Genomic DNA, 1,153,433 nt, shown 5'->3' with positions numbered 1-1,153,433 from the left:
ATTTTTGGTCTCTCTTGAGCTTTCGTTCCAAACACATTAGACGCTGAATAGCACATGACTTATAATTAGGGAGATTTGGTCTGTCTTGTCTGAAAGGTAAGGGCATTTCATAATGACCATCCTGTTTGTGTTTGATACCATTGTTCAGCTTTGTCGAGAAGTGAAGATCTTCCTGCGAGACAGCTGTTTCTTCTCCACATCTTTCACTGAAGTCCAATTCTAACACCTTGAGTACATCATCTGGAGTGATAATTTCCTTGATCTGAGTCTTGCAAACAGTGAACTGCACTTTTGAGCCTTACTGTCTGTATGGGTTCAGGCATCACTTGTCTTACGATGACTTACTCCAACTGCATCACTGCAATGCTCACTTGGATCACCATAATTCACGATACTCCAACCTAGGTCGGTTTTTTGGGCAAAGGGTTGATTTTTCCTCTCCACACACAACCTCTCTAGGCATCAGAGCCTGTGGACAGTTGTAACCAATCAGCAGACCGATTTCACAATCATTTTGCGGAGCAATATGCTCTGCAAGATGCTCCAAATGAGGCCACGCCTTGGCGGTCTCAGGAGTTGGGATGTGCGTTCGATTAGCAGGAATGAATTCACAAGTGTAGACTGTTGGCACTGTGATCTTAGAAGAGAATATCCCTCTTATTTGTAGGCTTCGGAGTCTTTTACAGGGCACAATTGTCTTTTTGGATGACATTTGTAGATAGTTTCAGCTTCACTCGTTCAGTGTTAGTATCTAGAACATCTGCAACTTCCTCAAGAATGAATGAAGAGTCACTTTGTGAGTCTAGCAGGGCATAGACGAGAACTTCCTTGCTTGAGTTGCTAGGCATTGATACATAGACAGGCACTATCACTGAAGTCTGGGTATTGTTGCCATCTTGCACAACTCTGTTGGATGTGGTTTCCTTAATGACATCTTGTAGCTGTGTTGACTGTAACTTTCTTTCCTTACTGTAGCTCACCTCCTTAGACTGTTCATTTTTTGTTTCTTGTTTTGAGCGGTCTTCATGTAGGCATGTGGGGTGATTTTTTTTTTTGAACTTTATTGCCTATATCAAACTCTACAGGCAATACAAACAGACATACACTCAATACAAATATACAAAACCTAATCCTCCCTTAAGAGGCTACAAACAGACACAAATCAAACTACAAAAAGACAAAAAACAAAATAAAACAAAACAAACAGAAAAAAAAGTCACCTTGTCATTAATTGTTATTAAATTACTCTTTGTTATACAGGGTCAAAGTAGATGCGCAATACAAAAAAAAAAAGTACATTACATATAAGGTTTCAGCATAATTTAAATCCCAAAATAACTGGGGTCCATCTTCTTATGAATAGTGGTACTTTAAATTGTAATATAGCTGTCATATTTTCCATTGTACGTATCTGATCAACCTTTTGTATCCATTGAGCTTTTGTAGGTGTACATGGCTGCATCCAATTAACAGTAATCATTTTCTTAGCAGTCATTAACAAAATATGTAACATGTAGCATTGGTCCTTAGAAAGCAAATGTTCAGGTATCTTCTCCAGTAAGAAAATTAAAGGGTCCAGAGGTATGTCAACTCTGAAGACAATGTCCAGTTCTTCTTTAATGTTTTTCCAGTATGCTTGTATCACTGGGCAATCCCAGAAAATATGGCATGATCCCCCACCATGCCACAGTTCCTCCAACAGGTGTTGGGGGTATTGCTTGTAAACTTTGACACCTTCAGAGGTGTTCTGAAGAATCTCAATTTCACTTTCCAGTCAAATTCTTTCCACATTTGACTTCCAATCCCTTTATGACTTGCTAAACATATATTTTCCCAAGACTCATCATCAATAATTGCATTAAGTTCAAGTTCCCACTCACTTTTAATATGTAAGGTATTATCTGAAGTATCTTTCAAAAGACTCTTGTATATATTTGACACTTGATGTTTTGCAGATACCTTGTGTTGAGAAATCTGTATAAAATACCTTTCAACCTCCATTGGATCTCTTTTAAGACTGTCCCAGTCTGTGTGTCTAGTGAGATAACTTCGTATCTGTAGGAATCTAAAAAAGTCATTTGTAGGCAAATCAAATTCTTCTTGTAGTTGTGAAAATGATCTAAGTGTATTGTTTTCAAACAATTGGTCAATGCTGACCAAACCATTGTCTGCCCATCTCTTAAATGCCAAGTCCGTCAAAGATGGGAGAAAGTCAAAATTTCTCAGAATGGGCATTACCCTTGACAGAGACACCGATCCTTTTATTAATTTTTGTGTAGCGTTCCAAATCTTTAGCGTGTGTTTAACCCATATATTTTCTATTTTTATTTTCCTCTGAGCCCTTTGGCCAAGAAAAGGAAGCACAGACAATGGTACCCCTGTCAAAGAATTCTGTTCAATGGATAGCCATCCAGTTTCTTCAGCTTTGGTTGCCCATATCACTACTGCCCTTAGTTGGGCTGCCCAGTAGTACATTTTAAAGTTAGGTAATCCCAGCCCACCCTGTTTTTTGCTTGCCATCAATATTTTTAGTCGTATTCTTGGTCTTCTATTTTGCCAAATAAATTTTGAAATGCGTTTTTCAAGGCACTTAATTGTTGATTGTGGAACAGGAACTGGCAAAGATTGAAATAAAAAGAGGAGCCTAGGTAAAATATTCATCCTTACTGACTCTATTCTGCCAAACAAGGACAAAGGCAGCACATCCCATCTGCTTATATCTTGGTTGATCTCTTTAATTAATTTGTCATAATTGCAATGGAAAAGTTGTGATGGTTTCGGTGTCAGAATGACTCCTAAATATCTAAATCCTTTTTTAGATTTCCTAAATGACACTAAACTATCTAATTGTTGGGGCCAATCACCACTTATCATCATTGCTTCTGATTTGTTAGTGTTTATCTTATATCCTGATACTTCACTGTATTTATTTAGACTACTTAATAGTGCAGGGATTGAAACCATGGGCTGTTCTATGAATAACAATATGTCGTCAGCAAATAGAGCTAATTTGTGTTGATTCCCTCCTTCATCAGAAATACCCAATATGAGAGGGTTTGATCTTATTAGTTCTGCCAGTGGCTCTATGCTTAAAGCAAATAATGAAGGAGATAAGGAGTCTCCTTGGCGAGTGCCACGGCCCAGTGGAAAAAAGTCTGAACAATACCCGTTCACTCTTACTCTAGACTTAGGGTTTTTGTAAAATAAACAAATCCAATTAATAAATGTGTCATTGAAGCCCATATGTCAGAGAGTTTGATGTAAGAAAGTCCAGTTCACCCTATCGAAAGCCGTCTGGGCGTCTAGGCTGAGAAGCATTGAAGGGCTGGCCCTTTTAGCTGCAATAAACTGTAGATTTAGGGCTCTCCTAACATTATCAACACCATGACGATTATTGATAAACCCAGTTTGGTCAGGCTTTACCAACTTATGTATGATTCTCTGAATTCTTTTTGCTATTATTGAGGTAAGGATTTTAAAATCAACACACAGAAGGCTGATGGGACGATATGATGCACATAGGGTCGGGTCTTTGTTTTCTGTGTGTATAACGCTTATAATTGCCTCTGACCAGGACGCAGGTGATTGTCCTTCTTTTAATGCATAGTTATAAACCTTGCACAGGATGGGAGTTAGTTCACCTATAAACGTTTTATAATATTCCCCTGAAAAACCGTCAGTTCCAGGAGATTTGTTATTTTTAAGCTGTGAAATATTATTTTTGATTTCTTCTTCTGTAATTGGCATTGACACCATATCAGCCTCTTCTGATGTTAGTTTCGCTAAGTTGATGGATCTAAAAAAACATTCCATCTTCTCGTTTCTTTGTGGGTCTGACTCTTCTTCATATAGTTTTCTATAGTGTGTGGCAAAAGCCTCTGTGATGTCTGTGGGCTGTGTTAGAATTTCACCATTGTCTGGGCTTTTTATTTTGTAAACTGCCCTGCTACTTTGAGCTTTCCGCAATTGAAATGCCAGTAGTCGACTTGCTTTATTTCCCATTTCGTAGTATTTTCTATTTATGAATCTTAAAGCCCCTTCCGTTTTGTAAGTTAATAGGTCATCTAATTCTTTCCTTGTCTCTTTTAGAGCATGTAAAGTTTCTTCTTTGTTAGATTGTTGATGCTCTTTTTCTAGTTGCTTTATTTTTTCTTCCAGCTGGCTCTGACCATTCAACCTCTGCTTCTTTAATCTAGAAGAAATTGCAATAATACAACCCCTCATCACAGCCTTAGCCCCCTCCCATAAAGTTATTGGAGAAATTGTGTCATCTTCATTTGCCTCAAAATAATGTTTTAATTCTTGACGGATTTCTTGTTTAATCATGTCATCATTTAACAAGGATACATTAAGTCTCCAGTACTTAAAAGATTTTACTGACCCCAAATCCAGTTTTAAGGTGACTGGCGCATGATCAGATATGGTAATTGGTTCTATATTACATTCTTTAACCCTATAGAGATCTGTTCCTGATATTAGCATCATGTCTAGCCTGGAATAGCTGCCATGTACCTGTGACATAAAGGTGAAATCCTTTTCTTTGGGATGTAAACGCCGCCATACATCCACTAGGCCAAGTTCACTTGTCATTGCTTGTAGTGTAGATGTCTTTCTAGATATTATGTTGCCCCCGGCAGGCAGTCTGTCTACATGTTGGCTCATGACACAATTAAAATCTCCCCCTATTAACACCACCCCTTCCATTGTGCCTGCTAGTAAGCCAGCTATGTCTTTAAAAAAGACAGGGCTATCCTCATTCGGGGCATATAGATTAAGCAGAGTTATTTTTATGCCACTTATATCTCCCTTTACAATAATATATCTACCCTCTTTATCACTAATTGTTTCTGTATGGTTAAAATATACTGATTTATGAAAGAGGATGGCAACTCCTCGTTTCCTACCCCTTTCAAAAGATGAACTGAAAACATGATCCACCCATTCCCTTTTAAGTTTAAGGTGTTCCTTTTCTGACAGATGGGTTTCCTGGAGCATGGCTATAGAACAATGTAATTTTTTTAGATGGCCCAATATTTTTTTCCTTTTGATTGGATTGCCTAATCCCTTCACATTGTAAGTAATACAAATCAAACTATTCATAATTATTTTTATGCTGTTTCATACCAGTCCTTGGCTTTTAACCCCATGTAATGTCATACTTGCATCAGTAACCCAACCAGTAATATTATTTTCAAGGTGACAATAACAAACAAAACAAACACAACATGTAAAAACCTGAACATTAAACTTCCACATACCCAATTGGTTTGCTTTAAGTCTGTAACCAAATATGAAAAGAAAACAGGCCTGTAAATTAAGCAAACCATATCCCGGTGTTTCCTGGGCAGAGGATGGTGACAGGTCCTCTGTGGGGTTTACACAAAGTGTCTTTGCTGCTGCCGTCCCGCACTCGGATCGGTTGCTGCTCAATGCGAGAATACTCACAGTTCAGCTGAGTTCCGTCTCGTGAAAAAGAAACGGGAGGTGTTAATAATCCTAACGTTTGGCACTTCCATAAAAATACAATCTCGGCGTTGATGACATCTCAGCTTATTCGGCAGGGGTCTCGGCATCCCTGGATAGACTCCCACCCACGGCAAACTCCGCTGTCTGACCCATGACATTCCACCCATTGAGACGCAATTCCTCATCCATCTGCGCTCTTTCGTCGTCGACCTTGGGATATATGTCGTATTCAGCCAATTTCGGAAGAGCATCCTTGAGCGTAGGGTACGTTTTATCTCCCGTTTCAGTGGTCAATTTGAGTTGCGCTGGATAAAGGCACTTGGCTTTAATGCTCTTCTTTTTCAGTTGTTTGACGACCTCTCGTAGGCCTGCCCTCTTCTTTAGCAGTTCCGGAGAGTAGTCATGATCGAAAAATATTTGTCTCTCTTGAAACTTTAGCTGTTGGCTCCATGCTTGTCGGAGTATCTGCTCTTTGACGGAGTAATCAAGGAATTTGACGATCAGAGATCTGGGGGGGTCATTGGGTTTCTTTGGTTTAGACGTCAATGAACGGTGTGCTCTTTCAATTTGTAAAGATACGTCTGGCATTGGGTCGAGAACCGAACGAATCAAATCCTCAACAAATTTCTTCACGTCTTGTCCCTCGCTCCCCTCTGGTACCCGGTAGATTCTCATGTTGTTGCGTCTCATTCTGTTCTGTAATTCTTCACACTTAGCCGTCAAATCCTTTTCTCGACGTAGCAGATATCGTATGGCTCTCTCATGTCATCTCCCATCATCTTCGGTAGCACTTACACGTTCTTCTACCTCCGTAGTTCTTTTCTCCAATTTTTTCATTTCCCCTTTTAGTTCTGCCATTGATGTCTCCAACTTTTTAAGGGTTTGATTATGTCCTTCCAAATTCTCCGACCTGAGCTTTGCTAGTTCGGCTAGTATTTTGGACTCGGAGCCATCACCGCCTTTAGCCTCATGCTGACTTGCCTTCAAAGTGTCGCTTTTCTCTTTTGAAGTCTCTGGTTTTGATGTCGTGGCTTTTGTTCTTGTCATTGCCATCGTTAATGTGTCATACAACGCCGAGTAATAACTTAAGTTAGGTTGTTTATTAATTTGTTGGACGGAGCTCAGCTTCTTTGCTGCCTACCGCATGGTGTCACCGGAAGTCTCCCCAGTGGGGTGATGTTTTGAGCAAGTTTCACAGACCATCCGGTTACTGCAGCTCTTGGATTGATGGCCAGGACTTAAACAGCCAAAGCACAGTCTCTCACGCTGAGTAAATTTGACTCTGTCAGCAACTGACCTTTCCATGAACTTGCGACACTTCTGTAAGCTGTGTCCTATTTTCTTACAAAACACATATGTGACTATGGTTCTTTCACTGGTGTTGGTTATGAAGATCTTGGCACCAACTGTTTGATTCTTAGAGGCCACTGTGTTTTGGTTCCTAATCTTTGCCTTATCAGGTTCACTTTCCCGTAAAGCATGGAAAGATGTTATAGGGTTGCAAGCAATACTAGCTTCCATTGATAGGAATGTCACAAAATAACTGAAGTTTGGGAACCTTCTGTGTTCTAGTTGGTATTGTGTGGCCTTTTGATTCCATCTGGTACTTAACCAGTCAGGTAGTTTGGCAGTAAGTTTCTGGTTCTCAATTCCATCATTAAGAACGTTTCAAATCTCATTGTGGGCAATGGCAGATTCACAATTGCGTAGGAAGTCCACAAACTTTTGCAACTCAGCACTCTCTCGAGGCTATTTTCGGCCAGGCATATAACTTGTCTCGGAAGGCTTTGGCAATTACAGAGGACTCACCATATCGTTCATTTAGCAGGTCCCATGCTGCGTAATACGAGTCTTCTGAATCAAGCAGAAAATAACCTTCTATGGCCTCTTTAGCTGCTCCTCCAACATATTTCTGAAGGAAGAATATTTTCTCTGAAGTTGGAATATTTTTCCTCTCAATCAGTGCCTGAAAGGATGACTTCCAATGATTAAACTTAAGTGGATCTCCACTAAAGATTGTTGGCTCTGGAATGGGTAGCCTGTTTGCTGATATAGCCTCAGCCAATACTTTTATAAGCTCTCCTGAGTAATCTTGAAGCGTTTTCCTTGGAGTCATGTCTCTCAGTGGTTGTGGATACAAAGGCACAGAATTCACCTGATTACCTTCTGGTGCAGCTATAGGTAGTACAGAGTTCTGTGGTGCACGTACTTGGTCTGGATATAATTCAGCTCCATCATAAACCTTAAGCTTTTGCCTTGACAGCATTCAGCTTTTTCAGCTCCTCCAGACGCTGAAGCTCTCTTTTCAAGTCTTCTACAGACCCTTTTCTTGCAGCAGCACTCTCTTCTTGCTGTTTCTTTAAGAGAGCAGCCTCTTGTCTTTCCTTTTCTATCCTACGTTCAGTCTCTTCCTTTTCTCCTTGAAGATGGCAAGTTAATGCAGCTGCTTCTTGGTCTGCGACTATCTGCCGTTCCTCAGCTTCAAGTTTTAGCAGTTTCTCTTGGTGGCATTCTTGCTCAGCCATAATCTCGAATACAGCTCGAGTGGCTTCATACTCAGCAGCAGCTTCTTGCCTTTTAACTGAAGAGACATTAGAGTGAATGGAATGATCTTTAGAACAATCAGAGGCTGGAGATGACACACTAGAGATTGAAGATGCAAACACAGAGTTGTCTTCAGGCCAGCACAGCTCCTCCCTTACATCTTGAATTTGTGACTGAGCATTTTTTTACAACAATCCTGGTGACTGATATACACTTGTCCAGCTTGCGGCGCATGTCATGTGATGGGCTGTCAATCCTTCTGTATTCATCATAAACAATATTCAGCTCAGACAATTCTCTTTGAATACTGCTGATGTGCTCTTGTAGGATGTTACTCGGGTCCTGTTTTATTACAGATTTTTTAGCTAGCTTAGTTAGAGCCTTCCATCGTTCATAAATACTGTCAAAGTGAAGTAGTAGTCTGCTAGTTTTTTCTTGCTGAAATTCCCTTCCCTTTTCTGTTAATCTGCGGGCTCGCTCACCTCTACAAGGCTCTTCAGACTGTACTGCTGGTTGTACAACTCTAGACTCATCTATCTGCTCTGGCTCTGCTGCTTGTTCTGTAGAAACTGCTACATAACGAGTCCCTTCACTTGTTTGTGACATTTTAGCTTATTTGGAAATGACCTTTTACACAATATACTTATCTCAAATAAGTAGAGTAGTTAATAATGAACATTTCCACAAAAATATGTTTCAATTGAAAAGAAAAATCAAATTAGGTTACTGCCTTTAAAGCAACCTTTAAAATAGGCATTGACAAGGCCCTTATGGTGACACCTCAATGAGCTTGCATAGAAATACTTAAATATGAATAGAAAACCTCTTGCCAAATATGAGCTTAAATATGAACTTAGTTACATGCACACACAAAATTTCCCTCTTCTTCAAAGGAAATCAATTACCCTTGCTCAATTAAATAATTAAGGATCAATATATACAAGATGCAAATAAATCAATTGCATCAATGCTCCTTCATATCTTGTGAAATACTTTTCTTCTTAGTTGGTACACACAGTCCCTTATAGGTTTTCAATTCTTATGTCCCCTTTCAGTACACAAATTTAAGTGCCTGACTTATGGACATATTCATGAAAACTGATACACTTATGTGTCCTCAACGCTGAACAGTGGTTTATCTGTATTTCCCATCTTGGCGAACCATCGGCACAAGCAGGTCACGGAGAGTTCACGCAGGTCCGAGTTCGACTATCACTCTCTCCATGAAATAAGCGACGCTGGTTCTTTATACAGATGGATTTATTTCTCTCTTCATTCCAATTCACCGTCAACAATCCATCGTCGAACTGTTATAAAACAATATACAGGGATGAGAATGAAAAATATTTAAAAAGTCTGAAAAAACCAGGGCGGGGCGTATGGCCCAGGGGGGCAGGGCCCATAGCCCAAGGGGGTGGGGCCCATGGCCCGGGGGGCGGGGCCCAGGGGTTCCAGGGGCTAATGATTTTTGGCTATTTTTTTTTTTTACCCCAAAACCATTAATTTTATGCAAAAAGTTGCAATGTATTTGGAAATAAATTCCCCTTCTTGGTGGACTACCAGGTGAAAAATGATTAATATGGTACAAGAGACTTGTTTTTAATCAATTCACATTTGATGATTTCAAAAAAATCAATGCACCTTTTAATATAAACGAGCTCTACAGTATTATATTTCTGCATTTTTGCTATTCATGTCTTTGAATACTCTAATCCTTTACAATGAAGTGCAAACCAGAAAAAAGTTCTGTCATATAATTCTCTGAAGCTTTCTTCTGATGTTATCATGGTAGCAGGAGGTCTTGCATATTAAGCAGGCAACATTCAACATCACTCATCACTTCCCTTTCAACTGTTGTGTGTACTAACTAGGTTTTATCTGGACAGGATGTTGTGTAATGTAATGCATATACCATACGGTCAATTTGAAGATCGAGATGGTGATTTTGAGTTAAAGAACAGGCATGTACAATGGGCATTACAAATTGGAAAAAAAATTTTAAATCAAAAACTATAAGTTCATCTCGGCCTAAAAAAATGTGGGCAGACGCTCCCACGCGGCACATCCCAGCAATTCCCCCCCATGAAATGAGCAATAAGTAGGAGAGTTATACACGGTATCATACCTAAAATTTTATCAGAAATATAGATATGATACTATGATTCTCCCCAACATGCTACATTAGACAAGCTAACCTCATTTATAAAAAGATACACACTTATATATGACGTGTATTTGATATATATGATGTATATTCATACATTGTTACTTTACGGAAATCTTCAATAAGTTTGGTCTTTTCATGACAGCCTGTTGTAGACCTATAATGCACATGAAATGATACTCCTCACCTCAACATGTCCTTTACAATCATTTAAGCCACCATGGGCAATGCTGAAATCACTGCTGCAAACAGTACATCGCGTGAAACTGTCATAATTTTCTACCCTTATTAGACAGGGAGATTCTTTTGTGTAATCTGAGCTGAAGTGGGTTTTGTACTTTCGTTTTTTGGGGCGCGCGCTCTCTCTCCGCTATGCCGGTCGATCCTCGAGAAAAGGGATAAAAGCCCGCCCACACTGAAAGCTGATTGGCTTATTTTGCTGAGTAACCCAATCAGGATGCTCTTTGTCTGGCATGCGCTACACGAACAGGCACACAGGCAGTGTTGCCACATTGGGTGGTTTTAAGTCCATTTTGTCGGGTTTTGAACATATTTGGGGATGGAAAACGTCAGCAATATCTGGCAACACTGCACACAGTCTCCCTCGCGCGCGCACATTCTAAGATGCATGATGCAGACCTTAATGTTGCGCGCGCACGCTCTTGCTCGCTTCTGCCTCTCGTTCTCGGTTGTTCGCGAATCAGCAGTCTCTGCTCGCTGGCAGCAGGGCAGTCGCTGAATCTCGGTCGTTGGCGAATCAGCAGGATCTGTTCAGTAGCAGAAGGGCGTCCAACTTGCATTTTGATCTGTGCAGAGCAGCGCCACTTTACTTCTTTAAGGGCTATCTGAGCCCTATTATCAGAGCGTTGACACATGCCAGGTCTTTAGTTTACAATTTAGAGCTCTCACTCAGCAATACATTTCAGTTCACAGCGAACGAGCTCAGCAGTTCGCGAACGAACGAACAGCCAGCAGCCAGCCTGCCTGCTGCCATACTGGGCTGGGCGCATAGCAACGGTTTCCATGACTGTGATAAACAATGAAGAACGTGGCTCTGGAGATCGCGGCATACTGTGTTCGTTTTTTTAATGTTAATGCAATTTGTAATAAAGTGGTTTGTTCTTTGTAATGAGCGTTGCTGTTGAATATGAGCAAAATGGGTGTTACTTAATGGGTTTGAACAACTGCATGAAACAGTCTGCATCTATCGTAGTTGGCTTTACTTTATTTCCCTTGCCTACTGGGAGATACCATTATCAGAAAGTTCGCACCACTATGGGGGCGGGGGGCATGCATGTCTATTACAATTTCATAATAATACTTAAAAAAAAGAGAGAATAAAATACAGCGGGCTGCCACTACTTATTTATTCAGAACTAGCATTTGTATTAATTTTTTCAGCAACACCACCACCTCTCTCGTTGTTGACAGAGTAGTACTGGACGGAGCTAGCGCCAGATACAGTACACAATTGACTGGTCATTGTAAATTGTGAGTTTTAAAATTGAGACCAGTTCAAGAAGAAACAATGCAAACAATGTAGGCAGTACGAATACATATAAAAATTACAATAACTTTATTTACCTTTTCAGATTAACTTTACAGTGACTTGATTTATCACAACTTTTACCATCACGATAAGTCCCCCCCCCCCCCCCCCTCGCCCCGGGTGGGACGAGAGTTGAATATTCCGTTGGTCTTTAACATGAACTTGGGTGCGGATGGGGGGGTGCATGTTATTCTCTGAAATGAGTGTTGCTGTTAAATAAGCAATTTTTTTTTTTGCTTAATGGGTTTGAGAGAACAACTGCATAGCCGGCAGACCATGGCTCTACTAAAATAAATATAATAAATATAAAAACAGCTTTATTCTCATCTACATTTAATTAACTTTCAGAGCTTTGTTTATGTAGTCTTTTTCAGATAATGCTAGGATAATGTTTTTCTTCCATCTTTTTCTCAAGCACATTGTAATGTATGAAAATCTATTGTGGATGGCACCTCTGCCGCCTCTCGTTCACTCAAGATGAACTAAACTTCGGACGACAGCCATTGTTGTGCCGCTTTGGTGTGACGTCATCAAAATGAACGAGTGAACGAACTGAACGAACGAATTTCTTTGCTGAACTGACCGACATGAACGAACTGGCGGAAATGAATCGCCATGTCCCACCAATAATCAATATGCAGGAGACTCCCGGAAGTTCTGGGAGACTTGGGATGTCTGCGTTATAAGGTGACCACAGATCGTTAATCATATCCCCCCCCCCCGAAAATTTCTCAGCGGATTTACATCGATCTCAAAAACGATCATTTTGGTCTGAAAAAGTCAGAAATCCGCCGATCGGCGGAAAATTCTCATCCCTGAATATACAAAAAAAACCACGCATTCATTTAACATAAAATTGACACGACAAAGACTAATTAACGCGACAAGCAACGTAAATAAACATACCTCGCTGGCTGCATACAACACAGGGGTAATGAGTCTTGAACAAAAAAATCCCTCAAAATCAAAATAGGAAATACTAGGATCACCTTGGAAACAGAGGATAAACAACTTCTTGAAACTTTCTTGGTGGATTCCCACAATTAATTGCGTCCGGTGATCCCACAAGATGTAGTGCTTTCCAGCAGAAATTAGCACCGTTTCTCCTCACATGGTTCTCCCTCAGCACCTGTTACTCACTACACTGCAGAAGTGTCTTAAATAGTCTCACATCTACATGTAAACCCTGAGACATGTTCTGACATGTTCAGACATGTAGAAAGAAGGACTGAGAAGGCTTGGGCTTGAGTTGCACAATACAAATAAATCTTCACAAGAAATAAACCACATAAATAATATATGTAAACATGTATGTAAACAAATTATTATTAATTATTGCAAATAATATCCACAGCAGGCGGCATGGTGGTGTAGTGGTTAGCGCTGTTGCCTCACAGCAAGAAGGTCCGGGTTCGAGCCCCATGACCGGCGAGGGCCTTTCTGTGCAGAGTTTGTATGTTCTCCCTGTGTCCGCGTGGGTTTCCTCCGGGTGCTCCGGTTTCCCCCACAGTCCAAAGACATGCAGGTTAGGTTAACTGGTGACTCTAAATTGACCGTAGGTGTGAATGTGAGTGTGAATGGTTGTCTGTGTCTATGTGTCAGCCCTGTGATGACCTGGCAACTTGTCCAGGGTGTATCCCGCCTTTCGCCCATAGTCAGCTGGGATAGGCTCCAGCTTGCCTGCGACCCTGTAGAACAGGATAAAGCGGCTAGAGATGATGAGATGAGATGAGATGAATATCCACAGCAGTTACAACATCTATAGACCAAAGCCAGACTTGGCAGATGAGAGTGGTTGCAATGGCCTCTTTGTTTGGATTTATTGGAGATTCTTCAGATTCCTCTGATAGTAATACTGTGATAGTCCTGAAATTGGAGTGTGTGTACATGCTACTGCTATACACATAGAACCGTATCCGTTTGAACCATCGGAAAGTGAATCCGATAGTAACACGTCAGACGAGTGTGAGCCGGACTCTGGGAGCGACAACAGCAACAGTCGTCTTTCAAATGTTGATTGGTAAGTCTTTGAAATGTTCTTGGTTATTGTTTATTTTAGATACTGTAATTAAATTGATCACTATCGAAAATCACCATATACATGTCCAGTATTTACCAACTGAGCTCGACAACTGAGATTCAAGTGTCACTCACCACTGCGGGCACTGGTATCACGCGTCAGAGTCCAATTTTCTTCTTCCATGTAAGGGCGAGATATTGCTGCTGAGGCAAGCATATCCAGTGGAGAAATCTGACGACTGGTCCACTCATTCTCCATTTTCTCCATACTGAGTACTACACCATTACTGCTCACCTCACACTCCAGGAGAACTGGTGCAATTGAACTTACTTTCCTTTTCTTGTACTTTTCTTTTCCTTTATTTATTGGTACTACACCCTCTTTCAATACGGGTGTGGCAGCAGGGGCGTGGTCAAGCATCGGTCTGTGACAGGAGGGCAGAGTCAGGGAAGGTAAGTGGCAGAATCACTACACCTGTCATTAATTGTTTGTGTGTCTTCCCAGTGACCGCGCCCTATTTAAGGAGAGAGAGCGAGAGCAGAGGGAGCTCTCTCCTCAACCAGATGACTGATGTGTGTGCGTGTGTCTGGGTGTGTGTGTGTGTGAGAGAGTGCATAGGCTGAAAAGCTGAATAAAGCCAGTTTTGTGAATTCAGTTCTGTCCTGCCGTCCTTCTGTGCTCCACCCACCTATGGACCCTTTTCACGTGACGTCACGACAAACGCGGCCGCCATTTTGGACATGTACTACCAGTAGTTTACCACAGCCAGCATTGAGGAACGGCAGCAAAGAAAGTGTTTATTTTCAGCAAGACTTCCATCATGCCACTATATTGTTGTGCACCTGGATGTAGTAACCATCAACAAACAAGGCAAGGTTTATCATTTTATCGGATCCTGACGGAGAAGATGGATAGCGGCCATTAACAGATTGGCAGCCCTCGGCATACCAACGCTTGTGTAGTGACCACTTTGTTGGAGGTAAGACGAATAAAATTAGCCAGAAAAGGCATTACATTGCTGTTAACATTCTGTGGCGGCGAGTGTGTAACCAAATAGGCTAAAATAACCCATTGTAACCTCTTTGTTCTTCTGTAGTAGCTATTAGCTAACAACATTAGCTAGCGTTGTGTTCCTTTGCTGTTGGTAGACTGTAGGACAGATCAGAGGCAGTGTCCTACAAACAGCGCTTAATTTGAGGGGGAGCAAGCCGGAGCGCGCTCCGGAACCTCGGGCGTTGGCTCCGGCAGCTATTTACACTGGATCCAGTGATCCGACACCTCTCTTGACTATGTAACAAAAAAAAAAAACCATTGTCTTTAGGCTTGCCATCCTTCCACTTGCGAGTGGTAAGTGATCTGCGCTGGGATCACACACACAGCGGCTCAGTCCCGAATCGTGGCTCGTGCACTTCACTCGCGCGCTGTGTGAGCTGCGCAGGGCCGGAATGCACACCCTCCAGAGGGCACTCGCTGTTCAGGGCGGAGTGATTTGGAGCGCAGGATGCCTGCGGAGCTGAGCGTATCCGTGTATTGGTGTTGCTGTGTGCAGACGAATCGTGTATTGGTGTTGCTGTGTGCACACTAATCGCTTTTAAAAACGTTAATCTGATGATCCGCTGATACGGTCTAATGTAAACATGGGCTAAGTGTTCAAAACAAGAGGAACATGTATTTGTCTCTTAAATCCAGGCCGTTCCCTGTAATCTCTAACAACGGTTGGAGAAAGTAATGGCAAATAGCGAGTGCACAAACCATAGAAGGTAAACTGTACACAGCGCCAGGGCAGTGTGATGGTATGTCTACTTTTAGATTGTGTTAGCTTATCAATGAACACACTCGTCACTCGACGAGTTTCACGTCTTTACGACGGATACTTAAATGTGTGTTAGGTATTATTGTTGCAGTCTAAGCAGTCATTGTAGCAGCTAGATGAGCGAGAACTGAAAGGGTCTGTGCCATAAACCGTTATTTCTGTACGGCGTTGCTAATGTGTCGTTACTGTTATTTCTCCCTCTGCTCGCCCTGTAAATGCCCTACGTCGCTGGATAGCGAAGGTGTTTTCTGCATCTCGCTCCTTTTTCTTGTATGTTCTCCGTTTGTCGCCTTCCTCGCATTCAAACCAATTCGAGCCGAAGTCTGCTACATGTCCAAAATGGTGGTCGCGTTTACGAAGGTCACGTGACTGAAAAGGGTCTATACAAACTGTCACAACGGGCTAATAGCCAATGCTCCTCAACAGATCAGAGGTTTCATACAAGTCATAAGTAAAATGTGCAGAGCAGAGGAGAGACCACTTCGTAGGCGCCCAATAGGCCCGTGAATTTCTTGCAAAACGTGTCCAAATCTTTGCAATTTGAAAATTCTTGGGCCATGAATGCAACATAAATCCAACTTCTGTTGTGTTGCTGCACCCGCCAGCAACATATCTACGTGATATGGCGATAAATTAGCTGAAAATGGAAGATTGAAGTTGCAGTCAGCTCTGTTTTAGTATAGCAAAAATGGCGATGAGACCGATAGCCTTACCGTGGTGACGTCACAGATGTCAAGGTCATTCATTCAGACCGCTACCAATATGAATCATTTTAATCATAAAAATTACTATATTAGATTTATTGTTAACACTTAAAACTTGAGGTCTCAAGGCATTTATAAATGCTCTCATTCGCACTCGGAGTGCATTACATACAAGCCCTTGGGACAATTGGTTCATGGCAAACACCTGTTGCTGATAGGATCACGATCAGCATGCACGCTGGTTGTACACTCATGCAGCAAAGTATTAGGTTAACCCTGTTATGATTGTATCTGTCTCCAGACAAGTTTTAGTACTCTGTTTAATGACCCTGGTTTATGTTCTGTCTAGTGACTCTGCTTTTGGCTTGCTTTCAGTTTCATTAGTTTTCATTTCTCTGACCTTGCTTCACATTTGTAAATGACTCATACCTGTATATAAAAATCTTTCCTGTGACTACATCCATCTCTATGAGGCTTTCACTGACAGAATACTTTGCCATGGACAATGAATGTAGTGGGAGGTTGCAGGCACGCCACACAATCCCACATCAAGGCAAAGAAGAAGGGCCCCCATAATTTTTTTTTTTTTTTGGGGGGGGTGAGACTCGGGCCCCACTGCTCACTCCATCACCTGACTTTGACGAGGTTATTGCTTTGCCATCGGGTGTCAGCAAGGACAAGGTCATCGCTCTGCCACCAGGCTTCAGTGAGAACAAGGTCTTACTCCGCCACTGGGCTTTAGCAAGGATGAGGTCTTCACTCCGCTGCCAGGTTTCAGGGATGACGAGGTTGTTGCCCAATTGCTGGGTTTCAGCAAGGATAAGGTCATCATTCCGCCACTGGACTTCAGCAAGGACAAGGTCTTCACTCCGGTGCCCATACCAGGATCCAAGCCCAGGTCCCAGTCCATGCCCATCCTAATGCTCATGCCCATCCTAATGCTCATGCCCATCCTAATGCCAATGCCCATACCAAGATCAATGCCCATGTCCCAGTCCATGCGCATGCTCACTCTGGTGCTCATGCCATGTCCATGTCAAGGTCAGAGTCCAAACCCAGAGTCATGCTGAGTCCATGCCCATGCTGATACCCAAATCCATGCCCATGTTCAAATTCATGCCCATATTGATGCCAGAGTCCATGCCCATGCTCAAATTCATGCCCATATTGATGCCAGAGTCCATGCCCATGCTCAAGCCCAGAGTCATGCCTGAGTCCATGACCATGCTGATACCCAAGTTCATGTCCATGCAATCCATGCCCATGCTCAAGCCCATGTCTATGCCTGAAGCAATGTCCATACCTGAAGCCATGCCCTGTCCAGAGCCCATGTCTACTGTATGCCTGAAACCATGTCCATGCCTGAAGCATGCCCTGTCCAGAGCCCATATTCATGCCGTGTCCAGATCCTGAGCCAGAGTCCATGCCTAGTCCGGAAGCCGAGTCCAAGCCTATGTCCATGTCTAGTCCAGGGCCTGAATCCATGTCCATGCCTAGTCTGGAGCCTGAGTCCAAGCCCAGACCAGAATCCAAGCCTCAGTCTGTTCTTGCCCCTGTTCAAGGCTTGACCCAAGCCTAAGCCCAGGTTCTGGTGCCCTGTCCACTCAGTCTGAGTGGAGCTCTGAAGGGATGGTTCCTTGTGACAGGCCCTTTACCCCAACGTAGCTCAAAGAGGACTTTAGCTTCTGGAGGGAGCTCTTTTTTTTGGGGGGGGGTGGACTTCTGTCACATCTTTGCATGTTCAAGCCTGGCTCAGCTCAAGCGCCCTGCTCTTGTTTGCATTCACCCTTGGGACAATTGGTTCATGACAAACACCTGTTGCTGATTGAAATGCAATAAGCATGTGCACATAAATGGACACTGGTTGCACACTCATGCGGCAAAGTATTAGGATAACCCTGTGTGATAACATCCCTGATGTGGGTGGAGTACAGAAGTACAGCAGGCGGGAGATGATGTTCACACACACACGTTTATTGACAGCTTTTCAGCTTCACTTGGCTTACTCTAGGACACACACACACACACACACACACACACACACACACACACACACACACACACACACACTTGTGTTTTGGTCCCATGCACTCTTCTCTGCTCACCTACTCCTTTTATGATCCACCATCACTGCAACACACACACACATCAACTGACAACAGGTGTAATGACTAAAAGTGTAACAGGCCACTCACCTTCTCTAACCCTGCCCTCCATTCACAAACTGAAGCTTGGCTACATCCCTGCTGCCACACCCTGTTATGATTGTATCTGTGTCTATGCTCTCGTTTGTTCCTAGCCATGTTTAATACTCTTTAATGACTCTGGTTTATGTTTCATTATTTTTTGTTTCTCTGACCTCACCTCACATTTGTAAATAGCTCACACCTGTATAAAAACATCTTCCCTGCGATTACATCCTTCTCCATGCCACTTCCACTGATGCGCAGACACACAAATACCATTTTCTCCAATGCATCCAGACACAGTTGACTGCAGCAGCTCATTTGTGGTGTCTGGGCAACACAAATTTATGTTGACATTAATATTGTGTGGCAAAAATAAAAAATGAAAATTAACCCCCCCCCCCCCCCCCCCCCACACACACACACACACACACACACACACTAAACAAACAAACATAAATAATCAATCAATCCCTACATATGATTAATATGCCAAAGGCTGCCTATGGTATGGTAGGCTGGCTGGTTCTGCATAGGCTACATGTAGCCTATGGGCTACATGGGGTGGCACAGTGGTGTAAGTGTAAGTGCATGGTCGCCTCACAGCAAGAAGGTTCTGGGTTTGAGCCCAATCTCCAGTCTCTGTGGAGTTTGCATGTTCTCCCCATGTCTGCGTGGGTTTCCTCCGGGTGCCCTGGTTTCCCCCACAGTTCAAAGACATGCGGTTAGGTTAATATGGGACAGCCTTGGGCTGAGGTGCCCTTGAGCGAGGCACCTAACTCCCAACTGCTCCCCGGGCACTGTTAGCATGGCTGCCCACTGCTCTAGGTATGTGTGTGTGCTCATTGCTCATGTGTGTGTGCATGTGTGTGTTCACTGCTTCAAATGGGTTAAATGCAGACAGGAATTTCACAAGCGTGTGATGAATAAAGTTGTTGTTGTTCTTCTTCTTCTTCTATTAAAACACATGATTAAATCATGTTAGGGCAACTATTGGTGTCTACATGAACACAAATTGTTGTTGACCTGTTAAATAAACCTAGTCGGGGCATATAGATCACCACTGTAGATATTCATTAAACCACTCCAAACTTTTAAGCTAGCCTGGTGCACAAATCATACAGACCCTATGCTGTAAATTCAAGATAACCAAGCTTCGCATAGCAGTTTTTGTGCATCAACATAATTTGGTAGGTTACATTGTTGATGTAGTTTATATACTAGTGCATCTCAAAAAATTAGAATACCATGAAAAAGTTCCTTTTTTTCATAATTTAATTCAAAAAGGTAAACTTTCATATATTCTATATTCATTACACGTAAAGTGAAATACTTAAAGCCTTTTTTGTTTTAATTTTGATGATTATGGCTTATAGCTCATGAAAATCAGAAATCCAGTATCTCAAATTATTAGAATATTCCCTAAGATCAATAAAAAAAAGGATTTACAATACAGAAATGTCCAACTTCTGAAAAGTATATTCATTTATACACTCAATACTTGGTTGGGGCTCCTTTACCATGAATTACTGTATCAATGCGGTGTGGCATGGAGGTGATCAGTCTGTGGCACTGCTGAGGTGTTATTGAAGCCCAGGTTGCTTTGATAGTGGCCTTCAGCGTATCTGTATTTTTGGGTCGGGTGTTTCGCATCTTCCTCTTGACAATACCCCATAGATTCTCTATGGGGTTCAGGTCAGGCAAGTTGGCTGGCCAATCAAACACAGTAATATCATGGTCAGCAAACCATTTGGTAGTAGTTTTGGCACTGTGGGTAGGTGCCAAGTCCTGCTGGAAAAGGAAATCAGCATCTCCAAAAAGCTCGTCAGCAGATGGAAGCATGAAGTGCTCTAAAATCTCCTGGTAGATGGCTGTGTTGACTTTGGACTTGATAAAATACAGTGGACCAACACCAGCAGATGACATGGCACCCCAAATCATCACAGACTGTGGAAACTTCATACTGGGCTTCAAACACCTTGGATTCTGTGCTTCTCCACTCTTCCTCCAGACTCTAGAACCCTGATTTCCAAATTAAATGCAAAATGTACTTTCATCTGAAAAGAGGACTTTGGACCACTGAGCAACAGTCCATTTCTTTCTCTCCTTAGCCCAGATAAGACACTTCTGACACTGACTACGTTTACATGCACATCCAAATCGAGCTGCTGTCGGTAATCGAGCTGAAGGTCCCAGCAGGGTGCCAGAGAAATCCAATCCTACATGCAGTGTTTAAATCAAGTTATTATGAGGTGCATTGTGCACCCGAGCCACAGGTGGCGCTACACGCCCCATCGTGTTGGTACACTTCCGGTTGTCGTCATGAAGAGCTATTCAAGAGTATAAACAAAGTGACTACAGGCGGAAATTAGCATGCACTGCTATAACCTGGGACAGACATCTGTCCTGACCACAAGGATAATGTTTAATTTTGTACACTGTCCCTTTTAAAAATAAAATAAACTCTAAGAAGAGTGTTTGTAGTTTGTATGTACGAACAGAAGTGTTCCTAATAAAGTGGGCGGCTAAGGTGAAGTGTCATGCCGACCGAGGCTGTTTTTTTTTTTTTTCGACACAATTCACAGCTATGCAACAGCTGTACAGATGTATTTGGTGATACAGTAAGTGAGCTAAATTTTAACAGTGCAAACAATGCCACAAAAAGAAAAGATTCATGCCGTTGTCATGCCGACCGAGGCTGTTGTGTTTCCCTTGTGGTCTTGTCACTTCCGGAAGGGGTAGTGCTGAAGTAAGTAGCTCGAATACGTAGCTCAATAGGGTAGGGTTGGGCGGTATCCAAATTTTGATACCTTTAAACTGTCTCTGTGTTTTCCCGGGGTATACGGTATTACCGAGAAAAAAATATTTTGTTTCGGCCTACTGTGTACGTGCGCCTATACCGGCGGACCTTGTCCAGACCTGCGCCTATGCCTCAAATGTACTATTTAAAAGCAGCATAGCGAATTGTGTGCATTGTGGTATGGATTAAGCAGCAAAGCGAATTTTGTGCATTGATGAATGGATTAAGAGACATTTCAAAGCATCACGCAACTCTTCCTTCATCTTGAAAATAGCATTCAACTGTCGTTTACACATGTCTGCGTTGAAACGCCATTTGCAGCACTATTTCACCTACTCCATCAAAAAAAAAGTACACGATGAGCAGGATCATACCCTTTCAAGCATGGGAAATAAAAAAAAAAAGAAAAAGAATCAACCAACACCCAAGTCCGTTTAGACTGCGCGATAAACCATTCAGCGCAAATGAGGCGAACCTAATTCAAATGCGTGATAGCTGCACAAGGCAAAATCATATGGGCCCACGTCATGCCATGGCGGGTAAATTAATAATCAAATGGCCTTACCTTGCTTAAAACGTTGTCTTGATCTAACATAACTTGTTCCCCTCTCGCGCCGTGACCACCGTCTTACATACTTTACACACAGCTTCATCTGTGTTTGCTGGCTCTCCCTTTTCGTTTGGTTTGAAACCAAAATACTGCCACACTGCCGATGTTGTTTTTTTTTTTGCCACTAACTCGTTATCTTGACTTGCCATCTTTCAACCGCGGTCTCAGTCTCTTGTGAAGCTTTCTGTCAGACTCCAAATGTCACGCAGGGTTGCCATGGTAACGACATAAACAACCCTGCACGCGATGAGAACTTCTTTAGGAAATTGATAGAATTAGTGAAAATACGATCACACAGTTATTCGGGATGATCTTCAATTTATTATTTTATATTATGACCTCATGTACTCCATATTTATTTAGATATTATATATATATATATTTTTAAAATGACGGTAATGAGACCGATACCGTTGGTACTTTTGGATACCTCGGGATACCTTCTTACCGTAATACCGCCCAACCCTACAATAGGGTATACATGCACTAAGTAGCTCGGTAGAAATCGCATAAACTAGGTCGTGTAGCTCGATTCCAAGAAATCAAGTTCGGTTCAATTTCAGCCGAATTAAGGTGTATACATGGCATTTTGAACTTCGATTTCAGTCGAGCAACGGCAGAAATTCGATTCTCTCTATGTGCATGTAAACGTACTGATTGTCTCTGGCTCAGGAGTAGCTTGATATTAGGAATGCGAAAGTTGTATCCCCTTTCTTGAAGATGTCTGTTCATGATGGATCTTGATACACTGACACCAGCCTCAGTCCACTCCTTGTGAAGCTCTCCCAAGTTCTTGAATCAACTTTTCTTGACAATCCTCTCAAGACTGCGGCCATCCCTGTTGCTTGTGCACCTTTTCCAGCTACCCTTTTCAGCAATGACCTTTTGTGGCTTACCCTCCTTGTGGAGCAGATGGTTTATTTGTACAGCGCTTTTAACAATAAACATTGTCGCAAAGCAGCTTTACAGAATTTGAACGACTTAAAACATGAGCTAATTAGGCATCAGTGGAGGGCATCAGTGATCATCTTCTGGACAACAGTCAAGTCAGCAGTCTTCCCCATGATTGTGGTTGTGTGTACTGCACTACACCGAGAGATACACTGTGTTCATACTGTTTTACTCAAAATGAAATATTCTAATATTTTGAGATTTTTTTTGTACTGTATGCCATACTGATTAAAATTAAAATAGAAAAATGCTTGAAACATTTTAGTTTGTGTAATGAGTCTATAATATATAACATTTTCACTTTCTTAAATAACTGATGGAAAATATTGAACTTTTTCACAATATTCTAATTTTTTGAGATGCACTAGTATACACCCAAGGTCAATGACTTACCATCTGTTTTCATCTTGAAAAAAATCCAACAATAGTGGATTGTTTTTTTGATGTCATCTTCCAACCAGTTCTGAATGTTGTTCTGTTGGCAGTTGCCAAAATTTTGAATGTGCACTGTGCAGCACTCAATTATGTCCCCACTTCCCTGCTTCCTCCATGTTCGCCCCTCTGTCTTCAGATGCTGCAAGTCAAGTTCTGATCTGTTTTAGTCAGTTGTTTTATATTAACCTCGTACTTTTTTTGAGGACAAAATTACCTGGGGCTAGGCTAAAATAACCTGGGGCTATAGCCCCGAATGATGGGGCCTAATGATGACACTGTGTTTGGGTAATCCCTAATCCCCGCACACCCAATGAAGATAACAGACTGTGGCAGGACAGCATCTTATTGACTGGGGGCTGCCCAGCTTGAGGCAGGCGATAGCTATCCAATGAGATCCGAGAATCTGTCCCACCACTGGGAGCAACCCCTGGCCCCTCACTCTACGCCCATTGAGCTTATAGCTTATAACCAGTAACTGCTGCTTCCTGTGTTGTGTCAACACCAATTAAAGATGAAGCTGAAGTGTTCCCTCCAGGCTGAGATGATGTTAGGATGTAAGCCTGGGCTAAATGTTATGGAAGATGGTTTGTAGCCCAGACAGCAGGTCCCCCTCTTCATGGTGCTGATGGAGCCAATGGAACAACAGAGCTGTTAGTTTGGCAACAACATCACAGGAGTTGCCAGAACAATGTTAGAAGCAATAATGAACTGCTTACGTGACTCCAGCTCCAGTTTTTGCATGATGGTCATTAGATCTACTTTCAAGCTCATCCACCCTTTATCAGGTTTTGTTTTTCATCCTGCTGGGTATCATGCCACCCTCCTCACCAGTATAGAACTGGTGGGGGAGCTGGTTTAGATGCTGACCACCCGACCATGTGGCAGGTAGTACTGGGTTACATGGTACCAGTAGTGGGCTTCAGACCTGACCTGACCTCAGGTCAGGTCTGAAGTTAGAAATCAAATTAATTTGTAACTTACAAAGGTGCCTGCAGTAAAATTAGCATCTATTTTTCCTTTTCATTAATAAATTAGCATCTATGTTTCCTTTTCATCTGACGAGCTTTCACATATTAATTCAAAAGTTAATATTCCTGGAAAGTACCATTTGCCTTGCCCACTGGTGATGTCACTAATGCGACCATAGTCACTGTTTCAAATTAGGAAGTGAAATTTTACCTGCCAAACACAGACAAGTGGAGAGATATGCACAGTGAAATGTCCCAGTACTCTTATAATAAATATCAGCACTCTTGGAATGCTGCTCAATCACATTAGTGAACTTGAACTGTTGTATAAATACCAGCACTTTATGTTAACATCAAGTGATGTTAACATTTCATCCCCCCACCACAAAATATTGCTGTAACAGCTTAAATAATTCATTGCCATTTAAGTCATTACCTTTCAACCTACAGTGTCTTGCAGAAGTATTCATTTCCCTTGGTGTTTGTCCTGTTTTGTCGCATTACAAGCTGGAATTAAAAATGAATTTTTGGGGGTTAGCACCATTTGATTTACACAACATGCCTACAACTTTTAAAGGTGAAAATTGTTCTTTTACGGTGTGACAAACAATAATTAAGATGAAAAAAACAGAAATCTGGAGTGTGCACCCTCCCCCAAAGTCAATACTGTGTAGAGCTACCTTTTGCTGCAATTACAGCTGCAAGTCTCTTGGGGTATGCCTCTATTAGCTTAGCACATCTAGCCACTGGGATTTTTGCCCATTCCTCAAGGCAAAACTGCTCCATCTCTATCAAAAGTTAGATAGGTTGTGTTGATGTACAGCAATCTTCAAGTTATGCCACAGGTTCTCAACTGGATTGAGGTCTGGGCTTTGATTAGGCCATTCCAAAACATTTAAATGTTTCCCTTTAAACCATTCCAATATAGATTTTGCAGTATGTTTAGGGTCATTCTCCAGCTGGAACATGAACCTTTGTCCCAGTCTCAAACCTCTGACTGACTCAAACAGGTTTTTCTTCAGAATTGCCCTGTATTTAGTGCCATTCATCTTTCCTTCAGTCCTGACCAGCTTTCCTGTCCTTGCAGGTGAAAAATATCCCCACAGCATGATGCTGCCACCACCATGCTTCACTGTAGGAATGATGTTCTCAGGGTGTTGGATTTGTGCCACACATGGCATTTCCCATGATGGCCAAAAAGATAAAAAATGGCCAGAGAATCTTCTTCCATGTGTTTGGGGAGTCTGTCACATGGTGTTGGGCAAACTCCAAACATGTTTTCTTAAGCAATGACTTTTTTCTGGCCACTCTTCCATAAAGCCCTGCTCTGTGGAGTGTATGGCTTAAAGTGGTCCTATGGACAGATACTCCCATCTCTACTGTGGATCTTTGCAGCTCCTTCAGTGTTATCTTTGGTGTCTTTGCTGCATCTCTGATTGATGCCCTCCTTGCCCAGTCTGTGAGTTTTGGTGTGCAGCCTTCTCTTGTCAGGTTGATGATGATGATGCCCTTTATTGTCACTAGTCACATGTACCAGCGAAATTAGCTGTCAACCTGTCCGTACATATACAAACATACAATTGACATAGGGTAGACAGGACAGGAAGACAGGGATAAAGATAAAAAGGAAACACATGAGGAGAGATAAGGAAAAAAAGAAACCCCCCCCCACTATGCTCCTGTCAGGAGTACAGTGTAGGAACATTTAAAAAACCTTTTGCATAAGCACACAACACATATACACTTTAAACACGGGACTTGAGGGGGGGAATCAGGTTTGTACTGATGACATATTTCCATTTTGCTATAATGGATTTAATGTTGCTCTGTGGGATATTCAAAGTTTGGGATATTTTTTTATAACCCAACCCTGATCAATACTTCACAACTTTGTCTCTGACATGTTTAGAATATTACTTGGTTTTCATGTTGATTGCTTAGTAGTGTTGCAGAGTCAGGGTCCTTCCAGAACAGGTTGATTTATACAGACATCATGTGATGGATCATGTACAGTGGTGCTTGAAAGTTTGTGAACCCTTTAGAATTTTTTATATTTCTGCATAAATATGACCTAAAACATCATCAGATTTTCACACAAGTCCTAAAAGTAGATAGAGAACCCAGTTAAACAAATGAGACAAAAATATTATACTTGGTCATTTATTTATTGAGGAAAATGATCTAATATTACATATCTGTGAGTGGCAAAAGTATGTGAACCTCTAGGATTAGCAGTTAATTAGAAGGTGAAATTAGAGTCAGGTGTTTTCAATCAATGGGATGACAATCATGTGTGAGTGGGCACCCTGTTTTATTTAAAGAACAGGGATCTATCAAAGTCTGATCTTCACAACACATGTTTGTGGAAAGTGTATCATAGCACAAACAAAGAAGATTTCTGGGGACCTCAAAAAAAGCGTTGTTGATGCTCATCAGGCTGGAAAAGGTTACAAAACCATCTCTAAAGAGTTTGGACTCCACCAATCCACAGTCAGACAGATTGTGCATAAGTAGAGGAAACTTAAGACCGTTGTTACCCTCCCCAGGAGTGGTCGACCAACAAAGATCACTCCAAGAGCAAGGCATGTAATAGTCGGTGAGGTCACAAAGGACCCCAGGGTAACTTCTAAGCAACTGAAGGCCTCTCTCATATTGGCTAAAGTTAATGGTCATGAGTCCACCATCAGAAGAACACTGAACAACAATGGTGTGCATGGCAGGGTTGCCAGGAGAAAGCCACTGCTCTCCAAAAAGAGCATTGCTGCTCATCTGCAGTTTTTAAAGATCACATGGACAAGCCAGAAGGCTATTGGAAAAATGTTTTGTGGATGGATGAGACCAAAATAGAACTTTTTGGTTTAAATGAGAAGCATTATGTTTGGAGAAAGGAAAACACTGCATTCCAGCATAAGAACCTTATCCCATCTGTGAAACATGGTGGTGGTAGTATCACGGTTTGGGCCTGTTTTGCTGCATCTGGGCCAGGACGGCTTGCCATTATTGATGGAACAATGAATTTTGAATCATCCCTGTAAATTCTAATGGAAAATGTCAGGACATCTGTCCATGAACTGAATCTCAAGAGACATTGGGTCATGCAGCAAGACAACAACCCTCAGCACACAAGTCGTTCTACCAAAGAATAGTTAAAGCAGAATAAAGTTAATGTTTTGGAATGGCCAAGTCAAAGTCCTGACCTTAATCCAATTGAAATGTTGTGGAAGGACCTGAAGTGAGCAGTTCATGTGAGGAAACCCACCAAGATCCCAGAGTTGAAGCTGTTCTGTACGGAGGAATGGGCTAAAATTCCTCCAAGCCGGTGTGCAGGACTGATCAACAGTTACCGGAAACATTTAGTTGCAGTTATTGCTGCACAAGGGGGTCACACCAGATACTGAAAGTAAAGGTTCACATACTTTTGCCACTCACGGACATGTAATATTGGATCATTTTCCTCAATACATAAATGACCAAGTATAATATTTTTGTCTCATTTGTTTAATTGGGTTCTCTTTATCTACTTTTAGGACTTGTGTGAAAATCTGATGATGTTTTAGATCATATTTATGCAGAAATGTCAAATTCTAAAGGGTTCACAAACTTTCAAGCACCACTGTAACACTTGATTGCACACAGATGGATCTTAATCAACTAATTATGTGACTTATGAAGTGAATTGGTTGGACCAGCCCTTATTTATGGGTTTCCATACAAAAGGGGGTGAATACTTATGCACACTCCAGATTTCTGTTTATTCTTCTTAATTATTGTTTTCGTCACAATAATAAAAAAAAAATTGCACCTTTAAAGTGGTAGGCATGTTGTGTACATTAAATGATGCTAACCTTCCAAAAGTCAATTTAAATTCTACCTTGTAATGTAGCAAAACAGGACTGTAGTATGCGAGCGGGTGGGTGGAGCACAGAAGAATAACAGGCCAGAACTGAGTTCCAAAAAAAATCTTTATTTTCCACTTTTCAGCGTAATGTTATTCTTCCAGCCGCATGCGCGCGCGCGCGCGCACACACACACACACACACACACACACACACACACACAAGTTGCCTGGTTGGGGAGAGAGCTCCCTTCCTCTGCTCTCTCTCTCCTTATATAGGGCGCGGTCACTGGGGAAGACACACAAACACGGATTAACAGACATCAGGTGCAGTGATTCTGCCACTTACCTTCCCTGACTCCACCCTCCGGTCACAGACCGATGCTTGACCATGCCCCCGCTGCCACACACCCCCACCGCCCGATTCAGGCCGGGCAGCCGTCCGGCCTGCAGCTGACCCCCCCCCCCCCCCCCCCCCGACGGGAGAGGAAGTCCGCCACAACCATCTGCGCCCCCGGCCTGTGGATCACCTTGAAATTAAAGGGCTGGAGTGCCAGATACCAACGGGTGATCCACGCGTTGGCATCCTTCATGTGGTGGAGCCACTGGAGGGGTGCGTGGTCCAAACAGAAGGTGAAAGGGCGCCCCAGGAGGTAGTAGCGGAGGGTGAGGACCACCCACTTGATCGCCAGGCACTCCTTCTGTATGATGCTTTAGCGCCCCTCATGCACCAACAGCTTCCTGCTGATGTAGAGCATGAGGCGGTCCTCCCCCTCCACCTCCTGGGACAGAACGGCCCCCAGCCCTCTGTCCAAGGCATCCGTCTGCAACATAAAGGGGAGAGAAAAGTCAGGGGAGTGTAACAGTGGCCCCCCGCACAGTGCAGCCTTCACCTCAGAGAAAGCCCGCTGGCATTGCTCTGTCCACTGGACCGGATCTGGTGCCCCCTTTTTAGTGAGATCAGTCAGTGAGCTGGTGACGTCTGAATAATTAGGTATAAACCTACGATAGTAGCCAGCCAGCCCCAGGAACTCTCTCACCCCCTTTTTGGTCTTGGGCCTCGGGCAGGCCGCAATCGCTGCTGTCTTATTAATTTGGGGATGCACCTGCCCATTGCTCAAGTGGAAGCCCAGATACCATATTTCCACCCGCCCAATTGCACACTTCTTCGGGTTGGCTGTGAGACCCGCTCGCCTCAGCAACCCAAGGATGGTCCTCAGGTGTTGCAGGTGCCGCAGACAGTCGTTACTATAGATGATGTCTAAGTACGCGGCCGCATACAGTGGGGCAAAAAAGTATTTAGTCAGTCACCAATTGTGCAAGTTCTCCCACTTAAAAAGATGAGCGAGGCCTGTAATTTTCATCATAGGTATACCTCAACTATGAGAGACAAAATGAGAAAAAAAAATACAGAAAATCACATTGTCTGATTTTTAAAGAATTTATTTGCAAATTATGGTGGAAAATAAGTATTTGGTCAATAACAAAAGTTCATCTCAATACTTTGTTATATACCCTTTGTTGGCAGTGACAGAGGTCAAACGTTTTCTGTAAGTCTTCACAAGGTTTTCACACACTGTTGCTGGCATTTTGGCCCATTCCTCCATGCAGATCTCCTCTAGAGCAGTGATGTTTTGGGGCTGTCGCTGGGCAACACGGACTTTCAACTCCCTCCAAAGATTTTCTATGGGGTTGAGATCTGGAGACTGGCTAGGCCACTCCAGGACCTTGAAATGCTTCTTACGAAGCCACTCCTTCGTTGCCCAGGCAGTGTGTTTGGGATCATTGTCATGCTGAAAGACCCAGCCACGTTTCATCTTCAATGCCCTTGCTGATGGAAGGAGGTTTTCACTCAAAATCTCACGATACATGGCTCCATTCATCCTTTCCTTTACACGGATCAGTCATCCTGGTCCCTTTGCAGAAAAACAGCCCCAAAGCATGATGTTTCCACCCCCATGCTTCACAGTAGGTATGGTGTTCTTTAGATGCAACTCAGTATTCTTTCTCCTCCAAACATGACAAGTTGAGTTTTTACCAAAAAGTTCTATTTTGGTTTCATCTGACCATATGACATTCTCCCAATCCTCTTCTGGATCATCCAAATGCTCTCTAGCAAATTTCAGATGGGCCTGGACATGTACTGGCTTAAGCAGGGGGCACTGCAGGATTTGAGTCCCTGGCGGCGTAGTGTGTTACTGATGGTAGCCTTTGTTACTTTGGTCCCAGCTCTCTGCAGGTCATTCACTAGGTTCCCCCGTGTGGTTCTGGGATTTTTGCTCACCATTCTTGTGATCATTTTGACCCCACGGGGTGAGATCTTGCGTGGAGCCCCAGATCGAGGGAGATTATCAGTGGTCTTGTATGTCTTCCATTTTCTAATAATTGCTCCCACAGTTGATTTCTTCACACTAAGCTGCTTACCTATTGCAGATTCAGTCTTCCCAGCCTGGTGCAGGTCTACAATTTTGTTTCTGGTGTCCTTTGACAGCTCTTTGGTCTTGGCCATAGTGGAGCTTGGAGTGTGACTGTTTGAGGTTGTGGACAGGTGTCTTTTATACTGATAACGAGTTCAAACAGGTGCCATTAATACAGGTAACGAGTGGAGGACAGAGGAGCCTCTTAAAGAAGTTGTTACAGGTCTGTGAGAGGCAGAAATCTTGCTTGTTTGTAGGTGACCAAATACTTATTTTACCGGGGAATTTACCAATTAATTCATTAAAAATCCTACAATGTGATTTCCTGGATTCTTTCCCCCCATTCTGTCTCTCATAGTTGAGGTATACCTATGATGAAAATTACAGGCCTCTCTCATCTTTTTAAGTGAGAGAACTTGCACAATTGGTGGCTGACTAAATACTTTTTTGCCCCACTGTAGGTGGCGTGGGGGCGGAGGACCCTGTCCATAAGCCGCTGGAACGTAGCGGGTGCCCCAAACAACCCGAAAGGAAGTGTGACAAATTGGTGTAAGCCAAATGGTATGGAAAAGGCCGTTTTTTCTCGGGATAGTGGAGTCAAGGGGATCTGCCAATAACCCTTTGTCAAATCCAGAGTTGAATAAAAGCGAGCCATGCCTAGTCGATCCAGCAACTCGTCAATACGAGGCATTGGGTACGCATCGAATTTAGACACTGTGTTGACTTTTCTATAGTCCACACAGAACCGGACCAACCTGTCCGCCTTGGGAACCAAGACCACCGGGCTGCTCCAGTCACTGTGGGACTCCTCGACGATGCCCATTTCGAGCATGGCCTTGAGTTCTTCCCGAACCACCTTTTTCTTGTGTTCGGGCAGCTTGTAAGGGTGGCTGCGCACTACCACCCCCGGGGGCGTCTCAATGTGGTATTCTATGAGGTGGATGTGGCCGGGCAGGGCCGAGAACACATCCGAAAATTTGGTCTCCAACTGGGCAACCTCTGTGAGTTGGGTTGGGGAGAGGTGGTCTCCACAGGGGACCAGAGAGGTACGCGATGTCAATGTTCCCTTTTGAACCTCCGGCCCCAGCTCCGCCTTCTCCAGAACCACCGACACCAATGCCACGGGGACCTCCTCGTTCCAGAGTTTGAGCAGATTGAGGTGGTAAATCTGTAGCACCCCGCCCCTGTCCGTCTGCCTCACCTCATAGTCAATGTCCCCGACTCGCCGTGTGACCTCAAAGGGTCTTTGCCACTTGGTGATCAATTTTGAGCCCGACATAGGTCACAGTACGAGTACTTTATCTCCCGGTGCGAACTCCCTAAGGCACGTACCCCTGTCGTACAGGCGGATTTGACGTTCTTGGGCCTGCCGCAAATTCTCCTGGGTTAGGTGTGTGTGTGTGGAGTTTTGCGCGCGGGTCAATAACGTATTGGATTTCATTTTTGCTCAATGAAGGTTCCTCCTCCCAATTTTCCCACAGTACATCTAGGATGCCGCGTGGCTTACGCCCATATAATAATTCGAATGGGGAGAACCCCGTGGAGGCTTGTGGGGCCTCTCGCACTGTGAATAACAGGGGTTCGAGCCATTTATCCCAATTACGCGTGTCCTCGCGTACAAACTTTTTTAAATTATGTTCTTGAGGGTGCAATTGAACCGTTCAACTAAACCATCCGTTTGTGGGTGATAAATGCTGGTGCGGATCGGCTTAATTCCCAGTAACCCATACAGTTCGCGCAGTGTGCGTGACATAAACAAAGTGCCTTGATCAGTCAGAATCTCTTTGGGGATTCCGACTCGGGAGATGACGTGGAAGAGTGCTTCCACAATACTACGTGCTGAGATATTGCGAAGAGGCACTGCTTCCGGGTATTGCATTGCATAGTCCACCAGAACTAAAATAAAGCGATACTCTCGTGTTGACCAATCTAATGGCCCAACGAGATCCATCCCAATTCTTTCGAACGGGGTCTCGATTAATGGCAGAAGGCGCAAAGGCGCTTTTGGAATGGCTGCTGGATTTACTAACTGGCCTTCGCGGCACGCCATACACCACCTACGGGCATCGCCGTGAATCCCTGGCCAATAGAACCGGGCCATTATTCGGGCTAGTGTCTTATCCTGCCCTAAGTTTCCAGCCATGTGTAACACTTATGAGGTATTTCACAATACCAGGACTTGTGGATTAGTGTATCAGATAGGTTCGACTACTGGAGCACCGTGGAATGTGAGAATGAGACTCAGGAGGCAGGGGTTTAATTATAAAAGCAATACCGGCTTTAGTTAGAAAAAAAATTAATTGAATAGATTAGAATAAGCAGATAAATAGATGAACAAATAGACAATTAAATAAATAAGATTCTCTGACAAAACAAAAAACAATTAAATGATATTACATACCATAATATCAGGTGAGTATCTAATTTAGCTAAATATTCTAATTTGGGTGCACCCTAATAATCTGAATTCTATGTTTGAATTTCAAATTTCAGTTTCTCTGATCCAATATAACATATTTTCAATAAATCAAAGGAAAAAAAAACAAAAACAAAATATCAGTTAAAATACATCACAAACACCATTCACTTGAGGAGGATTTTCCTACACAACAGCCATGCATTTCCAATTCCAGGAGAAGTCCAAGGTCCAAGAAAAAGTCAAAAGATGAGTGCAGGTTCAGTGTTCCAGGGATGGAGAAAATGTATGTCTGGGAACTGATGGTAGGGGGAATTGTGTGACAGGGCTGAGTGTGAGGGTGTTTCAGATGCTGAGCCTACCACACCAGAGAGTGTAGCAGGACCTGTCCAGTGACCACGGGATATCTGGGGTTCACTTCACTTTAGATCAAGTAGGTGGCTCGCCATCGCTTCATTTCACTGGAACAATCAAAACAAAATCCAAAAGAACAAAACAAGCAAACAACAACAAAAAAAACCCCTGACCTGTCAGCAGACAGGGTCAGAGAAATATCATTAGTTATTTAGTAATACATTCATAGTTATCATGGCAACAAAACTGCTTCTTATAAATAACCCTTTTAAACATCCACATTCAGTACAATACAATCACGAACTAATTCAAGCGTAAAATAAAACAAAATAATTCATTAAAACCAATAATCATGCTCACCGATCTCTGTGTTCGGCGGGGCACAGGTACAAAATGGCTCTGGTACCCGGTATAGCCACAGGGGTTCTACACCAAAAAGTAAACTAATAAAACAAATGTACTTTCGGTGACATTACAAGGGAACATGGATCGTGGATTATGCCTTTACCTTGTTGCTGAAAGCAGTAACAGATGAGGGGGGAGTTGTCCACACACAGACACACAGACGAGAGCTGGGAGCAACAGCTAAGCACTAGCAGATGAGCTAATGGTAGTTGAGAGCCAGTAGCTTTAATGGCTAATGGCAGTAACGGCTAAAAATAACAGCCGTTACCACATCTACCATATCATTAACTCACTTTCTGTTTTTCTTTTTTTTTTCAGCAAACACTCACTGCATTCACTTTTCAAAACTCTGCTCCGACTTGATACTCTCCACCAGACCGACGCCCACAGACACACACCACACGCTCAAAAAAAACTGGTGGGTGGGGACAAACCGTGCCCACAGTTCCGTGATTGGCCGATCTGACCTGATGCATTCAGGGGACACAAAAACATGGGAAAAATTTATACTGGACGAGACCATACATGCAGTTTTCTTATTAAACTAAACGATTAATAAAACATTAATTTCCTTTTCTTTTCTAATTTATCCATGTAGCCCAATACATTAAGGGGGGTTACACCCTCCCCTCTTGATGGTATGCCCGTCCCTGGGCATTTGCATGGTGATGATTACATCACGGAGGTCTGAAGTCTCTGATATGGTTGCTGTTCTATGTTATCAAATCCATGCAATGAACTTGCAAATGCTTCACTAAGACCTTGAAAGAGGGAGTTCACTACATGAAGCAAAGGACTGCCTAACCTTGGATGCTGGAGTCTCTCAGGCTTTGCATGCTGTCTATGAGAGCAACGGAGAGGGGTTTCTGTTGTAAAGCTCTCATTTAATGAACTCACAGGTTCAGGCTGATTGGTTATAGTCTGTCCTACATCAGATACCTCTTTTTGGCTAGCAGCCATATCTGACAACACTGGACACTGTTCATTTGCATTGAGGAATGTCTCTTCAGGAGGTTGCTGATGTGTGTCCAGAGGTACACTGACAGGTGAGTCACAACTGGATATTTGGTCTAGTTCGGTTTGGTTGTTATCTCCAAGGGAGATGTCTTTATCAGGTAAGGTGTCATTGTTCAGGTAAGATGTTTGTATCAGGTAAGTTTTCCTTTACAGGCTCTGTGCATTCTGACACAAGAGACTCAGGTAAGTTGTGTACAGGTAGGTATCTATCTCCTTTCTCTTTTGAAGGTTCAACTGCTGAGGGAGCAGGAAGGACAGGAGAAAGTGATGCATCAGGTAGGGTAGGTTGTGTGAGCACACAAGGAGGATTTCTCAACTTGTGGGTTTCATGGACAGTGATGAACATATCAAGCTTTTGGTTGTGAAAAGGAACAGGTGCTCACACATGTAACTCCTCAGTGTCAGAACACTCCTCCCCACTCTCACTATCTGGACTCTGTCTTGTTCTTGGTCTCCTGACTGAAGGTTAACAGGCTCAATAACGGCAGCTGAAGGTAGGAAACCACAAGGAAGAAGCAGATCACGATGCAAGGTGCGCACAGGTCCATCTCTCAGGCCTAACCGTGTAAACAGGGATGTCACCCGCTTGCTTGAGGACCACATAAACTTCCTCTTCCCATTTGTCTGCTAGCTTGTGCTTCCCACGCAGCCTGACATTGCAGACAAGAACTCTATCACCAACTTCCAAAGTTGACTCTCTGACCCATTTATCAAATCGGATCTTGTTGTGATCCGAGCTCTTTTGTGCATTAGAGGCTGCAAGCTTATAACTCTCTTCCAAGTGACGCTTCAAATCACTGACATACTGGGAGTGAGACTTTTTATGGGTGTTGATGGGCAACCCAAAAGCAAGATCGATTGGAAGCCTGGGTTGTCTCCCAAACATGAGCTCATATGGAGAGAACCCTGTTGCTTCATGTTTTGTGCAATTATAAGCATGAACAAGAGGTTTCACAAAGTCCTTCCAATGTTGTTTCTCATTATGACTCAATGTTCCAAGCATTTGGAGAAGAGTGCAGTTGAACCTCTCGACCGGGTTCCCTCTTGGATGATACGGGGTAGTCCACACCTTCATGCCGGTGAGATCACAGAGCTCCTTTATGGTCTTTGATTCAAAGTCAGGACCTTGATCCTGTGCAACCTCTCAGGAAACCCATAATAACCAATGAAATTTTCCCAAAGACTCTTAGCTACAGTGCATGCTCATTGGTTGGGAGTTGGCACAGCCACTGCATACTTAGTAAAGTGATCAGTGATGACCAATATATCTTTAGTGTTGGACCTATCTGGTTCTAAAGACAAGAAGTCCATACATACAAGTTCAAGAGGCCTACTGGTCTTCATACTCACCAATGGTGCGTCTCTCTCAGGTGGGGTCTTTCTACGTACACAACACTCACAGGTTCTAATCATTCTCTCAATAGTCATCTGCAATTTTGGCCAGTAAAATCTGGTTCTTGCCAGATCCACTGTTTGTTCAACTCCCATGTGCCCCATGTTGTTGTGGAGGCACTCAAACACCACTGCTCTCAGCTCCTGAGGCAGCACCAACTGAAAAGTGGTGTGAGGCCCATCTTGCCTCCTTCTATAGAGCACACCATTACGCAGCTCCAACCGGCTGAACTCACGCAGAAGCAAGGGAAGTTCAGGGAGCTCTGCCCTGAGACCTGAAGGTGGAGTTTGACCAGTCTCAATCTGCATAATCACCTCCCTAATTGCAGGATCTGACCTCCTGCTTTTCCTTCAACTCATCCTCAGAAAGAGAAGGTATAAGAAGGAATCCATCAACCTCTTCCATCTGGAAGCTGTCTGGGATAGCTGTTGGATGATGAGCCAGAGACTCAACAAGCACTAACCCAGTATCTGGGGGTTCAGCATTGTCACCTTCAGCAATAGTGATGATGTGTTGGTCACAGACAGCCTGTATCACATCCTGAGGAATGATGTGTGAAGCTTTGACATCGCTCAAGTGATGATGTATGAACTGCTGGATTCTCTCCCTCTCTTTCTGTGATATGGGAGCATCCTCTGGTGCACCATGAGAGCGGCAAGATAATGCATCAGCATCCAGGTTTTGCTTGCCAGTTCTGTATTGGAGCTTAAAGGAATAGGTGGACAAGGAAGACAACCACCTATAACTAGTGGCGTCAAGTTTTGCAGATGTTAAGATGTAAGTTAACAGGTTACTATCAGTCACGACGGTGAAATCCGTGCCATACAAGCAATCTGAAAACTTCTCTGTGACTGCCCACTTGAGGGCTAGAAATTCAAGCTTGTGAGCAGGGTACTTCATTTCACTTTTTGAGAGGCCACGACTTGCAAAAGCAATAGATCTTGGTTGGTCATCTTGAAGCTGGTACAGGGCAACTCCCAAACTGACTGTACTTGCATCTGTATGCAAGATGTATGGAAGCTGTAGGTTAGCAAACCCCAAGACTGGAGCTGATGTCAGCTTTTGGATGATCAAGTCAAATGCTTTTTGGCAACAGGGGGTCCACCTTTGGCCAAAAGGCTCTCTTGGGTTATAGTACTGTGTGCTAGCACTTTTGTCAGGTCTTTTGGCTCCCTTTCTGAGTGGCGGATAACCAGACGTTAACTCATTGAGGGGCTTGGCAATGTGGGAGTACCCCTGAATGAATCTCCGGTAATACCCAGCAAAACCTAAAAATGACCTGAGCTCCTTAAGGTTGGTGGGTGCAGGCCACGTTGTTAGGGCCTCGATTTTTTTCTGGGTCAGTTTCAATGCCTTTCTCGGAGACTATATGGCCAAGGTATTTGACCGAAGTCTGGAACAATTTGCATTTTTCCGGGGCAAGTTTCAAGCCATTATCTTTGTCGTTGAAGCACACACTTCAGACGCTGTTAGTGTTCTTCCAAGGATGATGAGACGATGATCAGATCATCAATGAACACCAAGATTTCCTTAAGGTTTATATCCCCCATGCATCACCCCATAAGTCGTTGAAAGGTTGACAGCGCATTTGTGATTCCCTGAGGCATCCTATTGAATTCCCCAAATCCTAATGGACAGACAAATGCTGTTTTCTGCTTGTCAGACTCCTCCATTTCAATCTGGTAGTAGCCAGATTTAAGATCTAACACAGAGAACCACTTGGACCCTGTAAGAGCAGAAAATGCCTCTTCGAGATTTGGGAGGGCGTATGTGTCTTTGACCGTCTGAAGATTCAGCTTCCTATAGTCAATGCAAAGGCGAACTGGGCCATTTTTTTCCCTTACAACCACTATAGGAGAAGCAAATTGAGATCCTGACTCTCTTATAACTCCTGAGTCAAGGAGTTCCTGAAGATGTTTCCTTGTAGCATCCACATCACGTGGATGTATTGGTCGTTCTCTGTACTTAAAGGGTGTCTCATCACTGAGCGTGATGTGGTGTTTCACTTTTTCTGCATGCCCAAAATCTAGGTCGTGTTGTGAAAAGACTTCTGGCATGGAATTCAGAAGGTTTGTGACCCTTTCTTTCCAGCTGGTAGGTAATGGGGAGTCTTCGAAATCAAAGCTTAACCTCCCAGGCTGAGAAGGTTCTTCATGCATATCAGTGGTAAGTGAGTTCTTCACAGGTTGTTTGTGGTGCAACACCTCCACTATGGCATTAACATCTGCCAAGACTGTCCTGGGTGGTATGACGATGTCATGATTGGTTTCATTTTTGAGCACAATAGGTAATTTGCAAAGTTGTCTGCATGGCAAATTCACCAGGCTGGCTGAAACTAGAAGACCACCAGGTAAGGAAGAAGCTGATGTTTGCTCAAGGATGGCACATTTCTCAGAGTGAGCAATGGGGAGGTTTACTACACCTTCCAGAACAATGGTCTGGTTTGCAGGAACAACTTTGGGGTTAGCTCCATGCAGTTTTGCAGAGCCAAGATTACCACTGCTTAAATTCTTCTGGCATATTTCAAGGACTTTGAGAATGGCCCTATAGCCAACAAGCAAAGGCTCAAAAGAAGAGAAGTTGGGATCGGAACTGATGTCAGAGTAAAGGATGTCAAGTGCATTGGTGCCAACAAGAACTTGCTGCTGTGATACAGAACAAAGGTGAGGAATGACCAAGGCCAGAGTGTCGACTTCAACATCAGACCCTACAAAGTCTTTGGGAAAAGTGATGGAGAGTTCAGTGTACCCTAAGTAAGGAACTGACTGGCCACTGGCACCCTCCACATCAAGGAGATCATGCAGTGGATGGATTTTGAGCTCTGAAAGATGCTCATCATTGAAAGACTGGGGTATGGTTGTCACTTGTGACCCTGTATCCAAAAGACAAGTTGTTTTTTTTCCCTGCAGTGGTCACTAGAGCAGTAGTCTTGGTTCCTACAAGGCCTTTAGGGAGTTTGATAGACCGTGTCTTGGCATGAGCTCTCTTCAAGACAGTTCTTTTTGGTTTGGGACTGGATTTATGAGATGTTGCCCCCATGGGAGCAGGTATTAGTTTAAATGTTGCTCATCTTCTAGCACATTGGAAGAGTCCCAGCTAGCTTGTCTTTCTCTCAGCTGCTTTTTCTTGGTGGCCACAAGAGAAGGATTTGGCTCATTTTCATAAGCTGAAATGATGTGACCATCCTCGCCACACTGAAAACAATACCAGGGGCGTGGCCTACCGTTTGTTTTGGTAGTGGAGCTCTGTTGTTGTGCTACTTTCTTTTTCATGGGTCGAGCTTCAACCTTGGCGCTAGTGACAGGAGACTTACCGTTCCATTGTGTAGCATGTTTCTGTTTGCAGCTCTCCGTTTTCATACTAGTAAGCTGAGCACTAATTCATTCATTTCATTTATTATACAGGAATTTTTAAAAGTAACAGACAGTTACAGTTTAAAGGGCCTGGCTCAGCTTCAGCTGGTTTTCAGCAGGTTCCTGTTCTGCAGCACATAAAACAACAGGAGTACAAGACACCAACTATAAACACCACAATACAGTACAATGTCAGTAATGTCAGCTATTTGCTTCTTCAACAACTCATATTCAGACTCGGGAGCATGTGCAGTTTGCAAATGAGACAAGACATGTGGCTTAGTGCCACAAGGAGTAGGTTTGGTTGTACTTAGGTGCTGTCTCATGCGGCTGACTTTAGTGGCCTGCTTGTCCTCCATGGTCCTCAGCAACAGTAAGAGCTCTGCAAAAGTGGGAGGACTTGCCTTTCTCTGCTCTAATTGGAGGTTGGTTATTAGGGTGTTGTCCCAACAACCATGGCAAAACTGCTTTAGAAGCTGTATGTCAAATTCATGGGCACACACAACACCGCGCTTCATGGCCATGTTCAGGCAAACATGCAGTCGGTGCAAGAGGAGATGGCTTTTCTCCATCGTTCTGCAGCATATTCATGAACCTAGCAAAGAGTTCATCGCCATCTTCAACAATTCCATACGCAGAATCAAGTACTGAAAGATAAACAGAAAGTTGAGCCTGAGGACCTAAATGCTTGACCATCTCAGCTGCAGGTGAAAGTAAGCTGTCAAGGATGCGGTGTGTGCAATGAAGATTAGAAACTGATGGGTCTTTCATGAGGCTTTCCACACGAGTGCACCATGTATCGTAATCTGCTTCATTGTTTGGGCATGGACCTTTTCCTGAAAAAGCCCGAAGTCTGTTTGGTGTGGTGTAGTGTGATGAATTTTCAATACTACGCACATGTTCAGCCACCACCCTCTGAACACTGGGTGGATTTAGGTCAAAAGAAATCTGGGGTTTGCCATTATCCATCAGTGGTGAGGCTGGCAATGAAGTGGGATCGGTCAGGTTTTTGTTAAGAGGTAAGGAAACACAGGACTGCGTAGATTCAAATGGAGATTGCACAGCAGTTAAATCAGAAGAGCCCATAGTGTGGACCAGGAGAAGAAAACAGATTACCAGGTGAGAGTTTTTCCACTTGAGGCAGTGGTCTTGGATCAGGAAGAGGGGACTGACCATCTGGAGGGGCGGCAGGTGAGGCAAGCTTTGCTAGTTCCTCTTTTAGCATTTGCTCGAGAGAATTTCCACTCAGTTTTGCTATTTCATGTAGTTCCTTCATGTATGCTCTAGTAGCATTACTATGTGCATTAGCTGCATACTCACTTTCTAAGCTCCTTATTCTATACACAGTGTCAGTTTCAGTGGGGCTTTCAAGCTGGAGTGGCAGAAAATGTTCTAATGTCTGCATGGCAGTACCATGTGTGAACTCTATCATCATGTGTTTGTGAAAGTCTGAGGTCGGGTCATCTATGTGGAAGAAGTGGTTAATTGAACCATCCTTCTCCAGGTGAGTGTATACTTCATTGTCGGTGTCAGTCCCTGTCAGTCCGCTAACAATTACAGAGTATGGTATTTTAATTGACTCTTGCATCACAATTTCCATTTTGTTTGACTTGGTTTTGATATGTGACTTAGAGAACCTTTTTTTTTTTTTTCTAGAGTACAGCTAATTGAAAGTTAGGCCAAATAGGTTAATTCAAACATTCAACGGTGCTCCTGGCTGGCTCGCCAAAATTTACATGTAACACTTATGAGGTATTTCACAATACCAGGACTTGTGGTAGGTTCGACTACTGGAGCACCGTGGAATGTGAGAATGAGACTCAGGAGGCAGGGGTTTAAATATAAAAGTAATACCGGCTTTAGTTAGAAAAAAATGAATTGAATAGAATAGAATAAACAGATAAATAGATGAACAAATAGACAATTAAATAAGTTCAAACAAGACAAACAAAATTCTCTGACAAAGCAAAAAACAAGTAAATGATATTACATACCATAATATCAGGTGAGTATCTCTCATTCATTATCTCTAGCCGCTTTATCCTTCTACAGGGTCGCAGGCAAGCTGGAGCCTATCCCAGCTGACTACGGGCGAAAGGCGGGGTACACCCTGGACAAGTCGCCAGGTCATCACAGGGCCGACACATAGACACAGACAACCATTCACATCAGGTGAGTATCTAATTTAGCTAAATATTCTAATTTGGGTGCACCCTAATAATCTGAATTCTATGTTTCAATTTCGAATTTCAGTTTCTCTGATCCAATATAACAGTTTTCAATAAATCAAAGGAAAAAAACAAAATATCAGTTAAAATACATCACAAACACCATTCACTTGAGGAGGATTATCCTACACAACAGCCATGCATTTCCAATTCCAGGAGAAGTCCAAGGTCCAAGAAAAAGTCAAAAGATGAGTGCAGGTCCAGTGTTCCAGGGATGGAGAAAATGTAAGTCTGGGAATTGAGGGTAGGGGGAATTGTGTGACAGGGCTGAGTGTGAGGGTGTTTCAGATGCTGAGCCTACCACACCAGAGAGTGTAGCAGGACCTGTCCAGTGACCACGGGATATCTGGGGTTCACTTCACTTTAGATCAAGTAGGTGGCTCACCATCGCTTCACTTCACTGGAACAATCAAAACAAAATCCAAAAGAACAAAAAACAAACAAATAACAACAAAAACCCTGACCTGTCAACAGACACCATGGCAACAAAACTGCTTCTTATAAATAACCCTTTTTAACATCCACATTCAGTACAATACAATCACGAACTAATTCAAGCATAAAATAAAACAAAATAATTCATTAAAACCAATAATCATGCTCACCGATCTCTGTGTTCGGCGGGGCATAGGCACAAAATGGCTCTGGTACCTGGTATAACCACAGGGATTCTACACAAAAAGTAAACTAATAAAACAAATGTACTTTCGGTGACATTACAAGGGAACATGGATCGTGGATTATGCCTTTACCTTGTTGCTGAAAGCAGTAACATATGAGGGGGGAGTTGTCCACACACAGACACATAGACGAGAGCTGGGAGCAACAGCTAAGCACTAGCAGACGAGCTAACGGTAGTTGAGAGCCAGTAGCTTTAACGGCTAATGGCAGTAACGGCTAAAAATAACAGCCGTTACCACATCTACCATATCATTAACTCACTTTCTGTTGTTTTTTTTTTCAGCAAACACTCACTGCATTCACTTTTCAAAACTCTGCTCCGACTTGATGCTCTCCAGCAGACCGACGCCCACAGACACACACCACACGCTCAAAAAAAACGGTGGGCGGGGACAAACCATGCCCACAGTTCCCTGATTGGCAGATCTGACCTGATGCATTCAGGGGACACAAAAACATGGGAAAAATTTATACTGGACGAGACCATACATGCAGTTTTCTTATTAAACTAAACAATTAATAAAACATTAATTTCCTTTTCTAATTTATCTATGTACCCCAATATATTAAAGGGGTTACACCTGGGATTAAAGTGAGCCGCCTGGAATACCAATTCCCGGCGGCTCTTTGGGATCAAAAGTTGCATAATTGGCTCCCTAGTCTGAGTGTTCTGCGTCACTCGGTATAACCTATCCTTCATAATAGAGAAATGGGGGAAGGACGGGGTGGCGTTTGGCTGGAGCGTTTGACCATCGATTACTCTCACTTGGTCAAACGCATGCCGAAGAGTCTCGTCTCGTGACTGCTCTAATGGGAAGTCTGCAACGGATTCCCCGAGAGAGGGAGGAGGAGCCAGTGGCTCCTCACTCTGACCCGGAGATGACATAGACGGCTCTGTGACAGCTGCTCCCGCCAATGCCACATCGGGACCTCCCCCTGCTGAACTATGGCAGGACCCACTCTTCACTAAATGAGTCATTAATTCCAGAAATCCCGGCCAATCAGTCCCCAAAATTATCGAGTGGGTAAGGCGAGGATTAACCGCCGCCTTTACACTAGATTTCTCCCCTCGAAATAGAATGTGGACCGACACTAAAGGGTAGTTGTGAACATCCCCATGCACACACAACACCTTCACCAATTGTGCTCTCCCCAATGCCTCGTCTTGCACCAGGCTTTGGTGGACTGAGGTCTGATTACAGCTGGAGTCCACCAAAGCCTGATACGTATCCCCTTGGACACTCACCGGTATGCGATATACTCCAGCCTGATCAAGGGCGGTTCCTGGCGCGTCGGGGATCTGGACCACCGTGCCCACCTCCATTGCCGAGCACTCCCCCCCCCCGGCTCCCCGCAGTGCCAGCAAACTGGCCCGGGCTCTCTCTCTGCACCGGTGCTCTGGGGCTCACTCATCTGAGGGGGACAGAGACAGACACGGAAGCGGGAAATGATAGGGCACCGTGGGTGCGGCGGGCCGGCTGGGGTGGAGCCGGCCCCCGCCTCCGCGGTGGGGGAACAGGGCAAGGACGAGGAACAGAAGGGAAGAGAGAGAGAGAGGAGAGAGGAGAAGAGGAAACATGCTGTCCTGCTGTTGGAACAGCCGCCAAATGGTCCTCCGCCAGCTCGATGGCCTGATCCAGCGACGCCGGGTGATGGCACTGGACCCACTCCGCGGTCCCCTTGGGCAGCCGGGCGATGAACTGCTCCAGTACCACCAGATCGACGATTCCCTCTTCATCGCGGTTGTCAGCCCTCAGCCACTGCCGGCAGGTGTCCCGGAGTTGCTGGCCAAACGCGAACGGCTGGCCGACCTCCTTGAGGCATAGAGCGCGGAAGCACTGGTGTTGTTGTTCAGGGGTGCACCCCACACGCTGGAGGACGGCCCGGCACAGGTCTGTGTAGACCAGCCGGCTGTAGGGGAGCTGTAGTGCAGCCAGCTGCGCCTCGCCTGTTAGCAGGGGGAGGAGGTGTGCTGTGCACTGTTCCACCGGCCAGCCCCAGGCCTCTGCTGCTTGCTCAAAGAGTGCTAGGAAGGCCTTGAGGTCGTCATGCGGGCCCATCTTTGTTAAGGTGAAGTGGGGAGGGCCCGTGGAGGTGGTGGACCCCGCCGACATGAGGAGGTGCCAGAACGCCTGATGATCTTCCTGTTGTGCCAACACCAGGGCCTCGAACCTTTGCTCTTACTCCTTTCGGAGGGTGATCAGCGCCTGGTGCTGGCTCTGTTGGGCCGTGGTGAGGGCGTGAATCAGGTCCGCGAAGGGGGAGGACTCCATGGGGCTGTTCTCCTCTGTGCTCCAATTCCCGGGTTTCAGCACCACTGTAGTATGCGAGCAGGTGGGTGGAGCACAGAAGTACGGCAGGCCAGAACTGAGTTCCAAAAAAACTCTATTTTCCACTTTGCAGTGTAACGTTATTCTCCCAGCCACACGCGCGCGCACACACAAGTCGCCTGGTTAGGGAGAGAACTCCCTTCCTCTGCTCCCTCTCTCCTTATATAGGGCGCGGTCACTGGGGAAGGCACATAAACACAGATTAACAGACATCAGGTGCAGTGATTCTGCCACTTACCTTCCCTGACTCCACCCTCCGGTCACAGACCGATGCTTGACCATGCCTCTGCTGCCACAAGGACAAACACCAAAGGGGATGAATACTTTTGCAAGACACTATGTCAGAATCCAGTCTTATAAGCCCTCACAAAAACCATTATTGAAGACAAAAAATCCTTACAAATTGAAAATGAGAAAACTATGTTGTTTTTCATACATAATATATTGAAAAACAAACAAGGATAAACTTCAATAGCACTTTTTCCGCATCATAATTTGCTATAAGTTGTTTATGATCATGTCCATCCCATAATTCACTTCATGAAGTTCAAGATGAAGTCCATCAAATCAGTGTTCCTGATTGTACTCTGAGGCCATGATCTTGTGAACTAATTTTGAGATTTAACATGAAAAAAATGACATCATAAATTATGTTTTGTAGATAGTTAACTTAGCAGGAAATTATATTTATCTTGACATCTGCTAGCCACATACCTTAGCACATCATCGAGTTGGGTGAAGATGGCTTCTGCAGTTCCCATGTTCCAGACAGGCATATCCAAAATCCTAAACTTGGAGCTAATCTCTTGGTGAGAAAATCCTGATGAGAATTGCAAGACTCTTTTCACATTTCTGATCATTGAACTCATCAACCATCAGTGAAAATGGTTTTGTTTTGCAGTGGTCAGTCACTCTGTGTCGCATCCTGTGTCAGGCATCTCTTGAAAATTTGGTTTTGGTGTGTTTGCAAGTCATTTTCTTCACAATTTCATTGTCTGGGCAAATTTCTTTAATCAGCTTGCAGAGATGAGCTGACATGGCAAGCGGTAGATTGTGTTGAGCAATAAAATAAATAAAATTGCTCAACACTTCACCATGCAGAACATTTGACGGTGTATTCTGAGGGTTGGGTTCACAAACAGTTATCTGCGGCTGATTCTGGTGATGGTCTTGATTTTGCTGATGGAGATTGACTCTTCCCCATATCTTATTCTTATTCTTTTTTATATTTGTATATGCAAATACCTAATTTAATTTACTTTATCTAGAAGTTTTTCTCTATTTCCTTGACATCGTAAACCCTGAATGCCTGCCCACCTTTCATGTCATGATTACAGACTGTACAGTGAGCATACTGTTCATCTTTTGCAGGAACAATCAACAAAGTTCAGCTCACGATGACACGAAATGTTATTTGATTTCAGGCAGACGCTTGACTTTCATGTATGACATTGAAATTTGAGCTTTCAAGTGCCTAGCAAACCTGGCCAGAGGAAAATGATTAGATTAGATAGAACTTTATTGATCCCTTTGGGTGGGTTCCCTCAAGGAAATTAAAATTCCAGTTGCATCATTACAGGATAAACAGAGAATAGAAATAGAGAAAAACTTCTAGATAAATTAAATTAGGTATTTGCATATACAAATATTAAAAAAGAATAAGATATGGGGAAGAGAAAGGGGGAAAAAGTCCAACAGAAAAGGTATTGCACATTATATTGCACATTGTCCAGTATTGTTTATTGTCAGGCTAGGCTAATGCTCCTTCCCATCCTCTGTCCTCCTGTTACCCCTCCTCCCCCCAGAGAGGAGTTGTACAGTCTGATGGCATGAGGGACAAAGGAGTTTTTAAGTCTGTTAGTCCTGCACTTGGGAAGGAGCATTCTGTCACTGAACAGGCTCTTCTGGTTGCTGATGATGGTATGCACAGGGTGACTGGCATCATCCATGATATTCAGTAGTTTGTCCATAATCATCATCTCTGCCACTGTCACCAGAGAGTCCAGCTTCATGCCGACCACAGAGCCGGCCCGCCTGATCAGTTTGTCCAGCCTGGATGTGTCCTTCTTGGATGTGCTGCCCCCCCCAGCACACCACAGTGTAAAACAGGACACTGGTGACCACAGACTGATAGAACATCCACAGGAGTTTCCTGCAGATGGTAAAGGACCGCAGCCTCTTCAGGAAGTACAGCCTGCTCTGTCCCTTCCTGTACAGGTGGTTAGTGTTGCAAGTCCAGTCCAGCTTGCTGTCCAGCCACAGCCCGAGTTCCTTGTAGGAATCCACAGCCTCCACCTCGACTCCCTCGATCAGAACTGGTCGTGACCTTGGTCTGGACCTCCCAAAGTCAATGACCAGCTCCTTGGTCTTCGAGGTGTTGAGCTGCAGATGGTTCCTGTTGCACCAAATAGCAAAGTCCCTCACCAGGCTCCTATACTCCTCCTCTCTCGTCCCTGATACACCTCACGATGGTGGTGTCATTGGCGAACTTCTGAATGTGACACAGCTCCGAGTTGTAGCAGAAGTCCACGGTGTACAGGGTGAAGAGAAGAGGGGCCAGCACCATGCCCTGGGGTGCTCCGGTGCTGCTAATCACAGTGTCAGACTTGATGTCCTTCAGCCTGACATACTGCAGCCTGTCAGTGAGGTAGCTGGAGATCCAGGTGACCAGGCAGGGGTCCACTCGCATCCTGTTCAGTTTGTCCTGAAGCATAAGGGGCTGGATGGTGTTGAAGGCACTTGAGAAGTCCAAGAAGAGGATCTTCACTGTGCCATTTCCCTTATCCAGATGCGAGGGGGCTCGGTGTAGCAGGTAGAGGATGGCGTCTTCCACACCAATACCTACCCGGTACGCAAACTGAAGACAGTCCTGGGCATGTTGCACCTGGGGTCTGAGGAGGCTGAGGAAGAGCTGCTCCGACGTCTTCATCAGATGTGAAGTGAGTGCCACCGGTCGGAAGTCATTCAGCTCACTGGGCCAGTTCTTCTTGGGAACTGGAACAATGCATGATGTCTTCCAGAGGGTGGGAACTCTCCCAGCTGCAGGGTGAGGTTGAAAATGCGTTGGAGTGGTTCACCCAGTTCAGCAGCACAGGTCTTCAGTAGTCAGGGACACGCTTTGTCCGGGCCTGCTGCTTTCCTGGAGTGAAGCTTCCTCAGTTGACCTCTGACCTGGTCTGCAGTAATGCATGGAGGAGTCTGTGTTGAGGTGGGGGAGGAGGGGGCTGCTGCGATGACTGGGGGGAGGTGTGTTGAGGGAAGAAGGAAAGATGGCTGCAGTGGGGGGGATGTGGGCTGGTTGAACTGGTTGAAGAAGTCATTCAACTCATTTGCCCTCTCCACTGTCCCCTCAACGACTCTGGTCTTTGTGTTGTGGCCTGTGATGGTTTTCACACCTTCCCAGACCTCCCTCATGCTGTTCTCCTTCAGCTTCTGCTCCACCTTTCTCCTGTAGCTGTCCTTAGCTTCCCTCACACAGCGTTTCACCTCCTGCTGTGCTGTTTTCATCGCCTCCCTGTCCCTGAAGACGGCCTTCTTCCTGTTGAGGACAGCTTTGACTTCCTGTGTTACCTATGGCTTGTTATTAGGGTAACACCGTACAGTTTTAGCAGGGGAAACCACATCTGCACAGAAATTGAGGTAATCTGTCAGACAGTGTGTCAGCCCCTCTATGTCCTCACAGTGTGGGCTAAGCAGCACATCCCAGTCTGTGGTGTCATAGCAGTCTCTGAGGGCATCTTCCATTTCAGGGGACCACCTCCTGATGGAGCTAGTTGTTGCAGGCTGCCTTTGGACCGGGGGGGTGTACTTCCGCTGTAGAGGAACCAGGTTGCGGTCAGACTTCCCTAGTGGGGGGAGGGGTGTGACTCTGTATGCATCCCTCACATTAACATACAGCAAGTCAATTGTCCTGTTGTTCCTAGTTGGACAGTCCACAGCCTGGTAAAAAGCAGCCAAAGTAGAGTCCAAAATAGCGTGATTAAAGTCCCCAGAAATTATGATAAATGCCTCAGGGTGCTGTGTCTGCAGCCTTGCTGTGACAGAGTGAATCCTCTCACATGCAGTGGCTGCATCTGCCCTCGGAGGGATGTAAACATGGATGGTGATCACGTGACTGAACTCCCTCGGCAGATAATATGGCCGCAGGCTAACGGCTAGCAGCTCCAAGTCCGAGCAACATAAGACTGTCTTTACAGAGATATGTCCCGGGTTACACCAGCAGTTGTTCACGTAAATGATGAGTCCCCCACCTTTGCCTTTCCCATATGCTTTAGTGTCTCTGTTGGCTCTCACAGCAGTGAACCCCCACAGGTCCACATTAGCATCTGGTACAAGGTGTGTTAGCCATGTCTCCATAAAAATAAATAAGCTGCTCTCCTGGTAAATCCGCTGGTTGTTCAGTGCAGATAGCTCGTCGACCTTATTCGGCAGTGAGTTCACATTCCCCATGATAACGGAGGGAATGGATGATTTGTGGCACCGCCAATTGTCCGCTAGCCTAGCCTTTAGCTTAGCCCCAGCTTTGCAGCCCCTGGCAGGGGCGTGTTTAGCCTATTTTTGGGGGTGCTCAAGCACCCCCAAAAACGAGCTCAGCACCCCCTAGCTCAGCACCCTCAAAAACACCTGCTTTTGGACGTAATTTTCAGAAATAAGTGCCCTTGCGCACTGCGCAATGAATGTGTGCGCGGGCGTGTGTGTGTTCTTGAATTCACCTGTTACGTGATAGTTCTATGAGCAGTAAAATCCCTCTCCTCCTTGCGTCCCCTCTGATTGGGTTGCCTGTCCACGCGAGTGCTTGCTATGACATAGTGTTTTTTTTAACTGGATTCCACGCCGATGAGGAACTCGAAGTAGCACCTGAGTATTACTGGCATAGCGAGATGTGAAGGTACGGACTGGAGTTACAATTGTTAAACACAACACAATAATATGCATAATGCAATATTGATGTTCCCTGGTCTATGAACAGAATGATAAAAATGACATTTATCATCCATATCGAGATACTTTTGTGCAGAGCTGTACAAGTGCTATGGTGCTATACCACCGTGTGTTAGTCAATTTTATTTACTGTAACATAGCATTTACGTTTGCTTATCATTTATATATTTATATTTATATATTTATCATAAATAACATAATAATTAGCAAATTAATCAAAACAGACACTGAAACGTACATGCAGGAAGCAAACAATTAAACAAATGACTATCAAAAGAACACGACCAAAATATAACAAATATAACAAAAAATATAAACTAATGTAAACTAATGTAAAATCATAATAATACACACTATTATTACACAATACACAATAACACATTAATTAACAATTACCACTGTTCAAAATGAATAGCTCCAACATTACAAATGCAGTAGTAGGTCTTGTTTAGTTAAAAATATAACGTAAATATTTGTGTCAGTGGTTGTAAATGTGTAGATATCATAGTTTATTGGGTCAGCTTCTGTTAAAACATTGCATAAGTCTAGTCTAGTCTTCTTGTCTAGTTAAGTCTAGTCTAAATGCGGAATAAATGTGGAAACACTGTCGTTCAAGCCAGGTGCCTCTGTCAGCTCTGGGGGCTAAGCACCCCCAAAGATCAGATGCTAGAATCGCTCCTGGCCCCTGGGTTTCCTCCTCAGCTCGGCTGGGATAATAGTTGAGATGTTGCAAACAAGATGCTCTGTCTGCATAACATGATTTCTAGTTCAATTGTTTATTGCTTGTTTCATGTGTAATGTACACTGTGACCAGACAGAAGTAGTACTTACAGAATAAAAATGTTTTTGGCAAAAAACTTGGAGTCCATAAGATTATTAGAACATGCCAGTAAGCCTGACGAAAATTAAAAAAAATATCTCTAAGATTTATAGCTTTTCCTTCTGGGTTGACAGGATAAACTGAGTAATATGGCTCATTTATATGATTTAAACGAGTTCTATTTCATGTTTGGGTTGAGACATGTGATTCTGCTGTTATTGAACACGGTGGATGACACTGTAAATAAAATGCATGGGGCTGTACAGAAGGAAGAATGAGTCTGACCTGCTATCATTTTGATACATTATATTGCACTTGTATTTAATCTACCCTGTTTGCAAGAACACATTTCTTATATTACATTTTTGCTACTAACAATTTTTTTCTGGGCTTTATCGATCTACCATCCTTGAATATGATGCACAATATTTCTAGGACTCTGCTGTGTAGGGTGGCTGCTAAATACCCTTCTCTGAGATTTGCATTAGGAAAAAAAATGGAAAGTGTTTGCAACACAGTTAGCAGATTCTTCAATGGGTAATGTTTAGGCCTATTATGAATGTGTGGCCATTAATAAGGATTATTTGATTTTCTACAACAGTTAAAAGTATATGACTATATAGAGCCTGTTTTAATATGCATTAGTTATTCGAACCATGATTTATGCTCTAAATGTCACGTACAGCTCAATGTCACATATTAAATGCAATGTCTGACCAGTATCAGTGGAGATGTGTACGTGCTTGGAGCTTCTTGCAAACTAATAGCATATTCTGGGGGTATTGTCTAAACCAGCAAGGAAAAATGTGCTGGAAATCGGCATTTGACTGTTGTTCACATGAAGCAATAAATGACCATCAGTTCAGGGACTAAATCTAGACAGACATTATTTAACGTGCACCAAAGAGAACATCTCATCTCATCTCATTATCTCTCGCCGCTTTATCCTGTTCTACAGGGTCGCAGGCAAGCTGGAGCCTATCCCAGCTGACTACGGGCAAAAGGTGGGGTACACCCTGGACAAGTCGCCAGGTCATCACAGGGCTGACACATAGACACAGACAACCACCAAAGAGAACATAATATTTCATATAGGCCCACGCTAGGACAGTGGTAAAGTCCTCTGAATGTAGGTTTGCAAGCATTCCTCTAAGACAAAAACAGGACCTGTTACGCATTTTTATGTCTTGGGAATGTCCTTTTGTGAACATTATTAAAATGTCCAAATAAGGACATTGCTGAAAGTCCAAGGGACATCCACTGTTTGCTGGGAATTTGACAAGACTATTCAAATGGAAGGAAAGGTGGACATCACTGGAAGTGATAAAGGGGGTTTCTCCTCTCTTTTTAGTTTCTATAAAACACCAAAAATCTGACAACTTGCGAGCTAGATCACTGAAAACTATACCATACACCTGACCTGAAAGTTATGAAAATTTGAGGAAAAAAGATCAAGTCACAAGTAAATGTTTAACCTTGACTTTTATTGCACAATATTCCCATAAAATTGGGAAAGAATTAAATGAAGAAAGGCCATAACAAAAGATATTTACAAATGCATGATGAAAACCTAAGCAATATATACAATTTATGTGAACCAAGATATGCTGTGCTAAATAATTTAAATGTGATAATGTAGAAAGAATTAAACATAAATACATATTCAAGAAGACAAAGAATAAATGCATCTCAGTCACTATTTTTAACTTGTAAAATAAAATAAACTAGGCAAAGCCTGTTCTTTTTGTGTTGCTTTTCTTCATGGTATGTTAAGACTCAAATGAATGGCCTCATTTCAGAACAAAAGAAGTCTGTTAAAATGAGTAAAAAACTAATAAATTTATTCAATACCACCTTATAAAATTCCTTTTATAAGGTTATTTATAAATCACCCTTTTGAGAGTCTTTTTGGACTGTCCAAGCACATGATCAACAGACATATTATATGATCAAAAGTTTGTGGACACCTGATCATCATGCCCATATGTGGGCCTGCCACAAAGTTGAAAGCACACAATCGTATAGGATGTCTTTGTATGTTGTTGCATTACAATTTTCCTTCCGTTGAACTAAGGGGTTGAGCCAAAACATGTTGCAGCATGACAATGCTCCTGCACACAAAGCAATTTCCATGAAGACATGGCTTGCAGACTGCATTCCAGGCTTCCTCACCCAACATCATTGCCTGACTTCAATAATACCCTTGCTGCTGAAATGGGCAAATCCCCACAGCCATGTTCTAAAATTGAATGGGAAGCCTTCTCATAAGAGTGAAGGTTATCATCACAACAAAGGGGGTACTAAATCTGGAATAAGATGTTCAAAACACACATATGGGTGTGATGGTTAGGTGTCCACAAACATTTGACCATAGAGTATATTTGCTATTCCATTTCTTTAGAAGTAAACATGGTACAGTGGCTGCAAAGCTGACGAAAGTTCAATGTATGACATCCCAGCACTTGCCTTTCAAACACAAATGTTGTATACAAATCCATTGGTAACACATCGCAACATAGATTATTATTATTTTTTTTTATCTTGTCTACCTGAATGGAAGCAGAAAAATACTTCCCATAGCCAGTAAAAATGCTCTGTACAAATCACTCACAATTATTTGAGGTAGTGCTGTACCAATGAGTTTCTCCACCTCTTTTGCTACCAAACACCAAGACTGATTATTTGTTTACCACATTAGAGTATTTTCAGATTACTGAGCATTTTAATTTAAAATTAAATTAAAATAAATCAAATTAAACTGATTTCAATATCCACCTGCCAAAGTCTTATTAATTTTTTTTCTAAATCACCTTGTTGCCTCTTGTATTTCTTCTTTGGGTTTTATTCCAGGGGAAAGGCCTAAAATAAGCATAATCTCGATATAAAAATACAATCTTAAAGACTATTGTCTTTGAAGTGAAAATGAAATGTGATATTTCTGGTCATTTACTGAAATTTACTGGCTGAACTTTGATTCCTCAAAACTTTTCTACCGCTTTTAGGGGTGCTTGCATATACACAGCGTTCCATCTGTTTGTATCAAGCACTGGTGTTTTCCTCTTCGGTGTGGTTCTTTAGGCAGGTGAGAACACAGCAATCACAATCAAGTTTTCAGACCACAACAAAGAATCTGAGACTGTATAACCTGATCCATGAGATGCAAACTGAGCCACAGGACAGAATCATAGCACTGCAGAAATGAGATATACTGTGGATATGTTCTGGAGAAGTTGCAATATATTAAAAAAAAAAAGATGTGAAAAATGATGCTGGATGCAATACAGGAAATGTTTTACATGAATTATTAATACAATTACCTAATTTATTTAGCGCTGACTTTAAATTCTCTGTGCTTGGGTGATATTTGTGATTTCTCCATGCGCTTGGCATAAGTTTGTTCACCTTTTTCCATTCTCATATTTCTGATCAATGAGTTAAAGTTTTACAAGTATGTTTTCAGCCCTGTACACCCCTCAGGCATCTTTTTTTTTTTTGCTTTTTTGTTTATGTGCAGTGTAAAATCAAACCAAACAGCAAACAAACCGAAAGTATCAATTTCACTCTGATTCAGATTCAGCAAACAGACTAAAAAGTGCTCCAAAAGAACCTAAACTACCCCTGCCATTCAGGAGTGGGGATGTGTCCATGTATGTCTTCTACAGCAGGATCTGGGCCACATATGGTGAGTGTGTGCTTGCAATTGCTGCCAACAAGGGCAGGTCACTGGACTCGATTCTGTGGGGGAAAAGACTAGTGAGCATCTTAAAGGAACAGTCCACCGTACTTCCATAATGAAATATGCTCTTATCTGAATTGAGACAAGCTGCTCCGTACTTCTCTGAGCTTTGCGCGACCTCCCAGTCAGTCAGACGCAGTCAGACGCGCTGTCACTCCTGTTAGCAATGTAGCTAGGCTCAGTATGGCCAATGGTATTTTTTGGGGCTGTAGTTAGATGCGACCAAACTCTTCCGCGTTTTTCCTGTTTACATAGGTTTATATGACCAGTGATATGAAACAAGTTCAGTTACACAAATTGAAACGTAGCGATTTTCTATGCTATGGAAAGTCCACACTATAATGACAGGCGTACTAACACCTTCTGCGCGCTTCGGCAGCGCATTGATATCTGAGCTCCGTATCAATGCGCTGCCGAAGCGCGCAGAAGGTGTTAGTACGCCTGTCATTATAGTGCGGACTTTCCATAGCATAGAAAATCACTACGTTTCAATTTGTGTAACTGAACTTGTTTCATATCACTGGTCATATAAACCTATGTAAACAGGAAAAACGCGGAAGAGTTTGGTCACATCTAACTACAGCCCCAAAAAATACCATTGGCCATGCTGAGCCTAGCTACATTGCTAACAGGAGTGACAGCGCGTCTGACTGACTGGGAGGTCACGCAAAGCTCGGAGAGGTACGGAGCAGCTCGTCTCAATTCAGATAAGAGCGTATTTCATTATGGAAGTACGGTGGACTGTTCCTTTAAACCCATTATTTTATAGCTTGATTTCAGTTTGATTACGAGTTCAGTTACAGTTTGATTGCTGTTTAAAGACCTTAATATTGCTGGCATCAAGTATTACACTAAATAAAAATACAACCCCGATTCCAAAAAAGTTGGGACAAAGTACAAATTGTAAATAAAAACGGAATGCAATGATGTAGAAGTTTCAAAATTCCATATTTTATTCAGAATAGAACATAGATGACATATCAAATGTTCAAACTGAGAAAATGTATCATTTAAAGAGAAAAATTAGGTGATTTTAAATTTCATGACAACACATCTCAAAAAAGTTGGGACAAGGCCATGTTTACCACTGTGAGACATCCCCTTTTTTCTTTACAACAGTCTGTAAACGTCTGGGGACTGAGGAGACAAGTTGCTCAAGTTTAGGGATAGGAATGTTAACCCATTCTTGTCTAATGTAAGATTCGAGTTGCTCAAATGTCTTAGGTCTTTTTTGTTGTATCTTCCATTTTATGATGCGCCAAATGTTTTCTATGGGTGAAAGATCTGGACTGCAGGCTGGCCAGTTCAGTACCCGGACCCTTCTTCTACGCAGCCATGATGCTGTAATTGATGCAGTATGTGGTTTGGCATTGTCATGTTGGAAAATGCAAGGTCTTCCCTGAAAGAGACGTCGTCTGGATGGGATTATATGTTGCTCTAGAACCTGGATATACCTTTCAGCATTGATGGTGTCTTTCCAAATGTGTAAGCTGCCCATGCCACACGCACTAATGCAACCCCATACCATCAGAGATGCAGGCTTCTGAACTGCGCGCTGATAACAACTTGGGTCATCCTTCTGCTCTTTAGTCCGAATGACATGGCATCCCTGATTTCCATAAAGAACTTCAAATTTTGATTCGTCTGACCACAGAACAGTTTTCCACTTTGCCACAGTCCATTTTAAATGAGCCTTGGCCCAGAGAAGACGTCTGCGCTTCTGGATCATGTTTAGATACGGCTTCTTCTTTGAACTATAGAGTTTTAGCTGGCAACGGCGGATGGCATGGTGAATTGTGTTCACAGATAATGTTCTCTGGAAATATTCCTGAGCCCATTTTGTGATTTCCAATACAGAAGCATGCCTGTATGTGTTGCAGTGCCGTCTAAGGGCCCGAAGATCACGGGCACCAAGTATGGTTTTCCGGCCTTGACCCTTACGCACAGAGATTCTTCCAGATTCTTTGAATCTTTTGATGATATTATGCACTGTAGATGATATGTTCAAGTGCTTTGCAATTTTACACTGTCGAACTCCTTTCTGATATTGCTCCACTATTTGTCAGCGCAGAATTAGGGGGATTGGTGATCCTCTTCCCATCTTTACTTCTAAGAGCCGCTGCCACTCCAAGATGCTCTTTTTTTTTATCTGAAGTCTTTTTATTGTATTTTGACATAAGACAAACAAACATACAACAACAAACCCCGACCCACCCAGCCCTATTGCACCACCACTTTAAAAGTAAAACAAAACCAGCAAGACAACACAAAACAAAGCATTCATACAACATACAGCAGGTTCACAGCGGTTTACGTGGTGCATATTATCTCGTACAGAATGATACTTCCCACTGCTACAAATAGACATTCAAATAGGGAAAAGAGGAAAAAAAAAGGGGATAACTAGAAGTAAATAAAGAGTAAATTAAAAGGAGGACCACATTCACAGTAGGATTTATATCATTACAATGTCATTAGAATCTGTCTTTTCAACTAATGTAAGGACAGGTTGCCAGATGTGACAGAATTTAAGGTTATTACCCTGTATATGATACTGAATTTCTTCAAGTATCAGATAGTACATGACATCATTAATCCAGTGTTGAAAAGTAGGTGGGGATTTGTCTTTCCATTTCATTAATATAATGCGTCTGGCAAGTAGTGTTGCAAATGCTACAACTGTTTTGCCCCAGTTGCCTATACTAAGTTCTTCAGGTGTTACTCCAAAAATACTAACAACTGGAGATGGTTCAATATTAACTTCTAAAGCTCTGGACAAGAAAGCAAATACTGAATCCCAAAACTCAAATAGCTTAGGGCAGCTCCAAAACATATGTGATAGTGTAGCTGACTCGGTATTACATCTGTCACACATTGGGTCAATGTCAGATCTGATCCTCGCCAGCCTTGCTTTTGACCAATGTAACCGATGAACCACTTTGAATTGAGTGACAGTATGTCTTAGACAGATTGACGATGAGTGTATATTTTTAAGAGTAGTCTGCCATTGTGTCTGATATATCTGTGTTAAGTTCCTCCTCCCATTTGTGTTTTAATGCTGTTAAAGGTTTCAAATTATCCATATTAAGTAGAGAGTACACTGTTCCTATTGTCTCCTTAATGTAAGGAGGAATCTTAATCAGTTTATCTAGAAGACAATCTGTTGGTAATGATGGGAAGGAAGGAAGGTGCATGGAGACAAAACTACGGAGTTGCAGATATCTAAAAAAAATGTGAGTCGGGAATGTCAAAATGTGTTTTCAAATGTTCAAAGGAAGCAAAGGTCCCACCAACATATAAATCTTTAACTGTACTCAGTCCCTTTTCAGTCCAGATCCTAAATGCATTGTCAGTTATAGAGGGAGTGAACATATTGTTTCCAACTAAAGGTGCGCTCCTGGACATCTCACATAAAGAGAAGGCTCGTCTAAACTGTGTCCATATTTTGAGGGAATTCCTCACAATGGGATTACTGCAAAATGTTGATACAGGCTCTTTAAGGGGTATTTTAGAACAGGCTATTGCATGTAGGGAAACTGGTTTGCAGGACGCTCTCTCAAGCTGTAGCCATTTAGGGCCATTTTCGTGGCTAGGACAATGAATCCAAAACAGTATATTTTTAATGTTAGCAGACCAGTAATAATACTGAAAATTGGGCAAGGAGAGCCCGCCATGCAATTTGTGTCGTTGCAGCACTTCTTTACGTATACGTGGGACTTTCCCATTCCAAATAAAACCAGATAAGAGTTTGTCTATATTTATGAAGAATGACCTTGTTAAGAAAATAGGAATGCATTGAAAAACAAACAAAAATCGGGGCATGACATTCATTTTGATAACATTAATTCTCCCCCCCAGAGACAGAGGAAGAAGGTTCCAACGGTCTAAGTCTGTTTTCAAGCATTTAAGGAGTGGAGGGAAATTGGCTTCATATAAATCCTTAAACCTATTGGTTATCCAAATTCCTAAATACTTAAATTTATGTGTGCAAATTTTAATTGGCAGGGGTTGGCTTATAAACTGGCAAGAGGGGTCAATAGGCATAAGTTCACTTTTCTGCACATTAACCTTATAACCTGAAATCTTACCAAAGGAACTTAATAGCTCTAGCATCTTTGGCAGACTTATCTCAGGGTCAGACATACCGGTATATACTAGCATATCGTCTGCATACAGTGAGACCTTGTGTTCTGTCTCACCTCTCATTATGCCTTTAATTTCAATACTGTTACGTAATGCTATTGCTAGCGGCTCAATAGTTAAGGTGAATAAAAGAGGTGACAGGGGACAACCCTGTCTAGTGCCACATTGCAAATTGAAAAAAGGTGAGAGGTTATTATTGGTTCGGACAGCTGCCATAGGTAGAGAGTACAACATCTTAATCCAATGTATAAATTTGTCTCCAAAACCAAAACGCTTCAAAGTATAAAAAAGATAATCCCACTCCACCCGATCAAAGGCTTTTTCGGCATCCAGTGATATCAAAACCTCAGTGCCTTTGGGTGGAGTGGGATCATAAAGGATATTAAGCAATCTGCGTATATTAGAAGATAGTTGCCTATTTTTAATGAACCCTGTCTGGTCCTCTGATATCAATAATGGGAGTACTCTTTCCAATCATAGGGCTAACATCTTTGCCAGTATTTTACTATCAACGTTTAGCAGAGAAATTGGGCGATACGAGCCACATGACAGAGGGTCCTTCTCCTTTTTAAGAATAAGAGATATAACAGCCTGACGCATAGTTGGGGGCAATGATCCAGCTGTAAATGATTCCTGAAATACAGAAAGTAAAAGGGGGGCAAGCTCTTTGGCAAACTTTCTAAAAAATTCGTTGGGGAACCCATCTGGCCCTGGGCATTTACCATTTTGCATAACCTTTACTGCAGAATAAAATTCTTCTTCTGTAAATGGCTGGTCGAGTTCAGATGCCGTTTGCTGCTTAACTGATGGGATATTTAAGGTATCAAAAAAGGACCTGAACAAATTATCTTTGTGAGACTCTGAAGTGTATAACCTAGAGTAAAACCTATAAAAGGTTTGGTTTATTTGAGAGTGGTTGATGTGTTTAGTGCCTGATTCATCAGTTATTTCAGATATACACTGAGCTGCAGACCTTTGGCGCAACTGGTGGGCAAGAATTCTCCCTATTTTCTCTCCATGTTCATATATTTTGTGACGTGTTTTATTGAGCAGGTTGGTAGTATGTTTAGTCGACAGAAGGTTAAATTCTGTCTGTAACATCAGCCTCTGCTTATACAAATCAGGAGAGGGAGTCTGAGCAAGCGACCTATCTACCTGTGAGATATTATCTATTAATTTCTTGAGATGTGCAGTTTCCTCCTTTTTCTGTTTGGCACAGTAAGAAATAATCTGTCCCCTTAAATATGCTTTCATAGATTCCCATATAGCTGAGGATGACATGCCTGGTGTTTTATTATATTCTAGAAACGCTGATATTTCAGATGAGATAAACTGAACAAAGCATTCATCACTGAGCCATAAACTGTTGAAACGCCATGGGCGGTAAGTATCTTGTGAGGTTGGCATGTCCAATCTCATCAGCAATGGGGCATGATCAGATATTACAATTGTTTGATATTCACACTTACTAACAATGGGAAGAAAACGGTTGTCAATTAAAAAATAATCTATACGAGAAAAGGTCTTGTGACCATGAGAAAAAAAGGAATAACATCTAGAAGTGGGGTTCTGAAAACGCCAAACATCTGTAACACCATATGTTTGGAGAAATAGCTCAATGGTTTGGACTGCTCTGGTCTGAGGAATCACTCTTGGTGAACTACGGTCTAAAGGGGAAAAAGTAGAGTTCAAATCTCCTGCCAAAATTAGATAATGAGAATTTATATCTGGTAAACGAGAAAAAAGTGTTGAGAAAAAGGACTCGTCATCCCAATTGGGAGCGTATACGTTAGCTAGAATAACTGGAGTTTCATACAATCTGCCTGTAACTATAACATATCTTCCAGAGGTATCTGCCTCCACCTTTGACATTACGAATGGAACATTTTTATTTATCAGAATAGCTGTGCCCCTTGATTTACTATTAAAGTTGGAATGATATAATTGGCCTATCCAGGTCCCTCTCAATCTGGACTGGTCACATATACGTAAATGTGTTTCTTGAAGAAAAGCTATTCCAACATTAAGCTGGCTGAGATGTGAAAGTACTTTCTTACGTTTAACAGGGTGATTTAAAGATTTGACATTCCAGCTAATAAAATTTACTGGACAACCTGTATCTCCTCTTAATTGTGAATTAACCATTTGACATCATGTACAAAACCATAATCCATATTGAATACTGGTAAGTCAAACAAAAACATGTCCTCCATAAAACAGAAAAGATAAACATCTGGTGCGATTGAAACCCTCCCCCTGTCACCTAGAACGAGGTGAACGCTAAACCCCTTACAGTGTAATCCACACATAGTGTTTGTTATAGAAAACTCTAACTCGAGCAGGGCGCTCTGCCAAATAGGCTGCTGTAGCAAAGAAAAAGGCGCTCTCCATAGGTAAACTTAAGATGTTGTCTAGGCGAGTGACATTAGCCTTAAAAAACTTATGGCGAAATTACAGCACTAAAAAGGAATATGATAACAAATTATATTATGAAAGTCAATGAAAAATTGGAGGTGAACAGCCTACCTGTTATAACTGTAGGCAATATTCAGTTCGTGGCTACTTTCAATAGACTACATTCATCAATACCTTAATGAGACGGAATAGTCATAACAAATTGTCAGTCATTAGATGTGGGTCTCTCTCCAATGATGTCCGACTTCACATATGACATTGCTTGGTTTGGATCCAGAAAGTCTCTCTTGACGCCATTGAAGGTGATGCGGAGCTTGGCAGGGTGCATGACTCCATAGCGAACATCAGCTCGGCCTTTCAGCAGTTGTTTAACGTCGTTAAACGCAAATCTTGCCCTTGCTACAGAGGGAGGATAATCTGGAAAAATGGAAATAGGCAGTGCTCCGTATCTCAAGCCATCACCCGCTTGCCTCGCCCTGCGCAGTATATCCACACAGTCCTGGTGATAGTGCAATTTCGCGATAATGGCACGGGGTTTGCCCTTAGCTTTCGCTGGTTGTGGGGTGCGGTGAGATCTGTCGACTATCACATCTTTATCCAAGTTGAACACTTCCTTTAGTAGCTGCGTGACAAAAGATGGAGCACCCGCTCCGGCCTCCTCAGGAACATTCATTATTCGGATATTTGACCTCCTCATTCTCCCCTCCATGTCCGTACATTTTTGCTGCAAAGCCGACACTTCTGATTGAAGTTTTCCAACTGTGGTTTGGAGATCTGTTACATCATCTGAGCATGTCGTCAGACTGTGCTCCATATCCGCTACCTTGGTTGATATCGAGTCTAGATCAGTGCGAAGTCGCGAAACACTGCTCACAACCTCAGTTTTAACCGACTGAATTTCACTTTTCACAGCGTCGAATTCACTAGCAAGAAGAGCTTTCATTTCCGACCTGATTAATGTCGAGATGTCATCTTTTAGAGAGGCAAGGAGTTCCGCTTTAACGTCAGCCATGCTAGCTTGCTTGCTGTTAGCCGTACTTCGTCCAGGAGTGTAGGAAAACTTTTGCAGGCTCGTCTTCGACATTGGCAAAATCTTCACAAAAATTTTACCTAGGTCATATACATGACTTCAAAAGTCTATCTGACCACTATTCATCTGTAGTAAGCGCTCTAAATACACATTTTAAGTTTAAAGTTGGCAGAGCTTCCCAAAACGTGGCTTACTCCATGGCCTGCTCGATAGCGCCCCCGAGTCAGCCCCAAGATGCTCTTTTTATACCCAGTCATGTTAATGACCTATTGCCAATTGACCTAATGAGTTGCAATTTGGTCCTCCAGCTGTTCCTTTTTTGTACCTTTAACTTTTCCAGCCTCTTATTGCCCCTGTCCCAACTTTTTTGAGATGTGTTGCTGTCATGAAATTTCAAATGAGCCAATATTTGGCATGAAATTTCAAAATGTCTCACTTTCGACATTTGATATGTTGTCTATGTTCTATTGTGAATACAATATCGGTTTTTGAGATTTGTAAATTCTTGCATTCCGTTTTTATTTACAATTTGTACTTTGTCCCAACTTTTTTGGAATCGGGGTTGTAAAAAATAATAAAAAAAAAAGAAATTGATGCAATTTCAAACTGATTAAATGGTCTGTCAGAGAGGACATCAGTTAGGCAAATTTTAGCAAAATCATTAAAGTGACAACATTCAAGTTACCAAAAAAGATTTATTACCCTAGAACCATGCCAAGCTCTTTGACATGCACCCTGGTCTGTCCTTTCAGATATTCGGCAAGCATTTTGCTCTTGAAATAGAGCTCTTGCAGTCGGTCCTCCAGATGCATTATACACTGAAAGGCAAAGAAAAAGAGTGAAAAATTCAAAATAAATTTGAGAACAACCACCCCACCTTACACTTAACACTTCAAGGAATTAAGGGTTTGTTTAATTTAGCTATGAATAAACAGCATGCATCAACAGTTGTAGGATGAGTCAAATAAAGACAAATATTTGGCATCATATCGGTGTAAAAGATAAACAATTTTTTAAAACAAAATAATGTTGGTGTAATGAAGGAAAAGCTAGTGATGCCAATTAGCATGAAGTCAAGTAAAGTTCAGTCAGACAACTCAAGGAAAGATTAGAGAGGTGCACTCACAAAGCTGGGAGACAGGTTGAGACGGTAGAGCTGGTAAGTTGAGTGTAGCAGGTTTGACACAAGGTTTGAGACCAAAACATCTTTTCCAAGCTTATTCTCTGTGCTGGGTCTCTGACTACTGGCCACCTGCACTGTCCACCTGTCTATATCTGCAATAATGCAGACGGCCTCAGCTACAGGCTCATCCAATACAGGATGCTTCAAAGTAAGTGGAAGAGAGAGACTTAACACCTTTGTTATCAATATCATAAGCAAGAGACAACCTGCTGCTTTGACAATTGAACTTAAAAATAAAAAGGAAAAAAGCTTCTCTTAAGCATAATAATCATAAACCAAGTCTTTTTTTAAACTTGGCCATTGTTTGAAATTGTATTAAATATACTTTGCACATGATTGTAGCAAGTATTTAATTTCCATGTGCACTACCATAAATTTTGAAATGACATTAAGTGCTAAAAAATAAAGCTTGGTATAATGATGATGACTACATATGGTGATTACATATGCATGCCATATCTGGTTTGTAAGCACAGACTACCTAATAGTGACCAAAATCAAGCACAATTTACAATGGTTTTGTTCATATTCACCTGCACTGCGTGGGCCAAGTCAGATACAAGGCTTTGCCTCAGTTTACTGTCACTCGGAATTCCATGTAGAACAAAGTCAGGTACATAAGTAGGACAGTAACTGCCAAATAGTGATCTCCCAAAGTTAGCAATGCTTAATTTGGAGTAGTTTTCTGCCAGCTTTGCCCTGTCAAAAAATAAATTCCAAATGCACACAGAATTATACCATATCCACTTGTGACAACTAGGGCCCAACCAATAAGGCATTTTTGGCATAAACAATGAGAAAAAGGCTCCATGACTTCTGATAAATTATATCATGTGATACCCACCCCTTGGGAGGAAAAAAAAAAGATATGCATTTATGCAAAGCAAAATGTATTTAAATATTGTGAATAGTACAAAAATAATCAAACAGGCTGAAATGTACAACCCCAACTCAGAATGATATGGAAAACATAAAAAAAAAAAGTAGTGATTTCTAAATTTACTTTGACTTGTATTTAATGACAGTATGAACCCAATATATTTCATGTTTTGTCTGGTCAACTTAATTTCATTTGTTAATATTAGTGCTGTCAAAAATGTCGCATTATTAACGCGTTAACTTGACTCAATTTTAACGGCGATAATTTTTTTATCGCGAGATTAACACTCTGTGACATGATGTAGGTTTTTCATAAGCTTTTGAAACTGCCAGGAACTTGGAACAGAGACTTTGCTTAGAAAAACGATAGCAGCTAGACTGTAATGCCATGCCCCGCACAGCCAGAGTCCTCTGCCCTCTTCCCCCCAAAGAACCAGCGTGGGCAGGGCGCGCTAGGAGAGATGGGATTTATGGCTCTTTGATGGGATCCGCATCTTTGTGATCCGTTCTTTGAAAAGAGCTGTTCAAAAGACTGGCTCATTTGGCTCTTTTTAAATATTTATTCAGTTTTAAGAAGCGTCTAAAGAAGCCAGATCCCTCTGAACTGTAAACTCAATGCTATCCCAGAAATCCTTCCTGTAATATGCAAATTTGGCTGCCTCTGATTGGACAGCGCGACGCATCAACAGGCAGAAAGTGTAAAAGTACAAAATGTGTTAAGTGAGCTGAAACAGTAAAGATCAGATTCAATGCAATATTTATCAACGAACAACTTAAAGTTAATATAATAGTGTACTTTATATTATAACCAAGCATGTCAAGCCTACCGTCACTGTGTAACCTGTCTCTCTGATTCGAGTTGTAGATTAACTCAAGCAGTAGATCACTTCACTCATGGTTCTTTTGCCAGCCCCGGTGCTCGGCTTAGGTTTCACTTTGCAGTGGCTGTGTCAAGACGTGTTATGCTTTGCAATGCAAAGCAAGCCCATTCACTTTTTTATGCTGATAAGAGAATTACAATGGTTTTTCATGTGACAAAAATGTGCGATTAAATTGCGATTAATCGCGAGTTAACTATGACAGTCGCGACATTAATCGCGATTAAATATTTTAATCGCTTGACAGCACTAGTTAATATACATCTATTTCTGCATTTCAGGCCTGCCACACATTCCAAACAAAGTTGGGACAGTGGCAATTTAGGGCTAGTAATAATAACGATGTGATTTGAAACAGGTGATGTCAACAGATTATCAGGATTTGGTACAAAAGCAGTATCCAGGAAACACCTAGTCTTTGAGGAGCAAAGACGGGCCAAGGATTCCCAGTCTGTCAACAAATGCACAAGAAAATTAGTGAAATGTTTAAAAGCAATACGCTTCACAGAAAGATATAAAGGGATTTGGATATTTCATCCTCTACGGTGCATACTATCATGAAATGATTCAAGGAATCTGGAGGAATTTCGGTGCACAAAGGGCAAGGATGCAAGCCTAAGGCTGAACACCCATGATTTCCGATCCCTCAGACAGCACTGCATCAAATGTCGTCATTCATCTGTAGTTGATATAACCACATGGGCTTGGGATTACTTTGGCAAACCTTTGTCAAGCACAACAATATGGTGTTACATCCACAAATGCCAGTTAATACTTTACTGTGCAAAAAGGATGCCTTATGTTAACTCTGTCCACAAGTGCTGTTGACTTCTCTGGGCTCAGAAGCATCTGGGATGGACCATCACACAGTGGAAATGTATATTGTGGTCAGATGAATCAGTATTCCAGATCACAAAGGTATGAGTGCGGAAGAAGGTTCCTGTCCCCAATAAAGAATACGTGGCAAATTTCAAAACAAAAAACATGACGATGATAACCCTGTGCTGTTGCACACATTAAGACCTGTCTGTAGGAACAATCGGACAAAATAACACCTGAAACACTTTGAAACTTGGTGTCTTCAGTTCCTAAATTTTTAGGTGTTGTGAGAAAGAAGGGCAACATTACAAAGTGGTAAATGCTTTACCATCCCAGCTTTTTTGAAATGTGCTGCAAGAATGAAAATAGAAATGTGTTTATTTTGAAAAAAAAAATCATGAGGTAAAACAAAATAACGTGCTGCCGCTCTGAATGCAGTACAGGTCAAGGATTTGTATATCATTGTTTTCAGTTTTAATTTCAACATACCATCCCAACTTCTTCTGATTTGGGTTGTACATTTAAAATAAATAAATAAATTAATAAATAAAAATAATAGAACTATGTACAGAACAGAATTACTTTACTTTGGCCGACATAACTATTCATGTGGAAACATGCACACTAATGAGCAATGTGTATGGCATCAGATTCATCTCATCTCATCTCATTATCTCTAGCCGCTTTATCCTTCTACAGGGTCGCAGGCAAGCTGGAGCCTATCCCAGCTGACTACGGGCGAAAGGCGGGGTACACCCTGGACAAGTCGCCAGGTCATCACAGGGCTGACACATAGACACAGACAACCATTCACACTCACATTCACACCTACGGTCAATTTAGAGTCACCAGTTAACCTAACCTGCATGTCTTTGGACTGTGGGGGAAACCGGAGCACCCGGAGGAAACCCACGCGGACACGGGGAGAACATGCAAACTCCACACAGAAAGGCCCTCGCCGGCCCCGGGGCTCGAACCCAGGACCTTCTTGCTGTGAGGCGACAGCGCTAACCACTACACCACCGTGCCACCCACATCAGATTCATGTCAAAAATAAATTGTATAATTACACGTGCAGATATTTACTGCCTCTTGCATGATACAAGTCCTTGCGCACAAATTCAACAATTGAGAGTAGTACAGGCAGCCGCAAGTGAGGAAATAAACAAAAGCAAAGCAAATAATGGCACCTGTGAATATAGACCCCTTCGCAGTAAACGTCATTCATATGTAAGAGGAAATTGCGCGCGCAGCCTGGACCCAAAAAAGACTCAGCGACAGTAGAGACGAGAAGAAATATTTGGAAGAAATGCCTAGTTGTTGTGTTGTTGGGTGTCAGAATCGTAGCAGTGATGGGGTTAAAATGTACAGAATTCCAGCAGGATCTCACCCATTCCAAAAAAATCGCCGACGTCTATGGCTACAAGCCATCAAATGTGTAGACTGGGATGAAAGCACCATCAAAAATGTGCGGGTTTGCAGTGCCCACTTCATCACAGGTAAGATCAGGCTATTTATTAAATCTTTCTTTTTTATTCTTTCTAGTCTTCGTTTATTGATGTAGCAAAATACTTTGGTAACGTTTGTCTGATTAGCTGGGTCATAGTTACACAATGTAATGAATATTGTTAGCATGTTAACTTAGCTTTGCATGCAATTTTGTTTGTAGGAGAGGTCTCGCTTGACTCAAGCAGTCCAGATTTTGTGCCATCATTATTTGTGCATGCCGAAAATCACAATTTTAAAGCAAGGATGGAAAGGTAAAATTGTGTGCCCTCACTCTAAATGCCAACTTGCGTTGACTGCTCTAACCTAGCTCCCGCCCCGTTCAGTTACCTTTCTGGTCTCTGCCTCTCGCTTTTTACGCAGCTCTGATTTCTCTTAGCTGCACTCTTTACATTATCATTCCTTTCATGCCATTACCTCCTGCAAATTGCTGTTTAGTGTTGGTATTTGCTGTTGTAGCTAAAGCCACATTGCCATCACATCACTGGCATAATTTGATTAAAACAAAATGAATATGAATGTCCCATTGTTAATCAAGTTGTAGTCTCGCTGTAACCAGAATGTTAATGGCAGGCTACTTTTGTAAATAGGTTTTTTTTTTTTTTTTTTGAGTTTGACATTTTTTGTAAATAGTATGACTGCCTTCAGGTATCAGAGGAAAACTTACTAACATCGTCCGTCCACACTTTAATTAAATACGGATCCGGTAGGCGATGTCCACTTGTTAGAGTTAACTTATTTATGTAGCATTCTCGATCTTGTAACGACAATTGTTTTGCATAATCTGACAGCTCATAATGCCGGTCTATGGGCAGCACCATTGTTTCTGAGTCCAGGCTGTGCGCGCATCCTGGCAACCATCGGTTTGTTTACAAACATGCGAAGGGGTCTATAGAACTAAGCAGTAAACACACAAAGCAGCCACCACATGTGAGAAAGTTTCTGCTTGGCAAGCACTAGAGGGCACAAACTGTTGCAGGTTAACTGCTCTTGAAGTTGAATTCTGCTTGTGGAAAGCGACCTGACTTTCAACAGTTTGGGGCAAAAACCAGAGGAGGCACTGTCTCTCTTATGATTGGTTACATTCAGCATGAGCACACCCACATGGACCTCCTTGACCCAACATGAATGAATGGGACATTTCTCTTTCAAAACTACAGCAATAGGTCTCCTCAGTTCCCAAACCTTTACAAAGTATTGTTAAAAGTAGAGGTGATGCAACACAGTGATAAACATGCCCCTGTCCCAACTTTTTTGAAATGTGTTGCTGACGTCAAATTCACAATGCATATATTTTAAAAAACAAACAAAAAAAACCCAATAAAATTTCTCAGTTTCAACATTTGATATGTTGTCTTTAGACTATTTCCAATTAAATATAGCATTTCCAAGATTTGCAAATCATCATATTATAGTTTTTATTTACATTTTACACAGTGTCCCAAATTTATGGAATTGGACGCACCAGCCACTTTAATAGGAACTTGGGCTTGTTAGTGATGCAGTGCAGAGCACGCATCACTATTGTTCTACTATGCGTTTCTTATTAGTGATGCAGTGCAGAGCACGCATCACTATTGTTCTACTATGTGTTTTTTATTATTATTCTTATTATTCTTATTAGTGATACAGTGCAGAGCACGCATCACTATTGTTCTACTATGTGTTTCTTATTAGTGATGCAGTGCAGAGCACGCATCACTATTCTACTATGCGTTTCTTATTATTAGGATGCAGTGCTGCAGCACAGCAACCTATGGGCTCCCCTAGGGGAGCCCATAGGTTGCAGTGCAAAGCACTGCAACTATTGTTCTTCTACGTATTTCTTCTTCTTATTATTATTATTCCTACGCAAATTTTGATTTCGAATAACTCAATAACCGTACGTCGCACACAGACAAACAATATATCAAAACGTGCGGCTCGATCGGACTCGCTATGCTATTACTTTTCTCTATAGAATACGATTTTTTCGCGACTACGTCGCGAAAAAATCGCCCCAAAAAACCCCATTCATTTCTATGGAATTAATTGAAAAAAAGCACTTTTTCAATGTTTTTCAAACATCCACTGCTCTGGCATGCTTTCACCTAGAGACATGATTCAAACTCTAAAACGTAGGAAAACTTCTCCTCTGTGGATCTGGCATTCAACTTTTCTGCTAGGTTTTACACTTTCGGATCAGGCCCGGTTCAAACGCCATGTGGTTTCTGGGAGAAAATCCGGCTTTTGAATGGGTGTCTATTGCGTTACACACCAGTGAGGGTCGTTAAGCTTAGAGTGTAGGCGGCTTCAAAAAAAAGGTCAAACTTTCTCGCTTAAACTCTGTTTTCAGCCACAAATTTCACTCTACAGACATGATTTTCTCAAAAGTAGTAGGAAAACTTGTCCTGATTCACACAATGTGTCTACCTAAACGATAGGATTTACGGTTTTTGAATGACAAGCCTCAAAGTGAGGAGAGCACAGGTGAGCGGCCTCATTGACTCCCAGTATAAACGTTGCTGAAAAGTCACTCGTTTTTAACTCCCTGTAGCGTCCTCATTTTTAACAATACAACCAAAAAAATACATCATTTTATTCAGGAGACCCTTCTAGCGCTCACTGTGAAAGAATTTTGTGAATAGCTGCTTCCGTTGTCGAGTTATTTGTCATTGTTCGAGGCCTGTTCCGTAGTAAAACACAGCATAAAATTCAAGACCTTGTGTGTCTTAGCTCATTGACACGCATTATAAATGTGACAGAAAAGTCAGTCATTTTTAAATCACTCTAGTGTCCTTATTTTTAACACTACAGAGAAAAAAATACATCATTTTATTCAGGAGACCCTTCTAGCACTCACTGTGAAAGAATTTTGTGAATAGCTGCTTTCATGGTCGAGTTATTTGTCGTTGTTCGAGGCCTGGTCCTGAGCAAAAAAACAGCAGAAAACTCAATACCTTGTGTGTCTTTGCTCTCCTGAGGCCCGTCGCCATGCCGACTGGGGCCAATGACAGGGCAGGTGGGGGGGGGGGGGGGGTTGCTGTCTCAAGCACACACATAAATCATGCTCAAAATTTCAAACTTAAACTGTGTTTTCAGCCACAAATTTCACACTACAGACATAATTTTCTCAAAAGTAGTAGTCACACTTGTCCCAAAAAAACCCCATTCATTTCTATGGAATTAATTGGAAAAAAAAAAGCACTTTTTCAAACATCCGCTGCTCTGGCATGCTTTCGCCTAGAGACGTGATTCAAACTCTAAAACGTAGGAAAACTTCTCTTCTGTGGATCGGGCATTCAACTTTTCTGCTAGGTTCTACACTTTCGGATCAGGCCCGGCTCAAACGCCATGTGGGTTCCGGGAGAAAATCCGGCTTTTGAATGGGTGTCTATTGCGTTACACACCAGTGGACCTCGTTAAGTCAGAGTGGAGACGGCTTGGAAAAAAAGCTCAAACTTTCTCGCTTAAACTGTGTTTTCAGCCACAAATTTCACTCTACAGACATGATTTTCTCAAAAGTAGTAGGAAAACTTGTCCTGATTCACACAATGTGTCTATCTAAACGATAGGATTTACAGTTTTTGAATGAGAAGCCTCAAACTGAGAAGAGGGCAGCCGAATGGCCTCATTGACACCCATTATAAATGTGACAGAAAAACAGCCTTGGTCGGCATGACACTTCACCTTAGCCGCCCACTTTATTAGGAACACTTCTGTTCGTACATACAAACTACAACCACTCTTCTTAGAGTTTAGAGTTTATTTTATTTTTAAAAGGGACAGTGCACAAATTAAACATTATCCTTGTGGTAAGGACAGATGTCTGTCCCAGGTTATAGCAGTACATGCTAATTTCCGCCTGTAGTCACTTTGTTTATACTCTTGAATAGCTCTTCTTCATGACGGCTGCTGTCTCAAGCACACACATAATCATTGCATTGAAACTTCACTGCAGGTCACACATTCACGGCCAGCAAACATGCGTGACCGAAGTGCTTCGCGCACTGCATCCTCTCACAATTTCCCCCGGGGAATTGTCCGGTCTAGTTATTTATTAGGATGCAGTGCTGCAGCACAGCAACCTATGGGGAGCAAAGCACTGCAACTATTGTTCTTCTACGTGTTTCTTCTTATTTTTTTTTCTTATTATTATTCCTATGCAAATTTCGATTTCGAATAACTCAATAACCGTACGTCGCACACAGACAAACAATATATCAAAACTTGCGGCTCGATCGGACTCGCTATGCTATTACATTTCTCTAAAGAATAAGATTTTTTCGTAACGTAGTCGCGAAAAAATCGTCGAAAAAACCCCCATTCATTTCAATGGAATTAATTGAAAAAAAGCACTTTTTCAACGTTTTTTAAACGTCCGCTGCTCTGGCATGCTTTCACCTAGAGACGTGATTCAAACTCTAAAACGTAGGAAAACTTCTCCTCTGTGGATCTGGCATTCAACTTTTCTGCTAGGTTCTACACTTTCGGATCAGTCCCGGCTCAAACGCCATGTGGGTTCCGGGAGAAAATCCGGCTTTTCAATGGGTGTCTATTGCGTTACACACCAGTGAAGCTTGTTAACTTAGAGTGTAGACAGCTTGAAAAAAAAGCTCAAACTTTCTCGCTTAAACTGTGTTTTCAGCCACAAATTTCACTCTACAGACATGATTTTCTCAAAAGTAGTAGGAAAACTTGTCCTGATTCACACAATGTGTCTATCTAAACGATAGGATTTACAGTTTTTGAATGACAAGCCTCAAACTGAGGACAGGGCAGCCGAGAGGCCTCGTTGACACCCATTATAAACGTGACAGAAAAGTCACTCATTTTTAACTCGCTCTAGTGTCCTCCTTTTTAACACTACAGACAAAAAATTACATCAGTTTATTCAGGAGACCCTTCTAGCGCTCACTGTGAAAGAATTTTGTGAATAGCTGCTTTCGTTGTCAAGTTATTTGTCATTGTTCGAGGCCTGCTCCTTTGTAAAAAACAGCAGAAAACTCGACTATAAACGTGACAGAAAAGTCACTCATTTTTAACTCGATCTAGTGTCCTCATTTTTAAAACTACAGACAAAAAAATGACATCAGTTTATTCAGGAGACCCTTCTAGCGCTCACTGTGAAAGAATTTTGTGAATAGCTGCTTTTGTTGTCGAGTTATTTGTCGTTGTTTGAGGCCTGATCCTGAGCAAAAATCAGCCAAAAATTGACAAGATTATGTGTCACTCTGTGCTTTCACAGGCCCGTCGCCATGCCGACTGGGAGCAGTGAGGCAGTGGGGGGGGGGGGGGGGGGGCTGCTGTCTCAAGCACACACATAATCATTGCATTGAAACATCATTGCAGGTCACACATTCACGGCCAGCAAACATGCGTGACCGAATTGCTTCGCGCACTGCATCCTCTCACAATTTCCCCCCGGGGAATTGTCTTATCTAGTTAGGATACAGTGCTGCATCTTATATTTCTTATTATTATTCCTACGCAAATTTCGATTTCGAATAACTCAATAACCGTACGTCGCACACAGACAAACAATATATCAAAACTTGCGGCTCAATCGGACTCACTATGCTATTGCTTTTCTCTACAGAATACGATTTTTTTGCGACTACGTCACGAAAAAATCGTCGAAAAACCCCCCATTCATTTCTATGGAATTAATTGAAAAAAAAGCACTTTTTCAACGTTTTTCAAACGTCCGCTGCTCTGGCATGCTTTCACCTAGAGACGTGATTCAAACTCTAAAACGTAGGAAAACTTCTCCTCTGTGAATCTGGCATTCAACTTTTCTGCTAGGTTCTACACTTTCGGATCAGTCCCGGCTCAAACGCCATGTGGGTTCCGGGAGAAAATCCGGCATTTGAATGGGTGTCTATTGCGTTACACAAGTGTTGAATGGGTGTCTATAGCGCTCCTGCTCAGGCCCGTCGCCATGCCGACTGGGGCCAGTGAGGTAGCAGAGAGGGGGGAGGGGGCTGCTGTCTCAAGCACACACACAAATCATGGCATTGTAGCTTCATAGCAGGTCACACATTCACGGCAAGCAAACATGCGTGACCGAATTGCTTCGCGCACTGCATCCTCTCACAATTTCCCCCGGGGAATTGTCCGGTCTAGTTAGGATGCAGTGCTGCAGCACAGCAACCTATGGGCTCCCCTAGGGGAGCCCATAGGTTGCAGTGCAAAGCACTGCAACTATTGTTCTTCTACGTGTTTCTTCTCTTCTTCTTCTTCTTCTATTTATTAGTGATGCAGTGCAGAGCATGCATCACTATTGTTCTTCTATGCGTTTCTTATTATTAGTGATGCAGTGCAAAGCACGCATCACTATTATTGTTCTATGCGTTTCTTATTATTAGTGATGCAGTGCAGAGCACGCATCACTATTGTTCTTCTATGCGTTTCTTCTTCTTATTATTATTAGTGATGCCGTGCAGAGCACGGCATCACTATTGTTCTTCTATGCGTTTCTTCTTCTTCTTATTTTTTTATTATTATTATTCATCTTCCGTACCGATTTTGATTGCTAATAACTCAATAACCATGCATACTAAATTTTCGAGCACTTGGTTTCCCTGGACTCCTTGGGCCAGGACGAATCCAGCGCACCCTCTTACAAAATTTTCAACACCGGAAAGTTTTCCCGCAATTTTGCATTTTGTGAAATTCACTTTTTTAAGTGAATTTCACAAAATGCTTCTCATCCCTCAATTCTTGACCCATTTGTCCCAAACTTGGTGGATGGTGCCATTGGACTGAGCTGCACAAGACACTTACCTGGTGTTCAGAATTTCGCCAGCGTGGGGCCGTGGCGGCCAATCAAAATTGCGCCCGCAGCTCTAAGTCGCTGGTTCATTTCTGTTTGTAACTTTTGAACCGTTGGTCCGATTTTCAAAACCTTGGTATCCCGGGACTCCTTGGCCCTTGACGAATCCAGTGCACCCTGTGACGTCATTTTCAACCCTTCAAGTTTTCCCGCCATTTTGAGTTTTGTTCAAATCTATCATGCTGCTTCTCCTCCCTCAATTTTTCACCAATTTCTCCCAAACTTGGGACATGGCTTCTTGGGACTAAGTTGCACAAGACACTTGCCCGGTGTTTAGGGTTTCCTAAGTGTTTGGCCATGGCGGCCTATCGACTTTGGCCGCGCTGACGTGAAACAGGAAGTTCGCTCATATCTCGGCCGCCCTTTGGCGTACCTTTACGAAACTTGGTCGCGCTATGCCTCACCCCTCCACAGAGGCCCACAAACACATTGGGACAAGTTGGCCGCTTGGGGGCGCTATACCTAGGGACAATGACTTTTGCCTCTTATCTCATGCTGCCTTTTGGGTGGTCCTTTCACCTTGCCTCATATCTCATGCTGCCTTTTGGATGGTGCTTTCACCTAGAGGCATGGCTTAACGCACTGCATCACTCTCGCGATTTCCCACAGGGGAATTGTCTAGTTTGAAGCTTCCTGTTCTTGGCTGGAATCCAATGTGGCCTTCTGCTCTTGCAGAAGATGCTTTTCTGCTCACCACAGTTGTAAATAGTGATTATATGAGTTACTCTATCCTGCCTGGTAGCTCAAACGAATCTGGCTATTTTCCTGTGACCTCTATCATCAACAAGGCGTTTCCACCCACAGAACTGTCGCTCATTCAATGTTTTTTGTTTTTCACACCATTATGTGTAAACTTTAGAGACTGTTGTGTGTGAAAACCCCAGGAGCTCAGCAGTTTCTGAAATACTCAGACCAGTCCATCTGGCACCTACACCCATGCCACAGTGAAAATCAGAGAGATCAGAATTTTCTCCATTCTGATGTTTGAAGTGAACATGAACTGAAACTGTTCATTTGTATATGCATGATTTTATGGACTGTGCTACTGTAAAGGGATTAGCTGGTTAGATAACTACAGGTGTATGGGTGTACAGTGGTGCTTGAAAATTTGTGAACCCTTTAGAATTTTCTATATTTCTGCATAAATATGAACTAAAACATCATCAGATTTTCACACAAGTCCTAAAAGTAGATAAAGACAAACCAGTTAAACAAAGGAGACAAAAATAATATAATTGGTCATTTATTTATTGAGGAAAATGATCCAATATTACATATCTGTGAGTGGCAAAAGTATGTGAACCTCTAGGATTAGCAGTTAATTTGAAGGTGAAATTAGAGTCAGATGTTTTCAGTCAATGGGATGACAATCAGGTGTGAGCGGGCACCCTGTTTTATTTAAAGAACAGGGATCTATCAAAGTCTGATCTTCACAACACATGTTTGTGGAAGTGTATCATGGCACGAACAATGGAGATTTCTGAGGATCCTCAGAAAAAGTGTTGTTGATGCTCATCAGGCTGGAAAAGGTTACAAAACCATCTCTAAAGAGTTTGGACTCCACCAATCCACAGTCAGGCAGATTGTGTACAAATGGAGGAAATTCAAGACCATTGTTACCCTCCCCAGGAGTGGTCAGCCAACAAAGATCACTCCAAGAGCAAGGCATGCAATAGTCAGTGAGGTCACAAAGGACCCCAGGGTAACTTCTAAGCAACTGAAGGCCTTTCTCACATTGGTTAATGTTCATGACTCCACCATCAGGAGAACACTGAACTACAATGGTGTGCATGGCAGGGTTGCAAGGAGAAAGCCACTGCTCTCCAAAAAGAACATTGCTCCTCATCTGCAGTTTGCTAAAGATCATGTGGACGAGCCAGAAGGCTGTTGGAAAAATGTTTTGTGGACAGATGAGACCAAAATAGAACTTTTTGGTTTAAATGAGAAGCGTTATGTTTGGAGAAAGGAAAACACTGCATTCCAGCATAAGAACCTTATCCCATCTGTGAAACATGGTGGTGGTAGTATCATGGTGTGGCAGCGGGGGCGTGGTCAAGCGCCGGTCTGTGACAGGAGGGCGGAGTTGGGGAAGGTAAGTGGCAGAATCGCTACACCTGAGTGTAATTAACCTGTGTTTTGTGTGTGTTCTGCCCAGTAAACCGCGCCCTATTTAAGGAGGGAGAGTGAGAGCGGAGGGGGGCTTGCCGAGAGGAGACTACGGAGTGTGTGTGTGTGTGTGTGTGTGTGTGTGTGTGTAAATCTCCGAGTGTTGCTTATTTGAATGCCCGACTGAAAAGTGCAGCAATAAAAACACGATATTCATCCTGATCTCTGTCCTGCCGTCTTCTGTGCTCCACCCACACGTTAAACCCGCTACAGTGATGCCGAAACCCGGGAAGGTGGAGCACCTGTCCTGCAGCCCCATGGAATCCTCCCCGTTCGCGGACTTGGTCCACGCCCTCGCCACGGCTCAGCAGAGCCAGCACCAGGCACTCGTCACGCTCCGGAAAGAGCAGGAGCACTGCTTCGAAGCCCTGGTGCTGGCTCAACAGGAAGACCAAGAGGCGTTCCGGCGCCTCCTCGCGTCGGCGGGGTCCACCAGCGCCCCGGCTGCGGGCCTATCTCCCCTCACCTTGACCAAGATGGGCCCGCAGGATGACCCCGAGGCTTTCATCGCGTTGTTCGAGCAGGTCGCCGAAGCCTCGGGGTGGCCGATGGAGCAGCGCGCGGCACGCCTCCTCCCCCTCCTGACAGGAGAGGCGCAGTTAGCTGCACTACAGCTCCCCGCCGACCGCCGGCTGGCCTACGCCGACCTTCGCCGGGCTGTCCTCCAGCGCGTGGGGCGCACGCCGGAGCAGCAGCGCCAGCGCTTCCGCGCGCTGCGGATGGAGGAAGTCGGCAGCCCGTTCGCGTTCGGCCAGCAGCTCCGGGACGCCTGCTGGCAGTGGCTGAGGGCCGAAGATCGCGACGCTGAGGGAATCATCGACCAGGTGGCGCTGGAACAGTTCATTGCCCGCCTACCCGCCGGAACCACGGAGTGGGTCCAGTGCCACCGCCCGGCATCGCTGGATCAGGCCGTAGGACTGGCGGAGGATCATCTGGCGGCTGTCCCGGCGGCAGAACAACGGATGACATCGTCTTCTCTCTCCTCTCTCTCTCTCTTCCCCCTCCTCCCGTGTCCCGTCCTCACCCCATTCCCCTCCACGGAGGCGGGGGCCGGCTCCACCCCAGCTGGCCCGCCGCACCAGTGGTGCCCTCCCGTTTCTCCCTTCTGTGTCTGTCTCTCCCCCCCTCAGGTGAGTGACTCTCAAAACACAGCTGCAGAGGGGAGGCCCGGGCCGGTTTGATGGCGCTGCGGGGAACCAGGCCACCTGCAGCAACAGTGTGCAGCGATGGAGGTGGGGGCGGTGGTGCGGATCCCCGACGCGCCAGAGGCTGCCCTCGATCAGGCCGGAGCGTATCGCATACCGGTAAGTGTACAAGGGGCGACATATCAGGCGTTGGTGGATTCGGGTTGCAATCAGACCTCGATCCGCCAAAGCCTGGTGCAAGACGAGGCATTGGGGGGAGCACAAGGGGTGAAGGTGTTGTGTGTGCACGGGGATATTCACAGCTACCCGTTGGTGTCGGTCCACATACATTTCAGAGGGGAAAAATCGATAGTGAAGGCGGCGGTTAATCCTCGCCTTACCCACTCTTTGATCTTGGGGACTGATTGGCCGGGATTTCGGGGGTTGATGGCACGCCTAGTAAAGAGTGGGTCCTGCCGGTTGTCAGGGGAGGGTCCCGGTGTCGCTTTGGCTGGAGCTGCAGTCACAGAGCCGTCTACGTCATCTCCGCGACAGAGTGAGGAGCCCCCGGCCCCTCCTCTTTCTATTGGGGAATCCCTCGCGGATTTCCCACTGGAACAATCACGAGACGAGACTCTGCGACACGCGTTTGACCAAGTGAGAGTAATCGATGGTCAAACGCTCCAGCCGAACGCCACCCCGTCCTTCCCCTATTTTTCCATTTTGAAGGATAGGTTATACCGAGTGATGCAGGACACTCAGACGAAGGAGCGAGTCACCCAGTTGTTAATTCCAAAGAGCCGTCGGGAATTGGTATTCCAGGCAGCTCACTTTAATCCCATGGCGGGACACCTCGGGCAGGATAAGACACTCGCCCGGATAATGGCCAGTTCTATTGGCCAGGGATTCGCGGCGACGTCCGTAATTGGTGTATGGCGTGCCGCGAATGCCAATTAGTAAATCCAGCGACCATTCCAAAAGCGCCCTTGCGCCCCCTACCATTAATCGAGACCCCGTTTGAAAGAATTGGGATGGATCTTGTCGGGCCATTAGATCGGTCAACACGAGGGTACCGCTTTATATTGGTTCTGGTGGACTATGCAACGCGATACCTGGAAGCGGTGCCTCTCCGCAATATCTCCGCACGTAGTATTGCAGAGGCCCTCTTCCACGTCATCTCCCGGGTTGGAATCCTGAAAGAGATTCTGACTGACCAAGGCACCTCGTTTATGTCACGAACACTGAGCGAACTGTATGGGCTACTGGGTATTAAGCCGATCCGCACCAGCATGTATCACCCACAGACGGACAGTTTAGTTGAACGGTTCAGTCGCACCCTCAAGAATATTATCAAAAAATTCGTAAGTGAGGACGCACATAACTGGGATAAGTGGCTCGAACCCTTGTTGTTTGCAGTGCGAGAGGTCCCCCAAGCCTCCACGGGGTTCTCCCCGTTTGAATTATTGTATGGGCGTAAGCCGCGCGGCATCTTAGATGTACTGCGGGAAAATTGGGAGGAGGGACCTTCACAGAGCAAAAATGAAATTCAGTACGTTATGGATCTGCGTGCAAAACTTCACACGCTCACCCACCTAACTCAGGAGAATTTGCGGCAGGCCCAGGAACGGCAAACCTGCCTGTACAACAAGGGCACGCGCCTTAGAGAGTTCACGCCAGGAGATTAGGTACTCGTCCTGTTGCCCACGTCGAGCTCCAAATTAATCGCCAAGTGGCAAGGGCCCTTTGAGGTCACACGGCGAGTCGGGGACGTCGACTATGAGGTTAGGCGAACGGACAGGGAGGGGGCGCTACAGATCTACCACCTCAATCTACTGAAACTCTGGAACGAGGAGGTCCCCGTGGCATTGGTGTCGGTAGTTCCGGAGAAGGCGGAGCTGGGGCCGGAGGTCCAAAAAGGGTCATTGGCATCTCGCACCTCTCCGGTCCCCTGTGGAGACCACCTCTCCCCGACCCAACTCACGGAGGTCGCCCAGTTGCAGGCCGAGTTTTCAGATGTGTTCTCGCCCCTGCCCGGTCGCACCAACCTCATAGAACACCACATAGAGACGCCCCCGGGGGTGGTAGTGCGTAGCCGTCCTTATAGATTACCCAAACACAAAAAAAAGGTGGTTCGGGAAGAACTTCAGGCCATGCTCGAAATGGGCATCGTCGAGGAGTCCCACAGTGACTGGAGCAGCCCGGTGGTCTTGGTTCCCAAGGCCGACGGCTCGGTCCGGTTCTGTGTGGACTATAGAAAAGTCAACACGGTGTCTAAATTCGACGCGTACCCAATGCCTCGTATTGATAAGCTGCTCGATCGACTAGGCACGGCTCGCTTTTACTCGACACTGGATTTGACGAAGGGATATTGGCAGATCCCCTTGACTCCATTATCCCGGGAAAAAACGGCCTTTTCCACACCGTTCGGCTTACACCAGTTCGTCACACTTCTGTTTGGGCTGTTTGGGGCGCCGGCTACGTTTCAGCAGCTGATGGACCGGGTCCTCCGGCCCCACGCCACCTATGCGGCCGCTTACTTAGACGACATCATCATTTATAGTAATGACTGGCAGCGGCACCTGCAACACCTGAGGGCCATCCTTAGGTCGCTGAGGTGGGCGGGGCTCACTGCCAACCCGAAGAAGTGTGCGATTGGGCGGGTGGAAGTACGGTATCTGGGCTTCCACTTGGGTAACGGGCAGGTGCGTCCCCAAATTAATAAGACAGCAACGATTGCGGCCTGCCCGAGGCCCAAGACCAAAAAGGGGGTGAGACAGTTCCTGGGGCTGGCTGGCTATTATCGTAGGTTTATACCTAATTATTCGGACGTCACCAGCCCGCTGACTGACCTCACTAAAAAGGGGGCGCCAGATCCGGTCCAGTGGAAGGAGCAGTGCCAGCGGGCTTTCTCTGAGGTAAAGGCTGCACTGTGTGGGGGGCCACTTTTGCACTCCCCTGACTTCTCTCTCCCTTTTTTGTTACAGACGGATGCGTCGGACAGAGGGCTGGGGGCCGTTTTGTCCCAGCAGGTGGGGGGAGAGGATCGCCCAGTGTTATACATCAGCCGAAAGCTGTCAGTGCGTGAGGGGCGCTACAGCACAATCGAGAAAGAGTGCCTGGCGATCAAGTGGGCGGTCCTCGCCCTCCGTTACTACCTGCTGGGGCGCTCTTTCACCCTCTGTTCGGACCACGCACCCCTCCAGTGGCTCCACCGCATGAAGGATGCCAACGCGCGGATCACCCGTTGGTATCTGGCGCTCCAACCTTTCAACTTCAAGGTGGTCCACAGGCCGGGGGCGCAGATGGTCGTGGCGGACTTCCTCTCCCGTCAAGGGGGGGGGGGGGGAGTCGGCTGCGGGCCGGACGGGCGCCCGGCCTGAGTCGGGCGGTGGGGGTATGTGGCAGCGGGGGCGTGGTCAAGCGCCGGTCTGTGACAGGAGGGCGGAGTTGGGGAAGGTAAGTGGCAGAATCGCTACACCTGAGTGTAATTAACCTGTGTTTTGTGTGTGTTCTGCCCAGTAAACCGCGCCCTATTTAAGGAGGGAGAGTGAGAGCGGAGGGGGGCTTGCCGAGAGGAGACTACGGAGTGTGTGTGTGTGTGTGTGTGTGTGTGTGTGTGTGTGTGTAAATCTCCGAGTGTTGCTTATTTGAATGCCCGACTGAAAAGTGCAGCAATAAAAACACGATATTCATCCTGATCTCTGTCCTGCCGTCTTCTGTGCTCCACCCACACGTTAAACCCGCTACACATGGTTTGGGCCTGTTTTGCTGCATCTGGGCCAGGATGGCTTGCCATCATTGATGGAACAATGAATTCTGAATTATACCAGTGAATTCTCAAGGAAAATGTCAGGACATCTGTCTATGAGCTGAATCTCAAGAGGAGGTGGGTCATGCAGCAAGAAAACGACCCTAAGCACACAAGTCGTTCTACCAAAGAATGGGTAAAGAAGAATAAATTTAATGTTTTGGAATGGTCAAGTCAAAGTCCTGACCTTAATCCAATCGAAATGTTGTGGAAGGACCTGAAGTGAGCAGTCCATGTGAGGAAACCCACCAACATCCCATAGTTGTAGCTGTTCTGTATGGAGGAATGGGCTAAAATTCCTCCAAGCCAGTGTGCAGGACTGCTCAACAGTTACTGGAAACATTTAGTTGCAGTTATTGCTGCACAAGGGGGTTACACCAGATACTGAAAGCAAATGTTCACATACTTTTGCCACTCACAGATATATAATATTGGATCATTTTCCTCAATAAATAAATCACCAAGTATAATATTTTCTCATTTGTTGAACTGGGTTTTCTTTATCTACTTTTAGGACTTGTGTGAAAATCTGATGATGTTTTAGGTCATATTTATGCAGAAATATAGAAAATTCTAAAGGGTTCACAAACTTTCAAGCACCACTGTATGTTACTGTAAAGAACCAGGTACTATGCTACTACAAATGCAAGCTACTAATTTAAGGCCAGAGAATTTAAGTAACCCTGTAGTTAACAATGCAGTATAACTATCAGATCAGCATTATTACTCCCCTGAGAGAAATTGAACAAACTTTATTAATTTCCACATCAGAATCTTCAACTTGTGTACGAGATCCTTTACCTACACTACTCTTCAAACAGATAATACCAGAAGCAATTGAACATCTAAACATAATCAATTCTTCCCTTATAATTGGCTACATACCCAAATCCTTTAAACTAGCAGTTATCAAACCCCTGATTAAAAAAAACGTGACCTTGACCCCTGTCAGCTGTCCAATTATCGGCCAATATCAAACCTCCCCTTTCTCTCCAAGATCCTAGAAAAAGCTGTGGCACAGCAGTTATGCTCATATTTACATAGGAATAGCATCCATGAAAAGTATCAGTCAGGATTTAGACCTCAGCAGAGCACAGAGACAACACTGGTTAAAGGTCATAAGCAAAGGTTTTAAATTTATGCACATTTGAAACTTTATATGTTAAAAAACCCTCTGTAATTTTCTTCTGGTCCCAAGAAGTACTGTCAATAAGTAATAATTAAAATAAGTTAGAATAACTTGGCGTGGATCATGGCGAATTTCTGCTTGGTGATTTTTGTGATCACTCAGTGCATGACTTCATTCAAGACAAACAAATTGCTTGAGTTGAGTCCACCTCCGTTTATTTGCATTGCCGTTTGGCTTGAGTGCAGATGTGCGTTCGGGAATTTCCAAAGAAAAACCATGACTTATTGTTGTGCAATGAACTGTAACAATGGGACCGGTTCAGGAAGAAGTTTTTACCTTTTTCCGAGAGAGGAGAACAGGCGGAGAGAGTAGATTGTGCAAGTGAAGCAAGAGGGTTGGCTTTTTCTGAGAGGGGAGAAGTGGCAGAGAGAGTGGATTGTGTGCATGAAGCGAGAGGGTTGGCAGCCATGTAAATACGCCACTCTGTGCTCTGATCACTTTTTGAAGAATCCCCATCTGTTGGAGAGTTTAGGTGTCAGCGTCAGACAGAGAAGGCTCAAACCTGGCGCTGTTCCGACAAAATTCGAACACAAAATCAAGCAGTCAAAGAAGAAACGGACCAACAATGCTCAAGCAAAAAGGAGAAGATTGGAGGTAAACATTTTTACCTTTGCTTGCAATTGACAAGTCAAGAATCCTGAGGGATCCTGTACAATCATTGCGGAAATGAGACAAAAGGGATATTTCCTCGCGTAGAATAGGCTATAAATAGTATAATGCCACAGATGGCAGGCTAATGTGGTCTACTGGTGCACTGTCAAGCAATCGTTACCTATATCCACTAGGGAGGGCGGTTTAATTATTCTTCAAAAGGGCTCTTATTTAGTATTACGACGAAAGTAAGAATTTATCATAACTACCAGGATAAATCATTTGGGCGCAAGTCTTGTTGAGGTCTGGGGTCACCGCGATCAGAGTCAGCCGAGTCACTGTCCGATTCCGAGGCGGCACGATCAAACCAGTGAGCCACATTCACCGATTGCTTCGCAACGGCCATAGGTTCATACATATATGGTTTCACCACTCAATATTCAATTTGGAGAGTTCCTACTTCAAAATCGCAATCGCTTTCAGACATTTTACACAACCTCTCATGACCAAAGTCTGTACATGTGTGCTCGGTTCGCAAGTAAACACAGAACTGTTCCCAGTCTGTTTGCCTTGACTGACGTCACAACGACTGTCCCCTGGCGGTAAAAGTGCGCATAAGTGAGATATAAACAAACCTTTGGAACTTGCGCAAACCAGTATATTTTAACTGTTTTATTCAATTTTAGGGTGCAAATTAGACACCAGGAAGATTGAATTCACTTTTTGGGTCATTCTTCTCGAAAATAAAGTTGATATTCTACGTTCCACCTCTGACCCTTGCCTATGACCTTTAAAGTAGCCAATGACCTACTGCTGGCATCTGATCAGGGCTGTGTCTCCCTGCTTGTATTGCTTGACCTTAGTGCAGCCTTTGACACCATTGATCATTCCACTCTCCTGGAAAGATTAGAAAATGTTGTGGGGGGTTATGGGAATGGTCTTCTCCTGGTTCAGGTCTTATTCAACTGATCACTGTCAGTTTGTTGATGTAAATGGTGATTTTTCAATGCACACTAAGGTAAAGTTTGGTGTTCCACAAGGTTCTGTATTAGGCCCACTGCTTTTTTTTAATATATGTTACAACGATTCCAAAAAAGTTGGGACAAAGTACAAATTGTAAATAAAAACGGAATGCAATAATTTACAAATCTCAAAAACCGATATTGTATTCACAATAGAACATAGACAACATATCAAATGTCGAAAGTGAGACATTTTGAAATTTCATGCCAAATATTGGCTCATTTGAAATTTCATGACAGCAACACATCTCAAAAAAGTTGGGACAGGGGCAATAAGAGGCTGGAAAAGTTAAAGGTACAAAAAAGGAACAGCTGGAGGACCAAATTGCAACTCATTAGGTCAATTGGCAATAGGTCATTAACATGACTGGGTATAAAAAGAGCATCTTGGAGTGGCAGCGGCTCTCAGAAGTAAAGATGGGAAGAGGATCACCAATCCCCCTAATTCTGCGCCGACAAATAGTGGAGCAATATCAGAAAGGAGTTTGACAGTGTAAATTGCAAAGAGTTTGAACATATCATCATCTACAGTGCATAATATCATCAAAAGATTCAGAGAATCTGGAAGAATCTCTGTGCGTAAGGGTCAAGGCCGGAAAACCATACTGGGTGCCCGTGATCTTCGGGCCCTTAGACGGCACTGCATCACATACAGGCATGCTTCTGTATTGGAAATCACAAAATGGGCTCAGGAATATTTCCAGAGAACATTATCTGTGAACACAATTCACCGTGCCATCCGTCGTTGTCTGATAAAACTCTATAGTTCAAAGAAGAAGCCGTATCTAAACATGATCCAGAAGCGCAGACGTCTTCTCTGGGCCAAGGCTCATTTAAAATGGACTGTGGCAAAGTGGAAAACTGTTCTGTGGTCAGACGAATCAAAATTTGAAGTTCTTTATAGAAATCAGGGACGCTGTGTCATTTGGACTAAAGAGGAGAAGGACGACCCAAGTTTTTATCAGCGCTCAGTTCAGAAGCCTGCATCTCTGATGGTATGGGGTTGCATTAGTGCGTGTGGCATGGGCAGCTTACACATCTGGAAAGACACCATCAATGCTGAAAGGTATATCCAGATTCTAGAGCAACATACACTCCCATCCAGACGACGTCTCTTTCAGGGAAGACCCTGCATTTTCCAACATGACAATGCCAAACCACATACTGCATCAATTACAGAATCCTGGCTGTGTAGAAGAAGGGTCCGCGTACTGAACTGGCCAGCCTGCAGTCCAGATCTTTCACCCATAGAAAACATTTGGCGCATCATAAAACGGAAGATATGACAAAAAAGACCTAAAACAGTTGAGCAACTAGAATCTTACATTAGACAAGAATGGGTTAACATTCCTATCCCTAAACTTGAGCAACTTGTCTCCTCAGTCCCCAGACGTTTACAGACTGTTGTAAAGAGAAAAGGGGATGTCTCACAGTGGTAAACATGGCCTTGTCCCAACTTTTTTGATATGTGTTGTCATGAAATTTAAAATCACCTAATTTTTCTCTTTAAATGATACATTTTTTCAGTTTAAACATTTGATATGTCATCTATGTTCTATTCTGAATAAAATATGGAATTTTGAAACTTCCACATCATTGCATTCCGTTTTTATTTACAATTTGTACTTTGTCCCAACTTTTTTGGAATCGGGGTTGTACCTCTGGGTAATATTATTCGTAAGCATGGTATGAACTTCCACTGTTATGCTGATGGCACATAGTTGTATGTTTCTGCAAAGCCAGATGAGAGACACCAGCTTAATAAAATTGAGGAATCTGTCAAGGACATTAGACACTGGATACTTATTAACTCCCTTCTACTTAACTCTGACAAGAAAGAAATACATGTACTAGGACCACATGCAGCTAGAAGTAGGTTTTCTAATTACATACTAACTCTGGATGGCCTTTCTGTTTCTTCACATGCAGCAGTAAAAGACCTCAGGATGATCACTGACTCCAGTCTTTCGTTTGAAACTCATATTGATTACGAGAATAGCTTTCTTTCTAAAGTCCTTCCCACACCATATGGCACATAGGGCAGCACTGATCTCTGTTTCCGTAGCCCTCGGCCTCTTGCCTATTACATAGCTAGGGTTACAGTGGGGGGCTAGTCCTCTGGTAACCACGAGAGTTTGACTCCCCACTCGCATCTGTATTGCAGCGTGCCATGCCAGACGGTAGTAGGTACCATTTGTATGATGGTCTTTGGTATGACCCGACCGCGAGTAGAACTCGTGATCTCCTGATCAAGAGGTGGACACGCTAACCACTAGGCCAACTTGCAGATAACTTTCTTTTATCTTCAAAATATTGCTAAGATAAGAAATATAATGTCACTATATGATACAGAAAAACTAGTTCATGCCTTTGTTACTTCTAGGTTGGATTATTGTAATGCCTTACTGCCTGGATGTTCCAATAAGTGCATAAACATGCTCCAGTTAGTTCAAAATGCAGCAGCAAGAGTCCTTACTAGAACCAGAAGATATGACTACAACACTCCCATCTTATTCACATTGCATTGGCTCCCAATAAAATTCCGCATTGATTACAAAATGCCTTTCTTTGATTACAGAATTGACCTTTCAAGCACTGGTCTTGTGCCACAGTACTTGAGCAAAATTCTGGTTCTTTATGACCTGTCATGCCGACTTAGATCAAAAGGTGCAGGCTATCTGTTGGTACCTCATATAGTGAAGGCTACATCAGGGAGCAGAATCTTTTCTTACAAAGCCCCACAGTTATGGAATAGCCTTCCAAGTAGTGTTCAGGACTCAGACACAGTCTCAATGTTTAAGTCTAGGCTAAAAACATATATTTTTAGTTAAGCCTTTTGTTAATAGTTTCTTATTAGGTGAAGGATTAGATCTAGAGGGTCCTCAGGAATAGAGTGTTTTGGTAAACTGGGATGTATAGATGCTGTCAAACCCCCCTCCACACACACACACACACACACACACACACACACACACACACATCGACTCGGGTTTGTTGACAGTGGAGTGGCTGGCTGCTTTATGTCCCAGGGCTCCCTCATGTCTGTGTTACCTTCTGGCTCTCCCTTTTAGTTATGCTGTTATGGATAGTCTTGCAGAGTCCCCGCTTGCACTCGGCATACAATGTACACTGTTCTTAACCAATAGATGACACTGGGCATGCCCAACAACCTGTGTTCCCCCCGTCTCTTCCTTCTGTCCATCTCTCTCTGTCGAGTTACATGTCAATCCTGAGATAACAGCGATGCTGACAACTTCTGCTCTTTGGACCTGCCTGATCCATCCTGATGTCTGGCTGGAGTCGCATCACACTGCCCCTGTGGAGGATGGCCCCATATGGACAGTCGAAAGTCACACTTGGAAGATGGCTCTGGACACTTACAGTTGTCCTATGATGGCTGAGCACTACATTTGCCATGATAACTTTAGGACTGCAGTTGTCATGAACAGTTTTGCACTCAAGTCTCCATCAATGAACAGTTGATAACTTCAACAAAATAGACTTCATGCTAAAACTATAATTAATTTCCTGGTTACACAGTTGTACTTTGTGAGTATATAGGACACAGTTATAGAAGCAAGTTACTTATAATCATGCTATCTGTTATCACCCAAATGAGGATGGGTTCCCTTTTGAGTCTGGTTCCTCTCAAGGTTTCTTCCACCTGTTGTCTGAAGGAGTTTTTCCTTGCCACCATCACCACAGGCTTGCTCATCAGGGATAGATAAATAAATGTATTAGGGATAAAATTAGCATGTGTTTCAAGTCTTCAATTTTCTGTAAAGCTGCTTTGTGACAATGTCTGTTGTTAAAAGCACTATACAAATAAACTTGACTATGCAGTTGTTGAAAACATTTATTTATAAAATGTTCATTTAACCTTATTTTGTATGCTACAATATCTTGTTTATGAATTTAAGCTGTTAAATAAGGGAAAAACCTTCAACCCAGCTACTTCCTCATTGTTCCAAGCATAGATCACGTATTGGGAGGACTGTGTGGCTGTGATGTTCAAAATGACCAACCATAAGAGGGCCAGTGCCACCCTTCGTTTCCACCCCTATTGTCAAAAGTCATGTCAAGTCATGTGAGCAGAATTCAACTTCGAGAGCAGAGTTAACTTGTGAAAGCATGTGCCCTCCAGCACTTGCCAAGCATAAACTTTGTGCGTTTGCTGCTTAGTTCTGTACTTGCAGGTGCCATTATTTGCTTCTCTCTATGTTTTGCTTCTCGCTCGCAGCTGCCTGTAGTAATCTTGATTGTTGAATTTGGGCGCAAAGACATTGTACAAGTGGCAGTTAATATATTTGCGTGTAAATGAATAAAATTTGCTTGTGAGCATCTTTTATCGTGCTTGCGACTTTTGACATAAATGTGATGCTATATGCAATGCCAGTCAAAACTCTAGACACACTTACTCATTCATAGCTTTATTTTAACTATTTTCTATGTTGTGGAACAACACTGAAGACATCAAGACTATGAAATAACATATGGAACATCTATGAAATTATGTAACCAAAAATGTGTCGTCCCCCCCACCCCCCCACCAAATTTTAGATCCTTCAAAGTAGCCACTGTTTACCTTGATGACAGCTTTAAACACTATTGGCACAATCTTAACCAGCTCATGAGGTAGTCACTTGGAATGCATTTCAATTCACAGGTGTGCACTGTCAAAAGTTAATTCATGGAATTTATTTCCTTCTTAATACTTTTGAGACCATCAAACAGTAAATAGTAAATAATAAAAATACAGCAAATAGCTCTATTCGACAGCTGTAGTGATCCATATTATGTCAAGAACTGCTCAACTAAATAAAGAGAAACAACAGTCCATCATTATTTCAGACAAAGTGTCTTAATTAATAAAAATAAATGAAAACCATTTAATTACAAGGTGTGCCCAAACTTTTGACTGGTACTGTTTGTATATTGACTGTAGAAAACATGGACATGGTGCATCGTCTCTCAAAAAGTGTAGCCACCACAGGTCTAGCACCCGTGCTGGCTGGCTGTAGTACAATATTTAGCACCACCATCTAAACTATATTTCCACTATAAATGGAAAGACAAACAGTATAACTATAAACAGTTAGTTTTTCCTCTGCTGATATCTGCACATTTTCCCCCAGAAATTATTTTTTAAAACATTACCCTACTACCCTTTTCAAAAGAAAGCATGGATACATTTGGGAATGAAGTAATTGACAGCCTTAGCCTAGAAAACCGGTGAAGCTCACTACAGAATTTATTGTAATATACCTACTTATTTGAACTTTTCTGGACACATACAATAATACAAATTCTTAGCCATTTCTATTTAAAATGTTTGAAATATCTAGAGGTTTCATCAGAAAAGACTAGTTTAATTGGACAAGGTACGTAGCCAGATAGCAACCTTGACAGCTATATTAGGCCCTTTCGGACCACACAGTTCAAGGGCCTTAGTTGAGAGGAACTACATATTGGGAAGTTCCCCTGATAACTACATGCCTTCAAGGGCTTTGTTTCTGTTTTCATTCACACTGCCAGCAGGAATGCTGAAGTGATGCACGCTGGCTTGTTAGCATGGCGTTAGCAGGAAATGCTTGAAGATTTTTAGAAGAAACCTTTATTCGTCACATGCACACTTCAAGCACAGTGAAATTCACCCACTGCATTTAACCCATCTGAAGCAGTGAAAACACACACACACACACACACACAGAGCAGTGGGCAGCCACACCAGAGCACCCAGGGAGCAGTCAGGGGCACCTCAGCCCAAGGCCACCCCACGTCAACCTAATTTTGATTGTGGGGGAAACCGGAGCACCCGGAGGAAACCCATGCAGACACGGGGAGAACATGCAAACTCCACACAGAAGTCGCCGGTCGCGAACCCGGAACCTTCTTACTGTGAGGCGACCGTGCTAACCACTACACCACCGTGCTGCCTTATCCATTGCAACTGCGCAATAACTAACTCTTTTACTATGAACTTTCATGACGATGAGTCAGAGTCTTCCAAAAAAAAAATCACTGAGCCATGCCCTCCTCTTCTCCCAGAGACAAACAATAAGTAATCAATTCTGCAGTCAAGTTAACAATATGTGTTAACACCATAAACCAAAGGGTTAATTAGCCTCTGTGGCAGCGGGGGCGTGGTCAAGGGCCGGTCTGTGACAGGAGGGCAGAGTCAGGGAAGGTAAGTGGCAAAATCACTACACCTGAGAGCAATTAACCTGTGTTTGTGTGTCTTCCCAGTGACCGCGCCCTATTTAAGTAGGGAGAGTGAGAGCAGAGGGGATGTTCCCCAAACAAGACGCCTGTCGTGTGTGTCTGCTTAGAATAAATATTGTTCACTGAAAAGTGTGGCAATAAAAGCCCTATTTCCAAAACCTGATCTCTGTCCTGCCGTCCTCTGTGCTCCACCTACCCATACGAACAGCCACAGTGGTGCTGAAACCCGGGAAAGTGAGCACCAGCTGAGCAGCCCCATGGAGTCCTCCCTGTTCGCCGACCTTGTCCACGCCCTCGCCACGGCCCAGCAAAGCCAGCACCAGGCGCTCGTCACCCTCCGGAAGGAGCAGGAGCGACGCTTCGAGGCCCTGGTGCTGGCCCAACAAGAAGATCGAGAGGCGTTCCGGCACCTCCTCGCGTCGGTGGGGGCCACCAGCGCTCCTACCGCGGGCCCGTCTCCCCTCACCGTCACCAAGATGGGCCCGCAGGACGACCCCGAGGCGTTCATCACGCTCTTCGAGCAAGTCGCCGAAGCCTCGGGGTGGCCGATGGAGCAGCACGCGGCGCGCCTCCTCCCCCTGCTAACGGGAGAGGCACAGCTGGCCGCGCTACAGCTCCCCGCCGACCGCCGGCTGGCCTACGCGGACCTCCGCCGGGCCGTCCTCCAGCGCGTGGGGCGCACCCCAGAGCAGCAGCGCCAGTGCTTCCGCGCGTTGCGCTTGGAGGAAGTCGGCCGGCCGTTCGCGTTTGGCCAGCAGCTCCGGGATGCCTGCTGGCAGTGGTTGAGGGCCGACAACCGCGACGCCGAGGGAGTCATCGATCAGGTGGTGCTGGAACAATTCATCGCTCACTTACCAGCCGGAACCGCGGAGTGGGTCCAGTGCCACTGCCCGGCGTCACTGGATCAGGCAGTGGAGCTGGCGGAGGACCATTTGGCGGCTGTCCCGGCGGCAGGACAGCAGATGGCATCTTCTCTTCTCTCTCTCTCCCCCTCCTCCTGTGTCCTGTCCTCGCCCCATTCCCCCACCGCGGAGGCGGGAGCCGGCGCCGGCCCGCCGCACCCACGGTGCCCTCCCGTTTCTCCCTTCTGTGTCTGTCTCTCCCCCACCTCAGGTGAGTGAGCCCCAGATCACCGGTGCAGAGGGAAAGCCTGGGCCGGTTTGTTGGCGCTGCGGGGAGCCGGGCCACCTTCAACAGCAGTGCACGGCGATGGAAATGGGTGCGGTGGTTTGGATCCCCGACGCGCCAGAGGCCACCCTCGATCGGGCCGGAGCGTATCGCATACCGGTGAGTATCCAAGGGGATACATATCAGGCGTTGGTGGATTCTGGTTGTAACCAGACCTCAATTCACCAAAGCCTGGTTCAAAATGAGGCATTGGGGGGAGCACAGGGGGTGAAGGTGTTGTGTGTGCATGGGGATGTTCACAGCTACCCTTTGGTGTCGGTCCACATTGTTTTCAGAGGGGAAAAATTTATAGTGAAGGCGGCGGTTAATCCTCGCCTTACCCACTCTTTAATTTTGGGGACTGATTGGCCGGGATTTCGGGGTTTAATGACACGCCTAGTAAAGAGTGGGTCCTGCTATTTGACAGGGGGAGGTCCCGGTGTTGCTTTGGCGGGAGCAGCTGTCACAGAGCCGTCTACGTCATCTCCGTGTCAGAGTGAGGAGCCGCCGGCTCCTCCTCTCTCTATTGGGGAATCCCTCGCGGATTTCCCACTAGAACAATCGCGAGACGAGACTCTGCGACATGCATTTGACCAAGTGAGAGTAATCGATGGTCAAATGCTCCAGCCGAACGCCACCCCGTCCTTCCCCTACTTCACAGTTATGAAGGATAGATTATACCAAGTGACGCAGGACACAAACTAAAAAGCGAGTCACGCAGCTTTTGATTCCGAAGAGCCGCCGGGAATTGGTATTCCAAGCAGCTCACTTTAATCTCATGGCTGGACACTTAAGGCAGGATAAGACACTAGCCCGAATAATGGCCTGATTCTATTGGCCGGGGATTCGCGGCGATGTTCGTAGGTGGTGTATGGCATGCCGCGAATGCCAGTTAGTGAATCCAGCGGCCATTCCAAAAACGCCTTTGCACCCTCTTCCATTGATCGAGACCCCATTTGAGAGAATTGGGATGGCTCTTGTCAGGCCATTAGATCGGTCAGCACGGGGGTACCGCTTTATATTAGTTCTGGTGGACTATGCAACGCGATACCCGGAAGCAGTGCCTCTGCGCAATATCTCAGCACGCAGTATTGCGGAGGCACTCTTCCGCGTCATCTCCCGAGTCGGAATCCTGAAAGAGATTCTGACTGATCAAGGCACTACGTTTATGTCACGAACACTGCGCGAACTGTATGGGTTATTGGGGATTAAGCCGATCCGCACCAGTGTGTATCACCCACAAACGGACGGTTTAGTAGAACGGTTCAACCGCACCCTCAAAAATATCATTAAAAAATTCATAAGCTAGGACGCACGTAATTGGGATAAGTGGCTCGAACCCTTGTTGTTCTCAGTGCGAGAGGTTCCCCAAGCCTCCACGGGGTTCTCCCCGTTCGAGTTATTATATGGGCGCAAGCCGCGCGGCATCCTAGACGTGCTGCGGGTAAATTGGGAGGAGGGACCTTCACCAAGCAAGAACAAAATTCAATACGTTATGGACCTGTGCGCAAAACTCCACACGCTCACCCACCTAACCCAGGAGAATTTGTGGCAGGCCCAGGAACGGCAAGCCCGCCTGTACAACAAGGGTACGCACCTTAGGGAGTTCACACAGGGAGATAAAGTACTCGTACTGTTGCCCACTTCGAGCTCCAAATTGATTGCCAAGTGGCAAGGACCCTTTGAGGTCACACGGCGAGTCGGGGACGTCGACTATGAGGTGAGGTGAACGGACAGGGGTGGGGCGCTACAGATTTACCACCTCAATCTGCTTAAACTCTGGAATGAGGAGGTCCCCATGGCGTTGGTGTCGGTGGTTCCGGAGAAGGCGGAGCTGGGGCCGGAGGTTCAAAAAGGGGCATTGGCATCACGTACCTCTCCGGTCCCCTGTGGAGACCACCTCTCCCCGACCCAACTCACGGAGGTCGCCCAGTTGCAGACCGAGTTTTCGGATGTGTTCTTGCCCCTGCCCGGTCACACGAACCTCATAGAGCACCACATAGAGACGCCCCCAGGGGTGGTAGTGCGTAGCCGCCCTTACAGGCTGCCCGAACACAAAAAAAAGGTAGTTTGGGAAGAACTTGAGACCATGCTCGAAATGGGCATCATCGAGGAGTCCCACAGTGACTGGAGCAGCCCGGTGGTCTTGGTACCCAAGGCCGATGGGTTGGTCCAGTTCTGTGTGGACTATAGAAAAGTCAACGCGGTGTCTAAATTTGACGCGTACTCAATGCCTCGTATTGATGAGTTGCTCGATCGACTCGGAACGGCTTGCTTTTATTCGACGCTGGATTTGACGAAGGGATATTGGCAGATCCCCTTGACTCCACTATCCCGAGAAAAAATGGCCTTTTCCACACCGTTTGGTTTACACCAATTCGTCACACTTCCGTTTGGGCTGTTTGGGGCACCCGCGACGTTTCAGCGGCTGATGGATAGAGTCCTCCGCCCCCACGCCACTTATGCGGCCGCGTATCTAGATGATATAATCATCTATAGTAATGACTGGTCGAGGCACCTTGAACATCTGAGGGCTGTCCTTAGGTCGCTGAGGCGAGCGGGGCTCACAGCCAACCCAAAGAAGTGTGCGATTGGGCGGGTGGAAGTACGGTATCTGGGCTTCCACTTGGGCAACGGGCAGGCGCGTCCCCAAATTAATAAGACAGCAGCGATTGCAGCCTGCCCGAGGCCCAAGACCAAAAAGTGGGTGAGACAGTTCCTGGGGCTGGCTGGCTATTACCGTAGGTTTATACCTAATTATTCGGACGTCACCAGCCCGCTGACTGATCTCACTAAAAAGGGGGGCCCAGATCCGGTCCAGTGGACGGAGCAATGCCAGCGGGCTTTTTCAGAGGTAAAGGCTGCACTGTGTGGGGGGCCACTTTTACACTCCCCTGACTTTTCTCTCCCCTTTGTGTTGCAGACCGATGCGTCGGACAGAGGGCTGGGGGCAGTTTTGTCCCAGGAGGTGGAGGGGGAGGACCGCCCCGTCCTCTACATTAGTAGGAAGCTGTCAGTGCGTGAGGGGCGCTACAGCACCATTGAGAAGGCATGTCTAGCGATCAAGTGGTCGGTCCTCGCCCTGCGTTACTACCTGCTGGGACGCCCCTTCACCCTCTGTTCGGACCACGTGCCCCTCCAGTGGCTCCACCGCATGAAAGATGCCAACGCGCGGATCACCCGTTGGTATCTGGCACTCCAACCCTTTAATTTCAAGGTGGTCCACAGGCCGGGGGCGCAGATGGTCGTGGCAGACTTCCTCTCCCGTCAAGGGGGGGGGGAGTCGGCTGCAGGCCGGACGGCTGCCCGGCCTGAGTCGGGCGGTGGGGGTATGTGGCAGCGGGGGCGTGGTCAAGCGCCGGTCTGTGACAGGAGGGCAGAGTCAGGGAAGGTAAGTGGCAGAATCACTACACCTGAGAGCAATTAACCTGTGTCTGTGTGTCTTCCCAGTGACCGCGCCCTATTTAAGTAGGGAGAGTGAGAGCAGAGGGGATGTTCCCCGAACAAGACGCCTGTCGTGTGTGTCTGTCTGCTTAGAATAAATATTGTTCACTGAAAAGTGTGGCAATAAAAGCCCTATTTCCAAAACCTGATCTCTGTCCTGCCGTCCTCTGTGCTCCACCCACCCATACGAACAGCCACAGCCTCGCTTTTAGCTGTCAATCACTAACAATTATCAAGAACTGTGATGAAAGGATTGATAGAAGGACGAAATCACTGCTGACATCAGTGATTTGCAACACATGAATGAACTGAATCATGAACATTAAGAAAACATTGCAAGTCAGTGTGCGGACATTAACAACAATTCACCGGTAACCTCCATCATTTCCATAACAGACAAATAAATCATTGCCTCCATTTAAATCATTGATCATTTAACTCAGTCAGTGAACTGCGATAGTGACTTGGACATTTAAATCATCAAAGAAAACTCCAGGATTACAAGTTTCTTCGGCAAGTAAAACTGATTGGACACTAATATTGTACTGTAACAGCTTGTATGCTGGGGCAATGAGTAACTGGGAGACAGGCGTGACAGGTGAAGGTGCGTTTTTTTTTTTTTGTTTGTTTGTTTATCTTTCACTTTTCAGTAACTAAGTTTCGCTCACATGCCCACACACAAAAAACACGTGCATGTGCACACAACGCACACAACACATACAGACTCGTTAGTTTACAGTGTGCTCAGAATAGCCATGTGTCCCAAATAATGAGTTACTCTCACCCTGCACTGCTGGAGTATTCTGTGTTGGTTATATTTATATCAGCAAATTTCCAGATCATATCCATGCGACAAATGTATTTCCTCAATGCATCCATTTTAATGAAATATTGCCAGATGAAAATATTTAAGCTCTCTGCATAGATATAATATTGATTTCCACAATGAAGACATTCTGTGACAAACACAGTGGGTGGACATACCAAATGAGTGGGTGTATCCGACTTTGACTCTCGTTTCTACTGCACAAACTCTGGCTCCAAATTTGACATGACAGAGGTATTTTAGCTTTATTTCTCTAGAATAGGAGGCAACGGAGCCACCCCATCCATGTTTTCTACAGTTGATGGTTACATGTTCTCAAGGTATAGCCTACTTAATTTTTTTGAGGGGGGCAAAGAGAGTTTAATCCATCTTCCTCACTGAAATATGGCATATATGCAATCCTAATATAACTATGAAATTCTTTTTGATACCTTATTTGTTCATTTAATATAGAAAGTGCACAAAAAATAATTTCAATTAAAACTTAAAAAAAACAAACAATTTAAACATACATGCCATTAACTTGAACAACTGAAACTGACTTTTTAAACAGCATAATGCCTTCAGCTGTTGGACACACCGTTGCTACTCCAGGGGACTCCATAGATTTACATAGAAGACTAGATTCCTCACCGCGTATTCCAGAACGTCCGCACAGGGCGGCCATCTTACCACAGACAAGGGGTATGAAGACTTACGCAAGCACAGCACAGCCCAGCACTCACATTATGATTTACAGGAAATCAAAGTACTGACTTTGATGACAAGATGATGTGTGTGTCTGTGCGTGTTTTAATTGTAGATGTTTATATCAGTATGTTTAGTTTTATTTTAACTGCACATTGGAGCCTAGTCAAATGAAATTTCAATCTTCTGTGCTAACATATATTGACTTTGACATGATAATCAGCTTTGAATGTTCTTTTTGTAAATGTAAAGATATCTTTTTATCCTTGGAAGTATAACCACGTGATTAATTAAATGCTTTTTTTGTCACAAATTACCGTGAGTCGCTGTCACTGTTTTATACTATTACTTACTCGGGCAGTGCATTTGTTATTATGCTATGATGTGAGTTTACATTTGTTATTTTGCTATGATGTGAGTGCATTAGGTTTTTGAGGTGGATGAAGTATTTCTGAAGTTTCATAGACAGGTCATGACAGGGGATAATCAGAAAAAATTTGGGGTCAGAATTTTTATTGTTGATTATAGTTCTGTAAACAATCCAGAATTTATTTAAATTTGGGGACAGTCAAAATTTTCAATATGGCCACCAAAATCCAAGATGGCCGATTTTCGCTAAAACTTCTCATTTTTTCAAACAATAATTTATATTTTGCCATATTTTAACAGGGTATGGGGGCCTTATATGATTCCTGAACATTTTATAATATTGTATAATAATTATTAGGCCTATAGCAAAACTTAGTCATCAAATTTGTAATTGTGGAAATAGTTTCACTTTCACTTTAGGGTGAGCATGTGAGCATAGGGTGAGCAATGATAACAACATCTTTAATTAAGTTCAATGACATGGACAGTCTGGGCCCTATAATGTTAGATAGTCAACCTGTGACAATTACGGCGTGAAGTGGACTTAAAGACGTTGTACAGTTTGCTATATATTGTCTAGTGAGGGCGAATTTGAAACTTTCCTCTAAGATAGGCAATAGCAAGCATGTGCTACTCAACCACATGATAGCGATTTAAAAGGTAAGAAAGTATTATTAACATTGTATATGCCCAGATCTAGGTGGGGTTAGCCATCTGGGGGACCCTGGTCTGGAAAATTTTCATTTTCAGGCCTGTTCTCTTAGAGTTCTTTGTAGGCCTATAAATAGGCTTGTACACATAGGTGTACAGTGGTGCTTGAAAGTTTGTGAACCCTTTTGAATTTTCTATATTTCTGCATAAATATGATCAAAAACATCATCAGGTTTTCACACAAGTCCTAAAAGTAGATAAAGTGAACCCAGTTAAACAAATGAGACAAAAATATTATACTTGGTCATTTATTTACTGAGGAAAATGATCCAATATTACATATCTGTGGGTGGCAAAAGTATGTGAACCTCAAGGATTAGTAGTTAATTTGAAGGTGAAATTAGAGTCAGGTGTTTTCAATCAATGGGATGACAATCAGGTGTGAGTGGGCACCCTGTTTTATTTAAAGAACAGGGATCTATCAAAGTCTGATCTTCACAACACATGTTTGTGGAAGTGTATCATGGCACGAACAAAGGAGATTTCTGAGGAGCTCAGAAAAAGCGTTGCTGATGCTCATCAGGCTGGAAAAGGTTCCAAAACCATCTCTAAAGAGTTTGGACTCCACCAATCCACAGTCAGACAGATTGTGTACAAATGGAGGAAATTCAAGACCATTGAATGAGTGGTCAACCAACAAAGATCACTCCAAGAGCAAGGCGTGTAATAGTCGGCGAGGTCACAAAGGACCCCAGGGTAACTTCTAAGCAACTGAAGGCCTCTCTCACATTGGTGAATGTTAATGTTCATGAGTCCACCATCAGGAGAACACTGAACAACAATGGTGTGCATGGCAGGGTTGCAAGGAGAAAGCCACTGCTCTCCAAATAGAACATTGCTGCTCATCTGCAGTTTGCTAAAGATCACGTGGACAAGCCAGAAGGCTATTGGAAAAATGTTTTGTGAATGGATGAGACCAAAATAGAACTTTTTGGTTTAAATGAGAAGAGTTATGTTTGGAGAAAGGAAAACACTGCATTCCAGTATAAGAACCTTATCCCAGCTGTGAAACATGGTGGTGGTAGTATCATGGTTTGGGCCTGTTTTGCTGCATCTGGGCCAGGACGGCTTGCCATCATTGATTGAACAATGAATTCTGAATTATACCAGCAAATTCTAAAGGAAAATGTCAGGACATCTGTCCATGAACTGAATCTCAAGAGAAGGTGGGTCATGCAGCAAGACAACGACCCTAAGCACACAAGTCGTTATACCAAAGAATGGGTAAAGAAGACTAAAGTTAATGTTTTGGAATGGCCAAGTCAAAGTCCTGACCTTAATCCAATCAAAATGTTGTGGAAGGACCTGAGGTGAGCAGTTCATGTGAGGAAACCCACCAACATCCCAGAGTTGAAGCTGTTCTGTATGGGGGAATGGGCTAAAATTCCTCCAAGCCAGTGTGCAGGACTGATCAACAGTTACCGGAAACATTTAGTTGCAGTTATTGCTGCACAAGGGGGTCACACCAGATACTGAAAGCAAAGGTTCACATACTTTTGCCACTCACAGATATGTAATATTGGATCATTTTCCTCAATAAATAAATGACCAAGTATAATATTTTTGTCTCATTTGTTTAACTGGGTTCTCTTTATCTACTTTTAGGACTTGTGTGAAAATCTGATGATGTTTTAGGTCATATTTATGCAGAAATATAGAAAATTCAAAAGGGTTCACAAACTTTCAAACACCACTGTATATGTATGAAGTTAAAATTATATTAATCTAATAAGGTAAACATTTTTATTACATACTGATTTGTAGGCCTATCAATATTGCATTTTTGAGAGGGTGCATTTTCCATGTTTCAGCAAAACAATGTCATCATCTGGACCATTTTTATCTCTGTCTCCTGAGGAGAAATGCTTACTCTGCAACTGTGAATTGTCTGGAAAGGATGTAAAACCTATTCAGCAGACTGGCTTTCAGACCCTAAAAGAGACTGCAAAACTGTGGTCTGAATGTGATGAAGGAGTTTGCAAAGATGAGCCATACAGGTCGTTCCATGGGGCCTTGCAAAGGTAGGCTATCTAACATTATAGGGCCCAGACTGTCCATGTCATTGAACTTAATTAAAGATGTTGTTATCATTGCTCACCCTATGCTCACATGCTCACCCTAAAGTGAAAGTGAAACTATTTCCACAATTACAAATTTGATGACTAAGTTTTGCTATAAGCCTAATAATTATTATACAATATTATAAAATGTTCAGGAATCATATAAGGCCCCCATACCCTGTTAAAATATGGCAAAATATAAATTATTATTTGAAAAAATGAGAAGTTTTAGTGAAAATCGGCCATCTTGGATTTTGGCGGCCATATTGAAAATTTTGACTGTCCCCAAATTTAAATAAATTCTGGATTGTTTACAGAACTATAATCAACAATAAAAATTCTGACCCCAAATTTTTTCTGATTATCCCCTGTCATGACCTGTCTATCAGAAGTGAGTAAGCTGTTTATTTAACTTTAGCTTCCCCTACGGCCCTATCACATGTAAAAATATTTTCACTAAAAATTGGAAATAAATTGTATGTTTATTTGTCCTAAGGCCGCAGTTATCCATAAGTATGCAGTGTTAGGCTTCTCACAGCATAGGAATTTCAGCATGCATCCTGTCTTACAGTCTGTAGTATACTGAAATATTTTCGCCAAGCTATGCGTATTTTTTTAAAACATAAAATGATTATTCATCATTAATATCATAAATACATACTTCCGTTTGTTTTTTTATATAACAAACCAAACAGTTTGAATATCGATTGAAATTTGAGGAAGTTACGGTCATCTGAAAAGTACATATTGCTACCAACACAATGTAATGGGTAAGCCAGCTGTCTGAGGTAAGATGGCCGCCATGTGCAGACGTTCGACTTCGTTGACGGGCAATGGGGACGAGGCATCTAGTCTTCTATGTAAATCTATGGGGGACTCTGCTTGGGTCACCTAATTCTTGTTGATTTGTGGCATTCCAAACATGTGCTGCCAACAATAAATTGTAGTGTTCCCTCTGGTGGACAAACTATGTAATGGCAACACTCATAACATGGTTCAAGGATCCACCTTCCGCCTCTGTTTCTTTTTTAATTGTCATTTATTGGCTGCTATCAATGTTGGAAAGACCAACAAGACACAGTAACCTATGTTTTTAAATAATGAAAAACTTTTTTTTAGACATTAGTCTAAAAATTGTATGCACTATATTACCTAGCTCACTGACATTAGTTTTATTTAGGGAAAAATCTAAAGAGACAACACTGTGAATGTGCGCACCAAGACCCACAAAGATTTACATACCCAGGGAACGGCACTTCCATCTCTTCATGCCAATCGGTTTGCGTTTCACTGAAGAATTGTGCATCTTGCTCTTGTCTGGATATTTCCTGTGCTGTGTCCTCGCTTTCACTGTCTCCCAGTGCACTGTCTGAACTCTCATTTCGCGGAATCTCCCATTCATTCAGGGGGGATGTCTTCTTCTGCTCACTCTCTTTCTCTAGGCCTGGTATACTGAGTGAAACTCGGATGCTTTTGTCCTGCTCAACAGAACATTTCATACAGCAGCCTGTGTTGATGGGGTGTGTGCTACATTTACATGTTGCCTGCTCACTGTTCTCATAAGCCTGCTCATATGTCCTAACTAGGGATTCCATCCAAGTCTCTTGCAGATTGTGTTTTTCAGCATCTGCAATCTCCTGTGAAGCTGTTTTTGAGACATCGCCAATAGTCCTTGTTTCCACAGAGTTACCATCACTGAAATACTCATCAAACAGGTCCATGCACTCCTCCTGGACCCCTGTGTTAATAGAAGGAAGACTGCTAGGGCTGTATGACAAGGTTTGGGCATCCTTACTCTCAATTTGGTCCATTATTAGAGGTTTAGTCAGCACAGTATTACGTTGCTGCTTTACATGGCAACACTGCTGCTTTGGTTTTTCAGTGAAAACCATTTTATGTTTCTTGAGCTCATCTTCAACCCTGCACCTCTGGCCCTCTGTGTCTGATTCAGGTGACATGGACTCACCAATAAGGAAGGTCACTCTAGTCCCAGGCTCCTCTTCTTCCTCATCCAGGAGGAAAGAGTCCAGTGTTGTGCTTTTATCAGGTGGCTTCTTTTCCAGTGGGATCCCTGAAGACCGAAGAATCTTTACAGGCAACAAGTTGGGCACCACATTAGTGTCACACATATCTGATTGCCCTTGTACATCTAGCAGAGGGGTAACCAGTGAGGCAGTGCCCACTTTCACCACTGTCTCTGTTAATGGGCTAACTAATGGGCTGCCAACCTCCTGGAAGACTTGACTACTACTATGATCCTGAGCTGTGATGACAGGCATAATGTGCTCTGTTTGCTGCTCTTCCTTCATGCCTGTTTCACTGCCCTCTGGGTTAGGCTTGTGCACAGTGACCAGCACATACTCTGACTCCTCAACTTCTCCACGGCGCAGCGAGGTTGTAATAACTGATCCAGGCAGAGCAAAAGCCTCCTCATCCTGCTCGTCATTTCCAGTCTCAAGAGCATATGTCTCTAATAGCTCTGAACATCGGATGAAATAAGTGAGCACATAGAGGAGCCGCTGAACCAGTTCCTTTTGACGCCCAACCAGCACTGTGCGTGAGAGACGTACTGGTGAGCCAATCGCACCATACAGGTCGCCTGTGGTGAAGCAAAAGTAGTCATTAGAAATTAAGTAAGTATAGTACTTGCTATACTATTAACTTTAGGAGAGAAGTCCCGATGTTCATTTCTAATCTTACATTATTGGCCAATACGGACTGTTTTAATTCAAATAAAATGCTTCCAAATCAGTTTAAAAATAAATTATTGTTTTTATGTATGTATAACATGTAACATGTACAGTGTCTGTGGTGATTTTATATCCTTAATGTATCCTTACATAACACACATATGTGGCCATGCACACATGCCTTGATGTCATCATATGAACAATCGTTTGGTTTATGATGATTGTATTTGATTCATATGTAAACACACACACGTACCTTAGTGTAACCACAAATTTATTTTGATTCATATAAACACACACACACACACACACACACACACACACACATATTGATGAAATCACAGTGATTTCATTTTATGCTGATTATTAATTCAAAGCCAAGTATGTTGATTTTCAGTGGAGAATAAATGAAGTTAATTCTATTAAAAGTAATAGTGAATGGATTTATGAATGATCATAATTACAGTAAAATACAGTAAAGACATTGAGATTGTTTGTGCTGAAGGGTTGTTTTCTCTTAAATCACAGGCCTGTTCAAGGAGTGTGTTGTTCTGGCTCTAGCACCTGCAGTGTTATCATGTGTTGTAATGAGTTAGCCAAGACCATGTTGAATTAAGCAAGTGTTCATTCTGGAGTGTTTTGTATGCTAACGTAACACATTTTATGAAGTTATTCTGAATTGGGTATTGTGACAGGCTGCAATGTGCATTTTCTTATTTTTAACCCTATGTTGTGGTAGACGGGTCAAGGCCATGAGTGTTGTGTTCATTTCCACCTGCAGCCTGTATCAGACTTTAACCTGATTTGACCCCAGTCATTTTGAATCATGTATTGTATGCTCTGAATGCTGTGTTGTTCATGACATACCACTTCTTATCAGATGTTTTGATTCTTTCTGAATTGATAATTCATACTGGAAAATTTGGCTCAGTTGATACAAAATATGAGAAGCGTGAGATGTTCTGCCCAACAGAAAATGTTAAAGTGGTATGACGTGACATGTTAACCAATGAAATTATTTGTATACACTGTTTTTTTTAGACAGTATAATATGAGAACATTATGATTTTGAGTTGGTTCACTCTGCACACTGAACACAGCTTTTATTATTTGATTTAATAAAAGTCTAAACCTTTCTGCAACCTCCTGGATTTTGAATCATATTTTGCTTGGAGAGTTTAAGAGTTTACACAACATGTCTTGCAAAAGTATTCATCCCCCTTGGTGTTTGTGCTGTTTTGCTGCATTGGGAGATGGAATTAAAATTGATTTTTGGAGGGTAAGCATGATTTGATTTACACAACATGCCAACCACTTTAAAGGCACAATTTTTTTTTTAATAGTGACACAAATGAAAACAAGAAGACAGTCATCTATATTCCCTGCCCTATATACCAACCATATACCAAGTTTCAAGATATTATTTGTCACATTTTTCAAATTCTGCTGCAGGAAACCAACCCTACCTCTTTACACTGACCTCAGCAGCCTATGGCATAAGCCCACCAGACCTTTGATCCAGGTGAGCTAAAAATTAAAATTTCTCACATTTCTTAGTATCAAAAGGCACATATGCATTACTTAATCAACACATATACCAACTTTCAAGACCATAACACTTATAGTTTTCAAGTTCTGCTCCGGAAACAAAACCTACCCCTAAGACTAACCTGAGAGACTAAGTCTGAAATTGTTTCCAAGGAAACAAGAAAAATTAAAATTTCTCAAATTTCTTATTATGAAAAAGCACATCTACATCACCTTGTTAACATGGATACCAAGTTTCAAATATGTATCATGAATAGTTTTGGATATATGCTCCGGAAATGAACACTGCTCTGAGAAACTAAGTCAAAATCTATTTTTTATGTTAACAGCTGAAAAATACTTTTTTTTCAAAAATCCAAAACAGCAAAAGGCACCAGCTCACATGTTGCTTGATGTGTATACGAAGTTTCATGAAGATATCTTCAGTAGTTTTAAAGATATGGCCCAGAAACAAAAACGTGACCGGACGAACAGCCGGATGGACGGAACCGGTTTCTAAAAGGCACATCTACATCACCTTGTTAACATGTACAGTGGTGCTTGAAAGTTTGTGAACCCTTTAGAATTTTGTATATTTCTGCATAAATATGACCTAAAACACCATCAGATTTTCACACAAGTCCTAAAAGTAGATAAAGAGAACACAGTTAATCAAATGAGACAAAAATATTATTTATTTATTGAGGAAAATGATCCAATATTACATATCTCATCTCATTATCTCTAGCCGCTTTATCCTGTTCTTTTTTTTTTTAAATTCTCTTTTTATTCAGAAAGGCATATCTCCATCACATACATCACTACACACACACATTAACTTGGTTTGTCAAGGACACAATGATGTTGCACATACTGCCCCTCTGGAGCTTTCTTCCATGGACCCAAACCATTCCAGGTGAAAGCAATAACAAAAACAACAGAACCGGGGAGCGCACCCCTACATGCAAACAATACACCACTCTCTCTCTCACACACACACACACACACACACACACACACACACAAAAATCTCTATATATATATATAAATAAAAGAGGGTAGGTTCACACAAAGCATGGGTATAGTCAAATAAAATCAGATCTGATTGGTTTTACATATTCGGTCCACTTGGTCCAGAGCTTATAAAAATTTTCTTTCTCAACTTTGAGGGAAAAATAAATCTTTTCCATAACGTAAATCTCATAAACAATTTCAATCCATTCGTCGATGGTGGGAGGTTCCACTTTTAACCATTTCCTAGTGACACATTTCTTACTAGGTGCCAACAGTATAGTCAGCAGTTTTTTGTCATTTATGTTCCATGTTTCAAACATTATATTACCCAAGAACATCGTTTGACATTTTAATGGAATGTTCACATAAAATATATTTTTAATATGTTTGTGGATCTCTTCCCAGTAGGATTTTATTGCTTGGCAGTCCCAAAAGATATGGAAGTGGTTGGCTCCATTAAACCCACAGTCTCCAACAAGCGTCCCCGCTACCTTGATGACGTTTTTGAATGGGTGTGATGAAAAATCTTGTTATACTTTTCCAACAGAACTCCCGCCATGTGTTTGACCCGGTTGAGATCCACTGTAGTTGACATATTTTCTCCCAACTGTCCTGTGTAATTATTGTCCTTATTTCCGTTTCCCACCTTCTCTTTATGTATTCTGTATTCTCTTGTTTGGATAATTGTATAGCATTGTATAATTTGGAGATAATTTTGTTGCAAGATCTGGACTTAGTTAATGATAAGAATACCTCCATGAACCCTGACTCCTCTTTTTCTAACGCCTCTTTAATATTTTTGTTATAATAGTGTCTCGCAGGTACCTAAAAAAAAATAATCTCTCCTTAGACCATGGTCCTTCTGTAGGGCCTCAAAACTTTGAAATGCCCCCTTATGGACAAATGAATAATAGGTAGTTAAACCTTTTGTGATCCATGTCATAAATCTGCCGTCCGTTTTATTTGGCGTAAAGTCTGAATCATAGGCACACCATCTCATAATCTTAGATGTGTCTCTTAGTCTGCAAATTTTGACTATTTCCTGCCAGGACTTCAGGAAGTTGCCTGTTATAGAGTCCTCTGGGATCTCCTGTTCCTCTTGTAGTTTATTGTCACTTAATAAAGCTGTTATTGGAATTCCCTTTATTGTCGTTCCTTCTATTTCCTTCCATGCTGCAGTGTATGTAGGCGAGCACAGGCAGATTAAAGGTCTCAACTGAGCTGCATGGTAGTAGTCCTGTAAGCAGGGAAGGCCTAATCCCCCCTTTTCTTTTCTTAATTGCAACGTTTTAAATTTGATTCTGGCCTTCTTCCCTTGCCACAGATATCTCGCTATTAATCTATCCCACTCTAAGAACTGTTTAGATGGTATTTTAGCTAATAAACATTAAAAAAGGTACAACATCCGTGGAAGAATAATTCATCCTGATTGAATCTATCCGGGAACTTAAAAAGGGAATAACGTTCCATCTTTGTATATCAGTTTTTAACTTTGAATTTAGTGGGCCATAATTGATATTATGCAGTCTTTTGAAGTCCCTAGGTAATGAGACACCCAAATATTTAATGGACTCAGCATCCCACTTCCAATTGTACATGGTTTTAATTAAAGGTGGAGGGTCATAATTAAATGTTAATGCTTGGGTTTTATTAATATTAATTTTATAACCAGAAACTAAACCAAATTCCTCTAGCAATTTCATCAGTTTTGGGAGTGTCTGAGTAGGCTGTGTTATACTTATCAATAAATCATCGGCGAATAGGGCCAGTTTTTGCTCCCCAGATGCCATTGTTACCCCCTTTATATCAGACCTCTGCCTAATTAGTTGACTCATGGGTTCTATAAACAAGGCGAAGAGGAGTGGCGATGCACAACACCCCTGCTTCGTTCCTCTTTCCAGAGTGAATGAATTGGTTAAGTTTCCATTGATTTTGAGTCTAGCTGTTGGTTTGTTATATAGTGCTGCAATCGTGTCAATTATAGTTGTATGAAAGCCAAATCTCGAAAGTACTTTATATAAGAATGACCACCTCACTGAGTCAAATGCTTTCTCAGCGTCCAAACTTAATATCAGTGTCTCCAGTTTTTGATGTGTGACTTGTCTCATAATGTGTAGTGTTTTCCTGATGTTATCTTGGGTCTGTCTTTGTCTGACAAAGCTAATCTGGTCCTTGTGTATTAATACTGGTAATATCAATTCTATTCGTTTGGATAATATGGAGGTGAATAGTTTATAATCATTATTTAGAAGATTCACGGGACTGTAATTCCCACACTCCAATTTGTCCTTCCCTTCCTTAGGTATGATCGAAATCACCGCCTCCATCCATGAGGGAGGGATATTTTTGTTCTCTAAAACCCAGTTGAATGTTTTTAAAGGTCCCATGGCATGAAATTTTCACTTTCTGAGGTTTTCTAACATTAAAATGAGTTCCTCTGACCTTCTTAAGTCACCCCAGTGGCTAGAAATGTCAATGTGTAAACCAAACTATGCCCACCCTTTGTCAACATTTGAGAATGGCGCGTCGAAATGGCGCGTTGATAGGCTCTTCCCTTTACTACATCAGTAAGGGAGATGATCCCCACGCCCCCCCTCTGGATTCCCACCCACTGTATGGATTGCCCGCCCAGCTCAAAAGTTGCCACCATAGATACGTCACTTCAATTTTGTAGTGAGGAGACCATAGAGGACACAACAACATGGCACCACCTAAGCGAGCGAAACATGGAAACTGCGCTGTACATGGATGTGACAACACAGAAAGGAGTCTGTTTTTACTGCTGACGGGAGAGCCCCTGAAGACGCAGTGGCTTAATTTTATTTACTCCAATAATACACTGTCGAGTCTACCTAAGACGGTGTATGTTTGTCGGAAGCATTTTCCTGATGAATGTTTCCACAACTTGGGACAGTACAGGGCAGGTTTTGCACATCAACCGTCACTGAAGCCTGGGTCCGTATCAAGCATCCCTGCCACATCATCCACAAACACTGAACAAGTAAGTGTATAACTGTTAAGTCGTTTTGCCGTGTTTTAAAATTGGTGCGTTAGCCTTGCAATGGCTACATTAGCTGTGCAGCTAACCACTTCCTGCAGTTAGCCAGGTACTCTGCGCTACAAAACCAAAAAGCATGCAGCATGCTCTGTTAAACTGAGTTTAGTCTGGAAATTGACTGTAACTTATGAGCTTATGTTTGACTATTGCTCTGCAATGCATGTCTTCTGTTGGATAAACGATATGTTGCTGTAGTTGCTGCTTCTATCCTCTTTGGTTATGGAGTGCGTGTTCAAGCCTAGGGTATTATACGTTCGTAAACTACCACTCCGAACACTCTCACTCTCTGTTCTCTGTATCACGTTGAGTTTACGAAAGGAGTCCGAGGGAGAACAGGGTTTTGTCTTAGCAGCGTGGCTACAGGCGCTGATAGCAGCGAGTATGTGTGTGCACGCAAACACTATACTACTATACTATACTACTAGTGTTGTACACACATTTTCCCACTCCCTTATTTAGACTTGTGAAGGAACCTGATTAGTGGTCATTTCTTCTTATGTTATGTATTTCTCATATTTATTTTTGTGTGTCCATAATTTTCTGGTCAAGCCCCTCCCCCTCCCCCCATGGCCTGCCCTCTACCCTTCCCCGCCTCCATGCTTCTCATTAGCAAAACGACGCACTGGGAAAAGGGCTGAAATGGGGCTTTCTCCCAGGAGGCTATATCTACGTGCCGAGGGTTCATTTCGAGAAAGGCTGCGGATATAACATCCGGAAACCTCCACGAGCCCGTTTAAAGCATCAACAAACCACCATGCCATGGGTCCTTTAATAATGCTGGAATTAGCTGATCTTGCATTGTTTTGTACCATTCTGTGGGAAACCCATCTGTCCCAGGAGACTTCCCCCCTTTCATTCTCCTAACTGCTGTTTGAATTTCTTCCTTTGTTATCTTAGATATTAATTTTCCATTTTGTTCATCAGTGATCTTTGGAAAATTTGCCTGGGCCAGAAAGGCATTGATCTGGTTGTCGTTACTTACCTGTGGTTGTGTATATAATATTTTATAGTATTTTTGGAAGCGGGCGGCACGGTGGTGTAGTGGTTAGCGCTGTCGCCTCACAGCAAGAAGGTCCGGGTTCGAGCCCCGTGGCCGGCGAGGGCCTTTCTGTGCGGAGTTTGCATGTTCTCCCCGTGTCCGCGTGGGTTTCCTCCGGGTGCTCCGGTTTCCCCCACAGTCCAAAGACATGCAGGTTACGTTAACCAGTGACTCTAAATTGACCATAGGTGTGAATGTGAGTGTGAATGCTTGTCTGTGTCTATGTGTCAGCCCTGTGATGACCTGGTGACTTGTCCAGGGTGTACCTTGCCTTTCGCCCGTAGTCAGCTGGGATAGGCTCCAGCTTGCCTGCAACCCTGTAGAACAGGATAAAGCAGCTAGAAATAATGAGATGAGATGAGATTTTTGGAAACATTGTTGTATTTTCTCCGGGTTTGTTTCTACTACATTTGTTTCAGAGTTTCTTATTTTATATATAGTTCTATCTGCTTGTTGTTTTCTTAACCTGTATGATAGAAGTTTCAGTGATTTCCCACCTGTCTCATAGTATTGTTGCTTTGTAAAAAGGAAACAGTGGGTGGTAAAAGAGAGCAACTGGACTTGCTTGAAGATTCTTGAAGACGTTTCACCTCTCATCCGAAAGGCTTCTTCAGTTCTGTCTGACTGGTAGGGAGCATCAGGTATTTATCCTCTCATGGATGAAAAGCTCATCTAAGGTGTCACTGAGTCATCCTGTTGGTGTGGGTCACTGGGGGCTGGTTGTGAACGGCCTCGAGAGTCGTTAGGATGATCAATGGATTGCCCGTTAGGGTGATCAATGGAATGCTGATTCTCTCTGTCCTCCTGTGAGTCACTGAAAACAGCTGGGTTTTGGTGTGCATTCAGTTGTCTGGGAAGTGTGCCAAGGACTGCATTGTAGGTGGCTGATAAATGATGTCTTAGACCCCCACCTCTGTTCAGTGATGGCCGTTCCAGGTTGACAAAAATGGCTTCTTTAACTCCTCGCTCATACCAACAATCCTCTCTGGCTAAAATGCGTACGTTGCAATCCTGAAATGAGTGTCCTTTGTTGTTAAGATGAAGGTAGACAGCAGAGTCCTGGCCTGAGGAACTGGCTCTCCTGTGTTGAGCCATGCACCTGTGAAGCGGTTGTTTTTTCTCCCCAATATACGCATTCCTCACTGCACTGAATGGCAATACACTACGTTGTCCTGTTTGTGTCTAGGTATTCTGTCCTTAGGGTGGACCAGTTTCTGCTTCAGAGTGTTACTGGGTCTGAAATGTACCGGAATGTTGTGTTTGTAGAAGATCCTCCTGAGTTTCTCAGATAGACCAGAAATGTAGGGAATGACAATGTTCTTGCGTTTGTTCCTGTTGTCCTCCTTGTCCATTCTGTTCCTTTTTCTGCTCTTGAGGAAAGACCAGTTGGGATACCCGCAGTTCTGAAGTGCTTTCTTGATGTGATTCTGCTCCTTCTCTTTTCCCTCTATCGTTGTAGGGATATTCTGAGCCCTGTGTTGCAAGGTCCTAATGACCCCCAATTTGTGTTCCTGTCACGGTTTTGGTTGAGATGGGGGTTGGACATCTCAAACCACACGGCCACCCCCAGAAGGAGACAGAGATTCAGGACAGAGATGCAGAGAATTAGCGTTTTCAAAATGGAAGTCTTTACTGAGAGCACAAAATCAGGAATACAAAAAAAATGGCAAAAACAGTACTTGGCACAAAAGTTCAAAGTTCCAAAATCATAGATAAACAGCAGTCTTAGGTACTCAAAACGATCAAGTCCCAGATTACAAAATCCAACAGGAAAAAAAAAAGACAGGATTCTAAGTGTCCCAAAAATAAGTCAGAGAACAAAGTAAATCCAATAGAGATAGTCCAAGGCAAAACAATCCTCTTCTTAGAAAAACAGATGCAGAGGTCAAAAAGGCAGATCAGAACAGAGGAGCAAACAGCTACAGAAAAAACAAGGACAAGAACTCACATGGTGGCTCACAGGAGAACTCAGCAGAGTGAAAAGGCAAACAGACTCACATATATAGGCCAACCAATCAGCTACTTGCCATCAAAGATTCAATTGACCAATAGCATGAAGACAAGTGTAACAAGGGAAAAAGAAAAAATAATGCAAAATGGTGACATCTAGTTGCCAGGTAGATGAACTGCAGGCTAAAATGTCCCCCGACCCTGACAGAACCTCCCCCCCAAGATCGTCTCCTGGCGATCCCAGGCCGATCAGGACGCAAGCGATGGAAGTCTCTAATCAAGGAGCGGTCAAGTATGTCTCTGGACGGCACCCAGGAGCGCTCCTCCGGCCCATACCCCTCCCAGTCCACCAGATACTGAAGAGACCCACGGACACGGTGGGAATCCAGGAGCCAGTTGACTGTGTACGTGGCCTGGCCATCGATGAGCCGAGGAGGAGGCGGTGGCCGAGGAGCAGGAGACAGCGGTGAAGTGACCACTGGGCGGAGACGGGAAACATGGAAGGTCGGGTGGACCCTCATGGAGCGGGGCAGCTGTAGAGTGTAGGCCACAGGGTTGACCCGGCGGAGCACCTTGAGTTCAGTCTCCAGAGAGTAGATTTCTTGTTATTATTCAAATGGATAGACATATAGATGGGACCAAGATTTGAGATAGTACTAGGTCCTATTTCACAGTTACTCACCCTGAAAAGATCTCCTTTAAGCATAAAAAAGTAGTCGATGCGTGAGTAAACATCGTGAGCGCACGAGTAATGTGAATAGTCTCGGCTTGTCGGGTTTATCTCTCTCCATACGTCCACAATCCCCACTTCACACATCCCAAGTATTTAATCATCTGCTAATGTTTTTTCCATCGGATTTCCCGTTTGATGAGTCAATTCTGGGATTTAATTGGATGTTAAAATCTCCACCACATATTAAAATCCCTTGACTTTTTGTTGTCATTAAATCAACCATGTATTTATAAAAGGACCAGTCACTGCCCGGTGGCACATACACGTTAAGGAGACTTATCACAGTATCGTCTATTTTCCCTGTAACCATAATAAATCTGCCTTCCTTATCCCTATGTTCTGATATGTGTTCATAATTTACCACACTGGATATCAGAATCGCCACTCCTCTCCGTCTCCCCGATCCATGTGAAGAAAAGTAAATATGTTTAAATCCTGATTTATTCAATTTAGTATGTTCAGAGTCGTTGAGGTGCGTCTCCTGTAAGAGGGCTATTTGGATTTTATCTTTCTTTAATTTTGAAAAGATCTTCCCCCTTTTAACTGGATTGAGTACTCCATTTATATTAAATGACGCTATTTTTAAGGCACTGTTTTGCATCTATGTGATTTCCCCCTCCATCCCTCTCAAAAACCCGGTGCGCTTCCCCCTCCCTGTGAGAACCAGCAGGGAAAAAACAACTAACACTCTAAACAACATCAAACTGAACACAATTTGTACATGTGACTCCCTGTGTAGGGGTCTGATAATCCGACCCTGTTGAGCCTCCCAAGGCGGCTCGAAGGGAACAGTCTCCCTCCTCAGACCAGAGGAAGAGGCCCTTACCTGCCACAGTTGCATGTCGGAAAAACAAAAGAGAAGAAGAAAAAAAAAGTCAAAAGTGGAAAAATTTGCCCCGAGCGAACCAGTAGTGAATCTTCACCCTGAATTACAGTCAGTACATTATACGAAATTTCACAATTCACTCCGTCGTCTTCGAGCGTGGGTTAAGACCTTCAATTCCCGGAGGGGGTTGGTGGTGGTCTCCTGAAGGCTCAAAGCTTCTCCTTGTAGCTTTGCTCCCGTTCAGCTGTGCCCTTCTTTGCTCATGTGTCCACTCTCTTCCAGGTCAGTCGCTGCACCTGCTCCATGAGCGTCTCCGGAGGTGTGGTGGTTGTCACGGAGTAGCCTCTCCTCAGCAGGTCCTCTGATGCCTCCTCTACCGTCTTGTAGGTTTTGGTTCCGTCCTCGTGTCTCATGCGTAGCCTGGCAGGAAAGAGGGTCTGGAACTGAACTTTATTTTCCTTCAGCATTTTGCGGATCTCTGTGTATTCTCTTCTTTTCTTGAGTATTAGAGGTGAATAGTCATGATCCAGGTTTATGCGGTTTTCTTGCCAGGTAAATCCCTTCTTCTGCCATGCCTTGCAGAGTAACGTCTCTTTTGTTTTAAAGCTTAAACACTTGATTACAATGGAGTGTGGCGGCGCGTCCCTTGGCGGCTGCGGTCCCAGCGACCGGTGAGCCCTTTCAATCTGCAGGTCGGGCATGTCATGCGTTAGCTCGAGACCTTCGCGGAGTAAATTTTCCACAAATGAGACCATTGTGGTTGATTCCTTCTCGGATCCCTCTGGCACCCCATAGATCCTTATGTTCTCACGCCTGGAGCGGCTTTCCAGATCCAGCAACTTGTCCTCCAGCTTGGTGTGTAGCTTTAGCATAGCCATGATGACGTCTTCCGTGTTTTGGATCCTCTCTTCTGCTTTCTCAATTCGCCCTTCCGCCTCGTCTAGTCTGGTATTCACCTTTACAATTTCTTCTCTTATTGTCTCTAATTGTCCTTTGTTTTCTTGGCGAAACCCTCTTAGTTCTTGCAGAATCAGGTCCAAGTCGGCCATGTCTCTGCACTGCACCGCGTTGTTTGCTAACTCAAACCTGTTAGCTGCTACTTGTTGCTGTGTTCCATCTTTCTCTCCCACCTGTCTTCAGACGACGTTTACTGCTCAAGGTGGTGATATCGCTTTTTATCCCCTTTCTCTACACTTATTACGGAATGATTTATTTGGTTTGTATGGGGGTATTTCTCTAATTGCTCTGGTTCAACCAGGAGCTCCCTCGCTATGCGGCCATTTTGACGGTGTTCCCCACCGGGGGTCCCTGTTCTACAGGGTTGCAGGCAAGCGGGAGCCTATCCCAGCTGACTACAGGCGATAAACGGGGTACACCCTGGACAAGTCGCCAGGTCATCACAGGGCTGACACATAGACACAGACAACCATTCATACTCACACCTACGCTCAATTTAGAGTCACCAGTTAACCTAACCTGCATGTCTTTGGACTGTGGGGGAAACTGGAGCACCCGGAGGAAACCCACGCGGACATGGGGAGAATATGCAAACTCCGCACAGAAAGGCCCTCGCCGGCCACGGGGCTCGAACCCAGACCTTCTTGCTGTGAGGCGACAGCGCTAACCACTACACCCCCTTGCCGCCTGGTCATTTATTTATTGAGGATAATGATCCAATATTACATATCTGTGAGTGGCAAAAGTATGTGAACCTCTAGGATTAGCAGTTAATTTGAAGGTGAAATTAGAGTAAAGTGCTTTCAATCAATGGGATGACAATCAGGCATTAGTGGACACCCTGTTTTACTTCAAGAACAGGGATCTATCAAAGTCTGATCTTCACAACACATGTTTGTGGAAGTGTATCATGGCACGAACAAAGGAGATTTCTGAGGACCTCAGAAAAAGCGTTGTTGATGCTCATCAGGCTGGAAAAAGTTACAAAACCATCTCTAAAAAGAGTTTGGACTCCACCAATCAACAATCAGACAGATTGTGTACAAATGGAGGAAATTCAAGACCATTGTTACCCTCCCCAGGAGTGGTCGACCAACAAAGATCACTCCAAGAGCAAGGCGTGTAATATTCAGTGAGGTCACAAAGGACCCCAGGGTAACTTTGAAATAACTGAAGGCCTCTCACATTGGCTAATGTTAATGTTCATGACTCCACCATCAGGAGAACACTGAACAACAAGGGTGTGCATGGCAGGGTTGCAAGGAGAAAGCCACTGCTCTCTAAAAAGAACATTGCTACTTGTCTGCAGTTTGCTACAGATCATGTCGACAAGCCAGAAGGCTTTTGGAAAAATGTTTTGTGGACGGATGAGATCAAAATAGAACTTTTTGGTTTAAATGAGAAGCAATATGTTTGGAGAAAGGAAAACACTGCATTCCAGCATAAGAACCTTATCCCATCTGTGAAACATGGTGGTGGTAGTATCATGGTTTGGGCCAGTTTTGCTGCATCTGGGCCAGGACGGCTTGCCATCATTGATGGAACAATGAATTCTGAATTATACCAGCAAATTCTAAAGGAAAATGTCAGGACATCTGTCCATGAACTGAATCCCAAGAGAAGGTGGGTCATGCAGCAAGACAACCACCCTAAACACACAAGTCTTTCTACCAAAGAATGGTTAAAGAAGAATAAAGTTAATGTTTTGGAATGGCCAAGTCAAAGTCCTGACCTTAATCCAATTGAAATGTTTTGGAAGGACCTGAAGTTAGCAGTTCATGTGAGGAAACCCATCAACATCCCAGAGTTGAAGCTGTTCTGTATGGAGGAATGGGCCAAAATTCCTCCAAGCCGGTGTGCAGGACTGATCAACAGTTGCCGGAAACATTTAGTTGCAGTTATTGCTGCACAAAGGGGTCACACCAGATATTGAAAGCAAAGGTTCACATACTTTTGCCACTCACAGATATGTAATATTAGATCATTTTCCTCAGTAAATAAATGACCAAGTATAATATTTTTGTCTCATTTGTTTAACTGGGTTCTCTTTATTTACTTTTAGGACTTGTGTGAAAATCTGATGATGCTTTAAGTCATATTTATGCAGAAATATAGAAAATTCTAAAGGGCTCACAAACTTTCAAGCACCACTGTATATCCATCCATCCGTCCATCCATTTTCTGATGCTTATCAGGATCTGGGTCACAGGGGTAGCAGCCTAAGCAGAGCAGCCCAGACTTCCCTCTCCCTGGCCACCTCCACCAGGTCTTCTGGGGGAATACCAAGGCATTCCCAGGCCAGCTGAGAGATGTAATCTGTCCAGCATGTACTGGGTCTGCCCCGGGGTCTCCTCGTGGTGCAGCATGCCCAGAGAATCTCCCCTGGGAGATGTCCAGGGGGCATCCTAACAAGGTGCCAGAACCACCTCGCCTGACTCCTTTTGATGTGGAGGAGCAGTGGTTCTACTCTGAGTCTCTCCCGAATGACCAAGCTTCTCACCCTGTCTCTAAGGGAGCACCCAGCCACCCTGCGGAGAAAACTCATTTCTACCACTTGTATCCGTGATCTTATTCTTTCAGTCACTACCCACAGCTCGTGACCATAGGTGAGGGTGGAAACCTAGATGGACCAGGAAATTGAGAGCTTTGCCTTTTGGTTCAGCTCTCCCTGTACCACAACAGACCAATTTAGCATCTGCAACACTGCTGATGCGGCCCCGATTTGTCTGTCCAACTCCCGCCCCCCCCCCCCCCCCACCCTCACTTGTGAACAAAACCCCGAGATACTTAAACTCCTGCATTTGAGGTAGCAACTCCCCCCAACCCAAAGTAGGCACTCCACCTGTTTCCGGCTGAGTGCCATGGCCATGTACTTGGAGGTGCTGATCCTCATCCCAACCACTTCACACTTGGCTGCAAACCATCCCAGCGCATGCTGTAGGTCACAGATTGATGAACCCAACAGGACCACATCATCCGCAAAAGGCAGAGACGTGATCCTGATGCAACCAAACCAGACACCCTCTGCCCCTTGGCTGCACCTAGAAATTCTGTACATAAAAGTTATGAACAGAACCAGTGACAAAGGGCAGCCCTAGCGGAGTCCCACATGCACCGGGAATGAGTCCAACTTACTGCCAGCAATGCAAACCAAACTCCTACTCCGGCCATACAGGGCCCGAATGGCCTGCAGCAGTGGGCCCTGAACCCCATGCTCCCAAAGCACCCCCCACAGGGCACCCCAAGGTACATGGTCATAAGCCTTCTCCAGGTCCAAAAAACACATGTAGACCAGTCAGGCAAACTCCTTGCACCTTCCAGTACTCTTGCAAGGGTAAAGAACTGGTCCAGTGTTCCACGACCAGGACGAAAACCGCATTGTTCCTCCTGAATCCGAGGTTCAACTATTGACCTGACTCTACTCTCCAGCACCCCAACATAGGCTTTCCTGGAGAGGCTGAGAAGTGTAATCCCCCTATAGTTGGAACACACTCTCCAGTCCCCCTTTTTTAAAAAGGGGGACCACCACCCCAGTCTGCCAATCCAGAGGCACTATTCCTGACCTCCACGCAATGTTGAAGAGGTGTGTCAGCCAAGACAACCCAACAACATCCAGCACCTTCAGGAACTCAGGACGAATCTCATCCACCCCCGGAGCCCGGCCACCGAGGAGCTTTTGAACCACTTCGGCAACCTCAGCCCCTGTAATGGCCAAGTCCTCCCAAGTACCCGCAGACTCTGTGTCCTCCTTGGACAAAATGAAGGTGGGATTGAGGAGATCCTCGAAGTATTCCTTCCACCGCCGGACAATGTCCCCAGTTAAGGTCAACAGAACTCCATCCCCACTGTAAACAGTAGGGACAGAGCACTGCTTCCCCTTCCTGAGCTGCCGGAGGGTTTGCCAGAATCTCTTTGAGGCTGACTGAAAGTCGCTTTCCATGGCCTCACCGAACTCCTCCCACACCCGAGTTTTTGCTTCAGCAACCGCCAGAGCTGAATTCCACTTGGCCCGTTGGTATCTGTCAGCTGCCTCTGGAGACCCACAGGCTAACCAAGCCCAATAGAACTCCTTCTTCAGCTTGACAGCTCCCCTCACCGCAGGTGTCCACCACTGGGTTTGGGGAATACCGCCATGACAGGCACCAACAACCTTGCAGCCGCAGCTCTGCATGGCCACCTCAGTAATGGAGATATGGAACATGGTCCATTCGGACTCAATGTCCCCATCCTCCCCCGGTATACAGTTGAAGCTCTGCCGGATGTGGCAGTTGAAAATCCAACAGATGGGAGCCTCCGCCAAACATGCCCAGTATACCCTCACTACACATTTGGGCTGACTAGGTCTGTCTGGCCTCCTCCCCCACCATCTGATCCAGCTTGCCACCAGGTAGTGATCAGTTGACAGCTCTGCTCCTCTCTTCACCTGAGTGTCCAAGACATACAGTCATAGATCAGATGAAATGACAACAAAGTTAATCATCAATCTCCAGCCTACGGTGTCCTCATGCCATGTGCACTGCTGGGCACCCTTATGCTCAAACACAGTGTTCGTTATGGCCAAACCATGCATGGCACAGAAGTCCTGCAACAGAACACTGCTCGGGTTCAGATTGGGCAGGCCGTTCCTCCCAATCACACCCCTCCAGGTCTCACCGTCATTGCCCACATGAGCGTTGAAGCCCCCAGTAAAACAGTGGAGTCCCCTCATGGTGCACTGTCTCATACCCCACTCAAGGACTCCAAGAAGGCTGGGTACTCTGAACTACCATTTGGCACATAAGCACAAATGACAGTCAGAGACCGTTCTCTGACCCGAAGGCGCAGGGAAACGACCCTCTCATTTACTGGGGAGAACTCCAATGTTAGCGCGCCGAACTGCGGGACTACCAACAGCCTGACCCCTGCCCAGCACTGCTCACCTTTGGCAACTCCAGCATGGAAGAGAGTCCAACCCCCCTCCAGGAAATTGGTTCCAGAGTCCAAGCTATGCGTTGAGGTGAGCCTAACTATATCTACTTGGTACCTCTCAACCTCACGCACAAGCTCAGGCTCCTTCCGCACCAAAGAGGTGACATTCCATGTCCCAAAAGCCAGTTTTGTCAGTTGGGGATCAGTACGCCAGGGCCTCCGCCTTTGGCTGCCACCCGATCCACAATGCACCGGACCCTTATGGCACCTCCTGCAGGTGGTGGGTCGACAAGAGAGTGGTTCCGTGTTGCTCATTTGGGCTGGGCCTGGCCGGGCCCCACAGACATAGGCCTGGCCATCAGGCACTCAGCGACGAGCCCCTCCCCCAGGTCTCACTCAAGGGTGGGGCTTCGGTATCCCTGGTCTGGACAAGGGCACTCGGATCCTTGCTCTTTCTCTCATAAGGGTCTTTCGAACCACTCTTTGTCGGACCTCTTATCTAGGTCCTGTTTGCCTTGGGAGACCCTACATGGGGTAAATGCCCCTGACAACATAGCTCCTAGAATCACTGAGGCACTCAAACCCCTCCACCACGTTAAGGTGGCAATTCACAGTGATTCAAAACTGTATACCAAGTTTCAAATCAGTATCATGAATAGTATTGGATATATGCTATGGAAACGAACATTGCTCTTACAACCCCGATTCCAGAAAAGTTGGGACAAAGTCTCATCTCATTATCTCTAGCCGCTTTATCCTTCTACAGGGTCGCAGGCAAGCTGGAGCCTATCCCAGCTGACTACAGGTGAAAGGCGGGGTACACCCTGGACAAGTCGCCAGGTCATCACAGGGCTGACACATAGACACAGACAATCATTCACACTCCCATTCACACCTACGGTCAATTTAGAGTCACCAGTTAACCTAACCTGCATGTCTTTGGACTGTGGGGGAAACCGGAGCACCCGGAGGAAACCCACGCAGACACGGGGAGAACATGCAAACTCCACACAGAAAGGCCCCCGCCGGCCCCGGGGCCCGAACCCAGGACCTTCCCGCTGTGAGGCGACAGCGCTAACCACTACACCACCGCGCCGCCCTTGGGACAAAGTACAAATTGTAAATAACAGAATGCAATAATTTACAAATCTCAAAAACTGATATTGTATTCACAATAGAACATGGACAACATATCAAATGTCAAAAGTGAGACATTTTGAAATTTCATGCCAAATATTGGCTCATTTGAAATTTCATGACAGCAACACATCTCAAAAAAGTTGGGAAAGGGGCAATAAGAGGCTGGAAAAGTTAAAGGTACAAAAAACGAACAGCTGGAGGACCAAATTGCAACTCATTAGGTCAATTGGCAATAGGTCATTAACATGACTGGGTATAAAAAGAGCATCCTGGAGTGGCAGCGGCTCTCAGAAGTAAAGATGGGAAGAGGATCACCAATCCCCCTAATTCTGCGCCGACAAATAGTGGAGCAATATCAGAAAGGAGTTTGACAGTGTAAATTGCAAAGAGTTTGAACATATCATCATCTACAGTGCATAATATCATCAAAAGATTCAGAGAATCTGAAAGAATCTCTGTGCGTAAGGGTCAAGGCCGGAAAACCATACTGGGTGCCCGTGATCTTCAGGCCCTTAGACGGCACTGCATCACATACAGGCATGCTTCTGTATTGGAAATCACAAAATGGGCTCAGGAATATTTCCAAAGAACATTATCTGTGAACACAATTCACCGTGCCATCCGCCATTGCCAGCTAAAACTCTATAGTTCAAAGAAGCAGCCATATCTAAACATGATCCAGAAGTGCAGACATCTTCTCTGGGCCAAGGCTCATTTAAAATTGACTGTGGCAAAGTGGAAAACTGTTCTGTGGTCAGACAAATCAAAATTTGAAGTTCTTTATGGAAATCAGGGACGCCGTGTCATTCGGACTAAAGAGGAGAAGGATGACCCAAGTTGTTATCAGCGCTCAGTTCAGAAGCCTGCATCTCTGATGGTATGGGGTTGCATTAGTGCGTGTGGCATGGGCAGCTTACACATCTGGAAAGACACCATCAATGCTGAAAGGTATATCCAGGTTCTAGAGCAACATATGCTCTCATCCAGACGACGTCTCTTTCAGGGAAGACCTTGCATTTTCCAACATGACAATGCCAAACCACATACTGCATCAATTACAGCATCATGGCTGCGTAGAAGAAGGGTCCGGGTACTGAACTGGCCAGCCTGCAGTCCAGATCTTTCACCCATAGAAAACATTTGGCACATCATAAAATGGAAGATATGACAAAAAAGACCTAAAACAGTTGAGCAACTAGAATCTTACATTAGACAAGAATGGGTTAACATTCCTATCCCTAAACTTGAGCAACTTGTCTCCTCAGTCCCCAGATGTTTACAGACTGTTGTAAAGAGAAAAGGGGATGTCTCACAGTGGTAAACATGGCCTTGTCCCAACTTTTTTGAGATGTGTTGTTGTCATGAAATTTAAAATCACCTAATTTTTCTCTTTAATTGATACATTTTCTCAGTTTAAGCATTTGATATGTCATCTATGTTCTATTCTGAATAAAATATGGAATTTTGAAACTTCCACATCATTGCATTCCATTTTTATTTACAATTTGTACTTTGTCCCAACTTTTTTGGAATAGGGGTTGTAGAAACGAAGTCAAAATCTATTTTCTATGTAAAAATTTTAAATATATATATATTTTTTCAAAAATCCAAAATAGCAAAAGGCACCAGTTCACGTGTTGCTTGATATGTATACAAAGTTTCATGAAGATATCTTCAGTAGTTTTAAAAGATATGGCCCAGAAATGAAAACGTGACCGGACAGACAGCTGGACAGATGGAATCCATTTCTATATCCCCCACCAAACTTCGTTTGGGTGGGGGATAATTAAAATGAATAAACAGAAATCTGGACTATGCATAGGTATTCACTCCCTTTCATCTGAACCCGTAAATAAGAGCTGGTGCAACCAATTCACTTCATAAGTCACATACAGTAATTAGCTGATTAAGATCCACCTGCATGCAATCAAAGTGTTACATGATCCATCACATGATATCTGTATAAATCAACCTGTTCTGGAAGGACCCTGACTCTAACATTACTGAGCAAGCAACATGAAAACCAGGGAATACTCCAAACATGTCAGAGATAAAGTTGTGAAGAAGTATGGATCAAGGCTGGGTTATAAAAAAAAATCCCAAATTTTGAATATCCCACAGAGCACCATTAAATCCATTATAGCAAAAGGAAAAGAATATGACACCACTACAAACCTGACAAGAGAAGGCCGCACACCAAAACTCACAGACCGGGCAAGGAGGGCATTAATCAGAAATGCAGAGCAGGGCTTTATGGAAGAGTGGCCAGGAAAAAAAAGTTAATTGCTTCAGAAAACACGTTTGAAATTTGCCCAACAGCATGTGGCAGACTCCCCAAACACATGAAAGAAGATTCTCTGGCCACTTTTTGATTTATTTAGCCATCGTGGGAAATACCATGTGTGGTGCAAACCCAATGCCAAACCCAATACAGACATACCCCAAGAGACTTGCAGCTGTAATTGCAGCAAAAGGTGGCTCTACAAAGTATTGACTTTTTTTTTTTTTTGGTGGGGTGGGGGGGAATATCTATGCTCACTCCAGAGTTCTGTTTTTCAATCTTATTGTTTGTGTCACAATGCAAGAACAATTTTCACCCTTAAAGTTGTAGGCATGTTGTGTGAATCAAATGATGCTAACCCCCCAAAAATCTATTTTAATTCCAGCTTGTAATGTGACAACACAGGATAAACACCAAGGGGAATGAATGCTTTTGCAAGACACTATGTAGGATAATATAACAGTATTGGATAGCTTGAAAATAGCTCATGCATGGGCCTAGTAACATTAAATAGATGTTATAATTCCATGGGAACATAGAAATTATTAAAGTACCTTCTCTAAAACAATGGACACTCAACAGTTTTGCTTCTGTGCAGAAAATGCAAGTAGTTAATGATGGCTGACATGATTTACAGTAATGGTACTAGCTATGAAAATGACTATGCTACAGTGGCAGCCATTGAATTTGTTCCACGTTTCTGTGACTGGCCCTCTGCAGGCCCTTGGCCATCCCCTGACTGGTTCTTGACTGTCTGCCGATTGGTCAGTGCAGATAATTTATCCCCCACAATGATGTAGTCAATGCAGTCCTGACTGGTGACGCCCCTAAGCAGCTTGTGTGAAAACCAGCTGCTATCCCTCATTTTTCCACGGGGAGGAGCAGTGATTGTCCGTTTCACAAAGCAGGTTTATCAAACGCTGAGAACAGCTGATTTCAGTTAGTTAATTCAACCCGGAGGAGTTTCACCGGGAGTTAAAAAGCCAAACGATTTTAGTACGCTCATACAGCGAGTTTGAATATGTTTTCTGAAAGAAGCGTAACACTGCTGCAGCTGCCAATCACACTGGGAAATCCTAATAGAAATGAAATTACTCATCGGTTACAGCGCAATGTCAATATAATTAAAAATTAATTCAACAGATCTGACAGGTGATTTATGTACGGTATGTGAAGGGAAAACAGCAGGGACTATATGCACCTTGGTAGCCCGGGGGTTACACTGCATGCCTGGGTTTTCCGTAGAGGTCTGCGCGGGACAGAATTTTCAGTCCCACTCCCGCAAAGAATTATGATTTTCAGTCCCGCTCCCGCCTGCCATATTTTGTCCTGCTCCCGCCCGCAAATCCCGCATGATGCAGACGTTCACGTTATTTCTCACGAAATTTCTTGTCATTGGCTTGGGGAATTAAACATGCTGAGCTTAGCTGAGCTCTCCACTGACCGATCCTTCACCTAGCGCACGGAGCGAGGGTGCGCGTTGCCAGGCGGCATGCGCAGCTGAGGCTTTACATGTACATCTATCTATCTATCTATCTATCTATCTATCTATCTATCTATCTATCTATCTATCTGTCTGTATCTCTGTCTGTCTATCTCTCGGTCTGTCTGTGTCTATCTGTATGTCTCTCTCTCTCTCTCTCTCTCTCTCTCTCTCAATCTTTCTCTATCTGTCCGCATGTTGTGTGTGTGTGTAAAACCCTGACAGCGTTTGGCCAGAGTGTCATATTACACTGAGGCTATTCATTCTCTCTCTCTCTCTCTCTCTCTCTCTCACACACACACACAGGAAATGAAGAAAATAAAAAGGAATAAGAAAAAATAAATAGAAAGAAAGAAAGAAAGAAAGAAAGAAGTTTGAAAGTGAAAAAGAAGAGAGAAAAGAGAGAGAATGAGTGTCAGTGTATGAACAAAATAAAAAATAAGACTTTACACACACGCACACATACACATATACACACACTTATGCACACACAGACATATACACACACTTATGCACACACACTTATGTACACACACACACACACACACACACACACACACACACACACACACACACATAGGCAAAAATGTTAGAATTGCACATTGGCAGTAGTGCATTAGCATTGTGTGTGTGTGTGTGTGTGTGTGTGTGTGTGTCCCCTCTGAAAAAACGTGTGGAAAGGAATCGTAAACGTACGCGAGATTAGACCACATCCACAAATTTAGGCATCTTAAAATGTTTTTATTAATGCCAAATAAAATATCCAGCACAAATTATATATGATAGACATAAATTAATATTTAATTCGGTTTTTCCACAGTTTATCCAAAGTATCATTTTTTTCAGTGTGTGTTCTGAGTGTTTGCCCTTAGCAGTTTACAGGAGACAGAAAAACAGGTTCTGAATGTTCTGTTTTGGGGGATGCCTTTTGCATTGTTCAAAGAGAATGGTCCCTTTTCACTGAATGGGGGGTAGGGCAGCTTGCGCATTCCAGCCAAACGAGCTGTTACGCATTACAAAAGGTTAGACGCCATACTGTAGTTTACCCTGTAAGACCCATTGTTTCAATATTACAACATCACTTTTAGCGATTTTAACAAAAGGTCTGCAAACATGTTTTTTTTTTCTCAAGACCACATTTACACCGTAATGTAATCATATGAAAAATACCATTACAGACTGGTGGAGCAGCGTGCCGAAAATAATATGTATTTGGTCCAAGGTGTGGGTTTTTTTCATACGTCGCTGGCTCTTTTGCCAGTAGTGCATCACTTGCGCAGGTCTGGGGCTACCCTGCAATTTTCGGGTTGTTCTATTATTATTAGGCTACCGCATAAAAGCGGTCACATTGTGTGCTCAATACCTGTATACAGCGCTGAAATAAATGTTTTGCAATGAATAAGAAGTGTTTTGAGTTAACAGCATATTTTTAACACTAGAAGGCCCAAAGTGCAGACTTTAGTCTGCAATGAAATCCCCCCCAAATTTGTGAATAAGTCTAACGTACCATTACCTGCCTCCCATTGTTGTGTAAAGAAGCCTAATTATTGTGTTACCTGAGAAATAGCCTCTTTGTTTCTAACCCTAACCAGACTTCAAAATGTCACAACCAAGGCAACCAAGAAGGATCAGTTCTAACGCTAACCCCAAATCCTGGATCTAACCCCAACCTGAACTCACCCCTAACCCAACCCCTAGCCCAAAACCTAGCCTCAAATAATAATGGAATAATAACCCAAATATAACATGGGGGTACTGACCAGGCACTTGTGGAGCATTGAGGATGGGGCTTGGGAAGGACAGTGCACAACACGGCCTTGGCCTAGGCCAGGACGTGGATCTTTCCGGAAACCCTAACCCAAGTATGTGATTGAGCAGGACAGTTCAGACACAGAGGCCACATCAGATGAGGAGGAAGACACAATGCACATCAACCCCCCTTGTAATAAAAAAACAAAAAGTTGCAGATGTGGGCATAACACCTGGATCCACAGAGAAAGCGAAAGATGGCACTGTGTGGTTCCACCACAAAGTTGGAGACTTTTCTGCTCAGGAAACTCCACAGACAGCATTCAATGGATCTGGAGGGCCAACAGAGTTTGCAACACGCAAAATCACAAGTCGCCTTCAAAGCTTCCTGTATTTGTTGGATATCAGCATGTTGTTGGCCATCAGAGACTGCACAGTCCAGGAGGGCCGTAGAACAAATCCCAGCTGGCAGATGAGTGTCTTCGAGCTGATGGTGTTCCTTGCAATCCTTTTTCGAAGGGCTGCCAAGGGCTACATTGGTGCCATGCGACTCATGTGGGCCAATAGATTCGGCAACCCAGATATCAAAGCCATAATGCCCCATAACCGCTTTCTTGAAATAAAGCGGTACCTTTGCTTCGACAACAAGGACACCCGCAAGGAGCGCATACAAACGGACAAATTTGCAGCAATTTCAGACATCTGGCAGGAGTTTGTTCAGAATTGTGTGTCGTCCTACAGTCCAGGGCAACATGTTACCATGCATGAGCAGTTATTTCCTTCAAAGGTTTGTTGTCCCTTTCTGCAGTACATCGCATCCAACCCTGACAAGTTTGGAATCAAGTTTTGGATTGCAGCAGATCTGGACACAAAATACATGTGTAATGCCATCCCTTACTTGGGAAAAGATCCCACTTGTCCAACGGGAGAGAGGCTATCAGAGAATGTTGTTTTGAAATTGATGGAACCATTTACCGTATGGACCAGGGAAGGACTGTAACTATGGATAATTTCTTCACCTCTCTGTCTTTGGCTAACAGGCTTCTTCAACGAAAAACAACTCTGCTTGGCACCATCAACAAAAATCGTCAGGAGCTACCAGCAACTGCAAAGGAAACCTCGGGGCGCCAGTTGTACTCCACACAGGTGTTCACATCTGGAAGTGCCTTGCTGATGGTGTTTGCAACAAAAAAAAAGAAATCTGTTTGTCTTCTGAGCACCATGCATCAGAAAGTGGAAATTGTGGACACCCCAAAACAAAAACCAAACACTGTTGTTGATTACAACCATTTCAAATGCAGCGTTGATATCATGGACCAGAAATTACGCAACTACTCAGTGCGTGCAGGAACACGGAGATGGCCCATGGCTGTGTTTTACAACCTGCTTGACATGGCTGTCACAAATGCACATGTCTTGTACACAGCATGTACAGGATCCAAAGAAAGTCGCCAATTGTTCATGCTGGAGCTTGCAGAGAAACTTCAAAACAGGCTTTTGCAGGAAAAGGCACAAGGGGAAGAACACAAACAGAATCGTGAGATGAAAGTTTCTCAGAAGAAAAAGACAGTGCCAGGTGGGCATACCCTGCAATAATAACAGAAGCACTGAACTTTGTGTACGCTGCCACAAATACATGTGGCAAATGTACCGTAGGAAAGACTCACCATGGGAATGTGGAAACTACTAGATGGGACAACTGTATGCTACATTTCTGTGCTTTGTATAGCCTCCATGTGTAGTGAGCCTGCTTTTCTTAGTGTGAAATAAATGTTTATTTTCTTCCTGAAGTTATACCGTCTGTAGTTTTTCCAAGCTGAAATTGTGTTTTTTTGGGGCACTAATTCCAGTCCTCTGTCCTCTGACATTGTGAGCTTGGCAGAGTAAATTGTCATTGAAATTAGGGTGTAACCTAAAACCAAATTACCATTCATGAATAGCAACCTCAGTGGGGGGTGGAGTGGCTGTTCACAATACAGTGGAGACAGCACCTTGAGAGGAATACACAATTTTTGCAGAGAGGAGGGGGCATACAGCAGAAGTGAAAATAATGAACCGTGTTTATCACATACGGTAACACATTATCAACAAAGAAAGAAAAAAAAACAATGCCAAGGATCAGGAAAAGAACCACAGCACTGTGATTAGTTGGGCTATCAATGACTGACAGAGGCCCGGCACGTAACTAAGCATTATAAAGTTAAAAAATATTATTTTTATTGAAAAAACGAGAATGTAATGATTTCTAAAATAATTTTACCTAACGAAATTTTCTGCTTTAATCCACATTTGCTGGTGTTGAGCATTTTTTTTTTTGCGTCTCAAAATCATCTCATCACAGATCACCCGCTGCTGGAGTGTGCGAGCTTCCCTGCCCCCTATTTGTTGAAAATCTTCTGTAGATGTCGGGGTTTTATATTGATTTATTATTATTATTATTATAATTGTTAATAATTAAACGTGATAAATCTGGTTATTAGGAACAAAGGAGGGCATAGTGGGAAATGATACGGTAACTGTCTCTTGTCGGTTCAAATACGATACTGTTTTGTGATTACACTGTACCGGTACATTTTAATAAAAATAGACAAATGGCATGAACCTCTCTACTGTCTCTTATTACACTAAAGAAAGGGCCTGGCCGAGTCATTGCGTATTACTGAAAAAAAGAAAGAACAAATGATACACGGATTGTGTATCATTCGTTCTTTCCAGTTTTAATTGGCAATCAAAAAATGACTTTCATTTCAATTTTAGGCTCATATAAAAAAAATATGAAAAACCAGTCATTTTTTCATTTTTTGTGTTAAAATAAAAACAAATAACAAAATAACCAGTCACTTTTTCATTTTTTGATTGCCATTTTTGATCGCGGCGGCTGTGCAGGCGGTTTGGGACACACCAGCGCTCTGCGTGGCGGAGCTTCTCTGCTCGCTGTGTGGATCCATGGCGTGGTGTTCGAGCGATGTTGCTGACGGCGTCACGGCGGCGGTGCTGGAGATGTGGGACTTGTTTTTGTGTGCCTTTTGGTGGGACTGTGGCTGCTACACCACGGGAATTACATCCTGACCCCTACTTGGTGGACTTTTTACTTTTTATTATATTTTTTATTTATTTATTTTTTATTTTTTTTATTTTCTTTCCTTGTCTATAATTGTAAAGTGTCCTTGGGTTTTTTGAAAGGCGCTATATAAATTTAACTTATTATTATTATTATTTGAAAATAGAAAGAACGAATGATACACTGATTCAAACAATTAAGCTATACGGTACTTTCATCACAAGCATGTTGTTTAGCGTGCCCTATAAGGCCTACTTCATGAAACAGTAATCAGTGGCTACATTCAACTTGTAATAGATTTCAGTAGTTAGTAAAGTCTTATAAGCAAAAAAAAAAGTCTGTTTTCAGTCATCCCAACATTGCCACTATTTAATATTGTCTAGCCCAGGGCTTTTCAAAGTGTGGGGCGCGCCCCCCCTGGGGGGCGCCAGAGTTCTTCGGGGGGGGCGCAACGTGAGAGACAAAATGGATCGGTTCTGAGTACCTAAAGCTACAGTGAGTGAGGAGACAAAGTCTGGGCCAAGCAAAAAAACAGAGCCTCCAGGATGTTGCGATTTGCAACTTCAGCGCAAATTCAACCAATCCCCGCGAATTCAGGGCGGTGTTGCAATTATATCCAATCACCGCAACTTTCCCGCAAATTTGACCAATCATTGGCGTTGTCTTGAGGTGACATCGACAAACTACCTTCCGCCTTACTTCCATGTGTTCAAGAGAAGCAGCATGCGCGTCGTGTTGCCAGATTGGACGATTTCAAGTGCATTTTGGCGGATTTTGAACATATTTTGGACTGGAAAACGTCAGCAGTATCTGGCAACACTGAAAGTGTGTTATGTTTACAGTGAAGGACTGTGTGCACTTTATTTTTTTTACTTAATACAAGAAGTTAATGGATGCCAATATTTTTGCCAAAATGGTATTTTATTTTCCATTGTTTAGGTAGCTTCAGCATCATACTGTGAGATTCTGTTCAAATTGTTTTTTTTTTCTTCTATGAAGCTGAGCCATTTATTTTATTAGTTTATAATTATTGTTTAATTTAGTCTTCAGGAGAGACTGCCTGCACATAGTACTAGTATTAATAGGTTTTTTTTTCTTACATAAAAGCTGAGGCATTTATATTATATTTTAAGGTAACTTCATGCTGTGCTGTGGTTCTATGCACTTTAACTTTTGAACCAACAGGTGCATTTGGATAAGTAAAGCCTATTTTTCTGCATTTTTGTAGTCCTGGTAATCTTTTATATTGGTAAAGTTGTTTATAGGACCATTTCTCTTTGTTTTTTTAATCAATAGTTTTTCAGTAATAATGTAATATTTAACATATCACTCAATTTTAATCACAAAAAGAGAAAATCGCAACAATTTCTCGCAACTTTCACTTCCTCCCGCAATGTAATCGCAACAAAAACCTCAAAAACACCGCAACTTTCATCGCAATTTTTTTGGAAAACCCCCCGCAACATCAGACATTTTAGCCCGCAACAATCACAGAAAAGGCCCGCGGAATCCTGGGGGACTGGAAAAAGAAGGAAGTATGACCACGATTATTTAAAGTTTGGATTTTCATGGACTGGATCTGAAGATGCTCCACTGCCACAGTGTGTTGTGTGCCAAGAGATGCTAGCTAACGATGCTATGGGATGTTTAAAATGTGTAAAACAAGATGTTTTAAAAAGCACAGATGTTTAAAATGTGAAAAAGAAAAAAATAATGTGTACAACAACCATTTTTTTAAAAATACAAATGGAACATTAAGTATAGCAACAACAAAAATTGTAAAGGGGGGGCACTGTTGTTTATTTGCTCTCCGAGGGGGGGCTGACTCTCCCACACTTTTGGCCCTTTTCCACTACCCTTTTTCAGCTCACTTCAGCTCGCTTCAGCTCACTTCAGCCCGACACGGCTCGCGTTTCGACTACCAAAAAACAGCACGACTCAGCTCGCTTCAGCCCTGCTTAGCCCCTAAAACTCGCACCGTTTTGGAGTGGGGCTGAAGCGAGCCAAAGCGAGCCGAGTGAGGCTGGGGGCGTGAGCAGACACTCCCCTGTGCACTGATTGGTGAGGAGGAGTGTCCTCACATGCCCACACACGCCCCGCGAGCACGCTGGGATCTGTAAACACCGCAAACCCGGAAGAAGAATAATTATGAATTACGAGAATTTCTGAAGCCTTATGCGCCTCGCCTCATCTATACGCTCTTGCCAGTATCTGTTGGCGTTGTCGGTGACAACAAGCCACAGCACCAAGACCAGCAACACTAACGACTCCATGTTTATTGTTTACTATTCGGGTCGTGAGACTACCGCTTAAAAGCTCACTGATGTCACTGTTTGCGCTGCTTAACGACATCACGTGACGTCCACCCACTTTCGCTAACTCCACCCAATGTGTCCATCCACTTCCAGCCAGCACGGTTCAGCGCGGTTGTAGTCGAAATGCAACTCCAACAGCCCCGCTCAGCTCGACTCAGCACGGCACGGCTCAGCCGCGTTTGTAGTGGAAAAGCGGCATTTGAAAACCCCTGGTCTAGCCTATTTGAAAGCAGGACCTACATGTAACACTAAAAAGTGCACAGTGATTGCAAGAGTCACTTTTTTAAAATATTTATTTTTGAGCGAGTTTGCCTTTGTTTAACAGTAGCTGGTATAGAGGTTGGCAGAAAACAGGGAGAGAGGAGTGAGGGTGAAAAACCCAAGGCAAGAATTGAACCATGTTTCAGGAGTTACCAGTACAAGACATGTGCAGTAACCACCAGACTACCAAGACCCACAGTTTCGCCTGCTCCTGCACTGAAAAAAGTAACCTACCGTATAGAATTTACCCAATAAATCTGAGGTAACAATTTGCATTGACTTGTTTGGGGTAGATTTAATTCCATATATTGAGTATAAAATAACTGAAATAAAAAGCTATGAAATACTTAAATTGGGTAAAATTTACCTCACATTTATGTATCTATTCAACAGCTACTTTCTCATTGAAATTGGGTAAAATTATCTCTTGTTTGCTAGTAGGTAATACCTGATAATTACTAATCAAAGGTAATTAATATCACTTACGGAAGTAACCATTACTTATTCGGAGAAGGTAAGATGTACCCCCCAAAAAAAAGACTTTCAGATGGTTCATCATCTCAATGTTTTTAATCCATACAATCATCAAAAAAAAAAAACACAGAATAAAGTGCAGTACAACAGCTTCACACAACATTTCAAGTAATGAACCTGTTTTATAACTCACTAACTAACAGCTTCAAATGTTGTTTCTGGACTGACCAAATCTGCAGTCCAGGTGCATTTATACAACAAATAACTGAACCACCTTGTTTATATGCAGCAATGATGCACCAAATGATCAAAAAACACAAAATAAAGTGCAGTACAACAGCTTCACACAACATTTCAAATAATGAACCTGTTTTACGGTATACCGTAGCTCACTAAACTACCGGAGCGAGGAAGATGGCAGTCCGAGAGTTCCCTGGCTGACTGCAATAATTCCTAAATATTCCTTGGCTGACTGCAATAATCGAGTAAATTTTATCTGGTTTGCTTAGATTATATTTACCACTCTCCAAAATCACTTCTTACAGTGCACACTGAAAAAAGTAACCTACGGTATAGAATTTACCCAATAAATCTGAGGTAACAATTTGCATTGACTTGTTTGGGGTAGATTTCATTCCATATATTGAGTATAAAATAACTGAAATAAAAAGCTATGAAATACTTAAATTGGGTAAAATTTACCTCACATTTATGTATCTATTCAACAGCTATTTTCTCACTGAAATTGGGTAAAATTATCTCTTGTTTGCTAGTAGGTAATACCTGATAATTACTAATCAAAGGTAATTAATATCACTTAGTAACCATTACTTATTCGGAGAAGGTAAGATGTACCCCCCAAAAAAAGACTTTCAGATGGCTCATCATCTCAATGTTTTTAATCCATAAGATCATAAAAAAAAACAGAATAAAGTGCAGTACAACAGCTTCACACATTTCAAGTAAAGGTTTTTTTATGAGAGAAGCGCCATCTAATGGCGATACCGTGGAATCGACTGAATGGGCGTGCTTAGAATTAAAATAGGAGAGGGAGGGGGGTCTGAGCCATCCATGGCAGCCCCCTGGTGTTCAGCTGGGAACTGCATGGCAGTCGCATGGCATGCGGCTGGAATGGGAAAAATTCAATAGCTGCTACCGTACCTACTGAGTATGTATTCCTGCATTTCTACAATGGTTTACAGGTATGGCTACTTTCTAGATTCTCTTTCAAGGTACTCAAGGATATGTCCTTGCAAACTCAAGGACATTTGACAAAAATAATCACCAACATAATAATTAAAAAAAAACATGAATGATATGGGGTACAGATACACAAAAAAACAAAAAATACTGAAGAAAGATCAAAGTATCAGTATCAGAATCAGTTTTTCCACCACGTATGCCTGAACAAATAATGAAGATGAACCCGATTCTCACTATGGGCAATGACCTTGGCAGGCCAGCTAAACCAGGTGGGGGTAACCAAAAGCTCTGTGAATAGGACATGCTCATCCTACTGCATGTGAAGACTGCTCTGGTGGACCAGGCAGATAAAATCCTCACGATCCAACAGTTCGAAAGGCAGATCAGCAAGGCAGTGCAATGTCCAAGCACAGAAGACAGCACGGCCATTGACTGAAGCCGAAGAGGTCTCCAGGTGTAACGATTCTTCATGCCAATGGATCAAGACCTCCAAGGCCGAGAGAGTGGGAGTGCCCCTGTGCAAAGGCCTTTCCACTTTAATCTCCCTCATGCACAGGTTTCTGTTGTGCACCTTCAAGTCCTGTGGCGATGAGGAAGTGGCAAAGCAATAGGTGGAGATGACTACTGGAAGCTGTAGTCACGGCCCTGCACTTTGGCATCCATTGGACCAGTGGTCGTTCTTCTCAAACCCAGGGCAGATGAGAAGTTGATCAGCCCCCAGGGTGACTGAGCAGACCTATTTAGGTACAACACTGCTCACCCTACTCCAGGGAGAGACCTAGAAAAAGTGGCCCAAAAATCGGCCTTCCCTATCACAAACCTGATCAGCCTTCCACAGTTTAGCACCCAAGCAGTCGAAATCAAGAAAAGAAACACAGGAAACTCATACTTGGAATATGAAATATATGCACCCTCATGGACAGAGACAATGCTCCAAGGCCTGAAAGGTGTACAGCGCTTGTAGCCAAAGAATGCCAATGCGATCACATCAACATAGCAGCATTGAATGAAGCAAGACTTGCAGAAGAGGGTTCCCTGACAGAAGCCACCAGTGGCTACATGTTCTTCTGAAAAGGGAAAAAACAACAGGAAGATAGGATTCATGGTATCAGATTTCCTCTCAAGTCCAGCCTGGTGAAAGTACTTCCGTCACTACCCATATGCATCAATGAAAGACTCATGAAGCTCCACCTGCCGCTCAACCAAAAATGTCTCACAACCATCATCGGTGTCTATACCCCAAACTCCCCAGCACAGAGAAGACCATTGAGCAATTCTACACTGACCTCAGTGTAACATTCTTCAAAGCATTCCAGACAGTGATGAGCTGATTCTGCTCAGAGATTTCAATGCCAGAGTTGGTTGTGATCACAGAAGCTGGAAGAAAGTGCTCGGAAAACAGAAGTGGCAAGATGAACAGCAATGGGCTCATACGACAACCCCAATTCCAAAAAAAGTTGGGATGCTGTGTAAACTGGAAATAAAAATGGAAATGTGAAGATTTGCAAATCATGGAAACCCTATACATATTTCATTGAAAATACTACAAAGACAACATATCAAAAGTTGAAACTGAGAAATTTTATTGTTTTTTGAAAAAGATATGCTCATTTTGAATTTGATGTCGGCAACACATTTCAAAAAAACTTGGAACAGGGGCAACAAAAGACTGAAAAAGTTGTGTAATGCTAAAAAAATTATTTTGTTAATTGGCAACAGGTCAGTAACATGATTGTGCATAAAAAGAATATCCCAGAGAGGCTGACTCTCTCAGAAGCAAAGATGGGGAGGGGTTCACTACTCAGCCCTGTGATGACCTGGCGACTTGTCCAGGGTGTACCCCACCTCTTGCTCATAGTCAGCTGGGATAGGCTCCAGCCCGCCTGCAACCCTGTACAGATAATGGATGGATGGATGGGTTCACCACTCTGTGAAAGACTGCGTGGGCCAACAGTGCAACAATTTAAGAAGAATGTTCCTCAATGTAAAATTGCAAAGAATTTGGGGATCACATCATCTATGATACAGAATGTCTTTAAAAGATTCAGAGGATCTGGAGAAATCTCTATATGCAAGAGACAAGGCTGAAAACTGACATTGGATGCCTGTGATCTTCAGACCCTCAGGCGACACCGCATTAAAAGCAGACGTGTGTCTGTCGTGGAAATCACTATAAGGGCTCAGGAACACTTCAGAAAACCAAAGTCTGTGAAAACAGTCCATTACTGCATCCACAAATGCCAGTTAAACCATATATAAATAATATCCTGAAACACTGCCACCTTCTCTGGGCTCGAGCTCTTTTACAATGGACTGAGGCGAAGTGGAAAATTGTCTCGAGGCCTGATGAATCAAAATTACAAATTCTCTTTCGAAATCATGAACACCAAGTCCTCCAGAGGGACCATCTGGCTTGTTATCAGTGCACAGGTCAAATGCCAGCATCTGTGATGGTACGAGGGTGCATTAGTGCACAGGACATGGGTAGCTTGTACATCTGGGAAGGCATCATTAATGCTGAATGATATATACATGTTTCAGAGCAATACGCTGCCATCCAGACAAAATCTTTTTTCAAGGTAGGGTTTGAAGTCAGGGCTTGTTTTAAGCTTAATACTAGCCTGCGTTATCCTCCACAACCAGCTCTGATGCAGGTTTGGGTTCATTGTCCCAATCATGTTCAATTTTCCAATGGTTTGAGGTTATGCTGAAGAATTCTGAGGTAGTCCTCCTTCTTCATTATTCCATCCACTTTGTGCAATGAACCAGTTCCACTAGCAGTAAAACGGCCCTGGAGCATGATGCTGCTACCACCACCAGTTGCACTGCAAAAAATTGAAAACTGAATTTGAGGAGAAAATTACTTAATACTAGTGAAATTATCTTCCTCCATGGACAGATATTTTTACTTGATAAGACATCTTAGAATAAGTTGGTTGCAATCTAGAACTAGATTTAATAATCTCAGAATTGGTGTCTTGTATTCTTATAATAGGAAGTGCTAGATTGTTTCAACTATTTTCAAGATATTTTAATTGTTTGCAGTGTGGTACAGTGTTCCTCTGTACATCATGGTCATTGTGGCCAAACAACTCAATCTTTGTCTCATGTGACCATACAGCTTTCCTCCAGAAGGCTTTTTCTTTGTCCATGTGGTCAGTTGCAAACTAAGCTTGAAGCAGGGGTGATTTCTCAGAGACAACAAGGGAAGCCGAGCTTCCCCTAAAATTCTCTCCCCAAACTGCGGCGTCTACGACGTTGAATTCTCATTAAAATAATAACTTGCATAACATAATATATGCCCAAGATTGTATTTATGTTCATAACTATCCTGTAACTTATTTGAGTGATGTCTGATGAACTTGCAGTTCGCTACGAGAATCACCTTTGCTGCCAGGCTGTAACCTTTCTTATTTCAATGGGCTCTATGGACTGGCAGCAGTGTTGCCAGATTGGGCGGTTTTAAGTGCATTTTGGCGGGTTTTGAACATATTTTGGGATGGAAAACGTCAGCAGTATCTGGCAACACTGACTGGCAGCCGGGTATCCGTTGCAGTCTATGAGACGGCTCTGAACAGCCAATTTCGGCGAGTTGTTATTGGTTAAAATCAACAAAATCGTCACTTCCAGGGAAGCCGGGCTTCTCTGGGACTAAACGAGACAGTGGGAGGGACAAGAAGCCGGGCTGATAAAGGATTATTGGAGGTAGTGTTTGAAAGACATGAGGAGGGCGGTACTTCAGCGAGGAACACGGAAGTATGATCAGTCAGTCCCTAACGGATGTCAAGAAAGTGCAGTCGTGTGCCAAAGTGCTGTCTGAATTTCTTTTCATATAAACGTTTCTTCTCATTGATGTCTCTGTACATTACTCTGTAAATAAATGTAAATATTACTCATTGTGCTCTGTTAACTTTCATCCATTCTATCAGTTTGATCATTCGTGAATTCACTCGTTTATTTCATTTGTAGTTCAATCTGGTTGTAGGCTAGCTTGAGCCTTATTGGGATCTGCAGTGCTAGCTGCTAACAGAAATTGGTGAAGTCTCTGGAAAGCACAACCAGCTGGTATGACAGGGTCACAGACCATTTTCTGGAAAAGGAGCGGAGGGCAGAATTTGTGTATAAATAGTGTTCATGTTCATGAATCTGAAGTGTGTATATTGTTCAGTAATGTTAAGAGAATGGTGGGCTCTGTGTTATAGGTTATACCTGGGTATAATATTCAAGGTTCTGTGTGTTGCATAGCCTACCTGGTTATGAATTTCCAGACTGTGTTGCAGAAGATGTTCAAGGATGTGTTGCACAGCTGGGTGTTGTGTTAAAGACTCTGTGTTGCATATCAGGGTATGATGTTCAAGGCTCTTCGTTGAATAGCCAGTGATTTTTGGATGCTTGATATTTTTGATTAAGGATATGAGGCACTAGCCTGGCAAGCCAGACTATAACATGAAATGTACAAGCAAAAGTACTTTCTGCCACTAGGTAGGGTTGTCTAGTTCACTATGCTAATGGGGCACACCTTTCTATGCTTTGATATCCGGCCTACAGGTTTTACGATGAATGCGTAAAATGGGCTTCCCCTGTTTTAAAAACCAGCAGCTGCCACTGGCTTGAAGGTGTCAATTTTGGAGCAGGGGGTTATTTCTTAGATAGCAGCCTCTTAGTCCATGGTGACATAAAACTCACTGAACTGTAGACAGTGATCCATCAGCTTCCAGTTCATGGCAGAGCTGTGCCATGGTGGTTCCTGGGTTGTTCCTGACCATCCAAACCAATTTCCTTTCAGCGGAGGGTGACAGTTTGGGTTTTCTTGAAACAAAATGGGTTGGCAAAGTGACTACACCTCCCAGTAACTTACATATAATTGTTTGAACTGATCTTGGAATCTACAGTTGTTTATAAATGGCTCTAAGAGACATTCCTGAGTTGTGTACATCTGTGATCCTCTTTCTCAGATCTGCACTGAGCTCCTTGGACTTTCCCATTTTACTGTGTGTTGGTCAATCCAGTGAGTGCTGTAAACAAACCCTTTTTATGAAGGTACAGAGAAGCTACCAGCTGTAGTCAATCATAATCACTAACAGGAAGTTAGAGGCCTTGCCCTTGGCAAGATAAGAAACATTTTGGAAGTTTTGGCACCTCTGAATTAATAATCGAAATGAGTGTATGTAAATTTTTGACACTGTATGTATACTTTTGATCCTGTGTTGATTTCAGAAAACCCAAAGAAAACTGCACTGACTTCTATTTTTTTAAGATGTATGCTGTCCAATAATTTTGCCACAGAAAAAGAACAGTTCAGAGAAATCACTGAAAGCCCAAATATTGCCCTGACATTCATGTACAGGATGTAAACTTCTGACCACAACTGTGTATACACACACACACACACACACACACACACACACACACACTAATTATATATATACACACTAATATATATATATATATATATATATATATATATATATATATATATATATATACACACACACACACACACATATATATTATATATATGTGTGTGTGTGTTTATATATATACACACACACACACACACACACACATATTCATCTCATTATCTCTAGCCGCTTTATCCTTCTACAGGGTCGCAGGCAAGCTGGAGCCTATCCCAGCTGACTACGGGCGAAAGGCGGGGTACACCCTGGACAAGTCGCCAGGTCATCACAGGGCTGACACATAGACACAGACAACCATTCACACTCACATTCACACCTACGGTCAATTTAGAGTCACCAGTCAACCTAACCTGCATGTCTTTGAACTGTGGGGGAAACCGGAGCACCCGGAGGAAACCCACACGGACACGGGGAGAACATGCAAACTCCACACAGAAAGGCCCTCGCCGGCCCCGGGGCTCGAACCCAGGACCTTCTTGCTGTGAGGCGACAGCGCTAACCACTACACCACCGTGCCGCCCACCACACACACACACACACACACATATATATATATATATAAATAAAAGCATTGAATGTCTATACTATTCCAGCTCATCAGCTTGCATGGCCTGAATCCCTTTTCTGTGGACGGTATTGGAATATCATTTGGCACAGCATTGGATCAGACTCTAAATGCACACGCATAGCCCAAGAGCTCGGCCTGTACAGTGGTGCTTGAAAGTTTGTGAACCCTTTAGAATTTTATATATTTCTGCATAAATATTACCTAAAACATCATCAGATTTTCACACAAGTCCTAAAAGTAGATAAAGAGAACCCAGTTAAACAAATGAGACAAAAATATTATACTTGGTCATTTATTTACTGAGGAAAATGATCTAATATTACGTATCTGTGAGTGGCAAAAGTATGTGAACCTTTGCTTTCAGTAGCTGGTGTGAACCCCTTGTGCAGCAATAACTGCAACTAAACATTTCCGGTAACTGTTGATCAGTCCTGCACACTGGCTTGGAGGAATTTTAGCCCATTCCTCCGTACAGAACAGCTTCAACTCTGGGATGTTGGTGGGTTTACTCACATGAACTGCTCGCTTCAGGTCCTTCCACAACATTTCGATTGGATTAAGGTCAGGACTTTGACTTGGCCATTCCAAAACATTAACTTTATTCTTCTTTAACCATTCTTTGGTACAACAACTTGTGTGCTAAGGGTCGTTGTCTTGCTGCATGACCCACCTTTTCTTGAGATTCAGTTCATGGACAGATGTCCTGACATTTTCCTTTAGAATTTGCTGGTATAATTCAGAATTCATTGTTCCATCAATGATGGCAAGCCGTCCTGGCCCAGATGCAGCAAAACAGGCCCAAACCATGATACTACCACCACCATGGGATAAGGTTCTTATGCTGGAATGCAGTGTCTTCCTTTCTCCAAACATCTCATCTCATCGCATTATCTCTAGCCGCTTTATCCTGTACTACAGGGTCGCAGGTAAGCTGGAGCCTATCCCAGCTGACTACGGGCAAAAGGCGGGGTACACCCTGGACAAGTTGCCAGGTCATCACAGGGCTGACACATAGACACAGACAACCATTCACACTCACATTCACACCTACGGTCAATTTAGAGTCACCAGTTAACCTAACCTGCATGTCTTTGGACTGTGGGGGAAACCGGAGCACCCGGAGGAAACCCATGCGGACACGGGGAGAACATGCAAACTCCGCACAGAAAGGCCCTCACCGGCCACGGGGCTCAAACCCGGACCTTCTTGCTGTGAGGCCACAGCGCTAACCACTACACCACCGTGCCGCCTTCTCCAAACATAATGCTTCTCATTTAAACCAAAAAGTTCTATTTTGGTCTCATCTGTCCACAAAACTTTTTCCAATAGCCTTCTGGCTTGTCCACGTGATCTTTAGCAAACTGCAGACGAGCAGCAATGTTCTTTTTGGAGAGCAGTGGCTTTCTCCTTGCAACCCTGCCATGCATACTATTGTTCTTCAGTGTTCTCCTGATGGTGGACTCATGAGCATTAGCCAATGTGAGAGAAGCCTTCAGTTGCTTAGAAGTTACCCTGGGGTCCTTTGTGACCTTGCCAACTATTACACGCCTTGCTCTTGGAGTGATCTTTGTTGGTCGACCACTCCTGGGGAGGGTAACAATGGTCTTGAATTTCCTCCACTTGTACACAGTCTGTCTGACTGTGGACTGGTGGAGTCCAAACTCTTTAGAGATGGTTTTGTAACCTTTTCCAGCCTGATGAGCATCAACAATGCTTTTCTGAAGTCCTCAGAAATCTCCTTTGTTCATGCCATGTTACACTTCCACAAACATGTGTTGTGAAGATCAGACTTTGATAGATCCCTGTTCTTTAAATAAAACAGGGTGCCCACTCACACCTGATTGTCATCCCATTGAAGGAAAACACCTGACTCTAATTTCACCTTCAAATTAACTGCTAATCCTCAAGGTTCACATACTTTTGCAACTCACAGATATGTCATTTTGGATCATTTTCCTCAATAAATAAATGACCAAGTTTTAGATTTTTGTCTCATTTGTTTAACTGGGTTCTCTTTATCTACTTTTAGGACTTGTGTGAAAATCTGATGATGTTTTAGGTCATATTTATGCAGAAATATAGAAAATTCAAAAGGGTTCACAAACTTTCAAGCACCACTGTAGGTTCCTTTCAAAGCAACTGAGTTCAAAATGGTCCTTGCAAACAACAGAATTTCTATGAAAGGAGTGCTTCTAAAATGGGAAATGTTCCGAAGTTGTGTAGCCACTGGTTAGCAAGTCGTTTGCATTGCTCAACTGTTGGCAATGAAATACAGAAAAAATGCTTTCCCTTATTATTACATTCATTATTTTTGCAACCATAGGTTTTGCACTCCCCTATTTTTCAACAGTGTTTTGGACATCAGGCTACATTGTGCTGCCAGGAGCAGCAAGCCAATCTAGATACAGGAAACCTATCAACGATTCTAGGTCATGCTGACATTGACTCCAGCAATATGACTGCACTTTTGTGAGCAGGAAGACAAAAGAATTTTATACCACTGAGTTATGCAACACAGTTTGACAATACAGCGTAATCAAAATGCATTTGTGCAAAATGTGTAATATTTCTAGCCTATGTTTATTTTTCACTGCAGGTCCCCTTTAACCAATCATAATCCAACTTCTGCAAAAGTAATTACCACATGTCTGTCATCTCTGAAGTGATTTCAATTAACCCCAAATAGTGATTAGCTGTTTCTATAGACCCTTTTCAGTCACGTGACCTTCGTAAACGTGACCACCATTTTGGACATGTAGTGGACTTCGGCTCGAATCAGTTTGAATGCGAGGAAGGCGACAAACGAAAAACATAAAAGAAAAAGGAGCGAGATGCAGAAAACACCTTCACTATCCAGCAACGTAGGGCATTTACAGGGCGAGCAGAGGGAGAGGTATTTGCAAAAATTGAGGTTAGCAGGCTTAGAGAGCGATGTTTACCTGCTTCCACCAGGATTGTTCACTGACGTATGCTCCGGCTTGCTCCCCCTCAAATTAAGCAGCGCTTAATTTGAGGGGGAGCAAGCTGGATCGCGCTCCGGAACCTCGGCCGGAGCACTCCGGGAGCAAGCCGGAGCGCGCTGCTTAATTTGAGGAGGAGCAAGCTGGAGTGCACTCCGGAACCTCGGCCGGAGCACTCCGGGAGCAAGCCGGAGCGCGCTGCTTAATTTGAGGGGGAGCAAGCCGGAGCGCGCTCCGGCTTCCTCGGCCGGAGCACTCCGGGAGCAAGCCGGAGCACGCTGCTTAATTTGAGGGGGAGCAAGTCGGAGCGCGCTCCGGAACCTCGGCCGGAGCACTCCGGGAGCAAGCCGGAGCGCGCTGCTTAATTTGAGGGGGAGCAAGCCGGAGCGTGCTCCGGAACCTCGGACATTGGCTCCGGCAGCTATTTACACTGGATCCGGTGTAAATAGCTGCCGGATCATAATTACAGTAAACTAGTAAATACAGTAAAGGAAAAACTTGAGACTGAAAGGTTTTAACAGTCATCCAAATGACTGAACGTAAACATTGCTACAGTAACATATGTTGTTGACATTAGCTAGTCAGCAATAGCTACTACAGAAGACCAAAGAGGTTACAATGGGTTATTTTAACCTATTTGGTTACACACTCGCCGCCACAGAATGTTAACAGCAATCAGCAATGTAATGCCTTTTCTGGCTAATTTTATTCGTCTTACCTCCAACAAAGTGGTCACTACACAAGCGTTGGTATGCCGAGGGCTGCCAATCTGTTAATGGCCGCTATCCATCTTCTCCGTCGGGATCCGATAAAATGATAAACCTTGCCTTGTTTGTTGATGTTACTACATCCAGGTGCACAACAATATAGTGGCATGATGGAAGTCTTGCTGAAAGTAAAAACTTTCTTTGCTGCCGTTCCTCAATGTTGGCTGTGGTAAACTACTGGTAGTACATGTCCAAAATGGCGGCCGCGTTTGTCGTGATGTCACGTGAAAAGGGTCCATAGGATTTTCTTAACATCATCTTGGTTTCATATGACTCTTGAAGCCATGGTCCGCAAAGAGCTGACAAAGCATGGACTTGAGGTCACTGTTGAAAGGAATCGATCGGGAAAGGGTACAAAATAATTTCCAAAAGATAAGATATACCATGGAACACTATGAAGGCCATCATCATGTTGTACGTCGCTCTGGATAAGAGCATCTGCTAAATGTCATTAATTAATAATAATTCTGTGAACTTTTATTGCATGATGGCCTTCATCGTTTTCTCCACAAGTGAAGAGCACCACAGCAAAATTATGAAGAACCAGATGTCCCTCCAAAATAGACAAAAGGACTGCCACAAGACCTATGGCAACTTTAAAGGAGGTGCAGGAATATCTGGCAAGTCCTAGTTACCCAGAGAATGTGACAACAATCTCACAGTTTGTTCACATGTCTGGGCTATGCAGTAGCATGGCTAGATGGAAGCACTTTCTCCTGCCCCCCCCCCAAAAAAAATCCTGCACTCCAAACCATGTGACAAAATGTGCTATGGTCTGATAAGCCAAAGGTAGAACTTTTTGGGAATAATTCCAAAATATACGTTGGTGCAAAAAAGACAGCTTCTCACACACACACACACACACACACACACACACACACACACACATATATATGCCCCTCCTTGAATCGTCACCTTAATGTGGTGGAGGGGTTTGAGTGCCTCAGTGATTCTAGGAGCTATGTTGTCGTTGGCAGGCTCTCCCAAGGCAACAGGTCCTAGGTGAGAGGTCAGACAAAGATCGGTTCGAAAGACCTTGTGAGAGAAACAGCAAGGATCCGAGTGCCCTCACCTGGACCAGGGATAGCAGGGCCCCACCCTGGGGCCAGGCCTGGTGGAGGGGCTTGTCAGCGAGTGCCTGGTGGCCAGGCCTATGTCTATGGGGCCTGGCCAGGCCCAGCCCAAATGAGCAAGATAGAACCACTCTCTTGTCGATCCACCACCCGCAGGATGTGCCATAAGGGTCCAGTGCATTGTGGATCGGGTGGCAGCCATAGGCGGAGGCCCTGCTGTATTGATCCCCGACTGACAAAACTGGCTTTTGGGACATGGAATGTCACCTCTCTGGTGGGGAAGGAACCTGAGCTTGTGCGTGAGGTTGAGAGGTACCAAGTAGATATAGTTGGGCTCACCTCAATGCATAGCTTGGACTCTGGAACCAATTTCCTGGAGAGGGGTTGGACACTCTTTCATGTTGGAGTTACCAAGGGTGAGCGGTGCCGGGCAGGGGTGGGGCTATTGGTAGCCCCCCAGTTCGGCGGGCTAACATCGGCGTTTTCCCCAGCAAATGAGAGGGTCATTTCCCTGCGCCTTCGGGTAAGGGAACGGTCTCTGACTGTCATTTGCGCTTATGCACCAAAGGGTAGTTCAGAGTACCCGGCCTTCTTGGAGTCCTTGAGTGGGGTACTAAACAGTGCACCATGAGGGAACTCCATTGTTTTACTGGGGGACTTCAACACTCATGTGGGCAATGACAGTGAGACCTGGAGGGGTGTGATTGGGAGGAACGGCCTGCCCAGGCTGAACCCGAGTGGTGTTCTGTTGTTGGACTTCTGTGCCATGCACGATTTGGCCATAACAAACACAATGTTCGACCATAAGGCTGTTCATTAGTGCACATGGCATGAGGACACCCTAGGCCGTAGATCGATGATTGACTTTGTAGTCGTTTCATCTGATTTATGACCGTACGTCTTGGACACTCGGGTGAAGAGAGGAGCAGAGCTGTCAACTGATCACTACCTGGTGGCAAGCTGGATCAGATGGTGGGAGAGGAGGCTGGACAGACCTGGTAGGCCCAAACGTGTAGTGAGGGTATGCTGGGAATGTCTAGCGGAGGCTACCGTCCATCAGATCTTCAACTGCCACCTCCAGCAGAGCTTCAACTGCATACTGGGGGAGGGTGGGAACACTGAGTCAGAGTGGACCATGTTCCATACCTCCATTGCTGAGGTGGCCATGCAGAGCTGCAGCTGCAAGGTGGTTGGTGCCTGTTGTGGTGGTAATCCCCAAACCTGGTGATGGACACCTGCCGTCAAGCTGAAGAAGGAGTCCTTGGTTAGCCTATGGGGCTCCAGAGGCAGCTGACAGATACCAATGGGCCAAGCAGAATGCGGAATGTGGCTCTGGCGGTTGCTGAAGCAAAAACTCGGGTGTGGGAGGAGTTTCGGTAAGGCCATGGAAAGTGACTTTCAGTCAGCTTCAAAGAGATTCTGGCAAAACATCCAGCAGCTCATTCAGGGGAAGCAGTGCTCTGTCCCTACTGTTTATAGTGGGGCTGGAGTGCTCTTGACCTCAACTGGGGACAATGGCCAGCGGTGGAAGGAATACTTCGAGGATCTCCTCAATCCCACCTTCATGTCTTCCGAGGAAGACACACAGAGTCCGAGGGTACTTGGGAGGACTTGGCCATTACAGGGGCTGAGGTTGCCAAGGTGGTTAAAAAGCTCCTCGGTGGCCAGGCTCCAGGGGTGGATGAGATTCGTCCTGAGTTCCTGAAGGTGCTGGATGTTGTTGGGTTGTCTTGACTGACACGCCTCTTCAACATTGCGTGGAGGTTGGGGACAGTGCCTCTGGATTGGCAGACTGGGGTGGTGGGCCCCCTTTTTAAAAAGGGGGACCAGAGAGTGTGTTCCAACTATAGGGGGATCACACTTCTCAGCCTTCCCGGGAAAGGCTATGCTGGAGAAGAGAGTCCGGTCAATAGTTGAACCTCGGATTCAGGAGGAACAATGTGGTTTTCATCCTGGTCGTGGAACACTGGACTAGCTCTTTACCCTTGCAAGAGTACTGGAGGGTGCATGGGCATTTGCCCAACCGGTCTACATGTGTTTTGTGGACCTGGAGAAGGCTTATGACCATGTCCCTTGAGGTGCCCTGTGGGGGATGCTTCGGGAGTATGGGGTTCAGGGCCCACTGCTGCGGGCCACTCAGACCCTTATGACCAGAGCAGGAATTTGGTTTGCATTGCCAGCAGTAAGTCAGACTTGTTCCTGGTGCATGTGGGACTCCGCCAGGGCTGCCCTTTGTCACCGGTTCTGTTCATAACTTTTATAGACAGAATTTCTAGGCACAGCCAAGGGGCAGAGGGTGTCCGGTTTGGTGGCATCTCTGCTTTTTGCGGATGATGTGGTCCCGTTGGCTTCATCAATCTGTGACCTACAGCATGCGCTGGGACAGTTTGCAGCTGAGTGTGAAGCAGATTGGCTCCTTCAGGATCAGCACTTCCAAGACCGTGGCCATGGCGCTCAACCGGAAACAGGTGGAGTGCCTACTTCGAGTCGGGGGGAGTTGCTACCTCAAATGGAGGAGTCTAAGTATCTTGGGGTCTTGTTCACAAGTGAGGGTAAGGGGGAGTGGGAGTTGGACAGATGGATCGGGCAGTGATGCGGATGCTAAACCAGTCTATTGTGGTGAAGAGAGAGCTGAGCCAAAAGGCAAAGCTCTCAATTTACTGGTCCATCTATGTTTCCACCCTCACCTATGGTCACGAGCTGTGGGTAGTGACTGAAAGAATAAGATCGCGGATACAAGTGGTCGAAATGAGTTTTCTCCACAGGGTGGCTGGGCTCTCCCTTAGAGACATGGTGAGAAGCTTGGCCATTCGGGAGAGACTCAGAGTAGAACCGCTGCTCCTCCACATCAAAAGGAGTCAGTTGAGGTCATTCAGGCACCTTGTTAGGATGCCCCCGGATGCCTCCCCTGGAGGTTCTCTGGGCATGCCCCACCAGGAGGAGACCCCGGGGCAGACCCAGTACACAGCAAAATCCCCAGTGTTGAATTAACACCCAGATTGTTTATATAGGTCCAATTGGACCCAAATTAACTCTGAAAGTGTTAATTCAACACTGAGGAATTTGCTGTGTACACGCTGGCGAGATTACATCTCTTGGCTGGCCTGGGAACGACTCAGTATTGAGCTGGTGGAGGTGGCTGGGGAGAGGGAAGTCTGGGCTGGTCTGCTTAGGGTGCTACCCCCGCGACCCAGACAAGCGGGAGAAAATGGATGGATGGAGATTTTATATATATATATATATATATATATATATATATATATATATATATATATACACACACACACACATATATATATATATATATATATATATATATATATATATATATATATATGTGTGTATATATATATATATATATATATATATATATATATATATATATATATATATATATATATATATATAAATAATCACCATACCCAGGGCCTACCCATTTTGGAATAAACCTTGCAGGCCTTTCCATCACAAGAACCAGCTTCAGAAGATCAGCAACATTTTGTAATGACCCAGTTAGGGCCAAAATCTAAATTTTATTTTTTTAAAAAAACCTTGCAAGGTTTGATATTAATGGTAGTCCGACTGTCCAAAACAACCAAAATGTTTGGTCCGGACAAGTCAAATCCATATCTGCTTGTCCAATGGGACCAGTTGAATATCGGTGGGAAATGACCATTTTTATAGTAATTATTCAAGAGTTACATCAATAAAGTTCCAACAAAACTAGTTCAGTCACCTCTTTCTGGTCTTGTTGTTGTTTATGAAATTCTGGGGGAGCTGGGTACAGCAGGTGTGTGTGTAAAATAACCACATCATAATATCCAATTATAGATTATTAGAGACTTTGAATTTCTCAAAATTTGAGAAATGGCAACCAAATACCTAAAAAAATAAATATCTGTGGTGCATCTTCATTTCATTCAGGCATTCATTTTATTTTTCTTTTGCATGATACACATTAACGATCACAAATGTCATAAAATATTTCACAGGAATTTTATGACAGTGCTGAACTCACAGTTTGTTTTCATTTACAATACAATTCTGTCACCCTTATCATTTCTAACTTGTTTTCTTTTGGTTTTATTTATTTAAATTAATTTACACTTCAAGTTTTACTGGATTAATCAAGATTTAGCTTTATTTCCTCCAGAAGCTCTGAATTTGGATGAGTTTAACTCTTAAAATTGCATATCAGGCTGGATTTTCACACATGCACCATAATGGGGCATTGGGTAGTTTTTTTTTTAACATTTAAAGTTTGAGTTTTATTGAAAAAAAAAATCATTAAAACATAATGATCATCATAACTATACCTGCTTTTTGATAAACTTTGTTAACCACTTTCCTTTCATTGAACTAGCAAAGACATAGTAATCAAAAGGTTATGGTCAGAATAAGTGAAAAATCTTGCTGCTTGTCTGACTGGATAAGTGGATTAAAAAGTTAATGTCAAACCCTGACTTTCAGAATAAATTGCAGAAAGCTGTGCACAGGAGGTCTCCTTGCAATTTAACACATCTGGAGCATTTCTGCAAGGAAGTGTGGAATAAAATTGCCAAATCAAGCTGTGCCAAGTTGGTAGACTTTCACATAAAAAGCACTCAAATTTTTTTTTTTTACGTGAAAGTCTACCAACTTGGCACAGCTTGATTTGGCAATTGCTTACAAGCAATTTTTTTCCTTTTTTTCCCCTAAAATGTTTCTATTCATTGGCATGGTGGTGTAGTGGTTAGCACTGTCACCTCACAGCAAGAAGGTCCTGGGTTTGAGCCCAGCAGCAGACGGGGGCCTTTCTGTGTGAAGTTTGCATGTTCTCCCTGTGTCTGCGTGGGTTTCTTCCGGGTGCTCCGGTTTCCCCCCACAGTCCGAAGACATGCAGGTTAGGCTAACTGGTGGCTGTAAACTGACTGTAGGTGTGAATGTGAGTGTGAATGGTTGTTTATCTCTATGTGTCAGCCCTGTGATAACCTGGCGACTTGTCCAGGGTGTGCCCCGCCTCTCGCCCATAGTCAGCTGGGATAGGCTTGCCCGCAACCCTGAACAGGATAAGCGGTTACAGATAATGGATTTTTGTCTATGTACAGATTATTTATATTTACTCACCAAGTTGAGCCCATAAGGGGTTATAGGGATGCGTCTTGGCCAGCATGTCCACACTTTTAGAGGAATGTTTTTCCAAAAAGATCTTGATGGGCGGCTGGCCATTGGGCATAACAGTAGGCACCCAAGCCAGGTGGTTAGTGAGCACAGCTGTAAGAAGAGCTGGAAAAAACCTAGAGTGGAACCAATGACAAAATACAAGGATCATATACAGCACTCTTTAGAGTACCATTTTCCTTGGACACTTGATTTGGACACTTGATTTGGCACATTTTCCTTTGACACTTGATTTCCTTTTATGAAATCAAAAAAAGTTGGCCTGACTTTTTTTTTTGCAGGCTCAAATGTTTGCAGAAATTTTTTTTAATTATTGCTATTTTAACTGGTCAGCCAGTTTTGCCTGTTATAGTTACCAGATATCCCCCCCCCCATTTTAAGTGTCCTCCAAAATGTATAGGACTGTGGAAAAGTCTTAGGCATCCTTTTCTTATAAAGCTGAGTAATAGGGCCTGATGCTCTGCTCTCTGTTTTTGCTCTATTTCACTGGCGATAGTTGCCCTTATTATGCACCTCAAGTAACTTTATTTGCTATCACTGCACCATTATTTTGCACTGTTGAATTATTTATTTACTGTATCAACAATCTCTATGTCTACAATATAGTAGACAATCTATACGTAATCCACATGTAAATCTATATGTACAGGACTTTAAAGTTTAAAGTCTTTAGCATACTATGTTTATGTATAGTGCACTTATTTTATACCATCAACTGTTTATTGAATGGACAGCTACACCACCGCGCCGCCCTTGGGACAAAGTACAAATTGTAAATAACAGAATGCAATAATTTACAAATCTCAAAAACCGATATTGTATTCACAATAGAACATAGACAACATATCAAATGTCGAAAGTGAGACATTTTGAAATTTCATGCCAAATATTGGCTCATTTGAAATTTCATGACAGCAACACATCTCAAAAAAGTTGGGACGGGGCAATAAGAGGCTGGAAAAGTTAAAGGTACAAAAAAGGAACAGCTGGAGGACCAAATTGCAACTCATTAGGTCAATTGGCAATAGGTCATTAACATGACTGGGTATAAAAAGAGCATCTTGGAGTGGCAGCGGCTATCAGAAGTAAAGATGGGAAGAGGATCACCAATCCCCCTAATTCTGCGCCGACAAATAGTGGAGCAATATCAGAAAGGAGTTCGACAGTGTAAAATTACAAAGAGTTTGAACATATCATCATCTACAGTGCATAATATCATCAAAAGATTCAGAGAATCTGGAAGAATCTCTGTGCGTAAGGGTCAAGACCGGAAAACCATACTGGGTGCCCGTGATCTTCGGGCCCTTAGACGGCACTGCATCACATACAGGCATGCTTCTGTATTGGAAATCACAAAATGGGCTCAGGAATATTTCCATAGAACATTATCTGTGAACACAATTCACCGTGCCATCCGCCGTTGCCAGCTAAAACTCTATAGTTCAAAGAAGAAGCCGTATCTAAACATGATCCAGAAGCGCAGACGTCGTCTCTGGGCCAAGGCTCATTTAAAATGGACCGTGGCAAAGTGGAAAACTGTTCTGTGGTCAGACGAATCAAAATTTGAAGTTCTTTATGGAAGTCAGGGACGCCGTGTCATTCGGACTAAAGAGGAGAAGGACGACCCAAGTTGTTATCAGCACTCAGTTCAGAAGCCTGCATCTCTGATGGTATGGGGTTGCATTAGTGCGTGTGGCATGGGCAGATTACACATCTGGAAAGACACCATCAATGCTGAAAGGTATATCCAGGTTCTAGAGCAACATATGCTCCCATCCAGACGACATCTCTTTCAGGGAAGACCCTGCATTTTCCAACATGACAATGGCAAACCACATACTGCATCAATTACAGCATCATGGCTGTGTAGAAGAAGGGTCCGGGTACTGAACTGGCCAGCCTGCAGTCCAGATCTTTCACCCATAGAAAACATTTGGCGCATCATAAAACGGAAGATACGACAAAAAAGACCTAAGACAGTTGAGCAACTAGAATCCTACATTAGACAAGAATGGGTTAACATTCCTATCCCTAAACTTGAGCAACTTGTCTCCTCAGTCCCCAGATGTTTACAGACTGTTGTAAAGAGGAAAGGGGATGTCTCACAGTGGTAAACATGGCCTTGTCCCAACTTTTTTGAGATGTGTTGTTGTCATGAAATTTAAAATCACCTAATTTTTCTCTTTAAATGATACATTTTCTCAGTTTAAACATTTGATATGTCATCTATGTTCTATTCTGAATAAAATATGGAATTTTGAAACTTCCACATCATTGCATTCCGTTTTTATTTACAATTTGTACTTTGTCCCAACTTTTTTGGAATCGGGGTTGTAGTTTTGGCTGGAGATGTGGCATTAATACGGATGCATGTAATAATGATTTATCATTTGGACATGAACTGGAAAACCACTGACAGATTAACTGTCGTTTCAGAAAGAGCAGCTGGTTTAAAACTCATTATTTGAGACACCTACTTATAAAATCCCTCTGAATGTTATAGGTAGTGTATGTGTTCAGTAACAAATGGCTTTTGCACAGATTTTGATATCTGGATGGCTGGATGTTGTTAAAACCGAAATAAAGGTGTCTTATATGGCTAGGTAGCTAGTGTGATTTTCCTATAAAACCTTTTGATGTTTCAAATGTTTTTAATACAAATTGCTAACAGTTTGTATGAGCACATGTATCCAGAAATGTTGAAATAAGCAGGAATGAGATGGTAAATTCTATGGTGAAATTAGAAAAGCTCAAATAAATGAGTATATGTAATGAACAGACACAGTGTGATGCTTGAGCTACAGCTGGTCTCTTCCAGGAATCTTGTCAGTAAGTGTCTTCTTGCTTTATAGTCGAGTTACATTTTGAAAATTTACTTATGGAGAAAATTAAAAATGGACAGATATCAGCATAAGGTAAAATAACTGCTTGAATTAGACATAGTGGATGGAAATGCAGTTTAGAGTTTATAGTTTATGAGAAAATTGACATGGAAAAAAGGCTACTTTCAACATTTCTGGATTTAAAGTCATGGGGATGGGTGCAGATAAAAATTATTCTGCAACCAGCCAGCAGGGGTGTGAGACCTGTGGTGGCTTCACATGTCAAGGTGCAGGAACGTACAGATGCAGTGCAGGGGAGAACAGGTGCATCGCAAACTGAAAGCTAAATCCAAATCAGTAGACTGAAGATAAAATCAGGGTTGAGCAAGGGTCGGTCGATGTACAAACAGATTATCAGAGGTCAGGCGAGAGATCAAAGTCGGAATATAAACAAAAGTAAGGTCAGAGTCACAGGAAGTCAGGAACTATCATCAAAAGGCTTGGTACAATCAGGCACAAGGACACAGAATGATACTGCGCAACTAGAGTGAGTGAGTACTGAGCTTATAGAGAGGGTGATTACTAAGAAGATGGGAAACAGGTGTGCTCCTAATACTCTAGAGAGGAGGGGCGCTGTGGCGCTTGGGAGATGTCGTCCAGAGTGGCCATGTTTGGATGCCACTCCAAACTTAGATTTTCGTCACTGTTACTGACAGAATCCCCCCCCCCCCCCCCCGGCGCTCACTCTGGGAGCAATCTCCTTTCTGGGGCAACCTCTTCTCCTGGGTGCTGGCTTGTTGGGGTGTTCTGTATGGAACTCCTGGGTGAAGAGCAGGCCTAAAATGTTTAACATTTACCCAGACTAGGCCATATCCCTCCCAGTCCACGAGATATTCCAAGTGTCCTTGTCGACAACAGGAGTTGAGAATTTTGTGAACTTGACATACTGGATCTCCCTCAATTTCTAGGGGAAAGGGAGGTTCGTTGGTAGGATTCCTAGTTGCTAGGGGTCCTTGAATGGCAGGCTTTAGGCATGACACGTGGAAAGTGGGTGACATACGGCAATGAGGTAGGAGCTCTAATTTATATGATACCTTGTTAATTCTGTGGATGACTTTGAACAGACCAAGGTATCAGGCATGAAGCTTTTGACATGAGTTGGGATCTCGTAGGTCCCTTGTAGACACACCCACACTTGGTTGCCTGGAGAATATACGGGTGTTTCCCCTCTGTATTTGTTGGCATATCATTTGTACTTGTTGGCTACCTGTTCTAACCACAGATGAACCTCTTCCCATACTTGTTTACTTCTTTTAAACCAGGAGTCCATTGCCAGGATCTGAGAGGGTGAGTTGTCCCAAGGGAACAGAGGTGGCTGGTAACCAAGGATACATTGGAAGGGTGTTAACTGGGTGTCCGAGTGCTTTAAAGAGTTCTGGGTGTATTCTGCCCAGAGATGGTACTGCACCCAATCTTTCTGGTTCTCTATGCAAAATATTCTGAGGAAACACCCGATCTCCTTGTTGGCCTGTTCCACTTGGCCACTGGACTGAGGGTGATACCCAGAGGTTAGGCTTACTGAAACCCCCAGTTTGTCCATCAACTTGGCCCAGACCGTGGATGTGAATTGAGAACTCTGATCACTAACAATGTCCTCAGGATGGCCATAGTATCGGAAAACATGAGTGAATACAAGTTTGGCAATCTCAAACACTGTGGGCAGGGAAATGAGCTTTAGTGCTTTAGAGAATCAATCAATGACTACCAGAATAACTGTATTGACTTGGGTAAAGCAGTAATGAAATCAATGTCAATATATGACCAGGGTCTTTGCAGTATGGGCAGTGGGCAGAGTTTATCGGCTGGTGGAGTCCAGAGGAGCCTTGACTTGGGCACAGGTGAAGCAGGAGGGAACAAAATCATTGATCTCTGAGATCATGTTCTCCCACCAGTACTTATTTCGGAGGAGCTAACTGCTTGGATGTCCTGTGGCCGGGGACGCGTGAGCCCAGGTGATGGGTTTGCCTTGCAATTGCGGAGGCACATACAACTAGGACTGAGTTATCTCCTTGTCCACTTCCCATGTAATCGCATGGATGAAGCATTCGGGTGGCAGGATAGGAGTGGGTTCTGGGCTGCTGCTGGAAGCAGTGTGGATTTGGGAGAGGGCATCAACCTTTGTAGTTATGGAACCTGGGCGATATGAAATGGAGACTCTGAACAGGGTGAAGAAAAGTGCCCATCTTGCCTGACAGGAATTTAGTGGCTTAGCCACTCAGGTTCTTATGGTCAGTGAGGATGGTGAATGGATGTGTTGCCCCCTCGAGCCAATGTCTCCACTCTTCAAGAGCCAGTTTAATGGCAAGAAGTTCCCAATTACCAATATCATAGATCTGTTCTGTTGAAGTAAGTTTCTTGGAAAAAAAAGCTGCTACAGGGTGTAGCTTGGGCCTCTCCGCAAACCATTGTGATAACACCCTTCCCACTCCTGTTTCTGGTGTGTCAACCTCTACTGTGAAGGGTATGATCTAGGTGTCTGAGAATGGGGGCAAAAGTGAAAGCTGTTTTAAGTTGTTTAAAGGCCTCCTCAGTGGCTTGGTTCCATTGGAGACACTTTGGACCCTTAAGCAGAGCAGTGAAGGGTGATGCTATCGTGCTGAAGCCCCTGATGAAGCAACAGTAGAAATTTATGAACCCCAAGAAGCGTTGCAGTTCCTTGACAGTAGTGGGTGCAGGCCAGACGGTGACTGCGGAGACCTTACTATTGTCCATGCTGACACCTGTTGCACTGATGATGTACCTGAGGAATGAGATCTGGGTAACGTGAAATTCACATTTTTTGGCCTTGATGTTCTCCAGGAGCTGAGTTACCAATGATTTAACATGTTCTAGGTGAGTGGTTTCAGCAGGGGAGTAAATCAGGATATCATCTATGTAGGCTATGACATAAGATCCCAGCATGTCTCTAAAGACATTGTTAATCAGAAAACAATGGGAGTGCAAGAAAACCCATAAGACAATACACAATATTCAAAGTGCCCTGAAGTAGTGCTAAAGGCTGTCTTCTACTCATCTCCCTTATGAATTCTTACCAAATTATATGCACTTCTGAGATCCAACTTTGTGAATACCCAAGTGGGCCTTAATTGTTTGAGAGCTGAGAGTACTAGGGGAAGCAGATACAGGTACTTGACTGTAATCTGGTTTAAACCTCTAAACTATGCAGGGGTGGAGGCCCCCCTTTCTTTTCCACAAAAATGAAGTTAGCCGAGGCCGGGGATGTGGAAGGATGGATATATCCCTGTTGCAGCACTTCTTGAACATACTCCTCCCTAGCAGCTTGCTCTGTGATAGAAAGGGGGTAGATGTGGTTGTGTGGAGGTGTAGTGCCAGGAAGGAGATTGATTGCGCAATCATAAGGTCGATGAGGGGGCAGACTGCTGGCTTTACCTTTACTGAACACTTCGCTCAGTTCATGATAACAGACAGGGATATGTTCGATACCACCAGGTCAGGGACTCACTATGGATGTGGATGCCAAGGTAATGCATGGGAAATGCAGACATTTTTGAAAGCAGGAAGGTGACCATTGTAAGATCTCTCTGTGTTGCCAGGAGATTAGAGGATCATGGGTTTGGAGCCAGGGGAAACCCAAAACAATGGCATGGTGTGCTGTGTGGGTACCAAACAGGGTGATACTTTCTGCATGAAGGGCTCCAACCTGAATTTCTAGTGGCAGGGTGTGAGTGGTGATGAGCCCCTCCCCAATGGGACCCGCGTCAATGGCTTTAAGACTCACAGGTCATTGGAGCTTCTCCATGGGCAGGTTGAATCTCTGGATGATCTTGAGGCTGATGAAATTGCCTTCTGCCTTTGAGTCTATGAGGGCAGAGAGAACATGGGTCGAGTCTGGGAGCTTTAGTAGTATGTGAATCTTAAAAGAATGAGGGTGTGGAAGTGGGTTCATAACTCACTGGGCTAGTGGAACTGGATTCTTTGCAAGGGAGACCCTCCCTTGTGGGGTTAGATGGTCAGACTGGGCACATTGCCAAAAGATGACCATGTTCCCCACAGTATAAGCACAACCCCTCGTGATGCCTCCTCTCCCTCTCTGAATGTGGCATGCGAGTATGGGAGATCTCCATTGGCGTTGGGGACTGTGGAGGTTGTGGAAGGGCTGGAGAGTGCTGAATTGAGGGTCTGTTTCAGAACAGATGATCCAGTTGAATGGCCAGGTCGATGAGCAAGTTGAGAGTAAGTTGCTTGTCTCGACAAGCCAGCTCAGTGAGTATCTCTGGGCATAATCCCTGTCAGAAGGTTGCCTTTAATGCTGGCTCATTCCACCCACTTCTTGCTGCTAGCATGCGGAACTCCAGACCATACTCGGCAACTCTCCTCTCTTCCTGCTGGATCGTGAGCAGTTTCTCCCAGACTTCAACACCCTCGGGCTGATGGTCAAAACTCGTTTGAACAATTCAATAAAACAATCATAGGAAGAGGTGTGCTCACCACCACACTCCCAAATGGCGCTAGCCCACTTCATAACCTTGCCAGTGAGGAGACTGATGAATTGTGCAATTTTCTGCTCCTCAGTAGTGCCTGTGAAGGTCGAGAAGTATAACGAACACTTGAGAAGGAAACCCTTGCACTCAGAAACCTCCCTGGAGTATTTTTCTGTTTGGGGTACCATCGTGGTTGTGCTCGTGGAGGATGTGGGGTGTCAGGAAGCTGTTAGTTGTGACATTCTGGTGTTCAACTCACTTAACATCTAATAGTGTTAACAACAATCGTCCATGCGCATTGAGAGCAGTTTGCTTTGCCTCCTCTCCTGCATCCATGATGGTGAGGTATTCTGTCAGGGTGCAGGCATTTCCAGATGCAGATGCAGGATAGGGTTGCGCGGTATCCAAATTTTGATACCTTTAAACTGTCTCTGTGTTTTCCCGGGGTATACGGTATTACCGAGAAAAAAATAATATTTTGTTTCGGCCTACTGTGTAACGTGCGCCTATGCCTCAAATGTACTATTTAAAAGCAGCATAGCGAATTGTGTGCATTGTGGTATGGATTAAGCAGCAAAGCGAATTTTGTGCATTGATGAATGGATTAAGAGATATTTCAAAGCATCACGCAACTCTTCCTTCATCTTGAAAATAGCATTCAACTGTCGTTTACACATGTCTGCGATGAAACGCCATTTGCAGCACTATTTCACCTACTCCATCAAAAAAAAGTACACGATGAGCAGGATCATACCCTTTCAAGCATGGGAAATAAAAAAAAGAAAAAGAATCAACCAACACCCAAGTCCGTTTAGACTGCGCAATAAACCATATTCTTCAGCGCAAATGAGGCAAACCTAATTCAAATGCGTGATAGCTGCACAAGGCAAAATCATATGGGCCCACGTCATGCCATGGCGGGGAAATTAATAATCAAATGGCCTTACCTTGCTTAAAACGTTGTCTTGATCACATAACTCCTTACAATTATTCCACTTAAATCCATACGGTTTAACACACCCAACAAAGATAGCAAGCGCATTGCTAATTCCCACCAGAAACCGAACAGTTTACGCTACGATGTTTTCTTCCGTTTCTTCAGTAGATGACATTTCAAACGTTTATTACCCACATCCCAAATGTCATACGTTATATTATTTTACCTTGCTGTTACTCATGTAACCTACTCAAAACACAACTCATTGGAGAGATCTCGTGGAAGTGGAGTACCCCAGGCTATGGTGTGCCTTAGGGGACATATTAGATTTTTCGTTTGGTTTGAAACCAAAATACTGCCACACTGCCGATGTTGTATTTTTTTTTGCCACTAACTCGTTATCTTGACTTGCCATCTTTCAACCGCAGTCTCAGTCTCTTTTTTTTTTTTTTTAGATAGGACAGTATAGAGAGACAGGAAATGAGCAGGGGAGAGAGAGACGGGATCGGGAAATAACCTCGGGTCGGAATCGAACCCGGGTCCCCGGATTTATGGTACGGTGCCTTAGCCATCTGAGCCATGACACCCCCGGTCTCAGTCTCTTGTGAAGCTTTCTGTCAGACTCCAAATGTCACACAGGGTTGCCATGGTAACGACATAAACAACCCTGCACGCGATGAGAACTTCTTTAGGAAATTGATAGAATTAGTGAAAATACGATCACACAGTTATTCGGGATGATCTTCAATTTATTATTTTATATTATGACCTCATGTACTCCATATTTATTTAGATATTATATATTTTTTTAAAATGACGGTAATGAGACCGATACCGTTGGTACTTTTGGATACCTCGGGATACCTTCTTACCGTAATACCGCCCAACCCTAATGCAGGATAAACTGAGTATGTCGCAAACTGGAAAACAAATCCAAATCGGTAGACTGAAGACAAAGTCAGGGTCGAGCAAGGGTCAGTCAATGTATAAACAGATTATCAGAGGTCAGGTGAGAGATCAAAGTTAGAATATAAATGAAAGTAGTCAGAGTCATAGGAAGTCAGGAACTATAATCAAAAGACGATACAGTCAGGCACAAGGACACAGGATGATACTTTGCAACTAGAGTGAGTGTTTGCTGAGCTGAAATAGAGGGGTGATTACTGAGAAGATGGGAAATGGGTGCGCTCCTAATACTCTGGAAAGGAGGGGCACCGTGGCGCTTGGGAGATGTCGTCTGGAGCCGCCATGTCTGGATGCCGCGCTGAATTTAGATTTTTGGCACTGTTACTGACATCACATTTTAGTGATGTGCGGTCCATTCTATATACAATTGATGTTTTACACAGGTTAATTTTTACTGTATGTATTGCTTAATTTTGTGTCTACTCGTATGTCATGCAATGTGTAACTGAGACTACTTACACATTTTTAAAACGCAAAGAGTTATCACACTAAATATTGACTTTCAGTTTATTACTGTTTACTACTCTTCAGAGTATATTTTAACTGAAAACATTTCTGTGGCAGCGGGAGCATGATCGAGTGTCAGCTGTAGGTGGTGAGGAGTCAGGTAGAACCAGCAGGTAACACTTGAGTTTCACCTGTGTTTGATTACTGGCAATTTATTTATCTGTCTCTTGTGTTCTTGTAGAGAGAAGCTAGTAACTAGAGAGAGAGAGAGCTGAGCAACCCAGCGCTGTATATGCATGTGTGTACATTAGGGTGGTCCCGAAATGTATGGGAAAATTTTTTTTTTACCAAAACATTCCGACCACCCTACCATTTTTTTACATAGGCTAAAAGAAGGTAACAAGCAAAATTTCAGAAAAATTGGTTAATATTTAGAGGTGCCACACGAGGTTGCAAATCGGGTTAAGCCATCAACATTAGTTGGTGCGTAGACTGTTGCAGAGAAAATCTCAAACCCCCAAAAAGTCACAGTTCTAGAGGGAATATGCCACTTCTATGAAAAAGAAGAGGCAGGGAGAGTTTATAGACTGATAGAAAGTTAACTTTCATGCACTAAGGGGTTCTTAAACAATGAGCACTAATCGTAATATGCTGATGAAGTTGTGAATGTTTTTCTTTCTATGTTTTTCAGATGGCTGGTAACAGTAATACAAGTAGTACCGGTAGTGCAAAGCACAAAACCATAAAGGACAATTATGTTTGGCTAATTGGTCCCACGTCCAAGGAACTGTCTGGGAGAAAGCTTCCTTCTGCTAGGGAAGTCCTTAGTGTGTTCTTTTATCTCCACAAGATACCATAATACCGAAGGGTTTAGAAAATCACAGACAAGTAATAGCTATTGTTACTTTGAACACAGGAAGTTATAATACTGTATTGTTTGTATTAATATGAAACAGTTAATAAGCCACAATATTTTATATTGTGTCTTGAGTGAAAACTTTAATGGCTTTGTGGCACCTCTAAACATTGTTCAATCTTAACCAAATTTCGCACAATAATTTCTTTTAGGCAATGTACCGTAAATCCTCTAATATAGGCCGGGGCCTTTATTTCACGCAAGTGCATCTTGGTCCAGGCCATTATTGGAAGGAGGCCAGAATTAAAGGCAGGCCTCTATTTCTATTTGAGCAAAACAGACTACCAGTGGAATGAATAAAAACGAGATTTTGTGTCTATTTGAACCTATGCTGGTTGATGCTTGGTTGCCTGGTTACCACCAGACCTACTGGTAATCACAATCAGGGGCGCCTGCAGGGTTGAACTGTAAGGTACGCACTAGCGGTGTAATCCCCCCCCCCCCCCCCCCCCCAAAAAAAAAAAAAAAATGCTTGCGTGCTGCAGTTTCTATGAAGAGTCGATCTATAGGCTTATACACAAAACAACGATAGAACTTTAACTTGAAATTGAACAATAGCCTTCCATGAACACAGGCTGATATTTGAACAACATATGTGAACACACGACAATAAACAATAAACTCTTTATAGCCTCGATTAGAATCTAGTGAACTTGCTCAGCACTACCGCATGCACGACTCTGACACACACTGTAGCGCAACGTGGGGTACATAGACTTGTTGAAAAACTCCTCGGGTATTTTTCTGAGTTTACCGAAAATCAGAGTAGAAGGAGCCACCCACCCTCTGTCTGGTTTGAAGCGGTTCTGTAGGACATTGAGCTTTACAGAGTCCGGTGCACATTTTAAGGCATCTGGTTGAAGTTTACCTATGTCTGATAAATCTGATGTCAGTGATAGCGGGCTGACTCGTGGCTCATTAGTAAAGCTATCTGATGGCTCATTTGTCAGCAAGGTGGAGCAACCATCTACTTCTGATCGTAAGGGACATGGGGAGATGTAGGTGTTCTTATATGAAATTCACTGGATGTATGGCTAGTTTCAAACTCAGAGGTAGACGAAGGCAATTCCCTCAAAGGAACTGAGCTAGCATCCAGCTGCAGCGTACTGCTGCTAGGTTGCGGAGGAGTGGAAGCTGCCGGTGCCGTGTTACTAGCTGATACTGGAGAGGACTGGCAAGCAGATGACACCCCTGGATCACTGCTTTTGGACTTTTTCGTAAAAGTCTGAAACAAGCTCGTTTGTTTCAGGGTTCGTTTACTCATTTTTGACTCGCTTCTCAATAAATTCTCGCACAAGCTCTGACTACTGACGATTGTCTGTCTCCGTTTCTCAAAACTGGAGAGAATCTCAGTGGTGCAAGAAAAGTATATCTACATTGACCAATGAGCTTTCTTGGTCACGCACACCCCGCCCACTCCTGAAGCACACAAATGCGCCGGCACACACACGTCTCTCTCTCTCTTTCTCAAATTATGTTGCATTGCCAAAGCATTCAGGTAACAATTATAATTAAAAAAAAATATCTCTCTCCCCAAGGTACGCCTAGTGCGTACGGCCATACGCCTGGCGGCGCCACTGATCACAATTGTCTTTCAGATCGGAACGATTGTGTAAGGCCACTATGATCTCAGAAACATCGTTGGTTATAGCCCCGGCCTGTATTAGAGTCCGGCCATTATTTACCTCCTCCGACAGCGAGACCGGCCAATATTAGAGTCCCGGCCAGTAATGGAATACAGGCCAGTATTAGAGGATTTACTGTAAAAAAAAAGGTAAGGTGGTCGTAACAAAATCCTAAAAAAAAAATGTTGGGACCACCCTAGTGTACACACAGATGTGTGCACATACAGTCTTAAGATCAGAGAGAAAAATAGTCAGTGAAAAGTGATCTTTAAACTAAAAATAAAATGCACCTTGAGTTGTTAAGCCTCCTCCCACTTCCTCATTCCCTGAGCTGCAAGAATGTTACAATTGCTTTCTTTGCATGTGCCAAAGAATTTTGTACAGTACTGTACATGTTTAATACAACTGAACACTTCACACTTTACTTAAGTTAAAAAAAAAGGTTTTAAGGTACTCAACTGGTTCTTTGAAGCTTGTTCCATAAGTAAGGAGAGCTCATGCATGAAGTGGCCACAAAGTTGGTTCTTCTCAAGGGCACCGGACATCATAGTAAGCCAGACGGGCTCAGGTATACGTGGCATGGTGTACAGATTACAGATAGTCATCCTGTGTAGATGCATGCAAAACACATACGGGGACACAAAAATCAGAGCCTTTAAAATAATCTGAAAAAAGTCTGATAATATGGCTCTAATTGGATGAGCATACTGTATTTTGCATTTTCTTTGTATACACAATATAGACCTTGTGCACCTACGTCATAGGTCAGAGGTCAAGCTTGTTTATCCGCCATATTGGGTATCAAGCCGCAGCTCACTTCACACGCGGAAATTTTTGGAGAGTGATTAACATTTTCAGTCAGAATGGCTTGTTGTGTGGAAGTATGGTGCTCTAACAGAAAAAGCACGAAGGGTTTATCATTTTACCGGTTCCCCGCTGATCAAGAGTGGAGGAAGAAGTGGATTGCTGCCATTAAACGTGTTGACTGGGAACCAAGCGAACACTCGCTTTATATTTCATGATCCAATTACATGAAATATAATTACTCAAAATTTGATTTAAATAGTTGAAAATTAATATTAGAAACACTAAAGCTGTGCCATACTCAAAAGGAAATAGCTTACAAGTTTCAACAGCAAAAAGTGTTGCTGGTACGTGTGAGCAGACTTCTCCCAGACCTGCCATACATGTGCAGTGGCCACTCACAATAACACCATCCTGCTCGCATATGATCCACACATCAAGTGGTTTGTTGCTAAGCCGTTGAGAGTGTAACACCTTTATGATTATAAACATGGAGATGAGACTGGGACACGAGTATATAATACTGAATGTCATTAATTATTTAAATTACTATTACAGTATTCCTAGACACTGGTACTATTTGTATTACTGTAAGTTCTTATTTTTATTCAAACAGGATTATGTTTCGTTTCAACATCGAAAATGGCGATATGCAAATAAGATCTATTCTGAAAAGTCAATGTATGGTACGGAGCTGTGAAGAAATAACAAAACGCTTTTCACGCATATGAACTAGCACGTTTCGTACCCATCCTGAGGAGAAATATCTGTAAGCTTCTAGTGACTTGTAGGCTTTTAGTGACTGACCACTGCAACCCCCTGGCGTGTTGATTAGATAGTGATATACATCGGGGTAACTTACGTCTGGCAGGTCATTACTTGAACAATCAAGTGCAGATTTGGTTTCAATCTTACTAATGATATATGCATCGATCCCTAAGACAGCAATCTTATCTCTATAGCGATTTTTTGCTGTGACATCCAGGGATTCAGCATAAGTCGAGAGGCAGATTTGAGAAGACGACATCGCGACAGCGGGTATCACTTACAAACTTGCGAAAGCGTGATCCCCAATATGGCAGTGTAAACAGATAATCACGTGACCATGACGTCACATGCACAAGGTCTATATATAATCTGTTATTTCTTGTTGGTTGGAAGCACAGTTGTGATGAAGGAAGCAATGTAGGAGAGAAACAACAATTTATATATTAATCTTCACACTAAACTTGCAAACCAGACTCAAGGGAAAAAAAAACATGTGCAGGAACCAGCATGTGTGTGTGTCTATACATATATAAACACACACACGCTGGTTCCTGCACAAGGGGTTATTTTTTTTCCCCTTGAGTCTGGTTTGCAAGTTTAATGTGTGTGTGTATGTGTGTGTGTGTATATATATATATATATATATATATACACATCCATCCTGGGAGCCTATCCCAGCTGACTATGGGCGAGAGGCGGGGTACACCCTGGACAAGTCATCAGGTTATCACAGGGCTGACACAGAGACAAACAACCATTCACACTCACATCTGACATCATATATACATTTTATATATATATATATATATATATATATATATATATATATATATATATATATACACACACACAGTGGGGCAAAAAAGTATTTAGTCAGTCACCAATTGTGCAAGTTCTCCCACTTAAAAAGATGAGAGAGGCCTGTAATTTTCATCACAGGTACACTTCAACTATGAGAGACAAAAGGAGAAAAAAAATCCAGAAAATCACATTGTCTGATTTTTAAATAATTTATTTGCAAATTATGGTGGAAAATAAGTATTTGGTCAATAACAAAAGTTCATCTCAATACTTTGTTATATACCCTTTGTTGGCAATGACAGAGGTCAAACGGTTTCTGTAAGTCTTCACAAGGTTTTCACACACTGTTGCTGGTATTTTGGCCAATTCCTCCATGCAGATCTCCTCTAGAGCAGTGATGTTTTGGGGCTGTCACTGTGCACCATGGACTTTCAACTCCCTCCAAAGATTTTCTATGGGGTTGAGATCTGGAGACTGGCTAGGCCACTCCAGGACCTTGAAATGCTTCTTATGAAGCCACTCCTTCATTGCCCAGGCGGTGTGTTTGGGATCACTGTCATGCTGAAAGACCCACCCACGTTTCATCTTCAGTGCTCTTGCTGATGGAAGGAGGTTTTTACTCAAAATCTCACGATACATGGCCCCATTCATTCTTTCCTTTACACGGATCAGTCGTCCTGGTCCCTTTGTAGAAAAACAGCCCCAAAGCATGATGTTTCCACCCCCATGCTTCACAGTAGGTATGGTGTTCTTTGGATGCAACTCAGCATTCTTTCTCCTCCAAACACGACAAGTTGAGTTTTTACCAAAAAGTTCTATTTTGGTTTCATCTGACCATATGACATTCTCCCAGTCCTCTTCTGGATCATCCAAATGCTCTCTAGCAAACTTCAGACAGGCCTAGACTTAAGCAGGGGGACACGTCTGGCACTGCAGGATTTGAGTCCCTGGCGGCGTAGTGTGTTACTGATGGTAGCCTTTGTTACTTTGGTCCCAGCTCTCTGCAGGTCATTCACTAGGTCCCCCCGTGTGGTTCTGGGATTTTTGCTCACCATTCTTGTGATCATTTTGACCCCACGGGGTGAGATCTTCCGTGGAGCCCCAGATCGAGGGAGATTTTCAGTGGTCTTGTATGTCTTCCATTTTCTAATAATTGCTCCCACAGTTGATTTCTTCACACCAAGCTGCTTACCTATTGCAGATTCAGTCTTCCCAGCCTGGTGCAGGTCTACAATTTTGTTTCTGGTGTCCTTTGACAGCTCTTTGGTCTTGGCCATAGTGGAGTTTGGAGTGTGACTGTTTGAGGTTGTGGACAGGTGTCTTTTATACTGATAATGAGTTCAAACAGGTGCCATTAATACAAGTACCGAGTGGAGGACAGAGGAGCCTCTTAAAGAAGAAGTTACAGGTCTGTGAGAGCCAGAAATCTTGCTTGTTTGTAGGTGACCAAATACTTATTTTACCGAGGAATTTACCAATTAATTCATTAAAAATCCTACAATGTGATTTCCTGGATTCTTTCCCCCCATTCTGTCTCTCATAGTTGAAGTGTACCTATGATAAAAATTACAGGCCTCTCTCATCTTTTTAAGTGGGAGAACTTGCACAATTGGTGGCTGACTAAATACTTTTTTGCCCATTGTGTGTGTATATGTACACACACATACATATATACACACACATATACACACACATACATTTTATATATATATACACACACACACACACACTAGTGCATCTCAAAAAATTAGAATATTGTGAAAAAGTTCAATATTTTTCATCAGTTATTTCAGAAAGTGAAAATATTATATATTATAGACTCATTACACATAAACTAAAATGTTTCAAGCATTTTTCTATTTTAATTTTAATCAGTATGGCATACAGTACAAAAACATTAAAAAACCCCATCTCAAAATAATAGAATATTTCATTTCGAGTTTGACTAAAACAGGATGAACACAGTGTATCTCTCGGTCTAGTTCAGTACACACAACCACAATCATGGGGAAGACTGCTGACTTGACTGTTGTCCAGAAGATGATCATTGATGCCCTCCACAAGGAGGGTAAGCCACAAAAGGTCATTGCTGAAAAGGGTGGCTGGAAAAGGTGCACAAGCAACAGGGATGGCCGCAGTCTTGAGAGGGTTGTCAAGAAAAGTTGATTCAAGAACTTGGGAGAGCTTCACAAGGAGTGGACTGAGGCTGGTGTCAGTGTATCAAGACCCATCACGAACAGACATCTTCAAGAAAGGGGATACAACTTTTGCATTCCTAATATCAAGCTACTCCTGAGCCAGAGACAATGTCAGAAGTGTCTTATCTGGGCTAAGGAGAGAAAGAAATGGACTGTTGCTCAGTGGTCCAAAGTCCTCTTTTCAGATGAAAGTACATTTTGCATTTAATTTGGAAATCACGGTTCTAGAGTCTGGAGGAAGAGTGGAGAGGCACAGAATCCAAGGTGTTTGAAGCCCAGTGTGAAGTTTCCACAGTCTGTGATGATTTGGGGTGCCATGTCATCTGCTGGTGTTGGTTCACTGTATTTTATCAAGTCCAAAGTCAACACAGCCATCTACCAGGAGATTTTAGAGCACTTCATGCTTCCATCTGCTGACGAGCTTTTTGGAGATGCTGATTTCCTTTTCCAGCAGGACTTAGCACCTACCCACAGTGCCAAAACTACTACCAAATGGTTTGCTGACCATGATATTACTGTGTTTGATTGGCCAGCCAACTTGCCTGACCTGAACCCCATAGAGAATCTATGGGGTATTGTCAAGAGGAAGATGAGAAACACCTGACCCAAAAATACAGATACGCTGAAGGCCACTATCAAAGCAACCTGGGCTTCAATAACACCACAGTAGTGCCACAGACTGATCACCTCCATGCCACACCGCAGTGATACAGTAATTCATGGTAAAGGAGCCCCAACCAAGTATTGAGTGGATAAATTAATATACTTTTCAGAAGTTGGACATTTCTGTATTGTAAATCCTTTTTTTGATTGATCTTAGGGAATATTCTAATAATTTGAGATACTAGATTTCTGATTTTCATGAGCTATAAGCCATAATCATCAAAATTAAAACAAAAAAGGCTTTAAATATTTCACTTTACATGTAATGAATATAGAATATATGAAAGTTTACCTTTTTGAATTAAATTATGAAAAAAAAGGAACTTTTTCATGGTATTCTAATTTTTTGAGATGCACTAGTATACACACATATATATATATATATATATATATCAGGGCTCAAAATTATTTTTTTTCCACCAGCCAGCCAGACTAGTTACCTTCCAAAGTAACTAGCCAAACAGAAAATCAACTAGCCAAAATTTGTTCATGTATGAATTTTACTTCTGTCAAAAATAACGCAAAAGAGAGTAGTTACCACTGTTCATGACTAATATGCATTTATTTCAAGACCCGAGTATTTTGATACTGTTTTTAAACACATAAATGAGAGCAACACAGAGCACCATAATATAATATCAACAAATAATAATATATTGGAAAACTTGGCAACTTGGTGTATGAGTATTGAAAGCAAATATACTTACTATCATGACTATAACACCCAAAATATGTCCAACATGCTTTCTGTATTTAACCATTTATGAGAGAGAAAGCATTAGGAACTTCATATTGACTAGGAATCAACTTGAAAAAAATTAATTATTCCATAAAAATCGTATCGCAGCCAAGGCCTACCCTGCTCCCACGTTTGCTTATAAGTCCTTTGTTGTTTCTCCTCTTCAGCCCGAGGTCGCTTTGTCCCTGTCTCTGGCAGTTTCTGTACACCTTACAGAAAATTCCACATCGCAACGTAGCTTTGGCAGATGTAAACAACAACAGAAACACGTGTTTAAACGGGCTATAATGTGGCCACATCTGTTGAATTTGATAACGTGATGTGGCAGCAGGGGCGTGGCCAAGTGTCGGTCTGTGAATGGAGGGCGGAGTCAGGGAAGATAAGTGGTGGAATCATTGCACCTGATGGGGATTAACCTGTGTTTGTGTGTCTTCCCCAGTGACTGCGCCCTTTAAAAGGAGAGGAGAGCAGAGAAAGGGAGCTCTCTCTCCCCAACCAGAACACGTGTGCGCGCGCGGCTGGGAAGTGATAAAAGGCTGAAAAGCAATAAATAGTTCATTGAGAACTCAGTTCTGGCCCGCCGTACTTCTGTGCTCCACCCACCTGGTCCAATACTACACATCATTACCGCGATATTCAACGAGATGCGTTATATGCATGCGCAGTAGTGAAAAAAACGACAGCCTGACTTGTACACGATATGATTCGGAATTCTTCGGTAGTTTCTGTCCTGCCGATAAACACATCGATTAACACAGACACGGCACGCGCTTAATATGTGGCGGCTTTAGTTGACGGTGTGTCTGAATCTTTGCTTCATATATATTTTTTATTTTCAACTAGCCAGCCGGGCTGGCTAGTGACAGGAATTACCTGCCAAATGACAAATTAAGTTGCCTCGGGCGACCGGACCACCGTGAATTTTGAGCCCTGTGTGTATATATATATATATATATATATATATATATATATATATATATAAAACACAGTGGTGCTTGAAAGTTTGTGAACCCTTTAGAATTTTCTATATTTCTGCATAAATATGACCTAAAACATCATCAGATTTTCACACAAGTCCTAAAGGTAGATAAAGAGAACCCAGTTAAACAAATGAGACAAAAATATTATACTTGGTAATTTATTTATTGAGGAAAATGATCCAGTATTACATATCTGTGAGTGGCAAAAGTATGTGAACCTTTGCTTTCAGTATCTGGTGTGACCTCCTTGTGCAGCAGTAACTGCAACTAAACATTTCTGGTAACTGTTGATCAGTCCTGCACACTGGCTTGGAGGAATTTTAGCCCATTCCATCCACAGCTTCAACTCTGGGATGTTGGTGGGTTTCCTCACATGAACTGCTCGCTTCAGGTCCTTCCACAACATTTCAATTAGATTGAGGTCAGGACTTTGGCTTGGCCATTCCAAAACATTAACTTTATTCTTCTTTAACCATTCTTTGGTAGAATGACTTGTGTGCTTAGGGTCGTTGTCTTGTTGCATGACCCACCTTCTCTTGAGATTCAGTTCATGGACAGAAGTCCTGACATTTTCCTTTAGAATTTGCTGGTATAATTCAGAATTCATTGTTCCATCAATGATGGCAAGCCATCCTGGCCCAGATGCAGCAAAACAAGCCCAAACCATGATACTACCACCACCATGTCTCACAGATGGGATAATGTTCTTATGCTGGAATGCAGTGTTTTCTTTTCTCCAAATATAATGCTTCTCTTTAAACCAAAAAGTTCCATTTTGGTCTCATCCGTCCACAAAACATTTTTCCAATAGCCTTGTGGCTTGTCCATGTGATCTTTAGCAAACTGCAGACAAGCAGCAATGTTCTTTTTGGAAAGCAGTGGCTTTCTCCTTGCAACCCTGCAATGCACACCATTGTTGTTCAGTGTTCTCCTGATGGTGGATTCATGAACCTTAACATTAGCCAATGTGATAGAGGCCTTCAGTTGCTTAGAAGTTACCCTGGGGTCCTTTGTGACCTCGCTGACTATTACATGCCTTGCTCTTGGAGTGATCTTTGTTGGTCGACCACTCCTGGGGAGGGTAACAATGGTCTTGAATTTCCTTTTCCAGCCTGATGAGTATCAACAACACTTTTTCTGAGATCCTCAGAAATCTCCTTTGTTCGTGCCATGATACACTTCCACAAATGTGTTGTGAAGATCAGACTTTGATAGATCCCTGTTCTTGAAATAAAACAGGCTGCCCACTCACACCTGATTGTCATCCCATTGATTGAAAACACCTGACTCTAATTTCACCTTCAAATTCACTGCTAATCCTAGAGGTTCACATACTTTTGCCACTCACAGATATGTAATATTGGATCATTTTCCTCAATAAATAAATGACCACATTAAATATTTTGTCTCATTTGTTGAACTGGGTTCTCTTTATCTACTTTTAGGACTTGTGTGAAAATCTGATGTTGTTTTAGGTCATATTTATGCAGAAATTTAGAAAATTCTAAAGGGTTCACAAACTTTCAAGCACCACTCTGTGTGTGTGTGTGTGTGTGTGTGTGTGTAGCTAGATAGACAGAGTGGAACTACACAATTATCCAAGATACTTCAAGCATTCTGCCTGCAAATATTGGGCCAAAGCTCCAACCCAGGTCTGATCATTTATGTGAAAGTATTTCCTGACAAAGACAGTGATTCAGAATTCAAGAAACCCTTTGCTACTGAGTTGCATTCTTTGTTTAGAGCCCATTATGCTGCCTTCAGATTGGGGAACATGGCAACACTCAGGCCAGCAAGATTGAAACTGTCTTGCAAGCAAATTACTCTGTCAAGCATTTCAAGCACAAAGACAACTTAAAAAACATTAAGTTTTCATGACGTATGTAGCAGGGCATTCAAGCCATCACAGACTACAATGACCCATCACACTCCTACAGTAGTGAAACATGCCTCATTGGATGTGCTGAATAACTTCTCCAGTTAGGCCCATAAGTATATGGACTGACACAATTTCCATAACTTTGCCTCTGTATACCACCATAATGGATTTGAAATGAAGCCATTGAAATGTGATTGAAGTGTACACTTTCAGCTTTAATTCAAGTGTCAGTGATGCAGTGTAGAGATGGACGTAATCACAGGGAAGAGTTTATTTACAGGTGTATGCTATGTACAAAACAGTGAGGCAAGGTCAGAGCTACAAACTGAAACAAACAAAGTAGAGTCATTAAACTGAACATATACCAGAGTCATTAAACAGAGTACTAAACATGGCTAGGAACAAACAAGAGCATACAGACAGACACAATAATACTTCACGATGTGAGTGTGCAACCAGCATCCTTTTATGCACACATGCTGATTGCATTCCAATCAGCAAAAGGTGTTCACAATGAGCCATTTGTCCCAAGAGCATGCACTACGCACTCTGTGTGTGTAGGCGAGAGTGGGGCGCTTGAGCTGAGACAGGCTCGGGTGCTTGAAGGTGTGAGAGAACCCCCTGAAGAACTCCCTCCAGAAGCTAAAGTCCTCTTTGGCCTGTCTTAGGCAAAACAGGCCTGCCACGAAAAGATGCCTCCCCTCAGACTCAGGAAGACGTGGCACAGGAACCTGGGCTTAGATGGAGGCTTGGGCCTTGAACAGGGGCAAGGACACAGACTGAGGCTTGGGTTCTGGTCAAGACAGGGACTTGGGCTCTGGACTAGGCATGGACTTGGGACAGGGCCAGGACATGGGCTTGGGCTCCGGCCAGGGCATGGGCTCAGATTCCAGACTAGACCTGGGCTTGGGCTCTGGAGTAGATTTGGGCATGGGCTCCGGACGAGACATGACTTCAGACAGACATGGTTTCAAGCATGGACATGGGCTCTGGCCTTGGTTTCAGGCATGAACACGGGCTCCAGACTGGACTTGGGCATGGGCTCCAGACAAGACATGGCTTCAAGCATAGACATGGTTTCAGGCATGGACATGGGCTCCAGACAAGACATTGCTTCAAGCATGGACATGGTTTCAGGCATGGACACAGGCATCAGCATGGGCATGGATTTAGACAGGACTCTAGGCTTGGGCATGGGCAAGGACCCTGACACCAGCATGGGCATGAATTTAAACATGGACATGGACTCAGGTATGACTCTGGGCTTGGACTCTGACCTTGACATGGATTTAAACCTTAGATTGGCTATTGGTGTTAACATGGATATGAACTTGGACATGGGCTTGGATCGTGGCATGCACACCAGCAAGAGCACAGGCATGTACTGGGACCTGGATCTTGGCATGGGCACAGGAGATAGCATGGGCATGGACTGAGACATGGGCACTGGAGTGATGATATCTTCCCTGAAGCCTGGCGGCGGTGTGATGACCTCATCCCCGCTAAAGCCTGGTGGCGGTGTGATGACATTTTCAAAGCCTGGTGGTGGAGCGACGAGCAGTGGAGCAGAGGCTGCCCCATCAGTCTCCCGAGTCTCAGCGCCTGCCCCCCTCAAAAAAAAAAAAAAAAAACTATTGAGGTCCTCTTCTACCTTTGTGTTGAATTGCATGGTGTGCCTGTATTGTCCTGCTACAGCCATTGTTTGGTGAAGTATTCTGTCAGTGATAGCGGCATAGAGATGGATGTAATCGCAGGGAAGAATTTATTTACAGGTGTGCACTATATACAAAATGGTGAGGCAAGGTCAGAGTTACAAACTGAAACAAACAAAACATCACTAACTGAACATATACCAGAGTTATTAAACAGAGTAATAAACATTCCTACAAACAAACAAGAGCATTGAGACATATACAATAATACTGCATGACATGAGTGTGCAACCAGCATCCTTTTATGTGCGTATGCTGACTGTGTTCCAATCAGCAACAAGTGTTCGCAATAAGCCAACTGTCCCAAGAGTGTGTGCTCCATGCATGTGGGCAAGAGTGGGGGGCTCGAGCTAAGCCAGGCTTGGGTATGTGAAGGCATGACATCAAAAGGTTTAACAAAAACATCACATTAAACATTTAGGAATTATAGCCATTTTTACATTCACATTTTTACAGTATAGTCCCTTCATTTTCACAGGCTCAAAAGTAACTGAACAAACAAACAATTATAAGCATAAGCATCAATTTTAATACATGGACAAAAATACTTTGCAGGCAATGACTATCTGAAGTCTGGAAGCCATGGACATCACCAAATGCTGAATGTCCTCCCTTGAGATGCTTTGCCAGGCTTTTACAGTAGCCACCGTCAGTTGCTGCTTGTTTGTGGGTCTTTCTGCCTTCTGTCTTCAGTAAGTGAAAAGCATGCTCAATTGGATTGGATGACTCAGCCATTTAAAAACATTCCATTTGTTTGCCTTAAAAAGCTCTTGGACTGTTTCACAGTATGCTTTGGATCATTATCCATTTGTACGGTCTTACCACTTTTGCAACATTTGACTAAATCCAAGCAGAACATATAGCTTTACGCACTTCTAAATTCTATCAGCAGTCACATCAATAAACACCAATGACCCTGTTCTACTGGCAGCCATACATGCACATGTCCACCATGTTTGACAGTTGAAGTGGTATGCTTTGGATCATGAACCCTTCACTTCCTACTCTTCCCTTCCCATCAGTCTGGTACAAGTTAATCTTGGTTTCACTGCTCCAAAAATCTTGTTCCAGAAGTGGGCAGGCTTTTGAGCAAAGTGGCCTTTCTGTTCCTGAGTGTTACCAACATCTTCAGTTAAATCCTCTGTGTTTATCTCCATCCTTGAGAGTGGTCTTGACTTGGCTAGATGTTGTGAAGGGGTTTTTCTTCACCAAGGAATGAATTCCATGATCATCCACTTCAATACTCTTTCAAGCCTTGTTTCAGGGTCTTGCTGAGCGCACCAGTGCCCTCTTTTTAAGAATTTTCCAAAATGTTCATTTGGTCACTCCTAAAGTTTGTGCTATTTTTCTGATAGATCTGTTTTATTTTTTCAGCCTTTTTCTTTTTTTTAGCCTAACGATGGCCTACTTCACTTGCATCAACACCTCTTTGGACCGTATATTGAGAGTTCCCATGAACAGCTGCCAAATGCAATGCTTGGAATCCTCTTCAGACTACAGTCTCCTTAACCTGTAATGAAATATTGAGGAAACAGGCCATAACTGGCCATGAAACTGCTCATCAGTCAATTGTCCAATTACTTTTGGCTGACTCCACTGCAATACTTAGTTCATTAATCACTGTAAACCCCTAGTAAAAGCTCTATAGGTGGTTACTGTTGAAAATTTGAAATTTGATAATCAAGTAAGCCAGGTCATAAAAAGTTGTTTTTATCAACTCAGGGTTTGGGCAAAAGTCAAGCCTTTTTAAGTAGAGAGGACAAGGAGTGACACACGCCTAAATTTTTTCAAGACTTGAATATTGTAACTCTTTATACGTGGGGATCGGCACAACTCTAATCTAGGTTGCAGCTTGTTCAGAATGCAGCAGCCAGATATGTGAAAGGTACTTGCAAATCTGAGTCGATTATTCCAGTACTCACATTGTTACACTGGCTGCCAGTTAAATTCAGAGTTGATTTTAAGATTTTATTTTTGGTTTTTAAATCCTTTCATGATCAAGCACCCAGTTACTTGTCAGAACTGCTCATCCTTACATTCCTGCTCGTAACCTACATTCTGCTAATGAGCCACTTTTAGTTGTGCCGCACACCAGACAGAAAAGTTGGAGAGATTGGGCTTTTAGTGTTGTTGCTCCTAGACTCTGGAATAGCCTCCCTTTGAAAGTTAGAACAGAACCTTCTCTCTGTGTTCTAAACCAATTTAAAGACTCATTAACTGTTCTTGCTTACTTTTTTTGTTATTTAGTATCTTTTACCTGCGACCCTGTAGAACAGGATAAGTGGCTACAAATAATGGATGGATAGTATCTTTTATTGTGCCACGTGTCACTGCTTGTTTTTTTTTTATGCACAGCACTGTCTAGGGTGGTCTAACTGCATTTTATTTAATTTTATTTTAAAGCTCCTGTTGTACATGCCTTTGTTCAGCACTTTGGTATGGCACTGGTTTGCCATTTAAACATGCTATACAAATAAATTTGGTTGATTAACAAAAATGTACCTTGAATTTTGACCCAATGATATTGCTAGAGACAGTAGCGATGGAAGAAGACCAGAAGCCTCTGGGACCTTAGGGCTTGCTACGAAGGAAGTATACTAAATTTGAAGGAAAAAAGATCAAGCTGAGATATCAGCTGACCAGAGATTGTGGAGATATTGCCTTATGCCCTGTTTCCAGAGCCCTCAAGTTGCAAATTATGTAAAATCTTGTCTTTTAACTTCAGCTCATACTGCTAAATATAGGCGAAATGTTTAATGACAAGATACAAAAGCATTGCTAAGATATGCCCTCACTTCTTGTTTGGTGATTTAGCCAACAAATTTGTTTCCAGATTACCAGATTATGAGAAAGCATCACTGATATCAAAAATGTGAGAAACTATTTTGGACTGATCTCCCAATATGCTTACCCAAATTTCGTGATGATTGGACAAACTCTGTTAACCCTTTGGGGTCAAAGTGCTTTGCCAGTGAACCTCAACAGGTTTAGAATGAGTAGGTCATGTATAGAGATAAATAACTTCACGAGTTTATCATCATACAAGTATGATAAACATACTGACAAACTTTACACTTTCCTATGTGCCCACTGCCAAATAATATTATAGTTTTTAAATTACCTAAATTAGATGAAACATAAAACTTGCCACCTTACTCAGGCCCTGTCCACACGGCAACGGATTCAGGTGACTCCGATACAATTGCTTATCGTTTAGGCCTGGCGTCCACATGGCACCGGCGTTTGGGGTGCCCAAAATGCAATCTTTTTGAGAACGGGTTCCAGAGTGGAAAGATCTGGCAACGTTGCCATTGTGAAGTCGTCTGGATGAGTAGAACGGATTTGTTTACGATGACGTCACAACCACATGATTGTGAGTGCTTCATGCTGGGTAGAAGTGTAACGAACTCGATGCGAGTTGTCAACAAATCCTATAACTTGGTTCATGAAACGCGCTTACAAAATATTTTCACTGTGAATATTTATTGTGTAATGGTGCAAAGTGAGAGACAGAGACTCTGCCCTTAGGGCAGAGTCAATCCCGCCAGCAAAAATAGGGAAAAAAAGGAGCGCTCACCTCTTCAGATGTTGGTTTAAGTCCGACAATACATTCCTCAAAAAGGGCGTAGAAGAGCAAATTAATCCATCAACGTGTAGCATTCAATTTATTCCGGACCATTAAAGACGCCACCTTCCGCGTAGAATCATACGTCATCCTCGCCGCCATATTGTATAGGTCAAAGCGGAGAATAAAGATTCATGTCTTTTATGATTTATGATTGGAGGTAAAATTTGTGAGATGGCATGTGAATTTCATGCACTTCGGATGATTCATTTCATGATTCAGGACAGCGATTCAATTTTAAGACAGAAAAACAATTCATGATTCAAGACAGCAATTCAGTTCAAGCTTGAGAACTGTGATCAACTCAAGTGTAAATATTTCTTCTATTCCTGATGAGCAGATCAGCTAATGTGTGTGTGCTGTAGTGCATACACAGGAAAAATGACTGAGCTATTTTTTCCAGAACCGAAACCGAAAGAGTAAAAGTGATTATCATACTGTTACCATGTGAATAGTCTTTTATGAATGTGTAATTGCGCGCTCAGTGCTCCAACTCCGGTGTGACTGAGTAAGGTGAATGAATGTCACTCAACAACCATCAAGTGACCTACAAAAAAGAATGGCAAATGGCAGCTGGGGTTAAGTGCATGGCAAGGACAGTTCGAAACTCTGGGTGGGGTTGCAGTCATGCAAAGTGAGACAAAAAGCCCTTCATCAATGAATAGCATAAAAGAGTTTGCTAAAGACCATGAGGATTGCACCGTAGAGGACTGAAGTAAGGTCGTCATCTCTGATGATTCCAATTTTCAGCTACCGCCCCCAATCACCTGGTCATCTAATGGTTAGACAGAGACCTGGAGAGGCCTACAAGCCGCAGTGTCTTGCACCCACTCTGAAATTTCGTGGAGGATCAGGCTGGAATGGGGCAGATTTTTGTTTGTGAAGGACACATGAATGTACAACGTTATACTGGAAGAAAACTTGCTTCCTTCTGCTCTGACAACGTTCCCAAACTCTGAGGATTGGGTTTTCCAGTAGGACAATGTTCTATGTCACACAGCCAGATCAATCAAGGTGTGGATGGATGAACACAAGATCAAGACCCTGTTACGGCCAGCCCAAGCTCTAGACTTGAACCCCACTGAAAACCTCCGGAATGTCACAAGCCATCAGACAAAGCTGAGCTGATTTAATTTTTGCACCAGGAGAGACTAAATCACCCAAGAGCAACGTGAAAGACCGGTGGAGGGCATGCCAAAACACATGAATGTTGTGATTAAATGTCAGGGTTATTCCACCAAATATTGATTTCTGAACTTATCCTCAGTTCAAACATTAGTATTGTGTTGTTTAATATTGAATATGATCTTGTCTTCTATGTGTGGACAGTAACGAAGTACATTTACTTGAGTACTGTACTTAAGTACACTTTGAGTATCTGTACTTTGAGTACTAATATTTTTGGCAACTTATGACTAACTTCACTACATTTGAAAGACAAACATCATACTTTTTACTCCACTACATTTCAATCAAGGTCCTCATGACTTGTTACTAAAAAGCAGCTTTGAAAGTGGATGTTTTTTTTTTCTTTTCTAAAACATGTTTTTTTCACAGGTGACACTGAGACAGCCTATCAGTAATCACTAGGGTCACATCACATCCATAGACTGGATAAAATCAAGATCAACAATTTCTCTGCAGCATTATTTAACACAATCAGTTGATGGCAGAATGGAAGGTGGCGGTTCTTCTGGGGAATGCACACACCCATGGCTATAGCTAGAAGCCATTTTTCAGTTTTCTGAAATAGTGAAAGATTTGTTTTGTTTTAAATGTTTGCTCTGTTTGCCTAAAACAAACCACATCACGGCCTACAAAAACTTGCCGTCCGACCTGCGGAAGCATATTGAGGTATGTAAAAGTTTTATTCCAAGAGAAAGCTTGCAGTGAAGTTGTCTGTGCTTTTAGAGCTAGCAATAACACTACAATAGACCCTTTTCAGTCACGTGACCTTCGTAAATGCGACCGCCATTTTGGACATGTAGTGGACTTCGGCTCGAATCAGTTTGAATGCGAGGAAGGCGACAAACGAAAAACATAAAAGAAAAAGGAGCGAGATGCAGAAAACACCTTCACTATCCAGCAACGTAGGGCATTTACAGGGCGAGCAGAGGGAGAGGTATTTGCAAAAATTGAGGTTAGCAGGCTTAGAGAACGACGTTTACCTGCTTCCACCAGGATTGTTCACTGACGTACGGAAGTACACGAAGCCCTCATCTTTACCTGACTTCGGCCCACATGATCTGTATACCTATGTCGTTAAAAACCCATCGCCATACACATACACGCCAACATCCGAGGTTCCGGAGTGCGCTCCGGCTTGCTCCCGGAGTGCTCCGGCCGAGGTTCCCCTCAAATTAAGCAGCGCGCGCCGGAGTGCTCCGGCCGAGGTTCCCCTCAAATTAAGCAGCGCGCGCCGGCTTGCTCCAGGAGTGCTCCGGCCGAGGTTCCGGAGCGCGCTCCGGCTTAATTTGAGGGGAACCTCGGCCGGAGCACTCTGGGAGCAAGCCGGCACGTGCTGCTTAATTTGAGGGGAACCTCGGCCGGAGCACTCCGGGAGCAAGCCGGCGCGCGCTGCTTAATTTGAAGGGGAGCAAGCCAGAGCGCGCTCCGGAACCTCGGACGTTGGCTCCGGCAGCTATTTACACTGGATCCGGTGTAAATAGCTGCCGGGTCATAATTACAGTAAACTAGTAAATCCAGTAAAGGAAAAACTTGAGACTGAAAGGTTTTAACAGTCATCCAAATGACTGAACGTAAACATTGCTACAGTAACATACCAGCTACTTGTTGACATTAGCTAGTCAACAATAGCTACTACAGAAGAACAAAGAGGTTACAATGGGTTATTTTAGCCTATTTGGTTACACACTCGCCGCCACAGAATGTTAACAGCAATGTAATGCCTTTTCTGGCTAATTTTATTCGTCTTACCTCCAACAAAGTGGTCACTACACAAGCGCTGGTATGCCGAGGGCTGCCAATCTTTCCTGTTTATGGCCGCTATCCATCTTCTCTGTCGGGATCCGATAAAATGATAAATCTTGCCTTGTTTGTTGATGGTTACTACATCCAGGTGCACAACAATATAGTGGCATGATGGAAGTCTTGCTGAAAGTAAAAACTTTCTTTGCTGCCGTTCCTCAATGCTGGCTGTGGTAAACTACTGGTAGTACATGTCCAAAATGTTGGCCGCGTTTGTCGTGACGTCACGTGAAAAGGGTCCATGGCTATGCAGTCTGGTTAGTCAAATGACTTTCTATGGATATTCCCGTCAAGTTGCCATAGCCTTGTCCATGGCTAACACTAACACATAGCTAGTTAACTTGGACACTGTTAGTTAGCAGGCAGCACGGTGGTGTAGTGGTTACCGCTGTCGCCTCACAGCAAGAAGGTCCGGGTTCAAGCCCCGTGGCCGGCAAGGGCCTTTCTGTGTGGAGTTTGCATGTTCTCCCCGTGTCTGCATGGGTTTCTTCCGGGTGCTCCGGTTTCCTCCACAGTCCAAAGACATGCACGTTAGGTTAACTGGTGACTCTAAATTGACCGTAGGTGTGAATGTGAGTGTGAATGGTTGTCTGTGTCTATGTGTCAGCCCTGTGATGACCTGACGACTTGTCCAGGGTGTACCCCGCCTTTCGCCCGTAGTCAGCTGGGATAGGCTCCAGCTTGTCTGCGACCCTGTAGAACAGGATAAAGCGGCTAGAGATAATGAGATGAGACTATTAGTTAGCATGTAAACATGGAGTTATGCTAACATGAATAACATTAACTTATCTGAAGTGCTTTCAGAAATATATTTTAGTATAATCTTGCCAAATAAACAAAATGTAGAAATCTTTCTTTTCTAGTAATGTTAGCTACCCAATATGATTTCAAGTTTGAAAAGAGCTTGCTAGCATATCAGGTGGAGCTTCACTGACTAGATAGCTTAACGTCAAACTGCCATGATTCCACAGGCAGATTCATATGTGTATGAATACATACGCTACACATGCGTGCGTGTGCACGAGACCTGTGAGATGGACCATATTGTACTAGTCAGTCACAACAAATTGTTAGAATTTTTTATTTTGATGTCAGGTGATGGTCTTGCATTTTTTCATCTTGCTTAAAGTGCATATCCTGGACCAATTTTGTTTTTTTTTTATATGAAAGTATGTCCCTTTATACACTCATCCAGAAGGGTAATTTTGCACAAGGCCATCTGTCTACAGCAGAAAAAAATAAAATAACAAAACGCGTCTGGAAAAATCCCAAGGGAGCCTGGAGCCAGATTCGTGATGTCACCTGCGGAACCGCCAGCAAGCTGCGAGAGCTTGCATGGGTTCAGTGCACAGCCTGTGTAGACCAAGTTTAGCAGCTAGCGATTTTGCATTGAAATATGGAATTGTCACCTTCAGCTTCAAAACCCATGGATTCATGTATCAATGTTCATCTATCTATTGTTACATAAAGCATATTTTTTCTAATTACTATTATGTATTTATATATTTCTTCATTTAGAAGAGTACTGGCTACTGTAGGAGAAATATTTCATAAGCTACACACATGGAATTGGCTAAGCAGGGTTGTATATACATTAAATGTGTTTGACAGGTCCCAAGATCTCAAGCCCTGACATGCATGTCCCTTGATACATGTGAAGTAAAATGTAAAGAAAGTGTGACCTTGGGCGCTGTGTGAGACGGCTGCCTCTCCAGTAGCTATGTAGTTTTTAGCTCTTTAAACCTCTTTTTTCACCTTTTTACTTTTCTGCTCTTCTTACAAAGACATAGTGTGTTTTTCTTTATATCCCATGGATATTTTTAACTTTAACATGCAACCAGGAGCCAGTTTTCTTGTTTATTCGAGAGAGGAGCTGCTGGCCCTGAAAACAATGGGACGAGCCGGGATACGACATCCCATCCCGGCCGAGCTGAGGAGGAAACCCAGGGGCTAAGCTAAAGGCTAGGCTAGCAGACAACCGGCAGCGCTACAAACCATCCATTCCCTCCGTTATCATGGGGAATGTGAACTCGCTGCTGAATAAGGTCGACGAGCTATCCGCACTGAACAACCAGCGGATTTACCGGGCTTATTTACCGGGCTTACCAGCTTATTTATTTTTATGGAGGCATGGTTAACACACCTTGTACCGGATGCTAACGTGGACCTGTGGGGATTCACTGCTGTGAGAGCCAACAGAGACACTAAAGCATGCGGGAAAGGCAAAGGTGGGGGACTCATCATTTACGTGAACAATCGCTGGTGTAACCCGGGACATTTCTCCGTAAAGACAGTCTTATGTTGCCCGGACTTGGAGCTGCTTGCATCACCATCTGTGTTTACATCCCTCCAAGGACAGACGCAGCCGCTGCATGTGAGGGGATTCACTCTGTCACAGCAAGGCACAGCACCCTGAGGCATTTATGATAATTTCTGGGGACTTTAAAGACGCTACTTTGGACTCTACTTTGGCTGCTTTTTACCAGGCTGTGGACTGTATCTTTTTAATTTCCCTGAGGGAACCATCCCAAAGGGATCAATAAAGTTCTATCTAACCTAATCTAAGTAAGTGTATTATCACCCAGCACTTTTGTGTTGTTTACTTTTGTGTGTGTCAATAAATAACATTATCCGTGTACCACACAAACACAGGAATACCTAATTTAGAGTATAGTCTCCCTTATTTCTTATCCTGGCAACAGTCAACTTGTGAATTGCCGATTTTCTTGGTCTTTTTCTCGGCTCTGCTTGGTCCTCGGCTTCCGGGAGCCTCGCACGACGCGCTCCCATTTCTCTCTCATTGTCCGGTCTTTTGGAAAACTATGAGTACTAATCCCATTAAGACTGGTGTTGCTACACCCTTCTACGATACATCTGTTAACCATTTTAATAATTACGTGATAACGTTGAAGAAATTTGCAGAAAACCACCAGGCCGTTTTCTCATAAACAAACCAGCGCTGACATAGGATTCAGAAGGAGGCGTCCCGCACGTGACGTCACGAAAATCAATGTCTGCCGGGAAATCCAAATGCCAAGTTTTTTCAGAGGCGGACGAATTCGCCTCAAATGGCTTGATTTCAACTGAATTTTTCTGGTATTGTGCAAGGTAAAAAAAATTGCACAAAATGTGACAGATATTTGACCAAAGTTTAATATAAAATAGGAGAATTACATTGATCTTGCTCCTGAATTTACTTGTGATATGCACTTTAAAGCAGTATTGCTGTTGAGCACTTATTCAGCTCGAGGTGTGGACCTGGGTTTTATTCAGGTTGGATTGTCATTTTTATTTTCTGGGCAAGCTGCATTTACATCTATTCCACTGTCTTCCTGATTAACATACACATACATGTGTGCACACTGCCAGAGCTGGGTCAGACCATGGGTCTGACACGCTGCCAGAGCTGGGTCAGCCATCCTGCTTTGTGGGGGTGGGGAGGAGTGTTACAATTAAAAAAAAAATGAAAATGACAATGGTTCTTTTTCAGTTCAGTTGTGCTTCATTTTGCAACCTTATACCAGGTGTTTATTCGACAGGTTCTACAAGTTAGTCAGTAAATCCAGTCGGTTGCTTCAGTGGCATTAGGTTTTGTAAGCGCTGTGGCAATAATACAACAACGTGTTGACAGAAAATGTACTTTCAATACTTAAGTATTTTTAAAAGAAATACTTCAGTACTTTAAGTTAAGTAAAAATTTGACTGTACAACTTTCACTTGTATCGGAGTAACATTTGACCAGTGGGATCTGTACTTAAGTAATGAAGTTGGGTACTTTGTCCACCTCTGGTTATTCAAGGACTCAAAACACTCCATCTTTTTTGTTATTTTGACAAGTTGTCATTTTCTGCAATTAAATGCTCTAAATGATCGTAATTTTGTGTGGAATTTGGGGGAAAGAAGAAGAACTTTATTCATCACACATACACTTGTGAAATTCCTCTCTGCATTTAACCCATCTGAAGCAGTGAACACACATATGCATGCACACGTGAGCAACGAGCGCACACAAACCCCGAGCAGTGGGCAGCCATGCTACAGGACCCGGGAAGCAGTTGGGGGTTAGGTGTCTCGCTCAAGGGCACCTCAGCCTAAGGCCACCCCATGTTAACCTAACTGCATGTCTTTAAACCGTGGGAGAAACCAGAGCACCCAGAGGAAACCCATGGAGACATGGGGATAACATGCAAACTCCACACAGAAAGGCCCCCGTCTGCCGCTGGGCTTGAACCCAGAACCTTCTTGCTGTGAAATGGTATCAGTAGTTTATGGAATAAAACAAAAAATATGCATGTTCCTCAAACACAGAAATAGTGTAACCAGAGAAACTGATAATTTTGCAATGGTCTTTTAAATTCTTTTTCTAAAGCTGTATATCACACAGTTATTGAGATATGTTATCACTTCCTGTTTAGCAGCTTCGCCATCTAAGCATGTTAGACACAATCCATCCCATATCAAAAAGCTGAGTAACATTTTATTAGACTGGTCTCCCAATGCCGCATGCCGAATTTGATAATGACTGGACAAAATGTGAGAAGAAGCAATAAATAAATAAATAAATAAATCCCTGTTTCTAATAAAATTCCAAAGTGCTGACTTACTGTTTGAGAAATCACAAGCTCATTCAGGCCTCGAAATTTATATATTTTTTCACCAGCCAGCCGGACTAGTTACCTTCCAAAGTAACTAGCCAAACAGAAAATCAACTCACCAAAATTTGTTCATGTATGAATTTTACTTCTGTCAAAAATAACACAAAAGAGAGTAGTTACCATTGTTCATGACTCGTGCATTTATTTCAAGACCCGAGTATTTTGATAAATTTTTTTTTGCACACTTTACAAACTGCCATTTGCTGTTCCACATCCTCCTCGCGATATCCAAAAAAATGCCAGATGACTGACCCCTTATTAGTTCTTTTAGGAACCAATTCATCCGCTTCCATTTTTAATTTGTCGCTGAAATTGACAGAGCTTACACGGTAGCCTATGCAACACCAGCGATTGCACGAACTGAGTCAGCACTGTAAACCGAAACTAGGAAATCTTCCTGCAGGTTCCTTTCAGCACCGAGATGTCGCCCGGGATTGGTTGGTGAGTGTGTGACGTTATTGTTTTTTTTACACTTAGGCAGCCTCTCAACGTTATTGCCTGAGGGACAGGGAGAAAACCACCGGAAAAGGTTTTAAACAAACGCAACAAATACGAAACAAATGCAAGTCGGCAGATGACCATAAAATACTCCATAGTTACGATATAATAATTATATGTATCTCACACAGAATTTTGGGAGATATATTGAGTATGTATATATCATATATCGCACAGCCCTAGTCTGAATCTTCGCTTCATATATATATTTTTATTTTCAACTAGCCAGCCGGGCTGGCTAGTGACAGGAATTACCCGCCAAATAACAAATGAAGTCGCCTCGGGCGACCGGACTACCGCGAATTTCGAGCCCTGTCATTACATTCTCAACATTGGCACCTTCAAGGAATCAAAAGGAATAAAAAACTTGAATTAATGCTGAGTGGTTCAAAAGTTATAAGCAATTGTACAAATTTGTTAATTATAGCACCACCTAGAGGTGAATATAGACAAACTCTTTTGGAGACACTTTCAGTTATTAACACTAAATTATCAGGGTCTCAAGATGGCGGCTTGAGGGAAGGTTGTGCTCAGCTGAGCTGGTGCACTGTTTCACTATTTTTTACAATTTTTACCTATAGGCACAGCATACTGTGGGTTCTTGCGACTCCACGACCTAGAATGAGTCTAAATAACTACTTTCTGAGACAGAATGACAACATGCCACGCAGAAAGAACCCAAATGTGAAGAACTCTGAGAAACCTAGCCAGCAGGGTAATGAGGCTAGCATGGAAGATGGCTCACTAGCACCTGTGCTCTGGGAAATAGTTGCGGAGATTACAGCTAATGTCTCCAAGATTACTGATGAGAATTTAAGCCCATTGTCACAGCTACTGCAAGGCCACTGTGAGGATTCAGACATTCACAAGAAGCGCATTACAGAAGCGGAGGGGAGAATATCTGCTTTGGAGGATACTATGGCCCCGGTTGGAGGCAAGATGAAGACACTCGAACAACAGGTGCTTAATTTTAGCAAACATATGGATGACTTTTGCTGCTTTTCCACTACCAACGCGGCTGAGTTGGGCTGAGCCGTGCCGTGCTGAGTTGGGCTGAGTCGAGCTGAGTGGGGCTGTTGCATTTCGACTACAACTGCGCTCAGCCGTGCTGGCTGGAAGTGGGTGGACACATTGGGTGGAGTTAGCGAAAGTGGGTGGACATCACGTGATGTCATTAGGCGCCGCAAACAGTGACATCAGTGACCTTTTAAGCGGTAGTCTCACGACCCAGATAGTAAACAATAAACATGGAGGACGTAGAGTCGTTAGTGTTGCTGGTCTTGGTGCTGTGGCTTGTTGTCGGTGACAACGCCAACAGATACTGGCAAGAGCGTATAGATGAGGCGAGGCGCATAAGGCTTCAGAAATTCTCGTAATTCGTAATTCTTCTTCTTCCGGGTTTACGGTGTTTACAGATCCCAGCGTGCTCGCGGGGCGTGTGTGGGCATGTGAGGACACTCCTCCTCACCAATCAGTGCACAGGGGAGTGTCTCCTCATGCCCCTAGCCCCACTCGGCTCGGTTTGGCTCGCTTCAGCCCTACTCCAAAACCGTGCGAGTTTTGGGTGCTGAGTAGGGCTGAAGCGAGCTGAGTCATGCTGCTCTGAGGTAGTCGAAATGCGAGCTGTGTCGGGCTGAAGTGAGCTGAAAAAGGGTAGTGGAAAAGGGCCATTTGAGAACAGAAGTATGCATTGTTGGACTTCCAGAGGGTGTTGAGGGCGACAACCCAACCTGTTTTTTTGAAACGTGGCTGCCTTTTTTTGAAACCCTGAACATTGAGACAAAAATGGGTTGAATTAAACTAAGAAAGAGTGCATTGCCCTCTAGCGCCCATGTCTTCCCCCCTCCCAGAAACCACTCTTTATCAGGGTGAGAGTTCATAACTATTAGGACAAACAATGTGTGATGAATGCTTTGTGGGACATGGGGGCAAAAAAAATCAAGCGTTGAAACATGGTCAATCCACAGTGATCATCATTCAGGATTTCTCCGCGGCTGTTCTCTGCAAGTGCAAAAGATTTGATGGACTGAAGAGACGTTTGAAGTCCATCAGTGCTACATATACACAAGTCTACCTGGCCTCACTCAAAGTTACTTTCTGTGGCTCTACAAAGATGTTCCAGGTCCCAGCTGCAGTGGAACAGTTCATCGATTCCTTGGACGTGACCTCAGATGACAGATCTTAACTGGCCAGAGTTATTTTTCTTTCTTTTATCTTTTTATTCATGAACATGTTCTTCTGTGAGGTTTGTGTCAGGTCATGAGTATGCTGGACTTAATTACAGAACTGTGTTGTAGTTTGGATGAAGGCATCACCACTCAGAGCCCCAAGTAGAACTGTCTTCTGTCAGCAGAGATCCCTTTCACTTGAGATCTCCTTTGATTAGAGATGGTGTTTAACCTTGATGCCAATAGGCAGCTTAGAGTATGTTTGTTCTTTATATGTTAGTTGGTGGTTATTTAGTACTCAGCTCATCGTTCACTCTAACAATGCTTTCATGTATGGGCAGAACTTGTACTCAGGATATCTTTTATTTTGTGATTTGAGATGACCATTTCAATGTTAAAATTATGCACTTGGAATGTTAATGGTATTCACACCTGTTAAACGGTGAAAGGTCCTGACTTATCTAAAAAAGGAGGGGGTTCATGCTGCAGAAGACACACTTAAATGATGCAGAACATGTAAAACTACAGCAAGAAGGATTTTACTTAATTTTTTTTTGCCTCATTTAACATTGAGGAGCGGGCAGTAGATATTTTATTCTGGAAAAACTCAACATTTAAAATCCCACACTACGTTAAGGACGGGGGTGGGGTGGTGGTGGTTTATATTTAATTATAAAAGGTGAATTATACAGAGAAGTAGTTGCTATTATGAACGTATACCCCCCCCCCCCCCCACACACACACACACTTTCTAGCAACAGCATTCTCTAAATTATCTGATCTTAAGGTTAGGAATACAGGAATACATTTACTGGAGGAGACTTCAACTGCCATTTAAACCCTAGTACGGACAAGTTCCCATTACAAAAGACATCTCTTTCTCACCAGTCTAAGATGGTGAATGCCCTCTGTGATGACCTCAGGGATGAGAATGAAAAATATTTAAAAAGCTGAAAAAAACAGGGCGGGGCCCATGGCCCAGGGGGGCGGGGCCCAGGGGTTCCAGGGGCTAATGATTTTTGGCTATTTTATTTATTTATTTATTTTCTTTATTATTAGACAGGGAGATTATTAGACAGGAATATTATTATTAGACAGGGAGATTATTATTAGACAGGGAGATTATTATTAGACAGGGAGATTATTATTAGACAGGGAGATTCTTTTGTGTAATTTGAGTTGAAGTGGGTTTTGTGCTTTGGTTTTTTGGGGCGCGCGTGTGCTCTCTCTGCCATGCCGATCCTGTAGGCTGCGCTGACTCAGCTGAAAACTCCGGTCCTCGAGAAAAGAGATAAAAGCCCGCCCACACTGAAAGCTGATTGGCTTATTTTGCTGAGTAACCCAATCAGGATGCTCTTTGTCTGGCATGCGCTACATGAACAAGCACACAGTCTCCCTCGCGCGCGCACATTCTAAGATGCGTGATGCAGACCTTAATGTTGCGCGTGCGCGCATGCTCAAAAATGATCATTTTGGTCTGAAAAAGTCGGAAATCCGCCGATCGGCGGAAAATTCTCATCCCTGTGACCTGGATTATGGAGATGTGTGGAGAGCTCAGCATTCAGCAGACAAAGAGCAAACTTTTTTTTTCAAAAGTCCATAATGAGAATAGATTATTTTTTTCTCACCAAAAATATTGTTGCAATTAATTATTTCTCACTCTATAGGTAGGAGGATTGTGTTTGACCATGTTTCTGTTTTTATTCAAGATCACATCAGGAATCCAGCGGCACGGTGGTGTAGTGGTTAGCGCTGTCGCCTCACAGCAAGAAGGTCCGGGTTCAAGCCCCGTGGCCGGCGAGGGCCGTTCTGTGCAGAGTTTGCATGTTCTCCCCGTGGGTTTCCTCCGGGTGCTCCGGTTTCCCCCACAGTCCAAAGACATGCAGGTTAGGTTAACTGGTGACTCTAAATTGACCGTAGGTGTGAATGTGAATGGTTGTCTGTGTCTATGTGTCAGCCCTGTGATGACCTGGTGACTTGTCCAGGGTGTACCCTGCCTTTCGCCCATAGTCAGCTGGGATAGGCTCCAGCTTGCCTGAGACCCTGCAGAACAGGATAAAGCATCTAGAGATAATGAGAAGAGATGAGACATCAGGAATCCAGTCGCTCAGACCAGATACAGGAGGTTTAGCACTTTTATTCTGACACACCATAAATTTACATCTTATTTTACAGAGGAATTTCAGTCATTTTTATCCATTAACTCAGCTTCTACAGAAGATCCATCACTGCTCTGGGAAACATCTGAAGCCTTTTCAAGAGGCATTGTTATATATGTCCAGTAGGAGGCGCAAACAGAATGAACAAAGGGAAATCTGAGAATCTAAACTTAAAATGGATGAAAAAGACTATATTAAAAATCCATCTTCTCAGAAGCTTAAAGAAATATCTGCACTTTGCTCAGCTTTACATTCTTTATTAACAAAACATGCCGAAGGGAAAATCAGATTTGCTAAACATTGATTATATGAAGAGGGTGAAAAGGTAGGGAGATATTTGGGCAATTTAATGAGGGGAAAAAAATCAGACTCCAAAATTATCTCCTCAATCACAGATAATAATGGTAAGCTATCTTTTGATAATGCAGTCATTAATAATACATTTAAGAGTTTCTATGATAATTTGTACAAATCAGAGCTACAACAGGATACCTCAGACCTGATGGATACCTTTTTCTCTTCCCTTAGTCTCCCCACTCTACCAGAAGAACAGAAACTTATTTCTTAATGCTCCCATATCTAGAGAAGAGGTGCTGAAAGCTATTAATGGGTTACAGTCTGGAAAGGCACCTGGGCTAGATGGGCTAAGTAGTGAGTTTTACAAAGAGTTTCAGAACCTTTTAGTTGACCCTCTACTGAATATTTTAAACGATTAATTTGAAAGGGGCATTCTACCTGTGTCTTTGAGGGAGACGAATATCTACTTAATCTTGAAAAAGGGTAAACAACCAGAGGATTGCATCTCCTATAGGCCAATCTCTTTACTTAATGTGGACTTGAAAATCCTTTTGAAAGTACTGGCAACATGACTGGAGGCTTTATTCCCTGTGCTTATTAATGAGGACCAAACCTGTTTTATTAAAAGGTCATAACTCATGCAATAATATGCACAGACTACCAAACTCTATTCAACTCTTTCATCAGTAGTCAATAGATGGTCTGGTTGTCTCTCTTGATGCAGAGAAGGCATCTGACTGGGTTGAATGGCCTTATCTGTTTTATATTTTAGGAAAATTTGGATGAGGTGAACAGTTTATCAGATGGGTCCGATTACTTTATAATAATCCTTTCTCTGCTGTACTCACTAATTGGGATCTCCCATTTTCTGCATTCAGAGAGGTACAAGGCAGGGCTGTCCAATAGAGAGCGTGCACGTGACGTCACGAGGTCACGTAATATTTGTTTATCTGCCATCTTGGACGGCAAGGCCGCGCATAGAACTTAGACAAACCTGTTCTAATTATCAAGTGTGTGGGAGTAGATCTTTCGAGAATGGTTATATCTTGTTCAGCATTTGGTTGTACCAATAGACAGGGCCAAAAGGAGGGCCTTTCTGTGTGGAGTTTGCATGTTCTCCCCGTGTCCGCGTGGGTTTCCTCCGGGTGCTCCGGTTTCCCCCACAGTCCAAAGACATGCAGGTTAGGTCAACTGGTGACTCTAAATTGACCGTAGGTGTGAATGGTTGTCTGTGTCTATGTGTCAGCCCTGTGATGACCTGGCGACTTGTCCAGGGTGTACCCCGCCTTTCGCCCGTAGTCAGCTGGGATAGGCTCCAGCTTGCCTGCGACCCTGTAGAAGGATAAAGCGGCTAGAGATAATGAGATGAGATGAGCATTTGGTTGTACCAATAGACAGGGCCAAAAGGAGGGCCTGTCATTTTATAGATTCCCCGCAGACGAGGAGAGACGCGCAAAATGGGTGTCCGCTTTGCGAAGAGAAAACTGGAACCCCAGTTCTACCAGCCGAATTTGTAGTGAACACTTCATATCAGGTAGGTGTAATCTTCTAATTCAATACTCCTAGTACATCTGTTAAGTTGATTTTCGGATTGAATGATAACTGCATACTTAGAAACTAGACAGTACAGTGTTTGTGGCCGTCAGTCCGCTTGATCTCTAACGTTTAAAATGGCTATGCCTAGCCCTACTACCCTGGCCTAGTCTATGACAATGTTTTATCTTTTTGGCTCATATATGCCTTTGAGGGCGGCACGGTGGTGTAGTGGTTAGCGCTGTCGCCTCACAGCAAGAAGGTCCTGGGTTCGAGCCCCGGGGCCGGCGAGGGCCTTTCTGTGTGGAGTTTGCATGTTCTCCCCGTGTCCGTGTGGGTTTCCTCCGGGTGCTCCGGTTTCCCCCACAGTCCAAAGACATGCAGGTTAGGTTAACTGGTGACTCTAAATTGACCGTAGGTGTGAATGTGAGTGTGAATGGTTGTCTGTGTCTATGTGTCAGCCCTGTGATGACCTGGCGACTTGTCCAGGGTGTACCCCGCCTTTCGCCCGTAGTCAGCTGGGATAGGCTCCAGCTTGCCTGCGACCCTGTAGAAGGATAAAGCGGCTAGAGATGATGAGAGATGAGATGAGAGAGATATGCCTTTGAAAGGCCAATCCATAGTGGGGATGGCGAAAACTAAAAAAAATCTTGACCGACCACCGAGCCTCATTAGCTGGTTAAAGTCGGTTAACCTATGAGTTTAAACAGGGATGCAAACGGCGGATGCCGCCTTTTTCATGGCTGAATCGTGCAGATCCGATTTTTTTTAAGGGGGGGGCGTTGGAGTGTCTGAATAATTTCATCAAAGTAAATTCTGTATTAAAATTACTAAATGAGCAAATGCTGTTACAGTCCATGAAACATAGGAAGTATAAGAAGAAAACAGTAAATCAGAAAGCTGCGCACGTTTTCGCGGAAGCTGCGCAAATGTGCGCAGCTTTCTGATTTACTGTTTTCTTCTCATACTTTAGAGTTTAGATTTCAAACATTCCTACGATAAAACGTCCTGCATAGTCTCTTTATGATAAACGTCTTAATGCCACTTACCCGTGAGGTTATCAAGTAGACTTCCTTCTTTGGAACCTTCCAGAGGTATAATTGGGATACCCATCCAGCAACAAAATATTTATAAGCTTCCAGGCTCTTGTAAGCTTTGAGGGCTTTGCCAGTGTAACACGATTCACGATTAACAAGAAAATTGTAAATGTCGTGGTAGGCCAGATTGGGCAAATCGCCAGCACCGCAGCTCCGAATTTCCCTGAACAAGGATTGCGGCAAGTTGTATGGATCTGCAATCCCCAACCTGGAACACTTTTCCACGTAACGCTGCCTCACGTCACCTTCAAGATGCTGAACAAACTTAGACAAGTAATCGTGCGATGTAGATGGGGTATTTTCCGAATTTTCTTGGGGATTACTCCCTAGATCCATTACGCTCGCGCAAGGTAAACAATCCTGATGCCGTCCAATATGGCGGAGTACACACGTGCGGGTCACGTGACTGCACATCCTCTATAGAGCCATTGGCTGAGGCAATCAGGAAGAATACTGACATATACGGCTTAACCATAGCAGATAGACAGCTTAAGATAACTCTATGCTGATGATGTCTTGATCCTTGTGGCTAAGTCTGAGATGGCCACCTCTAATCTTGTCAACACTATGAGCAATTTCATTGCCTTTTCATGTTATAAAATAAATCTTAAGTCAGAGCAATGCCCCTTGGTAGTTTAAAGCATCAACCTAAAACTCCATGTCCCTTCCCCTTTAAGTGGTCCCCAGCAGGCTTTGTGTATTTAGGGATATATATCACCCCTGAATTTGACAGAATGTACAAAGCAAATTTTGTCCGTTACTTGAACGCATTAGATTAGATTTGGAGAGATGGAACATATTTCCTATTTCTTGGTTGGGTCGTGTGGCTCTTTTAAAAATGAATATTCTCCCTAGAGAATATGTGACAGTTCGTCACTGTTCACCAAAACATCTGGTACTAAAAACCAACTTTCGAAACAGAACGTCAGAAACAAGAAAAAAAAAAAGTTAAATGTTGGAGAATATCACAACATACGAATTGCAACAAATGTTAGAACATTGCAAGAGGACATCAAGCTTGCGCTGGTAATTAAAGCAACTATTGATCTGAAAATTGATATACTAGCCCTACAGGAAGTGCATCAAATATCATCTGGATTCTGTATGTTTGATGATTCACTTAAAGGATGGCAGTGGACATGGAGTGATCTCAAACGAAAATGTGAACATAGAGTAGGAATACTCCTGGCCCCTCACGTGAAATTGGAAGCATACAAGAAACATTTATCTGCTCGTATAATCTCAGCTACACTTTGTGTCAAGAATATAAGGTTATCGGTTATCAGTGTATATGCACCAACAGACGCTACTGAATCAGAATCCACAAAGAATATACGGCACTGAACAAAGTGAAAGAAGAACTTGGGAAATCCCCTAGATATTTAACAGTTATTCCACGAAATTGAGTCCTACATGAACTGATGGCTGACGAGAGTCGGATACTGGCGAAAATCACCATGAAAAGACTGAAAGAGCCCTATGAAACCAATATAAGTGATTGTGGCAGCGGGGATATGGCCAAGCATCAGTTTGTGAATGGAGGGCGGGGTCTGGGAAGGTGAGCGGCCAACTCATTACACCTGTTGTCAATTAATATGTGTGTGTGTGTGTGTGTGTGTGTGTGTGTGTGTGTGTGTGTGTGTGTGTGTGTGTGTTTTGCAGTGATGGTGGAGCATAAGAGGAGTAGGAGAGCAGAGAAGAGTGCCTGGGACCAGAACACAACTGTGTGTTTGTGTTCTACAGTGAGCCAAGTGAAGCTGAAAAGCTGTCAGTAAACATGTGTGTAAACATTTATCTCCTGCCTGCCTTACTTCTGTACTCCACCCACATCAAGGAAACTGTTATAGTGATGCACAGTTTGGATTTTGGAGAAACCGATCAACAGATGCAATATTTATGCTGAAATATGTGAGTGACAAATACAAAGGAACGCTAATCGCAGTTTACGTAGACCTCACTGCAGCATATGATCACATTTTAAGAAATTTCCTGTACAAAATGCTGGAATTGAGAACTGGTGCATCACATCTGATTGCCATCTTGTACAAAATGTATCAGGGAACAATGGCACCAATTCTAGGAATGAAAGAGAAGTTTGAAGTATTAGTTGGATGTAGACAAGGTGGTCAAGAATCACCATGCATTTTGAATTATTTTGATTTTGTTCTAAAGGTGGCTGCATGTGAGATTGATAAACAGTTTCTGGAAGGCTGGGGAACTGAATTTGAGTATAACATTCTGTACCCATGTACAAATAGAGAACAGCGAAAAAGTGGTAAACTCAATGGTGTGCAGCTTATCAGATGGTTGCTATATGAAGATGTCATGGCCCTGTTCGGTAACAGTATAGCAGAGGTAGATAAGATAATGAACACTGTGAACAATACATGCTCACATTTTGGACTTAACATCATCATCTCTGAATTCTGGGTATTCAATAATCAAGAACTTGCTACCAAACTATCACTATTCTCAACTGGTGAAAATGTCAGTGTGTGTCAATGAGTTTACATATCTGGGCCAACTGATAAGTAACAAAGATCTGGGAAGTTTTATGGAACTACATGTATCGAAAGTGATTAATCCAGCCACTGGGGGTGCATAAGCGTACTCTTGGTGCCGGTCCCAAGCCCAGATAAATTGGAGAGGGTTGCGTTAGGAAGGGCATCCGGCATAAAACTGTGCCAAATCGAACATGCGGAATGAAAAGAGAAATACCATACCGGATCGGTTGGGGCCCGGGTTAACAACGACCGCCTCTGGTACTGTTGGTCAACAGGGTGCCGGGGAAAGTGTGCTACTGTTGCGCCAAAATGGAGAAGGAGAGAGGGGGGAGGCGTGTTAGGAGGGAGCGTGAAAGATGGAAGGGAAGGAGCTTAGAATTGAGGGTAGGAACACTGAATGTGGGAACATTGACTGGCAGAGCGAGAGAGTTAGCAGGTATGATGGAAAGAAGGAAGTTGGACATTTTGTGTGTGCAGGAGATGAGGTGGAAAGGAAGCAAGGCCAAGAACATTGGAGATGGATGCAAGTTGTTTTATTATGGAGTTGATGGAAAGAGAAATGGTGTTGGTATTGTTTTGAGGGGAGAGTTGGTCAACAGTGTGATTGATGTGAAGAGGGTGTCAGAGTGATAGGCATAAAGTTGGAGATTCAAGGAGTGGTAATCAATGTTGTGTGCACGTACGCCCCACAGGTAGGATGTGAAAATGAAGAGAAAGAGTCTTTCTGGGAAAAGATGGATGAAGTGGTAGAAAGTATACCGAGGGAGGAGCGCGTGCTGATAGGAGCAGATTTCAACAGACATGTTGGCGAGGGGGCGGCACGGTGGTGTAGTGGTTAGCGCTGTCGCCTCACAGCAAGAAGGTCCTGGGTTCGAGCCCAGTGGCTGGCGAGGGCCTTTCTGTGTGGAGTTTGCATGTTCTCCCCGTGTCCGCGTGGGTTTCCTCCGGGTGCTCCGGTTTCCCCCACAGTCCAAAGACATGCAGGTTAGGTTAACTGGTGACTCTAAATTGACCGTAGGTGTGAATGGGAGTGTGAATGGTTGTCTGTGTCTATGTGTCAGCCCTGTGATGACCTGGCGACTTGTCCAGGGTGTACCCCGCCTTTCGCCCGTAGTCAGCTGGGATAGGCTCCAGCTTGCCTGCGACCCTGTAGAAGGATAAAGCGGCTTGAGATAATGAGATGAGATGTTGGCGAGGGAAACAGAGGAGATGAGGATGTGATGGGCAGATATGATGTAAGAGTATGTGGAAGGGCAAATGGTGGTTGATTTTTCAAAGAGGGTAAATTTGGCAATAGTCAATACATACTTCGAGAAGAAAGAGCAGCACAGGGTGACGTTTAAGAGTGGAGGAAGATCTACACAGGTGGACTACATGCTCTGCAGAAGGGGTAACCTGAAGGAGATTGGCGACTGTAAAAGTGATGGCAGGGGAGAGTGCAGCTAGACAACATCAAGTGGTAGTGTGCAGGATAAGCTTGAAAGTGAAAAAGAGGAAGCATGAAATAGTGGAGCCGAAGATTAAGTGGTGGAAACTAAAAGAGGTTGAACATCAGAAGAAGTTTAGGGAAGAAATGAGACGAGCATCGAGTGGTCATGGAAGTCTGCCAGAAGATTGGAATACTACTGCTGTACTAGTAAGAGAGGCAGCAAGGAAGGTGCTAGGGTGGTCATTGGGAAGGAGGAAGGAAGACAAGGAGACATGGTGGTGGAACAAAGAAGTGCAGGAAATTATAAAAGAGAAGAGGCTAGCAAAGAAGAATTGGGATGATCAGAGAGACGAGGAAAGCAAGCGGTTATACAGAGAGACGAGACAGAAGGCAAAAAGAGCAGTAGCAAAGGCGAAAGCAGATGCATACCAGGAGTTGTACGAAAGACTGGAGACCAAAGAAGGAGAGAAAGACCTGTACAGACTAGCTAGGCAGAGAAACAGGGAAGTGAGGGATGTACAGCAGGTAAGAGTGATGAAAGATATAAATGGAAATGTGCTGACAAAGAGTGTATTAAGAAGATGGAAAGAGTACTTTGAGGATTTATTAAATGAGGAGAATCCAAGAGAGAAAAGGTCAGATTAATTGGAGACAGCAAATCAGGAAGCAGAGTTGGTTAGTAAGGACGAGGTGAGGGCAGCCATGAAAAGAATGAAGACTGGGAAAGCAGTCGGACCAGATGGTATCCCGATTGAGGCTTGGAGATGTTTGGGTGAGACGGCTGTGGAGTTCCTAACGAGATTGTTTAATAAGATCCTAGAGAATGAGAAAATGCCAAATGAATGGAGGAAGAGTTTGCTAGTCCCAATATACAAGAATAAGGGAGATGTACAGAACTGCAGTAATTACAGAGGGATAAAACTGATGAGCCACACCATGAAGCTATGGGAAAGGGTATTGGAGGTGAGATTGAGAAGAGAGGTAGCAATCTGTGAACAGCAGTATGGGTTTATGCCAAGGAAGAGCACGTCGGATGCAATTTTTGCTTTAAGAACGTTAATGGAGAAGTACAGAGAAGGCCAGAGAAAGCTACATTGTGTGTTTGTAGACCTGGAGAAGGCATACGATAGTGCCGAGAGATGAGTTATGGTATTGTATGAGGAAGAGTGGAGTGAATGAGAAGTACATTAGAGTGGTGCAAGACATGTATGAAAACAGTGAAACAGCAGTGAGGTGTGCAATTGGAACAACTGAATGGTTCAAGGTGAAGGTGGGACTCCGTCAAGGATCTGCTTTGAGTCCTTTTTTGTTTGCCATAGTGATGGATAGCTTGACGGACGAAGTGAGGCAAGAGTCACCATGGAACATGATGTTTGCAGATGATATTGTGATATGTGGTGAAAGTAGAAAGGAGGTTGAGTTGGGTTTGGAGAGATGGAGGTATGCATTGGAACGAAGAGGAATGAAGGTGAGCAGTAGCAAAACAGAATACATGTGCATCAATGAGAATGGGGATGAGAGTGTAGTGAAGATGCAAGGAGTAGACATAAAGATTTCAGGAGTCATTTGAGATAGGAAAGTCCCAACAAAAGTGAAAGGTAAGATGTATAAGACAGTAGTGAGACCAGCTGTGATGTATGGATTGGAGACCGTACCCTTAACGAAGAGACAGGAGGCAAAGTTGGAGGTGGCAGAGTTGAGGATGTTAAGGTTTGCGATGGGAGTGACCAGGTTGGACAGGATAAGGAATGAGCACATCAGAGGGATAGCACATGTGGAGAGCTTGGGAATTAAGCTAAGAGAGATGAGACTGAGATGGTATGGGCACATCCTGAGAAGAGATGCAGAGCATGTGGGAAGGAGAATGTTGAGGATGGAGCTGCCAGGCAAACAAAAACGAGGAAGGCCAAAGAGGAGATACATGAATGTGCTGAGAGAGGACATGAAAGTGGCAGGTGTGATAGAGAAGGATGCGGAAGACAGGGAGCAATGGAGACAAAAGATCTGCTGTGGCGACCCCTAATCGGGAGCAGCCAAAAGATGATGTACCGAAAGTGATTGGGAAGTTTAATGAGTTGAGACAGGCACTGACAGATCATATAAAGTTAACATGGCAGTGTGAATGAAGATAATGGAGGCATATCTTAGATCTCATCTCACATATGGAACTCAAGCATGGTATATAAGTGAAGAACATATAGATAAGCTGGAAACCTGTTGGATGGAATTGTTGAGACAAATGGTTAAGGAGTCGACTGCCAACCCCTGAAGATGCTGAAGAAATAGAATATATACTAAGATACTCTAATGCTGATATTCTAAGGATAACCAAGATAGTCTCAGAAGTGTGATCGGGAGTCAATATCTAAAGTATACTGGATATGTATGCTGCTGCACTAAGACCATGATGAGTAAAAATGTTTGTGAAAGCCAAGAGGCCATACCATTGTGACCCATGGATCAACATATCAAAGTTGCTGAATGTCCCAATCAAACAGGCAAAGAGAACAACACAATTGAAAGCTGGTTTTGCTGCACTGATTAAACATCAGTTGAACAATGCAACTCCGTGGCAACAAGATTGCTGATTGGAGAAATCTACAGGTAGGTATTATGATGTCCAATTCAAATGATCCCATCTATCTTTCCACATAAAACCATGAAAAGCCTTAATAGCTGGTTCAGTTCCTTCATATGGGCTAAGAAAAAGCTCCGCCTAAAGTCAGCAATGCTATGCTTCTCATCCTAAGAAGGCGGTCTTGACCTCCCTGACATTTGAAAATGCCAGCTTAGTGTGCACCTTTGCTTAATTTCTGACTGGGTGCATAAAGACCCTACATCCCTATGGTAAGATACAGAAAGTTTCATGTCCAATTCACCCTTAGTAAACTTATTATTCCTTAGAAAGTCTAAATCTCTGTTGAATACTTGCCACAACCCTTTTGCAATCTGTACTGTTAAGGTATGGCGTATTATTAAAAAATTGGAACCACTAGATCCCAATTTAATTCTATCTTCACTCCAATATGTGACAACTCTGATTTTTTGCTAGGAATAACAGACCCTGGTTTTTGGGTCTGGGCTAGTAAAGAGCATTCGAGTTTATGTGATATATTGGATACAGGGCTCGACATTAGCACTTGCCCAATGGCCCGGCGGTGTTTTTTACGTCTTTCGGGCCAGTTCGGGCCACTAAATTTGGCCAAACAGTGGCCCGGGCGGGCCAGTACGTTTTCGATACAAATTAACAAATTTTATTACTCATTTTACCCAGAATTGTGAAGAAATTGTTCGTAAAATGCACCTTTTCGATACGAGGTCCGCCATCTTTGTTTTTGTCATCCTCCGCCCCGCGGCAGGAGTGTGTCGTCTTCGTGCATCTTCGGAAATGTTCGGCTTCATTTTGAACTCGGCAGCCAATCAGAGCGCGCGACGTCACGCTCAGTTTACAACTCGACAAATCGTAAAACAGCATTTCAACACACGCTTTAGCTTCAGATGGTGTAAAATCGTTCAGACTTTGTATATTAATATCAAAATTTCAGGATACACTGCCAAGAAATATGGCTACACGTGTATCAACTTTTAGTGATTCAAGAATGAAGTATAAATGTTGGTTGCTATGACTGAAATAGAAGAACAGATAAAATAATGTGGTAAATTAGATCTGATCCCATATATTATATTATTCAAATATCCAAAGATGATGAAATCTATCAAAATAGCCAAACTAGGTTTACATTAGTTCATTACAACAAAAATAATAACTATTCTGACCCTCTCTGGTACAACCAGACCATGCTAAACCCAGTATGCCCCGTTGCTAGGGTATCTGCTGTTGCCATGGCAACGGTTTATGCAAATGAGCTGAATTTGCAAAAATTTACTACTAGTTCCTCCAAGGGCATATCCTGAAAATTTGGTGTTTATATCTTGTCTTATTAAAAAAAAAAACATTTCACCCCTTTTTGGCTCACCTGAGCATACCTGTTAATTAGCTAATTAACAGGTAATTAGGGTTATAAATCACCCCCGAGCAGGTAAGGCTTTGCAAAAATCTCACTAGATTATTCCCCAAAGTCCACCCTTTCAGGAAATGTATGGTTTGTCAGTGATTCTCATGATATTTTATTAATTAAGAAATAAAACTTCTTCATGGGCAATAAAAATGCCCATATAAATCCAGCATGATGAGGGTTAGTATGCCACCCTCACCTTTCATCCAGACTTGGGACTGGCCTGTGTGTGTCTTGTGGCTATTATATAAAGGTGCATGTAAAAAGTTAATTGTACCTCTATTTCTATTAGAATATCTACAGTGGTGAGAATTCAATATCTACAATGTTGAGAAGATATGAGCCAAAGTTGAAACCATGACAAAAAAGGAAAATATGTCTACATCACACAGGGTGGGTTACAGGCAAAGCTTATTCTATAAACAAGTTAGTTGCATGGTGAGGCAAAACTTAGCTTATTCTAAAACTTATACAAACAATTGTTAATGTAAAACAGTAATCAACAGCATGTGTTAAACAAACAGAGAACAAGAACAAAGGACATTTTTAAATGTAACTAAGAAATTGATAGAACAAGAAATGCAAACAATAAAATATAAATGTGAACAAACAACGATATAATAATGTTAGCAAAATATGAATAATCTTATTTTCATTAATTTCACCTTAAAATGCACCAGAATGCACGAATATGAATTGAAAAATCTAAATTTTCCAGGGGAGGGCCCCCAGACCCCCCTCTTTGTGCAAGCACCTGTGGTGCTTGCAGCCGCTGCCTGTGGCAGCTGTGGTTCGGGTACCGTGCGCATTCGGGCCACCACATTTTCCATTTGGGCCAGTAACTTTTCAATTCCACTGGCCCACTGGGCCACCAGTGGTAAATGCTTAATGTCTAGGCCTGGGATAGATCCACTTTAATGTCCTTCAGCCAGTTAACTGAAAAATACAATATTTAAAAACAGGATTTTTTCCGTTATTTACAAATAAGAGATTTTATCAAAAGAGATACTACAGTGCTCCTTAATCAAACCACCTCATGCATAGAGCAGTAACTGGCTACAGATGGGCCACTCCATAGTTTTTTTTTTTTTCCTACAGATTGCTTAAGGAGTATGGTTCTGCAGGCACATTACATTTAAAGAAGGTTTGGGAAAAGAAACTCAACCTAAAGGTAACAGATAATGAATGAGATGATGCATGGGTGAGTGTGAGAACCTTGAGTATCTGTAACAGAGTAAAGTTGATTCAGTTGAAAATCTTACAAAGAGCCCATATACAGTGTCTTGCAAAAGTATTCATCCCCCTTTGTGTTTGTCTTGTTTTATCGCATTACAATCTGGAATTAAAATGGATTTTTTTTTTTGGGGGGGGGGGGGGGGGGGGGGGGTTAGCACCATTTGATTTACACAACATGCCTATCATTTTAAACATGAAAATTGTTGCTATATTATGACACAAACAATAATTAAGATGAAAAAACAGAAACCTGGAGTGTGCATAGGTATTCACCCCTTTTCATATGAAACCCCTAAATAAGGCCTGGTCCAACCAATTAACTTCATAAGTCGCATAATTAGTTGATTAAGATCCACCTGTGTGCAATCAAAGTGTCACATGATCTGCCACATGATGTCTGCATAAATCAACCTGTTCTGGAATGACCCTGAATCTGCAACTATACTAAGCAAGCAACATGAGAACCAAGGAGCACTCCAAACAGGTCAAAGACAAAGTTGTGGAGAAGTATAGATCAGGGTTGAGTTACAAAAAATATCCCATGGAGCACCATTAAATCCATTATAGCAAAATGTAAAGAATATGGCATCAGTACAAACCTGAAAAGAGAAGGCCACGCACCAAAACTCACAGAAGGGGCAAGCAGGGCATTAATCAGAGGTGCAAAAAAGACACCAAAGAGAACACTGAAGGAGCTGCAATGATCCATAGCAGAGATGGGAGTATCTGTCCATAGGACCACTTTAAGCCATACACTCTACAGAGCAGGGCTCTATGGAAGAGTGGCCAGAAAAAAAGTAATTGCTTAAGAAAACACATTTGGAGTTTGCCCAACAGCATGTGGCAGACTCCCCAAACATATGGAAGAAGACTCTCTGGTCAAATGAGACTAAAACTGATCCTTTTAGCCATCATGGGGAATGCCATGTGTGGCACAAACCCTGAGAACACCATTCCTACAGTGAAGCATGGTGGTGGCATCATCATTCTGTGGGGAGATTTTTCATCTCAAAGCCCAGACCTCAATCCAATTGAGAACCTGTGGCATAACTTGAAGATTGCTGTACACCAACGCAATCCATCTAATTTGAAGAAGTTTGAGCAGTTTTGCCTTGAGGAATGGGCAAAAAATCCCAGTGACTAGATGTGCTAAGCTAACAGAGACATACCCCAAGAAACTTGCAGCTGTAATTGCAGCAAAAGGTGGCTCTACAAAGTATTGACTTGGGGGGGGGGGGGGGGGGGGGGGGGGGGGGTGAATACCTAATGCACACTCCAGATTTCTGTTTTTTCACCCTAATTATTGTTTGTGTCACAATAAAAGAACCATTTTCACCTTTAAAGTTGTTGGCATGTCATGTAAATCAACTGGTCCCTTAGCAAAAAGAAGTTTAATCAAGTGTGCTACAAGTATACTTATTTTATACTAAAATCGAGGAAGTGTACTTGAAGGTTACTTCTTATAAACTAATTCTTGATACACTTACAACATAGTACAGGGAAGTATACTTGGTTTATACTGAACCAAGTATAAAAAAGTATAAGTAGACCTATATCAATACTAAGACTTACACTTATACATTAATACTAAAACTTATACTTGGACCTAAGTATACTTTGTAAATCTTTTTGCCACAAAATAGGAATGCTTAGAATATATCTTGCTTCAAGAGCACAATAAGGTCAACTCATTAATTGACTCAACGTTTAATTTATACTATATGTATATATTATATTTATAATTTATATTACATTAGCTGAGCTATACAGCTGGTAAGTGATTAGGGAATCCAACCTGATCAGAGGGCCCCTCTCACCCCCTCCATCACTCCTTCCAACTGCTCCCATCAGGCTGGCGCTACAATGTACCACTATAAACAAAAAGTCCTTCATCCCCTCTGCAGCAGCCTTACTCAACAGCACATGATGAACATTACCAGCCAACCCAACCGTCAACATGCATGTCTTGTTTAATGTCTTATTATAATTCTGGAGATTAACACTTAGTCATTATGTGTACTGAATTGCATTATCTTCATGTACCTTACACTTCATCATACACAAAAACAGGAAAACAGAAAAAAGTTTGGCTTGACTTTATTTATTTAACTAGTCCCTTTCAAAAGGGTTTGGCAATGGTGTTATGTACAGTGTGTCAGCTGTTTCAACAAGGACACATTTTGTTTTGATCATGTCAGGCGAGACAGCATGAACAGTTTCAGTTTTTTGAACATCATGTACAAAATGACTTTGCACATTTATTTGCGAATCTTTACATACAGGCCTGCCTGATTTACTAAGTACGTCAACTAAAACACAACATAGTTTGCGACATGGACAAAAAGCAGAGATTTCATGTGAACAAATTTGTTTAAAAACAACCAATTCTATAATACAACAAAATGTACCATCTTTCAAGTATGCAGCACTGTTGAATCTCTTCTTTAGTCTGTCATAGGTTTTACTGTGGTACGTAACTCCATCAACCAAAAAACGGTTGTAAGACCAAAAGCAGTTACTTAGTTTCCCACACAACTTTTCAATGGCAAGCCTATATGACATTTTTATACTGGTTTCCCTTAGCAAAAAGTAGTATACTTAAAGTTCATTTTGTAAAGTATTCTGAAGTGTAAGTATAAGTATATCAAGTGTACTACAGGCCATGTACTTCAAGTGTACTAGAAAGCATACTAATTTAATACTTCTTCGGACTAAATTGGAACATTTTAAGTTTATAAAAGTATACTTCAAAGTTACTTTTAAGTTAGCAAAAGTACTCTTTAAGTACTCTCATCTATACTATATCTATACTGTAAATGTACTTGGTATATCCCTCTTGTATACTTACAGTATATAACTAGTACAATGGCAGTACATAAATAAGTGTACTTATGATATACTTCAAGTACACAATAGGGATATACCAAGTGCATTGATAGTATATAAATGAGTATACTTGAAAGTGTACTTTTGTAAACTTAAAACGGACTTGAAAGTATTAACTTTTATAAACTTAAAATGTTCCAATTTAGTCCGAAGAAGTATTAAATTAGTATGCTTTCTAGTACACTTGAAGTACATGGCCTGTAGTACACTTGATATACTTATACTTACACTTCAGAATACTTTACAAAATGAACTTTAAGTATACTACTTTTTGCTAAGGGGTGCTAACCCCCCAAAAATCCATTTTAATTCCAGCTTGTAATGTGACAAGAGGATAAGCACAAAGTGGGACAGATACTTTTGCATGACACTGTATCACCCTCTTAACATCCCAAGTTTAATGTTGACCTGTCCCCTCAATACCCTAAGTGCAAAATAGAGACAGGCAGTCTCACTCACTGCCTGTGGTCTTGCAGGAAAATACAAAACTTCTAGTGTACTGTGGGATAAGAGATTAATAAGTTTCTATCTACTACTTTGCAGTGAGAGACTCTATGTATGTTACCTGGGACATCAAATGGTCTTATTCCTGATAAATCTAAAGAGAAGCTCTACAAAATGTTCACTTTCTGTGCAAGAAAATGTATTCTCCTGAACTGGGTAATGGATAAAACTCCTTCTAAAACACAATAGCATAAGGTCATAATAGAATATATACATATATCATTAGATTATCAGACATGTTTGTTGCATGATAATAATGTCTTTTGTAAAATATGGGAGCCCTTTATGTAATACATTGGACTGGACATTGCAACTATATTTACAAGAGGGCTTACATATGGCCCTTTTCCACTACCCTTTTTCAGCTCACTTCAGCTCGCTTCAGCCTGACACGGCTCGCGTTTCGACTACCAAAAACCAGCACGACTCGGCTCGCTTCAGCCCTGCTTAGCCCCTAAAACTCGCACCGTTTTGGAGTGGGGCTGAAGCGAGCCAAAGCGAGCTGAGTGAGGCTGGGGGCGTGAGCAGACACTCGCCTGTGCACTGATTGGTGAGGAGGAGTGTCCTCACATGCCCACACGCCCTGCGAGCGCGCTGGGATCTGTAAACACCGCAAACCCGGAAGAAGAATAATTACGAATTACGAGAATTTCTGAAGCCTTATGTGCCTCGCCTCATCTATACGCTCTTGCCAGTATCTGTCCGCGTTGTCAGTGACAACAAGCCACAGCACCAAGACCAGCAACACTAACGACTCCATGTCCTCCATGTTTATTGTTTACTATTCGGGTCGTGAGACTACCGCTTAAAAGATCACTGATGTCACTGTTTGCGCTGCTTAACGACATCACCTGACGTCCACCCACTTTCGCTAACTCCACCCAATGTGTCCACCCACTTCCAGCCAGCACGGTTCAGCGCGGTTGTAGTCGAAATGCAACTCCAACAGCCCCGCTCAGCCCAACTCAGCACGGCACGGCTCAGCCCGACTCAGCCGCGTTTGTAGTGGAAAAGCGGCAATAGATTGGAATGGATGGTGCATCTAACAAGCTGTTACCTACTTCCATGTTAATGTACAAGTCCTGAGTCAACTGTCTATATGTACATTTGAGTCTGTGAGCCGAGCTATTGTTGTTTTGTTGTACTAAATTAGCATTTTGTCTGATGAACTAAGCTTGACCCAAAGAAACAAAAGAAAGTGGAATCGCATTTCATATTGTATGGACAGAATTATTATTATAAACCAGTTTGCCTGTTGGTGGTGGTAGAGGGCTTGAGTGGGTTACACCAAAATTGTCATCTAGGTAGCTGAGCCTGTCCTCTATCACTGTGCCAAATTTCATAAAAAGTGTACAAAGCATTCTATGGGCTGATGTATACTCCCTCAGGAATTTTTTTTTTTTTTTTTTTTTTTTTTTTTTTAAGATATTTTTTGGGCTTTTTGCACCTTTATTGGATAGGACAGTGTAGAGACAGGAAATGAGCGGGAGAGAGACGGGAAGGGATCGGGAAATGACCTCAGGCCGGAATCGAACCCGGGTCGCCCGCATTCATGGTATGGCGCCTTAACCACCTGAGCCACGACGCCCCCCCTCAGGAATTTTAATAATTATAAGAAAGCATACAATAAAGTATGGCTGGGTGATATTTTCTGATTTTTTTTATGATAATGATATCACGATATATATTCTGTTATGAAAATAATGTAGAGACAAAAGAACATGAGACACCAGAACATGACAACTGCACATTCAGGTGGTCTTGGTTCCCAAGGCCGACGGGTCAGTCCGGTTCTGTGTGGGCTATAGAAAAGTCAACATGGTGTCTAAATTTGACGCATACCCAATGCTTCGTATTGACGAGTTATTCGATCGACTAGGCACGGCTCATTTTTATTTGACTCTGGATTTGACAAAGGGATATTGGCAGATCCCCTTGACTCCTCTATCCCAAGAGAAAACGACCTTTTCTACACCGTTTGGCTTACACCAGTTCGTCACACTTCCTTTTGGGCTGTTTGGGGCGCCTGCTACGTTCCAGTGGCTTATGGACAGGGTCCTCCGCCCCCATGCCACTTACGCGGCCGCCTACCTAGACGACATAATTATTTACAGTAATGACTGGCCGCGGCACGTGGAACACCTGAGGGCCGTCCTTAGGTTGCTGAGGCAAGTGGGTCTCACAGCCAACCCGAAGAAGTGTGCGATTGGGCAGGTGGAAGTACGGTATCTGGGTTTCCACTTGGGCAATGGGCAGGTGCGTCCCCAAATAAATAAGACAGCAGCGATTGCGGCCTGCCCGAGGCCCAAGACCAAAAATGGGGCGAGACCGTTCCTGGGGCTGGCTGGCTACTATCGTAGGTTTATACCCAATTATTCAGACGTCACCAGCCCACTGACTGATCTCACTAAAAAGGGAGCACCAGATCCGGTCCAGTGGACGGAGCAATGCCAGCGGGCTTTCTCAGAGGTAAAGGCTGCACTGTGTGGGGGGCCACTGTTACACTCCCCTGACTTTTCTCTCCCCTTTATATTGCAGACGGACGCGTTGGACAGAGGGCTGGGGGCTGTTCTGTTCCAGGAGGTGGAGGGGGAGGAACGTCCCATGCTGTACATCAGCCGGAAGCTGTCAGTGTGCGAGGGCAGGTACAGCAAGATGGAGAAGGAATGCCTCGCCATCAAGTGGGCGGTCCTTGCCCTCCGCTACTACCTGCTGGGGCGCCCCTTCACCCTCTGTTTGGACCACGCACCCCTGCAGTAGCTCCACCGCATGAAGGATGCCAACGCGTGGATCACCCATTGGTATCTGGCACTCCAGCCATTTAAATTCAAGGTGGTCCACAGGCCGGGGGCGCAGATGGTCATGATGGATTTCCTCTCCCACCGGGGTGTGCGTGTGTGTCTTTTGCAGGCCGGACGGCTCCCCGGCTTGAGTCGGGTGGTGGGGGTATGTGTCAGCAGGGGCGTGGTCAAGCATCGGTCTGTTAATGGAGGGCGGAGTCAGGGAAGGCAAGTGATGGCATCACTGCAACTGATGTGAATTAACCTGTGTTTGTGTGTCTCCTCCAGTGACCGCGCCCCATAAAAGGAGAGAGAGAGCAGAGAAAGGGAGCTCTCTCCCAACCTGAATGCATGTGTGTGTGGATGAGAGAGTAAGCTGAAAAGCTATATGTATATAGCAGTGGCGGCTGGTGGGCTTTGAAATAGAGGAAGCTCAGTTTAGGTATACGTAATAGAATTTTTCAATTATTTGTTACTTGTCATGAGTCAATTTGTTATGTGGGTCTGTCTCAGAAACTGGTCTCTCATTTGGGACATTATGGTCAAAAGTAAATTTTCTAATTTTACTTTTTTTTTTTTTTTGCATTTACCTAACACTCAATGTTTCTTTTATCATGTTTAATAAGAATAAAGATAGCGTCTTGCTTTATCTGGCCTCTGCTGTGGATTTTTTTTTTTTTTTATTACAATTCAAATGTTTTTGTAAAATTTTTTGAAAATATTGAAAAAAATTTCCTCTTTTTGATTGCTTGGGTTAAAAATGCCAAGTTATGATGACTGAATTGATTATTCACTTAAATATGAATAATACGATACCATTTTGGGTCTTGATATGGCAAAATAGGACACAATGGAAAAATCAAGAACACACCGGAAAGATGAGAATAACGGAGGTGGTAAAAGAACAACGACTGTACCAGCTGAAGGTCGCGCGGGTCTCTGCTATGGCGCGCGAGCAACGGGACATCACTACCGCGCCGGACGGAGCGCGAGGCGGGGGCGGGGCAAAATGACTGGCTGTACTTTGCCATTATAGCAGATAGATACCAGCTGTTAGCAGCTAGCACTGCAGATCCCAATAAGGCTCAAGCTAGCCTACAACCACGTTGATTGAACTACAAATGAAATAAACGAGTGAATTCACGAATGATCAAACTGATAGAATGGATGAAAGTTAATGGAGCACAACGAGTAATATTTACATTTATTTACAGAGTAATGTACAGAGACATCAATGAGAAGAAACATTTATATGAAAAGAAATTCGGACAGCACTTTGGCACACGACTACACTTTCTTGACATCCGCTAGGGACTGACTGATCATGCGCTTACCGTGTTCCTCGCCGAAGTACAGCGACTGCCCCCTCCTCATGTCTTTCAAGCACCACCTCCAATAATCCTTTATCAGCCCGGCTTTTTGGACTGCCCATGTCCCATTTACCCCCAGAGATACCCGGCTTCCCTGGAAGTGACGATTTTGTCGATTTTAACCAATAACAACTAGCCGAAATTGGCTGTTGAGCGCCGTCTCGTAGACTGCAACAGATACCTGGCTGCCAGTCCATAGAGCCCATTGAAATAAGAAAGGTGATTCTCGTAGCGAACTGCAAGTTCGTCAGACATCACTCAAATAAGTTACAGGATGACATAGGGATAGTTATGAACGTAAATACAATCTTGGGCATATATTATGTTATGCAAGTTATTGTTTTAATGAGAATTCAACGTCGTAGACGTCACAGTTTGGGGAGAGAATTTTAGGGGAAGTTCGGCTTCCCTTGTTGTCTCTGAGAAATCGCCCCTGGTATATAGAAAATAAAAAGTTCGTGAGAACTCAGTTCTGGCCTGCCGTGCTTCTGTGCTCCACCCACCTGCTCTGATTTTACAATGGGCTATACATATTCAAAAAATGGTGGACAAATGGAAGAAAATCCTGAATGTTATGAGATGTTTGGTGGGAAGTGAATAGGGGCAGATAGATATACTCTGAAAGCCATTTACATCGGATTAATTAGATCAGTATTAGATTGTGGTTGTATGGTATATAGATCAGCAGCAAGCACATCTCTCAAAAAAAGACACATCCAAAGCCTGATGGCTTTAAGATTATGCACAGGTGCATTGAAATCCACTCAGCATTACATGTGGAAATGGAGGAAATGCCATTAGAAATGAGAAAAATGACTTCCGGTTATGGTGGTGGAGCGATCTCGCGCGTGGAGTTTGCTCCCTGACCATTTATAACTTTAAAATATCTACACCCAGACTTTTGGAATTATTTTTCTCAGCGTAACATTTTTGGAGTTGAAATGAGTAAATCCCATGGAAACCGCAGCAAAAGCCAGCCTCAGCTGACTCAACACTTCAGCCCGCATGAAAAAGATGCTAGCAGGCAGCAACAGGTGGTGCCCAGCCGCTAACACTGGACATGCTAATCGGTGAACTCCAGAAACTCCATAAAGATGTAGCAGGCGAACTCACCATCTCCCTGAATACCGCCATGGCTCCAATCCAAGCATCCCTCCAAAAGATCACAAACACTGCAGCCTCACACACTGCTACCATCTCCGCAATGGAAACTGCCCTCACTTCCCACTCAGATGACCTTGCAACTCTGGAGTGTAAAGTGGCCAAACTGTGCAGGGGAACTCGCAGTTGTCTTCACAGATATCTTTAACATCTCGCTGAGTCAGGCCATTGTCCCTACATGCTTCAAAGCCACCACCATCATCCCTGTCCCAAAGAAGGCATCGCCCTCCTGTTTCAATGACTACCATCTGCTGGCACTCACCTCCATCCTTATGAAGTGCTTTGAATGGCGAGTCATGCAACACATTAAGTCTATCCTTCCCCCCTCCCTGGATCCCTTCCAATTTGCATACCGGTCCAATTGCTCGATCGATGATGCCATCTCCACTGCCCTCCACACAGCCCTTACACATTTAGGCCCTGTCCACACGGCAACGGATTCAGGTGACTCCGATACAATTGCTTATCGTTTCGGCCTGGCGTCCACACGGCACCGGCGTTTTGGGTGCCCAAAACGCAAATCTTTTTGAGAGCGGGTTCCAGAGTGGAAAGATCTGGCAACGTTGCCATTGTGAAGTCGTCTGGATGAGTAGAACGGATTTGTTTACGATGACGTCACAACCACATGACTGTGAGTGCTTCACGCCGGGTAGAAGTGTAACGAATATCACCAGGATATCACCAGGAAAAAGCCTTACAGAGCACTAGTGAGAGTGAAACACGAGCTTGGATATTATTATTATTATTATTATTATGTTCAGTGTTAGTTCACAGTAGTAATGCAAGAAGAATAGTGACAGTAATAGTGAAGCAAAAACATGCAATTGTACAAACACTGCAGCTCTACAGCAAAATATTCATTTATCAAATGGTCTGATTCTTAACACCAGTAGTGCCAATGATCATCTCATTGCGATGCGAGTTGTCAACAAATCCTATAACTTGGTTCATGAAACGCGCTTACAAAATATTTTCACTGTGAATATTTATTGTGTAATGGTGCAAAGTGAGAGAGAGAGAGAGAGAGAGACTCTGCCCTTAGGGCAGAGTCAATCCCGCCAGCAAAAATAGGGGAAAAAAGGAGCGATCTCACCTCTTCAGATGTTGGTTTGAGTCCTACAGTACATTCCTCAAAAAGGGCGTAGAGGAGCAAATTAATCCATCAACGTGTAGTATTCAATTTATTCCGGACCATTAAAGACACCGCCTTCCGCGTAGAATCATACGTCATCCTCGCCGCCATATTGGATAGGTCAAAGCGGAGAATTAAGATTCATGCGCTGCCTTTAACTGTACCAACAGGTTTACCGTCCAAACGAGATCACATGGGATTACCTTTCACAGGTGAGAAACAACAAATTAATCAATCAACGTGTAGTATTCAATTTATTCCGGACCATTAAAGACGCCACCTTCCGCGTAGAATCATACGTCATCCTCGCCGCCATATTGGAAAGGTCAAAGCGGAGAATAAAGATTAGCTGCGTTTAACTGTACCAACAGGTTTGCCGTCCAAACGAGATCACATGGGATTACCTTTCACAGGTGAGACTGGAAAAATACTTTTCATTGTATTTGGTCATTATAATGTAATTTTACGAACAGATTTTCCTGACTTTGTGGCTAATATGAAGTATCGCGCATAATAGTTTATGCGCATGCGTCCTTACTTCTATTGTTCTGGTGTCTCCGAAGGGACCGTCTTACAGCGCCCCTAGAGGTGTGGCATGTGTATTGCATCATTTTCAGCAAGCGTTGTGTTGCCATATGGACCTGATATTTTACTGATCGTTGCCCATTTGGACGCGATACATTTTTAAATAACATCTCGTTGCCGTTGTCGTGTGGATGTAGCCTTAGACACAAAAGATTCTTATGTTAGAATGCGACTCATTGATTTCAGCTCGGCATTCAACACTATCATCCCTCAACAGCTCATTTTCATTATGTTCACGGCATAAGGAGAGCAAGAGCATGCCGTTTGAGTTGCATTTTCCAACTCCATGCCAACCAATAGTATTTGGCCAGGCTAGATAATCAATTCCAATGCATGCATTGAAATCGCCAAAGACTACTAGCTTGTCTTCAACTGGTGTTTTGATGATTAAATTGCTAAGATCTGCATAAAACTGTTCTTTTATTGCCAAGTCATTTGTCATAGTTGGCGCATATGCCCCAATCAAGGTGAGGAAGCGCTTATTTTCCAGAGGCAAACGAAATGTGATCAAGTGCTCATTTACAGCTTATGGTAGAGATGGAAGATTACAGGCAATGGTCGTCTTTATAACAATGGACACTCCATGGAGCCGCTTCATACTAGCTGGAAGGCCACTCCAAAAGAAGGCATAGCCTGAGGTATCCTCCGTTAGTTGACCACTTTCCACAAGCCAAGTTTCACAAAGCACAGCAATATCTATGGAGTAGTGGTGGTGTTCCAAGCCTACCAAGGCTGTGCGATGGACTGGTGTCTGTGTATTATCAAATGTGCATACATTCCAAGTAGCAAGTGTAAGATTCCTGTAATTAAATAATATAATTAAATATATATATATATATATATATATATATATATACACACACACACACACACACACTAGTGCATCTCAAAAAATTAGAATACCATGAAAAACTTCCTTTTTTTCATAATTTAATTCAAAAAGGTAAACTTTCATATATTCTATATTCATTACATGTAAAGTGAAATATTTAAAGCTTTTTTTGTTTTAATTTTGATGATTATGGCTTATAGCGCATGAAAATCAGAAATCCAGTATCTCAAATTATTAGAATATTCCCTAAGATCAATCAAAAAAAGGATTTACAATACAGAAATGTCCAACTTCTGAAAAGTATATTCATTTATACACTCAATACTTGGTTGGGGCTCCTTTACCATGAATTACTGTATCAATGCGGTGTGGCATGGAGGTGATCAGTCTGTGGCACTGCTGAGGTGTTACTGAACCCCAGGTTGCTTTGATAGTGGCCTTCAGCGTATCTGTATTTTTGGGTCGGGTGTTTCGCATCTTCCTCTTGACAATACCCCATAGATTCTCTATGGGGTTCAGGTCAGGCAAGTTGGCTGGCCAATCAAACACAGTAATATCATGGTCAGCAAACCATTTGGTAGTAGTTTTGGCACTGTGGGTAGGTGCTAAGTCCTGCTGGAAAAGGAAATCAGCATCTCCAAAAAGCTCGTCAGCAGATGGAAGCATGAAGTGCTCTAAAATCTCCTGGTAGATGGCTGTGTTGACTTTGGACTTGATAAAATACAGTGGACCAACACCAGCAGATGACACGGCACCCCAAATCATCACAGACTGTGGAAACTTCACACTGGGCTTCAAACACATTGGATTCAGTGCCTCTCCACTTTACCTCCAGACTCTAGTACCGTGATTTCCAAATTAAATGCAAAATGTACTTTCATCTGAAAAGAGGACTTTGGACCACTGAGCAACAGTCCATTTCTTTCTCTCCTTAGCCCAGATAAGACACTTCTGACATTGTCTCTGGCTCAGGAGTAGCTTGATATTAGGAATGCAAAAGTTGTATCCCCTTTCTTGAAGATGTATGTTCGTGATGGGTCTTGATACACTGACACCAGCCTCAGTCCACTTCTTGTGAAGCTCTCCCAAGTTCTTGAATCAACTTTTCTTGACAATCCTCTCAAGACTGCGGCCATCCCTGTTGCTTGTGCACCTTTTCCAGCCACCCTTTTCAGCAATGACCTTTTGTGGCTTACCCTCCTTGTGGAGGGCATCAGTGATCATCTTCTGGACAACAGTCAAGTCAGCAGTCTTCCCCATGATTGTGGTTGTGTGTACTGAACTACACCGAGAGATGCACTGTGTTCATACTGTTTTACTCAAACTCGAAAAGAAATATTCTAATATTTTGAGATGGGTTTTTTTATGTTTTTGTACTCTATGCCATACTGATTAAAATTAAAATAGAAAAATGCTTGAAACATTTTAGTTTGTGTAATGAGTCTATAATATATACCATTTTCACTTTCTTAAATAACTGATGGAAAATATTGAATTTTTTCACAATATTCTAATTTATATATACTGTGATATCACGAGAGGCTGGCTGGCTCTCAGCGGGACCCTTCAGTCAGTGCAAGGACACAAAGGTTAAAATAAATCAAGGTTTTTAATATTATGCCAGGAAATTAAACAGAAAAGGTAACTCAAAGTCCAATGTTCAAACGAAGATGGTTTCCCAAAAGTCAAACTCAAACAATGTCTCTGGCTTTAGAACAACAAAATTATAGGCAGGTTTCCTTCAGTCCAATATCCCATTCTCAGAACAAACAAAATCTTCTGCCTTACTTTGAGTCCAGTCAACAATCCCTGTAGTCTTTAGCCCGGTGGCAGCCCAGTAGCAGGCATTCATAACACAGGTGAGTCCTTCAGTGCAAAATCCTTCAGGTAAGAATTCCAGATAAGCTTTTCAACAAATACTCCGCCCAGCAGGTTCCACTCAGCAATGGGAGTCCATGAACCTATCTCCTCCACCTTCATACTGGGAGTTTCGAGCTCTCACAAAGCCCTCTTACTCATTCGGCCCTCATTGGCCACAGGTGTGTTGTCGTGTTGGGTGCTGAGGGTGAAGTTCCCAACTCCACCACCAGATGGAGTTATAGCTGCCAGAAGTTGGAGCCATCTGTGTGTGACATAGCGCCCCTTGATGATGCAGCCTCTCGGGATATCACACATCCCCCCCCTCGGGACCGACGTCCTCGTCGGGCTGAAGGTTGCGAAGAGGGCATCTCGCCGGGACAGGGCATCCGCATTGCCATGGCACCTGCCAGCCCTGTGAACAACAGAGAAGTTAAACGCTTGCAAGCTTAAAAACCATCTGGTAACCCTACTGTTTGTCTCCTTGTTCTTGGCCATCCACTGCAGGGGGCATGGTCAGAGATCACCGTGAAACGCCGGCCCAGGAGGTAGTATCGCAGGGATTCCAGGGCCCAGGTAATGGCAAGACACTCTTTTTCAACCATTGAATAGTTCTTCTCTCTAGGGAGTAATTTTCGGCTTAGATATAGGATGGGATGTTCCTCACCTTCATGCACTTGCGCGAGTACAGCCCCCAGTGGATGTGCGTGTGCCAGATTGAGCACAGTCGCCCGGTGGGGCTGTGGTACAAGGAGCTGTTCATGCACTGTCATCTTTCTTCACCACCTGATACAGTAGGCCCCATATAATTGCGAAATGGGGGTATGTAGGGCTTGCTCTACCCCCTAACAGCACACCCTCTAGCACCTGCATATTTCTTAAGGCATTTGCAAGTGTGGGATCCTGCAACTGGGCAGTACCATACTGGCCTGTGAGAGGGGGAGGCTCCTCAATGCCTGAGGCATCTTCCTCGTCGGAGCTCGGAGAGCTTTCCGGGGCCACATTCTCTTGTCCGGTCTCCGGGCCAGTCTCTGTGTCAGCCTGGGTGCCTGTCATCCCTGCGAGGGCAAAAGCGGGGATGCGGGGTTGTGCGGGTTGCACTGGTGTGGTTGCAGGAGGAGTCTTACCTCTCTGACTGCAGGGTACCCAGGCTGGCCTCTGCTGGGCCTCTCTCCACAGCAGGTGGAAGGTTGGGCAGTCTCACCCAATCAAAACAGGAACAGTGAGGGAATCGACCACTCCCACCCTCGTGTATATAGTCCCCCTGGTGGTGGTCATTTTTAGTTCAGTGGTGGGGTACTCTTTGGTGTCCCCATGGACGCAGGAAACTGGGAGAACTTTGTCAGTGGTCAGACACGATGGATCCACCAGGTCCTTATGCACCAAGGTGACCCGACTACCCGAATCTAACAATGCCTCGACATCACGGCAATTCACAGTCACTGGGCAGGTGGGGGGGGGGGTCAATCTGGGGGCCCGTCTGCAGCCCCGACGAGTGATGCAAACAGCTGGGCGGAGGGGGGCGCTGGAGGACCCTGCGGTGGGCATAGGCTCGTCCACAGGTTTCCCGCACTGCCAAGACATGTGTCCCCTGCCCCCACACCAGAAGCACTGTCGGGTGTCACCATCATGGGGAATCCTAACCGGACCCGGCTGGCTTCTGGCTCCCCCTGGAGCATACCCAGGTCCTGCGGAGCATAGCCAGGTCCTGCTGTGGCTGGGCCCCTTGAGGTTTTTGGGGTGGCCTCCCCCTGTCAGCAGTGGGGGCGCAGTCCTGGGATCCTTCCTGGAAGCATGGAGCATTTCTGTTGTGGTCTGGTACTTTTCCACAGCTTCAACCGTCAGTTCAGCTGTGGTTAGGGCTTGTTGGCTGATGAAGCGCTTCGCCTCATATGGCAGGGCTTGAATGTAGTGATCCACAACAACGGCCTCCACTACTGCAGCCGCTGTGGTTTTCTCAGGTTCCAGCCATCTCCTCGCGATTCTGGAAAGTTCATGCATCTGCGCACGGGGAGCCTGGTCTGCTTGGAAGGTCCAGCTGTGGAAGCGTTGAGCCATACCGAACTTGGTGAGCCCATGTCTGCTGAGGATCTCAGTCTTCAGAGCATCATAGTTCGTAGTCTTGTCAGGGGGTAGGTCTCGGACAGCGTTCAACGATTCTCCCGTTAAAAATAGGGCTAACAGTCCAACCCACTGTGTCTTGGGCCATCCTTCCCTAGTGGCCGTGGCTTCAAAGGTGTGCAAGTATGCCTCAACATCATCTGTAACCCCCATTTTGGTGATAAAATCACTTGCCTTTATTGAGCCAACGCTCCGAACGGCCATCTTCTTCTGTAGCTGCAACTCCTCTGCCTTTAGTTGGTTGGCTTTCACTTGTTCCTCCAGGAGGGCCGCGCTCACCTGCATTTGGGCTTGCTGGCCGGCGATAAGGGCCTTCAAAATTTCCTCCATCTTGTTATGCAGAGGGCCTATGGTTAACTGGGAAAATTGAGCAATCAAATGTTCAGTGTCCTCCTCGTACATGCACTATTATGGATGATTGAAATGCCCGCATTCTCCACCATATGTGATATCACGAGAGGCTGGCTGGCTCTCAGTGGGACCCTTCAATCAGTGCAAGGACACAAAGGTTAAAATAAATCAAGGTTTTTAATATTATGCCAGGAACTTAAACAGAAAAGGTAACTCAAAGTCCAATGTTCAAACGAAGATGGTTTCCCAAAAGTCAAACTCAAACAATGTCTCTGGCTTTAGAACAACAAAATTATAGGCAGGTTTCCTTCAGTCCAATATCCCATTCTCAGAACAAACAAAAATCTTCTGCCTTACTTTGAGTCCAGTCAACAATCCCTGTAGTCTTTAGCCCGGTGGCAGCCCAGTAGTAGGCATTCATAACACAGGTGAGTTCTTCAGTGCAAAATCCTTCAGGTAAGAATTCCAGATAAGCTTTTCAACAAATACTCCGCCCAACAGGTTCCACTCAGCAATGGGAGTCCATGAACCTATCTCCTCCACCTTCATACTGGGAGTTTTGAGCTCTCACAAAGCCCTCTTACTCATTAGGCCCTCATTGGCCACAGGTGTGTTGTCGTGTTGGGTGCTGAGGGTGAAGTTCCCAACTCCACCACCAGATGGAGTTATAGCTGCCAGAAGTTGGAGCCATCTGCGTGTGACATAGTGCCCCTCGATGACGCAGCCTCTCGGGATATCACTATATATATATATATATATATATATATATATATATATATATATATATATATATATATATAAAATGTGTGTGTGTGTGTGTGTGTGTGTATAATATATATATATATATATATATATATATATATATATACACACACATACATACACACATACATACACACACACACACACAAAAGCATCTTGTTTGCTAAGACAACAGTCACTCTGTTACAGACTGTAGCCTGCTATAATTAGCTGGGCTAGGAGACCAAAATAAGACCAGCTGTTTTTGTTATGGAACAATATCACTATTTTTCTGGAAAATGGAAATGAGAGGAAAAAAGAAAGGGGGAAAAAACACAACAAAAACTCCAAATGAGCAAACTACTTGGCTCTCAGCTCTGTAGTCCAAGTTATCAATAAAACAGTACACCTTTAGCAGAGGTGTTAAATACCTATGGTTGATGCAGAGCTGAGCAAGAGACATACAGTCACATGAAAAAATAAGTATATCCCATGAAAATTGTAGACTTTTCTCAACATGTTTAAACAACCAAACTCTCTTTGATACAATGCCTACAAATAAAAGTAATATACACCAACAAAACACACAAAATTGACATTTTGTATTCATTTTCATAATTTAAATAATAAAAAAGTCAAAAAAGTAAGGACACCCCAGAAAGGAAATTAAATTAAAAAATAAAATTAGAATCAGGTGTTTCAAATTAGGTACTGGACTGGACCCTCCTGCAGGTGGAACATGCCATATTTAAACCAGACATCTAGGGTCTGGTGTTCTCTTTGCTATTGAAGTTTGTGGTGTTTAGATGCTAACATCTAAAGAGTTCTAAGGACCTCAGAAAAAAAGGTTGTGGATGTCTATGAATCTGGCAAGGGATTTAGAAAGATCTCTAAATTATTGGAAATAAAATATTCCGCTCTAAGGAAAATCATCGACAAGTGACGTAGATTTCAAACAACTGCCAATCTGTCCAAGACTGGCTGCCCCAGCAAAATTCAGCCCAAGAGCAGACCAACTGATGCTAAAAGAAGTCTCCAAGAACCCCATAATTTCATCACTGGATCTGCAGGCAACTCTTGTAACTGTTGGTGTGAAAGTGATCTACAATCAAAGTAATTGAACAAAATCTTCTGAAAAAAAATGTCAATCCCATGGAAATTGTAGACTTTTCTGAACATATTTAAACAAGCAACCATTTCATCCTTTTGATACAGTGCCTACAGATAAAGGTGATTTATTCTATCCACATTCACTGGATATAAGCAATCGCATGTTCTGATTGGCTACTCTACAACTAGGATATCAGCTCATATACTATGAATAGAGAAAAACAAAATGGTGGAGTGTGTTGCTGAACCAACTGAGGATGAAATCAAAACTCTACTCAAAAACAAAACCCCAGAGGATAAAAAAAAAGCAACAAAATATGGAATAAAAATATTTGATGGTAAGAACGTGTCTTTTTTTTTATTTTTCAAGAATTATTATTATTGCATTTTTTACAAATTGCTACCGTCATTTCACTGGTTTGTTTACATTCTAATCGGAAATTATTTTGTCAGACGTTTTATATAAAATTTTTATTTATCAAATTTGCAAAAAATCAAAATTTTCTGTTTCTCAAAATCCAGTGAATGTGGATATAATAAAACAGTTATTCCACTCAATCTAATCGTAAATGGCTTATTGCCTACTCGGTGCTATGCACCTCGTCGGCTATCAGCTCATGTACGACTCGATTTCATAGCAAAATATTTACAAGTGCACAAAATCAATCTGAATAGAATATTATTATAGCATACGAACCATTGAATTGTGTCGTGTATTTTGCGTCAATAAATTGTTGCATTGTCTTGTCTTACAACAGTCATACCAATACGCATGAGGTATGCATTAGGGTGCATCAGTTGCCCTCACTTTCATAAAATCTGATGCATTTTTGTTTGGGTGTTCCTTTTCACCAATAAAGACATCCTGTAAAATTTTTTGACCATATTCAAAAGTCTAATGGTGGCACCATGAGGTTCATTTTTTGCCAAAAAACGCTTATTTTATGTTTTCGCGTAAGGTCTGAATCGCAATGCTGGACTCCATTTATTGATTTCTTGTGACCCAGAGATCATGTTAAGAACCTTTGCAAGGGATTGAGAAGCATTAATGTGATTCATAATACATTTGTATTGTTTAAAAGTAGTTGAACAATGATTCAATGGGATTGAGATGGGATTGAGATGCTGATCCTGGGATTGAGATGCTGGCCTCTTCTGCCCCTCGGACCTGCTTGATCCATCCTGGTGCCCTGTGTCTGGTCGGAGTTTTATCGCCCCACTCCTGTGAAGGACGGCCCCATGAGGACAGTTGAGGGTTATACCTGTTAAAACTGTTAATATTATAGTCAGGCTGTCTGTTGTTGCCCAAATGAGGATGGGTTCCCTTTTGAGTCTGGTTCCTCTCGAGGTTTCTTCCTCATGTCGTCTGAGGGAGTTTTTCCTTGCCACCGTCGCCACAGGCTTGCTCATTGGGGATAGATTAGGGATAAAATTAGCTCATGTTTTTAAGTCGTTCAAATTCTGTAAAGCTGCTTTGCGACAATGTTTATTGTTAAAAGCGCTGTACAAATAAACTTGATTTGATTTGATTTGATTTGATTCAATGAACAGCTAAAACTCAAACTGTGCTTGATAATATATTTAGAATATGTACTAAAAATGTGTATCTAAGATATTTGGTATACTCTATAAGGTGCCATAATGTTTCATGAAAAGTGATTGAAATTTTGTCATAAAAGTCATAAAATAGCAGCTTTTTCCATAAATTTGAGCTCCTGGTGCCACCATTAAACTTTTGAATTTTGTCAAAATATTTCACTCAGTGTGTTTTCTTACCAAAAGGAACATTAAAACAAAAATGCATCATGATCGGAGGAACTTTTCATTTTTAGGGGGCAACTGATGCACCCTAGTATGCATCGTAATTACGGATTCATATTTATTCCTTTCTTTGACACCGCATGTTATGCGCTAGAAACACCACCACAACACTGATTATGGTATGACTCTGCTGGGTGCCTGGTTGACATCAGTGCTTTCACTTTACATCATTACTATATAGTTACGATCAAATGCCAAACTTCCTATATTAAGCAGTTATCTGGTTACATCTATTATCTGTGCATCCACATGCGTTGGAGCTCAGAGCATGTGCACACCATTAGGACTAATTGGCATGCACCTGTTACTGATTAGAGTGCAATCACAGCGCATGCATACAAGGACTCTTAGTAACACAGACTTTGCATTTTGTGTCGCTTTTCTGGTTTTGGACCGAGTATTGTATTACCACATCTACCGCCATTTTATATGAAACTGTCGAATATTTTCCGTAAAAAGTGTTCATAAATAATTCCACATTATTTTTTTAAAAGGCAAACTGAAAATAAGAGCTGGATTTAAAAACCCATCTTTCATGTAAATAAAGATACAAATTTCGTTGTCCAGTTATCAATGTTTGAGATGCATTGCCTTGTACTGACAGCTGGGTTCCCTGTAGTGGTACATGGTCGTCATACGGTTAAAGCCATCAAAAATCAGGTCAATGCTTTTCTGTAAGTGTGGGGCTTCGCTCTGCATTTATACTGTATTCATAGATACAACGCAGGAATGTCATTATGCACATAGCACTTGAAGACTTCTATGGTACTTGTTGTGGTAATACGACTTTACTCAACACCCAGTCACTGTTTACTGTATATACTATAAGTTCCACACTGTTAGACTGGTTGTGTTGTGTGTATGATGCCAGTGTTGTACTTATTCTGTTGTCCTGGACTGAGTCTACCTGCACAGTGTCTATTTATTGTTGCATATATTGTTATCTATTTGCACTGTGACCTTCTTAATTTTGCACTACATGTCTTCTGGCGATTCAGTTCCAAGAACATATTACTTCAAGGCCTTGGAGAATACTAATTTCTACACCTGTGTACTTCTATATAGCGAGCATAACAATGATGCTTTCGACTCTAAGGTGGCTGCTACTGCGTTAACTGTGCAATATACTTTTGTCAAATCTATTTGAGATTGGTTCATGACAATGCAATGTGGCTTCTAACAAGCTTGTGGTTGTTTAGGCATGCAGCTTATGATAGCGGGTACACAGAGAATCAGGCACCAAGGTAATAAATTAGATTTAGAGAACTGTGCAACTACAACCCCGATTCCAGAAAAGTTGGGACAAAGTACAAATTGTAAATAAAAACGGATTGCAATAATTTACAAATCTCAAAAACTGATATTGTATTCACAATAGAACATGGACAACATATCAAATGTCAAAAGTGAGACATTTTGAAATTTCATGCCAAATATTGGCTCATTTGAAATTTCATGACAGCAACACATCTCAAAAAAGTTGGGACAGGGGCAATAAGAGGCTGGAAAAGTTAAAGGTACAAAAAAGGAACAGCTGGAGGACCAAATTGCAACTCATTAGGTCAATTGGCAATAGGTCATTAACATGACTGGGTATAAAAAGACCATCTTGGAGTGGCAGCAGCTCTCAGAAGTAAAGATGGGAAGAGGATCACCAATCCTCCTAATTCTGCGCCGACAAATAGTGGAGCAATATCAGAAAGGAGTTCGACAGTGTAAAATTGCAAAGAGTTTGAACATATCATCATCTACAGTGCATACCATCATAAAAAGATTCAGAGAATCTGGAAGAATCTCTGTGCGTAAGGGTCAAGGCCGGAAAACCATACTGGGTGCCCTTAGACGGCACTGCATCACATACAGGCATGCTTCTGTATTGGAAATCACAAAATGGGCTCAGGAATATTTCCAGAGAACATCATCTGTGAACACAATTCACCGTGCCATCCACCGTTGCCAGCTAAAACTCTATAGTTCAAAGAAGAAGCCGTATCTAAACATGATCCAGAAGCGCAGACATCTTCTCTGGGCCAAGGCTCATTTAAAATGGACTGTGGCAAAGTGGAAAACTGTTCTGTGGTCAGACAAATCAAAATTTGAAGTTCTTTATGGAAATCAGGGATGCCGTGTCATTCGGACTAAAGAGGAGAAGGACGACCCAAGTTGTTATCAGCGCTCAGTTCAGAAGCCTGCATCTCTGATGGTATGGGGTTGCATTAGTGCGTGTGGCATGGGCAGATTACACATCTGGAAAGACACCATCAATGCTGAAAGGTATATCCAGGTTCTAGAGCAACATATGCTCCCATCCAGACGACGTCTCTTTCAGGGAAGACCTTGCATTTTCCAACGTGACAATGCCAAACCACATACTGCATCAATTACAGCATCATGGCTGCAGAGAAGAAGGGTCCGGGTACTGAACTGGCCAGCCTGCAGTCCAGATCTTTCACCCATAGAAAACATTTGGCACATCATAAAATGGAAGATACGACAAAAAAGACCTAAGATAGTTGAGCAACTAGAATCTTACATTAGACAAGAATGGGTTAACATTCCTATCCTTAAACTTGAGCAACTTGTCTCCTCAGTCCCCAGACGTTTACAGACTGTTGTAAAGAGAAAAGGGGATGTCTCACAGTGGTAAACATGGCCTTGTCCCAACTTTTTTGAGATGTGTTGTTGTCGTCATGAAATTTAAAATCACCTAATTTTTCTCTTTAAATGATACATTTTCTCAGTTTAAACATTTGATGTGTCATCTATGTTCTATTCTGAATAAAATATGGAATTTTGAAACTTCCACATCATTGCATTCCGTTTTTATTTACAATTTGTACTTTGTCCCAACTTTTTTGGAATCGGGGTTGTACATTAAATATTTTGTATTTCATTTTTGCAAACTCCTTAAATGATATCAGTGCTACCACCATTTTAGAATTTGTTTATTACTCATTAATCATACATGTGATTAATGATAAAAAGCAAGAAAATATAGAGAGCAGAGCATGGTGCGGCAGAGCACGCTACCAACTGCCCACCTCTTGATGTACCTGCAGGGTCAGAGAGGGATTGATTTCACCCCAGCAAATGTCATCTGAGCAGCCCACACACTCAGTTGGGATGCCCACAAAGAAAAAGCCAACGTTTAAACACTTTTCACTGTTTATTTTCAAGGATACTGCACCAACTACAACACAAAATGAATAAATATAGGCAAAAAAAGTAATAGGCCTGAAATAAATATAAATGGCTAGAGCCAATTTCAAATGAACTAAAACCATCCTGACTTTATGCATAAATAGGCATTCTTACTTTACTTGCAGCTTATTACCTTTTGAACTGTTTAGAATTTTGAACTGTATAGAAACTGCAAAAATAGCAAATATCTTTCACACTTAGACATTTTGAAACCAACAAATCAGTCATTCATAAATATCCCTTGCAATGCTTTGAAAATTCTTTGATACTAAACTTACTAACACTAAACTGAAAGTAGCTTGGAGAGGAAAGATGGGCTGCCTTGAAATTATAGGTTATTTGCACTGGGATGATCACATGAGTCATTGCTAGAGTAGTGTGTATTAGTGTATTATGCAGTGCTACACTGTATGCGCCATAGATACCTGTCTCAGCAGCTGCATCACTATCATCTGGGCTTGTTGCTGTTGCAAACAAATCTGTAAGTTTAAGGTATTTACTTGTATCTTTCTCTTCTTTAATCTGGCCTTTTCTGCTTACCCTTTTCATTTTTGCTGTCCAGATTTTGATTAAAGGCTAAGATGGCACTCTTGTCTCACTGCAAACCTGTACATTTGTCACAAAACCAACTTGGAATCAGTTGACCAGTGCATGTGAACATGCAGTACAGAGTGTAGCTTCTTGCAGCCTACACAGCAACAAGAGTCCTAATTCAAAGTTATTGCGTTAATATTAACCTTATTACATCTCTGCACCCATGGCCACCCTGGCACTGCATATCTGAATTATCCAATCTGAAACAGTGATCATCTTGGCAACTGACAATGGCAGAGTTCAGATTGGAGGCTGCACTGTACTTAAAACATTCTCCTGCATGCCTGTGCAGTTGTATCGAGTTTTTTTCCTATCTTTAATGAAGACATGGTTCCATGATATTCAAGAGTTTCAAGCTATTGCCATTTGCCATTTCATTTTGTACCATTTGGGGACATTTCTGAGACATTTGTTGGTGATTTGTGCCATTTGGACATGTTCCTTTGTGCCATTCTTTAGCAATGCTTGCTATTTCTAATAGTTGTCCATTTCTGAGGCTTTGGGCCATTTCTAGACACATTATGCCAATGGTAAAAGAGAGAAGTTTAGTGCCATTTGGCGAGATCTGGAGACATCTTTAGTTGTGTTTGGATAACCTGACAGAATTTTATTGGCTGAAGAAGACTCCTTCAAGTTTTGGAACATTTTTCTGAATATCCTGCCCCTAGGCTAGGTAAAAACAGAAATTTTTATGATAACTGCAAATCCTTAAAGCCCTGAGTGTCTACTTTCATATGAGCCAGTTTTACACTCCAGTTTCCATCAGTGAACAGTTGATAACTTCCACAAAATAGAGTTGATGTCAAAAATATAACGAATTTCTTGGTTATACAATTGCGCTTTTTGACCATATAGGACAGAGGTTCTCAACCTTTTCCGCCTTGGGGCCCACCTATTCATACGTGTAACAAGTCGGGGCCCATTAAAAAAGATTCCGAATTATTTTGGCTCATCTATTCTATTAGAATCTAATAAGCTATTGTAAAGTGTATTAACGGAATGCAACATCACTCCCTGTTACAGATGGGAGCCCAGGAATTAAATAAGTGCAATAAAAACAAACTGTTTTAATTGTAAGTACTGTATTCAAAACTATATGGATGTGCCAGAAGCCAACATAAAATCATGCATGCAGGGCATTCTCAGCCAAAAGGGATTAATGATCCAAAAGTAGAGTCTGGTCGATTAACACAAGAACTTACTGCCATGTTTGTGTACAGCAAACAAGCAAGTTATTAAAACCAAGAGGTACACTCAAAAGAAGTAAAGATAGAAACCACTGAATGGGATAGATCCTTACACATTAACAAAGAACTATTTTTCCTATGAGTTAGAAAATTATCCATCCGTTGAGTTCCCCGACATCTCAAACTACCTGGTGCTGCAGATACCATTCTGCACGGACAAACCGATGAAAACCTGGAAGAGCATGGAGGCGTACAACTTTTTATACGTGGCTGGGTTAAAGATCTGGTGATCAGAACACTACAAGATAGACAGCGGTAGACAGATCTAAGTGTAGGAAGAGTGTTTATTAGCAGGTGTGATATTTAAGTTAAGTCAAGTTTATTTTTATAGCACTTTTAACAAGAGACATTGTCGCAAAGCAGCTTTACAGAGAATTAAAGACTTCAAACATGAGCTAATTTTATCCCTAATTTATCCCCAATGAGCAAGCCTGCGGTGACGGTGGCAAGGAAAAACTCCCTCAGATGACATGAGGAAGAAACCTCAAGAGGAACCAGACTCAAAAGGGAACCCATTCTCATCTGGGTGATAACAGATAATGTGATTATAAATAACTTGCTTTTATAATTGTGTCCTATAGAGTCACAAAGTATAACTGTGTAACCAAGAAATTCATTATGGTTTTTTTAAAGATATTTTTTGGGGCTTTTTTCACCTTTATTGGATAGGACAGTGTAGAAACAGGAAATGAGCGGGAGAGAGAGACAGGGAGGGATCGGGAAATGACCTCAGGTAGAGGTCTGCGCGGGTTGGATTTTTCAGTCCCGCTCCCGCCCGCATTGTGCAGTCCCACTCCCGCCCGCGCCCGCAAAGAATTATGATTTTCAGTCCCGCTCCCGCCCGCGCCCACAAAAAAATTATGATTTTCAGTCCCGCTCCCGCCCGCGCCTGCCATATTTTGTCCCGCTCCCGCCCGCAAATCCCGCATGATGCAGACGTTCGCGTTATTTCTCAGGAAAGTTCTTGTCTTGACACAGCGTGATGGTGCCCCGCCCCCTACTTTGAGTGGATTTGAGCATAAATATCTACAGCTCACGTTTGTTATTGTTTACCTTATTTATGAATTCAGCATGTAGTATCTCTAATAATAATAATTAGTGCTGTCAAACGATTAAAATATTTAATCGCAAATCACACATTTTTATCACATGAGAAACCATTGTAATTCTCTGATCAGCATAAAAAAGTGAATGGGCTTGCTTTGTACCAATGTTTTTTTTTTTATTGCAAAGCAAAGCTAGTAAAAGAAATGAATTGATTTTCTGCTTGCGTTAGTCTACAACTTTAATCAGAGAGACATGTTACACAGTGACGGTAGGCTTGAGTCAATGCTATCCCAGAAATCCTTCCTGTAATATGCAAATTTGGCCGCCTCTGATTGGACAGCCAAATTTGCATATTACAGGAAGGATTTCTGGGATAGCATTGAGTCAAGCCTACCGTCACTGTGTAACCTGTCTCTCTGGTTAAAGTTGTAGACTAACGCAACAAGTAAATCAATTCACTCATGGTTCTCTTGCTAGCTGGGTGTGAACTGCGAGTCATTAGAGTGATCAATGGCAAGTTTAAGATGCTATTTCTCTCTCAATCCAGCAATCTGACTTTCTCTGCAAATTTAGGCATCTTAAAATGCATTTATTAATGCCAAATAAAATATCCAGCACAAATTATATATGATAGACATAAATTAATAATTTATAAATTTTATTTCAAGCACGTTTTTAGTTAGCGGGACTGCAGCTTATCACCGCTCCCACCCACGCCACATATGTGCACTCCCGCTCCTGCCCGAGCGCGCATATGTGCACTTCCGGTCCCGCCCGCGCCCGCAATGAGCTTTCAAAATTTGTCCCGCGCTGCACTGCTTTGCGGCGGGTCCCGCGAGTCCCGCAGGACTCCCGCGGGAGTGCAGGGCTCTAACCTCAGGCCGGAATCGAACCCGGGTCCCCGGATTTATGGTATAGTGCCTTATCCACGACGCCCCCATTCATTATGGTTTTAACATCTCATCTCATCTCATTATCTCTAGCCGCTTTATCCTTCTACAGGGTCACAGGCAAGCTGGAGCCTATCCCAGCTGACTACGGGCGAAAGGCAGGGTACACCCTGGACAAGTCGCCAGGTCATCACAGGGCTGACACATAGACACAGACAACCATTCACACTCCCATTCACACCTACGGTCAATGTAGAGTCACCAGTTAGCCCAACCTGCATGTCTTTGGACTGTGGGGGAAACCGGAGCACCCGGAGGAAACCCACGCGGACACGGGGAGAACATGCAAACTCCGCACAGAAAGGCCCTCGTCGGCCACGTGGCTCGAACCTGGACCTTCTTGCTGTGAGGCGACAGCGCTAACCACTACACCACCGTGCCGCCTGGTTTTAACATGAAGTCTGTTTTGTTGAAGTTATAAACTGTTCATTGATGGAAACTTGAGTGCAAAACTGCATGACAACTGCAGTCCTAAAGTTAGCAAGTCAATTGTAGTTCTCAGCCATAAAAGTGTCCAGAACCACTTACAGTACAGTATTACCATTTAGGCCCTAACACAAGATAAAACATTAACAGTTCCCTGAGTTTCTGCACTCACAACCTGGAACTGACAACATTTAGAGTGACCACCTTTTCTGGTCGCTACGATAATTTTCCTCCGAGGCCTGAAATTTATTTTCAAAATCAAACTGAGAATCTGACGAAAGGGCCTTTAGATAAAATAAATTGTAAAAGCTGTAAATAAATGATTACCTATAGACATTTTTTTTTAAATTAAGAAGCAGTGTCAATGGTTCATTTGAAAATGCTATTTCATGAGCCTGTATAAAAACGTATCATGTTTCTCAAAATTCCATGGCACACTTTGCCTACAGCACACTGATTGGAAAAACACCGGTGTACATTTTCCAACATTCTAATACAAAATAAAGGTACAAAATATTCATGTTCAATTTATTCAATAGTTTTTCAATAATCACGTTTAGCTGATTGCTAGCTTCCATGACAATGTCTCTGTGATTCGCAAAAGAAAGAGTAGGTATAATCATTACAAAGGAATTGGCAACACAGTGCTTTGTATAACAACGTTTAGTTGTTTCATCACTTGAAATTTACCACAAACTTAACCCTTTCTAAATCCCAAACCCATCACATGGCAAAGCATTCCCATTCATTTGTGTATGTGTCATCTTTAAGTAAACTTTGACCTATAAATACCTGAACTCATTGAGGCTGTCCATAATGCGGTTGTGAGCCAGGATTCTCTGACTAACATCAGTTGACCGTCGGCTCATCTTCATTGCCTGGAAAACAAAAAGACAATGGATCAATGTGGATCACAGAAACCAATTCAATTTAAATCTAAAATGTCTTAAGCTTGTAACCTAATTTCGCTCTTCAGACGACAGCAGCAGCAAAGGCTGTATGTGTGCATGTATGTATGTGTGTACAGTTGCGGTCAGAAGTTTACCTACACAGACATGAATGTCATGGCAAAATTGGACTTTCAGTGATTTCTTTGCCCTCTTTTTTCTGTGGTAGAATGATTGTACAACAGACATCCTTAATTTAAAAAAAATGGGGCATAAATTAATTTTTTTTTTTTTCTGAAATCAACATAAATCAACAGAATTAAACATACAACTATTTAGATTATTAATTCAGTAGTGCTGAAAGTTCCAAAATGTCTTAACTTTCGAAGGCCTTTTGATTTCCTGTTAATTATCATGATTAACTACAGCTGGTAGCTTCTCTGTGCCAACAATTTTTTTTTCGACAGCACTCATTGGATTGATTAGCACAGTACAATGGGAAAGTCCAAGGAGTTCAGTGTAGATCTGAGAAAGAGGAACCTAGACTTATACAACTCAAGACTGCCTTTTAGAGTTATTTCTAAACAACTGCAGATTCCAAGATCATCAGTTAAAAAAATAATGTATGCAGGTACAAGTTATTTGGAGGTGTAACCACTTTGCTGGTAGGAGACCCAAAATGTCACCCTCAGCTGAGAGAAAATTGATTCTGCTGATCATGAACTGCTCTAAAATCGACACCTTCAAACTTGACTAAAGTTTGCAGCTGACCAAATGGACAAAGAAAAAGCCTTCTGGAAGAAAGTTTTATGGTCAGATGAGACAAAGATTGAGTTGTTTGGCCACAAAGGCCAAAGATACAGAGGAACATTGTACCAGTTGTTAAGCATGGTGGTGGTTGCGGTTTTGGTGGTGGCGGTGCTGTTTTGCTGCCAGTGGAACTGGTGCATTGCACAAAGTGGACAGAATTCTTCAGCATAACCATGAACCATCAGGTAGATGGCTGAAACTTGGAAAGAACAGAGTGCTCCAAAAGGACAATGACCTCAACCACAAGCTGGTTGTGGAATGGATAAAGCAGGCTAATATTAAGTTTAAAACAAGTCCTGAACTTAATTCTATCAAAAATATGTGGACTCTTCTTAAAAGTCCGGTCTGTGCCAGGAACTACACAAATTTAATTGAACTCAACCAATTCTGCCAAGAGTGGTTAACCACAGCCAGAACTGTGCTAGAAGTGTCTTTGTCAAGGTGAAACTTGCTACATTGTATGTATTTGATGCTGTATGTATAATTTTCTTGATTTATGTTTTCAGAAAATCAATAATAAATTAAAACTTGTGCACAAATTCTTGTATTTTTTTTCTATAAATATGCATGTTGTGCAATCATTCTGACACAGAAATAGAAGCGTTCAAAGAAATCATTGAAAGCCCAATATTGCCACAACATTCTTGTCCATGATGACATCCATGGACATGTATGTAAATTTGCTAAGATAAGATAGCCTTTTATTATCCCACAAGGGGAAATTTACATTGTTACAGCAGCAAAATAAAGAGAAAAAGATAAGACAGTGAAGGAGTAGTGCAAAAGTACTAAGTTTACAAAAAAGGATATATAAAAGAAATAAACTACAAATTTAGAGATAAAAAAAAATTAACAAATTTGCATAAATTAAATGGTTTGCAGATATACAGTTAACATAAGTGTATTACAAAGGTGGTATTGGACATGTAAATATTGCACAGGTATTATTACCAGTATTACCCGATAGTATTGCACAAGTAGTCAGTATATTGCACAAGAGCCATTTTAACCATGTGTAGCTAGCAGTTTGCTGTAAAGTACAGTGGTGCTTCAAAGTTTGTGAACCCTTTAGAATTTTCTATATTTCTGCATAAATATGACTTCAGACGTCATCAGATTTCCACACAAGTCCTAAAAGTAGATAAAGAGAACCCAGTTAAACAAATGAGACAAAAATATTATACTTGGTAATTTATTTATTGAGGAAAATGATCCAATATTACATATCTGTGAGTGGCAAAAGTATGTGAACCTTTGCTTTCAGTATCTGGTGTGAACCCCTTGTGCAGCAATAACTGCAATTAAATATTTCCAGTAACTGTTGATCAGTCCTGCACACCGGCTTGGAGGAATTTTAGCCCGTTCCTCCGTACAGAACAGCTTCAACTTTGGGATGTTGGTGGGTTTCCTCACATGAACTGCTCGCTTCAGGTCCTTCCACAACATTTCGATTGGATTAAGGTCAGGACTTTGACTTGGCCATTCCAAAACATTCACTTTATTCTTCTTTAACCATTATTTGGTAGAACAGTTTGTGTGCTTAGGGTCATTGTCTTGCTCCATGACCCACCTTCTCTTGAGATTCAGTTCATGGACAGATGTCCTGACATTTTCCTTTAGAATTCGCTGGTATAATTCAGAATTTATTGTTCCATCAACCTGTTGATCCATCCTGCCCCAGGTTGGGCAAAACAGGCCCAAACCATGATACTACCACCACCATGTTTCACAGATGGAATATGGTTCTTGTGCTGGAATGCAGTGTTTTCCTTTCTCCAAACATAACACTTCTCATTTAAACCAAAAAGTTCTATTTTGGTCTCATCCATCCACAAAACATTTTTCCAATAGTCTTCTGGCTTGTCCACGTGATCTTTAGCAAACTGCAGACGAACAGCAATGTTCTTTTTGGAGAGCAATGGCTTTTTCCTTGCAACCCTGCCATGCACACCATTGTTGTTCAGTGTTCTCCTGATGGTGGACTCATGAACATTAGCCAATGTGAGACAGGCCTTCAGTTGCTTAGAAGTTACCCTGGGGTCCTTTGTGACCTCACCGACTATTACACGCCTTGCTCTTGGAGTGATCTTTGTTGGTGGACCACTCCTGGGGAGGGTAACAATGGTTTTGAATTTCCTCCATTTATACACAATCTGTCTGACTGTGGATTGGTAGAGTCCAAACTCTTTAGAGATGGTTTTGTAACCTTTTCCAGCCTGACGAGCATCAACAACACTTTTTCTGAGGTCCTCTGAAATCTACTTTGTTCATGCCATGATACACTTCCACAAACATGTTGTGAAGATCAGACTTTGTTAGATCCCTGTTCTTTAAATAAAACAGGGTGCCCACTCACACCTGATTGTCATCCCATTGATTGAAAACACCTGACTCTAATTTCACCTTCAAATTAACTGCTAATCCTAGAGGTTCACATAATTTTGCCACTCACAGGTATGTAATATTGGATCATTTTCCTCAATAAATAAATGACCAAGTATAATATTTTTGTCTCATTTGTTTAACTGGGTTCTCTTTATCTACTTTTAGGACTTGTGTGAAAATCTGATGATGTTTTAGGTCATATTTATGCAGAAATATAGAAAATTCTAAAGGGTTCACAAACTTTCAAGCACCACTGTACTGATGCTGATAGTCAGTGCACACAGTATACGTTCAGAGGGGTTTCTATGGATGTAGAAGTGATCTGGAGAGTATTGTTCATTATTGTGAGGAGTGACTGGTACTGTGCTTGGTGAGGTGCCGGTTGTACAGTCTCACAGCAGTAGGGAGGAAGGAGCTGCTATATCTCTCCTTAACACACCGCAGATGGAGGAACCGGTCACTGAAGGAGCTACCCAGTGCTGCTACTGTCTCCTGCAGTGGATGGAAGGTGTTCGCCATTAAGGATGACAACTTGGCCAACATCCTCCTGTCCCCCACTACATCCACTGAGTCCAGTGCACAGCCCAGGACAGATCCTGCTGTCTGAATCAGTTTGTTCAGTTTTTTCCTCTCTGCTGTTGTGATACTGCTTCCCCAACAGACAACTCCATAGAATATGGCTAATGCTAATGCCACCACAGAGTCATAAAAAAGAGTCCAGAAGTGGACCCTGTACTCCAAAGGCCCTGAGCCTCCTCAGCAGATGGAGTCTGCTCTGGCCTTTCTTGTACAGGGCATGTGTGTGATCAGTCCAGTCCAGTTTATTGTTCAAATGAACATCCAGGTACTTGTAACTCCTAACGATCTCAATGTCCTTTCCCTGAATGCTCAGCGGGGTAGGTGAAGAGAACCTTGTCCTGCAGAAGTCCACCACCAGTTCCTTGGTTTTACTTGTACTGATCTGGAGGGAGTTTCATTGGCACCAGTCTACAAAGTTCCTTGTCAATTCTCTGTACTCGCCATCATCACCATCGAAGATATAGCCCACAATAGCAGAGTCATCAGAGAACTTCTGTAGAGGACAGGTAGTTGTATTGTATCTAAAGTCCGCAGTGTAAAGTGTGAACAGAAATGGGGCCAGAATTGTCCCCTGTGGAGCCCCTGTGCTGCAAAGAATGGTGTCTGACACACAGTCCTTTAGTCTCACATACTGTGGTCTGTTTGTGAGATAGTCCATTGTCCACGAGGTAAGATGATGGTCCACCCCTGCGCTCTCCTCAGAAGAGTCGGCTGGATGGTGTTGAAGGCACTGGATAGATCAAATAACATGATTCTAACAGTGCTTCCTGCATTTTCAAGATGAGAGAGAGATCTATGAAGCAGGTAGATGACTGCATCTTCCACCCCGATGCCTGGCTGGTAGGCAAACTGCAGGGGATCCATAGCTGGCCCCACCAGTGTGCGGAGATGTGCCAGAACAAGTCTTTCCAGAGCCTTCATCAGGTGAGAGGTCAGTGCCACTGGTCTATATCCATAAAACTCAGTGGGGCGTGCGGTTTTTGGTATTGGAACTACACACGACGTCTTCCAAAGGACCGGCACTCTTTCCTGTTGCAGGCTCAAGCTGAAAATGTACATACAGCAGAAAATACTTCTACTGTATGTATACACTCACCATCCACCTTAATAGGTACACCAGTGCACCTGCTCATTTATGCAGTTATTCAATCAGTCAAATCATGTGGCAGCAAGCACAGTAAATAAAATCATGCAGATACAGGTCAAGAGCTTCAGTTAATATTCACGTCAAACATCAGAAATGGGGGGAAAATGTGATCTCTGTGATTTAACCATGGGATGGTTGTTGGTTCCAGATGGGCTGGTTTGAGTGTTTCAGAAACTGCTTATCTCCTGGGAATTTCACACACAATAGCCTCTAGAGATTACATGGAATTGTGTGAAACAAATAAATAAATAAATAAATAAATAAACCCATCCTGTCTGTGTGTAGGGTCTGCAGGCTGACCAGACTTCAGAGGAGGATGACCAGACTGGTCTGAGCTGACAGATAGTCAACAGTAATTCGAAATAACAGGACTTACACAGTTGACTTTCCAACAGACTATTTACTTGCTGCTTGAAAATAGACATATACATTCTGGACATTTTGGGAGAGAAGTACAGAGAAAATGAGCCTTAAATGTGAGTTAAGGACTGTGATGCAATCATGAGAAAGATATCTAACACGCTTTTTACTAAGCCACCATTTTTTGAGGAAACGCACTAGTAAACACATTTTTGTTTAAACTCACACATTATCCAAATAAGAATAATAATGAATGAGGATAAACAGTGTTAACAGTACTTAGGTAGATGAGAATCAGAAAATGTCATTATCATCATCAATTATTCATTGAGGAAGACTGTTTTTGGAACAAGCATCCCAAACTCTTTAATTGCAGCGGTGGTCGAAGTTTACAGATAGCCTACACAGATCTGCTGAATTTAGTTTTTGATTATTTGCGTATACTAGCCATACCACAGAATGGTCTCAATATATACTGTGTGGTAGAGCAATTATCCAAGTTTGAATGAAAATTTGCAACCACATCAGCCCCTTGCAAATATGACTGGAGAGCCCTAGTGTAGAATGTTTAAAACAAACAAACAAACAAACAAACAAACAAACAAACAAACAAACAAACAAACAAACAAACAAAAAATAGAACCTGTGTCATGATAAATCAATTTATTGATTAACCTACCATGATGCCATAAACATCTTGATCCTCTATAATCCTCTTGAAATATTGTATACTGTAGCATCTTATGTATATGCCACATACAATTAATACCTACTAAGATGAATGTGCCATACCTGTTCAATTGAACTTTTCAGTTTGTTCATGTGGTTCTCAAACAGGGGGAAATGGGAGAAGAAAAACTCTTGGAACTTCTTGTTCTCATCCTCACTGGGTGGCAGGAGGAAGATGACTCCAATGGCTATCTTCTTCTTCTTTGCTATGCCGAGGCTTGGGACACCACTCTCATCTGACATGTTAAAGCTCTCCTCTACAGACCTATAAGACCCAAACACACAAAACAATGCTGCTGTGTAGTCTATTTTTGTTAGCATGTACTCATTAAGTCACTTTTCTCCCAGCTGCACCACAGATAAAAGTCAAGTTTATTTGTATAGTGCTTTTAACAACAGCCATTGTCGCAAAGCAACTTTACAGAAAATTAAAGATGAGCTAATTTTATCCCTAATTTATCCCTGATGAGCAAGCCTGTGGTGACTGTGGCAAGGAAAAACTCCCTCAGACAACATGAGGAAGAAACCTTGAGAGGAAGCAGACTCAAAAGGGAACCCATCCTCAATTGGGTGATAACAGATAGCATGATAAGTAACTTGCTTCTATAACTGTGTCCTATATACTCACAAAGTCCAACTGTGCAACTAGGAAATTCATTGTAGTTTTAGCATCAAGTCTATTTTGTTGAAGTTATCAGCTGTTCATTGATGGAGACTTGAATGCAAAACTGTTCATGACAACTGCAGTGCTAAAGTTATCATGGCAATTGTAGTCCTCAGCCATCATAAAATTTTAAGTGTCCAGAGCCATCTTCCAAGTGTGACTTTCAACTGTCCATATGGGGCCATCCTCCACAGGAGCAATGTGATGAGACTCCAGCCAGATGTAGAGCATCAAAATGTATCAAGCAAGCAGGTCCAGAGAGCAGAAGAGGTCAGCATCACTGGTGTCTCAGGATCGACATGTAACTCGAAAGAGAGAGACAGATGGGGAGGGGGACGAAGACGACAACAACAGGTGGTTAGGTATGACCATCGTCACCTAATGGTTAAGAACAGGATACATTTTGCATTGAATGCAAGCAGGGACTCTTGCAAGATTAACTATGACAGCATGAAAGGGAGAACTAGAAGGTAACACAGACATGAGGGAGCCCTGGGACATAAAGTAGCCAGCCACTCCACCATCAACAAACCTGGTTGAACGTAAAAGGAGTCCCGAGGGATGTCCTCTTGTTTATCTTGTTCCAAGACCACAGCTGTGCACTGCTTTTAAATTAAATTCAATTAAATTACATGAAAGTTGTTTTATACAGGGAAGCAGACATGTAAGGGGTTAAAAAAATGTGAGAACACCGTGTGGATGGAGAAAACCTGCCACAGCTCATGGTTCCGGGGGCATGCTCTCCCAGGAAAATTTAAGGTCAGAAATATTTTCACAGCAAACTTTTAAAACCAGCTGAATGTTGTAAATGGCTGCATTATATTAATCAAAGATAGAAAATATATAGATACAAAATGACTGGGTGTTTATCGGCAAGCCGAGGATACAGCTGATTGATTATGGCAAAAATCGTAATCACAATTATTTTGGTCAACACTGACATCACAATTATTTAACATGATTACTCAATGACTTTGGAAACATCATGCGTTTACTGAAGTTTTTAAAAACCTAAAATCACATCCATACATCATATTATTACAATTACTACTATGACTACTACTACTACAACCCCGATTCCAAAAAAGTTGGGACAAAGTACAAATTGTAAATAAAAATGGAATGCAATGATGAAGTTTCAAAATTCCATATTATATTCAGAATAGAACATAGATGACGTATCAAATGTTTAAACTGAGAAAATGTATCATTTAAAGAGAAAAATTAGGTGATTTTAAATTTCATGACAACAAACATCTCAAAAAAGTTGGGACAAGGCCATGTTTACCACTGTGAGACATCCCCTTTTCTCTTTACAACAGTCTGTAAACATCTGGGGACTGAGGAGACAAGCTGCTCAAGTTTAGGGATAGGAATGTTAACCCATTCTTGTCTAATGTAGGATTCTAGTTGCTCAACTGTCTTAGGTCTTTTTTGTCGTATCTTCTGTTTTATGACGCACCAAATGTTTTCTATGGGTGAAAGATCTGGACTGCAGGCTGGCCAGTTCAGTACCCGGACCCTTCTTCTACGCAGCCATGATGCTGTAATTGATGCAGTATGTGGTTTGGCATTGTCATGTTGGAAAATGGAAGGTCTTCCCTGAAAGAGATGTAGTCTGGATGGGAGCATATGTTGCTCTAGAACCTGGATATACCTTTCAGCATTGATGGTCTTTCCAGATGTGTAAGCTGCCCATGCCACACGCACTAATGCAACCCCATACCATCAGAGATGCAGACTTCTGAACTGAGCGCTGATAACAACTTGGGTCGTCCTTCTCCTCTTTAGTTCGAATGACACGGTGTCCCTGATTTCCATAAAGAACTTCAAATTTTGATTCGTCTGACCACAGAACAGTTTTCCACTTTGCCATAGTCCATTTTAAATGAGCCTTGGCCCAGAGATGATGTCTGCGCTTCTGGATCATGTTTAGATACGGCTTCTTCTTTGAACTACAGAGTTTTAGCTGGCAACGGCGGATGGCACGGTGAATTGTGTTCACAGATAATGTTCTCTGGAAATATTCCTGAGCCCATTTTGTAATTTCCAATACAGAAGCATGCCTGTATGTGATGCAGTGCCGTCTAAGGGCCCGAAGATCACGGGCACCCAGTATGGTTTTCCGGCCTTGGCCCTTACGCACAGAGATTCTTCCAGATTCTCTGAATCTTTTGATGATAGTATGCACTGTAGCTGATGATATGTTCAAACTCTTTGTAATTTTACACTGTCGAACTCCTTTCTGATATTGCTCCACTATTTGTCGGCGCAGAATTAGGGGGATTGGTGATCCTCTTCCTATCTTTACTTCTGAGAGCCGCTGCCACTCCAAGTTGCTCTTTTTATACCCAGTCATGTTAATGACCTGTTGCCAACTGACCTAATGAGTTGCAATTTGGTCCTCCAGCTGTTCCTTTTTTGTACCTTTAACTTTTCCAGCCTCTTATTGCCCTTGTTCCAACTTTGAGATGTGTTGCTGTCATGAAATTTCAAATGAGCCAATATTTGGCATGAAATTTCAAAATGTCTCACTTTTGACATTTGATATGTTGTCTATGTTCTATTGTGAATACAATATCAGTTTTTGAGATTTGTAAATTGTTGCAATCTGTTTTTATTTACAATTTGTACTTTGTCCCAACTTTTTTGGAATTGGGGTTGTACTACTACTACTACTACTATTATTATTATAATATCATCCTGTTAGCCTCAGACATCCATAAGGACACTTCATAAACCTGATAATATTCGTTTTTGACATCTTAGACTATTATTCAAACAATACTATACAACTTGGATTGCAAAAAGGTTGGGAAGCTGTATAAGAAGCAGAAACCGACTAGTGGCCTAGTGGTAGCGTGTCCGCCTCTCGATCGGGAGATCGTGAGTTCTATTCACGGTCGGGTCATACCAAAGACCATCATAAAAATGGTACCTACTACCATCTGGCAAGGCACGCTGCAATACAGATGTGCATGGGGAGTTAAACTCTCGTGGTTACCAGAGGACTAGCCCCCCACTGTAACCCAAGCTATGTAATAGACGAGAGGCCGAGGGCTATGGAAACGGAGATCGGCGCCGCCCGATGCGCCACCATACAGAGTTGGGCCTGGTTAGTACTTGAGTGGGAGACTGCCTAGGAATACCAGGTACTGTAAGGCGTGGGAAGGACTTTGACTTTTTTTTGATAAGAAGCAGAGGTGGAAAAACTGGATTGACAAAGTAAAAGTCCTGCTTAGGTTTTCCTTCTGCCTGTGCTCTCAACACAGGTGATTTCACCAATTAGCTCATCAACCTGGCTTAGGGGATGTGGTAATTAGGATCAGCTGGTTCACTGAATTGGCTGGAGCAAAAATGTGGCAGGGTTTTTACTTTCTGCACCCGGGTTTTTCCACCTCTGATAAGAAGTAAATTTAAAAAAAAACAGAATGTAGTGATTTGCAAATCCTTTTCAACCTAAAGGTGAATAAAAAAAGTAGAATATTGTGAAAAAAGTGCAATGTTTTCAATCAGTTATTTAAGAAAGTGAAAATTTAATATGCTCTAGACTCATTACACATTAACTAAAATGTTTCAAGCATTTTTAGGGCCCGAGCACCGTTCGGTGCGAGACCCTATTGTTTTTCAAAGGATTATTATTCGGGCCCAAGCACCGTTCAGTGCGAGACCCTATTGTTTTTCGAAGGATTATTAGGGCCCGAGCACTGTTCGGTGCGAGACCCTATTGTTTTTCGAAGGATTCTTCTTATTATTTTTCTGTCGCGTTTGGCCTTATTTGAGGCATTTTCCAAGCACGAAAACTCATGAAATTTGATACACACATCAGTCATCGTCACCGCTACTCAACCACAGACTTTTGGCCCCGGGCATGGCCCAGGGACTTCATAGCGCCCCTTTTTCCATTTCCCATTGAAATGAATGGGTAGAACTTTGGAATGATGTCGTCATAAGGCCATTTGGAGTGAAATTACATATGGTCATTTTTTAACATACTCCTCCTAGACGGTTCATCAAATTCATGTCAAACTTGGCAAACATGATGCCAAGATATTGCTGAAGTTGAATTGCGAAGGGATTTTTGATATGTTGTAATATGTTGAAATATTATAACGTATAATATGCCAAGATATTGCTGAATGTTGATCTTGTAATATGATTCTGATACTCTTTAGCCGTTATGGGCCTGTCTGGTATAGCGCCACCAACTGGCCAAGGAAAGAATAGGGTTTTGAATATGTGTGTTTTGACACATGATGAATTTTAACATGCTCCTCCTAGACGGTTCATGAGATTCATGTGAAATTTGTTATACGTGATGCCAAGATGTCGTTGATATTAAATTGCAAAGGGATTTTTGATATCTTGTAATATGTTGAAATGGCCTTATGATCTTAATATCTTGCCACATAAACAGGAAACATATCAGAAAGCCACAGTGCGTTGACTGTATGGTCGGACACTTCTTACTTCAATAGGTATTATGATAGCCTGACGCCCAATGGGCCTGCCTGTTATAGCGCCACCACCTGGCCAAGCAGGAAATGAGGCAGAAATTGGCAATGCCTTAACTTAATGATCTGACACTTTACAAAATATTGTGTATTGTGATGATATTCACATGTGTAATTCAGATGCCTAGCACAGCGCCACCATTTGGCCAAGCAGAAAATGGGGAAAAAATGTTAAATTCATTGATGGATTGATCTGAAACTTTACAAAATATTGGATATCATGAGTCTGATGATATAACATATACAACAATTCTGTGCACACTCACACACACAGTCATATGCATATTTATGCATACACACATACACTCTCTCACAAGTATGCACTCACATGCACACGCAACATCTATGAGCACACTCTCTTTAAAGGAACAGTCCACCGTACTTCCATAATGAAATATGCTCTTATGTGAATTGAGACGAGCTGCTCCGTACCTGTCCGAGCTTTGCGCGACCTCCCAGTCAGTCAGACGCAGTCAGATGCGCTGTCACTCCTGTTAGCAATGTAGCTAGGCTCAGTATGGCCAATAGTATTTTTTGGGGCTGTAGTTAGATGCGACCAAACTCTTCCACGTTTTTCCTGTTTACATAGGTTTATATGACCAGTGACATGAAACAAGTTCAGTTACACAAATTGAAACGTAGCGATTTTCTATGCTATGGAAAGTCCGCACTATAATGACGGGCGTACTAACACCTGCTGCGCGCTTCGAATTTTGTGAACTCAGTTCTGGCCTGCCGTCCTTCTGTGCTCCTCCCACTCATACGAACTGTCACAGTGGTGCCGAAACCCGGGATCGGAGCACAGAAAAAGAACAGCCCCATGGAGTCCTCCCCCTTCGCGGACCTGGTCCACGCCCTCGCCATGGCCCAGCAGAGCCAGCACCAGGCGCTAGTCGCCCTCCAGAAGGAGCAAGAACAATGATTCGAGGCCCTGGTGTTGGCACAGCAGGAAGATCAACAGGCGTTCTGGCACCTCCTCGCGTCGGCGGGGTCCACCACCTCCACGGGCCCTTCCCCCCCCTCACCCTAACTTAGATGGGCCCGCATGACGACCCCGAGGCCTTCCTCACGCTCTTCAAGCAAGCAGCAGAGGCCTCGGGCTGGCTGGTGGAACAGCGTGCGGCGCGCCTCCTCCCCCTGCTAACGGGCGAGGCACAGCTGGCCGTGCTACAGCTCCCCGCTGACCGCCGGCTGGTCTCCATGGACCTCCACCGGGCCGTCCTCCAGTGTGTGGGGCGCACCCCCGAACAGCAGCGACAGCGCTTCCGCGCTCTGCGCCTGGAGGAAGTCGGCCGGCCGTTCGCGTTTGGCCAGCAACTCCGGGACGCCTGCTGTTGAGGGCCGACAACCGTGACGCCGAGGGAATCATCGATCAGGTGGTACTGGAGCAGTTCATCGCCCGTCTACTGGAAGGGACTGCAGAGTGGGTCCAGTGCCACCGCCCAGTGTCGCTGGATCAGGCCATCGAGCTGGTGGAGGACCATTTGGTGGCTGTTCCAACGGCAGGACAGCGGACATCCTCTTCTGCCCTCTCTCTCTCCTTCTGTGTCCCGTCATCGCCCCGTTCCCCCACCGTGGAGACGGGGGCCGGCTCCACCCCAGCTGGCCCGCCGCACCCGCGGTGCCCTCCCGTTTCCCCCTTCTGTGTCTGTCTCTTCCCCCCCTCAGGTGAGTGAGCCCCAGAGCGCCGGTGCAGAGAGGAAGCCCGGGCCGGTTTGCTGGCGCTGCGGGGAGCCGGGCCACCTCCAACAGCAGTGCTCGGCAATGGAGATGGGCGCGGTGGTTCAGATCCCCGACGCACCAGGAGCCGCCCTCAATCAGGCTGGAGCGTATCGCATACCGGTGAGTGTCCAAGGGGATACAGATCAGGCGTTGGTGGACTCTGGCTGTAATCAGGCCTCAATTCACCAAAGCCTGGTGCAAGACGAGGCATTGGGGGGAGCACAGTTGGTGAAGGTGTTGTGTGTGCACGGGGATATTCACAACTACCCTTTATTGTCGGTCCACATTCTTTTTTGAGGGCAAAAATTTAGAGTAAAGGTGGTGGTTAATCCTCGCCTTACCCACTCGATAATTTTGGGGACTGACTGGCCGGGATTTGGGGAGTTAATGAGTCATTTAGTGAAGAGTGGGCCCTGCTGTAGTTCAGCAGGGGAAGGTCCCAGTGTTGCATTGGCGGGAGCAGCTGTCACAGAGCCGTCTATGTCATCTCCGCGTCAGAGTGAGGAGCAGCAGGCCCCTCCTTCTATTGGGGAATCCCTCACGGATTTTCCATTAGAGCAGTCGCGAGACGAGACTCTGCGGCATGCGTTTAACCAAGTGAGAGTAATCGATGGTCAAACGCTCCAGCCAAACGCCACCCCGTCCTTCCCCTATTTTTCTATTATTAAGGATAGATTGTAGACACTCAAACTAATGAACGAATAACCCAGTTGTTAATCCCAAAGAACCGTAAGGGAACTCGTATTCCATGCGACTCACTTTAATCCCATGGCTGGACACTTAGGGCAAGATAAAACACTAGCCTGAATAATGGCCCGGTTCTATTGGCCAGGGATTCGCGGGGATGTCCAGCATGCCGTGAATGCCAATTAGTAAATCCTGCGGCCACTCCAAAAGTGCCGATGCACCCTCTTCCTCTAATCGAGACCCCGTTTGAGCGAATTGGGATGGATCTTGTCGGGCCTTTAGATCGGTCAGCACGGGGATATTGCTTTATTTTAGTTCTAGTGGACTATGCAACGTGATATCCAGAAGCAGTGCCTCTCCGCAATATCTCAGCACGCAGTATTGCGGAAGCGCTCTTCCGCTTTATCTCCCAGGTCGGGATTCCAAAAGAAATCCTGACAGACCAAGGCACCTCGTTTATGTCACGCACACTGCGCGAACTGTACGGGTTACTGGGGATCAAGTCTATCCGCACCCATGTCTATCACCCACAAACAGATGGCTTAGTAGAGTGATTTAACCAAGCACTCAAGAACATAATCCGGAAATTCGCAGGTGAAGATGCACGTAATTGGGATAAGTGGCTCGAGCCCCTGTTATTCGCAGTACGAGAGGTCCTGCAAGCCTCCACGGGGTTTTCTCCGTTTGAATTATTATATGGGCGTAAGCCGCGTGGCATTCTGGACGTGCTACGGGAAAATTGGGAGGAGGAACCGTCACCTAGTAAAAACGAAATCCAGTACGTTCTTGACCTGTGCGCAAAACTCCACACCCTCACGCACCTAACCCAGGAGAATTTGCGGCAGGCACAAGAATGTCAAAGCTGGCTGTATGACAGGGGCACGCGCCTTAGAGAGTTCACGCCGGGAGACAAAGTGCTCGTATTATTTCCCACGTCGAGTTCTAAATTAGTTGCCAAGTGGCAAGGGCCCTTCGAGGTCACACGGCGAGTCGGGGACATCGACTATGAGGTGAGGTGAATGGATGGGGTGGGGCACTGCAAATCTACCACCTCAACCTTTTAAAATGCTGGAATGAGGGGGTTCTCGTGGCGTTGGTGTCAGTAGTCCCGGAGAAGGCGGAGCTGGGGCCGGAGGTGAAAAAGATAACATCTCGGCCCACTCCAGTCCCTTGTGGAGACCACCTCTCACTGGCCCAACTCACGGAGGTAGCCCAGTTGCAAAAGGAATTTTCCGACGTGTTCTCGCTCCTTCCTGGTCATACCCACCTCAGAACACCACATTGAAACGCCCCTGGGGGTGGTAGTGCATTAGCCTGGCTAACGCGACTTCAAAGCTCTCCGAGCATTTGGTCTGGCCAAGCTATTAAGCCAAACCGTTTCCCAGAACCCGTGGTTGACCCGCCTCCCTGAAATGCCTCAGTTTGCTACTGGTCGAAGCCAGAAAAGGCTGTGACGAAGCTTAAACCAATCACATCACTCTTTCCTCTGACGTATGCGACGCGACGGGGCTAACTGGTAGATTAAACTCTTACCGAAGCCGGTCGGGAGCAAGGCGAAAACGTCCTTCCTTTCAATAAATACCTCCAGGGCTGCTCTTTGCTCCATTTTCAATGAGAACTTCCCGTTGAATGCTTTCAATACAGCATCTACCGCTGTGTTAAAGGCTTGCCGCTGCTCCATGTTCGTGATGTGAATGAAGCGCTTCCGGCATAGATTCTGTAAACAATCTATGGCTTCTGGTCGCAGTTCTACTACGTCACTGCCTTGAACACGCCTCTACCCAGGGCCGTTGGAGATGCTCAAAGTTGATTGGTTCCCAATTTTTCGGGAGCTTGGAAATGCTGTAGATAGCCTGCCTGGCCAGACTAAGCTCGGAACAGGCCCTCGTGTTGCGTCACGCTTAGGATGGGCGGGCCAGGCTAGTAGTGCATAGCAGCCCTTATCGCTTGCCTGAACACAAGAAAAAGGTGGTTCGGGACAAACTCAACGCCATGCTTGAAATGGGCATAAATCGAGGAGTCCCACACTGACTGGAACAGCCCAGTGGTCCTGGTTCCCAAGACCGACGGGTTGGTCCGGTTCTGTGTGGACTATAGGAAGGTCGACGCGGTGTCTAAATTTGACGCATACCCAATGCCTCGCATTGATGAGTTGCTTGATCGGTTAGGCACTGCTCGCTTTTATTCGACACTGGATCTAACAAAGGGATATTGGCAGATCTCCTTGATTCCTCTATCCCGAGAGAAAACAGCTTTTTCCACACCGTTTGGTTTACACCAATTTGTCACACTCCCTTTTGGGTTGTTTTGGGTGCCCACTACGTTACAGCAGCTTATGAACAGGGTCCTCCGCCCTCATGCTGTCTACGGGGCCGCCTATCTAGATGACATAATAATCTACAGTCATGATTGGCCGCGGCACTTGGAACACCTGAGGGCCGTTCTAAAGTTGCTGAGGTGAGCGGGCCTCACAGCTAACCCGAAAAAGTGTGCGATTGGGTGGGTGGAAGTACAGTATCTGGGGTTCCACTTGGGCCATTGGCAAGTGCGTCCCCAAATTAACAAGCTTGCAGCGATTGCAGCCTGCCCAAGGCCCAAGACCAAAAAGGAGGTGAGACGGTTCTTGGGGCTGGCTGGCTGGCTATTATCGTAGGTTTCTGCCTAATTATTCGGATGTCACCAGCCCGCTAACTGATCACACTACAAAGGGGGCTCCAGATCTGGTCCAGTGGATGGAGCAGTGCCAACAGGCCTTCTTTGAGGTAAAAGCTGCACTGTGTGGGGGCCACTTTTACACTCCCCTGACTTCTCTCTCCCCTTTATTTTGCAGACTGATGCATCGGACAGAGAGCTGGGGGTCGTTTTGTCCCAGGAGGTGGAGAGCGAGGAGCGCCCCGTGCTGTACATCAGCCAGAAACTGTCAATGCGCGAAAGCAAGTACAGCACAATCGAGAAGGAGTGTCTCGCCATCAAGTGGGCGGTCCTCACCCTCTGATACTACCTGCTGGGACGCCCTTTCACCCTCTGTTTGGACCACATGCCCCTCCAGTGACTCCACCACATGAAGGATGCCAAATGCAGGGATCACCCACTGGTATCTCGCCCTCCAGCCATTTAAGTTTGAGGTGATCCACAGGCCGGGGGCACAGATGGTGGTGGCGGACTTCCTGTCCCATCGGGGGGGGGGGGGGGTCAGCTTCAGGCCGAACGGCTCCCCGGCCTGAGTCGGATGGTGGAGGGGGATGTGGCAGCCGGGGCGTGGCCAAGCAGCAGTCTGTGAATGGAGGGTGGGCTCAGGGAAGGCAAGTGGCTAAGTTATTCCACTTGGTGTTAATTAATGTACGTCTGTTTGTTACAGGTCAGGAGCATAAAAGGAGAGAGAGAGAGCAGAAAAAAGGGGCTCTCTCCCCGACCACAACACATGCATGAGTGAGTGAGTGAGTGAGTGAGTGAAAGAAAGCTGAAAAGCTAAATAAAGTGTTTTGTGTAAACATCAACTCTCGCCTGCTGTGTTTCTGTGCTCCACTCACATCAGGAACTGTTACCGGGGAAACCGGAGCACCCGGAGGAAACCCACACAGACACAGGGAGAACATGCAAACTCCACACAGAAAGGCCCTTGCTGGCCACTGGGCTCAAACCCAGGACCTTTCTTGCTGTGAGGTGACAGTGCTAACCACTACACCACCGTGCCGCCAGTCACACCAGATACTGAAAGCAAAAGTTAACACACTTTTGCTACTCACAGATAGGTAATATTGGATCATTTTCCTCAATAAATAAATTACCAAGTATAATAAATTTGTCTCATTTGTTTAACTAGGTTCTCTTTATCTACTTTTAGGACTTGTGTGAAAATCTGATGTTTTAGGTCATATTTATGTAGAAATATAGAAAGTTCTAAAGGGTTCACAAACTTTCAAGCACCACTGTATATGAAAGTTTACCTTTTGAATTAAATGACAAAAAAAGAACTTTTTCATGATATTCATTTTTTGAAATGCATCTATATATTAAATTGAATAGAACACAAAAAGAAGACCTTTTTTTCAGGGAGATCCCTGCTTATTCCAGCAAGACAATGCCAAGCCACATTCTGTACGTGTTACAACAGCGTGGCTTCATAGTAAAAAAGAGTGAGTGTTAAACTGGCCTGCCTGCCTCTCATTGAAAATATGACAATGGATACACTGTACTGTTGAACAACTGAACTCATATCAAGCAAGAATGTGAAAGAATTTCAATTAGTGCCCTTAGTTTCCAAATTCTTACAGAGTATTGTTAAAAGAAAAGGTGATGGGTGTTCTCAAGATGGCGGCTTGAAGAGAGGTCAGGTTTAGTCGAGCTGTTGCGTCACTACGTTGATTTTTTACATTATAACCAACAAACACTGCATCTCACAACCTCTTGCAAGTCCACAACTCGTAATGAGTATCAATAATTACTTTTTGAGACAGTCCAACAACATGCTGTAGAGAAGAAACACAAAATCCAACAAACTAGAAGAGCTTAGCCAATAAGCTAGTGAAGAAGCTAACACTAGTGCTGACGCTGACGTTAGCGCACCTGAATCAGCACTTCACGAAGTGATTTCTGAGAACAGCTGACATCTCAAAAGTCATTGATGAAAAGCTTGGGCCATTGTCACAGTTGTTGCAAATGCAATGGGAAGAACTTGACAGCCATGAAAAGTGGCTCTCCGAAGCGGAGACATGAACCTCAACACTGGAAGACACTGTCGATCCTGTCATTAACAAACTGATTATGCTGGAAAAACAGGCGTGCGACATGAGTGAACACACTGATGACCTGGAGAACCATGGTAGGAGGAACAAAACAAACAAACAAACAAAAATAAACATACACATTGTTGGGCTTCCAGAGGATGTTGAGTGCAATGATCCGACACAGTTTTTTGAGACCTGACTGCCGAAAATCCTAAACATCGAGACGAAGACAGGAAGATTGAAGCTGGAGAGAGCACACCGCTCCTTGGCTCCCAAACCTCCCCCTCTGGCAAGACCACGACCTGTCCGGGTGAGATTCCATAACTTTCTGGATAAACAGTGTGTGTGATGGATGCATCAAGGGAGATGGAGAAAATCTTGCACTCAGATTTAGATCAAGCTCTAGCACTTGGACGTGAGAACGCCACAGTGATGATTTTCCAGAATTTCTTTATGGCTATTCTTTGCAGGCGCAAACGATTTGATAATGTGAATAAAAGCCTGAAATCCATTTGTGCAGAGTATAGCCAGTTCTACCCAGTGTCACTCGGGAGTCACCTACCAAGAACACCCAGGGTCACTTGGCTCCACCAAGACGTTTCACGACCCGGCTGAAGTGGAGCGATATATTGACTTGTTGGATGTGACTGCTGTCGGTAATGTGTGAACTTCGGACTGTCTCTAGATTTGGACTTGTGCAGTAGGTTCTTTCTCATTTGCTTGTTTTAGATGGGAAACACATTAGTAACTGATGGTACATAGGCTGGTGGCCTTAAAGTTGTTATAAAGGGTTATTACTAACTCAAGTTTATATAGTAGGTTAAACCCAGGGCGTCACCTCACTGCTTCTTCAGCAGTTGGTGTAGTTTTCTATTGTCATCCAAGGGCCCTTGCACTCTTCTGTTCTCTAGTTAAGAGAAAGATAGTGCTTTAGTTTGCTGCCAATGTTAGGCAAATTTCACCTTGTGTTCACATTTTTGTTATCTATACTGTTTGTTTGTTTTTTTTACTTGGCTCACATTCTACTTGAATGATGTGACAATTTATAGATGGATTAAGTGCTCATGAAATATTTCATTTCAATCTGGATGACTGTGCAAACGTTGAACTTATGCACCTGGAATGTTAATGGCATCCACACACCTGTTAGATGGAGAAAGGTCTTGACTTACTGTACCTCAAAAGAGAGGGGATTCAAATAGCACTGTTACAGGAGACTCATTTAAGTGATAAGGAACATCTAAAATTACAACAAGGGGGGTTTGGACAGGTTTTTTTTTTCCATTCACGTCAAGGAGTAGAGGTGCGGCTATTTTATTTAGGAAAAACATGCTATTTCAACTTGTAAATTGCATTAAGGATACAGGTGGACACTAATTAATTGTGCAAGGGGTTTTATATGGAGAAGAGATTGCTATTATAAATATCTACTACCCCCCAGGCCATCCAAGTGATTTTCTAACTACTACATTCGCCAAGTTGTCTGACCTTAATGTCAAGAACTCATTTGTTAGAGATTGTAATTGCCATTTAAGCCCGACTATGGATAAATTCTCCTTGAGCAAACAGCCTCTCTCCCCTCAGGCAAGGGCTATTAATGCCCTCTGTGAAATCTGGATTTTATAGATGTATGGAGGGCTTTGCACCCTGCAGATAAAGAGTATTCTTTTTTCCCCCAAAAGTTCATAAATGCTATATGAGAATAGATATTTTCTTTACCCAAAAAATATTGTTGCAATCAATTTTTAATAGCTCCATAGGGAATATAGTCATATCAGACCATGTCGCTCTATTCCTCCAATTTAGCCTCAAGAACCAACTTACTAAGAAAAGACATTGGATGCTCAACCTTCTAATTTTGAAGGCTCATAAGTTCATAGCTTATTTCACAGAAGAATTTAAGTCATTTTTGTCTATTAACTTACCCTCTACAGATGACCCATCACTGCTATGGGAAACATCCAAAGCCTCATCAAGAGATCTTATCATATCTTACACATCTAGTAGAAGGCATAAGCAAGCAGAACAAAGGCAGATTTTAGAATCTACAGTGGTGCTTGAAAGTTTGTGAACCCTTTAGAATTTTCAATATTTCTGCCTAAATATGACCTAAAACAACATCAGATTTTCACACAAGTCCTAAAAGTAGATAAAGAGAACCCAGTTAAGCAGAAATGAGAAAAATATTATAATTGGTCATTTATTTATTGAGGAAAATGATCCAATATTATAGATCTGAGTGGCAAAAGTATGTGAACCTTTGCGTTCAGTATCTGGTGTGACCCCTTTGTGCAGCAATAACTGCAACTAAACATTTCCAGTAACTGTTGATCAGTCCTGCACACCGCCTTGGAAGAATTTTAGCCCATTCCTCCGTACAGAACAGCTTCAACTCTGGGATGTTGGTGGGTTTCCTCACATGAACTGCTCGCTTCAGGTCCTTCCACAACATTTCAATTGGATTAAGGTCAGGACTTTGACTTGGCCATTCCAAAAAATTAACTTTATTCTTCTTTAACCATTCTTTGGTAGAATGACTTGTGTGCTTAGGGTCGTCGTCTTGCTGCATGACCCACCTTCTCTTGAGATTCAGTTCATGGACAGATGTCCTGACATTTTCCTTTAGAATTCGCTGGTATAATTCAGAATTTATTGTTCCATCAACCTGTTGATCCATCCTGCCCCAGGTGCAGCAAAACAGGCCCAAACCATGATACTACCACCACCATGTTTCACAGATGGAATAAGGTTCTTATGCTGGAATGCAATGTTTTCCTTTCTCCAAACATAATGCTTCTCATTTAAACCCAAATGTTCTATTTTGGTTGCATCCATCCGCAAAACATTTTTTCCAATAGCCTTCTGACTTGTCCACGTGATCTTTAGCAAAACTGCAGATGAGGAGCAATATTCTTTTTGGAGAGCAGTGGCTTTCTCCTTATAACCCTGCCATGTACTACTTCTCCGTGCTCTCGCAGAAGGCGGTCGCATTCTCTGTCTCTCCCTTCCCTTATCTTTCCTGCTTCTGCTGTCTCGTCTGTCTAGTGTCTATACTTCTGAGAGACTCTCTCTGCACTGCTCTCCAAACTAAAAAACATGGAATTGATAAACTGGTCTCTTCACGCAATTGACACAATCTTCTCGACGAGAAGCCTGGGTTCAGGGGAACCAGCCTGTCCTGCCGGAACGTTCGCAGCTGGCTACACGATAGACGCATGGGAGAAGTGGCAGGTCGTGTGCCTGGTGGTTCTTTCTGTGGAGGACATTGAAGACATCTACCTATTCGGAACCATGATTACAGGACTTTTGCTGATTGGATTAGGCATTGCCCTGGTTTATCGAGGAAATCGGAAAACAGTGACAGCTGTTCAAAGCCCAATAAAGCTGCCCGACATGACTGAAGCGGTGGGCAGAACTGTCGGCACTCAGACTGTGGCTATTCAGAACTTGAACCGCAATATGGACATCATTTTGGAGAAGCTTTCGGCTTTGCAAAGGAAAATGGATTTGGGGGACCAGTGTGGACTATCAGAGTAGGCATTAAAGGAATGTGGCTGCTTGACCCAAAGACCAAACAATCTTATCTGTTTCGGCTCTCCAAGCCAGCACTGGCCTTGGCCAAGGCCGTTGCTGGAGCAACAATTCCCCCTGGAGGTCACTGCTGTTAGACTCTCTCGTATTCCTCCCCCCTTTTCCCGCGGTCGCTGTTTTTCACCCCCAGTGTGACAAGCGGGTGTGTGACCAGCACCATCATGGCTGCAGGAGCAGATGGCTGCTTGCTTGTGCTGGGTTACCTCTACCTCCTCCCCTCCCCCCCTTTTACCCCCCACCCCTGATTGCCCCCCCTCTCCCCCTCAAGTCCTGAGTTTTCATGTTGCAGAGTGTACTTGTGTTATTTGTGCTTATGTGCTGAGATTTTTTTTTAATGTTCCCACACTGTACTCTTCACAGGAGCATAGTGTGGGGGTTGCTTTTTTTTCTCCTCCCCTCTCCTCATGTTACTAGTATTTTTCTTTTATCCCTGTCTTGTCTACTCCCATGTGTATGTATGTATGTATGTATGTAAGTAAGGACAGGTTGATGGTCAATTTCGCTGGTACAGTGATAATAAAGGGTTCATTCATTCATTCATTCATGTACACCACTGTTGTTCAGTGTTCTCTTGATGGGGGACTCATGAACATTAGCCAATGTGAGAGAGGCCTTCAGTTGCTTAGAAGTTACCCTGGGGTCCTTTGTGACCTCATTGACTATTACACGCCTTGCTCTTGGAGTGATCTTTATTGGTTAACCACTCCTGGGGAGGGCAACAATGGTCTTGAATTTCCTCCATTTGTGCACAATCTGACTGTGGATTGGTGAAGTCCAAACTCTTTAGAGATGGTTTTGTAACCTTTTCCAGCCTGATGAGCATCAACAAGGCTTTTTCTGAGGTCCTCAGAAATCTCCTTTGTTCATGCCATGATACACGTCCACAAACGTGTTGTGAAGATCAGACTTTGATTGGGCACCCTGTTTTATTTAAAGAACAGGGATCTCTCACACCTGATTGTCATCCCATTGATTGAAAACACCTGACTCTAATTTCACCTTCAAATTAACTGCTAATCCTAGAGGTTCACATACTGTACTTTTGCCACTCACAGATATGTAATATTGGATCATTTTCCTCAATAAATAAATGACCAAGTATAATATTTTTGTCTCATTTGTTTAACTGGGTTCTCTTTATCTACTTTTAGGACTTGTGTGAAAATCTGATGTTTTAGGTCATATTTATGCAGAAGTATAGAAAATTCTAAAGGATTCACAAACTTTCAAGCACCACTCTAAACTTCAACTTGCAGAGAAAGACTTTATTAAGAATCCATCTCCAAAAAAGCTTAAAGAAATTTCAGCACTCCGCTCCTCACTAGACTCCATCTTAAAGGTCCCATCACACTTATTCGGAATTAGCAGGAATCAAGCAGAACCAGCCATAATGAAAAATTTTTCAAAATTCATGCCACATTCGGGCGGGAATTTCAAACTGACCAACATTCTTACAGCTTTGTAAGAATGCTGTTTGAATACTTAGAATGCACTTCAAACCCACCTCAAATGATTCTTGGACATTCTGGGTGTATTAGCTTTCGAATGCAGCTCAAATGTAGTTGGAACACAGTAGGAATACCTAGAATGCAGTAAGAATATTAAGAATGCACTTTGAATGCCGTATGAGTGTGGTTCGAGTGCTGCCCGAATACCACCCAAAGTTTGGTTGGAAGGTGCCTCGAATGCTATACGAATTCATCTCAAATGCAGTCAGAACGCTCCCGGAATAGCCGCCAAATATGTTTCGAACATCTAAGAATTCAAAGAGAATGCAGCTCGAATACTTAGAATGTACTTCAGATATCCCGGAATATATGAAGAATTTTCATTCCGACAACATTCCGGCTCATTCGGGACATTCTGGCAGGATTTGAAGTGGCTTGCAATTTCGATTTTTACCTCGAACACGATCAGAATGTTTCGAATGCTGTTGGAATACCGTAAGAATATTTAGAATGCAGTCAGAATGCAGTTAGAATACACTTCAAATGCCGTTCGATATTTCTCCTCTTCGAATGCACTTCAAATGTTTTGAGCATGAGCAAAACATTTGGGCCGGCCAGAAGAATGGGCCCGAATGTTTGGAATGCACTCAGAATGCAGTCAGAATTTTTAGAATGCACTTCGAATATCCCGGAATACACGAAGAATTTTCATTCCGACGGCATTCCGGCTCATTCCGCCTCTAGTGTGACTACCCTATAATGAAAACACACAGAAGGCAAAATTCAATTCGCCAAACAAAGAAGCAAAAATGCACAAACATGGTGATAAAGCAGGTAAATACTTGGCTTACCTAAAAAAAGAAAAAGGCTGATTCCCACATTATTTCTTCAATTACAAATTGTCATGGTATTCAGTCATTTGATACTACAACTATTAATGACATTTTGGAACTTTTATGAAAATTTTATAAGAGTTGCAAGCTGATGCCCCAGAGTTAATGGAACATTTCTTCTCTTCACTTAATTTGCCCAGTCTATCAGATGATAAGAAATCTACCCTCAATGCTCCTATGTCTAAGTAAGAGATATTGCATGCTATTAAAGGGATGCAATCTGAAAAAGCTGCTGAACCAGACACTCGCAGTACTGAGTTCTACAAAGAGTTTCAAAACCTTTTAGTTGATCCTCTGCTAAACATGTATAATGATTCTTTTGAAAAGAGTGTTCCACCCATGTTCTGGAGGGAAGCTAATATTTCCTTAATTTTAAAGAAGGATAAACAGCCTGAGGATTGTGCCTCCTATAGCCCATCTTGCTATTAAACATAGATCTGAAGCTCCTCTCAAAGATGCTTGCTATGCAGCTAGAGGGTTTACTCCCCCTGCTTATTAAGGAGGACCAAACTGGCTTTATTAAAAGTCGTAATTTGTGTAACAATATGCATAGGTTAATGAACACAATTCAGTTTTTTCATCAGCGGTCACTAGATGGATTCTCATCCCAGCCGCTTCACACTTGACTGCAAACTGCCCCAGTGCATGCTGAAGGTCCTGGTTTGAAGAAGCCAACAGGACAACATCATCCACAAAAAGCAGAGATGAAATCCTGTGGTTCCCAAACAGGATTCCCTCCGGCCCCTGGCTGCACCTAGAAATTCTGTCCATAAAAATTATGAACAGAACCGGTGATAAAGGGCAGCTCTGCTGGAGTCCAACATGCACTGGGAACAGGTCTGACTTACTGCCGGCAATGCAAACCAGACTCCTGCTCCGTTCGTACAGGGACTGGACAGCCCTTAGCAAAGAGCCCCGAACCCCATACTCCCGAAGATACATTACCTACTTATTTTAAACCTGCCAAGCTTTGCCGGCAAAGCTCTCGACCCCAGAGGGTTAACTGTATTATTTGAATAAAGAAATGGATGTTTTACCGCTTTGGTCTGTTCACTCAAGTTTTTTGCTATTGGAGTGGCTGGCTGTTTTATGTCCCAGGGCTCCCTCAAGCCTGTATTACCTTCTGGCTCTCCCTTTTATTTATGAGGTCATTGTCTTGCCAGAGTCCCTGCTTGCACTCAGCACACAATGTATACTGTTCTTATCCATTAGTTGATAATGGGCAGACTTAACAACCTCTCTCTCTTTCTTAAGTTGTATGTCAATCCTGAGATGCCAGTGATGCTGGCCTCTCCTGCTTTTCAGACCTACCTGATCCATCCTGATGCCCTACTTCTGGCTGGAGTCTCATCACATCACTCCTGTGGAGGATGGCCCCAGATAGATAGTCCAAAGATGCACTTAGAAGATGGCTGGACAGTTGTCATGAACAGTTTTGTACTCGTTTCCATCAATAAACAGCTGATAACTTCAACAAAATAGGCTTCATGCTAAAACTCTAATGAATTTCCTGGTTACACAATAGTACTTTGTGACTATATAGGACACAGTTATAGAAGCAAGTAGTCACACTATCTGTTATTACCCAAATGAGGATGGATTCGCTTTTGACTCCAGCTCCTCTCAAGGTTTCTTCCCCTCGTCTGAGGGAGTTTTTCCTTGCCACCATCACCTCAGGCTTGCTCATTAGGAATAAATAGATTTATGAGGGATAAAATTTGTTCATATGTTTAAAGTCTTTATTTTTCTGTTAAGCTGCTTTGCAACGTCTTTTGTTAAAAGCACTATACAAATAAACTGACTTGACTAGGTCCTATGCAGAGCAAAAATCAGCTGTGACCATGTATGATGTTTATTATTGATTAATTTTGGAGTTAAAATGAAGTAAAAGTACTGCTGAAGATGAGAAGCTCTTCTCATTATCCTGCACCTGGATCAAGTCTGGCATTTAATTTGTCTCGAAACACGAGCACATAAAAACCATGTGTGTGCATGTGATACGAGTGCAAAGAACACAACGCGAGAGGAGAAAAGTGTGTTTGTGAGGGAGCATTTCTGTTCCATGTGCAAAAATGTGGTTTTGAGGATGTATTTATGACTGTTGTATGTGCTCACAGAGCAGAAATGCTCCCTTGCAAGAACATTTTTCTGCTTGTGGATACTCTCCCCCATCCTCTTACTGAATCCACATGATTCTCATAGGTGACCTATTCTGATCTCAAAATGCATATTTCGCCAAAAAGCAAGGACTTTGCATCTCCGTTTATGAAGCAAAGAAAGAAAAAGCAAAAAATTTGTTTGTCTCTAGAGATGGGATGAAGCAAAGGGCATGTCTTTGAGTAAGACTGTTAAGTGTCTGTATGTATACTGCTTGCAGCATTCGCACCATCGGGGGAAGACTCCATTTTCCAAGCTGGTGGTCTGGCTACGTAACCAGCGGCGTTGGTAGCTACTGGCACAGCTACTGGTGAAAGAAGAGCCAGGTGACGAGAATGGTGTGATCAGTAGACTACTCAGAGATGCTGTAGAAAGAAGTAAATAGAGTCAGTGAGTGAGTGTCCAAGCTTAATACAGGTTGCGTCATATACATAGCACACAAATTTGCCCCAAATTGGTTGGAATATTGGGTTTCATCTAATATTGGTAAATCAAAACAGTATTTAGTCCTTACTCCAATTCATCAACTATAGCTAAAAAAAAAAAAAAAAACCACAGAAACCACAGGAATAACTTCTAGTAAATTGATTTAAGATACAGCAGAGTTAACCAAGTTCATTGTCTTCTATAATTAATTTTACAAAAATATTCATGTGCTCAGTTGCCCCTCAACATTTTTTAAATACCTAAGCCATTCATTTGATGCAAGGTGGAGAGTGATCAGGTCCTCTCTGCGAGACATTTCAATTCAAAACCCATGAACAGAAACAACTCAGTGTAACCAGTGCCAATTTAGGAGTGTTTTTTCAGAGAGATATCCAATATGGAGTTAGGCAGGACAAGGTAGTTTTTGAAGTTTCTTCAAGCACAAGTGCACAGACAGGAAATGACACCTGGTAATAAAAAGCTACAGTATTCAAACAGAGAAACTGTTAACACCAACCATTACTTCTGGTGGTAAGCACCGTCATTCACTGCCTAACCTTTGAATTCAGTTTAGCCAATCCTAGCACATAGTGCGAAAACATTAGCTTCTATTGAACATTTAATGCATGTCATAATATACTGATTTCAGTGGATATGTCATCTTTGAAAACTGCTGCAATCTTCTTGGCCTGCCCCAGTACTGCAGGTTAAGAATAGGCATAGAAAATTTCTGCCTATTTGTAATGTCTTGAATCTTATTATTTTTTTTAATCCATGCTATAGGAAAATTTGTGCAACACTAGTTTTACTGAATACAGTTAACAACATTTATGATGTACTGTTCACCAACACACAATGGGCCTCCTTGATTGTTCGTATGAGAGTTTACACAAAAAAAATTGGTATTCATGAAAATCCCATAAATTCGGAAGTTTGTTTATATCCTGCTCCTGAGTTTGTACAGTGGATATAAAAAGTGTACACACCCCATTAAAATGATTGTTGTTGTTTTTTTACATCAGAAAAACCTATGAGACCACAATAAATAATTTTAAAACTTTTTCTACCTTTAATGTGACCTACAACCTGTACAATTCAATTGAAAAACAAATAAGTCTGTTGGTGGGGAAAACATAAAAAATAAACGTACAATAAGCTGGTTGCATAAGTGTGCACACCCTTAAACTAATATTTTGTCGAAGCACCTTTTGACTTAATTACAGCATTCAGTCATTTTGGGTACACACCTGCCATCAATTAAAATGACTCTGATTAACCCCTAATAAAAGTTCAGCTGTCCTAGTAGGATTTTCCTGACATTTACTCGGTTGCATCCTCCAGCAAAAGCCATGGTTCGCAGAGAGCTTACAAAGCATCAAAGGGATCTCATTGTTGAAAGGTATCAGTCAATTTACACATAAGACCTAATGTAATGGAACTAATGACTAGAGTGTAAAAGAACTAATGTAATAACAAATGACTAGTAAATCACAACTGACCATCTCTGAATCTTATTTGTGAGTTACTAGATTTTTATATATGGATTATACTGTCAAGTTAAACTTATTTCAAATACAGATACACAAATTAAAATATTTATATTTTAATACATCACACACACTTGAAATTTTGTGAATCCTTTAGCATTTTCTATATTTTTGCATAAATATGACTTAAAACATCAGATTTTCACACAAGTCCTAAAATGAGAAAGAGAACCCAATTAAACAAATGAGACAAATAAAATTATACTTAGTCATTTATTTATTAAGGAAAATGATTCAATATAACATCAGTGAGTGGCAAAAGTACATGAATGTTTGCTTTCAGTATCTGTTGTAACTGCCTTGTGCAGCAATAACTGCAAACAAATGTTTTCAGTAACTGTTGATCAGTCCTGAACATCAGCTTGGAGGAATTTTAGCCCATCCCTCTGTACTGAACAGCTTCAACTCTGGGATATTGAGGTATTTCACCTGACGTCACAGGGTCACGTGACGCCCCGGTGTCCACCATTTTGGACGGCAAGCTAGCTAATGTCAACAACAGTAGCTAGTATGTTACTGTAGCAATATTTACGTTCAGTCATTTGGATGACTGTTAAAACCTTTCAGTCTCAAGTTTTTCCTTTACTGGATTTACTAGTTTACTGAGCTAGCGCGCGATGGCTCCCGGCCCGGCCGGAGAGCGCGCGATGGCTCGCGGCCCGGCCGGAGAGCGCGCGATGGCTCGCGGCCCGGCCGGAGAGCGCGCGATGGCTCGCGGCCCGGCCGGAGAGCGCGCGATGGCTCCCGGCCCGGCCGGAGAGCGCGCGATGGCTCGCGGCCCGGCCGGAGAGCGCGCGATGGCTCGCGGCCCGGCCGGAGAGCGCGCGATGGCTCGCGGCCCGGCCGGAGAGCGCGCGATGGCTCGCGGCCCGGCCGGAGAGCGCGCGATGGCTCGCGGCCCGGCCGGAGAGCGCGCGATGGCTCGCGGCCCGGCCGGAGAGCGCGCGATGGCTCGCGGCCCGGCCGGAGAGCGCGCGATGGCTCCCGGCTCGGCCGGAGAGCGCGCGATGGCTCCCGGCTCGGCCGGAGAGCGCGCGATGGCTCCCGGCTCGGCCGGAGAGCGCGCGATGGCTCCCGGTTTGGCCGAGCGCGCTAGCTCAGTAAACTAGTAAATCCAGTAAAGGAAAAACTTGAGACTGAAAGGTTTTAACAGTCATCCAAATGACTGAACGTAAACATTGCTACAGTAACATACCAGCTACTATGTTGTTGACATTAGCTAGTACTAACAGCTAGCTGCTAGTACACTGCTACAACACAGACACCGACCCTAATAATACAGTTCTTAGTCATTGCCTGGTAACAGCAAATTTATAACGGGCCATGTCTCAACAGACTAAGAAGTTATTTCAATGACATTTAATAACATTTTGTTTATCCTGAGGACCGAAAGTAAATGAAAATGTGAACAAACCTTAGCTGTAATCAGATGGCGACCACCGGCTCCAGGGACGACCCGCTGATGTAGGCATGTTACCCAGCCTGACACAAAATATTTGTAGGCATCCAAACTCTTATACGCTGTCAGATCAATACCTGTGTATGGCGATGGGTTTTTAACGACATAGGTGTACAGATCATGTGGGCCGAAGTCAGGTAAAGACGAGGGCTTCGTGTACTTCCGTACGTCAGTGAACAATCCTGGTGGAAGCAGGTAAACATCGTTCTCTAAGCCTGCTAACCTCAATTTTTGCAAATACCTCTCCCTCTGCTCGCCCTGTAAATGCCCTACGTCACTGGATAGTGAAGGTGTTTTCTGCATCTCGCTCCTTTTTCTTTTGTTTTTCGTTTGTCGCCTTCCTCGCATTCAAACTGATTCGAGCCGTGCCGTCCAAAATGGCAGCATCACATGACTTGGTCACGTGAGTGAAATACCTCAATACATACAGACATGCATGCAGACATACAGTTGCAGTCAGAAGTGTACCTACTTGGACAATATTGTCCATGCTAATATTGGCCTTTCAATTATTTCTTTGAATCTTTTTTTTCTTCTTTTTGCTTGTGGCAGAATGAGTATACAACACCCTTAATAAGATTTTAAAAACAAAACAAAAAACAAACAAAAAATAATTTGGTATGCAAGTTATTATTTTGGGTTTTCTGAAATCAACACCAGGTCAAACTTATATACAGAAAACGAGAGCGCCCGAAAGGGAAAACCGAGCCGAGCCGAGCCGCCTCACGGCTGTAATGCAAATTGCTTTCCTCCTCAGTATACAAGTGCGCTTCCATGGCAGGGAAAAAGAAACTACCACTGCTGCCTATGCAGTGCCCTATTTATACAAATAGGAGTCATTCAGGATTCAGCCATGTTTTTGCTCCGTGTCATGGCTGAATCCTGAATGACTCCTATTTGTATAAATAGGGCACTACATAGGCAGCAGTGGTAGTTTCTTTTTCCCTGCCATGGAAGCGCACTTGTATACTGAGGAGGAAAGCAATTTGCATTACAGCCGTGAGGCGGCTCGGCTCGGTTTTCCCTTTCGGGCGCTCTCGTTTTCTGTTAGAATTTGGTAAAGAAAAAAAAAAATAATAATAAATATTATTTACCAGCTTACCGGGTCCATGAACATAAATCTGACAGCTAACAAGGTCGGGATATAAACGAATCAAATACAAACCATCCGCCGGGACTCCTACTTATGCAGCTCCAGCTTATCCTTGAAGCTGGAGCCGCAGCTGGATGAAGCCGGCAGCGTGCAGTGATAAGAAGGGAGAGAAAATAATGCCAAGCGATTTCGAGGTCTGACTTTTTATTTGGCAACGGTTTTGTGATGCAAATATATCACTCTTTTGAACACGTACTGTTTTGAGACGAAAAACGTTTTACTTTCGTGACCCCAACAAACTTGCCGGACTACTTTCATCTGGACCAAAACTGGACAAGAACTGGACTCACAGGATGCTGTCAGGGGTAAGTCAGTGTGTTTGCACGACACTATTGATGGGGATGCCATACAGATTCATGTCAAAAATCCCGAACTATCCCTTTAACAAGTTTCACTTTGACCAGACACTTTTAGAAGCCATCAACAAGTCTCCGGTAGTATTCTGTTTGGATATTTGATGACTCTTCTTGGCAGAATTGCCAGAGTTCAAGTAAAACGTGTGCGGTTCCTGGCACAGATCAACCATTTAAGCACAATCCATATAATTTTGATCGGCCTGAGGTCAGGACTTGTTTTAAGCTTAATGTTAGCCTGCTTTATCCATTCCACAACCAGCTCTGATATGAATTTGGGGTCACTGTCTTTTTCACCATCTTCTCAAAACACCCAATTGTGTCCAAGTTACAAGCATCTAGCAGATGGCGTGAGGTCATGCTCAAGAATTCTGAGGATCTTTTTTCTATCCACTTTGTGAAATGCACCAGTTGCACTAACAGCAAAACAGCCCCAGAGCATGAGGATCCCCAGCACCATGCTGAACAGCTGTTACAGTGTACCTCTGGTCATTGTCGCCAAATAATTCAATCTTTGTCTCATCTGACCATATAACTTTTCTCCAGAAGGCTTTTTCTCTGTCCATGTGATCAGCTGCAAACTTTAGTTAAGCTTCAAGGTGTTGATTTTGGAGCACAGGGTTCCTTCTTGGATGGCAGCCTCTCAGTCCTTGATGATATAAAACTCACTCAATTGTAGACGGTGTTCCAGCAGCTTCCAGTTTAACATAGGTCTGTGCCTTGAGGGTTTCTGAGTCACTTCTGAGCATCCAAACCAATTTCCTCTCAGGTGTGGGTAACAGTTTGGGTCTTCTTCCAGCAAAGTGGCTACACCTCCCAATAACTTCTATTTACGTACAACTATTTGAACTGATGCTTTTGGAATCTGCAGTTGTTCATAAATGGCTTCAAGTAACATTACTGAGTTGTGTAAATCTATGATTGTTTCTCAAATCTGCACTGCACTCCTTGGACTTTCCCACTGTATTGTGTTTGCCAATCCCATGAGTGCTGTCAAACAAACAAACAAACCCTTTTTATGTTGGCACAGAGAAGCTACCAGGTGTAGTCAATCATGATCACTAATTAGAAGTTAGACCTTGGCAAGTAAAAAGACATTTTAGAACTTTTAGTACCATTGAATTAATAATCCAAGTGGGTGCGTGTACATTTTTTACCTTGTCTGTTTAATTTCATTGACTAAAGTTGTATGTAGTACAGTCATTCTGCCACAGAAAAAGAAGGGTTCAAAGAAATCACTGAAAGCCTAATATTGCCATGACATTCATGTTCGTTTATATAAACTTCTGACCGCAACTCTGTGTGTGTGTGTGTGTGTGTGTGTGTGTGTGTGTAAAAAATACAGGGTCATGGGCGTCAAAGGCTCATCGATTCGCATGAGGCATGAAGGCTAGCCCATATGGTCCAATCCCACACAAGAGCTACTGTAGCACAAACTGCTGAGAAAGTTACTGCTGGCTAAAACAGAAAGGTGTCAACATTAACTTTTTCAGCAGTTTGTGCTACAGTAGCTCTTCTGTGGGATTGGACCATATGGGCTAGCCTTCGTGGTTCATGCAAATCGATGAGCTTTTGACAATCATGACCCTGTCACCAGTTGTCCTTCCTTGGACCACTTTTGTTAGGGACTAACCACTGCATACTGGGAACACCCCACAAGATGTGCCATTTTGGAGATGCACTTCTGAAACACTTCGCTCCTACAGAATCGGTCTCCGTGCAGCAGAAAGGAAGTGGAGAAAATCCAGGGTCCCTGCCAACCTGTCCCACTACCAGTCCCTCCTTGCTGAGTTCTCAGCCTCACTCAAATCAGCCAAGATCGAGTTTTATCACTCCAAAATTCACACCTCCATCTCCAACCCTTATCAATTATTTTCCATTTTCTGTTCTCTCCTCAACTCTCCACCAGCTGCACCTCAGTCCTCCATCATTGCAGAGGACTTTGCCATCTTTTTTGAGATCATAGCAATCCACAACTCCTTCACCACACCTGCCTCACCCTCCCGGTCTCTTCCCCCTTGCTCTCTGCTTTTCCCCCTCTTTCCACTTTAGATGTCTCTCAGCTCCTGCTCTCTCACTGCCCAACCACCTGTGCCCTTGACCCCATCCCCTCATCTCTCCTCCAGACCATCATTCCTGACATCCTCCCATTTATCACCTCCCCCATCAACTCCTCCTTGTCCTCCAGAGACTTTTCCTCCAACTGGGTCCATGTCAACCCTCTGCTGAAAAAAACCCACCTTAGACCCCTCTGTCATCCAGAGTTACCACCCCGTTTCTCTTCTCCCCTTCCTATCAAAGACGCTTGAACGTGCTGTTGCTGACCAACCCTCCGCTTTTCCTCACAGAACAACCTCCTGGATCCTCACCAGTCTGGCTTCCGAACTGGACACTCAACCAAGACTGCATTTCTCTCTCTCAGTGAGGCACTTTATGCAGTATGTGCTGCCTCCCTCTTCTCGGTCCTGATTCTCCTTGAGCTTTCTGCTGCAGTTGACACTGTTGATCACTCCACCCTCCTGTCATCATTATCAGTTCTAGGGTCTGCGGGACAGCCCTAGACTGGTTCAAGTCCTACCTCAATGGTCACTCCTTCCAGGTTACCTGGTCTGGTAACCTGCACCATGCAGGTATCAGCACCATGCCCATTTACCACCAGTGTCCCTCAAGGTTTAGTCCTTAGTCTGCTTCTCTTCTCCCTCTACACATAGTCTCTTAGCCCAATTATCTCTGCTCATGGCCTATGTTACCACTGCTATGCTGATGACACCCAACTGTTTCTCTCATTTCCTCCTTCTGGCACACATATCTCCACCCACATCTCTGCTTGCCTGTGTGACATCCAGAGCTGGATGGACAACCATCACCTAAAGTGCAACCCAGGCAAGACAGAGGCAATCTACATTCATGCTCCATCCTCTCCACCCCTGGACATTGTCATCTCCCTGGGGGACAGCTCTAGGTCTCCTTCACCCAGTGCAAAGAACCTAGAGGTTGTTTGATGACGAACACTCCTCCGCGAACATCGCTGCATTGACCCAGACATGTGGATTCCTCCTCTATAACATCCGAAGGATCCACCCTTTTCTTACCACCTACTCTACTCAGCTCCTGGTCCAAGTGCTGATCCTCTCCCGCCTGGACTACTGCAACTCTCTACTTGCTGGCCCTCCAGTTTCTGCCATCAGGCCCCTGCAGCTCATCCAGAATGCTGCAGCTTACCTGGTCTACAACCTCTCTCGTTCTTCCCATGTCACCCCTCTGCTTGCCAACCTGCACTGGCTACCTATTGCAGCTCGCATCAAAATTAAAACAATGGTGCCAGCTTACTAGGCTGTCAAGGGGTTAGGGCCAGCATACCTCCAGAGTCTGATTCGCCCCGACATGCCAGCCAGATCCTTACGCTCTGCTACTACTGGTCATCTGGCCCCTCCTCGCTGCTCCTGCCCGGTCCGCTCAAGACTGCTGTCTGTCCTGGCTCCCCATTGGTGGAATGACCTTCCCATTGAGGTCAGAACTGCCAACTCCCTGACCACTTTCAAGCACAGACTGAAGACTCACTTCTTCAGGCTTCACCTCGCCCCGTCTTCCCTGCCCATGATGTAACTGTGTTTCAGTCGAGACCAACTCAGGCTGTGTACAATCTAGCCTGGGGTTAGCAGTCTTGAGTTCTCTATTTAGTTGTACTTTATATGGTTGGTTTGTTTCCTTAGCTGTTTGAGTATTGGTATTCCAACAGCATATTACAATAGGTATTGCGGTCATGTGTTCATTTGGCACTAGAACTTTCTTGTCTAGAAGTTCAGCACTTCATGTACCTGACTTTTGCGCTCGTTGTACGTTGCTCTGGATAAAAGCATCTACTAAATGGCATGTAATGTAATGTAAAGATGCTCAGACCCAATCATCTAGCCATCACAATCTGGCCCTTGTCAAAGTCACTCAGATCCTTACACTTGCCCATTTTTCCTGTTTCCAAGACATCAACTTCAAGAACTGACTCTTCTCTTGCTGCCTCATATACAGTATCTCACCCCTTGATAGGTGCCACTGTATCCACAATCAATGTAATTGACTTTACCTGTCAGTGTTTTAAATTTTGTGGCTGATTGTTGTACACACATGGGGATCTCAGGCAATTAGAATATCATGAAAAGGTTTAATATTTTCCATCAGTTATTTAAAAAAATTAAAATGTAATATATTCTAGACTCATTGTATGTAAACAAACGTTTCAAGCATTTTTCTATTTTAATTTTGATAATTATGGCCTACTGCACAAAAACTTAAATCCCAGAACATGAGAATATTTAATTTCAAATTTGAGTAAAACCGTATTAATACCGTGTATCTCTCAGTCAAGTTCAGTACACGCAACCACAATCATATGGAAGGCTGCTGACTTGAAAGTTCTCCAGAAGATGATCATCGACACCGTCCACAAGGAAGGTAAGCCACAGAAAATCACAGAAGGGAGAGATTCACAAGGAGTGGGCTGAAGCTGGTGTCAGTGCATCAAGAGCCACCATGCATAGACGCCTTTAGGAAAGAGGCTACAACTGTTGTGTTCCTAATATCAAGCCACTTCTGATTCAGAGACAATGTCAGAAGCATCTTACCTGGACTAAGGAGAGAAAGAACTGCAGTGGGTTTCCCAAAAGCATCTTAACACTAAGAGCATCTTAACAAGGAGAGAGCGTTCATTGTGCTGCTCATGCTACCATTTAATGATGATCTTTGTGCACCGATGCTTTTGGGAAACTCAGCATTGAACTGTTGGGGATCAGGACACTTCGTCCAATGACAATTTTGTCCAATGGCATGTTATCCAATAGTTGAGACATTTCGTCCAAAGCCTTTTTCCATACGCACTATCAATTATTTTATATGTGGTGACAATATGTGTGACAAGATCGAGATATAAACAAACCATAATTCATTTAAGGGCATGCATTAAGCAGGTTTATGACTGCGTCTCCCCATAATAAATGGAAATAAACAATTTTTGTAAAGCAAACGAGTGCCATAGTACGAGCGCTTTGACACAAAAGATCGGTGTAAGGGGCGTAAACAAGTAGACCCTTACCATTACAGGCTGCTCTCTGAGCTTTGAGCCCAGTGAAGCCGTTTAATTTATCATATAGCCAGTCTTAATAAGGCCAATATAGCCTTAATCAATAAAATGTTTCAATAAATATTTTATTTAAACAGTATTTATTAATTAAAGGGAGTGTATTAAGCAGGTTTATGACTGGGTCTCCCCATAATAAATGGAAACATATTCCTAATGATAGTGAGGTGACAAAATGTGTGACAAACTGCTGTATATTTTTTAAACCAATCCTACAAAAGAATCTCATCTCATCTCATTATCTCTAGCCGCTTTATCCTGTTCTACAGGGTCGCAGGCAAGCTGGAGCCTATCCCAGCTGACTACGGGCGAAAGGTGGGGTACACCCTGGACAAGTCGCCAGGTCATCACAAGGCTGACACAGACACAGACAACCATTCACACTCACACCCTACGGTCAATTTAGAGTCACCAGTTAACCTAACCTGCATGTCTTTGGACTGTGGGGAAAACCCACGCAGACACGGGGAGAACATGCAAACTCTGCACAGAAAGGCCCTCGCCGGCCACGGGGCTCAAACCCGGACCTTCTTGCTGTGAGGCGACAGCGCTAACCACTACACCACCGTGCCGCCCCCTACAAAAGAATTCTCAATAGAATTTGACCAAAGTGGAAAACATTTTTGTAAAGCAAATGAGCAACCCTTACCATTATAGGCTGCTCTCTGAGCTTTGAGTCCAGTGAAGCCGTTTAATTCACCATATTCAGTCTTAATAAGGAATGCACGCAGTCCGGAGCGGGCCTGAGAAGAAAGTGTTTTTGTCAAATATTTCTTGGATTTTACATGAATACTAGGTAGGAACCCATTGTTTTGAACACAAGTTAATAGTCAAAAAGTCCCTCCCATGCCAGGATCTGGTCTTCCCAGGCAGTCTCCTGTCCCAGTACTAACCAGCTCTTTGAGGCGTATGAGTGCGGCGCCGATCTCAGTTTTCATAGCCCTCGGCCGCTCGCCTGTACAGCTAAGGTTACAGTGGGGAGGCTAGTCCTCTGGTAACCACAAGAGTTTGACTTCCCTACTCGCATCTGTATTGGAGCATGTCTTGCCAGACGGCGGTAGGTACCATTTTCATGATGGTGTTTGGTATGACCCGACCGTGAGTAGAACTCATGATCTCCTGGTCAAGAGGCAGACACACTAACCATTTGGTTTCGATTGGTTTCTCTCAGAAACACCCACCATAAACAGGATAAAATTTATCAGACAGACAAAGTTTAGGCTATTTGGAGGTAAAATTTGTTGCGATATGGCACGTGGATTTTCTGTGCTTTGGATGATTCAGGACAGCGATTCAATTCATGATTAATTTCATGATTCAGGACAACAATTCAATTTCAGGACAGCGATTCAATTCATGATTCAGTTATTGTCTCATGCATCAACGCCTGCTATACTACTAACCCTGAAAGGTCTCAAATGTTTAAAGACTCCCTCCAAAAGAAAATCGAGACTTCCACTCTAAGAGGAAACGATGTCAACACCAAATGGTCCCAACTTCGCAGTGCCATTTACTCCTCAGCCATTTCAGCATTTGGTAGACTGTAAAAACAGACTGGTTCAAAGCTCATTGGGAGGAGATGCAACCAGTTACAGAAGACAAGAGGAAAGCATTACTAGCTTACAAACAGAATCCCTCCCCTGCCACACAAGATGCCCTTTGAGTCACACGCAACAAAGCCTAGCAGATTGCTCGTAGATGTGCAAATAAGGACTGGTTGAGCCTTTGTAATAGGATCCAATGAGCTGCCAACACTGGGAATGCTAGGGCAATGTACAATAGCATTAAAACAGCCACGAGCCCCACTGCCACCAAGACCGCAGCACTTAAGACCAAGCTTGGGGAGGTCATCACAGACCCAAGGAAACAACTTGAACGCTGGATGGAACACTACATGGAACTATATGCAACACAGACCATCATAACCAGTGCAGCTTTGAATGCCTTGCCCAGTTTCTCAGTCATGGAGGAACTAGACAACCAGCCCACTTTAAAGGAAGTCAACAAAGCTATTGTTACATGAGAGGTTATCAAAAAAAAAAAACCCAACACCGAATTCGGTTATAGAAAAGTTTTACTATTACTCAGAAGTGAAACATGTTCAAACAAAACCCCCAACACGTTACACACATAAAACCCTAGGCCTAGGTCACAAAACAAAAGGTTCCCTTTTCAAACCACATCAAAATACAGACATATTCGTAACATAAAATATAAAGGACACAGAATTTATCTCACGGTCCCTTTGTGCCTCGCGTTAGGCAAGCGCCGGTCAGCAGGTCCCATTGCCCCGACCGTTGAACTGTTTACAGTCTTTAAATGTCCTCCGAAGTAGCAGTGGTGTTTCCCAAGGCATCCGTGAAGGGAAAAGTCCGAAAAGCATAATCCAACGCGAGGGAAAAATATCCAAAATAGACCAGAGTTCAGGTCCCATTGCGCCGACCGTTGAACTGTTCACAGTCTTTAAATGTCCTCCAAAGCAGCAGTGGTGTTTCCAGAGGCATCCGTGAAGGGAAAAGTCCGAAAAGCATATTCCAACGCGAGGGAAAAATATCCAAAATAGACCAGAGTCTCTGGAGCGAGGGCACCGAGAGCTGTCCAGCTGTGTCGAGCGCATCCGAGAGTGTGTCACCCCAACGTCTCCACCTGAAGTTGTTCACGTGAACTTTTAATTGACATCAGCCAGGCACCACGTGGCACCTGCAGCTCGCGGGAATGTCTCCCTCATGCACTTTATCCAAGAGCCGAAATTGAGTGGGGTGTAACCTAATGATTATCAGAAATGTCCATTGTGCACAAGTAATCATAGAATAACAGCAAATCACCCCAATAAAATATAGAAGTGCTCTTAACATCCAAACACAGGATATTTACATATTGCAATGGAAATAAATAACTGAATAAATAATAAAAATGAAAAAAAACCCCACTTGTACATCACACTATAGACTGTACAGCTTGTAGGAAAGCCCCTGGAAAAGATGACATCCCACCAGAAATCCTGAAGTTTGGGAAGCCAGCACTGCTGAAGCACCTACACAAACTTCTGGGTCTCTGTTGGGAGGAAGCCTATGTTCCACAAGACATGCATGATGCCAATATTGTCACCCTACATAAAAACAAAGGTGACTGGGGTGATTGCAACAATTATCATGGCATTTCCCTGCTGAGTCACATTGGCAAAGCTTTTGCCCACGTCATCTTGGTGTGTCTGCAGAGCCTCGCCTTGAGAGTCAACCCAGAGTCACAGTCTGGTTTCAGAGCTGGCAGATCTACTGTGGATATGATTCTCATTATGCCAGCTCCAAGAGAAGTGTCGAGAGCAGCAGAACCCACTGTACAACACATTCATTGACCTGACAAAAACCTTCGACCTAGTCAACAGAAGTGGGCTTTTTAGTCTCTTGTGCAAAATCAGTTGTCCTTCAAAGCTCCTCAGTATGATTACTTCATTCCATGATGACATGCATGCCACTGTTGGCTTCAATGGTGCAACCTCAGATGTCTTTCCTGTGAACAGTGGTGTGAAGCAAGGTTGTGTCTTGGTACTGACCCTATTCGGAATTTTCTTCTCCATGCTCCTCCAGCACGCCTTTGCAGACTGCAATGATGGAATTTTCATTTGCAGAAGAGATGATGGGAAATTCGACAATATTGCCCAATTCTGCTCCAAAACAAAGGTCAGGGAAGTCCTCATATGAGAGTTATTTGCAGATGATGCAGCACTGGTGTTACACAGTAAAGCTGGATTACAGCTGTTAGTTGACCGTTTGTCTCATGCCTGTAGAGTTTGAGCTGACCATCAGCCTGAAAAAGACAAATATCTTCACCCAGGACACCGTCACCACACCAGAGATTACCATCAACAATGCCCATCTCGAAGTAGTGGACTCACTGGCCTACTTTGGCTCTACCATCTCAAGCTTGGATGCTGAAGCGAACTCTAGAATCGCCAAAGCTACAGCTGTTATGGCCAAACTGAACAAGCGAGTTTGGCACAATTTCTCGTCTGACCGAGAAAACCAAGCTACACATCTACCAAGCTTGTGTACTCAGCACGCTTCTATATGGCAGTGAGACTTGGAGAATGTATGCCAAACAAGAGAAGCGACTCAACAGCTTCCATCTCCACAGTCTCAGATGTATTCTCCAGGTCAAGTGGCAGGAGAAAGTGGCTAACACAGAGGTCCTTAAAGGAGAAGCTGTTGAACCTTTATTTTTAAATACATTTCTGAGTGGATAGTATCTCCAACTTTGACTCTTGTATTCTGCATAAATGGGAATAAAAAATATATTTTTGAGAGTTAAAAATCAACTGCAAAGTTGGCATTCGAGCTACCCCGCTGAACCAGCTAGACCAGAGTGCATAACGTTACAGCAGGAACCAGTTTTAAGGCCAAGGCCTTTGACAGCTATAGACCAAAGCCAGACTCGGCAGGTGAGAGTGGTTGCAATGGCCTCTTCGTTCAGATTTATTGGAGATTCTTCGGATTCCTCCGATAGTAATACATCTGACTGTGATAGTCCTGAAATTGGAGTGTGTGTACGTGCTGCTGCTATATACGTAGAACCGTATTAGTTCGAACCATCGGAAAGTGAATCCGATAGTAACATGTTGGCCACAGAAGCCCCCACCTTGTGAAATAAAGCCAGAGAACAAAGCCATCTAGAGAATTGGATGGAATTGAACTGACAGTCTCATGTGACTCTCATTAAAACAGGATAGGTGTTATAACTTATGCAACATACATGTACATGCATGCATTTTAATAATCTTATACTGGTAACTTATGTAGGTATCATGCCGCCATCTTGTGTCAGAACTACAATTCCCAGGCAACTTCCGTGTGACCTATGTCACACGTGGGCGGGATCATCTACGTCAGTCTGCCATGCACGCATAAATCCAAGCGGAAGCTCCGCCATTTTGTCTCTCGCGTCCGGTTTTCAAGGAGTCTGGACGCATAAAGGGATGCTCTCCACCCAAAAAGACGTCTTCTTTCTTGCAAGATCCATCACTCAGCGCGATTTTCTTTCTTACCCTTGGCAAAGGTAAACTCTAGAGTCGCGCGATCTTTAAACTCAACCTGAGTTACAACCGGTTTACTTGTATTAGAAGTGACGTCACGACTGCAGCCCAGGCAGTTAAAAGTTAAGAAGCGATTGAATCCTTTTTAACTCAAAAGCGCTGTGCATCTTATTCTGATCAGAGACTTTTCCTCACGAACGCTGAGGTTCGGACCAAGAATCCTCTGCTTTCTACGGGAACCACCCAAGTGCTCCGCTGGACCCGAAAGTTTCTACGCCTCCATCACGAGCGGCTCACGTGCTCCCACGGCGAGGCCCGAGACTACACCGGCGAATATTTCTTCATATCTTGCTAAAGGCAGGATTAAGTAAGATTTTGGCATTTGGGCATAATTAGGATAGTCTTAGGAATTTGCTTTTATTTGAAATAGTGTGAATTTAAACCCAGGTTTATGTTACACTGTTAGACACGCAGCGTGTTGATTTATTTTGGTTCTATGTTCTCTCAATTGTTTAATAGGTTGTGCATGCTTCTCTTTCTCTTATCATTCTTACTAACATTTTAATTTCATTATTATACATCTTGATCTCATCAATATTTCAGTGGATTCAGTATGGTTATGAGCTAGTGGGTTAGCTACAGCTTCCCTTTGTCTGCTTAGCAACACAAAGCTAATCAAGGCCTACCATGTGCTCAGCAGGCCATCAGGCCTGATAAACCACACCTCAGCTAGAAATCCACAAGCTAGCTTTTAGTTAGCTACGGCTAATTGAGGTATTTCACTCACGTGACCAAGTCATGTGATGCTGCCATTTTGGACGGCACGGCTCGAATCAGTTTGAATGCGAGGAAGGCGACAAACGAAAAACATAAAAGAAAAAGGAGCGAGATGCAGAAAACACCTTCACTATCCAGCGACGTAGGGCATTTACAGGGCGAGCAGAGGGAGAGGTATTTGCAAAAATTGAGGTTAGCAGGCTTAGAGAATGACATTTACCTGCTTCCACCAGGATTGTTCACTGACAGCTAAGGTTTGTTCACATTTTCATTTACTTTCGGTCCTCAGGATAAACAAAATGTTATTAAATGTCATTGAAATAACTTCTTAGTCTGTTGAGACATGGCCCGTTATAAGTTTTTCCTTTACTGTATTTACTAGTTTACTGAGCGCGCTCCGGGGCTGGCTGGCGCTAGCTAGCTAGCGCTCCGGGGCTGGCTGGCCGGCTAGCTAGCGCTCCGGGGCTGGCTGGCCGGCTAGCTAGCGCTCCGGGGCTCACTGGCTCAGTAAACTAGTAAATCCAGTAAAGGAAAAACTTGAGACTGAAAGGTTTTAACAGTCATCCAAATGACTGAACGTAAACATTGCTACAGTAACATACCAGCTACTGTTGTTGACATTAGCTAGCTTGCCGTCCAAAATGGCGGACACCGGGGCGTCACGTGACCCTGTGACGTCAGGTGAAATACCTCAATACCCTTGTGTGGCAGCGGGGGCGTGGTCAAGCGCCGGTCGGTGACAGGAGGGCGGAGTCAGGGAAGGTAAGTGGCAGAATCACGACACCTGAGAACAATTAACCTGTGTTTGTGTGTGTCTTCCCAGTGACCGCGCCCTATTTAAGGAGGGAGAGTGAGAGCAGAAGGGAGGCTCCGGACTAGACGCTGGCTGTGTGTGTGTGTTTGTCTAGTCCCCATAAACATTGTTCACTGAAAAGTGTGGCAATAAAGCCTGTTTCCAAACCTGATCTCTGTCCTGCCGTCCTCAGTGCTCCACCCACACGTAGGGAGTGTTACAGTGGTGCTGAAACCCGGGAATGGAGCACCAAACCAGCAGCCCCATGGAATCCTCCCCGTTCGCCGATCTGGTCCACGCCCTCGCCACGGCTCAGCAAAGCCAGCACCAGGCACTCGTCACGCTCCGAAAGGAGCAGGAGCAGCGCTTCGAAGCCCTGGTGCTGGCCCAGCAGGAAGATCGCGAGGCGTTCCGGCATCTTCTCGTGTCGGCGGGGTCCACCAGCGCTCCGGCCGCGGGCCCGTCTCCCCTCATTGTCACCAAGATGGGCCTGCAGGACGACCCCGAGGCGTTCATCACGTTGTTCGAACAGGTCGCCGAAGCCTCGGGGTGGCCGATCGAGCAGCGCGCGGCGCGCCTCCTCCCCCTGCTCACGGGAGAGGCGCAGCTGGCCGCGCTACAGCTCCCCGCCGACCGCCGGCTGGCCTACGCGGACCTCCGCCGGGCCGTCCTCCAGCGCGTGGGGCGCACACCGGAGCAACAGCGCCAGCGCTTCCGCGCGCTGCGACTGGAGGAAGTCGGCCGGCCGTTCGCGTTCGGCCAGCAGCTCCGGGACGCCTGCTGGCGGTGGCTGAGGGCCAACAATCGCGACGCCGAGGGAATCGTCGACCAGGTGGTACTGGAACAGTTCGTCGCCCGCTTACCAGCCGGAACCGCGGAGTGGGTCCAGTGCCACCGCCCGGCGTCGCTGGATCAGGCAGTCGAGCTGGCGGAGGATCATCTGGCGGCTGTCCCGGCGGCAGGACAGCAGATGGCATCGTCTCTTCTCTCCTCTTCTCTCTCTCTCTCTCTCCCTCTCCTCCTGTGTCCCGTCCTCGCCCCATTCCCCCACCGCGGAGGCGGGGGCCGGCTCCACCCCAGCCGGCCCGCCGCACCCGCGGTGCCCTCCCGTGTCTCCCTTCTGTGTCTGTCTCTCCCCCATCTCAGGTGAGTGAGCCCCAGATCACCGGTGCAGAGGGAAAGCCCGGGCCGGTTTGCTGGCGCTGCGGGGAGCCGGGCCACCTTCATGAGCAGTGCACAGCAATGGAAGTGGGCGCGGTGGTTCGGATCCCCGACGCGCCAGAGGCCGCCCTCGATCGGGCCGGAGCGTATCGCATACCGGTGAGTATCCAAGGGGCTACACATCATGCGTTGGTGGATTCTGGTTGTAATCAGACCTCAATTCGCCAAAGCCTGGTTCAAAACGAGGCATTGGGGGGAGCACAGGGGGTGAAGGTTTTGTGTGTGCACGGGGATGTTCACAGCTACCCTTTGGTGTCGGTCCACATTATTTTCAGAGGGGAAAAATTTATAGTGAAGGCGGCGGTTAATCCTCGCCTTACCCACTCGTTAATTTTGGGGACTGATTGGCCGGGATTTCGGGGTTTAATGACACGCCTAGTCGAGAGTGGGTCCTGCCATTTGACAGGGGGAGGTCCCGGTGTCGCTTTGGCGGGAGCAGCTGTCACAGAGCCGTCTACGTCATCTCCGCGTCAGAGTGAGGAGCCGCCGGCTCCTCCTCTCTCTATTGGGGAATCCCTCGCGGATTTCCCATTAGAGCAGTCGCGAGACGAGACTCTGCGGCATGCGTTTGACCAAGTGAGAGTAATCGATGGTCAAACGCTCCCGCCGAACGCCACCCCGTCCTTCCCCTACTTCGCGATTATGAAGGATAGATTATACCGAGTGACGCAGGACACTCAAACTAAAGAGCGAGTCACGCAGCTTTTGATTCCAAAGAGCCGCCGGGAATTGGTATTCCAGGCGGCTCACTTTAATCCCATGGCTGGACACTTAGGGCAGGATAAAACACTAGCCCGAATAATGGCCCGATTCTATTGGCCGGGGATTCGCGGCGATGTCCGTAGGTGGTGTACGGCATGCCGCGAATGCCAGTTAGTAAATCCAGCGGCCATTCCAAAAGCGCCATTGCGCCCTCTACCGTTAATCGAGACCCCGTTTGAAAGAATTGGGATGGATCTCGTCGGGCCATTAGATCGGTCAGCACGAGGGTACCGCTTTATATTAGTTCTAGTGGACTATGCAACGCGATACCCGGAAGCAGTGCCTCTGCGCAATATCTCAGCACGCAGTATTGCAGAGGCACTCTTCCGCGTCATCTCCCGAGTTGGAATCCCGAAAGAGATTCTGACTGATCAAGGCACTACGTTTATGTCACGAACACTACGCGAACTGTATGGGTTACTGGGGATTAAGCCGATCCGCACCAGTGTATATCACCCACAAACGGACGGTTTAGTAGAACGGTTCAACCGCACCCTCAAAAATATCATTAAGAAATTCGTAAGTGAGGACGCACGTAATTGGGATAAGTGGCTCGAACCCTTGCTGTTCTCAGTGCGAGAGGTCCCTCAAGCCTCCACGGGGTTCTCCCCGTTCGAATTATTATATGGGCGTAAGCCGCGCGGCATCCTGGACGTGCTGCGGGAAAATTGGGAGGAGGGACCTTCACAAAGTAAGAATGAAATTCAGTACGTTATGGACCTGCGCGCAAAACTCCACACGCTCACCCACCTAACTCAGGAGAATTTGCGGCAGGCCCAGGAACGGCAAGCCCGCCTGTACAACAAGGGTACGCGCCTTAGAGAGTTCACACCGGGAGATAAAGTACTCGTACTCTTGCCCACGTCGAGCTCCAAATTAATCGCCAAGTGGCAAGGACCCTTTGAGGTCACACGGCGAGTCGGGGACGTCGACTATGAGGTGAGGCGAACAGACAGGGGTGGGGCGCTACAGATTTACCACCTCAATCTGCTCAAACTCTGGAACGAGGAGGTCCCCGTGGCGTTGGTGTCGGTAGTTCCGGAGAAGGCGGAGCTGGGGCCGGAGGTTCAAAAAGGGAGTTTGGCATCACGTACCTCTCCGGTCCCCTGTGGAGACCACCTCTCCCCGACCCAGCTCACGGAGGTCGCCCAGTTGCAGGCCGAGTTTTCGGATGTGTTCTCGCCCCTGCCCGGTCGCACTAACCTCATAGAACACCACATAGAGACACCCCCGGGGGTGGTAGTGCGTAGCCGCCCTTATAGACTACCCGAACACAAAAAAAAGGTGGTTCGGGAAGAACTTCAGGCCATGCTCGAAATGGGCATCGTCGAGGAGTCCCACAGCGACTGGAGCAGCCCGGTGGTCTTGGTTCCCAAGGCCGACGGCTCGGTCCGGTTCTGTGTGGACTATAGAAAAGTCAACGCGGTGTCTAAATTTGACGCGTACCCAATGCCTCGTATTGATGAGCTGCTCGATCGACTAGGCACGGCTCGCTTCTACTCGACACTGGATTTAACGAAGGGATATTGGCAGATCCCCTTGACTCCATTATCCCGGGAGAAAACGGCCTTTTCCACACCGTTTGGCTTACACCAGTTCGTCACACTTCCGTTTGGGCTGTTCGGGGCGCCCGCTACGTTTCAGCGGCTGATGGACCGGGTCCTCCGGCCCCACGCCACCTATGCGGCCGCCTACCTGGACGACATTATCGTTTATAGTAACGACTGGCAGCGGCACCTGCAACACCTGAGGGCCGTCCTTAGGTCACTGAGGCGGGCGGGGCTCACTGCCAACCCAAAGAAGTGTGCGATTGGGCGGGTGGAAGTACGGTATCTGGGCTTCCACTTGGGCAACGGGCAGGTGCGTCCCCAAATTAATAAGACAGCAGCGATTGCGGCCTGCCCGAGGCCCAAGACCAAAAAGGGGGTGAGACAGTTCCTGGGGCTGGCTGGCTACTATCGTAGGTTTATACCTAATTATTCGGACGTCACCAGCCCGCTGACTGACCTCACTAAAAAGGGGGCGCCAGATCCGGTCCAGTGGACGGAGCAGTGCCAGCGGGCTTTCTCGGAGGTAAAGGCTGCACTGTGTGGGGGGCCACTTTTACACTCCCCTGACTTCTCTCTCCCTTTTATGTTACAGACGGATGCGTCGGACAGAGGGCTGGGGGCCGTTTTGTCCCAGCAGGTGGAGGGGGAGGATCGCCCGGTCTTATACATCAGCCGGAAGCTGTCAGTGCGTGAGGGGCGCTACAGCACGATTGAAAAGGAGTGCCTGGCGATCAAATGGGCGGTCCTCGCCCTCCGGTACTACCTGCTGGGGCGCTCTTTCACCCTCTGTTCGGACCACGCGCCCCTCCAGTGGCTCCACCGCATGAAAGATGCCAACGCGCGGATCACCCGTTGGTATCTGGCGCTCCAACCCTTTAATTTCAAGGTGGTCCACAGGCCGGGGGCGCAGATGGTCGTGGCGGACTTCCTCTCCCGTCAAGGGGGGGGGGGGGGAGTCGGCTGCAGGCCGGACGGCCGCCCGGCCTGAGTCGGGCGGTGGGGGTATGTGGCAGCGGGGGCGTGGTCAAGCGCCGGTCGGTGACAGGAGGGCGGAGTCAGGGAAGGTAAGTGGCAGAATCACGACACCTGAGAACAATTAACCTGTGTTTGTGTGTGTCTTCCCAGTGACCGCGCCCTATTTAAGGAGGGAGAGTGAGAGCAGAAGGGAGGCTCCGGACTAGACGCTGGCTGTGTGTGTGTGTTTGTCTAGTCCCCATAAACATTGTTCACTGAAAAGTGTGGCAATAAAGCCTGTTTCCAAACCTGATCTCTGTCCTGCCGTCCTCAGTGCTCCACCCACACGTAGGGAGTGTTACACCTTGTCTTTAGCAACACGTGTTCAGTAGGCCTCACCAGGCCTAACAAACACACAAGCTAGGCCATACACACACACACAAGCAAAGATTAGCAATAGAGCTAACCTTTTGTTCTACTTAGATAACATTCCTTTGTTTTAGCTAGCAACAAGCTAGGCCATACACACACACACCTCACTGCTTGTATATAATAATTTATTTTTTTATCTTTGTATAATAAATTAATTTATTAAACAAACTGTTTGTGTGAACAATATATATATGAAGTCCCCAATCTCCCTCGAATTCAAAAGGGTGCATATAAAAGTTATGTAATGTGGTAAGTGATCGTAATAATTTGGAAATATACCATAATCTAGCTGTTTGGTAACTTATCCAGGATTAATGGTATGATTCACTAAATGATTCATTGAACGATTCACTAAATGATTCATTGGTATGATTCACTAAATGATTCATTGAACGATTCACTGAACGATTCACTTCAAATGAGACTGATTCTATGGTATGATTCAATTCAAATGAGTCAAAGTAAACGATTCAATGGGATTGATTCATTTTAATTATTAACCTTCAAACTTAATGAGACTGATTTAACGAGATTGATCACTTAATTTCAATAATTAACTGATTGCACCCACACTTAAATACACAATACAAATGACACGTATTAATTTAAATGCAGATAAACAACGAGTGTTGCTGTTGTTGTTATTATGTAACCAAATGAGAGTTGCATTTTACCCATCTGTGTTCTCGCTTCTTGAAAACTGATCTTGTGGCCGATGATTTTGAAACAATCTGACTTTCAGTTCTTCGTTCACTTACTTCTTCCACGTAAGGGTGAGATATTGCTGCTGAGGCAAGCATATCCAGCAGGGGGGAAGCATATCCAGCGGAGAAATCTGACGACTGGTCCACTCATTCTCCGCACTGAGTATTCCGCCATTACTGCTCAGCTCACACTCTGGGAGAACTGCTGCAACTGAACTTACTTTCCTTTTCTTCTAGTTTTCTTTTCCTTTAATTGTTGGTACTGTAGGCGGCACGGTGGTGTAGTGGTTAGCGCTGTCGCCTCACAGCAAGAAGGTCCTGGGTTCGAGCCCCGGGGCCGGCGAGGGCCTTTCTGTGTGGAGTTTGCATGTTCTCCCCGTGTCCGCGTGGGTTTCCTCCGGGTGCTCCGGTTTCCCCCACAGTCCAAAGACATGCAGGTTAGGTTAACTGGTGACTCTAAATTGACCGTAGGTGTGAATGTGAGTGTGAATGGTTGTCTGTGTCTATGTGTCAGCCCTGTGATGACCTGGCGACTTGTCCAGGGTGTACCCCGCCTTTCGCCCGTAGTCAGCTGGGATAGGCTCCAGCTTGCCTGCGACCCTGTAGAAGGATAAAGCGGCTAGAGATAATGAGATGAGATGTTGGTACTGCACCCTCTTTCAATACGGGCTTATAGCCAATGCTTCTCAACAGATCAGATGTTTCGAGTCATCAGTAAAATGTGTCTGTGAATTTCATGCAAAAAGCGTCCAAATCTTTGCAGTTTGAACATTCTTGGGCCATGAATGCAACATACTGTACATCCATCTTCTGTCGTGTTGCTGCACCCGCCAGCAACACATCTACGTGGCATGGTGACAACTTGGCTCAAAATGGAGGATCGAAGTTGCAGTTAGTGCTGTTTTAGTATAGCAAAAATGGCGATGAGACCGATAGCCTTCCTGCTGTGACATCACAGATGTCAAGGTCATTCACTCAGACCACTACCTATATGAATCATTTTAATCATAAAAATTACGATATTAGATTTATTGTTAATGCTTAAAACTATTCCTATGCCATTCTTGAGGTCTCAAGGCATTTATAAACAAAAACTGAGGCCATGGTTCTGCATATCTCCTTTAAGTGTGCTGGAATCCCTAGCTTGGTTGCACTTCTCAGCCTGAGATGCCTCAGGTGAATTGTTCATGTTCGATGGATGGAGCCAGGTCAAATTCCATGGGACATACTTTATAGGGAGTTGTGTACAGCATCTTGCTCAGTTGGGCATCCAAAACTCTGATACAAAGATGTCTGCAAAAGGGACATGCAGTTAACTGACAACCCTAACAACTGGGAATACATCGCGGACAGTTGTGATGAATGGAGAGTTCCAGTCAGAAATGGAGTGCAGAGGGCAGAGAACCCCAGAAATGTCCACCTCGTTGAGAAGAGAACCAAAAGGAATGCAAGGGCAGCCTCTATAAGAGCACCATCTACCTTTGTCTGTAGACAGTGCAGAAGAGACTGTTACTCTAGAGTGGGTCTGCATAGACACACTAGAAGGTGCTCTTCCACCTCTTAGCACTATACCATTGTCTGACGAGACAGACCAATGCCAATAATAAGGAACTGAGCTGTAGGTTTTGCTGAGCATCTTACAGAACCAGCCACAGTTCTTCTGGACACTTTGTCATACTTGCTTATTAATTTTGCAGCAAAACCCAGTAGCCTTCATTATGTTTTAATCTGAAGTGTGGTCTCATAATATGCTGTTTAGATGCAAACTTTTTTTTTCCTGTAACATTTAATTTTGTGTTGGAAAACAAATGTTTGGAACTCTAAAATGTTTTTGTACTGATAACAATGTAGAAGTAATACAATAGAAATCTATAACAAAGTTTGTATGAAAAAAATATTTACACAGTGTATGTAAAAGACAGCGAGTCATCCCAAATCCAGTTCATGGAAAATAAGTCCAGTTGTTCAATTAGCTGTGGCATGCATGCTTCCAGTAATTTATGGGTAATTGGCATTTATCATCAACATACACAAATATGAAAACAAAAATTGAGATTTTTTTTTTGTAAATTCAGCATACATTTTTAGCTTGGTTCGGCTTATGCAAACATATACACACGACTTTACTTAAAGATTGCTGAATGAGGCACAATGTGCATTACCACCTATAATATAACCCCAAATCGGAAAAAGTTGGGATGGTAATAAAAATGCAAATAAATAAAAGAAAGCAGTGAATTTCTAAATTTATGTTAACTTGTATTTCACTGCACATAGTATGAACCCAATATACCTCATGTTTTGTCATGAATATATTGTACTTCATTTCATTTGTTAATATACTTCCATTCCTGCCTTTCAGGCCTGCAACACATTCCAAAAAAAAGTTGGGATGGGGCAATTTAGGAGCAGTAATGAAATAAAACAATAAAATAAGCTGAACAACTATGATTGCCGATCCATCAGACGGCACTACATCAACCTTTGTCAAACACTACAATACGGCGTTACATCCACAATCGCCAGTTAAAATTTTATTGTGCAAAAAAGAAGACTTATGTTAACTGTATCCAGAAGTGCTGTCAACTTCTCTAGGCTTTGAGGCATTTGGGATGGACCATCACACAGTGGAAATGTGTATTGTGGTCAGATGAATTAGTATTTTGGCTCTTTTTTGGAAGAAATGGACACTGTGTGCTTCGGACCACAGATGAAAAGGACCATCCTGACTGTTACCAACAATAGGCCCAAAAGCCAGGGTCTGTCATGGTATGGGGTCGTGTCCGTGACCTTGGTAAAGGAAACTTTGGTTAAGGCAAAGGTAAGACAATGGACAACCACATTCTGCACACACTATAAAGGCATGAGCACAGAAGGAGAGGCCTGTCCCCAACAGAGAACTTGTGGAGAATTTTGAAGCAAAAACCATGACAACCCTGTACTGTTGCACACATCAAGTCCTGTTCGCAGGAAGAATGGGACAAAATAACACCTGAAATGCTTCATTTGGTGTCTTCAGTCCCAGACACCTTTTAAGTGTTGTGAAAAGGAATGGTAACATTATAAAGTGGTAAATGCTTTACTGTCTCAACTTTTTTTTTTTGGAAATGTGTTGCAAGAATCAAAATTTAAATAAGTGATTTAAAACAATAAAATTCATGAGGTAAACAAATAATGTGCTGTCTTGTTTTGAATTCAATACAGGTCAAAGATTATTTACAAATCATTGTTTTCAGTTTTTATTTCAACATACTGTCCCAACTCTTTCTGATTTGGGGTTGTATAAGAAACAATTCAACGATATAAGAAAGCTGAAATTTCAAATAATTTTCACATTTTGATGCATCTCGCACACAGACACCCACATACCTGATCTTGCAATACCGCTCTCTCTCTCATTGTATGGTCCTCGGGCAGGCATGTCCATAGGGTTACTGTGACCTATGAAGGAATCGAGCAAAGAAAGTGAGTTTGACACAAGGTAATAATGGTTCAATATTTCACAGCAAAGGCATTAATACCAGTCTGACTATGGCTTACTGTTCTGCCTAGCCAGTTTATATGGTACGGTTATACTGCCGTTTGTATTTGTGGTGCTTTGCAGCACTTCAGATATAGTCTTGTGTACTTTGTCCTATCCTCTTTTACATTGAACTGTGGTCCTACAATCATGATTTTATACCACTGTATACAACCCCAATTCCAAAAAAGTTGTGATGCTGTGAAAAAAAAAAGAAAAATGGAATGCAATGACTTGTAAATTATTTTCAATCTACAGCACCAGTCAAAAGTTTGGACACACCTAATTCAATGGTTTTTCTTTGTATTTATGAAGTAAAAGACACGTCATGTTTTAAAGTAATGATGGCCTGTCGTTTCTCTTTGAGGTTCTTGACATATGGATTACTACAGTTGTGGAATAAGGTTATTGGCTGTATTTGTATTATTTACTGTTTGATGGTCTCAAATGCATTAAGAAGGCAAGAATAAATTAACTTTTGACAAGGAACACCTGATTGAAAGGCATTCCAGGTAACTACCTCATGAAGCTGATTATTAAGATAATGCCAATAGTGTGAAAAGCTGTCACCAAGGTAAACGGTGGCTGCTTTGAAGAATCTAAAATATGAAATATATATATCATATTTTAGATTCTTCAAAGTAGCCACCGTTTACCTTGGTGAAAAAAAAAGTGTTTAAAAAAATGTGTGTATATATATATATATATATATATATATATATATATATATATATATATATATAAATAAATCACACATTTTTAAACCCTTTTTTTGTCGACCACGTAATTCCAGATGTATTCCAGACATGTTATTTGATAGTTTTGCTGTCTTCAGTATTGTTTGACAATGTAGAAAAATGGTCAAAATACAGGAAAACCTATGAATGAGTAGGTGTGCCCAAACCTTTGACTGGCACTGCATATTCAATTGAATACAACACAAAGGCAAGATATTTAGATGTTAAACATTCCTGTTTTCATAAATATACTCTCATTCTGAATTTGATGCCTGCAACATGTTCCAAAAAAGTTGGGACAGGGGCATGTTTCCCACTGTGTTACATCACCTTGACTTTTAACAACACTCAGTCAGTGTTTGGGAAATGAGGACACATTGTTGAAGTTTTGAAAATGAAATTCTTTCCCATTCCTGTTTGATATACGATTTCATTTGCTCAACAGTCCAGGGTCTCCTTTGTCATACTTTGTGATTCATCATGCGCCACACATTTTCAATGGGAGGCAGGCAGACAGACCAGTTTGGCACCCATACTCTTACTATGAAGCCACACTGTTGTAACACATGCAGAATGTGACTTGGCATTGTCTTGCTGGAATAAGCAGGGATGTCCCTGGAAGAGACATCATCTGGATGGCAACCTGCATATATAGCCCTTCCGATTTTCCGCGATTGCGGAAAACGGCTGGAAATCGCGGAAATTGGGGTCAGAAATGGAATTAGTGCTCAGAAACGGAATCTACACATTCTGAACTTTTCAAAACTTTTTTCAGAATTAAAATCCGTCAATTAGTTTGTGAGATACATGAAGATTTATCAACCTGTCAAATCCTGTCTTCCATAATGTTTTGATGGTGTCCCCAGGGATGTTTACCTTGCATCACACTAGGTGGCAGCACATATAAAATTTTTAAAATATTTAATTTTAACTATGCTTTAAAAACATAAATAAAACATTTTGTTAGGTAAAGTGATTTGGGTAGTCATGGGTAAGTATTATAATTTTATCTTGATTAATTTATTAAATGACTTATGTTTATGTTCTTAAATAAGAAGTTATGTTCCGAAGAATGATTTTCTATATAAAGAGTTTGAAGACTTGTGCATTATTAAATGAATAATTTACAGGCAAAATGTAAATTAAACTAATAATAGAGTTAACTGTTAAATAATTTGAATCATTTAAAGTATATATTAAACGGACACTGTCACACACTATGTTAGACCTGTCGTTGCACTGAAAACATTGTAAGCATAACAACGAATAACAGTTTGAAAAACATGGATAAAATGATAACTGAGATTGTTTTATTTAAATGTACATGTATAAAGAGTAAGGATAACCATAAAAGTATTAATATATATAAAGTTTTAAAGAGGCGGCATGGTGGTGTAGTGGTTAGCGCTGTCGCCTCACAGCAAGAAGGTCCTGGGTTCGAGCCCCGGGGCCGGCGAGGGCCTTTCTGTGTGGAGTTTGCATGTTCTCCCCGTGTCCGCGTGGGTTTCCTCCGGGTGCTCCGGTTTCCCCCACAGTCCAAAGACATGCACGTTAGGTTAACTGGTGACTCTAAATTGACCGTAGGTGTGAGTGTGAATGGTTGTCTGTGTCTATGTGTCAGCCCTGTGATGACCTGGCGACTTGTCCAGGGTGTACCCTGCCTTTTGCCCGTAGTCACCTGGGATAGGCTCCAGCTTGCCTGCGACCCTGTAGAAGGATAAAGCGGCTAGAGATAATGAGATGAAGTTTTAAAGAAAATAGCAGGAGCCAGTCAACAATCAAGTTAACAGCACTAATTAACTACAGTCTTAAATAAATGAAAGAAACACATTTTCAGTGAAGTGAAATTTAGTGTTGATTCTAAGGTGCATTCAGATATTAGACTGTGTACAGAAAGTTTAAAGCTTTATATGAAGTTGTACTACAGCAGGCCAGTAAAGCAGGATTACAGGGATAGATGCACAAGGACAACAAACATGCAGATGCCTCCTAACACCAGTTACCTGAAACATAAAATTTCATGCATTTATTACATGTACTTAAGAATTCTGATTCTGAATTATGTATTTTATATGTTGAAAATCTAAAAATGCCAATTTAGTTGTCATTTGAGCCTAGAACTGAAACAAATTGTCTGAAATGGAATTAGCCATTCTTTGAAACAGAATTTAATGTTTTTTGAAACGGAAAATAGGAGGCTCTACATATACCTTTTCATCATTTAATGGTGCCTTCACAGATGTGCAAGTTACCCATGCCATGGGCACTAACACACCCTCATAGATGCTGGCTTTTGAACTTTGTACTGGTCTCTGGATGGTCCTTTTCCTCTTTAGACAAGAAGCACACAACTTCTATGATTTCCAAAAACAATTCAAAATGTGGACTTATTCCATCTCATATGAGCTCAAGCCCAGAGACTTCAGCAGTGTTTCTGAACGTTGTTGATAGATGGCTTTCGCTTTTAATGCGATCATCTTTGCTTGTTAATGACTGAGCCTTTCCAATTAACCTGTTTACCTGCAGAATGTTCCAAACAGGCATTTTTTGAGCATTTCACAACTTTCCCAGTCTTTTGTTGCCACTGTCCCAACTTCTTTGTGTTGCATTCAGCAAATTCATAATAAGTGTATGTTTACAAAAAACAGAACAAAAAGTCTCAGTTTGAACATTCAATATCTTGTCTTTGAATTGTATTCAGTTGAATATAGGTTGAAAATGATTTGCAAATCATTGCATTCTGTTATTTATGCTTTAAACAGCATTGCAACATTTTTGGAACTGGTATTGTGCATGTATGTGGATGGGGTGTCAAAGTTGACTTTTCTGTACGTCCAATTACAGTGGTGCTTGAAAGTTTGTGAACCCTTTAGAATTTTCTATATTTCTGCATAAATATTACCTAAATCATCAGCAGATTTTCACACAAGTCCTAAAAGTAGATAAAGAGAACCCAGTTAAACAAATAAGACAAAAATATTATACTTGGTCATTTATTTATTGAGGAAAATGATCCAATATTACATATCTGTGAATGGCAAAAGTATGTGAACCTTTGCTTTCAGTATCTGGTGTGACCCCCATGTGCAGCAATAACTGCAACTAAACGTTTCCAGTAACTGTTGCTCAGTCCTGCACACTGGCTTGGAGAAATTTTAGCCCATTCCTCCATACAGAACAGTTTCAACTCTGGGATGTTGGTGGGTTTCTTCACATGAACTGCTCGCTTCAGGTCCTTCCACAACATTTCGATTGGATTAAGGTCAGGGCTTTTCTTGGCCATTCCAAAACATTAACTTTATTCTTCTTTAACCATTTGTGGCAGCGGGGGCGTGGTCAAGCGTCGGTCTGTGAATGGAGGGCGGAGTCAGGGAAGGTAAGTGGCAAAATCACTGCACCTGACATGAATTAACCTGTGTTTGTGTGTCTTCCCCAGTGACCGCGCCCTATAAAAGGAGAGACAGCAGAGAGAGAGAGTTCTCTCCCGACCAGAATGCATGCGTGTGCATGTGAGAGAGTGAATGAGCTGAAAAGCCACATATACAGGGTAAAAAATAAAAGCTTCTGAGAACTCAGTTCTGGCCTGCCGTGCTTCTGTGCTCCACCCACCTGCTCTGGTTCTACAGTGGTGCCGAAACCCGGGACGGAGCACAGAAGGAGACAGCCCCATGGAGTCCTCCCCCCTTCAAGGACCTGGTCCATGCCCTCGCCTTGGCCCAACAGAGCCAGCACCAGGCGCTGGTCGCCCTCCGGAAGGAGCAGGAACAATGGTTCGAAGCCCTGGTGCTGGCACAGCAGGAAGATCGCCAGGCGTTCCAGCACCTGCTTGCGTCGGCGGGGTCCACCATCACCACCACCACGGACCCTCCCCACCTCAGCCTAACGAAGATGGGTCCGCATGACAACCCCGAAGCCTTCCTTGCTCTTTTTGAGCAGGCAGCAGAGGCATGGGGTTGGCTGGTGGAACAGCGCGCCTCCCCCTGCTAATGGGAGAGGTGCAGCTGGCCGTGTTACAGCTCCCCGCCGACAGCCGGCTGGTCTACGCCAACCTCCACAGGGCCGCCCTCCAATGTGTGGGGAGGGCCGCCCTCCAATGTGTGGGGCACACCCCGGAGCAGCAACGGCAGTACTTCCACGTGCTGCGCCTGGAGGAGGTCGGCTGGCCGTTCGCGTTTGGCCAGCAACTCCGCGATGCCTGCTGGCGGTGACTGAGGGCCAACAACTGCGATGCTGAGGGAATCAATCATCGACCTGGTGGCGCTGGAACAATTCATTGCCTGACTTCCGGAAGGAACAGCGGAGTGGGTCCAGTGCCATCGCCCGGTGTCGCTGAATCAGGCCATCGAGCTGGCAGAGGACCATATGGCAGCTGTTCCGACGGCAGGACAGCGTGTCTCCTCTTCTCCCCTCTCTCTCTCCCCCCTTCTGTTTCTCGTCCTCACCCCATTCCCCCACCGCAGAGGCAGGGGCCGGCTCCACCCCAGCCGGCCCGCCGCACCCGTGGTGCCCTACTGTTTCCTACTTCCGTGTCTGTCTTTCCCCCTCTCAGGTGAGTGAGCTCTGAAACACCGGTGCAGAGGGAGAGCCTGGGCCGGTATGCTGGCGCTGCTGGGAGCTGGGGCACCTCCAGCATCAGTGCTCGGCGATGGAGGTGGGTGTGTCGGTCCAGATCCCCGACGCGTCGGGGACCGCCCTCGATCGGGCCGGAGCGTATCGCATACCGGTGAGTATCCAAGGGGATACGTATCAGGCTTTGATGGACTCCGGCTGTAATCAGACCTCAATCCACCAAAGCCTGGTGCAAGACGAGGCATCGGGGAGAGCACAATTGGTGAAGGTGTTGTGTGTGCATGGGGATGTTCACAACTACCCTTTAGTGTCAGTCCATATTCTATTTCGAGGGGAGAAATTTAGAGTAAAGGCGGCGGTTAATCCTCACCTTACCCACTCATTAATTTTGGGGACTGACTGGCCGGGATTTAGGGAATTATCATCACATTTAGTGAAGAGTGGGGCCTGCCATAATTTAGCCGGGGGAGGTCCCGGTGTGGCATTGGCGGGAGCAGCTGTCACAGAGCCGTCTACGTCATCACCACGTCAGAGTGAGGAGCAGCACGTTCCTCCTCCCTCTCTCGGGGAATCCCTCGCGGATTTCCCGTTAGAGCAGTCGTGAGACGAGACTCTGTAGCATGCGTTTGACCAAGTGAGAGTAATCGATGGTCAAACGCTCCAGCCAAACGTCACCCTGTCCTTCCCCTATTTCTCCATTATTAAGGATAATTTATACCGAGTGACGCAGGACACTCAGACTAAGGAACCGATAACACAGCTTTTAATCCCAAAGAGCCGCCAGGAATTTATATTCCAGGCGGCTCACTTTAATCCCATGGCTGGACACTTGGGGCAGGTTAAGACACTAGCCCGAATAATGGCCCGGTTCTATTGGCCAGGGATTCGTGGTGATGTCCATAGGTGGTGTACGGCGTGCCGCGAATGCCAGTTAGTAAATCCCGCAGCCATTCCAAAAGCGCCTTTGCGCCCTCTGCCATTAATCGAGACCCCATTCGAAAGAATTGGGATGGATCTCGTCGGGCCATTAGATCGGTCAACACGAGGATATCGCTTTATTTTAGTTCTGGTGGACTATGCAACGCGATATCCGGAAGCAGTGCCTCTTCGCAATATCTCAGCACGTAGTATTGCAGAAGCGCTATTCCGCGTCATCTCCCAAGTCAGAATCCCCAAAGAGATCCTGACTGATCAAGGCACTATGTTTGTGTCACGCACACTGCGCGAACTGTATGGGTTACTGGGAATTAAGCATATCCACACCAGCGTGCATCACCCACAAACGGACGGCTTAGTTCAACGGTTCAATCGCACCTTCAAGAACATAATTCGAAAATTTGTAAGCAAGGATGCACGCAACTGGGATAAATGGCTCGAGCCCATTATTAGCAGTGCGAGAGGTCCCACAAGCCTCCACGGGGTTCTCTCCGTTCGAATTATTATACGGGCGTAAGCCGCGTGGCATTCTAGATGTGCTGTGTGAAAATTGGGAGAAGGGACCTTCAACAAGTAAAAATGAAATTCAATACATTATTGACCTGCGTGCCAAACTCCACACACTCACGCACCTAACCCAGGAGAATTTGCGGCAGGCCCAAGAACGTCAAGTCCGTCTGTACAACAGGGGCACGCACCTTAGGGAATTCACACTGGTAGATGTAGTAGTCGTGTTGTTGCCCACGTTGAGCTCCAAATTGATCGCCAGGTGGCAAGGACCCTTTGAGGTCACACGGTGAGTCGGGGACGTCGAATATGAGGTACGGCGAATGGACGGGGTGAGGCGTTACAGATTTACCACCTCAATCTGTTAAAACTTTGGAACGAGGAGGTCCCCGTGGCGTTGGTGTCAGTGGTTCCAGACAAGGCAGAGCTGGGGCCAGAGGTTCAAAAAGGAAAATTGACATCGCCCACCACTCCGGTCCCCTGTGGAGACCATCTCTCCCTGACCCAACTCACAGAGGTCTCCCAGTTGCAGACAGAATTTTCTGACGTATTCTAGCCCCTGCCCGGCCGCACCCACCTCATAAAACACCACATTGAGACGCCCCCGGGGGTGGTAGTGTGCAGCCGCCCTTACCGACTGCCCGAACACAAAAAAAGGTGGTTCGGGAAGAACTCGAGGCCATGCTTGAAATGGGCATCATCGAGGAGTCCCACAGTGACTGGAGCAGCCCGGTGGTCTTATTGATGAGCCCGGTGCCTCATATTGATGAGTTGCTGGATCGACTAGGCACGACTCATTTTTATTCAACACTGGATTTGACAAAGGGATATTGGCAGATCCCCTTGACTCCGCTATCCCAAGAGAAAACGGGCTTTTCCACAACGTTTGGCTTACAGCAGTTCGTCACAATTCATTTTGGGCTGTTTGGGGCGCCCACTACGTTCCAGCAGCTTATGGATAGGGTCCTCCGCCCCCACGCCACCTATGCGGCCGCATACCTGGACAACATCATTTATAGTAATGACTGGCCGCGACACCTAGAACACCTAAGGGCCGTCCTTAGGTCGCTGAGGCAAGCGGGTCTCACAGCAAACCCGAAGAAGTGTGCGATTGGGCGGGTGGAAGTATGGTATTTGGGCTTCCACTTGGGCAATGGGCAGGTATGTCCCCAAATCAATAAGACAGCAGCGATTGCGGCCTGCCCGAGACCCAAGACCAAAAAGGGGGTGAGGTAGTTCCTGGGGCTGGCTGGCTACTATCGTAGGTTTATACCTAATTATTCGGACGTCACCAGCCCGCTGACTGATCTCACTAAAAAGGGAGCACCAGATCCGGTCCAGTGGACAGAGCAATGCCAGCGGGCTTTCTCTGAGGTAAAGGCTGCATTGTGTGGGGGGCCACTGTTACACTCCCCTGACTTTTCTCTCCCCTTTGTTTTGCAGACAGAGACGTTGGACAGAGGGATGGGGGCTGTTCTGTCCCAGGAGGTGGAGGACCGTCCAGTGCTGTACATCAGCCGGAAGCTGTCAGTGCGCGAGGGCCAGTACAGCACCATAGAAAAGGAATGCCTCGCCCTCCGCTACTACCTGCTGGGGTGCCCTTTCACCCTCTGTTCGGACCACACGCCCCTGCAGTGGCTCCACCGCATGAAGGATGCCAACGCGTGGATCACCTGTTGGCATCTGGCACTCCAGCCATTTAAGTTCGAGGTGGTCCACAGGCGCAGATGCTCGTGGTGGATTTCCTCTCCCTTCAAGGGGGGGAGGGAGAGTTGGGCAGTGGGGGGTATGTGGCAGCGGGGGCGTGGTCAAGCATCGGTCTGTGAAAGGAGGGCGGAGTCAGGGAAGGTAAGTGGCAGAATCGCTGCACCTGACAAGAATTAACCTGTGTTTGTGTGTCTTCTCCAATGACCACACCCCATAAAAGGAGAGAGAGCAGAGAAAGGGAGCTATCTCCCAACCAGAATGCATGTGTGTGTGCGCGTGTGAGAGAGTGAATGAGCTGAAAAAGCCACATATACAGTGTAAAAAAAAAAGTTTCTGAGAACTCAGTTCTGGCCTGTCGTGCTTCTGTGCTCCACCCACCTGCTCTGGTTCTACACCATTCTTTGGTGGAACGACTTGTGTGCTTAGGGTCGTTGTCTTGTTGCATGACCCACCTTCTCTTGAGATTCAGTTCATGGACAGATGTCCTGACATTTTCCTTTAGAATTTGCTGGTATAATTCAGAATTCATTGTTCCATCAGTGATGGAAAGCCGTCCTGGCCCAGATGCAGCAAAACAGGCCCAAACCATGATACTACCACCACCATGGGATAAGGTTCTTATGCTGGAATGCAGTGTTTTCCTTTCTCCAAACATAACACTTCTCATTTAAAAAGTTCTATTTTGGTCTCATCCGTCCACAAAACATTTTTCCAGTAGCCTTCTGGCTTGTCCACGAGATCTTTAGCAAACTGCAGACGAGCAGCAATGTTCTTTTTGGAGAGCAGTGGCTTTCTCCTTGCAACCCTGCCATGCACACCATTGTTGTTCAGTGTTCTCCTGATGGTGGACTCATGAACGTTAACATTAGCCAATGTGAGAGAGGCCTTCAGTTGCTTAGAAGTTACCCTGGGGTCCTTTGTGACCTCATCGACTATTACATGCCTTGCTCTTGGAGTGATCTTTGTTGGTCAACCACTCCTGGGGAGGGTAACAATGGTCTTGAATTTTCTCCATTTGTACATAATCTGTCTGACTGTGGATTGGGAGTCCAAATTCTTTAGAGATGGTTTTGTCACCTTTTCCAGCCTGACGAGCATCAACAACGCTTTTTCTGAGGTCCTCAGAAATCTCCTTTGTTCGTGCCATGATACACTTCCACAAACGTGTTGTGAAGATCAGACTTTGATAGATCCCTGTTCTTGAAATAAAACAGGGTGGCCACTCACACCTGATTATCATCCCATTGACTGAAAACACCTGACTCTAATTTCACCTTCAAATTAACTGCTAATCCTACAGGTTCACATACTTTTGCCACTCACAGATATGTAATATTGGATCATTTTCCTCAAAAAATAAATGACCAAGTATAATATTTTTCGTCTCATTTGTTTAACAGTGTTCTCTTTATCTATTTTTAGGACTTGTGTGAAAATCTGATGTTTTAGGTCATATTTATGCAGAAATATAGAAAATTCTAAAGGGTTCACAAAATTTCAAGCACCACTGTAAGCCTTTAGGGCATTCATGTGCTGTATAACTAATAAGCAAGACAGAATGTCACTCAACCAAAACTCGAGGAAGGCAGGGCATGAGTGCAATTCATAAGCTAGTTTATATCCTCAGTCCTGGCACCAGTTTGTGTAGGATAGTACAGGTAAGAGAGGGAGGGAGGGAGGAAGTAAAAAAATCAAAAAGTGAGGATGGAACCTTGCTGACATGATGGTAATAGCTGAAGAGAAATAATAAATAAACAGGAAAAAAATAATGAGGATGAGCAGCTTTTATGGAGGTGGACAAAGAATATATTACTGTCCATGATATTTTATGTTGTCCATGTGTTAGTCACAAAGAGCTACATGCTAACTACACATAATGGTCCATTTGCCCTAGCTTCACACACCCAAACACACAGCGCCAACCTGAAAAGAAAGAAGCGCTCTTGATGAGACGGAGAGGGCCCTGCTCAGAGAAGGCCCGACGGGGGCTGCACAGCTGAGAAAATCCTGCTCAGGAAAATGTCCACAGATAACAGAAATGGGTAGTAGGTTGGGAGTAACATTAGAGAGAATGACACAGAGACAAAGAAAGAAAGACACATCACCAGATTAGTCAAGCAAAAAAGACCTGAGATCTGAGAATATATGCAAGGCAGCTGAAACATAACAGCACTTTACGACAGACAGAGCCTTACTATATTCAGGTTAACATTTGCATAATTTCACAGACTTTTAAAAGAAAAAGAGCAAAATTTCACAGCAAATATTAAATAACACTTTTTAATCGTACAGAATTGTAGTAGAAGCCTATCCTATCGCAATGGTTGAATGTAAAAATAGCGTTTAGCTACGGGCCTAGACTTCATGCAGCCTATCTGCAGATTCAACAACATTGACAGACAGTATTACGCTAGCTTTACAAGATGTGGAAGACTGAAATCAAAGGACTTGCACTGGCAATGTAAATGGTTGCCTCTTGTATAATATATTTGCAAATGGATAATTCCAACCTCCAGTTTCCACATGCACTGCTTTAGGGGACTGTACAACTAGGTGATTAAACATACTTTGTTCTCATAAAAATAACCTGAATTCAAGCTATGGGGACCACCTCTAGTACATGTTAAATCAATTAACATTAGGCACTTCATTTCGTCACTTCATTTCAACTCTTCATTTTGTCCAAAATGGCAATTCATATCAGTGAAAAATTTTCCTTTGATTCTGGTCAAGGCACAGCCTACAAAATCTAAATTTCACATTTCATGTCAAATTGTCAACTGGGGAAAATGCTGAATTTGGTAAAACAATATGTAAAAACACTTCTTAAAACATGCAAAGCATGAAACAGACACTCACCTTCCACTTCATTAGGAACACTATACTAACACTGGCTAGTTCACAGACCTTGCTCACAGAACACTCAATGTTTGATGGCATTCCGCAAGGTTCTTCTGAGATTCTTGTCCATGTTGGCAAGATTACATCACAACTTCTGCAGATATGTCTGCTATACTTATGCTACGAATCTCCCTTTCCATCACATCTGAAACGTGTTCTAGTGGCTTCAGATCTAATGACTAGGAAGGCCATTGTAGTACACCGAGCTCATCGCCATATTCATGGAACCAGTTTGAAATTACTTGCGCTTTGTGGCATGGCACACTATCATGGTGGAGATAAATTGTAGCCATAATGGGATGTACATAGCAACAATACTCAGATAGGCTGAGGAATTCACATGATGCTCAACTGGTATTAAGGGGCCCCATGGTACCAAGAACACAGTCACAACATTACACTACTACAGACACAATTCAGGTTGATTCCATTAACTCATGCTGTTCATACCAAATTTTGACCTTGCATGTTGCAGTAGAAATCAAAATTTGTCAAACCAGGTAAAGTTTTTCCAATCTTCAGCTGTTCAGATTCAGCACGCCTGTGCCCACTGTAGCCAACTGTTCTTGGCTGACGGGAGTGGAACCTGATGAAGTCACCTGCTGTACCCACCCTAAAGCCCTCATGGTTCAATGTGTGAGGCATTCTGAGATGATTTTCTCCTCACCACAGTGGAAAAATGGTTACAGTAGCCTTCCCATCAACTCTAATCTGCCTTCATAATTCTCGTGTGATCTCTTAATGTATTTCCACCAGAGAAACTGCTGCTCATTGGATGTTTTCTCTTATTTTGCACCAATCAATGTAATCTCTAGACTGCTGCATGTGAAAATCCCAGCAATTTTTGAATTATTCAAACCAGCCCATCTGGTACAAAACAACCATGCTATGGTCAAAGTCACTGAGCTCACATTTTTCCAAATTCTGATGCTTGATGTAAATATAAACCAAAGAACTTTATCTATATCTGCATGATTTTATGCACTGCTCTGCTGCCACATAATACCACTGCATGAATGAGCAGGAGTACAGGTGTTCATAATAAAGTGGTCAGTTAGTGAATATACTAGTGCATCTCAAAAAATTAGAATACCATGAAAAAGTTCATTTTTTTTCATAATTTAATTCAAAAAGGTAAACTTTCATATATTCTATATTCATTACATGTAAAGTGAAATATTTAAAGCCTTTTTTGTTTTAATTTTGATGATTATGGCTTATAGCTCATGAAAATCAGAAATCCAGTATCTCAAATTATTAGAATATTCCCTAAGATCAATCAAAAAAAGGATTTACAATACAGAAATGTCCAACTTCTGAAAAGTATATCCATTTATACACTCAATACTTGGTTGGGGCTCCTTTACCATGAATTACTGTATCAATGCGGTGTGGCATGGAGGTGATCAGTCTGTGGCACTGCTGAGGTGTTATTGAACCCCAGGTTGCTTTGATAGTGGCCTTCAGCGTATCTGTATTTTTGGGTCAGGTGTTTCTCATCTTCCTCTTGACAATACCCCATAGATTCTCTATGGGGTTCAGGTCAGGCAAGTTGGCTGGCCAATTAAAAACAGTAATATCATGGTCAGCAAACCATTTGGTAGTAGTTTTGGCACTGTGGGTAGGTGCTAAGTCCTGCTGGAAAAGGAAATCAGCATCTCCAAAAAGCTCGTCAACAGATGGAAGCATGAAGTGCTCTAAAATCTCCTGGTAGATGGCTGTGTTGACTTTGGACTTGATAAAATACAGTGGACCAACACCAGCAGATGACATGGCACCCCAAATCATCACAGACTGTGGAAACTTCACACTGGGCTTCAAACACATTGGATTCTGTGCCTCTCCACTCTTCCTCCAGACTCTAGAACCGTGATTTCCAAATTAAATGTAAAATGTACTTTCATCTGAAAAGAGGACTTTGGACCACTGAGCAACAGTCCATTTCTTTCTCTCCTTAGCCCAGATAAGACACTTCTGACATTGTTTCTGGCTCAGGAGTAGCTTGATATTAGGAATGCGAAAGTTGTATCCCCTTTCTTGAAGATGTCTGTTCGTGATGGGTCTTGATGCACTGACACCAGCCTCAGTCCACTCCTTGTGAAGCTCTCCCAAGTTCTTGAATCAACTTTTCTTGACAATCCTCTCAAGACTGCGGCCATCCATGTTGCTTGTGCACCTTTTCCAGCCACCCTATTCAGCAATGACCTTTTGTGGCTTACCCTCCTTGTGGAGGGCATCAGTGATCATCTTCTGGACAACAGTCAAGTCAGCAGTCTTCCCCATGATTGTGGTTGTGTGTACTGAACTAGACCGAGAGATACACTGTGTTCATACTGTTTTACTCAAACTCAAAATTAAATATTCTAATATTTTGAGATGTTTTTTTTTATGTTTTTGTACTGTATGCCATACTGATTAAAATTAAAATAGAAAAATACTTGAAACATTTTAGTTTATGTGTAATGAGTCTATAATATATAACATTTTCACTTTCTTAAATAACTGATGGAAAATATTGAACTTTTTCACAATATTCTAATTTTTTGAGATGCACTAGTACATGTATGAAATAATTTTCTGAGCCCTTCTTTAAGACTGTTGGCTAAATTTGCACCACTAACAAGAAGCATGCTGCATGTTTAAAAGAAGAAAAATAAATTAAAACTAAGCAGGACAAGAACATTGAAAGCAGAGAGGTTTGTGCCATCTCAGTTCATAAGCAGTTGTGATCTGACAAACAATGACTCAAGCACATTGTTGGAAAACTGCAATAGTGAAGATATAAAAGTTGTTTTCAGACACACATCAGTATCTATGGTGCAGCTGAAACCAGAAACAATTAACCAATAACCAAATATTCAGACACTAAATCTGTGGAAATTATACATGTGATTAATTTTCAGTGAGAAGTTAAATCTACACTTTTCTCACATCACCCAAATTCATGAAGAACAAGTACTCTCTCATCATTGTATTTTTTTTTATTTCAATGTTATTATTAAGGCTTCATAAATCAGTTTTATGTAAATTAAATAAAGATATATATATATATATATATATATATATATATATATATACACATGTGCCTGCATGTGAAAAGATACAAGGTTTTACCATCTTGTTTATTTAAAAAAAAAAATGCAAGATCCTACAATAAACAGACCTCATTTATCAATCACTTGGTAAAGTTGTGTGTAAATATTTTCATTTACACACAACTTAAAAATAAATAAAACTGAACTGAACGCCTCTTGCTCTTACACTTGATCTTCTAGTAATGCAGCTCAGCCACTGCAGTGAGTCGGCTACCACAGGCATGTACTTGCTTGTCCTCCTTTTATATGCTGGCATTTCTCATGATGTCCAAATTAAGCAGCAAGTATTTCTTTGTCACAGTTTACGGATTTATTTTGGATTGCTTTATTTAATATGTTATTAATATGAAATGATTAAGTTTCTCAAAACTTTCATTTGTGTGTGCAGTTGAAATAAGTTATTTAAACTTGACAACATAATCCATATATAAAATTCACTAACTTGTGCCAATTATATAATACAAACCCCATCAATCAAGGCTCTCAATTAGTGACTCATTTTATACATAAATTTGAAAAAACTGGAGCTTTCATAGTCTTCTCATAGGATAATCTTTCTGAAGTATCTGGATTTCCATGAATACCAAAAATGCTCCTACAACATATAAATAAATTATTTTCATATACAGTGAATAAATGAGGCCCTTTGTGTGTAAAGATTACCTATGCTCCCCAGGAAGCCACTGACAACAGTGTTCTGATCTGGCCTGAGAGCCTTTGAGTCTTGATTTATGAACTCCAAACTGTCTTGCAGCCTGCCAGATAACATTAGAAAATGTCAGATGTGCTGAAAATGTGTGCATGAGGAAGAATATATGAACAGCACTTACGTGTTTAAGCTACCATACACACTGTTGCCTGTCCGTGCTGTAAACACTTTGCTAAGCATCAGCTGTGGAGGGGATCTGTAAATGAACACAAAGACAGCAAGACACAGCGACAAAAAGAGTGAGTGAGTGAGTGTGTGTGTGTGTGTGTGTGTGTGTGTGTGTATGCACGCACGTGTGGGAGAGCGAGCGGGAGACAGGCATTAGATTACTGCGTGGTTTCGACTAATTATGCGTCTGCCTTTATACAGGGATCCCAGGAGTAATTGAAAAAAATAGAGGAATGTAAGAAACTATCAGCAGGGGTCAAGGGCACTGCAAGCCCCCTGAAGATATTGAGATTTTAACATTTAAAGATGCTATAGAACACATTTTTTACATAGATTTAACATAGAAAAGCAACAGAATTTAACAATAATGTGTATCTATTTGATACCGTATTTTGTAATCAATGACATAAGTGGCAAAAAAAATTGTTATTTATAAAAATTAGATGAAAATATAGCTTTGAAGAATATACTTCTAACCCGGACACTGTTCCGCTATCTCTTTTATGGACGATATCTTTTTTTCCACGACATATTCAGGGCTGTGAAATTGTAAATAAGAAATCCGAGGAAAAGGGGGGTCTGGGGGGCACAGCCCCCCAGCATAAGCCGGACACCAAGCCATTTTAGGTGTTATATGGTGTATTCTGAGCATTTCCTGCAAGTAAAAAATTGATCTCAACAAGTAAATATTTGACTAGTCTTGGTCTTCATTTTGCCATATAAAATACCTATCAACAGTTTTCTCTTTTAAAATGAAAGATCCATGTAAAATACCTTGAAATATCTAATAAGTGCCTATGTATTTTATCTCTTAATCAAAATAAAAGTAAAAAAAAATGTGTAAATAATTTAAAGAAATGTTAATAAAAGAAAACTTTGATAGGCCTTTCAAAACGACTTTGTGAAAAATCATGCTCAATATTTAAGTGAGAGATACCTGTTGTCTTCCAAATTACACTTAATTCTTGTATTATATCCTGGCTTTTTCCAAGAATCTGTCACAATGTCTCTTGTCTACAGAGCAAAAGTTTAAAAAAACTAATGTTTCTATTATTTACATCTTTTCTTTTACTTCTGGCTCCTTCTATTCCTCTTTGCATCACTCCCAGCTATTTCTTTCAATTCATCTTTCAGTAAGGCTATTAGTTATTAGTTCTATAGTATTTGCATTCCTCTATTAAAGCTATTTACAAAATGTTCATAGTCTGTCAAACAGCATCTAATGAAAGTCTTTTAAATTTCTTTTCTTTAACACCATCTCTTTCAGTTTTGCAAACTTGCTCTTTTTCATCTTTTCCTTCAGTCTGTCTGTGTGTTCTTTTCTAGCCCTCTTTGCATCTCTCTGAAACACCTCCTTAGCTTTACTTTTTGATGGCATCTTAACTATGTCTGATCTTGCAGCCCAAAATATGTTCAAAACCCACCAAAATGATATTGAAACAGCCCAATCTGGCAACACTGCTCCTGAGTCGCAGTCAAGACGTGTTCCACGCTCAGCTGGCATAAAACTCCGCGAGTCCGGCTGAGCCGCCGGTCTCATGCAAGGCGATTAAAACCTATGATTAAAATCGACTAGACCCCCCCCAATGATTTTTAATGCAAAAATAGACGTTTTGTGAATATGATATTTTTCGCGACAGAATCCGCGGAAATTTCACAGCCCTGAATATTGAATTAAGTTCAACGCATTAGAAACGAAAGCACCAACAGAGTTAAAACACATTTTCTAGCAAATGGGCGCAGCCATATTGTTTTCTCGTTCTATCGTGTACAGTCTCACGGTATTTACATTAATTTAACTTCCGAGTGTTCCCGAATGTCAACGAGAACAAACAAAGCTGAAAAAAACCTCGCTAAACAAGCAAACCAAATCAGAACGTATTCTGCTGGTCATTTTACTTAAACATATTTTTAACGGATATACAAGAGATTTAAAAAAAAAAAAAAAACATCACCACTTTGGCTAGAAAAATAGCCGAATTCCGCTAAATAGCGGACGTCTGGGATCCCTGTTTATAACCAAATAATAGCACATCAACATGACCCTGTATTCATTCCTTCAATAAATTCAATGCAATGGCTTTCTTCCTCACCGAATCTGATGGATTTTCAACGTAGACCCTTTGTAGCTCATTGCCACTGAGCCAAACATCATCTCGCCCAGCATGTTAGGGTCTGAGGAGGAGCGTGAATCACCCTGAGGACAAGCAAAAAAGAAGGCACTGTCAGAGTAAAAAGATTAGCATTGTCTCACAAACATCTGTTTCTTCCAAGGACAACAACCTAACACTGAGTAGGTAACTGGCTGGAACCCTCAACTCTCTGCCGCATAAACATACTGTACAATCAGCATTAAAATGGGGGTGGGGAACTCAGTTAAGTCACAGTATGTAAGACTCACCTGCTTTGATGCCCAAAATAAAGAGCATCCACATTAAAATCCTGACATTTAAAATAAGAATCTAATATGCATGTAGACATAAAATGAGCTCTGCCACTACTAATACAAACACTTCAAGGTCGAAGGGAAGCACTGTGACCTGCTGACCTGGAAACGATTGTGCTCCATGGGCTCAGAGGCACAGGAAGAACTGCTGTCCAGAGAACTGGAGCTTCCACCTGTTGGCCTCAGTGGACAACACTTTCTGAATATTTTAGCTTGAGACTCACCACACATCTTCTAAAAACAAAAATGCAGAAAAGTTAGCATAAAGACATCTGGGGTCTGCTGAATTAATGCATCATAGTAGGTAATTTTGATTTATATGAAGACAACCTCAGAACACCATCCTCTCTCCAAAAATATACCCTCTCAAACAGACTGCATATTACGATAAAATATACAATAATATACTCTCCATCCATTATCTGTAGCCGCTTATCCTGTTTTACAGGGTCGCAGGTAAGCTGGAGCCTATCCCAGCTGACTATGGGCGAGAGGCAGGGTACACCCTGGACAAGTCGCCAGGTTATCGCAGGGCTGACACAGAGACAAACAACCATTCACACTCACGGTCAATTTAAAGCCACCAATTAACCTAACCTGCATGTCTTTGGACTGTGGGAGAAACCGGACCACCCGGAGAAAACCCACACAGACACAGGGAGAACATGCAAACTCCACACAGAAAGGCCCTCGCTGGCCACTGGGCTTGAACCCAGGACCTTCTTGCTGTGAGGCGACAGCGCTAACCACTACACCACCGTGCTGCCCAATGATATACTAGTGCATCTCAAACAATTAGAATATCATGAAATTTTTTTTTAAAAATTCATAATTTAATTAAATCTATATTCATTACACAAAGTGAAATGTTTCAAGCCTTTTTTGTTTCAATTTTAATGATTATGGCTTATAGCTCAAGAAAACCAGAAATCCAGCATCTCACATTATTAGACTATTTCCTAGGATCAAGCAAAAAAGAATTTACAATACAGAAACGTCCAACTTCTGAAAAGTATGTTCATTTATACACTCAATGCTTGGTTTGGGCTCCTTCATCATTAATTACTGCATCAGTGCAGTGTGGCATGGAGGCAATCAGCCTGTGGCACTGGTGAGTGTGATTGAAGCCCAGGTTGCTTTGATAGCAGCCTTCAGCTCGTCTGTATTTTCGGGTGGAGTGTTTATCTTCCTTTTGACAATAGCCCTTTGTCATTTGTCCCAATAACATTCTCTATGGGGTTCAGGTTAGGTGAGTTGGCTAGCCTATCAAGCACAGTAATATGGTCGGCCAACCATTTGGTAGTAGCTTTGGCACTGTGGGCAGGTGCTAAGTCCTGCTAGAAAAGGAAATTGGCATCGTCAGCAGATGGAAGCATGAAGTGCTCTAAAATCTCCAGATAGACAGCTGCGTTGACCTTGGACTTGATAAAACAAAGTGGACCAACACCAGCAGATGCCATCACCACAGACTGCAGAAACTTTAGTGGACTTCAAACACCTTGGATTCTGTGCCTTTCCACTCTTCCTCTAGACTATGACCTTGATTTCCAAATGAAGTGCAAAATTTATTTTCATCTGAAGAGAGTACTTTGGGCCACTGAGCAGCAGTTGAGTTCTTTCTCTCCTTAGCCCAGGTAAGATGTTTCTGATGTTGTCTCTGGATCAGGAGTGGCTTGATATTTGGAATGCTACAGTTATAGCCCCTTTCCTGAAGACATTTATGCATGGTGGCTCTTGATGCACTGATACCAGCCTCAGTCCACTCCTTGTGAAGGTCTCCTAAGTTCTTGAATCAACTTTTCTTGACAATCCTCTCTAGGCTACGGTCATCCTTGCTGCTTGTGCACCTCTTCCAGCCAGCCTTTTCAGTAATGACCTTCTGTGGCTTACCCTGTTTGTGGAGGGTGTCAATGATTGCCTTCTGGACAACCGTCAAGTCAGCAATCTTCCCCTTGATTGTGGTTGCATGTACTAAACTAAACAATTAGATACATGGTATGTATACTGTTTTACTCAAACTCTAAAATAACTCTAAATACTCAGATTTTGAGATTTTTTTTTTGCCTTAAAAAATTAAAATAGAACAACGCTTGAAACGTTTTAGCTTACATGTAATGAGTCTAGAATATATTTCACTTTCTGAAGTAACTGATGGAAAATATTGAACTTTTTCATGATATTTAATTTTTTTGAGATATACTGTCTGGCCAAAAAAGGGTGCCGTTTGGATTTAAACAAACAAATACTTCAAAGCCTTTGATTGGAAAATTACTGCAATGATTAATATGTTTCAGCTGGTAACAATTAGTTTAACCCAAACTGATGCAGCAAGTAACTTCTCATTTCTTAAACAACCATGGTGGAAGAAGTGTCCCATGATTGTGGAAAGGATGTTGCTGTGTTCCAGAAGGATCAAATTATTGACTTGCATCAAGCAAAGGGAAGAAAAAAAAACTAAGGAGATTGCTGAAATTAGTGGAATTGGATTAAGAACTGTCCATTGCACTATTAAAACCTACCAATGAAACCTCTACTGGTGTCAATACAATTCTTCACCAAGATCTTAATGCAGCTCTGGATGGAAATAAATGTTGACATTACATAAGATTGTCGAAACAATGTCATGGTGAATGCACACTGCTTAAGTCAGTCCTATGAAATAGTTTTTAGAAATAGTAGAAATAGTTTTTTTTGATAGGCAATGTATTAAAATAATAATGAAACAGACAGGATTAATTTCATATCATGTATGATTGTGATCAACTATGTATTGCAACCTGATGTTCAAAATAAATAAATAAATAAATAAATAAATCCCTGATAACACTAAAAACATTAAAAATTGCCATAATAAAATAATCATAATACCATAAAACGTGCAACACTTAGAGTAAGCGTGTATGGAAGTAGACTAATTTCTTTGGGGGGTTTTTCCCCAAATTTCTAGCCCAGCTTAAACTATATACGTGATGTGTAAATAAAACAAAAACAAGTAAATAAATTTAAATTTCAAAAATATATTACATTAACAAGCACATACATATACAGTTGTTTTGGCTTAGAACAAAGTGTGGGTACAGAACTAAGGTTATTTATAACACATGCTTTCTTTTACTTTCCTAAAGACACATGTCAAACTAATGTCTCTTCAAACACTGACCAAGCACACAAAAGCACTTAAGCAAGTGATCCACAATCATATGACTTCCACCATTCGTGAACTGTTTACGCACCCCACTGTCAACTGCCCTCTCTCACACAGAAGATACAAGATCCTCTGCCAAAGCATGTCCAGGGTGTCTACAGGTTTGTCCAAGTTAAATTTAAGACTTTTTAAGACTTTTTAAGACCATTTTCCAAAAAAAATTAAGACCAAATCCAAAGTCACGCAAAAACGTACTCTTTTGAAAAAAAAAAAACCTATATAATTTAATGTAACTTATTGTTCTTGTAAACATTCACCAGAAAACACTATTCTAGTAGAAGTACTTCATTTCTTTTCCTCGACAGGCATTCACACACTCAGAACACAATATAAGGATCGGATAAACTTGTAACTATGTGACAATCAGAATGCAGTCACAATGACTACGTTTACATGCACATCCAAATCGAGCTGCTGTCGGTAATCAAGCTGAAGGTCCCAGCAGGGTGCCAGAGAAATCCAATCGTACATGCACACAACTGAAATCGGGCTATTGTGTGAGGTGCATTGTGCACCCGAGCCACAGGTGGCGCAACACGTCCCATCGTGTTGGTACACTTCCGGTTGTCGTCATGAAGAAGAGCTATTCAAGAGTGTAAACAAAGTTATCAGTTCCGTGTTCTCCATTGCGCGTTTTTCTCCCGTCCATGAATTTTAATATATTCAACTCCTTAAGCTGAATGAGCATGAACTCTTTCTCCTCATTGCTCCAGAAGTGCACATTTCTGCTTGCCTGTAGCAGTGGGGGCGTGGTCAAGCGCCGGTCTGTGACAGGAGGGCGGAGCCAGGGAAGGTGAGTGGCAGAATAACTACACCTGACGGTAATTAACCTGTGTTTGTGTGTCTTCCCAGTAACCGCGCCCTATTTAAGGAGGCAGAGGGAGAGTAGAGGGGAGAGCTCATCCCGGGACTAGAACACAGCGCGCGCGTGTGTTTTTTTCTCTCAAGAATAAAAGTAGGCTGTTAAACTGAAAAGTCTGACAATAAAAAGCCTATTAGTACCAGAAGCTTTGTCCTGCCGTCCTCTGTGCTCCACCCACACTTCAGAGAGCTCTACATTGCCATTTTCTCTTCTTCGTTTGTTCCTCCTGACCTCTTCTGCTGCTCGCTACTACTGTTGTCATGCCGACCGAGGCTGTTGTGTTTCCCGCTTGTGGTCTCGTCACTCGTCACTTCCGGAAGTAGCTCGACAACTAGCTCGATAGGGTATACATGCACAAAGTAGCTCGGCAGAAAATCGCATAAACTAGGTCGTGTAGCTCGATTCCGAGAAATCAAGTTCGGTTCAATTTCAGCCAAATTAAGGTGTATACATGGCATTTTGAACTTCGATTTCAGTCGAGCAACGGCAGAAATTCGATTCTCTCTATGTGCATGTAAACGTAGTGAGCGTTTGAATCCAAGCCCATCCTTAAAAAAAAAAATCCGTTTCCTGTCCACTGGGTGAGCAAAAAAAATTCAGTCGGGAGGGAGGGATTTTTTTTTTTTTTAATGGATGGATAAGAAAATCGCAATGCTGTGTTTGCTTTTTCTTTCAGTACTTTTTTATTACAAAAGCAGACACATTTAATAAAATGACAGTTTAAATCAACTGAAACTTGTACAAAAACTTTAAGTTAGCATTTTAAATACTGACTGCAACATTTGCAAAACTTTTACAAAGGTACTTAAAATGTCCGACACACGGACTTTTTGTAGTTCTAAATCGACCGTTAGGCCTAGTTCGGATGAAATTACACTATTAAAATGATTACTGAATGATTTGTTTTTCTGAATCTTTACTATTTTGTTGGTCGCTAGAATACCATTTTGCGATTTCACACTTAAGCAAATGTTTGAAAACTCCGGATCTCCTTCCTTCATGGTGGCTGCCATTTTTTTGTGCTGCACGGCGCATGCGCAGAGCTGATTCGACAGGGCTTTCCACAAGCGCCGGCTGCCGGCCATACAGCTGACTACACAATTAAGTCCAGCCGGCTACTTTAATGACTATTATTTTTGTAGCCCACAGGCTCTAAATATTAATTTTCGATTTTAATAAAATTAAATGTTTATCTAATGGACTGACAATAATGTCAAACTGAACCGCACTCATTTAAGTTGTGATTCGCGCTGTTTGTACCGATAATAACCACAAATTCCCCGCCGACTTCGTTGATCAAGGGAGAGTAACTCATCCGCGGCCCCGACATGCGGTGTATGCACGCACACTCGGCGGAGGCAGTAGCTAGTGTGTCGGAGGCGACATCGGAGGGAACAGAAGCAGAGATGACGCTTATTTTGTCTCCGGTAAACCAGTCTTCTCTCGTTCAATTATGTGCTGGCATCAAAAGACACCGTTGGTTGTAAATGAAACCAAACTGAGTCGTTGGAGTGTATTTTCATACACAAATGGAGAAATGTTCGCTGAGTGTTTGTGTAGCCACCACTGCAGACCGTTGTCGTTGTTAATTTATAGCATGCTCAGCTGCGTGAATGTGTCATGCACCGAAAATAAGAGATTTACAAGCCAGGAACGCCTCATGATGCAATACGCAAGAAAAGAAAGAAGATTTACTGCCATTTTACTTTGTATTTGAGTAAAGTGAATAAATAAATGGTCTGTGGAAAATACATTTAATCCTGGGAACTGCGTGCACAGGAGTTTATTATTAGTGATGCAGTGCTATACATTGCAAACTATTGAATCCCATATAGGGAGTAAAGCACAGCAAACTCTTGTTCTTCCATTTTTCATCTTCTGTACAAATTTCGATTAACCCAATAACCGTACATCGCACACAGACAAACAATACATCAAAACGTGCGGCTCGATCGGACTCGCTATGCTATTACTTTGTTCAGCATTCTATGATTTTTTTTGCGACGTAGTCGGGAAAAAAAAAAAAAAAAATCACACAAAATTTCCCATTCATTTTCTATGGAATTAATTGAAAAAAATCGCACATTTTCAATGTTTTTCCAAACATCCGCTGCTCTGGCATGCCTTCACCTAGAGACATGATTCAAACTTTAAAACGGAGACAAAATTCTCCTGTGTGGATCTGGCATTCAACTTTTTTCCTAGGTTCTATACTTTTTGATCAGTCATAGATCAAACACCATGAGCAAATCTGGAGAAATTCAGACTTTATAATGGGTGTCTATTGCGTTACACACCAGCGGGGCTCAGGAGTTTAGAGTGTAGGCAGCCTGAAAAAAAAAGCTCTCACTTTCTCATTTAAACTGTGTTTTCAGCCACAATTTTCACTCTACATACAATTTTCTCAAAAGTAGTAGTCACACTTGTCTTGATTCACACAATGTGTCTACCTGAGCGATAGGATTTACAGTTTTTGAATGAGAAGCCTGAAAGTAACGAGAAGACAGGCACTCACTCTGCCTTATTGACTCCCATTATAAACGTGGCAGCGCTTTGACTGCAAAATCAGAAAAGTCACTTGTTTTTAACTCGCTCTATTGTCCACATTTTTTACACTAAGGACAAAAAAAAAAAACTTACATCCTTGTGTTCATGGGAGCCTTGTAGCACTCAATGTGAAAGAATTTTGTGAATAGCTCCTTTCGTTTCCGTGTAAATCCCCGTTGTTTGAGGAGAGGGAACTCAGAAAAAGCGCTCTTTGCTTGTTATATTGTGTCTTTTCCCTGCACCGAGCACCGTTACCAAGGCGACGAGCTGCACTCAGGGAGCAGAGAGGGGCGGGGCTGCTCTCTCTCTCACACGATAGGACTTACACCACAGATCAGGCACTGAGTGGTTGTCAAGCACGCGCGTGTCTAGCAACCGGTGGATTCGGAGCCTGCGTGGTATAACTGTGAGCATCAAAAACGATTAAACTTTTTCCCCATCCAAAGTGTACCACATTTTAACGATATGACTGAGTAAAATCTCCATAAATTTAAGATTGAAAATTTAAGACCATGGGGTTTGAAATTTAAGACTTTAAGACTGTTTAATGGCCTTATTTTAGGAAAATTAAATTTAAGACTTTTTAAGGACCCGCGGCCACCCTGATGTCATGTGAATGCAGCCACAGTAGGTCTCAGAGCTGCAAACTTTGTAATACAACCCACTCAGCAATGCATATTTAAAATTAATAAACCTATAGTGCATAAGTTATAAATTTATGCATATGCATCAAATTTATGCATCAGCTTTGGAACCAAAAGATCACTGGTTCAATTCCCTAGACCAGCAGGAATGGCTGAAGATTTCAAGAAGTTTGTCATATGTATAGTAAAAACACAGAGGTTCAGAGAATGCAATGAAATTCTTACTTTGCTGCTTTCCTTACACACAGTAACACATACACTCAACAAACACATGACAAAAAGATGCCCAAAAGGGAATAAAAGTAATAAAAAGTAGTAAAACTAAATAGGTAAAAGAAGTGCCAAAAAACCTGAGTTAATTTGTAAAGTGACTCTGTGCTTTGTGCAAACAGGTAGCTGCAGTGGGGATGCTGGAGAATGGGGAGTGCAGTATTTAGTGTGTTGTATTGTTCAGGAGCCTGATAGCCTGTGGATAGAAACTGTTTGTGAATCTTGCAGTCCTTGATTTGACACTCCAGTAGCATCTCCCTGATGGCAGGAGTGTAAAGAGACTGTGTTGTGGGTGTGTGTTGTCCTTAATAATGCTATGAGCCCTCCTGATGACCCCCTGGTGTTGTAAATGCCCTGTAGTGATGGGAAGGGAAGTGCCCTTAAGCAAGGCACCTAACCCCCAACTGCTTCCTGGGCTGCTTTAGGTATGTTGTACATCACTCTGGATAAGAGCATCTGCTAAAGGCCTGTAATGTAATTGTGGCAGCGGAGGCGTGGTCAAGTGTCGGTCTGTGAATGGAAGGCGGAGTCAAGGAAGGTAAGTGGCAGAAATCACTGCACCTGACGGGAATTAACCTGTGTTTGTGTGTCTTCCCCAGTGACTGCACCCTATAAGAGGAGAGAGAGAGAGCAGAGGAAGGGAGCTCTCCCCCCAACCAGAACACTTGTGTGCGTGTGCGTGCGTGGGAGAATAAATGTAAAGCTGAAAAGCTAAAATAAAAGGGTTTGTGCAAACTCAGTTCTGGGCTGCCGTGCTTCTGTGCTCCACCCACCTTAACTATTTCTACAGTAATGTAATGACAGTTATATTTATGATGCATTTATGTTCATTAAGTGAATTAAGCCCATGTTTAACATTTTAAACCAAAACCAGCAGGCTCAAGGACAGTTTCTTTCACCAGGCGGTCAGGAGGCTCAACTCCCTCCCTGTTCTGCCCCTCCTCCCCCCTCTGCCCCCTGCCACAGATTCTGCTCGCACACCCCCCTGCCCCCCCTTCAGCATCTAACATGTCACCCTCACAGTCCCCCCCCAACACACACACACACTCTCTCAACGTTCATTAACACACAGAACTCAGGGACTGCACATTTCACTTTACCTCGCTCATTTGCACTATTCCGCACTACCTCACCTTAACAGCTATTAGTTTGTTGTTTATACTGCTTATTTCATGTTTACCTGCTATACCTCAAGTGCCCTTGACTGTTTATTTGCTCCAATATATGAGTGTTTAGTCTGTCTAGTTCTTATCTAGAGTGTTTATACTGTTTATATTGTTTTATTTCAATTATTCTATGCATTGCCTGTTTGCACCGTGGGTCAGAGAAGACTGAAATTTCATCTGTGCTGTATGCCGAGCATGTATAGCATATTTGACAATAAAGTTGACTTGACACATCACATGTAACTGGCTATATAGACTGGCCAACTAAATAGTTTTGTTTTTTGTTTTTTTTAAACTCATGTGCACACATGCAAGTAGCCTTCAGGATTTTTGTCCAGTGCTAAGGTGAGCGGGAAAGGGTTTATTTATGAATTTATTAAAATTTATTTATTTATTTATTTATTGTGTGTGGGGGGGGTTTACTCACCATGACTGAGGCTTCCTCCATGCCTCTCTTCTTAGCGTCAGAGTCGAAGAGGATATTTCGGCCTCGTCTCTCACAGTCTTGGTAGACGATGAGGCGGATCTGGCTGGGCTCCAGCTCTGAAGATGGCCAGCTGCTGTAAGGCAGACAACTGTCAGGAGGAACATGGCATTGTTCCAACACACAACAGTTTGCTTTCACCCTTTTTACCAATATACTGACATTCCATTCCACCGGTGGAATGGAGACTGACGTCAGTTTTAATCAAAAATTCAAATGAAGTATTTTATTGCCACGAGTCTGTTAGAGGACTAGTCAGGAGACTCTTAGCTTTCATTGCATACATTGTGTCTGTTACCCCATTCCCACTCAGAATGAAAATCGTATATTTAGGGTCCGAGCACCAAGGTGCAAAACCCTATTGTTTTAAGCATGTGTTATTCTTATTAGGGCCCAAGCACTGAGGTGCAGGACTATGGGCTGCACCATAGGTGCAAAGCCCTATTGTTTGCGTCCGTTTTTTTCTTCTTCTTTCTTTATTTATTCATTCATTCTCTGCACGCAAACTTATTTTTGAGGCACTTGCGATGCTCAGAAACTCAGGAATTTTGGCATACTAATCAAATGTGCATAAAATCACAAAGTTACATTGAACAAGGGACTGGGAGTGGTCCCAGAGCTCTATAGCACCCCCGAGAACAGGCTATGGTTGAGATGAAGTTACTCGGGTCAGCACGAAATTTGGTGTGATCGATACTCTTGTGACACATGACAATTTTCACTTGGTTCTATTTGACTCTGCCTAACAGAAAGTCAGCCATGCTGGATGGAATGTGGGATTTTTAAATTTTCCCACGCTGTTTTGAGGGGCTTACCATGGCTAAAAACTCATGAAACTTTACACATACATTTGCCCTATGATACAATTTGAGGTGATATGGTAATTTCATCTAGACGGGCTTCATTAACTCCATAGCGCCACCTAGTTCAAAAATACAGATTTGACACCTTGTAAATATTTGAAAACTCATGAAATTTGGTACACGTCAGTCATGCGCATCACTACTCGGCGATAGGGGCTTGACCCCATGTGTGTCCGGGGGACTCTATAGTGCCCCAACATGTCATTCAGACTTCTGCCCGGTATATAGTTTCACCTATTGGTCAAAATTGGTAGGTGTGTGGGATGCCCCAAGATGAACAAAACTGAAATGCACATTGTTCTAGCCAATTACCTTGTAACAGAATTTGCGATACCTTGCATGACGTTGAAATGCCGAACCAATAAATTTGTATGTTTTGCCATGCAAACAGGAAGGGTGTCAAATTCACCATGCATTGCCTGATGGTGCTAAAACTTCACAGGTTATAAAGACATCAGCGTTCTAATGATATTCCCATGCCCAAAGTGAGCCTCTCGTGTCGTGCCAGCCCTTGAGTGCAAGGGTCCTTTATCACTGCTAGCGGCTATATTTTCTTTTATTCTGCAGTAATGGTGTCCTGTGGGAATGGGAGCAAAACAGCAAAGTCAAAATGTTAATCTACCCCCAGCAATCTAGCAACATTTTTGGAAATCTTTTGTTCCGGCTCCAGTGGGAATCGGAACCATCAGTATTGTGATGTAGTGATGGCATGACACATACTGCCTCAACTGGCAGCAAATTCAAAAACAAACAGCAAACATCAGTAGATATAGTGGGAATGAAATCTACATGGGGAACACGTTCCAAAATCTAATGTGGATAGCTGAAACCACAGACAGGACCAAACCATATATAAAGCTTGTTTTTCATATATATATATAAGTGGTGCTTGAAAGTTTGTGAACCCTTTAGAATTTTCTACATTTCTGCATAAATATGACCTAAAACAGCAGCAGATTTTCACACAAGTCACACAAGTAGATAAAGAGAACCCAGTTAAACAAATGAGACAAAAAATATTATACTTGGTCATTTATTTATTGAGGAAAATTATCCAATATTACATATCTGTGAGTGGCAAAAGTATGTGAACCTTTGCTTTCAGTATCTGGTGTGACCCCCCTTGTGCAGCAATAACTGCAACTAAACATTTCTGGTAACTGTTGATCAGTCCTGCACACCAGCTTGGAGGAATTTTAGCCCATTTCTCCGTACAGAACAGCTTCAACTCTGGGATGCTGGTGGGTGTCCTCACATGAACTGCTCATTTTAGGTCCTTCCACAACATTTCAATTGGATTAAGGTCAGGACTTTGACTTGGCCATTCCAAAACATTAACTTTATTCTGCTTTAACCATTCTTTGGTAGAATGACTTGTGTGCTTAGGGTCGTTGTCTTGCTGCATGACCCACCTTCTCTTGAGATTCAGTTCATGGACAGATGTCCTGACATTTTCCTTTAGAATTCACTGGTAGAATTCAGAATTCATTGTTCCATCAATGATGGCAAGCCATCCTGCCCCAGATGCAGCAAAACAGGCCCAAACCATGATACTACCACCACCATGTTTCACAGATAGAATAAGGTTCTTATGCTGGAATGCAATGTTTTCCTTTCTCCAAACATAACGCTTCACATTTAAAACAAAAAGTTCTATTTTGGCCTCATCCGTCCACAAAACATTTTTCCAATAGCCTTCTGGCTTGTCCACATGATCTTTAGCAAACTGCAGATGAGCAGCAATGTTCTTTTTGGAGAGCAGTGGCTTTCTCCTTACAACCCTGCCATGTACACCACTGTCGTTCAGTGTTCTCCTGATGGTGGACTCATGAACATTAGCCAATGTGAGAGAGGCCTTCAGTTGCTTAGAAGTTACCCTGGGGTCCTTTGTGACCTAGCCAACTATTATATGCCTTGCTCTTGGAGTGATCTTTATTGGTTATCCACTCCTAGGGAGGGTAAGGTCTTGAATTTCCTCCATTTGTACACAATCTGTCTGACTGTGGATTGGTGGAGTCCAAACTCTTTAGAAGTGGTTTTGTAACCTTTTCCAGCCTGTTGAGCATTAACAACAATTTGTCTGAGGTCCTCAGAAATCTCCTTTGTTCGTGCCATGATACACTTCCACGTCTTGTGAAGATCAGACTTTGATAGATCCCTGTTCTTTAAATAAAACAGGGTGGCCACTCACACCTGATTATCATCCCATTGACTGAAAACACCTGACTCTAATTTCACCTTCAAATTAACTGCAAATCTTAGAGGTTCACATACTTTTGCCACTCACAGATATGTAATATTGGATAATTTTCCTCAGTAAATAAATGACCAAATATAATATTTCTGTCTTATTTGTTTACTCTATCTACTTTTAGGACTTGTGTGAAAATCTGATGTTTTAGGTCATATTTATGCAGAAGTATAGAAAAATCGAAAGGATTCACAAATTTTCAAGCACCACTGTATCTATGATAAAGTTTCATTGATAAACCACACAATGACATCAACAATAGTAACTAATAATAAAAGTTAACAGTATACAGTCATAAAAGTTATATGAATGTGCTCTCTCCCTCTAATGAATGAGATTCTGACGTTTCCACTTCATGTTTTAATCATGGCTGAGATGCAACGATAGATGCAAGTGTGGAGACTTTTAATTACCAGTATAGTCAGATCAACAAAAAAAAGACAAACGCATGAAAATGACAGGAGAAATGAGGAACATGACGAGCTTCAGCTTAGAAAATAAAGACAAACGCAAGACAAACTAACAGAAGCCAGGGCTTAAATAAGCTGAGTAATACATGAAAGTTGAAAGCAGGTGTGTGTGGTTTTGTGGGAATGTAATTTGTATTAGTTTGAGGGGCATGCCAGTATGCTTGAGCGAGTGAGTGGATATGGCAGTCCCACTGTATAAGCAAAAAAAATGTTATAAATAGCCTTTACTTGAACAAAATGGATGTTCAGAAAAAGGAAAACAACTCTCAACAGAGACATGATGCAGCTTGACTCAAGCCATGTTGTTAACTAGCTAATATCTCAGCTTGGGCTTTTCACAACAATGGACTTGCCACCTCATGAATCATACGTCATACCTCATCTTGCATGGTTGGTGGTCCGTAGCATTCCGTTAAATACAGTCAGGTGGGAAGGAATACACAATATCCATTACGTTATGGAAGACAGAGTTGGAATGGAAATTCATCTTTTCTGTGTTGTTTTTACATCATACAATAATGGATTTCGTATGCAAAAGGGGCTTGCTTGTGTGTGAAGTTGCAGCTGTGCAAGGCAATGGAAAATTAAGGGAGCCCCCTGCCGGGCAAACAATTCACACCTCTCTACAATAAAATTAGTACAAAGATAAAATGGACAGCACAACCAAAGTGTGTTTGATAGTAAAACACTGTATATGAATTCCATTCTATAACTAACATTTAAACCCTAAAACTATAGCATTTAAACCCAAATAACAGACTTCAATAAATGTTAACTTCCTTGCTCTCCTACAAAAATCCAGTCCGGTTCCAGTGTTACTGAAGAAAAAAACCCAAACATTTAGTCACAGATGTCATCTTCGAAATGCATTCACTAGTTCGTGCTTTTGTTACACCTAGGTTAGATTATTGCAATGCCCTGTTGTCTGGATATTCTAGTTGGTGCATAAACAAGATCCAGTTAGTCCAGAATGCAGCAGCAAGAGTCCTTGCTAGAAGCAGAAGATATGACCACATTGCCCATCCCTTATCCACACTGCAAGCTCCCAAATAAATCTTGAATTATTATAAAATACAACTATTGACCAAAAAAAAAAAAGCACTGAATGGTCTTGGGCCACAGTACCTGAGTGAACTTCTGGTCTTTTATGACCCACCATGCCTACTTGGATCAAGAAGTGCAGGCTATTTGTTGGTACCACAAATCCCCAGTTATGGAACAGCCTTCCTACGAGTGTTCAGGACTCAGACACAGTCTCAGTGTTTAAGTCCAAGCTAAAATTTTAGTTTAGTCAAGCCTTTTGTTAATAGCTTTTTATGAGGCAAAGGAGCAGATATGGGATGTATAGATACTATCGTCACCACACTTATGCATTCACTTTGGTTTGTTGACAGAGAGGCTAGTTGCTTTATGTCACAGGACTCCCTCATGTCTGTTACCTTTTGGATCTCCCTTTTAGTTATGCTGTCATAATTAGTCTTGCCAGAGTCCCTGCTTGCACACAATGGATACTGTTCTAAACTATTAGGTGATAATGAACATACTTAACCTGCGTTTTCCCTCTGGCTCTCCCTCTGTATGCCCTTCTCTGTCAAGTTGCACATCAATCCTGAGACACCAGTGATGCTGGCCTCTCCTGCTCATCAGACCTGCCTGATCCATCCTGATACCCTACTTCTGGGCTAGTGTCTCAGGCATTGGTCCTGTGGAGGATGGCCCCATATGGACAGTCGAAAGATGAACTTGAAAGATGGCTCTGGATACTTACAGTTTTGTTACAATGGTTTAGGACTACAATTGACATGATAACTTTAGGAATGCAGCTGTCATGAACAGTTTTGCACTCAAGTCTCCATCAATGAACAGTTGATAACTTCAACAAAATAGACTTCATGCTGAAACTTTAATGAATCTCTTGGTTACACAATTATACTTTATGAAAATATAGGACGCAGTTAGATTAGAAAGTTATAACCATGCTATCTGTTATCACCCAAACGAGAATGGGTTCCCTCTTGAGTCCGATTCCTCTCAAGGTTTCCAACTCATGTTGTCTGAGGGAGTTTTTCCCCTACCATTGTCGTCTCAGGCTTGCTCATCAGGGTTAAATAAATTTCTTAGGGAAAATCAGTTCATATGTTTAAAGTCTTTATTTTTCTGCAAAGCTGCTTTGCAACAAATGTTTGTTAAAAGTGCTTTACAAACCAGAAACACAGCAAAGTCTCGCCTGTTCAGAAGCGAGCAAACAATGTCACATTGCATTAAGACCAAAGTTCACATATTTATAAAACAAACAAACAAACAAACAAACAAACAAACAAACAAACAAACAAAAACCCTGAGGGAGAAGGCCTCTTTAGGGTGGATGTTAAAATGCTATGGGCACAGGATCACCTTTACTTTTGGAGATATTTAAAAATGTTGACGCTTTGTCAAATTTTTCATCATAGGTCAAGATTAAAAAATTCATCCCTGGGGAGAAGCCTTCCACGTGGCGAATATGCATATGCAGTATGGACACAGGATCACCTTTACTTTTGGAGATATTTGAAAATGTCAAAAGTTTTTACAGACAGACGGATGTCCGGAAAAGTGACCGCTAAGTCTCACAAAACTGATACACAGGCAAGACAATAAACTGACTTGACAAGATATGGAGAGTTCTCAGACATATTGTGTTTTGGTAAACTGGGATGTTTGGATGCTGTTTTGGAAAACTGGCATTTATTATGTGATCCATGGCTGCAGCCTTGTGGTCAGTGGCCAGTTCTAGAAAAAGTCTGACATTGTCAGACGTTTTGGAAGAGTTATTTAGGAGTGAATATTTTTACTTGTGTTTGGATAAGTTTACACAGAATTTCTATGGTTAAAGATAACTCATTCTAATTTTGGATGTTTATGGACAAGCATGTGGAGCATATCAGAGAGCAGGGTTAAGGTTAACCCAAAGCATTATTACTATTTACTTTGAAGATGCCCCTCCTAGAACTGCCACCTTATTGTGGTGGAGGGGTTTGTGCGCTTGAATGATCCTAGGAGCCATGTTGTCGGGGGCATTACGCCCCTGTTAGGGTCTCCCAAGGCACACAGGTCCTAGATGACAGGCCAGACCAAGAGCAGTTCACCAAAACCCTTATGGATAATAGATCAAGGACCATGACGTCGCCCGGTATGGCGCAGCTGGGGCCCCACCCTGGAGCCAGGTCCGGGGTTGGGGCTCGTATGCGAGAGCTTGGTGGCCGGGCCTTTGCCCACGGGGCCCGGCCGGGCTCAGTCCAAATCGGTGACGTGGGCCCGACCTCCTGTGGGTTCACCACCCAAAGAGGTAGCCGTAGGGGGCCGGTGCAGTGTGGATTGGGCGGCAGTTGAAGGCAGGGGCCTCGACAACCTGATCCCCAAACACAGCGGCTAGCTGTTGGGACATGGAATGTCACTTCGCTGGGGGGGAAAGAGCCTGAGCTTGTGCGGGAGGTTGAGAGGTACCGGCTAGAGATAGTTGGGCTCACCTCCACGCACAGCTTGGACTCCGGAACCCAGTTTCTCGAGAGGGGTTGGACTCTCCACTTCTCTGGAGTCGCCCATGGTGAGCGGTGGCGGGCTGGTGTGGACTTGCTTATAGCTCCCCAGCTCAGCCGCCATGTGTTGGAGTTTACCCCAGTGAACGAGAGGGTCGCCTCTCTGCGCCTTCGGATCAGGGAGAGGGCTCTTGCCGTTGTTTGTGCCTACAGGCCGAATAGCAGTATAGTGTATCCGGCCTTCTTGGAGTCCCTGGGAGAGGTACTGAGAGGTGCTCAGACTGGGGACTCCATTGTTCTACTGGGGGACTTCAATGCTCACGTGGGCGACGACAGTGACACCTGGAGGGGTGTGATTGGGAGGAACGGCCTCCCCGATCTGAATCCGAGTGGTGTTTTATTATTGGACTTCTCTGCTAGTCACAGTTTGTCCATAACGAACACCATGTTCGAGCATAGGGGTGTCCATAAGTGCACGTGGCACCAGAACACCTTAGGTCGGAGGTCGATGATCAACTTTGTTGTCGTTTCATCTGATCTCTGGCCCTATGTCTTGGACACTTGGTTGAAGAGAGGGGCTGAGCTGTCAACTGATCACTACCTGGTGGTGAGTTGGATCTGCTGGCAGAGGAGGAAGCCGGACAGACCTGGCAGGCCCAAACGTATGGTGAGGGTCTGCTGGGAACATCTGGCCCAGCACTCTGTCAGGGAGGTCTTTAACTCCCACCTCCGGAAGCTGGGAGAAGCTCTCCCGAGGGAGGTGGGGGACATGGAGTCTGAGTGGACCATGTTCTCTACCTCCATTGTAGACACGGCTGTTCGGAGCTGTGGCCGCAAGGTCTACGGTGCCTGTCATGGCGGCAATCCCCGAACCTGGTGGTGGACACCGGAAGTAAGGGATGCCGTCAAGCTGAAGAAGGATTCCTATCAGGCCATGTTGGCCTCTGGGACTCCTGAGGCAGCTGATGGGTATTTGCAGGCCAGGCGTGCCGCAGCTCGGGCAGTTGCGGAGGCAAAAACTCGGAACTGGGAGGAGTTCGGTGAGGCCATGGAGGAGGACTATCAGTCGGCCTCAAAGAAATTCTGACAAACCATCCGGCGCCTCAGAAGGGGGAAGCAGTACTCTGCCAACACTGTTTACAGTGCGGGTGGAGAGCTGTTGACCTCGACTGGGGACATTGTCGGGCGGTGGAAGGAATACTTCGAAGATCTCCTCAATCCCACCATCACGTCTTCCATTGAGGAAGCGGAGGCTGATGACTCAGAGGTGGACTCGTCCATTACCCAAGCCGAAGTCACTGAGGTGGTTTGCAAGCTCCTCGGTGGCAAGGCACCGGGGGTGGATGAGATCCGCCCTGAGTATCTCAAGTCTCTGGATGTTGTGGGGCTGTCTTGGCTGACACGCCTCTGCAACATCACGTGGCGGTCGGGGACAGTGCCTCTGGAGTGGCAGACTGGGGTGGTGGTCCCTCTTTTTAAGAAAGGGGACGGGAGAGTGTGCTCAAATTATAGGGGAAATCATACTTCTCAGCCTCCCCGGGAAGGTTTACTCCAGGGTACTGGAGAGGAGAATTCAGCCAATAGTCGAACCTCAGATCCAGGAGGAACAACGCAGTTTTCATCCTGGTCACAGAACACTGAACCAGCTCTATACCCTTCATGGGGTGCTCGAGGGTTCATGGGAGTTTGCCCAACCAGTCCACATGTGCTTTGTGGATCTGGAGAAGGCATTCAACCATGTCCTTCGTGGTATTCTGTGAGGGGTGCTTCGGGAGTATGGGGTTCGGGGCTCTTTGCTAAGGGCTGTCCGGTCCCTATACAAACAGAGCAGGAGTCTGGTTCGCATTGCCGGCAGTAAGTCAGACCTGTTCCCAGTGCATGTTGGACTCCAGCAGGGCTGCCCTTTGTCACCGGTTCTGTTCATAATTTTTATATACAGAATTTCTAGGCGCAGCCAGGGGCCGGAAGGAATCCTGTTTGGGAACCACAGGATTCCATCTCTGCTTTTTGCAAATGATGATGTCCTGTTGGCTTCTTCAAACGAGGACCTTCAGCATGCACTGGGGTGGTTTGCAGTCGAGTGTGAAGCGGCTGGGATGAGAATCAGCACCTCCAAGTCCGAGGCCATGGTTCTCGACCGGAAAAGGGTGGCTTGCCCTCTCCAGGTTGGTGGAGAAGTCCTGCCTCAAGTGGAGGAGTTTAAGTATATCGGGATCTTGTTCACGAGTGAGGGAAGGATAGAGCGTGAGATCAACAGGCGGATCGGTGCAGCCTCCGCAGTGATGCGGTCGCTTTACTGGTCCGTTGTGGCGAAGGAGGAGCTGAGCCAAAAGGTGAAGCTCTCGATTTACCGGTCGATCTACGTTCCAACTCTCACCTATGGTCATGAGCTTTGGGTAATGACCAAAAGAACAAGATTGCGGATACAAGCGGCCGAAATGAGTTTCCTTCGCAGGGTGCCTAGGCGCTCCCTTCAAGATAGGGTGAGAAGCACAGTCACTCGGGAGGAGCTCGGAGTAGAGCCGCTGCTCCTCCACATCGAGAGGAATCAGCTGAGGTGGCTCGGGCATCTCTTTTGGATGCCTCCTGGACACCTCCCTGGGGAGGTGTTCCAGGCATGTCCCCCCGGGAGGAGGCCCCCGGGAAGACCCAGGACACGCTGGAGGGGCTATGTCTCTCGGCTGGCCTGGGAACGCCTCGGTGTTCTTCCTGAGGAGCTGGCCGAGGTGTCTGGGGAAAGGGAAGTTTGGGCTTCCATGCTCAGACTGTTGCCTCCACGACCCGGCACCGGATAAGACTCAAGATGAAAAACATTGCGGGGGTTGGCAACAACACCACACACTTTTTTGGGAACTTTTCTCTGAAAATCCTGCCCCTAATAGGCTCGGTAAAAAGCAAATTCTTATAGCCCTGAGTGTCTACTCATAGCAGTCAGTAACTATTACTGTGGAGTGTGTACTACCAAAAAAGGCAGAAATTCAATTTTTGTGCTTCGGGTAAAAAGAGTTAAATACACTTCAGCCCACACCTCTTCTTCCTTCCCAGTCATCTGGAGAGTAACTAGGAAAAAAAATGGACATGGTGACTGCTGACCAATAACTTTGCACAAATCATCAGATGGCACAGTTGGAGCCAATGGCAGCCATTTCTGACAGTCTAGAAATTACTGCAATAAACATGAGGAAGAGGCTTGCTCAGAAAAGAACAGCACCTGCAGTGTATGAAAGATATTTGGATTTCGGGTTATTGGATAACTTGGAACATAGGGTGAAGATCATAGCTGAACTTTAGCTCACATGCTCAATTTAAATATCATTCCTTTGAATCATTCAACTATCATTCATTCATCCAAAGATCTGAAAAACATTGTGGTAAAGAGAAAATGTTACTTTTCATTGCAAGTATGAAAGGACTTGAACTATAAATTTGGGCATAGGTGTAGCTGAGCTTTAGTTTAAGGTACAAAAGAGTTTTTTTTGCCAGAGAGAACCTGGGCTTCAGCTAAAAGTGTACTGAAAAAAAGGCTTTGTTATTTCTCTGAATTAGATTAGATCAGGCTCCTCTAATTAATATTCATTCCTGAAGAAAAACCTTCAACATTAGCATAGTTCTCAGTTCTACTGCACTCATTCTAAAACCTGGATAGCCTCTAATGCATGTGTGCATTTGACATGCACTTTAAAAAGTAATGGAGTGACGGTAACAGTATTTGCAATAAATAAAAGTATAAATGCATCACTTCTTCCCCTTTTCTCTGACTTGCCTTGCACACTTGCTGGAATGCTAGCTTGAATAGTGAGGGCATCAATATCAGAGTAAGGAGATAAAGTTTTCTTAACAAGCATAATAGGCTGACTGTAAGGCATAGCCTATTGTAACTTAACCTATTAGTGTCTGGGTCTAGGCTACTAAATAAACAGGTAAATTGTTTTTATTGTTGAATCACAGCAAAACAAGTAACCCTTCATTAAAGGCATGAACGAACTTACTTTCTTTTTCTCTCTCTCACACACACACTTCACATCTCAATAGTGAACTTTAACAAAATAGTAGCCTTGGGTGGCACAGTAGTGCAGTGGTTAGCACTGCCACCTCACAGCAAGAAGATTCCGGGTTTGAACCTCGTGGCTGATGGAGGCCCTTTTGTGTGGAGTTTGCATGTTCTCACCATGTCTGCATGGGTTTCCTTCAGGTGTTCCAGTTCTCAGTCCCATAGTTCAAAGACATGTAGATTAGGTAAAAATACCCAGCCACTGGGGTTGTACAAGCCAGTGCATAGCCGGTCCCAAGCCTAGATAATTTGGGGAGGGTTGCGTCAGGAAGGGCATCTGGTGTAAAACCTATGCCAAATCAAATATGCGGAACAGATCCCCTGTGGCGACCCCTAACAGGAGCAGCCGGAAGAGCAACAACAAAATAGTCATCTACTGTCTTTTTTTTTGCCTAGTGCTTGGATGCACTGTACTGAAAAAGAAAGTAGTCCACAGGTCCAAGATTTAACCTATTTTGATCTGTAAACTTAAAATTGCCAGATTTTAACTTTTCATTGATTATCAGCTATATTGTCAGTGTTTGCCTGACTAGGTTCTTCGTTTAAAAAAAACAAAAAAAACAACTGGGTTTGGGTGGTGTATTCTAAACCAAAGCTACGGATACCGTTTTGGGAAAAATAACTTGTAGGCCTATTATGAACCCGTGCATGCACCCTTTCCTCTCTGTGTGCACAAGAGAGAGAGAGTGTGTGTGTGTGTGTGTGTGTGTGTGTGTGTGTGTGTGTGTGAGTGAGTGAGTGAGTGCACATGTAGGGCGGTGCTAGAGATTATGGGGCTGCTTGACTTTTCATTGAGGGTGCACTACAATTTACGATTTCCCGTTAATGTGCCAGTTGCCACAGTTTAAAATAAAAGAAAACCTAAAAATAAGCACCGTTTGCCGATTACGGCAAGTACCCTGAAATGCCCTCTGCACATTTAATAATAAATAAAGAAAATCTTTATCACAACAATTTATCCATTTTAAAAGTTATGATATTAGTAAAGGGTGGCACGGTGGTGTAATGGTTAGCACTGTCGCCTCACAACAAAAAGGTTCTGGGTTGGAACCCAGAGGCCAACAGGGGTTTTCCTGTATGGAGTCTGCGGGGTTTCCTCCGGGTGCTCCGGTTTCCTCTATGGTCCAAAGACATGCAGGTCAGGCTTATTGGTGGCTCTACATTGACTGTAGGTGTGAATGGTTGTTTGTCTCTATGTGTCAGTGCTGTGACGATCTGGCAACTTGGCCAAGTTGTACCCTGCCTCTCACCCATAGTCAGTTGAGATAGGCTCCAGCTTGCCTGCAACCCTGTACAGGATAAGTGGTTACGAATATTAGTTAAAAAATATATATATATTAAAAAATTAAGCTTACCTGGACGCAACCGTTTGCAATGAAACCGGCTCTCCATTTGTAATGTGACTTGTACACTAGAATGCCTTTTACCTTCTTTACACAGACCCATCAAATAAAGGCTTCCAATTCTAAAAAAAAACCAAAATCCTGTGTACACATGTGCATGTTCTCACTGCTTCAGATGGGTTGAATACAGAGAAAGAACGTCACTGTGCTGTAATGTATATCTGGCAAAATTTTCTAATTCTAAAAATCCAATCAGAAACTTTCTGTAACCATGTGATTTTTACTGGCAAAATATGCAAATCAATTGGGGTGTAAAGTGATGTTACAATCTCAAATTCTCTTGCATAATTTGTACTTGGAGCACAATATCTGAACCTCGGAGAGACTAAGACATCAGCACCCAGGAACACTGTTGTTCTTTTAAAATAAAATCTGTACACAGTATACAGGTACAAATATGAACAAGTGAACACTCGAACATGTTTTATAAAGGAATTTATTTGTGGGTTTTGTTAATCTTTAATTGCTTACACCAAGGAATTTATACTTTTGGTTTGTTAGTCTATAAACAGGATTATGCAAAAATTACTAGCTTGATTTCTTGAAACTTGATGGAAAAGTGTAGCATCAGCCATGAAATAACTCATTAAATTTTGGAGCACTTCTGACTTGAAAGGGCAGCTTGACAAATTTAGTTTCATTTTCGCAAACGTCACAGCATTTGGCCTTGGCAGAGGTCTGAGCTCGCCAAGTCCCCTTCTAATTTCTACTGCAACACCCCCAACACACACACACACGCAGTACCCATTCGGTGACCAATGCCATTCTATGTTCAACACAATGCAAGATATTCAACTCACAGGACATAGATACAAGGTTCACAAGCCAGCCTATCTAAACACACCTCTGAATATACACTTTTGCACAAGTAAGCCACGTACAGGGTTTGCACACAAGCAGCAGACAGACTTCTGTGCACATTTCAGCCTCAGATTCTGAGATCACAATCTCATGCTGTTAGATGGAAGGTGGACTAGTAATCACAGCCTAGCCTACTGCACACAAGTTAGAGAGCCTGTAGAGCAAAGCCTATTGCATGCAATGTTTCTGTAAGTTATTTATAACCAAGTTGGAATGCTGCTTTGTAACTTTTTGACACACCCTGCCCGAACCCGTGATATCTTTCTAGCAAGTTTACCCAAACCCTTCCGACCTGCAGGTCAACCTGCAGGACCTGCAGGCTGTGGATTGGCCTGCGCATCACTCGTGGCTTCATTTTATGAAGAAAGATGACTTTGTGCTACTTGCAATATCTGTAAAATGGTCATTTCAAGCAAGTGTGGAAACACCAGCAACATGGGCTAAAATTCCAAGAATGCCATGAGCGCCACTGCTTCCCAACTGAACATGTACAATACTAAGGGTAAATATCCTATATTATAATAACATTAGCAGGCTCAGCAGATTTTATCTTTGACAAAGAAAACCTAAATGAAAGCTGTACAAATACTCATTTCATTAATTTTATATTTCTTTCCCAAGTTATATCCTTTTAAGAAAAGGAGTTAAAACATTATTTTAACATGTTCAGAAAGACATCTCTCATCAATTCCCATCCCTATCAAGGGCACATAGAATCTCCTCACATCCATTTCAAAGCTCGGTCTCAAGGCCATTATTAAAAAATGTTCTGTTTCCGGTCCACCGGCCGGGTGAGTGCCGTTTGTGCGGTTGAATTTTTTTTTTAACGCCGGTTTTTCAACATTTTTTTTCGGGTTCGTAAATCTAAAATCGAACTTGACATTTACGCATTCCCAGGGCTTTCCACTAAGGCTCATACTAGCCAGCCATGACAAATAAGTAGCCAGCCGGGGGGGGGGGGGGGGGGGGGGGAACACAAAACTAGAGACGACAATTCCCCTGCGGGAAATTGTGAGAGTGATGCAGTGTGCGTAGCAGCCGCTATCGCAGGCTATGAGGCTACGATGCTATGAGCCTGTGTGTGTTTGAGAGAGAGAGCAGCCCCTCCCCTCTCTGCTCCCTGAGTGGAGCTCGTCGCCTTAGTAATGGTGCTCAGGTGCAGGGAAGTGACACAATATGACAAGCAAAGAGCGCTTTTTCTCAGAGTTCCCTCTCCTCGAACAACGATGATTTACACGGAAACGAAAGGAGCTATTCACAAAATTCTGGCACACTGAGTGCTACCAGGCTCCCATGAACACATTGATGTAATTTTTTGTCTCTAGTGTAAAAAATGAGGACAATAGAGCGAATTAAAAACAAGTGACATTTCTGATTTTGCAGTAAAAGCGCTGCCACGTTTATAATGGGAGTCTATGGGGCAGCACGCCTGTCCTCTCCTTACTTTCAGGCTTCTCATTCAAAAACTGTAAATCCTATCGCTCAGGTAGACACATTGTGTGAATCAAGACAAGTGTGACTACAACTTTTGAGAAAATTGTGTGTAGAGTGAAATTTGTGGCTGAAAACACAGTTTAAATGAGAAAGTTTGAGCTATTTTTTCAAGCTCTCTACACTCTAACTTAACGAGCTCCACTGAAGTGTAACGCCATAGACACCCATTATAAAGTCTGAATTTCTCCAGATTTGCTCATGGTGTTTGAGCTGGGACTGATCAAAAAGTATATAACCTAGCAAAAAACTTGAATGCCAGATCCACAGAGGAGAAGTTTGTCTCTGTTTTAAAGTTTGAATCATGTCTCTAGGTGAAAGCATGCCAGAGCAGCGGATGTTTGAAAAACATTGAAAATGTGCGATTTTTTCAATTAATTCCATAGAAAATGAATGGGAAATTTGTGATTTTTTCGCGACTACGTCGCGAAAAAAATCGTAGAATGCTGAACAAAGTAATAGCATAGTGAGTCCAATTGAGCCACACGTTTTGATGTATTGTTTGTCTGTGCGCGATGTACGGTTATTGGATTATTCGAAATCGAAATTTGTACGGAAGATGAAAAATGGAAGAACAAGAGTTTGCTGTGCTTTGCACTGCAAACTATTGACTCCCTCTATGACAGTCAATAGTTTGCATTGCATAGCACTGCATCACTAATAATAAACTCCTGTGCACACAGTTCCCAGGATTAAATGTATTTTCCACAGACCATTTATTTATTCACTTTACTCAAATACAAAGTAAAAGGGCAGTAAATCTTTTCTTTTCTTGCGTATTGCATCATGAGGCGTTCCTGGCTTGTAAATCTCTTATTTTCGGTGCATGACACATTCACGCAACTGAGCATGCTATGAATTAACAACGACAACGGTCTGCAGTGGGGCTACACAATTAAATACTCAGCGAACATTTCTCCATTTGTGTATGAAAATACACTCCAACGACTCAGTTTGGTTTCATTTACAACCAACGGTGTCTTTTGATACCAGCACGTAATTGAACGAGAGAAGACTGGTTTACCGGAGACAAAATAAGCGTTATCTCTGCTTCTGTTCCCTCCGATGTCGCCTCCGACGGCCCCGACACACTACTACCTCCACTGAGTGTGCACGCACACACTGCATGTCGGGGCCGCGGATGAGTTACTCTCCCTTGATCAACGAAGTCGGCGAGGAATTTGTGGTTATTATCGGTACAAACAGCGTGAATCACAACTTAAATGAGTGCGGTTCAGTTTGACATTATTGTCAGTCCGTTAGATAAACATTTAATTTTATTAAAATCGAAAATTAATATTTAGAGCCTGTGGGCTACAAAAAATAATAGTCATTAAAGTAGCCAGCTGGACTTAATTGTGTAGTTGGCTGTATGGCCGGCAGCCGGCGCTTGTGGAAAGCCCTGTCGAATCAGCTCTGCGCATGCACCGTGCGGCACAAAAAAATGGCAGCCACCATGAAGGAAGGAGATCCGGAGTTTTCAAACATTTGCTTAAGTGTGAAATCGCAAAATGGGATTCTAGCGACCAACAAAATAGTAAAGATTCAGAAAAACAAATCATTCAGTGATCATTTTAATAGTGTAATTTCATCCAAACTAGGCCTTAAAAAAAAAAAAAAAAAAAAAAAAAAAAAAAAAAGTGTGTTTCCGGTTACCCGACCGACCCTAATCCGTACCGCCCGACCCTAAACTTTTTTTTCGTTTTTTTTCCCAGTCGCGACTTTTACATATAACCCAACCGCGTGAACCGGAAGTTTTTGTCACTCACTGGGGAAAATCAGGGCTTTCCACAAGCGCCGGCTGCCGGCCATACAGCCGACTACACAATTAAGTCCAGCCGGCTACTTTAATGACTATTATTTTTGTAGCCCACAGGCTCTAAATATTAATTTTCGATTTTAATAAAATTAAATGTTTATCTAACGGACTGACAATAATGTCAAACTGAACCGCACTCATTTAAGTTGTGATTCGCGCTGTTTGTACCGATAATAACCACAAATTCCCCGCCGACTTTGTTGATCAAGGGAGAGTAACTCATCCGCGGCCCCGACATGCGGTGTGCGCGCACTCGGCGGAGGCAGTAGTGTGTCGGGGCCGTCGGAGGGAACAGAAGCAGAGATAACGCTTATTTTGTCTTTCACCTAGAGACATGTTTCAAACTTTAAAACGGAGACAAACTTCTCCTGTGTGGATCTGGCATTCAACTTTTTTGTAGGTTCTATACTTTTTGATCAGTCACAGATCAAACCACATGAGCAAATCTGGAGAAATTCAGACTTTATAATGGGGGTCTATTGCATTACACACCAGTGGAGCTCAGGAGTTTAGAGTGTAGGCAGCTTGAAAAAAAAAAAGCTCTAACTTTCTCATTTAAACTGTTTTCTCAGCCACAATTTTCACTCTACACACACAATTTTCTCAAAAGTTGTAGTCACACATTGTGTGAATCAAGACAAGTGTCTACCTGAGCGATAGGATTTACAGTTTTTGAATGAGAAGCCTGAAAGTAAGGAGAGGACAGCCGCGCTGCCCCATAGACTCACATTATAAACGTGGCAGCGCTTTTACTGCAAAATCAGAAAAGTCACTTGTTTTTAACTCGCTCTAGTGTCCACATTTTTTACACTAGGGACAAAAAAAATTACATTTATGTGTTCATGGGAGCCTTGTAGCACTCAATGTGAAAGAATTTTGTGAATAGCTCCTTTCCGTGTAAATCAGCGTTGTTCAAGGAGAGGGAACTCTGAGAAAAAGCGCTCTTTGCTTGTTATATTGTGTCTTTTCCCTGCACCATTACCAAGGCGACGAGCTCCACTCAGGGAGCAGAGAGGGGCGGGGCTGCTCTCTCTCTCTCTCTCTCTCTCTCTCTCTCATGGTGTATTGAGCTGTTATATTTACAGAAAAATTCATGTTAAAAGGTGTCTCATGCTGCATCAGATTCATCAGAAGGTGGTAACTCAGGTGACCTGCAAAGAAATTCATTATATTTTGTGAAATTATTCCTGTCTAAATATAGGTTATGGCAGCCATCTTGAAAAAAAAATTCAAAAAAAAAAAGCCTGCCTACCGACCCTGGTTTTGAAATCTACGTAACCGGAAAGACACTTTTTTTTTTTTTTTTTGGCCTAACGGTCGATTTAGAACTACAAAAAGTCTGTGTGTCGGACATTAAGTACCTTTGTAAAAGTTTTGCAAATGTTGCAGTCAGCATTTAAAATGCTAACTTAAAGTTTTTGTACAAGTTTCAGTTGATTAAACTGTCATTTTATTAAATGTGTCTGCTTTTGTGATAAAAAAGTACTGAAAGAAAAAGCAAACACAGCATTGCGATTTCTTATCCATCCATTAAAAAAAAAAAATCCCTCCCTCCCTACTGAAAATTTTTTTGCTCACCCGGTGGACAGGAAACGGATTTTTTTTTAAGGATGGCCCAAGGTAAACTCACAGAAGAGCCAACACCAAAGCAAATCAGTTTATCATCATAGTGCTGGATTTTAGTGAGGATGATAACCACCATTGTGCCTTGGCTCATAGCAGATAATCACAACGCTCTGCCAGCAATATGCAAGCAGGCCACTTTCATCTTGAATACTAGAGAATACTGGAGTTGTTGACTGCAGGCGCAGCAGTGATTCCCTTGGGCATGTTGGAACTAAGGTGAGATGGGTCAGAAATGAGTCATCACCCTGTGGCTGAACCCCAGGCTCAAACACACAGTAAGAATTCAGAGCACAACTAACTACAATTGAGTCAAGTGGGTTTTTATTGGTTTGATCTGAAGGTGGACTACTAAATGCCCAGGCCCTCAAGTTAGATACTGGGTTGGCACAATGGAGCAGCACATTACTGCAAAATCACTGAAAAATCCAACATCCATCAGAATTTGTGTTGTAACAGCTGGCCTAGTCCTCTATTATTTGGCAGTGTCCGGCATGCTTCATCAATAAACCTGGACCCTAGACTTTTTCCTGCAGTCCATCAGCAAATATATGGCCAGCAGAGATGCAGGCTGGAATGCCATAGGCTTAGATGCTCACATGACGGTGGATTTCTTCTTACCAAGTTACATCGGTACAGCAAGTAATGTTAAGCACCTAACCTGCTCCTGGGAAGGTAACATTTCACACCACAGAAAGTCAGTGCAAGCTGTTCACAACAGCTCTAAGACCAATTAGCTGTCGGGGGGGGGGGGGGGGGGGGGGGGGGGGTCCCTTATGTATTAAAGTCTCCATAATGATTGTGTGCTCTGAACATCACTAAAAATACCTGCCAGATTTGCAAAAATTTCCATAATGCTGATTTTCTTTGGACTCACATGCATATGCTGATAAATGCCACTGGGGGTGGAAAGATTTGAACAACTCCACCCCCCCCCCCCCCCCAAAAAAAAAAAAATAATAATAAAATAAATAGATAGTCCAGTTCTTGCTGCCATAGAGAAGAAGTGCACCAACCATGCATGCCTGGTAGACCTTCAGCTTGATGTTTGTTGCGAGTGCACTGTTCTGCCAAACTGTCTTGTGGAGTTTCCCCATGATGGTAGCAGTGTTTCTAATGGGGGCACTAATATCACAATCAAAAAATGAAGCTGGTGGAAATGGAGGTGGAAATGTAAAGCTAATGAAAGCCATCAGTATGGCACTGCTGATATAGATAGAAGGAAGGATGGTGACATCTTGGCTGATGACTACAGTCTTCTTGGTGCCCACTGTCTATCCAAATGCAATACAGGCCTTGGAGCATCGAACTTATGACATACAACTTAGCAAAAGCACTCACCGAAATAATTAAACCATTACTAGGACTCACAGACCAACACTGCAAAAACTCAAAACAACTGGCAGAAGAACTTAAAAACATAAAAATGCAACAAGACGAAGTTTTCATTTCACACGATGTCATATCTCTTTTCGCCAGAACACCCACGGAAGCCACCATACAGGTAGTACAAGACAAATTAAAAACATAGGACGCTCAAGAAACGCACAAACCTCACTGTACAAGACATTACGCGACTCCTTCAATTCATCGCCACATCCACATACTTTCAGTTCAGGAACACAATTTACAGACAAAAGGAAGGTTTTGCCATGGGAGACCCACTATCAGCCATCATGTGCGGCTTTTTCATGGAAGACCTGGAGCAGAAAGCACTCACTACAATACCAGCGGAATACAGACCAACACTCTGGAAACGTTATGTGGACGACATATTGGAAAAAGTAAAGAGGGGATACACTCAACAACTTATCAACCATCTCAATACTATAGACAATACCGGCAATATAAAATTCACACATGAAGAGGAAACGGAGCAGTCAATAGCATTTTTGGATTTAAAAATACATCACACAGAAGAGGGGGACATCAAAATAAAAGTACACAGGAAACCCACACGGGCGGCATGGTGGTGTAGCGGTTAGCGCTGTCGCCTCACCGCAAGAAGGTCCTGGGTTCGAGCCCAGTGGCCGGCAAGGGCCTTTCTGTGCGGAGTTTGCATGTTCTCCCCGTGTCCGCGTGGGTTTCCTCCGGGTGCTCCGGTTTCCCCCACAGTCCAAAGACATGCAGGTTAGGTTAACTGGTGACTCTAAATTGACCGTAGGTGTGAATGGGAGTGTGAATGGTTGTCTGTGTCTATGCGTCAGCCCTGTGATGACCTGGCGACTTGTCCAGGGTGTACCCCGCCTTTCGCCCGTAGTCAGCTGGGATAGGCTCCAGCTTGCCTGCGACCCTGTAGAAGGATAAAGCGGCTAGAGATAATGAGATGAGATGAGGAAACCCACACACACCGACCAATATTTAAAATGGACTTCCGAACACCCCATAATGCACAAAATATCTGTAGTTAGAACATTACATGAACGCGCAGCAATAATTACAGAGGCACAGGACAAAAAACAGGAAGAACAACATATACAACATGCACTGAAGGCATGTCAATATCCACAATGGGCAATATCCAAAGGGCCGGACCAGGTCAAAAACAATAAAACAGAAGAAAGAGAAAAAACAAACCAACAAACAAGAACACAGGGGAGTAGTGACATTACCATACATCAGAGGAATAACGGAATGCATTCAAAGAGCAATGAGGAAATACAACATTAACACACCTATCAAACCACACACAACACTCCGTCAGATCCTGGTTCATCCCAAAGACAGAATACATCCGGACAATAGATGCAACGCCATATATGAGATTCCATGCCAATTATGCAATAAAACTTACATTGGGGAGACAGGAAGGAGTTTCAACACAAGAAAAAATGAACATAAGAAAGAGTGCAAAAAGGAGACAGCTACAAGACAAACCCGAACAATAAAAGAAAAGGCACAACAGGAAAATTATAAGTCAGCCATAACAGATCATTACAAAAGGGAAAATCATATTATGGACTGGGGGAATGCCAGAGTCATCCGCACAGAAGATAATAAACATCAGCGCTGGATCAGGGAGGCCATAGAGATCCGTAAGCAAAGTCCGAGGACCATCAACCGAGATGAGGGAGCATACATGTTCTCTCATACCTGGAGTGCCATCTTGCAGGGGACGAACTGACAGTAGAAGGCGTGACCGACCTGTCAATCCAGACAGGAAGGCCACGCCTTCGGAAACATCAGCTGATAAAAGATGCGTCACCAATAACATCCGGTGACACTCTGAGGAAGACGACAGTCGTACGTCGAAACATGTCAGGTAAACAAACCTAAAAAATTAGATGTCTGATAAAAAAGAAAAAACTAACAATATATTTACTAACGTTAAGTTAGATACGAGATGAGATCAAGCTGTTCTGAGTCTGTTTCTTTTGCGACCTAATGGAGGTGAGCACGGTTATGCATGTGGAGCAGGAGTGTGCAGTAACTTCCATGAGCCAGTATGCCACATGACGTTGTGCATTCAACATGGGAATCTTTATTACATGTGATTTTGTGCTGACAGCATGACATCACGCATTATACTAATTCATGGAAGTTACTGCTCGCTCCTGCTGCAAGTGCATGACTGCACTCCATTCGTATACAACAGGGACAGTCTCAGAACTTGACCTCATAGATTTTACAGTTTAAATAAACATTCAATGTATCTCTCAATGTGATTGGGTTATATAAAAAACATTGTTGCTGTTAAAGTTACCTAGTTAACATTAGCTGGACCATTATTTCACAATGTATTATTAATATAAATTAGTAGTTCTCAAACTGGGGGGTGCGTGGACATTCGGCAAGTGGGGCGTGTGGTCACAGACCGCTCAGTGGCAAATGCAAGGGGCTGGTTTACAGTTGCACCAACAAGTAACAAATGTCTTTGTCTTCAGTCCAGCCAATGAAAATGGAGAGTTATTATTTGAAATCTCAGCAAGGAACTTTTATAGACACACCTCAAGTCCATAAGAGATCACAGACATCAGAAACACACCACTGTGTAATCAAGTCGAGCTCGTACCATTGCAGCTTTCATATAGCCTACTATTAGCTTTTCAATTACCAATTATTTCAACAATTGAAATAATTCAATTACATATATAGCTAGCCTTCCAGCACTGCTATTGCAGTAATAATTTAAAACAGTCTTTAAGACTATTTCAGGCCTCTTTTCTCACTTTAAAACTCCATTTAAATCCGACCTTACCATCTCTCTTTCCTACTTGTCAGCTTACTTTCTCCTTTGCCTACCTACTCTTTTTCCTTTCTTTAATCTTTCTCCTACATTTTTCTTTCCTCCACCTTTTTCTTCGATTAAAAATTGTAAGGTCCAACACCGTATCCCAGTTAATTATATTTTAATTTAATTACATTAAGCACGGTTTGTAAATTGCTCATTTTAGCAGAGGTAAGTCTGGTGCATGGTGGTAAGGTGCTAGCATTCTTAGCAGAGCAAGTCCCTTTGCTACGTTCATGCAGCATAACGATCTTTTATTGGGTTAATAAACAATATGGACAAATTTCTAATTCGTGAAAAATTTCCCCCAAAAAAACAAAACTCTGCAAATATGACAAAAGTTATTTACAATACAGTTTTTCTGTTACTGGCACACTGGAACCACATCTGCAATGTGTCGTTTGTGCAGAGGTGCTTGCCAATGACAGCATGAAACCTGTCTGGGCTTAAAGGTGGGGTACGAGATTTTGGAATAATGGTTCCCGCAAGCCATATTTTGAAAAGAAACAAGCCCGCCCTCGCCATGCTCCCACTCCCCGCGTCTCGTTAAGTTAGAGTGTAGAGAGCTTGGAAAAATAGCTCAAACTTTCTCATTTAAACTGTGTTTTCAGCCCCAATTTTCACTCCACACACATAATTTTCTCAAAAGTAGTAGCCACACTTGTCCTGATTCACACAATGTGTCTACCTACAAGATAGGACTTGCAGTTTTTGAATGAGAAGCCTGAAAGTGAGGAGAGAACAGGCGCTCAGCACCATAGACTGCCATTATAAACTTGGCAGAAAAGTCACTCGTTTTTAACTCGCTCTAGTGACCTCATTTTTTACACTACAGACAAATAAATTACATCAGTGTGTTCAGGGGAGCCTTGTGGCACTCACTGTGAAAGAAGTTTGTGAATATCTCCTTCCGTTTTCGTGTAAATCCCCGTTGTTTGGAGGGACCTTTTTCTATGCATTTCTGTCTCTCCCTGCTCAGCGCGCGGGTTGGGGGAGGGGCTGCTCGCTCTCTCTCTCACACACACACACACACACACACACACACACACACACACACACACACACACAGAAGGGACAGGCTGCTCACAGGCTTCAGTCTGATTGACGTGTCAGTATCCAATCATTTTGAGGTGGTACCTCGATAGGATTGGATGGCGTTTTTCCTTTTACACTGTAGACTGGATTAAAATATTTTGTTTTGGGGTCAAACCTTCTATTGTACTGCTTGCAACATGGGTGTGAGGAGCTTTTCAAGCAATATGGTAAAAAATACTCCTGAAAAAAATCTCATACCCCACCTTTAAGCAGCAGTTAGTTTCTTATTTCAAGGAGGACTACCGGTCATTTTCATGGGTTCGGGACCCATTTGTTTGCACCGCAAACTATTTGTTATGACAAATGCAAGAGCAGCTTATTGAGCTGAAGCACCTTTTTAGCACCTGTTCTCTTACATCCTTCTGGGTAACACTCAGTACGTTTACATGCACATCCAAATCGAGCTGCTGTCGATAATCGAGCAAAGGGTCCCAGCAGGGGTGCCAGAGAAATCCAATCCTACATGCACACAAGGAAATCGAGCTATTGTGTGAGGTACATTGTGCACCCGAGCCACAGGTGGTGCTACACGCCCCATCGTGTTATTACACTTCCGGTTGTCGTCATGAAGAAGAGCTATTCAAGAGTATAAACAAAGTTATCAGTTCCGTGTTCACAAGAAGAGTGTTTGTAGTTTGTATGTATGAACAGAAGTGTTCCTAATAAAATGGCCACTAAGTTGAAGTTGATCTGTAATGGTGAACATATTAACTGTTAGCCTGCTAACATGCTAATAACTTACCAACTAATTGGAAATGTGTGCGTACATGCCCAGACACAAGTGTTCCTAATAAAGTGGCGGCTAAGGTGAAGTGTCATGCCGACCGAGGCTGTTTTTTTTTTTTTTCCGACCAAGGCTGTTGTGTTTCCCGCTTATGGTCTCGTCACTCGTCACTTCCGGAAGGGGCAGTGCTGAAGTAAGTAGCTCGACTACATAGCTCGATAGGGTATACATGCACTAAGTAGCTCGGCAAAAATTGCATAATCTAGGTCGTGTAGCTTGATTACGAGAAATCAAGTTCGGTTCAATTTCAGCCTAGTTAAGGTGTTTCCATGCCATTTAGAACTTCGATTTCAGTTGAGCAACGGCAGAAATTCGATTTTCTCTATGTGCATGTAAACGCACTCACTGATGCAGGAGCAACCCCAGCTCTGTGACGTTGCCTTAAAAATTCTCCTACCTTTCGCGTCAACATACTTGTGTGAGGCAGGATTTTCAAAACTGACCATGCTCAAAACTAAGTACCACAATTGCGCACAGATTGAGGATGACCTGAGGCTGTGTTTAACTAAAATTGAGTTGAGAATTCGAGAACTCTGCCAAACAAAGCAGGCTCATGTGTCACACAGACATTCGTTAACACCATCTCTGGTACTCTGGTAGAGTTTGTTTGTTCATTCGCAACTTTGCAGAAAAAAAAAATGTACAGACGGATTTTCATGAAAATTGTACTAGATATGTGTCTTGGCCCAATGAAGAACTTAAATTTTGGAGGTGATCCAGAACCACGTCTGGATCCATTAATTTTTAAAAGGATATAGGGCAAAATTGAACATTCTCAGTCTCGGACTGTGTTGTCTAACATTGTAATAATACAATAATACACAACAATAAAAAACAGCCAAATAAATAAATAAAAGCTTATCTATCTTTTTTCCGGGGGGGCACGGGGGGCGCTCAAAATACACTTGCTAGAGTCGGGGGGGCCCAGATCGCAAATGTTTGAGAACCCCTGGTATAAATAATTAGCTGGCCATGAACACCAATAAAGAATACATTGCAAATGTTTATTTAAACTTTAAAGTCTATCGAACTTAAAGTGGCATTCCACCATTGGATGTATTCTTTGGCATAAAATACGACAACATATAATAAACGGTATCACTAGATAGAGAAATCTTTTAGCTTCAAAATGATATATCAAACATAATTTTTTGACGACAAGTATATTAATTTTGCGACCAAAGTCACCTACCCTTTTAATTTCCACGCGGTAGTGAAACGTGATGTCATCGGCAGGTTCCCCTTCTTGTGTACCACGTGTCGGTGTTCTGTAAAGTTATCCCACCTCTTGGATTTGTCCTACCAAGCCTACTGCGCATGCGCGAAGCCTACTGCGCATGCGCAGAACACATGACGCCATTACAATTAGCAAGTTCTCATGCCGACCGTTTTATTATTCACAACAAGTCATTACAAATTATTTGACTCAGCCCAAGACTCGATCAATACGCACAAAACATAAAAATCGGCAAATGCGTGAAATACTCACCGATTTTCTATCAGCCCAGCTGATCGGTAGGACAAAACTGTTGAATTTTCCTACCCTCCTGGATTTCGCGCATGTGCAGTAGGCTTGGTAGGACAAATCCAAGAGGTAGGATACGTCGCGTGGTACACAAGAAGGGGAACCTGCCGATGACATCACGTTTCACTACCACACGGAAATTAAAAGGGTAGGTGACTTTGGTCGCAAAATTAATATACTTGTCGTCAAAAAATTATGTTTGATATATCATTTTGAAGCTAAAAGATTTCTCTATCTAGTGATACCGTTTATATATGTTGTCGTATTTTATGCCAAAGAATACATCCAATGGTGGAATGCCACTTTAAATGTTAAATTAGGTAGACTTTACAGTTTAAACAAACATTCAATGTATCACTCAATGTGATTGGGTTACATAACATTGTTGCTGTTAAAGTTACCTAGTTAGCATTAGCTGGACTATTATTCCACAATATATTATTAATATAAATAATAATTAGTTGGCCATGAACATCAATAAAGAATGCATTGCAAATGTTTATTTAAACTGTAAAGTCCATCTAACTTTCATTCTTAGCTCTTTCTCCCTCTTCTCCTTTGGTCAGGTGACTCCACTTCCTATTTGTCCTTTCAAATTAAAAGCTCTCTGCAGTCATGTAATTTTGGCATGACATTTCAGACAATCCTGAAGCAGCCTTGGCAATCATTTTGAAGTGGCAGGCTGCTCCTGCAAAATGCATATAGCAGAAACACAGTGGGTGGGCCGACTAAGTAAAGTCTGTGTGTGGGGAAACACTGCTTCCATCTCTTTCTCTCTCTCTCTCTCACTCACACACACACACACACACACACACACACACACAAAACAAGCCCAACTAAATCACCCTAAAGCATGTGGCAAAATGTGTTCTGGTCTGATGAGAACAATTCCAAAAGGTATAATAATTGCATAATTCCAAAAGACATGAGGTTAGGTTAACATAGGGTGACCAGACGTCCCAGTTTTACCGGGACAGTCCCAATTTGGGGTCGTGTGTCCCGAGTCCCGACAAAAGTCTGTCGGGACACGGATATGTCCCGGTTTTCGCCACTCGCGGCGTTTGCGACTGAGCAGCTTGAGAATCATTAACGGACAAATGTCTGCATTTACTATTTTGATGAATTGACACTAATCGCAAACTTTCCTGGTTACTGCCCCCTGGCCCTGTGGCATGGGTGTTTATTTAGCCACATTATTCCAGACAACAGAACGTGTTGCCATGCAACAATAAAATAAACATTAACTGGCGCGAATGTTCTTTGTCTAGCAGCTAGCAGCAGTAATGCCGCAGCAATTATGCCGGAAAGAAAATGTACCTTTTCCAAAGATTTACAGGGCACCTACCCCTTCCTCCGAGAGGTGCAGAACAATGCACACGAAGCCTACTGCACATACTAAGTGTTTTGTTCTTGTACTGAGTTGGGTAGCCTATGTTGCAAATGCTGTGCGCTCCTGTGGGGGTTTTCCTCGGGCTGTTGCCCCTCTCCTTTATTGCTGTTTTGTTTGAGTGTATATTTACGGAAGCCAAGAGAGGCCCTTCATATAATCTTTTTTTATTCACCTTGTTATCCCAAGATAACGACATAATTAATTCAGGATCTCAAGAAAACAACAAAACTAATTCGAGATCTCGAGAAAACAAAACCGTTATTCCGTGATCTTGAGAAAACAAAACAATTATTTCATGATCTCAGCTGGATCACTGTATCTCCATCGGTAGAGACGAAGCCGGGCCAGTCTTCTGCGGAGGTGCCGCGGACTAATTTTGAAATTATCCCTTATTAAAAGACTTAATGCAATCTCTCCCTGTGTCAACCCCTGATCAAAATATTGCCTTATTAGGTGATAGATTATTCCAGACATTCTAATGACCAAAGTTGCATCTATACAGAATGAGAAACAGCCCCAAAGTCAGCATATCACAAGTCTCTTGGCGCACCTGAATGAACCATTTCTCAGCTGTTTTCTCGAGATCATGAAATAACGGTTTTGTTTTCTCGAGATCTCGAATTAGTTGTGTTGTTTTCTCGAGATCCTGAATTAATGTCGTTATCTCGGGATAACAAGGTGAATAAAAAAGGATTATATGAAGGGCCTCTCTCGGCTTCCATAGTATATATTCTCAAATCACTTGTCTCTTTTTTGTTTCTGTTTAACATACCATTCTGACAGTTTGGCCATATTGCTGTGTTGACCAGCTTGTTGCACCTTCCATTAAAGTGTTCACTTTTGTACACATCTTCTTGCTTTATTCATTCAGTTGTGGGGAATGGTTAGTAAGGTTGATTCTGACCTAGGCTATGTTGAGGTCACATATCTACTTTTTAAGTTCATGCTATAGTGCATACAATTTTAGAGATATAGCCTACATGTGCATATGCATTCTTCTTGGTGTTCTCACAAACAGGTGAAATAAATCAGTTTAAATTTGGCCTATGGACATAGCCTGGCCTATTCTCAACCATTACAAAATCTGTTGTCTGACCATAATTTAACTGATCTGTATACCACTATGCTACTAGATAACAAAATGCCTGTTTGTTTTATTTCATGTGAGATGTTGATAAATGTGAGCTTCAACAAAATGATAAGAGCACCTCTCTGAGTGTCACGTTTACGTAAAAAAAAAGGTGTGCGTGCATGAGCATGGTCGCACGCAAAAGTGTCCCGGTTTCAGACTAGGGAAATCTGGTCACCCTAGGATAACATGGGGCAGCCATGGCCTGAAGGTTGGGCTGAAATGCCCTTGAGCAAGAGACCGAACCCCTAACTGCTACCCGGGCACTGTAACATAGCTGTCAACTGCCAGGGATCCCAGACGTCCGCTATTTAGCGGAATTCGGCTGTTTTTCTAGCCAAAGTGGTGGTGTTTTTTTTTTTTTAAATCTCTTGTATATCCGTTAAAAATATGTTTAAGTAAAATGACCAGCAGAATATGTTCTGATTTGGTTTGCCTGTTTAGCGATGTTTTTGTCAGCTTCGTTTGTTCTCGTTGACATTCGGGAACACTCGGAAATTAAATTGATGTAAATACCGCAAGACTGTATGCGATAGAACGAGAAAACAATATGGCTGCGCCCATTTGCTAGAAAATGTGCTTTAACTCCATTCGTGCTTTTGTTTCTAATGCGTTGAACTTAATTCAATATGCAGGGCTGTGAAATTTCCGCGGATTCTGTCGCGAAAAATATCATCTTCACAAAACGTCTATTTTTGCATTAAAAATCATTGGGGGGGGGGGTCTAGTCAGTTTTAATCATAGGTTTTAATCGCCTTGCACGAGACCGGCGGCTCAGCCGGACTCACGGAGTTTTATGCCAGCTGAGCGTGGAACACATCTTGACTGCGACTCAGGAGCAGTGTTGCCAGATTGGGCGGTTTCAAGTGCATTTTGGTGGGTTTTGAACATATTTTGGGCTGCAAGATCAGACATAGTTAAGATGCCATCAAAAAGGAAAGCTAAGGAGGTGTTTGAGAGAGATGCAAAGAGGGCTAGAAAAGAACACACAGACAGACTGAAGGAAAAGATGAAAAGAACAAGTTTGCAAAACTGAAAGAGATGGTGTTAAAGAAAAGAAAATTAAAAGACTTTCATTAGATGCTGTTTGACAGACTATGAACATTTTGTAAATAGCTTTAATAGAGGAATGCAAATACTATAGAACTAATAACTAATAGCCTTACTGAAAGATGAATTGAAAGAAATAGCTGGGAGTGATGCAAAGAGGAATAGAAGGAGCCAGAAGTAGAAGAAAAGATGTAAATAATAGAAACATTAGTTTTTTTTTTAAACTTTTGCTCTGTAGACAAGAGACATTGTGACAGATTCTTGGAAAAAGCCAGGACATAATACAAGAATTAAGTGTAATTTGGAAGACAACAGGTATCTCTCACTTAAATATTGAGCATGATTTTTCACAAAGTCATTTTGAAAGGCCCATCAAAGTTTTCTTTTATTAACATTTCTTTAAATTGTTATTTACACATTTTTTTTTTTACTTTTATTTTGATTAAGAGATAAAATACATAGGCACTTATTAGATATTTCAAGGTATTTTACATGGATCTTTCATTTTAAGAGAGAACTGCTGATAGGTATTTTATATGGCAAAATGAAGACCAAGACTAGTCAAATATTTACTTGTTGAGATCAATTTTTTACTTGCAGGAAATGCTCAGAATACACCATATAACACCTAAAATGGCTTGGTATCCGGCTTATGCTGGGGGGCTATGCCCGCCAGACCCCCCCTTTTCCTCGGATTTCTTATTTACAATTTCACAGCCCTGAACATGTCGTGGAAAAGAGATAGCGGAACAGTGTCCGGGTTAGAAGTATATTCTTCAAAGCTACATTTTCATCTAATTTTTATAAATAACAATTTTTTTTGCCACTTATGTCATTGATTACAAAATATGGCATCAAATAGACACACATTATTCTTAAATTCTGTTGCTTTTCTATGTTAAATCTATGTAAAAAATGTGTTCTATAGCATCTTTAAATGTTAAAATCTCAACAGCTTCAGGGGGCTTGCAGCACCCTTGACCCCTGCAGATAGTTTCTTACATTCCTCTATTTTTTTCAATTACTGCTGGGATCCCTGAACTGCTCTGGGTATGTGTGAGCTCATTAATCACTTGTGTGTGTTCACAACTTCAGATGGGTTAAATGCAGAAGAAGAATTTCACTGTGTGTTTAAGTCTGTGCTTGAGTGTATGTGTGATAAATAAAGGCTTCTTGTTCTAAAAAGATATGTTTGGCACTTAAAAAAAAAAAAAAAAAAAAAAAACACATTACCAAAAGAACACTATGGAGCACTTGCATGTGACGTCACAGCTGATCCAGATTGTGACAGACGCCATCTTGTCGGTCAAACGCCATATTTCCACCTTCTACTTCTGGTTCTACTTCTGCCTTTTCTTCTGGAAAACCCTACTATATACAATTCTACTACAACGGCTGCGGCTACAAGCTCTCCCTAACTGTGCACGGTTTTTATGTTTTTTGTGTGTATTTTTGCTTGTTGTTCGTCTGTACCGGACTTCAATATCCACTACAACCATATGGACTTACTGGACATGGGTTTCCAGCAGAAAATGATGGTTTGTAGCGATTTCCATCGCATGCACAACATTCCGGACGAGATAGCAAGACCAGTGGGGTCTCAGTGGATTGTTATCGGAAGCAAAGCGAAGGAGGCGGTGCCGGGAGCGGAAGCAAAAGCGAGGCTGCAGGCAGAGCCGGCCTGTTGACTAAGCTCAGAAAACAGCCACTCAAACCTCCACTGCTAAGCCTCTACCTCTCCAACGCCAGATCCATGGTAAACAAAACGGACGATTTGGAATTACAGCTGGAATTACCTTATTCTATTCTATAAACGGCTGGTCAGTGCTATACTCAATACTTAAGTGACTTACCCGTCCAATGAGGATTCTTGTTTACAAGATGCCACATCTGAGTCGCTGACAAATCCTGAATTTCTGTAAAGATAACTGTCCAGAGATTTATAAGCACACAGTGCTTCACCACTGAACAGCGAGGGAAAGTTAATGAGGTAATTATACACGTCTGGGTATTCCGCTGGCAGTTCAAAATCCGGTCGTGAAAACTCCGTCCGGTAAGCCATTAGGGTCACTAATCTGTAGATCGTTTATTTTAGACACGTATCTAGTTATCTGTTCATTAGAAAAATGAGCCGTGTAGTCCGTCGGTTGAAATTGATCCATTCTGTACACGAGTGCAGCAGTATTCAGCGGTGTTTTTTACCGACAAGATGGCGGCTGTGTACTTTCCGGTCACGTGACTGCAAGATCTCTATACCCAAGGTAAAGTATCGTGGTGGCAGCATCACGTTTTATGGTTGCTTTTCTTCAGCCAGAACTGGGGCTTTTGTCAAGGTGGAAGGAATCATTTCAATGCAAAACACTCAAGTATCTGCTAATAAGCTGAAGTTGAAAAGGAAATTCAACTTTCAGCATGACAATGACTCAAAGCATACATCCAACCAACACAGGAATAGCTTAACCAAAAGATGATCAGTGTTTCTGAATGGCCTAGCCAGAGCCCAGATTTGAATATAAAACATGTGGTGTAACCTAAAGCAAGCTTGTGCACAGGCAATGCCCTCACAATTTGACGGCTCTAGAATGATTTTTGGAAGAAAGAGTGGGAAGGTTACCAAGTCAAGATATGCCACACTCATAGATTCATTATGCTTGCTGGAAGAGAAGAGCAGGCAGGATTGAGAATCGAGTAGCTGTGGTTTGTTTACACCCGATACTAAAACTTGTAGAGTCCTAGCAACCAGTGCAAAGACATGTACAAAAAGCCCAAAAATGCTTACTTACCGGGGCAAAAACAATACAGGATTTGTGTGTTGATCCTCAGATCTTTAACCCAGCCACATGTAAAAAGTTGGACGCCTCCATGCTCTTCATCGGTTTGTCTGTGTAAAATGATGTCTGCAGCACCAAGTAGTTTGAGATGTCGAGGAACTCAACGGATGGACAATTTTTCAAATCATCAAAAAAATCCTCCTTTACTAGCATGTAAGGATCTATCCCATGGCAAAGAGTAACTTTCTGAAGGTATCTTGACTGTGCATTGGCCTCTAAACTGTAAAAATAGTTGGAGATTGTTTTACTAGCTCTTTACATGCCGGCAGCCAAATTGGTTTGCCTGACCACCACTTCATTCACCGGAAGTACACTCGCAAGCAAAAGTCATATGACTGAATACAACCTATATTCTATTCCAGGTTAACCACTCAAAGAATTACAGAAAAAACCTTTAACTCCATGGATTGCCAGTGGAAAAAAAAGGCAAGATTGTGGCCGCACACTGCAACGGTATTGCAGGCCTTGGGGAGAGCTGTTCTCACATACAGTGGTGCTTGAAAGTTTGTGAACCCTTTAGAATTTTCTATATTTCTGCATAAATATGACCTAAAACAACATCAGATTTTCACACAAGTCCTAAAAGTAAATAAAGAGAACCCAGTTAAACAAACGAGACAAAAAATATTATACTTGGTCATTTATTTTTTGAGGAAAATGATCCAATGTTACATATCTGTGAGTGGCAAAAGTATGTGAAACTCTAGAATTAGCAGTTAATTCGAAGGTGAAATTAGAGTCAGGTGTTTTCAATCAATGGGATGACAAATCAGGTGTGAGTGGGCACCATTTTATTTAAAGAACAGGGATCTATCAAAGTCTGATATCCACAACACATGTTTCTGGAAGTGTATCATGGCACAAACAAAGGAGACTTCTGAGGACCTCAGAAAAAAAAAAAAAAAAAAAAAAAAAAAAAAAAGTGTTGATGCTCATCAGGCTGGAAAAGGTTACAAAACCATTTCTAAAGAGTTTGGACTCCACCAATCCACAGTCAGACAGATTGTGTACAAATGGAGGAAATTCAAGACCATTGTTACCCTCCCCAGGAGTGGTCGACCAATAAAGATCACTCCAAGAGCAAGGCGTGTAATAGTCAGCGAGGTCACAAAGGACCCCAGGGTAATTTCTAAGCAACTGAAGGCCTCTCTCACATTGGCTAATGTTAATGTTCATAAGTCCACCATCAGGAGAACACTGAACAACAATGGTGTGCATGGCAGGGTTGCAAGGAGAAAGCCACTGCTTTCCAAAAATAACATTGCTTCTTGTCTGCAGTTTGCTAAAGATCACGTGGACAAGCCAGAAGGCTATTGGAAAAATGTTTTGTGGACAGATGAGACCAAACTAGAACTTTTTGGTTTAAATGAGAAGCATTATGTTTGAAGAAAGGAAAACGCTGCATTCCAGCATAAGAACCTTATCCCATCTGTGAAACATGGTGGTGGTAGTATCATGGTTTGGGCCTGTTTTGCTGCATCTGGGCCAGGACGGCTTGCCATTATTGATAGAACAATGAATTCTGAATTATACCAGCGAATTCTAAAGGAAAAGGTCAGTACATCTGTCCATGAACTGAATCTCAAGAGAAGGTGGGTCATGCAGCAAGACAATGACCCTAAGCACACAAGTCATTCTACCAAAGAGTGGTTAAAGAAGAATAAAGTTAACGTTTTGGAATGGCCAAGTCAAAGTCCTGACCTTAATCCAATCGAAATGTTGTGGAAGGACCTGAAGCGAGCAGTTTATGTGAGGAAATCCACCAACATCCCAGAGTCGAAGCTGTTCTGTATGGAGGAACAGGCTAAAATTCCTCCAAGCCGGTGTGCAGGACTGCTCAACAATTACTGGAAACGTTTAGTTGCAGTTATTGCTGCACAAGGGGGTCACACCAGATACTGAAAGCAAAGGTTCACATACTTTTGCCACTCACAGATATGTAATATTGGATCATTTTCCTCAATAAATAAATGACCAAGTATAACATTTTTATCTTATTTGTTTAACTGGGTTCTCTTTATCTACCTTTAGGACTTGTGTGAATATCTGCTGCTGTTTTAGGTCATATTTATGCAGAAATCTCATCTCATTTCATTATCTCTATCCGCTTTATCCTGTTCTACAGGGTCGCAGGCAAGCTGGAGCCTATCCCAACTGACTACGGGCGAAAGGTGGGTACACCCTGGACAAGTCGCCAGGTCATCACAGGGCTGACACATAGACACAGACAACCATTCACACTCACATTCACACCTATGGTAAATTTAGAGCCACCAATTAGCCTAACCTGCATGTCTTTGGACTGTGGGGGAAACCAGAGCACCCGGAAACCCACACGGACACGGGGAGAACATGCAAACTCCACACAGAAAGGCCCTCGCCGGCCACGGGGCTTGAACCCGGACCTTCTTGCTGTGAGGCGACAGTGCTAACCACTACACCACCGTGCCACCCATGCAGAAATGTAGAAAATTCTGTGACCTCGAAGGGCCCTTGCCCCTTGTCGATTAATTTGGAGCTCAACGTGGGTAATAATACGAGCACTTTTTATCCCGGTGTGAACTCTCTAAGGTGCATGCCCGTCATACAGTCAGACTTGACATTCTTGTACCTGCCAAAAATTAACATATTTAAGACAGATTAAGCCTTGCTTACAGGAAAGACAGTGTCTGGTTGTCCCCCAGGAGAAATTATCATGTGATGCGTGACGTCAAGCACAGGGGGTCTAGCCTCCAACTGCTCCTCAGGCGCTGTAGCATAGCTGCCCACTGCTCTGGGTATGTATGTGCACTCATTGCTCACTACTTCATATGGGTTAAATGCAGAGGAGGAATTTCTGTGCACTAGTGTAAGTGACAAAGTCTTCTTCAAAGACATTCTCAAATGCTCATCTGATCTGGGCTCTCACAGATTTATTTATTTATTTTTTAAACTTATTTACTTACAAGTACAGTATCAGTCAAAAGTTTAGACACACCTACTCAATCATAGGTTTTTCTTTATTATGACTATTTTATACCCTGTAGACCAATACATCAACCCTACAAAATAACATGAAATTATTTGGAAAATGAAAGTGTTAAAGCAAAATTGTTTCATATTTTAGATTATTTAAAGTAGCCACCGTATATCTTGACAGCTTTGTACACTATTGGTATTATCCCAGCTTCACGAGGTAGTAACATGGAATGCTTTTCAATTAACAGGTATGCCTTGTGAAAGTTACTTAGTGGAATTTCTCTCTTTCTTAATGCATTCGAGACCATCAGTTGTGTTGTGTCGAGATAGTGTTGGTATGCAGTAAACAGCCTGTGATAGTTTCCCTGATGTGGGTGGAGTACAGAAGCACAGGAGGCGGGAACTAGTGTTCAGACACACGTTTTTTATGACCGCTTTTCAGCTTGTAATGGGCACTCTAGGACACGGGTGTACGCACGCGCGCGCACACACACACAGTTGTGTTCTGGTCCCAGCCAGCTCCTCTCTGCTCTCCTATTCCTCTTATGCTCCACACTGCAAGACACACACACTAATTAACAACAGGTGTAATGACTTGGTCACTCCCCTTCCCTGACCCCTGCCCTCCATTCACAAACTGATGCTCGGCCACGTCCCCGCTGCCACATACCCCCACCACCCGACTCAGGCCGGGGAGCTGTCCGGCCTGCAGCGGACTCCCCCCGACGGGACAGGAAGTCCACCACCACCATCTGCACCCCCGGCCTGTGGACCACCTCGAATGTGAATGGCGCGTTGGCATCCTTCATGTGGTGGAGCCACTGGAGGGGTGCGTGGTCCAAACAGAGGGTGAAAGGGCGTCCCAGCAAGTAGTATCGGAGGGCGAGAACTGCCCACTTGATAGCCAGACACTCCTTCTCAGTAGTGCTGTCCTTGCTTTCACACATTAAAAACTTGCGGCTGGGTTGTTCCTCACCCTCCACCTTCTGGGACAGAATGGCCCCCAGTCCCCTGTCTGATGCATCTGTCTGTAAAATAAAGGGGAGAGAGAAGTCAGGGGAGTGTAAAAGTAGCCCCCCCACACACACACACACAGTGCAGCTTTTACCTTAGAGAAAGCCTGTTGGCATTGCTCCGTCCACTGTATCGGATCTGGTACTCCCTTTTTAGTGAGATCAGTTAGCGGGCTGGTGACATCCAAATAATTAGGTATGAACCTACGATAGTAGCCAGCCAGCCCCAGGAACTGTCTCACCCCCTTTTTGGTCTTGGGCCTCAGGCAGGCTTGCAATCGCTGCATTCTTGTTAATTTGGGAATGCACCCGTCCATGACCCAAGTGGAAACCCAGATACCATACTTCCACCTGCCCAATTGCACACTTTTTCGGATTAGCGGTGAGACCTGCATGCCTCAGCGACTTTAGGATGGCTCTAAGGGGTTCCAGATGGCGCAGCCAATCACTGCTATAGATAATGAAGTCACTGAGGTACGCTGCCACGTAGGCGGCATGAGGGTGGAGAATCCTGTCCATAAGCCGCTGGAACATCACGGGAGCCCCAAATAACCCAAAAGGAAGCGTGATGAATTTCCAGTGTGGAAAAGGCTGTTTTTTCCTCGGGATAGAGGAGTCAAGGGGATCTGCCAATATCCCTTCATTTGATCCGGTGTCGAATAAAAATGAGCAGCACCTAATCAATCGAGCAACTCCTCAATGTGAGGCATTGGGTATGCGTCAAATTTAAGCACTGCATTGGCCTTTCTATAGTCCACACAGAACCAGACCGACCCATCGGTCTTGGGAACCAGGACCACCGGGCTGCTCCAGTCACTGTGGGACTCCTTGATTATGCCCATTTCAAGCATGGCCTTGAGCTCATCCCAGACCACTTTTTTTTGTGTGTGTGTGTTTGGGCAAGCGGTAAGGGCAGCTACACACCACCACCTCCAGGGGCATCTCAATGTGGTGTTCTATGAGGTGGGTGTGGCCGGGCAGGGGCGAGAACAAGTCAGAAAATTCCTTCTGCAACTTGGCCGCCTCCGTGAGTTGGACTGGTGAGAGGTAGTCTCCACAAGGGACCAGAGTAGCTTAAGATGCTAATTTTTTTTTGTACCTTCGGCTCCAGCTCCACCTTCTCTGGGACTACCAACACCAATGCCACGGGGACCTCCTCATTCCAATGTTTTAGCAGGTTGAGGTGGTAAATTTGCAATGCCCCATCCCTGTCTGTTCGCCTCACCTCATAGTCGACGTCACCCAACTCGCTGTGCGACCTCGAAGGGCCCTTGCCACTTGTTGATTAATTTGGAGCTTGATGTGGGCAATAGTACGAGCACTTTGTATCCCGGTGTGAACTCTCTAAGGCGCGTGCCCGTCATACAGTCGGACTTGACATTCTTGTACCTGCCACAAATTCTCCTGGGTTAAGTGCATGAGTGTGTGGAGTTTTGCGCGCAGATCGAGAATGTATTGAATTTCGTTCTTGCTAGGCAAAGGTCCCCCCTCCTAATTTTCATGTAGCACATCCAAAATGCCACGTGGCTTACACCCATATAATAACTTGAACAGTGAAAAACCCATGGAGGCTTGCAGGACCTCTCAAACTGCAAATAACGGGCTCGAGCCATTTATCCCAATTACGTGTATCCTCATTACAAACTTCCGAATTAAGTTTTTAAGTGTTTGATTAAACCGTTCCACTAAGCCATCCGTTTGTGGGTGACAGACTTAATTCCCAATAACCCATACAGTTTGCACAGTGTGCGTGACATAAATGTAGTGCCTTGGTCTGTCAGGACTTCTTTTGGAATCCCGACCCAGGTGATAATACAGAAGAGCGCTTCCGCAATACTGCATGCTGAGATACTGCAGAGAGACACCGCTTCCGGATATCGTGTTGCATAGTCCACCAGAACTAAAATAAAGTGATAGCCCCGTGCTGACCGATCTAATGGCCCGATGAGATCCATCCCAATTCTCTTAAAAGGGGTCTTGACTCGAGGAAGAGGGCGCAAAAGCGCTTTTGGAGTGGCCGCAGGATTTACTAATTGGCATTCGTGGCACGCTGCACACCACCGATGGACATCCCCGTGAATCCTTGGCCAATAGTCAAGTCAAGTTTATTTGTATAGCGCTTTTAACAATGAACATTGTTGCAAAGCAGCTTTACAGAATTTGAATTACTTTAAACATGAGCTAATTTTATCCCTAATCTATCCCCAATGAGCAAGCCTGTGGTGACGGTGGCAAGGAAAAACTCCCTCAGACGACATGAAGAAACCTCAAGAGGAACCAGACTCAAAAGGGAACTCATCCTCATGACTATAATGACTATAACATTAACGGTTTTAACATGAAGTCAGTTTCATTGATGTTATAACTCTTTATTGATGCAAACTTGAGTGTAAAACCTGTTCATGACAACTGCAGTCCTAAAGTTAGCAAGTCAACTGTAGTCCTCAGCCATAAAAGCATTACTGTAAGTGTCTAGAGCGTCTTCCAAGTGTGACTTTCAACTGTCCATATGGGGCTGTCCTCCACAGGAGTAACGTGATGAGACTCCAGCCGGACGTAGGGCATCAGGATGGATCAGGCAGGTCCGAGGAGCAGAAGAGGTCAGCTTCTCGATCTCAGGATTGACATGTAACTCAGAGGGACAGATGGGGGGGGGGGGGGGGGACATAGGCTGTTAGGTATGCCCAATGTCACCTGAATAAGCAGGAATAATGTACATTTTTGCGCAGAGTACAAGCAGGGACTCCGGCAAAACTAACTATGACAGCATAACTAAAAGGGGAGAGCCAGAAGGTAACACAGGCATGAGCAAGCCCCAGGACATAAGGCAGTCAGCCACTACACTGTCAACAAACTCGAGTGACCAAGCAAGTGGGGGACTGACAGCATTCATACATCCCAGTTTACCAAAACACTATGTCTGAGGACCATCCAGATCTACTCCTTTACACCTCTTGATACAGCGGAGGTGCAGAGGACTCTGAGTTGAGTCAACACACGAAAGGCCCCAGGCCCCGATAATATTCCTGGGCGGGTGCTCAGGGAATGTGCAGACCAGCTGGCTCATGTTCTAATGGACATCTTCAACACCTCACTGGATCAAGCCATGTTTCAAGACTGCCACCATCATCCCAGTGCCAAAAAAACCTCATATCACTCAACCGGCCTGTCACACTCACTCCCATTATGATGAAGTGCTTTGAGAGGCTGGTAAAGGAGTACATCACCTCCAAGCTCCCTCCCACATTTGACCCCTTCCAGTTTGCCTACCGGCCAAACCGCTCCACTGAAGACGCCGTCTCCTCCGCTCTTCACCTGAGCCTTGCACACCTGGAGGAGAACAACACTCATGCAGATGCTGTTCCTAGACTTCAGTTCAGCATTCAATACTATCATTCCACAGCATCTGGTGAACAAACTGGGTCCCCTGGGCTTCAGCACTCCCCTATGCAACTGGCTGCTGGACTTCCTCACTGAAAAAACACAGTCAGTGCGGGCCAGACAGAACACCTCCAGTGTCATCACCCTCAGCACAGGCTCCCCTCAGGGCTGTGTCCTGAGCCCTCTGCTGTTCACTCTGATGACACACAACTGTGTCCCCAGGGCTACCAGCAACCACATTGTGAAGTTCGCGGACGACACAACAGTGGTGGGCCTCATCAGGGACGATAACGACCTGGCCTATAGAGAGGAGGTGGAGCAGTTGGTGGGCTGGTGCAGGGAAAACAACCTGATCCTGAACGTGGACAAAACTAAAGAGCTTGTTGACTTCAGTAAAAACCAACCCAGCCACGCTCCACTTCTCAACAACACAGCTGTGGAGGTGGTCAATAGCACCAAGTTCCTGGGGGTGCACATCACAGACAATTCACCTGGTCTGTGAACACCACGTCACTAGTCAAGAAGGCACAGCAACATCTGCACTTCCTGTGTAGGATGAGAAGAGCCCACCTGCCCCCGCCCATCCTCACTACATTCTACAGAAGCACCACAGAGAGCGTTCTAACTAGCTGCATCTCTGTGTGGTGTGGCAGTGCCTCTCGCTGGAAGAATGTGAGGAGAGTGGTGAGGACAGCAGAGAAAATCATTGGGACTTCTCTTCCTTCCATTCAGGATATTGCACCAAGGCATTGCACATCTCAAGCCAGAAACATCATCAGTGACCCCTCGCACCCTCATTATGGACTGTTCTCCCCTCTGGCCTCTGGAAAGAGGTTCCGCAGCATTAGGTGCAGGACCACCAGGTTCTGTAACAGCTTTTTCCCCCAGGTCACCAGACTACTGAACTCCAAACCAAACTCTAAACTTCTATTTATAACTTGAACATTCCAAATTCCACAGGTCACTTTATACTATTGCACTTTATAATACTTCTGCTGCTGCATAATTTAATTTAATACACTTCATATTTATTTCTGTGCCGAGCCAAATTGCAACAAAATTTCGTTTGGTGTACACTTGTTGCATACTGAATGACAAAGGTTGTCTAAGTCTACCTCATAAAAACCATTAACAAAAGGCTTGACTAAACCGATATGTTTTCAGCCTAGACTTAAACGGGGCATTATTCGGGCTAGTGTTTTATCCCGCCCTAAGTGTCCGGCCATGGGATTAAAGTGAGCCACATGGAATACCAGTTCCCTACAGCAATTTGGGATTAATAACGGAGTTATTTGTTCACCAGTTTGAGTGTCCTGCATCACTCGGTACAACCCATCCTTAATAATAGGGGAAAAGGGGACGGCCAGTGTCACGCTCAGCTGGAGAGTCTGACCATCGATTACTCTCACTTGGTCAAATGCATGACACAGAGTCTCGTCTCGCGACTGCTCTAACGGGAAACCCTCAAGGGAATCCCCGAGATAGGGAGGAGGGACAGGCTGCTCCTCACATCGCCCTGACGCGGTGCTGATGTAGACAGCTCTGTGATAGCCTCCCCAGCCAATGCCACACTGGGATCTCCCCATGACATATTAATGCAGGACCCACCTCTTACTATGTGTTCCATCAGTTCTTTAAACCCTAGCCAATCAGTTCCCAAAATCAAAGACTAAGACTGGGTGAGACGAGGATTAACTACCACCTTTACTCTATGCTTTTCCCCCTGAAATAGAATGTGGATGGACATTAATGGGTAGTTGTGAACATCCCCATGCACACACACTACCTTCACCACTTGTGCTTTCCCTAATGCCTCACCTTGCACCAGGCTTTGATGGATTGAGGTCTAGTTACAGTCAGAATCCACCAAGGCGTGATACATATCCCCTTGTACACTTACTGGTATACGATACGCTCCAGCCTGATCGAGGGCAGTTTCTGGCATGTCAGGGATCCAGACCACCCCTCCCACCTCCATCGCGGAGCACTGACTTTGAAGATGTCCCAGCTCCCCGCAGCGCCAGCACACCGGCCCAGGCTCTCCCTCTGCACCAGTGTTTTGGGAGTCATCCACCTGAGGGGGAAAAGACAGGCATGGAAGGGGGAAATGGGAGGACACCACGGGTGCGTCAGGCCAGCTGGGGGGAAGCCAGCCTCCGTGGTGGGGGAACAGGGCGGGGACAGGAAGCAGAAGGGGAGAGAGAGGAGAAAGAGGAAAGAGGAGAAGAGGAAACATGTCTTCCTGCTGTTGGAACTGCCACCATATGGTCCTCTGCCAGTTTGATAGCTTGTTCTAGCAACGCCAGGCAAGGACACTGGACCCACTCCACCATTCCTTCCAGAAGTCGGGTGATGAACTGCTCCAGTGTCACCAGATCGATGATTCCCTCAGCATCACGGTCATCCGCCCTCAGCCACCACCGGCAGGCATCCCGAAGCTGTTGGCCGAACACAAACAGCCGGCCGACCTCCTCCAACTTCAGCACCAGGAAGCGCTGGCATGGTTGTTCCAGGGAGCAACCGACACGCTGTAGAATGGCTCGCTTTAAGTCGGTGTATATGAACTGGCTGTCGGTGGGGAGCTGCAGCCCTGCAAGCTGCTCCTCACCAGTCAACAGCGGAAGTAGGCGCGCTGTGCGCTGCTCGACCGGCCACCCCCATGCTTCGGCAGCTTGCTCAAAGAGTGCAAGGAAGGCTTCCAGATCATCGTGAGGACCCATCTTCATTAGGGTGAGGTGGGGAGGGTCTGCTGCGGTGGTGGTCAAGGACCCCGCCAACGCAAGCAGGTGTCAGAATGACTGGCGGTCTTCTTGCTGGGCCAGCATCAAGGCCTTGAAGCGTTGTTCCTGCTCCTTCCGGAGCGCAATCAGCGCTTCATGCTGGTTCTGCTGTGCGGTAACGAAGGCACGAATGAGGTCTTTGAACAGCGAGGACTCCATGGATGGGCTCCCTTCTGTACTCCTGGGTTTCGGCACCACTGTGATAGTTTCCCTGATGTAGGTGGAGTACAGAAGCATGGCAGGCGGAAACTAGTGTTCAGACACGTTTATTATGACTGCTTGTAATGGGCACTCTAGGACACGTGTATACACACACACACACAGAGTTGTGTTCTGGTTCTAGCCAGGTCCTCTCTGCTCTCCTACTCCTCTTATGCTCCACCATTTCTGCAAGACACACATGCATTAATTGACAACACGTGTAATGACTTGGCCACTCACCTTCCCTGACCCCGCCTTCCATTCACAAGCTGACGCTCGGCCACACCCCCACTGCCACACAGCCCTATTCAACAACTGTAGTAAAACTTTGTCAAGAACCAATTAGCTAAGTAAAGACAAACTACAGTCCATCATATGGAGTACTGGCATCAGGGGCCTTGTCAACAAACATGCACAACAAGCAGAACCGAAAGCACTCATTGAAGCATGTAACTTAGCCAATGGGCACACAGCATACAGCTACACAGACTCCAGATACGCTTTGGAGTAGCACATGATTTGGGATAATTATGGAAAAACAGAGGTTTCCTGACTGGTGCTGGAACTCCAATAAGGAACAGAGAGTTGGTCCAAGAACTATTAGCTGCATTGCAGCTGCCTAAAGAAATGTCCATCATCAAAGTCAAAGCACACGAGAAGCAAAAGGAAATGCACTACCAAACAGGGCTGCAACATTAGTCGCCCAAGAAGTGACTAACAAAGTGGCAGACAATCAAACTGAAACAGCAACTTGAAAGATTCTGCAAGCACGTACTCTGCCGGACATCAAAAAGTTACAAGACAAGTGTAGCGGAGAGGAAAAGTGAACCTGGATGGAAAACGGATCAAAGAAACATGACAGTGGATTGTGGAAACATGGAGACAAAGTCATTGCTCCTGCAAAACTACTTCCATATCTTGCCACACAGATACACTCCTTTGGATATGTGGGAGTAGAGAAAAGGGTCTACAGATTCAGGACCACGTGGTGGAATCCATCATTCAGAAAGGAAGCTCATAGTGTGGCTGGATGATTTGTGATCTGTCTGAAAAACAATCGGGGGGGGGGGACGACACCTATGATGAGAACTCCAGCTCCTCCAGGCCCATTCCGACATCTACAGATGGACTACACAACACTTCCAACGGTCACATGGATATTCTTAAGTTCTAGTGGTGGTGGATAAGTTTTCCAGGTGGATGGAAGCATTCCCCACAAGACAGGGTACAGCCACTCACACTGCAAAATATGTTGGTCAGAGACATCATTCAACACTTGGACCTTACCTGGACCATGTGGACACCACCTGGTACCAGGACAGTGGGTTCTGATCTCCAAGCCACAACACTACTAGAGCCAAAGTTTGAAGGACCTGATCAGATTATCCTCGTCACTGAAGCAGCAGTGAATGTGAAAGGGAAACTATGGTGTATTCATGCCATGCATGTGAAGCTAGTGGATGATCCAGATGACAGAAAGAAGCAACAAGATGACAAGTCAGTTGGGTGAAGTGCTAGCAATCTCTCCCGAATTGGCCTACGCATGCTTGTTCTACATGGCATAAAGTCGTAAACAAGCAGGGAAAAAAAGATGTTCAAGAACTTTTAGCAAACTGTCAATCCAGAGGAAATGAGCTGTTTTTAGCAAGATCTGCTGTTGTCATATCTTTATTTGTTTCAGGGATGTGTGTGGGATGGCGTATTTGGCAGAACACTTTGCTGGTAGTCATAATTTCTCTGTTGTGGTAAACCTGGGTGAAACTGTGTCTCTCTGTTGGTATGTCAGCCTCCTATTTATGACATGATTCACTCTGAACAGAATAGTCCTGCTTGGGTGTGAGAATTGGAGGTAAGGGGTAATGAACATCTTTCTCTTTAAGAGCCTCTGTGAAGTGCTGCTGGGCATGCTGGGTGACAGTAAGCAGTTCTTTATAATGCACTCTCTTGGAGGAGCAAAAGCTCAAGTCCATGAATTTGGTCAGTGCTTTCCAGATCTGCTGCTGCAGCCTCTAACACAACAGCTTCTGCATTGGCTACTTCAGCTTTGCAGCTTGATGTAATCAGTTTTCGCTTCAATCTTGGCTCTCTCAATTTTGGAGTTCAATCTCTCTGTGAAGGCCAGTCTGGTTTTGGCTGCCTCAGCTTTGGCGCAGGCTCTTGCTGCTTCTAAGCTGATTCTAGAACTTGATGAGCGTGAACAGCATGATTTTCTGGAAGAGCAGCTTGAAACTTATTCAGTGCCATCTTGTGAGTCTTTACCATTTGCTCGCTTGACTGTGCCCTCCATGGCTATGAAGTGCAGGTGTAGCTTGTCTGTCTAATTCCCATGATGTGTGTTCATCCTTTTACTATGCTGTCCTCACTAAAAAGTGGTTGCAGGCAACATGGTTTTTAGCTAGCTTAACACAAATATTTCTCTTAAATGTTCATCCTCCAAGGAACAAGCAGGTTGTTGTGTTTGGCAGAATTTACTTGAAGAAACATCTTTACATTTTCTGTAAAAGGATGAAGCCGTTTTGTGGGCTTTAAAGCACAGGATTAAACAGACCACTGCACTGTGATGCTAACTTTGAGTGTGAGGGGAACAAACCTTCCTGATGCCTACTTCCTGTTACTCCTAATGTTTTTTTTAAAGATTTTTTTGGGCTTTTTTCACCTTTATTGGATAGGACAGTGTAGAGACAGGACAGGAAATGAGTGGGAGAGAGAGACGGGGAGGGATCAGGAAATGACCTCGGGTCAGAATCGAACCCGGGTCCCCGGATTTATGATATGGCACCTTAGCCCCCTGAGCCACAATGCCCCCACTCCCAATGTTTACTGTGAGTTCACTTCCTCCTGAATCCTGTGATTGGCAGTTACCACCAAATGGAGCCAAACAGTACATGAACCTCATGATTTGAACTACAATTATTTCAATACAAAAAGTCAAATACCAGATAAATGAAGCTGTTGTAAAAAGCAGTTTTAGAACTGTGTTGGAATATGTGTGTGTGTGGGGGGGGGGGGCATTGTGACTTGACCTGATGGGATTAAGAGTTAGCAGAGGGAGGGGTTTTCATTCTTCTCATTGAATGGAAGGGAAATTTTTACCCTTCTCACTGAATACACTTCCCACTGCAAACCCTTTATCCCAAAACAAGAGGACCAGTTACTTGTCCAAATCAATGGCGCAGATTTAAGTTTTTGTGCTTGATCCATTCCAAAGACTGAACAGAATCACTTCAAGTTTTTTTTCACAAATTCCAACACAGTTGTAAAACGCAGTTTTATAAAACATCTTCGTTTATCTGCCCACCCAAGTACAATCATGGCATACATAGTACATAGATATTATTGTAGCTGAACTTGTGCTGAATACAAAGTCATATGATTTTGAAAATACTGCTTAGATTTGTTGAAACTGACAAAATCAGAGCATGCCAAAATCATCAGAGTGCCAAAAAAGACTCTCAGACCCCAGAGGGTTAACATGGGGCGGCCTTGGGCTGAAGCGCATTTGAGCAAGGCATTTAACTCCCAACTGCTCTGTGGGTGCTGTAGCATAGCTGCCCACTACTCTGGCTATGCGTATGTGTTCAATGCTCACTTTGTGTGCGCATGCCTGCATGTGCACATGCATGCATTCACTGCTTCAGATGGGTTAAATGCCAAGGACAAATTGAGTGTGCATGTGACAAAGGCTTCTTCTAACTGATGGAAAATATTGAACTTTTTCACAATATTCTAACTGTTTGAGATGCACGTACGTGTGAGTGAGAGAGATTTTTATATCTAGATATCAGGGCTCGACATTAACTTTGTAATCCACTTGTTCAGTCAGACAAGCAGCAAGATTTTTCACTTGTCCGGACCATAACCTTTTTATTACATTACAAGCAGACAGGCAATATAGATAAGACCAGATGCTGTTATCCAGAGTGACGTACAACAAGCGTGCACACAAACAGACACACAGCCCTGGGGAGCAGTTGGGGGCTAGATGTCTTGCTCAAGGGCACTTCAGCCATGGATTTTTCTGCCGGTCCAGGAAATCAAACCAGCAACACTTTGGGCCCAAGGCTGCTTCTCTAACCTTTAGCCCATGGCTGTCCACTATGTATTTATCATGTACTATGGTCTTTACTAGTTCAATGAAAGCAAAGTGATTAACAAAAAGTTTTATCAAAAAGCAGGTATAGTTATGATAATCATTATGCTTTAATAATTTACAAGCTCTCAAAAAAACTCAAACTTTATTGCTACCAGTTAAACAAAAACTATCCAGTTCCCCATGATGGTGCATGCACTGTTATAACCCAAACTGACATGCAATTTTAAGAGTTTGACTGAACTATATTCAAAGCTTCTGAAGGAAATAAAGTTCAGTTTTAAAATGTATCCAGTAAAACTTGAAATACAAATTAATTTAAAGAAAAATTAAATTGAAAGAAAAACTGGACCCAAGGGTGACAAACATGTTGTAAATGAAAAACCACAAGTTCAGCACAGTCATAAAATATTTTACGACATTTATGACTGTTAATGTGGACCATACAAACATGGATTAAAGCAAAAAAATATATATTTGACTGAAAATTTACGGGGGGGGGGGGGGGGGGGGGGGTGTTATGGGTGGATTTCGATGAAATTCTGAGAATGGTTAACTTAGAACTGATAACTTTATCATCAATTAATTAATGGATTAATATATTCAATTTATTGCACTTTCCATTGTTTCCGTATATTATTTTTTTGTGGCAAACCACACAAATGCAAGCACCTGGAATGTTTAGTTTTTTGCACCATGAACTAAATGGCTTTCCGTTTTCACCTATTTCGTACAGCCAAGCCCACCTCCACTTGTTTTTTTACACCTTTATCGATGGCAGACACATCAGTACCTTCTTTCATGTAAAGCGCATCCATGCTGCCGAAACCGAAAGCAGAATGACATGCTCCTCTATGCTCGACATCAATATAGAAAAAAGTTTGGATCTTTGCTTAAATTAAAATTGGGGTTTGACCTTACTTTGTGTTGAATACGACTTCAAAAACAATTCAAGATTTTATTAAGAGAAATATTGTGGCCAACACGAGTGTTAAGTTACCTAAAAGATTGCGTTAAGTTGGCTGCTATCTATTTTGCGTTCGTTCTCATTTTCCTCCATCATTTCATAGGCCAGAAACAGATGTTTTGACGTAATTTAACTTAGTAGGCTATGATTATTATTTAACTGTAGTCTTCTAGACATTTTGACTGTTTGGGCATTGAACGCTGGTGTATGATTTTCAGGGAATAAAGTTTAGCGCATGTCGGAACATCATTGCGCTCGCAGCCTCCAACTCCTCAAACGTCCTTTAAATTGTGATATAACGTAGGCTATAAGGCACGGTTCTAACATACCTTACACATTGGCCTAACGAAAATAATTGTTGGGGCGTCTGCTGATGTGTTAGCTATAAATTTAGGTCTAATTACTTCTGACAGTCTGCAAGCATTGCACCGTCGGGTCTTCAAGTCTGGCTAAAGCAGAGGAGCGGGCTTTCCGGGGTTTATTTTTTCATTTTTTTTTTTTACATGCTCCATTTCTATATGTCCAGGTTTGAACTAAGTCATTTTGGCAAGATTTAATTTAATACAAAACAGAAATGGGCAGACACAAGCACGCCAAGCACATGGGAATGCATTTTGCCAATTTTGACAGTGCATGTTTTTTTAATGCCGCACCGTAGACAGCAAACGTTTAAACATGATCAAACATAGGAAATGAACGACACAAAGCATGGCTCAAAAACAAAAAAGTTAAATAAACCCTGCTGATAGTTGATGGTGTTGCAACACAGTGTTATAACCCAATCTCTACCCAACCACCCGTCATTTTAATTCTCCTCGGATCAGCACCGACCTCACATTTGGCCTTGGGAGAGTTCAGTTGACGGAAATCCGTCACACGACGGAAAACTTTAATCCATGTACAAAAAACTCCAATGAATGGCCAAATGAAATGAAGATTCACCACATTTATTTTATTGAGGTATCTGATTGCTATTTCTCTGATTTCAATGAAATCAAAGTCTAATAAAGCTATAATTAGATATTATGACAGTTTTGTTTTGTTTTTTTACACATTAACCTGCTGTAATCTGCTTCCCTGGAATTTTGTAAATACGGTCGGATCGATGGGATTGAATTAGTTTTGTTGGAACTTTATTGATGTAACTCTTGAATAATTACTATAAAATGGTGATTTAAAAAAAAAAATTATTCAATTTGTCCTGTTGGACAGGCAGATGCGGATTTGACTTTTCTGGACCAAACATTTGGTTGTCCTGGACAGTTGGACGAGCATTAATATCGAGCCCTCTATAAAAACTTGACAGAGTAAGTCTGAAAGCAAATTAACCCCCCCCCCCCCTTTTTTTTAAAGCAAGGCAGCTTTTTTGACCCAGATGAAAAAGTTATCAATGGTGTCAAAGGCTGCACCAAAGTCAAGCAATACAAGCAGGGAGACACCGCCCTGATCAGAGGCCAACAGTAGGTCATTTCTACTAACCAGTGCTGTTCCTGGGCTATGAGATGGTCTAAATCAGGGGTGCCAGGGTGAAATTGGTCAGAGGGCCAGATTGTTTTCAAGTGGGACCTCAGGGGGCCGCATTACCGGTGTGACAAGACCAAACACTAAACAAATAGACATACTATTTGATATCATTTATGAATATAAATATTTATAAATGTTTGGTTTTTTTAAATAATAAAAAAACAACAAAATGGACAAGGACACATAAAAACACAACTAAACTGTAAATTACTTTGATCAGATTTATTGACAACTTGCACATAAAACCATGTCAATACACAGGCCTAATTAGGCCAATTAAAAAAGATGGCCCTAAGTAGCCCTAAAGAAGTCAAAAGATGTGCCAAGGTTAAGTACTCCACCAACAGGCCAAGTGACTAAATATTCACTAGAACTTAATAATAAAAAGACATAAATAACAGATGGTACATTAACTTAAACAACTCCCACAAACTCCCACTCCCACAAACATACCCTCCCAATCATTACTTCACAGCACTATGTTACATGGGCAGACAAGCCAGCTACATTTTACATGTCGAAGCCAGAAGCCTTTTATTTTTCACCAGCTTGTCCACGTTGGGGGACAGGCTCTGGGCCGTGGCTATTTTCATGACATCATTGAGATGTCCATGTGTCATACGATTGCGCATTTTCGGTTTATTAATATTCATAACTGAAAATGCCTGCTCACATAAATATGTTGTCCCAAACATACAGAGTATTTTACCTGCAAATGCAGTGATAGTCGGGTACTCAGGTGGCAACGATTGGTAGAATGATTCAATACCAACAGATTTGTACATGTCCTTCAACCGCGTGCAGCATTGCAAGTCTATCAGTTCCATTTGCATCGCCTCGGGGACCTCGGAAGAGAGAGCAAGCGAGAAAGCAGAGATGGATTCAATAATTAATCTTGCGCTGGAGAAGTATGGAGTCCCCGTCCGATGTTGTGATCTGACTTTCACTGTTCGGCCGCTGCTTTTAAACAGTCTGTGGCGCGAATTGGACCGATGCAAATGGCAGGGCCATCAGGCAAATCTCCGCCTCTGACGTCAATGCGATCGGCAGTGAAAGACAGGTAATTGTTCTGTAATAATTGTTCGATGGGGTGCGGCAGACATTGATGGCTCTCTGCCGGCCGAACGATTAGAGGGCCATCAGCAAGGGGGCCGGATTAGATGTTCATTCGGGCCGGATCCGGCCCGCGGGCCGCCACCATGGCACCAGTGGTCTAAATCCTGACTGATGCATTTCATGGATGTTATTCCTCTGTAAACATGAGCATAACTGCTGTGCCACAGCTTTTTCTAGGATCTTGGCGATAAAGGGGAGGTTTGATATTGGCCTACAATTGGACAGCTGACAAGGGTCAAGGTCAGGTGTTTTTTTTTTTAATCAGGGGTTTGATAACTGCTAGTTTAAAAGATTTGGGTACATCAGGCCTCAATGTTAACTTCTGACACCTTAAATGGCCTCAATTTTTTTTGCCTCCCTTGAATTTCTTTTTGCCCTAAAATGTTTTCGGTATTTCAGCAAGTTTTCAAGTACTGATGTGTTTTTCTAGGGGAATAATTGAATTATTTAGACAAAAGTACGTTTAAAAATAACAACAACAACAACAACAACATTTACTTCAACAGAAGACGAACAAGACAAGTCCTGAAAACATGAAACATAACTCAATATCATATGTAAGACTTACATATGATACGAGTACATAATACGTCTTTTTTATATAGAAAGTTTAGGACACAAAACACTTTGTTTTGCCTATAACAATGACTAGCAATATTGCAAAGATGAATTATAAAACTAACAACATTATAAAACAGGAGTCTGTACTGCAGTACTGTCATTCAGTTTGCCACTGCATTTAGGAGGAAATTAAACAACCTGTCCTCCTCATCTACATCAGCTTCCTGGCAGCCTCTGCAAATTGTGAGGGCCGTTCATGCTGTCCTTCCATCCACCATAAGTGGACTGCCCTCTCAGCATTATATGCATCAAGATCTGGGCCCTGCAGAGCAGGGGTTCTCAACCTTTTCTGCTTTAAGGCCCACCTATTCATACTTGTACAGAGTCAGGGCCCATTAAAAAAAAGATCCCCAATTATTTTGGCTCATCTATTCTATTAGAATTTAATAACTCTATTGCAAAGTGTATTAATGGGATGCAAAAATCACTCCCTGTTACAGATGGGAATTTAAATAAACACAATAAAAACAAATGTTTAGATTGTAGGTATTGTATTTAAAACTGCATGGATGTGCCAGAAGCCAAATCATGCATGCAGGGCATCCTCAGTCAAAAGGGATTAATGATCCAAAAGTGGAGTCTGATCCATTAGCACGAGAACTTATTGCCGTGTGTGTACAGCAAACAAGCAGGTTATTAAAACCAAAATGTACACTCAAAAGAAGTGGATATAGAAACCACTCAATGGGGATTAGATCCTCACACACTAACAAAGAAGGATTTTTCCTATAAAAGTTTACTACCTAAATTTGACATTAGTAGAATAAAATTTGATATTGTAGCCATAACTAAATACAAATAGTTTTGCATACTATTAACTTAATGTGAAGATAAGGGAGGACAAATTAATTCCCCCCCACAATATTATATATTAGTCTTTTGTATCTGTACATGCACAACCCCACCAGCTCTGCTGATCAACTTATTGTGTTTAAATAAAGTTATTCATTCATTAAGAGTTGCAAAATTATCCATCCGTGGAATTCCCCAACGTCTCAAACTACCTGGTGCTGCAGACATCGTCCTACATGGATACACAGATGAAAACCCGGAACGGCATGGAGGCATACAACTTTTTATACATGCCTGGGTTAAAGATCTGGGGATCTGGACACAAGATAAATCCTGTATCATTTTTGCTCGGGTAAATAAAGAGTTTCTGGGCTTTCTGTCCACGTCTTTGCAATGGTTGCTAGGATGCTACAAGTTTTGGTATCAGGTATAAACAAACAATTGCCGCTCGATTCCCAATCCTCCCTGCTCTTCTCTCCCAGCAGGCATCACAGATCCATATAATTACCCACAAACATATATTTCTCTCTCTCTCCCTCTCGGTGTAGGTGAACGCTCTGTGTGCGCGTGCGATTTCCAGTCACAGATGCTACACGCATCTGTGATGGTAAACACTATATGCACCACTTTAAGAACATGCACACAAATGCGCATATGCGCCTGAAGCGAGCCAATCAGAATCGCTGTTACAAATCCGGGGGGGGCACACACACACAAAATGATCACAGGGGAGGAGAGGATGCTGGTTAATACATCTTGTTTTTTGTAATGTACTCACTCGAAAATAAATTTTTGTGCTTAAAGAAGCCAACCATAGGTGTGCCCGAACGGGTCTAACTCACTAAAATATTTCTGCCCAAATGTCTTGGTCAGGCAAATCAGGCAATGCCTGGTGTTGAGGCTACACTGCAAAAAAATGAAAACTAAATTTGAGGAGAAAATTCCTTAATACAAGTGAAATTATCTTGCTGCATGGACAGATAATTTTACTTGACAAGACATGTTGGAATAAGTTGGTTACAATCTAGAACTAGTTTTAATAATCTCAGAGTTGGTGTCTTGTATTCTTCTAATAGGAAATGCTAGATCGTTTCAACTATATTCAAGATATTCTAACTTGTTAAGATATCATTGTTGCAGTGCAGAAGAAAACAAGACACCAACTCAGATTATTAAATGTAGTTCTAGATTGTGACCAACTTATTCCAAGATGTCTTGTCAGGGTAAAATCATCTGTCCATGCAGCAAAAAAATTTCACTAGTATTAAGAAATTTTCTCCTCAAATTCAGGTTTTTCACAGTGTAGTACAAAGCCTCCCTAATTCTTCCCTAAGGGAAGAATTGATTTTTTTTTTTTTATGAAGGAAGTTCAATTGCTCCTGGTATTATCTGTTTGAAGAGGTAAAGGATCTAGTACACAACTTCGAGATTTTGATATGGAAATTCGTGAAATTGGTTCAATTTCTCCAAGGGGTGTAAAACTGATCTGATAGTTATATTGTTAACGAAAGGGTTACTTAAATCATCTGGCCTTAAATTAGTAGCTTGAAATTTTTGTCGGATATTTAGGGCCCGAGCACCGAGGCATAGATGCAAAGCCCTATTGTTTTCATCCTGTTTATTTACCCTCCACGCGAAAACTCCTTTCTGAGGCACTTGTGATACTCGAAAACTCACAAATTTTGGCATACTGATCAAATATGCGTAAAATCACAAAGTTACACAGAGCAAGGGACTGGGTGTGGTCCCGGAGCTCTATAGCGCCCCCGAGAATAGGCTATAGTTGAGATGAAGTTGCTCGGATCATCCCAAGATTTAGTGTGATCGATACTCATGTGATACAGGACAAAGCTCACTTGGTTGTATTTGACTCCGTCCAACAGGAAGTCAGCCACGCTGAATGGAATGTGGGATTTTGAAATTTTCCCACGCTGTTTCGAGGGGCTTATGATGGCTACAGTATCATGAAACTTTGCGCACATATTTGTCCTCTGATATAATTCGAGTTGATATGGGAAAATCAGTCTAGGTGGGATTCAATAACTCCATAACACCACCTAGTTCAAAAATACAGATTTGACACCTTGGAAATATTTGAAAACTCGTGAAATTTGGTAGACCCGTCAGTCATGCGCATCGCTACTCAGCAATAGGGGCTTGACCCCAGGTGTGTCCGGGGGACTCCATGCGTCATTGAGACTCCTGCCCGAGATATAGTTTCACCTATCCGTGTCAAATTTGGTAGATGTGTGGAGTGCCCAGAGATGAACAAATTTGCAATATTCATTGCATCAGCCATAATCAACAAGAAGGGAGATATTTTTGGTTTTGTGCATTTTGACTCGCGTTACATTTTAACGAACTCCTCCTAGGCGGTTTGTTGAATCCGTGCCATATTTGGTATACATCAGGGTTTTTTCTAGAAAAATTTAGTATGAGGGCGCTCACCATGGCGAGGGAGCGAAGTGGGGGGGGGGGGGGGGGGATGGTGCCGGTTGTCCCCCCCCGCCGTTCAAAGCCTTTGAAAAATGCTCCAATGGGACATTCTGAGGCTATCTGAGAGGGAAATTGTAACAAATTGTCTGTCAACATTGAAAAAGAAAGAAGTAATCTTCTTCTGCCCCGGACAGTCTTTGGCTTTCTTCCACTTCATGCCGCGGGATGACATCTTTAAATGCCCAAGTGTCAACAAAAACAACTCGCGAACTACTTCTGTCAAAAGCTCCCATGCCAGTGGGTGAAAGGTCATTCAGTCTCGAGAAATCTCGCTCTACAAGTCAGCTGACCTTGTATGTAACCCATGTCAAATCTTGCGAGAGCAGCCGCAACAAGTAAACAACTAAACAACATGGCGCCTCAGTCTGGAAAACGCCAATTCGGATTGTTTTTGCACCGTCTGGCGGTGTATCTACTATGATTGGAATATTTTTGGAGCAATTATAACGTATTTGACGATCAGACACATTGTCACGTGGTGTTGCTGGGATGTTTTCACGGAGTCGGTAAGGGGGCGCACGCCGAGAGTAAGAGGGCGCAGCGCCCCTGTTCCCCCGTTTAGACGAAAGCCTGTACATCATGTCAGGATGTTGCGGATGTTAAATTGCAAAGGGATTTGCAATATGTTGAAATGGCAAACCAATAAATTTATACGTTATGACATGCAAACAGGAAGCAAGGTCATAAATTCACCATGCATTGCCTGATATGGCTCAAACTCCATAGGTTATAGGAAATCATAATTCTGAAGATATCCACATGCCCAAAGACACCCTCTGGTATAGCACCACCATTTGGACATGGACAGTAATGACTCCATTGCCAAAACACGTGTCTACATTTTAATGAACTCTTCCTAGGAAGTTTGTTGGATTCATGCCATATTTGGGATACCTTGCAAGATGCTGAAATGGCAAACCAATAAATTTGTGCTATGCCACACGAACAGGAAGCATGTCAAATTCACCATGCACTGCCTGATATGGCTAAAAATTCACAGGTTATAGGATACGATGGTTCGGATGATAGCCACATGCCCAATTTGACCCTCCGGTATAGCGCCGCCATTTAGTCCTGGACAGTAATGATTCCATTGCCTAAAAACTTTGACTCATGAAATTTGGTACTCACATCAGTCCTGGCCATCGCTACTCAGGGATTGAGGCTTGACCCCGGGTGTGTCCATTGGACTCCATAGCACCCCCACATCATTGAGACTCCTGCCCGGTATATAGTTTCATCTATCCGTGTCAAAATTGGTAGGTGTGTGGGATGCCCCAAGATGAACAAAACTGAAATGCACATTGTTTTAGTCAATGGACTCATGACAGGATTTGTGATATCTTGCATGATGTTGAAATGGCAAACCAATAAATTGTATGTTTTGCCATGCAAACAAGAAGTGTGTCATAAATTCACCATGGATTGCCTGATAGAGCTAAAACCTCACAGGTTAGAAGACATCAGGGTTCTGGCGATATCCCCATGCCCAAAGTGAGTCTCTTGTGTAGCGCCACCATTTGGACCTGGACAGTAATGATTCCATTGTCGAAAAACTCTGACTCATGAAGTTTGGTACATGCATCAGTCCTAGCTACTGCTACTCAGGGATCGAGGCTTGGCCCCAGGTGCAATGCCCTATTGTTTTCGGCATGTTTTCATTTGTGAGGACCCTTTATTGCTGTTAACAGCTATATTTATTATTAGGGCCCGAGCAGGTGCAAAGCCGTATTGTTTTCGTCCTGTTTTTTTCTTTTTTTTTTTCCCCTCTCCACAGAAAAACTCGTTTTTGAGGCACTTGCGAGGCTCGAAAACTCACGGAATTTTGGCAGACTGATCAAATGTGTGTAAAATTACAAAGTTACATTGAGCAAGGGACTGGGCATAGTCCCAGAGCTCTATAGCGCCCCCAAGAACAGGCTATGGTTGAGATGAAGTTGTTCGGATCGGCATGAAATTTGGTGTAATCGATAATACTCTTGTGATACAGGACGAACTTCACCTGGTTGTATTTGACTCTGCCCAACAGGAAGTCAGCCATGCTGGATAGAAATGTGGGATTTTGAAATTTTCCCCACATTGTTTTGAGGGGCTTACCATGGCTAAAATCTCATGAAACTTTGCAAATACATTTGTCCTATGATACAATTTGAGGTGATATAGTAAATTAGTCTGTAACTGGGACAGCAACGGAGAATGGCTCCAACAGATCCCAGGAACAACAGAGATCTCTGTCCACAAAAGTGCAGTTCTAGGAACAGCTAAGATACTGCACAAGACCCTCAAATTCCCAAGCTTCAGGTAAGGGACCCAAGCTTGAGGGGGAAAAAAGACCACCTGAAGGAAGGCTGAGAGGGGAATTATACACACACACACACACACACACACACGCGCGCGCGCGTCCCTCTTGGATGTCATCCTTTGATATAATATTAATGTCTACTGTTGTGCTGATGATTTACAGCTCTACATGTCTCTGGATCCAAAAAATGTGACCATTAATTGTTTCAGCCTGTATTAATTTTGTGAAAAATTGGATGTCATAACTTTATTCAGCTTAATACGGACAAAACTGAGATTTTAGTAATTGGCTCATGTGAAGCAGGCCTTGGGGTCATTGGCACATATTAAACCAGTATCTAGGAAATTAGGGGTGCTCTTCAACTCCAGCTTAAACTTTAAACCCCATGTTAATAAACTGGTACAGCTGGACTTTTATCAGTTGAGAAATACTGCAAAGGTTTGAGCACCTTTATCCTTTAAAAGACACAACAGATCATACATGCCTTTATTGCATTACATGTGGATTATGGTCAGGTTTTATTTGCTACATTGAACAGCTTTCCCACTGCTTGTCTACAGTTGGTACAGAATTACCCCAAATTTGGTTTCCCTTTCCTGGCTTCCAGTTAAATTCCTAATTTATTAAAAATAAAATTTGAAAAAAAGAAGTTTCACACAGTTTGGTTCCAGAGTATCTAGCTGAATTATTAATACCCTAGTACATCTAGTCCCATACGATCATCTGACCGATGCTTACTTGCTGTTCCAAAGTCCAGAGTAAAGACCAAAATGTGATAAAGCATTCTCTATGATGGCTCCTGAACTTACAACACCACCTCACCTCCAAGTATTAGATCCACTGATTCTGTAGCCATTCTTAAGTCTCATTTAAAAACATTATCATTCAGCATCTGCTCTTTGCGCTTAATCGATTTTTTAAGGTCTTCACAATTATTTACTTACCTGAATAAGAGCAAGGCTCAACATTAACGGCCTCCTGACTGGATGGGACAATTAATTGTTTGGTCCGGACAAGTCAAACCCACATCTGCCTGTCCAAAGGAACAAGTTGAATTATTTCCAACTTTCCTGGAAGTCTCTCACATATTGATAGTGGCTCCCTGATGCCCACAAATTAGAACCAGTATCCCAGAGTCTAGAGCGAGCATGAAGGCATGGAGAGCGCACGTGTGTTAGGTTTTGCTGGGAATCGAACCCGGGTCGCTGGTGTGGTAACCCAGCAAACCCCCACTAGGCCACCAGGGGAATGACTCAAGTGCAGAGGAGTGGGACGAAAGTAGAGTTCAAAACAGTTTATTGCCAAAGCTCAGAAGATCAGGAAAATCCAAACGCAAAAAATCCACAAAAGTAAAATCCAAACGCACAGAAGATACAAGGGAAAACAAAACATCCAAAAGTTCAAGTCCAAAAACGCAAAAACAAAGAAGAGGAGGCAAAAAACCCAAACGCTCAGAAGATACAAAAGTGGCAAGTCTCTAGTTAACAAAAACAGTCCAAAAAAATCCCAAGAAAGCAAAATTCCAAAAACACAAGGACATAGGCACGGTACACGGAACAGAGGTTACTAGCCATGAACAGCATAAAGACTCAGTGACTAGAAACCCAACTGAGGAAGTATAAATACCCAAAAATAATGGAACACAGGTGAAAATAGGTAATTAAGACTAGGTGGGGCACAAGGCACATGAAAAACAAAGAAGCACATGGCTGTCAAAATAAAACACAAACCCCCTAGCTGTCAAAACAAACATAAGACAAAGATGAAAGATAGTCCCAAGTCCTAACAATGTGCATCCTGATTGCTCCATCTTGGCAAGTAGACCAATCAGTGTTCTGTGTGGGCAGGCTTTACGTCTTCTTTCTCGGACCGAGAGTCCATCAGTTCAGTGTATCCAGGAGCATCATGGCAGAGTGCGCCAAAAAAAGAAAATATAAAACCCACTTCACCTCAGACTACATGAAAATGTCCCTTTGCCTAATACAGGTAACAAATAATGATGGTGTTGCACGCTGTACTGCTTAACAGTGACTTTAGCATTGCCCGTGTGTGTGTGTGTGTGTGTGTGTGTGTGTGTGTGTGTGTGTGTGTGTGTAAACAACTGTCAAAGACATGTTGAGTTTAACAGTGTCATTTGTTCATGTGAAGATTATTTATATGAGCTGGCTCACTGCTAAGGCTACATGACAAGGCCAAACTCCATGAAAGCTTGATTAAAGTTGCAATCGAATATAAAAAACAATGGAGTTAAATAATAGCAGTGTGGGAAATAAGACTGGACTGGTGGACATTTACTGGTAATTTTAGCATTTGTCCGTCTATTTCAAAAGCATCAAACCAGATGACCCATGAAAAATTGTAAAGATATGGGTCTAATCTACTTCTAATTTTCTTCCAAATGTTACACTAGGCGAATATATTATGCCGTAACACGGCCTGTGAAACAGGGGCCTCCACAGGCCCAACTTTAAAAATTCAGAATTCGATCACCGATGGTCCTAGTCCCGCCAAAACTTACAGGCATCTCTCATTCCCCGAGCCCTTTCAAACCAGCCCAGGCATGGCCCGATACACCTCCACTGTGGCCCGTTATTTTCCCCCAAAACCTCCATGTGAGTGCTGCTCACTGAAAACTATGAGCCCCGAGTTGAGCCAGCATTTAAAAACCTCATAACTTGGCCCCCAAATGGCCCAGCCCTGCCAAACTTTACAGGCACATCCCTCTTGCCGAAACCTTTCGAACGAGCCCAGACTTGGCCCAATCCAACATCAGGAGTGAGCAAGGCTCGCAGAAAGCTTTAGCACGAGCCCTGGCTCCAGATGCTCACGGGGATTTAAAAATTCATAACCTAATGCCATTTGTGTAGTATCAGACAAAAGTTTGGACACACCGTCTAATTCAATGATCTTTATTTTTACAAATTACCAAAAAAAAAAAGTCTTCAAGTAATGATGGACTGTCATTTCTCTTTACTTTGTTGTGTGGTTAGTGGCATGATGTGGATTACTACAGTTATTGAATAGGGCTATTTACTGTATTCAGGGTTCCCACTGGCTTCATAATCCTTCAGTGACAAAGAGAAAATTACTAACAGTCGTCATCACAGTGACAAATGCATTTGTCATCTTTATTATTGATCATCTTTTCTAGAAATCCCTCCATTTGCCAAAATCCAACCCCAGCAAAGAGATGACATGAAGCCAGAGTTTAAACAAGAAGCATATGTTTGTGACCAATTAAAAAATAAACAAATAAAAATAGTGACGACACAATGACCAAATGAGTGCCAAGTTTCTCATCAATCACAGTGCGTTTTAATCGGCCTGGTGTGGTGGTGTAATTATCTCTGTGTGAACCAAATAATGGTGCAGGCTAAGCTGAGGAATTTTTTTTCTTCAGCAGGCTTCTTCAAGCACTGAAGATGATTTAAGGGCTGAAACAGCCACGGGGGAGGCACACTCAGAGCCCCTACTGTCCCCAAGCACATCGGACAGTGTCAGTAATACAGGGGTCAGTTTAAAAAATAAAAATTAAAAAAAAACCCCAGCTGTGGCCATTCTTACGACAAGTAGTGAGAATAATATTTTCCCCTTTTCTTATGACATGAACACAAGTTCCGGTAGCGCATGCGCAAATTGGTATCACTTATCCTTACACCTCATCATAAGAATTATGCTTATGGCAACGGGCATAAAAATAGACTAATGATTATTCTTATGATGAGGAAGCTTTTCATCGTAAGAATTATGCTTACGGCAATCGGCGTAAAAATAGACACTGGGAGAGCCATTATACTCACCCCAGTCACAGGGTCATAAGAATTATGCTTACAGCATTGGGCGTAAAAATATTTTTATCATTAGTCATCACTTGTATATGACAAAAATTACCCATTTCAATAAAAAATAGGCAAATAAAATAGAAATGATTTGCTACTTCAGTGGCTGCCCACGCTTTAAAAGGTACATGGCAACTATACAAGAAAATTTCCTTATCCATTTTAATTTGGTGCCTAACGTCAATATCTATTTTCATAATATGACATTTATCATTTTTTATTTTTTCCTAGTAAGACAAAGCAGGTTGACTTTACACCACGCAGCCCAGGCAGACTGGTCAATACAGCAAAAATGCAAATCGTACATCTTAGGCCTTACGTGTTTTACTATCTGTTTATGTATGGTATTTCTCTACATTTGCCTGATACAGGAACATGTTTTTGATATGCCTGAATGGAAAATACTAAAGTCCATTTATTATGAGAAAAATATAAGAGGCAGGCTTTATCTCAGTAATGAGTCAGGTAGGCTGCTGCAGGTCACCTGGCTGTATCTAGGCAGTGAGAAGCTGGTAACTGGAGTGTTTTCTATATACATTTGAGTGATATCTTGACTGACTTCACATGGCTAAGAGCAGCATGCAGTACACTAATGCAATCATGCACACCGTTTTTGAAATGTGAGAAAGGTTACCTACTTGCGTCTGTTGGCTTAACAGGTGACCTAGTTAAGTTGTATGTTAAGCTCCTCCTTACAAGTTTTTCTTCGGATAAATGGACAGTAGTTAACCCCTATGAATCGGTTAAGACAATAACCATTCACATCAGTAATGTTCAGTTATAGCAAGAATTAATAAGGCACCAGTAAAATAGCATGTAGCCATGCAGGCTAGCATGTAGTTAGACGGATGGACGAATCGTGACGACATAGGCTTGCCCAGATGAGCCAAAAATACACCAAAGTATCACACAAATTCAAAAATATATTTTATTCCAAAACCTTTCAACAGTCTGGTCCTATTTGCAAATACATGTTTTAAAACAGTACAATTTTATAAAGCCACACTATTCAGCAGCATAATATTTACACATTCAACTAAGTCATGAATACTATTTTCATGAACAAATGCAGTTTTTTTTATTCTGAAAACGTTCAGCACCCTACACGCCCTAGTCTACAAATACATGCTTTAAAACAGTACAAGTCAAGATACCAATACATGTTAAACAATACAATTTATGTAAGATATATAAGTACTTCAGGTTGGAATTGAAGTTCTTTTTAGGTGCATATTTTTCTTTAGCTGCCTCGATTGACCTTGAACACCTCATATATAACTTTTTCTTCTCATAAGATTCAAATTCTGCACCTTCATGCAAAAATTGTGAACGCTTATCCAGCACTGAGCTGCTCATTTCTTCAGCCATTTTTTCAATCTGCTGATAGCAATTTGCACGTGCTCCCAGAACTTACGTTCATGTCATAAGAATAGGGAAAATATTCTTACAACTCGTAAGAATAACCACTTGCTTAAAAAAGTGCCCTCAGCTGGCAAGCGATTGAAGCGCTTTGTTTCACGCAGCGTGGCATGTGGTTAACGCTGTGGTGTCGTTAGGCCCCGTCACTCAGGCTATAGCCCCTGGGTATTTTGGCCCTCTCCAAATAAATAAATAAATAAATAAATAAATAAAGTTAGCGATTAATAGAAAACAACTGACTTGGATGTCATCCAGGATTTTTAAATCTTGTAATATAATAATTTAGCTTCCAAATGATGTCTTTGTGGTCCTAAAGGTCATATGTGAGTGAGAAATGTTATTTTTATGAAACCGATTATTAATTTTACAAGTGATATTTAAGTCAGTTGGCATGTGTTCAGTTTCCTAACATATTATGGGTGTTGATAACTTAAAGCAGATACGCAGAACCTTTATTTTAAAATAAATTTCTGAGTGGATAGTATCTCCATCCTTGACTCTTGTATGCTGCATAAATGGGAATAAAAAATATATTTTTGAGAGTTAAAAATCAACCACAAAAGTTGGCATTTGAGCTGCCCCGCTGAGCCAGCCATGCCCGAGTGCATGACGTCACTGTGGGAACCGGTTTTAAGGCCGAGGCCTTTTACAGCTATAGACCAAAGTCATATAAATAAAAATTTATGGTGAAAGTAAAAAATACCGTTACTGACTTGTTCAACTAAGACTGATTTGACTTCATTGATTGTGGGTTGACTCTCATTAAAACAGGATAGGTGTTATAACTTATGCAACATACAGTGGGGCAAAAAAGTATTTAGTCAGTCACCAATTGTGCAAGTTCTCCCACTTAAAAAGATGAGCGAGGCCTGTAATTTTCATCATAGGTATACCTCAACTATGAGAGACAAAATGAGAAGAAAAAAAAAATCCAGAAAATCACATTGTCTGATTTTTAAAGAATTTATTTGCAAATTATGGTGGAAAATAAGTATTTGGTCAATAACAAAAGTTCATCTCAATACTTTGTTATATACCCTTTGTTGGCAATGACAGAGGGCAAATGTTTTCTGTAAGTCTTCACAAGGTTTTCACACACTGTTGCTGGTATTTTGGCCCATTCCTCCATGCAGATCTCCTCTAGAGCAGTGATGTTTTGGGGCTGTCACTGGGCAACACGGACTTTCAACTCCCTCCAAAGATTTTCTATGGGGTTGAGATCTGGAGACTGGCTAGGCCACTCCAGGACCTTGAAATGCTTCTTACGAAGCCACTCCTTCATTGCCCGGGCGGTGTATTTGGGATCACTGTCATGCTGAAAGACCCAGCTACGTTTCATCTTCAATGCCCTTGCTGATGGAAGGAGGTTTTCACTCAAAACCTCACGGTGCACGGCCCCATTCATTCTTTCCTTTACACGGATCAGTCGTCCTGGTCCCTTTGCAGAAAAACAGCCCCAAAGCATGATGTTTCCACCCCCATGCTTCACAGTAGGTATGGTGTTCTTTGGATGCAACTCAGCATTCTTTCTCCTCCAAACATGACAAGTTGAGTTTTTACCAAAAAGTTCTATTTTGGTTTCATCTGACCATATGACATTCTCCCAATCCTCTTCTGGATCATCCAAATGCTCTGTATCAAACCAGAAGGGCCTGGACATGTACTGGCTTAAGCAGGGGGACACGTCTGGCACTGCAGGATTTGAGTCCCTGGCAGCCTAGTGTGTAGCCTTTGTTACTTTGGTCCCAGCTCTCTGCAGGTCATTCACTAGGTCCCCCCGTGTGGTTCTGGGATTTTTGCTCACCGTTCTTGTGATCATTTTGACCCCACGGGGTGAGATCTTGCGTGGAGCCCCAGATCGAGGGAGATTATCAGTGGTCTTGTATGTCTTCCATTTTCTAATAATTGCTCCCACAGTTGATTTCTTCACACCAAGCTGCTTACCTATTGCAAATTCAGTCTTCCCAGCCTGGTGCAGGTCTACAATTTTGTTTCTGGTGTCCTTTGACAGCTCTTTGGTCTTGGCCATAGTGGAGTTTGGAGTGTGACTGTTTGAGGTTGTGGACAGGTGTCTTTTATACTGATAACGAGTTCAAACAGGTGCCATTAATACAGGTAACGAGTGGAGAACAGAGGAGCCTCTTAAAGAAGTTGTTACAGGTCTGTGAGAGCCAGAAATCTTGCTTGTTTGTAGGTGACCAAATACTTATTTTACCGAGGAATTTACCAATTAATTCATTAAAAATCCTACAATGTGATTTCCTGGATTCTTTCCCCCCATTCTGTCTCTCATAGTTGAAGTGTACCTATGATGAAAATTACAGGCCTCTCTCATCTTTTTAAGTGGGAGAACTTGCACAATTGGTGGCTGACTAAATACTTTTTTGTCCCACTGCATGCATTTTCATTGATAAAACATAAAAAGCTAATTAAATAAATCAGATGAACTGAGACAATCACATTCTGAAGCAAATTAAATCTTATACCGGTAACTTAAATACACAATACAAGTTCCACATATTAATCTAAATGCAGGTAAACAATGTGGGGTTTTTTTATCCAAATGAGAGTTGGAGCTTACCCATCTGTGTTCTCACTTCTTGAAGGCCGATCTTGTGGCCGATTGTTTCAAAACAATCTGACTTTCAGTTGTTCATTCAGCTCTCCGTTCATTCACTTCTTCCACGTAAGGGCGAGATGGCACCAATATCCAGTTTAGAAATAAGATGGCTGGTCCATTCATTCTCTCTTTTGTCCATACAGAGTACTCCGCCATTACTGCTCGGCGCAGGCAATTACTAAAACCCGGGACGGAACGGGAAGTCACCGGTTTTAGCAACAACCACGGGCAACTGCCCGAGCGATGCGTCACGTCCCGTTCCATCCCAGGTTTTAGCAACAACCCTCGGCTCACTCCGGGAGGACTGGTGCAACTGAACTTTGCTTTTTAAAAAAATTAATAAATAAAAATTATTTTCCTTTTCTTGTAGTTTTCTTTTTCTTTAATTGTTAATACTGCACCCTCTTTCAATACAGGCTTATAGCCAACGCTCCTCAACAGATCAGAGGTCTCGTATGAGTCTTCAGTAAAATGTGCAGAGCAGAGGAGAGACCACTTCATAGGTGCCCAATGTGCCCAAGAACTTCTCGCAAAACGTATCCAAATCTTTGCAGTTTGAATATTCTTGGACCATGAATGCAACATAAATCCACCTTCTGTCATGTTGCTGGCACATCTACGTGGCATAGCGATAAATTAGCTTAAAATGGAGGATCGGAGTTGCAGTCAGCTCTGTGTTTTAGTATAGTGGAAATGGCTATGAGACAGATAGACTTCCTGAAGTGACGTTATGGACATCAAGGTCATTCACTCAGACCGCGACCTATATAAAATCACTTTAATCGTAAAAATTACTATATTAGATTTATTATTAATGCTTAAAGCTATTCCTGTGCCATTCTTGAGGTCTCAAGGCATTTATAAACGAAAGTGAGGCCATGGCTCTGCGTATATGCTTTAATAAGGAGACAGAAACTGAAGTTAACTACATACATTTACAAACAGCAGTGAAAAATCAGCAATAAAGATGTCATGACCTTTGAATGTGTGTGGATGATAATATCTTGTAAAATTAGGCTAGATACAACCTCCCTTAAAAAAAAAAAAGCCCCAGGTCTTTTTAATAGCTAGAAATGCCCCTAGGCTAACTAACATATGATGAAAAATGCAGTGTCATTCTGTGTTCGGTTCATCAATTGATGGGAAATTCGGATTCCTTCACTGTTGGTGGTTCCAAGATTCTTCTCGAGTCTGTTCAATTGTAAATCAAGTTGTGTGTTGAAGTAAAGGGAGTCCAAATACCTCTTTTGAATAATTCCCTGCTAAAATAACCTTAAGTAAGCTCAAACTAAAGAGGTTTATTTGAGCCTGATGATGCACAGGGTGCCCACAATCAAGTCTCTTATTAGAGGCTGGAGTCAAGCCCAAATTTTATACGTAATGGAGAGGCCTAGCTGTACAAATATTTGAGTTGTGCCAGTTTGGTTGGTAAATACCTGTATTAAGTCCACTTTAAGTCAGTAACTAAGAAAAAAAAAATACAGACTAAAAAGAGCAAATACTTATTTGACTATTTTTCAAGAGAAAAAAGTGGAGAATATTTTTCAGAACCCGGGGGAACACTCATCTCATCTCATTATCTGTAGCCGCTTTATCCTGTTCTACAGGGTCGCAGGCAAGCTGGAGCCAATCCCAGCTGACTACGGGCGAAAGGCGGGGTACACCCTGGACAAGTCGCCAGGTCATCACAGGGCTGACACATAGACACAGACAACCATTCACACTCACATTCACACCTACAGTCAATTTAGAGTCACCAGTTAACCTAACCTGCATGTCTTTGGACTGTGGGGGAAACCTGAGCACCCGGAGGAAACCCACGCGGACACGGGGAGAACATGCAAACTCCGCACAGAAAGGCCCTCGCCGGCCACGGGGCTCGAACCCGGACCTTCTTGCTGTGAGGCGACAGTGCTAACCACTACACCACCGTGCCGCCCCCCGGGGGAACACTATTATTTACTATTTATTCTTTGATGATCTCAAAAGCATTAAGAAGGCAAGAAATTCCACTAATTAAACCTCTGACATGGCACACCTCTTAACAGAAAAGCATTCCAGGTGACTCCCTCATGAAGCTGGTTAAAGGGTACCCGCAGCAAAAAATAAGTATATACAATATAATACAGGCACAAAATTAATGCTCTTAACACAATGAATGTCAGTTTTCCACTTGGCACACTTTCCACATCAGCTGAACCCTTTTTCCTGCCTTCCAGACTTTGTCCACCAATTTTCATCTTCTTGTATGTCAACCGTAGTTAACCGTTTACTGCAGATTTGTTAGCTCACTCAAGAGAGCGCCCCAGGGTGGTAGTCAAGGACGTAGAGCAGTTCCCACCCAACCATTCACACACATGAGCAATTTAGAGTAGCCAGTTGACCCAATTACACGTCTTTAGACAGTGGGGAAAACTGGAGCACCCAGAGGAAACCCATACAGACACAAGGAGAACACACAAACACAAACTCCAGAGAAAAGGTCCCCGTCAGCCATGAGGATTGAACCCGGAAACTTCTCACTGTGAGGCAACAGTGCTAACCATTGCACAAATGTGCCACCACCAATTTCTACCATAAAAATCATCTGACGATTCACTGCTGAAGTCATTTACCAGATGCATATAATCCTTTTTCCAAACTTTGTGCTGGTCCCAAGCCCAGATAGATTGGAGAGGGATGCAGTGTAAAAAAAAAAAAAACCCGCTGCCAAATCAAATATGCAGATCATGACAATCTGCTGTAGCAACCCCTAATGGGAGCAGCCAAAAGATCAATATGGATCATGTTTAAATGCTGTACTGGTACCCTTTAAGATAATGCCAAGAGCGTGAAAAGCTGTCACCAAGGAAAACAGTGACTACTTTGAAAAATCTAAAACATTGTTTTAACACTTGTTTATCACATAATTCCACACTATTTCAGAGTTGCAATGTCTTCAGTATTGTTCTACAATGTTTCTACAAAAAACATGAATGAGGTTTGTGCAAACTTTTGTTTTTATGATTACTTTTCCTTTTATTTGGACTTTTTTTCCTGAAATACTTTTATCATGCTATAAACCACTTTGTGCCACCTGGCTGGAAAAGCACAATAGAAATAAGGGTATTATTACAACCCCAGTTCCAAAAAAGTTGGGATGCTGTGTAAAGTGTAAATAAAAACAATGCAATTTGCAAAAATCACGGAAACCAGATATTTCAATGAAAATAGTACTAACCCCATTTCAAGAAAAAAGTTGGGATATTTTTTCCAAAATGCAATAAAAACAAATCTGTGGTTTGTTAATTCATGTGAACCTTTATTTGACTGACAAAAGTACAAAGAAATTATTTTTGTTTTACTGACCAGCTTAATTGCATTTTGTAAATACAAATGGAATTAGCATTTGATGCCTGCAACACACAAAAAAGCTGGGACAGAGGTATTACCACCATTGTATTATATCACCTTACCTTTTAATTATATGGAAACTTAGGATACTAATTGTTGCAGTTTTGCAATTGGAATTTGTCCATTCTTGCTCGATACAAGATTTTAGCTGCTCGACAGTCCGTGAATGCCGCTGTCTGATTCTCCTCTTCAGGATGGGCCATACATTCTTAACAGGAGACAAACTGGCAGCAGGCCAGTCAAGCACACGCACTCCATCTATAAAGTCACGCTGTTGTCACCCATGCAGAATAAGGCCTGGCATTGTCCTGCTAAAATAAACATGGGTTTCCTGGGGAGGGACGATGCCTTGATAAACATGCCTCTCAAAAATCCAAATATACGCCCCCAATATACCAATGGTATGTTCACACATGCAACTCCTCTATGCTGTGGCCCCTGATGCACCCCATACCATCAAAGATGCTTTTGCACCTTTCTCTGATAAACTGGATGGTCGTGTTAACCTTTGGCACTAAGAACTTGACATCCGGTTTTCCCGAAACAAGCTGAAATCTGACCACAACACACGTTCCCACTGTCTTTCAGCCCAACTGAGATCAGTTTGGGCCCAGAGAAATTGGCAGTGTTTCTGCATAGAATTAACAAATACCTTCCTCCTTGCATAATACAGTTTCAGGTTGCATTTATGGATGCTGTAGTCAACTGTGTTAAGTGACAGTTTTCCAAAGTACTCCCAAGCCCATATGGCTATATTTGTCACATTAGCATGATGGTTTCTCAGGCAGTGTTGCCTGAGAGCTTGAAAGTCACACATTCAACAATGGTTTCCAACCTTGCCCTTTATGCACCAAGATGTCTCTGAATTCCCTGAATCTTTTCACATTATGTACTGTAGATTTTGACAAACCTAAAATCTTGTGTTGAGTAAATGTTCTTTTTGAATTGACTAACAATTCTCATGAATTTTGGCACAAAGGAATGAGCCATGACCCATCCTTGCTTGCAAAAATTGAGCCTTTGGTGAATGCTCCTTTTATACCCAATGACATTACCAATTAACCAGCTTATTGTGGAATCTTCCAAAATGGTATTACTTGAATATCCTGTAAACTTTGTCCTATTTTGCATCTGCCCCAACTATTTTTGAGCATGTTGCAGACATCAAATTCTAACTTGGTTTATATTTACAAAATATAATTAAGTTGGCCAGTAAAACTATTGAAAATATTTTCTTTGTATTTTTGTCAGTCAAATAAAAGGTTTACTTGAATTAACAAATCACAGATTTTTGTTGCATTTTAGAAAATATCCCAACTTTTCTGGAAATGGGTTTCATACAAAGATAACATAAGATGTTGAAACTCATTCTGTCCGCTTCATAAATAAATAATAAAACACACACACGCACACACACAGTGTTTCAAAAAATCTGATATCATTTGAGATGTAAATATCCCAGGAACTACATAGTCTAGGCAAATGAAACTGAACAGGCTTAAATGTTGAGCAATACATGATTTATTCCTCAAAATCTGAATGAGAACTTCAAAAGGTATGTGGATTCCATGAACGATTTCACAAATTTTCAATATGCGTGCCGCCTGAGACATGGACACACACAGACAGGCTTCCTCTTTGAACTTTTTGTACCATGTCCAAATCTGCATTGCAGCTGGTGCATTTTTAGAGAATTCTCTCATAAATGCACACTGCACAGTCTTGCTCAACTGCGTTCAAGTGTACTCTAATGCACAAAATGCCTTTTCTTTTCCAGTGAATAGCATTTCTATACCTTAAAAGATAAAAACAAAAGAACAAAAAATTTTGACCTGTTTCCACACATGCTGTTAAAATTTGAGGTCAACTGAACGAGAACTGGCCAAGTTATTAGATTGTGAAATTATATCAAAAATCTTTAAACACCCTATGCAATTATATTAAGTGTAATATACATATAATTTATTTTTTTAAATGGATGCCAACACCACATTCAAAAAATAAATAAATAAATAAAGTTGGGACAGGGTATGTTTACCATTGTGTTGCATTATGAATGAATGAATTTATTTTATTTTCAAACATGTATAAAAAAATGTATGTAACTATTTGTATACATACAAAAGAAAGAAAACGAGAAAGTGAAAAAAAAAGAATAAATGAAATAACAAAGAGCTAAGACATTACAATACACCGCACATTGTTCGAAAAAGGAGTGGGAAGAAGTACAATACTTTTTTAATTTCCCACCCCTTTTTAACTACCCCGAAATCCAAACTACATTAATACTCCTATAAAAATATATACCATATATACACTTCATGAATATCTATATAAATATATAATTACAAAAATAAATATATACTACATACCATATATATATATATATATATATATATATATATATATATATATATATATATACACTTCATAAATATCTTTAATTACAAAATTAAATATATACTACATTCATATACACTTCATAAATATCTATATAAATATATAATTACAAAAATATAGATATACTATATACCATACATACACTTCATAAATATCTATATAAATATATAATTACAAAAATAAATATCTACTACATACCTATCCCTGTAAATATGAAGATATAAACTATCCCCATAAATAAATATATACCATATATACCATATACTAAGTTAGTTCTAATATAACAATCAACCCTATTCTATTTATCCCTCATCATCCTCCGTTGATATACGTCCTCTTCTATATACTTGTTTAAAAATATTTTTTTGTACCTTTTTTTAAACAGATTTATATTTACACTTTGTTTTATTTCTGTCTCCAGTCTGTTCCATAAAGTCACCCCACAGCTCGATACGCACGTTTTTCATATTTGTTCGAACCTTTGGTTTTTTTAAATTTAGGTCTCCCCTTAGATTATATCCCCCCTCTCTCTCACTAAACATTCCTTGTATATTTTTCGGCAATAGATTATTTCTCGCTTTGTACATTATTTGTGCTGTTCTGAATTTGACCAGATCCATAAATTTCAACATGTGTGATTTTATGAATAGTGAGTTTGTGTGATCTCTGTATCCTGTTTTGTTTATTGTCCTTATTGCTCTTTTCTGTATTGTACATATCGGCTGCAGAGTGGTTTTGTAGGTGTTTCCCCAGACTTCGACACAGTAAATCAGATATGGCAAAAATAATGAGTAATATAGAGTATGCAAAGATTTGCAATCAAGAATATGTTTTGTTTTCCACAGAATTCCAGAGCACTTTGCCAGTTTTGCTCATACGTATCCTACATGAGGTTTCCAGCAGACTTTAGGATCCAAAAATCACACCAAGAAATTTAATTTCCTGTACCATTTCTATCTTAGTATTGTCTATTATCAAGTCTACATTACAATCTATTTTGTGTCTCCCAAACAACATGATCTTTGTTTTGCTTAGATTTAATGATAAATTATTTTTGTCAAACCATAGTTTTAGTTTATTTATTTCAGTTGTGATGGTCTCCAAAGTCTGCTGCAAATCCTCACCGGAACAAAAAATATTGGTGTCATCTACAAACAAAAATTTAAGTACTTGCGAAATTCTACATGTCATTGATATATATTATGAATAATTTCGGACCTAATATTGACCCCTGTGGTACCCCGCATGTAATGTTCATGAAATCAGATTTATGGTCACCTATCTGCACAAACTGTTGCCTGTTTCTTAGATAGCTCGACAGCCAGCTCCACCCAACTCCCCTAACACCACACTTTTCTAGTTTACTTAATAATATACTATGATCAGTGGTATCAAATGCTTTTTTTAGGTCCACAAATACTCCAATTGCTATTTTTTTATTGTCTATACATTTTGTGATTTCCTCTATTAGTTCCATTAGTGCCATCGATGTTGATCTGTCTGTTCTGAATCCATATTGACTGTCTGTAAGGAGGCTGTGTTTTTCAATGAATTTGTCCAGTCTATCTGAAAAAAGTTTTGAGTATTTTGGAGAATTGGGGGAGTAAAGAAACAGGCCTGTAGTTTGTGAAATGGTGTCCATCTCCGGTTTTAAACAATGGTATCACTTTTGCAATTTTCATTTTGTCTGGAAATGTACCTGATTGAAAAGATAAATTGCAGATGTAGGTGAGTGGTTTCACAATTCCCTCAATAACTGTCTTTACTGTTAACATGTCTATATCATTCCAATCTGCAGAGGTTTTGTTTTTACATTTTCTTACAATTTGGATAATTTCTTCCTCATCAGTTGCAGTTAGAAAAATTGTACTTGGATTTCTATCCCCCATATCTTCTATTTCCCCACATTGTGTTGTCTCGGGTTCCTTTATTTTTGCCGCTAAATCTGGTCCCACATTTACAAAGAATTGGTTAAACCATTCACCACATCCTCCATATTATTTATGGTCTTATCATTTTCATTGTAGTACACCGGGTAATTTGTAGTTTTGGATCCATTTCTCACAATATCATTTAGTACAGTCCATATACCTTTTAATATTGTTTTTATTTTTCTCCACTAATTTATTATAATAGTCTTTCTTACATATCCTCATAATATTAGTTAATTTATTTTTATATTTTTTATATTTTTCCTCTGCCTCTATAGTTCGATGCTTTAAGAATTGTCTGTATAATATATTTTTCTTTTTGCAGGCATTTTGTAGCCCCTTGGTGACCCACGGACTATTTATATATTTATGTATATTACTGTATTTCTTTATAGGACAATTTTTATTATACAGTTCATTGAATATTATGAAAAATTCCTCATATGCTTTATCAACATCTTTTTCTTTATAAACTACATTCCAGTCCTGTATCAAGTCATTTTTTAGCGCAATCATGGTTTCTTCAGTTTTTACTCTTATATATTTATAATTTTTAGTATCCTTTTTCTTGCTATAATTACAGTAATATACATTAAAAATAGGTAGGTGGCCACTGATGTCTGTTAATAGTAGTCCACTCTCTATTATTTTCCAGGATATTAGTAAATATATTATCTATTAAAGTGGTGCTGTGAGAAGTGATCCTGCTTGGTCTGGTAATAGTTGGGTACAGTCCCATACTGAACATTGAGTTAATGAACTCTTCTGTCATTTTATGTTTCTTATGATTAAAGAGGTCGATGTTAAAATCACCACAGATGTACATGACCTTCTGTGTTGATTTTATAAACATACTTTCCATCCAATCTATAAAAACTATGCTTGATCCAGGAGATCTGTATATACAGCTCACCATTATATTTTTCATTTTTTCACAACATATTTCAACTGTAATACACTCCATCCAATCATCAACAGCTACCGTCATTTTATTATTAATGTTATATTCCAAACTATTATCAACATATATTGCCACTCCCCCTCCTCTTTTATTCTTTCTATTGATATAATTAAATTCATACCCGTTCAGCTCAAAATCTACTCCCATCTCATCATTGATCCAAGTTTCTGATATGGCTATTATATTGAATGGAGTATTGAACTGACTGAGATATTCCTTCATTTTATGGAAATTGGCATACAGACTTCTGGTATTGAAATGAATAATTGATATCTTATTTCCGTCTCTGATTGTTTCATTGTATTGATTTTCAGTGTAATACCGGCAGCTGATATTGATGTTGCTGAAAAGATTATTTTCCAGATCAATATTATTTTCCATATCTTGTGTTTTATGCTCAGTATAAAGGAAAGTGTCCAGTTCTTGTGTCCAGTGTCCCGTCCTTGTGTCATGATTGTAAATTGCTTTGACTGGCTCCCTCAGAATTTGTCCAGTTCCCCAATATCTCGGATGACCAAGATCTTGGCCTCTTCTGGAGATCCCTTCAGCTTGATGAATATCTTGCAGTTTTGTGTCCAAGTGTTCTGGATTTTCCCGTTTCCTCAGGAGTCTCGCCTTTCTTGCAATGTCTGCATTTTTTTTAAGTGCTCATTTAAAAAAAAAAAAAACGTCTGAGCCTTTCAGTTTCCTCCCTTGCTTTAACAGTTGCATCTTATGCTTTCTGTTGGCAAATTTTATTATTACAGCCGGTTTGCCTGTGTTGCTTCTCCGTGGGAGAGGGTGACATGCTTCGATGTTAGTGCTTTTTACCTCAATCCCCTTGGAGTGCAGGAATGCTAACACCTGTTGCTCCACAGAGTTAGCATCCTCCTCGTTCTGCTCCTCTCCGTCTCTTCTCGTCACTGCTCCAGCATATGAGCGGGGTTGAATCTGCAGTCCGGTCACAATGATGTCATTTATCCGGGTGTACTGCTCCAGTTCCTCCACTCGGTTCTCGAGAAAGGCAATCCTCTTTGCCTTCTCCGTGTTCTGCAGCCGCAGAACTCTGACCTCTTCCACCAGGTCCAAGATGGTCTTCTGCTGCATCCTGACAGCAGAGATTTCTTCACCCAGAAAGTCGAGGGATTTTTTAATGTCGTCTATCTCCTCGACCGTAGGAGCTCTCTTCGGGGGCATTGCGTTGGTTGTTGTTACGCGGCCCGTTCCCGCGCTACCTCTCGGCCCGCTCTCACGCAGCCTCTCTCGCGCAGCCTCGTTCCTGCGCAGCACAGCCTCTCTCGCGCAGCCTCGTTCCCTCTACTTTTAACAACACACTGTAAACATTTAGGAATTAAGGAGACCAATTGCTGTAGTTTTGAAAGTGAAATGTTGTTGCCCGATATAGTTTCATTTGCTCAGCAGTTCATGGTCTCCTTTGCCATATTTTGCGCTTCATAATGCACCACATGTTTTCAATGGAAGACAGGTCTGGACTGCAGGCAGGCCAGTTTAGCACCCAGACTAACAGAGCCATGCAGTTGTTATACATGCAGAAAGTGGTTTGGCATTGTCTTCCTGAAATAAGCAAGGCTTTCCCTAAATAAATAAATAACCCACATTGTATGGCAGCATTCTGCTGCAAAACATGGGTGCATTTGTGTATTTTTTTTTTTTTATTAATGGTGCCTTCCCGGATGTGCAAGCTACCCATGCCACATGCACTAATGCACCTCATACCATCACAGACAAGCCAGATGGTCCCTCTCCTCTTTAGCCGTAGGATGCAGCGTCCATGATTTCCAATAAGAATTTCAAATTTTGATTTATCAGACCACAGGACAGTTTTCCACAGCGCCTCAATCCATCAAAAATGAGCTCAGACCCAGATAAGGCAGTGGTGTTTGATACTGTTTTACTAATGTTTCTTTGCATGGCAGAACTTTAACTTGCATTTGTGGATGCATTAATAAACTTTACAGACAGTAGCTCTCAGAAGTATTCTTGTACCTGCAGTGATTTCCATGACAGACACATGTCTGTTTTTAATGCAGTGTTTCCTGAGGGCTCAAAGATCACACACGTCCAATATTGGTTTTCGGCTTTGTTCCTTACATACATAGATTTTTTTTCTGGAATCTCTCAATCTCTTAAATGATATTGTACTGTAGATTATTTGATCCCCAAATTCTTTGCAATTTTATGCTGAACATTCTTGTTGCAATCTTTCACAACATGGTGAACCTCTCCCCATCTTTACTTTGAACCAGTGCTGTAGTCAAGTTACTAAACCTCAAGTCCGAGTCCAGTCTTGAGTCCTCGGTGTTCAAGTAGAAAAATTAATGTAGATATAAATCTTATGCCAAATTATTATGGTATGTTACAAAAAATAAAGAAAAAACCTGAGTCCCCGTCTCCAATTTACAAGTCCAAATGCAGTTAACACACGAGCCAGTCATCAGTGCTCAAGTGCAAGTCAAGCATTCTTAAAATTAGGGCACGAGTCAGACTCGACTCCGAGTCCTGGACTTGAGTACTACAAGCCTGCTTTGAAGAGACTCGGCCTCTCTGGATTACTCCTTTTATACCCAATCATGTTATTGACATGATGCCAATTAATGTAATTAGTTTTGGGTTGTTTTTTTTTTAAGTAATAACTTTTCCAGTCTTTTGTTGCTCGTCCCAACCTTTTATGAAACGTGGTGCAGGCATTCAATTCAAAATAAGCATTATTTATATTTTAAAAAACCACACATTTTCAACATTTCATATGTTGTCTTTGTTCCATTTAAGTATTGGGGTTTCCATGATTTGCAAATCACCACTTTTCTCCTTTAGATTGTTTGTTGTTTTTCCAAGTACAAATACAAACACACAGGGTACTGATATGTGGTATATGTCTAAGGCACAACAGGAAAAAAAAATTTCAAAAAATTGAAATACCTCAGGAAAATTATACCACACTGTTATATGAAAACAACACACAGAACCCCCACTCACCCACCTATACATATAGTGTGCATGACATATGCTATGTCTGTGGACATGTACCATATAAAAGAAAAGAAAAAAGTGAAAGAAAAAAAATTTAATAATAATAATAATAATAATAAAACACACACACAAAGCCTGCATTTTACAGAGAAATGTAACTACAGTGGTTTGTCTGTTGTCTATTTAATTAAACAGTGTGTACCCAGCTCTAGTCTGTCACAGAGGGAAGGTTCAAATTGTCTATGTAATTAGAAAGACATCCCCATGTTTTATAGAACCTGCAGGTAGAGCCCTTGATGGCGTGTCTTATTTTTTCTATCTTTAATCAGGGAACTGAATGAGGGGGCATTTGAAGACTTCCACCTCAGCAAAATTAAACGTCTTGCCACAAGTGTGATAAATGCAAAAAAGTCAGCCTTATATGAAGAGAGGGGTACTGTAGGAGGGGGAACACCAAACAAAGCAGTAAAAGGAGAGGGAGAAATTGCCAGTTCTAAGACATCTGATAGGATATCAAAGACCTTGGACCAGTATTCATATAGATTTGGACAAAACCAGAGTGTATGTGCCAAGGATGCAGGTGATGAGTGACACCGCTCATATGTGGGGTCAACATCTGGAAAAAACTGGCTTAATTTGACCTTAGTCCAATGAATACGGTGGACAATCTTGCACTGAATCAAACCATGTTTAGCACATCTTGATGAGGAATGTACGCGGTATAAGATTGAGTCCTATAGTCTGTCTGAGATCTCAGTAGTAAGAGAGAAAGGGTGGAAAGAGTTTTTAGGTTGAAATGTCTTCTAAGCTGGTTCCATATTCTCAATGATGTTTTAACACATACATTTTTAGTATATGGGGACAGAGGGAATCCAAAGGGGAGTACATTAAGGCCTTCAAAGATGTGTGTTTACAGGACAAAGCTTCCATCTGCAACCATGTAGGGGGTGGACTGAGTGTGTCTGAATGCAGCCAGTAATGTAAGGCTCCGATATTGGCTGCCCAATAATAATATTGAAAATTTGGTAATGGGCAATTCCAGCGTTATGGACGTGACACTTGAACTCAAAATGGCAACAAATGACCCAGTGCATGTTTTATTGTCTCCCAGTATTTAAACAGGTGTTGCATATTTTAAGGCTGTACCATACTGGAGAAGTGATAGAACAAGAACAATTCCCATAGTACATCTAGGGCATGCCAGAAAATGCCAATAAAAGATGTGTTATGGATGTGACAGAAAAAGTATCACTTTTCTTGGGTGACTGTACATTTTTATCAAACTCTGTGAAATCGTAAACCTAATGTCGAAATGGAGATATCCATTTGATAGAGGGGTCCAAGGTGAATATTAAAAAATCTTTGTTTAAAATATTTTATATTTCATGCAGAGTTTCAGAAGGAAAAGTCAGCGTTATGGATGTGACGAAATTCCGTTATGGATGTGACGCGTCTGAAATAGACATGGCATATGTTTAGAAAATCAGCAATTTAACCACCATAACCCTTTGAAAAACTCTAAATATCAGCTAAAACTATCAAAGTTTTTAAATAATATTTAGGATGGCTATTGTTTTGCTGTTTTGTGGATTTTAGCATACATTTCTGTGGCTTGTGGCAATAATATAGAATTGTACATGATCAAAGTTGATTTTAGCTTGGGTTTTACATTATAAAAAAGAAAGACTGACAGTGACATTAGGTTGGTTACAAATTGGTTCAACTTATTCACATCTGTAAAATACAGGCCTAGGTGATATCTCTGGGAGTGGTTTTGATGTATTACATGTTGCTTTATTTTTGCATGGTGAGGTTGACATTTACATTGCCCTAATGCCATGCCACCAAGTTTTTTGGGCCTTTGGAGAAATGATTTGCAAATTCTAGGTGTCTTCCTGTTCCAAATGAACTCTGTGACCAGACTCTCAATCTTGCGAAAAAAAGTGTTTGTGGAAGGAAAATGGGGATACTCTGAAAAAGGTAGGAGAATTTAGGAAGGGTGTCCATTTTGACAGAATTAATTCTTGCTGGCAGTGATGGGGCAGTAAAGACCACCGTTCAAAGTCTTTCTGTACGCGGGACAGCAGGCTGGCAAAATTAAATTTGTATAAATCATGGAACTTGTCTGTGATCTGTACTCCTAGGTAGGTAAATCTGTGGTTTGCTATCTTAAATGGGAAAGAATGGGTAGGGTATGCTCTAGCTGCAGCATTTAGTGGGAACAACTCACTTTTGCTCAAGTTTAATTTGTAGCCTGATATAGAGCCAAATGTTGCAAGAGACTGTAGTGCTGCAGGTATAGATGTGGACAGGTTTGATATATAGAGTAAAAGATTGTCCGCATAAAGCGACACCTTATGTTCTATACCTGATCTAAATACGCCTGTAATTTCCTGATTGGATCTAAGGAGAACAGCCAGTGGTTCAATTGCTATAGCAAATAGAAGAGGGCTCAATGGGCATCCTTGTCTAGTGGAGCGGTGTAAGCAGAAATATTCAGAAAAGTTCATAGTCCTGACTGAGGCCTTTGGGGCAGAGTATAATAGTTGAGCCCATGTGATAAATTTATGTCCAAGGCCAAATTTCTGCATTGCGTAAAAGAGGTATGTCCATTCCACTTGATCAAATGCTTTCTCCGCATCAAGGGAGATCAAGGCTTCAGGGGTATTAGATGAGGATTGGTTATAGATTATATTATAAAGACGTCTTATATTGTAGAATGAATACCTATTTCTAATAAACCCTGTCTGATCGGGAGATATGATGGTCGGCAGTATAGGGTCTAAGCGAAGGGCTAATAATTTAGAAAGCAACTTTAAATCCACATTCAACAAACTAATAGGCTGATAAGAAGTACAGTCCAAAGGGTCTTTGTTCTTTTTAAGAATCAAAAGATATGGTGGCTTGAGTGAGAGTTGATGGAAGGGTGTGCTTTGTCTCATCTCATCTCATTATCTCTAGCCGCTTTATCCTTCTACAGGGTCGCAGGGAAGCTGGAGCCTATCCCAGCTGACTATGGGCGAAAGGCGGGGTACACCCTGGACAAGTCGCCAGGTCATCACAGGGCTGACACATAGACACAGACAACCATTCACACTTACATTCACACCTACGGTCAATTTAGAGGCACCAGTTAACCTAACCTGCATGTCTTTGGACTGTGGGGGAAACCGGAGCACCCGGAGGAAACCCACGCGGACACGGGGAGAACATGCAAACTCCGCACAGAAAGGCCCTCGCCGGCCACGGGGCTCGAACCCGGACCTTCTTGCTGTGAGGCGACAGCGCTAACCACTACACCACCGTGCCGCCCGGTATGCTTTGTATATGATTCATTATACATAGACCAGTAGGGGGGCCAATAGTGGAAAAAAATGTTCTGTAAAACTCTATGGGGTACCCATCAGGTCCTAGACACTTTCCACACTGCGTTAAGGCCATAGCAGCCCCAAGTTCTTCTACAGACAGAGGCTGATCCAATCTGCTAGTAGTCTTCTCATCCACCTTTGGGATGTCCAATGAATCAAAAAAAAAGATCAAAGGCGGTAGAATCGGGAGGGTGTTAAGATGCATAGAACGAGTTGTAGTAGTCCTTAAAGTGATCATTAATTTGTTTTGGATCTGTTGTCATGCCTAGAGAGGTCCTAATTTGAAGAATCTGGTGAGAGGAGGATTCCTGTTTGAGTTGGTGTGCAAGCAGGCGGCCTGCCTTATCCCCCTGTTCATAATAACTGTATCTAGATCTAAGTAATAGTTCTTCCTCTTTCTGCGTAGAACAAATATTAAAGTTTGCTTGAAGGGCAAGGCGTTCTTTATATAGATCAGGGGAGGGGTTGGCTGTATATATTATGTCAAGTTGACCAATTTTCTGCATCAGCCTAGACAATTCTGCTTCCCTTGTCTTCCTTTCAAACGCAGTGTATGAGACAATGCTCCCTCTGAGATACGCTCTATGCCTCCCATAGAGTTGATGCAGCTATATCAGGAGTTTTATTAATCTCTATAAAACGGTGTTGATCTGACTGGAGATGGATTGGACAAAGTCATCACTAGATAGCAGGCGAGCTTTGAAGCGCCAAGGTGGGTGCGTTGAATTGAGTCCATCAAAACCTACTGTCAAAGAGATTGGCGCATGGTCGGATTTTACTATGGGATTATATACATGTTATAGACTGAACAGAAGGTAATAAATTGTTACTTAGTAAAAAAAATAAATCAGTGTGTGAATGTTTGATGGACATTAGAGGAAAAAAAAAAGAAAGAGTACTGTTTACTGTTCAGATATAGAAAACGCCATGGATCAGACATGTTAAATTCCTCCATGAAGGATTGAATTGTTTTTGCAGATTTGGATGGAGTGTGCGCTTTGGTTGATGATCGATCAAGGGTTGGGTTAATCCAGCAATTAAAGTCTCCTCCAAGTATGAGAGAATGTGTTGCATCATCTCATCTCATTATCTCAAGCCGCTTTATCCTTCTACAGGGTCGCAGGGAAGCTGGAGCCTATCCCAGCTGACTACGGACAAAAGGCAGGGTACACCCTGGACAAGTCGCCAGGTCATCACAGGGCTGACACATAGACACAGACAACCATTCACACTCACATCTACAGTCAATTTAGAGTCACCAGTTAACCTAACCTGCATGTCTTTGAATTGTGGGGGAAACCGGAGCACCCGGAGGAAACCCACGCGGACACGGGGAGAACATGCAAACTCCGCACAGAAAGGCCCTCGCCGGCCACGGGGCTCGAACCCGGACCTTCTTATTGTGAGGCGACAGCGCTAACCACTACACCACCGTGCCGCCGCCTGAAATGTTGAGTGATTTATTTTACCTATCCAGTTCTTTCTCAACCTAGCATGATCCACCACTTTTAGATGTGTCTCTTGCAAAAAAATTGTGTGCGCTCCTAATTTACGAAGATGACTCAAGACTTTGTTACGTTTAACTGGTGCATTTAGTCCCCTGCAATTCCAGCTGACAAAATTCAAGTCATTCCTATGAGACTACGACATGAGTCACTGTTTGATTACAGGATTTGAAAAACTCAGTCACGTTAAGTACTGTGAATCGCAACCATGGATGAAAAACTATTTGGGTAGGCATAATAATCGACAAATACATACAAAATAAAAATAGAAAAAAAAGACGACAAAACATTTATCCTTTGCTAAAGCGTCCGCTGAACAGGACACACGCATATCCCCTATTAACATTGACGAACAATCTGAAATTGTTGCTCATTCAAGAGAGCCGCAGACGTGCTACCAGTGACTTAAATGAACAATATAATGCTGTGTTCACATATATACCAGTACGATAGTGGTATAACTGTATTGATACAAAGTATACCAGTACAGTTTAGTGCATCTGTCCACACTAGCGAGAAATGTTTGCGGTTTTCTTTCACGGTAGTTGAAATGCGCGTGCGCGAAATGTTTCCGTGGTTACCGAATAACTTCCTTCCGAGAATATGGCGGATGAAACAACATGTGTGTGCTTTTTGTTGTCAATGTACAGTCTGTATTTCTGGTGGGCATTTATTCAGTCGAATCGTATAAAACGCGTGAGGCAGTTGAGAAAGAAACAAAGAAAACGAATCTCCCTTTCTCCCCCCTCACTTTCTCCCTCTTCCCTTCTCTTCCCCTCCCTTTTCCCCTCTTCCTCCTTTTTTCCTCCCTCTTTCCCCCTCCCCCTCTCTCCCCCCTTTCTTTGCTCCATGTAGCTCCACGGTTGTTTCGTTTTTGCATGCGCATTATATTTGTATTGATACAGAACCGCTTCATCTGTCCACACTACAGCAAAGTGCTACAGTACCGATACTGTACTGGTACGAAACCCATACATTTGTGGGTTTCATACCGATACAATTATACCGCTACAGTACCGGTATAGTTGCTAGTGTGGACAGGTGTTGCGGTACAAAATCCCTAGTGTGGACAGGGTATAAGAGTGGCAAATACAACCCTGATTCGAAAAAAGTTGGGACAAAGAAAATTGTAAATAAAAATGGAATGCAATGATATGGAAGTTTCAAAATTCCACATTTTATTCAGAATAGAACATAGATGACATATCAAATGTTTAAACTGAGAAAATGTATCATTTAAAGAGAAAAATTAGGTGATTTTAAATTTCATGACAACAACACATCTCAAAGTTGGGACAAGGCCATGTTTACCACTGTGAGATATCCCCCTTTCTCTTTACAACAGTCTGTAAACATCTGGGGACTGAGGAGACAATTTGCTCAAGTTTAGGGATAGGAATGTTAACCCATTCTTGTCTAATGTAGGATTCTAGTTGCTCAACTGTCTTAGGTCTTTTTTGTCGTATCTTCCGTTTTATGATGCACCAAATGTTTTCTATGGGTGAAAGATCTGGACTGCAGGCTGGCCAGTTCAGTACCCAGACCCTTCTTCTACGCAGCCATGATGCTGTAATTGATGCAGTATGTGGTTTGGCATTGTCATGTTGGAAAATGCAAGGTCTTCCCTGAAAGAGACGTTGTCTGGATAGGAGCATATGTTGCTCTAGAACCTGGATATACCTTTCAGCATTGATGGTGTCTTTCCAGATGTGTAAGCTGCCCATGCCACACGCACTAATGCAACCCCATACCATCAGAGATGCAGGCTTCTGAACTGAGCACTGATAACAACTCGGGTCGTCCTCCTCCTCTTTAGTCCGAATGACACAGAGTCCCTGATTTCCATAAAGAACTTCAAATTTTGATTCGTCTGACCACAGAACAGTTTTCCACTTTGCCACAGTCCATTTTAAATGAGCCTTGGCCCAGAGAAGACGTCTGCACTTCTGGATCATGTTTAGATACGGCTTCTTCTTTGAACTATAGAGTTTTAGCTGGCAACGGCGGATGGCACGCTGAATTGTGTTCACAGATAATGTTCTCTGGAAATATTCCTGAGCCCATTTTGTGATTTCCAATACAGAAGCATGCCTGTATGTGATGCAGTGCCGTCTAAGGGCCCGAAGATCACAGGCACCCAGTATGGTTTTCTGGCCTTGGCCCTTACGCACAGAGATTCTTCCAGATTCTCTGAATCTTCTGATGATATTATGCACTGTAGATGATATGTTCAAACTCTTTGCAATTTTACACTGTCGAACTCCTTTCTGATATTGCTCCACTATTTGTCGGCGCAGAATTAGGGGGATTGGTGATCCTCTTCCCATCTTTACTTCTGAGAGCCACTGCCACTCCAAGATGCTCTTTTTATACCCAGTCATGTTAATGACCTATTGCCAATTGACCTAATGAGTTGCAATTTGGTCCTCCAGCTGTTCCTTTTTTGTACCTTTAACTTTTCCAGACTCTTATTGCCCCTGTCCCAACGTTTTTTGAGATGTGCTGCTGTCATGAAATTTCAAATGAGCCAATATTTGGCATGAAATTTCAAAATGTCTCACTTTCAACTTTTGATTTGTTGTCTATGTTCCATTGTGAATACAATATCAGTTTTTGAGATTTGTAAATTATTGCATTCCATTTTTATTTACAATTTGTACTTTGTCCCAACTTTTTTGGAATCGTGGTTGTACAAATAATATAACATCAGCTCAAAATGTTCATTCATTCATTCATTCATTCATTCATCTCTAGCCGCTTTATCCTTCTACAGGGTCGCAGGCAAGCTGGAGCCTATCCCAGCTGACTACGGGCGAAAGGCGGGGTACACCCTGGACAAGTCGCCTGGTCATCACAGGGCTGACACATATGGCCCTTTTCCACTACCCTTTTTCAGCTCACTTCAGCTCGCTTCAGCTCACTTCAGCCCGACACGGCTCGCGTTTCGACTACCAAAAACCAGCACGACTCAGCTCGTTTCAGCCCTGCTTAGCCCCTAAAACTCGCACCGTTTTGGGGTAGGGCTGAAGCGAGCCAAACCGTGCTGACTGAGGCTGGGGGCGTGAGCAGACACTCCCCTGTGCACTGATTGGTGAGGAGGAGTGTCCTCACATGCCCACACACGCCCCGCGAGCGCGCTGGGATCTGTAAACACCGCAAACCCGGAAGGAGAATAATTACGAATTACGAGAATTTCTGAAGCCTTATGCGCCTCGCCTCATCTATACACTCTTGCCAGTATCTGTCCGCGTTGTCAAGCCACAGCACCAAGACCAGCAACACTAACGACTCCATGTCCTCCATGTTTATTGTTTACTATTCGGGTCGTGAGACTACCGCTGAAAAGATCACTGAATCAGTGACATACAGAGCATCGTGGACGAGTTCGCGGAGCGCAAGGCTCGTCGTATGCCCTTCAAATAATGCGCGCAGTAGGCTATTGATGTTTTATTATGAGCCATGTACAGTATGTAGCCGAATGTTTTTTTGTTTCTGAGTTACATGCTCGTTTGAAGGACTTAATGTACAAAATAACATAGTTGCACCCCGTAGTGTTGAAATTGGTAAACACAGTGCATTCAGTGAGGTTTGCACCGCCCTCCTTTTATTTCTGACTCTTCCTGTCACTGCTGCAACCTCTGAGCGCTCATTCGTATGCCCTTCAAATAATGTGCGCAGTATAGGCTATTGATGTTTTATTATGAGCCATGTACAGTATCCTAATGTTTTTTGTTTCTGAGTTACATGTTCGTTTGAAGGACTTGATGTACTAAATAACATAGTTGCACCCGGTAGTGTTGAAATTGGTAAACACCGCAGTTGCGGACATTTTGTAGCCTAAAATGATGTTATGATAAGCTTTAATAAAGGGTCCGGTCATTTGCCCCGCCCCCGGCCCGGCTCTGACTTGTTCCGCCACTGTCACTGATGTCACTGTTTGCGCTGCTTAACGACATCACATGACGTCCACCCACTTTCGCTAACTCCACCCAATGTGTCCACCCACTTCCAGCCAGCACGGTTCAGCGCGGTTGTAGTCGAAATGCAACTCCAACAGCCCCGCTCAGCTCGACTCAGCTCGACTCGGCACGGCACGGCTCAGCCGCGTTTGTAGTGGAAAAGCGGCAATAGACACAGACAACCATTCACACTCACATTCACACCTACGGTCAATTTAGAGTCACCAGTTAACCTAACCTGCATGTCTTTGGACTGTGGGGGAAACCGGAGCACCCGGAGGAAACCCACGCGGACACGGGGAGAACATGCAAACTCCACACAGAAAGGCCCTCGCCGGCCCCGGGGCTCGAACCCAGGACCTTCTTGCTGTGAGGCGACAGCGCTAACCACTACACCACCGTGCCGCCCAGCTCAAAATGTTGACTAGGTTATTTCAGAAACCAGAGTGGACAGTCTAATAATGATCAGAAAACGAAGCAAATTAACCTGCACTATTTGGAGATGGAAAGAGAAGGAAAAATAGCAAGAATGTTCAAACTTAGCAGTCAGTAGGCTAGTCCAAATACACAGTCTATTTACTTGGCCACCGTTAGCTCACCATCATCTGTATCCTGGAGTTAGGCTGGTGTACTACTCGCAGGTGTGATATTCTTGATGAAATCCACTGCTGCAGAGGGGTCTTCGAATTTGTGTAGTGTTCCATCAGGCAACATAATTTTCAGCAGGGCAGGAAACAACAACCTGAACTTCACTCCTTTGATAGGACGAAGGAGACGTTTTGCATCCTCGAACTGTGCACGTTTCTTGGCCACAGCAGGTGTGTAGTCAGGGAAGATCGAGACTCTTTTCTCTTGGTAGCTGAGGGGGAAAGCCTCTTCAGCCCTGAGTAGAATCCGGTCTCGAGCCTGGTAGTAGTGTAGGCAAATAATGAACGGTCTGGGTGGTTTGTCTTTGCTGGGCTTCTCGCGCAGACTATGGTGGGCTCTATCCAGGATAGGTTTTTGGTCAAGACTAAGGCTACATCCACACGACAACGGCAACGAGGGTTTTTTTTTTTTTTAATATCGCGTCCAGATGGGCAACGGATCAGTAAAATATCAGGTACATATGGCAACGCAACGCTTGCTGAAAACGATGCAATACACATGCCACACCTCTACGTGCGCTGTAAGATGGTCCCATCGGAAACACAAGAACAATAGAAGAAGTAGACGCATGCGCATAACCCCCTTTTTCTGTAGCATCAGCCACATAAAGTTTTGATTATTAATCAGTAGCGTAAAACGAAAGACGCGGAAAGAGGAATGAATGGGGGTAGATGGAAGCCGGTACGCTAACATTCTGATATCCTCCAGAATTCTTTAATGGTCCGGAATAAATTGAATGCTACACGTTGATGGATTACTTTGTTCTTCTACGCCCTTTTTGAGGAATGTATTGTCGGACTTAAACCAACATCTGAAGAGGTGAGATCGCTCCTTTTTTTCCCCTATTTTTGCTGGCGGGATTGTTTTTGGAAAGCGCACGGGCGGTGCGCAGTTTGGTACTGCTTCCGCAGTGTTTGGACTAAAGACTCTGCCCTAAGGGATATTCTCTCTCTCTCACTTTGCACCATTACACAATAAATATTCACAGTGAAAATATTTTGTAAGCGTGTTTCATGAACCAAGTTATAGGATTTGTTGACAACTCGCATCGAGTTCGTTACACTTCTACCCGGCGTGAAGCACTGACAGTCATGTGGTTGTGACGTCATCATAAACAAATTCATTCTACTCATCCAGACGACTTCGCAACGGGGCCGTTGCCAGATTTTTCCACTCTGGAACCCGTTCTCAAAAGATTTCGTTTTGATTTTCGTTGCCGTGTGGACAGGGCCTAAGAATGTCCTGCAAAAGCCCAGAGACAAATTCTGTCAGGTTAGAACCCTCCACGTCTTCCAGTATCCCGATCAGACAAATATTGTTTCTTCTTGAACGCCCCTCGAGATCCTCGCACTTAGCATTCAGCTGATCCACTTGAGTTCTCAGAGTCTGTACGACGTTTTCCAACTCACTGAAGTGGTCACTCTGGTTGGATGCAGCATGCTCCAAATCTCTGATGGTGCCATCATGGTTTTCAACTTTCTGTTGCAATGGTGCTATAGCACTTTTCAGCTCAGCTCGAACTGTTGCAATTTCAGACATCAATTCAGTGGAGAGCGAGTCAATTTTACCGCATGTGTCATCCCTGAGAGAGTTAATCATCTCCTGTAGCAAGCTAGCATCCATAGCATTAGCATCTCCGGCTGATGAAAGTTCTTTTTTGCCTTTCCCCAAGTCCGTTTTATTCCATCCTGAAGCCATTTCTCGACCGAGCATTCAATAAACTGTTACTGATACAATAAAATAACTATAAAATGGAATATTCTGCCAAAATGAATTATAGTCACTTAGCCTCGGAGCACTGACGCACACGTCTTACATGTTCGGTGTCCACATACGCCCTCCATTTTGTTTTTGTTTTTTTACACAGCATCTCAACTTTTTTGGGGGGAATTGAGGTTATACTATTATGGATTTTTGGGGGACATAGTTTGTACATCATAATAATAATAATTTTACATTTATAGTACACAGACTGCATGACTATATGATCGCATCTTGTACTTTGTGTGATGCTTGGGATTTCATTTATTTGTTTTTATGGACCTTCAGTCCTGTGATAACTGGACCTCTAAAATTCATATCCAAATACCCATGTGATGGTCCACAAAAACTTAAAGACCTATACAGCTTGTATGCCCAGTACCAGACTACTGTTCTGTTTTTTTCTAATATTTTATCTGGAAGTGTACATCAGCTATTGGTACAAGTAATCATAAAAGTTGCAGCTAAGGGTACTAGGCTTGACCAATGACTCACATGTCAAATTAAAGTACTGCTAGCCAGGTTCAATCCCGAATGGCTATTATATGGAATATTGCCTTCCGCAGTCTAAACACTGCCAAAATCAATAAATTTAACAGGACAAAAATTAGAACGCAAGCTACTTCATCCAGAAATGCATTGCCTTTACAGATTATTAACTTCCCCCACACATCGCAAAATCACGACTTCGAGAATTCGTCATTGTGCAGTGTAAATAATACTGGGCGTCCCCTTTTTTTCTGCAACACTTTACTGCTCATTGTTGCTGCATAGACCCGAATCTTAACCACCAATATAATGGGAACAGTGAAAATAGCAAACATAATACCTTGTAGTTGTGACAAATATTGTTATCGTTCGAGTACATTTTGGCAGATATAATGAATTCCGTAAACAAGAGAATTGAATCCTTGTGCAACTCTCAGCGAACCATGTCAATATAAATCGCACACTACCAGAGAAAGTGTTTTTCCAAACTTGGAGGCTCCGTCCCGACTAACTGTTTATTATTTCGTGCAGCAGTGTGCTGTTTGGCACGTAGCCATCAAGTTCCTTCGCTGTTGTGGCGGTGCGGAAAAGCCATTCAGCTCACAAATAATACAGTTTTTTCATAGTAATAGCACTCTTGGTACATTACTTAGTAAGCTAGTATCAAGATGTATTTAGTGATAGAGACTTCAAAGCAATTCTGCCAGTCGTTCTAGGTAAGGGCGTCTGCCAAATAAATAATGACATAATAGTAAATATCTATACGTACCTTAACGTGGATTCGTCCTTGTCGCATTTCGGCGGCAGCGTAAAAGCATTTCTTTTATTGAAAAGCTTGTGAAACAGCGTAGGTGGCATATTCGACTTACTATTTCACTTAAAAAACCTAGTTTTCTGATTAATTCCTGAAACACGTTCAATTCGTTATGAACGACTCCATTTGTGGCCTAGTCATATGACGAGCATTAGTCACACGAGCTGCTGTACGCAACTGTCCACTGTTTCCTGTTTTGATTGGCTGATATTTTTGGCAGTGAAGCACGTGATCATAGGCTGCCTTTTCTCGCACTCACGTTCTCTCTTTCTCTTTTTAAAATAAAGTTTCATGAGTTCGTTTTGTATCGAAGGCTTTTGGTGCCGAAACCTGTACGTAAAATCGGTTAAATAATAATAATAATAATAATAATAATAATAATAATAATAATTTGCGTATTAATATGTAAAATTTGGCTTTGGTCTGGTACCGACCCAGACAGCCAACGAATCTTGGCCAAAACCGTTTTCACACCGACATAACTGGCCTTGGAGTTGCTGTCACATAGCGTGGTTTTGTATGGAATCACAAGAGTGCCATAAAAAGAATAGATCCGCAAAACAATAAGGAAATTCAATTACGCTAAATTGTAATTATGGAAGCTAGTTGATGGCTTCCTGGATTGCCGACCCTCAGCAATGAGGATGGAAGGAGACAAACGGACAGGATTGTATTCTAGAATTTGAATGAAGGGTATGGTAGGACCATAGGGTTTTTTTGTTTGTTTGGTGTGTGTGTGTGTGGGTGTTCCAGTAACTGGCAGTATGCGCTTCACGTGTAAACTAACAATAAAATCTGAAAGAAGAAGAGTAGGAAGAGGTCAGAGGAGATCTGGTGGGCAGCTTGAAGATGGCAAGTCTGGAGAGTTGGAGCAGAGTACATGGCCTGGTAAAGTGAGGGCTGGAGACAGGAACAGAGAGAATTCCATAGCGCCGGGGGGAGTGTGGCTGAAGGTAGGGACTGAGGAGCAGATTGTAACCAACTAAGTGCTGTGAGTACGCAAGGGGGTGTATCCTCATAGTGAGAGATCAAAAGGAATGCTTTTTTAAATACGTACAAACAAACAAAATTATATATTAGCGTGAAAGAGGAGGAAATAACTAGGAGCAATAGCTGGTGGTATCTTTTTTTCCATACCTTCATACTCTTCTGACATTTTACCGATATACCATCATCCTAGAATACCACCGTAGCCTTATAGCCATCAAACCACTGTAGTAGTTGAGTAAAAAAGAACATTCCTCTCTGAAATGTAGTGAAGTAGAGGGAGCATAAAATGAAAATAATGAAAGTACAAATGCCTCAAAATTGAACTTGAAGTAAATGCACTTGGGTACATTCTCTCTGTGTGTAAAACTAATTAAGTGTGCTTACAATAACTAACATACATAATTAAGATTGTGAAACATGATTGTGAAATTTTGTTTAACATTTTATTTATTTGTATTTACATCAACTGGATGCTTGAAAGTATCTTGTTCTTAATGAGGATATAGACACACCATGTTTTCTGTCATTTATTCCCTTGGGACATAATGTGTACAATTGTACACATGAAGTTCCATAGCATTTTTCCTTGTGTTCGAAGGGATTATAAAACCTGTGTAAGGGTACCTATTTTCTAGTGAGGGGGCAATGAAGCTTTCTGAACCAATGAAGCTTCGAATCCAAATGAGTCTAAAAAAGGTTCATGACTCAGAGCTTTGTTTAACACAGCGCACACTAGCTGCCCTGAATGGAAAAAAAAAATTAATAAATAGCCAAGGCCAATACATATGTTTTTGTTACTGTTCATGCACACGTGCACACACACTAATTTTATAAAAAAAAAAAAATCTCCTTCTCACCCCCGGCGGGGGGGTGGTATCCATGTCATCCTCAAGCTCGGGTCCTCTACCAGAGGCCTGGGAGTTTGAGGGTTCTGCGCAGTATCTTCGATGTTCCTAGGACTGCGCTCTTCTGGACTGAGGCTTCAGATGTTGTTCCTGGGATTTGCTGGAGCCACTCTCCCAGTTTGGGGGTTACTGCCCCAAGTGCCCCCACTACCACGGGGACCACGCAACCCTTGACCTTCCACATCCGTTCCAGCTGCTCTTTCAACCCTTGATACTTCTCAAGTTTCTCATGTTCCTTCTTCCTGATGTTGGCGTCAGCTGGGATCGCCACATCTATCACCACCACCCTCTTCTGCTCTTTGTCCACCACCACTATGTCCGGTTGGTTAGCCAGGATCTGTTTGTCAGTCTGGAAGCTGAAGTCCCACAGAATCTTGGCCCTGTTGTTCTCAGCCACCTTCTGTGGTATGGCCCATTGGGACTTGGGTATTTCTATTCCATACTGGTTGCAGATGTTCCTGTATACTATCCCAGCCACTTGGTTGTGCCTCTCCATGTACGCTGATCCAGCTAGCATCTTACACCCTGCTACTATGTGCTGGACTGTTTCAGGGGCTTCTTTGCACAGTCTGCATCTTGGGTCTGATCTACTCTGGTAGATCCTGGCCTCTATGGCTCTTGTGCTTATGGCCTGTTCTTGTGCTGCCATGATTAGTGCCTCTGTGCTGTCTGTCAGTCCTGCATTATCCAGCCACTGGTAGGATTTCTTGATATCAGCCACTTCCTCTATCTGACGGTGGTACATGCCATGTAGGGGTTTGTCTCTCCAGGTTGTCTGTTCCTCCTCCTCCTCTGCACTCTCATCAGGGTTCTGCTGCCTGAGACATTCACTTAGCAGTTCATCCTTTGGGGCCATCTTTCTGATGTATTCTCGGATTTTTGATGTTTCATCCTGGACCGTGGTCTTGACGCTCACTAGCCCTCGGCCTCCCTCTTTCCGCTTAGTGTATAGTCTCAGGGTGCTGGACTTGGGGTGGAACCCTCCATGCATGGTGAGGAGCTTTCTAGTCTTGATATCTGTGGCTTCTATCTCCTCCTTTGGCCAGTTTATGATACCAGTGGGGTATCTGATGACTGGTAGTGCGTACATGTTGATGGCTTGGACCTTGTTTTTACCATTCAGCTGACTTTTCAGGACCTGCCTTACTCTCTGGAGGTATTTGGCTGTGGTTGACTTCCTTGTGGCCTCTTCATGGTTTCCATTAGCCTGTGGGATGCCAAGATACTTGTAGCTGTCTTGGATATCACCTATGTTGCCCTCTGGTAGGTCAATCCCTTCAGTTCGGATCATCTTGCCTCTCTTTGAGACCATCCGGCCACACTTGTCCAATCCGAATGACATCCCTATGTCATCGCTGTAGATCCGGGTGGTGTGGATCAGCGAGTCTATTTCTCGCTCGTTCCTGGCATACAGCTTGATGTCATCCATGTAGAGCAGGTGGCTGATTGTTGCCCCACTACGGAATCGGTACCCGTAGCCGCTCTTCGTGATGATCTGACTGAGGGGGTTCAGGCCTATGCAGAACAGCAGTGGTGATAGCGCATCTCCTTGGTATATGCCGCACTTGATGTTGACTTGGGCAATGGGTTTTGAGTTGGCCTCTAGGGTTGTCTTCCACATTTCCATTGAGTTCTGTATGAAGGTCCTTAGGTTCCTGTTGATCTTATACAGTTCCAGACATTCCAGTATCCATGTGTGTGGCATTGAGTCGTAGGCTTTCTTGTAGTCAATCCAGGCAGTGCACAGGTTGGTCTGTCTCTTCTTACAGTCTCGGGCGACTGTTCTATCGGCCAGTAGCTGGTGCTTGGCTCCTCTGGTGTTACTGCCAATTCCTTTCTGTGCCTCGCTCATGTATTGAGCCACATGCTTACTCATTTTTGCCGCAATGATGCCTGACAGGGCCTTCCATGTTGTGCAGAGACAGGTAATTGGCCGGTAGTTGGATGGGATGGGTCCCTTCTGGGGGTCCTTCATGATTAGGACTGTCCTGCCTTGGGTTAGCCATTCTGGGTGGGTTCCATCCCTCAGCAGCTGGTTCATCTGTGCTGCTAGGCGTTCATGGAGTGCAGTTAGCTTCTTCAGCCAGTACGTATGGATCATATCGGGGCCTGGTGCTGTCCAGCTCTTCATCTTTGACACTCTTTCTTGGACGTCTGCCATTGAGATGGTTACTGGTTCTTGTTCTGGGAGGTTGCTGTGGTCAGCTCTTAGGTCCACTAACCATTGGGCATCGGTGTTGTGTGATGCCTTTCTTTCCCATATGTCTTTCCAGTATTTTTCCACCTCAGCTCTTGGTGGGTCTGACCGGTTGTTGTTCCCCTGCCATTGAGAGTACACCTTGGCTGGTTCAGTGGAGAATAGCTTGTTTATTCTCCTGGCCTCTCCTTCCTTGGTGTATCTCCTCAACCGGGTGGCCAGTGCTGTTAGTCACTGTTTGGCAGTTTCGAGTGCCTCTGGTATGGAGAGTGAGTTGTACTTCCTGGGCGCCCCTTTATTCACCATGTTCCCTTTCTGTAGTTCAGCTAGCTGGCTAACTTCTCTCCTTGCTGCCTTTATCTTGGCCTCTAAATGGATACTGTTTGTTATGTCCTGAGCCCACCTTGTGTCCAAGCATCTCCATGATTACTGTTGCTGTACTGTGTATCAGCTTGTTGGTCTCAGTGATGGTTCTTGTGGAGATTGTCTTCAGAGCAGCATTCTCTGCATGTATCCCCTCTCTCCGGGACTGCTTGTATAGTAGCATTCCAGCAAATCCGTATTTTCTGTCCTCGTCCATCGATGTCTTGTTCCAGTAGCCCATTTCTCATCAGTTTGCCCTGGTTCCCTAGCAACTGACGCAGACCTTGTTGACCCGGGCGACGTCTGAGCCGGTATGACTCTATCAGTTATGTTTTCACTCATTCCTGAGGTAGGCTGATATATCATGAGGGGTTTTTGCCTAAGGACCCTTACTGGATGATGTTTTGCCCCGACCGGGATTCGAACCCCGATCTCCTGCGTCGTAGTCAGTGAGCATTACCACTGTACTATCCAGCTGATATATATATACATATATATATATATATATATATACACACACAGTGGTGCTTAAAAGTTTGTGAACCCTTTAGAATTTTCTATATTTCTGCATAAATCTGACCTAAAACAAGTCCTAAAAGTAGATAAAGAAAACCCAGTTAAACAAATAAGATAAAAATATTATACTTGGTCATTTATTTATTGAGGAAAATGATCCAATATTACATATCTGTGAGTGCCAAAAGTATGTGAATCTTTGCTTTCAGTATCTGGTGTGATCCCCTTATGCAGCATTAACTGCAACTAAACGTTTCCGGGAACCATTGATCAGTCTTGCACACCGGCTTGGAGGAATTTTAGCTCATTCCTCCATACAGAACAGCTTCAACTCTGGGATGTTGGTGGGTTTCCTCACATGAACTGCTCGCTTCAGGTCATTCCACAACATTTTGATTGGATTAAGGTCAGGACTTTGACTTGGCCATTCAAAAACATTAACTTTATTCTTCTTTAACCATTCTTTGGTAGAACAATTTGTATGCTTAGGGTCATCATCTTGCTGCATGACCCACCTTCTCTTGAGATTCAGTTCATGGACAGATGTCCTGACATTTTCCTTTAGAATTCGCTGGTATAATTCAGAATTCATTGTTTGATCAATGATGGCAAGCCATCCTGGCCCAGATGCAGCAAAACAGGCCCAAACCATGATACCACCATCACCATGTTTTATAGATGGGATAATGTTCTTATGCTGGAATGCAGTGTTTTCCTTTCTCCAAACATAACATCATTTAAACCAAAAAGTTCTATTTTGGTCTCATCTGTCCACAAAACATTTTTCCAACAGCCTTCTGGCTTGTCCATGTGATCTTTAGCAAACTGCAGTCAAGCAGCAATGTTCGTTTTGGAGAGCAGTGGCTTTCTCCTTGCAACCCTGACATGCACACCATTGTTGTTCAGTGTTCTCCTGATGGTGGACTTATGAACATTAGCCAATGTGAGAGAGGCCTTCAGTTGCTTAGAAGTTACCCTGGGGTCTTTTGTGACCTCGCTGACTATTACATGCCTTGCTCTTGGAGTGATCTTTGTTGGTTGACCACTCCTGGGGAGGTTAACAATGGTCTTGAATTTTCACCATTTGTACACAATCTGTCTGACTGTGGATCGGTGGAGTCCAAACTCTTTAGAGATGGTTTTATAACCTTTTCCAGCCTGATGAGTATCAACAGCGCTTTTTCTGAGGTCCTCAGAAATCTCCTTTGTTTGTGCCATGATACACTTCCACAAACATGTGTTGTGAAGATCAGACTTTGATAGAGCTTTAAATAAAACAGGGTGCCCACTCATGCCTGATTGTCATCCCAGTGATTGAAAACACCTGACTCTAATTTCACCTTCAAATTAACTGCTTATCCTAGAGGTTCACATACTTTTGGCACTCACAGATATGTAATATTGGATCATTTTCCTCAATAAATAAATGACTAAGTATAATTTTTTTGTCTCATTTGTTTAACTGGGTTCTCTTTATCTACGTTTAGGACTTGTGTGAAAATCTGATGTTGTTTTAGGTCATATTTATGCAGAAATATAGAAAATTCTAAAGGGTTCACAAACTTGTGCTTGAAAGTCTGTGAACCCTTTAGAATTTTCTATATTTCTGCATAAATATGACCTAAAACAACATATATATATATATATATATATATATATATATATATATATATACAACCCCGATTCCAAAAAAGTTGGGACAAAGTACAAATTGTAAATAAAAATGGAATGCAATAATTTACAAATCTCAAAAACTGATATTGTATTCACAATAGAACATAGACAACATATCAAATGTCAAAAGTGAGACATTTTGAAATTTCATGCCAAATATTGGCTCATTTGAAATTTCATGACAGCAACACATCTCAAAAAAGTTGGGACAGGGGCAATAAGAGGCTGGAAAAGTTAAAGGTACAAAAAAGGAACAGCTGGAGGACCAAATTGCAACTCATTAGGTCAATTGGCAATAGGTCATTAACATGACTGGGTATAAAAAGAGCATCTTGGAGTGGCAGCGGCTCTCAGAAGTAAAGATGGGAAGAGGATCACCAATCCCCCTAATTCTGCGCCGACAAATAGTGGAGCAATATCAGAAAGGAGTTCGACAGTGTAAAATTGCAAAGAGTTTGAACATATCATCATCTACAGTGCATAATATCATCAAAAGATTCAGAGAATCTGGAAGAATCTCTGTGCGTAAGGGTCAAGGCCGGAAAACCATACTGGGTGCCCGTGATCTTCGGGCCCTTAGACGGCACTGCATCACATACAGGCATGCTTCTGTATTGGAAATCACAAAATGGGCTCAGGAATATTTCCAGAGAACATTATCTGTGAACACAATTCAGCGTGCCATCCGCCGTTGCCAGCTAAAACTCTATAGTTCAAAGAAGAAGCCGTATCTAAACATGATCCAGAAGTGCAGACGTCTTCTCTGGGCCAAGGCTCATTTAAAATGGACTGTGGCAAAGTGGAAAACTGGTCTGTGGTCAGACGAATCAAAATTTGAAGTTCTTTATGGAAATCAGGGACGCCGTGTCATTCGGACTAAAGAGGAGAAGGACGACCCGAGTTGTTATCAGCGCTCGGTTCAGAAGCCTGCATCTCTGATGGTATGGGGTTGCATTAATGCGTGTGGCATGGGCAGCTTACACATCTGGAAAGACACCATCAATGCTGAAAGGTATATCCAGGTTCTAGAGCAACATATGCTCCCATCCAGACGACGTCTCTTTCAGGGAAGACCTTGCATTTTCCAACATGACAATGCCAAACCACATACTGCATCAATTACAGCATCATGGCTGCATAGAAGAAGGGTCCAGGTACTGAACTGGCCAGCCTGCAGTCCAGATCTTTCACCCATAGAAAACATTTGGCGCATCATAAAACGGAAGATACGACAAAAAAGACCTAAGACAGTTGAGCAACTAGAATCCTACATTAGACAAGAATGGGTTAACATTCCTATCCCTAAACTTGAGCAACTTGTCTCCTCAGTCCCCAGACGTTTACAGACTGTTGTAAAGAGAAAAGGGGATGTCGCACAGTGGGAAACATGGCCTTGTCCCAACTTTTTTGAGATGTGTTGTTGTCATGAAATTTAAAATCACCTAATTTTTCTCTTTTAATGATACATTTTCTCAGTTTAAACATTTGATATGTCATCTATGTTCTATTCTGAATAAAATATGGAATTTTGAAACTTCCACATCATTGCATTCCGTTTTTATTTACAATTTGTACTTTGTCCCAACTTTTTTGGAATCGGGGTTGTGTATATATATATATATATATATATATATATATATATATATATATATATATATACAGGCCCGCCGACAGGGGGGACAAACGGGTATGTTGTCCCGGGCCCAGGAATGGGGGGGGGCAGAACTGGGCTCTCATGAAGTTGCGATTATTTTATTTCATTTCAAAATGTGTTGATTTGGGGGAGAAATGTGCTATATTTGCATTCAGTAAATGATTTCTAGATCTTTTGCCTTTATTGTCTTTGAAAAAGGCGTCAAGAACCCCCTACCACCCCTAATGCAAAAATGGTTTGGTCTGACTCTTTGATTAAGGGGAAAAAAACGACATCGCTCGATCATAGCGCTTCGACAATCAGCGTGCGTGCCATTTGCCAACATGCACAAGTCAGGAGCACAGAAAAGAAAAGAGAAAAAGAGAGGAAGAAACCAAGAGACTCAGGGGCTAACTGCATAATATATATTTTAAAAAAGATTCGGATGATGCAGCAGGTACTAGCAAAGGCAGTGGGGCAGCTGAGCCAGGTAAGACCAGTGTTGGGCACGTTACTTTCAAAAAGTAATTAGTTATAGTTACTAGTTACTTTTCCCAAAAAGTAACTGAGTTAGTAACGGAGTTACTTTGTCATAAAAGTAACTAATTACCAGGGAAAGTAATTATTCCGTTACATTTTGTTCCCCCTCAAAAAAAATCAAATTCACTTAGTGTAATCATAATAAAAGTGAATGTTAAATGTGTTTAATGACTGAAATGGACACTTAACAGAACCAATTAGTAATGTTATCTACACTATATTAATATTTTTGTGGGACAATGTGAGATAAGACATATATCAAATGTAATATATTTTTGTAGTTATTAAAATTATGTTACTAATTACTGGCCACTGACGAGGACAAACGCTTTGTTCCTCGACATAATGTGCATTGCACGTAAACACTCTTGCCTTTTATTTCAAGTAATGAAAAGCAGGGCCGTAACCAGGATTTTTTAAATACCGAGGTCAAACATTGCGATACATCTTATTTGCCAAAAAAAAAAAAAACCCTAATATGGTGACTTTTCATACATTTTGGAAACGAGTCAAAATCACAAGCCCAACAAGGAGATGAACATGTAGGTGAACATGTTTATTTTAACAATTTCAAAACTGCACGATCACAACAATATGCAGCATCCTCAGATGGAGAGTACCGTAGCCAGGGGTGTTTTTTTCCCACTCAGCACTATATCTCAGAAGCCTTTTCCCAAATTGACGCTGGGGGTATTTATACTGGTCCCTACTCCATCTACCCTGAAGAATGTTCTTTTTCTCCTCATCTGTGTAGGAACTTTTGTTTTTATAGCTTGCCGGATCATGGATGGACAAACTTGTACTTGGAGTTTCTTGATCTTCACCTGTTATTTCCCTATCTTTATCTCCTGATTCTGTTATCTCTTCCTCTCATGACTCAGTTCTTCCCTTTTCTTCCTCTACTGGCTCTGTTCTTCCCTGTTTTTCCTCTACTGGCTCTGCTCTTCCCTTCTCTTCCTCTCCTGGCTCTCTCTCTTCAACTCGCTGATCCTCACCCTCTCCAGTGTCCTCTATTTGATTTTAAAACATTATTATTATTATTATTATTATTATTATCATCTATTATTCATCTCATTATCTCTAGCCGCTTTATCCTTCTACAGGGTCGCAGGCAAGCTGGAGCCTATCCCAGCTGACTACGGGCGAAAGGCGGGGTACACCCTGGACAAGTCGCCAGGTCATCACAGGGCTGACACACAGACACAGACAACCATTCACACTCACACCTATGGTCAATTTAGAGTCACCAGTTAACCTAACCTGCATGTCTTTGGACTGTGGGGGAAACCAGAGCACCCGGAGGAAACCCACGTGGACAACATGCAAACTGCACACAGAAAGGCCCTCGCCGGCCCCGGGGCTCGAACCCAGGACCTTCTTGCTGTGAGGTGACAGCGCTAACCACTACACCACCGTGCCGCCCCTTCATCTATTATTATCATCATTATTACTACTATTATTATTATTGGTGATCGGAGGAGGAGCTGTGAATGCGGCTGGGCTGTTCATGATTGACAGAAAGCAGTCAGAGGTGGTACATCATGTTGTAAATAAAATGTGAACATAAGTTTGCTACCCGTTTTCATTTCCGTTTGAAAATACAACCAATGATCAAAACAATAGTGTCTTGGGTTCACGTTAGCCTATAGTCTGGTAAGTTAGCAAAATAGCTCAAGTCTCGTCAGTACCCAATAACTTCATAAACAACAGGTCACGACTGTCCAGCCTTTTCTGATCTGAAACGCACCAAATCAAATCGATACGAGAGAGACAGAATAAAAGAGTTTGTGCCGCCTGGAAAACGAAAATCCTATCTATAAGTGGCTTCGACTGTTGTTGCTTGAAATGCTAATTAAAATTGCACTGTTAATGATCATAAGCATTCCGGCACATAACTGTCAGTGACTGGCAAAATTAACTCACCTTCTTCCCTCTTTCTTTTTCTCTCACTTGTTGACTTTCCAAAGCTGAGTTTGGTTTGTTTTAGTGTAGTAGACTTCTTCATCTTATGTCAATTTTCAGATTCCACGACTAATTGACAAACTCACTGGCTGCGGAGTTGGACCTTGATGAGAACACTTCTCAACTCTTGTATATCCCGTGGTGCTTAGCTGACTATCGCGAGGCTGCCTAATATGAAATGTTTCCAATGTCAGATATTTCAGCTTCGTTTAAAAATTATGTGGACTTTATTTTTAGACAAACAAATGAGAACAGGGGGATGCAAGCTGAATTTAGAATTTTCCACTGATCAAAGTCAGAACGATTTTCATCGTATATTAATTTCACATTTCTGAGTGAAAAAAAAAAATACCGTGGGAAAAAAATGCCGAGGACATGACCTCGGTGTCCTCAATGGTAGTTACGGCCCTGATGAAAAGTAATGGCTGTATTTCCAATGTGAAAGCGCAGTGCTGGGCTGACCGCTCGCCATCGCTGTGTCTTCTGATTGAAAGACCGCGCAGTAGTGCAGTAGGCGTGGCCTACCTACGTGTGTTGTCCAAATCTACTCTAATTGGCTTACTGTGCCGTTGTCTCGTGTCTCCCCGCCCCACATGAAAGCAGAGTAAAGAAAGGCTGAACGAGCAGCGTGCCAGATGAGAACAGCTTTAATAAAGTAACGCATAGTATTTTATTGTAAGTAACGGGAATGGCGTTATAACGATGTAAAAAGTAATTAGTTAAATTACTCGTTACTAAAAAAAGTAACGCCGTTAGTAATGCCGTTTATTTCTAACGCCGTTATTCCCATCACTGGGTAAGACACAGCCAACTTTTTCCAGCCCCGTAAAGTAACCCCAACCAAGGCACACGCGGCACGCAATTCATGTTACAAACAAGGGGAGAGCAAGTCACACTGAACACCATTTCAAACGCACAGGGCATTGAATAATTTCATAACCACAACGGCTTAATAACATTGTGTTTCATATATCTGATTGAAGCTAAGAATATTCACATTAACCCACAATCATATCCCGCCGTTTCTCGAGCGGTGTGTTCTTCTCTGCTTTTCACACTGGACAGTACGCACGCACGCACAACAAAAGTCCGGCGCATTGCATTTCGCACCTGAATAGTTGCAGACTAAGGAAATGTTAAAACTGTAAAAATGTTGAAATGCTAAAATGAAATGGTTGTTGACCGGTTGAATGGTTTTTGAATACCTGTCATTTAAGGGTTGGAGTGAGTAGAGACTGGGATGGGGGGGGGGGGGGGCATTCAGAGCATTTTGTCCCGGGCCCAGCCAAAGCTGTCAGCGGCCCTGTGTGTGTGTGTGTATATATATATATATATATATATATATATATATATATATATATATATATATATATATATATACACAGACAGACACAGGGTGTTTCAAAAAATGTGAAATTATTTGAGATGTAAATATCCCAGAAACTACATAGTCGAGGCAAATTAAACTGAACAGGCTTTATGTTGAGCAATATAAGATTTATTCCTTAAAATTTGAATGAGAAATTCAAAAAGTATATGGATTCCATGAATGATTTCACAAATTTTCAATATCCACGCCGCCTGAGACATGGCACACATCAAGTCAGTAGACCGGCTCCTGCCAAACACGCTGCAGCATGTCTTTGGTAACAGTCTTTTCTGGTAACGGTGCATTTTTAGAGAATTCTCACATGAATGCACACTGCCTGGTCTTGTTCGACTGTGTTCAAGTGTACTCTAACACACAAAATGCCTTTTCTTTTCCAGTGAATGGCATTTCTATACCTAAAAAGATAAAAACATTAAACATAAAATTTTTACCTGTTTCCACACATGCTGTTAAAATTTGAGGTCAGTTGAATGAGAATTGGCAAAGTTATTAGATTGTGAAATGATATCAAATTTTTTGAAACACTGTGTGTGTGTGTGTGTGTGTGTGTGTGTGTGTATACAGTGCTCAGCGTAAATGAGTACACCCCCTTTGAAAAGTAACATTTTAAACAATATCTCAATGAACACAAACAATTTCCAAAATGTTGACAAGAGAAAGTTTAATATAACATCTGTTTAACTTATAACGTGAAAGTAAGGTTAATAATATAAACTTAAATTACACATTTTTCAGTTTTACTCAAATTAGGGTAGTGCAAAAATGAGTACACCCCACAACAAAAACTACTACATCTAGTACTTTGTATGGCCTCCATGATTTTTAATGACAGCACCAAATCTTCTAGGCATGGAATGAACAAGTTGGTGACATTTTGCAACATCGATCTTTTTCCATTCTTCAACAATGACCTCTTTTAGTGACTGGATGCTGGATGGAGAGTGATGCTCAACTTGTCTCTTCAGAATTCTGCAAAAAATAATTTCTTTACACCACAAAGGTGAAGGCTACAAGAAGATCAGCAAAGCTTTACTTATCAGTCAGAATACTGTAGCAAAAGTGGTACAAAAATTTTAAAAAGATGGAACTGCAACCATCTCAGAGAGACGTCCCGATCATCTACGGAAGTTAACACCTCGACAGGAGCGTCTTCTGATGAGAAGGTTTGAAGAAAATCGGCATGCAGGTTCACTGTAGTTATCTAAAGGAGTAGAAAGCCAAACTGGAGTGACTATTTCCCGTGACACAATACGGCATACACTGCAGAGGAATGGCATGCATGGATGCCGTCCACGAAAGAAGCCTCTCCTAAAGCCCAGGCACAAAAAAGCCCACGTAGAGTTTGCCAGGGCCCATGCTGACAAAGATGAAGACTACTGGGACTCTATACTCTGGAGTTATGAGACCAAGATAAATGTTTTTGGAACTGATGGCTTCAAAACTGTATGTATATATGAGGTATACAGGTTAATCAGGGTTAGTATATATGAGAGTTTTTTCTTTGTTGTTTGTTTTTTGTTTTGTTTTGTTTTAAACGGGGTAAAGCCTTTACAAAAAACAAACAACAAAGAAAAAAACTCTCATATATACTAACCCTGATTAACCTGTATACCCTGTATGCCCCCACATTTTGTATGCTGCTGAATCTGTCCTTTTTTCAGTAGCTTTGTATAAACAATAACCGCTAAATGTAATGCAATGTTATGTAAGGTGATCACCTAGGCATTCTCATTGTGAAAAGTAAGTCACATGTACATGGACTGGCATTTAATGTTGTATTTGTTCCTTTCTATTTGTTTTTTGTCTGTTCATATTCTTTTTGGGGGAGTAAAGTCAGTTTAAAAATGCCGTTAAATGCATAGGCCTATAGGCCAAGTTTAATGACCTTGAGGTTATCAGAGGTCATATGTTGTTTTACAAATGAAAAATGAATTCAGCACCCAAACATTTAACAAACAAGGCCATTTGCTAACTTCATTAATCATTTTAGTACATTTCATTCCTTAGAAAGCTGAGAAACTGGGTTCAGCTGAGACGTTTACAGGCCGAAAGTTCAATGACCTCTAGAGGTCAACAGAGGTCAGATAGAGCTCGGCATATTGCAGATTTGAATTCGGCACACCCAAATTGACAAAATAAGACTGTTTGCCGACTTTGTCTCAAAAATGCCTTTAACTCCTTAAATAAGCACTTTTTTGAATTTTGGTACCAGTCTAGTACTCATTTTTGTACCACCCTAATTTGAGTAAAACTGAAAAATGTGTAATTTAAGTTTATATTATTAACCTTACTTTCACGTTATAAGTTAAACAGATGTTATATTAAACTTTGTCTTGTCAACATTTTGGAAATTGTTTGTGTTCATTGAGATATTGTTTAAAATGTTACTTTTCAAAGGGGGTGTACTCATTTACGCTGAGCACACACACACACACACACACACACACACACACACACATACACACACACACATACTAGTGCATCTCAAAAAATTAGAATATTGTGAAAGTTCAATATTTTCCATCAGTTATTTAAGAAAGTGAAAATGTTATATATTATAGACTCATTACACATAAACTAAAATGTTTCAAGCATTTTTCTATTTTAATTTTAATCAGTATGGCATACAGTACAAAAACATAAAACAAACCCATCTCAAAATATTAGAATATTTCATTTCGAGTTTGAGTAAAACAGTATGAACACAGTGCATCTCTCGGTCTAGTTTAGTACACACAACCACAATCATGGGGAAGACTGCTGACTTGACTGTTGTCCAGAAGATGATCACTGATGCCCTCCACAAGGAGGGTAAGCCACAAAAGGTCATTGCTGAAAAGGGTGGCTGGAAAAGGTGCACAAGCAACAGGGATGGCCGCAGTCTTGAGAGGATTGTCAAGAAAAGTTGATTCAAGAACTTGGGAGAGCTTCACAAGGAGTGGACTGAGGCTGGTGTCAGTGTATCAAGACCCATCACGAACAGACATCTTCAAGAAAGGGGATACAACTTTCGCATTCCTAATATCAAGCTACTCCTGAGCCAGAGACAATGTCAGAAGTGTCTTATCTGGGCTAAGGAGAGAAAGAAATGGACTGTTGCTCAGTGGTCCAAAGTCCTCTTTTCAGATGAAAGTACATTTTGCATTTAATTTGGAAATTACGGTTCTAGAGTCTGGAGGAAGAGTGGAGAGGCACAGAATCCAATGTGTTTGAAACCCAGTGTGAAGTTTCCACAGCCTGTGATGATTTGGGGTGCCATGTCATCTGCTGGTGTTGGTCCACTGTATTTTATCAAGTCCAAAGTCAACACAGCCATCTACCAGGAGATTTTAGAGCACTTCATGCTTCCATGTGCTGACGAGCTTTTTGGAGATGCTGATTTCCTTTTCCCGCAGGACTTAGCACCTACCCACAGTGCCAAAACTACTACCAAATAGTTTGCTGACCATGATATTACTGTGTTTGATTGGCCAGCCAACTTGCCTGACCTGAACCCCACAGAGAATCTATGGGGTATTGTCAAGAGGAAGATGAGAAACACCCGACCCAAAAATATGGCCCTTTTCCACTACCCTTTTTCAGCTCGCTTCAGCTCACTTCAGCCCGACACGGCTCGCGTTTCGACTACCTTAGAGCAGCACGACTCAGCTCACTTCAGCCCTGCTTAGCCCCCAAAACTCGCACGGTTTTGGAGCGGGGCTGAAGCAAGCCAAACCGAGCCGAGTGGGGCTAGGGGCATGAGCAGACACTCCCCTGTGCACTGATTGGTGAGGAGGAGTGTCCTCACATGCCCACACACGCCCCGCGAGCACGCTGGGATCTGTAAACACCGTAAACCCGGAAGAAGAAGAATTACGAATTACGAGAATTTCTGAAGCCTTATGCGCCTCGCCTCATCTATACGCTCTTGCCAGTATCTGTTGCCGTTGTCGATGACAACAAGCCACAGAACCAAGACCAGCAACACTAACGACTCCATGTCCTCCATGTTTATTGTTTACTATCCGGGTCGTGAGACTACCGCTTAAAAGATCACTGATGTCACTGTTTGCGCCGCTGAACGACATCACGTGACGTCCACCCACTTTCGCTAACTCCACCCAATGTGTCCACCCACTTCCAGCCAGCACGGTTCAGCACGGTTGTAGTCGAAATGCAACTCCAATGGCCCCGCTTAGCTCAACTCAGCCCAACTCAGCACGGCACGGCTCAGCCCAACTCAGCCGTGTTTGTAGTGGAAAAGCGGCAATACAGATACGCTGAAGGCCACTATCAAAGCAACCTGGGCTTCAATAACACCTCAGCAGTGCCACAGACTGATCACCTCCATGCCACACCGCATTGATACAGTAATTCATGGTAAAGGAGCCCCAATCAAGTATTGAGTGTATAAATGAATATACTTTTCAGAAGTTGGACATTTCTGTATTGTAAATCCTTTTTTTGATTGATCTTAGGGAATATTCTAATAATCTGAGATACTGGATTTCTGATTGTCATGAGCTAAAAGCCATAATCATCAAAATTAAAACAAAAAAGGCTTTAAATATTTCACTTTACATGTAATGAATGTAGAATATATGAAAGTTTACCTTTTTGAATTAAATAATGAAAAAAAGGAACTTTTTCATGGTATTCAAATTTTTTGAGATGCTCTAGTGTATATATATATATATATATATATATATATATATATATATATATATATACACACACACACACACATATATATATATATATATATATATATATATATATATATATATATATATATATATATATAAACGTCTGATTTAATATCTGTAAAAACAGAATATATATTTTGCTTATGTGGCTGATGGATAAATACGAATGCATCTCAAAATATTGGAATATCATTAAAAAGGTTTTTTTTTCATAATTTAATTCAAAAAGCTAAACTTTCATATATTCGATATTCATTACATGTAAAGTGAAATATTATGTAGACATGAGTGTTTTACTTGGAAATACACCACTCGTATTTTTCATATGTACTACATCTGGGACATTGAGAATGGCAACCATGACATATTTCTCAAAATGTCAGTCATGAGGATACTGATGAATTGTTTTGATATATTTGTGTACTTTTTGTTTGTGAATGTGTCTATATAATAAAAACAAAAGCACGTTAGCTTGAAGATATGAAGTATATTTTTTGTATTTTTCATACAAAATACATCACAGATCAGAGTGACATATTTTCCTATATTTCAGTCTGATGATGTCACACCCCATGTTTTCCTGCTGACTCAATGCACGTTGTCAAAATGGAGAACCATTTCAAAATTAAAATTATTTTTATTAACTTGCGTATTTTTTGTGGATGTGTCTAAATAATAATAATAATGGACAAATTTATATACCGCCATATCTATGACTCTATGGCGCAATATAAAGAACATTACACTAATATACAGAACCTTACACGACACTCACTCATGATTGTTTGGGGCCCCAGTAACGTTTCAGTGTCTCATGGACCAAATCCTCTGTCCCCACAATGCATATGTTATATGTTGCTGCCTATTTAGATGACATTATTGTTTATAGTAATGACTGGCAGTGGCATTTACAACATCTCAGGGCTGTCCCGAGGTTGCTGAGGCATGCGGGGCTCACAGCAAACCCAAAAAAAGTGTGCAATTAGTTGGACTGAATGTACAAGAATGTACTGAATTTCATTTTTGCTTGGTGAAGGTCCCTCCTCCCAATTTTCTTGAATGATGTCTAGATGCCACGGGACTTGTGCCCACACAACAATTAAAATGGGGAAAACCCAGGGGAGGCTTGTGGGACCTCACGCACTGCAAACAACAGAGGGTTTAGCCACCAATCCCAGTTTTTAGTGCCCCCATGAACAAACTTACAAATCATGTTTTGGAGTGTTTGGTTAAATTGTTCAATCAGCCCGTCTGTTTGCGGATGGTAAACATTCATACGAATTGATTTAAGACCCAATAATTCATACAATTTGCGTAGTGTACATGACATAAAAGTAGTGCCTTGAGCAGTCAGGATTTCTTTCAGAATCCTGTGTAATGCTCCACCCTGGACATCCACTCCGGAGATGATGGATTTCTCACGCCAGCACCGATCCGGATCCAGGACAGGAATTCCCTTCTCACCCATATTCGCTTCTTGGTTTTCACTGCTGTGTATAAATAAGCCGTTCTCAGAGTCAGACTTTGCCAGAATGTCTTGTTTGCTTCTCTAGCCATTTCTGTGCCTCTCTTGCTTCTCATGGTTTTGCTCTGTAGTGATTTTTTCTTGTTCATGGTTTTTGCACTAGCATTCTTCTTGTTCATGTTTTTTGCACTAAGGGTTATTTCTGGTTCATAGTTTCTTGCACTCAGGGTCTTTGCTCATGTTTTTTTGCACTAGCGTTTTTGTATTTGCCTGTCTCATGTTTTTGTCAAGTTGTTTGTCTCATGGGGTGGCACGGTGGTGTAGTGGTTAACGCTGTCGCCTCACAGCAAGAAGGTCTGGGTTCGAGCCCCGTGGCCGGCGAGGGCCTTTCTGTGTGGAGTTTGCATGTTCTCCCTGTGTCAGCGTGGGTTTCCTCCGGGTGCTCCGGTTTCCCCCACAGTCCAAAGACATGCAGGTTAGGTTAACTGGTGACTCTAAATTGATCGTAGGTGTGAGTGTGAATGGTTGTCTGTGTCTATGTGTCAGCCCTGTGATGACCTGGCGACTTGTCCAGGGTGTACCCTGCCTTTCGCCCGTAGTCAGCTGGGATAGGCTCTGAAGAACAGGATAAAGCGGCGAGAGATAATGAGATGAGATGTTTGTCTCATTTTGGCCAGACTATTTTTGCCATTTGTTTTTTGTCCTGTTTGTTTACCTTTTTTCCACACCCTTTCTTCCCTGAATTAAATCATATTATTTACTGGATTACTGTCTGTGTTTGGCTCTTGGAGCCTAACTTCACCACACCTTCATCAATCCTAACAGTACGTTCTGGCCAACATGGATCCAGTGGAACTTGCCCATCTGAGAACAGCCATCCAGCAGCAAGGGACTCCCCTCGGGACCCACCAACAAGACCAACAACAAATTACCCAGAGCCTCACCACCCTGTCCAACGCACTCGACCTTCTCACCATGCAGATGCAGCACTGTCAAGCCATGCCAACCCCTGCTCAGCTGTCTCCTACTTCAGCTCCTGCCACTGCCTTTCTCCATGAACCGAGACTTCCAGTGCCTCAGCCCTATGATGGAGAACCAGGTACTTGCAGATCGTTTTTGTCTCAATGTTCGTTGATCCTCGAGCTGCAACCTCTGGCCTTCCCCATAGAATGCTCCTGGATAGCATATACAATAACGCTCCTCACTGGCAAGGTCAGAGAGTGGGGAACAGCAGTCTGGGATGCCAATGCACCCTTTTGTTCCAGTTTCAAGGATTTCTCCGAGGAGATGAGGCGAACTTTTGACTGTTCTCTGTCCAGCTGGGAGGTGGCCAGAGAGCTCATGGAGCTGCGGCAGGGGTCCTGGTCTACCTCGGATTACGCCATCAAGTTCCGGACGTTGGCAGCTTCGTGCAGTTGGAACGAGGGCGCCCAGATCGATGCGTTCCTGCATGGCTTGTCCGACGCCATCAAGGATGAACTGGTATCGTGGGAACTGCCATCAGACCTCTCCAGCTTCATGGACCTCGCCAACTGCATCAACACTCTGATCCAGCAACAGAGGAGAGAGAAGAACCGCCCAGAGACTCACCTCCTCTCCACCTCTGGCCGCATCCGTCAAACGCATGCAGGTAGATGGGTTCGGGTGTCAGCAGAGGAACGACATCACCAGAGGAGCACGGGGGCCTGCTTCTACTGCAGTCAGCTGGGACACATCTGCCGAGCCTGCCCGCTAAAAGGATGAGCCCACCAGTGAATCAAGGGACCCTGGTGGGCAATGCTCGGAACCAGTCCCCCGCTAATCGTCCGTTACTTCCTGTCATCATTATCTGTGACAACCAGCATCACCACCTCCAGGCCCTCGTCGACTCGGGGTGGACAGGTACCTGATCTGCTCCGCCACTCCCAAGCATCTGGGAATCCTGCTACTTGCTCTTGACGTCCCTCTCACTGTCCTGACACTCAATGGCACCGGCTTGACCAGCATCACCCACCTTACTGCCCCGCTCACCCTAAGGATTTCCGGTAACCACTCAGAAACCATCCAGCTTCACATCATGAACAACCTCCACATACCCATTGTCCTAGGATTACCATGATTAATGCAGCACAATCCCCACCTTAACTGGACTAATAACACCATCCTAGGCTGGAGTCCTTCCTGCCTGGCCTCCTGTCTGAACTCCGCTCTGCCTCCCGCCAAACCACCACAGCCCTCAGCCAGCGAGCTTCCCGACCTCTCTCACGTGCCTCTGGAATATCTGGACCTTAAGCTAGTTTTCAGTCAGACCCGAGCAGTGTCCCTGCCTCCTCACAGACCCTATGACTGTGGTATCGACCTCCTGCCCAGGATGGCGCCACCCAAGGGACGCCTCTACTCTCTTTCTCCTGCTGAAAGACAAGCCATGGAAAAGTACATCACTGAGTCGCTGGCAGCTGGGATCATCCGCCCTTCCTCCTCCCCAGCAGGGGCAGGGTTCTTCTTCATCGAAAAGAAGGACAAGTCACTCCGCCCCTGCATTGACTTTTGGGGTCTCAACGCCATCACGGTCAAGAACCGCTACCCACTACCGCTCATGACCACGGCCTTTGAACTACTCCAGGGAGCCAAGGTATTCACCAAGCTAGATCTACACAATGCATACCATCTCGTCAGGATCAGGGAGGGGGACAAGTGGAAGATGACCTTTAACATCACCACTGGTCACTATGAGTACCTCGTGGTCCCTTTCGGCCTGACTAATGTGCCCGCAGTCTTCCAGGCACTCGTTAACGAAGTCTTAAGGGGCTTCCTAAACATCTTCGTTTTCTTGTACCTGGATGACATCCTGATCTTCTCCCACTCCCTGGAGGAACATCGCGGTCACGTCCGGCAGGTCCTCCAGCGCCTGCGAGAGAACAAGTTGTTCGTCAAGGCAGAAAAGAGCGAATTTCACCAGAGCTCTGTCTCGTTTCTGGGATTCATCATTTCCCCAGCAAGGATCCAGATGGACCCCCTCAAGCTCGAGGCAGTTGCCGATTGGCCCACCCCATCTTTGAGACGAGAGCTCCAGCGCTTCCTAGGATTCACCAACTTCTACAGGTGCTTCATTCGCAACTTCAGCACGGTGGCCGGACCTCTCTCAGCCCTGACCTCAACCAAGACCCAATTCAAGTGGGGGGAGGAAGCAGAGAAAGCCTTTTCCACGCTCAAACACAGGTTTACCACAGCACCCATTCTCACCATACCCGATCCAACCAAGCAGTTTATTGTCAAGGTCGACACTTCTGAGTCAGGGGTCGGAGCTATACTTTCCCAGAAGGCCAGTGACGACAAGGTCCACCCATGCTCCTTCTTCTCCCACCAGCTATCCCCAGCCGAACGGAATTACGACATCGGCGACTGAGAACTACTGGCTGTTAAACTAGCCTTGGAGGAGTGGAGGCACTGGCTCAAGGGGTTGGAGTTCCCCTTCCTAGTCTGGACCAACCATAAAAATCTGGAGTACCTCAAATCTGCCAAATGCCTTAATTCCCGTCAAGCCTGTTGGTCTCTCTTCTTCTCCCACTTCAACTTCATGCTTTCCTACCGCCCAGGCTCCAAGAATGGCAAACCCAACGCCCTGTCCAGGATGTTTTCCTCCCATCAAGAGGAGTCCAAGCCGCCCGAGACCATCCTTCCTCCACACTGCTTGGTGGGAGCTGCCATTCTAGAGGTTGAGACGCTTGTGCAGAAGGCCCCGGAGCAGGACCCCGGTGAAGGTAACCCCAACAACATTCCTCCTAACCATCTGTTTGTTCCCGGTCCTGTGCATACCCAGGTGCTGCAGTGGGGTCATGGCTCCAAGCTGGCCTGTCATCCGGGAGCTGCCCGAACCCTGGCACTCATCCAGCAGCACTTTTGGTGGTCATCCATCAAGGAGGACGTCCAGGAGTTTGTGGCAACCTGCAACACATGCTCCCGGAACAAGACAGCCAATCAACCCCCTGCTGGCTTGCTAAGACCCCTCCTGACTCCACATCGACCTTGGTCTCACATTGCCCTGGACTTTGTCACAGGACTCCCCAATTCAGGTGGCAACACATGCATTCTCACTGTCATTGACTGTTTCTCCAAAACTGTTCATTTCATCCCTCTGCCCAAGCTCCCCTCAGCCAAATAAACCGACGAACTACTCATCCAGCACATTTTGCGTCTACATGGACTGCCCACTGACATTGTTTCTGACCAGGGTCCTCAGTTCACTGTGCAATTTTGGAGGGCTTTCTGCAAACTCATTGGGGCCACCTGTAGTCTCTCCTCAGGCTTCCACCCACAGACCAACAGCCAGGCAAACCAGGCTTTGGAGGTTGCACTCAGGTGCATGGCGTCCAGGGATGCCAGTTCTTGGAGTAAGTACCTACCCTGGATCGAGTACAATCATAACACTCTTCCTTCATCTGCCACAGGTCTCTCACCCTTCCAGTGCTCACTAGGTTACCAACCACCACTCTTCCCCAACCAAGAGGAGGAGGTCGCCGTACCCTCTGCTCAGATCTTCATACGCTGCTGCAGGAGGACGTGGGCATTGGCCTGGAGAAAACTCATTCACTCCGCCCTAGCATCCAAGAGGCAGGCCGACAAACGCCCCTCTAAGGTGCCCACTTACTGGGTGGGGTAACGAGTCATGCTCTCCACGCGCCATCTGCCACTCAGAACCGTCTCCTGCAAGCTGGCTCCCAGGTACCTAGGACCCTTTCTCATCAAAAAGGTAATCAACCCATGTTCCGTCAGACTTGCACTACCACTCACCATGCGACGCATCCACTCCACGTTCCACGTCTCCCCATCTCATCTCATTATCTCTAGCCGCTTTATCCTTCTACAGGGTCACAGGCAAGCTGGAGCCTATCCTAGCTGACTACGGGCAAAAGGCAGGGTACACCCTGGACAAGTCGCCAGGTCATCACAGGGCTGACACACACAACCATTCACACCTACGGTCAATTTAGAGTCACCAGTTAACCTAACCTGCATGTCTTTGGACTGTGGGGGAAACCGGAGCACCCGGAGGAAACCCACGCGGACACGAGGAGAACATCCATACTCCGCACAGAAAGGCCCTCGCCAGCCACGGGACTCGAACCCGGACCTTCTTGCTGTGAGGCGACAGCGCTAACCACTACACCACCGTGCCGCCCCACGTTCCACGTGTCACAGCTTAAACCTCTGGTCTCTAGTTCTTTGCCATTTTTGCCATTTGTTTTTTGTCCTGTTTGTTTACCTTTTTTCCACGCCCTTTCTTCCCTTAATTAAATCATATTATGTATTGGATTACTGTCTGTTTTCGGCCCTTGGATCCTAACTTCACCACACCTCCATCAATCCTAACATCCTGACTTGGGAGGTAATGTGGAAGAGTGCCTTCGCAACACTATGAGTGGAGATATTGTGGAGAGGCACTGCTTTTGGGTATTGCATTGCATAATCCACTATGACTAACACAAAGCGATGTCCACATGCACATCAATCTAATGGCCCGATGAGATCCATGCAGTTCTTTCGAAGGAGATCTCAATTAATGGTTGCGGCAGTGGGGGTGTGGTCAAGCGTCGGTCTGTGACCGGAGGTCGGAGTCAGGGAAGGTAAGTGGCAGAATCACTGCACCTGATGTCAAGTAACCTGTGTTTATGTGTCTTCCCCAGTGACCGCGCCCTATATAAGGAGAGAGAGAGAGCAGAGGAAGGGAGCTCTCTCCCCAACCAGACGACTGATGTGTGTGTGCATGTCTGTGTGACTGGGAGATTGTAAAGCCGAAAAGCTGCAAATAAAGAGTTTTTTTGGAACTCAGTTCTGGCCTGCCGTACTTCTGTGCTCCACCCACCCACCCACTCAAAGTCCTACAGTGGTGCTGAAACCCAGGAAGGAGTACAGAGGAGAACAGCCCCATGGAGTCCTCCCCCTTCGCGGACCTGATCTACGCCCTCGCCACGGCCCAACAGAGCCAGGTGTTGATCACCTTCCGAAAGGAGCAAGCGCAAAGGTTCGAGGCCCTGGTGCTGGTGCAGCAGGAAGATCAACAGGCATTCCGGCACCTCCTCGTGTCGGCAGGGTCCACCATCTCCACCACCACAAGCCCTTCTTCCCTCACCCTAATGAAGATGGGCCCACACGATGACCCCGAGGCCTTCCTAGCACTCTTCGAGCAAGCAGCAGAGGCCTGGGGCTGGCCAGTGGAACAGCGCGTGGCGCGCCTTCTCCCCCTGCTAACGGGCAAGGTGCAACTGGCCGCGCTACAGCACCCCGCCGACTGCTAGCTGGTCTATGCAGACCTGCGCCGGGCCGTCCTCCAGCGTGTGGGGTGCACCCCAGACCAACAACGCCACCGCTTCCACGCTCTACGCCTAGAGGAGGCTGGCCGGCCGTTTGCGTTTGGCCAGCAGCTCCGAGATGCCTGCTGGTGGTGGTTGAGGGATGACAACCGCGACGCCGAGGGAATCCTCGATCAGGTGGTACTGGAGCAGTTCATCGCCTGACTTCCTGAAGGGACCACAGAGTGGGTCCAGTGCCACCGCCCGGCGTCGCTGGATCAGGCCATCAAGTTGGCGGAGGATCATCTGGCGGCTGTTCCAACGGCAGGATCGCAGATCGCCTCTTCTCCTCTCTCTCTCTCTCTCCCCCCCTTCCCTTCTGTGTCTCGTCCTCACCCCGTTCCCCCACCGCGGAGGCAGGGGCCGGCTCCACCCCAGTCGGCCTGCTGCACCTGCGGTGCCCTCCCATTTCCCTCTTCCGTGTCTGTCTCTCCCCCCCCTCAGGTGAGTGAGCCCCAGAATGCTGGTGCAGAGAGAGAGAGAGAGCCCGGGCCAGTTTGCTGGCACTGCGGGGAGCCGGGGCACCTCCAGCATCGGTGCTCGGCAATGGAGGTGGGCGCGGTGGTCCGGATCCCCAACGCACCAGGAACCGCCCTCGATCGGGCCGGAGCGTATCACATACCGGTGAGTGTCCAAGGGGATACATATCAGGCTTTGGTGGACTGCATACCCAATGCCTCGTATTGACGAGTTGCTGGATTAACTAGGCATGGCTCGCTTTTATTCGACACTGGATTTGACAAAGGGTTATTGGCAGATCCCCTTGACTCCACTATCCCGAGAAAAAAAATGGCCTTTTCCACACTGTTTGGCTTACACCAATTTGTTGCACTACCTTTTGGGCTGTTTGGGGCGCCCGCTACATTCCAGCGGCTTATGGACAGGGTCCTCCGCCCCACGCCACCTATGCGGCTGCATACTTAGATGACATCATAATCTATAGTAATGACTGGCCACAGCATCTGCAACACCTGAGGGCTGTCCTTAGGTCACTGAGGCAAGCGGGTCTCACCGCCAACCCGAAGAAGTGTGTGATTGGGCAGGTGGAAGTACGGTATCTGGGCTTCCACTTGGGCAATGGGCAGGTGCATCCCCAAATTAATAAGACAGCAGCGATTGCAGCCTGCCTGAAGCCCAAGACCAAAAAGGGGGTGAGACAGTTCCTGAGGCTGGCTGGCTACTAATATCGTAGGTTTATACCTAATTATTCGGACGTCACCAGCCCGCTGGCTGATCTCACTAAAAAGGGGGCACCAGATCTGGTCCAGTGGATGGAGCAATGCCAGCGAGCTTTCTCTGAGATGAAGGCTGCACTGTGTGGGGGGCCACTGTTACACTCCCCTGAATTTCTTCTCCCCTTTATGTTGCAGACGGACGCGTCGGACAGAGGGCTGGGGGCTGTTCTGTCCCAGGAGGTGGTGGGGGAGGATTGCCCCGTGCTGTACATCAGTAGAAAGCTATCAGTGCATGAGGGGTGCTACAGCACCATAGAGAAAGAGTGCCTAGCCATCAAGTGGGCGGTCCTCGCCCTCCGCTACTATCTGCTGGGACGCCCTTTCACCCTCTGTTCAGACCACGTGCCCCTCCAGTGGCTCCACCGCATGAAGGATGCCAACGCACGGATCACCCGTTGGTATCTGGCACTCCAGCCCTTTAACTTCAAGGTGATCCACAGGCCAGGGGCACAGATGGTCGTGGCGGACTTCCTCTCCTGTCGGAGGGGAGGGGGAGTCAGCTGCAGGCCGGCCAGCTGCCCGGCCTGAGTCGGGCAGTGGGGGTATGTAGCAGCAGGGATGTGGTCAAGCGTCAGTCTGTGACCGGAGGGCGGAGTTAAGGAAGGTAAGTGGCAGAATCACTGCACCTGATGTCAATTAACCTGTGTTTGTGTGTCTTCCCCAGTGACCATGCCCTATATAAGGAGAGAGAGAGCAGAGGAAGGGAGCTCTCTCCCCATCCAGACGACTGTTGTCTGTGTGACTGGGAGATTGTAAAGCTGCAAATACAGAGTTTTTTTGGAAGTCAGTTCTGGCCTGCTGTACTTCTGTGCTCCACCCACTCAAAGTCCTACAATGGTAATGGGTACAATGGCACTTTTGGTGTGGTTGCAGGACTTACCAGCTGGCATTCATGATAAGCTGCACACCAACTGCAGACATTGGCACAAATCCCTGGCCAATAGAACCAAGCCATGAGACGATTTGACGAGAGTGTTTTGTCCTGACCTAGATGCGTAGCCATGGGATTATGATGAGCTGCATGGAATTAAAGTTCCCTACAGCTCTTCAGGACCAACAACTGTGCCATCTCTTCCTTAGTCTGAGTGTCCTGCATCACTCGATATAGTCTGTCCTTAATAAAAGAAAAATACAGACAGGAGAGTGCAACATTAGACTGGAGGTTCTGGACATCAATCACTTTCACTTGGTCAAAGCATGTTTCAGAGACTCGTCACGTGTTTGATCCAGTGGGAAATCCCCAGAGGGATTCCCCAGAGACAGAGGAGGAGCAGAGCCCTCCCCACTCTCCGTGTCATTATGATATGGTGCTGATGCAGCCGGCCCTGAGACCACCTCCCCAGCCAATGTTGCCGTGGGATTCCCCCATGACGTGCTAATGTAAGGCCCATCCATTACTGTTTTATTAACGTTTTCAACCCTGGCCAATCTGTCCTCAGGATAAGTGAATCAGTGAGGCTCAGGTTAACTGCCACCTCCACACTAAGCTTTTCTCCCTGGAAATGAATAGTGACAGGCATTCACGGAAATTTGCGAACAGACCCCTGTCCACACCTCACCTTCACCAATCATGCAATTCCCAGTGACCCGCACTGAATTAGGCTTTGATGCATGGAGGTCTGATTACAACCAGAATCCACCAAAGCCTGATGTTTACTCTCCTGAATACTCACAGAGACTCTGTACATTCCTGCTCAATAAGAGGAAGCCCATGGCACATCAGGAATGCGAATCAGAATCCCTGACCTTTTGCAGAAGTGTTGATCCCAGGAAATCCCAGCCTTCCTGCTGTGGCAGCAGAGTTGCCCAGACTTTCTCCCGATTTTGGTGGGCATGGATAGCTTCACCTGTGGAGAGAGAGCGGGGGTTAGAAGCAGCACAGACATGGAAGGAGAAAGGAGTGAGGAGACACAAAGACAGACAAGTTTGGCGAGTGGGTGAGGAGAGGGAGAGAGTGAAAGAGAGAAAGGAAGAGAAGCCATAGGGTTGCCTGCTCTTGGAAACACCGTTAGATGGTCCTTTACCAGTTGGACCACCTCCTCCAGCGATGCCGTGTGGTGACACTGGATCCACACTGTCTCATGCAGTAGTTGTGTGACAAACTGCTCCAGCGTCACTCGATAGATGATGGCCTCAACATTACACTCACCTGCCAGCAGCCACCAGTGGCAGGCATCCCGGAGCTGTTGCATGAATGCAAACTGGTGGCTGACTTTGCCATATGCTAGTGTGCAGAAGCGCTGGCGATGCTCTTCTGGGCCATGGCTGACCCACTGCTGTATGGCCCGCTTCTGTTCAGGGTACTCCAGCATGATGGTGGCCAGGAGCTGTCAAGCTGTGAGCTGGGCTTCCCCCGACAGGAGCAATAGGTGAGCCACCCACTGTGAGTTTGGCCACAAGCTTGCCTTTGCAACATGCTCGAACAGCTCGCGGAAGGTGTCAGGGCTGTCCTGCAGCCCCATCTTGACCAGCTGGACAGGCACACTGGCTGCTGGAATGACCACTGGAGCACCTGCTGACTGGAACAAGTTCTGGATCACCTGCCGGTCCTCCACCTGGGCCTTGAGCAGAGTCCGGAAGTGCTGCCCCTGCTTGATGAACAACACAATGAGTGCTTGGTGCTGGCACTGGAGGTTGTTGGCGAGGGTCTGTAGGAGCTCTCTGACTGGTTCAGGCTCCACGGCGGCATTTTGTTCCTCACTCCCAGGTTTCAGTACCAGTGTAACACATCTTTATGTTGGGACAATGAACAACATGGAGACAGGCACTGCAATTCAAGGTGCACTTTTATTTTCTTCTTTCACTTCTCAGTAATGAAGAACACACATGCCACACCCATTGGGGAACACAGCTGTCTCTCTCATTACTGGCCCTCTGAAAGACACACAGAAACATACGTTAATAGACAGCCAGTAATTAGGCACAGGTGTACAGTGCTCAGCGTAAATGAGTACACCCCCTTTGAAAGGTAACATTTTCAACACTATCTCAATGAACACAAACGATTTCCAAAATGTTGACAAGACAAAGTTAATATAACATCTATTTAACTTATAATGTGAAAGCAAGGTTAATAATATCACTTAGATTACACAATTTTCTAGTTTTACTCAAATGAGGGTGGTGCAAAAATGAGTACACCCCACAACAAAAACTACTACATCTCGTACTTTGTATGACCTCCATGATTTTTAATGACAGCACCAAATCTTCTAGGCAGGGAATGAACAAGTTGGTGACATTTTGCAATATCAATCTTTTTCCATTCTTCAACAATGACCTCTTTTAGTGACTGGATGCTGGATGGAGAGTGATGCTCAACTTGTCTCTTCAGAATTCCCCAAAGAAAATAATTTATTTACACCACAAAGGTGAAGGCTACAAGAAGATCAGCAAAGCTTTACTTATCAGTCAGAATACTGTAGCAAAAGTGGTACAAAAATTTAAGAAAGATGGAACTGCAACCATCTCACAGAGACGTCCAGGTTGTCCACGGAAGTTAACACCTCAACAGGAGCATCTTCTGATGAGAAGGGTTGAAGAAAATCGGCATGCAAGTTCACTGCAGTTATCTAAAGAAGTAGAAAGCCAAACTGGGGTGACTATTTCCTGTGACACAATACGGCAGACACTGCAGAGGAATGGCATGCATGGATGCCGTTCACAAAAGAAGCCTCTCCTAAAGCCCAGGCACAAAAAAGCCTGCCTAGAGTTTGCCAGGGCCCATGCTGACAAAGATGAAGATTACTGAGACTTTATACTCTGGAGTGATGAGACCAAGATAAATGTTTTTGGAACTGATGGCTTCAAAACTGTATGGTGTCGCAAAGGTGAGGAATACAAAGAAAAATGCATGGTGCCTACAGTGAAACATGGTGGTGGCAGTGTCCTTATGTGGGGCTGCATGAGTGCTGCTGGTGTCGGGGAGCTGTATTTCATTGATGGCATCATGAATTCACAGACGTATTGCTCTATACTGAAAGAGAAGATTCTACCATCACTCCATGCCCTTGGTCGTCATGCACTTTTCCAACATGACTAAACACACATCTAAGGCCACTGTTAGATTTCTGAATAAGAACAGGGTGAAAGTGATTCAGTGGCCAAGTATGTCTCCTGATCTGAACCCAATCAAACACCTATGGGGAATTCTGAAGAGACAAGTTGAGCATCACTCTCCATCCAGCATCCAGTCACTAAAAGAGGTCATTGTTGAAGAATGGAAAAAGATTGATGTTGCAAAATGTCGCCAACTTGTTCATTCCATGCCAAGAAGACTTGGTGCTGTCATTAAAAATCATGGAGGCCATACAAAGTACGAGATGTAGTACTTTTTGTTGTGGGGTGTACTCATTTTTGCACCGCCCTAATTTGAGTAAAACTGAAAAAAATGTGTAATCTAAATTATATTATTAACCTTACTTTCACGTTATAAGTTAAACAGATGTTATATTAAACTTTGTCTTGTCAACATTTTGGAAATTGTTTGCGTTCATTGACATATTGTTTAAAATGTTACTTTTCAAAGGGGGTGTACTCATTTACGCTGAGCACTGTAACTCGTTACGTTACCTGCTGGTTCAACCTGACTCTTTGCTATTCACAGCCGACACATGACCACACCCTCGCTTTCTGCTTATATATTATTTCACTTCCAACTACCTCTCACCATGCTTCTCAAACACTGGGTCCAACATACTTCAAGCTTCTTCTTCTGTTTCTAAGTAGGGTACTATGCCTGTGTCCCATATGTTAACCTTGAATGTATAAAACTCTCTCATAGCTTCCTACAAGTCTGTACATTTATCATTATATCAATATGAACATTGCGGAATTCAGTAAACTTTGCCATTGCTTGTTTGACACGATAACTGGTGAAGCGCATTGCTCTATCGTTACTGATAACTTAGCTGATGTCAAGGACCAGACAGGAGAGGAGATCAAATGCACTCAAACCACAGCTTAATAATAACAGGGGAAAAGGGAGTTGGGAGAATGTGTGTGTGAAGTTCAGTGGCAGGAGGACTGAGAGGCAGGGATGGATGGTGGGAGCATGGTGGTGACATCTGAGGTCTCCCATCCAAGTACTGGCCAGGCCCGACTCTGCTTAGCAACTGAGATCAGACGGGATCAGGCGTAGTCAGAGAGGTGTGGCTGTAGGCTGACAGTACTTGGGTTTCAGGCAGTCTCCCAGCAGTAGTCCCTCAGCAGGCTGGAGTTAGTGAGCAGAACCGGGCTGATGGAGAGGCAGGCGAGCAGCAGGGCTGGGCAAGCTGGAGATCAGGCGAAGGTACAGGAGAGGCAGGCAAGAGGCAGAGTCGACAGGACAGAAGGCAGGTCAGGTTACCGGGGCTGGAGAGCAGACAGAGTCAGACGGAACAGAATATCGTCAGGAGTCAGAGTAGTAGGAACACAGAGCAGGTTATCACGCTGGAAGTTGCAGACGATCTGACACTGAGGCTTGGGAGAACTGCAGCTTAAATACACACAGGGGGGAAGCAGGTGATCGGCAACAGCCAATGACAGTCACTGAAAGTTAATAAGAGGAAGTGAGAGCAGGCGTGGCTGGTAATGCTGAGTGTAGATGTTACCTGAAGAGAGAAGCCCACAGGTAGGACCATGACAGAACCCCCCCTCAAGGGACGGCTCCAGAAGTTCCTAGCCACAGATCCACCAAGACGGGCGGGAGGAGGGGGAATACCGGTGGAGGGTCAGAACTCCTCTGACCGGTCAGTGTCCAAGGCCTCAGGATCTGGTTCAGAATCGGACTCGGTCCCGGATTCTGAACCAGTAGCAGTTGGCACATCGTCATTCCGACAAGAACCCCTTGGTCGACCCCTCCGGTTGGCCGGCTGGTCCGGATGCAGGCGATGAAAGGTGCTGATGAGGGTACGGTCTAAAATTCTCCCAGCAGGAACCCACATCCTCTCCTCAGGACAATAGCCCTCCCAATCCACCAGGTATTGAGGCCCCTGCCCCTGCGCCGTGACTTCAGCAGTCGCCGGACGGAGTAGTCCGGGCCACCATCGATGAGACGAGGCGGAGGAGGAGAAGGTGCAGCTGGGACCAGCAGGCTCTCGTGCACTGGCTTAATCTTTGAGACGTGGAAGGTGGGGTGAACTCTCATAGACAAAGTTTGTTCCAGTAACCTAATCAATATAAAATTAGATCAGACTGACTGTACAGCTGCTGCCAGCACCTTTGATCTAAAGGTGGGGCTATTAAATATTAGATCTCTTACATCTAAAGCGCTAATGGTTAATGAACTCATTACTGATCAGGAGTTTAATGTACTGTGTTTAACAGAAACATGGATTAAGCCAAATGAATATATAGCATTAAATGAAGCGAGTCCTCCTGGATACAGTTATATACACCAGCCTCGTCTAACTGGCAGAGGAGGAGGCATCGCGGTTATTTATAACGATTATCTAGGTGTAACACACAAACCTGGTTATAAATTTAATACATTTGAAGTTCTTCATACTCATATAATGTATGTAGCCTCAAAAAATAAGTCTACCCAGTTAATTCCATTGCTTATTATTTACAGGCCCCCGGGGCCATATTCTGAGTTTCTTTCTGAATTTGCAGATTTTATCTCAGATTTGGTTATTTCCTTAGACAAAGCTTTAGTTGTCGGAGATTTTAATATTCACTTTGATAACTCAGAAGACCCTTTAAAAACAGCGTTTGTGTCCATCTTAGATTCAGTCGGGATTAAGCAGAATGTCATAGGACCGACCCATAATGGTGGTCACACCCTTGATCTAATACTAACATTCAGATTAAACGTAGACAATATAGTCATACTTCCACAGTCTGAAGTTATCTCAGATCATTGTCTCATCTCATTCAAAATATGTCTGAGTAATAATATATGCACCTCACCACGCTACTGTATTAAACGTACTTTCACGTCAACTACTGCACAGAGCTTTATAAATGATCTCCCAGAGCTGTCAACTTTGATTGGGTCACTGTCAGCCCCTGCAGAACTCGATCAGGCAACTGAATGCTTAGAGTCAACATTCCGCCATACTTTAGATAATGTAGCTCCTCTAAAAAGGAAAATGGTCAGAGACAAAAAATTAGCACCCTGGTATAATGATGACACTCGCACATTAAAACAGACCACTCGAAAATTGGAACGTAAATGGCGTCAAACAAAATTGGTAGTGTTCAAATTGGCGTGGAAGGAGAGCTTCCTGAAGTATAAAAAAGCTCTTAGTGCTGCGAGATCAACATATCTCTCCTCCCTAATAGAAGATAACAAAAATAATCCTAGATTCCTATTTAATACTGTAGCAAAATTAACCAGGAATAAGTCCACTATCAACACATGCACACCTGCAGTATGTAGTAGCAACGACTTCATGAATTTTTTTAATGACAAAATTGAGAATATCCGACAAAAAATTCAAACTACTAATTTAAGGTTAGACAATGAAAGCGACCTTGTAGTTAACAATATAACTGTATCAGATCATCAGTTAGAATGTTTTACTCCCCTAAAAGAAACTGAATTACTCTCATTAATCTCTACATCAAAAGCCTCAACTTGCGTACTAGATCCCTTACCGACACATCTATTCAAACAGATAATGCCTGGAGTAATTGAACCGCTTCTAAAAATAATAAATTCTTCTCTTATGATTGGCTATGTACCCAAATCCTTTAAACTAGCAGTTATCAAACCCCTGATTAAAAAACCTGACCTTGATCCCTGTCAGCTGTCCAATTATCGGCCAATATCAAACCTCCCCTTTATCTCCAAGATCCTTGAAAAAGCTGTGGCACAGCAGTTATGCTCATATTTACATAGGAATAACATCCATGAAATGTATCAGTCAGGATTTAGACCTCATCATAGCACAGAGACAGCACTGGTTAAAGTAGTAAACGACCTACTGTTGGCGTCTGATCAGGGCTGTGTCTCGCTACTTGTGTTGCTTGACCTTAGTGCAGCATTTGATACCATTGATCATTCCATTCTTCTGGATAGACTAGAAAATGTTGTGGGAGTTAAGGGAATGGCCCTCTCCTGGCTCAGGTCTTATCTAACTGATCGTTATCAGTATGTCGATATAAATGGTGATATTTCTAGACGTACCGAGGTAAAGTTTGGTGTTCCACAAGGTTCTGTCTTGGGTCCACTGCTTTTTTCTCTATATATGTTACCTTTGGGTGATATTATTCGTAAACATTGTATTAGTTTCCACTGTTATGCTGATGACACACAGTTGTATGTCTCTGCAAAACCTGATGAGAGACACCAGCTTAATAAAATTGAGGAATGTGTTAAGGACATTAGACACTGGATGCTTATAAATTTCCTTCTGCTTAACTCTGACAAGACTGAAGTACTTGTGCTAGGACCACATAAAGCTAGAAGTAAGTTTTCTGATTACACAGTAACTCTGGATGGCCTTTCTGTTTCTTCACGTGCAGCAGTAAAAGACCTCGGAGTGATAATTGACCCCAGTCTTTCATTCGAAACTCACATTGATAACATCACCCGGATAGCTTTCTTTCATCTCAGAAATATTGCAAAGATAAGAAATTTAATGTCATTGCATGATGCAGAAAAACTAGTCCATGCTTTCGTTACCTCCAGGTTGGATTATTGTAATGCCTTACTGTCTGGATGTTCCAATAAGTGCATAAACAAGCTCCAGTTAGTTCAAAATGCCGCAGCAAGAGTCCTTACTAGAACTAGAAAATATGACCACATCACGCCTGTCTTATCCACACTGCATTGGCTCCCAATCAAATTTCGTATTGATTATAAAATACTACTCTTGACCTTTAAAGCACTAAATGGTCTCGCACCACAGTACCTGAGTGAACTTCTGCTCCTCTATGACCCGCCACGCCTACTTAGATCAAAAGGTGCAGGCTATCTGCTGGTACCTCGTATAGTGAAGGCTACATCAGGGGGCAGAGCCTTTTCTTACAAAGCCCCACTGTTATGGAACAGCCTTCCAAGTAATGTTCGGGAATCAGACACAGTCTCAGCATTTAAGTCTAGGCTGAAAACATATCTGTTTAGTCAAGCCTTTTGTTAATGGTGTTTATGAGGTAAAGGTGTAGATCTGGAGGGTCCTCAGACATAGAGTGTTTTGGTAAACTGGGATGTATGGATGCTGTCAGTCCCCACTCGCTTGCTCACTCGAGTTTGTTGACGGTGCAGTGGCTGGCTGCTTTATGTCCCGGGGCTCCCTCATGCCTGTGTTACCTTCTGGCTCTCTCCTTTTAGTTATGCTGTCATAGTTAGTTGCCGGAGTCCCTGCTTGTACTCGGTGCAATATGTATACTGTTCCTACTTATTCAGGTGACATTGGGCATACCTAACCACCTGTGTTTTCTTTCTCTTCCCCCCCCCAAATCTGTCCCTCTGAGTTACATGGAGTCAACAGGAAATCTTTTGGTGGAGACGGTGGGGACCTCGACTGGCTATCGTAGCCTGCAGGGAATCGGCCGTCAGACGTTCTGTCGCATGTCCCAGACCCGGTGAAATGTAACTGAATTGTCTTGGCCAGGCCTAAGGGTCCCATCTGCATCTCATCATTGCTGAGGAGTGTGCTCCCATCACCCAATCAAGCATCCAGCCAGAGCAGGTCATGATATATTTTTTACCATATTAACATGCCATTGTGCGTCATGCCTGATGTAAAGACTCTCGTCTCTGCGAGCCTACCACACAGATTTAATACTTGTCATTTTTAGGGCATACCTAACAACGTGTTTTCTTTCTCTCCCCCCCCATCTGTCCCTCTGAGTTACATGTTGATCCTGGGATTGAGATGCTGGCCTCTTCTGCCCCTCGGACCTGCTTGATCCATCCTGGTGCCCTGTGTCTGGTCGGAGTTTTATCGCCCCACTCCTGTGAAGGACGGCCCCATGAGGACAGTTGAGGGTTATACCTGTTAAAACTGTTAATATTATAGTCAGGCTGTCTGTTGTTGCCCAAATGAGGATGGGTTCCCTTTTGAGTCTGGTTCCTCTCGAGGTTTCTTCCTCATGTCGTCTGAGGGAGTTTTTCCTTGCCACCGTCGCCACAGGCTTGCTCATTGGGGATAGATTAGGGATAAAATTAGCTCATGTTTTAAGTCATTCAAATTCTGTAAAGCTGCTTTGCGACAATGTTTATTGTTAAAAGCGCTGTACAAATAAACTTGATTTGATTTGATTTGAACTCTCATAGACTTGGGCAGTCGGAGCCGGACAGCAGACTGGCTGATTATCCTCTGGATCGGAAATGGTCCGACGAACCGAGGTGCCAGCTTACGAGACTCCACCTGGAGGGGCAGGTCCTTGGCTGACAACCACACCTTCTGGCCCACCCAGTAGGTGGGCGCAGGCGTCCTCTGCCGGTTGGCTCCAATGGAGTAGCTGGTGACTGACTTGAGGAGTGCAGCGCGGGCTTGAGACCAGGTGCAGCAGCATCGGCGTGCATAGGTGAGGGCAGAAGGGCAGGTGACCTCTCCCTCCTGGCTGGGGAACAGGGGTGGTTGGTAGCCATACATGCAGTGGAATGGGGACAGTCTAGTGGCTGAGCTGGTGAGGGAGTTGTGGGAGTATTCCACCCACAGCAGGTGCTCACACCAGGCCCTAGGGTTGCGTGACACCATGCACCGAAGTGCCTTCTCCAACTCCTGGTTAGTCCGCTCAGACTGGCCGTTGGACTGGGGTCAGAATCCGGAGGTGAGGCTGGCGGTGGACCCGAGCAGGTGACAGAATTCCTTCCAGAAAGAGGAGGTGAATTGTGGCCCCCGGTCCGAAACGATGTCCCTGGGCAGCCCATGGATGCGGAAGACCTGCTGCAGGACGATCTGGGCTGTCTCTTTGGCCGACGGTAGTTTTGGGAGGGGAACAAAGTGTGCCATCTTGCTAAAACGATCAGTGATGGTGAGTATGACAGTCATCCCATTAGAAGGGGGCAGACCCGTAACAAAATCCAGGGAAATGTGGGACCAGGGTCGCATAGGCATGGGCAGAGGCTGGAGCAAATCGGCAGGAGGCCGGCTGGAGGATTTATTTTGATTACAGGTAGGGCAGGCTCGGACGAAGTCTCGCACATCCCTGCTCATAGATGGCCACCAGAACCGTTGGGCGAGCAGGTGGTAGGTGCGAGTGGAACCAGGGTGGCAGGCTAGATGAGAGTCATGTCCCCATTGTATAACCTGGGATCGCAGGTCTTCAGGAACAAAGAGGCGACTTGCAGGGCATGCACTGGGGCTGGGTTGGTCACGGAGGGCTTCCCGCACTCGTTCTTCGATGTCCCAGGTCAGAGCAGCAACGATACAGGGGTCAGGTAGGATGGGAGCCGGATCCTTGGAGGAGGCATCATCCTTCTGGAACTGGCGGGAGAGTGCGTCAGGCTTGGTGTTGTGAGATCCAGGCCGGTATGAAAGGGTGAAATTGAATCTGGTGAAAAAGAGAGCCCAGCGGGCCTGTCTGGGGTTGAGTCATTTGGCGGTGCGGATGTATTCCAGATTCTTATGGTCTGTCCAGACCAGGAATGGGACTATGCACCCCTCCAGCCAGTGACGCCATTCCTCCAGGGCGAGCTTGACCGCCAGCAGTTCCCGGTTGCCTATGTCGTAATTGCGTTCGGCCAGCAATAGCCGGCAGGAGAAGAACGCACGGGGTGGAGTTTGTTGTCATCCGCTGACCTCTGTGAGAGCACTGCCCCAACTCCCACATCCGAGGCGTCCACCTCAACGATGAATTGCCGCTCCGCATCTGGCATCTGGAGGACGGGAGCAGTGGTGAACCGAGCCTTGAGGGTGGCAAAGGCTTCGTTGGCAGCCGAAGTCCAGGTGAAGGGCTGTTTGGTGCTGGTCAAGGCGGTGAGGGGTGATGCAACGGTGCTGTAATTACGAATGAATTTCCTGTAGAAATTAGCGAAGCCCAGGAATTGCTGAAGCTTCTTCCTGCTCTCTGGTACTGGCCATGAAGTCACTGCTGAGACTTTGGCAGGGTCCATCTGGATGCTCCCCTCTGCCACGATGTACCCCAGGAACACCACAGACTTGGCGTGAAACTCACACTTCTCTGCCTTGACGAAGAGGGAGTTTTCAAGGAGACGACGGAGCACTTGCTGGACATGCTGGGTGTGTTCGGACAGGGTCTTTGAGAAGATCAGGATGTCGTCAAGGAAAACGAACACGAACTTGTTCAACATATCTCGCAGGACAGCATTCACCAGAACCTGGAATACCGCTGGCGCGTTGGTAAGGCCAAACGGCATCACCCGGTATTCATAGTGACCGGTGGGGATGTTGAACGCAGTCTTCCACTCGTCTCCCTCCCTTATCCGAACCAGGTGGTAGGCATTCCGGAGATCGAGTTTGGTGAAGATCGTGGCTCCCTGGAGCAGCTCGAAGGCGGAGGTAAGCAGTGGGAGAGGGTATCGGTTCTTGACGGTGATGTCGTTGAGACCCCTGTAATCGATGCAGGGGCGCAGGGATCCATCCTTCTTTCCCACGAAGAAGAACCCAGCGCTGGCGGGAGAAGAGGATGGACAGATGAGGCCGGCAGCCAGAGAGTCACTGATGTAGGCCTCCATTGCCTTCCTTTCCGGGGCGGACAGAGAGTAGAGACGGCCCTTGGGTGGTGCAGTGCCTGGGAGGAGATCAATGGTGCAGTCGTAGGGCCGGTGAGGAGGCAAGGAAGTGGCCTTGGCTTTGCTGAATACATCCCGAAGGCTGTGATAACACACTGGGACATTAGTGAGGTTGGGGGCAGAGCTGGCAGGTGGAGTATGAGGGGTTAGAGTGGAGGCTCGTAAGCAGGTCCTTGCCCCATTCTCTTATCGCTCCAGTGGCCCAGTCGAGGTGAGGACTGTGCTGGCGGAGCCATGGATAGCCCAGGATGAGAGGTTGGCCGGGGGAACAGAGCAGGTGAAACTGGATGGTTTCGTGATGGTTGCCTGACAGAGTCATTGGGACAGGGGCAGTGAGGCGGGTGACAGTGCCAAGGAGATGGCCATCCAGCGCCCTGGCTGGAACGGGAGAGGATAAGCGATGGCTTTGCAGACCCAACTGGCGTGCAAGCTCGGTGTCCATGATGTTAGCCTCGGCGCCAGAGTCAACCAGGGCAGCCAGAGTGTGGGTGGAATCCGACAGATGAAGGCAAACTTGGAGCATAGGTTTCTGGCTGGTGGAGGATTGGATGATCATTGAGCTCAGCCGGGCCCCTCCTACAGTGGTGCTTGAAAGTTTGTGAACCCTTTAGAATTTTCTATATTTCTGCATAAATATGACCTAAAACAACATCAGATTTTCACACAAGTCCTAAAAGTAGATAAAGAGAACCCAGTTAAACAAATGAGACAAAAATATTATACTTGGCCATTTATTTATTGAGGAAAATGATCCAATATTACATATCTGTGAATGGCAAAAGTATGTGAACCTTTGCTTTCAGTATCTGGTGTGACCCCCTTGTGCAGCAATAACTGAAACTAAATGTTTCCAGTAACTGTTGATCAGTCCTGCACACTGGCTTGGAGGAATTTTAGCCCATTCCTCCATACAGAACAGCTTCAACTCTGGGATGCTGGTGGGTTTCCTCACATGAACTGCTCGCTTCAGGTCCTTCCACAACATTTCGATTGGATTAAGGTCAGGACTTTGACTTGGCCATTCCAAAACATTAACTTTATTCTTCTTTAACCATTCTTTGGTAGAACGACTTGTGTGCTTAGGGTCGTTGTCTTGCTGCATGACCCACCTTCTCTTGAGATTCAGTTCATGGACAGATGTCCTGACATTTTCCTTTAGAATTCACTGGTATAATTCAGAATTCATTGTTCCATCAATGATGGCAAGCCGTCCTGGCCCAGATGCAGCAAAACAGGCCCAAACCATGATACTACCACCACCATGTTTCACAGATGGGATAAGGTTATAATGCTGGAATGCAGTGTTTTCCTTTCTCCAAACATAATGCTTCTCATTTAAACCAAAAGTTCTATTTTGGTCTCATCTGTCCACAAAACATTTTTCCAACAGCCTTCTGGCTTGTCCACATGATCTTTAGCAAACTGCAGATGAGCAGCAGTGGTTTTTTTGGAGAGCAATGGCTTTCTCCTTGCAACCCTACCATGCACACCATTGTTGTTCAGTGTTCTCCTGATGGTGGACTCATGAACATTAACATTAGCCAATATGAGAGAGGCCTTCAGTTGCTTAGAAGTTACCCTGGGGTCCTTTGTGACCTCGCCGACTATTACACGCCTTGCTCTTGGAGTGATCTTTATTGGTTGACCACTCCTGGGGAGGGTAACAATGGTATTGAATTTCCTCCATTTGTACACAATCTGTCTGACTGTGGATTGGGGTAGTCCAAACTCTTAAGAGATGGTTTTGTAACCTTTTCCAGCCTGATGAGCATCAACAGCACTTTTTCTGAGGTCCTCAGAAATCTCCTTTGTTCGTTCCATGATACACTTCCACAAACGTGTTGTGAAGATCAGATTTTGATAAATCCCTGTTCTTTCAATAAAACAGGGTACCCACTCACACCTGATTGTCATCCCATTGATTTGAAAACACCTGACTCTAATTTCACCTTCAAATTAACTGCTAATCCTAGAGGCTCACATACTTTTGCCACTCACAGATATGTAATATTGGATCATTTTCCTCAAAAAATAAATGACCAAGTATAATATTTTTGTCTCATTTGTTTAACTGGGTTCTCTTGATCTACTTTTAGGACTTGTATGAAAATCTGATGATGTTTTAGGTCATATTTATGCAGAAATATAGAAAATTCTAAAGGGTTCACAAACTTTCAAGCACCACTGTATGTCCAGTGAGCTCAGGCTTCTCCGTGCACTGATGACTGACTGAGTCTGGCGGGCCCTCTCTCGTCGACGGGTCTGGACCCGGCGGTCAATGCGGACGGCCAGGGCGATGGCCTCATCGAGTGTCGACGGTTGTTCGTACGAGACCAATTCGTCCTTCATGTAGTCGGCCAGGCTGTGCAGAAAGGAGTCCACCAGTGCCTGCATGTTCCACTTGCTGCGCTGGGCCAAGGTCCGGAAATCGATCAAGTAGTCAGCAACTGTTCGTCTGCCTTGGCGAATACTCATCAGTCCTCCGGATGCCTCTACCACCGACGAGCCCAGGTCGAAGACCTTAATCATCTCCCCTGCAAACAGGGAGAAGGAGGCATATGCCGGTGTCTGGCGTTCATACTCAGCAGTCCCCCACAGGCGGGTGCGGCCAGTCAGACAAGTGATGATGAAGGCCACCTTCGCTGCCTCCGACGCGAAGGTTCTGGGCTGCAGGTCTAACAGCAACCGGCAGCTGGTCAGGAAAGCACGGACTTGGGAGGGATCACTGTCAAAACGCTCCGGACTGCCGACCTTGGGTTCCGGGGCATCGAGTGCAGCAGGAGCACCTCCCGGAGCTGACCAGTCAGCGGTGGGTATGACAGGGGCTGATGCAATGAGGGGCGGCAACGGTTGACTCGGAGGAGCAGGGGGTGCTAGGGCGGTGAGCAGCTGGAATGCTTGGTCCAGTCGTTGTTGCTGCTGCTGATGATGATGATGACCAAGCTGGATCAGGGCTGCAACGTCGGCAGACATCCGACTGACATCTCCTTCGGTGCGCTGCAGCCAGTCTAGGGCAGAGGGTTCGGGCGCTGACTCCATGTCTTGGTCAGATCGTTCTGTCAAGGACCAGACAGGAGAGGAGATCAAATGCACTCAAACCACAGTTTAATAATAACAGGGGAAAAGGGAGAACATGTGTGTGAAGTTCAGTGGCAGGAGGACTGAGAGGCAGGGATGGATGGTGGGAGCATGGTGGTGAGGTCTCCCATCCAAGTACTGACCAGTCCCAACGCTGCTTAGCTTCTGAGATCAGACAGGATCAGGCATAGTCAGAGAGGTGTGGCTGTAGGCTGACAGCACTTGGGTTTCAGGCAGTCCCTCAGCAGACTGGAGTTAGTGAGCAGAACCGGGCTGATGGAGAGGCAGGCGAGCAGCAGGGCTGGGCAAGCTGGAGATCAGGCGAAGGTACAGGAGAGGCAGGCAAGAGGCAGAGTTGACAGGACAGAAGGCAGGTCAGGTTACCGGGGCTGGAGAGCAGACAGAGTCAGACGGAACAGAATATCGTCAGGAGTCAGAGTAGTAGGAACACAGAGCAGGTTATCACGCTGGAAGTTGCAGACGATCTGACACTGAAGCTTGGGAGAACTGCAGCTTAAATACACACAGGGGGGAAGCAGGTGATCGGCAACATCCAATGACAGTCACTGAAAGTTAATAAGAGGAAGTGAGAGCAGGCGTGGCCGGTAATGCTGAGTGGAGATGTTACCTGAAGAGAGAAGCCCACAGGTAGGACCATGACAGCTGAGGTATGTAAATTGCTGAACATTCTTTATTGCTTCATCTCCAACACTGATGAGAGCATCTTTTCTTGCAAGTTCATCTTTGTTGAACACCTACATCTTGTTTTTTTAATGATATTGTTAACCCAAACCGATTACATGTATTGTTGATTATTACAAGTTGGTTCCCAGTGTCAGGAACAAATTCTTAGAAAAGGACTACATCATCCACGTCGAGTATTCATCTAGTAATTTCTATTCCTCTCAATTTTCCCTTTCCTCTCTGTTTTCTATTTGTACACCAGTGTGGGATATTGTATTCAAATGAAACATGCCACCCTGGGTAGGCTTGATCAAGCTCATGAGCAGTGACTTTTAGTATATAATCAAAGTAATAATTAAAGAGGCATGGTGATTCTTGGCCTCTCTGTCTGCATCCAATGAGCACATCAAAATTTGATTTTGATCCACATATCGCAGCAGTTGTTCCCTCATACATTTTTTGTTGTATTGCTATGAGGTGTTTTGCTCCAGTACATACAACTTTCTATTTCAGGATGTGAAATAGAAAGTTCCTTGATACATGATCATATGATGCTGCCAGGTCTATGTACACAGTTATTATTGTCTCACCATATTTATCAATCATGTTTTTGATTATGAAAATGCCATCAGATGTTGGCAGATTTTTGCAGAATCCAAAATGCTCTTCACCAATATGTTGTTCATATGCATCTTTCAATCCAATCATAATTATTTTGCCAAAAATTTGGCTCATATTTGCACCAATAAAAATTCCTCTGGGGCAGCATGGCGGTGTAGTGGTTAGCACTGTCACCTCACAGCAAGAAGGGCCTGGGTTTGAGCCCAGCAGCTGATGAGGGCCTTTTTGTGTGGAGTTTGCATGTTCTCCCTGTGTCTGCATGGGTTTCCTTCAGGTGCTCTGGTTTCCCCCACAGTCCAAAGACATGCAGGTTAGGCTAATTGGTGGCTCTAAATTGATTGTAGGTGTAAATGTGAGTGTGAATGATTGTTTGTCTCTATGTGTTAGCCCTGCGATGACCTGGCAACTTGTCCAGGGTGTACCCCGCCTCTCACCCATAGTCAGCTGGGATAGGCTCCCGCTGGTCTGTAACCCTGTACAGGATAAGTGGCTACAAATAATGGATGGATGGAAATTCCTCTGTAATTTGATGCAAGACGCATGAGACCTTTTTTGAAAAGGCAGGTTATATTGCAGTGAAGCCATACTGATGGAACTTTGACTAATGTCCATATCAGCATGAGAAGACATAATATGGCATGTGCTAGGTTTTTGCTGTCATTGTATTTTAAAACTTCAGTTTTTACATCTGTTCCACTGCTTTTGTTGCTCTTGAAGGAGCACAGTACATTTTTAACTTCCTCCTCAATAGGTGTTTCCTTATTAACATGTATAGATTTGTCATTCCAATAAAGGAACTTATTAAGATTCTCAAGTTCAGGTGGAAGTGAAATTTCCTGTGAAGCAAAATGATTTTCAACGTGGGTTTGAAGACATGATATTTTTTAGCAGTTCATCGGCCGCCTACCAGAGGGAACCGCGGAGTGGGTCCAGTGCCACCGCCCGGCATCGCTGGATCAGGCCATCGAGTTGGTGGAGCACCATTTGGCGGCTGTTCCGACGGCAGGACAGCAGACATCCTCTTCTCTCCTTTCCTCTCTCTCTCCCCCTCTCTCCTCCTGTGTCTCATCCTCGCCCCGTTCCCCCACCGCGGAGGCAGGGGCTGGCCCCACCCCAGCCGGCTCGTCGCACCCGCGGTGCCCTCCCGTTTTTCCCCTTCTATGTCTGTCTCTTCCCTCAGGTGAGTGAGCCCCAGAGCGCCGGTGCAGAGAGGAAGCCCGGGCCGGTTTGCTGGCGCTGCGGGGAGCCGGACCACCTCCAACAGCAGTGCTCGGCAATGGAAGTGGGCGCGGTGGTCCGGATCCCCAACACACCAGGAGCCGCCCTCGATCAGGCCGGAGCGTATCGCATACCGGTGAGTATCCAAGGGGATACATATCAGGCGTTGGTGGACTCTGGCTGTAATCAGACCTCAATTCACCAAAGCCTGGTGCAAGACGAGGCATTGGGGGGAGCACAGGGGGTGAAGGTGTTGTGTGTGCACGGGGATGTTCACAGCTACCCTTTAGTGTCGGTCCACATTTTTTTCTGAGGGGAAAAATTTAGAGTAAAGGCGGTGGTTAATCCTTGCCTCACCCACTCGATAATTTTGGGGACTGATTGGCCGGGATTCGGGGAATTAATGAGTCATTTAGTGAAGAGTGGGTCCTGCCGTAGTTTAGTAGGGGGAGGTCCCGGTGTCGCTTTGGTGGGAGCAGCTGTCACAGCGCCATCTACGTCATCTCCGCATCAGAGTGAGGAACCGCAGGCTCCTCCTCCCACTCTTGGGGAATCCCTTGGGGATTTCCCGTTAGAGCAGTCGCGAGACGAGACTCTGCAGCATGCGTTTGACCAAGTGAGAGTAATCGATGGTCAAACGCTCCAGCCAAATGCCACCCCGTCCTTACCTTATTTTTCTATTATGAAGGATAGATTATACCGAGTGACGCAGGACACCCAGACTAAAGAACAAATCACGCAGCTTTTGATTCCAAAAAGCCGCCGGGAATTGGTATTCCAGGCAGCTCACTTTAATCCCATGGCTGGACACTTAGGGCAGGATAAGACACTAGCCCGAATAATGGCCCGGTTCTTTTGGCCAGGGATTCGCGGCGATGTTCATAGGTGGTGTACGGTGTGCCACGAATGCCAGTTAGTAAATCCAGCGGCCATTCCAAAAGCGCCTTTGCACTCGCTGCCATTAATCGAGACCCTGTTCGAAAGAATTGGGATGATCTTGTCGGGCCATTAGATTGGTCAACACGAGGGTACCGCTTTATTTTAGTTCTGGTGGACTATGCAACACGATACCCGGAACCAGTGCCTCTTCGCAATATCTCAGCACGCAGTATTGCGGAAGCGCTCTTCCGTGTCATCTCCCGAGTTGGAATTCCGAAAGAGATTCTGACTGACCAAGGCACCTCGTTTATGTCACATACACTGAACGAACTGTATGGGTTATTAGGTATTAAGCCGATCCGCACCAGCGTGTATCACCCACAAATGGACGGTTTAGTTGAACGGTTCAATCGCACCCTCAAGAATATAATTAAAAAATTCGTAAGTGAGGACGCACGTAATTGGGATAAATGGCTTGAACCCTTGTTATTTGCAGTGCGAGAGGTCCCCCAAGCCTCCATGGGGTTCTCCCCGTTCGAATTATTATATGGGCATAAGCCGCACGGCATTCTAGATGTGCTACGAGAAAATTGGGAGGAGGGACCTTCACCAAGTAAAAACGAAATTCAATACATTATTGACCTGCACGCAAAACTCCACACACTCACACACCTAACCCAGGAGAATTTGTGGCAGGCCCAAGAACGGCAAACCCGCCTGTATGACAGGGGTACGCGCCTTAGGGAGTTCGCACTGGGAGATAAAGTACTCGTACTGTTGCCCACATCGAGCTCCAAATTGATCACCAAGTGGCAAGGACCCTTTGAGGTCACACAGCGAGTCAGGGATGTTGACTACGAGGTGAGGCGAACGGACAGGGGTGGGACGCTACAGATTTACCACCTCAATCTGCTCAAACTCTGGAATGAGGAGGTCCCCGTGGCGTTGGTGTCGGTGGTTCCAGAGAAGGCGGAGCTGGGGCCAGAGGTTCAAAAGAGAGCATCGGCATCGCGTACCTCTCCGGTCCCCTGTGGAGACCACCTCTCCCCGACCCAACTCGCGGAGGTTGCCTAGTTGCAGACCGAGATTTCGGACATGTTCTTGCCCCTGCCCGGCCACACCGACCTCATAGAGCACCACATTGAGACACCCCCGGGGGTGGTAGTGCGCAGCTGCCCTTACTGGCTACCAGAACACAAGAAAAAAGTGGTTCGGGAAGAACTCAAGGCCATGCTCGAAATGGGCATCGTCAAGGAGTCCCACAGTGACTGGAGCAGCCCGGTGGTCTTGGTACCCAAGGCCGACGGGTCGGTCCGGTTCTGTGTAGACTAGAAAAGTCAATGTGGTGGCTAAATTCGACGCGTACTCAATGCCTCGTATTGATGAGTTGCTCGATCGACTAGGCATGGCTCGCTTTTACTTGACACTAGATTTGACAAAGGGTTATTGGTAGATCCCCTTGACTCCATTATCCCGAGAAAAAACGGCCTTTTCCACACCGTTCGGCTTACACCAATTTGTCACACTTGCTTTTGGGCTGTTTGGGGCACCCGCTACATTTCAGCGGCTGATGGATAGGGTCCTCCGCCCCCACGCCACCTTTGCGGCCGCATACCTCGACGACATCATTATTTATAGTAATGACTGGTAGCGGCACCTACAACACCTGAGGGCTGTCCTTAGGTCACTGAGGCAAGCGGGTCTCACAGCCAACCCAAAGAAGTGTGCGATTGGGCGGGTGGAAGTACGGTATCTGGGCTTCCACTTGGGAAACGGGCAGGTGCGTCCCCAAATTAACAAGACAGCAGCAATTGCGGCCTGCCTGAGGCCCAAGACCAAAAAGGGGCTGAGACAGTTCCTGGGGCTGGCTGGCTACTATCGTAGGTTTATACCTAATTATTCGGATGTCACCAGCCCGCTGACTGATCTCACTAAAAAGGGGGCACCAGATCCGGTCCAGTGGATGGAGCAATCCCAGCGGGCTTTCTCTGAGGTGAAGGCTGCACTGTGCGGGGGGCCACTGTTACACTCCCCTGACTTTTCTCTCCCTTTTATGTTACAGACCGATGCATTGGACAGGGGGCCGTTTTGTCCCAGGAGGGGGAGGACCGTCCAGTGCTGTACATCAGCAGAAAGCTGTCAGTACGCGAGGGGCGCTACAGCACCATTGAAAAAGAGTGCCTCGCGATTAAGTGGGCGGTCCTCGCCCTCCGCTACTACCTGCTGGGACGCCCTTTCACCCTCTGTTTGGACCACGCACCCCTCCAGTGGCTCCACTGCATGAAGGATGCCAACGCGCGGATCACCTGTTGGTATCTGGCACTCCAACCCTTTAACTTCAAGGTGATTCACAGGCCGGGGCGCAGATGGTTTTGGCGGACTTTCTCTCCCTCCGGGGGGGGGGGAGTCAGCTGCAGGCCGGATGGCTGCCCGGCCTGAGTCGGGCGGTGGGGGTATGTGGCAGCGTCCAGTGTTCGTCAAGCACCGGTCTGTGACCGGAGGGCGGAGTCAGGGAAGGTAAGTGGCAGAATCACTACAGCTGATGTCAATTAACCTGTGTTTGTGTGTCTTCCCAGTGACCATGCCCTATATAAAGAGAGAGAGCAGAGGAAGTGAGCTCTCTCCCCAGCCAAACGACTTGTGTGTGTGTGTGTGTGTGTGTGTGCGCGCGCGCGCGCATGGCTGAGAGAGTGATGTTTGCATCTGAAAAGAGCAAAATAAACATAATTACTGAACTTTATTCTGGCCTGCCGTCTTTTTGTGCTCCTCCCCCTCCTACGAACTGCTACAAACAATTAAAAAAAAAAGGCTCTCCATTAACTTAGTCTCAGAGTTCTATTCCTGACTCTTCCCAGGCCCCGCCCTGTTCCTCCGTCAAGCTTGTTGACATTAAGTGAACCATGATTTTAATTTGCCAGATATTTAATTAGAGGTGACCACACCTTATCAAAGTAGGGGAGTTTGTCCATAAGAGTGTATCGTATTCTTTCTAGGTGGAGTGTGTTCATAGGATCACTGAGCCACAACTTTGTCGGAGGGACCTCCTTCTCTTTCCAGTGGATGAGAAGCAACCTCCTTGCAGTAATAAGACTGTAGGAAAGGAAACATTGCTGAGTGTTAGTCAACTTCGTAGTATCATCAGATACTCCTAAAATGATAGTGTTACCCCTAGAAAATAACTTCCAGTAAAAAAAAAAGTCAATAAAATGAAATTTTATATATATATATATAAAATGTGTGTGTGTGCGCGCGCGTGCGTGCGCGCATGTTTCAGTATCAGGTCCAACAAGGAACATAGCCCAGATTTTTTTGACAGTTTTAAAAGGCAAATTTTGGCACATCATCAAATGCAATTCTGAATAATATTAAAAAAATAAATAGATATCTTGAATCTAGTGCAAGTGACTATTTTGTTCACCATGCAGAAGTAAATTAAATGGCCTTTAGGCTTTAAACAGACACTGAAGACAAGTATGTTCACCAAATAGGACTTTTGATAGACAACATATCCCATTTTGAGTAGGCTGAGTTACAACTAGGCATAGAATTTGCTTATATTAATGCTCACAACAAGTCCATGAAATCGAGAGAAAAGCATTTGTGGACAGGGTTGGAATGGAGTCTGTGGCAGCAGGGGCGTGGTCAAGCACCGGTCTGTGACCAGAGGGCGGAGTCAGGGAAGGTAAATGGCAGAATCACTACACCTGATGTCAGTTAACCTGTGTTTGTGTCTTCCCAGTGACCACGCCCTATATAAGGAGAGAGAGAGCAGAGGAAGAGAGCTCTCTCCCCAACCAGACGACTTGTGTGCGCGCGCATGCATGTGTGGCTAGGAGAGTTAAATTCCACTGAAAAGTGAAAATAAAAAGAGTTTTGTGAACTCAGTTCTGGCCTGCCGTCCTTCTGTGCTCCACCCACCCATACGAAGTGCTCCAGAGTCATTTTTATTTTAAAATTACATGTAATATATTTATTTTAATATTCATTAAAATAACATTTGTGGTGGAAAAGTGTAATAAAGAACTGCAGGCTGTTTGAAAGGAACAAACAGAAATGAATTTATTGAAAAGATGAATTAAAAGTATACACCTTGCAAGGGGGCTTTCTCAAATGAAAGAATTTCACCCAGAGAGAAGGCACCCTTGCTTTCCCATACCCATTGTTATATACTTGTCAAAATAACAATAACACAATAGATATTTTCTTGGTGTTGTTAGAATGCAGGCACTTACAGATGTATGCGCAGAGAAGAACAAAGTGCAGATTGTCAACAAAGCCAAGCCGAGGGACTGGAATCTGTCGGTAAACTAGCCAGCGTCAGGCAATCAGTGAACAACATAATGTAGGGAAGACAAAGAGTGAAAACTAGGAAGAACTAGCAAAGGGTCAGAAATACAAGAGGCAGTCAGAAAAGATACAAGGCTTGGTATGAATTGAGCTAGCAGGATGATACTTCACAATGGTGTGTTTGTTTGGAGAGCTTAAATAAAGGAACTGTTAGGATTGATGGAGGTGAGGTGAAGTTAGGATCCAAGAGCCAAACACAGACAGTAATCAAAAAATATGATTTAATTCAGGGAAGAAAGGTCGTGGAAAAAAGGTAAACAAACAGGACAAAAAACAAATGGCAAAAATAGTCCAGACAAAATGAGACAAACTTGACAAAAACATGAGACAGGCAAAGACAAAAATGCTAGTGCAAAAAAACATGAACAAGCAAAGACCCTGAGTGCAAGAAACCATGAACCAGAAATAACCCTTAGTGCAAAAAACCATGAACCAGAAGAATGCAAGTGCAAAAACCATGAACAAGAAAAAGTCTCAACAGAGCAAAACCATGAGAAGCAAGAGAGGCACAGAAATGGCTAGAGAAGCAAACAAGATGTTCTGGCAAAGTCCAAGTCTGAGAACGGCTTATTTATACACAGCAGTGAAAACCAGGAAGTGAATACGGGTGAGAGGGAATTCCTGTCACAGATCCGGATCGGTGCTGGTGTGAGAAATCAGTCATCTCTGGAGTGGGTGTCCGGGGCAGAGCATGACACAGGATTCCGAAAGAACTGGAGATCAGAGGTTTAAGCTGTGACACGTGGAACATGGGGTGGATGCATCTCATGGTGAGTGGTAGTGCCAGTCTGACGGAACATGGATTGATTACCTTTATGATGAGGAAGGGCCCTTGGTACCTGGGGGCCAGCTTGCGGGAGACGGTTCTGAGTGGCAGATGTCATGTGGAGAGCATGACTTGTTGCCCCACCCGGTAAGTGGGCGCCTTAGAGTGGCTTTTGTCGGCCTGCCTCTTGGATGCTAGGGCGGAGTGCATGAGTTTTCTCCGGGCCAATGCCCATGTCCTCCTGCAGCGGTGTATGAAGATCTGGGCTGAGGGTACGGCGACCTCCTCCTCTTGGTTGGGGAAGAGTGGTGGTTGGTAACCTAGGGAGAACTGGAAGGGTGAGAGACCTGTGGCAGATGAAGGAAGAGTGCTATGAGCGTACTTGATCCAGGGTAGGTACTTACACCAAGAACTGGCATCCCTGGACACCATGCAACTGAGTGCAACCTCCAAAGCCTGGTTCGCCCATTCTACCTGGCCATTGGTCTGTGGGTGGAAGCCTGAGGAGAGACTACAAGTGGACCCAATGAGTTTGCAGAAAGCCCTCCAAAATTGCGCAGTGAACTGAGGACCCCAGTCAGAAATGATGTCAGTGGGCAGTCCATGTAGACAGAAAATGTGCTGGATGAGTAGTTTGGTGGTTTCTTTGGCTGAGGGGAGCTTGGGCAGAGGGATTAAATGAATGGTCTTGGAGAAACTGTCAATAACAGTGAGAATGCATGTGTTGCCACCTGAGTTGGGGAGTCCTGTGACAAAGTCCAGGATGATGCGAGACCAAGGTCGATGTGGAGTCGGGAGGGGTCTTAGCAAGCCAGCAGGGGGTTGATTGGCTGTCTTGTTCTGGGAGCATGTGTCACAGGCTGCCACAAACTCCTGGACGTCCTCCTTGATGGATGGCCACCAAAAGCACTGCTGGGTGAGTGCCAGGGTTTGGGCGGCTCCTGGATGACAGGCCAGCTTGGAGCCATGACCCCACTGCAGCACCTGGGTACGGTACGCACAGGACCGGGAACAAACAGATGGTTAGGAGGGATGTTGGAGTTACCTTCATCGGGGTCCTGCTCCAGGGCCTTTTGCACGAGCGTCTCAACCTCTAGAATGGCAGCTCCCACCAGGCAGCGTGGAGGAAGGATGGTCTCGGGTGGCTTGGACTCCTCTTGGTGGGAGGAAAACATCCTGGACAGGGTGTCGGCTTTACCGTTTTTGGAGCCTGGGTGGTAGGAAAGCATGAAGTTGAACTGGGAGAAGAAGAGAGACCAGTGGGCTTGACGGGAATTAAGGCATTTGGCGGACTTGAGGTACTGCAGATTCTTATGGTCGGTCCAGACTAGGAAGGGGAACTCGGACCCCTCGAGCCAGTGCCTACACTCCTCCAAGGCTAGTTTAACAGCCAGTAGTTCTCGGTTACCGATGTCGTAATTCTGTTCGGCTGGGGATAGCTGGCGGGAGAAGGAGCATGGGTGGACCTTATCGTCACTGGCCCTCTGGGAAAGTATAGCTCCGACCCCTGACTTGGAAGCATCGACCTTGACAATAAACTGCTTGGTTGGATCGGGTATGGTGAGAATGGGTGCTGTGGTAAACCTGTGCTTGAGTGTGGAAAAGGCTTTCTCTGCTTCCTCCCCCCATTTGAATTGGGTCTTGGTCGAGGTCAGGGCTGAGAGAGGTCCGGCCACCGTGCTGAAGTTGCGAATGAAGCACCTGTAGAAGTTGACGAATCCTAGGACGCGCTGGAGCTCTCGTCTCAAAGATGGGGTGGGCCAATCGGCAACTGCCTCGAGCTTGAGGGGGTCCATCTGGATCCTTGCTGGGGAAATGATGAATCCTAGAAATGAGACAGAGCTCTGGTGAAATTCGTTTTTTCTGCCTTGACGAACAACTTGTTCTCTCGCAGGCGCTGGAGGACCTGCCGGACATGACCCTGATGTTCCTCCAGGGAGCGGGAGAGGATCAGGATGTCATCCAGGTACACGTAAATGACAATGTTTAGGAAGTTCCTTAAGACGTCCTTAACGAGTGCTTGGAAGACTGCGGGCACGTTGGTCAGGTTGAAAGGGACCAGGAGGTACTTGTAGTGACCAGTGGTGGTGTTAAAGGTTGTTTTCCACTCGTCTCCCTCCCTGATCCTGACGAGATGGTGTGCGTTGCATAGATCTAGCTTGGTGAATACCTTGGCTCCCTGGAGTAGTTCAAAGGCTGTGGTCATGAGCGGTAGTGGGTAGCTGTTCTTGATCGTGATGGCGTTGAGACCCCGAAAGTCAATGCAGGGGCAGAGCGACTTGTCCTTCTTTTCGACGAAGAAGAACCCTGCCCCTGCTGGGGAGGAGGAAGGGCAGATGATCCCAGCTGCCAGCGACTCAGTAATGTACTTTTCCATGGCTTGTCTTTTAGCGGGAGAAAGAGAGTACAGGCATCCCTTGGGTGGCGCTGTCCCAGGCAGGAGGTCAATACCACAGTCATAGGGTCTGTGAGGAGGCAGGGACACTGCTCGGGTCTGACTGAAAACTAGCTTAAGGTCCAGATATTCCGGAGGCATGTGAGAGAGGTCGGGAAACTCGCTGGCTGAGGGCTGTGGTGGTTTGATGGGAGGCAGAGCGGAGTTCAGACAGGAGGCTAGGCAGGAAGGACTCCAGCCTAGGATGGTGTTATTAGTCCAGTTAAGGTGGGGATTGTGCTGCATTAACCATGGTAATCCTAGGACGATGGGTATGTGGGGGTTGTTCATGACATGAAGCTGGATGGTTTCCAAGTGGTTACCGGAAATCCTTAGGGTGAGCAGGGCAGTAAGGTGGGTGATGCTGGTCAAGCCGGTGCCATTGAGTGTCAGGACAGTGAGAGGGACATCAAGAGCAAGTAGTGGGATTCCCAGACGCTTGGCAGTGGCGGAGCAGATCAGGTTCTTGTTCGCCCCTGAGTCAACGAGGGCCTGGAGGTGGTGATGCTGGTTGTCATGGATAATGATGACAGGAAGTAATGGACAATTAGCAGGGGACTGGTTCTGAGCGTTGCCCACTAGGGCCCCTTGATTCACTGGTGGGCTCATCCTTTTAGTGGACAGGCTCGGCAGATGTGTCCCAGCTGACCACAGTAGAAGTAGGCCCCTGTGCTTCGCCGGCAATGTCGTTCCTCCACTGACACCCGAACCCGGTCTACCTGCATGGGTTCGATGGACGCGGTGGGAGATAGAGAGGAGGTGAGTCTGGGGCGGTTCTTCTCTCTCCTCCATTGCTTGATCCAAGCGTCAATGCGGTTGGCGAGGTCCATGAAGCTGGAGAGGTCTGATGGCAGTTCCCACGATACCAATTCGTCCTTGATGGTGTCGGACAAGCTGTCCAGGAATGCATCAATCTGGGCGCCCTCGTTCCAACCACACGAAGCTGCCAACGTCCAGAACTAATCCGAGGTAGACCGGGACCCCTGCCGCAGCTCCATGAGCTCTCTGGCCGCCTCCCGGCCGGACAGAGAACAATCAAAAGTTCGCTTCATCTCCTCAGAGAAATCCTTGAAACTGGAACAAAAGGGTGCATTGGCATCCCAGACCACTGTTCCCCAATCTCTGGCCTTGCCGGTGAGGAGCGTTATTGTATATGCTACCCGGGAGCATTCTGTGGGGAAGGCCAGAGGATGCAGCTCTTGAATCAACAAACATTGAGACAAAAACAATCTGCAAGTACCTGGTTCTTCATCATAGGGCTGAGGCACTGGAAGTCTCGGTTCATGGAGAAAGGCGGTGGCAGGAGCTAAAGTAGGAGACAGCTGAGCAGGGGTAGGCATGGCTTGACAGTGCTGCATCTGCATGGTGAGAAGGTTGAGTGCATTGGACAGGGTGGCGAGGCTCTGGGTAATTTGTTGTCGGTCTTGTTGGTGGGTCCCAAGGGGAGTCCCTTGCTGCTGGATGGCCATTCTCAGATGGGCGAGTTCCACTGGATCCATGTTGGCCAGAACATACTGTTAGGATTGATGGAGGTGTGGTGAAGTTAGGCTCCAAGACCCAAACACAGACAGTAATCCAATAAATAATATGATTTAATTCAGGGAAGAAAGGGTGTGGAAAAAAGGTAAACAAACAGGACAAAAAACAAATGGCAAAAATAGTCTGGACAAAATGAGACAAACAACTTGACAAAAACATGAGACAGGCAAAGACAAAAACGCTAGTGCAAAAAACCATGAATAAACAAAGACCTTTAGTGCAAGAAACCATGAATCAGAAGAATGGCAGTGCAAAAACCATGAACAAGAAAAAGTCACTACAGAGCAAAACCATGAGAAGCACAAGAAAAGCACAGAAATGGCTAGAGAAGCAAACGAGACGTTCTGGCAAAGTCTGACTCTGAGAACGGCTTATTTATACACAGCAGTGAAAACCAGGACGTGAATACGGGTGAGAAGGGATTCCTGTCCCGGATCTGGATCGGTGCTGGCGTGAGAGATCCGTAATCTCCAGAGTGGATGTCCGGGGCGGAGCATGACAGGAACAGGTGATTAAGGAAATGGGAGGCAGTTGACCTTCAGTAGGCTGGAGACAGAGGGCACTGTGTGTCTTGGGAGCTGTAGTCCAGAGTGTCCATGTTTGTAGTTTGTTCTTTCTCAGCAGGTTTACTGACAGAAACACTCCCCCGAGGAACTACCTCCAGGAGCTACATTCTTTCTTGGACGACCGCCACCTCTTGGTGTTGGTTTGTTAGGGTACTGGGCATGGAACCCTTGCTTAAGAAGCGGGTTGAGAATGTCCCTGGACTTGACCCAACTTTGTTCCTTGGGCCCATATCCTTCCCAATCTACCAGGTACTCGACTTGGCCTCCTCTTCATTTCGAGTCAAGAATCTTGTTGACCTGGTAGATGGGCTCTCCCTCTAGATTGAGTGCAGAGTGTTCCTGGACTGGTGTGTTGCTGGCAAGGGGCCCCGGGATAGCAGGTTTTAGGTGTAAAACATGGAATGTAGGAGATACTCGGCTGTGAGGGGAAAGTTCAAGATGGTATGATACTTCATTAATGCGGCACAAAACCTTAAATGGCCTGATGTAGTGTGGCTGGAGTTTTCTACAGGTGTTGGTTTCTCAGATTCTTTGTGGCCACCCATACTCTGTCACCAGGGAGGAAGTTAGGAGTCTCTCCTCTATGCTTATCTACATATTCTTTGTACTTGGCGCAGACTGATTCGAGACGCTGATGGACCTCCTCCCAGATGGTTTGACTGCATCTGAACCAGTCATCAATTGCTTGTACCTGGCTGGGTGCATCGTCCCAGGGAAACAAGGGCAGTTGGATGTTGGGTGGCTGAATCTTTAAGCGAGTTTTGTGCATACTTGGCTCAAGGAAGGAAGCGCTCCCAGTCTCCCTGGTTACGCATGCAATAGATCCTCAAGAAACACCCAATTTCCTGGTTTGCTCTCTCTACTTGGCCATTAGATTGGGGGTGATAGCTAGATGTAAGACTTACAGATACTCCCAACCTCTCCATGAAGCTTGTCCAAAAATGTGAAATGAATTGGGGTCCCCGGTCACTAACTATATCTTTGGGAATGCCATAGTACCTGAAGACTTGTTGAAAAAATAGCTCTGCAGTCTGAGAGGCTGTGGGGATGCCTGGCAATGGAATAAGTTTCAGTGCCTTTGAAAATAAGTCGATGGTTACCATTATCGTGGTGTTGCCTTGAGACAGAGGGAGATCTATGATAAAGTCAATTGCTAGGTGTGACCAGGGTCTTTGGGGAATCAGTAGAGGGCATAATTTGTCAGCGTGTGTGTGTGTGTGTGTCTTGGAACCTTTGTCTGAACACATTTGGAGCATGAGGCGATGAACTGGTTGATTTCTGAAAGCATATTCTCCCACCAGTACCTGTTCCTTAACATTTGGTGAGTGCATTGGCTACTCAGATGTCCGGTGGTGGGAGATGTGTGTGCCCAGGTGATGAGTCTGCTGCGAAGATCCTTGGGTACATAGAGAAAACCAGGTGGGAGATGAACGGGACGAGTTTGAGGCTGTGACTTGCTTATTTCCTTGTCCAGTTCCAGGTGATGGATTGTACGAAACACGGTGGTGGGATGAGAAACTGAGTCTTGGTGGGATGGACCAAAAGCCCTGGATAAAGCATGTGCTTTGGTATTCTTGGAACCTGGCCAGAATGAAATTGTGAAGTCGAATCGGGTGAAGAATAATGCCCACCTGGCCTGACGTCGATTTAACCTTTTGGCTTTCCTGAGATATTCTAGGCTCTGGTGATCTGTGAGAATTATGAAGGGGTGAGTGGCTCCCTCTAACCAATGCCACCACTCCTCGAGGGCTAGTTTAATAGCAAGCAGTTCTTTGTTCCCCACATCATAATTCCTTTCTGCTGAAGTTAGTTTCTTTGAAAAGAAAGCTACTGGGTGTAGCTTTTGTTTTTCCCCAAAATGTTGGGAAAGGATGTTCCCTACTCCAGTGTCAGATGCATCTACTTCTACGATGAACGGCTTAGTAGGGTCAAAGTGCTGGAGTATGGGGGTCGAAGTGAAGGCCAGCTTAAGCCAATTAAAGGCTTCCTCTGCCACTGTGTTCCACTGTAGGTGCTTGGGACCCTTCTTCAGTAATGTGGTTAGATTAGATTAGATTAGATTAGATTAGATTAGATTAGATTAGATTAGATTAGATTAGATTAGATTAGATAAAACTTTATTGATCCCTTTGGGAGGGTTCTCTCAGGGAAATTAAGTTTCCAGCAGCATCATTACAGATAAACAGAGAAAAGAAATAAAGAAAAACTTCTAGATAAATTAAAATAAATTAGGTATTTACATATACAAATATAAAAAGAATAAGATATGGGGAAGGGGGAGAGAGAGGAGGGGAAAAAAGGGAAAGGGGGCAGCAGGAGAGATATTGCACTTTATATTGCACATTGTCCGGTATTGCTTATTGTTAGGCTAGACTGCTGCTCCTTCCCATCCTCTGTCCTCCTGTTACCCCTCCTCCCCCCCAGAGAGGAGTTGTACAGTCTGATGGCATGAGGGACAAAGGAGTTTTTGAGTCTGTTCTTCCTGCACTTGGGAAGGAGCATTCTGTCACTGAACAGGCTCCTCTGGTTGCTGATGACGGTGTGCAGAGGGTGACTGGCATCGTCCATGATGTTCAATAGTTTGTCCATAGACCTCTTCTTTGCCACCATCACCAGAGAGTCCAGCTTCATGCCGACCACAGAGCCGGCCCGCCTGATCAGTTTGTCCAGCCTGGATGTGTCTTTCTTGGATGTGCTGCCCCCCCAGCACACCACAGTGTAAAACAGAACACTGGTGACCACAGGCTGATAGAACATCCACAGGAGTTTCCTGCAGATGTTAAAGGACCACAGCCTCCTAAGGAAGTATAGCCTGCTCTGTCCCTTCCTGTATAAGTGATTGGTGTTGCAAGTCCAGTCCAGCTTGCTGTCCAGCCACAGCCTGAGGTACTTGTAGGAATCCACAGCCTCCACCTCGACTCCCTCAATCAGAACTGGTCGTGACCTTGGTCTGGACCTCCCAAAGTCAATGACCAGCTCCTTGGTCTTCGAGATGTTGAGCTGCAGATGGTTCCTGTTGCACCACACAGCAAAGTCCCTCATCAGGCTCCTATATGCCTCCTCTCTGTTGTCACTGATACACCCAACGATGGCTGTGTCATCGGCAAACTTCTGAATGTGACACAGCTCCGAGTTGTAGCAGAAGTCCATGGTGTACAGGGTGAAGAGAAGAGGGGCCAGCACCATGCCCTGGGGTGCTCCGGTGCTGCTAATCACAGTGTCAGATGTGATGTCCTTCAGCCTGACGTACTACGGCCTGTCAGTGAGGTAGCTGGAGATCCAGGTGACCAGGCAGGGGTCCACTCGCATCCTGTTCAGTTTGTCCTGAAGCAATAGGGGCTGGATGGTGTTGAAGGCACTCAAGAAGTCCAAGAAGAGGATCTTCACTGTGCCATTTCCCTTATCCAGATGCGAGTGGGCTCGGTGTAGCAGGTAGAGGATAGCGTCTTCCACACCAACACCTGCCCAGTACGCAAACTGCAGACAGTCCTGGGCATGTTGTACCTGGGGTCTGAGGAGGCTGAGGAAGAGCCGCTCCAACGTCTTCGTCAGATGTGAAGTGAGTGCCACCAGTCAGAAGTCGTTCAGCTCGCTGGGCCGATTCTTTTTGGGAACTGGAACGATACATGATATCTTCCAGAGGGTGGGCACTCTCCCCAGCTGCAGGCTGAGGTTGAAGATGCATTGGAGTGGTTCACCCAGTAAAGCAGCACAGGTCTTCAGTAGTCGGGGTCACACTTTGTCCGGGCCTGCTGCTTTCCTGGGGTGAAGCTTCCTCAGTTGACCTCTGACCTGGTCTGCAGTAACGCATGGAGGAGTCTGTGTTGAGGTGGGGGAGGAGGGGGCTGCTGTGATGACTGGGGGGAGGTGTGTTGAGGGAAGAAGGAGAGATGGCTGCTGTTGGTAACTTGCCAGCGCCCCATAATGATCCCACAATTCCTTGCTCGCTCCACCCAGATGTGACGTAAAGTGGAACTGCTTTAACTGTATCGAGAGTGCCTCGATTCACTCTCTCATGTTCTGACTACTGGAGTGGTCGGACGGACTGTAGGCACGCTCGCTGCAGTGTTGAGACTAACCGCTATTGTCTGAGAACAGCCTGTTCAAATTAGTTTCGGCCGAACTTTTGAACGACCCGCTAGGTTTCAGTGATATAGTGGTTTTGATTCTAAAGTTTAACTACAGTTAAGTAGTTTTCCACGCTAAGAGGCATTTGCGGACAGCTTCGCTCCTCTCAGCCTTTTTCTCGTCGACGCATCACCGGAGGTTTCTCCCAAAGCACCGTGGACCAGCTAGGCCTCCATCTCCCTGCTTCGTTTGGCCGTGGTTGGATGCAACTCGCCGCTAACCTCCTCTCCTCGGACCGCGACCCTCAACGCGGACATCGGAGAACGAACTTCCATCGCATTGAGTAGGCACTTGGGCAAATTTTAGTAATTTGTAGCTTATTCAGATGGTTGTTAGGGTCATGTTTAAGCTTTGAGCTGTTTAGCATACCCGCTCAGACACGGAAGGTGTCTTTTATTGTTTGTTTTGGTTCTGTTTTTCTTTGAACTTGTTAAACAGGGTATCTTGCATGTTTTGTCTTTCCTTAACCCCATTGCTAGCTTCCCTATCTGATTAGCAGTGCAGCGACAAGTTTGTTATTTTAAGCCCCGAGGCTGGACCGCTACAAGGCCTAGTCCTCTCCATCCAACACCTATTACTCTTCCCCTCTCTCTCTCTCTCTCTCTCTCTCCCTCACATTGAGTTCTTTGCCTAGATAGTCTGTTGGAAATTGTTGTTAAGCACAGTGTTTGGATCCAGCTGTAACATGGCCAGATTCTCATTAGCAACTCATTGCTAGCTACCTCAGGGTGATACGCTAGCTGGTAGGCTTGTGTTCTTGACTAGGCCTGCAGGCGCCATATTCCCCGACGCCATTTTGGTACCTCCCTCATTGAGCTACCTGTGATACGTCACCTAGTTTACGACATCTAGGCATTGACCGCCATTTTGCTTAAGCATTGCTAGAGTGGCTAGTCATTAGCATCTGCCCACAGATACACACACACACACACACACACACACACACACACACACACACACACACACCTACACACACGCACACATTGGCTTTCCCTAGTCACACACACACACGCACACACAAGGGATTCTCTTTTCCTATCTCTCTCTCTCTCTCTCTCTCTCTCCTGCCCCAAACCTATGACCCAGGTGTAATTGTTCCATTGTTGTGCCTTGTTATTACCGTTGCCTGACATTGAATGTATTTTGTGAGATTATTATTAGTGAGTAGTAGACAAATAAAAGCTAATCAAATTGAATTACATTTTACTTGTTCCTGTTGTTTATTCACAAGGTCAACTATTTAGAACTCCTTTTCCCTTCAAATTTAGCTTTTGTATACAACTGGGTTTCCCATCTAATGCAGAGCTACCATTAATCTTGAATGTAACCATTCACGGTGAATATTAAGATTAATAAGTTAAGATTTTATGAGACTGATCTTTAATTATAAATTGATTAATTAAATGATCAATTATTACATAATTTATAATTTAATTAATCCCAATTCCACCTACACTGCAGTGAGGGGGAGGGTGGGGGGACGTGGGCTGGTTGAACCGATTGAAGAAGTCTTTCAACTCGTTCACCCTCTCCACTGTCCCCTCAACGACTCTGGTCTTTATATTGTGGCCTGTGATGGTTTTCACACTGTCCCAGACCTCCCTCATGCTGTTCTCCTCCAGCTTCTGCTCCACCTTTCTCCTGTAGCTGTCCTTAGCTTCCCTCATGCAGCATTTCACCTCCTGCTGTGCTGCTTTCATCGCCTCCCTGTCCCTGCTCCTGAAGGCGGCCTTCTTCCTGTTGAGGACAGCTTTGACTTCCTGTGTTACCCATGGCTTGTTATTAGGGTAACACCGTACAGTCTTAGCGGGGGAGACCACGTCTGTACAGAAGTTAAGGTAATCTGTCAGACAGTGTGTCAGCCCCTCTATGTCCTCACAGTGTGGGCCAAGCAGCACATCCCAATCCATGATGTCATTGCAGTCTCTGAGGGCATCTTCCATTTCAGGGGACCACCTCCTGATGGAGCTAGTTGTTGCAAGCTCCCTTTGAACCAGGGGGGTGTACTTTGGCTGTAGAAGAACCAGGTTGTGGTCAGACTTCCCTAGTGGGGGGAGGGGCGTGACTCTGTATGCATCCCTCACATTAGCATACAGCAAGTCAATTGTCCTGTTGTTCCTTGTTGGACAATCCGCAGCCTGGTAAAAAGCAGCCAAAGTAGAGTCCAAAGTAGCGTGATTAAAGTCCCCAGAAATGATCATAAATGCCTCAGGGTGCTGTGTCTGCAGCCTTGCAAAGTGAATCCTCTCACATGCAGCAGCTGCATCTGCCCTCAGAGGGATGTAAACACAGATGGTGATCACGTGACTGAACTCCCTCAGCAGATAATATGGCCACAGGCTAATGGCTAGCAGCTCCAAGTCCGGGCAACATAAAACTGTCTTTACGGAGATATGTCCCGGGTTACACCAGCGGTTGTTAACATAAATGATGAGTCCCCCACCTTTGCTTTTCCTGCATGTGTTAGTGTCTCTGTCAGCTCTCACAGCAGTGAATCCCCACAGGTCCACGTTAGCATCTGGTACAAGGTGTGTTAGCCATGTCTCCATAAAGATAAATAAGCTGCTCTCCCGATAAATCCACTGGCTGTTCAGTGCGGATAGCTCATTGACTTTATTCAGCAGCGAGTTCACATACACATTCACATTCCCCATGATAACGGAGGGGCTGCCAGAGTACTGAAACCCCGAATGAATCAGCAGTAGAAGTTTGCAAAGCCCAAGAATCATTGAAGATCCTTTATAGATTTGTGTGTTGGCCAGGATGTGACAGCTGATACTTTAGATGAGTCCATACTTACTCCTTCAGTGCTGATAATATAGCCAAGGAAAGAGATCCTACTTTGATGAAACTCACACTTTTCAGCCTTTACATAGAGGTTGTTCTATTGTAGGCAGTTGAGAACTGCTCTGACGTGTTCCTGGTGACTTTGGACATCTGAGGAGTATATCAGGATGTCGTCAATATAAGCGATGACATATGTGCCCAGCATGTCCCATAGCACGTCATTGATAAAGCATTGGAACACGCTGGGTGCTGAAGAAAGGCCATAAGGCATGACCCGGTATTCAAAGTGTCCAGTGGTAGTGCTGAAAGCTGTTTTCCATTCATCACCCTTCTTTATCTTGATCAGGTTATAAGTGCTGCGCAGATCAAGCTTAGAAAAGAACCTCACGAATCAGAGTTGCTCCAGAGCTGCTGGAACCAAGGGAAGAACATAAGGATATTTTATGGTGACCTGGTTTAAACCTCTGTAATCAATGCAGGGCGTCCACCTCCTTGTTTCTCCACAAAAGAGAAACCAGCAGACGTGGGAGACTTGGAAGGGTGGATATATCCCTGTTTGAGGGCCTCCTGAATATATTTCTCTATGGCAGTGTTCCTTCTGGGATAGAGGATAAATAAGACCACATGGAGGTGACATACCTGGCAGTAGGTGAATTGTGCAGTCATATGGCCTCTGTGGTAGTAGCCTGCAGGCCTTCCCCTTACTGAAGACTTCTGAAAGGTCTCAATAGCAGTCAGGAATGTTGTCCATGGAGTCAGGTTGAGGACTTTCCACTGAGGTGGAAGATACTTTGACCTGGGGACAAGAGAGACAGCTCTGGAAGCACATGGGTGACCACTGAAGAATTTCTTTATTTTGCCATGAAATCAGAGGGTCGTGTAGCTGTAGCCAGGGATATCCAAGGATAATGTCATGATCAACAGCTGTGGTTACATACAGTGAGATGAGTTCTTTGTGCAATGCTCCTATGTGAATCTGCACTGGTTGGGTGCGTGTAGTGACCAGTCCGTCGCCTATGGGTCCTCCATCAGTGGTCCTAATACTGAGTGCACTGTGCAGAGGGATGGTAGGCAGGTTGAGCTTCTGCACAATGGCACTATTGATAAAGTTCCCCTCTGTCCCTGAATCAACAAAAGCAGATAGGATGCAAGTGGAGGACACCACCTTTAGTAAAACTGGTATCTTAAAGGATTTTGAGTTAAACTTTCTCACCAGACTCGTAGATCTTACTGGTTTCTCTGCTGGGGTCTCATGGGCTGGCTGGATCAGACAGTGCCGGATGTTATGTTTGGGGCTCCTGCAGGAGAAGCATAACCCCTCCTTGCATTGTCTAGCATGCTCAGCATGGGTTAATCTAGTGCATGAGACCTCCATGGGTGAGCTGTCCTCTGATGGCTGAACAGACCTGGTACTATCGTGGATAGAGGGTCGGTGCTTTAACAATTGGTCAAGATGAGTAGCTAAGTCTATGAGGGAGTACAGAGTGAGGTTCTCATCTCTACAGGCCAGTTCCCTGATGATCTCAGGATGCAAACCTTGGCAAAAGACTGCTTTCTGAGCTGGATCGTTCCATCCACTGGCGGCTGCTAGTGTCCTGAAGTCCAGGGCATATTCAGCAGTACTTCGAGAACCTTGACAGCTGGCGAGTAGACTCTCCCCAACCTCTATCCCCTCTGGTTCATGGTCAAACACTCTCTTGAACGGGGAGAGGAACTGTTCATATGACTTAGTTTACTCACCACTCTTGTTCCAAATGGCAGTTGCTCAGCAGAGCGCTTTGCCAGCGAGAGAAGATAGAAACTTAGTGATTTTATGCTCATCAGATAAGTTTGGCATGGTGGTGAAATACATAGAACATTGCAGTAAAAAACCTTTACATGCGATGGCGTCTCCAGCGAACTTCTCCAGAGTGGGGAGTTGCAACGCTGAGCTAGGAGGAGACTTGGGGCATGCTAGGAGGGCCTATGATATCACAGTTGCGACCTGTATCATCCAAGTGTTGAAATGGGTGAGCATCTGTTGATGTTCTCCCAGCAAACACCCCTGCGTGTTCAGAGCAGTCTGTTTTGTGTCCTCCGCTACATCCATGTTTGGCAATGTATCCTGTTAGAATGCAGGCACTTACAGATATATGCGTGGAGGAGAACAGAGTGCAGATTGTCAACAAAGCCAAGCCAAAGGACTGGAATCATTGTCGGTAAACTAGCCAGGGTTGGGTGATCGGTGAACAACGTAATGTAGGGAAGCCAAAGAGCGAAAACTTGGAAGAAATAGCAAAGGGTCAGAAATACGAGAGGCAGTCAGAAAAGACACAAGGCTTGGTATGAACTGAGCTAGCAGGATGATACTTCACAATGGTGTGTTTGTTTGGAGAGCTTAAATAGAGGGACAGGTGATTAAGGAAATGTGTGTGTAGAGTGAGTGAGTGAGTGAGTGAGTGAGTGAGTGAATGCAAGCTGAAAAGCTAGTAGTAAAGGGAAATAAAAAGTTTGTGTGTGACCATCAACTTGCCTGCCATGCTTCTGTGCTCCACCCATATCAGGAACTGCCACAGTGGTGCCGAAACCCAGGACGCACAGAAGGGAACCACTCCATGGAGTCCTCCCCATTCGAAGAGCTCATCCTTGCCCTCGCTACCACCCAGCAGAACCAGCATCAAGTGCTGACTGTCCTCCGAAAGGAACAAGAGCAACGCTTCGAAGCCTTGATGCTGGCCCAGCAGGAAGCTCGCCAGGCGTTCTGGCACCTGCTCACGTCAGCAGGAGTGTCGACCATCACCGCAGCCGGCACCCCCACGAAGATGGGTCCACAGGATGATCCAGAATAATTTCTCGCCCTCTTCGAGCAAGCAGCCGAGGTGCGGGGTGGCTGCTGGAGCAGCGCACAGCGCGCCTCCTCCCACTCCTGACTGGCAAGGCGCAGCTCGCGGTGCAGCAGCTCCCTGCTGACAGCCAACTGGTGTATGCTGACCTGAGGAATGCCATCCTGCAGTGGGTCGGCCGCTCCTCGGAACAACATCACCAGTGCTTCCGGACACTGGTATTAGAGGAGGTTGGCCGGCCGTTTGCATTTGGCCAGCAACTCCGGGATGCCTGCCGATGGTGTCTGAGGGCTGAAGACCGCGACACTGATGAGATCATCGATCTGGTGGCACTGGAACAGTTCATTTCTCGACTTCCGGAAGGAGCGGCAGAATGGGTCCAGTGTCATCACCCGGCATCGCTGGAACGAGCCATCGAGCTGGCGGAGGACCATCTGGAGGCGGCTCCGACGGCAGGCAGATGAGGTGTCTCCCCTCGCTTCTCTTCTCTCTCTCTCTTTCCCCATCTCTCATTCCCCTCCCCACCCTGTTCCCCTGCCGCGGAGGTGGTGGTTGGCTCCTCCCCAGCTGGCCCGTCGCACCCGTGGTGTCCTCCTATCTCCCTCTTCCGTGTCTGTGTTGTCTCCTCCTCAGGTGAGTGACACCCATAACACCAGTGCAGAGGGAAAGCCTGGGCTTGTGTGCTGGCGCGGCGGGGAGTCGGAGCATCTCCAGAGTCGGAGCTCCACAAGGGAGGTGGGAGCTGTGATCCAGATCCCCGACGCACCAGAAACTGCCCCCGATCGGGCCAGAACGTATTGCATACCGGTAAGTGTTCAAGGGGATACATATCATGCTTTGGTGGATTCTGGTTGTAATCAGACCTCAATTCACCAATGCCTGGTGCAAGGTGAGGCATTGAGGGGAGCACAAGCGGTGAAAGTGTTGTGTGTGCACAGGGATGTTCACAATTATCCCTTAGTGTCCGTCTGTATTCTATTCTGGGGCCAAATGCATAAAGGTGGCAGTTAGTTCTTGTCTCACCCACTCGTTGATTTTGGGTACTGATTGGCCAGAGTGTAAAAAGCTGATGAAATATTTAACACGTAGTGGGTCCTGCACTAGTAGGTCACGGGAAGATCCTGGTGTGGCGTTGACTGGAGAAGCTGTCACAGAGCAATCTACGTCAGCACCGTGTCAGAGTGAGGAGCAGCCCGCTCCTCCTCCCTCTCTCGGGGGTTCCCTTGGGGATTTCCCATTACAGCAGTCGCAAGATGAGACTCTGCGGCATGCATTTGGCCAAGTGAGAGTAATCGATGGTCAAACTCTTCAGCCGAGCGTGGCACCGACATTCCCTTATTTTGCTATTATTAAAGATAGATTATACCGAGTGACGCAGGACACTCAAACTACTGAACGAATAACCCAATTGTTAATCCCAAAGAGCCGTAGGGAACTCGTATTCCATGCTGCTCACTTTAATCCCATGGCTGGACACTTAGAGCAAGATAAAACACTAGCCCGAATAATGGCCCGGTTCTATTGGCCAGGGATTCACGGGGATGTCCGCCGGTGGTGTGTGGCATGCCGTGAATGCCAATTAGTCAATCCTGTGGCCACTCCAAAAGTGCTGTTGTGCCCTCTTCCTCTAATCGAGACTCCATTTGAGCGAATTGGGATGGATCTCGTCAGGCCATTTGATTGGTCAGCACGGGGATATCGCTTTATTTTAGTTCTAGTGGACTATGCAACGCAATATCCGGAAGCAGTGCCTCTCCGCAATATCTCAGCACGCAGTATTGCGGAAGCGCTCTTCCGCTTTATCGCCCGGGTTGGGATTCCGAAAGAAATCCTGACAGACCAAGGCACTTCATTTATGTCATGCACACTGCGTGAACTGTATGGGTTATTAGGGATTAAGTCTATCTGCACCAGTGTCTATTACCCACAAATGGGTGGTTTATTAGAGCAATTTAACCAAACACTCAAGAACATAATCCAGAAATTCGTAAGTGAAGATGTGCATAATTGGGATAAGTGGCTTGAGCCCCAGTTATTTGCAGTTTGAGAGGTCCTGCAAGCCTCCACGGGGTTTTCTCCATTTTAATTATTATATGGGCCTAAGCCACGTGGCATTTTGGACGTGCTACAGGAAAACTGGGAGGAGGGACCTTCACCTAGCAAAAACGAAATCCAGTACATTCTTGACCTGCACACAAAACTCCACACCCTCACGCACCTAACCCAGGAGAATTTGCGGCAGGCACAAGAAAGTCAAATCCGGTTGTATGACAGGGGCACGCACCTTAGAGAGTTCACGCTGGGAGACAAAGTGCTCATATTATTGCTCACGTTGAGCTCCAAATTAGTTGCCAAGTGGCAAGGGCCCTTCGAGGTCACATGGCGAGTTGTGGACGTCATCTATGAGGTGAGGTGAGTGGATGGGGTGGGGCATTGCAAATCTACCACCTCAACCTTTTAAAATGCTGGCATGAGGGGGTCCTCGTGGCGTTGGCATCGGTAGTCCTGGAGAAGGCGGAGCTGGGGCTAGAGGTGAAAAAGATAACATCTCGAACCACTCTGGTCCCTTGTGGAGACCACCTCTCACTGGCCCAACTCACGGAGGTGGCCAAGTTGCAAAAGGAATTTTCCGACGTGTTCTCACCCCTTCTTGGTCGTACCCACCTCATAGAATACCACATCGAAACGCCCCTGGGGGTGGTAGTGCATAGCCGCCCTTACCACTTGCCTGAACACAAGGAAAAGGTGGTTCGGGACGAACTCAAGGCCATGCTCAAAATGGGCATAATTGAGGAGTCCCACAGTGACTGGAGCCGCCCAGTGGTCCTGGTTCCCAAGACGGATGGGTCAGTCTGATTCTGTGTGGACTATAGAAAGGTCAACGCGGTGTCTAAATTTGACGCATACCCAGTGCCTCGCATTGATGAGTTGCTTGATCAGTTAGGTGCTGCTCACTTTTATTCGACACTGGATCTAACATAGGGATATTGGCAGATCCCCTTGATTCCTCTATCTCGAGAGAAAATGGTCTTTTCCACACCGTTTAGTTTACACCAATTTGTCACTCTTCCTTTTGGGGTGTTTGGGGCACCCACTACATTACAGCAGCTTATAGACAGGGTCCTCTGCCCTCACGCTGCCTACACGGCCGCCTATCTGGATGATATAATAATCTACAGCCATGATTGGCCGCGGCACTTGGAACACCTGAGGGCCATTCTAAAGTCGCTGAGGCGAGCAGGCCTCACAGTTAACCCAAAAAAGTGTGCAATTGGGGGGGGGTGGAAATACAGTATCTGGGGTTCCACTTGGGTCATGGACAGGTGTGTCCCCAAATTAACAGGACTGCAGTGATTGCAGCCTGCCCAAGGCCCAAGACCAAAAAGGAGATGAGACGGTTCCTGGGGCTGGCTGGCTATTATTGTAGGTTTCTACCTAATTGTTCGGACGTCACCAGCCTGCTAACCGATCTCACTAAAAAGGGGGCTCCAGATCTGGTCCAGTGGACTGAGCAGTGCCAACAGGCCTTCTCTGAGGTAAAAGCTGCACTGTGTGGGGGGCCACTTTTACACTCCCCTGACTTCTCTCTCCCCTTTATTTTGCAGACTGATGCATCGGACAGAGGGCTGGGGGCTGTTTTGTCCCAGGAGGTGGAAGGCAAGGAGCGCCCCATGCTGTACATCAGCCGGAAACTGTTGATGCGTGAGAGTAAGTACAGTACAATTGAGAAGGAGTGTTTTGCCATCAAGTGGGTGGTCCTCGCCCTCCAATACTACCTGCTGGGGCGCCCTTTCACTCTCTGTTCGGACCACGCGCCCCTCCAGTAGCTCCACTGCATGAAGGATGCCAATGCACGGATCACCCATTGATATCTCACCCTCCAGCCATTTAAGTTTGAGGTGATCCACAGGCTGGGGGCACAGATGGTGGTGGCAGACTTCCTGTCCCATCGGGGGGGGGAGTCAGCTTCAGGCTGGACGGCTCCCTGGCCTGAGTTGGGCGATGGGAGTATATGGCAGTGGGGGCATGGCTAGGCAGCAGTCTGTGAATGGGGGGCAGGGTCGGGGAAGGTAAGTGGCTAAGTCATTCCACCTGCTGTCAATTAATGAGTGTGTGTGTGTTTGTTATAAGGACAGAGCATAAAAAGAGGGAGAGAGCAGTGAAAAGGGCTCCCTCCTGACCACAACATGTGTGTGTAGAGTGAGTGAGTGAGTGAGTGAGTGAATGAATGAATGCAAGCTGACAAGCTAGTGGTAAAGGGAAATAAAGAGTTTGTTTGTGACCATCAACTCGCCTGCCGTGCTTCTGTGCTCCACCCACATCAGGAACTGCCACACCCACATTCATAAAAAGGAACTCATAACCTTCACAGGGTCTCTGATGCCAAACCATGAGGTCCTCTGGATACATCTTCACCATCTGGTAATTCTTCATGACAGCATGCATCATTTTCATCATCATTTCTCTCATACATTGTAGAACACACAGTATAATCAAACATGTCAAAAGCAATACACATATTTTCGGTATGAGAATAGTCAATTACTAATATCCCCATCCATTACCCCATTGGAGAAACCATGAATACCAGGAATCATCAACTGGTGGTGGGGCTGTCACCTCTGCTTGCATATGAGCAATGATGGAGGAAATGTTCTGATAGTTGTCTGGTATATAAAAACAATAAGAAGTGTTTAATATCTTACACACTTCACCTTTTTCTGCCAACAACATTTCAAGTGCAAGTCTATTTTGAATTACAGCCCTCCTAAGGGCATCTAGTTCGTTATTTATGAGAATGAGGGCTGACTCAGTCTCATTGGCTAACCTTAACAGCTGCCATGCCAGCCCATTAATCTTATTTAATGCCACTGTTGTTCCTCCTCCCAGGAACAACTACCATCCCACATTCGCTCCAGGTGATGTCCACAGGTCAGCAAGGACATACCCATTATATCTACCCTTAGCAAAAAGTAGTATACTTAAAGTTCATTTTGTAAAGTATTCTGAAGTGTAAGTATAAGTATATCAAGTGTACTACAGGCCATGTACTTCAAGTGTACTAGAAAGCATACTAATTTAATACTTCTTCGGACTAAATTGGAACATTTTAAGTTTATAAAAGTATACTTTCAAGTCCGTTTTAAGTTTACAAAAGTACACTTTCAAGTATACTCATTTATATACTATCAATGCACTTGGTATATCCCTATTGTGTACTTGAAGTATATCATAAGTACACTTATTTATGTACTGCCATTGTACTAGTTATATACTGTAAGTATACAAGAGGGATATACCAAGTACATTTACAGTATAGATATAGTATAGATGAGAGTACTTAAAGAGTACTTTTGCTAACTTAAAAGTAACTTTGAAGTATACTTTTATAAACTTAAAATGTTCCAATTTAGTCCGAAGAAGTATTAAATTAGTATGCTTTCTAGTACACTTGAAGTACATGGCCTGTAGTACACTTGATATACTTATACTTACACTTCAGAATACTTTACAAAATGAACTTTAAGTATACTACTTTTTGCTAAGGGAAACCAGTATAAAAATGTCATATAGGCTTGCCATTGAAAAGTTGTGTGGGAAACTAAGTAACTGCTTTTGGTCTTACAACCGTTTTTTGGTTGATGGAGTTACGTACCACAGTAAAACCTATGACAGACTAAAGAAGAGATTCAACAGTGCTGCATACTTGAAAGATGATACATTTTGTTGTATTATAGAATTGGTTGTTTTTAAACAAATATGTTCACATGAAATCTCTGCTTTTTGTCCATGTCGCAAACTATGTTGTGTTTTAGTTGACGTACTTAGTAAATCAGGCAGGCCTGTATGTAAAGATTCGCAAATAAATGTACAAAGTCATTTTGTATATGATGTTCAAAAAACTGAAACTGTTCATGCTGTCTCGCCTGACATGATCAAAACAAAATGTGTCCTTGTTGAAACAGCTGACACACTGTACATAACACCATTGCCAAACCCTTTTGAAAGGGACTAGTTAAATAAATAAAGTCAAGCCAAACTTTTTTCTGTTTTCCTGTTTTTGTGTATGATGAAGTGTAAGGTACATGAAGATAATGCAATTCAGTACACATAATGACTAAGTGTTAATCTCCAGAATTATAATAAGACATTAAACAAGACATGCATGTTGACGGTTGGGTTGGCTGGTAATGTTCATCATGTGCTGTTGAGTAAGGCTGCTGCAGAGGGGATGAAGGACTTTTTGTTTATAGTGGTACATTGTAGCGCCAGCCTGATGGGAGCAGTTGGAAGGAGTGATGGAGGGGGTGAGAGGGGCCCTCTGATCAGGTTGGATTCCCTAATCACTTACCAGCTGTATAGCTCAGTTAATGTAATATTAATTATAAATATAATATATATATAAAATATAATGTAATATAAATTATAAATATAATATATACATATAGTATAAATATATAAATTAAACATTGAGTCAATTAATGAGTTGACCTTATTGTGCTCTTGAAGCAAGATATATGCTAAGCATTCCTATTTTGTGGCAAAAAGATTTACAAAGTATACTTAGGTCCAAGTATAAGTTTTAGTATTAAAGTAATGTATAAGTGTAAGTCTTAGTATTGATATAGGTCTACTTATACTTTTTTATACTTGGTTCAGTATAAACCAAGTATACTTCCCTGTACTATGTTGTAAGTGTATCAAGAATTAGTTTATAAGAAGTAACCTTCAAGTACACTTCCTCGAATTTAGTATAAAATAAGTATACTTGTAGCGCACTTGATTAAACTTCTTTTTGCTAAGGGTAGTGGGGGTTGACCTTTTTATCATATGGGGAACTTTCTTCTGAAATGGGTTATCTTGAGCAATCATTAAGCCAGGGAACACCATGGATGGGTAACAACACCCGTTCCAATTCCAGTCTGTTGGAATTCTTGAATATGCATACGAACCACAAACCCACATAATCAGTGGGTATGAGGCCATGCTTAATTTTGCCTTATTTATACTAATGCTAGAATTACCAGAGCTGATGCGACATCTAGGATCATTCTGAGAGCATTGCATGTATACTTTACATTGAGACATCCCAAGGGGTTTTAAACCATCAGAACATACACATGTGTCTCCTTGGGCAAGTAAAACTTGTGAAGGAAATTTAGTGAATGAACATTCCTGTTCTCTGTGTTTCTGTGTGTTGAGCTCAAGTGGCCTACTCTACTGAGAAAAGTTGTTTTTCCAATGCTGTAACCACCTTTCTGTGGCCTTGGTGGTGATAAGCAGGGTGCCTGAGTTCTCCCTAACTACGCATCTGCCTGCACATACCAGAGCATGCCAGGTGCACGGTTTAACAAAGCTTCATAGAAAATCTTGAGCCAATCACGTGAAGACGTGAGCAGTAAGTGAATGCCTTTAGAGTATAATAGATAACAACCACTAAAACACAACTCAGAGTGTGCATACTCTCGGCATCATCGGAAGTGGTGTCTTCTCTTCTTCTTCTTCTTCTTTTTCTCTTCTTTTCTTCTTTTTCCTTTTCTATTATATATATATGTTTTATATGATCTACTATAATAAATAACTGAAAAGACAACTGCTAAGCATTCTGAAGTGTTCATTAGAAGTTTCTATTACAATTTGGCGTACCTGGGTGGGCCCTATGCGTCTGATCCTCAGACGACGGGACACTCCCAAGGCTACGGTGCGGAGCTGAGAACTCGGACGAGAGACTAGACTGTCAGGGCTCACCGAACCAGTAAGTGATAACTTTGCATCCTTGTGTAAAGAAATTAGTGGAAACAGTATTTAAAGACTGATATAAGAAATGGACAGAGATTGTCCCAGTCAATGAAGACTGATGTAAGAGATGGACAGAGATTGTCCCAGTCAAGGAAGACTGATATAAGAGACGGACAGAAGTTTGTCTGAGCCCAGGAGGACTGCTAAGCTGTGGTACCATCAATATGTTTGCAGAAATGGATAAAACACAATTTTGAGACAATAAACCGCGAGTAGTTTATTGGGTTGTGTAAGAGAAAATCCGCCTAAGTGACGACTGGGTAATGGCTCACCTACTTCAGCGAGGGAAGTATGGGTGCGTGTTTCGATGGATTCACATTCAGCGATTCGTAACTGGGAAAGAATTGAATCTTGCTTCCTTTGTTCTGTGTGAACAACTGGCCCGTCATAGGAACGGGATAGAGAGGTTCGATCACGAAGTCGCCAAGACACACCGGTGTCCATGCAAAATATTGATGAATTAACAGAGTACTGTCCTCCTCCAAATTCTGAAACAGAGAAATAGATCTTGTATACATGCGTGAGTTGTCTTTGAGGTTGTTGTGCTAAATGATACCTATTTTAGCTTAAGGTAAATGTCAGATAAATTATTTACTAATAAGAACATACCTAAAGGATTATTGTGTCACATTTTTGGACATAGTCCAAGTTATTGTTCTTGTGATCCTGATAAAAACTCAGCCATTGTTGTCATAACCTATTGATATAATGGTGTACAATGGGGAACAGAAACAGTAAGTTAGGGAAAGAAAAGAAAAAAGCAAGTAATCCTGAGGCTACATGTGCTATAATAAGAATTGGGTGTTCCTATGACAGCCCAAACATCCAGTTTATGAAAACCTTGTATGGCGAGGATTATTTAGCACAGTTTGACATATGGGTAAAGGACTTCGGATTCCCTGAGAAGGGCAGTTTTAGTCCCAGGCAGATAGAACAGTTAGAAGAAAAGTTGAAATGGAAGGAAAAAGAAGAGTCTGCAGATAATGTTAAGTTCTTAGAGGACTGGAGCGCGTTTTCTGCATGGAAAGAAGAAACACTTAAGAGAGAGTGCAAAAGAGAGAAACAACAGGCAGGGCTCTCACCCTCTTCTCAGGGTTTGAAATTTCAGATGGACCCTAACCTGGAGTCTGCCCCACCACCCCGACACACACTGCCTCCTCAGCAAGGTGTAGCATCACTCCCACAAGCGCTTCACCCACAGAAAGGGGGAGAAGTCGAGACAAAGCAAAAAAAAAATGAGCCTCTGGAATCTCTCCAAGCCTACCAGCCACCTCCAGCATCAGCACTTCTCCTCGCTTCTCCATCACACACGAGATCCGGTCTTGCATATGGCGATGGAAGAGACACCCTCCTGGACCTGACCACATGCTCACCAGTGGGTCCACAAGGCCATAACCTAAAGTCTGAAGTCCTTCATCTTCCAGTGGTGGAAGTGGCTGGAGCTGACAGCATGCTTCTAGTCCACAGACCCTGGATGACAGCTGACATGAAGGAAAGCATGGCTTCTCTTCCCAATGTGAGAGAGGTAGGAGGAAAGACATTTGGTAATGAACTGTTGATGTTTTGCAGAGAATTCCGACTTACCACCCATGAACTTTGCCGCCTGCTCATGACCAAGATGGGTATAGATTGGAACAAAGTTTCCAGAGAGTGGCCGAAAGCTGACCAGCGAATGACTACACCAGACTGGAGCACGGCTGGCAATGGTGAGTACAGAGATACCATTACTGCTTTCTGTGCTCGTCTGGACAGTGCCTTTCCCTTGAACATAGACATGACTAATATCAGTATGTGTAAGCAAGAAGATGGTGAAGTGGTGTCAGCGTTTCTCGCCCGTCTCACCACCACCCATGAGAAACACAGTGGCCTGACCAGGCCCGTGACCCTGGCTGCAGTGGAGGGCACTCCTGAGCCTCACCAAGATCGAGCAGTATGCTGTACACACAGAAAGGCTGCTGAAAGAGAAGAAAAAGACAAAGTCAACAAAAAGAGACCAAGACCTACACACCGCCACTCTCACTCTTCTCCAGACTGCTCAGCCTGGACAAAGAGGAAGAGGTCGAGGTAGGGGCTGAGGAAGGATGACCTGGATAAAAGGTGCAACCTGTTACAACTGCAATCAGAAGGGACACATTGCTCGAGATTGTCTCCACAGTCACAAACAGAGGCCCCGTGAGGAGTACAGCAAAGCAGACTGACGGGCAGACTCCTGGAATGGGCCCCGCACAGAGAACAGGGGAGGTAACACACACACACACACACACACACACACACACACCTGATGATACACATACACAAAGACAGGAACATTCGCATAACGTTAAACACATTAGTAACAGCACCTGCATGCAATTAGTCTGGTTAACACCAGACCATATCACAAGTGAAATATGGTCTGGAATCCGCCTATTGAATTTCTCATAGGGGAGGTGTGGTTTACGATTGTCAACGGCCGTTTATTGGACGTTGCGAATGTCTATCATTTGGCGTATACGTAGCCCATGGCCAATCATGGCAGTTGTACCCGGTGACGTAGTTAGAGCAATGAAGAAGACGAAGAGGCGAAGAAGAGAAGGAAAGAGAAAGAGAAGGCAAAACAAAAATAGGAAAACAATGGCACCGAACTTATTTCACTTGTGATATGGTCTGGTGTTAACCAGCCTAATTCAGAACAGTGTCTAAAGCTTGATCAAAAGTTTGGTTCGTATCGCTCGCCGCCATGTTAAATGTGATCCGTAAACAGTCCCAAATAAACTACAAGCTTCCGTTTGTCGAGTAGTACGCGTCACCGTCTTTCCACCCCTCCCCACTCTCTGATTGGCTCCCTAACTCAGGCGAGCCTTTAGACCATAGTTTCCATGCTGTCTTTTCAGATCGGAACGATTGTGCAAAGCAGCATGGGATTTCCCAGGCTAGCATGCAACAGCAAGACTACACAGAAACGCCCGATACACCAGTCCAGGTAGATACACCTGAAATTGCATTAAGTTTGTTAAAATGCACAACTACTCCCTTCTCTAAACTCCTTTGTATGCCCCTCATGGTATGTGGGCATGTGATAACCTTTTTAGTAGATTCTGGAGCGGGACACTCAGTCATACAACATGGGGTACTTCCAGTAGACCCACCGCTCAGCTCAAATTCAATTCAGACGATGGGCACCTCAGGACGACCTGTAACTGAAACTTTCTCAGTCAACCTCCCGTGTAAAAGCAAGGGAGGAATAGTTACATCCCACTCATTCCTCATCTCACATACATGTCCAGTAAATTTGTTAGCACGCGATTTAATGTGCAAATTAGGAGTAAATCTCACGTCCACTCCAGATGGACTAACTATTGAAGTAACTGAAATGTGCGGTGTGCATTATGGTTTTGGAATCCCCTGTATGTGTATGTCTGGCGGCTCTGCTCAGATCAACTCACACAAACTCCCAAACACCTTGTACAGCTCGGACACTTGAACACCTCATCAGTTGACACAGATTATATGAAAGAGGAAGATTTGCATTGCACAGCACATGTTCACCAAGGGCAAGATGTAGAGTCTGAAAGACTTGGTTTGCAGACCCCCATGCACGTGAAAGATTGACCCCCAAAACTACATATTGGTCTAAACATTATTGTGCTGTGCAGGTCCATTTTACTCCTTGTCTGAACAACTGCATCAATGTTCATTGCAGTGTTCTCAAACATGTAATGCGTGGCCTTGTGTCAGAGGACTCTGAGGTCGACTACTGCCAGCATGATTTCTTTGACATCGTTAATTCTATACCCCATGTCTCATTAGCAAAGCCACGAGCCGCCCATTGAAAAGACGTGGGGAAATGGGTCAAGAAGTGTGCAGTCAATGGCAATGAATGGTCCCAAACAGAGGACCCTAGTGTGTTATTTTGCCAAAAGCTTGGGGTCTACAAACAAAGTCATGCTATGTGTGTGCATGTTAAGCGCAACGTAATATTAGCCACTGATGACCAGGGTTCTGGGGACCCCGGCCATAGTGGCCTGTTTGTCTCTGTTTCCACAGGCATCACTCCAGCAGAGGTGCACCCTAAATTGGCAGGAGTTCCAAATTCTGTTTGAGCGAAGGGTGAACATGATGTAGGCCTGATAAAGAATGCTGAACCAGTGGTGATCACCCCCAAATCAGATTTCAGGCCTAGACAGACCCAATACTCACTCAAACCAGAAGCAATCGCAGGTATAAGACCGGTCTTTGATTCATTGCCAAAGGCAGGTGTAATTGTCCCTTGCCAGGGCTCTCCAGTGCGCACTCCTCTTTTCCCAGTTAAGAAGGCAAGAAAACCGTCCCAGCCTGATGAGTGGAGGTTTGTCCAAGATCTGCAAGCAGTCAATGCTGCAGTTGTTCCGTGCACACCTGACGTCCCTAAAGAGCGCTCTGCAGACCACACCCACTCTGGGATTGCCTGACCCCAATAGACCATTTGTTCAAACTGTAGATGAAAAGAAAGGTTTCATGACCTCTGTTCTTTTGCAGAAGCACGGGGATAGATTAAGACCTGTAGCCTACTTCTCCAGCAAATTGGACCCAGTGGCAGCTGGACTTCCTGCTTGCCTGCGTGCAGTTGCTGCAGCTGAAAAAGCGGTAACTGGTTCCAGAAATATTGTGGGGTATTCTAACCTCACCCTTTTGGTCCCACATGCTGCCTCCCTGCTTCTGTTGGAGAAAAAGATGTCGCATTTGTCAGCACAGAAATGGTTAAAGTATAACACTGTCATACTTGATATGCCTAACATCATTGTGAAACATTGTACCGTTCTGAATCCTGCCTCTCTTCTCCCTACAGAGGACAATGGAGAGACACATGACTGTGTTGCTCTCACTAAAGATTTTTGTTCCCCCAGGGCAGACTTAGAGTGACCCTTTAGAAAATCCAGACATGGTCCTCTATGTGGATGGTTCAGCCTCCAGAGACCCAGAGACGGGAGAGAGCAAAGTAGGTTCTGCCGTAGTCTCAGATCACGAGGTCCTCAAGGCATCATGTCTGCCCATCAAACCTGTCGGCGCAGGCCGCAGAGCTCTGTCCCCTTATCGAGGCATGCAAATTGGCTGCAGGGCAATCTGTCAATATTTTTAATGGACAGCAGGTATGCATTTGGCATTGTGCACGATTTTGGCACCATTTGGAAACAGACATTTTCTCACTAGCATAGGATCTCCCATTGCACATCATAAACTGGTTTCTGAGTTGTTGGATGCTATTCTACTCCCTAGAGTCATTGCTGTGTGCAAGTGTGCTGCCCATACTAACAATACTGATCTTGTGTCTCAAGGAAATGCCAGGGCGGACGCGGCAGCTAAGTGTGCAGCCTCAGCTTCCAGTTCGCCCTCTAACCTTGCTTTTCCTCAGGTTTCTACCCCCTGTTTACAGCTAGTGGACCTTCAGAGCACTGACACCCAGGATGAAAGATGAGTCTGGAAACAGGCCGGCTGTATCTTTGCAAACTCGGTCTAGGTTTGTCACTCAGGCCGTCCCTGTCTACCAAAACACATGTTCCCTTTCTATGCAAAATTGGCCCATGGGCTCACCCATGTGTCAAAAGGGGGGATGGTAGCAGAAGTAACAAAGAGATGATTCACAAAGGGGTTTTCAAATTATGCTGTGAAATTTTGCAAGCAATGCTTGATATGTGCACAACATAATGCAGGTCAAGGTATCAAACTAACTCAAGCAGCACACCCAATACCAGACAAACCATTTGATCATCTCCAAATGGACTTCATTGAACTGACACTTAGTGAGGGAAAATGGGTCCCTTAAAAATAAATAAAGCAAAGCTTGTGCAGAAACAGGGCTAGGATGGACAAAGGTCCTCCCTGTAGTACTCACACAAATGAGGATGCAAACTAGGCTTAAACATGGGTTAAGCCCATTTGAAATTCTGTTTGGACGAGTACCCAACATGGGGATAGGGCCAGCCCAAGGAACACTGCTGGACACCACGCTGTGTGATGATGCAATGTTGAATTACTGTGCAACGCTGTCCTCTGCTTTGAAATCTATCCACAGGTAAAAGAAGTGCTTCCCAAGCCCGCTGAGGGACCTCTGCACGATCTACAACCAGGGGATTGGATAGTGGTGAAGGACTTCCGACGAACCAAGTGGAACAAGCCATGGTGGAATGGCCCATTCCAGGTCCTGCTCATGACCCCAACGGCAGTGAAGGTCACAGGCAGAGTGACGTGGATCCACGCTAGCCACTGCAGGAGGGTTCCTGAACCGGCTGAGCAGGAGGAAAAGGAAGGCCTAAGTGACCTGGACACTGGTAAAGCGTGTGAGGAAGAAAGGCATCACTGCATGGAACAGTGTGAGTATCACATCAATCACGCATGCACCCTCAATAGGGAAGAGTATTTCAGTGTCTAGCCGATAGATAAGTCTTAGGGTTTCGAGTTTCCTCCAAGTCCCGGTGAGGTGGGACGTGGGCTGATAGGGCGTGCCTGCCCTCTGAGCACCAATATACGTCAAGAAGGGCAAGGGTTAACTTGGTAACATCACTGAGGCACTGAACAAGATGCACAAGGTTGCTGAACAATTACGAGCAGATGAACATGGAGGAGTCGAAGACAGCTGGTGGCATTGGTTTAGTGGATGGAAGACTCTGATTCTATCCACCATACTGGTCCTAGGCTTAGTGATTGTGATGCTATGTTTGCTCTCTGTTTTCTCTCAATGTTGTATGTCTGTGTTTCAGAGGCAGCTGACAAATATTGGTTACCAGATGGGAAAATAGACCCAGACGACTTGCCTGCCTGGCCTCCAAACCCACACGAAGACTATAACCCACCGTTTGACGACCTCAGCACAGCTGATATGAAATTAGCCCTAGCTTAAAACACTCTCATTTGTGGTTGCTTTTCTGTTCTATTGTTTCCTGATCTATGTATATAGCTTGCTAGCATTAATTTAAGACATCTATGTCTTACAAAACAGCCTTAGCATTATCCCTGTACACTCAATGACGTGTTAAGTCGAATCTCTCCGAGAACTCTTACCACTGAAATTGTGTACATTTCTTTCCTTTAGCAACTATTATCCTGTAGGATAAAAAGGGGGAAAATGTGAAGGAAATTTAGTGAATGAACATTCCTATTCTCTGTGTTTCTGTGTGTTGAGCTCAAGTGGCCTAGTGTACTGAGAAAAGTTGTTTTTCCAATGCTGTAACCGCCTTTCTGTGGCCTTGGTGGTGATAAGCAAGGTGCCTGAGTTCTCCCCAACTACACTACGCATCCGCCTGCACATACCAGAGCACGCCAGGTGCACGCTTTAACAAAGCTTCATAGAAAATCTTGAGCCAATCACGTGAAGACGTGAGCAGTAAGCGAATGCCTTTAGAGTATAATAGATAACAGCCACTAAAACACAACTCAGATTGCGCTTACTCTTGGCATCATCGGAAGTGGTGACTTCTTCTTCTTCTTCTCTTCTCTTCTTTTCTTCTTCTTTTCCCTTTTCTATTTTATATATATGTTTTATATGATCTACTATAATAAATAACTGAAAAGACAACTGCTAAGCATTCTGAAGTGTTTATTAGAAGTTTCCATTCCAAACTACATACAAAATCATGTGCTGTACTGGTTCAGGAGGTCTAGACCAACTGGAGATTAAGCCATCTGCTGTCTGATGTATACCTTTGGACATGTTTATATTACAGACTAGTTGTTCTATAAAAAGAGCTAATTGCATACTTTCACCCACCCAGCATTTAGTCTTATCCTTATTGAGCTCCCCAGCCATCTCATTATCTAGTGGCACATTAGCCCAATTTGAATGCAATGAGTGGCATATCCAACATGAATCACTAATTGATAAGTTCTTTGCAGTTTCTACAGCCAAAGCACATGCTATATTTTTTTTGGGCTTTTTTCACCTTTATTGGATAGGACAGTGTAGAGACAGGAAATGAGCAGGAGAGAGAGATGGGGAGGGATCAGGAAATGACCTTAGGCCAGAATCGAACCCAGGTCCCCGGATTTATGGTATGGCGCCTTATCCACCTGAGCCACGACACCCCCAGCACTATGACCTATTAATGTTTGTGCTTCACCCTCAGGAAAATACCTACTACAATTTGCTGAGTGCCCCAGCAACTTACAACACCAGGTGATGGGTGATTTATATTGATATTGATATTGCGGCATCAGATAAAGAAACACTGATAGGTGCCATTAGGGGGTGACACTTCGCTGTTCTTGACGTATTTTGGTGCTCCGAGTGCAGGCACACCCCTTTGCATTCTTCCCACCTCACCGAAATCTGTGACACCCCACTAGCTTCACCTACTCACTGTTCTTTTCCTCCTTCATCTCCGAACATTCCCTTTTGTCCTCCTCTTTCCCCCCTGGCAATGGGATGCACTTGCAGTGTGAGGCGTGTATCCAAGTGGCTCTCTCCCCCACTTCGACCACTGTCTGTGTCGTCAACAGCACCTGATATGGTCCTAAACACCGTGGTCATCTTCAACTCTTCCTCCTTAGGTCCTTCGCCACAATCCAATCACCAGGCTTTAGATCATGCAGTGGTCCTGCCGGTGGGACTGGAAGGGTGTCCTTCACCTGCTTGTGAGTGATAGACAGAGCAGAAAGAAAATCCACACAATAACACAACATTCCATCTTCACACAACACAATTAGAGTTTATGGTTTAGGCCCTGAGCTCATGCCAGTATTGGGTGGTCTGCCAAACAGAATTTCAAAGGGGCTCAGATTGTTTTTTGCTCTCACACGCATTCTCATGTGAAACAACACAACAGGGAGGGCCTTTACCCAATTCAGACCCATATCTTCACAACATTTGGCCAATTTATTCTTCAGTGTGCCATTCTCTCTCTCTACTGCACTGGCACTTGCCGGGTGATAGGCACAGTGGTGTCTTAGGTCAAAGCCCATCACCTCACTTACTTGGTTCAATGCCTGATTCACAAACGAGGTGCCATTATCACTGCTAATTTTCTTTGGCACACCCCAACGTGGAATAATTTCAATCAGCAGGGCCTTTGCTACTGCACCTGCATCCTGTTTGGAGGTTGGAAAAGCCTCTACCCATTTAGAAAACATATCCACAATCACTAGACAGTACTTTTTCCCCTCAGCGGGCGAGAGTTCAATAAAATCCATCTGCAGATGGTCAAATAGCATGTTGGGTGCGCAGCTGCAGGCATACTCTGACCTTTCCCTACATTGTGCACAGCACAGATAGGAGACTTTTCACAAAATCTTTGGGAGAAAATTGAAAACCCCTTTGTAAACCAATATTTAGCCATATCATTCCCCCTTTTGATACATGGTCCTGCCCATGTATCAGCTTAGCAAACATGGGGAAATAACTACTGGGGAGGCAGGGCATTCTCACCTGTCAGGACCATACCACACCCCATCATGTTTTACGCAACCAGCCTTTTTCCAGTGGGCTACTTCCTGTAATGTAGCAAACCTGAAAAGAGGATTCTGAGGCTCAGATTTCTCAAGGGTTAATGCAAGCGCAAATGGGGAACCCTTGGAGACAGCTGCTTTTGCAGCTGCAGCAGCATTACCTGCAGAAACAAAATTAGTCAAGTTAGTATGAGCTTCACATTTACAAATAGCAACCTGCTTAGGGAGTAAAATGGCATCTAACAGTGCTTTAATGAGTGTGTGATGTGCTATGGGTTTACCTGTAGATGTTAGAAATCCATGGTGTTTCCACAATATACCAAAATCATGTGCTACTCCAAAAGCATACCTACTGTCTGCATATATAGTCACTCTCTTGCCTTCTGTGAATTTGCAGGCCCCTATGAGTGCCACCAGTTCTGCAGCTTATGCTGAGAAATGACTTGGAAGCGACCCTGAGACAAGGGTTTCATGCACAGTGACCACTGCAAAGCCCACAAGATTCTTACCTGAGTCTGGGTTTTTTGACACAGAGCCATCCACAAAAAGCACTAAATCTGGGTTTTGCAAGGGAACCTCGCTGAGATCAGAGCGAGGTGGACAAACCTGAGAAATGGTAGATATGCAACAGTGAGGCTTGCCGTCATCCTCAGTGAGTAACAGTGTTGTGGGGTTTAAGATGGAACAGCACTTCACTGTGATATTAGGTATTTCAAGTAACACAGCATTGTACCTGAGCCAGCGAGCTGCTGACAAATGAGATGTTTTCTGTTCCAGGAGAAGAGCTGAAAGAGCATGTGGAACCAGTGATGTTAATTCTGAATAGCCCACTAGGTCTCGTGAAGCTACTATAGCCTTTTCAGCTGCGGCCACCGCTCTGAGACACAGCAGTAACCCCGCTGCTACAGGATCAAGCTTAGCAGAATAATATGCAACTGGATGAAACTTATCTCCATGCTGTTTTCATAACACTGATTTCTCATCCACTATCTGAATGAAAGAACAACTGGAATCTGGGATCCCCAGTGTAGGAAGACTCTGAAGGGCCAACTTAAGCTCAACAAATGCCCCTTCTGCCTCAGGGGTCCATGTCACCTTATCATAAGGTTGCAGACCCTTGCCATGAATCAGTGAACTGAGGGGAGACTCCAGAATAGCATAATTAGGAATGACAATACGAGCACATACCCAAAAATGACATCATTTGCTTCTTAGTCAAAGGTTTTGGTATGTTTAGTATGGCTGTAATTCTCTCTAATCCCAGAGGCTTACCCAAGCCTGACACAATGTGTCCCAGAAATTTCACCTCTGTTTGGACAAACTGGAGCTTATGCAGACTAGCCTTATGCCCTTGTGCAGCCAAATGTTTCAACAGAGAAAGCATGTCAGCTCTGCACTGCTCCTCAGAAGGTGCGGCCAAAACTAGATCGTTGACATACTGGATCAAAGTAGAGCCTTCTGTCAACACAAGAGAACTGAGGCTTTGTCTCAGTGCTTCATTGTAAATAGTGGGAGACTCACAATACCCCTGACATTAGTGCATGAAAGTATATGGTCAACCATCAAACTGAAAAGTGAACCAGAATTGACTGTCTGGATGAATCATCACACTAAAAAATGCATTTGCGAGGTCAACTACAGAAAAATCTGTACTTGGTGGTATTTGTGAAAGAATAGTGTGCAGGTTAGGAACATTAGGAGCTCAAGCTCTTACAGCTGTATTTACCACCTGTAAATCTTGTACAAATCTCCATTTTGTAGGTCTGCCTGGCTTAGTGTGTTGTTTAACTGGAAAAATGGGAGTGTGCATGGGGGAGTTAGGGCAATCTACAATTACTCCCACTCCTTTCAAGGAATTGAACCCAGGCCTAATGCCTTCTATAGCTTCAGGTTTCACAGGATACTGGGACTTACAGGGTCTAACCTCAGATTTTGGGGTGATCACCACTGGCTCAATATCCTTTATCAGTCCCACATCATGTTTGCCTTGAGCCCAAAATTGTTTACGGACCTCTGCTAAAAATGGTGAATCAGTTGAAAGTTTAGAAAATTGCCATTCAGTCTCTAGCACAGGTTTCTCATCAGTTACCAATACTTGACGGTAAAGTTCAAATTCATTTGAAATGCATTCATGGTTTTAGTGTACAGTAAATTTTGATCTGTAGTACATTGCCAATCATTTGCATTCACACATTTTAACACCCATGGGCCCAAATCCTTCCACCTATCCTCCTTTTGTTTTGTCAAGGGCATGTGTAGAGCTGTGTGTGGAACAGTCAGTTGGTAATCGCTTGGTGATTGCACAAATGTGGCACACATGACTATCCCAAAATAACTTCTTCAACAATAGTTTCTCAAGTTGATTAGGGTGTTTTCTACCTTCTTTAAACCAGTTCTGTTCGAACTTAACATCTGGGTACCCATGACTAATGTGAGCAGTGCAATGTAGGTTTTCTGCTTGCATGTAATCAGTATCAATTGGGCTTTTGCGTGTTTTTACCATCTCAATCAGCTCCCTATTCAGAACATCCGGGGGCGCCAGCCTCCGCTCATATGCATAAAGAGGTGGAGATAATGGGTTTAATTTATCCATTTCCATAACTGTGCTCTTCTCATCTGGGATATGCACTACCTGTAACCCCTCTGGGGTATTTAAAAGACTTATGCCTAACCTATGCATCAAATCTCTCCCCAGTATATTTTTTGGGCAACAATGAGACAATAAGAATGAAAACTCAAACTTTTCAGACTCACCCAGACTGCAGAGGAGTGGCTCAGTAAATTTCTCGAGGACCTGTTGTCCAGACGCCCCCACCGTGACCTGAGATCGAGTGCTGATTTTTGGCTGTGTATGTGTAAAAAACTCTGAGGATCTAATGACAGAACATCCTGCTCCTGAATCTACTAAAAATCTAAAGCCTTGTTAGAGAAAGTCAGAATAAATAAAAAACTTTAAAAAAATTTTAGATTTTCCTCTACAGATTTTATTGAATCAATGTACAAACCTTTCCAACAGATCAAGTCTGATGTCTGCACTGACTTAAGCACCTTTTTCAGTTGCTGTATAATTGCAGGCATAAATTAATGATAATGTGTGATATTTTTACTTGTATTTCATGTGGATGGATAATGAGTATCATGTAATTGTGATAGTTTTTGATCGGTTTTTATATTTGCTATGAGTGGAAAGTTTTTCATTTGTCACTTTTGTCATTTTTTATTTTTCATTTTGTTTACATTTGTCACTATTTTGCCAAGTTGGTTTTCCGCTAGAATCATATTGAACTCCTGCATGTTATTGCTGTAGTCACGTGCTACATCAAATATGGCTGCACCTGTAGCTGCGATCATTGCTGAGCAGCAGTAAATGTTTTCCATCATTTGCAATGCATGAAACTCTCTCCAAAAAATTATTGCTTATATTTTTTCAACACTTCAGAAATTTCAAGGTCAGTCATATTTATGCAGGGTCAGGCAGGCAACCAGAAACAAACAATTTTATTTTGATAGGCCAAATAATGTGATTGCAAAGTATTTGTTTTTCCAAGATGGGTAAACATTTTGGTTCTAACGTGGTGAAAATTTATCCAGGTTGTAAGTTATGAGCTCCCCTGTGGATTAATTATTGTTTATTTTTCAGGGGATATTTTGTTTGTGGTGATTCAAGCTGATAATTTACCTTGGAAAAGTAAAATAGCTTGCTTGTTAGCCTTGTAGCATGTAGCAGCTTCTAGGCAACCAAGCACAGTGTTATGCCATTTAAATTAGCAAAAAAAATATCCAAACATTCCAGAACATTTTCCAACAGCTATTCATTTGCCTCTGGATAAGTACATAATGGAGGAATAAATGCTGGACTGCAGTAAGAGTGATGAGAACTCTATGCGAGATCAAGCCAGCCAGTCAGACCTACATCAGGCCTACGGACAGTGGTGTTTCCTGATGAGGGTAGGCAAGGTAGGCGGCATGGTGATGTAGTAGTTAGCACTGTTGCCTCACAGCAAGAAGGTTCTGGGTTCGAGCCCAGTGGCCGACAGGGGCCTTTCTGTGTGGAGTTTGCATGTTCTCCCTCTGTTTGCATGGGTGTGCTCCAGTTTCCCCCACAGTCAAAATTGACTGTTAGTGTGAATGGTTGTCTCTATGTGTCAGCCCTGTGATGACCTGGTGACTTGACCAGGGTGTACCCTGCTTCTTGCCCATAGTCAGCTGGGATAGGCTCCAGCTTGCCTGTGGCCCTGCACAGGATAAGAGGTTACGCATAATGAATGGATGAAAGGTATGCATGTCATTTTAAGAGATTAACAGTACTGTGACTTTTGAAGAAATGTGTTGTTGGGTTTGAAGGGAAAATAAGGAGAGACACTCATAGAAACACACAGAGTGTCAGAATGCAGGCATTTACAGATGCAGGGGAGACTGGGGTCATGCGAACTGTCAGAGGTATCCAAATCGGTGTTCAGGAAGCAATGTCAGTAAACTAACGTGGGTCAGGCGATCAACAAATGGGGCAGCGTAGAACCAGTGAAAAAACGAGGTCAAGACGAAACGGAAACAAGGTCAATAAACTGGGAAGGCTATCAGAAAAGAAACAGCTAAGTATGAGTGGGAGAGAACACTGTAGAGGAAAATGTAATGTTAGAGAATTTGTGCCTCTCAGATCCTTAGTAAAGGAGGTCAGACATTGTGTCTCATGTTGATATAAGATGAAGAATGTGTTTGTGTTCTATTTTCAAGTTTCAAATCAAATCAAGTTTATTTGTATAGCGCTTTTAACAATAAACATTGTCGCAAAGCAGCTTTACAGAATTTGAATGACTTAAAACATGAGCTAATTTTATCCCTAATCTATCCCCAATGAGCAAGCCTGTGGCGACGGTGGCAAGGAAAAACTCCCTCAGACGACATGAGGAAGAAACCTCGAGAGGAACCAGACTCAAAAGGGAACCCATCCTCATTTGGGCAACAACAGACAGCCTGACTATAATGTTAACAGTTTTAAAAGGTATAACCCTCAACTGTCCTCATGGGGCCGTCCTTCACAGGAGCGGTGCGATAAAACTCTGACCAGACACAGGGCACCAGGATGGATCAAGCAGGTCCGAGGGGCAGAAGAGGCCAGCATCTTAATCCCAGGATCAACATGTAACTCAGAGGGACAGATTGGGGGGGGGGGGGGGGAGAAAGAAAAAAAAGGTTCTAGGTTAGTCTAAATATGTGTACATGTCGGGACAGTGGTTAATGATAGAGAGGATGCCAAGGCTGGACACCCTTAGATTAAGAAGATATCTGATATGGAAGTTATGTTATTGTTATTTTAGCAAGTATAAAACAGGGTCTATGGAAATGGAGAATGCTTCTCTGGATGAAATTCATTCGGAGAAGCCCACTTGCTAGAAGTATTATAATAAACTTATTTCTGTCTGATTTCTTCCTGACAGCCTCAAGTCTTATTAAGGTTTTCCACCACAATTTTGGCTACGAGGATGGCATGTCATGAGTAGCAGGGACTTTTCCAGATCCAAGTTTAGGGAAATTATTGCCCAGCAAGTCTGATGAGCTCTCCGGAGACAGACTGATTCTTTAGAGGACAAGGATCCCCTACTGCCACTGACATCCAGTGAACTCGGGGTGAGGAAAAGTTTTCTTTTATTCTTGTAAACTGATGATAAATGATTGTGTGTTGCAGAGAACTGTAGTTTAAGTAAGTGCTGTAGTAAGATGCGCATGTGACAAATTGACCATCTGGGTGCGTATTTGTGAAGAGGTGAAAACGTGCCAGGTTGAGTAAAGAAAAAAAAGAGGAAAAGCCCTTTCTGCTTTTTTTACGTAAGGTTTTGGGCAGACGAGAAACCTACCTGTCTATTGACAAATAGCAGTAAGTAATCATGATCATGACACGTTTCTGAGTAAAAAACATGAGATTACATGGTCTTTGCAGTTTCTCTGCAAGATTTAACATGGGGCTGACGGAAACAAAACCGACAGAAATTGAAAAAAACTCCTAAAACCTATCCCTCTTGTCCAAAAGTAACATATATTAACTAAGTATGGACCGGACTCATGTAAGCATCTTAGGATGTGGATTTCCAGAGGGAGGTAGTTTAAGTGTACAATAAATACAGAATCTTGAGGAGAGGTTGAAATGAGTAGAGGAAGATAATGGAAAAAAGAAGAATAAAGATAGAATACAGGTTGATTGGGGTGCATTTAAAATGTGGCAAATGGAAGCTGCAATAAGAGATACATGGGCAAATAAGAGATAAATGGACATTGTAATGGAAATTTCTAATAAACACTTCAGAATGCTTAGCAGTCGTCTTTTCAGTTATTTATTATAGTAGATCATATAAAGATATATAAAATAGGAAAGGAAAGAGAAGAAGAGTAGAAGACACCACTTCAGTGATGCCGAGAGTACACGCACTCTGAGTTGTGTTTTAGTGGCTGTTATCTATTATACTCTAAAGGCATTCGCTTACTGCTTGCATCTTCACGTGATTGGCTCAAGATTTTCTATGAAGCTTTGTTAAAGCGTGCACCTGGCGTGCTCTGGTATGTGTAGGCGGATGCGAGTTAGGGAGAGCTCAAGCTCCCTGCTTATCACCACCGAGGTCAGGAAAGGTGGTTACATCATGAGAAGATGCGTAGTTAGGACGAACTCAAGCACCCTGCTCATTACCACCAAAGCCACAGAAAAACGATTACAACATTGGAAAAAAACATCTTTCTCAGTATATTAGGCCACTTGAGCTCAACACTCAGAAACACAGAGAATAGGAATGTTCATCCACTAAATTTCCCTCACATTCTCCTCCCTTTTTATCCTACAGGATAATAATTGCTAAAGAAAGAAAAGAACTGTACACAGTTTCAGTGATAAGAGTTCTCAGAGAGATTCGACTTAACACGTCATTGAGTGTACAGGGATAATGCTAGGGCTGTTTTTATAAGACACAGACGTCTTTAAGTAAATGCTAGCAAGCCATATACATAGATCAGGAAACAATAGAACAGGAAACAACCACAAATGAAAATGTTTTAAGTTAAGGCTAATTTCATGTCAACTGTGCTGATGTCATCGAACGGTGGGTTGTGGTCTTCATGTGGGTTTTGGAGGCCAGTCAGGCAAGTCGTCTGAGTCTATTTTCACCATCTGGTAACCAATATTTGTCAGCTGCCTCTGAAACACAAACATACAGCATTGACAGAAAACAGGGAGCAAACATAGCATCACAATCACTAAGCCCAGGACCGGTATGGTGGATAGAATCGGAGTCTTCCATCCACTGAACTAACACGATCAGCTGTCTTCAACTCCTCCATGTTCATCTGTTCGTAATTGTTCAGCAACCTTGCGCATCTTGTTCAGTGCCTCAGTGATGTTACCGAGTTAACCCTTGCCCTTCTTGACGTGTATTGGTGCTCAGAGGGCGGGCACGCCCTATCAGCCCTCGTCCCACCTCACCGGGACTTGGAGGAAACTCGAAACCCTAAGACTTGTCTATCGGCCAGACACTGAAATACTCTTCCCTATTGAGGGTGCGTATGTGATTGATGTGATACTTGCACTGTTCCATGCAGTGATGCCTTTCTTCCTCAAGAGCTTTAGTCAGCATCTGGGTCACTTAGGCCTTCTTTTCCCTCCTGCTCAGCCGGTTCAGGAACCCTCCTGCAGTGGCTAGTGTGGATCCACGTCACTCTGCCTGTGACCTTCACTGCCGTTGGGGTTGCGAGCAGGACCTGGAATGGGCCATTCCACCGTGGCCTGTTCCACTTGGTTCATCGGAAGTCCTTCACCACTATCCAATCCCCTGGTTGTAGATCCCTCAGCAGGTTTGGGAAGTGCTTCTTTTACCTGTTTGTGGATACATTTCAAAGCAGAGGACAATGTTGCACAGTAATTCAACATTGCATCATCACACAGTGTGGTGTCTGGCAGTGTTCCTTGAACTGGCCCTATCCCCGTGTTGGGTACTCGTCCAAACAGAATTTCAAAATGGGCTTAACCCATGTTTAGGTCTAGTTTGCATCCTCATTTGTGTGAGTACTACAGGGAGGACCTTTGACCATCCTAGCCCTGTTTCTGCACAAGCTTTGCTTAGTTTATTTTTAAGGGACCCATTTTCCCTCTCTGCTGCTCCCGCACTGGCAGGATGATAGGCACAATGTTGTTTCAGGTCTATCCCTGGGAATGCTCCTATTTTCTTTAGGGCTGCATTAACAAAGGGTGTTCCATTGTCACTTGAGATTTTGCTAGGTATACCCCACCTAGGAATTATATCTCTCAGGAGTGCTTTGACTACCGAATTTTTCAAAGGGTCGCTCTTTAAGTCTGCCCTGGGGGAACAAAAGTCTTTAGTGAGAGCAACACAGTCATATGGTTCTCCATCGTCCTCTGTAGGGAGAAGAGAGGCAGAATTCAGAACAGAACAATGTTTCACAATGATGTTAGGCATATCAAGTATAACAGTGTTATACTTCAACCATCTCTGTGCTGACAAATGTGATGTCTTTTTCTCCAACAGAAGCAGGGAGACAGTATGTGGGACCAAAAGGGTGAGGTTAGAGTACCCCACAATATTTCTGGAAGCTGTTACCACCTTTTCAGCTGCAGCAACTGCACGCAGGCAAACAGGAAGTCCAGCCACCACTGGATCCAGCCTGCTGGAGAAGTAGGCTACAGGTCTCAATCTATCCCCGTGTTTCTGCAAAAGAACAGACGTCATAAAAACCCTTCTTTTCATCTACACTTTGAACAAAATGGTTTATTGGGGTCAGGCAGTCCCAGAGTGGGTGTGGTCTGCAGAGGGCTCTTTAGGGACGTCAGGCGTGTGCGGGACAGCCGCAGCATTGACTGCTTGCAGATCTTGGACAAACCTCCACTCATAGGGCTGGAACAGTTTTCTTGCCTTCTTAACTGGAAAAAAATAGGAGTGCGCACTGGAGAGCCCTGGCAAGGGACAATTACATCTGCCTTCAGCAACGAATCAAAGACCAGTTTTATACCTGCGATTGCTTATGGTTTGAGTGGGTACTGGGTCTGTCTAGGCCTGAAATCTGATTTGGGGGTGATCACCACTGGTTCAGCATTCTTTATTAGGCCTACATCATGTTTACCCTTAGCCCAAACGGAATTTGGAACTCCCGCCAATTTGGGGTGCACCTCTGCTGGAGTGATGCCTGTGGAAACAGGGACAAACAGGCCACTATGGCCGGGGTCCCCAGGATCCCGGTCATCAGTGGCTAATATTACGCTGCGCTTAACATGCACACACATAGCATGACTTTGTTTGTAGACCCCAAGCTTTTGGCAATACAACACACTAGGGTCCTCTGTTTGGGACCATTCATTGCCATTGGCTGTGCACTTCTTGACCCACTCCCCCATGTCTTTCCAATGGGCAGCTCGTGGCCTTGCTAATGAGACATGGGATATAGAATTAATGATGTCTAAGAAATCATGTTGGCAGCAGTCGACCTCAGAGTCCTCTGACACAAGGCCGTGTATAGACCCTTTTCAGTCACGTGACCTTCGTAAACGCAACCGCCATTTTGGACATGTAGTGGACTTCGGCTCAAATCAGTTTGAATGCGAGGAAGGCGACAAACAAAAAACATAAAAGAAAAAGGAGCGAGATGCAGAAAACACCTTCACTATCCAGCGACATAGGGCATTTACAGGGCGAGCAGAGGGAAAGGTATTTGCAAAAATTGAGGTTAGCAGGCTTAGAGAACGATGTTTACCTTCTTCCACCAGGATTGTTCACTGACGTATGGAAGTACACGAAGCCCTCGTCTTTACCTGACTTCGGCCCACATGATCTGTATACCTATGTCGTTAAAAACCCATCGCCATACACATACACGCCAACGTCCGAGGTTCCGGAGCGCGCTCTGGCTTGCTCCAGGAGTGCTCCGGCCGAGGTTCCGGACCGCGCTCCGGCTTGCTCCAGGAGTGCTCCGGCCGAGGTTACGGAGCGCGCTCCGGCTTGCTCCCCCTCAAATTAAGCAGCGCGCTCCGGCTTGCTCCCGGAGTGCTCCGGCCGAGGTTGCACTCAAATACTACAAATCACCTCTTACTTTTACAAAACAGCAATTTAGGAATATCAAGCTCACTTACATCTAGTTCCTTTTCTTTCCCCCGACACACCAAGGGGCATACCGAAGCCTACTGGACAGGAGCCTGGGGTGCACTCTGGGTGAGACCATTTTGTGGGAGGGGGGTTTCCTATATTTCATTGAATTTCATTTATTTAATTTAGAATTTTAATAGAGCACAAGGAACTATGAAGAATAGATTATTATTTATGGTTATGTGCAAATCTTGTGTGTGCAACATGTAATGAAAAAACAAACAGAAAAACAAACATCTCTGTTTTCTACCGTACCGGCCGCTATTTGGAATGGTCCAAATAACCGTCTCTCAGAAGAACTTTCAGAAGAGCTCGAGCTCCGTTGACGACGAGACTTGCGACCATAGACTGTCCGTGCTTGCGACTGAAGAAATTTGCTTCAACAACACTGGCCAGTTCTCCTCTTTGTGGTAAGTGTGGTTAAAAATAGTGGTTAAGTGTATAGGCTTTGGTACGCCCCTTGGCGTGTCGGGGGAAAGAAAAGGAACTAGATGTAAGTGAACTTGATATTCCTAAATTGCTGTTTTGTAAAAGTAAGAGGTGATTTGTAGTATTTGCTGTCTGCAAAATGTTCTATCATAAGCATTGACATAAATGTTGCCTCTGCTTCTCCCACAGCCTCCACTTCAGGATTGAAGTCTTTTTTTTTCTGTTGTTACTGACACAATAAAACAACAATAACAAACAATCCCTCTTCTGTTATTTCATTCAGTAATTTACATATGTATGCATGAATGTATGTAGTTGTATGCAGTGTTTGATCTGTCTGTGTAGGCTGATAGACACCCATGAAGTAACTCTGAATGAATAATAAAAGTAATTATACTCTATTAGCATATGTACCGGGCGGCACGGTGGTGTAGTGGTTAGCGCTGTCGCCTCACAGCAAGAAGGTCCTGGGTTCGAGCCCCGGGGCCGGCGAGGGCCTTTCTGTGCGGAGTTTGCATGTTCTCCCCGTGTCCGCGTGGGTTTCCTCCGGGTGCTCCGGTTTCCCCCACAGTCCAAAGACATGCAGGTTAGGTTAACTGGTGACTCTAAATTGACCGTAGGTGTGAATGTGAGTGTGAATGGTTGTCTGTGTCTATGTGTCAGCCCTGTGATGACCTGGTGACTTGTCCAGGGTGTACCCCGCCTTTCGCCCGTAGTCAGCTGGGATAGGCTCCAGCTTGCCTGCGACCCTGTAGAAGGATAAAGCGGCTAGAGATAATGAGATGAGATGAGCATATGTACCTTTTACAGTGGTGCTTGAAAGTTTGTGAACCCTTTTGAGTTTTCTATGTTTCTGTATAAATATGACCTAAAACATCATCAGATTTTCGCACACGTCCTAAAAGTAGATAAAGAGAACCCAGTTAAACAAATGAGACAAAAATATTATACTTGGTCATTTATTTATTGAGGAAAATGATCCAATATTACATATCTGTGAGTGGCAAAAGTATGTGAACCATTGCTTTCAGTATCTGGTGTGACCCCCTTGTGCAGCAATAACTGCAGCTAAATGTTTCCGGTAACTGTTGATCAGTCCTGCACACCGGCTTGGAGGAATTTTAGCCCATTCCTCCGTACAGAACAGCTTCAACTCTGGGATGTTGGTGGGTTTCCTCACCTGAACTGCTCACTTCAGGTCCTTCCACAACATTTCGATTGGATTAAGGTCAGGACTTTGACTTGGCCATTCCAAAACATTAACTTTATTCTTCTTTAACCATTCTTTGATAGAATGACTTGTGTGCTTAGGGTCGTTGTCTTGCTGCATGACCCACCTTCTCTTGAGATTCAGTTCATGGACAGATGTCCTGGCATTTTCCTTTAGAATTTGCTGGTATAATTCAGAATTCATTGTTCCATCAATGATGGCAAGCCGTCCTGGCCCAGATGCAGCAAAACAGGCCCAAACCATGATACTACCACCACCATGTTTCACAGATGGGATAAGGTTCTTATGCTGGAATGCAGTGTTTTCCTTTCTCCAAACATAACGTTTCTCATTTAAACCAAAAAGTTCTATTTTGGTCTCATCCGTTCACAAAACATTTTTCCAATAGCCTTCTGGCTTGTCCACGTGATCTTTAGCAAACTGCAGATGAGCAGCAATGTTCTTTTTGGAGAGGAGTGGCTTTCTCCTTCCGACCCTGCCATGCACACCATTGTTGTTCAGTGTTCTCCTGATGGTGGACTCAGGAACATTAACATTAGCCAATGTGAGCCTTCAGTTGCTTAGAAGTTACCCTGGGGTCTTTCGTGACCTTGCCGACTATTACACGCCTTGCTCTTGGAGTGATCCTTCTTGGTCGACCACTCCTGGGGAGGGTAACAATGGTCTTGAATTTCCTCTGTTTGTACACAATCTGCCTGACTGTGGATTGGTGGAGTCCAAACTCTTAAGAGATGGTTTTGTAACCTTTTCCAGCCTGATGAGCATCAACAACACTGTTTCTGAGGTCCTCAGAAATCTCCTTTGTTCGTGCCATGATACACTTCCACAAACATGTGTTGTGAAGATCAGACTTTGATAGATCCCTGTTCTTTAAATAAAACAGGGTGCCCACTCACACCTGATTGTCATCCCATTGATTGAAAACACCTGACTCTAATTTCACCTTCAAATTAACTGCTAATCCTAGAGGTTCACATACTTTTGCCACTCACAGATATGTAATATTGGATCATTTTCCTCAATAAATAAATGATCAAGTATAATATTTTTGTCTCATTTGTTTAACTGGTTTCTCTTTATCTACTTTTAGGACTTGTGTGAAAATCTGATGATGTTTTAGCTCATATTTATGCAGAAATATAGAAAATTCTTAAGGGTTCACAAACTTTCAAGCACCACTGTAGATAATGGTCAAACAGATATCGATTCAGTGTCATGACATGTCGATTTCCATTTAGATGATGGTTGAATCACCATTGATTCAGTATATTATTTCAACATGAAATCAACGGAAATTTAAATGTAAGTTTCTATTTAGATGATGGTTAAATCACCATTGATTCAGTATATTATTTCAGCATGAAATCAATGGAAATTTAAATGTAAGTTTCTATTTAGATGATGGTTGAATCACTATTGATTCAATGCTGATAGGGTTGAAAATTCAACGTTGATTCAACCCAAATTCAAGGGGACACTTTCAATATCATTTCAACATTATTTCAATGTTTTCTGCCAAACGCTATTTCAATGTTGATTCAACTGATTTTTGCTATCTGGGCCATGTTGTACCACTGAGTGTCCTGCTCCAGAATCTACTAAAAAGGTTAACACATGCCCACATACAGTGAGGGGCATACAAGGGAGTTTAGAGAAGGGAGTAGTTGTGTGTTTTAACTAACTTAATGCAACTTCAGGTGTATCTACCTGGACTGGTGTATCGGGCGTTTCTGTGTAGTCTTGTTGTTGCTTGCAGGTGCTGCTACTAATGTGTTTAACGTTGTGTGAATGTTCCTGCCTATGTGAATGTGTATCATCAGGTGTGTGTGTATTACCTCCCCTGTTCTCTGTGTGGGGCCTGTTCCCGGAGTCCACCCATCAGTCTGCTTTGCTGCACTCCTCACAGGGCCTCTGGCTACTACTGTGGAGACAATTTCGAGCAATGTGTCCCTTCTGATTGCAGTTGTAGCAGGTTGTGCCTTTTATCCAGGACGAGTCACTCCAGGTCGTCCTGTCTCGGCCTCTACCTCTACCTCTTCCTCTTCTTCTTCCTCTTTGTCCAGGCTGAACAGTCTGGAAAAGAGTGAGAGTGGCGGCGTATAGGTCTTGGTCTCTTTGTGCCGACTTTGTCTTCTCTTTCTCTTTCATCAGACTTTCTGCATGCACAGCGTACTGCTCGATCTTGGTGAGACTGGTGGTTTCCCACAGGAGACAGAGCTACTTTACTAACTTGGCCACTGCTGGATTCATACCACTCATGAAACTGTTCCACAGGTGTGCTTCCCAGACCTCAGGAGTGCCTTCCACTCCAGCCAGGGTCGCAGGTCTGGTCAGGCCACTGTGTTTCTTTTCTCATGCGTGGCGGTGAAACGGGCAAGAATCGCTGACACCACTTCACCATCTTCTTGCTTACACATACTGATCTTAGTCATGTCTACGTTCAAGGGAAAAGCACTGTCCAGACGAGCACAGAGAGCAGTGATGGTATCTCTATACTTACCATTGCCAGCCGCGCTCCAGTCTGGTGTAGTCGCTCGCTGGTCAGCTTCCAGCCACTCTTTGGAAACTTTGTTCCAATCATGACCCATCTTGGTCATGATTAGGCGGTGAAGTTAATGGGTGGTTGGTCGGAATTCTCTGCAAAATATCAACAATTTATTACCAAATCTCTTTCCTCCTACCTCTCTCACATTGGGAAGAGAAGCCATGCTTTCCTTCATGTCAGCTGTCGTCCAAGGTCTGTGGACTAAAGCACGCTGTCAGCTCCAGCCACTTCCACCACTGGAAGATGAAGGACTTCAGACTTTAGGTTACAGTCTTGTGGACCCACTGGTGAGCACGTGGTCAGGTCCAGGAGGGTGTCTTTTCCATCGCCATATGCAAGACCGGATCTCGTGTGTGATGGAGAAGCGCTGAGAGGCGCTGATGCTGGAGGCGGCTGGTAGGCTGGGAGAGATTCCAGAGGTTCAGTTTTTTTTTTTGCTTTGTCTCGACTTCTCCCCCTTTCTGTGGGTGAAGCACTTGCGGGAGTGATGCTCTGCCTTGCTGAGGAGGCAGTGTGTGTCGGGGTGGTAGGGCAGACTCCAGGTCAGGGTCCATCTGAAATTTCAAACACTGAGAAGAGGGTGAGAGCCCTGCCTGTCGTTTCTCTCTTTTGTACTCTCTCTTAAGTGTTTCTTCTTTCCATGCAGAAAACTCGCTCCAGTCCCCTAAGAACTTAACATTATCTGCAGACTCTTCTTTTTCCTTCTGTTTCAACTTTTCTTCTAACTGTCCTATCTGCCTGGGACTAAAACTGCCCTTCTCAGGGAATCCTAAGTCCTTTACCCATATGTCAAACTGTGCTAAATAATCCTTGCCATACAAGGTTTTCATAAACTGGATATTTAGGCTGTCATAGAAAAATCCAATTCTTATTATAGCACATGTAGCCTCAGGATTACTTGCTTTTTCTTTTCTTTCCCTAACTTACTGTTTCTGTTCCTCATTGTACACTGTTAGATCAATAGGTTATGACAACAGTGGCTGAGTTTTTATTAGGATCACAAGAAGAACAAGTTGGACTATGTCCAAAAATGCGACACAATAATCCTTTAGGTGTGTTCTTATAAGTAAATAATTTACCTGACATTTGCCTTAAACTAAAGTAGGTATCATTTAGCACAACAACCTCAAAGACAACTCACGCATGTATACAAGATCTATTTCTCTGTTTCAGAATTTGGAGGAGGACAGTACTCTGTTAATTCATCAATATTTTGCGTGCACACTGGTGTGTCTTTGCGACTTCGTGATCTAACCTCTCTATTCCATTCCTCCGACGGGCCAGTTGTTCACACAGAACAAAGGGAGCAAGATTCAATTCTTTCCCAGTTACGAATCACAGAACATGAGTCCGTCGAGACACGCACCCGTACTTCCTTCGCTGAAGTAGGTGAGCCGTTACCCAGTCGTCACTTGGGTAGATAATTCTCTTACACAACCCAATAAACTACTCGCGGTTTATTGTCTCAAAATTGTGTTTTATCCGTTTCGGCAAACATATTGATGGTAACAGCTTAGCAGTCCTCCTGGGCTCGGACAAACTTCTGTCCGTCTCTTATATCAGTCTTCCTTGACTGGGACAATCTCTGTCCATCTCTTATATCATTCTTTAAATACTAGGACAAATCTCTGTCTATTTCTTATATCATTCTTTAAATATTGTTTCCACAAATTTCTTTACTAGTTCTTTAATTTCTTTAATTTCAAAATTATCACTTACTGGTTCGGTGAGCCCTGATGGCCTGGTCTCTCGTCCAAGTTCTCAGCTCCGCACCGTAGCCTTGGGAGTGTTCCGTCGTCCAAGGATCAGACGCATAGGGCCCACCCAGAGACGCCAAATTGTAATGGAAATTTCTAATAAACACTTCAGAACGCTTAGCAGTCGTCTTTTCAGTTATTTATTATAGTGGATCATATAAAGAAGCCCTGTGATGACCTGGCGACTTGTCCAGGGTGTACCCCGCCTTTCGCCCATAGTCAGTTGGGATAGGCTCCAGCTTGCCTGTGACCCTGTAGAACAGGATAAAGCAGCTACAGATAATGAGATGAGATGAGAGATCATATAAAGATATATAAAATAGGAAAGGAAAGAGAAGAAGAGTAGAAGACACCACTTCAGTGATGCCGAGCGTACTCTGAGTTGTGTTTTAGTGGCTGTTATCTATTATACTCTAAAGGCATTCGCTTACTGCTTGCATCTTCATGTGATTGGCTCAAGATTTTCTATGAAGCTTTGTTAAAGCGTGCACCTGGCATGCTCTGGTATGTGCAGGCGGATGCGAGTTAGGGAGAGCTCAAGCTCCCTGCTTATCACCACCGAGGTCAGGAAAGGTGGTTACATCATGAGAAGATGCGTAGTTAGGATGAACTCAAGCACCCTGCTCATTACCACCAAGGCCACAGAAAAGTGATTACAACATTGGAAAAAACATCTTTCTCAGTATATTAGGCCACTTGAGCTCAACACACAGAAACACAGAGAATAGGAATGTTCATCCACTAAATTTCCCTCACAGCATGCACGTCAGGGTCAGTAGAATGGCAGGGAACTAATCAAAATTTTAGTGCTTTTACAACTTCAGCTCCACTCTCCTAGAGGAATGCTGGCATTCATCCAAAACTCAACCCAATGCAAGATTCGTTCCCTCCCCTTCTCCCTCCATCTTCTTCTCTGCCTCCAGGAATAGTGCCTATGTCACTTTCTGCTGGTCAACAAATGCAGGACCATAATCAACCCATAGAGGTGGCACGGTGGTGTAGTGGTTAGCATGATCGCCTCACAGCAAGAAGCTTCTGGGTTCGAACCCAACGGCCTGCAAGGGCCTTTCTGTGTGGAGTTTGCATGTTCTCCCTGTGTCTCCGTGGGTTTCCTCTGGGGGCTCCGGTTTCCCCCACAGTCTAAAGACATGCAGTTAGGTTAATGTGGGGTGGCCTTGGGCTGAAGTAAGGAACTTAACCCCTGATTGCTCCCTGGGCGCTCTAGTGTGTGTGTGTGTGTGCGCGCTCGTGTGTTCACTGCTTCAGATGGGTCGAATGCAGAGGATGAATTTCACTGTGCTTGAAGTGTGCATGTGACAAAGAAAGGTTTGTTCTTCTAGAGGAAACTGAACAAGGTGAAAGCTCCACACACACACAAAATGGTCTTATATTCTGAAAATCAGGGAGTTCCATGGCCCTTTCAGTGCCCTGAATAATACTAATAATCATAGCATGATACATTAGAGACTCTACATAATATACTGTTAAAAAATGATTCTGAAAATAAAATTTTAATCCTCCAGTGACTACTCCAGTGTCATTGCACACAAGGTCAAACACATTAAAGAAGGGAACTGAAGGCTCCCAAGTGTGTGCTGATAAAGGTGATAAGATTTGCACAGTCATCCATATGCCGGTGATCGCTGTAGTAGGTCCAGAAGGCCCAGCGATGGCCTTCTGTCCCTGGAGCCCAGAGGAGATTATGCAGATTGCTGCTGAAATAAAGGACCCTAGGCAGCATGGACTTCGATGTGCTCAGCACCTTGACAGCTTCTGTAAAATATTCCTCCCCACCAGCCATGAGTTACGCTAAACGTTCATAGAGAAACTAGGTTTGGACTTCAGCAAGATCCAGGACAAGTTTCCTGAAGAAGAGGAGCACACAAATCACCCAGACTGGACGCACGCAAGTAACGGGGCCTACCGAGAGTTCGTTACCTAATAACCTGTGAGAAAACTCCCCCTCATCTGTCCCTCTGAGTTACATGTCAATCCTGGCATCGGGATTCTGACCTCTTCTGCTCCTCGGACCTGCCTGATCCATCCTGATGCCCTATGTCTGGCTGGAGCCTCATCACATTGCTCCTGTGGAGAACGGCCCCATATGGACAGTTGAAAGTCACACTTGGAAGATGCTCTGGACACTTACAGTAACGCTGTTATGGCTGAGGACTACAGTTGACTTGTTAACTTCAGAACTGCAGTTATCATGAATATTTTTGCACTCAAGTTTCCATCAATGAACAGTTTATAACATCAAAAAAGACTTCATGTTAAAACTGTTAAAAATCTTATAATCACACTATCTGTTATCACGATGATGGGTTCCCTTTTGAGTCTGGTTCTTCTCAAGGTTTCTTCCTCATGTCGTCTGAAGGAGTTTTTCCTTGCCACTGTTGCCACAGGCTTGTTCATTGGGGATAGACTAGGAATAAAATTAGCTCATGTTTAAAGTCATTAAAATTCTGTAAAGCTGCTTTGCGACAATGTCTATTGTTAAAAGCGCTGTAAAAATAAACTTGACTTAATATTACTGGCTTGCAGGATGCTGTCAGAATGAGATTCCAAGTCCAAATGGACACCAAACAAATACAACCCCAATTCCAAAAAAGTTGGGACAAAGTATAAATTGTAAATAAGAACGAAATGCAATGATGTGGAAGTTTCAAAATTCCACATTTTATTCAGAATAGAACATAGTTCTATTTGTCGGCGCAGAATTAGGGGGATTGGTGATCCTCTTCCCATCTTTATTTCTGAGAGCCGTTGCCACTCCAAGATGCTCTTTTTATACCCAGTCATGTTAATGACCTATTGCCAATTGACCTAATGAGTTGCAATTTGGTCCTCCAGCTGTTCCTTTTTTGTACCTTTAACTTTTCCAGCCTCTTACGCTATGTTCACACTGCAAGGCTTAATGCTCAATTCCGATTTTTTTGTGAAATCTGATTTTTTTGTGAGGTCGTTCACATTAACAAATATATGCGACTTGTATGTGATCCTCAGTATGAACGAAAAGCGACCTAAAAGTGTTCCGCATGCGCATTGCAGGATACGATGACGTCACATGCAGTGAGCATGGCCAGTGTTTACGGAAGTAAAACCGCCCGGTTGCGGTATGACTCATCCAATCTAGCTTGCATAGCTGCATCCCCCCAAATGGAAATCAGCTCCCTAACCTCTGCGTCCTTCCATTGAGAAGATTCAGAACCTTCACAGCCTGAAGCGTCCCTCGCATTGATGTCATGTGCAGGGGCGCAGATACGTTTTTTGAACTGGGGGGGACAAAAAACTGGGGGGGGGGACAAAGCTGCCAGCAAACCAACCCCAACCCCGATATGCCTGTCAAACTTGTTGTGGGTTACCATAGCAACCAAGCTCGAGCTCGCAACCTGTGCAGTCTGCGCAGCTCAACCAACCGAATATCAGTCTTTGTTTTGTTTTATGTGAGTTGTTGCAACTATGTATACACTGCTGTGCACCTCAATAAACCGAATGGTAATTAGTCTTTTGATTTTTCCGTGAGGTTTGCCTTATGCAAAGAAAGACAGCATAGACATTTTTTCCTCCCTATAAGTGGGGGGGACCGAACGAGGTGAATTTAAATATGACTCGTCCCACCCTCTATCTGCGCCCGTGATTATGCGCCATGTTGTTGTAACTTTTTTGAGAGACCCGCCGCCTACTTCAGCGCAGAATAGTGACGTTTGTGGCTTGTTGATGACGTGTAAGTCGGATGAATGCGACCTGGCGGTTCAGACTGAAGTCGCATATGAAAAGATCGGATAGGAATCGGAATTAGGACCACATATCCAAACGGCCTGGGTCGGATTTGAAAAAATCGGATCTGTGTCGTTCATATTGTCAATAAAAGATCGGATACAGGTTCACATATGGGCGAAAAGATCGGATTTGAGTCACTTCAGCCTGCAGTGTGAATGTAGCCTTATTGACCCTGTCCCAACTTTTTGAGATGTATTCCTGTCATGAAATTTCAAATGAGCCAATATTTGGCATGAAATTTCAAAATGTCTCACTTTTGACATTTGATATGTTGTCTATGTTCTACTGTGAATACAATATCAGTTTTTGAGATTTGTAAATTATTGCATTCCGTTTTTATTTACAATTTGTACTTTGTCCCAACTTTTTTGGAATCGGGGTTGTACCAACTTGTAAGCAGCAGGATGATGAGACAGTAACACAATATCTGCAGAGGCATGCAGTATATGCAGAGAAGAGGCAGCAAAGACAGAGAAAAAAGGACAACACTCTTCACAAGGCCATGTGTACAATGGTTTTGGAGGTGCAAGTTGTGCGAGTAAAACAGCAGTGTGGAGAATGTGGAAGAAGTCATGGGAGAGGAAGAGGTCAATAGCACCGAGATGGCTGCTTCATCTGTGGCTCACTTAATCACTGGTGTGACCAATGTCTACATTATCCAAGGGCAGTCTCAAGATCACCGAAGTAGCAGACTGACCACCAGTTCTAGTCGCTCAAGCCTCTTGCAATGAAGAATCTGATTTGTGCTCACTGCTTGTTACAGCTTGCACAGAGGGTTGGGTGAGTGAACAAATGAAGTATATGTGCATTATACATTGATGAATTATGCTTGAAAATGCCAACATTTTCTCTGTCTCTAATAAGCTTTTAGATTTTCTTGTAGATTCAGGAGCAGGACACTCTGTCATTAGATCCTCAGAGTTTTCTACACAGCAACAAAATCAGCAACTGATTCTGGAAACACTGTGAGCACCTCTGGGCAGCAGGTCCTTGAGAAATTTACTGAGCCACTCCTCTGTAGACTGGGTGAGGTTGAAACATTTGAGTTTCCATCCATCCATTATCTGTAGCTGCTTATCCTGTCCTACAGGGTCGCAGGCAAGCTGGAGCCTATCCCAGCTGACTATGAGTGAGAGGCGGGGTACACCCTGGACAAGTCGCCAGGTCATCGCAGGGCTGACACATAGACAACCATTCACACTCACACCTATGGTCAATTTAGAGCCACCAATTAGCCTAAACTGCATGCCTTTGGACTGTGGGGGAAACCGGAGCACCTGGAGGAAACCCACATGGACACGGGGAGAGCATGTAAACTCCACACAGAAAGGCCCTCGTCGGCCACTGGGCTCTAACCCGGGACCTTCTTGCTGTGAGGCAACAGTGCTAACCACTACACTACCATGCCGCCCCATTTGAATTTCCATTTTATTGTTTTATTATTGCCTAGCAAACGTGCTGGGGAGAGACCTGATGCACAGATTAGGCACAAGTCTTCTAAGTACCCCAGAGGGGTTACATGTAGTGTGAATCCCAGATGAGAAAAGTGCAGTTATGAGTAATGGTTAAATTAGATCTATCTCTAATTGAGATGGATCAACCTGTTAATTTATGCAAATTTGTTAATTTTTTATCTCTAAATTTGTAGTTTATTTCTTTTATACATATATATATCCTTTTTTGTATACTTAGTACTTTTGCACTACTCCTTCACTGCCTTATCTTCTTCTCTTTATATATTTTGCTGCTGTAACAATGTAAGTTTCCCCTTGTGGGATAATAAAAGGCTATCTTATCTTATCTTATCTTATCTTATCTTATCTTATCTTATCTTATCTTATCTTATCTTATCTTATCTTATCTTATCTTATCTTATGTGTATGAGTGGAGGCTGGTGCCCTCAGATGTTCTGAATATGAATCATGAGCTGATTGAGATGGCAAAAACACACACTAGTCCAAATAATACTAATTATATGTGATCAGAAAGCTTAGATCGCACCGCTCACATTAGCCACAGGCACCCAGATGTTAAATTTGAGCAGGACTGGTCCTGATGAGAAGAAGAAAAAAAAAATAAGGGGGCAGGTGGAAGGATTTGTGTCCATGGGTGTTAAAGTGTTCAACCCTGCCTGGAGGGGCCTGTTTCAAACTGTCCTTGCCATGCACTTAACCCCAGCTGCCATTTGCAATTCTTTTTGTAGGTCACTTGATGTCATCCTATGGTTGTTGAGTGACATTTGAAGGACTTGATGATGATTCCTGTCAGTGGAGAGTCATTTTCACCCTCTGCCAGTCTGTAACATTGTTGTCCCCAATGTCTGCTGCTTGACCTTGTTCTTATGAATGAACTGCCTTCTTGGAAATGTTGAGGATGGAAGCAACGTGATGCTCACTGTATCCCTCTGCCAGTAAAGCCAGAATTGAACCCTTTTTTTTCTCATTTAAAACTTTTCTTATAAACATTTTTGGCATGATGAATAGATATTTTTGTATTCTAATTAAATATAAGGGCCTACTAGCACTGTTTTTGCCATCCAAACTGGTCCTGTTGCAAGAGGATAGTGATGACCACAGCATTGGTTTTAATACTTTTCTTTGTTAAATAAGATTTGGTTGAGGTGATCACCTAATCAGTATCTCATTCAGTCAAATTAGGTGTGCTTGTGTTGGAATTCCAGGACAGACACTGGAATGAAATTTTTGCAATACAGAGAGATGCTGATTAAAGAAAAAATTGAAGTTGTCTCTTAATTTTTTCCAGAGCTCTCTCTGTGTGTGTGTGTGTGTGTGTGTGTGTGTTTATATATATATACACACAGAGGATATTACACAGTGGTGCAAAGATATGATGGTGAAAATATTTCATGAGTGAGCGCAGCAAACTAGTTTTTCAACACAAGAAGATAAAGTTCATATCTTCAAGCCAACATGTCTTTTTTGTATTATGTGGACACATCCACAAAAATATATGCAACTTAATGAAAATAATTTTAATTTTGAATCATTTCACCATTTTGACAAAGCACATAAAGTGAGCAGGAAAACACTGGAAGTGACATCATTAATAACCTTACCGGCGAAGCTATGGAAAATATGTTACTCAGGTCCAGGATGTAGTTTGTATGAAATATATGAGTTTTTCAACACAAGAAAATAAACTTCATATCTTCAAGCTTCTTTTTATTATACACACACGTTGCCACACACGGCACGGTGGTGTAGTGGTTAGCGCTGTCGCCTCACAGCAAGAAGGTCCTGGGTTCGAGCCCTGGGGCCGGCGAGGGCCTTTCTGTGTGGAGTTTGCATGTTCTCCCCGTGTCCGCGTGGGTTTCCTCCGGGTGCTCCGGTTTCCCCCACAGTCCAAAGACATGCAGGTTAGGTTGACTGGTGACTCTAAATTGACCGTAGGTGTGAATGTGAGTGTGAATGGTTGTCTGTGTCTATGTGTCAGCCCTGTGATGACCTGGCGACTTGTCCAGGGTGTACCCCACCTTTCGCCCGTAGTCAGCTGGGATAGGCTCCAGCTTGCCTGCGACCCTGTAGAAGGATAAAGCGGCTAGAGATAATGAGATGAGATGAGACGTTGCCACACAAAAATGATGCAAGTTAATCAAAACAATTCATCAATATCCTCACTAGTGAAGATATGGAAAATATGTTACTCAGGTCCTGGATATAATTCATATGAAAAATATAAGTGGTGCATTTCCCACTAAAACACTTGTGTCTATATAATATAAAAGAAAAAAAAAACACTTGCCCCTCTTTTGGGCAGTCTTTTTTCCCTTCAATCTCTGGTCCTCTACCACCACGGGGACCACTCTTGTCTTCATCTTGTCTGTAAAGGTTCTCAGTCATCTGGGTCATTATAATCTGTAGGTGCTAAAGAATACAACTGGACTTGCTTGAAATCCTTGAAGACGTTTCACCTCTCATCCAAAAGGTTTCTTCAGTTCTGCCTGACGAGTGGGGAGTTTCAGGCAGTAATGACCCTCTAGGCTGCTAACACTGTTCATTCCTGGCCTCCAGTGACCTCAACAACATACAGGACGGCTGAGAGGGTTAATGACCCATGTGATCTCAGTAACTCTCCTTAGGGTTGCTTTTGGTCCACTACAGGATAAACACCTGAAATTCCCCACTAGTCAAACAGAACTGAAGAAGCCTTTCAGATGAGAGGTGAAACATCTTCAAGGATTTCAAGCAAGTCCCGTTGCCTTCTTTAGCACCTATGGGTTGTCTTCATCTTGCACATCTTTTCTAGCTCTTCTTTCAGTCCTTGATACTTCTCGAGCTTCTCAAGTTCCTTTTCCCTGATGTTATTATAAGGCAAGGCAAGTTTATTTATATAGCACATTTCATACACAGTGGCAGTTCAATGTGCTTTACAGAAGTAAAAGCAAAACAGTAAGCAATAGAAAATAAAATTACATAAAATAAATGGGGAAGAAGAGAGAAAAAAATAAGAAGAATTAAACAATAGTATAAATAAAATAATAAAATGAAGTAAAAATTCAGTAAAAACAGCAGAATAAAATAGAATACAAGTTAAGTAAAGTTTAAAACATGCAGAGACTGTAAAAGTTAAGTAAAGTTTAAAACATGTAAAGATGACAATATTTATCAGTTAGCAGAAAGCATCTGAGAACAGCTTGGTCTTTAGTCTAGATTTGAAGCTGCCAACAGCAGGAACATTTTTGATGTCCTCTGGGAGTTGGTTCCATAGCTGTACTGCATAGTGTAGTAATCCCCGATGTGGGTGGAGCACAGAAGCACGGCAGGCGAGAGTTCGTGTTTACACAAACACACTTTTATTGAGCTTTTCAGCTTTCTTTCTTTCTTTCTTTCACTCGCTCGCTCGCTCACACACTCATTCACACAAGTGCTGTGGTCAGGGGCCGCCTTCTCTCCTCTCCCCCTCCCTTTATACTCCATCCCTGCAACAAACACACACACACACACACACACACACACACACACACACACACAAATTGACATCAGGTGTAATGACCTAGCCACTTACCTTCTCTGACTCCGCCCTCCATTCACAGACTGCTGCTTGGCCACACCCCCACTGCCACACATCTCATCTCATCTCATTATCTCTAGCCGCTTTATCCTTCTACAGGGTCGCAGGCAAGCTGGAGCCTATCCCAGCTGACTATGGGCGAAAGGCGGGGTACACCCTGGACAAGTCGCCAGGTCATCACAGGGCTGACACATAGACACAGACAACCATTCACACTCACATTCACACCTACGGTCAATTTAGAGTCACCAGTTAACCTAACCTGCATGTCTTTGGACTGTGGGGGAAACCGGAGCACCCGGAGGAAACCCACGCGGACACGGGGAGAACATGCAAACTCCGCACAGAAAGGCCCTCGCCAGCCCCGGGGCTCGAACCCAGGACCTTCTTGCTGTGAGGCGACAGCGCTAACCACTACACCACCGTGCCGCCCACTGCCACACATAGTAGCTAAAAGCTGCTTCACCACACTTTGTTTTAACAACAGGTTTTACCAGTAAATTTTGCTGCTGCCATCTGGTAGATCTGATTGGGTTAGGCCGCTGCAACATATCAGAGAGGTAATTGGGCCCTGTACCATTTAGAGATTTGTACACCAGCAGCAATACTTTAAAGTCAATTTTATAGCTTACTGGAAGCCAGTGAAGGGACCTTAGAATTGGAGTAATGTGCTCTGTTCTTTTTGTTCATGTAAGAACCCTAGCTGCTGCATTTTGAATCACCTGAAGTCGTTTGATGGTCTTTTTTGGCAGGCCTGTGAAAAGGCCATTGCAGTAATCAACCCTACTAGAGATGAAGGCATGTATAAGTTTTTCCAGATCATTTTTGACACAAGTCCTCTTAGTTTGGAAATGTTTTTTAGGTGATAAAATGCAGATTTAGTGATTGCTTTCATGTGACTGTCAAAGTTTAGCTCGCTGTCAATGAAAACACCAAGATTTTTAACCATATCTTTTGTTTTAATCCCCTTTGTGTCAAGAATAGTGGTAATCCTGAGTCTTTCATCTTTTTTCCTAAACTTCTTACTTCTGTTTTATCTGTGTTCAGCTGAAGAAAATTTTGTGACATCCAGTTGTTGATTTGGTCGATACGCTGGTAGAGGCATTCAAGGGGGGCATAATCATTAGGTGAGAGAGCAAAATAAATTTGGGTGTCATCTGCATAGCAGTGATACAAAATTGAGTTGTTCTTGATAATTTGTCCAAGTGGGAGCATATAAAGGTTGAATAGTAATGGTCCAAGGATTGACCCCTGGGGGACACCACAGGTCAAGGACATTGATGTTGAGGTACAATTTCCCATGGTAAAAAAGAAGCTTCTATCTTTTAAGTATGATTTTAACCAATTGATAACTTTACCAGTCAACCCAACCCAGTGTTCAAGTCGATATAGCAGTATGTTGTGATCAGCAGTATCAAAAGCTGCACTGAGGTCCAGTAACACTAGGACCGATGTTTTGCCTGCATCAGTATTAAGACGTATGTCATTTATAACTTTAATCAGCACTGTTTCAGTGCTATGATTGGCATGAAATCCTGACTGAAAGTTATCAAAACAGCTATTTGATATCAAGAAGGCAGTTAATTGATTGAAGACAATTTTTTCAAGGATTTTCCTGATGAATGGTAGATTTGATATTGGCCTGTAGTTGTTTAATACTGAAGCGTCCAGATTATTCTTTTTAAGGAGGGGCTTTACAATGGCTTTTTTCAGGGACACAGGAACAATGCCAGTCTCTAGGGATGTATTTATGATCTGAAGCACATCTGTAATTATGAGGTGAAGAACAGACTTAAAAAAGTTGGTGGTCAGAATGTCCAATTCAGATGTTGAGGAACTGAGATTTTGTACAGTTTTTTCAAGAGTCTCGTAATCAATCAAACAAAATTCTGACATTGTGTTGAAATTGTCTGTCTGTGTCACTGGTGATTGCAGCTTTTCAGTTATTTGCAACTGAGATATATTTTGAGCAATATTCTGCCGTATTTTATCAATTTTACCTTTGAAGAAGGATGCAAACTCATTGCATTTATTAACTGAGAGAAGTTCAGGTACTAATTGTGGTGGGGGATTAGTTAGCTTCTCTACTGTTGAAAATAGCACACGGGCATTGTTCATATTCCTGTTGATGATGTTGGAGAAGAAAGACTGTCTTGCTTTACGGATTTCATAATTATATTTACAAAGCATCTCTTTATGGATTTGATAATGAATGTGAAGTTTAGATTTGCGCCATTTTCTTTCAGTCTTCCTACATTCTCTCTTTAGCAATTTAACAGTTGGGTATTGCTTCCATGGTGCTTTCTGCTTGTCATTGACTCTTTTGATTTTGAATGGAGCAATATCATCCATAATTTGGGTCATATTTAAATTAAAAATTTCCAGTAAATCATCTACAGAGTCTGACATTTTAGTTGAGATCCGTGAGAGAGCTTGCTCAAAGAGAACACGTGTTGTCGTTTATGACTGTCCTACCCATAGTCATTGAGCTGTTCTGAATGTGAGGAGACAGAAACATCAGAGAAAACACAGAAATGATCAGATAAGGCCAGGTCAACAACAGTAGTAGAAACAGTAAGACCCTTTGTGATGACGAGGTCAAGGGTATGACCACGAGAGTGGGTCGGCCCCTGTACATGTTGTACTAGGTTGAAGTTGTCAATAAGTGCAAGTAGTTCTCTGGCATAAGTGTTTTCAGGATTATCTACATGCAAGTTAAAATCCCCAGATATAATAAGACAGTCAAACTCTAAGCAAATGACTGACAACAGTTCACCAAACTCTTCCAGAAAAACTTTGGCTGAATGTCTCGGAGGCCTGTAAATAGTTAATAACAATATGTTAGGAGAGCATGTAACAAGTGCACATAAGTGTTCAAAGGATGTAAAATCACCAAGTGAGGATTGTTTACATTGAAAAGAGGCTTTGAATATATTTGCGATCCCTCCACCTTTCCCCTGTCGGGTAGCACTCATGAAATTAAAATTTGGGGGAGCTGCTTCAATAAGAGTGGTAGCACTATTTGCTTGATCCAGCCATGTTTCAGTTAGAAGCAAAAAATCAAGATTGTGTTTGCAAATAAGACCATTAATTAAAAATGACTTGTTTGAAAGTGATCTAACGTTCAGAAGAGCTAGCTTTACAGAAAGTCTAGAAGTAATATCCACTTTGGCACTCTGATGTTGTTTTGAAACAGGAAGGAGACTAGACTGGTTTACCCCCTGGGTTAAATATGCTCCATGTTTTCTATTTCTTATCAACACAGGAATAGAGAATGGCATAGGCATAGTGGGTCCCAGCTTGTTTTCAAAACTACTCCCAATGCAGGGACCCACAGCACATCATATTATAAGTTATTATAAGTTGGTATTGCCACATCTATTACCACAGCCTTGTTCTCCCATTTGTCCACCACTACCATGTCTGGTTGGTTACCCATTACTAGTTTGTCCATCTGTATCTGGAAGTCCCAGAGGATCTTAGCTTGGTCATTCTCATCCACCTTTGGAGGTGTGTCCCACTTTGACCTTGAGACTTCCAGTCCATACTCTGCACAGATGTTTCTGTACACTACAGTGGTGCTTGAAAGTTTGTGAACCCTTTAGAATTTTCTATATTTCTATATATCTATTGGCAGAGCCCTTTGACTCCTCTATCCCAAAAGAAAATGGCCTTTTCCACACCATTTGGGTTACACTAATTTGTCACGCTTCCTTTTGGGTTATTTGGGACTCCTGCTATGTTCCAGCGGCTCATGGACAAGATCCTCAGCCCTCACACTGCCTATGTGGCAGCATACCTTGACGACATCATTATCTATAGCAATGATTGGCCATGGCACTTGGAACACCTTAAGGCTGTCCTAAAGTTGCTGAGGCATGTGGGTCTCACAGCTAACCCAAAAAAGTGTGCAATTGGGTGGGTGGAAGTACAGTCTCTGGATTTCCACTTGGGTCATGAGCAGGTGCATCCCCAAATTAACAAGACTGCAGTGATTGTGGCTTGCCTGAGGCCCAAGACCAAAAAGGGGGTGAGACAGTTCCTGGGGCTGGCTAGCTATTATCATAGGTTCATATCTAATTATTTGGACATCACCAGCCGGCTAACTGATCTCACTAAAAAGGGAGCACCAGATCCGGTCCAGTGGATGGAGCAGTGCCAACAGGCTTTCACTAAAGTAAAAGCTGCACTGTGTGTGGGGCCACTTTTACACTCCCCTGACTTCTCACTCCCCTTTGTTTTACAGACAGACACATCAGACAGGGGGCTGGGGGCCGTTCTGTCCCAGAAGGTGGAGGGCAAGGAGCTTCCTGTGCTGTACATCAGCCGCAAGCTCTCGATGCGTGAAAGCAAGTACAGCACTATTGAAAAGGAGTGTCTGGACATCAAGTGGGTGGTCCTCGCCCTCCGATACTACCTGTTGGGGCACCCTTTCACCCTCTGTTCGGACCACACTCCCCTCCAGTGGCTCCACCGCATGAAGGATGCCAACATGTTGATCACCCATTGGTATCTCGCCCTCCAGCTGTTTAAATTTGAGGTGGTCCATAGGCCAGGGGCGCAGATGGTGGTGGAGGACTTCTTGTCCCATCGGGGGGAGGAGTCTGCTGCAGGCCGGATGGCTCCCCAGTCTGCATCAGGTGGTGGGGGTATGTGGCAGCGGGGGTGTGGCCAAGTGTCAGTTTGTGAATGGAGGGCAGGGTCAGGGAAGGTGAGTGGCCAAGTCATTACACCTGTTGTCAATTAATATGTGTGTTTGTTGCACTGATGGTGGAGCATAAAAGGAGTAGGAGAGCAGAGAAGAGAACCTGGGACCAGAACACGACTGTGTGTGTGTATGTGCGTGTGTCCTAGAGTTAAGCAAAGTTAAGCTGAAAAGCTTAAATAAACATGTGTGTGAACATTATCTCCCACCTGCTGTACTTCTGTATTCCATCCACATCAGGGAAACCATTACAATGCATTTTTCAGAGCTCCCATGGAATCAGCAATGCTTTTCCATAAAAACAGCTATTTTTACATGAAGACCAGCCCAAAAATTCACAAAGGACAACATAAGGACACGAACAGTCGAACTGTATGCATAGAGTCAATCTGAATGGTGGAAAAGCTCCAAAAATATAGGTACGATGGCAAAGCTAGCACTTCACGGCCTACAAGAACCACGAGGCAGTGCACACCAGGTGACGCAGTGCACACCAGGTGATTCAGACCAACCGTCGCCCTCCCGGACTGAAAGTTTAGATATGGCTACTGAAGAAATTAAAGCAGACGTCTTGTCCTCCTTGAGGGGAGAGATTTCTAAAATTATAATGGGCGAACTTAAAAGTGCACTGTTAGAGGATTTTAACTCACTTAAAACAGAACTACAAGGGGTGCGCTCTGAAATCGCCAACAGTACGAAAGTGATCCGAGTGGACGTTGATCACATAAAAGCAGACATTCAGGACATGCAGGGTGGATTATGAACATGGTCTTCAAAAACAGGTGGTAACTCTTAAGGAACCATGCAAAGACATGGAGGGGAGAATAAGACAGAGCAACATCAGAATAGCTGACATAGAAGAGCAACTGGACTCTAGCTCCCCTAAAGCAGTTGCTAAAGTTATCAGAAAAGTTCTACAGATGGACTGAGATATAAAGATAGACCGCTCACACCGCACACTTGCGGTTAGAAAACCAGGAGATTGGGAGAAGCCACGGGTGATTATTGCGAAATTACACTATGATGAAGATGCAGTGGAGATCCTGAGACGAGCCCAAGACAGAGCTCCACTGAGCTACAATGGGAATTGGATTGCCATATTCCCCAATTACACCACCAGTGTTGCTGAGGCGAGGACTGCATTCACAGATGTATGGAAAGCACTCCAAGGCCGGGAAGAGATCTGCTACGGTTTACTCTACCCAGCCAAACTTCGGATTTCACACCAGGATGAGAGCAAGGACTTTCTAGAGCCCAACAAGGCCATGGAATATGTCAAGAACATTCTCTCACCAACAGACTCGAAAGGCTGAGTGTATCCTTGCCCGTATTTAACCAAAACAGTATGAACCAGTGGTGATGTGTGACATTTATATTTTAATATTTTATTGCTTAATAGTTATGAGAGGAGAGTGATAACATTCTCATGGAGCTTGATGTTGTGGGCAGTTTAGATGGAGGCAATCATAAGGAGCTGTTTGATTTGATATACCTATGTTGGGTTCTGCGGGAGCCTGAATATTAAACTCTGATGACGTTGATTTTATTTTCCCTTATCTTTGCACACTAACTCAATCTAGACTGCACACTCTTGCTGCTTGCTTTTAGCAGCTAGGGATGAGATCCCAAATACTGTTGATGTTTCTTAACTGTAATTTTAATAGGTTCAATGTTTTTGTTCTGATCTCTCTGATCCTATGTTAAACATAAGAACAATGAGGTTATTTTTTTCCCTTATTCAAGTTCCTATTTCTTCTGCTGAAGTCAAAAACTTTGGTACAGATATAGCAATTATTTTTGTTTATTCCACTCCATTTGGTTTCATTGCTTAGTCCCACTCCTTAAAACTTGTATAACAAGACACTGTTCATGTGCAACACATTTGCTTCTGCCTCCCATCTCTACTCCCGGGCCTCATGTACCACAGAATCCAAGTATAAATTGCATACTGTGAGTAATGGATGCACTAAAAATTATCAGCTGTAATGTGAAAGGTCATCATAATCCTGTTAAGAAAAAGAAAATATTACACCAGCTAAGACAAGTTAGCTGTCATAGCATTTCTACAGGAAACCCACCTATCTGATGTGGAACATCAAAAGCTAAAAAAAAAGTCATGGGCAGATAAATTATATAACTCCTCCCACTGTTCAGGGAGAAAGAAAGGAGTCTCCATACTCATACCCAGACAAATTAATTTCACAAAAACATTGATACAGAAAGACACAGAGGGGAGATATATTGGTTAATGGACTAATTGATGGTATACAAGTGTCCTTAGTAAATGTGTATGCACCTAATGAAGGTGAACCTGGCTTTATTAAGACACTGTTTAATATGGTATTGAAGTATAGCACTGGCCTGCTGCTGATGGGAGGGGATTTTAATTGTGTAATGTTGCAGTTAATGGATTGACAACCGGCTTCTAAAGCCCCTCTATTTAGAATGAGTAAAATGCTTAAATATCAATCTATAGAAGTAGACCTTGTGGATGTATGGAGTAGGGATCGACCGATATGTTTTTTCAGGGCCGATACAGATTATTATGGAATTGGGATGCCGATAACAGATATGTACAACCAATAAATGTAAACATTATAATTCACATGAAATTAAACATGCACACACTGACACAGACCTTCATATCCATGAAATGTATGTTTAATTGTAAAATTGAACATGAAATTTTAATGCCAGCAGCATTTGTACAATAAAGTCAAACATTAGTTAGAATAAAATGAGAAATAAAATAATTGTAGCCTATGGGAGCACTGCACTTTTATTTTGATACGGCAGCTGGCCCCTTGTTTTCCCTGTTGGTCTCACGTAGAGTTTAAAACGTCACGACTTTAGCTCACCTGGGAAGAGACGCCGAGTTGATGCTGAGCACCTGCGGTGGTATATGTTGTGTTTCCTCTCCGTGTTTTTTTTTTTTTTTACAAAGAAGCTGGTGGTGTGAGCCCAGCTGGTTGTGTGTGTAGTGACTTCAGTGCCTGGACAAGCAAACGGAAGGTAAAGTTGCGTCTGTTTGCATTCGTTTCATGTAAATGTTTGCAAGTTTGACTTCGCTTAATTTAATCACAGTATTGCCAGTGGCCTACAGCTGGAAGCCTGTGTGTGGGTAACAGCTCATGCGATTTGACGAGCAAACGGAAGGTAACGTCATGTCTGACTTTAGCCAAATTTAAACAATGTTCTTGTTGTTGATTTTAATTGTTTAATTATTGAATCACAGTATTACTGATGGGGTGGACCCAGCTGGAACCTGACCTACGAGTAAAATTCGTAGCTGTCCAAGCGGGAGGTAATGTTGCCTTTGTTTTGTAATATCTCGTGAAAGTACTACGGTGCCCAGCGCTATGCAGGAGTGGTTTTTTTTTTTTTTTAAGTAAGTGGGTAACCATAGTATTTTCCTAATGGCAACCTTCCTGTTAAACATGCAGGAACACATCACCATTGGTGCTACAGCAACGGTAGATGGGGCACCACTGTTTTTCCTTAGAGTTTTAATCAATTTTCTTTTTGTTGGTTTAATACTCTGGGCAATTAGGAAATTGAGCTTTGGTGATCCTGTGTGTCGTGACTAGGTATTAGGTTTGTGCATTTAAAGTGTGCAGCCTATGGGCTGTAGTTCCATCCTTCTAGTAGTATTTAGGCTACCGTTGGGGAAAACCAAAATTAAGTATTGAGTAGTACGTGTGCAGGTGTGTTGTGTTACCATTTAACAAATTAGACTGTGCCCACGTGGCAGTAACTTCTCTTTTTCCCCTCTCACCCTTGTGTGCTACATAACCTTTCAGTCTCTTCTCTCGGACGGTCTTTGATCAAGGTCAAGAAACTCCTGTATTGCTCTGTACCTTAGGAAAAATGATCTGATACAGAGGTGGACATGTCATAAATACACTTACTTGGCTAGTGGGCTGACTAAAGCGCTAATGTGGCCACTGCTATAACAAGTGACTACACCACTCAGTTTCAAGGATAAGAGAACCCTACAATAAGGCACCTGGATTTACTTCCCCACAACAGTTCAACATAAATAACTGAAATACAACTGTCAGTCATATAAAAAGCTTTTTCTTTTAATTTCTCTTTTTAATTTAAAACAAGACTACTCATGGGCACTAGACTCTCATCCACAGACAGAGGGTAAGGTGACAATGTGCCTATTGGCAACAGGAATGTGCAAATAGCAAAAATGTATGGTAAATAGTATGTGTTCATGGGAGGAAAACCAAAAGACAATACACAGCAAACGTAACAAGGCACAAAAAAAAATACAAACCACAAACCCAAAAAAAAGTTACTGCCACGTGGGCACAGTCTAATTTGTTAAATGGTAACACCTGCACACTACTCTAAAAATACTTAATTTGGTTTTCCCCAATGGTAGCCTAAATACTACAAGGATGGAACTACAGCCCATAGGCTGCACACTTTAAATGCAGAAACCTAATACCTAGTCGACACACAGGATCACCAAAGCTCAATTTCCTAATTGCCTAGGAGTATTAAACCATCAAAAAGAAAATTGATTAAAACTCCAAGGAAAAAAACAGTGGTGCCCCATCTACCGTTGCACCAATGGTGATGACGTGTTCCTGCATGTTAACAAGGTTGCCATTAGGAAAATACTATGGTTACCCACTTGCATAAAAAAAAACATTAACCACTCCCACATAGCGCTGGGCACCGTAGTACTTTCACGAGATATTACAAAACAAAGGCAACATTACCTCCCACTTGGACAGCTACACAGAAACGAATTTTACTCATAGGTCAGGTTCCAGCTGGGTCCACCCCATCAGTAATACTGTGATAAATTCAATAATTAAAAAACAATTACATTGTTTAAATTTGGCTAAAGTCAGACATGACGTTACCTTCCGTTTGCTCGTCAAATCGCATGAGCTGTTACCCACACACAGGCTTCCAGCTGTAGGCCACTGGCAATACTGTGATTAAATTAAGCGAAGTCAAACTTGCAAACATTTACATGAAACAAATGCATGGACCGAATGCAAACAGACGCAACTTTACCTTCCGTTTGCTTGTCCAGGCACTGAAGTCACTACACACACAACCAGCTTCTTTGTAAAAAAAAAAAAACAACCACGGAGAGGAAACACAACATATACCACCGCAGGTGCTCAGCATCAACTCGGCGTCTCTTCCCAGGTGAGCTAAAGTCGTGACGTTTTAAACTCTGCGTGAGACCAACAGGGAAAAGAAGGGGCCAGCTGACGTATCAAAATAAAAGTGCAGTGTTCCCAAAGGCTACATAATAAAATATTCACCCATAAAAAAAAAAATAAATCACTCCCTACTATATTACAGCTCACCATTTTCAGTGGAAAATAAATGAAAATACACTCTGGATTCTTTTACACTAAGAACTAAGTAAGACTTACCAACTTCAAGTAGTTTTTAAATAACAAATCAAGTGTAGGGAGCTGCCTGCAGCATTTTTTTAAAAAGTAAAATCAAACATAAAGTAGGCTATCACTCCCTATTATGTAACAACTTAACAAGTAACCATCTACATTCTAATGCTTTTAATGCCCAAGACTAATATTCCCAATTTAGGATTATATTGTAATGAAGGAAGCACAGTTGCTCTGCATGTTAAAAGCTCTGGTTAAAAGGAGCGGCTGCTCCTTTAAGAGTATATCGCTTCCGAATCAGAAGCGCTAGCGAGGAGAATCACTTGCGCAAGAATTATAAATACTAGTGGAGTACGTTACAGCGCAATGTGAAGTAGCATAAGAACATGTAAGTCAAGAGTTTAATTGATGTATTTCGTTCATTACCGTTTATCCAAGCAAGTGTGCATCCACGACACAATTCATTACTGATCCCACAACAAGCGTCCTGACAAACATAGCCTACTAGCCCCATATCACACCTGGCTTGTTTAAATGCTCAAATAGCGCTTTATAAAGTTACCTAACATATACAAGTGCAATGCGCTTTTTGAGCACGAGTCACGTCATGAAGTTTACTCATCACCATAACAAATAGCCAGTAGGCTTGCGCTAGCCTACAGAACACAAACACTACGTTTTATTTTGTCTTCCCTTGACCACCTCTCTGTGTGGCTGTCATTCTACTGTTCGAGTAGAACTACTGACACATTCACAACGTTTCCAGACGGGGATTTAAAAATGACTGCAGCCTACATTATGCTGGGGACTGCTTACTATGGACAACATTACATGTAGTTTCAGCGAGACTAGTTGGTTGTAGGCTAATTCAAGTGCTTCCTAACGTAAGCTAAGTTTGCCTGGCTACACAGATGCAAATGGACAATTTTAACGAGTAGTAGATGAAGAATGTAAACATATAATGATGTTGTGCTTTTGCAACTTGTGTGTTTGTGACTTATTGCGGCAAAAGCAGCGTGTCCTTACCATGAAGTGGGATCTGCTTCTGCCCGAGTGCCCATATGGCCGCCTTGAAACGGTTCACAGCGTTTAGCTACGCGTGTTGATTGGCTGTATCCCTTGTGCCGCTTCTGCCCGAGTGCCTGTACGGCCGCCTTGAAACGGTTCATAGCGGTTAGCTACGTGTGTTGATTGGCTATATCTCTTGTGCCAAACAAATCAGATGTTGTGGTGGGCGAGACCGTGTTCTTGAACTCAGAGAGGCGAGTGCAGGAAAGGATGTGCAGTGACAGTCGCGTCAGGAACGAAATGGCTGCAAAAAGGCATGTTATCGGCATATCGGTGGAAATTATGGCCGATACCGATAACCCTAAAAATGCAGAATATCGGCCCGATATATTGGCCAGGCCGATTATCGGTCGACCCCTAGTATGGAGAAGTAAGTTCCCAAGAAGCAGGGACTTCACTTACTATTCAGGCAGACATACTGTAAAATACCAAATAATAGCCCGGGCGATTATTTGTCTCAATCACATAAGAGACCCGGCGCGTATTAGAGACTAGGCGGCTATTTGGAACAGGCGATTAATTCCTTCTTCACAAACACCTTCCCCAAAATCTACCTCAAAACGGGGAAAAAATCATTCTCAGATAGGCCTACTTTTAACCAGTATAACTTACAGTTTGTTTAGAGTTAGATTACAGATAGCACGGTGCCGACTTCGGGGAATTTTGAAGACGCAGAATGCATCTTCGCATGGCACAGTCGGGGTGGATAAAGGATAAATCACACACCTTTTCCTGTTAATGACTAGTTAAGCGCATGCTTTACAAAATAATCAAGAAACCACACCATTGTCTGTGCACAGCACTGTGATTTAATTACTCTGCAAAGTTATGGTCACTTGCTATCACCCTCACCCATGCAGCCTCCACCCTTTGCGCTTCGCGATGTCTGTCAATCTGAAATTGCATGGAGGGCGCGACGTTGAAGCAACATAATTAGGGTGCGAAGTGTCAAACCAAAGGGTTTTTTCTTATGCTGAAAAATAAGTGACCTGCAGTGGCTACATACTGTCATCTTGCATCACGTTTCTCTCCAAGACGTCTCCCTATTTGGCCGATATGAGCCTATTCCCCGAGTGAGTTGGTACGGTGGCTCGACCCCATAGAAAACTTAAAGTTCGGATGAAAGTTAGTTGAATAGGTTACTGACTTGTAGGCCTACATGTTGCCTGCCTGACGCGTGCTTCTGCCCAACTTGCACGACAGATTACTTGTTGAAAAGGCCCCTTGGATTAGATTGGCTGCGAGCAGACTGAAATGCATGTTAGAACGCTCTTACCTTTTTTGTAAAGCGTCTTCCAGATCCGAATGGGTAAGGGCAAGTGAAATGGTATAAGGTCTTTAATAAAACTCAGTGTGTGCTTTGACGCATGCATTCGGCAATTTAGGTCGTTTAACAGAAGCAGCAGTCCAACCTTGGAAACCCGCAGTCCTCAATGTCACCACACACGCTGGCTTTCGTTGGGTATACCCAAAGGGGTGGCTAAGACATCTGTCAAAAGTTACGGAGTTGCATTCCTCAAGAAATATTACGGTAGACCAAGATTATAACATTGAAATGGCATGTTTATTATCACGTAACAAAATGTTGTAAACAGTATTATAGAAATAATTTCATTCATTCATTCATTCATTCATTCATATTGTTTCGGTAGAAAACTATGCAATGCAAAATCGTTTAAACACCAGAAAACCAGAAAAGTGCTGGGCCTCAAGATTCTAGATAGAACGTTCGGACGCTTTTTTTTTTTTTTAGACCCCGGCGAGTATTCGGAACCGGCCTTTATTTGTCACAACACACGCGTACACCCGGCCGTTAAAGGGAACCCGGCGGTTAATTGGAACTCGGCTATTATTTGGTATTTTACGGTACATCCTCTTCTAGAATTGATTATTTATTTACCCCAAACCTAGAGCTACATAGTATAGTGCAGTGTTGGGCCGCAAATTTTTTTCAAGTTGAAGCTAATTTTTATTCGTAGTAGGGTACCGTTGCTGGGTTGCATCCGATGTCACAGCCACCTCATTAAGCTATGATCGCACTACAGCTCATGATGCTTTGCGATGGGTTATCGATGAAAATGAGGCATTTTGATGGCGATATACATGCTAGCTAAAAATTGTGGTTATACAGTAGGTGAACACTTGACTGTCACACTTTCGCACACTTAAGTGTGGTGCAGCTCGAGCTCATTGTGCGTGCGCTTGGGACCCAGTCATTATGGGGAACATCTGACGCTCATGTGGGCGCAAATCAGCATGCACAGATATGGAAGCTGTTTTCACAGAGGCTTTGAAAGCAGCATCACCGTCACATTTGTTTCTAGCCATGTTTAAATACTCTGCTTTCCGTTTTGCTTTTGTTAAAAAAAAAACCTTTGGGGGGGGCGCTCCCGAGCAGCGACATGTGAAGACGTGTAATTTTGGTGCTCCGAGAGAGTAAAATACTTTTCATTGATATAATTTAAATTTTCATTCGAATTATTGCAAGTCAGCAAGTGCAACTCCTACAGTATATGTGGGGCATTTTTTCTATCATTTCAAGTGATGTCTAAACAGAAAATGTCAAAGAAAACAGACGCCTTGAAAACCGTGAGCAAGCCTGCTAGCCCGACACCAAGTGAAACTAGCTCTCAAGGTGACGATATAGCCAAGCTAATGGAAGCTGTCACCAGCTCCGAGAAATCTGTGCTGGCCAGGATTGACACGATGGACAAGAAAGTTGACTCAAAATATCAAGAGCTGCACAAAATGATCGACTCTCTATCAACGGACATAAAAGGTAAAATCACAGCGGTGCGGGATGAAGTTACTGGTATGGCCGAGATCAACTCAGTGCAGTCAACTTGCACTGCTCACGAGGCACGCTTGACTAGCTTGGAAGAAGCTGGTAATGTGTACTCTGATAGAGTGGTGGATCTTGAAACGCAACTGTCCCAACTAAATGACGAAGTGTCCAAATTAAACCAAAAAGTCGAAGATCTTGAAGGCAGACAGCGCCGAGACAATATTCGCATTCTGGGGGTCAAAGAAACTTTTGTGTTGGGCTCACGTCCTACACAATCCGTGGCCAAACTACTTCAAGACTGCTTGCAGTTGGATGCGATGCCAACACTGGATAGGGCACATCGCAGTTTGTTACCTGAAGCCAGAAAAGGAAACGTTCGCCCGAGGCCAGTGGGTAAGCAGTGGCCGCGAGTTATTATCGTCAAATTTCACTACTACCAGGAGAAGCTGGATGTGCTATGGAAAGTGGCAGCTACGACTTCACTCACATTTGACGGAGAGAAGATAATGATCTTTCCAGATCTACCGCAAGCTGTTGTTAAACGGAGGGCTGCTTTCAGGGACACTAAAGAACTCCTGCACCGCTACCCTGACGTCCAATTCGGGATGGTTTATCCAGCTAAGCTGAGGATCACCTCTCCCCTCGGCGAAAAGGTTTTTTCCAGTCCGGCGACAGCCAAGGACTATGTGCTGACTAATTTTTCCCAAGCTCCACAAAACGAGACGGTGGACTAAGTATCCTTAACTATTTCTTCTATTTAGTTATTGACTTTAAAGGCAATGTCTTGGTTACATAACGAAATAACTTTCTGTATGTCTAGCCATATAACATGCTGTATAATTAGGCGTTCTCACGACTTGGCTGGTTTCATTGTTGACATCTTTTGTTTTATTTTACTCTTTTTTTGCTCCACAGTGCAATAGGCACAGTTTATACTGAAATGATAGCCTACTTGCAATGACTGTGTTTGCTGACTTGGTTATGAAATATTTACATCTCTTTTATCTCTCGTCATGAGCAATGAGCAAGACAACAGTTAGCTCAGTTAGGCTTGAAGCGTTGGCAATCTCTAGGTGTACATGTTAGGCTGTATACCATATGGGGGGTGGGCGACTGTCTTCAGTTCAGGGGAAGTCATGTCTGTGGGTACATGTTTTGTGTATTGCTTGGTTTTATATGCCTATGTTATTTTCTTAAGTATATTTTCAGTTACCTATTCTCTTTATTTAAAGTCTTATTATAGTTTGCTCAGCACTTACCTCCACAAGTATACAACTATTTTCTACCATCTTATTGGATATGGCTAATGACAATGCATCACCACCCAGAACAAGGGTCCCATCTACTACCTTTATTTCCTGGAATGTTAAGGGCCTTAACAATATCACAAAACGTAACAGGATATTCTCTCATCTTAGTACATTTAAACCACATATTACCTTTCTGCAAGAAACACATCTTCAGACATTAGAATATGATAAAGAAAAAATGGATCTCTCATGTATACCATTCTAGATTTAATTCTAAGGCCAGGGGTGTGGCAATACTTATAAGTAAAAATGTGCCTTTCACATGTACTCATGTAATTTCTGACAGCAATGGTCGTTACATTATAGTTACTGGTAAGCTATATGACACACCTGTTATCTTAGTTAACGTCTATGCACCAAACTGGGATGACCCACACTTCTTTTCAAATCTCATAGAACTTATACCCGATGTGAATAACCACCAACTTATTCTTGGTGGTGATTTTAATTGTGTATTAGAACCAAACCTAGATAGTTCTAAAATGCATCAAAACAGACCTAACACACATTCCAAATCTGCTGCTGTAATTAAAAACTTCCTCCTAACATATAACATGTCAGACCCTTTACGCACAATTGATCCTCTGTCTAAATACTTTTCCTTCTTCTCATCAGTACATCACACTTATTCCAGGATAGACTATTTTCTGCTTGACAACACTCTTATTCCATTTGTATCCCTCTGTAAATACCATGCCATTGTAATTTCAGATCACTGCCCTGTTCAGCTAGATACTGTGTTTCCAGAATCGTGTGCGTCACAATGTGTATGGAGATTCGACACATCACTTTTGGCAGATGAACAGTTCATGACTCAGTTTTCTGCAAAAATTGACGTTTTCCTATATCAGTGATACCCCAGATGTAGCAAAGTCCACTGTTTGGGAATCTCTGAAGGCCTTTCTACATGGGGAAATTATCTCATATACCTCCTACAAAAACAAAGAACGTAAAAAAGAGCTATCACATCTAACTCAGCTAATCTCCAATATTGACACGCAATATGCAGTTAATCCATCTCCAGACTTGTTTAAACAGACACTTTTTCTTCAGTCCCAGTTCAATACACCATTCGTGAAACAGAGAGACTTATGCTACGAACTAGACAACACATCTATGAACACAGTGACAGAGCTGGGAAGCTTCTAGCGCATCAGCTACGTAGATCCTTAAATAAGAACGTTATATCAGAAATCTTTGATGAATCTGGACACATTCTAATAAACCATGCGAAAATTAATGATGCATTTAAACAATATTACTCAAATCTGTATACCTCCCAATGTACCTCTGACCCACTGGCCATAGACTCATTCCTGGACACTCTAGATATTCCATCTATAAGCCAAGATCAGCTCACGGCCCTAGAAAACCCAGTCTCTGAACTTGACATCACTCGGGCCATAAGTGCTTTACAAAGTGGGAAAGCCTCAGGCCCTGATGGCTTCCCTGCCGAATTTTATAAAGCATTCTCTGACAAACTGACACCTTTGTTGTGTGCAGTGTTTTCTGAATCCCATACAAAAGAGGCGCTTCCACAAACCATTACTCAGGCAACAACCTCTGTAACATTAAAAAAACATAAGGACCCCAGACAATGTGGCTCCTACCGACCAATTAGTCTACTGAATGTAGATTATAAAATCCTCAGTAAGGTCCTGGCGCTTCATCTTGAGAAGGTGATGTCTTCCATTGTACACCCAGACCAGACCGGATTTATTGCAAATCGACAGTCTTTTTTTAATGTCAGGCGTATGCTTAACATACTACACTCCGACCACTCTGCAGTCACACCTGAGGTTATTGTTTCCCTTGATGCCGAGAAGGCATTCGACCACGTAGAGATGGGATATTTATTTTTTATCCTAAATAAGTTTGGTTTTGGTCCCTATTTTCAATCCTGGGTTCAGACTCTATACTCTTCACCTGTATCATCGGTGAAAACCAACAACACTACAGCTTACTTTCCACTACAAAGGGGTACTGCCAGGGCTGTCCCCTCAGCCCCTTATTATTCGACTTGGCTATAGAACCTTTAGCTATTGCTCTAAGAGCAAATAATGATTTTTTTAGGAATTATGCGAGACGGGATCAGTCATAAAGTGTCACTGTACGCTGATGATCTTGTTCTATATATCTCAGAGCCAGAAAATACCATTCCTAAAATTTTGGAGATTCTGCATACATTTGGTACCCTATCAGGATATAAGCTGAACCTAAACAAAAGTCTTCTTTTCCCTGTGAATTAGCTAGCAATTGATATTGACTATGCTCATCTCCCATTCCAGGTGGAACCCACTTCTTTCACCTATCTTGGGGTACAGATCACACGTACTTTCAAGACTTTATTAAAAAATAACTTTAACCCTCTAATGGAACGCACTAAACAGGACTTGACTCAATGGTCAACTCTCCCTATTTCTCTTGCTGGTCGGATTAACTCCATCAAAATGACAGTACTTCCTAGATTTTTATATCTCTTTCATATGATTCTAATATTTTTACCTAAATCTTTTTTTAAAAAACTTGACAAAATTATATCAGCTTTCATTTGGAATAACACAATTTCACGAATCAACAAAGCCCATTTACAAGGTTCAAAGTAAATTGGAGGTTTAGCATTGCCAAATTTTTTACACTACTATTGGTCAGCGAACATTACAAAATTACCCATTTGGCTCTCTACCTTTCAGTCTGGTGAAGGTCCTACATGGGCTACTATGGAGCTGCATTCTAGTCTCCCTATCTCACCTGTATCTCTTATCAGTTCCACTCTCCCGATGAATCTACAAAGCTGTGTTAAAAACCCAGTGGTCCACAATACAATACGAATTTGGTTTCAATGTAGGCGGCACTTTGATTGTAAACAAACACTGACGTCTATTCCTATAACATCAAACCCTCTGTTTCTCCCATCACAAATTGATTCAGCGTTTACATTCTGGAGCAGGCAGGGCATATTGTTTTTCAGGGCTCTCTTTATTGATAACCTTTTCATGTCATTTGACACATTAGTCAAGAACTTCAACATCCCTCATACTCACTTTTTCAGATATTTACAAGCGAGAAGCTTTGCCAAGAAATATTTCAGTACATTTCCTCATCTCCCACCAGATTCCCCTTTAATGGGCTGTCTACAGGTTACAGGAAACCTGAAGGGCCATATTTCCAGGGTATACAATATAATTCAGCAGATCAATCCCCCATCACTAATCAGGAGAAAAACTACATGGGAAGAAGACCTTAGTGTTGACATTCCAGAAACTACCTGGGATGAAGCTATTAGGCATATTTACTCATCATCCATCTGTATCCGTCACCGTTTGATTCAATTCAAAATCTTTCATCGTTTATACTTTACCAAAGCCCATCTTTCAAAAATATTTCTAACTTCTGATTCTAGCTGCAGTAGATGTCATCAGTCTCCAGCAACTATGGGGCATATGTTCTGGTCATGTAACTCACTATGTGACTTTTGGACGTCAATATTTGAGGTATATACAGAAATCTGCCAAAAAACAATCGCAATATTTGGAGTTCCTCCAGAAGAATATAACCTTAACACATACCAATCAAATGCTATTGCATTCTCCTCACTTCTAGCCCGTAGACTGATTCTTTTTAGATGGAGGGCTGCTCATCCCCCTTCTTTTGTGCAGTGGGTACACGATGTTATGATGGCCCTTCAAATAGAGAAACTAAGATCTGATCTGGGTGGTTCATATAAAAGATTTGATAGAACATGGTCTGCATTCATTAGCTGTGTAGAAAACCTAACCCTTGCGTAATTTTTTTTCCCTTCCAATTGTTCCAAACTAATAAGTGCATGGAGCTTGTACATACATTTGTTGTTGTTGTTGTTTTTTTTTTGTTTCTTTCTTCTCCTTTGGTTTTTCTTAACTGCAGTCCTTTATGGTCAGTAGTGTTTGTATCTGTTTTGTCATTTTGTCTGTATATGTTCTTTTTAATTTGGGTGTGATATCTGGTTTGATTGTATTATGGAAAACTCTTAAATAAAGTGTTCAAAAAAAACCTTTTGGAAGATGGTTCTGGACACTTACAGTAATGCACTTATGTCTGAGAACTATAGTTGACTTGCTAACTTTAGGACTGCAGTTGTCACGAACAGTTTTGCACTCAAGTTTCCATCCATGAACAGTTTATAACTTCAACAAAATAGACTTCATTTTAAAACTATAATGAATTTCCTGGTTACACAGTTATACTTTGTGACTATATAGGACACAGTTACAGAAGTGAGTTATTTATAATCACATTATCTGTTATCACCCAGATGAGGATAGGTTCCCTTTTGAGTCTGGCTCCTTTTGAGGTTTCTTCCTCATGTCGTCTGAGGGAGTTTTTCCTTGCCACCGTCACTACAGGCTTGCTCATTGGGGATAAATTAGGGACAAAATTAGCTCATGGTTAAAGTCTTTAATTCTCTGTAGAGCTACTTTGTGACAATATCTACTGTTAAAAGTGCTATAAAAATAAACTTGACTTAAATATCATGCCTGCTAATAAACACTCTTCTTGCACTTAGATCCGTCTATCTTGTAGTGTCCTGATCCTCAGATCTTTAACCCAGCCACATATAAAAAGTTGTATGCCTCCATGCTCTTCCAGGTTTTCGTCTCTGACCATGTCATAATGTCTGCAGCACCAGGTAGTTTGAGATGTCGGGGAACTCAACGGATGGATAATTTTCCAACTCATAGGAAAAATCCTTCTTTGTTAGCATGTAAGGATCTATCCCATTGAATGGTTTCTATATCCACTTCTTTTGAGTGTACTTCTTGGTTTTATAACTTGCTTGTTTGCTGTACACAAACATGGCAATAAGTTCTTGTGTTAATGGACCAGACTCTACTTTTGGATCATTAACCCCTTTTGACTGAGAATGCCCTGCATGCATGGTTCTATGTTGGCTTCTGGCACAGCCGTACAGGTTTAAATACAATACCTACAATTAAAAACAGTTTGTTCTTATTACATTTATTTAATTCCTGGGCTTTAATCTGTAACAGGGAGTGATTTTGCATTCTGTTAATACACTTTACAATAGATTATTAGATTCTAATAGAATAGATGAGCCAAAATAATTGGGGATCTTTTTTAATGGGCCTTGACTCGTTACAAGTATGAATAGGTGGGCTTCAAAGAAGAAAAGGTTGAGAACCCCTGGTATAGTGGACATTGAGATACTGCCTTTCACTATTTCTGATCATGCACCTGTTTCACTGAAATGGGATATAGGACATAGACAAACAACCAAACAATGGAGACTTAATGCTAAAGAATTTACCTCCTTCATTACAGAAGAGTTCAAGAAATATCTAGATACCAATGCTTCACCAGAAACAACACCCCTAATATTGTGGGATTGTGCTAAAGCATATATCAGAGGCCGCATTATTTCATTTACATCTGCAAGGAAAAGAGAGAGGAATGTCAGACCATGAGAATTAGAACATAAAATAAAACAGTTGGAACATAAACATAAACAATCTGCAATGACTAGTGTCATCAATGATTTAAATACAACTCGTAGACAACTTAAGGCCACACCAATTTAATTAGTTGTTTCTCAGATTTTTTCAGGAAAAATTTGAAGCGAGCGGGCAAAATAAAAATAAAATAACAAAATGCTCTGATGGTAAAATTAGCAGTGGAAATAGACCAAACAATACAGGCAAACCAGTAAACAGAATTTCAACACAACTGTCAAAGATTTTACACTTCTGTTCGCTGAATATCCTAACAATCACAGACACAGGCTTTGCAGGACTCACCTCCACAGGTATGTTTCTTCCACAAGTCTTTATCGAAAGTGAAAGGGGCGATTTGATTGGTTTTCGAAGTCACGTGACCTCACGTCATGTGACCTTTTCTGTTGGCGGGAGTTTGATTTCGATTTTTTTTTTTTTTCATTTTGCATTTTCTTCAAGCGGCGATTCCGAGAACCAACTAATTGAATTGGTGTGGCCTAATAGTCTGTTATCAGATAAGGTTGAGGGAAGTTTAAGATTCAATAACCAAAAATACTATGAATATGGAAACAGGACAAGTAGACTATTAGCATTTAGACTAAGAACACAACAATCGTCTAATATAGTACACAGAATAAAATCACAAAGAACCATTGTCACAAAACCAGACGAAATAAAGTCCTTCGCAGAGTTTTACAAATCATTATATAAGAATACTGACACAGAACTGATGCAGAACTCGCAGAGTTCCTAAACCACATAAAACTAACTGAATTGACAGATTCAACAGCTAAGGAGCTAGATAAACCAACTGAGGAATGGGAAATCAAGCAGATAATTTCATCACTTAAGAACAACAAAAGTCTAGGCCCAGTTGGATAGGTCAATGAATTTTATAAAACTTTTCAAGATTTGCTGGCCCCCTGTTACTAAAAGCATACCGTTACGCCTTAGAATCTAAAACTATGGCACCATCTTGGACAGAGGCAACTATAGTGGTAATTCATAAAAAGGGTAAAGACCCTACTGAACGCCAGTCTTATAGACTTACTGAAAGACCCTACTGAATGCCAGTCATTGCTGAATGGGGATCTGCATATACTAACACTAATTCTGGCTAGGTGAGTGAATCAGATAATCACCCAAATTATCCACCCTGATCAGACTGGATTGATCACTGGAAGGTACTATGGAGATAATGTGCAACGGCTATTAAACATAATATCTCATCAAAAAGATAAGAAATCAGAGTCTGTAATCATATCCCTAGATGCTCAAAAGGCATTTGATTGAGTATCATGGCAAGACTTATTTCAAACATTAAAACGATTTAGATTTGGTCCTAACTTTATAAATTGGATGCAAACACTATACATCTCCACAGGTGGATCTCAAAGTTAAAGTTAATGGTTGCAGATCAGGGAGATTCTCACTAGAATGAGGATGCAGACAGGGTTGCTCTCTGTCACCTCTGCTGTTTGCTATTAGCATTGAACCGTTGGCTCAGCTCATCAGAGATGATAACAACACACACACACACACACACACACACACACACACACACACACACACACACACACACACACACATATATATTTAAAAGGAATTGTAATAAACAGAGAGAAGCACAGAACCCCACATCAACAATATCACATTTAAAGGGGTTCGTTTCTCGCTATGGGTATTATTCAGGATATAAGGTAAATGTGGATAAAACAGAGACAATGGATGTGAACAGTACAAGTTCAGAAAGTGTTAAACTACAGAGCGAATTCAAATGGCCTAAAGAAGGTATTAAATATCTTGGTATTTACAGCCCTCCATCTCTACATAATCTATATCATGCAAATTATAATAAAATAATCCGATGCATCAGTAATGATTTGGAACAATGGTCCATGCTCCCTCTCTCTCTGCTGGACCATATTGAAAGTATCCATATGAATGTTCTGCCCTGACTACTCTATTTATTTCAGATGCTACCTGTGGAAATTCCAAAATCAACCTTTGATAATCTGGACAAAATATCAAAATTTATATGGCAAAAAACCCACCCTAGAATTAGATTTAAAACATTACAGTTACCTAAACTAAATGGAGGCCTTAAATTCCCAAACTTAAAATATTTCTGGGCCACCCAAATGAAGCTTATGATAGCGTGGATTCAGAATGGCACACACACCTGCTGGCTCAATATTGAGAAAAACATATGCCCGGAGCCTTTACAAATCTTACCTTTTCTGGGTATCCCTGTAAAAGAAATCGCAGTCTGGACAAAAAAACACTCTAAAAATCTGGAAGAAAATACAGTCAGCTTTTGGGTTACCGAAGCCAACCTCATCACTAACAAGCATTGGATTTATGAAGACCTTTACACCTAACAACTTAGAAAGTTATCGGATCACAGACTAGCCTATCTGCACCAGTTAGTGAAGGAGGACAATCTTAAGACATTTGAACAGCTGAAAAATGAGTTTGATCTCCCTAAGACAGATTTATATGAGTGATTCCACGCTTATGGGTACTGAAATGGGGACATGAACTTATTCACCTAAAACCATTTCTTTTTTTACCATCAGGTCACAAAACATGTAATCTTTAATGAATGATATGTTAAAAGATAACTTTAATTTTCTGAGATGTAATAAAAACATTTATATGCCAAAGTCAAGCCTATGAGTTCCAAAATGATGTCTGTTACATTACTTCTGTTACGATTGTCCATCTCGCGTCTGTTACAAATTAATTACAATCTAGCTATATACCATGTTAATCTTATTGAAAGAATGTGTATGTTTATTCTACTACACGTTTATTAATTATATTTGCTAAAACATCACCTTCCTATGTTTCAAAAAGTAATTCTACATTGTTAAAATTGAGAATATATATGTCCACAACACTTCTGTTATGTTCTGACTTTGGCATATAAATATGTTTTTATTACATCTCAGAAAATTAAAGTTATCTTTTAACATATCATTCATTAAAGATTACATGTTTTGTGACCTGATGGTAAAAAAAGAAATGGTTTTAGGTGAATTTTTAAAAATAAGTTCATGTCCCCATTTCAGTACCCATAAGCGTGGAATCACTCATATATATATATATATATATATATATATATATATATATATATATATATATATAAAGGGAAAACCGAGCCGAGCCGCCATTTTGAATCCTCATTCACAGCTGTAATGCACATTGCTTTTTCCTCAGTATACAAGTGCACTTCCATGGTAGGAAAAAAAAACTACATTTTGCCGCCTATGTAGTCCCCTATTTATACAAATACGAGTCATTCAGGATTCAGCCATGTTTTTGCTCGGCGTTAACAAATTACAGTTTTTAGCTTTCTCCTGGGTGGCACGGTGGTGTAGTGGTTAGCGCTGTCGCCTCACAGCAAGAAGGTCCTGGGTTCGAGCCCCGGGGCCGGCGAGGGCCTTTCTGTGCGGAGTTTGCATGTTCTCCCCGTGTCCGCGTGGGTTTCCTCCGGGTGCTCCGGTTTCCCCCACAGTCCAAAGACATGCAGGTTAGGTTAACTGGTGACTCTAAATTGACCGTAGGTGTGAGTGTGAATGGTTGTCTGTGTCTATGTGTCAGCCCTGTGATGACCTGGCGACTTGTCCAGGGTGTACCCCGCCTTTCGCCCATAGTCAGCTGGGATAGGCTCCAGCTTGCCTGCGACCCTGTAGAAGGATAAAGCGGCTAGAGATAATGAGATGAGATGAGCTTTCTCCTGAAATGTTTTCTTTTATTTCTTCTTCCACAGGGTAGTAAAACTCGCTTTCACTGTGAACACTGTTGTTATCACTATCCATGCTGTAAAATTAATGCTATTCTCCTGAGAAATGCTGGCAAAAATTTATAAGATTTTTGATAATCTCATGGGGCGGCACAGTGGTGTAGTGGTTAGCGCTGTCGCCTCACAGCAAGAAGGTCCGTGTTCGAGCCCCGTGGCCGATGAGGGCCTTTCTGTGCGGAGTTTGCATGTTCTCCCCGTGTCCGCGTGGGTTTCCTCCGGGTGCTCCGGTTTCCCCCACAGTTCAAAGACATGCAGGTTAGGTTAACTGGTGACTCTAAATTGACCGTAGGTGTGAATGTGAGTGTGAATGGTTGTCTGTGTCTATGTGTCAGCCCTGTGATGACCTGGCGACTTGTCCAGGGTGTACCCCCCCCTTTCGCCCGTAGTCAGCTGGGATAGGCTCCAGCTTGCCTGCGACCCTGTAGAACAGGATAAAGCAGCTAGAGATAATGAGATGAGATGATAATCTTATAAATCTTATTAAAAAAGATAAATGTTGACAAAAAATGCTACTATGTTTGTTGTTGTGAACGAGCGAGTCACCAGAGGTCCGTAACTGGGGTCCGTACCGTAGGATACGGACCCGCTCGCCAATCAGAGTGCAGGATTTGGACCGCGAAAAAAATAATTACAGTTAAGAACCTTTCTCACAACACACAAGGAGTGAGAAAAACTCCTCAGGCCTACCCCCAAAGAAAGGTTTTTTAAAAGAAATACAAACAGGCAATGGAGATATGAAAATAATTAGTAAATTATAGCATATATTTTCATCTATGAATGTGCATACTGTAATTCCCTGCAGATAAAGCGGAGATGGGAGGCGGAAATAAACTAGGATATACCAATGGATACCTGGAAGGCGATATGCACTGAAGCACACCTTATCACAAACTCAAACACTTAGAGGGAATTCAAATGGAAAATAATCACCAGATTTTTCAGAACACCAGAAATAACAGCCAAGAGAAGCCCAACACATCCCAGTTCATGCTGTAGGAACTGTGGAATACAGATTGCCAATCACACTCATGTATTCTGGCTGTGCCCTAAGCTTAGCTTATTCTGGAGAGAAATATTTGATGCCCTCAAACAGGTTTTCAAACAGGATAATCCCACAAAGCCCTCCAGTGGCATTATTGGGAGCAACACCCAAAGGTATGGACAGGAGGGCTGATAAATACCTCTTAATTATACTGCTTACAGCAGCATTAAAACATACGGTATAAGTATTAGATGGTTGAAACCGGATCCTCCCACATATAATGAATGGATCCAAAAAGTATGGGACGTAAATCAGATGGAGCAAATTACATATTCATTAAGACTCCAAAGATCCACTTTTACTAAACGATGGAGTCCTGTTATGACTTTATTAATGCAGTGAGGCTTTGGCCCTCCTGCTTAAGTTTTATCTACTTAGACTTTGTGTGTACACTGTACCTACTCATACCACCTCTTCCAAGAGCAGATATTGCACTGGTATTTTTGCCTAGGCAATTATATTGCGGAGTGGTTAGTTCTCCCTCTCCCTTTTTTCTTTTTTCTTCATGGGCGGATTTGGATGGATTTGTTGTTTTGTCTGTGTCCATGTATATACATATGTAAATATACATGTATATGTGTGTTTGTTTATGCGTGTATGTGTATATATGTACTTAAATAAGTGGACACCCCCCTTTTTTCTTTCTTTTAATAAATTAACTTATTTATTTATTTCATTTTCCTCATTGTTCCCTGATTAATACTTGAATATATGTAAAAAGTTTATATACAGCTGCTAAATGGAAAAGAAAGTAATTGTATGAAAATGTGTGTTGTGTTGTTGTTGATGAAACTAAATAAAAACTAAGTTAAAAAAAAAAAGCATCCTACTCCCGGATCAGAGATACTTCCTTTATAAAGAAGTGCCCAAGTCACGTTTCTAGGCCGCAAACAGAAGTTCAGGACAAAGTTCCAACCCCCACTGCATCAGAGTTAGCCTCTTTTTTTCTCAGACATCCACTCATCCTGTAAATCCAAGTCAGTACTCCTGTCCTTGATCGAACCGTTTTCAGATGACTGTTCCAAAATCTCTTAGCCCTGACCTACCAACAGTCCTGTCTGAGTGCTTCGACAAGGAATTGTTAACCGCTGACTATTCTACAATTGAATAAGTTGCCAACCAGAAACTGTCTCTTTATACAGTAACTGAAGATCAGAAAAGAGCAGTGGAGGAAAAAACAAGATTGCAGTCTACTTCCAGAATCTGGGTTAGAATGAGAACAGGCAGGATCACAGCTTCAAAATTTAAATCTGCATGCCAGACAAATCCAGAAAATCCATCTACAAGTCTCATTATGAGTATTTGCCATCCAGAATTAGCCAAGTTCAGTACTGAAGCAACAAAATGGGGTTTCTGTCATGAAGAAATTGCCAAGGAAGAGTACAGAGAATTTCAGCAGACTAAGCACAAGGACTTTAAGCCTCACTCACAACCCGCCATACGTGCTGCTACAGGCGGTCTATGGTAAAAAAATTTGGTAAAACTGCTTGAGACTTGTGCGACACTTGTGTGTGTTCAGTGCCGTAGAAGGTCGCAGACTGCCCGTGGAGACTTTTGGTCCTGCACATGCAAATTCTACACGTCTTGTGACAAATCAAGAATGCATACACTACGTATGGGACCCGTACTCCTTTTGCACGCCTGAACCAAGTCAGCAGCATGGCTAGTAGGGGCTTTTTGCAATGACAGTAAGACGCATGAGTGACACACGGTCATTGTATGAGTGACATGCCTCAGAAGTACTACACAAGTATTCCACTCTTGCTATTTGTGCGGCCCGCAAGACAGAAGTACATCTCACTTTCTACCCCTATGTGTGGTGTGCACATGCGACCTGCACGCGACACGAGGGGCAAGACTCTGGGTATATATATTGGGGAGGAACCAAGGAACCGATCATGTAGCGTGTAGCATTGTAAAAAGGAAGAAGACCACCTCATTTGCTGTTTTTATTTGAGTATATGTTAATTTACCATGCAAACGTCAAATAATAAAACATGAGTTTAAGGGAATAATGCATTTTATTACATTGTAAAAAAATCCCAACTAAATAGCCCAACAGTTTGAGCACTGAAACACACTTTGACTCTGACTCCAAGCTGCTGTCCTGCTCCTACTCCTGCTGAGTGGTGGGACGGGGTGTTGGGATGTCCTTGTCCTGATCACTGAGCATGGCACAATGGCCTGACAGCGATGATGGGATTGCAACGTCCTCACTTCTGGGCGTCACTAGCTGAAACATACATGAAAATCAGCATATATAATATTAATTACATAAGCATATAGATACTGAAATGTTTAAAGCATGTGTATTTACCTGTGTAAATACCTCTGGCGGCGTGCTGTGCCTTCTGCCAGCTTGAAGGCATACTTCTCCCTGTCTGTGCAGGGCTGCTACCATCATCATCAAATTCTTCCTCCTCCTCCCCCGCTGCTGTTTCAGGCTAGGTTACTTCACTTTTGATCACTTCTTCTTGGGTCCCATTTTCTAAACTTTAAACTGAAAATTTTTTAATTTTTCCCACAAAATATCCAATGTTCTTAAGACAGATGCAGAATGCTGCAGACACGCTGGTTTTATACCCACTCCTGGCTTGCATCACATGCAAGTTATGAGTGATTGTAAGATGCTAATCACATGCATCACACATGCTTCACAAGTGCGGCCCAAACTCGTAGTGCAGGAAACTGGTAAAATGCAAGTCACATGCACTCCACACTCACTGAACACGCACTGATCATGTGTGTCAGATATACGCTTTCCACAGGCTAACGGCGCAATTTTTCCCATGCCTTGAGGAAGTCAGGTGTGCAACCTGTACTTGACAAGTTCTTTGCCTATACTCCTCCCCCAAACTTTCCCCCGGGTTCACTGCGGCATGGCTGCGAGCTACCAAACCGTGCGACCCGTGCGTGTCCAAAACACTTATGGCGGGTTGTGAATGAGGCTTTAATTTATCAGAATCTGGATTCTTCATCAACATACCACATGGCTTTATTGGGGCAATACCTAATAGCCTAGTTTGTTGCAGTTGTTGCGGTGAAGGTGTGTGCGAAATCAAGGTATGAAAGCTTACCTTCTTATTTTGAACAATCAAGATGAAAATTATATGTAAAGAATGACAACACAAGACTTATCAAAGTTTAAATAAACTATTTATTTGTTTGCAGTGTCTGTTTTGCCAAAAGGATAAGGACTTGGAAGCATCACTGCAAGACAAAAACTTCTGCCTTGAAGTATCCCAAGGAAAAATGCAGCTAAAGTGTAATCACGCCAACTATTATCAGGTAGACAGGACTAGATAAATATACATTATAATTCAATATTGATTATTGCACAATAGCATTTTTGGTTAACTTTATTTCCGGTTCTCTTGCAGGCGAACTGCAGTGGCCACACCCACTGTAACTTTGTTCTCTGGTCAAAGAAAACCTTCTTTGTTGAAAGAATTTATCCTGACATCAGCTTTCGGGAACAGAATGTTGCGAAAGCTAAAGCATTTACCCTCAGAGGACTTCTACCTGAACTGTTGGCTAGATTGTATTCTCACCCCTCTATGTCTCAACAACCCCAAATACATCTAGTTACATAGCTATTTGCACTCCATCATTTATACAGTTATTGTATAAATAAATGTTATTGTTAAAACATCACCAGAAGCGCCCGCTGTGGCTGACATCTTTGTCTTGGTCTCTCGGCACCAACGTAACTTTGTGTATGTGTTGGTGTTTTTGTGCATCTTGAGCATATGATTTACATATGCGACAGTAAAATACAGTAGGGAGGAACTTCTGGACATTGGCAAAGTTCATCATGAGCTTAAACATCGCCTGTTGGACTTTGACTTTCTCCTACGTCTGGACCCACCCAACTCCAGCGGGCAAGACACGGCAGTGGCAGCCTTGCGGGAGTGGCGCCACTGGCAACCAGAGCACCTGAGGTGGAGAGGTGGGGGGGGCTACATGCCAGGCTAAAGGCTAGGACTACACGACCACCACTACCTAGCCTGCTGCTAGCGAATGTACGCTCACTAGAAAGCAAGATGGACAAGCTGAGAACCAGGACTACCACCCAGCGTGAAATAAGGGAATGTTGTGCTCTTATTTTCATGGAAATCTGGCTTTTGGACTGCATACCAGACTCAGCTCTCCTGCTCCACACACACTCCATCTACCGTGGAGACTGCACATTGGTCTCGGGGAAGATGAGAGGAAGCGGTGTCTGCATGTACATCAACAACAGATGGTGTGGGAATGTGCAGGTAGTTGAAAAGCATTGCTCTGTGGACATTGAACTGTTAATGGTGAAGTCCAGGCCTTTTTATTTACCTAGGGAGTTCATTGCTGTGTTTCTGCTGGTTGTTTACACTCCTCCTCAGGTGGATCACGTGACCGCACTGGGGACGCTGCATGGTGTCATCAGCACGCAGGAGACAGCGCGTCCAGATGCTGTATTCATCGTGGCCAGTGATTTTAACCACTGCAACCTCAGGAATGTCCTCCCCCAGTACCATCAACATGTGCGCTTCCTAACAAGTGAGAATAACACTCTTGATCAGGTGTACAGCAACGTGAAGGACACCTATAAGGCTGCGCCCTGGCCACACTTTGGACAGTCAGACCACATCTCGGTGTTCCTCTATCCATCCTACAGACAGCTCCTCAAATGAGACCCCCCAGTAAGTAAAACTGCTAAAAGTGTGAACTGAGGAATCAGATCTGGTGCTTCAGGACTGCTTTGATAGCACAGACTGGGATGTGTTTAAAACTGCTGCTATGAGGAAGGATGCTACTGTGGACTTAGACGAGTACGCTGCAGCTGTAACTGGCTATATCAGCACATGCACTGAGAGCATTATTCCAACAAAATGCAGTAGGACCTACCCCACTGACAAACCCTGGTTCAATGGGGAAGTGCGGTCCATGCTACATGCTCGCACCACTGCGTTTACCTCAGGTGATGCTGAAGAATATAAAAAGGCCAGATACAACCTGTGCAGCTCCATTACACAGGCCAAGAAGCACTATAGGCTGAAGCTGGAGGGACACTACACTGCTGCAGATTCCCGGCACATGTGGCAAGGGCTGCAACACATCATGGAGTACAGGCAGAAAAATCTGGGGGCCATAACTAACAAAAGCACACTCCCAGATGAACTGAACCAATTCTATGCTTGCTTCAATGCGCTTAATTCCACCACTGGCATTCTGACTGTACAGAGCAAGCTGGGCACACCGTTCTCTGTGACCTCAGCAGAGGTGAGCACAGCTCTGAGGAGGACGAACCCACGGAAAGTAGCTGGCCCAGATAACATCCCAGGGCAAGTACTCAGGGCTTGCTCATCTGAGCTGGCTGATGTGTTTACGGACATCTTTAATCTGTCCCTCGCTCAGGCCTTGGTGCCTATCTACTGCTAAAACAACAACTATTGTGCCCATCCCCAAGAAAAACACAGTGACCTGCTTAAACGACTATCGCCCCATTGCACTCACTTCAACTGTAATGAAGTGCTTTGAAAAGATAGTCATGATATACATAAAAAGGACTATACCACCCACCTTGGACCCCTTACAGTTTGCATATAGACAGAACCGGTCCACTGATGATGCTGTTAACACTGCCATCCATACAGCCCTCACTCACTTAGAGAACAAGGACACATATGTTAGAATGCTATTCATAGACTACACCTCAGCATTTAACACAGTCATGCCACACAGACTGTATGAAAAGCTCCTCACCCTTGGAGTGTCACCTTCCCTCTGCAACTGGGTGCTGAACTTTCTGTCAAACAGACCCCAGTCAGTCAGAGTAGGAAACCGGACATCAGGCATCAGAACTGTGAGCACAGGGACCCCCCAGGGTTGCGTACTGAGCCCTCTGCTGTACACCCTCTTCACCTACGACTGTGTGGCCTCTGAGTCCAACACCAGCATTATAAAGCTTGCAGATGACACCACAGTCATTGGACTGATCACCGGTGGAGAGGAGACAGCATATAGGAGAGAGGTGGCAGGACTGGTGGCCTGGTGCCAGGAAAATAATCTCTCCTTAAATACAGATAAGACCAAGGAGATGATTATTGATCCTAGGAGGAGGAGGAGGGAGCAGCACACCCCAATATACACTGGGGAGACAGAGGTGCTGAGGGTAAGAACTTTTAAGTTCCTCAGCACTCACACCAGTGAGGACCTCACCTGGTCTCACAACACTCAGCAGCTTCTGAAGAAGTCACAGCAGAGACTGTATTTCTTGAGAAGGCTGAGGAAATTTGGCATGCCAACCAAAATCCTCAGCAACTTCTACAGATGCACAGTCGAGAGTGTCATCACCAGCTCCATCACAGTGTGGTATGGAAACTGCACAGCTCAGGACAGGAAGACTCTCCAGCAGGTGATAAAGACTGCCCAGTACATTTCTGGAACAGCCTTCCCATCACTACAGGGCATTTATAACACCAGGGTCATCAAGAGGGCCCATAACATTATTAAGGACAACACACACCCACAACACTTTTCTTTACACTCCTGCCATCAGGGAGACGTTACTGGAGTGTCAAATCAAGGACTACAAGACTCACAAACAGTTTCTTTTCACAGGCTATCAGGCTCCTGAACAATACAACACACTAAATACTGCACTCCCCATTCTCCAGCATCCCCACTGCAGCTACCTGTTTGCACAAAGCACAGAGTCACTTTACAAATTAACTCAGGTTTTTTGGGCACTTCTTTTACCTATTTAGTTTTATTACATTTGCTACTTTTACTACTTTTATTACTTTAGTTTTAAGTTTTTTTTGTTTTATTTAGTTTTACTATATTTACTACTTTTACCACTTTTATTAGTTTTATTCCCTTTTTGGGCATCTTATTGTCATGTGTTTGTTGAGTGTATGTGTGATTGTTGTGTGTAAGGAGAGCAACAAAGTAAGAATTTCATTGCATTGTCTGAACCTCCATGTTTTTACTATGCATATGACAATAAACGTCTTGAATCTTGAAGTGTTATCACTTGCAAAATAACAAATTATCCTGCTTTTGACTTTCAAACTATTCATATTGTCAAATTTTATTCTAATTGCTCCTAATAGTTGGTGGTGTAATAATGACAAACGTTGCGGAAATTACAAACTATAACAGAATCAGTACATTGCAATGGAAGCTATAGTCATATAGTAACTATAATCACCTTTGCAACAATAATTTCAATAAATGGTTTATGCTCAGTTCCCTCTTCATTTATTTTTATTCATTTATTCAAAAGGCACAACAGAGTCACACAGGTTGATAATGCACAACTGACAATAACAATTTTGTCCAGAATAGTTTTACCATCACCTCTTGCAATTGCAAAATCGATAGGCTGGGTAGCACTAAGTGCCATAATTTTTCCTGATGTTGCCGATTACTCTTTCAATGTGAATTCTTATGTTCACTATGCACCTTGTTTACTCTATTTCAATCCCACTCAACTGCTTTTTCCCCTTTAGTGAAGGCTGGAATTTAAATTTGAGCACAGTAAAGTCCAACAGACTCTTGAATGTCAAACCCTCTGTCTGCAATAATGACATCACCAGGGATCAACTTATCAAGCAGGCCACTTTCTTCTGTAAGGTGTTTGTCACTCACTCTTCCTCTCCATCTGATATGAAGCTTATACCCTGTCCACACTAGGGATTTTGTACCAATACGATACTACTTTCGTACCACAACACCTGTCCACACTAGCAACTATACCGCTACTGTAGCGGTATAACTGTATCGGTACGAAACCCACAAATGTATGGGTTTCGTACCGGTACAGTATCGGTACTGTAGCGCTTCGCTGTAGTGTGGACAGATGAAGCAGTTCTGTATCGATACAAATATAATGCACATGCGCAATGAACCATTCCTACTTCTTCCGGGTTCCGCTGAATAAAATAGTGAAGAACGGAGATTCGTTTTCTTTGTTTCTTTCTCAACTGCCTAGCGCGTTTTATACGATTCGACTGAATAAATGACCACCAGAAATACAGACTGTACATTGACAAAGCACACACACATTGTTTCATCCGCCATATTCTCGGAAGGAAGTTACTCGGTAATCACAGAAACATTTCGCGCACGCGCATTTTGACTACCGTGAAAGAAAACCGCAAACATTTCTCGCTAGTGTGGACCGATGCACTAAACTGTACCAGTATACTTTGTATCGATACAGTTATACCACTATCGTACCGGTATATATGTGAACACAGCATTACACTGCCTTGTGGTGTTATTCCAATCAGGTACTTGACTGTGTTGTGATACTTGTAGCTTGAATATGTCTGGGCACAGGCTAAGGGGTTTGCTGTATGCACTAAAAATATCTCAAAGCAAGCAATAATGACAACACAAGCAGGGCAGTTTTTACAGAAGTCCATTGGTAGAGTTTTGAGTAGTTGATCTCTGGGGGGCCACTGGATCAATGAACTTAGTCTGTAGTAAAGTACATCAAGAACTTGCAGAAAAATCCTTGAAACAGTGGCTTCATGAATCCCTCCGAATCGATAAGTGAGAGCCTTTCCAGATAGATTCAGTCTCATTTGCATTAGTGTAAAAAGTAGCCTTTGGAAAGGACTCAGTGCACATCTAGATGATTGCAGAAAATATGCTGCCACAAAAGTGAAGACATGATACAGCAACTGCCAGTTTGGTAGGCCGGTGTAGAACAGGACCTTCTCATCATCATCTTTAAAGGCATCCTCATCCAGTGAAATCTCTTTCGGCTTTTGCTTTAGTTCACTATTTTCCACGGGCGATTGCTCTAAGACAACGAGGGAGGCTCAGCCTCCTCTAAAAATGACGAACATCGTGTAGGATGAATTGCGCTAGGCTTATGTTATAGCTGACCTTATAACATTGCTATTTCAGATCCAGAATCATAGAAATATATGTGCTCAACCCAACTACAGTGCGAAATCATTCCGTTATAACTTTAATGTGTGCGTGAGTTTTTCCCCCTCGTGACAGCGCGATGCAGCCCAGCCTCAGTGGACTTCAATGGCATTTGGGAGCTATGCGCTTTTCAATATCAAAATGCAAGACGGTTATTGGACAAATACTGCGAAAATGCCCGCCCACGGAGTCTCACGGACTCCCAGCCTCAGTGGACTTCAATGGCATTTGGGAGCTATGCGCTTTTCAATCTCAAAATGCAAGATGGTTATTGGACAAATACTGCGAAAATGCCCGCCTACGGACTCCCAGCCTCACATGGGAGGGACATGGCAAAGCTTTCCGCGAGGAGACTGGTGATTGGTGAAAGCGGCCGGATATTTTCTTTGATTGACAGCTCGTTTCAAATATAGACAGGCAGCGGTGAGTTTCAGTTCAGTCCCATGCGGATTCGCAAGTGCTATGGTGTATTGTAAGAGATCAGCTTACATTTCAATTTCATTCATTACATACGGTTTCTACCAGCTTTTTTAGTTTGTATATATTTTCATTGTAAATAAAGTGTAAATATAGTGTTGTCAAGTTTGCTATCTGAGTTCCAGAAATTTTGTTTATTTGAGTGACTGAACTTGAACTTGAGGGGGCTAGTCAGCTAGCAAGAAAGCTGCGCACGGATGCCAAGCATTGCTGATTTAATTTTGGCGAAGCCATTTGCCAGTCTTCCTTTCGAGGAAAAAAATAAAATTAAAGAGCAGGGTAGACCAACGCCTCAAATTGACTTGGTGAAAAAGGTAGGGAATAATACTCGTTCTTTTCAGCTCTCCTGGTACGAGAAAGTGAATTGGCTAACAGCAAGTGACCCACATCAACAACAGTAAATAGGCTACTTTAGTAATATGTCATGGATGGACCAAAAATATAGAATCTATTTAAAATGTTTATGCTGAGTATATTATACTGGAATATATATTTTCTGGATATGAATTAAACACAGCTACAATTTGGACAACATTTTTAAACAAAAACACAGCCGAGAACATTTCACACTACAGACCTGGATTAAAAGTGAAGGGTTATCAAAATTGTCAATAAAACATTTCTCAGTCAAAATAAGTAAAATATAGGGAAAGTGTCATTGAATGAAATGTGTGGCACCCAGCTCTATGTTTGGCTCCCCAAGGTCAGTGCTTGTGCCTATTCCAGAACACTCTGCTGTTACTGCTGAGGTTCCTGACAAAGAGCTGCTTTCAGTAATGATCAATTTTTAAACAACATGCCACAATTTTAAAATATAAAATGTTAAAATATACCCCCCAACACCATCATGTATATTGGACAGTAGGCTAATGGGCCAAAAGAACCTGTTATTTCACAGTTTGTGACCCTGCCAACAATCAGCCAGATCAGAGGCAAGAGTATGGGCAAAACTGATGTGTTTTTTCTTTTAAAATCTGGAAATATCGTAACCGACCAGCCTCCCCTGTTTGAAAGACTACCAGCCGCCACTGCTATTTTCCTGCCTGAGTCGATTTTTTCTGTTTTACATGCATGCAGCTGTTCTAAAGTTAAGTTTGTTTGTTTTGAGCACATTCGAACTGTAGGTTCATTGCTGCACTCTAGCTCCATGTTTACATTTTGCATGGGACTGGGTTCCTTTGATAACTGGAACAAAGCTTCAGCGCACTCTGCTCTTAATCTGTTCTGTTCTTTATCGATATATCGTGCATGTCGCTCCTTGTTTTTTTTTTTTTACCAAGTGGGATCCAAGTTGTTTGTTTGGTGCCAATCTGGGTTTTCCTTGTCAAGTAGGGAACTTGGCTTGCCTATAAAAAAAAAACAAAAAACTTTCATGAAGAAGCTAACTCGAATACAAACAAAAATAAAATGAGATTCTGAAGCAAACTCTTCCATATTCACTTCCAACAACAACAAGGTCTTACCTGAAATAAAATGATCACTACAAACGTGGGTGTTTGCGAATTTCTTGGGAGTTTTCAGGCTTAAATCCTCTTGTCGTATTTTCTTCAACCACTCATTTCGCCACTGTTCCTGAAGCATTTGCCTCTCTTTACTAATATATATTTTTAATAGCAGGCACGTGGTAGTACAACCCCGATTCCAAAAAAGTTGGGACAAAGTACAAATTGTCAATAAAAACGGAATGCAATAATTTACAAATCTCAAAAACTGATATTGTATTCATAATAGAACAAAGACAACATATCAAATGTCGAAAGTGAGACATTTTGAAATTTCATGCCAAATATTGGCTCATTTGAAATTTCATGACAGCAACACATCTCAAAAAAGTTGGGACAGGGGCAATAAGAGGCTGGAAAAGTTAAAGGTACAAAAAAGGAACAGCTGGAGGACCAAATTGCAACTCATTAGGTCAATTGGCAATAGGTCATTAACATGACTGGGTATAAAAAGAGCATCTTGGAGTGGCAGCGGCTCTCAGAAGTAAAGATGGGAAGAGGATCACCAATCCCCCTAATTCTGCACCGACAAATAGTGGAGCAATATGAGAAAGGAGTTTGACAGTGTAAAATTGCAAAGAGTTTGAACATATCATCATCTACAGTGCATAATATCATCAAAAGATTCAGAGAATCTGGAAGAATCTCTGTGCGTAAGGGTCAAGGCCGGAAAAACATACTGGGTGCCCGTGATCTTCGAGCCCTTAGACGGCACTGCATCACATACAGGCATGCTTCTGTATTGGAAATCACAAAATGGGCTCAGGAATATTTCCAGAGAACATCATCTGTGAACACAATTCACCATGCCATCTGCCGTTGCCAGCTAAAACTCTACCAGTATAGTTCAAAGAAGAAGCCGTATCTAAACATGATCCAGAAGCGCAGACGTCTTCTCTGGGCCAAGGCTCATTTAAAATGGACTGTGGCAAAGTGGAAAACTGTTCTGTGGTCAGACAAATCAAAATTTGAAGTTCTTTATGGAAATCAGGGACGCTGTGTCATTCGGACTAAAGAGGAGAAGGACGACCCAAGTTGTTATCAGCGCTCAGTTCAGAAGCCTGCATCTCTGATGGTATGGGGTTGCATTAGTGCGTGTGGCATGGGCAGATTACACATCTGGAAAGACACCATCAATGCTGAAAGGTATATCCAGGTTCTAGAGCAACATATGCTCCCATCCAGACAACATCTCTTTCTGGGAAGACCTTGCATTTTCCAACGTGACAATGCCAAACCACATACTGCATCAATTACAGCATCATGGCTGTGTAGAAGAAGGGTCCGGGTACTGAACTGGCCAGCCTGCAGTCCAGATCTTTCACCCATAGAAAACATTTGGCGCATCATAAAATGGAAGATACGACAAAAAAGACCTAAGAGACTTGAGCAACTAGAATCCTACATTAGACAAGAATGGGTTAACAGTTCTATCCCTAAACTTGAGCAACTTGTCTCCTCAGTCCCCAGACGTTTACAGACTGTTGTAAAGAGAAAAGGGGATGTCTCTCAGTGGTAAACATGGCCTTGTCCCAACTTTTTTGAGATGTGTTGTCATGAAATTTAAAATCACCTAATTTTTCTCTTTAAATTATACATTTTCTCAGTTTAAACATTTAATATGTCATCTATGTTCTATTCTGAATAAAATGTGGAATTTTGAAACTTCCATATCATTGCATTCCATTTTTATTTACAATTTGTACTTTGTCCCAACTTTTTTGGAATCGGGGTTGTACTTTTTATCTATTTCTCATTTGGAATGATTTGAACAGCCAAAAACAGTGCAAAAATGAACTATTTTAAAGATGGATTAGGCCTTGCTTACACAAAAGACTGTGTGTGCTTGTCCCCCAGGTGTAATTAGCATGTGCTGCTTGATGTCATGTGCAAGGGGTCTATTATGCTATCTGGTAGCACCAGCCCCTCAGTTCTGACTGCTTTCCCTCTCCTTGTTACCATCTGGGCACACTCATCTAGTCCAAATGACTTTCTGATGTCACTGCTGTAGATCCTGTTAGTGTGGATCAGTGAATCGATGTCTCGCTCAGACCTGGCATACAGCTTGTCATCATCTATGTAGAGGAGGTGGCTGATAGTTGCTCCATTTCATAGTCTGTATCCATAGCCACTCTTGGTGATGATCTGGCTGAGGGGGTTGAGTCCCATGCAAAACAGCAGCAGGGATAGGGCATTTCCTTGGCATATTGATGGCACTTTATGGCGACCTGTGTTATTGGCTTGAAGTTAGCCTCTAGGGTTGTTTTCCACAGCCTCATCGAGTTCATGATGAAGGTTCTGAGAGTCCTGTTGATGATGTATAGTTTCAAACATTCCAGGATCCATGTGTGGGGCATTGAGTCATTAGCTTTCTTGTCATCAATGCAGGTGGTGCACAGATTGGTATGTCTGGTTCTGCAGTCTTGAGCTACTGCACTGTCTACCAGTAGCTGATGTTTTGCTCCTCTGGTGTTTCTACCAATTCCTTTCTGGGCCTCACTCATGTATTGAGTCATGTGCCTACTCAACTTATCTGCTATGATGCTATGATGGAGCTTCCATGTTGTGCAGAGGCAGGTTATCGGGAGGTAGTTGGATGGGACTGCTCCCTTCTGTGGGTCCTTCAGGATCAAGACTGTTTGACCTTCAATTAGCCATTCCAGGTGAGTCCCATCTATGAGCAGCTGGTTCATCTGTCTTGCCAAGCACTCATGTAGTGAGGCTAGCTTCTTTAGCCAGTAGGCATGAACCATATCCGGGCCTAGTGCTGTCCAATTCTTCATTTTCGAGACTCTTACTTGGATGCCTGCTACAGTAATGGTTACTGGGTCTTGTTCAGGGAGATTACTGTATTTGGCCTTCAGGTCTATTCATCACTAAACACTGTTGTTCTGTGAGTTTTCCTTCTCCTATATCCCTTTCAAGTATTGTTCAGTCTCCAGCCTTGGTGGATCTGAAACCATATTGTTATTCTCCTGCCACTGGGTGTACACCTTTAATGGTTGAGTGGAGAACATCCGATTTATTCTCCTGGCTTCAGCTTTGCTTGTGAACCTCCTTAGACATGTAGCCAGGGCTGTGAGTCTTTGTTTAGTAGTCTCTAGGGCATCAGGTATGGACAGCCTGCTGTATTTCTTAGGTAGCCCTTTCATTATCATACCTTTGTGGAGTTCTGATTGCTGGAAAACTTCTCTCCAGGTCTCCTTGAGCTTCACCTCTAACCTTCTCTTCCATGGTGGATATTGCACCTTATGGTTAGTGTCCATCTTATAAGCCAGGCATTTCCAGGATCACTGTTGCTGTGATGTATATCAGCTTGTTGGTCTCAGTGATGGTCGTAGTAGGGACTGTTCATGTGTATGTGATATATATATATATATATATATATATATATATATATATATATATATATATATATATATATGATATTCTATGGTTGCACCAAGATCTGAAGTTTATCTTTGAGTGGTGAATGTATCCATCACAAGTAAGTGAAGCCAAAGAGGGAAAATATTTTCAACATGAAAAGATGTAAACATGTAATGTTCTTTATGTGATATGGACACATCCACAAAAAAATGCAAATTAATCAAAAGAATTTTAATTTTGATCCAGTTCACCATTTGACAATGTGCGTCAAGTCAGCGGAAAAACCCTGCGAGTGATGGCACTAGAGTGAAATATTGGAAAATATTTCAGTCAGATCCGGGATGTACAGTGGTGCTTGAAAGTTTGTGAACCCTTTAGAATTTTCTATATTTCTACATAAATATGACCCAAAACATCATCAGATTTTCACACAAGTCCTAAAAGTAGATAAAGAGAACCCAGTTAAACAAATGAGACAAAAATATTATACTTGGTCATTTATTTATTGAGGAAAATGATCCAATATTACATATCTGTGAGTGGCAAAAGTATGTGAACCTCTAGGATTAGCAGTTAATTTGAAGGTGAAATTAGAGTCCGGTGTTTTCAATCAATGGGATGACAATCAGGTGTGAGTGGGCACCCTGTTTTATTTAAAGAACAGGGATCTATCAAAGTCTGATCTTCACAACACATGTTTGTGGAAGTGTATCATGGCATGAACAAAGGAGATTTCTGAGGACCTCAGAAAAAGCGTTGTTGATGCTCATCAGGCTGGAAAAGGTTACAAAACCATCTCTAAAGAGTTTGGACTCCACCAATCCACAGTCAGACAGATTGTGTACAAATGGAGGAGATTAAAGACCACTGTTACCCTCCCCAGGAGTGGTCAACCAACAAAGATCACTCCAAGAGCAAGGTGTGTAATAGTCGGCGAGGTCACAAAGGACCCCAGGGTAACTTCTAAGCAACTGAAGGCCTCTCTCACATTGGCTAAGGTTAATGTTTATGAGTCCATCATCAGGAGAACACTGAACAACAATGGTGTGCATGGCAGGGTTGCAAGGAGAAAGCCACTGCTCTCCAAAAGAACATTGCTGCTCATCTGCAGTTTGCTAAAGATCATGTGGACAAGCCAGAAGGCTATTGGAAAAATGTTTTGTGGATGGATGAGATCAAAATAGAAATTTTTGGTTTAAATGAGAAGCATTATATTTGGAGCAGGGTTAGTATATATGAGAGTTTTTTTCTTTGTTATTTGTTTTTTGTAAAGGCTTTACCCCGTTTAAAACAAAACAAAAAACAAACAACAAAGAAAAAAACTCATATATACTAACCCTGATTAACCTGTATACCCTGTATGCCCCCACATTTTGTATGCTGCTGAATCTGTCCTTTTTTCAGTAGCTTTGTATAAACAATAACCGCTAAATGTAATGCAATGTTATGCAAGGTGATCGCTTAGGCATTCTCATTGTGAAAAGTAAGTCATATGTACATGGACTGGCATTTAATGTTGTATTTGTTCCTTTCTATTTGTTTTTTGTCTGTTCATATTCTTTTTGGGGGAGTAAAGTCAGTTTAAAAATGCCGTTAAATGCATAGGCCTATAGGCCAAGTTTAATGACCTTGAGGTTATCAGAGGTCATATGTCGTTTTACAAATGAAAAATGAATTCAGCACCCAAACATTTAACAAACAAGGCCATTTGCTAACTTCATTAACCATTTTAGTACATTTCATTCCTTAGAAAGCAGAGAAACTGGGTTCAGCTGAGACGTTTACAGGCCCAAAGTTCAATGACCTCTAGAGGTCAACAGAGGTCAGATAGAGCTCGGCATATTGCAGATTTGAATTCGGCACACCCAAATTGACAAAATAAGACTGTTTGCCGACTTTGTCTCAAAAATGCCTTTAACTCCTTAAATAAGCACTTTTTTGAATTTTGGTACCAGTCTATGTGATGTTCTTTTCATTATATATACACATGTTCCCAAACAAAAAGTACCAAAAATTTATAAATTTATCAAAACAATTCATCAATTTCCTCGTGAGTGTCATATAGACATTTATGTCACAGTTTCCAATTTCCCAGATGTAGGTTGTATGAAAAATACATTTGGAACATACACATATATATATATATATATATATATATATATATATATATATATATATATATCATCTCATTATCTGTAGCCGCTTTATCCTGTTCTACAGGGTCGCAGGCAAGCTGGAGCCTATCCCAGCTGACTACGGGCGAAAGGCGGGGTACACCCTGGACAAGTCGCCAGGTCATCACAGGGCTGACACATAGACACAGACAACCATTCACACTCACATCTATGGTCAATTTAGAGTCACCAGTTAACCTAACCTGCATGTCTTTGGACTGTGGGGGAAACCGGAGCACCCGGAGGAAACCCACGCGGACACGGGGAGAACATGCAAACTCCACACAGAAAGGCCCTCACCAGCCACGGGGCTCGAACCCGGACCTTCTTGCTGTGAGGCGACAGCGCTAACCACTACACCACTGTGCCGCCATATATTTTATATATATATATATGAAGACGAGTGAAATTACCTTGCTGCATGGACAGATATTTTTACTTGATAAGACATCTTAGAATAAGTTGGTTGCAATCTAGAACTAAAGTTTAATAATCTCAGAATTGGTGTTTTGTATTCTTCTAATAGGAAATGCTAGATCGTTTCAATTATTTTCAAGATATTTTCACTTGCCAAGATATCATTTTTTGCAGTGCACACACACACACAAAATTTGGGGGCACTCACAGCCATGACAGACACACAATCACAGACACACAATCCAGGTCTCAGTGGAACAAATGTGTGTGCTTTTAATGGAAAATTAGAGATTGGCAGGTGCAGGGAGTGTGAGTGGTGCAGTTAGTGCAAGTGTCGGAGAGCCCAAGCCAGCCTAAAGCAAGGTTGCAGGGGAGGGCTGGCTGCATCTGGGTTTTTTGGCAATGTTCCAGAGGTGGTGTAAGCGGGAGCATTCACCAGCTAAAAGTGCAGGGTTCTCAGGTTCTTGTCCATTGTCATCTTTGATGTCAGCATGGTTCCCTGATTGGAGAATTAGCAAGGATCAACAGACATGCACACAGTAAACTCTACCTCTGTCTGTAGTGGCACCTCTTTATACTCTCCTGGCTGCTTGAGGAGGTTGGATTGAGGTGCCATTTTTGGCGCTCCAGTCATGTGCAGTCAGTGGGCTCTGCCATGTGGCCACACTGCTTTCAACCATCCAAAGCATTGGTGCTGAAATGTCACTGTCTCTTCAGCACCATGGGACCAGTTGTGTAAGGAGCAATGTGCTGCTTCTGCAGCTGTTTCCTCGGGCCGCCATCACTGTGTGTGTGTGTGTGTGTGTGTGTGTGTGTGTGTGTGTGTGTGTGCGCGCACATTACTGTGCAAAAGTCTTGGACACATAAAGAAATGCTGTAGACCAAAAATAACTTTAAACATACTGAAATTAAATGCTTCAACTTTCAAAAAATTACTATGAACAGCAGTAAGCCAGGGCGGCACGGTGGTGTAGTGGTTAGCGCTGTCGCCTCACAGCAAGAAGGTCCGGGTTCAAGCCCCGTGGCCGGCGAGGGCCTTTCTGTGTGGAGTTTGCATGTTCTCCCCGTGTCCGCGTGGGTTTCCTCCGGGTGCTCCGGTTTCCCCCACAGTCCAAAGACATGCAGGTTAGGTTAACTGGTGACTCTAAATTGACCGTAGGTGTGAATGTGAGTGTGAATGGTTGTGTGTCTATGTGTCAGCCCTGTGATGACCTGGCGACTTGTCCAGGGTGTACCCCGCCTTTCGCCCGTAGTCAGCTGGGATAGGCTCCAGCTTGCCTGCGACCCTGTAGAACAGGATAAAGCGGCTACAGATAATGAGATGAGATGAGATGAGATGAGATGAGATGAGATGAGATGAGCAGTAAGCCAGAATAAAAGGTCAATATTTGGTGTGAGACAACCCTTTGCTTTAAAAAAAAAAAAGTCTCAGGTACAATTAGTGCAGTTTTATAGGGAAATGAGCTGTAGGTTTTACTGAACATCTTGCAGAACCAACCACAGTTCTTCTGGACACTTTGGTACACTTGCTTCTTAAATTTTGCAGCAAAATCCAGTCGCCTTTATTATATTTTCTTTTTTAGAATAGAATAGAATGCCTTTATTTTCACTGCACAAACATACAATGAAATTTAGTTCATCATAGGAGAGCAAAGCCACTGCGTGCATTCATGCCACCACTCTTGGGCACTTCAGCCCAAGGCCGTCCCATGTTAACCTAACTGCGTGTCTTTGGACTGTGGGGGAAACCGGAGCACCCAGAGGAAACCCACACAGACACAGGGAGAACATGCAAACTCCACACAGAAAGGCCCCCGTCGGCCACTGGGCTCGAACCCAGAACCTTCTTGCTGTGAGGCGACAGTGCTAACCACTTACACCACCATGCCGCCAATCTTTGTTTAATCTGAAAAGTGGTTTCTTATGTAATATGCTGCTCAGATACAAACTTTTTTCCTGCAACATTTTGTGCTGGAAAATGAACATTTGGAACTCTAAAACGTTTTTGTACTGACTCGATAATGTAGCAGTCATACAATAGAAATCTCGAACAAAGTTTGCATTGAAAAAATAGTGTGCCTAAGACTTTTGCACATTACTGTATATAGCATCTATGTATGTGTGTGTATATATATATATATATATATATATATATATATATATATATATATATATATATATATATATATCTGTATATACATATACATATAAGGGGCTAAGAAGTATATTCTAACATAATGCATATCTTAATATGTAAACAGCTGAAATAATTACTGATAGTTTTGCATTATAAATGGCTTCTTTTTTGAATCTTTGGACAGAAATGTTCATGTTGAGAGACAAAGTTCTGTTACTCTAATTAAAAAAGGGAACCAATAAAGGAAAAGTGCTGCATCACTGCTGAAGAGGTATTTAGATTTTAATTAACCCAGGTATAGGTGTCCAATTGTCAAAAACATTTACAAGCACATTAGAATGAACTTCAAGGGTAGCTGGAACAAATTAATCCATACAAATCAGCTGAAGAAGCTTCTGCCTGTAGGATAATGTTTTTCCTCTGAAAGGGTAAAAAGGATGGGTTCCCATTACAGGTGGGGAGGAAGAAAACCTCTCCCGAGATAGCAGATGTAGGAAAAAATAAGTGAAGACAAATGTCTTTGCATTTCATTTGCACCTGTCACTACAGCAATCAATAAATTATAAACTGCTGAGAGATGCTCCTGCTCAAGCTGTCAAGAAAGGGGTGTATTCATAGTGGGAGGGAGGAGCACTAGAAGAAATGATTCTAACAAATGTACATAACAATTTATACCAAGTGATAATTTTTTACTAATACAATTTTGATTAATGACAGGGAAATGGTATATATGGGCTCATGGGCACAATAAGTAAATAGTACTTTTAATTGGAATTTCTGTCAGTTTCACCAATATTTTGAAGTGAACTGGTTTCTGAGGAACTGGACTGATTAGACTGAGCAATATGTTTGCAGTGAATGTAGTCTTTTGATCTCATTTCCCATTTCAGGCAGTGAAAATCTGTCCTTAGGAGTCCAGAGAACAAGGACCTGAGACAGGTGTCATAACTCCTGGGTGTTCATGAGTGTGAATAACATTGTCCATTCTTATGCATGTTTGTGTGGGTGGGAAGAAAAAAAAATACACGAGAGCATTGATAGGTTCTAACAGAGTCTGATGAAGGATGGAATTTCTGGTGTGAAAGAGGCAGTAGGCAGGTGGAATGGCAAATCCCCTGCATGGCAGAGATAAACAGTATAATCCTCCTCATCTTGGTTTGATTTACCTGCAGTTTGTTGACACAGTGTGTTAGTTCACGTTTTGTTATTTTGCCTGGTAATCCAAAGCTTCCTTACTTTGGAGGGCAAATCCATTGCAGGTACTATAAACCAGCACTACATTTCCAACACCACCTGCCCATAATAACAATAAAGGAAAATGGTCAGTAGTACAGTTCTAGTCTTCACAAGTGGAAAACGGCAGTTCCTCAGAAAATTTCTAGGTTGCCGCAGCACCTGCAAAAACAAAAGCCAAATAAATAAATAAATAAATAAATAAATAAAAATTGAGACTTCTGTCATACTTGTGCAACCCCTGGATGCTGTGTAAAATATAAATAAAAACATGATTTGCAAATCATGGAAACACTATTTCATTAAAACTAGTACAAAGACAACATACCAAATGCTGAAACTGAGAAAATTTTATTGTTTGAAAAATATGCTCATTTTGATGCCAGCAAAACACACACACAAAAAAAAGTTGGGACAGGGGCATGTTTACCACTGTGTTGCATCACCTCTTCTTTTTGCAATACTCTGTAAATGTCTGGGAACTGAGGAGATCAATTGCTATAATTTTGAAAGTGAAATGTTCCATTCTTGCCCGATATAGGATCTCAGCTGCTCAATAGTTCAGGGTCTCCTTTGTCATGTTTTTCGTTTCATTTCATAATGCACCAAATATTTTCAGTGGGTCTGTACTGCAGGAAGGCCAGTTTAATGCCCGCAATCTCTAACTTTCTATGGAGCCATGTAGCTGTAATCCATGCAGAATGCAGTTTGACATTGTCTTACTGAAATAAGCAAGGTCTTCCCTGAAAAAGACATAATCTGGATGGCAGAATATGTTGCTTGAAAACTTGTATACATCATTCAGCATTAATGGTGTCTCATCAGATGTGCAAGTTACACATGGCATGTGCACTAATGCCTCCTCATAGCATCTGCTTTCTTATACTGTGGATTTTTATATGGATTTTTTTTTTCATATTATGTACCATGTGAATAACATGTGATCCCCAAATTCTTTGCAGCAATTTAATGGTGAAAAACGTTATTCTTAATTTGTTGCACTATTTGCCCATGCAGTCTCTCAGAGTGGTGAACGCATCTTCATCTTTACTTCTAAGAGACTTACCCTCTCTGGGATGCTCTTTTTATTCCCAATCATGTTACTGACCTGTGGCCAATTAACTTAGTTTGGTGTAAGATGTTCTACCAGGCATATAGCATTACACAACTTTTCCTGTGCTAACTTTCTTGAAACATATTACTGGCATTACATTCAAAATGAGCAAATATTTTTTCAAAAAACAATACAATTTCTTGGATTGAACATTTGATATGTTGTCTTTGTATGATTTTCAATGAAATATAGGGTTTCCATGATTTGCAAATCAGTGCATTCTGTTTTTATTTTCATTTTACACAGCATCCCAACTTTTTTGCCAAGAGAGCTGTCATTAATTAATTGCTATAGAACATACAGTGCTGGTTACCAACAATACATCTCTATATTAAACTGACAGCTGAGACAAAACCATTAAACAGAGGATAATTTAAATGATGTTTGGTATGTATTGTATTAATATTCTTATTAAAATACAACCCCGATTTCAGAAAAGTTGGGACAAAGTACAAATTGTAAATAAAAACGGAATGCAATGATGTGGAAGTTTCAAAATTCCATATTTTATTCAGAATAGAACATAGATGACATATCAAATGTTTAAACTGAGAAAATGTATCATTTAAAGAGAAAAATTAGGTGATTTTAAATTTCATGACAACACATCTCAAAAAAGTTGGGACAAGGCCATGTTTACCACTGTGAGACATCCCCTTTTCTCTTTACAACAGTCTGTAAACATCTGGGGACTGAGGAGACAAGTTGCTCAAGTTTAGGGATAGGAATGTTAACCCATTCTTGTCTAATGTAGGATTCTAGTTGCTCAACTGTCTTAGGTCTTTTTTGTCGTATCTTCCGTTTTATGATGCGCCAAATGTTTTCTATGGGTGAAAGATCTGGACTGCAGGCTGGCCAGTTCAGTACCCGGACCCTTCTTCTACGCAGCCATGATGCTGTAATTGATGCAGTATGCGGTTTGGCATTGTCATGTTGGAAAATGCAAGGTCTTCCCTGAAAGAGACGTCGTCTAGATGGGAGCATATGTTGCTCTAGAACCTGGATATACCTTTCAGCATTGATGGTGTCTTTCCAGATGTGTAATCTGCCCATGCCACACGCACTAATGCAACCCCATACCATCAGAGATGCAGGCTTCTGAACTGACCGCTGATAACTTGGGTTGTCCTTCTCCTCTTTAGTCTGAATGACACGGCGTCCCTGATTTCCATAAAGAACTTCAAATTTTGATTTGTCTGACCACAGAACAGTTTTCCACTTTGCCACAGTCCATTTTAAATGAGCCTTGGCCCAGAGAAGACGTCTGCGCTTCTGGATCATGTTTAGATATGGCTTCTTCTTTGAACTATAGAGTTTTAGCTGGCAATGGCGGATGGCACGGTGAATTGTGTTCACAGATAATGTTCTCTGGAAATATTCCCGAGCCCATTTTGTGATTTCCAATACAGAAGCATGCCTGTATGTGATGCAATGCCGTCTAAGGGCCCGAAGATCACGGGCACCCAGTATGGTTTTCCGGCCTTGACCCTTACGCACAGAGATTCTTCCAGATTCTCTGAATCTTTTGATGATATTATGCACTGTAAATGATGATATGTTCAAACTCTTTGCAATTTTACACTGTCAAACTCCTTTCTCATATTGCTCCACTATTTGTCGGCGCAGAATTAGGGGGATTGGTGATCCTCTTCCCATCTTTACTTCTGAGAGCCGCTGCCACTCCAAGATACTCTTTTTATACCCAGTCATGTTAATGACCTATTGCCAATTGACCTAATGAGTTGCAATTTGGTCCTCCAGCTGTTCCTTTTTTGTACCTTTAACTTTTCCAGCCTCTTATTGCCCCTGTCCCAACTTTTTTGAGATGTTTTGCTGTCATGAAATTTCAAATGAGCCAATATTTGGCATGAAATTTCAAAATGTCTCACTTTCGACATTTGATATGTTGTCTATGTTCTATTGTGAATACAATATCAGTTTTTGAGATTTGTAAATTATTGCATTCCATTTTTATTTACAATTTGTACTTTGCCCCAACTTTTTTGGAATCAGGGTTGTAAATTAAATTACATTATGTACTGTATGGTTTTTTTTTTTTTTAAAAGTTTTCATAGTACATACACAACAACAGTATCTTCTCGAATTTTATCTTAATTTGATGAAAACATTGAAAAGAGCTAGGGAACCCGAGGTAATAACTGCAAAAGTGTCACATGCTGAGAGAAGTTGTGTGCGTCAACTCACCCCTGCAGCAGATGTCAGACATTATGGCCAAAGAATAAAGGCAAGAGAAAAAAAAAGAAACAAAAATAAAAACTGCAGAAGACCAAGAGAGTGGAACAGGGAGAGAAATAAGACAAAGACCATTAGTCAGCATGAGAGGATCAGTGTAAAAGTGTAATGCAGGCTCACAAAAACTTAAGGTCAAAGCTAAAAAAGCTCACATAACTTATTTTTTTTATCACTCGGTGTTTTCACAGTTATCACCTCATGGGTTTTAATTTAACTAGTACCTCTATTGGGACAACTTTTCAAATTGCATTCTTTCTGATTCAGAACCAATACATGACAATAACATAATTAATCCCATTGACTGGCAAACATTATGTTCCACTTCCTCTTAATATTGCAACATATTCTTTAAAAAATCTCTGGATTTCAGGTTTCTTCTCATTGTGCAATAAAATCAAATAAATGAACTCAACCCGATTCACCCATCCAGTTTTTTAAGAAATATCTGAAACAGTACCAGACAGATTTAAATCCTACAATCTCAGACAGGTTTAATTTTGTGTCACAAGGCAATATTAAATCTCACATTGCCATCGTTGATCAAGGTGCTTCACAAGGATTTGTTTTTGTTCCCATTATTTCTATGTTCCTGCCTAGTGTAAGCTAAGTTGGTTGAAACATTCTTGGAGCAAATGTAGCAATTGCAAGACTATTGCACCAACTTATGGTACTCTGAATTCTCAGTGTAGGTGTGAAATTAAATTCTAGACAGCATCTTTGATCATTTCTTTAAACATCAATTCATTTATCAAAGTGGCATGAACCTTCTGTTACACGTCAGCTTTTCCTAATAAACCTCTTCCATGATGATACCGCTCCAATGCACTTTAGTAGTGTGAACAACAGAAGCTGAATAGATTGGCACTGATGCATCTAGTCTAGTCAAATGGTATTAAATGTAACCTACAATGTCATTCCTTGCCCATACATTTATGAAATTAAATTTACTGTCTAAATTAAAAAAAAAAAAGTTAGGGTTTTTTGGGGTGATAGTGGGGGCATGGCCAAGCATCAGCTGTGGATGGAGAGAAGGCAGGTTGATCTGGCAGATAACGTGTGATGATTCTCACCTGGGTCTGATTATTGGGTGTCTACTCAGACCCCGTTTACATGTAGCCGGGTATCTATAAAAACGGATATTTATTTATGCGGTTGCACCCATCATTTACATGTAAACAGAGGTTTCAGTCACTGAAAACGGCTGCTTTCGAAAACTCCGGGCAAAGTGGAGATTTGTGAAAACTCCGTTTTCATGCCTGCGTGTAAATAGGGGAAAACTGAGTTTTCTCCGTGTTATGGGGAAAACAGAGTTTTAGCATTGTGATCTGACGGTCCCTCCTTCTTGGCTTTCAGATCTCTGGTTGGCTTTCTATTTGTTTGACATGTTTTTGACAGCCTTCCCTGGCTGTTTTTGAGCATTGTGTAAACGGAATTATTTTCTAGTACGGGGAGGAGAAGGTACCCATTTTCATAAATACCTAGCTACATGTAAACGAAGTATCAGTTATGTCTCTGTGTTTGCAGAGTCAGCAGTAACCAGAGAGAGAGAGAGAGAGAGAGAGAGAGCTAGACTTGAGCTAGACCTGAGCAATCCAAAGCTGTGTGCGCATGTGTCTAGTAAGACAAATTGCTGAAAATCAAAAGTGAACGAAAATAAGCTGCACCTTTTGAGTTGTCACAAGCCTGCCTCCCATCTCATAATTTCCCACAAACCATTAGCTTGTTACACTTATGTTTCTTCTATTAATTACCAAGTTAATTATGGGTTAGTCAATTGTAATGTGCATGAAGGGACACTGGCAGGTTTACTTAAGTAGCATGAGCTCCTTAGCTCCTGTTATTTTTATGGTGTCAATTAAACACACATATGTAAGACCAAGCACACACAGCTATGCTAGTTTTAACTTTGCTCAGCTAAACAAAAAATAAGCCCATACTATTCCTTTACTTCAATGGTGACACTGACTTCTACATACATACAGTGGTGCTTGAAAGTTTGTGAACCCTTCAGAATTTTCTATATTTCTGCATAAATATGACCTAAAACAACATCAGATTTTCACAAAAGTCCTAAAAATAGATAAAGAGAACCCAGTTAAACAAATGAGACAAAAATATTATACTTGGTCATTTATTTATTGAGGAAAACAATCCAATATTACATATCTGTGAGTGGCAAAAGTATGTGAACCTTTGCTTTCAGTATCTTGTGTGATCCCTTTGTGCAGCAATAACTGCAACTAAACATTTCCGGTAACTGTTGAGCAGTCCTGCACGCCAGCTTGGAGGAATTTTAGCCCATTCCTCCGTACAGAACAGCTTCAACTCTGGGATGTTGGTGGGTTTCCTCACATGACCTGCTCGCTTCAGGTCCTTTGACAACATTTCAATTGGATTAAGGTCAGGACTTTGACTTGGCCATTCCAAAACATTAACTTTATTCTTCTTTAACCATTCTTTGGTAGAAAGACTTGTGTACTTAGGGTTGTTGTCTTGCTGCATGACCCACCTTCTCTTGAGATTCAGTTCATGGACAGATGTCCTGACATTGTCCTTTAGAATTCACTGGTAGAATTCAGAATTCATTGTTCCATCAATGATGGCAAGCTATCCTGGCCCAGATACAGCAAAACAGGCCCAAACTTTGATGCTACCACCACCATGTTTCACAGATGGGATAAGGTTCTTATGCTGTGTTTTCCTTTCTCCAAACATAATGCTTCTCATTTAACCCAAAAAGTTCTATTTTGGTCTCATCCGCCCACAAAACATTTTTCCAATCGCCTTCTGGCTTGTCCATATGATCTTTAGGAAACTGTAGATGAGCAGCAATGTTCTTTTTGGAGAGCAGTGGCTTTCTCCTTGCAACATTGCCATGCACACCATTGTTGTTCAGTGTTCTCCTGATGGTGGACTCATGAACATTAACATTAGCCCATGTGAGAGAGGCCTTCAGTTGCTTAGAAGTTACCCTGGGGTCCTTTGTAACCTCATCAACTATTAGACGCCTTGCTCTTGGAATGATCTTTGTTGGTCGACCACTCCTGGGGAGGGTAATAATGGTCTCGAATTTCCTCCATTTGTACACAATCTGTCTGACTGTGGATTGGTGGAGTCCAAACTCTTTAGAGATGGTTTTGTAACCTTTTCCAGCCTGATGAGTATCAACAATGCTTTTTCTGAGGTCCTCAGAAATCTCCTTTGTTTGTGCCATGATACACTTCCACAAACGTGTTGTGAAGATCAGACTTTGATAGATCCCTGTTCTTTAAATAAAACAGGGTGCCTACTCATGCCTGATTGTCATCCCATTGATTGAAAACACGTCTCGTCTCATCTTCATCTGCTTATCCGGGGCCGGGTCATGGAGGCAGCAGTCTGAGCATGGAAGCCCAAACTTCCCTTTCCCCAGACACCTTGGCCAGCTCCTCGGGAAGAACACCGAGGCGTTCCCAGGCCAGCCGAGAGACATAGTCTCTCCAGCATGTCCTGGGTCTTCCCCGGGGCCTCCTCCCAGGGGGACATGCCTGGAACACCTCCCCAGGTGTTCACCCCAGGGGTGTGAAAACACCTGACTCTAATTTCACCTTCAAATGAACTGCTAATCCTAGAGGTTCACATATGTTGCCACTCACATATGTAATATTGGATCATTTTCCTCAATAAATAAATGACCAAGTATAATATTTTTGTCTCATTTGTTTAACTGAGTTCTCTTTATCTACTTCTAGGACTTGTGTGAAAATCTGATGTTGTTTTAGGTCATATTTATGCAGAAATATAGAAAATTCTAAAGGGTTCACAAACTTTCAAGCACCACTGTAGAGTTTAAATGCTTGATTCAATAATACTACCACCATAGTTAATGATTTAAGATAATGAACATGATCTCACCAGCATAAAGGTAATTAAGTCAATAATAAAGGTCAATTACTGCCAATGCTAGAATTGCCAGATGATGTATTCCTTTATCCAGTGGTAATGGACACATAGAATCATTGTAAATCATCTCACCTTTTCCTCCAGATCCTTAATTTGCCTTCTCTGAATATCTGTCTTATCCTCCAAGTCTCTTATTCTCTGTGATGAGAAAAAAAAATTACTTGTAGAAGAAACAGGTGTATACAATTAAGGCAATGTAAAGGTTTTTACTTGCATTTTGATGTCAGTGGTGCTTCATATTTAAGAATATACAACCATTAACAGGCACATAGTAATGCATGACAAGTCAAATAGCACAACTTTATTTTCTCAATTATCTACATTTCAAAACTAGTCAGTTCAGTAAGCTTATGTGTGTAACAAGGTTGCCATAGAATTGGACCCAGTGGAGTTTGGCCAGAGACAATCAGTGACGTGAACGTTGTGCTTAAAGAGAGATTGATCCCAGTTGTCAGGGTTAAAATAACAAGTACTCTAATGCACTGAGCTACCAGACAGCGTGGCGCGAGTGCTGGAAAGCCAGAGAGAAAAGGGAGAAGACAGAATGAAAGTGTGAGATAGTGCTTGATTACAAGGGTCCTCTCAGGCAGACATCACACTTAATGCTACAAAAGGCAAGGGAAAGAAAACAAAAAAGGGTTAATAATAAGTCACAGAAGACAAAACATTACTGACTGGGAGAAAAGGAAAGTGCAAGATGACCAGCTATTGGTTCACCAACTAACCTTGACTCAGAGTGGAATTTGAACTAAAGAGAGAAAAAGTGAGTGCGAGATGAGCAGCTACTCGGTCCACAAACTGATTTCAATACGGAAAGGATTCCTCTGCCCCTTTTTCCAACTAGAGAGAAGTTCTTTTTTCCCTGAAGACCTTTGCAACCACAGAACCAGAAAAATATACATTTTACCAGCCTCATCTAATCAGGAAACTCAGTGTGTCAGTATTTCACTTGTGTGTTTAAACAAGGGAGTCCCTCGTGCAAACAGGTGCGGTAAGACTGAACTGGCAGATAGGTGCTATAGTTGTCAAGGGACTACCCTGTTAGTGAAAGGTGGTTTGTGCCTCCCTCTGCTGGCACATATGGGTGGCATAGTTAACAAGTCTCTTGTCCATGTCCACGGCCCGACTTTGGGAGTGGACCTACCAAATCCATCCATACTCTCTTGAAGGGCACCCTGATGATGGGAATGGGGATGAGTGGCATGGGAACAGGCTTGGCTGGGGTGGTATGCTGGCCTTGAAGGCACCACTGGCAGAAGTTCTTTACCTCAGCTTCCATTCCTGGCCAGTGAAATTGGTCCCATAGTTTTGTGAAGGTGTTGCGGGCTCCCAGGTGGCCCCTGAGGGAATGTGAATGCAGAAGTTGCATGACCACATCAATTTTGGATAGGAACACCACCAGCAGGTCATAAGGTTTACCCCAGTGCTCGACAATTTTCTCTCCTCAGATAAGAAAATGCACCAGGTGCAGGGGATGCCCAGCTTGCTGGTCCTCACCCTCGACCAGACACACCTGTTTCTAACAGCATTTTAGCTGATCATCCTGCTTCTGCTCTGGCTTAGGCCAGTCGCAAAGGTTGCTGCTTCTTATCCAGGCCACTCCTCCTCCTGAAGGCAGGACAGCTGATTTCAAGCATCACCAGAGCAAGAGAATGGTAGGCCTGTTGGGCCTCCCTCATTAAACAAGGGCAACAGGACCCAAGCCCCATTCTCTTTGGCCTAGTTCCCCAGAGTGCAGTTTGCTTGAAGACATAGAGGCAAGGCAGTTTTATTTGTATTGTACATTTCAATGTGCTTTACAGAGGAAAAAAAAAACTAGATAGAACTCGATGCCAACGGCGTCGATGGGGATGCCTCCACCCGGTAGACTACACGCCTTATTAAGTTGTGATTTGGGGATGGACATTTGACCTCACAGTAATCGTGACCTGGTGAAATTACTTGTATCAGCCTTGGAGACATTGTGTTCACAAGGTTTTCGGACAGACATTTGACCTCACAGTGACCTTGACCTTAGACCTTTTGATCTCAAAATCTAATCAGTTTATCTTTGTCCCCAAATGCACAAATGGTGAAAGTTTGGTGAAATTCCTTTCATTCGCCTTGGAGATACTGTGTTCACAAGGTTTTCGGACAGACATTTGACCTCACAGTGACCTTGACCTTAGACCTTTTGATCTCAAAATCTAATCAGTTCATATTTGTCCCAAAGCACACAAATGGTGAAAGTTTGGTGAAATTCCTTCCATTAGCCTTTGAGATATCGCGTTCACAAGGTTTCGGGACGGACGCACGCGGACAGACATTTGACCTCACAGTGACCTTGACCTTAGACCTTTTGATCTCAAAATCTAATCAGTTTATCTGTGTCCCCAAATGCACAAATGGTGAAAATTTGGTGAAATTCCTTTCATCTGCCTTGGAGATATTGTGTTCACAAGGTTTGTGGACAGACATTTGACCTCACAGTGACCTTGACCTTAGACCTTTTGACCTCAAAATCTAATCAGTTCATGTTTGTCCAAAAGTGCACAAATGGTGAAAGTTTGGTGAAATTCCTTTCATTAGCCTTTGAGATATCGCATTCACAAGGTTTCGGGACAGACGGACGGACAGACGCTCGCACGGACAGACGGACAACCCGAAAACATAATGCCTCCTGCACCTTATGGTGGCGGAGGCATAAAAACCAGACCTCTAGTAAAATCACACATTTACAATAAACATTTAAAGGACAATGGAAACCTATGCATAGACGATGAAAAGCAAATAATAAAAACAAAATAATAAAAAACCTTTAGTAAGTAAGAGATAAGAATAAAAGATTAATGTAAGAATAAAGTTAAAAAAAGGCAATATTAGCTTTTTTTTGCCTTATAAGCCTAGGCTTATATGTGGTTGTGAGGGCTGAGCTTGCTGAGCAGTTTCTGGGCGTCCTGCTGGGGATCAGGGAGGTAGGGGAGGGGACAACCCTCATTGACTCTGATGTAATTTTTGTGTTGCTGCCTGGAGGCTGTGGGTCAGCTTGTGCATCATCTGGTGAAGGCTGGCCTCCAATAAGTGTTGATTTAGAGGCTCCATATGGTCAGGGGGAGTGTGGTTTGGAGTCTGTGTTCATGTCCACATTCTCCACCACTGTAGCGACAGACACCAACCCAGGAGCTGTACAAAAAAGTCAGTGCTCATTTATTTAGTGTTTAGGGAGAGGGAGAAAAGGGAAAGGTGCAGAAGGAGAGTGTCAAGGAGCTGGATTGTGTCTAGGAAGCATGTAGCTCAGCCAGCAGTGGGCAGCAGTTGAGGTGTCCCAGCCAGGAGTAGTCTTGAGCATCTTGCTGCAGCGTTCTGTCCAGAGCTCAGCGTGAGAAAGGTGTCAATCTCATGCTCATGAGTGGAGTTTACACACTGATCTGAAGAAAGAAAGAAAGAAAAAAGAGAGAGTCTTTTATATTCTCCTCAAGCTGCTGGAGGGTAGAAAGTGGTGCCTATTTAACTCACCACAGTTGTGTGAACCCCACCCTGTGGCCATGCACTCTCTGGCTGTCCAAAACAAGGAGGGTGCTGAAAGTTTGCTGTCATTTCAGCACTTGGAGAATGGAAGCATGAGGAACAATATTCTTTTTGGGTGGGGAAGACAGGAGCCTTCACCACACCATCAACAAGCCAAAAACTAGGAGTCTCATGCGACTAAGCTTTGCACAAAATGAAAAGTTTCTAGCACACAGGGCGCACTTCTAGTAGCAGCTTTGCATTTTGGCTTGACTTTGCAATTTAGCACAACTCTGAAATATTAAAGCAGGCATCCCTCAGCTTTGGCTTGCGCCCTTGCCCTTTATGCACCAAAATTCCTCCAGATTCCTCGAATCATTTAATGATGATATGCACCATAGAGGGTCAAGTATCCAAATCCCATCTTTATCTTTCTTTGAGAAATGTTGTATTTAAAAATTTCAATAATTTTCTCATGCAATTGTTGACAAACTGGAGATCCTCAGCCCATCTTTGCTCCTCAAATGTTAGGCCTTTCTGGGATGTGGATGTTGTACCAAATCCTGATTACAGTCACCTGTTTCAATCATATAATTATTTAATTATTTTGCCTCATTATTAGCCTTAAATTGCCCCAGTCCCAATTTTTTTGGAACGTGTTGCAAGCCAGAAATACAGGAATGTATGTACATTAACAAATGAAATGAATCTGGCCAGACAAAACATGAAATATCTTGGGTTCATACTGTCTGCAATGAAATATAACTCAAAGTAAATTAAAAAAAAATCACTGCTTTCTTTTTATTTACATTTTCCTTACTGTTACAACTTTTTTTCTGACTTGGGGTCGTATGTTATGTTCCTGAGTTTCTTTATTTTTTCTGCCCAGTAAAAGAGAAGCAAATCTGCTTCTCACATTGTCAAATTTACTCCACTCCCAGGAATATTCCTTGTTGTGGTCTGATTTGACTGAAAATCAATAGAGAGCATTCAGAAACTTTGCCAATCAGTGCAAAGCTCTCCAATCAATGCATTATTGCATAATGCAGGGATTGTGGCATCAGTCTGTCTCTAGAGACAATAGAGTACTGCAACTGTACCCTGGTGTTGGCCTCTTCAATCTGTGGGGTTGCAGCGTCTGCTGTGACTGCACAGACTGATCCTGGATCAGCAGGCTCTGTTGCAGTTTCTGCAAGTAAATTCAGCATGTGGTTTTGGAGGTGCCAGTACAGTCCTCTGCTGTCTGCACTTTCTCCTATTTACCCATCTCTCTGCTCTTTTTTCCTCGTTTTGCTGAATACCCTTCTTGACATTTGATCTCCAGATACTGCAATTGCTGGCTACAGTCTCCAGGTCAGCTGGGTTAATGTCACCTGCTCTCAGGTCATGTTTGCAGACATCTTTGTAGCAAAGGGCAGACCTTCCAACATGCCTGTAGTCAGTGGCAAGCTCACCATAGAGTATGTCCTTGGAGATCTGGCCGTCATCCATGTGCGCAACATGGCCTAGCCAGCACAGAGTGCTATATGAGCAGAGCAAACATGCTTGGAATGCCTGCATGGTCAAGGACATCCCTGTTTGTGACCTTGTCTTGCCATGTGATGCCCAAGAGCCTTCTCACGTTGTGCAAATAGAATGTGTTGAGTCTGTGCTCTTGGTGAGAGTAGAGGGTCCATGTTTCACTTCTGTAGAGCAGTGTGCTGAGCACATGCTTGGTACACCTGTATCTTGGTGTTGATGGTCAGCATAGAATTATCCCACAGCCTCTTTGACAGGCGAGACATGACTGATGCTGCTTTCCCAGTTCTTCTGTTGAGCTTGGCATCCAGGGAGAGGTGGCTAAAGATGTTGGAGCCAAGGTAGGTAAAGTCTTCCACTACCTCAAGAGTGTAGTCACCAATGGAGATGTTTGGGATGCTGCTCATGTCTTGGCCAGTATGTTTGTCTTCTTCAGGCTGATGGAAAGGCCAAATTCTTTGCATGCATGTGCAAAGCAGGTGACAAGTCATTGTAGCACTTCATAGGAGTGTGCAGTCAGTGCTGCATTATCAGCAAAGAGCATCTCTCTTATGAGGTCCTGCTGCACTTTGGTCTTAGCCCGGAGGCAGGCGAGGTTAAACAGGTTACCGTCACTTCTGGTATGGCTGTACACTCCATCCTCTGACTGGCTGAAGGGATAGGAGAGCAGCAGGGAGAAGATGATGCCAAAGAGTGTCAGAGCAAGCATGCAACCTTGCTTCACTCCACTCCTGATGCGGAACGGGTCCAAGGATGAACCATTGTACAGTATGATACCCTGCATGTCCTTGTGGAAGGAAGAAATCATCCTGAAGTGTTTGGGAGGACATCCGATCCTCTCATGAAGGTGAAGAGGCCTCTCCTGCTAACCAAATCAAAGGCCTTGGTCAAATCTATGAAAGTGATATACAGTGGTTGGCTCTGCTCCTGACACTTCTCTTGAAGTTGATGTAGGGTGATGATCATGTCAACAACTGATCTTTCAGCTCTGAACCCACACTGTGCCTCAGGATATACTCACTCAGTGAGCAACTGCAATCTGGAGAGAGCTATGTGGGCGAAGGCCTTCCCAACATTGCTGAGGAGGAAGATTCCACAGTAATTGTTGCAGTCGCTGCGGTCACCCTTGTTTTTATACAAGGTGACAATGTTGGCATCTCTCATGTCCTGGGGCACTGACCCTTCTTCCCAGCACTGAAGGAGGAGCTGGTGCAGGTGCTGGAGGAGAGCAGTCTCCTTTCCAACCTTGAGGACTTCAGGTGGGATGCCATCCTTTCCTGGAGCTTTGCCACAGGCAAGGGAGTCAATGGCCTTTTTAAGTTTTTCCTCAGAGGGTGGTTTGTCCAGATCCTCCATGATAGACAGGTAAGCAGTGCCTTCAACTACTAGGTGGGTGATGACATTCTCCCTTGAGTGCAGCTCCTGGTAGTGCTCTGCCCACCTCTCCATCTGTTTGCTCTGGTCTTTGATAATTTCACCAGCAGCAGACTTCAGTGGAGCAGCCTTACTGATCCATGGGCCAAAGGCTTTCTTAATGCCATTGTACATGTGACAGATATTGCCTCAGGCAGCGGCTAGCTGAATGTCACGGCAGAGTTTTAGTCAGTATTCATTGGCAACTGAACATTGTTTCTGGCCTTTCTCAGGGATACTGCATAATATATTATAATGCAGAAACACTTCTCAAATTAAGTGGCTAAAATCAGTTTATCTTGTTTATTAATTACATCCACACCAACGTCAACCATGTACCATGAACACTCAGGGTCTACAATCATGGCTGATGTGGACTTCAACTCCCAATGCTCATTGTAGATGCTCATGTGCTCTAACTCACCAGCATTCTAATTGTGCATAGCTGCCTCTCATCACTCACACACCACAGACTATAAAAGGACTCTTCATTCTCTCACCAATTGCAAAGCAATCGCTCAGTATATTCTTGTCTGACCTTGCCAAGCCATCATCACTGTGCCTGGTCTACCTTTTGAAATTTGACCTTAATTCTGTGTGCCTGGTTTCTGATTTCTGTATCTGCCTGTGATATTCTGTCTGCTGATCTCGCCTGTTTGTCCACACTGATTTGTGTCTGCTGTTTTGGATTTGTTTGCCTGCTCTAACATCCGGTAAACACGAAATCACATTCTGCATCCAAGTCTGTCTCTGTGTGTGCGCAACATCATCTTTCTTGAGACATGCTTTGGTACGCTGGGTATCAGAGTTTCATCAGTGACAAGTGTTATAATTCAATAATCAATGGACAAATAAATAATACTATAATAGTGATCTTTAATTAAAGAGCATATTTTTAAACAAATTATAACACATGATAACATAAGGTCTCAAACCATATAAAGTGTTTTAACATTAAAATCAGACTTCTGCCTGCAATATCCTAAGCAGCCTAGGACCCCCCCCGAAAGTCAGCCCAAGAATGCAAGTAGTCTCTTATTTTAAGACATTATGCAGGAGGAACAATAAGATCAGCATTTTAAGATCACCCAGTGATCCCAAATAAATAATCAACCTGTATTCTGGTAATACAGTGTATGCAGATAATTATGTTACACTAAAAAGTATAAAAGTTAGTCAGATATTTACTTAAAGGCCATGTAAAGCAGTAATACTGTATGTGTTCTGAATTTGTCACACCACAGAAAAACGTGTTATTAACCACCCAGCTAAATTTGAATGATTTTAAAATAAATAAATAAATAAATAAATAAATAAATAACCATGTAGGATTCAGATTCCAAAGGAGTTGGGATTCTGTGTAGAACATACATAACTTCAGTTGAATGTAATAGACAATATATTTAATGTCCAAACTGACAAACTTTTTTTTTTTTGTAAATATATCCTCATTTTGGATTTGATACCTCCAACACTTTCCAAAAAACTTGGGACAGGGGCATACTTACCACTGTTACATCACCTTTTCTTTTAACAATACTCAGTAAGTATTTGGAAAAAGAGGACACAAATTGCTGACGTTTTGAAATTGAAATACTTTCCCATTTTTGCTTCATATATGATTTCAGTTACTTAAAATTTAAGGGTCTCAATTGCCATATTTTATGCTTCATAATGTGCCAGACATTTTCAATGGGAGGCAGGCAGGCTATTTTAGGTACTGCACTATTTTACTATAAAGCCACACTGTTGTAACATGTGCAGAATGTGGCTTGGCATTGTCTTGCTGGAATAAGCAGGCATGTCCCTGAAAAAAAGAAATCGTCTGGATGGCAGCATACAGTGTCTTGCAAAAATATTCATCCCTCTTCGTGTTTGTTCTGTTTTGTTGGATTACAAGATGGAATTAAAATGGGTTTTTGGAAAGTTGGCACCATTTGATTTACACAGCATGCCTACCACTTTAAAGGTGCGAATTGTTGCTTTATTGTGACAAACAATAATTAAGATGAAAAAAAGAGAAATCTGGGCTGTGCATAGGTATTCACCCCCTTTCATATGAAACCCCTAAATAAGAGCTGGTCCAGTCACCCATCATCTATAGCCATTTATCCTTTCCTACAGGGTCGCAGGCAAGCTGGAGCCTATCCCAGCTAACTATGGGCGAGAGGTGGGGTACACCCTGGACAAGTTGCCAGATCATCACAGGGCTAACACATAGACAACCATTCACACTCACACCTATGGTCAATTTAGAGCCACCAATTAGCCTAACCTGCATGCCTTTGGACTGTGGGGGAAACCGGAGCACCTGGAGGAAACCCATGCAGACATGGGGAGAGCATGCAAACTCCACACAGAAAGGCCCTCATCAACCACTGGGCTTGAACCCAGGACCTTCTTGCTGTGAGGTGACAGTACTAACCACTACACCACCGTGTCACCCCTGGTCCAACCAATTCACTTCATATGTCACATAATTATTTCATTAAGATCCACCTGTGTGCAATCAAAGTGTCACATGATCTGTCACATGATGTCTGTACAAATCAACCTGTTCTGGAAGGACCCTGGCTCTGCAACATGATTAAGCAAGCAACATGAAAACCAAGGAGCACTCCAAACATGTCACAGACAAAATTGTGAAGTATGGCTCAGGGTTGGGTTATAAAAAAATATCCCTGTAGTAAGCCTTGATGTGGGAGGAGTACTAAAGCACGGCAGGCAGGAGATGATGTTCACACACTCTTATTTCTACAGCAATAGCTTTTCAGCTTCATATGTTTCACTCATTTCTCAGACACACACACACACACACACGTGTTCTGGTCGGGAGAGCTCTCTTCTCTTCACTCCCTCCCTCCTTTTCTACTCTCTGCAACAGACACAAACACACACAACATTAAATCGACAACAGGTGTATTGACTTTGCCACTCACTTTCCCTGACCCCGCCCTCCATTCACAAACTGACACTTGGCCATGCCCCCGCTGCCACATACCCCCACTGCCCAACTCAGGCTGGGTAGCCATCCAGCCTGCAGTGGACCCCCCCCAAGAGGACAGGAAGTCTGCCACCACCATCTGCACCCCTGGTCTGTGGACCACCTCGAATTTAAATGGCTGGAGGGTGAGATACCATCTGTACGTTGTCATCTTTCATGCGGTGGAGCCACTGGAGGGACATGTAATCTGAACAGAGGGTGAAAGGGCACCCCAGCAGGTAGTATCAGAGGATGAGGACCACCCACTTGATAGCCAAGCACTCTTTTACAATGGTGCTGTACTTACTCTCATGCATCGAGAGCTTGCAGCTGATGTATAGCATGGGACATTCCTCACCCTCCACTTCCTGGGACAAAACGGCCCCCAGCCCTCTGTCCAATGCATCTGTCTCCAAAATAAAAAGGAGAGAGAAGTCAGGGGAGTGTAAGACTGGCCCCCCACACAGTGCAGTTTTTACCCTGGTGAAAGCCTGTTGGCATTATTCCATCCATTGGACCGGATCTGGTGTTCCGTTTTTAGTGAGATTAGTCAACAGGCTGGTGACATCCGAATAATTAGGTATGAACCTATGATAGTAGCCAGCCAACCCCAGGAACTGTCTCACCCCCTTTTTGGTCTTGGGCCTCGAGCAGGCCACTATTGCTGCTGTCTTGTCAATTTGGGGACACACCTGCCCATGACCCAAGTGGAAACCCAGGTACCATCCTTCCACCTGCCCAATCGCACACTTTTTCGGGTTAGCTGTGAAACCTGCACGCCTCAGCGATTCTAGGACGGTCCTAAGGTGCTGCAGCCAGTCGCTATACACAATAATGTTGTCAAGGTATGCTGCTGCATAGGCAGCATGGGGACAGAGGATCTTGTCCATGAGCTGCTGGAATGTAGCAGGCCCCCCAAATAATCCAAAAGGAAGCATGACAAACTGGTGTAACTCAAACGGTGTGGAAAAGGCTGGGGTTTTTTCCTCAGGATAAAGGAGACAAGGGGATCTACCAATATCCCTTTGTTAAATCCAGCATTAAGTAAAAGTGAGCAGCACCTAACTGTTTGAGCAACTCATCAATGTGAGGCATTGGGTATGTGTCGAATTTAGACACCGTGTTGACTTTCTTTAGTCCACACAGAACTGGACCGACCCATCAGCCTTGGGGACCAGGACCACAGGGCTGCTTCAGTCACTGTGTGACTCCTTGATTATGCCCATTTCGAGCATGGCCTTGAGTTTGTCCTGAACCACCTTTTTTTTGTGTTCGGGTAAGCGGTAAGGGCGGCTACGCACCACCACTCCCAGGGGTGTTTCAATGTGGTGCTCTATGAGGTGGGTGCAGCCGGGAAGGGGTGAGAACATGTTGGAAAACTCCTCTTGCAACCTGACAACCTCTGTGAGCTGGGCCGATGAGAGGTGGTCTCCACAAGGGACCGGAGTGGCTTGAATGGTTGCTTTTGTTGTTTTTACCTCTGGCCCCAGCTCCGCCCTCTCCAGAACTACCAATGCCAATGCCACAGGGACCCCCTCATTCCAATGTTTTAATAGGTTGAGGTGGTATATTTGCAGTGCCCTGCCCCTATCCATTTGCCTCACCTCATAGTCGACATCCCCAATTTGCCATGTGACCTTGAAGGGCCTTTGCCACTTGGCAACTAATTTGGAGCACAACCTGGGCAGTAAAACGAGTACTTTGTCTCCCGGCGTGAACTTCCTAAGGTGCGTGCCCCTGTCGTACAGCCGGGTTTGACGTTCTTGTGCCTACCGTAAGTTCTCCTGGGTTAGGTGCGTGAGGGTGTGAAACTTTGCGGTCCAGAACATATTGAATTTTGTTCTTACTAGATGAAAGTCCCTCCTCCCAATTTTCCCGCAGCACGTCTAAAATGCTGTGAGACTTTCACCCATGTAATAATTCAAATGAGGAAAATCCAGTGGAGGCTTGTGGGATCTCTCGTACTGTGAATAACAGGGGCTCTTACCATTTATCCCAATTACGTGCATCCTCACTTACAAATTTCTGAATTAAATTTGAGTGTCTGATTAACCTGCTCTACTAAACCATCCGTTTGTGGGTGATAAACACTGGTGCAGATAGATTTAATCCCCAACAACTCATACAACTCACGCAGTGTGAGTGACATAAATGCAGTGCCTTGGTCTATCAGGATTTCTTTTGGAATCCTGACCCAGGAGATAACACGGAAGAGTGCTTCCACAATACTGCATGTGGAGATATTGCAGAGAGGCACCGCTTTCGGATATTACATTGCATAGTCCACCAGAACTAAAATAAAGTGATATCTTTGTGCTGACTGATCTAATGGCCCAACGAGATCCATGCCAATTCTCTCGAAGGGAGTCTCGATTAGAGGGAGGGGGTGCAAAGGTGCCTTTGGAGTGGCCACGGGATTTACTAATTGGCATTCGTGGCATTCCACATACCACCGACGAATGTCCCCGCAAATCCCTGGTCAATAGAACTGGGCCATTATTTGGGCCAGTGTCTTATCCTGCCCCAAGCGTCCGGCCATGGGATTAAAGTGAGCCTCATTGAACATGAGTTCCCTATGGCTCTTAGGGATTAATAACTGCGTTAGCTGTTCACCAGTTTGAGTGTCCTGCGTCACTCAACACAACCTATCTTTAATAATAGCAAAATATGGGAAAGCAGGCATTACATTTGGCTGGAGAGTTTGACCATCGATTACTCTCACTTGGTCAAACGCATGATGCAGAGTCTCGTCTTGTGACTGCTCTAATGGGAAATCCTTGAGGGAATCCCTGAGAAAGGGAGGAGAGGCGAGCTGCTCCTCACTCCTCGTATTGCCCTGATGCGGTGCTGATGTAGACGGCTCTGTGACAGCTTCCCCAGTCAATGCCGCACTGGGATCTCCCTGTGACATACTAATTCAGGACCCACCCTTCACTATGTGTTCCATCAATCCTTTAAACCCTGGCCAATCAGTTCCCAAAATCAGAGAGTGGGTGAGACAAGTATTAACCACCACCTTTATTCTATGCTTTTCCCCTCGAAATAGAATGTGGATGGACACTAATAGGTAGTTGGGAACATCTCCATGCACACACAAAACCTTCACCACTTGTGCCTCACCTTGCACCAGGCTTTGGTGGATTGAGGTCCAATTACAGCCGGAATCCACCAATGCATGATACATATCCCCTTGCACACTAACCAATATATGCTACGCTCCGGCCTGCTTGGGGGTGGTCTCTGGTGTGTCAGGGATCTGGACCACTGCTCCCACTTCCATCGCGGAGCATTTACTTTGGAGATGTCCCAGCTCCCCACAGGGCCAGCACACTGGCCCAGGCTTCTCCTCTGCACCAGTGTTATGGGCGTCACTCACCTGAGGGGGAGAAGACACAGACATGGAAGGGGAAGACAGGAGGACACCACAGGTGCGATGGGCCATCTGGGGGGGTGCTGGCCCATGCCTCTGCAGTGGGGGAAACAGGGCGGGGAAAGGAAGAAGAGAGGGGAGGGGAAGGAAAGAAGGGGGAAAGAAAGGGGGGGAAGGAGAGAGAAACAGAGAAGAAATGACACATCCGCCTGCTGTCATAACTGCCACCAGATGGTCCTCCACCAACTCGATGGCTTTTTCCAGTGATGCTGGGTGATGACACTGGACCAACGCTGCTATTCCTTCCAGAAGTCACGTGATGAACTGTTCCAGTGTCACCAGGTTGATGATTCCATCGGCATCACGGTTGTCTGCCCTCAGCCACTGCCTGCGGGCCTCCCGGAGCTGTTGGCTGAATGTGAATGGCCAGTCGACCTCCTCCAGTGTAATCATCCAGAAGTGCTGATGATGTTGTTCCAGGGAGTGGCTGATGCACTGCAGGATGGCTCGCTTCAAGTCGGTGTACACAAGCCGGCTGTCGGCGGGGAGCTGTTGTGCGGTGAGCTGCGCCTTGCCAGTCAATAGTGGGAGTAGGCGTGCTGTGCACTGCTTGACCGGCCACCCCCACACTTTGGCCGTATGCTCAAAGAGCACCATGAAGGCTTCTGGATGGTCATGAGGACCCATCTTTGTAAGGGTGATGTGGGGAGGGTCCACTGCAGTGGTGGTCGAGGACCCCGCTGATGTGAGCAGGTGCCGGAACACCTGACGATCTTCCTCAAGGCTTCAAAGCATCTCTTCCCCTCCTTTTGGAGGGCAATCAGTGTTTGATGCTAGTTTTGTTGGGCAGTTGCAAGGGCATGGATAAGGTCCTTGAATGGGGAGGACTCTATGGATGGTTCCCTTCAGTATTGCCCGGGTTTCGGCATCACTGTAGTAAGCCCTGATGTGGGAGGAGTACTGAAGTATGGCAGGCAGGAGATGATGATGTTCACAAACACTTTCTGCAGTGATAGTTTTTCAGCTTCATACATTTCACTCATTACTCACTCACTCACACACACACACACACACACACACACACACACACACACACACACACACACACACACACACACGTTCTGGTCAGGAGAGCTCTCTTCTCTTCACTCTCTCCCTCCTTTTCTACTCTCTGCTGTCACTGCAACAGACACACACACACAACATTAATCAACAACAGGTGTATTGACTTTGCCACTCACCTTCCCTGACCCCGCCCTCCATTCACAAATTGAAGCTTGGCCATGGCCCCATTTAGCCTGGGAAATCCCATGCTGCTTTGCACAATCGTTCCGATCTGAAAAGACAGCATGGAAACTATGGTCTAAAGGCTTGCCTGAGTTAGGGAGCCAATCAGAGAGTGGGGAGGGGTGGAAAGACGGTGACGTGTACTACTCGACAAACGGAAGCTTGTAGTTTATTTGGGACTGTTTACGGATCACATTTAACATGGCGGCGAGCGATACGAACCAAACTTTCGATCAAGCTTTAGACACTGTTCTGAATTAGTCTGGTTAACACCAGACCATATCACAAGTGAAATAAGTTCGGTGCCATTGTTTTCCTATTTTTGTTTTGCCTTCTCTTTCTCTTTCCTTCTCTTCTTCGCCTCTTCGTCTTCTTCGTCGCTCTAACTACGTCACCGGGTACAACTGCCATGATTGGCCATGGGCTACGTATACGCCAAATGATAGACATTCGCAACGTCCAATAAATGGCCCTTGACAATCGTAAACCACACCTCCCCTACGAGAAATTCAATAGGCGGATTCCAGACCATATTTCACTTGTGATATGGTCTGGTGTTAACCAGACTAGGCCCCATTGCCACAATCCCAAACTTTGAACATACCAGGAAACATTATGAAATCCATCCATCCATCCATCCATCCATCCATTATCTGTAGCTGCTTATCCTGTACAGGATTACAGGCAAGCTGGAGCCTACCCCAGCTAATTATGGGTGAGAGGCAGGGGTACACCCTGGACAAGTCATGCAGACATGGGGAGAATAGGGGGCGTCGTGGCTCCCACTCCAACTCCAAATTTTACTCTCAAAACTCAAAATAGAGCAAAATTAACTATTTTTGAGCAAAATACTTTTAACTCTGGAAAAATCACTCAGTCATTTTTCCTGTGTATGCACTACAGCACACGCATACCAACCAATTGTCTGTAATGGCGTTGAGAGCAACAGCTCTAAACAGACTTCAAACATGGCTTCTCAAAACTACAATGCCCAAGAACCACAGCGCCCTCTATCACCTGTCTATTAATTACACCTGTCACTCGTTTCCTGGTTCATCAGCTCTGTAACTTAAACCCCTCTCTCACTCACAAAATGTGAAGTATCCTTCAGTGTTTGCTCCTGTCGTACCAAGCCATTTCCTTTCTGCCTATCTCTAGTTTCTTCGACCCTCATTCTCGTTTTCACCTCTGTTCTCTATTCCTGCCTGCATTGCTCTGTTTACTGATCGACTGATCCTTGCCTGTTCTTTGACTATGATTATCGTCTAGTGTTTTGGCTTCATTTCCAGTTTGCTTCTCCTGCTCTCCCCTGCACATACATTCGTAAGTGCCTGCACCCTGACAGGATACTTCACCTGAATAGATGCAGCAGAGGAGGCAAAGCAGACTGCTCCGAGTGCTCAGGGGCACCTCTTGGAAGAACATCAGCAGATGCTCGCCAATCTAAACACCAGGATGGTGCAGCTTGCTGCCGTGATGTCGCAGGCCCTCCTAACGCACCCCAAAGCCTCCCCAAATCCCGCACTACTTCTCCCATACCCCAAGAAATATGCCGGTGATGCTCTCAGCTGTAAGGGATTTTTGCTTCAGTGTTCCATGTACTTCTCTACAATCCCCAACATCTCCAATGAACGAAAGATTGCCAAGTTTCTTTCGTTCTTAATCGGTAGGGTGCTACAGTGGGCAAGTACTGTGTGGAAGAGTGGAGATGAGCACACTACATCTTATAACTATTTCCTTGAATTATTCAAGCAAGTGTTTGATCATGAACCTGAGGGAATTGAAGTCGGTGAGAGCCTACTGACCATCATGAAAGGCTCAAGGAGAGTCATGGACTATGCCTTGGATTTCAGAACTCTCGCAGCAGCCAGCAAATGGAATGAGCTGGCTCTAAAGTCTGTGTTTTGCCAAGGTCTCCGCCCTGAGGTATTGAGTGAACTGGCATGCAGAGACGAACACCTCACCTTAGACTCCCTGATTGATCTAGCAATCCGGTTGGAACACTTACTCTCCAGCCGACCATCCCTCAAGGAACAAACCAAGCCAGCTCCAACCACCGATGCTCCCACACCCATGGTGGTCTCACAAACCTATCTGAAACACTCCGAATGAGAAAGGAGGAGATGAGAGGGTTTGTGTTTCTACTGCGGGAGTTCCAGTCACCAGATTATTCAGCGTCCAGTTTGCCCATCTCTCACCAGCTCTGCTGAGACCACATCTGACCCGACGAGTCCAGTGAGATCTTTTAAAGCCCAATTTTTCAAAGTACCTGTATTGCTGAAACTGCCTCCCTCAACCCACGTGCTCTCTGCATTTGCTGACCTGGGGCGAAGGGGAAGTTCATCGCCAGCTCGGTCATCCAGAAGTTCAGTTTGCCCACAAACCCTCTGCAGAGTCCACTCGGCATCAGGACCATCAATGGAGGGCCAATAGGGGATGGCCTCGTCACCACTCAGACCACTCCCATGCACATTCGGGTGGGAGCCCTTCATTCAGAGCTCATCTCACTCTTAGTCACTACTACCATTCATCACAACATCATTCTGAGTTATCCATGGCTGCAGCTTCACAACCCCCTAATCTCCTGGCAGAATGAGATTCTCCAGTGGTCACTGACATGCTTCCAGAATTGTCTTCGGGGGGTGCTAGTGAGTAAGCAATGGAGTAAGATATGAGTTGCAGAGCTTCTGCTCAACTGTTGCATTTTTTCAAAAATAAATGCAACAGTTTTTTGATAATCTTTGCTGCAGAAAGCCAGTGTGATAATTAAGTACACCATGCATCAGAAATTATTTTTTGATGCCTGCAATAGCTTCGTGGCTCCGCAAACTTAAGTACAATGGACTATCTACCGCCAGGCCTGACACCTCCTTGGCACGGAGTACATTTACATACCGGATTTGCACACCTGCCTCCCCCTGCAAAGACGTCAAGGAAATCAACATGGAAGACCTGAAAGCTCAGATCCTTTTGGGACTACGAGCTGATATTGCCACTGTCATTAGAACGTAGCTGAAAAACTCCCTCTCTGACAAATTTAACCATCTGAGGAGCGAGCGCCAGACAGAGTCGAGCTAGGTAACAGTGCCACGCTAGCGCAAAACGAAATTGACCAAATGAAGTCTGCTATTAAGGACATGGAGTGTGGCATATCGTCATGGTCAGATGTAATGGCAGAGCTTAACACTACCATATCCACCCTGACGAAAGAACTGAGGGAGGTAAAAGATAAATGCGAAGACATGGAGGGGAGGATGTGCAGCTGTAACATCCGAATCCTGGGGGTTGCAGAGGAGCCCGGGTCTAGCTCCACAGAGTCGGTGTCTAAATTATTGTCTGAGGTGCTTAAACTGCAAAAGGACATTGCCGTTGATCGCTCGCATCGGAGCCCTGTGCCAAAGAACGCCGGCAGAAACCATGAATGATTGCAGTGAAGCTACATTATTATGAGGACTGTGTGGAGGTGCTGTGCCATGCTCACAGCCAAGCCCTGCTCAGGTACAGGGGAGGAGCCATTGCCATCTTTCCAGACTACACAACGAAGGTCACCAAGGCTTGTGCTGCATTCATGGAAGCCAGGAAATTACTCCAAGATCAATGAGATGTCCGTTATGGCATCCTCTTTCCTGTCTGGCTCCATATGACCTATAACAGAGTGGACAAGGAATTTTTGGATTTGGATAAAGCCATGGCCTACATTAAGAAACACATCACCAAGATGACGGATAACGGGGAACACTAAGGATGGACAAAAATCATGTTTATTTCTCTCAGGTTTTACAGTTTAAGTACCATTCAATTTTGTCTGATGGTTGAATTCTGTGATCTAAAAATTTAATGTGGTTCATCATTATATTTTACTGATCACTTAACACTGCAGTACTGCAAATTTATTCTCATTTTCCTTTGTTCCTTGTAGAGTACTAAGATAATAATGACAACTTTGTTGCTCTTGTTTTCCTCATTACTTGTTCAAGTTGGGTTGAGCAGGAGCTTATGTTAGCTTAAAGTACAAGCTACCCAAGTAAACGCTCAATGTGTGGATATTTAGACAAGGTATTTTGGGGTTTGCACGTTCATGCATATGTTGAGGGTAGGGGTAACGCCAGACTAGACCTTTATTTTTTTCCATACATTTTACTGTCACGTTTTTTTGTATTTGGGGGGGAATGCAAATATGTCACCTCTCTCACTTATGGCTAACAACAATACATCACCTCAGTTAGGTGGTTGCTCAGTCAAATTAATGAGTTGGAATGTTAAATCTCTTAATCATCTGGTGAAATGTAAAAAAGTATTCACTTGTCTGAAAACTCTTAACACCGACATTGCATTCCTTCAAGAAACTCATCTTCGTGTCGCCGACCATGATCGATTAAAGGGCAGATGGGTGGACTCTAACTTCAAAACACACGGAATAGCTGATGTGTGGCGGTTTCACAACCCTAATAGTCGAGGCTATTCATTCTTCTCTCCAGTGCATAATTCTTATTCACAAATAGTTTTTTTTTTTACAGCTGTAGCCTTGCTTTCGTCAGTGGTGGAGTTTGGCTATGAAGCTATAACTATATCTGACCATGGCCACTGACTATGACAATACACGTCACCACAACACAGCCAAACTACTGTCCCTGGAGGTTCAATCCTGTGCTGCTTTCAAATGAAGCATTTGTGAAGTACATCAGGTCTGAAATAGAATCCTTCCTTAGTATTAATTGGACCCCAGGAATGCCTCCATCAACCGTATGGGAGGCTTTGAAGGTGTATTTAAGGGGCCAAATAATTTCGTTTTGCGCCCTCCAGAGGAGAGTTAGGAATGAGCGCCTCAAACAGCTATCGGATCAAATACTGGTGCTGGACTTGTCACAGTCATAACTCCACGTTGCCATCGCTCAAATAGCGAATGCTACGACAAACTGAATATAACCTTTTAGTATCTCAACAAGCTGAATATATGATCTCTACACTACAATGTAATTATTATGAACATGGGGAGAAGGCTGGGAAGCTTTTGGCCCAACAGTTACATCAGAAAGCAGCTAAAATCAAGCTATCCCTGAAATATGTGATGAACACGGCATAAGAGACACAGATAATGCAGAAATCAATGCATGTTTTACCAGTCACTGTACTCCTCAAATCAATCTACTAGCTCAAGAGCTATTGAGGATCTCTTTAAAGAATTGAGTATCCCATCTATAGACCCGGAAATGGTGGCTGACCTGGAGGGGCCAATAATGACCCGTGAGATCGATCTGGCAATTAGTAGTATGCAGAGTGGCAAATCCCTGGGCCCAGATGGATATCTGACTGAATTTTTTTTTATTTTATTTCATTTTTAATTTTACCCAGCTCTCCCCTTTGCTGTTATCTGGTTTTGAAGAGGCCTTCATGTCCCAATCTTTGCCTTCCACTACATCTTAAGCAATTCTCATTAATTCTAAAAAAAGACCAAGACCACCTTGAATGTAGTTCCTATTGACCAATCCCACTCTTGAATACAGATGCCAAAATTCCTGCTAAAATTCTGGCCAGACGCTTGGAGAAAATCCTTCCACAAATCATCTCACCAGACCAAACTGGTTTTATTAAGAACCAACATTCTTTTTTGAATATTAGATGCCTTGCAAATATTCTTTATAATCCCTCCATGTCTAATACACCAGAAGTGATCCTTTCATTAGATTAGATTAGATTAGATTAGATTAGATTAGATTAGATTAGATAAAATGTTATTGATCCCTTTGGGAGGGTTCCCTCAGGGAAATTAAGATTCCAGCAGCATCATTACAGATAAACAGAGAAATGAAATAGAGAAAAACTTCTAGATAAATTAAAATAAATTAAGTATTTACATATACAAATATAAAAGAATAAGATATGGGGAAGAGAGGAAGGGGGAGGGGGAAAGTTGTACAGTCTGATGGCATGAGGGACAAAGGAGTTTTTGAGTCTGTTTGTCCTGCACTTGGGAAGCAGCATTCCGTCACTGAACAGGCTCCTCTGGTTGCTGATGACGGTGTGCAGAGGGTGACTGGCATCGTCCATGATGTTCAATAGTTTGTCCATAGATCTCTTCTCTGCCACCGTCACCAGAGAGTCCAGCTTCATGCCGACCACAGAGCCGGCCCGCCTGATCAGTTTGTCCAGCCTGGATGTGTCCTTCTTGGATGTGCTGCCCCCCCAGCACACCACAGTGTAAAACAGGACACTGGTGACCACAGACTGATAGAACATCCACAGGAGTTTCCTGCAGATGTTAAAGGACCGCAGCCTCCTAAGGAAGTACAGCCTGCTCTGTCCCTTCCTGTATAAGTGATTGGTGTTGCAAGTCCAGTCCAGCTTGCTGTCCAGCCACAGCCCGAGGTACTTGTAGGAATCCACAGCCTCCACCTCGACTCCCTCGATCAGAACTGGTCGTGACCTTGGTCTGGACCTCCCAAAGTCAATGACCAGCTCCTTGGTTTTCGAGGTGTTGAGCTGCAGATGGTTTCTGTTGCATCACACAGCAAAGTCCATCACCAGGCTCCTATACTCCTCCTCTCTGTCATCACTGATACACCCAACGATGGCTGTGTCATCAGCAAACTTAAAGCATTTGATCGTGTGGAATGGGACTTCCTTTTCTACACTCTAAAAAAAAACTGCCTTGGATCCTAAATTTATATCCTGCATTGAAACTCTCTACTCTCTCTCCATTGGCCACTGTATGCACTAACAATAACCTGTCATCTTTTTTTAAGCTACAGTGAGTTACAAGACAGTGGTAATTGAACAACTTGCTATTGCTCTGAGAATGTCCAACAGCATCAAAGGAATCCAGAGAGGGGTGTCAGAACATAAAGTATCACTATACGCTGACGATATGCTACTTTATATTTCCGACACCTCTTCCAGTATTCCAAATCTAACAGAATTAATAAATTTGGTCAGATCTCCGGTTATAAGGCCAACTTTCAGAAAAGTGAATTAATGCTAATTTGTACAGGAACCTCAGATGATCCCTCTTTCTCATCTCCTTTTAAGATTAGCCCTAAAAAATTTAAATATTTGGGGGTCTTGATAAAACAAATATAACGATCTACATAAAGCCAACTACCTACCTCTTTTATCGTGTGTGAAACAAGACTTTGACTGCTGGGATTCATTAGCTTTTTCTCTTGGTGGCAGAATTAACTCGGTCAAGATGACTGTCTTACCCAAATTTCTTTATCTTTTTCAGAGTTCACCAGTATTCCTTACAAAAATGTTCAACAATCTAGATGCTCAAATTTCAACTTTTATTTGGAATAAAAAGAGGCCTAGGATCAAGAGAATATTGCAACAGCCTTGCAAAGCAGGGGGAATTGACTCTGGTTGGAACTCTTGGAACTCTGAATGATTATTTTAAATTTGTTCTTTTTTAATCTTTGTTTGCTATTATATTGGTATTAGTTAATCTTAGCTAAAATTACATTTCAGTCTAAGACCGCAAGCAGGAAAACATGTAGCTATTGAAGCTTTATTTTGAAATAATTCATGATTTGTTTATGTCTTTTGCTAGGTAGCTAGTCATTAGCAAGTTAATATCAGTGTTTACAACAACTAACTAGGTAAGTTTTCTAGACAACAATACCCAATTTATGGGTGGAATTTCACCTTAATTTGTACAGTACATTCCTGGAAAATGGGAAAGAGACACGCACAGCTTTCTTTTCATAGTAAAGCGCACGTGCAGTAAAGAAATTCCTTGCACTTGCAGAATATAATTCCATCTTTATGATGACCCTGAAGTCTATGTGCGTGGCCTTGTTCATTGCTTTAGCTCTTCACGAACTAACCTGGCCTGGCCTGACAAATGGCACCAAGAACCATTCTGCATTGATTTTATTTGTCTCTGAGGATTTGATTAAATGTGTAATTCCACAGTTTCAGCAGAACCGGTGTTCTTTGGCTTTGAGCACGTCAACTCGTTCAAACTCCATTGCATACGCAAGTGTAATACTGTTTAAGCATTCCTTGGTGGTTTTTATCCTTGTGCTGTTAGCAAATGATGGCAAACTAAATCCAGGTCCTGGTCCAGCTAGAGCGAACCAAAAGTCTCCTAAATGGTTTCGTTTTGCGTGCGTGAATGCGAGATCTGTCAGAAATAAGACATCTGTTATAGTGGATCATGTCCTCGGAAGAAAGTATGATTTGTGTGCAGTCACTGAAACTTGGATTAAGGAGTTGGACTCTGTTAACGTCGCATCGCTTAGTCCAACTGGCTATGCCTTCAAAAATGTTGCTAGATCGTCAGATAGATCAGGAGGTGGAACTGGTATTCTTCACAGAGATGCCATTCGAGTAAATTTTTGAGTGGCAAAGAATTCACGTCATTCGAATATTCTGAGTGGAGTGTTAATGTTCACAATCGATCAATGCGTGTGGTTGTGGTTTATCGCCCTCCCTACTCTGATGTTCACCCAGTTACATCCAGTGTCTTCCTCGAGGAGTTTTCAAATTATTTAGAAAACACTGTTATGTGCCGTGAAATTCTGTTGATAACTGGAGATTTTAACTTTCATTTGGATTGTCCATCCGATAGTGACGCACGCAGATTTTCTGAGCTCCTTGATACCTTTGGTTTACTACAGCATATTAACTGCCCAACTCCTACATCTGGACATACTCTTGATCTCATTATAAAGTGATCATCTAATGACATTAGAGTCAATGATATTCAACCTTCTCTGGTTCTCTCTGACCACTTCTTCATTGAATGTTCTCTTGATGTTCCGTGCCCAAACCTAACCAAAAAGACGATTCGGTTCCGCAGATTTAAACAAATCGATCTTGAGTCCTTCCAGAATGATATACTGGCGTCCCCTCTGGTGATGGATCCTCCATCTAACATCGATGATCTGGCGGCATGCTATGATGATACTCTCTCAAAGATTCTAGAGACACATGCACCCCTGAGGGAAAAAGTGATTGTTGCGAGACCCACGGTTCCGTGGTTTGATGAATCGCTAAGAACCTCATCTCATCTCATTATCTCTAGCCGCTTTATCCTGTTCTACAGGGTCACAGGCAAGCTGGAGCCTATCCCAGCTGACTATAGGTGAAAGGCGGGATTCACCCTGGACAAGTCGCCAGGTCATCACAGGGCTGACACATAGACACAGACAACCATTCACACTCACATTCACACCTATGGTCAATTTAGAGTCACCAGTTAACCTAACCTGCATGTCTTTGGACTGTGGGGGAAACCGGAGCACCCGGAGGAAACCCACGCAGACACGGGGAGAACATGCAAACTCCGCACAGAAAGGTCCTCGCCGGCCACAGGGCTCGAACCTGGACTTTCTTGCTGTGAGGCGACAGCGCTAACCACTACACCACCATGCCGCCCCCGCTAAGAACCTTTAAATCAAAAAGGAGGAAACTTGAAAAGAAAATGCTAAGCTCGGGGCTTGAGTTGGACAAGGAAAACTAATCACCAGGTACGCAATGAGTATTCAGCTCATCTTGAAGTCGCAAAATCTACGTACTATTGTAGTCTTATCGAGGAGTGTGCTGGTGATACCAAAAAACTGTTTGCAATTGTTTTGTCCCTGGTCAAAGAGAAGGACGACTGTCCTCTTCCATTACATCTTGATTCCCTTCAACTTGCAAACGATTTTGGAGAGTTTTTCTGCAAGAAAATGTTTAACATCAAAAAGGATATTAATGAGATTATGCCGTCTGTCGCAAAGCCAGCTGTTGTTGGCCATACCCTTTTGTCATTATTAACTGACTTTAAGCCACTTTCTGAGGAGGATGTGCGTAAGATCATTCTGTCCTCCTCTAACGCAACCTGTCGACTTGATCCTATTCCAACACGGATTCTGAAGCAGTGTGTTGATGTGCTGGCTCCTGTTCTCACTAATCTGATCAACTCATCGATTGAGGAGGGGTGTGTGCTGGAGCGCTGGAAGGTCGCCATTGTGATACCACTGCTGAAAAAACTTGGGTTGGACTTGATTTTAGAGAACTTCTGCCCTGTAAGCAATCTTCCATTTGTTTCCAAAGCAGCCGAAAAAGGAGTTATTGGTCAGCTTCTTGCACATTTTTCGCTGCACGCACCACTTCTGGAGAATCAGTCATCATATCGTCAAGGTCATTCAACCGAAACTGCACTCTTAAAAGTGCATAACGACATATTGATGAGTATGGACAGACAGGAGGTCACTCTCCTAGTCCTGTTGGATCTCAGTGCAGCTTTTGATACCATTGAACATGACATCTTGCTTGACATCTTAGAATCTGATTTTGGTGTGGTCGGCAAAGCAGTGGATTGCGTCTTTTTTATCCAGCAGGTCACAGAATGTTCTGATTGAAAATCTATGCCCCAAAAGCTTCAATCTGGATTGTGGGGTCCCTCAAGGCAGCTGTCTTGGACCTATACTGTTTATCCTTTATGTCAGTGGAATATTCAACACTGTCAAGAAACATCTTCCTAATGTCCACGCCTACGCTGATGACACACAAATCTATCTTTCCTTCAAGCCTGCAACTCCATTAGCAGAAGAGGAGGCTTTGAAAGCGATTGAGCTTTGTGTTTCCGAAGTGCGAGCATGGATGGTTACTCATCGTCTGAAAATGAACAACTCAAAAACAGAATTCCTTGTCATCGGGTCTCGACAACAACTTGAAAAGGTGAACGTTGATAGTGTTTCGGTTGGTGGATCAGAAATTAAGAGACTCTCACATGTTAGAAATTTGGGAGTATGGTTCGATGAAAATATGTCGATAGATGTCCACATAAGCAAAGTTTGCAGTAAGGCATTCCGCGGTCTCTATTCCATCAAACAGATCAGACAGTATCTGATGGAAGACGCCTGCAAAGTGCTCATTCATGCCTTTGTAATGTTGCACCTGGATTATTGTAACTCTCTTTTGTACCTTATTCCCCAGTATCAAGTCAACCGCCTACAATGCATCATGAATGCTGCTGCACGTGTAGTACGCCTGGTGCCCAAGTTCGACCATATCACACCAGTTCTTATTGATCTTCACTGGTTACCGGTATTATTTAGAATCTGGTACAAAATACTTCTACTTGTGCACCACTGTATATATGGGACTGCTCCAGTCTATTTGAAGTCTTTGCTCTCTCATAGTCAATCGTCGTACAACCTACGATCAAGTAAAACTACGGTATTAGCTGTTCCGAAGACAAACTATAAGACCTTTGGCGACAAGGCATTTGCTCATGCAGGCCCAGAACTGTGGAACACTTTACCACCCCTCAGCCGAGGGATAAAGGGATTAAATGACTTCAAGCAGGCCCTAAAAACACATTTTTTTTGTCTTGCATACCAGTTGTAACTTGGATAATTTTTTATATAGAACTTCTCATCTCATCTCATCTCATTATCTCTAGCCGCTTTATCCTTCTACAGGGTCACAGGCAAGCTGGAGCCTATCCCAGCTGACTACGGGCGAAAGGCGGGGTACACCCTGGACAAGTCACCAGGTCATCACAGGGCTGACACATAGACACAGACAACCATTTTATATAGAACTTGTTTTATGTATTTATTTATTTTTTTTTATTTACTTTTGATTGTTTTGTGAATGTATCAGCGCTTTAGAATATGTATCATAATTTTAGCGCTTTATAAATAAATATTGTTGTTGTTGTTGGAATGTCACTTCCAAATTTTTTATATTATTATTGGTCAGCCAATATTAGAGCAATGTTATACTGGATCCGAATAGACCTTACTGCAAGTTGGGTAACTATGGAAAGGAAATCTACATTGTATTCTCTGCTGTCACTGTTGTGTGCTAAACTGCCATTGATGCAACGTATATCTGGTCTCATGACAAATCCAATTGTGAAATACACCATTAAGATTTGGTATCAATTTAGATGCCATTTCAAACTTAATGACCCTCCACTCATAACACCAATTGCAAAAAACATATGTTTAGACCCACTACAATAGATACAGCATTTAAGATATGGTCGAAAATGGGCCTCACCTCACTGCATGACCTCTATATTGATAGAACCTTTGTCTCTTTTGAACAGCTAATGGGGAAATGTGGCATCCCCATAGCACATTTCTATAGGTATTTACAGCTCAGGAGCTTTATGGTCTCTCAGTCCAGCTGCTTTCCTTTCTGTCCTACCCTATCCCTTTTAGACTCTGTCCTTAGATGCAGCATAGAGGAAAAACAGACCAAAAGTAAAATCTATGAACTGCTTAATGTTTACAATCCTGAACCTTTGAACTCTTTGAACCAAAGGTGGGAAGAAGATATTGGGGAATGGATACAGGATGATGTGTGGCGCAAAGCTATTCAGAGAATGTACTTATCCTCTATCTGTCTAAGGCGCATTGTTGTTCAGTTTAAGAGTGTACATCTGCTCCATTGGTCTAAGGCTCAACAAGCTGTAATATACAGTGATGATTGAAAGTTTGCGAACCCTTTAGAATTTTCTATATTTCTGCATAAATATGACCTAAAACATCATCAGATTCACACAAGTCCTAAAAGTAGATAAAGAGAACCCAGTTAAACAAATGAGACAAAAATATTATACTTGGTCATTTATTTATTGAGGAAGATGATCCAATATTACATATCTGTGAGTGGCAAAAGTATGTGAACCTCTAGGATTAGCAGTTCATTTGAAGGTGAAATTAGAGTCAGGTGTTTTCAATCAATGGGATGACAATCAGGTGTGAGTGGGCACCCTTTTTTTTTAAAGAATAGCAATCTATCAAAGTCTGATCTTCACAACATGTTTATGGAAGTGTATCATGGCACAAACAAAAGAGATTTCTGAGGACCTCAGAAAAAGTGTTGTTGATGCTCATCAGGCTGGAAAAGGTTACAAAACCATCTCTAAAGGGTTTGGACTCCACCAATCCACAATCAGAGAGATTGTGTACAAATGGAGGAAATTCAAGACCATTGTTACCCTCCCCAGGAGTGGTCAACCAACAAAGATCACTCCAAGAGCAAGGCATGTAATATTTGGCAAGGTCACAAAGGACCCCAGGGTAACTTCTAAGCAACTGAAGACCTCTCTCACATTGGCTAATTGTCATGAGTCCACCATCAGGAGAACACTGAACAACAATGGTGTGCATGGCAGGGTTGCAAGGAGAAAGCCACTGCTCTCCAAAAAGAACATTGCTGCTCATCTGCAGTTTGCTAAAGATCATGTGGACAAGCCAGAAGGCTACTGGAAAAGTGTTTTGTGGACGGATGAGGCCAAAATATAACTTTTTGGTTTAAATGAGAAGTGTTCTGTTTGGAGAAAGGAAAACACTGCATTCCAGCATAAGAACCTTATCCCATCTGTGAAACATGGTAATGGTAGTAATCATGGTTTTGGCCTGTTTTGCTGCATCTGGGCCAGGACGTCTTGCCATCATTGATGGAACAATGAATTCTGAATTATACCAGCGAATTCTAAAGGAAAATGTCAGGACATCTGTCCATGAACTGAATCTCAAGAGAAGGTGGGTCATGCAGCAAGACGATGACCCTAAACACACAAGTTGTTCTACCAAAGAATCGTTAAAGCAGAATAAAGTTAATGTTTTAGAATCGCCAAGTCAAAGTCCTGACCTTAATCCAATCAAAATGTTGTGGAAGGACCTGAAGCGAGCAGTTCATGTGAGGAAACCCACCAACATTCCAGAGTTGAAGCTGTTCTGTACAGAGGAATGGGCTAAAATTCCTCCAAGCCGGTGTGCAGGACTAATCAACAGTTACCGGAAATGTTTAGTTGCAGTTGTTGCTGCACAAGGGGGTCACACCAGATATTGAAACAAAGGTTCACATACTTTTGCCACTCACCGATATGTAATATTGGATCATTTTCCTCAACAAACAAGTGACCAAGTATAATATTTTATCTCATTTGTTTAACTGGGTTCTCTTTATCTACTTTTAGGACTTTTGTGAAAATCTGGTGATGTTTTAGGTCATATTTATGCAGAAATATAGAAAATTCTAAAGGGTTCACAAATGTTCAAGCACCACTGTACAGTGATTTTGACCCTACCTGCGATTGATGTAAACAGGCCTCAGCCACTTTATGCCATATGTTATGGACATGCCCAAAAATATCAAACTACTGGCGCCTGATGTTTGAAACATTTTCAAAAATCTGTGGCCAATCAATCACCCCATCTGTGTCCATGGCGATATATGGAGTAACCCCTCAGGATGTCAACTTAAGCAGGAACCAAACTGATATTGTTGCTTTCTGCTCCCTCCTGGCCAGGAGGCTCATCTTGTGTAAATGGAAAGACTCTTCATCTCCAACTTATGGTCACTGGATTAAGAACATTATGTATGACTTGCAACTGGAGAAGATCTGCTGCTTTATTCAAGGGTCAACTGCATGCTTCTTTTCTACATGGCAACCATCCCTGACTTTTGTGGCAAATATGGAAGCTGAAAAACTCTCATGAGGCACACAGTGCTCCCCTACATACGCATCTATTTATGTAATTAATTTCTGTTTGCAATTGACTGGTCTAGCTGTATGTGTTTTTTTTTAAATACTATTATTATTATTATTATTATTATTATTATTGTATGTATGTGGGTGGGTGGGTGGGACAGTCTCCATTTGATTTGCATTCATTCATGCTCATGATGTCTGGTAAACTCTGGGACAGTCCCTGTATGATGTTCTTTTTGCTGCAATTTTGAATTATCAATAAAAAGACCTTGTTCAAAAAAAGAATTGTCTTCAGCATCCTCAGTTAAGTCTCTCCTCCACTTCTGTAGAGAGTCCCCAGCCTGATTCCTTAGGAAATGTTCCTGAGTGTTACTTGGGCTTAAGGGAGGTCTTCAGTAAAGATAAGGCCTGTGGCCTACCACCACACCACCCATATGACTGTGCCATTGATCTCCTACCAGGTGCATCTCCACCATGCAATCACATCTACCCTCTTTCTCAGACAGAACAGACTGCGATGGAGGCGTATATACACAAGAGGCCCTCAAGCAGGGTTACATACGCCCGTCCACATCACCGGCATCAGCAGGATTCTTTTTCATGGAGAAGAGAGGGGGAGGCCTCTGACTATGCATAGACTTTTGAGGGCACAACCAAATCTCAGTTAAGTACCCATATCCTCTTCCATTGGTACCCTTGGCCTTAGAACAACTATGGGCAGCCAAGGTATTCTCTAAGTTAGACCAACTCAGTGCCTACAACCTGGTCAGAATCCGAGAGGGAGACGAGTGGAAAACTGCCTTCAGCACTAACGCCGGCCATTTTGAATACCGGGTAATGCCATATGGCCTCTCTTTGGTGCCAACCGTGTTCCAATGCCTTATCAATGACGTACTTCGGGACATGTTGGGGAGATACATTGTGGCTTACATCGACGATATCCTGATCTACTCCCCAGATGAAGAGAGCCATCTCAGACGCATCAGATCAGTGCTCCAACACCTATTAGAGAATCATGTTTATGTCAAAACCGAGAAGTGCGAATTCCACACACATCAGATCTCCTTTTTGGGGTACATCAGTGCAGAGGGGGTCAGTATGGATCCTTCCAAGGTATCTGTGGTTACTTCCTGGCTGGTACCCACCTCAGTCAAGGAGCTCCATTGTTTCCTAGGTTTTGCTAACTTCTATCATCGCTTTATCTTAGCACTATTGCGATGCCCTTGACGTCCCTGTTGAAGAAGGGACCCAAGTGCCTCCACTGGATTGCCACAGCCAAAGAGGCCTTCAATAGGCTCAAGACTGCCTTCACCACAGCAACTGATACGTCAACATCCTGACCCTACCAGACCATTCATGGTCGAGGTAGATGCCTCTGAGACTGGTGTAGGAGGGGTCCTCTCACAGCACTTTGGCGAGAAACCCAAGCTCCACCCAGTAGTGTTCTTTTTGAATAAACTCACCTCTGCAGAGAGAAACTATGACATTGGGAAAAGTGAACTACTAGCTATCAAACTAGCTTTGGAGGAATGGAGGCACTGGCTGGAGGGAGCCAAGCACCCCTTCGTCATACTTATAGACCATAAGAACCTTGAATATCTCAAGAAGGCAAAAAGATTCAATCCATGCCAAATCAGATGGGCATTGTTTTTCATACTCTTTGACTTCATGATATTGCCCTGGCACCAAGAATACTAAGGCAGACGCCCAGTCTTGGATCTTCAGTTCATCTCCTCACAAGCCTGAACCTCATCCCATCCTTACACCTGAATGTCTAATCCAGGCAATCACATGGGACCTAGACAAGGAGATAAAGGATTCGCAACCTCAAACACCTCCAGAGAGCTGTCCACCTGGCCTCTTATACGTCTCAAACCATCTCAGAGGTAGACTCATCACATGGGCACATGCATCTCCCGCCATCGGTCACTCAAGTAGCCATCATACTCACCAACTGCTGAGGAACAAGTACTAGTGGGAGAACATGCTGACAGAAATAAATGGTTTCATCTCTTCTTGCACTGAGTGCGCCCAGGCCAAATTACCTTGAACACCTCCTGCTGGTAAGCTATGCCCTCTCCCAGTACCTCAGAGACCCTGGTCCCACCTGGCCATCGACTTTATCACACATCTACCACCATCCCAAGGCAATACCATTATGGTCACCATTGACAGATTTTCCAAGACACTGAGACTCATCCCGTTACCTGGCATCCCCACTGCCTTCCAGATCACCGAACTGTTATTCCAACATGTGTTCAGATACTTTGGCATCCCAGAGGACATAGTCAGTGACCAAGGCCCTCAGTTCATCTCTCGACTATGGGCCTGTTTCATGGAGCGGTTAGGAGTCTCAGTGAGCCTCACATCTGGATATCATCCCCAATCTAATGGCCAGGTAGAATGGGCCAACCAGGAAATAGGATGTTTCCTCATAATCATCTGCATGTGGAGCCAGGGGGACTGGGCCCAATTCATTCCATGGGCCGAGTATGCACAGAACTCTCTGAAGCACTCAGCAATACAGCTAACACTCTTTCAGTGCATACTCTGTTACCAACCCCCCATTCCCATGGGACGACGCACCAGCATGGGTACAGGCAGTGGAAGAATGGTTCTCACATAGCCAAGCAATATGGGACGAGGTTCACCAACACATCGAGTCAGTCAATGCCAGGTATAAGGAGTACGCCAACAAGCACAGAAGCAGCAACCCAGAATTTTCTCCAGGTGACCGGGTATCGGCTTCCACGGTAGATCTCAAGGAACCTAATACATGCAGGAAGCTACAGGTATGCTACATCAGACCTTACAACTTCATTCCTTTCTCATTGAAAACAATCTGTATGATCACTTTCAATCTGATTTCTGCACACACATCACAGTACAGAGACTGCTCTCCTGTGAGTGGTAAATGACCTCATCCTGTCTGTTGATAGTGGTTCACTTAACAATCTCATTCTCCTTGACTTATATGCGGCATTTGACACCATCAATCATGACACACTCATCTCCTGTCCATCAGACATTGGTATCACAGACATAGTCCTCCAATGGTTTCGGTCCTACCTCACCAACAGATGACAGTTTGTCACACTGGGTCTACATAAGTCCTCCATGTCCCCCATTACTTGTGGTGTCCCCCAGGGGTCTGTTCTTGGGCCCCTCCTTTTCCTTATATACACATCTTGCCCTTTGGCCAAATTATTCGTAACCATGGTCTTAACTTCCATTGCTACGGAACTTCTGGTGAGGTGCAAGGCAAGACGGCAGTGGTCCACTGAGCTCTCAAACGAAACCCCCTTATTTTACTGTTAAAAGTACTTAAAGATTACCTAGATATTCATTTTAGACAAGGAAGTTTTATTTACACTATGGCTTCCAAGAAAGACCAAGCCTCGACCAAAAAACAAAAACGACCTCAGGCAAGCAACACCATGGAGGACGTTGCTATGTTAATCAAACAAGCAATGACAACCGAGATGGAGTCATTTCTGTTAGGACTGGGACTGTTTTGGCCTCTAGAGGCTGCTGTTATTTCCTTATCTTGTCATGTTTGTTTTGGCCTCTAGAGGCCGCCACTGTTTCTGTGTTTTGTGTTTTTGTTTTGACAGCCATGTGCCTTTGTTTTTCCATGTGCCTTGTGCCCCGCCTAGTCCTCATTATTGTCACCTGTGTCCTATTTAGTTTGTGTATATATACTTCCTCAGTTTAGCCTCTTGTCACGGAGTCTTTGTGCTGTTATGTTTAGCTCCAGTAACCTCTGTTCCGTGTTCCTCGCCTGTGTCTTTGTGGTTTGTGTACTTTGCTTTCTTTTGGACTTTTTTGGACTTTGTGTTTACCATTTTTGGATCTTCTGAGCATTTGTATTTTTGCCTCTTCTTTTCTGGTTTTTGGCTCTTTGTTTCGACTTTGAACTTTTGGTTTTTTCCCGGTTATCTTCTGAGCGTTTGGATTATACTTTTGCTTTTGCCTTGGATTGTAAATATTGTAAATAAACTGTTTTTCTGCTCTACTTTTGCCTCACTCCTCTGCACTTGAGTCATTCCCCTGGTGGCCTAGTGGGGGTTTGCTGGATCACTACACCAGCGACCCGTGTTCGATCCCCAGCAAAACCCTAACAGAAAGACTCCGTCATGACCGACTCAGCAGAGGCGTCTTCAACGGTCTACCCAGCTAACCTTCAGGGAATTATGGCTGCTTTAACACGCTTCGGAGCTACCATGGACACTCATGGACGAACACTTGCAAGCCAATGTGAGGCCCTTGCTCGCCATGAGGTACTGCTTCAGCAAATTGGGAAAACCCTGGCACAGCTGATTCCTCTGCCCGCATCTCCTCATCCTGATCTGGCTCCTGCTCCACCATCTGCTCCCGCTCCAGTGCCTCCCGCCACGCTGCCTCCTTCACCTCGCGAACCCAGCCTTCCTGCACCACAGAGGTATGACAGCAAGCACGGTGAGTGCCGGGAGTTCCTTACCCAGTGCCAACTCACCTTTGAGCTCCAGCCTACCACCTACACTACAGATCGTCGCAAGATTGCCTTTGTGATAACCTTGTTAGCTGGTAAGGCACGAGCTTGGGCAACGGCCATCTGGCAGAGACAGGGACCCAAGTGCTCTGATTTCAAGCTGTTTACGGAGAAGATGCTTCATGTCTTCGATCAGGTGGACATCAGTAAAGACACAGCCAGAAAGCTCATGTCCATCCAACAAGGAGGAAGCATTGCAGATTACGCCATCTCGTTCCGGACGCTCACAGCAGTCAGCAGATGGAATGAGACTGCCCTGGTTTCAGCCTTCCACCATGGTCTGTCTGACCCCATCAAAGATGGCCTGGCCTCTATCGGATGCCCAAATGACCTCGAAACTCTGATCTCGCATGCCATTCGTCTTGATAACCGGATTAGAGAGTGCCACCAAGTCCTGAGTTCCCCTTGCCTCACTGCCGCAACCTGGAGTCCGTCCACCTCCTCCAGTGACTGTCCAGAGCCCATGCAAGTTGGCCGTACTCGTCTCTCCGCAGCTGAAAGGGAGCGCAGGAGGAGGGACAAGTGCTGCATCTACTGTGGCAAGCCTGGCCACTTCCGAGCATCATGTCCCGAGCTCTCAGGAAAAGGACCGCCCCGTCCAGCCGAGGGAGGGTTGTGACGGGGCCTACCCTCTCTCCCGAACTTCCTGGCCAAGGAGTCTACATCCCTGTCTCCATCTCCTGGGGTGAGTCCGTCCACTCTTGTCAGGCCTTGCTAGACTCCGGGGCGGCTGGAAACTTTATGGATGTCCACTTCGCCCAAAGAATCAATGTCCCTACTGCTCCTCTTGAAGTCCCACTGTCTGTGTCTGCCCTGGATGGCCAAGCTTTAGGTGATGGAAGAGTCACCCAAGTTACTTCTCCAGTCTTTCTCCAGTCTCAAGGTCACCAGGAAGAAATATCCCTGCACCTGATTTATTCACCAGAGTTCCCGGTGATTCTAGGCCTTCCTTGGCTTACCCGCCACAACCCTCGTATAGACTGGGTAACAAGCCAGGTTGTGGAATGGGGTCCTGCATGCTATGCCTCTTGTCTGTTCTCTAGCTCTCCTGTGTCTCCTGCCGAGCCTCCTGATCTCACCAAGTTATCTCAAGTTCCCACAGAGTACTGGGATCTTAAAGAAGTTTTTAGCAAGAGCAGGGCTGCCGTTCTTCCTCCGCACCGTGCCTACGACTGTGCCATCGATTTGCTTCCTGGGGCTACCCCTCCTCGTGGCAGACTGTTTTCCCTCTCTCAGCCAGAACGCAAGGCCATGGAGGAGTACATCAAGGACACCTTGACCTCTGGGTTCATTCGACCCTCCACCTCACCCGCTGGTGCCGGCTTCTTCTTTGTCGGCAAGAAGGATGGGGGCTCCGGCCGTGTATTGATTACAGGGGCCTGAACAAGATCACTGTGCACAACCGCTATCCCCTTCCGCTGATGTCCACAGCGTTCGATCTGCTCCAATGCACCACTGTCTTCACCAAGTTGGACTTACGGAATGCATATCACCTCATCCGCATCCGACAGGGAGATGAGTGGAAGACTGCCTTTAACACCCCGTCAGGGCACTATAAGTACCAAGTTATGCCCTTCGGACTCACCAATGCGCCAGCAGTGTTTCAGGCCCTTATCAACGACGTCTTGAGGGATATGATCAATCAGTACGTTTTCGTCTACCTCGACGACATCCTAATATTTTCCAAGACCGTACAGGACCACCGCCACCATGTCCGACAGGTTCTCAAGAGGCTGCTACAGAACAATCTGTTTGCCAAAGCCCAGAAATGTGAGTTTCATGTCCCCGAGGTCTCCTTCCTGGGTTTCATTGTACGAACGGGACAACTCCAGATGGATCCAGCCAAGACCCTGGCCATCCGGGACTGGCCCATTCCCAAGTCCATTAAAGAAGTTCAGCGGTTCTTAGGGTTTGCTAACTTCTAACGCAAGTTTGTCAGGAACTTCAGTTCTGTAGCAGCGCCCATATCGGATCTCACCAAGAAGACAGGTGGATCTTTTGTTTGGTCTCTTCAGGCAGAGAAGGCATTCAGGGACCTCAAGCACCGCTTCTGCACGGCACCCATCCTGGTCCTCTCAGACACATCGCAACCATTCGTCGTCGAGGTGGACGCCTCAGACAGTGGCGTTGGCACGGTCCTCTCTCAACGTTCGGAGGGAAAGCTGCACCCCTGCGCTTACTTCTCCCACCGCCTGAGCCTTGCAGAGTCCCGGTATGATGTGGGGGATCGGGAACTGCTCGCAGTCAAACTGGCCCTTGAGGAGTGGAGGCACTGGTTGGAGGGAGCACAACATCCATTCCTGGTTTGGACGGACCACAAGAACCTGGAGTACCTCCAGCAAGCTAAGAGACTGAATCCACGACAGGCTAGGTGGGCTTTGTTCTTTAGCCGATTCGACTTCACCCTATCGTACCGCCCCGGCTCTAAGAACACCAAACCTGACGTGCTTTCCAGGCTGTTCTCTGCCACCAACAGGGAGAGTGAAGTTGGGCCTATTATCCCTGTGTCCCAGATTGTGGCCCCTGTCCGCTGGGGTGTCGAGGAGGTCATCCGACAAGCTCAACGCCAGGGTCCCGATCCTGGGATGGGGCCACCGGGCCTCTTGTACGTCCCTTGTCAAGCCCGGGCCAAGGTTCTCCAGTGGGGTCACTCGTCCCCTACCACCGCCCACCCGGGAGCTCGGAGGACCCTGGACTTCTTGAAAAGACGCTTCTGGTGGCCAAGCATGGAGAAGGAAGTAAGGTCATTCGTCCTGTCCTGTGATGTGTGCACCAGAACCAAGAACCCACGACAGCATCCCCAGGGCCTCCTGCATCCTCTGCCCATTCCCTGGTGTCCCTGGTCCCATGTGGCAGTCGACTTCATCACGGGCCTTCCAGACTCACAAGGTAACACTGTCATTTTGGTCATTGTCGACAGATTCTCCAAAGCCTGCTGCTTCATACCACTGTGCAAACTTCCTTCTGCTCTTGAAACAGCCAAAAATATATTTACCCATATCTTCCGAGTCTTTGGTCTTCCGCAAGACATCGTCTCAAACCGGGGGCCCCAGTTCTCCTCCCGAGTGTGGCAGGGGTTCTGCAAACTCATCGGGGCCACTGCCAGCCTCTCTTCTGGGTTCCACCTCCAGTCCAACGGCCAGACCGAGAGGCTCAACCAGGACCTGGAAACCACCCTGCGAGGCCTGGCGATGGATAACCCGACATCTTGGAGCACCTGGCTGTCATGGGCAGAGTACGCCCACAACACCCTGCAGTCATCTGCCACCAGGTTGTCGCCGTTCCAGTGCCAGTTCGGGTTCCAGCCACCTCTGTTTCCTGAACAGGAGGAGGATGCTGGGGTGCCCTCGGTCAATCAGTACGTAAGACGGTGTCGCAAGACCTGGAACAAGGTCAGGAAGACCCTCATCCAGACTTCCAGGTCCAACCAGACTCAGGCCAACCGCCATAGAAAGCCTGCCCACGTTTTCTGCCCTGGGCAGCGGGTTTGGCTGTCCACCAAGGACCTTCCGCTGCGGGTGGAGAACCGCAAGCTTGCTCCTCGCTACATTGGCCCCTTCAAGGTTGTGCACAGGGTGAACCCTGTCTCCTACCGGCTCCAGTTGCCCCGGACTCTAAGGATCAACCCCACATTCCATGTTTCCCTGTTGCGGCCTGTACTGTTGTCCACATATGGCCCTGCCCCTAGGAATCCCCCGCCCCCCCGCATCTTCCAGGGTCAGACCGTGTTCACTGTGCACCGTCTGCTGGACTCCAGCCGAGTCCGTGGCGGGCTCCAATATCTAGTGGACTGGGAGGGCTATGGCCCTGAAGATCGCTGCTGGGTTCCTGCTTGGGACGTCTTAGACAAGGATCTGTGTCGGGACTTCCATTCGGCCCATCCGGATCGCCCTGGGAACGTCAGGAGACGCTCCTTGGGGGGGGGGTCCTGTTAGGACTGGGACTGTTTTGGCCTCTAGAGGCCACTGTTATTTCCTTATCTTGTCATGTTTGTTTTGGCCTCTAGAGGCCACCACTGTTTCTGTGTTTTGTGTTTTTGTTTTGACAGCCATGTGCCTTTGTTTTTCCATGTGCCTTGTGCCCCGCCTAGTCCTCATTATTGTCACCTGTGTCCTATTTAGTTTGTATATATATATACTTCCTCAGTTTAGCCTCTTGTCACAGAGTCTTTGTGCTGTTATGTTTAGCTCCAGTAACCTCTGTTCCATGTTCCTCGCCTGTGTCTTTGTGGTTTTTGTACTTTGCTTTCTTTTGGACTTTTTTGGACTTTGTGTTTACCATTTATGGATCTTCTGAGCATTTGTATTTTTGCCTCTTTTCTGGTTTTTGGCTCTTTGTTTTGACTTTGAACTTTTGGTTTTTTCCCGGTTATCTTCTGAGCTTTTGGATTATACTTTTGTTTTTGCCTTGGATTGTAAATATTGGAAATAAACTGTTTTTCTACTTTACTTTCGCCTCACTCCTCTGCACTTGAGTCATTCCCCTGGTGGCCTAGTGGGGGTTTGCTGGATCACTACATCAGTGACCCGGGTTCGATCCCCAGCAATACCCTAACAATTTCAGGATACGGTAGCGTTTATGCTGAAGGAATCGTTGGAAAAAGCTCTTGATCCCATTACAGAAGCGTCTGGCAGAGAATGGAAACATCTTCCGGTCATTAAAAGAATAGGCGGATATCCATGCCAAATAGTTTGACACTATCTTCAACCAAATGGATAACATACGGGCTAGCTTGAGCGAGAAAGAGACTAGCATGTGTGCTGCAGAGGTCACAAAACTACAAAGTTTGATGACTTGGAGGACCATTCCAGGAAGAATAATGTAAGATTGGTGGGTTTGCCAAAGGGAGTTGAGGGGAATGACCCAAGAGGCTACCTTCAGAAAATGCTTCCTACTTGGATTCCACAATTGAGCTCTGACCCACTCAAGATACCGGTAGAAAGAGCACATCGGATCTACTCCAATACTTCCAGACCGCAGACCATGATCTTCCGGCTGCTAAGGTACACCAATCGACAGGCTATTCTAGAAGGAGCAAGGAAGGTAAAACCAATGTACACTGATGGCACCCAGCTACAGTTCTTCGCTGATTACGGCCTAGGGACGACAAGAGAACGACAGAAGTATAAAGAAATTCGAGCCAAGTTATGGCAGAAGAGGATTGATGCATATCTCATATATCCAGTGATCCTAAAAGTGAATTACAAGGGCAGGAAGATGTCATTCAACTTGGCGGAGGAAGCCAACGAAATCCTGAAAGCATCGATGCTGGCGGATGAAGAAGAAATGCCTGGTTCGCAGGAACAAGAGGGGAGATAAGAACTCTGTTTTGGCTAGGCTAATCTAGCATCATGGACAAACTAGCGGTGAGCTAACTGTCTTTTGCATCTAGATGATGTTATATTGAGTATTGTGAGTAATGGTTATGCACTTACTGAATTACTTTGTTAATGATTAACCATCGCTGAGAATATTCACTTAATGTTAAGTGCATGGGGATAATTTTAGTTAGATGGGATGGCTATTTAGCCATCATAGCTACTTTTTTCCACTGAGTGTTCCCTTTTTTTTAAGAATCTTATTTTCAATCCCTACTTGGAATAATCTCAGATATTCAATATAGATCCAAATTGAGTTTGGTTATGATTCCATACTTTTTGGTTTGGATTTGTAAGTATCCTCTCCTGTTGGAGAAATAGCCTGAGTTATTATAAGGCTACTATAAATGTTCTTTGTTTTATATGTATTTGTTATTTTAACTATAAAATAGGATATAGTTCAGTTAGGGGGGTTATTTGGGGTTCAGTGTTTGACATTGCTGAGTGACTCTCAGGGATGGCTAAGTTTAAAGGGAGGAAGGGGAGAGGGGGAGGGGGACGGGGGGAGGGGTTAGGGAAGTGTTCCACCACTAACACACTTTCCCAGGGAAATATTAACATAGAGACAGATAATCTTTCTATTATGGCATTCAATGTTAGAGGACTAAATTCTCCCTATAAACGTACTAAAATATTAGATTTCTTACGCAGGAAGAAAGTTGATTTTGTCTTACTTCAAGAAACACATCTGAGGCCCAAGGATGTTACTAGAATTCAAAATAGGTTCTATAAACCAGTGGTAGCTGCATCTGATGGCACTCGTACAAAAGGTGCTATGATTTTAATGAGACGTAGTATTAACCTGACAATTGAAAAAACTGGCTCTGACGATGAAGGACGAGTGGCATTCTGTTGTACTTCCATTGGAGGCAAAAAGGTTGCTTTTGTAAGCCTATATGCCCCAACTACATTCGAGGCTGATTTTTTCCCAACAGTTACTTCACAGTTGTTAAAACTTAATGATTACCAACTTTATATTGGTGCAGATATGAATGCATTTGTGGATCACAATCTTGATAAGTCCTTCTCAACTATATCCAGCTCTCAAGATTCTGCTTCCAAAGCACTTAACCTCTTTATAGCTGACTTGAATTTGATGGATGTGTGGAGGGTGCACAATCCTTCAGTCAAGTACTTTACTTTCTTCTCTTCAAGACACAAAACCTTCTCAAGAATAGACTACTTTCTTGTTTCATCCAGTCTGTCACACCTGGTAGTTGTAGAGATGTTACCCAGGCACATATCAGATCACAGCCCTTTAATTTCTACTTTTCATTATGGTGGAATCAAGAATAGGTTTAGTAGGTGGAGATTTAATTCTTCTCTTTTAAAAATTGAACAATTTATAGCACAATTAAAATCAGGCCTTTAGGAATTTATTAATCTTAACAAAGATAGTGTTTCAGATAAGACTGTGATTTGGGCCTCTGCCAAAGGGTTCATATGGAATAATGCCATAAGATTCAGTTCCCACCTACATAAAATTAGACTTCAAAAGATAAACACCCTAGAGGAAGATTGTAAATTCCTGGAGAATGATCTTAAGGAAAATTATTCCATGTCAACAGAAAACCAGCTTAAAACAAAACAGGCAGAGTTGAACAACTTACTAAGACACAGGGCAGAATACATGATACACATAACCAAACACAAATATTATGCTGAAGGTAGTAGGCCAAGTCATTTGCTTGCATTAACTCTTAAGCAGCAGGAATCAAGAAGAGTGATACCAGCTGTTAGGTGTGTTAGAAGGGGAATGATGACGTCAACAGAAGAAATTGCTGAGACTTTCAAAGATTTTTATGAGGACCTGTATACAGGTGGACCAACGCCCACAGAAAATGATTTCTCCAATTTCTTTAGTGGAATAGAGCTCCCTTTAACAGCAGAAGATATCCAATATTTAGATTCTGCCATGACATTGGAAGAATTACTTAAAGCAGGAAAAGCTACAAATAAAGGCAAAACACCAGGCATAGATGGGATACCGGTTGAGCTATATCTTGAACTCTGGGATATACTTGGACCAATGTGGTTAGATACTCTAAACTATGCTATTGAAAGAGGTGCCTTTCATAGAGACCTAAACACAGCCCTGATTACAGTAATTCTTAAACCTGGTAGGGACCCCTTGGAGTGTGCCAATCACCGTCCAATATCATTGATAAATGCTGACCTCAAGATATTCTCCAAAATGCTGTCTAGTAGACTTGAGAAAGTAATAGGGTACATTATAAGCCCTGATCAAACAGGCTTCATGAAGGGGCGTCTAGCCTCTGATAATGTCCGTTGGCTACTACACATACTCAGTGCATGTCAAACTTCCACCAGACATTGGCTTACTTTTTTTAGACGCTGAAAAGGCGTTTGATCGCCTGGAATGGCCATTTCTCTGGAGGACAATGAAAGAATTCAAGTTTGGGGATAAATTCATAAATATGATTAAGACTTTATATGCCAATCCTTCAGCCAGAGTGTGTGTTGGGGGAGGCATGTCAGAGTTGTTTGATATAAGATGAGGCACAAGACAGGGGGACCCTCTGTCTCCTTTACTTTTCACATTATCCATAGAACCCCTGGCACATCTCATTAGAAACTCCCCCATAATCTCTCCTATTACAATTGGTTCAACGTCACATTCACTATCTCTTTATACGGATGACACCTTGGTCTATTTGGCAGATGTCCAGCAAACACTTCCATGCGTCTTAACAATATTGGAGCAATTTGGGTATCTTTCAGGATACAAGGTAAATCTTTCCAAATCTGCTCTTATGCTCATTAATACGGATAAAAACAAGGTATCCCTACCGGTCCAGATCAGTGTCGTAAATGAGGTCCTATACCTGGGTGTTAGAATAAATACCTCCCCTAGTTCAGTGGCAAAACTGAATTACTCCACTATTTTGAAAAAAATAGAGGAGGATATAAACAGATGGAGACATTTACCAAGCTCAGTGCCGGCCCATATTTCAGTCATCAAAATGAACATTTTACCCCGCATTAACTTTGTAAGTTCAATGATCCCACTCGCACCCCCAGCCGGATACTGGAAAAAGTTGGAGGTGTTGCTAAGAGATTATATGTGGAATGGTAAACGACCACAGCTAAAATGGTCAGCTCTTCAGGTTGGCAGAATGGATGGAGGACTGGCCTGTCCTAATTTCAAGTTATATCACTGGGCATTTATACTAAGAAGTTTCAGGTACTGGATATGTGAGGACAATATTTCATCATGGAAAAGTATTGAAGAAGAGCTAATAGCACCAATTAGATTAAAATATTTTCTTCTCACAGGTGTGACTATCAAGAAATGTGCGTTACACTATGGTCCAATTTTGTCATATATGATCCAAGTGTTCAGGGCGACAGAAAGATTCATAAACTTCCAAAACATATGGTGTAAATCGTCCCCATTATGGAATAATAGTCATTTTTTGTCTGGGGGAAAACCATTCGGCAACAAAGATTGGGAACCTAAAGGCATCAACACATTGCAGGACATTAATGGGGATAGTGCTATTCTCAGTTTTCAAGAGTTGGTATCTCATTATGATATTGATAAACATTCTCTTTTCTTTTATTTTAGAATAAGATCAGCTTGTAAAGCCTACAGGGTTCCCTGGGGGTCAGAGTTAAAGGATCATCCCATCTATAGTTGGGTACAGCAGTCACCAAAACAAGTAGTCTCGTTTCTGTATGACAGATTCAACTCTCAAAAATACACACCCACATCAGGAATGAAAGCCTGGGATAGAGGCATAACAAATTTGGGACAGGACTTAGACTGGGAAGCCATTTGGGACAATGTCTCTGGTGCCTCAAAAAACCCAAATCATAGATATATACACTTAAAATTCTGCCATAGGGCATATGTAACGCCAAGATTAAGACATCAAATGGGATTTGGGTCTGATCCATATTGCTCCTTTTGCCCCCATGGAACCATTGGCTCCTTTTTACATGTTATGTGGGAGTGCCCAGAGGTACTAGACTGTGGAGAAAGGTAACTGAAACAATTACAGATTTAACAGGAGTTCAGTTCCCTCTGAACCCAGCTGTGCACCTTTTAAATGATGATTCCCATCTCTCCCTTGTGGAAAGAAATCACAAGGTATGGCTTGCAGGGCTCACAGCAGCCAAAAAGATCATTGTCCAGCGCTGGACGTCCCCTCATGACATTTCCACTAATCACTGGCTATGGACATTCTTGGACATATCCTACATGGAGTTGTCATCGGCAAGAATAAATAATGCTCAGCCACATACAATATCAATGTGGGAGGACTTGATTTCCAAGCTGAAAGACCTGCTGTAGACAGTTCATGTCTGTGACTGTCTTGATACTATGTTGGGAGGTGTGGGAGGAGAGTGGTGGTGGGGGATTTGGGGAGGGGGGTGGGGTATTGCATATATGGGGCTATATAACATGTTATTTGCTGTATTTAATTGTGTGTTTGGAAAATAAAAAATGAATGAGAAAAAAAAAACTTCCATTGCTACGCTGATGACATCCAATTATATCTCATTACATCCTCCCCCACTGACCCCCCCCCCCCCCCCCCCCAAGTTCCCTCAATGACTGTCTATCAGACCTAAAGTTGTGGATGCAGAATAATTTTCTAAAACTTAACATGGATAAAACAGAAATCATGCTTATCGTCCCCAAATCTTCATTGTCCAAATCCTCCAGTTTCAGTCTTAACATCGATGGTGCACTTGTTAAATCTTCACCTGTTGTTAGAAACCTTGGAATACTGCTTGACCCCTCACTCAGCTTTGATCCCCACATTAAATTCCTCACCAAAACTGCTTTCTTCCACCTCCAGAACATTGCCCACCTTCGCCCCTTTCTTTCCACTACTGATTCTCAAACTTTGGTCCACTCCTTCATTATGTCCCGCCTAGATTATTGTAACACCCTTCTTACTGGTCTTCCTACTAAGTCTCTTCAAAGACAATACATTCAGAACTCTGTAGTGAGCTTCCACAACCATACCAAACGATCTGCTCATATCACCCCCATTCTTTCTCAGGTTCACTGGCTACCTGTTCTGTCCAGAATTAAATATAAAAATCATAGTACTCACCTTCAAAGCTCTCCATAACCTTGCTCCTTCTTACATCTGTGATCTTCTGATCCCTTATACTCCATCCTGCTCTCTCAGATCTGCTAGCTATAATCTCCTTAATGTTCCTCGCACTAGCCTTTCTACCCTGTGTGGCAGGTCCTTCAGTGCCATGGCCCCAGTCTGTGGAATTCTCTTCCTCAACCCCTCCATGACTGTACTTCTCTTCCTTTCTTCAAATCTCATCTCAAAACCTTTGTTTCATGAACATTTCTCCACCAGTGCATAAACTCACCACTCTTTAGCAACTCTCTTTTTTTGTTTTCTCTAACCTATGTAAAGCGACCTTGAGTTTGAGAAAGGCACTATATAAATGTAACATTATTATTATTAATATTATTATTATTATTATTACTACTACTACTACAAAGTACTCCGGCGCATAAATGAGGTCTCATACAGACTTGAGCTCCCACCTCACAGCCACATAGCACCCACATTTCATGTCTCATGCCGAAAACCTCCTATCCCAGGCCCTCCATCTGGGAATGCTCCCACCCAAGACCACCCTTCACTAAGCCTAGAAGGGAACCCATCTACCAGGTAAACATGATCCTAGACTTGAGACACAGAAGAGGCCAACTAGAGTACCTGATACTGTAGATTGGGAAGGCTATGGACCAAAGGAACGAAGCTGGGTGGGAGCCAAGGACATTTTGGACCCTCTCCTGACTCAGGAGTTCCATAGCCAATACCCCGACAAGCCTACACCAAGGGGGAGAGAGAGCATCCAAGGAAGAATGTAGCTCCTGCAGGGAGCTCCTCGGGGGGGTTTCTAGCTCAAAACAGATTTCAAACATGGCTTCTCAAAACTACAATGCCCAAGAACCACAGTGCCCTCTATCACCTATTATTTACACCTGTCACTCATTTCCTGGTTCATCAGCTCTGCTACTTAAACCCCTCTCTCACTCTCACTAAATGCGAAGTATTGTTTAGTGTTTGCTCCTGTCATACCAAGCCATTTCCTTTCTGCCGGTCTCTAGTTTCTTCGACCCTCAGTCTCGTTTTTACCTCTTCGTTCTCTACTCCTGCCTGCATTGCTCTGTTTATCGATCGACTGACTCTTGCCTGTTCTTTGACAATGATTCTCACCAAGTGCTTCTCCCTCTCTCCCCTGCACATACATCTGTAAGTACCTGCACCCTGACACTGAGCTGCTTATCAGAAATAGAAGAAATATTTACACTTACACGAGATGAACTTTGGCTGGATTGAGTCGAAGTTAAAAAAAGAAATAAGGCACTGCTCATCATTGACATCACAGTTCTCAAGACTGAATTGAATCGCTGTCCTGAATCATGAAATGAGTCATGAATTGAATCGATGTCCTGAATCATCTGAAGCACATAAAATCCATGTGCCACCTCGCGACAAATTTGACCTCCAAATAGCCTAAACTATGTCTGACAGATTTTATCCTGTTTACATTGGGCATTCCCAGCATGAAAGAGAAATCAATCCGTACCAAAAGTGATTATCATGCTGTTACCATGTGAATAGTCTTTTATGAGAAGTGTGCACTCAGCGCTCCAACTCTGGTGTGACTGAGTAAGGGGACAAGTTTTATGTTTCATCTAATTTAGGTAATTTAAAAACTACATTATTATTTAGGAATAATAATGAAATTACATAGGAAAGTGTAAAGTATAAAGTTTCTGTCAATATGTTTATCATGCTTGTATTATGAAAAACACAAAGATATTTATCTAAACACACGACATACTCATTCTAAACCTGTCGAGCTTTGCTGGTTAAGCTCTCTACCCCAGAGGGTTAAGAAAACACGTTTGGAGTTTGCCCAACAGCATGTGGCAGACTCCCCAAACACATGGAAGATTCTCTGGTCAAATGAGACTAAAATTTATCTTTTTAGCCATCATGGGAAATGCCATGTGTGGAACAAACCCAACACCCTAAGAACACCATCCCTACAGTGAAGCATGATGGTGGCAGCATCATGCTGTGGGGATATTTTTCATCTGCAGGGACAGGAAAGCTGGTCAGGATTGAAGGAAAGATGGATGGCACTAAATACAGGGCAATTCTGGAAGAAAACCTGTTTGAGTCAGCCAGAGGTCTGAGACTGGGATGAAGGTTCACGTTCCAGCAGGACAATGACCCGAAACATACTGTGAAAGCTACACTGGAGTGGTTTAAAGGGAAACAATTAAATGTCTTGGAATGGCCTCATCAAAGCTCAGACCTCAATCCAATTGAGAATCTGTGGCATAACTTGATTGCTGTACACCAATGCAACCCATCTAACTTGAAGGAGCTGGAACAGTTTTGCCTTGAGGAATGGGCAAAAATTCCAATGGCTCAATGTGTTAAGCTAATAGAGACATACCCCAAGAGACTTACAGCTGTAATTGCAGCAAAAGGTGGCTCTATAAAGTATTGACTTTGGGGGGGGGGGGGGGGGGGGGGGGGGTGAATACCTCTGCACACTCCAGATTTCTGTTTTTTCATCTTAATTATTGTTCGGGTCACAATAAAACAACAATTTGCACCTTTAAAGTGGTAGGCATGTTGTGTAAATGAAATGGTACGAACCCTCCAAAAATCCATTTTAATTCCATCTTGTAATGTGACAAAACCAGGACAAACACCAAGGGGGATGAATACTTTTACAAGACACTGTAGTGGGAACTAAGAGCCTTATGAGGCCCATTAGCCCCCTAAAGGGACTACCTCAGCATTTTATGGACTCAGCATGATGTTACCACAAATGAACATTTAGCTGAACTGAAACAATGAAACACTGTGCAAATGTGTACACACAGCCATGGGCGCCACCAGGGGGGGAAAGGTTAGAACAATTCTAGGGGCCCAGCACTGCCATGGGGCCCTTTAAGGGGCTGATAATATGATTTTAAGAAGACTTTTGAAATCACAACAATGCAATATTCCATCTGGTAAAATGAGCTAATTGAACAAGGTTGTCTATTTCTTGAGTTCTTCAACATAGTCATTTAACCCTCCCCCTTTTGCGAAATGGTACAGTCCAGTTCTGGTAGAAGCGTGATGTGTTAAATCTGTGTGCTGATCAGTGCAACGCTACTTGCTGCTGGGTTGCGGTGCAGCAGCCAGCCAGCCAGCAGTGGAGTGCGTACAGTCTATGATCGCTAAATATGAAGAGTGGCTGTCAAAAACGTAAAGAAAGGCAGCTGAAAGCTGAGAGGGACCGGAGAGGCAGGCAACTGGTCATTCAGTTTTTCCCAAAGAAAGGTAGCTATCGCTCACATGTGTGTTCAAGATATTAGCGAATGGTAAACGAACAGTATGAACGTGGTTGGATTAGCCTATCAAGAGAACACTTTTACAGTTTGTACAGTGACATTTTTTCCATTTTAATAACTGAACTGACTTGTGCAATAAACAAGATGAAATATTACGTTATGCTAGTGCTAATAACTAGTGCTAATAACCAGTTTCATAACTAATGGGGTGCCCTAAATATGCACAGATTCAGCCTCAGGGGGACCTCCGCCCTACCAAACCACTGAACCCCCCTTTGGAGAAGGAGGTAAGCAGCAATACAACCCATAAATGCTTTAGGATTGAAGTTTTTAATGAGCGAGCGCCATATACAGTTTGCTAGATTAAAGTGTTGCTAATAACGGACACCAGTCAAGTGTTTGACATGGTTATGTGTGTGGAATGTTCATGGTTATGTGTGCGGAATGCACCAGAATTAGTCACTGACCAGTTTTCATCTAGTCCCTGGTAGGTTAATACATAAAATGTAATAAAGTCACAAACTCAAGGTCCATGGGCTATCAAAAGTCAAATAATGACAATAGTGCAATTGTGACAAGGGTGGGCAAATTTGGGGGGCCCAAAATTCTAATCTTTCATGTGGCCCAAAATTTCTGGCGGCGCCCCTGCACACAGCACATGGTCAACACATGCTCAGGACAAAGGAAGATGTTCCCTTGTCAGAGAAAGTGTTTAAGAATGGACTTCTTGCCAAATCAATGTGTGTTATTCATCTGGGTGTTCATTTAAAGGTTATAACAGTCAGTATTTTACTCCATGTGAATGTATTTCATGAAATAACTAATAATTTATAAATAGAAATTCTTTAAATGTATCTGTCATTTTGACACTCCGACTCTTCCCAGTTTAAATCTGATATGTAATTGTTAGGACTGGGACTGTTTTGCTAGTTATTCACATTAGTTACTCACATTAATTCACAGTAATTCACATTAGTATGTGTTTATTCATATGTTTTTGAACAAAGTATAAAACTAGTTTAAAATTTACGCCTCTGGAATGTCTGGGATCATATTCCCCCAGACCGGGCAGCACAGTGGTGTAGTGGCCTCACAGCAAGAAGGTTCTGGGTTCGAGCCCAGTGGGCGACGGGGCCTTTCTGTGTGGAGTTTGCATTAGAGGTCTGCGCGGGACAGAATTTTCAGTCCCGCTCCCACCCGTTCCTGCATTGTGCAGTCCTGCTCCCGCCCGCTCCTGCAAAGAATTATGATTTTCAGTCCCGTTCCCGCCTGCACCTGCCATATTTTGTCCTGCTCCCGCCCACAAATCCCGCATGATGCAGACGTTCGCGTTATTTCTCATGAAAGTTCTTGTCATTGGCTTGGGGAATTAAACATGCTGAGCTTAGCTGAGCTCTCCACTGACTGATCCTTCATTTTTTGTAAGTTTATTGTTTAGACTCTGACATTCTGCTGACACATTCCAAGTTGAGTGCTGCATGTGCTCATGATTGACAGCTTTCGCTTTGATTGACAGCTCTCGCTTTGATTGACAGTTCTCGCTTTGCGCACTCGCACTCCCACTTCCGAGTCTGTGGCGTTATGATTCCAACCGCGATTTCATTCTCCTCTCATATGAAGTGCTGTGCCACCACAACCAGCTCCTCATATTATACACTGTCTATTTCTAGCTTTAAATTGAACAATCTGTGCGATACACAGTCCTTTTTAATACTAGTTAATACTTTTTAATACTTTTTAAAATATTTTTTAATACTTAGGACTAATACTCTTGACTTTTTAACGGTAAATGTACCTCTTTTTAAAGCAGCACTTACTTCTGAAGCACTGTGAGCTTCACTAGAGGAGCTCTGCTCTTCTGCCATGATCAGAGATCTCAAACACGGAAGAGCGGAAAGGAATCGGAAACGTACGCGAGATTAGACCACATCCGCAAATTTAGGCATCTTAAAATGTTTTTATTAATGCCAAATAAAATATCCAGCACAAATTATAGATGATAGACATAAATTAATAATTTATAAATTTTATTTTAAACACGTTTTTAGTTAGCGGGACTGCAGCTTATCACCTCTCCCGCCCGCACCCGCATTGTGCACTCTCCCTCCCGCCCGCGCCCGCAATGAGCTTTCAAAATTTGTCCCGCGCCGCACTGCTTTGCGTCGGGTCCCGCGGGACTCCCGCAGGAGTGCAGGGCTCTAGTTTGCATGTTCTCCCTGTGTCTGCATGGGTTTCCTCCGGATGCTCTGGTTTCCCCCACAGTCCAAAGACATGCAGGTTAGGTTAATTGATGGCTCTAAATTTTCCGTCGGTATGAATATGAGCGTGAATTGTCGTTTGTCTCTGTGTCAGCCCTGCGATGATCTGGCGACTTGTCCAGGGTGTACCCCAACTCTCGCCCATAGTCAGCTGGGATAGGCTCTAGCTTGTCCATGACCCTGCACAGGATAAGCGGTTATGGATAATGGATGGATTGATATTCCCCCAGACCAGCTCTCAAGGGGTGAGGTCAAAAGTCCATTTGACAGACAAGCTCTTTTGCATAATTAAATATGCATGACTAGCTCACAACAAAATGGTCATGCACACTCAACACTTTGAGCTCTTTGTTTTGTCCATCAGCACAAAGCTCCACTGCTGCATGCAATGCTTCCATCTGCAACATCAAGATTCACTGCTCAAGAAATTTTAGCCAGAAGACCCACAGGACTCCTAAAACATAAAGAAGACTTTAAATGCTCCAGCTGCCCAAATGCTTTTGAATGCTTCCACCATGAGCTCATCTTCAAAGCAGCATGAGAATGTCCATAGCAAATGCACAAGTAACATTGCTTGCTTTTTATTACCTAAGCTTTTAACTAAGTTAATCTTTCCCCAAAGTTACAACAGAACTCTTTTTGACTGTGCAGTAAGAGGAGTTTTGTTATGGTCTTGTTACACCTACAGGTACTTATGACGAATTTTGGTGGATGGAATAATTCCCTGTGACAGTGGGGGCATGGTCAAGTGGCGGTCTGTGAATGGAGGGCGGAGTCAGGGAAGGTAAGTGGTAGTATCACTGCACCTGATGTGAATTAACCTGTGTTTGTGTGTCTCCTCCAGTGACCGCGCCCTATAAAAGGAGAGAGAGAGCAGAGAAAGGGAGCTCTCTCCCGACCTGAATGCATGCGCATATATATATATATATATATATATATATATATATATATATATATATATATGAGAGAGAGTAAGCTGAAAAGCTATATGCATATACAAAATAAAAAATTTGTGAGAACTGAGTTCTGGCCTGCCATGCTTCTGTGCTCCACCCACCTGCTCTGATTTTACATTCCCATTTAGGTTATGCAATAATTCTGTATTATTATTTAATCTCATCTCATTATCTCTAGCCGCTTTATCTTTCTACAAGGTCGCAGGCAAGCTGGAGCCTATCCCAGCTGACTACGGGCGAAAGGCGGGGTACACCCTGGACAAGTCGCCAGGTCATCACAGGGCTGACACATAGACACAGACAACCATTCACACTCACATTCACACCTACGGTCAATTTAGAGTCACCAGTTAACCTAACCTGCATGTCTTTGGACTGTGGGGGAAACCGGAGCACCCAGAGGAAACCCACGCGGACATGGGGAGAACATGCAAACTCCGCACAGAAAGGCCCTCGTTGGCCACGGGGCTCGAACCCAGACCTTCTTGCTGTGAGGCGACAGCGCTAACCACTACACCACCGTGCCGCCCTATTACTATTTAATTTCCCATTTAATTTGAACTAAAAATCCCTACAGTGCCTTGCAAAAGTATTCATCCCCCTTGGTGTTTGTCCTGCTTTGTCGCGTTACAAGCTGGAATTAAAATGGATTTTTGGGGGGTTACCATCATTTGATTTACACAACATGCCTACCACTTTAAAGGTGCACATTGTTTCTTTTTTTTTGTGACACTAACAATAATTAAGATGAACCCCCCCGATATCTAGAGTGTGCATAGGTATTCACCCCCTTTCGTATGAAACCCCTAAATAAGAGCTAGTCCAACCAATTCACTTCATAAGTCACATAATTAGTTGATTAAGATCCACCTGTGTGCAATCAAAGTGTCACATGATATCTGTATAAATCAACCTGTTCTGGAAAGACCCTGACTCTGCAACACTACTAAGCAAGCAACATGAGAACCAAGGAGCACTCCAAACAGGTCAGAGACAAAATTGTGGAGAAGTATAGATCAGGATTGGGTTATAAAAAATATCCCAAACTTTGAATATCCCAGGGAGCACCATTAAATCCATTATAGCAAAATAGAAAGAACATGGCACCACTACAAACCTGACAAGAGAAGGCTGCCCACCAAAACTCACAGACTGGGCAAGAAGGGCATTAATCAGAGATGCAACAAAGACACCAAAGATAACACTGAAGGAGCTACAAAGATCCACAGCAGAGATGGGAGTATCTGTCCATAGGGCCACTTTAAGCTGTACATCCCACAGAGTGGGGCTTTATGGAAGAGCGACCAGAAAAAAGCCATTGCTGAAGAACACACATTTGAACTTTGCCCAACAGCATGTGGCAGACTCCTCAAACACATGGAAAAAGATTATCTAATCAAATGAGACAAAAATTGAGCTTTTTGGCCATCATGGGAAATGCCATGTGTGGTGCAAACCCAACACCCTGCAAACACCATCCCTACAATGAAGCATGGTGGTGGCAGCATCATGCTGTGGGGATGTTTTTCATCTGCAGGGACAGGAAAGCTGGTCAGGACTGAAGGAAAGATGGATGGCACAGGGCAATTCTGGAGGAAAACCTGTTTGAGTCAGCCAGAGGTTTCAGACTGGGATGAAGGTTCACAGTCCAGCAGGACAATGACCCTAAATATACTGCAAAAGTGACACTGGAGTGGTTTAAACGGAAAGATTTAAATGTCTTGGAATGGCCTAATGAAAGCCCAAACCTCAATCCGATTGATAATCTATGGCATAACTTGAAGACTGCTATATACCAACACAACCCATCTAACTTGAAGGAGTTGGAGCAGTTTTGCCTTAAGGAATGGTCAAAAATCCCAGTGGCTTGATGTGCTAAGCTCGTAGAGACATATCCCAAGAGACTTGTAGCTGTAATTATAGCAAAAGGTGGCTCTACAAAGTATTGACTTTGAGGGGGTGAATACTTATGCACACTGCAGATTTCTGTTTTTTCATCTTAATTATTGTTTGTGTCACAATACAAAAACAATGCACACCTTTAAAGTGGTAGGCATGTTGTGTAAATCAAATTGTGCTAACCCCCCCAAAAATCCATTTTAATACCAGCTTTTGCAAGGCACTGTACATGATTGTTGGGGGGGTAACATGCTTGGGTGATCATGCTTATGAGACACAGGGAAGATACATTTGCAAAACAAAGGCATAGCTAGCAAGCAAAATGTTGGCTTCAGTACATGCTCACAATTGATCTCTCTGTATGTGTCAGTATAATCTCACTACTGAGCAAGATAATCACTGATGCTAATGCAGCTCTAATTTTTATTGTTATAGTGTTAGGGGAGGGATGCTAAGTATGGTTCCAGTGCATCATCAAACCATGATTTCTGGCCCGCTCAAACAAATCCTGAACATAAAGATGATAAATTCTTTAACGGTGTGACAATGGCACACAAGATCACAAGTGGTCCTCACCACACTGCCACAGTGGTTCGTGTATCACCATAACCGGTCAACAGATGATGCCATAGCCACCACCCTTCATCTGGCCCTTAGCCACCTGGACAAGAAGGACACATATATTGTAATACAGTAATTTGATAATGGAAGTCAAGACAGGAAATACTGCCACCTAGTGTTTGTCTGTATGTTTCACTTTCGTTTTTGAATAAACATGTAAAAACTTCAATAGGTTATGGGCCCAGTCTCTTAGCTTAAAACGGCTGTTTTACATGGAATTTGTGTGATATAAACGGTGTTGTGGGATTCACAATGGAAGATAAGCTGTTTATTGAGAAGCTGAGCGGACCAGAGAACTGGGCAACATGGAAATTTCAAATGGAGCATCTACTGAAAGCTAAAGGACTGTGGGGCATGGTAATGGAAATAGATAACTTAGCAGCAGATGCTAATGCACAGACACGAGCTGAATTCGCAAAATGGAAAGAAAAGGCATTTTCTGTGTTAGTGCTGAATGTAAGTACACCCCAGTTGTACCTGATTACAAGCTGTCTGACTCCTAAAGAGGCGTGGGACATGCTAAAAGGACATTTTGAGAGAGATACTCTTGCAAATAAGCTGTTTCTAAAGAAAAAGTACTTCAGGTGTGAAATGAAGGAAGGAGAAACCATAACTGAGCATTTAAAATGAATGAAGGAGCTAACTGACAAGCTAGGGGCTATAGGTGCTGTAATTGAAGATGAAGACCAGATTGTAACACTGCTAGGTAGCCTGCCACCAAGCTATGCAACAGTTGTCACTGCGCTAGAGACGAAGATGGACAATTTGACACTGCAGTTTGTGCAACAAGCATTAATAAATGAAGAGCAAAAGCAAGTCCATGCTAATGATAATGTCGGTAGTGCTGCATCCAGTGGTGCATCAGCAATGTCAACACGAGTTTGTGGAGATCTGCAGGCTAATACTAAGGATGTGGGAGCAGACAGATCTAAATGGAAATGCTATAAGTGTGGGAAGGAAGGACATTTAAAGCGTAATTGTCCAAGTATGAAGAATAAAAATCAAACCCACAAGGCTAAAAGCATGATGTGCAAGGATGCTGAAGGTTCGTCTGAGAGTGCCTTTGTCACTAAAGAGGCTAATCAGAATGAGACGCCGCAGCAGGTCGAGCGGCTGATCGACTCTGGAGCATCAAAGCACATGAAATGTGGAAAGGAAATTCTTCAAGACTACCAAGAATTTTCTAAACCACAGTCAGTGAAACTGGGTGATGGCAGAGTGGTTGACGCCCAAGGACTTGGTAACGTCAAACTGAAAATGACTTTCAAAGTGAGTGATGTCAAAGATGTCACAATGTATGATGTACTGTACGTTCCCAAGCTATCTGGGAATCTCTTCTCAGTGGGAGCTGCTGCCAGAAAAGGAAATACAGTGCAGTTTAAGAAGTCTTGGTGCTACATCCATGGCAAAGATGGAGATCTTCGAGGGATGGGAACAGAAAGATCTGATGGATTGTATCAGCTGGACATTGAGGGAAGTTCGCCCACCTGTCATGAAGCAGCAAGTGCATCAGTAGCAGCCAGTCTATGGCATCAACGACTGGGTCACACTACCAGGTTGAAGGAGCTTAAGACTCTGGTAAGCGGAGTGGATTTTTCTGCAGTGAAAGAAATCTCTTTTTGTGAAGCATGTGTGGAGGGCAAGCTGTCTCGAAAGCCTTTCAAGCCAGTGGGAGAAATCTGTTCCAGGCGCAAGCTACAGCTGATCCATAGTGACGTCTGTGGTTCCATGCAGACTGAATCCATAGGTGGATCAAAGTACTTCATGACATTTATTGATGACTACTCAAGATGCTGCAAGGTATATGTGGCAGTTCTTGTGTATGGGCGGAGCACAGAAGACGGCAGGACAGAGCTCAGGTTGATAAACTGTTTTATTGTCACACTTTTCAGTAGTAACTTGGCTCGAAAACAGACAGACACGCACACAACAGGCATCTGGTTCGGAGAAGCTCCTCTGCTCTCTGCTCTCCCTCTTTAAATAGGGCGTGGTCACTGGGAAGACACACACAAACACAGGTTAACTGACGTCAGGTGTAGTGATTCTGCCACTTACCTTCCCTGGCTCCGCCCTCCTGTCACAGACCGGCGCTTGACCACGCCCCCGCTGCCACATACCCCCACCGCCCGACTCAGGCTGGGCGGCTGTCCGGCCTGCAGCCGACTCCCCCCCCCCCCCCCCCCCCGAGGGAAGAGGAAGTCCGCCACGACCATCTGCGCCCCCGGCCTGTGGACCACCTTGAAATTAAAGGGTTGGAGTGCCAGATACCAACGGGTGATCCGCGCGTTGGCATCCTTCATGTGGTGGAGCCACTGGAGGGGCGCGTGGTCCGAACAGAGGGTGAAAGGGCGCCCCAGCAGGTAGTACCGGAGGGCGAGGACCGCCCACTTGATGGCCAGACACTCTCTATGGTGCTGTAGCGCCCCTCACGCACCGACAGCTTCCTGCTGATGTACAGGACGGGGCGGTCCTCCCCTTCCACCTCCTGGGACAAAACCGCCCCCAGCCCTCTGTCCGACGCATCGGTCTACAACATAAAGGGGAGAGAAAAGTCAGGGGAGTGTAAAAGTGGCCCCCCACACAGTGCAGCCTTTACCTCAGAAAAAGCCCGCTGGCATTGCTCTGTCCACTGGACCGGATCTGGTGCCCCCTTTTTAGTGAGATCAGTCAGCGGGCTGGTGACGTCCGAATAATTAGGTATAAACCTACGATAATAGCCAGCCAGCCCCAGGAACTGTCTCACCCCCTTTTTGGTCTTGGGCCTCGGGCAGGCCGCAATTGCTGTGGTCTTGTTAATTTGGGGACGCACCTGCCCGTTGCCCAAGTGGAAGCCCAGATACCGTACTTCCACCTGCCCAATCGCACACTTCTTCGGGTTGGCTGTGAGGCCCGCTCGCCTCAGCGACCTAAGGACGGCCCTTAGATGTTCGAGGTGCCTCGGCCAGTCATTAATATAGACGATGATGTCGTCAAGATAGGCGGCCGCATAGGTGGTGTGGGGCCGGAGGACCCTGTCCATCAGCCGCTGAAACGTAGCAGGCGCCCCAAACAGCCCAAACGGAAGTGTGACAAATTGGTGTAAACCAAACGGTGTGGAAAAGGCCGTTTTTTCTCGGGATAGTGGAGTCAAGGGGATCTGCCAATATCCCTTCGTCAAATAAAGTGTCAAATAAAAGCGAGCAGTGCCGAGTCGATCGAGCAACTCATCACTACGAGGCATTGGGTACGCGTCGAATTTAGACACCGCGTTGACTTTTCTATAGTCCACACAGAACCGGACCGACCCGTCGGCCTTGGGTACCAAGACCACCGGGCTGCTCCAGTCACTGTGGGACTCCTCGACGATGCCCATTTCGAGCATGGTCTCAAGTTCTTCCCCAACCACCTTTTTTTGTGTTCGGGTAGCCTGTAAGGGCGGCTACACACTACCACCCCCGGGGACGTCTCTATGTGGTGCTCTATGAGGTTAGTGCGACCGGGCAGGGGCGAGAACACATCCGAAAACTCGGTCTGCAACTGGGCGACCTCCGTGAGTTGGGTCGGGGAGAGGTGGTCTCCACAGGGGACCGAAGAGGTACGTGATGCCAATGCCCCTTTTTGAACCTCCGGGTCCAGCTCCGCCTTCTCCGGAACCACCGACACCAACGCCATGGGGACCTCCTCATTCCAGAGTTTAAGCAGATTGAGGTGGTAAATCTGTAGCGCCTCCCCCCCCCCGTCCGTTCGCCTCACCTCGTAGTCGATGACTCGCCATGTGACCTCAAAGGGTCCTTGCCACTTGGCGATCAATTTGGAGCTCGAAGTGGGCAACAGTACGAGTACCTTATCTCCCGGTGTGAACTCCCTAAGGTGCGTAACCTTGTTGTACAGGCGGGCTTGCCGTTCTTGGGCCTGCCGCAAATTCTCCTGGGTTAGGTGGGTGAGCGTGTGGAGTTTTGCGCGCAGGTCCATAACGTATTGAATTTCGTTCTTACTTTGTGAAGGTCCCTCCTCCCAATTTTCCCGCAGCACGTCTAGAATGCCGCGCGGCTTACGCCCATATAATAATTCGAACGGGGAGAACCCCGTGGAGGCTTGGGGGACCTCTCGCACTGAAAACAACAAGGGCTCGAGCCACTTATCCCAATTACGTGCGTCCTCACTTACGAATTTTTTAATGATATTCTTGAGGGTGTGATTGAACCGTTCCACTAAACCGTCTGTTTGTGGGCGATACACGCTGGTGCGGATCAGCTTAATCCCCAATAACCCATACAGTTCGCGCAGTGTCTGTGACATAAATGTGGTGCCTTGATCAGTCAGAATCTCTTTCAGGATTCTAACTCGGGAGATAACGCGGAAGAGCGCCTCTGCAATACTGCGTGCTGAGATATTGCGCATAGGCACTGCTTCCGGGTATCGTGTTGCATAGTCCACCAGAACTAATATAAAGCGGTACCCTCGTGCTGACCGATCTAATGGCCTGACGAGATCCATCCCAATCCTTTCGAATGGGGTCTTGATTAATGGTAGAGGGCGCAAAGGCGCTTTTGGAATGGCCGCTGGATTTAGTAACTGGCATTCGCGGCACGCCATACACCACCTACGAACATCGCCGTGAATCCCCGGCCAATAGAATCGGTCCATTATTCGGGCTAGTGTCTTATCCTGCCCTAAGTGTCCAGCCATGGGATTAAAGTGAGCCGCCTGGAATACTAATTCCCGGTGGCTCTTTGGAATTAAAAGTTACGTGACTCGCTCTTTAGTTTGAGTGTCCTGCGTCACTTGGTATAACCTATCCTTCATAATCACGAAGTAGGGGAAGGACGGGGTGGCGTTCGGCGGGAGCGTTTGACCATCGATTGCTCTCACTTGGTCAAACGCATGCCGCAAAGTCTCGTCTCATGACTGCTCTAATGGGAAATCTGCGAGGGATTCCCCAACAGAGAGAGGAGGGGCTGGCGGCTCCTCACTCTGCCATGGAGATGACGTAGACGGCTCTGCGACAGCTGCTCCTGCCAAAGCGACACCGGGACCTCCCCCTGTTAAATGGCAGGACCCACTCTTTACTAAGTGTGTCATTAAATCCCGAAATCCTGGCCAATCAGTCCCCAAAATTAAAGAGTGGGTAAGGCGAGGATTAACCGCCGCCTTCACTATAACTTTTTCCCCTCGGAAACAAATGTGGACTGACACCAAAGGGTAGCTGTGAACGTCCCCATGCACACACAACACCTTCACCCCCTGTGCTCCCCCCAATGCCTCGTTTTGCACCAGGCTTTGGTGAATTGAGTTCTGATTACAACCAGAATCCACCAATGCCTGATATGTATCCCCTTGAATACTCACCGGTATGCGATACGCTCCGGCCCGATCGAGGGCAGCTTCTGGAGCGTCAGGGATCCTAACCACCGCGCCCACCTCCATTGCCGTGCACTGCTGTTGGAGGTGGCCCGGTTCCCCGCAGCGCCAGCAAACCGGCCCGGGCTTCCTCTCTGCACTGGTGTTTGGGGGCTCACTCACCTGAGGGGGGGGAGAGACAGACACAGAAGGGAAAAACAGGAGGGCACCATGGGTGTGGCGGGCCGGCTGGGGTGGTGCCAGCCCCCGCCTCCGCGGTGGGGGAATGGGGCGAGGACGGGACACAGGAGGAGGGGGAGAGAGAGAAGAGAAGAGAAGAGGCTGTCTGCTGTCCTGCCGCCGGAACAGCCGCCAAATGGTCCTCCGCCAGCTCGATGGCCTGATCCAGCGACGCCGGGCGGTGGCACTGGACCCACTCCGCGGTTCCTGTGGGCAAGCGTGCGATGAACTGCTCCAGCACCACCTGATCGATGATCTCCTTGGCGTTGTGGTTGTCGGCCCTCAGCCACTGCCAGCAGGCGTCCCGGAGTTGCTGGCCAAACGCGAACGGCCGGCCGACTTCCTTCAAGCGCAGAGCGCGGAAGCGCTGGCGCTGCTGTTCGGGGGTGCGCCCCACATGCTGGAGAATGGCCCGGCGAAGGTCCGTGTAGGCCAGCCGGCGGTCGGTGGGGAGCTGTAGCGCAGCCAGCTGCGCCTCTCCCATCAGCAGGGGGAGGAGGCGCGCCACGCGCTGATCCATTGGCCACCCCGAGGTCTCCGAGACTTGCTCAAAGAGTGTGATGAAAGCCTCGGGGTCATCCTGTGGGCCCATCTTTGTCAGGGTGAGGGGGGACGGGCCCGCAGTGGAAGCGTCGGTTGGCCCCGCCAATGTGAGGAGGTGCCGGAACGCCTGTCGGTCCTCTTGCTGGGCCAACACCAGGGCCTCGAAGGGCTGCTCCTGCTCCTTATGGAGTGTGACTAGTGCCTGGTGCTGGCTTTGCTGGGCCATGGCGAGGGCGTGGACCAGGTCGGCGAACGGGGAAGACTCCATGGGGCGGTTCAGCGTTGGTGCTCCAGTCCCAGGTTTCGGCACCACTGTGCCAGTTCTTGTGTATGGGCGGAGCACAGAAGATGGCAGGACAGAGCTCAGCTTGATAAACCGTTTTATTGTCACACTTTTCAGTAGTAACTTGGCTCGAAAACACAGACAGACACACACACAACAGGCGTCTGGTTTGGGGAAGCTCCTCTGCTCTCTGCTCTTCCTCTTTAAATAGGGCGCGGTCACTGGGAAGACACACACAAACACAGGTTAATTGACGTCAGGTGTAGTGATTCTGCCACTTACCTTCCCTGGCTCTGCCCTCCTGTTACAGACCGGTGCTTGACCATGCCCCCGCTGCCACAGTATACTTCATGAAACAGAAAAGTGAAGTGCTTAGCAAGTTCAAAGAATTTGAAAAAACATTCTCAAATGAGTGTGGACAAAAAGTCACGAGACTGAGAACAGACAATGGTGGGGAGTACACATCCACAGAATTTCAAGAATACTTGAAGGCTCAAGGCATCCATCATGAAATGTCTGTACCTCATACACCTCAGCAAAATGGTCTAGCAGAAAGAAAAAATCGGTCTTTAGTTGAAGCAGCTAGGAGTATGCTGTCTCATGCAAAGTTGCCAAAGACTTATTGGTCTGAGGCTGTAGCAACAGCAGCTTACATACAGAACAGGCTGCCCACATCTGTTCTAAAGCAAGAGACCCCCTACCAGAGATGGTGTGGCAAAAAGCCGAATGTGAGTCACATGAGAGTGTTTGGTTGTGTAGCCTATGCACATGTCCCAGACATAGAGAGAAGAAAGCTGGACAAGAAAGCTGTGAAGCTTCATTTCGTGGGATATGCAAACAATGCCAAGGGTTACCACCTGTTTGATGAGGAGAAAAGGAGGATTCTAATTCGTCGGGATGTTGTCTTCAATGAATCAGACTTTGACTGGAAACAGGAAGTGGAAGCTTTGTGTTCAGAGAATGAGACTACCATGAATACAGATGAAAGGGGAGCATCAGTTGATGAGGCACCTGTCAATGAAGCTCCAAGAGAAGGCATCAGAATCAGAAAGCCTCCAAAGAGGTATGGATATGATGAGTTTGCTGACATAGTGACTGTTGAACATTATGCCAATGTCTGTTGTGTAACAGAACCAAAAACACTAAAGGAAGCAATGATGAGTCCTAATGCAAAGGAATGGAAGGAAGCGGCTGACTTGGAGTATGAGTCGCTGCTTGATAATGAAACTTGGGACTTAGTGGATTTACCAAGAGATCGCAAGGCCATAGGCTCGAGATGGGTGTTCAAAGTCAAGCATCATAGTGATGGACAAGTGGAGAGATACAAGTGCAGGCTTGTTGCTAAGGGTTACTCACAAAAATATGGCGATGACTACGATGAAACTTTTTCACCTGTGGTACAATTCAGTTCCATTCATACATTGCTGTCCTTTGCTGTTCAGAATAATCTACATGTTCATCAGATGAATGTCGTAACTGCATTCCTAAATGGACATCTAGAGGAGGAAATCTACATGGAGCAACCAGAGGGGTATGCCAAACCAGGCCAGGAGCACTTAGTGTGTAGACTGAAGAAGCCAATCTATGGGCTTAAGCAGTCTCCTCGCTGCTGGAGTAAGACTTTCACAGAGTTCATGAAGAATATTGGATTCAAACAGAGCACATCAGACCCCTGTGTGTTCGTGAGATCTCAACAGGAACTAGAGATACTAGCTGTGTATGTTGATGATTTGATTCTGATTACAGAGTCAATAGAAAGCATGAATAAGTTGAAAGTTGCTCTGAAGATGCGCTACAAGATGAAAGACATGGGTGAGCTGTCTTACATATTGGGCATCTCAGTTGTCCAAGACAAGACAAAGAACTGTGTGTTTCTTCACCAGAAGCATTACATTGGAGCCATTCTTCAGAAATATGGAATGGATAAAGCCAATCCAGTTACAACCCCGGCTGATGCAAATGTGAAGTTAAAAAGAAATGATGGTGTCAGTAAGCCAGTGAACCCAAGTACTGATCAGTCCATTGTAGGTAGTCTGCTGTATGCTGCAATGGCCACAAGACCAGAACAGCACAAGCAGTGAGTATTGTGTCAAAGTTCAATGCAGATCCAACTACTGCACATCTGACTGCTGTGAAAAGAATTCTTCGTTACTTAAAGGGCACCGTGAACCTCACTCTCAAGTATGAGCGGTCAGAGTCTGGAACTTTAGTCGGGTTCTCAGATGCTGACTGAGCTGGAGATCAGGATGACCGTTGCTCTACAACCGGTAATGTTTTCATACTGGGTGGAGGAGCAGTGAGTTGGCTCAGCAAGAAACAGTCAACAGTTGCACTGTCAACAGCTGAAGCTGAATACGTCGCTCTCAGCCAGGCAGCACAGGAGTGTACCTGGCTTACATGACTACTGAGGGATTTCGGAATGGATGCTATGCCTAGCGTGATCCTGGAAGATAACCAAGGAGCTATCACCATCGCGAAGAATCCAGTTGATCATTCAAGGACAAAGCACATAGACATTCGTTATCACTACATTCGTGAATGTGTGCAGAATGGACAAATTCAACTGCAATATTGTCCTACAGAAGACATGAAGGCAGATATCTTGACCAAGCCATTAGCAAAGCAAAGGTTTGAGTATCTTAGGAGAGAGATTGGACTTTGTGCTGTGTAATTTTGTTAAGGTGTACTGTTTAGTATTGAATAGTCTAAGTTAAGAAAACTGTAAACAAGGTAAAAAGGAAGAAAAAGAATCTTGCTAATTTGAGTAAATAGGGAGTGTTGTCCCGAAAGTGTTTAAGTTTAACTATCCTCCTAAGTAATATAATTTAGTGAAAAAAATGTCTTGATTTCATTGTAAAATTAAGTGGGAGTGTTGTAATACAGTAATTTGACAATGGAAGTCAAGACAGGAAATACTGCCACCTAGTGTCTGTCTGTATGTTTCACTTTCATTTTTGAATAAACATGTAAAAACTTCAATAACATATGTATGAATGCTGTTCATAGTCTTCAGTTCAGCATTCAACACGATCATCCCTCAGCAGCTAATTGGAAAGCTGAGCCTGCTGGGCCTGAACACCTTCCTCTGCAACAGGATCCTGGACTTCATGACTGAAGAACCTCAGTCAGTCTGGATTGGGAGCAGAACTTCCAGCATCACTATACTGAGCACTGGGGCCCCCCAGGGCTGTGTGCTCAGTCCACTGCTGTTCACTCTGCTGACTCATGACTGTGCAGCAAGACACAGTTCGAATGACATCAAGTTTGCTGATGACATGTCTGTGGTGGGTCTCATCAGTGAGAACAATGAGTCGGTATACCGAGAGGAGATGCACCAGTCTGATAACTGTTGCAGAGTCAACAACCTGTCTTTGAATGTGGACAAAACAAAAGAGATGGTTGTTGACTTCAGAAGAGCACAGAGTGACCATTCTCCACCGTACATCAACAGCTCACTCGTGGAGAACATCAAGAGCACCAAATTCCTTGGTGTTCATCTGGCAGAGAACCTCACCTGGTCCCTCAACACCAGTTCCGTAGCCAAGAAAGCCCAGCAGCATCTGTACTGACTATAAAGGCTGAGGAAAATCCATCTCCCATCACCCATCCTCACTATATTCTACAGAGGGACTATTGAGAGCATTCTGAGCAGCTACATCATGGTCTGCTTTGGAAATTGCACTGTCTCGGATCACAAGACCCTACAGTGGATAGTGAAGACAGCTGAGATGATCATTGGAGTCTCTCTTCCCTCCATCATGGACATTTACACCACACGTTGCATCGGGAAAACTACTAGCATTGTGGCCGACCCCACACACCTCTCACACCCTCCTGCCATCTGGAAAAAGGTATCGAAGCATTCGGGCCTTCACAAACAGACTCTAACAGTTTCTTTCCACATGCCATCAGACTCCTCAACTCAGAGACTGGACTGATAACACATGGACTGTTGAACACACCATTCACACTGCAACCACAAGGTTTATATTTATTTTTTCCCCTTTTCATATACTACCTCAATTCCTCATGCCATCAGACTTCAACTCTGAGGGATTGGACTGATACTCACTGACTGCTGAACACACCACTCACACTGCAGTCTGTGCCCATTGGACACTAATGCACTATTGCTTTACAATGTTTACAATGTCTTTCACACACAAGGTTTACATTTATTTATTCCCTTTTCATATCCTACCTCAATATGCACGCTCAACTCTGCACTTTGTTATTTGTGTAGTTTATTGTCTGCAATGTTTGCACTCATTGCACTCTTGCACTTTATGTTGTATTGTAGTGCTGTGATGTTTAATGTAACACCATGGTCCTGGAGAGATGTTGCATTTTAATTGTGTACTGTACCAACTGTACAGTGGTGCTTGAAAGTTTGTGAACCCTTTAGAATTTTCTATATTTCTGCATAAATATGACCTAAAACATCATCAGATTTTCACACAAGTCCTAAAAGTAGATAAAGAGAACCCAGTTAAACAAATGAGACAAAAATATTTAACATGGTCATTTATTTATTGAGGAAAATGATCCAATATTACATATCTGTGAGTGGAAAAAGTATGTGAACCTTTGCTTTCAGTATCTGGTGTGATCCTCTTGTGCAGCAGTAACTGCAACTAAATGTTTCCGGTAACTGTTGATCAGTCCTGCACACCGGCTTGGAGGAATTTTAGCCCATTCCTCTGTACAGAACAGCTTCAACTCTGGGATGTTGGTGGGTTTCCTCACATGAACTGCTCGCTTCAGGTCCTTCCACAACATTTCGATTGGATTAAGGTCAGGACTTGACTTGGCCATTCCAAAACATTAACTTTATTCTTCTTTAACCATTCTTTGGTAGAACAACTTGTGTGCTTAGGGTCGTTGTCTTGCTGCATGACACACCTTCTCTTGAGATTCAATTCAAGGATAGATGTCCTGACATTTTCTTTTAGAATTTGCTGGTATAATTCAGAATTCATTGTCCCATCAATGATGGCAAGCCATCCTGGCCAAGATGCAGCAAAACAGGCACAAACCATGACACTACCACCACCATGTTTCACAGATGGGATAAGGTTCTTATGCTGGAATGCAGTGTTTTCCTTTCTCCAAACAGAACACTTCTCATTTAAACCAAAAAGTTCTATTTTGGTCTCATCCATCCACAAAACATTTTTCCAATAGCCTTCTGGCTTGTCCACATGATCTTCTGCAAACTGCAGATGAGCAGCAATGTTCTTTTTGGAGAGCAGTGGCTTTCTCTTTGCAACCCTGCCATGCACACCATTGTTGTTCAGTGTTCTCCTGATGGTGGACTCATGAACATTAACATTAGCCAATGTGAGAGAGGCCTTCAGTTGCTTAGAATTTACCCTGGGGTCCTTTGTGACCTCGCTGACTATTACACGCCTTGCTCTTGGAGTGATCTTTGTTGGTCAACCACTCCTGGGGAGGGTAACAATGGTCTTGAATTTCCTCCATTTGTACACAATCTGTCTGATTGTGGATTGGTGGAGTCCAAACTCTCTTGAGATGGTTTTGTAACCTTTTCTAGCCTGATGAGCATCAACAATGCTTTTTCTGAGGTCCTCAGAAATGTCCTTTGTTCATGCCATGATACACTTCCACAAACATGTGTTGTGAAGATCAGACTTTGATAGATTCCTGTTCTTAAAAAAAGAAAAAAAGAAAAAAGGGGTGCCTACTCACACCTGATTGTCATCCCATTGATTGAAAACACCTGACTCCAATTTCACCTTCAAATGAACTGCTAATCCTAGAGGTTCACATACTTTTGCCACTCACAGATATGTAATATTGGATCATTTTCCTCAATAAATAAATGACCAAGTATAATACATCTTTGTCTCATTTGTTTAACTGGGTTCTCTTTATCTACTTTTAGGACTTGTGTGAAAATCTGATGATGTTTTAGGTCATATTTATGCAGAAATATAGAAAATTCTAAAGGGTTCACAAACTTTCAAGCACCATTGTATATGGTTGAAATGACAAATAAAAAAGCCTTGACCTTAGTGTTGAAGGAAGAGTGCCCCACTCTCCATGCAGTGGTGGTGCTGAACAGACAGTGCCGCCCCAGCACCACTGTTTGTAAACCACACACACATGGCCGCAGAGCGGGGACACCCAACATTGCATGGCTGGAGCTTGTTAACTGAGATGCTCAATCACCCTCCACAAGGCACAAAGAGGATACAAAATAATGCTGCTTCACAAGTTGGGTGAGTAGGAGGATGGTGAGAGGAAGAAAGTCTGTGCTGCTCTTCGTGTCAGACTCCAGTGACAACAGCACTCACCCATCTTTGGACTGAAGTGGCTCTCCTTCCCAATGCCTCTCTGGAGCAGTGGAGCCTCAACAGTCTCCAAGGGACATTACTGCACCAGGACAGGAAGATTCACCTGCACCTCACACCTTCATTCCCTATTCCCCACTCCTTACCACATGTGTAAATAAAAGAGCACTTGTGTTTCCACCACAATTCTGTCTCCGGAGTCTGAGCCTGAGGGCTAGGGGATGCCACAACAGTGATGCCATAATTTAGTACTACATACTTCAGTCTTTCTCCATACTTTCAGCAACTCTTTTCTAACATGTACAATGTGTTTAGAAATAAATTTCTGAATGGGCTTTACAAGGACTTTCATGAAATTAACAGACATTTCACCTTTGCTAAAGCTGATTTCCATTACAGTGGGACCCCCGGTTGCTTGATAACTGAAACTGCAGTTATCTGCAATTTATGGCAACCCAAAATTTTAAATGGAAAATTCCAAATGTAAAGGGTTCATAATTTTTTTTTAATTCTGTGCTACTCTGAGTAGACTTTCCTAAATGCCATGCTTAATACGTGACTTGCCTACCCATGCCATCCCATTTTCCAGTAGTCAGCCATCGCTGTGGTATTGCAGTGCTCTTTATTAAAACACCCTTGTGTGTGAGTCATATGCAGTGAGAAATGAATGAATGAGTCACATTCATTGAAAATCTTGACCCACATAAGTCTATGGATCCATTTTTATTTTCTGTTGTTTGGCACTGAATTTTTTAAAATATATTTAAGAGTTTTACTCAATATTCAATGCTGAAACGTACTCTGGGTTGGACACACCACATTCAGGAAAGCAAAATAAAGCGATAGAAAACTATGAAAGGAACAATAAACAAACAAACCAGCTTTAACATGTGCATGTACAGCAGGTCAGCAAGACGTGATGTCTTAAATAAATCAGTCATTTTTGTTTCACTTTCTACTACCTGAAAAGGAAAAAAAAATGTCCTTGGGGTTGTCCATTGTTTTTCTCATTTATAGCCTACTGATGAGTCAATCAGCTTACTGACACTACCTCATCTAAAAAAAACCCTCTACATTTCCAAGGACTTTCAGCAGCATTGGATACATGAGATGATTTTGTATTGGTTTATCTAACACAGTGTTTTTACATATTGTGAATGAAATCCCTAGATTCTGGATAAGCTAATCTAACGGACCTTCACTTGGGTTAAAGGCCAACCCCAAAATCTATTTTTATTACATTTTTCATGAAATTCAATGGAATTTGATTTTTTTAATATAGTGGCACATTACCTGGTGGGCTTGATGGAGGAGCTCCATTCTCTCCTGCAGAACCTGGCAATCATACTCGCGACTCTTCCTCAGCATCTGGCGTCGTAGCTTCTCCACAGCTGTGCGCAGCTCATCCCTCTGCAGCTCATTCAGCGGCTCACCATATTTGATCACTTTATCTTGTTGCAGTGCATTATACAGGGTTGCCTCCAACTCTTGGATTTGCTGTTTAGAAACACCCACACATGTTCATGCCTTCAAATATGCATTGACTCCAGAGAGAGCTGGTTGTGACATTGCTAAAAAAAAAAAAATTGTACTACTCATTATTAATTCACCAATACTATTATAAAGCCATAAGTTGACTTTATAGCACATGTAAATAAGTGCGCACGCACACACACACACAAACAGATGCCTATTTTAATAATCATGTTTCCTATTTTTAATGCATGATTGTTAAGTTTACTAACCTAAGCACATGGCTCCGATTTTCCATTTCAAAATTCCATACTTTTCCATACTCAAATTTCCAGATTTCACTGTACATTTTTAAGACCATATTTCATGCCATAGAAAACATAACTATATTTATTACTTAAATAAATGATTTTAAAATCCAACTGTAAATATGTATATTACATTGTGAGTATGTAACCTAGGATGTTACCAAATAATTTCCAGAAGCAAGCAAGTAATTGCTGATGATATATTCTTTCACAGAGCCCAAAATTTCTTGTGGCACCCCTGTAGAATGGGACTGTAGCTCAGAAAAATCAATTAAAACCAAACTCAGACAAGTTCAACGGACTGCATTTTATTCAAGCCACAATGCTAAAACAATGCAGCGTTATTCTGCTTTTGCCATGTAAATTTGAAAAACTAAACTGATACCTTATGCTAGTAACACGAGGGATGTTGATGTACAACTAATCAAAAGAAAAGGGAACAGAAATCCACTGACTTTGCTTCATTAAATATTAGATGGAGTAAAACTGTTTACTGTAAACACTGTTTAACACACTGTTCAACAAAGAACTACAAATAAAGTCAAATAATAATGAACAATCACAAGTTAAAAGAATGCATTTTGAAAACTTAACATAAAACTGAGAACAAAACGTAAAATCATTGGTCATAAAAAGTTTAGAACACTCCCCCTTTGTTTTTTTATGTCTCTCCTTCTGTCATAAGCACATCCGGGGGGGTTGGAATTTAAAAAAAAAAAAAAAACGGTGTAAAATGGTGCATTCTCCCACATTCTGAGTGGCATATTTGAAGAATATTAATCGGGAAATCAGACCAACATACTTCACAAAATGTATGCGCTGCAGAAAATTGAAAATTGAATTTGAGGAGAAAATTACTCAGTACCAGTGAACTTATCTTTCTGCATGGACAGATATTTTTACTTGGTAAGACATCTTGGAAGAAGCTGGTTTTTTACTTGCCAAGATATCATTTTTTGCAGTGCTTCTCACCTTGCCTCAATGCTTTGATGCATAGATGATCTGATGACCAAGTTGCCTTGAACGAGTTATCATTGCGGTTCTTTTTTTCTTTGGAGAATTCATTATTCATGATCACCAGAGCATATTTTTTTAAACAAACATTGGTGTGATGTTATAATATGTGACCTCATTGCCAACTGGCTAGAACCATAATGAGAACTAGTGGAATGGCGCAATACAGTTTTCACTGACGTCACGGCATTCTGGGGAACACCCTCCAGCCGCCATCTTGTGGGGCAAACAAAACGGACCATCGCTATTACTGGCTACGTTATCTCGGACGAATTTATGAAGTTATATACTCAGTTTTCTAAAATAAAGATCAATATCGCCAAAATCAAGCAAACGGAAGTATATAGATACACTGGACGACATCTCACGACAACGGTATGCAGCCAAACTGGCCTTGATTGGGGGACTTGACCCCTACGAAGTGGACAAAGATGCATTTTCAAGTGACTATGCAGGGCTGCCATCCATATCGTACCCTGATATTGTGAACTATTTCGTGAATAGTAAAAGTGCCTACACACTTGACGACCTCAAAGCATACAAGTCGCTGGAGTCATACAATTATTTTGTCTGTGGCTGGGTCGGTGAAGTCCACCATATAAAAACAAGTGACAGTCGTGTCCTAATTACAGCCAAGGTATGTAAACATTGGAATTTTAGAGCTCTCAACACTGCATATAAATATATGTGTGTGTATAATATCGAGTTGATTTAAATCGGAAAGCTGCGCACATTTGCGCGAAGCTGCGCAAATGTGCGCAGCTTTCTGATTCACTGTTTTTTCTCATCCTTATACTTCCTATGTTTCATGGACTGTAACGGATTTGCAATTGATTGTTTATTTAAACAACTTACCACTTATAAAATGATCGGAGCAGACTTTGCTGTGTTTGGAAGGCTGATAATCCTTGCGGTTGATTCTCGCAAGCCATAGATTTCTCCTTTGTATGCTGAGTTTCTTTGTTTGCTCACCTTCGTGCTCCCGTACAGTGGGAATTCCATAAAAGCTCCGCTTGACGTCATCATCTGACCTATTACGACAGCCGTGAATACAACAGGTGTGCACCATTGCTAGCTTTAAATAGCCTGCTTGGGTTCTTTTGAAGACTTTGTACTCGCGCGTTACAATGTGTGCTCAGTGACCCGTACAGTAAGCTTGACCCACAAGATGGATGCCACTAGGGAATCCCCGACTCTGTGACGTCATGTGAAAACTATATATAGAGTGAAACAATTTAGCAGAGGTGGAAAAAGTACTGAAAAATTGTAGTTAAGTAAAAGTATCTTCACTTTGCTTAAATTCTACTCAAGTAAGAGTACCCATCTAAAAATCTACTCGAGTAAAAGTAAAAAAGTACTCAATTTAAAATGTACTTTGAGTAAAAGTTACTTAGTTACTTTCAATTATTTGATGTAAAAAAAAGAAAGGACAAGTCATAAATCAAATTGTTTTTAATGAACTATTAGTCCACATAATAACCTTTCAGGCAGTATAATGTATAAAGCTTTGTTTGGACTACCCCATTTTCAAGTACAAGTGGCATAACTTGTAAATTCTATCATCCATTTTTTTCTTTACTGACAAATGCCAGCTATTAAAGCCACTAAAGCAGACTTACTAAATGACACATATGAAATGTAAACCAACCAAATTCAAAAAGTGTCCAGGATTCTCACGATTTAAAGACAGCTAAGCGATTCCTTAGTAACACTGTGCTCTTCCTTATATAGAAAATCTCATCTCATTATCTCTAGCCACTTTATCCTGTTCTACAGGGTCGCAGGCAAGCTGGAGCCCATCCCAGCTAACTACGGGTGAAAGGCAGGGTACACCCTGGACAAGTCGCCAGGTCATCACAGGGCTGACACATAGACACAGACAACCAATCATACTCACATTCACACCTACGGTCAATTTAGAGTTGCCAGTTAACCTAACCTGCATGTCTTTGGACTGTGGGGGAAACCGGAGCACCCGGAGGAAACCCATGTGGACACGGGGAGAACATGCAAACTCCACACAGAAAGGCCCTCGCCGGCCACGGGGCTCGAACCTAGACCTTCTTGCTGTGAGGCGACAGCACTAACCACTACACCACCATGCCGCCCTTATATAGAAAATATAATTGACAAATTAACTGCATAATGTTTGCAACCTGTCGAGAGGTAATGTGCAAACAATTTTGAGACCACCCCATAAAACATTTTTAAGCAAAGTGCCAAATTCTGAACTGTATGGTCCAACTCAAACACCACAATAAAAAAAAGAAAAGAAAACCAAAATCAAACAAAGTATTCAAGAGAGTGAAAATGTTGAGCAATTCCTTATTAACAAACTGTGCTCTTTTTCTTTCTATAGCAAACATAAATTATATCAATTGTCTTAATTGAAAAATGAACACACTGATTGCTGATAAAAGAAATTAAATAAAGTGTCCTGTCCACTGAATACTAAAACATTAAACTGAAAAGCTCTTGTTGAGTTTCAGCAGGAGCTGATTCTCAAAGTTTGTTGCACTAATCCGTGCTCTCTTTGTGGTAAACAATAAACCAGCCGAGCTGAAAAGGCGCTCACAGGCAGCTGACGCCGGAAGGCCTGTGTTGAGTTTCAAGGAAAGTTTTTTTATTTTTGGAAAGGAGTTAAGAAGGTCCATGCTAGAGGTCTGCGCGGGACAGAATTTTCAGTCCCGCTCCCGCCCGTTCCCGCATTGTGCAGTCCCGCTCCCGCCCGCTCCCGCAAAGAATTATGATTTTCAGTCCCGCTCCCGCCTGCCATATTTTGTCCCGCTCCCGCCCGCAAATCCTGCATGATGCAGACATTCGCGTTATTTCTCACGAAAGTTCTTGTCATTGGCTTGGGGAATTAAACATGCTGAGCTTAGCTGAGCTCTCCACTGACCGATCCTTCATTTATTGTAAGTTTATTGTTTAGACTCTGACATTCTGCTGACACATTCCAAGTTGAGCACTGTATGCGCTCATGACTGACAGCTCTCACTTTGATTGACAGCTCTCGCTTTGATTGACAGCTCTCGCTTTGCGCACTCGCACTCCCACTTCCGAGTCTGTGGCGTTATGATTCCAACCGCGATTTCATTCTCCTCTCATATGAAGTGCTGCACAACCACAACCAGCTCCTCAGATTATACACTGTCTATTTCTAGCTTTAAATTGAACAATCTGTGCGATACACAGTCCTTTTTAATACTAGTTAATACTTTTTAATACTTTTTTAAATACTTTTTAATACTTAGGACTAATACTCTTGACTTTTTAACGGTAAATGTACCTCTTTTTAAAGCAGCACTTACTTCTGAAGCACTATGAGCTTCACTAGAGGAGCTCTGCTCTTCTGCCATGATCAGAGATCTCAAACATGGAAGAGCGGAAAGGAATCGGAAACGTACGCGAGATTAGACCACATCCGCAAATTTAGGCATCTTAAAATGTTTTTATTAATGCCAAATAAAATATCCAGCACAAATTATAGATGATAGACATAAATTAATAATTTATAAATTTTATTTTAAACACGTTTTTAGTTAGCGGGACTGCAGCTTATCACCTCTCCCGTCCGCGCCCGCATTGTGCACTCTCCCTCCCGCCCGCGCCCGCAATGAGCTTTCAAAATTTGTCCCGCGCCGCACTGCTTTGTGTCGGGTCCTGCGGGACTCCCGCGGGAGTGCAGGGCTCTAGTCCATGCTCTCTGAAACACAGGCAAGGTAGCCCTCTAACTCCTTTCTCCCCTTCTGGTCTTCATGGAGGCGAAGAAATCCATAGCACCCTTTTATCATTTTAATGTCACATTTAGTGAACATCCTCAAAGGCCTGCAAAGCCTGCATTCCCAATCTAGCTGTTATTTTGATGGCCTATCAGTGACCTCCCAAAGCTCTAGTCTAGGCTACAGCTAACAACCCAGGAGCTAGTCTATACATGAATTAGGATTTTTTCATAAGACCAATTGCAACTAAAACCAAACACTCATATTATTTCTGACTGTTGTTCTGATAAAACAAATTTGTAAATGTGAGGTGATTCATTTCATTTAGGCTACTTCACTTGAAACGTTAGTGATCAATATGGATGCTAGGCGGCCAAAAGAATTGATAATGAAGGCACATTTTACTCAACAGTGGAAGGTTTTAACAAAACAATAAATATAACGTTTGGGATACACAGGTAAATGCACATATCTACTTATGTACCACCACATGCTTCCGCAGATTTGATGTGGAAGTTTTGTAAACTGATAGCTCTGTACGGCGGGGCAGGCACATTTTGCATTGCATTATTATTATTATGTTATTACCTCGTTTGCGTTTGAATGCCAAGTACTGGCTGAGATACGGCCAAGGATTTCCCTCGCTGTCCAGCGCATCTGTTCCACGGGAATTCTCTTCTTGGCAATCCTCAACCTCCTCCGTGACCTCCTCTATCTCTTGCTCAGCTACCTCAGCACCAGCCATCATCCAACCGTACATGTAGGCTAATATGGATATTCCGCGCCTGTGCCACTTTCCTTTCAATTCAGGCCAATTGTTTTTTTTCCCCGCATTTAATTTGTTTTACTCAGTAACGGGCGGTTTTCGAATGTAGCGAAGTAAAATATTTGGTTCAAAATGTACTTGAGTAAAAGTAAAATTACCCATTTCAAAAACTACTTAAAAAATTACAAATTACACAAATTACACAAATTACCCATTTCAAAAACTACTTAAAAAATTACAAATTACACAAATTCTACTTAATTACAGTAATGTGAGTAAATGTAATTCGTTACTTTCCACATCTGCAATTTAGATTCAACATCATTATCGCGCCATTCCATTGGCGCTCGGCGTCACTTAATATGACTGATGCAATATACAACCCCAATTCCAAAAAAGTTGGGATGCTGTATAAAGTGCAAATAAAAACAGAATGCAATAATTTGCAAATCATGGAAACCCTATATTTTATAGAAAATAGTATCAAGACAACATATAAAATGTTGAAACAGAAATTTTATTGCTTTTTGAAAAAATATATGCTCATTTTGAATTTAAGGTCAGCAACATGTTTCAGAAAAGCTGGGACAGGGGCATGTTTACCACTGTGTTGCATCACCTCTACTTTTAACAACACTCTATAAATATTTGGGAACTGAGGAGACCAATTGCTGTAATTTTGAAAGAGAAATATTGTTCCATTCTGCAGGCAGACCAGTTTAGCACCTGGACTCTTTTACTACGGAGGCATGCAATTTTAATATGAGCAGAAAGTGGTTTGGCATTGTCTTGCTGAAAGAAGGAAGGCCTTCGCTGAAAAAGATTTTGTCTGGATCGCAGCATATTGCTCTGAAACGTGTATGTACGTATCATTCAGCATTAATAATGCCTTCCCAGATGTACAAGCTACCCATGTCATGTGCACTAATGCACCCTTATACCATCACAGATGTTGGCTTTTGATCTGTGCATTGATGATAAGCCAGATGGTCCATTTCCTCTTGAGCCTGGAAGATGTGGTGTCCATGATCTCTAAAAAGAATTTCTACTTTTGATTTCTCAGACCTCAGGACAATTTTCCACATCACCTCAGTCCATTGTAATGAGCTTGGGCTCAGAGAAGGTGGTGGTGTTTCTGGCTATAGGAATGAGTTGTTTTCTGAAATGTTCCTGAGCCCATACAATGATTTTCACTCCAGACATGTGTCTGATTTTAATGCAGTGTCGCTTGAGGGCCTGAAGATCGTAGGCATCCAATATCAGTTTTCAGCCTTTTCTCTTGCATACAGAGATTTCTCCAGATTCTCTGAATCTTTTAATGATATTATGTACCATAGATGATGCGATCCCCAGATTCTTTGCAATTTTACACTGAGAAACATTATTCTTAAATCGTTGCACTGTTTGCCCATGCAGTCTTTCACAGAGTGGTGAATCCCTACCCATCTTTACTTCTTAGAGACTCAGTCTCTCTGGGATGCTCTTTTTATACATAATCTTTTTTTTAGCCTTACACAACTTTTTTAATCTTTTGTTGCCCCCATCCCAACTTTTCTGAAACATGGTGCTGACATCAAATTAAAAATTAGCATGTATTTTTCAAAAAACAATAAAATTTCTCAGTTTCAACATTTGATATGTTCAAAGACATGTGGTTACGTTAACATGCGGGTGGCCTTGGACTAAAGTGCCCTTGAGCAAGGCACCCAAATGCTCCCCGGGCACTTTAGCATGGGTATGTGTGTGCTCATTGCTCATGTCTCATCTCATCTCATTATCTCTAGCCGCTTTATCCTTCTACAGGGTCGCAGGCAAGCTGGAGCCTATCCCAGCTGACTACGGGCGAAAGGCGGGGCACACCCTAGACAAGTCGCCAGGTCATCACAGGGCCGACACATAGACACAGACAACCACCACACTCACACTTACGGTCAATTTAGAGTCACCAGTTAACCTAACCTGCATGTCTTTGGACTGTGGGGGAAACCGGAGCACCCGGAGGAAACCCACGCGGACACGGGGAGAACATGCAAACTCCACACAGAAAGGCCCTCGCCGGCCCCGGGGCTCGAACCCAGGACCTTCTTGCTGTGAGGCGACAGCGCTAACCACTACACCACTGTGCCGCCCTCATTGCTCATGTGTGTGCACATATGTGTGTTCACTGCTTCAGATAGGTTAAATGCAGAGAGGAATTTCACTGTGTTTATGTGTATGTGTGATAAATAAAGTTGTTGTTGTAGTCATGGTGTCATTTCCAATTTACAAATACTGCTTTGCTTTCTTCACTTCATCTTTTTTTTCACAAGGAGATGCTGAAAGTGGGTTCTTTAAACATCAATAGTGGAAGAAGCAGAATGTAAATGTGCCCTTGTAGCTGACACAATACACCAAAGAAAAGGCATATTCTTTTTCTACAAGAAAAAAAAAACATAGTAACATCAATAATGAAGTCAAGTGGGCTATTTGGATGGATGGCACAATCATGTCATAGTCATGGCACAAATCTAAGTGGAGGAGTAGCAGTTTCATTTTCTCCAGCAACAGGAGCTAGCATTTTGCACACAGAGGAAATAGTGATGGGTCAGCTGTTTATAGTTAAAACAGAGATGAAAGGTTTTTTTTTATTTAATACATTGTATGCACCTAATGTTGGGCTTGAGCACATTGCTTTTCCAATGAGCTTAGCAGAACTTTAAGGCACCACTAAGGCATTCCTCCATTTGCCTTCTGAATTTAAAGGAGATAGCAGAACCTTTATTTGTAAATAAATTTCTGAGTGGATAGTATCTCCATCCTTGACTCTTGTATGCTGCATAAATGGGAATAAAAAATATATTTTTGAGAGTTAAAATTGACCGCAAAGTTGGCATTCGAGCTTCCCTGCTGAGCCAGCCATGCCCGAGTGCGTGACGTCACTGTGGGAACCGGTTTTAAGGCCGAGACCTTTTACAGCTATAGACCAAAGTCATATAAATAAAAATTTCTGGTAAAAGTAAGAAATACCGTTACCGACTTGCTCAACTAAGACTGATTTGACTTCATTGATTGTGGGTTGACTCTCATTAAAACAGGATAGGTGTTATAACTCATGCAACATACATGTACATGCATTCATTTTCACTGATAAAACATAAAAGGCTAATTAAATAATCAGATGAACTGAGACAATCACATTCTGAAGCAAATTAAATAATCTTATACCAGTAACTTAAATACACAATATAAGTTACATGTATTAATCTAAATGCAGGTAAAGAACGTGTTGTTATTTTTGTTATTTTGTATCCAAATGTGAGTCGTTTCTTATCTGTCTGTGTTCTTGCTTCTTGAAGGCTGATCTTGCAGCCAATTGTATTGAAACAATCTGACTTTCAGTTGTTCATTCAGTTCTCCGTTCATTCACTTCTTCCACGTAAGGGTGAGATATTGCTGCTGAGGCAAGCATATCCAGCAAAGAAATCTGATGGCTGGTCCACTCATTCTCCATTTTCTCCATACTGAGTACTCCGCCATTACTGCTCGGCTCAGGCAATTACTAAAACCCGGGATGGGACATCACCGGTTTTAGCAACAACCACGCGGAGGTCACTGCCTGAGCGCTATGGTGTCACGCCCCATTCCATCCCAGGTTTTACCAACAACCCTCAGCTCACACTCCAGGAGAACTGGGGCAACTGAACTTACTTTCCTTTTTAAAAAATACATACATACATACATACATACATACATACATACATACTTTCCTTTTCTTGTAGTTTTCTTTTCCTTAAATTGTTGGTACTGCAACCTCTTTCAATATGGGTTTATAGATTAGATTAGATTAGATTAGATTAGATTAGATTAGATTAGATTAGATTAGATTAGATTAGATAGAACTTTATTGATCCCTTTCGGAGGGTTCCCTCAGGGAAATTAAGGTTCCAGCAGCATCATTACAGGATAAACAGAGAATAGAAAATAGAGAAAAAACTTCTAGATAAATTAAATTAAGTATTTACATATACAAATATAAAAAGAATAAGATATGGGGAAGAGAGGAAGGGGGGAAGAAAAAAAGGAGGGCCAGCAGGAAAGATATTGCACTTTATATTGCACATTGTCCAGTATTGCTTATTGTTAAGCTAGGCTACTGCTCCTTCCCGTCCTCTGTCCTCCTGTTACCCCTCCTGCCCCCCAGAGAGGAGTTGTACAGTCTGATGGCATGAGGGACAAAGGAGTTTTTAAGTCTGTTCATCCTGCACTTGGGAAGGAGCATTCTGTCATTGAGCAGGCTCCTCTGGTTGCTGATGACAGTGTGTAGAGGGTGACTGGCATCGTCCATGATGTTCAATAGTTTGTCCATAGTCCTCTTCTCTGCCACCGTCACCAGAGAGTCCAACTTCATGCCGACCACAGAACCGGCCCGCCTGATCAGTTTGTCCAGCCTGGATGTGTCCTTCTTGGATGTGCTGCCCCCCTAGCACACCATGGTGTAAAACAGGACACTGGCAACCACAGACTGATAGAACATCCACAGGAGTTTCCTGCAAATGTTAAAGGACCACAGCCTCCTAAGGAAGTATAGCCTGCTCTGTCCCTTCCTGTATAAGTGATTGGTGTTGCAAGTCCAGTCCAGCTTGCTGTCCAGCCACAGCCCGAGGTACTTGTAGGAATCCACAGCCTCCAACTCGACTCCCTCGATCAGAACTGGTCATGACCTTGGTCTGGACCTCCCAAAGTCAATGACCAGCTCCTTGGTCTTCAAGATGTTGAGCTGCAGATGGTTCCTGTTGCACCACACAGCAAAGTCCCTCACCAGGCTCCTATACTCTTCCTCTCTGTCGTCACTGATACACCCAATGATGGCTGTGTCATCAGTAAACTTCTGAATGTGACAAAGCTCCAAGTTGTAGCAGAAGTCCGCGGTGTACAGGGTGAAGAGAAGAGGGGCCAGCACCGTGCCTTGGGGTGCTCCGGTGCTGCTAATCACAGTGTCAGATGAGATTTCTTTCAGCCTGACGTACTGCAGCCTGTCAGTGAGGTAGCTGGAGATCCAGGTGACCAGGCAGGGGTCCACTCGCATCCTGTTCAGTTTGTCCTGAAGCAAAAGGGGCTGGATGATGTTGAAGGCACTTGAGAAGTCCAAGAAGAGGATCCTCACTGTGCCATTTTCCTTATCCAAATGCGAGTGGGCTCGGTGTAGCAGGTAGAGGATGGTGTCTTCCACACCAACACCTGCCCAGTACGCAAACTGCAGACAGTCCTGGGCATGTTGTATCTGGGGTCTGAGGAGGTTGAGGAAGAGCCGCTCCAATGTCTTCATCAGATGTGAAGTGAGTGCCACCGGTCAGAAGTCGTTCAGCTCACTGGGCTGATTCTTTTTGGGAACTGGAACGATGCATTATGTCTTCCAGAGGGTGGGCACTCTCCCCAGCTGCAAGCTGAGGTTGAAGATGCGTTGGAGTGGTTCACCCAGTTCAGCAGCGCAGGTCTTCATTAGTCGGGGACACACCTTGTCCAGGCCTGCTGCTTTCCTGGGGTGAAGCTTCCTCAGTTGACCTCTGACCTGGTCTGCAGTAATGCATGGAGAAGTCTGTGTTGAGGTGGGGGAGGAGGGGGCTGCTGTGATGACTGGGGGGAGGTGTGTTGAGGGAAGAAGGAGAGATAACTACAGTGAGGGAAGGGTGGGGGGGGACGTGGGCTGGTTGAAACAGTTGAAGAAGTCATTCAACTCGTTCGCCCTCTCCACTGTCCCCTCAACGACTCTGGTCTTTGTATTGTGGCCTGTGATGGTTTTCACACCTTCCCAGATCTCTCTCATGCTGTTCTCCTTCAGCTTCTGCTCCATCTTTCTCCTGTAGCTGTCCTTAGCTTCCCTCACGCAGCATTTCACCTCCTGCTGTGCTGCTTTCATTGCCTCCCTGTCCCTGCTCCTGAAGGCGGCCTTCTTCCTGTTGAGGACAACTTTGACTTCCTGTGTTACCCATGGCTTGTTATTAAGATAACACCATACAGTCTTAGTGGGGGAAACCACATCTGCACAGAAGTTGAGGTTATCCATCAGACAGTGTGTCAGCCCCTCTATGTCCTCACAGTGTGGGCTAAGCAGCACATCCCAGTCCGTGATGTCATAGCAGTCTCTGAGGGCATCTTCCATTTCAGGGGACCACCTCCTGATGGAGCTAGTTGTTGCAGGCTGCCTTTGAACCAGGGGGGTGTACTTCGGCTGTAAACGAACCAGGTTATGATCAGACTTCCCTAGTGGGGGGAGGGGTGTGACTCTGTATGCATCCCTCGCATTAGCATACAGCAAGTCAACTGTCCTGTTGTTCCTTATTGGACAGTCCACAATCTGGTAAAAAGCAGCCAAAGTAGAGTCCAAAGTAGCATGATTAAAGTCCCCAGAAATGCCTCAGGGTGCTGTATCTGCAGCCTTGCTGTAACAGAGTGAATCCTCTCACATGCAGCAGCTGCATCTGCCCTCGGAGGAATATAAATACAGATGGTGATCACATGACTGAACTCCCTCGGCAGATAATATGGCCGCAGGCTAACAGCTAGCAACTCCAAGTCCAGGCAACATAAAACTGTCTTTATGGAGATATGTCCTGGGTTACACCAGTGGTTGTTCATGTAAATGATGAGTCCCCCACCTTTGCCTTTCCCGCATGCTTTAGTGTCTCTGTCAGCTCTCACAGCAGTGAATCCCCACAGGTCCATGTTAGCATCTGGAAGAAGGTGTGTTAGCCATGTCTCTGTAAAAATAAATAAGCTGCTCTCCCGATAAATCTGCTGGTTGTTCAGTGCGGATAGCTCATTGACCTTATTCGGCAATGAGTTCACATTCCCCATGATCACAGAGGGAATGGATGGTTTGTAGCACCACCGGTTGTCTGCTAGCCTAGCCTTTAGCTTAGCCCCGGCTTTGCAGCCCCTGGATTTCCTCCTCAGCTCCGCTGGGATGGGGTGTTGTATTCCGGCTCATCCCATTGTTTTCAGGGCCAGCAGCTCCTCTCTTGAATAAGCGAGAAAACTGGCTCCTGGTTGCGTGTTAAAGTTAAAAATATCCATGTGATACAAGTAAAACACACTATGTCTTCGTAAGAAGGGCAGAAAAGTAAAAAAGGTGGAAAAAAGAGGTTTAAAGAGCTAAAAGCTACAGAGCTACTGGAGAGGCAGCCATCTCACACAGCTCCCCACTCACACAGGTTATAGCCAACGCTCCTCAACAGAGCAGAGGTTTCATATGAGTTTTCAGTAAAATGGGCAGACCACTTTGTAGGCACCCAATGTGCCTTTGAATTTCTCGCAAAACGCGTCCAAATCTTTGCAGTTTGAACATGCTTGGGCCATGAATGCAACATAAAATCCACCTTCTGTCATGTTGCTACACCCGTCAGCAACACATCTCTGTAGCATAATGATAAATTAGCTCAAAATGCAGGATCAGAGTTGCAGTCAGCTCTGTGTTTTAGTATAGTGGAAATGGTGGAAATGGCGATGAGACTGATAGACTTCCTGCTGTGACGTCACAGACCTCAAGGTCATTCACTCAGACCGCTACCTATATGAATCACTTTAATCATAAAAATGACTATATTAGATTTATTGTTAACGCTTAAAACTGTTCCTGTGCCATTCTTGAGGTCTCAAGGCATTTATAAACAAAAAATGAGGCCATGGTTCTGTGTGTATGCCTTAATCTCCTGGATATGCGGAGAGTTAAGAATCCTATAGACAAACAGTACACATGTCAAGATTTCTGATAAGTCAAGTCACGTTTATTTATAAAGCACTTTAAAAACAAAAACAACAACAGCTGACCAAAGTGCTGGACAGGCAAAGTAGTACGACTTGATAGACAACAGAAAAGATAATCTTGATATCTTGATAGATAACAGAATTAGCGTTGCTTCACTAGACCAAATTTATTTACCCAAACACTTCAGCAGCAGAATTTTGCAATGTTTGATCTCTCCAGTTGGGTTTTCGGACCACCATTTGGTTTTCTTTGCAGTAAACATCTCAGCTTTCTAGCAGATCCTCATATTGTCATTTTAATATTAAAATTAACAATAGTCTAAATAACAATAGTGAGGTCACTACTAACATCTATAAACAAATAAACAACCTCAAATGACGACAAAAACCACAATAGATTTAGTATATATTACACAGCTCGAAATTTGCAGTGGTCCAGTCGCCCGAGGTGACTTAATTTGTCATTTGGCGGGTAATTCCTGTCACTAGCCAGCCCAGCTATGAAGCGAAGATTCAGACACACCGTCAACTAAAGCCGCCACATATTAAGCGTGTGCCGTGTTTGTGTTAATCGATGTGTTTATCGGCAGGATGGAAAATACCGAAGAATTCCGAATCATATCGTGTACGAGTCAGGCTGTCGTTTTTTTCACTACTGCGCATGCATATAACGCATCTCATTGAATATCGTGGTAATCACGTTATCAAATTCAATAGATGTGGCCACATTATCGCCCATTTAAACACGTGTTTTTGTTGTTGTTTACATCTACATTTGCCAAAGCTACGTTGCAATGTGGAATTTTCTGAAAGGTGTACAGAAACCACCAGAGACGGGGACAAAGCGACCTCGGTCTGAAGAGGAGAAAAAGGCCGCCGATAAAGCATACGAGAAGGAGAAACGAAAAAGGACTTATGAGCAAACGTGGGAGCAGGGTAGGCCTTGGCTGCGATATGATTTTTATGGAATAATTAATTTTTTTCAAGTTGATTCCTAGTCAATATGAAGCTCCTAATGCTTTCTCTCTCATAAATGGTTAAATACAGAAAGCATGTTGGACATATTTTGGGTGCTATAGTCATGATAGTAAGTATATTTGTTTTCAATACTCATACACCAAGTTGCCAAGTTTTCCAATATATTATTATTTGTTGATATTATATTATGGTGCTCTGTGTTGTTCTCATTTATGTATTTAACAACAGTATCAAAATACTCGGGTCTTGAAATAAATGCACATTAGTCATGAACAATGGTAACTACTCTCTCTTGTGTTATTTTTGACAGAAGTAAAATTCATACATGAACAAATTTTGGCTAGTTGATTTTCTGTTTGGCTAGTTACTTTGGAAGGTAACTAGTCTGGCTGGCTGGTGGAAAAATATATGAATTTCTAGGCCTGTATTATATACATATAATTTTTTTTCCTAAAAAGTAAACCAGCATTGGCGGCACGGTGGTGTAGTGGTTAGCGCTGTCGCCTCACAGCAAGAAGGTCCTGGGTTTGAGCCCCGGGGCCGGCGAGGGCCTTTCTGTGTGGAGTTTGCATGTTCTCCCCGTGTCCGCGTGGGTTTCCTCCGGGTGCTCCGGTTTCCCCCACAGTCCAAAGACATGCAGGTTAGGTTAACTGGTGACTCTAAATTGACCGTAGGTGTGAATGTGAGTGTGAATGGTTGTCTGTGTCTATGTGTCAGCCCTGTGATGACCTGGCGACTTGTCCAGGGTGTACCCCGCCTTTCGCCCGTAGTCAGCTGGGATAGGCTCCAGCTTGCCTGTGACCCTGTAGAAGGATAAAGCGGCTTGAGATAATGAGATGAGATGAGATAAACCAGCATTCAAATACCAGGTGGGGAAAAAATAAGTAAACCCTTCTTTCTTCCACAATCATTAAGAGAGGGATTAATATAAGCCAGGTGTTACTCATGAAATGCAAAAGATTAGTTAATCATCAAGAAGTGATGATACCTGTATATAAGCAGAACCTTTAACAAGACAATCAGAAAAAGACTGAACAAGGATGGCTTTCATGGAAGGACGGCTTGGAGAAAGTTCCCTCCCTCCAAAAAGAAGGTGGCAGCACGATTTTGCAGGTTTGCAAAATGGTATCAGAAAAAAAACTGTTGTTCTGGAACAATATCTGTTGGACCGATGAGACCAAGATGGAGATGTCTGGTCATCAAGCACAGTGCCATATTCTGTGAAAACCAAACACAGCATTTCACCACACACACCTTATGTCAACCGTTAAGCATGGTGGTTGATGGGGGGTAGGGTGATCTGGGCTTGTTTTGCAGCCATAGGGCAATGATGAACTCCATTTTATACCAGAATATTCTTGAGACGGGGCGGCACGGTGGTGTAGTGGTTAGTGCTGTCGCCTCACAGCAAGAAGGTCCGGGTTCGATCCCTGTGGCCGGTGAGGGCCTTTCTGTGTGGAGTTTGCATGTTCTCCCCGTGTCCGTGTGGGTTTCCTCCGGGTGCTCCGGTTTCCCCCACAGTCCAAAGACATGCAGGTTAGGTTAACTGGTGACTCTAAATTGAGCGTAGGTGTGAATGTGAGTGTGAATGGTTGTCTGTGTCTATGTGTCAGCCCTGTGATGACCTGGCGACTTGTCCAGGGTGTACCCCGCCTTTCGCCCGTAGTCAGCTGGGATAGGCTCCAGCTTGCCTGTGACCCTGTAGAAGGATAAAGCGGCTACAGATAATGAGATGAGATGAGATAAACCAGCATTCAAATACCAGGTGGGGAAAAAATAAGTAAACCCTTCTTTCTTCCACAATCATTAAGAGAGGGATTAATATAAGCCAGGTGTTACTCATGAAATGCAAAAGATTAGTTAATCATCAAGAAGTGATGATACCTGTATATAAGCAGAACCTTTAACAAGACAATCAGAAAAAGACTGAACAAGGATGGCTTTCATGGAAGGACGGCTTGGAGAAAGTTCCCTCCCTCCAAAAAGAAGGTGGCAGCACGATTTTGCAGGTTTGCAAAATGGTATCAGAAAAAAACCTGTTGTTCTGGAACAATATCTGTTGGACCGATGAGACCAAGATGGAGATGTCTGGTCATCAAGCACAGTGCCATATTCTGTGAAAACCAAACACAGCATTTCACCACACACACCTTATGTCAACCGTTAAGCATGGTGGTTGATGGGGGGTAGGGTGATCTGGGCTTGTTTTGCAGCCATAGGGCAATGATGAACTCCATTTTATACCAGAATATTCTTGAGACGGGGCGGCACGGTGGTGTAGTGGTTAGTGCTGTCGCCTCACAGCAAGAAGGTCCGGGTTCGATCCTTGTGGCCGGTGAGGGCCTTTCTGTGTGGAGTTTGCATGTTCTCCCCGTGTCCGTGTGGGTTTCCTCCGGGTGCTCCGGTTTCCCCCACAGTCCAAAGACATGCAGGTTAGGTTAACTGGTGACTCTAAATTGACCGTAGGTGTGAATGTGAGTGTGAATGGTTGTCTGTGTCTATGTGTCAGCCATGTGATGACCTGGCGACTTGTCCAGGGTGTACCCCGCCTTTCGCCCGTAGTAAGCTGGGATAGGCTCCAGCTTGCCTGCGACCCTGTAGAACAGGATAAAGCAGCTAGAAATAATGAGATGAGATGAGATTCTTGAGACAAATGAAGCCATTTGTCCAGCAGTTTAAGCTGGGCTGAAATTGGGTCATGCAAGAGGACAATGATCCAAGGCCCACCAGCAAATTGACATTGAATAGCTAAAGAAAGAAAATCAAAGCATTAAAATAGCTTATATATATGTATGCAAATATATTTACACCTCATGTGCCCTCTGTTTCGTTCCTCAGCTCCCTGCGCTGCAAGTGCTGAATGAGCAGTGTTCTTTTGGCACCATCGTTCTGAAGAACCAAGCAATGCGTGGCCACAAGGCAGAGCCATAAAAGCAGCCTCAGCTGGCACTTGTTAAGTGGCGCCTCTCTTCACCCTCCACCTGCTCACAGGAGAGTATAAGGTGGCGCCACCACCATCCATATAAGTTAATTGAGTCTTGGTACAGCTCTGCAGCTCATGCTCCTCTCTCCTCCTCTCTCTCTCAGGCAGTTTTGCTGACAATGAAGACAAGGAAAGCTGCTGAAACCAAACACTGCATCCTGGGAATTCCTGCCCGTGTCTGCCAAGGACTGAAGCCACTCACCCATACCTCTGGGGCTCTCTGTGGCATTCTCATGGTGCCTGTACAACGATCACTCACACTCCACACACTTGCACCATGCCACCTCACAACCACAGCCCTGCAATTCCCCAACCCTTAATTAAATAAAAAGCCCTTTTTTTCTCGCGCCTGATGTCCTGGGTCAGTGTCTGTGTTTACATATATTCATATTCTCACTATATTGGTGGAGAATTTGAGCATGGAACACACCACGCCATCACACAATGGAATCCCTCCTGCAGCACCTCCTCAAAGCCAACCTCCAGCAACAACATTACGCAGGAGCTTGCTTGAGGCTTACACTCAGATGAAGTGGAGGTGTTCCTCTATGTCTTTGTACAAAGGGCTGCATAGGGAGGGTTGGCCAGAAGAAGAATGGGTTCAATGCCTAGCTCCCCTGCTTTCTGGTGAGGCCCAGAGAAGCCTACTTGTCTCTTCCTCGAGCGGCTGCTGAAGACTACAACTGCCTAAAGGAAGAAATCCTGGCCTGACATGGTCGAGTGATAGCAAAATTCCATTGGTGGACATATCAGCCCAGCCTTAGGCCATGGATTCAGATGGACACTCTGCTCTGAATCGCCAAGTGCTGGTTCCAACCAGAGTTACACTGCCACCCAGGTCACAGAGAAGGCCACCTTGGACCAGTTTCTTCACTCCCTCACCCCGCCAATTGCATGTCCATCAGGATGAAAGCCCATGGGATGCCAAAGGAATTGGTGAAGGCCTTGGAGTGCATGGTCACCACACTTGTTGTCACAAAGCTTGAGCCCTTCCCAAGGCCCCAAGAACCCTGGTGGCCTCCTCAGCCTACAACTTGGATTGAACCCGGGCAGCAGCAATGCCCAGCCAGAAGGCCCATGGACTCCACCACCCAAGACCACCCTGCCTACCACTGAGACCTGTGTCATTGGCCCAGCAATGAAGCCCTGGGTAACAGGCTGTGCAGCACACTCCAACCCAGAGCCAGCCTCCTCAACATCCAAGTCAGGCTGGTGGGGCAGCCCATCAGTGCCCTCCTGAAATCAGTCAGCACAATCACCCTGGCTCACCCCATTGTACTACCCAGCAACATTATACTCATTTGTACAGTAAAGATCCGCTTTGTGCAAGGGTATGCACGAGAGGTGGCTGCTACCAAAGTCTGAGTGGGCGGTGACAGAGGTGAGTGGGTCCTTTTACTGGGAATCATGCCTGGTCTACCTGTCCCTCTCCTCATATGTAGATTGCAATTGGCCTGGGTTCCCAGCAGAATTCCCACCCAGCCAGTCAGGAGAATGCCCCAAAAGGCTCAGGAACAAAAGGACCACCTAGCCCTGAACCCTCTGCCTGGCTGGAGACCAACAGAAACCTGCAGAGGATGCAGCAGCAGGTGAGTTGAGCATCCTGGCTAACACACTCTCTCATTTGTATGTACAGATGACCAAAGAAGGGAACTTCAGCCCTGAGCAGAAAGAAGATGACAGGCTCAAACATTGTTGGGGACAGGTAGATCTGGTCAAAGATGAAGACCAATCTCTTGGATAGGCACTTCCCCCGCCTACTTCCTAATCCACAAGGGCCTCCTGTACTACCATGTCAAGTGACGTGGCCAACCTACAGACCTCCTTGTGGTTTCCTGCTCAAAGGTTGATATAGTCATGCACCTTGCACACACTGTCTTAGCGGCCATCTGTAACACCCTTCTGAAGTTCCATGACAGGTTCCATTAGCCCAGGATGGAAGCAGAAGTCAAAAATTCTACCAGCACTGCCCTCAGTGCCAATGCACCACCCCACAGAAGCCCCAACCCCCCTCATCCACCTGCCCATCACTGGAGTCCCGCTTGAGAGAGTGGGTATGGACCTTGTGGGTCCCCTCCCAAAGTCCACAAGGGAGCACAAATTCATCTTGGTCAGTGACTATGCCACATGCTACCCTGAGGCAGTCCCCCTGTGGAAAGCAACATACAAAAACTATGCCAGGGAGTTGGTTCTGCTGTTTTTCAGACTTGACCTGCCAAAAGACCTGTTCACAGACTAAGGTATGCTTTTTATGGCCCAACTAATGAAGGATGTGTGTCTGCTGTTAACAGGTGAAGCATGTGTAGACATCTATATATAAACTCCAGACAGATGGGCTTGTTGAGCATTTTTACCACACCCTGAAGAGGCTGCTGTGGAAAGTTGTCAACAAGGAGGGAAGGAATTGTGATCTTTTCCTCCCCTGCATCCTCTTCGCCATCAAGGAGACACCGCAAGGTTCCATGGGGTTCATCCTGTGAGAACAAGCTGCTGTTTGTGAGATGGCCCTGGGGCCTGCTTGACATAGCATACAAGGCCTGGGAGGAATAACCTTCACCCTTCCACTCCATCATTGAGTATGTGCAGGAGATGCAGTCTCATATTGACAAGGTGGCTCACTTTATCCGGCAGCACATGCTCAATGCGTAGGCCAAGCAGAGCCACATCTACAACTGCCTGGGCCAGTCCCAGGAGTTCCAACCAGGGGATTGCATGCTCCTTAGGGTGTGGCTGATCGCCCAACTTTCTCTGATAAAGCCTGACTTTTTTTTCTGTGTGAGGTTTGGTATCAAAGTACAAAATTTCATGTAATTTCATGAAGGTCTAGGGGTGGCTGATTGTATGTCCATATTTGTGCTAAATTTTCATTAAATCCATATGTCACCTAATTATAAATACAAATACATATTGCAAAGAAGGTTTGTAAATTGTTCCTCTGGTAAAAGTAATGAGATTTAACCTGTCTTGACAGTATCTTTCTCATGTTTAGTTCAGTAAGCCAACTGGTGGCTCACTGTAATGGTCAAAACTTTCTTGTATTAAATGTAATGAAGAGAGATCCTTGGGTGACTGCAGTACTAGCTGGAACTGACTCATGGCAATTCTTCACTCCGCTTCATATTGATAGCTCCTTTTTGGACAGGCCTGTTGAAGAGTGGGCTGAAAATGATAGCTATGTGAAAGGTAAAGAGATAGTAGATGCATTAAGAGTGTCAAATGACAGTGCTGAGAGGGGAGTCAAGCTTGCAGCACACTTTCTGCAGTCTTCAAAGAATGAGGACAAATACCAACAGATTTTGCAAGTGGTTGAAAATGATAGGAAGAATGTTCCAGACCAGCGTAAACGACAAAAGTGCCTAGATCCGGAAACTTGGAGCTTAATACTAGATTAAATTACTAAATTATCTGTCATTTTTGATATTAAGTCTTTTGTGTTTAATAATTAATAATCTAAGTGAGTTACTGAATGTGTTATATATAGCAGTACAATCTCATCTCATCTCATTATCTCTAGCCGCTTTATCCTTCTACAGGGTCGCAGGCAAGCTGGAGCCTATCCCAGCTGACTACGGGCGAAAGGCGGGGTACACCCTGGACAAGTCGCCAGGTCATCACAGGGCTGACACATAGACACAGACAACCATTCACACTCACATTCACACCTACGGTCAATTTAGAGTCACCAGTTAACCTAACCTGCATGTCTTTGGACTGTGGGGGAAACCGGAGCACCCGGAGGAAACCCACGCGGACACGGGGAGAACATGCAAACTCCACACAGAAAGGCCCTCGCCAGCCCCGGGGCTCGAACCCAGGACCTTCTTGCTGTGAGGCGACAGCGCTAACCACTACACCACCGTGCCACCCCAGTACAATCTGAATACAAAATAAATTTATTTTCCTTCATTGATATTTTTTGTCTGATTTTTAAATGTATGAAAAATAAAATTGCAATCAACCACCCCTAAAACTTCTTCAAAATTGATGAAATTTCACAATTATACTCTACATGTGTAACCTCATTACCAAAAAAAAGTCAGGTAAGATATAATAAAATTTTAGATTTTGGTGGGGACCAGCCACACCCTAGTGCTCCTATTGCACCTGACCACCAACTGCAAATTTCTTTCCCACTGACAGGGGCCATTGTGGAGCGTGTGGTCTCAATCAATTATCACCTCCAACAGCCTGGTAAAAAACAAAACAAAACACCCAACTCTACCATATTAACCTGTTGAAATGTTGGATTGAACCCTATCTGCCCCATCAGCTTTTGACTCTATTACCACAGGTCCACCAGGGCGTACCTTGGTCCGACAAGGAGAAGACCTCAGCCTAACTCAAAGCCAAGATCTCAATTCAACATTCAAGAGAGCTTGATGATTAATATGTCCATATACAAGTCTACAGTGTATTGAAATACCATTTCCCTCAGGCTCCCCATGGTGCATTTATAAAAAAAAATAGGTTGCAAAATAAAGTATATAAAAAATATCTATAACAATCTTAAGTAGACAAGTCCAAACATCTAGCTATCTAAAAATCTTGCAATCCAAGTACCATAAACAACAAAGGACAGGATAAAGACAGGTGCAAAGTGGCAATTGTGCATTTATCCCCTTTGGACACAAGGAAAAATGCTATGGAACTTCATGCTATGGGACTTCATGTGTACAACTGTACACATTATGTCCAAAGGGGTTAAGTGCAAATGTTCATTTTAGTGCAAAACCACAAGGCAATGCAGTTCAGTTTGAAGAGTTCAAGTTTTCCAGGATATTAAAACAAGAAAAGACAAGTGCAAAGTGAGCACTGTACATGTATGTGCACATGGGCAGTGTAGTGCAAATGGATCAGAAGTGGATGTGAAACTATAGTTTCAGTTTGAACTGAAGGTTGAAATTGTAGTTTCAGTTTTGTTTGGTTTCTGTCAGTACTTCAGGAGAAACAGTGAGTTGAGGACTCTGACTGCCTGGGGAAGAAGCTGTTGCAGTGTCTGTCAGTGATGGTTCAGATGCTGTGGTACCTTCTGCCAGATGGCAGGAGGGAGACCAGTGTATGTGATGGATGGAACTTATCCTGTATTATGCTGCTGGCATGGCAGATGATGTGCTTCTTATATAGTTGGGAGATGGGTGGGGAGGAACCCCAATTATCCTCTCTGCCATCCTCACTATCTGATGCAGGGACTTTTGTTCAACAATGTTGCAGTTCCTGAATCAGACAGTGATGTAACAGCAGAGAACACTCTCAATGGTAACTCGGTTGAAAGATATGAGGATGGGAGGAGAGCAGCCTGGCTTTCTTCAGCTTTCACAGAAAGTGTAGATGCTGTTGAGCTTGCTTGGTGATAATGGTGGTGTTCAGGGTCCAAGAGAGGCCCCTGTCCAAGTGTCTTCCATGTGCACTCCCAGGAACTTCACACTGCTGACTGTTTCAACAGTAGAGCCATAGATGTGCCATGGGGAGCAAGAAGCAGGATTCTTTCTGAAGTCAACAACCATCTCTTTAGTCTTATTGACATTAAGTGTCAGGTTGTTGTCCTGACACCATTCCACCAGGTATTTCACCTCTGCTCTGTATGCAGACTCATCATTGTTATTGATGAGACCCACAACTGTTGGGTCATCTCCAAACTTAATGATGTGATTTGAGCTGTGCTGGGCAGCACAGTTGTGCATCAGCAATGGGCTCAGCACACAGCCCTGGGGGGTGCCTGTGCTCACTTTATGACCCTGGAGGTGTTGTGTCCTAGAGAGACTGACTAGGGCCTGTCAGTCAGGGAGTCCAGGAATCCAATTACAGTCCAAGTCCAGAAATCCAATGACAAAGCAAGGTGTTCATGCCCAGCAGGTCCATTTTCTGTACCAGCTTCTGTGGGATGATTGTGTTGAATGCTGAATTGAAGTCAATAAACAGCATTCTGACAGTACCTTTTTTTGTCCAGGTGTGAGAGAGTCAGGTAGAGGGCAATTGAAATGTCATTGTCTGTGGTGTGGTTTTGGTGGAAAGCAAACTGTAGGGGGTCTAATTCCTATGGCAGATGTGTTTTCATGTGTCTCAATACCAGTCTCTTGAAGCACTTCATGATGATGGGCTTGAGACTTATAGGCCGGTTGTTGAGACAGCACAAGGTAGACTTCTTTGGCACTGGGATGATTTTTGTGGTTTAGAGGCATGCAGGTACCACAGCTGTGCTCAGTGATGTGTTGAAGATATCTTCAAAGATGTCTGCAAGCTGATCAGCACATTCTCTGAGCACCAGGAAGACTCTTCACAGAGTGAATCCAAGAAAAGCAGTGGGCCCTGACAACATACCTGTATGTTGTTAGGGTCTGCTGCATTTTGTGGATTCACTCTGCAAAAAGTCTTCCTTATGTCAGTAGCAGAAAGACAAAGTATCTGGTCATTGGGGAGAGGGGGTCACCTTCTTTGCTGGTTCCCTGTTCTGTGTCTCAAAATGTGTGAAGAAGTCATTCAGTACATCTGGCAGGGAGGGCACACTGCTGCAGGATTGATGTGTTGGCTTGTAGTCCATGATGGTTTGAATGCCCTGCCACATGTGTTGAGTGTCCTTTGAGTACATGAAGTGACTGCTGATTGTCCAGACCAATGCCTCCAAGACAGGCCTGGGTGCTGTGCTCACAGGTCTTTGAGGAACACCCTGTGATGTATGTGTAGAAAACTATCCCCTGCTGAAAGGTGCTGTGTCACTATTGAAAGGGAAACCCTGACAATCAAACAGGCTGTAAAAGAACTGAGCTACTATCTGGCTGGTCATCAATTTATCCTAGTAACTGATCATACCCCACTGCAGTGACTGTACAAAGCAAAGAACTCCAATGCTCATATCACACAATGGTTTCTATCTCTGTCAGACTTCATCATCATCATCATCTCTAGCCGCTTTATCCTGTTCTACAGGGTCGCAGGCAAGCTGGAGCCTATCCCAGCTGACTACGGGCGAAAGGCGGGGTACACCCTGGACAAGTCGCCAGGTCATCACAGGGCTGACACATAGACACAGACAACCATTCACACTCACATTCATGCCTACGGTCAATTTTAGAGTCACCAGTTAACCTAACCTGCATGTCTTTGGACTGTGGGGGAAACCGGAGTACCCGGAGGAAACCCACGCGGACACAGGGAGAACATGCAAACTCCGCACAGAAAGGCCCTCGCTGGCCATGGGGCTCGAACCCAGACCTTCTTGCTGTGAGGCGACAGCGCTAACCACTACACCACCGTGCCGCCTCTGTCAGACTTCTCTTTCAGAATATGACACTGTGCAGGACCACGACACGGGAATGCAGATGGCCTCTCCATAAGACAGAAATTCTCTGAAAAACCCAACTGCAGGATCGGCTCAGACCCAAGGGGAGAATTGACAGCAGCACCTCATGTGTCCTTGTGTTTTGCTCCTTACCTCCCTGTGCTGCGAGTGCTGAATGAGCAGCACCCTTTTGGCACCATTGTTTTGAAGAGTCAAGTGGTGCATGGCTACGAGGCAGAGCCATAAAAGTAGACTCAGTTGACGCTTGTTAAGTGGTGCCTCTCTTCACTCTCCAGTTGCTCACAGGAGAACAAAACCCCTACCCCAATACAAGATGGCAGCAACTGTGTTTGTTCTGGGTTATTTGGTTATTGTTTGGCATTGACATTTCTTTGAAAGAAAGTTTTTCAACTTTTAAAGTACACTGCCTTGTTAAAATATTCATTTCCCTTGGTGTTTGTCCTGTTTTGTTGCATTACAAGCTGGAATTAAAATGGATTTTTGGGAGGTTAGCACCATTTGAATTACACAACATGCCTACCACTTTAAAGGTGCACATTGTTTTTTTTTTTATTGTGACACAATAATTAAAATGAAAAAACTGAAACATGGAGTGTGCATAAGTATTCACCCCTTTTGTATGAAACCCCTAAATAAGAGCTGGTCCAACCAATTAGATTAGATTAGATTAGATTAGATTCACTTTATTCATCCCACATCGGGGAAATTCACGTGTTACAGTAGCAAGAAAATATCATACAGATAATAAATAAAACTGAAATAAAAATTAGACAAACGAAAGATTAAATACAGAGGGCTATTTGCATTGTCTACCGTGAGAAAGTATAGAAAAATTGCCTTATTGTGAGGCTCGGAAAAATTGCACATTACAGATAGACTCTGTATATATACACACACACACATATATATATATATATATATATATATATATATATATATATATATATATATATATATATATACATAATTTAAACATAAGTATGCATAAAAATAGTTTAAGGCCTATATTATTGCACATAATAATTGCATCAATGAGAGATGGCAGAGGTAGTAGTGGTGAAGTAGTGCAAATATAACAACAAACAGATTATTGGTGCTACATTACAAGTTGTGGGTGTTATACAGTCTGACAGCAGCAGGTATGAATGACCTGCGGTATCTCTCCTTCTTACACCGTGGGTGTAGCAGTCTACTACTAAAAGAGCTGCTTAAAGCCCCCACAGCCTCATGTAGGGGGTGAGAGGGGTTATCCATGATTGAGGTCAGCTTGGCTAACATCCTCCTCTCACCCACCACCTCAATGGAGTCCAGAGGACAGTCCAAGACTGAGCCAGCCCTTCTGACCAGTTTATTAAGTTTCTTCCTGTCCCTCTCTGAACTTCCACATCCCCAGCAGACCACAGCGTAGAAAATCACTGAGTCCTACCACAGAGTCATAAAAAGTCCTAAGCAGTGTCCTGCACACACCAAAAGACCTCAGTCTTCTCAACAGGTGGAGACGACTTTGGCCCTTCTTGTACAGGACATCTGTGTTGTTAGTCCAGTCCAGTTTGTTGTTGAGGTGAACACCCAGGTATTTGTACTCCTCCACGATCTCAATGTCCAAACCCTGGATGTTCACTGGTGCAATTTGAGGAACCGTCCTTCTGAAATCGATCACCACCTCCTTTGTCTTGCTGGCGTTGATGCGCAGGTGGTTCAGTTCGCACCAGGGAACAAAGTTGGTGATGACCTCTCTGTATTCCAGATCATCCCCCTCTGACACACATCCAACGATGGCTGTATCATCTGAGAACTTCTGGAGGTGGCAGCTGTCCGTATTGCAGCTGAAGTCAGATGTGTAAAGTGTAAAGAGGAAAGGAGAGAGCACTGTACCCTGTGGAGCCCCTGTGCTGCAGACTACCACATCAGACACACAGTCGCGGAGCCTCACATACTGCGGCCTGTTAATGAGGTAGTCGATGATCCATGCAGCCAGGTGGCAGTCGACACCAGCTCCCTCCAGCTCAATTCACTTCATAAGTCACATAATTAGTTGATTAAGATCCACCTGTGTGCAATCAAAGTGTTACATGATCTGTCACATGATGTCTGTATAAATCAACCTGTTCTGTAGTGTAGCTGCTACACTACGAAGCAAGCAACATGAAAACCAAGGAGCACTCCAAACAGGTTAGAAACAAAGTTGTGGAGAAGTATAGATCAGGGTTGGGCCAAAAAAATATCCTAAACTTTGAATATCCCAGGGAGCACCATTAAATCCATAATAGCAAAATGGAAAGAATATGGCACCACTACAAACCTGACAAGAGAAGGCCGCCCACCAAAACTCACAGACTGGGCAAGGAGGGCACTAATCAGACATGCAACAAAGACACCAACGATAATGCTGAGGGAGCTGCAAAGATCCACAGTGAAGATGGGAGTATCTGTCCATAGGACCACTTTAAGCCATACACTCCACAGAGTGGGGCTTTATGGAAGGGTGGCCAGAAAAAAAGTCACTTTTGGAGTTGGACCAGCAGCATGTGTCAGACTTCCAAAACACATGGAGGAAGATTCTCTGGTCAAATGAGACAAAAATTGAACTTTTTTAGCCATCATGGGAAATGCCATGTGTGGTGCAAACCCAACACCCTGTAAACACCATCCCTACAGTGAAGCATGGTGGTGGCAGCATCATGCTGTGGGGATGTTTTTCATCTGCATGGACAGGAAAGCTGGTCAGGACTGAAGGAAAGATGGATGATACTAAATACAGGGCAATTCTGGAGGAAAACCTGTTTGAGTCAGCCAGAGGTTTGAGACTGGGATGAAGGTTCATGGTCTAACAGGACAATGACCCTAAACATACTGCTCAAGCTACACTGGAGTGGTTTAAAGGGAAACATTTAAATGTCTTGGGATGGCCTAGTCAAAGCCTAGACCTCAATCCAATTGAAAATCTGTGGCATAACTTGAAGATTGCTGTATACCAACGCAACCCATCTACTGTAACTTGAAGGAGTTGGACCAGTTTTGCCTTGAGAAATGGGCAAAAATCCCAGTGGCTAGATGTGCTAAGCTAATAGAGACATACCCCAAGAGACTTGCAGCTGTAATTGTAACAAAAGGTGGCTCTATAATGTATTGACTTCGGGGGGAATACTTATGCACACTCCAGATTTCTGTTTTTTTTTTATCTTAATTACTGTTTGTGTCACAATAAAAAACAATATGCACCTTTAAAGTGGTAGGCATGCTGCATAAATCAAATGGTGTGAACCTCCCAAAAACCCATTTTAATTCCAGCTTGTAATGCAACAAAACAGGACAAACACCAAGGGGGATGAATACTTTTGCAAGGCACTGTATGTCATATTGATTTTATAACTTTGTGAGTGGAGTACAGACTCCATTTTTTTTGCCCATTTCCCTGGCATTTTTGGACTTCAAACTGCTTGCACTGCTGGCTCACGGTCTGCACTGTCTTAGACAACATGTTTTTGGACTAAACTCTCAAAAAAAAAATCAATTGAGGTGCAACTGGATGCTGTGTAGGCGAGTGTGAGGACATCTAAAGACTTTTTATGGGTGACTTTGGGTTGCTGTACTGGTGAATGTGTGGAAATCTGGATCATTGTGTCTGGGATGGAGCAGCAAAGCAAGTTGGAAGGTCAGTAGCCATTGCTTCTGGGCCTACTATTCCTGGACCTTTATTTGTACATCTACTACAAGCTTCAGCCTTGTCCTCCACTGGCAGCTTTTGAGCTGCTAACTGCCACCAGCTACAAACTCAGCCTCTGTTGCTAGCCACTTCAACTAGTCATAGGCTATATCTTTGGTATTCCTGCTAGACACTACCAGCTACAATGTAGGCTGCTACCACTAGCCACTACCAGCTAGTTACCAATGAGTGCAGCCTCATCCACCACTACTTACCTCTGCCAGTGGGCTCCCACCTATCACAGCCCAATCCACCATTGCTTACCTCTGCCAGTGGGCTCCCACCTGCCACAGCCTCATCCACCATTGCTTGCCACTGTCAGCAGGCTGCCACCTGGTGTGGCCTCAGCCACTACTGCTTTCCATGGTCAGTGGGCTGCAAACTGGGTACCACCTGCTGCAGCTTCCATTGCCTGCCACTACCAGTGGGCTGCCACCTGGTGTAGCCTCTGCCTCCACTGCTTGCCACTACCAGAGGGCTGCTGCCAGCTGCGGCCTCAACCTCTACTGCTTGGCACTATTCAGTGCGCTGGCCTTCATTGCTACCCACCATCTGCTCACCTCTAACTGTTAAGAAACTATACATTACTGCTCTAAACTAAAGTGTCTGTGTCCAAACCTAAAATAAATTTCACTTTGGCCTTGGTCATCTTTCTAATCCCCTTTAACTGTGGGGAAGTTGGACCACTGTCAGAGAGTGATTCCAACCACAAGTTTTTTCCTACATTAGACTCATTACATAGTGGGGATACTCCTGTTCCCCAACTTGAATTGCTAGTGTGTGTAAATACGGCAATGAACTTACTCCATCTTCACTGCCTTTCCATTCTAAAAGACTGATTCAATATCTCTATGAACTCTCTCCCTGCCGTTTCAATATTGTTAAATTCTAAGCCTGAACCTTTTTGTTCCAAGACAGCTAAGCACTGACTTCTAGTTATTCTCCTATTACTAATCTCTGGGAATGTCCAGCCTAATCTTGGTCCTGACAGCCCCATGCTATGTCATACTCCTGAAGACTAAATTTAGGTCTGGTCTGGGTATTCTTCACATTAATGTTCAGAGTTTAATCTCCAAATTAGATATGGTAAGGGTTTTGGTCAAATCAACTGATGCTGATGTTGTTGTATTATCTGAAACCTGACTGACAAAATCCATTCATGAAAAGGATATTAGTATTGAGGGGTATAATGTGTATTGCTCTGATCAACCTAAAAAAGGTGGAGGTATTGCTAATTAAGTCAAGTCAAGTTTATTGTCAAATATGCTATACATGCTCCACATACAGCACAGATGAAATTTCAGTCCCCTCTGACCCACAGTGCAAACAGGCAATGCAATAAATAAAAATAGAATAATTGAAATAAAACAATATAAACAGTATAAACACTCTAGATAAGAAATAGACTTAGACTAAACAATCATATACACACACACACACACACACACACACACACATATATATATATATATATATATATATACACACACACACACACACACACACACATTATATATATATATATATATATATATATATATATATATATATATATATATATATATAAACTGGAGCAAAAGGACATAAAATAAACAGTCAAGGGCATTTGAGGTATAGCAGGTAAACATGAAATAAGCAGTATAAACAATAAACCAATAGCTGTTAAGGTGAGGTAGTGCGGAATAGTGAAAATGAGCGAGGTAAAGTGAAATGTGCAGTCCCTGAGTTCAGTGTGTGAATGAATGTTGAGTGTGTGTGTGTGTGTGTTGGGGGGGGACTGTGAGGGTGACATGATGTCAGATGTTGAAGGGGGGCAGGGGGGTGTATGGGCAGAATCTGTGGCAGGGGGCAGAGGGGGGAGGAGGGGCAGAACAAGGAGGGAGTTGAGCCTTTGGCCCGGAGACTCCGCAGTCTCCTCCCCAACAGCAGCAGACTGAAGAGGCTGTGAGATGGGTGGGTGGGGTCACCTGCAATCCTGATGGCTTTGTGGGTGAGGCGGGGGTTATAGATATCCATAAGAGAAGGGAGAGAGACACCAATGATCCTCTCAGCTGCTCTCATGATGCGCTGCAGAGTCTTGCAGCAGGACACGGTGCAGACACCGTACCACACAGTGATGCAGCTGGTCAGGATGTTCTCAATGGTGCCTCTGTAGAATGTGTGCATAATGGGGGCCGGGGCTCTTACTCTCCTCAGTTTGTGGAGGAAGTACAGATGCTGTTGGGCTTTTTTGGCCAGTGATGCGGTGTTGTTGCTCCAGGCAGGTCTTCAGAGATGTGTACACCCAGAAACTTGGTGCTGCTCACCCTCTCCACTGCAGCACTGTCGATAGTTAGTGGAGCATGTTGGGCGTGCGCTCTCCTGAAGTCCATAACAATCTCCTTCATCTTCTCCATGTTCAGGCGGAGATTGTTGTCCTTGCACCACATGGCCAAGTGGCTCACCTCACTCCTGTAGATTGTCTCATCGCCATTGTTGATGAGACCCACCACAGTCGTGTCATCTGCAAACTTAATGAAGAGCTTGGAGCTGGATGTTGGTGTGCAGTCATGGGTCAGCAGAGTGAAGAGGAGGGGGCTCAGCACACATCCTTGGGGGCCCCCGTGTTCAATGTGATGGTGCTGGAGGAGTTGCTGCCGACCCATACAGCCTGTGGTCTCCCTGTCAGGAAGTCCAGCAGCCAGTTGCACAGGGAGGTGTTGAGTCCCAGCTGGTCCAGTTTATGAATGAGCTGCTGAGGAATGATTGTGTTGAATGCTGAGCTAAAGTCTATGAACAGCATTCTGACATAGGAGTCTTTTGTCTCCAGGTGGGTGAGGGCTGAGTGGAGGGCAGTGGAGATGCCGTCATCGGTCGAACAGTTGGACTGATATGCAAACTGGAAAGGGTCCAGGGCAGGGGGGGGGGGAGGAGGGCAGACTTGATATGCCGCATGACTAGCTGCTCGAAGCACTTCATGAGGATGGGAGTGCGACTGGGCGGTAGTCATTGAAACAAGAGGGAGACGGCTTCTTCGGGACCGGGATGATGGTGGTGGCTTTGAGGCACATGGGGACAACAGCCTGGCTCAACGAGATGTTGAAGATATCTGTAAAGACATCTGTGAGTTCCTCGACACAGTCTCTCAGGACACAACCAGGAATGTTATCAGGACCCGGGGCTTTCCGTACATTTGTCATCCTGAGAGCTCTCCTCATGCTGTCTGGGGACAGCATCAACACCTGGTCACCGGGAGGTGGTGGGGTCTTCTGTGCCGTGGTGCTGTTGTCTGCCTCAAAGCGAGTGAAGAAGTCGTTCAACTGATTCAGCAGAGAGGTGGAGTTATCACAGGTCTGTGGCAAGGGCTTGTAGTCTGTGATGGTCTGAATCCCCCGCCACAGATTCCTGGTGTCTCTGTTGTCGTTGAAGTAGTCAGCAATGTTCCTGGAATACTGTCTCTTGGCCACCCTGATGCCTCGTGACAGGTTGGCCCTAGCTGTCCTCAGGCCCACCTTGTCCCCAGCTCTGAAGGCGGCATTCCGAGCCCTCAGGAGCCTGTGGACTTCCCCTGTCAGCCATGGCTTCTGATTTGCCTGAATGGAGATGGTTCTGGTGACTGTAACGTCATCCATGCACTTCCTCGTGTAGGCAGTGATGGTATCCGTGTACTCCTGGAGATCTGTGGTGTTGTTGTAGGTGGCCACCTGTCTGAACATGCTCCAGTCAGTGGTGGAAAAACAGTCCTGGAGTGCCTCTGAGGACCCCTCTGGCCACACACGTACCTTCTTTGTAGCTGGTTTGGTGACTTTAACCAGCGGCTTGTATGCTGGCATTAGCATAACAGTGGAGTGATCTGAGGCCCCAAGGTGGGAGAGAGGGAGGGCTTTGTAGGCGCCTCTATGCATGGTGTAAACCTTATCCAGAGTATTGTTTCCATGTGTGGGAAAGTTGATATGACCATAGAGTTTTGGAAACACGCTCTTGGGGTTTGCATGGTTGAAATCCCCAGCCAGGATGAGGAAAGCATCTGGGTGGGCTGTCTGCTGCTCACTGATGTGCTGATAGAGTTCATTCAGTGCTTCACTCCTGTTGCTATTGGAACCGGGAGGGATGTATATTGCTACCAGCAATATAGCTGTAAATTCCCTTGGCAGGTAGAATGGCCGGCACTTAATAATTATAAACTCCACCAGTGGTGAGCAGTGTTTGCAGACCACGACAGCATCGCGGCACCAGGCATCACTGATGTAAACACAGAGTCCTCCGCCGCGAGTCTCCCCCCGACTAGTGCTCTGTCTGACCGGTAGCATGTTAGCCGGACAAGCTGAATGGCACAGTCCGGGATGCTGTCGTTAAGCCATGTTTCCATAAACACAAGGACACAACACTCACTCACAGACTTAGAAGATGAGCGGAGTAGGCGGACATAATCCAGCTTGTTGTCCAGTGAGCGTACGTTGGCCAGAGTGATGGTAGGGATAGCAAGCCAGTGAGGGCTAGCCACTAGCCTAGCCTGGATACCTCCGCGCTTGCCCCTCTTCTGCTTCCGCATGTTCCGCCTGTGGTGCGTCCACTGTGGGCTGGATGCAAGAGTGGGGGTCGGTGGTTAAGCAGGCCTCCGGAGCAAACTGTAGTCGCATAGCACTTCCACATCTACTGGATTTATATCCGTGAATATAGTTCTGCGGATGTCGAGCAGAAACTCACGGGAGTATGTGCGCCTTAAGACTGATGGACACGACAAAGACAAACAGATGCATGTTGATTTAAAACACAAAAAACACGAAAACACCATTCTGTCGGGATGGAGAGGAGCTGCTGTGTTTGTACGTGCCGCCATCATTGGCCTAAATAATTTATTTATATTAAATGCAAATTAATTTAATTAATTAATTAAGTTAATTTAGTGCTCTCAAAATCATTGAGCAAACAACTTGAATTTCTCGCCTTGAAGCTTCAAGTCTCTAAAGACCACTATGTCATGATGGTAGGTTGTTGTAGACCTCCACCAGCAACAAGTAATTCTTTATCTACACTAACTTGTCACAGTTGGATTAAAATGAGACTGTGGTTATAGGCGATTTGAACTGGGATTGGTTGAGGCCTGTATCTGATGGATTTAAAGCAGTGTGATGTTCTGATTTTGATTCAATTAATTAACTCTCCTACAAGGCCAAATCCCAAATATCACGAGAAATCATCACTCATTGATTTGGTTCTGACTAATGCCCCTTTTAAATATTCTGCCATAAGTGTTTTCCCTAATGACATGAGTGATTATTGTGTGGTAGCTGCTGTAAGAAATACTAAGGTTCCTAAATCTAAACCTCATTTTGTTGAAAGGCTGAATATGAAGCTATTTTTTGAGCAAGGTTTTTTTACATGACTTATTTTATTTTGAGTGGAATAGAATTGCCCTGATTGATGATGTTGAAACAGCCTGGAACTTTTTCCAGGATAGTTTCCTTGGAATTCTAAACAGACATGCACCTGTTCATAAATTTAGAAGTAAGGGGCAGGATAATCCCCGGTTCACAGCTGAGATTTCGAACTTGCCCCATTAATGTAATGTGCCATGGGCAAAAGCTAGAAAGTCAGATACCAATGCTGACTGGCTTCATTTTAGACAGCTGTGAAATAGATTTACTTCCATTTTCAGAAAAGCTAAAGCTGAGTATTATCTCTCTGTAACTACAGAAAATCTAAATGACCAAAGGAAATTCTGGAAAACTATTAAGTCCTTATCTGCAGCTGATAAATCAACTTATCTTCCTGCTTGTTTAGTCAAAAATGATGTGGCTATATCTGATAAACTAGAAATGCTGAATAGTTTTAATTCATTGTTTTAATTAAATGTTGAATTGTTTTATTTCATCTGGGTGCTTGTTTAATTCTGTTGCCCCTACAGCTATGGAATCCTAGCTGTAGGGGCAACAGAGTTAAATACCTCCAGAACTAAATACAGTTGTGGTCAAAAGTTTACATACAGTGAAATGAATGTTATCTTGGATATGAATGTCATGGCAATATTTGGGCTTTCAGTAATTTCTTTGAACTGTTCTTTTTCTTAGGCAGAATGTACAGCATCCATCCATCCACTATCTGTAGCTGCTTATTTACAAGGTCACAGGTAAGCTGGAGCCTATACCAGCTGACTTTGGGTGAGAGGCAGGGTACACCCTGGACAAGTCGTCAGGTCATCACAGGTCTAACACATAGAAACAAACAACCATTCACACCTACAGTCAATTTAGAGCCACCAATTAGTACAGCATACATCTTTAATTAAAAAACAAAAAACAAACAAAAAAAATAACGCTAGAATTTGGTGCACACATTTTAATTTTCTTTGGGTTTTCTGAAAATCAATACAGGGTCAAAAGTATATATACAGCGCACCTAATATTTGGGTAAAATGTCTCTGCAAGATTCTCCTTGACCAAACATTTTTGTTTCCCTTGAACAAGCTTCTGGCAGAATTCTGGCTGAATATTTCATGACTCTTCATGATAGAATTGGTAGAGTTCAATTAATTTTTTTTCCTTGGCATGAACTTGACTTATAAGCACGGTCCATATATTTTCAATAGGGCTGAACTCAGGACTTGTTTTAAGCTTAATATTAACCTGCTTTATCCTCCACAACCAGCTCTGATGTGTGTTTGGGTTCATTGTCCTGTTGTAACTCCTGTTGTTGTAAGTCGTGTTCAAGTTTTTGATGGTTTATGCTGAAGAATTCTGAGGTAGTCCTCCTTCTTCATTATTCTATCCACTTTGTGCAATGAACCAGTTCCACTGGCAGCAAAACAGCCCCAGAGCATGATGATCCTACCACCACCACCACTTGGTACAGTGTCTCTCTGTACATGGTGGTCATTGTGGCCAAACAACTCAATCTTTGTCTCATCTGACCATACAGCTATCCTCCAGAAGGCTTTTTCTTTGTCTGTGTGGTCAGCTTCAAACTTTAGGTGTCAATTTTGGTGTCAATTTTGGAGCAGGGGTTATTTCTTGGATAGCAGCCTCTTAGTCCATGGTGATATAAAACTCACTGAACTGTAGACAGTGATCCATCAGCTTCCAGCTCATGGCAGGGCTGTGCCATGGTGGTTCCCAGGTTGTTCCTGACCATCCAAACCAATTTCCTTTCAGCTGAGGGTGACAGTTTGGGTTTTCTTGAAGCAAAGTGATTTGGTAAAGTGACTACACCTCACAATAACTTGCATACAATTGTTTGAACTGATTTTGGAATTTGCAGTTGTTTTAAAATGGCTCCAAGAGACATTCCAGAGTTGTGTATAGTTGCGATCCTCTTTCTCAGATCTGCACTGAGGTCCTTGGAGTTTCCCAATTTACTGTGTGCTAGTCAATTCAATGAGTGCTGTAGACAAACCCTTTTTATGAAGGCACAGAGAAGCTACCAGCTGTAGTCAATCATGATCACTAACAGGAAGTTAAGAGACCTTGACAACATAAAAGACATTTTGGGAGTTTCAGCACCTCTGAATTAATAATCTAAGTGAGTATGTAAATTTTTGACCATGTATGTATAATTTTGATCCTGTGTTGATTTCAGAAAACCCAAAGAAAATTAAATCTTGTGCAGCAAATTCTAGTGTTTTTTTTAATTAAAGATGTATGCTGTACAATCATTCTGCCACAGAAAAAGTTCAAAGAAATTACTGAAAGCCCAAATATTGCCATGACATTCATATCCAAGATGACATTCATGTCACTGTATGTAAACTTCTGACCATAACTGTACCTCCTATAAATACCTGGGTTTTTAAATTGATGATCACCTCTCTTTTAAGCCTCATATACAGAACCTGGTAAAAAAAAGCTGAAACTGAAGCTAGGGTTTTATTTTAGGAACAAGTCTTGTTTTACTTTTGATGCAAGACAAAAGCCCTATTCGCACGGGATAAGTATTACCTATGGACCTCTGGTAATTCGTAATTACCCCCGCACCTCTGTGTTATTGTGTGGCGCATTCGGACGGGATAAGCAAAAGTCTGTAATTCACTGAATTACTGTAGATTGTGAGTGCCACCCTCTTCTCAACAGGTATTGGTGCCAGCATGTTGGTGGTTTGGGGCTTAATGTGTGGGCGCAGGTGGTCACACAGCTTCTCAAAGGCCTCTTTGGGCATTCGGAAGTTTTGGTACCAGTCTTTCTCCCGAAAGTTCTCCAGCACCTCCACTTCCCAGAAGGACAGGCCTCTCTCCCTGGGTCTTCTATCAGGGTACCAGATATCAGCTATAAACAAGGTTGGGTAGGTGGTTAGAATAAAGGCGCGTTTGGCAACAATCAATACAGTTGTAGCATGTTGGAAGTGCCAACATATTACTGTAGTACATTAATAAGGTAGGATGAAAACACAGTAGGCATAAAAATAGTACTGTATCCAAATTAAGAGAGGGGAAACGCATATAATAAGGATGCAGCATGTTTGCTCCACGCTCTCAAAATGAGAAGGCGGGGTCACTGCAAATGAAAACAGTCTCGAGATGACAATGTAAGTGAACAGGCAGTTTATGGCGCTGTTTACACATAGCCGGATATTTTGCTAAACGAACATTTGTCTTCCCTCCGTTAACCAAAATATCTTCGTATTGCTGTGTCATGGGGGTTAGCGTGGCTCCTTACCCTATGCTGCCACACAAGCCATCCAGTTGAAGATTCTTCATGCTTTCTTCTTGGAGTTCTTCTTGGAGCTGTTTCTGCTTATCTGGTTCAAATACGGGATAGGCCTACTACCACTTGCCCCTGAAATGCTGTTTATCAAAATTTCGCCCGTATCCTCCATTATTCACTCCAGAAAAGTACAAGAGATGTGTGTTTAATAATTACAAACACAGACATGTGCATTCGCACGGGACTTGTATTACCACTGGACATCTGTGTTTTGCCGAAACACAGTAGGTAATTCGCGGCGGAATTATTACTTGGCAAATTACGGACATGGCGCGTTCGCAGGGGACTAAGAACTCAGACATTCTCTATCATTATTCCGAATTACCAGAGGTCCACAGGTAATACTTATCCCGTGCGAATAGGGCTAAAAACTGGTTGCTGCCACATTTCTCCCTCTTCTTGGTTATGGTGATCTGATGCTCCATCGCAGTGTCTTCATATGTTAGATACCATGTACCATGGAACTTTAAGGTTCATAACAAACTGTAAACTCCTCACTGATCATTGTGTATTATACTCCAAGGTCAACCTAGTTTCTCTGCCAATTTGTTGGTTTAGTCATTGGTACATCTTTATTTATAAGGCCATTCTAGGCAGATTTACAATGTTATTTAATGGAATATCTACAGTATCTGTAAAACAGGGCAAATAGGGGTTAAAGGTAGACTGCCTTTCAGATCCTTCAAGTGTAGGTCATAAAAAAAATTCCCTGACAACCAATTATTTTTGTTTAGTGGACCAAAAGCTACTGAATTTGAATCACAGACTTCCAATTGTATTAGCTTTTTTGAAACAGAACAATTAATGAAATTAGGGCTATGTGGCCCTAAATTCTCCACTATTTTTTCTTGCTTCAACATGACCCAGTTCAAGATACTACATCATGCATCACATGGTGGGTTGTCCCCTTTTGCACAAGGCATTGTGGGATACAAATTTGACACAGGAGAGAAAAATGGAGGACGTGAGTGTGTGAATGAAACATGAAAGACCGACTACAGTAACAGAAAGCAAAAAAGAAAAGATGTTATGTTGTGAAGGAAACACAGGACCAAACTAAAATATTGGCGGTCAGTGAGCACCTCTGTGTGATCAGCTGTTCATTTAACAACAGAAAGATGTTAACGGTCAGTGTTATGCTGGGATTCGAAGCCGGGTCGCTAGTGTGATAATCCAGCAAACCCCCACTAGGCCACCAGGGGGATGACTCAAGTGCAGAGGCGTGAGGCGTAGGTAGAGTATCAAAAAACAGTTTATTTACAATATATACAATCCGATGGAAAAAACAAAAAGAAAATCCAAAAGCTCAGAAGATGACCAAAAATAAAAATATCCAAAAGGTTCAAAGTCCCAAAAAACAAAAGGAAAGGCAAAAATGCAGAACGCTCAGAAGATCAAAAATGCAAAGTCCAAAGAAAGCAAAAACATCAAAAACACAAGGGCACGGGCAAGATACGTGGGACAGAGGAAACTATCACTAGATAACATAGCATAAAGACTCCATGACTAGGGGAACAAACAGAGGGATATTTATACACAAACTCATTGAGGAACAGGGCGGGGCAGGAAACAGGTAATCAAGACAAACACAAAACACAGTGGCGGCCTCTAGAGGCCAAAACAACCATGACAAGATAAACATAACAGTGGCCTCTAGAGGCCAAAACAGTCCCAGTCCTAACAGTCAGTGCATGGTCAAGGTAAACCTGTAGATGGCAGTAATGCAACATTGTGGATGCCAGCTGCCATAAAACCCAAAAGAAGAAGGTAAACCTGCGCATGTGCACACTTCCTCTGTTTGCTTGACTGCGCAAAGCAAGCGATTTTATGCACACTATTTGCTAGGAAATCCTCTCAAATGAAATAATTTCCCAGCCATAGAATGGCCTGATATTTTGTGAGATGTTACAGAAATACCACAATGACCAAATTTCAGAGGCAACTAAATTTCACCAATTTTATGAAATCGAAAGGCTGTCTAGCTTTAAGATCTCAGAATGTTCTCCTCATGGCTGTTCCTCAAGCTCGGACTGAGCTAGGGAAGAAGGCCTTTATGTTTTCAGCACCATGTGCTTGGAATAGCCAGCAGAACAAGCTCAAACTCCAGTACTTAGTTTCACTCCATGATTGTAAAGGCATTGTTAAGTCCATTGAATCTGAGTCTGTCCAAACTTGTGAATGTTTTAATTAGTAATATCCATTTTTTTTCTACACACTGGAATCCTTCACAAAGCACATCAATGCAGTAGATATCAACATCAAGTTCATTCAGGAGGACATCAGTAGAAACAACCTAGCCTTTTTGGACTGCAGCATGCACATCAAACAAGACAGAAGCCTTAGCATCAAGTTCTACCGGAAACCCACACACACTGACCAGTACCTACTGTTTGACTCTCACCACCCACTGGAACACAAATTGGGGGTCATTAGGACCTTACACCACAGGGCTCAGAACATTCCTACAATGGTAGAGGGAAAAGAGAAGAGGAAAAAATGCATCAAGGAAGCGCTTCAGAAGTGCAAGTATCCCAACTGGGCTTTCGTCAAGAGCATAAAAAGAAGCATAATGGACAGGGAAGAAAACAGCAACAAACGCAAGAACATTGTCATTCCTTACATTTCTGGACTATTTGAGAAACTCAGGAGGATGTTCTACAAACACAACATTCCTGTACATTTCAGACCCAGTAACACTCTGAGGCAGAAATTGGTCCATCCTAAGGACATAATTCCCAGAAACAAACAGGACAACATAGCGTATGCAATTCAATGCAGTGAGGAATGCATTAGTGCATTCCTCACTGGAATAGACCTGTACGTTGGGGAAATGAAACAACTGCTTCACAGGCACATGGCTCAACACAGGAGAGCCAGTTCCTCAGGCCAGGACTCTGCAGTCTATCTTCATCTCAGTAACAAAGGACACTTATTTCAGGACAGCAATGTACACATTTTAGCCAGAGAAGACCGGTGGTTTGAAAGAGGAGTAAAAGAAGCCATCTTCATCAACTTGAAACGACCATCACTGAACAGAGGAGGTGGTCTGAGACACCACTTATAAGCCACCTAGAATGCAGTCCTTGGCACACTTCCAAAAAAATTGAATACACATCCACACCAGGGGCGGTGTAGTGATTAGCGCTGTCGCCTCACAGCAAGAAGGTCCAGGTTCGAGCCCCGTGGCCGGTGAGGACCTATCTGTGCAGAGTTTGCATGTTCTCCCCGTGTCCGCGTTGGTTTCCTCCAGGTGCTCCAGTTTCCCCCACAGTCCAAAGACATGCAGGTTAGGTTAACTGGTGACTCTAAATTGACCATAGGTGTGAATGTGAGTGTGAATGGTTGTCTGTGTCTATGTGTCAGCCCTGTGATGACCTGGCGACTTGTCCAGGTTGTACCCCACCTTTCGCCCATAGTCAGCTGGGATAGGTTCCAGCTTGCCTACGACCCTGTAGAACAGGATAAAGCGGCTAGAGATAATGAGATGAGACATCCACACCAAAACTCAGCTGACTTCAATGACTCACATGATGGCAGAAAGAGCCAATGACCCACAGATCACTCTAACAACTCTCTAAGCTGCAAACACCATTCACACCCAGCCTCCAGGGATCTACACCTACAGGATGACTCAATGACCCAGGTGACCTGAATGACTCTCCTTAGGGTTGCTTTTGATCCACTAGAGGATAAATACCTGGAACTGCCCACTAGTCAGACAGAACTGAAGAAGCCTTTTGGATGAGAGGTGAAACGTTTTCAAGAATTTTCAAGCAAATCCAGTTGCCTTTTTTTAATCACCTACGGTTTACTTTAACCTGGATGACTGAGAACCTTCACAGACATACACACTGGAATGCACTTTGAGATGTCTTTGTCTGCTGTGATTTCATGTTGAATGTGAAACTATATGTTCTGATGCCATTCTTGGCCAGGTCTCTCTTGGAAAAGAGTTTTTTTTAATCTCATTTACCCCTTTACCACCAAATCAGTTCCAGGACTGGTTTGGGGCCAGTGCTGGTGCTGGTTCACAACTCATTCAACTTGCGAGCCAGCTGAGAACCAGTTTGCTTTTCCATCGCTCGCGGTGCTAAGAGAAGACACGTCATTACATCGCTGTATACGTCAGTTACGTCGTTGTATACGTCATTACGTCGCTGTATACGTCAGTTACGTCACTACATTTGCATAAACCTTGGCGCGAACATCGAAGCAAAAACAACGTGGAAGAAGCAGCAGCAGCAACAACAACAATAATAATGGATGACTTCGCGCTTGTACAGCTGCTGCTTCTCATCGCTTAAAAATGGCGCTTTCGCGGTCTTGTTATTGTTGTCGGTCTTAACAACTCCACCCCCCCGCTGACGTAAGCGGTTCTTTCCTCTGGTCCAGCAGAGAGTTGGTGCTAGCCTGGAACCAGTTTTTCTGGCCCCAGAACCAGTTCTTTGTCAGTGGAAACAGAAAACCCGGTTCCAAACTAAGCACTGGCCCCGAACCAGCCCTGGAACTGCTTTGGTGGAAAAGGGGCAGACTAACCTGGTTAAATAAAGGTTATAATAATAATAATAATAATAATAATAATAATAATAATAATAAACAACTAGAGGTACTGTGCCTGAGGTCTTGGGACAAAGGTCAAGGTCACAGAACTGAGAGAAATGAGGCCACTTGTCTGGAATCTGATGACGAAGGGAAAAGGATATAATACTTCTATGGTTAATAATAATATGAACTATGTTCATATCTTTCACCAATTTCTTGATGCAGGCCAGTGAAAAATATGCAGATCATTGATCTGACCTATCAAGGTCACTCCAGGGCAAAACCAATGTTCCCAAATGAAAGCCTATATATGACTTCCTATTCATGATTAATAGTAACTATGGGCCTATCTCACACTGTTTTCATTATATAAGCCATTGAAAATATGCAGGTTATTGAGTTTACCTTTTAAGGCCACTCTAGATCAAATTTTTTGGGGCCAAAAGAAGGTCCATATGAGTTCCTATTCATGATTAATAGTAACTATGGACCTATCTAGAACAGTTTGAGATACAGGCCTTTGAAAATATGGGGGTCAACAATCTGACCTTTCAGGGTCACTCCAGGTCAAATTTTTTGGTGCTGAAAGAAAGTCCATATTTGATTTCCTATTCATGGTTAATAGTAACCATGGCCTTATCTGGCTCTGTTTTTGAGATATAGGCCATTGGAAATATGTGACCTAATATTGACCTAGGTCAAAGGTCAATAGGTCAGAATGATAAATATTCATTAAAACATGCTCTTCTATGGCAAAGTAGCAAGGCTAGATCAAAGACCATGAAAAATAGACAAAACTATGACTTTTTGCTATAGAGTCACCTAATTGACAAGTTCAAGGTCATGTACCTCAGTGAAAATAGGTCAAATCACTTAACCGATGCAAACTATTCTGAAGCCCCCCCCCCCCCCCCCCCAATAGGTTCTCTGTACCCAATTTGGTGAAAATTCATGAGAAATTGAGGGAGGAGTAGTGATTTAACTCATAAGTGATCTTTGACCTAATTCTGGCAAAGGGTCAAGGTCAGAGGTCAAATGAGTGCAAAAATGTATTAAGGTTTAAGGATCATGAAAGATGGCATGAAAGAATTTTGTCTAGCTTGGCCTGGTACTGTACCAGGTGGTCCCATTCATAGCCATTCCTGAAAAATTATGATGTCATAAAATGATGCCATGATGTCATACATGATATGGAGATCACATATGGTCACTACCTCTATGCACACCAAGTTTCATCCAGATATCTTGAAACCTGAGCAAGAAATGACCCTTGTCTAACTACTACTACAATGTGTACACTAAATCTAAGAAATTTCAAGATCCCATTTCCACTTCAGTGGAAATGGGATAATAATTATTCCACTGAAGTGGAAATTGGATCACTTCCATTGAAGTGGAAATGGGATAACAATAACAACAACAACTTTATTCATCACACGTACACTTGTAAAATTCCTCTCTGCATTTAACCTATCTGAAGCAGTGAACACACACATGCACACATATGTGAGCAATGAGCATACACACATACCCAGAGCAGTGGGCAGCCATGCTAACAGCACCCGGGGAGCAGTTGGGGGTTAGGTGCTTCGCTCCAGGGCACCTCAGCCTAAGGCCACCCCATGTTAACCTAACTGCATGTCTTTGGACATAATCGTACCATCTGAGATTTCTCCAGTGCATATGCCAATATTTCCAGTAAAGAAAGGTATGTGATGAGGGCCAACCTGAGGAATGGCACTTTATGCAGGGCCTGCAGGAAATAAATTCTACAGTACACATTTGTGTCCCTAATGTTCTGAACCCTCATACCATACTGGTTTACAGTAGTGGATTTTGCTAATGTCTTTTTCAGTATACTGATTCATAAACATTCACAGTATTAGTTTGTGTAGCAAAGTGGGGTTTGGGAGACTGATTAGATGGGAACAGGCAGGCTGTTTCACTTGTGCTTATTTGCAGTTTAACTCTGATCTTTTCAGAGGATTTATTTAGATAGCTGTCTAACTCTGGGACACTCAGCAATTTAAACACACACACACACACACACACACACACACACACACACACACACACACACACACACACACACATACCATGGTTTGAAGACACACACACAGTTCTGTGTTGGATCATGATTTTCCTTTCTCTCTCTGAATTGTACAAACAAACACATTATTATTATCCGTCAGATCACTTTTTTGTCCATCTTCTTCTCCTGCAGTTTTCAAAATGCTAATTCCAAACCAACTTCAACTCATCCATCCTGTGCCCAAATAGTGTGCTTGTATCCAGTGTTTGGAAAGACACACTCATTCTTTTGTTTTCCTGTTGTTTTTCCCCATTGAAATGAATGGAGTTTTGGAATCAAAGCCATCCTGCTCAGTCATGCTTCATCAGAAAGTCATCAAACTTCATCTCACAACTCAGACCAACTTACCCAACACACATCCATCTGTCATGAGCCACACTTGTCTTTTTTGGAACTGCGGCACAATCACACTCACATTATTATTATTATTATTATTACAGTTGCCGGGCGGCACGGTAGTGTAGTGGTTAGTGCTGTCGCCTCACAGCAAGAAGGTCCGGGTTTGAGCCACGTGGCCGACAAGGGCCTTTCTGTGCGGAGTTTGCATGTTCTCCCTGTGTCCGCATGGGTTTCCTCCGGGTGCTCCGGTTTCCCCCACAGTCCAAAGACATGCAGGTTAGGTTAACTGGTGACTCTAAAATTGACCGTAGGTGTGAATGTGAGTGTGAATGGTTGTCTGTGTCTATGTGTCAGCCCTGTGATGACCTGGCGATTTGTCCAGGGTGTACCCCGCCTTTCGCCCGTAGTCAGCTGGGATAGGCTCCAGCTTGCCTGCGACCCTGTAGAACAGGAGAAAGCAGCTAGAGATAATGAGATGAGATGAGAATATTACAGTTTTACTGGTGAGTCCAGGGCAGTCTGCAACAAGTGGCCTTAGCATTCCAGGGTTCTTCTGATTGAACACAACAAAACAGACTTCTGCATTGTGGAGAGCTTGATATACATGGATATCCTTTAGATATTTTTCAAGCCTCTTTGTTACACTTCCAAGCATATTATTATTATTATTATTATTACTTACCATATAAGCCTGTTCAAGGGCCTGCTTTCTGTAGTCAAGCTCCTCCTCCAGATATCCCTTTTGCTTGCAGAACATCTCCTATTAGATGACAGAATTTTCTAAACTACCCCTTTAAAGCACAACAAAATTCAAAGTACAGAATACAACCTGAATCATACAATCTAAATCATGTTATGCTTTCAGACATAAAACCAAAATTTTTGAGGTATTTATGATATTCCTTATGATTGTCAAGTTGACCATACCATCTCCAGCTCTAAGTCCATCATCTTCTGATGGAGTGCTGCCTCTGTGCCCTCAATTTGCTGGATCCACTAAGGAATGCATATACACAGACACACAGACACTAATCTCATTTTTAAATATTCTATCTAAATATGCTGGATAATTATGGCTTGAGCCTCCTATAGATTGTGCTGTTGTTTGCATCCCTTTATGGAGCAAAAGTTCAAACATAAAATAGTGATTGATTATATTAACCTTCTCAGCCAGAGACAGGACTGTACTTGCTTGGATAATGGCTACTTGTTCTTCATTTCTTAAATTCTGTTGAAAGTGTGGAAAGCAACTGGATTAGATATGTTTCACATTCAGAAACTATATCAAATAAAGGAAAACAAATATTAAAAGTCAAACTCACTCCATTATCTCCCAGAATATCTAACAATTTGATGAGATCAGGTATACACACATCCTGTGGGGATAAATTAGAAGTACTTATAATGCCATATATAAATCAAATCAAATAACCCATGTATCCCATATTATGACCCCAGTTATTTGCTTACCTTTACTCCTTCCTTTATACAGTAGATCTGAAGAGCACTTACTCCCTGCGAGAAGGGGTGAATTGAAAGAGTGAAAGGTGGGGATCTTCTCTCTCTCTCCTATTGCATTAAAAAAACAATCACACCAACCAAAACATTGTTATCATATTGTCATTAAAATTCTGTAAAGCTGCTTTACGACAATGTCTATTGTTAAGAGCGCTATAAAAATAAACTTGGCTTGACATTATTTTATTGAAGTGCTTTTTACTATTATACATGACACGCAGAGCTTAAAGTTTTATTTAGCCCCTGTCACATATGAAACCTGTTATAGTATGAGTTAAAAACAACACAGAATGTATAACATTTTCATTCCTACTCAGTATTCCATAATGGGAAATTAATGGATATCATGTATTCTCACTTGACCTTATCCAATGGAATGCTATGGAGCATGAATTGCAGTGAGACATGTAAAACATGTGAGACCAGATATGACATATAATTCACAAGGCAGCAAGGTCATTGTTGTGAAAAGCCCAAGCTAAGACATTAGCGAGTTAATCAAGCTGCATCATGTCTCTTCAGAGAGTTCTTTTCCTGATTCTGAACATTTGTTTTGTTCAAGCAAAAGCTATTTATAACATTTTGCTTATATCCACTGATGTTTTCTTTGCTTGCCGTTTTGGGTTTGCCGCCAGTTGCTTTACATTGAGGCAGTATGAGTAGTTCTGTAGCAATATCACTGCATCATCATTTATGTTACTGCCAGCAAAGTCATGACCGGTCACCACACTTAAATCCGACTGTTCCAATTCCCACTGGAGCCATGGCAAAATATTTCTGTAAATGTAACTATGTCACCAGGGGATGGATTAAAGTTCTCTCATTCCCACATATCACCATTACAGCACAATAGCAGAAAATATACGGTTTTTGATGTGTGTGTGTGTGTGTGTGTGTGTGTGTGTGTGTGTGTGTGTGTGTGTGTGTGTGTGTGTGAGGGGTAACAGATAATACCTCTGAAAACAGTGATTGTTTACCCCAATAGATGAAGCCTGCCAGGTATTCTTTCTCTGCTCTGGTATGAAGAGGATGATCAATTTCAGTGTTTCTTAACTGGTGGGTCCCGACCCAAAACTGGGTCACGGAGGTGTCCTGGGTGGGTTGCGGAGGGATGGTGTAAAAAAAAAAATGCATCCTTTTCATGCAACCACTTAATGTTGACCCCAGAGCCACAGAGATAGGCTACCTAGGACTACTAGTTGACCCAAAACCTTTATTTTGATGTCAGGCCCATGCCTGTTGTTGCCATGGAAATAGAATATTTTGTGACATGTATCAATCATTTGAGCAGTAAAACGTTAGTGAGCTGTCATGGCGAAACGAAAATACGGCCCCGAATATTTGAAATATGGATTTAGCTATGTTGAGGACAAAGGCTTCCAGAAACCCCAGTGTGTGATGTGCAGTGAATTGCTGGCATATGAGAGCATGAAATCCTCAAAACTGAGACATCACTTGGAGGCAAAACACCGACTGTCAAAGATAGACCAGTCGAGTATTTTGAGAGGCAACACCAGGAATTAAGGACTTTGCAAATGCGTCTAATTTCAGCATGCTCCACACAGGTACAGGCACTCCATGCATCGTACTACATTGCCCACCACATAGCAAAGACCAAAAAGCCCCACAACATAGCAGAGAACCTCATCTTACCTGCAGCTATTGATATGATCAGAGAGGTGGTAAACCAAGCCCCAGCAGATAAGTTGAAGACAATACCGCTATCGAATGATACAATATGTAAGTGTATTGAAGACATGTCTGAGGACATAAAGCATCAAACTACGGCCCATATCCAGGCAAGCACTCATTACACCTTACAGATGGATGAGTCCACGGATATAGCCAACCATGTGATTTTACTTGTATATGTGAGGCACGTTTGGGAAACTGGGAACAATTTCTCTGCAGTAGAGGTCTGCCTACCACTACAACGGCATATGAGATTTTCAACTCTGTGGATTTGTACTTGGGTTCTGTGGGCCTGAGCTGGGACAATTGCATTGGGATTACAACTGATGATGCTGCCTGCATGACTGGCAGGCATTTGGGAGTGGTGAAAAGAATTCTTTAGAGGGCACCGAATGCAACCTGGAACCATTGCTTTCTCCATCGGGAGGCTTTAGCCGCAAAACACATGGTGCCAGTGCTTGATTGCACATTGAAAGATGTTGTACAAGTGGTGAATCACATTAAACACAGTGCCAAGAATAGCCGGTCTTTCAAAACTCTCTGTAAAGACTTAGGTGCAGAGCACTTGCAGTTGTTATATTACTCGGAAGTTCGCTGGCTGTCGAGAGGAAAATTTTTGACTCGGTTTTACAAACTGAAAGAAGAAATAGCAGCGTTCCTCTCCGAGACTAACTCGCTTTATGCTGAGCTGTTTGACAGTAAGATCTGGCTGGCCTGCATTGCCTATCTTGTTGATGTGTTCGAGCACCTAAACACACTGAACTTATCTTTGCAAGGGAAGGGGCATAATAAGTTCGAGCAGTCTGATAAAGTGAATGCGTTTAAGAAGAAGATCGCACTGTGGGAAAACAGAATGTCCAAAGACAAGCTGGACATGTTTCCCAACGCCCATCATGAAATACTTAAGCTGGACACTGTCGCGGACAAAAATGCCCTGAAGAGCAGCATTACGGCGCACCTCGGGAAACTGCAAACATGGTTTCATGATTACTTCCCAGAGACATCGAGTGAAGATGAACAGTGGGTGCGCGATCCCTTTGGAATCGACCTCAAAAGCGTTGCGTTGCCATGTAATGAAGAGAATCAGCTGATTGAGCTTTCATGCGACCAGACACTGAAAAAGAAATTCAGAGAAGTTAGCCTCTCTCACTTCTAGTGCAGTGTCACGGCTGAGTATTCCTCCTTGGCTATCCATGCAATTCAAATCTTACTGCCCTTCACCACTTTTTTTTTCAACAAGTGTATTTATTAATTTCAGAATAAATAGTCACACCACAACAAATACAAATAATACAGGTGCAAAACAGAACTGTCACAGTAAGGCTTAGCTTCAATAAGGTAAACATGACAGAGCAGTAGCATGCGTTATTTTGCACAGTCCAAAACATAAATCATCCTTCAGATTCACCGGTGGTCCAAAAGTTAACTTATTTGTCCCTTAGAGAAAGGCATTCCAAATAAAACAAAGTAAAAACAAACGGTTTACATACAGGGCGAACATGCCTCCAGTGCTTTCCTCCCTTCTAAGAACACCATAAAAGATCTCCACATATTATCAAAGATGAGATGTTTACCCTTTAACGTGAAAGTGAGTTTTTCCAGTGCAAGAGAGTCTGACAGTCCTGCAAGCCAAACACTAATACACTTGGTTTGGTAGTGGATTTCCAAGATTTGGCTATGGTATATTTGGCTTGTAGCATGCAAAAAGTAATCATAGATTTGTTTGCCTTGCTAAGGTTATGATTTACTGGAAAAAGACCAAAAGATACACAGTTTGGGATCTATTGAAAGTTTTATGCCTGTAACATGTAAAATCATATCTATCACTTCACTCCAAAAAACCTGAATCTGTGGGCATTCCCACAGGCAGTGGTATAAGGTGCCCTTTCTACCACATTTGTAGCAGGTGTCAGGATTATTGGGGTTGAATTTATTTAGCTGAGTTGGTGTTACATATATTCTCATTATCCACTTATACTGAAGTAATTTAAAATGGGTGTTAATTGTGTTTGAGATTTTAAGCAAATCTTCTGCCAGTCCTCAGTTGAGATTACTGAATTTAAATTCTCACACCATGCCAGTCTTTTACTATCTGAGGAAACCTTTGATCCATCCATGATTATTGAATAGAAACATGAAGTCAATCCCCTCTTAGAGTGTTGATTTGTTGATATTTCTTCTATATAGCTAAGTGTAGGTAGAGATAAAGATTTCTGTAACTTAAATATATAGCTTCTTATCTGCAGGTATTTAAAAAAGTGTTTTGGTTGGATGTCATACTTTTGTTTCAAATTTTCAAACGACATGAGAATTTTATTATTAAATAAATCTGCAATTTTACTAAGGCCTTTGTTTGCCCAAATTTTGAAGCCCAGATCCTGTTTGCCAGGTGTAAAATCAGTGTTACCCCAGATTGGTGTGAATTGAGATAGTACAGGTATCTCACCTTTATGTTTATGAACCTCATACCATACCAGAATTGTGTTTTAAACAAAGGGATTATGTGTTGATGTCTTTAATTCTTTTAATTTAGCTGAGTATAAATCTGAATTGAGTGGTAGAGGGGATGTCATATTTCTTTCCATACTCATCCAGGACCGTGGTGTTTCTTGTGAGAACCAACAAGAGGCAATAGTGAGTTGGGCAGCCCAATAATACCATTGGAGGTTTGGGAGTTTCAACCCACCTCTATCATAGGGGAGATAAAGCAAAGATAAGCGAAGTCTAGCCCGTCTGTTGTTCCAAATGAAATTACAGAACATGCTTTTCATCTTTGAAAAAAAATGAATAGGTTGACCAAGAGGAATGGAATAAAAGGGGTAAAGAAATTTCGGAAGAACATTCATTTTAAGTATGCTAATCCGCCCTATCATGGAGATTGGTAACATTGACCATCTATTAATAGATTCAGAAACTGACTATCACTGGATTATAATTCGTCTCTACTAAATCATCAATTTTAGGAGTAATTCTAATACCAAGATAAGTGAAGCTATCCCTAACTATTTTGAATGGTGTTTGAACTGGGGGATTTATTCTTTCCGAATGCTTAAGGAAAATAATAGCAGATTTTGCTTCATTAATTTGGTAACCGGAAAGTTTGCTAAAAGAGCTAATGGTATTAAACAAGTGATGTAGTGACTGTTCTAGGTGGGATAAAAAAATTACAATATCATCCGCGAATAGGCCTATTTTGTTGTCAATCTCATTTATTCTAATGCCTGTAATGTTTTGATTGCTCCTAATGGCGATAGCCAAGGGCTCAATTACCATCACAAACAGAAGAGGTGAAAGGGGACAGCCTTGGCATGTACCTCTTGAAAGATTAAAAGGTTTGGATATAATATCATTTGTTAATACTGATACAACCGAGTTATTATACAAAACTTTAATCCAATTAGAGAAATGATGACCAAAGCCAAAACATGCAAGTACTTCGTGGAGATATCGATGCTCAACTCGATCAAACACTTTTTCTGCATCCAATGACAGTACTGCTGTATCAGGATGTTCTGTCTTTGCATAAATAATATTGAGAACCCTGCGGACACAGTGGAAAGCTTGACGTCCCCTAACAAACCCATTTTGGTCTGGATCAGAGAGAGAAGGCAAGTATCTTTCAAGCCTTCATGCCAATATTTTAGCAATTATTTTAGTGTCAGAATTAATCAATGAAATCGGTCGATAGGAATCACATTTTGTTGCTTACTTTCCAGATTTTAGTATCAAAATTATAAGTGCATTACACATGGATGGTGGAAGTTTGCCGGAGTTAAAGCTTTCTACAAACACATCTAACAGGGGTGATAATAGCTTGTTCTTAAAGATTTTATAGATGTCAATAGGTAGCCCATCTGGGCCAGGGGCTTTTCCCCCTTTCATTTTGTCAATTGTTTCAGAAATTTCAGCTGTTGTGATAGGCCCTGTCCACACGGCAACGGATTCAGGTGACTCCGATACAATTGCTTATCGTTTAGGCCTGGCGTCCACACGGCACCGGCATTTTGGGTGCCCAAAACGCAATCTTTTTGAGAACGGGTTCCAGAGTGGAAAGATCTGGCAACGTTGCCGTTGTGAAGTCGTCTGGATGAGTAAAACGGATTTGTTTACGATGACGTCACAACCACATGACTGTGAGTGCTTCACGCCGGGTAGAAGTGTAACGAATATCACCAGGAAAAAGCCTTACAGAGCACTAGTGAGAGTGAAACACGAGCTTGGATATTATTATTATTATGTTCAGTGTTAGTTCACAGTAGTAATGCAAGAAGCAGAATAGTGACAGTAATAGTGAAGCAAAAACATGCAATTGTACAAACACTGCAGCTCTACAGCAAAATATTCATGTATGAAATGGTCTGATTCTTAACACCAGTAGTGCCAATGATCTCATTGCGATGCGAGTTGTCAACAAATCCTATAACTTGGTTCATGAAACGCGCTTACAAAATATTTTCACTGTGAATATTTATTGTATAATGGTGCAAAGTGAGAGAGAGAGAGAATAGCCCTTAGGGCAGAGTCAATCCCGCCAGCAAAACTAGGTGGAAAAAAGAGTGATCTCACCTCTTCAGATGATGGTTTAAGTCCTACAATACATTCCTCAAAAAAAGCAAATTAATCCATCAACGTGTATCATTCAATTTATTCCGGACCATTAAAGACGCCGCCTTCCGCATACGTCATCCTCGCCGCCATATTGGAAAGGTCAAAGCGGAAAATAAAGATTAGCTGCGTTTAACTGTACCAACAGGTTTACCGTCCAAACGAGATCACATGGGATTACCTTTCACAGGTGAGAAACAACAAATTAATCCATCAATGTGTAGTATTCAATTTATTCCGGACCATTAAAGACGCCGCCTTCCGCGTACGTCATCCTCGCCGCCATATTGGAAAGGTCAAAGCGGAGAATAAAGATTAGCTGCGTTTAACTGTACCAACAGGTTTACCGTCCAAACGAGATCACATGGGATTACCTTTCACAGGTGAGACTGGAAAAATACTTTTCATTGTATTTGGTCATTATAATGTAATTTTCCGAACAGATTTTCCTGACTTTGTGGCTAATATGAAGTCTCGCGCATAATAGTTTATGCGCATGCGTCCTTACTTCTTCTATTCCCATACGAAAAAGAACAGTAAAGAACTTATAAGAGTTTACCACTGTCTTAGTAGTAAATCCTTATAAATATAAGGATAAATCCTTATAATGATTTATAAATAAATATATATGCCATGTATGATTTACTCCTGAAAGTGGCCCATTTTGCATTTTCCTCATACAAATTTTTTATGAAAATCTAGTATGTATGAAGTGAACATTGTGCATGGTTTTTACAGATAATGTGTATGATGAATTACACCGTCTTTGTATGCTTCATGTAATGTTTGTAATTTTAAATTATATTTTACAGTTTAAAATGTATATGCCTTTTATATGTAAATCCGTGTTGGATTTACATATAAAAGGCATATACATTTTAAACTGTAAAATATAATTTAAAACTACAAACATTACATGAAGCATACAAAGACGGTGTAATTCATCATACACATTATCTGTAAAAACCATGCACAATGTTCACTTCATACATACTAGATTTTCATAAAAAATTTGTATGAGGAAAATGCAAAATGGGCCACTTTCAGGAGTAAATCATACATGGCATATTTATTTATAAATCCTTATAAGGATTTACTACTAAGACAGTGGTAAACTCTTAAGTTCTTTTTCGTATGGGTTGTTCTGGTGTCTCCGAAGAGACCGTCTTACAGCGCCCCTAGAGGTGTGGCATGTGTATTGCATCGTTTTCAGCAAGCGTTGCGTTGCCATATGGACCTGATATTTTACTGATTGTTGCCCATTTGGACGCGATATATTTTTAAATAACATCTCGTTGCCGTTGTCGTGTGGATGTAGTATAATCAGCTTTAGCTTCCTCACTAAGTGAGGGGAGCCTTAACTGATCAAAAAAATCTTGAAAAGATTCATTAGTAACTAAGCACTCTGATGAGTATAACTGTGTGTACTAAGTTTCAAAAAGTGTATTAATTTTTTGAGGGTCTGATGTTTTGTCTCCATTAGCAGTGACAATCTCTGACGTAATTTGTTCATTTTGTTGTGTTTTTAAGCGCCATGCAAGTAGTTTCCCTGCCTTCTCTCCCTGATCATAATAGGTCTGCTTTAGTCTAATTAATCCAGCCAGGGCTTTACTGGTAGATAACCTATTGTACTTTGCTTTTAGAATTGCTAATTTCTGTTGTTTTTCTCTACTATTATCACCAGTAATTTCCAATTCAAGTTCCTTTATATCCCTTTCCAGCTCCAATAATTCTAGATATTTATTTGATTTACTTCTTGTGTATCCCATCATTTGACCCCTAATAAAAGCTTTAAAGGCCTCCCACCTTATTGAGGCAGATGTTTCTGTTGTGTTCAACTGAAAATAGTCATCAATGTTTTGTCCGACAAAGTCAAGGAATTTGGGATTTTGTAACCATTGTGGCTTTAGGCACCAAAGAGTTTTCCCTTTGACAGTACTGTAGTTGTAGCTGAGTAATTAAGCAGAAGCAAAGCATGATCAGAAATGAGAATACTGTTGTATATACAACCACTCACATTTGGAGCAAGCGATTTGGACATGAGAAAGTAATCTATGCGACTGTATGTTTTATGTGTAGCTGAGTGACAAGAGTACTCTTTCTTTGTAGGGTTTTCTACTCTCCAAATATCAACTAGGTTAAGCTCCTGCATAAATTGGTGGATTATTTTCCTGCTTCTAACATGGGTTAGATCTATGCCTGAAGAGCGATCAAGTTTAGGATCAAGGGTGCAATTAAAATCACCCCCAATCATTATGGCTCCCTGTAAAGAAGAAATTAATAAAAATACATGATTATAAAAATTTGGATCATCATTATTAGGGCCGTATAAATTCACCAGAATCAAGTCTTGGTTTATTAACCAAGCTTGTATAATAATAAATCTGCCTGCTGGATCCAAAACAGTCTTTTGAATATGAAGAGGAACATACTTATGAACAAGCACTGCAACACCCCTGGCATGTGATAAAGAGCATGTGATTACTTGACCTGGCCATCTCTTCGTTAAGCGACCTGTTTCACTTGAAAGCAATGTGTTTCTTGTAGGAAAACTATTTAAAGCTGCCTGAGTGTCAGGTGTTTGGCTGTAAAAATAAACCCAATCATTGAAGCAACAAACACACACACACACACACATAAAAGTGAGCAGCCACATACCCAGCCTTTAGGAAGCTGTTTTGCTATTTATAAATGCTCCTTGCCGGCTACTTGCAGTAGTGTTTTTTTTTTAATTAAAATTTTCCTTGCATTTTTATTTTTATTCACTGAGAAAATCAATCTTTTTAGATGGCAAAAATCACATTGCTATGACAATGACCATTGTTTACTCGTATCTGTCAGCACATACATACTGTATACATTATCTAGCTGAGTTAGATTGACACTCCATAAAAGTGCCTGTTGATTTGCATATTTTGTTGGCAGTAAAAATCACAGGGTTACAGAAAATTTCTGATTTAGATTTTTAGAATTAGAAACCTTTGTCACGTATACAGTACAGCACAGTGAACTTCCTTCTCTAAATTTAGCCCATCTGAAGCAGTGAACACACACACACACACACACACACACACACACACACACACACACATATATATAAAAGAGCTGTGCTCCAACACCCGGGGATTTTTTTTTTAGAATTAGAAGCCTGAACTGAGTAAAATGCAAATAAATATATGGCAAGGTAATTTACATTTTTCAGTATATCCGTGGATTTTGAGATGCTTTGCTGCTTCACAGCCTGGGCAACTTTTGATAATTGATGGAACAGTGATTTTTTTTCAAGCAGAAAATCCTGAAGGACAATGTCTGGTTATCTGTCTGTGATCTGAAGCTCAAGCACAATTGAATTATACATCAAGACAACGGTCTGAAGCACAAGAGCAAGACCACCACTGAATGGTTCAAAAGAAACAAAATTAAGGTTTTGGAGTGTCCTAGTCAAAATCCTGATTTAACTCCCATTCAGATGCTGTAACAAGACCTTAAACAGGCAGTCCATACTCAAAAGCCCTCCAGCATAAGTGAATTAAAACAATTCTGCAAATCAGAGTGGGCCAAAATTTCTCCCCAGCAATGCCAAAGACTGCTCTCCAGTTATTGGAACAGTTGTCTTGCAGTTGCTGCTGCTGAAGCTGGTACAACCAGTTATTATGTTTTGGGGAAATTACTTTTTCACATGGATAATGTTGGTGTTGCATAATAGACATGTATTTTTCACTACACCTTTGAAAAACACTTTGCTATACAGATACAGGCGTAATCATCCTTGTAGATTTTATTTATTCCTTCAATAAATAAAATGATCACTTAAAAATAGTGTTTTGTGTTCCCTCATGCTCTCCTTGTCTTTCATTTTGCATGAAGAACCAAAACCGCAGCAAATAAAAAAGAAATCAAAATGGTGGAGCAGTGGTTAGTACTGTTACCTCATAGCAAGAAGGCTCTGGGTTCAAACCTTGTGGGCAACTGGGCCTTTCTCTGCAGAATTTGCATGCTCTCCCCATGCCAGCATGAGTTTCCCTCCAGGTGCTCTGGTTTCCTCCCAAAGACATGCGGGTTAGGTCTTCTTCTTTGCCTATCCAGGGTGTTCTGGGTTGGGTCCCTTTCCTAGGGTTTCTTCGCTAAGTAAGTACAGCTAGCTAGCCAGCCTCTGCTGCACTGCTTTTGGATTATGACTAGGCTCCTCTAAATTGCCCATAGATGTGAAATGTTTTTTCGTCTCTGTGTTAGCCCTGTGATTGAATGTGGCGAGCAGCAGATTGAACAGCAGTGGCGAGAGGAAACGGAGAGGAGCAGAAAGAGGAGGATGCTAACTATGTGGAGCAACAGGTGTTAGCATTCCTGCACTCCAAGGGTATAGAGGTAAAAAATACTAACATCGAAGCATGTCACCCTCTCCCACGGAGAAGCAACACAGAAAAACCGGCTGTAATAATACGATTTGCCAATAGAAAGTATAAGATACAACTATTAAAGCAAGGGAGGAAACTGAAAGGCTCAGACGTTTTTCTGAATGGGCACTTAACAAAAAAAAAATGCAGACATTGCAAAAAAGGCGAGACTCCTGAGGAAACAGGGGAAAATCCAGAACACTTGGACACAAAACTGTAAGATTTTCATAAAGCTGAAGGGATCTCCAGAAGAGGCCAAGATCCTGGTCATCCGAGATATTGGGGAACTGGACAAATTCTGAGGGAGCCAATCAAAGCAACTTACAATCATGACACAAGGACTGGACACTGGACACAAGAACTGGACACTTTCCTTTATACTGAGCATAAAACACAAGATACTGAAAATAATATTGATCCGGAAAATAATCTTTTCAGCAACATCAATATCAGCTGCCGGTATTATACTGAAAATCAATACAATGCAACAACCAGAGAAGGAAATAAGATATCAATTATTCATTTCAATACCAGAAGTCTGTATGCCAATTTCCATAAAATGAAGGAATATCTCAGTCAGTTCAATACTCCATTCAATATAATAGCCATATCAGAAACTTGGATCAATGATGAGATGGGAGTAGATTTTGAGCTGAACGGGTATGAATTTAATTATATAAATAGAAAGACCAGAAGAGGAGGGGGAGTGGCAATATATGTTGATAATAGTTTGGAATATAAAATTAATAACAAAATGACGGTAGCTGTTGATGATTGGATGGAGTGTATTACAGTAGAAATATGTTGTGAAAAAATGAAAAATATAACAGTGAGCTGTATATACAGATCTCCTGGATCAAGCATAGAAGTTTTTATAGATTGGATGGAAAGTATGTTTATAAAATCAACACAGAAGGTCATGTACATCTGTGGTGATTTTAACATCGACCTCTTAAATCATAAAAAACATAAAATGACAGAAGAGTTCATTAACTCAATGTTCAGTATGGGACTGTATCCAACTATTACCAGACCAAGCAGGATCACTTCTCACAGCACCACTATAATAGATAATATATTTACTAATATCTTGGAAAATAATATAGAGAGTGGACTACTATTAACAGATATCAGTGACCACCTACCTATTTTTAATGTATATTACTGTAATTATAGCAAGAAAAAGGATACTAAAATTATAAATATATAAAAGTGAAAACTGAAGAAACCATGATTGCACTAAAAAATGACTTAATGATACAGGACTGGAATGTAGTTTATAAAGAAAAAGTTGTTGATAAAGCATATGAGGGATTTTTAATAATATTCAATGAACTATATAATAAAAATTGTCCTATAAAGAAATACAGTAATATACATAAATATATAAATAGTCTGTGGGTCACCAAGGGGCTACAAAATGCCTGCAAAAAGAAAAATATATTATACAGACAATTCTTAAAGCATCGAACTATAGAGGCAGAGGAAAAATATAAAAATAAATTAACTAATATTATGAGGATATGTAAGAAAGACTATTATAATAAATTAGTGGAGAAAAATAAAAACAATATCAAAGGTATATGGACTGTACTAAATGGTATTGTGAGAAATGGATCCAAAAATACAAATTACTCGGAGTACTACACTGAAAATGATAAGATTATAAAAAATATGGAGGATGTGGTGAATGGTTATAACCAATTCTTTGTAAATGTGGGACCAGATTTAGCGGCAAAAATAAAGGAACCCGAGACAACACAATGTGGGGACATAGAAGATATGGGGGATAGAAATCCAAGTACAATTTTTCTAACTGCAACTGATGAGGAAGAAATTATCCAAATTGTAAGAAAATGTAAAAACAAAACCTCTGCAGATTGGAATGATATAGACATGTTAACAGTAAAGACAGTTATTGAGGGAATTGTGAAACCACTCACCCACATCTGCAATTTATCTTTTCAATCAGGTACGTTTCCAGACAAAATGAAAATTGCAAAAGTGATACCATTGTTTAAAACCGGAGATAGACACCATTTCACAAACTACAGGCCTGTTTCTTTACTCCCCCAATTCTCCAAAATACTCGAAAAACTTTTTTCAGATAGACTGGACAAATTCATTGAAAAACACAACCTCCTTACAGACAGTCAGTATGGATTCAGAACGGACAGATCAACATTGATGGCACTAATGGAACTAATAGAGGAAATCACAAAATGTATAGACAATAAAAAAATAGCAATTGGAGTATTTGTGGACCTAAAAAAAGCATTCGATATCATTGATCATAGTATATTATTAAGTAAACTAGAAAAGTGTGGTGTTAGGGGAGTGGGGTGGAGCTGGCTGTCGAGCTATCTAAGAAACAGGCAACAGTTTGTGCAGATAGGTGACCATAAATCTCATTTTATGAACATTACATGCGGGGTACCACAGGGGTCAATATTAGGTCCGAAATTATTCATATTATATATTAATGATATATGCAGAATTTCGCAAGTACTGAAATTTGTTTTGTTTGCAGATGACACCAATATTTTTTGTTCCGGTGAGAATTTGCAGCGGACTTTAGAGACAATCACAACTGAAATAAATAAACTAAAACTATGGTTTGACAAAAATAAATTATCATTAAATCTAAGCAAAACAAAGATCATGTTGTTTGGGAGACACAAAATAGATTGTAATGTAGAATTGATAATAGACAATACTAAGATAGAAATGGTACAGGAAATTAAATTTCTTGGTGTGATTTTGGATCATAAAGTCTGCTGGAAACCTCATGTAGGATACGTATGAGCAAAACTGGCAAAGTGCTCGGCAATTCTGTGGAAAACAAAACATATTCTTGATTGCAAATCTTTGTATACTATATATTACTCATTATTTTTGCCATATCTGACTTACTGTGTCAAAGTCTGGGGAAACACCTACAAAACCACTCTGCAGCCGATATGTACAATACAGAAAAGAGCAATAAGGACAATAAACAAAACAGGATACAGAGATCACACAAACTCACTATTCATAAAATCACACATGTTGAAATTTATGGATCTGGTCAAATTCAGAACAGCACAAATAATGTATAAAGCGAGAAATAATCTATTGCCAAAAAATATACAAGGAATATACAAGGAAGTGAGAGAGAGGGGGGATATAATCTAAGGGGAGACCTAAATTTAAAAAAAAACAAAGGTTCAAACAAATATGAAAAACATGTGTGTATCGAGCTGTGGGGTGACTTTATGGAACAGACTGGAGACAGAAATAAAACAAAGTGCAAATATAAATCTGTTTAAAAAAAGGTACAAAAAATATTTTTAAACAAGTATATAGAAGAGGAAGTATGTCAATGGAGGATGATGAGGGATAAATAGAATAGAGTTGATTGTTATATTAGAACTAACTTAGTATATGGTATATATGGTATGTATTTATTTATGGGGATAGTTTATATATTCATATTTACAGGGATAGGTATGTAGTAGATATTTATTTTTTGTAATTATATATTTATATAGATATTTATGAAGTATATATATATATATATATATATATATATATATATATATATATATATATATATATATTTTTTTTTTTTTGTAATTATATATTTATATAGATATTTGTAAAGTGTATATATGGAATGTAGTATATATTTATTTTGTAATTAAATATTTATATAGATATTTAGGAAGTGTGTATATATATGGTGTGTAGTATATATTTATTTATTTTTGTAATTATAAAGATATTCATGAAGTGTATATATGGTATACATTTTTATAGGTGTATTAATGAAGTTTGGATTTCGGGGTAGTTAAAAAGGGGTGGGAAATTAAAAAAAAGTATTGTACTTCTTCCCACTCCTTTTTCGAACAATCTGCGGTGTATTGTAATGTCTTAGCTTTTTATATATTTTATTAATTAATTTTTTTGTCACTTTCTCGTGTTCTTTCTTTTGTATGTACAAATAGTTACATACATTTTTTTATACATGTTTGAAATAAATAAATAAATTCAAAAAAATTCAAATTTTTTTGCCCTGTGACCGTGACAGATAAGCAGTGTAGATAATGGATGGAACGGAAACCATTTATTGTGACAAATATACAAAAATAGAGGAAATCAGGAGGGGCAAATATTCTTCACTACATCTTTGAAAAACACTTTGCTATGCAGATACAGGTGTTAGGACTGGGACTGTTTTGGCCTCTAGAGGCCGCTGTTATGTTTATCTTGTCATGTTTGTTTTGGCCTCTAGAGGCCACCACTGTGTTTTGTGTGTGTCTTGATTGCCTGTTTCCTGCCCCGCCCTGTTCCTTAATTAGTTTGTGTATAAATACCCCTCTGTTTGTTCCCTTGTTACAGAGTCTTTATGCTATGTTGTCTAGTGCTAGTTTCCTCTGGCCCACGGTTCTTGCCTTTGCCCTTGTGTTTTTGATATTTTTGCTTTCTTTGGACTTTAGACTTTTTGCCTTTCCTTTTGTTCTTGGACTTTGCACCTTTTGGATATTTTTATTTTTGTTATCTTCTGAGCTTTTGGATTTTCTTTTTTTTCCATCGGATTGTAAATATTGTATATAGTGTAAATAAATTGTTTTTTGATACTCTACTTTTGCCTCACGCCTCTGCACTTGAGTCATCCCCCTGGTGGCCTAGTGGGGGTTTGCTGGATTATCACACCAGTGATCCGGGTTCAAAACCCTAACAACAGGTGTAATCATCCTTGTAGATTATGGTTTTAAGTGACATGCACAGCATATATAGTGTGCATAAATTGTGTATTTTGTGCTTTTCTATGAAGTTTACTCAAGTGAAAAACAACCCCAATGAGCAAAATGAGGGCAGCACTTGGGTTGCTGTGTATTGAAATGCCTTTTAAAATGGAATTGAATGAGGTCTTTATATGACATGTACAGTGTGAATTGGCCTTTGGTATAAATCAATTAAGGACATCCCGGAACATTTACCAAGGAAGCTACTGTAGTTATAGTTGCTGTAATTATGATATTTTCATGAAGCACAGTTTGCAGTCTGCTTTACTTTTATTGCCGTTATTTATCTTGAAATACATTCTGATCAGTGGTGTCAAATCAAAACATTGACATTGAGTTAATCCACATAGTTTTTTTTCCCCTATAGGAATACATTGAAAATTTTGAAACTGCTATAATTAATTAAATTCCCAAACTACAACCACCAAAATTCACATGCTCAAACCAGGGTACACCAAATTACAGACAAACTGCACCCATTCTTCTCTTTCTATCCATTCTTCTTTCTTCTCCCATTCATTTTAATGTGGGGAAAACCAGGGAGGGTGATGTTATTGCCACTCTATCAAACTAAATTCATTAATTGTTCTCATCTCATTATCTCTAGCCGCTTTATCCTGTTCTACAGGGTCGCAGGCAAGCTGGAGCCTATCCCAGCTGACTACGGGCGAAATGCAGGGTACACCCTTGACAAATCGCCAGGTCATCACAGGACTGACACATAGACACAGACGACCATTCACACTCACATTCATACCTACGGTCAATTTAGAGTCACCAGTTAACCTAACCTGCATGTCTTTGGACTGTGGGGGAAACCGGAGCACCTGGAGGAAACCCACGCAGACACAGGGAGAACATGCAAACTCCGCACAGAAAGGTCCTCGCTGGCTACGGGGCTCGAACCCGGACCTTCTTGCTGTGAGGCGACAGCGCTAACCACTACACTACCGTGCTGCCCTATTAATTGTTCTATTTAAAAAAATTAAATTAAATTAAATTAAATTAAATTGGAAGCCTGTGATTCAAATTCAGTAGCAGTCCACTAAACAAAAATAATTGGGTGTCAGGGATAATTCTTTTTATGACCTAAACTTGAAAAATCTGAAAGGCAGTCTACCTTTAAGAAAAAATTGGGATTATTGTGTTGTCGATAGATAATGCCACCAACTAATATTTTTCCTTGACTGCATATGAATTTCGATCCACAAATCTTGAAATGAAGAATTTGATGTTCTCTCAATAACCAAGTAATTTAAGTGATTATTTATATATGTGCCGATACCCCCAGAAACAAGAGGTGAAGGCACATGCTCAAAAAAGTATACAAATATGTCTAAATTTAAAGGTCTCATTGCATCGTTTTTTCATTAATTGTGCGGTGGTCTCTAGTATGAATGAATGCCCTGTGAGCTGGTTTTGGTGAAAAAAATGCTGTGGTTCTCCTGTTTCAGGGTGTTCTAGCTTGGTGGAGGAGTGGGTGGTGGGAGAACAACAGGATTTCAGCTCTTACTCATTAATATTCATGACATGTAAACGTGTTACCTCTGATTGGCTAACAGTAATCAGTAAACGTGTTATCTCTGATTGGCTAACAGCACTGTGACGCTATCTCCAGTGGGTCAGAACAAGCGGATGTGGGTGTCTTTGTAAAAACTGTTTTGATTGGCTATTATGGTCTCGACATCGATGTTTTGACCAATAACAATGTAGATAACACGAATTTTACATCACATTCAACGAGATTTAAACGAGACTAAAGATGGCGACTTACAAATAATGTGTAAACATCGTTGGAGTTAATAAAATTTGAACAGCATGAAGGAACATACCCCAACCCCCCGAAATTAATAAAAAAAATTCTCAATGGATTTGGCATAATATAAAAAGGTTGTTTTTTACTCAGAAAAAGTGGAAATCCGCCAAAAAGCAGAAAACTCTCATCCCTGCCTAGCTTGTGACCATGTCATGCATGCTAACATGGAGAATATGAACATGCTATTTTGTAACAAAAACCTTCAAACAAAAAGCTCATGTTTTACTTACAGCTTGTGAGCTGGTGGTCGATTGTCTTGACGGTACAGATCCAGGTATTAAAAACAACCTCGAAGCAAAACCACTACTGAAGGCACCGAAGTTTGCAAAGTCACAGTGGTTGAAATGATCAGAACACAGTACTAACATTGCATTATACTTCGCTGGTGGTGTTCCAAAGATAAATTCCAACCATTTCTTCTTCACCTCTTCTATCTTGGGCAAGAAATGCAACATTGATGTGCTACTGCCACAAATAACACAGGCACGAACTTGTTCAGACATGTTTTCAACTTGCTGTTAGGTCCTCTTCATTAGCTACTGACGAGATGGGCTCTGCTATCTCTCCTCGCGCTTAAATCCGAACTTTCTTCCCGTGGACGGTCGCAAGCCAAGGTGGGCAAGGCCATGAATACTAATTTTCGAAGTGACGTAAGTTCGTAGGGCTTTTTCAGATTCACTCGTTTTTCTGACTATTTTCTTTCATAAACTAATACAGGGAATGGGAGTAGAATTACATTTTCACATGCAGCATGCATATGCAACTCAGAGTGAACTATGGTATTTCAAAAAGAGCCAGTATTAAACGTTTTTGGTGGAAGGGCACCTTTAAACTTGACCCTGGTGAAGAATTTACCATTTTGGTCTCACTAATACCAATAATATCAAAGCTAAAATTTAGTTCTTGCAAAAAGTGAGAGTGAAATTCATCTAGGTGAAGTGGAAGACTTCTTATATTATTGTGTAAAATAGAAAAAGAATGATTAAAATGATTTGTTTAAGCACATTGAAACTATGAGGCGAGTAATAATTGGTACATTTTTGATTATGACTGAATTCAATATCAGGATTAATATGCACATTTTGTCTAGTATTTAAAGTAAAAATATCTAAGTCATATAAACTATGAAATTGGTCTAGATCCTTTTTTGTTGGTAAATGATTATCAGAAAGTAGATTACTGAATTGTTAATGACAAGTGATAATGTTTACACCGTAGTACAGTAATTCTTTAAACAAATATTTAAATAATTTTTGGGATTGCTTGTCAATCTTCATAGTACAAATATTAAAGAATAATAACAAAATGAACAAACCTTATCTGTAATACAAATTAAGAGCAGTTGTAGAATCCATCAAGATTGCTTTGCAATAAAAATTGGATTGCTATCTTTATCAAACTTCTGGAATATAGAAAAATTCTGGACCCAACAAAATTTAAAGTTGTGGCTCCTTTGAAATTGTTTACATTGAGGAAAAAAAAAATCTTGCATTTTTGGAGTCAAATTTCAAGTATCATAATCCTGTCAATAGCTGTTTCTTCATCCAAGTCCAGATCATCAGCTTTAATGTTCTTTGCATGATGTTTATTCTTTAGAGCGAGCTCTTGAGGCAATCTTCTTGTGAATTTGCAAACTATGGTATATAGCACACTGATTGCCTAAACATCACGGGGGCAAAGACAAATGTCTTTGCCCCCACGATGTTTAGGCAATCATTGTGCTATATCCATGTCTTGCAAGGAAACATCTGAAGCCCCAATCTTATGAAATAGCTTAACACATAATTTTGATGTTTCAAGCAGACTCAAACTTTGAAGTTAGTGGAATACCAGATATTTTCAGGTTATACTGATAACTATATTGCTGTAGTGACTCAATTTGAGCTTCAATCACTTGGGCTCTCTTCTCTATGATCTCCAAGCCCAACAATATCCTTTTTAACCTCGCCGTTCTGCGGGGCTTCCAGATCAGCAACCTGAGGAAGTAGCTGAGGAGACCGGGCCAATGGAGAGCAGTTTCGGAGCATCCCCAGCACCTGAGCTGTCAGAGCCAGCTGAGCCACCTGATCCTGTAGCGGTGCCCCTGAGGCGCTCCCAGCGTACCTCAAAAGTACCTCAACGTTACCGGGACTGAGTGCTGATGTTTAGTAAAAGTTATAGTTAAAGCATTCAGTTTATTCAGTTCAGCATTCAGTTAACTTTATTATGCAGTATGGGTAATGTTGACATTTCTAATCTTAATGCGCATAGTAATGATATATTTTATGTTACGGTGTTTGGTTAGAATAATACGTTAGGCTAACCTTAAAGTAAATGGGGAGATATATTTTATATGATTAGGATGTCTTTTCTAAGTTACCTTTAAAGTAAAGGAGGAGGTGATGTGGTATATTGAGCTTATGGGCTTACCATAGTTTCATGTGTGTTCATGTGATATGCGCATGCTTAGACAGATGAGCCAGAGAGCGCGAGCCATTACCAGCATGGTATGTTGTATCAGTTATGCAAGTTATCAGTAAAGGTGTTAAACGCGTGCGACCGTCTCGTCATTAATACACCACACTCAGAGAATGACTGAGAAAATCCTTTGAAGGAGTTGTATTCATCACTGAAGAACTGTAAACTCTTTTCTGTTTCATGTCCACTAGTTTCCACCATCTTGGTTCTAAAATTTTCAAACTGTCGACGGAAATCACTGACTTGTTGGAGAAGATTTTCTTTCCTCGATGCTTGATGATCCTTATTACTCATATTTAAAAAAAGTAAGTTTAAGATGCAAGTTTCCTTTCAAATTAGAGGAGCTAGTCAAACTTCCTCTGACTGCAACGCTCTGCTTCTTTGTTCAGATACAGTCAGTGGTGTGGAAGGCCTAACTTTTTCACATGACTGCATATGTGTATATTGTGAAAGTGGCCCAGGAAAACAGCTGCATTGCTCATTGCACAGCCACTCCCATGATGCTCAAGAAACAGCTGCACTTTCGCACTGTTGTGTTGAACAACCTGTGACAGGGTGGCTGTGGGGTTGAGCCAATTGACTGTGCTCAGCTGGAGCAGCATAATCTGTGACTTCCTTCACCCTCTTTGAGCAGATAACTGTCAGCAACATGTCTCAGAAAAGCTGGGACAAAGGCAACAAAAGACCGAAAAAGTTGTGTAATGCTAAAAACACTAATTTGGTGAATTGGCAACAGGTTAGTAACATGACTGTGTATGAAAAGAGCATCCCAGAGAGGCTGAGTCTCTCAGATGTAAAGATGGGGAGGGAGTCACCACTCTGTGAAAGACTGTGTGAGTAAACAGTGCAACAATTTAAGAATAACATTCCACAGTGTAAAATTGCAATGGTACACAATATCATTAAAAATTCAGAGAATCTGGAGAAATCTCTGTATGCAAGAGACAAGGCTGAAAACTGACATTGGAAGCCTGTGATCTTCAGGCCCTCAGGCGACACTGCATTAAAAGCAGACACGTGTCTGTAGTGGAAATCACTGTATGTGCTCAGGAACCATAGGCTACGTTTACATTAGACCGTATCTGTCTCGTTTTCTTCGCGGATGCACTGTCCGTTTACATTAAACCACCTGGAAAAGCCGGGAAACGGGAATCCGCCAGCGTCCACGTATTCAATCTACAACCCCGATTCCAAAAAATCTGGGACAAAGTACAAATTGTAAATAAAAACGGAATGCAATGATGTGGAAGTTTCAAAATTCCATATTTTATTCAGAATAGAACATAGATGACATATCAAATGTTTAAACTGAGAAAATGTATCATTTAAAGAGAAAAATTAGGTGATTTTAAATTTCATGACAACAACACATCTCAAAAAAGTTGGGACAAGGCCATGTTTACCACTGTGAGACGTCCCCTTTTCTCTTTACAACAGTCTGTAAACGTCTGGGGACTGAGGAGACAAGTTGCTCAAGTTTAGGGATAGGAATGTTAACCCATTCTTGTCTAATGTAGGATTCTAGTTGCTCAACTGTCTTAGGTCTTTTTTGTCGTATCTTCCGTTTTATGATGCGCCAAATGTTTTCTATGGGTGAAAGATCTGGACTGCAGGCTGGCCAGTTCAGTACCCGGACCCTTCTTCTACGCAGCCATGATGCTGTAATTGATGCAGTATGTGGTTTGGCATTGTCATGTTGGAAAACGCAAGGTCTTCCCTGAAAGAGACGTCGCCTGGATGGGAGCATATGTTGCTCTAGAACCTGGATATACCTTTCAGCATTGATGGTGTCTTTCCAGATGTGTAAGCTGCCCATGCCACACGCACTAATGCAACCCCATACCATCAGAGATGCAGGCTTCTGAACTGAGCGCTGATAACAACTTGGGTCGTCCTTCTTCTCTTTAGTCCGAATGACACGGCGTCCCTGATTTCCATAAAGAACTTCAAATTTTGATTCGTCTGACCACAGAACAGTTTTCCACTTTGCCACAGTCCATTTTAAATGAGCCTTGGCCCAGAGAAGACGTCTGCGCTTCTGGATCGTGTTTAGATACGGCTTCTTCTTTGAACTATAGAGTTTTAGCTGGCGACAGCGGATGGCACGGTGAATTGTGTTCGCAGATAATGTTCTCTGGAAATATTCCTGAGCCCATTTTGTGATTTCCAATACAGAAGCATGCCTGTATGTGATGCAGTGCCGTCTAAGGGCCCGAAGATCACGGGCACCCAGTATGGTTTTCCGGCCTTGACCCTTATGCACAGAGATTCTTCCAGATTCTCTGAATCTTTTGATGATATTATGCACTGTAGATGATGATATATTCAAACTCTTTGCAATTTTACACTGTCGAACTCCTTTCTGATATTGCTCCACTATTTGTCGGCGCAGAATTAGGGGGATTGGTGATCCTCTTCCCATCTTTACTTCTGAGAGCCGCTGCCACTCCAAGATGCTCTTTTTATACCCAGTCATGTTAATGACCTATTGCCAATTGACCTAATGAGTTGCAATTTGGTCCTCCAGCTGTTCCTTTTTTGTACCTTTAACTTTTCCAGCCTCTTATTGCCCCTGTCCCAACTTTTTTGAGATGTGTTGCTGTCATGAAATTTCAAATGAGCCAATATTTGGCATGAAATTTCAAAATGTCTCACTTTCGACATTTGATATGTTGTCTATGTTCTATTGTGAATACAATATCAGTTTCTGAGATTTGTAAATTATTGCATTCCGTTTTTATTTACAATTTGTACTTTGTCCCAACTTTTTTGGAATCGGGGTTGTAGATCGTATCTGGTCCGGTGCTGTGTAAACATTGAGATACGCGAATACGCTGTGCTGAGCTCTAGCTGGCATCCTCATTGGACAACGTCACTGTGACATCCACCTTCCTGATTCGCTGGCGTTGGTCATGTGACGCGACTGCTGAAAAACGGCGCGGACTTCCGCCTTGTATCACCTTTCATTAAAGAGTATAAAAGTATGAAAATACTGCAAATACTGATGCAAATACTGCCCATTGTGTAGTTATGATTGTCTTTAGGCTTGCCATCCTTCCACTTGCAAGTAGTAAGTGATATGCGCTGGGATCACACACACAGCGGCTCAGTCCCGAATCGTGGCTTGTGCACTTCACTCGCGCGCTGTGTGAGCTGCGCAGGGCCGGAGTGCGCACCCTCCAGAGGGCACTCGCTGTTCAGGGCGGAGTGATTTGGAGTGCAGGATGCCTGCGGAGCTGAGCGTATCTGTGTATTGGTGTTGCTGTGTGCACGGCTAACGGTTTTAGTGTAAACGCGAATCGTTTTAAGAACGTTAATCTGATGATCCGCTGATTCGACGTAATGTAAACGTAGCCATAGATAAACAATATCCAGAAACCCTGCCACCTTCTCTGGGCCTGAGCTCTTTTAAGATGGACTGAGGCAAAGTGGAAAATTGTCCACATGCACATACACAAGCTACCGCATGAACATGACATGGGTAGCTTGTACATCTGGAAAGGCATCATTAATGCTGAAATATATATATATATATATATATATATATATATATATATATATATATATATATATATATATATATATATATTATATACACACACACACACACACACACACACACAATTAAGAGTAATATGCTGCCAGCTAGTCAAAATCTTTTTCAGGGAAAGCCTTCCTTCTTTCAGCAAGACAATGCCAAACCACTTAATGTACATTTTAAAACTGCATGGCTCCATATTAAGAGTCCGGGTGCTAAATTGGCCTGTCTGCAGTCCAGACCTGTCTCCCAGTTAAAACATGTGGTGCAGTATGAAGCACAAAATACAACAAAGGAGACCTTGAAATGCTGAGGAACTGAAATTGTATATCAGGCAAGAATGGGACCACATTTCTCTTTCAAAACTACAGCAATTGGTCTCCTCAGTTCCCAAACATTTACAGAGCGTTGTTAAAAGTAAAGGTGATGCAACACAGTGCCCCTGTTCCAACTTTTTTGAATCGTGTTGCTGACATCAAATTCAAAATGAGCATATATTTTTCAAAAAACAATAAAATTTATCCATTTCAACATTTGATATGTTGTCTTTGTACAACCCCGATTCCAAAAAAGTTCGGACAAAGTACAAATTGTAAATAAAAACGGAATGCAATAATTTACAAATCTCAAAAACTGACATTGTATTCATAATAGAACATAGACAACATGTCAAATGTTGAAAGGGAGACATTTTGAAATTTCATGCCAAATATTGGCTCGTTTGAAATTTCATGACAGCAACACATCTCAAAAAAGTTGGGACAGGGGCAATAAGAGGCTGGAAAAGTTAAAGGTACAAAAAAGGAACAGCTGGAGGACCAAATTGCAACTCATTAGGTCAATTGGCAATAGGTCATTAACATGACTGGGTATAAAAAGAGCATCTTGGAGTGGCAGCGGCTCTCAGAAATAAAGATGGGAAGAGGATCATCAATCCCCCTAATTCTGTGCCGACAAATAGTGGAGCAATATCAGAAAGGAGTTTGACAGTGTCAAATTGCAGAGTTTGAACATATCATCATCTACAGTGCATAATATCATCAAAAGATTCAAAGAATCTGGAAGAATCTCTGTGCGTAAGGGTCAAGGCCGGAAAACCATACTGGGTGCCCGTGATCTTCGGGCCCTTAGACGGCACTGCATCACATACAGGCATGCTTCTGTATTGGAAATCACAAAATGGGCTCAGGAATATTTCCAGAGAACATTATCTGTGAACACAATTCACCGTGCCATCCGCCATTGCCAGCTAAAACTCTATAGTTCAAAGAAGAAGCCATGTCTAAACATGATCCAGAAGCGCAGACGTCTTCTCTGGGCCAAGGCTCATTTAAAATGGACTGTGGCAAAGTGGAAAAACTGTTTTGTGGTCTCGTCTCGTCTCGTCTTCTTCCGCTTATCCGGGACTGGGTCGCGGAGGCAGCAGTCTAAGCATGGAAGCCCAAACTTCCCTTTCCCCAGACACCTCGGCCAGCTCCTCGGGAAGAACACCGAGGCGTTCCCAGGCCAGCCGAGAGACATAGTCCCTCCAGCGTGTCCTGGGTCTTCCCCGGGGCCTCCTCCCAGGGGGACATGCCTGGAACAACTTGGGTCGTCTTTCTCCTCTTTAGTCCGAATGACACAGCATCCCTGATTTCCATAAAGGACTTCAAATTTTTTTTTTTTTTTTTTTGTTTTGTGGTCAGACAAATAAAAATTTGAAGTCCTTTATGGAAATCAGGGATGCTGTGTCATTCGGACTAAAGAGGAGAAAGACGACCCAAGTTGTTATCAGCGCTCAGTTCAGAAGTTCAGAAGCCTGCATTTCAGCGCTCAGTTCAAAAGCCTGCACTGTCCCAACTTTTTTGGAATTGGGGTTGTACTATTTTCAATTAATTATCGGGTTTCCATGATTTTGTAAATTATCATATTCTGTTTTTATTGACAGTTTACGCAGCGTCCCAACTTTTTTGCAATTGGCATTGTACAACCCCGATTCCAAAAAAGTTGGGACAAAGTACAAATTGTAAATAAAAACGGAATGCAATGATGTGGAAGTTTCAAAATTCCATATTTTATTCAGAATAGAACATAGATGACATACATATCAAATGTTTAAACTGAGAAAATGTATCATTTAAAGAGAAAAATTAGGTGATTTTAAATTTCATGACAACAACACCACATCTCAAAAACGTTGGGACAAGGCCATGTTTACCACTGTGAGACATCCCCTTTTCTCTTTACAACAGTCTGTAAACGTCTGGGGACTGAGGAGACAAGTTGCTCAAGTTTAGGGATAGGAATGTTAACCCATTCTTGTCTAATGTAGGATTCTAGTTGCTCAACTGCCTTAGGTCTTTTTTGTCGTATCTTCCGTTTTATGATGTGCCAAATGTTTTCTATGGGTGATAGATCTGGACTGCAGGCTGGCCAGTTCAGTACCCGGACCCTTCTTCTACGCAGCCATGATGCTGTAATTGATGCAGTATGTGGCTTGCCATTGTCATGTTGGAAAACGCAAGGTCTTCTCTGAAAGAGACGTCATCTGGATGGGAGCATATGTTGCTCTAGAACCTGGATATACCTTTCAGCATTGATGGTGTCTTTCCAGATGTGTAAGCTGCCCATGCCACATGCACTAATGCAACCCCATACCATCAGAGATGCAGGCTTCTGAACTGAGCGCTGATAACAACTTGGGTCGTCCTTCTCCTCTTTAGTCCGAATGACACGGTGTCCCTGATTTCCATAAAGAACTTCAAATTTTGATTCGTCTGACCACAAAACAGTTTTCCACTTTGCCACAGTCCATTTTAAATGAGCCTTGGCCCAGAGAAGACGTCTGCGCTTCTGGATCGTGTTTAGATACGGCTTCTTCTTTGAACTATAAAGTTTTAGCTGACAACGGCGGATGGCACGGTGAATTGTGTTCACAGATAATGTTCTCTGGAAATATTCCTGAGTCCATTTTGTGATTTCCAATACAGAAGCATGCCTGTATGTGATGCAGTGCCGTCTAAGGGCCCGAAGATCACGGGCACCCAGTATGGTTTTCCGGCCTTGACCCTTACGCACAGAGATTCTTCCAGATTCTCTGAATCTTTTGATGATATTATGCACTGTAGATGATGATATGTTCAAACTCTTTGCAATTTTACACTGTCAAACTCCTTTCTCATATTGCTCCACTATTTGTCGGCGCAGAATTAGGGGGATTGGTGATCCTCTTCCCATCTTTACTTCTGAGAGCCGCTGCCACTCCAAGATGCTCTTTTTATACCCAGTCATGTTAATGACCTATTGCCAATTGACATAATGAGTTGCAATTTGGTCCTCCAGCTGTTCCTTTTTTGTACCTTTAACTTTTCCAGCCTCTTATTGCCCCTGTCCCAACTTTTTTGAGATGTGTTGCTGTCATGAAATTTCAAAATGTCTCACTTTCGACATTTGGTATGTTGTCTATGTTCTATTGTGAATACAATATCAGTTTTTGAGATTTGTAAATTATTGCATTCCGTTTTTATTTATAATTTGTATTTTGTCCCAACTTTTTTGGAATCGGGGTTGTATAATATTTCATTTCGAGTTTGAGTAAAACAGTATACAGGCTCTGGCAAAAGTATTCATCCCCCTTGGTGTTTGTCCTGTTTTGTTGCAATACAAGATGTCAGTCCTGCGCGTTGTGATGCTTGCACCCGAAGGCACACCTCAGGCTGCGTGTGCGCCAAGTGGACTCCAGCACATACACCGTTAACGATGCGCACCTGAACTCGATTAAGGAACTGTGTGCACCTATTTAAGGACTGTGCTGATGCATGAGCTTTGGGAAGTATTACAATACGCCAGTACGCATTACTGAGCCTTTCTTCCCATGTTTCTGATTTCCTGTTTCCTGTGCCTGTTTCTTGTTCCCGTTCTCACTTTGCCTCTTATATCCTGTTTGCACCTCGCCTGACCCTTTGCTTGTTTCACATTATTGATCTAGCCTGCTGTTTTGGATTGTTTGCCTGTTTATATAGTTGTTCACAGTAAATAAACTGATCCTTCTGCACTTACATCCGCCTACCTCGCATACCTTACAGAATACTTCACCTTACAATGGATGTAGCAGAAGCTTTTCAGCTTTTCCACGCCACTTCTGGATCTCCATATCTCAGCCTCTTGCTTATCATTTCCAACGGCATATTGGGATGGAAACCCCAGCACCTTATAATAATAATAATAATAATAATAATAATAATAATAGGTTCAATTTATATAGTGCCTTTCTCAAAACCCAAGGATGCTTTACAATAATAGACATGAAAAAAAGTCCACCAAATAGGGGTCAGGATGTAATTCCAGTGGTGTAGCAGCCACAGCCCCACCAAAAGGCGCACGAAAACAAGTCCCACACCACCAGCACAGCCACCGTGACGCCGCCAGCATCATCGCTCGAACACCACACCATGGATCCACAAAGCAAGCACAGAAGCACCACCACACAAAGTGCTGGTATGTCCCAAACCACCTGCACAGCCGCTGTGATGTCACCGAGCAACATCGCTCGGAACATCACGCCAAGCATTAAAGCACAGAGCACTAGACAGCCACGATTTTAAAATGAGCAACAAGCTCACTGCAGTCCATAGCTGGGAGCACAGGCATCCCCCACGGCGAACCAAGGCCTGGGGGGAACCGATACCCAAAACTGGGTCCGGAGCTACACCACCACCGGCAGACTAAAATACTCAAATAAACATCAAACTACACAAACACACAGAAAAAAATAAAAAGTAAAAATAAAAAGGAGAGAAAATAAAATAAAATAAGCTCCGGTGAGAAGCGGCAGCCAGAATGCGCACGACGTACTCTCAACCGGAAATGGAAAGGAAGAAAAAAGACTTTACTATGGAATATATCCTCCTGGGGGATTCTGTTTACAGTGTAGTATTTTCTACTCTGACTTCGAAGAGCCCAAGCCATCAGAACCCATCTGGGTAAGCTTTATCCTAATGTTTATTTCTGGACAAGCACGCCAATGGGTGGATTACCTAATCTGAGTCGAGCACCCATGCCTTTGAAGCTCACAGACTTTCTTTGCCATGCTCCAGTTCATTCTTGAATCGTTGGAAAAGAAGGAATCCCATGAATTTTTTTTTTTGGGGGGGCGGCAATCATTCTGGTGGCCAACTCAGCAGAGGAGGCCGTTGCTTCAGAGCTTCTTTCAGTGGCTGACTCAGCAGAGAAGGATGTCACTCCAGAGCTCCCTCCAGTGGCTGACTCAGTGGAGGAGGCCGTCGCTTCAGAGCTCCCTCCAGTGGCTGACGCAGCGGAGGAGGCTGTCGCTTCAGAGCTCCCTCCAGTGGCCAATGTAGAGACAGCAGAGGCTGTTGTTCCTGAGCCCCTCCTAGAGGTCATCTTTCCAGAGCTGGTTTCTTAGCCAAAGCCAGCATCTGAACCAGAACCAGTTCCACAGCCTATATCAGAGCCAGCACCTGAACCCATGCCTGAACCAGAGCCAGCTCCAGAGCCAGAGTCTGAGTCAGCACCAGAGCCAGCTCCAGTTCCAGCATCTGTTCCAGTGCCAGCGTCTGTTCCAATGCCAGCACCTGCTCCAGAACCAGTGTCAGAGTCGGAGCCAGAGTCAGCACCAGTGTCTGCTCCAGAACCAGTACCAGAGTCAGAGTCAGCACCAGTGTCTGCTCCAGGACCAGTGCCAGAGTTGGAGTCAGAGTCAGTGCCAGTGTCTACTCCAGCTCCAGTGTCAGAGTCAGCTCCAGAGCCAGAGTCAGAGCCTGTGCCAGTGCCTACTCCAGAACCCGTGCCAGCACCAGTGTCAGAGTCAGCTCCAGTGTCAGCTCCAGAACCAGTGCCAGAGTCGGACTCTGACTCCGACTCCAACTCTGGCACTGGTCCTGGAGCAGACACTGGTGCTGACTCTGCTGCAGGACCAGTGCCAGAGTCAGTACCAGTGTCTGCTTCAGTGCCAAAGACAGTGCCAGTGTCTGCTCCAGGACCAGTGCCAGAGTTGGAGTCAGCGCCAGTGTTTACTCCAGCTCCAGTGTCAGAGTCAGCTCCAGAGCCAGCACCCAGGTCACCTAGAGCATCAGAGCCAACACCAGAGTTGACACCTGTGTCAGCTCCAGTGCTTAAGCCAGAATCAAGGCCAGTACCAGAACATGAGCCAGTTCCGGAACCTGTGTTAGAGGAAGGCATCATCGTCCCGCTGCTGCCTGGCTATGAAGACATCTGCATCCCGCTGCCAGGTCCTAACCAGGACCAAATCAATGCGCTGAAAGAGCTCAAGCTGGAGTCCAGTCATGAGTTGGAATTAAAGCCAAGTCCTGAGTCCAAGCCAAGTCCTGAGTCCAAGCCAAGTCCTGAGTTTGAACTAGAGTCAAGTCCAGAGTCCAGCCCAGAACTCGAGTCACCCCCAGAGCCCAAGTCCTCTACTGAGCCCAAGTACAGTCTTGAGCCCAAGTTATCTTCAGAGCTTGAGCACACTTCCAGCCCTGTGTCCAAGCCAGTTCTAGAACTCCAGCCTGAGTCATCTTCTGAGCTGAAGCCAGAGTCCAACCCAGAGCTCAAGTTGTCTCCAGAGCTTGAGTCCAGCCCTGAGTTCAAGCCAGATCAAGAGCTCAAGCCTGAGTCATCTCCTGAGCTGGAGCTAGAGTCCAGCCCAAAGCTCAAGTCATCTCCAGAGCCTGAATCCAGCCCGGAGCTTGAGTCCACCTTCAGTCCTGGATCCGAGCCAAGTCCAAGACCCAAGTCAAGTCCCAAGCTCAAGCCCACTCCTAGTCAGGAGTCCAAGTCTTGTTCTGAGCCTGAACCCCCACCAGAGCCAAGAATGATGGATTTTTGCTCCCAGAGGGAGCTCTTTGGGAGGGGGTTCTGTCAGTTCTGCGCACTGTGGCGCGTGCATCTGAAGGTGCACCTCGGGCTGCGCATGTGCCGAATGGACTCCAGCACGCACACCATTAACAATGCGCACCTGAACTCAATTAAGGAACTGTGTGCACCTATTTAAGGACTGTGCTGATGCACAATCTTTGGAAAGTATTATGATACGTCAGTATGCCTTACCGAGCCTTTCTTCCCATGTTTCTGATTTCCTGTTTCCTGATTCCTGTGCCTGTTTCTCATTCCCGTTCTAGCTTTACGTCTGATATCCTGTTTGTGCCTCGCCCAACCCTTTGCTTGCTTCATGTCATTGATCTAGCCTGCCGTTTTGGATTTGTTTGCCTGTGTATAGTTGTTCTCTGTAAATAAACTGATATTTCTGCACTTACATCTGCCTACCTTGCGTACCTGACACAAGATGGAATTAAAATAGATTTTTGGAGGGTTAGTACCATTTGATTTACACAACATGCCTACCACTATATAGGTGCAAATTATTGTTATATTGTGACACAAACAATAATTAAGATGAAAAAACAGAAATCTGGATTGTGCAGCGGTATTCACCCCCCCCAAAGTCAAAACTTTATAGAGCCACCTTTTGCTGCAATTATAGCTGCAAGTCTCTTGGGGTATGTCTCTATTACCTTAGCACATCAAGGCACTGGGATTTTTACCCATTCCTCAAGGCAAAACTGCTCCAACTCCTTCAAGTTAGATAGGTTGTATTGGTGTACAGCAATCTTCAAGTTATGCCACAGATTCTCAATTGGATTGAGGTCTGGGCTTTGAATAGGCCATTCTGTGACATTTAAATGTTTCCCTTTAAATCACTCCAGTGTAGCTTTAGCAGTATGTTTAGGGTCATTGTCCTGCTGGAAAGTGAACCTTCATCCCAGTCTCAAACCTCTGGCTGACTCAAACAGGTTTTCCTCCAGAATTGCCCTGTATTTAGTGCCATCCATCTTTCCTTCAGTCTTGACCAGCTTTCCTGTCCCAGTAGATGAAAAATATCCCCATAGCATGATGCTGCCACCACCACCATGCTTCACTGTAGGAATGGTGTTCTCAGGGTGATGGGTTTACGCCACACATGACATTTCCCATGATGGCCAAAAAAATTAAATTTTATTCTCATTTGACCAGAGAATCTTCTTCCCTGGGGAGTCTGCCACATGCTGTTGGACAAACTCCAAACATGTTTTCTTAAGCAATGTTTTTTTTTTTCTGGCCACTCTTCCATAAAGTCCCACTCTGTGGAGTGTATGGCTTAAAGTGGTCCTTATAACCCAACCCTGGTGGTCCTTATAACCCAACCATGATCTATACTTCTCCACAACATTGTCTCTGATATGTTTGGAGTGCTCCTTGGTTTTCATGTGAGTTGCTTAGTAGTGTTGCAAAGTTAGGGTCCTTCCAGAATAGGTTGATTTACACAGACATCATGTGACAGATCATGTGACACTTTGATTGCACACAGGTGGATCTTAATCAACTAATTAGGTGACTTATGAAGTAAATTGGTTGGACCAGCTCTTATTTAGGGATTTCATACAAAAGGGGGTGAATACTTATGCACACTCCAGATTTCTCTTTTTTCATCTTAACCCTCTGGGGTCGAGAGTTTTGCCAGCAAAGCTCAACAGGTTTAGAATGAGTAGGTCATGTATTTAGATAAATATCTTTTCGAGTTTTTATCATACAAGCATTATCATACTGACAGAATACTTTACATTTTCCCATGTGCCCTCTGCCAAATAATATTATCATTTTTAAATTACCTAAATTCAATGAAACATAAAACTTGTCCCCTTACTCAGTCACACCGGAGTCAGAGTGCTGAGTGCCCACTTATGCATTCATAAAAGACTATTCACATGGTAACGGAATGATAATCACTTTGACTCTTTCAGTTTCGAGTGGTTTCTCTTTCACCGTGGGAATGCCCACTGGAAACAGGATAAAATCTGTCAGACATAGTTTAGGTTATTTAGAAGTAAAACTTGTTGTGAGATGGCATGCAGATTATATGCACTTTGGATGATTCAGGATAGCGATTCAATTCATGATTCATTTCACAATTCAGGACAATGATTCAATTTCAGGAAGGCAAATCAATTCATGATTAATTTCATGATTCAGGACAGATATTCAATTCAATCTTGAGAACAATTCAGATTCAATTCAATCTTCATCACTGATGATGAGCAGTGCCTTTTAAAATTTTTTTAATTTTTTTTACTTCGACTCAATCCAACCAAATATCAACTCGAATAAGTGTAAATATTTCTTCTATTTATTATGAGCAGATCGGTTATGTATGCGCCGTAGTGCATATACAGGAAAAATGACTCAGCAATTTTTTCCAGAATTAAAAGTATTTTCCTCAAAAATAGATAATTTTGCTCAACTTTGAGTTTAGAGAGTAAAATTTCGAGTTAGAGTGGGAGCAAAATTACAGACTAATTGTGTAACAGAGTAACAGAGTTGGTTGTCGCTCTGAGCTAGAGTAAAATAGTATAAGAGTTAAGACATACTGAGTAGAGTCAAATACCAGAGAAATGAAGCTGTAAAAAGCAGTTTTAGAACCATGTTGGATTGTGTGAAAAAAACATTACCTTACCCATTGTGACTTGACCTGATGGGATTAAGAGTTAATCTGATGGGATTAAAAGTTGGTAGTGGGAGGGGTTTTCATTCTTCTCATTGAATGGAATGGAAATTTTTACTCTTCTTATTGAAAACCATCCCACTGCCAACCCTTTCTCCCAAAACAATAGTATGTACATTTTTTGATGGCCAGTTAATTGTCCAAATCAATGGAGCAGATTTAAGATTTTGTACTTGATACATTCCTAAGACTGAACAGAATCACCTCAAGTGATCAAAATGGTTCAATAGAATGGGTAAGGTCATGGTTTTTCACACATTCCAACACAGTTCTAAAACTGCTTTTTACAACATCTTCATTCCTCTGTTATTTTTTAAAAAGTACAATCATGACATATATACTACATGACATTATATACTAGCTGAACTTGTGCTGAATACAAATGTCATATGACTTTGAAAATACTGCTTAGGTTTGTTAAAATTGACAATAAAATCAGAACATACCAAAATTATTAGAGTGCCAGAAAATACCCTCAGACCAGAGAGGGTTAATTATTGTTTGCGTCACAATAAAATAACAATTTGCACCTTTAAAGTGGTAGGCATGTTGTATAAATCAAATGGTGTTAACCCTCCAAAAATCCATTTTAATTCCATCTTGTAATGCAACAAAACACGACAAACACCAAGGGGGATGAATACTTTTGAAAGACACTGTAAACAGGGGCGATTCTAGCATCCCAGATAGCAGAGGGACGTTGAAACGGCGCCGATTCTTGGTCAGAATGGTCGGTTTCCGTCGTAAGTCAGAAAATCAACGCTGAAATGGTGCCGTGAAACGTCGATTTCTCCGCCATCGGAGAAGGTCGATTTATCACTGTTGAATCACCGTAGGTAAAGGTTGATCTGTCGACCGTCAGAGAAGGTCGAATATACGATGTTGAACCATCGTCACTTTTGCCGGCCAGTTTTCAACATTGGTAGGATGAGCAACTAATTCTGGCCCGTAGCCAGGGGGGATCGGAGGGTTCGTTCGGGCCCCCCCCGCGACACCGTGCCCCGGACACACACGCCCCTCAAGATTACTCAAGATTTATTCATTTGTTCATGGCCGATGAATATACATTGATTCACATTTAAATTTACAATATCAAATCCAGACTAATCAAAAAAGAAAAGTAGACTAAGTGAGGACGAGTTAGAAAAACGGGTTCATTTCTCCTATGTTTATGTTTACACGTTTTGTTCAGACTGCTTTACACCCCAATCCAGTGGGTGGCGGTAATGCCCCCATTAGACCCCTTTCACTGACGTCACCCGAAACCGGAAGTAAACAAACCCTGCGCCACATTGGAAGACCAACAAACTCGTGATTAGGGGGAAATAACGGCAGCGCGCGGTATGTGAACCCACGAGGCACTTGGTTCATCAAAAACCTACAATGGTAAACTTTTGTGCTGTGTTAGGGTTCTAACAAAGCTGATGGGAAAGGTGAAAAGAAGTCTTTCTACAGAATACCAGCTGTGATTGAGACACAAGCAAACCAAGGAGCTTTCTGCCGGGAGACAGAGAGAGGATTTAGCTGCTTTATGCAGAGCGGATCTGAATACTTCAAGTCTATTTTGTTACTGGTAAGTCACTAGGCTAGAGTGTTGTAGAACATTTTTTTAAATGTTTACTGAATAAAAACATCCTTAATTTTATCAAATATTCTCTACTCTATATTTCATTTCTTTCTTTTGTTTTAATTTTCCTCCCTCCATCCCTCTTTGGATTTTAAATATAGTTTTTCCCCATGTCCAAATAATGAGGTAGGGTGGCATTTAGAAACCCATAGCCTACTGCTGACTTTCTTTATCAATGCTGCATCAAATTAATTTTGGTTATGTTTTTCTGTTTCCATGTACAGGTGTCTGCGCCGCAGGAGGAATAGGCCACAATTATAAATTATAAATAAATCATAAAATGTTTCTAAGAACTTATTCAAGTGTGTTCTGTTCCTTATAAATGTTAAAAGTTATGCCTCATTAGATAGCTTGACAAACATTAGGAGAGGTGCATTGTTGCATGCATTTTTATATCCTGTTGTACATTAAACAGGACGTAGCCTACGCACATTGATATAAATTAAGTTTCACTTTCATGGTTGAAGTATGCATGTGTGTGTTCATCCTAGGCAAGAGCCCCGATGCTTTATTGTTAGCTAGTTTAATTTAGCCTGTTTTGCTTATTTTGTAGCCTTCCTGTTGTACATAAAACAGGAAGTAAAGTTGGATGAATCATCGCCGAAAATTAAACTATAAATCGACCGAAATCCGTAGTTGAATAAAGAGTGAAAGGGGGTCTATATTCTCTGTCGGCCACCATCCACTTTTCAACGTCGTTTCAACGCAAACTCGTATGAGCAAAGCGGTGTTGAATCAACGCCGGTGATCCACGATGATTCGACGGCGTATGGTCGAAGAACATGCCGATGATTCCCTGTCGAATCAACGCCCTTTTGCTATCTGGGATCTGATCTTTGGGGTGCTTAGCCCCCAGAGCTGACAGAGGCACCTGGCTTGAACAACAGTGTTTCCACATTTATTCCGCATTTAGACTAGACTTAACTAGACAAGAAGACTAGACAAGACTAGACTTATGCAATGTTTTAACAGAAGCTGACCCAATAAACTATGATATCTACACATTTACAACCACTGACACACATTTATGTTATATTTTTAACGAAACAAGATCTACTACTGCATTTGTAATGTTGGAGCTATTCATTTTATTGTGTTGTGTTTAACAATTGTAACTCCAGTCCGTACCTTCACATCTCGCTATGCCAGTAATACTCAGGTGCTACTTCGAGTTCCTCATCGGCGTGGAATCCAGTTAAAAAAAAACACCATGTCATAGCAAGCACTCGCGCGGACAGGCAACCCAATCAGAGGGGATGCAAGGAGGAGAAGTATTTTACTGCTCATAGAACTATCACGTAACAGGTGAATTCAAGAACACACACACGCCCGTGCACACATTCATTGCGCAGCGCGCAAGGGCACTTATTTCTGAAAATTACGTCCAAAAGGTGTGTTTTGAGGGTGCTGAGCTAGGGGGTGCTGAGCTTGTTTTTGGGGGTGCTTGAGCACCCCCAAAAATAGGCTAAACACACCCCTGACTGTAAATATCATGGCTCTCGCAATCTAGTTCAGTACATGCAGTCACAATCATAGGGAAGACTGCTGACTTGACAGTTGTACAGAAGATGATCATCGACACTCCAAAATAAGGGTAAGCCACAGAAAGTCATTGCTGAAAAGGCTGGCTGGAAAAGGTACACAAGCAACAGGGATGACTGCAGCCTTGAGAGGATTGTCAAGAAAAGTCAATTCAAGAACTTGGGAGATCTTCACAAGGAGTGGACTGAGGCTGATGTCAGTGCATCAAGAGCCACCATGCACAGACATCTTCAGGAAAAGGACTATAACTGTCACATTCCTAATATCAAACCACTTCTGAACCAGAGACAATATCAGGAGCATCTTACCTGGGCTAAGGGGAGACAGAACTGGACTGGTGCTCTGTGATCCAAAGTCCTCTTTTCAGATGAAAGTAAATTTTGCATTTCATTTGGAAATCAAGGTCCTAGAGTCTGGAGGAAGAGTGGAGAGGTAAATAATCCAAGGTGTTTGAAGTCCAATGTGAAGTTTCTGCAGTTTTTGATGACTTGGGGTGCCATGTCATCTGCTGGTGTTGGTCCACTGTGTTTTATCAAGTCCACTGAGCAACAGTCAAGTTATTTTGCTCCTTAGCCCAGGTAAGATGTTTCTGGTGCTCATAGGTAATCATAAGGTCTGAGGCAAGCATAGGTTTTCAAAGATAGTTATTTATGTAGGAACTAACGATATACACCTTTGTTAGGCTGAGGTTACTAAGAATAATTTTTTAGAGATGTTTAAATTCGTGAAGGTGATGTCCGATGCTGTAATATGCTCTGGCCCTATCCCAAAGTGGCACGGTGGTGTAGCTTACAGCAGTTTATGGTCACTGAACTGCTGGTTGTCCAGGTGGTGCTCTGAAAACAGTGTGGGCTTTCTCGATAATTGGAGTAGTTTTGAGGGCAATGCTGGCCTGTTAGGGCAGGACGGTATCCATCCCACTCGGTAAGGTGCTACTCTCATTTCTTGCAGCATAGTTCACAGTTTCTGAACAGGCTGAGTTAATTTGTAACAATCCAGAGCCAAGGCTAGGGAGCAAACAAACAGGCTAAACCAATTGTCTGCTTGCTGCACAGATTCATCACTCAGGTTCCACTTTATTAAAACTGTGTCTGTTCCCTGAGCTATACAAAAAAGTAGAAATACTCAGTTTTTTCTCATAACCTAATTAATATAAAATTAGACCATACTGACTGTACAGCCACTGCCAGCACCTCTGATCTAAAAGTAGGACTATTAACAATCTCAGTTATTTATAATGATTATCTCGACGTAACACAAAAACCCGGTGATAAATTCAATGCATTTGAAGGTCTTCATACTAACATAACTTGTAGTAAAAAAAAGTCTACCCAGTTGATTCCGTTATTTATTATTTACAGACCCCAGGGGCCATATTCTGAATTGCTTTCTGAACTTACAGATTTCATCTCAGACCTGCTTGTTTTCTCAGACAAAGCCTTAGTTGTTGAAGAGTTTAATATTCACCTCAATAATTCAGAAGACCCTCTGAAAACAGCATTTGTGTCCATTCCAGATTCAATAGGGGTTCATCAGAACATCGTAGAATCTACTCATAAATGGTGGTCACACTCTTAATCTAATACTAACATTTGGATTTAACACAGAAAATATAGTCACACTTCCACAGTCTGAAGCTACGTCAGATCATTATCTCATCTCATTCAAAATATGTCTGTGCAATAATATATGCACCTTGCCATGCTACTGTGTTAAACATAAATTCATGTCAACTAATGCACAAAGTTTTATAAATAGTCTCCCAGAGATATCAACTTTGATTGGATCACCATCAGACCCCACAGAACTTGATCAGGCAACTGAATGCTGAGAGTCAATGTTCCACTCTACTTGAGATAATGTAGCTCCACTTAAAAGAAAAAAACTTATCAGAGAGAGAAAAAATAGCACCATACGCTTACAACAATTACATACGCACCTTAAAACAGACCGCTCAAAAATTAGAACATAAATGGCATCAAACAAAATTGGTAGCATTCTAATTACCATGGAAAGAGAGCTTCCTGAAGTACAGTGGTGCTTGAAAGTTTGTGAACCCTTTAGAATTTTCTATATTTCTGCATAAATATGACCTAAAACATCATCAGATTTTCACACAAGTCGTAAAAGTAGATAAAGAGAACCCAGTTAAACATATGGGACAAAAATATTATACTTGGTCATTTATTTATTGAGGAAAATTATCCAATATTACATATCTGTGAGTGGCAAAAGTATGTGAACCTCTAGGACTAGCAGTCAATTTGAAGGTGACATTAGAGTCAGGTGTTTTAAATCAATGGGATGACAATCAGGTGTGAGTGGGCACCCTGTTTTATTTAAAGAACTGGGATTTATCAAAGTCTGATCTTCACAACATGTTTGTGGAAGTGTATCATGGCACGAACAAAGGAAATTTCTGAGGACCTCAGAAAAAGTGTTGTTGATGCTCATCAGGCTGGAAAAGGTTACAAAACCATCTCTAAAGAGTTTGGACTCCACCAATCCACAGACAGACAGATTGTGTACAAATGGAGGAAATTCAAGACCATTGTTACCCTCCCCAGGAGTGGTCAATCAACAAAGATCACTCCAAGAGCAAGGCGGTCACAAAGGAACCCAGGGTAACTTCTAAGCAACTGAAGGCCTCTCTCACATTGGCTAATGTTAATGTTCATGAGTCCACCATCAGGAGAACACTGAACACAGGGTATCTGCACATTTTTCAAGTACAAATTTAAAGACTTTTAAGACCTTTTCAAGACCTCTAAATGGAAAAATTCAGACTGTACCTTGACAAAGAAAATGATAAATACAACAACTTAAAACTTTTCTGCAATAGTTTTTTTTTACGAACCTTAAGAAGAATGCACACAATTGGTGAACAACAGGGTGCATCAATGGCAACTGTTAGACATGCAAACAGTTGAAGCAAAGTCGTGTGTTTTGGGCCTGCAGAACTACTGTAGCAGCAAGGAGAAGACTGGTGTTTACTGGAGAAAACACCATGAATCATTTCAAAAACGAAAACAATAAACGGCAAGTAGAACCAGCTGAACAACCTTAGCCGGCATCATTTCAATCCCCAAAGATTATCTTTGATGATGTGTGATTTTGTGTCTGACAGCAAAATCAGTCTGAGTGTCGTACAGTATACAGCTGGCTGAGGAAGTTCTCGAGTATCTTCTGCATTATGGCAGGTAACAGCATAAACCTGTTTATGCAGTCATACAATCATCAGAGCATTACATTAAACACAGAAAAACAACTGTCACCTTTCATAACCATTATCAATATTAATCAATGTGTTGTAATAACTAAACTAATTATTATCAGTGCAATTGTTATATCAATGTTCATTATTCAAAAATAATCATTAATTATTATCTATAATCCATGAATAATTGTTTGTATTACTACTACTACTACTACTAATAATAATAATAATAATAATAATAATAATAAAACTACTTTTTTAATATTTTTTTAAAAAATTAACTCAATTTTATAACATTTTAATAATCACTACTCATTAGCTATATTAATAATAGCGTAGCAATTATTATAATTCAGTATCATTACTACTTAATTAATAAGCAGTGATTATCAAAATGTAATTTAATAAGTAGTACTTATCATCAACTACTAAATTATACTAATAAATAATAAGTAGTGATTATTGAAATGCTATAAAATTGAGTTATAAGATTAGTTAAAATTATATTTAAAAATAATAATAATAATAATAATTATTATTATTAGTAGTAGTAGTAGTGATACAAACAATTATTCATGGATTATAGATAATTTGTTTTTAATAGTGAACATTGATAACTGAACTGATGATAATAACATTAACAAGTATTACTGTTTATTATTATTAGTAGTAGTACAGTTATTTTATATCATCTCATCTCATTATCTCTAGCTGCTTTATCCTTCTACAGGGTCGCAGGCAAGCTGGAGCCTATCCCAGCTGACTTCGGGCGAAAGGCGGGGTACACCCTGGACAAGTTGCCAAGTCATCACAGGGCCGACACATAGACACAGACAACCATTCACACTCACATTCACACCTACGGTCAATTTAGAGTCACCAGTTAACCTAACCTGCATGTCTTTGGACTGTGGGGGAAACCAGAGCACCCGGAGGAAACCCACGCGGACACGGGGAGAACATGCAAACTCCGCACAGAAAGGCCCTTGCCGGCCACGGGGCTCGAACCCAGGACCTTCTTGCTGTGAGGCGACAGCGCTAACCACTACACCACCGTGCCGCCCTATTTTATATCAATGTTCACAATTTAAAAAAAATCTATAATCCATGAGTATTTGTTTGTATTCTACCAATTACTACTTTTTAATAATTATTTGTAATAATTTTTAATAACTTAATTTTATAACATTTAATAATCCCTATTACTTATTAATCACTAATTCATAAGTAGTAATGATTAATAATCCATAATAATTACTATTACTACTAATTATTATTAGTGGTTGTTAATATTATTCTTATTATTTTATTAAAAACACTGTTGTAGACGATAGGTAATAAAACTAAAAAAATTTTGTACAAATTATATTGTACTATATTTAGAATTATTGTATTTTCTGTAGTTCTTTTTAATTGAGTTTTGAAATAAAGGTTGTGGGCGGCACGGTGGTGTAGTGGTTAGTGCTGTCGCCTCACAGCAAGAAGGGCCTGGGTTCGAGCCCCGGGGCCGGCGAGGGCCTTTCTGTGTGGAGTTTGCATGTTCTCCCCGTGTCCGCGTGGGTTTCCTCCGGGTGCTCCGGTTTCCCCCACAGTCCAAAGACATGCAGGTTAGGTTAACTGGTGACTCTAAATTGACCGTAGGTGTGAATGTGAGTGTGAATGGTTGTCTGTGTCTATGTGTCAGCCCTGTGATGACCTGGCGACTTGTCCAGGGTGTACCCCGCCTTTCGCCCGTAGTCAGCTGGGATAGGCTCCAGCTTGCCTGCGACCCTGTAGAAGGATAAAGCGGCTAGAGATAATGAGATGAGATGAGAATAAAGGTTGTTTATATATTTATATTAAACTTAGTACAATGAACAATGGGCGGCACGGTGGTGTAGTGGTTAGTGCTGTCGCCTCACAGCAAGAAGGTCTGGGTTCGAGCCCCGTGGCCAGCGAGGGCCTTTCTGTGCGGAGTTTGTATGTTCTCCCCGTGTCCGCGTGGGTTTCCTCCGGGTGCTCCGGTTTCCCCCACAGTCCAAAGACATGCAGGTTAGGTTAACTGGTGACTCTAAATTGACTGTAGGTGTGAATGTGAGTGTGAATGGTTGTCTGTGTCTATGTGTCGGCCCTGTGATGACCTGGCAACTTGTCCAGGGTGTACCCCGCCTTTCGCCCGTAGCCAGCTGGGATAGGCTCCAGCTTGCCTGCGACCCTGTAGAACAGGATAAAGCGGCTAGAGATAATGAGATGAGACAATGAACAATGTTAATTATGTAAAAAAAAATGATGTTAATCATTATTAGTATTATGTCCTATAAGTCCCATTTTCCACCTGACTCTTGTGCACATGCGCGAACCCCCTGCGTTTCACTCCGGAGCGCTTGACCTCTAACACACATGCGCGCGCCTCGTGTCGGTGAAAAGCCAGTTTCCCAGTGGGCGTGTCCCCAGCACTGCGGTATCAGCTTTAAACACATTTGTGCAATCCAGCGCTTTTTATCGCAAACGATTCTTCTCCTTATTTTGGGGGTATCTGTCATCCCCCAACCACTTGTCATTAAACAGACATCTTCCCATAATTATCAACGCTTTCTAGCGCCTGCGTAAGCTACCTTCGCATCTCTCACTCTTCACAACCACTGCACCACACCACACTGCCTCCAGTAGCCTCCTAGCGTTAGCTCTTGATCTACGGAACGCACAGAACCAATGCTGCCCCCAAAAGGCGCGCTGGTCACTTTTAAAATTACAGTTAAAAAAATACCCCCAAAAATAGGCTAAACACGCCCCTGGACACCAGTGAAGCTCGGCAGGTTTAGAATGAGTAGATCATGTATTTAGATTAATATCTTTGTGAGTTATCATACAATATTGATAAGCATATTGAGAGAAACTTGATACTTTACACTTTATGTGCCCACTGCCAAATAATATTATAAATTTTTTAATTACCTAAATTAGAGGAAACATAAAACTTGTCACCTTACTCAGGCCAAGTTTACATTAGACCGTATCTGTCTCGTTTTCTTCGCGGATGCACTGTCCATTTACATTAAAACGCCTGGAAATGCCGGGAAACGGGAATCCGCCAGGGTCCACGTATTCAATCCAGATCGTGTCTGGTCCGGTGCTGTGTAAACACTGAGAATACGTGGATACGCGGATACGCTGTGCTGAGCTCTAGCTGGCGTCATCATTGGACAACGTCACTGTGACATCCACCTTCCTGATTCGCTGGCATTGGTCATATGACACGACTGCTGAAAAACGGCGCGGACTTCCGCCTTGTATCACCTTTCATTAAAGAGTATAAAAGTATGAAAATACTGCAAATACTGATGCAAATACTGCCCATTGTGTAGTTATGATTGTCTTTAGGCTTGCCATCCTTCCACTTGCAAGTGGTAAGTGACGCGCATGCCCGATATGCACTAGGATCACACACACAGCGGCTCAGTCCCGAATCACTGCTCGTGCACTTCACTCGCGCGCTCTGTGAGCTGCGCAGGGCCGGAGTGCGCACCCTCCAGAGGGCACTCGCTGTTCAGGGCGGAGTGATTTGGAGCGCAGGATGCCTGCGGAGCCGAGCGTATCCGTGTATTGGCGTTGCTGTGTGCACACGAATCGTGTATTGGCGTTGCTGTGTGCACGCTAATCGTTTTAAAAACGTTAATCTGATGATCCGCTGATATGGTCTAATGTAAACCCCACCTTAGGCACACTGGAATTGGAGTGCTGACTGCCCACTTACACATTCATAAAAGACTATTCACATGGTAATGGAATGATAATTACTTTCACTCTTTCAGTTTCGATTGGTTTCTCTTTTGCGGTGGGAACGCCCACCATAAACAGGATAAAATCTGTGAACTATAGTTGAGGCTACCTGTTTGGAAGTGAAACTTGTTGCGAGATGGCATGCAGATTTGCAAGATGGTGCTTTGGATGATTCAGGACAGCAATTCATTTTCAGGACAGCAATTCAATTCATGATTTAGTTCGTGATTCAATTCATGATTCAGGATAGCAATTCAATTTCAGCAGTTCATCAGATCTTGAGAGCTGCGACACTAATGATGAGATGCATCATTTTGATCTTTGACTCGATCCAGCCGAAGATCAACTCAAGTCAGTGTAAATATGTCTTCTATTTCATATGAGCAGACCAGTTGATATGCATGCACTGTAGTGCATACACAGGAAAAATTACTGAGCAATTTTTTCCAGAGTTAAAAGTATTTTCCTCAAAAATAGTTAATTTTGCTCTATTTTGAATTTAGAGAGTACAATTTGGAGTGGGAGCAAAATTACAGAGTAATTGTGTAACAGAGTAGGTTGTGGCTATGAACTGAGTAAAATAGTACCAGAGTTAATTTCAAGACACACTGAATAGAGTTCAACTTTTTAAAAAATAACACATAAATGAAAATGTTGTAAAATGCAGTATTAGAATTGTCTTGGAATGTGTAAAAAAAACCATTACCTTACCCATTGTGATAGTTTGATCACTTGACCTGATGGGAATAAGAGTTGGCAGTTGGGAGGGGTATTCACTCTTCTCATTGACTGGAATTTTTTACATTCCTAAGGCTGAACAGAATCACCTCAAGTGACCAAAATGGTTCATCATAATGGGTAAGGTCATGGTTTTTTTTGTTTTTTTTTTCACACATTTCAACACAGTTCTAAAACTGCCTTTTAAAACATCTTCATTTATGTTAATTTAAAAAAAAGTACAATCATGACATACATACTAAATCAATATTATTGTCGCTGAACTTGTGCTGAATACAAAAAAAAATCATACGACTTTGAAAATACTCCTTAGATTTGTTGAATTTGACAACAAATTCAGAGCATGCCAAAATCATTAGTGCCAGAAAATATCCTCAGATCCCAGAGGCTTAATAAAATTCAAGAATTGTGAAGGACATTAAACACTGGATGCTTATTAACTTCCTTCTACTTAACTTGGACAAGACAGATGTACTTCTACTAGGACCACATGCAGCTAGCAACAGGTTTTCTGATTACACAGTAACTCTGGATGGCCTTTCTGTTGCTTCACATGCAGCAGTAAAAGACTTTTGGGTGATCATTGACTCCACTATTTCATTTGAAACTCATATTGATAATATTACAAGGATAGCTTTCGATCATCTCAGAAATATTACTAAGATAAGAAATATATCACTACATGATTCAGAAAAACTAGTTCATGCCTTTGTTACCTCTAGGTTGGATTACTGTAATGCCTTACTCTCTGGATGTTCCAATAGATGTATAAATAGATGGGCAGCACAGTAGTGTAGTGGTTAGCACTGTTACCTCACAGCAAGAAGGTTCTGGGTTCAAGCCCAGTGGCCGATGGGGGCCTTTTTGTGTGGAGTTTGCATGTTCTCCCTGTGTCTGTGTGGGTTTCCTCCGGGGTGTTCTGGTTTCCCCCACCGTCCACAGACATGCAGTTAGGTTAACATGGGGCGGCCTTGGGCTGAAGTGCCCTTGAGCAAGGCACCTTACCCTCACTCAATATATATAATGTGTGTGTGTGCGCGCGAGAGAGAGCTCACTGCTCACTTGTGTGTGTGCATGTGTGTGTGTTCACTGCTTCAGATGGGTTAAATGCAGAGGACAAATTTCTCTGTGCTTGAGTGTGCATGTGACAAATAAAGGCTTCTTCTTCTTCTAAACAAACCCCAGTTAGTTCAAAATGCAGCAGCAAGAGACCTTATTAGAAATAGAAGATATGACCGCATCACCTTATCTTATCCACATTGCACTGGCTCCCAATCTAATTTTTCATTGATTATAAAATATTACTATTGAACTGTAAAGCACTGAATGGTCTTGTGCCACAGTACCTGAGCAAACTTCTGGTCCTTTATGAGCTGCCACACCTACTTGGATCATAAGGTGCAGTCTATCTGTTGGTACCTCATGTAGTGAAGGCTACATCAGGAGCAGGGCCTTTTCTTACAAAGCTCCACAGTTATGCAACAGCCTTCCAAGTCATGGTAAGGACCCAGACCCAGGACCCAGTTTAAGTCTAGGCTGAAAACATATCTTTTTAGTCAAGCCTTTTGTTAATAGCTTTTTATTAGGTCAAGGTCCAGACCGGGACGTAAACTGAGATGTATGGATGCTGTCATCCCCCTCACTTTTACACATTCACTCAAGTTTGGTGATGGTGGAGTGGCTGGCTGTTTAATGTCCCAGGGCTCCCTCATGTCTGTTACTTTCTGGCTCTAATTTTTAGTTATGCTGTCATAGTTAGCATTGCTAGAGTCCCTGCTTGCACTCAGCACACACCATATACTGTTCTTAATCAACGGGCAAAGCTAACAACGTGTTTTCTCACTCTACCCCCTCTCTCTCTCTGTCAAGTTACATGTCGAGACTGAGACACCAGTGATGTGGGCCTCTCCTGCTCTTCGGACCTGCCTGATCCATCCTGATGCCCTACTCCTGGCTGGAGTTCTCATCATATTGCTCCTGTGGAGGATGGCCCCATATGGATAGTCAAAAGTCGCACTTGGAAGATGGCTCTGGACACTTACGGTTTTGCTATGATGGCTGAGAACTACAACTGACATGATAACTTTCGGACTGCCATTGTCTTGAACAGTTTTGCACTCAAGTCTCCATCAATGTATAGTTGATAACTTCAACAAAATTGACTTCATGCTAATTCTGTAATGCATTTGCTGGTTAAACAGTTGTAATTTGTGCCTATATAGGACACAGTTATAGAAGCAATTTATTTCTAATCATGCTATCCATTATCACCCAAATGAGGATGGGTTCTCTTTTGAGTCTGGTTCCTCTCAAGGTTTCTTCCTCCTGTGATCTGAGGGAGTTTTTTCCTTGTCACCATTGCCTCAGGCTTCCTCATCAGGGATAAATAATTTTATTAGGGATAAAATTAGTTCACATGTTTAAAGTCTTGATTTTTCTGGAAACCTGCTTTGTTACAAATGTCTGTTGTTAAAAGATTTATATACAAATAAATTGACTTGACTATATCAACAATGACTGGTGCACCAGCCACACTTAATCTCATTGTATTTTTGCAATGACAATTATTGTTGTTTAGTCTTCACAATACCTGCAGAACTGTTGAAGCTTAGGCTGTGCAGGTCCATGGTGATAATAGCCTCTGAACTTGGGCTGGTACATGCAAATTTTTGGAATGTGATTATTCAGGACTGTGACAAAACACTCCAGGATTTTGGAATTTGCCTGTCTAACCACACTCTTTTACATATGCATGCTTTGTATTTGAAAGAGGATGATTGGTCAGGTCCATGTACCAAACTTTGCTTTTTCAACGATACCAAGGTAAATAGTTTTCCATGGCACCTTTTTGCAAATATGGTCTGATTGTGCTAGGTGTGCAGAAGGAGTTGCTTTAAATACGCCTAGAATGTTTGTATAGACTTGGTCCAGAATGTTGTACTCTCTCATCAAGAAATTCAGGTTTTTATGGAATTTGGGTATGAGTGCCTTAAGATCTGTGTGGTTCAAGTACCCTGCTACAACTCCATCCAGGTGCACCATCAGCTGGTTGTTAATGCCATCATGTAGCTTTTCCAATGCTCACATAGCATTGGCTTGTGGAGGGATGCATTCTGCCACAGCTATTATTGTTATGAATTTCCTCAGAAGAAAGAATGGTCTTCACCTTACCGTTAGATACTCCAAGTCCAGACAGCCGTGTTTATCAACCATATTTGTGACTGTGTACCAGCTGTTGTTTACAAAGATGCATAGTCCTCCTCTTCTGCTCTTCCTGGAGCCCCTTATCTGGCCTGCTCTGTAAAGAGAGCAGCCAGCTTGCTCTGTAGCAGTGTCTGGAATGTTATGGATCAGTCAGGTCTCTGTGGTGATTGTCACACAGTGTGGAATTATTCTTAGGCTACATCCACACGACAACGGCAACGAGATTTTATTTAAAAAAATATTGCGTCCACATGGGCAACGGATCAGTAAAATATCAGGTACATATGGCAACGCAACGCTTGCTGAAAATGATGCAATACACATGCCACACCTCTACGTGCGCTGTAAGACGGTCCCATCAGAGACACCAGAACAATAGAAGAAGTAGGATGCATGCGCATAAACCCCTTCTTCTACCCGGCGTGAAGCACTCACAGGAACAAGCACACAACAACAAGAAGAAGATGGCTGCGACTACACGAGGAAATCTTGCCTTCTGTGTGTACAAATTAGTTTTATTAGTGTGCATAGTTTTATATAACTTAATTTTCTTATTGTGTGAACATTTTGAAAAGCATTTTTATATAATTTATATAACTTTTTATATTGTGTGTGAACATTTTGAAAAGCAGTCTTATCCAATAAAAAAAGAAATTCAAGAAATGGTTCAGTTACCTGTTTATTTTAAAAAAAAGCTGTATACAAAAGTGAATGCAATGCAGTGGTTCATACAAAACAGTGAGAGTGCTGCTTGTTCTAGTCATGTGATGGTGACATCATCGTAAACAAATCTGTTCTACTCATCCAGATGACTTCGCAACGGGGCCGTTGTCAGATTTTTCCACTCTGGAATCCGTTCTCGTTTTGGGGCGCCCAAAACGCCGGTGCCATGTGGATGCCAGGCCGAAACGATAAACAATTTTATCAGATTCACCTGAATCCGTTGCCGTGTGGACAGCCTCTTCGTCTAATCTCATCCATCTTGTTGGTGAGAGATCTGGAGTTGACACAGAACAGGCTCAGAAGTGCTAGTCTCTATGAATTAGCCTTTAGCTTGGCACATAGCCCAACTTGCTTCCCCTGCTTCTGTTTCCTTTCCCTCTGCCACATCAATGGTGGGACAGTAATTCAATCGGTCTTCCATGTACATAGAGTTACCGGGGTGGGACTGACAAAGCTGCATCTTATATTGCCATGGCCCAATGGTTAGAGAAGCAGCTTTGGGACCAAAAGTTTGCCATTTCAATTCCCTGGGCCAGCAGGAATGACTGAAGTACCCTTGAGCAAGGCACCTAATCCCCAACTGCTCAACAGGCTGCTCTGGGTATGTTGTATGTTGCTCTGGATAAAAGCGCCTGCTAACTGCCATTAACCTTATGGGGTTGAGAGCTTCACCAGTGAAGCATGGCAGGTTTAGAATAAGTAGGTCATGTATTTAGATAAATATACAAATGTATTAACAGAAACTTTATACTTTACACTTTCCTATGTGCCCACTGCCAAATAATATTATATTTTTTAATTACCTAAATTAAATGAAACGTAAAACTTGTCACCTTACTCCATCACACCAGAGTTGGAGCGCTGACTGCCCACTTACACATTCATAAAAGACTATTCACATGGTAAAGGCATGATAATCACTTTCACTCTTTCAGTTTCAATTGGTTTCTCTTTTGCGGTGGGAATGCCCACCATAAACGGGATAAAATCTGTCAGCCAAAGTTTAAGCTATTTGGAGGTAAAACTTGTTGCGAGATGGCACACGGATTTTATGCGCTTCAGATGATTCAAGAGTGTGATTCAATTTCAGGACAGCGATTCAATTCAATCTTGAGAACTGTGACACTGATGATGTGTGGTGCTTTTTTTTCTTTTTTTGGTTTTACTTTGACTCAATCCAGCCAAAGATCAACTCGAATAAGTGTAAATATCTTATATTTCTATGAGCATATCCGTTGATATGAGTGGGGTGTAGTGCATACACAGGAAAAATGACATAAATTCTTCCAGAGTTAAAACCATTTTCCTCAAAAATAGTTAATTTTGCTCTATTTTGAGTTTAGAGTGTAAAATCTGGAGGTAGAGTGAGAGCAAAATTACAGAGTAATTGTGAATCAGAGTAGGTTGTGGCTCTGAACTGAGTAAAATAGCACAAGAGTTAATTTCAAGACATTGAATTGAGTCAAATACCAAAATAAAGTCAAATACCAGATAAATGAAGATGTTGTAAAAAGCAGTTTTAGAACTATGTTGGAATGTGTGGGGAAAACCCCCCACAAAAAAACATTACTTTACCCATTGTGATGAACTGTTTTGATCACTTGACCTGATGGGATTAAGAGTTGGCAGTGGGATGGGTATTCGCTCTTCTCATTGAATGGAATGGAATTTTTTACTCTTCTGATTGCATACCCCTCCCACTCCCAACCCTTTATCCCAAAACAATAGGACATAAATTTTTTGATGGACAGTTAATTGTCCAAACCAATGGAGCAGATTTAAGTTTTTGTGCTCGATACATTCCTCAGACTGAACAGAATCACCTCAAGTGATCAAAACGGTTCGTCACAATGCGTAAAGTGATGTTGTTTTTTCCCACACATTTCAACACAGTTCTAAAACTGCTTTTTACAACATCCTCATTTATCTATTATTTTTTTTAAAAGTACAATCATGGCATACATACCACATAGATATTCTACCTGAACTTGAGCTGAATACAAAAAAAAGTCATATGACTTTGAAAATATTGCTTAGATTTGTTGAAATTGACAAGAAAATCAGAGTATACCAAAATCATTAGAGTACAAGAAAATACCCTCAGACCCCAGAAGGTTAATGTAAGGTAATATTATAGATTTACTGTATATGACGACACCTATTTCTGGGAGTGTGTAAAAGTTGTATCAAATGCAAGATCCATGTTGCAGTCTCTGATAAAAAAAGGAACAGTACTATGTAATGAAGGCTGCTGTTTTATTAATGATATAGTTTTATTTGTCCGAGAGATAAAAAGTAAAAAGAGGCAAAAAGTAAAAAGAGGCAAAAAGTAGGAGAAAGCCAAGCCACTGTGTCTGCATGTGCTGCTATCTTGGATCAAGTTTCACCTGTAAACTCCATTCAAGGTTGAAATTGATAAGCTACTTATCATTAAAATAAATAAATAAATAAATAAATAAATAAAACCTCCTGAATGGTACAATGAAAAAATGCTCACCTGGAGATTGCAAGTTTGAAACCAAATTATGTCATGAGGAGCAAAATTGAGTGAGCAAAGGAGAGCAAAACTGCCCATGCTCTAAGGGAGCTCTAAGGGAGCTGTACAATCACAGAGACCCTAGCCAGTCATGAGCATCTGTGGGCTAATGAATTTAGAAGTGTACAGATAGCATTTTCCTCTGAGTGTATGTCATTGACATTGCAGAGGGGAAGTGCAAAGAAAGGTGAGGTCGTGTGATTGGGCAGAGCTACCTGACTGGTGGGAATTGGCCATGACTAAATGTGGGAGAAAATTGGGGAAATTTAATTTTGATTAATTAAAATTTATTAATTAATTATTTTAAACCCTCAAGTATTTAATCATTTTGAAATATATTTTTCAAATTACGAGCATTTGTTTGTTGCTTGGACAAGTGAAGAGTTTCATTACCTCCCAGTCAAAATTTGGCACCATCGGCTTTTGTGTAGAAGCCAAATTGATTTTTGAGTTAATTTTCATTCTTTTCTTTTTTTTGCTGTTATTAGTGTGTGAGATGAACATCCATCCCCATAGAGGATAGTTGGGAGGCTGAAAGTGGAACCCAAGGCCTTAATAAAGGGGAGCCACAGCATCTGTACATGGCTGAGAGTGCAAACAGTCTCTCAGTGTCAGAATGCAGGCACTTATGGATGTATGCGCAGAGGAGAGTGGAATGCAAACTGTAAACAAAGCCAAGACATAAGACTGGAATTGGAGTCAGAAAACTAGCGAGGGTCAGGCAATCGGCAAACAACGTAGTAGAGCGAAGACAAAGAGTGAAAAGGTGAGATGAAGTGCAAAGGTCAGAAAATCGAAAGGCAGTCAGAAAATACAAGGCTTGGTATGAACTGAGAGAGCAGAACGATACTTCACAATGGTGTGTGTGAGAGGGAAGCTTAAATAGGGAGACAGGTAATTAGGGAGACAAGTGACAGCTGATTTCAATAGGCTGGTGACAGGGGGCGCTGTGGTTCTTGGGAACTGTAGTTCAAGGTGTCCATGTTTGTAGTTTGTTCGTTCTCAACAGGTTTACTGACAGAAACCCCCCCGAGGAGCTACCTCTGAGAGCTACATTCTTTCTAGGATGACCTCTATTTCTCAGTGCTGGTTTGTCAGGATGTAAAGCATGGAATTCTTGTTTGCGGAACAGATCTAGAATGTCCTTAGCTATGACCCAACTTTGTTCCTCGGGTCCATATCCTTCCCAACCTACCAGGTATTCGACTTGACCTCTTCATCTTGAGTTGAGGATCTTATTTACCTGGTAGATGGGCTCACCCTCTAAGTTGAGTGCTGGGTGCTCCTGGTGTGTTTCCCGTGAGAGGGCCCAGGATGGCAGGTTTCAGATTGGAGACATGGAAAATTGGGGATATTCAACTGTGAGGGGGAAGTTCGAGACGGTACGAGACCTCATTGATACATCGCAATACCTTGAATGGCTTAGTGTAATGTGGTTGGAGTTTTCTACAGGCATTGGGTTCTTTCAGGTTTGTTGTGGCCACCCATACTCTGTCGCCTGGGGAAAAATTTGGAGTGTCTCCTATATGTTTATCCGCATATTCTTTATACTTGGCGTTGACTGACTCTAGATGTTGATGTACCTCGTCCCAGATAGTCTGGCTGTATGCAAACCAGTCATCTACAGTTTGTACCAGGCTAGGTGTGTCATCCCAGGTAAACAGGGGTGGTTGGTAGCCAAGTATACACTGAAACAGTGTTAACCAGGTTGCAGAGTGTTTGAGGGAGTTTTGTGCATACTCGGCCCATGGAAGAAAGCATGCCCAGTCCCCCTGGTTACGCATGCAGAAGATCCTCAGAAGACAGCCAATTTCCTGGTTGGCTCTCTCTACTTGGCCATTAGACTGAGGATGATAGCTGGATGTAAGGCTCACTCATACCGTCAATCTTTCCATGAAGCTTGTACAAAAATGTGAAATAAATTGAGAGCCCCAGTCACTGACTATGTCCTTGGGAATACCATAGTACCTGAAGATTTGTTGAAACAGTAATTATGTGGTTTGAGAAGCTGTGGGGATGCCAGGTAAAGGAATGAGTTTTAGTGCTTTAGAAAATTGATCTATGGTTACCATTATTGTGGTGTTGCCTTGTGAGGGAGGGAGATCCATGATAAAATCAATAGCTATGTGGGACCAGGGTCTTTGAGGAACAGGAAGAGGGCACAGTTTGCTGGCGGGGTGGGTTCTTGGAACCTTTGCTTGGACACATTCAGAACATGAGGTGATGAACTGGTTACTGTAATTTCCATGAGCATTTTCTCCCACCAGTATAGCATTTGGTGAGTGCATTGACTGCCAGGGTGCCCTGTGGCAGGAGATGTATGGGCCCAGGTGATGAGTCTGCTGTGAAGATGCTTGGGCACATAGAGAAGACCAGGTGGGAGATCAACGGGACTGGTTTGTGGCTGTGATCTCCTTCTTTCTCTGTCCAGATCCCAGGTGATCAATTGTAATAAACACTGTGGTGGGAGGATGGGATGGGTAACAGAATCTTGGTGAGATGGACTGAAGGTTTGGGATAGGGCATCTGCCTTTGTATTCTTGGAGCCTGGACAAAAGGAAATCATGAAATTAAATCACGTGAAAAAGAATGCCCACCTGGCCTGATGTGGATTTAACCTCTTGGCTTTCTTGAGATAGTCAAGGTTTTTGTGATCCATGAGAATTACGAAGATGTGAGTGGCTCCCTCTAGCCAATGTTGCCACTCCTCGAGGGCTAGTTTGACGGTGAACAGCTCTCTGTTACCCAAGTCATAATTCCTTTCTTCTGAAGATAGTTTTTTTTTTTTTTAAAGAAAGCTACTGGGTACAGCTTATGTTTCTCTCTGAAACGTTGAGAGAGGATTGCTCCCACTCCTGTGTCAGACACATCAACTTCTAAGACAAAAGGCTTGGTTGGGTCAGGATGCTGTAGGACAGGGGCCGAGGTGGAAACTAGCTTGGGAGGACTGAAAGCTTCTTCTGCCTTGGGGTTCCACTGGAGACGCTTGGGTCCTTTCTTTAGCAGCGCTGTTAAGGGAGCAGCAATTGTGCTGAAACCCCGAATAAACCAGCAATAGAAGTTTGCAAAGCTCAAGAAATGCTGAAGGTCCTTTATGGACATGGGCGTTGGCCAGGAAGTGACAGCAGAGACCTTGGATGAGTCCATGCTTACTCCTTCTGCACTGATGATATAACTTGGAAGAAGATTTGGTTCTGATGGAACTCACATTTCTCTGCTTTTACACAGAGATGATTCTCCAGCAGACATTTGAGAACAGCTCTGACATGTTCCTGGTGGCTTTTCTCATCTTGGGAGTATATCAGTATATCATCTATGTAGGCAATGGCATATCTTCCTAGCATGTCCCATAGCACATCATTTATTAGGCACTGGAACACACTGGGAGCTGAAGAAAGGCCATAAGGCATTACCCAGTACTCAAAATGGCTGGCGGTAGTGCTAAAGGCAGTCTTCCATTCATTGCCCTTCTTTATCCTGATCAAGTTATATGCACTGCATAGGTCAAGTTTAGAGAAGATCCTCGCAGATCTGAGTTGCCCCAAGGCCTCCAGAACAAGGGGAAGAGGATAAGGACATTTAACAGACCTGTTTTAGACCTCTATAATTGATGCAAGGTCTTAGTCCACCACCTTGTTTCTCCACAAAAAAAGAAACCAGCAGATGCAGAAGACTTGGAAGGGCAGATGTATTCTTGCTTGAGGGCCTCTTGAATATATTCCTCCATGGCAGTGTGTTCCTTTTGGGATAGGGGATATATATGACCACTTGGCGGTGACATACCTGGCAGTAGGTCGATTGTACAGTCATATGGCCGGTGTGGTGGTAGCCCATAAGCTTTCCCCTTACTAAAGACCTCCAAAGGGTCCCTATAACAGTCAGGAACATTGTCCATGGAGTCTGATTGTGGACTCTCCACTGAGGTGGAAGACAGATTGACCTGGGGACGAAAGAGACAACTCTGGAAGCAGGTAGGTGACCATTGGAGAATTTCCTTATTCTGCCATGAGATCAAGGGGTTGTGAAGTTATAGCCAGGGACAGCCAAGAATAATATCATGATCCACAGTTGTAATCACATACAGGGAGAGGAGTTCACTGTGCAAAGCTCCTACTTGGATCTGAACGGGGATGGTATGTGTGGTGATGAGATTGTCTCCTATGGGTCCTCTGTTGATGGTCCTAATACTGAGTGCACTGTGCAGAGGGGTGGTAGGCAGGTTGAACCTCTGAATGATCATACTGCTGATAAAGTTCCCCTCTACCCCTGAATTGACAAAAGCAGAAAGGACATATGTGGAGGACGCCACTTTTAATAAAACTGGAACCTTAAATGACTTTGAATTGAACTTTCTCACTGGACTCACAGGTCATGCTGGGCCTTCTGCTGGAGCTACATGGGGTGGATGGATGGGACAGTGGCTGACGTTATGTTCGGAGCTCCTGCAGTAGAAACACAAACCCTCCTTTCGTCTTCTCTCATGCTCTGCATGGGTTAATCAGGTGTGTGACAAATCCATGGGTGAACTGTCATCGGAGGGTTGAACAGGCTTGGCACTTTCTTGGACAGAGGGTCAGTGTGACAACAGATAGTCGAGACGAATAGCTAAGACAATGAGAGAGTCTAGCGTGAGGTTCTCATCTCTACAGGCCAGTTCACCAGTGATCTCGGGGCATAGACCTTGGCAAAAAACTGCTTTCAGGGCAGGATTGTTCCATCCACTGGCAGCTGCTAATGTTCTGAAGTCCAGGGCATACTCCACAATGCTTCTAGAACCTTGAGACCTGGTAAGCAGACTTTCACCGACCTCAATCCCTTCAGGTGCATGGTCAAACACTCTCTTGAAAAGGGTGAGGAACTGCTCAAATTATGTGGTCTGTTCACCACCCTTGTCCCAAATGTCAGTTGCCCATCGTAGTGCTTAGCCTGTGAGAAAGGATAGAAATTTAGCAATTTTGTGCTCATCAGACAGATTGGGCATGATACCAAAATACATGGAGCATTGAAGTAGAAAATCTTTACATACAATAGCATCTCTGACAAATTTCTCCGGTGTGGTGAGCTGCAGCGCTGGGCTAGGAGGAGACTCAGGGTGTGTTAGGAGGGCCTGCAACATCAAAGTTGCGAGTTGTGCCATTTGAGTGTTAATGTCTGCAAGCATCTGCTGATGTTCTCCTAGTAAATGCCCCTGCACGTTCAGAGCAGTCTGCTTCACTTCTTCCGCTACATCCATGTTCAGCGAAGTATCCTGTCAGAATGCAGGCACTTACGGATGTACAATGGTACTTGAAAGTTTGTGAACCCTTTAGAATTTTCTATATTTCTGCAAAAATATGACCTAAAGCATCATCAGATTTTCACACAAGTCCTAAAAGTAGATAAAGAGAACTCAGTTAAACAAATGAGACAAAAATATTATAGTTGGTCATTTATTTATTGAGGAAAATGATCCAATATTGCATATCTGTGAGTGGCAAAAGTATGTGAATCTCCAGGATTAGCAGTTAATTTGAAGGTGAAATTAGAGTCAGGTGTTTTCAATCAATGGGATGACAATCAGGTGTGAGTGGGCACCCTGTTTTATTTAAAGAGCAGGGATCTATCAAAGTCTGATCTTCACAATACATTTGTGGAAGTGTATCATGGCACGAACAAAAGAGATTTCTGAGAACCTCAGAAAAAGTGTTGTTGATGCTCATCAGGCTGGAAAAGGTTACAAAACCATCTCTAGAGAGTTTGGACTCCACCAATCCACAGTCAGACAGATTGTGTACAAATGGAGGAAATTCAAGACCATTGTTACCCTCTCCAGGAGTGGTTGACCAACAAAGATCACTCCAAGAGCAAGGCATGTAAGAGTCATTGAGGTTACAAAGGACTCCAGGATAACTTCTAAGCAACTGAGGCTACGTTTACATTAGACCGTATCTGTCTCGTTTTCTTCGCGGATGCACTGTCCGTCTACATTAAACCGCCTGGAAATGCCTGGAAACGGGAATCCGCCAGCGTCCACGTATTCAGTCCAGATCGTGTCTGGTCCGGTGCTGTGTAAACATTCAAAATACGCGGATACACTGTGCTGAGCTCTAGCTGGCGTCTCATTGGACAACATCACTGTGACATCCACCTTCCTGATTCGCTGGCGTTGGTCATGTGACGCGACTGCTGAAAAATGGCGCGGACTTCCGCCTTGTATCACCTTTCATTAAAGAGTATAAAAGTATGAAAATACTGCAAATACTGATACAAATACTGCCCATTGTGTAGTTATGATTGTCTTTAGGCTTGCCATCCTTCCACTTGCAAGTAGTAAGTGATATGCACTGGGATCACACACACAGCGGCTCAGTCCCGAATCGTGGCTTGTGCACTTCACTCGTGCGCTGTGTGAGCTGCGCAGGGCTGGAGTGCGCACCCTCCAGAGGGCACTCGCTGTTCAGGGCGGAGTGATTTGGAGCGCAGGATGCCTGCGGAGCCGAGCGTATCCGTGTATTGGTGTTGCTGTGTGCACGGCTAACGGTTTTAGTGTAAACGTGAATCGTTTTAAGAACATTAATCTGATGATCCGCTGATTCGACGTAATGTAAACGTAGCCTGAGGGTCTCTCTCACATTGGCTAATGTTAATGTTCATAAGTCCACCATCAGGAGAACAATGGTGTGCATGGCAGGGTTGCAAAGAGAAAGCCACTGCTCTCCAAAAAGAACATTGCTGCTCATCTGCAGTTTGCTAAAGATCATGTGGACAAGCCAGAAAGCTATTGGAAAAATGTTTTGTGGATGGATGAGACCAAAATAGAACTTTCTGGTTTAAATGAGAAGCATTATGTTTGGAGAAAGGAAAACACTGCATTCCAGCATAAGAAACTTATCCCATCTGTGAAACATGGTGGTGGTAGTATCATGGTTTCTGTTTTGCTGCATCTGGGCCAGGACAGTTTGCCATCATTGATGGAACAATGAATTCTGAATTATACCAGCGAATTCTAAAAGAAAATGTCAGGACATCTGTCCATGAACTGAATCTCAAGAGAAGGTGGGTCATGCAGCAAGACAACGACCTAAGCACACAAGTTGTTCTACCAAAGAATGGTTAAAGAAGAATAAAGTTAATGTTTTGGAATGGCCAAGTCAAAGTCCTGACCTTAATCCAATCGAAATGTTGTGGAAGGACTTGAAGCGAGCAGTTCATGTGAGGAAACCCACCAACATCCCACAGTTGAAGCTGTTCTGTACAGAGGAATGGACTAAAATTCCTCCAAGCTGGTGTGCAGGACTGATCAACAGTTACTGGAAACGTTGAGTTGCAGTTACTGCTGCACAAGGGGGTCACACCAGATACTGAAAGCAAAGGTTCACATACTTTTGCCACTCACAGATATGTAATATTGGATCATTTTCCTCAATAAATAAATGACCAAGTAGAATATTTTTGTCTCATTTGTTTAACTGGGTTCACTTTATCTATTTTTAGGACTTGTGTGAAAATCTGATGATGTTTTAGGTCATATTTATGCAGAACTATAGAAAATTCTAAAGGGTTCACAAACTTTCAAGCACCACTGTATGTGCAGAGGAGAGCGAGGTGCAAACTGTAAACAAAGCCAAGACATAAGACTGTAATCGGAGTCAGAAAATTAGCGAGTGTCGGGCGATCGGTGAACAATGTAGTAGAGGGAAGACAAAGAGTGAAAAGGTGAGATGAAGCGCAAAGGTCAGAAAATCAATAGTCAGTCAGAAAATACAAAGCTTGGTATGAACTGAGAGAGCAGAACGATACATCAAAATGGTGTGTGTGAGAGGGAAGCTTAAATAGGGAGACAAGTAATTAGAGAGACAAGTGACCGCTGATTTCAGTAGGCTGGTGACAGGGGGCGCTGTGGTTCTTGGGAACTGAAGTTCAAGGTGTCCATGTTTGTCATTTGTTTGTTCTCAACAGGTTTACTGACACTCAAACAGCAAACCATGCAGTGGACGGGAGCAAGAGCAAAATTACATGTACAGATCTTGTACATTTCATTGAGAAACAGGCCAAGATATGTTCCAAACCAATATTTGGAGATATGCAGGAGGCAGATGCAAGCAGGAATTAAAGGCCCAATGCAAATAAGTCACTTTCAAGGTCAAAGTATACTTATGTAACCACTGTCACAACATTAAGCACTGTAGTGGCTCCAAGCATATATAATGACCATTCAAAAATTCTGTGCCTCTGCTGTGATGGTGCTCATAGTCAGACGCACAGTTCTCACTTCAAGAAAAGAACACAGAGAAAAGTTAAAGCCTTTTAAAGGAAGAGAGTGTCTGACATATGAGTAGAGACCGCAAAGGGCATCCATCATATAACATCTGCAACTAAAGGCATCCCAGTGTGCTTCACATCAACTTTGAGGTTTAAAGGGAGGCCTCTCAGTCAGCAGAGCAAGTAAAGGAACATGTCAGAAAAGGACAAAAGATTTTGGTGAGCTAGTTCACAGTTAAATCCACCATTTCTCCAATGCCAATAAGCAGGGATATGGAACAGTCAGCTGCTTCAGAATGTCAAATGCAGAGGGAAAGGTCCATGTACAACCGTGCTTCCAGAAAAGTTGGGGCACTGTAAAATACAAATAAAAACAGAATGTAATTTGCAAATCACGGAAACCCTATATTTCAGTGAAAAATAGTACAAAAACAACATATCAAATGTTGAAACTGATAAATTTTTATTGTTTTTAGAAAAATATATGCTCATTTTGAATTGAATGCCTGCAACAGGTTTCAGAATAGTTTGGACAGGGGCAACAAAAGACTGGAAAAATTGTGTAATGCTAAAAAAAAAAATACCTGGTGGAACATCTCATCTCATTATCTCTAGCCGCTTTATCCTGTTCTACAGGGTCGCAGGCAAGCTGGAGCCTATCCCAGCTGACTACGGGCGAAAGGTGGGGTACACCCTGGACAAGTTCGCCAGGGCATCACAGGGCTGACACATAGACACAGACAACCATTCACACTCACATTCACACCTACGGTCAATTTAGAGCCACCAGTTAACCTAACCTGCATGTCTTTGGACTGTGGGGGAAACTGGAGCACCCGGAGGAAACCCACGCGGACACGGGGAGAACATGCAAACTCCACACAGAAAGGCCCTCGCCGGCCACTGGGCTCGAACCCGGACCTTCTTGCTGTGAGGCGACAGCGCTAACCACTACACCACCATGCTGCCCCCTGGTGGAACGTCTCACAACTAATTAGTTTAACTGGCAAACAAGTCAGTAACATGATTAGAGGTATAAAAAGAGCAGATGTATAAAAAGAGCATCCCAATGATGCGGAGTCTCTCAGAATTAAAGATGGGGAGGAGTTCAGCACTCTATGAAACATTGCATGGGCAAATTTAAAGTTCCCTGAAAAAGACACCATCTGGGTGGCAGCAGGTTGCTCCAAAACCTGTACATATCATTTGGCATGAATGGTGCCTTCCCAGATGTGCAAGCTACCCTTTCCAAGTGCACAAAGGCACCCCCATACCATCATGGATGCTGGCTTTTGAACTGTGCACTGATAACAAGCTCAATGGTCCCTCTCCTCTTTCACTCAGAGGACGAGGCGTCCATGATTTCCAAAAATAATTTCATATTTTGATTCATCAGATCACAGGAGAATTTTCTGCTTCACCTCAGTCCATCATAAATAAGCTGAGGCTCAGAGAAGGCAGCAGTGTTTCTGGATATTGCTTAGATATGGTTTCTTCTTTGCATGGTAAAATTTTAACTTGCATTTGTAGATGCAGTGATGAACTGTGTTCACAGAAAATGGTTTTTGGAAGTGTTCCCGAGCCCATACAGCAATTTTTACTATAGAATTGTGTCTGTTTTTAATGCAGTGCTGCCTGAGGGCCTGAAGGCATCCAGTATTGGTTTTTGGCCTTATTCTTTGCGTACAGAAATTTCTCTGGATTCTCTGAATTTTTTAATGATATTATGTATAGTAGATTATGTGAATTCCAAATTCTTTGCAATTTTACATTGAGCAATGTTATTCTTAAATTGTTGCAATATTTTCCTACTTCATCTTTCACATAGTGGTGAATCCCTCCCCATATTCACTTCTGAGAGAATCAGCCTCTGTGTGATGCTTTTTTTTAAATAACCAATCATGTTACTGACCTGTGACCAAATAACCTAATTAGTTGTGAGATGTTCCATCAGATTGTTTTTTTTTAATCTTCTTCTCACCATTACATAACTTTTTGCTGGCATTATGTGTTGCTGGCATTAATGCCCCATTTTGGTATTTTTTGCTCTTGGAATCCCCTAGAGCTGTGGAGTATAATTCACTTTTATCCCACTGTCATAAATAAAGTCTCACTTTGAACCTCCCTGGACAGTTGTACACATGTATTTGTTGACGAGCTGAAGGATACAGAAGTAGTATAAAACCAAATTCTGTGACCATCACCTTCTGTTGGTGCTGTGGCCATTGGGCAGCTTGAATTTACTCACAAAGACTAGTTTGTGATGCAAACAATGTAAGCTCAGAGACTGCAGTCAAGCTGGCTTTATATTAGACACTTGCTGCACATTTGAAATTATCTCTTCTATTTCTCAAGAAATAAACACACAAAAAGGACAAAATGTGTATTTTCTTACTCTGGTGTGGACAGGCAAAGACAATATCAAAAGCCAAAGAACCATGTCGACTGACAAGGTAGAGAAATATTACAGGATTTTACACAAATATGACTGCATAGTTTTATTTATTATGACATTGGAGATCAACACTTACAAAACAAAATGAATAACAAAAAAGAATGCTAAAGTTTTAGTTTTGCTTGAATTTTCAGGGCACATACATTTTTTGCTAAGGGTTTGAATGTGGATTATGTGTGTAATTGATATGTTTTTTTAACAATCTTGTCAGATGTAATGTACGTGCCAATCATAAAAACCTTGGCGGTATCACAATGTTATGTCTTGAAAATATAGGTTTTGAAGTAAACATGCAATAGTCAAAGTTTGCACAAGTATTGCACACAATGTGGAAAAGCAGCATGATAAGCTAACATAAACAGAACCATAACACAGCCATATCTAGCTAGTCAACTAAATTAACCTTACAAAACCTGGATGCCCCTGACACAAAGTAATGCAAGTTTGGGTGGCAAGCTAGCCAGCAACACTAAACAGCAACCAACTCAAGAACACTTATTACCAGTACTGATATCCATGTGTTATCTAGCAACTTTGCTAACATCATCTCTAGATGTAGCTAGCAGCTAAACCTCTGTTGAAATAGAATGACACTTGATCAAAAACTACTGTACTGTAGAGAGGCAACAACTTTGTTAACACAGCCAAACATCAGATTAGATTAGATCAGATTAGATTAGGGTGACCAGACATCCCGGTTTTACCGGGACAGTCCCAATTTGGGGTTGTGTGTCCCGAGTCCCGACAAAAGTCTGTCGGGACACGGATATGTCCCGGTTTTCGCCACGTTTGCGACTGAGCAGCGTGGGAATCATTAGCGGAGAAATGTCTGCATTTACTATTTTGATAAATTGACAGGAATCGCAAACTTTCCTGGTTACTGCCCCTTGGCCCTGTGGCATGGGTGTTTATTTAGCCACATTATTCCAGACAACAGAACGTGTTGCCATGCAACAATAAAATAAACATTAACTGGTGCGAATGTTCTTTGTCTAGCAGCTAGCAGCAGTAATGCCGCAGCAATTATGCCGAAAAGAAAATGTACCTTTTCCAAAGATTTACAGGGCACCTACCCCTTCCTCCGAGAGGTGCAGAACAATGCTCACGAAGCCTACTGCACACACTCAGGGATCCCAGCAGTAATTGAAAAAAATAGAGGAATGTAAGAAACTATCAGCAGGGGTCAAGGGGGCTGCAAGCCCCCTGAAACTGTTGAGATTTTAACATTTAAAGATGCTATAGAACACATTTTTTACATAGATTTAACATACAAAAGCAACAGAATTTAACAATAATGTGTATCTATTTGATGGCATATTTTGTAATCAATGACATAAGTGGCAAAAAAAAAATTGTTATTTAGCTATAAAAATTAGATGAAAATGTAGCTTTGAAGAATATACTTCTTCTAACCCGGACACTGTTCCGCTATCTCTTTTATGGACGATATCTTTTTTCCACGACATATTCAAGGCTGTGAAATTGTAAATAAGAAATCCGAGGAAAAGTGGGGGGTCTGGGGAGCACAGCCCCCCAGCATAAGCCGGGGGTCTGGGGCCCACAGGGCCCCAGACACCAAGCCATTTTAGGTGTTATATGGTGTATTCTGAGCATTTCCTGCAAGTAAAAAATTGATCTCAACAAGTAAATATTTGACTAGTCTTGGTCTTCATTTTGCCATATAAAATACCTATCAACAGTTTTCTCTTTTAAAATGAAAGATCCATGTAAAATACCTTGAAATATCTAATAAGTGCCTATGTATTTTATCTCTTAATCAAAATAAAAGTAAAAAAAAAATGTGTAAATAATTTAAAGAAATGTTAATAAAAGAAAACTTTGATGGGCCTTTCAAAATGACTTTGTGAAAAATCATGCTCAATATTTAAGTGAGAGATACCTGTTGTCTTCCAAATTACACTTAATTCTTATATTATGTCCTGGCTTTTTCCAAGAATCTGTCACAATGTCTCTTGTCTACAGAGCAAAAGTTTAAAAAACTAATGTTTCTTATCGAATATATTATTTACATCTTTTCTTTTACTTCTGGCTCCTTCTATTCCTCTTTGCATCACTCCCAGCTATTTCTTTCAATTCATCTTTCAGTAAGGCTATTAGTTATTAGTTCTATAGTATTTGCATTCCTCTATTAAAGCTATTTACAAAATGTTCATAGTCTGTCAAACAGCATCTAATGAAAGTCTTTTAATTTTCTTTTCTTTAACACCATCTCTTTCAGTTTTGCAAACTTGTTCTTTTTCATCTTTTCCTTCAGTCTGTCTGTGTGTTCTTTTCTAGCCCTCTTTGCATGTCTCTCAAACACCTCCCTAGCTTTCCTTTTTGATGGCATCTTAACTATGTCTGATCTTGCACCCAGTAAGTACAGAATTCACGTACGCGGTGCCAGGTCATGCAATAGCTATTTTTAGCTCTGTCATGCACTGAGTCGCAATCAAGACATGTTCCACACTCAGCTGGCATAAAACTCCGCGAGTCTGGCTGTATTGAGCCGCCGGTCTCATGCAAGGCGATTAAAACCGACTAGACCCCCCCAATGATTTAATGCAAAAATAGACGTTTTGTGAAGATGATATTTTTCGCGACAGAATCCGCGGAAATTTCACAGCCCTGCATATTGAATTAAGTTCAACGCATTAGAAACAAAAGCATGAATGGAGTTAAAACACATTTTCTAGCAAAAGGGCGCAGCCATACTGTTTTCTCGTTCTATCGCATACAGTCTCGCGGTATTTACATCAATTTAACTTCCGAGTGTTCCCGAATGTCAACGAGAACAAACGAAGCTGACAAAAACATCGCTAAACAAGCAAACCAAATCAGAACGTATTCTGCGGTCATTTTACTTAAGCAAACATATTTTTAATGGATATACAAGATATTTAAAAAAAAAAAACACCACCACTTTGGCTAGAAAAATAGCAGAATTCCGCTAAATAGCGGACGTCTGGGATCCCTGACACACTGTAAGTGTTTTGTTCTTGTACTGAGTTGGGTAGCCTATGTTGCAAAGGCTGTGCGCTCCTGTGGGGGCTTTCCTCGGGCTGTCGCCCCTCTCCTCCTTTATTGCTGTTTTATTTGAGTGTAAATTTACGGAAGCCGCGAGAGGCCCTTCATATAATCTTTTATTATTCACCTTGTTATCCCGAGATAACGACATAATTAATTCAGGATCTCGAGAAAACAACACAACTAATTCGAGATCTCGAGAAAACAAAACAATTATTTCATGATCTCAGCTGGATCACTGTATCTCCGTCGGTAGAGACGAAGCTGGGCCAGTCTTCTGCGGAGGTGCCGCGGACTAATTTTGAAATTATCCCTTAATAAAAGACTTAATGCAATCTCTCCCTGTGTCAACCCCTGATCAAAATATTGCCTTATTAGGTGATCGATTATTCCAGACATTCTAATGACCAAAGTTGCGTCTATACAGAATGAGAAATAGCCCCAAAGTCAGCATATCACAAGTCTCTTGGCGCACCTGAATGAACCATTTCTCAGCTGTTTACTCGAGATCATGAAATAATTGTTTTGTTTTCTCGAGATCTCGGAATAACGGTTTTGTTTTCTCGAGATCTCGAATTAGTTGTGTTGTTTTCTCGAGATCCTGAATTAATTATGTCATTATCTCGGAATAACGGTTTTGTTTTCTCGAGATCTCGAATTAGTTGTGTTGTTTTCTCGAGATCCTGAATTAATTATGTCGTTATCTCGGAATAACGGTTTTGTTTTCTCGAGATCTCGAATTAGTTGTGTTGTTTTCTTGAGATCCTGAATTAATTATGTCATTATCTCGGGATAACAAGGTGAATAAAAAAAAAGGATTCTGTTTAACATACCATTCTGACAGTTTGGCCATATTGCTGTGTTGAACAGCTTGTTGCACCTTCCATTAAAGTGTTCACTTTTGTACACATCTTCTTGCTTTATTCATTCAGTTGTGGGGAATGGTTAGTAAGGTTGATTCTGACCTAGGCTATGTTGAGGTCACATATCTACTTTTTAAGTTCATGCTATAGTGCATACAATTTTAGAGATATAGCCTACATGTGCATATGTGACCCCTCACCGAATCCAGGGACACATGTCGGCCGAAATGAATCCGAGATAATCGCAAAAGAAGCATTTTTTTTTCGAAATTTGTGATTTTTGTTTTTTTCCATCATGTGCAAGTTGAGATCTTGAAGAATGCAATCAGTATTTCAGATAATAGATTCTTTTGTTGGAAAAGCATACATTTTTTGTTGCAAATTGTCTCGTTTTGTCAGGACCTGTAGCCTGCTGGGGGGTGTGGGTAAATTACCATATGGGCCATTCACATGAAGATTTAAGTCATTTGTTTTTTTTTTCCGCGAATCAGCTGTATGATCCGAGTTGAGCGCATGGCTACTTAACCTGCATACAGGCGTGTGATTTCACTATGGAATGAGTTACTAAACAGCGCAGAGGAGCAAACACCGTGAAGCAAACAGACACTCGGTATTTACATCGGAGATAACCATTTCTAGCAAAAAAAAAATCGCAACTTCGTTTTCCAGATTGAATGGAATACTTGAATGATTGGATGATACATGGACCGTTCTAGGATTACATTCCATCAGAGGCATTGGTGTGTGCAAGGCGCTGTATCTCTTTCTGATGGGGTAAGTTTATTAATCTAAGGCTGTGTGGTTATTTTTGCATGTAACGGAGAGTGTTGTGGTTTGGTTAAGCCTAGGTCACAACCGGACGTACGATTTTTTGGCCGTGTGATTTTTGGCGTTTCCCAAATCGCTGCGTTTTTTTTTTGTTCACGGAGAAAGACGCGCGTTGGCCGTAAGTTTGTCTTGCAACCTGAAAAAAACGTAAGCGCCTGTAGAGTTTGTTTGACATGACAAAGAACCTCTGCGGCCGGTCTGCGGCTTGAAAATCAGCGCATCACACGCGCACTCTCGTGCGTTTCACACACGCGCTCTCGTGCGTTTCATGCGCGCTCTCCATGTGTTTCTTGCGTTTCTTGCATGTAGACCGGCCGTAGGAGCACATACGGCCGGTTGTGACTGAGGCTTTACATGAAACTAGTGTTGTGTTAGTTGTGTCATCAACGTGCTATCTTTCTTTCTTACAGTGTGAGTAATTTTTCAACCACAAACCGTTAAAGTATACTTTAGGACTTATTTTTGTACTTCATAATTGTGTTGGGCATACTTTGCATGGAAGGAAAATTGACGTGGTGATCTTTGTTTACATGAAAGTAGTATCGTGCTAGCTCGTAGGGGGTAGGGCTTTCCTTAATGTCATGCAAATAAGCACCATTATGTGCCCGCCCTACACCCAGAGTAGCTGAGATGGAAAACTTTGAGGGCGATTTTCTCCCTTTTCTGTTTTAAGAAGTATACACTTTCAAAAGGCCACACATTCTTCAAATATTGTCAGATCTCCACATGGAAGGCATCATTGGAAAGCTTAGAAACTGTAGTTTCTGAAGCTGTCAATAACTCAAAATGCCCCCGGGCCGACATGTGTCCCTGGATTCTGTGATCTGCCACATATGCATTCTTCTTGGTGTTCTCACAAACAGGTGAAATAAATCAGTTTAAATTTGACCTATGGACATAGCCTGGCCTATTCTCAGCCATTACAAAATCTGTTGTCTGACCATAATTTAACTGATCTGTATACCACTATGCTACTAGATAACAAAATGCCTGTTTGTTTTATTTCATGTGAGATGTTGATAAATGTGAGTTTCAACAAAATGATAAGAGCACCTCTCTGAGTGTCACGTTTATGTAAAAAAAAAGGTGTGCGTGCACGAGCATGGTCGCGCGCAAAAGTGTCCCGGTTTCAGACTAGGGAAATCTGGTCACCCTAGATTAGATAGAACTTTATTGATCCCTTTGGGAGGGTTCCCTCAGGGAAATTAAAATTCCAGCAGCATCATTACAGGATAAACAGAAAATAGAGAAAACTTCTAGATAAATTAAATTAAGTATTTACATATACAAATATAAAAAAATATTAAGATATGGGGGGAGTCCAGCAGGTGAAACAACAAACGACATAGCAAGGCAGCTATCATAATATTACTTACTAGTCCAACAGAAAGAAGCCCAGGCTTGACATCTGTCTTGCAGCCTTTTATCTCTCTTAGCTCCTGCCAACAAGTAAAAGCTAATTCGAGATTCACCTTTGTTCTGTCTCTTGCTCAGCGACTGTTTTTTGCCATGATGCTTGTACTAAGAACAGCAACCTAGTTTCTTTTCATACAACCCCAAATCAGAAAAAGTTAGGATGGTACAATGTGTTGAAATTTAAATTAAAACCGAAAACAATGATTTGTAAATAAGCTTTGACCTGTATTGAATTCAAAACAACACAGCAGCATATTATTCGATGTTTTACCTCATGAATTCTAGTGTTCTTCAAAAATAAACACTTATTTCAATTTTGATTCTTGCAACACACTTCAAAAAGTTAGGGTGCTTTATTTACCACTTTGTAACTCTGCCAATCCTGTTCATAACACTTACAAGGTGTTCAGGGACTGAAGACACCAAGTGATGAAGCATTTCAGGTATTATTTTGTCCCATTCTTCCTGCAAACAGGCATTATGGTAGGGGTACTGTAGTGTAGAATATCCCAGCCAGGTTAAAGTTATTTGTGTTTTTTTTTTTCTTTTATGTTCATTAATCCAGGGGGTGCCAGGCAGACAATACTGCTGATTTTTAAATCTGCTACAGCAGTTCAACTTCATTAAAGAAACAGAGACGCTAGTTTTAAATGGAAAAGTTCATATATTGGAGATGTAGAATGAAGTTAATAATTATTCTCATTCTCATCTCATCTCATTATCTCTAGCCGCTTTATCCTGTTCTACAGGGTCGCAGGCAAGCTGGTGCCTATCCCAGCTGACTATGGGCGAAAGGCAGGGTACACCCTGGACAAGTCGCCAGGTCATCACAGGGCTGACACATACCGGTAGACACAGACAACCATTCACACTCACATTCACACCTACGGTCAATTTAGAGTCACCAGTTAACCTAACCTGCATGTCTTTGGACTGTGGGGGAAACCGGAGCACCCGGAGGAAACCCACGTGGACACGGGGAGAACATGCAAACTCCGCACAGAAAGGCCCTCGCCGGCCCCGGGGCTCGAAACCAGGACCTTCTTGCTGTGAGGCGACAGTGCTAACCACTACACCACTGTGCCGCCCCGTTAATAATTATTGTAAACTGGAATTTGCACATGATTTTATACCAAGGGAAGGCCGTGGCTTGTTGATGCAAATACCATTTTAACACACATGCAAAAGAAAAAAAAAACATAAATCATAACAATCATAACAACATAAACTAATGTTTAATGTTCGGGGATGAGAGGTTTAAATGAACTGGTGAGTTGTATGCAGATAAGCTGGTGGAATAAAGAGAATTGTGAGGAAGAGAAATACTGTAACTTTGGGGAAGAAGAGGTTTGGGGCCATTCGGCCAGCAGGAATAATAAGAAAAAAATGCTTTTCCAACCCATCTGTCCAGTGCTGACTTTCTTCCCATCACCGTTCCTGTCCCAAGAAACATGCAATTTGGTCGCAAAAGAATCCACAATCCGATTGCAGTTGTAGATTGCAGTGTCCTCCCAGGGAAATCCAACAGTAACCGGGTTCCAGAGGCTACTGCACTTGACTTATTGACTTTTTAGAATGACCGCTGCATGGTCATCCACCCTTGGCTTCCTACCACTACACTCTTGACTCATTCAGAAGAACCTCCTCATCAAGATGTCACCAGGCTAGCCTACCATAATTACCATGGTAGACAGTCACCCCCCATGGCAACGCAGAAAGAGGGTAATCAAACACTGCTTTACTATACAGGATTTATGCGAACATTGCAGCCACCTGCTCCACATTCTCCCCCCCAGAAAGACAGCCCAAGGTTGGAGTAAGTGACTGACTAATCGGGGAAACCAGGGAAGTCTTCATCATCAGATTCCTCTAATAAAACATCAATGGCGGACTGTTTCTCCCATGCATTGACTTTGGCGGGAGTTAGGTAACATGGCTTAAGATTATTAACATGGACAGTGCACATGCCCTTGCCACTGTCTTCTCTGACAACTTGATAATTCACCTGGCCTAACTGTTGCAAGACACGGTATGGTCCTTTCCATTTAGGAGCTAATTTTGCAGAGAAGTGTTTTGCTGCCAAAGACTGAAGATGGTTACGGACCCACATCCGATCTTTTGGATGGTAAGTCATATCTCTCATTTTTATTGTAGTTTCTGAGTTGTCTGGACTTTGCTTTGCTGCTACTGTCTTTTGCTTTACTTTGAAGGTCCTTGATTTGATGCACCACATCATAGTAGGAGGCATCAGGAGAGAGATCCCTTCTGTGTAAGAGTTTGTCCATGGGACTTCTAAGTTTTCGTCCTAGATGCAATTCAGCAGGGGATAAACCTGTTGTTTCATGCACAGAGGAATTTAGTGCAAATCGGAATTCTGGTAAGTACAACCATTTGCAGTGGTTGTCGTGTATAAAAGAAGAAATCATGCATGATATTTTTGTTGACATGCTCAGTCATATTGGTTTGGGGGTGATAAGATGTTGTAAGCTTAGGAACTACTGACCATTTCTCACAGAGTTCTCTGAATGAAAAAGATGAAAAAAACTGAGAACCTCTATCTGACAACAGGAAGTCTGGCACTCCCCAGCGGGTGAGAAATTCCTTGCAGAATATACAAGCAATGATTGGTGACATTGCTGAATGCATGGGGAATAACTCAACCCAGCGTGTGTAATAATCCACAAAGACAAGTAAGTATTCATTACAGTCTGGGCTATAGGAAAAAGGTCCTATAATATCTACATCCACCATTTCATGTTTTTTTCACCTCAGTTTGCTGGATTTTACCACAAGGTCCTTTGCTATCTGCTTTGCAGGTCTGACACTTGACAAACAAGCGGATAAAATCCTTCACATCACTCCACATCTTTGACCAAAATACTACAGCATGGAGGCATTTGTAGGTTTTAAAAATGCCTTTATGGTCACACAGAGGAGAATCATGATATGGTTTCAGAACAGAGGGAATTAAAGACTTTGGTATCCACAGGCAGTAGTGGTGCTTATCCGAAAGGTGAGCTTCCCTGTAAACCATATCATCCATAATTATATATTTTCTCTCTGTATCTTTAAAACCCTCAGCTAAGGCTTTGATGGGTTTTCTGTACCTCTGGATCTTTATGCTGCTTTTCCCACAGGATGGAAACCGAGAATGGCAGAACTTCTGACTCCTTCTGACTTGAAGTCATCATACAGGTAGGTCTGACCAGACTCCTAGATAGGGCATCAGGTGCTACATTGAGTTTGCCCTTATGGTATTCAAGAATGAAATTAAATTTCTGAAGCCGGAGTGCCCACCTAATGACGCTGCTAGAGGTTTTGGTGCTATTCATGACCAACTGCAGGGAGGCATGGTTGGTAACCAGTGTAAACACCTTTAGTTCTAAATAGTGTTGCCACCTTTCCAGAGCCCAGATGACCATGAGACGCTCTCTGTGGTTGAACAGTTACGCTCTGCTTTGTTCAAAGTCCGACTAGCATAAGTGAGAACTTCCTCATGGCCTATTCCCTTTTGTTGTGCCAGAATTGCACCCAAACCCACATCGCTTACATCCGTGTACAGTGGTGCTTGAAAGTTTGTGAACCCTTTAGAATTCTCTATATTTCTGCATAAATATGACCTAAAACATCATCAGATTTTCACACAAGTCCTAAAAGTAAATAAAGAGAGCCCAGTTAAACAAATGAGACAAAATATTATACTCGGTCATTTATTTATTGAAGAATTGATTCAATGTTACATATTTGTGAGTGGCAAAAGTATGTGAACCTTTGCTTTCAGTATCTGGTGTGACCCCCTTGTGCAGCAATAACTGCAACTAAACATTTCTGGTGACTGTTGATCAGTCCTGCACACTGACTTGGAGGAATTTTAGCCCAGTCCTCCGTACAGAACAGCTTCAACTCTGGGATGGCGGTGGGTTTCCTCACATGAACTGCTCACTTGAGGTCCTTCCACAACATTTAGATTGGATTAAGGTCAGGACTTTGACTTGGCCATTCCAAAACATTAACTTTATTCTTCTTTAACCATTCTTTGGTAGAACGACTTGTGTGCTTAGGGTTGTTGTCTTGCTGCATGACCCACCTTCTCTTGAGATTCAGTTCATGGACACATGTTCTGACATTTTCCTTTAGAATTCGCTGGTATAATTCAGAATTCATTTTTATAATTCAGAATTCAGCCGTCCTGGCCCAGATGCAGCAAAACAGGCCCAAACCATGATGCTACCACCCACCATGTTTCACAGATGGGATAAGATTCTTATGCTGGAATGCAGTGTTTTCCTTTCTCCAAACACAATGCTTCTCATTTAAACCAAAAAGTTCTATTTTGGTCTCATCCATCCACAAAACATTTTTCCAATAGCCTTCTGGCTTGTCCACATGATCTTTAGCAAACTGCAGATGAGCAGCAATGTTCTTTTTGGAGAGCTCTTTGCAACCCTGCCATGCACACCATTGTTGTTCAGTGTTCTCCTGATGGTAGACTCATGAACATTAACATTATCAGAGAGGCCTTCAGTTGCTTAGAAGTTACCCTGGGGTCCTTTGTGACCTTGTCAACTATTACATGCCTTGCTCTTGGAATGATCTTTGTTAGTCGACCACTCCTGGGGACAGTAACAGTGGTCTTGAATTTCCTCCAGTTGTAAACAATCTGTCTGACTGTGGATTAGTGGAGTCCAAACTCTTTAGAGATGGTTTTGTAACCTTTTCCAGCCTGATGAGCATCAACAACGTTTTTTCTGAGGTCCTCAGAAATCTCCTTTGTTTGTGCCATGATACACTTGCACAAACACGTGTTGTGAAGATCAGACTTTGATAGATTCCTGTTCTTTAAATAAAACAGGGTGCCCACTCACACCTGATTGTCATCCCATTGATTGAAAACACCTGACTCTAATTTCACCTTCAAATTAACTGCTAATCCTAGAGGTTCACATACTTTTGCCACTCACAGATATGTAATATTGGATCATTTTCCTCAATAAATAAATGACCAAGTTAAATATTTTTGTCTCATTTGTTTAACTGGGTTCTCTTTATCTACTTTTAGGAATTGTGAGAAAATCTGATGATGCTTTAGGTCATATTTTTTGCAGATATATATAGAAAGATTCTAAAGGGTTCACAAACTTTCAAGCACCACTGTACACTAAAAAAGGAAGGTTCAGTTCAGAATGTCCAAGATTTAGTGGAGAAGTAAGAAAGTTCTTCAGTGTGTCAAATTAATTCTGACACTCATCCCCCAGTTGAACACCTGTCCTTTTCTCCTCAGGAAATTGATGGGCTCTGCCACTTGAGGAAAAACCTGGCACAAAGTGGTGGTACCAGCCTGCTAGACCCATGAAGCGCTGAACCTCCTTGATGTTGGTTGGTAGTGGATAGGCTTTGTTGGCTTCAATCTTGGCAGGGTCTTCTGCTATACCTTCAGCTGAGATAGCATGGCCCAGGTATTTGATTTGCCTCAGACAGAATTTACCATTCTTGAGGTTTAACGTGACCCCTGCAGCTCAAATTTTTCCAAGTACTACTTGCAGGTCTAGAAATTGTTGTTGGACTGTAGAGGAATATACAACTATGTTGTCCAGGTAAACCAAACAAATCTTCCCCCTAAGGTCAGCCAGTGTGAGCTCCATAAGGCATTGAAATGTCACTGGGGTATTCTTAAGTCCAAATGGCATAACCTTGAACTGGAAAAGGCCAGCAGGGGTCACAAAAGCAGTTTTCACTTTGCTAGAGGTATCCATGGTGACCTGCCAATAACCACTATTGAGGTCAAGGGTGGTAAAGACAGAACTACCAGAAAATGACTTCGGTAACTCATTGATTTTGGGCAGAGGGTAGGCATCTGTTGTAGGCCGAATCCCATTTCACCCCTTGGACCAACCCCTTGGCCCTTCCCCTCCATTTTGCGCGTTCACGTGAAGGGGTAGGGGTATCCCAATCCCAGTTAATGCGGAGGGGTAGGGGAAGGGGTAGGGCTTCTGTACCCCTCCAAACGGAGATTTTCCTGGAGCTGACTCCGAACGAAGGGGTTTGAGTGATTTCCCACAATGCCATGCGGATTTCAGCGAGATTTCATGCGGGTTTCAGAAAGATGGCAGTTCCCGCGGTGAAAGATTGTCATAAATGTATTTTCTCCATTATTTACGTGTTTTAAGTTGTTATCCAGAGGAAACACGCCGCTTGATTCGCTTTCGAGCTGAGAATGAGCAGCGATTTCTGAAATCCAAGCTGCTGCTAAAAAGCTTTGGGAGTGAATATTGTTTTCGGTTGCTTGACTGCGTATGTTTTGTTCTGTTATTCTCGCTTTTATTGTTTACATGAGTGTTCTGACACCTCATTCTGTCGGATGTGGTGCACGAAGCGCCAAAGATATCCCATTCAGTGGTGTTAGTTAACAAATCACACCCTGCCAGCAGAGATTTCTGGTTCTGCCTCTGGCTCTGACTGTAGCGGCTGGTCGCAGCCAATGATGCATTTGGTCGCGTTTTGCTAACGTAAACGCTGACGGAGGTACGCGATGACATATGCGATCGTTGAAGGGCTATCCCAATACGTAGGGGTTGAATTTCAAGCCCTATCCCTTGTAGCTCAGTTTCAAGGGGAAGGGCCAAGGGGAAGGGGTAGGGGTAGGGGTAGAAATTAGAATTGGGATTGGGCCGTAGTCACTGCATTGAGTTTCCTGTAGTCAACACAGACCCTAAGACTGCCATCCTTCTTGGGAACTAAGACTACTGTTGAGGTCCATATTGAATAAGATGGCTCGATAATACTGTTGTCAAGCATCTCCCTCAGTTGTTGCTCAACAATAGATTGTTTTTCTGCAGACACACAGCATGGTTTCTGTTTGATGGGTACTTCAGTGTTGGTGTATATACAGTGTTGCAATATGTTGGTCTTCTCTGGCTTTAAAGAACAGAGCTCAGGGTTTTTTTTCCAACAGATGTTTCAGTCTAGATTTTTCCCACTCCAGCAGGTTGCAATTCTCCACCACAAGGGTGATGTAGTCTTGAGAGGTTGGAACAGCAGGTGGCGAAAGCAAGCAAGGGGGAGGGACAGAGGACAAAAGAGTAAGCTGATGATGTTCTGTAACACACAAAGGACACTTGGAGGGTATTCCACACTTCAACACTGGCTCATCATGCTGCTGGAAGAAGTAGGTCTTAAGCTTATTTTTTTAAAGCTATACTGGTGGTCAGACGCATTGATTTGCAGGCCACTAAAGTAAATAAAATCTACGCCAAGAACTATCTGATAAGTCAGTGCTTTTTTAGCTCGCACTACAACTGGCAAAGTACAGACATTACCATGCAAGTTAATGGTTATATCAGCCCAGTCTAAAGGTGTCTCTGACTCCCCATTTGCAAGGTAGAAAGGGCCCTTGATCCAAGGTTTCAGATTTCCAGGCTGGTTTAACACTTTCCATACATTTCCATACATATGACAGGAGGTTTCTCAGGAGGCATGTATTAAAGTATAGCTTGCACCTGTATCTACTATGGCATTCCCTTGCCATGTGTCAATGGTTATAGGAACAACCAATTGCTGTGGTAGGTGGCAATCACCAGGTTCTTTACCTTGCTTGTACTTGGTGGGTGATTTAAAAACACTGTGACTTAACAGAATTAGGCTTGGTAGATGACACTGACATATTGCCACTCTGTTTTCCAGACTTGGATTGCTTAGGATAGTTTTTAGAAGACTGGTCATGGGATGGGGGAGCTTCTGTGAAGGGGCAGTACTGTGGACATAAGCCAGGTGGATGCTTTACATCACCAGTATATGACAGGAGGTTTCTCAGGAGGCTTTCCAGTAAATCCTGTCTTCTGTTGTACACCTAGGATTTTGCTGTACCCTCCATTGTGATCAAGTTGAAATTGTTCCAGGTCTTTCTCTAACTGATGACCAAGCCTCACCAGCTCATCAACCGTACTGACCCGGCCTCGAAGCTGACTGGTAAGCTGCAGTTTTGCATTTCTTAGTATCATTTTAACCAGATCTGCCTCGGAAATATATGATTTCCAATGCTTACACAAAGCAAAGTCACAAATAGATTCAGTTTGCCCTTGTCTTCTGCTTCTCACCTGTTCAGCTAACTCATCATCATAGTCCTCTGACAGGAAAGCAGAAAGAAAAGCAGTTTGGAACTCAGCCCATGTTGTTACTTGCGTCCTTGTGATCTCCCTCCAGTCATGCAATTCTGTGAAAGACTGTTTTGAAGGTCGCAAAAATCTCAGAGTCACTCAAAGGCTATACAGCCAGAAAATCACAGCACTTAGACAAATAAAGCACAGGATCAACAATGTCATGTGGTCTACCATATGTCAGAAATGACAACTTAAGATGGTCAGTTTTTATAGCAGCAGGAACAGGAGTTGCAGGCACAAAGGGGGTAATTGGTTGCCTTGAACTACTCACAGGAGAAGGGGTTTGGACAGATAATTTCTCTACCTGTTGTCACAAGTTTTTAATTGCCTCCTTTTGCTCACTACTTTGCTGGGATATTTGAGTGTGCAAGTTCCCAAGAGAAATATAGAGCTGGTCAAGAACACCAACACAATGATCTAATTTTTGTGACAGGTGACCATGAGAAGCCTGAAAAGCTTGGTGGTTGCTCCATATGTCTTGTTGCTCGGTTAAGCAGCAGCAAAAGTCATTCAGTTCAACTCCCCAAAATAATTGTAATTAATTCATTTAGAGTCTGGTCCCTGTCAGGGTGCCATTCTTTAGTGTACAATATCCCAGACAGGTTAAAGTTATTTGTGTTTTTTTTCCTTTTACGTTCATTAATCCAGAGGGTGCCAGACAAACAATACTGCTGATTTTTAAATCTGCTACAACAGTTCAACTTCATTAAAGAAACAGAGACGCTAGTTTTAAATGGAAAAGTTAATATATTGGAGATGTAGAATGAAGTGAATAATTATTGTAAATTGGAATTTGCATGATTTTATACCAAGGGAAGGCCGTGGCTTGTTGATGCTGATACCATTTTAACACACAAGCAAAAGAAAAAAAACAGAACATAAATTATAATCATAATAACATAAACTAATGATTAATGTTCGGAAATGAGAGGTTTAAATGAACTGGTGAGTTGTATGCAGATAAGCTGGTGGAATAAAGATAATTGCGAGGAAGAGAAATACTGTAACTTTGGGGAAGAAGAGGTTTAGGGTCATTCAGCCAGTGGGAATAATAAGAAAAAAATGCTTTTCCAACCCATCTGTCCAGTGCTGACTTTCTTCCCATCACCGTTTCCGTCCCAAGAAACATGCAGTTCGGTTGCAATAGAATCCACACTCCAACTGCAGTTGTAGTTGATTGCAGTGTCCTCCCAGGCAAATCCAACAGTAACCAGGTTCCAGAGGCTACTGCACTTGACTTATTGACTTTTTAGAACTACTGCTGCATGATCATCCACCCTTGGCTTCCTACCACTACGCTCTCAACTCATCCATAAAAAACCTCCTCATCAAGACATCACCAGGCTAGCCTACTGCAATTGCCGTGGTAGACAGTCCATCTCCCCATGACAAGACAGAAAGCCAGTAAACAAACACTGCTTTACTATACAGGATTTATGTAAACATTGCAGCCACCCACTACATTACATCATTGTTTTTTTTTTTTTTTCAAAATTTGCCACACATTCTCTATTGGGAACCGGCACCCTCTCCTTCCACAGCCATGCCTTTGTAAAGTGTGCAGAATGTGGTTTTACATCTTGTAAAACCAAATTGTCTTGTTGTCTTGTTGAAATATCTCTGGAAATGATGTCATCTTGAAGAATATGTTGCTCCAAAATCTCAATGTACTTTTCTGTATTAATGCTGCCATCACAGAAGTGACAACCCTATGATAGACCCTGGCTTTTGGACTTCTTGCTGGTAATTGTCTGGATTGTCCTTTTCATTTTTGGTCCAGAACACACGGCATCAATTTCTTCCAAAAAAGACCTGCAATACGGTTTTGTCTGACCACAATACACATTTCCATTGTGTGATAGTCCATCCCAGATGCCTCCAAGCTCAGAGAAGTTGACAACACTTGTGGACACAGTTTCTTTTTGAACGGTATAGCTTTAACTGACATTTGTGGATGTAACTCTGTATTGTAGTGTTGACAAAGGTTTGCTGAAGTAATCCTCAGCCTATGTGGTTATATCAGCTATAGAAGAATGAGGGTTCTTAAATGCAGTGCCATCTGAGGCATCAGCGATCATGAGTCAAAGATCAGCTTTGGCTTGTGCCCTTGCCCTTTATGGATCAAAATTCCTCTGCATTCCTTGAATCCTTTAATTACATTTTGCACAGTAGAGTGTGATATATCCAAATCCCTTCTCATCTTTCTTTGAGGAACATTGTTTTTAAATGATTCAATAATTTCCCTATGCATTTATTTACAAACTGGAGATCTTGGCCCATTGTTGCTCCTCAAAGACTATCCCTTTCCTGGATACTGCTTTTGTACCAAATCATGATTACAATCACCTGTTTACATCACCTGTTTCAAATCATGTTATTTAATTGTTTTACCTCATTAGTAGCCCTAAATTGCACAAATCCAAACTTTTTTTTTGGAATGTGTTGCAGACCTGAAATACAGGAATGGATGTTGTAGTAATCCCCAATGTGGGTGGAGCACAGAAGCATGGCAGGCGAGAGTTTGTGTTTACACACACGCACTTTATTCGGCTTTTCAGCTTTCTATCTTTCACTCATTCATTCACTCACTCACGCACGCACACATGTGTTGTGGTCGGGGAGCGACGGAGGCCATCGCCCCGCCCTTCGGAACGGCATTCGCCCATCCCTTAGGACCGACTGACCCATGTTCAACTGCTGTTCACATGGAACCCTTCTCAACTTCGGCCTTCAAAGCTCTCATTTGAATATTTGCTACTACCACCAAGATCTGCACCTGCGGCGGCTCCACCCAGGCCCGCGCCCGAGGCTTCCGCGCCACTGCAGTGGCCTTCCCTGCAACAAACACACACACACACACACACACACAAATTGACATCAGGTGTAATGACCTAGCCACTTACCTTCCCTGACCCTGCCCTCCATTCACAGACTGCTGCTTGGCCACGCCCCCGCTGCCACATACCCCCACCGCCCGACTCAGGCCGGGGAGCCGTCCGGCCTGAAGCTGACTCCCCCCCCCGATGGGACAGGAAGTCCACCACCACCATCTGTGCCCCCGGCCTGTGGATCACCTCGAACTTAAATGGCTGGAGAGCGAGATACCAACGGGTGATCCGCGCATTGGCATCCTTCATGTGGTGGACCCACTGGAGGGGCGCGTGGTCCGAACAGAGAGTGAAAGGGAGTCCCAGCAGGTAGTATCGGAGGGTGAGGACTGCCCACTTGATGGCGAGACACTCCTTTTCAATTGTGCTGTACTTGCTTTCGCGCATCGACAGCTTTCGGCTGATGTACAGCACCGGGCACTCCTCACCCTCCACCTCCTGGGACAGAACGGCCTCCAGCCCCCTGTCCGATGCATCAGTCTGCAAAATAAAGGGGAGAGAGAAGTCAGGGGAGTGTAAAAGTGGCCCCCCACACAGTGCAGCTTTTACCTCTGAGAAGGCCTGTTGGCATTGCTCCGTCCACTGGACCAGATCTGGAGCCCCCTTTTTAGTGAGGTCGGTTAGCGGGCTGGTGACGTCCGAATAGTTAGGTATAAACCTACGATAATAACCAGCCAGCCCCAAGACCTGCCTCACCTCCTTTTTGGTCTTGGGCCTCGGGCAGGCCGCAATCGCTGCAGTCTTGTTAATTTGGGGATGCACCTGCTCATGACCCAAGTGGAACCCCAGATACCATACTTCCACCCGCCCAATTGCACACTTTTTCGGGTTAGCTGTGAGGCCCGCTTGCCTCAGTGACTTTAGAACAGCCCTCAGGTGTTCCAAGTGCCGCGGCCAATCATGACTGTAGATTATTATGTCATCTAGATAGGCAGCTGCATAGGCAGCATGAGGGCAGAGGACCCTGTCCATAAGCCACTGGAACATAGCGGGCGCCCCAAATAACCCAAAGGGGAGCGTGACAAATTGGTGTAAACCAAACGGTGTGGAAAAGGCCGTTTTCTCTCAGGATAGAGGAGTCAAAGGGATCTGCCAATATCCCTTGGTTAGATCCAGTGTCGAATAAAAGCGAGCAGCGCCTAACTGATCAAGCAACTCATCAATGCGAGGCATTGGGTATGCGTCAAATTTAGACACCACGTTGACCTTTCTATAGTCCACACAGACCGACCCATCAGTCTTGAGAACCAGGACCACTGGGCTGCTCCAGTCACTGTGGGACTCCTCGATTATGCCCATTTCGAGCATGGCCTTGAGTTCATCCCGAACCACCTTTTTCTTGTGTTCGGGCAAGCGGTAAGGGCGGCTACGCACTACCACCCCCGGGGGCGTTTCGATGTGGTGTTCTATGAGGTGGGTACGACCCAGAAGGGGCGAGAACACGTTGGAAAATTCCTTCTGCAACTTGGCTACCTCCGTGAGTTGGGTCGGTGAGAGGTGGTTTCCACAAGGGACCGGAGTGGCCTGAGATGTTATCTTTTTTACCTACGGCCCCAGCTCCGCCTTCTCTGACGTTCTTGTGCCTGCCATAAATTCTCCTGGGTTAATTGCGTGAGGGTGTGGAGTTTTGCGCGCAGGTCAAGAACGTACTGGATTTCATTTTTACTCGGTGAAGGTCCCTCCTCCCAATTTTCCCGCAGCACATCCAGAATGCCACGCGGCTTACGCCCATATAATAATTCAAAGGGAGAAAACCCTGAGGAGGCTTGTGGGACCTCTCATACTGCGAACAACAGGGGTTCGAGCCACTTATCCCAATTACGCGCATCTTCACTAACGAATTTCCGGATTATGTTTTTGAGTGTCTGGTTGAATCGCTCTACTAATCCATCCATTTGTGGGTGATAGACACTGGTTCAGATAGACTTAATCCCCAGTAACCCATACAGCTCGCGCAGTGTGCGTGACATAAACGAGGTGCCTTGGTCTGTCAGGATTTCTTTCGGAATCCCGACCCGGGAGATAATGTGGAAGAGTGCTTCTGCAATACTGCATGCTGAGATATTGCGGAGAGGCACTGCCTCCAGATATCGCGTTGCATAGTCCACTAGAACTAAAATAAAGTGATATCCCCGTGCTGACCGATCTAATGGCCCGACGAGATCCATCCCAATTCGCTCAAATGGGGTCTTGATTAGAGGAAGAGGATGCAACGGCGCTTTTGGAGTGGCCGCGGGATTTACTAATTGGCATTCACGGCACGTTGCACACCACCGACGGACATCCCCGCGAATCCCTGGCCAATAGAACCGGGCCATTATTCGGGCTAGTGTTTTGTCTTGCCCCAAGTGCCCAGCCATGGGATTAAAGTGAGCCGCATGGAATACGAGTTCCCTACAGCTCTTTGGGATTAACAACTCGGTTACTCGTTCCTTAGTTTGGGTGTCCTGCGTCACTCGGTACAATCTATCTTTAATAATGGCAAAATAGGGGAAGGTTGGTGCCGCGCTTGGCTGAAGAGTTTGACCATCGATTACTCTCACTTGGTCAAACGCATGCCGCAGAGTCTCGTCTCGCGACTGCTCTAACGGGAAATCCCCAAGGGACTCCCCGAGAGAGGGAGGAGGAGCGGGGTGCTCCTCACTCTGACACGGTGTTGACGCAGACGGCTCTGTGACAGCTTCTCCAGCCAATGCCACACCAGGATCTTCCCGTGACCTACTAGGGCAGGACCCACTACGTGTTAAATACTCCATTAATTCTTTAAATCCCAGCCAATCGGTACCCAAGATCAACGAGTGGGTAAGGTGAGGATTAACCACCACCTTCATTTTATGCGTTTGGCCCCGGAATAGAATCTGGACCGACACTAGAGGGTAATGGTGAACATCCCCGTGCACACACAACACCTTCACCGCTTGTGCTCCCCCCAATGCCTCACCTTGCACCAGGCGTTCGTGAATTGAGGTCTGATTGCAACCGGAATCCACCAAAGCGTGATATGTATCCCCTTGAATACTCACCGGTACACGATACGTTCCGGTCCGATCGGGGGTGGTTTCTGGCGCGTCGGGGATCCGGATGACAGCCCCCACCTCCCTTGCGGGGCTCTGACTCGGGAGACGCTCCGACTCCCCGCCGCGCCAGCACACCAGCCCAGGCTTTCCCTCTGCACTGGCGTTATGGGTGTCACTCACCTGAGGGGGAGACAACACAGACACAGAAGAGGGAGATGGGAGGACACCATGGGTGTGACGGGCCGACTGGGGAGGAGCCAGCCACCACCTCCGTGGCAGGGGAACAGGGTGGGGAGGGGCACAAGAGACGGGGGGGAAGAGAGAGAAGAGAATCGAGGGGAGACACCTCATCCGCTTGCCGTCGGAGCTGCCTCCAGATGGTCCTCCGCCAGCTCGATGGCTCATTCCAGAAACACCAGGCGGTGACACTGGACCCATTCCGCCGTTCCTTCCGGAAGTTGAGAGATGAACTGCTCCAGTGCCACCAGATCGATGATCTCCTCGGCGTCATGGTCTTCCACCCTCAGCCACCACCGGCAGGCGTCCCAGAGTTGCTGGCCGAATGCAAACGGCCGGCCGACCTCCTCCAGTGTCAGCGTCCGGAAGCGCTGATGGTGTTGCTCCAGGGAGCGGCTGAGCCGCTGCAGGATGGCTTTCCTCAGGTCTGCATAGACCAGCCGGCTGTCACCAGGGAGCTGCTGCGCTGCAAGCTGCGCCTCGCCAGTCAGGAGTGGGAGGAGGCGCGCCGCGCGCTGCTCCAGCGGCCACCCCCACGCCTCGGCTGCTTGCTCAAAGAGAGCGAGGAATGCTTCCAGATCGTCCTGCGGTCCCGTCTTCGTGAGGGTGGTGGCAGCGGTGGCCGGCGGCCCTGCTGATGTGAGCCGGTGCCGGAACGCCTGGTGATCTTCCTGCTGGGCCAGCATCAAGGCTTCGAAGCGCTGCTGCTGCTCCTTCCGGAGGGTGATCAGCTCTTGATGCTGGTTCTGCTGGGCGGTAGCAAGGGCAAGGATGAGCTCTTTGAATGGGGAGGACTCCATGGGGTGGTTCCCTTCTGTGCGTCCCGGGTTTCGGCACCACTGTAGTAATCCCCGATGTGGGTGGAGCACAGAAGCACGGCAGGCGAGAGTTTGTATTTACACACACGCACTTTATTCGGCTTTTCAGCTTTCTTTCCTTCACTCATTCATTCACTCACTCATGCATGCACACGTGTTGTGGTCGAGGAGCGACGGAGGCCATCACCCCGCCCTTCGGAAGGGCGTTCGCCCATCCCTTAGGACCGACTGACCCATGTTCAACTGCTGTTCACATGGAACTCTTCTCTACTTTGGCCTTCAAAGCTCTCGTTTGAATATTTGCTACTACCACCAAGATCTGCACCTGCGGCGGCTCCACCCGGGCCCGCGCCCGAGGCTTCCGCGCCACCGCAGCGGCCCTCCCTGCAACAAACACACACACATACAAATTGACATCAGGTGTAATGACCTAGCCACTTACCTTCCCTGACCCCGCCCTCCATTCACAGACTGCTGCTTGGCCACGCCCCCGCTGCCACAGATGTATATTAACAAATGAAATTAAGCTCACCAGACAAAACATGAACTATCTTGGGTTCATACTGTATGCAATGAAATACAAGTCAAAGGAAATTTAGAAATCACTGCTTTCTTTTTTTAATTCGCATTTTCCATACCATCCCAACATTTTTTTTTCAGATTTGTCATTGTATTTATTAGCAAGCTGAATACTCCATAGTTGTTGCTGTGTTACATGGTACAATATAGCATTATACAGTTCTTGTGGGAAGTCAGTCCTTGTGATAGCTCGCACCACAATGCTCATCAGAATTACACGTTTCAAAAACAAAATTTCTCAGTTTCATAATTTATGTTTTCTTTGTACAATATTCAGTGAAATATAGGATTGTTTTTACTTCATTGCAACCCAAATTTTTAGAAACGGGGTTGGAGCATTCTTGATGAGCAAGGCTCCATTAAAACAGCAAACCATCCCGAGGCTGAAGCGAGCTGCTGCAGCCTTGCCAATCAAAATGGAGAAAATGCTACAGCAAGAGCTACAGCTACCGACCGACAAGTCTGTGTTTTTCTCCGAGGGCACATCTGTCTTAAAGTACATTTTGAATGACAACACTTGCTTTCATATTTATATAGCGAATTAGATATCTAGGATTAAGGAGGCCACACAAGATATGTTGACACAAAGAGGAACTCTGCTGATGACTCCTTGAGAGGTGTGAGAGCTAAGAAATTCATCAAGAACAGAAGACAGATCTGTGGATCAGAGTTCATCTGGTCATCGGAGGAGGAATGGTCAAATGGTGTGGACAGGTTTTCAGATTTGTGCAGACGATATGTGGGTTAGAAAATCTGTAAAAGTGAATTCCATTATGCAGAAATGTGAGGAAAGGCCCACAGACAAGTTGTTCAATTACTTTTCAGATTGGCTGAAGTTAAGAGTAGCTGTTGCAAGGATTTGGAATGTAAAAGTTGCTTTAAAACATCTAGTGCAGAAAAGAGAAGACTCAAGACTGTAAGAAGGATCAAAGGACAGCCAGAACAGACAGGTCTATCAAAGTAAACCTGAAAGAATCAGTAACAGTGGAGGAACTGAAAACTTCAGAAAAGGCAGTAAACTGCTATGTACAAAGGCAAAAGTTACAGGAGGAAATCAAAATACTACAGGAGGGAACATCTAATGCAAAAAAGGAAGCAGCATTGACAGACTGGACCCAGTGCTGGATGATGTGTGTCTCAGAGGGTGTGGCTGCCTCAGCAGAATACTGATGCCAGAAGAAAGAACACCCAGGCATTATGGCTGAAGACTGCCACGTGTTTATTCTTATCCTATGCCACATCCATGCTCAAACTGGACACAGAGAAAAGAAACATATGCTATCACAAGTATGGAAAACAGACTGGATGACAAATGGCAACTCTGCTGCAAGAAAAGTTATTTCTCACTGTGTGACATGCAGAAAGAACAGGGGTAAAGCCAACAAGCAAAAAAATGGCTGACCTACCAAATGAAAGACTTGTTGCAGGTATGCCACCATTCTCAAACGGTGGCCTTGACTACTGTATTCCTTCTGAAGTGAGAAAGGGAAGGAGCACAATGAAGAGATATGGCATCATCTTTACTTGCATGACCAGCTGAGCAGTACATCTCAAGGTAGCCTGTTCCTTTGACACAGACTCGTGCATCAATGACATCAGAAGGTTTCTGTGTTGAAGAGGACAGGTATAACACATAAGATCAGATAATGGCACGAACCTTGTAGGTGCAGAACAAGAGTTGAGATACACTCTTAGCACTCTAGACCAATAAAGGATCCACCATTCTCTGAAGGAAGGAGTTCATTGGAGCTTTAATCCCCCTGCAGCTTTTCACAATGGTGGGCTTTGGAAACACCTCATTACAATGGTAAACAGCAAACATTGGATGATGAAGGCCTAAACGCTGTTTTCTGTGAATTTGAGGCAATTCTAAACAGCCATCCCACTACCACAATATCCAGTGACCCTCAGGATTTGGGTCCTCACTCTAAATCATATTCTGCTGCTGAGAACTAATGTGATTCTGCCCTATGGAGTCTTTTCAAGGTCTGATCTACACTACAGAAGATGCTGGAGACAGGTTCAGTATCTAGCTGAGCTATTCTGGAAAAGCTGGCTTCTGGAATACCTCCCTCTTCTGCAAGAGAGACAGAAATGGTCAAAATAAAGAAGAAACTTCATCCCAAGGGACAGTGTCTTGATTGCAGACAACATTGCTCCTCATAATTGTTGGCTACTGGGAAAAATTGTGGAGGCAAAACCTAATGCCAGATGTCACATAGATTGTCTTGCAAAAGTATTCATCCCCCTTGGTGTTTGTCTTGTTTTGTCGCATTAGAAGCTGGAATTAAAATGGATTTTTGGGGGGTTAGCACCATTTGATTTACACAACATGCCTACCACTTTAAAGGTGCAAATTGTTGTTTTATTGTGACACAAACAATAATTAAGACGAAAGCCCCCCCCATGGGAAATCATAATAATATTATTTAATATTAAAAATAAAGTTTGCGTAAGCAATTGGTTGGACTGAAAGTGTAGAGAAGCATATGAGAATTTAATTTTTTCAACTCTATTACTGTTGCATTATCATCATTATATTGAACACGGAGAATCTAGCAACACTTTAGCAACCAACTGACATGCCAAAGCAATCACCTTGCAACACTGCCATCCAACTAGGTTAGCCTAGCAACCAACTAGGTTGTTTTAGTAACACCCTAGCAACCAACCTTAATATGCTTCCAGCATTTTAATGTTTTAACATTTACAGTATGGCAGTGAGGGTGTGATTGAGCATCAGTTGAAGACAGAGAGGAGGCAAGTTGAACCCAGCAGGTAAAGCATGATGATTCTCATCTGTGTCATACTACCACCAGTCTACTTGTGTTTCATTGTGCTTTCAGTGATTGTTGTGCTTGAAGGGGCCACTGTTCAGTGATGACCCCTTTTCTGTTGTTTGATCTTTTTTGATTGAGTTTTTGAAAGTGTCCTAAAAAAAGTGTGGTGCAAATAAACATGAGTCTCGAGCTTTGCTAAAATTCCACCTGTCTCCTAAATCTTCTGCAACCTTACAGACTGGGTTCTATAAACTTGAGCCTTTTTACCATTACAAGCTTAACTATTCATAACCAAGTACCAACAGCCTATCAACCAAATGGGTTAACGTAACAACCACCTAGCACCACTATCAACCATGTGGAAGATCACAGCAACATCTTGGCATTTATAAATTTTAAACATATTTCAGTGTTTTTTAACACGTTACCCTTTACATTAAAATGTTATCCTTTTAACCTTTACATGCTTAGCTGTTAAACAGTTTAATATTTTAAAAATCAATAACAAAACACTCTTTTACTCCTTTAGCATGTTTCGTGGTCTTTTTCAAGCCAACCTTAAAATTCATTCACACACTTTCGCTTGCTAGTAATGATTCTTGTTTCCACTTCATTTGTTTTGTTTGTGTTTCATTCAATAAACAACCTGCAAATGGATCCACCCCAGCTTCTTGGTATGCAAATGATGAGTCCATAAATCTGACTGTTTTGAGCACAATTTACTGTCATCACACACAAAAATTTTTTTATCAAAAATAATGGGATGTGCTGGAACAAACCCTGTGCTACAACCTGTCTGCTTAATGATTATGAATCCCATACTGTTAATTTAAACCAAATTTACAGTGATTAAAAGGGATAATTACATATAGGACTATTGTTCTCATTTATTGGGGACCAAGTAACAAAGTTACATCAGCATTCATTGTGTTTCTACTAGGGAAGAAATGGTTATCAGGTTCATGGTAAACCATGGCAAAATTCCCCACAGAGAGTATTACTGTTTCAAATTTTAATTATTGTTAAAACCAAGGTTGATTATGATGTATTTAAAATGAACTTTTCAAATCTCTACAGTATCGCCCAAAGTTAGTAACAGTCTCCAATATCACCACGTAAATGCTGCATGCAATATGTCAGTCATTTTTATATGGTGTTTAATTAGTCAGCATTTTCCAACCCCTTGCATGTAATCCACGAACAGAAAACAATCCTCACACCTGTTCTCCTCTTTCACTTGATCTCTCTTGATCACAGTAAAAATGAAATAGGCCTAACATGAAATTAAATTAATTGGTCAATTAGATTTTTTTATTGGTATTCCTAATGTTATTATTTTAATGTTTATGCAAACAAAAAGTGCATAGTGCTGCTAATTTTACTTGTGGTTTTCAATATAAACTTGGTGAAATGCTTTCAGTTGGTGACCTTTAGTTTCTACCTTTTCTTATTCATCATCATCATCATCATCATCTTCTTCTGGCTAGGATGTCTCTGGCAGCCCTTAGAAACATATGGTAAAAAATTTAGTACACTGACTGGGGACGGTCCTGTAATTCTTTTCACCAAGTTTGATGTCAGCACCTCGAGCACTCTAGCACAACCAATGGGTCAAACTTGGAAGTGCATTTATGCATGTCACAAAGATGCCAAACAGAGTGAGGTCACAAAAGTTTTGGTGTCATTTGTGCTGCAATAAGCAAAAATTGTGTGTGTTAATATGGTGGGCAGTCCCAAGGCTGAGACTTGGCAATTTGTCATGTCAACCTAATTGATGAAGCTGCCATATTGGATTTTATCGAAAGGTACAAAAAATTTTCACAAGCTACAAATTTTGTCCAATCTTAACCAAATTTCGCACAGATCATCTTTGGACCAAGCCTCACAAAAGTTATCTATTGGCTTTTTGATTGGCAAAAGTGTTCCTCTGGCAGAGCCAATTGAATTCAGTGATAAAGCCACCAAAACACGAAGTGAGGTTATATCTCAGCAATGCTTTGATGCATTAACATCAAACATGGACTCAGGGCCCCATTTTCAGGAAGCATAAAAATTTTGGCATCGGATGACCATGGGGGGGACTGCAATAAGCAAAAAATGTATTTTAGCTAATAACTGTTGATGCGTTTGCCTTAAAATAAATTTTTGTGTCTGATAATACTGTGGGAAGTCCCAAAGCATAGCAATTTGTCAAGTTAATGTAATTGACTTGGATCTTATATTAGATTTTATTGAAAAATTTAACAATGTTCCACAGGCCACACATTTTATCCTCATCTCATCTCATTATCTCTAGCCGCTTTATCCTTCTACAGGGTCACAGGCAAGCTGGAGCCTATCCCAGCTGACTACGGGAGAAAGGCAGGGTACACCCTGGACAAGTCGCCAGGTCATCACAGGGCTGACACATAGACAGACAACCATTCACACTCACAGTCAATTTCGAGTCACCAGTTAACCTAACCTGCATGTCTTTGGACTGTGGGGGAAACCGGAGCACCCGGAGGAAACCCACGCGGACACGGGGAGAACATGCAAACTCTGCGCAGAAAGGCCCTCGCCGGCCACGGGGCTCGAACCCAGACCTTCTTGCTGTCAGGCGACAGCGCTAACCACTACACCACCGTGCCGCCCTTGAGATGAAGACAGGCCCCCTCATCACTGCTTGCAGACATATTATACTCTTGTATTAGTCTTTTTTCTTTTCATTTTAAAATTGCCTTTTTGTTTTATGTTACAGAAAAAAAAACCACTTTGCTTCTTCTTTCACATTTTCTGTCCCACATTTTTTACTGGCTTTTTCATTAGATTCTTTTTCTGGCTTAAAGGCAAATGTTTGTGTTTGAATGCGGTGGTCTAGATGCTAGTGATAAAGAATACAGAAAAAAGAATACAGATTCAGATACCTCTACTCAGCCTTTACCCAAGCAAAATCTGGCAACCTCAGGAGGTATGAACTACATGCAGGTGATTTCAGTAATCTGAATGGACTTACAAGAAAATCAACTTCATCAGCTCCAAAGGACAGAACTGAATACAAGTAAATATTAATATAACTTTTGAACTTAAAATCACCAACTTTGAATATGGCCCTTTGTGTATAAAAAACCCTCTAAGCATGACCTTGCTACTCACTCTAAGGTACCATAACTTGAGGTGCTATAACAAGAAAATTATAGACTCAGTCTTGGAAACAATAAACCTTCTTTCAGAATTGGAGGAGCAAATGGACATAACCTCGAGTTCAAGGATGCGAAACTCAAGCAGCTCATTCTGGTCTTTAGAGTCTTGGAGCTCTTGCTGCAGCTGGGCATTTTCATTATCCATCTTTTCCATCTGGCAAAGAACATTAAATGGTAGAGAACAGTGAACTCAAATATTTAACACATCCTTGCAAGCTTCACTCTGATATGAGATAATTTACACAAATGAACCAAAACATTATGACCTCCTGCTAATATGCTTTTGGTCCCCCCAAATGCTACCAAAACAGCTCAGAGTCACAGAAGAATGGGCTCTACAAGACCTCTGAATTTGCCTTGTGTTATCTTGTACCAAGATGTTAGCTGCTGATCCTTTAAGACAAACAATGGACCTCATTCATCAATCTTTGAGCAAAGTTGTGTGTAAATGTTTGTGTAAGCCAAACCAAACTAAAAATTACATGCCCAATTTACAAAAGTTTCTTAAACTCTAATTTTCTACATATTTATGTGTGCATAATGATAAATGACAATCACCTGTAAATTACCAGTCATTTGCCTGATTTGCATTTGGTGATGCCCATAAAAAGGCAAGTTCACAGAGCAGAAAGCAGAAAGTAGCTACTAAAAACTAAAAAAGAAGAATTTTTCTGAGGCAGAAGTACTTTTGACTCATGTCCACAAGAATAAAAAATATTATTTAGGCACATATCCAGGAGCATCACAGCACCATCCCATTCTCATCATCTCTAGCCACTTTATCCTGTTTTACAGGGTCGCAGGCAAGCTGGAGCCTATCCCAGCTGGCTATGGGTGAAAGGCGGGGTACACCCTGGACAAGTCGCCAGGTCATCACAGGGCTGACACATGGACACAGACAACCATTCACACTCACATTCACACCTACGGTCAATTTAGAGTCACCAGTTAACCTAACCTGCATGTCTTTGGACTGTGGGGGAAACCGGAGCACCCGGAGGAAACCCACGCAGACACGGGGAGAACATGCAAACTCCAAACAAAAAGGCCCTCACCAGCCATGGGGCTCGAACCCAGACCTTCTTGCTGTGAGGCCCATCACTGTGCCGCCCCATCACAGCACCAGAAAAGGCAAAAATAAGGAAAGAGTTTAATCTAATGCAATATAAGTGAAGAAGCCATGGCTAGAGAAGAAACTTTGGGACCAAAAGGTTGCTGGTTCGATTCCCTGGACCAGCAGGAATGGCTGAAATGCCCTTGAGCAAGGCACCCAATCCTCAACTGCTCTTCAGGCTGCTCTGGGTATGTTGTATATTGCTCTGGATAAAAGTATCGGCTAAATGCCTGTAATGTAATGTAAGGTAACAAAAACTGAGTTCAAAACAGAAGTGTTACTGTTAACTGAGAGGCACAAACAGGACAATGTATTGCACACAATTCAGTGCAGTGATGAATGCACAGACCTGTACATTGGGGAAACAAAAGAACCACTTCACAAGTGCATGGCTCAACACAGGAGAGCCAGTTCCTCAGGCCAGGACTCTGCAGTCTTTCATCTCAATAACAAAGGACACTCATTTCCAGACTGCAATGTACATACTGTATTTTAGCCAGAAGAGACTAGTGGTTTGAAAGAGGAGTAAAAGAAACCATCGTCATCAACCTGAAATGACGATCACTGAACAAAGGAGGTGGCCTAAGACACCACTTATCAGCCACCTACAGTGCAGTCCTTGGCACACTTCCCAGACAACTGAATACACATCCACACCAAGACTCAGGTGACTTCAACGACAAAACATGAAGACAGAAAGCCAATGACCCACAGATCACTCTAATGACCCTCTAGGCTGCTAACACTATTCACTCCTAGCCTCCAGTAACCTTACTAATGTACAGGATGGCTGAGAGGGTCAACGACCCATGTGACCTCAACGACTCTCCTTAGGGTTGCTTTTGGTCCACTAGAGGATAAATACCTGAAACTCCCACTAGTCAGACAGAACTGAAGAAGCCTTTCAGTCTCTAAATATACATGACCTCTTGTACTGACTCTTCCAGTAATATCAGTTGTCTGAAGGATACCACTTGTGCAGAACAGCCCATTCTCTTTTTATATGGTGGCATTTTGGTTTGACTTGCTGTCATCCATCCATCCATCCATCTTGGGAGCAACCATGACCTGAAGTTTAGAGAAGCATCCTTGGGCCCAAAGAGGTGCCAGTTCAATTTACACACCACATTTACTAGTGCATCTCAATCAAACAATTAGAATACTGTGGAAAAAGTTCATTTTTTCATAATTTAATTCAAAAAGATAAACTTTCATATATTCTATATTCATTACACATAAAGTGAAATATTTAAAGCCTTTTTTTGTTTTAATTTTGATGATTATGGATTATAGCTCATGAAAACCAGAAATCCATTATTTCAAATTATTAGAATATTTCCTAAGATCAATCAAAAAAGATTCCAACTTCTGAAAAGTATGTTCATTTATACACTCAGTACTTCATTGGGGCTCCTTTACCATGAGTTATTGCATCAATGCATGACATGTAGGCGATCAGGCTGTGTCACTGCTGAGGTGTTATTGAAGCCCAGGTTGCTTTGGTAGCAGCCTTCAGCTCATCTGTATTTTTGGGTAGGGTGTTTCTCATCTTCCTCTTGACAATACCCCACTGATTCTATGAGCTTCTGGTCAGGCGAGTTAGCTGGCTAATCAAGACAAGTAATGGCAAACTATTTGGTAGTAGTTTTGGCACTATGGGCAGGTGCCAAGTCCTGCTGGAAAAGGAAATCGACACCTCCATGAAGCTTGTCAGCAGATAGAAGCATGAAGTACTCTAAAATCTCCTGGTAGATGGCTGTGTTGACTTTAGACTTGATAAAACACAGTGGACCACACAAGCATACATCATGGCACCCCAAATCATCACAGACTGCGGAAACTTCACATTGGACTTCAAACACCTTGGATTCTGTGCCTCTCCACTCTTGTTCCAGACTCTGGGACCTTGCTTTCCAAATGAAATGCAAAATGTACTTTCATCTGAAAAGAGAACTTTGGACCACTGATCAACAGTCCAGTTCTTCCTCTCCTTCACCCAGGTAAGAAGAAAGAAGAAAAAAACCTTTTATTTATCACATGCACACTTCAAGCACAGTGAAATTCATCCTCTGCATTTAACCCATCTGAAGCAGTGAACACACACGCACACACACTCAGAGCAGTGGGCAGCCACACCAGAGCGCCCGGGGAGCAGTCAAGGGTTCGGTACCTTGCTCGAGGGCACTTCAGCCCAAGGCTGCCCCACATCAACCTAACTGCATGTCTTTGAACTGTGGGGAAAACCGGAGCACCCGGAGGAAACCCACGCAGACACGGGGAGAACATGCAAACTCTGCACAGAAAGGCCCCCACCAGCTGCGAACCCAGAACCTTCTTGCTGTGAGGCGACCATGCACTTACACCACTGTGCCAAGATATGTTTTTCAATTTTTTGTGCTGTTGGCCATAATTATCCAAATTAAAACAGCATGAGATCAAGATGCCACAGAGTAGTAATCCAACAAAGGCCCTACTGGGTCCCAGAGGCCTGCCGCCAGGCTATAGAAGTAGTAGTAGTCCGTATGCTCCAGTCTGGCATCATCAAAAAATCCACCAGCCCATGGTCCAGCCCTATAGTTGCTGTCCCCAAGTCTGATGGATACCTAAGGCTATGTAATGACTTCAGGAAGTTGAACCAGGTCTCAGAGTTCAATAGCTACTCCTTGCCCCAAGTGGATGACCTCAATGAGTGCCTGGGAAGAGCCCACTTTATCTCAACACTCGACCTGATGAAAGGCTATTGACAAGTGGCCTTCACCTCCACCTCCAGGCCAAAGACAGCCTTCAGTACCCACCACAGGCTACTGGCAGTACTGGGTTTTCCCCTTCAGCCTGCATGGAGTGGTGGCGACCTTCCAGCCTATACCCCATCAACCATGTACAACCATGCAGCCATGTACATCAGTATTGTTATCCACTCTTACATCTGACAAGACCATATACACCAAATCAAGTAGGTGCTGCTTGAAGTGCGCTAACCCCTGAAAGTGTCACCTGGGGCTCACTGAGGCACTGTACCTGGGTTATCAGATCAGTTGTGTTCTCTTGAAACCTTACCAGGAGAACTGGACAAAATCTGATGGACAACAGCTGCAGAACACTCCTTTTCAATACTGGAAGCTGCCCTCACCAGCGAACCAGTGCTGTGGAATCCAGATGTCTCACAGCCTTTCCTGGTACACACTGATACCTCTGTGACTGGCCTGGGCACCATCCTCTCCCATGAATTTGAAGGAGAGGAACACCCAATCGTGTACACAAATATAAAGCTGACCCCCTCAAAGTGGTGATACACCACTGTGGAAGATGGAGCGGGGGTCTAACATGGAGCGGGGATCCACCACGGAAATGCTGATGGCCACTGGGCTCAGGCCCCGACAACAGTGGGCTCAGAGCTGGCCAGGGGGTTAGTACTGTGATAATGGCAGGCTGGTGGCCCTTACACACAAGAGCTCCTCATCACACTGCCTCTGTTAATAAACAATGCGCACATGGCTGATGGGCGGGGACACCTAACTCACAACTGTTGGAGCTTGCTATTTGGGACATGCAGTCATCCTCCATGAGGTGCAGGGAAGATACAAAAGGACACTGTTTTGCCAGTTGGGTGAATAGGAAGATGGTGAGAGGAAGTAATGAGTCTGTGCTGCTCCCTGTGTCTGCCAAGAGATTCAAGCTCTAAAAGCACTCACCCTTCTTTGCACTGAAGCAGCTCTCCTCCCCCAGTCCTGCCACTTGTGTGAATAAAAAGAGCACTTGTTTTTCCACTGCAATTCTATCTAATGTGTCTGTGCCTGAGTGCTAAGGGGCACCACTATAAACTATGATAAAAATAATATATGGAACATATATGGAATTATGTAGTAAATAAAAGTGTTTAAAATATTTTGTATTTTAGATTCTTTAAAGTAGCCACTATTTATGTTGATGACAGCTTTGCACACTATCAAATACAGTGGCGCTTGAAAGTTTGTGAACCCTTTAGAATTTTCTATATTTCTGCATAAATATGACCTAAAACATCATCAGATTTTCACACAAGTCCTAAAAGTAGATAAAGAGAACCCAGTTAAACAAATGAGACAAAAATATTATACTTGGTCATTTATTTATTGAGGAAAATGATCCAATATTACATATCTGTGAGTGGCAAAAGTATGTGAACCTCTAGGATTAGCAGTTAATTTGAAGGTGAAATTAGAGTCAGGTGTTTTTCATCAATGGGATGACAATCAGGTGTGAGTGGGCACCCTGTTTTATTTAAAGAACAGGGATCTATCAAAGTCTGATCTTCACAACACATGTTTGTGGAAGTGTATCATGGCATGAACAAAGGAGATTTCTGAGGACCTCAGAAAAAGCCTTGTTGATGCTCATCAGGCTGGAAAAGGTTACAAAACCATCTCTAAAGAGTTTGGACTCCACCAATCCACAGTCAGACAGATTGTGTACAAATGGAGGAGATTCAAGACCATCGTTACCCTCCCTAGGAGTAGTTGACCAACAAAGATCACTCCAAGAGCAAGGCGTATAATAGTCGGCGAGGTCACAAAGGACCCCAGGGTAACTTCTAAGCAACTGAAGGCCTCTCTCACATTGGCTAATGTTAATATTTGTGAGTCCACCATCAGGAGAACACTGAACAACAATGGTGTGCATGGCAGGGTTGCAAGGAGAAAGCCACTGCTCTCCAAAAAGAACATTGCTGCTCATCTGCAGTTTGCTAAAGATCACGTGGACAAGCCAGAAAGCTATTGGAAAAAATTTTGTGGAGGGATGAGAACAAAACAGAACTTTTTGGTTTAAATGAGAAGCGTTATGTTTGGAGAAAGGAAAACACTGCATTCCAGCATAAGAACCTTATCCCATCTGTGAAACATGGTGGTGGTAGTGTCATGGTTTGGGCCTGTTTTGCTGCATCTGGGCCAGGACAGCTTGCCATCATTGATGGAACAATGAATTCTGAATTATACCAGTGAATTCTAAAGGAAAATGTCAGGACATCTGTCCATGACCTGAATCTCAAGAGAAGGTGGGTCATGCAGCAAGACAACGACCCTAAGCACACAAGTCGCTCTCCTAAAGAATGGTTAAAGAAGAATAAAGTTAATGTTTTGGAATGGCCAAGTCAAAGTCCTGACCTTAATCCAATGGAAATGTTGTGGAAGGACCTGAAGCGAGCAGTTCATGTGAGGAAACCCACCAACATCCCAGAGATGAAGCTGTTCTGTACAGAGGAATGGGCTAAAATTCCTCCAAGCCGGTGTGCAGGACTGATCAACAGTTACCGCAAACGTTTAGTTGCAGTTATTGCTGCACAAGGGGGTCAGACCAGCTACTGAAAGCAAAGGTTCACATACTTTTGCCACTCACAGGTATGTAATATTGGATCATTTTCCTCAATAAATAAATGACCAAGTATAATATTTTTGTCTCATTTGTTTAACTGGGTTCTCTTTATCTACTTTTAGGACTTGTGTGAAAATCTGATGATGTTTTAGGTCATATTTATGCAGAAATATAGAAAATTCTAAAGGGTTCACAAACTTTCAAGCACCACTGTAGATTTGCCTTGACAAAAGTTGAATAGTGGAATTTCTTGCCTTCTTAATATGTTTGAGGCCATCAAACAGTCAGTAATAAAAAAAAATACAGTAAATAGCCATTTTGACAAATTTTAGTAATCCATATTATGTCAAGAACTGATCAACTAAGTAAAGAGAAATGACAGTCCATCATTACTTTATGATATGGAATGTCTTTTAATGAATAAAAATAAAGAAAAAAAACCCCCACTGAATTAGACAGTGTGTCCACATTTTTTACTGGTACTCTATATAGAACCGCAATATGAAAAAAAAAGTTGGGAAGCTCTGTAAAACAAATAAAAACAGAATGCAATGATTTACATGGAAACCCAATATTTCCTTGAAAATAGTACAAATACAATATATCAAAACTGAGTTGAAACTGAGGAATTTTGCTGTTTTTTGAAAAATATATGGTCATTTTGAATCTGATGCCAGTAGCACATTTTCAAAAAAGTTGTGACGGGGCATGTTTACCACTGTGTTGCATCACCTCTACTTTTAACTACACTCTGTAAATGTTTGGGAACTGAGGAGACCAATTACTGTATTTTTCAATGTGTTATCCCATTCTTGCCTGAAATACAATTTCAGTTGCTCAACAGTTCAAGGTCTCCCTTGTTGTATTTTGCACTTCATAATGCATGAAATGTTTTCAAAGGGAGAAGCTCTGGACTACAGTTAGGCCAGTTTAGCACTTGGACTTTTTTACTACAGAGCCATGCAGTTCTACATGCAGAATGCTGTTTGGAATTGCCTTGCTGAAATAAGCAAGGCCTTCCCTGAAAAAGATGTTGTCTGGATGGCAGCATATTCTTCCAAAACCTGTATATCATTCAGCATTAATTTTGCCTTCCCAGATGTGTAGGTTACCCATGCCATGTGCACTAATGCACCTCCAATACATCACAGATGCTGGTTTTTGAACTGTGCACTGAGAACAAGCTGGATGATCCCTCTCCTCTTTAGCCTGGAGGATGCAGTGTCCATGATTTTCAAAAGGAATTTCAAATTTCAATTTGTCAGGCCACAGAACAGGTTTCCACTTCACCTTAGTCCATTGTAAGTGAGCTCAGGCCCAGAGAAGGTGGCGGTGTTTCTGGATATTGTTCAGATATGGTTTTAACATGCATTTGTAGATGCACTGATGAACTTTGTTCACAAACGATGTTTTTTTGGAAGTGTTCCTGAGTCCTTTTACTAATAATATATTAGACACCTCAAGGAATCCAGGGACACATGTCTGGCGAAACGAATCCGAGATAATCGCAAAAGAAGCTTTTTTTTTTTTTTTCGAAATTTGTGATTTTCGTTTTTTTCCATAATGTGCAAGTTGAGATCTTGAAGAATGCAATCATTATTTCAGATAATAGATTGATTTGTTGGAAAAGCATACATTTTTTGTTGCAAATTGTCTCATTTTTGTCAGGACTGTAGCCTGCTGGGGGGTGTGGGTAAATTACCATATGGGCCATTCACATGATTTAAAGTCTTTTGTTTTGTTTTTTTCGCCAATCAGCTGTATGATACAAGCTGAGATCGTGGCTACTTAAGCTGCATACATGCATGTAATTTCACTATGGAATGAGCAAGCTAAACAGAGCGCAGAGGAGCTGAAACACCGCGAAGCAAACAGACGCACGGTAGTTACATCGGAGATAACCATTTCTAGCAAAAAAAAAAGCAACCAAAAGGAAGTGTTCTAGGACTACATTATTCCATCGGAGGCATTGATGTGTGCAAGGCGACATTTCTCTTTCTGATGGGGTAAGTTTATTAATCTAAGGCTGTGTGGTTATTTTTGCATGTAACAGAGAGTGTTGTGGTTTGGTTACATGAAACTAGCATTGTGTTAGTTCTGTTATCATTGTGCTATCTTTCTTTCTTACGGTGTGAGTATTTTGTTATTTTTGCATGTAACGGAGAGTGTTGTGGTTTGGTTACATGAAACTAGCATTGTGTTAGTTGTGCTATCATCATGCTATCTTTCTTATGGTGTGAGTAATTTTTCAAGCACAAAACATTAAAGTATACTTTAGGACTTATTTTTGTACTTCATAATTGTTTTGGGCATACTTTGCATGGAAGGAAAATTGACATGGTGATCTTTGTTTACATGAAAGTAGCATCATGCTAGCTAGTAGGGGGTAGGGTTTTCCTTAATGTCATGCAAATGAGCACCACTATGTGCCCTCCCGGCACCCAGAGTAACTGAGATGGAAAACTTTGAGGGCGATTTTCTCCCTTTCCTGTTTTAAGAGGTATGCACTTTCAAAAGGCCACACATTCTTCAAATATAGTCAGATCTCCACATGGAAGGCATCATTGGAAAGCTTAGAAACTGTATTTTCTGAATCTGTCAATAACTCAAAATGCCCCCAGGCAGACATGTGTCCCTGGATTCCGTTATCTATAGATTTAGGCACTGCCTAAAAGCGGAGCTCCCATCTGTTTCTGGGTTGTAGAATGTTCTTATATCATAGCCAGTCTCTTTTGTTTTATTTCTTTACTGGCTAGCACTGGCCACTAGGCAGTGTGTCTCATCTCATCTCATTATCTCTAGCCGCTTTATCCTGTTCTACAGGGTCGCAGGCAAGCTGGAGCCTATCCCAGCTGACTACAGGCGAAAGGCGGGGTACACCCTGGACAAGTCGCCAGGTCATCACAGGGCTGACGCATAGACACAGACAACCATTCACACTCACATTCACACCTACGGTCAATTTAGAGTCACCAGTTAACCTAACCTGCATGTCTTTGGACCGTGGGGGAAACCGGAGCACCTGGAGGAAACCCACGCGGACACGGGGAGAACATGCAAACTCCGCACAGAAAGGCCCTCGCTGGCCACGGGGCTCGAACCCAGACCTTCTTGCTGTGAGGCAACAGCGCTAACCACTACACCACCGTGCTGCCTAGGCGGTGTGTATGATTGGTAATTACTAACACTGGCCACGAGGCAGTGTGTATGACTGGTAATTACTAACACTGGCCACACAAGGCGGTGTGTATGACTGGTAATTACTAACACTGGCCACTAGTCGGTGTGCATGACTGATGGTACATGTACAGAGACAAACCACAAAAAAATCGACTCGATGGCTTTACCATTTTTTCTTAGGTATGGTGCTCCGCTCGGAGGTCCGCTATTAGGTACTGTAGGTCTGCGAAGACCTGGTGACTTGTCCAGGGTGTACCCTGCCTCTTGCCCATGGTCAGCTTGCCCGCGACCCTGGGCAAGACCCTGCCTTTCTCAACCAGGGTGCCGTGGCACCCTGGGGTGCCGTCTGGCTTTGTTAGGGGTGCCATCAAAAAATTATATATTCTAACATTGAAATAAATAAAATGAATTAAAATTCCAAAAAACAATAGTTACACTAATGCAGATCATCACCGCCTCATGTATCATCAAAATTTGTCTCACGGCCCCCTTTCCCATGTCACAACATCACTGCCAGGGTCAGTGTATGGTCAGCGTGACTGCGTATATTTTATATGGGGGTGCCTTGAGAATTTGCATACTTCTGAAGGGTGCCGTGACTGAAAAAAGGTTGAGAAATGCTGCTGTATAGGATAAGCAGTTATGGATAATGGATGGATGAATGTACTGTAGGTAATGTGATCCCCAAATTCTTTGCGATTTTACATTGAAGAAAGTTATTCTTAAATTGTTCCACTATTTTCCTGTGCAGTCTTTCACAGTGTGGTGAATGCCTCCCCATCGTTACTTCTCAGAGACTCAGCCTCTCTGAAATATTTTTTTTCTATCCAATCATGGTACTTACCTGTTACCTATTAATTTAATTAGTTCTTTTTAAACAACTTTTCCAGGCTTTTGTTGCCCCGTCCCAACTTTTTTGAAACATGCTACTGGCACTAAATTTAAAATGAGCAGATATTTTTTTCAAAAACAATAAGATTTCTCAGTATCAACATTTGATATGTTGTCTTTGTACTATTTTCAATGAAATATAGGGTTTTCATGATTTGCAAAGCACTGCATTCTGTTTTATTTAGGTTTGACATAGCGTCCCAACTTGGTGTGTGTGCATATATATAAAATTTTCCCCAGATGTCTGTCTAAGATGTTTCTGTACAGCTGCTTATTTATGTAGCTATCCAATCAGCCAGTCATCATCTAATCTCATCTCATCATCTCTAGCCACTTTATCCTGTTCTACAGGGTCGCAGGCAAGCTGGTGCCTATCCCAGCTGACTATGGGCGAAAGGCGGGGTACACCCTGGACAAGTCGCCAGGTCATCACAGGGCTGACACATAGACACAGACAACCATTCACACTCACATTCACACCTACGGTTAATTTAGAGTCACCAGTTAACCTAACCTGCATATCTTTGGACTGTGGGGGAAACCGGAGCACCCGGAGGAAACCCACACGGACACGGGGAGAATATGCAAACTCCGCACAGAAAAAACCCTTGCCAGCCACGGGGCTTGAACCCGGACCTTCTTGCTGTGAGGCAACAGCGCTAACCACTACACCACCATGCTGCCTATATGAAATGATGTGTCTAAAAATATTTGTGTGTATTTGAAATAAATAAGCAATTTGAACTTGACAGTGTAATCCATATATAAAAATGCAATAACTCATTGCAAATCATAAGATTCAAAGCCAGTCAGTCAGTCAATGTTTACAATAGTAAATACGTCTTATGTGTAAGTTTACACACACTCAGGAGCAAGGGTAGGATATGAAGGTTCTTCTGAATTTACAGGACTTTCATGAATAGCATTTTTTTATTAAAATGCTCATATTAATAATTAACAGAAATCAATTCACATCCAGCTTCATAAATGACACCCAGTGTGTAGAGTGTGACAGGGTGTATTATTCTATTGAAATAGGCCATTGCCATGGGGGAATACCACTGACATGAAGGGAAGTACCTGATTCACAATGATGTTTAAGTAAATGGCATGTCAAATGACATTGATGCCCAGACCCAGCGTTTCCAGCAGAACACTGCCCAGAATAAATGGGCACACACCATATATAGCCTTGTTTTCTTCACACAGTGCATCCTGGTGCCATCACTTCCCCAGGTATGGTGCACAAATAGCTGGCCACCACAGGCAATCTAACTACACAGCCCCATACACAGCTGGGTGCAATGCACTGTATATTGTGACTTAAGGGAGCTGGAGATGTGGTGAAATTAGGATCCAGAAGCAGAACTCGACAGAGACAGTAATCCAATAAATAAGGTGGGTTTAATCCAAGGAAAGGGCGTGGCAAAAAGGTAAACAAACAGGATGAAAAAACAAATAGCAAAAATAGTCCAGGTAAAAAAGGAGACAAAAACTTGACAAAAATGAGGCAGGCAAGAACAAGAAAAACACTTGTGCAAAAAAACATGAACAAGAAACAAGCTAGTGCAAAAAAACATGAACAAGAAACAAACCACTAGAGAGAAAAACCATGAAAAGCATTAAAGGCACAGAAACAGCTAGGGTAAACAAACAAGATGTTCTAGCAACCCCAGAGTCTGAGAACGGCCTTTAAATAAGCAGCAGTAAAAACCAGGAAGTGAGTTCAGGAGAGATGGAATTCCCAGCTCGGATCTGGATCAGCGCTGGCGTGGGAGATCCATAATCTCCGGAGTGGATTTCCGGGGCAGAGCATGACAGTAACAAATTACTCTGGTTACAATCATTATAATTTTCTCTCCCACAGTAGTCCTTCTGTCAGTTCAGACCAGAGGGCAAAGCTTTAGCTCCCCTCACTCATCAATGAGCCTTGGGTGCCCAACACCTTGTTGTTCGTTCATGGTTTGTCTATCCCCAGACCATTATCTACTGGGAACACCCCACAAGTCTTGCCATTTTGGGCATGTGCTGACCCAAGGTCTCTCAGGTCTTCAAACCTGCCCATTTCTCCTGCATCCAACAAGTCACTTAAGAATACCAACTGTTGGCTTACCATCTAATATATCTCAGACCTAATATGTGTCAATGTTATGAGATAATCAATGTTATGTGCTTCATCTGAGAGTGGTCATAATGCTTTGACTCATCTGTGTGTAAAGAATACTAGCCAGTAATCAAATAAAACAATATAACTGGCCCGCTAGCACTTTGAGAACTTGATAAAACAGCATCCGTGCCAAACCTTCTCCAGGAACTCTTGATTGCGCCTGAGGAACAGCTGTTTCTCCTCTACCCATTTGGAATCCTAAAACCAATGAAAACATATATTAGGTGCTGTAACCATTTTGTCATGCTTTAACAAACGTTAAAAGAAATGTTATGACAGATCCATGATAGCAAATACAAATAGAGCACACACGAATGAGATTTGTTTGAAAACATGTGGCCACAAGCTTACTTTAGGAAAAAAAAAGTAACTTGGAAAATAGTAAATATACCACTGTGTAGATAAACCACTGAAGGTGGTTAAAAGGCATTTGGTTAAAAATGAATAAATATGTGACTAGATTTTAAGCAGGCCTATACAATATTTGCATTTAGATAGCCCCAATCCCCTTCTTAAACCAACTTTAATATGTGTCAGTGCTAAGGAAGGCAACTGGACTTGCTTGAAATCCTTGAAGACGTTTCACCTCTCATCCAAAAGGCTTCTTCAGTTCTGTCTGACTTGTGGGGAGTTTCAGGTAAGTTGTGAGCTGCCTACAACAACTAGAAAAGGACCATGCCATTGACCGATCTCTGTACTATAGACTGTACCCCAGGGAAGCCATTCCTTTCATTTATGTACTCCCCAAGATTCACAAGGAAGGAGCTCCACTCAGACCCATCAGCAGCAGCATAAACTTGGTCACCTACAGCATCGCCAAACACCAAGACACCATCCTGGCTCCTGTTGTCAGAAACATGCCACATCATGTCAATAACTCCCAGCATTTTGCCACTAAAGTTGCAGACCTAAAGCTAGACTTAGATGAAACCATGGTTTCCTACAATGTCACTTCTCTTTACACCTACATTCCCACCAGAGAAGCAGTCGAATCAGTTAGGAAACAACTTTTTCAAGACAGCACCTTACCGGACAGAATGAACCCCACCACGCGCTACATTTACACCTTGCTTAACCTCTACCTGACCATTACCTATTTCCAGTTCAATGAATGTTTCTACAGACAAAAGCATGGATGCGCCATGGGCTCACTGGTGTCCCCTATAGTGGCCAATCTATACATGGAGGAAGTGGAAAACAAAGCCTTGACCACTTTTTCAGGAGTCACTCCCAGCCACTGGTTCAGGTATGTGGATGACACCTGGGTAAAAATCAAAACCCATGAGGTGGAAGCCTTCACAGAGCACATCAATGCAGTGGATATCAACATCAAGTTCACTCTGGAGGATGTCAGGGGAAACAACCTAGCCTTTTTGGACTGCAGCATGCACACTGAACAAAACAGTTCAGTGTGCCTTAGCATCAAGGTCTACTGGAAACCCCCACACACAGACCAGTACCTACTGTTTGACTTTCACCACCCACTGGAGCACAAATTGGGGGTTATTAGTACCTTACATCTCAGGGCTCAGAACATTCCAACAATGGTAGAGAGAAAGAGAAGGAGCAAAACACATCACGGAAGCACTTCAGAAGTGTGGGTATCCCACCTGGGCTTTCATTAAGACCAGGAAAAGAAACATAACAGACAGGGAAGAAAACAGTAACAAACACAAGAATATTGTAATTGCCGACATTTCTGGACTATCTGAGAAACTCAGGAGGATCATCTACAAACACACCATCCATCTTACATCTTTTTCCATTTCTGATTGAGAGTATGCTGTGCACCTTTTGGCTTCCGCTTCTCACTGGAGCTTTTTATTTTTTCTTCCCTTTGTTTTTCTTTTTGTGACTGTATAGTTTGATGTTTGTTCTTTGTTTGAATGTTTTTTGTTTGAATGTTTTGTCCACCAGTTGTAGCATAGCTCCAGACCCAGTTTTGGGTGTCAGTTCTCTTCAGGCCTTGAGCCATCATGGGTGATGCTGGTGTTCCTCGCCAGTTCATCTGTGGAGCTGTCCTCCCCCCACTACAGGACATCTACAACACCCAGGTCACAAAAAGGGCACAGAGCATCATCAGGGAACAAACACACCCACAACACAGACTATTCACACTCCTACCATCTGGCAGACGCTACAGGAGTGTGAAAGCAAAGACTACTAGACTGACAAACAGTTTTTACCCCCAGGCCATCAGGCTTCTGAACCACAGATTATAATCATCATCTACCTCTATATTTCCATCAGGCTTTTGAACCATGGATTATACCGGTAATCACCATCTACCTCTATATTAGCAATTTTGCACAAGACATTGCACAGTATATCTACCTCTATGTTTGCACATTGTTTGTTTGCCTCTTTTTTAAATGTTATCTTCCTTTTTCATTCTACTTTTATACTTTGCATTCCATATGCACTTCTCATCTCATCTCATTATCTCTAGCCGCTTTATCCTGTTCTATAGGGTCGCAGGCAAGCTGGAGCCTATCCCAGCTGACTACGGGCGAAAGGCGGGGTACACCCTGGACAAGTTGCCAGGTCATCACAGGGCTGACACATAGACACAGACAACCATTCACACTCACATTCACACCTACGGTCAATTTAGAGTCACCAGTTAACCGAACCTGCATGTCTTTGGACTGTGGGGGAAACCGGAGCACCCGGAGGAAACCCACGCGGACATGGGGAGAACATGCAAACTCCTCACAGAAAGGCCCTCGCCGGCCATGGGGCTCGAACCCGGACCTTCTTGCTGTGAGGCGACAGTGCTAACCACTACACCACCGTGTCGCCCCATATGCACTTTATATTTTATATTTTGTATTTTATATATATGTTTCTTTTTATTAATAAGCATAGTTTGGTCAGGCAGTTGCAAAATAAGAATTTCATTACCCAATAATAAACCGCTATGTCTGTTATTGTGTATATGACAATAAACATCTTGAATGGACTGCAGTGAGCTCATTGCTCTTTTTAACATCGGGGTTATCCAGCGCTCTGTGCAGCAGTGCTTCTGTGCTTTCCAAGTGATGTTGCCCAGCGGCATCGCGGTGGTTTGGGACATACCAGCACTCTTTGTGGCAGTACTCCTGTGCTCACTTTGTGGATCCATGGCACGGTGTTCTGAGTGATGTTGCCCAGTGGCATTGCAGCAGCTGTGCAGGCAGTGTGGGACATATCTTCATGCACCTTTTGGTGGGATTGGGGGTAGCTATGCCACTGGAATTACATCTTGACCCTCTTTTGGTGGACTTTTTTTTTGTAATTATAAAGCGACCTTGGATGTAAGAAACAAGTTCAACTTATTATCCCTATACACTTCAAACCCAGTAACACTTTGAGGCAGAAATTGGTCCATCCTAAGGACAGAATACCCAGGCACAAACAGGACAACATCCATCCATTATCTGTAGCTGCTTATCCTGTCCTACAAGGTCGCAGGCAAGCTGGAGCCTATCCCAGCTGACTATGGGCGAGAAGCGGGGTACACCCTGGACAAGTCGCCAGGTCATCGCAGGGCTGACACATAGACACAGACAACCATTCACGCTCACATTCACACCTACAGTCAATTTAGAGCCACCAATTAGCCTAACCTGCATGTCTTTGGACTGTGGGGGGAAAACGGAGCACCCGGAGGAAACCCACACGGACACGGGGAGAACATGCAAACTCCACACAGAAAGGCCCTCGCTGGCTGCTGGGCTCGAACCCAGGACATTCTTGCTGTGAGGCGACAGTGCTAACCACTTGCTGTGAGGCAACAGTGCTAACCACCGTGCAGCCCCAGGACAACATTGTGTATGCAATTCAATGCAGTGAGGAATGCACAGACCTGTACATTGGGGAAATGAAACAACCACTTCACAAGCGCATGTCTCAGCACAGGACAGCTAGTTCCTTAGGCCAGGAATCTGCAGTCTATTTTCATCTCAATAACAAAGGACACTCATTTCAGGACTGGAATGTATGCATTTTTGCCAGAGAAGACTGGTGGTTTGAAAGAGGAGTAAAAGAAGCCATCTTTGTCAACCAGGAATGACCATCGCTGAACAGAGGAGGTGGTCTGAGACACCACTTATCAGCCACCTACAATACAGTCCTGGGTACACTTCCCAGACAACTGAATGCACATCCATACCAAGACTCAGCTGACTTCAGTGACTCATACGATGGCAGAGAGAGTCAACAGCCCTCAGATCACCTTAACAACCTTCTAGGCTGCTAACTCCATTCACTCCCAGCCTTCAGTGATCCTAACAATCCTAACAATGGCTGAGAGGATCAATAACCCATGTGACTGCAACGACTCTCCTTAGGGTTGCTTTTGGTCCACTAGAGGATAAATACCTGAAACTCCCACTAGTCAGACAGAACTGAAGAAGCCTTTCAGATGAGAGGTGAAATGTCTTCAAGGACATCAAGCAAGTCCAGTTGCCTTCTTTAGCACCTATGGATTATGATGACCTGGATGACTGAGAACCTTCAGACAACTTTAATATTGATTTTATCAATTATATGAATTTCACACTTGTATACAAAATGTACACAATGCAAAATATTGGTGAGTGCTATTTAGTGACTAAACTTATTAGCATTTTATGATTAGATGCATGCATTTCTCTGTACTGAATTTATTTTCAAAAATCTTCACACGGTTCTCATTATCAATAGGTAGCTCATGAAGAATGGTTAAGGGCTTCTTAAAATTATTATTATTTCAGAATATGTGTAATCCTCTGCCTGATGAAGCAAAATGGTGTGTGTGTGTGTGTGTGTGTGTGTGTGTGTGCGTGTGTGTGTCCACAGTAACAGCCTCATCTGTGTTATGGATTAAATGTTTTGAGAAAGACCACTTTGTTGTGAGAGACTAGAGAGTGAGTGAAAGTGTTGCTTTTTTGGGCATGCAGAGAAAGAGCAGGTCTGGGGCAGTGAGAGTGTCTCAGACAGCAGTGGTGTACATACATGAATCTTCAATAAAATCATCTCTCTCCTTAAGTCTTGGTGCCTGCTTGCAATTCATTATTGAAGAGGAAACAGAAAATTTACTTCATATTCTCATAACTGCCATCACAAACAGGATTTAGCTGAGATCCAGTGAGTGTATTTCAACAGGAAATAACAAACTGCGCATCACAGAGGTAAGCCATCATCTCCTTATTTCCTGCTGTGGAACAGTTAATGCCTTGGGCCAGATCAAAGTAACCTGCAAAGTGTGGAGTGAAGTGAAGCCTGAAAAAAGGTTGCAAGCAAGTTTTTGTGGGTGGTTACTGCATGCAAAGGGAAAAAAATCTTAACCTTAAGTGGAATGCTTCCTGGTGAAGATTCTGTCTGGATCTAGATTCCATTCCAAAGATCGGATTGGCAGTGTTGAATGTGGATGTTTGTTTGCTCAAGTGTTGAGTTTGAAAGTGACACTGCAAAGGCACATATTGGCTTATACAGTGGTGCTTGAAAGTTTGTGAACCCTTTAGAATTCTCTATATTTATGCATAAATATGACCTAAAACAGGGCGGCACAGTGGTGTAGTGGTTAGCACTGTTGCCTCACAGCAAGAAGGTCTGGGTTTGAGCCCCGTGGCCGGCGAGGGCCTTTCTGTGCGGAGTTTGCATGTTCTCCCCGTGTCCGTGTGGGTTTCCTCTGGGTGCTCCGGTTTCCCCCACAGTCCAAAGACATGCAGGTTAGGTTAACTGGTGACTAAATTGACCATAGGTGTGAGTGTGAATGGTTGTCTGTGTCTATGTGTCAGCCCTGTGATGACCTGGCGACTTGTCCAGGGTGTACCCCGCCTTTCGCCCGTAGTCAGCTGGGATAGGCTTCAGCTTGCCTGTGACCCTGTGGAACAGGATAAAGCGGCTAGAGATAATGAGATGAGATGAGATAATGAGATGAGATGACCTAAAACATCATCAGATTTTCACACAAGTCCTAAAAGTAGATAAAGAGAACCTAGTTAAACAAATGAGACAAAAATATTATACTTGGTCATTTATTTAATGAGGAAAATGATCCAATATTACATATCTGTGAGTGGAAAAAGTATGTGAACCTTTGCTTTCAGTATCTGGTGTGACCCCCTTGTACAACAATAACTGAAACTAAACATTTCTCATAACTACTGATCAGTCCTGCACCACCAGCTTGGAGGACTTTTAGCCCATTCCTAAATACAAAACAGCTTCATCTCTGGGATATTGGTGGGTTTCCTCACATGAACTGCTTGCGTCAGGTCCTTCCACAACATTTCGATTGGATTAAGGTCAGGACTTTGACTTGGCCATTCCAAAACATTAACTTTATTATTATTTAACCATTCTTTGGTAAAACGACTTGTATGCTTAGGGTCGTTGTCTTGCTGCATGACCCACCTTCTCTTGAGATTCAGTTCATGGTCAGATGTCCTGACATTTTCCTTTAGAATTTGCTGGTATAATTCAGAATTCATTGTTCCAACAATGATGGCAAGTCGTCCTGGCCCAGATGCAGCAAAACAGGCCCAAACCATGATGCTACCACCACCATGTTTCACAGATGGGATAAGGTTCTTATGCTGGAATGCAGTGTTTTCCTTTCTCCAAATATAACACCTCTCATTTAAACCAAAAAGTTCTATTTTGGTCTCATCCGTCAGTTTCCAATAGCCTTCTGGCTTGTCCACGTGACCTTTAGCAAACTGCAGACGAGCAGCAATGTTCTTTTTGGAGAGCAGTGGTTTTCTCCTTGCAACCCTGCCATGTACACCATTGTTGTTCAGTGTTCTCCTGATGGTGGACTCATGAACATTAGCCAATGTGAGACAGGCCTTCAGTTGCTTAGACGTTACCCTGGGGTCCTTTGTGACCTCGCAGAATATTACATGCCTTGCTCTTGGAGTGATCTTTATTGATTGACCACTCCTGTGGAGAGTAATAATGGTCTTGAATTTCCTCCATTTGTTCACAATCTGTTTGACTGTGGATTGGTGGAGTCCAAACTCTTTAGATGGTTTTGTAACCTTTTCCAGCCTGATGAGCATCAACAACGCTTTTTCTGAGGTCCTCAGAAATCTCCTTTGTTCATGCCATGATGTGCTTCCACAAACATGTTTTTTGAAGATCAGACTTTGATAGATCCTTGTTCTTTAAATAAAACAGGGTGCTCACACACCTGATTGTCATCCCATTGATTGAAAACACCTGACTCTAATTTCACCTTCAAATTAACTGCTAATCCTAGAGGCTCACATACTTTTGCCACTCACAGATATGTAATATTGGATCATTTTCCTCAGTAAATAAATGACCAAGTATAATATTTTTGTCTCATTTGTTTAACTGGATTCTCTTTATCTACTTTTAGGATTTGTGTGAAAATCTGATGTTTTAGGCCATATTTATGCAGAAATATAGAAAATTATAAAGGTTTCACAAACTTTCAAGCACCACTGTAGATGCACATGAGCCAGTTGTGTACTGTTCAGAAGGAAGTTGGGTGTGTGTAGAGCTCTGAAACACATAACATGAATTCTTGCAGAAGTATTTAAGTGTGTTGACATGCGTTTTGTGTGTTTATATCTTGTTCTGTTTTATGTTCTCTGTGTGTGAGTGAAGATGTCTTAAGTGTTCAGTTATTAAAAAAGACATAGCAGAAGGAAGAGTTAAAGTTGAATCTAACAGCACACTCAGCGAGGCTGATGTGGCAAATGAACTTTGTGACATTATTGACAGAACCATGGGGTTGAGCCCAGCGGAAGAGAAGCTAGCTCAAAAGTGTGGCATAGCTCACAAATCATTGTGGTGCACTAACAAGATTAGAAAAACCTATAATAAGACCCAAGCCACTCATAACAAGCAGAAATGGCTTCAGTGAGCTTTGGTGCCTTTGTCATATATTCAAAGGTGCAAGGAGATTCAGATGAAATCTGAAATGAACAGGAGATTTAAAGATTATGACAGCCATCTGTCTGTCATGAATGAAGCTGTTCAGAGAGAAAGACAAATAAGATAAAATATAGACAAGATTATTTACACCGAGATTGAGCAAAATGCAAGTCTCTAACAACAGCTGCTTGAGTCTAAACAACAGCTGCTTGAGTCCAAAGCAAATTCAGGGCAAAAACTTGAATCTAAGGCTGAGCTGGAGAAAAAGTTGTATTGCTAGAGTGGAGGAGTTGGAACAGAAGCTATCGGAAAAAAAGCCCCAAGAAGAACAAAATAAGGAAAAAAAAACGTGCATGCACAGCCAAGTGCACCATCTTGTTCTGAGATGAAGTCAGAGTCAGACTCTAATCACTCCTTAGAGGTCAAAAAGAAAACTGTGATGGAAAAACAACACACTCAAAGGAAGGAGAATGAAAGCTCAACTTTGTCCAGAGATGCTCCAGACACATCATCTTTCATCATTAATTACGTGGATGATGTATTGATTGCATTTGAAACAGAATAACAACATGAGAAGTACATGTTGATGATTCTGGACTTCTTGGCAAGAAAGGACTCCAAAGACAAACTTCAGCTGAACAGTGAGCAGATGGAAGCATTCAAAACCCTCAAACAAGCTTTGTGCCAAGCACCAACTCTCAGAATCCCTGACATCAGTCGACCTTTCATCCTGTATATTCATGAACACGATGGGTACATGACAGCAGTCCTGATCCAGGAACATGGAGAAATAAGCAGACCAGTCTCATATTACTCAGCAAGACTGGATGAAGTGTCACAAGGATGAGGGCCATGTCCGAGAGCATTTCAAGCCACATGTCTGGCTGTGGAGTCTGCTTTGACCATCATGATTGATCACAGTGAAATGCCCACATGCTGTACACAAGACGATTACCATGAGTCGCATGTCACAAGTTACTGCAGCACGATGGACACCCATTCTGGAGCTGCTCAATGTCATCACTAAAAAAGGATCCCCCATTAACCCAGTAACACTCTACCAGGGCTACAAGTCGATGAAGACTTGTGTTGAAATTGTTCAGATGATGGAAGAACAGAGACAGCTCAAGGAAGAACCTCTGCCCAATCCAGAACTGGTGTTGTTTGCAGATGGGTCTTCACAAGTGGTAAATAATCAGAGAATGGCAGGCTGGGCAGTAACATTGACACATGAAGGAGTGGTGTCCTGCCAACAAGTACATCAGCACAACAAGTAGAACTGAAAGCACTCACTGAAGCATGTAACTTAGCCAATGGGCACACAGTGAACATTCCGACATTTACAGACAGACTACACAACACTGCCAAAGTCACATGGGTACTCTGAAGTTCTAGTTGTGGTGGACAAGTTTTCCAGGTAGGTGGAAGCATTCCCCGCAAGGCGGGCAACAGCCACTCACACTGCAGAAGTGCTGGTCAAAGACATCATCCCTCACTTGGACCCAGTGGACACAGCCTGGTACCAGGACAGTGGGTTCTGATCTCCAAACGACAACACTTACAGACACCATGAGAGCCAAAGTTTGAAGGACCCTATCAGATTATCCTTGTCACTATTGCAGCAGTGAAAGTGAAAGGAAAACCACAGTGGATTCATGCCATGCATGTGAAGTTGATGGACAATCTATATGACAACAGAAAGAAGAAACACTGGGTGAAATGCTAGTAACCTCTCCCCAATTGACTTACGCATACTTGTTCTACATAGCATAAAGTTGTAAACAAGCCAGAAGAAACAAGATTCAAGAGCTGCAAGAGCTTTTAACAATTCATTTATACTGTTACAGCATTTAATCAATCATAATCCAAGTAGATATATAATCATATAATAATCATATAATCATCATATAACCTTATCGTTGTTTCTGATTGGAGTTTTATTCTCTAGTGAATATTTGTTAACTGTGAACTTTTTGAGTTTGAACAGATTCAAGAGACAGAGCATATGAACATTGCTGAGAGTGGTGAGTGTTTTGGAAGAATCAGTAATAGTAATATAAAGCACACATTCAGTCCATCACATAATAATGATGCTTATAATTATCCTCTTGTTGTATGATGAACACACTGAACTGGCTGTAGACAATACCTTTCTGAGAGCTGCACATGGCTTCACATAAGCCCTGAACAAGGGCCAACGCTGAATCTGTTGTCATGCTCCGCCCCGGACATCCACTCTGGAGATTACGGATCTCTCACGCCAGTGCTGATCTGGATCCGGGACAGGAATTCCTTCTCCCCTGAACTTACTTCCTGGTTTTCACTGCTGCTTATTTAAAGGCCATTCTCAGACTTTGTTTTTGCCAGAACATCTCGTTTGCTTCTCTAGCTGTTTCTGTACCTCTCTTGCTCCTCATGGTTTTTCTCTCTAGCTATTTTCTCTTGTCCATGGTTTTTGCACTAGTGTTTTTCTGGTTCTTGGTTTTTTGCACTAAGGGTTATTTCTGGTTCATGGTTTTTGCACTAAGGATTATTTCCTGTTCATGGTTTATTGCACTAAGGGTCTCTTTCTTGTTTATGGCTTTTTTTGTGCTAGTGTTTTTGTCTTTGCCTGTCATGTTTTTGTCAAGTTGTTTTGTTCTCATTTTGCCTGGATTATTTTTGCTATTTGTTTTTCATCCTGTTTGTTTATCTTTTGCCACACCCTTTACTTCCCTGTATTAAATTATCTTATTTATTGGATTACTGTCTGTGTTCTGTTTTGGATCCTAACTTCACCATACCTCCACCAGCCCTAACAGTACATTCTGGCCAACATGGATCCAGCAGAACTCGCCCATCTGAGAACAGCCATCCAGCAACAAGGGACTCTCCTCGGGACCCATCAACAAGACCTACAACAAATTACCCAGAACCTCGCCACCCTGTCCAATGCACTCAACCTTCTCATCATGCAGATGCAGCGCTGTCAAGCCGTGCCTACCCCTGCTCAGCCATCTCCTACTTCAGCTCCTGCCACTGCCTTTCTCCATGAACTGAGACTTCCAACACCTCAGTCCTACAATGGAGAACCAGGTACTTGCAGATCGTTTTTGTCTCAATTTTCATTGATTCTAGAACTGCAACCTCTGGCCTTCCCCACAGAACGCTCCCGAGGAGCATATACAATAACGCTCCTCACTGGCAAGGCCAGAGAGAGGGGAACTGCCATCTGGGATGCCAATGCACCCTTTTGTTCCAGTTTCAAGGATTTCTCAGAGGAGATGAGGCGAACTTTCGACCGTTTTCTGTCTGGCTGGGAGGCAGCCAGAGAGCTCATGGAGCTGCGGCAGGTCTACTTCGGATTACGCCATCGAGTTCCGGATGTTGGAGGCTTCGTGCAGTTGGAACGGGAATGCCCAGATTGATGCGTTCCTGCACGGCTTGTCTGACACCATCAAGGACGAGTTGGTATCGCGGGAACTGCCGTCAGACCTCTCCAGCCTCATGGACCTCACCAACCGCATCGACGCTCGGATTCAGCAACGGAGGAGAGAGAAGAACCGCCCCAGATTCATCTCCTCTCTACCTCCCGCCGTGTCTGTCGAACCCATGCAGGTAGACCGGGTTCGGGTGTCAGCGGAGGAACAAAATCACCGGCGGAGCACAGGGGCCTGCTTCTACTGCGGTCAGCTGGGACACATCTGCCAAGCCTGCCTGCTAAAAGGACAAGCCCACCAGTGAATCAAGGGGCCCTGGTGGGCAACACTCGGAACCAGTCCCCCACTAATTGTCCGTTACTTCCTGTCATTATTATCCATGACAACCAGCATCACCACCTCCAGGCCCTCGCTGACTCGGGGCAGACAAGAACCTGATCTGCTCCACCACTGCCAAGCGTCTGGGAATCCTGCTACTTGCTATTGACGTCCCTCTCACTGTCCTGACACTCAATGGCACCGGCTTGACCAGCATCACCCACCTTACCACCCCGCTCACCCTAAGGATTTCCAGTAACCACTCAGAAACCATCCAGCTTCACATCATGAACAACCCCCACATACCCATTGTCCTAGGATTACCATGGTTAATGCAGCACAACCCCCACCTTAACTGGGCTGACAACACCATCCTAGGCTGGAGCCAGTCCTGCCTAGCTTCCTGTCTGAACTCCGCTCTGCCTCCCACCAAATCACCGCAGCCTTCAGCAAGCGAGTTCCCCGACCCCTCTCACGTGCCTTTGGAATATCTGGATCTCAAACTTGTTTTCAGCAAGACCTGAGCAGTGTCCCTCCCTCCTCACAGACCCTATGACTGTGGTATCAACCTCCTACCCAGGACAGCACCACCCAAAGGACAAATCTTCTCTCTCTCTCTCTCTCTCTCTCTCTCTCTCTCTCTCTCCTGTCAAAAGGCAAGCCATGGAGAAGTACATCTCTGAATCTTTGGGAGCTGGGATCATCCGTCCTTCCTCTTCCCCAGCAGAGGCGGGATTCTTCTTCATGGAAAAGGACAAGTTGCTCTGCCCCTGCATTGACTATCAGGGTCTCCACACCATCACGGTCAAGAGCCGCTACCCACTACTGCTCATGACCACAGCCTTTGAACTACTCCAGGGAGCCAAGGTATTCACCAAGCTAGATCTACGCAACACATACCATCTCTTGTCAGGCTCAGGGAGGGGGACGAGTGGAAGATGGCCTTTAACTCCACCACTGGTCACTACGAGTACCTCGTGGTCCCTTTCGGCCTGACCAACGCGCCCACAGTCTTCCAGGCACTTGTTAATGATGTCTTAAGGGACTTCCTAAACATCTTCGTTTTCGTGTACCTGGATGACATCCTGATCTTCTCCTGCTCCCTGGAGGAACATCGGGGTCACATCCGGCAGGTCCTCCAGCGCCTGCTAGAGAACAAGTTGTTCGTCAAGGCGGAAAAGAACAAATTTCACCAGAGCTCTGTCTCATTTCTGGGATTGATCATCTCCCCAGCAAGGATCCAGATGGAGCCCCTCAAGCTCGAGGGAGTTGCCAATTGGCCCACCCCATCTTCAAGACGAGAGCTCCAGCGCTTCCTAGGATTCGCCAACTTCTACAGGCGCTTCATTCACAACTTCAGCACAGTGGCCGGACCTCCTTCAGCCCTGACCTCAACCAAGACCCAATTCAAGTGGGGGGAGGAAGCAGAGAAAGCCTTTTCCATGCTCAAGCACAGGTTTACCACAGCACCCATTCTCACCATACCCGATCCTACCAAGCAGTTTATTGTCGAGGTCGATGCTTCCGAGTCAGGGGTCAGAGCTATACTATCCCAGAGGGCCAGTGATGACAAGGTCCACCCATGCTCCTTCTCCTGCAGGCTATCCCCAGCTGAACAGAATTATGACATCGGCGACCGAGAACTACTAGCTGTTAAACTAGCCTTGGAAGAGTGGAAGCACTGGTTCAAGGGGTTGGAGCTCCCCTTCCTAGTCTGGACCAACCATAAGAATTTGGAATACCTCAAGTCCACCAAACGCCTGAATTCCCATCAAGCCCGTTGGTCTCTCTTCTCCTGGTTCAACTTCACGCTCTCCTACTGCCCATGCTCCAAGAATGGCAAACCCAACACTCTGTCCAGGATGTTCTCTTCCCACCAAAAGGAATCCAAGCTACCCGAGACATCCTTCCTCCACACTGCCTGGTGGGAGCTGCCATTCTAGAGGTTGAGACGCTTGTGCAGAAAGCCTTGGAGCAGGACCCTGGTGAAGGTAACCTCAGCAACACTCCTCCTAACCATTTGTTTGTTCCCTGTCCTGTGCGAACCCAGGTGCTGCAGTGGGGTCATGGCTCCAAGCTGGCCTGTCATCCAGGAGCCGCCCGAACCCTGGCACTCATCCAGCAGCACTTTTGGTGGCCATCCATCAAGGAGGACGTAAAGGAGTTTGTGGCAGCCTGTGACACATGCTCCCGGAACAAGACAGCCAATCGACCCCCTGCTGGCTTGCTAAGACCCCTCCTGACTCCACATCGACCTTGGTCTCACATCGCCCTGGACTTCATCACAGGACTCCCCAACTCAGGTGGCAACACATGCATCTTCACTGTCATTGACCATTTCTCCCAGACCGTCCATTTCATTCCTCTGCCCAAGCTCCCCTCACCCAAAGAAACCGCAGAATTACTCGTCCACCACATCGTCTGCCTACATGGACTACCCACCAACATCGTTTCTGACCGGGGCCTTCAGTTCACTGCATAGTTCTGGAGGGCCTTCTGCAAGCTCATCGGGGCCACCTCTCTCCTCAGGCTTCCACCCACAGACCAACGGCCAGGCAGAACGGGCGAACCAGGCTTTGGAGGTTGCACTCAGGTGCATGGCGTCCAGGGATGCCAGTTCTTGGAGTAAGTACCTACCCTGGATCGAGTATGCTCATAACACTCTTCCTTCATCTGCCACAGATCTCTCACCCTTCCAGTGCTCCCTAGGTTACCAACTACCACTCTTCCCCAACCAAGAGGAGGTCCCTGTACTCTCAGCCCAGACCTTCATACGCCGCTGCAGGAGGACATGGGCATTGGCCCGGAGAAAACTCATTCACTCCACCCTAGCATCCAAGAGGCAGGCCGACAAACGCTGCTCTAAGGCGCCCACTTACCGGGTGGGGCAACGAGTCATGCTCTCCACACGCCATCTACCACTCAGAACAGTCTCCTATGAGCTGGCTCTCAGGTACCTAGGATCCTTCCTCATCAAAAAGGTAATCAAGCCATGTTCTGTCAGACTGGCATTACCACTCACCATGCGACACATCCACCCCATGTTCCACATGTCACAGCTTAAACTTCTGGTCTCTACTTCTTTGGTCTACTTCTTTGGAGGCAAAGGACTCCAGTACTTGGTGGACTGGGAAGGTTACGGTCCCAAGGAGAGAAGTTGGGTCCCCGTCAGGTTCATCTTCGACCCAACCCTCCTCTCTGACTTCCACTGGCAATACCCCAATGCTCTTCCTAAACCGCCTGGAGGCGCTCGTTGAAGGGGGAGTACTGTCATGCTCCGCCCCGGACATCCACTCCAGAGATTACGGATCTCTCACGCCAGTGCTGATCCGGGACAGGAATTCCTTCTCCCCTGAACTTACTTCCTGGTTTTCACTGCTGCTTATTTAAAGGCCATTCTCAGACTGTTTTTGCCAGAATGTCTCTTTTGCTTCTCTAGCTGTTTCTGTGCCTCTCTTGCTCCTCATGGTTTTTCTCTCTTGCTATTTTCTCTTGTCCATGGTTTTTGCACTAGTGTTTTTCTGGTTCATGGTTTCTTGCACTAAGGGTCTTTTTCTTGTTTATGGTTTTTTGTGCTCATGTTTTTGTCTTTGCCTGTCATGTTTTTGTCAAGTTGTTTGTTCTCATTTTGCCCTGACTATTTTTGCTCTTTGTTTTTTGTCCTGTTTGTTTATCTTTTGCCACACCCTTTCTTCCCTGTATTAAATCATCTTGTTTATTGGATTACTGTCTGTGTTCTGTTTTGGATCCTAACTTCACCATACCTCTACCAGCCCTAACATCTGTGGCCTTCTGCCTAGAACTGCCAAGATCTACCCCTAAATAGTTGTCCCTTTCTCTTTAAGAGAGCATGTGACCATCTTATGGACCCTTTTCAGTCACGTGACCTTCGTAAAAGCGACCGCCATTTTGGACATGTAGTGGACTTCGGCTCAAATCGGTTTGAATGCAAGGAAGGCGACAAACATAAAAGAAAAAGGAGCGAGATGCAGAAAACTGTATTTACTAGTTTACTGTAATTATGATCTGGCAGCTATTTACACCGGATCCAGTGTAAATAGCTGCCAGAGCCAACGTCCGGCCGGGCCGCGAGCGAGCGCGCGCCGGCTCCGCGGCCGCCGGCCGGGCCGCGAGCGAGCACGCTCCGGAACCTCGGACGTTGGCTCCGGCAGCTATTTACACTGGATCCAGTGTAAATAGCTGCCAGATCATAATTACAGTAAACTAGAATGGAATGTTAACAGCAATGTAATGCCTTTTCTGGCTAATTTTATTCGTCTTACCTCCAACAAAGTGGTCACTACACAAGCGCTGGTATGCCGCTATCCATCTTCTCCGTCGGTCAGCATCTACCGGGATCTGATAAAATGATAACCCTTGCCTTGTTTGTTGATGGTTACTACATCCAGGTGCACAACAACATAGTGGCATGATGGAAGTCTTGCTGAAAATAAACACTTTCTTTGCTGCCGTTCCTCAATGCTGGCTGTGGTAAACTACTGGTAATACATGTCCAAAATGGCGGCCGCGTTTGTCGTGACGTCACGTGAAAAGGGTCCATAGAGAAGAACATGCCCAGATTTTCAACACAGTTTCATATTCCATCTCAAACCATTAACAGCTGATGGACAACACATAGGACAGTAGAATTTTGTTTTCAAAATACAGGTAATGGCCCACAAGGGGGTCACAGTTATTGTTCTTTAGTTTAATTAGTTATTTATGGCCAGGTTCTTGCCCGAACTGATAATCACATCACCAGTTTTTCTCTGGCTAATCGGACATAAGGTATTCCACTACTCTTGCTGGAGCAGTTGGGGATTAGACTCCTTGCTCAAGCCAGTCCTGCTGGTTCAGGGAATTGAACCAGTGAGACCTTGAACTGTTGAGCAACTGAAATTGTATATCAGACAAGAATGGGACAACATTTCTCATTCAAAACTACAGCAATTGGTTGTCTGTTTCCAAACATTTACAGACTGTTAAACACAGAGATGATACAACACAGTGGTAAACATGCCCCTGTCCCAACTTGTTTGAAATGTGTTACTGAAATCAAATTCAAAATTTGCATATATTTTTTAAAAAACAGTAACAGTTCTTAGTTTCAACATTTGATGGATTGTCTTTGTAGTATTTTCAATCAAATATATGGTTTCCATGGTTGGCAAATTATTGCATTGTTTTTATTGACCGTTTACACAGCATCCCAACTTTTTTGGAATTGCGGTTGTATTCATTCCCCTATATAACTTTTTTCTATACTCATTCTTTAGGTTTTAATTAATTATTTAATCATAATTTTCTTTCTATATATCATTTGTAACCACCTATCTACTCATTATTTTGTTTTGATAATTAATTACTTAATCAAAAAAGGGGGAGTGAAAAATGGTTAAGGGCTTCTTAAAATTCTTATAATTTCAGAATATGTGTAATCCTCTGCCTGATGGAGAAAACCAGTGTGTGTGTGTGTGTGTGTGTGTTCACAGTAACATCCTTATCTGTGTTATGGGATAAATGTTTTCAGAAAGGCCACTTTGTTGTGAGAAACCAGAGAGTAAGTGAAAGTATTGTTTTTTTGGGCATGCACAGAGTGCGCCTGGGGCAGTTTTCAATAAATTGGATGACAATCAGGTGTGAGTGGGCACCCTGTTTTATTTAAAGAACAGGGATCTATCCAAGTTTGATCTTCACAACATACGTTTGTGGAAGTGTATCATGGCACGAACAAAGGAGATTTCTGAGGACCTCAGAAATAGTGTTGTTGATGCTCATCAGGCTGGAAAAGGTTACAAAACTGTCTCTAAAGAGTTTGGACTCCACCAATCCACAGTCAGACAGATTGTGAACAAATCAAGGAAATTCAAGACCATTATTACTCTCCCCAGGAGTGGTCAACCAATAAAGATCACTCCAAAAGCAAGGCATGTAATATACTGAGGTCACAAAGGACCCCAGGGTAACTTCTAAGCAACTGAAGGCCTCTCTCACATTGGCTAATTTTCATGAGTCCACCATCAGAAGAACACTGAACAACAATGGTGTGCATGGCAAGGTTGCAAGGAGAAAGCCACTGCTCTCCAAAAAGAACATTGTTGCTTATCTGCAGTTTGCAGAAGATCATGTGGACAAGCCAGAAGGTTATTGGAAAAATGTTTTGTGGATGGATGAGACCAAAATAGAACTTTTTGGTTTAAATGAGAAGCGTTATGTTTAGAGAAAGGCAAACACTGCATTCCAGCATAAGAACCTTATCCCATCTGTGAAACATGGTGGTGGTAGTATCATGGTTTGGACCTGTTTTACTGCATCTGGGCCAGGACAGCTTGCTATCATTGATGGAACAATGAATTCTGAATTATACCATCAAATTCTAAAGGAAAATGTCAGGACATCTGTCCATGAACTGAATCTCAAGAGAAGGTGGGTCATGCAGCAAGACAACGACCTTAGCACACAAGTCATTCTACCAAATAATGGTTAAAGAAGAATAAAGTTAATGTTTTGGAATGGCCAAGTCAAAGTCCTGACCTTAATCCAATCGAAATGTTGTGGAAGGACCTGAAGCGAGCAGTTCATATGAGGAAACTCGCCAACATCCCAAAGTTGAAGCAGTTCTGTATGGAGGAATGGGCTAAAATTCCTCCAAGTCAGTGTGCAGGACTGATCACCAGTTATGTAATATTGGATCATTTTCCTCAATAAATAAACGACCAAGTATAATATTTTTGTCTCATTTGTTTAACTGGGTTCTCTTTATCTACTTTTAGGACTTGTGTAAACATCTGATGTTTTAGATCATATTTATGTAGAAATACAAAAAATTCTAAAGGGTTCACAAACTTTGAAGCACCACTGTAGATTATTATTTCAGAGGTGCTGAAACTTCCAAAATGTCTCTTATTGTGCCAAGGCCAAGGTCTCTTAACTTCCTGTTAGTGATCATGATTGACTACAGCTGGTAGCTTCTCCGTGGCTTCATAAAAAGGGTTTGTTTACAGCACTCATTGGATTGACTAGCACAGTAAATTGGGAAAATCCAAGGAGCTCAGTGCAGATCTGAAAAAGAGGATCGCAGATATACACAACTCCGGAATGTCTCATGGAGCCATTTCTAAACAACTGCAAATTCCTAGATCAGTTCAAACAATTGTATGCAAGTCATTGTGAGGTGTAGTCACTTTACCAAGCCACTTTGCTTCAAGAAAACCCAAACTGTCACCCTCAGCTGAAAGGAAATTGGTTTGGATGGTCAGGAACAACCCGGGAACCACCATGGCACAGCCCTACCATGAACTGGAAGCTAATGGATCACTGCCTACAGTTCAGATCACCATGGACTAAGAGGCTGCTATCCAAGAAATAACCCTCTGCTCCAAAATGGACACCTTCAAGCTTAACTCAAGTTTGAAGCTGACCACATGGACAAAGAAAAAGCCTTCTGAAGGATAGCTGTATGGCCTGATGAGACAAAGATTGAGTTGTTTGGCCACAATGACCACCATGTACAGAGGGACACTGTACCAAGTGATGGTGGTGGTAGGATCATCATACTCTGGCAGCTGTTTTGCTGCCAGTGGAACTGGTTCATTGCACAAAGTGGATGGAATAATGAAGAAGGAGGACTACCTCAGAATTCTTCAGCATAAACCATCAGAAACTTGAACACAACTTGGGAGTTACAACAGGACAATGAACCCAAACACGCATCACAGCTGGTTGTGGAGGATAAAGCAGGCTAACATTAAGCTTAAAACAAGTCCTGACTTCAACCCTATTGAAAATATATGGACCGTGCTTATAAGTTGAGAGCATGCCAAGGGGAAAAAAAATTTAATTGAACTCTACTAATTCTACCATAAAGAGTCATGAAATATCCAACCAGAATTCTGCCAGAAGCTTGTTCATGGTAAACAAAACTGTTTGGTCAATGTGGATCTTGCAAAGAGACATTTTACCCAAATATTAGGTGTGCTGTATGTATATTTTTGACACTGTAGGTATAATTTTGACCTTCTGTTTATTTCAGAAAACCCAAAGACAAGTAAAACTTGTGTACCAAATTCTAGTGGGTTTTTTTTGTTTGTTTTTTAATTAAAGATGTATGCTGCTGTGAACCTGAAGAACAGGATAAGCAGCTACAGATAATGGATGGATGGATGGATGGATGGATGGATGGATGGATGCTGTACATTCTGTCACAGAAAAAGAACAGTTCAAATAAATTAATGAAAGCCCAAATATTGCCATGACATTCATATCCAAGATGACATTCATGTCACTGTATGTAAACTTCTGACCACAACTGTATATAGTACATTTGTATTGCAATTGTCCCTCTTTGTGCAACTTTATTCATTACCGTGCTATATATATTTCATATTTTTTCCTCTAGTGCAATATTTTATACATATTCTGTATATTGTGTATATTCTGCAGAGTATTCTATCACATTATTTTTTATTATGTTTAACACACTCTATTTTACTCCCTTTCTTTTTTGTTTTTTCCACCTATCTTTACTACTTACGGAGCATTGCAATAAGCATTTCACTACATGTCGTACTATGCATGATTGTGTATGTGACAAATAAAATTTGAATTTGAAATAGGTTTTGCTGGTTGTTTTAGGAAGAAAAAAAATAAAACTAATCCACAATTCAGTCCACATAGTCATGTGTTTTGTTAACAGTGTGACAAGTTCTGAAAAAAGTGAATTCATAATAAATTTACATAAAAGCATGCAACTTCAGGTTTTTCCATTCTTTTTTTAACAAAAAAAAACCCTTTTCATACTTAACACAGTATTTATTTATTTTGCTAAGTGATTTGTACTTGCAACGAATACAATACACATGTGTATCAAACAAAGAAGAAAAAACAAACATCAAATTTGAAATAAATCACTGGAGCATGAGCAGACCATATCTGTCCAAGTTCCACTTGCAATAAACATAACAGCCAAAGCAGTCACAGAAACCTTATGTCCAACAGTGATGCAACAAAAACAGATATTTTTAATGTTTGAGATTTCTGTGTGTGTGTGTGTGTGTGTGTGTGTGTGTGTGTGTGTGTGTGTGTGTGTGTGTGTGTGTGAAATGAATGTGCTCAATGAATATTAAACTTTTTTCACCCCATTTCGTACTTAAATAATAAAGTTGTCAGTAGACTAAACTGTACTCACTTGTCCTTTAGAAGCAAGCTCTTTCTCTAGGTCTTCAATTTTTGCTTTATACCTCTGCACATCAGCTTGGAGCTGCTCATGAGCCTGTAAAAATACATCGATTCCTCATCAAAAAAATAAATAAAAATCCTCTAAGATTTTAAAAGTTTCAGCTGACCCACCATCATAGAGTAGTTTTGAATATTACATCAGAGACCTCCAATACTGCAATAACTGCTGACTGTGGTGCTTAAAACAAAGTGTAGACAGGAGAAAGATGAAGTGGAAAGTGAAACCATATGAAAGGAACATAAAAAATTGGAGGATATAAACAATGGCTAACCTTGCCTTGTTTGCAAAAATAAATATTTATATATATATATATATATATATATATATATATATATATATATTGTTTTTTTCATAATTTTTTTAATGTGTGTGTCTGTGTGTAATCTTTATCTGTTTTTTACAAGTAAGGTGAGAGAGAAATGGCATTTCAATTCTCCTATATGTCCTGGATATAGAATAGAATAGAAGAATAGAATGCCTTTATTGTCACTATACACATGTACAATGAGATTAAAGCATCTCCAGTAACAGTGCAAACAGCGTGGAGAGAGAGAGAGAGAGAGAGGAAGGGGAGAAAGAAAAAAAGGGGGGGTGTAAGGGGGTAAGGTGCACAGTCTGAGGTGTATGTGTTGTGTTACACATTATGGAGTGAGGTATTGCACATATAAAGTATTGCACAGAGATAGTCACATTATAAATTATTGCATGAGAGAGTCACATTATAAGATAAAATATTACACATTATGAAGTATTGCAAGGTAAGGTAAGGTGCACAGACTTGAGGTGTATGTGCTGTGTGTAAGGTGCACAGTCCTGAGGTGTATGTGTTGTGTGTAAGGTGCACAGTCCTGAGGTGTATGTGTTGTGTGTAAGGTGCACAGTCCAGAGGTGAATGTGTTGCGTTTCACATTTATGGAGTGTGGTATTGCACATTATAAAAGTATTGCATAGAGAGTCATCTTATAAAGTACTGCACATTATAAATTAGTAAAATAGTAAAATAGTAAAATAAATAGACTATAAAGTCAGAGCATATCCGAGTTCAGGGCGGTTATGGCTTTTGGAAAGAAGCTGTTTTTTAATCAATTTGTCTTTGTCCTGATGCACCTGTAGCGCCTCCCTGAGGGCAACAGATCGAACAGATCAAAGTCAGGGTGGGAGCTGTCCTTGATAATATCCTTATATATATATATATATATATATATATATATATATATATATATATATATATATATATAGTGAATTGACAATAAAGAATCTTTGAATAAAGAATCTTTGAATCTTTGTAAAAAATATTGCACACAGAGCTTTGCAAAGGAAACATTTTTTAAAGACCACAACAGGACACACTGAAATCCTTTCTACGGATTTAAGTCAGTGGGGACATCTTCAAATGTCAGTTGAGGATAGATAAGAGGTGGGTTGAACCACCAAATAACGTGTGTTAATTCTCACTCATGTCTTATTGCTGCCAGTCTACTTATTTGGTTTCATTGTACTTTCAGTGACTGCAGTAAATAGAGAGTGTGGGCAATTTAGCTGGTAGAGCATGCAACACACACACACAGACTCACACACACCTAGGATCATGATCTTCAGTTTGAACTGAGCAAAAGCTGAAAGTTCATGATAAGACCTTTTTTACTAATTTGTCCCATTTTGTTGTTTTTTTTAATAGTGCAATGAAAAGCACAGTATCAGTAAATGTGAGCCTGGAGCTTAGCTAAAATCCCACCTGCCTCCTGAATCTTCCTCCACACCCTTAAACACTAGGTTCCACACTGTCTAATTCTTGTTTAACCCTTGCCTGTTGTCTTGTATTGCCTACATTAGTCGGGGTATATGGGGTATCCAGGGAGGGGTAGTATCTCTGGACAGGAGACTACTAAGTCTTTTCAGGGCTGTTGGTCCACCATTTGTCCTCACCTGGCACCCAGCTCTCACTTGTGGCTCCCCGTAGCTGCCAAAATGCAACAGCGGCCACACCCCGAGCAACAACTTTAACAAGCTGGCTAAACCAGGTGAGGGTCAAGTCAAGTCAAGTTTATTTAGGGTAGCTGATGGGTTCTAGACCCTCGGTGAGTTGGGGCTTGTCTACCCATGCATACGAAGCCTGGACTCTCAGTGGACTGCACAGAGGAAACCACAAGCTGTTTCAACAGCCAGGAAGGCAAAGGCCAGCAATGTGTCATGGAATGCAGAGAGCATGATGAGACAGGTAAAGGACATCATGGTCATCCACTGCATCTGGCTCCATCTCCAGCCATCTTGACTTTGTCTTGCTACTGGACTAAGATCGTTTCTGGATGAGAGAGTGTGGGTGACGATCTGTGTAACTCCTCCATACTATAAACCAATTCATTGTGCATGTCACTTTGGCATCCACTTCCAAGTCCCATGGTGATGGGTGAGTGAGAAAACAGTAGGTGCGGATACACTGGAAGCAGTAGCCACAGACCCACACATGGGCAGCCCAGGCTATAAGGTCATTTTCTCACAGAACTGGAGCAGATGTAGAATCCAGCAGTCATCTGTGTGTCTGAGCAGTCCTATGTAGGACAACACTGCTCACCTCCTTAGCCTGAGAAAGGGGCTAGAAAAATTGCCCTAAAAATTGCCTGCTCACCTTACTCCATCCAGTTCACTGTGGCGCAAGGGACCCTTCTACAACGGTTGAGAATCAAAGATGATGATGAGGATTGTTCCGCTCACCCTTGGTGCATGGAATGTGCATACTCTCCTACATAGAGATAACACAGATAGGCCCCAGAGAAGAACAGCTCTTGTTGGAAAGGAACTCTCTTAATACAACATTGATATTGCAGCCCTGAGTGAGACCCGGCTTGCGGGTGTAGGAGAACTATGTGAAAGGGGTTCTGGCTACACCTCTCTTGGAGCAGAAGAGGAACTGAAGAGCAACGTGAACAATGCGTTGGTTTTGCGGTAAGACGTCTCTCATTGGCAAGATGGCAGGAATCCCCAAAAGAATAAACAATAGGCTAATGACCATGAACCTCCTCCTCCTGTGTGGAAAAAAGCACCTCACCCTCATCAGTGTCTATGCTCCTACAATGACTAACCTAGATGCAGTGAAAGACAGGTTCCATGATCTTCACACTGTCAATGCTACTGTTTCAAAAGCTGACAAGCTCGTGATACTTGGTGACTTCAACGTGAGAGTAGGTTCTGACAGCGTCTCCTGGAAGGATGTCATCAGCAAGGATGAGATAGGCCACTGCAACAGCAATGTCTTCTGCTACTCCAGACCTGTGCTGAACATGAACTCCTGATAACTAACACCATCTTCCAACTCCCTACCTGTAAAAAGACATCATGGATGCACCCCTGCTGTAAGCACTGACATCTTATTGACTACATCATCGTTAGGGAGAGGGACAGACAAGATGTCAGAGTCACCAAATCTATGTGTGGTGCTGAGTGCTGGACTGACCACTGTCTCATTGTAACAAAGCTCAACATTTGTATCTAACCCAAGAAGCGCCGACAAGGCAAGAAAGCACCAAAATGACTTAACACTAACAAACTGAAGAATGCTGAAACCAAACAAGCATTTGCTGACATGCTGAAAGATCACCTGAAATCAGCCTTCTTGGATGACCAGAATGTAGAAACCAGTTGGGCAAACCTCAGAGATGTGACCTACAACACTGCATTGGAGACCCTGAGGCCTGCAAGTAGAAAACATAAGGACTGGTTTGACAAAAACTGTAATGACATCCAGCAGCTACTTAATGACAAACACTGATTACACAAAGCCTACCTCAGTGATACAAAATCCACCTCCAAGAAAGTGCATTCACCAACATATGCAGAATAGTGCAGGAAAGACTACGAAAGATGCAAGACACATAACTGAGTAACAAAGCTGATGAAATTCAAGGCTATACTGACAGGCATGACCTGAAGAAGTTTTATGATGCCCTGAAAGAAATCTATGGACCTACATCATCAGGCCTATCCCCTCTGCTTAGTGCAGACAGAAACGCACTAATCACAGATAAGGAAAAGATCCTCAACCATTAGGCAGAACATTTCAATGACATGTTAAATCATCCTTCATCAATCAACGATGAAGCCATAGACCAGCTCCCCCAAGTGCTCATCAACAAAGCACTTGATGATCCCCCAACACTGTCAGAGACCCAGAAAGCGATAAGTCTGCTCTCCAATGGCAAAGCTCCTGGCCCAGACTCCATTCCAGTGGAGGTCTTCAAGGAAGGCGGCGCAGTGCTTACTGACAAGCTCCATCAACTATTCAACCTGATGTGGCGACAGGAGACGATCCCTCAGAAATTGAAAGATGCAACAATTATTCACTTATACAAATGCAAAGGAAATCACCAGGCCTGTGACCATCACTCTTCTCTCTACCGCAGGCAAGATACTTGCCAGGATTCTCCTTGACTGACTCATAACACACCTTGACCAAAGACTCTTACCAGGGAGCCAGTGTGGCTTCAGGAAAGGCAGAGGAACTGTCAACATGATTTTTGCTGCAAGACAGTTACAAGAAAAATGTCAGGAGCAGAACTCTGACCTGTTCTCCACAAATGTCAATCTAACCAAGGCCTTTGATCCTGTCTGTAGGGAGGGTCTTTGGAAGATCATGGCCAAATATGGATGTCCAATGAAGTTCATCACTATAGTCAAGCAATTCCATGATGGTGTGCAGACTCGTGTCCAGAACAGCAGTGAATTATCTGATCCATTCCCTGTCACAAATAGCATGAAGCAGGGTTGTGTCTTAGCATCAAGTTTTCCGTGATGTTGACAGATGCCTTCAGCAAAGGAGACATAGGAATTGGTATCAGATATAGAACCAATGGAAAGCTCTTCAACCTAAGAAGACTACAAGCCAAAACAAATACAGATCTTGTCAGGGACTTTCTATTTGCAGATGATTGCGCCCTCAGTGTGGGGTCAGATGCTGACATGCAGTGCAGTGTTGACAAGTTCTCATCTGAGTGTAAAAACTTTGGACTGACAATAAACACAAAGAAAACAGAAGTACTCCATCAACCAGCCCCAGGGAAACCCTTTGTGGAGCCTAACATCAGGATCAATGATGTAAAACTTAGTGTGGAGAGAAAATTCACCTACCTCAGCAGCACACTGTCCCAGAATGCCAACATCAATAATGAAGTGAATGCCAGGATTGCAAAAGCAAGCGCTACCTTTGGCAGACTACATGTCTGGAGCAGAAGAGGCATCCGCATGGAGACAAAGCTAAAGGTGTACAAAGCTGTCATTCTCCCAACACTCCTGTATGCATGTGAAACAAGGACAGTCTATCAACGCCATGCCACAAAGCTTCCATACAACATGCCTCAGGAAATTACTCAACATCAAATGGCAGGACATGATCCCTGATACAGATGTACTCACCAAAGCAGATCTCCCCAGCATCCATACCATCCTAAAGCAGTCCCAACTCCGGTGGGCAAGACACCTGGTTTGCATGCCAGACCATCGGCTACCAAAAAGACTGCTTTACGGAGAGCTACAGGAAGGTGCACTGTGCCACGGTGAGCAGAAGAAATGCTTTAAGGACTTACTGAAAGCTTCTTTAAAAGCTTTTGAAATTAATCCCCACACATGGGAAGAAATTGCTATGGACAGAGCACATTGGCAACATCTAACCTGGGAGAGAGCCATCACACATGAGGAGAACCACACAACCACTGCAAAAAAAAAAAAAAAGACGGGCCAGAAAGGACTGTCCCAACAACCCTCCAAAGGACACCAGCCTCCATCCATGCCCACATTGAAACAAAATACTCCACACAAGGATCAGCCTAATCAGCCACCTGCGGACACATGCTACCCCAAAGCAACCACAGGATGACTAGGTGGTCATAGTTGCCATGATGGACGAACAAGATATATATTAGTCTGTGTGACAATTGCCTGATCCACTGCACATGTTTACTGGTTTTGGTCACCACCCTCTCTTTTAGTTTGCCTGATATTCTTTTAACAAAGCAATCTGCATTTGCATCCATCTGTTGCCGTGTCATGACAGAAGACTTTGCTATCATCAGAGATGCAGTGGGTTACGGTGAACCATGTTGCACTATCTCATCTCTCTGGTGCAAAATGGGTGAGTACCAACTACAGATTTCTACCACTCATACAATGCACCATAATCTTACTTCTGTCCATTACCACTCAGACTTTATTGTGCAACCTGATAAATATGATAAAAACCCAATTAAATGTAAAGTTTATTAATATAATGATCACTGTATTTATTGTCACTGGCTTTGTCCCAAGTCTATGCCAAATACCAAATGCGTAGATATTAATCAACTGTATTATGGCCAGTAAGTGAAGCTTTTGAGGTTCAAATTGTATTATGTCACTTAATCAGTAATTGTTTGAGTATCTTTCTACTAGGCACTTTGTGAAATACTAAAGTGTTCATGTCTAAATATAAGTATTACCTTGGCTTCCATCTCAGCATCAAAAACACCACCTTTCTGCTCCTGTAGTAGGGCATAGGCTCTCTGAAGGGCCTGGTACTCCCGTGTCAACTGCCTGAAGCGCAGCTCAGACTCCTCAGTGGCCAGACCCTGAAAAAAAACACTAATTCAATGAAGCAGACTTGGGGGGTTGTGAAGTAACAGCGTAAAGGCAGAATGAAATGGTGTCATTTAAAAGAAAACAATAAAGGTACAACACAGAACATACATGACCAATGAGAAACAGAAATGAACAATAACAGCAAAGATGGTGAAAAAGTAATAAGTTTAATATTTCAGAAAAAATTGAGAAGTGTGCAGAAGACACAATGAAAAGAAAGGAAATGTGCACAGGAAATATATAGTAGTATTATGTCAACACATGACTGTGGTAGTAACTGTGATCTTTAAGACATTCTGCCATTCATCTGAATAGCAACATCAACTGATGTAGTTCAACTGATAACATCAAAACTAATGCAGTCCTCTGGATGAGTGGCGATTTAGCTCTCACAACTACAGTAATTTTGGCTTACTCATCCAGGTCATTTTAAAATGACCTAGATGAATGTCTCTGAGAGATCATTGCTATGGAGCATGCAAATGCCATACTGTTACTTATCTAAAATAATGTTAAAGCAAACATTGCTTTATTCTTACCTCATCCAGTTCTTCATCTGGTGTGGCTGGAGTACGATCTATACGTAAAGAGGCCAAAGAGGAGGTCTCGGAGTCCACAGACTCTTCATCGTATCCATAGAATGTGTCCACAACAATATGCCTCTGAACAGGGGTCACGCATTTAAGTAAACATGAAGAGGGTAATCTTTCCCTTAGCAAAAAGAAGTTTATTCAAGTGTACTGTGAGTATACTTATTTTTTACTAAAACTGAGGAAGTATACTTGAAGTTGACTTTTTATAAACTATATTTTATATATTTAAGAATAGTATAGTGAAGTATACTTGGCTTATACTGAAAAGTATAAACAAAAGTCTAAGACTAAGTACATTAATACTAAGACTTACACTTATACTTTAATACTAAAACTTATACTTTAGTATACTTTTTTACGTTTTTCTGCCACAAAGTACTAATACTTAGTATATCTTGCTCCAAGTGCATAATAAGGTCAAGTCATTGACTCATGCTTAACATTTAATTTATATATTAATATAATATAATGCTGGAGTTTAAAACTTTACAGTATATAGTATGTGTGCTCAATTGCATTATCTTTATATACCTTAAAATCATACACAAAAACAGAAAAACTTTTGACTTATTTATTTTTGGTTCCAAAGGTGTGCACTTTTCTTTTACCTTTTTTGACAAGGAAGGACTTTAGTTCTCAGTTGAAGACGCTATGTTTACATTTTTACAAGCATATGCACAAGTTTTGCTTTACCACTTTTTACAAATAAGGACTTGATCTTGGAGAGACCATTATGTTTACATTTTTACATGCAAATGTGCACTTTTTCCTTTCATTTTCTCCAGTAAGGAAGGACTTGATTTCATAGGTCTTTGTTTTTGAAATGTTTGAAAATATATCAAACTTGTTTTCAACATTCTGTCTTGTGATTCTGTAAATGCATCACACTCTTGTGTACATACAGTATGAGTAAATTTTAAGAATACTTTAAGGAGTATATTTCCAGTATATAAATAGTAAGCTACAAGTAATATGCCAAGCAAACTTAAAGTATAACAAGTAAACTAGTGAAATAACCAATGTTTATAACAGTATACTTAAAGTATACAATAATAAACTAAAAATAGGGACTCGAAGTATATAACTAGTACAACCCCGATTCCAAAAAAGTTGGGACAAAGTACAAATTGTAAATAAAAACGGAATGCAATGATGTGGAAGTTTCAAAATTCCATATTTTATTCAGAATAGAACATAAATTACATATGAAATGTTTAAACTGAGAAAATGTATCATTTAAAGAGAAAAATTAGGTGATTTTAAATTTCATGACAACAACACATCTCAAAAAAGTTGGGACAAGGCCATGTTTACCACTGTGAGACATCCCCTTTTCTCTTTACAACAGTCTGTAAACGTCTGGGGACTGAGGAGACAAGTTGCTCAAATTTAGGGATAGGAATGTTAACCAATTCTTGTCTAATGTAGGATTCTAGTTGCTCAACTGTCTTAGGTCTTTTTTGTCGTATCTTCCGTTTTATGATGCGCCAAATGTTTTCTATGGGTGAAAGATCTGGACTGCAGGCTGGCCAGTTCAGTACCCGGACCCTTCTTCTATGCAGCCATGATGCTGTAATTGATGCAGTACGTGGTTTGGCATTGTCATGTTGGAAAATGCAAGGTCGTCCCTGAAAGAGACATCGTCTGGATGGGAGCATATGTTGCTCTAGAACCTGGATATACCTTTCAGCATTGATGGTGTCTTTCCAGATGTGTAAGCTGCCCATGCCACATGCACTAATGCAACCTCATACCATCAGAGATGTAGGCTTCTGAACTGAGCGCTGATAACAACTTGGGTCGTCCTTCTCCTCTTTAGTCCAAATGACACAGCGTCCCTGATTTCCATAAAGAACTTCAAATTTTGATTCGTCTGACCACAGAACAGTTTTCCACTTTGCCACAGTCCATTTTAAATGAGCCTTGGCCCAGAGAAGACGTCTGCGCTTCTGGATCATGTTTAGATACGGCTTCTTCTTTGAACTATAGAGTTTTAGCTGGCAACGGCAGATGGCACGCTGAATTGTGTTCACAGATAATGTTCTCTGGAAATATTCCTGAGCCCATTTTGTGATTTCCAATACAGAAGCATGCCTGTATGTGATGCAGTGCCGTCTAAGGGCCCGAAGATCACGGGCACCCAGTATGGTTTTCCGGCCTTGACCCTTACGCACAGAGATTCTTCCAGATTCTCTGAATCTTTTGATGATATTATGCACTGTAGATGATGATATGTTCAAACTCTTTGCAATTTTACACTGTTGAACTCCTTTCTGATATTGCTCCACTATTTGTCGGCACAGAATTAGGGGGACTGGTGATCCTCTTCCCATCTTTACTTCTGAGAGCCACTGCCACTCCAAGATGCTCTTTTTATACCCAGTCATGTTAATGACCTATTGCCAATTGACCTAATGAGTTGCAATTTGGTCCTCCAGCTGTTCCTTTTTTGTAACTTTAACTTTTCCAGCCTCTTATTGCCCCTGTCCCAACTTTTTTGAGATGTGTTGCTGTCATGAAATTTCAAACAAGCCAATATTTGGCATGAAATTTCAAAATGTCTCACTTTCGACATTTGATATGTTGTCTATGTTCTATTGTGAATACAATATCAGTTTTTGAGATTTGTAAATTATTGCATTCCATTTTTATTTACAATTTGTACTTTGTCCCAACTTTTTTGGAATCGAGGTTGTACAATGGCAGTATATCGATAAGTGTACTTGTGGTATACTTTAAGCATACGAGAGGGATATACCAAGTACATTGATAGTATATAGATGAGTGTACTTGTTGTATACTTTAAAGTGTACTTTTGCAAACTTAAAATGAACTTTAAAGTATACTTTTATAAACTTGAAATGTTCCAATTTAGTCCGAAAAAGTATTAAATTTGTATACTTTCTAGTACACTAAAAGTACATGGTCTGTAGTATACTTGCTATACTTATACTGAAGCATACTTAATAAAATTAACTTTAAGTATACTACTTTTTGCTAAGGGTTATTATCTCAGTTACTTATGGAGTAAGTTATAAATATGGAAACAGACAAATTAAACCCTTTCTCATGCTTGTGCATCCTCATGACTGCAGGTCTATGTCTTGGTGTCTGTGCAATAACAAATAGAGTGCATCTATTTCATTTTTACAAAGATCAGTCATTTTAGACACTTCCATTTTGTTCCTGTCAGGTGGAAATAGAGTTTTCAGAATGTAATGTCTATGCTATTAAAACAAATTCTGCTATTCACTCAGGAAATTAAACCAAACATTCAGTTTTTTTAAAAATTAGTTCTAGTATTGCTCTATTTTTAGTAAAGCATTTAAATTTACCATTATGACACAACCAGAGCAATAGACTTTAAAAAAAATGCCATCATACCTTAATAGGCCTGCTTCGTTTATGCCGCTTCTTCCTAAGAAGTTTTTCTCTGTCCTAAAACAGGGACCATTAATAACACCAATTACACAATAACAAAAAGTACTTTATGAAAACAAACATGCCAATATTGCTAACATATCCTAGACCAGTGATAACAGTATAATTGATTAAACATGGTTTAACTCATATTTAAATGCAATTATAGAAATGTTTGGATTTATGAGCAATTAGATGAGTATAGGAACTTGTTTATAAATTTGTGCAATTACTATAAAATTAATATCCGGTAATATAGTAAAAATATATTTACTGTTTCTGAACCAACTTTTTTGGTAGATCACACGTTGTCTGTCCAAATAGGAACAAACATTCATTCAGCTCACCAGTAAGAGCTCACTGTCTCAGCTCCCAAATGGCTCACTGCTCTTTTTTTTGAAACTGGAAAGTTGGTGATTTTTTGATGAGTGATTGTTCTTCTTTAATAAAGTACCATTACATTTTATATAAAGTATTTAAGTACTTGTTAGCCTAAATCAGCAAAGCACTAAAATGCATTTGCAAACACATGAAGCACATCAGCATTATTATTATTATTATTATTATTATTATTATTATTATTATTATTATTATCAGCCCTATTGTGTCACTGCTTATTTCCATTAATCCCGATCATCTTCCACAAAACACTACATGCACACAACTATGAGTCAAATCCATGTCTCACCATTCATACAACATTTCACAGAAACATTTAAGTGGTTACTATAGATAAATTAATGAGTAATGGCCTTGTCTACATCTACAAAAAAAAAGAAAGAGAAAATGATTCACATATGCATGCCGGCTCACAATTGTTGTTAACTAATTAATTCTCGAAAAATAAATCATTTCAAATTTGATAAAGACACTGCGACCAGAAGCAAAACTGTGTCTTTCATCTCTGTGATTTTATAAAGTGGCAAAACTTTATGAAGTGGTTCCTGTGTCACATAAAGATGATCATAAATGCTACTGTTAAATCAAAAATCAGGGGCGTCACACTCAAATTCTGGGCTACATCAGCAGTTTTGTGAAACCTTGAAGGGCCATAATCTATGCACAGACAGATTAGAATGCAATGAACCCCTGAGCATGGAAGCACAATGGGCCCCCTCTCCCTTAAGCAGGGCATGACATTAAACACCTAAATAAAATAAACAGGATTCACTTATATACACATGGAATGTGCAATTCCACATGAAACAAAGTAGAGGTTGAAGGACGTGTGACAATTATGTATCCCCACTCTGATTTAAATGAGAGTGGGGGAAAAAACAACAACATGAATTTTCTCCCTCATAGCTGTCCCCAACATCAACCACACCAGAGCTGGATTTAGGGGTATGCTGGATTGGACCCCACCCTCCAAAAAATATCTTATATCCCTCAACACTCACCTCAAGACTTTCCTATCATTATCAAGTACATTGATTAAACCACATGTGTCAGCTGAAGGTCTGTGAGACAAATATGGCTTGCTGCCTTATTTTCCTTTGGCCCTGTGAATAATGACATCCTTTGGTCTTGTGAAAAAATAAGACTCAAACAGCTCACAGTATCTATTTCTCTACATTTTTACACTATCTTGAATTCTCATAGTAGTGCAGTGACTGCCACTGTACAGAAACATGCTCATCTTTGTGCTGAAACATTGCTTAAAATCAAAGCTGCATTTGATGTCATATTCACACGTAAAGCAATTCCTTACATTACATTACAATTCAGAAATGCATCGGATATGGGCAGTAGCATCAAAAGCAGGAGAAAAGCAAGATACATAAGGATATATAAGGCATAACAATCTCCTATTATTTACAAGTTATTTTAATCATTTGGAACTGTCTGGCAGTGGGGGCATGGTCGAGCATCAGCTGTGGGCAGACAGGACGCAAGAAACGAGTAATGTTTTTCACCTGTGTCTACTTACAGTGGTGCTTGAAAGTTTAGAATTTTAGAATTTAGAATTTTAGAACTTTAGAATTTTCTATATTTCTGCATAAATATGACCTAAAACATCATCAGATTTTCACACAAGTCCTAAAAGTAGATAAAGAGAACCCAGTTAAACAAATGAGACAAAAATATTATACTTGGTCATTTATTTATTGAGGAAAATGATCTAATATTACATATCTGTGAGTGGCAAAAGTATGTGAACCTCTAGGATTAGCAGTTAATTTGAAGGTGAAATTAGAGTCAGGTGTTTTCAATCAATGGGATGACAATCAGGTGTGAGTGGGCACCCTGTTTTATTTAAAGAACAGGGATCTATCAAAGTCTGATCTTCACCCAACACATGTTTGTGGAAGTGTATCATGGCATGAACAAAGGAGATTTCTGAGGACCTCAGAAAAAGCATTGTTGATGCTCATCAGGCTGGAAAAGGTTACAAAACCGTCTCTAAAGAGTTTGGACTCCACCAATCCACAGTCAGACAGATTGTGTACAAATGGAGGAAATTCAAGACCATTGTTACCCTCCCCAGGAGTGGTCAATCAACAAAGATCACTCCAAGAGCAAGGCGTGTAATAGTCGGCGAGGTCACAAAGGACCTCAGGGTAACTTCTAAGCAACTGAAGACTTCTCTCACATTGGCTAATGTTAATGTTCATGAGTCCACCATCAGGAGAACACTGAACAACAATGGTGTGCATGGCAGCGTTGCAAGGAGAAAGCCACTGCTCTCCAAAAAGAACATTGCTGCTCATCTGCAGTTTGCTAAAGATCACGTGGACAAGCCCGAAGGCTATTGGAAAAATGTTTTGTGGATGGATGAGACCAAAATAGAACTTTTTGGTTTAAATGAAAAGCGTTATGTTTGGAGAAAGGAAAACACTGCATTCCAGCATTAGAACCTTATCTCATCTGTGAAACATGGTGGTGGTAGTATCATGGTTTGGGCCTGTTTTGCTGCATCTGGGCCAGGATGGCTTGCCATCATTGATGGAACAATGAATTCTGAATTATACCAGCAAATTCTAAAGGAAAATGTCAGGACATCTGACCATGAACTGAATCTCAAGAGAAGGTGGGTCATGCAGCAAGACAACGACCCTAAGCACACAAGTCGTTCTACCAAAGAATGGTTAAATAATAATAAAGTTAATGTTTTGGAATGGCCAAGTCAAAGTCCTGACCTTAATCCAATCGAAATGTTGTGGAAGGACCTGAAGCGAGCAGTTCATGTGAATAAACCCACCAACATCCCAGAGTTGAAGCTGTTCTGTATGGAGGAATGGGCTAAAATTCCTCCAAGCCAATGTGCAGGACTGATCAGCAGTTACTGGAAATGTTTAGTTGCAGTTATTGCTGCACAAGGGGGTCACACCATACTGAAAGCAAAGTTTCACATGCTTTTGCCACTCACAGATATGTAATATTGGATCATTTTCTTCAATAAATAAATGACCAAGTATAATATTTTTGTCTCATTTGTTTAACTGGGTTCTCTTTATCTACTTTTAGGACTTGTGTGAAAATCTGATGATGTTTTAGGTCATATTTATGCAGAAATATAGAAAATTCTAAAGGGTTCACAAACTTTCAAGCACCACTGTATGTTTCTTTGTGCTTTCAGTAACTGCCATAACCAGAGAGAGAGAGAGAGAGAGAGAGGGAGAGAAAGAGAGGCATTGCTGGCAACACACTCAGGAGCATGACCTTGAACTTGAATGGGGCGGAAGCTGCAAGCTAGTGATGGCCCCATTTCTGTTGGTTTATATTTTTTGGTTGAGTTTTAAAAGTGTGATGAAAAGTGCCATGAAAATAAATGCTAGTCTGGACCTCTGCTGAAATTCTGCTTGCCTCCCGAGTCTTCCATCACACTGATAAACACTGGGTTCTACAGTGGTGCAGAAATCCAGGATCAAGGAGGGCTCAGATGCTGCCAAAGGAGCCTCTCCAATCTGTGATATTGTAAAGTCCCACACAAGCCTCCAGCAAACCCAACACCAAGCACTTCTTGACCTGCACAACGAGCAGCAGCACGTTGAAGCCATTGTACAGGCCCAGACCAAACTTGGCAGGCACTCCAGAAGCTGCTGCAGTGCAGTGCATCTGCAGCTGTGTCCCCTGCCTTAGACATGCTCCTAACACAGGAGAATTTATATCAGGCCCAAAATTGACAATCATGACAGTACAACATGGATACTCTGTGACAGGAATTGGCACCAGGAGATAAAGTACTCATTTTACTAAATTCAAATTAAAATTTTATTTGTCACAAACACAATCATATATGGGGCGGCACGGTGGTGTAGTGGTTCACACTGTCACCTTACAGCAAGAAGGTTCTGGGTTTGAGCCCAGTGGCCAACCAGGGCCTTTCTGTGTGGAGTTTGTATGTTCTCCCCGTGTCCGCGTGGGTTTCCTCCGGGAACTCCGGTTTCCCCCCACAGTCCAAAGACATGCAGGTTAGGCTAACTGGTGGCTCTAAATTGACTGTAGGTGTGAATGTGAGTGTGAATTGTTGTTTGTCTCCATGTGTCAGTCATGCGATGACCTGGTGACTTGTCCAGGGTGTACCCCGCGTCTCACCCATAGTCAGCTGGGATAGGCTCCAGCTTGCCCGCAACCCTGCACAGGATGAGCAGTTACAGATAATGGATGGATGTGGATGGATGGACAATCATACATAGTACGACATGCAGTGAAATGCTTAATGCAATGCTCCGTAACTAGTAAAGATAGTTAAAAAAAGGAAAATTTTTAAAAATAAAAGGAGTAAAATAGAATGGAATAAATAGAATAAAAAATAAAAATAAATTGTGATAGTATACTTTGCAGAATATTTAACAGTTATTCCACAAAATCGAGTTGTACATGAGCTAATAGCAGATAAAGCGCGTAGAGTCGGCTGTGGAATAACTGTTTTATTCTATCCACATTCACTGGATTTTGAGAAACAGAGCATTTTTAGTTTTAGTTTTTGCAAATGTGATAAATAAAAACTTTATACAAAATGTCCGATAAAATAATTTCCACTTAGAATGTTAACAAACCAGTGAAATTATTGTATTGAAATCATTGTAGTTCAAATCATGAGTTTTGTATACTATTTGGCTCCATCTGATGGTAGCTGCGAATAGCAGGATTCAGGAGGAAGTGTGCTCACAGTAAACACTGGGAGTAACAGGAAGTAGGCATCAGGAAGATCTGTTCACCTCACAAAGTGAGTATCACAATGCAGCTGTCTGTTTAATCCTGTGCTTTAACGTCCATAAAACTGCTTCATCCTTTTACAAAAAATGTAAAGATATTTCTTCAAGTAAATCCTGCCAAACACAACAACTTGCCTATTCCTTGGAGGATGAAAATTAAGATAAATATTTGTGTTAAGATAGTTGTATAGCTAAAAATCACATTGCCTACAACCACTTTTAGTGAGGACAGCATAATGATAGTAGCAATTTGTAGAAAATGCTATAATAATAATTCTTGAAAAAAAAAAAAAAAAAAATATATATATATATATATATATATATATATATATATATGTTCGTACCATCAAATACTTTTACTCCATATTTGGTTGCTTTTTTTGGGGGGGGGTATTTTCGAGTAAATTTTTTTTATTTCATCTTCGGTTGGTTCAGCAACACGCTCCGCCATTTTGGTTTTCTCTACTCACAGTATATAAGCTGATATTCTAGTAGTAGAGTAGCCAATCAGAGTGTGCAATTGCTCATATCCAGTGAATGTGGATAGAATATATACAGAATATGTAAAATGTATCGATATTGCACTAAAGAAAATGCACTTGCAATTGAAATTTTTTTGCACTGTCATGAATAAAATTGCATGAAGAGTTCAAGTTAACTTTATTGTCAATAATGTCATATGTGCAGGACATACAGAGAATTGAAATTGCGTTTCCCTCTTATCCGTGTTGCGAACAGTAATAAACATGAAATATAAAATATAGGTAAAAGATATAAACTTAAAAAAAGGTGTATATATATAATATATATACACACACACAAGCTAAAGCTATCTAAGAAAAGACAGTGGCAATCCAGAAAGTATAAATACGGCAAATGTGGCAGTGTGAACAGAATTAACGGTATAAATTTAAATGTGACTAATGACAATATAAACAGAATGAACAATGTAAACGGGAACAGCAGTCTGACAGTATAGTAGGGCAATATAGCACGATATGAACAGAATTATCAGTATAAATATAAATATGGCAGTATGAGCAGAATTTACAGTGTAAGTATAAATATGGCAGATATGACAGTATAAACAGTATAGCAGTGAAGTCTATCAAAGATAAAAGATGTATAAAGTGTAAACAGTGTTGTAAACAGTTTTTATATCGTGCAATTAAGTAAAAAATATAACGTGTAAACAGTATTGTAAACAGTTTTTACATAGTGCAATTGAATTTCGTTAAAGTTCGTTAAAGTGGCTGGTGACATTTGGTTTGTGTATTAAGGGAAGGGGGTACTGACGTGGGAGGGAGTTCAGCATCCTGACGGCTTGGTGGATGAAGCTGTCTCTCAGTCTGCTGGTTCTCCCCCGGAGGCTTCTCATTCTCCTCCCAGAAGGCAGGAGGCTGAAGAAGTGGTGGTTGGGATGGGTGGACGCTGAGTGCTCTGCGGGCCAGGCGTGTGTTGTAAATATCCTGAGGGTAGGGGGACACCGATGATCTTCTCAGCTGCTCTAACAATGCGCTGCAGGGTCTTCCGGCAGGATGTAGTACAGCCGCCGTACCACACAGTGATGCAGCTGGTCAGGATGCTCTCGGTGGCTCCGCGGTAGAAGGTGTGCATGATAGGGACTGGTGCTCTAGCTCTTTTCAGTTTGCGGAGGAAGTAGAGGCACTGCTGAGCTTTTCTGGCCAGCGATGCGGTGTTGCTGCTCCAGGAGAGAGCCTTGGTGAGGTACACACCCAGGAACTTGGTGCTGCTCACTCTCTCCACAGCGGCACCGTTGATGGTCAGTGGAGGATGCTGGGTGGAGGCTCTCTGGAAGTCGACAACCATTCTCCTTCGTCTTCTCCACATTAAGAGAGATTGTTGTCTCTGCACCACGCGGCCAGTTGGCTCACCTTGTCCCTGTAGTATGACTCATCATTGCTGTTAATGAGTCCCACCACAGTCGTGTCATCTGCAAACTTGATGAAGAGGTTGCTGTTGTGTGTTGTTGTGCAGTCATGGGTCAGCAGAGTGAAGAGAAGGGGGCTGAGCACACATCCTTGGGGGGCCCCTGTGTTCAGTATGATGGTGCTGGATGTGTTGCTGCCGACCTGGACTGCCTGTGGTCTTCTGGTCAGGAAGTCCAGCAACCAGTTGCAGAGGGAGGTGTTAAGTCCTAGACGGTCCAATTTCTGTATCAGCTGCTGGGGGATGATTGTGTTAAATGCTGAACTAAAGTCTAAGAACAGCATCCGCATGTAATCGTCCTTAGTGTCCAGGTGAGTGAGAGCTGAGTGGAGAGCAGTGGAGACTGCATCATCAGTGGACCAAGTGGCTTGATATGCAAATTGGTACGGGTCCATGGAGGGAGGGAGGATGGATTTGATGTGCTGCATGACTAACCGCTCGAAGCACTTCATAATGATGGGGGTAAGTGCCACAGGGCGGTAGTCATTGAAGCAGGATAGAGAGGCCTTCTTTGGAACAGGGATGATAGTGGTGCTCTTGAAGCAGGTGGGGACAACAGCTTGGCTCAGGGAGGTGTTGAAGATGTCTGTGAGGACATCTGTGAGCTCCTCTGCACAGTCCTTTAGCACACGACCTGGAATGTTGTCAGGTCCTACAGCTTTGCGGGTGTTGATCCTGGAGAGGGATCTCCTCACGCTGGCTGAAGATGGACAGCACCTGGTCATCCGGAAGGGGTGGTGTCTTCTGTACAGGCATGCTGTTGTCAGCTTCAAACCGTCCAAAGAAGTTGTTTAGACTGTTCAGCAGAGTGATGTCCTTGTCATGGGTCTGCAGTTGAGGTTTATAGTCCGTGATGGTCTGTATCCCCTGCCACAGGCTCCTTGTGTCTCTGCTGTCAGTGAAATGATGGGTTATCCTGCTGCTGTACTGCCTTTTTGCTAGTCTGATGCCACGGGACAAGTTGGCTCTTGCTGATCTCAGACCAGCCTCATCACCTGCTCTGAAAGCAGCATTCCGGGCTTTCAGTAACCAATAGACTTCCCCCGTCAGCCATGGTTTCTGGTTGGCCCGTACTGTGATGGTCTTAATGTCCGTGACCTCATCAATGCATTTACTAATGTAGGCTGTGACAGTGTCTGAATACTCCTGGATGTTGATCTGGTGGCTGTAAGTGGCTGCCTGCTTAAAGATGTCCCAGTCTGTGATGTTAAAGCAGTCCTGAAGTGATGAGGAAGCACCCTCTGGCCACACCCATACCTGCTTCTGGACCGGTCTGGTGACTTTGACCTTTGGCCTGTATGCAATTGCAATGGAAATGTACTGTATATAGTGCACTTTAGTGGGATGAAATTGCATGAAAAGGTGTAAGAGATGGGGGGAATGAGGGTAAAGTGGTGATGAGACTTAATTATTGTCAGTTATTGTCCTAGTTAAAAGCTAGAATGGCCTGAGGGAAGAAGCTCCTCCTCATTCTCTCCAGGTTGGACTTAAGGGAGATAAAGTGCTTCCCTGACCTCAAACAGAGAGAAGAGTCCATAGTTAGGATTGCTGAGGTCCTTCATTATCTTCCTGGCTTTGGTCTGGCACCTCTTGGTGTAGACAGATTGCAGGTCAGGGAGCTCGGTGTGGATGATGCACTCGGCTGATCGCACCACTCTCTGGAGAGCCTGTCTATCCTGCTTGGTGCTGTTCCCAAACCAGGTGGAGATATTTCCCATCAAAATGCTCTCAGTGGTGCAGGAGTAAAAGTTCCTCAGCACCCTTGGTGGAAGATGGAAGTCTCTGAGACGTCTTAGATGCAACAGACACTGGTGAGCTTTCTTAACCAGGATGTTGATGTGGCAAGACCATGACAGGTCTTGTGTGATGTGAACGCCCTAGTACCAAAAACTATCCTTGACTTGCAAGTGACATCAAAGCAAAATAGAAACCCGGATGTCGGCCATGTTAGTGGATATACAAATGTGGGGTCAAGCGACATTCCATACAAAACAGTCATGTGTGGGCAACTCTCTTTTTGTTTTTCCACTGCTTTAAGCTTTCTTTTAGCTATACCATATCTTTGTGCTGTATATGATTGTGGTCACAACAGTACTCATGACCGTGGCACATTCCGATGTTTTAGAATTCTGTCCGTGATTTGGAAAGAGGGCGGGGGAAACTCTGAGGTATAGTATGGAAAGGAGATGAGCACGGCTGAAGACCATCAACTGGGCTGATCTAACAGAGGCTCTCCAGAGAGTGGTGCAATCAGCCGAGTGCATCATCCACACCGAGCTCCCTGACCTGCAATCTGTCTACACCAAGAGTTGCCAGACCAAAGCCAGGAAGATAATGAAGGACCTCAGCAATCCTAACTATGGACTCTTCTCTCTGTTTGAGGTCAGAGAAGCACTTTCTCTCCCTTAAGTGGACTCTTCTCTCTGTTTGAGGTCAAAGAAGCACTTTCTCTCCCTTAAGTCCAACATGGAGAGAATGAGGAGGAGCTTCTTCCCTCAGGCCATTCGAGCTTTTAACTAGGACAATAACAGACAATAACTGACAATAACTAAGTCTCATCACCACTTTACCCTCATTCCCCCCATCTCTTACACCTTTTCATGCAATTTCATCCCACTAAAGTGCACTGTATACAGTACATTTCCATTGCAATTGTACCTCTTCATGCAATTTTATTCATGACAGTGCAAAAAAAATTTCAATTGCAAGTAGGGCTGTGCGATATATCGAATATACTCGATATATCGCCAAAAATTCTGTGTGCGATACATGAAATTATTATATCGTAACTATCGAGTATTTTATGGTCATCTTCCGGCTTGCGTTCGTTTCGTGTTTGTTTAAAACCTTTCCCGGTGGTTTTCTCCCTGTCCCTCAGGCAGTAACGTGAGAGGCTGCCTAAGGGTAAAGAAAACAATAACGTCACGCACTCGCCAACCAATCCTGGGCGACATCTCGGTGTTGAAAGGAACTTCCGGGAAGATTTTCTAGTTTCGGTTGTGTTGCCAGATTGGGCAGTTTTAAGTGTGTTTGACGGGTTTTGAACATATTTTGGGCTGAAAAACGTCAGCAGTATCTGGCAACACTGCGGTGGGAAGATTTCGTAGTTCCAGTTTCCAGCACTGACTCAGTTCGTGCAATCGCTGATTTTGCATAGGCTACTGTGTAAGCTCTGTCAATTTCAGCGACAAATTAAAAATGGAAGCGGACAAATTGGTTCCTAAAAGAACTAGTAAGGGGTCAGTCATCTGGCATTTTTTTGGATATCGCGAGGAGGACGTAGAACAGCAAATACCAGTTTGTAAAGTGTGCAAAAAAAACCTGTCATCACGAAAGGCAGCCGCTGGAATTATACACATCTGAGAGGCAGAGCCAGAAAACATTCAGTTCAAAAGTTTGCAAAGAGAAAAAATATGTTTTGCAGATCTCTCTCTTCTCTCCCTCAATCTCTCTCTCTATTGTGAATGTTCCAGTGGTTCTCAGTAGTCAGGTTAATAGCTTGGAGATCTATTTTTTTAAATAATTTAATGAATGAGCACTTTTCTTATTTAGGCTAAATGTCTTTCTCATTGTTGAGCTTGCACTTTATTGATTTGAGCTCTGAGCAGCTCTGTATTGTATTGCCCCTTTGTTGCAATTTTCAAGATTGTTTTTGCAGTTTGTGCCACATCTTTGTTGAATAAAAATAGTCTTATTTCAATTCAATCGTGATTAATCACTAACATGAAAAATTTAAATGTGTTGTTGAAAACCACCTGTAAAGTTAACCAAGAATGTTATTTAATCTGCAGGGATTGTAGTGAAAACAGTAAAGAGTAAAAGTTAGATTTCATGGGGTCCTTTAGAGGAGATTTAAATATATCGAGATATATATCGTATATCATGAAATGGAGAAAATGTATCGGGATATTCATTTTTTCCCATATCGCACAGCCCTAATTGCAAGTGCATTTTCATATATATATATATATATATATATATATATATATATATGCACACACACAGGTAGTCGTCGACTTACGACCTATGCGACTTACGACAGATCGACTTTACGACCGTCTGGTTATGACTAGCAAGTATTTCCCAGCTGAGCTAGCTGAGCGTACGACAGTTTCCACCCCAGCTCCTGGCAGCGCCTCTCGCCACGTACAACAGTTTCTGCCCCAGCTTCAGGCACATGCGCAGTCTCTCTCGTGCTCCCTCGCGTACTCCGTCATACAGTTTCCGCCCCAGCTCCAGGCACATGCGCAGTCTCTCTCGGGCTCCCTCGCGCACTCCATCATACAGTTTCTGCCCTAGCTCCAGGCACATACCGTACGCAGTCTCTCTCGCGCTCCCTCGCGCACTCCGTCATACAGTTTCCGCCCCAGCTCCTGGTTTATGAAACAAGCAAATGCTCCCGCAAGCCCGAGCGCTGCAACAGCTGATGATGACGTAGATGACCCACAGCCAAGCACCAGTGATGCCAGCAGTCACTAAATTTTGTATTTTGCTATGTTTTACATTTGTATTTTGGTATGTTTTGAACTAAAATGTTTTCTATTTTTCACACCTGTAGCTCGTATTTTTTGTTTTGCACATTGTGGCAGCAGGGGCGTGGTCAAGCGCCGGTCTGTGACAGGAGGGCGGAGTTGGGGAAGGTAAGTGGCAGAATCGCTTCACCTGAGTGTAATTAACCTGTGTTTGTGTGTGTTCTCCCCAGTAAACCGCGCCCTATTTAAGGAGGGAGAGTGAGAGCGGAGGGGAGCTCGCCGAGAGGAGATTCATGAGTGTGCGTGTGTGTGAATCTCGGAGTGTTGTTTTGTGTGTGCCCAACTGAAAAGTGCGGCAATAAAAGCACACTATTTAATCCTGATCTCTGTCCTGCCGTCTTCTGTGCTCCACCCACACGTTAAACCCGCTACAGTGGTGCCGAAACCCGGGACGGTAGAGCACCTGTCCTGCAGCCCCATGGAATCCTCCCCGTTCGCGGACTTGGTCCACGCCCTCGCCACGGCTCAGCAGAGCCAGCACCAGGCACTCGTCACGCTCCGGAAGGAGCAGGAGTGCCACTTTGAAGCCCTGGTGCTGGCTCAACAGGAAGACCGAGAGGCGTTCCGGCGCCTCCTCGCGTCGGCGGGGTCCACCAGCGCCCCGGCCGCAGGCCCATCTCCCCTCACCTTGACCAAGATGGGCCCGCAGGATGACCCCGAGGCTTTCATCGCGTTGTTCGAGCAGGTCGCCGAAGCCTCGGGGTGGCCGATGGAGCAGCACGTGGCGTGCCTCCTCCCCCTCCTGACGGGAGAGGCGCAGTTAGCCGCACTACAGCTCCCCGCCGACCGCCGGCTGGCCTACGCCGACCTTCGCCGGGCTGTCCTCCAGCGCGTGGGGCGAACGCCGGAGCAGCAGCGCCAGCGCTTCCGCGCGCTGCGAATGGAGGAAGTCGGCAGCCCGTTCGCGTTCGGCCAGCAGCTCCGGGACGCCTGCTGGCGGTGGCTGAGGGCCGAAGATCGCGACGCCGAGGGAATCATCGACCAGGTGGCGCTGGAACAGTTCATCGCCTGCCTACCCGCTGGAACCGCGGAGTGGGTCCAGTGCCACCGCCGGCGTCGCTGGATCAGGCCGTGGGACTGGCGGAGGATCATCTGGCGGCTGTCCCGGTGGCAGGACAACGGATGACGTCGTCTTCTCTCTCCTCTTCTCTCTCTCTCTTCCCCCTCCTCCCGTGTCCCGTCCTCACCCCATTCCCCCACCACGGAGGCGGGGGCCGGCTCCACCCCAGCCGGCCCGCCGCACCCGTGGTGCCCTCCCGTTTCTCCCTTCTGTGTCTGTCTCCCCCCCCCCTCAGGTGAGTGACCCTCAAACCACAGCTGCAGAGGGGAGGCCCGGGCCGGTTTGCTGGCACTGCGGGGAACCGGGCCACCTGCAGCATCAGTGTGCAGCGATGGAGGTGGGGGCGGTGGTGCGGATCCCCGACGTGCCAGAGGCTGCCCTCGATCAGACCGGAGCGTATCGCATACCGGTAAGTGTACAAGGGGCGACATATCAGGCGTTGGTGGATTCGGGTTGCAATCAGACCTCGATCTGCCAAAGCCTGGTGCAAGACAAGGCATTGGGGGAGCACAAGGGGTGAAGGTGTTATGTGTGCACGGGGATATTCACAGCTACCCGTTGGTGTCGGTCCACATACATTTCAGAGGGGAAAAATCGATAGTGAAGGCAGCGGTTAATCCTCGCCTTACCCACTCTTTGATCTTGGGGACTGATTGGCCGGGATTTCGGGGGTTGATGGCACGCCTAGTAAAGAGTGGGTCCTGCCGGTTGTCAGGGGAGGGTCCCGGTGTCGCTTTGGCTGGAGCTGCGGTCGCAGAGCCGTCTACGTCATCTCCGCGACAGAGTGAGGAGCCCCCGGCCCCTCCTCTTTCTATTGGGGAATCCCTCACAGATTTCCCACTGGAAAAATCGTGAGACGAGACTCTGCGACACGCGTTTGACCAAGTGAGAGTAATCGATGGTCAAACGCTCCAGCCGAACGCCACCCCATCCTTCCCCTATTTTTCCATTTTGAAGGATAGGTTATACGGAGTGACGCAGGACACTCAGACGAAGGAGCGAGTCACCCAGTTGTTAATTCCAAAGAGCCGCCGGGAATTGGTATTCCAGGCGGCTCACTTTAATCCCATGGCAGGACACCTCGGGCAGGATAAGACACTCGCCCGGATAATGGCCCGATTCTATTGGCCGGGGATTCGCGGCGACGTCCGTAAGTGGTGTACGGCGTGCTGCGAATGCCAATTAGTAAATCCAGCGGCCATTCCAAAAGCGCCCTTGTGCCCCCTACCATTAATCGAGACCCCGTTTGAAAGAATTGGGATGGATCTCGTCGGGCCATTAGATCGGTCAACACGAGGGTACCGCTTTATATTGGTTCTGGTGGACTATGCAACGCGATACCCGGAAGCGGTGCCTCTCCGCAATATCTCCGCACGTAGTATTGCAGAGGCCCTCTTCCACGTCATCTCCCGGGTCGGAATCCCGAAAGAGATTCTGACTGACCAAGGCACCTCGTTTATGTCACGAACACTGAGCGAACTGTATGGGCTATTGGGTATTAAGCCGATCCGCACCAGCGTGTATCACCCACAGACGGACGGTTTAGTTGAACGGTTCAATCGCACCCTCAAGAATATTATCAAAAAATTCGTAAGTGAGGACGCACGTAACTGGGATAAATGGCTCGAACCCTTGTTGTTTGCAGTGCGAGAGGTCCCCCAAGCCTCCACGGGGTTCCCCCCGTTTGAATTATTGTATGGGCGTAAGCCGCGCGGCATCTTAGATGTACTGCGGGAAAAATGGGAGGAGGGACCTTCACAGAGCAAAAATGAAATTCAGTACGTTATGGATCTACGCGCAAAACTCCACACGCTCACCCACCTAACTCAGGAGAATTTGCGGCAGGCCCAGGAACGGCAAACCCGCCTGTACAACAAGGGCACGCACCTTAGAGAGTTCACGCCGGGAGATAAGGTACTCGTCCTGTTGCCCACGTCGAGCTCCAAATTAGTCGCCAAGTGGCAAGGGCCCTTTGAGGTCACATGGCGAGTCGGGGATGTCGACTATGAGGTTAGGTGAACGGACAGGGAGGGGGCGCTACAGATCTACCACCTCAATCTGCTGAAACTCTGGAACGAGGAGGTCCCCGTGGCGTTGGTAGTTCCGGAGAAGGCGGAGCTGGAACCGGAGGTCCAAAAAGGGTCATTGGCATCTCGCATCTCTCCGGTCCCCTGTGGAGACCACCTCTCCCTGACCCAACTCACGGAAGTCGCCCAGTTGCAGACCGAGTTTTCGGATGTGTTCTCGCCCCTGCCCGGTCACACCAACCTCATAGAACACCACATAGAGACGCCCCCGGGGGTGGTAGTGCGTAGCCGTCCTTATAGATTACCCGAACACAAAAAACGGTGGTTCGGGAAGAACTTCAGGCCATGCTCGAAATGGGCATCATTGAGGAGTCCCACAGTGACTGGAGCAGCCCGGTGGTCTTGGTTCCCAAGGCCGACGGCTCAGTCCGGTTCTGTGTGGACTATAGAAAAGTCAACGCGGTGTCTAAATTCGACGCGTACCCAATGCCTCGTATTGATGAGCTGCTCGATCGACTAGGCACGGCTCGCTTTTACTCGACACTGGATTTGACGAAGGGATATTGGCAGATCCCCTTGACTCCATTATCCCGGGAAAAAACGGCCTTTTCCACACCGTTCGGCTTACACCAGTTCGTCACACTTCCGTTTGGGCTGTTTGGGGCACCCGCTACGTTTCAGCGGCTGATGGACTGGGTCCTCCGGCCCCACGCCACCTATGCGGCCGCTTACTTAGATGACATCATCATTTATAGTAATGACTGGCAGCGGCACCTGGAACACCTGAGGGCCGTCCTTAGGTCGCTGAGGCGGGCGGGGCTCACTGCCAACCCGAAGAAGTGTGCGATTGGGCGGGTGGAAGTACGGTATCTGGGCTTCCACTTGGGTAATGGGCAGGTACATCCCCAAATTAATAAGACAGCAGCGATTGCGGCCTGCCCGAGGCCCAAGACCAAAAAGGGGGTGAGACAGTTCCTGGGGCTGGCTGGCTATTATCGTAGGTTTATACCTAATTATTCGGATGTCACCAGCCCGCTGACTGACCTCACTAAAAAGGGGGCGCCAGATCCGGTCCAGTGGACGGAGCAGTGCCAGCGGGCTTTCTCTGAGGTAAAGGCTGCAATGTGTGGGGGGCCACTTTTGCACTCCCCTGACTTCTCTCTCCCTTTTTTGTTACAGACGGATGCGTCGGACAGAGGGCTGGGGGCCGTTTTGTCCCAGCGGGTGGGGGGAGAGGACCGCCCAGTGTTATACATCAGCCGAAAGCTGTCAGTGCGTGAGGGGCGCTACAGCACCATAGAGAAAGAGTGCCTGGCGATCAAGTGGGTGGTCCTCGCCCTCCGGTACTACCTGCTGGGGCGCTCTTTCACCCTCCGTTCGGACCACGCGCCCCTCCAGTGGCTCCACCGCATGAAGGATGCCAACGCGCGAATCACCCGTTCGTATCTGGCGCTCCAACCTTTCAACTTCAAGGTGGTCCACAGGCCGGGGGCGCAGATGGTTGTAGCGGACTTCCTCTCCCTTCAAGGGGGGGGGGAGTTGGCTGCGGGCCGGACGGGCGCCCGGCCTGAGTCGGGCGGTGGGGGTATGTGGCAGCGGGGGCGTGGTCAAGCGCCGGTCTGTGACAGGAGGGCGGAGTTGGGGAAGGTAAGTGGCAGAATCGCTTCACCTGAGTGTAATTAACCTGTGTTTGTGTGTGTTCTCCCCAGTAAGCCACGCCCTATTTAAGGAGGGAGAGTGAGAGCGGAGGGGAGCTCGCCGAGAGGAGATTCATGAGTCTGCATGTGTGTGAATCTCGGAGTGTTGTTTTGTGTGTGCCCAACTGAAAAGTGCAGCAATAAAAGCACACTATTTAATCCTGATCTCTGTCCTGCCGTCTTCTGTGCTCCACCCACACGTTAAACCCGCTACACACATATTAAATGAATTGTACTGTACGCAGTGCAGTATGCAGTGTTTGACTTAAACCAAATAATGAGCCAAGGTAATGAAATAAGAAAATGTTGATAAAATAAGACTTTAAGATGATTACAATATCATTACACATCACAGTATACTTACATTCATTTAACATAGGCCGACTTACGACCAGATCAGTTTACGACCGGTCAGTCATAACCAAACGCAGTCGTAAGTCGACGACTACCTGTATATATATATATATATATATATATATATATATATATATATATATATATATATACACACACATACATATATATATATATATATATATATATATATATATATATATATATATATATATATAAATAATTTTTTTACATATTCTATCCACATTCACTGGATATGAGCAATTGCACGCTCTGATTGGCTACTCTACTACTAGAATATCAGCTCATATACCGTGAGTAGAGAAAAACAAAATGGTGGAGTGTGTTGCTGAACCAACCGAAGATGAAATGAAAAAATCTACTGGAAAACAACCCCCCCGTACAAAAAAGCAACCAAATATGGAGTAAAAGCATTTGATGGTACGAACGTATATATATATATATATATTTTTTTTTTTTCAAGAATTATTATTATAGCATTTTTTTCTACAAATTGCTACTATCATTATGCTGTCCTCACTAAAAGTGGTTGCAGGCAATGTGGTTTTTAGCGATACAACTAGCTTAACACAATTTACTGTCTCTTAATTTTCATTCTCCAAGGAACAGGCAGGTTGTTGTGTTTGGCAGGATTTGCTTGAAGAAATATCTTTACATTTCTTGTAAAAGGATGAAGCAGTTTTGTGGGCATTAAAGCACAGGATTAAACAGACAGCTGCATTGTGATGCTCACTTTGAGTGTGAGGGGAACAGATCTTCCTGATGCCTACTTCCTGTTACTCCCAATGTTTACTGTGAGTGCACTTCCTCCTGAATCCTGCTGTTTGCAGCTACCACCAGATAGAGCCAAATAGTATACAAAACTCGTGATTTGAACTACAATGATTTCAATACAGTCATTTCACTGGTTTGTTCACATTTTAAGTTGAAATTATTTTATCGGACACAAAAGTGCCTATAATCTGATAAGAATCAGGAAGGGTGACGAGTGGAAGACCGCATTCAGTACAACCACTGGTCGCTTTGGATACCAGGTAATGCCGTATGGCCTTTCTTTGGCTCCCAGCGTCTTTCAGTGTCTGATTAATGACGTACTAAAGACATGTTGGGAAGCTATGTCATAGCATACATTGACAACATTTTAATATATTCCCCCGATGAAAAGAGCCATAGACAACACATCAGAGCAGTTCTCCAATACTTATTGGATAATCACCTCTATGTCAAAGCTGAGAAATGCAAATTCCACTGGAACCAAAGCACCTTCTTAGGCTACATCATAAGCTCAGAAGGAGTAAGCATGGATTCCTCCAAAGTTTCCACAGTCATGTCCTGGCCTGTGCCCACCTCTGTCAAGGAACTTCAATGATTCTTCATCTCATCTCATCTCATTATCTCTAGCCGCTTTATCCTTCTACAGGGTCGCAGGCAAGCTGGAGCCTATCCCAGCTGACTACGGGCGAAAGGCGGGGTACACCCTGGACAAGTCGCCAGGTCATCACAGGGCTGACACATAGACACAGACAACCATTCACACCTACGGTCAATTTAGAGTCACCAGTTAACCTAACCTGCATGTCTTTGGACTGTGGGGGAAACCGGAGCACCCGGAGGAAACCCACGCGGACATGGGGAGAACATGCAAACTCCACACAGAAAGGCCCTCGCCGGCCCCAGGGCTCGAACCCAGGACCTTCTTGCTGTGAGGCGACAGCGCTAACCACTACACCACCGTGCCGCCCTCAATGATTCTTGGGTTTTGCAAATTTCTATCGTTGTTTCATTTGAGGTTTCAGCACAATTGCAGCTCCCCTAATGGCCTTGCTTAAGAAGGGACCCAGACGACTGCAATGGAATCCCTCTGCTGAAGAAGCCTTCAATCGACAGAAGGGAATGTTCACCTCAGCCCCGGTTCTGCAACATCTTGACCCAACTAAGCCTTTCATCAGAGAGACTGACCCATCTGACACAGGAGTTGGAGGAATCTTATCCCAACATTGTGGCAAGAAGCACAAACTTCACCCTGTGGCTTTCTTCTCGAAATAGCTCATGTCTGCTGAAAGAAACTATGATGTCAGTAACTGTGAACTCTTAGCCATCAAACTCACTCTTGAGGAGTGGAGACAGTGGCTGGAGGGAGCCACTCATCCCTTCACAATACTCACTGACCACAAAAACCTAGAATACCTCAAGAAGGCCAAGCATCTCAATCCACGCCAGGCCAGATGGGCTCTCTTCTTTACCCATTTAAATTTCATGATCTCGTTCCGCCCAGGATCAAGGAACACTAAGATGGATGCTCTATCATGTACCTTCATGTCTTCACAGCAGGATTCTACTACCCATGCAATTCTTCCACCCAACTGCTTTGTTCGATCCATCACTTGGGACCGAGACCAACAGATAAGAAACTCTCAGCCCAGAGCAGTTCCTGTGAGCCTTCCACCTGGCCTACTCTACATCCCAAAGCAGTTCCAAGGGTGACTTATCAACTGGGCCCACACGTCTCCCACCACAAGATATCCTGGTAGCCAATGAACTCACCAAATTTTAAGCAACAAGTACTGGTGGGAAAACATGCTTACAGATATCAATCAGTTCATTGCATTTTGCTCCGAGTGTGCCCAGGCAAAAGTTCCTTGTACCCCGCCAGCGGGTAAGCTTTGTCCTCTCCCAGTACCACAGAGACCCTGGTCACATATAGCCCTTGATTTTATCATGTATCTACCATCTTCCATGGGAAACAATACTATGCTAGTTATCATTGACAGATTCTCTAAAGCACTTAAACTCTTTCTGTTACCAGACATCCCAACTGCACTCCAGACTGCTGAACTATTATTCCAGCACATATTCAGGTACTTTGGCATCCCCGAGGACATAGTCAGCAACAGAGGTCCCGAATTAATTTCTTGGCTATGGTCCAGCTTCATGGAACGACTTGGAGTGTCAGTCAGTCTCCCGTCAGGTTATCACCCTCAATCGAATGGATAAGTGGCGAGGGCAAATCAAGAGATCGGATGCTTCCTGCAAATCTTTTGCATGAAGAACCCAGGGGACTGGGCACATTTCATTCCATGGGCCGAGTATGCACAAAACTCTTTGAAGCACTCCATGATGCAACTAACCCCATTCCAGTGCATACTCGACTACCAGCCACCCTTGTTCCCCTGGGACAACACACCAGCACAAGTCCAAGCTGTGGAAGACTGGTTTTCATGTAGCCAAGCCATCTGGGAAGAAATACATCAGCACATTGAAACAGTCAATGCTAAGTACAAGAAATATGCTGATAAACACAGGGGCAACAACCCAGATTTCGCTCCTGGTGACAGGGTGTGGGTCACCACTAAGAATTTCAGATTATCCAACACCTGCCAAAAACTTCAAGCCCAATACATCGGCCCATTCACGGTTCTCAGGAGAATCAATTAAGTTTCCTATAGGCTAGAGCTCCCCCATCATAGTCAGATATCTCCAACATTTCATGTTTCCTGTCTCAAGCCTGCCATTCTAGGCCCACTTGCCAAGAACCCTCTTGTCCTGGAACCCCAACCACTGAGCCTAGAGGGTGAACTCATCTACTAGATAAATAGACTACTCAACTCCAGACGCAGAAAAGGTCAAATCGAGTATCTGGTAGATTGGGAAGGCTATGGGCCGGAAGAACGAATTTGGGTAGGTGCCAAAGATGTCCTGGATCCCCTGATGAAACAAGAATTCCACACTCAAAACCCTGACAAACCCGCACCTAGGAGCATAGGGCACCCCAAGAAGAATATAGCTCCCAGAGGGAGCTCCTGGGTGGGTCTGTCAGTAAGAGCACTGAAACCAGCAGCGCTAACCAAACTACAAACATTGTCACTCAGAACTACAACCCCGATTCCAAAAAAGTTGGGACAAAGTACAAATTGTAAATAAAAATGGAATGCAATAATTTACAAATTTCAAAAACTGATATTGTATCCACAATAGAACATAGACAACATATAGTGAGACATTTTGAAATTTCATGCCAAATATTGGCTCATTTGAAATTTCATGACAGCAACACGTCTCAAAAAAGTTGGGACAGGGGCAATAAGAGGCTGGAAAAGTTAAAGGTACAAAAAAGGAACAGCTGGAGGACCAAATTGCAACTCATTAGGTCAATTGGCAATAGGTCATTAACATGACTGAGTATAAAAAGAGCATCTTGGAGTGGCAGTGGCTCTCAGAAGTAAAGATGGGAAGAGGATCATCAATCCCCCTAATTCTGCGCCGACAAATAGTGGAGCAATATCAGAAAGGAGTTCGACAGTGTAAAATTGCAAAGAGTTTGAACATATCATCTACAGTGCATAATATCATCAAAAGATTCAGAGAATCTGGAAGAATCTCTGTGCGTAAGGGTCAAGGCCAGAAAACCATACTGGGTGCCCGTGATCTTTGGGCCCTTAGACGGCATTGCATCACATACAGGCATGCTTCTGTATTGGAAATCACAAAATGGGCTCAGGAATATTTCCAGAGAACATTATCTGTGAACACAATTCACCGTGCCATCCGCCGTTGCCAGCTAAAACTCTATAGTTCAAAGAAGAAGCCATATCTAAACATGATCCAGAAGTGCAGACGTCTTCTCAGGGCCAAGGCTCATTTAAAATGGACTGTGGCAAAGTAGAAAACTGTTCTGTGGTCAGAATCAAAATGTGAAGTACTTTATGGAAATCAGGGACGCTGTGTCATTCGGACTAAAGAGGAGAAGGATGACCCAAGTTGTTATCAGCGCTCAGTTCAGAAGCCTGCATCTCTGATGGTATGGGGTTGCATTAATGCGTGTGGCATGGGCAGCTTACACATCTGGAAAGACACCATCAATGCTGAAAGGTATATCCAGGTTCTAGAGCAACATATGCTCCCATCCAGATGACGTCTCTTTCAGGGACTGTGTTGCCTGGTACTGCTGGGCTTAGCTATGTCTTGGTGAAGCAGAGAAGGTTGCAGTCCTGAATGTCCTTCTGGAACTTGACTTTGGCCCTGAGGTCATCATGCTTGTTCACCATGGATTGCACATTGGCTAGCAGGATATTGGGCATGAGCGCACAATGTGCGCGAACCCACAGCTTGTTCCTGATGCCAGCTCATTACCCCCAAGGTCATTGCTTTGGGTCACGACCTTTGTTCTTCCTCAAGATCTCCTTTGGCCAGGCTGGGTCCAGAGATAAAAGTGTTGGTATGTGAACAGATTGTTGACTAATGGAAAAGGGGTATTTCTATCATATCTAATAATTGCTGCCATACTCAAGAGCTAAAAATAACCAGCTGAATAACTGAAGAAAGAAAGAAAGAAAGAAAGAAAGAAAGAAAGAAAGAAAGAAAGAAAGAAAGAAAGAAAGAAAGAAAGAGTGATTGGAGCAGTTAGCACAGTGGCCTACTCACTGGCACCATCTTGGATTAATTTAATCATTTATGCTACAGACTACCCACTTTGAGCTCTAAATTACTTGCAAGGTGACAAGGACCCTTTAAAGATTAGATTAGATTAGGGACAAAATTAGCTCATGTTTTAAGTCATTCAAATTCTGTAAAGCTGCTTTGCGACATTGTTTATTGTTAAAAGCGCTATACAAATAAACTTGACTTGACTTGACTAAAGTATATATGCAGAGCCATGACCTCACTTTCATTTATAAATGCCTTGAGACCTCAAGAATGGCACAGGAATAGTTTTCAGCACGAACAATAAATCTAATATAGTAATTTTTACAATTAAAGTGATTTATATAGGTAGCGGTCTGAGTGAATGACATTGCCATCCGTAACATCACAACAGGAAGTCTATCGATCTCATCGCCATTTCTGCTATACTAAAACACAGAGCTGACTGCAACTCCGATCCTCCATTTTGAGCTAATTTATTGCCATGCCATGTAGATGTGTTTTTGGCCAATGCAGCAACATGACAGAAGGTGGATTTATGTTGCATTCATGGCCCAAGAATGTTCAAACTGCAAAGATTTGGACACGTTTTGCAAGAAGTTCACAGGCACATTGGGCGCCTATAAAGTGGTCTCTCCGCTGCTCTGCACATTTTAATCAAGACTCATATGAGACCTCTGATCTGATGAGGAGTGTTGGCTATAAGCCCATACTGAAAGAGGGTGCAGTCCCACCAATGAAAGAAAAAAAAAAGAAAATGAAAATTTTTATTTTATTTTTTTAAAGTCAGTTCAGTTGCACCAGTCCTCCTGGAGTGTGAGTCGAGGGTTGTTGCTAAAACCCTCGTGTAGTGGTTAGCATGGTCGCCTCACAGCAAGAAGGTTCCGGGTTCGAACCCAGCAGCCAGCGAGGGCCTTTCTGTGTGGAGTTTGCATGTTCTCCCCGTGTCTGCGTGGGTTTCCTCCGGGTGCTCCTGTTTCCCCCACAATCCAAAGACATGCAGTTAGGCTGACGTGGGGCAGCCTTGGGCTGAGGTGCCCTTGAGCAAGGTACCTGACCCCTGACTGCTCCCCGGGCGCTTTGGTGTGGCTGCCCACTGCTCTGAGTGTGTGCATGTGTTCACTGCTTCAGATGGGTTAAATGCAGAGGATGAATTTCACTGTGCTTGAAGTGTGTATGTGACGAATAAAGGTTTCTTCTAATTTTTTTTTCTTCTCACCGGGGATGGAACGGGATGGGACATATCGCTCGGGCAGTGACCTCCCCGCAGTTTTTGCTAAAACCAGTGACATCCTGTTCCATCTCGGGTTTTAGTAATTGCCTGAGCCTAGCGGTAATGGCGGAATACATAGTATGGAGAGACAGAGTGGACCAGCCGTCTTATTTCTAAACTGGATATTGCTGCCATCTCTCCCTTACATGGAAGAAGTGAATGAATGGAGAACTGAACGAACAACTGAAAGTCAGACTGTTTCAAAACAATCGGCCAAGAGATCGGCCTTCAAGAAGCGAGAACACAGATGGGTAAGCTCCAACTCTCATTTGGATAAAAAACAACAAAAACAACACGTTGTTTACCTGAATTTAGATTAATACATGTAACTTGTATTGTGTGTTTAAGTTTCCGGTATAAGATTATTTAATTTGCTTCAGAATGTGATTGTCTCAGTTCATCTGATTATTTAATTAGCCTTTTACATTTTATCAGTGAAAATGCATGCATGTTGCATAAGTTATAACACCTATCCTGTTTTAATGAGAGTCAACCCACAATCAATGAAGTCAAATCAGTCTTAGTTGAGCAAGTCGGTAATGGTATTTCTTACTTTCACCATAAATGTTTATTTATACGACTTTGGTCTACAGCTGTAAAAAGTCTCGGCCTTAAAACCGGTTCCCACAGTGACGTCATGGACCCAGGCATGGGTAGCTCAGCGGGGCAGCTTAAATGCCAACTTTGTGGTCGATTTTAACTCTCAAAAATATATATTTTTTATTCCCATTTATGCAGCATACAAGAATCAAGGATGGAAATACTATCCACTCAGAAATTTATTTAAAAATAAAGGCTCTGCATATCTGCTTTAAGGTCATATGGTGAGTTGGATAAGTCAATTATGAGGTCACACAAACAGATAGAGGTGATGCACTTTGATTAGACCAGCTCAATATGTTAAGTATGTAGAGAAGACAGAACCCAAAAGCAAAACTCAGGCCTGGCAGTTCAGCAGGTAGGATTGATTTATTTCACAAAAGCAAACAGAAGATCAGGGTTTTCCCAGGAGATCTGAGCAGATAGGCAGAGCAGGCAGACTGGGGTAGCTGGCATACAGGTAACAGGAAGGCAGTGGATCTGAAGCATAGGAGATTCATAGTTAGTTAAAAACTCAAAACATACAAGCGACAACTTCACCAGTTACAGGAGGCCTTCACGCAGTATCAGATTGAACAATCTAGCGAAGAGTGGATTGCATAGCCAGGGTATAAATACTTCTAGGGCTTGATTGCTGGATGGATTGCAGGTGTGCAGACAGATTGGTAGCAGGATTTGACTGGCTGAAGCAGGAGAGACACACACACACACACACACAGACAAAACAAGAAACAAAGGGGAGGGGAAACAGCTGAGACATAAGGAATGAGGAGACAAAACTGGACTATGACACAATCTTCTGAAACTGTGGAGAGAGATGGTTCCTGCGGCTCTGGCAATGGTGGTTCCAAAAGGAGAGGGAGCTGTGACTGGATGTCTCAATTCAATCTGGTCCCTGGTCTAAAAGGTGTGGCCCAATTCACCCTGGTCCACTGTGGAGACCACCTCTCACTGTCCCAGAAAACACAGGGTGCCAGGGTAATTCTCTAACATCTTTTTACCTCTACCTGATCATACAGATCTTATAGAGCACCACATTGAGACTCCTTGGTGCGGTGATATGCAGACACACTTACTGTTGTCCCGAACACAAAAAAAGTGGTTCAGGATTAATTGAAGCTTATACTCTACATGGGAGTGAATGGAGCAGTCCAGTGGTTTTGGTGCCCAAGGCCAATGGGTCGGTCTATTTTTGTGTGGACTTTAGGCGTCTCATAATGTCGAAATGTCAAAATATGACACAATCCCAATGCCACACATTGATGAACTGCTCAATGCATGGCTGGCTTTTATTTGATACTGGATTATACCAAGAGATATTAGCAGGTTCCCTTGACTCCAAAATCCCAAGGGGAAAAAAAACCCTGGCCTTTTCCACTCCATTTGAGTTACACCAATATTGTCACCCTTCTGTTTGGTTTGTTTGGAGCCCCAGTGATGTTTCAATGTCTTATGGACAGAATAGTCAGTCCATAAGGCATATGCTGTTGCTTATTTAGATTATTATATCATTTACAGTCATGATTGGCAGTGGAATTTACATAATCTGAGATCCATGAGATGGGTGGGATTCACAGCAAATACAAAGAAGTGCGCAACTGGATAGGTGGAAGCACAGTATCTGGGCTTCCACCTGGGCCATGGGCAGGTGCATCACCAAATTGAAAAGACAGCAGCAGTTGCGGTCCAAGACCAAAAAAGGGGTCAGGCAGTTCCTGGGGCTGGCGGGCTATGATCGCATTTTTTAGCAGAATTTTTTGGACATCACCAGACCTCACTAAAAAATGAGCACTAGACCCAGTCCAGTGGATGGAGCCATGCGAGTGAGTGTTTTGCCAGGTAAAAGCTGCTCCTCAGCCTAAGTCAGGCAGTGGGGGTGTGGTTGCATGTCAGCTGTGGACAGAGAGGAGGCAGGTTGAACCTGCAGGTAATGTGTGATGATTCACACCTGTGTTTTATTAATTTTTGGCTGTGTTTCTGTGTGCCTTTACAAACCAGAAAGAGTGAGTGGCATGACTGGCCACACGTATGCACACACAGAGAGCATGAACTTGATCTTTGAACTTGAAAGTGGCAGAAGCTGTGAGCTAGTGACAGCCCCTTTTCTACAGGTTTATATTTTTTGGTGAAGTTTTAAAAGTTCACTGAAATGTGCTGTGAAAAATAATGCAACTAAAGCTCTACTGAAATTCCACCTGCCTCTAGAGTTGTCCTCCACAATGATGCACACCGGGTTCTACACTGTCTACATGGTCAAAAAGGTAATTTTTATGATGGTAATAATTATTACTAATATATTAACCTTATTATTACTAATATGAGACACAGGATACCACCTCTAATGGCTCACACTGCCCTGCAAAATTCGACTCTGTCCTGGTCTAGACAGACTTCTATCTAACCTTATTTGATGGGATATTGTGCCTTTAAAATGTTGAAGTAATTATGATTTTATTTTGAATATGTCCTCATCACAAAAAAAGTAATTCCAATAAACATACAGCAGCCTACTTCACCGGCTCTCATCTTGAGCTCTCTCTATGCTTATAGTATATACAGATATAAAAAAAAAAACACATAATCCCAAGTGGTTAATCCTGTGTCTCACCACAGTAACAGGGAGCCATTAAAAATAAATACATTCAGTAGAAAAAAAAAACTTTAATCAGCATTGTAACTTATCATCTAATAGTTCATATGCTTACATAGATTCTGTTAGCAAGATCCTAGAAATATCCAGTTCAAATTTCAGAGCATAGGTAATTGGTGTTAACCAATAAATGATGTGAAATAAGGTTAAATATTAATAGGTTCTGATTATAGCCCTTTGGGGTCTCAGAAAACTATTAAAACCATAAAGAATTTTATTTGTTTAGGCCTAGCACTACATATTTGAAGGAGCCAAGACACACACCACAAGAGTACAATGTGTGTTACCTGGTATGCATAATATTTCATAACACAAATGCTTCCAATAAGCAGCACTCTTAGCACCTCTAATGGCTCACACTGCCCTGCAAAATTCGACTCTGTCCTGGTCTAGAGAACCATGCTGTTACAGTGGGGAAAATAAGTATTTATCACTCTCTTTCTATTCAACTAGTATTCAACTTCTTTTAAACATATTTCCATTGCAGCTGTTCACATGAAATGTTGAGCAGATATTCACACAATAAAACTACATAGAAAAAGAAATCATAAATTAATGGAGTCATGTACTGAAAAATTCTTGATAAGAATTTGTTGCCATCCACTAGGATGATAAAGGTGAGACCTGGGTGGATTTTCTAACAGGACAACAATCCAAAACAAATTACAAAAAAAAAAAAAAGACTCTCAATTGAGTCCATGGGAAGAAAAATAAAGGTGTCACCACACTTAAACCCAATATAAAATTTGTAGAATTAACTGAAGATTATGATTCACCATTTCATTTAAAGACAGTTTGTGTACTAACTCCATTTCCAAAAAGGTGGGATATTTTCCAAAATGCAATAAAAAAAAAAATCTGGTGATTTGTTAATTCATGTGAACCTTTATTTAACTGACAAAAGTACAAAGAAAAGATTTTCAATAGTTTTACTGACCAACTTAATTGTATTTTGTAAATATAAACAATGTTAGAATTTGATGCCTGCAACACACTCACAAAAAAAAAAAAGTTGGGACAGAGGCATTATTACTAGAGCTGTTGAAGTTAATGAGATAATGCGTTAACACAAATTCCTTTTAAAGCCAATAATTTTTTGAAGTGTAATTAACGCATGCATGTTCTGTGCCCCCTCCCCCATAGTTTGGGAAATCAGGAAGTGATGTAGTGCAAGCAAGTGATGTAGCCAGTAGCTGGTCAGCGTAAGTTGTAATAAAGTGCACTTATGTACAGAATCAACTTATATTGCTGCATCCTGACTGTTTACATGAAATATGTGTATTTTTAATGTTTTTGATGGTCCAGAGGGGAGAAAAGAAGACATGTTAAGGTCCAGGGGTGTGTGTGTGTCTGTCTGTCTGTCTGTCTGTCTCAGCACACAGGCTGCACAGTGGAGTGAGAGAGTTTGTTTTATTCTGAGAAATTTGTGAGCTATGTCAAAGTGTTTAGAAATGCAGTTTTTGCTTATGAATGTACTGTAAATTTACTAGTGAGTTATTGCATTTTCCTGGAAAACATCTTTATGAGCTGTGTGGTTTAAAAAATGTATTTATTTGGGTTTTGTATTTTTATTTTGTTTATTTAAAGACAGCCAATACTGCTATAGTTAGTTTTTTCTTTTTTTATCAGACATCTAGTTTTTAGGTTTGTTTACCTGACATGTTTCGAACACCCCATAATGCACAAAATATAAGTAGTCAGAACATTACATGAACGCGCAACAATAATCACAGATCCACAGGACAAAGAACAGGAGGAACAACATATACAACACGCACTGAAAGCATGTCAATATCCACAATGGGCAATATCCAAAGGGGCGGAACAGGTCAAGAACAATAAAACACAGAAGAAAGAGAAAAAACAAACCAACAAACAAGAACACAGGGGAGTAGTGACATTACCATACATCAGGGGAATAACGGAACGCATTCAAAGAGCAATGAGGAAACACAACATTAACACACCTGTCAAACCATACACAACACTCCGTCAGATCCTGGTTCATCCCAAAGACAGAATACATCCGGACAACAGATGCAACACCATATATGAGATTCCGTGCCAAATATGCAATAAAACTTACATCGGGGAGACAGGAAGGAGTTTCAACACAAGAAAAAATGAACATAAGAAAGAGTGTGAAAAGGAGACAGCTACAAGACAAACCCGAACAATAAAAGAAAAGGAACAACAGGAAAATTATAAGTCAGCTATAACAGATCACTGCAAAAGGGAAAATCATATTATGGACTGGGGGAATGCCAGAGTCATCCGCACAGAAGATAATAAACATCAGCACTGGATCAGGGAGGCCATGGAGATCCGTAAGCGAAGCCCGAGGACCATCAACAGGGATGAGGGAGCATACATGCTCTCCCATACCTGGAGTGCCATCTTGCAGGGGACGAACAGACAGTAGAAGGCGTGACCGACCTGTCAAACCAGACAGGAAGGCCACGCCTTCGGAAACATCAGCTGATAAAAGATGCGTCACCAACAACATCCGGTGACACTCTGAGGAAGACGACAGTCATACATCGAAACATGTCAGGTAAACAAACCTAAAAACTAGATGTCTGATAAAAAAAGAAAAAACTAACTATATTTAATATATGACATAATGAACGTAATCGAAAGAGCCACTACTGCTGTCCAGGGTCCACATCACCTATCTTGTTTAGTTTATTTTATTGCATAGTTTGAGGCTGAAAGTACAGAACTAGAGGAAAATACTACATTGTTTTGTTCACACTGAGTTGTGCTAAACCCTCAAAGCTATAATGTTAACACTGCTTTAATTTTTAAATGCATTGGGGGAATAAAATACCCACAAAAATCATTTTTGCTGTGCCCAGCCTTAGCCTTCCTGACCTGGCCATATACATTTGCATAAAACAAGCATATTTGTCCACTCCCAAAAGCTTGAAAAGTATCCCTTTAAGGTACATTTATAACAGATAAAAATGTGTGATTAATTTGTGATTAATCATGAGTTAACTATAGACAATAATGTGATTAATCACGATTAAATATTTTAATTGATTGACAGCCCTAATTATTACCATTGTATTACATCACTTTTCCTTTTAATAACACTTTTTAATCGTATGAGATCTGAGGATACTAATTGTTGCAGTTTTGCAACTGGAATTTTTGTCTATTCTTACTTGATATAAGACTTTAGCTGCTCAACGGACTGTGGATGCCATTGTCTGATTCTCCTCTTCATGATGCACCATACATTCTCAATAGCAAACAGATCTGGACTGGCAGCAGGCCAGTCAAGCACATGAACTCTGTGTCTATGAAGCCACACTGTTGTAGAATAGAATAGAATAGAATAGAATGCCTTTATTGTCACTACAATGTACATGAGATTAAAGCATCTCCAATAACAGTGCAAACAACGTGTAGAGAGGGAGAGAGAGAGGAAGGGGGGAAGAGAAAAGAGAGGAAAGGAAAAAAAAAGGGGGGGTAAGGTGCACAGTCTGAGGTGTACGTGTTGTGTTACACATTATGGAGTGAGGTATTGCGCAGTGACAGTCACATTGTAAATTATTGCACGAGAGAGTCACATTATAAGATAAAATATTACACATTATGAATTATTGCAAGGTAAGGTAAGGTGCACAGACTTGAGGTATATGTGCTGTGTGTAAGGTGCACAGTCCTGAGGTGCATGTGTTGCGTTTCACATTTTGGAGTGTGGTATTGCACATTATAAAAGTATTGCATAGAGAGTCACCTTATAAAGTACTGCACATTTATAAATTAGTAAAATAGTAAAATAAAATAGACTATAAAGTCAGAGCATATCCGAGTTCAGGGCGGTTATGGCTTTTGGAAAGAAGCTATTTTTTAATCTATTTGTCTTCAATCCTTTCTTGACACCTATGGCATCCTGGAACCTCTTCAGTCGGGTTTTAAAGCACTACACAGTACAGAATCAGCGTTACTCAAGGTTTTTAATGATCTTTTATTAGCTACAGACTCTGGTCACCCTGCGATTTTAATTCTACTTGATCTCACTGCTGCTTTTGATACTGTTGATCACAACATTTTAATTTCACGTCTAGAACATTGTGTTGGCATCAGAGACGCCGCCCTTCAATGGTTCAGATCCTTCCTTTCGAATAGAAGTTTTTCTATTTGCTTGGGAGACTCATTGTCCTCCTCTGCACATCTCTCCTGTGGTGTCCCGCAAGGTTCCATTCTTTCCCCTTTACTCTTTTCCTTGTATATGCTCCCCCTTGGCTCTATTTTTAGAAAATACAATGTTTCCTTTCACTGCTATGCCGATGACACACAAATATATATGCCCTTAAGTCACAACGACCCCCACTCTTTCAAACGTCTGCTAAACTGCCTGGAGGATATTAAAGCCTGGATGGCCCTAAATTTTTTAAATTTTAATGAGAGCAAAACTGAAATTCTAGTATTTCAGCCTAGCGCTTCCCGTGGCCGACACATTGACCTTGGCCCTCTTGGACCCTACGAGAAAGGTACTGCAAAAAACCTTGGCGTGTACTTGGATCCCCTCTTTAAAATGGAAAAACAAATAAGTATGGTTGTTAGATCTAGCTTTTATCAATTACGGCTTTTATCTAAGGTTAAACCTTTTTTATCTTTTAAAAATTTCGAAATGGTCATCCATGCATTTGTCTCCTCACGCCTGGACTATGGTAATGCTTTGTATGCTGGCATAAGCGCTACTGCCCTCTCACGCCTACAACTAGTTCAAAATGCTGCAGCCCGCCTTCTTACCAAAACAAGAAGGCGTGAGCATATTACACCGGTGCTGGCTGCCCTCCACTGGCTCCCTATACAGTATAGAATACATTTTAAGATTCTTTTATTTGTTTTTAAATCTTTACACGGGTTGGCACCATCCTACCTGGCTGATCTTTTAAAAATTCACACTCCCGCCAGAGCACTGAGGTCAGCTGACCAACTACTACTAGATGTGCCCCCCTCCAGACTAAAGAGTAGAGGGGACAGGGCCTTTGCTGTCATTGGCCCTAAACTCTGGAATGAGCTCCCTCTTCACATCCGCCTGGCCCCCTCCTTGTCTGATTTTAAAACCTACCTTAAAACACATTTCTATGCACAGGCTTTTAATTCTATAAGACCTTAGTCTCATCTGTTTTAATATACCTAGGGCTTTTGAGGTTTTATTTTATCTATCTGTCTGAAATCCCGCTTTTAACCCATCTTTTATTGGCAAAATTGTCATTTTGTTTTATTCTTTTAATATATTTATATTCCATCTACTGTAAATTGCCCCCCTCTTGTGCTGGTATTTTATTATTGTTCTCCTATGTGTTCTATGGTTGTTCTCAAGTCCTGTGTGTCCTTCAAGTCTTGCATGTTTAGGGCCTTTTGTCAGCACTTTGGTCAACTGCCCTGTTGTTGTTTTTTAAAGTGCTTTATAAATAAACTTTGACTTGACTTGACTTGACTTTGCCCTGATGCACCTGTAGCGCCTCCCTGAGGGCAACAGGTCGAACAGATCAAAGCCAGGGTGGGAGCTGTCCTTGATAATATTCTTAGCTCTGCTAAGGCAGCGGGAGGTGTAAATGTCCATCAGGCAGGGGAGAGGGCAGCCAGTGATCCTCTGTGCTGCCTTTACTACCCTCTGGAGCCTCTCCCTGTCTACAGCAGTGCAGCTGCCATACCATACTGGAATATAGTACGTCAGTATGCTCTCGATGGATGAGCGGTAGAAGGTCAGCAGCAGGTTGGAGCTTAAGTTGTACTTCCTGAGGACTCTCAGGAAGTGTAGCCGCTGCTGAGCCTTCTTAATGACTGCTGTGATGTTCTCTGACCAGGAGATGTCGGCGGAGATGAGGACACCGAGAAACCGGAAGGTGTGGACCCTCTCCACATACTCATTGTTAATGTAGAGGGGGGCTAGGTCGGTGCTGTGCTTCCTGAAGTTAACAATGAGCTCTTTGGTTTTCTTGGTGTTCAGAGCGAGGTTATTTTCTGAACACCAGGCTGCCAACTTCAGGACCTCCTCTCTGTAGGCTGCCTCGTCTCCCTTTGAGATGAGTCCGACCACTGTGGTGTCGTCAGCAAACTTGACGATAAGGTTGTTGTTGTTGTGGGTCGGACTACAGTCGTGGGTGTAGAGGCAGTACAGGAGGGGGCTCAGCACACAGCCCTGTGGAGAGCCGGTGCTCAACGTGCGGGTGGAGGAGAAGTGGGGGCCAAGTCTCACAATCTGGGGCCGGTTAGTAAGGAAGTCCTTTAACCAGGCACATGTGAGAGGGGGGAGGCCGAGAGTGTTCAGTTTACTAATAAGGATGTCCAGGATTATTGTATTAAAAGCTGAACTGTAATCCACAAAGAGTATGCGGACGTAGCTCTGCTGCTGCTCCAGGTGATTTAGCGCAGAATGGAGAGCTACGGCAATGGCGTCCTCTGTGGATCTGTTTGTGCGATATGCGAACTAGTAGGGGTCGAAGTCTGGGGGGAGGTGGTCCTTGATGTGCTGAAGAACTAGTCTCTCGAAGCACTTCATGATTACCGGGGTGAGGGCCACAGGACGGTAATCATTCAGGCTGGTGACGGGAGACTTCTTCAGCACTGGGATTATTGTTGCAGATTTTAGGCAGGGCGGGATGACTGCCTCAGCCAGAGAGAGGTTAAAGATCCTGGTGAAGGTAGGGGCGAGCTGGTGGGCGCACACTCTGAGCACCTTACCAGGTACACCATCTGGGCCGGCAGCTTTCTTGGGGTTCACTACCAGGAGCACCCATCTGACATCGTGCTCCTGTACAGTGAAAGGAGTGGTGTAGGAACTGTGTGGTGGTGGGGGCAGGGCAGGAGCAGATGAGTGCTGCTGAGATGTTTCGAAGCGAGCAAAGAAGCGATTTAGCTCCTCTGCTAGCGGCGCACTTCAGTCTCCTGTTGGCGCATCACAGTCTCTGAAGTTTGTGATGTCCTGAATGCCCCGCCACACCTCCCGTGTGTTGTTGCTGGACAGGTGGGACTCTATGTGCAGCCTGTGGTCTGCCTTGGCTTTATTTATTCCTCTTTTCAGATCAGCTCGAGCAGCTCTGTACAGAGCTCTATCACCTGACCTGAAGGCAGCATCACGAGCCCTGAGGAGTGAGCGGACCTGGCTGGTCATCCAGGGTTTCTGGTTTGGGAAGACCCGGATGTTTTTATCCACCATCACATTCCCGGTGCAGAACTTGATATAGTCCAGCACCGTTCCTATGAACATCTTCAGCTCCTGATGTTCAAATAAGTCCCAGTCTGTCTGTTTAAAGCAGTCCTGTAGTTTGGAGAGTGCGTTGTCAGGCCAGGTTGTGATAGCCTTTGTGGTGGGCCTGGCTCTGCGTCTGAGGGGGGTGTAGGCTGGGGAGAGCAGGAGGGAAAGATGGTCTGACTGGCCAAGGTGGGGGAGGGGTATGGCTCTGTACGCGTGCTTGATGTTAGAATAAACATGATCCAGAGTGTTCTCCCCTCTAGTAGAACACTTAACATGTTGGTAAAACTTCGGCAGTACAGTCTTCAAGTTGGCCTTATTAAAGTCTCCTGCGATTATGTGAACACCGTCAGGGTGGGCCTGCTGCTGTTTGTTTACGGTGTTCAGCAGGAGAGAGAGCGCTGTGTTTACACTGGCGTCGGGTGGAATATACACAGCTGTGATAATCACCACAGTTAGCTCTCTCGGTAGAAAAAAAGGCCGGCATCTTATAGACATGTACTCGAGGTCCGGGGAACAGTGTTTATCTATAATTGTTCCGTTGTTACACCAATTATCAGCCCATGCAGAATGAGGCCTGGCATTGTCCTGGTGAAACAACCATGGACTTCCCAGGAAGAGACATTGCTTTGATGAATATGTCTCTCTAAAATCCCAATATTTGCCCTAATATATCAATGGTACCTTCACACACATGCAACACACCCATGTTGTGGGCACAGATGCACCCCCATACCATCACAGATACTGGTTTTTGCAGCTTTCTCTGATAACAAACGGTCATGTTCACCTTTGGCATTGAGAACTCGACATCTGGTTTTCCCAAAAACAAGCTGAACTGTGGACTCATCTGACCACAACATACATTTCCACTCTCTTTTGGTCCATTTGAGATGAGTTTGGGCCCAGAGAAATTGGTGGCGTTTCTGCACAGAATTGATGAATGGCTTCCTCCTTGCATAATACGGTTTCAGGTTGAATTTCTGGATGCAGCAGCAGATTGGGTTATTGACAATGGTTTTCCAAAGTACTCCCAAGCCCATATGGCTATATTTGTCACATTTGCATGAAGGTTTCTCAGACAGTGCTGCCTGCGGGCTCAAAGATCATGCACATTCAACAGTGGTTTCCGCATATGCCCTTTATGCACTGAGATGTCTCCAAATTCCCTGAATCTTTTCACAATATGATGTACTATAGATTTTGAAAGACCTAAAATCTTGCACTGAGAAATTTTCTTTTTGAATTGACTAGCAATTATCTCATAAATTTTGGCATAAAGGAGTGAGCCATGACCCATCCTTGCTTGCAAAGACTGAGCCTTTGGTGCGTGCTCCTTTTATACCCAATCATATTACCTATTAACCAGTTTATTGTGGAATCTTCCAAAATGGTGTTCCTTGAATATCTTATAAACTTTTCAGGCTTATTTTGCCTGTCTCAACTATTTTTGAGTGTGTTGCAGGCATCAAATTCTAACTTTGTTTATATTTACAAAATACAATTTAGTTGGTCAGTAAAATTACTGAAAATCTATTCTTTGTACTTTTGTCAGTTAAATAAAGGTTCACTTGAATTAACAAATCACAGATTTATGGGGTTTTTTTCCATTTTGGAAAATATTCAAACTTTTCCGGAAATGGGGTTAGTTGAAGAAAGAGCTAAAATTCCACCTGAACACTGAGATTACCGTAGTTTCTTCATTTTGAACAAACACTTCTGCACTAAGTAGTAAATAAATTTAAGTTAGCGTGTTCAGTACTTTTTTCCTGTATCATTTTACTTTATTGCCCATAACTTTTTTAAGGATTGGAATATTATTTCTTTTTCTTTGTAGTTTTACTGCATTAATAATCAATGTCTGCTCAACATTTCATGTGAATAGCTACAGTGAAAATATGTTTAATAGAAAAATAGTTGACTTGTTGAATACTCCCACAGTTGTACATGAGTTAGGGTACCCTAACAGACAAATCAGGGTAGAAAAGCTTGAGGGTTCCTCATGAATCATGAGGTAACTACCACATTTCTTTTTGTTTATTGTTTTGAAAGGGAGTTCTTTGTTTATTTCTCTCTGTTTGGATTTATCATCACAGATTTGCAGGGTCCATACTGAATGGCAGCAGTAACAGAATATTCAACCCCCAGTATCCCCCCAATATCACTTTAGAAAACTAAAATGATAAACACTCACTTTGAAGGTGTAAAGATGGCTTCTTTTTTGGGACATCTTCAAAATTATTGTGTAGGTTATTTCTTCAGATTTCTATGACCTAATACAGCCTGCTGCCATTTTTGTAAAAAATAACATCGAACCAGCTCATAGTACCTACTCAACATTTTCACACAATCTATTCATTCAAAACCTGTAGCTCCACTGTATTCTATGCCTGAAACTGCACAGAAGGCATGGGCTCACTTCTTACAGAGTTGAAATGTTGGTTAAAATCAACTGTGACATTTGTGTTTTATGCAAGCCTGACCAGGGTGTAAAATGCATCGGGTGTTGGATTTTGTATGATTCATTTCCTCCAAATCCTGAAATGCTTCACCCAGTGTAGAGGCCTTTATATATTTATATACACACTATTGCAAGCATTTACAGAGCCATAAATTTAAACTATTACATTTTTAACATACTACTATCCAATGTCTTCTATCAATTAACATGAATACACTAGTCTCTGAAAATAGAATAGAATGATTCTACAAAGAAGGACTAACAAGCTATTTGACTGTATGCATTATTAGGTGATGTATAAAAGAACTATAAAAAAGCCACCATATCCCTGACATTTAGAAAGGCAGATTTTTTTTGAGCATGTAAATGCCTCTTTTAGCATACATCACACAAATTACCGTACCTGTATGTGACATCAAATTACCAATAACTGATACAGATTATCACTCACTCTAGTCAGCTCATCAATCATGCTCTGCTGCTCAAGAACCTGCAACTTAAGGAACTCAATCTCTTGTTCATCCTGAGCCTGGTCCAAGTCGTTCAAAGATTTCAGCTTCTTTAGTGGTGGATGAGAAGTAATTTTCTCTTTCTGAACAAAAAAAAAGTAAATAAGATTTAATTATCACAGTGAAAAGATACTAACATTTAAATGTATTCACTATAATTTATTACATGTCCACATTAATAATTAAATAGGGCCATAAATTCATAGTATCCTACCTATGCTGTATAACAAAAAATTGCTCTGTCTCAATAACTTTAATAATTGTCATGGACCAAATATGAGGATTCAAACCAACATCAAATAGAAAATAGCTGTTGACCTGTTCAAGACCAGCAATTCATATGATACATACTGTATATAAAGAAGAATAACAATTTATTTAAAGAAAATGCCAAGAAGAGGAAGCATAAGCAATATTTTGTGTGATGTGTGCAGAATTGCTGTCCAGAAACCTAATTTCTTATTGCAGTTTTAAATTTATTTATGAATTGTTCCTGGTCAGATCATGAAAACTGCACACTAGGGCATTATGTTCTATCGTCTCCACTCATTAGCTATGCTGTTTTAATTAATTATTACATTATAAAAGAACAGATGTATAGAAACTGATGTATTGGGCTATATGTGTCAAATTTAAATGGGCTGTGTGCAGCATCCATACATCCCTAAAGCCAAATGAGTTTCAGGCCAGTTGAAATGATTCCAACATATCTGACTTGTTCCCTATTCATCACAATGTTTGGAGCGAAGCCACCTTGTAGCATTGTCTGAAACCTCTGTGGACAAATTATATTCCGTGCATAGTGCACCAGATTAAGATTTCTTCAGGCTGACTTCCGGTGTAGCGACTAATGGAGTAGGACGCGTTTCTCCGAGCTCCTGCAGCAACCTTTAAAAAACCCTATTTTAGGTACACCTTTTGTATCTTTTTTCGGTGTGTGTGTTCTCCACCACCATAATTTGAATTTAACGCTGGTTTTTTTTTGCCGATCTAAATGCCTCCAAAGCCTAAAGTACCTGTGCAGCCACCGCGGCCTGCTTCGCACGTTACATCCCCGCCTCGTAGTGATTCTTCTTCTGGTCTGGCTGAAGCCGCAGGCGGCGCTGCTTTCCACGACTTTAAGGCCGAGCTGCTCTCGTCACTCCGTGTTGAGATGTCGGCTATTTTTAAAACTGAGCTTCAGGCTGCCTTGACCGAAAACTTGTCAAATATCAAGGCTGAGCTACAGGCAGTGAAGACTGAATTATCCAGTAGCATTACAAACATCCAGTCCGATGTGTGCACTCTGAAGACTACCGTAGGTGAAATGGAGACATCGCTGTCCTCCTGCGCCGACGACATTACTACCTTACAGGCTAAAGTGGAGCATCTGACAACTGAACTGACGAGATTGGACAATAAATGCGAGGATTTGGAGGCGAGATCGCGGCGCAACAACATACGGCTAGTGGGCATTCCCGAAGACTTTTCCACCTCCTTTACTGCTACAGCTGTTTCCTCTCTGCTCAAGGAGGCCTTTAACCTCGCGAAGGAGCCTCTCGTGGACCGCGCTCATCGTACTCTCCAGCCGAAACCGAAGCCCGGAGAGCGCCCGCGCCCCATAATCGCTCGTCTGCACTACCATACAGACTGTGTGGACATACTGCGCCGAGCCAGGGCTCAGCAACGGATCAAGATTGGAGACATGAGTTTTTCTGTCTTCCCCGACCACACTCCGAGGACGGCCCGTGCCCGAGCCTCCTTTAATGAGGTCCGACGCCAGCTCCGCGAAATACCGGGGATTCGCTTTGGTTTGCTGTACCCGGCGCGCCTCCGGGTCACTCATAACGGTGCAGAGAAGGAGTTTAAATCACCAGAAGAGGCCAGTGCATTCATCAGATCGCTCAGTAGTGAGAGAACCGAGAAATGATACACAACCTTGAGGAAGCAGAGTCAGTTAATATTGACAGTTATTACTTTATTTCATTTGTTTCCTCTTTATTATTCTCATATACGCACAATGTGTGGTTTTCAGTTTTCACTTGGACTTGATTGGTTGTACCGATCTGTCAAATGTTGCTAGGACTGCAGGAGCTCAATCCGAAGCTCGATAGTCATGCTCAAAGCCGCAAGTTTTCGTTTTGGGGATCTGACTCCTTGTGGAGTTAGCACTGGGTTCTCCATCGTTTGGGGATGGGGTCGTTGTAAGTGCAATGGGGCGGGGTGGGGGGTTCAATTTGTAAGTGTGGTGTTTTTTTTTTTTATTTTTATTTTATTCTTTTTTGTGGGTTTTTTTTATTTTTTGCGTTTTTCCCCTCTTTTCCTTCCTTCCCTGGGGGTCCGTTTTCAGTCTATTTCTATCTCTAGGAACTTAACATATGTCCACCAACGCTCGTACTCCTGATATTCCACATATTGGGTCCTCTGTGAGATTTTTGAGCTGGAATATTAAAGGCATGGGGAGTCCAATTAAGAGATCAAGGATATTTGCTCATTTGAAACGTCTTAAAGCTGACCTAGTGTTTCTGCAGGAAACCCACATGCGCGTCAAAGATCAGGTCAGACTTAAATGTTCCTGGGTTTCTGAGGTGTTTCACTCTAATTTCAACTCTAAAGCCAGGGGGGTTGCTATTTTAATTGGTAAGTCAATCCAGTTTTCAGCTTCTAAGGTGATATCAGACAAAAACGGCAGATACTTAATTGTTACAGGCACGCTATTCCATACTCCCGTTTTAATAGTTAACATATATGCCCCCAATTTTGATGATCCACACTTTATGAATAAACTTTTTGAATGTCTTCCCTCATTGAACAACAGCCTTCTTATAATTGGAGGGGACATGAACTGTGTAATTGATCCCAACCTAGACCGCTCTAACCCACAAACTCTGATCCCTTCTTTAATGTCAAGGTCACTTTCAGATTTTATGTCTAAGAACAGTTGCATTGATCCTTGGAGATTTTATAACCCTTGTACCAAGGAATATTCATTTTTCTCTCAGATGCATCAGTCTTTCTCTCGGATTGATTATTATTTTATTGATGCCAAACTAATTCCCAAAGTACTGTCTGTCAATTACCACCCGATTGTTATTTCTGACCATGCTCCTCTTTCTTTAGATATTCAGTTTTCTTCACAACCCCGTTACTCAACACCTTGGAGGTTCAATACATTACTTCTCTCAGATGATAAGTTCACAGAATTTATTGCAACTAAAATTGATGATTATATCTCTATAAATCAGAATGATATGGAACCTGTTTCTTGTTCATTGCTGTGGGAATCATTAAAAGCATACTTGCGGGGACAAATTATTTCCTACTCTGCCCACTTGAATAAGTCCCGTAAAACCAAATTGCAAGAACTCTCTATTAATATCGCCAAATTGGACCAACAACTCGCTACTTGCCCCTCTCCCAGTTTACTTAAACAACGTGTTGATTTACAGACTGAATTTGATCTCATTACCACTAGTGATGCAGAGCGACTTCTCTTACGATCACGCTCCACATATTATGAACATGGCGACAAGGCAAGTCGGCTCCTGGCTCATCAACTACGTCGCCAGGCAGCCTCACGTATGATCCCTCAGATAAAAGATTCATCTGGCTCATTGCATAAGGATCCCATTACCATTAATTCTGTTTTTCACTCATTTTACTCCTCTTTATATACATCTGAATCTTCACCTGACACCACTGAAGTGAATTCATTCCTGGATAGCCTCAATTTTCCTGTGTTAAGCTTAGATGCTGCTAAAAAACTTGACTCCCCATTAACGGTAGAAGAAATCACTCTCGCTGTGAGTAGCATGCAAAATAACAAAGCTCCTGGCCCTGATGGATTCCCAGTTGAATTTTTTAAGAGATTTCAGGAAAAACTGCTCCCTTTACTGCATGCTGTTTATAAAGAATCACTGGAACATGGCACTCTCCCTCCCACTTTAAGGCAAGCCTCCATAAGTCTCCTCTTAAAAAAAGATAAGGATCCAAATCTCTGCAGCTCATACAGACCTCTCTCATTAATAAATGTAGATGCTAAGATCCTTGCTAAAGCTTTGGCCTGTCGCCTGGAAAACATTGTACCAACTATTGTCTCACATGAGCAAACTGGATTTGTTAAGGGGCGGCAGTTATTTTTTAATGTCCGCACACTCCTAAATATTATTTATTCTAAAACTACCACAACAACACCCGAAGCAGTAATCTCGGTTGATGCAGAAAAAGCTTTCGACAGGGTTGAATGGGACTATTTATTTACTGTACTAAAGAAATTTGGACTGGGAAATGGGTTCATTTCATGGATACGTCTCCTTTATACATCTCCACAAGCAAGCATCTCCACTAATGGCATCCAATCCAGTTTTTTTACTCTAACCCGTGGTACCAGACAGGGGTGTCCCCTATCTCCTCTATTGTTCGCACTAGCTATAGAGCCCTTGTCAATCTTTCTGAGGTCCTCCTCAACTTTTAGAGGGATCTCACGATTGGGCACAGAATTTAAGTTGTCACTTTATGCTGATGATTTATTGTTATATGTCTCAGATCCTGTCCTTTCCATTCCCACAATTTTATCTGCTTTCCAGAGATTTGGATCATTCTCAGGCTATAAAGTGAATATCTCTAAAAGTGAATGCTATCCTATTAATGCTTCAGCATCACAGCTTACACAGTCAGATATCCCTTTTAAGATGAATCTGTCTGGCTTTAGGTATCTTGGGATCAGCGTTACTAGAACGTTAAAGTCACTTTTTTCTGCTAATTTTTTACCTTTAATGTCTAAAATTAAATCTGACTTCCAAAGATGGAGAAGCTTGCCTCTCTCGTTAATTGGAAGAATTCACGCAGTTAAAATGAACATCTTGCCCAAATTTCTATTTTTGTTCCATTGTCTCCCACTTTTCCTGCCAAAGCAGTTTTTTAAAACAATTGATCAAACTATTTCTGATTTCTTATGGTGTGGAAAGGCTCCCAGGATCCGTAAATCCATACTTCAGAGATGTAAATTCAATGGTGGATTGACACTTCCGAATTTCCAACTGTATTATTGGGCGGCACATATTCATAAAATTTCATTTTGGTTCAAATCTACCAATCTGCCATGGTGCAACTTGGAGGCACAGTCATGTGTTTCATCCTCCTTACCTGCTTTACTTACCTCTTCTATTCCATCTAACCCCTCTGGCTTTACAAATAATCAAGTGGTTCTCTCCACACTTAAAATTTGGTATCAATTTAGGAAGCACTTCAAATTTAAGTCAGCGTCTACATTAGCTCCTTTACTGAAGAATAATTTATTTCAACCTCCGTTTACAGATTCAACCTTTCTTGCATGGCATAATAAAGGCCTGAAATGTTTTAAAGACCTTTACAAGGATGGTATTTTTCGCAGCTTTATAGATCTCTCAAAAGAATTTCATCTCCCACCTTCTCATCTCTTTCGATACTTTCAAATTAGACACTGCGCTAAAGCTTTGTTTCCAGTTTTTCCTTCCTTACCGCCTACTCTACACTGGGAGGTGTTTTTAAACCGCGATCCACTTCAAAAATCATTTATTTCTAAAGTTTATAACGAACTTCTTTCTTTTGATTGCTCACCAGTTACTAAAGTTAAGACTGCCTGGGAAGATGAACTGGATCTAAACTTGGAGGATGACTGGTGGGACACTGCTCTTAAGAAAATTCACACAAGCTCATCCTGTGCTCGTCTCACACTTATACAGTTTAAAGTACTGTTTAGAGTCCATTTTTCCAAAGCTCGATTGTCTCAAATCTATCCCAGTATTGCTGACAAATGCGACAAATGTCATGCCTCATCCTGCAATTTAACCCATATGTTCTACTCTTGTCCGCTACTCTCTTGCTTCTGGTTGAATTATTTTGATACCATGTCTAAAATACTATCAGTGACCATAAAAGTCTCCCCCCATGTTGCTATATTCGGGCTCCCAGAGGACCATAACCGGTTTACCTCTCATCAATTGGATATTTTAGCTTTTACTTCCTTACTGGCAAGACGCCACCTTCTACTCCACTGGAAGTCGACTAAAGCTCCCTCGAGTCGTCAGTGGCTCAGTGACGTCATGTCTTTTCTAAAGTTGGAAAAGATCAGATATTCAGTGAACGGTAACTCTGCTAAATTTTATAACAAGTGGCTTCCCTTTCTTACATTCTTCCACTCTCTCCAGTCTCTGCCCCCTAACTGACGGACCCTCTCGTTCCCTTTTTTTTTTTTTTTTTTTCCCCTTTTGGTTTTATTTGTACTGTGTAGCTTTAATATTTTAATTATTTCATAATAGAATCTCGTTATCAATTTTTATTTTTTTTTTTTGAATTGTGTAATGTTCTTGTTTGTATGAAAAAAAAAATCCTAATAAAAATATTAAAAAAAAAAAAAAAAAAAAAGATTTCTTCAGGCTGATGTCTCCTTATATGATGTCCATGAAAGTACTCTATACAGAATTGAAGTAATTTCAGACAGTATTTTGTTAGGTATTGTTTGGTTTTCAACAACAGGGTATGTCCTATTTATAGGCACTGAATAATTAGAATGTGGGAAAAGGAAATAAGCGAGTAGATAAATAAAGAGTGGGAAGGGTTTGTTCTGTTTGTCAACACACAACAATCACATTGGATCAGACTAATTAAAATGGTCTTTATCAGTCTTCCATGAAACAACTTGGACAGCTCAGACTTTGAAATTTTGTACTTTCACACGTCCCGAATATGGAATGGGAAACAAGTTCATCTGTGTATGCAGATCTATACAGCCTTGTGAGTGTATTAAGGCACCTACCATCTCCAGATACTCTTTGCTCAAGCTCTTAAGCTTTTCTTCCATACGCAAGAGAGACTGAGTCAGCTCATCATTCTTCTTACTCAATAGCTTGTTCTTATCCAGCAGCGGCTTACATTGTTTCTCTGTTTCCCGCACTCGCTTTAGCTGAGAGAGAGGGAGCAAAAAACAAAGTACACTAAAGCAGCAAATTTGAAAGATGGAAAATGAAATGGAATAACACAAAGGAAATAATAAATCCCAACTCACCTTTAAACTTTTTTTTAAAAAGTTCTCTTTAATCTTATTTATTGTCTTCATATTTTAGCATGAAATTCAAATTAATTACCCTTTTTTGATTAATGCCTTTCTTCCTTGTTCACAAATTTTTTTTCTAGGAATTTGACATACTAGCTCATTTCTTTCATCCACTAGAAGTGCGTTACGGTCCTCCAGTTTTCGGATTGTGGAGTTCAATTCAGCAACACGTCTTTGATTCCTCCTCATTTCCTATGCATATGAGACAGCAAACATACAGTAATATATTTACATTTAAAAACTCAACAAAAATTGACAACAAAAGTTGTTTTTAAAAGTGCTATATAATAAATAAATTTGAATGACTTTGCATGTAATGTGTTTGCTAAAATGAGGTTTGCCTTATTTACTGACTATTCTTAGATGCTTGTTTTGTGCAAGGTCTGCTTTAGTACTAATCTGTATTCCACTGCCACTGTCTGGAATTTGGTTACAACAACAATATGTCATGCTCGTGTCTTTAGGCACACAAATAATGGAAGGTCATAATAAGGTCATAAGACTTACAGTCGTGCTTGAAAGTTTGTGAACCCTTTAGAATTTTCTATATTTCTGCATAAATATGACCTAAAACATCATCAGATTTTCACACAAGTCCTAAAAGTAGATAAAGAGAACCCAGTTAAACAAATGAGGCAAAAATATTATACTTGGTCATTTATTTACTGAGGAAAATGATCCAATATTTCCTATCTGTGAGTGGCAAAAGTATGTGAACCTCTAGGATTAGTAGTTAATTTGAAGGTGAAATTAGAGTCAGGTGTTTTCAATCAATGGGATGACAATCAGGTGAGAGTGGGCACCCTGTTTTATTTAAAGAACAGGGATCTATCAAAGTCTGATCTTCACCCAACACATGTTTGTGGAAGTGTATCATGGCACGAACAAAGGAGATTTCTGAGGACCTCAGAAAAAGCGTTGTTGATGCTCATCAGGCTGGAAAAGGTTACAAAACCATCTTTAAAGAGTTTGGACTCCACCAATCCACAGTCAGACAGATTGTGTACAAATGGAGGAAATTCAAGACCATTGTTACCCTCCCCAGGAGTAGTCGACCAACAAAGATCACTCCAAGAGCAAGGCGTGTAATAGTCGGCGAGGTCACAAAGGACCTCAGGGTAACTTCTAAGCAACTGAAGGCCTCTCTCACATTGGCTAATGTTAATGTTCATGAGTCCACCATCAGGAGAACACTGAACAACAATGGTGTGCATGGCAGGGTTGCAAGGATAAAGCCACTGCTTTCTAAAAAGAACATTGCTGCTCGTCTGCAATTTGCTAAAGATCACGTGGACAAGCCAGAAGGCTATTGGAAAAATGTTTTGTGGACGGACGAGACCAAAATAGAACTTTTTGGTTTAAATGAGAAGCGTTATGTTTGGAGAAAGGAAAACACTGCATTCCAGCATAAGAACCTTATCCTATCTGTGAAACATGGTGGTGGTAGTATCATGCTTTGGGCCTTTTTTGCTGCATCTGGGCCAGGACGGCTTGCCATCATTGATGGAACAATGAATTCTGAATTACACCTGCAAATTCTAAAGGAAAATGTCAGGACATCTGTCCATGAACTGAATCTCAAGAGAAGGTGGGTCATGCAGCAAGACAATAACCCTAAGCACACAAGTTGTTCTACCAAAAAATGGTTAAAGAAGAATAAAGTTAATGTTTTGGAATGGCCAAGTCAAAGTTCTGACCTTAATCCAATTGAAATGTTGTGGAAGGACCTGAAGCGAGCAGTTCATGTGAGGAAACCCACCAACATCCCAGAGTTGAAGCTGTTCTGTACAGTGGAATGGGCTAAAATTCCTCCAAGCTGGTGTGCAGGACTGATCAACAGTTAGCGGAAACATTTAGTTGCAGTTATTGCTGCACAAGGGGGTCACACCAGATACTGAAAGCAAAGGTTCACATACTTTTGCCTCTCACAGATATGTAATATTGGATCATTTTCCTGAATAAATAAATGACCAAGTATAATATTTTTGTCTCATTTGTTTAACTGGGTTCTCTTTATCTACTTTTAGGACTTGTGTGAAAATCTGATGATGTTTTAGGTCATATTTATGCAGAAATATAGAAAATTCTAAAGGGTTCACAAACTTTCAAGCACCACTGTAAGTTATGAAATAAATATGCATGTAAACAAATACATATAATGGTAATTTCAAACAATTTCTGCAATATTTCAATGCTTCAGCGGTGCATTTGGGCAACATCAGCGGCAGCTTTCATGGTTGCCACGGTGATTGTGATTGTGTTTGTGCGCTCAATGTGTTCCGTTAAAAGTCTGTGCTATTAATTGTTTTTCTACTTTGATGATCAATATGTGGTCAAATACAATTTATAAAGATGTTCTTATGCTAGCTTTCTACTTTTTTGCCTCAACTTATCACCTTCGGGCAGCACTTTGGATGCCCTTTCTGCATGGATTTCTCTCGCTAACATGGCAGCCATCTTGGATTCATTAGTTCACCTAATGCAACTTGGGTGAAATATTCAAGCTCTTATTTGAAATCAGTTGGGAAAACCAACCCAAACAACGTTTATCCAAACATCTATGGATGAAACTGAGAGATTTTGCTATTAGGAGGCCTTGCTGGTTTAAACATGATGGTTACTCTTGTCAAATCAGTGTAATCCAGCTAGCTACTCAGCCTCTTCTTCCAACTGGAACTTCTATCAAGAGTCAACCCTTAAATGTAATTACTGTGATGAGCAATGTTCATGCCATTCTACCTAAAAGTGATGAGCTTTGTGCGATAATGAGTAATATTAACCCTCCTTTTGTGTGTTTGACTGAAACATGGCTCTGCTCTGATGTGCCTGACTTAGCTATTGAACTCAATCATGAATATATCAGCTTTTGCAAGGACAGAACTTCTTCCCATGGCGGTGGAGTATGTGTTTATATTAAATCCTCATTCCCATGCCAACTATTGGACATGATGTGCCCCAGGTTGAATTGATTTGGGTACATGTTTGCCCTCATAGTCTTCCTCGAGGAATATCTTGTATTCTCCTAGAAGTTATCTACCATCTGCCATCTAGTACTGTTCGACAGAACTGTATCCTGTATGAGCACATAAAATTGCCTGTTGAACATTTCATGGCTAAGTGTCCTAAAGCTTTAGTTATTGTTTCTGGAGACTTCAACTCCCCATCCACTGGACAACTGGAATCACATCTCTGTTTGTTGACTGGTTTAACTCAGCTTGATTAAGGTGCCTACCAGGGATGCCTCTGTGCTTGACTGATTTCTCACCAATAAACTTAAAATGTTTTGTGAACCTATACAACTATTTAACATTGGCATGTCAGATCATTTCACAATTTTGATAGAATCCTCTCCTAAGAATCCTTTGGCCAAGATTAAGACAAAAAAGATTCACATTCACTACACAAGGGACAGTGCCTACAGAGAATTTGGGAGATGGCTATTGACTGCTGACTGGTCTGTGATCTCACTCCTCCCTAAAGTTTACGCTAAAGTTGCTATTCTATTAAATAATCTCAACTGGGCTGCCAATACCTTTCTCCCTATACATTCTGTTAATGCAAGTTCTGCAGACAAACCATGGATATCATCTCGCTTAAAAATGTTGATCCACAAAAGACAAAGGGCCCTGGTGAAGTTCGGTAAAGACTTAAAGGAACAGTCCACCGTACTTCCATAATGAAATATGTTCTTCTCTGAATTGAGACGAGCTGATCCGTACCTCTCCGAGCTTTGTGTGACCTCCCAGTCAGTCAGACGCGCTGTTACTCCTGTTAGCAATGTAGCTAGGCTCAGCATGGCCAATGATATTTTTTGGGGCTGTAGTTAGATGCGACCAAACTCTTCCACGTTTTTCCTGTTTACATAGGTTTATATGACCAGTGACATGAAACAAAGTTCAGTTACACAAATTGAAACGTGGTGATTTTCTATGCTATGGAAAGTCCGCACTATAATGACAGGCGTACTAACACCTTCTGTGCGCTTCGACAGCGCATTGATACCTTCACTCCTCTTCGGGCACGGCCAGGCGGGCGAATGCCCTGGTCCGTCTGCCCTGTCTAAAAAAATGGTACAACTCGAGCCCCATGGTAAAACTGGGACTTTGTCATTTTTTCCGCCTAAGGCCCATGGTAAAACTGGGACTTTGTCATTTTTCCGCATGAGGCCCATGGTAAAACCACACTTCCAGGAGGGGCTGCCGTCTGCTTCCCAAGCCGGCCGAGAGCGCTCCTCGTCGGGCACGGCCAGGCGGGCGAATGCCCTGGTCCGTCCGCCCTGTCTAAAAAAAATGGTACAACTCTGAGTGAAGGTATCAATGCGCTGTCGAAGCGCGCAGAAGGTGTTAGTATGCCTGTCATTATAGTGCGGACTTTCCATAGCATAGAAAATCGCCATGTTTCAATTTGTGTAACTGAACTTTGTTTCATGTCACTGGTCATATAAACCTATGTAAACAGGAAAAACGTGGAAGAGTTTGGTCACATCTAACTACAGCCCCAAAAAATACCATTGGCCATGCTGAGCCTAGCTACATTGCTAACAGGAGTGACAGTGCGTGTGACTGATTGGGAGGTTGCACAAAGCTCGGAGAGGTACGGATCAGTTCGTCTCAATTCAGAGAAGAACATATTTCATTATGGAAGTACGGTGGACTGTTCCTTTAACCTCATATAAATCTCTAAGAAACAAAATACAAAGAGAGTGCAAAATTTGCAAGGAAAGATTATACAACAAAGTTTGAAGATCTGGGTAACTTGAACAGGTCATCCTGGTGGAAACTTATTAAAGATCTAGGTGGCTTATTGAACGGGTGTGACTGGTTTCAACAGTTATTGGAATTAGAATGTTCCTGACCTCTTGCCCTTGACCACTAACTTTAACAGCTTCTTGGTTAATTTAACTTCACACTTTCAACCTCTTCAGCCTCCTCTTCCCTTATATGGCCCTGTGTAGGAGGATTTATTTGTGTCTGATTATAAAGTTTTCACTCTTCTAAAACACTTAAAGCCCAAGAGAGCCTCCAAAAACATTGAAAATGACCTGTGACCAATTTCTCTGACCTCCCCACTGGCCAAAGTTCTGGAAGATATCACACTTCACTCCATGTTGAAGTCTGTATCTCAAAGTTGACAATCAGCAATTCTCCCTTACTGGTAGATCAACTACACAGGCATTAACCTTTTTTCTACATGTCATCCTAGAGACAGCAGATAGAGGACAATGTTACGCTAGAATTGTTTTCTCTGATTTTTCCAAGGGTTTTGACCTTGTGAATCATAATATCTTACATAATGATTTAGATAAGTTGAGTATTAACCCCTTTCTTATTGGGTGGGTATCCTCCTTTCTATACAATAGAACCTAGAGGGTTAAGATTGATAATATACATTCCCATTCTGTATCTCCTAATGGTGGAATACCACAGGGTACTAAGCTTGTTCCACTGTTGTTCTGTATTTTTGTAAATGAGTTATGCTCCAATACTCCCAATAGGATTAAGTATGTTGATGACATGTCAATTTTTGAATTTAATCCAGGGGCGATTTCTCAGAGACAACAAGGGAAGGCGAGCTTCCCCTAAAATTCTCTCCCCAAACTGCGGCATCTATGACGTTGAATTCTCATTAAAACAATAACTTGCATAACATAATATATGCCCAAGATTGTATTTACGTTCATAACTATCCTGTAACTTATTTGAGTGATGTCTGACGAACTTGCAGTTTGCTACGAGAATCACCTTTGCTGCCAGGCTGTAACCAGCGTTGCCAGATACTGCTGACGTTTTCCAGCCAAAATATGTTCAAAACCGGCAAAAATGCACTTAAAACAGCCCAATCTGGCAACACACTGTAACCTTTCTTATTTCAATGGGCTCTATGGCTGGCAGCCGGGTTTCCGTTGCAGTCTATGAGAGGGCTCTGAACAGCCAATTTCGGCTAGTTGTTATTGGTTAAAATCGACAAAATCGTCACTTCCAGGGAAGCCGGGCTTCTCTGGGACTAAACGAGACAGTGGGAGGGGCAAGAAGCCGGGCTGATGAAGGAGGTAGTGAGGAGGGCGGGCTCCGTACTTCGGCGTCGGCAAGGAACACGGAAGTATGATCAGTCCCTAGCGGATGTCGAGAAAGTGTAGTCGTGTGCCAAAGTGCTGTTCGAATTTCTTTTCATATAAACGTTTCTTCTCATTGATGTCTCTGTACATTACTCTGTAAATAAATGTAAATATTACTTGTTGTGCTCCGTTAACTTTCATCCATTCTATCAGTTTGATCATTCGCGAATTCACTCGTTTATTTCATTTGTAGTTCAATCTGGGTGTAGGCTAGCTTGAGCCTTATTGGGATCTGCAGTGCTAGCTGCTAACAGAAATTGGTGAAGTCTCTGGAAAGCACAACCAGCTGGTATGACAGGGTCACAGACCATTTTCTGGAAAAGGAGCGGAGGGCAGAATTTGTGTATAAATAGTGTGCATCATATAATGTTCATGAATCTGAAGTGTGTATTTTGTTCAGTAATGTTAAGAGAATGGTGCACTGCAAAAAGTAAAATCTAACCAAGATTAAATATCTTAAATCAAGACAAAATATGCTTGTTATTTGTCTGCCAAGATAATTCTCCTTTCCAGGCAGGTTTTGTGTAAGAGTATTTCACTTACTTTAAGCATTTTTTCCCTCAATTATCTTAATAAGGTATTATAACTTGTTATTGAGGTTTTATTACTGGTTATGAGTAAGTTCTGTCTTAAAATGAGAATTACCATAATTTCATCGGTGTTATATTAACCATGACAAGTTTGTCAAAGTCAGAATTTCTTATTTCAAGCATCTTATCCTTTCTTTTAATCTCCTAACACAAAACAGATAACTAAATTAAATGAATTGTTGTATTGTCAATCTGGCAACAAAAATAGGCTACAAAATGGATTGGTTTGTTGTTTTGATTTTGACTTATTTGGCGGTCTCAGTTGGTATAAACACTTACTTAAACAGAGCACACCAATATGCCCAGATGAAATAGTCAAACTCTTGGTTGGGGGACAAAGTATCTAGCATGTTAAAATGAGTAGTACAACTTTACTTGTTTTTAGTATAAATACACTAGTTTTAAGACATCTGTGGGGTTTCTAAAGCTAGATATATTTACTTGTTTTTTAAAAATCTTGCCAAGTCAAATTTTCTTGTTCTGTTGGCAGATAATTTTGCTTATTTTAAGTAAAATACTCCTAATTTTATTACTTTTTTTCTTGTTTTTGTAAGCCAGGTTTTTGCAGTGTGGGCTCTGTGTTATAGGTTATACCTGGGTATAATATTCAAGGTTCTGTGTGTTGCATAGCCTACCTGGTTATGAATTTCCAGACTGTGTTGCAGAAGATGTTCAAGGATGTGTTGCACAGCTGGGTGTTGTGTTAAAGACTCTGTGTTGCATATCAGGGTATGATGTTCAAGGCTCTTCGTTGAATAGCCAGTGATTTTTGGATGTTTGATATTTTTGATTAAGGATATGAGGCACTAGCCTGGCAAGCCAGACTATAACATGAAATGTACAAGCAAAAATACTTTCTGCCACTAGGTAGGGTTGTCTAGTTCACTATGCTAATGGGGCACACCTTTCTATGCTTTGATATCCGGCCTACAGGTTTTACGATGAATACGTAAAATGGGCTTCCCCTGTTTTAAAAACCAGCAGCCACCACTGATTTAATCCAAGGTGTTCCCCTCATATTTACAGTTCACAGTGAATGATATGGATAGATATGCTACGTAGCAAAAGGGATATGAAGTTAAATCAAAACAAAAAAAATACAAAGGCATGCTGATTAATGTTTTTACACTATAAGCCTTATGAACCAGGCACTTTAATGATAGGCCCTGTGCCTTTGGAATAAGTTCACAGCTATAAGTTATAAGGCATGTATATTTTGAATGATGTCTCATGGAATGTTTATTGTAATTATATTGTTAAGAAAGCTAACAAAAATTATTCACTATTAGATTGCTTAAGAGTAGTGGCCTCCCTCCCTTAGATCTGGTTAAAGGAACAGTCCACCGTACTTCCATAATGAAATATGCTCTTATCTGAATTGAGACGAGCTGCTTCGTACCTCTCCGAGCTTTGCGCGACCTCCCAGTCAGTCAGACGCACTCAGACACGCTGTCACTCCTGTTAGCAATGTAGCTAGGCTCAGCATGGCCAATGGTATTTTTGGGGGCTGTAGTTAGATGCGATCAAACTCTTCCACATTTTTCCTGTTTACATAGGTTTATATGACCAGTGATATGAAAAAAGTTCAGTTACACAAATTGAAACGTAGCGATTTTCTATGCTATGGAAAGTCCGCACTATAATGACAGGCGTACTAACACCTTCTGAGCGCTTCGGCAGCGCATTGATACGGAGCTCAGATATCAATGCGCTGCCGAAGCGTGCAGAAGGTGTTAGTATGCCTGTCATTATAGTGCGGACTTTCCATAGCATAGAAAATCACTACGTTTCAATTTGTTTAGCTGAACTTTTTTCATATCACTGGTCATATAAACCTATGTAAACAGGAAAAACGTGGAAGAGTTTGGTCGCATCTAACTACAGCCCCAAAAAATACCACTGGCCATGCTGAGCCTAGCTACATTGCTAACAGGAGTGACAGCACGTCTGACTGCGTCTGACTGACTGGGAGGTCGCGCAAAGCTCGGAGAGGTACGGAGCAGCTCGTCTCAATTCAGATAAGAGCATATTTCATTATGGAAGTACGGTGGACTGTTCCTTTAAGGTTTATTGTTTAATCATTAGTACCATTCTTGAATATACTTCTCCAGTTTGGGCTACCTTACGTGATTATCTTTATGACCTTATTGAATCAGATCAAAAGAAAATATTATATATTATTTACCCAGGTCCAAGCTATAAAGAAGCTTTACAGCTTTCTAAATTACCTCCTCTCAGTGATAGACATGAGGAATTATGTATTAAGTTTCTGAAGAAGTGCAGTGACTTATTTCCCCTTCTGAATTGCATCAACTTTTGGGTAGTTGAAGTGGTGGCTAGAACCAAGCGCTTTAATAATTTCATTACCATCCACCACCAAAAGTGCTGACTGGATAGGTCATAAGTTGATACAAAGATATAATGTAGATTAATATCACCTGACTTGAATTTCTCTATTTATTGTATATATAAAATTGAATTATTTATTGTTTATTGATTCACATTATTGTACGTAAGATTGTTTCTGACATTCCCTGTAATTCAATCTTTTACTGCTAAAAGGAATAAATAAACTAAGATGATATTGATATTAGGGCTGGGTATCACCAGATACCTCACGATACGATACTATGGCGATATTTTGCCCACGATAATGATAATATCACGGTACAGCGATTCTGCGATAATCGATATATTGCAAGAAATTTCAACCACATCACAATATCTGTGTCACTGAAGAAAATCAGAATTTATTGACCACTGTAAAATTACATTTCACATACATAACTACACACTCTTGCCAGACATATATTTGTCTCTATTCTACTGCTGGCAAAACCAAGAGTTGCTTCACTACAACATACAGAAAATTCCCATTTCTGTGCTAGTATTATCAACTTTTCTGTAAGCATGGACACATCAGTGCACTGCAAAAAATGATTTCTTGTTGAGAGAAAATATCTTTAATATGGGTGAATTTATCTATTATTTCTTGTTGGAAGTTTACTAGAACTCAAATGTAAGATTATTTAGCTTACTTTGAGACACTTTTACTAATTTCAAGCCTTAAATTTTCTTATTCTATTGGCAGATAATTTTGCTCATTTTAAGCATTCAATTCTAGAAAGAAGCAAAATTATCTGCCAATAGAATAAGAAAATTTAAGGCTTGAAATTAGTAAAAGTGTCTCAAAGTAAGCTAAATAATCTTATATTTGAGTTCTAGTAAACTTCTAATAAGAAATAATAGATAAATTCACCCATATTAAAGATATTTTCTCTCAACAAGAAATCATTTTTTGCAGTGTGCTGCTTAACAAGCAGAATCAAATTGTTTTATGAAAACTTAAAACTTGCACTGCAGACTGCACATTTCAGTGCTAACACTAATATCAATTTGTTCTTTGTAAACTTGAGAACACATACCTGAGAACATTTAAGTGCTTATTTTGCAGGAACAACACACTGTCTGAAACGCATTGAAAAGTGCAGTGGGGATCTTAATTGGAGCATCTTAATTTAATTGGAGCGAAACAGGTTTTGCAAAGTGCATTCTCTTTGTCCGGCTCACTGTTTTTTTTTTTCTCCTTTCCTTTGGAATCCAAAGTGCCTCCAAACATCTGCCTTAAAGTTCGGCGGCGTCTCTAGGTTTATGTTAACAGCCATGCTTGCCTGTTTTTTTTCCTCACTGCAACCGCCGGGGAAAAAAGAGAAGACGAAGAGTGCCTTGCAGTGAGGTAGCGGCACAGCGACACCTCGCGGAGCGGAGGTGCGGAAGTCGTACTGGATTTACAACCCGTCTGAAACATGATTTTATTATTTGAAAAAATATCGATATTCAAATTTTGAGTATCGATATTGAATCGGAAGACAAAGTATCGCGATATATCGCCGTATCGATATTTTTGCACACCCCTAATTGATATTTCATTTTTATAATTAATTTTGATATATCTTATATTTATTCATCAATATATACATTGAATCATGTCAGCACAATTTTTTAAATGTCTGCTGTTGTTATGGTGTATCGTGGGGTAATTTTTATTGTATTGCCATGTTTTGGCATGTTGGGGTTGGGTGGCAACTGGGATACTGTATACAGTAAGTCCTGTTCCTTTCCCCTGCCACATTTCATTTGTTCATAATTAGTAGTCACATTCTTGAGTCTTTCATCATTACAATTAGGGATGCCATTTGGAAATGATTGAGAGTATAATTCATTAAAATCGACAATCAAAGATATACAAATATGCTTATGAGTCTTAACAACTCTCCAGGTTAAGAACATGATAGTCTCTATATTTGAAAAAGCAGCACTATCCTAAATGTTACTAAATTAAGTGATGAGGAATTAGTCATAAATGAACCTGTCTACCAACAGCTCATTTAAAACATGTCCAGTCTTTCATATTCTGTTTTATTTCAGTAAAAGGATGCTTACACAAGACAGAAAACTGTTTTCAGACCTTGAATGCATGTGCCTCTAATGCATCATCAGTGCGTAAATAGATTTTGATTTGACAAGCAAACAATCCCTGATTTGTGACAGGTACTGAATTACAAAAATCAACATCTATTTGTTATCTGTGTTCTACCAGGTAATTGTGCACTTTGTATTCTGGAATCTGACTCATTTCTAGGGTGTCTGGGACAATTCTCAGACTTTTACAGGTATCAGTGCTCCAGTGCTTTCAAAGCCTTCATTATGTTCCTTACCATGCAGGTTGAAAAACTGCTACATTAAGACAAACAGATAATAGGTCATGAGCATCATGGATAGATCTATTCATCACAATTAGTCTCTACATAATGTATCGGTCTCCATTTTCTATTTTTCAGCTTAGTTTTTAAAGGTGTGGTCTGAACTCCAAGTGAAAAATTGATGCAAATGCTCTACAGAAGAAAAGTCAGATTTTTTTCTGATTTGATTGGGGCATATAGAAAATCCAGTTACATACTTTTTCCATGTAACTGTCTCATGAAAACTGCCTTTGAGAACATAAAACCAACAAAATCTTTCTTGTTTAAGATATCAGATTAGTCAGTGCTATGTGTCAATCAATTATGATTTTCATTCTATGGGGATCCTATAGCTTGTAAAATTTATTAGAAGAGTGCATCTCCTTACCGGGCTCCCACAGTGCTCTGCTCCATCGCCAGCCCTTCCAGGGATCTCTCTTTTTGGACTTCCAAGGTTACATTCTGCTTCCTTCACAAGGAAAAGCTGCTCATCCAATGCATCCTTCTGAAGCTGCAACTTCTGCAGGAAACCTGTAGTGGTCTCCAGTTCTTTCTCCAAAGAGAAAATTGTCCTGTCTTTTGCTTTAATTTCATCTACCTGGAAGGTTGAACACAGCTCACACTGAGGTCTCTTGTTCATTGAAATAATTCTTGTATATTATATTTTAAGCCTCGGTCACAACTGGCCGTACGTGCTCCTACGGCCGGTCTACGTGCAAAAAACGCAAGAAACGCACGGAGGGCGCGCGTGTGACGTGCTGATTTTCAAGCCGTAGACTGGCCGCAGACCGGCCGCAGAAGTTCTTTGTCACGTCAAACGAACTCTACGGGCACTTACGTTTTTTTCAGGTTGCAAGACAAACTTACGGCTAATGTGCGTCTTTCTCCATGAACAAAAAAAATGCAGCGATTTGGGAAACTCCAAAAATTGCACGGCCAAAAAATCGTACGTCCGGTTGTGACCTAGGCTTTACACACACACACACACACACACACACACACACACACACACACACACACACACACACACACACACACAGAGTGAAAAATTAAGAGACCACTGCAAAATTATCAGTTTCTCTGGTTTTACTATTTGTGTGTTTGAGGAACATTTTTGTTTTATTCAATAAACTACTGACAACATAAAAATATTGTCACTTTAAGCATTTAATTGCAGAAAATGCCAACTGGTCAAAATAACAAAAAAGATTAAGTGTTTTCAGATCTTGAATAATACATAGAAGTCAAGATCATCTTCAATTTTAAACACCACAATACTAATGGTTGAACTTAAAATGAGTTCAGAAATCAACATTTGGTGGAATAACCCTGACATTTAATCACAGCTTTCATGCATCTCTCCACCAATCTTTCATATTGCTTTCGGGTGACTTTATGCCACTCCTGATGCAAAAATTCAATCAGCTCAGCTTTCTTTGATGGCTTGTGACCATCCAGCTTCCTCTTGATCACATTCCAGAGGTTTTCAGTGGGGTTCATGTCTGGAAATTTGGATTGGCCATGATGGGGTCTTGATCTTGTAGTCCTCCATCCACACTTTGATTGACCTGGCCATGTGGCATGGAGCATTGTCCTGCTGGAAAACCCAATCCTCAGAGTTTGGGAACACTGTCAGAGCAGAAGGAAGCAAGTATTTTTTCCCCCCCCAGGACAACCTTGTACATGGCTTGATTCATGACTTGATTCACAAATACAAATCTGCCTCATTTCAGCCTTGCTGAAGCATCCCCAGATCATCACTGATCCTGCACCAAATTCCACAATGGGTGTGAGACATGAACACCCATGGTTTGTACACTGCTCTAGGTCTCCGTCTAACCATTAGATGACGAGGTGATAGGAAGAGCTGAAAATTGGACTCAGAGATGATGACCTTACTCCAGTCCTCTGCCGTCCAATCTTTATGGTCTTTAGCAAACTTCAGCCTAGCTCTTCTTTGCTTGTCACTGATGAAGGGCTTTTTGCTAGCTTTGCATGACTTCAACCCTGCCTGGAAGAGCCGGTTTCGAATCATCCTTGCCATGTACTTAACCCCAGCTGCCATTTGCCGTTCTTTTTGTAGATCACTTGATGTCATCCTACAGTTCTTGAGTGACAATCAAAGGAGTTGACGGTCATCCTGGTCAATGGATAGTCATTTTCACCCTCTGCCGGTCTGTAATTTTGTTGTCCCCAACATCTGCTGCTTGATTTTGTTCTTATGAACTGCCTTCTTTGAAATTTTGAGGATGGAAACAAACTGACGCTCACTGTATCCTTCTGACAGTAAAGCCAGAATTGAACCCTTCTTTCTCTCACTCAAAACTTTTCTTTTTAACTCTTTTGGCATGATAAATACATATTTTTGTATTCTAATTAAGTTTAAGGTACTACTGGCACTGTTTTTGCCATCAAAACTGGTCTTATTGCAAGAGGATAGTGATGATCACAGCAGTGTTTTTTTTTTTATACTTTTCCTCATTAAATAAGATTTGGTTCAGGTGATCACGTAATCAGTACCTCATTAAGTAAAATGAGGTGTGTTTGTGTTGGAATTCCAGCATAGACACTGGAACGAAATGGCTGCCATACATAGAGATGCTGATTAAAGGGAAAAAAAAGAATTGGTCTCTTAATTTTTTATACACACACACACACACACACACACACACACACACACACACACACAAGGGTGGCATGGTGGCGCACAGTATACAAGTCCTTCCACTGTACAACAACATGCTGGTACATGGATTGTCTACTCTTGGCTATGTGTGTGATATTGATCCTGAATTCAGACACTACAGTGTGCTGATCATGATCAATTTTATAAATGCCATGTTTTAATCATTTCCTATATACAGAAACTACAAAAGAAAAAAAAAACCTGATCAAGAGGGCTTATGAAGGCAACAATTCAAGAAGAACCATCCCACCCTCACATTTTAAATACAAAAATATCACCATTCCCAGCGATTTAGAACTGACTCCCACAGAGGGGTCTACATTATCCCAAGGCAATTTATACCTACAAGGTCCATTCCCAGTTAATTTCATCCCCTTTTTACTGAAAGAAAAGCTTTTTTTTCTTCATTGGTCAAAACAGAAAGTTCAGCTTTCTTGAAGTCACTGAAAATCTTGTTGACTTCTCTCAATATAATCTTAGTAAATCATCCTGGAAAACCCCAGAAAGAGAATATCAAGTACTGGGGTTCTTTGTCAACACCTGCAAAAAAGAAATTGGGGAAAAAAAAGTTCAAGAAACTCACCAAAAGCCATAATCGAACAAATGAGAAATATGCAGCACTAAAAGACCTCAGCAAATGAAATGACATCATTACCAAGCCAGCTGATAAAGATGGAGCAGTTGTTATTTTGACCTTTTCATTAAAGAAGCAGAGAAACAACTTTCTGATTTCAGCTGGATAGACAATCAATCCCCAGTTACAGTAATCCATCCAGGCTTTCATTACTAGTACAATTTCACAAGAAACACCCAGTTTCTGGACTATATTTTCTAGTTCTGTACCGATATTTGTTTGACTGCACGTTTCCTGGAAATCCTTGAATCGGCTGTGGGCCAAGTGTTGAAAATGTTAATTTCATCCCTGGCTCCTGAAACCATTTTTTTAAGCCCAAATCTAAAATATTTCTCTTAAAACACAATAGGCCTCATTCGTCAATCTTTGAGTCAAGTTGTGTCAATGTTTGTGTAAATTTACAGTTTGTATAAACTAAAAATTTATGATGGGTTTATTAAAATTTTATAAATGCTGATTTTCTTTGTATTTGTCTCATTCTCATCTCATTATCTCTAGCCGCTTTATCCTGTTCTACAGGGTTGCAGGCAAGCTGGAGCCTATCCCAGCTGACTATGGGCGAAAGGTGGGGTACACCCTGGACAAGTCGCGAGGTCATCACAGGGCTGACACATAGACACAGACAACCATTCACACCTACGGTCAATTTAGAGTCACCAGTTAACCTAACCTGCATGTCTTTGGACTGTGGGGGAAACCGGAGCACCCGGAGGAAACCCACGCGGACATGGGGAGAACTTGCAAACTCCACACAGAAAGGCCCTCGCTGGCCACGGGGCTCGAACCTGGACCTTCTTGCTGTGAGGCAAAAGTGCTAACCACTACACCACCGTGCTGCCCTTTGTATTTGTATCTGTTGATAAATGGCAACTCACCGATAAATTATGGGATGCATGCATACCACAGGTGATTGCATTTGGTACTTGTATATGCCCACAAAACTCCATAAAGAGGTAAATTCACAGAGTGAAAAGAGCAAAATGGCTATTAAATGGCCAGAAAAGAAGAGTTTATATCTTAGGCAGAAGTGGAAGTACAGGGTGTTTCAAAAAATTTGATATCATTTGAGATATAAATATCCCAGAAACTACATAGTCTAGGCAAATGAAAGTGAACAGGCTTAATGGTGAGCAATATAAGATTTATTCCTCAAAATTTGAATGAGAAATTCAAAGGTATGTGGATTCCATGAACGATTTCACAAATTTTCAATATGCTGGCCCGTAGCCAGGGGGGATCGGAGGGTTCGTTCGATCCCCCCCGCAACACACACGCCCCTCAAGATTACTCAAGATTTATTCATTTGTTCATGTCCGATGAATATACATTGATTCTCATTTAAATTTACAATATCAAATCCAGACTAATCAAAAAAGAAAAGTAGACTAAGTGAGGATGAGTTAGAAAAACGGGTTCATTTCTCCTATGTTTATGTTTACACGTTTTGTTCAGACTGCTTTACACCCCAATCCAGTGGGTGGCGGTAATGCTCCCATTAGACCCCTTTCACTGACGTCACCCGAAACCGGAAGTAAACAAACCCTGCGCCATATTGGAAGATCAACAAACTCGTGATTGGGGGAAATAACGGCAGCGCGCGGTATGTGAACCCATGAGGCACTTGGATCATCATAAACCTACAATGGTAAACTTTTGTGCTGTGTTAGGGTGTTCTAACAAAGCTGATGGGAAAGGTGAAAAGAAGTCTTTCTACAGAATACCAGCTGTGATTGAGACACAAGGGGAGCAAACCAAGGAGCTTTCTGCCAGGAGACAGAGAGAGGATTTAGCTGCTTTATGCAGAGCGGATCTGAATACTTCAAGTCTATTTTGTTACTGGTAAGTCACTAGGCTAGAGTGTTGTAGAACATTTTTTAAAATGTTTACTGAATAAAAACATCCTTAATTTTATCAAATATACTCTACTCTATATTTCATTTCTTTCTTTTGTTTTAATTTTCCTCCCTCCATTCCTCTTTGGATTTTAAATATAGTTTTCCCCATGTCCAAATAATTCAAATATATATAAATAAAAACAGATAAGTAGTAAATTTAAAAATAAATTATGAAATAAAAAAATCCATTCTCCCTTGCCCCGAGTCTTATCATATGGGTCAAACCCATCAATCACAGCCAGTTTCTCCACATACCGTGCCCTTTCTGCAACTGGTAATGTACTCCCATAACCAGAATTATCAGCCATCGTGTCACTTTACTCTCGCTCGTACTTTGTTTTATATTGTATGTATGTATGCATGTAGGGGAGAGCGGGGTAAGATGAGCCACTTTTTACATTTTTCATCATAACTACATGTTAAAGCCATTTTTGCTTCCAGTCTACACACCATACCAAATTTCAAAGTGTACTGTTACTATCTGAGCAAAAAATAATTGATAAGCTCTTATGGTTACAGTGATATTACCTCTTGAAAAAAAAATGTCAAGTGGCTCAACTTACCCCATGCACGGGGTAAGATGAGCCACTGTGTGGGGTTAATTGAGCCAACACAAAACATGTTAGGTTAACAAAGTAAACAACTTTTATTATTAGAAATGCAATCAATGAATCAAGTCAAGTCAATCAAGTGGGGGATAGGGCCGTTGCATAGAGAAGGGGAGATGAAGAGAGAGGTGATAGAACGAGATGGGATAGGGAGGGATAGATAGATGGATAGAGAGAGAGAGAGATATGCATAGATAGATAGAAAGAGGGATGGTTAGAGAGGGAATGAGATATATACTATATTATAGAAATTACTAAAACAGTAGAGCAGTGCCAAAAAATCTTATTTCTTTCAGTAGGTTAAAACATTGCTAAAACATGCAGCAATCATTCCATCAATCATTCAATCATTTCATCATTATTCAATGTTCCAAGCGTTCAAATTGCAAGGGAACACCATTTGCCTCTCCCTCCGTGCTGTCCCCCCAACAGTAAAGGGGCGGGGCAATTTTTTCACAATATCCTGTCTTGACAGGACAGCCTCATCTTTCTCTTTGAAGACAAAGGTTGGCTTTCTTGCAGAGCCATGGCATGACCGGCTTCTTTTGAGAAATCTTGCCTCTATTTCGAAGACATCCAATTTGATTATCTGGCCAATGAAGAAATACACTTTCACCAACTTGGTATAACCTGTCTCTACCTCTCCATTCTTTATCTTTTCAATGAACCTAGTCAGAGTCATCCTGTCCAAATGCATATCCCTCGCCACAGCCCGAATAGGCCTGCCTTTCCTGACTTCCTCTGCGGCTCTCTCCAAAACTGCACGGGACTGTGCGGCCCTGTCTGTTTTTCTTTTGTATGAGTGTGGCATCATGCACACCTGTAATAACAGAGGGCATTATTTTATTTATTAAAAACCTTTTAAATATATTATTTATATTAACATGTTATTTATTTGTTTGTTTATTTGTTGTTGTTGTTGTCATATATGACCAGTAAATGTGAAAACTTAAGTGTCATCCATATTGGGTAAGCTCAGCCACCAATGGGGTAAGTTGAGCCAGTGGCTCAACTTGCCCCACATCTAATGGCTCATCTTACCCTGTGGCCACCATTTTGTAGAAAAATGCTAATAAAGGGGATTAGGCTAATCAAAATTATTTTTATTAGCATTCATATCATAGCTTAGAAAGCCACTAACTTAACCCTAATGTGTCTAAATATTATTCTACTTTTGTCTTCTCTAAATCATCTTCACTGTGGACAAACATGGAATTGACTTAGAAAGCACAAAAACACATTTTTATAAATATCTCCCTCACCTAGTTTGACATGTGGTGCTCCTCTCCACAAGTGTAAGTAAATGGTCCCGCCCCCCTTTGAATGTGGTCACATGGTCACATTTGTTTACTGTTTCTTAGAAACAGGGGGTGGCTCATCTTACCCCCTGGCTCATCTTACCCCACTCTCCCCTACTTGGTCTTCCAATATGGCACCCTAGCACAATCTCGCGGTACGGTGACGTCACGCAGTAGCCCTCTATAAAAGAAGATAAAGACAGAAAACGCAGGAAATCTGCTGCTACTTTGTCCCAAAATGTTGGCGCCATGTTCCAGAAAAGGGCCAAAATGGGTAAGGTGCTGAGTGCAGGACTTTGTTTTTCTTTTGTTTACAACAGTAGTGGTAGATCGATCTGTCAGAGTGATCAGTGGGGGTGGGGGGTAGCGTCAGCCCCTCCGTCAGTCTATGTGTGTCAGTGACACGCACACACACACAGATGAGTTAGGTGGCTCGATGGCTGGGTACTAGTAGCATCGGACCTGGGGCTGCTTTTATTTTTTCAGCTTGGGAAATCGGAGCTGTGGTGTGGTGTGAAGACAGTAAAATGCGAGACTTTAAGAGCACATGTTTTTCAGTCGTCATGGTAACATGGCATCATGGTAACATGACGCCCTGTCAGTGGTTTGGCATTTGGATCAGAGTGAAAAGAAACGTGTGCACTAGCTGAAAAATGAAAATGTTCAGACCAGTGTGTGTGAAAACACCCACTGTTGCTGCATTTGGGCATTTTTAAATCAATTGTCCTTATAGGGCTGTGCGATATTATTTCAATCTCAGGATTACTTGAAACATTTATCTCAGTTAGAAATTATTGTTGTTTTTTATGCTAAAGCATGGGCAGATCAGGAGTGTTCTGATGCCATAAACAACAACTGAAGTGAGCAACAGAGACAGACAACAGACAGACAATGAAGGAGAGCAACAACAGACAGACAATGAAGGAGAGCAACAACAGACAATGAAGGAGAGCAACAACAGACAGACAGAGGAGGGGAAAGCAACAACAGACACAATGAAGGAGAGCAGCAACAGACACAATGAAGGAGAGCAACAACAGAGACAGACAATGAAGGAGAGCAACAACAGACAACTGAGGTGAGCAACAGAGACAGACAATGAAGTCACAGCACAGTTGTAGGAAGATAACAATAATAAGTTAGACAACAGAGAAGAAGAAGAAGTCAGTCCCATATACGTTTTCGTACATTGGGGAGAGTGCCTGTTAGAGAGCACACTCTGTCTAGGCCACGGCATGATGAGGTAGGGTGGCCAGTTCCTTTCCTCGCCGCCTTTTGACTTCCCCCAGTGTTTCCACCAGGTCCCCATTCACTGCTGGGTGGACAGGAGGCGAGCCCCAGATCACCGTCCGAGACGAGGCTCGAACCGGGGACCGTTCGCTTAGTGGTCAAGCACTCTAACCACTTGGCCACTTCGCCTCAGACAACAGAGAACTTATAACGAATAAAAAAATGTCTAAATTAGAAGATTTGAAGTGTGCTCGTGTATTTGGGGGGGTACGGGAGTAGGGGGCCAGATGAAGTCCACTTTTGGGGAAAAAAGATCCCCCCCCCCCTCCACAATGCTGGCTACGGGCCTGATATGTGCGCTGCCTGAGACATGGCACACGTCAAGTCAGTAGTCCAGCTCCTGTAAAACACGCTGCAGCATGTCTTTGGTAACAGTCTTTTCTGGTAACAGTGCATTTTTAGAGAATTCCCTCATAAATGCACGTTGCACAGTCTTGTTCGACTGTGTTCAAGCGTACTCTAACACACAAAATGCCTTTTCTTTTCCAGTGAATGGCATTTCTACACCTAAAAAGATAAAAACAAAAAACATTAAACATAAAATTTTGACCTGTTTCCACACATACTGTTAAAATTTGAGGTCCTTTTATATGCTGGCATTTCCTCTTAAATGAACATCTAGCCTGATTTATCAAAACACATTTTGGCTCGTATTTTTTTTTTATATACCTTCACCATCCACATTATTAGAAACACTTGTACACCTGTGTTCGGAATGCAGTTTTGTACACCTGTGTTTTCATGCAGTTTTCTCATCAGCCAATCATGTGGCAGCAGCGCAATGAAAAAAAAATCATTCAGATATAGATCAAGAGTTTAAGATAATGTTCACATCGAGCATCAGAATGAAGAGAAAGTGTCCTTGTTGTGATTTTGATTGTGGCATGGATGTGATTTTTTTTTTCTTTCTAATCTTCAACTGTCCAGTTTAAATGAGCCTGTGCCCATGATAGCTTCAGATTCTTGTTCTTGGCTGACAAGAGTGGAACTGCCATGGGTGTAAAGATTGCTTATTTGAATTACTACAGACTTCCGGTCAAATCAGTCTGGTCACTTTCCGGGAGAGAGACTCTGTCTGGTCAGTCTGATGTCTCATCAGCAAGGTATTTCAACTTGTAGGCTCTACACACAGGACATTATTTTGTTTTTCACACTGCAGCACTCTCACGGCTCTTGGGAAATGAGGAAATGGGAAACAAGATTGACAACTCAAGGTGTAGTTTATTTTCAATGTAAACTTCACTTTTCAGTGACTTTATTTTGTTCTCTGCATTTTAGACACATGCACGCACATACACACAGTGCTGGGTTGTCCAGCTCTATTTCTAGTTACCAGCTTCTCTCTGTAAGAATACAAGATACACAGATAAATAAATTGGCAGCAAATCAAACACAGGTGAAATTAATCATATGTTACCTGCTGGTTCTACCTGACTCCTCTCTGTCCACAGCTGATATTCAGTCACACCCATGCTGCCACATGGGTGAATCAGGCCAGGGAGCTGTCTGGTATGCAGCTGTCAAAGTCCATTCACACAGCTCTGTCAACTGGACTGGATCTGGTTCCCAGTTTCCAGTGAGGTCAGTCAGCAGGCTGGTGACATCCAACAAAGTAGATACAAACCTCCTGAAATAGCCAGCCAGCCCCAGCAAATGCCTCACCCCCTTTTTGGTCCTGGGTCTCGTGCAGGCCACAATTGCTGCAGTCTTATCAAGTTGGGGATGCACCTGCCCATGACCTAAGTGGAAGCCCAGATACCATATTTCCACATACCCAATTGCACACTTCCTTGGGTTTATTGTGAATCCCGCATGTCTCACAATCTCAGGACAGCTCTTAGCTGTTGTAAATTCTGCTGCCAATCATTACTGAAAATAATGTCATCTAAACAGGCAGTGGCATATGCACTGTGCAGGCAGAGAAGTCAGTCTAAGAGTCATTGAAATGTTGCTGGAGCTCCAAACAACCCAAATGGAAGTACGAGAACCTGATGTAACCCAAACAGAGTGGAAAGGGCTGTTTTTTTTCTGAGTCAAGGGTATCTGCCAATATCCCTTCATCAAATCTCGTGTTGAAGAAAAGCTAGCCATACCTAACTGATCAAGCAGTTCATAAATGCAAGGCATTGGATATGCATCACATGTAGACACAGCATTGAGTCTACTAAAGTCTACACAGAACCAGACCAACCCATCGGCTTTGGGAACCAAAACCACCAGGCTGGTCCAATCACCTTGTGGCAGTGAGGGTATGGTTGAGCATTGGCTGTGAATGGCAAGGAGTCAGATTGAACCAGCAGGTAACATGTCATGAGTTACATCTGTGTTTAATTACTAGCTGTCTATTAACATGTCTCTCTGTGTGTCATTCAGATAGCCAGTAATGAGAGAGGGGTGTGTGTGTGTGTGTGTGTGTGTGTGTGTGTGTGTAGAAATAGTATTCACTGAAAAGTGAGCATAAAAAAAATCAAACATGCACTTTGGATTGTAGCACCTGTCTCCAGTTCCTCATTATCCCACCTCAGGGAAGTGTTACATCAGGGAAATTGCTGACATCAAATTCAAAATGAGCATACGTTTTTCAAAAAACAATAAAATTTCTCAGTTTCAACATTTGATATGTTGTCATTGCACTATTTTCATTGAGATATAGTGTTTCCTTGATTTGCACATTATCACATTCTGTTTTCATTTCCAGTTTACACAGTGTCCCAACGTTTTTGGAATTGGAGTTGTAGTAGTCACTGAAAAGTGCACCTTGGATTGCAGTACCTGTCTCCAGTTCTTCATTATCCCACTTCAGGGAAGTGTTACACTGCTCGATCACCCCCATCTTGAGCATAGCCTTGAGTTCATCCCAAACCATTTGTGTGTGTGTGTGTGTGTGTGTGTGTGTGTGTGTGTGTGTGTGTGTGTGTGTGTGTTTGGGGAGCTGATACAGATGATTGAGTACCACAAGCCCTGGAAGAGTCAGAAGGTGGTTCTCTGTCAGGATAGTACAACCGGGTAGAGGCGAAAACACATTGGAGAATTCCTCCTGCAACCTGTGCTCTCTGGCATAGTAAGTGGTGCACTAAACAGGGTACTGGGGTGAATAGGCTCAAACTTTTTTTACTTCCCTCCAGTCCCAGCTTCTCCCTCTTGGGAACCACCATTGAGGTGGTAAATCTGAAGTTCATTGCCTCGGTCTGTTCGCCTAACCTCACAGTCAACTGCTCCAACTCACTTGCCCTTGCCACTTTGCAAGCAATTTAGAGTTCGACATGGATAATAAAATAAGCACCTTATCTCCTGGTGTAAATTCCCTTTTATACAGCTGGGATTGCCATTCTTGTGCCTACAGCAAATTCTCCTGGGTAAGGTGACAATGTATGGAGTTCTCAGGTGGAGAATGTACTGAATTTTGTTTTTACTCACAGCAGGTCCCTCCTCCCAATTTTCCCAAATCACAGCCAAGAAGCCACAATACTTGTGACCATTCAATAATTCAAATGGGGAGACCCCTGGGACCTCATACTGCAAATAAGAGGGATTCCAGCCATCTATCCCAATTTCTAGTGCCCCGTGAATAAACTTGCGAATCATGTTTTTCAGTATCTGATTAAATCATTCAACCAACCCATCCATTTGCAGATGATTTAATCCCCAGTAATTCATAAAAGTACACAAAGTGTGCAACACCTTATGACATTTGCTACATTTTGGACACCATCTGTGAGCATCGCTGCGAATGATTGGCTAATAGACATGGGCCATGAGTTGGTTCAGTGTTTTAACCGGACCTAAATGCCCCATCGTGGGATTATGATTACAAAAGTTCCCTGCGGCTCTTCTGGTCCAACAATTTAAATTGTTTCCACTCCTGTTTGAGGGTCTTGCATCACTCGATATAACCTATCTTTAATAACTTGAAAAACATGGGTAGGAGAGTGGAATGTTAAGCTGGAGGTTTTGATCATTGATTACTCTCACTTGGCCAAAAGTGTGCCTCAGGGTTTTGTCTCATGACCGCTGCAATGGGAAATCCAGAAAGGAAATCCCTGCGGAGCGCAGACAGGTGGAGCCCTCCCCATCCTTCATGTCTCCCTGACTAGTTGCTGATGAAGACAGCCCTGGCACTGCCTCCCTGGATAACACTGTACTGGAATTTCTCCCCCTGAGTTTCACTGCAGCAGGATCCATCCATCCATCCATCCATCCATCCATCCATCCATCCATCATCTGTAGCCGCTTATCCTGTCCAACAGGGTCACAGGCAAGCTGGAGCCTATCCCAGCTGACTATGGGCAAGAGGCAGGGTACACCCTGGACAAGTCACCAGGTCATCGCAGGGCTGCAGCAGGATCCATCCACAAATAAATTCTTTTTTATAGTATTTTAAGCCCCAGCAAATTTGTCCCCAGAATTAGTGGATGGGTGAGACAAGGATCAACCACCACCTCCACACTATGCTTTTCGCCCAAATTCTAAATTGGATAGTGATGGGCACTAGCGGATATTTGTGAACATCTTCATGTACACACTCACTTTCAGCAATTGTGCATTTCCCAATGCCCTGCATTACATCTGGCTTTGATGAACTGTGTTCTGATTATAAACTGAGTCCACCAAGGCCCCTTGAATATTCACTGCCACTCTGAATGTTCCTGCTCGATCGGGGGAGGCCCAAGGCACATCATAAAATGTGGATCAGAATCCCCATCTCCTTAAGGGGATGCTGATCCTGGAAATGCCTACCTTTCTGATTGCTGGCAGAGAAGTGTGGTGCCAAGAAGGCCTGGGTCTGGTGTCAGGTGTAGTGACACCTGACACCAGACCCAGGCCTTTCTGGCAGCCGAACGATGAAATGCTCCAGTACCACTCGGTCGATGAGGTCATTGGTGTCACACTCCTTTGTCAGTAGCCACTGTTGACAGGTGTCTTGGAGCTGTTGGGTGGGAGGGGAAAAAGGGGTGAGAGGGAGAGAGACAGGGAGAAGGGGAGCAGCGCCAGCAAACCGGCCCGGGCCTCCCCTCTGCAGCTGTGTTTTGAGGGTCACTCACCTGAGGGGGGGGGGAGACAGACACAGAAGGGAGAAACGGGAGGGCACCACGGGTGCGGCGGGCTGGCTGGGGTGGAGCCGGCCCCCGCCTCCGTGGTGGGGGAATGGGGCGAGGACGGGACACGGGAGGAGGGGGAAGAGAGAGAGAGAGAGAGAGAAGAGGAGAGAGAAGACGATGTCATCCATTGTCCTGCCGCCGGGACAGCCGCCAGATGATCCTCCGCCAGTCCCACGGCCTGATCCAGCGACGCCGGGCGGTGGCACTGGACCCACTCCGCGGTTCCGGCGGGTAGGCGGGCGATGAACTGTTCCAGCGCCACCTGGTCGATGATTCCCTCGGCGTCACGATCTTCGGCCCTCAGCCACCGCCAGCAGGCGTCCCGGAGCTGCTGGCCGAACGTGAACGAGCTGCCGACTTCCTCCATTCGCAGCGCGCGGAAGCGCTGTCGCTGCTGCTCCGGCGTTCGTCCCACGCGCTGGAGGACAGCCCGGCGAAGGTCGGCGTAGGCCAGCCGGCGGTCGGCGGGGAGCTGTAGTGCGGCTAACTGCGCCTCTCCCGTCAGGAGGGGGAGGAGGCGCGCCGCGCGCTGCTCCATCGGCCACCCCGAGGCTTCGGCGACCTGCTCGAACAACGCGATGAAAGTCTCGGGGTCGTCCTGCGGGCCCATCTTGGTCAAAGTGATGGGAGATGGGTCCGCGGCCGGGGCGCTGGTGTACCCCGCCGACGCGAGGAGGCGCCGGAACGCCTCTCGGTCTTCCCGTTGAGCCAGCACCAGGGCTTCGAAGCGGCGCTCCTGCTCCTTCCGGAGCGTGACGAGTGCCTGGTGCTGGCTCTGCTGAGCCGTGGCGAGGGCGTGGACCAAGTCCGCGAACGGGGAGGATTCCATGGGGCTGCCAGACAGGTGATCCACCGTCCCGGGTTTCAGCACCACTGTAGCGAGTTTAACGTGTGGGTGGAACACAGAAGACGGCAGGACAGAGATCAGGATTAAATAGTGCGCTTTTATTCCCGCACTTTTCAGTCGGGCATACACACAACACACTGAGATTCATACACACACTCGTGAATCTCCTCTCGGCGAGCTCCCCTCTGCTCTCACTCTCCCTCCTTAAATAGGGCGCGTTTTACTGGGGAGAACATACACACAAACACGTTAATTACACTCAGGTGAAGCGATTCTGCCACTTACCTTCCCCAACTCCGCCCTCCTGTCACAGACCGGCGCTTGACCACGCCCCCGCTGCCACACCATTGTAAAGCCCCTACTTAAAAATAATAATCTGGATGTTTCAGTATTAAACAACTCCAGGCCAATATCAAATCTACCATTCATCGGGAAAATCCTTGAAAAAATTGTCTTCAATCAATTAACTGCCTTCTTGATATCAAACAGCTGTTTTGATAACTTTCAGTCAGGATTTCGTGCCAATCATAGCACTGAAACAGCGCTGATTAAAGTTATAAATGACATACGTCTTAATTCAGGCAAAACATCGGTCCTGGTGTTACTGGACCTCAGTGCAGCTTTTGGTACTGTTGATCACAACATACTGCTATATTGACTTGAACACTGGGTTGGGTTGACTGGTAAAGTTATCAGTTGGTTAAAATCATACTTAAAAGATAGAAGCTTCTTTGTTACCATGGGAAATTGTACCTCAACATCAATGTCCTTGACCTGTGGTGTCCCCCAGGGTTCGATTCTTGGACCATTACTATTCAACCTTTATATGCTCCCACTTGGACAAATTATCAAGAACAACTCAATTTTGTATCACTGCTATGCAGATGACACCCAAATTTATTTTGCTCTATCACCTAATGATTATGCCCCCTTGAATGTCTCTACCAGTGTATCAAACAAATCAACAACTGGATGTCACAAAATTTTCTTCAGCTGAACACAGATAAAACAGAAGTAATTATATTTGGGAAAAAAGATGAAAGACTCAGGATTACCACTATTCTTGACACAAAGGGGATTAAAACAAAAGATATGGTTAAAAATCTTGGTGTTTTCATTGACAGCGAGCTAAACTTTGACAGTCACATGAAAGCAATCACTAAATCTGCATTTTATCACCTAAAAAACATTTCCAAACTAAGAGGACTTATGTCAAAAAATGATCTGGAAAAAACTTATACATGCCTTCATCTCTAGTAGGGTTGATTACTGCAATGGCCTTTTCACAGGCCTGCCAAAAAAGACCATCAAACGACTTCAGGTGATTCAAAATGCAGTGGCTAGGGTTCTCACACAAACAAAAAGAACAGAGCACATTACTCCAATTCTAAGGTCCCTTCACTGGCTTCCAGTAAGCTATAGAATTGACTTTAAAGTATTGCTGCTACAGGGTTGCCTGCGACCCTGTAGAAGGATAAAGCGGCTAGAGATGATGAGATGAGTATTGCTGCTGGTGTACAAATCTCTAAATGGTACAGGGTCCAATTACCTCTCTGATATGTTGCAGCGGCCTAACCCAATCAGATCTACCAGATCGCAGCAGCAAAATTTACTGGTAAAACCTATTGTTAAAACAAAGTGTGGTGAAGCAGCTTTTAGCTACTATGCAGTACAGCTATGGAACCAACTCCCAGAGGACATTAAAAATGTTCCTGCTGTTGGCAGCTTCAAATCTAGACTAAAGGCCAAGCTGTTTTCATATGCTTTCTGCTAACTGATTAATATTGTCATCTTTACATGTTTTAAACTTTCTTAACTTTTACAGTCTCTGCATGTTTTAAACTTTACTTAACTTTTATTATACAGTATTTTATTCTGCTGTTTTTTTTTACTGAACTTTTAATTCATTTTATTATTTTATTTCTACTATTGTTTAATTCTTATTATTTTTCTTCCCCATTTATTTTATGTAATTTTATTTTCTATTGTTTACTGTTTTGCTTTTACTTCTGTAAAGCACATTGAACTGCTACTGTGTATGAAATGTGCTATATAAATAAACTTGCCTTGCCTTTGTAGCATGTGCAACATGTGTCACACTGTACAGGCCCTGTATATCTTCCACATTCCTTGGTTTTAGCACCAATGCAACACTACCAAGGAAATGAGAAGATGGGAGACATGTGTGACAACTTGAAAGGGGGTTTAATATAATGGTAGCTTGCTTTTCAGCCTTGTTTATCAAAATTACATGTGTACACACAAACACACACAGTTCCAAATGTCTCATTCTCTCTTGTGGTTCTTCCCTCTCCCCTTTTATCTCCTCACTGCTGCTCATGGAAAGGGAGAAAACTAATTAAGAGAATCACCCACAGCTGGATTCTCAACGTTACCATTCACTCTCTTGACTCAGACCTCCGTTCACAAACCAGCACTCAACCACGCCCCCACTGCCACTATTTCTGGTGAAGGCTTCTCTTGATTGTTGACTTTGACACAGATACAGCTATCTTCTGGAGGGTGTTCTTGATCTTGTCATTATCATCTCTCTGATGATCGCTTGCTTAACTGGCAGTGATAGCTCTTGGAACTACATATTGAGAGTTATCAGCAACAGATTCCAAAAGCAAATTCTAAAAATACTTGAAATCTAGACCTTTTATCTGTTTCTTTTATCCAAGGTGGCAGCACAGCAGTAGCATGCAGCGGCCTCTCCAGATCCAAAATGGTGCTTTTTTGTGTCATTTTGTTCCTCTGCTCGACCCTGTACAGCACATGGGCATCGGATCAACTGGTGCTCGTGTGTACCATCGCCAGACACTCCTTCAATACAGATACCATGCAGAAAACATCATAAAAGATGATCTGCTGGAGAAACTATCCAACCTTGGCCTGCTGCGAGGAACAGGCCTCCAGTCCTTGGCCTCACCTGAGGCCGGTGACATGGAGAGGAGTCACTGGAAGTGGTAGGTGAAGAGGCGGAAATGTGGCAAGCGTGGGGGTGTCCGTGCGAGGCTAACAGCTAACTCTAGCCAGCTGGCTCTCCCATCCATTCTACTCCCCAATGTCTGCTCCCTGGAAAATAAACTAGACTATATTCGACTCCAGCGGACTACCCAGCACAAGTTTAGAGACTGCTGCGTCCTTGTTTTCATGGAAATGTGGCTCAGCGACTGAGTTCCAGACACTGTCATTCAGGTGGATGGGCTAGCTTCATTCAAAGCCGACAGAAATGCAGCTCTCTGTGGTAAGACTTGTAGAAGTGGCTTGTGTATTTACATCAACACAGAATGGTGCAGGAATTCAGTGCTAGTCTCTGGTTATTGCTCATTGCTAGTGGGATTTGTGACTGTTAGATGTAGACCATTTTTTTTTACCATGGGAATTCACTTCCATATTCATAATCAGAGTTTACATTCCCCCCAGAGCTAATGCTAAGGAAACACTCTGTGTACTGTATGGTGCCATCAGCAAACTGCAGAATGCATACCCAGATGGACTGTTTATTGTTGCCGGAGATTTCAACCATGTGAATCTCACGTCAGTGCTCCCTAAATTCTATCAGTATGTGGACTTTGCAACAAGAAGGGCAACCATGCTGGATCTTGTTTACACAAACATTCCCGGCACGTAGTGGGTGGAGCCCTGCCCCCACCTTGGCTACTCAAACCACATCTCTGTTATGATAATTCCAGGATACAGACTGCTCGTCAGATGCTCCAAACCAGTTCTAAGCCAGGTAAAACCTGGCTAGAAAGAGCCATCTCTGCTCTCCAGGACTGTTTTGAGAGAACTGATTGGGACATGTTTTGGGAGGCTGCAACCAATGGCAACTGCATCAACTTAGAGGAGTACACAGCATCACTGACCAGCTACATCAAGTGCACTGATGATGTTACTGTCTAAGACTATCACCACTCGCCCCAACCAGAAACCGTGGATTACTTCAGAGGTGTGCACACTACTGAGGACCCAAGATGCTGCATTTAGAGCAAATTACAGAGCGGCCATAAGAGTAGCAAGGGCCAAACTGTCTCGGGCCATCAGCAGAGCAAAGCACGCATATGCCCAGAGAATCCACAACTACTTCCAGGACAGCGGCAACACATGGCACATGTGGCAGGGCATCCAGGCCATCACAAACTACAGGATGACACCACCTACCCGTGACAATGATGGTTCCCTTCCATATGCGCTGAACAGCTTCCATGTATGGTTTCAGGCACAGAATGGCATGGCAACAAGGAAGACTATCCCTCCTCCCAATGACCAGGTGCTGTGTCTGACCACAGCCAATGTGAGAAAAACTCTATGCAGAGTCAACCCACAGAAGGCTGCTGGACCAGACAACATCCCCAGTAAAGTGCTCAGAGGATGTGCGGATCAAATGTTCTCACTGGCATCTTCAACATCTCCCTGAACCTGATTGTTCCAAAATGCTTCAAAACCACTACCATCATCCCTGTGCCAAAGAAGTCTTCAGTGTCCTGCCTCAATGACTACCATCCCATTGCACTCACACCCATCTTCATGAAGTGCTTCGAGAGGCTCATCATAAGGCACATAAAGACCCTGCTGCCTCTCTCACTGGACCCTCTGCAGTTTGTGTATTGCCGTAACCACCACCCTTCATCTGGCCTTTAGCCACCTGGACAAGAAGGACACATACATTCAAATGCTGTTCATAGACTTCAGTTCAGCATTCAACACAATCATCCTTTAGCAGCTAATTGGAAAGCTGAGCCTGCTGGGCTTGAACACCTCCCTCTGCAACAGGATCCTGGACTTCCTGACTGAGAGACCTGTCAATCTGGATTGGGAACAGAACATCCAGCACCACCATACTGAGCACTGGGCCCCCCCAGGGCTGTGTGCTCAGTCCACTGCTGTTCACTCTGCTGACTCACGTCTGTGCAGCAACTCACAGCTCAAATCACACCAAGTCTGCTGATGACACAACTGTGGTGGGTCTCATCAGTAAGAATGAGGAGTCGGCAGACAGAGAGGATGTGCAACAGCTATCAGACTGGTGCAGAGTCAACAACCTGTCTCTGAACATGGACAAAACAAAAGAGATGGTTGTTGACTTCAGAAGAACACAGAGTGGCCAATCTCCACTGTACATTGATGGCTCACTCATGGAGAACATCAAGAGCACCAAATTCCTTGGTGTTCATCTGGCAGAGAACCTCACCTGGTCCCTCAACACCAGCTTCATAGCCAAGAAAGCCTAGAAGCGTCTCTACTTCCTACATAGGCTGAGGAAAACCCATCTCCCATCACCCATCCTCACTATATTCTACAGAGGGACTATTGAGAGCATTCTGAGCAGCTGCATCACAGTCTGGTTTGGGAACTGCACTGTCTCAGATCACAAGACCCTACAGCGGACAGTGAGGACAGCTGAGAAGATCATTGGAGTCTTTTTTCCCTCCATCGAGGACATTTACACCACACACTGCATCCGGAAAGCTAATACCATTATGGCTGACCCCACACACCCCTAACATGATCTCTTCACCTTCCTGCCATCTGGAAAAAAGGTGCTGAAACATTCAGGCCTTCACAGCCAGACCCTGTAACAGTTTCTTTCCACATGCCATCAGACTCCTCAACTCTGAGAGACTGGTCTGATACTCATGGACTGTTGAACATACCACTCACATTGCAATCTTTGCACAATGGGCAATAATGCACAATTACTTTACAATGTCTTTCTCACACACACACACACACACACACACACACACACACACACACACACACACACAAACGGTTTACAGTTACTTGTTCCCTTTTCATATACTACCTCAATATGCACACTCAACTTCACACTTTATGTTGTTTGTGTCTGCACTTTCTGTTTGTGTAGTTTATTGTCTGCAGCGTTACACTCGTGTCACTCTTGCACTTTATGTTGTATTGTAGATTTTAGTCCTGTGATGTTTAATATAGCACCATGGTCCTGGAGAAACACTGTTTCATTTTAATTGTGTATTGTACCAACTGGAAATAGCTGAAATGACAAATAAAAAAAGCCTTGACATAATTAAGCACACGTACCTGGGTATGGGCAAATGGCTGAGCAGGCATTTGTCCAATTACTTTTGGTCCATTAAAAAAAGGGAGCACAGATATAAACAGTTGTAATTCTGACACTGTTCCACTAATTTGAATGTAAAAAGCGGAGAGTCTGCAGTTAAAGCTCATTAAAGCTGAGCGTATTCAGTTTAGATCATATTTATTATTTGATTTTAATTCCTACATACTGTGGGAGACAGCTAAAATTACAATAGTGGCAATGTCCAAATATTTGTGGATGTGTGTGTGTGTGTGTGTGGGTGGGGGGGTAGACATCCCAACCTGCAGAAACTCATTTCAGGGAGGTGTCGTGACCCCCCCGCAGATGGAAAAAAAAGGTCATGCCGCATGGGGGGGGGGGGGGGGGGGGGTGTTTGAGTTTCTGCAGGTTGGGATGTCTTTAAACCAATCAGGCTGCTCTTTGTCTAGCATGCACTACATGAAGAGGCACACACGCAGTCTCTCTCGCTCTCTCTCGCGCACTCCATCATATGCGCGATGCAGACATTAATGTTTCGTGTGCACACTCTTGCTTGCTTGCTCTAGATTCCAGGAGATATTATCCAATTTGTGGGCATCAGGGAGCCACTATCAATATGCGGGAGACTCCCGGAACTTCCGGGAGACTTGGAATGTCGGGGGGTGCTACCAAAAGTAGCTATCAAAAGTCTACACACACCCATTAAAACTACAGGGTTTTGTAATATACAAAAAGAAACCAAGATAAGTGTCAGATTATTTTCCACTTTTAATGTAATATAGCAAGCAAAAAAATGAATAACAAAACATTTTAGGGGGAAAAAAGAAAATTTTCCAATAAGTAGAACTTGAGTGGCCTGCACAAAGTCATGACTTTAACCCCACTGAACACTTCTGAGATGAACTGGAATGGAAACTGAAACCCAGGCTTTTCACCTTCCAGAATGATAATGACCCAGAACACAAATCCAAGTTACCAAGGAATGATCAGAAAACATGATTCCAAATGGCCATAGTCATAAAAATGGAGGGGGGGGGGGGGGGGGGGGACATTCAGTGGGACCCGGTGCCAAACAAAGAGGTCAAAAACCCTATGGTATGCTTACTTCATTTCCACGAAGGTAAGAATAAAAAAAAAATATTTCACAACTTCAGCAAGGTGCTTATTCTTATAGAGTAAAATGAAGATGAGCAACACAGCAGCTCTGCAGAGCCTCAACTTCCCCTAGAGTTAAAGTACAGTTACATTCGAAGATCCTTTGGAGTGCATTGTGCACATGCTTGGGACCCAGTCAGTATGGGAAACAGCTTGCACCCAAATCCCATGGAATACCCCCCCCCCCAATTTTCCCTTTCTACGTATAGAAATCTCTCTAGTTTTTTCTCCCTGATGATGAATTACTTTTGGTAAATTAAAAAAATTGATGTCTTTGTTTCAATCAAAACGATTTGCACATCCAAAAATGCAGCAATACCTTTCCATACCGATCAATAACATCTAACTTGGCTGAATGAAGCACTACAAGCATGCTCCCTGTCATGGCGGCGTAGTTACTGTTGTTATGGGGGTCACATGATGGTGCAAAGCCTCTGTGTTTGCAACAAGTTTATTTGGCGGATGGCTCTGTTCTGGGACCTCCCAGCTCTTCCATGTGCATACGCTGCAAAAAATTATATCTTACCAGGTGAAAATATCTTGAAAATAGTTGAAATGATCTAACATTTCCTATTAGAAGAATACAAGACACCAATTCTGAGATTATTAAACCTAGTTCTAGATTGCAACCAACTTATTCTAAGATGTCTTATCAAGAAAAAATATCTCTCCATGCAGCAAGATAATTTCACTAGCATTAAGTAATTTTCTCCTCAAATTCAGTTTTCAATTTTTTGCAGTGTATGTGGAAAACCTTGGGGTAGGGAATTTTCTCAAATTCAGTTTTCAATTTTTTGCAGTGCATGTGGAAAGCCTCCCTGCCCTACCATATGCCTACATGTAAAGGTTAAAGCAGGGAAAGCCGCAGCAATCCCCCATAGGGTACAGAACAGAACAGGCATCAATGACAACAGAGATGACCTTAATTAAGGTTGGTATATGGGACCTCCCTGCTCTTCCATGTGCTTTCATGGAAAGCCTTGAGGCAGGGAGAACAGCTCCCTGCCCTTCCATGTGCCTGTATGGAACGGCTAAAGCAGGGAGGGTGGCAGCAATGGAAATGGCATGAATTAAGGGACCTCCCTGACCTTCCACGTGCCTACGTGGAAAGCCTTGAGGCAGGGAGAGCACACCTCCCTGCCCTTCCATGTGCCTACATGGAAAGGCTAAAGCAGGGAGAGCTGCAGCAAAAACTGTTTCTATTAGAAGGTCTGTATAAGACCGAAGCACCCACCCATTAATTATGTGATTAATTTACAAGGAAATGGGAAAGTGAAAGGGAGATGTAAATCATCACTTGTGGTTTCTCTCTCTCTCTCTTAAGGCCATTTACCGGGAGTAGATGGGTTTCAAGTAGGCTGAAAGTGGATGGATTCAAAAGCGCAGATGAAGCTGAATTCCTATGACAAGTCATTTAATGGAGGATGGTTGCCTTTGAAGGATTTGAAACAATGAACTATAAAGGCACCTGAGATGTGAAGTGAACAACATTGATTATACTGCTTTGATGACACCTATCAAGGGGTTGGATATGTTAAATAGTAAGTGAACAGTCAGATCTTGATGTTCTGGAAGCAGAAAAATGGGCAAGCATAAGGATCTTAGCCTCTTTGACAAGGGCCAAATGCAATAGTTAGATGACTGGGTCAACACATCTCCAAAATTGTAGGCCATGGGGGTGTTCCTGGTGTGCAGTGATTATTATCTATCAGAAAGTGGTCCAAGGAAGGACAATCAGTGAACCACAGAAGAGCACCTGTAGCACAACTTGCTGAAAAAGTTAATGCTGGCTATGATGGAAAGATGTTAGAATGCACAGCACACCACAGCTTGCTTTGTATGGGCTGAGTAACTGCAGACTGGTCAGGGCACTCATGCTGACTCCTGTCTGCCAAGGAAAGTGCCTACAATAGGCATGTGAGCATCAGAACTGGACCATGGAGCAATGGAAGAAGGTGGCCTGGACTGGGTTGTGAGCAGGCATCAATGATAAAGAAATGACATTGATTAAAGTCAGACAGCATTAAAGGGGAGGAGTTGGGTTGCAAAATGGCTTGCAGAGGAAGCAGCAAAGGTAGGCAGGTTAAAGCAGCTTAAATAAGGTGCTCTATAAGAGATGTGTGGGTGGCACGGTGGTGTAGTGGATAGCGCTGTTGTTTCACAGCAAGAAGGTTCTGGGTTCGAGCCCAGCAGTCAGCAAAGGCCTTTCTGTGTAGAGTTTGCATATTCTCCCCATGTCTGCATGGGTTTCCACTGGGTGCTCTGGTTTCCCCCACAGTCCAAAGGCATGCAGGTTAGGCTAATTGGTGGCTCTAAATTGTCCATAGGTGTGAATGGTTGACAGGAGAAAACTTTTATAATAATCCATTAAAAGGCAATGGGAAACCACTATTGTAATGTTCCCTAGAGACTTTGATGGCTGACGCCATCAGAGTCTCTGTAGTGATATGCCAAAATGGATGAGAGATATGCCAATAGAATGCATAGAAGGGAATCAGCTGAGCTGACAGTTGATGTGGACTGGCTTGAGATCAGCTGCAGTCAGTTGATGTAGCTGGGATTGAGGGCTGAGCTTGACTTCATGGCCTGTCAGAACTATGCCATGCTCGATTTCTGTCAGGACCACTTTCATCAAGGAACTTTATCTCATCTCATCTCCTCTAGCCGCTTTATCCTGTTCTACAGCTGACTGTTCTTTATCCTGTTCTACAGCTGACTACGGGCGAAAGGTGGGGTACACCCTGGACACGTCGCCAGGTCATCACAGGGCTGATACATAGACACAGACAACCATTCACACTCACATTCACACCTACGGTCAATTTAGAGTCACCAGTTAACCTAACCTGCATGTCTTTGGACTGTGGGGGAAACCGGAGCACCCGGAGGAAACCCACGCGGACATGGGGAGAACATGCAAACTCCACACAGAAAGGCCCTTGCTGGCCACGGGGCTCGAACCCGGACCTTCTTGCTGTGAGGCAACAGCGCTAACCACTACACCACCGTGCCGCCCCAGGAACTTTATTAACATTGCAATATTTGCAACAAGTTATATTTGTCCCTGCCCTTCCATACGCATACGTGGAAACCCTTGGGGCAGGGAGAGCACACCTCCCTACCATGTGGCTACAAGCACAATAAACAGGGAGAGCTACAGCAACCCCCCCGCCAAAAAAAAAAAACCACCACACCAGGCAGACCTCCCTGGCCTTCCATGCTTTTGTGGAAGAGCCAGCAGGAGGAGCTTACTGAACTATTAAGTAGGAAGCAAGTTAAACCAAGATGAAAAATGGTGAGGTTAGTTGAAGCTTCACAGATTGCTAGTTGGGGTAACATCGCTAGTAAGTTTATACAGAGATCCTGAGCAGCTATGCAATAACATTTATTGTTTAAATATATGTTTAGTGCAGTTTGAATAAACGGGGCAGGTCAGACTGGATGGCACTACCTCCAGGCACAGTTGGCAAAATTCTAAAATTCAAGGCGGGACAAGAATCAGCCATTTGTTGTCCAAGCCTGGAATATGGGTTGTTCAAACAATGAAATTATACAACGCAGAGGACCATGTGAGGCATGTCATGAATCTATTAATAATGGAACTGAGGAGTGTCTTGTTAATGATGTTTATAGCTGCCTCATTGTCACAAAAACAAGATTTCCTTCTTGACCAGTGCTTACCCCACAGAAAATGAGCTACATGATTGGGTAGATTCCATTCAAGCAGTGGAAGAAGTGTTAGCTGCCAAGGATGACAATTATTTTGGCCATGCATCAGCAAACCGCTGATTATTGAAACCCCTACCCCACCCCAACCAATGGAAGGGGTTGCATCTGTGAACAACTTCTCTCTCTCTATTAGATACATCATGTGCTTGATGCTATGATAGGGCACATCATCAGTGATGTTACCTGGGGTCACAGGGTGTTTTGGGTCTTTCACACATCATACACCCTCGCCCAGGTGACCCGACCAAGGCTGATCAGACCCCAGCCTGTGCCCTAGCAGCAACCCACGGATCTGCCCTCTTGAGCCAGAGCCATCTTGACACCTTTTCAGCTGCGTCTATGGTGGTAGCAATGGCTCTCCTCCATCTCTCTCCAGTTATGCCAAGTGCCGTGTATGCTCTGCAGAGTGACTGGCCTGTAAAGCCATGACACCCAACCTCCACAGGCCAACACTTGGCTCTCCAGCCTCTGTTTTGGCAGCTGATTTTTAAGTCCTCATATTTACTCTTCTTCTGCTCATGGGCCTCCTCCATCCGCTCCTCCCATGGCACGGTGAGCTCGAGCATGAGGACCTGCTTTGCTGAGTCCGACCACAGAACGATGTCTGGTCGCAATGTGGTCTCTGTGATGTGGGGTGGGAACTTGAGCTGTTTGCCAAGGTCTGCCTCCATCTTCCAATGCTGAGCAGTGAAGAACAGCCCTGATGGCTTATGATGTTGTCTTGCTCCTTCACCCTCCTTGACAAACTGGATGATGCTTCTGCTTAGCCCTATCTTCCGGCAGATGTTGATGGAGCTGCAGATTGCCTCAGCCTTAAACCCAACTTCTACTCAACTCTTAGCTACTCCTGAAATCCCAATGTTGAGGGGGGTAGTGCGACGGAGGGAGTTAAAGAGAAAGAGAGAGGGAGAGAGAAAACGCATGCATGATCTAACTAAATACAGATAGTAAACAAAGCAAATCAAACAACACACGGTCTAAGAACGACTTTCATGTGAATCAAAATGCGTACATTTAAACCATGAATGAATTCAAATAAACAACACTCTTCACATTAACTAGCCACAACTAAGACTAACAATTGCCTAGATGCCAGCCTTACTTGAGATCGCTCTTGCTTGGCAACTGAAAGTGCGCCGTCTGTTATCCGAAGAAAGCGTGGAGCGCAGGTCCAGGGAGAAAACAAATCTGTTCCTTTTACTTTCACAGCTCGTCAGCTGAAGAACTTCGGTGTCACATCAGTTGTCCAATGATCTGGAAGGAATCTTGTTTGTAGTTCGTCAACGTTGCAAAAGGGATCCAGTCGCCTTTTCTCTTTAAAATACTGCGTGGGCTGCAGTAACTAACCGGTTCAGTTATTATTACAACTATGCGAAGATCAAATACATTGAACTTTGGCTAAAGGTCCGGTATCAATAGCTCGTTCTTTGTTCTTCTGTAGCACAGATGCAACGGCATCTCTTTCACGAGTGGAAACCCACTGCCAGAGAGAAGGAATTTCAATTCTGCTGCAGGTTTAAAGCACAGTTGTGATGTCACTGTATTTGGTTTCTGGTATAATCTCTGTATCCAATACCATTACAGGGAGTCAGAAGAATGGGCGGAGATAGAACATGGCATTGAGTATAGGAATTGGTGTGTTTAATGCTGTACAGTGAAAGGGAGAAGATGGTTCATAAATGGTTACTATGGCTACGGCATGGCAATCCATCCCTACATGTGGTAAGAAAAGAAGGTGCTGCTTTACAGGTAGACAGTAATTATTTTATTCAGGAGTGGTATAGTATACCAGGAGCAAAACCACATGTGACATTATTTGTAAATGAGGGTTATGAGGTGAGAGATTTGGGATATATGGTTAAAAGAGCAGATACTGTTGATTGGAACAAAACAGAAAACCCATTGATTTTCCATGCCTCTGACAGCTCAATGATAAAAATACTTTGCACAACAGTAATGATGGCAACACCTCAAGAGGTAGTTGTGAAAGAGGAGGAGACAAAAAAGCTAGTGAAACAGCTAGTTCAGATGACAGAGCAAGAAAGCTCATGAGACAGCAAATGCTAGAACAGATACCAGATGTGTCAAAACATGACACAGATGTAGGGTTAGTGAAATCTGCTAGCCCAATCAGGATAGAGTTAAAACCTAATGTTAGATTGCCTAGAAGAGCTCAATATCCTATAAAAACAGAAGCAGAAAAACAGATTGAAAGAACGATAAGTCAAAATGGAGGTTAGTTCATGACACGGGCGATTGCTCTAAGACAATGAGGGAGGCTCAGCCTCCTCTAAAAATGACGAACATTGTGTAGGATGAATTGCGCTAGGCTTATGTTATAGCCAACCTTATAACATAGCTATTTCAGATCCAGAATCATAGAAATATAATGTGCTCAACGCAACTACAGTGCGAAATCATTCCGTTATAACTTTCCCCAGTTCACCTAATGTGTGCGTGAGTTTTTCCCCCTCGTGACAGCGCAATGCAGCCCAGCCTCAGTGGACTTCAATGGCATTTGGGAGCTATGCGCTTTTCAATCTCAAAATGCAAGACGGTTATTGGACAAATGCTGCGAAAACGCCCGCCCCACGGACTCCCAGCCTCAGTGGACTTCAATGGCATTTGGGAGCTATGCGCTTTTCAATATCAAAATGCAAGACGATTATTGGACAAATACTGCGAAAACGCCCGCCCCACGGACTCCCAGCCTCACAGTGGGAGGGACATGACAAAGCTTTCCGCGAGGAGACTGGTGATTGGTGAAAGCGGCCGGATATTTTCTTTGATTGGCAGCTTGTTTCAAATATAGACAAGCAGCGGTGAATCTCAGTTCAGTCCCATGCGGATTTGCAAGTGCTGTGGTGTATTGTAAGAGATCAGCTTACATTTTGATTTCATTCATTACATATGGTTTCTACCAGCTTTTTTAGTTTGTATATATTTTCATTGTAAATAAAGTGTAAATATAGTGTTGTCAAATTTGCTATCTTAGTTCCAGAAATTTCGTTTATTTGAGTGACTGAACTTGAACTTGAGGGGGCTAGTCAGCTAGCAAGAAAGCTGCACACGGATGCCAAGCATTGCTGATTTAATTTTGGCGAAGCCATTTGCCAGTCTTCCTTTCGAGGAAAAAATTAAAATTAAACAGCAGGGTAGACCAACGCCTCAAATTGACTTGGTGAAAAAGGTAGGGAATAATACTCGTTCCTTTCAGCTCTCCTGGTACGAGAAAGTCAATTGGCTAACAGCAAGTGACCCACATCAACAACAGTAAATAGGCTACTTTAGTAATATGTCATGGATGGACCAAAAATATAGAATCTATTTAAAATGTTTATGCTGAGTATATTATACTGGGGGCGGCACGGTGGTGTAGTGGTTAGCGCTGTCGCCTCACAGCAAGAAGGTCCGGGTTCGAGCCCCGTGGCCGGCGAGGGCCTTTCTGTGTGGAGTTTGCATGTTCTCCCCATGTCTGCGTGGGTTTCCTCCGGGTGCTCCGGTTTCCCCCACAGTCCAAAGACATGCAGGTTAGGTTAACTGGTGACTCTAAATTGACTGTAGGTGTGAATGCGAGTGTGAATGGTTGTCTGTGTCTATGTGTCAGCCCTGTGATGACCTGGCGACTTGTCCAGGGTGTACCCCACCTTTCGCCCGTAGTCAGCTGGGATAGGCTCCAGCTTGCCTGCGACCCTGTAGAACAGGATAAAGCGGCTAGAGATAATGAGATGAGATGAGATGAATGAGATATTATATTGGAATATATATTTTTCTGGATATGAATTAAACACAGCTACAATTTGGAAAACATTTTTAAACAAAAACACAGCCGAGAACATTTCACACTACAGACCTGGATTAAAAGTGAATCAAAATTGTCAATAAAACATTTCTCAGTCAAAATAAGTAAAATATAGGAAAAGTGTCATTGAATGAAATGTGTGGCACCCAGCTCTATGTTTGGCTCCCCAAGGTCAGTGCTTGTGCCTATTCCAGAACACTCTGCTGTTACTGCTGAGGTTCCTGACAAAGAGCTGCTTTCAATAATGATCAATTTTTAAACAACATGCCACAATTTTAAAATATAAAATGTTAAAATATACCCCCCCCAACACCACCATCATGTATATTGGACAGTAGGCTAATGGGCCAAAAGAACCTGTTATTTCACAGTTTGTGACCCTGCCAACAATCAGCCAGATCAGAGGCAAGAGTATGGGCAAAATTGCTGTTTTTTCTTTTTTCTTTTAAAATCTGGAAATATCGTAACCGACCAGCCTCCCCTGTTTAAAAGACTACCAGCCGCCACTGGTTCATGATCTCTGTGCAGTTAATGAAGTAGTGAAAGATTGGCCAGCTGAAGTGCCAAACCCTCACACATTATTTACAAATGTTCCTCCTGAAGCTAAGTATTTTGCAGTCATACATCTTTGTTCAGCCTTTTTCAGTGTACCATTAGCTGAAGAATCTAGGTATCTCTTTGCATTTACATATTGTGGGAAATAGTACACTTATACTAGAATGCCACAAGGGTTTAAGCATTCTCCTCAGGTGTTCAATCTAGTATTAAAACGAGATCTGGAAGAGTTGCACTTAAGTACTGTGGATGCCATTTTGATTTGTTCTCCTATGCAGGAACAGTGTCATAAGGACTCAGTGGAGGTGCTGCTAAAATTGGCACAGGGAGGACATAAGGTATCGCAGTCTAAGATGCAGTATTGTCAGCCTCAGGTAGAGTATTTGGGACGAATAGCAGCACATGGGACACAAGCAATCGCCCCCTCACAGTTAGAGGGCATTTGTAAAGTACCACAGCCTATGACAGTAGGACAGATGATGACCTTTTTAGGGATGACTGGTTTTAGTTCAGACTGAATAGAGGGGTTTTTTTTTTTGCCCACTCCTGGGGAATGAATGAACCTTTCTGTCAATCTGTGATTCTTTTTGTTTTACTTACTCAAATCAGAATGATAACCAAATTAGGGTGGTCATAACAATAAACATTGTCAAAGCCATACAGTCAAATTGTGATTTTTTTTTTGTATTAACTTTTTGTTTTGTCACTCATAGAATGTCCCAATCTCTAGCTGTGATTTTCGTTTTAGTCACTAGAATATGACTTTAAAAAGTCAGAAAGGAGGGAATGTGGTGATTTTATATCCTTAATGTAACCACACACGTAACCATGCACACATACTTTGATGTCATCATACAAGCAATAATTTGGTTTATGATAATTGTATTTTGATTCATATGTAACCACACATATGAATACATTGATGTAATCACATAACAGTGGTGGTGACAGAGGGGGGACAACTGCTTTTCCTAAAATTATGTTGGGGGGGTTGCATCCCCCCAAGGTACGATGTGAGTCCTTTGACTATTTACAAGGAATAAAAGGAGAGAGTAGTGTGAATAAACAGCCCACTGTGCACCTTTGTTTTCCCTTATTAAATCTCGCCCTTCATCCTGGTGCCTCAGCGGCATCTGCAACATCTGAAAGCGCTTTCTCCACCTTAAAAAGGATGTTGACATACCTTCAGTCTTCGATGACCGAACAACAACTTAACAACTGTACACTGCTACATGTACATAAAGATATCATGGGCACCATATACTTGACCCCTATTTCTGCTGCCTTCTTGTCTTTCAATGATAAGAGAATGTGCTACTTTGATTCCTTCAATTAAGCAAGGTACATTTGAACGTTGTATGTGTATTTAATCACGTGTAAACACAGTAGAAAGTACCAAACCTACGGCAAGAGGGTGTTATCCTCTCAATGATACTAAGTAGACGTAATTATGTTGTACTGTAGTATCATTGGTGCTGTTTCATATAGAATAAAAACCACATGGATGAAATGTACTCTAATAGAGACATTGAACTTAGCTTTACTCCACCAAAATTTGCCTCTCAAAACGCTGGAAATAGTCTTTTAGAGGGTTAAAAATTCCTAAATTTCCTGGGGGGCATGCCCCCGGACCCCCTTAGATTTGGCGCGCCTTTGGCGTGCAACACGTCGCCCCCCCCCCCCCCCATCCAAAACTTCCTGCCGCCGCCTCTGCATAAGCAATAATTTGGTTCACGATGACTGTATTTTAATTCAAAGCCAGTCATGTTGGGTTTCAATAAAGAATTAATTAATTAAGTTGATATTGCAAATAGATTGATCAAAGTTTTATCCTGTTAATGGAACCCTGAAGCATGTGTTAAACCAGAATCAAGCCTTGTTTGGATGTATATTCTTGGAATGACCTTTAAAGCCTTGTTTGAATACATATTTGTCACTTAGCACAGGTGGTCTGTTTTAATATTAAGAACAATCAGGGAGGTCTGTCCTTGAATTAAGAACAGTGCAGTCCACTTTAGAAATATTGGGAGAGCAAGGCTGAAATGTATCCTTATATAGTGCAAGTCTGGCATTGGTGGAACACTATAAAAATGGATGAGTTGAGATTTAGAACCAGTTCACTCTGCAGACTGTACTTGGCTTTTATTAATTGATTTAATAAAGGTCTAAATTTTTCTGTAACCTCTCTGAATCATTTCTGCTTGAAAAAGAGTTTCCATGACATGCCAAAGCACACTCATTTCACATTGTCATTTTAATAATAACAAAGTGAGCAAGAAATCAAAGATTTGTAGACTGTAGTTTTTCATAGGTTGAAAATGTGAAGTCACTGTCATGAGGTGACAACTGTGCTATCAGTACTCAGCAGGTAACGAAGTAAAGAGGAAAATTCCACTCATTCCACCCTGAACAGGAAACTGCCTTGGTGGTTTATAACCCCAATTCCAAAAAAAAAGTTGGGACACTGTCAAATATAAATGAAAACAATACGTAATGACTTCTGGTTATGGCAGCTTGCTGAATAGATGCGTGCAAGACTGCTCTGCTACTCCAATCTTCAAATCCTTTCTAAAAAGCTCAATTTTGCGCGTCATTCAGCCCAACTACAACACCAAGGTTTAAGGAAAACCGATGAGTCAAAGGAAGACAAATCGCAGCCGGACAAACCAAACCGACCTAACTAATTTTGCAACACCAACTGCCAAAGCCAAGACGGCCGCAAGCGACGAGGCTATGCAAGCTAGAGCTGGCACCGGCCCCGCTGCTACCATTAGCCCCAAGAAACAGTCAGAGGGAGACATTACTACTGCCAGGAGGGAGTCCGGTACATCTTTGACAACAGTACTGGCAGCTATTAACACCATGAAGACTGAGTTCTCATCCAAATTTGATGGCATCCTGTCTGCGATTGAAAATGTAAGGAGAAACATTACAGATTGCTCAGAAAGAGTCACACAGGCAGAGACGAGAATCTCAACAACAGAAGACAATGTTACTGCGCTCCAAGAGAAGATGAAAAATCTAGATGGGAAAAATAAAGACTTGGAAGAGAAAGTTCTGGACCTAGAAGCTCACTCACGTCGTTCCAATGTACGGCTTGTTAATCTACCTGAGGGCGCGGAGGGTGAAGACACCTGTGGATTCCTGGAGAGCTGGATACCGGAGGTGCTGGAGCTAGTGCCGCTCTGGGGGAAAATACGGTGGAAAGAGCACACAGGCTTGGACCAAGAAGTCCAGATAATACTAACTCCACACCTAGAACCTTCATAATGAAGGTTCTAAATTACAAAGACAAGGAAGCAGTGATGAAATAGTCCAGTTCCTTATTATCAAATTTTGACTTTAGTGGGAAGTTTTTGGGGATTATGTAAATTATACATTTTTGGAAAGGTTATTATATAAGGAGTCAGAAAATCAATGTTGGCATTTTTTCAGATGCCTCTGTGGCGGCCATATTGAACTTTTAAATATGTCCGCCTTAAAAGTTTAATTTGTGATATCTCGGCTTCTGAAAAAGCTAGAATGTTGATTTTAACTGCTAAACCCACATTTTCAGGGTCAGGGAATTAAATGGTGCAAGGTACACTTCACCATATTAACCCTTTAATGCATGAATAGGTAAAAAATGACACTGTGTGGTTGTTTTCTTGCAATATCTTTGTGATGAAAAGATGAAAGATGAAAAGATTTCATATTCCAGCTTTCCTTCAAAAAATTAAGTTTTTTTTAAAATCACTCATTTAATATTAATTGGGGGAATGACTACAAAGTCATGCACATTGCAAGCCTATTGGAATGGTTGCTGAGAGTAATCTACACATAAAGTAGTTCCTGTTGAAAGATTTTGCTTACAGTGATGTTTTGAGCTGCTCTTCATCAGGCTTGCTATAGCCTGTAAGAAGTGTCATCAAGAGCATTGTTTTACAGAGGAACACATGCACAGTAAGTATGTTAATTTTACCTTTGAAAATATGTTATACATTTCAACAACATATTTATACATATAGGCTATGGCTACAGCTAACTAAGCAAGCTAATATTACTGTATGATGTGTCATTTGCTCTTCAGACTCCTGATATCCTGATATAGTTGTTGTGAAATACACAATATATAACACATTTCAGTACATTAGCTGTATCATTTCTCAAGAATATGTTTAAAGAGCATCTGGTACATGCATAGTAAGTAGCCTATTATCTTAACTTTAGCTCAGAGTGTTATATTTCAACAACATATACATTTATGACTGCTGCTAACAGGTCACTAAGATTACTGTACAGTAGACTATGTGTCATTGTCATACAGTTTATTTTTTTCCGTACAAATTGGCCTATGATATAGTTAAAAACTAGGCTACTGAATGTAGCCAACATTCACAATTATTATGTTGAGAGCATGTGTTATCATGTATCATCAAATTGTCTTTTTGTAGTTAGATAATAAGGCTAGCTTGATAATATTTTATGTCTTTGCAGGTGCTAGGCATGAGTGACAAGTCTCAAGATGCACTATGTCAAGATGAGGAAACCATTAACTGGTTGCAATGCATTTTATGCCAGTCTGGTGATAAAAAGAAAGGAGTCCTGATTCAAAACCCTAGATTAGCATCCTATGGGCACATTCTTGAGGTGGTTCAAGAGAGGGCCAGTTTGAACGATGGGGCACATGATGCACAGTTGGTGTTTTTCTCACCAGATACAGATGTTTTAGTGCTAGTCACAGCAAACTATGATCTCCTGTTGAAAAACACATCCATTTCTATGGCCTCTGGTGTTGTGCAGATCGAACCACTGTGGCGAGCTCTAGGCAAAGAAAGAGCGAAGGCTTTGCCAGCCTTTCATGCATTTACTGGGGCAGACAACACAGGAAGGTTCTCCCGCATAGGTAAGGCGACCTGGCTGCAGGTTTTCCTCAAAGCAGATGAATATACTGTCAAAGCTCTGCAGATGCTTTTGGATGAAGCAGATGTGATGGAAGGAATGGTGTCAACCCTGGAATACTTTACATGTGCAGCTTACTCACCCAAGGGGATCAACATCAAGGCAATCCCTCAACTGCAATGGCATCTCTTCTGCAAACATAGGGCAGAGAGTGACAAGCTCCCTCCAACACTTGGAGCTCTGAAGCAGCACATCTTGAGAGTCCATGTCCAAACAAGAGTATGGGCACAGGCAGCCATTGCTCTGCAGGATCCACAGCTGGATCCTCTGCAAAATGGATACTTTAAAGACTCAGATGGCATGCTCAAGCCAGTGCCCACAGAGGTCCTCCCAGCCCCAAAGGCCATCCTTGAGTTGGTTCAATGCAAGTGCAAATCAGATTGCTCTTCTGGGAGGTGCTCCTGCAGAACTAAGGACTTAGCCTGTACTGACATGTGTCAGTGCAGCAGCCAGTGCCAGAACGATGACGATTCCCAAGCCATGATGTATGAAAGCGATGATGATGATGATGATGTATAGAAACAGACTAATTAAAAAGGATGGATATACCGTGGTCTAAATGTACATGTCGACGTCCAACATTCAAGTTTTGTGTTAGCTAATTTTAAACTGTTCAATAAAAAGTTCTCTGAGTTATCTGACCAACTGCTTACAATGTGTATAGTGTGTTTTAGCCATATTGTGTATTGCAATGGGATGATGAAAAAAAAAACATGGTTTTGTAGTAAAATGGAATATGGAAGGTAAACAACTTCTTATTATAATGAAATAGCAAGAAAACAACCACACAGTGTCATTTTTTACCTATTCATGCATTAAAGGGTTAATATGGTGAAGTGTACCTTGCACCATTTGATTCCCTGACCCTAAAAATGTGGGTTTAGCAGTTAAAATCAACATTCCAGCCTTTTCAGAAGCCAAGATATCACAAATTAAAGTTTTACGGCGGCCATTTTTAAAAGTTCAATATGGCCGCCATAGAGACATGTGAAAAAATGCCAACATTGATTTTCTGACTCCTTATACAATAACCTTTCCAAAAATGTATAATTTACATAATCCCCAAAAAATTCCCACTAAAACATATATGGAACCGGACTAAAAGCAGCTAGGATGAAAAAACAGATCCTCGACAAGAACCAGATGGTGAGGTTCTATTAGGACATGGCGGCAGAGACGCACAAGAAGCTGAAAGAGTTCGGGGAGGTGAGACGACAACTCCGTTCACTGGGGCTCCAGTACGGTATGATCCCTCCTGCCCGACTTATAGTCACCTACAAGGAGTGCTCACGCATCTTCAGCTGCGCCGACGAAGCCGAGCACTTAATTAAGAAGATCCAGTCGGATATTCATCCAGACTGAGGTATTGATGAGCAGATGACACCATAACAATTGTCATCCAAAACTGCTGATGGAACATTATTTTGATATCTTGATACAGCGTAGCGACAGGAGCAGAGTGCAGAGGGAAAGTTAGTTAAGCTGTTACACTGAGTTCTGATCTCTCTCCCTCCCCAGCCTATTGATAAAGAACAATTCTCTGATTTAATATGAACGGTTTAATTAATCAAATACGGATGCATTTTTCATTTGCTGGGCTGTTTTAAAGGAATTTTCTGAATCATAGTAGCAGGGTAGTTACGCTTACTCTGTTTTTTTCTTTTTGTTTTGATTTTTTTTACACCAGCATAGCTATACTGATCCTCACACTGTGTGGACCAGCTCTTTGCTTTCTGGAGGTCCAGCATATGAAGGTGGGGGAAACACCTGACAGGATAATATTCAGGTGGATTGATAATGGCAGAGGGAAATAATTTAGTTTTTTGTTCATTTTTTTTCTTTGTTTAGTCTGAAATTACTCAAAGTGTTGGGAAAATGCAATACTACTTGTCCATATGTCTGTTGATCTAAAGGTTAGAATTACATCCTGAAATTGCAGGGGGCTACAAAAAACAAAAAAGGTCAAACAAATTATGAACAGGATTAAAATATTACAGTCTAATATAGTATTTCTTCAAGAAACCCACCTAACACATGAAGACGAGCTTAAAGTGAGGAGGAGGTGGAAGGGTAAAATTCTGTCAGCTCCCTTTGCCTCTCAGGCAAGGGGTGTCATGATTTTGATCCATGATTCTATTCCACTACAAATTCATAAAGTTATCAAAGATAAGGCAGGGCGATACCTGATTATTCAGGGAAGAATTCTTAGGGAACAATTAATTCTGATAAATATCTATGCTGGGTGGCACGGTGGTGTAGTGGTTAGCGCTGTCGCCTCACAGCAAGAAGGTCCGGGTTCGAGCCCCGTGGCCGGCGAGGGCCTTTCTGTGTGGAGTTTGCATGTTCTCCCCGTGTCCGCGTGGGTTTCCTCCGGGTGCTCCGGTTTCCCCCACAGTCCAAAGACATGCAGGTTAGGTTAACTGGTGACTCTAAATTGACCATAGGTGTGAATGTGAGTGTGAATGGTTGTCTGTGTCTATGTGTCAGCCCTGTGATGACCTGGCGACTTGTCCAGGGTGTACCCCGCCTTTCGCCCGTAGTCAGCTGGGATAGGCTCCAGCTTGCCTGCGACCCTGTAGAAGGATAAAGCAGCTAGAGATAATGAGATGAGATGAGAAATATCTATGCTCCAAACACAGATTAACCCAAGTTTCTCCAAAACATATTTCTTACCATTGCTTCTTTACCTGGTGCTTGTATTATGGCAGGTGATTTTAATTGCACCTTAGATCCACGGAAGGACAAAAGTTCCAAGGAGCAGGGATGTAATTCTTCATTTCATGAAAGAAATGAGTCTAATTGATGTTTGGAGGGAATATAATCTCAATGGGAAAAAATATTCATGCTACTCCAGTACACATCAGTCATATTCCCGCATAGATTTCTTTCTGGTCTCAGCATTACTAAAATATAAAATAAAAGAGGTTTCCTATGAAGCCATACTCCTGTCAGACCATGCTCCAAACTCTTTAGTCTATTATGATTCCAAATTGACGAGTGATATTCCCAAATGGAGATTTAAAACAAAATGGATGGCAGATACTGGCTTTGTTTCTTTTCTAGATGAACAGATTAAATACTATTTTGAAACAAATACAATAGAAACCTCAGGAGGTATTAGATGGGAAGCGTTTAAGGCCTTTATTAGGGGACAAATAATTAACATTACTAGCTCTAAGGCCAAAGAAACTTACAAGAAAACAATCATGAGAAACAGAAATAAAGAAATTAGAAGACGAATATTATCAATCAGGTTCTCAAGATGTCCACCAAAAATTACTTCTGTTAAGAACACAATATAATGAAATATCTACAACCCCGATTCCAAAAAAGTTGTGACAAAGTACAAATTGTAAATAAAAACGGAATGCAATGATGTGGAAGTTTCAAAATTCCATATTTTATTCAGAATAGAACATAGATGACACATCAAATGTTTAAACTGAGAAAATGTATCATTTAAAGAGAAAAATTAGGTGATTTTAAATTTCATGACAACAACACATCTCAAATAAGTTGTGACAAGGCCATGTTTACCACTGTGAGACATCCCCTTTTCTCTTTACAACACATCTGGGGACTGAGGAGACAAGTTGCTCAAGTTTAGGGATAGGAATATTAACCCATTCTTGTCTAATGTAGGATTCTAGTTGCTCAACTGTCTTAGGTCTTTTTTGTCGTACCTTCCGTTTTATGATGCACCACATGTTTTCTATGGGTGAAAGATCTGGACGGCAGCCTGGCCAGTTCAGTACCCAGACCCTTCTTCTACGCAGCCATGATGCTGTAATTGATGCAATATGTGGTTTGGCATTGTCATGTTGGAAAATGCAAGGTCTTCCCTGAAAGAGACATCGTCTGGATGGGAGCATATGTTGCTCTAGAAGCTGGATATACCTTTCAGCATTGATGGTGTCTTTCCAGATGTGTAAGCTGTCCATGCCACGTGCACTAATGCAACCCCATACCATCAGAGATGCAGGCTTCTGAACTGAGCGCTGATAACAACTTGGTTCGTCCTTCTCCTCTTTAGTCCGAATGACATGGCGTCCCTGATTTCCATAAAGAACTTCAAATTTTGATTCGTCTGACCACAGAACAGTTTTCCACTTTGCCACAGTCCATTTTAAATGAGCCTTGGCCCAAAGAAGACGTCTGCGCTTCTGGATCATGTTTAGATACGGCTTCTTCTTTGAACTATAGAGTTTTAGCTGGCAACGGCGGATGGCATGGTGAATTGTGTTCACAGATAATGTTCTCTGGAAATATTCCCGAGCCCATTTTGTGATTTCCAATACAGAAGCATGCCTGTACTCTATGTGATGCAGTGCCATCTAAGGGCGCGAAGATCAAGGGCACCCGGTATGGTTTTCCATGCTTGACCCTTACGCACAGAGATTCTTCCAGATTCTCTGAATCTTTTGATGATATTATGCACTGTAGATGATATGTTCAAACTCTTTGCAATTTTACACTGTCAAACTCCTTTCTGATATTGCTCCACTATTTGTCAGCGCAGAATTAGGGGGATTGGTGATCCTCTTCCCATCTTTACTTCTGAGAGCCACTGCCACTCCAAGATGCTCTTTTTATACCCAGTCATGTTAATGACCTATTGCCAATTGACCTAATGAGTTGCAATTTGGTCCTCCAGCTGTTCATTTTTTGTACCTTTAACTTTTCCAGCCTCTTTTTGCCCTGTCCCAACTTTTTTGAGATGTGTTGCTGTCATGAAATTTCAAATGAGCCAATATTTGGCATGACATTTCAAAATGTCTCACTTTCGACATTTGATATGTTGTCTATGTTCTATTGTGAATACAATATCAGTTTTTGAGATTTGTAAATTATTGCATTCCATTTTTATTTACAATTTGTACTTTGTCCCAACTTTTTTGGAATCGGGGTTGTACAACAAGAGCTTTATCAAGCTTATTACGACTTAAACAGACGTTCTATGATCAAGGTGAAAAGTCTGGCAGATTGCTGGCATGGAGCATCAAACAACTTCAGAACGAAAGATTAATAACCTCATTGTAAAAGGATAATAATGAAAATATTGTGGACCCAATTGAAATAAATGAAAACTTCCAAAAATTTTACAAACAGCTTTATAGCTCAGAAATGGGTCCAAATACATCTGATTTGAATCATTTCTTGGACAGCATCCACATTCCCAAGATATCATAAGTAATTAAGGGAGAAAGATATAACTTTATTGGAATTATCTGTAGCCATTGATCGTATCAAAGGAGGGAAAACCCCTGGGCCAGATGGGATACACATTGAAGTTTATAAAATGTTCAAGCATAGACTGATGCCACCATTATTAGAAATGTTTAAGGAATCTTTTCACAATGGAATCCTTCCAACATCTTTAAGGGGAGCACTAATCACTTTGCTGCCAAAACTGGGCAAATCGAATAACAAATGTGAGAACTTGAGGCCAATCAGTCTTTTAAATGTGGATTTAAAAATTTTGAGTAAAATAATAGCCAGGAGACTTGAGAAAATAATTCTGGATATTATTGATAAGGATCAAAATGGCTTTGTACAAGGTAGGCAAGGCTTTCATAATGTTAGGAGAATTCTAAATATAATATTCAAGGAAAAGGAGCAGCAGATACAGCATTACTGTCATTAGACAATGAAAAAGCTTTTGACAGAGTGGAATGGATCTATTTATTTGAAATCCTCACATGTTTTGGCTTTGGAGAAAACTTTAATAAATGGATAAAACTACTTTATACAGAACCATATGCTGAAATCATGACTAATCCTAATATATCCAGGGTCATTAAAGGACCCATGGTATGGTGGTTTGTTGATGCTTTAAACGCGCTCGTGGAGGTTTCCGGATGTTATATCCGCAGCCTTTCTCGAAATGAACCCTCGGCACGCAGATATAGCCTCCTGGAAGAAAGCCCCATTTCAGCGCTTTTCCCAGTGCGTCGTTTTGCTAATGAGAAGCATGGAGGCGAGGAAGGGTAGAGGGTGGGGGCGGGTCTTATCATTAATATTCATGACATGTAAATGTGTTACCTCTGATTGGCTAACAGCTCTGTGACGCTACCTCCAGTGGTTCAGAACAAGCGGATGTGGGTGTCTTACTATGGCGAGAGAGAAGGAATAAACCGCGAAGGAACATACCGCGCGCTGACGTCATTAAGGTGTGACGCGAGGAAATAAAATAAATTCAACAAATGTTTGGGTTTTTACTGAACAAACAAACAAAATGAACAAGTGACTTAAAAAAAAGAATGTGGGTGTCTTTGTAAAAACTGTTTTGATTGGCTATTATAACAGAGCATGCTGCATGCTTTTTGGTTTTGTAGCGCAGAGTACCTGGCTAACTGCAGGAAGCGGTTAGCTGCACAGCTAATGTAGCCATTGCAAGGCTAACGTGGCACCGATTTTAAAACACGGCAAAACGACTTAACAGTTATACACTTACTTGTTTGCTGTTTGTGGCTGATGCGGCAGGGATGCTTGGTACGGACCCAGGCTTCAGTGACAGTTGATGTGCAAAACCTGCCCTGTACTGTCCCAAGTTGTGGAAACATTCCTCATGAAAATGCTTCCGACAAACATACACCGTCTTAGGTAGACTCGACGGCGTATTATTGGAGTAAATAAAATTAAGCCACTGCATCTTCAGGGGCTCTCCCGTCGGCAGTAAAAACAGACTCTTTTCTGTGTTGTCACATCCATGTACAGCACAATTTCCATGTTTCGCTCGCTTAGGTGATGCCGTGTTGTGTCCTCTATGGTCTCCTCACTACAACTGGGCGGGCAATTCATACAGTGGGTGGGAATCCAGAGGGGGGGCGTGGGGATCATCTCCCTTGCTGACGTAGTAAAGGGAAGAGCTTATCAACGCGCCGTTTTGAAGCGCCATTCTCAAATGTTGGGCATAGTTTGGTTTACACATTATGAAATTTCTAGCCACTGGGGTGACTTAAGAAGGTCAGAGGAACTCATTTTAACGTTAAAAAAACTCAGAAAGTGAAAATTTCATGCCATGGGACCTTTAAGATACAAAGAGAATGTAGACAAGGAGATCCCCTATCCCCTCTACTGTTCATTATGGCTATAGAACCACTGGCAATAGTGGTAAGAACACACCAAAACATAACAGGCATATCAATTGGACAGAGGGAACACCGTCTGGCTCTATTTGCAGATGACGTAATAATATTTCATAAAAAGATGGAAAAATCAATTCCTGAACTACTAGAACTCATTAATGTATTTGGGAAAATCTCAGGATATAAATTAAACAAATCAAAATCATCAATAATGTTCTTAAATCAATTAGAAAGTAAAAGTCCTCCTAAAATAGCCACTCAGTTTAAAATTGTGGATTGCTTTACATATCTAGGCATTCAAATTGTCCCACAACTTAAATATATTGTAGCTATATTTGCACCATTCTATGAACCATTAATGCAAGAAATCGCAAAGTTACTGGACAGGTGGACACCCATACCAATGTCACTAATAGGGAAAATAAACATCCTTAAAATGAATATACTGCCTAAACTACTGTATTTGTTTCAAAATCTTCCACTTCCTCCACCAAGTAACCTGTTCACTCAACTTAAAAGATTGTTTGTTTTTTTGTTTGTTAGATTTTTGTGGAATAACAGACGTCCCCGGACACGACTGTCGCTATTGTACTTACCACATGACAGAGGGGGACTCAAATGTCCCAGCCGACTCTGGTACTATTGGGCAGCACAATTAAGAACACTGTTGTTTTACTATACAGAGAGAGATGCTCCTCTCTGGAAAGAAATGGAGGAACTCCAGCTAAGTCTACCCCTCCCAATATATCTGTACTCAGCAAGCACTAAAATCCTTAAAAAGAATTCAAAAAATCCTATCGTGAAAAATATGATTGTAGTGTGGCATCAAGTTAAAAAATATCTGAGAGAAATGTCCTTTCTCTCTGTCTTCAGCTCAATATGGGGAAATGATTCCTTCCCTCCAGGTAAAACAGACGGGGGATTTAAATCTTGGGCCACTAAGGGGCTGGGAAAAATAGGAGATCTTTACAACTCGTAAAATGTGCTGATGACATTTGAAGAAATAGCCGATAAATTTAACATACCCCACAATCATTTTTTTAAATACCTACAGTTGAGAAATTTCATCAGAACACTCAACTCAACTCAAAACTTTATTTATATAGCACTTTAAAACAACTGTAGTTGAAAACAGGGTGCTGTACATAAAAGACATAAAACAATTAAAAGCAATGAAATAAATAAAAACAGTCAAACAGTTGTTTCATTGTTTTTAAAAGCAATTCGAAACAATAAAACAATAAATAAAAGCAAACCATAAAAACACTAAAACAAGAGCAGAGTCTCATGCGGAGTTAAAAGCCAAGGAGTAAAAATGGGTTTTAAGACTAGTTTTAAAAATGGACAGTGAGGAAGCTTGCCTAATGTGCAATGGTAGCTCGTTCCATAATTTTGGAGCAGGAATGGAGAAAGCTCTGTCCCCTCTGAACTTCCGTTTGGACCTCGGTACCTCCAGGAGCAGCAAATCAGCTGACCTGAGGCACCGAGCAGGAGCGTAGGGTTGAAGGAGCTCAGAGAGGTAAGGGGGGGCGAGACCATTTAAAGACTTAAAAACGAATAAAAGAATCTTAAAATGGACTCTAAAGTGCACAGGCAGCCAGTGGAGGGAGGCCAGGATGGGAGTTGTGTGCTCCCTCTTCCGTGCTCCAGTTAGGAGGTGAGCGGCTGCATTTTGCACCAGCTGGAGACATGCGAGGGAGGACTGGCTAACTCCAAAATAAAGTGCATTACAGTAATCCAGCCAAGATGTTATGAAGGCGTGGATTACTGTCTCAAAGTGTGTTTGTGCAAGGAAAGGCTTCACCTTTGCCTAATTTGAAAGAAGCTAGACTTCACTACGGAACTAATTTGCCGATCCAATTTAAAATCACTGTCCATCTTAAAACCCAAGTTTGTGACTGTTGGCTTTATATAGTCTGCCAAAGGGCCCAAATCAACGGGCAAGGGTTCACAAGAGCCGCTGGGGCCAAACACCATCACTTCTGTTTTATTTTCATTAAAATTTAAAAAGTTCAAGGCCATCCAAAATCAAACATTATGCATCCCTGAAATGTCTACCATAGAAAAATTAATGAATACAAATTGTTTAGGGAGAGGTATAATTTCCAAAATTTATAAATGCCTGATAGACGGAAGTACAGAAACATCTGCACGTCGGCTGGGGGCATGGAGAGAGGATCTACAAGAGGACATCCCAATAGGAAAATGGGAGGAGGCATGTTCTAAAGCACAATCAAGAACTACTAACAACCGCCTGAAATTACCGCAATACAATTGGTTGATGCGAACATATATGACCCCAGAAAAACTTAACAGATAATAGCGCTATACCTGATATTTGTATTAAATGTGAGAAGGAAAAAGGTACATTTTTCCATTGTATTTGGCAATGTATATAAAAAGATGGCACCGCAAGAGTGGCAGCTAATTGCAGTAGCTCCAAGCATGTTTATGTGTTTTGGTATGTTTTTGTACTTTTTTCGTGTTTCTTTCTGCAGTAGTCTCAGTTGGAAGTGTTCACCTTGGGATGTACTACTCGTGAGACTGTGCATTTGTATTTTTCTCTTTTTCTTTCTGGGGTTATTTAAATCGGCATCAGCGGACCCTTTCAGCCACGGCTCCATTGTTTACACTCGGGAGCAGCTGTTAGCACTGCACAACACCAAGGTACTCCCCGTGGAAAGACCGATGATCCCTGCGGAATTAAGGAGAAGGAGAAGGGGATGCAGAGCTGGAATGAAGTGCTGGGAGAAGAAAAGACGGTATAAACCATGTATACCATCTGTCATCATGGGAAACGTAAGCTCTCTCCCTAATAAGATGGATGAGCTAACAGCGCTAACCAGGCTGCAGAGGGAGTACCGGGAGTGTAGCCTTATGTGCTTCACAGAGACTTGGCTGAATGAACTCTCACCGGACTCACACATCACTCTGAATGGATTTCAACTCATGAGAGCAGACAGGAAAGCCAAGGAGAGCGGTAAGAGGAAAGGAGGGGGTATAGCGATGTTTGTGAATGGCAGATGGTGTAACCCGGGGCACATCAGGGTAAAGGAGCAGTACTGCAGTAAAAAACATTGAACTACTAGCGGTTAGCATTCGGCCATATTACCTCCCGAAGGAATTCTCGCACGTTCTCGCGATAACTGTATACATCCCCCCAGCGGCCGATGCTGCTGCAGCCTGTGAGCTCTTACACACTACAGTGTCAAAGCTTTAGACATCGCACCCTCAGTCCCAGCTACTAATCTCTGGTGACTTCAATCATGCTTCCCTGTCCTCCACTCTCTCAACCTTCACTCAGTATGTGAAATGCCACACCAGAGACAATAGAACTTTGGATTTAATGTATGTGAACACCAAGGACGCATATAGTTCAGCACCGCTCCCCCTGCTGGGCCGTTCTGACCACAATCTGGTTCACTTGTCCCCTACATACATACCTATGGTGAATAAACAACCACCCACCAAGAGGTATGTAAGGAGCTGGTCTGAGGAGACCAGTATGACACTGAGGGACTGCTTTGACACCACGGACTGGGATGTGTTGTGTGAACCTCACGGGGATGACATTGATAGCCTGACAATCTGCATCACGGATTACATTAATTTCTGTGTTGAAAACACTGTGCCAGTCAGGAAGGTACGGTGTTTTCCCAACAATAAACCCTGGGTGACCTCTGAACTAAAAGCCCTATTAAACGAGAAGAAGAGGGTTTTTAAATCTGGCAACAAGGAGGAGATGAGGAGAGTGCAGAGGGAGCTGAAGAAGGGGATAAGGAGAGGCAAGGACAGCTACAGGAGGAAGCTGGAGGAGCACCTCAAGGGGAGCAACACCAGAGAGGTATGGAGAGGCCTGAAAACCATCTCTGGCCACACAAAGGACAGTGGGAGGGGCCCTGTACCTGGGGGCCAAGACTGGGCAAATGAGTTGAATCTCTTTTTCAACAGATTTGACTGTGCCACCCCACCCTCCCCCACTTACCATAGTCCTGACCAGTCTGTGATACCACTCCACCCCCCCTCATAATACCTCTGACACCAACAGCTCCCTCCTCACACCACATCACCCCCCTCCGATCCCTGCCAGACCAATCCACACACTCCACCCCCGACCTCACTCTATAGGACTCACACCTCGGCTACACCCCTCGCCTCTCTATAACAGCTGATCAGGTGTTGAAGGAGCTGAGGAGGATCAAGACAAGGAAAGCTGCTGGCCCTGATGGTATCAACTCCAGACTGCTTAAGGACTGTGCAGATCAGCTCTGTGGGATTATTCTGTACATTTTCAACCTGAGCCTCAGTCTGGAGAAAGTTCCACTTCTGTGGAAAACATCATGTGTGGTTCCAGTTCCCAAGACTGCGCACCCACTGAGCTCAACCACTTTCGGCCAGTAGCTTTAACGTCTCACCTAATGAAGATCATGGAGAGGACTGTTCTCTCCCACCTCTGACACCTGGTGAACAGCGAGATGGACCCCCTGCAGTTCGCATATCGACCGGGCATTGGTGTGGAGGACGCTGTCATTTACCTGCTACACCAGTCACTTTTGTACCTGGAGGGCACTGTGAGAATCATGTTCTTTGACTTCTCCAGTGCTTTCAACACAATCCAGCCATCACTGCTTAAGGGGAAGCTGGAGGGAGCTGGTGTCGACTGCCACCTGGCTGCATGGATCATCGACTACCTCATTAACAGACCGCAGTATGTGAGGCTCCGCGACTGTGTGTCTGATGTGGTAGTCTGCAGCACAGAGGCTCCACAGGGTACAGTGCTCTCTCCTTTCCTCTTTACACATCTGACTTCAGCTACAACACGGACAGCTGCCACCTCCAGAAGTTCTCAGATGATACAGCCATCGTTGGATGTGTGTCAGAGGGGGATGATCTGGAGTACAGAGAGGTCATCACCAACTTTGTCACTTGGTGTGAACTGAACCACCTGCGCATCAATGCCAGCAAGACAAAGGAGGTGGTGATCGATTTCAGAAGGACGGTTCCTCAAATTGCACCAGTGAACATCCAGGGTTTGGACATTAAGATTGTGGAGGAGTACAAATACCTGGGTGTTCACCTCAACAACAAACTGGACTGGACTAACAACACAGATGGCCTGTACAAGAAGGGCCATAGTCGTCTCCACCTCTTGAGAAGACTGAGGTCTTTCGGTGTGTGCAGGACACTGCTTAGGACTTTTTATGACTCTGTGGTAGCATCAGCGATTTTCTATGCTGTGGTCTGCTGGGGCTGTGGAAGTTCAGAGAGGGACAGGAAGAAACTTAATAAACTGGTCAGAAGGGCTGGCTCAGTCTTGGACTGTCCTCTGGACTCCATTGAGGTGGTGGGTGAGAGGAGGATGTTAGCCAAGCTGACCTCAATCACGGATAACCCCTCTCACCCCCTACATGAGGCTGTGGGGGCTTTAAGCAGCTCTTTTAGTAGTAGACTGCTACACCCACGGTGTAAGAAGGAGAGATACCGCAGGTCATTCATACCTGCTGCTGTCAGACTGTATAACACCCACAACTTGTAACGTAGCAACAATAACCTGTTTGTCGTTATATTTGCACTACTTCACCACTACTACCTCTGCCATCTCTCATCGATGCAATTCATTATCTCATCTCATTATCTCTAGCCACTTTATCCTGTTCTACAGGGTCGCAGGCAAGCTGGAGCTTATCCCAGCTGACTATGGGCGAAAGGCGGGGTACACCCTGGACAAGTCGCCAGGTCATCACAGGGCTGACACATAGACAACCATTCACACTCACATTCACACCTACGGTCAATTTAGAGTCACTAGTTAACCTAACCTGCATGTCTTTGGACTGTAGGGGAAACCGGAGCACCCAGAGGAAACCCACGCAGATACGGGGAGAACATGCAAACTCTGCACAGAAAGGCCCTCGCCGGCCACGGGGCTCGAACCCGGACCTTCTTGCTGTGAGGCGACAGCGCTAACCACTACACCACCGTGCTGCCATCGATGCAATTATTATGTGCAATAATATAGGCCTTTGTTCCTGGGATTTCCTGGGATAGGCCTTAAACTATTTTTATGCATACTTTTATATATATATATATATATATATATATATATATATATATATATATATAATCAGCTGGATAGTACAGTGGTAATGCTCACTGACTACGACGCAGGAGATCGGGGTTCGAATCCCGGTCGTGGCAAAACATCATCCAGTAAGGGTCCTTAGGCAAGACCCCTCATGATATATGAGTGAAGACATAACTGATAGAGTCATACCGGCTCAGACGTCACCCGGGTCAACAAGGTCTGCGTCAGTTGCTAGGGAACCAGGGCAAACTGATGAGAAATGGGCTACTGGAACAAGACATCGATGGACGAGGACAGAAAATATGGAATTGCTGGAATGCTACTATACAAGCAATCCCAGAGAGAGGGGATACATGCAGCGAATGTGGGACCATTGGATACTTCGAAACCCACAATCAAGCCTAACAAGGCTAAGAAACAGCTATTAGCCCAGTGTTCCAACATCCGTAATCAAAATCTACTATCACAACTAGAGATTAATGAAATACAACAACGATGCTACGGCAAGGGGGAGCCAGGAAGACAGGTCAGCGGGGAGATGTCATCATCATCCCCACAACCAGAGATTGGGTACCAAGCGCTAACACAAGAGCTGCTGAGAAGGAAGATCGTGACCCAACTGGAAACCTGGAGCCCCCGACGAATACCGAAGCTGAGTTGCCAAGTACCTTCAGAAGCTGCTCTGAAGACAATCTCCACAAGAACCATCACTGAGACCAACAAGCTGATACACAGTACAGCAACAGTAATCATGGAGATGCTTGGACACAAGGTGGGCTCGGGACATAACAAACAGTATCCACCATGGAAAAGACGATTAGAGGCCAAGATAAAGGCAGCACGGAGAGAAGTTAGCCAGCTAGCTGAACTACAGAAAGGGAACATGGTGAATAAAGGGGCACCCAGGAAGTACAACTCACTCTCCATACCAGAGGCACTCGAAACTGCCAAACAGCGACTAACAGCTCTGGCCACCCGGTTGAAGAGATACACCAAGGAGGGAGAGGCCAGGAGAATAAACAAGCTGTTCTCCACTGAACCAGCCAAGGTGTACTCTCAGTGGCAGGGAAACAACAACTGGTCAGACCCACCAAGAGCTGAGGTGGAAAAATACTGGAAAGACATATGGGAAAGACACAACACCGATTCCCAATGGTTAGTGGACCTAAGAGCTGACCACAGCAACCTCCCAGAACAAGAACCAGTAACCATCTCAATGGCAGACATCCAAGAAAGAGTGTCAAAGATGAAGAGCTGGACAGCACCAGGCCCCGATATGATCCATACGTACTGGCTGAAGAAGCTAACTGCACTCCATGAACGCCTAGCAACACAGATGAACCAGCTGCTGAGGGATGGACCCACCCAGAATGGCTAACCCAAGGCAGGACAGTCCTAATCATGAAGGACCCACAGAAGGGACCCATCCCATCCAACTACCGGCCAATTACCTGTCTCTGCACAACATGGAAGGCCCTGTCAGGCATCATTGCAGCAAAAATGAGTAAGCATGTGGCTCAATACATGAGCAAGGCACAGAAAGGAATTGGCAGTAACACCAGAGGAGCCAAGCACCAGCTACTGGTTGATAGAACAGTCGCCCGAGACTGTAAGAAGAGACAGACCAACCTGTGCACTGCCTGGATTGACTACAAGAAAGCCTACGACTCAATGCCACACACATGGATACTGGAATGTCTGGAACTGTATAAGATCAACAGGAACCTAAGGACCTTCATCCAGAACTCAATGGAAATGTGGAAGACAACCCTAGAGGCCAACTCAAAACCCATTGCCCAAGTCAACATCAAGTGCGGCATATACCAAGGAGATGCGCTATAACCACTGCTGTTCTGCATAGGCCTGAACCCCCTCAGTCAGATCATCACGAAGAGCGGCTATGGGTACCGATTCCGTAGTGGGGCAACAATCAGCCACCTGCTCTACATGGATGACATCAAGCTGTATGCCAGGAACGAGCGAGAAATAGACTCGCTGATCCACACCACCCGGATCTACAGCGATGACATAGGGATGTCATTCAGATTGGACAAGTGTGGCCGGATGGTCTCAAAGAGAGGCAAGATGATCCGGACTGAGGGGATTGACCTACCAGAGGGCAACATAGGTGATATCCAAGACAGCTACAAGTACCTTGGCATCCCACAGGCTAATGGAAACCATGAAGAGGCCACAAGGAAGTCAACCACAGCCAAATACCTCCAGAGAGTAAGGCAGGTCCTGAAAAGTCAGCTGAATGGTAAGAACAAGGTCCAAGCCATCAACATGTACGCACTACGAGTCATCAGATACCCCGCTGGTATCATAAACTGGCCAAAGGAGGAGATAGAAGCCACAGATATCAAGACTAGAAAGCTCCTCACCATGCATGGAGGGTTCCACCCCAAGTCCAGCACCCTGAGACTATACACTAAGCGGAAAGAGGGAGGCCAAGGGCTAGTGAGCATCAAGACCACGGTCCAGGATGAAACATCGAAAATCCGAGAATACATCAGAAAGATGGCCCCAAAGGATGAACTGCTAAGTGAATGTCTCAGGCAGCAGAAACCTGATGAGAGTGCAGAGGAGGAACAGACAACCTGGAGGGACAAACCCCTACATGGCATGTACCACCGTCAGATAGAGGAAGTGGCTGATATCAAGAAATCCTACCAGTGGCTGGATAATGCAGGACTGACAGACAGCACAGAGGCACTAATCATGGCAGCACAAGAACAGGCCATAAGCACAAGAGCCATAGAGGCCAGGATCTACCAGAGTAGATCAGACCCAAGATGCAGACTGTGCAAAGAAGCCCCTGAAACAGTCCAGCACATAGTAGCAGGGTGTAAGATGCTAGCTGGATCAGCGTACATGGAGAGGCACAACCAAGTGGCTGGGATAGTATACAGGAACATCTGCAACCAGTATGGAATAGAAGTACCCAAGTGCCAATGGGCCATACCACAGAAGGTGGCTGAGAACAACAGGGCCAAGGTTCTGTGGGACTTCAGCTTCCAGACTGACAAACAGATCCTGGCTAACCAACCGGACATAGTGGTGGTGGACAAAGAGCAGAAGAGGGTGGTGGTGATAGATGTGGCGATCCCAGCTGACGCCAACATCAGGAAGAAGGAACATGAGAAACTTGAGAAGTATCAAGGGTTGAAAGAGCAGCTGGAACGGATGTGGAAGGTCAAGGGTTGCGTGGTCCCTGTGGTAGTGGGGGCACTTGGGGCAGTAACCCCCAAACTGGGAGAGTGGCTCCAGCAAATCCCAGGAATAACATCTGAAGCCTCAGTCCAGAAGAGCGCAGTCCTAGGAACATCGAAGATACTGCGCAGAACCCTCAAACTCCCAGGCCTCTGGTAGAGGACCCGAGCTTGAGGATGACATGGATACCACCCCCCCGCCGGGGGTGAGAAGGAGATTTTTTATATATATATATATATATATATATAAAATTTATATATATATATATATATATATATATATATATATATATATATATATATATGTGTGTGTGTATATACAGAGTTTACCTGTAATGTGCAATTTTTCCGAGCCTCTCAATAAGGCAATTTTTCTATACTTTTGCACGGTAGATAATGCAAATAGCCCTTTGTATTTAATCCTTCGTTTGTCTAATTTTTATTTCAGTTTTATTTGTTATCTGTTTGACTTTTTCCTTGCTACTGTAACACGTGAATTTCCCCGATGTGGGATGAATAAAGTGAATCTAATCTAATCTAATCTAATCTAATCTAATCTAATCTAATCTATAGACATACAAAAATTCTGGAAAGAAATAAAACAATGTATTCAAAAATATTTTGCAGATTCAAATACCCTTAATCCCACAGTTGTTTATATTAGGTTTATATCCAGATAATTTGAAGATTAAAAAAAAATCAACGAATGTTTGTAGACTTAAGTGTGTTCATGGCAAAGAGAGTAATAGCCCTCTCATGGAAAAACACTAGAAAGCCAAGTATAAGCAAGCAGTTGTCTGAACTATCTACAACTCTCCCCTTAGAGAAAATTACATATACAATAAAACATCAACAACATAATTTTCATCAGATCTGGGACCCCTTCATTTGCTATGTATTGAGAACAGATTTGTCACGTGTAATGGAAGAGCCTGGAGATGTGTAAACATTGGCATGCTGCGGTACCTAATATGGCAGAAATACGTTTTTCTTTTTCCCTATTCAGTAACTGAAATGGACAAACTTACTAACCTGATTCCCAACCAAGAACTGGAGTAATTTGGAGAGTGGGTGATGGGGTGTGTGTGTGTGTGTGGGGGGGGGGGGGGTTCATTCAAGGTATTTCTTTGTATTTTCCTGTTCCTGTTGTCTTGTTATAAAAGCAATAAAAAAAGAATGTTGGTAAAAAAAAAAAAAACTATGTAATGATTTGCAAATCTCAAACCATTTTTCCCAGAATAGAACAAAGACAACATTATCAAATATTTAAACTGAGACATTTTCCTATTTCTTGAAAAATATTAGCTCATTTTGAATTTGATGGCAGCAACACGTCTCAAAGTTGGGATGGGGGGAACAAAAGGTTGGAAAAATAAGTGGTACCAAAAAGAAACAGCTGGAGGATCATTTTGCAACTAATTAGGTTAATTGGCAACAGGTCAGTAGCATGATGGAGTATAAAAAGAGCATCGTAGAGAGGCAGAGCATCTTAGAGAGGCAGAGTCTCTCAGAAATAAAGATGGGCAGAGGTTCACCAATCTGCAAAAAACTGCATCTACAAATTGTGGAACAATTTCAGAATAATGTTCCTCTATGTAAAATTGTGAAGACTTTGAATATCTCATCATCTACAATACATAATATAATTAAAAGATTCTGAGAATCTGGAGAAATCTCTCTGTGCAAGGAACAAAGCCGAAAATCAATATTGAATGCTTGTGATCTTCGGGCCCTCAGGCAGTACTGCATTAAAAGCAGGCACGATTCTGTAATGGGCACTGCATGGGCTCAGGAACACTTCCAGAAATTACTGTCTGTGAACACAGTTTGCCAGGCCATCCACAAATACAGGTTCAAGCTCTATCATGCAAAGAAGCAGCCAGATGTGAACATGATCTAGAAATGCCGCCATCTTCTCTGGGCCAAAGCTCATTTAAAATGGACTGAGGCAAAGTAAAAAACTCTTCTGTCGTCAGACGAATCGAAATTTGAAATTCTTTTTGGAAACCATGGAGGTGGTGTCCTCCGGATTAAAGAGAAGAGGGACCATCCGTCTTATCAGCGCTCAGTTCAAATGCCTGCATCTCTGATGGTATGGGGATGCATTAGTGCCTATGGCATAGTAGGTAGCTTGCACATCTGGAAAGGCACCATTAATGCTGAAAGGTATATACAGGTTTTAGAGCAACATATGCTCTCATCCAGACAATGTCTTTTTCTGGGAAGGCCTTGCATATTTCAGCAAGACAATGCTAAACCACACACTGCATCTATTACAACAGCATGACTTTGTGGTAGAAGAGTATGGGGGCTGAACTGGTCTGCTTGCAGTCTAGACTGTGCACCAATTGAAAACATTTGGCGCGTCATGAAAAGAAAAATACAACAAAGAAGACCCAGGACTGTTGAGCAGCTAGAATCCTATATCAGGCAAGAATGGGGCAACATTCCTCTCCCAAAACTTCAGTAACTGGTCTCCTCAGTTCCTAGACATTTATGGACTGTTGTTAAAAGAAGAGGGGATGCTACACAGTAGTAAACATGGCCATGTCCCAACTTTTTTGAGACGTGTTGCTGCCATCAAATTCAAAATTACCTTTTTTTTCTTAAAATTGTATAATTTTATAAATATAAACAGCTGAGTTGCCCCAATTGACCACTACCTGACATCATTGCATACGTCACTATCACAGGAAGCCCAGACAGTATTCTAAAAAAAAAAAATTCATTTTTCTTGACAACTATTTGATTTCCGAAAATGAAAGTTTGATTTTTGAAATCTATGATTAATTTTACATAAGTTTGAAAATCCATCTGCTGGAGGATCCCTTTAAATGTTTAATATGTTGTCTGTGTTCTATTGTGAAAAGTATATGGGTTTATGAGATTTGCAAATCATTGCATTCTGTTTTTATTTCCATTTTTACACAGTGTACCAACTTTTTTGGAATTGGGGTTGTAGAATGAAAGGAAATAAAACAACCTTGCCAAATGTACATATATCACCAGACACTTTAATTAATAGGAACTTATTATTTATTCTACAACCCCATTTTGAGAAAAGGTGGGATATTTTCCTAAATGCAATAAAAACAACAATATATGTTTTTATTTACTGACAAAAGTACAAAGAAAAGATTTTCAATAGTTTTACTGACCAACTTAATTGTATTTTGTAAATATAAACGAGGTTCGATTCGATGCCTGCAACACACTCAAAAAAAGTTGGGACAGAGGCATTATTACCATTGTATTACATCACTTTTCCTTTAATAACACTTTTTAATCATATGGGCTCTGAGGATACTAATTGCCGCAGTTTTGCAATTGGAATTTTTGTCCATCCTTGCTTGATACAAGATTTTAGCTGCTCAACAGTCCATGGTCACCGTTGTCTGATTTTCCTCTTCATGATGCCACATACATTCGCACTCTGTGTCAACAAAGCCATGCTGTTGTAGCTTGTGCAGAAGGAGGCCTGGTACTGTCCTGCTCAAATGAGCATGGACTTCCTGGGAAGAGACATTGCCTTGATGAATACATCTCTCTAAAATCCCAATATGTGCCCCAATATATCAATGGTACCTTCAGACACATGCAACTCACCCATACCGTAGGCACTGATGCCCCCCATACCATCACGGATGCTGGCTTTTGCACCTTTCTCTGATAACAAACTGGATGGTCATGTTCACCTTTGGCACTGAGAACTCAACATCTAATTTTCCTGAAAACAAGCTGAAATGTAGACTCATCTGACCACAGCACACATTTCCATTGTCTTTTGGTCCATCTGAGATGAGTTTGGGCCCAGAGAAATCGGCTTTGTATCTGCATAGAATTGATGAATGGATTCCTCCTTGTGTAAAACAGTTTCATGTTGCATTTCTGCAGCGGCAGACTGTGTTAAGTGACAACAGTTTGCTGAAGTACTGCCGAGCCCATGTGGCTATATTTGTCACATTAGCATGACGGTTTCACAGGCAGGGTTGCCTGAGGGCTCAAAGGTCACATACATTCAACAGTGTTTGCCAACCTTGCCCTTTATGCACTGAGATGTCTCCAAATTCCCTGAATCTTTTCCCAATATTATGTACTGTAGATTTTGAAATCTTGCATTGAGAAATGTTCTTTTTGAATTGACTAACAATTCTCTCACGAATTTTGGCACAAAGGAGTGAGCCACAACCCATCTTTGCTTGCAGAGACTGAGACTTTTATGCATGCTCCTTTTGTACCTAATCATAATAGCAATTAACCTGCTTATTGTGGAATCTTCCAAAATGGTGTTACTTGAATATCCTATGAAGTTTTCAGTCTTATTTTGCCTCTGTCCCAACTTTTTTTGAGTGTGTTGCAGGCATCAAATTCTAACTTTGTTTATATTTACAAAATACAATTAAGTTGGTGAGTAAAACTATTGAAAATCTTTTCTTTGTACTTTTGTACCAAAGTATGTTGTTTAACATAAAGGTTCACACAAAGTAACAAATCAGTTTTGTTTTTATTGCATTTTGGAAAATATCCCAACTTTTCTGGAAATGAGGTTATAAGATTCCTGGGCCCTGTACTACGAACGGAGGTTAACCTACCCAGAAGTAACCCAGGGTTCCCCCGCTAAACCGGGGTTGACAAAACCTGGTTATCTTGTTTGGGGTTAAACGGTACTACGACGCCAGTTATGAAGTTGATTTGTTGAACCTGTGTTAACCTAATCAGGGTTAATGCGCGTTCACATTAAAGGGGAGGTTATCAGCGCAAATCCCCACTGTTCACAATGGCACGGTCGCCGTACTTCACGGAGGAAGAATGCGCTGTCATAATGCAAAGCTACGAGGAGTTCAAAACAACATTAAGAGCAAAATCTAACACAGCGGCTGCCAATAAGGAGCGGCAAGCATGTTGGCAACGAATTGCCGATCGGGTAAATGCGCATGTTCATTCTCCCTTCTACATGCTCCAGAACAGAAGTATAGGATGAGAGAAAGCTTCATGATCAATCACAAGTCACAGAAAATGGTCCTTCGACGTGGCCCCAGTCATATATAGCTTAATGTCCGAAAAATCCTGAATAAAATTTGGTATGGTAAATTCATGGAGTAGCCTACTTAAGCTGATATGTGCACAGAGTCACATGAATTAGGATGACTGACTGTTCAGTCCCTTCGACTAAGTTGGTGTCGGTCCTGTGAACATTTCAGAGGCAACAGCAGTGCCAAACGCACCTGGCAACAGGTGAAAATGAAATATAAAAACATCATTCATAATGGTAAGTGTGTGTGCAAGCAAGCATTCATTTGCCTTTTATTTATTCAAGTTTTATCTGTTTGCCTAATAGTTCAAATTGTTTTGTATATAGTTTATAATATTGTTGTGTGATATTAATGATAATATTGTGGGAAAACTACTTTGCACGGACGTTCATTTAATTTATTCTATCGTCATTTTGTTTGTTCTATTTTTGTGTATTTTATTTATCTGTTTGTCTAGTTGTATCTATTTTCTAATAATAATATATTTTTTGCATTAATAGTTTGTTTTTTCCTATTAAAATAATCTTGTGTTCTTGTTATAACTTTATCTATTTATCTGACTGTTTAGTTGTATCTATTTTTGTTACAATTTCAATATTTTTAATATAAGTTTTTTTCTATTAAAATGTTCTTGTGTTATATTTATTGTAGTTGTATCTATTTTGTATCTCAGACTTAAATATTTTTGTAAAACAAGTGTTTTTCTATAAAATATTCTTGCGTTCTTGGTAACTATGTTCTTGAGTGGGTTCTTTTACAGAAAAGCCGTTCTGCATGGACATTCATTGAAGTCCTCATTGTTTTTTAATGGTTATTTATGAGCGTTTAGGGGTTACAATAATGTAAGTCTAGGTTGCTTTATATAAAAGGTATGTCCAGAAATATTGATGTCACTGTCTAAGCAGAGGGATCTGGCTTCTTTAGACGCTGTCTTCTTAAAACTGAATAAATATTTAAAAAGAGCCAAATGAGCCAGTCTTTTGAACGGCTCTTTTCAAAGAACGGATCACAAAGATGCGGATCCCATCAAAGAGCCATAAATCCCATCTCTAATCTGCGCTCCGATATCGCACGGGTCATCCAGGTACGCTGGCATTGTCTCTAGAGGAAATGTCGGTGGAGAGGTGGTGTTTAAAAAGGGTGTGGTTAATCGGAAACCTCGGGTTAACCAAGAACATAACCTGAGACGAGCAGGTTTGAGATGCAGCGTAAGTTGCCATGGCAGCATACCTCGGTTTGAACATAGCCAACTTTCGTAGTATGGGTTAATCGGGAAGTTATGCTGCACATGATCAAGTTACTCTCGAAGTTACCCTGGTAAGCCAGAAAACCCGCTTCGTAGTACAGGGCCCTGTTCTTGGCTGGCAGGAGTGGAACCCAATGTAGTCTTCTGCTGTTGCTTTTCTACTCACCACAGTTGTAAAGAGTTGATTATATGAGTTGCTTTATCTTGCCTAGCAGCTCAAAGCAATCTGGCCATTTTCCTCTGACCTCTGATCAACAAGGCGTTTCCACCCACAGAACTATCACTCACTCAATTCCCCCCCGCACCATTCTGTGTAAACTCTAGAGACTGTTGTGTGTGAAAACCCCAGGAGATCAATAGTTTCTGAAATACTCAAACCAATCCATCTGACACACCCACACCACAGTGAAAGTCAGAGGGATCACAATTTTTCCCATTCTGATGTTTGAAGTGAACATTAACTAAAGTTCTTTGATTTGTATCTGTATGATTTTATGCACTGTGCTGCTGTCAAGGGTTGATTAGAAAACTGCATAAAACAGCAGGTGTATGGGTATACCTAATAAAGTGGGCACTGAGTGCACGTACTCTGACCAGACATGAGTGTCAGATGAGAGATGTATTATCATCATATGCCAAAACTGATGAATAATGTCAATTGCTGGCTACCCTTAAGTGTGGTGTTTTTTTTTTTGTTGTTGTTGTTTTTTGTTTTAAATAATATACATATTACCCTAATTTAATTGCCCAACACAGGCTCTCAACCCAAGTGTCTTTTTCAAGATGCAGAAGGGGTAGCTGGAATACTTCTATGCATATAAATATGATTAATGTAATATTTAATAATAATTAAAACTGATGTATAATTATTAGTAAAATTTAATTAAATTGGGAGGTCCTTTTAAGCCGTTTTTGCTGTAGTGCTTAATTGGGAAAACCAGGAGTAATAAAATGGTGCAATAAATTTAATGTTAGCGTTGCAACTTAGAACTGCTTCTTGCAGCATCGGATGTAGGCAGTCGTGATCTAAGCTGCCACAACACACAAACACACTGGTAGCACACCACTGCATCCCAAGGCAATGAGACAGAGATCCCTAATTGCAACTGATTGCAGGTTGGTCACATGACAAATGTACAGGTTAGACCACAGAGCCCTCTTAGCCTTCAATCTATATGGACAGCAAAAAAGAAAAGGGGAACAGAAAAGGCCAGATTAAGGAAGAGGAAGGTGTTAGATAAAGATGCAAGTAAATGCACCAAATTTACAGACTTATTTGTAACAAGACCAGATGATAGCAATGCAGTTGCTGAGACACGTATCTATGACACTGTGGGTGCTATTGGTCTTAAGTGATCAGTCTCATTAAATCAGTCTCATTAATAATACCATTAATTTTGGTGTTTAATAATAAATTACCAAACAGCTAAATTATGGTATATTCCAAATTACTATTATCACTACTGATGCAGCAATAATGTATTACTTACCATATTACATAAACACTACAGCCAATAGCACTCATATACACTTGGGTGAAGGCAATTTGGAGTTCTTTGAGATTGTGTGACTTCAAGAATACAGTAGCAAAACAACAGACAAACACAGTTTAACAGAATAATTGAATTTATTATAACAATGATATACATTCAATAAGGTCAGCAGCAAAACAGTGAGGTTGTGTGTGTGTGTGTGTGTGTGTGTGTGTGTGTGTGTGTGTGTGTGTGTGTGTGTGTGTGTGTGAGAGAGAGAGAGAGAGAGGGAGAGCAAGGGTGTGTGTGTGTTTCAGAGATTGGAATGTTATCTAAGGTTGGGGAAGGTGAATCACCTCATGGTCTCCTTGAGACAAAGGAATTCGTCGTGGTTACTAATCCACTACACTATAACATTACCCAATCCACTGAAATCTTGATGAGGTCAAAATGTGTGTAATAATGAAATTAAAGGATGTTAGTGAGGATAGAGGAGAGCATGCAACAACTTATCTTTGAAACAATGGAGAGAGAGCAATGTAGAACACAATGATCAGTGTGCACAATTAAACAGTTTCTGAGTTTAAATTCACACTACTTCATAAAGCTAATTCCTAAGACTAGTTTGCCCAAATGCCAGCCTTACTTCTAGTATCGATGTTTCTATGCAGGATATGCAGAGATGTCCCGAAGTTTCGCGGAGTTTCACAGAGCTCGTGGAGGCTTCTGTAAAAGGACAGAGAATTCTTGATCCGAAGTTCGTTGTTCGTGAGGAAAAGTCTCTGATGATAATGTGCACAGCGATTAAGTCAGAAGGAATCCGGTCGCTTCTAACTTTTAATTAACTGCTTGGGCTGCAGTCGTAACGTTACTTATAATAATCAAATAAACCAGTTGTAACTCAATATGAGTGAGACGGCGCAACTTAGGTATTTTTACCGTGGCCAGTGGTATATACGAAAGCGCGCTGAGTCCTTTTTCTTGCAAGGCAGACATCTTGATCTTGGATGTTCTGATGAGCGGGTGTCTCTTTATGTCTGTATGACGCGAAGTCCACAGCGCGAGAGAGGCAGTATGGAGTGTGACTGAGTCACTTATGGAGTCGGGGGGGTGTGACGTAGGTAATCCTGCCTAGGCGTGACGTAGGTCATCGTGGAAGTTAGTTGATGGGATTTGTAATTCTAGACGGGATGGTGGCTGTACCTACATTCCCCCTTTTGGTCTCAGGGGTATGACGGAGTCGTAGTACTGAGAGCACAGTACAGTACAGTCCACATGTCCATAGTCCTTGAGGTAGCATCCTCTGTACAGTCCATGGTGTCCTGTGGAACCTGTGTAAACTCATGAGTCCTAGTAAGACAGTTGGAGGCATAGGCATTTGGGCCAATATCAGGCTGTAAGCATTTGGGCATATAATCACTCTCTATCTAACTAGGTCAAAATCACATCTATAAAAAAAAAAAAATTAAACATTAAACACTACAGTGGTGCTTGAAAGTTTGTGAACCCTTTAGAATTTTCTATATTTCTGCATAAATATGACCTAAAACATCATCAGATTTTCACACAAGTCCTAAAAGTAGATAAAGAGAACCCAATTAAACAAATGAGACGAAAATATTATACTTGGTTGTTGGGGTTCAACCCAGAGACCCCGATTCCTTCGTGGGCCCCCTCGGATCCAGGACGAATGGGAAAACGCGAGAGAAACAGACAGGAGAACCAGAAAGGTTTCACATGCCAGTTTATTCGCACAGTCACTTCGTCGAAATGAAAACATTCTTGGAAACATCTTATAGCATCTCTGTGTTTATGTTTTGTCTTCATTTGTGTGTGCGTGTGTAATGGGTGTGCGTCTATGTAGAAGTGTGAGTAAATGACATCATTTTGATATCTGTGTCTATGTATGTGTGTAATGATCTTGAATCAATCATAATATAATAATATATTTCTGATGATAGTAAGTACAGATAGATATCAGAGTCTCTGCTTATGGTCAGCTATTACATAGAGCATGGAATTTCTAAACACAGATAATGTCTAGTCTACGGAGTCTATTCAGAGAAGGTCAAAGACATTAGTTTGCACAGAAAAGGATCTAATAACTAACAATTTCTTAACACATGAATGTGTGTTAAGTCAGTAAATTACATCTTGATTTCATCAACATAAGCAAAATAACAAATAACAATATGTCTTTAATAATGCTAAAACAAAGAATGTTATAAGAAAATAAACATAAAAATAAGAGCAACTTAAACATAAGAAAAATGAGAATATGTCTGAAAGAGAAAACAATTAAACAACTAACAGAATTAAACTCATAACTAAATTAGGTTAATGCTTTTAAACTAAAAACCCTTAGAATCACAAGATCTTAACTATAATTATAATGTCATTATGAAACTAACTTAAAACTATAAAACTAACATTAATCACGGAATGCATTCATTAATCACGGAATCCAAATCACTACCATAGTATATTTCAAGCTTTTAAGAAGCTATAAACCTAAGTCTTAACTAACATGAATTATTTAATGTAACCTTAATTCTACCATTTCAGAGTGTGTGTGGGTCGATCTGACATCAAAACAGACCTTGGCGAATCTTTCAGACACCTCTCTGATCAAAATACACATTCATATCAAAAATAAACAAAATGTTCCCAAACAATGTCCAGCCGAGACATAAGGTCGTTTCAACTAATATAATTTTGTCACAGAATAATTTGCTGAATTCTTGGCCAAGAATTAATACTTAACTAAACTTACATATAACCTACATATATCTTGATTTAACCTACATATAATAAAATTTAACCTAACATTGGTCATTTATTTATTGAGGGAAATGATCTAATATTGCATATCTGTGAGTGGCAAAAGTATGTGAACCTCTAGGATTAGCAGTTAATTTGAAGGTGAAATTAGAGTCAGGTGTTTTCAATCAATGGGATGACAATCAGGTGTGAGTGGGCACCCTGTTTTATTTAAAGAACAGGGATCTATCAAAGTCTGAGCTTCACAACACATGTTTGTGGAAGCGTATCATGGCACGAACAAAGGAGATTTCTGAGGACCTCAGAAAAAGCATTGTTGATGCTCATCAGACTGGAAAAGGTTACAAAATCATCTCTAAAGAGTTTGGACTCCACCAATCCACAGTCAGACAGATTGTGTACAAATGAATGAAATTCAAGACCATTGTTACTCTCCCCAGGAGTGGTCGACCAACAAAGATCACTCCAAGAGCGAGGCGTGTAATAGTCGACGAGGTCACAAAGGACCGCAGGGTAACTTCTAAGCAACTGAAGGCCTCTCTCACATTGGCTAATGTTAATGTTCATGAGTCCACCATCAGGAGAACACTGAACAACAGTGGTGTGCATGGCAAGGTTGCAAGGAGAAAGCCACTGCTCTCCAAAAAGAACATTGCTGCTCATCTGCAGTTTGCTAAAGATCACATGAACAAGCCAGAAGGCTATTGGAAAAAAATTTTGTGGACAGATGAGACCAAAATAGAACGTTTTGGTTTAAATGAGAAGCATTATGTTTGGAGAAAGGAAAACACTGCATTCCAGCATAAGAACCTTATCCCATCTGTGAAACATGGTGGTGGTAGTATCATGGTTTGGGCCTGTTTTGCTGCATCTGGGCCAGGACGGCTTGCCATCATTGATGGAACAATGAATTCTGAATTATACCAGCGAATTCTAAAGGAAAATGTCAGGACATCTGTCCATGAACTGAATCTCAAGAGAAGGTGGGTCATGCAGCAAGACAATGACCCTAAGCACACAAGTCATTCTCCCAAAGAATGGTTAAAGAAGAATAAAGTTAATGTTTTGGAATGGCCAAGTCAAAGTCCTGACCTTAATCCAATCGAAATGTTGTGGAAGGACCTGAAGCGAGCAGTTCATGTGAGGAAACCCACCAACATCCCAGAGTTGAAGCTGTTTTGTATGGAGGAATGGGCTAAAATTCCTCCAAGCTGGTGTGCAGGACTGATCAACAGTTACCGGAAACATTTAGTTGCTGTTATTGCTGCACAAGGGAGTCACACCAGATACTGAAAGCAAAGGTTCACATACTTTTGCCACTCACAGATATGTAATATTGGATCATTTTCCTCAACAAATAAATGACCAAGTAATATAATTTTTTCTCATTTGTTTAACTGGGTTCTCTTTATCTACTTTTAGGACTTATGTGAAAATCTGATGATGTTTTAGGTCATATTTATGCAGAAATACATAAAATTCTAAAAGATTCACAAACTTTCAAGCACCACTGTACATAGTTACTTCATTTCCTATGCATAAAAACAAGAAAAGAGAAGGAATGAGGGAAAGAAAAGAAGTATTAGTGCTTGGGTTAGTAAGCCTAATCTTCTGGAAAGGTAATAGCAGCGGGTGGTCTGGCCAGAAAGCGTGCGCTACTGTGGCTAAAGCTGTCAGGGACGCAAACCATCTTATCCAGCTTGGCGTGTAGTGTTCTTATGTATTTGTGTAGCATGTATGCGATGCCAGCGGTTAAGACCCAGCCACTGAGGAGAAGTCCCAAAGCAATCAGACTTAGTAGATCCTAGATCAGATGACTCTCTGACCTGGTAGCGGGAGACCATAGTCGAAATTCCAGTCTGGCCTAAACTAAATTTCACTGTTTTGGTCCCTTCAATCAGTAGTTGCTGTTGGAGGGTGTTATTGATCTCAAGATCATAACCTTGAAATGTGTCTATCATTTCAATCTCAGAATCATACCTGTCAGTACTAAGATGGTGTAGGGTGATATCACCTACGTGAATGGTGGCTCCCTGTGGTACACTAAGGAACACCGTTTGGTTTGGGATTTTCATTCTGGTGGCTGTGTCGTGCTGATCGTATGACATCAAGACTTCAGTTTTTGGAGTGTTAACAACCCACCGATTACCAGCTCTCTCTACTTTAGTTTCCATATCCTCGTCCTTTGTGGACATTTGACCTACACACTTTTGTTCGGGCGCTTTTGCCCTCAAACCACACAGGCGATCTGTAGTGTCTCTAATGAATGGGTTGCTTGGGCAGACCCAGTGGATGCCTTTAGTGGAGGTGCACATCTCTAGGTTGGGAATAAAGTAGACAGAGAGGCTGTCATCATGGAATGCTACCATGGGTGGTGTTTGTATGCATATACGGACATTGTTTTTCCAGAAACCCACGTTGAGGACAGACTTGAGTCTATATATGTTGTTTTTCTCAATGATGGGTAGGTTCAGCATGAATCCTATCTCTAAGTCTTGTGGATTCACAAAAATGGGGATAGCACTGCCAAGACTATAGGCCAGGTGTATTTGCAATGAATACACATTAGTAGTAGTAGCAGATTTTAGTATTTTATCTACCATGCTAAGGGATATCAGATACGGTGGGATTTTACCACTACTCAGGGTACTGATTGAGCTGCTAATTTCCCTAAGCAGGTCTTGCATCAAATCCCTTACTACTCGGACGTATTTGATCTCATTCTTGATTATTTCGGCCAACTTGTCTACGGCATGCACAGTGTTATGGATTAGAGCAGAATGCATGTTAACGGTTAGTATAGTTCCCTGCAGGGTTTTGCCTAAGCCCTGCAGCTCCTCCTGTTGAGAAAGCAGTTTCTCTCGGATCTCTGGCATTTCCTCTTTCAGAATGCTAACTTCTCTTTTCACCGCACTCAGACTGACTGAGTTGGCTGCAGAGAGACCAACAGAGAAGAAGGACCCAATGGCAGATGCAGCAGTAAGTAAACCCCCCGAGGAACCTTTTCTGACGTGTTTTGCCACTCAGCTCTTCCTCGGTGACTAAGAATTTTTGTAACTGTTCCAGCATGTGGATAGTTGTGCATTTTAGCGTGTTCAACTGTATTCCAGATCTCGCCATTTGGTCCGCTATCATCGGTCGATTGTGGTAGTGACTTGAGGTGTTTATGGTATACGTCCCATGGGTCTAGACGGGCGTATACTCTGAGTGTGAATGCGGCAGTTCGTAAGAAGGAGCCCAGGAGCCTCCTGCAGGATGATGCCAGCTGGGGAGCCAGACTCCACCACCTCACTTGACTGACTCAGTTGTAGGGTGAGGAGGATGCACAGGATCCCGAGGGAGTCCATTCTGTAATGTACAGAAGGGTAATTACTTTATTGGGTTGGTAAATGTGACTGGGAATGTTAGTGTACGCTTATGGGTGAGCGAGTCGTACAAGCTAGGTGGACAGGATGGGCCTAACTATCGTCCACCCCCTTTTTGGAGTGAGGGCTGTTCAAAAGGCTTGATTTGATTGCTATGGACCCATCGATATGAGGGCGTTTGATTAGGCCTGGATGTCCTAATGCGATACGCGACGGGGAACAGTTTTCCCACGATCGAAAGGTCCCGACCAGTGTGGTAGGAACTTCTTTGAGACTCCTACCGGCTTGGTAAAGTTGAAGTATAGGACTTTGTCGCCTATTTGATATTCGTGATGGGAGGCTTTTCGGTTGTAGCAGGCCTTTTGTCCTTTTACACTCATTTTGAGATTCTTTTGGGTCCATGCAAAGGTTGACTGTAGGTGGCATTGTAGGTCGGCGACATATTGATGTGCAGTGTATGCAGTTGCGATGCTCATGTCCTCTGGTCTGTACAGGAGATGCAGTGGGAGAACCATCTCCCGCCCAGTCATCATCTCAAAGGGTGTGACTCCAGTGGTGCGATGAGGGGTGGACCTAATGGCCATTAGCACCAAGGGAAGTTTCACATGCCAATCTTTACCATGGTGGGCGACATACTTCCGCAGCATGCTCACAATGGTTTGATTGGCTCATTCAACCTGACCAGAGGATTGAGGGTGGTATGCGATATGGAATTTCGCCTCAACGCCTAACATGTTCCACAGCGCAGCCATTACACCAGCAGTGAAATGGGTGCCTTTGTCTGAGTCGATGGAGAGAGGGAGGCTTTCCTGCACGAATACGGGGCAGGAATGGCTTTGACACAGTGTGTCAAACAAAGTCTGGCTGATGGCTGACTTCTCAGACCAAAGCGTCATAGCTGCATTGAGGACCGTGGTCCCATTGACTCGCACTTCACCTGATAGGATAGGGCAGTACATAGCTGAGGTTGAGTTACTCAAGGAACAAAGGAAAGAGGCGTGGTTTTCCGAAGAATTGTGGCCACTAGGGGGAATTGCGATGTCGGGTGTTTCGACACCCGACTCAGTGTACAAAGACATGAACTGAAGTTCATCGGAAATTTGGTCTCCCGCGGCGCTCGGTTGGTCAGTGTCTGCACTAAGCTCATTGCAACGGGCTTGTGCATGTTTTGTGGGATCCAACGGCTGTGGGGTCGTGATTTGGGCCCACAATCGACTGCGACGACAATCATTGAGTGGCGCCAACCTGTCGAATAGGTCTTGGACAATCAGTAGTTTTTCCGTACCCACAGAGTAGATGTAAGTGGGATGTATGATTGACATGCCTTGGAATGTGAGTTCCAACCATGCCATTTGTGTTACTGGGGCTTTGTTTTGCATGAAGCTGACCAAGTTTATGTTGCAGGGCTTGGTTGGGATTGGGTCACCTTGTGAGAGCCGTGTCTGAGAGATGGTGGCGAAGACTTTAGAGCACATGAGCGTGATCTCCGATCCAGTATCTAGAAGGGCTTGGAGGGTGATTGTACCCTCGACAACCACAGGGGTGTAAATGCACTTAGAGCCTTCTAACTAGATCACCTAAGAACTGCATCAGAGGTGTGTTTTGTGTGTTTGCCTTCACCACCGGGGGGGCCCTACATCCTGACCATCGCCTGCTGTTTCACAGGGATCTCCTCCCCATTTCACAAGATATACTCGTGGTTCCTGGCCTAGTCATGCCAGCGGGTAGCCTTTGTCATCTTTCTTGGGCTCTTTTGTTTTATCTGTTGAGGGGTCTGACCTCTTCTGTAACAGTCCTTTAATCTCAGCCAACTGGGCTTTCAAAGAATCCAGCTCTGAGCGGAACTTACCAGATTGGTCTGAGTCACTGTGTCGGTCACCTCTACCCCTATGTGTAGAGCTACGGTCGGAGCGCTCCTGCCGTCTCTGGCCAGAGCGGGGATGACGATCTTGCTGCCAACTGCCTTGTTCCTTATGACCCTTTTTATATGATGAGCGGTTGCCATGGTCACTGTGGCCTTGCCCTCGGTCTCTCCTGGCTTTACCTTGCCGATTCTTCCACTCACCCTGGTGATGGCTCGGCAAGGGGCGGTTCGGACCAGGATTTCTCCAGGTGGGTCCCCCTTTTGGAGCTTCACCTCCTTCTAAGGCTAGCGGGGGCCTGTCTGCACCCTGGAGACTAAGGACCCTGGGTTCATCATCGTTTCTGTCTGTGGTTTTGACAATGGTCTCCCAGGTCATTTGGGCTAGTTGCCTAATTTCCCTCATCAAGTAGAAACCTTGTCGACACGTCAGTGTGACTTGAGTCCGCACACTTGTTGGTGGAGGTTATGTAAGAAGAGGGATTTGAAGCCTCTCTCTTCTTCCAAGTCTGGTGCGCTACTACCCTGGAAATAGGCAGTATGTAGCCGTCTATAATATTCACGAGGCACCTCAGACCATTTCTGTTTAATTTGTATTGCACACAATGTCGCAGAGGTTTCATCCGTGTACGGCGCATATTCGTCCCTCATGTAATTGCGAAGTTTTGAATAGCTATCGCAAACGTCTGGGGGTAGCATCTCTAAAAAGGCATGAACGCTGCTACTGGAGGTCTTCCAGATCAGTTTAAGTTTTTCTCGCGTTGTGGCTTTCGGCAGGTCCATCAGGCATCGGTCAATTTCTCGCAAATAATCATTTACATTTGTTCTTTTATTATCAGGATCGAATCGCTCAACATCTTTGGCAAGTAGGTCAATTTACCATATGTGAAGGGCTTGGTGCATGTCCTTGTGCGGCCTCCTTCGCTCTCCTGAGTGCTCACTATCTGAGCTACTCTGGTATCACTCCCGTTTTGCACTAGATTCGTAGTCTGATTCATCCGAAGATGGATCAGGGATACTGTAGCACACTGACCTGGGTGTGCTATGGGTCTGGGCTCGGGATGAGCGCAGTATGGCTCCACCATGGCTAAATGACGAAGGAGTCATGTAACGAGTTGATGGAGTTTGGCGGGATGTCTGGTCCTCGACCAGGTAATCCACGGTGTCCGGCTCAGACGCCTCTTCCCGCTCTGAGCTTTGGCGCATTGCTGGGGGTCTTTCACGCCCCTCACGCCCTTCTTGGGGGGTCTGCTCCTTGGCAGCCTTTTCGGCTTTCTCTAGCCTTTTGGCGCAATCATCAAGGGAGTTTTTCAAGAGCTCACGCTCCCTATATAAATCATTGTTATTGGCTGCCAGCTCGGCGTTGCTGGTGGTCAGCCTGTCAACCTCTCCACGGAGGTATCCGATTTCTAAATCAGAAACTTGGAAGTGTAACAGGAATAGCCTACCTAGTGCCTCTTGGACACTAATAGTTGTTCTTTTTGGATCTCTCATATGTTTTATTGAGTTATCTATGTTATTTTGGCATTCACCCTTACTCATGTTCCTAATGTTTGCTCTTTCGGAGGCAGAGCAGTGAATGAGGTCTGCGATGACATCAAAGAGAGACACGTCAAGCGTTGTCTTCAGCCTCTGAGACACGAGGGGATGCCATTTTACTTAGGTTGGATATTAGGTAATTAATTAATCAATGAGTTAATTAATTAATTAATTCTCGTCTCGTCTCGTCTTCTTCCGCTTATCCAGGACCGGGTCGCGGAGGCAGCAGTCTAAGCATGGAAGCCCAAACTTCCCTTTCCCCAGACACCTCGGCCAGCTCCTCGGGAAGAACACCGAGGCGTTCCCAGGCCAGCCGAGAGACATAGTCCCTCCAGCGTGTCCTGGGTCTTCCCCGGGGCCTCCTCCCGGGGGGACATGCCTGGAACACCTCCCCAGGGAGGCGTCCAGGAGGCATCCGAAAAAGATGCCCGAGCCACCTCAGCTGGTTCCTCTCGATGTGGAGGAGCAGCGGCTCTACTCCGAGCTCCTCCCGAGTGACTGTGCTTCTCACCCTATCTCTAAGGGAGCGCCCAGCCACCCTGCGAAGGAAACTCATTTCAGCCGCTTGTATCCGCGATCTTGTTCTTTCTGTCATTACCCAAAGCTCATGACCATAGGTGAGAGTCGGAACGTAGATCGACCGGTAAATTGAGAGCTTCGCCTTTTGGCTCAGCTCCTTCTTCACCACGACGGACCAGTAAAGCGACCGCATCACTGCGGAGGCTGCACCGATCCGCCTGTCGATCTCACGCTCCATCCTTCCCTCACTCGTGAACAAGATCCCGAGATACTTAAACTCCTCCACTTGAGGCAGGACTTCTCCACCAACCTGGAGAGGGCAAGCCACCCTTTTCCGGTCGAGAACCATGGCCTCGGACTTGGAGGTGCTGATTCTCATCCCAGCCGCTTCACACTCGACTGCAAACCGCCCCAGTGCATGCTGAAGGTCCTGGTTTGAAGAAGCCAACAGGACAACATCATCCGCAAAAAGCAGAGATGAAATCCTGTGGTTCCCAAACAGGATTCCTTCCGGCCCCTGGCTGCGCCTAGAAATTCTGTCCATAAAAATTATGAACAGAACCGGTGACAAAGGGCAGCCCTGACGGAGTCCAACATGCACTGGGAACAGGTCTGACTTACTGCCGGCAATGCGAACCAGACTCCTGCTCCGTTCGTACAGGGACCGGACAGCCCTTAGCAAAGAGCCCCGAACCCCATACTCCCGAAGCACCCCCCACAGAATACCACGGGGGACACGGTCGAATGCCTTCTCCAGATCCACAAAGCACATGTGGACTGGTTGGGCAAACTCCCATGAACCCTCGAGCACCCTATGAAGGGTATAGAGCTGGTCCAGTGTTCCGCGACCAGGACGAAAACCGCATTGTTCCTCCTGGATCCGAGGTTCGACTATTGGTCGAATTCTCCTCTCCAGTACCCTGGAGTAAACTTTCCCTGGGAGGCTGAGAAGTGTGATTCCCCTATAATTGGAGCACACTCTCCGGTCCCCTTTCTTAAAAAGAGGGACCACCACCCCAGTCTGCCACTCCAGAGGCACTGTCCCCGACCGCCACGCGATGTTGCAGAGGCGTGTCAACCAAGACAGCCCCACAACATCCAGAGACTTGAGATACTCAGGGCGGATCTCATCCACCCCCGGTGCCTTGCCACCGAGGAGCTTGCAAACCACCTCAGTGACTTCAGCTTGGGTAATGGACGAGTCCACCTCTGAGTCATCAGCCTCAGTCTCCTCAGTGGAAGACATGATGGTGGGATTGAGGAGATCCTCAAAGTATTCCTTCCACCGCCCGACAATGTCCCCAGTCGAGGTCAACAGCTCCCCACCCACACTGTAAACAGTGTTGGCAGAGTACTGCTTCCCCCTCCTGAGGCGCCGGACGGTTTGCCAGAATTTCTTCGAGGCCGACCGATAGTCCTTCTCCATGGCCTCCCCGAACTCCTCCCAGTTCCGAGTTTTTGCCTCCGCAACTGCCCGAGCTGCAACACGCCTGGCCTGCCGATACCCGTCGGCTGCCTCAGGAGTCCCGGAGGTCAACATGGCCCGATAGGACTCCTTCTTCAGCTTGACGGCATCCCTTACTTCCGGTGTCCACCACCGGGTTCGGGGATTGCCGCCACGACAGGCACCGGAGACCTTGTGGCCACAGCTCCGAACAGCTGCATCCACAATTAATATTAACTATGTAATTAATTAATCAATTAATAAAGTTTGTTATTGTTTGGAAATGCTATCTCTTATCCTAAGTTATTAATAAGTTATTAGTATTTTGTGATATGGTTATCACGCTACTGTTAACCATTTAACACACCTGGGGATATACCTTGGCAGTTGCGTAATCAAACTGATAATTTATCTGTTGTTGCAACAATATTCAAAAAGTCAACAAACCAATCGCCTCACACGGGGCACCAATAAATATGTGGGTGCTATTGGTCTTAAGTGATCAGTCTCATTAAATCAGTCTCATTAATAATACCATTAATTTTGGTGTTTAATAATAAATTACCAAACAGCTAAATTATGGTATATTCCAAATTACTATGATCACTACTGATGCAGCAATAATGTATTACTTACCATATTACATAGACACTACTGCCAATAGCACTCATATACACTTGGGTGAAGGCAATTTGGAGTTCTTTGAGATTGTGTGACTTCAAGAATACAGTAGCAAAACAACAGACAAACACAGTTTCACAGAATAATTGAATTTATTATAACAATGATATACATTCAATAAGGTCAGCAGCAAAACAGTGAGGTATTATGTGTGTGTGTGTTTCAGAGATTGGAATGTTATCTAAGGTTGGGGGAGGTGAATCACCTCGTGCTCTCCTTGAGACAAAGGAATTCGTCGTGGTTACTAATCCACTACACTATAACATTACCCAATCCACTGAAATCTTGATGAGGTCAAAATGTGTGTAATAATGAAATTAAAGGATGTTAGTGAGGATAGAGGAGAGCATGCAACAACTTATCTTTGAAACAATGGAGAGAGAGCAATGTAGAACACAATGATCAGTGTGCACAATTAAACAGTTTCTGAGTTTAAATTCACACTACTTCATAAAGCTAATTCCTAAGACTAGTTTGCCCAAATGCCAGCCTTACTTCTAGTATCGATGCTGCAGGATATGCAGAGATGTCCCGAGGTTTCGCGGAGTTTCACAGAGCTCATGGAGGCTTCTCTTAAAAGGACAGAATTCTTGATCCGAAGCTTTGTCGTTCGTGAGGAAAAGTCTCTGACGATAATGTGCACAGCGATTAAGTCAGAAGGAATCCGGTCGCTTCTAACTTTTAATTAACTGCTTGGGCTGCAGTCGTAACGTTACTTATAATAATCAATTAAACTGGTTGTAACTCAATATGAGTGAGACAGCACAACTTAGGTATTTTTACCGTGGCCAGTGGTATATACGAAAGCGTGCTGAGTCCTTTTTCTTGCAAGGCAGACGTCTTGATCTTGGATGTTCTGATGAGCGGGTGTCTCTTTATGTCTGTATGACGCAAAGTCCACAGCGCGAGAGAGGCAGTATGGAGTGTGACTGAGTCACTTATGGAGTCGGGGGGGGAAGTGACGTAGGTAATCCCGCCTAGGCGTGATGTAGGTCATCGCGGAAGTTAGTTGATGGGATTTGTAGTTCTAGATGGGATGGTGGCTGTACCTACATTACACGCAGTATAGCATCGCAAAACGCATGCTACTTGAGCTATGCCTGTTGTGCAATCATCCCAGTGCAAATAATATTACATTACATTGATGCAAATTACAAAGACCATCATAGATGCTCCACTGCTTTAAATCATGAGAAGGTTATAGCTTGACAAGCTACAGTTTCTAGGTAGCCGATCTTTCCTTTATCTTCAAGTTACTTTCAGTTTAGCATTTAGGAATTTTAGTGTCAAATTTTAAAGCATCTCTGTGATACTTATGAATGATTTGTTAGTTTCAAAACTGTTATGTAGCTACCTAAGTGTGGAAAAATAGTTGATATTTTTGTAGTCTCTGAGGAGCACTATTCATATTTGTAATACTAATGAGAGCTTGTGTATGTTTATCAATATAGTAGTAAATGTCAAAAAAGTTAAAAGAAAGTAGTGTGTAAATAAAGTAAGAATGCCTGTTTAAGCATAAAACAAGTCAGAATTGGTCTTGGGCAAAATATGTTTAATGTGTTAATTTAAAATTTTAATTATATAATAGGATAATACAACCCCGATTCCAAAAAAGTTGGGAAAAGTACAAATTGTAAATAAAAATGGAATGCAATAATTTACAAATCTCAAAAACTGATACTGTATTCACAATAGAACATAGACAACATATCAAATGTCGAAAGTGAGACATTTTGAAATTTCATGCCAAATATTGGCTCGTTTGAAATTTCATGACAGCAACACATCTCAAAAAAGTTGGGACAGGGGCAATAAGAGGCTGGAAAAGTTAAAGGTACAAAAAAGGAACAGCTGGAGGACCAAATTGCAACTCATTAGGTCAATTGGCAATAGGTCATTAACATGACTGGGTATAAAAAGAGCATCTTGGAGTGGCAGCAGCTCTTGGAAGTAAAGATGGGAAGAGGATCACCAATCCCCCCAATTCTGCACTGACAAATAGTGGAGCAATATCAGAAAGGAGTTCGACAGTGTAAAATTGCAGAGTTTGAACATATCATCATCTACAGTGCATAATATCATCAAAAGATTCAGAGAATCTGGAAGAATCTCTGTACGTAAGGGTCAAGGCCGGAAAACCATACCGGGTGCCCATGATCTTTGGGCCCTTAGACGGCACTGCATCACATACAGGCATGCTTCTGTATTGGAAATCACAAAATGGGCTCGGGAATATTTCCAGAGAACATTATCTGTGAACACAATTCACCGTGCCATCCGCCGTTGCCAGCTAAAACTCTATAGTTCAAAGAAGAAGCCATATCTTAATATGATCCAGAAGCGCAGACGTCTTCTCTGGGCCAAGGCTCATTTAAAATGGATTGTGGCAAAGTGGAAAACTGTTCTGTGGTCAGACGAATCAAAATTTGAAGTTCTTTATGGAAATCAGGGACGCCGTGTCAATCGGACTAAAGAGGAGAAGGATGACCCAAGTTGTTATCAGTGCTCAGTTCAGAAGCCTGCATCTCTGATGGTATGGGGTTGCATTAGTGCGTGTGGCATGGGCAGCTTACACATCTGGAAAGACACCATCAATGCTGAAAGGTATATCCAGGTTCTAGAGCAACATATGCTCCCATCCAGACGATGTCTCTTTCAGGGAAGACCTTGCATTTTCCAACATGACAATGCCAAACCACATACTCCATCAATTACAGCATCATGGCTGTGTTGAAGAAGGGTCCGGGTACTGAACTGGCCAGCCTGCAGTCCAGATCTTTCACCCATAGAAAACATTTGGCGCTTCATAAAACGGAAGATATGGCAAAAAAGACCCAAGACAGTTGAGCAACTAGAATCCTACATTAGACAAGAATGGGTTAACATTCCTATCCCTAAACTTGAGCAACTTGTCTCCTCAGTCCCCAGACATTTACAGACTGTTGTAAAGAGAAAAGGGGATGTCTCACAGTGGTAAACATGGCCTTGTCCCAACTTTTTTGAGATGTGTTGTTGTCATGAAATTTAAAATCACCTAATTTTTCTCTTTAAATGATACATTTTCTCAGTTTAAACATTTGATATGTCATCTATGTTCTATTCTGAATAAAATATGGAATTTTGAAACTTCCACATTATTGCATTCCGTTTTTATTTACAATTTGTACTTTGTCCCAACTTTTTTGGAATCGGGGTTGTATAATAATTCTATAATTATGAATAGTATAATATAAGAGCCTATTTACATTTATTTTTTGATGCACTGATATTAAGAAGACAGTTCTTGTCATATCAAGAATTATTATCGGGACTTCTAAACATAATTTACTACCCCTCATGATCGACAACACCTGAAATAGTAGTCTCTCTAGATGCCGAAAAGGCATTCGACAGGGTAGAGTGGAGCTATCTGTTTTATATTCTTAAGAAGTTTGGTTTTGGGGATAAATTTATATCATGGGTCAACCTACTATACTATTATACAGATCCTGTTGCTTCAGTGCACACAAACATTTCCTCTGAACTCTTTCCAATCTCCCATGGTACAAGACAGGGCTGTCCTCTGTCATCCTAATTATTTGTAATTGCAATTGAGCCCTCAGCACTGGTGCGAAGCCAGACAACACAACTGACTGGGATTTTTAGGGAGGATCAAGAACACAGGGTTTCCCTTTATGCAGATAACCTCTTGTTATACCTTTCTGACCCCTCCCTTTCTCTGCCATCAGTCCTACATCTATTAGATACATTTGGTAAGCTCTCTGGACACAAAATTAATGCATCAAAAAGTGAGATATTCCCAGTTAATTAAGCAGCTCGTACACTATCATTTAATAGCTTCCCCTTCAAAGTAACCTGTAAATTTACCTATCTTGGAATTATCATGCCTGACAGTTTCTCAAAACTTTTTAAAGAGAACTTTCCCCCTATTGTGACACAGGTTGCGCAGCTCCTGAAATGCTGGGGCCTACTTCCATTGTCTGTAGCAGGCCAAATCAATTCAATTAAAGTGTCTGTACTCCGAAAATTCAGTGTATCCCAGTTTTTATTTCAAAGTCTTTTTTTCACAGGCTGGATGGAATTAGATCATCATTTATCTGGAATTGTAAACCTGCCAGAGCCTGGAAAAGTCTCCCAACACAACCCAAAAAACTCTGGTGGCATGGCTATTCCAGATTTTCAATCTTATTACTGGGCCTGTAACATTCGCCCCATATTACACTGGCTATATGAAGACCCTGGTGCAGACGCACTCTCTTGGCAATCTATTTAATCTAATTCATGTAAACCATCATCATTGGCTACCCTTGTTTATGCCCCTCTCCCCTCATCATATACAGCTTACACAACAAACCTGTTGGTCAAATCCTCCCTGAAAATTTGGACTCAAATCAGAACGCACTTTGGAGGGCAATCTATCCTAATCATTATTTTAAGCCATCTATAATGGACAAAGCCTTCCCTGTATGGAGCAGTGCTAGCATTAAGCAATTCCATGATCTTTATCACAGTGGGTCCTTTGTCTCCTTTCAACATTTGTGTCACAACTTCAGTATCCCTAAAAATCACTTTTCTGCTTTCTTCAAATTCATGACTTTGCTAGGAATATCGCTTCAATATTTTCAAACTAACCCCCATATATCATTTTGATCTCATTTGATCATATATTTGTTAGGGGTCATGGAGGTGTGGTGAGATAAGGATCCCTAAAAATCACTTTTCTGCTTTCTTCAAATTCATGACTTTGCTAGGAATATCGCTTCAATATTTTCAAACTAACCCCCATATATCATTTTGAGCTCATTTGATCATATATTTGTTAGGGGTCATGGAGGTGTGGTGAGATAAGGATCCACAAGCAGAACACAGAGAGTAATCAAATAAATAGAGAGATTTAATCCAGGGAAAAGGGCGTGGCACAAGGGTAAACAAATGGGACAAAAACAAATGGCAAAAATAATCCAGATAAGACAGAAAACTAGACAAAAAGACGAAACAGGCAAGGACAAAAATGCTAGGACAAAAAAACAAAAACAAGAAAAAAACCCTAGTGCAAAAAAACATGAACTAGAATAAACCCTTAGTGCAAAAACCATGAACTAGAAATAAACGCCTTAGTGCAAAAACCATGAGATAGAAAAATGAGCTTGAGCAAACAACCATGAAACATAACAGAGGCACAGAAATGGCTAGAAGCAAAGTGAGACGTTCTGGCAAGGTTCCTGTCTGAGCATGGGCGTCGCCACCATTGAATGTAAAGGGGACATGTCCCCTTCACATTTCATAATTCTTCGTTTGGACCCCCCAACATTTAACATAAAATATTAATTCACCCAGCGCCGTTTCTATTGCTTCGTGAAAGAATCCATTCCACTTGATCGATAAGAGAATACACATACCACTGAAAATCCACTCCAGGTTTTCTGGGCGTTATCTACAACAACTCACCGCACGCAAGTGAAGTGAATCTCAGTGCAAGCAGAGACATTTTGGTGCAGCTGCTCGGAAGTGGAGGAGGTACAGTAACATCAGCCCCATTGCCACCTCACAATGTCTAGCTTTTGCTAAAACCTTGTTCTTTTGTTACTGTATATGCCCTCAAAATTAACCCCAGGCCATGTTAAATTAATGTTCAACTAAACAATGAAATAAGCTTAGCCTAATGGGGTATTCTTGGTTGATGATGAATTGTTTGCAATATTTGCTCCTCCCCAGACACAATGGACATAAGGAAATTCTTTACAAAAAAGCGGAAAGTAAGTCCAAATTTCCCCACAGGACAGGGTTTTTTTTTTTTGTCGCAACGGAAATGTTAGTGCAGTTAGCTGGCTAGTCAGTGTTAGGAGATGTATCAGCTAGCTTAATGTTAGCTATAATTTAATTCAAACCCAGTAGGCCTAACTTATTGTAATGCCAAGAATGAAGTCAAGTCTGCTCTAATGATATTTATTGATTCCCTGTTGTGATTTGAAGAACTTGTTTTGTCTGGTCTTTGCCAGTTTTCTGGAAAGTAACATGGGAAATCAGTGTATGGGGAAGGAATAGTAGAAAGGAAAGCAATGGAGAGAGATGGATGTTATTCCAGGTGGATTGTGAAGGAAAGGGGGATAAAAGTTTTGAAGTGGTAGAAATTGTGGTGGCACCAATGTAAGAAGGAGTTATATCTATAAATCTATATGTTATACTAATCTGTAGTACCACCATTGCATGTAGGTTGACAAAACTGCACTTGCTCATTGTGTGACGTTATCTTTTATGTGTCATTGTTTGACACAGTGTAATTTTGTGTTATGAAGACTGCATGATGCCATGTCATTTTTGTTATGAGTATCACTAAATCGGAAAAAATTAAAACGCACCCACTAAAGTCACTGTTGGTGGTTAACAAAATTGCACCTGTTCATTGTGTGAAGTTGTTTTTTATGTGTCACCGTTGCTTGACACACTGTGATTTTGTGTTATGAAGTTTGCATGATGCCATGTCATGCCTGTTCATTGTGTGAAATTATGAATAGTCTTATTTTTAAACATACAGTTGAGTGTCACTATTGCTTGGCACAGTGGCATGTTGTGTTACATCTAAAGCTAAATAAAAAAGGAAACACAAAATAAAAAGTAAAATGCACCCATAAAGTCATTGTTGGTGATAAATTGTCACACATCTCATTATCTTAGGCATAGCAGTGGGTTTAAAAACAGGCTGATGAATATATGGACTAGTTGAATGAGGACTTATTGTTGAGTCTCTAAAATAGTCATTGAATTAAGTGACTTTTGTAGGTAAAATTAGGTGTTTAACAACCTGTTAAAAATACATCAGAATGCAGGAAATGACATCTAATTAATTAAAAATTTTCTGGGGGAGGAGCCTGCCGTGCTTCTGTGCTCCACCCACATCAGGGTCTCACTACAGTGGTGTAGCGATATGACCATTCACCTTCCCTGACTCCGCCCTCCATTCACAGACTGATGCTCGGCCACGCCCCTACTGCCACATACACTAAAACACGTGGACCTTTCTTGGACTATGTTAAGGAACATATTTCACTACCTGCCTCCCAGTAGAGCAGGGGTGGGCAATTATTTTTTCCATGGGGCCACATGAGAAACAGAAAGGAGGGCCGGACCAAAAGGCTGAACTAAATTCTGCATAATATTAATTGTATTTCTTTATATAAAGCAGTAAATAACATTGTTTTTACAAGTTGCTAAGACTGGTAAGAGTATGGAAAAAAATGAGGTTGCCTTACAATACATGTCATTTATTCAATCAAATTTCCCAAAACAATGGTTAACAAAATGTGAACGTTTGTACCTTTTTTTTTCAGTCACATTCACCCCAAAACACAATAAAGACATCACAATATTGTCTTTCTACTCCACATATCAAGCAAGATACATCATATTATAATAATGATGCCGTGTCGATTCGGTGTAGGAATCAGATCTACAGATCGGCTCGGGCTCCGGCACCTGCTGGTGACATCACACTATGTGATTGGCTGGACCGTTTGAAGGATGACGTACAAGTTTGTGGTTGGTCTGGACAAATTACGGAAGTAGTTATCGCGGGATTAGGTTTCATGGGATTTCATGTCATGTTCATGTCGCGCGCATTGCGTTTTTGTTGAACACAACTTCAAAATAAAAGCAATGCACATTCAGTCCATGCATGAGGTAAAATTAGAAAATATGTTTACTTTGTAATTTCTAATTAACCTTTCGCGGGCCGGTCAGAATGAACCAAAGGGCCGGATGCGGCCCGCGGGCCGTAAAATGCCCAGGGCTGCAGTAGAGCAAGGAGAGGTGATCCTTCACCTTCTGTGGATGGATACCTCCTCTCAGTATGTGAAGCAGCAATGATAACCTCAATGGAATAGAAATTGTATACTTTGTGGTCACTATCCTTAAATGTGATGTAAATTTTTTTCTCATGTTTGTTTTTACTTAATGTTTATTAATTTATTTACTTATTTTTCTGGTCCTGCCCCATTGTTTGTTAATAGTGTCAACTGTCACAGTCAATGTAAGAATGTCATGGCTATGTAAAACTGAAATAATAATAATAATAATAATAATAATAAAAAGAATTGGTATCAGTAGACTAACTGTTAGACCAATGCTTCCATGTGGGTCTGTAGAGCAGGTTAGGAAAGACTGACTGACTGAAGATTGATGTTCTTGGAATAGCTGAAACACACTGGACTAGCAATGGAAATGTGAAGATCACTGGTGGATGGAATTTTTACTGCTCTGGAAGAAACAGAAACACTACACAGAAGTGAGCTTTATGGTATCACCAAATGCAACAAATCTGGTCACTGAAGTATTTTGAAGAAGACCTATAAGTGATTGAATCATCATGTTGCGTATGGATGTAAAACCACAACCTTTAAACATCTTTCAGGTCTACATGCCTACTAGTACAAGTGAAGATGAGGTCCTTCAAGTCTGTGCTGATATTCAGAAACAATTGAAATGGTACCAAAGGAGGAGAGATTAGTTATAATGGGAGACTTTAATGATAAGATTGGAGAGGATATAGTGCATCCCACATGTGGAAAGTCTGGGATCGGTGAGAAAAATGAACACGGCAATTTGCTTCTAGATTGGATGGAGGATAACTTGATAGCACTGAATACTTGCTTCCAACATCGCATGAAAGACAGATGCATTTGGATCTCCCCAGATAGCAAATATAAAAATATGATTGATTATATCACCACAAGATGAAGAGACAGAGAGGAATACATGGACTCAAGCTTGCTGGGAAGTGCAGACTGAGATTCTGGTCATTAGTTAGTCTGGGCAAAGCTGAAGGGCAGATGTTGGAACAAGAAACCACAGATAGGAAAGAAGAGGGATTATGGAGTTTTGAAGGAAGAGGTCACTGCAACTCCAATTCTAAAAAAAGCTGGGACACTGTGTAAAACACGAATAAAAAGAGAAAATGAAGTTTTGCAAATCATGAAAACCCTATATTTCATTGAAAATAGTACAAAGGACAACATCAAATGTTGAAACTGAGAAATTTTGTTTTTTGAAAAATATATGCCCATTTTGAATTTGATGTCAGCAACACATTTCAGAAAAGCTGGGACAGGGGCAACAAAAGACTGTAAAAGTTGTGTAATTGTAAAAAAAAAAAAAAAAAGGCCCAAAAACAAACAAAAAAACGAAAAGGGTTAATTGGCAACAGGTCAGTAACATGATATTAGGTATAAAAAGAGCATCCCAGAGAGGCTGAGTCTCTCAGAAATAAAGATTGGGAGGGGTTCACCACTCTGTGAAAGACTACATGGACAGACAGTGCAACAATTTAGGAATAACGCTCCTCAATATAAAACTGCAAAGAATTTGGGAAACACATCAATCTGGAGAAATCTCTGATTCAAAAGAGACAAGGCTGAAAACTGACATTGGATGCCTGTGATCTTCAGGCCCTCAGGAGACACCACATGAAAAGCGGACACGTGTCTGTAGTGGAAATCACTGTATGGGATCAGAAACATTTCAGAAAACCACTGTCTGTGAAAACAATTACTGCATCCACAAATGCAAGTTAAAACCATATATAAACAATATCCAGAAACACTGCCACCTTCTCTGGGCCTGAGCTCTTTTACAATGGACTGAGGCAAAGAGGAAAATTGTCCCGAGGTCTGACAAATCAAAAATCTCATCTCATCTCATCTCATTATCTCTAGCCGCTTTATCCTTCTACAGGGTCGCAGGCAAGCTGGAGCCTATCCCAGCTGACTACGGGCGAAAGGCGGGGTACAACCTGGACAAGTCGCCAGGTCATCACAGGGCTGACACATAGACACAGACAACCATTCACACTCACATTCACACCTACGGTCAATTTAGAGTCACCAGTTAACCTAACCTGCATGTCTTTGGACTGTGGGGGAAACCAGAGCACCCGGAGGAAACCCACGCGGACACGGGGAGAACATGCAAACTCCGCACAGAAAGGCCCTCGCCGGCCACGGGGCTCGAACCCAGACCTTCTTGCTGTGAGGCGACAGCGCTAACCACTACACCACCGTGCCGCCCCCAAATCAAAAATAAAAATTATTTTTAGAAATCATGGACACTACGTCCTCCAGGCTAAAGAGAAGAGGGACCATCTGGCTTGTTATTAGTGCACAGTTCAAAAGCCAGCATCTGCAACTGCATCTGCATTAGTACACATGACATGGTTAGCTGTCATGACTTTGGGACTGCTGTTCCTTTTTTTGGCCATGTGGCATCCTCAGCGTCTCTTGTTTGGTCTCATTATTGATGTATTGTTTTCACCTGAGTTTTGTTTATGTCCCTATTTAAGCCCCCTGTTTTCCTGAGTTCTTTGCTCAGTCTTGAGTTGACATACTGTGCAAACTCAGTGGTCCCGAGTTTTTGCTCCGAGTTGTCTCCTGTTTTTTTTTTTTTCCTGTCATTTACCCTTGCCTGCCTCATGGACTTTGTTTTTGCCTGCTACTTTGGTTTGTATGCTGATTCTGATGGACACTGGATATTGACCCTTTTCCTGGACTGTACTTCTGGATTATTATCTACTTGCTGTTTGGATATCCCTGCCCTGCTTATCAAGTAAAAACCCTTGATTTGAATAACCTTGTCTCTGCATCCAATTCTTATAACACCACCTTGTGGCACAGGAGTAGAGCTCCTGCCTGTTACACCAGAGACCCAGATTCAATCCCAGGTGAACCTAACAGTAGCTTGTACGTCTGGGAAGGCATCATTAATGTTGAATGATATATACACATTTCAGAGCAATATGCTACTATCCAGACAACATCCTTTTCAGGGAAGGCCTTCCTTCTTTCAGCAAGACAATGCCAAACCACTTTCTGCACACATTAAAACCGCTGCATAGCAAAAGAGTTGAGGTGCTAAACTGCCCTGCTTGCAATCCAGACCTGTCTCCCACTGAAAACGTTTGGCACATTATGAAGCGCAAAATACAACAAAGGAGATCCTGAAGTGTTGAGCAACTGAAATTGTATATCAAGCAAAAATGGGACAACGTTTCTCTTTCAAAACTACAGCAATTGGGCTCTTCAGTTTCCCAAATGTTTACACAGTGTTGTCAAAAGTAGAAGTGTAAGTGTTGCCATTATATTGGTTGTATATTTTTTCTGAGATTTTGTATTGTACAGTTTCATATGTGAGAATTTATTTTGGGTTATATTTTGCATTTTTTACATTGCTTCATTTGGTAAGACAAAAAGGACCTCTATTTTGAAACAGCCATTGAGCTGCTAGGCCTGTGTCGCAAGTTTACCTAATGTTAAAAAGGAAGCAAGTAAGCCGGCATCGTATGCACTGCTGGAAAGTTTAAGTCAGTGGATGTACAAGTTACGTATACTGTAAGGATGAGTGAGATGAATGGTTAAAGGACTGAAGATAAGAAGACTTAAAGATTATTTCCTTTCATGGCATAGGGGAGAGCGGGGTAAGATGAGCCAGAGGGTAAGATGAGCCACCCCCTGTTTCTAAGAAACAGTAAACAAATGTGACCATGTGACCACATTCAAGGGGGGGGGGACCATTTACTTACACTTGTGGAGAGGAGCACCACATGTCAAACTAGGTGAGGGAGATATTTATAAAAATGTGTTTTTGTGCTTTCTAAGTCAATTCAATGTTTGTCCACAGTGAAGATGATTTAGAGAAGACAAAAGTAGAATAATATTTAGACACATTAGGGTTAAGTTAGTGGCTTTCTAAGCTATGATATGAATGCTAATAAAAATAATTTTGATTAGCCTAATCCCCTTTATTAGCATTTTTCTACAAAATGGTGGCCACGGGGTAAGACGAGCCATTAGATGTGGGGCAAGTTGAGCCACTGGCTCAACTTACCCCATTGGTGGCTGAGCTTACCCAATATGGATGACACTTAAGTTTTCACATTTACTGGTCATATATGACAACAACATATATATATATATATATATATATATATATATATATATATATATATATATATATATATATATATATATATGACATCAGATGAGGAAGACCAGTTGTTAGATGTGGGGGATTATGTTGTGGCAAAATTCACGGGGAAGAAGAAAGTGCATTTCTTCATTGGCCAGATATTGGATGTCTTTGATATATTGGATAATTGGATGTCTTCGAAATAGAGGCAAGATTTCTCAAAAGAAGCCGGTCATGCCATGGCTCTGCAAGAAAGCCGACCTTTGTCTTCAAAGAGAAAGATAAGGCTGTCCTGTCAAGACAGGATATTGTGAAAAAATTGCCCCACCCCTTTACTGTTGGGGGGACAGCACGGAGGGAGAGGCAAATGGTGTTCCCTTGCAATTTGAATGCTTGGAACATTGAATAATGATGAAATGATTGATGGAATGATTGCTGCATGTTTTAGCAATGTTTTAACCTACTGAAAGAAATAAGATTTTTTGGCACTGTTCTACTGTTTTAGTAATTTCTATAATATAGTATATCTCTCATTCCCTCTCTAACCATCCCTCTTTCTATCTATCTATGCATATCTCTCTCTCTCTATCCATCTATCTATCCCTCCCTATCCCATCTCGTTCTATCACCTCTCTCTTCATCTCCCCTTCTCTATGCAACGGCCCTATCCCCCACTTGCTTGACTTGACTTGATTCACTGATTGCATTTCTAATAATAAAAGTTGTTTACTTTGTTAACCTAACATGTTTTGTGTTGGCTCAATTTACCCCACACAGTGGCTCATCTTACCCCGTGCATGGGGTAAGTTGAGCCACTTGACTTTTTTTTTCCAAGAGGTAATATCACTCTAACCATAAGAGCTTATCAATTATTTTTTGCTCAGATAGTAACAGTACACTTTGAAATTTGGTATGGTGTGTAGACTGGAAGCAAAAATGGCTTTAACATGTAGTTATGATGAAAAATGTAAAAAGTGGCTCATCTTACCCCGCTCTCCCCTACAGCTAACGAGGTATTTTGTCTGTCTGTATTTTAAATGTAATTGTGTTATTCTACTGTTGTGTGTTAATCGCTAACATGATCTGTAATGCTGTGCGTTGTTAGTTTTCACTTTTTTTTTAAGAGAGAAGGCTTTATTAAACCAGTTGAAAGGAAAGCACATGCAGATAAAATTGGTTGAAAGGGAGTTACAGTGAAAACTCTGACTGTTCATCAATGTGAGTGGCGATGCAGCAAGTCCAAGGACAAGCAAGCTAATTGTGGCAAGCTAATCTCAACGTGGTGGCTACAGTGTGATAGTGCATGGAATCGTCATCGAAGTACTGGCAGATGAGATGAAATAAGAGTTTAAACACATAGTTAAAGATGTACACATGGACTGAAAGAGCAACATTTTCAAGGCAAAGCCATTAAGAACTTGGACACTAATAAGAGTGAGCTAAGAAGACAGCTTTATAAGAGTTGCTTTAAAGGAACAGTCCACCGTATTTCCATAATGAAATATGCTCTTATCTGAATTGAGACGAGCTGCTCCGTACCTATCTGAGCTTTGCGCGACCTCCCAGTCAGTCAGACGCAGTCAGACGCGCTGTCACTCCTGTTAGTAATGTAGCCAGGCTCAGTATGGCCAATGGCATTTTTTGGGGCTGTAGTTAGACGCGACCAAACTCTTCCGCGTTTTTCCTGTTTACATAGGTTTATATGACCAGTGATATGAAAAAAGTTCAGTTACACAAATTGAAACGTAGCGATTTTCTATGCTATGGAAAGTCCGCACTATAATGACAGGCGTACTAACACCTTCTGCGCGCTTCGGCAGCGCATTGATACGGAGCTCAGATATCAATGCGCTGCCGAAGCGCTCAGAAGGTGTTAGTACGCCTGTCATTATAGTGCGGACTTTCCATAGCATAGAAAATCGCTATGTTTCAATTTGTGTAACTGAACTTGTTTCATATCACTGCTCATATAAACCTATGTAAACAGGAAAAACGCGGAAGAGTTTGGTCGCATCTAACTACAGCCCCAAAAAATACCATTGGCCATATTGAGCCTAGCTACATTGCTAACAGGAGTGACAGCGCGTCTGACTGCGTCTGACTGACTGGGAGGTCGCGCAAAGCTCGGACAGGTACGGAGCAGCTCGTCTCAATTCAGATAAGAGCATATTTCATTATGGAAATACGGTGGACTGTTCCTTTAAAGGTTTATGTGAAAGATAGCTGATTTAATTAATGTCCTGTGTGTGGTAAATGCAACTTATTTGCTCAGTCAAAAATTAATTGAAGCATGCTATTAAGTTTATAGTACAAGAAATCAACAGTTTAAAGTTAAAGGTGAAATACATTTCACATTGAATTTCTTACATGCCAACTTAGTGTGTTTTTGGTAATATTAAGTGAAGGCTATTTGCCATTTGACATCCAAATTCTTCAGAAGTGTTTAAAATGAACCAAGATTTGATACATTTTTCCGTTGAAGTCCATTTTGAGCTACTTAAGTGAAATACTGCTATTACCAAGTATAGTTTATTTTTAGTTTAAATTTCTGTTTAAACACAAGCATATTTACATTTGAGTAAATATTAGCAGTTCATGCAGGTATTCATTTACATTTTCCATTTTGAGATTTACATTCTCTATTCAATTAATTTAAGATAGTTATTCAACTATGGCAGAGTCAAGTAAGTCTACAGTGTCATGGTGCAGGCACTTACAGACGTACCGTATGTGCAGAAGAGGAGCATAGAGCAAACAGTGAACAAGCCAAAACATTAGATGAGAATCAGAGTTGAGGGACTAGCAATGGTTGGGCGAACGGCCAACGAGAGAAGACAAAAGAGTAAACATGAAAGAGGGAAGTAAAGGTCAGAAAACCGAGAATCAGTCATAAGAAACAAGGCTTGGTATAAACTGAGGATAGCAGAAAGATACTTTGCAATGAAGTGGTATGAGAGTGAGGTTTAAATAGGCAGAGGGACTAGAGTGATGAGTGACAGCTGTGGATAATACAGTAGTCAGGAGACAGAGGACTCTGTGAGTTCTGGGAAGTGTAGTTCAAGGCATCCATGTTTGTAGTATGAACGATATCAGCACATTTACTGACAGAGCCCCCCTGAAGAGCTCCCACCAGTAGCTATAGATTTTCTAGGGTGCCCCCTACCTCTGGGTGCAGGTTTGATTGGATGTGTGGCATGGAATTCTTGTTTGAGAAGTGGCTCTAGGATGTCTTTGGCGGGAACCCAGCTTTGTTCCTCGGGTCTGTAACCCTCCCAATCTACCAGGTACTTGATCTGCCCTCTTCTTCATCTAGAGTCAATGATCTTGTTTACCTGGTAGATGGGTTTGCCTTCGAAGTCGAGAGCTGGGTGTTCCTGGCTTGGTGTGTTTTCAGCGAAAGGGCCCGGAATAGCAGGTTTCAGATAGGATACATGAAATGTGGGTGAGAGTCTGCTGTGAGGGGGGAGCTGTAGCTGGTACGAAACTTCATTGATGCGGTTGGTGACTTTAAATGGCCCGATGTATTGTGGTTGTAGCTTCCTGCATGAATTGGGTTCTGAAGTTCTTTGTTGCTATCCATATACTGTCCCCTGGGTTGTATGTAGGTGTATCTGCTCTGTATTTGTCTGCATACTCTTTGTACTTGGCATTGACCATTTCAATACGTTGGTGTACCTCCTCCCAAACTGTCTGGCTGCGTGAGAACCAAATTTCAACAGCTTGAACTTGGTTGGGCGAGTCGTCCCAAGGGAACAGGGGTGGTTGGTAGCAGAGTATGCACTGAAATGATGTTAGTTGGGTTGCAGAGTGCTTGAGGGAATTCTGTGCATACTCAGCCCATGGAAGGAAGTGTGCCCAGTCCCCCTGGTTGTGCATACAGAAGATTCTCAAGAAGCAGCCGATTTCTTGGTTTGCTCTTTCGACTTGGCCATTGGACTGAGGGTGGTATCTAGATGTGAGACTCACAGAAACTCTGAATCTCTTCATGAAGTTCTTCCAGAAACGTGAAATGAACTGTGTGCCCTGGTCATTGAATGTCCTCAGGGAGACCACAGTAATGGAATACCTGCTGGAATAACAGTTGTGCCATTTGGGATGCTGTGGGAATGCCAGGTAACAGAATGAGTCTGAGGGCTTTGGAGAAATGGTCGATCATTACCATGATGGTGGTGTTGCCTCGAGGGGATGGAGGTCGGTGATGGCAATTTGGGACCAGGGTCTCTGAGGAACAAGGAGGGGACAAAGTTTGCCAGCGGGAGGTGTTCTAGAAACCCTGGCTTGGGCACAGACGGAGCATGAGGTGATGAACTGGTTAATTTCTGTGAGCATGTTCTCCCACCAGTACTTATTCTTGATCATCTGATGAGTGCGTTGGCTGCCAGGGTGTCCAGTGGCTGGTGAAGCGTGAGCCCACGTAATTAGTTTGCCTCTAAGATGCTTGGGCACATATAGTAGACTGGGCAGAAGATTGTTGGGAAGTGTTTGGGGTTGAGAATCTCTGATTTCTTTATCTAAATCCCAAGTAATGGACAATGAAGCACTGAGACGGAAGTATGGGATGAGTAATGGGATCATGGTGAGTGGGTGCAAAGATTTGTGATAGGGTGTTGGCCTTAGTATTCTTGGAGCCAGGATGGAATGAGATGGTGAAATTAAATCTTGTGAAGGAAAGAGCCCACCTGGCTTGATGAGGATTTAGCCGCTTGGCTTTCCTGAGATATTCAAGGTTCTTGTGGTCAGTGAGAATAACAAAACAAGTGAGTGGCTCCCTCAAGCCAGTGTTGCCATTCTTCGAGGGCCAGTTTTATGGTGAGTAGTTCCCGGTTTTCCACATCATAACTTCTTTCAGCGGAAGAGAGTATCTTAGAAAAGAATGCTACTGGATGGAGTTTCTGTTTTTCCCTGAAATGTTGTGATAGCACAGTCTCTACTCCTGTGTCAGATGCATCGACCTCCAGAGTGAAAGGTTTGGACGGATCTGGATGCTGCAAGATGGGAGCTGAGGTGAAGGCTCGCTTGAGACAACCCAAAGCTTCTTCCGCCGAGGGGTTCCATTGAAGGCGCTTGGGTCCCATCTTGAGTAGTGAAGTTAGTGGGACTGCGATGGAGCTGAAACCCCAAATAAAACAGCCATAAAAGTTGGCAAAACCTAGGAAACGTTGAAGCTCCTTAACTGACGTGGGCGTGGGCCAAGACGTGACCGCAGATACCTTAGATGGGTCCATACTGACACCTTTGGAGCTAATGATGTAGCCCAGGAAAGAGATGCGATGCTGATGGAACTTGCATTTCTCTGCTTTGATGTAGAGGTGATTCTGGAGCAGGCGTTTGAGGACCATCCTAACATGCTCGATGTGACTTTCTTTGTCAGGAGAATATATTAAGATGTCATCGATATAGGCGATGGAGCATCTGCCTAGCACATCCCGTAACACGTCGTTGATGAGACACTGGAATATGCTAGGTGCCGAAGAAAGGCCATACGGCATTATCCGGTACTCAAAATGACCGGCGGTAGTGCTGAATGCTGTTTTCCACCTGTCACCCCTTTTGATTCTGAGGATATTGTACGCGCTGCGCACGTCAAGCTAAGAAAAGATCTTGGCCGATCTGAGTTGTTCCAAGGCTGCTGGGACAAGAGGGAGTGGATACAGGCACTTGACTGACACTTGGTTCAATTCTCTGTAGTCGATACATGGGTGAAGACCACCACCATGTTTCTTCACAAAGAAGCCTGCTGAGGCTGGAGACTTTGAAGGACAGATGTAGCCCTGTTTGATGGCTTCCTGGATGTATTTCTCCATAGCAGCTTGCTCCTTCTGAGAGAGAGGGTAGATGCGCCCTCTTGGTGGTGATGTGCCCGGCAGTAGGTTGATAGCACAGTCGTACGGCCTGCCTTACCCTTACTAAAAACCTCCTTGAGGTCAAGATAACATGCTGGGACATTGTCCACAGAGTCGGGCATAGGACTCTCCACAGAGGTGGAGGTGAGTGTGATCTTAGGGCGAGAGATGCAGCCTTGAAAGCATGTGGGCGACCATTGTAGAATCTGTTTGTTCTGCTAAGAAATCAAGGGGTCATGAAGTTGGAGCCAAGGGTAACCAAGAATAATGTCATGATGGACTGTGGTGGTGACATTGAGTGAAATGAGCTCAGAATGGAGGGCTCCCACTTGGATACGGATGGGAGCGGTGCATAGGGTGACTAGACTGTCCCCTCCGTTGATTGTACGAATGCTGAGCGAACTTTGAAGAGGGGTTGTTGGCAAGTTGAACTTCTGGACAACAGTGCTGCTGACAAAGTTCCCCTCTGCTCCTGAGTCTGTGAAAGCAGAGAGGATGTGAGTGGATGAAGTCAACTTTAACAACACTGGAACCTTGAACGACTTGGAATTAAGCCTGCATGTGGGACTTACATGGTGTGGGGGACACTCTCTGCAGAAGATGGATGAGGAGGACGAATGGGACAGTGGCTGAGCTGATGTTCAGAGCTTCCACAGTAAAAGCAGAGTTCATCCCTTCTCCTCCTAATGTGTTCAGAGTGAGTTAACAGGGTGCATGAGACTTCCATGGTGGAACTATCCTCTGGGATCAGAGCCAGTTTTACAGCCTCCTGCAAAGGAGGGTTGATGAGTTAGGAGATTGCCCAGATGAACTGCAAGGTCAATGAGAGAATCCAGTAACAACTGCATCTGGGCAGATGAGCTCACTCAGTATCTCAGGATGCAGCCCTTTGTGAAAGACAGCCTTCAGAGCAGGATCATTCCATCCACTAGCGGCCCCTAGTATTCTGAATACTCTATGCTTCTGGAACTTTATGACATCGTGAGTAAACTTTCATCTACTTCGATGCCTTCAGGTTCGTGGTCAAAAACCCTTTTGAATTGAGTGAGAAACTGCTCATAAGACTTCATGGGTCAGCTGCCATTGTTCCAGACAGCACTGGTCCATCGAATGGCTTTACCCATGAGAAAGAAAAGGAATTTAGCAATCTTGTGCTCATCAGACATGTTCGGCATGGCAGCAAAGTACATGGAGCATTGGAGGAGGAAACCCTTACATGTGAGCGGCTCTCCGGCAAACTTCTCCGGAGCAGGAAGTTGTAGCGCTGGGCTCGGAGATGGTTCAGAGCACAGTAGGAGGGCCTGCAACATCACAGTTGCTAGTTGAGACATCCTTGTGTTGAGGTCGGCTAGCATCTGCTGATGTTCTCCTAGTAAGCATCCTTGAGTGTTAAGAGCTGTCTGCCTCGCTTCTTCTGCTACATCCACGTTGGCGAAGTATCCTGTCACAGTGCAGGCACTTACGGATGTATGCGCAGAAGAGGAGCGTAGAGCAAACAGTGGACAAGCTAAAACTTGAGATGAGAATCAGGGTAGAGGGACTAGCGATGGTCAGGCGAACAGCAAATGGGGCAAACGAGAGAAGACAAAAGGGTAAACGTGAAGGAGGGAAGCAAAGGTCAGAAAACAAGAATCAGTCAGAGGAAACAAGGCTTGGTGTGAACTGAGGATAGCAGAACGATACTTTGCAATGAAGTCGTGTGAGAGTGAGGTTTAAATAGGCAGAGGGACTAATTAGAGTGAGTGACAGCTGTGATTAATAGTCAGGAGACCAAGGGTGCGGTGAGTTCTGGGAAGTGTAGTTCAAGGCATCCATGTTTGTAGTATGGATGATATCAGCAGGTTTACTGACAAAGGACTGGAGACCAGAGGTTTGAGCTGTGATACGTGAAAGGTGGGGTGAACACGTCGCATGGTGAGTGGCAGAGATGGAAATTAGCCACCCGCCAAATGCGGGTAAATATGTGTACTGGCGGGGAAATTTTGTTAATGTACCCGCTACTGTGTTGGGTAAAAAAAGTTGTACAATAGGTTCGTCTAATCAACGATAGTATTAACTCAGAGTAAGCATGCAGCCTTAACACTCGCTTAGCTAATAATGTTTAGTTGTCATTGAGTGATGACAACGTGACTTCACGCAGCTGATAGTACTCAAGTATATCCCAAGTATATCCCTATATGTGCTAGTCAGAGTATCACTGTCCTACTCCACGGTGGGCCTTAGAAGCATAGGCTACCCAACTACATAGGTCACTATAAAGGCTATAAATGCATACATATATTTGAATTAATATTGACAGCAAATTATAGTGATCATTAAATAATCAACGAAGCGAATAATGATGTATTTTGTTTTATACTGTGACTGGGGATTGTAGGATATGGTAGTGAACATGCGTATTACATGCAAAACGGTAAACAACACACTGGCCCCAGGAGCTCAATGGAGTGTCTCTCTGGACTTGTCATAGGCCTACTGTCGACTGAGAATGCCGTGTGCATAAATTGGATCTTCTGGATTTGATCAACTTTGCACAAAGTCGGAAAAATACAGTAACCTATGAGTTTGTTATGGTGCGCCGTCACCAGGAATGGTAGGCTACGCCATTCGTTCATCAGATTTGTCTACCATGTCTCCAACACTGGACAAGGAATTCAAACTGCAGCCTCACAACTACACAATGAAGGTAAGAAAAAACCTAGTTAACATTAACATAGACTATAATGGCAGGTAGATTACAGGATAGTGTAGGCTTCAAATGTGGACGGTGAGAGAGAGCGCGAGAGCGGGCAGTGCAGCGCGAAAGAAAGGCAGCAGGCAGCAGGCGTGAAATCAATTGTCAGTCAGAAAGAAAATAGGTAAACGTGTGGAAAAATGTGGCGTTTTATATCAGGAGTGAAAAGGAGAGCTGAGGAGAGTGTACAGCAGGAGCAGAGTGATGGTGTACAGGCCAAGAAGCGATACTTTAATGAGAGATGGCGAATAGTGGCTGATGGGGAGCGCAGACAGTGGCTTGTCTATGAGGAGGGGATGATGTTCTGCTCGGTGTGTCGACAATACGCATCAGAGACCCAGAGATTGAACAGCTTTATTGTTGGAACAAAAAACCTTAAACTAGAGGCCGTGAAAGACCACGAATCGTCAAAGTGCCATATCCACAATACCAAAATTGCTAACAGGAAATCGGCACCAGAAGAGAGCCAAGCCATGAAAACGCTCAATAGCCTAAAGGTAGCACAGCTGGAAAAAGTGGCCTTGTTATTCTGCAATGCCCACACCATAGCAAAGAAAAAAGACCATTCAAAGATTATGAATGGCAGTGCACGTAAGTGTTTGTTTACTCCATTGGTCAGTCAGTGTCTTCTCATTAGCTAACTAAGTGAGTTGCTAGCTATGCTATAGCAAAGAGTATCTTTGGCTATAGTAAGTTGTTCAAGTTCTCATTTGGCATCTGTTTGAGACTTCAAGCTAGATTGTAAATGTTCAGGGCACAGCAGTTGTTTATAAATGACGCTGTCAGAGTTTCCAGTTGCCCTGTAGCCCAGAACACTTCTAATGTTAAAACAAGATCTGAGGGGAAATTGATGCCTAACAGCTGAACTATCCCTAGCTGCTACAAGCAGACATAGTTCTAGAACAGTGATAATTGGCGGCCACTGAGGTTAGAGCATGTGAGACGGGATGCTCTCTGTCACTACCAGAGAGAAAAATTTTTTTCCGCTGAAGGCGCTTATCGCTCTGAACGGTGGAGCTGATAGGATTTAATAATAATCTATATTCTTTTGATCCCGTGAGAGAAATTTAGTCTCTGCATTTAAATAGGAATTAGTGAAATATACAGCACGATCATGGGCACTTAAGCCGTGGTCTACTGGTTGGGAATCGAACCGGCAACCCTTCGGTGTCTAGCCCAAAGCCCTAACCAGTAGGCCACGGCTGCTTTAAGTTTTAAAATTTGGCGCTGCCAGTGTAAAAAAAAAAAAAAAAAGAACAAAAACATGCATTTGGTGGACACGGGCCCTAATCAAATTTGACTATATTAGCTACTATATTGGCTAAGAGATGGCTTTCTTGTCAATACAAACAGCAGACAGGCTTTCTGTCAAAAAAGATGCCAAATGTATGTTTTAGGCTACATTATTCTGGATAACAATGTAAGATATTCACTATCATCTGTAGCAAATTGTATCATTCATTATTTCTTTTCATTGTGTTTCTAGGTTAGACAAGAAAAAGGGCGTAAACATAGGCAACACCTATATCAACAGAAAGCAAGTCAGAGTGTTTATTAAACACATAGCTTCAGTAGAGAGGGTGACCCTACAGTCCAAGGTGGCAGAGGCCAAATTTCTGTCAGTCTTGTCAGATGGGTCAACAGACTCAGCTGTCCTGGAGCAGGAGATTGTGTATACACAGTTCTGTAATGGAGGGAAGGTGGAGGTCCACTTTGCTGGCATCCAGGATGTGGAGAAGGCGGATGGAGAGGGTATAGGCCAAGCCATAGATGCTATGATGCAGAGGGTCAGTGAGGAGTGGCAGACAAAGTTGGTGGCCTGTTGTACTGATGGAGTCTCTGTAATGACAGGGGCACACAAGGGAGTTGTAGCCAGGCTGAGGGGGACCAATAAACATGTCCTTGGGATGCATTGTATGGCCCATTGGCTAGAGCTAGCTTTCAAGGACGCAGTCCAGAAGTGTGCTTTGGCCAGCTAACTTGAAGCTCATTTATCAGGCCTCAATAAATTTTATCATAAAAGTGCACGAAATAGGGCGTAAGCGCTGCTTCTCAATGATGGGCCAGACACCCCTCATACCCACCAGGGTTGGTGGCACCAGGTGGGTTTCCCACCTCCTCAGGGCTGTGGATCAGTACCTTAGAGGCTACAATGGATTAACAAGTCACCTAGAGGAGGTAGGGTAAATTAGACTGTAGAGCAGATTTAAAAAAAAAAAATAGACCAGGTATCTGTGATGCATAGGCCCAATGAAATGTAATGACTGACTATAACTATTTTTTTTTCCAAAGCTCAGTGAACTAAGATTAAAACTCCTGCTTGACTTAATTTTGTGCATAGGTTAAGTTATCCAATGTGGGAGGTGTAAAAGCAACACAACGGAACAAAGCGTGTGGCTACTCAAAAACCTGCCGGGACCCAGTAGCTCTCATGTTCTTCAACTTCATGCATGATTGCCTGACTTAACTCAGTAGCCTCTCCAAGACAGTTCAAGCATCAGATGTCACAGTAGCTGAAGTCCACAACTGCCTGGCCACCACCCAGACTATACTCTCAAAATATAAAACCAGGTAAGTAGGACAACATCCAAAAAATAACTGAAAATGTGTCTATTTGTTGTTATGTATTTACTAAATATCTTGCCTAATATGACCTCTGTGCCACAGGTCTGGCCCCAAGCTGAAGGCTTACGTGGACCAGCACGAGAGTGATGACAACACTGTAAACCGTGTCATGAGGGCAAAGTCATTGCTACTGGATGAGCTCTGCCAGAGTCTCCAAACAAGATTTTCTGATATGAGCACGAGCATCCTCCAGGCTACTAAATTGGTTAATCTAAAGAGTTGGCCTGATGTAGAGAATTCTGAAGGTATGGAGAGAATTACAAAATATAATTTAAGAGATTCTTGAAAGCATATCACTTAGTACAAAGTATATGTCTATTCTGTTTCTCCAGAATTTGGTGAATCTGAAGCGGAGGTATTGACGCATCACTTCCAAGATGTCCTCACATCCTCCGGGGTTGCCGTTGACCATATCCCTGACCAGTGGACTGTGCTGAAGACACACCTCTATGAGACAGGAGAGTTTTGGCACAAGACCTGGCCAGAGATCAACAGAACTTTGAAACAGCGGTGTCCTGACATGCTGAGCTTGATTGACCTCATTCTCACTCTACCAGCATCGGCAGCAGACTGTGAAAGAGGGTTCAGTCAGATGAAGCTGGCCAAGACTGACTGGAGGTCCCGACTTACAACATCTAGTCTCTGCGACCTACTGGTCGTCCAGCTCTCAAGCCCATCCATAGATGACTTTGACCCCAACCGTGCTGTCCAACTGTGGCATCAGGCCAGTATCCGCGCTCGACGGCCAGACTTCATGGAGGGGAGGAGGAGCACTCAAGATTATTCCTCCTCTGATTCCTCAGAATCTGATTCTGATGAGGATTGACTGTCTATGTCTATAGTTTGGTTTTGTTATGGTTTGTTTTTGTTACTGTCACCTTTAATTTAGTCAGCATGCTTGAACATTGTATGTTTTGTCAGTGTTCATATTTTCCTTGAGAGACAGAGCTTTGGTGGAACTCGCTTTTCTCCGCCTTGATGAACAGCTTGTTTTTTAGCAGGCATTGGAGGACCTGCTGGACATGACCCCGATGTTCCTCCAGGGAGCGAGAGAAAATCAGGATGTCATCCAGGTACATGAAGACAAAAGTGTTAAGGAAGTCCTGCAAGACGTCATTAGCTAGCGCCTGGAAGACCGCGGGCGCGTTGATCAGGCCGAAAGGGACCACGAGGTACTCGTAGTGGCCTGTGGTGGTGTTAAAAGCCATTTTCCATTCGTCCCCTTCCTTGATCCTAACGAGATGGTAGGCATTGCGTAAGTCCAGTTTAGTAAACACTTTGGCTCCCTGGAGTAGTTCGAAGGTCGTGGTCATGAGCGGTAATGGATAACAATTCTTGATTGTGATAGCATTGAGACCCCAATAGTCAATGCAGGGGCGGAGTGACTTGTCCTTTTCGACGAAGAAGAACCCCGCCCCAGCTGGGGAGGAGGAAGGTCAGATGATCCCAGCTGCCAATAACTCGGTGATGCATTTTTCCATGGCTTGTCTTTCGGCGGGAGAAAGAGAGTAGAGGCATCCCTTGGGTGGCGCTGTTCCGGGCACGAGGTCGATACCACAGACGTAGGGTCTGTGAGGAGGGAGGGACACTGCTTGGGTCTTACTGAAAACTAGCTTAAGGTCCAGATATTCCAGAGGCACATGAGAGAGGTCGGGAAACTTGCTGGCTGAGGGCTGTGGTGGTTTGGCAGGAGGCAGAGCGGAGTTCAGGCAGGAGGCCAGGCAGGAAGGACTCCAGCCTAGGATGGTGTTATTAGTCCAATTTAAGTGAGGGTTGTGCTGCGTCAGCCAAGGTAATCCTAGAATGACAGGAATGTGAGGGTCATTCATGACGTGAAATTGAATAGTTTCGGAGTGATTGCCTGAAATCCTTAAGGTGATTGGGGCAGTAAGGTGAGTGATGATGGTCAAGCCAGTGCCATTGAGTCTCAGGATGGTGAGAGGGACCTCGAGGGCGAGTAATGGGATTCCGAGATCCTTGGCGGTGGTGGAGCAGATCAGGTTCCTGTCCACCCCCGAGTCGACGAGTGCCTGAAGATGGTGATGCCGGTTGTTGTGGGTGATGATAACAGGGAGCAGCGGTCGGTCAGCAGGGGACTGGTTCCGAGCATTGCCCACCAAGGCCCCTCAATTCACTGGTGGGCTCGTCCTTTTAGCGGGCAGGCTCGGCAGATGTGTCCTTGCTGACCGCAGTAGAAGCAGGCCCCCGTGCTCCACTGGTGCAGTTGTTTCTCTGCTGACACCCATACCCGATCTACCTGCATGGGTTCGACGGACGAGGCAGAAGGTGGAGAGGAGGTGAAGCTGGGGCGGTTCTTCTCTTTCCTCCATTGTTGAATCCAAGCATTGATGCAATTGGCAAGGTCCATGAGGCTGGAGAGGTCTGATGGCAGTTCCCGAGAGACTAGTTCATCCTTAATGGCGTCGGACAGGCCATGTAAGGACACTTTGACCTGGGCACTCTCGTTCCAACTGCATGATGCCACCAACATCTGGAACTCGATGGCATAATCTGAGGTAGATTGGGACCCCTGCCGTGGCTCCATGAGCTCCCTAGCCACCTCCCGGCTGGACAGAGAGCAGTCGAATGTTCGCCTCATTTCCTCGGAGAATTCTTTGAAGCTGGAACAAAAGGATGCATCGGCGTCCCAGACCGCTGTTCCCCATTCCCTGGCCTTGCTGGTGAGGAGTGTGATGGTATAGGCTACCCGGGAGTGTTCTGTGGGGAAGGCCAGAGGTTGTAGCTCCAAGATCAGTAAACATTGAGACAGAAAAGATCTGCAGGTACTTGGTTCTCCACTGTAGGGCTGAGGCAAAGGGAGTCTCGGTTCATGTAGAGCAGTGGTGGCAGGAGGTGAAGAAGGAGGAGGCTGGGCAGGGGTAGATACGGCTTGGGAGTGCTGGAGTTGCATGGCTAGAAGGTTGAGTGAATTGGACAGGGTGGAGAGGTTCTGGGTAATCTGTTGGAGCGCCTGTTGGTGGGTCCTGAGGAGAGCTCCTTGCTGCTGTATAGCCATTCTCAGCGGGGTCAGTTCTGCTGGATCCATGTTGGCCAGAACGTACTGTGAACAGTGGCGAGATGAGGTGCGAGATTAGGATACAGAAGCAAAACACAGACAGTAATCCAATAAATAAGGTGATTTAATCCAGGGAAAAGGGCGTGGCAAAAAGGTAAATAAACAGGATGAAAAAACAAATAGCAAAATAGTCCAGGTACAAAGAGACAAAAAACTTTGACAAAACAGCGAGGCAGGCAAGGACAAAAAACGCTAGTGCAAAAAAAACATGAACAAGAAAAAAACGCTAGTGTAAAACATCATAAATAAGAACAAATGCTAGAGAGAAAAACCATGAGAAGCATAAGAGGCACAGAACCGGCTAGAGTAACAAGCAAGACGTTCTGGCAAGGTCCCTGTCTGAGAATGGCATTTATATACACAGCAGAAAAAAAGAGGCAGTGGATGCAGGCAAGATGGAATTCCCATCCCGGATCCGGATTAGCACTGACCTGGGAGTAATCTCCGGAGTGGAAGTCCGGGGTGGAGCATGACAACCTCCACAGATCTGTAAGTGGACATGCTAAGAATGCACTTGATGGCTATTTCCTACTTGGAACTGAATCTGTCTATGGAGGAGAGATATGGCAACCCATTTATAATTGCAAAAGCATACAGAGACAAACTTGAAGCAGGGCCCAAACTGCCGTTAAAGACAGCTCTGAGCTAAGAGTTTGTCAACTTTCTCCATAGTTGCAAGGCCACCATGGTCCATATGAAAGCATTGGCGATCCTGAATGACTGTAATGAAAACAGAAAAATTCTTGTAAAGTTACCCGATTGGCTAACCACAAGATGGAACCAGAAGGTCATTGAAATGGAAGAACAGAGCAGCCAGTTCCCCTCCTTCAGCCAATTTGTGAAATTTCTGAAAAGAGAAGCAAAAATTGCTTGTAACCCAATTACATTGCTGCAAGGTGAAACTGAAAAGCCAAAACATCAGACAGACAAAATGTTAAAGCAAAAAAACAAAACAAAAACAAAACACTGACTACAAGTTCCAATGAAGAGACTGTCAAAACATGCATTTTCTGCAATAAGACTGGACATACTTTCCACAAATGCAGGAAGTTTGTGGAGAAAGGAGTCTCGGATAGAGTTAAATTTGTTCAAGCTGAAAAGCTATGCTTTGGTTGCCTCAAGTCAGGCCATGTCTCAAAGAGCTACAACAACAGGAGTGTTTGCAACACATGCCCCAAGCCACATCCTGCTTGTCTGCATGAGGAGAGAGACAAAGGAGAACAAGGACCACCACAAGCCAGACAAAGTTGAAGTTAAGAAAGGTCAAGCACAAGTCAAGAAAAGAATAAAGAAAAGCCTCAAGCAACACAATGCAAAGAAACAACCACAGTTGCTACTTCAGATAGAGTAATCCTTGATGAAGCTAATACACAAATGTGCAATAATTCCTGTCTGGATTTCATCAACAATTCAACCAGCACAAGAAGTGCTTGTATATGCTTTGTTGGATTCTCAATGTGACATGACTTTTGTTCTGTCAGAACCACTTTTGTCAAGGAACATTATTTACATTGTGTGGCAGTGGGGGCGTGGTCAAGCGCCGGTCTGTGACAGGAGGGCGGAGTCAGGGAAGGTAAGTGGCAGAATCACTTCACCTGAGAGCAATTAACCTGTGTTTGTGTGTCTTCCCAGTGACCGTGCCCTATATGAGGAGGGAGAGTGAGAGCGGAGGTAGCTCATCTCCAGACCAGACGCCGGTTGTGTGTGGGTGTGTGTCTGAGTTGGAAGTTGTTCACTGAAAAGTGTAGCAATAAAAGCCATATTTACAAACCTCATCTCTGTCCTGCCGTCCTCTGTGCTCCACCCCTTCATTAGAACTGTTACAGTGGTGCCGAAACCCGGGACCTGGAGCACAGCAGCCTCTCAGCCCCATGGAGTCCTCCCCGTTCGCTGAACTGATCCACGCCCTCGCCACGGCCCAGCAAAGCCAGCACCAGGTGCTACTCACCCTCCGAAAGGAGCAAGAAGAGCGGTTCGAGGCCCTGGTGTTGGCCCAACAAGAAGATCGCCAGGCGTTCCGGCACCTCCTCGCGTCGGTGGGGCCCACCAGCGCTCCTACCGCGGGCCCGTCTCCCCTCACCGTCACCAAGATGGGCCCGCAGGACGACCCCGAGACGTTCATCACGCTCTTTGAGCAGGTCGCCGAAGCCTCGGGGTGGCTGATGGAGCAGCGCGCGGCGCGCCTCCTCCCCCTGCTCACGGGAGAAGCACAGCTGGCTGTGTTACAGCTCCCCGCCGACCGCCAGCTGGCCTACGCGGACCTCCGCCGGGCCGTCCTCCAGCGCGTAGGGCGCACCCCAGAACAGCAGGCCACAACATCGGGCCAGAGCGTATCGCATACCGGTGAGTATCCAAGGGGCTATATATCAGGCGTTGGTGGATTCTGGTTGTAATCAGACCTCAATTCGCCAAAGCCTGGTTCAAAACGAGGCATTGGGGGGAGCACAAGGGGTGAAGGTGTTGTGTGCACGGGGATGTTCACAGCTACCCTTTGGTGTCGGTCCACATTATTTTCAGAGGGGAAAAATTTATAGTGAAGGCGGCGGTTAATCCTCGCCTTACCCACTCTCTAATTTTGGGGAATGATTGGCCGGGATTTCGGGGTTTAATGACACGCCTAGTCGAGAGTGGGTCCTGCCATTTGACAGGGGGAGGTCCCGGTGTCGCTTTGGCGGGAGCAGCTGTCACAGAGCCGTCTACGTCATCTCCGCGTCAGAGTGAGGAGCCGCCGGCTCCTCCTCTCTCTATTGGGGAATCCCTCGTGGATTTCCCATTAGAGCAGTCGCCAGACGAGACTCTGCAGCATGCGTTTGACCAAGTGAGAGTAATCGATGGTCAAACGCTCCAGCCGAACGCCACCCCGACCTTCCCCTACTTCGTGATTATGAAGGATAGATTATACCGAGTGACGCAGGACACTCAAACTAAAGAGCGCGTCACGCAGCTTTTAATTCCGAAGAGCCGCCGGGAATTGGTATTCCAGGCGGCTCACTTTAATCCCATGGCTGGACACCTGGGGCAGGATAAAACACTAGCCTGAATAATGGCCCGAATCTATTGGCCGGGGATTCGCGGCGATGTCCGTAGGTGGTGTACGGCATGCCGCGAATGCCAGTTAGTAAACCCAGCGGCCATTCCAAAAGCGCCTTTGCGCCCTCTACCATTAATCGAGACCCCATTTGAGAGGATTGGGATGGATCTCGTCGGGCCATTAGATCGGTCAGCACGAGGGTACCGCTTTATATTAGTTCTGGTGGACTATGCAACGCGATACCCGGAAGTAGTGCCTCTGCGCAATATCTCAGCACGCAGTATTGCAGAGGCACTCTTCCGCGTCATCTCCCAAGTTGGAATCCTGAAAGAGATTCTGACTGATCAAGGCACTACGTTTATGTCACGAACACTGCGCAAACTGTATGGGTTATTGGGGATTAAGCCGATCCGCACCAGCGTGTATCACCCACAAACGGACGGTTTAGTGGAACGATTCAACCGCACCCTCAAAAATATTATTAAGAAATTCGTAAGTGAGGACGCACGTAACTGGGATAAGTGGCTCGAACCCTTGCTGTTCTCAGTGCGAGAGGTCCCCCAAGCCTCCACGGGGTTCTCCCCGTTCGAATTATTATATGGGCGTAAGCCGCGCGGCATCTTGGACGTGCTGCGGGAAAATTGGGAGGAGGGACCTTCACAAAGTAAGAACGAAATTCAGTACGTTATGGACCTGCGCGCAAAACTCCACACGCTCACCCACCTAACTCAGGAGAATTTGCGGCAGGCCCAGGAACGGCAAGCCCGCCTGTACAACAAGGGTACGCGCCTTAGAGAGTTCACACCGGGAGATAAGGTACTCGTACTGTTGCCCACGTCGAGCTCCAAATTGATCACCAAGTGGCAAGGACCCTTTGAGGTCACACGGCGAGTCGGGGACGTCGACTATGAGGTGAGGCGAACGGACAGGGGTGGGGCGCTACAGATTTACCACCTCAATCTGCTTAAACTCTGGAACGAGGAGGTCCCTGTGGCATTGGTGTCGGTGGTTCCGGAGAAGGCAGAGCTGGGGCCGGAGGTTCAAAAGGGAACATTGGCATCACGTACCTCTCCGGTCCCCTGTGGAGACCACCTCTCCCCGACCCAACTCACGGAGGTCGCCCAGTTGCAGGCCGAGTTTTTGGATGTGTTCTCGCCCCTGCCCGGTCGCACTAACCTCATAGAGCACCACATAGAGACGCCCCCGGGGGTGGTAGTGCGTAGCCGCCCTTACAGGCTACCCGAACACAAAAAAAAGGTGGTTCGGGAAGAACTTCAGACCATGCTCGAAATGAGCATCGTCGAGGAGTCCCACAGTGACTGGAGCAGCCCGGTGGTCTTGGTACCCAAGGCCGACGGGTCGGTCCGGTTTTGTGTGGACTATAGGAAAGTCAACGCGGTGTCTAAATTTGACGCGTACCCAATGCCTTGTATTGACGAGCTGCTCGATCGACTAGGCACAGCTCGCTTTTATTCGACACTGGATTTGACGAAGGGATATTGGCAGATTCCCTTGACTCCACTATCCCGAGAAAAAACGGCCTTTTCCACACCGTTTGGGTTACACCAATTCGTCACACTTCCGTTTGGGCTGTTTGGGGCGCCCGCTACGTTTCAGCGGCTGATGGATCGGGTCCTCTGCCCCCACGCCACCTATGCAGCCGCCTATCTGGATGACATCATCATATATAGTAATGACTGGCCGAGGCACTTGGAACACCTAAGGGCCGTCCTTAGGTCGCTGAGGTGGGCGGGTCTCACAGCCAACCCAAAGAAGTGTGCGATTGGGCGGGTGGAAATACGGTATCTGGGCTTCCACTTGGGCAACGGGCAGGTGCGTCCCCAAATTAATAAGACCGCAGCGATTGCGGCCTGCCCGAGGCCCAAGACCAAAAAGGGGGTGAGACAGTTCCTGGGGCTGGCTGGCTATTATCGTAGGTTTATACCTAATTATTCGGACGTCACCAGCCCGCTGACTGACCTCACTAAAAAGGGAGCGCCAGATCCGGTCCAGTGGACGGAGCAGTGTCAGCGGGCTTTCTCTGAGGTAAAGGCTGCACTGTGTGGGGGGCCACTTTTACACTCCCCTGACTTCTCTCTCCCTTTTATGTTACAGACGGATGTGACGGACAGAGGGCTGGGGGCCGTTTTGTCCCAGCAGGTGGAGGGGGAGGACCGCCCGGTCCTTTACATCAGTCGGAAGCTGTCAGTGCGTGAGGGGCGCTACAGCACGATTGAGAAGGAGTGCCTGGCGATCAAGTGGGCGGTCCTCGCCCTCCGTTACTACCTGCTGGGGCGCCCTTTCACCCTCTGTTCGGACCACGCGCCCCTCCAGTGGCTCCACCGCATGAAGGATGCCAACGCGCGGATCACCCGTTGGTATCTGGCACTCCAACCCTTCAACTTCAAGGTGGTCCACAGGCCGGGGGCGCAGATGGTCGTGGCGGACTTCCTCTCCCGTCGGGGGGGGGGGGGGGGGGGGAGTCGGCTGCAGGCCGGACGGGCGCCCGGCCTGAGTCGGGCGGTGGGGGTATGTGGTAGCGGGGGCATGGTCAAGCGCCGGTCTGTGACAGGAGGGCGGAGTCAGGGAAGGTAAGTGGCAGAATCACTTCACCTGAGAGCAATTAACCTGTGTTTGTGTGTCTTCCCAGTGACCACGCCCTATATGAGGAGGGAGAGTGAGAGCGGAGGTAGCTCATCTCCAGACCAGACGCCGGTTGTGTGTGGGTGTGTGTCTGAGTTGGAAGTTGTTCACTGAAAAGTGTAGCAATAAAAGCCATATTTACAAACCTCATCTCTGTCCTGCCGTCCTCTGTGCTCCACCCCTTTGTTAGAACTGTTACACATTGCAATATTTGTAACAAGTTGTATTTGACATATGGCTCTGTTCTGGGACCTCTCTGCCCTTCCATGTGCATACATGGAAAGCCTTGGGGCAGGGACAGCACACCTCCCAGCCCTACCATGTGCCTACATGGAAAGGCTAAACCAGGGAGAGCCACAGCAACCCTCCCATAGGGTACAGAACAAAGCAGGCATCAATAACAAAAGAGAGGACATTGATTAAGGTCAGAATATGGGATGTTCCTGCCCTTCCACATGCCTACATGGATAGCCTTGTGGCAGGGAAAGCTGCCTGCCCTTCCATTTGCCTGAGTGGAATGGCTAAAGCAGGGAGGGCAGCAGCAACGGAAATGGCATGGATTAAGGGACCTCCCTGCCCTTCCACATGCCTACGTGGAAAGCCTTGAGGCAGGGAGAGCACCTCCCTACCCTTCCATGTGCCTGCATGGAATGACTAAAGCAGGGAGGGTGGCAGCAATGAAAATGCATAGATTAGGGATCTTGGCCTCTTTGACAAGGGCCAAATACAATGGTGAGATTACTGGACCAACACATCTCCAAAATTTTAGGTCATGGATGTGTTCCCGGTATGCAGTGATTAACATCTATCAGAAAATGGTCCAAGGAAGGACAATCAGTGAACCACAGAAGAGCACCTGTAGCGCAACTTGCTGAAAAAGTTAATGCCAGAGTTCCAACTCTGCGGCAGTAGTTGCAGTTTGAACCAGTGACATGCTCCATAATGAACTGGAAAGCCAAGACCTACAAGAATACTTCTGAACGGACTCCACAGTCATTCTTGGCTACATAAACAATGATGCCAGAAGATTTACAATGTCCATAGCTAATTGGATACTGAGAATCAAGTCAAGCACAAAGCCTGAGCAGTGGGCCTATGTTGCATCTGAGGACAATCCAGCAGACCATGCCTCTCGAGGATTAACTGCAGAGCAACTCAAGACCTCCAAATGGTTCTCTGGGCCAAAGTTTCTTTGGCAGAAAGAACTACCTGACAGAGCACAAGTTGAGAGAATTTAAGGAAGATGATCCTGAACTCTGCAAAGGATGACAAATCATTAGTGGACCGCCTTGAGAATTTTTCTGATTGGTCAAGGGTAGTACAAGCAGTTGCCAGATTGAAATGACAAGTCAAAGAACACAAATGTGTGAAGCAAAGAACCAATGAAAGTACAAGCTTAGAAGAAACAAAAGAAGCAGAAATTGATATTGTTAAGTGGGTTCAAGAAGGAGCGTTCCCAGATGAGATAAAGAGCTTGAAATCAAGGAATGTTATTACCAAGACCAAACACAGTAAGCTGTGCAAGTCCATTTTTGAATGAAGTTATCTTAAGAGTGGGAGAATGCCTAAGTCAAACCATGTTACACCCACATGTAAAGCATCCAGCAATACTTCCAACTAAGTCACGTATCAGCCTTACTTATCAAGCACTTTCATGAGAGGGTTCATCATCAGGGATGTGGAATGACTGTAAATGAACTGTGAGCTAATGAATGGTGGATCCTGGAATGCAGCAGCACAGCATTGTCACACATCTTCAAATGTGTTAGGTGTCGAAAGTATAGAAGATGTACTGAAGAACAAAAAATAATGGGTAACTTGCCTCAAGATAGAATGGAAACGACTCCACCATTCATCTACGCTAGCATAGACTGCTTTTGTCCAATCTATGTTTAGAAAGGAAGAAAGGATGTTAAAAGATATGGTCTTTTGCTTACCTATGTTCAAGGGCCATACACATCGAAATTCTTGATAACATGGCAACTAATGTATTCACTAATGCTTTAAGAGTGTTCATTGTCATGAGAGGAAATGTTTGTCAGCTTCAAAGTGACCAAGGAACCAACTTCATTGGTGCAAGAAGCATTTGCAGAACTTATGAAAGAAATGAATGAAGGCTCTAGGATGTGAATTTCTAATGAATCCTCCAGTGGCAAGTCACATGGGTGGGGTCTGGGAGAGACAAATTATAACCATAAGGAGTGTTCTTACTGTTATTCTCGACCAGTCAGCACAAAGACTTGACAGCTCCTCACTAAGAACTTTCTTATATGAGGTGATGACAATCATTAACAGTAGACCACTTACCACTGAACATTTGAATGATCCATCTGCACCTGAACCTTTGACTCCAAACCACATTCTTACAATGAATTTCACCATTATTCTTCCTCCACCTGGACAGTTTGTCAGAGAAGACCTGTATCTTCAAAAGAAGTGGCACCAAGTTCAATATTTAGCTAATGAATTTTGGATTCAATGTAAAAAGGAATATCTTTTGAGTTTACCACCAAGATAGAAAAGGCAGAACAACAGAAGAAATCTGAAAGTGAATGTAAGATGATCAATCACCACGCGATGAATGGAAGTAGAAGTTTATCCTGGGTCAGGTGATAGGGCGAGAAAGGTCAGATTGTTGGTTAGTGACACCACACTCGATGAAAAGGATAAATCCACAACTAAACAGTGTTCCTTGCAAGGCCTGTACATAAGCTTGTTACTTTGCTAGAAGCAGACTAAAATGTTTGTTTAACCCAACATTCCATGCTGATTGATTAATAACAGGAAATGTTTTATTGAAAAGGTTAGGGTTGATTTTCAACAGTCATTATGTTTAGAGAAATCCCACATTAAGATTGGTGTGATTTGGTGGGAGCGTAACTGTTGCCATTATATTGGTTGTATATTTTTTATGAGATTTTGTATTGGAGTACAATTTTATAAATGAGAATTTATTTTGGGTTATATTTTGCATTTTTTACATCGCTTCATTTGGTAAAACAAAAAAGACTTATTTTGAAACTTCCGTTGAGCTGCTAGGCCGATGATGCAAGTTTACCTAATGTTAAAAAGGAAGCAAGTAAGCCGGCATCGTATGCACTGCTGGAAAGTTTAAGTCAGTGGATGCTCAAGTTATAATAAGTTATGTATGCTGTAAGGATGAGTGAGATAAATGGTTAAAAGACTGAACATAAGAAGACTTTAAAGATTATTTCCTTCCATGGCATGCAGCCAATGAGGTAGTTTGTCTGTCTATTTTAAATTTAAGTGTGTTATTCTACTGTTGTGTGTTAATTGCTAACATGATTTGCAATGCTGTGCATTGTTAGTTTTCATGTTTTTTAGAGAGGAGGTTTTATTAAACCTGTTGAAAGGAAACCACTGGTGTCTGCACATGCTTGAAAGGGAGTTACAAGAGGTGATGCAACACAGTGGTAAACATGTCCCTGTGCCAACTTTTTTGAAACATGTTGCTGACATCAAATTCAAAATGAACATATATTTTTCAAAAAACAATAAAATCTCAGTTTCAACATTTGATATGTTGTCTTTGTACTATTTTCAATAAAATATGGTTTCCAGGATTTGCAAATTATTGCATTGTTTTTATTTACAGTTTACACAGTGTACCAACTTTTTTTGGAATTGGGGTTGTAGAATGAATTTTGAAGAAGAACTTAGAGAAAATCAAGGGAATGACACAACATGGACATCTTTCCAGATGGCCATGACTGGTGCTGTCGAGAATATCTGCCTCAAGAAAGAAGAGAGAAAAAAACCTTGGATTGATAATGCCTGTTGGAAATATGTTGAGTAGAGACAGGCAGCTAAGCAGAGAGATTTAGGGAGCATAGAACACAAAAAAGCTTGCAAGAAGGTAAAGAAGGCTTCACACAAACCAAAAAGGAAGTGGTGCAGTGAAAGGTTAAAAGAAGCTAAGGATGTGCAACAGAAGGGAGACTCAAAGACCACTGACAAAACAGTGAAGAAGATCTGTAGGAAACAAGCAATCTAGCCAAGTCTCATGTCTGGAGCATTGCTCTGTGCAGCTGTGAAAGCTGGACATTGAGAAAGAATGTCCAATTGGACATTCAATTCAGTTTAATTGGAATTATCCAAGCTTTTGAATTATGGATGTAGAGACAAGTTCTGAGACTGAGCTGGAGCCAAAGGAAAATGAATGAGCGGCTAAGGGAAATCATTGGAAAGTCAGAGAAAGGTCTTCTGGAGATGATTAAAAAGAGAAAGTTGACCAAATATAAGCACTGAAAATGGAGAAGTGACAGTCTGCTCCTGACAACTACTGAGGATGAGCTCTGTGCCACGGGATGAAGAGGAAGGAAACAGTCAGAATGGGTGGACAACATCTGAAGCGAAAGGAATGGGATGGAGAATGCAAGAAGGGTGGTCATCAAGTGAAGTGCCTATGGCCCTTCAAAGGCTAAGTCATGCTGAACCAGAATCAGACTTATTTTAGGCCTGTTAATTTTTTTTGTTTGCATATATTTATTTGTGTTGTAGTTTGTACCTGCTGTGCAATAGCTTAGAAAATAAATAGTCAAAAGAGTTTAAACTGCTGATTTTGTTATTTTGGACATCCCAAGTGTGTGTGTGGGCTGCTCGGAGGACATCCCCAGGATGAGAAACAGTCCCACTACGGCCCTGACCAGGCTGCAGTGTTATCAAATCCATCATGCTATCATGGTAATCAAAATGACCTTTACACCACACACTATTTTATGTTTTTGCTCAAGAGCTATTACTAAAATACATTTTAAAATGTATACAGATGTTACAGATGATTTTTGAAATCAGGTTTATTTGGGCTAATTTTATTTGGGTTTTTTTGCCATTTTTTACTGTCCTTAAAGTCTACCACTTTACTACTACACCACATAGTTGCAACAAAGAAATTAAACATTCCACTAGATTAACCAACCCTCATCCTAACCCTGAATCCTATTTCACTTTGGTAAAGCTAGAATCACCTAGGTGAATCCAGATTCACCTGATTTCTAAAATCATCTGTTACATAGACAGACATTATAATGAAACATCCACTATATTGGGACCTTTGTCAGATTTGTAAAAAAAAAATACAAATAAATAAATAAAAATGCAATAATAAGAATGTATATAATTAAATGGCCACTCACCAGCCGCCGAATGTCACGCTCACAGTCCCACTTGATCTTGGTGATCTGTTCCTGATGTGCCTGATGCTCAGAGCGCAGGTCAACCGCCTTTGTCTTATCAGCCTGGATGGCAGCATTGAGAGCCTCATCTGTGTGACGCTTTGCAGCCTTCAGTTCAGCAATCTCACCTAGCAACTTTGCACGCTCCTGCTCAAAGAAACGCCGTGCCTCATCACGTGCCTCCAGCACCAGTGTTGTGCGAACTTTCTCACCAGTTCCATCACGCAATGCAGCTAGTGCAGACCGTAGCCTCTGGATCTCACCATCCTTGATCTTAGCAGTTCTTCCTAACTCCTGCTCATGCTGTCGTGTCAGTGATTCACGCAGGGCTGTCAGCTCCTTCAGCTTCTCCTCATGCCAGCGTGCTCGCTGTTCAGTAAGAGCTGCAGTGTGCCGGTGCTGCTCTTGCTCACGGATGCGCTTAGCCTCCTGTATCTTATCACGTTCCAACTTGCTGACCTGTTGGAGAAAGGTATGTATTTGGGTGGAAGACCATGTCTGAGTTATGTTTTGTACTTCCGGTTTCATTTTAGTTATTCACTTACTCACTTACATACAACACTTTGTCATATGATTGTACTTGCCAGCTTTACATAATCATACCCTTGTGTCTTGTGCCAAATTTGATAAAACCTGATCCTGTTCCAGTCCATATCTCCTAATCCCTTCCCCTGTCTCCGCAGTCTCAGTCCACATCTAAAGTGCCTTATACAGACTGTATACCATATACAATATGGCCAAACCTCATGGCCATTTTCCTCTGTCTGACCTATGTGAAAGTCTTTGCAAAGTTTTGCAAATCTTAAATGACACATTATATGGCTTCTGTGTGATACACAACCTTAAAAATTATGAATAAGTGAGTGCATGGACCTACAAATACAAATATATATGTAGGAAGACCAGAATTGTAAAAATATAAATAAATAAATAAATAAATAAATAAATAAAAATTAGTATACAAGTACAAATTTGAGAATATTAAAATGACCCAAAGTTATTTTGTTGTACACCCACCTTGCATTTTTCTTGGTGCAGTTCAATTTGAATGTCAGTTAGTTTGGATCTGAGATCTTCATTGGCTGCTTGTAAGGCAGAGATGATGGCTTCAGGTTTTTCACCCTTGGAGCGTCCTTTTTTCGCCATCGGGTCAGATTTTACTATACGTCCTCAAACTCAACTCTCAATTATCCAGTGCTTAAATACACAAAACTGAGGTTTCCAATGTTGTCTCTTCCTCATTATTCTGACAGAGAGAATACCTGTAGGGGAGCATTGATAAAAGGAATTTACATACAAGGGAATATACAAAAACCCAGCTACTTATCTTCCACTTAACTGGCATCTGGTCTGAACTACTTCAGATCAACATCTTGCTTTTATGGATCAAAATAGAAATGTCCTGAATGCTATTTAACATAGCTGATTTTTAATGATTTGCCTAAATTTTATTTTATTTTTTGAAACAAAATAACTATCACATTGACTAGACCTCCAGCAATCTTAAACAGACATTCAATTAATTTGGTAACTTCTAATTTAGAGACTTCATAGCAATGGGGGTGAATACTTCCACAATATCAACTTTTTTTTAAGTGTTTTAAAAACACACTCTAGAAGATCTAAAAGACTTGCTAAGAGCCAGAGAGAGTGCTATAGTACACATAAAAAGAACCTGTTTGAGTAGCAGGACTAAATTTGGTTTTCACTGCCCTATGGTGTTGCCAGCTTTCTGTTTGATGTGCTGTTACTGCTATCCAGATTACCGTTGCTTTTTCACAGTCACACCTTTTGTCTGTGGCCCCATCTATGGTAGACACAGTTTTGCCGCTTTTCCACTACAAACGCGGCTGAGTTGGGCTGAGCCGTGCCGTGCTGAGTCGAGCTGAGTGGGGCTGTTAGAGTTGCATTTCAACTACAACCGCGCTGAACCGTGCTGGCTGGAAGTGGGTGGACACATTGGGTGGAGTTAGCGAAAGTGGGTGGACGTCATGTGATGTCGTTAAGCGGCGCAAACAGTGACATCAGTGATCTTTTAAGCGGTAGTCTCACGACCCGGATAGTAAACAATAAACATGGAGGACATGGAGTCGTTAGTGTTGCTGGTCTTGGTGCTGTGGCTTGTTGTCACCGACAACGCCAACAGATACTGGCAAGAGCGTATAGATGAGGCAAGGCGCATAAGGCTCCAGAAATTCTCGTAATTCATAATTCTTCTTCTTCTGGGTTTACGGTGTTTACAGATCCCAGCGTGCTCGCGGGGCATGTGTGGGCATGTGAGGACACTCCTCCTCACCAATCAGTGCACAGGGGAGTGTCTGCTCACGCCCCCAGCCTCACTCAGCTCGGTTTGGCTCGCTTCAGCCCCACTCCAAAACCGTGCGAGTTTTGGGTGCTAAGCAGGGCTGAAGCGAGCTGAGTCGTGCTGTTTTGAGATAGTCGAAACGCGAGCCGTGTCGGGCTGAAGTGAGCTGAAAAAGGGTAGTGGAAAAGGGCCATTTGAGTCCCAACAGTGTGGTGTCATTGGCAAATGTGACAGACAGATCATTGTTGTTTGTGTACAGAGACAAGGGCCTTATGACGAATCAGACTTTTTTTCCCCCATACACTTAATTTTCACAAGAAGTAAACTGTAACAGTGAGGTAATTCATTGATTTGATTAAATATGTGTGCAAACCAAGAGACAGGGAGGCAGTTCTGCACAGTGCTTTTAAGGAAAGAGATCAGATCTGGTTAAGCAGCTTTTCTTGCCATTTTTTTTTTCTTGAACTTACCTCACCAGATTTAGTGAGTTACTTTCTAGTTTCTTTCCAATTTCAGGGTAATTATGGTAATCATAGAATGAAAAAAGGTAGACAATAGAATATCATTTAAAAGTTTTCCTTATAGGAAAGAACCGTTTGGTGGGTGGGAATTAGCAGGTGATCAAATCAGGGGAAAATATTTTATTATTATTATTATTATTATTAAATTATAAAACTGCCCAAACAAATGAAATGCAGGCCTAATAATGATGTGTCCATGACAAGAAAAGTTTATAAAAGTAACTTAATTCATCCTGTAGTTTATGCATTTGTTTGCCTCTAGAAGCTTATAAAAATTACATAATGTGAATAGCTGCTCCTAAAGAAACTGGAGGCAACAATACTTGGTGTTGTTTGAGTGTTCTAGTTTGTGCAAAAGCAAAAAACTGTTATAAAGCTTTGGCTTTATAAAATGAGGTTCAAATACACTTAAATGGCCCCTACTTTAGACCCCTATAAAGAAGCAACCTTCAGATTTCTCTTTGTGAAGGGTGTCACCTTCATAAGTAGTTTGGCATATGATCAGAACAGACCTCAAACACTAAGCGTACAGCTATAATGAGCAGAGAACCATATCCAAAAGTACACAAAATCAAAACCAGGAGCACAACACAGAATAACAGCTTGGTGAAGTCAGGCAACAACACTGAACATTTACTTCACAATGTAGAGAATGAATGAGAGTCCTAAAGTTGTGTGTGGTGATTGGATGAAATATGGAACAGGTGTAGCGTTGATCATAATTCTGGAGAAGGGAAGGCAGTGCAGTGCTAGTTGGTGATTGGAGTACATAGCGGCCATGTTTGAAGGCTGCTGTGAATTCTGGGATTTTGAGTCTTGAGCAAGTGCAGACATGATATTCTGCCCCTCTTGAAGCATGAATGCTACTCAAAACACCTTACCTGGTTCATTGTTTCACTGCTATAGGCTTGCTGAAGCATTTCAAGGGTCTCCAAGCTGATTCCCTGAGTTTGACAAGTTTGAGGTCCATAGTAAAATCGCAAATGTGCACGTTGTCACAAAAACACATGTAAATGGTCCCAATGTTGACAGTGTGACGACACACGATATACTGACTCATGAAAGTCACTGCTTCCTCCTGCTGCACATGCATGACCATGCTGTGCTGTGTTCGTTTGCAAAAGGAACAGTCTTTGAACATTTTGATCGTATGTTGTAGTCTGCCATTTTCGTTGTTGTTGCTCCATTGTCATTATTTCATTCTTCACAATACATGCAGAAGTATTGAAGTTTCAGTTGCGTGGGTCAATGGTAATATTGCCTAGTTTAGAACATGGGCTGGTATATTCAAATTTTGAGGGCATAAATATTAATGCAGAACTACTGCTACAAAACAGTTTAGAATATTGGAGTTGGCCTGTTTTACCACCCTCTTTTGTAAATGCAGGATTTGCATTTGAAAGAGGAGACAACAGTGTTTGAGGGTCACAGTATGTCAGTTCTATGTACCAAACTCTCTTCTTTTTCAACTACTTTTGTCTGCTCCCGTTAGGCGTCACCACAACGGATCTCCATCCATCCATTATCTGTAGCCACTTATCCTGTTCTACAGGGTCGCAGGCAAGCTGGAGCCTATCCCAGCTGACTATGGGCAAGAGGCGGGGTACACCCTGGACAAATCGCCAGGTCATCACAGGGCTGACACATAGACACACACAACCATTCACACTCACACCTACAGTTAATCTGGAGCCACCAATTAGCCTAACCTGCATGCCTTTGGACTGTGAGGGAAACCGGAGCACCTGGAGGAAACCCACGCAGACACAGAGAGAGCATGCAAACTCCACACAGAAAGGCCCTTGTCGGCCGCTGGGCTTGAACCCAGGACCCACAACGGATCTGTTCCACATATTTGATTTGGCATAGGTTTTACACCAAATGCCCTAAATGACACAACTCTCCCCAGTCTGTTTGGACTTGGGACTGGCGCCAAGTATGCACTGGCTTGTGCAATGCCAGTGGCTGGGTATTTTTATCTAATCTGCATGTTTTTAAACTGTGGAGAAAACTGAAGTACCTGAAGGAAACCCACACAGACACTGGGAGAACATGCAAACTTCATACAGAAAAGCCCCTGTCAGCCATGAAATTCGAACCTGTAACCTTCTTGGTGTGAGGTGACAGTGCTAAGTGGCACCACCATGCCATTCAAACACTCCTTTTTCAACTATGTGAAGGTAAATACAGTTTTCCATCCTATGGCACCTTTAAACAGGGCTGACAAGTATGGACAGAGTATAGCAGAGGAACAGAGCTCTGCTGACATCAGCCACCATATCTGGCTATGAAGAAGTACAGAGCTAGGGTTAAGGTTAGTAATTAAAATATAATATCCATCCATCCATCCATCCATTATCTGTAGCCACTTATCCTGTCCTACAGGGTCGCAGGCAAGCTGAAGCCTATCCCAGTTAACGATAGGCGGGATACACCCTGGACAAGTCGCCAGGTCATCACAAGGCTGACACATAGACACAGACAACCATTCACACCTACGGTGAATTTAGAGCCACCAATTAGCCTAACCTGCATGCCTTTGGACTGTGGGGGAAACCGGAGCACCTGGAGGAAACCCATGTGGACACAGAGAGGCCCTCGTCGGCCGCTGGGCTCGAACCCAGGACCTTCTTGCTGTGAGGCAACAGTGTTAACCACTACACCACCGTGCTGCCCCTAAAATATGGTATAGTAACTAAAAACATTATGAATTTGCAGTCACAGGTTTTTATATCCAGAGTTCCCTCTGAAAGTATTGGAACAGCAAGGCCAATTCTATTATTCTTTTGTTACACACTGAATACATTTAAGATTGAAAGAGTGCAAGATTAAGATGATGGATCAAAATTTCATTTCCTGATCTTAACATCTAGATGTGTTACATGGCTTAGAATATGGCACCTTTTTTTTTAAACCCCACCCATTTTTCAAGCAAAAAATGTGACTGACAAGTGTTTCTTGTTTGCTTAGGTAGGCCCTGTTAGATGGATTGTTTAAACAATTAAACATCTGTGAAGTCTGCATTTATTGTTAAAAAGATAAATCAACATGAAGACCAGTGATCCCTTCTGCTTTCTGGACCTGCCTGACACATCAATCTTGATGCCCTACTTTTGGTTGGAGATCTCATCAACTGCTGAGACACCAGTGACCCTTTCTGCTCTCTGGACCTGTCAGAAGTGGCGAGCTGAGGTGAAGTGAGGACCCAAGGGCAGACTCAAAACAGGCAGTGTTCAGAGAAAAACTTCTTTAATGAAGTAGAGGGCAGAGGTACAATAGGGCTCAGGCAAAAATCAGTGGTCAAAGAATGGGCCAAAAGGTCAAACATACAGTGGAGCAGGTAGGGACAAAAACAAGACAGAAAAATCTTCACAAAAAAAAAAAATGAAGAACACAGGGACAAGGGAAATCCAGGCAGAGGAAGCGAAAACACAACCCAAAAGAACAGGCAAGTACAACAGGGGCAAAAAACTGGACAGAAAACTAGACAAGAAAAAACAAGGAACAATTCAGGCAGGGGGAATCAAGAAGGTACAATATCAAAAGGCTGTAGCAAGGAGAGGAAAATCTACAGGAGACAGTCTGGCAACTGGAGTGGCTCCAAACAGTTCTTTAAAAAGGACCTGGCTGATGGGAAAGGAGTGGTAGCAGGTGTGGGAGTGCTGCTTCAGGGAAAATGGCCTTCAGCAAAGCAGGACTGAATTCCTGGCCTGGATCCGGCCTGGATCCGGCGTAGGAGTCTCACAAACTCAGGCATGGATGAACTGAACCGGACTGTGACAGAACCTGCCTGACTTATCCTGATGCCCTACTTCTGCTTAGACTTCTGATCACCTTGCTCCTGCTGAGGTTGGTCTCATATGGACAGCCGAAAGATGCACTTAGAAACTGTGAAGGTGGCGTTAGACTGCAATTGATAAACAGTTTTGCTATGATGACCACGATAACTTTCGAACTGCAATTGCCACTAACAGTCTTACATTCTCCATCACTGAACAGTTGACAACTTTGAATTTCCTGACTCGCACTTCTGCAAAACAATTGCACTTTTGACTATATAGCACACAGTTATAGAAGTGAGTTATTTACAAATCACACTATCCAATGTCACCCAGATGAGGACGGGTTCCCTTTTGAGTCTGGATCCTCTTAAGATTTCTACCTCATGTCATCTCAGGTAGTTTTTCCTTGTCACTGCCTTCTGGCTTGCTCATTAAGGATAAATTTTTATAATTCATTTATGTAAAATTTATATATTTCTGGAAAGCTGCTCTGTGATGTCCATTGCTAAAAGTGAGATACAAATAAGACTGAATTGAATTAAATACCAGAAAGCTATCTATTGGAGAAAAGCAAGCCATTCTGAAGCTGAGAAAAGAGGGACAATTGATAGTCACTGCATAAGCATTGGGCATAACCACTGGCAATTTGGAGTGTCCTGAAAAAGAAAGAAACCACTGGTGTACCAACAATCAGATAATTTCTCTATTTCAACATTTGATATGTTGTCATTGTACTATTTTCAATGAAATATATGGGTTTCCATGATTTGCAAATCATTGCATTCTAATTTTATTTGTTTTACACAGCATCCCAACATTTTTGGAATTAGGATTGTAAGCCAAATCTGTCCAAAATATAGTATTCAGTAATACTGGATACGATTGTTGGATATGTGAGCATACAGTTTCTAGCTGAAAAATTCTGGGAACCATAACAGTCTCTGTGCATCATACAGTTCAAGCCATTGAACCCATTCTGTGAAACTGATCTTATACGTGACACTGCAAAAATCATTTTACAGATGTACTCTTCTTCTGACCCTTTGTCAGTCTGCAGTTCACAGTTGTATTTCACCAGTGCGGCTGCTTGCTTTTTTTACTAACAGTATAGAATGTCGTAAGTACAAAGAGATGGAATTGGTAGGGTTGTGATGGGAAGAAGACACAGGGATCATTTTTGCTTGCATATCCATATGTCCTTGTATTCTTTACAGTATATATAAACATGCACGTACGCAGGTGCATGCACACATACACACACACACACACAGATATTACTCTGTTTTAAATTGCATTTACATTTTTGGAAGATGAATGATGTGGAATCTAGTGGTTTCATTGTGTTTCCAGATTTTGACACTGCTATCTGGCCAAGAAAGGCAAGATTCATTTACCACCACCCACACCATTCTAATGACTTATTTTAAAATCAAAGTTTCTGTCCCATTCATGCCCACTGCTTTAAGTTAGAAAAAAAAAACCTTTCTAGATGCTTGTAAAGTAGTTTATCTCTAACATAAACACTTACATCAGTGTGCTAGTCAGCAACCACAAAAAAATTGTAGATGCTTCTTGAATTTAAAAACATTTTTGCAGTAAATAGGAAGCATAGACAGTGGATATGTTTTTACATACTTCAGGTAGTCTGACAGGAGACCTGAAAAAGAAAATATTAAAATAGAAAAAAAAAAGACATGGAATAGTCTCCCCTTCAAAAGTATTAGAACGGCAAGACCAATTCTTGTTTTTCTATACACTGAAGACATTTTGGTTTGAGATTAAAAGATGAAAATTAAATGATAGATGAGAATTTCAGCTTTCATTTCCTGATATTTTCATCTAGATATGTTAAGCAACTTCGAACAAAGCACCTTTTGTTTGAACCAACCCATTTTTCAAGTGATTAAAAATAGTAAAATGTGACTGACAGGTGTTTCTTGTTTGCCCTGTTAGATTAATTGTTTAAACAATTAATAGCTATGAATATCTACTCTTGGTATGATACCTGGCTTTTGCCTGTGAAGACTGCAAGTGGATCATTCTCCTCAGAACGTGCAGTTTGTGTCCCAGCTGTTTTTTTTTTATTAAATGAAGAGATTTCCTAATAAATGTGTGTGTGAAAATAAAGACAATTATGAAATTCTCCCTTGATAAGTGTTAAGGCCCGGTCCCACTGGCCGATGGACACAAAACGTATGCAAAAAGGACACAGCGGACGAGCAAAATTTCGGGGGTGGCTCTATCCATTTTCATCCGCTCCAGAAATGGACAAAATTGGCGAAAATTTGTGAAAACAGAAAGGAAAAGAACGGACGTGAGTAGTATATAGCGGGGATGTTAAATGCATGTTCATAGGAAGCCTAGCGGATAAAAGCGGATGGAAGTGGATGACAGCTCCGAAGGGGTTACCGGTGATAACTGAGAAGCGGACATATAGCAGAAAGAGCGGATGCATAGCAGATGAAGGGGATGCATCACGTACGCCTAACGGAAACAAAGGGGATGTTGCGCGGATGTATATCGGATGCAGACCGTTCACTGCGCATGCGGGGGGTATGAATTGCGTCTGCTCCGCGGATATAAAGGGATGCAGCACGCACGCCGTCAGCATAAAGCGGAAAGACGTGCTGGCGGCTACATCGATACATCTCTACTACTAGATGATTTTCTCCCCCTTTTTATATAAAATATCGATTGTCCGCTAGGTGTCCTTCTACATACTCTAGACATACTCCAGACATCCTAAATATACGAGATACATCCCAGATATAAACGCTTTGTCCGTTTTGAATACTTTATATACGAGATGCATACGCTTACATCCTTTCTATTTCCGTGCTACTAACGATGAATAGACGTTTCATGTAACTTATCTTTCCTCCCTCTTTCCGTTTTCAGCTGCAGCGGATGTGAGTTGCGAGGATGCCCAGAGGATGCAGAGAGGATATAGCAGACGTTTAACGGATGATAACGGACATAGAACGTTTGTTGCTCATATATGTCGCGGATTTACATCGTACACGGCGGAAAGTTCATCCGTTCTAAAAGTTTTGTGCAGCTCAAAACTTTTTGCGCGGATGAAATCACAGTGGACAGATGCTCGATGGATAGAGCGTATGAAGCACGTATGCAATGAGTACACAACGGATGCATAGCGTTTTCCAACGGATGGCAAAGATTTTTTTACGTTTTACATCCTCTTTGCATCCGTAAGTGCAGTGGGACCGGGCCTTTAGTTCTCAGACCCAGATTGAAAATTTTTTTAAATCCCCTCATCAGAGTAGTCTCACCAGCCTATTTTGGCTGTCCCCAGTCTTGGCTCCTGACAAAAATCTTAGGATTTTTAAATTGAAAAGCGCATAAAGTTAATCCAAACACTATCATTTATCTAATATACTTCATTTCAGATAATATGTCGTCAGTTAAGTGTTAATTAGAACGAATTTCTTACTTTGGGGGGTAAATTTTGCCCTGTCCCTCAATTCCAGTGTCATTCCTGTTACTCCTTTTATTCCTGTTACCAGCTCACTAAACTCTATGGTTAGGTTGATTCTATAACTCGCCAATAGGAGGTCCACATTCATAGTTGACCTTGAAAGTTCAATGGAGGGAGCATTTGAAGGATAAAGCTGGAGAAAGGTAAGTTTTCGTGTTTTTTTTTTGATGGTTATATCAATTAACAGTCATTACTGTTATGCCCAGAACTTCACAGAGACAATAGAAAATGTGGTGGTAAATAAATAAAGTACATTATGGAAGTGCCTGCTCGAGGAAGCAAGTGACCAAGGATGCATGCATGTCTTGTAGTGCAGTGTAGCAGGGGATATGTGCAAAATTGTCATTCCTGTTACTGTCATTCCTGTTACCCTGCTCTGGGTAACAGGAATGACACTAATGGCCCTTTTCCACTACCCTTTTTCAGCTCACTTCAGCTCGCTTCAGCTCACTTCAGCCCGACACGGCTCACGTTTCGACTACCAAAAAACAGCACGACTCAGCTCGCTTCAGCCCTGCTTAGCCCCTAAAACTCGCACCGTTTTGGAGTAGGGCTGAAGCAAGCCAAGCCGTGCCGAGTGAGGCTGGGGGCGTGAGCAGACATTCCCCTGTGCACTGATTGGTGAGGAGGAGTGTCCTCACATGCCCACACACGCCCCGCGAGCACGCTGGGATCTGTAAACACCGCAAACCCGGAAGGAGAAGAATTACGAGAATTATGAAGCCTTATGCGCCTCACCTCATCTATACGCTCTTGCCAGTATCTGTTGGCGTTGTCGGTGACAACAAGCCACAGCACCAAGACCAGCAACACTAACGACTCCATGTCCTCCATGTTTATTGTTTACTATTCGGGTCGTGAGACTACCGCTTAAAAGCTCACTGATGTCACTGTTTGCGCTGCTTAACGACATCACGTGACGTCCACCCACTTTCGCTAACTCCACCCAATGTGTCCACCCACTTCCAGCCAGCACGGTTCAGCGCGGTTGTAGTCGAAATGCAACTCCAACAGCCCCACTCAGCTCGACTCAGCACGGCACGGCTCAGCCCAACTCAGCCGCGTTTGTAGTGGAAAAGCGGCATAAGGTAACAGGAATGACATAAATGGGTGTTTATCGATTGTATCATCTGTAAGGCCATACTTTTTATGAGTTAATGTTTCTTGGACTTGCCACCAGACATGCTAGAGAGGTAAAGGCCAAAAATAAAATCAAATTTTATTTTCATGTGTTTTTTTAAAGCCAAGTTGGGCCTAGGTCTGCCTGTCATGATCCATGTGGTCTGGCTAGTAATAAAAATGTTATTTTAGATTTGTAAGTATTATCCCAAATTATGACTTGTCTGTCATTCACTGAGAAGCATTGCTAAATAATGTAATTATGTCATTCCTGCTACTAACAGTCATTCCTGTTACCAAGTTGTCATCCCTGTTACCACTTGGTTTTAACCCTCTCACCGAGTCTGTTGTAATTGTCAACTATCATCACCTGAACAGAATCAGCCATCAGGCTAAGGCCTTTTATCCTGTAATGTTTTTTTCAGATTGGCCATAGTCCAACCATACAGGGCTAATACTTCACTTTCATTTTTGTGCAACACTGGTATTGGGGCGTAGTTAACTCAGCAATTTGCAGTATAGTGTTAAAATCACTTGAGTTTTGTCTTTAAAACTGTTGAAGGGGACCAAAAACAAATTTATTTATGATATCTGTTTTAGAATATTGGTGTGCTTTTTGCTATGTTGTATCCTGCTCATGTCCAGTAACAGGAATGACCCAAAGTCACCTACGGTCACTTTTGAAACATCTGTGGGAAGACATACATAAATTATTGAGCACTGCTAATGACATGTTTAGATGTTCACATGTCCTATGAATAATGAGACATATACACTAGGGCAAAATATTTCTACTAACTGAACTGAAGCTTCAGTAAAAGAGATTGCACGTTCTGAGGAGAATGACCCAATTGTTGTTGAAAAGGATAAGTCAACATGAAGACCAGCGAGCTGTCTAGGGAAGAAAAGCAAGCCTTTTTTAAGCTGAGAAAAGAGGGAAAATAAATTGGTGTCATTAGATTAGATTACTTTATTTGTCACATGCACAATCGTTAAAGATAATGGCAGACATCCCAAGTCTCCCGGAAGTTCCGGGAGTCTCCCGCATATTGATAGTGGCTCCCTGATGCCCGCAAATTGGAGAATATCTCCCGGAATCTAGAGCAAGCAAGCAAGATCGTGCATGCGAAACATTAATGTCTGCATCACGCATCTTAGAATGTGCGCATATGATGGAGTGCGCGAGGGAGCGCGAGAAAGACTGCGTGTGTGCCTGTTCATGTAGCGCATGCTAGACAAAGAGCATCCTGACTGGGTTACTCAGCAAAATAAGCCAATCAGCTTTCAGTGTGGGCAGGCTTTTATCTCTTTTCTCGAGGACTGAAGGTTTCAGTTCAGTCAGTGCAGCCTACAGGATCGTCATGGCAGAGAGAGAGTGCGCGCCCCAAAAAACGAAAATACAAAACCCAGTTCACCTCAGATTACACAAAAGAATATCCCTGTCTAATAAGGGTAAAAAAAAAATGACAGTTTAGCGCGATGTACTGTTTGCAACAATGATTTCAGCATTGCCCATGGTGGCTTAAATTATTGTAAAGGACATGTTGAGGTGAGTAGTGTCATTTCATGTGCATTATATTTAGGTCTACAACAGGCTGTCATGAGAAGACCAAACTTATTGAAGATTTTCCGTAAAGTAACAATGTATGAATAAGCAGTTTACATAATATAATATAATATAATATAATATAATATAATATAATATAATATAATATAATATGCTTTCATATCTTTTAGGGAGCACAACATATTAGGGAGGCTAAGCGCAGGGAAGGCTGCTCCAATATATCTCAGTTCTTTTCATCAGAAAAGCAGAGTCTCATTGAGAAGGTTACTACAGCTGAGGTGTATTTCACATCTTTTGTTGTTGAACATAATGTGCCATTCCATGTGTGTAGGCACATTGGCAAGTTATTTAGGAAAATGTTTCCAGACTCGGAAATAGCAAGAAATTATGCCTGCTCCTCCACTAAGACAGCAGCGATGATGAACCTGACACTGGAACCTGAATGTTCAGAGGATGTGTACAAATTAATCCAGACAGAAAAAAGGCCATACAGTATTTTGGTTGATGAAAGCAATGACATCATGTGTGAGAAAGAATGTGCTATTTTAGTCAGGTACTACAGTGAAGCACAGGATAAGGTGACAGTTGGATTTGTGGATATGCCAGTGTGCAATGATGCCAAAGCTGAAAATATATTCAACTGCATTGTATCATCCATGCATGAAAAAAGCCTTGAATGGTCTAATTGCATAGGATTCAGCAGTGACAACTACAATGTTATGATTGGCAAAAACAACTCTGTCTTATCAAGAGTGAAAGCACAGGCCCCACATATATACAGTGTTGGCTGTCCTAGTCACTTGTTTAACATTATGTGCCAAAACTGCTGCTAAAGAGCTCTCAATGTCACCTGAAGAATTGCTAATTGACATCTACTACTACTTTGAGAAAAGTTCAAAAAGAAGAGAGGAACTTAAACAGTTTCAGGACTTCTGTAATGTAGCCCACCAGAGAGTACAAAAGCACTGCCCTACACGATGGCTTTCTTTGGGAAAATGTTTGGACCATCTACTTAACCAATGGCCTGCCTTTACTTATTTTGAATCACATAGTGAGAATCAGAAGTCCTGTGATATTCAGAAGAGGCTGACAGACCCAATTATGAAAATTTACACTTGCTTTCTCCATAATGTCACACAGTGTTTTGACAAATTTAATTTGATTTTTCAAAACAAGGCACCCATTCTTTTAAAATTAAACGACAGTGTTGAAGAGCTCCTGCATGACATAGCAAAAAAATTTATTGTGCCAAAGGTGTTGAGAGAACAGAAAGTGCAGGAGATAGATGTGAGTAACCCTGAAATCCACTGTGAAGATGAAGAGCTTTTTGTTGGGTTCTTGACAAGGAGGCACTTGCTAAGTGAGAAAGCCCTCCCCCCTTACAAGACAAAGCAATTCTTCAAAGATGCCAGAGCATTCTATGTCAGGAGCTTCCAAAAAGTAAAGGAAAAGTTCCCAATGAGAGACCAAATCTTGACAAATCTGTCAGTAGTTAATCCAGAGAGCCAAGATGATATGCAACCAGAGCAGATTTTGACTTTGGCTGAGAGATTCCCTAATGTGATGAAGGCAGATGCCAGAGAACAACTCCACTTGGAAGTCCTGGATTATACCTCTACCAATCTGGAAGCACTGGTCCCAAATTACAAGAATTTATCAATTGATGAATCCTGGGGGAAGCTGTCCAAGGTAAAATCAGTAAGCTCAGGGCAGGTTAGATTCAAGGAGCTCTGCCAGTTAATGAAGGTGTTGTTGGTTCTGCCTAATTCCAATTGTGATGTGGAGAGAGCATTCAGTTTGGTGCGTCACATCAAAACTGAATTCAGGTGTCAGATGTCTCACCAAACTCTTGTGAACCTGATGTCCCGTTAAATCAACAAATTCATTGACAGAGTGCTATGAGCTTGAAGTTTCAGGGAAATTGCTCAAGTCTGCAAAGCAAGCAGCACCAAAATACAATGAAACCCTGCAAAAGTCACATGAAAAGGAATAGGCCTACATTTAGGCTAAAAAACAGTGTTCTATTCATGTGAAGATATGAAAGGAAATTGGATCCTAACATGGAAAAGACATGGAAGTACAACCCTGATTCCAAAAAAGTTGGGACAAAGTACAAATTGTAAATAAAAATGGAATGCAATGATGTGGAAGTTTCAAAATTCCATATTTTATTCAGAATAGAACATAGATGACATATCAAATGTTTAAACTGAGAAAACATATCATGTAAAGAGAAAAATTAGGTGATTTTAAATTTCATGACAACAACACATCTCAAAAAAGTTGGGACAAGGCCATGTTTACCACTGTGAGACATCCCCTTTTCTCTTTATAACAGTCTGTAAACGTCTGGGGACTGAGGAGACAAGTTGCTCAAGTTTAGGGATAGGAATGTTAATCCATTCTTGTCTAATGTAAGATTCTAGTTGCTCAACTGTCTTAAGTCTTTTTTGTCGTATCTTCCGTTTTATGATGCGCCAAATGTTTTCTATGGGTGAAAGATCTGGACTGCAGGCTGGCCAGTTCAGTACCCGGACCCTTCTTCTACGCAGCCAAGATGCTGTAATTGATGCAGTATGTGGTTTGGCATTGTCATGTTGGAAAATGCAAGGTCTTCCCTGAAAGAGATATCGTCTGGATGGGAGCATATGTTGCTCTAGAACCTGGATATACCTTTCAGCATTGACTTTGTCTTTCCAGATGTGTAAGCTGCCCATGCCACACGCACTAATGCAACCCCATACCATCAGAGATGCAGGCTTCTGAACTGAGCGCTGATAACAATTTGGGTCGTCCTTCTCCTCTTTAGTCCGAATGACATGGCGTCCCTGATTTCCATAAAGAACTTAAAATTTTGATTCGTCTGACCACAGAACAGTTTTCCACTTTGCCACAGTCCATTTTAAATGAGCCTTGGCCCAGAGTAGACGTCTGCGCTTCTGGATCATGTTTAGATACGGCTTCTTCTTTGAACTATAGAGTTTTAGCTGGCAACGGCGGATGGCACGGTGAATTGTGTTCACAGGTAATGTTCTCTGGAAATATTCCTGAGCCCATTTTGTGATTTCCAATACAGAAGCATGCCTGTATGTGATGCAGTGCCGTCTAAGGGCCCGAAGATCACGGGCACCCAGTATGGTTTTCCGGCCTTGACCCTTACACACAGAGATTCTTCCAGATTCTCTGAATATTTTGATGATATTATGCACTGTAGATGATGATATGTTCAAACTCTTTGCAATTTTACACTGTTGAACTCCTTTCTGATATTGCTCCACTATTTGTCAGCGCAGAATTAGGGGGATTGGTGATCCTCTTCCCATATTTACTTCTGAGAGCCGCTGCCACTCCAAGATGCTCTTTTTATACCCAGTCATGTTAATGACCTATTGCCAATTGACCTAATGAGTTGCAATTTGGTCCTCCAGCTGTTCCTTTTTTGTACCTTTAACTTTTTCAGCCTCTTATTGCCCCTGTCCCAACTTTTTTGAGATGTGTTGCTGTCATGAAATTTCAAATGAGCCAATATTTGGCATGAAATTTCAAAATGTCTCACTTTCGACATTTGATATGTTGTCTATGTTCTATTGTGAATACAATATCAGTTTTTGAGATTTGTAAATTATTGCATTCCATTTTTATTTACAATTTGTACTTTGTCCCAACTTTTTTGGAATCGGGGTTGTAGGCCTGCGTTCCGGCTATGTCCAACCTATGTAAATAGTTACTGAAAAAGTTGTGTTCTATTCATGTAAAAGCAAAAATGAAAGGAAATATCATGTGTTGTTTTATATGGCTTGATCTGTAGCATGCTAGTAGTTAATTAAAATTTGTTGATGTTGCATCGCCCCCCAGTTGTGTGCATCTTTATTTATTTATTTATTGGGGGGGGGGGGGGGGGGGGTCACGACACCTCCCTGAAATGAGTTTCTGCAGGTTGGGATGTCTGCAATGGCATGAAATGTTGTGTGTGTGGCAAAACAACTCTGCGCAGTACTGTGCATAAACATCTAAAAATATAAATTCAAAGAAAGGAAAAAAAGTTGTATACACAGAGAAACATAGGTAAGATATAATTGTTAGTTGTAGATTGTAAAGTGCAGATTTCAGTAAAGTGACATAGTGACAGAGATGGTGCTCAGGCCTCATTCAGTACGCTGATGGCCTGTGGGAAATAACTCCTCCTCAGCCTCTCAGTCCTGGCCATATAGCTACGGAGGTGTTTTCCTGAATGTAGCCACTGGAAAAGTTTATTGTGTGGGTGGAAGGTGTCTGTGATAGTCTGCTTTGTCCTGGACTTGCACCGATGTGTGTAGATGTCAGACAGGCATGGTAGTGGAGTTTTTGTGATGTATGCATCCATTGTACCACTCTTTGAAGTGCTTTACAGTCTTGTGAGCTACAGTTGCCAAACCAAGCAGTGATGCAGCCTGTAAGCACTGACTCAATGGTGCCACTATAGAAAGTTGTCAGAACACTGGGAGAGATCCTAAATTTCCTCAGTCTCCTGAAGTAGTATAGGCATTGTCTCACCTTCAGCACCAGGGTGGGTGTGTGATGAGTCCAGGTTAGGTCCTCAGAGATGTGTATTCCAAGATACCTATGCTGACTCTGTCCACTGGTGTCCCAAGGATCCTGAGAGGGGCGTAGTTCTTCTGTGTCTTCTGCCTGAAATCCATGATCATTTCTTTGGTTTTGGAGACATTAAGATCCAAGTTGTTCAACTGACACCACTGGGACAGTGTTTCCACCTCATCAAAGTAAGCAGACTCGTCCTCATCCAAGATCAAGCCAACTATGACAGTACCGTCTGTGAATTTCTTAATAGTACTGGAACTGTGCTTGGGTTCGCAGTCGTGTGTGTACAAGGAGTACAGCAGAGGACTCAGGACACATCCTTGTGTGGCTCTGATGTTAAAGATGAGCGTGTTGGAGACAGTGGTGCCAACTCTAACCACTTGTGGCCTGCCAGTCAGGAAGTCTAAGACTCAGTCCCATATTCCTGATCTTGTTGTCCAGAGTGTCAGGTACTATAGTATTAAAAGCAGAACTATAATCAATGCATAAAAGTCTTGCGTAATTTCCTTTACCCATGTCTAGATGAGAAAGAGTGGTATGCAGTACATGGGAAACTACATCATCTGTGCTACTGTTTGACCTGTACGCAAACTGAAAGGGATCTAATGAAGGTGGCAAAACTGAACAGATGTAATCCTTGATGAGTCTTTCAAAACACTTCATCACCAAGGATGTTAGTGCCACTGGGCGGTAGTCATTCAAGCATGTTGGGTTATTTTTATTGGGAATTGGAACAACTGATTTCTTGAAGCATGTAAGGACAGTGGACTCTATCAGTGACATGTTGAAGATGGTGGTGAATACTGGGGCAAGCTGGTCAGCACAAGATTTTAGGACCTGGCCAGGTATTCCATCGGGTCTGGCAGACTTCCTGGTATTCACTCATTTCAGTGCTATTCTCACGTCATGCTCAGTCACTGTACTGTAAGTTGGCAGTCCTTACTATTTGTGACTATTGTGTTAATGTTTCTGGAGTTGTATGTGCCTGTGGTGCATGTTTTGTTTCCAAACTGGGCATAGAATTAATTCAGATCATTGGCCAATGAGGGGTCAACAGTGCCTGAATTGTGAGATGTACTGTACCTTTGTAATCTGTGATTGTTTGTAGTCCTTGGCATAAGCATCTGTGGTTATGCTCATGTAATTGAGCTTCCACACTATCCTTATATTTCCTCAGCTTCTTTGACCACATGCCTTAGATTATAGGAAGCGGACTTGTAATGTAACATATTGCCTCTTTGCATCCCCTCATTATAGGTGGTGGTGTGTGCCTTCAGAGCTCTGTGGACAGAGTCATCGACCCATGGCTTCTGATTAGGATATGTCCTAGCAAAGATCAATGACATAATATCATTATCAACTTGGCAATGAAGGATGTCGCTACTTCCACAAACATATCCACATCATCAGAGCTCAAGTGGAATACACCCCAGTCAACGGCGTTCAATATGTCCTGAAACATGGCTTCTGTTTTGGCAGACCAGCGCCTAACTTCCTTGGGGGATGGGGTATCCCATGTGCTCGTTTGTTTATACTCCAGTATGAGGAAGATGTCAGAATGGTCAGATTTTCCAAAAGCCACCAAAGAAACAGGTTTATAAGCATTCTTGAATGGAGTATAACAGTGATCCAAGGTCATGTTGCCTCACGTAGGACACAAGATGTGTTGAATAATGTTCAGAAAAACTTTAAGGTTACCTTTGTGAAAATCTCCGATAATGATGGGTGCAGCATCAGGATGCAAAATGAGTGTGGCAGTGGGGGCATGGTCAAGCGCCGGTCTGTGACAGGAGGACGGAGTCAGGGAAGGTAAGTGGCAGAATCACTACACCTGAGAGCAATTAACCTGTGTTTGTGTGTCTTCCCAGTGACCGCGCCCTACTTAAGGAGGGAGAGCGAGAGCAGAGGGGCTCATCCCCGAACCAGACGCCAGTCATGTGTGTGTGTTTCTGTTTGGTTTAAGGATTGTTAGACTGAAAAGTGTGGCAATAAAATCCCTAGTTCCGAACCTGATCTCTGTCCTGCCGTCGTCTGTGCTCCACCCTTCCACACGAACCGCTACAGTGGTGCTGAAACCTGGGACCTGGAGCACAGACGCCGAACCACCCCATGGAGTCTTCCCCGTTCGCCGACCTGGTCCACGCCCTCGCCACGGCCCAGCAAAGCCAGCACCAGGCGCTAGTCACACTCCGTAAGGAGCAGGAGCAGCGCTTCGAGGCCCTGGTGTTGGCCCAGCAGGAGGATCGACAGGCGTCCGGCACCTCCTCGCGTCGGCGGGGACTACCGACGCTTCCACTGCGGGCCCGTCCCCCCTCACCCTGACCAAGATGGGACCGCAGGATGACCCCGAGGCTTTCATCACGCTCTTTGAGCAAGTCATGGAGACCTCGGGGTGGCCGATGGATCAGCGCATGGCGCGCCTCCTCCCCCTGCTAACGGGAGAGGTGCAGCTGGCCGTGCTACAGCTCCCCGCCGACTAGCCTACGCGGACCTTCTCCGGGCCATCCTCCAGCATGTGGGGCGCACTCCTGAACAGCAACGCCAGCACTTCCGCGCTCTGCGCTTGGAGGAAGTCGGCCGGCCATTCACGTTTGGCCAGCAACTACGGGAAGCCTGCTGGCGGTGGCTGAGGGCCGACAACCGTGACGCCGAGGGGATCGTCGACCAGGTGGTACTAGAGCAGTTCGTCGCGCACTTGCCAACAGGAACCGCGGAGTGGGTCCAGTGCCACCGCCCGGTGTCGCTGGATCAGGCCATCGAGCTGGCGGAGGACCATTTGGTGGCTGTTCCGGCGGCAGGACAGCAGACAGCCTCTTCTCTTCTCTCTCTCTCCCCCCCTCCTCCTGTGTCCTGTCCTCGCCCCATTCCCCCACCGCGGAGGCGGGGGCCAGCACCACCCCAGCCGGCCCGCCACACCCGCGGTGCCCTCCCGTTTCTCCCTTCTGTGTCTGTCTCTCCCCCCCCCTCAGGTGAGTGAGCCCCAGAACACCGATGCAGAGAGGAAGCCCGGGCCGGTTTGCCTGGCGCTGCGGGAAGACGGGCCACCTCCAACAGCAGTGCATGGCAATGGAAGTGGGCGCGGTGGTTCGGATCCCCGACGTGCCAGAGGCCGCCCTCGATCGGGCCGGAGTGTATCGCATACCGGTGAGTATTCAAGGGGATACATATCAGGCGTTGGTAGATTCCGGTTGTAATCAAACCTCAATTCACCAAAGCCTGGTGCAAAATGAGGCATTGGGGGGAGCACAGGGGGTGAAGGTGTTGTGTGTGCACGGGGATGTTCACAGCTACCCTTTGGTGTTGGTCCACATTTTTTTCCGAGGGGAAAAATGCATAGTAAAGGCGGCGGTTAATCCTCGCCTCACCCACTCGATAATTTTGGGGACTGATTGGCCGGGATTCGGGGAGTTGATGAGCCGTTTAGTGGAGAGTGGGTCCTGCCATACGTCAGCAGGGGGAGGTCCCGGTGTCACCTTGGTGGGAGCAGCTGTCACAGAGCCGTCTATGTCATCTCCGCATCAGAGTGAGGAGCCACTGGCTCCTCCTCTCTCTCTCGGGGAATCCCTCGCGGATTTCCCGTTAGAACAGTCGTGAGACGAGACTCTGCGGCATGCGTTTGACCAAGTGAGAGTAATCGATGGTCAAACGCTCCCGCCGAACGCCACCCCGTCCTTCCCCTATTTCTCTATTATGAAGGATAAATTATACCGAGTGACGCAGGACGCTCAGACGAAAGAGCAAGTCACGCAGCTTTTAATTCCAAAGAGCCGCCGGGAATTGGTGTTCCAGGCGGCTCACTTTAATCCCATGGCTGGACACCTAGGGCAGGATAAGACACTGGCCCGAATAATGGCCCGATTCTATTGGCCGGGGATTCGCGGCGACGTTCGTAGGTGGTGTACGGCGTGCCGCGAATGCCAGTTAGTAAATCCAGCGGCCATTCCAAAAGCACCTTTGTGCCCTCTACCATTAATCAAGACCCCGTTTGAAAGAGTTGGGATGGATCTCGTCGGGCCATTAGATCGGTCGACACGAGGGTACTGCTTTATATTAGTTCTGGTGGACTATGCAACGCAATACCTGGAAGCAGTGCCTCTGCGCAATATCTCAGCAAGCAGTATTGCGGAGGCACTCTTCCGTGTTATCTCCCCAGTTGGAATCCCAAAAGAGATTCTGACTGATCAAGGCACCACGTTTATGTCACGGACACTGCGCGAACTGTATGGGTTATTGGGGATTAAGCCAATCCGCACCAGCGTGCATCACCCACAAACGGACGGTTTAGTGCAACGGTTCAACTGCACCCTCAAGAATATAATTTAAAAATTCGTAAGTGAGGACGCACGTAATTGGGATAAGTGGCTCGAGCCCTTGCTGTTTTCAGTGCGAGAGGTCCCCCAAGCCTCCACGGGGTTCTCCCCGTTCGAATTATTATATGCGCGTAAGCCGCGCGGCATTCTAGATGTGCTGCGGGAAAATTGGGAGGAGGGACCTTCACAAAGCAAAAATGAAATTCAATACATTATGGACCTGCGTGCAAAACTCCACACCCTCATCCACCTAACCCAGGAGAATTTGCGGCAGGCCCAAGAACGGCAAGCCTGCCTGTACAACAAGGGTACGCGCCTTAGAGAGTTCGTACCGGGAGATAAAGTACTCGTACTGTTGCCCACATCGAGCTCCAAATTAGTCGCCAAGTGGCAAGGACCCTTTGAGGTCACACGGCGAGTCAGGGATGTCGACTATGAGGTGAGGCGAACGGACAGGGGTGGGGCGCTACAGATTTACCACCTCAACCTGCTTAAACTCTGGAATGAGGGGGTCCCCGTGGCGTTGGTGTCAGTGGTTCCAGAGAAGGCGGAGCTGGGGCCGGAGGTTCAAAAAGGGGCATTGGCGTCAGGTATCCCTCCGGTCCCCTGTGGAGACCACCTCTCCCCGACCCAACTCGCGGAGGTCGCCCAGTTGCAGACCGAGTTTTTGGATGTGTTCTCGCCCCTGCCCGGTTGCACTAACCTCATAGAGCACCACATAGAGACGCCCCCGGGGGTGGTAGTGCGTAGCCGCCCTTACAGGCTACCTGAACACAAAAAAAAGGTGGTTCGGGAAGAACTCGAGGCCATGCTCGAAATGGGCATCGTCGAGGAGTCCCACAGTGACTGGAGCAGCCCGGTGGTCTTGGTACCCAAGGCCGACGGGTCGGTCCGGTTCTGTGTGGACTATAGAAAAGTCAACGCGGTGTCTAAATTTGACATGTAACCAATGCCTCGGATTGATGAGTTGCTCGATCAACTAGGCACGGCTTGCTTTTATTCGACACTGGATTTGACAAAGGGATACTGGCAGATCCCCTTGACTCCTCTATCCCGAGAAAAAATGGCCTTTTCCACACCGTTCGGATTACACCAATTCGTCACACTTCCGTTTGGGCTGTTTGGGGCACCCGCTACGTTTCAGCGGCTGATGGACAGGGTCCTCTGCCCCCACGCTACTTATGCGGCCACTTACCTAGATGACATCATCGTCTATAGTAATGACTGGCCGAGGCACCTCGAACATCTGAGGGCCATCCTTAGGTCACTGAGGCAAGCAGGGCTCACAGCCAACCCAAAGAAGTGCGCGATTGGGCGGGTGGAAGTACGGTATCTGGGCTCCCACTTGGGCAATGGGCAGGTGCATCCCCAAATTAATAAGACGGCAGCAATTGTGGCCTGCCCGAGGCCCAAGACCAAAAAGGGGGTGAGACAGTTCCTGTTGCTGGCTGGCTATTACCGTAGGTTTCTACATAATTATTCGGACGTCACCAGCCCGCTGACTGATCTGACTAAAAAGGGGGCACCAGATCCGGTCCAGTGATCGGAGCAATGCCAGCGGGCTTTCTCTGAGGTAAAGGCTGCACTGTGTGGGGGGCCACTTTTACACTCCCCTGACTTCTCTCTCCCCTTTATGTTGCAGACCGATGCGTCGGACAGAGGGCTGGGGGCTGTTTTGTCCCAGGAGGTGGAGGGGGAGGACCGCCCAGTCTTATACATCAGCAGGAAGCTGTCGGTGCATGAGGGGCGCTACAGCACCAATAGAGAGTGTTTGGCGATCAAGTGGGCGGTCCTCGCCCTCCATTACTACCTGCTGGGGCGCCCTTTCACCCTCTGTTCAGACCACGCGCCCCTCCAGTGGCTCCACCGCATGAAGGATGCCAACGCGCGGATCACCCGTTGGTATCTGGCACTCCAACCCTTTAATTTCAAGGTGGTCCACAGGCCGGGGGCGCAGATGGTCGTGGCGGACTTCCTCTCCCGTCAAGGGGGGGGGGGGGGGGGAGTCGGCTGCAGGCCGGACGGCCGCCCAGCCTGAGTCGGGCCGTGGGGGTATGTGGCAGTAGGGGCGTGGTCAAGCGCCGGTCTGTGACAGGAGGGCGGAGTCAGGGAAGGTAAGTGGCAGAATCACTACACCTGAGAGCAATTAACCTGTGTTTGTGTGTCTTCCCAGTGACCGCGCCCTACTTAAGGAAGGAGAGCGAGAGCAGAGGGGCTCATCCCCGAACCAGACGCCAGTCGTGTGTGTGTTTCTGTTTGGTTTAACGATTGTTAGACTGAAAAGTGTGGCAATAAAATCCCTAGTTCCGAACCTGATCTCTGTCCTGCCGTCTTCTGTGCTCCACCCTTCCACATGAACCACTACAATGAGGTGTTTGTTTATTAGATCATACAGTGTGGATTCTGTGACAGCAGTGCCTGCATCTGGTGGGATGTAGCCTGCATATGTATAGAATGACGGAGGTGAATTCATGTGGCAGATAAAATGGATGGCACAGGATGGTCAAGAGTTCAAGGTTTGGAGAGCAGAAATGAGAAAGGACGCTGATATTCCTTGGCTCGCACCAAGGAAGAACAAAGAAGTCATAAAAACTAGATAAATAGTAAAAAAGAGGCACAGTCTGTACTGAGCAGCCACAATGGCATTTGGTCCCAGCTGCGCCATCTTGTAAAACTCTTGGAACATTGTACAAGTATTGGGCATAGTCCATACAACAATTTGAAATATGAGCACGAGTTGAGCCACAAGAGCACAATAGTGATGTCTGGCAATGAAGAAAGAAAGAAAGAAAGAAAGAAAGAAAGAAAGAAAGACTTTATTCATCACACACTTGTGAAATCCTTCTCTGCATTTAACCCATCTGAAGCAGTGAACACACACATGCACATACACACGTGAGCAATGAGCAAACACACATACCCAGAGCAGTGGGTAGCCATGCTAACAGTGCCCGGGAAGCAGTTGGGAGTTAGGTGCCTCGCTCAAGGGCACCTCAGCCCAAGGCCGTCCCATATTAACCTAATGATCAACAACAGCACTTGATTACAGAAAAGTTTGTGAGAGCTGTGAAGAAAAACCCAAAAACAACAGTTGGTGACATCACCAACAATCTCCACAGGGCAGGGCTGAAGATATCACCATCCCTGGTTTGAAGAGACAGAAATACAGAAGCTATACCACAAGATGCAAACCATCTCCAGTAAAAATCAGAATGCCAGATTGGAATTTACAAAAATACATTGATGAGCCTGCATGAGTTTCCTCTGGGTGCTCCGGTTTCCCCCACAGTCCAAAGGCATGCAGGTTAGGCTAATTGGTGGCTCTAAATTGACCATAGGTGTGAATGTGAGCGTGAATGGTTGTCTGTGTCAGCCCTGCGATGACCTGGCGACTTGTCCAGGGTGTACCCCGCCTCTCGCCCATAGTCAGCTGGGATAGGCTCCAGCTTGCCTGCGACCCTGTAGGACAGGATAAGCGGCTACAGATAATGGATGGATGGATGGATGGATGGATCCAAGTTTAATCACTAGCAATATGATCGAAAGGCCAATACTGTGGAGAAAGAAAGGATCTGTTCATGATCCACAACATACAAGCTCAGTAGTCAAGCATGGTAGAAGCAGTGTTATGGCCAGTGGCAGTTTGTTAATGCAGGACGCTGGGCCACTGCTCCCCTCCAAATATCTAGAGAAGGTAGGTTACTTAAACATGTTAAACATAAATTAATTAGATAATGTGAGATAATTAGGAAATAATTGTTTTTACTTGTACAATGCACCTGGTAATTTGTCAGCAAGTGTCAGCTCCTCTTAGCAATCATTAAAATTTTCCTCCAAATTGTATTTGCTTATGTTCTGTGTGAATACATATACTTCTTGGGTGACGGGCACAGACCAATTGAGTGTCACCTACTCATTCATAGGTTTTTCCATATTTTGACAATTTTCTACATTGTAGAATGATACTAAAGATATCAAAACTAGAAAATAAATAGTACATATATGGAATTATATGTGGTAAACAAAGTGTGTGTTTTGGTTTTTAAATAAAACGTTTCATACTTTAGATTCTTCAAAGTAGCCACTGTTTAACTTGGACAGCTTTGCAAACTATTGCCATTATCTTAACCAGCATCATGATTTAGTCACATGGCATGCTTTTCAGTGAAGAGGTGTGCCTTGTCAAAAGTTAATTGGTGGAATTTTTTGCCTTCTTAATGTGTTTGACCAAACAGTAAATAGTAAATAATAAAAATACAGTAAATAGCCCGATCATCTGGAGTAATCCATATTATGTCAAGAACCACTTGACTACAGAGAAATAGCAGTCCACCATTACATATATGGAACCCCTAAACAAAAAAAGTTGGAAAAGTATGTTGAAATTGAAATTAAAACTGAAAACAATGTTTTGCAGGGCGGCACGGTGGTGTAGTGGTTAGCGCTGTCGCCTCACAGCAAGAAGGTCCTGGGTTCGAGCCCCGGGGCTGGCGAGGGCCTTTCTGTGTGGAGTTTGCATGTTCTCCCCGTGTCTGCGTGGGTTTCCTCCGGGTGCTCCGGTTTCCCCCACAGTCCAAAGACATGCAGGTTAGGTTAACTGGTGACTCTAAATTGACCGTAGGTGTGAATGTGAGTGTGAATGGTTGTCTGTGTCTATGTGTCAGCCCTGTGATGAACTGGCGACTTGTCCAGGGTGTACCCCGCCTTTCGCCCGTAGTCAGCTGGGATAGGCTCCAGCTTGCCTGCGACCCTGTAGAAGGATAAAGCGGCTAGAGATAATGAGATGAGATGAGACAATGTTTTGCAAATAATCTTTGACCTATATTGTATTCAAAACAACACAGCAGCACATTATTTGATGTTTTAGGAATTTTATTGTTTGTTTTTTTCAGAATGAACACATTTCAATTTTGATTCTTGCAACACATTTCAAAAAAGTTGTAAAGCATTTACCATATTGTAATGTTGTCATTCCTTCTCACAACACTTAAAATATGTTTAGGGACTGAAGACACCAAGTGATGAAGCATTTCAGGTGTTAGTTTGTCCTGTTCTTCTTTCCTTCATGATATTTCTCCACCAGTGCATAAACTCACCACTCTTTAGCAACTCCTTTTTTTTTCTCTGACCTATGTAAAGTGACCTTGAGTTTGAGAAAGGCACTATATAAATGTAACTTATTATTTTATTATTAAACAGGTTTTAAGGTGTACAGGGTTGTCATCATATTTTTTCTTTCAAAATTCACCACACATCCTCTATTGAGGACAGAGGGGAGAGGTACCCTCTTCTTCTGCAACCATGCCTTTGTAATGTGCGCAGAGTGTGGTTTGACATTCTCTTATTGAAATATCCCTGGAAAAGGCATCATCTTGAAGGCAGAACATGTTGCTCCAAAACCTCAATATGCTTTTCTGCACTACTGCTGCCATCAAAGAAGTCAAAGTGAACTTTGCCAAGGGCACTGACACAACCGCAGACCATAACGGACTGTTTTTTTGGACATGTTGCTAATGAAAGTCTGAATGGTCCTTTTCATCTCTGGCCTGGAGCATCTGACATTAATTTATTACAAAAAAAAAAAAAAAAGAAAAAAAGACCTGGAATACTGATTCATCTGACAACAATACACATTTCCACTGTGGTGGTCCAGATGCCTCTGAGGCCAGAGAAGTCAATAGCACTTCTGCACACAGTTAACATAAGGCAAAATTTTAAACTTTTTAAATTTTAAAGTCAAGTTTTAACTGGTATTTGTGGATGTTACTCTGTACTATAGTGCCTAAAGGTTTGCCAAAGTAATCCTGAGCTCATATGGGTATATCATATACAGATGAATGAAAGTTCTGGATGGAGTGCCATCTGAAGGATCTGAGATCATGGGTGTTCAGCTTAGGCTTGGGCCCTTGCCCTTTATGCACAAAATTTCTCCAGATTTCTTGAATAATTTAATGTTATTTGCACCATAGAGAGTGACCCAATTAAATCCCTTTCTATCACTATCTCCAAGATCTCCTTTATCTCTAAGATTCTATAAAAAGCTGTGGCACAGCAGTTATGCTCATATCTACATCAGAATAACATCCATGAACTGTATCCATCAAGATTTAGACCTCATTATAGCACTGAGACAGCACTGGTTAAAGTAGTAAATGACCTACTACTGGCCTGTGATCAGGGCTGTGTCTCCTTGCTTGTATTGCTTGACCTTAGCTTTTGACACCATCAATCATAACATTCTCCTTGATAGACTAGAAAATGTTGTGGAAGTCAAGTGAATGTACTACTTCTGGCCCAGGTCTTATTTAACCCTTTGGGGTTGAGAGCTTCGCCAGCAAAGCTCAGCAGGTTTAGAATGAGTAGGTCATGTATTTAGATTAATATCGTCACAAGTTTTAATCATACAAGCATGAAAAACATATTGACAGAAATGTTATACTTTACCCTTTCCTATGTGCCCACTGCCAAATATCATATATTTTTTAAATTACTTAAATTAGATGAAACATAAAACTTGTCACCTTAGTCACACCGGAGTCGGAACACTGAGCGCCCACTTACACATTCATAAAAGACTATTCACATGGTAACAGTATTTGAGGATCAATCCTCGAATATGCCTGCCATGTCCATCACCGTGCCTTACTGGAGTACCTAAGTGATGACCTCGAAAGGCTGCAGAAATGGGCTCTTAAAATCTTCTACCCTGGTTTGTCTTACAGAGACGCCCTTGGGCAATCTGCTCTTTGCACACTTGTTGAAAGAAGAGAGGCAATGGCATCCAAACTGTTTGGCGAGACTACCTCTAACCTGCAGCATAGGCTCTATAAGCTCCTCCCTGCAAGGAACATTTGCACTTACACATTAAGGAACTCCAGGAAGTTTGCCTGCCCCCTTGCAAGACTGAACATTTTAAGAATAGTTTTATAATGAGTTTTGCATTTACATCTTAATATTTCAATTCTAGTCAAATTTAAAATTTTAAATCAATAATTTTTATATTTTTGTATAATTTAATTTTTTTTTTTTCATTTTTAAGCATTTGTTAACTTAAACGTAATTCAGCCAAATGGCTGCAATGGTTTAGTAAATAAAGTATACAAGAATGAAAAACATATTGACAGAAATGTTATACTTTACACTTTCTTATGTGCCCACTGCCAAATATTATTATATATTTTTTAAATTACTTAAAATTAGATGAAACATAAAACTTGTCACCTTAGGGCCTCTGCATGCTCTTGCAACAAGGCTTTCGCAGATAGCTTTTCACAGACAGTTGTAATTTATTGTTGAGTGGGGAGTAATAGGCGTGCGTGATGTTATTCACTGCCACAACGCAAGGGGGCGCGAAGTCGCGAAATCGCTAGGAGTAGTTGGTGGGTGTGGTTAGTGGAGTGTTTATCCTCCGGTTACTTATAATGACTAGAACTGGAGTCGTATAGATGTACGTACTTCCTCACTTCCTCGATCAACCACTCTTCGTGCTGCTCCATCTTCGCTCGGGTTTTTAAAAATGGCGGTAGTGAAAACAAAACAAACCGGGAAAGTAGGGAAGCAGAAGTGCGTGTACAGCGGATGTAGAGTGGACCAATCAGAGCTCTCTTGTCTGCGACACTGTCTGTGAGGCTTCTGCGGTGGTCACAATTTTTGGGAGGTGCGCGCAGAGCATCTGCGAAGGTGGGGGGGCTACGCAGATGCTATCTGCGATGCCGTCTGCAAGGACTGGGTTGTCAGCATAAATTGGCCTTTAGTCACACCGGAGTTGAAGCACTGAGCTCCCACTTATGTTTTTCATGCTTGTATCTATCTATCTTACACTCTTTCGGTTTCGATTGGTTTCTCTTTTGCGGTGGGAATGCCCACCGTAAACAGGATAAATTCTGTCAGCCACAGTTTAGGCTATTTGGAGGTAAAACTTGTTGCAAGATGACATGCAGATTTTATGCGCTTCAGATGATTCAGGACAGCGATTCAATTTCAGGACAGCAATTCAATTCATGATTCAGGACAGCAAACCAATGCAATCTTGAGAACTGCAACGCTGTTGATGAGCGGTGTCTTTTTTTACTTTGACCTGATCTGGCCAAAGATCAACTCAAGTAAGTGTAAATAATTCTTATAAGCAGATCAGTTGATATGGGTGTGCTGTAGTGCATACACAGGAAAAAATGACTGAGCAATTTTTTCCAAGGTTAAAAGTATTTTCCTCAAACATAGTTAATTTTGCTCTACTTTGAGTTTCGAGGGTAAAATTTAGATTTGGAGTGGGAGCAAAATTACAGAGCAATTGTGTAACAGAGTTGGTTGTGGCTTTCAACTGAGTAAAATAAGTTAATTTCAAAACATACTGAATAGAGTCAAATAAAGTCAAACACCAGATAAATGAAGCTGTTGTCAAAAGCAGCTTTAGAACCATGTTGGAATGTGTGGAAAAAAACATTACCTAACCCATTGTGACAAGCTGTTTTGATCACTTGACCTGATGGGATTACGAGTTGGCAGTTGGAGTGGTATTCATTCTTCTCATTGAATGGAATGAAAATTTTTACTCATCTCATTGAATACCCCTCCCACTGCCAACCCTTTATCCCAAAACAATAGAACATACAGTACATTTTTCAATGGCCAGTTAATTGTCCAAATCAGTGGAGCAGATTTAAGTTTTCGTGCTTGATGCATTCCCAAGACTGAACAGAACCACCTCAAGAGACCAAAAAGGTTCGTCACAATGGGTAATGTTTTTAGTTTTTTTTTTCCACACACATTCTAACACAGTTCTAAAACTGCATTGTATAACATCTTCATTTATCTGATTTTTTTAAGTACTGTCATGACATACATACAGTGGTGCTTGAAAGTTTGTGAACCCTTTAGAATTTTCTATATTTCTGCATAAATATGACCTTAAACATCAGATTTTCACACAAGTCCTAAAAGCAGATAAAGAGAACCCAGTTAAACAAATGAGACAAAAATATTATACTTGGTCATTTATTTATTGAGGAAAATGATCCAATATTACATATCTGTGAGTGGCAAAAGTATGTGAACCTCTAGGAAAAGCAGTTAATTTGAAGGTGAAATTAGAGTCAGGTGTTTGCAATCAATGGGATAACAATCAGGTGTGAGTGGGCACCCTGTTTTGTTTAAAGAACAGATCTATCAAAGTCTGATCTTCACAACACATGTCTATGGAAGTGTATCATGGCACGAACAAAGGGGATTTCTGAGGACCTTGGAAAAAGCGTCATTGATGCTCATCAGGCTGGAAAAGGTTACAAAACCATCTCTAAAGAGTTTGGACTCCAACAATCCACAGTCAGACAGATTGTGTACAAATGGAGGAAATTCAAGACCATTGTTACCCTCCCCAGGAGTGGTCGACCAACAAAGATCACTCCAAGAGCAAGGCGTGTAATAGTCGGTGAGGTAACAAAGGACCCCAGGGTAACTTCTAAGCAACTGAAGGCCTCTCTCACATTGGCTAAAGTTAATGTTCATGAGTCCACCATCAGGAGAACACTGAATAACAATGGTGTGCATGGCAAGGTTGCAAGGAGAAAGCCACTGCTCTCCAAAAATAACACTGCTGCTCGTCTGCAGTTTGATAAAGATCACATGGACAAGCCAGAAGGCTATTGGACAAATGTTTTGTGGACGGATGAGACTAAAATAGAACTTTTTGGTTTAAATGAGAAACATTATGATTGGAGAAAGGAAAACACTGCATACCAGCATAAGAACCTTATCCCATCTGTGAAACATGGTGGTGGTAGTATTATGGTTTGGACCCATTTTGCTGCATCTGGGCCAGGACAGCTTGCCATCATTGATGGAACAATGAATTCTGAATTATACCAGTGAATTCTAAAGGAAAATGTCAGGATATCTGTCTGTGAACTAAATCTCAAGAGAAGGTGGGTCATGCAGCAAGACAACAACCCTAAGCACACAAGTCGTTCTACCAAAGAATGGTTAAAGAAGAATAAAGTTAATGTTTTGGAATGGCCAAGTCAAAGTTCTGACCTTAATCCAAACAAAATGTTGTGGAAGGACCTGAAGCAAGCAGTTCATGTGAGGAAACCCAACAACATCCCAGAGTTGAAGCTGTTCTGTATGGAGGAATGGGATAAAATTCCTCCAAGCTGGTGTGCAGGACTGATCAACAGTTACCGGAAACGTTTAGTTGCAGTTATTGCTGCACAAGGGGGGTCACACTAGATACTGAAAGCAAAGGTTCACATACTTTTGCCACTCACAGATATGTAATATTGGATCATTTTCCTCAATAAATAAATGACCAAGTATAATATTTTTGTCTCATTTGTTAACTGGGTTCTCTTTATCTACTTTTAGGCGTTGTGTGAAAATCTGATGATGATGTTTTAGGTCATATTTATGCAGAAATATAGAAAATTCTAAAGGGCTCACAAACTTTCAAGCACCACTGTATTACATAGATATTATGTTAGCTGAACTTGTGCTAAATACCAAAAAGTCATATGACTTTGAAAATCTCATCTCATCTCATTATCTCTAGCTGCTTTATCCTGTTCTACAGGGTCGCAGGCAAGTGGGAGCCCATCCCAGCCGACCACGGGCGAAAGGCGGGGTACACCCTGGACAAGTCGCCAGGTCATCACAGGGCTGACACATCGACACAGACGACCATTCACACTCACATTCACACCTACGGTCAATTTAGAGTCGCCAGTTGACCTAACCTGCATGTCTTTGGACTGTGGGGGAAACCGGAGCACCCGGAGGAAACCCACGCGGACACGGGGAGAACATGCAAACTCCACATAGAAAGGCCCTCGCTGGCCACGGGGCTCGAACCCGGACCTTCTTGCTGTGAGGCGACAGCGCTAACCACTACACCGCCCGACTTTGAAAATGCTGCTTCGATTTGTTGAAACTGACAACAAAATTAGAGTATGCCAAAATCATTAGTGCCAGAAAATAGCCTCAGACCCCAGAGGGTGAACTGATCGTTATTAGGTTTTTGATGTAAATGGTGATTTTTCCATGCATATTGAGGTAAAGTTTGATGTTCCACAAGGTTCTGTCTTAGGCCCAGTGCTTTTTTCTATATACGTGTGTAGGGACAGCGGCCATGCCCATAACCATGGTAACCCTTTCACAACCAGTTTGAAACACGCCCATCTCTGTACTCAACGCTATGCTTTATCTCCTCCCCTTCCTCTGACTTCCTGTAATGGTATTGGACAGGGAGGATACCTGATACCAGGTACAGTGACGTCACGATGGCTTAAAATCAGCGAGGGAAACGAAATCTCCCTCTCTCTGGTCATGGATGTCCTCTCTAGTAGACTCCATGTGTGAAAGAGAGGCCGATGCATTTGGCGCTACAGAAGGACAGAGAACAAAGAACCAGCTATTGATACCGGACTTTAGCCAAAGTTCAATGTGCTTGACCTTCGCGGAGTTGAAATAATAATTGAACCGGTTATAGTTACTGCAGCCTATGCAATACTTCAAAATGGAAAGAGGCATCCGGCTCCCTCTGCCCCCTTTTCTCCAATGTCGATGAAATTATAAGCAAGACTCTTTCTAGATCATTGGGTGCCCGACAAGACACCGAGCTGACGAGCTGCGGAAGGAGCAAAACCGTCTTCACTCCAGATCTGCATTCTGCGCTATCTCGGATCAGAAGGCTCACTTCAGTACCGTCTTCTTCCGGATAATAGAAGGCACACTTCCAATCGCTCATAAGAGCGATCACCCCGAGTAAGGGACAAAACAGTCTTCTTCCTGAATTGGAGAAGGCTCACTTCCAATCACTAATGAGTAAGGCTGGGATCTGGGCAAAATTTTTTAGTTTTACTTGTAGCTAGTTAACGTGAACAGTGTTGTTTATTTGAATTCATTTATGATTTTAAATGTACGCATTTTGATTCACATGAAAGTCGGTCTTAGACCGTGTGTTATTGATTTACTTTGTTTACTATCTGTTTAGCTAGATTGTGCATGCTCTCTCTCGCTTTTTAATCGAGGCTAGTTCAAACTCCAGATTCCTGTGTCTTAATTTTCGTGCGCTCTCCTTGTAGGCGCAGCCTGGCACGGCTTGTGCATTCCATTCGCATTACACACACACACACACACAAAACCATGTGATTTTCCCTATCACATTTTAACATCCACTCGCCCTATTACTTCTGATCACCATTAGTGCCTGAATTATCATACACTACTGATTCTTATATGTATATATTTTGTATATATTGTATCATCATTTATACTGAATTATTCCTTGGCTGCTATTGTTGCTATATCTGATCAGTAGGGCCTCCGATTTTCTGCAATTGTGGAAAACGGACGGAAATCGCAGAAATTGGGGTCAGAAACGGAATTGGTGTTCAGAAACTGAATCTACGGAGCCCCTCTGGTGACATGGGTGAAAAAAAATTTTCCGTGGCCACGAGTTAATAACTCGTGGGAATGAGATCCTATTCCATGGCCATGACTTGTTTAATGCGTGGGAACGAGATCCTATTCCGTGGCCACGACTTGCTTAATGCGTGGGAACGAGATGATTATTGGGTGGCCACGAATTAATAACGTGTGGCCACGAGATGATTCAAGTTCCAGCCTGATGGGATGATGTCCAGTTTTTGAGCGGCCGTCAACTGTGCAATAAATACAGGATTTATCCTGTATGATGAAATCTATAACTTTCCTGAGGTCAGCATATTGTCTACATTTGAGCCCGTGCTTTTTGAGCAGCCGAATTAAGTGTCTCTTGCTCAGAATTACTCCATGTCTAACTGCAAGTGATTTAAGGATATCATTATAATTCATTCCTAGATTAAAATAAAATGAAATCAGATCAAACTTGTCCATATTTGCGGCTGAAGCTACTGATGCCAGAAAGTCAACAGTCTCAGTGATGAAATGACTAACACTTCTCGTGGCCACCTAATAATCATCTCGTTCCCATGCATTAAACAAGTTGTGGCCATGGAATAGGATCTCGTTCCCACTATTAACGCGTGGCCACGGAATATTTTCAAGCACAAAGGAACTCCTAATGCTGTATTATAATGGTGATCTTGAAGGCAGATTTTGAACAGTCAGATTTCCATTAGTAGTTTGCACCTTGGCTTTTCAGTTTAACATTATATAATAGCAACTGCTTATTTTCATGATTTAATGGTTTATGTTCTTAAATAAGAAATTATGTTCTGAAGAATGATTTTCTATATAAAGAGCTTGAAGACTTGTGCATTATTAAATGAATAATTTACAGGCAAAATGTAAATTAAACTAATAATAGAGTTAACTGTTAAATAATTTGAATCATTTAAAGTACACTACCGTTCAAAAGTTTGGGGTCACTTTGAAATTTCCTTATTTTTGAAAGAAAAGCACTGTTCTTTTCAATGAAGATCACTTTAAACTAATCAGAAATACACTCTATACATTGCTATCGTGGTACATGACTATTCTAGCTGCAAATGTCTGGGTTTTGGTGCAATATCTACATAGGTGTATAGAGGCCCATTTCCAGCAACTATCACTCCAGTTGTCGCGGCGACCTGCCGCAAGGAGTGTCTGAACGCAGGCTCACATGATTGACAGCTGCCTCCGCCACTCCCTGCTACGCTGAATCGCAGTGCTGCGCTACCAGCGCACGGCTTGACAGCACGCTGCGCTGAACAGGCAGCCAATCAGAACGCTAATTAGCAGGGCAGCGGTCGTTCTAGAACGATAGGCAGAATTGACATTCAGTTTGTAACGAAGCAGCAGCACAGCAGTTGCAAAGAGAATTCGCTACTAACACAAACTTTACAGCACATCGGGGAAAAAAGGACGAAAAAGGCTACTGCTTCTGCTTCTACTTCTGCTTCCACTTCTGATTCTACTTCTACTTCTGGTTCTACTTCCACCTTTTCTTCTGGAAAAACTACTATATTTTACTACTACCACAATTCTACTATAACGTCAGCTCCACTGAAAACCAATAAAATACAAGACAAGTGGAATCCTGTGTCTGAGTCCTTCCCTTTCAAGTGTGGGAAACCCATGATGCTCATATACACTTGACAGTGAAAAACCGATGCACCAGTGGAATCTGACGACTGCCAGACAACTGCCAGTGAATCACCGCTGCACCAGTGCATCATACCGCTGACCAGTGACCAAGAAGCAAGACTCCACTTGTGCCACAACCCAATAGAGAGGGAAGACACTTCACCTGGGGGCCTGGAGGATAAAGCTTGAAGTCACTTGGAAAAAAGAAACAAAATGGCGAAGTCATTAGAAGAACTGAAAACAGAGCGAACCACAGCCAAAAGACTTTTCTCCCGTCTTGCAAACTGCATTGCAAGAACACAGATGACTGTGGAGGAGCTAAAGCAAAACTTCAACAAGCTTACAGCAGAAAGCTCGAGACTCATGGAGGCGAACGAAGAGATTGAGGCCGCCTACATAGCAGAAGCAGACGCAGCCACTGTAGAGGACCTGGGCACCAAGAAAAAAGATGACCTGGAGAAGATAGAGGCATACTGTAAGCAGAGGACTAAAGAAGCAAAGCTCCTAATTCAACAAACACTCTGGGAATCGTATGGGGAGAAAGAGCTGCCCCTTGCCCTATACATCGCTGAAGCTGACTGCAAGAACGTCTCCTCTGCCCAGCTCGACGTGACTCTGGAGGCATACGAGTTCATGCTGAAGCACTTTGAGACGTTGGTGCTGAAGGCAAAAGAAGCGCACCATGACTGGAACCGCTGGGCTCCCGCTGCAGAGCAAAGAGACTTTGATCACCGCATGACAAAGCTCGAAGTGGAACTTCCCCGGCTGGTGTCACGCAAGGCCGCCTTCATCAAAGCTGCAAAAATCAAGACAGACTCTGAAGAGCCCACTGTCCACTGTACAGCTCCAGTGCCAGCAATAAAGCTGAAAGCCACAGCCCTCCCAAAGTTTGCTGGCAACCAGCGAAGTTACCACAGGTGGAAGGAGTGGGAAGCTCTACAGAAGCAGGGTGAACCGACAAGGTCTAGAGAGGTCAAGAAATTCCAGCTGCTCGACAGCATCGATGAGAAGGTGGCCGGAAACCTACACCTGTCGACCTACAGCTCCTCAAATGAAATCTTCAGAGTCCTGGATAACCAGTTTGGGAACCAAGCCAACATCGCTCTCGAGATCATTGAAGATCTACAAGCAACTCCTCCAGTCAAAGCCGGCCAGCCAAGAAGAGTCATCGAGCTCATCCAAACAGTGGAAAAAGCTCTCTATGACTTAAATGAACTGGACAATGCCAAGGCCATAAAGAACCCCATTGTGACCAAATCCATTGAGGGCAAGCTTCCAGAAACTTTAAAGAAAGACTGGCTCACCTATGCTGCTGACGTGAGTAATGCTGTGGACCGCCATAACCGTTTTGACAAGCTGCTGGCTTACCTAAAGTCACAGGAAGCCATATATGAGCAACTTGACCAGCTGTAAGATGGCGTTGAACCTGCCAAGGACAAGACCAAGTTCCTGAAGCAAGCCAGAACAAAAGCAACCAACAGTCCGGCAGTGTCGTCCAACAGTGACGCAGCAGGCTGCATCGTCTGTGGTGACCCAAAGCACAGAAGAAAACTGTACTTCTGCAGAAAGTTTAGAAGCAACCTAAAGCCATCGGAGAAGAGGGATGCAGCACAACAACTCGGTGCCTGCAAAAGATGCCTCGAAGTCCACACTGGTGAAAGCTGCAAGAAAACCACTTACCTGTGCAGGAATCCAGAATGCAAAGACCAACACCACTTCCTCCTCTGTCCAGTTGCCAGACCCCAGTCCCAAAGAACACCCAAGTTCAGTCCAGTGAGGGCTGAGGGCAGAAGACTCACTGACACCCAGGAGCAGTTCCTCTCCAAACTCTCACCAGAGCTGGCACAACAGTGTCCAGATGCCTTCTGCAACATAGTGTCCAGGGCATTCAACTCCAGTGCTGCTGAGAGAGGTCTTCTAGATGAACACCGCCTCACTGAGTACCCAGTCATCCTAATGCTCCTCAATGTCACTGCCAACGACGGACAGAGTGTCGGGACCCTCATCGACCTGGCATCAGACACAAACTACATAACACACAAAGCTGCAAGCAAGTTGAACCTGAAAAGTGAAGACGTTACGCTGGAGGTTCATGGCGTTGGAGGGATGAAGGTGTCTGTTGCAACCAAGCGCTACTTGCTTAAGATACGAGTCAGCACCCCCAAGAGGGACACTCAAAGCACACCAACTCATCTGCTATGGACTTGACAAAATAGCAAAAGTCCACAGACATGTCCCGGCAGAAAAACTGCAGAAAATCTTCTCAGACGTCTCCCTGGAAGATCTGGCAAGACCAAAGGAGATCCAACTCCTCATCAGCCACAAAGAAGGGCAGCTGGTACCCCAGAAGGTTCGTTCCATCAGTGACTTGGTGCTCTGGGATGGCCCGCTTGGCAAGACCATTGGAGGCACACACCCGGACCTCTTTGAAGAAGTCACCTTAATGGCCCACACCTCCAAGACTCACTTTGCAAGATCCATGCGCACTGCAATTGTCAGATACACTGAACTCACCTGCAAAGTCCCAGTCTCCCGCCAGTCTCCCAGACATCCCAGCTCCCAATCCAACACAGCCACTAGCAACAGAGACTTCCTGAAGTGGTGGAAATGGGAAAGCATTGGAGCAGCTTGCGAACCGAGATCCGGAGGATGTTGCTGCGGGAACTGTCAGCCTGGTGGGAAAGAAATGACGCTGGCCAAAGAAAGGGAGATGGAGATGGTGAGGGACGGCTTGACTTATGTGGCCGGAGACCACCACAGCCCTGAACCACACTGGCACACCAAGTACCCATGGAAAGAAGATCCAGCATCTCTTCCCAACAACAAGAGAGCAGTTGAAGCCACGTTCCGCAGAACTGAGAGGCAGCTGGCAAAGGAACCGGAGTGGAAAGTGGCCTATGCCTCACAAGTCCACGAAATGGTGAGCCGCAGAGCTGCAGTAAAACTGTCCAAAGAGGTTCTGCAAAGCTGGACCAGGCCAGTGTGGTATATAAGTCACCTGATAGCCCCAAATCCACATTCAGTCTCCACCCCAGTGAGACTAGTGTGGAACAGCAGCCAGAAGTACAGTGGCCTCAGCCTAAACGACATCCTGATCAAAGGCCCTGACGTCCTGAACCCAATCAGAGGTGTCCTGCTGAGGTTCCGCACTGGTGTCTTCGCAGCTTTAGGGGACATCCGCAAAATGTATAACTCTGTCTGGCTTGAAGAAAGAGAAGTCCACCTGCACAGATTTCTGTGGCATGACACAGAAGATACAGAGATCGAAGAATTTGCCATAACAAGAGTCAACATTGGAGACAAACCGGCTGGTTGCATAGCCCAAGTTGCCATGCGAGAGACCGCCAGCCTGTCTTCATTCAACCACTTCAAAGAGGAGAGGCGTGTCCTTGAAGAGGATGCCTATGTCGATGACATATTGACTTCCCACAACAACCTCGACCACCTGAAATGCCTTACATCCAACATTGAGCAGATCCTTCAAGCAGGAGGGTTCTTCATGAAGCCCTGGATCTACTCGGATCAAAGTGGGAGGAGCGAGTCGAGAGGTGAGAAGATTGAGTCAAACACCATGATCCTGCCAAACCAACTCACCGAAGAGGATAACAAAGCCCTGGGCCTCGGCTACACCGTCGACGATGACAAGTTACATGTCATGGTTGCGGTGAACTTCTCCAAGAAGAAGAAAATGCACCTCGGCCAGAACTTGCTGAAAGAACAAGTGAGAGAACAAACCCCTGACCCACTCATCAGAAGAGAGCTGTTAAGCCAAGTCTCTGGTCTCTATGACCCTCTCGGCCTTGTGGCCCCAGCAAAACAGAAGGGAGCCATCCTGATCCGCAGGGCCTTCCAAGAGGCAAAAGTCATGTACTGCATAGAAGACATCTGGGATGCCGCCTTGTCCAGAGAGCTCAGAGACGATGCCATAAAGCTCCTCAAACAGTATGCTGAGCTGAGCCAAGTTAGATTCCCCAGAGCTCTTACACCGCCAGATCCAGCTGAAAGACCATGTGCAATCACCTTCTCTGATGGCAGTGAGCATGCATATGGCGCCGTGCTGTACCTGCGTTGGAGCTGCAGCCATGGTGTCGTATTAAGGCTAGTTGAGGCCAAGGCTAAGCTGACCCCCCTCGACCAAAAAGGTGACCCTGTGAAAGCAGAAATGTGCGGAGCAGTCTTTGCAGCACGGCTGAAGAATTACTTCCAAAAGCACTGCCGAATCGAGGTCAAGAGGTGGCATCATCTAGTTGACAGCCAGACCATCTTGGGTGCCATACAGCGTGAAAGTTATGGGTACCAAACTTTCTATGCAAACAGAATTGGGGAGATCCAGAGCAGCACTGACATCCGAGATTGGTGGTGGATTCCAGGTGCCGAGAACATTGCAGATATTATCACCCGAGGGGCCAGTCCTGATGACCTAATCAAGAATTCCAAGTGGCAGTCAGGTCCGCAGTTTCTTCAGATTCCTGAGAGTGAGTGGCCAAAAAAGTCAGCAAAAGATGTTGCTGCACAGGCAAGAGACAACGTCACAAAAATGCAGAAGAAAACATTCACTGCTGTACTCACCCGAAGTCAGCTGAAGGCACAAAGCCCAATTGCAGTCCAGGACGAAGCACAATCCAAGTCCAGAAACCCAGCACCAACAGTAGCAGCAGTCCAAAATCTATTGGACGAAAAGCGCTTCAGCAGTCTAAGACGGCTGGTCGGGACGGTTGCATGGATTTGGAGGGCGGCTAAGAAGTTCTTGCATGCCAAGAGGGGAGATGAAGCAAAGTGGGAGGCAATACCTTCATCTGGTGTCATCACTGTCAGCGAAAGGAAAAACATGTTCCTGAAACTATGTCTGGCAGCGCAAGAAGGTGTGAACTTCCCAAATACAACTACTGACAGGCTTGTTGTATACAAAGACCAAGAAACTGGGATCCTGATGTGTGGAGGGCAGATACAGGCCTTCAAAGAGGACCATAAAGCTGTTCCCCTGCTACCATACCAAGCCTGGGTCTCCACTCTCCTGGCCCGTGAAGCACACAGTGAGGGACATGACGGAGTGGCAGGAACTCTGCTGCGGATGCGAAAGAGAGCCTGGGTGATCAGAGGAAGAATTCTGGCCCAAAAAGTTGTCGACAACTGCATCATCTGCAAGAAGGAAAGAGCAAGAACCTGTCAGCAAATCATGGGTGACTTACCTGAAGAGCGTGTCAATCCAGCCGCGCCATTCCAGTTCACATCCGTCGACCTGTTCGGACCATATCAAGTGAAGGATGACGTCAGAAGGAGAGCAAGCATGAAAGTATGGGGCGTACTATATTCTGCTGTATGTCAAGCCGAGCCATCCATGTCGAACTGGCAAACACTCTAACAACAGAGAGCTTCCTCCTTGCTTACCAGAGGTTCACTTCTGTCCGTGGTCATCCGCAGAAGATCTGGTCCGATCCTGGAACAAACTTCATTGAAGCGAAACCTGTCCTGGAAGAAATGTATACTTACCTGAGGCAACTGAACAAAGAATCACTTGAAGAGTATGCTGCCAAAAACGGTACATGCTAGACGTGGAAAATCCTTCCAGCTGACTCACCCCACCGGAATGGTGCTGCCGAAGCTGCTGTCAAGGTCACCAAAAGAGCTCTGCAAAGCCTTGGTGGTGGAGGAGGCCTTACCTTCAGTGAGTTCCTGACAGTGCTTAAGCTAGCTGCTAACCTTGCCAATGAAAGGCCAATCGATGCCAGAGTTCAGAGCCGTGAGGACTGCATCAACTACATAACCCCAAACACACTGTTGCTTGGCCAAGCCACACAAATTGGAGACTTCAAAACAGTAGACTACACCACCTTCAAGAGACTGCAAGAAATGCAAACACAAGTTAGCCATTTCTGGAGGTCCTGGAGCCAACTTGCAGGTCCGAACCTGTTCATCCGCAGCAAGTGGCACACTGCAAAAAGAAATGTTGCCGTCCGAGACATAGTGTGGCTCTGCGACCAAAACACACTGAGGGGGCAATTCAAGCTTGCAAGAGTGGTCAGCGTGAATGCAGACTCCAAAGGCATTGTCCGGGATGTCCATGTGAAAGTCCCCCTAGGTGGACGTGCTCAGGTGAAGACTCCAAAGCCAACCAAAAAGTCCTGGGACCCACAGGGTACCACACTGCATCAGGATGTGCGATGCCTCATCATCCTCCTCCCAGTGGAGGAACAAGTCAGCAGAGACCAGCTCGCCTGATGGGTGCGATCTTCCCGTGTCGCGCCATGCCAAGATCGAGTGGGAGGTGTCACGGTGACCTGCCGCAAGGAGTGTCTGAACGCAGGCTCACATGATTGACAGCTGCCTCCGCCACTCCCTGCTATGCTGAATCGCAGTGCTGCGCTACCAGCGCACGGCTTGACAGCACGCTGCGCTGAACAGGCAGCCAATCAGAACGCTAATTAGCAGGGCAGCGGTCATTCTAGAACGATAGGCAGAATTGACATTCAGTTTGTAATGAAGCAGCAGCACAGCAGTTGCAAAGAGAATTCGCTACTAACACAAACTTTACAGCACATCGGGGAAAAAAGGACAAAAAAGGCTACTGCTTCTGCTTCTACTTCTGCATCCACTTCTGATTCTACTTCTGGTTCTACTTCCACCTTTTCTTCTGGAAAAACTACTATATTTTACTACTACCACAATTCTACTATAACGTCAGCTCCATTGAAAACCAAAAAAATACAAGACGAGTGGAATCCTGTGTCCGAGTCCTTCCCTTTCAAGTGTGGGAAACCCATGATGCTCATATACACTTGACACCAGTGTTCTAATGGTACAATGTGTTTGCTCATTGCCTCAGAAGGCTAATGGATGATTAGAAAACCCTTGTACAATCATGTTAGCACAACTGAAAACAGTTTAGCTCTTTAGAGAAGCTACCGGTATAAAACTGACCTTCCTTTGAGCAGATTGAGTTTCTGGAGCATCATATTTGTGGGGTCGATTAAATGCTCAAAATGGCCAGTAAAATGTCTTGACTATATTTTCTATTCATTTTACAACTTATGGTGGTAAATAAAAAAGTGTGACTTTTCATGGAAAACACAAAATTGTCTGGGTGACCCCAAACTTTTGAACGGTAGTGTATATATTAAATGGACACTGTCACACACTTTGTTAGACCTGTCGTTGCACTGAAAACATTGTTAGCATAACAATGAATAAAAGTTTGAAAAACATGGATAAAATAACAGATTGTTTTATTTAAATGTACATGTATAAAGAGTAAGGATAACCATAAAAGTATTAATATACAATATAAAGTTTTAAAGAAAATAGCAGGAGCCAGTCAACAATCAAGTTAACAGCACTAATTAACTACAGTCTTAAATAAATGAAAGAAACACATTTTCAGTGAAGTGAAATTTAGTGTTGATTCTAAGGTGCATTCTAAGGTGCATTAAGATATTAGACTGTGTACAGAAAGTTTAAAGCTTTATATGAAGTTGTACTACAGCAGGCCAGTAAAGCAGGATTACAGGGATAGATGCACAAGGACAACAAACATGCAGATGCCTCCCAACACCAGTTACCTGAAACATACAATTTCATGCATTTATTACATGCACTTAAGAATTCTGATTCTGAATTATGTAGTTTATATGTTGAAAATCTAAAAATGCCAATTTAGTTGTCATTTGAGCATATAACTGAAACAAATTGTCTGAAACGGAATTAGCCATTCTCTGAAAAGGAATTTAATGTTTTTTGAAACGGAAAATAGGAGGCTCTAGATCAGTATTAATTTGCTAAGTCCTGAAAGCTATTTCAATAAATGGTATCTTTGGAATAAACTGTGTCCTGTTTACTGTTACAATATTCACTAAAGTGCCAACCTCTGCCAAGAAAAGAACTCTAATTGTCTTCACCCATTTTGTTAATTTATGAGACTGATACCTTTTTACATGAGACTGATTTGATTGATTTTAATAGTTTAGCTATAAACTATTAGATACACTAATTAATGATTAATTAATTTATGAGACTGATTAATGAATTTATGAGACTGATTTGATAAGCCCACTGCACCTACACGTGTTACCTCTGGGTAATATTTTCTGAAAGCTTGGTATTAGGTTCCATTATTATGCTGATGACACACAGTTATATGTTTCAAAAAAGCCAGATGAGAGACACCAGCTTAATAAAACTGAGGAATGTGTGAAGGACATTAGACAATGGAAGCTTATTAACTTCCTTCTGCTTAAATCTGCCAAGACAGAAGTACTTGTACTAGAACCACATGCAGCTAGAAGCAAGTTTTCTGATTACGTAACTTTGGGTGGCCTTTCCGTTTTTTAATGTGCAGAAGTAAGACCTTGGGGTTATCACTGACTCCAGTTTTTCATTTGAAACTCATATTACAAGGATAGCTTTCTTTCATCTCAGAAATTTTGCTAAGATAAGAAATAGGTCAATAGAGGATACAGAAAAAAACTAGTTCATGCCTTTCTTACCTCTTGGTTGAATTACTGTAATGCCTGACTGTCTGGATGTTCCAGTAAGTGCATAAACAAACTCTAGTTAGTTCAAAATGCAGCAGCAAGAGTCCTTACTAGAACTAGAAGATATGACCATATGGCCTCTATCTTATCCTCACTGCATTGGCTCTGAATCAAATTTCACATTGATTATAAAATACTACTTTTGACCTATGAAGCACTGAATGGCCTCATGGCACAATATATGAGTGAATTTCTGGTTCTTTATAACCAACCACACCTACTTAGATCAAAAAGTGCAGCCTATCTGTTGATACCTCATATAGTGAAGGCTACCGTACATCGGGGCAGAGAATTTTCTTACAAAGCCCCACAGTTATGGAACAGCCTTCTAAGTTGTGTTTGGGACTAGGACACAGTCTCACTGTTTACGTCTAGACTGAAAACATATCCGTTTTGTCAAGCCTTTTGTTAATAGCTTTTTATTCAGTAAAGGATTAGATCTAGAGGGTCCTTAAGCATAGTGTGTTTTGGTAAACTGGGCTGGACTCACACTTTTGCTACAATGGCTGAGGACTGCAATTGACATGATAACTTTAGGACTGCAGTTGTCATGAACAGTCTTGCACTCAAGTCTCCATCAATGAACAGCTGATAACCAACAAAACAGACTTCATGCTAAAAACTATAATGAATTTCCTAATTACACAATTATACTTTGTGACTATATAGGGCACAGTTATAGAAGCAAGTTGTTTATAAATCACACACTCTGTTATCACCCAGATGAGGATGAGTTCCCTTTTGAGTCTGGTTCCTCTCAAGGTTTCTTTCTTGTGCCATCTGAGGAAGTGTCTTCCTTGCCACCATCATCTCAGGCTTGCTCATCAGGGATAAATAAATAAATTTATTAGGGATGAAATTAGTTCATATATTTAACGTCTTTATTTTTTCTGTAAAGCTTCTTTGTGACAATGTCTGTTGCTAAAAGCACTATACGAATAAAATGAGGCCTATCTTTCCTTTGAGGAACATTTTTTAAAACATTTCAATAATTTTCTTACATATTTGTTGACAAATTCCTCCTCGAAGACCTTTCCCTGGGTACTGATTTTGTACCAAATCATGACGACAATCACCCGTTGGCATCATCTGTTTCAAATCACATCATTATTTGTTTTACCTCTTTACTAGCCATCATCATAATCAAATTTCCCCACATGACACACGGTTGGCTTTGGGGTGTGCTTGCTTGGCTGGTGGAAATCCTATGTCCAAAAAGTGCAGGAAGTCCAAGCTTGCTTCGATCCAACTTGGGTACCAAAATAGTGGTCCAGATTTTTTTTATACACATAGAGTTTTGAGAATGGATATAAGTTTTGGGCACTGAAGATGCATCATTAACCCTCTGGGGTTGAGAGCTTCGCCGGCAAAGCTTGGCAGGTTTAAAATGAGTAGGTCATGTATTTAGCTAAATATCTTTGTGAGTTTTTTATCATACAATCATGAAAAACATATTGACAGAAACGTCAATATGTTTTTTTAAGATTGTATGATAAAAACTCGCAAAGATATTTAGCTAAATACATGACCTACTCATTCTAAACCTGCCAAGCTTTGCCAGCGAAGCTCCCAACCCCAGAGGGTTAATGATACTTTCCTATGTGCCCACTGCCAAATAATCTAATATTTTTAAAATTACTTAAATTAGATGAAACATAAAACTCGTCACCTTACTCCGTCAATCTGAGTCAGAGCGCTGAGCACCCGCTTACGCATTCATAAAAGACTATTCACAGGGTAATGGCATGATCATCACTTGCACTCTTTTGGTTTCGATTGGCTTCTCTTTCGTGGTGGGAATGCCCACCGTAAACAGGATAAAATCTGTCAGCCATAGTGTAGGCTACCTGTTTGGAGGTAAAACTTGTTGCGAGACGGCACACGGACTTTATGCGCTTTGGATGATTCAGGACAGCGATTCAATTCATGATTCAATTCATGATTCAGGACAGCGATTCAATTTCAGGACAGTGATTCAATTCATGATTCAGACAGCGATTCAATTCAATTTTGAGAACTGAGATACTGATGATGAGCGATGTCTTTTTTTACTTTGACTCGATCCAGCCGAAGATCAACTCGAGTAAATGTAAATACTTCTTCTATTTCTTATGAGCATATCGGTTGATAGGCATGCATTGTAGTGCATACACAGGAAAAATGACTGAGCAGTTTTTTTCAGAGTTAAAAGTATTTTCCTCAAAAATAGTTAATTTTGCTCTCTAAACTCAAAACATAGCAAAATTTGGAGTTGGAGTGGGAGTAAAATTACAGAGTAGGTTGTGGCTATGAACGGAGTAAAATAGTACAAGACTTAATTTCAAGACACCCTGAATAGAGTAAAATAATTAAAAAAAATTTTTTTATTATTTTTTCACACATTCCAATGCAGTTCTAAAACTGCTTTTTACAACATCTTCATTTATCTGTTATTTTTTAAAGTACAGTCATGATATACATACTACATAGATATTATTGTAGCTGAACTTGTGCTGAATACAAAAAAGTCATATGACTTTGAAAATACTGCTTAGATTTATTGAAATTGATTTTTTTTAAAAATCAGAGTATGCCAAAATCATTAGTGCCAGAAAATACCCTCAGACCAGACCAGAGGGTTAACACACAACAATGCATCTCGAGAGATCCAGTTGTAAGCTGCTTTTATCTCAATGAAGCATAAAACCAGTGGTTTCCATTCTTTCTTTAGTATATTTCTCAGTATGTGGATTACCTCAACCATAGACCAATTATTTCTGAATAATAGCTAGCTCGGACAGCAGCCTGGTTGATCTGGGTTTGGCGAAGGAATACATTCTGTTGTGCAGCAAGTCCGCATTTCATCCTCTGAATCCTGTCTTTTCTTGTTTGCCCTTGCAAACTAGCATACTCTTTGTGGCAGGTTTCGGAGTGACGACGCAGATTATATTCTTTGAAAACCGACACACTTTCTTTACATACAAGACAAACTGCACGGTCCTTACACTGAACGAAAAAATAATCGGTGGTCCACTGTTCTTTAAAAACTCTGCGCACTCTGTCAGTTTTTCGCTGACCGCTAGCCATTTTGCTGTACTGAACACTGACAGTTCTCCGCGCGTGCGCTGCCTGTCACTGCTTGATCGCGAGCATATGACAAAAATTCGGAAAATATGAATAGTTCATTTTATAACTAAATATCAATTTTAATTGATAAAATCAACAAAATACAAGATGCAGACATGTTGTTATTTACCAAAAAGCAATAAAAAAAAAATAGGCCATGACCACTTTTGAGGATTGCCTCATAGGGCCGGTTCAAGTGGTGGGGGGCAGAGGGGCCGGTCAAAGGGGGGTGGCGGGCCGGAGTCAGCCCGCGGGCCGTAGTTTGATGACCCCTGCTATAGATAGTGGCTTAGAAATTGTGGCAATGATTGATATGCCATGGTAGTTTTCAGCAAAGGCTCTAAGCCCTTTCTTAAGAATACAGGTGATTGATGACAACAGCCACATACCAGAGATCTGGCTGCATTTCCATCTCATTCCTGTTAGTAACCTGAAATATAGGAGAAGCTGTTTGGAACAGGAAAACTTAAGTTGTTCACTAAATACTCCATCCATCCCTTTATATTTTCCATTCTTAAACTTCCTCATGGCTCGCCTCCATGCATAACACTGGTTCTGGAACCAAACTCCTGGAGAGGGGGTGGAATCTCTCCTTTTCTGGTGCTGCCCAGGGTGAGATATGCCAGGCAGGTGTGGGGATACTCACGAGCCTCCAGCTGAGCACTGCTGTGTTGGAGTTCTCCCCTTTGCTGAAAACTACCATGGCATATCAATCATTGCCACAATGAGAGGGTCGCCTCTATGGAACTACTTTTTTGTATATATATATATATATATATATATATATATATATATATATAGTGCTAGAGTGAACAATAGCCAAGTAGTTTCCAAAACTAAAAAACTAATCAGATGGTTCACCGCAGCTTAGATAGCCAGAAGAAATCGGTGGGCTCGAGTTTTGGATGATGCCAGGCCTACCAGGATGATGGTACCAACCACACTATCTGGCAGTGTTCCAGACTTGGACTGCTTGGTGGATAAAGCTTCTGTCCAATGTGCGAGTCCTGGCATCTGGAATGGCGAGGGCATGGACTGGAAGGGATGTTGATGTTCGGGTAACACATTGTTTATTTGGTTTATTTGGAAGCATGGAGTGTAGGTCTGCTGGGCAATGTCCAGTGTGCATTTTGGATATCACTGATACTGCAGCAACATTGCACCTATGAGCTAGGCTAGAAATGGAATACTTGCTTCTGGCTGTGACTTCATCAGCTTCTATTTAATGCCTTCTTTGGATGGCATCAAGTTGCTTCAGGATAGTTGGGGCAGCATTTATCCAACATGGACATGCATGTTCCATGATGCTGCGGACTTGTGCATTGTACACTGTGGCTCTTCCCTTGGTGTCAAGATGTTTTGCAACCTTTCTTAATGCTCCTAGTTTTTTCCTGCTCTGGAGGCAATGGTTGTTATATGCTTTGACTAGGTGAGTTTACTGTCAACAGTCACACCCAGAATATTGATGACAGCAGCCACATATGGCTATCACAGAGTCACCTAGGTGCAGAGAACCTAGATGGTACTCACTTCCTTGATGTCATAATTGCTTTGCACTTTGATGGTTCAAATGTGACTTTCCTGCCATCAGCCCAGTACTGTATTCTTTCAAGATCTTTACTGAGGCTGAGTTCAACAGCAGATCTGTCCTTTTGTGATAGTATTGGTGTAAATCAATTTGTATTGATAGTAGTGACATAATTTGCATAAAGATAAACTTCATTATTACACATATCAGTAATCAATAAATATTGAGAATAGAAGTGACCCTAAGATTGATCCTTGGGGCACAGAAGCATTGATGGAGGAATCTCTTGAGGCCTGGCCTGATAAGACTACAACAATTGATCCATCATTGAGACAATTCTTTAACCAGGTGTATAGCTTTCTGAAAACATCCTTAGAGCCGAGTTTGGCCAGGAGCCCTTTGTGCCATACCTTGTCAAATGCTCCTTTGATGTCTAGTGTAATGACACACACTTCTTGTCCTTTGTCCAGTGTGTTGCACCATTTCTGGGACAGGGTGGTTAGCAAATCTGCTGTATTGTAGCCAGGTCAAAAGCCAAACTGCTGGAAATCAATTTGTTCTGGAGCAGGTACTTCTGCAAGTGATTGTTCACTGTAGCTTTGATTACTTTGCTGATGATACTTAGTAACGATATTGGTCAACAGTTTGCAGGCTTAGCTTTGGAGTCCCTCTTATGTATACCAGTAGGTATAACTGTTGCTCGTTTCCATTCATTGGGGAATACTCCTTGTGAGAGGCATAGATGAAAGAGATGACTGAGGGGACTTGCAAGTTCAGCGCTGCATTCTTTGAGTACATGTGCTGGAATTTGATCGGGGCCAACTGCTTTGTCTGGGGAAAGTTCTCTTAGCAGCCCTTTAATGGTCTTGGGCTTGAAGATGATGTCATCAATGGAGGAAGTTGTGTACAGTTCAAAATTTGGAGCATCTGCTTCTGCATCTGGAAGGTGACATTTCTCAGAAAAAGCTTTGCAGAAGACTCCAGCTTTTTTCACTTGCAGTGATATGAGTCCTATCCTCGTGGACAATGACTGGTATATCAGAATGAGCTGCTCTTCCAGTAAACGAGTTGATGATCCTCCACCATTTCTTACTACTGAGATTATTGTTGGTTAGATCTTCTTTTAGCTTGATGATGTAAGCTTTTTTGGCTTCCTTTTTAACTTTGTTGTATATGCTTCTAGCTTTGGCAAATTTCTCTTTGTTAGATGTTGTACTTTTTTTAAGTTGTTTGAATAACTTGCATTTTTTTCCTTGCAGCTGTTCTGCACTTGTCGTTAAACCAGACTTTGTCACCTGTTTTCCAGATCACTGTTTTGCTTGGAATGTCCTGGTCTATATCATCACAAATTACCTTTGTAAGGATTGTACATGCCTTATCTGGACCATTCTCACTGAAAACTTGAGTCCAGTTGGTAGAGGAGATGTAACCTCTCATTTCCCAGAAATCAGCTTTGTCATAAAGCCAGACCTTTCTCTTACATGGCCTGTCACTAAATACAGGGATATCTAGAGTGATGAACACTGGAGGGTGGTCTGATGTACCTATGTTGGCAAAGGTGGTGGTAGAGACAAGCAGGTCAGTTAGTATAATAATAATAATAATAATAATAATAATAATAATAATAATAATAATAATAAAGTTCAATTTATATAGTGCCTTTCACAAACCCAAGGTCACTTTCCACAAGAGTTACACCAAAAAAAAAAAGAAGAGTAGTGTGAGGTAAAGAGGAACGTTTTTAGGTTAGCTGTGAAGGAAGAGAGAGTAGAACAGTCACGAAGTGATTGTGGTAGTGAATTCCAGAGTTTAGGAGCAGCAACACTGAATGATCTGCCACCTATAGATGCCAGTTTAAAACATGGGACAGTCAGAAGTCCAGAGACAGAAGATCTGAGGGAGCGAGAGGGACAGTACAAATGAATTAGCTCACAGAGATAGGAAGGGGCGAAACCATGAAGAGCTTTATAAGTTAGTAGCAGGATTTTGTATATAATCTGACAGATAACTGGCAGCCAATGCAGCTGCTGTAGAACAGGAGTGATGTGAGCAATGCACTTGGTGATTGTGAGGACTCTAGCTGCTGAGTTTTGGATGTACTGCACGCGGTTGAGCAATGTGGCAGGGAGACCATAAAAGAGAGAATTGCAGTAGTCAAGATGAGAAAGGTTAAATGCATTGACCAACATTTTGGCATCAGTTTCAGAGAGAAGAGATGGAGACATGTAATATTGCAGAGGTGAAAAAATGCATTTTTGGTGATAAGTTTAAAATGGGGTTCAAACATAAGGGTGGACTCAAAGAGAACTCCAAGGTTTTTTATAACTTGGGAAGGACTTACAGACATGCCATCAATGTCAATAGTGAAATCGAAGAAGTTCAAAACCTGTGTTTTGGTACCTACTAATAGAACTCCTGTTTTGATAGCATAAAGTTTAAGGCAGTTCTTATGCAGCCATTGCTTGAGGTCAGCGATGCAAGTCCTTAGCAGCTGAATAGATTAGATTAGATTCACTTTATTCATCCCACATCGGGGAAATTCATGTGTTAAAGTAGCAGGAAAATGTCAAACAGATCACAAATAAAACTGAAATAAAAATTAGACAAACGAAGGATTAAATACAGAGGGATATTTGCATTATCTACCATGAAAAAGTATAGAAAAATTGCCTTATTGAGAGGCTCAGAAAAATTGCACATTACAGGTAGACTCTGTATATACACACACACAATATATATATCAGTGGCGGCTGGTAGTCTTTCAAACAGGGGAGGCTGGTCGGTTACGATATTTCCAGATTTTAAAAGAAAAAAGAAAAAACATCAATTTTGCCCATACTCTTGCCTCTGATCTGGCTGATTGTTGGCAGGGTCACAGACTGTGAAATAACAGGTTCTTTTGGCCCATTAGCCTACTGTCCAATATACATGATGGTGGTGTTGGGGGGGTATATTTTAACATTTTATATTTTAAAATTGTGGCATGTTGTTTAAAAATTGATCATTATTGAAAGCAGCTCTTTGTCAGGAACCTCAGCAGTAACAGCAGAGTGTTCTGGAATAGGCACAAGCACTGACCTTGGGGAGCCAAACATAGAGCTGGGTGCCACACATTTCATTCAATGACACTTTCCCTATATTTTACTTATTTTGACTGAGAAATGTTTTATTGACAATTTTGATAACCCTTCACTTTTAATCCAGGTCTGTAGTGTGAAATGTTCTCGGCTGTGTTTTATTTAAAAATGTTTTCCAAATTGTAGCTGTGTTTAATTCATATCCAGAAAAATATATATTCCAATATAATATACTCAGCATAAACATTTTAAATAGATTCTATATTTTTGGTCCATCCATGACATATTACTAAAGTAGCCTATTTACTGTTGTTGATGTGGGTCACTTGCTGTTAGCCAATTCACTTTCTTGTACCAGGAGAGCTGAAAGGAACGAGTATTATTCCCTACCTTTTTCACCAAGTCAATTTGAGGCGTTGGTCTACCCTGCTCTTTAATTTTAATTTTTTCCTCGAAAGGAAGACTGGCAAATGGCTTCGCCAAAATTAAATCAGCAATGCTTGGCATCCGTGCGCAGCTTTCTTGCTAGCTGACTAGCCCCCTCAAGTTCAAGTTCAGTCACTCAAATAAACAATTTCTGGAACTAAGATAGCAAACTTGACAACACTATATTTACACTTTATTTACAATGAAAATATATACAAACTAAAAAAGCTGGTAGAAACCATATGTAATGAATGAAATCGAAATGTAAGCTGATCGCTTACAATACACCACAGCACTTGCGAATCCGCATGGGACTGAACTGAAATTCACCGTTGCCTGTCTATATTTGAAACGAGCTGTCAATCAAAGAAAATATCCGGCCACTTTCACCAATCACCAGTCTCCTCGCGGAAAGCTTTGCCATGTCCCTCCCACTGTGAGGCTGGGAGTCCGTGGGGCGGGCGTTTTCGCAGTATTTGTCCAATAACCGTCTTGCATTTTGATATTGAAAAGCGCATAGCTCCCAAATGCCACTGAAGTCCACTGAGGCTGGGAGTCCATGGGACTCCGTGGGCGGGCGTTTTCGCAGTATTTGTCCAATAATCGTCTTGCATTTTGAGATTGAAAAGCGCATAGCTCCCAAATGCCACTGAAGTCCACTGAGGCTGGGCTGCATCGCGTTGTCACGAGGGGGAAAAACTCACGCACACATTAGGCGAACTGGGGAAAGTTATAACGGAATGATTTCGCACTGTAGTTGGGTTGAGCACATATATTTCTATGATTCTGGATCTGAAATAGCAATGTTATAAGGTCGGCTATAACATAAGCCTAGCGCAATTTATCCTACACAATGTTCGTCATTTTTAGAGGAGGCTGAGCCTCCCTCATTGTCTTAGAGCAATCGCCCGTGATATATATATATATATATATATATATATGCATAAAAATAGTTTAAGGCGTATATTATTGCACATAATTGCATCGATGAGAGATGAGTAGTGGTGAAGTAGTGCAAATATAGCGACAAACAGGTTATTGGTGCTACGTTACAAGTTGTGGGTGTTATACAGTCTGATAGCAGTAGGTATGAATGACCTGCAGTATCTCTCCTTCTTACACCGTGGGTATAGCAGTCTACTACTAAAAGAGCTGCTTAAAGCCCCCACAGCCTCATGTAGGGGGTGAGAGGGATTATCCATGATTGAGGTCAGGTCTATTCCATGATTGAATAGACGCAATAGAAGGGGTGATAGTGATGTAGATTTGAATGTCATCAGCATAGCAATGAAAGTTAAGGCCATGGTTGCGAATAATTTGGCCTATAGGAGAAACATATAATATAAAAAGAAGGGGACCAAAGACAGAACCCTGAGGCACACCTTGAGCTATGGTAACAGTGGATGATTTATGAACACTAACAGAGATGAACTGTTGCCTGTTTGCTAGATACTGTATGACTGAAACCAGGCTAGAGCTAAGCCAGTAATACCAAAAGAAGATAGTCTGGAAACAAGTATCTTATGATGTACAGTGTCAAAGGCAGCTGTGAGGTCCAAAAGGACAAGGACATTGAGATGACCAGCATCGGTTGAGAGCAGGAGGTTAACAACTTAAGAGAACAGATTCAGTGCTATGCAAATTGCGAAAGCCTGACTGAAAGGGTTCATAGAGGTCATTATGGACAAGGAAAGTATGACGTTGAGAGGCTACAACTCTCTCCATTACTTTAGCTAGGAAAGGGAGATTGGAGATGGGTCTGTAATTGGACAGTGAAAGATGATCTAGACCAGATTTCTTTAGAATTGGTGTAATTGAAGCAATTTTGAGGGAGGTGGGGACAGTGCCTAAAGCAAAACACTGATTAATCATATGAGCAATATAAGGGGAGATAGCAGATACACAGGATTTAAGAAGTGCAGCGGGTGCAGGGTCCAACAGACATGAGGAGGAGAAGGAGGAGGACTTAGTAATTATTTCCGATACTTTAGAAGAATCGACAGGGGTGAAAGCAGAGAGACAGCAGTCAGCTTTATGAGAAGAAGCTACTTGCGAGACAGAAGAATGAATTTCAGAATGGAAGTGTTGGTAAATACTGTCAATTTTATCCTTGAAGAAATCCAAAAAAGCCTGACACTGAGCAGGGGAGCTGGGAGTGGTTGAGGAAGGGGGCTGAAGAAGTTTATTTATTGTGTTAAGCAGTTTTGGGTCTATAGTTGCCACTCTTAATGATGTTGGCGTAGTAGGAGGATCGGGCAGCATTAAGAGCATCCTTGTACTTTGCACTGTGTTCAGAGAAGAGTGAAAAATTAAATAGTAAGGCCAGTTTTCTTATAAAGGCACTCTAGCTGCCTTCCTTTGGCCTTCATGGCTCTGAGCTCAAAGGTGAACCAAGGAGAGGCACGATTTGCGGAGATTTGTCTAGTTTTAAGAGGAGCAAAAGTGTTAAACGTGTTAGATATAGTATTATTGTAAATAGAAACCATGTCATCAGGGGAGGATACCTCAGCAAATTTACAAAAAGAAGAAGAGAGAAGAGAGACAGAGAAAGAATGCATATCAATAGAAGAAAGATTACATAAAGAGACAGTAGAACGCAGAGGAAGTTTAGGAGAGAACACACTGAGACAACACTCAATCAACTTGTGGTCAGTAAAACCTACATCAGAACCCGATACAGATACAATTTTTATACCAGTAGAGCACGGGCGATTGCTCTAAGACAATGAGGGAGGCTCAGCCTCCTCTAAAAATGACGAACATCGTGTAGGATGAATTGCGCTAGGCTTATGTTATAGCCGACCTTATAACATTGCTATTTCACATCCAGAATCATAGAAATATATGTGCTCAACCCACTACAGTGCGAAATCATTCCGTTATAACTTTCCCCAGTTCACCTAATGTGTGCGTGAGTTTTTCCCCCTCGTGACAGCGCGATGCAGCCCAGCCTCAGTGGACTTTAGTGGCATTTGGGAGCTATGCACTTTTCAATATCAAAATGCAAGATAGTTATTGGACAAATACTGCGAAAATGCCCGCCCACGGACTCCGAGCCTCACAGTGGGAGGGACATGGCAGTTTCCGCGAGGAGACTGGTGATTGGTGAAAGCGGCCGGATATTTTCTTTGACTGACAGCTCGTTTCAAATATAGACAGGCAGCTGGTGAATTTCAGTTCAGTCCCATGCGGATTCGCAAGTGCTGTGGTGTATTGTAAGAGATCAGCTTACATTTCGATTTCATTCATTACATACGGTTTCTACCAGCTTTTTTAGTTTGTATATATTTTCATTGTAAACAAAGTGTAAATATAGTGTTGTCAAGTTTGATATCTTAGTTCCAGAAATTTCGTTTATTTGAGTGACTGAACTTGAGGGGGCTAGTCAGCTAGCAAGAAAGCTGCGCACGGATGCCAAGCATTGCTGATTTAATTTTGGCGAAGCCATTTGCCAGTCTTCCTTTCGAGGAAAAAATTAAAATTAAAGCGCAGGGTAGACCAACGCCTCAAATTGACTTGGTGAAAAAGGTAGGGAATAATACTCGTTCCTTTCAGCTCTCCTGGTATGAGAAAGTGAATTGGCTAACAGCAAGTGACCCACATCAACAACAGTAAATAGGCTACTTTAGTAATATGTCATGGATGGACCAAAAATATAGAATCTATTTAAAATGTTTATGCTGAGTATATTATATTGGAATATATATTTTTCTGGATATGAATTAAACACAGCTACAATTTGGAAAACATTTTTAAATAAAAACACAGCCGAGAACATTTCACACTACAGACCTGGATTAAAAGTGAAGGGTTATCAAAATTGTCAATAAAACATTTCTCAGTCAAAATAAGTAAAATATAGGGAAAGTGTCATTGAATGAAATGTGTGGCACCCAGCTCTATGTTTGGCTCCCCAAGGTCAGTGCTTGTGCCTATTCCAGAACACTCTGCTGTTACTGCTGAGGTTCCTGACAAAGAGCTGCTTTCAATAATGATCAATTTTTAAACAACATGCCACAATTTTAAAATATAAAATGTTAAAACATACCCCCCCAACACCACCATCATGTATATTGGACAGTAGGCTAATGGGCCAAAAGAACCTGTTATTTCACAGTTTGTGACCCTGCCAACAATCAGCCAGATCAGAGGCAAGAGTATGGGCAAAATGTGTTTTTTTCTTTTAAAATCTGGAAATATCATAACCGACCAGCCTCCCCTGTTTGAAAGACTACCAGCCGCCACTGCAGTAGAGCAAAGCAATATGGCCATGATTAAGTGCAGGAAAGTCAACATGTTGAGTTAAACTAAAACATTCAAAGACCGTCAAGAGCTCATCAGTAAAGCCTCACTCACAACTCGCCGTAAGTATTGTGGACACGCACGGGTCATATGGTTTGGTAGCTCACAGCCGTGCCGCAAGGTCGCGGTGAACCTGGGGGAAAGTTTGGGGGAGACGTACGGGTTAAGTACTTGTCAAGTACAGGTTGCACACCTGACTTCCTGGAGGCGTGGGAAAAATTGCGCCGTTAGCCCGTAGAAAGCGTATATCTGACGCACATGATCAGTGCGTGTTCAGTGGGTATAAAATCAGCGTGTCTGCAGCATTCTGCATCTGTTTTTCAACTGAAGAATATTGGATATTTTGTGGGAAAATTTTAAAAATCTTCAGTTTAAAGTTTAGAAAATGGGACCCAAGAAGAAGTGAGCAAAAGTGAAATAACCCAGCCTGAAACAGCAGAGGGGGAGGAAGAGGAAGAATTTGATGATGATGGTAGCAGCACTGGCGAGCCCTGCATGGACAGGAAGGAGTATGCCTTCAAGCCAGCAGAAGGCACAGCACCCTGCCAGAGGTATTTTCACAGGTAAATACACATGCTTTAAACATTCATTTCAGTATCTATATGCTTATGTAATTAATATTATATATGCTGATTTTCATGTGTGTTTCAGTTAACAACGCCCAGAAGTGAGGACACTGTAATCCCATCATCGCTGTCAGGCCATTGTGCCATGCTCAGTGATAAGGACAAGGACATCCCGACACCCTGTCACACCACTCAGCAGGAGTAGGAGCAGGACAGTAGCTCAGAGTCAAAGTGTGTTTCAGTGCTCAAACTGTTGAGCTATTTAGTTGGGATTTTTTACAGTGTAATAAAATGTGTTATTCCTTTATACTCATGTTTTATTATTTGACGTTTGCATGGTAAATTAACATATACTCAAATAAAAACAGCAAATGAGGTGGTCTTCTTCCTTTCTACAATGCTACACAATCAGTTCCTTGGTTCCTCCCCAATATATATATATCCAGAGTCTTGCCCCTTGTGTCGCATGCAGGTCGCGTGCGCTGCGTGCAGATTGCGTGCATGGCATGCACACCACATCGGGGTCGAAAGTGAGATGTACTTCTGTCTTACACACTGCACAAATAGCAAGTGTGAAATACTTGTGTAGTACTTCTGAGGCACGTCACTCATACAATGACTGTGCGTCACTCATGTGTCTTACTGTCACCGCAAAAAGCCCCTACTAGCCATGCTGCTGACTTGGTTCAGGTGTACAAAAGGACTACGGGTCCCATATGTAGTGTATGCATTCTTGATTTGTCGCAAGACCCATAGAATTTGCATGTGCAGGAACAAAAGTCTCCACGGGCAGTCTGTGACCTTCTACGGCGCTGAACACACTCAAGTGTCGCACAAGTCTCAAGCACGGTTTTACCAATTTTTTTTTTTTTTAACCGTAGACCGCCCATAGTAGCACGTATGGCAGGTTGTGAGTGAGGCTTAAGGGAGCAACTAGTGTCAACATGAATATTAAAGTCACCCAGAAGAATGATAGCAGTACAGACAGATGAGGCTACAGTTAGCAGTTCATATAGAAAAAGAGATGGTGATGATTTGGGAGGTCGATAGATTAAGAGCAGCAACATTGGTGTGGGAGTGGATGTTTTCAGAGCCAGATATTCACAGGATGTATCATCATGAAAAACAGTCTCTAAATTTTAAACCATATCAGAAAACTGCAGCTAGACCTCCACCTTTCCCTGTGAGACATGGCTTTGATATATATGTGTACAGTGTTTCCCACAGAAATTTTGGAGACTATGGGGGCAGCCCATGGGGGGGGGGGGGGGGGGGAGAGCATGCGTGTCCATTTGAATTGCAGGGGTGCGCGGGGGGTTGTTTAGCGCATGGCGCGAGTGTCCGGTTGAATTGCAGGGGTGCGCGGGGGTTGTTTAGCCTACTAATACTACTAAACTAAGACAAAGAACAAATTCGTTGGTATTGGTTATGCACCTTGTATTTTATTTTAGCATGTTGCTACAGAGGGCAGTCCTACAAGAAGAACATATTACAGATAGCAACCAAACCAAGCCAAAAATCCTACAATACTTCACACCCTGAACTCCTACAAAAAGTCCTACAAAACAAGGACTTCTAGCTCTGCTGTATGTCAAAAGTGACCCTGACAAATGCCTGCCCTATTTACAAAGACCACACCCTGCACTTGTGCATTTGATTTTTCTTGGCTTTGAGAAAAAGAGTTTGAGTGCCCTTTCATAATAGACTGGTACCAAAATCCAGAATTGTGACACCCAAAGGCATTTTTGAGACAAAGTCGGCAAACAGTCTTATTTTGTCAATTTGGGTGTGCCGAATTCAAATCTGCAATATGCCGAGCTCTATCTGACCTCTGTTGACCTCTAGAGGTCATTGAACTTTGGGCCTGTAAACGTCTAGGCTGAACCCAGTTTCTCAGCTTTCTAAGGAATGAAATGTACTAAAATGATTAATGAAGTTAGCAAATGGCCTTGTTTGTTAAATGTTTGGGTGCTGAATTCATTTTTCATTTGTAAAACGACATATGACCTCTGATAACCTCAAGGTCATTAAACTTGGCCTATAGGCCTATGCATTTAACGGCATTTTTAAATTGACTTTACTCCCCCAAAAAGAATATGAACAGACAAAAAACAAATAGAAAGGAACAAATACAACATTAAATGCCAGTCCATGTACATGTGACTTACTTTTCACAATGAGAATGCCTAGGCGATCACCTTACATAACATTGCATTACATTTAGCGGTTATTGTTTATACAAAGCTACTGAAAAAAGGACAGATTCAGCAGCATATGAAATGTGGGGGCATACAGGGTATACAGGTTAATCAGGGTTAGTATATATGAGAGTTTTTTTCTTTGTCGTTTGTTTTGTTTTAAACGGGGTAAAGCCTTTATAAAAAAAACAAACAAAGAAAAAAACTCTCATATATACTAACCCTGATTAACCTGTATACCCAAACATTTTGTATGCTGCTGAATCTGTCCTTTTTTCAGTAGCTTTGTATAAACAATAACCGCTAAATGTAATGCAATGTTATGTAAGGTGATCGCCTAGGCATTCTCATTGTGAAAAGTACGTCACATGTACATGGACTGGCATTTAATGTTGTATTTGTTCCTTTCTATTTGTTTTTTGTCTGTTCATATTCTTTTTGGGGGAGTAAAGTCAGTTTAAAAATGCCGTTAAATACATAGGCCTATAGGCCAAGTTTAATGACCTTGAGGTTATCAGAGGTCATATGTCGTTTTACAGATGAAAAATGAATTCAGCACCCAAACATTTAACAAACAAGGCCATTTGCTAACTTCATTAATCATTTTAGTACATTTCATTCCTTAGAAAGCTGAGAAACTGGGTTCAGCTGAGATGTTTACAGGCCCAAAGTTCAATGACCTCTAGAGGTCAACAGAGGTCAGATAGAGCTCGGCATATTGCAGATTTGAATTCGGCACACCCAAATTGACAAAATAAGACTGTTTGCCGACTTTGTCTCAAAAATGCCTTTAACTCCTTAAATAAGCACTTTTTTTGAATTTTGGTACCAGTCTATAATTTATATCTTCTGGTTGTGTCCCATTAATGGAAATCCTCAAGCAGGCGGCCAGGTGCTCTCCTTGCAGTCTGTTACGAAGGTCTGTTTTGACCTAAAATGGCAAACAACTTGTTACTACAATGAGTCATGTGATTGTAGAGCTCACTCTGAAATATTTAATTAAGTGAAAGTGAGATTGAACTTAGGTGGGATTTGAGCATAAAAACAATGGGTAAATGTAAATTGAAATTCACATCACTGCAGATGTCCTTACCCTGGTGTGACAAGAAAACAAGTTAGCACTAATTGTACTTCCGGTTGTGAGTGAACGCTGGCGCGCTTGGCTGCCGCTGCTCCCTGGAATTGTGTGAAATTGCGTTTATGTTCGCTATTGCCTATAGATTTATTGTCAGCTTAGTCTAGTCGTCTGTAGGCCTACTAGTTAGATTATTTATTTATTTTACATCTCGGATTTACTTTTTGCGTTAACGTATTACATTGGACCTAAAACTTTCCACCTGACCTAGCTTCCTGCCGCTGATTACCGCAACTTGAGTGTTTCACCTGGGGTGTACCGGAGTAAACGCTTGGTGTTTATTTTGAGTGAACTGTCATGGAACTATCCCTCTGCTACCTCTGGATATTTTAGCCGACTATTGGAAAACTGTCCTGCAAAAAATACGGAGTGTACCTGATATGCTGGTGGACTGCAACGCTGTGCATACCTGACATCTGCCCCTGCCCTGGATTATCTGCCTTGGGTCAGGGTTGGCCTGAATCGCTTTATGGACTTTCTGTTAGCAGCCTCTGCCCTGGCTGCCACCGAGGGTTGGTCTGCTGGTATAATGCCTGCCTGCGCCGTGTCGGTGCGAGCCCTCTCTGGGGTATTCTACTGGGCCTGCTTGGTAAGTTACTTGCTTACTGCTTAGTGGGTGAGTCTCTTGCTTGTGCATGACAGTGGCTTCTCCTGTTGGCTAACGCACCAAACTGGCTGTGCGAGCCCTCTCTTGGGTCTTCATGCGACTGGCTGTCATTTTGCTCTGGCTTGTCCACTGGCTGTTGTCATCTCAACCCTCTCTACATCTGTGCGTAAAGTGGGGTTCCTCGCCAATGGTCATGGCCCTAAAATACTCGGTGGTGTTCTTACACAGCTTGCGAAAGAACACATAGATTTCCTGACGACCTCAAAATGCACCAACACCTTGGTATTATTCGTCATCCAAAATACACCCACAGAGGCTCTAGGAGGAACTTTGCCTGCTATAGCCACCCCAATGACATCGACTCCCTCTGGAGTTTGCGCCGCAAATACTCGCCTGCTCGTAGGCCTACTGCAGACCGACCAGCTGACGTGAACAATTTGCGCACTGTGAAGTACACCTTGCCTTCTCAAAATTGCAACCAAACTTTTTCATCTTTTGCTCTTTTAAATGTGAGATCGTTAAACAACAAAGGACCTTTTATTAATGATGTTATCATAGATTTGAACTTGGACTTTCTGTGTCTAACGGAAACGTGGCAAGCTCCTAATGACTTTATAGCACTAAATGAAGCTGTGCCTGCTGGTTATACATTTATTGACAAGCCCTGGCTATCAGGTCGTGGGGGTGGATTGGCTGTGCTTTATCGTTCTTGCTTTAAGCCTGTATATGTGACTTTAAAGGATTTTACATCTTTTGAAAGTCTTGCTCTTAGTTTTAATGGTAGCCAACCACTACTTATTTTACTTGTATATAGGCCCCCGAAAGCGTCAACTGTTTTTATTTCTGAATTTTCTGATCTTCTTTCCTCTGTCTGCCCTAAGTACTCATCTATCCTAGTTTTAGGGGATTTTAATATACATGTTGATTCTAACCACTGTAATTTCTCAAGCCAGTTCTTGAATGTTTTAAATTGTTTTGACTTGGATCAGCATGTAAATTTTCCCACACACGGGAAAGGTCACACACTGGATCTTGTATGCACTAGGGGAAAAGCCCCATCTGATATGTCATCTAAAGACCTTGCCATCTCTGACCACACAGCTGTTCTTTTTGGTTTTGCTATCCCTGAGCCTCAGTCTCGTATGCGCTCAAAGCGCTCCATTACATACAGAAACATAAAACACAAACACTGCTGAGCTCACTAGTTTATTACAAACACGGCTTATGTCAGAGTCTTATAGCTCCCACTTGGATGACCCATTGCTGATTTACAACTTCCATCTCTCTGAAGCACTGCATCAACTTGCTCCCTTAAAAACCCGCACTGTCTCCTTCACACGATCTGCTCCCTGGTACACACCTGAGCTAAGAAAGATGAAAGCAGCCGGTAGACAGCTTGAGCGGCTTAGCAAGAGGACTGGACTGACTGTGCATGCACAGGATTATAAAGAGCACATTTTATCCTACAAACAGTCATTAAACGATGCTAAATCATTGTACTATTCCTCAGTCATCACCAGTGGTCACAATAACCCCAGAGCTCTATTTTCAATAATTAACAAACTTGTCCAGCCATCCAAACCCTTCCTGCTTACCCCCACAACTGATCTTTGCTGTGAGTTTCTGGACTTTTTTGACAACAAAATTTGCACCATCTACAAGAAACTCCAGTCATTACCAACTACCCAGTGTGACATTCCATCTCTGACCACACCTGCCATGTCACTCTCATCTTTCTCCCCTGTTGATGACACTACAATTCACGACCTAGTCACCAAGGCTAGGCCCACCACCTGTCTCCTGGATCCCATGCCCACCCCTCTTGTGAAGGCCTGTTTGCCTGCTCTTTGCCCTCTCCTTGACAACATCATAAACTCATCTCTTGTCTCTGGCATCGTCCCTTGCTCCTTGAAAACTGCTGCCATCACACCAGTCCTTAAGAAACCAGGAGCTGCTTTTGATGATTTTAAAAACTACCGGCCCATCTCTAACTTGCCTTTTATTTCTAAGATTCTTGAGCGTATAGTGGCCCTGCAGCTCCAAGACCACCTTACATCATGTGGCTTGTGGGAAGAGTTTCAGTCTGGTTTTAGAGTGAAGCATAGTACTGAAACAGCCTTGGTCAAAGTGGTTAATGACCTACTTATTGCTGCAGACTCTGGCCATTTTAGCATTCTTTTATTATTGGACCTGACAGCTGCGTTTGACACGGTTTGTCATAATACACTGCTCACTCGATTGGAGACACTTTTGGGTATTACGAGCACTGCACTTTCTTGGTTTAGGTCATATCTCACGGGTAGGGAACAGTTTGTTACTATCGGTGATTTCCGGTCCCATAGCTTGCCCCTTGCTCATGGTGTACCACAAGGTTCTGTCCTAGGCCCCCTGCTCTTCACTATTTATACTCTCCCCCTTGGCCATATCCTTCGCCAGCATAATCTTCATTTTCACAGTTATGCTGATGATACACAAATTTACATCCACACCAAGCCCTCACATCCACTCCCACTTTCTGACCTGGCTGCCTGCCTTCATGATATCAGCAATTGGATGACTTGTAACTTTCTTAAACTCAACCATGATAAGACAGAAGCCATACTCATTGCCACTCCCACCCTCCTTAAAAAGATAAACCATTCTCAGTTCTCCATCCCAGGCTACTTTACCACCATCTCATCTGAAGTGAAGAATCTTGGTGTCATTATTGACTCATCACTTTTTTTTTTGAATCCCACATAAAACAGGTCACAAAAACAGCATTTTTCTATCTGAAAACCATCTCTAAACTCCGGTCTTCTCTCACCCTTGCCACTGCAGAAACTCTCATCCATGCTTTCATAACCTCAAGACTGGACTATTGCAATGCCCTCCTTACTGGTCTTCCAGCCAAATCAATAAACAGATTACAACATATCCAGAACTCTGCAGCAAGACTTCTTACCCACACCAGACCATGGCAACACATCACGCCTGTCCTTCACCAACTCCACTGGCTTCCTGTTCAGTCACACATTCAATTCAAAATCCTCCTACTCGTCTTTAAGGCACAGCATAATCTAGCACCCCCTTATCTCACTCATCTCCTCTCCCCATACCAGCCCACACGCACCCTACGTTCCACTGACACACACCTCCTTGTCACCCCCTCTACTCGTCTTCATTCCATGGGTGACAGGGCTTTTAGTGTAGCTGGGCCTAAACTCTGGAATTCTCTCCCCCTCTCATTGCGGCAGTGTACCTCTCTCTCTTCTTTTAAGGCACAATTAAAAACCCACCTTTTTACTCTTGCTTTTCCCTTTTAATAGATACTTTTTTTTAATTGGTTTTATTATTTTAGTGTCAGAATGGTCCAGCTATTTCATTGTTTTATGTTTTGTTTAAATGAGATAGTTTACTTGTTATATATTCCTGTCCTGCTTCGTTTTATTCATCTTATTTTTCATTAATTCTAATTGTTTATAATTGCTTGATTTTATTTTTACACTTTTATTGTTAAGTGTCCTTGAGTACCCTGAAAGGCGCTTTAAATAAAATTTATTATTATTATTATTATTATTATTATTATTGTGGAAAAGTCTCTTTCACAATTCATGCTCGACACCGGCACAAGGGCAATCACTGCTAAGTGGCTGAGTAATGGGTATATCTGCCCCCATTCATCGCACTCACTTGCTAGGAGTGTTATACCAATTTGACATCCTGACAAAGACAGCAAGCAGTTGATGTTAGGCCTACCTCAGTCACTACCTCTTCATCCTGAGGTGAATTTCGATCCCTCTTTTTGAAATAATTCAAAATGCTCATGATCTGAATTAACAAAAATTTAGCATCAGTTTAATAAGGATCGGAGATTTTCTGTTACAGCTGTAGTGTCTACAATAAGGCTGACATCGTCACCTGACATTCAACGCGTTGCATTAAGGCCTACGTTAGTGGAGAAACACTCATCAGTAAATTTGAAAATGATCAAATTCGAGTCAAGAAGTTAATTTAATTAAGTAGGTAACTGACATTACATTCCCTTAATTATGTGGCCTAATAGCTTCACCTTTAGAAGGTAGCCTATTAGAAAAGGCTAAAAATAATTTAACGTCTTCCGTCTCACCATTAACAAATCGCGTTAAGGCTACTAGCACTAATTCTCAAAAGTGGCATCAAAGTTCGCTCTCTGTTAGAATAGACTACTTTTCCCTTTTAACATGTACATGCAGACCTAGATTAGTTTATCACTGCTGTCACTTCACGTCTCCATCACTTGGATAGACTGTGCACATACAATGTCAAGCAGGAAGCACTTCGCCGGTGAATTTGGAAATGACCTGATTCTGGTAGGATGATAAAGTTAATTTGATGAATTAGATAACTACGTAGGGCTAACTAATATTGCCTCAAAATAGCCTACTGTTGCCTTACAGAAAAGGTAGGTTTGCCAGTACGAAATGGACAAAGTAATTTTACTGAAACAATACACTTAACGTCAGGGGTTAAATTGGGATTGGTTATGTGGGGGGGCTCTTCCTCGTACCCGCCCCTGCCCCCGCCGCCCTGCCCCAATATACTTTTTGGAAAATAACCCTCTAATTTGATAACCATATCATATTGCACAGAGATATACACCTTATCTGTGTGTTGTAGGCCTATGTGTGTCTTGTAGTGCCCCCCTACACATTATGGCAGTTTGAATGTAGATTGGTTGGCCAATGTAACAGATTGTACAGGTTGTTGTACATTGGTTTGAAGGAAATGATTAGTGGGGGGTCTGGGGGTCCTCCCCCAGAAGTTTTTTATTATCATACATGTTATTTGCTGAATTCTGGTGCATTTTAATAAGTTGTTAGCTGACTTTACAGAGGTAGGTTGAGCAATATCATGTTAAAGCTTGTCACATGCCTACAGGTGAAAAATGTGAAGGAGAAATGTTCAGTGAGAAAATTTGAAGGCTTGCACAATCTTAAACCAAAACAGTTGATTTATTTTGGAGGATAAATGTTAAATATGCCAAAACACTGTCAGTCAAATTGTCAATCAAATATATTCATGCAGTGAATGCAACCAAATACAAACAACACTATAACATTGGAAGCATTTATTATTATTGTTATTATTATGTATTCAATTATTTATTTGGCATGTGGTGCTTTTTGTATTGTCTAGAACATACATAAGATGAGCATATTATAGCAGCAAAATAGAAGCACAATCATTTGAATGCAGCAAAAGTTTTGCTGCATTCAAATGATTGTGCTTCTATTTTGCTGCTATAATATGCTCATCTTATGTATGTTCTAGACAATACAAAAAGCACCACATGCCAAATAAATAATTGAATACATAATAATAACAATAATAATTACACTAATAATACACTAATAATATTAACAATAAATAATAATAAATTAACATTAAATTAAATATTAACAATAAATAATAAAACACTAATAATATTAACAATACAGTGAACATAATCATGATCATATTTTTTATTATTAAAAACAAAATATCAAATAATACTGAAGAGGGGAAAAAATAATACTGATCTAAATATGTTGTGTTTTTATTTTTAGACAGTATGTGTTTTGCTAAACACATACTGTCTAAAAATAAAAACACAACATATTTAGATCAGTATTATTTTTTCCCCTCTTCAGTATTATTTGATATTTTGTTTTTAATAATAAAAAATATGATAATGACTAGAGCACAAGACGAGTGTTTTGTTTATGTTTGCCAAAGGTAGCTAACTTGAGGCAATGTTAGGCTCAACTTTTGGTCAATCTCAGTAGCTAACTTTAACTGACATCTCCCCCTTCCCCCTGGCTAATTTCTGTCGATAACTGGGGACTATGGAAATTGAACTCGCCAAATGCACAGACAGTTCGTTCAAGCACCTCTGATGGATTAGGATCGTATGCAGGTAAAAGGGGAGACGGTGTACGGAGAAAATTATAAACAAGTCACAACGCTGAAACACAAGCCCAAAAACCCGCAAACCACGACTTCTGATTTTTTTTTAAAGCGAGCTCACAAAAAAAGAAACCCCAAAGTCGCTTATAAAAAGCGGAATTGGCAACCCACGCAGTGTTCCAGAAACCAGAATCTCTGATCGCAAGTTTTGTTCTAAATAGCTTTGACAGGTCGTCTTATCAGGAAAACTATGATCTATCTCATAAAAGTCATGGGTTTATTGATTAATAAAACGATATTTAATTATTCAGAACTGAAAATCGTGAAAAGGGTTTGTTGCTTTTGATGTGTGCGTGATCATATGCCATCCGCTCCGAGCTTATGTGCCGGGGCTCAGCCCCGGACAGCCCCGGCCCAATTTAACCCCTGCTTAACGTCATCCATCAATCAGTCCCCCCAGGATTTCACAGGCCTTTTTTGTGATTGTTGCAGGCTAAAATGTCTGATGTTGCGGGGGGTTTTCCAAAAAAATTGCAATGAAAGTTGCGGTGTTTTTTAGGTTTTTGTTGCGATTACATTGCGGGAGGAAGTGAAAGTTGCGAGAAATTGTGATTTTCTCTTTTTGTGATTAAAATTGAGTGATATGTTAAAGATTAAGTTATTACTGAAAAACTATTGATTAAAAAAACAAAGACACTGAGAAATGGTCCTATAAACAACTTTACCAATATAAAAGATTACCAGGACTACAAAAATGCAGAAAAATAGGCTTTACTTATCCAAATGCACCTGTTGGTTCAAAAGTTAAAGTGCATAGAACCTCACAGCACAACATGAAGTTACCTTAAAATATAATATAAATGCCTCAGCTTTCATGTAAGAAAAAAAAAAAACTATTAATACTAGTACTGTGTGCAGGCAGTCTCTCCTGAAGACTAAATTAAACAATAATCATAAACTAATAAAATAAAAATGGCTCAGGCTTCATAGAAGAAAAAAAACAATTTGAACAGAATCTCACAGTATGATGCTGAAACTGCCTAAATAATGGAAAATAAAATACCATTTTGGCAAAAATGTTGGCATCCATTAATTTCTTGTATTAAGTAAAAAAATAATGTAAAGTGCACACAGTCCTTCACTGTAAACATAACACACTTTCAGTAACAGAATTTAAGCCTATACAAACACTGACTCGCACATGCAGTGTTGCTAGATACCACTGATGTTTTCCAGCCCAAAATATGTTCAAAACCCGCCAAAATGCACTTAAAACCGCCCAATTGGGTGGGAAACCGCCCAATCTGGCAACACTGCACACATGCTGCTTCTCTTGAACGTAGGAAGTAAGGTGGAAGGTAGTTTGTCAATGTCACCTCAAGATGACGCCAACAATTGGTCAAATTTGCGGGAAAGTTGCGGTGATTGGATATAATTGCAACACTGCCCTGAATTCGCGGGGATTGGTTGAATTTGCGTTGAAGTTGCAAATCCCAACATCGCGAAATCCTGGAGGGTCTGATCACTGCGCTCTCCATATGCCTATAAAGCACAATAGTGTAGCCTAAATGTCACCTTCTCAATCGTGTCAAAGGCTACATAAAGTTGTATAAACTTACCTTAACATGTAGATGCAGACAGGATGTAGCTTATCAGAGTTGTCTCCTTACGCTGTCTCAGATAGGCAACACACGCAATGTCAGGCCGGGTGTGCCAGTGTCGCCGTGCATGCGTGTGTGCGGGCGGGCGCGGACTGAGACTATGGTGGCCCAAATTAGACTACGGCGGGCCGCCATAGTCTCGTCAATGTGTGGGAAACACTGGTGTATCTAGCCGGTGAAGACATATTTAAATGTAGATAGTCCTCAGCCTGTTGCCATGTTTCCACCAGCAGAAGTAGTATGTCCAGGGTCTTTTGGATAATTAGGTCATTAATGAGTGATGCTTTGTTGGTGATGGAGCAGGAGTTTAGAAGGCCCATCTTCTCAGGAGACACAGGTGACAATCCAGAGACAGCAGAACATTGCAGTTTCTCAAGTGAGCGAAGAAAACCGTGATTAATTCCATGAGCATTCTTGTAGACCTTGGCAGTCCGATTATATGTCCATATGATGGGTATTGAAGACTCCGAAGCATAGTAAGCAGTAAGAGAGCGCAGAGACCAGTGAATGTACTGAAGGCGGTAGGCGATTCCAATAGAACGGCACAGATTAAATACCGCAGAATCCAAGCGGTGCCACGCACTAAGGCTTTTTCATTCCTCTGGCAAGTAGGTGTAAAACATGGGTGAAAGCCCGGGCCACAAAAAACAATACTCAGACCCCACAGTCATGATCCAAAAACAGATGGATAGACGCAGTCCAATGATAAACATACTGGTTTATTGAAACAAATCCATTGAGCATATCAGGATTATGACACTGTAAAGCCACCTTAGCCTAACACCGCTCATAAACGTTAGCCAAAACACCAATGGTACCACACCCAGAATACAGTGCAGGGAAGCAATTTGACTAACCAGCACATAAAATAAGGCAACAGCGTAGTAAGTGGTGCAAACTCACTCACCACTGCTGAAGTCAAGCAGGTGGAAAGAAAAGAGGGGGCTTGCAGATGGGTTAGCTACAGGTGTTGCAAAAAGCCGGTGTCAAAAACCTAGCAAGAAGAGTCGGACATTAACCAAAAGAGAAACAAAATGAAATTGCAACACATTGCCAGAAATCAGGAGCACAGTTGGAAAAAAACATAAAAAGTGAAAAAGAAAGAAAACACTGGAGAGAAGAGGCAGCAAACTCGCGCACTACGTACTTTCAACCGGAAACAGAAGTGGAAGCATATGAATTTAAATGTGTAATAAAGTACAAGGTATAAGATTTGATCCTTTCTAGTTGGTGATTTGACTTTCTGTTCAAGACCATGGTTATTAGCAAGCTGGAGAGTCTAGTGTCCTGCTTTATCAGTACTGTGGCTTCCTAGCCAGTCTACATGGTGAACATTGAAGTCATCAGTGAACATTATGGACCGTGCACCAAAATCCTCCATTTTGGACAAGATGTGTGAATCTAGATGTTCAATGACATCATTGTTGGCACTAGGTGCTCTATATACTCCTCCAATAAGTATATTTTCAATAAGTATGCTTTGGTCAGTATCTCACGAACTGTGAGTCCTACAAACAAAATTATTTCTTCCACCAATCCCTTGCATCCCCCCCCCCCAAAAAAAAAGACCTAAAGAACCATGTCACTTCCCCAGCTTAGATGTGTTTTTTTTTTCTAATTTGCATAATATGCAAAAAATACTTTTGTGAACTAGTCCTCGGGTTTTTGGCCAATCTTCACAACTTTGTTGTTAAACTACTCAGTAGAGTGTGCCCCTTAATAATGCTCAAAAACCTGTTGACATTTATAAAGAATATGGCCACCACATGTCAATCAATTCAAACAAGGAGCATAATTTACCCAACCAGCTGTAACTCATGAGTGCTTACGTGGATTTGCATGAAACTTGAAAGGAATACATCGGACAAGATTTGAAGGTCACGTGCACGGTTTAGGACATAGTCATGCAAAGGGAACCAAGATAAGGTCAGATAGCAAGTCCAACTGAGATTACGTTTTGTATGGTGCATCTATGTGCTAATCTACAAGTGAATTCGTCTTGATAATGATCTACTTCCATTAAAAACATGGTCTCCATTGGCTCATCATTTGACATGGTTAACATTCACTACGTTTACATGCACATAGAGAGAATCGAATTTCTGCCGTTGCTCGACTGAAATCGAAGTTCAAAATGCCATGTATACACCTTAATTCGGCTGAAATTGAACCGAACTTGATTTCTCGGAATCGAGCTACACGACCTAGTTTATGCGATTTCTGCCGAGCTACTTTGTGCATGTATACCCTATCGAGCGAGTTGTCGAGCTACTTCCGGAAGTGACGAGTGACGAGACCACAAGCGGGAAACACAACAGCCTCGGTCGGCATGACAACAGTAGTAGCGAGCAGCAGAAGAGGTCAGGAGGAACAAACGAAGAAGAGAAAATGGCAATGTAGAGCTCTCTGAAGTGTGGGTGGAGCACAGAGGACGGCAGGACAAAGCTTCTGGTACTAATAGGCTTTTTATTGTCAGACTTTTCAGTTTAACAGCCTACTTTTATTCTTGAGAGAAAAACAAACACACACACGCGCGCTGTGTTCTAGTCCCGGGATGAGCTCTTCCCTCTGCCTCCTTAAATAGGGCGCGGTTACTGGGAAGCCACACAAACACAGGTTAATTACCGTCAGGTATAGTTATTCTGCCACTCACCTTGCCTGGCTCTGCCCTCCTGTCACAGACCGGCGCTTGACCACGCCCCCACTGCCACAGGCAAGCAGAAACGTGCACTTCTGGAGCAATGAGGAGACAGACTTCATGCTCATTCAGCTTAAGGAGTTGAATATATTAAAATTCATGGACGGGAGAAAAATGCGCAATGGAGAACACGGAACTGATAACTTTGTTTACACTCTTGAATAGCTCTTCTTCATGACGACAACCGGAAGTGTACCAACACGATGGGGCGTGTTGCGCCACCTGTGGCTCGGGTGCACAATGCATCTCACACAATAGCCCGATTTCAGTTGTGTGCATGTAGGATTGGATTTCTCTGGCACCCTGCTGGGACCTTCAGCTCGATTACCGACAGCAGCTCGATTTGGATGTGCATGTAAACGTAGTCATTGAGCCATTGTTATATGTTAGCTTTGGGTATATACCCACTGCTTTGTGATGCAGTCTCAGTTGTCAGAGTGCAGGCACTTATGGATACAATTGCATGGGAGAGTGGTTGTGTCACAAACTGGTGAACAAATCCAAATCGTAAGACAATAATCAGAGTTAGGTTCATGCCAAGGGTCGGTCGATGTACAAACAGGATGTCACAGGTTGGTATGACTGATTTACAAATCGCAACAAAGGAAGGAGGACAAGGACAGAGACTGACAATCTTAATTAATTTACTTAAAGAAAATAGAAATATTTACAAAGTAAATGTATGGCGTGAGTAAGGCAATTAATCAATAGTGTTAGACAGTGCAAACATATGACAATGTAGTGAAAAGTTGTTATATGAAAGAAAAACCAAATACAAAACAAAGCCACTACAAATAACCAAACCAAAACATAAACAAAATGGCAGATGTGCAGTGCCGGGACCACGAGCAGCCACCATTTTCCAAAGGCTCCTCCTTAAGGGAGAGCACAGGTATTGCCGTAACAAGCTCCCCAACCATGCTTACAAGCGATCACAGCAGCAGCACTGAGAGTCGTCACACAGGTAAACAACAGTCTCAGAGTCAGTAATAAACAACTGGGTCAGGCCAAAACAACAAACGGCTTGGTATGATCAGGCATGGGGACACAGAACGATTTGGTGTGCTTATATAGGGACTGAGATTGGTAACAGGTGTACTCCCAATCGTTATTCGGGAGAGGGAGGGTGCTGTGGCGCTTGGGAGTTGTAGTCCATGGCAGCCATGTTTGAAGGCTGCCACGAACTTTCGCTGTCACTGACAGAATCCCCCTGAGGTGCTCACTCTGGGAGCGCTATTCCTCCTGGGACGCCCTCACTTTCCACGTGCAGGTTTCTCAGGACGCTGCGTGTGGAATTCTTGAGTGAGCATGGGGTCTAGAATGTCTCTGGCAGGTACCCAGCTGCAGTCCTCTGGACCATACCCCTCCCAATCTACCAGATACTCTAGGTTACCTTGTCTACGGTAAGAGTTGAGTATCTTGTGCACCTGGTTGACCAGTCCTCCTTCCAATTCCACTGGTGCTGGATATTCCTTGGCTGGTGTGTTCTCGGCTAATGGCCCTCGAATGGCAGGTTTGAGACATGATACATGAAATGTGAGTGATAAACAGCAGTGTTGTGGTAGTTCCAGTCTGTATGAGACCTCATTGACCTGAGGAAGCCATGTCCTAATGGTTAGAGATGCAGTTTTGGGACCAAAAGGTCTCTGGTTCAATTCCCTGGACCAGCAGTGATGGCTGAATTGTCCTTAAACAAGACACCTAACTCCCAACTGCTCCCCAGGCTGCTCTGGGTAAGAGTGTCTACTAAATGCCAGTGATGTAATGGTGAAGGATTCTGAAGGGACAGATGTACCTGGCACTGAGTTTTCTGCAAGTGATGGGGTTATGTAGATCCCTTGTTGACACCCAAACTCTGTCCCCTGGAGCGTATACAGAGTTTTCACCTCTGTACTTATCTGCATATTGTTTATGTCTGGTGGCCACATGTTCAAGACATTGGTGAATGCTCTCCCATACCTGCTCGTTCCTCTTGAACCAGGTGTCGATTGCCAGGATGTGAGTAGGTGAGCCATCCTCTGGAAACAATGGTGGTTGGTATCCTAGAAAGTATTGAAATGGTGTGAGCTGAGTGACTGTGTGTGTGATGGATTTCTGCGCATATTCTGCCCATGGAAGGAGCTGGGACCAGTCCTTGGTGTTTTCTAGGCAGAACACCCTCAGGAAGCATCTGATATCCTGGTAAGCACATTCAATTTGACCATTAGACTGAGAATGGTGTCCCAAGGTCAGACTCACCAATACTCTGAGCTTGTTCATGAAAGTAGCCCATAACCTAGATGAAAATTGGGGTCCCCAGTCACTCACGATATCCTTGGGGATCCCATAGTACCTAAAGACATGGCTGAATACGAACTCCACCATTTCCAGGGCCGTGGGTAGACCAGGCAAGGGAATGAGTCTTAATGCTTTTGAGAATCTGTCTGTCACTACCACAGTTACTGTGTTTCCTTGAGATTTGGGTAGGTCAGTGATGAAGTCAATTGCTACGTGTGACCATGGTCTCTGGGGTGTGGGTAATAGCATGAGTTTCCCAATAGGTGGAGCTTGAGCACAGGCAGAACAGGAGGGTATGAACTGGTTGATGTTGGTTCTCATGTTCTCCCACCAGTACTTGTTTCTGATGAGTTGGTAAGTGTGTCTGCTGTTCGAGTGTCCTGTGGCCAAAGAAGAATGTGACCAGGTGATAAGGTGTTCACTGTACTGAGGTGGGACAAATGTGAAACCTTGAGGACATGCTTCAGGTGGGTTGCATGGTTGGTTCTCCCAGGAGACAGCATTCACAAAGCACTTGGATGGCAGGATGGGTATGGATTCTGGGCTGGTTGTGGTGGAAGCATGCAGTCAGGACAGAACATCGGTCTTAGCATTCTGGGAACCTGGATGGTATGCAATGGTTAAACCTTGTAAAAAACAGAGCCCATTGTGCCTGTCATGGGTTCAGATGTTTTGTGGACTTGAGGTATTCCAGATTCTTATGGTCAGTGAGGATAACAAATGGATGTGTGGCCCCCTCCAGCCAATGTCTCCATTCCTCCAACACTAACTTGATGGCCAACAGTTCTCTGTTCCCGATATCAGTTCTGTTCTGTGGGTGTCAATTTCTTGGAAAAAAAAAATGCTACTGCATGCAGCTTGGGTTTTTCTCCAAAGCACTGGGATAGGACTCCACTGACTCCGGTCTCAGAAGTGTCTACCTTGACAGTGAAAGGTTTCAAGGGGTCTGGGTGCTGAAGGATTGGGGCCGTGGTGAAGGCTGATTCGAGCTGGGAAAAAGGCTTCCTCTGCTCCCTGGTTCCATTGTAGATGCTCTGGGCTGTTTTTGAGCAGTGTAGTAAGTGGTGTAGTAATGGTGCTAAATCCCTTGATGAACCATCAGTAGAAGTTGGCAAACCCAAGGAATTGTTGGAGCTCCTTAACGGATGTGGGCATGGGCCATGAGGTGATGGCGGAGACTTTGTTAGAGTCCATGCTGACCCCATCAGCACTAGTAATATATCCCAGAAATGAAATCTTGGAGATGTGGAACTCACAATTCTCCGCCGAGACATATAGCTGGTTTTCCAGGAGTTTGCTGAGGACTGATTTGACATGCTCGTGATGACTGGTTTCATCTGGGGAGTAAATCAGAATATCTTCGAAATAGGCTATTACACAACATCTTAGCATGTCCCTGAGCATGTTGTTGATCAAGCACTGGAACACACTGGGTGCGCAAGATGGTCCATATGGCACGATCAGATATTCATAGTGGCCCAAGGTGGTGCCGAATGCCATCTTCCACTAATCCCCTTCCCATATATGCACCAGGTTGTAGGCACTTCTGAGGTCAAGCTTGGTGAAGATCTGAGCAGATCTTAGCTGTTCTAAGGCAGACAGTACAAGGGGAAATGGGTATGGGTACTTGACAGTTATCTGGTTGAGACCTCTATAATTAATGCAAGGTCGAAGGCCTCCTCCTTTCTTCTCCACGAAGAAGAACCCTGTGGATGCTGGAGAAGTGGACGAACGGATGTAACCCTGCTGAGGTGCTTCCTGTACATACTCCTCCACTGCTGACTGCTCTGTTCTTGAAAGAGGGTAGATACGGCAGCGTGGAGGAGTAACACCTGGAAGGAGGTCAATGGCACAGATGTATGGTCTATGAGGGGGTAGCCCACTAGCCTATCCTTTGCTGAAGACTTTGCAGAGATCATGGTAGTAAACTGGGACTTGTTTAATTCCCCCAGGGAGGGGCTCTCCACTTAGGTGGAAGCCAAGGTGAGATGGGGAAATTGCAGGCAGTTCTGATGGCAGGATGGGGACCATTTTAAGATTTATTTTTGCTGCCAAGAGATGAGTAGATCATGCAGTTGCAGCCATGGAAATACTAGAACGATTGCATGGTTAGAATTTCACGTGATGTACAGGGTTCTTTGTGTAGCGCCTTGACCTGAATCTCCAGAGGTCTAGTTCTTTTTGTGACCAATCCATCTCCGATGGAGCCGCCATCAATAGCTCAGAGACTCACTGGTCACTGGAGTTCTTCGGTGGGCAGTTTGAGCCTCAGAATGATTTCAGCATCAATGAAGTTGCCCTCTGCCCTGGAGTCTAGTAGAGCAGAGAGAACATGGGAGGTTTCTGATACAGATAGCAAGATGTTGAGTTTCAAGAAAGGATGGGTAGGAAAATGTTTGTGACTCATCGGGGTGTTAGGGCAGTCCACCTGCCCAGGATTGTCATGCTTCCTGGAGATCATAGGCGGGATGGGACACTGGACCAGCAGGTGACCCAGGCTTGCCACAATAAAAACACAATCCTTCCCGACACTTCCTCTCTCTTTCAGAATGAGGTGTGCGGGTATAGGCATGGGCGACAGTGCAGACTGGATCGGAACATGGGCTGAGTGCAAGGAGGGACGCTTTTAAAAGAGATGGTCCAGTTTAACCCTTTGGGGTCAAGAGCTTCGCCAGTGAAGCTTGGCAGGTTTAGAATGAGTAGGTCATGTATTGAGATAAATATTTTCATGAGTTTTTTTTATCAATATGATAAACATATTGTCAGAAACTTTATACTTTACACTTTCCTATGTGCCCACAACCAAATAATATTATAGTTTTTAAATTACCTAAATTAAATGAAACAAAACTTGTCACCTTCCTCAGTCACACCTGAGTCAGAGCGCTGAGCATGCAATTACGCATTCATAAAAGACTATTCACGCCATTATAATCACTTTCATACTTACGGTTTCTATTAGTTTCTCTCAGGAATGCCCACCGTAAACAAGATGAAATCTGTCAGAAATAGTTTAGGTTATTTGGAGGTAAAACTTGTTGCAAGATGGCAAGTGGATTTTACGCGCTTCAGATGACTCAGGACAGCGATTCAATTCATGATTCATTTCATGATTCAGGACAGGGATTCAATTTCAGAACAACAAATCAATTCATGATTCAGGACAGTGATTCAGTCCAATCTTGAGAACTGCGGCACTGATGAACAGTTTTGTTTTTTTTACTTCAACTCGATCCAGCCAAAAGAGCAACTCAAATAAGTGTAAATATTTCTTCTATTTCTGATGAGCAGATCAATTGATATGCATGCACTGTAGTGCATACACAGGAAAAATGACTGAACAATTTTTTTTTCCAGAGTTAAAAGTATTTTCCTCAAAATAGTTAATTTTGCTCTATTTTCAGTTTAGAGAGTAAAATTTGGAGTGGGAGCAAAATTACAGAGTAACTGTGTAACAGAGTTGGTTGTGGATCTGAACTGAGTAAAACAGTACAAGAGTTAATTTCAAGACACACTGAATAAAGTCAAAAACCAAAATAAAGTCAAATACCAGATGAATGAAGCTTGTAGTGGCTAAATGTCTCTTTTTAGCTTCTAAACATTTTCTTCTCAAGATTCATGCAAATAACCACTCAGTCAGACGGAATGAACGAGTCTACTCGTGTTGAAGTTTGAACGACGGTAGAAAACAGTGTGTTCGCCCCGTCTTTACTGAAGTCTCACACATAAACAAACACACAGCAGTTTTACATCTGGTAGATGCGCGAGCTCCAGAACGTCATTGCTCAGCGTGAGTTCCTATTGGCTATATATCTCAGAAAATTCTAAGCATTAAACTGAATGCAGATACTACTAAATGTGAATTATAAATTACTAATGCAGTTATAGAGTAATCATAAACATTCTAAATATGCAAATACCAAATATATTCAAATAATAACATGACTAAATATGAGCTTAAATTACTGAATAGAAAATGGCACCAATATTTCCGGCCCCTAATTGCTCATCATGGGGATGACAATTACACACTATACTTAAACTTCAGTCATTTTCTATAAATCCCCATCATTACTCTTACTAAAGTAACTTAAATCAACATAAGACTTAGATCAATCTATTTAGAAAACAATAAACTAAGTAATAAAGTCTTTCATTGTCCATGAGATTCTTCCATCTCCAGCAGGAGACACAACTTGTCTATGGGTCTCTCAAGGGTGTTGGTCTTTGTTTTAACGAGGACCCGACGGACAAACCCTTGGGCGTCGGGAATTGTCTTCTCCACTTTTCCCATTAACCAGGACCCTCTTGGAGCCCTTTCATCCACGATGAGTACAATGTCTCCCTCTTTCATGTTTCTCTTCTTTTCCAGCCACTTCTGCCGTTCTTGTAGGAGGGGCAAGTATTCTCTGGACCAGCGCTCCCAAAAGATGTCAGAGATATAGTGCACCTGCCTCCATCTTCGTTTGCAGTACAGATCCTCCTTCTGAAAGATTCCCGGAGGAAGTGCTGGCTTTCCCTTGAGCAGAAGATGATGATTCGGCGTCAGTGGCTCGAGGTCGTCGACATCATCCGATGACTTGGTAAGGGGTCTGCTGTTGATCACCGCTTCCACTTCACACATCACAGTGTGCAGACATTCGTCGTCGAGAGACTGGAGCTTCAGAACGCTGGTAAGTACCTTCCGCACTGTTCTTATTTGATGCTCCCAGATCCCGCCATGGTGTGAACCAGCAGGCGGACTGAAGATCCAGGTAACTCCTCTTTGCAGCAGAGCTTCCAAGATCTGGGACTGGTTCCATTCTTTCATCGCTTTGTGGATCTCATGTTCTGCAGCTACCAGGTTCGTACCGTTATCGGATCTCATAACTTCCACTTGTCCTCGTCTCGCGATGAAACGCCTCACTGCGTTTATAAAAGAGTCTGTGTCGAGTGAGTGTGCGATTTCAATGTGGATGGCTCTGACTGTAAGGCAAGTAAACAAAACTCCGTAACGCTTGACTCGCGCTCATCCATGCTTTGCTTCAAAGGGGCCGAAATAGTCTACACCGACGTTGGTGAACGGTGGGTGGTCTGGCAGAAGACGATCTGGTGGTAGATTCGCCATCTTCTGTTCACCAACAGCAGCTTGACCCCTTCGGCATTTCACGCACTTTGAAAGCCCACTTCTCACCGCTGCATTCCCTTTGCATATCCAGAGCCTTTGTCTTAGCCGAGCAAGGGTGTGGTTCCTCCCTCCATGTCCGATTTCCTCATGCACGGTCCTGATGATCAGAGTTGTGATATGCTGATCCTTGGCCAGGATAGCCGGATGCCTGGTGTGCTCTGGCAAGGCTGCTTGGTGCAGTCTTCCACCAACACGGAGAACACCATCTTGGAGAAAGGGATCCAATTTCACGATAGAACTACTTCTCTTGATCTTTTCACCCTTTTGCAGTGCACAAAGCTCCTCATGGAAGGTTTGACTTTGGCTGAACTGGATGATAGCAGTTTCTGCTCTTCTGATGTCCTTTACAGTCAGATGGGTTCCTTTCAGGGTAGATCTCCACTTCTGCATGTGGTTCTCAACGTTCTCATTCTTTACATCTTGACCGTCGGCAGACTGGGCCTGAGACTCAAAGACCTTCTTTCTCTCGCACAGATTTCTAAGCAGCTCCTTCAGCCTCAACATCCAGGCGACAGCCTTCCTCAGGTTGTGCCAGTTGGAGTAGTGATGAATCAGCATGAAGAGGGGATCTGTGCTTGAGTCGATAGCCTTGATGACATTCGTGCTGGTCGTACGCTTCACCTCAGCATCGTCTTCACTTATCTCTCTTGAGAACTCTGAGAGGACCGGCCAATGAGACTCATCCTTGCCAAGGAAATCAGGACCTTCAATCCAACTCTGACACTTCATGAAGTGCTCTGCCTTCATTCCTCGTGACGCGTGGTCAGCTGGATTAGAGGACGTTCTGACATATCTCCACTGTGCTGGCCTCGTGTTCTCTCTGATTGTCGACACTCTATTCGCAACAAAGGTTTTAAAGCGAGCGCTGTTGTTGTCAATGTATCGGAGGATAGTGGTGCTATCTGTCCATAGCACAGACTCTCTGACGTCCATCCGAAGTTCTTGCTTCATGAGCTTGTCCATTTTCACCGCAATGGTAGCTGCTGTTAGCTCAAGGCGTGGCACAGTGACTGGCTTGAGTGGTGTGACCCTGGACTTTCCCAGCAGAAATGAGCAATGGACTTGACCGTGGCTGTTCTTGATGCGGATGTAGCTGACGACGCCATAGCCCTTCTCGCTAGCATCAGAGAAATGGTACAGCTGTGCTGACTCTACTGGGCCAAATCTCTCAGGTTTGATGCACCTCCTGACAGAGAAGCTGGCGAACCGGCTCAGGTCAGACAGCCAGGCAAACCATCTGTTTGCTATACCCTCAGGAATCTCCTCATCCCAGGTAAGTTTCATTCGACAGAGATCCTGGACGATGGTCTTGGCAAAAAGAATGAACGGCGACAGGAAACCAAGGGGGTCGTAAATCGAGCTGACGACTGAGAGGATACCCCTTCTGGTGGCAGGCATGTTCTTCACAAGGATGCGGAACTTGAAGGAATCTGATTCTATGCACCAGTCCACTCCCAGCGCCCTCTCCGTGGGTAGCTCATCCCTATCCAAATCTAGATTCTTGATCTCCTTCACTCGTTCATGTTTGGGAAGTGATGACAATACTTCACGGCTGTTGCTAGACCATTTAGTCAAATGGAATCCTCCACTCGCACAGAGTGCAATGAGGTCTTTGGTCAACGAAGTAGCCTTCTTCTTGTCAGGCACCGAGACCAGACAGTCGTCTACATAGAAGTGCTCTAAGATTGTAGTTACTGCCTCAGGTGATGACCTGTCTTTCCCATCCCCTGCAGTCCGCCGCAAAGCGTAGTTGGCACAGCTCGGGCTGGACTTGGCCCCGAACAAGTGGACAACCATCTTGTATTCATGCAGAGGCTGGTTCAGATCCCCTTCTGGCCACCAGAGGAATTGTAAAAGATCTGAATCTTCATCAGGGACTCTCACCTGATGGTACATCGCCTCTATGTCGGAGATGAGTGCGATGTGGTCATGGCGAAATCTTGTCAGAACTCCGACCAGACTATTAGTGAGGTCCAGCCCCTGTAACAACTCCTCATTTAGTGACTTTCCTTGGAACGAAGAGGCACAATCAAAAATAACCCGCAACTTCCCTTTCTGCGGATGGATTATGCCATGGTGGGGAATATACCATACTCGGCCATCGTTGCGGTTACACTCGTCTGCAGGGACTTCCACGGCATAGCCTTTGGTCAGCAGGTCTGACATAAAGGTCTTGTAGTCACTGTGGAAGCTGGAGTTCTTGGCAAGTTTATTTTTCAGACTCTATGCTCGTTGCTCAGCAACACACTTCTTGTTCGGCATCACTAAGTCTTTGTTTCTAAGAGGCATCCCGATGCAGTAGTGTCCATCGATTTTCTTGGTTGTCTCTGTTACACACTGCATGAATTGGATGTCTTCTCATGACATTTCTGACTTTTCCTTGCAGGCTCGCTCTGGAAAGTCGTGATTGTATTGCTGCAACAGCATCCTGTCCACACTGCTGACTGACACTCTTAACTGAAGCACCTTGACTGTAGTGACTTGACTTGTGGTGAGCATCACCTTTTTTCAGAGGACCATTTATTACCCAACCAAGGGTGGTCTTTATGGCGTAAGGCCCATCGTCTTGGCTGTGGATTATTTTCCACGGCTCCATCGCAGAGTGAGCGTTCATTCCAATGAGCATCTCTACGTCTGCGTCGATCTGTGGTAGCCGTACTTCTTTCCTTAGATACGGCCATCTTTCCAAGTCTTTCTCTACAGGAACATTGTCCTTCGTTACAGGTATGTCTGTGTGGGTGTAAACATCTGGCAGACTGATGTACTTGCTCTCGGTCAGACCGCACACCTCTAGGTCAGAGAGGACGAAGCAGGAAACAGGTTTCTCCTGGCCCATGGTACAAAGTAGCACTTGCGTCTTCTTACCGTTGACACCCAGCCGTCTCACCAATCGTTCGGAGCAAAACGTTGCAGAACTTCCTGAGTCCATAAACGCATACGCTTCTATGGTGTTGTTGCTTTTCTTAGATTTGATGCACACTGGCACAATGGAAAGGATACAGTCGCTGCCTCCAGCCCCGGTGACTGCTGAGAGTTCACTCTTGGATGACATTTGCTCTTGGGGCATTGAGTGTCCGCTGGTGGAGTCTTCACTTGACTTCTCAGGCTTGGCCGTTGCTTGGTTGCCATCTTCCTCTCTTTTCGTGTGAAGCAGACTTGGGTGTTTCTTACCGCAGATTTCACACGTGGCTTTCCTTTTGCAGTCTTTTTCCATGTGCCCCTGAGTAAGACACCTGAAACAAAGACCTTTTCCTTTAAGGAATTCTATTCTTTCTTTATTCGGCAGACCTCAGATTTTGTTGCATGCACTCACAGCGTGTCCCTTGTTGCAGTACAAACATGGCTCTTGAAATGCGTTGCTTGTCTGCTTGGTCCTTCTAGAGTCTGAGGCATCTTCAGCTGGCGTGACACTCATAGCTAGGCCAGTGGTTCTTTTCAGTCGACCCGTTGTAAGTTTATTGTTTGACTTACTCTTTTCCTTAACTTCGGCAGGGTCTCTGACATCACCGAACAGTGGGTCTGACGCTATCTTAGCTTGTCTGTTGATAAACCCCACAAGATCGGAGAAGTCTGCTCTTCTTCCTTCATTCTCTTGTATGTCGAACGCTACGACTCTCCATCTTTCACGAAGCCTGAAGGGCAACTTGTGGACAACTAGCCGAAGGTTGCTCGGGCTGTTCATCTCTTCTAGGTACTCCAAGTCCTTTATGACATTGTTGCACCCAGTGAGAAAGACAGAGAAGCTGTGAAGTGACTTAGCATCTTCTGCTTTGATTTGAGGCCATTTGACAGCCTTGTCAACGTAAGCCGCAGCTGTTCTCTGCTCACTACCATAATAATAGGTCAAGAGCTTTCTTGCCTCCTTGTATCCTTGTTGTGCGCTCATGTGTTGGCAACTTCTCACCAGCTCTCTCGGTTCACCTGTGGTGAATTGTTCTAAATAATACAGACGATCTGCATCATTGTCTGTACGGCTGTGAATGATGTGCTCAAACGCCCTCAGGAATGGCAGGAACTCAAGAGGATCGCCACTGAATTCAGGGACCTTTCGTTGAGGTAAGTTGGCTAGCCTCTGCTGTGTGACTAACATCTCAGTGATATTCTTCTGTTTCAATATCACTTCAAGTTCAACTTGCCTTCCACTGGGATGTGTGCCTGCACCATCATCGTTTTCTTTCTTCACTTGCACATATGGCGTGTGCCTAGCTGGACCATGAAATGCACCGTTATCTGGGATAACTCGAGGATGGCTGGTTAATTTTGGTTTGACATCTGGCCAATGACATGGGATGGTTGCAGCTGTACGCATGTTCTTGTTGAGGTATGAATTCATCCCATCATCCATGTTCTCTACGTTATCATATTCTTCCATAACTTGTAACTTTGCTGTGGACTCTGCAATAGCAGTTTCAACATCTAGCTTCTCCATTTGAGTCTTCAAATGAATCTTCTTTGCCTTCAACTGCGCCGTGAGCTGTGCTTCCATTTCAGCCTCTTCCAACTGCAGTGCTGCCTTTTTCTCAAGTGCAGCTGCGCGCGCGAGTAAGGCTGCTCGATGAGCTTCCTCCTTTCTATGATGAGACGAAGCATGAGATGACGCGTTTGAGTGTCTACTACAAACACTTCGTGCTGGGACTGAAACATATTTTTGTTGTACAATGGATGCACTGTCTTCCGGATGCACCTCTTCAACGGCAGACTCACCTTGCTGTTTTACTTCAATTATCCACTGCTCCATAGTGGTTAAAAAATTCTCATACTTTGTGAGATTAGGCTCACTCCAATACTGCTGGTCAGCTTTTCTTTCCTCTTCTGACAACAACTCACTTACTGCATTGTTCAATAAAAACTCATTCAGTAATTTTTAGTATTCACAAAGATGATCCTTTTCTACTACAAGTGCATTGGAATCATCATCCATTAGATTTTCTATTTCCTCTGCTTTGGAGACAAGGCGTGCTAAAACACGTTTTCTATGTGTCATTTGCTTATCAAGCTTTTCCTCTAAAGCCTTTTGAGTCAGCTTGATCTTTCTTTTAGAAGTGACTAGCTCGACATTGCCCTCCATCTTGTTCTCATCCACAGACATTTCGAATGGCTCTTTGTTAGATAAGTCACTTATAACAGCAAACTCTTGCTCTGAAATCCAATGAACTGTCCTTTAATCTCAAAACATGTAGTTTTCCAAAGTAAGATTCAAGGGCTGTGTTTCCAGAGGCAAACTCGAGCTTCTTTTCAGCTGAAATGACTTGCTAACAACAGCACATTTCCCAACCCGTCATGTATGGCTACTTAGCTGGCAGCTTAACACCTCTTGAAACATTACTATAATGACTCAGTCACGTTACTTGGCTTCGGTGATTACAGTGACAAAATCATCCCAATTTTGCCATTACTTGCGAGATCTCAAGCATTACTTATTTGTTCAATCAAATTGGACATTTGTGTACTCATCCAACATCACTGAAGTCGTCTGGAAATCCGAAGGTGTGCACCGCGCTCCGTCCTTCTCAAGCTAACTTGCTTCCTTCATGAACGCGTGACCAACGCATGCGAAATTTTCCTCGGATTCCCTCGGGTCTTCTCTCGCCCTCGGCGACTGTTTTCTACTTAATGTAGTGGCTAAATGTCTCTTTTTAGCTTCTAAACATTTTCTTCTCAAGAGTCATGCAAATAACCACTCAGTCAGACGGAATGAACGAGTCTACTCGTGTTGAAGTTTGAACGACAGTAGAAAACAGTGTGTTTGCCCCGTCTTTACTGAAGTCTCACACATAAACAAACACACAGCAGTTTTACATCCGGTAGATGCGCGAGCTCCAGAACGTCATTGCTCAGCGCGAGTTCCTATTGGCTATATATCTCAGAAAATTCTAAGCATTAAACTGAATGCAGATACTACTAAATGTGAATTATAAATTACTAATGCAGTTATAGAGTAATCATAAACATTCTAAATATGCAAATACCAAATATATTCAAATAATAACATGACTAAATATGAGCTTAAATCACTGAATAGAAAATGGCACCAATAAAGCTGTTGTAAAAAGCAGTTTTAGAACTGTGTTGGAATGTGTGAAAAAGCATCACCTTACCCATTGTGACTTGACCTGATGGGATTAAGAGGTAATCTGATGGGATTAAGAGTTGGCAGTGGGAGGGGTTTTCCCTCTTCTCATTGAACAAACAGAAAATTTTTAAACTTCTCATTGAATGTTCAAAGACATGCTTTACTCAAAACGGCCTTGGGCTGACATGCCCTTGAGCGAGGCACCTAACTTCCAACTGCTCCCCGGGTGCTGTTAGCATGGCTGCCCACTGCTCTGGGTATGTGCGTGCGCTCATTGCTCACGTGTGTGTGCGCATGTTCACTGCTTCAGATGGGTTAAACGCAGAGAGGAATTTCACAAGCGTGTGATGAATAAAGTAGTTGTTGTTCTTCTTCTAGAATACCCCTCCCACTGCCAACCCTTTATCCCAAAACAATAGGACATAATTTTTTTGATGGCCAGTTAATTGTCCAAATCAATGGAGCAGATTTAAGTTTTTGTGCTCGATACATTCCTAAGACTGAACAGAATCACCTCAACTGACCAAAATGGTTCAACAGAATGGGTAAGGTCACTTTTTTTTCACACATTCCAACACAATTCTAAAACTGCTTTTTACAGCATCTTCATTTATCTGGTATTTTTTTAAAAGTACAAATCATGACATATACAGTGGGGCAAAAAAGTATTTAGTCAGTCACCAATTGTGCAAGTTCTCCCACTTAAAAAGATGAGAGAGGCCTGTAATTTTCATCATAGGTATACCTCAACTATGAGAGACAAAATGAGGAAAAAAATCCAGAAAATCACATTGTCTGATTTTTAAAGAATTTATTTGCAAATTATGGTGGAAAATAAGTATTTGGTCAATAACAAAAGTTCATCTCAATACTTTGTTATATACCCTTTGTTGGCAATGACAGAGGTCAAACGTTTTCTGTAAGTCTTCACAAGGTTTTCACACACTGTTGCTGGTATTTTGGCCCATTCCTCCATGCAGATCTCCACTAGACAAGTGATGTTTTGGGGCTGTCGTTGGGCAACATGGACTTTCAACTCCCTCCAAAGATTTTCTATGGGGTTGAGATCTGGAGACTAGCTAGGCCACTCCAGGACCTTGAAATGCTTCTTACGAAGCCACTCCTTCATTGCCCAGGCGGTGTGTTTGGGATCATTGTCATGCTGAAAGACCCAGCCACGTTTCATCTTCAATGCCCTTGCTGATGGAAGGAGGTTTTCACTCAAAATCTCACAATACATGGCCCCATTCATTCTTTCCTTTACACGGATCAGTCGTCCTGGTCCCTTTGCAGAAAAACAGCCCCAAAGCATGATGTTTCCACCCCCATGCTTCACAGTAGGTATGGTGTTCTTTGGATGCAATTCAGCATTCTTTCTCCTCCAAACACGACAAGTTGAGTTTTTACCAAAAAGTCCTATTTTGGTTTCATCTGACCATATGACATTCTCCCAATCCTCTTCTGGATCATCCAAATGCTCTCTAGCAAACTTCAGACGGGCCTGGACATGTACTGGCTTAAGCAGGGGGACACGTCTGGCACTGCAGGATTTGAGTCCCTGGCGGCGTAGTGTGTTACTGATGGTAGCCTTTGTTACTTTGGTCCCAGCTCTCTGCAGGTCATTCACTAGGTCCCCCCGTGTGGTTCTGGGATTTTTGCTCACCGTTCTTGTGATCATTTTGACCCCACAGGGTGAGATCTTGCGTGGAGCCCCAGATCGAGGGAGATTATCAGTGGTCTTGTATGTCTTCCATGTTCTAATAATTGCTCCCACAGTTGATTTCTTCACATCAAGCTGCTTACCTATTGCAGATTCAGTCTTCCCAGCCTGGTGCAGGTCTACAATTTTGTTTCTGGTGTCCTTTGACAGCTCTTTGGTCTTGGCCATAGTGGAGTTTGGAGTGTGACTGTTTGAGGTTGTGGACAGGTGTCTTTTATACTGATAATGAGTTCAAACAGGTGCCATTAATACAGGTAACGAGTGGAGGACAGAGGAGCCTCTTAAAGAAGTTGTTACAGGTCTGTGAGAGCCAGAAATCTTGCTTGTTTGTAGGTGACCAAAAACTTATTTTACCGAGGAATTTACCAATTAATTCATTAAAAATCCTACAATGTGATTTCCTGGATTCTTTCCCCCCATTCTGTCTCTCATAGTTGAAGTGTACCTATGATGAAAATTACAGGCCTCTCTCATCTTTTTAAGTGGGAGAACTTACACAAATGGTGGCTGACTAAATACTTTTTTTCCCCACTGTATATTACATGGATATAATTGTAGCTGAACTTGTGCTGAATACAAAAAATCATATAACTTTAAAAATACTGCTTAGATTTGTTGAAATTGACAACAAAATCAGAGCATGACAAAATCATTAGCATACCAGAAAATACCCTCAGTCCCCAGAGGGTTAATAGCCACGTCCATTAGAGAGTCCGTCACTGCCTACATGAGGAAGTTTATGGACGACGTTACAGTCACTAGAACCATCTCCATTCGGGCAAATCAGAAGCCATGGCTGACAGGGGAAGTCCACAGGCTCCTGAGGGCTCGGAACGCCGCCTTCAGAGCTGGAGACGAGGTGGGCCTGAGGACAGCTAGGGCCAACCTGTCACGAGGCATCAGGGTGGCCAAGAGATTCCAGGAACATTGCTGTCTACTTCAACAACAGCAAAGACTCCAGGAACCTGTGGCGGGGGATTCAGACCATCACAGACTACAAGCCCTCGCTGCAGACCTGTGATAACTCCACCTCTCTGCTGAATCAGTTGAACGACTTCTTCGCTCGCTTTGAGGCAGATAACAGCACCACGGCACAGAAGACCCCTCCACATCCCGGCGACCAGGTGTTGATGCTATCCCCAGACAGCGTGAGGAGAGCTCTCAGGATGACAAATGCACGTAAAGTAGGGTTGGGTGGTATTACGGTAAGAAGGTATCCCGAGGTATCCAAAAGTACCAACGGTATCGGTCTCATTACCGTCATTTTAAAAAAATATATAATATCTAAATAAATATGGAGTACATGAGGTCATAATATAAAATAATAAATTGAAGATCATCCCGAATAACTGTGTGATCGTATTTTCACTAATTCTATCAATTTCCTAAAGAAGTTTTCATCGCGTGCAGGGTTGTTTATGTCGTTACCATGGCAACCCTCCGTGACATTTTGGAGTCTGACAGAAAGCTTCGCAAGAGACTGAGCCCGGGGGTGTCATGGCTCAGATGGCTAAGGCACCGTACCATAAATCCGGGGACCCGGGTTCGATTCCGACCCGAGGTTATTTCCTGATCCCGTCTCTCTCTCCCCCGCTCATTTCCTGTCTCTCTATACTGTCCTATCTAAAAAAAAAAAAGAGAGACTGAGACCGCGGTTGAAAGATGTCAAGATAACGAGTTAGTGGCAAAAAAAAATACAACATCGGCAGTGTGGCAGTATTTTGGTTTCAAACCAAACGAAAAATCTAATATGTCCCCTAAGGCACACCATAGCCTGGGGTACTCCACTTCCACGAGATCTCTCTCCAATGAGTTGTGTTTTGAGTAGGTTACATGAGTAACAACAAGGTAAAATAATATAACGTATGACATTTGGGATGTGGGTAATAAACGTTTGAAATGTCATCTACTGAAGAAACGGAAGAAAACATCGTAGCGTAAACTGTTAGGTTTCTGGTGGGAATTAGCAATGCGCTTGCTATCTTTGTTGGGTGTGTTAAACCGTATGGATTTAAGTGGAATAATTGTAAGGAGTTGTGTGATCAAGACAACGTTTTAAGCAAGGTAAGGCCATTTGATTATTAATTTCCCCGCCATGGCATGACGTGGGCCCATATGATTTTGCCTTGTGCAGCTATCACGCATTTGAATTAGGTTCACCTCATTTGCGCTGAAGAATATGGTTTATCGCACAGTCTAAACCGACTTGGGTGTTGGTTGATTCTTTTTCTTTTTTTTTATTTCCCATGCTTGAAAGGGTATGAGCCTGCTCATCGTGTACTTTTTTTTGATGGAGTAGGTGAAATAGTGCTGCAAATGGCGTTTCAACGCAGACATGTGTAAACGACAGTTGAATGCTATTTTCCAGATGAAGGAAGAGTTGCGTGATGCTTTGAAATATCTCTTAATGCACAAAATTCGCTTTGCTGCTTAATCCATACCACAATGCACACAATTCGCTATGCTGCTTTTAAAGAGTACATTTGAGGCATAGGCGCACGTTACACAGTAGGCCGAAACAAAATATTATTTTTTTCTCGGTAATACCGTATACCCCGGGAAAACACAGACAGTTTAAAGGTATCAAAATTTGGATACCGCCCAACCCTAACGGAAAGCCCCGGGTCCTGATAACATTCCTGGTCGTGTCCTGAGAGACTGTGCCGAGGAGCTCACAGATGTCTTTACAGACATCTTCAACATCTCGTTGAGCCAGGCTGTTGTCCCCACGTACCTCAAAGCCACCACCATCATCCCAGTCTCGACGAAGCCGTCTCCCTCCTGCTTCAATGACTACTGCCCGGTCGCACTCACTCCCATCCTCATGAAGTGCTTTGAGTGGCTAGTCATGCGGCATATCAAGTCTGCCCTCCCACCTGCCCTGGACCCTTTCCAGTTTGCATATCAGTCCAACCATTCGATCGATGATGCCATCTCCACTGCCCTCCACTCAGCCCTCACCCACCTAGAGACAAAGACTCGTACGTCAGAATGCTGTTCAAAGACTTTAGCTCAGCATTCAACACAATCATTCCTCAGCAGCTCATTCATAAACTGGACCAGCTGGGACTCAACACCTCCCTGTGCAACTGGCTGCTGGACTTCCTGATGGGGAGACCACAGTCTGTACGGGTTGGGAGCAACTCCTCCAGCACCATCACATTGAACACGGGTGCCCCCCAAGGATGTGTGCCGAGTCCCCTCCTCTTCACTCTGCTGACCCACGACTGCACACCAACATCCAGCTCCAATCTCTTCATTAAGTTTGCGGACGACACGACTGTGGCGGGTCTCATCAACAATGGCGATGAGACAATCTACAGGAGTGAGGTGAGCCGCTTGGCCATGTGATGCAAGGACAACAATCTCTGCCTGAACATGGAGAAGACAAAGGAGATTGTTGTAGACTTCAGGAGAGCGCACACCCAGCATGCTCCACTAACTATCGATGGTGCTGCAGTGGAGAGGGTGAGCAGCACCAAGTTTCTGGGTGTGCACATCTCTGAAGACCTGTCCTGGAGCAACAATACCGCATCACTGGCCAAAAAAACCCAACAGCGTCTGTACTTCCTCCGCAAACTGAGGAGAGCAAGAGCCCCAGCCCCCATCATGCAAACATTCTACAGAGGCACCATCGAGAACATCCTGACCAGCTGCATCACTGTGTGGTACGGCGCCTGCACCATGTCCTGCTGCAAGACTCTGCAGCGCATCGTGAGAGCAACTGAGAGGATCATTGGTGTCTCTCTCCCTTCTCTTATGGATATCTATAACTCCCGCCTCACCCGCAAAGCCATCAGGATTGCAGGTGACCCCACCCACCCATCTCACAGCCTCTTCAGCCTGCTGCCGTCGGGGAGGAGACTGCGGAGTCTCTGGGCCAAAACCAGCAGGCTCAAGGACAGTTTCTTTCACCAGGGGGTCAGGAGGCTCAACTCCCTCCCTGTTCTGCCCCTCCTCCCCCCTCTGCCCCCTGCCACAGATTCTGCCCATACATCCCCCTCCCCCCCTTCAGCATCTGACATCATGTCACCCTCACAGTTCCCCCCCCCCCCCCCAACACACACACACACACACACACACACACACACACACACACACACACACTCAACATTCATTTGAACTCAGGGACTGCACATTTCACTTTACCACGCTCATTCGCACTATTCCGCACTACCTCACCTTAACAGCTATTAGTTTATTGTTTATACTGCTTATTTCATGTTTACCTGCTATACTTCAAGTGCCCTTGACTGTTTATTTTATGTCCTTTTGCTCCAATTTATATGTAAGTGTGTGTGTATATATATGAGTGTTTAGTCTATGTCTATTTCTTTTCTAGAATGTTTATACTGTTTATATTGTTTATTTCAGTTATTCTATTTTTATTTATTGCATTGCCTGTTTGCACCGTGGGTCAGAGAGGACTGAAATTTCATCTGTGCTGTTTGTCGAGCATGTATATCAAATGGAGAATCACTAACAAACTCCTTCATTGCTGCCACGTGAGAGTGGTCCCAAGCAAGACTGGCATTTTGGGCAACGTTAGTCTTAGTTTGATGAGTTTATGTGAAAAATGCTATTTAAACCTAAGGTTGTTCAAAGTGTGCCCACAATAATCACATAGCTTTGGTTTGATCATATGCAGGGCTCTACACTAACTTTTTTTTCAGGAGCACACGTGCTCCTACCATAAGTTAAAAATTTTAGGAGCACAGGGAAAAAAATGGGGGCACAAGCAGGTTTTCATTTTAAAGGTTTATTGCAGCGCAAACCTTAGACACACCAACACATAAAACACAAAATTCAATTGAGAATGAATGAATGAATGAATGAATGAATGAATGAAGGAACGAATGAATGAACAAACAAATGAATAACAAACAACTGAATGAATGAACAAACAGTAGCTAAACAGAGAGCAGAGCTCAGCAGAGCTCAGCAGAGCTAACATCATCATCAAGGACAGCTCCCACCCTGGCTCTGAGTTCTTTGACTTCCTGCCCTCAGGCAGGCGTTACAGGTGCATCAAAGCAAGGACCAACAGACTCAAAAACAGTTTTTTCCCCACAGGCCATAACCACCTTGAACAATTAGCCTTTTTCACATTACGTCACTTGAAGGGGAACTCATATCCGTTTTCAGCCTTTTGAATGGAAGAAGAGGTATACGGCAGCAACATATGTTAACAAAACTGTGTCATTCACAGATAAGATTGATAATAATATTGCGCATTGTTGTTTATCATTACGTATTGTTAGCGACCATTCCAGTCACCTATCTGCCTTGTTTTGGAAAGGAAGTTTACTGACTTTCTATGGTTGCTACTTGTTAGCCAGCAGATTAGCATGCTGCCTCTTCTTCCATTCAAAAGGCTGAAAACGGATGTGAGGTTCTTCTGCAAGTGACGTCATGTGAAAAAGGCTAATTACATGCACTGACTGATGCCACTTCTGGCAGGTGCAACAATGCACCAACAAGGACCTAAAAGGACAATATTCTCACACTTATCTGATACAGTGCAATACTTATTACAGTGCAACCTCACAGAGCAACTTTTTAGTTTTTATAGCTTTTGTATATTTTATATTTATATTTCTACACTTTTACATCCATACCCAATACAATGCAATACCAAATACAGTGCAATATCCTGAGTTTTGTAGCTGAACTGAGTTTCTATAACTAATGTGCAATTAACATCTGCAACTCAACACGCCCAGTTGTATATATATTCTTTGTTTTTCTGCTGTGTTGTGACATGCACCATTTGTATATACTGTATATTATTTGTTTTTCTGCTGTGTTGTATGTTCCCATCTAAATGTTTGCACTGGGGTGTGTGCTTTCCATCTCATTATATAATTTTCCCGCACCTTCTCCTGTCATTCTAGCTTTCTTCACTACACTTTCTTCCTCGTCCGTTCTTTTATTCTTGTTTCCACAATCATTGCTTTTAAAAAACGCCGTTATTCTCTGCATAGTGAATATATTTCTCAGCTCGGTCCGAACCAGCTCTCAGTTATCTCCCAGTTGAATGATCTGATGAATCCCAAAAAGCACTTTTCCCACCTAATGCCACACCCACAACATACAACCGTGGGAAAGAGAGGCAATCACAGAAAGATGAGTAAAAAACGGGAAATGTTACGGGGGATATTTATTGTGATAATAGGCTATTGTAGCGTCAGCACAAAAGCACCAGACTCAACTTTAACTGAAAGTGTTATTCAGTAGCCTAAACTTATTCAAGCTACAGACCGAGAAGAATAAAAATGCTGAAATCTCAGGTCCCGGTAAAACGCACTAGCATGGCAGAACGGCAAAAAAAATTTAACTTTTTCACTCCCCCCCCGGCTACCGTGGGAACCACCGCAGTGCAAGACAGAGGCAATGCACGCAACTACAGACAGGGAGCAAGGTGCAGGCAGAACACACACACGTACACAACACTGAACACACACACTTGCAACAATACAGGCCGTTACTCATTACACTATTTTAGGTAGGCTATCCAGCGCTGGATTTACATACTTTGCAGTTTAACGTTTGATACATTTTAGAATGTTAAACTCGTCGCGTCTGTGCTCAGTGCTTTCCTAAATAGTCGGCCGCAAGAAGCCCTCGCATGAATGCGCGGTTTTTTTTTTGTCGTTGTATGCCGAAAAATTCGCTCGCAAGTGCGAGTGAAATGTGCGCACTGTAGAGCCCTGATCATATGTTATTGTATTTCTCAGTTTTATGCTGGTAGATAGATTTTGCATGCTTTATCTCTTCTTATCTCTTATTTTTCTTTCTCTCTCATTGCTTTCAATGATCTAGTGTATCACTAAAGTAACTCATTCATTAATTTAATAATTAATAGACTGATATTTTATGAGACTGATTTAATAACGTAATTGCACCAACATCATTTTGATGCCTCGTGTTAGGACTGGTATTGTACCTACATAATTTGGTGCCCTGTGTGAGGAGTGGTAATTGTTGGCTTCTGCAATATTGTGGCAACAGCAGACAAAGTTCAGTTTACTGAGCAGTTCCAGGACTTTTCTAGGTAAGTCACTAGTCTTGTAAAATTGTTAAGGCATATACATCCAGGTGTGCTTGAACCAGTTATTATACTGTAATTGTAAAGGTCATTAAATACTAATTATCTAACCCTTTTAACAGTTAAACGACAGCATCCCCAACCGCATTGCTAGTTTCTTGCTTTTAAAGTTAGGCAAGATGTGCCGCAGCACCCCACACTCCTCAGAGAAAGAGGACAGTGCTCAAAACCCAGAAGAGCCCACTTCCCTGTTTGATCTTGTTGCAGACCTAATTAAAACTTCTGCTTCCGCTCAGGCAGAATTTAAATAATAAGTTCAATTTACATAGCGCCTTTCTCAAAACCCAAGGTTGCTTTACAATTATCGGGGGAAAAAAAAAAAAGTCCACCAAATAAAGGTCAGGATGACATTCCAATGGTGTAGCAGCCACAGTCCCACCAAAAGGCACATGAAAACAAGTCCCACACCTCCAGCACAGCTGCCGCGACGGCACCGGGCAACACCGCCTGGAACACCACGCCATGGATCCACAAAGCGAGCACAGACGCACTGCCACACAGAGCGCTGGTATGTCCCAAACCACCTACACAGCTGCTGTGATGCCACAGAGCAACGTAGCTCGGAACATCATGGCAAGCACTAAAGCACCGCCGCACAGAGCGCTGGATAACCACGATGTTAAAATGGCAATGAGCTCACTGCAGTCCATAACTAGGAGCACAGGCATCACCCACAGCGAACCAAGGCCTGGAGGGAACTGACGCCCAAAACTGGGTCCGGAGCTACACCACAACTGGCGGACAAAAACACTCAAACTACACAAACACAAAAAAGAAAAACAAAAGAGAAAATTAAATGAAATTAAAATACAAAGCTCCGTTAAGAAGCAGCAGCCAGAATGCACATGGCATACTCTCAACCAGAAACGGAAAAAGTATTTAAAAGTTTAAAAGCCTAAATCAAGGCTTCCAGTTCTGACAACTGTCATGGTGGCTGCGTGTTAGTGGAGCAGCGACCCACCCGGGCCCTCTTCATTATCCTCCTTCATTTTATTGATTCAAAAGTTGTGTGAAATTGTTGTCAAAGTTAAAATGAGTCACCACGGTAAATCTCAGAAAGAAAAAGCGGATGGGAAGAGCAGCTCTAGAGAAGCAAGGCCAAGCTACTTTCAGCGTAGACTCGACGAGGCTAATTCTACAGCTAGCCCCCACAAAGAGACTAATGTAAGTGCGGAAATACTATCCGAGCTACAAAAGTTTAGACAAGAGAATAACGACAACATGATGGCTATGACAGTGGCCATTAGTTCTTTAGAACAATCAGTTCAAAACATGGGAGAATGCTTAGCTCATGCCGAGGACCGAATTAATCAGGTGGAGGGAGATTCCGCACGCTCTTCACGCCTGCTAGGTTACCTTCTGCACCGAGAGAGGCAACTCGAGGAAAGATGTGAAGAATTAAATTGCATTAAAAAGCAATTGAAGGAAAAAAATATCCGGTTTCAGACTCCTTATCCAGCAAAGCTGAAAGTCCATCTGAGAGAGGGCGTGAAAACATACAACTCCGCCTGGGAGGTGGCAGAGGACCTGCTTTCATTTGGGATTAAGGCAACTGTCTCTGAAGACGAGAAGCTGGACAGGGAACTGAACCGCATTGGCTGGCAGACAGCCATGAATGGGCTGCGCAGAGGTGAGCTGATGACTCGTAGTCTCATCCAGGATGTGGAAGTACTGCAGAAAGGTGTCATAACTGACTAAACTAGTTTGAATTGATGCAGGATTTATATATTTTCAGAGATTTGCAACTGAACAGATTTGGTGATAATATGTGTAAAGTAGAGATGGACATTTTAGGTTACACGGTTCTGTGTTATAATCTTTTGTGAACAGAGAAGTTTGGAGGAGGGTGAGGGGGGGTTTGGGCCAAATCATGCAGATCCCCTTAACAAACTGCCAAGAATATGGGCGAGGGCCCTTTGTCAGTGACAAAGGCTTTCCCTCAGAGTTGGACTTGACTAGCTCAATCAAGGTCATAGTTTGGACCTGGCACTTGGAAGCCTTAAAAAGTGAAGTTGAGATGTTTTTTGTTTGTTTTTTCTATCTTTGTTCGTTACTTTTCTTGGTTAAAAAGGAGGAATGGTTTAAGAGGATAATACTCGACACTAACCAAAGTTTACAGGGGGAAATCCTATGGAGGGAATAAGAATTACTTCTTTTAATGTCAATGGGATCCATAATCCTATAAAAAGGGGCAAGATATTATCCAAATTAAAAAAAGAAAAAAAAACAGATATTGCTTTCCTACAGGAAACCCACTTAAGTAACACTGAACATGTAAAGCTGGGAAGGATGGGATTTAAACATATTTCTTCATCATCACATATATCTGGTAACAAAAGGGGGGTAGTCATATTAATAAGAAATGCTCTGAATTATGAACACACACTAGAGAAGAGAGACAAGGAGGGAAGGTATGTGCTGGTCAGGGGGAAGCTGGATGGTACAGTGATTACTTTATTAAATGTTTATGCACCCCCAAATAGTGACTGGAATTTCTATAGGCAAGTTTTTGATATCATGACATCAGAGGCTGAAGGGATTTTAATATATGGTGGAGATTTCAATATAAAGCTAAATGACAAACTAGATTCATCAAGACCAACCACTAGGCAAACCAAGATAAATAAGAAAATTAATGCCACAATGCGAGAGATGGGAATTATAGATGTTTGGAGGGATTTGTATCCGACGGGTCGGGATTATACCCACTTCTCTCATCCTCATTCAGTATACACACATATTGACTATTTCCTAATGTATAACACAGAAAGACATAGGATTGCTCAATGCAATATTGGAAATATTGATATATCGGATCATAGTCCCATCTACCTTACCATCAATTCAAACCGAAACCCCAGACATACATATTGGAAGCTCAACTCTAGTATACTTAATAGTACACCAATCAAGGAAGAGTTGGGAAAGGAAATTCAAGCATATTTTGAGATAAATGACACAGGGGAGGTGGACCCGCCCATGCTGTGGGATGCATTCAAAGCGGTTATGAGGGGAAATATAATAGCACGATCAGCATATTCTAAAAGGTTAAGGCAGGAAAGGTTAAATAATCTTCAATTAAAATTAAAGCAGTTACAAAGAGAGCATAAAGATAATTTGGAGCCTAGTACTGAGCAAAGAATAAAAATTCTGAAAAATGAGATTGATGGCCTATATACGCAGGAAATAAAGAAAAAACTTGTCTGTCTTAAACAGAGATATTGGGAAGCTGGGGGTAAGGCATCCAAACTATTAGCTTATAGGTTAAGGAAAAAACAAGCTGATAGTGCGCTTTACAAAATAAGGAATCCTGAGACTAAGGTAACTGAATATCAGCAGGAGAAGATTAAACAATGTTTGGTTTCATTCTATCAGAAACTATATTCTCAACATGAATTAGACAATGATATGGAGATTGACACGTTCTTACGGTCAATCAATTTGCCAACAATCACGGATACCCAAAATAACACTCTCAGGGCTGAAGTGACTGGTGAGGAAATTAACCAGGCCATTACAAGACTGAGAACAGGTAGCTCCCCTGGTCTCGACGGCTTCACCACTGAATGGTATTGAGTTATGAAGGATATGCTGATCCCTAGACTGACAAAGACTTAACTGGATCTTACAAAAAAAATGAGATGCCTCCATCGTGGAGGGAGGCAGTCATCTCTCTCATTCCCAAGGAAGGTAAAAACAGACAAGAATGTGAAAATTTAAGACCTATAAGCGTACTGAATGTGGATTATCGAATATTTACATCCATATTAGCAAGGAGGCTGGAAACATGTCTGCCGAACATAATACACTTGGACCAAACTGGTTTTATAAAGAACAAACACAGGACAACATAAGAAGAACATTACATATAATACACCATGTTACAAAAAATAATATTGAATCAGCCCTGATTAGTCTAGATGCTCAAAAAGCATTTGATACAGTTCGCTGGAAATTTCTGTATAAAACACTACATATTTTTGGTTTTCATGAGAGCTTCATAAGAGTGATTAAAACATTGTATGACAAACCCACAGCTAAAATCAAAGTGAACGGAGACCTCACTACTACTTTCTCCCTACAGCGAGGATGTAGGCAGGGATGTGCCGTTTCCCCTCTCTTGTTTGCCATATTTATAGAGCCTTTAAGTCAATGGATCAGGCAAGATCCTAATATTAAAGGGATCTCAACTATTGGGGGTGAACAAAAGTTGGCACTTTTTGCAGACGATATTTTAGTGTATTTAGAACAGCCCTCCAAATCTTTACCCAGATTGTTGGGTCATATGGAGGAATATGGCCCAATGGCTGGATACAAGGTTAACGTGTCAAAAACCCAGATCCTTGCCTTTAATTATGAACCCCCCACAGATATTATTCAACAGTATCAATTAAGATGGGATAATGACTCAATAAAGTACTTGGGTGTGTATTTGCCTAAAAACTTAAATACCTTGTTCAGGGTGAACTTTGGACCCCTGAACTCAAAAATAAAAGCAGATGTCAGAAGGTGGGAAGTCATTCCTTTTCTAAGTCTAAGCTCAAGGGTTGAATCAGTTAAAATGAATATCCTGTCAAGGCTATTATACCTTTTTCAGGCTTTGCCTATAGAGGTCACAAAACAACACTTTATTGAGTGGGATAAGCTTATATCTAGGTACATATGGAATGGTAAGAAGCCGAGGATTAAATATAAAACATTACAGCTCCAGAAAGAATATGGAGGAATGGGGCTTCCATGTTTACTAGAATATTACTATGCAGCCCAGCTATGACCTATCATATGCTGGTGTAATCCTGGGTACTTTGCCAGGTGGAAGGGGCTTGAGCTAGCCATGTGTAGTATCCCACTCCAGGCAATTATTTCAGATGATGTATTAACCAAGCACCTTCTGGACAGAACAAATCCTTTTATTAGTCTATCCTTAAAGATATGGAAGCTTATTCAGAAGCGATGCAATATACAGACAATGGCAAAAATATTGAGATGGTGTTCCTTTGATAGTGACTTTCTCCCAAATTTGAATGATAGAAGATTTAGGACATGGGCAAAAAATGGGATTACTGCCTACTGCAATTTGATACACAAAGGGTCTTTAAAGACTTTCCAGGTGATGAAAGAGGAATTCAGTCTGGAACAACAGGATTTCTACAGATTCCTCCAAATGCGGCACCACCTTGAAATACTTATGAAGGATGTAGATTTGGAGGATGGAATGATAAAAATCTTTATATCTGCTTATAACTCTGAATGTATTGCTAAAATAATATCCAAGATATACAATTATTTTGCTAAAAGAAAATCAGAGGTGTCAGTGTATATTAAGGAGAAGTGGGATGGGGAAAGTGGTGACATTCTGTCAAAGGATGAATGGCACTCTGTTTGCCAAATACAATGGAAAACTACCAGCGCTCTGGTTTGGAGGGAATTTTGTTGGAAAAGCCTGATTCGTTTTTTTATTACCCCCAAACAAAAACGCCACAACACTAACAACACTGATTGCTGGAGGCAGTGTCAGACTAATGACGCAAATCACCATCATATTTTCTGGTCCTGTCCAGTCCTAACTAATTATTGGAAGGCTGTCCATCAGACTCTGCAGGAGGCTCTGGAAATTACTATTCCTTTTAGTTTTAACAATCTGTACCTATGCAGTTTCCCACAAGATCTAGAATTACATTCTAATGATAAAAAGCTCATGTCAATCCTACTAGCTGCATGTAAAAAAAGCTATAACTCGTAAATGGCTAAAGCCTCAAGCCCCATCAACAGATGATTGGATAGATATAGTCTATGAAATATATAAAATGGAGAGACTTACATACTCACTCAGACTACATCAAGACGAATTTACCAACTTGTGGGCTAGATGGGTTTTCTTCATAGGATCCCGAAGATCAGACTTTGTATGAAGTGGTCATTTTTTCTCCTTTCTTTTCCATTTCTGCTTTTTATTTTATTCTATTTTACTTTCAAATAATACCATTCCTCCCAGTTCTATACTGTACATAGTTCTGTTGACGGTACCAGATAAACCTTCACTAAGGGCCAATGAACAGTAGATCATTAGATGATCATGATCAAGAGACAGCACCTTTTTATTCTTTTAAGAAAGTCATTTCTATTTTTACTATTGCATTGTATAATCTTGATGGAGCTGTGCAGTGTCATAGGTAAGAATTGGGGTTATTCTTGTGAGCACTGTTCTTTTTTTTATATTGATTTACTATTGTCTTTATTCTGTGTATTTTTTATTATTATTATTATTGTTATTGTTTTACTTGTGAAGGCATCTCTTGTATTCATTTGGTATTGCTGAATATTTAAAATGTAATGGTCCAGAAGATGCTATTTTTCTGTATGTATGCTTTTGTGAACTCACTGGTTACCAATAAAGAGAAAGAGAAAAAAAAAGCCTAAATTGAGAGCAATGCCAAGAGGAAATCAAAAATACAATACAGCAGGGGTTTTCAAAGTATGGGAGAGTCAGCCCCCCCTCAGAGAGCAAATAAATACCAGCGCCCCCCCTTACAGTTTTTATTGTTGCTATACTTAATGTTCCATTCGTATTTTAAAAAATGGTTGTTGTACACATTTTTATTTTAAACATATGAGCTTTTTTAAAACCTCTTTTTTACACATTTTAAAACATCTGTGCTTTTTAAGACCTCTTTTTTTACACATTTTAAAACATCTGTGCTTTTTAAAAGCTTTTTTTTTTACACATTTTAAACATCTGTGCTTTTTAACCCTTTGGTGACTGACCCCTTGAAAATGGTTCCTCCAGGAACGATGACATTTCAGTTGTCAAGACAATGGAAAAACTAAAATACAAGAGCATTTTGTTGTGCACAAGAGCATTGTGACGTATCTTTCTGTTTTTGTATTTTAGTTGTTCCGTTGTCTTGACAACTGAAAAGTCATCGTTCCTGGAGGAACCATTTTCAAGGGGTCAGTCACCAAAGGGTTATTAAAACCTTTTTTTTTTTTTACACATTTTAAACATCTGTGCTTTTTAAAACCTCTTTTTTACACATTTTAAATATGTGCTTTTTTAAAACATCTTTTTTTTGTTACACATTTTAAACATCTGTGCTTTTTTAAAACATCTCATAGCATCGTTAGCTAGCACCTCTTGGCAGACAACACACTGTGGCAGTGGAGCATCTTCAGATCCAGTCCATGAAAATCCAAACTTTAAATAATCGTGGTCATACATCCTTCTTTTTTTGCTTGGCCCAGACTCTGTCTCCTCACTCAATGTAGCTTTAGGTACTAAAAATCGATCCATTTTGTCTCTGGCAAAGGCTAGCTGAAGTTCGCTAAATGTCCACAATAGTAACTTATTCTGGTTTATTTTTCCTCACGTTGCGCCCCCCTGAAGAACTCTGGCGCCCCCTAGGGGAGGCGCGCCCCACACTTTGAAAAGCCCTGCAATACAGTATGTGAGAAACCCCAAACGTGGAGCAATCATCATCATCCAAAAGATTGTAGGTAGACTTTTCCTGCTCCACCACCAGGAAACCCACCTGGAAAAAAAAGCTCTTTGCCGAGAACTCAGGTCTTACCACTAGCCACGACAGACTAGACGAAGCTAACTTTAGTCTGAGGAACAAACTTAAGTTAGTAAATGAATGCCTAAGTAAGTGCGCCAGCAGGCTCGAAATAGCAGAGAGAACTGTTAAGGATGACACCGACATCCAGACCCTCAAACAAAGCTGCAAGAACCGCGCTACAGTGCGGGCAGTGCTTAAAATGCCTTCTCCCTTCCAGCCATGGTGGCACCATGTCATGCTCACCCATACCTGGAGAGCTCCTAAAGCCCCAGGCTACTGCAAAGGACAAAAGGAGTAAAGGTTACTCCAGGTCCACGCACTATGAAAGTTTTCCTCATCCTCTGATGAGCACAAAGAGAGGCACCACTCTTCGAGATATCCACGTTCGAGTAGTTCCGAGAGTGAGTGCTCAAATAAGTCAAGGAAGGCTCACAGGGACTGTTTCCCTGGCCCTTCACATACGTCAACTCAACTCGCTTGCAAAAGACATTGAGTGTTTTGAACCTGATAGTCAGAATGCTAATGTGAATGACTACCTTAGAGAGATCAAACACTGTCTTTCTGATTTGCCCCATGCCACAAGGCACGAAAAACTAAAGCTCATATGGAAAACGACCAGTAGGACTGTTCATGCATTCACTGAAACCCAACCGTTGCAAATTCGGAACAGCTATTCAAAACTCAGGGCAGTTCTGCAAGAGGAGTATGCGCCCTACACCGATGAAACGTCAATGACAATTAGCGCCATCCAGATTAGACAAAAGAGAACAGAGCCTCTGCAAGAGTACTATTGTCGACTATATAATGCCTACTTCCAGGGTAGTAATGCGCCAGGCCTGCAAGAGGATAGAGGTTTCAAATCTCTATTTTTATACACTTGTGTTCAAAATAATAGCAGTCCAACACGACTAACCAGATCAATCACTGTTTTTGGTGGAAATTATATTACTATATGGCAAATAATTTACCAGTAGGTGTAGTAGAGTCATAGAAAACCAACAGACCCAACATTCATGATATGCATGCTCCTGAGTCTGTGTAATCTAATAATTAAGTGAAAGGGATGTGTTCAAAATAATAGCAGTGTGGAGTTCAATTAGTGAGATCATTCATTCTGTGAAAAAACAGATGTCAATCAGGTGGCCCTAATTTAAGGATGAAGGCAGCACATGTTGTACATCCATTTCTCTCTGAAAACCTGAGAAACATGGGTCGTTCCAGACATTGTTCAGAAGAACAGCGTGCTTTGATTAAAACGTTGATTGGAGAGGGGAAAACGTATACTGTAAAGAAGTGCAGAAAATGATGGGCTGCTCGGCTAAAATGATCTCCAGTGCTTTAAAATGGACAGCAAAACCAGAGAGACGTGGAAGAAAACAGAAGACTACCATTCGAATGGATCGAAGAATAGCCAGAATGGCAAAGACTCAGCCAATGATCAGCTCCAGGGTGATCAAAGACGGTCTGAAGTTACCTGTGAGTACTGTGACAATTAGAAGATGCCTGTGTGAAGCTAATCTATCGGCAAGAAGCTCCCACAAAGTTCCACTGTTAAAAAAAAGACGTGCTGAAGAGGATACAATTTGCCAAAGAACACATCGACTGGCCTAAAGAGAAATGGAAAAGCATTTTGTGGACTGATGAAAGTAAGATTGTTCTTTTTGGGTCCAAGAGCCGCAGACAGTTTTTCAGACGACCCCCAAACACTGAATTCAAGCCACAGTACACTCTGAAGACAGTGAAGCATGGTGGTGCAAGCATCATGATATGGGGATGTTTCTCTTACTATGATGTCGGGCCCATTTATCGCATACCAGGGATCATGGATCAGTTTGCATATATCAAAATACTTGAGGTCATGTTGCCTTATGCTGAAGAGGAAATGCCCTTATAATGGGTGTTTCAACAAGACAACGACCCCAAACACACCAGTAAGCGAGCAGCATCAGGGTTCAAGACCAACAAAATGAAAGTTATGGAGTGGCCAGCCCAATCCCCGGACCTTAATCCAATAGAAAACTTGTGGGGTGACATCAAAAATGCTGTTTCTGTGGCAAAACCAAGAAATGCAGAGGAATTGTGGAATGTTGTCAAATCATCCTGGGCTGGAATACCTGTTCACAGGTGCCAGAAGTTCTCAGAAACCGTGGTTATACAACTAAATATTAGTTTAGTGATTCACAGGAATACTAAATCCTTAAGATTTTTTCAGTTTATACAGTTAATATTTGGAGTTTGTAATGAAAAATGCAGACACTGCTATTTTTTTTGAACAGCCCAATGTTCATTTTTCTTCATTTTCTGTAAAGTAATTAAAATATTGATACATTTTTCTTCATGTTTTGATGTAGAATATAATGTGCAGTGTTCCCAATGCATGGAAATAAAAACTATTATAAGGATTTTGAGCTTTACTCACGTTTTTAAACACACTGCTATTATTTTGAACACAACTGTATAACCTCCAACCCTGCATATGCACTCATGTCATGCTATCATATCAGCAGGGTAGACACTCAATGGGAGAGATCTGGAAGATGGCCCAGATGATCTGGGAGACAGTCGTCTGTCCGTTGGACCAACCAGAAGACGAACCTAAGGTGCTAAGCCTTCAGTGCGCAAACAGTCCACCATTAGGTTTAGAAGGGCACGAGTCCTCACAAGGAGGACACCCACAAAGTAGTGCTGTCCAAAACTGCTCGTCATTGAGCCGACAGCAGGGTGAGTCTAAAAGGGCCCGTGGGCAGGTCACAGGTGATCGCCACCACCATAAATTACCCGTGCAGTGAACGACCCGGTACGAACAGGGCAGCCGGCAGCAGGACCGTTATCCTGCCTCTGACAGGAAACGGGATGACCATCCCAACCAAGGTCCGCCATGGAAAAATAAACGTCGAGGAAAGGATAGAACAGTGCAGCCCACTGAACCCGGTGTTGAGTGGAACTCACTAAAAGCTTTCATGACCAATGTCATTGAAAAGCTGGACAAGATGGCCAAGTTAAGCCCTAAAGACTCAGACAGCGAGCCCAAGAGGGGCGACAAAAATTCCCCGCAGGCATGACTGAGCCAGGACCCCTCTCCAACCCCACCAAGGGTCTATTTTGTGGGCTGGGGAGGAGGTCCAGATGAGGTATTGGACACAAAGCCAGGCACCGAGCCCCCTCTGGTGGTAAAAGCGAATATCCGCAATGCACCTCTGATGCAGTTCTTAGGCGATCTGATCAGGAAGGGTAATGCTAAGCGCATCTACAGCCCCATGCTCATCGAGAGTAGAATAAGACTCCAAGCCCTCCTAGATACCGGGTCCAAGATCAGTCTTGTGTGCTAACACCTTCGCTAAAGTCATCCAGACAAGGCTCTCCCTAGGCAAACAGATAAAAACAAAGCCCTGTGACATTAACCTCATCAGCTTCACCCAGAACAAGGCTCCAATCACAAGACAAGCATGGTTAGAGCTTACATTTCAGGGCCTGTCTCTCACTCATCCAGTTTACATTTGCTCTATCAACACCGAGCAGCTCCTCATTGGTCAAGACTTGCTGGACAGGCTGGCCCCACTCATTGACTGTAGAGGCAATCAACTTTGGGCCCAACTTGCTGTTCCAAGGCCTGTAGAACCAGCCGAATGCATGCAAACCCTCTGTGATAAAATTAGCTCCTTCACAGAGCAGCAAAGCTCTCCAGTTACCCAAGCCTCTGCAGAGCTTGACCACCAACCCACGCAGAAGGAAACTGATCCCGAGACCCCAGAGATACAGAGTCCTTCCATTAATCAACTGGCCCCTGGTGGCCAACATCCACTTAAAGACCATGAGTCTTTCCATTGTTCTTTGGGGAGCTCAGAGTCAGTGTTACACTGCTCCCTCATTTCAGGCGATGTCAGAGTCAGTGAAATAGCAGTACCCAATGCCATTTTAACACTTTGATCTGAGAAGTCTGCTATAAGCCAAGGTTTGTATGACACACTATGTCAAAGTGATTCCTGTCTTACATTTGTGCACAAAAGCCACCACCTTCTTTCCACGGGATGACCCCAGATCCCAATCAAGGCTACTGGTGTCTGTGCCATTTCTGTAACCATCGGAACAAGAGACTTCTCACATTTCATGAGCATGGCTCCCCAACTTCCTCATTCACTTTTTGTTGGAGCAGACATACTGGTCAGATTAGGAGCCCAACTAGATATGGTCAACCATGGATTATGGACCCAGGCTAACACTGCAAGCTACCCACTTCTTGCCGACCCAGAGCATATACGCTCCAGACAAACCATTCCCCAGGCATGTCAAGTAGCAAGTGAGTTTTGACATAGTGATCCCTGCCGAAACAGCTGGTTTCCCTCTCAAACTTGTTATTCTGAAGGGTCAAAAGGACCTGGGCTCACAGGCATTCTTTCACCCAGTGCCCTTTTTTTTGGAGCTCAACTTAACAGTTTGTGGGACCCCCCTGCTTGAACTAAACCACCAATCTTTTTATACGTTGGTTCAAAATCTGACTAACACCTTAATATCCGTGACTGCACATCGGCCCTTAGGGTTGCTGATCGATAGCTCATTCCATGACTTTGAATTGACTGTACCAGTCATCGGTGAACTGCTGCTTTCCTTGGTCGGATCACAAGACTTTGGGCAGGCCTTGCTCACTTTTCCTGATGAGATGATCTTCACTGGGTCACATGACATGTTGCAAAAGGAACAAGTCTACACGGCCAAACCTGACTCACACAAAGACATGGTGGTGTATGCTCTTGCAGCTCATCCGAGTGACACCCCCTCATCACCGGACACAACAGATTCCTAATCAGGTGAACCATATACGGGTTTTGAACAGGAAGTCCAACAACAGCTTACCAAGGCTGACGCTTTGACAACAGATGCTCAGAGACAGCAACTCCGTGAACTCTTTTATGGATTCCAGCACATCTGGTCACGGGATTCTAATGATTGTGGGATTACAGACCTTCACACACAGTGTGTATCCCCACTGACCCAAATGCGCCACCAACGTTTGTGCGCCAGTACAAAATTCCTTTAGCTGCTGACGAATCCATTCAGGGGACTCTAAACACTTTACTGGAGAAGCAGATCATCTGGAAATGCAACTCACCCTTATGGCCCATGCTGAAACCAAATGGCACCTCACTATTGACTACTGGCAGCTAAACAAACAAGGGCCTTTATCTCGATGGCTGATGATTCACTTGGACCAAGAACTCGTGAAGGTGAGAGATGCAAAGTTATTTTCCACTGCTGACATGTGGATGATATTTTAATCCATTCACAAACATTTGAGGCCCACGTGGCCAAAATTCGACATGTGCTCACTCAGTTTGCCAGTGCTGAGGCGAAGCTTTCCATCATGAAAGGCCAGTGGTGTCACGCTAAGGTTGAATACGTTGGGTTACTCGTGGGCCCTAATGGCATTGAACCCCAGTCAGGGAGAGTTCAGGCCATCCAAGACATCAAAGCCCCAACTACTATCTCAGAGCTCAGAAGTTTCTTAGGCATCTGCAACTATTCTAGACAGTTCATTGAGGACTATGCAGAAATCGCTAGGCCACTTACTGAGGTCCTCCAGAAAAACAAAGAACTCTCAGGAACAGGCCTTTCAAGAGTTAAAACAGAGACCCTGTCTCTGTCACAGCAGTACAATAAGGACAGGCGAGTTATTGTCTACGCTAATCACCCCCTAAGTAGTGTAGCGCTCAAGTTTACTGACTGTGAGAAGGCCCTGCCAACCACGGTGTGGGCCATCGAACATTTCCACAGTTATATTGGTGGTCAGAAAATTATCATCGAGACCTGTCACCAGCCTGTCTCCTTCCTGAACAGCCAAAGGCTAAGAGAAGAAAGAGTGTCCAACAGCCACATCGCTGCATGGATGATGACGCTACAAGGTTACGATGTTGAGGTGAAATATGCCCAAAATGCCAAGATGACGCTAGGCCAGGACTTTGCAGAATGCCACCATTGCAAATGTGAAGGGAGGCCAGAGGAACACCCTCTTGTTACCACCCCTTCCCTACCATCTGACCACCACTATTATGATGAAAACGTCTGTAAGGACCTTCTGATGGTCTACGTGGATGGCTGCTCATTCTGCCATGAGGGCGAAGTGCGAGCAGGCGTTAGCACTATTTGGGTGAGAGGCAAAGTCGAAGGATCACAACAGTACCGGCTAGGGGCCAAGACGAGTCAGTACACAGAGATAGCAGCGATAGTCATTGTGCTGCAACAAGCCAGCAAAGCAGGCATAACCCAGCTAGTTATTTGCTCTGATTCCAACTATGCCCATCACCACTTTATTTCCCATTTCCCTACATGGAAACAAAATGGCATGAAGAATGCCAGAGGTAAGGATGTAAAACATTCCAAACTTTTCCTGGCCTACGACAAAATTGTAACAGGCCAGGGTATGACAGTGTGGAATGTGGGATTTTATAATTTTCCTGCGCTGTTTTGAGGGGCTTACAATGGCTAAAAACTCATGAAATTTTGCATATACATTTGTGCTATGATACAATTTGAGGTGATATGGTAAATTAGTTTTGGTGGGCTTCATTAACTCCATAGCACCACCTAGTTCAAAAATGCAGATTTGACAGCTTGTACATACTCGAAAACTCGTATGCGAGGGCCCTTTATCACCGCTAGTGGCTATATTTTCCTATTATTATTATTATTTTTCTATAATTACAGATTTGACACCTCAAACACCAAAACTCATGAAATCTGGTACACACCTCAGTCATGCACACCACTACTCAGCAATAGGGGCTTGACCCCAGGTGTGTTCGGGGGACTCCATAGCACCCCCATATAGAATAGAATGCCTTCGTCACTATACACATGTACAATGAGATTAAAAGCAACTCCAATCACAGTGCAAACAGCATAAAAATATACAATATAAACACAGAACAAAGAATATAGTGCAAAAAAAAGGGTGCTATGTACAGTGTTGTGTTCCACATTATGGAGTGGGGTATTGCACATTATAAGTATTGCACAGAGAGAGTCCGGGTATTGCACAGGGAGAGTCCGGGTATTGCACATTATAAGTATTGCACAGGGAGAATCCGGGGGCTGGGGGGGGTTTAGACTATAAAGTCAGTTCATATTCGAGTTCAGGGTGGTTATGACTTTTGGAAAGAAGGTGCTTTTGAATCTGTTTGTTTTTGTCTTGATGCACCTGTAGCGCCTCCCTGAGGGCAACAGGTCAAACAGATCAAAGCCAGGGTGGGAGCTGTCCTTGGTAATGTTCTTAGCTCTGCTGAGGCAGCGGGAGGTGTAAATGTCCATCAGGGAGGGGAGAGGGCAGCCGAAGATCTTCTGTGCTGCCTTTACTACTCTCTGGAGCCTCTCCCTGTCTGAAGCAGTGCAGCTGCCATACCATACTGTGATACAGTATGTCAGCAGGCTCTCAATGGATGAGCGGTAGAAGGTCAGCAGTAGGTTGGAGTCTAGGTTGTACTTCCTGAGGATTCTCAGGAAGTGTAGCCACTGCTGAGCCTTCTTGATGACTGCCATGATGTTCTCTGTCCAGGATATGTCGGCGGAGATGAGAATGCCGAGAAACCGGAAGGTGTGGACCCTCTCCACATACTCGCCATTGATATGAAGGGGGGCTAGGTCAGTGCTGTGCTTCCTGAAGTCAACGATGATCTCTTTGGTTTTCTTGGTGTTCAAGAGCAAGGTTATTCTCCGAACACCAGGCTGCCAACTTCAGGACCTCCTCTCTGTAGGCTGCCTCATCTCCCTTCAAGATGAGTCCGACCACAGTGGTGTCATCAGCAAACTTGACGATGAGGTTGTTGTTGTGGGTCGAACTGCAGTCGTGGGTGTAGAGGCAGTACAGGAGGGGGCTCAGCACACAGCCCCATGGAGAGCCGGTGCTCAACGTGCGGGTGGAGGAGAAGTGGGGGCCAAGTCTCACAGTCTGGGGCCGGTTGGTGAGAAAGTCCTTTATCCAGGCGCATGTGAGACAGGGGAGGCCAAGAGTGTCCAGTTTTCTGATGAGGATGTCTGGGATTATTGTGTTGAAGGCTGAACTGTAATCCACAAAGAGCATCTGGACGTAGCTCTGGTACTGCTCCAAGTGGTTCAGCGCAGAGTGAAGAGCTACGGCAATGGCGTCCTCTGTGGATCTGTTCGCACGATATGCGAACTGGTGGGGGTCGAAGTCTGGGGGGAGGTAGTCCTTGATGTGCTGAAGAACTAGTCTCTTGAAGCAGTTCATGATCACCGGGGTGAGGGCCACAGGACGGTAACCATTCAGGCTGGTGACGGGAGACTTCTTCGGCACTGGGATTATTATTGTTGATTTTAGGCAGGGCGGGATGACTGCCTGAGCCAGGAAGAGACTGAAGATCCTGATGAAGGTTAGGGTGAGCTGATGGGCGCATGCTCTGAGCACCTTGCCAGGTACTCCATCTGGGCCGGCATCTGTCTGACATCGTGCTCCTGTACAGTGAATGGAGTGGTGCAGGAACCGGGTGGGGGTGGGGGCAGGGCTGGAGTAGATGAGTGCTACTGGGATGTTTCAAAGCGAGCAAAGAAGCAATTTAGCTCCTCTGCCAGTGGCACACTCAGGTCTCCTGTTGACGCATCACAGCCTCTAAAGTTTGTGATGTCTTGTATACCCCGCCACACCTCCCGTGTGTTGTTGCTGGACAGGTGGGACTCTATACTCATCCTATGGTCTGCCTTGGCTTTTTTAATTTCTCTTTTCAGGTCAGCTCAAGCAGCTCTGTACAGAGCTCTGTCACCTGACCTGAAGGCAGCGTCGCAGGCCCTGAGGAGTGAGCGGACCTGGCTGGTCATCCAGGGTTTCTGATTTGGGAAAACCCGGACATTTTTGTCCACTGTCACATTCCCAATGCAGAACTTGATATAGTCCAGTACCGTTCCAGTGAATATCTCCAGCTCCTGGTGTTCAAATAAGTCCCAGTCTGTCTGATTGAAGTAGTCTTGTAGTTTGGAGAGTGCATCGTCAGGCCAGGTTGTAACATCCCTAATGGTGGGACTGGCTCTGCGTCTGGGGGGGGGGTAGGCTGGGGAGAGCAGGAGGGAAAGATGGTCTGATTGGCCGAGGTGGGGGAGGAGTATGGCTCTGTACGCGTGCCTGATGTTGGAGTAAATATAATCCAAAGTGTTTTCCCCTCTAGTAGAACACTTGACATGTTGATAGAACTTCAGCAGTACAGTCTTCAAGTTGGCCTTATTAAAGGTTCCTGCAAGTATGTGAACACCGTCGGGGTGGGCTCGCTGCTGTTCGTTTATGGTGTTCAGCAGGAGAGAAAGTGCTGTGTTTACACTGGCGTCGGGTGGAATATACACAGCCGTGACAATCACTACAGTTAGCTCTCTTGGTAGAAAAAAAGGCCGGCATCTTACAGACATGTACTCGAGGTCTGGGGAACAGTGTTTGTCTATAATTGTTCCGTTGTTACACCAGTTATCATGCACATAAATACAGAGCTCCCCTCCTCTGCTCTTACCAGAGTCCGAAGTCCTGTCCCAGCGGAGCAGAGTGTGACCTGCTAGCTGCAAGCTAGCATCGGGAATTCCCGGGTGAAGCCAGGTTTCGGTGATAATCAAAATACAGCAGTCACGAACATAGCAATTTCCAGCGAGTTGTAATTCCAAGTTGTCCGTTTTATGCACCAGGGATCTGGCATTGGAGAGATACAGGCTCGGTAGAGGTGGCTTGTGTGGTTGTTTTCATAGCCTTAGCATAATACCAGACCTGCAGCCCCGCTTCTGCTTCCTCTCCCTCCTCCGTCTGCGCCGCCTCCTAGACCCGATAACAATCCACAGAGAGCCCGGCGGTCTCACTATGTCGTCTGGGATGTTATGCGAGTAGTGAAAATCGCTCGAAACAGATATCTGGTATTGGTCACCGATGTCCAAAAGTGTCTGGCGGGTGTACTGGATGTTCGCAGAACTGATGGTGCACAAACAAGCAAAAAAGAAATACAATAACAACAAAAAAGAGCACTGAAAAGGAGAGCCGTGAGCCACTGCAACCATGCGCGCTGCCATGTTCATGATATTCATGTCATTGAGAGTCCTGCCCAGTATATAGTTTCACTTATCCATGTCAAATTTGGTAGGTGTATGGATTGCCCCTAGATGAAAAAAATTGCAATATACATTGCATCAGCCATACTCAACAGGAAGTGAGATATTTTTGGCTTTGGGTGTTTTAACGTGTTAAATTTTAACGAACTCCTCCTAAGTGGTTTGTTGGATTCCTGCCATATTTGGTATCAGTCATGTCAAGATGCTACTGATTTTAAGTTTTGAAAGGATTTGCAATATCTTGCAAGATGCTGAAATGGCGAACCAATAAATTTATGTTATGCCACACAAACAGGAAGCATGTCATAAATTCACTGTGCATTCCCTGATATGTCTAAAAATTCACAGGTTATAGGATATGATGATTCTGATGATCTCCACATGCCCAATTTGACCCTCTGGTATAGCGCCACCATTTGGAACCGGACAGTATTTATTCCATTGCCTAAAAACTTTGATTCATGAAATTTGGTACTCACATCAGTCCTGGCCACCACTACTCGGGGGTAGAGGCTTGACCCTGGGTCTCTCCATTTGGATCCATAGTGCCCCCACGTCATTGAGACTTCTGCCTGGTATACAGTTTCACCTATCCATGTCAAAATTGGTAGATGTGTGGGGTGCCACAAGATGAACAAAATTGAAATGCACATTGTTTTAGCCAGTTGACTTGTGACAGGATTTGCGAGATCTTGCATGATGTTGAAATGGCGAACCAATAAATTTTTATGTTTCATAACGCAAACAGGAAGTGTGTCATAAATTCACCATGCTTTGCCTGATACAGCTCAAACTTCACAGGTTATACGATACCATGGTTCTGAACATATCCACATATCCATAGCCCAAAGTTACCCTCTGGTATAGTGCCACCATTTGGACATGGACAGTAATGAGTCCATTGCCAAAACACGTGTTACATTTTGACGTACTCTTCCTAAGCGGTTTGTTGGATTCATGCCATATTTGGTATACCTGATGTCAAGATGCTGCTGATTTTATACTGTGAAGGGATTGGCAATATCTTGTAAGATGTTGAAATGGCAAACCAATAAATTTATACATCACGTCATGCAAACAGGAAGCGTGTCATAAATTCACCATGCATTGCCAGATATGGCTAAAACTTCACACATTATAAGCCATAATGTTTCTGATGATATGCACATGCCTAATTTGACTCTGTGGTATAGCGCCACCATTTAGAACTGAAAAGTAATGACTCCATTGCCAAAAAACTCAAACTCATGAAATTTGGTATATATATCAGTCCTGGCCACTGGTACTCATGGATAGAGGATGGACCCCGGGTGTGTTTAGGGGACTCCATAGCACCCTCACATATCATTGAGACCTCTGTCCAGTATGTAGTTTCACCTATCCATGTCAAAATTGGTAGGTGTGTGGGGTGCCCTAAGATGAACAAAACTGAAATGTACATTATTTTAGCCAACTGACTTGCGACAGGATTTGCTATATCTTGCATGATGTTGAAATGGCGAACCAACAAATTTGTTTCGCTATGAAAACAGGAAGCGTGTCATAAATTCACCATGCAGTGCCTGATATGGCTAAAACTTCACGTTATAAGCCATGATGGTTCTGATGACATCCACATGCTCAATTTGACCCTGTGGTATAGCGCCACCATTTGGACCAGGACAGTCATGACTCCATTGCCAAAAAATTAAAACTCATTAAATTTGGTTCACACAATCAATCCTGGCAACCACTACTCAGCAATAGAGGCGTGGCACCAGGTGTGTCCGGGGGACTCCATAGCGCCACCATGTGTCATTGAGACTTCTGCCTTGTATATAGTTTCACCTATGTGGGTCAAATTTGGTAGGTCTGTGGAGTGTCCCTCGACGAAACAAAATTGCAATATACATTGCATCAGCCATACTCAACAGGAAGTGAGATATTTTTGGTTTTGTGCATTTTGACACCTGTTGTATTTTAATGTACTCCTCTTAGGGAGTTTGTTGGATTCATGCCACATTTTGTATACATGATGTCAAGATGTTGCACAAGTTAAACTGCAAAGGGATTTGCAATAGCTTGCATGATGTTGAAATGGCAAACCAATTAATTTATATGTTACGCTGAGCAAACAGGAAGTGTGTCATAAATTCACCATGCATTGCCTGATATGGCTCAAACTTCACAGGTTATAGGATATAATGGTTTTGATGATATCAACATTCCCAATATGACCCTCTGATATTGCGCCACCATATGGAACTGGACAGTCATGATTCCGTTGCCTAAAAACTCGGACTCATGAAATTTTGTACACACATCATTCCTGGCCACTGCTGTTCAGGGATAGAGGCATGGCCCCAGCAGTGTCTGTGAGACTCCATAGCACCCCCACGTCATTGAGACTTCTGCCCGGTATATAGTTTCACCCATCAGTGTCAAAACTGGTAGGTGCATGGGGTGCCCCAAGATGAACAAAACTGAAATGCACATTGTTTTAGCCATTTGACTTGTGACAGGATTTGCGATATCTTGCATGATGTTGAAATGGTGAACCAATAAAGTTTTATGTTTCGCCACGCAAACAGGAAGTGTGTCATAAATTCATCATGCATAACTTCACAGGTTATAAGACATCAGAGTACTGATGATATCCCCATGCCCAAAGTGAGCCTCTTGTGTAGCGCCAGCCCCAGAGTGCGAGGGCCCTTTATCACCGCTAGCGGCTATATTTATTATGGCAACTCGTCTCATCATGGCACCCCCCGTGGCAAACGTGTTTGCGACGCGCTCCAGACACCGATTGTATTTATTGTTTATTTTAGTAATTTTGATTGTGACAAATGCTCAGTGCTTGTACACTAGGATCACCTATAGCAAAGACACACTTCTGGACATTGGTAAAATTCACCACGGGCCCAGTCCAGTCCTTCTGGACTGTAGCTTTCTGCTCATCACTGACAACAACCGAAGCTACACCAACACCATCCGGCAGGCCACATCACCAGACGAGTACGGCGAAACGGCCAACGATCCACGCACGCAAAACGGAGGCATGGTAAGAGAGGCGGGCTACATGCTAGGCTAAAGGCTAGAGCTACAAGACCACCGCTACCTAGCCTTCTGCTAGCTAACGTTCGCTCGCTCAAGAATAAGATGGATGAGCTGAGAACCAGGATAACATCTCAACGTGAGATCAGAGAGTGTTGTGCCCTGATTTTTATGGAAACCTGGACTACTGCAAGCCTGCCAGACCCGGCCATTGAACTACAGACCCACTCCATGCACCGCGGAGACCGCAAATCTGCTTCCAGTAAAAACAAAGGTGGCGGTGTGTGTGTTTATGTTAACAACAGATGGTGTACAGACGTACAGGTGGTTGAAAAACACTGTTGTGCAGACATTGAAGTGCTGATGATGAAGTGCAGACCCTTTTATCTACCGAGGGAGTTCAGTGCTGTGTTTATGCTGGCTGTTTACATCCCGCCGCGGGCCTACCGCACTACAGCGCTAGGACTACTACACGACATCATCGGCAAATACGAGACCACACACCCAGATGCTGTGTTCATCGTGGCCGGGGATTTTAATCATTGCAGCCTCAGGACTGTGCTACCAAAGTACCATCAACATGTGAGCTTTCCGACAAGGGACAATAACATCCTGGACCATGTCTACAGCAACGTGAGAAATGGCTACAAGGCTGTGCCCTGCCCCCACTTTGGACAGTCTGACCACATCTCTGTGTTCCTCGACCCAGCTTACAAGGCCCTTCTCAAACAAGCCCCCCCCCCCAGTGAGTAAAACTGTTAAAGTCTGGAATGAAGAGACTGATCTAGTGCTCCAGGACTGCTTCAGTTCTACAAACTGGGATGTGTTTAAGACTGCTGCTTTGAGAGAAGACTGTTCTGTGGATTTAGAGGAATATGCATCTGTGGTCACCAGCTACATCAGTACATGTATTAATGACATTGTCCCCACCAAGTGCTGCAAAATATATCCTAACCAAAAAACTTGGATTAACAGTGAAGTACGCTCCATGCTACATGCATGCTCCACCGCTTTTGCCTCTGGAGACGCAGATGGATATAAAAAGGCCACATATGACCTACGCAGATCCATCAGGGAAGCCAAGAGGCAGTACAGACTGAAGCTGGAAGGTTATTACAACACCTCAGACTCCATATGCATGTGGCAGGGCCTGCAACACATCACCAATTTCCAGCAGAAGAACAGCAGGGTCACAGCCAACCACAACACATCACCAGATGAGCTGAACGAGTTCTATGCTCGCTTCGACACCCTCAACACCAACCAACACAGCGGGATTCTACCAATAGAGGCAGCACAGAGCTCTTCACCTATTGTGACCATAACCAAGGTGAGCAAGGTCTTCAGGAGGACTAACCCCCGAAAGGCAGCCGGCCCTGACAACATCCCCGGCCGTGCTTTGAGGGCCTGCTCCACGCAGTTAGCAGAGGTCTTCACAGACATTTTCAACCTGTCCCTCTCCATGTCTTCTGTGCCCACATGCTTCAAGACCACCACCATAGTGCCCCTCCCAAAGAAAAACAATATAACATGCCTGAATGACTATCGACCAATTGCACTCACTTCAGTTGTAATGAAGTGTTTTGAGAGGATAGTCATGTCATTGTGGGTGCAATCAGTTAATTATTGAAATTAAGTGATCAATCTCATTAAATCAGTCTCATTAAATTTGAAGGTTAATAATTAAAATGAATCAATCCCATTGAATCATTTACTTTGACTCATTTTAATTGAATCATACCATAGAATCAGTCTCATTTGAAGTGAATCATTTAGTGAATCGTTCAATGAATCAATCATTTAGTGAATCATTCAATGAATCATTTAGTGAATCATACCATTAATCCTGGTGCTTAATAATAAATTACCAAACAGCTAAATTATGGTATATTTCGAAATTATTACGATCACTTACCATATTACATAACTTTTTATATGCACCTTTTTGAATTCTTTGAGAGATTGGGGACTTCAGATATTGTTCACACCAACAAGATGAATACACACAGCTTTGATAATAAATGAATTTATTATACAAAGATAAAAATAATAATCAATATATACAAGCAGTGAGGTGTGTGTATATATATATAATAAAATAAAAAAAAATCTCCTTCTCACCCCCGGCGGGGGGGTGGTATCCATGTCATCCTCAAGCTCGGGTCCTCTACCAGAGGCCTGGGAGTTTGAGGGTTCTGCGCAGTATCTTCGATGTTCCTAGGACTGCGCTCTTCTGGACTGAGGCTTCAGATGTTGTTCCTGGGATTTGCTGGAGCCACTCTCCCAGTTTGGGGGTTACTGCCCCAAGTGCCCCCACTACCACGGGGACCACGCAACCCTTGACCTTCCACATCCGTTCCAGCTGCTCTTTCAACCCTTGATACTTCTCAAGTTTCTCATGTTCCTTCTTCCTGATGTTGGCGTCAGCTGGGATCGCCACATCTATCACCACCACCCTCTTCTGCTCTTTGTCCACCACCACTATGTCCGGTTGGTTAGCCAGGATCTGTTTGTCAGTCTGGAAGCTGAAGTCCCACAGAATCTTGGCCCTGTTGTTCTCAGCCACCTTCTGTGGTATGGCCCATTGGGACTTGGGTACTTCTATTCCATACTGGTTGCAGATGTTCCTGTATACTATCCCAGCCACTTGGTTGTGCCTCTCCATGTACGCTGATCCAGCTAGCATCTTACACCCTGCTACTATGTGCTGGACTGTTTCAGGGGCTTCTTTGCACAGTCTGCATCTTGGGTCTGATCTACTCTGGTAGATCCTGGCCTCTATGGCTCTTGTGCTTATGGCCTGTTCTTGCGCTGCCATGATTAGTGCCTCTGTGCTGTCTGTCAGTCCTGCATTATCCAGCCACTGGTAGGATTTCTTGATATCAGCCACTTCCTCTATCTGACGGTGGTACATGCCATGTAGGGGTTTGTCTCTCCAGGTTGTCCGTTCCTCCTCCTCCTCTGCACTCTCATCAGGGTTCTGCTGCCTGAGACATTCACTTAGCAGTTCATCCTTTGGGGCCATCTTTCTGATGTATTCTCGGATTTTCGATGTTTCATCCTGGACCGTGGTCTTGACGCTCACTAGCCCTCGGCCTCCCTCTTTCCGCTTAGTGTATAGTCTCAGGGTGCTGGACTTGGGGTGGAACCCTCCATGCATGGTGAGGAGCTTTCTAGTCTTGATATCTGTGGCTTCTATCTCCTCCTTTGGCCAGTTTATGATACCAGCGGGGTATCTGATGACTGGTAGTGCGTACATGTTGATGGCTCGGACCTTGTTTTTACCATTCAGCTGACTTTTCAGGACCTGCCTTACTCTCTGGAGGTATTTGGCTGTGGTTGACTTCCTTGTGGCCTCTTCATGGTTTCCATTAGCCTGTGGGATGCCAAGGTACTTGTAGCTGTCTTGGATATCACCTATGTTGCCCTCTGGTAGGTCAATCCCTTCAGTCTGGATCATCTTGCCTCTCTTTGAGACCATCCGGCCACACTTGTCCAATCCGAATGACATCCCTATGTCATCGCTGTAGATCCGGGTGGTGTGGATCAGCGAGTCTATTTCTCGCTCGTTCCTGGCATACAGCTTGATGTCATCCATGTAGAGCAGGTGGCTGATTGTTGCCCCACTACGGAATCGGTACCCGTAGCCGCTCTTCGTGATGATCTGACTGAGGGGGTTCAGGCCTATGCAGAACAGCAGTGGTGATAGCGCATCTCCTTGGTATATGCCGCACTTGATGTTGACTTGGGCAATGGGTTTTGAGTTGGCCTCTAGGGTTGTCTTCCACATTTCCATTGAGTTCTGTATGAAGGTCCTTAGGTTCCTGTTGATCTTATACAGTTCCAGACATTCCAGTATCCATGTGTGTGGCATTGAGTCGTAGGCTTTCTTGTAGTCAATCCAGGCAGTGCACAGGTTGGTCTGTCTCTTCTTACAGTCTCGGGCGACTGTTCTATCGGCCAGTAGCTGGTGCTTGGCTCCTCTGGTGTTACTGCCAATTCCTTTCTGTGACTCGCTCATGTATTGAGCCACATGCTTACTCATTTTTGCCGCAATGATGCCTGACAGGGCCTTCCATATTGTGCAGAGACAGGTAATTGGCCGGTAGTTGGATGGGATGGGTCCCTTCTGGGGGTCCTTCATGATTAGGACTGTCCTGCCTTGGGTTAGCCATTCTGGGTGGGTTCCATCCCTCAGCAGCTGGTTCATCTGTGCTGCTAGGCGTTCATGGAGTGCAGTTAGCTTCTTCAGCCAGTACGTATGGATCATATCGGGGCCTGGTGCTGTCCAGCTCTTCATCTTTGACACTCTTTCTTGGACGTCTGCCATTGAGATGGTTACTGGTTCTTGTTCTGGGAGGTTGCTGTGGTCAGCTCTTAGGTCCACTAACCATTGGGCATCGGTGTTGTGTGATGCCTTTCTTTCCCATATGTCTTTCCAGTATTTTTCCACCTCAGCTCTTGGTGGGTCTGACCGGTTGTTGTTCCCCTGCCACTGAGAGTACACCTTGGCTGGTTCAGTGGAGAACAGCTTGTTTATTCTCCTGGCCTCTCCTTCCTTGGTGTATCTCCTCAACCGGGTGGCCAGAGCTGTTAGTCGCTGTTTGGCAGTTTCGAGTGCCTCTGGTATGGAGAGTGAGTTGTACTTCCTGGGCGCCCCTTTATTCACCATGTTCCCTTTCTGTAGTTCAGCTAGCTGGCTAACTTCTCTCCTTGCTGCCTTTATCTTGGCCTCTAATCGTCTCTTCCATGGTGGATACTGTTTGTTATGTCCCGAGCCCACCTTGTGTCCAAGCATCTCCATGATTACTGTTGCTGTACTGTGTATCAGCTTGTTGGTCTCCGTGATGGTTCTTGTGGAGATTGTCTTCAGAGCAGCATTCACATCTACTAGTAGATCTTCTTCAGCTTCGGTATTCGTCGGGGGCTCCAGGTTTCCAGTTGGGTCACGATCTTCCTTCTCAGGTCAGCAGCTCTTGTGTTGAGGCTGTTAGCGCTTGGTACCCAATCTCTGGTTGTGGGGATGATGATGACATCTCCCCGCTGAGCTGTCTTCCTGGCTCCCCCTTGCCGTAGCATCGTTGTTGTATTTCATTAATCTCTAGTTGTGATAGCAGATTTCGATTATGGATGTTGGAACACTGGGCTAATAGCTGTTTCTTTGTTAGCCTTGATTGTGGGTTTCGAAGTATCCAATGGTCCCACATTCTCTGCATGTATCCCCTCTCTCTGGGATTGCTTGTATAGTAGCATTCCAGCAAATCCGTATTTTCTGTCCTCGTCCATCGATGTCTTGTTCCAGTAGCCCATTTCTCATCAGTTTGCCCTGGTTCCCTAGCAACTGACGCAGACCTTTTTGACCCGGGCGACGTCTGAGCCGGTATGACTCTTTCAGTTATGTTTTCACTCATTCCTGAGGTAGGCTGATATATCATGAGGGGTTTTTGCCTAAGGACCCTTACTGGATGATGTTTTGCCCCGACCGGGATTCGAACCCCGATCTCCTGCGTCATAGTCAGTGAGCATTACCACTGTACTATCCAGCTGATATTGGCTCATATATGTGTGTGTGTTTATGTGTGGTGTGTGCGTGTGTGTATGGCCTAGCTTGTTGCTAGCTAAAACAAAGGAATGTTATCTAAATAGAACAAAGGATTAGCTCTGTTGCTAATGTGTGCTTGTGTGTGTGTGTGTGTGTGTGTGTGTGTGGGAAGGACTTGACCATGTGTTTAGCCTCGTGTAGCTAACTACACGTGGTGGAGGCCTAGATTAGCCTTGTGTTGCTAGTGTGTGTTTGTGAAAGGCCCTATGGCCTAGCTAAAGTGTGTTTGTTAGGCCTGGTGAGGCCTACTGAGCATGTGTTGCTAAAGACAAAGGGAAGCTGTCTAAAGTGTATCAGGCCTGGTCAGGCCTGTTGAGCACGTGTTCTCAGTAACAAAAAGATTCCACACTCATAGCATTACCAAACTCACTGAAACCTTGATAAGGTCAAAATGTATGATAAGGAAATTAAAGTGTTAGTCAGAGAGGAAAAGAGAAAGAGAAGCATGCACAGCCTATCTATTAAAAACAATTGAGAGAACATAGAACCAAAATAAATCAACACGCTGCGTGTTTTAACAGTGTAACAATAAACCTGGGTTTAAATTGACACTATTTCAATAAAAGCAAATTCCTAAGACTATCTTAATTATGCCCAAATGCCAAAATCTTACTTAATCCTGCCTTTAGCAAGATATGAAGATGTTCGCCGTTGCAGAGCTTCGCTGTTCATGAAGCACGTGAGCCGCCCGTGTAGAAAGTGCAGAGTCTTCTTGGGTCCGGCGGAGCACTTGTGTGGTTCCCGTGGAAAGCAGAGGACTCTTGGTCCGAACTTCAGCGTTTGTGAGGAAAAGTCTCTGATCAGAATAAGATGCACAGCGCTTGTGAGTTAAAAAGGATTCAATCGCTTCTTAACTTTTAACTGCCTGGGCTGCAGTCGTGACGTCACTTCTAATATGAGTAAAGCGGTTGTAACTCAGGTTGAGTTTAAAGATCGCGCTATTCTGGACTTTTACCTTGGCCAGTGGTTAAGCACAGAATGCGCTGGATGGTGAATCTTGCAAAAAGGAAGTGTTTTCGGAATCTTGCAAGAAAGAAGTGTTTTCGGGTTTGAGAGCATCTCTTTATGCGTCTAGACTCCTCGGAAACCGGACGCGAGAGACCAAGAGCGGAGCTTCCGCTTGGACTTATGTGCGCATGGCCGACTGACGTAGATGATCCCGCCCACGCGTGACGTAGGTCACGCGGAAGAGGACTGGGACTTGTAGTTCTTAGAGACAGAATGGCGGCATGATACCTACATCATACATCAAAAAGGACATACCAGACACAATAGACCCCCTTCAATTCGCATATCATCAGAACCGTTCAACTGATGATGCCGTCAATGCAGCCATCCACACAGCCTTATCACACCTGGAACACAGGGACACCTATGTTCGAATGCTGTTTGTGGACTACATTTCAGCCTTCAACACCATCATCCCCAGCAGACTGACTGAGAAGCTCTCCACCCTTGGACTGACATCCTCCCTCTGCTGCTGGCTTCTGGACTTTCTCACAAACAGACCCCAGGCTGTCAGAGTCGGTACAAGAACATCCAGCACCAAGACAGTGAGCACAGGGACCTCCCAAGGCTGTGTGCTCAGTCCACTCCTGTACACCCTCTTCACCTATGACTGCACCCCCACCCAGAGCAACACTTCCATCATTAAGTTCGCTGACGACACCACTGTCATTGGGCTGATCACTGGCAGAGATGAGAGCGCCTACAGGGAGGAGGTGGCTCAGCTGGTCTCCTGGTGCCAGGAAAATAACCTCTCCTTGAATGCTGAGAAGACCAAGGAGATGATTATTGACCCGAGGAAGAGGAGGAGAGACCAGCACACCTCGCTGCACATCAACGGGACACAAGTGGAGAGGGTGAAAACATTTAAATTCCTCGGAACTCACATCAGTGAGGATTTCACCTGGTCACACAACACACAGCAGACCATCAAGAAGGCTCAACAGAGACTCTTCTTCCTGAGGAAGCTGAGGAAATTTGGACTGTCCACCAAACTCCTCAGCAACTTCTACAAGTGCACAGTGGAGAGCGTCCTGACAAATTCCATCACTGTGTGGTACAGGAACTGCACAACTCAGGACAGAAAGGCTCTCCAGCATGTCATTAAAATGGCACAGTTCATCTGTGGAGCTGTCCTCCCCCCACTACAGGACATTTACAACACCCGGGTCACAAAAAGGGCACAGAGCATCATCAGGGACCAAACACACCCACAACACAGACTATTCACACTCCTACCATCTGGCAGACACTACAGGAGTGTGAAAGCAAGGACTACTAGACTGACAAACAGTTTTTACCCCCAGGCCATCAGGCTTTTGAACCAAGGATTATAATCACCATCTACCTCTATATTTCCATCAGGCTTTTGAACCACGGATTATAATCACCATCTACCTCTATATTTCCATCAGGCTTTGAGCCACGGATTATATTAGCAATTTTGCACAAGACATTGCACAGTATATCTACCTCTATGTTTGCACATTGTTTGTTTGCCTCTCTCTTTTTTTTAAATGTTATCTTCATTTTTCACTCTACCTTTATATTTTGCATTCCATATGCACTTTATATTTTATATTTCATATTTTATATATATATTTCTTTTTATTTTGGTAAGCGTAGTTTGGTCGGGCAGTTGCAAAATAAGAATTTCATTACCCAATAATAAACCGCTGTGTCTGTTATTGTGTATATGACAAATAAAAATCTTGAATCTTATTATTCCTTCTTCTTTTTCTTCAACACTTTGCCATTTTTGAGGTAGTTCCCATAGACAAAAACTCATGAAATTTGGTACATACATCAGTCATGTGCACCACTACTCAGAGATAGGGGCTTGACCCCAGGTGTGTCCAAGGGACTCCTGCCCGGTATATAGTTTCACCTATCCAGGTCAAATTTGGTTAGTGTGTTGTGTGCCGCAAGATGAATACAATTGCAATATACATTCCGTTAGCCATACTCAACAGGAAGTGTAAGACTTTTTGGGTTTGTGCATTTTGACACGTGTTACATTTTAATGTACTCCTCTTTGGCGGTTTGTTGGATTCATGCCATATTTGGTATATGTGATGTCAATATGTTGCTGATTTTAAATTGTGAAGGGATTTGTGATATCTTGCAAGATGTTGAAATGGCAAATCAATACATTTATACGTTACACCATGCAAACAGGAAGTGTGTCATAAATTCACCATGCATTGCCTGATATGGCTTAAACTTCACAGGTGATAGGATATGATGCTTCTGATGATATCCACATGCCCAAAGTGACCATCTGGTATAGCGCCACTATTTGGACCGGGACTGTAATGACTCCATTGTCTAAAAACACATCACTGGTGGCGTACACATCAGATACCCAGGCTTTTGTCTCACATTTCAGATGTGTGTGAAAACGTGATGGTTCGCAGAACCGGAGGCATGAGGGCCTCTCATCACCACTTGCAGCTATATTTATTATTACTATTATTATTATCATCCTCACATTTTAGGACACTATTTCTCCCTCGGTTTTCAACCAATCATCACCAATTTTCACATGAAGAATATCTCTGGGCTGAATTACGTTGCTGTGATTTTTGGTGGTGATCCGGATCACTGATCCAGAATGGTCCATGAAAAACGGGATTTTTTTTCAAAATCACTTATAACTCTATCAGTTTTCATGATTTTTTCAATCAGGTTTTTTTTTTTTTAATTTTGTTCAGGGCGGCAGGGCATGACTTTTCCCTCACTAAACATCATTATCTATCCCTTACCATTCTGGATCTTTCAGGTATGGTGACCAGATGTCCCAGTTTGTCCGGGACTGTCCGGGTTTTGAGCCAGACATCCCGAGTCTTGACAAATATCTGTACAACCCTAAAATGTCCCAGTTTTCAACATTCACCAATAAGTTGTCCTGGTTTTCACCACAATCAGGGGCGCCGCTAGGGGGGGAAGTTAGGACGATTCTAAGGGCCTGGCACTGACGGGGGTCCTGTGAGGGATATTAATATTATTTTAATAGTATTGCCTTGTGCAAGTTTTTGAAATAAAATATTTCATTTCATCTGTTAAAATATGCAAATTATACATGGTTATGATTTGCTATCACATTTTCCTTGAATTATTTATGATAGTCATTTCACCCCTCCTCCCTTTTTAGTAATGGTACAGTGATTGTGGGCGGGGACAGTGAACTGTGTAGCTCCGTGTGTGCACAGCGCTGCTATTAGCGCAGCTCACAGCAGCTGGCAGTTTCTCTCCGCGCGCAACAGAGGTGAACATTCTAGAAGTTGCTAAGCAGGAGCAGGTGTGATGGTGGTGAGATAAATTATGAAGTCCGGATATCAAAAATGGAAGGAGAAGCAGCAGAAAGCTGAAAGGGAGAAAAAGGGTCGACAATTGGTGACTCAGTTTTTCCCAGAGAAAGCTAGCCTATTATTCACCGACACTCGATGCCATTACAGCATGTTAGCTAATGATAGACTAGCAGATTTCATTTTAACCGAGTTGGAATATCAAGACAGCACTTTTCAATAAGCAGTGCAGTGTCATTTTATTTAAATACTTCAAGTTTATTGCCATGGAAGATCAGATGAATGTAATGTAGAAGTTCTGCACAGAACTAGCTAAACTTGTGCAGTAAACTAGCCTACTGGGCTAATACGTGAGGTAAAATATTAGGCTAGCCTACATGATACTGGTGCTAATAACTGATTTCAAAACTAATGAGGTGCCCTCAACATCCACAGATTCAGCCTCAGGAATAGGACCCCAGCCCTCAACCCAAATCCTAGGAGGAGGTGGTGAGCAATACAATCCATGAATGAAGGATTTAGGGTTAAAAACTATTTTAATTGCTAGGCTACAGTAAGCAGCATTAGGCTATTAAGACTTACATTAAAATGAAAAGACATTTCTTTTTTTATGAGCAACTATTCTTAGGTAACTTAGTATGGAGTTCATTCAATCAAAATGTTCATGTGTTAAATCTCGCTGGGGTACACGCTGCAGGATCAAGTGAGGAAGTGTCAGCTTTTTTTGGCTTCATCAATTGTCTTTACAAATTTGTAAGTGCCAGTCCAGAACGATGGGCCATATACAAAGAAACTACCGGCTGCTCTCTCCACAGCTTGTCTGACACTCGCTGGAGTGCAAGAATTGATGCTGTTAAACCAGCAACAGTCTATTCCAGGGGTCATCAAACTACGGCCCACGGGCCGACTCCGGCCCGCTACCCCCCTTTGACCGGCCCCTCTGCCCCCCACCACTTGAACCGGCCCTATGAGGCAATCCCCAAAAGTGGTCATGGCCTATTTTTTTAAATTGCTTTTTGGTAAATAACAACATGTCTGCATCTTGTATTTTGTTGATTTTATCAATTAAAATTGATATTTAGTTACAAAATGAACTATTCATATTTTCCGAATTTTCGTCATATGCTCGCGATCAAGCAGTGACAGGCAGCGCACGCGCAGAGAACTGTCAGTGTTCAGTACAGCAAAATGGCTAGTGGTCTGCGAAAAGCTGACAGAGTGTGCAGAGTTTTTAAAGAACAGTGGACCGCCGATTATTTTTTCGTTCAGTGTAAGGACCGTGCAGTTTGTCTTGTATGTAAAGAAAGTGTGTCGGTTTTCAAAGAATATAATCTGCGTCGTCACTCCGAAACCTACCACAAAGAGTATGCTAGTTTGCGAGGGCAAACAAGAGAAGACAGGATTCGGAGGATGAAATGCGGACTGGCTGCACAACAGAATGTATTCCTTCGCCAAACCCAGATCAACCAGGCTGCTGTCCGAGCTAGCTATAAGGTAGCTCACCTACTAGCTACCCATGGAAAGCCTTTTACTGATGGGGACTTTGTTAAAGTATGCATGCTTGCTGTGGCCGAGGAGGTGTGTCCCGACAAGAAGGATGCGCTACAACGCGGTGAGTCTCTCCGCACCTACTATGACCAGGCGAACTGAAGATTTGGGGGACAACGTGTATGACCAGCTGAATGAGAAAGCGTCAGAATTCGAGTTTTTTTGCTTCGGCCATGGATGAGAGCAATGACGTGCAGGACACAGCACAACTGCTGTGATCTATTGCTCATATTATTATAATCTCACTGTTTTTTTTAAATGTATTTATTTTATAGGCCTATTTATTTGACCTTTATTAAGTGATGCACACAATTATTATTAATCTTATTAATAATATCAACAGGCCTACATAGAATTTATAATTTTCCAATCACCTTTGCCAGTGTCAATCACCTCAACTAGGCAGATGTTTCTTACCTTGACAGCTTTGATGTTATTTTTATTAGAAAATAAATAAATGGAATATCTGTGGTATTTCAAATTAAAACAAAGTGTGAAGACTCGATTACTACTTTTGCAAACCACTAGTAAAGATAAACAAATATATACTACACAATGAGGCCTGCTGGTGGTCATATTTGTCTGGGTCATACAATTCTACGTTATATAGCTGACCCGACCCCGGCCCCCCATCACAGTCAGGAACGACAATGTGGCCCCCAGAGAAAAAGTTTGGTGACCCCTGGTCTATTCAGTCTAATTCTGACAGTTCTGCATTTAAAGTGTTCATATACCAAATAATTGCATCACCTAAACTTGCTCGGCAGCTGATTACATGGATAGTAAAGTAGAAGTGCCAGCCAAAAACAGACTTCAAATTCAGTTGCTTGCGCTTGAAAATTTTACGGGGGGGGGGGGGGGGGGGGCCCTAAATTGTAATCTTCCATAGGGCCCAAGATTTCTAGCGGCGCCCCTGACCACAATTATAAATAAATAAATAAATTTCCCACGCTCACATATATGCTTATCATGTTCTGTCCCACTTATTATTCCCTAACTCAATCAAAAAAACAAACAATACACCACGCATCTGAATTCAACACTGATTTCTCTGCATGTGTGCCAGTCAGTCAGTGGCTGTTGCTACAACGTTTGTGGCTCGGTCTAACAGAATCTGTCAGGAATGGTTCGCATCATGCCGAAGAGAAAGTCAGACTTTTCTAAAGATCTCCAAAAAACTAACCCATTTCTTTGTGATTTAGCCAGCTACGAAAGTGCTGCACTCTGCACACACTGCAAGTGCACATTTTCAGTCTCACATGGTGGAAAAGCTGACATAAAAGATTAAGATGGAGAAACATAAGGGGTGGCTACAAGCAGGAAGTAGCACCTTTGCGGCCTACTGTAGCGGGGCAAACTCCTGGGACAGTGAACTGAAATGGGCTGCTCAGGAGGGGAGCTGAGCCTCCCATCTGGTGGTGTTCTTCAAGGTATCTTTCAATGCCCTTTTATGGTTTGTTTGGTTTTTTTAGCAAGGTGCAATAGTGGTTTAATATTTTGACATTTTAATTTTTGTAAACTCGCCATTTCTCAGTTGATTCTGTAAAACTTATGGAGCCGAGACCTGTCATAAAACTCATTGTGACCAGCTGGTGACACTGCATTGTGAGGATGTAAGTTAGTTATTTTTATGGTATAAAATTTGTGGAAAAAAAACAACAAACAACAACAACAGGTTTTAGTTATATATAGGCGATTCAAAAATATTTGTTCATTGTTTTGTTGAAAAAACAAAAAAAGCTGTCAGCCAATGTTTGTGCACACTTACAAATGCACACTTATGTTCTGAAAGTTATTTGAGTATCAATAAATGTTATATTACACAAGTGCAAGCCTTGTGTTTATTATAGTATTATTATATAATTTTCAAATTTGCTGTTTTTGTGGATGATGTTGAAGGGTGTTCTCACTCAGTGTGCTAAGTGCTGAAATGATTTTCCCCATCTTTATGAAACCGCCAATGGTGCAGATATCAGCACGTACATGTGCGTGTGCATGAACGTGTGGTACACTGAAGGGTCCTGGTTATGGGGTTTGAAAATGTGGTCATCCTACTATCGGGATCCAAAGATGGAGTCCTAAATCCCAAAAATCAAGTACTAGAAATTTATGTTGGAGCTTCACCATACTTTCAGAAGTGACATACAAGATTTGGTCCTGGAATGATCCATGAAAATCCAGATTTTACAAACTCAGCCCTCACTTAGTCAATTTTCAAGATTTTTTCAATCTCTTTTTTTATTTTGTTCAGCATCCCAAGGCCAAAATGCAGCTTACCAAGTGACCATAGCTATCTGTTACTGTTCTGGATCTAGAGGTGTCTACAATGGTTGCTGTCAGGGGAAAAAAGAAAAAAAATCTGCCATATCTCGGAAAGCAAAGATATTCAAAATTTGTAAAGTTTTGCTTCTTGCCTGCCTAATAGTAGTCTATTCACATAAGTTATACAAAAGTCCTGTCTCTACAGATGTTGAGCTACAGGAATCTGAAGAGTTTATTATTAATTTGGGCTAGTGAAGCTAGTAAAGGACTATGTCATAGCTACTTAATAAACTTAAAATTTGACTGTATATGACAACTAATCCATCATTCTTTCATGAGAATAAAATATGCATATGAAGCTCATCAACTGGCCCTGAATGTGACCTTGAACTTGATTGACCATGACCTGTAAATTTGACCTTGAAAATCATGTTTATACATAGTCATCACATTCTTTCATCATGACATCTCACTCAAGGTCACAAAATGACCTTGATTGACCGTGCCCTTTAAATTTGACCTTGACAATCATCTTTATGGTTTGCACTATATCTGTACATTGTCATCAGCACACCATGAGATATCCAACTCAAGGACATAAAATGACCTTCATCTTGGCCTTCAATTGACAAAGGTCAGCTAGCACAAATTACTGTGACTTTAGTCACAGTCTCTATCTAGTTTAATTTGTCCCGCCAGTGTTTCATAATGAACCAAAAATATCTTGACACTCGCATCACATTTAAGATGTTGGTGCAAGCTTACCAGGCAGTCAAGGGTTCAGGTCCAGTATAACTCCAGAGACAGCTTCGACCCTAAACACGAGCCAGATCCCCACGCCCTACTGCTACTGGTCACCTGGCCCCTCCTGCTTTCCGCTCCTGCCCAGTCCACTCAAGACTGTTGTCCATCCTGGCTCTACCGTCTAATACTGATCAGATATAGCAACAATGGAATCTCATCTCATTATCTCTAGCCGCTTTATCCTGTTCTACAGGGTCGCAGGCAAGCTGGAGCCTATCCCAGCTGACTGCGGGCGAAAGGTGGGGTACACCCTGGACAAGTCGCCAGGTCATCAGAGGGCTGACACATAGACACAGACAACCATTCACACCTATGGTCAATTTAGAGTCACCAGTTAACCTAACCTGCATGTCTTTGGACTGTGGGGGAAACTGGAGCACCCGGAGTAAACCCACGCGGACATGGGGAGAACATGCAAACTCCGCACAGAAAGGCCCTCGTCGGCCACGGGGCTCGAACCCGGACCTTCTTGCTGTGAGGCAACAGCGCTAACCACTACACCACCGTGCCACCCACAAGTTACATGTATTAATCTAAATGCAGGTAAACAACGTGGTGTTGTTTTTGTTGTTTTTTTCCAAATGAGAGTCGGAGCTTACCCATCTGTGTTCTCGCTTCTTGAAGGCCAATCATTTTGAAACAATCTGACTTTCAGTTGTTTGTTCAGTTCTCCGTTCATTCACTTCTTCCACGTAAGGGCGAGATATTCCTGCTGAGGCAAGCATATCCAGCGAAGAAATCTGACGGCTGGTCCACTCATTCTCCATTTTCTCCATACTGAGTACTCTGCCATTACTGCTCAGCTCAGGCAATTACTAAAACCCAGGACGGGACAGGACGTTTTGGTTTTAGTAACAACTGCGGGGAGGTCACTGCCCGAGCAATAGTATGTCCCATTCCATCCTGGGTTTTAGCAACAACCCTTAGCTCACCCTCCAGGAGAACTGGTGCAACTGAACTTACTTTCCTTTTCTTATAGTTTTATTTTCCTTTAATTGTTGGTACTGCTCCCTCTTTCAATATGGGCTTATAGCCAACACTCCACAGCAGATCAGAGGTTTTGTACAAGTCTTCAGTAAAATGTGCAGAGCAGAGGAGAGACCACTTCAAGGCATTTATAAACAAAAAGTGAGGCCATGGTTCTGCATATATGCTTTGAGTCTGAGTGAAAAATACTGGGGCGAATGTGTGTAACCGACTATAACCAGCCAGTTACTCTAATAATAACAACTAAAAGTCTCTCTGTGGCTAACAGAGGAGGCGGAGAATCGGTCTGTGAGCATTTATTCTGGAAAACAATGAATGATAGGGCTATCAACACATGGATACAGGGGAAAGAATTCACGCATCCCCCTTTCCAGACATCCCAAGCACGATAAAAAAAAAAGAATATTTACATATTGTTGGCTACATACTGTTCAGTAGGCTAGCTACATTACACTGCGAGATAAAACAGACTATAATTGTTGTACACTTAATATTGATCATATAGTGTAGTTTACAATGTACAAGAAATAAAATAAGCCATACAATAATGAGTAAAATATTTGAAAGATCTTAAAAGTTTTCTTAACATAGTCAGGCAAACATACAGTGTCTTGCAAAAGTATTCATCCCCTTTTGTGTTTGTCCTGTTTTGTCACTTTACAAGCTGGAATTAAAATGGATTTTTTGGGGGGTTAGCGCCATTTGATTTACACAACATACCTACCACTTTAAAGGTGCAAATTGTTATTTTATTGTGACACAAACAATAATTAAGATGAAAAAAACAGAAATCTGGAGTGTGCATAGGTATTCACCCCCTTTCGTATGAAACCCCTAAATAAGAGCTGGTCCAACCAATTCACTTTATAAGTCACATAATTAGTTGATTAAGATCCGCCTGTGTGCAATCAAAGTGTCACATGATCTGTCACATGATGTCTGTATAAATCAACCTGTTCTGGAAGGACCCTGACTCTGCAACACTACTAAGCAAACAACATGAAAACCAAGGAGCACTCCAAACATATTAAAGACAAAGTTGTGGAGAAGTCTAGATCAGGGTTGGGTTATTAAAAAAAAAAAAAAAAACTTTGAATATCCAACGGAGCACCATTAAATCCATTATAGCAAAATGGAAAGAATATGGCGCCACTACAAACCTGACAAGAGAAGGCTGCCCACCAAAACTCACAGACCAGGCAAGGACAGCATTAATCAGACATGCAACAAAGACACCAAAGAGAACACTGAAGGAGCTGCAAAGATCCGCAGTGGAGATAGGAGTATCTGTCCATAGGACCACTTTAAGCCATACACTCTACAGAGTGGGGCTTTATGGAAGTGTGGCCAGAAAAAAGCCATTGCTTCAGAAAACACATTTGGAGTTTTCCCTACAGCATGTGGCAGACTCCCCAAACACATGGAAGAAGATTCTCTGGTCAAATTAGACCAAAATTGATCTTTTTGGCCATCATGGGGAATGCCATGTGCGACGTAAACAACACCCTGAGAACACCATTCCTACAGTGAAGCATGGTGGTGGCAGCATCATGATGTAGGGATATTTTTCATCTGCAGGGACAGGAAAGCTGGTCAAGACTGAAGGGGAGATGGATGGCACTAAATAAAGGGCAATTCTGGAGGAAAACCTGTTTGAGTCAGCCAGAGGTTTGAGACTGGGACAAAGGTTCACGTTCCAGCAGGACAATGACCCTAAAACACACTGCTAAAGCTACACTGCAGTGGATTTAAATGTCTTGGAATGGCCTCATCAAAGCCCAGACCTCAATCCAATCTGTGGCATAACTTGAAGATTGCTGTACACCAATGCAACCCATCTAACTTGAAGGAACTGGAACATTTTTGCCTTGAAGAATGGGCAAAATTCCCAGTGGCTAGATGTGTTAAGCTAATAGAGACATACCCCAAGAGACTTGCACCTGTAATTGCAGCAAAAGGTGGCTCTACAAAGTATTGATTTTTTTTTTTTGGGGGGGGGAATACCTATGCACACTCCAGATTTCTGTTTTTTTCATCTAAATTATTGTTTGTGTCACAATAAAACAACAATTTGCACATTTAAATCTGTAGGCATGTTGTGTACGTAAATCAAATGGTGCTAAGCCCCCCAAAAATCCATTTTAATTCCAGATTGTAATGCGACAAAACAAGACAAACACAAAGGGGGATGAATACTTTAAGACACTATAAATCCTTGTTTCTTACTGTTACATTTTGTGTGTATTCATTTCATATTTAACTTAGTGTTTTGGATGATCATATTTTAACTGATAATCATCTATTCAATCAATTGTAATGGTTCTCAAATGGACTTTCAATGGCCTAGCGTACCCATTAGTAATAGTAACTCAGTAGATTTCTACCATCCAACTTCACAGAACATAAAACTGTCCTCAAAATAATGATCTGCGATTGCAGACAGTGATAAAAATAATCAATACATACCCACGATGAAACAAAGTGTGCCCTAACAAGTACGAACGAATGTGGCTGACTTCCAGTGAAAGTAACACATGCTGACCAATCACAGTACACCATGAGCATGGGTCATAGTCGTGCTCTGTCAAGCATTTTGTCTTAGTTGCATAGCTCCACCCTATATAATGGACTCATAGTATCCCACAATGCATCGTGAAAAGTAGTGTACAACCAATGGTCACTAACCAAGCAATATATATCATCATGTATAACTATACCCATATTAACCATAAGCACCCAGATCTAGTCTAATAGAACTTTACCAGCCTACTGTACCATGATGTCTCTTGGATAGACTCAAGAAGCAAAAGTTAGGTCAGAGAAGCATAGGTTAACCATTTTAAATGCAGATGCAAATGCTGTCAAACTTTGGAAACAATAAACATACCATATTGAAATAATTCCTTGTCTCTGTATTTGTCCAAGCTTCTTCAACTTCTTAACTACCCTGATCATTCCAGATATTGGATGGTAGAGTAGGCTATTTGTTTACATTAGTACTTCAGCACTGGTCACTCTTAGATTCTCTTGACTAGTGTGCAGTGTTTCCGCTATGTACAATTGGCTGCGGCGGGCCGCCGCACCTTGATTTTTGCCGTCGCACCTTCAGGAATTCCTGAAGGAGGGCCGTGGCCCGGTTAACTTTTTGAAAATTATTTTTGAAAATTATTTTTAAAAATAGGCTAAACCAATATTTTTTGACGTTGAGCGGACTCGAGCCTGGCATGAACTGCTCCGACGCGCTATAATGACGCCAATCTATCACCAGCCAATCAGGAGACTTAATCAAACGCATCCCCCGCCCACCAATCTATCACCAGCCAATCAGAAGACTTAATCAAACGCATCTCCCGCCCACTTGTGTCCGCGTCTGAGACGTTGAATTTTCACAGAAGGAGGGAAGAAGTTGACTGAGGTAAGACTGCGTGATAAATTAACGAAAGAATAAGAGAGGAATTTCAACATGTAGGGCTTAAGTTTGTTACCGTTAAATAAGCATTGCTTGTACAGTAGCGTTATGTCGTTACAACGTTGACCCACTTTTAACGTGCCGAGTACCGACTGTAGCCGCTAACATGCTAATTAGCTTGCTGTCAAAAGTGCAAAGACCTTAATTTGCTCTGTGTAAATTAGAAAATGGTGCAACTTCCTCTGTAGCCATCAACTCAACTTGTCTTGAGTTTGAGCCGATCACAACAGGGCAGCACTGTGGCCTGAGGTAAAACATGATAGTTTTACTTTGTTTAAATTACAAAAATGAGTACACCCAATGACTGTCTCATATACTCTTCATATACTCATACTGTTTAAGTAATGCAATAAAACTAATCTTTAAAAGTGGTATTTACTCAAACTGTTTGCATAGAATGAACTTTCGGGTTAACAGTGTAATAGTGTTGCAGTGTTCTGCAAATTTGCAATTTAATATTTCAGATCTTGAGACATGAAAGTGCGATTTTAAAAAATAAAAGGTCAGAAATGTTTTCTTTGTCGTCTATTTAGTTCATTTTATTTCCTCAATAATTTTCCTTGATTGAGAAATCAGTCTGGGCTCTTATGGGTTAATCAGTAGCCTGCATGCTAGTATACGTTCCATTTACAGTCAAACATTTTGATGTACTCCAGGCTCAATTTTGATTAATCAAAAATCTGCGTAGTAGTACAGTCTGAAGATGCTCTTGCACATTCGGTGTCAACTGAACAAAAATTATGAGAGGATATAGGTTTAAGTTTTACAATTTTTGAAGTGAGTGATGGATTGATAAGTTTAGATGTGTTCAATATTTTCTTATCTTCAGACATAATATTGTAGATGTTTCTTTACCTGCTTGATAGTTTTGACCGGGACTCCAATCTTCCTCAGAAGAGTCATTAGTCCTTAAATTAAATTCATTATAGACATGAACTTAAAATCATTGTTTTATTTTATGGCCTCGGTGCCCTGGCTTTTGGCCTTCGTGCCCTCGGCATCAGCAGAGCGTTTGTTTTCCACACTTCGTCGACTGAAATCATACCTCCGATCCACAATGACAGAAGAGACTGAGGGTGTATTCAGACCAGGATAGTTCAATAGTTCACTTGCTTTGGTCCGAACCAAATGTTTTTTTTTATTTTTTCATTTTGGTGCGGTTCGCTTTCACACTGTACATTAAAATCTGTCCAAAATCTGGACCAAAATCTGTCAACAAAGCCACGCCTCAATTATATTTTGACCCCAGAATAGTATCCAGGTCATCGTAATAGATGAATTTATTTTTTGCGTCGCTAGTACCGCCACTTTTTGAAAGAATGTCCCTGATTTTAATGCAGGTCTGACGGAGTTTCTTCACTTTTAGCGACATTGTTCTGGGGAGCGCGTGAACCCCTTCTTCATTTTCTCACTGAATACAGCAAACACGTCGGCATTTTTGTGTGTTCTCTCCAAAAGCTCAGATATGTGGACATCTGCCCATATATCCACAAGGGTATGTGTTTCTTCCTCGGCCCACGTTTGCCCCCTACTCATTTTTTGTACTTGGCTACCACTGGTGATTGAACGACTGTTGTAAGGTTCCCTTGACAACCGAAACAGTGTTTGCACTTTGCGGTGGAGTGTCAAGACTCCGTTTCCCATAATGCTCGACAAACGACGGAAGCTCCCGAGGTACAAAAAAGCAAAACTGTCGGATTAGGTCCGGTCTGTTTTCACACCTCCAAAAGATCCGCACCAGGGTTCCTTTGGTCCGGACCGAGTCCGACCTTGCAGCTCGGTCTCGGTCCACTTGTTTGGTCCGGACCAGAGCCCGGTGGTTTGTATTCAGACCAACCCAAAAGGTCCGGACCAAGGGAAATTTGGTTCGTTTGGTCCAGACCAAACAACATAGGTGTGAATACGCCCTGAATGACTTGATGAACTGCCATATTCACTGTGACATTCTGGAACAAACTGACATGACAGCCATCGCAAAGGAGTTCATGCAGGCCAATGACAGACACAGGCAGGCCTTTGGGAAGTTTTAAGCGTAAGTCATTGGTTACTTCTATTAGCACCGCCGAGTGCACTGTTTTCAATGTTTCTATACTGCATTGGTACTGATACAAGCAAGTTGTTTAAGTTGAGTTAGCCTACTACCGAGGTGCTTTTGTTGTGTACTGTTGGCTGTTTTAGCATTTTATTCTGCGCAGTTATGTGCTGGCATGTTGTGGGCTAAAGTCATGACCAATGGATTAATCTATGTATAGCCTTCTGTGCTGTTGGCTGTTTTTGTCCTCGTACTGGGGTGGGACGTCTGAGCGCAGGTCTTGCCACCGCACCTTCAAACATTTTCTAGGGGAAACACTGGTGTGGCTACATGCACTGAGTCACTCTGAATAAAAATGTCAGCTAAATGACTGCAATGTAGTGTAATGTTTGAATAATGTACAATATCTAAACAACAATTATGCAGAATTAATATTGTTGATTAATCTGTTTCTGGGGACATATGTTAAACACCATGGGGTGTTACTCAAGTAAAACTGGTTTTAAATTTTTCTTGTGCAAAACAAGAGAAAATTTAAGGGTCACTTTATTTTGGCCTGGGAAACTAAGAATTCGGGGATACTGAGTCGGGCGGCGACCAAGCACTAAAGTTAATTTTGCGCCCCGTAATCACAGGTCATGTTACGACAATGTATTCGCCCACTGAAATGTTTGGAAGAAAATTAGAAGTAGATTAGACCCATATCTTTACAATCTTTCATGGGCCATCCAGTTTGATACTTTTGAAATACAGACGGACACATTCGAATTCTTTTTTTTTTAATTGGCCATCCGGTTGGATGCTTTTGAAATACAGACAGACAAATGCAAAACTCACTGGTCAATGTCCGCCGGTCTGGCCTTATTTCCCCACACTCTGTGTGTACACACACACACACACACACACACACACACACAATCACTATATATATTATGGGATGCCATTCAGGAAATTAATTTTTGAATATATTGAATGAAACCCTGAAAATATGGAATGAAGCTTTGAATATATGGAATGAATCCCCAAATATATTGAATGAAACTTTGAATATATTGAATGAATCCCTCGAATATACTGAATGAAACTTTGAATATAAGGAATGAAACTCTGAATATATGGAATGAAACTTGGCTGACGTCATGAAGGCACTGCCGCCGTCCTGCAGCAAAAATGAGTCAGTCAGCTCGGGATTTGGTTGCGGCTGTTTTAAACAATAAAGACATTGTTAACACTCTGGCGAATGCTTGTGGTTTTATTAGTGTTAAAAGAAGTAATGTGCAACGAAGCTACGGTGACAGTCATTTCCCTCGTGGATCATTAAAGTCTGTCTAAATCTAAATCTATGCTTGTGCATTCGCCGATCGCAACAAATGTTAGCATTAGCATATACATTAATTTTGCCATTAACATTAGCCGGAAGCTAACGCATATTTGTATAACGGTATTTTCTGTATATAAAACTAATTTGTAAATTTTTTTTGTTGTTGAGTTTTACAGCGTTTCTCAATGTACTCTAATACTCTCCTCCGAGTCAGAGTTTTTCTTGGGACCTGTTGTCTATCTGCCGAGCTGTGGGAGCGGGGGCAGAATACAAAGTTTCATTCCATATATTCAGGGTTTCATATATATATATATATATATATATATATATATATATATATATATATATATATGTGTGTGTGTGTGTGTGTGTGTGTAATGTAAACATATATAATTTATAAAATAAATCTCCTTCTCACCCCCGGCGGGGGGGTGGTATCCATGTCATCCTCAAGCTCGGGTCCTCTACCAGAGGCCTGGGAGTTTGAGGGTTCTGCGCAGTATCTTCGATGTTCCTAGGACTGCGCTCTTCTGGACTGAGGCTTCAGATGTTGTTCCTGGGATTTGCTGGAGCCACTCTCCCAGTTTGGGGGTTACTGCCCCAAGTGCCCCCACTACCACGGGGACCACGCAACCCTTGACCTTCCACATCCGTTCCAGCTGCTCTTTCAACCCTTGATACTTCTCAAGTTTCTCATGTTCCTTCTTCCTGATGTTGGCGTCAGCTGGGATCGCCACATCTATCACCACCACCCTCTTCTGCTCTTTGTCCACCACCACTATGTCCGGTTGGTTAGCCAGGATCTGTTTGTCAGTCTGGAAGCTGAAGTCCCACAGAATCTTGGCCCTGTTGTTCTCAGCCACCTTCTGTGGTATGGCCCATTGGGACTTGGGTATTTCTATTCCATACTGGTTGCAGATGTTCCTGTATACTATCCCAGCCACTTGGTTGTGCCTCTCCATGTACGCTGATCCAGCTAGCATCTTACACCCTGCTACTATGTGCTGGACTGTTTCAGGGGCTTCTTTGCACAGTCTGCATCTTGGGTCTGATCTACTCTGGTAGATCCTGGCCTCTATGGCTCTTGTGCTTATGGCCTGTTCTTGTGCTGCCATGATTAGTGCCTCTGTGCTGTCTGTCAGTCCTGCATTATCCAGCCACTGGTAGGATTTCTTGATATCAGCCACTTCCTCTATCTGACGGTGGTACATGCCATGTAGGGGTTTGTCTCTCCAGGTTGTCTGTTCCTCCTCCTCCTCTGCACTCTCATCAGGGTTCTGCTGCCTGAGACATTCACTTAGCAGTTCATCCTTTGGGGCCATCTTTCTGATGTATTCTCGGATTTTCGATGTTTCATCCTGGACCGTGGTCTTGACGCTCACTAGCCCTCGGCCTCCCTCTTTCCGCTTAGTGTATAGTCTCAGGGTGCTGGACTTGGGGTCGAACCCTCCATGCATGGTGAGGAGCTTTCTAGTCTTGATATCTGTGGCTTCTATCTCCTCCTTTGGCCAGTTTATGATACCAGCGGGGTATCTGATGACTGGTAGTGCGTACATGTTGATGGCTCGGACCTTGTTTTTACCATTCAGCTGACTTTTCAGGACCTGCCTTACTCTCTGGAGGTATTTGGCTGTGGTTGACTTCCTTGTGGCCTCTTCATGGTTTCCATTAGCCTGTGGGATGCCAAGGTACTTGTAGCTGTCTTGGATATCACCTATGTTGCCCTCTGGTAGGTCAATCCCTTCAGTCCGGATCATCTTGCCTCTCTTTGAGACCATCCGGCCACACTTGTCCAATCCGAATGACATCCCTATGTCATCGCTGTAGATCCGGGTGGTGTGGATCAGCGAGTCTATTTCTCGCTCATTCCTGGCATACAGCTTGATGTCATCCATGTAGAGCAGGTGGCTGATTGTTGCCCCACTACGGAATCGGTACCCGTAGCCGCTCTTCGTGATGATCTGACTGAGGGGGTTCAGGCCTATGCAGAACAGCAGTGGTGATAGCGCATCTCCTTGGTATATGCCGCACTTGATGTTGACTTGGGCAATGGGTTTTGAGTTGGCCTCTAGGGTTGTCTTCCACATTTCCATTGAGTTCTGTATGAAGGTCCTTAGGTTCCTGTTGATCTTATACAGTTCCAGACATTCCAGTATCCATGTGTGTGGCATTGAGTCGTAGGCTTTCTTGTAGTCAATCCAGGCAGTGCACAGGTTGGTCTGTCTCTTCTTACAGTCTCGGGCGACTGTTCTATCGACCAGTAGCTGGTGCTTGGCTCCTCTGGTGTTACTGCCAATTCCTTTCTGTGCCTCGCTCATGTATTGAGCCACATGCTTACTCATTTTTGCCACAATGATGCCTGACAGGGCCTTCCATATTGTGCAGAGACAGGTAATTGGCTGGTAGTTGGATGGGATGGGTCCCTTCTGGGGGTCCTTCATGATTAGGACTGTCCTGCCTTGGGTTAGCCATTCTGGGTGGGTTCCATCCCTCAGCAGCTGGTTCATCTGTGCTGCTAGGCATTCATGGAGTGCAGTTAGCTTCTTCAGCCAGTACGTATGGATCATATCGGGGCCTGGTGCTGTCCAGCTCTTCATCTTTGACACTCTTTCTTGGACGTCTGCCATTGAGATGGTTACTGGTTCTTGTTCTGGGAGGTTGCTGTGGTCAGCTCTTAGGTCCACTAACCATTGGGCATCGGTGTTGTGTGATGCCTTTCTTTCCCATATGTCTTTCCAGTATTTTTCCACCTCAGCTCTTGGTGGGTCTGACCGGTTGTTGTTCCCCTGCCATTGAGAGTACACCTTGGCTGGTTCAGTGGAGAACAGCTTGTTTATTCTCCTGGCCTCTCCTTCCTTGGTGTATCTCCTCAACCGGGTGGCCAGAGCTGTTAGTCGCTGTTTGGCAGTTTCGAGTGCCTCTGGTATGGACAGTGAGTTGTACTTCCTGGGCGCCCCTTTATTCACCATGTTCCCTTTCTGTAGTTCAGCTAGCTGGCTAACTTCTCTCCTTGCTGCCTTTATCTTGGCCTCTAATCGTCTCTTCCATGGTGGATACTGTTTATGTCATGTCCTGAGCCCACCTTGTGTCCAAGCATCTCCATGATTACTGTTGCTGTACTGTGTATCAGCTTGTTGGTCTCAGTGATTGTTCTTGTGGAGATTGTCTTCAGAGCAGCATTCACATCTACTAGTACATCTACAGTGCGTTTACATGCACATAGAGAAAATCGAATTTCTGCCGTTGCTCGACTGAAATCGAAGCTCTAAATGGCATGTAAACACCTTAGCTCAGCTGAAATTGAACCGAACTTGATTTCTTGCAATCGAGCTACACGACCTAGATTATGTGACTGTAGCCGAGCTACTTAGTGCATGTATACCCTATTGAGCTACGGAGTCAAGCCGCTTACTTCAGCGCTGCCCCTTCCGGAAGTGACGAGTGACGAGACCAAAAGCGGGAAAAACAACAGCCTCGGTCGGCATGACAACGAATCATGACAACGGCATGAATCTTTTCTTTTTGTGGCATTGTTTGCACTGTTAAAATTTAGCTCACTTACTGTATCACCAAATACATCTGTACAGCTGTTGCATAGCTGTGAATTGTGTACATAAACAAGTCATTGTATTTGTGTGTGTATATGTCCAACATCTGAAGAATGTCAATAAAAACAAAACAATTGAACTTTTTGTGTGTTTATTAAGACATAAGTTAAATTGTAAGCAAAAATATATATATATTTTTTTGTAAGCAAGAAATGGACTTTAGAAAAATATTATTGTGCAAAATAAGTTGTCTTACAAAACAGTGGTCTGCGCCGGACAGTTTGTAGCCATACAGTCTGTTAGAACAAGCCTAACAGCTTGAGCACGGAACTGCCAGTGTTGCCAGATTGGGGGGTTTTAAGTGCATTTTGGCGGATTTGAACATGTTTTGGGCTGGAATACGTCAGCAGTATCTGGCAACACTATAGCTCTTCTTCATGACAACCGGAAGTGTACCAACACGATGGGGCGTGTAGCGCCACATGTGGCTCGGGTGCACAATGCACCTTGCACAATAGCCCGATTTCACTTGTGCATGTAGGATTGGATTTCTCTGGCACCCCTGCTGGGACCCTTTACTCGATTACCGACAGTAGCTCGATTTGGATGTGCATGTAAACGTACTGACTGAAAACAGCTGGGTTTTGGTGTGCATTCAGTTGTCTGGGAAGTGTGCCAAGGACTGCATTGTAGGTGGCTGATAAATGATGTCTTAGAGCCCCACCTCTGTTCAGTGATGGCCGTTCCAGGTTGACAAAAATGGCTTCTTTAACTCCTCGCTCATACTAACGATCCTCTCTGGCTAAAATGCGTATGTTGCAATCCTGAAATGAGTGTCCTTTGTTGTTAAGATGAAGGTAGACAGCAGAGTCCTGGCCTGAGGAACTGGCTCTCCTGTGTTGAGCCATGCGCCTGTGAAGCGGTTGCTTTGTTTCACCAATATACGAGTCTGTGCATTCCTCACTGCACTGAATTGCATACACTACGTTGTCCTGTTTGTGTCTGGGTATTCTGTCCTTAGGGTGGACCAGTTTCTGCTTCAGGGTGTTACTGGGTCTGAAATGTACCGGAATGTTGTGTTTGTAGAAGATCCTCCTGAGTTTCTCAGATAGACCAGAAATGTAGGGAATGACAATGTTCTTGTGTTTGTTCCTGTTATCCTCCTTGTCCGTTCTGTTCCTTTTTCTGCTCTTGAGGAAATACCAGTTGGGATACCCGCAGTTCTTAAGTGCTTTCTTAATGTGATTCTGCTCCTTCTCTTTCCCTCTATCGTTGTAGGGATGTTCTGAGCCCTGTGTTGCAAGGTCCTAATGACCCCCAATTTGTGTTCCAGTGGGTGGTGAGAGTCAAAGAGTAGGTACTGGTCTGTGTGTGTGGGTTTCCGGTAGACCTTGATGCTCAGGCTTCTGTCTTGTCTAATGTGTACATCACAATCCAAGAAGGCTAGATTATTCTCATTGATGTCCTCCCAAGTGAAGTTGATGTTAATATCCACTGCATTGATGTGCTTAGAGAAGGCTTCCACCTCATGGGTTTTGATTTTAACCCAGGTGTCATCCACATATCTGAACCAGTGGCTGGGAGAAACTCCTGAAAAAGTGGTCAAAGCTTTATGTTCTACTTTCTCCATGTAAAGATTGGCCACAATAGGGGATACTGGTGAGCCCATGGCACATCCATGTTTCTGTCTGTAGAAACTTTCATTAAACTGGAAATAAGTAGTAGTCAGGCAGAGGTCAAGCAGGGTGCAAATCTGGTCCGTGGTGAGGTTCGTTCTATCCAATAAGGTGCTGTCTCGAAGGAGTCATTTTCTAACAGATTCAACAGCTTCTGTGGTGGGAATGCAGGTGAACAGAGAAGTGACGTCGTAGGAAACCATGGTTTCATCTGAGTCTAGTTTGAGGTCTGCAACTTTAGTAGCAAAATCTTGGGAGTTTTTGACGTGATGTGGCGTATTCCCAACGAGAGGAGCCAGGATGGTGGCTAGGTGTTTGGCAATGTTGTAAGTAACAGAGTTTATACTGCTGATGATAGGTCTGAGTGGAGCTCCTTCCTTGTGAATCTTGGGGAGTCCGTATATGAGAGGAATGGCTTCCCCAGGGTACAATCTGTAGTACAGAGATCGGTTGATGGCTTGGTCCTTTTCTAGTTGTTGCAGGCAGCTAACAACTTTCTTTTTGTAACAACTTGTGGGGTCCCGCTTCAAAGTTTCATAGGTGGTAGTGTCGCTGAGGAGACTGGTCATCCTGGAGTGGTAGTCTGCTGTGTTTAGCAACACTGTGCATCTCCTTTTGTCAGCAGGAAGGATGGTGATGTTCCGGTCTCTTTGAAGCAATGTAAGAGCCCTCCTTTCTTGGATGGTGAGGTTGGAGGGGGGTGCTTTCGCACTGGACAGAGCAGCTGATATCTTCAGCCTAAGTTGTTCTGCCTCTGTGTTGGTCAGATTGTTGTTTCTGATGGCTGACTCTGTGGCTGTGATGAGGTCTACCACTGGTATCCGCTCTGGTGAAACTGCAAAGTTAAGTCCCTTGGATAGAACATCTTTCTCTGGTTGGGTGAGTACCCTGTCGGATAAGTTCTTCACCCATTTCTCTTCTATGTCCAGTTGTGTAGCCTGGTCAGATTTCTTCCTCCAAGTCAGCACTTCTGTCTTGCTGGAGGAGGTGGTTTTAGACAGCAAAGTTTGAAATTTGCGCATCTGTCGTTCCTTGCCTTTGGTATGTTGTGAAATCTGTGCCTTCTCAGCGAACTCAGCGACTCATTCCAAAACTTCACTGGGAATAAGTACGGTCAACTCTTCAAACATCAGTTCAGTCTTGTTCTGGAGAGCGTTGATGGTGAAATGTACTTGTCTCACTCTCTCATTGAGAAGCTGCTTCTGGGCTTTCTGGAGGATTGTATCAGCTCTGTGTAGGTACAATACACAGTCCGTTTAAGAACTACAACAGTCCGTTTAAGAACTACAACTCCCATCACCAGCTTCCGCATTGACCTACGTCACGCGTGGGCAGGATCACCAACGTCACATCCTCCATGAAAACATAAGAAACCCGGAAACTCCTAGCTCCTCCTCTTTTGGCACCGTGATTTCAACACGGACACAGGGAGGAATCACTCGCTCCGCGAGCAAACCCAAAAAGACGTCTTTTCTTTCTTGCAAGAATCAGAGTTTTGCGCTTTTCTTTGTTTACCTTTGGCCACAGTAGACTCTAAGATCGCGCGATTTCAAACTCAGCTTGAGTTTACAACCGGTTTTTCATTTGTTCCTTATAAGTACGTACAACACTGCAACCAGGCAGTTATTTTAAAGTTAAGAAGTGACTGGATCCTTTTTAACTCAAAAGCTGTGCACATTGTTTAATCAGAGACTTTCTTTTCATCACGAGCGACCACGCGTCGGATCAGGAAGTTCTCTGCGCCTCACGGAAGCGACTCACGTGCTCCACAACGGTGAAACTCCAAAGTCTCGGAACATCTCTTCATAATCTTGCTAGAGGCAAGATACTAAGTAAGACTGGCAAATTTTGGGCATAAAACCTAGTCTTAGGAATTAGCTTTTATTGAAGTAGTGTAAATTTAAACTCACGTTTAATTGTTACACTATAGACACGCAGCGTGTTGAATTGATTTTTTTTGTTTTAATCTCTCAATTGTTTAATAGATAGGCTTTGCATGCTTCTCTTAATTCCCTATTAACACCTTTTGTCTTAACTCCACGAGGTAGGATCCTTGGGCCTTAGCTAGCCACATACGGCTAATTCTTTGTCTAATTAGCAACCAAAGCTAGCTCACCAGGCCTCACAAACACCTTAGCTAAACACACGGCTAATTCTTTTGTTCCATTAGCCTCCAGGGCTAATTGTATTGTCTCAAGGTATCACAAGGCCTCCACCACGTGGAGTTAGCTACACAGAGCTAATCTTTTGTCTCTAACACGTGGCGGTCCTCCCCCCCCACACACAAACACACCTTTAGCTAGCAACCAGAGCTAAATCCTTTGTTCTCAAACCCCACGTGGTGACACACCCTCCTTAGCTAGCTTTCCTCTGCCTTACCTAAACACAAGGCTAATCTAGGCCTACACAAACACGTGGCCTCTCACAAACACACCTTAGCTAGCTTTCCTTTGCCTTAGCTAAACACAAGGCTAATCTAGGCCTACACAAACATGTGGCCTCTCACAAACACACCTTAGCTAGCATTCCTTTGTCTTAGCTTAGCCGCATGAGGTTAATCTAGGCCTACATGAACACATGGTCACAGGCCTCACCTGGCCTCACAAACACACCTCAGTTAGCATCCCACGCTAGCTTCTTTCTTTTGCTAGGCCATAGTCCTTACCACGTGGTCAACTCCTCCCCCACAAACACACGTGGAGTTAGCTACCAGAGCTAATTCTCTTGTGTAGACCACACACACACACACACACACAAGGCCTCTCTCTCTCTCACACACGCACACACATCTCACTGTTTGTATATATTTCAACTGCTATTATCCATTTTTATCTTTGTTATAATAAATTCATTTATTATTGAAACTGTGTGTTTATTTGTGTTCCAATATCTCTGAAGTCCCCAATCTCCAAAGAATTCTAAAAGGTGCATATGATTTATGTAATATGGTAAGTGATCATAATAATTTGTAATATACCATAATTTAGCTGTTTGGTAATTTATTATTAAGCACCAAAAATTAATGGTATTAATTAATGAGACTGATTCCATGAGTGATTTAATGATATGAGACTGATTCAATGAAAATGATTCACTGAAAACGATTCAAATGAGACTGATTCAATTTTAATTATTAACCTTCAGATTTAATGAGATTGATCACTCAATTACCCAAATGCACCTACATCTGTGTCCTTTGACCATTGAAAACAGGCGTAGGCTAGTGGGGATAATGTTGGATTGTCGGCATCTCAGATTGAAACGCAGGTGGTTTCTGTAGTCTGCCAGTTTTCTGGAAGTCCTCTCATACTCCCGCACCAGTTCTACAAACACAACATTCCGGTACATTTCAGACCCAGTAACACCCTGAAGCAGAAACTGGTCCACCCTAAGGACAGAATACCCAGACACAAACAGGACAACGTAGTGTATGCAATTCAGTGCAGTGAGGAATGCACAGACTCGTATATTGGTGAAACAAAGCAACCGTTTCACAGGCGCATGGCTCAACACAGGAGAGCCAGGTCCTCAGGCCAGGACTCTGCTGTCTACCTTCATCTTAACAACAAAGGACACTCATTTCAGGATTGCAACGTACGCATTTTAGCCAGAGAGGATCGTTGGTATGAGCGAGGAGTTAAAGAAGCCATTTTTGTCAACCTGGAACGGCCATCACTGAACAGAGGTGGGGCTCTAAGACATCATTTATCAGCCACCTACAATGCAGTCCTTGGCACACTTCCCAGACAACTGAATGCACACCAAAACCCAGCTGTTTTCAGTCAGTACGTTTACATGCACATCCAAATCGAGCTACTGTCGGTAATCGAGTAAAGGGTCCCAGCAGGGGTGCCAGAGAAATCCAATCCTACATGCACAAGTGAAATCGGGCTATTGTGCAAGGTGCATTGTGCACCCGAGCCACACGTGGCGCTACACGCCCCATCGTGTTGGTACACTTCCGGTTGTCGTCATGAAGAAGAGCTATAGTGTTGCCAGATACTGCTGACGTATTCCAGCCCAAAATATGTTCAAATCCGCCAAAATGCACTTAAAACCCCCCAATCTGGCAACACTGGCAGTTCCGTGCTCAAGCTGTTAGGCTTGTTCTAACAGACTGTATGGCTACAAACTGTCTGGCGCAGACCACTGTTTTGTAAGACAACTTATTTTGCACAATAATATTTTTCTAAAGTCCATTTCTTGCTTACAAAAAAATATATATATATTTTTGCTTACAATTTAACTTATGTCTTAATAAACACACAAAAAGTTCAATTGTTTTGTTTTTATTGACATTCTTCAGATGTTGGACATATATATATATATATATATATACACACACACACACAAATACAATGACTTGTTTATGTACACAATTCACAGCTATGCAACAGCTGTACAGATGTATTTGGTGATACAGTAAGTGAGCTAAATTTTAACAGTGCAAACAATGCCACAAAAAGAAAAGATTCATGCCGTTGTCATGATTCGTTGTCATGCCGACCGAGGCTGTTGTTTTTCCCGCTTTTGGTCTCGTCACTCGTCACTTCCGGAAGGGGCAGCGCTGAAGTAAGCGGCTCGACTCCGTAGCTCGATAGGGTATACATGCACTAAGTAGCTCGGCTACAGTCACATAATCTAGGTCGTGTAGCTCGATTGCAAGAAATCAAGTTCGGTTCAATTTCAGCCGAGCTAAGGTGTTTACATGCCATTTAGAGCTTCGATTTCAGTCGAGCAACGGCAGAAATTCGATTTTCTCTATGTGCATGTAAACGCACTGAGTGACTCACAGGAGGACAGAGAGAATCAGCATTCCATTGATCACCCTAACGGGCAATCCATTGATCATCCTAACGACTCTCGAGGCCGTTCACAACCAGGCCCCAGTGACCCACACCAACAGGATGACTCAATGACACCTTAGATGAGCTTTTCATCCATGACAGGATAAATACCTGATACTCCCTACCAGTCAGACAGAACTGAAGAAGCCTTTCGGATGAGAGGTGAAACGTCTTCAAGAATCTTCAAGCAAGTCCAGTTGCTCTCTTTTACCACCCACAGTATGGCTTTTTCTGATGTACTCGTTTTTCCGACTATTTTCTTTCATAAGCTAATACAGGGAATGGGAGTAGAATTACATTTTCACATGCAGCATGCATATGCAACTCGGAGTGAACTATGGTTTTTCAAAAAGAGCCAGTATTAAACGTTTTTGGTGGAAGGGCCCCTTTAAATGAAGGTTTTTATTATTAAGGGGAAAAAAATCCAAACCTACATGACCCTGTATGAAAAAGTGATTGCCCCCTAAAGCTAATAACTGGTTGGGCCACCTTAAGCAACAATAACTGCAATCAAGCATTTGCGATCAAGTCAATGTCAAAGTGAACTTTATTGTCAATCAGACCATGTAACAGTTAATTACACAGAGGATTGAAATTGCGTTTCCCCAAACTCCAAATGTACAGTATTAAAAATTTGACACACAACTAAACATAAAAGTGCACACAGACATCAACAGATAAGCAAATTAACACAACATATAGACAGACAGTGGGCATATAGTTCCCAGAATATTCACAGTGTTCCAGAAATGTAGTCAAGTTTGAGGTATGTTACTGGAGTGCAATAGTACAAGGGTACAATAATACAAGGTGCAGTATGGTAAAGTGCAGAATAGCAGCATGGAGATAAATAAGTATTGTAAACTCGTATGTTCTTGTGCAAAAAAGAATATTGGCATATGTGCATATAAAGAGCATTGTGTAGACATTGAGTTTACCGTTTTGACAGTTTGCTGGTCTTTTGTGTGTGGGGGGTTATGTTCTTGGAGTTTTCATGAGTGAGTTGAGCAGTCTGACGGCCTGTGGGGAAAAAGCTGTTGCTGAGTCTGGTAGTCCTGCAACGCATGCTGCTGTCACGCTTGCCAGATGGTAGGAGGGTAAACAGTTCGTGTGCAGGGTGGGCGGGGTCTTTGAGGATGTTGAGGGCTCTTTTGCGGCAGCAGGATGGGTATAGGTCCTGGATGGATGGTTGGGCTGATCTGGTGATCTTCTCTGCTGTCCTCACCACCCTCTGTAGGGCCTTCTGGTCAGCAACAGGACAGCTGCCGTACCAGACTGAGAGACTGCTGGTAAGGATGTTCTCAATGGCACCCCTGTAGAAGGTGGTGAGTGCAGAAGGGGGGAGGTCAGCTCTCCTTATCCTGCATAGGAAGTGGAGGCGTTGCTGTGCTTTCTTGACAAGGGAGGTGGTGTTAGTTGTCCATGTCAGGTCATCTGTGATGTGCACCCCCAGGAACTTGGTGCTTTTCACTGATTCCACAGCACTGCCATTGATGGTGAGGGGTGTGTGTGACATGATTTTTCCTGAAGTCCACAGTTATTTCCTTTGTTTTATTGACATTGAGGTGTAGATTGTTGATGTCACACCAGTTGATGAGTTGGTGTACCTCCTCTCTGTAGGCTGAGTCATCGTTGTTGCTGATGAGGCCCACCACTGTTGCGTCATCTGCAAGCTTGATGATGTGGTTTGAGTTGTGTCTGGCACAACAGTCATGGGTCATCAGTGTGAACAGCAAAGGACTCAGCACACATCCCTGGGGGACCCCAGTGTTCATGATGGTCATCTCTGAGGAGTTTTTGCCAACTCTTACTGTCTGTGGTCTGTTGGTGAGAAAGTCCAGTAGCCAGTTGCATAGTGGGGTGCTGATACCTATAGCACTGAGTTTATTCACCAGGTGTTGTGAGATGACTGTGTTGAAGGTGGAGCTGAAGTCAATGAACAGCATCCGCACATAACTGTTTTTGTTTTCCAGATGAGCCAGGCTGATGTGAAGTGCTGTTGCTATGGCGTCATCAGTGGAGCGTTTGGGACGGTATGCAAACTGGAATGCGTCAAATGTGGTGGGTAGGCTGGATGTTATATGGGCCTTGACCAGCCTTTCAAAGCACTTCATCATGATGGGAGTGAGTGCTATGGGCCGGTAGTCGTTCAGTGTTGTGGCTGGGGATTTCTTGAGTCGCGGTATGATGGTGGTGGTGGCTTTGAAGCATGCTGGTATGATGGCTTGGCTCAGAGAGGTGTTGAAGATATCTGTGAGAACATCTGTAAGTGAGTCAGCACAGTCTCTAAGCACACGCCCAGGTATATTGTCAGGGCCAGCAGCTTTCCTGGGGTTCACCTTTTGAAGGGTCCTCCGCACGTCAGCAGGGTCCAGGTGAAGTGTTACATTGTCCAAGCAATGAGGGGCTTTTGTTGGTGTGGTGGTGTTGTTTTCTTCAAACCGGCGGAAGAAGGTGTTAAGTGAATTTAGGAAGTCTGTTGTCCTCACATGGTGGGGGTGTTGGCCTGTAATCGGTTACTGACTGGATGCCTTGCCATAGGCATCTGAGGTCTTTTATGTCAGTGAAGTGTGATTGGATTTTCTGTCCATAGGCACGCTTGGCTGTTCTCACGCCCCGGTTCAAGTTGGCCCTAGCAGTTCTAAGAGCTTCTTTGTCCCCAGACTTGAAATCAGTATTCCGTGCTCTCAGGAGCTCACGTACCTCCCTGGTGAACCAGGGTTTTTCGTTGGCCCTTGTGGTGATGTGTTTGATGATGGTCACATCTTCCATGCATTTGGATATGTATCCCGCCACAGACTCCGAGTATTCCGTTATGTTGACATGCTAGTTGGTAGTAGCAGCCTCCCTAAAAACATTCTAGTTTGTGCAATCAAAACAGTCCTGAAGAGCTGAGGTAGCCCCCTCTGGCCATGTTCTGATCTGTTTCACAGATGGCTTGTTCCTGGTTAGCAGTGGTCTGTAAGCTGGAATTAGCATAACAGAGAGATGGTCCGAGTTTCCCAGGTGGGGAACAGCTCTGAATGCCTGTTTAAATGTTTGTGTAGACCTGGTCAAGAGTGTTCTCTCCCCTAGTTGCAAAGTCCACATGTTTGTGATGATGTGGGAGTACTGTCTTCAATTTGGCCTGATTGAAATCGCCAGCGATTATATAGACAGAATCTGGGTTAGAGTCCTGCATTGAGCTCACAGACTGATGCAATATAGACAGTGTGTCCTTTGTGTTCGCACTGGGAGGAATGTACACAGCTGTAATGTTGATGGCTGAGAATTCTCTTGGCAAGTAGACTGGACAACATTTAACTGTTAGAAATTCAATGTCCTCAGAACAGTGACTTGAGATAACTTTGACATTAGTACACCAGTTGCTATTGATGAAAATGCACACACCACCTCCCCGAGATTTACCGCTGAGAGCATGGCTCCTGTCCACCCGGAACGTTGTTAGTCCGTCCACCTGAATGTTGTTGTCTGGAATGGTGTGATTAAGCCACGTCTCAGTGAGGATGATGGCACTGCAGTCTCTCACCTTTCTTTGTGTAATTAAATCCATTCTGAGGTAGTTCATTTTGTTTTCCAGCAAACGAACGTTGGATAGCAGAATTGAAGCAAGTGCAGGTCTGTACGGTTTAGCTTTTAGTCTGGCGCTGATACCCACTTGACTGCCCCGCTTGCTGGGTCTAGCACACCGCTTGCGACGCATGCTAGGTCTCTCCCACCACTTGCGGCGCCTCCAGTGTTGGCCAGTGGCAGGAGGAGAGTCCACTACCTTGCATGCCCCTGGGTCTTGCCGGTGTAGAATGCCTAGCTCACCGAGTGCTTTGGGTTCCAAAGCCATCATAACTCTGGAAAGATCATTTGAAAAGTTGGAGTTTCATAGTCTGAGTAGTAAGCTTCTGTTGTAGACTATTCTCGTACAAGACTGTGACGGTACAGACAACACATTTAACATAAAACGCACATCGCTATCAGGCGCTGGAGTAGCTGCTGCCATACAGGGCGCCGCCAATGAGTCTTTTACAGCACTGTGGAGGAATTTTGGCCCACTCATCTTTGCAGAATTGTTGTAATTCAGCCACATTGGAGGGTTTTCGAGCATGAACCGCCTTTTTAAGGTCATACCACAGCATCTCAATCGGATTCAGGTCAGGACTTTGACTAGGCCACTCCAAAGTCTTCATTTTGTTTTTCTTAAGCCATTCAGAGGTGGACTTGCTGGTGTGTTTTGGATCATTGTCCTGTTGCAGAACCCAAGTGCGCTTCAGCTTGAGGTCATGAACAGATGGCCAGACATTCTCCTTCAGGATTTTTTGGTAGACAGCAGAATTCATGGTTCCATTTACCACAGCAAGTCTTCCAGGTCCTAAAGCAGCAAAACAGCCCCAGACCATCACACTACCACCACTATATTTTGACTGTTGGTATGATGTTCCTTTTCTGAAATGCTGTTACTTTTACGCCAGATGTAATGGGACATACACCTTCCAAAAAGTTCAACTTTTGTCTCGTCAGTCCACAGGAATATTTTCCCAAAAGTCTTGGGGATCATCAAGATGTTTTCTGGCAAAACTGAGACGAGCCTTTATGTTCTTTTTGCTCAGCAGTGGTTTTCGTCTTGGAACTCTGCCATGCAGGCCATTTTTGCCCAGTCTCTTTCTTATGGTGGAGTCATGAACACTGACCTTAACTGAGGCAAGTGAGGCCTGCAGTTCTTTGGATGTTGTTGTGGAGTCTTTTGTGACCTCTTGGATGAGTCAGTCATCGCTGTGCTCTTGGGGTAATTTTGGTCGGCCGGCCACTCCTGGGAAGGTTCACCACTGTTCCATGTTGCCGCCATTTGTGGATAATGGCTCTCACTGTGGTTCGCTGGAGTCCCAAAGCTTTAGAAATGGCTTTATAACCTTTTCCAGACTGATAGATCTCAATTACTTTGTTTCTCATTTGTTCCTGAATTTCTTTGGATTGCAGCATGATGTCTAGCTTTTGAGGATCTTTTGGTCTACTTCACTTTGTCAGGCAGGTCCTATTTAAGTGATTTCTTGATTGAGAACAGGTGTGGCAGTAATCAGGCCTGAGTGTGGCTAGAGAAATTTAACTCAGCTTTCCAAAGATGTGATAAACCACAGTTAATTTATGCTTTAACAGGGGGGCAATCACTTTTTCTCACAGGGTCATGTAGGTTTGGATTTTTTTCCCCTTAATAATAAAAACCTTCATTTAAAAACTGCATTTTGTGTTTACTTATGTTATCTTTGTCTAATATTTAAATTTGTTTGATGATCCGAAACATTTAAGTGTGACAAACATGCAAAAAAATAAGAAATCAGGAAGGGGGCAAACACTTTTTCACACCACTGTGTGTGTGTGTATACACACACACACACATATAAGTGGCAGCAGGGGCATGGTCAAGGGCCGGTTTGTGAATGGACAGCGAGGCCGGGGAAGGTGAGTGGCAAACTAGAAGCACCTGTGGTGAATTAATGTGCTGTGTCTGTGTGCAAGGACAGGAAGAAAATAAAAGGGGAGAGGAGCAGAGAGTGGTTGGTCTTTCCCAGGCTGAAGTCATGCCAGTGCATTGATTCAATCATTTGTTTAAGTCAGCTGAAAAGCTTTTGAGTGGTGGTTTGAAATAAAACCCAAAAAGTGAACCTGATCCCGCCTGCCTGTTATTCAGCATCAACAGTAATCAGGGAATTGTTACACTGGTGCTGAAAGCAGAGATGCTGAAAACAAATTGTCGCTTTGGAGACCTCCCCCTTCAAAGAGCTGGCCCATGCCCTCACCACCGCCCAACAGAACCAGCACCAGGCATGAGATGAGGACAGAGCAGGAGCGGCACTTCGAGGCTCTGCTGCAGGCCCAGCAAGAAGACCGCCAGGTGCTCCTGCAGTTCATCACTCCAGCAGGTGCACCAGCCCCAGAGTCCGCGGGGTTTCCCCACATCACCCTCACAAAAATGGGGCTGCACAACACCCCGGAGTCTTTTAGGGAGCTCTTCAAGCAAACCACGGAGGCATGGGGATGGCTGGACAAGCAGAGAGCAGCCTGCCTATTACTACTCTTGACTGGTGAAGTGCAGCTCACAGCTGAGCAACTGCCCACAGCTCAGCAATTGCCCGCAGAGAACCGGCTGGTGTATGCGGACTTGAAGCACCCAATTCTCTAGTGAGTCAGCTGCTCCCCAGGGCAACACCAGCAGCACTTCCGTGGACTGACACTGGAGGAGGTCAGCCGGCCCTTCATGTACAGCCAATGGCTGTGGGATGCCTGCTGGCGGTGGTTGAGGGCAGAGGACCACAACGTCAAGGGAGTCAGTCATCAATGCAGTGGCGCTGGAGCAATTCAATACTCGACTGCTGGGGGGGGGGGGGGGGACAGTGGAATGGGTCCAGTGCCACCACCCAGCGTGGGAGTTGGCTGCAGGGGAGTCGGCCCCCGCCATTAAGCTGGAGGAGGACCATCTGGCAGTGGTTCCAGTAGCAGGCAGACAGCAAGCTTCTTCTTCTTCTCCTCCTCCTCCTCTCTCATTCTGATCCCCCCCCCATGTTCCTCCCCTCCCTCCCGTCACTTTCCCATACCGTGGAAGTGGGGGTCTGACTCCCCCACAGCCAGCTCCCCGAGCCCATGGTTCCTCTCCCCTTCCTCCTGCATCTTCCCCTTCCTCCTGCATCTTCCCCACAAGTGAGTGCTCCTCACCCCAGCAGTGTAGAGGTGAGGCCTGGACTGGTGTGCTTCCAGGACCAGTGCCAGGTGATGGAGATGGGGGCAGTGGTCTGGATCCCCAAGGCACCAGAAGCCACCCCTGATCGAGCTGGAACATACCGTATACCAGTGAGTATACAAGAGGGAACACATCAGGCTTTGGTGGATGGGGGTTGTAATCAGACCTCCATACATCAAAGCCTGATTCACTGCAGGCCATTGGGAAACGCACGTTTGGTGAAGGTTAAGTGTGAGCACTGTGATATATGGGTCTGTCTCAGAAACTGGGTACTGCGGGGGTACCCCACTAAATATACTCACAGTCAATAAACTATACAGTTATGAATGGTGATGGTTTTAATTTGAAATGATGAAAGAAATGACACAGATAAAACTAAATCTTTGATGTGAATATTCAGAATTTGGCAAAAATTCTGCAAATTTCTGGAAAAATGGTGGCTTGATATAAAATCAAAATAAAAAAGTACACAGGAAACCCACACACACACCGACCAATATTTAAACTGGACTTCCGAACACCCCATAATGCACAAAATATCCGTAGTTAGAACACTGCATGAACGCGCAGCAATAATTACAGATGCACAGGACAAAGAACAGGAAGAACAACATATACAACACGCACTGAAGGCATGTCAATATCCACAATGGGCAATATCCAAAGGGGCGGAACAGGTCAAAAACAATAAAACACAGAAGAAAGAGAAAAAACAAACCAACAAACAAGAACACAGGGGAGTAGTGACATTACCTTACGTCAGAGGAATAACGGAACGCATTCAAAGAGCAATGAGGAAATACAACATTAACACACCTGTCAAACCACACACAACACTCCGTCAGATCCTGGTTCATCCCAAAGACAGAATACATCCGGAAAACAGATGCAACACCATATATGAGATTCCATGCCAATTATGCAATAAAACTTACATTGGGGAGACAGGAAGGAGTTTCAACACAAGAAAAAATGAACATAAGAAAGAGTGCGAAAAGGAGACAGCTACAAGACAAACCCGAACAATAAAAGAAAAGGCACAACAGGAAAATTATAAGTCAGCCATAACAGATCATTGCAAAAGGGAAAATCATATTATGGACTGGGGGAATGCCAGAGTCATCCGCACAGAAGATAATAAACATCAGCACTGGATCAGGGAGGCCATAGAGATCCGTAAGCGAAGTCTGAGGACCATCAACCGAGATGAGGGCGCATACATGCTCTCCCATACCTGGAGTACCATCTTGCAGGGGACGAACTGACAGTAGAAGGAGTGACCGACCTGTCAATCCAGACAGGAAGGCCACGCCTTCGGAAACATCAGCTGATAAAAGATGCGTCACCAATAACATCCGGTGACACTCTGAGGAAGACGACAGTCGTACGTCGAAACATGTCAGGTAAACAAACCTAAAAAATTAGATGTCTGATAAAAAAGAAAAAACTAACAAGATGACACAGTTGTTGGTCCCAAAGAGCTGTAGGGAACTTCTATTCCATGCAGCTCATCAGAATCCGATGGCTGGGCATTTGGGTCAGGATAAAACACTAAATTGTCTCATGGCCTGTTTCTATTGGCCAGGGATTCGCAGTGATGTCCACAGGTGGTGTGCAGCATGTCGCAAACGTCAGCTGGTGAATCTGGCAGCCACACCGAAAGCGCCATTGCACCCATTGCCATTAATTGAGATCCCATTCAAAAGAATTGGTATGGATCTTGTCGGGCCATTAAATCAATCTGCATGTAGGTATCGCTTTGTGTAAGTCATAGTTGAGTATGCAACACAATATCTGGAAGCAGTGCCTCTCTGCAATATCTCAGCACACAGTGTTGCGGAGGCACTCTTCCACGTTATCTCCCAAGTTGGGATTCTGAAAGAAATCCTGACTGATAAAGGCACTACTTTTATGTCACGCACAGTACGTGAATTCTACGAATTATTGGGGATTAAATCAACTCGTGCAAGTGTTTATCATCCACAAACGGAAGGACCGGTCAAACAATTTAACCAAACACTTAAAGTATACCTGTAGTGAATTTGAAACTAGCTATTTCAAAAGATCGCGTATGATACCAGTAGTTCCATCATGTAATGTTTGTCATAAGCTCTTGCCAAGTACGTGCGTGTTTTAAGTCAATGCTCTGCTAGTCAGGCATGGTCAGGGATCATGAATCATGAACTGATTCGCTGTCCTGAAACATCCAAAGTGCATAAAATCCGTGTGCCATCTTGAAACAAGTTTTACCTCCAAATAGCCCAAACTATGTCAGACAGATTTTATCCTGTTTACAGTGGGCGATCCCACCGTGAAAGAGAAACCAATTGAAACCGAAAGAGTGAACGAACGTGATTATCATGCTGTTGCCATTCCTGTGTCCGAAATCGATCATGCATTCACTACTCCCTACTCCCTATATAGGACTATACAGTGGTGCTTGAAAGTTTGTGAACCCTTTAGAATTTTCTATATTTTTGCATAAATATGACCCAAAACATCGTCAGATTTTCACACAAGTCCTAAAAGTAGATAAAGAGAACCCGGTTAAACAAATGAGACAAAAATATTATACTTGGTCATTTATTTATTGAGGAAAATTATCCAATATTGCATATCTGTGAGTGGCAAAAGTATGTGAACCTCCAGGATTAGCAGTTAATTTGAAGGTGAAATTAGTGTCAGGTGTTTTCAAGCAATGGGATGATAATCAGGTGTGAGTGGGCACCCTGTTTTGTTTAAAGAATAGGGATCTATCAAAGTCTGAGCTTCACAACACATGTTTGTGGAAGTGTATCAGGGCACAAAAAAAGGAGATTTCTGAGGACCTCAGAAAAAGCGCTGTTGATGCTCATCGGGCTGGAAAAGGTTACAAAACCATCTCTAAAGAGTTTGGACTCCACCAATCCACAGTCAGACAGATTGTGTACAAATGGGGGTAGGGGGAAGCCATGCCCTAATGGTTAGAAAAACAGCTTTAGGACCAAAAGGTTGCTGGGTCGATTCCCTGGACCAGCAGGATTGGCTCAAGTGTCCTTGAGCAAGGCACCTAACCCCCAACCGCTCCGGCAAGAGTGGTGGCGTACCTTGTGTCTGATTAGCCAGAGAAAAACTGATGATGCGATTAGCAGTTTGGGCACTAAACCTGACCAGCGGAACTGAACTGTACAAATGGAGGAAATTCAAGATCCTCCCCAGGAATGGTCGACCAACAAAGATCACTCCAATAGCAAGGTGTGTAATAGTCGACGAGGTCACAAAGGACGCCAGGTTTACTTCTAAGCAACTGAAGGCCTCTCTCACATTAGCCAATGTTCACGAGTCCACCATCAGGAGAACACTGAACAACAATGGTGTGCATGGCAGGCTTGCAAGGAGAAAGCCACTACTCTCCAAAAAGAACATTGCTGAAGTTTGCTAAAGATCACGCGGACAAGCCAGAAGGCTATTGGAAAAATGTTTTGTGGATGGATGAGACCAAAATAGAACTTTTTGGTTTAAATGAGAAACGTTATGTTTGGAGAAAGGAAAACACTGCATTCCAGCATAAGAACCTTATCCCATCTGTGAAACATGGTGGTGGTAGTATCATGGTTTGGGCCTGTTTTGCTGCATCTGGGCCAGGATGGCTTGCCATCATTGATGGAACAATGAATTCTGAATTACACCAGCGAATTCTAAAGGAAAATGTCAGGACATCTGTCCATGAACTGAATCTCAATAGAAGGTGGATCAAGCAGCAAGACAATGACCCTAAGCATACAAGTCGTTCTACCAAAGAATGGTTAAAGAAGAATAAAAGTTAAATGTTTTGGAATGGCCAAGTCAAAGTCCTGACCTTAATCCAATCGAAATGTTGTGGAAGGACCTGAAGCAAGCAGTTCATGTGAGGAAACCCACAAACATCCCAGAGTTAAAGATGTTCTGTACAGAGGAATGGGCTAAAAATCCTCCAAGCCGGTGTGCAGGACTGATCAACAGTTACCAGAAACATTTAGTTGTAGTTATTGCTGCACAAGGGGGTCACACCAGATACTGAATGCAAAGGTTTACATACTTTTGCCACTCACAGATATGTAATATTGGATCATTTTCCTCAATAAATAAATGACCAAGTATAATATTTTTGTCTCATTTGTTAACTGGGTTCTCTTTATCTACTTTTAGGGTTAGTGTGAAAATCTGATGTTTTAGGTCATATTTATGTAGAAATATAGAAAATTCTAAAGGGTTCACTAACTTTCAAGCACCACTGTATAGTGAGCTCATTGGTAAAATGAAAAAAACACTTTAGGACACTAGCCCGTCGCGCTAGTATTTACGTCATTACTGTTGCACAATTAAAATGTACCATATCAGCCGGCTGGTGGGTTTTCAAAATAATAAATACATGCATGTATTTTTGTGATAAATACATATTAAATACATATTAAATAAATACTGAGCGTATTTCCCACATTAATCAATACAAAGTACCTGCATCTTTTAGGGCTTTTTTTAAATCAAGGCTGAATCTTCTTTGCCGCTGCCTTTTAATTAAATTAAATTTGAGACTTTTAATTTATTTCAGCGCGACCGCAATGAATGATGGGATATATTGCTTGGTTAGTTACCATCGGTTGTACACTACTTTTCGTGATGCACTGTGGAATACTTTGAGTGCACTATATAGGGTGTAATAATCCTCACTATCGTTTCGGACAACCACTACAAAATGGCATCCTTGCTATATATTGCCCTATGTAGTGAGTAGGGAACGATTTCGGACACAGGGCATGTGAATCGTCTTATTGCGTAAGTGAGCGGTCAGCCTTCTGACTCCAATGTGACTGAGTAAGGTGACAAGTTTAATTTTTCATCTAATTTAGATAATTTAAAAACTATAATATTATTTGGCAGTGGGCACATAGGAAAGTGTAAAGTATAAAGTTTGTCAATATGTTTATCATGCTTCTCCGATAAAAAAAAAAAAACTCAGATATTTATCTCAAGACATGATCTACTCATTCTAAACCTGTCGAGCTTTGCCGGCGAAGCTCTCAACCCCAAAGTACAACCAAAGCTACTTGCACATACAGTAATGCCATGAAATAATAGATATGTGCCATAAAATATATATTACAAGTTTTAGATCTACAGTAAATTTACACAATGTGTTCTGAAGTTACTTGACTGGGAACTGAGAATCTCGACCCACAGAACACTGCTTGTTTACTCGCACCTGATAACCCAGAATCAACGACTGCACGCCACTTTCGGCCGGCAATGGCTGCTCCCCATGGTTCTGCCTCCGCGGGTAATTCACGGAATAAAATTGTCTACAAAAGTGCTTTTAAGGTGTTTTTTTGACTGAATGTGCACGTCTTTTGTCTATAAGTAATACATAAACAGGGCCCGACATTAAGGACTGCCGGATTGCCCAGGGCAAGTGAAACATACATTTGGGCAAGTGGGATATACTGTATCCCCAGTATGCCTGACCAGGCAAGTTGGAATGAGCATATATTACAAACTAGCACCACAAAAATTAGGCTTTTTGATCTTTTATTTCAGTTCCTAAAAGCATTCCTCGCTACGTATCTGTCATTATGTCTTGGCTGTTTTCTTAGTCTCGGTTTCATTTAAAGGACCCATGGCATGGTGGTTTGTTGATGCTTTAAACGGGCTCGTGGAGGTTTCCGGATGTTATATCCGCAGCCTTTCTCAAAATGAACCCTCGGCACGTAGATATAGCCTCCTGGGAGAAAGCCCCATTTCAGCGCTTTTCCCAGTGCGTCGTTTTGCTAATGAGAAGCATGGAGGCTGGGAAGGGTAGAGAGTGGGGGCGGGTCTTATCATTAATATTCATGACATGCAAACGTGTTACCTCTGATTGGCTAACAGCACTGTGACGCTACCTCCAGTGGGTCAGAACAAGCGGATGTGGGTGTCTTACTATGGCGAGAGAGAAGGAACAAACCGCGAAGGGAAAAATAACGCGCGCTGACGTCATTAAGGTTGCAACGCGAGGAAATAAAATAAATTCAACAAATGTTTGGGTTTTTACTGAACAAACAAATAAAATGAACGAGTGACTTAAAAAAAAGAATGTGGGTGTCTTTGTAAAAACTGTTTTGATTGGCTATTATAACAGAGCATGCTGCATGCTTTTTGGTTTTGTAGCGCAGAATACCTAGCTAACTGCAGGAAGCGGTTAGCTGCACAGCTAATGTAGCCATTGCAAGGCTAACGTGGCACTGATTTTAAAACACGGCAAAACATAAGCTCATAAGTTACAGTCAATTTCCAAACTAAACTCAGTTTAACAGAGCATGCTGCATGCTTTTGTAGCGCAGAGTACCTGGCTAACTGCAGGAAGCGGTTAGCTGCACAGCTAATGTAGCCATTGCAAGGCTAATGTGGCACCGATTTTAAAACATGGCAAAACGACTTAACAGTTATACACTTACTTGTTCGCTGTTTGTGGCTGATGCGGCAGGGATGCTTGGTACGGACCCAGGCTTCAGTGACAGTTGATGTGCAAAACCTGCCCTGTACTGTCCCAAGTTGTGGAAACATTCCTCAGGAAAATGCTTCCGACAAACATACACCGTCTTAGGTAGACTCGACGGCGTATTATTGGAGTAAATAAAATTAAGCCACTGCGTCTTCAGGGGCTCTCCCATCGGCAGTAAAAACAGACTCTTTTCTGTGTTGTCACATCCATGTACAGCGCAATTTCCATGTTTCGCTCGCTTAGGTGATGCCATGTTGTGTCCTCTATGGTCTCCTCACTACAACTGGGCGGGCAATTCATACAGTGGGTGGGAATCCAGAGGGGGGGTGTGGGGATCATCTCCCTTGCTGATGTAGTAAAGGGAAGAGCTTATCAACGCGCCGTTTTGACGCGCCATTCTCAAATGTTGGGCATAGTTTGGTTTACACATTATGAAATTTCTAGCCACTGGGGTGACTTAAGGAGGTCAGAGAAACTCATTTTAATGTTAAAAAACCTCAGAAAGTGAAAATTTCATGCCATGGGACCTTTAATGCTTTGCAAGTTGTTTTATACAACCCTGCTATTTTAGTGTGGTACGCGTACTGTTAATAGACCCCTTGTGCGTGATGTCATGCATCACGTGATAATTATAGCTGGGATCAGACAGACACTATCTTTCATGCAAGCAAGGCTTAATCTGTCTTCAACATGGTTAATTTTTGCACTGTTTTTGCTTGTTCAAAAAGAGAAACAGATAAAGGGTATTACCGTCTCCCCGCTATCAAGAAAAATGTTAACAAATAGAAGCAAATGCTTCAAGAACAATGGGGAAATGAGTGGCTAAAGAATATGAAGAGAGGAGCCAAGCCTGAAAACTCCAGAGAAATTGACGATTGTATTTAAAAATGTATTTTACAAAAGGAGAAAGTCGGAAGTAAGTATGGAAGAGTTTGCTTAAAAATCTCGTTTCATTTTTTCTGCTTGCATTCGAGTTAGCTCCTTCGTGAAAGTGTTTGATTTTCTTAAAAGGTGAAGTAGCTTCCTTATTGAACACGGAAAACCCAGATTGGTTTCAAACAACTTGGGCATAAAAAATTCAACAAAGAGCGACATGCGCAATAAATCCTGAAAGAACAGAACAGATTAAGAGCAGAGAGAGCTGGAACTTTGTTTCTGTTATCAGAGGAACACAGTCCTGTGCAAAATACTTATTCTTTTTTTTTTTTTTTTAATCATCCACCTCTAGGTTTATTAAAAAGAAAAAGTTTTGCGTCATGACAGACCGGCTGCACGGATTCAGTTACAGGTTGCTAGATCTGTATAAAAACACCCACAACCTACACACTAAACAATAATTTTAAACTCAAACATTATCCTGTCTGTCATGACGCAGTGTGGGTTGTTTTTTTTTTTTTTTAAACCTAGAGGTGGATATCAGAAAAAAAAAAAGATATAAATATTCTCAAACACTGTACTGTTCAAAAGTCTTGGCACCCTATTGTTTTCTTCATCCAAACTTTGTTTCAGATTTCTATTTTATGATTTCTACATTGTTGAGTAATGAACCTACAGTCTGAAAGAGTTCTACACAAACACACTGAATTTTACAACAGCTGCATGCATGTGAACTGGAAATAAATCGACTAAGGCAGGACAAACTATTTTAGATAAAATTGTTCTTGTCTGTTACAAGTAAAAAGTAACCAATAACCAAACTTAATAAACTTAATCAATAACCAAACTTCAACTCAATGTGCGATCTTCATTTTATGTTGCAATTCACAACTATTCTATGGTTTTCCTAAAAAAAAAAAAAGTAGTACTCACAAAATCCCCTCCTAGAACTGCTACCTTATTGTGGTGGAGGGATTTGTGTGCTTGAATAATCCTAGGAGCTATGTTGTCGGGGGCATTACGCCCCTGTTAGGGTCTCCCAAGGCAGACAGGTCCTAGGTGACAGGCCAGACCAAGAGCAGTTCACCAAAACCCTTATGGAAAATAATCGATCAAGGACCGTGACGTCGCCCGGTATGACACAGCCGGGGCCCCACCCTGGAGCCAGGCCTGGGGTTGGGGCTCGTATGCGAGTGCTTGGTGGCCGGGCCTTTGCACATGGAGCCCGGCCGGGCTCATCCCGAAGCGGTGACGTGGGCCCGACCTCCTGTGGGTTCACCACCCACAGAGGTAGCCGTAGGGGACCGGTGCAGTGTGGATTGGGCGGCAGTCAAAGGCAGGGTCCTCGACGACCTGATCCCCAAACACAGCGGCTAGTTGTTGGGACATGGAATGTCACTTCGCTGGGGGGGGAAGAGCCTGAGCTTGTGCGGGAGGTTGAGAGGTACTGGCTAGAGATAGTCAGGCTCACCTCCACGCACAGCTTGGGCTCTGGAACCCAGCTCCTCGAGAGGGGCTGGACTCTCCACTTCTCTGGAGTCGCCCATAGTGAGTGGCAGCGGGCTGGTGTGGGCTTGCTTATAGCTCCCCAGCTCAGCCGCCATGTGTTGGAGTTTACTCCAGTGAACGAGAGGGTCGCCTCTCTGCGCCTTCGGATTGGGGAGAGGGCTCTTGCTGTTTGTGCCTACGGGCCGCATAGCAGTATAGAGTATCCGGCCTTCTTGGAGTCCCTGGGAGAGGTACTAAGAGGTGCTCAGACTGGGGACTCCACTGTTCTACTGGGGTACTTCAATGCTCATGTGGGCGATGACAGTGACACCTGGAGGGGCGTGGTTGGGAGGAACGGCCTCCCCGATCTGAACCCGAGTGGTGTTTTGTTATTGGACTTCTGTGCTAGTCACGGTTTGTCCATAATGAACACCATGTTCGAGCATAGGGGTGTCCATAAGTGCACGTGGCACAAGGACACCTTAGGTCGGAGGTCGATGATCGACTTTGTTGTCATTTCATCTGATCTCCGGCCCTATGTCTTGGACACTCGGGTGAAGAGAGGGGCTGAGCTGTCAACTGATCACCACCTGGTGGTGAGTTGGATCCGCTGGTGGAGGAGGAAGCCAGACAGACCTGGTAGGCCCAAACGTATGGTGAGGGTCTGCTGGGAACGTCTGGCCGAGCACTCTGTCGGGGAGGTCTTTAACTCCCACCTCCGGGAGAGCTTCTCCCAGCTTCCGAGGGAGGCGGGGGATATGGAGTCTGAGTGGACCATGTTCTCTACCTTCATTGTAGACGCAGCTGTTCGGAGCTGTGGCTGCAAGGTCTCTGGTGCCTGTCATGGTAGCAATCCCCGAACCCGGTGGTGGACGCCGGAAGTAAGGGATGCCGTCAAGCTGAAGAAGGAGTCCTATCGGGCCATGTTGACCTCCGGGACTCCTGAGGCAGCTGACGGGTATCGGCAGGCCAGGTGTGCCGCAGCTCGGGCAGTTGTGGAGGCAAAAACTTGGAACTGGGAGGAGTTCGGGGAGGCCATGGAGAAGGACTATCGGTTGGCCTCGAAGAAATTCTGGCAAACCGTCCGGCGCCTCAGGAGGGGGAAGCAGTACTCTGCCAACACTGCTTACAGTGCAGGTGGGGAGCTGTTGACCTCGACTGGGGACATTGTCGGAAGGTGGAAGGAATACTTTGAGGATCTCCTCAATCCCACCGTCATGTCTTCCATTGAGGAGGCGGAGGCTGATGACTCAGAGGTGGACTCGTCCATTACCCAAGCCGAAGTCACTGAGGTGGTTTGTAAGCTCCTCGGTGGCAAGGCACCGTGGGTGGATGAGATCCGCCCTGAGTATCTCAAGTCTCTGGATGTTGTGGGGCTGTCTTGGCTGACATGCCTCTGCAACATTGCGTGGCGGTCGGGGACAGTGCCTCTGGAGTGGCAGACTGGGGTGGTGGTCCCTCTTTTTAAGAAAGGGGACTGGAGAGTGTGCTCCAATTATAGGGGGATCACACTTCTCAGCCTCCCAGGGAAGGTTTACTCCAGGGTACTGGAGAGGAGAATTCGGCCAATAGTCGAACCTCGGATCCAGGAGGAACAACGTGGTTTTCGTCCTGGTCGCGGAACACTGGACCAGCTCTATACCCTTCATAGGGTGCTCGAGGGTTCATGGGAGTTTGCCCAACCAGTCCACATGTGCTTTATGGATCTGGAGAAGGCATTCGACCGTGTCCCTCGTGGTATTCTGTGGGGGGTGCTTCGGGAGTATGGGGTTCGGGGCTCTTTGCTAAGAGCTGTCCGGTCCCTGTACGAACGAAGCAGGAGTCTGGCATTGCTGGCAGTAGGTCAGACCTGTTCCCAGTGCATGTTGGACTCCGGCAGGGCTGCCCTTTGTCACTGGTTCTGTTCATAATTTTTATGGACAGAATTTCTAGGCGCAGCCAGGGGCCGGAAGGAATCCTGTTTGGGAACCACAGGATTTCATTTCTGCTTTTTGCGGATGATGTTGTCCTGTTGGCTTCTTCAAACCAGGACCTTCAGCATGCACTGGGGCAGTTTGCAGCCGAGTGTGAAGCGGCTGGGATGAGAATCAGCACCTCCAAGTCTGAGGCCATGGCTCTCGACCAAAAAAGGGTGACTTGCCCTCTCCAGGTTGGTGGAGAAGTCCTGCCTCAAGTGGAGGAGTTTAAGTATCTTGGGATCTTGTTCACGAGTGAGGGAAGGATAGAGCATGAGGTCGACAGGCGGATCGGTGCAGCCTCCACAGTGATGCAGTCGCTTTACTGGTCCATTGTGGCGAAGAAGGAGCTGAGCCAAAAGGCGAAGCTCTCGATTTACCGGTCGATCTACGTTCCAACTCTCACCTATAGTCATGAGCTTTGGGTAATGACCGAAAGAACAAGATCGGGGATACAAGCAGCCGAAATGAGTTTCCTTCGCAGGGTGGCTGGGCGCTCCCTTAGAGATGGGGTGAGAAGCATAGTCACTTGGGAGGAGCTCAGAGCCACTGCTCCTCCACATCAAGAGGAATCAGCTGAGGTGGCTCGAGCATCTCTTTCGGATGCCTCCTGGACACCTCCCTGGGGAGGTGTTCCAGGCATGTCCCCCTGGGAGGAGGCCCCGGGGAAGACCCAGGACACGCTGTAGGGACTATGTCTCTCGGCTGGCCTGGGAACGCCTCGGTGTTCTTCCCGAGGAGCTGGCCGAGCTGTCTGGGGAAAGGGAAGTTTGGGCTTCCATGCTCAGACTGCTGCCTCTGCGACCCGGCCCCGGATAAGCGGAAGACGACGAACAAATGAACTCTCAAAATAGGGGGAAGTGATAATATTGGGGGTCAAGTGGAAATTAACCCTGGGGCAAGTGGGTTTAAAAGTTAAATGTTGAGCCCTGATAAAGCATGATTAACATTGTAAGCATGATCAGTACTGGCACACTTTAAGAACATGATTCGTAAGTTCACTCACAGGGATGCTAAAAAGTGGGACAGGTGGCTAGACCTTCTGTTGTTTGCAGTGTGCAGGCTCTCACAAGCCTCCACCAGGTTTTCCCCCATTTGAACTGGTGTATGGGCACAATCCCTGTGGGGTCTTTGACATCATTAGAGGAAATTGGGAGGATGGGGCCTTCCCAAAGCAAAAATGATATTGAATACGTTCTTGACCTGAGAGCAAAACTCCACACACTGAATTACATAACCCAGGAGAATTTAGTACAAGCCCAAGAACGTCAATCTTGCCTGTACAACAGAGGAACATGGCTAAGTGAATTTGCACCGAGAGATAAAGTCCTCATTTTATTGCCCACTTCAAGTTCAAAATTGCTCGCCAAGTGGCAAAGGCTCTTTGAGGTCATACAGCAAATAGTGGAGGTTGACTATGAGGTCAAATGTCCACATAAAAGTGACATGCCAAATTTACCAATCTCCTAAAACCTTGGAGAGAGGAGGCTCCTGTGGCTCTGGCGACAGTAGTTCTGGAGAGGGCGGAGCTAGGACCGGACATAAGTCTAAAAAGTGCGGCCCAATTCACCCCGGTCCCCTGTGGAGACCACCTCTCACCGTCCCAGAGAGGACAGGTTATTAAAGTTGGAGGAGGAATTATGCGATGTGTTCTCACCCGTCCCTGGCCGTTCTCACCATCACCACTGACCTCATTGAACACATCAAGACTCCCCCAGGGATGGTGGTGTGCAGCCACCCATATCGGGTCCCCAAACACAAGAAATATGTGGTTCGGGACAAACTCCAGGCGATGCTGAAGAGGGGGGTAATTGAGGAGTCACACAGCGACTGGAGTCCAGTTCTGTGTAGACTACAGAAACGTCAATGCAGTGTCTAAATTTGAAGCTGTAATGTGGGTGCAGTACAGAAGCACGGCAGGCAAGAGATGACGTTCACACACACTTATTTCCTTGATGCTTTTCAGCTTTAATGTTTGTTTTAGACACACACAGACACAGTTGTGCTCTGGTCTGGGAGAGCTCTTCCCTCTGCTCTCTCCCTCCTTTATCCTCCACTCTCACTGCAACACACACACACACACACACACACACACACTAATTGACAACAGGTGGATTGACTTTGCCACTCACCTTCCTTGGCCCCGCCCTCCATTCACAAACCAATGCTAGACCACGCCCCTGCTGCCACAGACACATATCCGATGCCTCGCATTGGTACAGCTCGCTTTTACTCAACACTGGATTTAACAAAGGGATACTGGCAGATCCCCTTGACTCCATTACCCCGCAAAAAAAAACTGCCTTTTCCACTCCATTCGGTTTACACCAATTTGTCACCCTTCCTTTCAGGTTGTTTGGGGCCCCAGCGACATTTCAGCATCTCATGGACCAAATTCTCCACCCCTACAATGCGTATGTGGCAGCCTACTTAGATGATATAATGATTTATACTAATGATTGGGAGCAGCATCTACAACATCTCAGGGCAGTCCTGAGGTCGCTGATGTGCACGGGGCTCACAGTAAACCTGAAGAAGTGTGCAATTGGGTGGGTAGGCTTCCACTTGGGTCATGGGCAGGTGCTTCCCCAAATTGATAAGACTGCAGCGATTGCGGTCTGCCCAAGGCCCAAGACCAAAAAGGGGGTGAGGCAGTTCCTGGGGCTGACTGACAATTACAGGTGGTTCGTGCCTAATTTTTTATACATCACCAGCCTGCTGACTGACTTCGCTAAAAAGGGAGCGCCAAATCCGGTCCAGCGGATGGAGCCATGCCAATAGGCCTTTAACCAGGGAAAAGCTGCACTGTGTGGGGGGCCACTTTTATACTCCCCTGACTTCTCTCTCTCTTTTGTGTTGCAGACTGACACATCGGACAGAGGGCTGGGGGCCATTTTGTCCCAAACGGTGGAGGGAGAGGAGCGCCCCATCCTGTACATCAACTGCAAGCTCTCCATGCGGGAGATGAAGTGCAGCACCATCGAGGAGAAGTGCTTGGCCATCAAATAGGCGGTCCTTATCCTCCGTTATTACCTGCTGGGACACCCTTTCACCCTCTGTTTGGATCATGCCCTGCTCCAGTGGCTCCACCGCATGAAGGATCCAATGCCCGGATCGTCCGTTGGTATCTGGCTCTGCAGCCTTTTAAGTTCAAGGTGGTCCACAGGCCAGAGGCACAGATAGTGGTGGCAGACTACCTCTCCCGGCAAAGGGGGGGGGGGGGGGGGGGCAGTCAGCTGCAGGCAGGACGGCTCCCCACCCTGAGTCGGGTGATGGGGGTATGTAGCAGCAATGTCACTTTTCAGGGTGGGGAGCCGTCCTGCCTGCAGCCGACTGCCCCCCCCCCCCCACCGGGAGAGGTAGTCTGCCACCACTATCTGTGCCCCTGGCCTGTGGACCACCTTGAACTTAAAAGGCTGCAGAGCCAGATACCAACGGGTGATCCGGGCATATATATATATATATATATATATATATATATATATATATATATATATATATATATATATATATAAAGTGCGTATGTATAGTTCTCACTCACTCTTCCTCCAACTTGTCCCACTTATGCGTGTGGGGTCACTATTGATCCACATGTCATTAACTGGAGCATAGTTTTATGCTGTCTGCCCTTCCTGCCGCAATCCGAGCTTAGGAAGCAACCATTCACAAACACACATTCACACCTATGGACAATTCAGAGTAGCCAGTTAACCTAACTGCATATCTTTGGACTGTGGGGGAAACCAGAGCACCCGGAAGAAACCCACACAGACATGGGGAGAACATGCAAAGTCCACACATCTCTGTTTAGTTCTCTATAGTATTAATAATTCTAGGCTATAAGACTATTACGAAGCATTGTATTAACATGGTTTATTAAAGTTTCAGATTTGCTAACTTTATTTTCCAAAAGTAATCTCCCTTGCATAGTTTCCCAGTATGGCTAATTTTGCATGATAGATTATTTGTTAATAGTGATGTGCTCAAAATTGCCCTCAGTGCATGAAAAAGTACCCACGATAATCATTGGCACCCTGCCCTCTTGAAAAGCTAGCTGGAACACTGTTAAAGGAACCACAATGAAATACAGAAACACATTAAAACCTACTTTCAAAATAAATAAATAAATAAATAAATAAACACTAACATTTCAAAACTTTTTAGAAAAAAAAGTTAATGTCGTTGTAACAAAACATGCCTCATCATTAAGTTGTACAAACCAAACTTTAGGATTCACAGACATGACAGTTAGCCATGTCGTACATAAGTAATCTAGCAACACCATAGCAACAACCTCGCAGTTGTGAAATAATCGAGAGTCGACTTACTCCTTTATATTAACTTTATTTGTCTGGTCGAACATGCAACCATTAGCAACAACACACAGCATGAACGTATTTTCCTATCTGCCTCCAAACATCCAGTCCCTGCTGTAACACTGCCTTAACATTAGTTTCGCCCTACATAAACCGTATATGACATTTCCCCCTTTTTGTGTTATTTTCACTAACAGAAAGTGCATTTGAACCATAGTAAACAACATACCAGCTAGAAAAATATTTCAAGTAGCCCTTCTTTTCAAACATAATATGTATCCTGAGCATGTTGTAAATGTTACTTCTCTCATAAACATATTTACCTTGTAAACATTCCCCTGTAACTGAGGTAATTCAAAGTGCAATAAACTGTAATTTTTTTTCAAGACTCAAAATGCAATTGTTTGACTCAGCCTTGACCTTATCAAATATTGCAACATGTATGTCACTCTTAAAATTAACTAATATTTTCAATATCAAATCACAAAATTTCCACAGCAATAACTATACATGTCTCTCATGTCACTCTTTTTTTTTTTATCTAAGAGAGTCCATGTCTTTCTGTTTTCCCACCCCCTCCAAAGGCCAAATGGTAGACATGTCAGTGTCTACAAATCCAATCTCATGACTGGTTTGCACACTCATCCATATCTGGTGCGAGTCTCTGCTGGTGTGTCTGTAGATGTGTGTGAGGGTTGTGACCTCAGAGGAGGCAGTCTCTGGAGTGAGGACGCCTGCAAACTGGGGGACTGCTTCCCCAGTACTCTCAGCTGGTGGTGGAGGAGAGTCTTTGGAAGCCCGTAGAGACGACCCTGGTCGGAGATGGCAGTGGTTCTGCCGCAGCACTGCTCCTTGCGGTGTTTTGACGAGATAAGACCTTGGGGTGACACTCTCCTTGGAAACAACTGCTGGGGTTGCCCAAATCTTTTCTTGATCCAGCTTGGTGAAGACTGTGTCTCCTGGTCATAATGGAGGAAGAGGTCTGGCCCCGTGGCGGTGATTGTAATAGAAAGCTTGTTTAGCCTTCTCACTAGCATCCCTTTGTTCAACAACTCTTTTGTGACTTGATTTGATTTATTAGCTTTGCCATAGCAAGATCTATACATGTACATACATTATGGCTGGGAAACCACTACAGCTTGCGCCAATTACAGTGGCCCCATTGTACCGAATCTGCATGTCTTCGAACTGTGGGGGAAACCGTAGCACCCGGAGGAAACCCCCACAGACATGGGGAGAACATGCAAACTCCACACAGAAAGGCCCCTGTCGGCCGCGAGGTTCGAACCCAGAACCTTCTTGCTGTGAGGCAACCGTGATAACCACTACACCACCGTGCCAGTGGCTTTGTTAGGCCATTTGGGCCAAAGATTCTTCTCCAGTGTGGGAAGGGTTGTTCTGATCTTTCTCCCCATTAAGAGTTCTGCTGGACTTACTCCCGTGGTGGCACAGGGAGTCGATCTGTAGCACGAGGGCTATTACTAGATCTTCTTGTCGGAGGATTCTCTTTGCAGTCTGCACTACTCTCTCCACATGACCATTTCCCTGAGGATAATGAGGGCTGGACGTGATGTGTTTGAAGTCGAGCTGTCTTGCCAGCTCTTAGAATTCTGCACTGGAGAATTGAGGGCCATTGTCACTCACCACCTCATCCGGGATCCCAAACCTGGCGAAGGTTGCTTTAAGTCTCTGAATAACCTGAGTGCTGGTTGTGGAAGGTAGGTGTAGTATTTCCAAAAACCGTGAGTAATAATCTGATATAACAAGGTAATTGTTTTTGCTGTGTTTGCAGAGGTCAAAAGCTATTCTTTTCCAGGGCCAACCAGGCAGAGGTATTGAGATGAGCGGCTCTTTTTGCTGATTTCGCCTCTGTCCCTGACAGGTGTGGCATTGCGTCACAGTGTCTTTGAGCTCAGCAGAGTGTCCTGGCCACCACACTGATGAATTGGCTCTGTCTCTGCACTTGGTAAGTCCTTGGTGCCCCCCGTGTATTTTCTTTAGGATGTCTGTCCTCTGTGACCTTGGAATGACTATCCTATATCCTCGTATGACCAAGCCCTCAGCCTCTAATAATTCATTTTTCACTTTCATGTATGCGCTGATATTCAGTGGCACATTTCCACTGTATTCTGGCCATCCTCTTCTTATGTATTTGATGACAGTCTGTAGTTCACTATCAGCTGCAGTGGCCATTTTAACGTTCTCCATTTGGCTTGGAGATGCTGGGATGCCCTGTAACACTGTAGCTAGAGTAGTGCTTGAAAGTTTGTCAACGCTTTAGAATTTTCTGTAGTTCTGCATAAATATGACCTAAAACATCATCAGATTTTCACACAAGTCCTAAAAGTAGATAAAGAGACCCAGTTAACAAATGAGACAAAAATATTATACTTGGTCATTTATTTATTGAGGAAAATGATCCAATATTACATATCTGTGAGTGGCAAAAGTATGGGAACCTTTGCTTTCAGTATCTGGTATGACCCCCTTGTGCAGCAATAACTGCAATTAAACGTTTCCGTTAACTGTTGATCAGTCCTGCACACCGGCTTGGAGGATTTTTAGCCCATTCCTCCAAACAGAACAGCTTCAACTCTGGGATGTTGGTGGGTTTCCTCACATGAACTGCTCGCTTCAGGTCCTTCCACAACATTTCGATTGGATTAAGGTCAGGATTTTGACTTGGCCATTCCAAAACATTAACTTTATTCTTCTTTAACCATTCTTTGGTAGAACGACTTGTATGCTCAGGGTCGTTGTCTTGCTGCTTGACCCACCTTCTCTTGAGATTCAGTTCATGGACAGATGTCCTGACATTTTCCTTCAGAATTTGCTGGTATAATTAAGAATTCATTGTTCCATCAATGATGACAAGCCATCCTGCCCCAGATGCAGTAAAACATGCCCAAACCATGATTCTACCACCACCATGTTTCACAGATAGGATAAGGTTCTTATGCTGGAAAGCAGTGTTTTCCTTTCTCCAAATATAACGCTTCTCATTTAAAACAAAATTTCTATTTTGGTCTCATCCGTCCACAAAACATTTTTCCAATAGCCTTCTGGCTTGTCCACGTGATCTTTAGCAAACTGCAGATGAACAGCAATATTATTTTTGGAGAGCATTGGCTTTCTCCTTGCAACCCTGCCATGCACACCATTGTTGTTCAGTGTTCTCCTGATGGTGGACTCATGAACATTAACCAATCTGAGAGAGGCCTTCAGTTGCTGAGAAGTTACCCTGGGGTCCTTTGTGACCTCGCCGACTATTACATGCCTCGTCTTGGAATGATCTTTGTTGGTCGACCACTCCTGGGGAGGGTAACAATGGTCTTGAATTTCTTCTATTTGTACACAATCTGTCTGGCTGTGGATTGGTGGAGTCCAAACTCTTTACAGATGGTTTTGTAACCTTTTCTAGCCTGATTAGCATCAACAACGCTTTTTCTGAGGTCCTCAGAAATCTCCTTTGTTTGTGCCATGACACACTTCCACAAACATGTGTTGTGAAGATCAGACTTTGATAGATCCCTGTTCTTTAAATAAAAACAGGGTGCCCACTCACACCTAATCGTCATCCCATTGATTGAAAACATCTGACTCTAATTTCACATTCAAATTAACTGCTAATCCTAGAGGTTCACATACTTTTGCCACTCACAGATATGTAATATTGGATCATTTTCCTCAATAAATAAATGACCAAGTATAATATTTTTGTCTCATTTGTTTAACTGGGTTCTCTTTATCTACTTTTAGGACTTGTGTGAAAATCTGACGATGTTTTAGGTCATATTTATGCAGAAACATAGAAAATTCTAAAGGGTTCACAAACTTTCAAGCACCACTGTATGTAACATTCCACCTCGCTGTGTGTGTCAGTCTTTTCCACTGTACAGGTCTGTGGGCTCCGTGATAGGGCATCAGCTATGACAAGAGTTTTACCGGGCACATAGACTGCCTCTGTTTTGTACCTCATGAGCTGCATCAGGAGACGCTGACACCTTAAGGGAACATTGTCAAGGCTCCGGCTGTTGACAAGCAGCACCAATGGCCTGTGGTCGATCTCAAGCCTGAACCGATCCAAGCCACAAAGATACCTGTCAAACTTCTCACAAGCCCATTCGCTAGCCAGATACTCTCTCTCTATATGGGCATAGCGTGATTCAGTCTCAGTGAGCCGTCTGGAGCTATAAGCTACTGGCTTCCACTCGTTGCCGTGGAGTTGAAGTAGCATGGCCCCTAATCCAAAGCTACTGGCATTGGCAGATACAGCTGTGGGCTTTGTGATGTCATAAAATGCAAGGACTGGTGCTGTTGTAAGCATCATTTTGATGTTCTCAAAAGCTGACTGCTGTGGATGGCCCCAGGTCCAGACATTCTTACTCTTTAGCAGCTCGTACAAGGGCTGGCCTACTGTAGCATGAGCAGGGATGTATCTGCCCAGGTAGTTAACCATGCCCAGCACTCTTTTTAACTCTTGTACATTTCCAGGTGGCGGCAGCTGGTGAATGGCCTCCACTTTCTCTGGGTCGGGCCTGACCCCAGAATGGTCAATGAGATGACCCAGAAAATGTAGCTGGCTCTGCCGGAAGGAAAACTTCTCCTGGTTGAGCTTGAGGCCAGCTAACTCAATGCGACGCAGCACCTTCTCAAGTCGGGCATCATGTTGTTCCATGGTGGCCCCATACTCCAAGATGTCATCCATAAACACTTCTACGCCCTCCAGCCCCTCAAGCATCTTCCGTTGGAAAATTTTTGGTATAACAAGTGCACCAGAAGGTAACATCTTAAAACAGTACCTGCCAAACGGTGTAATGAAATGTTGTCAGTTTGCAGCTATCGGGATGCAGAGGAATCTGCCAGAATCCACTGGCAGCATCGAGGGAGCAGAACACCATTGCACCACTTAGCTTGGAGGTTATTTCATCAGGAGTTGGTAAGATGTAGTGTTCTCTTTTGACTGACTTATTTAGTTTTGTCAGGTCAACGCAGATTCTGGCTCTGCCTGTGTTCTTTTTCAGGACCAGTACCATGGGAGCGCACCATTTGGTAGGTAGTGTCACCCACTCGATGACACCATCCTTCTTCATCCTCTGTAGTTCTACTTTCACTTTCTGTAACATGGGAAAAGGCACACGGCGTGCAGTGTGCACAGCATATGGTACAGCATCATCTCTTAACTGGATTCTGACAGTTTTTAGAGTGCCATGCTCACCGTAGGCTTGCAGTTGGTTGGTGATGCATTTTAACTCATCTACTCACCTCATCAGGTTCATCCTTACTGACAGGGCCCGGCTGAGGAGATTGTTGACTATGTGTTCACGGACTACATAAGCTGTGAACGGGTAATCCTTTCCTTTGTGACTGACTATTGCATTAAAACAGCCCAGACACAGCAGCTCCCCTTCAGGGCTGTCCAGAGGGATGTCAGGTGGGTCTAGCATTCTCTCAGGGGTGTGTGTGTTAAACGCGTCCTCATTTATGACTGTGACATCAGCTCCTGTGTCAATTTTAAATTCTATTAGAGTGGAATCCACATGTAGCTGCACAGTCCACTGTTCACTTTTCGCATTAGCATCACACACTGAACCAAAGAAATAAGAGGTCTGCTCAGCCCTCTCAGTCTCTGTGACTTCATTCACTGACCTGCTGTTGCGATACACTCTGGCCCAGTGTCCCATTTTGTGACAGTTGTGGTAGGTAGCTTTCACTGCAGGGCACTTTTCATCTCTGTATGCTGTGTTTTCCCACATCTGCCACATTTCTTTTCATTCCCTCCCCATTTTCTGTCCTTTGACTTGCCTTGTTGTCGCTGTTGTGGTTTCCAGTTCGTGTTTTTCCGTTTAAACTGCACCTCCTGAACTGATCCCATAGGCTCACTTGTGCTGTGACCTCCTCCGACTGTCTGAAAGTCTGTATCGTCTGTGCAAGTGTGAGGTCTGCCATCAGTTGCAGCCTGTTTGAGAGCTCCTTGTCCAGTATCTTGACAACAATGCAGTCGCAGATGTTCTCTTCATGAGTTGCGCCAAACTCACAGTGCTCTGACAGATCATACAGGGCTCGGATAAAACACTCTGCTTTCTCACCCAGCCGCTGGACTCGCTGATGAAAGCATGCTCGTTCGTAGATAATATTCCTCCACAGGACAAAGTACTCATCAAACTTCCCCACTACAATGGAAAAGTTATTGTGCTCATCGTTTCCGGCAAACCTGAATGACTTAAAAACGTTCTCTGCCTCCTTGCCCATTGCATAAATAAGGCTGCTCACTTGGACTTGTCCTTTGTCTTTGTTAAGTTTCGTTGCAATTCTGTACTGCTCAAAGCGTTGCTTCCGTTCAGGCCACTCTGTCGGCTTATCAAAGGCAAAGTTGTCTGGAGGGTTAAACTTCACCCTTTTTTTTTTTTTGCTGTCAGTCTTCTTATTTTATTTCTTCAGTGTCAAAACCACTTCTGACACCATGTGAAATGATCGAGGGTCGGCTTACTCCTTTATATTAACTTTATTTGTCTGCTCGAACATGCAACCATGAGCAACAACACACAGCATGAACGTGTTTTCCTATCTGCCTCCAAACATCCAGTCCCTGCCATAAAGCGTCCCTATTGTAACACTGCCTTAAAGTGCATATCCTGGACCAAATTCATTTTTTTATATGAAAGAATCTCCCTTTACACACTCATCCAGAAGGGTAATTTTGCACAAGGCCATCTGTCTACAGCAGAAAAAAATAAAATAAAACGCGTCTGGAAAAATCCCAAGGGAGCCTGGAGCCAGATTCGTGACGTCACCTGCGGAAGCGCCAGCAGGCTGCGAGAGCTTGCACGGTTTCAGTGCAAAGCCTGTGTAGACCAAGTTTAGCAGCTAGCGATTTTGCATTGAAATAGGGAATTGTCACCTGAGCGCAATGTGGGAAACGATGAGTACTCATCCCATCAAGATTGGTGCTGCTACACCCTCCTATGATACATCTGTTAACCATTTTAATAATTACGTGATAACGTTGAAGAAATTTGCAGAAAACCACCAGGTCATTTTCTCATAAACAAACCAAACGCTGTCGTAGGATTCAGAGGGAGGCGTCCCGCACGTGATGTCACAAAAATCAATGTTTCCCAGGAAATCCAAATGCCAAGTTTTTTTCAGAGGCGGACCAATTCGCCTCAAATGGCTTGATTTCAACTGAATTTTTCTGGTATTGCACAAGGTAAAAAAATTGCACAAGATGTGACAGATATTTGACCAAAGTTTAATATAAAATAGGAGAATTACATTGATCTTGCTCCTGAATTTACCTGTGATATGCACTTTAACATTAGTTCCGCCCTATATAAACCATATATGACAGCAGTAACTTGGGATCATACAGAAATCTTCTTGAAACACTTTAGCGACCATTTAGAACCCCATAACAGCCACCTACCAATACCCCAGCAACCACCTGGACCATGATAGCAACCAAATAACAGCCTAGCAACCAGTTGAATTTCTTTGGCAATTGACTAGCTCCAACCTTGCATCCAACGGAGATCAAATACCTTCTAGAAACACCACAGCAACCACCTGAGGCCCCATGACAGCCACTGAGCAACACCCTAACAACCTAGAATATGATAGTAGCTACCTGGCAACCAAAAGTGTTAGCATAGCAACAATCTAGCAACCAACAGGAATATGATGGCAACAACCTAGCAACAACCTTGCAGTCAGCTGGGATAGCACAGTACCCACCTAGCAACACTCTAGCAACCAACTGGGTTAGCATAGCAATGAATAAGCAACACCTTTACCAACTTGAAGATGCTAGCAACCACACAGTCACACCCTAACAACCACCTGGGTGAACTTAGTAACCACCTACAGTTGTGGTCAGAAGTTTACATACACTGGCAAGAATTTGATCATGGACATTAATGTTATGGCAATGTTGAACTTTGAGTGATTTCTTTGAACTGTTCTTTTTCTATGGTAGAATGATTGTACAACATACATCTTTAATATAAAAAAATGAATTAAAACTTGTGCACTAAATTATTTTGCATTTTTTAAAGTCAACTGAGGGTCAAAATTAGACATACAGGGTCAAAAATAATCACACAGCACACTTCATATTTGGTATATGCAGGAATTACAAAAAACTGTAATATTGCTTAACAGTTTTAGCATGTTAAGCATACTTTGTCATCCATGAACTTTAACCTTCTAGTTTTCTCAAGATCATAACTTATTTTTGTTTGTGATCACACAGTGGATGTGTGAGGTAGTGGGAAAAAAAAACAAACCGTAGCTGGGCAGCTCTCCCATTCATCCTACTTTCCAATGACTAATTCCAATGGCAATCAGACTCCAGAAGACTACTCAGGATGAGTTTATTCAACTAGACGGGCTCATCTCATTTCATGCTAACAGAAATACATATCTGTGGTATGGATCAAGGTGGTTGTTTATGTGTTTACATCAACACAGAAAGGTGCAAGAACACTGCTAATTTCTAGTTACTGCTCTTCACTTCATTCACACAAAACCTGTGTACTGATCATTCTGTTTGTTTTACTTTTACTATTGCCCTGTTTTAGCTATTGTACTGTCTTGCAATGTTTACATGTGCACTTTATGGAGCCCTGTGTTGGTCTGTGTAGTTTTATTTAGTTATGTGTTGTTTTATCTAGCACCATGGTCATGAAGTAATGTTTCACTTGCTTCATAGAGATGAAAGTGGAGCAAAGAAAAGAATCCTGAACTTTTTAAAGTCAAACTAAGATTGGGGGGGGGGGGGGGGGGGGGTTGCAACATCCCGAAAAAATTTTAATAACATAACACGCAAAACCCTGCATTCTAGTGCATTTTAGTACTTATTTTCACTAAAACAAGTTATAACTTTTAAGCCTTTTACTTTCATGTACATTAATGATTAACATGTCAAAAATATCAAATTTAATTCCCCTAGTCAATGAGTAATTTTCAGGAGTGCATTTAGAAAATGCGGTGATTTTCCTGGCTACACAGTTAATTACTTTGAAAAATATCAGACAGTTGAAGGTAAACTCAGCAAAATCCCAAAACAGTACCGTTAAAAAGTAAAGGTCTGTTAGAGTTTCTAAAGCTTTCAGGTTTCAATGTTGGGGACATTGAGCCTCGTTTATCAATCTTTTAGTAGAGTTGTGCGTTTGCATAAGCTAAAGTGAACTAAAAATTTCCAATTCATATTTATGTGAGTTGAAGCCAATAGTTTACATTAGTTCATATTGTCTGTAAATTTAAACACACCAATGAATACCAAATTTCTCATGTAAATCAGGGGCGTAGCTAGGATTTTTCAGGGTGTGTGTGTGTGTGTGTGTGTGTGTGTGTCTGTGAGACACACTGACTGGCAGCCTGAGTACATTAAGTAACAAAAAATTACCACTGCTGGTTTAAGGTAGCTTAGAAACCAGCTCTTCCATTATTGCTGTTTCTTCCACGTTTTCTTGATGTTGTGTTCTAGAAACGGCACACTAAAACTTAGCTTCAAAGCCACAAAATGCAACTTTGATGGAAAAAATATATATAATAAATTCCTTACCTCTCTTCACGTCAAAAGGAGGAAAAAGTTTTGCTTGTTTTGACATGGCGAATTAACAACACAAGAGGAAATACTTGTAATTCGCAACTAAAAAAAGACTGTAGCCACACTGGCAGCTTGAACATGCTTTCTAGTGCAATTGTGTTGCACTTGCGCAGAACAGTGTCAGTCCTGCGCGCCTTAGCTTGTGCACCTGAAGGCACGCCTTGGGTGCGTGCGCCTAACAAGCTCCGGCACGCACGCCGTGAACAAAGAACGCCTGTCTTTAATTAATGAACTATGTTTGGGCTATTTAAGGACTGCGCCCATGCAAGGATGATTCGAAGTATTATGCCGCATCTAGGAACGCGAAAAATCAGAAAAATAAATTTCTTCATTCAGAAAACCAGAGATTTTCAAGAGTTTTGTCAAATATCCGGATTTCCGGGTAAATCCGGAAGACTTTCATCTATAGCTTCAGCTGTGAGAAAGAGACATTTACTGGTTTCTACTGTACATCTCTTTCAGTCAGCTAGGCCGGTTGTTAGTGTCATTGCTTTGGCAATGTGCATCCATGAATTTGGAGGAAGAGGGTGTTAGGCATAGCTTCTGAAGAAGCACTGAAGGATGTATTTGTTTGGGTGTTCAGTTCGAATATCAACAATCTTTCTCCAGAATCAGTGACTACCCCTTTAACTGCTTTTCTTACTAATGACACTCCTCTGTCTCACCCATCTATAGATAGTTTTCACTGACGTCACGGCATTCCGGGGAACGCCCCCCAGCCGCCATCTTGGAGGGCAAACAAAACGGACCATCGCCACTACTGGCTACATTATCTCGGACGAATTTATGAAGTTATATAGTCAGTTTTCTAAAATAAATATCAATGTCGGCAAAATCAAGCAAACAGAAGTATATAGATACACATCTCACGGTATGCAGCCAAACTGGCCTTGATTGGGGGAATTGACCCCTACGAAGTGGACAAAGATGCATTTTCAAGTGACTATGCAGGGCTGCCAAAGCCTGAAACTGCCAAAGCCTGAAACTGACTTCATCAAACTTTAAAGGCTGTCTGATATATACAACTTTATATATTCACAGGGCACCTTTTGGCGGATGCCGCCTGAATCGCGCAGATCTGATTTTTTTTTTTTTAGGGGGGGCGTTGGAGTGTCTGATTATAATTTCAAAGTAAATTCTGTATTAAAATTACTAAATAAGCAAATCCGTTACAGTCCATGAAACAGGAAGTATAAGAAAAAAACAGTTTAAATCGGGAAGCTGCGCACATTTGCGCAGTCCTGCACACCGCTCAGGACTACAGAATAGACCTAAAATGTTTTTCAAAAATGACCCTTGCATGAGTGAAGTGACAAGCTTCAAATAGAAACGTGACAAACGAGCGATATTAAGTGTACATTACAATGTAAACGTACACTCAGCAGTTCCAGTTAGGCATTCTCCAGAGATTGTTTACATGATGTTTTGGTTTCCAAAAACAAACTTAAACACAATTGATTGTTTATTTAAACAACTTACCACTTATAAAATGATCGGAGCAGACTTTGCTGTGTTTGGAAGGCTGATAATCCTTGCGGTTGATTCTCGCAAGCCATAGATTTCTCCTTTGTATGCTGAGTTTCTTTGTTTGCTTGCCTTCGTGCTCCCGTACAGTGGGAATTCCATAAAAGTTCCGCTTGACTTCATCATCTGACCTATTACGACAGCTGTGAATACAACAAGTTTGCACCATTGCTAGCTTTAAATAAATGTAAATAATATATAAATGGGCGGCACGGTGGTGTAGTGGTTAGCGCTGTCGCCTCACAGCAAGAAGATCCTGGGTTCGAGCCCCGGGGCCGGCGAGGGCCTTTCTGTGTGGAGTTTGCATGTTCTCCCCGTGTCCGCGTGGGTTTCCTCCGGGTACTCCGGTTTCCCCCACAGTCCAAAGACATGCAGGTTAGGTTAACTGGTGACTCTAAAATTGACCGTAGGTGTGAATGTGAGTGTGAATGGTTGTCTGTGTCTATGTGTCAGCCCTGTGATGACCTGGCGACTTGTCCAGGGTGTACCCCGCCTTTCGCCCGTAGTCAGCTGGGATAGGCTCCAGCTTGCCTGCGACCCTGTAGAAGGATAAAGCGGCTTGAGATAATGAGATGAGATGAGAATATATAAATGAATGTAACTCGCGCGCTACAATGTGTGTTCAGTGACCCGTACGGTAAGCTAGCCCTCCAAGATGGCCGCCACCAGGGAATCCCCGACTCTGTGACGTCATGTGAAAACTATCTATAGACCCCTTGCACATGACGTCATGCATCACATGATAATTTCTCCTGGAGGACAATCAAACAACGTCTTTACTGTAAGCAAGGCTAAATCTGTCTTAAATATGGTTCATTCTTGTGCTGTTTTTGGTTATTTCAATCATTCAAATAGAGAAAGAGAGAAAAAAGCTATTCCCACCTCCCTGGAACTTTGTCTTAAATCTTCTGATTGTAGCTTAGGAACTTGACCTGGGCATTTCTTTAGAAAGGAAATATCTCTGATCTGGAAGTAGGAGGCTTTTCACAGCAGTAGGAAGAACCTATTACACATTCTTATCTGTAACTGCCAGTGAATCCCTTTGTTTCACTGCAGCTTCAATTGAGGTTTTTCACCTGACGTCACAGGGTCACGTGACGCCCCGGTGTCCGCCATTTTGAACGTCAAGCTAGCTAATGTCAACATAGTACCTAGTATGTTACTGTAGCAACGTTTAGGTTCAGTCATTTGGATGACTGTTAAAACCTTTCAGTCTCAAGTTTTTCCTTTACTGTATTTACTAGTTTACTGAGCTAGCGCGCTCCGGGGCAGGCTGGCGCTAGCTAGCGCGCTCCGGGGCAGGCTGGCGCTAGCTAGCGCGCTCTGGGGCAGGCTGGCTCAGTAAACTAGTAAATACAGTAAAGGAAAAACTTATAACGGGCCATGTCTCAACAGACTAAGAAGTTATTTCAGTGACATTTAATAACATTTTGTTTATCCTGAGGACCGAAAGTAAATGAAAATGTGAACAAACCTTAGCTGTCAGTGAACAATCCTGGTGGAAGCAGGTAAACGTCGTTCTCTAAGCCTGCTAACCTCAATTTTTTGCAAATACCTCTCCCTCTGCTCGCCCTGTAAATGCCCTACGTCGCTGGATAGTGAAGGTGTTTTCTGCATCTCGCTCCTTTTTCTTTTATGTTTTTCGTTTGTCGCCTTCCTCGCATTCAAACTGATTCGAGCCATGACGTCCAAAATGGCAGCCTCACATGACTTGGTCACGTGGGTGAAAAACCTCAATAGCCCACAACAATGATGCTATGTGAGAACAGCTCTCTCCAAGGCCTGCCATACAGTTGCAGTGTGCGGCCATGACCTTGCCATTTTTTTTTCACTGACAATCCACAGAGTTAAAGGCTTGTCAGTCAGTCATTCTTTGTGAGTGGTTAAAGGAACAGTCCACCGTAATTCCATAATGAAAATATTCTCTTATCTGAATTGAGACGAGCTGCTCCGTACCTGTCCGAGCTTTGCGCGACCTCCCAGTCAGTCAGACGCAGTCAGACGCGCTGTCACTCCTGTTAGCAATGTAGCTAGGCTCAGTATGGCCAGTGGTATTTTTTGGGGCTGTAGTTAGATGCGACCAAACTCTTCTGCGTTTTTCCTGTTTACATAGGTTTATATGACCAGTGATATGAAACAAGTTCAGTTACACAAATTGAAATGTAGCGATTTTCTATGCTATGGAAAGTCTGCACTATAATGACAGGCATACTAACACCTTCTGCGCGCTTCGGCAGCGCATTGATACGGAGCTCAGATATCAATGCGCTGCCGAAGCACGCAGGTGGTGTTAGTACGCCTGTCATTATAGTGCGGACTTTCCATAGCATAGAAAATCGCTATGTTTCAATTTGTGTAACTGAACTTTTTTCATATCACTGGTCATATAAACCTATGTAAACAGAAAAAACGCGGAAGAGTTTGGTCGCATCTAACTACAGCCCCAAAAAATACCATTGGCCATGCTGAGCCTAGCTACATTGCTAACAGGAGTGACAGCGCGTCTGACTGCGTCTGACTGACTGGGAGGTCGCGCAAAGCTCGGACAGGTACGGAGCAGCTCGTCTCAATTCAGATAAGAGCATATTTCATTATGGAATTACGGTGGACTGTTCCTTTAACCTGGAATAGCATATAGGTTGTATTCAGTCACATGACTTTTGCTTACAAGTTCACTTCCGGTGAATGAAGTGGTGGTCAGGCAAACCAATTTGGCCACCGGCATGTAAAGAGCAAGTGAAACGGTCTCCAACTATTTCTGTAATTTAGAGGCCAATGCACCATCAAGATACCTTCAGAAAGCTGCTCTTTACAATGGGACAGATCTTTACATGCTAGTAAAGAAGGATTTTTTTCCTACAAGTTGGAAAATTATCCATCTGTTGAATTCCAACATCTCAAACTACCTGGTACTGCAGACATCATTCTACACGAATAAACAGATGAAAACCTGGAAGGGCATGGAGGCGTACAACTTTTTACATGTGGCTGGGTTAAAAATCTGGGGATCAAGACACTATAAGATAAATCCCGTATTTTTGCCTGGGAAAGTAGACATTTTTGTATGCGTCTTTGCGGTGGTTACTCGGACGCTACAAGTTTTAGTATCGGGTGTAAACAAACCACAGCCGCTTGATTCTCAAGCCTCCCTGCTCTTCTCTTCCAGCAAATGATAGTTTTTTTTTTTTTTTATTAAAACAGAGAAAATGCAGTGAGAAGGTACATTAGAATATCTATGGAGGTAATGCTAGGCCACAAATCTACATTGTCACTCCAATCATTTCGAGGAATTCTGTACAGATCATAACCACTAATAAACTCTAATTTCCACATATATCTATCCTTTGCTTCTTCCTGACTTAGATTATCCAAGCAATCCAGTAGTAAAGCTTTTTTTAACTGTAGTTTTCTTCAAACTTCAGACATTTTCAACATTGCTTGTATTCAGTATGTAAACAAATTGGAAATGTGTGAATGGTAAAATGAATCAGTATTCCAGGACTTTTCTGGAAGAAATGGATGCCGTGCTCCAGACTAAAGATGAAAAGGACCATCCAGACTGTTACCAGCAACAAGTCCAAAAGCCAGGGTCTGTCATGGGATGGGGTTGTGTCAGAGCCCTTGACAACAGTAACTTGCACTTCTGTGATGGAACAAGAAGCTTGTGATTTTGGAGTAACATATGCTGCCTTCAAGATGACACCTTTTACAGAGATGTTTCAGCAAGACAATGCAAAACCACATTCTAAACACATTACAAAGGAATGGCTGCAGAAGAAAAGGGTGCCTATCCGCTCTGTCACCAACAGAGAATGAGTGGCGAATTTTGAAACGAAAAAATGACAACGACGAGCTCGTACTGTTGCACGCCTTAAGATCCGTTTGCAGGAAGAATGAGACAAAATAACACCTGAAACAATCACTTGGTACTTTCAGTCCCTAAATATATTTTAAGTGTTGTGATTAAGAATGGCAACATTATAAAACAGTAAATGTTTTACCGTCCCAACTTTTTTAAAATGTATTGCAAGAATCACAAGTGAAATGTATTTGTTTTGAAAGAAATAAAATTCATGATGTATAAAACATCAAATGTGCTGTTGTATTCTTTTGTGTGCAGTTATTGCACTCAAAAGAATACAATAGCAAACGAAAACTGAAAACAATGAATTGTACACAATGCGTGACCTGTATTTGTACAGATCATAAGCACTAATAAACTCTAATTTCCATATATATCACATTTACAGGTCACACATTATGTACAAACCATTGTTTTCAGTTTTCATTTCAATTTCAACATACCAGCCCAACTTTTTCTGATTTGGGGTTGTATCTGTCTGTCTTCTATTTATCTATCCATCTACAATTTTCAGTTTTTTTGCTTTGCAAGCACTAGTATTTTCTACAGGAAATGCAAATCTAATTAAAGATTAGTTCATAAATATAGGTTACCCAAGTTTCCATTCTTAAATTATAAACAATTCCGTGTTCTGCCATCGGGCAAATACATTATTTTTCAATCAGGTTAAGACGAAAGACACATATAGGCTTAATATAACACACCAGCGATATAATAGCAATACGGTTATCAGTTACTTCAATTAGACTCCAAAATAAATGCCCATGTCCCAAATCACTCCGGCCTGCTACCGTGGAATACGCATGTAACAGCATGCCATCATAGGTTACCGCCTGAGGTGGTTTATTATTTGGACACAGGCCATTATTACAGCATCCTGCTGTTTGGCCTTAACAATAACGGCTTATTAGCTACCATCAGTGGTGTAGGCTCGGATGATGAGCATCATTAAGCAGTCTGCGTTTTTAAACCGATTAGTCTTAAGAATAATACAAACATAAAACACTGTCATTTCATTAGACAAGAAATACACATTTAATATCCATATTCTGCGTCAGTAATAGCAGCTAAGCGACCACCGTTAGCCTGCGAGCTTCCATCTCGCCGTGTTCCTGGCACAAAAAAAAGGCAACAAATATCAGTTCTAAACGACATGACATAAAAAAAATGTACATACCAATAACAAATCTCGACGAGGAACAAAGGCTTAATATGCTGAGTCTTACAATTTTATTCCTGTATTACCATTCAGCATCTGCAGCCGTACAAGACTGTGCGAGAACCATTGGCGCTGCGGCTCAAGCCCGAATGCGTCCCTATTGGACGTTCAACCCAGTGCGTATTCGGAGTCATGCATTTCATAATATACGTAGTGCGCGAATATAGGGAGTAGGAAGCGATTACACACACTATTTACCGCAGTTGATAGAGATTTGCTTATTTTTAAAGATATGCGATTATTTAAATGTAATATACTTGTGACATTTATTTATAAATTTCATAAGTATTCAATTTCATTAGTAATTTCATATATATATATATATATATATATATATAGAGAGAGAGAGAGAGAGAGAGAGAGAGAGAGAGAGAGAGAGACGGCTACAATTATCGACACCTTAACGATCTTTTGGCCACTGCAGAAGTAGAAAAGACTTCAATATGTAAATTGTGCATGAATAATTACTCAAACTTCCTCTGGAAAAAAATGAGTTAATTCCCGATTACTCAGTGTACCAGATCACGTGACACCGTTCAAAATTGACACCTTTGTCCACAGTTATCGACATCCAGATCATTATTTTTTTTTAAATCGGTATGTGGTATTAACAAAACATAGTTTTTATTTTAAAATTGTTTTACATATACTTATTTTACTACAAAATATCATTTATATAATATATCGATGTCGGTGCTTACGTAAATGAGAAAGTAATTCTAATGTTTGTAAGCAAATGAACTGATAATGTTTAACCTGTCAGAAAAGCTTTTGGTTCCACTTTCTACCCACTTTCTTCGTGTTTTCGTAGATCATATTTTGTTAATCATTTGCTGTTGTTTGTATTAATTTCTAGTTTTGTAACTGACCAATAATTCAAACAGTGCTCCAGTTTGTTGCAATTAGATTCAGATTGATGAAGCTTCAGTATTTTCAAACAAGTGATTTTTTTAATTGAGATTTTAAATACACATCTAAAAATATATAATGTTTACTGATATTGTAATATGTGGTAAATATTTACAACAAACTGAAAAAATCTGAATGGAATAGAAAAATCTGAATATTTCAAGCATGTAATTTTTTATATGCTAGGAAATTCTGTTCTAATTCTATTTATTGCAATAGGATTCCAAATACTCTATAAGCATTCCATTCTATTATGAATCAGAAAAAATTATTATTCACAGCACTTTTTTTTTTCATCTACTTCAACAATGTTACACAAATATTGATACATAACAGTTGTAAATGTCACTTAATTCCACGGGGTGTCCATAATGATGGACACCGGTGAAAGTGATCACTATCATCAACACCTCACGTGACTTCTCAAACAAGCGTTTCGATACAAAATGGCGACTGTCAAATGAAAGAGTAAGAGACAAAGTAGCCTAGGTTTCGACAAAGATATCATGAAATATCAGTGAATTTGATAAGTAAAAACATATCCATGATCTTTCCACCATGCTCACCTGTGATGATAACATCCGGCTTTTCCTCAAATTGCTGATCATGCTAAAAAAAAATCCATCTCAGGTAACAAGCTGTCATCAGATGACAAGATCAAAGGGTGAGGGGGGTCTTCCGGTTGATTAATTAATCAATAATGACTGCTGTAACTGAAACTCACCTTTGTAAAATTGTTTTTTATTGGTAAATCTGAAAAGGTGTTGATAATTATGGACTGTCGATAATTGTAGCCAGCACTACATACAGTGTGTGTGTGTGTGTGTGTGTGTCTGTGTGCGCGCGCGTGCATGTGTGCGTGTACTGTAATCTGTTAATAGTGCGTATGTTATAGTGCGCACTTTTCAAGGGAAAACAAATGCTAACAGAAATTATTCAAGTACACTTGAATAATTTCTGTTAGCATTTGTTTTCCCTTGAAAAGTCCTATTCTAATTTCAGAGCCGTTGTTATTTGTCTTTATCAATAGAATATATGAAATAAATAATTAACAGCCTTAGATTGCAGCCCTTTGGAGTTGGCTTAGCAGGAAATGACTAAAATTATATATAACCATAGAAAGAGTTTATGAAATAAAATTTCTGGGTGTGATTGTTGATCATAAAATCTGCTGGAAACCACATATTAATCATGTTAAAGCAAAAATAGCAAAGATTACTGCAATTTTGGGGAAATCAAGACACATTCTGGACTATAAATCACTACATACTCTGTATAATGCACTCATACTTCCATATCTGAGCTACTGTGTGGAGATATGGGGTAATACCTACAAATCTAACCTGCAGCCGTTATGCACATTACAAGAAAGAGCAATAAGAATTGTCAATAATGCGGGATATCTTGAGCATACAAACGCATTATTCGTAAAAGCACACACTCTGAAATTCACTGATCTGGTTAAACACAAGACTGCACAAATTATGTATAAAGCAAGACATAACCTTCTTCCGGGTGAGGTACAAAATATGTTTATGGAAAGGCAGGGTGGGTATAACCTGAGAGGGGAAATGAATTTTAAGAGAGTACATGTTAGAACAACTATGAAAAGTATGTGCATAACAGTCTGTGGGGTGCAATTGTGGAATGGTCTGGATAATGAACTCAAAAATAGCACCAACATAAAACTGTTTAAAAAATTATATAAAAACATGTTACTAAAAAATATATGAGAATGAGGACAGGCAGACTATATAGGTGATAATGAAATTGAGAGTAAGTCTGTGACTGGTCTTCTTGTATTTTGTATATAGTTATAGGTAGGTGTATATGTATGTACTGTATAGATGTATTGTATGTGTGTATATATGCATAAGTATCTGTATATATGATTTGATCGATATTATACCATGTCGGTATGTCTTAGTATGTTGGTATGTTTTCTTTTTGTTTGTTGCTTTTGTTTTCTTTTGTATATATAGTTTATCATGGTGGAAAGTGACGTTTGATTAGCGGTGGTACACTCTAAAAAAAAAAATAAAGGTGCTTCAGTGGTTCTTCAAATCTCTGGATGGTTCCATGGAGAGTCAAAACTCTGTGATGAACCATTACATTATGTGAAAGGTTCTTTACATTGGAAATGGTTCTTCAGAGCCTGGCATTCTCTTACCATTTGCTGGTCAATGCACATAGGCTATGTTTACACAAATCTGTCTTCACTGCTCAAACAAATGGTTTAAATGGTTCTTTAAAGAACTGTTGCATGAACGGTTCTTTGAAGCCCTGAAAAAGGTTCTTCTATGGCATCGCCCTGAAGAACTGGTACTGGTCCCATTATTTTTTTTAGAGTGTATAGAGGGTTAGGATTGAATAAGTTATTACTTCTTCCTAATCCTTTCTGAACATTATTATGTTACTGCCTTGTGGCTACGCTATTGTTTGTTTATGACAATGTTTTGATTATTGAATTTTTTATTTAAATTTTTTTTATTTTTATATCTTTCTTTATTGTTCAGAATAAAGTAATCAATCAATCAAAATTCAATAATAATAAATACATAAATAACATCTCCATGTATACAGGATAGTATTGAGCTACAGGAACACTATCCCACTGTCCTCATGGATAGCTGTGCAGAAATGAGAACTATAATAACTTTTACACAAAACATAGCAGGACCCTGTTGAGCTTAATTTATTTTTCTTTGTTGTTAATTTTTTTTTCCTGCATTTGTATGTTTTATGTTTGTTTTCTGCTTTATTGTTTTGAAGTTTTTGGGAATTTGTCTGCTGCCCCAAAAGCACATGTACATACTCAATTCCAAAAAAGTTGGGACACTGTGTAAAACATAAATAAAAACGGAATGTGAAGATTTGCAAATCATGGAAACCCTATATTTCATTGAAAATAGTGCAAAGACAACATATCAAATGTTGAAATTGAGAATTTTTATTGTTTTTTTTTTTAAGATATGCTCATTTTGAATTTGATATCAGCAGCACATTTCAGAAAAGTTGGTACAGGGGCAACAAAAGACTGAAAAAGTTGTGTAATGTTTTTTAAAAAAACTAATTTGGTTAATTGGCAACAGGTCAGTAACATTATTGGGTATAAAAAGAGCATCCCAGAGAGGCTGAGTCTCTCAGAAGCAAAGATGGGGAGGGCTTCACTGCCTTGTGAAAGACTGCATTGGCAAACAGTGCAACAATTTAAGAATAACATTCCTCAATGTAAAATTGCAAAGCAGTTGGGGATCATATCATCTGTGGTACATAATATCATTAAAAGATTCAGAGAATCTGGAGAAATCTGTATATGCAAGAGACAAGGCTGAAAACTGACATTGGATGCCTATGATCTTCAGGCCCTCAGGCAACACTCATAGAAAGCAGACGCATGTCTGTTGCGAAAATCACTGTATGGGCTCAAGAACATTTTACAAAACCATCGTCTGTGAAAACAGTTCATTACTACATTCACAAATGCAAGTTAAAACTATATATAAACAATATCCAGAAACACTTTCTCTGGGCCCAAGCTCTTTTATGATGGACTGAGGCAAAGTGGAAAACTGTCCCTAGGTCTGACAAATTAAAAGGAGAAATTCTTTTTAGAAATCATGTACACGATGTCCTCTAGGCTAAAGAGGAGAGGGACCATCCGGCTTGTCATCAGTGCACAGTTTAAAAGCCAGCATCTGTGATGGTATGAGGGTGCATTAATGCACATGACATGGGTAGCTTGTACATCTTGGAAGGCATCATTAATGTTGAATGATACATACATGTTTCAGAGCAATGTGCTGGCATCCAGACAAAATCTTTTTCAAGGAAGGCCTTCCTTCTTTCAGTAAGACAATGCCAAACTGCTTTCTGCACATATTAAAACTGCATGGCTCCATAGTAAAAGAGTCCAGGTGCTAAACTGGCCTGCCTGCAGTCCAGACTTGTCTCTCATTTAAAACATTTGGCGCATTATGAAGTGCAAAATATGACAAAGGAGACCCCAAACTGTTGAGCAACTGAAATTGTATATCAGGCAAGAATGGGACAACATTTCTCTTTCAAAACTACAGCAATTGGTCTCCTCAGTTCCCAAACACTTACAGAGTGTTGTTAAAAGTAGAGGTGATGCAACACAGTGGTAAACATGCCCCTAACTCAACTTTTTTGAAATGTGTTGCTGACATCAAATTCAAAATGAGCATAGATTTTTCAAAAAACAATAACATTTCTCAGTTTCAACATTTGATATATTGTCTTTGTACTATTTTCAATGAAATATCGGGTTTCCATGATTTGCTAATTATCGTTTTCTGTTTTTATTTACAGTTTACACAGTAGCCCAACTTTTTTGGAATTGGAGTTGTATCATCTTTCAATGTCTGCTTGATATTGCAGTTTTCATCTGGAAGACATCTTATTTAGGGCATTTGCTTATCATAAGTATGTCTCTCATACATATTGGTGGATCTCTCCCTGCACACTCATAAATATCCATAATTTTTATTGGTGTACACGCTTTAGTGTGGAGATGGGGATACTGGGATGAGATTGGAATTATTTTTTTATGCATATTCTCTGAATTCTAAAAGTATGCTTCCCCACAGTAAAAACGTACCCCCGTTTGATGTTTCCCTCTTAAACTTAGATCATAATTTAGGCTTGTGTACATTATATGTAATTATATTGGTGTGCATCATTGAAAAGATCTCACCTTGTACATGCACATCAGATTGTGGGTGATTTAAGAACAGCGAGGATCCACACACATCCTTGAAAATTTTCTGAAAGAAGGGCTTGGGCCTTGGTAGAATTCGAAGGATCCTAGACATTGGAACAGTCCTTCGACAGGATTCAATGATGTGGCATCCTTGAAATATAGCCTTTTAAAGCCAATAAATAAATAAATAAATAAAAATAAGCTCCATTTACCAATCATGGCAATTGCCCTGATGTGTCCCTGCACATTCTAATTATAAATAAAACTTTATTACAACAATTTATTCAG

The 1,153,433-nt window shown here is 43.3% G+C and overlaps 2 protein-coding genes across 17 annotated transcripts; both read right to left on the bottom strand.

Annotated features, from left to right (window-relative positions):
- Window positions 1–51,998: 51,998 nt before the first annotated feature.
- On the bottom strand, window positions 51,999–394,412 carry fnip1 (folliculin interacting protein 1). Of its 11 annotated transcripts, none has more exons than XM_060935844.1 (19): window positions 394,203–394,412; window positions 347,182–347,355; window positions 305,494–305,626; window positions 296,475–296,606; window positions 296,020–296,123; window positions 293,880–293,954; window positions 293,713–293,804; window positions 288,977–289,060; window positions 278,447–278,518; window positions 253,016–253,151; window positions 232,447–232,648; window positions 226,279–226,364; window positions 160,481–160,627; window positions 147,753–147,922; window positions 100,432–101,788; window positions 63,441–63,606; window positions 62,851–63,048; window positions 62,427–62,542; window positions 51,999–54,135 (listed from the first exon to the last, which is right to left on the bottom strand). In XM_060935844.1, the coding sequence occupies exons 1-19, from the start codon at window positions 394,289–394,291 to the stop codon at window positions 54,057–54,059; spliced, it is 3,612 nt and encodes a 1,203-aa protein (XP_060791827.1). In that variant the 5' UTR covers window positions 394,292–394,412; the 3' UTR covers window positions 51,999–54,056. The 11 variants fall into 11 exon arrangements, with proteins under 11 accessions (XP_060791827.1, XP_060791828.1, XP_060791829.1 ...); XM_060935845.1 differs by having other exon boundaries at window positions 296,475–296,603; XM_060935846.1 differs by lacking the exon at window positions 288,977–289,060.
- A 151,183-nt stretch (window positions 394,413–545,595) lies between these two features.
- jakmip2 (janus kinase and microtubule interacting protein 2) lies at window positions 545,596–1,147,556 on the bottom strand. Of its 6 annotated transcripts, none has more exons than XM_060935818.1 (22): window positions 1,147,472–1,147,556; window positions 963,561–963,805; window positions 962,505–963,002; window positions 854,904–855,113; window positions 843,162–843,260; window positions 842,772–842,918; window positions 835,939–836,079; window positions 799,025–799,078; window positions 795,587–795,709; window positions 794,909–795,037; window positions 788,394–788,477; window positions 767,733–767,795; window positions 754,952–755,050; window positions 666,192–666,290; window positions 666,044–666,097; window positions 665,884–665,949; window positions 665,649–665,717; window positions 665,404–665,481; window positions 620,377–620,580; window positions 553,946–554,011; window positions 549,884–549,955; window positions 545,596–546,726 (listed from the first exon to the last, which is right to left on the bottom strand). In XM_060935818.1, exons 2-21 carry the CDS (start codon window positions 963,687–963,689, stop codon window positions 549,905–549,907), a joined length of 2,463 nt encoding a protein of 820 aa, XP_060791801.1. In that variant the 5' UTR covers window positions 963,690–963,805; window positions 1,147,472–1,147,556; the 3' UTR covers window positions 545,596–546,726; window positions 549,884–549,904. The 6 variants fall into 6 exon arrangements, with proteins under 6 accessions (XP_060791801.1, XP_060791802.1, XP_060791803.1 ...); XM_060935819.1 differs by lacking the exon at window positions 1,147,472–1,147,556 and adding an exon at window positions 1,140,864–1,140,984; XM_060935820.1 differs by lacking the exon at window positions 1,147,472–1,147,556 and adding an exon at window positions 1,033,973–1,034,108.
- Window positions 1,147,557–1,153,433: the final 5,877 nt, after the last annotated feature.

This window comes from Neoarius graeffei, chromosome 12, assembly GCF_027579695.1.
Source record: "Neoarius graeffei isolate fNeoGra1 chromosome 12, fNeoGra1.pri, whole genome shotgun sequence".
NCBI classification, from domain to species: domain Eukaryota; kingdom Metazoa; phylum Chordata; class Actinopteri; order Siluriformes; family Ariidae; genus Neoarius; species Neoarius graeffei.
This window is presented reverse-complemented; position numbering and strand designations above follow the sequence as displayed.

Coding starts and splice junctions, on each gene's coding strand:
- fnip1 (XM_060935844.1), bottom strand. CDS start 394,291: ATGCCACCTACGCTGTTTCACAAGCTTTTCAATAAAAGAAATGCTTTT. Junction 296,124..296,474: donor TGGAGCACAATCGTTTCCAG/GTCAGCAGGTCA, acceptor GCTTGTCCTCAG/GGTGATTCACGCTCCTCCTC. Junction 101,789..147,752: donor CCCCTTATGGGCTCAACTTG/GTGAGTAAATAT, acceptor GCTTCACCACAG/GCGACCTGTATGGTGCGATT.
- jakmip2 (XM_060935818.1), bottom strand. CDS start 963,689: ATGGCGAAAAAAGGACGCTCCAAGGGTGAAAAACCTGAAGCCATCATC. Junction 665,950..666,043: donor ATATTCTGGGAGATAATGGA/GTGAGTTTGACT, acceptor CACTTTCAACAG/AATTTAAGAAATGAAGAACA. Junction 549,956..553,945: donor TTAAGGATCTGGAGGAAAAG/GTGAGATGATTT, acceptor GGTCTTCTGCAG/TTTTTATTTTTGTTTCTTTT.